This window comes from Ursus americanus, chromosome 21 (genome assembly GCF_024610735.1).
Source record: "Ursus americanus isolate L20-20 chromosome 21, mUrsAme1.1.p, whole genome shotgun sequence".
In the NCBI taxonomy this organism is placed as follows: domain Eukaryota; kingdom Metazoa; phylum Chordata; class Mammalia; order Carnivora; family Ursidae; genus Ursus; species Ursus americanus.
In genome coordinates this window covers 10,806,704-11,960,136 of record NC_142147.1, presented here as the reverse complement: position 1 = coordinate 11,960,136, position 1,153,433 = coordinate 10,806,704, and the positions used below count along the sequence as shown (strand labels likewise).

The 1,153,433-nt window shown below is 42.8% G+C and overlaps 7 protein-coding genes, 3 long non-coding RNA genes, 1 other non-coding gene and 2 pseudogenes across 37 annotated transcripts; 8 read left to right on the top strand and 5 right to left on the bottom strand.

Moving 5' to 3' along the window:
• The first annotated feature begins 81,464 nt into the window (after positions 1 to 81,464).
• On the top strand, positions 81,465 to 84,971 carry IRX3 (iroquois homeobox 3). Its single transcript, XM_045806807.2, has 4 exons — positions 81,465 to 82,498; positions 82,676 to 83,795; positions 83,979 to 84,045; positions 84,546 to 84,971. The coding sequence occupies exons 1-4, from the start codon at positions 82,232 to 82,234 to the stop codon at positions 84,598 to 84,600; spliced, it is 1,509 nt and encodes a 502-aa protein (XP_045662763.1). The 5' UTR covers positions 81,465 to 82,231; the 3' UTR covers positions 84,601 to 84,971.
• A 79,430-nt stretch (positions 84,972 to 164,401) lies between these two features.
• On the top strand, positions 164,402 to 164,502 carry LOC123798483 (small nucleolar RNA U13). Its single transcript, XR_006781315.1, has one exon. It is a non-coding gene; the product is annotated as a small nucleolar RNA U13 (small nucleolar RNA).
• A 51,126-nt stretch (positions 164,503 to 215,628) lies between these two features.
• On the bottom strand, positions 215,629 to 584,814 carry FTO (FTO alpha-ketoglutarate dependent dioxygenase). Of its 4 annotated transcripts, XM_045806805.2 has the most exons (10): positions 584,635 to 584,747; positions 482,150 to 482,227; positions 467,637 to 468,261; positions 453,391 to 453,534; positions 428,350 to 428,429; positions 421,161 to 421,304; positions 414,028 to 414,147; positions 372,547 to 372,671; positions 217,814 to 217,941; positions 215,629 to 217,001 (listed from the first exon to the last, which is right to left on the bottom strand). In XM_045806805.2, the coding sequence occupies exons 1-10, from the start codon at positions 584,677 to 584,679 to the stop codon at positions 216,967 to 216,969; spliced, it is 1,524 nt and encodes a 507-aa protein (XP_045662761.1). In that variant the 5' UTR covers positions 584,680 to 584,747; the 3' UTR covers positions 215,629 to 216,966. The 4 variants fall into 4 exon arrangements, with proteins under 4 accessions (XP_045662761.1, XP_045662762.2, XP_087726555.1 ...); XM_045806806.2 differs by having other exon boundaries at positions 215,629 to 217,941; positions 584,635 to 584,814; XM_087870429.1 differs by lacking the exon at positions 584,635 to 584,747 and adding an exon at positions 529,380 to 529,748 and having other exon boundaries at positions 215,629 to 217,941.
• Positions 253,845 to 255,685, top strand: LOC148108218 (uncharacterized). Of its 2 annotated transcripts, none has more exons than XR_015728021.1 (3): positions 253,845 to 253,979; positions 254,118 to 254,239; positions 255,543 to 255,685. It is a non-coding gene; the product is annotated as an uncharacterized LOC148108218 (long non-coding RNA). The 2 variants fall into 2 exon arrangements; XR_015728022.1 differs by lacking the exon at positions 255,543 to 255,685 and adding an exon at positions 254,913 to 255,448.
• LOC148108217 (uncharacterized) lies at positions 541,954 to 547,506 on the top strand. Its single transcript, XR_015728023.1, has 3 exons — positions 541,954 to 542,089; positions 546,682 to 546,743; positions 547,049 to 547,506. It is a non-coding gene; the product is annotated as an uncharacterized LOC148108217 (long non-coding RNA).
• A 162-nt stretch (positions 584,815 to 584,976) lies between the features above and the next one.
• On the top strand, positions 584,977 to 706,252 carry RPGRIP1L (RPGRIP1 like). 4 transcript variants are annotated; one of them, XR_006781298.2, is made up of 31 exons: positions 584,983 to 585,042; positions 586,861 to 586,971; positions 587,829 to 587,920; positions 589,751 to 589,895; positions 593,184 to 593,482; positions 597,423 to 597,525; positions 598,838 to 598,981; positions 607,693 to 607,798; positions 609,943 to 610,089; positions 611,398 to 611,471; positions 617,221 to 617,360; positions 622,332 to 622,438; positions 622,744 to 622,794; positions 623,476 to 623,655; positions 624,201 to 624,318; positions 628,404 to 628,856; positions 631,819 to 631,970; positions 634,520 to 634,898; positions 638,435 to 638,625; positions 638,758 to 638,841; positions 642,250 to 642,351; positions 642,795 to 642,945; positions 643,925 to 643,998; positions 659,123 to 659,306; positions 666,807 to 666,891; positions 672,312 to 672,445; positions 674,175 to 674,357; positions 678,522 to 678,566; positions 684,024 to 684,149; positions 703,160 to 703,226; positions 706,084 to 706,252. XR_006781298.2 is itself a non-coding variant. In XM_045806803.2 (27 exons), exons 2-26 carry the CDS (start codon positions 587,836 to 587,838, stop codon positions 674,318 to 674,320), a joined length of 3,834 nt encoding a protein of 1,277 aa, XP_045662759.1. In that variant the 5' UTR covers positions 584,977 to 585,042; positions 587,829 to 587,835; the 3' UTR covers positions 674,321 to 674,357; positions 678,522 to 679,429. The 4 variants fall into 4 exon arrangements, 2 of the variants coding, with proteins under 2 accessions (XP_045662759.1, XP_045662758.1); XR_006781297.2 differs by lacking the exon at positions 586,861 to 586,971 and having other exon boundaries at positions 584,977 to 585,042; XM_045806803.2 differs by lacking the exons at positions 586,861 to 586,971; positions 684,024 to 684,149; positions 703,160 to 703,226; positions 706,084 to 706,252 and having other exon boundaries at positions 584,977 to 585,042; positions 678,522 to 679,429.
• Positions 667,559 to 702,998, bottom strand: LOC148108216 (uncharacterized). Its single transcript, XR_015728020.1, has 2 exons — positions 701,534 to 702,998; positions 667,559 to 669,414 (listed from the first exon to the last, which is right to left on the bottom strand). It is a non-coding gene; the product is annotated as an uncharacterized LOC148108216 (long non-coding RNA).
• A 12,675-nt stretch (positions 706,253 to 718,927) lies between the features above and the next one.
• Positions 718,928 to 759,604, top strand: AKTIP (AKT interacting protein). 6 transcript variants are annotated; one of them, XM_087870425.1, is made up of 10 exons: positions 718,928 to 719,025; positions 753,045 to 753,158; positions 754,472 to 754,677; positions 756,578 to 756,642; positions 756,727 to 756,827; positions 757,307 to 757,395; positions 757,473 to 757,571; positions 757,663 to 757,770; positions 758,574 to 758,634; positions 758,797 to 759,604. In XM_087870425.1, exons 2-10 carry the CDS (start codon positions 753,117 to 753,119, stop codon positions 758,905 to 758,907), a joined length of 882 nt encoding a protein of 293 aa, XP_087726551.1. In that variant the 5' UTR covers positions 718,928 to 719,025; positions 753,045 to 753,116; the 3' UTR covers positions 758,908 to 759,604. The 6 variants fall into 6 exon arrangements, with proteins under 6 accessions (XP_087726551.1, XP_087726553.1, XP_045662754.1 ...); XM_087870427.1 differs by lacking the exon at positions 718,928 to 719,025 and adding an exon at positions 750,427 to 750,551 and having other exon boundaries at positions 758,800 to 759,604; XM_045806798.2 differs by lacking the exon at positions 718,928 to 719,025 and adding an exon at positions 750,427 to 750,551.
• Positions 759,605 to 759,648: 44 nt separating this feature from the next.
• On the bottom strand, positions 759,649 to 810,092 carry RBL2 (RB transcriptional corepressor like 2). Of its 3 annotated transcripts, none has more exons than XM_045806794.2 (23): positions 809,736 to 810,092; positions 807,076 to 807,206; positions 804,570 to 804,770; positions 800,300 to 800,364; positions 796,152 to 796,280; positions 792,160 to 792,320; positions 792,004 to 792,068; positions 791,203 to 791,389; positions 787,021 to 787,187; positions 783,390 to 783,496; positions 782,403 to 782,506; positions 780,435 to 780,572; positions 779,138 to 779,302; positions 778,510 to 778,621; positions 776,256 to 776,525; positions 775,802 to 776,082; positions 775,535 to 775,711; positions 771,592 to 771,663; positions 770,841 to 770,946; positions 770,031 to 770,236; positions 769,299 to 769,463; positions 760,941 to 761,112; positions 759,649 to 760,845 (listed from the first exon to the last, which is right to left on the bottom strand). In XM_045806794.2, the coding sequence occupies exons 1-22, from the start codon at positions 809,973 to 809,975 to the stop codon at positions 760,942 to 760,944; spliced, it is 3,420 nt and encodes a 1,139-aa protein (XP_045662750.2). In that variant the 5' UTR covers positions 809,976 to 810,092; the 3' UTR covers positions 759,649 to 760,845; position 760,941. The 3 variants fall into 3 exon arrangements, with proteins under 3 accessions (XP_045662750.2, XP_045662751.2, XP_045662752.2); XM_045806795.2 differs by having other exon boundaries at positions 759,649 to 760,794; XM_045806796.2 differs by lacking the exon at positions 809,736 to 810,092 and adding an exon at positions 808,780 to 808,897 and having other exon boundaries at positions 759,649 to 761,112.
• Positions 783,960 to 786,714, bottom strand: LOC123798474 (putative protein FAM10A4; annotated as a pseudogene).
• LOC148108215 (large ribosomal subunit protein uL18 pseudogene) lies at positions 793,537 to 795,284 on the top strand (annotated as a pseudogene).
• A 20,168-nt stretch (positions 810,093 to 830,260) lies between the features above and the next one.
• CHD9 (chromodomain helicase DNA binding protein 9) lies at positions 830,261 to 1,043,482 on the bottom strand. 13 transcript variants are annotated; one of them, XM_045806778.2, is made up of 40 exons: positions 1,043,376 to 1,043,473; positions 1,037,438 to 1,037,515; positions 967,294 to 968,914; positions 926,166 to 926,497; positions 915,017 to 915,128; positions 911,155 to 911,301; positions 910,188 to 910,256; positions 910,047 to 910,102; positions 909,277 to 909,394; positions 906,142 to 906,228; positions 905,802 to 905,939; positions 902,165 to 902,286; positions 898,614 to 898,857; positions 894,589 to 894,765; positions 893,089 to 893,232; positions 892,713 to 892,968; positions 891,380 to 891,590; positions 889,199 to 889,394; positions 886,597 to 886,764; positions 885,715 to 885,894; positions 879,480 to 879,590; positions 875,491 to 875,687; positions 874,808 to 875,007; positions 870,320 to 870,479; positions 869,791 to 869,880; positions 864,614 to 864,717; positions 863,992 to 864,109; positions 863,315 to 863,372; positions 861,541 to 861,583; positions 860,146 to 860,365; positions 857,113 to 857,315; positions 853,379 to 854,287; positions 851,962 to 852,125; positions 850,957 to 851,229; positions 850,053 to 850,221; positions 844,567 to 844,706; positions 844,049 to 844,270; positions 840,368 to 840,496; positions 837,569 to 837,673; positions 830,261 to 835,017 (listed from the first exon to the last, which is right to left on the bottom strand). In XM_045806778.2, the coding sequence occupies exons 3-40, from the start codon at positions 968,749 to 968,751 to the stop codon at positions 834,136 to 834,138; spliced, it is 8,712 nt and encodes a 2,903-aa protein (XP_045662734.1). In that variant the 5' UTR covers positions 968,752 to 968,914; positions 1,037,438 to 1,037,515; positions 1,043,376 to 1,043,473; the 3' UTR covers positions 830,261 to 834,135. The 13 variants fall into 13 exon arrangements, with proteins under 13 accessions (XP_045662734.1, XP_045662739.1, XP_045662736.1 ...); XM_045806783.2 differs by lacking the exon at positions 1,043,376 to 1,043,473 and adding an exon at positions 1,038,788 to 1,039,493; XM_045806780.2 differs by lacking the exon at positions 1,037,438 to 1,037,515 and having other exon boundaries at positions 1,043,376 to 1,043,482.
• A 7,761-nt stretch (positions 1,043,483 to 1,051,243) lies between these two features.
• CHD9NB (CHD9 neighbor) lies at positions 1,051,244 to 1,051,611 on the top strand. Its single transcript, XM_045806932.2, has one exon. The coding sequence runs from the start codon at positions 1,051,370 to 1,051,372 to the stop codon at positions 1,051,526 to 1,051,528; it is 159 nt and encodes a 52-aa protein (XP_045662888.1). The 5' UTR covers positions 1,051,244 to 1,051,369; the 3' UTR covers positions 1,051,529 to 1,051,611.
• Positions 1,051,612 to 1,153,433: the final 101,822 nt, after the last annotated feature.

The window sequence follows — 1,153,433 nt, the reverse complement described above, 5'->3', positions numbered from 1 at the left end:
CTTCCACGCCAGCAGGTGAATGACTTCAGTTCCTGAGCACCTAGCCCTCTGCCTGAATACTCTGACATTTCCCCCAGGATCCCCAGATGTCCTCATGACCCAGCAACTGAAGGGTTTATGTCTGCCATTCCAGGGGATATGTAGGTTGAAATGGATTTAATTTATGTCCCTCCCCAAATTCCTTTGTTGATGTCCTAATTTCTAATGTGACTACATTTGGGCTGCGGCCATGTAGGGAGGTAATCAAGGTTAGATGAGATCCTAAGGGTGGGGCGCTAATCCAAGAGGTCGAGTGTCCTTATAAGAAGAGGAAGAGGGGCGCCTGGGTGGCTCAGTCAGTTAAACATCTGCCTTTGGCTCAGGTCATGATCTCAGGGTCTTGGCATTGAGCCCCTCAGTGGCCTGCTTCTCCCTCTCCCTCTGCCTGTCTCCGCTGCTCGCTCGCTCTCTCTCTCTCAAATAAATAAATAAAATCTTAAAAAAAAAAAAAGAAGAAGAGGAAAAGATACTGGAGATTGCTGTCCATGAACACACACAGAGAAAGAACCATGTGAGGACACAGTGTGCAAGGAGAGTAGTCTCACCAGAAATCAGCCCTGCCAGCCCCTTGACCTTGGACTCCCAGACTCCAGAAGGGTGAGAAGATACATTTCTACTGAAGGCACCGCATCAGTGGTAGGTCATTGTGGCAGCCCAAGCTGGCTTATACACAGAGTGTCCTCATGGGTTGGTTCCCATGCCTCATATCCTTTGATACATAATTTTATTTTCATCCGCTAGCACCCTTTGTTCTTAAAAGAAGTCACCCACCTCCCTCTAGCTAACTTCCAAAGGCACCTGGTTCCGAATCAAAATTCGTTCATACCCATCTGCCAGTGTGGACTTGTGGTGCCGGGGGTCATCTTGAGCCCTCTCTTCCTTGAACATGTTGGCCAATCAGTCGGTCACCCTGGGCCCCTGGAGCCCACCTGCTCTTGATGTCTAGACACCTGTCCCTTCTCTCCACCTGCATAGATGCCCCCTTGGCTCAGAGAGCGACGTGTCTCCCCCTACAACATGGACAGACTTTCCCCCCCAGAGACCAACCTCCCTGCTCCAGGCTTTCTCTCTCCCACCTGATCGCCTCTCTTCAGTGGACGTAACTTTTCTAAGACTCTGAGCACTTCGCTGGCCTGCTTGAAACTCATCAGCAGATCTCTGTCCCTGTGGGAGGGAATCGGACCGTGCGGGCGGCCCCGCAGGGTGGACATTCAGCCCTCCAGGTCGTGCACATGCCTTTCCTTCTGCCTCAGATCACTCTTCCACAGTCTCCCAGGGAGGGCACTGCTTGCACAAGTCTGCTGGGCTGTCATTCTGATGGTCTTGAACACTTCCCAGGATGGGGACCTCGGCTCCTCCGGCTCCTCTATCGGCAAGTCTGTCTTATGACGGATCCCCAATCGCCCCCCTTCATAAGCTCTCCCCACTGGTTCTCCTTCCTCCTCCCACCTCTTCCTTGTCCCCCACAACCTTTCCAGCCTGTCAGATTTTCTTAGCTCCAGGGGAGTGGAAATGATGTTACTTACCCCTTATTCACTGCTGAATTTCCGGTGCCCCCCATGTCTGCCACATAGTACGTGCCAAGTAAATACATGATGAATATATGAAGGAATATTTGAAATGAGGGCTAGGGCTAGGGGAGGACTCGGGGAGCATGGAGTTAAACTTCCTCCTTTTGTAGGTGACCAAACCAGGGCTCAGCCAAGGGAAGGGAATGGCCCGAGGTCACAGGGCAAGAGAGTGGCCAAGCCAGGCTGGAAGCTTTAGGTCTGAAAGGACTAGGAACACACAGCCCACCTCAGTCCATTTGCAGATGATCTGACTAGAGAGGCGATGGGTCCTTTTCCCAAAGACGTCATTGGGATCACGCACACGTGAGCAAACTCCCGTACCTGGTCCCGCTACCGTGTATTCTCATGAAGAGGACTTGAGATTGATGAGATTTTAAACGGTGTCGTATTCTGGGCATTCACAACTTGGACTGGAGTGCAGGAAATCCTGCTTGTCTCACAGAGGGAGACAGATGTGCTCTGGAAAATTCCGGGAGGGAAGGAGGGCATCATGGGGAATCTCCATCACACGGGCAGGTCTGGCCTAAATCAGACAAGAGAAAGGGGGTGCAGGGTGATTCCTTCACATTCTAGAAGTTTCCTGGGACACGTCAGTGTGGGGGAATGGGCATTTCAGATGAAGTTCGGGAGAGGAAGCAGCAGCTAGAATGTTAGTAGGGACTTCAGGTCACCAGAGAATGGCTTCATCCCCAAATGTCTCTCCCCTCCCCTCCCTGAAGGTCCCACTCCCTCCAACAAGGGAGAGCAAAGGCTGCTTTCAGGAGCTCCAAGTAAACCTCCCACTCCCCAACCAAGAGCAAGGGAGGGAGGGAGATTCTCAGAGATTCTGAGGGGGAAAGCTATATTCCAAGAGAGGTAAATGGACAAAGAGAATCTAAATAACCCAAAACAAAGGGATAGACGGTGAGACAGCATCTCAGAGGCTTCAAACGTGCAAATAAAGAAGGTAAAACTCATTCCCCAGGAGAACCAGGAAAAGGGTAAGACGACATAAAAATACACGTTATTTCTCTCGGTCTCTGCCTCTCTCCCTCTCTCCCTCTTCCACTTTTCCTTTCTTCTCTTGTCTCTTTCTTCTTTCTGACTCAGCTGGCAGAGTTCATAGGGACCCCAGATGAGCGAGTGGTTCACTTCCTTGCAGGAATGGTTTTAGTCACACAGGAATGATAATACTAACGACGCCTGGTATTTATAGAGAGTTTATGACACACGCTCCCATTCCGGGTGCCTTGGGATGATGTCCTCCTTGAATCCTCCCCACCCTAGACCCTGGGTGCTGGGATGATTCCGCTCTTACAGGCAAGGACACAAAGGTGCAGAGAAGCAGTCATCTTTCCAGAGTCTCCAGCTAGTCCTGTGGGGCTGGCATTTACCAGGATGTCCCCCTGTGCCCAGAGCTCCTGGTTCTAGCCCTCACTGGATCTTGGAACTACAGCCTTGGGAATCCCCAGTCGTCTCAATGTGGGTTCACCCTCCCCTGGTTCACACTGGTCTTTCAGCTTCCAGGGCAGTCCTTCATCCTCAAACTCAGTTGCTTCCCCCATGAGGGCTTGAGAGCCCCATTTTGTAGCCTGTTACCAGCTGGGTTACCTCAAAAGAGCTTCAAGGTGTCCACATGCCATGTGAGCTAGTAGATCCCGCACTTGTCTTCTAAGCTCCCCTAGAGGCAGAGGAGAGGAAGCCGGTAACCCCAACTTGGGGGGAGAAGTGGAGAGAGTGGACAGAGTCCAAGGCAAGACGGCAAGGTCCAAACTTCTATAACAGCTCCTTTTTAATCTAAAAAGTTCACAGTGGGGAGGGGGGGGGTTTGCATTCTACTGCAGAATACGTCTGTTTCTGAGAACACAGAAAAAAATCATGTTTTTAATTACTTGCCTTGGAATGAAACAGATGATCTCAAAAGATGGCCCACAAGTATCTCCCTGCTTTATCCCCAGGTGGGGAAGGGCCGAGTTGGAGAAGCTCGGAGCTACTCCAGGTCTCACCTCACCCCAACCATGTTTCAGCTAAGGCCCAGAGAGGTGACATGCTTTGCCCAACGCTGCATAGCAGGGCGGAGTCCAGGCCCCGCATCTGCAGAGGCCTAACCCAGGATTCCTGCACCACATCTGACACAGCGGTTGAGCGCAGAGGCCAAGGATGCTAGCAAGGGCAGGGGAGAGTCCCCTTGGAGCTGTGGAGCCCCACATCAGTGGGGTGGCCATCCGGACGGAAGTGGTGACCCCATCCACTGCACCCTTCTTTGGGTTTCCCTTTCCGGATTGTTAATTCTTATAAAATGGGAATGATAATAGTACTGACTCCATGGTTTTGACACCAATGCCTGGTCCATAGTAGGGGCCTCAAAAAGTGTAACTCTTAAGGCTGCCATCATCTTAAGAAAAAGGGACTCTCTTTTTTTCCTGGTTCCTTTCTAAGACCTGCCATGCTGGGGAAGCTTCCCAAGGAAGCCTTTTCTAGCTATAATCATGTTAACCTGCCTCCAGGGGTTGGTGTGGGGCTTAACCAAGTTAACACCTGTACAGTGCCTAGTACAGGCCCTGGTATAAGGGAGTATTAAGTCCCAGCTGCCTCTTTCAGTGCGCCCGGGTGGCTCAGTTGGTTAAGCGTCTGCCTTTGGCTCAGGTCATGATCCCAGGGTCCTGGGATCGAGCCCCACATCAAATAAATAAATAAAATCTTAAAAAAAAAAAAACCCTGCCTCTTTCATTATAGACACCCTTTGCCTATGCGTCTATGTATATTGACTACTTTTTATGATCTAAGCTTCCGACGGACAGCTTTATAATTGGACGTGTGCATACATTACAGAGCCATCACCACCACGTGTAGAGCCACCACCCATGACCGTACAGGTGATCCCTTTACCCACTGACCCTTTAATTCAACAAATATTTAGACATTTATGAGTAACTTTTACGTCCTTATATAAAATCCCTCTGGGCTTCTTGCACGAAGCATTATTTGGGTCGCGACTCTAAGTGCGTGTCTTTTGAGAACGAAGGAACGAGCATTCTGGGAAGATGACGTCAGGAGATCAGTGTTTTCTGGTGTCACAGGGGCGAAACTTCTTAATCCACACCGCGCTGACTTTTCCCCTCCCAGATCAGCTCGAACCCCTTGTCCTTGGAGGCGCTGCCCTGGCAGCTCCCGGAGCCCTCTGGCTCCATTCAAAATCCCCTTTTCAGAGCTTTGGCAGTTTTATGGCCTTTAATGACCCCCTATTGTACCCTGATTGCCAATCAGGGCACACGTAATGACCAGGCAGCATCACTTAGCCCTTATTCCGATGACAATGGCCAGAGTGGCCAGCTCGCTGTTTTGACATGAGCGGGGTCACAGGGAAAGTTTTCGGGCGGGTGATTTAAGGAGGCCGGACCAGCCAGCACCCTCGACTCCTCCGTTGCTGGGACTTGGACAAAAGAATGAACTCTGAACTTTTCCTTTGACGGATGGAGGTCATTAAAACCGTGGTGGGGGCCCCTTCAAAGGCAGGTGTAGACCAGGCTGTCCCTCAAAGCGCCTAATAAAGAGAGAACAGGCAATTGTGTGGGACTCAGAGAAGGGGAACTTCTGAGAGATTCACTCAAGTGGTTCAAAGAAATCAATGAGCCACTCTGGCCGATTGACAGGGGCCAGAAGCGCCGCGACATTCCCTCTTCCACCCATTGAATGGGTGGCTGCCCCAATTGTTCCCAAACAGGGACCACCACAATAAATGCTCCGGGTCCTTTCATGGGTACCCTGGGCTCCCAGGTCTTACACTAGCAAGAGAATCCCCAGAAAGCGACACCACCAACGCCCATTTTAAATTCCATCCATTTTAATAACGTGCCTAGAGATCTCCAAGCAGCTTAAAATATTAAAGGTTTCTTTTAAACATCTGGAAGATAACATCTAATTACTCGATAGTGCTCCAGGTTATTAATATGTAATCGGAGCTAATCCCAACCAACCCAAACGAACAGCAAACAAAAGCACTTCCCCTCCAAGTATCATCTTCACACAGCGCAGAGAGCCCCCCTCCAACATCGCTTCCAGACAGCACCAGCCCCCCCACCCTACCCCAAGCCTCGTTCCCACCACAGCACAACCAGCTGGGACCACATGCTGCCCCTGGAGGGGCAGATTCAGAAATGTTGACCTCCTGGCAGTCGGAAGGACAAGTCAACTAAATAGATTGACTGCAAATGACTTGAGTCATCCAAGTTCAACCATGAAGGAAAATGAAAGCTCAGGAAATTTCACCTCACTCTTCTGGTTCCCCCCCCACCCCGAAAGATGTTTTTGCTTTTCGCGTCAGGGTCAAGAATTTTGATCCCAAAGGTCTGAGCGGGAACATGCATGGATCTGGACACACTGGAAGCGGGGGTCTTGGAGGGGTGGGGTGCTGATTGCATCATCAGGATCACTTGCCCGGCGCGTTACACACGCATGCTCTCAGGATGCCGAATTCAGCACCCCTCTCCTGCCAGGGCGATGCTTATTAAGGGTAATGCGATCGGATGAGAAGGCGACACACGGGCAACCACAAAGCCCAGAGGAAGCAAATGCGGCGACAAATAATGAAGGTCCCGCCTCCCTAAAATGCACCCACAAGACAGAGCCACATCCTTTTTGCGTGGTCCAAGGACAAATCATTGCGGGTTCTCGAGCAGTTGGTGGTGTCAGCAAGACTGAAGGGAAAAGCCACGACTCGCCGGTCCCTGGAAGGGGCCCCGGAAGCAGCTAGCTGATGGAGGGCCGCTCCTAACCCTCCATCCACCCCTCCCTCCCCCACAAGGAAATGGACACAAAGGAGCAGGGTTAGCCTCACTGAGTCCTAGAAAGAAAAAGACAAAAGAGGCCATGAGAAATCATAAGGACTTTCCCTCTCTCCAAATCCCCCAGAAACGGTCTGACTCATCCCAGCGGGTCACCGTGGTGCAATGCTCCGCTCTTTGGCACCTACGAGCAGCGTCCTGAGTGTTGGGGTTAAGGGTGAACAGCACAGACACAGACCCCGTCTTCATTGGAAGATGGAAATTAAGCAGGTAATTTCTCAAATAATGAATATTCTGACAGATGCTATGAAGGAAAAACACCGGGGCCCTGAGAGCCCAAGTGGTGGCTGGGATGTCTGGACGGATGAGGGTGTGAGTAGAAGGTGGTTCAGGTCGTAGGGGCCCATGGACGTACTTTACTGCAGAACCAAGTTAGCACAGAAGGAAGGTGGGCGGAAGGATGGGGAGGGGGAGGGAGAAAAGGGGGAGGAGGAGGAGCAGGAGGAAGGGGAGGAGAAGGACAAGAGAAGCAAACTGGGTTGTGTGGCAGATTCGCTCCTCGCAGAGGTTGGGGCGGAAATATCTGGAACGATCTGGAAGGTGGAGATCTATGTAATTCCTGAGACTTTCAAATCTGCTCTGAGGCAAAAGACCCACCAAGAGCTTCTGGCTTGAGTTCATCCCATCCCACCCTCTCTGGACCGTGGAGGAAAGGAGCATTCCAATCAGACATGGCCATCATCTTACTCAGCTTAGGGGTAACCTATAATTCTTGCTTCTAATCATCTGTTGCTAAACAATCTTATCTATTGAAACGTGAACATAAAGTGCACGAACTTGACTACCAACCTTCCTCATGTTCTCACCCTTTACAGCCACAGACTTCAGCCTCACTTCATGCTCGTGCATTGCGACCTGCGGCTTATTAGCACGCCTGTTTTACAGATGGGAAAACTGAGGCCCAAAGAAGTCACACAGCATATAAAAGCCGATCCGGAATGTATGCCCACGTACTCGGGCTCCAGAATCCACCCCCCTTACCCTCTCTCTCGGACATGCGTCTGGCTCAAGATGCAGAAACGCAGCTCACGGAGAGACACCGCAAACGTGGGGCAGATTCCAGGTCAGAGGAACGGAGGCGCACTCTGGGTCCCCAGCCTGCTCCGGGTGGCGCTGCCTTTTTTTTTTACAGGAAACATCTCAGTTAAATATGCAAGCGTGTTTAATTGCAGGGGCTCAGGCAACTTGTTTATCTTCCTTAAACACTGTCAGGGTGGCTCTCGTTTGTTATCTGGGGTGTGAAATAGAGGCCGACAACAATTAATACCCCCTCCCAGGCAGCTCGGCGGCTCTCTGACGGGAAGCTGCGTACTTCCGAGCAGGCCTGCGAGGAGGTGGCGGGCCCAGCCGTCACTCAGGATCCGAGGGGGGGAGAGTGACAGCGGCAGCTGACGGCCCCTCCCGCCGCCTCCTGAGAGGCCCCCATGATAAAGCGGCCTGCTTTGTGGTGTAATCAACTTGCTATACATGCATTACCTCCTAATGAGCGCCGTGTTTAAACAAGTGTATAGAACACATCTGTCCGGGCCTTGAGACTCGAGGCTGTGTGACCAATTTCAGCATCTGAAAGTTAAATTAATGGTAAAGGGTTTAATTGTGAGTAAACAATACCACATTAAGGAGCAGTAAACACAGCAGTGGGGACCCACCGGCCGGCTCTGGCATCACAGATGCGGCTGCCTCCGTGTGACTGTTAATAGTCCCCCCACCCGGGCTCTCTGACAGTGTCTGGAAGCCCATTTGTCATCTAAATGGTCTGTCCCCTCCTCGAACAGCATTTTGGCCCACGGTCCGTTCCCGGGGCCTGCGGGGTCTGTGTTCGCTGCAAGGTGCGCAGACGAACGCCGAGGCCGGTGGGGAGGGCCTCCAGAAGGTCCAGCTTCTCCGCCGAAGCACAGAGCAGGCCCAGAGGGGGACAGACACCCCCTGAAACCCAGGCAACCCGGCGTCCGTCTGGAGCAGCGAGTCCGCCTTCGACTCCAGGCTTCAATGACAATGCTTCCAAACCTGGTTTTAAAACACCCTAGGGTGTCTCCCGTGAACAAAGGATACCTCAAAAGCAAATTAAGTTCCCTTTAATTAAAGATCATAACATAGGCCACAGAACATTCCGTCACGGTAGGGGGAAGGAAGAGACTGTCACATGAAATAAATAGGGCTCCACAACTTTAGAACATTAAGAATTACACCGTGAGGACTCTGCACCTTGCCCATGTGTTCCCGGCGATCGGCAAGGCCACATTGGAAACTGAACTTGGCCATCAACGCAGGATGCGGAGGAGGAGCGGGCGGGTGTCTCCCCACCCATGTGTGGGAGTGAAGCCCTTGGCCTTGGGAAGGCGAAGAGCACAGGTCAGGTCCTCTCTGTCTTTCTCTCCCTCACCCCCCGTCAGGCTGGAGACGGCCCAGGGGCCAGGTCCTGGGAAGGTTCAGAGGCTCACAAGAGTGTAGGACGATGCCCTCCTCAGAGGGGTATGGTGTCACTCTCTCTCTGCGCATTTAACTGTCCCCACCTGGGAAGGCCCGAGAACTTTCCTCTCATTTGCCCTTCCTGCATCCTAAGCAAAGGGGTGGGTCCCGCAGGCCGGCCCCTGTTGGCAGAACGCTGAATTGGGGGTCTGCTGGGGGAGGGGACGAGCCTCAGCTCTGAACAGAGGAGCCCTGCCCCTACTTTCAGGGTGCGTGTTCCTTAAGGACCTCACAGAAAAGGGGGCTGGTGGAGGCCAAGGTCAAGCATCAAAAGCACCAGGTTTCTGTTTCTCTCCCTTCAAACGTACAAGTGTGTGCGTTCAAAGACAATAGAGTCTCACGGCGTCACACCCAGACTCCAAAGTCAGGGGCAAATCCAGGCTCTGCCACTTCCAACTCTTTGAGCCTCAAATTCCCTCATCTGTGAAATGGGGTGATAAGTGGGTCGTTGAGAGGATTGGATCCATTAGTCCTCGAATGCATTAGTAAGGGGCTTCGAACGACGTGTGGCACAGAGTAAGTGCTCCATAAATGCTGGATGCTATTATGACAGGTGTGTGACGGTGCCCCTTTGCACAAGGCCTAATTAGGCGGACACGTAAGGACGGCTCAGGGAAACGCAGGGCCGCCGTTGTGTCTGGTCACCAGGCTGCTGGGCCAGCCTCCCCGTGCACATGCACGCTGAGCCTTTCCTCTGCCTGCTTGGTCCACCCGTCTCCCCAGCCAAGCTCCCACGGCAGCCCCAGACCCTCTGGATGGCAGCTGTGCGACACGAAGGCCAAGGCGTCTCCATCCCCGCCCGCCCAGGCCGACCTTCCACACCATTCCAGAACGCCAGGGCGCAGTCCCCACAGACACTGTATGTAAGTCAATGCTTGCCTCATAAAACCAGCTCCACGTCAAAACTAGCCCTCGAGCTGCCTGTCAGGTTTGCTGAGCTGCATTTCTTAGAAAGTCTTCCCAGCATGTTGGCTCATTTCACGTGTTCTAAATACAGATAACCTCACATTTCTACTTCTGAAACCCTCTCACCAGTGACTTTTTTTTTTTTTTAATGCTAAATGGTTTTCTACATTTGTGTTGGGCAAATCTGTGTGCCCCTCAGAGACCCCAGGATTTCTGGCTATGCACTGGAAGGGGGCTCTAGGGAATCTGCCTGAAATGGCTTTGGGACCGACACCCGGCTGGGGGGTGGGGTATAGTCACTGGGCCTCTCCCTCCCTCCTCCACAGGCTACCCTTTGGGTGCCAACCTACGAAAGTCCGGTTCCTTCAAAAGACGCACAAGACATTATTACCTCACTTCGCCACAGAGATTGGGGAATGCCAAGGTCATGCCCACTAAGGCCGTGTTGCCCTGTCCCTGCTGTTGTCTCTTGGTTTAAAATTATTCCTGATCTCCCAAGTACCTCCTCCTTCTCCACGTCTGACAACCAAGGCCGTGACACACAGAGACGGAGAATGACCAGGTTGAGACATCCCATTGTGACAGAGGAGTCCTTCCGTGTTTCCAGGAATACCCAGAACCAGAGCCCGTCGCCCACCTCGGCCTGCCACCGACGCTACTCCTGCTGGTCCCACCCTGGTCTCCGGAAGAAGGTGGACTGAGTCCAAGCTGGATTTCCCGGAATAACTTGTAGGCACACAATAGATGCTTGTAGTCCCTCAGAAGTGGAAAGAAATTCAGTCACCCTCTCCTTCACTGATTTTTGCCAAACTTTGCCTCTGCTCTGAAATTCTAACTTCCAATGAAAGCTTTTGCAGAGCTGCTGTCAAGACAAAAGGACCAAAGCCAACCCCCTGACCTCAATGTCCACCCTGATGCCCCCTCACCCCCAACCCAGCGCACATCAGCTGTGGTCTCTCATCAGAGAACAGGCTGAAAATCATTGCACCTTATCTGACTCATTTTCTGGTTGATGAGACAGGGCCCAGAGAAGTACATCGACTCGTAGAAAGTAACACAGCAATTAACAGACACCTCAAAGCACACCTGCAGTAGCCCTGGGGTAAAATATAGACCCACCCCAAATACCATCACCCTCTACGTACTCTGTGACCCACCGTCAAATAATGGACCCCCACCCCCAAGGTCTTGTCCAATGGACATCTTGTGTATTTTAAAGATTTTTTTATTTGAGAGAAAGAGAATGTGGGTGCTGGGGAGGGGGAGGGCAGAGGGAGAGGGAGAGACAGAAGCTCAAGCAGACTCTGCACTGAGCACGGAACCGGAGGCGGGACTCGATCTCAGGATCGAGGGATTATGACCTGAACCGAAATCAGGAGTCACGTGCTTAACCGACTGAGCCACCCAGGCACCCCTGGACAGCCTGTATCTTTTAAAGGGGAAATAACTCATTTTCTGCCCCCATTCCCTTTAAAAAAACACAAAAACAAAAACCACAGGCCACAGATCCAACCATCTATGTAGGAAGGGAAAAGGTAACCCATTGAGGCAACAGATACTCTTTTTCCTCCCTCCTCTGTGACTTTAGTTTGCCTTTAAAGCCCATTTTCACCACATATTGATTTTAGTTTTCTGCTGGTCTATGAATGACAACTTGAATTAAGACAACACAGGCTGAGAAGTCACGAGGCAGTGGTCAATGACATCCTGTGCTTCCTGGAGGAATGCATCAGGGCCGTGCAGCCTCCCGGCCACCCCGCATCTCCGGCGCATCGGTGGGCAGACGGACCCCCCTGCCTGGCCATCCGGCACGGGGTCCAGTGGGGTGAGAACAGAGCTCTGAGGTGAGGGGAGAGCCGAGCATCACTTCCCAGCAGCCCGCCCCCAGCCTCTTTAGGGACAGAGGTGACCTGTTCACCGAAGGGCCTGCCCTGGGCAGCAGATCTAAGCCTGCCCGTCCTGCCGCTTCCAGACTCACACTTGCGGAGAGCAAAGCCACCGAGGCAGCTTTAAGTGCCTGAGTCTTCCTCCCCTCCGAGGCTCCTCACCTTGGACAACCTTTTGACGGAAACGCCAGTGAGCGACCCCTCAAAAGTCGCATTGCTCATGTAGGCTATCCCTTAATCTGTACTGTAAGCGAAAACAAAACAATGTAACACAAACCCTTTAACCCAGAAATTCCGGCTTTACAAACCCATCTGAAGAATCACACTGGGCAAGTACGTCCGTTTATGCAAGGACCTTCCCTGCAGCCCTGTTGGTAACAGACAGATGTGGAAACACACGAAATAGCTAACAGCAGCAAATTGGGTAATACCTTTAGATAAGTCTACTCGATTCAGTACTAGGCAGTCATTTAAAATGGGGACGATGACAGCATTTACATGGAAAGATGTTTACAATACATATTGCTAAGCAAATAAGAAAATTACCAAATTAGCGACTTAAATATACATAGTCCCATTGTTGGGGAAAAAACACACACACACGCACACAACGTCCCGAAAATCTTCCTATTGTTATTTGCAAAGCAAAAAAAGAAGACCCGAGACAAGCCAACATGTTAAGATTTGAGGAGGTTTTAATTCCCTTCTGAGTGATTTCTGGATGGATTCGTTTATAATCAGGAAAAAATGATAAAGCTATTTTCGTGGTGAGTAGATGGAGCTGCGTGGGCCCAAGAAACGGCCCGGAATAGTACTCCGAGCTAACGTCACCCGAAGACGGTTCCTGTCATGTCATATTTGGAGCTCTCACTTCTCAAACCACAGCAATACAACCATTGCAGGGCGCTACTTATTTTCTCGTATCCTCCAGCATCCAGTGGGAGGCCCTGCACAAGTTAGACTAATGTAGAAAGCCCATTCCCACAGTCACTTTGGACAGCACGAGGGTGATGAGAGTTCTTTCTTTTGACCAAATAGGCAGAGAAGACAGGTGCAGAGAGAGTCTGACCCAATACCACAGTATACCAAGAACGATGCTCTTCTCCATGGCTTCACCATATTCCTAAAGCCAGGGATCCGAACCTGAGTGACAGACTGAGAGAAGACCTCCCCATCTAGCCAACTCTCAGGAAGATATTTCTCACCCATGTTGGGGTCATGGCAAATGTGGTAATCTGATGGAAGCCATAACCTCTCCAAGAAAATACATGTAAACACAATTTTGCACATAGTTCGGGGGGCTTATGGGTCATCATGGACCTTCTGTGAGTGACCATGGGCCAGGAAGTCCTGGGGAGACTCTGCTCTGGGGGGACCGGTCTCCATTTTCGGCCAGCGCCGGTCTCCAGTTCTGATAATAAAGGCTTGCCTGCACACTTCCCACCCCTTCACGTCCACCACCAAGTTCCAGACTCCATCAAGACAGGACATTGGGCCACCCCGGAGCAGGATATGTACAGGCCAACAGGGAGGGGGGAGATGAGGGGGAGGCCGTGAGCAGCAGTGGAGGTGGCCAAGCCGCACCCCCCCCCGCCCCCACACCACACCTTCTGTTCTAATAAGGAGGCCGCCATCTTGTCACTCCACAGCTGCCTGGTGGGACTTCCTCAGGAGCAAGAGCATCTTGACGTGTTTTGCAAGGATGTTAAAGAGGGCAATTAAAAGGTACCACAAGTCAGACCTCACACACGACCCTTCCAGATCTGAGGCCCTGCCTTTCTGCTCCTCTCAGCTGGTACAGAACTGGGGCCAGCAACAAAAGGTGTTAAGAGCCTGATGAGGAGCCCATGCTGATAGATGACCCATTATGGTGATCGCTCTTGTGCGAATGGCAAATAGGTTTGATCAATTAGATTTTAATGTAAAGTGGGGCCTGGGGGAGAAAAACAGCAACCAGGAGAGGGAAGACCCTTTGTTACTAATGTGTCTGGAAAAAGCACTTAATTGAGGTCATAATAATATTAGCAGTTCTCATCATCAATAATTCAGCCTTATTTATTACTACCCGATAAAGTCCTGTCAGGTGGGGAATGTAGGGGGGCTTTTGTTAGAGACAGGATACATGGGGGTAGTGCCTCTCTCTCTCTCTCCCTCTCTCACCAGCTGCAGCTGCTGGCCCTCAGAACATCCAGGCTTCTCTCATTCTCAAAATACTTTCTAGCCACACTCTCCCTATATGTAGAAATGGGGGACAGAAGACAAGTTCACGGCGAGACACCATGTACCCATCTCCTGTCCTCCCCAAATTAAAACAAACAACAACAAAAATTTTTTTAAATTTTTCTTCGAAATGGCAACTAATTCTGCTTCAGAGACCTGTCAGGAGAAAAACAATTTCTAGTCCCGCATGATTTAGTACCCCCAAGAATAGCATAAATCCTGCCTTTCCACACACTTTCAGTCACCTGTGGTTTGTTATCTTTTAAAGCAAAAGAGAGAGAGTGCGCACGCCGAGTGTGCTAAATGAATGTATAATTGTACAATTAAAGATGCTAGCTCCAGTGTTAAAATTTAAAATGTATTAGTCTCATAAAACCGCCTCATTAGTCTCCGTGTCTTAAAGGACATACTTGTCCATAATGAGGCGAACGCAGGAAATGGCGCAGGGGTGAGGACAAGGGGAAGGAGGGGACATTTGAGCCGGCTGCCATTTCATTTTTTAGAAAGGGGGAGGAAAAACACTTAATAAAGATAATTGGGCTGGTAGTGCCTGTTCCCATCTGGAATCTCAACACAGACAGACCCCAGGGCAGACGATCGGTCATTAACCAGGAAAATAACCTATTTGGAAGGGATCCGTTTGTTTTATAAATGATGCTCTGCTTTAGAACAGCTTAACCGCACTAATAATAAAAGTTCCTCGAAACCCCAGCCAGGGGATGGAGCACGAATATCGATCCGGCTTCTGCTGGTAATGGCTGGATGTGGCTTCCGCTCAGCTCGCCGGAGAGAGCTTTTGAAGTTTGGCTTCTCTTTTCTCTCTCTTTCTCTTTTTTTTTTTTTAAGTCTAAATAGAATTTAAACTGCCCTTCGGTGATCAGTGGCTATTAGCGGTGTGAGTTAGGAAATAGCGAGTCGTGGGGTCAGGAGAGGCGGCCCAGGTGGAGGATGGAAGGGGGAAGGCGAGGCCCCCCCGCCCCCCTCAGCGCAGGGGAAGAGAGAGGTCAGCTCGGAGCTCAGCAGCCTTGCAGGGTAGGGGGGAAACGGATTGTTACAGCCGGGCAGAGACAAGGCCTTGGAAGAATTCATTCTGCACCCCCCCCACACCCAGCCTCAGCCTGATCACTGTGCCCCCCGACACCCAGACACACATGCACACACACACACACACACACACACACACAGAGGCAGGGCAGAAGCAGTCGGAAAAGTCATTCATCAAAGCTGAACCAGGATTGTACAGATCAAGGCAGCGAGGAGAAGCCCAGCGCCTGTTCCGACTGCCCTGATGGCGAAGACAACGGGGAGCGATTACTATAATTAGAAATAAGGTTTCAGTGGCAAATCTCCTCTGATCCACGTATTTCCAGGGAAGGTTGCTTAGCTGCTTAGGAGGGCGTGTGAAAGCGGGGTCTTCTGAGACAAAGGGAAACTGGGAGGTGGGGACCGAACCTGTGTGCAACCTGCCTTTTAAGGAAAAGGAGGAATCGGAGCTCTGAAGGCACCAAGTCTCCACCAGAGTTCTCCAGTGGGACGATTTGGCCCCCCAAGGGATGTTTGGCAATATCAGGGGACACGCTGGGCTGTCCTGACTGCAGGGCAAGGCAGTGCGGGCATCGAGCGGGTAGAAATCCAGTGCCCAGGGTGGACTCCACTCTCCACCCCCCACCCGCCCACGTGACCGAGAACTAGTCAGCCTCAAAGGTCAGCAGCGCCAAGATGGAGACCCCTGTCTGCTCAGACCACACTCACTGAGGAAACCCCAACCCTCCATTTCACTCTGCCCCCCAGAATGCTGACCTCTGGCCTCACACTCCCTCTCCTTCCTCCCCTTCAGTTTCACGGGTGTTCCAGAAAAACGTCTTCCTTCAAAATTTCTCAAAGAACCATTTCCAAACATCACTTCCTTAAGGCGTCATCTCGGCCTGGCAGCTGGAGGGAAAGAGGATGAAGGACACGGGTGTCCTCGATGGCTCCGTCGGGTCACATCTCCATGGCGCCTCCTGTAATGGGGTAGGGTAAGTGTGCTGCCTTCTAGGATCGTGAGGAGGAAATGGAGGAAACATGTAGTTCAGGACCAGGCATGGATTAGGTGCACAGAAAGGAATCTGAGGAGAGAGAGATAGAGAGGTGGGGAGACAGGAGATAGAGACAGAGGCAGAGATGGAGACAGATATGGGTGGGCGAGGGGGAGATGGATTCCAGCAGGTGCTGGACACCATGCTGGCAAAGATGGCTGCCACTCCCGACGCCCATGGGTATCCATCACCCATCCAGGGATGGCTGCCATTTTCTAAGCATAAAGAATAAAGCTCAGGCACAAAGCTCTTCAGAATTATCGTCCCCATCACCTACAAAGCTAAACTGTGTGTCTGAACAAAGCCCCTGTTCACCTTTCCCCTCCCTTCTCTACCTTGATTCTGGAGAGAAGGGGGAGGGTGGGGCAGGGCTTTACCAAATTTCTCCCTGCATGCTCCACTGTTTCCTCCTGACAGCGTTTGACGGTGCTTATTATTTCCAGCAAAGCCCTTATCATTTTCAATGTGAATTTCACATCACACTGATCCAGCCCTGCTTAGCTAAAGTCAGCTTTATCAACCACAAGAGATGTGGGATTTGAGAGAGATCTAAGTAAATTCACATTGTTTGGATAAACTCATTCAGGGAGCTCAACAAATCAAAGCCGAAATGGATATGTATTCCAAAGAGACTGAGACAGCCAGGGGGGGAAAAAAAGGGAAAAAAGTTACCATTAACATTTTTATTTCTTTAAAAAAAAAACACACACACAACATTGTGGCCCCTTTTTAATGAGTGTGTTCACCACCTCTTTTTGAACCATTACCAGGGCTCCTTAGGACACCAGGTGAAGCGACAGACGCCGCGTGGCTGATGACAGGGGAAGCAAGTTGCTGGAGAAAAATCACATTGCCCACCCCCCACTGCCACCTCCCACTTTGGTCAGCGAGACCACTATCAAATATGGTAATGGGTGAATTTATGCATTATCCCATAATTTAAGGAACTGTGTATCATGTATATTTAAAACTATTTCTCTATAGTTTTAATTATCTCAGTCTGCAGGGGCAGAAAGAAAAAAAGCAGGCAGCTCCCTTGCCTGAGACCGAAATGAAAGCATTTGCCCGCTGACAGCTAAGATGTCTGTCCTAGCTGGTTGAGATTTCCTATGAAATTTGCATTGGAAAGGCAGCTTTAAGTATACTTAAAATAAAAAGGGGGCATTTGCATCTAATTTGCTACACTTGCAGTATTAGAGTTTTATCTGAATAAAGACACGTCAACTGGATTTATATAGTTAAGCTGATAGCTGGGAAAGTCAACACCGAAAACATCAGCTAAATTCAACAAAAGTTGGAGAGCAGCTAATAGTATTTACAAGTTTGGGGTTTGTGTTGTTGTGTGTTTTTGTTTTTTTTTCCCCCACTCCACTGATGACTTTAAACCTGTAGCAAATTATCTTCTTTTTACACAAGTCGGGTAATTACAAGGTTTTAATGAAAGGCATCTTTACAGATGGACCCCCTCTCCCTCCCCCACCAATACCGCAATGCGTGCTTAGCAAATGGACTGGTTATAAAATGGGACGTCCTGGTGAATCTTGGTGGCTGGGGACTCAGGCAGTTTTGAATCCTGACTTGGCCACTTACTGGCCACGTGACCTTGGGCAAGTACCTGCTTAGTCTTAGCTTCTTCATCTGTAAAATGGGGATCCTGGGAGTTGTCATTCATCCAGGATCACCAGGGCTGTGCAGTCTGGGAGCCGCACTAAGGTGCCCAACAAGGGCCCCTATCTGCTGGAAATCCAGCCCCTATCTGCTTGGCAAGCCGGGGATGTCTGCATCCTTCCGGGAGGGAGCACCTTTTTCTAATTCACACACAGGTGCTACATGGCCAGCAGCCCCCCCTCCTCCCCCCGACTTCGCAGGGAGGTGCTGAGCTTTAATATGAAATGACATAGGGGCGCCTGGGTGGCCCCGTCGGTTGGGCCTCCAACTCCTGGTTTTGGCTCATTTCGTGATCTCAGGATCCTGGGATCGAGCCCCACGTCGGGCTTTGGGCTCAGAGTCTGCTTCTCTGCCTCTCTCCCTCTGCCCCTCCCTCCCCTTGCATGCACGTTCTCTCTTCCTCTAATAAATAAATAAATAAATCTTTTTTTAAAAAGTAAATGACATAGGCTAAGCCCTTGAGCAGCATCGAGCACACGGGAACTGTCCCAAGAACGCCAGCTTGGTGACAAGGGTGATGAGGAGGATCAATGATGAAATGGCACAAGGCTGACACATTTCTTCTATTGGAGGAAGAGTTTCAGCACTGTCTTCACTCACTTCGAAGGCTCCACTGCTAAGACCTGTCCCACGGGGGTCGGGCTCCAGTGTGATCCATCCCAGGTGATTCTCTCTGGCGCTGCAGACCAACCTCACATCCCTTACAGTGAGGAAGGCAGGGGTGGCCCCGATGCCTTCTTGATTTGGAATGCTTTCCCCCTCAACACCCTTTCCTCAGCTGGCTGGGGGGTGGAGCAAATCCCAGGCTCTGGGCACAGCCTCACGCAGCTGGGACCAGATTCCTGCGTGCTGGGAGGCCCCTTCGGTGGCCACCTTTCCCTCTTCTCTCCCAGCGTTGAAGGAAACACCCCCTCGGGAAGGAAGCACGATGCCCCCATGTTGGCCTCCTGCCTCACCATCCCTAAGGAGCCCACCCGGCCACTGCCCCCAAAGCTCCTCAGACCCCAGCTGCTTCTCCAAGGAACGGAATCCATATAGGTGCTTACGCCAACCTCAGGCGAGCTCCACCCCTGAGGCTCCCCACCCCCCTTCCCCGGCCTCAGAGCAATCCTGATTTCCAACCAGGGCTCTCTACTCACCACCTGGGTGCGCTGGGGCAAGTCTCGTTCCCGCTCTGTGCCTTGGTTTCTACAACTGTAACATGGGAGGAGAAAGGCTACCCACTTCTCATGTCTCTTGGGGTACAAAGTAGCTGGTGGCAAATCACAGAGAAGGGGCCGAGGCCATCACGTACCGCATCCCCGCTGGGCGGAACAGGCTCTCACTGCCCGGCCACAAACCAATGGCCAAAAATCCGGGCCGCAGCTCCCCGAGCTGGGAGCACCACTATCCATGTCAGGGACAGGTCACAGAGCCACTGGTCAATTCGGATGTCTGTGTGGATGGAAAGAAAGGGGCCTCCCACCCACGTATGCTTGCCAAAGCCTGCCATCTGGGTGCACCTGCACACTGGCTGCAGGTTTTAACGTTTTAGTGGGAGGAAAAATGTTGAAAGTATTTCCAATTTCAATGCGCAAGTTCCCCGGGGCCAAGAAGGCAGTGCCACCCAGCTGGCAGCTTCCTCACAGCACACAGGATGACGTCACCAGACCAAAGATGCTTCTATAAAAACGATAAGCTGTGTGCTTTCACTTCCACAGCCTTTACCCCAGCAGACGCCCAGGACTGTGTCATCCCCGAGCGACAAATGACATCTCCGAATGGACCTCAGAGCACGTCCGTGGTGGTGTGCAAGGGGAAGCCAACCTCCCAGAGCAAGGATGGGTGCACCTGTTTATCTGGAAGGGGAGCTCAGGAAGCACTGTGAGGGGCTGGGGAGGTGAGACAGGACGGGAGGAAAGTCTATCCAGAGTGGGTCTGGGAGCAGGATACCAGTGTGGGCAGCTGGGGCTCAAGCTTGCTGGGCAGCCTCCGAGAGGCTGTAGGAAGACACCACAAAATGGCTCCGAAGTTGGGGTACTTACCCCCGGACTCCCACGGCTCTCTGATTGAGGGCACTCCCTGGGCCTCGACCTCTCCGTACTGTCTCCCACATGGACCATGGGGACATGCAGGCGGAGACACTCAGCCATTGGCGAGCACGAGAAGTGACTGCGGGCGACCTCCCAGGCTATCCTGTCCATCCCCTGTTAGTTGGAGGCAGTGCGATGAAAAATGATGTAAAGTAAAAGTGAACACTAATGGCAGTCAGAAAGCAGAAAAAGTCAAATCAAAATAAAATAAAAATAATTCCTGCTCATTCTTGCCAAACGAGGGCTTGGCACACAGCGAAGGCTCAACAGGGGTTAGTGTCTATGTTTCTAACTGTCTGAACGTCTTTGCGGACAAATATACAAACAATCTCTCGTTGGAGAAAAAAAGGCAGGAACTCAGAGGACTCGGAGACGGGCACGCTTCTGCCCAGCAACCAGGACAGCCACAGAAGAGATGAAGGCTGCCCAGACATGGACACCATCCACCCAGGACTGGACCCCCAAGGGAGTCCAGATCTGAGGCCAGGAGAAGCTGGAGGGACCAGGCTAGAATGTGCAGTCCGGCAGGGAGAGACAAGAAAGGGGACAGAGGACACTTGGAAGAGGGGAGGCCCTCCATGGGAATGTTCCCTGGGCGACTCTGGAAGCCTAGTTATGAGTTACCCTCAAAGAGCCTCCCTTTGTAATAGCCTAATGGCCTGAAACGTTCCATCGGCCAAGTTTTCTTCCCCTGGCACGTTTCCTAAGTCTGAACTGGCCCACTTATAATATCTGAAGATGCCTGATTCAGCAAAAGGCACTTTTCTGGGTGGCCATCCCCACCTCCCAGAGAAGCCAACAAGCCCGCCTATTCTGTATCCAGCCTGGAGGCCGGAGCCAAAGCTTCACAGTGGCCTTGGCCCTGCAAACATCTCCCTCAGCAACTGAGCCTTTCCGCTCTGCAGTGCGATCGCTCTAGAAGCCCAGCGACCCAGCACGAACCCGAAGCCATCCAGGTGCTGACTGCGGCAAATCTACCCGTTATGGACATGGGCACGAGAGCCCCACGGACGCGGGTTTGAATCCTGCCTCTGCTGTGCACCGGCTGGGCGGGCCTGGACGTGTTGTCGACCCTCTCTGGTCTTCAGTCCTCATCTGTAAACTGAGGATATTGGGTTACTGATCTCAAGGGAGTGTTTCTAGGACTAAGTGAGATGCTGCGTAGTAAGAGCTCGTTTGCCTGGTTCAGTATAATGACAGAATAGATGTCTTAGGAAAAACCTTCCTGTTGCATAATATACATTCACCCCCAAAAAAACGTGGAATAAAATATTTTGTAAGAAGACACTTTTTCTTCTAATGCATGAGTGAACTGGCAAGAAAAGCAAATGAAATCCTTGGAGACCAGAAGCAATCGAATGCCCCAAAGCAGACGGAAAGTAGGCATGGACTAGTGTTTGCCTAAGGAGCAGCTGCTAACATCTGGGGGATGTAAGCCTTTGCTGTAATGGGACTCTGGGGTGCGGAGTAGTGAAGACAAGACTTGGGACCTGAGCAAGGTAGCTGTTTATTTGTTTATTTTTTTTTAAGATTTTATTTATTTATTTGACAGAGATAGAGACAGCCAGCGAAAGAGGGAACACAAGCAGGGGGAGTGGGAGAGGAAGAAGCAGGCTCATAGCATAGGAGCCTGATGTGGGGCTCGATCCCGGAACGCTGGGATCACGCCCTGAGCCGAAGGCAGGTGCTTAACCGCTGTGCCACCCAGGCGCCCCTATTTGTTTATTTTTTTAAGATTTTATTTATTTATTTGACAGAGAGAGACAGCCAGCGAGAGAGGGAACACAAGCAGGGGGAGTGGGAGAGGAAGAGGCAGGCTCCCAGCGGAGGAGCCTGATGTGGGGCTCGATCCCAGAACGCCAGGATCACGCCCTGAGCCAAAGGCAGACGCTTAATGACTGAGCCACCCAGGCGCCCCAAGGTAGCTGTTTAGATTGGTGACCCTGAAAGGTGACCCCCTCAGTAAGCAAATTAGGATAAAATTATTATTGCATATCTCAATAAAGCTGTTATGGAAAACAACTCGCCATCCCACAGAGGGATAGTGAGGGAAAGCTCCCCCAAGAGCTTTGCCATGAGCCTAACTTGGGTGTCATGTCAGAACCCATTCACCAAATCTATATTTATAGCACAACAAGCCCCCTGCCAACTATTTTTTTTTAAGTAGTCCCATGTTGGCAGCTAATCAGGAAGACTGGTAGCAGCAAATGCGAATTTTCTCAAGAGTACTGCCCCACGTACTGGGCCTCAAACCATTCCTCCGGATAAAGAGCCAAGACAACATGACTTCTGAGAGACACTCACAAAATCACAAGGAAACAAACCACCGTGAGAATAAGACCTGCAAATCTGTACATTCACGAACAAACAGAAGCAGATCATAAAACCCACCGTGTCTAGTACGTTTTTAGAACTCAACGAAATTTCTAGAAGTGGATTATACACACAACGACATTGATGAATCTTAAAAATAGATGACTGACGAAAAGAAGTCAGACCCAAAAGGGTTCATATTATGTTATTCCATTTAGGGAAAGTTGAAACCAGCCCAAACGGTCTATGGTGGTAGAGGTCAAAAGGTGGTTTCTGTGGAGAAGAAGATGGGTGAGACAGGAAGGGAATGAGGAGCTTCCTGGGTGCCCGGTAGGTTCTGATTACTCACCTGGGCAAGGTTGTGTACTATATTCACTCTGCGAAAATTCATCAGGCCGTTAACCTATGATTTCTACACTTCTCTCTATATAACTTGTACTTCTATTTAAACAAGGAAATGGGCCACTTAAATAAATTAGACACAGCCTGAGGGGAAATTAGGGAACAGGTCTGAAGGAATTACTCAGACGACAGCACAGTGAGAAACAGAGGTGGAAAAATCAGAAGAGGAGAGTTAAAAACCAGGGAGAGTAGAGGGGAAGGTCTGGCATACACCTAATCTGAGTTTTAGGAAGAGGGGATAAGAAATTAGAGGGGAAATAATATTCAAATAAGAACAGTTGAGAATTTTCCATAATTAATGGAAGTCTCCAAGCCTCACGTCTTAGTCTGTTTGGGCTGTTGTAACAAAACCTCCTAGACGGAGTGGTGTATAAACAAGCATGTATGGCTCACAGTTCTGGAGGCTGGAAATCCAAGAGCAAATTGCTGACAGGTTCTGTGTCTGGTAAGACTTCCCTTCCTGGTTCATAAACCATTGTCTTCTCGCTGTGGAAGTGATGAGAGATCTCTCTGGGGCCTCTTTTGTAGGAGTCGTAAGACTGTTTGTGAAGGCTCCATGCTCATGATCTGATCGCCTTCTAAAAACCCCCACCTCTTACTACCATCGCATTGGGCATTAGGTTTCAACATATAAATTTGGTGGAAATGACAACAGTTACCGGTCGAACACTTCACATTCAGGAATCCCAAGCCATATAAATAAATAAGCATCCATGTCTAGACATATCTTAGGGAAGAACACCAAAGACAAAGAGAAGCTCTTAAAAGCATCTTGAAATAAAAGGAATATTACCTATGAAGGACCAGCAACTAGAATGATAACTGATTTACCAGTAACAATATAGACACGGCACAGAGTGAACATTTGATAAACAGAAGCTATCATTATTAGCGCTCGTAACAGAGACAGTAGTGGAAATATTCAAATCTCAGCTCTGCCATGGTCTTAATTGTGTGACCTGGAGTAAATCATCTAACTTCTAAGAGCCTTGGTTTTCTTGTCTTAAAAATAGGGTTTGGGCGGAGCGCCTGGGTGGCTCAGTCGTTAAGCGTCTGCCTTCGGCTCAGGGCGTGATCCTGGAGTTCTGGGATTGAGACCCACGTCGGGCTCTTCCACTGGGAGCCTGCTTCTTCCTCTCCCACTCCCCCTGCTTGTGTTCCCTCTCTCGCTGGCTGTCTCTCTCTCTGTCAAATGAATGAATAAAATCTTCAAAAAAAAAAAAAACCAACCATATTAAAAAAAAATAGGGTTTGGGGATGCCTGGGTGGCTCAGTTGGTTGAGGGGCTGACTCTTGATCTCAGCTCAGGTCTTGATCTCAGGGTCATGAGTTCAAGTCCTGCATTGGGCCCCATGCTGGGTGTGGAGCCTACTTAAAAGGACAACAACAACAATAGAGTTTGGTAAAGCTGAAATGAGGTAATACAAGTCAAGTATTTGGCATTTAGTTACTGTAAAAGTAATACTGGCTACAAAATCAACCCCCTATTGGGCCAGAGTAGGAGTTATGGGAGTCAAGTTCATCTCAAATTATTCCGGGAGGCTACTACCCCAAGATTCTCATTTGAAAGCTCAATTTAGTTCTCCAACAATAGAAAGTGACGATCTGAAAAATGCCAGCTAAGGGCAGACATATACAGAACCTTCAAGAAAGAAACTGTAATGGAAACCCATTCCTCATACCAGTCCCAGGCCACTTCCATCCGGGGACAACACTCCCTACACATCCACACCCTCAATTTGTCCATCAGATGAAGAAACATGAACCTAATAATGGTCCTTGTGAGTGCATTCTGCTTGTCACTCCGAAGTGACAACCTGTAATCACAGTGAGATGTCACAGAGACTTCACAAAGTTAGCAGAGTGGGTCGAGAATCAGAGACTCAGAAGGATGAATGGGTTGCCCTGGCAAAAAGAGCACAGACATGGGGGCAGAGCATGAATCCAGCTTGAATCTGGCTCACGCTGCTGTCTCCCCTCTGGGGCCTGGCCATGGACTCCAAAGCTCTCCCCCAGATCTCGAAATACATGGCTCTCTGTCATCATTCAGGTCTCAGCTCACACGTCCCCTTCTCAAAGAGATCTTCCCAATTCATTCTCTACCGCGGCCCCTTTTTCACTTCCAAAATAGGACTCTCCATTATTCCTAGTTCCCTACAACTGGTTGTCCATTTGTTTACTGTCTTTATCCACCAGAGCCTAACTCGGTGCCTACCAGAGGGCATCACTCGTAGTAGCCATTCCATAAATGGAGAGAATAAATTTAAGTTGAGTGAGCTCATAAAATTGAGTGAGCTTGTTTATGCTGTTATCTCTAATTAGGTAAACAGCTATGCCATCACTGAACAGGGGTCAAAAACTATATATATGTATGTATTTCTCCTTGCAACCCCTTGGACCCACGCCGAGCAGCACTCACTGGACAGAAAGCCCTGGGTGAATAAAAAGGGAACAGTTCATGAACACGTGTCTCTCCTGCGTGCTGCCCTTTCTCACTCTAAGCCGTTCCTGGAACAGAAGAACCTAGACCACTAGGAATTAGAATAAATCCATGCCTAGAAATCATCTCTCACGTCCGAGATCTCATTCAACTAAATGAAGATAATGAACGGAAGCGCATTCCCACCTGGCGATCGCCCTTTAGAAAGCTTCCTCCTGCTTATCTACCTTGGTTTTCTGGCTCTAGGACTTTGCTGAGTCCCATCCCACCTCTGGGTGGTACAGAGGAGGGTAGAGAAGGGAGGCGAGAGAGGAAGGAGGTGGAAATGCACTGAAACAAAAAAAGAGAGAGGGAAAGAATGAAACAGTGTAAGGTTGGTCACACGTTTGTCGTTAAGTCAAAGCCGAATCCCAGTGTTTGTGTGAGGCAGAATTATCTCATTCTTTTAGCCTGTGCGTCTCTGTGATCCACCAGTCAAGTATGTGATTGGATTTCGGCTCGACAAAACCTTAAATTACACACCTATTGTGCTTGGGCTAAGCCTGGTTTCACAGTGGTGGAGAAGGCTTCTCCCAGCGTCCTTGGCACTGTTCGATCCAGCGCCTGTTCTCAGCGGCTGGTTGATGAATGAGTAATAGGATTAGAGTCTCATCTCGAGCCACATGGTAATTGTCATGTTGGGTGCAGGGACAATGGCTGGGGTGATGGATAGGGGCTGCAGAGAGGAGGTGGGCCTGTTTCCCCACGTGTGCCCACTGACATTAGACAGACAGGCCAAGGGCTTCAGGGAGGACAGGGCCATGTCCTGGGAAGAGGCCGGCTGGCATTTACCAAGGGTCTCCCAGGGTCAGTGACCATGCTGGGCACCTGCCCAGGACATATCTATCTTATTGAATACGCAAAACTGCTCCCTGAGGTGTGGGAGGGGCCATCTTTGTTTTTTTGTTTGTTTCGTTTTTTTCCGGCCTAACATCTATTCTCCACTTCTGGATAGAGGACCCTCCTTTTCATGGGAAACCAAGCCATCCCCACTTTCAGAGGAAGCTTCTGGTGGAACTAACTCCACCTCCAGCTCCTGGAGAGGTCATGTGACCAAGCTCGTTGGAGACCCTGACGTTCATTGTAGAATGGTTGCCAATACCCCCCGGGCAATGGGCATGTTTGTTCCATGGGGCCAGTAAAATGGCAGAGCCTGGATCAGTGAGGGGAGCAGGAAAAGCAACCACCAGGGGACATAAATGAGGCAGTGGAATTTGGAAAGATAGGGCCATGTTTTCTCTACTAACACCTCTACCTCTAAGACTAAGGTCAAGTCCACCCATTGAATTTCTCAGCAAATAAAAGCTAGTCAACACCCCTTTGGGCTCAAGATAACTTGACCTGGTTTTTCTGTCCCAGTGAATCTTTGTACACTTTACAAATGAGGAATCAAAGCTCACAGTAGTCGGCCCACCTACTCAAGGTCTCACAGCTCCTAAGTGGCAGAGCTAGGATTTGACCCCCAGCCTTTTTGTTCCGAGCCCTGCGTGTTCTTCCCACATACCGTCCATCTCCGCCAGAGAGCTGTGGAGGGCCCAAAGACTCGGATGCCATGAGGGAAGCAAAAAACTGGCCGCCTGGGAGACCAAGGGCACATTTCGGGGTGAAAAAGGCCAAGACCTGGCCTCCCTTTCTGCCAAAATCTCTGTCTGGCCATTGTTCATGTTCTTTCCCGCTCGGGGCTACAGTCCCTGGAGGCTCTGAGTGATGAAATTAACAAGAGCTCTGGAGACAGACAGACTTAAGTTCAAATTCTGACTCACCAGTTTCTTCCAGGTAAGTGACTTTGCACAAGTCTCTTATCTTCTCTACCATCAATTCATCAGGCCTTTCTGAAACTGTTGACCTCGAGGTTGTTTTAAGCCACGATTTGCAGCACGATTTGCAGCCGGCTGCTTCTGCAACACAAGCCCTGACCCCTCCCGCCCATTCCTCACCAGCCTCTTTGCCCTGTTTACAGGAAAGAGCACAGCTGATCAACCTGTCCCCGTCCATGAAATAGAAATAAGTATACCTCCCCCTTATGGTGACTATGAGGATTAATCAGATAAAATATAGGTGTCTATTATGCTTTCAGGCTGCAAGGCACAGAAAACCCCATTTCCTGTGGTTTAAATAAAGAGAGGTATGGCTTTCTTGCACCACGAGACATCAGCAGTAGACAGTTACCTGATTAGCTCAATGGCTCTCCAATCTACTTGGCTTTCTTTTGCCTATGGTCACAAGGTGGCTGCAGCTGCCCAAACGGCAGAACTCTCAGGACAAAAGGCTTCCATTCCCACATCTTTTTACAGAGAGCACCCAGCACACATCCCCTTACGCCTCATTGGTGAGAACTAGATCACATGACCACTCTTTGCTGCCGAGCACACTTCCCCTTACACCTCACTGGCCAGACTGGATCCTCTAGCTGCAGGGGATGCTGGGAAGCCAAACCTGCCGGGAAACGGGAATGAGGTGCTTCGTGAGTGGCTTTGCCAAACCTTTATCCTCTGGTCCTCTAGAAACAGGAATAAGGAGGAAAGTGACCTCCAAGGAGGCAGTCACTAGCAGTCACCAGATTATATAAAATGCCATGGGCAGAATCTGGCATATATAAAATATTCCATAACTGGAAGTATTGTTGTTATTATTATTACATTAAAGGTTCTGCCGCTCTCACAGAAAATGGCTTCCTCACCACCCTAACCCTCCGCAGTGCTAAGCTTCAAGAAGCACAGCGCCTGCAGGCTTCCAGCTCTGCCTCCCCTCCGGCAGCTGCACGGCCACGAGGAACAGAGGGCTAGCTCCTGCTGGAAGGAGGCTGGGCTGCGGAATGGCTAACCTGTTCCTCGCGGCAGAAAGCAGCAGTCATAGCAGCCTCTACGGAGAGACATCTGAAGCTGAACGGTCCCGTGGGGAGCAGGTTTGGGAAGTCAGCTTCCATAGGAGACTGGCTCAGTGGGTGCCACAGCCCTTCTGGAACTGCTGTCCTCAGGGTTGTTTGAGGCACGATTCATAGCCTGGTGCTTCTGCAGTGCAAGGCCTGGCCCCTCCGACCCATTCCTTACCAGCCCCTTTGTCTTGGTTACAAGACAGACCACAGCTGATCATCGCCCATCTATGAAAAGACTGAGGGTAGGACACTAAGGGGAGGCGTTCTTTCCTGGAACATACAGGATAGTGGCCCATCTCCCAGTCCCTCCACACTCACTGGGTCCCCAAGGACTGCCGCTTTCATTCATCAGTTCAGTAATTCATTCATCTCCTTCATTCAGTCAATCATATATTCAACAGATAGCTTGGAGTGCCTCCTATGTCTCAGTGCTGGGATCACAAGCCAGTAAGTAAACCTCACATGCTGCTTTCAATCAGCTCTCTTAACCTCTGCCGGGGACAAGAACCCAGACCTCCTAAGGATGTTACCAGGGACACTCCCAGCTTCCCCATTCTTCCTCCCGCAATGCAGGCTCAGGTAGCCCTAATCATGAGCATCGCCTTGTCCGTATCCGCAGACTTCCACTTCACCTCCACGAGGATGACTGTAATAAAAAAGACAGACAATAACAAGTGTTGACGAAGACAAGGGGGAACTTGGATCCCCACGCATTGCTGGTGGGAATGGAAGATGGTGCAGTCACTTCGGCAGCCATCTGGAAATTACTCAAAGGTTAAACATAGAGTCATCCTGTGACCCAGAAATCTCACTCCTAGGTATATACCCAGGAGAATTGAAAACGTATGTCTCGAAAACACGTATACACAAATGCTAATGGCAACCTTATTTGTAAGGGCCAGAAAGTGGGACCTCTCCAGCTGCCCATCAACTGGATAGCATCATTCAACCATAGAAAGGCGTAAAATACGGAGGCTTGCTAAAACATGGATGAACCTTGAAAACACGGTGCTGAGTAAAAGAAGCCAGACAGAAGAGGTCACATACTGTAGGATTCTATTTATGTGAAAAATTTCAAATCCACTGACACAGAAAGTAGATTAATGGTGGACATGGGCTGAAAGGGGTGGAACTAGAAAGGGACAGCTAATGGGCTGGGGGGGTGGTTCTTTCAGGGACGATGAAAATTCTTTGGGGGATTATGGAACTCACGGTGATATTTGAACAACCTTCCAAATACACTAAAACCCCTGAACAGTCTATTTCAAAAGAGTATATGTTATGACAATAGGTGAATTTTATCTAAACAAACAAACACACCGTCCCTCCCTTACCACCCTAAGGAAATGGAGATTGAGCCGGAGAAGCAGGGGTTGACCTGTTGGCTTCCTGTCTTCGCTGGCATGGGCCCAGACTACAGTCTCCAGAGCACGGGCCCTGCATACTAAAGCTCCCCCAGCCTCCTGCAGGCCCTGCAGCCAAGGGCTTGCTGCTGGCAACCAGCCTCTCGCTCCGTTCTACTCTGCCCCGAGTTCACCGCCTGACAAGGCCGCCGTGGTAGACACCAGGCATGTCCTTGGGAAGGACTTCGGAGCGGAGGCCTCAGCAGTGACCTGTCACCCGCCAGCCTTGCCTGACTGTGTGATTCCAGGAAGAAGAGGAGCACAAAGCAGCCACCAAGGCCACGGGAGGCGACTTTTGTCACAACCCTTGCCCCTATCAGAGCCAGCCCAGCTGCTTGGAAGAGCCTCTCAGGGGGGTTAGGATCAGTTCCTTTTCTTTTTGCAATTATTCTAGCAAACCGTGCTGTAGTTAAAAAAGAACCAGGTGGAATGTTCTTTCAAACACAAAAGCTGGGATAGAAACGCCAGGCAGTCCTCAGCCTGGTCAACTATTTAGGAAGCCAGTTAACAAGCCCATCCTCCTTGGAAGACCCTAATGTCTTTAAGTAACATTTCTCCCCCTTCCTGTGAGCGGCATTGTCTTTACCTTTTATTCCCCGACTGTCATGAGAGCTGGTGGGGGGGAGGGGGAAATCCCAATTCCCATATTCCCAAGGTTAAGGGTTCTGGCTCCCCAACAAACCTGCTCATCGTCCTCTCAAAGACTCCACGGCCCCTCACCGCTCAGCCTGCAGGCTTGGGTGAAGTTCTCCTATCCTCTGAAGGCTGTGAAGATCCGGGGTTGTAGAGAGGGTGGGGATGAAGAGGACAATTCTAATGACTTGGGTACAACAGAATTGCATAGTCTAACGAGGCTGAGGCTCAACACGGGCGCGTGCCACACTGGCATGAGTTGTTTCTGAAGCTAGAGAGCAAGAGTGTCAACATGGACCACAGGCATCCATGGACGCCCCAAGCCCAAGGCTGCTGTTCCCAGATTGGGGGGCGGGGTCAGCCAAATGGGAGAAAGGATGCACACAGGCAGAAAGGGCTCCAGCCCCCCAAAAGGAAGGGTGGTTGCCCTTGACCGGGCCGTTCTTTCCAAGCCACCTCTGAGCATCCAAAAGAGAAACGTTTACCCTGGCCAGCACCTGCTAATATCTCCGGCACCCAGGGACAGAGTCTGGCCAGAGGAGGGGTATCCCTGAGCCCCTCGCTGAGTCGGTTAGTTTCTGCAATATTTGAGCCTTGGAAATGAATCTCCAACCATCAGCAAGCCTCAATTATAAGGCAGGTACTTTTTACACCTGATTTACCCGCCTCCCAGGGCAGGTGTGAGGATCAAGAAAGATCACAAACGAGAAACAGGTTCATGTTCCAGAATGCCATGGAAATCTAAAGGAGACATGTCAAGTAAGAACAACACATTTGTCAAGAAGAGCTCTTCAAAGATGGAGGAAAACCCTTGGTGTTAACTCAGTCCCTTCTGGGAGTTTATGTGTCCCTTAAATTTACTCCCTTTTCTGGGTGTTCCAGAACAAGACAAAGTCTACAGAAATGCAGACATTCAGCTGAGGTTATTACAATTTGAAGACTTATTCTTCCCTTGAACATGTGTTAAGTGTCTACTGCTGACTGGGTTCTGAGCCAGATGCTGGGTTTGGACACAGAGCACACACAGTTCCTGACCGCTTCCAGCAGGACAGATGGACATCTAAAAAGAACAATTACACAGTGGCGGAGGCTCTGGAATGACGTTCAGGGTTTATCGAGGGCACAGCTCTGAGCTCGGAGACACGAGCGAGGAACACCTTCCGACAGAAGCACAAGCCTGTTGTCAAGAGACTAAATTTGAGGGCCACACAAACCCAGGTTTTGGTAGCAACTTATGTGATCGGGTGAGCTGGAGCAAATGACTTAAGCTCCCCCAGCCTGGCTTTCCCCATCTGTAATCTAGAAAAGACAACAGAGGCTACCTCGCAGGGCTCCTGGTAGAATTCATTAAGTAATGCTTGGAAAGTGTTTAAGATGGGGCCTGATCCACAGTCAGTGCTCTGTAAGTGGAGCCCAGAGCATGATGGCCGTGCTGACTTCTGACAAAAATGACTAAACATTCACCATGGAGCTGGCAAGGCCAGGGAAGGGGTGTGTAAGGGAAGGTGACATGCTCAAGAAAGAAGCCTAGTGCCCTTGGAGAACTGTGAATCGGTGAAGGGGCTGTCCCTTCTGCACCCCACCTCACCACCCCTGACCCAGCTTCTCCCTTTGTTCAGTCCTTACCCACAGAAGCTGACAAGATGTCGCCCGCCATGCTGACCTCCACCTAAGGAAGGCTCCCCCAGGCCATGGGTGTTGGTTGCCCGGCTTGATGGTAAGCCCCTGATGATTAGGGACTCTCCCTTTGACTCGATTGGCCTTGCTCGCACAGAAAACTGGGCCATACATCTCATCGAACAACTGGATTGAAGTCCAAACTGGTTCTGCCCCAGCTAATTTGCTGTGGGTACCAATTAAGTCCCCACCCCACAGCCTCTCTGGGCTGCTTGGCAAGCAGGTGGCCTGGAAACCATGTAAAATGTAGTCAAGCAAGTGATGTCCGAAGAATGTGACCAGATCGGTAAGGGGAGCCTTGAGGGACGGCAGGAGGCAGGGCGTCCGACACACAGAAAATTCTCCTTCCTCGCAACATTCACGGAATGAGAGACTGTTTTGTTGGTGAATAACTTCCCTGAAGAAATTCTTCTGAGGCATTTCACCATCACCAGCTGGTGTTTCTTGGCAGCTGAAACAAGATAATAACCATGTTGAAATGGCACCCACGGCCTTGTAGGAACAGGGCACGGCTTGCTACCACCACAGGCCCACACAGCCTCCGCCTCCACCGCCCCATGTCTTCCCCAGGCAGCCCCGGGGCAACTCACTCCGGGGGCAGCTCCCCCCCCCACCCGCCCCCTGGCTTTACATCAGAGACAGGGGTGGTGGAATGGGGGCGCTGAGCCAGCCCCCAGACAAGTGCCACAGGCCGCCCACCAGCTCCTCCAAACACCACCCCCACCTCCTCTTCCAGAAACCCCTCCCGTTTTCATTCCTACCCAGGTGTACTTGGACACATTTAAAACATCAGCTCAATGAATTACCACCTCTACATGACCTGACAATAGCCACAGATAATCCGGGGCTATTAGAAGGCTTGTTTACAACTCCTATAATTCGAGGTTGTGCAAAGCCCAGCAGGTTGGGAAAGGTGTCAACCTTCCCTCGGTTAATGGCACAACTTGTGTTCACAAATTATATGTAATTGATGCAAAGATGTTACAGACATTTGAAAAACAAAAGCCGTGCCTCCTCCCAACCTCCTTCTGGGAATTTACCCTCAAGGAAATGGCTGTGAATGTGGGCAAAAAAAAAAAATTTTTTTTTGCACAGACTGTTGTTTATAATAACAAAAACTTTAGAGAGAACTTACCGTGCACAACAATACAGGATTAGTTAAACAAACCTTGAAACATCACACAATGAGACTCTAAGTAGCCATTTAAAATAATATTGCAGAAGACAGCCTCATGACACGGGGAAATTGTTAATTATCTATTGTTAAGCAAGGGAGCGAAAGCAGGTTACAAAGCAAGAGTTGCGGCTAATTCCATTAAAATATCTCACATAAATATATTTCTTTGAAGAGCATTTGGGAGGTGGTTGTGCTCCCCAGGCTGCCAGACAGGGTTGGGGGTTTGAAGCTTCCAAGCTATGTGCCCTTGGGCAGATTTTGTTACCCCTCTCTCTCTGCTTCAGGTTCCTGATCTGTAAAATGCAGAAAATACCTCCTTCAGTGGGCTGTCGGGAAGAGCAATAAAACTATCCACGGAAAGTGTTTAACGCCATGTCTGATACAAGATAAATGTTCAATAAGGGGTGATTCTTGCTATGGTGATTGTAATGTGAAAATGGTTAGCAACGGGAGGTAGAATCATAGGCATTTTGGGTCGCGTGTGCTTGTCCATTTCCTAGAAGTGATGACCAGAAAGAATGTTAAACTAGTAACGGTGGGGTAGGAGTTGTTGCTTTTAAAGAGGGAAACTGGGACTAATGAGAGGTGAGGCTTGTGTGTGACCTCAGCAAGTGGGACTGAGGACCTCATTCGATAGATCCTGCCGCCAGACAGGAGAGCAAGGAGCATCACACTCCCACGGACCCACATCAGAGGCAGGAGGTCTGGAGGAAGCAAGGGACAGATGGTCCCAGACATTGGCAAACAAGGTACATGTGCCTAGAGCCCCCCCACCCCGTTTCCCCTCCCATCTCATCTTCCCTAGGAATTTAGATGACAGAGGGGCTGGGGGGGAGGGAGGCAGACACGGGGGAGGGGATGGAGAGGGTTATTAATAAAAGAGGTGGAGGGGTGCTGAATTGGGGAAGGGGATGGATTCCCGTGGTCACACTGGGGCAGGTCCCGATAAAAAGGGTATGTGGGTGGCTCAGAGCTAGTGTAGGTCAGTGTGTTTCAGAAAGCCCAGATTCGCCTGGTCTTGGGGACCCAGAAGGTCAAAAACAATCTCAAGCCTCCGGAGGTCTGGACAGCTTGCTGAAAAAGCACAAACCCTCTGCACAGGCCACCATCTCCCAACCCACCAAGCCCAGAGGCCAGGCAGGCAGCCGGGACATAGCCCCGGTCTACCAGGTCATGGAGAGTGTGGCAGCAGGGGCTCAGGATAGGGGAGGGCTGGGGGCCAAGGCTCCCTCCAGAGCATAGTGGAGCCCAGCGACAGGACCAGAGTTTGCTCTTTATGCAACAGAGAAGCAGCCCAAGGAACAAAAGCTGGGATCAGACCAAGACCCGTGTTGGTGGTGGTGGGGCTGGGCTTGGTTCTCAGGCAGAGAAACCCAGAACCCAGAAAAGCCCTGTGTAGGGTACAGAAGCCTCCCTGATGCTCTAGAGGGAGGCCTAGGCATAAGACCACGGGCTGAGGTGGGATGGGGGGCCCACTGGCCTCAGATATCCCAGCTCTGCTAGGATGAGGGAGGAGTGGGGGTGGGAAGAGGCACACTGCCTTCCAGAATCTCTGTGGGGAGAACTCATAGACCCTACCCAAGGACAGGCAGCACTGGCTGTGGCTGATCAGCACTGCAAAGCCCTTTTTCAGGAATGTGGACCACTCAGACCCCCAAACCATCTTCCTTTGTGCCATTCCGGAAAAAAGAATCATAAGATAGCACTTCATACCCACCAGCATGGCTATAATCCAGAAATGGGAAATAACACGGGTCGTGTGAGAAGTTAGAACCCTCATAGACAGCTGGTGGGAACATGAAATGGTACAACCCCAAAACAGTTTGGTGGCTCCTCGACAAATTCCACATGGAAGTACCGTACGACCCAGAAATTCCACTCTTAGGTAGATACCCAAAAGAATTGAAAACAGGACCTCAAAAAAAGTGCAGGTACACACATGTTCGCAGCAGCATTCTTCACAACAGCCAAATGGCAGAAACAACCCAAGTGTCCATCACCGGTGGACAAATAGATTTCCTGGAACGTGGTGTATTCCATAAAATGAAGAGTTATTCAGCCATGAAAAAGAATGACATACGGACACTGCCACAGCATTGATGAGTCTCAAAAAATCATGCTAAGTGAAGGACGCTGGATACAAGAGGTCACATATTGTCTGAGTCTACTTACACGAACTCTCCAGAATCAGTCAGTCCACAGAGACAGAAAGCAGGCCAGTAGTTTCCAGGGACTGGAGTAGGGTGGGAGTGAGGGGGTGACTGCTTCCTTGATATGGGGTGTCCTTTTGCGGTGATGCAAATGTTTGTTTTTGGAGCTACATAGCGATGAATGCACTAAGAGACGCTGAATTTTAAGTAAAAACCAGCTAATTTTGTTACGTAAATGTCACTTCCATAAAAATAAAGGAACTTTAGCCATGAAGCTTCTTCCTGCTGGGCCTTGTGTTCCACCCACATGATCTCATTTCATCCTCGGAACAGGCCCACGACTCAGAGATTTATTATCCCATTGGACTGATAAGAAAACCGAGGCTCAGAGAGGTGATATAATTTGCCCAAGGCCTCATAGCTCATGCTCTGCCCAGCTGTCTCAGGGGCTGTTTCAAAACGGCCCAGAAATTCCCCAGAGTTGAGCAAGATGGCTCAGCAGGGTGCCGGGAACAGGCATTCTGGCCTGGGTGGCGATGGGACAGACCAGGGGCCTCGATGGAGGTCCCGTGCAGCCTCGGGGTGCCAGGATTCTGAGAGCAATGGCAGGGAACTGTGGAAGGGAGGGATGCCTAAGGTTGAGCATGGTCTATGGGAGAATTATGGGGTGCTTGGGCTGGGGGTGGAAGCTGGGGAGGCCAAGGCCCTGCTCCCAAGAATCCAAACATCCGGGATGACCACCTGTCCTTGATCCTTCAAACCAACACTGACTACACTCTCCAATCCTGGTCACAGAAACCTAACTCAGAACGGAGGCCACACAAGGAAGGAAAAGGAGCACTGGCTTTCAGGTCAGAGCCATGGAATCTAGGAAATGTGTATCTTCTCCTTTCTCCTCCTCCTCCTCATCTTTCATTTCATAGCTAAGATTTATTGAGCACTTAACTATGTATCATGCCCCATACCAAACACTAGAACATGGATCTCTACAGTAACCCTTTGATGTAGGACAGGACTCATAGTGGTTGACTTGATATCATCATAACCCACCTCCCACCCCTCTGAGCTCCTGCTCCCCCAACCCTCAGTCTCCACTCCCCCCCCACCTCCCCGCTCCCCAACCCCAGTTGTGTGGAATCTCAACCAGGCTTGGCAGTCCCAACTCCCTCGCTCTTTATTGCACCATGATTAAGCATGGGACCTGATTTCAGCCAATGAGGCATGGAGGGAAGACTGCAGGGTCTTCCAGGACACGTGTCCTTGCTCCAGGAAGAGATGGTCCAGCTCCTTCCCCTGGACCTTGTCCCATCTGGGTGGGGTGCTGCAACCACGCCCCCTCTGGCCTCAGAATGAAATTACCACGAGCTGGGAGAGCAGAGATGGAAGGACATCCCCAAGACACTGACGATGCTGGGCTGCCACCTGCCATCATGTGAGACAGTGAACTTCCTGATTGTTGAAGCTGGCGTGTGCTCTTACTTGCAGCCAAAAGGATCCTAACTGACAGATACATAATGCCGATGAGAATCTTAGGCATAGAGGGGTTAAGTAACTGGTCTACAATCCCGCAGCTGGTGGGACTGGAATGTGACCCCAGCTTCTGGCCCCAGAGCTCCACCCTTGCCCATTGTAAGACGCTGCCTCCCCCCTTTGGACCGTTGCCACTGCAAAGAAAGTGCCTGGCACAGGTGAGGATAAAAATATCTACTGCCCAGGGAGGGATAAAAATACGGGGGTAAAAATACCCTGCAGGAGACACAAAGGGCCCAGTACAGGGCCTGGAGCAGAGGGCAAGCTCAGCGAACATGAAACCCACACTCTGAACGTTTTTCAGCCCTGACTTGGTGTCCGCTTCTCCCCAATGGCCCAGAGGCCAGACTGCCTCGCTTCTGCCAACTTCTGTCCCTCCAAGAAGAGGACAGGTTTCCAAAGTCTGGCCCCGGCCATCCTGTTCCAGGCAGCCTTCCAAGAAATACCCCAAGCAGCCCCAACTCGCCCCCCCCACCCCCCCACTAGCCAGCTCCTCTTCCCTCCCACACAAATGCTTCAGCAATTTTGAAATAATCTATTGCTGTTATCGACACAGCAGCCAGAGATATCTTAGAAAAATCAGAACAAGATCACATCAACCCCTTGCCTGAACCCCTCGCCTGTTCCCACTGCACTTGGGGTAAAACACTCATGATCGGGACCCAGCAGGCCACATAGCGCTGGATCCCTCCTTGTTTTCCAACTTCACCTTGTCCTCGGCTCCTCCTCTCCCACCCCAGGGGCGCCTCCCTGGACTGTTAGTTCCTCCAACCTGGAAAGCTCCTTCCTAGCCCAGGGCCTTTGTCCTTGCGGCTCCTTGAGTGGGAATAACACTCTTACCCCAAGGTATGCCAGAGTCAGCTCATCTCAACACTCCGGGCTCTGGAGAGCACACCCCAGCCCCCGGGCCCATCCTGTCTCTGTCTCTATGGTGTCACTCAATCTTAGTTCTCATGCACTTCTCTGACATAGTGTCTTATTTGTATGACTTTCACTATTTTCCATCATCCCCCTAGAACGTACACTCTGAGAAATGGAAGACAGATCAGTTTGATTCACTGCCAAATCCCAGCACCCAGAACAGTGCCTAGTACACAGCAGGTGCTCAGTCAACACCCACAGAAGGAATGGAACTCTGTCTCCACAGGAAGCGTTGCTGTCTTCACTGCTTCTATGAGAAGCGACACCCTTTGCGTGGAGTGGTTATTACACTTGTGCTTATCTTGACTTGCCAAGAACCTTTCGGTGGTTAGAATGTGCTTTTCTCAGATTCCCTGTGAAAAGCACAGACTTTCAGTTCTCACCTCAGCTCTGCCACGATGTTTGTCACGATGTGACCACCAGCAAGTCGCCTAACCTCTCTCCATGTGCCTCAGTTGCCCTAAGTGTCACACAGGGTCGTGCTCACTTTAATGATGTTCTTGTGAGGAAATGCACTGTCGTTCAGCACGGTGTCTGGTACGCAGAGAGCGCTCGGTATAAAGGGGCTGCCCTTGTTCGTGACTTATGTCAGAGTGTAAGAGAAAGAAAGGGGGAGGGAGAGAATGAAGGAAGGATGGGAGGAAGGGAGGGAGGGAGAAAGGGAAGGGAGAGAGGAGGGGGAGGGAAGGGAGGGAGGAGAGAAAGGGAGGGGGGAGGCAGGGAGGGAGGGAGGAAATGCTGCAAGTGCATCTTACCGACAGGTTCCGTGGCAGCATCCTGCCTATGGGTCCCTTGGAGTATCATCTCAAGACGGCCCCTGCCCTGGGGAAGGAGAATGCGGGAGGTCTGCGTAGACATTGGTGCGAGCCCCCTTTCTCAACTCCAGTGGGTTCCCTGATAGGACCGGGCAGTGCCGGTGCGCGGAACGCAGCACGTACCCCATACTTAATCTGGGGAGTGAGCTTTGGGGTACCAAGGGGCCAGGGAGGAAATTCCCCCGAGTCCTCAGAGCTCTTAGTGGCAGCTGCAGCTAGGGGAAAGCTTCATGCCAGGATGAGTTGGGTCTTAATAGCTGCTAATTGGTCATAAGGCAAATGGGGGAAGATATTAACGAGCAATCCATTTGGCTCCAAGTGAACGGACTATAACCCAGACGGATTTTATCGGTCTGGCTCTGCTTTTTAAGAATTTTCATTTCAGGAGTGGCTTGGTCCTAAAATGGTGCACGGTGACCAAGGCTGTGTGACAACGAGGGAGAGAGCGGAGGACGTGACAGGTTTCAGGCATCTGCCACACACGCCTCCCTCACCTTCCTGTCCTTCTACTGAGCTGGGGGCCACTCTAAGACCTAAGAGGACCCCGCCCACCCATAGCATCTCACTCCCTTCTTATCCACCTCACTGACCCTTCTTGGAGAAACCAGTCCCACTCTAATGGAGGAATCCACCTTCGTTTCTAGGCAGGGCCTTACCCAGAACGGTCAGAGAATGGAATATTCTCCGAGGACACCACACCTAGAGTGCATGGATTACTTCTTTCTTCTTCTTTTTTTAATGGTTCTTAGAACAATACGTGCTAATTAAAAATTCAACAGAAATATATAGAGTAGAAAATGAAATACACTCTCCTCCGTGTTCTTGCTTCTCAGAAATAACCACCAGTAACATTTTGATCCAGAGCCTTCTAGAGACGAATGGATAAATCTTACCTTTGATATTAAGTGTTTCACAGATTAATGTAATGAATATCCAAGAGTGCACCATCCATCTTAAGAAATAAAGCATTACAGACAGAATTGAAAGTCCCTGTATCTTCTCCTTGTCTCATTGCCTCTTTCTCCAAAGGTAACCTTTGTCCAGAAATTACCCTTCCTCTACCCCTGTTACACTTCCACTATGTGAACTTAGATCCATAAACAATATGTAACATCATTTTATTTCACGTTACTCTTACTAGAAATAGAATCGTGGTGTATGTAGCCTTCTGCAACTGGCTGTTTCCCCTCTAAATTGTTTTCAGATTCTCCATGTAGTTACATTGTAACATTATTTCATTCATTTTAACCTTGTATCATATTTCATTGTGTCATGAGGCCACAATTTATTTATTTTTTATTTTTTTTTTAAGATTTTATTTATATATTTGACAGAGAGAGAGGCAGTGAGAGAGGGAACACAAGCAGGGGGAGTGGGAGAGGGAGAAGCAGGCTCCCAGTGGAGCAGGGAGCCCGATGTGGGGCTCGATCCCAGAACACTGGGATCATGACCTGAGCCGAAGGCAGACGCTTAACGACTGAGCCACCCAGGCGCCCCACGAGGCCACAATTTATTTATCCATTCTCCTGTTCAGAAATATGGGGTTGTTCCCAATTTTTCACTTTACGAACGATGCTGCAGTCAACACTTTTATACCCATCTTCTTGGGTATATGTGAATAAGTTTCTCTGGCGTGTAGAGCTAAAGATGGGATATCGGTGGCACAGTATACAAATAGCTTCCACTTTGCCGAACGCCACCCAATGGCTTACCAAAATGGCTGTACTAATTTGTATTCCCACCATCGAATATAACTTAGTAGAACCACTTCAGAGAGCGATTGGCCATACCCACCAGTCTATGAACCACCTCTTATTGCTCCACAGCCTCACCAACAAGGCTCTGTTAACATTCAAATTTTTACCCACCTACGGGGTGTCAACCAACATTTGATCGTTGTTTTCAATCGCATTTCCATGATTACTAATGAGATTGATTATCTTTCATATGTTGGCCTTCCAGTTGCCTCTTCTGTGAAGTGACTATTCCTACTCTTTCCCCAGTTTCAGTAGATAGATATACACTGATGCTAGATCATAGAGGACGCATAGACAGATGATAGATAGAGACATGTAGATGGAGCGTATTAAAATAATTTTCCAAATTAACACATCATAAAACATTTCCTGATATATAAGAAACATACATAGTCCTTATTCTATATAATATTCTGCAACAGGCTTGATACACACTTTGCATAACTCGTACATCTTACCAGGCCAGTACTTTTTTGTGTATTCTGCCCTTGCATAATATGGGTATATTACGATTTATTAATCATTCCTCTACAGACAGACACCTAGAGTATTTTCTTTTCTCCATTTAAAACACGACTATTGCGGGAGCAACATATTTAGGCATATTCACAGCTGTTTCTACGGAAGGTGGTCAATTCTCAGTGAATTATAAGTAGTAATCGATGACAAAGAGGAAATTAGACTTCAATAAAAAGTACAATGTCATAAATTCAGCGTTAAATCTCTTCCAGACTTAATTCCTCCCCCTTAAAAAATTTTTTTAACCAAAAAGTAATCTGCGAATAACCACTCTGGAATTCTGTTTGGCAAAATCTGCCAGAGTTACACATGCACCTGCCTGTGACTCAGCAGTTCCACCCCTGGATACACGGCCAACAAAAGTAAGTGTCTATATCCATGAAAAAACATGTATGAGAATGTTCACAGTAGCTTCATTCATAAGTACCTTAAAACCGGGCACGAACCTGAGTGAATACCAGTGGATCCGTGCGGTAACATGGACGGATCTGAGAACATTGTGTTGAACCGAAGACGTCAGACACAAAAGAGGATATACTCCATCATTCCATTTATATGAAGCTCCAGATTACGCAAAACTTAACTATAGTCTTAGAAATCAAGGGGCGCCTGGGTGGCTCAGTTGTTAAGCGTCTGCCTTCAGCTCAGAGCGTGATCCCAGAGTCCTGGGATCGAGCCCCACATCGGGCTCCTCCGCCGGGAGCCTGCTTCTTCCTCTCCCACACCCCCTGCTTGTGTTCCCTCTCTCGCTGGCTGTCTCTCTCTCTCTCTCTGTTAAATAAATAAATAAAATCTAAAAAAAAAAAAAAGAAATCAAGATAACAGTTGCCTCTAAGGGGGGAAGGTATTGATGGGGAAGGGGTACAATGAAACCTTCAGAGATGTTGGAAATGTTCTCTGTCCTGATCTGGGTCGTGGATTTGTTTGTAAAAATTCATTGAGGTTTACCTTTAAGGGATGTATACTCTGCATTTATTATAAGTAACTTTTTTTTCTTTTTTAAATTTTTTTTAAAGATTTTTTAAATTTATTTACTTGACAGAGAGACAGCCAGCTAGAGAGGGAACACAAGCAGGGGGAGTGGGAGAGGAAGAAGCAGGCTCCAGCGGAGGACCCCAATGCGGGGCTCGATCCCAGAACTCTGGGATCACGCCCTGAGCGGAACGCAGATGCTTAAGGACTGTGCTACCCAGGCGCCCCTAACTTTTTTTTTTTCTTAAAGAAACACCCTTGCTATTTTAACTTCTTTGTATCCTGCCTAAATGAAAGGAAGGAAACCGATTTAATTAAGAACCTAAGTGCTAACCGGTGGGTTTATAATTTTTTAGTTCTGTTCTAATTTTTAATTATAATTTTCAATTATAAGTTTGGTAAGTGCCCCATGATACAGGCATGACTGTCCCTTTCTTTACAGATGAGGAAACGGAATGAAAAATTGGTGTCACGGGTCCAAAGTCACGCACGGAGCCCCTCGAGCTCTATTAATAACCATGTGAATTGCAACGGTAATAGTTGGCGTTTGGTGGGCACGCCATGTGCGCGACGTTATTCTAAGGGCTTCACATGTACTGTCTCACATGCGTTATCTCGTGTTATCCGCGATAGGGTCCTATGTGCCTGTTGTCATCATTAAGCCCCATTTTACAGGTGAGGACATGGTGGCATAGTAGGTCACATCCCCTGGGACACAGAGCCGATAAGCGGAGGCACCAGGATCGTCTCCTTCTGGTGTGACACCAGTCCCAGGTCTGAGTTTTCCAGCTCCAAGGCAGAGTGGAATTTGCCTCATCCTAGAGACCCCCGGGGATGCTCTCCCCGCCGTGATGCTGGCAGCTGCTTGCTTGGCTCCCGTGTCCGCTGGTGGAAGCCTGTGTTTATTTGTTGACTTGTTTTTCACACTCGCTCATCTGTTTAGAAAGTCGGAAAACAGACTCATTAAGCATGGAAGCCCAAACATTCCAAGATAAATTAGCAGGCATGTCTCCCCAAGGCCGAGGGGATCAGGGAGGGGAGGGAGGGAGAGAGGGAGGCGGAAGAATCACCACCCCGGACCCCAGGGACCCCAGCGCAGATAATAAACTAGCAGCAAAAGGCTTGTGGCTACATGTTTTTTTGTAGAATAGGATCTCACCTCGGGACCACGATTTAATGGGAAATACAGCCTGAAGGAGGTAAAAGTGGAGGGTTTATGAAGAAATGGCGATCTAACCCAACAGGACCTGTTGGCCACTCTGAGCCAAGGCTGAGTGGGAAAAGTCAGGAAGGTGTCGGAAAGGAGCGAGGGCCCCTGGCCCACCCCAAGTTTACCGTGCAGCAGAGGCCGAGATAGTGCCGACAAGCGATCCCGTGACACAGCCGCTTTCCTGGGTGTCCCCTCTAGCCACAGGCTTTCATCTCTGCCCACAGTTGTCCTGCCAGGGGACTGATAAATCATTTCCACGGAGGAAGGAAGAAACCCCCGTCGAAGTACATCTCCAGCCTTTAGCCCACCCATTATGGTGCTTCCCTTTCCCCATCTCAGTGGGGTAAATAGCTTCCCACAGGGCCTTTGCATAGAAGTCATCAGGCTGGGAGAAGGGCATAGGGCTCCGGGGCAGCCTCAGGGACTCCGTACTCATGGACAGTAACAGTAGTAATGAGTTCAGCCACCACTTACCGAGAGCCTACTGTGTACCAGACCTTTTACATAGATGGCCTCTCATCCCTTCCATGACTCCACAAGGGATATATATATATTAGCCCATTTTATGGAGGGGAAAACCGAGGCTTAAAGGAGAGTAAGCCGTGATTTGCCCCAAATGTTGGCCGGGCTCCATTCCCTCACCGCCTCTGCAAAGGGAGAAGGATGAAAGGAAAGAGCAGGTAAGGGAGGCAAGTACATTGGCTTAAGGCTTGGTATGCAGTAAGCGCTTATCGAGTTCTGGCTATTTCCACCAGATTTAACACGATGATCTAGGCCACTTAGAATTCACACTGCTCCTGATCCCTTCCCACGAAGCGGGGCCGCTCTGAGCTCATCGTTTCTGGGTCTCTCCTAGCTGCACCAGTGACGTTTCCAGAAGAAACAGTTGCTCTCCAAGGATACACGTTGCTCAGCGTTCCCTGAGAACGACACAGCGAGAGAGAAGTCAGAGCCACATAGAGGCCACTGCCAAAGTACTGTAGGGCTGGAGAGCCTGGGTTTGGGTCCAGGTTGAGGCTGAGAACGCTGGAACATGGAGGAAGTGAGGTCTGTAGGTGGGTCAGCTCTGCGTGAGAAGGGGAGACATTTCCCATGACTGGGGAGGGATTAAGGCCCCCCGGAAGGCTTCTGGGTGTCAGGGATGGGCCCCAGGGTCCCAGGTGCTGCTGATTTAAGAAAAAGCCAGGCTCACTGATGGCTCCCACTGATGGCTCCCTTCAGCGGTATGGGCCGGGGGGGGGGGGTTGCTATTTGGTGGTTGTTCTGGAAGAGTGGGCCACAACTTCACCCGGGTCATCCTGAATAAGGAGAGGTCTCGGATGGTGGCAGCAAGAGTCCTAGAAAAAGGCCTTGCTCCAGTCCCCAGAGGCCAGCACCTGGAGAAACAATACCAGATTGTTCCCTGGAGGTGAAAACAGTCTGTTCAATTCCTACAGTGTGAAGAAGGAAGGCCCTCGGGGAACATTATCAACCTGGAAAGTACTTTTAGAATGCAAAAAGAAAGCCAGGCTTCCCCGAACAGAGCTGTTAGGGGAACTGGATTGTGAATGCGGAATTGTTCACATTCACATTTTCAAGTGACTCCGGCCAACAAAGTCATTTACAGCCACGCCATCACACCTGCGCGGTCACCAGGGAAATTTTCAGCTCTGGGCAGCTGGAGTCTGGACCCTGATTTTACTAGCTATGCAAACGTGGGCAAGACCTCTGGTCTCCCAGCTCCCCGGCTTCCTCGTCTTCTCCCACGACCCACCTTTTCTGCTTCACCCGCTCAGTGACTTGGCTGCCTGAGCAAACATTCCGGGAGTTATGAAAATTTCACTCCCGCCGTTGACTGATGACCAAAATTGCACAGATTTCTCACTTTCCCTGTAACCATGCCCTTGGTCCATCAAGAGGTGGTGTCCATTTCCTCATCCCTTAAACGTGGGCTGCCCTGGGACGCACTTTGGCCAACAGGATGTAGCAAAGTGATGATGTTCCATTCTTTTCATGTTTCTACTTGATCCCGTGTCCCTCTGCGCTGGCATGGGCTAGCCTGGAGACTGACACATGTGGAACAGCGCTGCACCCCCCACCCCCGACACCTCGGACTTGCGGGTGAAGCCAGGTGAGCAAATCCTGGTTCACCACGCCAACGAAACAATACGTGTACCGTGCTTAGAAAAGCACCCGGTACAGAGTAAATGCTGTGTAAGTATTTGCTACTCTCCTCTATTGATGTCGCCCTCATCGAGGACATTTTCCGGATGCTTTTTCCGCCTCCATCTTCCACTATTCATCCACTCTCTATGATGAAGCCAAAGGAATCTTCCCAAAGTGCAGACCTGACGGTGTCACACTTTGATTAAAAGTTTGCAGTGTGCCCCGTTGTCCTCAGGACAATTGAAACTCCCCAAATGATACCGTGAACCCGCCTCTGTTTAATTCTCTGGCCTCCTCTCCCCCTGGTTCCCCACACTTGTCGTCAGTGATAGTGAGAGGATCAGCCATGTACGGAGCCCTTACTCGGTGCTGGGCCCAGTGCTAACCCTGTTGCTGACATTCTATCATGGAATCCTATGACAGGTACTGTGAGCACCTTGCATGAGAGACACCGTAACCCCTATTTTACAGATCAGGAAACTGAGGTTTCCATTGCCCCGCATGACCCAGTTAGCAGTGGAGGAAGGATGCCAACCCCACCCTGCTTGCCTGCCTCTATGAACCAAGCTGTTCGGGGGGGAGGGGGGAGGCATCTCCAGGAATGTGAGAAACTCTTGAGGCAAACCTTCGGCGTTGCCTTTGGCCCCAGGCCCAGGCCCTACTGGGGCCTCACTCCAGAAGGCATGTGAGGGTGAGTGAACATCCTGGTCATGGTCATGGATTTTCGTTCCATAAAGTGCAAGGACATTGGCGGATAGTAAGGAATCCCAGGGAGCAAATGCAGCCTCGCTGGGATGGCAATGTCCTGCCCACCCCAACACCCCCAGCCAAGTGCCAAGCTGGCCTGCGATGTATTTTTCCTGCGCACCTCGCTGCGTGCTTCATACTCGGTGTTCAGCACCCCGGGGAACGTAATTAACTGAAACGATGCTCGTAGACAGCTTACCGCGTGCCAAGCAACTTTCTTAAGCATATGACATGGAGGGACAATGTAATACTGACAATGAGCCTGGGACAAGAGTCCTGTCCTTGTCCCTATCCTACAGACAAGAAACGGACCGTCAGAAGTGGTGGAACACTAGCTCTGGCCAGGACGCCTGTTTCTAGAATCTGTGCTCTTAACCACAGCACCACGCTGCATCCAGAGAGAGCTCCAGACAAGTTCTTCAGAGAGGGCTCCTTTGAAAGCCCTCTGGAGGGGATTCCAAGCAGAACAAAAGGCCCTGGACTTGGAGAAGAGCCACACAGAAAGGACAGAAAGGCCAGGGGCCTCTGATAGAACAGCAGGCTACTGCTGCTGCCGGGATCCACCTGTCTTCTACTTCTGGACGCAGGGAGGGTGGTAATTCCTTGTCTCTGGGACTAGCAGTCAGGGCCAGTCAGACAGGAGCAGGCGCAACTCTTCCCCACGTCGTCCTCTGTGTGGGGGGACGCCAGTGGCGCAAGAGGGCCACCCTTCCTAAGCCTGAGTCCCCCAAGTGACAAACCCCACGGAGTAGGGTTTACACTCCTCCCTGCCCCAGGCTTCTGAAGCCCACCTTGCTGGACGGGGAAGGCTGAGTGCGACATAAAACCTCTGTCTGAAGTGACCTGGGGCTATTCGTTTCTGCGCGATAACCTTGCCTCCCCTGACTGGTGTAAGGGGGCCAGGCACGTCAGACAGGAGGTAATCTCAGGTCTCTCACACTCTGGCAATCTTTAGCGGTTGCCCGTGGTAGGGAGTGGGGAGAAGGGGGAGAGTTCTCAGAAGCGGCAGAGTCTCGTTACTTAGATTTCAGTGGGAATAGCATGTACTTTCTTCAGATGAGCAGACAGAGCTTTCCATCTGACCGGAACACAGTCCAAATGTTAAAATTAGAGACAAAAGTTAGCTGCAGAGGAAAACATCAAAACATGATCCTTCATTAGACCAGGTTGAAGTAGAAATGGCCCCATCGCTGCTGTGGGGGGGCCAGGGCGGAGGGGGGTGTTCTAGGCAGATACAGAGCTGGTTTGGCAGGACCAGGATAGACCCCTACCTCCCACTCTACTCCCCAGCCTACGGCAGGCAGAACCACTGTCTGACCACAATCTAGTCTCCTTTGCCCACCAAATCGGCCCCACGGATACACTTCAAGTGATGTCTTTCAACGCTTAACAAATGCCCAGGGATCTGCTAATATCAGACAGTATGGAGATAATTTTTTTAAAAAAAGATTATGCTTATTTATTTGAGAGAGAGAGAGAGCACGGGTGGGAGGAGGGGCAGAGGGAGAGGGAGAAGCAGGCTCCCCGCTGAGCAGGGGGCTCGACGCAGGGCTCGATCCCAGGACCCTGAGATCATGACCTGAGCCGAAGGCAGACGCTTCACGGACTGAGCCACCCAGGCAGCCCTGGAGATAACTTTTTTGATGCTTCTTTTAACCTTCTTAGTAGGCACGGCGGTCATAAGTCTTTTCTCCCCACCACCTATACACCCAAGGCTCCCCTGGGATCCTGCCATCAGCCCAGTTAGACCCCCAAGCATGCTTTTCCACCACAGTCAGGGGCCCTGACAACTCGTACCAAACAGAGGGGCCACATGGCAAAGCTGCCTGCGAGGGTGACATCATACCCAAAGCTTCATTTATTCGGTATTTATCGAGCCCTCACTATATGCCCAGTGTCGTGTTGAGTCCCCACCAGGGCTGGCTGGGCTGGCTGGTGTTCATCTGAGCACCACACCAGGGAGACACATGTATCATTAAACACCAAGGTGAGTGCCATGAATAAATAAAGAATGTACTGCGATTAAACATGAAAAATGAGACACGGCTTTAGGTTGGGAAGGCAAGGGCATCAAGGGATGTCCATGTCACTGGGGCAACAATGTCACTGGGAGGAAGTGACATTCAGGAGGGAGCTGGGCATAGTTGGGCTAACTGGTGTTTTTAGACCGAGAACCCAGCTTTCGTGACACTTCTGAGACTAGAAACACTTGAGGCTTTAAAGCCAGGGAGAGTAGGCCACTGTGGCCACACGGGCTGGTGAGTTGGGGGACAGCGGCTGCAGGTGAGCCCAGGGAAGTCTGAGGGACTCGAATAGGCGGTCCTAAGAAGGATAAGTCTAGATGATAGACACCATGGCCCAAAGCAGGGCAGGCCCTAGAACCCCTCACTGACTGCAAAGGAAGCCCATTCATCTGCTCAAATGAATATGTTTCTTAGGACTTAAGTGTCCTGGACTCCTGCTGTATGCCTCAAACCATCCATTACTCCTCACCAGACATATATGGAATGTTTTACTGCAATCAGGCTACGGGACTCAACAGTGACTAAGGCAGAGCCCCTGCCTTCAAAGAGCTCCTTACCTGGTGGCAGAAACTGTCCAAAAATCCAGTGATTACAACATAGTGTGACAAGTGTTACCACCGAGGTAACTCAGCCTGGAAGATCAGGGAGGCCTTCTTGGAGGAGGTGACACATCAGCTGAGTCTTAAAATGCATTTTGGAATTTGTCGAGAGGAAGAAAGAGCCATTCCAGACAGTGTACAAAGCATTTAGAAGCAATGGCACTTTTGTTCTAATCTGTGGTTCCCAACCTGTCACATATCAGAATTGCCTGGGCAGGTTTGAAACCCTGGGATATCCCAGCTTCACCTCTCCTAGGGATTCTGATTCAGGCCTGGAGCTGAGGCCCAGATGACTCTAAAATGCAGCCAGGTTTGAGAACTCTTGCTCCAGTGAGTCCCTAGTTACAATCAGAACCTTGGAGGACGTTGCCCATTTGTCACCCAAGAAGTCTGTCATTTTGCTCCCAGGATGCTTGGGATCTGCCCCCAGAGCCCAGAGCAGCCATGGGGTGGCATCAGGACAAAGCAACTATCCCAAAGATCTCGGGCTGGGCAAGACAGAAGTTTACTCCACCATCTCTCAGTCCCGACAGAGAATTTCCGACCGAGGCAGTGGAAAGGGAAGCCATCCAGGCAAAGAATCGGGGCGGGGGGTGGGGGGGTGGGGAACAGGAGGGAGGCAGGAGGGGGTGCAGAGGAGCCCCCGCTGTGCCACAGGCCTGGGGCCCAGGGCTGACCTCCAGGCTTCAGATGCCTGAGTCCAGTTCCAGCTTCATGCTCTTGCCCTACCCATGAACTTGATTTACCTACCATTTCTCCTGCCTTAGTAAGCAAGTACGTGTATTTCAAAAGGAAGCTTTGTATCAAGTGGATATTCGCAAATGGGACACTGGTATTCCTGGTCCTCAAGAAAAAACAACCTTAAGAGGCAAACTGACTTTTTAAAATAACACTATTGGAGTCTGTTTAGATGCAATTTGCCTACCAAGACCTCTGTGCCAGAATCGTGCTCCACTGCTGGTTTTGTTTTGGCTTTCAGCTTCTACTGTGCTAAAATATATAAAATATAACATTTACCACTTTGACCATTTTTTAGGGACACCGTTCAGTGACATTAAGTACACTCATTTTGTACAACTAGGACCATCAGGCATTTCTAGAACTTCTTTCGTCTTCCCAAACTGAAATAGTACCACTAAGCAACAACTTCCCATCCCCCCACCCTTCCCCCAGCCCCTGGTTATGCTCTGTCTCTGTGATCTGTCTTCGTTTTCAAAGGAGATTAACAAGAGTCAAAGGGGTGGTAAAGACATAGTAGCACCACGGAGATTCTCTTTTTGACTTCATTGCCCTTGAGAAAGGGTTGAAAAGGCAACACGTTTCATTCTATACAATGAGACACCGCAAGGTTAGTGGACGCCTCCCATGCATGGTCTCGACCCTTGGTATTCATCCCCCAGCCCCTGATTCCTCAGTTTCTCTTCTAGATCCGAGGTCTTCTGGCAAGCTCACAGTAAAATGTGAATCGGACACTCAAAAAGAGAGCAAAGGGGAGGAAACAGTCTGCATGATTTTCTTTAATAATCCAACAAGGCTAGGGGCGCCTGGGTGGCACAGCGGTTAAGCATCTGCCTTTGGCTCAGGGCGTGATCACGGCGTTGTGGGATCGAGCCCCACATCAGGCTCCTCCACTATGATCCTGCTTCTTCCTCTCCCACTCCCCCTGCTTGTGTTCCCTCTCTCGCTGGCTGTCTCTATCTCTGTCAAATAAATAAAAATAAAATCTTTAAAAAAAAAATAATCCAACAAGGCTGAGAAAAACTATCCCCATTTTCCCAAAGGGGAAACTAGAGCTCATCAGGATGATACCCTACCCAAAGTGACACAATTAGCCCACATCAGGGTCTTTTGATTCAACTATATGGCCCTGCCCTTCTCACCCCACCGTCCTGATCTCCGCGGGCAAGCTGCAGGAGTGGCCAAGCCAGAGAATGTGAAGAACCAGGACCAGCAGCACAGAGGCCGCTCTGAGGCTCTGTAAACACAGCCCACACTCAGTAAGCGGACTCCTAACAAGTTAATCAAAATCAATCAGAACAATGCAGGCCCAGGTGACACTCTTCCTGGTGCATAAGAAGTGCTGTCACTCTCTGGCCGTGGGGCCACCAAGCTGGCCCTTTAATGAATGCACATCTGCACATCCCGGGGGAGCCCACCCTGCTCCTTCTCGGGTCTTCGCTGGGCAAATGGCTGTGCATACTCACTCCACATTTGGGCATTCCTGCCCCTGCAGGATTCTGATGCAAATAGATTTGACACATACACGGAGCAGCTCCCTCCCAGCTGAGCTCCCCCCCTGTTTGCTGATGGTTTCCAGCATCCTCCCTGGACTCCTTACCTCCATCTTTTGTGTTTGTTTAAATAACAGCCAGGTAGAGACCTTGGTGAAATATCTTCCAAGATGCCAAGATTAGAAGCCTGTCCCTGCACTCCTCCCCACCCTCGACAGCAGTCTGTGTGTTTGCAGATCTCTGGCTGGTCTCCATTGATTTGTGAGGCTGGGATGGACGCATATGAATGAAGCTGGCACATTAGTAGGAGTCTCATGCATTTCCAAGCAGAAGGATGCAGCCCCGTACCTGCCTGACCCTTCCGCGGCCTGCATTCGCTTTATTACCGACGCCCTCCCCAGCCTGAGACGGATTATATACATTGGCCTCGGACGCATCACGAACACAAAGACCTCCAAGAGTTTGAGAACTTTCTTTAAAAAAAAAAAAAATCTACCATTATTTTGTATCCATCCTTTTTTGGGGGGGAAAGGGAAATTTTTCTTACTATAATGAAACTGAGTTTTTAAAAATGAGTGTAAGATCTATGTTTTCCCCAAAGGAGCCCACCACCAGGTGTCGTTGAGAGAGAAATCTTCTCTGTCGAGTGGTCAGGAGACGATGGGGTGGATGAATGTGGCCTTCAGGGGAAAGAATCAGAAGTCAGTCTGAAAGGCCTAAGGTGTCTGGGGCAGAGGGGAAGGGAGGCTATCTGCCGCCCACCCCCAAGCCCGCTAGGGATTGGGGAGAGCCTGCTTCACCCTCTGGGGGCCGTGGTGGCCACGGAACTATGGCCTGGAGTTGGAGAGCAGGGAGCCTGGAATCAGATCTGAGTCCCAGCCAGAGGCCCCTTGTGAGGCTCTCTGAGCCTCCGTCTCCAGCTACCATGCAGACGTGTGAGGATTCAGAGGCAATCCCTTAGCCCCATGCCTGACACACAGTGACTGTCGGGGACCATGGCAGACACTGTTTGTTTGATGCCTTCCCTCTACCATCCACCCTGCCCTTTCCTGCTTGCTGGGACATTTGCCATGTCACCCAGGGTGGCTGTGTGCCCAGTGCTCTACCAACCATGGCAGGCCAGTCACTGCAGAGTCGCCTCCCAGCCTACCCTTCAGCTAGACGGCTGTGTGACTTAGATCGGGCCAGTGACACGTAACAGGAGTGCGCCGCCCGCTTTCAGAAAAGCTCTTCTCCCTCAGCACCTGTCCTTCCTACCTTTCGTGTGATGGCCATTCCGTGACTATTGTGCACATGGAGAAGAGTCAAAGGCCAGCGGCCGTGGAAAGCAGAGGGAACACATTCTCCGCTGTGATCTGCTTGAACCCCTCCCCAGAACTGGAGCCGCCCTTCTCCAGACCTCCTGTGCTGGCCTATAATTAACTCGCTTGGGCCGGTGGATTGGGTCTTATATTTTATTCTGCTCTTTGTAGGGGAAACCTTTCCTATCCGTCGTTCCCAGACCTGTCCATACTTACCTGCCCGCCTGGGGATCCGGGAAGAACCATAACAAAATAGAATTCTGCAGGAAAACAACCCACAATTTTAAGATGATCATTTTCATGACTCAGTAGTTCTGGTCGTTCCCAAGATACCTGCAACAAACCCCAAGGTCGGGGACACCTGGCTGGCTCAGTCAGTTAAACATTTGCCTTCAGCTCAGGTCATGACCCCAGGGTCCTGGGATGGAGTCCATCGGGCTCCTTGCTCAGCAGGGAGCCTGCTTCTCCCTCTCCCTCTACCCTTCCCCCTGCTTGTGCTGTGTCTCTCTCTCTCTGACAAATAAATAAATAAAATCTTTTAAAAAATAAAATAAAATCTTAAAAAAAAAACAAAACCCCAAGGTCATCCCCAGCCTGAATGGTGACAAGAATCCTATGGGGGGGGGGGGGCAGTGAGTGGAGGTGAGCATGCATCCTTGTGGGAAGCTGGCCTCCTGCCCACCACCAGCTGCCCCAGCTGCCCCTGGCCCAGTGACCTCGGGCAAGCCACTTACCCCTCCGTCTGTATTTGCCCCTGTTTCTTTAGTCGTGAACACGGGAATCACAACTTTACAAAGTTGTTGGCAAGACCCTTCTTCAGAGAGGCCCCTCGGAAAACCCAAGTCAGCACTCTGCTGATCCCCCCACCCCCGGGTTCCCGAGGCCTTTCTCCATGGAGCGCCTGCCCACTTCCTGGGCCTCATCCCTGGACGCTCGCCCACGCCCCTCCCAAGTCCAGCCACGCGGAATTTCCTTCAGGGGCTGGGGCATGGCACGCGCTCTCCCCTCCGTGTCTTCAACTGTCTCCCCGAGCCTGGAACACTTGTGCCCCCCCAGCCCCCACCTGGCTGGCCGCTGCTCCTTTTCCTCCTCAGCTTCAAAGCCACTTCCTCTTGGCAGCTTTCCTTGACCCTGCTCGTGTACACACACACACACACACACACACACACACACACACACACACACAGCCTTTTTAGGTGCTCTGCTTCGTGGTCTCATTACCTGTTCAACAGCTGCCTTCCGCGTGGGCTGGCGAGCCAAGGGCAGAGATCAGATCCTTCGGGCTCACCTTCGTCCCTGGGGCTCCCAGCACAGGCTGGACGCATAGTAGGCACTTCATCAATGTGTATTGATTAAAGACCCACACGCTCACGCGAAGCAAGAAGCGTAGACTTTATTCAGCACAGCTGCAGGTACGGGAGAGGCACACCATAAATCCGCATCTGCGAGGAGACGGCCAGAGCCGCGCCCAGCGCCCCTGCGGAGGGGTCGTCCCGCCTGCACTTGCATCCCAGCTGTGCCACTTACGAACTGCGTGACCCTGGGCAAGTCCCTGAACCCCTCTGAGGCTCCGTTTCCCCGTGCGTAAATGAGAACCCTAAAAATAACCACCTCCCCGCGTTGTTGTGAGAGTTCACTCCGCCGATCAAAGGAAAGGACCGGTGGTGGTGAAGTGTTTGCTGTTATTATTATTACGTCATCAAAACCGTGATTATGCCAGAGCCATGCAGGTGGGGGCGGGAGGAGGCCAGCCCCACCCCACCCCTGCCCCCGGGGGGACCCTGTCACAGGTGTTCTCCGTTCCCGGGGCTTGGCCACCCCCCCTGCTGCCCACCCCGCCTCCCCGACAGTAATGCCACCTACCCGAGACTTGCCCTCTGCCCACCCCCTCCACCCCCAGCCTTCCCGCCCGTCCAGCAGTGGTCACAGACGCACACGCCTGATTGATAAAGTCCCTATCTGGTCATTTACGATCTGGCTGCTGAAGAGGCAGCTCCTGCCAGCTCGGAAAGCAATTAATCTGCAAACAAGCTGGGCAACAGCAGGCCTGGGCATTGCAGTCTCGGCCGTGGCCGCTCCGGAGAGCAGATAAGGCTGCAGTTGGCTATTTATTGTACATTTTAATTAAGTGCTTGTTAACGACAGTTATTTTAACAGTCATAAAATTACTGTTGTAATGCATTTTGTTGGAGGGAGAATGGAGGGGCCGCCGGACTCTATGAAAGCAACCACAGATTGCCTTCACTTTAAATCAAAGAATAAATTCTGAAGAGGAGGGACGGTCCTGTGGTCCAGGCCGAGACGTTAATGGTTATTTAATGCGCTCATCAGTGTTTGTAAGTCCCGAGCATACGGCGCGGACACAACAGCCTCCAAACCCTCTTTAACACTTATTTGAGATGACAGGAAAAATGAAACCGTTTGTGCTTTCAATGGAAAAGCAATCATTGGTACATTATATTCGCCTTGCCCTATCATGCTAATGCATGGTAAAAATGTCACCAAATGTATTTAAGGGCCTGATGGACTGTTAACGTTGGATCCCTGGTACTGGACTGATTAATAAAAATCTTCAATTTGTATGTAAATGCAGCGAGGCCTCATATCATCCGCATACCTGCACCCAGCGAAAATAATAAAGTGAAGTTTAATGCGGGAATTATCAGCATTTATAGAGCTCTTAAAGCAGGGGCGGCCGTTGGAAGCAGGCGTGGAGGCAGGCGCTGGGGACGGGCGAAGAGGCTCCTCGTGGGACGTGGGACGTGTGGCCTTCTCCCGAGGGCCTGCCGCAGCTATGCTGGTCTTGCCACACCCCGGTACCTTGCTTTTATCTTGGGGGTGAGCCAGGTGAAGTGACTCTGGTGGGGGAGTTGGGGGCTGCTGCCAAGGAGACGTTCCTGGAGGTCTCCTCTGGGGCTTACACCCCCAACTTGGGACACGCGCCTGTGTCTCTCCCGGCTCTAATCTAGAGGAACCCCACCGAGGGGTCAGACCACCTGCTGGGCCAGGCCAGGCATAGGGACAAGGAGATGCTCTGCATGCTCGTAGGGACGTGACACCTTGGTACAAGGGGCCACAGTGACGAGGACAGCCACAATACTGTATCGCTGTGTGCCAGGCTCAGAGCGACATACTTGGCCTGGTCTCTTAATCCCCGGAACTGGCTCCCTGTTCCCCAGACCCACTTCATTTCCTCCTGGACACACAGCTGAACTACATTTCCCAGACTCCCCTGCTGTGCTGGGTAGTCACGTGCTTTAGTTCAGGTTGGCTGAGAAGTGAACACCAAAGATGGGATTAGACACGGAAGGGTTTTATTGGGGGGGAAGGGGAGCAGAAAAAAGCTGGGAGGCCCTTCAGGCCATGTGAGGTTCAGACCTCTATGCGAATAAAGTGAAGGAGAAAGGAGGAGGGAGTAAGGAGGGAAAAAGTCTCAGACTGTGTCATGCTTCCCAGAATGTTTCTGCCAGGCCAACGGGACGTCTTCGAACTAGAGTTGCCTGTTGGAAGAGGCCCTGGTCTTGCCAGGGAAGGCCTGCTGAAGACCTCCGCCATGCCTCGTCATCAGCTGGGAGCAGCCCAGCAGAAGCATGGGCTCTCTCCATGTGAAGGTGATGGTAAACCCAGGACAGCAGTTGGGGGTCCCAGTCACTCATGCTCCTGAGAGGTGCCTTTGCATGGCTGCCACACCGTTTGGCTGAAGGGATGGAGACAGGACGGATGTGCACCTCTTCCAGGCCTGGCCTACCAACCCTCCCATGGGCCCTCCTCCATGCTCATTTCTTCTCATTCACTTGATATGCACAAGGATGGGAACCTAGGAGCTGTGTATCAAAGAACCAAAGACGGAAGAAGCTTGACTCAGCACTTGAAGAAGAGCCCCTCACCCATCACCCATTTAGGACATCCCTTGTGTGGGAAAGAAACTTGAATTGTGTTAAGGCATTAAGATGGAGGAACTTCCTATTACAGCAGTTAGGTTAAGAATTAACCAAGATCGGGGCGCCTGGGTGGCATAGCGGTTAAGCGTCTGCCTTCGGCTCAGGGCGTGATCCCGGCATTATGGGATCGAGCCCCACATCAGGCTTCTCCACTATGAGCCTGCTTCTTCCTCTCCCACTCCCCCTGCCTGTGTTCCCTCTCTCTCTGGCTGTCTCTATCTCTGTCAAATAAATAAATAAAAATATTAAAAAAAAAAAAAAAAAGAATTAACCAAGATCACAACTGAGGAAAGCAGGTATCCTGGCCCTTATTTTGCAGGTGAAAAGAAGCAGTCCAGAGAGGTGACTTTCTCAAAGTTATACACTCTGGATGTGGCAGACCCGGGATTCACATCTGACTCTGTCCCTCTTGATGGGCCAGAAACACACAGACCAGGGACACAAAAGTATTTATAGCACCTCTGTGCCTTGCAAACATTACAAGCCTCCATTTCTCACTCTCCGGGGTCCCCCTGGAAAAGAAAAAAGGGTGAGCTTCTAACAGAGCTTTGGGAGGGTTGGAGTCCATGAACATTATAATTAGGAAAGGGTGGCAAGTAGATATTTGTGGTCCCCCCAATTTGCATCTCTCTCTGGCTCCTGACAGCCCTAAACTCATGAGCATAAGTGGGTACAATGATCTTGGAGGCATAATTTGACAATATCTATTTGTATTTTAAATGTAGGCTCTCCTTTTGCTAGCAATTCTATTTCTTTTAAAGATTTTTATTTATTTGAAAGAGAGGGAGAAAGAGAGAGAGAGAAAACACAAACAGGGGGAGGGCTGGAGGGAGAAGCAGGCTCCCCACAGAGCAGGGACCCCCCACACAAGGGGCTCAATCCGAGGACCCCAGGATCATGACCTGAGCCAAAGGCTTAACCGACTGAGCCACCCAGACGCCCCCAGCAATTCCATTTCTAAGAACTTATCCCATAAGAATGCCAACACCAGGGTGCAAAGACTATTTGTAAACAGACTTACTGCACATTGTTTATGTAGCAAAATACTACTTACAACCCAGTAGTTCCAGTAAGGTCTTCCTTGTATAAAGTATCCTACGTTCTCCTGCTGATACATGGAGCCACTACTGAAAGGAATAGGGGGTCTAGAGGGAAGACTCTGGAAATATATATATTAAATGGGGCAAAGTTACAAGACATTATTATAATATGATTCCATTTTTTTATATAACAAAAATTGTTATCTTTGTTGACAAAAGGAACAGATACGCAGAAATGTTCACCAAACTGGTAAGAGTAATGACAAAGAGGCAGAAGTCTGATTTCTAAAAGAATCATCATTTCCTAGGCTATGCACTTTCATAGGTGGTGTCAGACTTGTTGACCATAAGCAAGAATGACTTCTCTCATCAGAATGAAATTCACGGACCATGCTTGAAGTATCCAGCGCAGATGCTATGACCCCAGGAAGCAGAGTGGAGTGAGAAGTAAGACAGCAAGGAAAGCTCAAGAAAGATGGACAATGGCTGGGTGGTTGCTGGGAACAGCTGAGGCTCTGTCGCCTCCAGAACCTTCGGAGGGAGTACGCACGGCACATCCCAGAGCTGTCCCAGCAAGGGGTGAGGAAGCTGGGCTGTTTCTCGCCCCCCTCCTTCCTCTCACTGGTTGCTGCTGCTACCGATGGTTTTAACAGCCTCAGCCTGCTCTGTGCCTCTGGGGTAGACCGTGGGGGACACAGGTGGATACCAACAACCTCTGCTCCCACAGCATGTTCTCTCCCATTCCACTGTGCCCCGCACGGCGCCAAGCCCCTGCGAGGGACCCAGGAAACACGCAGGGAGCCCAACTAAATATATATATTAAATATATAATAATAAGAATGTTATTAACTTGCAGACAGTCCAAGTAGCCTAGGAACTCCTCGCCTCCCAAATAAGAAAGGTTTTCTGGTTTTTTGTCTGTTTTTGTGTGTTTTTACTCTTTTCCTCAATTCTCAATACTATCCAAGACTCCAAAATAAGGACAATAATAATCTAAGTGAAAAAGCCAATGACTGTGCTTGTGTAGCAATGATTCCGTGCCACGCACCTTATAGTCACAGTCTAATCAAATCCTCGGAGCCCACCTGTGAGGAACAGGCCATCAGTAGCAGCTGCGGTCCTGGCTGGGGTCTGGCCCATCGGTCGGACCCAACAGGGAGGCTGAGCTTGTGCTGAGCAGGAGCACGGGCGGAGCAAGAGCACCCAAAAGTAGAGAACAGAACTAGGGCATTCAACAGCCAGCGCCGCAGAAGGCATAGGAGCAGGTCATTGAACTCAAGCCCTTGTTGAATTCTCTTACGCTCTGAGTACCAGTCGCACGTTGAATGACATTCTTGTGAGCTCCTCCATGCTTTGGGTGTCTATAGGTCCATATGGGGCCTTCCTTGGCCTCCCTCTTTCTCCAGCCACATCTGTGGCCATCGGTGCCATACAGGCTTGCAGTTCCAAGCCCCTTGCAAGGTCAAGACTCTGCCACATTCTTCTTGCTTCCTGTCCTAAGGCTCCTCTGACACTGTGGGGACCCACTCAGCATTCACCAGTCATGGGCACCCCAACAACACCAGAGGCCATCCTTGACCGACAGGGGTGGAAAATGATGGGGATAAGCTTCTCCTTTTGTTGCCCAGCTGGACAGCACCGATACTCCTTTCATAACACACCCCTGCCGTGTGTCTCCCACGCTCCTTGATTGACCTGTCCCCCAAACCCCTGGCACCCCCGCTCCCTCCTGGGCTCCTGCTTCCTGGGATTCTCCCAAATAAGCTACCTATGCTTCAGCCCTTGCCTTACGAGCCACTCCTGGGGGAGTCCAGGCTAAGACGAGGTTTTAATCAGAAATAATCAGAGTTCCCAAAGGGCCAGAGGTTGAAACGGGGTTTTTAAGTGGAAGATAGAAAATTGCTTGGCAGAGAGAAATGAGACAGGGAACACCGGAAAGACAGGGAGAAAAATTAAGCCAAAAGAGAAAGAGAGGGAGGGAAGAAAATAAAACCTCGATTTGCGGGTTAGCCCACAGCTTACCTCTCTTTCGAAGTTCCAAATTGCCTTCATTTTTTCAAAATTCCAATCAAGGCTACTCCAGAGGAAGCAATTTCTGCCAGTGCATGGTCCCCTCACCTCCTGACCCAGGAGAAGATCTCGAAACTTTAGTTAAAAGAATCCCAGCGGACATTAGCAAATCAGCTGCAAAAAGGAAAAAAAAGAAAAAAGCAAGAAAATCTATCCGCAAGTCACGGCAGTGTGTGTCCCAGCTGACATTAAGGGTCCACTCACCATCAGGACCCTAATGAGACTGTGGCCAGGACCCTGGCGGGAGCCTTGTGACAAAGGAGCGGATAGTCAGTTCTCTACGCAACACACAGTCACACAAACCAAAGGGGAAGCAGCACAAACGCACAAGATTTCTCCTTTTCCCCAAACGCACACAGACAATAATAAGACTTTCCCCCAGATTTTGAAATTAACCCATTCTAAAGACCTCCTGGCCGACTGGGCCTCTGGCTGGCTGCCTCACACTGCTGGCCCTTCTGGGGGGATGGCAATGGCACATGGTGGCTATGCATGTCCCCTCCCAGGAGGAGGTCCACGGCTCACCGCTGTCCATCACCAACAACGTGACCACAAGATCAGGGCATAAACGAGAAATGGAGTCACTGATGGGGTACCCATGGTCCCCAGGTGAGCAACGAAGAGACTCAAAGGAAACGGAGTCCTGTCACCAACATTTTTTTTCATTGTAGGAAAACACACACGTTGTAAAAATTACCATCATAACTATTTAACTATACAGCTCAGAGCATTCAGTAGATTCACACTGTTCTGCAACCATCACCACCATCCATCCCTAGAACTCTTTTCATCTTGGAAAAATGAAACTCTGTCCCCATTATTTCTTTTTCTTTTTCTTTTTCTTTTTCTTTTTCTTTTTCTTTTTCTTTTTCTTTTTCTTTTTTTTTCTTTTCTTTTTTTTTTTTTTTTTTTTTTTTTTTTTGAGACAGAGAGAGAGCAAGGGAGAGACAGCATGAGCAGGGGAGGGGGAGAGAGAATCTTTAGCAGGCTTGATGCTCGGCACAGAGCCCAATGCAGGGCTTGAACTCATGACCCTGAGAGCACAACCTGAGCCAAAATCAAGAGTCAGAAGCTTAACCAACTGAGCCACCCAGGGGCCCCCAAACTCCGTCACCATTAAACACTAAGTCCCTCCTCCACTTCCCCTCACACCAGCAACCTCTATTTTACTTTCTGTCCCCATGAATTTGACCTCATGTACGTGGAGTCATACACTAGATGTCTCTTTGCGATGGGCTCATTTCACTCAGCACAATGTCCTCAAGGTTCATCCATGTTGTAGCAGGTATCCTTCCTTTTCAAGGCTGAATAATATTCCATCATAGGCATATACCACATTTGGTTTGTTCATTCCTTTGTTCGTGGACACGGGCATTCCTCTCACCTTGAGCTATCGTGAATAATGCTGTTTTGAATACGAGTGCATGCATATCTCTTCGAGACTCTGCCTCCAATACTTTGGGCATCTAGGGAGGGAACATTCTTTTAACTAAAATTTCCCACACTGAGCCTGAAGGAAGGAGGCAGGACAGTTGTTAGGAACATATAGTTTGCTGTCAGAATGGGCTCTGAATCCTGATTCGACCTTTACCCTCTACATACGACAGAGTAACACTCGTTGGGCACCTACGATAGAAAACATTCCTCTGAGCTCTTCTGTATATGGCATTAGCTGTAATTCTCATAGCAATTCTATAAGGTAGGTTTCATTATTAACCCTTTTTCATAGAGCAAGAAGGTGCATAGATGTTAAAAGTTCCTCTGGATTCAAATAAGTGGTAGAGCCAAGATCTGAATCGGACAGTCTGGTTCCTGAGCCCGATGATGATAATGAGAATGAGAATGATATGATGATGAGAGGTAAGAGGAGGAAGAGGAAGAAGAAGAGGAATAAGAAGGAGGAGAGAAGGGGGGAAGGAGGAAGTTTTAGGGGAAACTGAGTCCTCTCTCCTGGGACAGAAGAGGGGCAACATTTTTTTTCACGTTGATGAAAAAAATCTCACGATGGAGATGGTGATGATTTAGCCAACGCTCATTTGCCCAAACTCCATGGTTGGGCACTGGTATAGCATCTGAATGAATGAACTCATTCAATGCTTAACACTCTGAGGTAAGTGTATTATTTCCCTGTTTTGCTCACAGAGAAACTCAATGTCTCAATGGTTTCATAACAAAGTCACATGGTGAGCAAGAAGACGATCCAGGATCCAAACCCAGACCCTTGTGTTAACCAAGTCTTCCCTTCTCTTCATTCGATCACTGATGTCTGCATGAATCCCCCTCTGAAGAATGAGGAAGAACTGGGAGCCAAGCGCTCACGTGTTCTCCCACCCTTCCGGCATGTTCTTTGGCCAGAGCAGAAATTCCAGGGACATCTGGCAAGAGGCAATAAAGTGTGACATGTGGAAAGGAGGAAGAGGAAATGCCATGTAGGCTGGAGATGAGGAACAGATCTGCGGCAGCATTTGGAGAAGGAACACCCTCAAGGCAGCTGCAGGATGCGTGAGGACGAGAGCAGAGAAAAGGGAATTTTAGGAAAGGTCACTCTAGAGGACGAAGTGAGTCCACATGGAAGTTTTTAAGAGTCACAAGTACAGATTAAGTTCCTTCTAAAATTATGTGTGTTTTTTTTTTTTTTTTTAATTTCGGACCCTGTTCCTCTAAATACGACATTGAAGTAAGACTGGGCCATGTAGGGCCCCAGCTTATACTTGGGTTAAGTCAGGTGAATAATATTTTTTGGACACTCGGTAGCTGCCAGGCACTGGGTTTAGGGCAAAACTGAAACAGAGGTGTCCCTCCACTGCGAGCTCTCTCTTCACAGACCAAGCCCATCAGAGGTGATGGCTCACATCAGGAGGTGGGGCCAGTTAGAGATACTTGGGGGCTCAAGATTAATACAGTTTCCATTTCTCCTTTAACGAAGAAGGGAATAGCCAGGTGAGTCCAAGCCCTCCTTTGGCGTCGGTGCCTGTCCTGGCCTCTCCTCTGCCTTCCTCCATTCCTTGTGGCTGTGCCCTTTCCCACTCCTTATGATCTCGCTCCCCATATTCCCACTCTCCTTACGCTGTCCTGCTCCGATCCTAATGGCTAATGTAGCATCACCCCCTTCTCCCTCATTCACGGTGCTCCCAAAAGGAACTTCTCACCCCAGCCCTGGCTTCCATGGCTCACTCGAGACCTTTGGGCTCCCGAGTTGCTTCCAAAGAAGATTGGTGTTTCTCACCAACCCTTGGACTCAGTACCCCCCAAATGACTGCTGGTTCCCTCTAAATTCCACTCTCTCTGTTCCCTTCGTTCCTCTACCTGGTATTCTCCAATTTTTCAGAAACAGCCTTTCATTTTCTAAACACTTATTGGCTTTCTCTTCATTTAAAAGATTTACGTATTCATTGTATGAAAAAAAATGGAAAACGAGAAAAGTCAAAGAAAATTAACATCACTCAATCCCTCTGCCCAGGGATTAATCCCATCATTAGCTACCATGTGGGTGGGAACACCCTGCAAGAGTTCCCCCATTTTACAGATGAGGAAACTGAGGCACAGAGAGGCTAAGTGACTTCTCATATGTCGCCCAGGTAGTAAGGGACAGAGCAAGGATCCAGGTCCGTGCGACCCCAAACCCCTTGCTCTGAATCCCTCCACTCCTCCATCCCCTTTCTCTTCCTCCAGGGCTCCGGTCACTGGGGGCCATGTTCCTTCTCTGGCCCAGGTGCAGCAGGTGCAACTAGTCTGGGGGGACTATTTATCAGGACAACAATTAGATGTGTGCCCTCTGCCCATGGGAACAAACACCCACTCGGAGTGGCCAGTCATCAGAGAGGTATGAGATGCCCTCCCTCATCTTCACCCCACAGAGCACCTCCTCTCCCTGGTCTTGTGCGAACATGAAAGAAACTCAATGCCTGATGGTCCAGCACATTCACCTCCTACCTGCCTGAGTCCCCTTGGGAGGCAGAAAGCAACCATCGGGAGAAAACACTGGAAGCATGGAGACAGGTTACTGTCGGAGCCCCACTGTGGTGGTATTCTTACCATTTCCCATCATGAGCAAATGACTTTGAAGGCACCAGGAGCACATCCTTCCTCAGAAGCAATCAGATGGCTGGAGGGCTGAGTCCAGGCTGCTCTGAATACTGCCAGATAGTCCCCCCGACATGCTTTTCATACTTCTCCCAGGAACACCCCCTCCATCCCCCCCAGGGTCATCCTAACCTTCCCCCAGCAATTTACATCTACAAACTCATTCACAAGAACCTTGAGGGGACAGGAGTTATGTGCATACATACACACACACACACACACACACACACACACACGACCCACATCTATACCCATAATATGCTATTACTGTGATGACTTGCTAAACACCTGTTTTCTCCACTCAACTGTGAGCTCCATGAGGGTCAAAATGGTATCTGAACTACCCAACGCATAGCCTCAGCCTCTATCACTGGTGACACAGAGTCATGTGGGAGCAAGCAATCAATCTGCCTTCTCTCTTTGTGTTTTCTTCCCTTCCTCCAACTCTCCTGCCCTTTGGTCCCTTTGGTCCTATGTTCAACCTTCCACTCAGCCACTGCTCAACACAGATCTCAAAACCTACTGACCACAGAACATCTAGCCTGATTCCTGCTTTTGGGAAATTTATGATCTGCTTGGAAAGGTAGAACCGAAAAAGACACCAAATATTATTAACCATCTAACATTTAGTAGATATATTTTGGGGGCTTCTTGGTTACAAGAAACAAAAACCCAACTCAGACTGACTTAAGCAAGTAAGGCAACTGCATGGACTTCAGGCATGGCTGGATCCAGGACTTCCAGCAGTGTATAATAAATGTCATCAGGCTTGTTCTGCCCCTTTTCTTCCCCAGTCCCTCCCGCATATCTCAGTTCTGCCTTTCTCTGTGTTCCTTTCGTTATCTAACTGACTCTTCCTTTTGTGGTGGTGAGACGACCTATATCGTACAAGCTCAGCTTCCCCTAAAAGAAACAGAATCTCTTTTTCTCAACAGTTGCAGGGTAAAAAACAACAGCAACAGAACTTAGTATCACGGACCTAATTTGAGTCTTGGGCTCCATCTTGAACCCTTCACTGTATCTCATGGCAATAAATATACTTCCTAGCAAGGCCAGGGTCACACCCTTACCCCTGAAGCCAGGGCAGGATCTGAGCCAGTCCCAAAAAAGGCCTGAGGTTGAGAGAGGTGTTATTTCTCAAGAAAGTGGGGATGCTATTAGCAGACGTGGGAAGACATCTCATGCAGTGCCGACTGTACGTATCCACCAGAGCAGGGATCAGCTCCCCCACCTTTGTACACATCCCTCGTCTTTAGTCCTCTAAGTAGTGTGGACTTTGGGGCTTACAACCATATTGAAAACGTGGGGGAGAAAAAAGTGGAGACGTGGGTGTTATTATCTCAATGTCGTTTCACTTCATGGGTGAAAATCTAGACCCCTGACAGGTAGCGATTGGCCCGAAGTCACAGGGCAAGTTGCTGTCAATCCTTTAAACCTTTATTTAGAATTGCAAATTGAGAATCTGGGGTATGGGTGGGGTGGGTCTGGGACTGGGGCCTCAGATCCAAGCTGCTTGAGGCGGTGTCTTAATTTGAGTTCCCCAAAGCAGATGCTGAGCAAAGGATTTGGGTACAGGGAACCTCAAGGTTCTTGTGAATGAGTTTGTAGATATAAATTGCTGGGGGAAGGTTAGGATGACCCTGGGGGGGATGGAGGGGGTGTTCCTGGGAGAAGTATGAAAAGCATGTCGGGGGGACTATCTGGCAGTATTCAGAGCAGCCTGGACTCAGCCCTCCAGCCATCTGATTGCTTCTATCTGGGGGGTGATCCCAGGAAGCTCACTGAGGCCGGGAAAGGAAGAATTAAGGAATTGAGTCAACGGACAGGTTCCCACTGGGACTCAATCCTGTGGGGCCCTCAGAGGGACCACGTCGAACCTGCCTCGGGATCAGCCCATGAGGGGTTGAAAAAGCTGGAGCGTTCGTTCACACACTCGTGCGCTCATCAATTAGCTAGTTATAATTCTAAATATAAATATGAATGGGAACACAAAAATCCTAGCAGATTTACATTTCATGAGATTCTGTGTTTGTTAAACGCGTTCATTTTTGATGGCAAATGTTGGAACAAATCAGTCTTTTGGAACCTTATTTTGACGTTTCTTAACTCTTTGAAATGGTTGAGGAGCTATGATAACAGAAGTGGGGTTCCTCTCAGATGCCGAGGGGCTCTGTCCACCGTTGCCCTGGGCCCTACCGGTGTGACTGGGACTGGATTTCCTGGGATGCCGGGAATACGCTGGTGAACTAGCCCAGGATTCAGATGTTGCCCGAGTCTCAAAGCCTTTAGCAATGGCTCTTTGGGCCTCAGCTGGGCTCAAAGCCGTGGCCGGATCATCAGAGCACAACACAGATGGCCCAGGCTCATAGCCCGACAACCTGAGCCAGGTCACCAGCCCATCCAGCTCCCCAGAGCGACCCCGCCAGGACCTCTGCCCAAGGGTTAAACTTCCCTCCCCGGGACCTTGAAGTCCAAGGGCCCAGCGCTTGGACACCCTCTCTTTCTAAAGGGCTCTTCCTTCCTTTCTACTTCCTTGCACAATGGAGAAAGCCCTGTTATCATTAATCACCCAGGGGCCTCCAGGGAACTGCAGGAGCTCCAAGCCATGAAAACCCCATATCAAAAGCAAATGCTCCATTTAGATCCTGATTGCTCTGACTGAAGCTTTGGGACCCGTTCTGGACTTCTCAGATGCGGAGCAGGGGGGTGAAAGGAAAGGAGTGAGCAGAAACAGAGGACATCCTCGAGGGTTTGTAGTCGGGGTGTTTTACATAACAATGACCTCAACAACCCCACAGGACCCACTACATGATTCGCAGGGCCCAGAGCAAACTGAAAATGTGGGTCACTTGTTAGAAAATTATTAAGACTTCAGGATAGCAAAGGAGGGAGGGGTCTCAATGCGACTGCACAGGGCGGCCCGCCCATGAGTCCCATCCCACTCCACAGATATTTTTCTTTTCTTTTTTAAGATTTTATTTATTTATTTAAGGGACGGAGAGAGAGAGAGAGCACAAGCAAGGATAGGAGCAGAGAGAGAGGGAGACAGAGACTCCCAGCTGAGCAGGGAGCCCGATGTGGGGCTCGATCCCACTGGGATCATGACCTGAGCCAAAGGTAGACGCTTAACATACTGAGCCCCCCACGTGCCCCTCCTCCCGTTTTATTCTTTTCATCTTTCTTTTTTTGAAATCAGGCTCTGAAATGACTTGTTTAAAGTTGTTCACGTGTGTCCGTGTTTCTATCTGGGGGAACGTAAGCTTGACAGGGCAGGGATCTGGCCAGCTTTGCATGCCACCGTGTCCCTGGAGCCCAGCACGCGGCGGGCCACACAGGGAGCACACAGTCAGCTCAGGTGAGACTGCCGGGTCCCGCGTGGTGGGTTCAAAAAGTGGCAGGGGCTCTGTGCCAGGTTCACGGCCTCCCTGGGAACAGCCTCTGTGTCCGCCCCACGGCGGTGAGCCGGCTTCTTTGCTTTTCAGCTCAACAGTGACATCGTGAAACCTGCATGATTTGCCCTTTCGGCCCACTTTACAGGAAGAGGATATCCTGCAGAAATTAAAGAAAGGTGGGGTGTTTAACAAAACCCCATAAATAAGCCCCTGGCATGCCTTGGTGCCTCCTCCTGCCACTAGGTCCAAATGTCATGTTTTATTTCCAGTCAATGGTCAAAAAGGGAAATCACTTACGAAACGCCCAACCCCCAACTGCCTTCCCCAACAGCACTGCGCAGTGTCCTGAAAATATTTTGGCAGACAAGCAATGTCTACTGAAGCGAAACCTAGGCACATCCTCTGTTCCAGTCATAGGGATGCACCCAGCAAAAGTGCGGCTGTATGTCCGTCAAAAGGCATGCACCAGAATGTTCCTAACGGCGCTATTCATGAAAACTACCCAAATTCCCAGCAACAGGAAAGTAGATCGATAAGTAAATGAAACACCATGCAGTAAAGAGAACACACCATCTTCAACCACAAGCAACAATGTAACATTGAGCCGAAAAGAAGATACCAGAAACGAGAGAATGCAAACTGCATGATTCTGTTTTCATCTAGTATAAAACTAGGCAAAACCAACCTCTGCTCTTGGGAGTCTGGCTAGGGGGCACCCTTGGAGGTGTTGGGGTGACTGGGAGACCCCGGGGCTCTGGAAGGATGTCGCCTTCTGTTTCTGGGTGTGGAAGCTGGTTACGCGGGTGTTTTCACTTTGTGAAAGTCAGTACACGCTACACTTAGGATACCTGCATTTCATGGATGTGTATTATTCTTTGATAAGAAATCGAAAATTTTATTGAAACGGGAAACCCTGGGGTGCTGGGTGGCTCAGTCGGTTGAGCACCCAACTCTCAGTTTCTGCTCAGGTCACGACCTCAGGGTCGTGAGATCGAGCCCCAGAGTTGGGCTCCAGGCTCAGCAGGGAGTCTGCTTGAGATCCTCTCCCTCTGCCCCTTCCCCACTCACGTGCACATGCTCTCCCTCTCCCTCAAATAAATAAATCTTTAAAAAAAGAAAAAGAAAAAGAGAAAGGGGAAATCCTAAATGGCCAAAAAAGCATGAGTTTTATATATTAGCAGATCACAGTGGCTGAGAGTCGGGGGTAACTCTGGGGCTGGAGGACTGAGCGTGATTCATGACTGTGCGTCTTACCACCTGTGATATTTCAGGCAAGTTATTTAACGTCCCTGTGCCTCACTTTTCTTCATCTGTAAAATGGGAGAAATAGCAGGCCCGAGCTCATAATGTTGTTTTGAGGTTTAAATGAGGTCAGATTTATAAAGGGCTTGAAACCTTGCCTGGCCATAGGTGAGTGTTCCACTTGTGTTACCTTCTACGGATGGGAATATGATGGCAGGGGTCATAGTACATCCGTACATAAGAATACAGGGGAAGGATGGCTTTAAAAATATGTTGCATACGTAGTTATATGCTTAAGTGCTTCCTTATGCTTTCTGAGCACTTTGCATGGATTAAGTCATTCATGCGTCCTCCCAGCATTTTACAGATGGGGAAACTGAGGCACAGAGAGGCCAAGTCACTTTCGCATGATTCCCCGAGGAGTAAGAGGCAGAGTTAGGGTGTGAGCACATACTTTGTCCCAGCAAGCCAGGTGACCTCGGAACCTGGATTATAATCCACACTCATGTCTTGATTGCACCTGGAAGACCCGTCAAAAGAGGAAACAATGGGGTGTCGCTGGTGCCCAAGGAGTCAATAAAACAATCCTCCCAGCCAATTTAATGAGGAAAAGACACAGAAGCTCCCAGATTCGTGTGTGGGTGAGAAGGAGGTGAGTCCATGGATCTGGGAAGAGGAAAGGAATAGTTACCTGATTAAGATTTTACTCTCAAGGGTAAGCCCCCAAATGCAGACAGCATGGGATGGCATGAACACCGCACGAGCCTGGGTTGATTTGTTTCCCCTTCCTTTTTCCTCAAGGCCGTAAGGAGCCGGAGAGAGGGAGGGAGGTGAGAGCCCACACATATCCCAGCATGCCAGCCTATGCCCTGCCGAGCAACCCGACTTGTCTCCTGCTTCTAAACAGCTGGAAAAATGTCAAACTGTCATCAGCGATTAAAGTGGGATTTTCCAAAGGTTTCAAAAATATTTCAGAATTCAAGACCTTATTCCTCTTGCAGAAGATAAATCCAAGCAGCATTCCCTTAACGGATGCATCAGGGGACCCATTTTCCCGGCTGGTTTTGCTCTCTGGGTTCCCGTGGCGGTGGAGGGCAGGCTTGGCCTCCGCTGTAGAGCCTCTGCAGTTTCAAGGAGGTCTTCTTGGCTGCTTCTAACCAACCACGGTGTGTGGGAATGCACGGGCTGCAAGCTCCCCAGAGGCCATGTGACTCGGACATGCAATTACGGCGGGCCCATCTGCCTACGTCACACACCTGCAAGGCCCCTGAGGTACGGACCTGTGCCTTGTCCACTTCTGTGTGCAAGACGGATTACACCTTCTTCAGGGCTCAGTGCCAAATGAGAAGGTGGGCCCCTGGTTCAAAAGTTATTCAAGAATTTCAAGATGGCAGGGGCACCCGGGTGGCTCAGCCGGTTAGGCGTCTGACTCTTGGTTTGGGCTCAGGTCGTGATCTCAGGGTGGTGAGATCCCAGCACCGCGTCAGGCTCCTTGCTCAGCGCAGAGTCTGGTTGTCCCTCTCCCCCTGCTCCAACCCCCACTTGCTCTTGCTCTCTCTCTCTCAAGTAAATAAATAAATAAATAAAATCTTTAAAAAAAAAAAAGAATTTCAAGATTGAAAACAGCAGAGCATGACTCCAAGTGTGGGGTACTTCTAGGTACGGGGCACCACACAGAGGTCACACGCCTGTGAAACCAGCCCTGTCCACACAGGAACCAACACTCGCTGGATGTCCATCTTGCCATTGCCATGAGGCCTTCTAAGCTCACTCGTTTGGCCCTGGGGGTTAATCATTTTTCTTAACATCTGCTGAGTGCTCACTAGGTACGAGGCATTATTCTCAGCACTTGCCATGTGTTTGCTTATCCTCACGAAAATGCCATGAGGTCGGAAATCTTCCCGTCATGGATGAGGAAGAGAGGCATAGAGAACTGAGTCACTTGCCCAAGGTCAGAAGTGGGGCCAGAAGTCCACCCAGAAGTTCTCGCTGCAGACCCTCCTGCCATGTTAGAATTTGATCGCCCTCTCGAGGAGAAGACCCACATCTTATTCCTCTTTACTTCCCCTCCCTGACCCACCCCGGAAAGGGGCAAACATTCAACCTATGCCTATATATTTCATTGTGTGGACAGCATTGCTGGGCATCTCATCCCGCCCAGGCCTGAGGTCTGGCCCTGGAGAGCAGCAGTAATTTCCCTTCTCTTCCATGCTCCAAGACCAAGGTGGTGGGGTGGCTGGAGGGAATAGGTCAGGGGTTAGTCCTGGACTGACATGGGAACAGACCAATCAGAGTGGCCCCCAGAAGCTGGGGAGGCCCTTGCTGTACCATGCCTTGAGCTCTTTGGTCACTGGGTCACAGGGCCAGGGAGAAGACGGGAGAGCTGGGGTGGCAGGAGAGCTCTAGGAGCCTGAGGGTAAGGCAATAGGAATGTTGCCATATTTTGATCACCAACAAACCGTGCAAGCACAGACCAGCTGGATGCCTGCCTACTCTCTGCTCACCTCCTCAGGATGACAGAGCCCTCCATGGTGGTCCAGAGAGTGCACTGCTAATTCCAATCTCTAAAAGCCAGTTTAAACCCACACACATTTGGCATACCTGCAGTGTGCCATAGACCGAGGAAGTGCCTGAGGGAACAGTAGATGAAGGACTGAATAGGGCATTCTGGAATATGATTGAGACTGGGCCTGGGACACAGTAGAGGCCCAGTTAATATCTCTTAAACTGAGCTTCAGTGAAATCAGAAGCCCTACCCCAAAACATCCAAGCCTTGTTAGACCTACTGTTCTAGATCTGCAAGGCTCTGTAGTAGTTAGCTATGGCTATGCAATAATTCTAAAACACAGCAGCTTCAAACAGAGATCAGCAAACTTTTCCTTCAAGGCCTGGATAGTAACAGTCTTAGACTTGTGGGCCATCAGGTCTCCATTGTAACTGCTCAACAGCTCCTGCTGATGGAGCGGGAAAGCAGCCAGAGACAGTATGTACACTAATGGTCATTTCTTTGTTCCAATAAAACTTTATTTACAAAAACAGGTGGCCAGCCCCCAGGCTATAGCCTGCCAACTCCCAGGCTTCAAACAACAAATATTTATTATTTCACAGTTGCTCTGAGTCAGGAATCCAGGTGCAGCTGGTGGATGCTGGTGGCCCCGTGGTTCTCATGAGGTTGCAAATAAGTGATTAGCTGGGACTCTAATCCCCTGAAGACTCAGCCAGAACCGGATAATCTGCATCCATGCTCACCCACATGGCTGCTCGCAGGCCTCAGGCCCTTGCCGTGCGGGCCTCACGTAACATGGGAGCTCTTCTTGTATGAGAGAGAGTGAGAAAGTGCCCGAGACAGAAGCCACAATCTTTCTATGACCTACTCTAATCTCAGAAGTGGCGTTTCATCGCTTGTGCCCTATTTTATTCAGTAAAAGTAAATCGGTAAGTCTAGTCCACACTCAAAGGGAGGGCTGTCCATGAGGACAGAGCTGGGGATCGCTGGGGGTCACCTTGGGGGCTGGATGCTACAGGCCTTCAAGTTGTCATTCATACGGTAAACATTCTTTGCACATCAACACCTGCTGTAGACCACGCTTAGGGGAAGCACCGGGAATACAGTGGAGACAATCCACACACTGCCCCCTCCCTCCTGGCACTGCCAGCATACATTTTTCTTAGAACTGACCCTGTTATAATACAAAAGAAAGAGAAACAAAGTAAAAAAAAAAAGAAAAGGCAATAATAATAATAATAATAATAATAGAGAAAGATGGCCGTATAATAAAAAAGATTTCCAAAAACTCATAGATGTCTATCTAGCTCAGCCAATGGGCCCTCTAATAGGGATAAAAAAAAACCCAAAAGCCTACTGGAGCCAGACAGGCAGCGTGAAAACGGGAAGACTCCCCCCACTTGGAGTGCCAGTGTGCTCAACAGAGAACCTGGGTCCCATCTCAAGGGAGCTACTACCCCCATTCAAGTCCAGCCTATTGGGATCTGCCAGTATTTGGGTCCGGTGCTGTCACAAGTGAATTTTCGAGAAAAATCTTAGATTAGGATTTTAAATATGGGCAATGGTGATTGACGGTGTTTCCCTTCTTCTATCCTCTGTCTCAGCTAAGTTTCTCCCAGTGTCAGGTCCTCAGGCAAAAGCTTCCACACAACTGGTTTCTATGGGAAATACTTCCCAGGGAACAAGAACAGGGAGTGAAGGGGGGAGAAGGAAAGCCACCCAAAGACGTGCTCCGGGATTGACCGTTGCTATAGGACCTAGATGCTACTAGGACCTTCTGGGCACCTACCGCGAGCATCTCGGAACTGCCTGCTTCAAAACGGAAGGCGAAACATTTATCCGCCCTCTCCCTCCCCTTTAGTCAAGGGAGGCCCCACAGGTGTTCATTCCCCTGCACTTCCAGGGGGCCGGCGTGTGGGTGACCGCTGGTCGCTGCTGGCATCCCAGGTCGATACATCAGAGGAGCAAGAGGTCCAACGTGGGGGTGGGCAGGTGAACCTGCTTGTGCCTGTCCAAGCAGCGGCCATGATAGGAGAAGGCTGACCCTATTTGAAGTGGGCGCAAGACCCGTCCCATAACTTGGTCCACCCTGCAGGACGCGGGGGCAGCCTCTTGCTGTTGACTTCAAGCTTGGCCACGTGATTGTTCCGGCCAATGAAATGTGAGCAGAAGTAACACGTGTCACTTCCAAGCACTGGCTTCGAGAGCCAGTATGTGCTTTGCTGTACTCTTGTGTCTCGGTCAGGCGAGCAGCAACGCTCCAGATGGAAGCTGCTCGCCCACCCTGGGCCCTGGAGGGAAGACGTCATGACCGGAGCCCTAGCCAAGAACACGGAGCCTGGGTGCTTATCAGCCATTAAGGTTTGAGGATTGCTTGCTACCGCAGCAGAGCCCGGCCTAACCTGACTGATGCAACAACCAAACTTAAAAGGAGTTTCAAAACTCTGCAAGATGATCAAAGCATGCAAGCATTATGCCCAGCACACCATGCTGTGACCTCTGTCTTAGGAGAACAAAATTCGAGCTTAGTAAGTGAACTAATGTGGTCCTTGAAGTTCACTTTGTAAGCTGTGGGCTGGGGGAACGCAGGTCTCTGCTGTATACCAGAATACCACGATTTTGATACATTAATACCATCCGCAGACAAGAAGGCTGATGGAGCTGGCCGTGCCCCAAGTTCTTCATGCTAACAAGCACACAGAGATGATGAGATGGACATACCAAGCAGAAATGATGGGCAGAGTTTGGGCCTAAGAGATTACATGGTGTTAGAAAGTAGAAAGGAAGCATCAAGCTGAAGGGCTGAATGTCATGTCCTCCCTCTCCACTGAGGAGAGAAAGGGACAGAGACTTACGTATTCACTTCCTGTAAGTTCAGTGGGGCTTCCCAGATCAGTGTCTCAGGTTCAGCAACATCATCAAATAAATATCAACATGCAGACTGAGTACAAAACAACTGAACACAGGGAGATCTTTCCTTGCCACAGGGCCTTTGCACACGCTGTTCCTTCTGTTTAGAACACCACGCAATGGAAATCTAATGTGAGCCACCAATGCAATCTTAAATTTTCTAGTAGCCACATTTACAAAAGGTAAAAAGAAACAGGTGAAATTAATTCTAATAGTCATCTTTGCTTAACTCAAGCATATATCGAAAATCTCATTTCAACATGCAATCTATGCAAAAACCGAATGAGACATTTTACATTCTTTCTTTTCATACTAAATCTTTGAAACCTGGTGGGTATTTTACACTTTCAGCATATCTCAGGTTGGACCAGGTGCATTTCAAATGTTCCATAGACACACGTGGCTAGTGGCTACCGTACCGGACAGAACAGCTTGAAAATACACTTCCCCCGATGTTTCTCGAATAGTTTTATCTCAGCTAAAACATCACCTCCTCACAGATTTGTGATTGTGCTGTCTATAGGAACAGCTCTCCTACCCCATCACATCACTTGTTATATCCATTTCCCAGCGTTGCTGTAAGAAGTGAGAAGGCTTTAAACAACAGAAATTTCTTCGCCCAGGGTTCTGAAGCCTAGATGTCTGAAATGTGACTGGGCCATGCATACTCTCTCTGAAGGCGCTTGGGGCGAACTCTTTCTTGCCTCTTTCTAGCATTGGGTGACTCTCGGCAATCTTTGGCATCCCCTGGCTTGTGGATTCATCACTCCAGTCTCTGACTCTGTCTTCACCTGGCTTCTCTCTCTGTGTCTATCTCTGTCTCTTTTCTCCTCTTCTTATAAGGACACTAGTCTTACCAGACTAAGAACCCACTCCACTCCTATAGGAGATAAAACTCCAGCATACATTTCATTTTAACGAATTATATTTGCAATGGTCTTACTTCCAAACAAGGTCACATTCTGGGGTTCTGGGAAAGACATGAATTTGGGGAAGACACTATCCAACCGGGTGCAGCTGGTATTATTGTGTTGCTTTATAGTACTTGATGCTATCTTAATTTTTCCTGCTTGTTTTCCTGTTGAGTATGTCATTGCCCCACTAAAACATAGGCTCCATGGAAACAGCTAGCTCATTGTTCTATCCCCTGCACTTAGCACCGTTTCTAGCCCACAGAAGGTACCCAATAAATATTCCCTGCAAAGAGAAATGGAGAGAGGGAGAAAAGAGAGAAGAAAGAGACTTTCTAGTTTGATTTTTTTTTAAGGGTGTAGGGGCAGAGGGAGAGGGAGAGACTCTTGAAGGAGACTCGGTGCCCAGCATGGAGTCTGATGCAGGGCTTGATCTCACGACCCTGAGAGCATGACCTGAGCTAAAATCAAGAGCTAGATGCTTAACTGACTGAGCCACCCAGGCACCCCTGGTTTGATATTTTTAAGATGGTGCATGGGAATCAAGAAAGGGCTGATGCTAAGGGGGTTTCCTACAAATGGTTGTTTTGGCGACAAGGCTTTCTGTTCTCTTCCCAGAAAATTTAGAATAGACCTAGCTCCAGCTCTTAGCCAACGTCTCAGAACTATTCATTCCCACGTCTCTTAGGAACCTGCCCCCAAACTTCCCTCCCCCACCCCGCGCCCCTCCATCCTCCACCATGGAAAATCAGCTGCCCCACTAACCAGGAGAGTGGCAGAGAGAAAAGGAAAAAAAGGACACTTGTAACTCCTGCCCAGGTCATGCCTCCTGCCACTTTCTTCTCGTTGGAGGAGCCGTGTCTGCCTGCAAATGGTCTGGTTCTCACAACTGAGAATGCAGAGCAGTGCCAACACCCCACGGCATACAGGTCATTGACAGAAGTGGGCTAGGTGGGGATGGGAGCACACTGGAGCATGTCCAGGTAAATGGACAGCAGCCATGAAATCTAGGCGACTGTGCTCACAAAGGAGAGGCTTGTGTTTCTGAGCCCTCCAGTTTTTCAAACAGAGATCTAGATGTTTTAATAAAATTAACTAATTAGCAAGTGTTGGCAAGCAATTCAAGTTTTGAAAAATTCAATGGAGGCCAACCTCACCACTCCTTCCCCCCCCCCAAAAGAATGCCTGTGGCCAGAGGTCACCCTTGATTCCCAACTTCTAGAGAATGCAGGCCCTTAGTGTGTCTTTAGTGGTCTGAAATTTCCAAACAGTGTGGACGGGAGCAGGATGGAGCTCTGGTCTACAGACTTATACAGGTAAGACTTGACCAAAAGAGGCAAGGAAGAGGTTCAAATACCTAGGCAAACAAGAACACCTTTTCCCCTTTCCCAAGCAAAGATAATGCATCCTTGACCCAGGTCCCCTCCAAATATTTGCATGAAGTATAAGGATTAAGGTGAAGGGAAAGCCCAGCAGCCTGGCTACCCTTTTCCTTCCTTCAGTCCAGGGACCACTCTTTGAATATCTCCCTTCCAAACTCCCAGCACCACCACCCCAAGTCCCCGAAAGACCCTGATCTTCCTCCCAGAAGGATCATAGTCAAGAATATCAGATGCGGGTCCAGTCAGGACTTTGCCAAGCGCTCTAAGCCTCAGTTTCCCCATCACTAAGATAAGGACTAGGTCATACCCCAGCTTTGTGTAAATTAGAGAAAGGCACTTTTCTTCCAGAATAGCACTAAGCGATGGCACCAGTTTGATGAACGCAGAAGGACTGGACTTCAGGACCCTCTTAGCACCTCAGCAGGGTGCCTTTGTTCAGTGAGCAGCCTGCACAACCATACATGGCCTGGTTACTCAGCACAACCATACCCTGGTTACTCTCTCCTTTGTAGACCTTATATGTGATACTGTTTAGCACACATTATTTGTGATAATGCTTAACACAATTATTTGGTAACTAATAATAACTCGACACTTTTTTTCATCCTAATTTTTTTTTTACATACTCTTCGACAGAGTATGGGTTTCCATTAGTAAACCCTAAGCCAGTGCAGCTTTTAGGGTCCTCAATATGATTTCAGGTATCTTGGAGACAGAGAACTAACATTGTTGAATAATAAGAAGCATTCCCTTTTCAATTCTCTCATTTCTTCTGAAAAAGATTGTTTAATACTTCCAACCCTTGCTAATGATTACACACACACCCACAGGTCCTCTAGAAGTCATTCCCAAGGAAGCAACATGGCTCAAATGTTTTAGATCGCTTGGTTTTAGTTGTTTTTTATCTGTTCCCATTTCCCTTTATGGCGAGTAAGAGCTACTTTTCAATTTACAGTAGCAGTATCAAGTTTTCTTTCCAAAAACATGTATGTAAGTATTTAAAATGAGTCAACTTAAGGAAAAATGTTAAACAAATAATAGAGGTGGTAGTGGAGAGTTTGAAGTTTGGGAAACCCGACACCACCCAATTCCAGACAAGGCCAGATCTTGATATTTTCTCAGCTTTCCCCGGTTTGAAGTTGGGAGGAGAATGGGGGATTAGTGCAAATGTCTAACACCCAGAGGTTCCCTGCTCTGCTGGGTCTGGAGCTGGGGATCTGGGCCCTTCTGGCTTTCCAGCAGTGGGCTCCCTCTGAGCTCAATTCTTCAAGAGTTTGCCCCCTGGACGCTCCGGACTTCATAAACCTTCTCCTCTCTGAGAGGCATGCGTGGGTCCGGTCTCTTGAGCTCTGGGGACCTTCTCCGGGAGGGACATGCCCCTGTAGAATGACTAGTCCTCCAGGTAGGCTCCAGGGAGGCTGAGACCAGGCCTGAGCCCAATCGGGACAACCCCGGGGCCTGCGCGCAACCTGCCCCTTCGCGAGCGACGGCCGCTGCGCCCTCCCAGATTAAGGAGTGAGCAGAGCCGGGCACACAATGCGGCTGTGTTTGATCCCGCGACGTGTCACTCAGAATCGCAAACAATTTATTGCCATTAGACGTCGTTGTCAGGCACTAATTTCCTGGTGGCGCTCCATCACAGGCCTCGAAACATCAGGGGAGGGGACTCAGAGGCCCGCGGGCTGGGGGCGCGAGGGAACCGTCGCGAGCCAGGCGGGGGTTCCCGTAACGAGGCTCTAATGAGAGGAGCGCGGCCGGCCTTTGTGGAGAAGCCCAAGGAGGCGGCGGCCGGGCCGAGCGCTCCGAGAGGTCACTTCTTCCCCGGGGCCCCCAGCACCGGCCATCCCGTTGAGGGCCAGCTGCGGCCACCAGGCTGGGTGCCCACTGAGGGCTCTCTGGGGCCCCGGGCCACCCTCGCCCGCTCGCAACTGCGGCCGGAAACGCGGTCTTTCCATGCAACAATGCAAACGCGCTCATTACCATCTCCTCAATATGCATGAAGAAAATGCGCGAAGCTGGCCGAGCCCCATCACCCGGCTCTGGCCTCGGCATCCAATAAGGCGACATATTCATCTCCCAAGATGTCTGAGGAGGGGGCGCCCGCGGGGAAGGCAGATCCACGGGGGGGGGGGGGGACACGTCCTGGAAGAGAAGCGAGAAAATACACGCAGAGGAGAACCTGAGAGACAGACCAAGAACCCGGAGAGACACATAGACTGGGATGAAAGGGAGAAGGAAAGACAGAGGAGAATTGGGAGTGAGGGAGAGGGACCGTCACAGAGGCAGACGGAGATAAAAAGAGACAAAATCAGGGCAGAGGGAAGGAGCCACACGGAGAAAAGTGAAGTGCAAAGTAGTCCAGAGGAACAAATAAAACAACGAATGGGGAAAGCGGAGGAAAGAGAAGGAAAATGGACTTAGAAATCAAATACCTAGAAAGTGGGAGAGGCAGACAGATGGGGAAAGAAAAACAAAGGACAGGGAGGCAGTGAAACTGCTCGAGTCAGGTGGAAAAAGGCTGATCGTGGAGAGGTAAAGAGAAATCAGAGCACTTGCGCTGAGGGCCAGGTTTTCGATCCCGGCCATCCTGGGCGCGGCGAGTCGCAGGCCGCTCGGAGCCCCGGGGGAAGTGGGCCAGGCGGGGCACGCGCGAGGGCGCGGCGGGGAGCCAGGGGAGGTCGGCCGCCCTCGCGTCCCTCCTGGGACGGCCCGACCAGCTCCCTGGTGCCCGGGCCTGACTCGGGGCCCACCTCGCGCGTCGCGGCCCGCAGCCGCCGCGGCCAGCCGGGCGGCCTCTCCCCCGCCGAGAGCAAAGTTGGCAAAGTTTCTCCCAAAGTTTCCCCGACGCTTCTCGGGACCCAGGCACTGGCCTCGAGGCCCTGGCGACCGGTGGGGAGCCGCAGCCCGTTCCGGGGCGGCTCTACAGGCCGCCGGCCCTCGCCTCCTGGGATCCCCGGGGTCCGGATTCCGGCCTGATGCAAATCCCTCCCGGTGCGGACGCCAGGCCACGCACTCAGGCGTCCACACGGCTGCTAATAGCGGAGAGAGAGAATGCGGAAGAGGGAGAGAGAGGGAGAGAGAGAGAAGAAAAAAATATTCTCAGCTCAATTTAAGTCTCATGGAAAGGGCTTACAACTGTAATTAAATCATTAAATTCTTGTCTACGCTTCACAGAGCGGAGAGAAATTAACTTCCCACCAACCTCATTTTCTATTTGAACATGAAATAATGATTTTCTGCCCGTCTAATTACAAAGCCAACATCTGATCAAGCCAGCATCCAGAGGGGATTATCGCATGCACGAGTATTAGACCTCATTACCAGCTTGAGTGCAAAATTATTACATCTTGTAATTGGATGGTGAGATTTATATACAGATCGGCCCGGTTTCTGTAAGATTGTAATTACAAGCTTCGTTGGTTAGCTACTTATCAGAACTTTGCAGGAAAACAAAACAAATGACTGAGGAAAACGAGCATTTCATTAACCTGTAACCCGAGCGCGGGGGGAGGGAGCGGTGGGAGCGTGCGCCGCGGCATCTCCAGGAAGCGGAGGGATCGCCGGCCGCACCGCAGCCCGGGGACTTCGGTTCTGGGAGGGAAGGACAGAAGAAGGGCCTCGGCTGGGAGACCCAGGGCTGATGTGGCGCCCCCGACGGGGACGCGCGCGCACCGTGAGGCTGGCTGGCCGAGGAGGGGGCAGAAAGGGGGCCTGGTGGCTGGCGGCTCGCGTGCAGTGCGTGGCGCTGCCCCTGAGCCTGGCGGGCCGCCGGCCTTGGGCAGACTTCGGGCCGCGCGGCCCCAAGTGCGAGTCCAGCGAGCGCGGCTGTGTGCACCAAACGTGTGCTGTGGACACCCTCTCCGTGCACTGCCACACTCGGGGCCGCGTAGAGAGAGCGTCTCCAGCAAGCCTCCGAAGCGCTGTGAGCCCTGGGAACGTTGGAAGAAGGCGAAAAGACGGAAAAGCTTTTGTGTGCGGCGCGTTTGTGCGCGCGTGCCTTTCCCAAATCAACTTTCCGTGCACCTGCTTCTCCTCCCTGTGCGAGTGTGTCACTTTGACCTCGTCCCTTGGATTAAAAATCTCTGGAAATGGTTCGGCTGTCCTCGAACTCTCGAGTTCAGTCCGGGGCCGGGCTCCACTGGGCCGGTCGAGTTGCAGAGCCAGTGCCATGTCGGGGCTCGGCCGCCTAGGACGCTGAGTCCCGACGTGAAGCGCGGACCCCCGGCCAGGGCAGGGCTGATCTCTGCTGGACACTAGGGTAGTGGAGAGGCCGCTTCTGCTTGGGACCTGGGACGCCTGGAGGGACCTAATTAATCGAGTTTCTTGGGTACGCGAATGGGTCTGGGGGTTCTTCTGGGCATGGGCGCCCTCGGACCTGCGTGATTGGTTCACAGAGAACCACCTCGCTCCTTCCCTGGCCTCTTTCCCACCTCCCGCAGCTCCACGCAGCCGGGTCGATAGCTGGTTAATGCGGAGGAAGCATCTCCGGGGCTCATGGTTTTCTCTTTTCCTTCTAGAAGAGCTGAGTTTAAGAGCGAGCGTTTCATCCGGGCATTTACAGCGCACCCCACAGTTTCCCCACCTCGGAATCTGGCTCCTGGCTCGCTCGGGTCTGGTGTCACCACTTTGTGCAAACTCTAGGGTTCAGGGCCGTGGAGGCTCGAGATCTGACATCTAGGAAGCACTCCGGGAAATAATGTTACCCTCAGTTTCGTAACCCTTAGAGGTTTTCCGTGAGAAGGCGAGCCCATGATTCCCAAAGCCACTTGGCTGAGAGGTTTAACTGGAAACGAAATCAGGCGCCAGGGAAACATTTCAAAGCCAGAGCTTCCCCTGATACCTCCTCCGCTGGGGAGACTCCAGCTAAGGCCAGCGCCAGGTATCCAGCAGAGAAGCAGGTGGGGAGGGGAATATGGGAAAGAGCTCTGCCGAATCTGTGAAGGCCACACATCAGTTTCCCCTACCGAACACCAAACTGGTCGCCCCCAAACTTTTTCTTGTCTCCCTCCCGCCCCCCCCCCCAATTTTCCTCTGGAGCCACCGCCCTGTGCGAAGACCAGTGGAAAGAGACGGGGAGTGAGAGGTGGGGTCAAAACTGGGAGTTCATACCTAAACTGGACTGCCCAGAGCTGCTTAGACCAGATAGAGAGCCGGGGCCGAGACTCTCCGATCCCTCCACTCTGGTGGAATTCGGATTCAATTCCTCTGTCAATCAGCGCGCGGCGGCCAGTTTCCGCCTCACAGCCAGGGCTGGCCACTCCATGACAGAGTCACCGCCCCCGTGTTGTCCCCGGAGCGCTACCGCTGCAGGCCTGGCTTGTGCGTCGGTCGCCGCCGAGGCCTAAAGCTTTGAGCCCGGAGTCGCTGCGATTCCGGGTATTTCAATCCCGCGGTCGGCTGCACGCCCTAATCCGTGAAGGTGGGCGTTTGGATACTGGGATTTCGGGTTTGACTGAGGCAAGATCCCACTGTAAAACCAAAAGTCTTGCCTCCCATCCCCACCCGAGACGGTGATAGGATCTTTACAGAAACAAAACAGTTTGGCACGGTGACCGGGGAGCAGAGGAAGGGGGTAGGGAAACGAAGGGTGTCTACGGACCGAAAATTCCAATACACAAACTTCTCCAAGCGTTCTCGGAAAGTTCCTGGAGCCTCCGCCACCTGGCTCTCTGCTCCTCCCCCCCACGCCCACCAGCTTAGGGCGCCGCTAGGCTCCACGTCCCCGTCTTGGCTCCCCGAGGTCCCCAGGGGGTCCACACTTCAGCCCCACCAAGGCAGAGCCCGCCATTTTTAATCAGAGGTTCGCACCCGGGCACAGGCGGCGTTAAAGTAGCTGATTTCGGGGTTTGGTCCTCTGGATAGGGGGCTGCTTCACTCCCCTGGGCAATGAGATGGCCTTTGAAGGCTCGACTAGAACGCACCCCTTCGCCCCTAGCACCACTCTTCTAGCTTCTTCCCTCGCCGCTGAGAGTGGCCTGGAGTCTAGAGGTGCGAGCCGAAAAGGGGGCCCGGACCGAGGAAAGCCCCGGCGCCTGCCCTGGACCGCGATCTGGTCCCGACCCAGGCCCCGCGCTAGCGCGGGGGGAGAGGTACCGAGGGGCGGGCAGCGGGGAGGGGCGAGCTGACCCTGTACTAACCCGCGTCCCCGCGCCTCCCGCTGCCCCTCCCCGCACAGGCCGAAGGGGGCGGGCAGGGACTCCGAGCGCCCGGGCTCGCGTCCCCGCCCCGCCCCGCCCCGCGTGCAGTATCCTCCGGGGTGGGCGGCCTCGCCTGGAAGGCGCCCCGGCGATTGGCGACTCGGGAAGGAGACGCGAGGAAAAGTCGAATAAGAGGGCGCGACGTCAGACCCGAGATTTGGGGAAGGGCAGGGGAGGAGGTGAGGGCGGGGACGGACACACAGACACAGCCTCAGACACAGATCCACGGACTCACACCCCCCGCACGGCACCTCAAGTGTCCCCAACTTTAGGCCGCCTGAGCCCAGGGCGCCGAGGCCAGGGCTGGGGGCGGGGGGAGAGTTATGGGAGTAGACAGAGTGAGATAAAAACAGTGGAGCAGAAAGAGTGAAGGGAACAGAAAGGGGAGAAGAGAAAAGGAATAGAGAGAAAGGAAAAGCAGGAGAGGGAAGGGAGTTTCCGAGCGTCAAGAAGAGTGAAAGAGCCCGAAGGAGCGGAAGCGATCCTAGGGGGAAGAGGAGCGCAGAGAGGGAGGGGAGAGGAAGGGCGAGGAGGGGGAGTGAAAGCTAGAGGAGGGCGAAGGAAGCGAGGCGCGACACTGCTCTGGGAGTGGAGGGCAGTGAGGAACGAGGCGCTGGCAGAGGCTGCCCCGGCGGCCGAGAGGAGGGAGCGCGGCGCAGAGAGGAGGGGCTTGCGGGCCCGTAGAAATGTCAATCAGAGCCCGGAGCCCCGGGAATCTTCGCCAATCTGTTCGGACCTGACCTGGCTCCTCGCCGCCGCCACCGCCGCCGCCGCCGCCGCCGCCGCGGAGCAGATCAATAGGCGAACGCGGAGCGCAGCGCAGCGCGGGAGGCAGCGCGGCCCCAGCCCGGCCCAGCCCCCGATGCGCGCCGGAGCCCGCGGGCGGCGCTGAGCAGGGCGGCCGCAGGGGCCGGGCCCCTCTCCGTCCGTGCCCCGCGGGCCACCATGTCCTTCCCCCAGCTCGGATACCAGTACATCCGCCCGCTCTACCCACCGGAGCGCCCGGGGGCCGCCGGTGGCGGCGGCAGCGCTGGGGCCCGGGGCGGCCCAGGAGCCGGAGCCTCGGAGCTGGCCGCCTCGGGGTCCCTGTCCAACGTGCTTTCCTCCGTGTACGGGGCGCCCTATGCCGCGGCGGCAGCGGCTGCCGCAGCCGCCCAAGGCTACGGTGCCTTTCTGCCCTACGCCGCCGAGCTGCCCATCTTCCCGCAGCTGGTAAGCGCCCAGGGAGCCGGGGTGGGGTGGGGGAGGGTTAGAGAGCTGGGGCGCGGGAAGAGGTGAGCGCGCGGGAGTAGATGAGCGCGGCCCAGGTGGGGAGGGTGGAGGTGGCTACGGCTAGGGTTCACCCGCGCTCCCTCCGCGCGTGTCCCTTCGCTCTCCATGTGCGTACAGGGCGCGCAGTACGAGCTGAAAGACAGCCCCGGGGTGCAGCATCCGGCCGCGGCCGCCGCGTTTCCGCACCCGCACCCCGCCTTCTACCCGTATGGCCAGTACCAGTTCGGGGACCCGTCCCGTCCCAAGAACGCCACCCGGGAGAGCACGAGCACGCTGAAGGCCTGGCTCAACGAGCACCGCAAGAACCCCTACCCCACCAAGGGCGAGAAGATCATGCTGGCCATCATCACCAAGATGACCCTCACCCAGGTGTCCACCTGGTTCGCCAACGCGCGCCGGCGCCTCAAGAAAGAGAACAAGATGACTTGGGCGCCCCGCAGCCGCACCGACGAGGAGGGCAACGCTTACGGGAGCGAGCGCGAGGAGGAAGACGAGGAGGAGGACGAAGAAGACAGCAAACGCGAGCTGGAGCTGGAGGAGGAGGAGCTCGTGGGGGAGGAGGAGGACACGGGGGGCGAGGGCCTGGCGGACGACGACGAGGACGAGGAGATCGACTTGGAGAACTTAGACGGCGCGGCCGCGGGGCCTGAGCTCGCCTTGGCTGGGGCGGCGCACAGGGACGGCGACCTCGGCCTGAGACCCATTTCAGACTCCAAGAATAGCGACTCGGACGACAGCTCGGAGGGCCTGGAGGAGCGTCCACTGCCGGTGTTGAGTCTGGCCCCAGCGCCGCCGCCAGTGGCCGCGGTGCCGCCGTCTCCGCCCTCGCCTGCTGCGGGCCTGGACCCCTGCGCTCCGGCGCCAGCGCCCGCCTCAGCCCTGCAGAAGCCCAAGATCTGGTCCCTGGCCGAGACGGCCACAAGCCCGGACAACCCGCGCCGCTCGCCTCCGGGCGCTGCGGGTTCTCCCCCTGGGGCCGCCGTCGCGCCCCCAGCCCTGCAGCTCTCTCCGGCCGCCGCGGCTGCCGCGGCTCACAGACTCGTCTCGGCGCCTCTGAGCAAGTTCCCCGCTTGGACCAACCGGCCGTTCCCAGGCCCGCCGCCGGGCCCACGCCCGCACCCGCTCTCCCTGCTCGGCTCGGCCCCTCCACACCTGCTGGGACTTCCCGGAGCCGCGGGCCACTCGGCCGCCGCCGCTGCTGCCTTCGCTCGGCCGGCGGAGCCCGAGGGCGGAACAGGTGACTACTGAGCGCTGGGTGCGGAGAGAGGGGGTGGGTCCTGGGGGTCGCGCGGGGGCAGGCGGAGATGGGCAGGACCCCGGGGGCGCAGGGCGCTTACCACCCCACGCCCGCCTCCCACGGCCCTGAGTGCTGGAATGGAGCGCTCTGAAGGCCCTCCTTTTTCTTCCCCGCTTCCCTTAGATCGCTGTAGTGCCTTGGAAGTGGAGAAAAAGTTACTCAAGACAGCTTTCCAGCCCGTGCCCAGGCGGTAAGAGACGCCCGCGGTAGGGGGAATGGTGGGGCAGGCCAGTCGGGGAGGAACAAACGTCGAGGCCCACTGGGCTTTTGCCCCCGGGGGGACGCCGCCGGGACGCGCTTTAAAAAGCGGACGAAAACACACAGCCCTCCGTAGTCCCTGCGGGGCCCACAGCCGACGTGGCCATCCCAGTCCTGGCACCCGGGCGCGGCCCAGGCTACCATGCGGTGGGCACAGGAGCCCGGCCGGGCCAGCAGGCCCCTGGAGCGGGCGGCGGCTCTGTGGAGCACCCCCCCCCCCAGGTTTTCCAGCCCCGGGACCTCGAGTCTGATGCCTTCCCGCCCTTCTGATAGTTAAACCGGAAGCCCAACATCTACAGCTGGGCAGCATCTGACCCTGAGACACATCCCAGCCCCCGGCCTCAGTCCCAGCTTGGGTCTCCCGGCCCCGGGCAGCCGCGGTGCTCCGAACTCTTACTTTCCTTTGCTACTACCATTGCTTCTCTCTTCCAGGCCCCAGAACCACCTGGATGCCGCTCTGGTCCTCTCAGCTCTCTCCTCGTCTTAGTACTTATTTTTAAAAATTTTAAATCGTTGTAATAATTGTAAAAAAAAAATCGCTCTGTATAGTTATGACTTGTAAGCATGTCCGTGTATGAATACCTAAAAAAGAAAACTAAACAAACAAAAAAAAAAAGAAATAAAGCAAGTCCCCCTCAGTCCTCCCCAAGTGGCTTCTGTACCCCACATTAGCTGAGTTTGTGAGGGTTATTATTATTATTATTTTTTGGTTCGGTTGATTTTGGGGGGTGGAGTTTCTGTGAGAATTAAGTGTGTCTGACGTTTTTTGTATATACAGAAAAATGTACATATGTGTGAACCAAATTGTACAAGAAAGTATCTATTTTTGGCTAAATAAATGAGCTGTTGCCACTTTGACTATAACCCGCCTGTCTGCCCCCCACCCGCCATGACGAATCTATTTGGTTTTTGTTTTATTTTGTTTTATGCACTCCCCTGACCCACCATGTATGAAGAATCGCCAGGGATCAGCAGAAAAGGAGAACAGGACCGTTTTATCAGAAGAGCGCAGAGGCCGAGGAGACAGAGAAGTGGAGGGCCTGGGGCGCCACTTGGAGAAGTCCATGGGGCACCCAAGGGGGAAAGGGCAGAGAAGACGGTGGGGGAGACCCGACAAGATGCCCTCCGAGGAGCCTGGGCAGTTGGGCCCACCCCGCTGGTCCACTGGCACAACCGTGGGGTCTTGGAGCCTGCTCTGATGACAAAACAGAAAGACTCAGAGAAGGGTCTGGATGCAGAAGAATTAGGGTTGGAGGTTCTCATCACTCCTGCAGCCCCATTCTTAGACAGGCACAATTGAAGTTTTCTCAGTCTTACGTAAGGGCGTGTGCCAGCTCAGTTCAAGCTCCTTCCAACCTCATTGCACCCCTAGACTCCTCCTTATAGATGCAAGGGTGTGGCGTGGCAGTGAGTAAGGGGTGAGTGTGGAGGAGCGGGGAGCCTAGGGATGCACATCTTACCTCCTGGTGACTGCACCCAACCGGAATGGAGAGTTGGGGGACCTGGCTCCTGGTATCATCTCTGCGTCTTGGCACCCCAGCGGGTTTCCCCCAAGTGCCCTTCAAGGACAGCTTTCTGGGGTCCTGGGGGGGAATAGGGGTGTCCTGGCTGCTGTACCTCTTCACGTTCCAGGCCATGCAGGGGTCGGCCATGGGGGGAGGGAGCCAGGAAATTTGGGGCTGGAGCTCCCTCTACAGGACAAAAGGGCCACTCAGCGCCTACCTCTGGCGGCGTCTCCAGCCAGGCCAGGCCAGGCCGGCTGCTGGCCCCTTCCAGGCCCCCTGCTCGCCCCCTTTTCTCCTTCAGTCGGCCAGCCTGGCCCAACTTTGACTTGAAGACATTGTAGGGAGTGCTGGAAGGGTGCCGCCTCTGGCCCCAAGTGGAGGGGACCTTTCTTATGTCTCCGTCCCCACGTTTAGTTAGCAAATGTATAGGGTGGCCAGATACCAGGTGTTTGCCCCCACCCCAGCCCCTGGTGTGGGGCCTGTGACAATCCCACCAGTCCCCTGGGAGGTCTGGAAAGAGCTTGCGCACCTGAAGCCGTAGAACAAAGCACAGCATTACACTTAGTGTATCCCTTCCAGGTTCCATGGGAGCAGAGTAGGTTCTGGAAAGACCCATCATGCCCCGGGCAGCTGCCAGCATGGCCCCCAGGGAACCCCACAGTAGCTGGGTGAACGGGGTGTGGTGGCTTCCCCAGGGCCAAGGGCGAAGGAGGGTCTGTTGTCGTCCAGTGTGTTAGTCGGGGGCCTTCCCAGAGGGCTGGAGAAGCCAGAGGCTGGTCTCTGAGCAATGACCTTCCAAGGGAGGCTGGGGCTCCCCCTCCCGGCCTCTTCCCCAGAGGTGGGAGAGGTCTCTCGGGCTCCCTCCCCTCCCAGCTCTTTATTAATGGTGTTTATGGGGTTCAGACTCCTTCCCAGGTCTCAGTTACGGGCTGTGGCTCAGCTCAGGCACTGAGCACGGTGCCCTGCCCCCTGGGACGGGCTTCAGCTCTGGGCCCTGAACGTCAGAGGCGAGGGCCTCAGGGCCAGGCAGAGGCCTCTGCTCTTGGCCTCAGGATCTTTAGGTGGGCGGCACCCCTGAGAGCCTGTCAGCTAGTGCCTCCAAGCTTCCCTGTGGCACAGACGTAGCTCCCCGCTCTCGGGCCTGTGGAACTTTGGGCCGGTCATGAGCTGCTCTGTGCTCTACTTCCTCGTCTGTGAAATGGGACTAATGGCGCAGGAAGTGCAGAGGAGAGAAAGCATGTCCAGTGCTGACATGCCAAGTGGAGGTAAATAACCTCAGCCTCACTAATATTTTATTCCAGAACCTCACACCCCTCGCTTCAACTCGGGGCACAATTCTGCCCACCCACTCCCATCAGCCGTAACACTGGGTGTCTGCCTTAAGGCACCTCAGGACCCAGCTCAACCCAGGGAGAAAGGAAACTTGCCAGGCCAGGTGACCAGAGAGAGGGGGCTCAGCAGAACGCTGGCCGCCTTTCCACAAGGAACGCCCACCAAGGGAGGAGGAAAGGCGTCTGTTCACTGCCCCTACAGAAAGGGCAGTGTGTGTGTGTGGGGGGGTGCCAGAGGAGAGCTGGGGGGACCTGGGAGTGGCTCCCACATATCTGTATCTTCTCCGTCCCACAGAACACATGGGCCCTTCACATGGCCCCAAACTGACCCCCGTAAGATAACGAAATCCAAACAAAAAAAGATCCCATGGGCTTTCTAGCCAAAATAGGGAAGGGGAAGCAACCCCCTCCCCATTTCACCAGGAACGGGTTCTTCATCCTCCTCCTGGAGCCATCCCCTCCTCTCCCTCCTCTCAGGGATCCCAGGAACCGCCTCTGTCCCTACTTCATTGTGCGGACCTAAAATTTTAAAAGGAGAAAGGAAGCTGGAGGGTAGGGTTCACAGAGAGAGAGAGAGAGAGAGAGAGAGAGAGAGAAAGGAAGCCAGAAAAGAGTAAGGAATAAGAGAGAGAGAGAATATCTGGGAATCTTATCCTGGGTCCTGATTAAGCTTCAATTAGAAATAAAATATGTCAATCACTCCGCCTGGAAGGGGTTCCTGCTGTCGGGGCTGGTTATGCAAAGCACGCCAAGGTGTGTGGGGATAATCAATTAGGTCAGAGGAAGGAGTGTATGTCACCGCGTCCCTCATTATCTGCAGGGAGCTGGAGGTGGGGGGGGGGCATCACCGGGCCAGAGAGCCAGAGGAGAATAAAATTATCTCCCTAAGTGATGGCCCACCTCTGGGACTGGCACATTCACGGCTTCCAATTGAATTTATTTTCCCTGGAATACAGGGAGGAGGAATCGGGGTCCAGTCAGAGGGCAAGGCAGAGAAGCTGGTGCAACAGAGGCTGCCCCAGGTGAGGAGCGAGGAGAGGGCAGGGCCTCACCTGCTGGGCCGGTGGTCTCAAGGACCCCTGGAGGGTCCACCGTCTGGGGCCTGAATTTTGGAAGGTAAGCAGCAGGGATTGAAGGCTTGGATAGGAATTGGATGTCAAACATCGTCCCTGATCTGTTGGGACTTTCCATCAGGAACTCGGGCTTGGGGCCTAATTAGTCATAACCTTCTAGAAACGTTCTCTGTACCTATAACTCCTGGCTGCATGTACCCTCTCCCTCTACCCAATGAAAAAGGGCAATCTCAGGTGTGGACAGACTGTGTCTGTGGCTAGAGCCACCTCCAACTTGAGTGGAGGCAAGAGTCATCCCGACTCGGGGCTCCCCCTCCCACCATCTGCAAGATAGAGGGGATGGGATTAGATGAATTTGTTCCAATCCGAGGTTGTCTAGTATTGGACATAAATGGAGAGGGCTCGTAACCTCTCAGGATACTGCCTCCGGATCCTGATCAGCCATTGTCATCGGGTCCAGCCGGCCAACATGACCACATGGAAAATGTCCATCTATTGCAACGGCCAACCTCGCTTATGCGGAGCTCCTGCTTCCCTCCAAACAAGGGATCCAGCCCCTCTGAGGACCACCCTGATTGTTTGCATGGAAAACCCCACAAGGCATCTCTTCCCAAGGGTGGAAGGGGTGCGTGCCCAGGGCAAGCTGTGGAAAAGGCCCTAAGATAGAGCAGAGGTTTTCCGCTGGGCGAGCCCCCCACGCCCAGGACAGATGACAATGTCTGGAGACACTTGCCGTTGTCCCGACTGGGTAGGGCAGTTGCTGGCCTCTCATGGGGGGAGAGCAGGGATGCGGCTGACACCGGGGATGCTGTCCCACGGACACAGGCCAGCCCCGACAGCAGAGAATTACAGGGTCCACAATGTCAATCAGGCCGCCCTTGCGAAACCAAGAAGGGGAGGGAAGGAGGAGGTGTCTGGGGCAATTAGAGCAGCATATTTTCTCCCAGAAGAAAAAAAAAAAGCACAGCTTTGAGGTGGGAAACCTTAAAGAAGGGGGCTAAACGGGGTGGCTTTTTGCTCTTTAAAACTTTTGGCCCCGGAAGGAGGCTATGGGGAAGAGAGCGCATACGCTGGAAACTTCACCGGCCTGGGAAATAGAAAAGTGGGTTTCAGCTCCCGCTGGAGGTGGGACCGTCTCAGGAGGGAGAGACAAAGTCGTCTCCAAAGAGGATGTGTGTCTGGAAAGTTGGGGCCTTTCTCCCTGGATATTTATATCAGGAGCAGGTTACGGGAATGTTCTCACAGATGAAAGCCTGACTCTTGTGGTTTGGCTCATAATAATTGCCACCTCTTAACCACTGCCAGCCCTTCCTGTGTTTAAATGTGTCCATTTATTTACTTGCTTATTTTACCCCAGAGTGTGTGTGGGGGTGAGTGTGTGTGTGCCCGCGTGTGCATGGGTGTGTGTGTGTGAGCGTGCATGGGTGCGTGGGTGCCTGTGAGTGCATGTAGGTGTGCGGGTGTGGACGAGGGGGGAAGCGTGGGGGTGCGCGTGGGTGCGTGTCCCGTGTCAGGGAGCAGGAAGGAGACAAAGGCAGGGTAAGGTCTTACTCGGGCCGGGCCGTCTAGGACGAGAAGGCTGTGATTTCATGGCTTTTGTGCCGGTGGCGAGCCCTGCATTCTCCCACTGCTCCAGGCCGCTAACAAGTGGGCCCCCAGCCCTCCGGGGCCTTTGGAGTGCACTCATCTGAGAGATTGTGCTTTTCTCAGCCGCTCAGATTTATTTTGCTAAAGTTACAGGGCAATTATGGAAATGCGCCCTTTGAAGCTGGGCTGATTTCTCTTTATTTTCTTCTCCCTGACAAAGCAGGGCTTCCCTGCCTCTTGGGGGCTCTTCCCCCCACCCCTCTCTCTCTCTCTCTCTTTCCTCTCTCTTTTTTTCCTGATAATTATTAGATAGCGGGAGTTTCCAGGGGTAATTTGAAAAAATCTTTTGAACAGTGATGAAAACGTGTGCAGATGAAAATGACATTACCATTATTTTAACGTTATGGGCTTTGGGTTTTGGTTTGTTTTTTTTTTTAATGGGATTTTGATGGCCAGGAGGGGAGAAATGAATTAGTGATAGCAAGAGACAGGCACCTCCTGCCCAGATTGTGGGCCCAGGACATTCTTGCCAGCCTGGGGCCCAGCGTGGGGAGGCCCACGGCAGCCTGGCAGGACACCGGGTTGGCCAGCAGACTGGCCCGGCCTCCTGGGACTCCCCTGGGCCCCCGGAATGCGTAGCTCCGCGAATTTAACAGGATGAATGCTCTGCTCCCCTTCCCTCACACCTCAGAACCAAGAGGCCCAGACTCAACAGAGCTGTGTTTTCTGGGCTTTGTACATTTTTTCTCACTGTTGCACGGAATCTGGAGGCCCTGTGTGAGCCACCCCAACTTATTTCTCTCTTCCCACCCTACTTTGCTTGACTTGACGCTGGGGTGTTGAGGCAAAGTGTCTGAAGCCAGATGGTGTTGACCGCAGTGCTGGCGAGGCCTTCGATGGAGAATGTGGCTTATTTGGGGGGGAGGGGAGCTCAGTTTCTATTTTTTAGAGTGGCTTTGGAGTTTTCTTTGTCCATATTTTTCTTTGCTCCTTCCTTCCTCCCTTCTTGTCTTTGGGGAGGGGGGAATGGCTCATTATCTGTATGCGCACACCAACAGGAAGTCATGTCGCCTTCAGAAGCTGGGTGTTGGCCTGAGGGGCCGGAGTGGAGGCCATGTCACCTCCTCTTTCCTTTATCTTATTTCAAAAAATAAAATAAAATAAATCAAATAAAATAAAACAAATAAGATGGAGTGAAGTGTGTATTATTTGATAGGCCTAACCATTAACCGTGCTAATCACTTTCCATGAATTCTGGTTCATGCTCACAGCCCCTTCTTGGGGGACCCAATGAAGAAATTAAGGCTTGAAGAGAAGGTCAGCTTAAGAGACTCCTCTGGTACCAGCAGAACATTCCATACGCTATGCTGCTGTCCGGATTAAAAGGGTAATCTACATGTGTTTGTACAAGGAGCTGGTGTAGCTGCCTCAGGGAAAGGACCCAGGCAGCTGGGGGTCAAGGACAGGAGGGATATTTTCAGTCTCTATCCATTTGCTCCTTTTGAACCTTGGGAATGTGTTACCTCTTCAGAAAGCTTTTTTTGTTTGTAAATAACTAAATGCATGAGAGAGAGTGAGAAGACAGACAGATGGACAGACAGAAAGCAACTTCTCTGGATCTCACAGCATTCATTCGTTCACTGACACCCACAGATATCCCTCCCGTACCTGTTTGTGTGGGGCCACGTACCTTGGGTGCTGCGGTCCAGAGGGTGGGCCCTGCAATTCAATTGCCTTCGTCCAAATCCCAGCTCCAGTGCTCCCTCACTGTGTGACCTTGAGCTACTGACTGCACCTCTCTGAGCTTTGCTCCCTCATAAGACAGAAAGAATCATTATCATTTTACCTCCCTCACAGACCGTTGAGAGGATGAAATGAGTTCATTTGCACTTACAATAGTGCGCCAGGCATAAGGATTTGCCTCGTGCATAATAATTACCTGATAAATTACAATTTTTTTTGTATCAATGATAACAACAACCCTAGGCGAGGGGTGTGATTGTCCCCATGTTATAGGTAGGTAAACTCGAACTCAGCCACCGGCTCAATGAGGCCGCTAGGCGTAGAGCCAGCATTCTGACCCCATCTGCCACTTGCTCATGCAACGGGATTTGGGGTAGAGGGCTCCTTGGCTGTGCTATCACTTGGTTCCTGCCCCACCTGCTTACCCGATCCACTCGGGCCTGACCCTGTCTCGGAGCGACCAAGATCCCATGCAGCCCCAGCACCCCACCTCCCACTGCGACCTGCCATTTCCACCACGAAGTCGGCAGAGTTCAAAGGCACACAACTGGCTGTGTCACAGGCACCACCTTGAACCTGTTGCCTTTAAATTAAATTTTTAAAGTAAGTACGGGACAGGATGAGGATCTCCCACTCGTTCAATTCCTTCTTACCTTCAGCCCTGGTGGAAAGGGGCTCTCAGTACAGTTACACACCGGTGTCTTGCTGTAAGCGGCCATCCGTGTTAGTGAAAGAAAGGCTAGTCCTCCTTCTAGATCTCTCTACTCAGCATGTGCTCCCTACAGCAGCAGCAAGCTGGGAGCTTGTTAGAAATGCAGATGCTCCGGCCCCTCCCAGCCCCACTGAATCAGAACCTGCATCTTCCTAGGAGCCTCCGGGGGATGTGTGTGCATATTAAAGTGTGAGAAGCACTGGTCCTTATGCTTTTCCATAAACCCTGTGGCCCTTCTAGAAGGGAGACCGGAACAGTCTCCGAGACGGACCTCCGTGGGATAAGCAGGATGGAGGACGCGGAGGGCAGGTGGAGCAAAGGGGAGGAAAGGAAGGAATGCAAGAGGTCAGGGGAGAAGGCGCCAGGCATCTACGTGAGGCTGAATTTACCAGGACTGAAGAAATATGCCCCTTCCTCTGCCTTTAAGCACGTTCAAGGGTGGCTGTAATACTGGGCTCTTCGTGGCCACAGCTTCTGCCCCCAAGCCCTTCCAGATAGTTCACGGAATGGGGATATATGTGATTAGGAAATGTGGGACTTTATTAACAGTAGCTGACTTCTAACAGCGTGCCTCGTAGCTGATGCCCACTAAACTGGGATACATCTCATGGAGAGAGGGGCGGGTCAACGTGACGGTTCTGGATTCGTTGTCTACTGTTACGTAACAAATCGTCCCCAAAGAGAGGCGTACGAGACAACAAGCAGTCATTCTCTCACATGTCCCGCGCATCAGGATTTCAAGAGCGGCTTAACTGGGTAGCTCTGGCTTGAGGTTTCAAGTCAGATAGTCAAGATGTCAGGGCTGGCTGGAGTCATCTGGAAGCTTGGCTGGGTCTGAGCATCCAGTTCCAAGACAGTTTACTCACACAGCTGCGGGCAGCAGTGCTCAGTTCCTTGCCACACGAATCTGTCCACAGAACTGCGTGAGTGTCCACAATATGACAGCCATCTGCCCCCATAGCAGGTGACCCCAGAGGGAGAGAGACAGAAGGCACAGTCCTTTTGGACCTAGCTTCAGAAGTCACACTGTATCATTTCTGCGATGTCTAACTGAAGATACACTAGCCAGCCCTCTTCAGTATGGGAGGGAGCTTCTAAAAGGCATGAATACCAAGATGCAGGGATCATTGGGGCCATCTTGGAGCCTGGCTACTACGGTCACTGACACATCTGTGCGACTGAATTTCGCGCCTGCTTTCCTTTCTAAGAAAAGATGTTCCTGAGATCCTGAGCATCTGAGTGCCTGGGTGCCAGAGACAGAAACCCAGTTCAACAGGCTTTTCTCAAGTCTTGAGCCTCATTTTTTGGTCTAATTTAGGAGCTTGTCTCTTACCCCGTGATATTCCCCTGTTTGGCTTATTATAAAAGCAGTTTTTCTTGAAAAGACACCCATGGGTCCTATGGCCTGGATAACTCCTGGGACGCTTCTGGGTACCGTGGAGGTCTGCTGATGCTACCCAAGAAACCTGGGGACCTGGGATCGACAAGAGTTGGATCCCAGATGTCTTGGGTAGGTAACAAAGGACAGAAGAATGAGGGGTTGGACTGGGGGAGCTCCTGGGGACCCGTGTTTTGCTTCAAGTCAGTAGAACTTCAAAGCTTGGCATCCCCTCTTCTTCTCATTGTCTCTCTACCTCTCTTCCCTCTTACACTTGAAGCTGAGCTGAAGGATGCGTCTTTGGCCCCGGGATTCTCTTGGTGCTCGGTGCATCCCAGGGCCTTGTATTACTGAGCATTCAGTAAATAGTCACTAAATGCCTTGCCACTTTGGAATTCGGGGATAAAATTAGGCTTTTCCCAGTTTCCTTTCGGATCGTGAAGCAAATCTTTTGCAAGTATTTTATAAAATAAGAATGATTAAATACCCAATTATAAATATCGTTTTGTAAAAATATTTTTGTAATTAGCAGATATAAGTTTAAATACAATTATATAGTGTGATCATTATATTGGAGTGTATGTGCTGCCGGAAGCGAGCACTTAAGTGTCATCATTATAAAAGTATTACCCTTTGTTCAGCTTTGCCCCATGACGGGGACTTTTCGTCAGGCTTTTCTATGCAAAGTCAGCCAGAGAATATGGTTTGAAGGCAACAGTCCTTTCCATTTGTAGTTGTTCGGTTTCCTCTCCCTCCCAGACCTGAACACCCCCAAATAAATATCAACCCCTCCCGAGCACCCAAATATTAAGGCGCTGTCGGGACTGTTTTTCAGGTCAGCCAGTAAGGTTGGGGCTGGGAGGGGGGTCCCTGTCACATGCTCTCACTGATTTTCCTAAGATGTTCCTTTATTGTCCACATAACAGTCAGGCCAGGAGGTCTCCACACCAGGGTCTGTCCTCCCGGCAAGGCTCCTGACCTTTTGTGTCCTGGAATACAGCAGAAAAACAGGATGGCATGGCCCGGCTGGAAATAGTACTTGGGAAAAGGCCATAGGCTCGACCGTTTGCTCCACAGCACGCAGAAGGGCTGTTGCCAAAAAATATAATTATCCAGAAATGTGGGACAAAGACACGGCAGGAGAGAGGGGCTGAGCAGAAGGGCGGTGGCAGGATGGGACAGGAAGGCGGGCAGAGGCAGAGCCAATCCGATGGGTGGGCAGCGTCCCTCTCCATCAGTGGCAAGCTGTGACCAGGGAGTAGGAGAGACCTGCTGCTGGGGTAGACTCATCTGTCATCTAGGAGCTTCTAAGGAAGCTGTCTCGATTCTTCAACCTTTCCAAGAAAGAGGCCTCCTCCATCCTGCAAAACCATGGGTGGTCAAACTCACTCTGCAAAGGGAGAATCAGACAGTCCCTCCCAGAGGAACCCCCCAGGGAATCTCCCTGGTCCTCAGATGGGGCATTGGTGATGGGAGCCAAAGATGGGCTACCAGCTCGCCTGTGGAGAAACCACAGTGGGATATGCTCATCTTGCTGCCTCTGAGATCTTTGGCTCATGGACTTTCAAGCAGCTGCTTGTTCTGGTCCCCACTGGTATTTCTCTTTGCTCCAGCATCACCCCTTGAGGAACCTACAGGAGTATTAAGGGCAGGTTATAGGACCTCTCTGAACTGATACTAGTATCTCCAGCCCCGAGAACGTGTCATAGGACCCACCAGCATGTAGGTGTGACATTCGAAATATTTAACAGCTGGGACCTCCTTGGCATCAGAGCTGGCCGGGTCCTGAGGCCTCTTGCTCCGTGCCAGGCGTGGACAGGTCAGTTTGTGAGTCATGGGAATGTCAGGATGGTCCCCGGGAAGAGCCAGAGTGAAAAAGAGGGGACACTTGGGGATCTCAGGGCAGTACTCTTTACCAACTGCCGTGGAAAATTGCTATATTTTCAAAACAGCAACAACTGGATATCAACTTACAAAAGAATAAAGTTGGATCCCTTTCTTAGTCCATATACAAAACTTAACTCAAAATGCACCAGAGACTTCATTATAAGACCTAAAACTATACAATTCTTAGAAGAAAATATAAACATAACTCTTCATGACTTGGGGTATGGTAAAACCTTCTTAGATATGACTCCAAAAACACGAGTAACGGAAGAAAAAAATTAAAAATGTTGACTCCAGCAAAAGGTAAGGCTGGGTGACTAGACGGTCACCATCAAGAAAGTAAATAGAGAGCCAACAGAATGGGGGGTAATATTTGCAAATTACATGTCTGATAAGGGAATTGTACCTAGAATATATTTTTAAAAAACTATTACAACACAATAATGAAAGAAAAATAACCCATTTTAAAATGGGCAAAGGATCCGCATAGACATTTCTCCAAAGATGACATACAAATGGCCAATAAGCATGTGAAAAGACGCTCAACATGACTGAGCATCAGAGCTGAAAAGCAAATCCACAATGAGCTACCGCTTCACACCCATGATGACAGCTGTCATCAAAGAGTCCAAGAATCACAAGTGTTGGGGTAACAGGATGTAGAGAAACAGTACCCTTCATATGCTGTTGGTGGGAATGGTGCAGCCCCTTTGAAAAATAGATGGACAGTTATTCAAAAAGTTAACCATCGTTTTTATACAGCCCAGAGTTCTATTCCTAGATAGCACACACCCAAAAAGTGGAAACAACCCAAACATCCATCCCCTGATGAGTGAATACACAACACAGGTCTCTCCAGACAATGGAATGCTGTTGAGCTACGAAAAGGCTTGAAGTACTGATATGTCCCGGGTGTGGATGAGCCTTGAAAATGTGCCGAGTGATCGAAGGTCGGCATAAAAGATGACATACTGTATGATCCCATTTACGTGAAATACTCAGAATACGCAAAGTGGTAGAAACAGAAATTGGTTTCCTAGGGGTGTTTCCAGCCGGGAAGAAATACAGAGCAACTGCTAATGGGGACAGGGCTCCTTTTTGGAGCAATGAAAGTGTTCTAAAATTGATTGTGGTGATGACTGCACAGCCCTGCATACACTGAACACTGTAAATTTCATTTTATTTTTTTAAGAGTATTTATTTATTTCTTTGACAGAGAGAGAGAGAGGGAGAGAGCACAAGCAGGGGGAGCAGCAGAGGGAGAGGGAGAAGCAGGCTCCCGGCTGAGCAGGGAGCCCGACTGGGGCTCCAGCCCAGGACCCTGGGATCATGACCTGAGCCTAAGGCAGACATTTAATCGTCTGAGCCCCCCAGGCGCCCCAACTCTTTGCATTTTAAATAGATGAATTACAATTCATGTGCATTGTAGCTAGAGAAAGTCACTGGATGTGCCGCATAAACATACCACTTAAAGACACTTCCCAAAATGTTCAGACACGCATGTACACGCGCACACACACACACGTGCGCACACACATTAAGCAAACACAAGAAGAAGGCGAAAATTGGTTCGACACAATAGCTGTGAATATTTTCCTCTAAGGCTGGTAACAGAGAGTGAATTTTTCTTGCAAAGTTTTGGCATAAGAGGTCCCGCTGAAAGTACATACAATGTTACCTCCTGAAAAGAATAAAAAGCTTTTGTCACCTCAAATAACTATGTTCTGGAACTTTCTTATATGGCAAGCCCCCTGAGTTGTCCCCATAGCCTCAGAACAGTAACAGGATTCCATAGGACGGTATTTGCTGGGAGACCTGTATGGGGCTTCTAAAAGCCTGGTGCTCCCCACCACCCTCCAGAGCAGGCGACTATCCCCCCACACCACCAAAGAGAGGTGGTGGGCAAACATGCTTTCCAGAACATTACAGTGCAGCATGGCAGCTCTGCGTGCAGGGAAGATAGATAGAGGCTTCAGTGACACACACTGGGGCCAGGGCAGGGAGCCCCCAGTTGTACGCCATGTGGGAGAATTGGGGAAGGCCGGATGCCAGGTGGATGAAACCCATGTCTTTAGCAGGAGGGCCCCTGAAGCTGTCAAATGCACACACAAGTTCACTGCCATTCCCGGCAAGACGGGTCCAGGTTGGGGAAAGCAATGTGATCTTCTCCACGGCTCATCCATTGCACTGCAGCCCGAAATCACAACCACACACTCTGCTGCAATGACAACTAGTATCTAACATTTGTGGAACATTCTGATAAGCATCTACATGCTTATCTCGTTCTATCCTCAAAGCCACTCACTAAGGTCAAAGCTATCATCGTGCCCCCTCGGCAGGCGGAGAACCGAGGTCTAAAGGGGGCAGGGTGAAGTTCTGAACCCGGTTCTCTGTGTCTAACACCGTCGCCAAAGTCCTAATCATTTGTGCTTCAAAGGCGGGCGCGCTGATGCATACTTACTAATAATTAGGGGAGGGAGGGCAGAGGAGGGAAGAAGCTCGTTCTCTTCTTTCCCCGGCCATTGCAAATTACTGTTGAATTCAGCCTTCGGTATTGAACTACTCTTGAAGACCTTGTGAAGCCACATTTTGGAGTGCAAGGAGGGTACAAGAGAAATAGCCCCACCCGAGATACAGGGAGAGAATAAATGGGACGGGCGATACAGTGCTCTGAAGATGTCTTCCTGCATGTGTCTAGGGAAGACAGGAGCAGCAGGGGGTGAAGGGAGGAAGATGGGAGAACATAGATGCCCTCAGAGGCTGGGCATCTCTGCCCTTGACTCCACCAGGACCCAGATAGATGCCATCCCCTCACAAAGGCACCCCCTCCTTCTCTTTTCCCTCTCCCTGCACCCACGTCAGAGACCCGTCTTGTAGGTGAATGAAAAAGGGTTTGGGAAACCCATTTGCCCAGCGTTGACCTTAACCCGAGTTCCTCCATAGATTCACACTAAATGGTAAGGAGGCTGCAGGCCAAGAAAGAACACCAACTGGGGCCGGACGGACTGGGTTCAAGCCTCACAATCAACTCTAACAAGCCGTCCACTTCACTTTCTTTCTTTTAATGTCTTTATTTTGACAGACTTCTAAATTTACAGAAAAATTGCAAGGACTGTACCAAGAATTCCCACAAACCCTTCACCCAGATGCCCCAAATGTAAACATTTTACCATATTTCTCTCTTTCTCATCAACAGATGGATAGATATAGACACGTGATATTTAAGTATTTATCTTACACTTATATAGCTATATGAGTATATCTACATTTATATTTATGCAAGTAATATCTATGTAAATATAAATATCTACACATAAAAATATTTATATATACAGTACATATATACAAGCATATAGCTACCATATACACGTGGATATGTAAATATGTTCTAGCATATATGTAATTTACATTGTGTATATATATAAATTGATACACCCAATTCCAGCCCGGCAGGGCAGAGCTCATCAGATCCTTCCACTCTCCAAACATGCAACTCCCTTCTCTGTCAGCAAGAAACCTGGCTCCCACTATGTATGCAAAATGTATTTCCTCAATCTCAGAATACAGAGTATTTTCAGAACGAACCTACACAACTGCAAAAAAGGAGCCAGCTCTCAAGAGCTGAAGACTCACACTGAGCTCTTGTCTTTCATCCAAACCCGCCTAGTTCCAAAATCACTGGGCTCTGCTCTCCCCGACCCTCCCTTTCAGTGTGGTTTGATTGTTTTCATTTGAGAGATCGTTCAGTTCATTTGTTTCCACTTGTATCTCATTTTAAGATTTTCCACCAACCTTGATGATTTTACTCCTTTTTTTTTAAATGCATGAAATTATTGTCATGGTTCCCAAAGTCAGAACTAAACCAAAAATATATATTAGAGAGACTTTACTTCCTCCCATCCTTTCTTTTTTCAACTCCATTCCCACCCACTTCCTGGAATTAACCAATCTCGTTCCTTTCTGTCTCATCCTTCTAGCAGTTGTTTTTTGGGCTTTGTACAAATATTTTCTTTCCCCCCTCTTTTCCTCCCCAAAAGGTAGCATCCTGCTTGAACAACAGGTCCTGGAAATCACCCCCAGGTAAGTCCTAGATCTCTTCCTCGTTCCTTTTTACAGCTGCCTAGAACCCCATTGGGTGGACATCGCCACAATTATTCAGCCAATCTCATGGTATTTAGATTGGTTCCGATATTTTGCAATTACAAATAATACAGCAATGAATAACCTTGTGCATACATATGTTCACATTATTGGAATGCCATCTACTTTTAAGTGTTACATATCAATAAGGATTAGATCCAACTGCGTGTAATAGAAAACCCCAAATAACAGAAATATATACTGGGCTATTCCTATATGCACGACAGAAATCTAGAGGTAAGCAGCCCAGGGTTGGCACAGTGGCTCCATGACGATCAGGAACCCAGGCTCCTCCCGCCATTGTGTCCTTCCATTCGGGGCATGTTGTTTCCATCCCCACAGTCACCTCATGACCTAAAGTGGATCCAATGCTCCTGCCATCACATCTGTGTCCCAGGAAGAAGGAAGTAAGGGCAAAAAAAAAAAAAAAGGGGGGGGGGGGCTCGTCCGGGATCGTTCTTTAATGAAGACATTCCAGAAGAATCTCTCAACAACTTCTACTTACATCTCACTGGCCAGCATTCAGTCACCTATAGAAGAGAAGTTGAGGAAAATAGTCTTATAGCTGGCCACAGTATTGCCTTCAGCAATTAGGGTTCTTTGGGTGAGGAAGCAGGAGAGAACGGGTATTGGCCAGGCAACAAGCAATCCCTAGCCCATGTTACCACATTTCACTTTCCAGCCCTTCCTTTCTACTCTACGACCTACAGGTCTTTTGTTAACAAGAGCAAACAGAAAAAGTCACCTCTCTCCCTAGAGTACTTTGAGACTTAGGAGCCCTTTCATAGCACTGAGCCAGTACAAGGCCCTTCCCCCTTGGGGACTAGAAGCACCCTGGAGAAAGCAGCCACTGGGGACCACCTGTTATCTAAGCCACTAGGAGGGTCAGATGTTTTCACGAGAAGAGGAAATACAATGATCCTTCAGCAAGCCTAGGAGATAAGTCCAGAAGCCAGATGCCACTGGCTTTCACCAGAGGGGAGAGGAACAATGTACTCAGTGTTACCCAGAGAACCAACTGTATCAAGAGACATTTAAAAAGTCACCCGGTTTATCCCAGGGGGATTGGGAAATGTCACAGGAAGCAGCATGAGGTGTAAACTGAGTAATGTCGGAGGTGCCGGAAGAGGCAGGGTTTCTGGGTGAGTTTGGGAGCAGGGCAGGGGAGGGAGGAGCCCTCCTTTGGTTAGGAGGAGCCGAGGACACTGAGCTGCCAGACTCAGACGCAGAGACAAGTAAAGAGGGACTCCCACGGTGGCACGGTGAAAGGCACCAGGGTTCTGGGGTTCCACGGAGCTGAGTTCGGACCCCACCTTGATGCACATAGGCCATGTCCCTGCTCTGGGCCCTCACTTGGGTTCACCCACAAACTGCTCTCTAGTTTGGAGCATGTGGGAAGAATTCAGTGTTGGATTAAAGACCCAGCAAGCAGGTCGTTGTTCTCAGGAGCTATTAGCCTACCATGTCACAAGCAGGCTGTCCGTCAGTCCTCCCCCAGGTGTCGATATCTGCTCACCAGGCCTTCGTCCCCTGGATGGAGCATTAGAGAGGGCAGGAGGGCAAGCGCCTTCCCGGGGGAGGCCAGAGTCCCTTGTCTCCCTGGGACACAGTGAAAGGACTCTCCACTTTTCCCACAGTGGAGCCTTGTCACCCCCTGCCATGTGAGGCCAGAGCAAGATGGCCTCAGGGGCCAACAGAGGCCAGTCCACCTCAAGACGTGGGACATTTTAGGTTTCCCGTTTCCTGCTTCGACATGCTGGTTCTAGAGGAATTTTGTTCCCAAGGCACTGTTCATTAAGAAATCACTTTCCTCATACTCAGGACTCCAGGGATGTCAACCCGTAATTTAGTATTGTCCCAGTGTCCACTGGGCATGCAGCCCTCGACATGTCTCAGCCTCTGGAAACGTCCCTCCCTACCCCCTCAGGGCATTTTAAGAAGCCAACAAAAGCTCTGCTCTCAACGGTTAAGTATCAGAAAGCTCTCATGCCCCTAAAACAAACACGTTTGAAAAAAAGCACATTCATTCTTACTCATCAGACCCTTGAATAAGCCAAAAAAAAAAAAAAATCCACCATGTATTGAGCACCTGTAGGTCCCAGACCTGGGAAATGGCAGAGCTGGGATTCAAACCTGGGGCCCCATCAGCCCAGACCTAGACTCTGAAAAAGTTAGGCCTTTCGGCGAAAGGCCTTTCAGAGGCTCAGAAGCGGGTCTTAGACGCCAGGGTGCAGGACAGGTGTCCTGGCGGAGGCGTGGGCATCCCCGGGAGCCTTCGTTCTCCCGGGCAATGGCAACCACCGCTTGAAACCCAGACTCCTCCCTTGGCTCCTCGGCCGCAGTCAAACCAAAGTTTATTTTCGTTCCCTCCGTCCCCACGTTCAAGGGAAACAGGCTTGGGCTCCACATTCCATTCTAAATAAGGGATCGGAGGACTGTTCAATCTAATTAAGATGATTTGGCCATTTTGAAAGCAGTATTTCACACACCCGCACCCCACCGCGCGTGCACACACACGTACACCCCTCTAGGCAGACCTCGCAGATCATCCCCAGCTACCCCGCTCTGACACCAACCTGGGGTCCCAGCGGCACCTGCCCATATGCTGCTCCTCCACGGGGTCTGGGGACAGTCCGCGTGTCGTTTCAGGGACCGCTCATTCAGATGTGGACAGTGAGTCACACGGCCCTTTTCCTTCCTATTGATTGCCCTTTTGGACTGCTGCTCTTCCCTGACCCCTTCCATGCTCCGGACAGGAAGGCAGGTGTAACCTGTGAGAAGCTAGGGTTCTGTCTATAGGGATGAGATCCGGTGGTGGGACAGGGTGGGTGGGGGAGACCACTAGTAATGGTGGTGATAAGCTGTTCTGAATGCTCACAGTGTTCTCCATGGCCGTTGGCCAATGGAAGAAGGTGGTCCTCTAAGACCTTCCTTCTCAACATGTGGTCTGCGGGCCAGCGTTGTTCGCATCACCTGGGAGCTTCTTAGACACGCAAACTCCACATTAACACATGCACAGTAAAGTTTGTGAAACTCTGCTCTAAGATGATAACCTGGAGGCCTCTGCCACCCACCGTCCCAGTCCAGATACCTTAGCTTTCCGGGCTGAGTACCTGGCCACATAAATAAATAGCTCTGCAGAAAGATAAGTTTAAGAAATATTATATTCCATGTTTTTCTCCAGAGTACACAAAACCTATCAGCACATTAGAGGCACCGATAAGTCGTGCATAAAGAAACATTAACTTTTTTGTTTGTTTAACTGAATGCCTCCTAAATTTATGTGACCACAAACTATTCTTTTCATAGAACACCCAAAGGTGGACTATATTTGGGGAAATATTACTCTTACTTGTAAGAGGCAAGCACAATTCCTTGTATTATCTTGAGGAAAAAGCAGCTGTGGTGTCCTTGAGACAGTACATCTTAACAACCAGTTCTAAGACTTCAGGATGTCCAAATCAGGAACCCATTTCAAAGGTGACAGGAATGCTTGTATCACTTACCTTTAACTAGGGCCACACCCAAATCTCTTCAAGATTCCAACCTGGATTCCCAGGGTCCCTCAAACTCAACATGCCCAACCCAACTGCATTCCAGAACACTTATCTATACCAACAGCAATCTTCTCCCAGGGCCCAGAACTGTGTCTTCCCTCCCGGGACTCCTAACTACCCCTTCCTCCTCCCACACCCCCATCGCCTTGGCCCTTGCACCTAGTCAGTTACCAAGTTCACTCTATTTTCTCTCTGTTTGTCGTCTCTTCCCACCGCGCTTCTTTCCCTTATGACCAAGCAGGCCTCTTGTCCCTTAAGCACCTCCCTGCCCTGATTCCGCCATAATTCATCCTGCGCACTGTGACCAGAGGGATTTCTCAAAGCACAGATGAGCTTCTGTCCTTCGCCAGCTCAAACAGTATCATCGCTGTCACCATCGCTGTGCATGACATTTGCAAAGCACTTGCTTTGCTCTGATGCTCTTCCCATTTTGAAGATGGGGACCTTGAAGCACAGAGAGGGTAAGCAACTTGCCTAAAGCTTCCCATGCAGTACATGGAAGCAAGAGGATTTGCGGTCTGGGTGCTGTGGCTGCAAAAGCTTGGTACCTCCCCCTTGCGTGGCGCCACCTCCCTTCACAGACCCCGCGACCAGGGCTATCTTGGCCTCCCCTAGTCCCGTTCGTAGCTTCTATCTCGTCCAGGCCAAGCCCGCCGCCATGGTGGAGTATGGAGCCATTACTCATTGCCACCCATCAGTCTCACCATGAAATCTTTGCTCATCACATTTCCTCCGCTCCTAGCCACAACCCCCCCATCTGCATTTTTTGGTAGAGTCCTCTCTCACCCCGAGAGATGGTCAACAGTTTGAGGCCCTCAGCCCCCAAAAGGCTTACCATGATGTGTCTGCCTTCGCTGGGCCTCGTCCCTCTGTACCCTACCATCCGTTCTCCACCCTGCTTCAGAAGACCTGGAGAGAGCTGGAAAACTTTTTATTATGGACATTTTTGAACACACACCAAAAGGAAATAAGATTGCATTTCAACAAGTAATTTGCTGAGCACCTCCAACCTCTGGACCCCGACGAGAAAAACTTATAGCCTGGAAAGACAGGGTGTGCTTTTGTTTAAACCGCATAATACCCTGTGAGGTAATTAAACCATGATCGTTCCCTCTTTATGGTGAGGCTGACTCAGAGAGGCACAGACACCTTGCCAAGGTCACACAGCAAGTAAACGATGGAGCACGAAGTCCATCCTGAGTCAGTTGCTTCACTGGATTTTTTAATGTGTTACCTTTTTTGAAGATTTTATTTATTTATTTGAGAGAGAGAGAGTGAGTGCGAGAGAGAGCGCGCAACTGGGGGGCTGGCAGAGGGGAGAGAGGAACAGACTCTCAGCTGAGCAGGGAGCCCGACTTGGGGCTCCATCCTAGGACCCTGGGATCATGACCCGAGCTGAAGGCAGATGCTTACACTGAGGCACCCAGGTGTCCTGAATGTGTTATTTTTAATTGCAAGAGGAGTAAAAATGTGTAAAAACTTCAAACAATACTGAAGAGCACAATGGCTAAATAGCTCCATTCCGATTCTGAAACCACTGATACTGTGTGTTTCTAGGTACCTTTATGCACCTATAAATGGACATATATACACATGTATATGTGCTTATATACTATATACACACGTACGTAGACCCCGGACTGGCACACACAACGCAGGTGCATGGATCCTGAAGTACTCCACGCATGTGCTTCCGAATGTTTGTTCCATGCACCCTGCGGTCTCTCCCAGGCACCTTCATGATGCCATGAGTGCCTCCAGAAATTTTGCACCCTAGAAAGTTCCTTGTTCCCACTCCCGTTCCTGGCCCTGCTTTGCATACATCTTATGTAATCCTCAGAGGGAGTCAGTGTCATAGGACAGTATAGTGGACCCTTGAACAACACGGAAGGTTAGGGGCGCTACCACCCCGCCCCCCGCACAGTTGAAAATTCAAGTATGAGTCTGACTCCCCAGGAACGTCACTACTAATAGCCTGCTGTTGACTGAAGCCTTACCTCTGGCAGTCGGTAACAGGAATTTCACCTGTGACATGTATTCTCTACTGTCTTCTTATAAAGGAAGCTAGAGAACAGAAAATGTCATCAAGAAAGTCATAAGGAGGGCATCTGGGTGGCTCAGTCGGTTAAGCGTCTGCCTTCGGCTCAGGTCATGATCCCAGGGTCTTGGGATCGAGTCCTGCGTCAGGCTCCCTGCTCCTTGGGGAGTCTGCTTCTCCCTCTGCCTCTTCCCCCTGCTCCTGTGCTCTCTCTCTCTTTCCCTCTCTCTTTCTCACAAAAACAAATAAAAAATCTTTAATTTAAAAAAAAAGAAAATCATAAGAGAAAATACATGTACAGTCTTGTACTGTCTGTATCAGGAAAAATCCACATGTAAGTGGACCCGCACAGTTCAAAGCCGTGTTCAAGGGTCAACTGCATGACGATGATGACGATCTCCATGTCACAAATGGGACCATGGAGGTGCAGAGAGGTAAAGGGGTCTGCCCAGCTTGAGGCCAGACTGAACCCCGGCTGTGCGTACTACTCTTAAGTCGTGCTCTAAACCACGGGGCTCTATTGGACTCTTCTAAGGTCAGGGAGTCACACCAATGAGGCCCACACCTGGCAGACGGCTCTGCCACAGGCCCCTGAGAAGAGCCCCAAGGCCAGGACTCACCCAGGGAGGAAGGACTCATGGAAGAGGTGGTATTTGAGATGAGACGCGAAGGACGGCTAGGATTACAACAGGTGGTGCTTTGGGGATTGGCAGGGGGGCAGGGGGTGCCCAGGGGAGGGAACAGGAAGTACAGGGGCCTGGAGGTGGGAAAGGACAGGAGCTGGTCCAGGACAGTGTGGTCAGGTTTGGTTAGATGCGGTCAAGGGCACAGAAGGGCGTGGCGGGGGGCACAATATGAAACACATGTCGACACAGGGGTCCACCTGGGTGGGCTGGGCGGGCTTCACCCTGTTGTGCTTGGGGGCAAGGCAACTTCTCCTGGGGCTGGAGTGGCCACCAAGCCACGGCTGTGCAGGCAGCTGTCCACATCTGTGGGCCTCGGACTGGAGCAGGCCTTTGCCTTTTCTCACTGGAGAAACCATGACAGAGTAGATGAGGCCCCTTGGGCTGCTTGCGTGTCTATTATATTTTGGCACAAAACCACTCAGCTCTAAAGCATGACCCAGAAAGTTCTCATGAGTCATGGGGCACGGGCTGAGTCCCAGGGGTGCACCTGGGGCTGGTTTCTGGGTTCTGAGGGAGGTCAGGGTGAGGAGACAGGTGTGAAGACAGGGCATGCCCCCTGCACACGGTGCTAGAAAATGGCCCCTCTTTTCCCTTACCCTCCACGGAAAAACACCCTCACTTCGGCCATCCTCAAGAGCCTGAGAACTGCTGAGGGAGCCTGGAATGCCCAGGTTTTAGGAAAGCAGGCTCTTTCTTAGTTATTTGTGTCCAGACTGCCCTTTCTGTGGATCATCTGTGGAAAATTGTTAATCCCTTAATGGGCTCCAGAGCCACCCAGCTCGTTTCGCCGCTAACCCCCATCGTGCATTGGGGGGGGCCTCCCAGAGCGTCTGTCTGGCCTCTCCTCTGAGCTCTATAGACTCAGCCCCGAGAAGCGTGTCAGGGCTAGGGTGGAAGTAGCTAGAGTCGCAGCTCAGCCTCACACAAATAGCTTCACCCCCAGGCCTCACCTCTGCCCCCTCAACTACCTCACGGCCCTCTTGGCGGAGGCCTCTTGGCGGAGGCCTGCCTTGCCCACTCCCCTGGCCTCACTGTCTGGCCTCTAGAAGGTGCTCAGTAAATTACTAGAAGAAATGAGGTTTTTAGTGGCGCCTTTGCCAGGTCCCGCGGCCCTGGATGCCTCGGTCACCTGAGGTCACAAAAACCTCAGGCCTCTCATAGGCATATATAGCCAACCGAGTTTTTCCAGTAACTCCCGACAACCGTTTCTTCTTTATTATAGAAAAATACATATAACATAAAACTTCCCATTTTACCCAGTCTAAAGAGCACAATTCAGTGATTCTGGAACATTCAGTGTTATATAGTCATTGCCACAATTAGGTTCCAGAATATTCCCCCCACCCCCCAAAAAAACCCTATAGTCATGAAGCCCTCTCCCCTGACCCTAGGTCCACTTTCTGTCTGTATGGATTTGACTGCTCTGGACGTTTCTATAAAAGGAATCCTACACGATATGGCTTTTTGCATCGGTCTTCCTTCACTGAGCACACTGTTTTCAAGGTCCATCTTTGTCCTAGTGCGTGTCGGCACTTCGTTCCTTTTTGTGGCCAATAATGTTCCGCGGCATGGATATACCACAAGTTGCTAATTCATCCATCCGCTGGGGGACATTCGAGGTGTTCCTACCTTGTAGCTATTGTGAATGCTGCTATGAGTGTTTCTGGACAAGTTTTCGTTTGAATATTTAGTTCCAGTTCTTTTGGGTAGATACCCAGGAGTGGAATTGCAGGGCCATATGAGAATTCTACGGTTAATTTAGGGGGGGAATGGCCAAACTCAATTGCCACTTTGTCCCAAAACGTATGCATGTTTATCATAAGGCATTCGCAATATGCCTGCACAGTAAAGCAAAAGTTAAAATCACCCAGAGTCCTGGCAGTTGTCAACTTTCTAGAACATTTCCCACCAGGATTCTTTAGAGTCCGTTAGATATGGGGCGCCTGGGTGGCTCCATTGGTTAAGCATCTACCTTCACTCAGGTCATGATCCCAGGATCCTGGGATCGAGCCCCGAGCTGGGCTCCCTGCTCAACGAGGAGTCTGCTTCTCCCTCTCCCTCTGCACTCTCTCTCTCCCTCTCTCAAATAAATCAATAAAATCTTTAAAAAAAACCTGAATTCCTAAATGCCTATTATTACACCATTCATTGAAAAGTTTTCACAAAGATAGAAATGTCACTTAATGCCACCTTCTTGGTGACAAGCCTATTCAAAAGTGCAACATCAGTACCCCCTTCTTCCCTTCCTCAATTTTGCTCCCTAGCCCTTACCCCCTTCTCTTCCTTATCTCAACAGTGCTTCCCGTAAACCCTGTGAACGCTGGGGTTGCCAACTGTTTTGCTCACTGCCCTGCATGCAGCAGGGATGCGGTCAGTATTTGTCAAATCAATTCATATTTGTGAACAAAGGAAAATTGCAGTGGCCAATTTAAGAGTGAAGTGATAGTCTAAATGTGTTGGCCCAAGTGTGGCAGAAAGGGTGGTGTATTATGCCCCGTTGGTGACGAGCCACCCTGGAAATCTCTCTGCAGCTGTCCTACTTCTCATGAAGAATAAGGATGGCACACCTTCCCCCAGGGAATGGATGTGGCCCCTGGGAATTCCGTCAGCTGGGACCACGTCCTTGCCCACCCTGGAACATTCTGAGTTCTCTTTGGCAAAGGAAGCCCTGCTCGTTTCCGTCCCAGGCTCCTGGAGAGGCCTGGAAAAGACAGTCCTGAAAAATCCCCTCACAGCCCAGAGCCCATTTGGTCCTAATTTCAGGGCGGGTTTCTTCCGAGCTCCAACCAAAGTCAAGGGTCCCCGAGGGAGACCATGTCTCTGCCTCCACCTTCCTGTGCAGGTCAGAGCCATTCTACCAGCCACCTTGTCACAAGCCCGCTGTGCCGCTGCTATTAGTTACAGATGATGGCAATTAGAGGCCGAATCTCCCTGGCTCCTGGTAGAATACTGAGACAGGGCTATAGCTATTTTAAGATTTTAAGCAGATTTATACTTAGTGCTTCAAAGACGGCCAGCCAGCAAGGAAAATATGGTAACTGTTGCTTTAAATTATAGCTATCATTACTTCAAAAGGAGATTCAATCAGAAAGCACTGAAGACTAAAACTATTTACGTCTCCTGACACTTAAAAGCAAGCGAGCAGTTTTAGCCTGTCAGCCTTGGACATGTTGGCTACAAAGAGAGGGGTACCTCACTGGCCTGTGAAGGAAAACATTTTCAAGGGAGCAGGAACTGAGAAGGGATCTCGGGGGTGCTCCCACTTGCCTGCCCCTCTCTCCCACGCTCTAGGAGGAACTCAGGGTCTGGGGCATGCCGCTCGGCCCAGGGCTGCAGGCAGCAGTCTCCAAACTCCTGGAAAACCTGCCTCTCCCCAAGGCAGAGGGACTGCCCTTTTCTGTCTGGCCTCTGACCTTAGGTCCCTGCCCTGGGGAAATCCTGTCTCATCCCATTAATACAGATCCCAGGACGGGATGGTCCCCTGCTTCTTCCGGGCTCAGCTGCGGGGACAGGACAGGAGGGCTGGGTTATGTATCTGTCGGAATCAGAACCATAGACAGTGCTCAGAAGCATGAGCATTGGAGACAGACTTCTCTGGGGTAGACTTCGGGCTATTTCCATGTACTCGCTGTGTGACCTCAGACAAGCCACTTAACCTCTCTGAGACTCAGCTTTCCTCATCTGGAAAACTGGAGTATTCCACAGGATTTCTGAGAAGCTTAAATGAGATGGTGTGCACCAGGCATTCTCTTAGTGAGGAGAGCGCTACATGTGGTCATAAGGAAGCCCTACAATTTCAGCATCGTGATACCCCGAGATTTATTTCGCACTCCTATGACAATTCAAGGCAGGTGTTTCTAGTCTATAGGCAGTTTTTCTCCCTGTGATGACCCGAGGATTCAGGATCCTTCCATCCTGTGGCTAGACCATCTCCTAGGGTTTCAGTCTTCTGCTTCTGGTCTCGAAGGGCAGGAGGCGGTGTGCCCGGGGCAGAGGACGTATCTTGGAAGACGGGTGAAGGCAGCAGTCGCCTTGTGCTGTGTGTCACTCCCTCTGAGAAGCTCCCCTTCCCCCCCCAATTAGATGTCCTCCCTACCTGCTTCCTTAGTACCTGTTTCCCCGTATCAGCCACATCCACTGGAGTCTAATTTCGCAGGCAGAGCCGGGGCCTCTCCTGCTCACAGCCAAATTCCGGAGGCACTTAGCATCTGGTACGCAAGAGGGGTTCAGTGGATGTTGGCTGGAAGAATTTAAGAGAAAAATCCAGAACCTTGCCGCATTCCTGCACACAGCAGATGCAGATTAGTGAACGGTACTTAGCAGGTGATTAGTAAAAGCTCCTAGCTGGTAAATTTAGAAAAAGACTATACGGGCCTTTATACTAGAGACTGACTCTGGCCCATGGGCCAAATTCAGCCCACCACCTGTTTTTTGCAAATAAAGTTTTATTGGAACATAGATACCCTCCCCCCAACTCCATACACCAGGAGGGCTGAAAATATAGTCCCTGGATGGGCTGTTGCCTCCCGGGGGGCTCAAGTGTTGGGTGGACAAGTGGCTGTCACCTGCCACGAACACTTAGTATACTGTTTTTCATTAACATTAATGGTATTTTACTTACTGGTGTTTTAATGCAACTTTCCAGTTGCACAAATGAGATCCAAGGAGCCGTGCGACTTACGCAAGGTTACAGCTGGAAAGCGGCAGAACGGGGATTAGAACAAAAGTCTCCTGGCCTCTGACCCACCCTGGGAGCTAGGAGAAAGAATAAGAAGTTGCTACTGCTGTCCCACCACCTACGTGCTCCAGCCCCTTTCTCCAGCAAGAAAGAGCCACGGCAGGTGGCATGGCTGGGCCGAGGCCGGTGCTCTCCAGGTGAGAGTTGGTGCCTTCCCATCCCTGGTGAGAAGATACTAGAAAAAGGCTCCTTCTCCCTGCCCTGACCCATGGCTCACTCTGCCTCCATCCTGTCCTGGCCTCAACCCAGGTTCTCCCTTGCTGGACAGGCCTCGGGTGGCCTAAGCAGGCACGCACAGGCTGCGTGACCTGAAGGCCAGTGAGGCTGGGGCCCATGGTGGCACAAGAGTGAGTCAGATGCTCTGTTACCTGGGCAACTTGCCTCCCTCTCCAGGCTGCGGCTTCCCTTCATCCATCATGGCGATGGTATCACCCATTCTAGTCACTTTGTGGGGGTAGGACAATGTCTTGTCTAGTGGATCTTGATTTTTCAACCTCCCAGAATACCTTCCATCTTCTTTTAATAATACAATGTGTTCTCCTTTGTGCCCATTACTCCTCCCCCACAGCGCAGTGCTGGTGGGTCTATCGGGAGGCCCCTCCCTCCCCTGCCAGCGGCTGTGCATATGGCCTCAGCTCACCCAGTAGGACTCTCCCCTGGGACCTTGAACCTTGACTGGAGTCCCCAGTGGGAGCAAAAGAGGGGACAGCTGGAGCACTGGGGGCAGCCTGACCCCTACACACACACACACACACACACACACTCATACACACATGCACATATTCTCCTACAGACACACTCACAAACACACACTCTCATACATACACACTCTCATACACACTTTCATACAGACACACACTCAAAAACACACTCACACACGTACTCTCATACACACTCTCATACACACACACACACACACTCATATACTCTCATACACACACTCTCTCATACACACATTCACACTCAAACACACTCTCTCTCTCTCTCTCTCTCACACACACACACACACACACACAGAGGCATCCGAATCCTACAGCACGTACAACTCCTCCTTGCCTATCTCTTCAACTAGACCTTTAGCTCCTTGAGAGCAAAAATACTATCCTAGGGGGCATCTGGGTGGCTCAGTCGTTAAGCGTCTGCCTTCGGCTCAGGGTGTGATCCCGGCGTTATGGGATCGAGCCCCACATCAGGCTCTTCCGCTATGAGCCTGCTTCTTCCTCTCCCACTCCCCCTGCTTGTGTTTCCTCTCTCGCTGGCTGTCTCTCTCTGTGTCAAATAAATGAATAAAATCTTTAAAAAAAAATACTCTCCTAGACTTCTGGATGTTTCTGTCCCACAGCAGGCCCTGCAAAGCAGGGAAGGAGGAGGAGGAAGCGCACCAGCTTCAGTGGCAGGAAGACGTGCTGCCTTGACCCAGCGCCTGCAGCTCTCCGGGCTTGTCTCCTCATCTCTAACTGGTCCGTGGAGCTGCTCTGAGGATCCAATGGGAAAACAGAAATAAATTATAATAATGCATTAAAAGGGGCTAATGCTATTATCAGAATTATTATTGACACTCAGGCCTGAAGGCAAACACACGTTTTTAGTTATAAAATGGATTCTGTTCTTTTGCAAGGGATGCTTGTATCAAGGAAGGTTTTAATAAGAACCCCAAACTCCGAGGACCGGCTGTTAGGCCCTGCTGCTCAGATTCCGCGACAACTTCTCAGTACTTCCAGCATGCCGGGCACCTCCCTGGGGACTTCTAAACAAGCTTTCTGGAAGCCAGAAGAGTCAAGCAACAACTGAGTCCCTTTCGGTTCCAGATTTTTTTCAAGAATGAGGAGTGTGGCGGAGAGACCCCATTTTCTAAGCGGGTGTGGTTGGTCACTGATTTTTCTGATGGGACTCCTTCATTCTCACGGGGACACCCCTTCAGGCTGTAAGGTGGGCCCTTAAACTCAAGGAAGCCTCACCTTCTGGCTGTTTTCTGGCAAAGGAGCATCACTGTAGTGTCCTCAGATGTTCCTGACGGGCAGCCATCAATCCCCAGAAGGAGCAAAGCCAAAGGTGAGACCCCAGGTTGACCACCGTACTGGTTCCTACGCACACAGCTCAGGGCCCTCGAGGACAAAGGCGGACATGGAGCCATGGCTGGCAGGGAAGATGGCACCTGTGTGCCCCATTCCCTCAAAGCTGCTCCCCACCCTCCTCTCCCTACTCTGTGGCCCAGAAGCCTGATCCAAATAGTCTGGATCAAAGAGGCCCCACGCCCTCCCCGCTCATCTCTCCCTCTAACCCCCAGCTTACAGGAGACTGGGGGCAGCAGGGAGCCCAGTTAGGGACTAGAGAAAGGGAGGCAGAGAGAAAAGGAAAGGAGGAAAATGAGTTGGGGCATTTATTCTCTAGCTCCCTCCCTGTGGGGCACCTGAGACGTGCTGCGGGCCTCAGCAGGTGACTCAAGAAGGCCCTTCCTATACGATTCTCTCATCTGGATTCTGATAACTGCTTCCTCCCCTTGTCCCTTTGGGCCGAGAGGTACCCCAGCTCCGCTGACATGCCTTGCGTTTCTCTGCATCCTGCCCACATATTTGCAGATGGTGCCTTTTGGAGGCCTCCTCGAATGATCCTGACCTTTGCCTGTGGCAGGCCTGACCTGGTAGCGAACACTGCCAGCCCTCACCAACCCCATTTTCCAACAGCCTCCGTGACTGGCACAACCCTCCCAACCTCATCAGAGAGATGGCTGTGAAATAGCCCCCCTTGGGAAAGACCCAGGGAGACCCACGGACCCTGACCCCTGCCAGGTGGCCAGGAACCCCGGCATTCAAGGAAAGCCCACTTGACAAGTAGCTGATAACCATGGATCTTTCCAGGCAAGATGCTGGGAGTGTCCCTGCCACAGTGAATCCTGGGATGGGGCAGGCTAAAAAGGGCTGAAGGAGACAGCGAGCCCTTACCTCATCTTCTTACTACCCGAGGGAATTCTGTTTCCAAACGATCATAAAATACCCTCCTAATTTAGGGGGAAAGGGTGACAAAAGATGTTGTGCCACCATGAGCACTTTGCACAAGACAGTCCTCGTGATAAGTCACGGAGGATTTAAAAGGTTGCTGACATTTTCCGTTATGTATCTTTTCATTAGAGGTAACTATCACTTTAAGCAAATTGTTTCAGGGCCTGGAATGTAGCAGTAAGAGATCTAATTAGCGTAGGTTGTAATTTAGGAAGGTTCATTATGTCACAGACACTATGACTCCTGGGTATTACTAAAGGACTCATTTGTAGCCCTTGAAATGATTTTCTCATGAACACATATAATGTCACCCATCGAACTAGCGTGGAGCCTTAAGATGACTGACTGGATGACGGATCTGAAACTCCAGCTTTTTGGGGAGATAGGTTTCAAGACAGTGGGAATAAACAACGGGACAGATAGTAAAAGGAAAACCCAGTTTCGACAAGAGCAGCATGGGCACCCTTCAACCCCACCACCCAATGACAAATACGTCACTTAGGACAAATGCGACATTCAGTGTGAACAAAGAAACCTCTGCCATCTAAATATTTTAGCTCTCTTGGAGCCAGAAAGTCTGAGAAATGGTTGGCTTTGAGTTTTTGTCGTTTTCTTTCGAATTCTCAGTCTCCCCCTCCAAAAAAAAAAGAAAGCACACCTGTGATATCCACATTCACAAAAATAAAACATGTCAGCTGAACCCCCAACTTGGAATTGTGTCTCTGGGGCAAGGCAGAGGCTAGCCGGCTGCTGTCTACCTACCTTTTTCCCCTTGCCTCCTGGGCACCCAGGTAGACTATATTTCCCAGCTTCCCTTGCAGGGAGGGTGGCCATGTGACTGAGTTCTGGCCAATGGGAAATGGGCAGAATTGATGTGCATTGCTGTTGGGCCAGTTGCATCAAACCTCAGCACTGTGCTCCATGTTTTCTCTTGCCTCTGTTTGCTGTCAGAATGCAAATAATGGGTGGGGGGAGGATTCAGCAGGTGCAAGGGATGAGAGGACCACCAGATGGAAAGAACCTGGACTCTGAATGACTCGGGGGAGACAGTCCCCTCCTACCCACTGTCGGTGGGACATGTCATAGATGAAAATGGTGGTTAGACTGGACTCACGCATGCCCATGGGGGTCCCCATTAAATCTGGCTTCCTCGCCCCCCCCCCCAGCCAAGATCTTGAGCAACTCTTTGTGTCATAAAAACAATGACATCCTTCTCCCGGTTTCTAAATATTTTTTAAAGAGTTACAGAAACTTACCAACTTCCAAAACTTTCGACTTATAAACGTCCCCAGACAGGAACAAAGCCGGGGACCAGAGTAAAACACAGTCAGACCTGCTCCCCAGGAACCATAGTTGTTTACGTGCCTCTGGTGAGTTGAGCTGCTTTGCTTCTGATTGGATGGAACCAAGGGCCGGAGGTAGAGAGACGCACGGCTCTGATGGTCCAGGCCTGGGTCCCATGACAGGTGAGAACTAGAGGGATCAATTACACACGCATCCAGACGAGAAAACTAAGGAGAAACTTGCAGGGGCTTCGCCACGATCAAACAGCTAGGAAGGGCAATAAAAGGAACCCTGCTCTCCTATTTCTGCTTTCTCCCATCACCCATGTGGTGGCACAAGACAGCGTGTCCACAGGGCCGCTGTTTTTGGTGGGATGACCCTCCAACGGTCAGCAACTGCTGATAATTATAACCACAGAGGAACCACGTTCCCTAATGCATGGACCATAAACCCATCAGTTGTCTGGAGGCCACCGAGGGATTTATAAAAGGCCATTCATCTAATTAATAATTGGTCCGCTGCCAACTTAAGTGGTTTGGTGCTGTTAACTCTAAGTATATGTTTAATGTAAGGAACTTACTCCCATTAGCTGTCTTCTCTTTTGAAAATATGGCCCAGTAAGAGGCTGAGATCCCACACACTGAATCACCTGGCATTCGCTGGCCTCTTAAGAGCTTACCTGTTCGGCCAAGTTTATTTCCAACACCGGGCTCCAAAGGACCAAGCCCATCTTTTACTGAATAGATGTTGAGGGGAAAATACCGTCAACGGCGGGCTTGTCCTTCGGCACTGTTTTTGGGTCCCAGGCCTGCCTGTGTCAGCGTTGCCTGGCTTGCAGCACACGGAGTCACTTGTGAAGCAGGGCCTTCTGCGCGACAGTGTGACCCACACAGACGATGAGTGTATTTTCTGCCTTCGTGCTTCTTCATGCTCAAGCATTTCTAACCGACATCACTGGGGGAGGCGTGTGTGTCTTGGTTTGTTCAATGTTGTGAGGGTCCCCGGAGGCCATGTGGCTCTATGGAATGAGGTGTGCCCCCCGCCCTCACCCCCGAACTCCTATGTTGAAGTCCTAACCCCCAGTGTGATAATATTTGGAGATGGGGCCTTGAGGACATCATCAGGTCATCCAGGGCGGGAATCCTCACCATGGGATTAGTGCCCTTATGAGAAGAGACACAGAGAGAAAGAGCTTCTCTCTCTAGCCTGCAAGAAGATCACATCTGCAAGCCAGGGATGGAATCATCTGGCCCCTCCACAGGGGACTTGCCAGCCAGCCTCCAGAACTGTGAGAAAGCAACTTCTCTTGCTTGAGCGACCCAGTCTACGGTGTTTTGTCAGAGAAGCCCGAGCTGACGAAGACACTTGGTTAGGCCCTTTTCCATCTGCCAGGTCCCTGCTGAGCACCCTGCAGTTTGGACCGAAACAAATCCTTCCTTCCTTAAGGAACAATGGCAGTAATTGGCTCTTGGTGATGCTTTCAAAATATCCTCAAGAACGTTCTTCGGAGCCAGTTGCAAATCAAAATTCCTCCAGCTGATTGTGATTTAACGATACGAGTGGTTGAAATGTCTCATTGCCCCAAAGCTAGCAACAGTCGCTTCATCTGATACATTTGAAACCAAAGAGAAAAAAAAAATTTTTTTTTTTAAATCCTCCTTGGACTTTTCCAGACTTTCTCTGCTTTTGCCAGGCTGTGATCTAATCCTAGAAACCTCTTCGGGACGGTTTGGGCCTAGTTAGATTATTTAAGGCAGGCCGGCTACACGCTTTGCAAGTGGCACTCAACACCCATCCCTAATCAGATGCCTGGGCCCTAGATGCTTCTGTTTAAACACGGCAGCACTTTATGACCTCTCGCTTGTTTAAATCCACCCTACAAACCTTGGGAAGTTTCAGGAAAGCCTTTGCGCAGAGAGAAGAGAGCTGGTTTGGGGGAGAATCGGCTCTAACAAATCCTTTCTCTAAATGTGAACCGGCTTTATGAAGACATTAAGCACCTCGGACATTTTCCCTCCGACATCCAGCTGTTTCTTCTAACTGCTTCCAGAAAACCCAGACAGAACCAGAAATGCTCCAAGGGGAAAAGAGCCCCGCATCCCTGAAAAACAAAAACCACCGCCTCCCCCAGCCCCCACGAGGCTTCTGCAGACTCCTTGGCACCCTGAACCGCCCTGTCACACCTGCACGAGTGCTGTCGGGGGGGGGGGCGGGGGGGCTGCATCTCCTCCTGCAGCTGACTTGCCCACCACCCCATTCCCCCTGCTATCGCTTGTCTGCCGGCAGCCCCAGATGTAACACAGATTACCATTTCTGTATCGTGTGAGAGAGGAAACAAAAACACGGTCTCCTCGGCATTTCCCACAGCGAAGCCAAGCCCGTTAAAGAGAAGCCACGGGAGAATGTCACCCGAAGCGCCGGTGCCCGGCAGCTTGCTTTAGACACTGACGGCTCTGCAGGGCTGGAAACATCTGGAGTGTGGAGAAGAGGCTCAACGCTCCTGGAGCTGGGAAAGCACGCACAGCCCAAGCAGGCTGCCAGGGACTGAGGGGAAGGCTCGAGACTTCCCAGCTCACTCGAGCCTCTCGAGCTTGCTACTCCAAAGGCAAGGACTTCATGTGAACATGAAGCATGTTCTGGCATCAGCCCTCACTTTGCTGAAGGAGCCACTCGATGCTTTTTAAGCAAATTTGAGCCTGCAAACAGATGATCATACCCTCAACGCAATGACCCTGCTCATTGGTACCACTGTATACTTGGACGAGGGGCTTCAAGCCCGTTCTCTTCCAGGATCCCCTCAATAAAGCTGCCCATGGAGACAGGACGGTGACTGGCATGCCCACTTTATGGATGAGAAAACTGATGTGTATGTTTAAGTGGCCATGGGAAAGACCTTCAGGAAAATCTCCTGCCTTGGGCCTGAGGTCCCAGTGACACCGTGATGCCCTTGGGCTCAAGCCAAGCCACCACAGTCCTTCTTGCTCTGCTGTAAACGTCACAGCTGTAAGATCTTAGCTACATGCCTTCCTGTCATGGAATTCCATGACAGAGATCATAATCATACTTGTCCCAGAAGGATGGGTGAAATATAGAATTATACAAAACTCTTGGATCGGTACCTGGCACACGGTAAGTACTTAATGAATGTTAGCAACAATGGTGACAGTGATAATGAGTTCGAAATAGATGCTTGCATAGGTTTCTAGAAAAAGAGAAGGATAAACTTGTCCATCGGAATTCCAGATAAAAGAAGATTATAATTGGATGATCCTAGGGGCTTTTAATTTCTCCCAATATCAAATATTTGAAAAGGTCAGAGCCTGACCTTCTCACTTCCATTTTGGTACAGGGTTCTGGTTATATTTGAAGGGTGCTTGGGGCACCTGGGTGGCTCAGGTGGTTGAGCACCTAACTCTTGATTTTGACTCAGGTCATGATCTCAGGATTCTGAGACCAAGCCCCACATCGGGCTCTGCACTCAGTGGGGAGTCTGCTTCAGATTCTCTCTCTCCCTCTGCCCCCACCCCCTGCTCACACTCACTTGCTCTCTCTCTCTCAAATAAATAAATAAATCAAAAGAAAGAAAGAAAGAAAGAAAGAAAGAAAGAAAGAAAGAAAGAAAGATAGGTGGGTTCTGGGTTGAGATGTCAGAAAAACTCGTCTGCTCTCCTTTCCTGAACACACCAGCCCTGATGCCTCAGGCTGTTCGGACAGTTGAAGAATCTCCCGCCTTTGGCAGCAGACGTAATAGCTAACTTTCTGCCAGGGCAGTAAAGGAAATCCGAAAGGCTTTGACCCACCTCTTTCTGTTGGTATCTAACATTTTACTGTTTGTCATCGAAAACCATCTGGAGACCCAGTGGCAGAGGCTGCTGGCACTCTCCATGCGTGTGTTCTCCTCGCCTTCCTGGGCACCCAGCCACCCGTGGCCATAGGACGGAGTTCTGGCGGCTAGATTATGAGCAGAAGTGAGGTGCACCGCTTCCAGGCCTCACAGAGCTAATGCTAATTTCTCCCTTTCCTCATGTACCAGCAGAATGGAAGGGGCTCCATGGACTATAGGAGGGTTGAGTTTCAAGATGGGAGGAACGTGGGTCCCTGAGTCACTACATGGAGGAAAGCCATCCATCGGTCAAGAACATCTATTTTGGATCATGAATAAGAAATAAACTCATGCTGGGGCTCCTGGGTGGCACGTTTGGTTGGGTGTCCGACTCTTGGTTTTGACTCTGGTTGTGATCTCAGGGTCTGGGATCAAGACCCACATTGGGCTCCATGCTCAGCGCAGAATCTGCTTAAGATTCTCTCTCTCCCCTTCTCCCTCCATCTCTTCCACTCATGTTCTCTCTCTCAAATAAATAAATAAATTGAAAGAAAGAAAGAAAGAAAAAAGAAGGAAGGAAGGAAAGAAGGAAGGAAGGAAGGAAGATCACATTAACCACTGAAATTTGGGAGAAATGGTTTAAAAAGTCAGCCTGCAGGGCGCCTGGGTGGCTCAGTCGTTAAGCATCTGCCTTCAGCTCAGGGGGTGATCCCAGAGTCCTGGGATCGAGCCCCACATCGGGCTCCTCCGCTGGGAGCCTGCTTCTTCCTCTCCCACTCCCCCTGCTTGTGTTCCCTCTCTCGCTGGCTGTCTCTCTCTGTGTCAAATAAATGAATAAAATCTTAAAAAATAAAAATAAAAAAAATAAAAAGTCAGCCTGCCCTTAACTAGCATAGCTCCCACTTGTGGCAAACTCTAAAGCAGTGACTTAGCCAAGGTCACGCAGCTAATTAGGGATTCAAGCTTCAACTTCTTGTCCAAGGTTGTCACCATTAAAAGCCCATTAGAAGATGCCATCCACTAGTGCCCGACTCATAACAGGATCTCCAAAGTTGATGGATGGATGGATGGACATGCAGGTTATGGATGGATGGATGGATGGATGGATGGATGGATCAGGGGTGGGGGATTGGTGAATGGATAGAAGGATAGGTGGATGGATGGATGGTTGGGTGGAGTGGGTTGGGGGGAGAATGGTGGATGGATGGATGGATGGTTGGGGGGAGTGGGTTGGTGGATGGGTGGATGGCTGGGTGGAATGGGTGGATGGATGGGTGGTTAGGTGAGTAGACAATAACCCTATAGTCATGTATCCATTAAATTATCTTCAGTTCATGGGGAAGGACCGGAATAAGTCTGCTTTTCTTTGGGGTGGGCTGGAGCTTCGTGAGCAGCCCAGAGCTCTCAGAGAGACGTGCAGTCCCAGGCAAGATTGTAAGGCCTGACCAGGGGCAGGCAGATGCACATCGGAATCAGGAGGGAAATGAACCATTCAGACTCCCAGGGCTCCTGATTCAGTCTTCCACACGGTAGACTACACTGCCCCGCAAGACAAGACTGAACAGACATGAGCCCCGCAGACCGGGGCTGGATTTCTGTCCTTCCGCAGCGAGCTGGAGGAGGGCTGGCCAAATGTGGATACGGTGTTTATCTAGAAATAGAGGGCATATCATCCAGCCGGGCCAGCCCCACCTCACTTGCCACCTGCTTATCTTCCCACCCCCCTTCCCCCCCCCCCCCAGTACCAGGGCACTGTGTTGAGATGCAGAATGCCCAGGCCTCCGCTCTGCCCAGAACCCTCTCTCTGCAGGATTGCTGGGGCTGAGCTCCCCGCACTCAGCTCTCTGCGGGGACGGCTGGGCTCCCCTCCTCCCGGGGACGCGCCAGCCTCTCTGCCTCTGGCGATCAGGCCCTTTCAGCCTGTCTTTACGTTCTTATCAGGGCTCCACGGCAGGCCCAGGTGCCAGGCCTCATTCACTCAATTACCGTCTTCACGGGACACAATGCTCGCTTCTGAAAGCCTACACTGGGCGCAGATAGAGACACTTTCATGGCAAGGATTCAGAGCTAAATCCTCTTTTGATACTGTCAGAAACTCCCTGCCAAGCTGACACTGTACGTTAGAGGGAAAAGAGCTCACCAGCGCAGAAAGCCGAAATTAAATTAAACAGGATATTAATACCTAGTAGTTAAGGAAATGATATTTCCTCTTTTTGATTCCTCTCTCTCTCCTAACGCTGAAGCCAAAAAATGCATCCCAGCTTGGCTGAGCCAGCCAGGCCTCAGGTTTTTGAAAACACGAGCAAAGCACCAACCATGAACGACTCCTCTCAAAGCCAGTCTTCCAGGGGTCCCTTGCCCGCCCCCAACCAGCCCCCCCCAAAACCCCGGCCCTCCTAGTTCCCCTCTGTTCGACTGAACGGCAGTCTGTTGAATCCCTCTGCAGTAGAAGTAGAATTAAAACTCAGTTAGAAAGGTATTTTTTTCTCCACTGTAGTCTACATTTAAAAAAAACTGTGGCCATATTATTTTTATAATAGAAACCGGGTCTATATTTTAAAAAGAGAACTCCCTCTGCCCTCTCTTCAAGTTTACAGTCCTGTGCTATTTCTCTGTCCCATGCTTGGCGACAGATCGTCACCGATAATAACAGCTCAATTGTCATTGAATCTGTATTGAACGGTGTCCATTTGGCACCTTCTGCGTGCCAGGCCCTGTGCTGAGCACCCGCGTGCATCGTTTCACTGAATGCTCAGGACACTGGTGTCACGTAAGTGACTGTTACCATCCCTCCTCTAAAGATAGTGTGCACACCCCTGTTCGTAGCTGCCTCATGTATAGTCGCCAAAAGGTGGAAACCACCCCAATGTCCATCGAGGGATGAATGGATCAACAAACAAATACATACAATGGGACAGGAGTCTCCCTTAAAAAGGAAGGAAATCCTGACACTTGCCACAGCATGGATGAAGCTTGAGGACATGATGTTGAGGGAAAGAAGACAGACACAAAAAGATAAATACTGTCTGTCTGTGAGGTGCCCAGAGTAGTCAAGTTCACAGAGATGGAAGACAGAACGGTGCTTGCCAGGGGCTGGGGGAGGGGGGTAGGAAGGTCATGTTTCATGGGTGCAGAGTTTTAGTTTGGGATGATGGAAAGTTCTAGAAGGGGATGGTGGTGATGGCGGCACAACTGGGATGTACTCAATGCCATTGAACTGTACACTTAAAACTAGCATTACGGTATATCTTGCCACAATAAAAAGCTTAAGAAGAAAAGAAAAGAAATAAGAAAATTAAGATGCAGAAAGTCGAAATGACTTGTCTATGAGCGACCCTGTAAGTGGCAGAAGCAGACTCCGTCAGGCCACAGCCATGGGCTCACCCTGCCAGGAATCAGCTCCCCTGTGATAAACCACAGGAGTTGTTGTCATAATGTGTCCCTCTTACGCTCCAGACCTCCCCATGGACTCCTGTCACGGCTTCCAATACAATCCAGGTTCAAATACTATTCAGCCATAAACAGGAATGAACTACAGACACGAGCTACAGCATGGACAGATCTCGAAAACGTCACACTCAGTGAGGGAAGCCAGACAGAAGGGACCACCTATTACATGGTCCCACCTATATGGAATCCTCTAGAAGGCAAAGCTATAAAGACAGAAGGCCTGGGGGAGGGGCAGAGGGGAACAAGGAGCAATGGGAAATGTGCATAACGGAATCACACTGGGTGATGAGAATGCTCGAAAACAGATTTAGTGATGATTGTACAACTTGATAAATGTACTTTAAAAAGCATTGAGTTGTATACTCAAAAAGTGTGAACTGTAGGATATTTAAAATATGTCTCAATAAAGTTTTTGTTTTTAAACACAGTCCAAGTTCTTGTGTTGCCTACAAGGCCCCTGCAGATGTTTCTCTGATCACTTTCTTCTATTTCTCTCCCACTTCTCATCACTCCACTCAAGTCCTGCTGGCCTCTCCCTGTTCCTTGAATATCAAATGTACTTGTGCCTCAGGGCCTTTGCACTTCCTGTTTGCTGTCCCTCGTCTAACACTCCCTCAGACGTGTACACGACTTTCTCACTCCATCCAGATCTCTGCTTACATGTCACCAAATCAGAGGGACTTTCCCTGATCCCCATCGAAAACAGCCCCCTCATCCTGCTGTCCCTTTAGCCTGTTTCATTTTTCTTCTTAGCAGGTATCACCTCCTCCTGATCCATTATGTCTTTGTTTACTCTCTCCTGACTTGGGAACGTAAGCTCAACAAGAGCAAGGACTTTGTATGTGTTCACTGCCGGATCCCCAGTGCCTGGAACCGTGCCTGGTCCATAATGGGCATTCATTAGAAATGTGGTGAATAAATGGATGAACCATTGATTAAGGAAGTAGAGAAAGAAAACCTAGTCTACCAGCGTCCACGGTGCAGGGTGGATGTCTCCAGGCTCCCCATCTTCATCAGAGTCTCAGGGAAATCATAGATATTAGCCTCCCAGAGAGGGTTTCCATTTACGACGAGGGAGGGCTGCCTTTTCTGATGGGCCTAACACAGCCCTTGCCATAACTTCCTGGATACTAACAGTTATTATCGTGATCCTGAACAAAGACCTCTGCATTGAGACCTCGAACGGAGAAGTCCACAGATTTCCCCAAGAGAAGCTGGCAGAGACCACCCTTGGATCACAGGGAAGGGCTGTTCCTGCCAGGGGCTCTCTCCGTCCTGGAAAAGTCCAGGCTGCCCCCTGACTTCCTGCCTGCACGGGAGACTGAGAAAGAGCCCAGCAAAGCAGTTACTCACCCCAGGGTCAGCCTCATGCATCACATCCAGGTGTAGACAGACCTTAGAGAAGACCTGAGTCCAGCACTTTCCAGAATGGCTTCCCCACGATGTCTTGCCAATGGTGGGCTCCGAGGGCAGACGGATCCCGGAAATGCTGAATACTCAAGGGGTCTGAGAAGTCCTGTGGCGTGCTGGGTTTGACTGCTTATAACCTTCCCTAAATGAATTTGATCCCAGAACCCTTCCTCCCTCTTCCTTTGCCCTGCTCAGCTATGAAACATGCAGCACTCTTAGGGTCCCAGGGCAAAACTCCAGAAACGCTGTTTCCAGGCAAGCCTTCATTTCACAGGTGAGAAATCCGTGTCCCAGAATGGGAGAGGGACCCGCCCAAGGCTGGGGACTACAAGCCAGGCTTCCCAGCTCCCAATAGCATCCTTTCCTTTGTAACCTTTGTTTTTTGAGCTTCACAGATACGAGACATTGGCTGGATGTAGAAGAAAACAAACATGCCTCGTTTCCCAGAGTTCACCCTGGAGAATGGTAGAAATAGCGAAAGAGAAGCATGTGAGTCTCCCTGTAATGCTGTGACCTTCCTCGGTCCACCAGCATTTACTAAGCACTTACTCTATGCGAGGCACCGTGCCCAGGGCCTCAGGGCTTCACACACATCAACTCTTCTAAACTAGTCTGGTGAGGAAGTCCCATGTTACAGATGAGGACACTGAGGTTTTCCAAAGTTAACTGACCTGTCCAGGACCACACAGCTAGAAAGTCTGAGAGCCTGGATTCGCACTCCAGAGGTCTGACCTCAGAGCCCACTTTCTCAGCCTCCAAAGTGTACGGCGGCCTCCTCGGCCCTGCTGCCTCTCCCAGGACCCCACTGGAGCCTCCTGGCCTCTGCCAAGGTTACCAGCTTTGCAAATCCCTGGAAGTGAACTCTCCCAGGGTCGACTAAGGAACAGAGCAGGGACAGGGCAGTCCCTCTACTTCACGTCCTTTTCACATCCTTTTTCAGACCCAGACTAGAGGGGGGTGTAGGGACACATCAGGTGACCTGGGCAAGAAGGAGTTCGGGCCTCTTCTGGGGCACTCACTTGTGACGGGCGTCGCTGTTAAATAGTAAAAGTACAGGAGGTGGGGGGAAGAGCACTGTTCTCGGGCCTCCACATCCGCGAGTGCCCTTTTCCCTGTTTGTTTTCTCTTTTCTAGGAAAATGAGCTTCTCTGACAACCTCCTGGCATGGAACCCTGTGGAACGGAGACCGGCAGAAAGATTGATCCCCCATAAATCAGTACGGTTCAGTCTAACAAGCAATTATGTGATTGCAACAAGCACTGTCGGTGGGGGCCGACCGCGGCCCAACACGCAGCCGCAGCGTCACGTGATCGGCCCTTGCTGGTGCTGGACACCCCCCCCCACCCCCCGCGAACCAAAAAGAAATTCTCCAAATTCAGGAAAAATAAAATAAAATAAAGCCCCAACTGGAAGTAACAGATGGAAAAAGGAGGGGCAGCAGGAACTAGAGGCTCATGACGAAATGAGGGGGGGCTGCCCCCTGTCCGGCCCCCCACCACAGAGCCTCTCCCCTGCCTCTTCCCCCCCCACCCCCGCACCCCTGTCTGACTCACCTCCTTCTTCACCAACCCCTGCTCTGTTGGGTGCCGTCTTTTCTAAAGCTTTGCTATTTTGTTCATGGTGGATTTTTTTTTTTTGCATTACTTTTGATTTTAAAAAGAATTGCATTAAAATATGATTTCTCTTGATCACTGGGTTTTTTTGGCTCCCACTACGTTGCCTCAGCTACGCTGCCTTTGACTCGGCCCTAGCCCAATGAATGCCTTGGGCCAGAGATGACCAGTGTGCAGGGCGACTGGGCCAGGTGCTCTGATTAAGTGCAGTGACGGGGACAGGAGGGGACAGGAGGAGAGGCAGATCTGGGTCAGCTGCGTCTTCTCTCCTCCCCAAACTCCATGAGTCTAGACAACCCCCAGGAAAAAAAGCCCCTCTGAGGACTAATTCTCCCTTGGGCAGCAGAACGACAGGGGAGAATAAATACCAGAACAACTAACACTTAGGAGGCCCCTGCCACGGGCTTTGCACGTTTCTAGGTTCTATACAGGTTCCTGTTGGTTAATTTCACCACCACTCCTGCATATGTACTATTAGGATGAACCATATGAAATTGCCACTAATCGAGTGTTTCTGACCCACACTGATGGCAATGTCATGTGGTGTGGACTCCCGGCCTTTCACCCGTGCCACTGATGAGTAAACTGAGGCACAGATGGGGAAGCTAACTTGCTTGAAGCCCCAAGGTGGTGGAGCCAGGATTCCAACCTGGGCGGTCTGGTATGGCGCCCTGCTCGGAATCACTCTCCTCTCCTGCTCTGCCTGCAGACCCTCTCACTGTCACAGTAGATCCTGTCCCTGATCAGGGCTGGTGGCTTTATTTTGTAAGGGAGGGGTGGATGGGGGGATGGGGGATGCTCTGATGGATCAAAGAAGAGCTGTTCAGGAGCCTGACCTAACTTAGGGCCAGCAGCCCAAGAAAAGGGGTGCCCTGGTGTCTCCTCCAGGCAGCCCAAAGGATTTGTGGCCTCAGCTGGCTTCTTGGCTGCAGGAATGTGTATGGAGAAGCTTCAGGCCCCTGGAGCCGGGAGGTGATGGAGATGGTAGACACACCATCATCTCATTGTTTGTGGGGGCTGGCTCAGGGCAGGGGGACCCCAGGGAGTACACCACGTTTGTTCCTGGAGGACAGGGGTCCTCTGTAAATACAGTCCCAGCATGTATGGATGAGGTAGGCCACAACGGCGTTCCTCACTTAAAACTTCCATCCAGCCCAAACCCACCAGCAACTTTCCTAACATCCCAGAGGTTTCTAGATGGTGGGCAACTCTAGGCCGAGCCAAGGCCAAGCACCCGAACCACAGCCTTGGAGTCCCTGGGGACCCACGGAGCACAGATCCAAAGAGGTACTGGGACGAGTTCACTGGTTACTTTCAAATGCCAGCCCAGAGCGGAACGGTGGACCCAGGGGCCCAGGAGCAGAGTTCAAGCCGTGGCTGCAAAAGCCTGAGGCCTGGACGCATTTTTGGTTATTATTACTGCCAACCCTACCAGCCTCGCAGTGACCGTCAGCAATCAGTCCCCCAAAGGCCTGAACTCAGCCCCTGAGAGGACGAGAGACCTCAGCAGCTGCTTTCCCATCTGGGTGCAAGCTGGTGAGCGCACACCGCTCAAACATTCCTTCCCTCCTCCCCAAGGGACATCTGGGCCCAAGAACTCTTAGCTGATGCCCTCATCGCTCCCCACGTACGCTCACCACCACTACCATTTCTGATTTCGTAGTTCACACCAGGCCTCTGCGCGCAGCCCCAGCGGCCGAGTCCAAATGCGGCAAAACAGCAGATCTGTAACTGCTTGTCTCTCTTCATTGTCTCCCCGATTTTGGCAGGCAGACGATAGGAGCAGGACTCAGGGAGTTAATGTTTGAAGCTCTTTCCCTGGTAGCACCAGCTCCCCGCGCCTCTGTCTTTTGTGCGAGTTTAATAAAATAAATTTTGAATATCAATAAAGTACGTCCTATTTTTCTTGGCATGTCCCGGCCCTGCTCCTTCCTTCAATTGCAGAAGTCATGCTACAGACAGATCACTTTTCCACAGATCATTGATGTGGTGCCGAGAGGGCTGCAGATGATTTGCTAAAATGCTCCAAAGGTATTCAAATTTCTTTAAAGAAGAAATTCAATTTATGTGCATTTATATTACAATGTCTGTCAGGAAGAAAGGTTATAATCACCAGCATATTTTAGCTTTACATTTTCTTCTGTACATGAGGTAATGGTATTAGAGGGAAACTTTGAAGCTTAGGGTTGAATTGGACGCATGGTCCTATTTTCATTGCTGCTAAAAGCAGGTTTTTGAAGTTCTTGAGGAAAGCATATGTTAGCATATGTTAGGGAAATATCAGGAACAGGAGGCTGGGTGGCTGAGAGTTTAAAACATTTGTCTTTCCTTCTGGCCTCTCCATGTGGGGCACAGATAGCCTATTCCTCTATGCCTCAACCCCTCCGGGAGCTATTTGGGGTGTCAGCGCCTGACACAGAGTCCAGGCTAAATGGGGATGTTCCAAGGCCACTGCCCTTCCACACCCTGGGAAGGCCCAGGGAGCCAACTCAACGCCCCAGCGAGGGCAGGAAGGGGTGAACCACTGACTCACCCAGGAAGTAATCCTTCGTCCTGGGTATTTTAAAATTACTTCCAGTGCTTTCTTTTGGGAAAACACATCAATCATAGGTGCTTAGGAAACTTCTGTCTTCAATTCTTTCACTGACTGATGGACCAGCGTAAGCAAGATGGCGGCTGAGCCTATGTCCCATAAACAAAAGGCTGGCGTCTGGGATTCTTGTCCAAGATCCAAAGCTGGTAAGAGGCACAACTAGGATTCCAATCCAAGAACTTGGTTCTGTGGGCCACCACGTTAACCCAGTTGTCTGGGGCCATCCAGATGGAGACCACATTTAGATCTCTTGAGCTATGCTCCCCAGACAAGGATCTGCAGGAAGCTGAGTGGACAGATGTCCCTTAGTGATCCGACCGCGTCCTCAACCTCTCCGTCTTCTGCTCCCTCGCAGAGTCTCAGATGCCTGGCTTCGCTGCTTCCAATTTGCATATTAAAAAAATTGGGCCAGGGAAGGACGTTGTTTTCTCAACTTCTCGTCCATGGTTAAAACTACGTATTTTGTTTGATGGGTATTTCTAACCGAATGTCACTGCCTCTTTTATTGTGTTTCCTCCTAATGCAAAAATAATAACTACTGAGTGTAAAACATTTCATTCTACACCCAATTATGGAATTATGGGAGGAAAAAGGAAATGAAAATCCATCTTAATTCTATCTCCCAGAGGCAACCATGGTTAACATTTTGGTATATATCTCCCTGTACGTTTTATACACACATAGGTGTTACGTGCAGCACATGTTTTATATAAATACATTTTTCATAAAAGTGAGAGCCTACTGAAGAGTTTTGTTGAGATATTGGTTCACAACAGATTATGAGCATCTTTTTATACTGCTGACTAGTCTTCTATCTTGTATTACTAGAATTCTACTATGCAGCATTTTAACAGCTACATAGGATTCCCCTCGATGGTTGTACCTTAAAGTATTTAACCAATCCCTTTTCATTGGACATGTAGGTTATTTCCAATTCTTCATTAATATAATCGATACCACGATGGAGTTCCAGACAGCTCAATCTCAGCTCACGGGGGCACGGGCTATGTATATTTTTAGTTGTTTTGGTCGAGATTGTGACGCTGTCTCCGGAAAGGTCATACCACCTCCCTTCTCCATCGGCAGTGTGTGAGAATCCATGTGTCCTTGACCTCAACTTCAACTTAATTGGCTAAGAAGGCCTCTGTTGAGTTATCGTTCAGCCTGGCGAAAGGTAAACAATGGATTTCCTGGGAGCTTGGCCTCCTCTGGGACAATAGGAAAAAATTACCTTTAGTTAATGACGAATTTGGGGAGGGTTCCCAGGGGAGAGAAACCACGGCTTATAGATAGGTGTTCGTGTGACCCCCACGAGCCTTTAGGGTGATGGGAGACCTAAGGTTCGTATTTTATTTTCTTACCCTCCAACAATCACTAAAGCTTAGTAGGAGGGAAATTCCTGGCTATGATGTCACAATGAAATGGAAGGCCTTGTTCTGTGTTTTAAAAGAAAAAAAAAATCAAGTAGGAGTTAGATGGAATAGCACAGTATGTGTCCTCCCCAAAGCCATGAACAGAGACATGGAGAAGAGAGCTTAGTAACCAAAAGGAAAGACGCATGGATTGGCTTAAAGGAACAATGTTCTTGCTCCTGGTTCCATGGGTTGGCCAAGCAGCTTTTCCTCGGGTTCTGCCTGGACTCAGTCATGCAACACCAGTCAGCTAGAGGGTCCACTGGGCTCGAGGTCCCAGCTGACCTCACTCCCTCTGGCTGCAAGCTGGACACCTCAGGCCCCTCCAAGGGGCCCCTCACCTTCTGGAAGGTTGGTCTGGCTTCCTTGCTTGGCAGTCTTGGGGCTGTGTTTCAAGAGAGCCAAGGCAGAAAATGCAAGGCCCCTTAAGGCCTAGGCTCCAAACTCACCCAGCCTCGCTTTTCCAAAAATTTATTTTTATTGTGATAAAATTCGTGCAACATAAAGGTCACCACTTCAATCATTTTTAAGTATATAATTCAGCGACATTAAATACATTCATGTTGCTGTGCCAACATCACCACCATCCACCTCCAGAACTTTTCCATCTTCCCGAACAGAAAGTCTACCCATGAAACATGAACTCCCCATTCCCCGTTCCCCCTAGCTCCCCGCAGCCACTACGTTACCTCCGCCTCCGAGAAATGGACTACTCTGGGTAGCTCATAGCAGTGGAATCATACACAGCATTTGTCCTTTGGTGACTGGCTTATTTCACGTAGTATAGGGCCTTTAAGATTCCTCCATGTTGTGGCAGGTGTGAGAATTTCTTTCCTTTTCAAGGCTGCATAATATCCCCTTGTATGGATATAACACATTTTGTTCACCCATTCGGCTATCCAAGGACACCTGGGTTGTTTCCACCTTTGGGTTAAGCAAGCCCAAGACCAGCTTAGAAATAAATAGACCCGGGGCGCCTGGGTGGCACAACGGTTAAGCGTCTGCCTTCAGCTCAGGGCGTGATCCTGGCGTTATGGGATAGAGCCCCACATCAGGCTCCTCCGCTATGAGCCTGCTTCTTCCTCTCCCACTCCCCCTGCTTGTGTTCCCTCTCTCGCTGGCTGTCTCTATCTCTGTCGAATAAATAAATAAAATCTTAAAAAAAAAAAAAGAAAGAAAGAAATAGACCCCACCCACCAGCTGCTGGGAGGGGCAGCAACATCACTGGAGGCCTGTGGGGGCAGGGAGACCTGGTGGGTTCATCGGGGCCATTCCCCACGGAAACCAATGATGGCATTGCCATCCGGAAGGATCTTGATAGAAGCACAATGAAATGTAACAGGTGTGAGTGCCAAGTCCAGAATGTCGGTGCAAAGAATAACTTGCACACGCACAAGAAGGGGAAAGCAGGCGTGTTCACGGCACAGAGCTCTTGAGCAAGAGAACTACCAGCACCTTGCATATCAGAGATGTCACGAGCTTCGTGCTCACTCAGAGCTTAATCAAAAGGAGCTCTGGGTCATGACCGCCATGGTCTGTGCAGAGGCGGAGATGGAATTAGCAGGGAAAGAGGCAGGGACGGGGGGCAGAGGCCGTGAGTCCTAGCCTCCTGGACGCCAAACCAAGACGCAGCCGTGCCACCTACCCGAAGTTAACTCCATACCTTCTCCGTGCTTACACATTCTCAAGAGTCGCATAAAATAACCATCTCTATCTTGTCGTGGAGAGATGACCTCATGCTGGTGAAAGTCATTTAAAAAAAAAAAAAAAGAAAAGAAAAACACGATTATGTCCTGCTCCTTCCTCCTTCCGCGGGGAAGTCTTTCAAGTGGCCATGTGCTCTTTGCTGGCGTCGGATTCTCTGCTCCCTCCCCTCTGGGGTCACTGACAATGGGCTTGTCGTGGCTTCATCCGCTTTCCCTCTGAAGTACAGCCAGGTGCCCCCCAAAGACTAAAGCGCTCAGTTTCCCAGGGTGCTTCCTGGGCCATTTCGATTTCAAAATGCTCTGCGGGGTCTTGATGCACGTTAACCAGAACAGCGTGCTCAGCCCAACCGCCCAGTGGCCCTGCTTCCTTGCCGCTCACCCTCTAGCTTCCTGTTCCCCTGCAAGGCCCACAGAGGACCGTTCGGAGCACAGTGAAGGCTGCTGCCTTGTTGCTGCCCCTCAGGGATAAGCCAGGCAGAGACATAGTCTCTCTGAGCCTCAGTTTCTTCATCTGCAAAATGGGGTGATGCAGAGCCAGGATTAGGGGGAGGCCCAATCACACAAGCACTGTCTTACTTAAAATCTGGATAGTTTGGTCACCACGGATTTTGGGTTTTTGCATACTTTTTAACACATTAAAATCGTTTCTTGATTATTGGGTTCCTCGGCACCCCCTTCAACCTCGTACCAGCAGCGAGGGTCTCCCTCTTCTCACCCTGGTCCCGGCTCGGATACTAGTGCTGATCTCAGGGGCACGTGGCAAGGGGTAGGTGAGGTGACGCACGGGAATTCGTGGCAGGCTCCCAGGCAGCCCCTGACACGGTGAGCTGCGGGTATCATCACTGTGTTTCTTTCCTCCGTCCCCACGCCTGGACAAGGAAACTATGGCTGAGAGTGGTCGCACAGCCTACCCAGGGTCACCCAGTGGTGACACACAGGTCTGCATGGCTGCAGGGAATCCTCATGTGCTCTCCTCCATGCAGACGGAGTCAGGGTGGAGGGGATGTGGACTGAGAGCGCAGGAAAGAGCGCATTCTTTTTCCAGCCTAGACAGTGTATTTCACTTCACGTTGCTGTCCAAAGAAATGAGTTCTGTCCAGAAAGAAGCTGGGGTGTCCCTCCCTTTGGCCCCCCAAACCCAGGTCAGGCATGACTGTCCACCGTCCCCTCCCACGGTGCCAGGTTCAGATCACAGCAGATGTCACCCTCTGTCTCCTGCATGGGGCCGCGATAGGCGGGACTCCTCCCAGGCAGGCACCTGATCCGTCTTGCTCTTGCTCTGTCCCTACAGCTCAGAGCAGAGCCTGGCGCACAGCAGATACCGTGAGAGCGCTGGCAGAAGGGAGACACGAGCACAGGCACAAGACAGCAAAGAGAGCCTGCATGCAAGTCCAGCAATCTGTCTCGATACCACGTTTCTCCTCTGCAAACCAGGGGCAGTCACGACACCCACATCATGGTCTCTGTAAGGACGAAACAAGGAAGACACCAAACCTAATGTCTGGCACATAGAAAATGCGCAATACATAGTAACTTGGATATTTTTTTTCCTCTTACATCCTAGAACCACAGAAGAACTGCCCAGGACTTCTCAAAAGCAGCGCTCTTGACATTTGGGGTTGGATCGTCCTTTGTCGTGGGGGTGCCTGGTGCATTATGGGATGTACGGTGTCCCTGGCCTCCCCCCACTCGATGCCAAGAGCATGTCCCCAAGGTGACTCCCAAAAACAAAAAACAAAAAAAACAAAACAAAAAACATCTCCAGACCTTATCAAATGCCCACTGAGGGATAGAACTGCCCCTGGGTTGAGATTACTGATGTGGCCCCTTGACATAGATATTTTTTTAAAGATTTTATTTATTTATTTTGAGAGAGAGAGAGAGAGAGGGAGAGAGCTCCCGCACAAGCAGGAGGAGGGAGAGAGGGAGAGAGAGAATCCCAAGTGGACTTCATGCTGAGCAAAGCCCAGCTTGGGGCTCGATCTCATGACCCTGAGATCATGCCCTGAGCCGAAATCAAGAGTCAGACGCTTAACCGACCAAGCCATCCAGGCGCCCTGACACAGGGTTTTCTAAAGAGAAAAATGGATGATTCTTATTTCTCAGTACTCTGCAACATAAACGAGTTTGAGTTTGGTGGGCAAATATTAAAAGAAAAAGAATAAAATAGTGGCAACATTGCGAGGGCAGATGGCAGGAACGGAGGGTCTCCTGGGGTTCTGGTGTGTGCGGGCTGTTCCCCGGGCATCACCTCTAATCCCAATGGTAGCCCTGCAGGGCAGCTGTTATCAGTACAGTTTCCAGAAAAGGAAACTGACGTTGCAAAAGCACCAGGTGACTTGCCCAGGGTCACACATCCCTGAGCGGCAGGTCTGGAAATGCCAAGCAGGTGTGTCCAGCTCCAAAAATTGGGTCTTTCCGCAACTCCGTTTTTTGTGTCTTTCCAGAATCTTTCCAGCTGCATTCCAATTTCTACTTGAATAATCTCCGTCAGATTGTGTATCTCTCCACCTCTCAGCAACCCCCCCCCCACACACACACCAAATGTCCAGGAATGAAAATATCTGAGAAAATAAGCCGAATTTCTAAAAACTTACATCCTTATGCCTGGAAGGCTCTTGCATGGGTGATCAAATTTAGGGAAAGTATGCTTAAACACAAAGTGCCCCTGCCAAATTGAATTCTTGTTCGCCGTGTTGTTTTTGGACGAAGAACAGGCCCCTCCGAGTATGGTGAGAGCCGAGATGATTCTGCCCCCAAACTGTCCAAGAGCGGCACACAGGCTCTCTGAGGTCCCAGGCCACAGGACCCTTCTTCTGCCTTTCCTTGCTCAATCTCCTTAGGAAAATATCTCCACTTGTGCCCCCCAGGGCCATCTGGCCCTTCCTCTGCAAGTTCCAGAACCTACCAGCCAAGGTGAAGGGGAGCCAAGGACACCAAGAGTCTTATCACTGTTACTTAGAATATGGTCCCTGGAACAGCAGCTGCAGCACCTGGAGACTTGTTAGAAATGCAGATTACCAGGCCCCACCCCAGACCTACTGAATCAGAAACTCTACAGTGGGGCCCAGAAATCTGTGTGGTCACCTGTCCTCCAAGGAGACTCTGATGCCGCCAGCCTTCATCCCTTTCCTTTGATGGGCTTCCCTGGAAGGAAAGAGCCCTCTCCAATTTTTGCCAAGATAAAGAATGTGGGATCTGAGAAGGGAAAGGGGTTCTCTGGATCTTGGATGCAAAAGCATTTAGGAAGAAAGGGATGGAATGGGAAGAACAAGGAGCAAAAGAGGAGGCCTGTGTCAGGATGAGATGCCCCACCAGGGCTGATGCCCTGGCAGCTGAGCAAAGGGTAGAGCGTCAGAATGCAAAGGGACCAACATCTACTTTGCTCTCGGCGTCTTCAGTCCCACCCCCAGAGCTGCCAAGGAGATCTAAGTCACGACTCAATGACGTCACTTCTTTCTGAGGCTCCCCGTTGACGTCAAGCTAAGGTCTGAAACTCCCTAGTGCATGCCCTCTGTAACCTGTCCTGCTACCTCCGAGAGCCCCAAAAATACCAGCCACGATCACTTCCCACACTCTGCCTGGCCACTCTTGGTCTCCAGACTCAGCGTGCCTTTCCTTCTGTCCGGGCTTACTCATCTCCAGGTGTGTCTCGTTGGTACATGCTCCCAAGAGGTCAACCCCAGAAGTCCATGGCCGTGTGGGCCCCCAACGCCCACCCAACTCAGGCACGAAAGATGTCCAATCTGCCTTCAACGCTTCCTGCCCTCAAGGTCAAAGATACATGTTTTGACAATGCCATGACCTTCAGGGACAGCCACCTGGAACAATTCAGAAAGACGTTGGCACTGTGCGGTACACTCTGCTGGTAACGAGTGAAGCTCGGGGATCTGATGCCTTGTAGTGGAAAGAAAATTATTATCCTGCATCTCACCATTCCAAACCCTTCTGGTCCATCACTAGGGCGTACCTCTTTTTACATTCCAGACTCCTTTGTTACTTTCAGGCTGACTCCCTAATGGTCACCTATGTTGAGCCCCAGAGTAGCATTCACCTGGATGATAAGAAGCCACAAAGCATTTTCTAGAAGAAAAAATCAGGGCTTTTCCTTCAGCCCTTACTCCTGAACAAAGATATTTGGTAATCGTCACCCCACTTGCTTTAATATTTAGCCAGCATCTTGGTCAGGGAGCACTCATTTCTCATGGACCATTCATTACCATTATTCTCCACAATCGAAAATGACTTTGAGATATCTTTTTCCAACTTTCCAAGACGCAATGGGCATGTGGTTTTCAGAGTCTATTCATTATAGCCCAGAGCGTCAAGCATTGGGATCCTGGGAAACACCCAAGGTTAGAAGTGCATACCAGCCAGAGAGGACACTCAGCAGTGGCAAGTTCCGTGAGGAATGCCTTATGGCGCGGGAGAAGGAGGGGTGGTCACAGGAAGGGCAATATCAAGAGAAGGCCAAGAGCAGAGCCCAAACAGTTAAGTGGCAAGGCGGGGGGGGGGGGGGGGCTGGGTCCGGTGCCAACTTATGGAAAAGTGACACATGTTTCTGCTTTAAGTGATCAGTTTTTACTTTTAACATCGAAGATTAAAATTAAGTGCATTACCATAGATCAGTTTACAGGGATTTGGTACATCTGTTTTGGAAATGTAAAACAAAACGGAGTAACATCATTATGTGTATTACCAGAATTGGAGAAAGGTATCAGTGACAGCCTGGGCCGCCTCCACCCTAGCTCCCCATTTTAGCATTTCTCACACTTGGTGGGGAAGAAGACATCGGGCCAGGGTTGGAAGAAGAGCCCACGTTCCAAAAATGCAATGAGGCACCGAGACTCCGTCCAGATCCCCTGGTGGCCGGGTAGCAGAGGCCAGCACCCTCCCGGTCAGAGCCCCCACCCTGCTCCTGGCCTGACCCCCTAGGGCAGCTTGCTGGCCCAGGGTTTGACGCTGGCCTCTGGGGGTCTGGCCAGAAGGAAGAAGGCTGGCGAGTTCGATTCTCGCTGCAGTGACGAGCGCATGGTTTCTGGTTTGCTATTTACACTGCTCTCTGGGAGAGAAAACAAGTCTTCCAACTGAAGTACTCCAATTTCTACTATTTATCCAAGATTACACATATAATCCCATAATAAAACACCATTCCTGCCCAGAAAGCAGAGTGATTGCCTGCAGATGTGCCCAAACCAAAACATCTGCACATCCAAAATGGCCGCCGGCGGGATCCTTTATCTCCTCCGGATGATTGACCAAAACGCCTCATGAACTTCTGGAGCTTTCCAAGCGGAAAGCCCACCTAGGGAAGGAAAGAGCGAGCCGGTGACAAGAGTCGAGAGTCGCTGCGTCTTGACTGGCGGCCCAAGGCCGCGGGCTGCGCTGTGCGGGGCTTCAAGTAACACCTTGTAGGCAGAGGAAGTTTGGCCCCAACAGCGTGCCGTCACCGACACCGGAAAATAAAACGCTTTCCTAATGGTGCCTGGCACAGCGTCAGGAAAATACCTCATCTGAATTTTTATTCAACTGACAAATGATGTGCGTCTCTGTCTTTATCTGGCTGCTTATATTAAATATCTGCGCGCAGCAAAGATTTCTTAATTTGCTCGTTTCTCTTGATACCATTGGGGGGGGAGGAGCTCACATGGAAACGTATCAGGAGGCAGGAGGGAGGTCTACCTGCTCCCAGAAACCCCTGGAAATGGCCAGGCCCCCTTGGATCATATCACCTAATCATCTCAGCTCTACCTTGATTTGTCTCTCAATATACTGTTTAAAAATGTAACCCAATCACCAAGCTCAACAAGCAGTCTGTTTATTATTACTTTTGATAGAAAGGTTCATAACATCCTGTAATGCGCGTGCATTTTTTATTCCGTTTGGCTACTAGACACTAAAACCATTTGGGACATTTATTAAAATGCACTCAGCCGCTCTTTAGGATGAGGTTAATGTGGGATTTATGCCTCTGTGGTGCACGGTGCGCAAAGCAGTAATAACGCTTGTTTAGTACTTGGTTCACGTACGAAATGATCGGCTATAAAAATTGAAGGAATACAAAGATAGCTAAAAAAAAAAAAAAGCACAGAATGAGGAGAGATTTCTTCAAGTGGGGGACTTAGATAAGACATCAGACAAGGAGGAGAAATTTATTTTAACGGAAAAATCTTATTTTCTGGCTGCATAAATGCAATCAGAGAATAAGCCGGGGAGCTGGGGCTCCCAGAAGCCTGGTCCAATAGACCCGGGCTGTCACTTGCCAAGGGACTTCTGTGCCACCTGGTGTGGATGGGAGACACTTCCTGCCTAGCCACACTTCCTCCTCATGTTTCCCTAATTCCTTTCAACCCCAAGGGCCTGTGGCTTTCAAATCGACCAGAGCCTGTGCGAGGGCCAGTCAGACGTCGGGGCTCAGGCCCCTCTGGTGTCCAAACCAGATGGACCCAGCAAGATGGGATACGAATTCTAAGCAACTTCCTAACAGTTGGCTGGGTGTCCAGGCTGCAGGCAGAGCATGCATGTCCTACACATGTTGGTGAGGTGCTTGCTTCCAAGAGTAGAAGTGATCCAGAAAACCCCTGGAAACAGCCCAGCACCAGCCTCAGGAAAACCTGCCCCTTCAGGGAGCTGCTTCCCAGACAGGGCAGCTGAGGGCCAGTGTCCTCCCTCCCTGCGGGAAACGGGGGTGGGGTAGGGGGGGAGTTTCAGGGACCTACGAATGGGAGGGGTCTTCTCTCCAGCTGCATCTCGGCTACCTCCCTGAGGCAGGGGGATGCACGGTGAGGAGAAGCAACCCCATTCTCCAGCCCCCGCAGCTGGGTTCTGGGGGGGATTAGACTGGGGGCCTTGCCCTCTGCTTCCATCCCGAGGGAGGGCATGCAGGCTAAAGGCGATGTCAACAGGGCCAGCTGAGCTGCGAGCACCCACCCTGCAAGATGGCATGAGCTCCCTCACTGCTCCCCCTCTTCGGCTCTCACCCCTGCATTCCACTGTCCCCCAGAGATCATCTGCAAATAGAAATTAGACCAAGTCACTCTGTCACCTGTTCTAGCCCTCCCAGGGCTTCTCGCCACACTCAGGAGAACATCCAAATCCTTCCCAGGACCCATGAGGCCCTCCGCAAAGTGGTTCCTGCCTTTTTCTACCATTTCTCTCCTTCCACTCCCTGCCTAGTCCATTCTGTGGCAGCCACCCCGGCCTCCTTTCTGTGCCTCTCTCCCTCCACACTCCAGGCTCCGGGCCTTTGCACATGCTGGCCCCCCTACCCAGAATGCTGTTGCCCCAGATATGTTCACGGTTGCCTCTTCATCATACAGATTTCAGCCTAACTCCCCCCCCATAAGGACCTTGTCTTGCTCCCCAGTGGAAAAGGGACCCCTATCTTGTTCACAGCACCCCATTTTATTTTATTTTTTTTAAGATTTTATTTATTTCAGAGAGAGAGTGCGTGCTCCAGCGTGAGCTGGGGGAGGGACAGAGGGAGAGTGACAAGCAGACTCCCCGCTGAGCAGGAAGCCTGATGCAGGGCTTGATCCCACGACCTTGAGATTATGACCTGAGCTGAAGTCAGATGCTTAACCGACTAAACCACCCAGGCGCCCCATACAGCACCCTATTTATCAGCATAGCATTTAATGCTACTTTTCCTCCCCTTGTTTACTTACTGTTGTTTATCTCGCCTCTCCATGCTAGGATATGAGTTATTTGAGATCGGGGCATCACCTATCTTATTCGTCCCCGTGTGCCTGCTCCTTGAGTGGGGCCGGCACAAAGCCAGGCTTAATAAATGCACGGCTGTTGGATAGGTGAAGGGCAGTGGGTACCATGCAGCAGGCAGTATGAGTACTTCCCAGACACGATCTCATGTTCAATCCTTGTGACAACCCTGTGCTCTGGCTACTGGACAATTATTATACCCATTTTACAGAGGAAAAGCCAAGCTCTGCTAGGTGAAGCAGAGCCTAGCAAGAGGTGGCCATGAGGACTCATGCCCAGGGTTGTTTCTGATCCCAGAGCTGGCATTCTCAACCACCAAGCTACACGGCCTCAATTTGTGGATGACCCACAAGGAGGATACCGTGTCTCCCCAGATAACCTGAGTAAAAGGCAAGTCGGGCTGTTTTATAAGTGCTTCTGAGCCACCGGGCCTGTAACCACTTCCCCGTTTCCCCACCCCGAGACTCGTCTGGATTCCCGGCCTTAGCAGTGCCATGTATAAATTTAGCTTTTGCGTGGTCCAACAAGGCTAATGCAAGAAAGCACATTCCCTTCCCTGCCCCTCCCCTCTGTGCATCCCAAACCCCCTTTCTAGACCTGCCCAGGGCCCCCTCTCTGTGCCTTCCACCCTCACGCACACACCCCAAGTCTCCTGCCCCAACTTCTTGTGGGTCCCACCGTCCCCTCCCCACCCCCACCCTGAAGTCAGTGACGCTTAAAAAAAAAAAAAATTCACACAGCACAAACCACAGCAGGTCATGAGAAAGCAACAGAAAGAGGAACAAACTTGACTTAATCAAAACTTTTTTAATGGGTCCTCTGGCTTCCGACAGCTTTCACTACGTGCCTGTGGCTCATTTGAGGAATTATTCTCGGGTACCATTTGCTCTCCTGGCACCGCATCTCCAGCACGTGTATTAGACACGTCCCAGGGCGGGGTGTTTTGCTTAGTTACACTGGATGACGAATGTTTCCACAGCTGCAAACAAGACACTTTTGCTAAGGAGTTGGGGCTGTCGGAGCGCATGAGGACCTTATTATTGGTGTTTGAATGAAGAAAGAGGAGGCAGGGATTCCTCTAGAAAGGAAGGCACCAGGGCAAATGGCAAATCTAAGGAAAGACGAATCGCGTCAGCCTCTGTGGTGTCTTAACAGGCAAGGTGTTTACCTGGAAACGTACCGAGTAATCAAATTAAAATTGGCAGAGACCCACTGTGCGCCCCAGTCTAAAAGGCAGCCTGAGAACCAGCACAAACCAAGGGCTTTGCTATGTGCCAGGCACGGGAGTACTTCCCCTGCTTTCACGACAATGCAGGTTACAGACGAGGACACCGCGGCGCAGAAAGACGAAGTCATCCGCCAGGGCTAGGAATGGAAAACAGCGTGCCAAATGACACCCGTCGGCTGCCCTGCTAAATCCCTCCACCCTCTACTCTTCACATTTAGGTTAAAAAAAGTGTATTTCAACTCAACTGCACAGAATCACCTGGGGCGTTCTTTTCAAAAATCACCAATGCCCAGGCTCCAGCTCAGACCCGTTAAAATCAGAACCACTGGCAGTGGGCCCCCCAGGCATTGGTACTTTCAAAAAGCTTTCAAAAAAAGCAGTTTTTAATGTGCAACCGGACTTGACATCCACTGCTTTCAACTAGTGCTGTGGTTCTCAAAGTGGGGTTCCCTGGACACGGAGCAGCAGTGAGTTCCCCGGGCGCTGGTTAGGAATGCAAACTCCAGAGACCTACCCGAGACCCATTGAATCAGAAACTCTGACAGGGGACAGAGCCCAGCAACTGATATTTTAATGATTCCTCCAGGTAATTCTGAAACATGCTAAAGCTCAGGACATGGTGTGCTAATATTTCTTTGAGATTCTGATTTCCTTTTTTTTTTTTGGATATCTTCCCAGAAGTGGGATTACTGGATCACATGGTAGTTCTGTTTTTGAGGGGGAACCGCCATCCTGTTTTCCACAGTGGCTGCACTATTTTGCATTCCCACCATCAGTGCTCACATGTTTCAATTTCTCTACATCCTCACTAGCACTGGTCTTTTGGGGTTTTTTTTGTTTTTTGCTTTTTGGCAAAGCCATCTTGACATGTGTGAGGTGACACCTCATTGTGGTTTTTGTGTATCCCATTTCCCTGATAATTCATGGCAACATTTTTTCCTATACCTGTTGGCCATTTGTATACTCCCATATTCACTGCAGCACTATTCACAACAGGTAAGATGTAGAAACAATTTAACTGCCTGTAGACAGATGAATGGATAAAGAAAATGTGGCATATACACACAATGGAATACTCTCCAGCCTTAGAAAAGAAGGATTTCCTGCAATGTACAAACGTGGATAGACACTGAGGACAGATATCATGCCAAACACAGAAAAACAAGTACTGCATGATTCCACTTAAATGAGGTATTTAAAATAGTCAAAATTAGGGGCACCTGGGTGGCTCAGTCGGTTAAGCATCTGACTCTTGATTTCAGCTCAGGTCACGATCTCAGGGTTGTGAGACTGAGCCCTGCATAGGGCTCCCTGCTCAGCAGGAGGTCTGCTAAAGATTCTCTCTCTCTCTCTCTCTCTCTCTCTCTCTCTCTCACTTCCCCTCTCCCCCTAAAAATATATAAATAAAATAAGATAGCCAAAATCATAAAATCAATGCCTAGAATGGTGGTTACCAGGGGCTGGAGGGAGGAAGAAATGAGGAATTATTAATCAACAGGCATGAAGTTTCAGTTAAGTAAGATAAACAAGCCCTAAAGAACTGTCCAGCATCACCCCGAGAGCCAGCAATGAGATGTTGCACATTTAAACATTGTTGAGAAGATAGAGCTCGTGTTATGTTCTTATCACAATAATATTTGTAAGAGATTTATTTATTTATTTGAGAGAGAGAGAGCACGTGCACATGAGTGTGGGGAGGGGCAGAAAGAGAGGGAGAGAGAGCGTCTCAAGCAGGCTCCAGGCTCAGCGTGGAGCCTGACGTGGGGCTCGATCTCACGACCCTGAGATCATGACCTGAGCCAAAATCAAGAGTCAGATGCTTAACTGGCTGAGACACTTGGCTGCCCCCCCCAGAATTATACTGTGTTTTTTAAACCCACTGCTCTTTCTAGAGTATAAACTCCAAAAAGACAAGTTTTCTTCACCCCTGTATTCCTAGCACTTAGCACCAAAATGCTTATAACATGAATGGTTGGATGGATGGATGGATGGATGGATGGACGGATGGATGGATGGATGGGTGACTGCTTGCAGTATGCTGTGGATGCCGTTTCCCTTACATTAAGAAAATCCGAACTGGTAAGGACTTAGATCGTACTTTGCAGAGCTAGTTAAGGATTCATTTATCTGGATTCATTTAACTATCTATATTGGCAAGATGAAAATCTTTGCAGTCCCAAAGTGTTTAGTTAGTCAGTTTTTTGTTTGTCTGTCCGTTCGTTTTCTTTTTCAAGACAGGCTACAGAGAGAATGAGATTAACACCAACCACAGTTGGTAATTGCCAGCCTGGCCCGGCTCTGATTAGTCCTGGTGAAGCAGGCAGGTAGCTGACCTGCAAGGCTGTTTTACTTTCTGCCCTCGCCCGCCCCGCCCCGAGGGTGGAGGGCTGCTCATTATCGACAAAAATGAGCGAATTTTCCTAACAGTTGAAAGAGTCAACCCTGCATCCTTCTGCGCAGCCCAACGCTCAGACAGAGCTGTAGCTTCGTCAGAGAGAATTAACCAGGCTTCCCGCTCTCCTCATTAAATGATGGAAATGCATTGTCTTTCCGCGGTAGCCTGCTTCCTCCAGAATTCCCTTTCCACTGCCCGACCGAGGTTTTACCGTGCGTGAAAAATGGCTGGGAATCACAACAGTCCTGCAAGGGAGCCACGATTAAATTTGTCCCCACAATTAATGTGTCTGTGATTGGCAGAGGGGAGGGGAGGGAGGGCTGGAGGAGGGGGTGTTATAGAGCAATCAACAATCAATGGTGGGAAGGTGACCTGACACCACAATCCTCTGCAACTGTAATCAATATCACTCCGGCTTCGGGAGCCTCTCTCCATCGACGCTGCTTCACCTCGATAGAGTTTATTCTTGTATAAATACCTTAAATAAATAGCACGAGGAGAACACCCAGGGATACTTGAAATTACATCCATATCGTGCAAAGGCAAAAGCGGGTTCCACTGGGGAGAATCTGTCTCTCAGAACCAAACAAGCTTCTCCTTTAAAAACCCTCGTAATTGGTTATTTACACACACCACAACTTCGCACTGAGGCTGCAGCTCGATTATCATAAGCATTTCCAATGCGACAGAACCCAACCGCAGTGACTAGGCGAGCCCTTCTAATTTCTGACACGACTAACGGGATGGAGCTGGTGAGAAGCGGTGATTTATCTGTTTGGGATTTGAACGGGATAGTGCCTGTCTCCCAGCCAGGGCTGTTTTCTGGGAACATGTGTTGCCTTGAAACCCTGGCTGACACTCTTTAGGAATCATAAGGATTCTAGGGGTCAAGATTTTTGTTTTCCTTACTGGTTGCCTCCCCCCCCCAACCCCCAACCATTCCTTCCTCTGGTAAAGGGAAGGGAGGAGATTTTGCTGAGATTTTGTGGTGGAAAACAATGCGGCCCCATGGATCCGGGTCCGCTCCCAGGTTGGCGAGAAGCAACACCAATAACATGCAGATCAATTTAATCACAAACACCAGAGCTGATGGAAAACAAAGGCGCTCCTGGAGCCTGTGCTGGGGGATGCTAGGGAGGCATTCACCCCTGGGACCCTCTTAGAAATGCTCCTTTGATGACAGCCTCCTAGTGGGGAAGGAGCCGGGAACTCCCAGCGGCTCTCACCGCTCAAGTGCATCCTGAATGTGCCCACTTCTCTCCTTGTTCAGCGCTGCCCCTCAAGCCTGCTCACCTCAAGCCCGGGCTGCTGAGAATCCTGAGAGCCCCCAGTCCATCCCTGCCTCCGCTATGCCACCCTGACCCACGCGCCACGGGACAACCAAAGTGGCCCTTGAAAAATGATAATGATACATCAAGTCTTGATACCCCTGTGTTTCACGCCCACCCGCGTCTTCCCCTTGCCTTTGCAATGACAAGGCTCTGGGGTAGTGGCCCCCGCGCGCCTCTCCAAATCCTCACAGACTACTCTCCCACTCAGTCACTCTGCTCCAGAGTCTATGGCCTTCTTTCTGTTCCTTGAACACGCAAAGTTTATTTCTACCCCAGAGCCTTTGCTAAGGCTGTGACCTCCACCCGGACTACAATTTTGTGCCTCCCCTGACCTCACACGGCAGGACTAATATACTATGTACTACATGATATAATATGTTATATGATGTAATATACATGGTGTATATTTATATATATAAGTATCTTACATCTGCCTCAGCTCAAACGTTACCTCCTCAGAGAAGCCTTCCCTGACTTCTCCCCTAATGCCACCTCCCAGGGCCTTTGTCCACCCCACAATAGCCATTCTCTAGCACCCACAGCATATTTTCTTCATAGATTGATCTCTTTTGTGTACCCCTCTTGTCCCTTTCCCACCGGGATGTTGGCTTCACGGGAGCAGAGGCGCATCTCCCCCGCTCGGCGCTCTATCCGCAGCATCTCGGGCAGTGCCCGGTACACAGTAGGTGCTCAGAAAATATTTGGGGGAAAGAACGAATGAGTGAGCTCTAAAAAGGAAGCTCAGTGGCTAGAGACCCCTGTGCCCTAAGTCCGGGTCGGGTTCCACGCGATTACCAGTTTCTCCAACTGCAGAATTACGAATCCCTCCCCCACGAAACACCTTAATCAGAGATGCCACGTAGAGGACCCTACTGCCAGCCCTTTCCTTCTGCTGCTTCTGGGCGCTGCCTCCTTCTAGCTCCTTCTGCTGGCTCAACCCCTATGCTCTTTGGAGGCCCCACTGAAGACCCAGGAGGCCTCCCCAGCACTTGCACCACCCAAGTGTCCTGTCCATTTAGGAAGGCCTGGCCCCCAAGCTTCCAAAGCCCTATCCAAAGTAGTCCACGGGCCCTTACACTGTCCTCACCCCATTCTGGCTCCTTCCGTCCCCTCTTATCCATTTGCACCGGCCTGGGAGCTCCCCTGGTATCCCTCAGGGTCCCTGGAGGGGACTATCCGACACAGTCAGCATCTTTGGACCTCAGTCAACACAACCACCAAAAACAGCCCCCAGGGAGAAGAGCCATTTCCCCAGCTTTATTTATTCCAGATTTGACGTCTAGATTGCACAACAGCTCCGAGCACGGACTCCGGGGCCAGAGACCAAGCAGACTTCCAGTCGTGGCCCTACCACTTACAAGCTGTGCGACCTCGGGCAAGCGCCAGAAACGTCCCCAAATTGGAGATGATAACACTTTAATGAGGTTAATGTCGATGATGTTTGTAAAACGCGGACCTATCATGCTGCCCGGTAAAAAGGAAAACACACGCGCGTGCGCGCACACACACACACATGTGCGCGCACACACACACACGCGCGCGCGTGCACACACACACACACACACACACACACTAGAAGTCTGATTCTCTTCTGTTAGCATTGGTTTGTCATGTCTGATGCCCCATATAAAAGATCTCGTTCCCCATTTCCCTACAGCTATACGTTCATAATTTCTTTTAGCATTATAGCTTTGTTCTTGGTAATCTGCTTTTTTTTTTAAAGACTTAAAAAAGAACTTTTTTAGAACAGTTTTGGGTTCACAGCAACTTGGAAAGAAAGGAGATTTCGCATATGCCCCCTCCACCCACGCACGCACAGCCTCCCCCCACTGTCGTCACTCCCCACCAGAGTGGGACGTTTGTTACCACTAATGAACTTACCCACAACGATTATCACCCAGAGTCCATAGTTGACATGAGGGCTCACTCATCGTGTGGGGTGTTCTATGGCTTTGGACAAGTGATTAAGACATGTCTCCATCCGCAACTAATGAATCATCGAACTTTACATCGGAAACCGGGGATGTACTGTATGGTGACTAACATAATATAATAAAAAAACATTTTAAAAAAAAAGACATGTATCCATCATTCTAGTATCACACAGACCATCTCCACGGTCCTAAAACTCCTCTGAGCTCTGCCGAATCATCCCTCTGCCCTAACCCCTAGCAACCACTGATCTTTTTACGGTCTCCATAGTTTTGTCTTTTCCAGAATGCCATGTAGTTGGAATCACAAGAGTATATAGTCTTTTCAAATTGGCCTCTTTCATTTAGCAACACGCATTTTAGATTCTCCTTGTCTTTTAATGGTTTGATCGCTCATATGTAGTATTCCATTGTGCGGCTGGACCACGGTTCACTTTGCCGTTCACCTACCGACGGACATCTTGGTTGCCCCCAAGTGTTGTTCTTGGCCGAGGTGAAGCTGTTCTGTGAACTTTCCTTGTCAAGCAACAACTCTGTGCTCAAACTGTACAGTACTTTGTGCGTTTGGGGTTTTGAAAGGTTTTTTATTCTACTTTATATCAAATCTCCCACTGCGTGAGTGGGAATTAAGACTTCATATAGTTTTTAGACATTGTGATAGTTCTTCAAATACATCTCCCCTATAAACCACAAAAATAAGTATTTGTAAAGGTGCTATAAACATTCATGTGCAGATTTTTGTGTGGATATAGTTTTTCAGCTCATCTGGGTAAATACCAAGGAGAGTGATGGTTGGATCAGATGCTAGCATAACCGCAATTTTTAAAAAGATTTTATTTACTTATTTTAGAAAGAGAGAGAGCACACGCAAGCAGGGGTGGAGGAGAGGGGGAGAGAGAATGTCAAGCTGAACGCAGAGCCTGACCTGGGGCTCAATCTCAGGACCCTGAGATCGTGACCTGAGCCAAAAGCAAGAGTCGGATGCTTAACCGACTGCACCATCCCGGAGCCCCAGCATAATAGCGTTTTAATCTTTGAATTATTCTTTGTGCTCTCAACCACTCATCCGTTTATTGAACGATTACCTCCTGAGGGCCTGTCTCTCTGGGGGCTCAGTGCTGGGTACGAGGGATACGGATGGGTATGTAACGGATTTGGTTTCTGCCCTTGGGGAGTGTACGGTCCAGTGGAAGAAACAGATGGAAGACAAGGAAACAGGGCAACATGTCATCACGTACTCGACGGGCATCAGGAAGGGATTGTGTGGGCTACAGAGAAAAAGCAAGGAGAGGATGAGCTCAGGAGGGGGACGTACTGAGTCAGAGCCCCCAGGGAGACCCCCGTGAGGGGGTGACATCCAAGTCAGGACAAGAAAGGAGTGAAGGAGTCTCAGCCATGAGAAGGGCCCAGGGAAAGCGATCCTGATGGAGGGAATCAGTGTGACAAGCCCTCAAGGGGAAAGAGCCGGGGCACCTGAGAAACCAAGAAGAGCCCCCACGGGGAGGGGCACTGGACTCAGGGTCATAAGAGTGCTTCTGGATAGTCGCCAGGACCCAGCTGACTGACAGGAGAAAGAAGCAAGGACATCTTCCGGAGCCCCGTCTGCCCAAGCACCACCTCTGAGCTCCAGGCGTGCACAGCCCTCGCGCCATGTGCTGCTGACCCTTCCCAGGCCCAGGAGACGACATGTGGCCAATGACACCGATCCCAGACGGACAGCAAGTAGCCTCAGCGAGCTCAGGAAAGAGGGGCCAAATCCACGGCCACCGTGTACTAAGGAGGAGGCCTCAAAAATAAGAACAAAGGACTCAAAGCTGGACCAGCGGCCCTTCGATAACCTCTCTTCAGAAGAAAGCAAAGCAGGAGACGCACCACAGCCTGTGTGCATTGCGTGATGCTCGGGCTCCGATGGGGCCATGCAACCTCAAAGGGCCCCCTGCGCCCGTGCTTGGAGCCTCTGGCTTGTCTACACCTGGAATGTCACCCAGGAGCTCCAGGCTCGGCCTTTCCCTTCCCCACCACCCATAGATTCAGGCCTCAGCGTGAACACCGCACTCTGGCTGGTTTCTTCTCTTCCCGGGGCAGTCGGCCTAGTTACCCATCCCCAATCTTTCCAGGGAGGCTCCCCGGGTCGAGTCTGAGGACACTGTCTGCCCCCGTACCTGGGAACTCTCCCTACTGAAGAAAAGGGAAGTACACGTGTAATCCCTAGCACGGCTCTCCCTCTAAAGATAGACAGATTATGTAATGAGGGCTTGCCTTGTGAGTTGCAGAGGACTTGATCTGTCTCAAGCCAGCATACCATCGCTGTTCTGCCCAAAATACCCCAATTCCACTTTCCCTATATTTCACCATTAGGGATGCATTCCTTTGTGTTGACCAGATGCAGTATTAAGACACAGGTTAGTGGGGAGATTGGGGGAGATCCATAAGTCATGCATTCACCCGTGTAAAGGGGAGGAGGCCACGGATCAGTAGTTCTCAACCCTGGTGTGTATTAGAATTATCTGAGCTACACTCCTGAATAATTGAAACAAAGTCTCTGGAGACACGGCCAAGGCATCCGTAGTTCGCAAAAGCTGCCCAGGTCCTTCTGATGCTATGTGAGTACCAGTCACTACTTCCGTGGGCAACTCTTCATGAAATGTACTGGGGGACACCCAGTTGATGGCCTGTGCTGTGCAGATTGCCCACAGGAGAAGCCAGCCGCTGGTCAGACTGGGGGCCATCCTGGTTTCTCCCGGCTGAGCCCTCTCTGCTGGCAGCGACCGTTGGCCAGGTGTGAGACAGATCCCCTAGCCTACTGGTGCCTTCTCAACATTCCAGGCCTGGGGGCTGGAGCAAAGGACTCTGGGTTATAGGGGGGAAAGAGAAGAATTAACTGATAAGTGAGCCAGAACCCTGAGCAGCAAGCCCCCTGGCTCGGGGGCAGTGGGGGGGGGGGGAACTGGGGAGCAGGACATTCTAACACAGAAGTCAGGAGCAAGGACCCCGGTACGTTTCCGTGTAACACACACTCCGGTCCCACTGCCTCAGCCGCGTCCCGCCTTGAGGGATCCAAGGGAAATGAAAATTAATGGGGTGGGGAAGGTAATCAGCAGTGGGTCCCACTTTTGTTAATAACCACCCTCCATCACGGGTAGAATGAGACAGAGCGTCCATTCGAGGCCAGGGTCACCTTGAGAAAGGAGAGTGGGAGCCTTGGAGGGGTCTCTCTCTCCGGCCTGGGGCCTCCCCAGGTCATGGAAGATGGTCTCAGAAATGGACTGTCCCTTCGGAGCTTCTGTGCCGTGAGTGTGCTTTGAAGATTGGCTCCGTGGATGGACTGAGCTTGAATTGTCCATCGGGATCCCCTCGGGCTGCCTCCTAGCCCCGCCTTTACTGAGCAGTCGGCTCTGCCCACCACCACTCTGCTTTTGTCCCTGATGTCACTAACCCTACCGCTTCTAGCCCTTGCTGCCTCATCGCCACTGACAGAGACACCCTAAAAAGGGTGACACTTTGGGGTTGAAGCTCCTGCAAGCAGGTGGGGCCAACAGCAGCCTCTGACCCCAAAACTGCCCAATGATGACTTCCCACTGCCAACTACCCCCGCCCTGCCACGTGCCTGAAAGTCACAAGGCCCTATAGACAAACACCTCTCCCAAGTTGGCTCTGTGTTTCCAAAGCCATTTCCATTTCCCATTTGCTTACTCAGCCTCCCCCCCGCACCGTGTTGCTTGGCAATGGGTGAAATGGGCAAACAGGAGACTCCAACAACCGGGCTTTGATGTGTGCTGCTGGGAGCTGGGGCCACCAAAGGGAGCCAAGCCTGCCACGGGAACCCTGCAATGTGGCTGAGCTCATTCACGGGGGGCCTGAGGCCCGACGGCCAACCCCGCCCGGGAGGTCGCAGGTCAGCAGGGAAAGGGAGGGAGTTCGGTCATTTCCCATATGCCAGGCACCAGAACAAGCCACGTTCTGCCCCTCGAGCCAGTCAAGTCGGTACAGTTTAGCGGGTAAAGCTGGGATTCTGGAACCAGGCTCTCTGGTTTCAAATCCCCGCTCTGCCACTTACTAGCTGTGTGACCTTGGGCAAGTGACTAATCTCTCTGGGCCTCAAATGCCTGCAGCTGATCTGTAAAGCACAAATAGCAGCACCTTACATCATATGGTTGTCTCAAAGTTCCAATGAGGTCATATATATAAAACAAAGGCAAGGGTGGCTGGAAGGGAGGGGGTGGAGGGAGGGGGTCACTGGGTGATGGGCATTAAGGAGGGCACGTGATGGAATGAGCACTGGGTGTTATTTGCAACTGATAAATCACTAAACTCTACCTCTGAAATTAATTAATTGAATTTAAATAAAAAATAAATTTAAAAAAATTAAAAAGAAAAAAAGAAATAGGTTCTAAGGCAAAATAAATAAATAAAAATTAAAAAAATAAAACAAAGTCAAGTATATTCATCTTTTTTGTCCCCCCCACCCCACCCCACCGAATTCTACATCTCCATCCTGGTTCCTTTCCAAGCCCTATATTAGCCGCTTGCAAGGTTTGGTCAGGTGGGAAAAGGAAAAGAACGCAGCCACAGCCACTGGGCCCTGTCCCCTGGGCTCTTCCTGTCCCTTCCAGAGCCGAATGAGGTTGACCTGAATGACGTTCTTGCTCTAACGGTATCTGAAAGAGCCAGGAGCCTCCTCTGCCCCATGGCTAGGCTTTGGTGGTGAACCATGTGGCCAACATCTGCCTGCTCAGCGCCCATCCCATTCTTCTAGAAAAATCATCTGGTATTGCTTTTGGGACCATGCATCACACATTCTGTCCATGGGGCTAACTCTAATCAGTCATGTGACCTTAGTCTGACCAATCTGAGCATCACATCTTTCTAGATACCATAGAGTTGAATATAGTTGAATCTCCCGAGGATGAGCACACGTCCCAATCTAGACAAACCAGAGGAAAGAGAGTCAATTCCAGGGTTATCATTAGCATAATCAGGGAAGAGACATTCTTTTCACGGAACTTATTTCTGAGGGTACAGAAGTCAGCCTGGGGGGCAGCTGGCCACCATCCCGCTGCCATGAGAATGAAGCCAAAGGAAGGAGAGCAGAGCTGAGAGAGGCTGAGAGATAGAGTCCTGATGACATGGTTTAAGCTCCTGGATATAGCTGTGCCTGAAGCTAGATTCCAAAACATAGTTACCTAAGCCAAAATATTTCCTTTCTTCCTAGTTTGACTTGGGTTTCATGACTTGTAGGAAAAAAAAAAAAGGCCTTTGAAATAGAGGGAAGGGAGATGTCTGGGTGGCTCAGTCAGTTAGTGTCCGACTCATGATCCCAAGGATGTGAGATCGAGCCCCACGTTGGGTTCCACACCGGACATGAAGCCTGCTGAAGATACTCTCTCTCCCTCTCCCTCTGCCCCTCGCCCTACTTTCTCTCTCTCTCAAAAATCAATCAATCAATCAATCAATCAGAGGGAAGAAACAGAAATTAGAAATTTTAAAAAGGTTAAAGCATTTAGGAGGCAGCTTGTCTCACATGCTGGAGACGACAGTCATACCTTCTCCTTCTTTGTCATGGGGAGCCTTAGCGTTAGCCAGAGCTGTATTCTAGAAACGGCAGAGTGCTCCCCAAAGAAATGGGGAGAAATACCACTGGCCGGGCTGGGCCAGAAAAGACAATGGGATTTTCAGCATTGCAGTGTGGAGGCGCTGGGCTCTTCACCGCCCAGAAATCAATGCGCTATCACAGGGAGCCTCTGTTTGAGAAGAACATGGCATTGATTGGGGGTGAGACAGGCCACAGATACATCAGGCAGGCCTGACGGATCTCCTGGCTGTGTGCCCACCAGAGCCGGCTGGTCAGGAATGTTTGATTCCAAGTGGCTAATGAATCAGGGGTCAGCAGGCAGTCAGAAGGGAGGTAAGCCCCTCTCAGCCCCTAAGTTTCATTCTGGGCCAGGGTCAGGACTAGAGCAGACGACCCAAGGCAGGCCTGGGTGCTGTGAGGATGGGGAGACTTGACCCACCCAAGGGAAGAGGAGTTTGACACTGAGGGGCTGAGCCCCTGTGGAGACTGGGAGGGAGGCGCGTCCCCTCCCACCACACACACTCTTGCCCCTGAGGGAGAAGAATCAGATAAGTCCCCTTGGCCATGATAGCCCCACCCCCTGCCCCAAATCAGGGGTAGCTCCTGCAAGGAGGACCCTGATGGCTAAATTCAGCACATCTTGAAAAATAGCTCCTGGAGCAGAAGATGGGATGTGGGCACAAGCAAAGGCAGGAAGATGGCTCAGATGGATTTGAGCACCAGAGTTTGAATAATGGATTGGGCCTCAGAGAATGAGGGGATTCATTAAGAGGGCAAAGCCAAGGACCCCTCTTAGAAGAGTGTCCCTGGGGTCAGGGAAGTCAGGCTGATGTTGCTCATACAGTGTTTCCTGACCCCTGTGCGTCCTGGATCAGCCCGGCTCCGCAGGATGGCGAAGACGGCGCCTGGGGGGCTGTCCTCCCTTCCTTCATCACGAATAACCGGAAGATACTCACTCTCGGTTCCACTTGGCTCCTTTAATACCCGAGAGAGACAACTTGCGCCCATCAGGGTTCTTGGGTGACAAGCAACAGAGACCAACCCTGGCTGGCATAAGCAGATAAGTGAACTGTCTGGAAAGGTATGGGGTAGCTCTCAGAATCAAAGGAAAAGACAAAGTACTAGGCTCAAAAGGGACCTGGCCGGGGCGGGGTGGCGGGGGTGGGGAGCGGTAGGCAGGAGCCTGTACAAAGTCTCCTCAGATCGGAACCCAGCTCCAGCCATTTTTCATCATGAGAGAGCGAGTATTAATGGCTGAGCTCCGGTCACGTGCCCACCGATTGGCCAGGAGGGAAGGGCGGTGTCAAACAATAGGAGAATCTCATTGGCTGAAATTGAGCCACTTCCCCACCCATTGGCCAAGCACCTTGATTGACAGTTTTGCCAAGAGCATGCCCAGTAGTGGGGGGAGAGGTCAGTCACTGGGAGTAAAACTAGAGGTCTTAAAGGAAGTGGAGGAAGGCTGGAGGAGGACTAGATGTGAGAGACAATAGAGAAAACACCAGACAGCCATTGCAAGGGGCAGCAATGCTCAGGCTCCAGAAGGGTTGTTTCCCCGAGGCTTCCAATTTACTCTGAATCTAGTTCTGCTGCAACACGTGGTTAGAAAGCGTCCCTCCAAGAGCCCAAATCAGGGAAAGCAGAATGGGTTTCCCATGTATTGCACACCTACCAAGGGCCAGGTGTTTTTCCTACATCATCCCTCAGTCTTGGGATAACATTGCGAGAAGGACGTGCTGTCTCCATTTTACAGATGAGAAGCTTGAGGCTGTGATTGGAGCCCGGGAGTAAAATCCGGGCTGGGAGGCACGTGGGTAGAAGAGCCCCGTTCCCTCCCTGCGCTGGCACGGAGACCAGTGGCGCTGGGTGGCCCTGCTTTGTCTGCGGGGCACAGGATCCGTGACGTCTGGAAACCTGCCCTCGCTAAGTTATGGCCTCACTTAACCAAAGTTTGTAAAAGGGCACCCTGAGAGAAGAAACAGACTTATCTCGCCAGAGCCCTGCTAAAATCCCAATAAGCCTGTTGCGAGCTCGAGATTGAAGTGCGATTTTGGCATCTCTCCTCTGGTGTGGAAAGAGCTTACACTGAGTCATATTTCAAAAAGGCACCACTGACACAGTATAATCTCTGGTCTTAACTCCCCCTGACCTTGAGAGAGCAGCAATAACGCGCAGGGGCTGCGGGGCTGGGAGAAAGGCCGGCTGCCAGGAGAATCTCATCAGGTCCTGCAGGGCCGCTATGCCACATCGCTGCAGGGGAGGGAGGGGGGATTCTCCTGCCATCCCCAGGAGGCGACAAAGCTCCCAGCCACCAGGGGCAGCCGCATCCTCCTGGGGCCCCAGCAGCCGCCCCTTCCCCCAGCACCTCCCCATCCAAGCCCCCCTCCCCCCCATCTCCCCAGGACTCACCTGCCATCTCCTCTCATCTTCCTCGGGCCGGCCCCCCTACCCCTTTCTCTTTTCCAGTGACAATAATGAAGCTGAAAATGTCGCCAGCAAAGGCATCGATCTGTTTATCTATCACTCTCTAATCAAAAGTTTCCTGCCTCCTGTTAAAATACCAATGATTTCCTTTGCGGAATCAAACAGGTCTGTTCTCCGAGGCGGAGCGCGGCAGTGGAGACAGTTTAATTACCGCCTGTGACGCCTCTTCCCTGAATACCAATCTTTCCTGAGTTACATGATGAACGCACATTAGGGGAAGAATTAAATCCGAAAGCAGGAACTGACTAATTGTGGGGCATCTCATGTGGAATGGGGCTTCCTGATTAGGCGCCCTATCCTTTCCGGGGGGGAAGGGGGCCTGTACCCACCCAAGCACCCAACCCTAGGAAATTCCAGCACGGTGCAGGGGAGCCTGGGGTTTACACCCTGAGTCCCCTGGACACATAATAAACGCAAGCCTTAAGACTGGGGGCTTGAGAGCCAAAGGCTGGGGCTGTATAGTCAACCCGGTTCTGGTCACTTCATTTCTAAGAGCCTCAGTTTTCCTGCATGGAAAATGGGAATAGTAAAGAGCCACGTGTCAAACGCTGCCGTGAAGATTAAATCAAACCCAAGAAGCCAAGCCTTGATCATAGGAGAGGTCAATTAATGAGAGTGGTTATTAGCAGTTAATGATACCATTAATTAGAACATTAAATGTAACAGTAACCAGATGTTTTTAATAGATTAATATCATATTTATATAAAATAGACGACTACAATTTTTCTATTAAGTAGGAACATGTTTCATGTTTTTGGTCAGCTCCATGTTTTTCAGTACCTCCTACTTTTCTGTTGTCATATGTTACTTTCACAACTAAAAAATTATTTAAAAATATATGACTACACGCTTACACGTTTTTATCATGTTAGAATGTTATTATAAAATATAATAAGGAGTCGGTCTCCTTTATCTCCTTTATCCTTTATGAGTTATTACAGGCCCAGGGAAGGGCTTACAGGAGCACATGTAAACCCTGCTCCTTCCCTGTCTGCTGATGACAAGACACACGATCACTCCCACGATGCTCAAACCTCGCTCACCCCTCTCTCTGTCACCTGGGCTGGCCTCACTGGGCCTTTCGCCCCCACACAGTCCTGCAGCAGGGTGAGCATGGCCCCGCCAGAGTGCTGGCAGGGTCCCCCCTCTCTCCTGCCCCTAAATTCCTTTTGACAGGAACAAATAACTACAGCGTGATACCATTTACGGAAAAGAATAGGCACAAAAATAGCTTTTAGATTTTATATTCTCAAAGAAAAAAATGATAACATTATTTATAAAAATAAACAAAAGTAACTCCCCTCTTCTGCCTTGAAAAATGCGAAGTCCCACATCTCCATTTCTGTCTCAAACACACAGGCGCGCGCGCACGCGCACACACACACACACACACACACACGCACACATGGCTCTCTTCCTGTGCTGATAATCTCCACCTTTTTGTGTGGATGGAAACTGGGTTTCCCCTGCCGTCCATCACATCCCCACGGATGCCATGCTGGACTCCCCCGTCAGGGGACCAGCTGCAAGTTATGTCCCCAAATCGCTGACTCTAACCTTTCCTTGTCAGTGACCTCGGGAAGCATCCAAGTGTTCAGAAATGAAGCCCGCCGAGCCCAGGAGGTAGGGGCAGGTCCAGCCCTTTTTGGGGGGCCATTCTGTGCTGGTTCCACCAAGAGGCTTATCCCTGGGGCAGCTTCCCGGCCTTCCATCCTGCCCAGTGTCATGAAGATTAAATCAAACCCAAGAAGCCAAGCCTTGATCATAGGCGAGGTCAATTAATGAGAGTGGTTATTAGCAGTTAATGATACCATTAATTAGAACATTAAATGTAACAGTAAGCAGATGTTTTTAATAGATTAAGATCATATTTATAAAATATATGTTTTTTATATATATTTATATAGGAGGAGCGATGCCAGGAGGAGAACAGGGCGGGGGTTCTTCTGGCTCTCCCAGCTCTCCCGGCCGCTTGCTGCCAGCACCCTGAGACACAGGGGACCTCTCCTGGGGATGCTCTTCCCATCAGAATGCACCTAGGGGGAAACTGAGGCTCAACGGGCTTATCCCCTCCCCCCACTGAGCCTCTGACAGAAACTGGATGTACCCTTCCAACAGGCCTTTGTCCCAAGAGATCCCAAAGCCCCCATGCACAAGAAGAAGGAAGAAGACCCTTTTCTGGGGACTCTACTAGAAGAGACTACACTGTGCTACACAACTCAACAAATTGGCCCCGGGTGGCTGGCCCGCATCCGTGATACAGACGTGACTCTGTGCACACAGGCAGCGGTGGCCCTGGCAGGTCTCCACCCCCCCAGGGAGCACACAGAGCCGCCCGGAGCAATGCAACAGGCAGTTATGGGAAGTCCCACGGCGGGGCAGGCGGGGTGTCTGGACAGAGAGGGCCTTTTGTTAGGAATCAGGTGAGGCTTGGGGGGAGAGGCGGGGCTTGCCAGGGGAAAGGGTGTGGGCGGGCGGAGGGGAGGCTGGGCCTATGGCCCAGGGCCTGGGGTGCCACATGGAAGAGCTACTCCCGAGGTCAGTGGCGGAGCCCTGCGGCAGCTTGGAACACCGCAGGGATGGGATCCTAGTTGCCCTTCGCTCTGGCCACATGGGGTATTTAAGAAGTGCCCCCAGGAGGATGATGGCTTGGTCCTGCGAGTGGGAGTGGCTCGCATTCCCTGCCCATGACCCGCACTGAAACCCCGGGGTTGCTGGCGGCCTTGCATTGGGCCTCCACCTCTGGCCTCCATCCCCGCCTGCCTCTCTGTGCCCCCTTCCCCTCCGTGTGTCCTCCCTCCCTCCCTCCACCCCTCTCCTCCCCCTCTCAACACTCTCTATTTCTCCTCCGTTCTCAGTCTCCCTGGACCCCCCCACCCACCTCTGAGCACCCGCCTCTCACCCCCGGCCGCCACCACCAACACAGAGAGTGGGATGTCATTTATTTTTGTGAGATTTTTTTTTCACTGTTGGCACACACAATTCCCACCCAGCTCATAATGTAAATATGACCTTTCTGATATTCATTATCAATTAAAGGAACAAATCCCCTTCTCTGAGCTGCACAGGAGACCTTTCCAGCCAAAGAGCACAAAAGGGCCTCTCAGGCGGGCTGCCAGCTCGTCCATCTCCCATGGCTGGGTGCTGCGGGGGTGGGGAGGCAGGGCAGGCAGGACAGACAAACAGAAGCCCCTTGGAAGTCAGTGCTGCAAATGTCTAGGGCCCCGCGACAGTCACAGAGACCCTAAGGCAAGGGGGCTCCCCCAGCTTTCTTCTCCTTCTTTCGTTGGTGGGTCCCTCCAGACGGACGCAGGCCAGGCTTCTCCTCATTCAGGACCCGCCCGCCCCCCTGAGCTGTGGCCACCAGGGCCCCAGCTTCTCAAGAGTCCCTTCCCTCCCCTGCTGTGGGCCCAAGGAGCCACTTTCAGCCAAAAATGGAGCTCAGCCCACGGGAGGAGCAGCTTTGGGGGCCCAAACCCTGGCAGCTTACAAAAACAAGACAGTTTTCTCATTACATATATATATATAACAGACAGTCATCTTGTGTAGAGGTAAGGCCCATTAGGCGCACATTGCTCGAGCTCCCGCCCTTCCTTTGTTATCTGTCCCTCCTCCTCATCTTCCTCCCCCTTCTTGTCACTCTGTGCTGGAAACACCCTCACAGCTCCCTCACAACACCATGTCCCACAAGAGCCCAACGAAAGCCTCAGAAGGAGCTCAAAGGCGGTGCAGAGGCCAGGGATGGGCCCTTCCCCCTCCCGTGCCCCACTGCGGACTCCTGCTCCCTGCTCTGGGGTCAGCGGCCCAAGAGCTGAACAAGGGGCAGGACAGCCTGTCTGGGATGGTTTCGGGAAGGTGGCCTCAGAGAAACAGCCATGCCCCAGCCCTTTCCCATGGCTGCACCCCCAGCGCCTCGTCCCAGCTTCCCCCAGAGCCCTAAGCCCACACACCGCCCAGGAAGAAAACCCCAGCCCACCGGAGACCCACCGGTCCCATGCTGCTGTCACAGCCCAGGCTTAATTGCTGGTTAGGGAGGGGCGGCAATCCCTGCCAGACATGCCCATGTGACTGGCGGGGCTAACCACACCCGTCTGGGGCGCCTGGGGACCATGCTGTGTGCATTAGAGGCTCCCAGTTGTGCAAACGGCATTGGGCACAGGGGTTGCCCAAGTCTGGTTCCCATTCCTAGAGCAACGTGCCCACCAGCGGCCCGAACCGGACGGGGAGGCGGAGAGCAGTCTGCTGGGGGGCGGGGGGCGGGGGGCGGGGGGGAGGGGGAGGCCCATTTGGAAAGCCGCAGGGACACAGATGGGCGGGGGGAGGGAGAGGGTGAGAAAAAATGCAACAGCCCCAAAAGGTTGGGCAGTTGGGCCTCAGTGTCGGAAACGTTGTGACCAGCAGGCCTCTTTGTGTCCCATATTCGCTCCTGACCAGTGTATTCTCCAAGTTCAGTCCAACGGAGAAGAGGTAACAGCTCACGACCTTGAGCCAGATTTTCTCCCTGTACCCTCCGAGGCCACAGCAGCCTGGGACACATGGTGCTCATCCCACGTCCCTTTCCAGGCGGTAGGAAAGGCAGGCCCACCCAGGCCTGCACTAGCTGCCCTCCAGAAAGACCCAAGGCTCCCTTCAGGGGCCCACCTCTACCCGGGGAAGGCCAGCTTGCCTGGCTCCAGGCCTCCGGCCTGTGCATCCTCTGCGGCCTTCCCGCGGGGGCGAGGTGCACTCTGGTGACACCACAAGGCAGTCCGGGGTACTGCAGAGAGAAAGTCCGGACGGGGCTAGGAGGAGGGCTCAAAACTGGCACACGGCACCTAAAGAACAGACACACGTATCCACATATGCAAAGAAATGCGTGCGCACACACACAGATGCACACATGTGCACCCACGTACACACTTGTGTGCATATGTGCACTCGCGCGCACACACGCACCCATCCAACAGCAATAGCGTGGGACCAACACGTTCTCGCCAAAGTCCGTGGATCCCTCTGGCCACATCCCCCCTCCCGACGGCCTTTGTTTACTTAAAATGTCACCCAATCTGGGGAGCTGGCAATAGGAAAGGGACTCCAGAAAGCTTCTCCCACATCCTCCTGCCTCAGGGCATGATTGCCCTTCTCTAACTAAGGTATCCACCTGCTCACCCTCCCTTTACAGCTCCTGGGTCTCCTGCCATAGGGGCATGTCCCAGACTTAGAAAATCAAGAACTGGAGCATCTAATGTATGTTCCCCACTATCAGGAAGCTAACCTATGGGTATGCCAGACATTTTCCAGATTATATTCCCTGCACCATGACTTATAGCAGCAAAATAACTGGAAACAACCTTATCGTCCATCACCAGGGCCTGGCTGAGTACAAGGTCATGTAGCCAAGACATGACAACCCAGCATGGGCTAGGACCAGAGGGACAAGGAGACCCGGCCCTTACCCTCTACGGAGCTCTTGGGCCAGTGCTGACACTTTCATGTGGCCCCTGGTGGTTCCTCTCGCCCAGAGGGCACAGCCACATCCACGGGGGGTAAGTGGCAGCCAAGTAGGAGCAACTGTGGGCAGGTGTCCTGGGAGAAAAAGAATACGGTAGCCACATCGGCATGTAAGAAATACTCCGCCAGCTTCCTCTCTGCCTTGCCGGAATGAAACATTCCTCAAGCTAAAAGTTCAGCCACCATTACATGCTTCCCTGCTGAAGGGAACATTATAGCCTAGACAGGGGCCAGAGAACGAGTCACTTGGGCAATTACATTTGCTATCTATTGTATATATATCATTAACCTCAGGCCAGTTTTTAGGCCCAAAACGTCATGGCTGAAATACACAAGAAACATGTATCATCTTGCACAGTTTTTCTAGGTCAGGGATTTGCGAGCAGGGACTGAAAGCGGACTGGTGCAGGGGTTCCTCGTCTGGTTGCAGTCAGGATGTCAGCCGTGAATGGTGGTCATCAGAAGGCTTGACTGGGCTTGAAACAAGATCCATTCCCGAGGTGGCACATGGATGCGGCTGTGGACAGGAGGCCCCAGTTCCTTCCCCATTGAGCTGCTTGAGCTTCCTCACAAGATGGCAGCCGCTGTCGCCAGAGCAGATGACCCCGGTTAAGGAAGGTGGAAGCCACAATGTCTTGTACGCCTGACCGTGGAAGTGGCACTCCATCATTTGTACAGTATCGTATCAGTGACACAAGTCATTTCTACTCAGTGTGCAAGGGAACTATTCAAGGGCATGAATACCAAGAGGCAGGGATCGTGGGGGGCCATCTGGGAGGTTGGCTAATATGGTAATTAATATTCATATTCAGCAACACTGAGCACCCCCACCCCTAACCTTCCCCCCCCACCACTGGCCTCCGGTCCCCTCATCTGCCCCACGAAGATTCCCACTTGCTACCGTCTCTCAAATTCCTTTTGGAAAAGAAGAGATTGTGAATTGATTTGTTCATTTATTGAAACAGTGCCCGTACTATCATTCTGTGTTGAAAGTCCTGATACACTCTCCTCTCTCGTGTCTACCACTTCCCTTTCACCACCCTACATTCCTGCTAACTTCTAGGACCTAAAGATCCCTAAAAGTGGATGGCCACACCCACTCCGTGCAGGCTGCATGTTTATTAAAAAGAGCTGTGTGGCCTTTGACAGGTTTCTTACCGTCTCTGGGCTTCTCTTTCCTCATCTATAAAATGGGCTTACTAAAAGTACCTGCCCCTCTGAGGATAAAATGAAATAACACATGTCAAGTACTTAGAACAGCACCCGGCATGGAGCAAGTGTTATTAATATTCTCATTATTGCTCCCCTGTTGACACTGTATCTTCCTCCAGGAATCCCCCTCCAACTCCTCTTATCAGCCTCCTACTGCTCCTTTCCATACCCCCCCCCCGCCCATCTCTTCACCATCCCAGCCAGAAGTGAGTCCCCACTATCCCACATCTCTGCAGCCCCTTCTTAACTTCCTCAGCCTGGTAACATTCAGCTTCGTGACACACTGGTGGTGCCTAGGTCTTCACCCCCCCCAATCCTGCCCCACTTCCCACCCCACCCACAGCTAAAATGTGAACTCCTTGACACTCTCCCAAGCCTCCAGCACACAGTGGGGGAGAGTGAGATTTACCCACACCGGATGACCGGTGGTGAGTGGGTGTTGAAGAAGTCACAGGAGAAGAGAATGAGCAGAGACAAGGGGGGCGCACCCGAATCCTTGCAAGGCGAAACTTTCAGGCTGCTTCCCTTTTTCCAGAACCCGCTCCTCAGCTACAAAAACTAAATAAATATTTTTTTTTAATTTATGGTAAAATAGACATAACCTAGCATTGACCATTTTAACCTTCTCTGAGTGCGCAATTCGATAGCATCAAGTATATTCACATCGTTGTGCAACCATCACCACCCTCCTTCTCCGTCAACCTTTCACCTTGCTAAACAGAAACTGTCCCCATCGGGCAGTAAGTCCCCACTCCCTTCCTGCCACCCCCTGGCAACCACCATTCTACTTCCTTTCTCCGTGAATTTGACTCTTCCGAGTGCCTTGTGTAAGTGGAATCGTATAATATTTGTCCTTGGTGTCACTCGGCATACTGTTTTCAAGGTTGTAGCCCATATCTGAACTTCCCGCCTTTTTAAGGCTGAATAATATTCTTGTCTGTGTATGTCACGTTGTGTGGATCCGCTCATTCGTTGACGGATATTTGGGCTGCTTCCACCTCTTGGCCCTTGTGAATAATGCTGCTATGAACATGGGGTGTATGAACATCTGTTCCAGTCCTTGCTTTCAATTCTTTGGGATGTACACCCAGAATGGAATTACTGGATCATATGGTAACTCTACGTTTAATTTTTTTGAGGCATGCCACACTGTTTTCCACAGTAGCTGCACCATTTTATATTCCCACCAGCAAGGCACAAGAGCTCCAATCTCTCCACATCCTCGCCAGCACTGGGTGTTTTCTGTTTTATCCCATTTTGTGTTTTCTAATAGCCATCTTCATGGACAAGAAGTGCTTAAGGCTTATCCTCGTGTTGCTCTTGCCATTATTGGCCAAGGAAATATTTATTGGTGCCTGGAACATAGTCGTGACTCTATGAATGCTGGTAACTTCCATCATGTAAAGCTCTGGCTCAAATGACTCCCTGGGAGGGAAGGACACTGAAGGTCAGTCACAGGCTCAAGAGGCAAAGACTCTACTTTGCACCCAGAGGCAGATTCCAAAGTGCCAACCAGCACCGGCTCCGTCATCAGTCCCTTCACCTCTTTGCTAGGTGATTCACATACCACACACCTGTCTCCATCTGTGGTTTCCGTCTCTTCTCTCCCCAGAAGACCCCCTGAGGAGAAGTAAGCGACCACACCCACCGTAGAGATGGGAGTGACCTAGAGATCAAGGGTTGCCCGACCAGAGCTCTCCAAGAGAAGCTGCCGCATCAGCTTGGGGATCAACTTTCCATGAGGAAGCAAAGGGTCTCTCCCAAGACCAGCTTATGAAGCCCAGTTTCCGAGGTAGGCGAGTCCAGGTCAGTCGCTCTGCTTTGCTCGGTGCCCTCACTGCGCCAGAGAGTTGCAAAAGTTCCCTCCTTTGGCATCCTTCCCTCCAGTGGAGCTGACCCTGCAGAGCCTGCTCACCGTCTCTAGAAGCTCCCAAACAAGGAGCCACGTGGTGTGGTGGTGAGATAAGCACGGGTTCCCGTCCAGCTCTGCCCCTGCCGGCTATGCCAACCGGATGAACTCCCTCACCTTTCCTGAATCTATGCGAAAGGGGAAGGGGGAGGACAGTCCATGCCCCACCCGCCCCTCCCACCCTCGGCCACAACGAGGGTAAAAATCTTGCCACATCTGCCGCCCTGAAACGCTATAGGAGCTATGGCTTCATTTGGAGGGAAAATTCCCATAGATGGATTGGGATTTTCTTCATAGACTCTCTCCCTGTCAAGAGCCCAAAACCCATTTACAGAAGGTGCTACATAAGGCAGAGTCCTTTTTTTTTTTAATTATTTATTTAAGAGAGAGTGAATGAGAGAGAGCATGAGCACAAGTGGGGAGGGGGGAGGGAGAGGGAGAAGCAGATTCCCCCCTGAGCAGGGAGCCTGACATGGGGCTCGATCCCAGAACCCTGGGATCGTGACCAAAGCTGAAGGCAGACACTTCCCCAGCTGAGCCACCCAGGTGCCCCAGAGTCCTCGTTTTTAAGGATAGCATGAAACCACTTTCTTCATCTGGTTCACCTGAAAGCATTGCCTTCCAGCCAAATTCAGCTCCAGCCGGGATTGACTGGGACTCAGATGTGTCTAGTTATTTGCAACAGTGGGATCAACATTTTCAGCTGAGGAGGGACCCCCAGGACATAAGACCCCGGTTGAGATTGGAATTTGAGAGGTTACCGTAGGAGAGGGTAATGATTAGGTGAGGGGAGCAATGTGTAGCTAGAAAGGGAACGTGGTTTTGTTTCTACTTCTTTTTTAAAGTAATCTCTACACCCAATGGGGCTTGAACTCACAACTCCGAGATCAAGAGTCGCACGCTCCAGCAACTGAGTCAGCCAGGCACCCCTGTTTCCACTTCTTCAGCAGGTCTTTTTTATGTACTGAAAATGATATTGCTTTTCCATTTGTGGAATTCATATAGTTTCTTCTGAAATAGTCTATTTAAATAAAAGAGTAATCCCTTGGATGGAAAGTACTAAGTAAATAATTATATAGTACTCTAAAGTGTCGAAATGGCCATCAAGACAGGGATATTTGCAGAGAGGGATCTAACAGACCAAGGAGGATTACAAACAGCATCTTTACTCCTACATATTTGTTTCCATCAAGTAATTAGTGCCAGTGACTGTGTGGAGTGGTTCGGGCTATGCTGGGGCTATGCTGTGGCTATGAGCTGCCAACTCAGCACCCCCGCAATCTCCTCCCCAGGATTCCCCTGCAGCTGGGACTCCATTTCCAAGAACCCCCTTCCCCATGCAGGGGTTAGAACCTGGGAGGAGCACGATGTGGAATCTGCAAGGTGGAAGAGAAGTCATCTTTCCCTGGAGGCAGTTTGCAGCCAAGAGCCTAAGATGATGTGAGGTTTACAGCAGTTTTCCAGAGAACTTCAAGAATGACTCACTTTGGGGCTGCAGCCCGAAGGGGTGAGGAGGAGCTTCCTAGATTTTCTTAAGAATTGCAGGACCTTCCCAGCAAACTCTTCAATAATCACTCACGTACGTGCTAAAATGACGTTATAGAAGCTCTGGAAATCAGTCAGAGATCTACGGCAACCAAACAAATGCCCAACCAAGAAAAAGTCATATTCCATTGGTGGGAAACATGGTCTTTTTACTGGCCCTCTCTTTGCCCCCTCCCTGGCATGGCACGGCACAGTTTGGGGGAGGAAGGAGCCCAATTCCCACTTCTCTTCCTGAAATCAGAGAGAGTAGGGTGGACTTAATTTGCAATGTTCAAACCTGTGTGGGGGCTGCCTGAGGGATTGGCTTCTGTGGCATCTGACCTGGAGCTCAGGCAGGGAGCAGTGGGTGTGACTCGGGAACATTCAAGGGTACTACACACCTGCAGACTCCTGAGGCAAGAGATTACTGATTGGGGAGCATAATAAAGCAGAGAAGGTCCAAGAAGAAACAGGGGTTATACTCAAGAAAATGAAGACATTTAAAAGAAGTCACAGATATGGAGCAATACACAGGCCCAGGGAAGACACATGTCCAGAAAAGACCTGAGAAGACCTCAAACTTTCATGCAAGGCTGATCTCAAGGCTCAGAACTTGCCCTGCTAATTGGTGAAGGTGTTGCCTGCCAGTCTGCAAAGACTGGGAGAGGTGGCTGATTTTTTTAATACCCAATTTTAAATAACAGATCGCTAAGAAAAAGGAAAACATGGCTCATGCAAAGGAACAAAATAAATCTCCAGACACAGTCCCTGAAAACACACAGGCATCAGACTTACTAGGCAAAATCTTGAAAAGAACTGTCTTAAACATCCTTTTGTGGTTCATAAGCATGGTGATTGGATGTATACGCCATTGCGTGATGTCTGTCTCCCTTGAACCTTGTGACCTTGGCACATTACCCATCTGATGTGAAAAAAAAAACTATCTTAAATAGGCTCTAACAGCTAAAAGAAAACACAAAGAACTAAAAGAAATTAGGAAAACAATATGTGAGCAAAATTAGCACATAAACAAAGAGATTGAAATTATTTTAATAGAACCGAGAGGAAACTCTGAGGTTGAAAAATACAATAGCCGACTTGGAAAATTCACAAGAGTGGTTCAGAGCAGATGTGAACAAGCAAAGGAAACAATAAGCAAACTTGAAGAGGAGTCATTTGAAATCATAAGTCTGAGGAGGAAAAAGAATCAAGAAAAGTAACAAGAGTTCAAGGGTACCATTCTGAGGTACCATTAAACAGCTTAACTAATGCATCAAGGCAGTCCCAGAAGAAGAGGGTAAGAAAGGAGCAGAGAGATTTGAAGAAATAATGGCCCAAAAGTCCCAAAGTTTAGAAAATACTTAGGCCTACCTATTTAAGAATCTCAATAAACTTCAAGTTTATTCAAAGAAACACATATGCCCATTTATCCAAAAATCTGACTTCTGAGGAATTTTTGCATAAGGAAATATGGTCATCTTGAACCTGGGTGGACAGGTAGCTGTCACGGCCATTTTGTAATTGTGAGTAGTCAGACCAACCTATAAGTTCCATGATAGACGTTTGGGTAAATAAAGTATATCTGTATGATGGGACATTGTGCAGCCATGACAAAATGCTGACAAGGTCCAGAATTGAACAGAAAGAGAAAAGAGGGGCTTAGAAGATGCCACGTGCAACCTTATTTTGGTAACGCAAGTATATATGTCTATTTGTGAAACAGAATTTGGAAAGATAGCCATGAAAGAATGAAGAGTAGGTTTTGTCTGAGTGCATGAGATTAAGGATGTGCTTTTTGTTTTCTTCTTTTTGCTTCTATTAAAGAAAAAAAAAAACTATGAGAATAGCTAGTATCAAAAAGACAAGAAATAAGCACTGGCAAGAAGGTGGAGGAAAGGGAACCCTTGTACACTACTGGTGGGGATGTAAATTGGTGCAGCCATGGTGTAAAACAGTATGGAGATTCCTCCAGAAATTAAAAATAGAATTACCCTATGATTCTGTAATTCCACTGCTGGGTATTTACCCAAAGGAAAACTCTAATTCAAAAAGATACGTGCATCCCTATGTTATTGTAGCATTACGTACAACAGCCAAGAGATGGAAGCAACCACAGTGTCCATCAGTAGACGAATGGGTAAAGAAGAGGTGGTGTATGTATATATACTACGGAATATGACTCAGCCATCAAAAAGAATGAGAGCTTGCCATTTGCGACAACATGGATGGACCTAGAGGATATTATGCTAAGTGAAATGAGTCAGACCAAGAAAGACAAATACCACATGATTTCCTTTGTATGTGGAATCTAAAAACCTAAACAAATGAACAAACAAACAGAAAAACCCAAAGAGACGCTTCAATACAGAGAACAAACTGGTGGTTTCCAGAGGGGAGGTGGGGGGAGGTAGGCGAAACAAAGGGATTCAGAAGTACCAACTTCCAGTTATAAAATAAATAAGTCAGGGGCGCCTGGGTGGCTCCGTCGGTTAAGCACCTGCCTTCGGCTCAGGTCATGATCCCGGGATCCTGGGATGAGTCCCACGTTGGGCTCCTCGCTCAGTGGGGAGCCTGCTTCTCCCTCTGCCTGCAGCTCCCCCTGCTTGTGCTCTCTCTCTCTCTCTCTGACAAATAAATAAATAAATAAATAAAGTTTTTAAAAAAATAAAATAAGTCATGGAGTTGAAAAGTACAACATAGGGAATCTAGCCAATAATACTGTAATAATGTCATACAGTGACAGACAGTGACTTCACTTATCACAGTGAGCATTTAAGAAAACACTATTGGATTTATATGAAGAGATAAAAAGACCTGCTTTAAAATGAGTCACCTACCTAGGAAGTATCAGCAGTGGGATTCGAACTTCTATGGCTTCCCAGTCCACCACGCTGCCTTCTGTCCCAGCACCAAATGCCCTGCTGTTGAGTTTCCCTTCACTGAGAATGGCCTCTTTCCCAGGGGATGCCCCCAGGTCCACGATGCCTCACTGAGGGCTCCCTTCTTCATTTCACTTACTCTTACAGGCCTCGGGAGGATTTGTTGGCTGAGAAAACCTGAAGCTTCATCATTCAGTGGGCTTCCTATTCTCAATTAGCTGCTAAGACAAAACTTTTGGATGTTAAATCTCAATGACCATTTCACCTGCAAACAAGAAAGCCACTCACTCTGCGAGCCACACCTGCTTCATGCCCTCTTCAGACCTTCTTCGCTAACCATGAGTGCAAGAGCCAAGAATTGGGATGACCAAACAGTTAAAGCTAGATGTTCTCGTCTCTGAGTTTGCCAAGGTGTCTTTGCAAATTTCCTCTTTAATTTGCATAATTTCCCCTAGCATCGCCTCCCCCCACCCCCAGGGGCTTTGGATATCAAACATAAACAGGAAATACGAGTCAATCCCCTCACCTTTGCCAATGCCTAAATGAAATCAAATAAAAAAAGTAATAAAATAAAATGAATGATGGTCATTACCTTGCCACGGCCATTTCAGAGTAACAAGGTCTGACAAGTATTAATTCACCATGCGGCCATATACATGCCCAGATTATATGATGTTATACTCACTTTCCACTACTGCGGACCGAGATGTTCTCATCCCAAAGAATCTTTAGAATTCAAGTATATGAACTTTGAACTGTGCAGTGTCTGCAAGAATAAAATTCCACCAGGAAAGAGATTCAGACAGAAGTCAACGGATGGATGGCTCCACTCGGAATCGGCAGCTTTTAAAAATAAAATCCATCTCATCACAAGCCCAGGAATACTTTGCCACTAAGAGTATCAAACAGAACCCTGGAAACTCATGCACTCATAAAAAGGTGCTAAAACCCCGAAATCATTAACTCAGGGAATAGCAAAGACATCTACTTTCTAGGTGGGGACAGATGTTTTTTTCTGGCACATGCTTCCAAGTTTCAAGAGAGCGCCAGTGTCTAGAGCAGTGATGCCCTTGCTCAGAAAACTCAGCTCGGGTTCAACAGGCCAACGAGGGCAATCTTCCCTGGTCCTGGGTTTCCTAGGAAAGAGCTCCTCTCATGCTAAGGCAGGAACCACGGAGTTGCACAGTCAAGCTCCCGAAAAGAAGGAAGAATCAAGAAATGAAGGAAGCCCCTGGAAGGTTTCCAGGCAGAGGCTGAAGGATGTAGTCAACTCTCTCTAGGACTAGTCAGGAGATACAAAATAGAAGCAACCAGAATTGAAGTCCTAAGAGTGTAATGTCCACCAACAAGAATGACTTTTTTATTCCTAGCAAACTAAGATCTCACACTAAAACTTCTAAAATGAAAAATGGAGAAGTCAAAGCCGTACCAAAGGAAAGCGAGGAAAAAAAAAAAGGAGAAAACAGGGGGGCAAAGCGTCATCAGACATCTGGGGTATCAGGTTCCCAGTTACCAGCCTTTCCTTTTCAGGGGTTATTAGAATGTTTGAGATATATATATTATATTATGCATATATAATATATATTCATATTCCAAAATATGACAAGAAAACCATAAAATTAAAATGAATCGGGGTTTAATTAAAATGTCTGCAAAGCTTAATATTCTATCAACTTTGTTAAGGGCGAAGTTTAGTATTCATAAAAATTCCATTACATTGGAAAACAGTTTGAAAGGTAGATATTTCTCCTTTTGCAGGAATTCCTAGGTGCACATGATTGCCAAGAAACCTTCACCATCATAAATGCAATGAGGTACTCAGAGCTAAATCATTCCAAAGGCAAAATGGTGTTTAAAAATCTTTCCCACAGTCACAGCGAACAACAGAGGTGGGGCTGCATTGTCATAGGTGTGGTGTGAGGCGGGGCGGCGTCTAGGAAGGTAGAGGTGCCTCCCTCCAAGGCAGCCCCTGCATCTGGGCCACTGCAGAGCCAAGGAGCCAGCAGCCAGGGGACCATTCCCCCAAGTCCCCCGTCCGGTGGCCCAAGCCCTGCCCGGTTCCCGGGCTCCCAGCGCCTCCCTGGCTAAGCTCCCACCTCTCTCTTAAGCTTCTTTCCTAACAACAGCCCCAGGGCCAGACCCCTAATTGTCAGCTTCTTCTAAGTGCCAGGGAAAAAAACAAAAAACCTTCTCCAGTCCTCCTCCTCCCTCCCCAACACAAGCCCAGGGGGTCAGGCAGGTTCAAAAGGTGAAATAAATGAATCTTTACACATTATAAGGACCCGAGCCACATTCTCTGTGGCTTTAGTGCCTGAAATGGCAGCGAGTAAAAGCAGGTGTGCCGGGCGCCCTGTCAGCTAATGACACTGATAAGCTTGCCATGCCTGGTTCTGCTTCATTTCAAACAGACTGCTGGAAAAAAAAAAAAAAAAAAAGGAGGGGAAAGCCAGAGCAGAAATAATTGCGGGAGCTTCCAGTGAGAGCTCAGAGAGCCTGCAGGCAGAGACCAACGTGCCTGATTTCATCCTCTTCCTTTTATTTCTAGAACCTTAAACGTTCTGCTATTATAAAAGTCATCATGTCAGCCTTCTCCCCAGCCTCTCCGCTGCCCATTTTCAAATTGTATCAATTGGTAAGGCTTTTGGGCTGAAGGATTTTCATCTTGATTTATGGTGTCTGTGCTTTAAAGATGAAGCGAGCCCCACTGACCTGATTCCGGCACGGAGGTGCGCCGTCCTGGGCTGTGTTCACCACCCGGATCCTCCCCGAAAGCCCGGAGAAACTGGGGAAGGCTTGGTGTGTCTCTTCTTTTCCTCCCGTCTGCTTTGCTTTTCTTTTCCTTCCTTCTTTCCTTTCTTCCTTCCTTCCTTCCTTCCTTCCTTCCTTCCTTCCTTCCTTCTCTCTCTCTTTCTTTCTTTCTTTCTTTTCTTCTTTCCACTATTATTACTAAAGCAAATGGCAGGTGAACAGCACTGTCATCAATCTCCAGCTCAAGTGGGTGAAGGCGAGTCTTTGATCCTGGGCAGGGATTTGGGGCTGGGGCAGCAGGCTTTCGGGTCCCGAGGAGACTGATGACCACTGGCTTCAGAACTGGGGACCTGAGAAGGAAGGCAGAGCACGGACCTCGCAGAGGGGCCCCTTTCAACTACTACTTTCTAAGCAAAGAAACGACAGAGTTGGAGAACAAGGGCTGTGCCTGGGCTTTTTAACCAGAGGATTGCATAAACAGTAAAAAAAAAAAAAAAAAAAAAAAAAAAGTAAATAAAGAAATACACGCCAAAATGCCCATTTCTGCAAGTCCCCGGGCATGCGGGGAGTGCTCCTACTTCGTTTTCTAAGTTGGCGAGGGGGGAGCCCGGAGAGTGGGTTATTAAAATGTTCTGCTGAATCGTGGGAGGGTTGCCAAACGAAAAGCAACTTCCGCAGTCCTCTTCACACACGCACGCACTGTCCACCGGGGACTCCGGAATAAATGCCCCGCTGGCTTTGTCATGCAAAAACACGCGTCCTGTCCCACCTGTCACCCACCACCCCCGTGGGGGAAGCCGGCAGGAAACAGAGAAGGGAGACAGGAGGCCGAGAAGGGGCCCCCGGGGCACAGAGGTAGAGAGGGAGCCCCCCTCGGGCTCTCCCCCGGGCTCTGCAGAGCCGCTTTGGAGCCGGGGTAGGCTCGAGGCAGCGCGGGGAAGGCCAGAGGAAGACCCTGGTAGGAATCCCGGGGTCAGGTTCAGGCGCCGGATGGCGCAGCCGCAGCCGAACGCACGGATAAATTAATCAGACACCTGCACTGAATTTATCACCGAGGCTCTCGGGATGAAGGTGGCAAAGACATATGAGGCCCCATCTCCGACTTTCCCCGGGAACGATGATGGAGGTTCCCCAAAGTCTTTTTCCCTAATTCTCTCCAATTAATCTAAGTGTGCTGTTTACAGGCCTGTTGACTTTCCAGCTTTGCTTTTCAGGGCCTCACAAAAAAAAAAAAAAAAGGAAAAATTCCCACCTTCCCGAGCCTGGAGCCCCTTGCAAGGGTGCCCACAAGAGAGGTAACCCTCCACGGCCCAGGTAAAATGGGCGAGAAATAAAGCTCAGTGTTGAGAGAGAAAAAGAGAGACAGAGAGAGAGAGAGAGGGAAAATGCTAATTGTACCGGGGACGCTGACAGACTTGACAGAAAGTGTCTTCATTGAGAAATTGCGATCTGAAGTTCTCCCTTGTTCCTTCAGAAACAGGAGGAGAGAGGCACGGGGGAACCTGACAGGAAGTGCGGATTCGAGACTTCAAATACAAACATTATGAAAAACAAGCAACATCTGCAAACAGTAAGTACTCATTTATATTTTATGGAGTGTGTGCTTGGGATTCTGACAGCTTTTTAAACAGAGACCATATTAGGCCCATTCAGAGTGGAGAATGTCCCTTTTAAAAATGCATTACCCCGCTGCTCGGGCAGGTCGGCCGGGCCAGGCTGGCCTCAGGTGAGCCCTGACCCCTCCCGACCTGGTCTAACCAAACCCGCATGCGGGCTGGCAATGGGACCGTTTAGGGCTCCCCTCTCAAGGTCAGCGCAGGCGGGGGCTGGAGGGTTAGTATTCAGCTGGTTTCTCCCTCAGCTGGCAGAGCGGCTTTGAACTTTTCCCTTTTGAACAAATAGGACGGGAAACGGCAAAGAAACAAGTGCTGGGAATCATAGAAGGGAGTGCGCCGCAAATAAATAAATAAGCCGCAAATAAATAAATAAATGGCCAGCCGTGTCCCGGGCAAGGGAAAGGCACCACTCCTGGATTTCCAGTGTCTCTGTGGGGGGGGGGGGGGGGGGGGAGATGAGAAACTTTAAAATAAAAACAATAGAATAAACCTTCGCTCTTTTTCCTCCCCCACTCCGAAGGATGAGCCCTTTATTTTTGACAACAAATAAGAAGCAGTTGGCAGGTACGGTGTGCTCTGCACCATGAAATATTTAGTAAGGCAGTAAGGACTCCCCGGACAGCTTAAGAAAACCACGATTATATTCAGAGAGAAAGCCATGAACAAACAGAGGGGGGGAAGACAAAGAAAGATAAAGGAAGGCCTTTCATCAGGACTTCCTGTCCAATAATGCAGCCAGGCTTGATCCGTATGTTTTGAGAAAAATCAAAGTGTCACAACTATCCAAAATGTCAATAGCTCCGGTAAGGAATATTGTCTAACATTTTCTATTACACTGTTCAAGAATTTGCCTCCCAGCACAATTTGGAAGAAAACACTCTTTTATTTCGAAAACACTCAAAAGCAAAGAAAGGAGATGGGGGAAGAAGGAAACGGAACAAGGCGCATTTCACTGCCGCGTGTAATACAATAAGGCTCTGGGCTCCCAAACCAGCCTGAAAGCCGATCCTCTGATGAAAGTGAGTCCTCCTTCACACCTCTCCTGTGTTCTGTCCTTTCTTTGCACACACTCTTGCAAAGGCACTTCCTGGACACTTGGATGTCACCGAGCCATCTCCACGCAGCGGGAAACCAGAGAAGGTGGGCTTTCAGCAGCCTTAATATTTGGATAATCCTGCATCATGATTTCAGGGTTGCGTCTGGAAAGCTCCACCGGCTCCTCTCCGCGCTAGGCACCTGGCCCCGCTGGGTGACCCTCATCAGGGAGGGAGAAAAGGAAAAAAAAAAAAAAAAACCAGACCCTGGTGTGTAAACAAACACTTTATTGCTGCCTCCTTGAAATGTAAACAAAATGCACGCACCTCGCTCTGGAGAGCTGTCCCCGGTGGTAGCTACTGTGACAAACTTGTGGCCGGGTGCCTCTCGGAGTTGCCTCCTCGAGATCCTGGACTTTCTAGAAGGAAAAAATCACGCACGAGTGGCCGCTGTTGGTGCCTCGTGGAATCTTCCCTGGAATGAAACAGGCCTCCGACAATCAGTATTACTGACAAATTCATCCCCATGTAGAAACTGTGGGTAGCTCCCAAGCTGTCCCGGTGCCCGGCACAACTGTCTCAATGAAGTTGAGGCCTTCGTGCCGGTTTGTTGGTAGCTTTCCCGGGTCGGCTACCTGTGGGTAGCGCTCTGGTTGGCCGGAGGGCTTTGGTCTCAGCAGAGCAATATCTGACCTCGCTCCTTTCATTCCGTCTCTGCTAGGCCTTTGTCTCTGCCTCCCAACAAACTCGTGCCAAGTGCTGAGAAGACGTCCTTCACCTATCTCGAGGGAGGGAGAAGGCAAGAGGCGGGCAGGCGGTGGTTGTCAACATTTCTGCCCAAACTCAGAATTTACCAGAATCAGTTTGTAAGCACAAGGCGAGCCAGGCACTCCACGTCAGGGTTCCAAATTCTCCTTTATTATTATTATTATTATGATTATTTTCCTTAAGGAATGGAGAGGGCACAGGTATTAAATATTGGGATATTTTGTGCCAGTTGCTAAACAGCCCTTCCCCCCAGTCCGTCTGGTGCTTCTTGCCCTGGCTTTTGTCCAGAACCTCTTCACTTCCTTTAATTCAGCACCTAAAGGGTTAACGTCTGGCAAAGCAGAAGGACCGCCAGGCAATCCCTGCCCGGTGCCCATTGGCGAGAGCCACTGCCCACCACTGTGCGCTATTTTGCTATAACCCGACCTCAGTTCCCCCACACTCATTCCCAAGCCTGAGGTCATGCAGCCTTGCCCTTGGTTGAGTTCTTACAGGGCTGTTCTCGGGAGAGCAAGGCTTCCCCAAGCTCTCCCCTCCTTGGGACCCAGTTTCCGACTGACCTGTCTCCCATCTGAGAACTGGAGGGACACTTTGGGACATTCAGGAACGGCGGAGCCAACAGGCAAAACTCAAACGCCTCTTGCCCGAGTCAGGAACAGTAAACAGCAGCAGAAATCAACAGTCACCAGGGTATAATTGTCATTAGTATGTAAATTTTAAAAGCTCAGTCAAAAACATCAATACCTCCCACTTAATTTATTACTATATAAAGATGGATGGTCGTGGAGCTTAGCATTGATTTTTAGAGCCCTTAAAAAAAAAAAAAAGGCGGGGAAGAAAATCGTCAAAGACAACTTAACACAAAATGGTGTGTCTCAAAATTAATCATCATGCCCTTTTAAACACATACGCACACGCACTTAGAAAAACACTGTACCAACAGCCCGTGTGGGCCCATCTTCCTTGATTGGCTTTTCTGAAAATGAAGAAATGGAAGAGGCCATTTCTGTAAAGAGCCCTCTCAGAGTGGATTAGATGGAAAGACGGGTTAGCATTTTGACTGTATCGACAGCCGACCATTAGGCGAGCGCACTCCAGCCCTGCCACTGAGAGGAAATCGAACAGAACAGTTCCCCGGCCGGGCTGGGCAGGACAACCCATCAGCTCCGGGGCCCCGGCCGCCAGGGACAGCGCTGTCACGGCTCCTGCTCTCTCCCCGCCTGCTGTAATTACGCCATCACCTCCCTATTTACTAAAGTGTTCCTAGGAATAGTCATGACCGCTAAATAAATAAGTAAATTCATCATCAGGTTTAAAATTGTGCCGGGGAGCCTGTAACCCTGGGAGCTGTGTTTGTGTCTGCAATGACATTGCAGGGATCAGAGCATGGTCGTCCCCTGTGCCGTGCAAGGATGGGTCACTTCTCGGCTTCTGACATTTTGAGATGCTTGCATGTGTACAGAGGGAGAAGAGGGGTGGAGAGAAAAGACGGGGAGGGAGGGAAGGAAAAAAAAAAAGGGAAAGAAAACAATAAAGATGTCGAGGCGGGATCATTTTGAAAGTGTATCGTACGCCTCTCATGTTGACTTGTTTTCAGGCACGGTGGCTCTGGACCTTGGAACATTCTCCTGATGACGGCATCTAAGCCTTTCTCGTAGCCCGGGTAGGGGTTGTGTCTAAATCTCCTGGTGAGCCAAGATGTCCAAAAGAATAGGCATGCCCACGTTGGAGAGTGATGAGGTTATTATTTGTCTCCTACTGCCTGAATTCCAGGACTCTGTCTCTCACGCTCCCCAACAAACCCCTCGAACTACAGATTATTATCTTGGGCTTTATTATGGCATCTGGGAAAACTTTTTTTTTTTTTTATAGAGTTGTTCCACTAATAACCGGGCTATGAGCCAGGAGTAGACCCTCACATTCCCCAGACTCAAAATGGGCACCTTTTTCGAGAAGCATTTTGTCAAGAGAACCCCACTCCTCCCGATACGGGCTGTTTATCAGGGTCCGTGCTTCCAGGCTGATATTTCTGATTTATCGGGATCCTTCAAAGGTATTCAGCAGGAATACGGTTCTCCTCCTCACTTTGCTTATGAAGTGGAACTGCGGTTTGAAAGCAACATCAAGTTGCTAGCTGTCTTCTTGCTGTAATTGGATTTAATTCATGATCTTTCATTTCAGTAAAATCACAGGAAAACACAGGGATGTAAATGTGTGGGCTAATTGCTTATGGAAATTCCAGTGCCGTCCTTGGTATAAATTTACCTCTTGCATGAGGAAGACACAGTTGTGTCATTATCGTGGAATTTTACAACAATATGTAATTACAGAGAGAAGCAGGTGTAATTAGTGAGTCTTTCCACAAAGCAGGTAGCATCCTTGGTTAAATATTTACAGCTGCGCCAACAGCCAGTAATAATGAGAGTTTTCTCAGCCACGCGTTCCAGAGCATCCAACCAATATTATGAAAAGTGGTCATTATCAGGCGGCAGGCGCTGCTTTGCCTTCTTGCTTGCCAGAAATGCTTCTGGACGGCTTGCTGGATGGGAATCCGGGCTAGGTCGGCTGTGCGCTTTCAACGGTGATGAAGACAAGTCACTGAGATCTCTTCCCTTGTTGCTGCAGAGAGGAGCAATTAAAGCTGCATATTTAGAGATGACATCAGCCAGGAGTCCTGCGCAGAGAGAGCATGCCTTGCTCTCCTTCTCGCCTTTCTTTCCTCGTTCCCTTTTCTGTCCAGAGCAAACCCACGGCAAGCTGCAAAGGTGCCAGGAGTCTGCAGACTCGCACGCTCCAAACCGCTGGCCAAGGGTCAGCCTGACCTGCAGATGGGGCACAAAATAAAATCAGCGCGACCCACCCTACGCGAACACCCTCTGTGGCTCTTTATTACCAAATGATATGAACTTTGACCCAGCCCAAACAAAATTTAATATTTTCTCCCAAATAGTTAAAAAAATTCATTCTGGGGCTCGAGAGGAGTCAGGGAGTCTGCGAGCCGTAATTTGACATCTGAATTATTCTGAGGCTAATACGGAAAGCTATTCACAAGCTTATTTGGAGATGTGTCAATCAAGATATCACTTGTGCGGGGAAGATGGACCCGGGCTTAGGACTGCAGATAGCTTTCAGGGAACCACAAAATAAAAGGAAGCCAAGCTCTGATGAATATGTTACGTCTTCATTCTTGACGATGACATGGTTTCTTTTTTTCTTTTTTTTTCCTTGGTAGAGAGTACAAATGGAGGAGAGCAGTGTCCCTGGGATGTGCCTTTTTCCACACCTGTAAAAACATTTTAACGTTTATTAAAATTGATAACCATAAACAACAAACATGGTGTCGAAACTCGCCTCTGTTAATTTCAACGCGCTGATTAAGATTTTAAGCAACGCTTCTAAATTAGACTGTCAGGCTGCTGTCTTCAACGCAGGGTTGAGGTTCTGATCTCACGCAGGCTTCTTTGAGCGAGCAGCCTTTCTGAGTTGACTGTGAGCCAGGCTAGCAACGTTCAGTGTTCTTTCATTCATTTTCCATGAGATGGGGGTGATTCAATTAGCCCTGATTGTCCATGAGATGTGGCCCAAAATAAAACGGCTGGGCTCTGATATCCTCCTCCCGAGGTATTTCCCAGCTGACAAGTAACAATGTTAATTACCCATTGTTATGATCTGAAAGACACCAGAATTTTAATTATGTAAATTTGAAGCCATTTTGTTCATATGAGCAAAAAATATAAGCAGACAGTGTTTTTCTTAGCAGGACCTGTAATCCCTGTTTAGAATCTCTGCAAACTTAACTGCCCTGTGCCTGATGTGTCAGAGAAGAGGCAACTCCATCCACGCCTAAGCAAACTGGGGAGGACATCTTTCTCAAGAGATAGACACTAGGACATTGTCTTTGACATGCTGTTTCTCCTGGCGTCATTCTTGGGAGGCTCTGACAGCCAGGTTGCATGGCCATGTCTGCTAACACAGAGGGTGTCTCTAATGGATGGTTTTGCAAAACGCAAAAAAACCCCACTTCCAATCTCAATATCTGTGAGGCTCAGACCATTGTCCAACAGAAATGACACCAAACACCTTCAGGAGGTCCCCCCAAGTCAGTTGGAAACATTTTTTTTTTTTGCTAACCACCAAAACTCCAGTCAGAAAAATTCTGCGGGCTTGAAAAATAGAACCATATTCTCTTTGGAGCCTCGGAGAATTCAGGAACTTCCCCATGTCTCAGGAGAACACTTTATTCCAGAATTATGCACTCCATGGCTGTTGTCTTCATCTGCTCATCACACCCTGTATCATTAGGAATCTATCAAATGTCCAGGAGGCAAATGGTACCCAAGGAGAGCATGTTGGGTGTTTATGGCGGTCGAGTTGGACTTGATCTCAAGCTGCGACGCTCCAATCCTCCTGGGATTATATGGTGGTATATCTTAGAGCCTTGGGAAAACTAATGGGGTAGAGAGAGATCATGTAACTCATCTAGAAAAGAATATAAAATTTTATTATTATATTAAAATGAACAGTGATAAATTATGGACTAGAATTTAAATTTATTGATTTTTAAAGATGAAACAGGAGACATTTGAACATTTGAAAGAAAACGTTTCCCTGGAGTAGATTTCCTTACTCATGCCCCCATCACACCTCGAACCCTGAGATGCTGAGCGTAGGTTGGTCCAAGTGGACCTTCCTTTGCTGGGTAATACCAGGGAGAGAGTTTGAAAGGTCTGGTATGCCTTGGCCCTCTAAGAGATTCTAATCTGGTGCTTTTTTTCCTGCTCCCTAGTCTGATTTAAAAAAAAAATGAGCCAAAGCATGTCCCAGAGGACCTGGTCCTACCAACGGGATAATCTTTAATATGCAGGACCAGAATGAGTTGGAAGAGAGAGTTCGAAGGAGCAAGGGTAGGGAGGGAAGGGGTAGGAGAAGACGTGCTTTGCACATCAAGAGCCTGGAATGCAACTAGCTGGACTTAATCTGCAAGGGAAGGAAGCAGCCAGAGACCTCCCCCCAAAACCTGTCCGGCGTTCAGCAGGATTTTGGCCGAGTAGACTGGATAAAAACCTACGAATAGCTTATCGGCAAGCTGGCCGCAAGATGATAAGTGAGAAGAAGTAAAGTAACTGCCACTAACTGAGCACTTACTATGTGCCAATTTATTATCTCCTCACTCGATCGCTGTCACACACCCATTTTCCAGAGGAAGAAACCGAGGCTGGGGGGCATGGAGCCTCTTGCCCAAGCGGACACACCCAACAAGTGGTGGAGCCCCTGATCTCCCTCACCCACACGGCCTGCCTGGAGTGCAATTCTGTATTCCGGGCGCTGGAAATGTGGGGCGCCCATAGGTCGGGCTTGGGGAAGAAGAATCAAAATGGAAAGGATCTCAACTAGAAGGATACAACGTCACCGTTCCCAGTGGCTGACCTCACAGCCTCCTACCTGGGCCCGCTGGTTCCTGCTTGCTGTCTCTTCCTTTCTCATCAGCTTCCCCTCCCTCCAACCCTCCTTCCTCATCTACTCATTCTGCGCAAAATGTCAGAGCTTCTCAGGATTCCACCCAAGACTCTCTCCTCTTCTCCCCCTGCTCTATCTCTTTCTCCACCTCGGCACTGCTGCCAACATCCTGGGCTGGGGAGATCTTTGTTGTGGGGGGCTGTTGTGCACATTGAGGGATGTTTAGCAACAACCCTGGCCTCTACCACTAGATGCAGGTAGCAGTGCCCCCGCCCCCACGATTGTGACAATCGAGAATGCAGATGTGGCCCAATGTCCCCCGCGGGGCAAAACCGCCCCTGCTTGAGAAGCACTGCTCTAGGAGATCTGATCCATTTCCGTGTGTTTCATTACCAACCACGCCTTCAGGGGCTGCCCATCTCCCAGAGCTGCTTGTCCAGCTCAGACCTCTCCCCCACGCCTGGACTTACTTATGGTCACTTAAAATCAGCCCTCGTCTAGCAGGCAGCGCCAGCTCCTCACGGTCCCAACAGAACCTGTCATCTCCCAAAGCAGCTCCTCTTTCAGGTTCCCGGTCTCAGAAAGAGCATCAGCAACCTGGGAGTCCTCTGTCCTCCTCACCTCCCACCCCGTGCGTGCAACAGGTGCACGTGCGCACGCCCACGCCCCCCACCCATGACTCAGTCCTCCTGGTCCTAACTTCTCTCTCCGGTGTCCTCCCAGTGCCTCCCGTTTCCAGTGCCATCACCCCCTTTCAAACCACCAGCATCTCGTGCTAGGACAGCTGCCTTAGGCAACGGACTGTCCTCAGCCCTGCCCGCCCAGCCCGCGTGTGCACATCATTCACCATAGTCACTATTTGCAAAGATCCGGTCATAGTCACTTCTCCACTTCTTTCTGACCCTCGGGTGATTTCCCACTGCTCTTAGAAGGAGGCCCAAATGCCCGGCACGGCTGCAGGCTGGCCTTGCCCACCCTGCCAGGCTCACCACAAGCCACTCTCCCGGGGCTTAGGGCAGTTCCACAAATGTGGCAGGCAGCCAGGAGCGCGTGGCTGAAGTCCACCCCCCACTTAACCTACCCCTGTTCATCCTTAAGGACTCTACCTCATTCACCCTGACTTAGGTCCTCTGCCGTGCTCCCTGGGTGTGAGGATCTTCCCCCCACCCCTGACCATCACTGTCACTGTCCTTGGACTACTTTGTTTGCTCATTTAATTGTGGATCTTCTCTTCCAGGCGCTACGCTCTGTGATTGCATCCCATGCACAGTCAACACCTGCGTGCACTGTTCAATAGTGTAACCATGGTGGCTGTTGAGCAGTTACAACCCAAGAGAAGAATAAACACTGGGTTTCGAAGGCGTAGAACAACAGCAAAACAATGTAAAAATACCTGAATAGTTCAGTTATATTGGGCTAACTGAATTATTAAGTAAGCACCTGTTTCTGTTTACTTTTTCAAACGTGGCTACTAGAAAATTTAAAACTACTCATGTGGCCCCCATCGTGTTTCTGCTGGACAGTATTCGTCGAGACTCTGCCCGGGTCTACCCTTCCGTGCCCTCTCTATCCAGCTCTCCCTGACTTCTCTTTAAGTCCCTCTCGGGAAAGTCGTCCTGAGTCCCATGGGATGTGTAGGGAGCCCCACTGTATTAGAAGTCATTTGTTCCTGCATCCGTTCATTCACTTAGTTCATTCACTTAACTGCGTTAGCTCCTGGGGAAATCAGAGATGCCGTCTGCCCTCAGGGAGCCTACAGTCCTGCTCTCTCATCAGAATCTGGCTTCCTGACAAGGACCACATCTCTCATCTCTGAAGCCCCATCCCCAGCATGGAGCCTGGCGTACAATACGTGCCCTCTAAGTGTTGTTATGGATAACAAAATATTGCATACCCCAATGCCACTGGTCTCACACTAAAGCATTCAGCAGCCAATGTGCTCCTATGCAAGCCCCAACCTGGGGTGTGGCCTCACCTTCTCCTTGCCTGACTATCCCCGGGGGGGATGGGCCGGCTCAGCCATGGAGTTATCAGTTAGGCCAGGCATTTGCTCAGGGATTACAGGGCCCCTTCCAGAAGAGGATTACCTTGTGTCCAAACCCACCGGGCGTGGGAACAGCCCTCCAAATATTTGCTGAGAGTTTCTGACCTTTACCTTCTGTCCCACAGCCCCCCAGGGCTGGGATGTGAGCGGTGCCACAGCAGGTGACTGGCAGCTCAGAGCTCCTCCCCTCTCCCCTCCCCCCTCCAGGTCCCAGGGGAGCCTTGGGCATTCAGCCCCAGCCTGGCTGGAAGGGCAACGCCTCTGCTTAGTCACTCTTAATATTACACAGGGAATGCACCGTGCTCCCCATGTTGACTCTGCTAAGACCATTAATGCCCTTGGTGGCATCACTTTAATTTGTGCTCTTGAAGGCAAACTGCTGTCCTTGGAGCCTGGGAGGATATTGCTTATGTTAAAGATGAAGACTGCGGGGAGGGGGTGGGGAACCAGCTCTGACTTACAGCAGCGGATGGGAGGATGTTGAGGGAGGAACTGTGCTTCTGGAAATTCAACTCCCGCCACCCCCACCCCCAGAGGAGCCACTTCACTAGCCCAAAAGCTATGGCGGGAGGTTCTCAGCCACGTTGGGGGTTCTCCCTGCAGGTGAAGCCCGGGGGATGGGGCAACAAGGTCCCTGCTGACCGAGAGGCAAGAACAGAAGAGGAGCTGACTGGGCAGTCTCAGGCAGATACGCCTCCACCCAGGCTGCGGAGGAAGGTGGAGCAGGAGGAGGAGAGAGTCTGCCCTGGTGGGGAGGGACTTCCAGGAGGAAGATACTAGAGCTCCTGAAAGCAGCCACAGGAGCCATGGTGTGCTGGGAACCGTCGCCCATAAGATAGAGGACGCCCCGTTCCATTTGGATTTCAGAGAAACACCTCGTTTCTTTAACAACTTCATGGCGACGCCTTCGATGTATAAAAATTGTATATATCTAAGACACACAGCTTGATGTTTCAATATATGTATATACTGTGAAAAGATCATTACAATCAAGCCTCTACAATGTTACCATTTGTGTGTGTGTGTGTGTGTGTGTGTGTGTGTGTTGAGATTTAAATCAAAATCTACCCTTTCAGTAAACTGCGAGTATACGATATATATTGTATTGTTGACTGTCGTTACCTTACTGTACATCGGACCCCTAGAACTCATTCGTCTTATACAACTGGAACTCTGTGCCCTTCGGCCAAAAGAAAATGTGGTCTATATCTATAGTGGAATATTACTCGGCCTTTAAAAATTAAGAAAAATCCTGCCCTTTGCACCAACACGGGTGAACCCGGAGGACATTCTGCTAGGGGAGATAAACCCGGGGCAGAAAGACAAATACTGCATGATCTCACTTATATGTGGAATTTAAAATAGCAAAATTCACCGAATGGTGGTTGCCAGGAATGGGGGGAGGGGATGAGAAGGGAAAATGAGGAGGTATTAATCAAAGGACACACAATTTTTTCTTATTATGATAAAATACAGGAAACATAAAATTTACCATTTTACCCATGTTTGAGTCTAAATGTATGATCCGGGGGCATTATTGTGCCCACCATCCCCACCTTTTAGTTTCAGAACTTTATCATCTTCCCAAACGGTTACCCATGAGACCCTCACTCCCGCCCTGATTCACCTCTTCTGGACTTTTGTATAAATGCAATCATACAACATGTGGTCTTTTGCGTCTGGCTTCTTATCAACTGGCATAATATTTTCAAGTCTCATCCAAGCTGTAGCATGAGCCAGTCCTTCATTCATTGTACGGAGAGACGACGTTTTCTTTATCCATCATTAACCGATGGACGTGTGAATTGTTTCCACCTTGTGGCTCCTGTGAATGGAGCTGCGAGGAGCGTTTGTGTAGAGTTTTTGATCGAACACCTGCTTCCGATAGTTCGGAGTATATGCCTCCGAATGGAATCGCTGGGTCTGACAGGAACGGCATGTGTGACGTGTGGAGGAACTGCCAGGAGTTCCTACAGGGGCGGTATTGCTCAACATTCCTACCAGCCACGTCTCAGGGCACCAACAACCCCGTGGGATACAGCCGGAGGGACACGGGGCTAAAGGGACAAAAGCAGGGTCTCCTGGGTGGCTCTGTCGGTTAAGCATCTGCCTTTGGCTCCGGTCATGATCTCAGGGTCCTGGAATCGAGCCCCACATTGGGCTCCCTGCTCAGCGGACGTCTGCTTCTCTCTCTCTCTGCCTCCCTCCCCCTGCTCGTGCTCTCTCGCTATCGCTCTGTCAAATAAATAAAAAATAAAATAAAGGGACAGACACAGAACCCTCAGGGTAGAAAGTGAAGTTGGTGTGACTTGTTGCTGGAGGACTGTGAGGAGTGGAGGAGAAAGGTGTCAAGGATGCTGCCTGGGGTTCTGGGGGAGAGCGGTACCCTTCACTGAGGCAGACATACCAAAGAGGATGGGGGGGTGTCAACCATGCGTTCAGTTTGGGACGTGTTCATATTTTCAGAGTGTTCTCCCTGTTCTAAGCACTGTTTCCCAAGGCTTGCCTTCGTGTTGTATTCAACCCTCAGCTAAGCTTCCAAGCAGAGCTCAGAGAGGGTTTGTAACTTGCCTGAGGTCACACAGCAGGAGAAGTGGAGTAGCCAGGATTTGAGGAAAGGTGGTCTTGGACACCAGGGCTGTGAGGCCACATTGCCCTTTCAGCAGCCCTGCCTTGGAGGAAACTCTAATTTGCCTCCACCCCAGGTGGGTGTTCTGGGTGCTTCTTATTGTCTACCCTAACTGAGACATCAATTTTTATTTTTCTTGTTTATACACTCCTGAATTATCTCAAGATTTACCGAAACACAAAAGTTTTATTTTTATCATTAAAAATAGGATAGGCCTTAAAAAAAAAGAAAGTCCAGCCAAACAGGTGAAGAGGCAGGGGAGGCCCAGAGGCCAAGGGGCTTCTGTCAGATGAAAGACCCCAAAGTACGTGTCATCAGTCTGGAAATAGAAAGTCTGAGGACAGACCGGATCAAAGGATGTAACATCCAAAACCGTGTGGCCGGGTGAATCCTAAGTACCCCGGCCGGGTGAATCCTAAGTACCAGGAGGGGCTCCCCCTGAGGCTGTGTGGGGTCAAATACATGCAGGCATTACCCGCATAAGACAGTGCTGGGCAGTTTTGCCACGTCCCCCCTAAAACTATGTGTCTCTGCTACATGGTAAAGGGGGAGACTGTGAACAGAGCTGTGGTTCTGAAGAGAACTCCAGAGGGGTACCTGGGAAGTACAAGATGGTGTGTCTTGCTTCCCTACTAGGCAGGCGGGTGGGGCCTCTGCTGACGGGTGGGGCCCAGACTCTGGCGGGGGGCCCCAGAGCGCCGTAGAATGCTGAGACCCCCGATCTCAGCAGCCCGCCATTCTTTGACGTGTGCAGCTGACATCTCCTCAGGCTGGAATAGAGTGCTGGCAGACTTGGCGTCACCCCCCCTTCACCTCGCTCCCACCCCCAAGCCGGCTTCCCTGAGGCCTCTTACAGACAGACAGCCACAGCCTCACCCAGAAAAGAGCTTACCGAGGGGAAGGCAACCGGCCTCGCACAGGAGAGCACACCAAACTCAGTGCTCTGAGGAGAGCCGTGGTGCATGAGGAAAGATTAGTCCGAAGGAGAAAAAACACCCTTCCCTTCATAAGATAACAAATAAACTTCCGGTGCTCCCTGAGTGATGTCGAAAAATACACACACACACACACACACACACACACGCGCACACACACGCGCACACATACAGGCACAAGGAGGACGTGGGCATAATTCCAAGCGTCAGAGGCATGAGGGCATCTAGTCAATCTGGGCTCTGCCCACCCTGGGAAGTCGGACTCAGAGGAACCACCCTGCCCTTGACAAACGCTCTGGGTTATTGGAGGTCATGTGGCGTTAAGCAGCATGGGGCCCGAGAGGATGGGACCCTCTACTTCAAATAAATGCAAGGAACAAGGATGTCATCGTACCCCAAGCCTAGCGTTGGGAACAGCAAACATTCGTTATCCGGGGCCGGGAATCCTGGCCTGGCCTAGCTGCGTCCTCTGCTCTGGCCTCACTCACGTGGAGGAGGACATGCTCAGGGGTCAGCCAGGGCTGTGGTCTCATCTCAGGGCTCAGGGGGACAAGCCACCTCCAGGATCTTGGGTCCTCGTGAGCTGTGGACTCCTGGCCATGTAGTTCTCTCCAGATGGCAGCTCACGACAACAAACCTGGTTTCCCTCAGAGGGAGGCAAGGTTTCTTAGACATCGTCATGGTGACGTCCAGTAGGCTACTGGATACATGCGTCTGGAGTCTGGGAGAAAGGTCTGGACAGAAGCTGAGTCCCCAGCAAGTAGATGGTATTGAAAGCCGCGGGAAAGAGTTGGGTCACCCTGGGAGGGAAGGGGGCTACAGACTTTTGTGCATTGCTGTGGCTGCTGGGCTGTGAGGCCCTGCCCTGGCCTGCCTTCCCTTCTCCCCCTGCCCTGCCTTGTCCTCCCCTGCCCTCTTTCCCCTGCCCTGCCCTTCCACAGACAGTAATCCCAGCTGCACTGCCTGTCTCAGGCCTACCGTCAGGGAACGCCGGCTCCTCGTGAGTGCTGGCCCCCACCTCCCACCACCTGTGACCTCCCTGTCCTCTCTCAGCTCAACTATTGCTTCTGAAGGGAAGTCCCATGGGACTGTCCCTCCCGGCCACCAGCAGGCAGGGTCCTGCCACGACTGGCTTCCTGGGACTCTGGTGTCCTCTCTGCTGGACAGATCTGTGTTTATGGTTACACATGGATTACTATGTTTATTTGGCTGTTGTCCAAGTCTTCTATTAGCCCACAGGCCCCACAGGGTCAGGAACAGTGTCTCTTGGTCACCCCACATGCTCAGTGTCCTCATGGTCCTGGCACCCAGGAGGTCATCAGGACACACGTGTTTAACGAACAAGGCCCCCGATAGTGACAAGGGTCAAGGGCTCCGATCCAGGTGACATTTCCAGCCTGAGGAAGGCCAACCTACCCTACTCCACTGAGGCCAAATTCCTTCTCCTGTGAAGACCTTCCTTGGAGGGTGGGATTTTGTTGTTCTCCCCAAAGAGCAGTGGGCCCTTTCACTGATCCACTTCCCCAACCCCCCACCAAGGAGGGACGGGATCGCCCTTTTCCTCAGGCCAGGAAGCATGTGTCTCTCCCCAGGAACGCCATCTGCCCCGTCCGGTCACCACGTCCCTACAAGGCCCTGCCCTGGCTTGGCCCCCGCGAGGTGCCTTGTTTGTCTTCCTTTGTACACGGGTTGCGGGGAGCGCTGGCAAGCTGGAGGCCCCACCAGGGCTGAGGGTTCAGCTCCTCTCATAATGGGAGGTCAAACGAAATGAAAACCCACCTCCCTTGCCCCATCATCTGAATCCCTACGTTGGCTATGACATGGCTAAGGGGAAAATATTGGATTTATTTTTATGAGTTAGTCATCACCCTAAGGCCCTTAAGAGGAACCGGGCGAAGTGAATCCATTCAGAAGGTCGGGAGGTCATAGCTAACTTGTAAAAATAAATCCAATATTTTTTACTCTGTCTTATTAGATTTATATGATGCAGACATCCAAGGGAGGTTTGTTTAAAAAAAAAAAAACGGTCATTTCCCAGCGCTATGTAGAGTATTTCTTCTTCGCCTCCACCCAACACCCCTTCCATCTCCAGGTGCTCTGCCAATCATCCGGCCGGGTGGCAGTTTCTTGATTTTTGAAATAAAGATGGTTTTGAAATGAATACCTGGGGGTCTCGGTCTCCCCTCCATCATTTCATCCCCACAGAACCACACCAGTATTTCTGAGCCTGAAGTAGCCAAACACTAAGGTTGGAAAGAACTGAATCCAGCTGTTGGGTCGTGCTACCGGCAATTCAAAAATTCACTTTCCCACCGAAAAAATGAGGCAGTAGGTAGCGTGGGATCAAATGGACCCATTGCCATCACTCAGGAAACAAGACTGTGTCACCCACACAGTTCTCTCTTGGTTCCCAGCCTGGTTCTCCCTCAGCAGGTGTCTCTCAAGGGACAATAGGGAGCATGGGCTGCTCAGAGGTCTGTGGGGACATGATGAAAGTCCAGGCCCACTCCTGGATATTCTGCTCAAGGGCCTTCCCCTTCTTCTGTGTCCTTCCTCGCTGTCCGGATGTTGACTTTTTCTGCAACAGATTGACAAGTCCACGATCAAGGTGTGGGCCAGCCTGGTTTCTTCGGAGGCCTCTCCGCTTGGCTCCCGGATGGCCGCCATCTTGCTGTGTCCTCACCCGATCTTTTCCCACGTGTGTGCCCCTGTCTGGGGTCTGAGTGCAGGCCCTCGTCAGAAGGACGCCAGTCAGATCAGATTCAGGTCCAATCTAAAGACCTCATTTTAATTTAATTTCCCTTTTAAAGATCGTACCTCCGAAGGCGGTGATGTTCTGAGGTACGACGAGGACTTAGATCTTCAACGTGTGAACTTGGGGAGACAAAAGTCAGCCCCTAATGCCCTCCCAGGCTGGACATCAAGCTCTCCACTGATGAGGAGGGTCTGTCTTCAAACAGTGTTCATGCTTGGGGCCGAAGGGGCTCTGCAGAGACCAGAAGCATCAAACCTCCACAGGAAGAAGGACAATGATGTGAGAATCATCGTGTCGTGATGAGACTGTCCGGTGACCCTCATCCTTGTTTTCTCGCGGCTGTATTTCCTATTTTATTTGTGTGCACGGGCCCACAGACACGACCTTCTCCAGACCACCCCTCTCTAACTACACTTCGCACAGAAGAAGAAGTCATGGAATTAACTGTTTAATCCGCCAATTCTGAGTGGTAGGGACACGGAGAGCCCCTTCGTGCGTCGTGTTTCAGCCTCTTTCTCGAAGCTGAAGTTTCAAATTCTCCTGTATTCGCCCGAGAAAAGCCATCGGTTTCTGCTCTGAATTTCTAAGGCCACTTTCCAGCCCGTGCTAAATACCCAAAGCGAGCCAGATTGATCCTGCTGGACTGTACATGTCCCTGCTCCCCCGGAGAAAATGTGAGCAACAATGTCATCGCACGGCTGTCTGGCCCGGCCACCCCAGCTCTGGCTGCCTCCCACCCCCCACCCTTGTGAAGGATTCAGTGGACCGACCTGGGTGCCCCGGTTAGGCCGGGAGGCCTGCAGGAAGGTGAGGCCTGGCATTCCACACTATCCATCAGCCAGTACTTGAAATTCTGACCATGGCAAGCTCCGTTCACTCTCGGGACAGGTCTCGATGCAAGCCAACTAAGTTGCCCTCTGAATGGTATGATTTTCAGGGCACTGCAAGCCCCTCCCGTGCCTCGAAACGCCACCATTAAAGACCCTCCTTTGCTTTAAGGAAATATTTTTCAAGGTGCTCTCCGTGAAACGCCGGGTTCATAGAAATCGCTATCTGGGGGAGGGTAAGGAAGAGTTCTTCAAGGAAAGGACGGGACACTACGCTTTCGCTCACATGTTGTCTTCCCAGATTCCTGGCCTGAGGTCCTGCCACATAGCAAATACAATAAATCTATGTAGGATGATTGAATGGTCAAATAAGTTTGGGAGAAGCACCAGGCAAAAGGCCAAATTAAAGGAGTCTTCTTCCTCTGGGCCTTCTCGGAGCTTTGGTGAACTGATGTAGCTTACGGAGATGCCGAGAGAGGGAACTTCCTGGCCAACATTTATTTGGGTTTAATAATTTCCAAGGGCAGGGGCGCCTGGGTGGCTCAGTTGGTTGAGCGCCCAACTCTTGATTTCGGCTCGGGTCATGGTCCCAGGGGCGTGAGATTGAGCCCTGCATCGGGCTCCACACTCAGCTCGGAATGTGCTTGAGATTCTCTCTCTCCCTCTCCCTCTGCCCCTCCCCTGTGTGTAAACAAACAAACAAAAACAAAAATGAAAATTTCTCTTAAAAAATGATAATAACATCCTAGTGCAGTCGACCGCCCGACCGAGCTACTCTTGCTCTACGGTGGGGTCGTTTTATAGATTAAGAGCTTCCTATGCTAAAGAAGAACACTGCAAGGGATGTGAAGGGGCGTAGACCTGATAAAAATGGCCTTTGGGGTGACTCGAGCAGCCCTCGTGTAGACAGGAAACCCGAAGTTCCTCCAGGCCCGTCTGAGGGAAAGGCTGATGGAAGGTGCTGTCTCTAGAACGGACCTGATTCGAGGTTAACATCAGGGCTGGGCGAGAACAGTGGAGTGTTTTGGAGGAAGCCAGTTTGCTTGGATTTGTCACTGGGTCCCCAGCCACAGAGCACATGTCTACAGCAGGTAGCCTGCACGGGGAGGGGGGAAGGACGAGGAAGGGGAAGAGCCAGGAGAGCCGAGAACTGGGGCCTGGCAGAGCCATCGAAGCAGGTGGGGGTGTGGAGTTGGGACCCCAAAGAACCCTGAGGATGACTGTTGCGTAGCTCAGTTGTGGCCCAGCCTGACCCTGCTCCCTGATACCACCAAACAAAACATCACCTCCTCGTCGAGTGGCTAAGGCCGCTCTTCTCATTCTAGAAAAGACACAGAGACACAGACACAGACACAGAACGGTTCCCATTTCTCGGGGCTTCAATTTAGCGCCCCCTCCCCCTTTGATGAGCTGCTGGCGTGATGTGCACAAAACGAGTGCAATTTAAAACCCAGGAAGCTCGGTTTTCAATAATTCCCTGCTAGGCTTCTGTCTGCGAAGAGTAAATAACACCGCTGATACAAACCCTGGGAGCAAGATCGCCAATAACAGCGCCATGCTTATAAACTTTCCCAATTTTCTGCAAATCTCCACCGCTTCTCTCCTGACTTGGGTCTGTATCAGATTTTTTTTTTTCTTTATTGAACATCTGCCTTGGGAGCCATTGTCACAAAAAGTAATAAACACATCAATCCAAAAGAAAAAGAGAGGATTGTGCAGGCCCAACTACTTAGCCAATCACATTGGCAGCTGGCGGCAGGCACGGGCGGGGCGGGAGCGAAGAGACCCTCTTCCTGGAGGACTTTCCCGGGGAGGCGACCCACCCGTGAGGCCAGAGACTCCCCCGACCTGTGCGCGCGCCTTCCCGATATGTTAATTGCGGTTTCTGCCGCTAATTGCAGATTCCCACATTTGCTGAGATTTCGAGCCCTGGGATTAATTTGTAAGTCTCCCGATCAGCCCAAATTTGACAGCTCTGGCTTTGCCTTTGCCTCTTCCCAAATATTAAGGGAACAAGGGAACGATGTGTCTTGGAATAAAGAATTCCTTAAGAAAATAACTCCAGACAATAAATGATTGCCTCTCAAATCATTACCCGTGGATTCTGCAAGCATGTACTGGAGACGTGATTGCAGTGTTCACGGTCCCCAAAGGCCCCCCCACCCCCCCACCCAAATAACAACAACAAAAAATTATGCCTGAAAGGGAAACAAAAGCAATTTATGTTTTCCAGTTATCGTCCCAGAAATAGCCAATGATTACTTGCATACCGAACAGGCGAAATCAAATCTTTCACTACTGCTTAAAAAAAAAAAAAATCCTATTACAAATTACATTTAACTCAGGTGTGTATAGTTTGCCAGTTCTTATCCAATTGTAAATTAGACCAGGGTTGCCTGTTGGGAGCGAAAAGTGGCTTTTGAAACATGTCTTATTGACTGGGTATAAATTACCTGCAGCGGATTTGTGAAGCAAATTTCAAGCCGCAGATGCCTGCAGGCAACACTGTATTGATTGCAGATTGATATTCAGCTGATTTTAAGGTGAAAAATAAATATTGTTTTAGCAGCAATTTAATTAACAAATCATTGCACAAATGGTAAGAATATTGTGTTGTCTAATACAGGGATTTGAGCTCTTTTTTTCAATTATCGGATAAATGCTTAGTTTCACATGTAGATAAATTGTCTTTAGTTCTCGCTCTCCGTCTCTGAGAATTCACATAAAGCAAAATCATGGTCGTGGACACCTTGCTCGTTTTTCTTTAGACTCTAGAAGTGGGGGTTTTCCCCTGCTCCTAAGTGAAATGAACACACTTCTCTTCAGCACTGGCAAAAACTGAGTGGCGCTGTTTTTAGCAGAGGCCTTATGGGACAGCCGGAACCTGGGGGGCGGGGCGGATCAGGAGCCCACAGCCCCCCCCCCCCCCCCCGAATCCTGCCAAGCCAGCTCTGTCCTCAAGCTGTCATGTGATCTTAGGCACATCACTCTGCTTCTCCCAGTCCCATTTCCTTGGTGGGTCAGATCTTCCCTAAAGTAATGGTGATAACCGACCAGCTCTTGGAGGCGGAAGGCCTGGCTTGTAGACTTTGCCCGTTCCCGTGGTGTAAATTCTCCGCCTCTGGCTGATTTGAAGCAACCAGTCAGCCATGACTGCATGCATGGTTGGGAAGAGATGTTGCCAGCAAACCGCGCCCCCCCCCCCCCAAATCAGCTCCAGGACTATAATGATGAACAGCAACGTGATTTCTCATCAAGAGCACGTCCGGATTATCCAGTGTGTCTCCTTTTGCTCTTTTAGGGGGAAAAAATGCAAGACAACGACAAAATCATCGAACGTGGAGATAGTGTCTATAAGCATTCCCGGAACTCCTCCAATGAACCGATTTTTTAAAAAAGTATCTTTTCTCCCTTGACACAAAAGTACTCCATATGCATGGAAAAGAATGCAGGCAAATTCAGGAACCTTGGATAATCTTAAGATTATCCAAAGGAATAGAAGTGTGTACGTCTCTGTAATTACGTCACCCAGGGATTAATATATTGGGGTATTGCTGGTTCACTTATTCCTCTCTCTCTCTCTCTTTCTCCCTTACACACACACACACACACACACACACTACTTTTACAAACTTGAGATCAAATAAGCTTATGTGAGTCTTTGCTTGTTAACCAATGAAAATGTTACCATATCATTAAATATCCCTGCATTATTTTAAGGCCCCCATCTCCAAGCTTTAATCAATGAGTCCTTTATTTCTGACTCCTAGGCTGTTCCCAGTTGTCTGTTAATGTGGGACAACTGTGTATTCATCATGGACCGAATCTTTGTCCACAGCCATAATTATGGCCAATGAATCAATTGCAAGATCAGAAGCTGCCGTATCTACTAACGTATTTTTTTTTCTTAAGATCAAACTTGTCACTGAGAGAAACCTGTTATTACCGTCTCTGGATACGATCAGAGACACCCGTGGTCTAGGGACAGGCCCAACATTGATTGAGTGACGTTATACGGTTTCTTTTGTTTGTATTTTTTATTTTGTTGATTTGGTTTTATTTTCGCAACAAAGAGCCAGTTAAGGGTTGGTTGGTATCATCTTGTCCGTCAAATACCTACTGTTCTTCATAAGGGTGTCCCCTGAATCCAGAAGAAAGGGGCCCAGGAGGCCAGTTCCCCATCCCTCTGCCCATTTCAGAGCAGCGGAGCTATGAAGGAAGGGGAGGGAGCCCTCGCTTGGAGGGGAGATGGCGGGAAGAGTGGGCAGGGCGGGCTTCACGCCAAGGAAGAAATAGACTGCTTTAGGACATTTCTGATTTGCCTTTTCAACAATATTCAAGAGGACATTGAAGCCAGAAATGAGAGCAAGCAGGATGGGAGAGAAACAATCTGAGATAAGGGGAGAGTGAATGGAGAGAAAACACAATTGATTAATTAAAAACCATCATCTGAACAGCAGGTTGGACGCTGCAGAAAATCAATTTAATGAGGTAAGAGACAAATTCGAGACATCTTCCATTATACACGGGGGGCGTTTGATAGATACCGATTTACGGCGACAGAGAAAAATGACCGAAGACGCATTTGAAAAACTTAAAGGTTGCCACTAACAGAACAAAAAGGGAGTACGTCCTTCTAGATTATTTGTTTAATAAGAGGAAGAAAGTAAATGTAATCTGTATTTAAAAAAAAAAAAAAACCAAAGAGGGGAAATTAAACAAGCTTAAAAAACAAGACAAAATAAGAGAAAACCAGACACGACTGTCATACTTTATAATCAGACTAGTTATTAAATATAAAGCCATATAAATGAGTTAACACTATTAAATTCAGAGATTTTCAGATAGGGTAAAAAAAAGTTGCTATTTGGTGAGATTATCCTTAAAAAGAAGGACTCAAAAGTATAAAGTAAGGATATAAAAAATTTGAATAATAAGGTTGATTTAAGATACACACATCAACTTTGTTCCCTACCAAGGAGACCAAATTCTTTTAAATTTTCCATAGAATCTTCGCACAAATTATCTTTAGCTTCCCAAGATGACCATAATGAATTCCAAAAGAATGATTTTGCTCCTGACAGTTGGTTTTAAGATTGAAAATCGAGCCCAACCATTCTCTCCCCTTCATTTCCCAAATCCCATAGAAATGTGTGAAGAAATCTAACAACACAAACCAAACTGTAGCTAGCCCAGAAAACGGACAGGAATGCGACTTAGGGACCCCAATTGTATAGTACTTCTAAAAGCCATACAAAGGGGAGTGAAAAATAGTCCAACAAGTGACAGACCCTGAATTTCATGGCAGGCCTGGGAGAACTCTGAGAAGCATCTGGACACTCCAGGAGGCCAGGAGAACCCCTCCTATCAGCAGGGTAGGGCTCAAGGGGGTGCCTGGGTGGATCGTTCCGTTAAGCGTCTGCCTTCGGCTCAGGTCATGATCCCAGGGTCGTGGGATCGAGTCCCATGTTGGGCTCCCTGCTCAGTGGAGAATCTGCTTCTCCCTCTCCCTCTGCCTGCTTGTGCTCTCTCTCTCTCTCTCTCAGATAAATAAATACAATCTTTAAAAAAGAAAAAAAGGGTAGGGCTCAGGATGAGGACAGCCCAGGGACAGCCAACGGGGCGTTTGAGCACAGTCCTTAGGCGTTCTGATGCTAATCCCGCCGTGACCAATGCTGGGAATGGTCACCTGGGTGAAGCTGACAGACATGCCCTTCCCAGTCTGTGCGTCTCCTTGCGGCCCTGGGCTCTGGCCCCTTGCCCTCCAGACATATGAAAGTATGGGGTGGTAAAGACCCACAGAAAAGTCGTCATCATGGAATATTCTTTTCCAAAGCACAAATGTGTCACAGTCTCCATATGAAAAATGCAGCATCTCCATTCTCTGACTCCAAAATGCTGAGCTGAGAGATAAAAAAAAAAAAAAAAGTTGGAGGTGGGGGATGGGAACGGAGCAGAGCCGTACCTCCACATTGAAGGCGAGGCCCATCCAGTTTTCTCATTCCCCTCCCCCTCATGTTTAGTTTTTCCAGGAAAAAAAATTATATCTAGGCATACTATTTGAGTTGTTTTCCAAATTCAAATTGAATAAAAATAATACATTCTGTTGTTTTTCCAAGTGCTTTGAGACATACATCATTTCTTCAGCTCCTCAGTTCGGTAGCCCGGTAGCATTGTGCCCATTTGACAGATGATGGATGAGAACACTGAGGCCCAGAGAAGGTAACTGGTTTGCCCAGAGTCACAGAGGGGTGGAGCTGACTCCTGAGTCAGGAACTTCTGACTCTAAGCCCCGTGGTCTTGTTCCTTTACCAACAGCCATAAAACCTCGACCCGACTGACAAATAAGAGCTTTGGCCACATTCGCGGGAGCCAAGACGGTTCTACGAGAGTGAACCCAAGTAACGAGAGCCGCTATTACATAGGAACTTTTCTGTCGAGAGCTCACCCCGCTCTTTGACTCATTCTTCTCTCTCATGAAATGGGAAAGTGGTCGGAGCTTCCCCAGGCCCTGACTTGTCCCTTCCCAGTGAGCCTGACTGTTTGTCCGCTGGTGGGAGACGAGGCGGGCGCAGCGGGGCAGCCGGTCCCTCGGGCAGGGGCAGCCAGGGTGGCTTCTCGGCAGAGGCGCCGGGAGCCGGGTGGGCAGGGGCCCCGGGTGCAGATGAGGTCCCAGCGCCTCTCCTGTGTGACTTGCCCGTGGCTGAGGACAAGGCTCCCCGAACTATGGAGTTGGTTGGCTCTTTAGTCGGAGGCTTGGCACAAAGATTTATGTGCCTGGCGTGACCACACTCACCATCCATCACGATTAGTTACAATAAAATCTCTCTTCGTGTTTTTAAAAGCCCTTCGAGTTACATTCCATTATGCAGTTAACATGTCGCAGATCTCTGAAAAGGAGGGCAGGGAACCAGCGCTTGACCTCCCCAGAGCCCACCCGCCCGAAACCCTGAGCCTGGGGTAGAGGAGAGAGAACAAAGAAGGGGGGCCCTGGCTCAGCCCCAAGAACTCAGGGGCCAGACTGAAGCGAGTGGCTGAACAAAGCAGAAGGGCTTGGGTTACCGCCTTTCTCTCGAGGGAAGTTGGCCTGGCTGCCCCCCGGGCCCTAGAACATGCCATCTGCCTCCCCTCTGTGGCCCTCTCCAGGCCGGCCTGTGTCCCAATAGTTCATGCCACCTTGGCTCAGAGCCCCTGCTGGAAACTCAGACGTTGAGAGGTGAAGGGGACGATGATAGCTGGGGTCCCCCAAAAACTTGCTGCTCCCCATCCTAGTCTCAATAAATGGTACTAGCTGCTAGCCCCAGCCCTGTGCTCCCAGATTGTCACCCCCTCTGCCTCGGGAGGACACCTGTCATGGGTCCCGTTGGGGCGGGGGGCTACAGGAATCCGGCCCTTGACATTAGGCTTGGCCACGTGGCTTGCCTCAGCCAGTGGCATGGGAGAGGATGCGAAGTGGCAGAACTTGAAGAACCATCGTGTGTTCCTTCCACTTCTCTTCCTCGTTCGCAGTCCATCCAGAAGAGAGGCCTCTCCTTCAGACTGGAAGCTCCCGTGAGCGGAACTGTGCCATCACTCGGTCTTGAATCAACCCTCTTTTCTCCATCCCAGCGGCCCCCACTCCATCCACCAGCTCCTGGTCCCCCCACTCTGTGCTCTGCTCCCCGTTTGCATGGCTGCTCTTCCCCACGCCACACAGTGGAAATCAGTGAGGCCACCCCCATGCTTAAACCACCTTCCAGGACTTCTCGTAGGTCTTTACAAGAGAAGTGGAACTCCTTGCCTGGCCCCCTGCTTGGTGCGACCAAGCTCTTCCCAGCTTTCCTTCTCTCTGCCACGTTTGCAGGCATCTGCCTCCTGGGCGTCCTCTCTCTTCCTCAGACATGCTTCCCCCCCCCCAGTCTCTGCCTGGACTGTTCTCCCCACATCCGGCCACTTCTCCAGGCATCAGTGCACACAGAGCCTCCCCAGAGAGGTCCTCCCTGACCCACGCCCCCCTCTTCCCAGCTCAGTTCCAGCGCATTTATAACTACCTTGTTTGTTGGCTTATTTGTTTTCCATCTGCCCCTATGCCTCACACCAGAATATACTCCCCACGAGAGAAGGGACCAGGTCTTTCCCTCTGAAGCATCCCCAACGCCCGGTACGTGGGTGCTTGAGAGAATGCGTGGAAGTCACAGCTAGCGTTCACCGAGTGCTTGCAGGTGTTAACTCATTTCGCAACCTCGCGTGAGTCAAATCTCATAAACCTGTGAGGTAGGGGCTACCATCATCTTCTTTGTACAGGTGGAGATTCTGACTCCGAGGCACAGAATGGTTGTATCCCTTGGCCAAGGTCACACAGCTAGCGAGTGGTGGGCCTGGGATTCAAGCCCAGGCAGCCCGCCTCTAGAGCCTGGGTGCTCAACCACTGTATTCTCCTGACCAGATCCATGGCTTCGTGGGTGTTTGCCAAGTCACACACAACCAGAAATAACACCATTGGTCGGCATATGTCCCGAGAAAATAGACATATTGTCCAGAGGCAACCACACGTCTTCCTTCCCGACTCAGGGTTCCCATGATATTATGAAAGGAACGTGAACTCTGAAGCCAGACAGGCCTGGGGGTGCCCCTCAGCGGTCATTCACCGAGGATCAACCACGTGCCAGTCCCAGGGCCCAGGACTTAGCGTGAGTTATGTCGTCTGACAGATAGGGACACCGAGGCTTAGGAAGGTTGAGTACGTTGTGTATGCTCACAAGCAGAGAGAATATTCCAGCTCAGACAGTGTGGCTGCGGGACTGTGGTCAAGACACTTAACCCGTCTGCGTCTAGGTGAGTCATCTCCACAGCGACACAAACGGATGGCACAAACGCACAGAACACCCGGAGCGCCGAGCGGCACCTAGCAGGCGCTCAGACGGCAGCGACAAATGGCGAGGAGACACCCCCACCGTTGGGCACCATTGCTCATTAGAAATAACTGCCTGGGCTCAACTATCAAGCAGTCGGGGATTTCAGAGACTCCCGAGAAAAGTATTGATCCACTAACGACCCGCCTAAATCACTAGAAAGCCATCTGCAAACAAAACGCCCTTGAGAAATCATCAGTCGTCACCAGCTCCTTAACCTTCACGGCCAGTGGGGTCAGACAGCGGACTTCATTCCCTAATGCTGTGCGGCCACCGCCCCTCCCCCCTTCCTGAGCCTCTGAGCTGCCTGGCTAACAGCTTCGGGACAAGACGCTAAGCTTTCCAGGCCCTCGGCCTCCCAGCTAAAAGGGAATCCGGCCCAGTGCCGACCCCCGAGGGCTCCAAATCAGATTCGTTTCCTCTAAATCCTAATAAATGAGAAGAAGGCGGGGTGTTTCATCTCCTGCTTATCAGCCGCACGATCCGTCACGGGGATGTGGCCGTGAGGCTGGGAGCCAGCAGGTCCCTCTCCTTTGGGGGCAGATTCATTACACCTTACATTCCCATCCTGAGCGCCTTCTCCGCCAACCCCGCCTCGGCCTCCCTGTCACTACGCTCCACTCAGCGGCGCATCGGCTGGCCCAGCCCCAAGGCGGCGGACCTAAAGGCTTCACTTGAAAAACACCAGGGGTCCCTCCTTGAAGGTCTTAGTTCATTTATTTCCATTACAGATCGGGGACTCTGGCTGTGCCCAGGCCGCTGGCCGGAAGCTGACGGAGGGAAAGGGGCACGTGGGAGAGAAAGAAGGCCAAGATGAAGGGAAGCAACAGTCAGACTTCAGTCTCTGCATCAGGCTCAGGGATCTTTGTCAAATGAGGAGAGCGAGCTGACCCCATCCCCCTGGAGCAAACCACAGGCGTCTCCCCAATTCCACAGTGCCATGACCTACCCAGGCTCTCACTGGTTTCTCCTGCTCTGGGACGGAGTAAGTCCCCCGAAGGACCATTTGAGGACTCCAGGTGGCTCTAGAGTGAATTCCATCAGAGCCCAAAGTCAGGGCTTTGTCAGAATCACAAGGCCTTCAGAGGGTAAAAACCGCGATTGGTCATTCAAAGAGGTGAGGACTGTTGGGGCTCAGACCATCTGCCCTGTGGAGAGCAGGACACGGGGATGCCCCTGAGCCACCCATAGTAGCAGAGTCGGGGCGCCGGACTGGCTCAGTCAGTGGAGCTCAGTCGGTGACTCTTGATCTTGGGGTTGCGAGTTCGAGCCCCATGTTGGGGGTAGTGTTCACTTTAAAAAACCCAAAACACCAAAAGAGTAGCAGGGTCCACCATCGAACTGGATTCAAGGCCAAAGCAGGAGGGCTCTGTGCCATGCAAAGTCTGCTTCACGGGGGAGAAAAGGGTCCCTTGGTCAAACCTTAAGTCAAGAGGCCAGCGAAGGATTCGAAATATTGCAGAAGAGAGCTTAATCTCTGTCTCTGTCTCTTAAGGAGTTTTAGAGCAAATGTGAACTACTTGCTCCTGTCAAATGAAGTACAAGAGATTTATAATTGGATATCACCCTGGCCCCCAATTTATTCCTCAAACATCTTCCCACCCTATCCCTTGGAAAGAGTTTCCTAGCTGTGCCCACATTGAGAGCCCTGGTCAGCTCAAACAGAAGAGGACCACTCTTTAACACAGAGAGGTGCAGTTACCATCTGAATGTTGCCCAGTGTTGTCTTGAACAAGAAATTAAAGAGGACTCTTAAAACACTTTGGACAGACAGGACACCAAAACCATAGGTAACCAAAGGAAAGGGAAAAAATAGATACTGGACTTCATCAAAATTAAACACTTCTGTGCTTTGAAACACACCACCAAGAAGGTGAAAAGACAACCCACAGAATGGGATACTGTTTAAGAGTCAATATCTAATAAAGGACTAGTATCCAGAATATATAAAGAGCTCAACTCAACAATAAAGAACAGAAATAATTCAAGTAAAAGATGAGCAAAGGACTTGAATAGACATTTTTCCAAAGACAGTCTACAAAAGGCGAATAAATACAGGAAAACATGCTCAACGCCGTCAATCATTAGGAGAAGCAAACCCAAACCACAACGAGATGTTGCTTCACACCCAGCAGGAGGGCTTTCACCAAAACAATGGATAGTGGTAAGTGTCGGTGAAGATGTGGACGAAGACACAGCTCGTCAACTGCTGATGGAGTGCAAGATGGGGCAGCCGCTTTGGAAAACAGTTTGGCAGGACCTCACAAAGTGAAACACAGTTACCGGAAGACACAGCGATTCCACCTCCAGGTGGAAAGAACCCAGGAGAACTTGAAGCACATCCACGTAAAAACTTGTACACAAATGTTTGTGGCATCATGACTCGTAAGGGCCAAAAAGTGGCAACAACCAAAATACCCATGAATTAATGAATAAATGAACAAAATGTGGTCTATCCCTACAATGGAATATTATTCAGCCCTAGCAGGAATGAAGCATGTTGCACACCATGACATGGATGGACCTTGAAAACAGTACGCTAAGTGAAAGATGCCAGGCACAGAGGTCATAGATTGTAGGGTTCCACTGCTGTGAAATGTCCCGAATAGGTGAATCCATAGGGACAGAAAACAGACTAGATGCAGCCAGGGCCTGGGGTGAGGGGAGACTGGGAGTGGCTTCTAATGGGTGTGGGGTTTCTTTCTGGAGTGATGAAAACGTCCTACAGGTAGATAGTGCTGGCGATTGTGTAACTGAGAATATTCTCAAAACCACTGAACTGTACCCTTTAAGAGGGTGAATTTTATGGTATGTAAATTATATCTCAATTTAAAAAAATGCACTCTTTGACACTGGTTACAGGGATCAAAGGAAGACTTAATCTTGAGAAGGGGGCACCCACTAACTTCAGCCAATCAGAGAAGGTGAAGGGAGTCACCGTCAGCCTGAGCAGGCATGGCGCTGACCCAGCGGGCGAGGAAGAGGCTGGTGGATTGAGCGGGAGAGCGGGAGGGCCATCAGGATGCTGCCGACTTCCTGGGCAACTTTCAGCCATAAGTGAGTCGGGCCTGTGTCTTTAAAGGTAAAGAAAGTTCCTCCGCTTCCAACTCACATGAGCCCCAGTGAGCTCAAGGAAAATGAACCGATGCTTCGGTGTCCTTAAAGGCTCAGGCACTGAGGGTCCCCTGAGAGCATCAGTCTGGTCCATGACACGCGCTAAGGTCTGGAAGTCAGGAACCCTGGGTGATGGCCCCAGTTTTGACTTGACTCTCGGTCATATAACTCAAGTCCTATAACTGTTTTGGATCTCAGCTTCCTTCCTCAAAAGTGAAGAAATTAGGACAATTGATTTCCAAGATCCTCTTAGCCCTGGAGTTTCCAGGATTCTGTAAGAAAATGCCCAGAGCAAGTGACACTTTTCCTGTTTCCTGACGTCTCCTTTTTCTGTAATCAGGCTTTGACCATGAACCATATTATGGTTACTTCCACCGTATTCCTCTTTCCTCCTCCAACCGGGCTGGAGGTTTGTCTAGCCAGAGTCTTGACTCCCCACGGGACCTAGAAGGAGGTGAAGGTCTTGGTAAGTGTTTAATGAATGTTTATGGGACGGCGGCTTGTAAAATGTTCTTTGGGATCCAAGGTAATGATCTGGTTTATGTGTCTGTGCAGTTATGGAAAGACTGGCCTCTTGGTAGGTTGAGAACTAGGAAGTGTTGTTGGTCTGAGACCGGATCCCAATATATATATATTTTTAAAGATTTTATTTATTTATTCATTCGACAGAGATAGAGACAGCCAGCGAGAGAGGGAACACAAGCAGGGGGAGTGGGAGAGGAAGAAGCAGGCTCATAGCGGAGGAGCCTGATGTGGGGCTCGATCCCAGAACGCCGGGATCACGCCCTGAGCCGAAGGGAGACGCTTAACCGCTGTGCCACCCAGGCGCCCCCGGATCCCAATATTTTCGAACCCCTCGTAGTCCCAGAGGTGGACGCCAGGATTGTCCTTTGGGGGAGTTTATCACACAGACACTAGGTAAGACCCTCCTTGCTGTGCTAGGGGGAATGGGGTCACCCGGCAGCACCTGCTTTAGACAAAGTGTTAAGATATCTGCATCTTCATGTCAAAGGCCAGTGTCCTGGAGCGCAGGGCTTATCTCTGCAGGAAGTTATGAGATTAACTGATTTGAAAAACCCACTTTCTCTTAAAAGGGATGAGCCAGCCATAAGGTCTTGGGACCAGAGGCGGGGGAAAAAGAACCTTAGGAAGGAGCTTCTTGCCCGCTAAGGAGCCCCAGTGGGGCTGGTGTCACTCTGGAGCAAAGCCAGAGCCTAAAGGATGTCACGTTTGAAGATGGAGTCCAAAGGCCTGGCTGCCCAGATACCCCCAGCCTGTGTCTCCATCACGGAGCCTTACTGTGCCCATGTCAGTCCTCAAAGATTCCGTACAGACCCATCACTTGGCAGAGCCCTAAGAACATTCCAGAATGTGAGGGCTCCATTTCAGTCCTATGAAAGGCTTAGTTCCAATCAAGATGCTGAGTTTTCTAGTTGCGCTTTCTGTGTTCTCAGGGAAGCTTCTGGATAAAGTCATGTAATCGTGCTGTCATCTAAAGAGCATGTCCAAGAGAACCTAATTCCAAACACGGTAAACAAACGAGCAGCATGGCGACGGGATGTGGCCACGGTTCAGGATGTGGCTTGTGGGCCTGGGGCGTCCTTTCCAGGAGGCACTCTTGTCTGTGTGATTTAATTTCAGGGGCGCCCCACCCCAAAACATTCTCCTCCCTGAATTTTGAACTTGTGCCATCGGCAACCTATTCCTCTGGGAGAAGCCCCCTCTGTGTTTAAACAGGAAATACTCCTGGGAGGTCTCACTCCCTCGGTAGCGGAAACGTGTGCGTCGTGGGCAAGAGGGGCTGTAAGTAGGGCCATCTGCAAAGGGGCCTAAGACACAGGAAGAATCGGTAGAAAAGACTGAATTCATCCCTGTCGTACTTCCGCTACGGGCTGCTTTCCTGCCTAGAGCCAAATGCAGTGGATTTCTCTGATCTGTAGTGACAAGGCCAACCATGGTTTCGTTCCCACTAGGCAAAGAGGGGGTCAAGAAGAAATCTGGACCACAGTGAGATACCACTTCAGGCCCATCCAGATGCGATGTATGTCTATCCCGGCTTGTGGAGAAATTGGAGCCCTCGTGCATTGCTGCTTTGGAAAACAGTATAGCAATTTCGCAAGAGTTAAAAATAGGAATACCCTATGATCCAGCCAGCTCTTCCACTTTGGGGGACACACCCAAGGGAATTGGAGGCAGGAACTCGAACACATATGTGTATACCCATGTTCCTCACAGCACGATTCACGTGGGCCAAAAGGTAAACATAACGCAAATGTCCACTGTCATAAATGGATAACCAAAGTATGGTATACACACACACCGGGGTGTGATGCCGCTCAGAAAGGAGGGAAATCCTGACGCCTGCTCCAACATGGACAAACCTTCAAAGACATGCTGCTAAGCGCGAGCCAGACACAAAGGGACAAATACTGGACGAGTCCACTCGCAGGAGGCAGAATAGTTGAACGCATAGAGACTGAAAGGCTAGGGGTTATCGGGGAGGCAGGGGTAGGAACTTTTTGCTTGATGCCTACAAAGTTTCAGTTTGAGAAGATAGAAAGTTCTGGATCTGGATGGCGGTGCTGGTTGCATAACAATGTGAATGTATTGAATGTCACTGAACTGTGCACTTAAAATGGTTAAAATGGTAACTTCTATGTTATGTATGTTTTACTACACACACACGCGCACACACACACACACGCACACACACACACACACACACGCACACACACACGCACACGTCGAGCCCCACGTCAGGCTCCCTGCTCATCAGGGAATCTGCTTCTCCCTCTCTCTCTGCCCTTCCCCCTGACTCATTCTCTCTCTCTAATAAATAAGTAAAATCTTTATAAAAAATTTAAAAATAAATATAAGTACGTAGATGAGTCTAGGGGAAATAATGCACCCCCCTTGCCCTTGAAATTGAAAATGTCCTTCTGATATGCAAGCGTTCACCCCACCACATCATTCATCCGGTCTTCTGTCTACTCCATAAACCTTTTCCGAGAATCTTTCTGAGAAGGCAGGACCTGCGTCTTGGGCCTGGTCATTTCTTGCCATCGCACATGGTTTCTGGTTCTACCAAGGAAAGGCTCAGTCTCTAAGTCATCGAGGCCTAATTTCTCATCGTCTTTGGTGGTCAATCCTCTCCCCCCAGTCGCCCGGGCAAGGGCTTCTTCAGGGCCCTAGTCACTTCTTGCCGCCTAAGATACTCTCCGGCTCTTTCCTGGGATGACTGAGGCAGCTAAGCTCTGAGGGTCCACTGGTTACCCAGGGAGGAGGGAAGCTGTCTGAGCCAGCACTGGGGCTCCTACCTCACTGGGCAGCGTATAAGAATCTCTTCTAGCAGCTTCTGTTTGGACTCCTGGGAAAACACTGAGCTGGGGCAACACATTTCTAGCTCCCCAGGACAGCAGTAGCACCTGGGCTCACGTCTTGCCTCTGCCTGGTACCCTGCGGCCAGCACGTCCCAGCATCCCGTTCATCCACACCTTTCCCAGTCTCTTCTCTCACCTCTTCATTTCCTTCTCTCAGTTCATTCTCCTGTGTCTTCTGGGGGCGTCTTTCCACTGCCAGTGAGCCCCCCAAACCTTCATTCATTTATCCCATAAGTGCTTGCTGACCATTTCCTTTGTGCTAGGCACTGTTCTCGGTGCCAGAGACAAAATAGTGAACACAAGAGACAGACGTCCTCACCTCTGTGGAACAATTGCTGTAACCCTACAAGGGAAGATGGTGGCTTGCCATGATGAGGAGTACCCCGATTATGGATGTATCGGACAAACTCCCCCATTCTTCTGGATGCTCCTCTACTTTCCCTGAATCAAAACTTTCTCCCTAATGAATCACTTCCTACCCATGTCCTACTTCATTGCTGTTCTTAGCAAATGGCTGCCTACTCTTCCCAGAGAAAATGGAGGCCTTCAGATGCAAACACTCCCAGCTGTTATGTCACCTTCATGCTATTCCTGTGGACACTCTGGTCTCCACTCAAGATAAACCCCTGCTGCTCAACCCAATTCTCTCCCTTTCAGAAACAAGACTTCTTCTAGCACCTGTGAGCTTTCCTGAATTCTTCAATCTCATTCCGTACACCGTATTCTCCCTTCGTCTCTTTAAACAGGCTCAAGGTCATTCTCCCTTAAACATTAGAATTTGGAATATTAAAAAGACGAGCTTTCAATCAGTTTGGGAAGAGCCATCAGTCCACTGACTGGTGATGAGGCAGGTGGACACGCTGTGGGGACAGGAGGAAGAGTCAGAAACTTCTCTGCCCATCTACGACAATAAATGAAAACAAGATGCCTGAAAGGGTCATTTGGGAAGATTGGTGACCAAAAAAATAAATACAGATTAACCATCTGATGCCCTATAAAATAAGTCTTGAAATATTTTATAGGATCCCGCTTCCCCACACGCGATCTCGATAAGCCGAGAGTCTTCTCTCTGTTCCCACCCTCCACCCTCCATGGGAAGTGGTTAGCCTGAGTCTTTCCTGCAGCCCAAATGCAGTTCATTGCGGATTTCATTTCAGATGGTAGAGGGGCTGCCCCCCACATCTCCTCTTCACGGCACTGACTCCTCCCCGCACCCCCTTGGCAGCGGGGAGCCCTCCTAAAAGAACAATAGATTTCTAATACGAGCAAAACAAAGGAGTCGGGAGTGAACAGCTCCTGGAAATAAGTAGGTCAACGCATGATCAATTTCCCAAATTTCACATTATGTCTGAAAAATGCACCTTTAATCCAGGAATCGGCTTCGGCCCTGTGGGGTAAGGCACGGAAAGTTTAAGTTCCTACGAGGCTGCTTTATCAGGTAGCCTGAAGTTTACCCTGGAGGTGAGGCAATAAAATGGAAACAAAAAATAATTTAACAGCTTTGCAGTTAGTTTAACCTCGCAACAGCTACTTCCCTGCTCTCACCTTCCTGGAGCTTACTGAGCTCATAAAGCTACAAGATGCATTTCAAAGCTATGAATTTGCTAAATAGAACTTCATTTCCTCTTCTTATTAGAGGTAATTAAATTTATTAGACGCCAGTAAAAGCCTTGTAAACAGAAAATATGAATGCTTATAAAAGTCTGCCCTCTCTTTTCAGCCTTGATAATTAAGATGTAACCAGAAAGCAGCTAATAACAGCTCATAATTTATGAGGTGCCGTTCAACCCCGAATCTGAGACGTATTGTGGAGGTATTAAACACCGAGATGAAAATAATACCCCACCGAAACACATTATGTATTAAATACACAACCACTCAGAGAAATAAACACATCACACACAGAACTTGATATTTCTGATGGAAACAGGATATATACACCATCTCCTACCTTGGATATATTGCCCATCAAGCCAAATTCTTAAATCAAAGTCACAACTTGTTTAAATGCAAACTGCCTGTGGCCACCCCGAATTTCCTCTAGACATTCACCTTGATGTCAGTTTTCAAAGACTGAGTTACTGGGAAGGTTTTGCATTATTGTTGTTTTCAACATTTGCGCGAGAAAAGAAATCCCCCCAGCAAGCATGAGAGAAAGAGAAACTGAGGGAGGACAAGGAAAAGATTCTAAAGAAAATAACAAGAATCATAAATAAATGAAAACATTTCCCTCCCTCCAGCACAGATGCACTTAGAACCAACTGCAGACGCGATGCCCCCGCCCCAATGTTAGCTGACCCCAAATGGAACCCTTTTATCACAGGTTAAGAAGGTACATTATTATCTTTATCAATAGTCCAGCTGAAACCCGTACTTGAGAATAAATGGAGGTGGGAATTTTAAACACCGTATTTCATCCATTCAAAGATGCCCTTGATGGGGGCGCCTGGGTGGCACAGCGGTTAAGCGTCTGCCTTCAGCTCAGGGCGTGGTCCCGGCGTTATGGGATGGAGCCCCACATCAGGCTCCTCCACTGTGAGCCTGCTTCTTCCTCTCCCACTCCCCCTGCTTGTGTTCCCTCTCTCGCTGGCTGTCTCTATCTCTGTCGAATAAATAAATAAAATCTTAAAAAAAAAAACAAAAACAAAGATGCCCTTGATGATATGGTGTAACATTATTTTATGGATCATTAAAAAAAAAGAAATAAAACCCTGCAAATTCAACTATGACATGTCACCACTGCATCCTGATGTCAGAGACATTAAATAGAAGGTGGTCAAGAAAGGCCTCACTTGAAGGTGACAGTTGAGGAAGAACCTAAGAAGGTGAGGAAGCTGCATGGATATCTGGGAGAAGAGAGTGCTGGCAGAGCAAAGAGCCAGTCAGTGCAAAGGCCCTGTGGTGGGTAAGTCCTTGGTGCAGGGAAGCCAGAGTGAACGGTGCAGAGAGAGATGGCAGGGGCTGAGAGTGGAGGTGGACAGGGTCCCAGGAGATGAGATCAGAGAGGTGAGAACAAATATAAAAGTTTCCTCCAGTTTTCTGTGAAGTTGAACACAAATTTTAAAATACTCTTTAAAAAATTTGGGGGGTGGTGTTATTCATCAATTTCACTCCCAAACCCTACCAGAGTAGCTTCTAGAATAGTTTGAGAATCGATGTGCCTTAGCATCCCTGTCGTCTCTACAGGTGATCATCCTCCAGATCCCCCTTCCCGTGTAGACTTGATCTTTGAAAGCTGTTCACTCGTCCAGTTCATTCAGAGGGGACGTGTTCATGGGATTGCCTCCAAGCTACGAGGGGCATGGACTGCTTTCAAACTGGGGGATGCATGAGATAGCACCTTTGTTTTTCATCAGAGATCAGAAATTGCTCTTTTATACAATAACGCTCATGAAGAAACTGCCCCCGTGCCCCAAATTACTACCCGGCACCAAAGGGCAAAGTTTCTCATTGTAAAAGCTAGTTTCTCTCGTTTGAGCGATTGTGGGGAGTCTTACACTGTGCTCAAAGCTTTGTGTCCTTTTTCTCTGTGTCTTTCTTAACCCTCAAACAATGTGATGTCATAGGTGCTCTTAGGAGCCCCAATTCGAAGAAGGGAAATGGGGGCCCAGAGAGGTTAAGCAACTTGTATGTGGTCACGTGTGTGTGTGTGTGTGTGTGTGTGTGCGCGTGCGCGTATGGAGGGGACGAGAGCTGGGACTGGAATCTGGGTCACACCTCCCCCCAAGCTCAGGTCCCCAACAACTCTGCTAGAGTGAGTGCACTGCTGTCTAACAGCAGGGCCTGGGAGGAACTCTGCCTCCGGTCTTGACTAGACCTGGTACCTTTCATGTCTGCTGGGACCAAGAACCTGGGCAGAACTGAAAACGGTGCTAAGGTTAAGCTGGGAGAGACAGAGGGTCAGTGCTCCCCGGAAGTGCTCCCCAGCTCTGGAGCTGGACTGCCTGGGTTTGACTCCTGTCTCTGCCAGCTCCTGGCTACGTCACCTGGGGCAAGTTATTTGGCCTGTCTCTGCCTAAACGTCACCGGAGCGTACCATGTTGGAAAATGGAGCGTACCACGTGGGCTTGCTGTGCCAACGTCGTGAGACACTGTAGCTGGACAGTATGCCCGACATGGATGGTTACTCGTTCCGGCCATAGGGTTCCCAGGACACTTACAAGCACAGCCTCGGCCCTGTGTATCCCACAGGCCATTTCAGATGACCAAAGGTCAAAGTCTCCTGCCGAGGCGTGGGGGAGGTGGGCCACCGTCTGGCAGGATTCATGAGGATATGGCAGCAATGCCCGGGGGAAGTTGGTTCCGCAGGGCGGGCGCTGTCCTGACGTACAAGTGATGAGTGAGCTTTGTGCTTCGGGTGGGGGTCCACCCATGAAATCACGTACAATGACTCCTAGGACACCCTGGGGGGCGCCATGTTGGAAACTGGCACACTGTCTTTTATTTTGTCTTTTTGTTTAATTTTTTAAAAATTAATATTTTAATTTTAATAATTAATATTGTAATTATTAAATTAATATTTTAAGTTTAATTTTTTTTAAGTAAGCTCTAGGCTCCTGTTGGGGTTCGAACTCACAATGCTGAGACCCAGAGTCTCATGCTCTACCAAGGGAGCCAGCCAGGTGCCCATTTAACTTTGTTTAACTTTTTATTTTGGAATAATTATAGACTCATGGGAAGTTGCAAAAAAAAAAAAAATGTACAGGGAGCCCCAGCCAGTTTTCCCAGATTGTAACATCTCGTATAACTGAGACACAACATCAAAACCAGGAAACCGGCAGAGCTGTAATCCAGAGTGGTGATTCCAACTTCACAGGGTGTGTGTGTGTGTGTGTGTGTGTGTGTGTGTGTGTGTGCGCGTAGACAGTTCTCTACAACTGCCTCATCTGTGTAGCTTCATGTGACCGCCACGATCAAGAAACAGAGCCGCTCCAGCACCACGAGGCCCCCCATGCTGCCCCTAGAGGCCGCTTCTTCTCATCCCTCACCTCTGGCGACCCCCGATCCGTTCTCCGGCTCCATACTTTTGTGAGCTCGGGAAGGTTATATAATACATGGGATCATTTATTTATACACATTTCCAGCATATTAACACATTGGATTTTTTTTTGCTCGGCATAAGTCCCCTGAGATCCATCTGAGTTGCTGTGTGTACGGGTAGTCGATTGCTTTTTTATTGCTTAGTAGTAGTCCGCGGCGTGGGGGTCCTGCTGTTTATTCACTCCTGACGGTTGTTTGCATTTGGGGGCTATTACGAATGGTCGTGACTGCGATCTGTGTGTCCAGGTTTTGTGCGACTATAGATTTCCCTTCTGGGGGACAAATGGTCAAGAGTGCAATTGCCAGGTCACGTGCTAATGGCATGCTTAGATTTATAAGAAACTGCCCAACTATTTTTCAGAGCGGCTGTAGCTTCTTACGTTCCCACCAGCAATGGGTAAGTAGTTTCTCCATATTCTCGCCAGCATGAGGCGTTACCACTACTTTTCAAATAGCAGCATGGGGGCGCCTGGGTGGCTCAGTTGGTTAAGCATCGGACTCTTGATTTCAGCTCAGGTCATGATCTAAGGGCCGTGAGATCCGGCACCACGTCGGGCTCTGCAGTCAGCGGGGAATCTGCCTGAGAGCTCTCTCTCCCTCTGCTCCTCCCCCCGCTCACGCTTGTGGCCTCTCTCTCTCAAATAGATAAATAAATAAATAAAATCTTAAAAATAAAATAAAAAATAAAATAAAATGGCAGCCATTGTCATAGGTGTGTAGGGGTACATCTTGTGGTCTTATTTGCATTTCTCTAACGGCTAATGCTATCGGCCACCTTGTCGTGGGCGTATTACCTGCACGTCCTCTTTGGAGAAAGGTCTGCATGGCTTTTCCTTCGGTGCTGGAACACGCTGTGGTTTTACAGTGGAGCACCAGGTGCAGCAGCTGGCTTGTAATTTAAGCCGCATGGTAACTTCTGGAATGAGGGAACAGAGATGCTGGTCCCGTCTCCTCTGCCCTCTGCCCGGGCTGTGTACCCACCGAGTGTAATCTGGGGATGGAATCATCAGGCCGTTTTGCCCTTATGTTTGTGTGTGTGTGCCGAGCACACAGACTTGGGTTAAAGGTCTACGATTTGAAAGCCGCGTCTTGCTAGCCTTATGACCCCAGGTCAGTGGGATCTGAAACTGTCAGCCCAAGCCCACGGCCTCCAAGTCCATGTCCGCTGAGGTCTTCCAGCCTTCTTTCAACCTCCACTGGCCAAGGCAGTTAGTTGTTTGTGATTTTGCTCTCTGGAGCCGTGCTGGGCCTGGGTCCCCACTGAGTGCCCCCTGCTTGGAGGAGGCCTTGCCTTGCTCCTTCCTTGGGCTGCTTCCTTGGCCCCCTGTAGACCCCGACTGCCAAGCCCCAACCACCAGCTCTGACACCTTGGCTATCCTCAGCGCCTCCTTGATCGAATGCCTCTTGGGACACGAACGCTGTTGGCCAAATCCTCCCTGGCCTCACCCAGGCTGAGCTTTGTCCTCCGTGGCCAACATACCTAAGACACAGCTCCAGAGGCATGGAAGGATTTGGGATGTTGTACAACATCAGGTGTGGCTGGAACCAAGGTGAGAAGCAAGTCTGGGGAGGTGAGGTTGGAGGGAGAGGTTGGGGGTAGGTTGCAAGCTGTGGCTAGAAAGTCCTGGTGGAGACGTTACCCGCAGGGTGATGATGAGACTCATTTCGCTCTAACAGCCGGCCACCGAGGGCTTGCGGGGTCCTTCCTGTGTGTCAGATAAAAGTTCGCTGGATTGATAGCCCATAAATATTAACTGATTCGGGGGTAGGGAGTGTTATTCTAAATTTCATTAAATGCACTAAAATGGAAGATTCGATGCTGTGAGCTCTGCCCTCCTGTATTTGATAGTCCACGATAGAAGCCAAATCTGACAAGTAAAATCATATTCCTAAACTCTCCGGTGATGGAACAAGCGAAAATGATCTGCGTGGAGTGACTTACAAGTGAGTCAAGGATCCAGGTGGCAAGAGAGGCCGCGGGGAAGGAAGGACCCAGGGCATTCTTGCAGAGTCTAGACAGCACAGGCTCTGCGTGGAGGCTTTCGGGAGGCAAAAAGACAGGAACAGAGCATCAAGGGACGGAGAATACATCCACGGACACTTGGCAACTTGGTTTCAACTTCCACGTCGGAACGTAAATGAGCAGTTTGGAATTCCCTCATGGAAACGCTAAGAGCCAAAGGCTCCTGGGTTTTGCCCTTACGGAGGGGTAAGCTGTTCTCGTTTTTGTGAGCCATCTGGAACGGTCTTCTTCTTCAACGTATCTGGGTTTATTTGGGAGGTGGGTCCTAGAACGTTCACATTTTCCCCAAATCTTAGTACACACCAGCAACTTGAAATCCAATTTCTAGAATTCACCTTAAAAAACATAATTTCTCCCATCTGGGCTTTAACCTCTCCATCTGTAAAATGGGTGCAATGTGTAAAAACTTCTCTTTGGGAGACAGGCCTTTGCAAATGTGATAAGTATGGCTTCTTTGGCCAAACTCCTTATTCTCAGGCTCTGTATGAAAATGAGCAAGGGGCTGAGATCGGAAATGCTGGTTAAGAACAGGACAGGGACCTTGTGTCCCTACCTGGCACAGAATCTGGTATTTAGGAAGGAATCAACGAATGTTCGAAGGATCCATTTCGGCTAAGGCGGAGAAGATGAGTCAACGCAAGTGTTGGCAATATGGCAGCCAAAGGCAGGCGCGGGGCCTCGGCTCTCGCTTCCCCACCTGCCTCTTCCACCTTGAGCTGGACAAGCTATGCCCCAGTGAGGAGGCCCCTGACACCGCCACACTTCTGTTGCTCTGCGTGGGTTGAGTTTTGCTGGCCCGAGGCTGTCAAATCCACTTCGAGGTTGGCCTCAGCTGGAGCTTCATGCTTTCAGAAAAATTTCCCCCACTGCCTTTCACTTCAGGTCCTTGGCAAGGATGCCTCTCCCATTCTGCACGCACAACTCACTTAATGGGCACAAAGAAATGGGAGAAAGCTCGGGGAAAAAAAAATAATAATAACAACCCACCCCAGTCTAAACCTTGGGAAATCTAACAGGATCTGCGTCTCTTTAAAACCTATACACAGACATTTCTGGTCGAAGTGAAACCATGCTTCTCACAGAGGACTGGAGACAGCAAATGAAGCCTTAGTCATACACAGTTAGTTTCAAACTTATGTTACCGCTCCCAGGGAGAAATCAATGTACAGTATATTAAAAACAATCACTATGGCCCTTCAATGATCCAATAGTTTAGCTTTGAATGCATTCAAGCTAATGGGGGCTCTAATGGCTTCTGACAGATCATTCCATTGATCAAGAGGCATGTATGAAATACGCTGCCTACTAAACTCTGTTTTGATTTTGAGAAAAGAAAACTAAACGCCCATGGTAAACAGCCCTTGATTGTTCACATGCTCACCGAGGGGCCGCTCCGCCTGACCCTGGTCGGGAGCCGTGGAGGCGAGGACAATGGGAATCCTATATACCTGGCTTGCTTTTTCCCTGGCTCTAATCAAGGCGTAATCAACTGGAAATCTGTCTGAAGCACTGGGGGGTGGGGGGGCAGGACGGGGACCAGAGGTCCAGTTTTCTGCGTTGGACGAGTTGCGAGGGGCAGCTTGAGCTGCTCTGAGAAATTCACTCAGCTCTTTTGGGGCTCTGGGGTGGCCAGGTTGACTGTGCGCGCTCCGAAGTGAAAAACGTGATTCCCTATTGGGAAGGATGAACGGGGTTTTCAGGGGGAATGACAGTTTTGCAAAGCAACTCACGAAAGCATGCTCCCTCCATCTAGGTGCCACAACCCTGAACATACCTGTCTGCAGGAATGGGCATTTTTGCAGGGTACGTGGGTCTGAAAACAGATTTTTTTTTTCAAGTAGACTCCATGCTAGGCGTGGAGCCCAACGTGGGGCTTGAACTCACCAGCCTGATCAAGGCCTGAGCTGGGGTCAAGGGTCAGGCGCTTAATGGCTTAACCGACTGAGCCACCCAGGCACCCTGGGGTCAGAAAAAATTTCAAAAGGGGCCATGACATTGTTCCTGGAGAAGGTGTTCACATTCCCCCATGTTCTAGCGGATCGTGGGGGTCTCCACTGAGAGCCCCCGCCGCTGCTGTGTTACGCTGGCCTTGCCGGAGGAGAGCTGATGAAAACATGCCAGTTCTTCCCCTGCCCACCTAAATCCAACCGATCTCAGAAAATAATCATCATCTTGCTTCCCTGCATTTGCACCGAGCTTCAGTGTTGACGGCCGTCTTCATCGGGGTGCGCTGCGCAGTGCCCAGGAGCTTCTCCCGTGGGGTTCGATTCCCCTTGCCGACCCTCTCCTCGTCCCAGAAGCTGGGAAGGGCAAGCAGGATGCCCCTGCAGACAGGCACCGCTAAAGGGCATGCTGAGCCCTGGTCTTTCTTTCATCTTTAACACCCAGCAAGGCTGCGGAGGGGCTGCGCGTGGACGGTCACTAACTAAGCGGGTCCCAATGGCTCTGAGCGCACGGGTCCGGAACCAGCGCGCTTCTCCTCCACTTCCCACAGCACGGCCTTGACCTTCCCGTCCTCGGCCAGCGCTTCCCATGTCTCCGCAGGAAGCTACCGCACTTACCAGATTAAAAGCAACAGGAAAACCCCCGGCGCTGGAAGCCGCTTCATTTGTATTGGTGCCATGTTTAGTCAGTGGCTTTTGTAAAATTGATGAATTTTGTCTAAAGGCAAGTGCAGACAGGCAAACAGATCTGTATCTGCTGTTATCCATTTAGCCTGACACACATGTGCGGAGGGACTATTTTACCTCGATTCTTTCAGGACTGATGAAAAGTAAACGCAAGCGGAGTCATGAACTGCATCGTTGGAAAAGAATCACCGAATCTAATGCTGGAAGTTAATTAATGCTTCCCTCCCCTTGAAATAGACTGACCCTGGCGCTCAGACATTCAGAGTCAATAAACAATTGTTGTACACAGATCATCCATTAGAAGGTGATGGCAAGAATTTTTCAAGCAAATCTCAAATTGCAGCGGGTGACCTAATCCCGCTGGAGTAACGGCAGGACTGAAGAATCATTTTTCATAGGACCTCATTTATAAAAAGTTCCATGCCATCTGCCTAGAAAAAAAAAACGGAAGCCGTGAGGGGCAAATGGGAAAATATAAGCGGTCACGTGTTATTCTGGCAGGAAGGACGAGACACGACGTGAATCACTTAACGATTGCGATCCTGGCGACAGAGCGATCCGGTGAGCTAGGCGTTACTATCATCCAGGTTATGCACACAAAGACTGGGGCGCAGAGAGGTCAAGGCATTTGCCCAAGTCCCAAAGCTACAATGGTTACCATAGGAAACCGGGATAATAAACATGACAGCTCATGCCTCACCGAAGACCTGCTACTCCAGCATTTTATATGCACAGTATTTTTTAAATATTTTATTCATGTATTTGAGATAGAGGGAGAGAGAGAGCAGGAGTGCAGGGGGAGCAGCAGAGGGAGAGGGAGAAGCAGACTCCCCGCTGAGCAGGGAGCCGGATATGGGGCTAGATCCCAGGACCCTGGGATCATGAACTGAGCGGAAGGCAGACGCTTTACCCACTGAGCCACCCAGGCGCCCCTATGCACAGTATCAAATCTGCACAACGACCTTAGGTGGTAGGTCTCTTACTATGATCCCCATTCTGTAGACAAGAAAACAAAGGCTTGAAAGGATGGGAGCCTTAGGGTCACACACAGGACCAGGATTCAAAGTGGGGAAGCCGGCAGGCAGAAGCCTCTACTGCCACCGAGGAATCAGAAGGAAAGCTAATCAATGCTAACAGGATAAATAGAATGGGGTGCGGAGGAGACATGTTTTCAACCTGTGCGAATGGGGTGGGGGCAGAGGATGAAGGGCTGTGGGCAGCCAGGCTGCAGCACGCCTGGGGGCTGGGCACAGGCTTTCTCTTTACTAGTAAGAGACGGCCAGAGAAGACCCTGCAGACACTTTCCCGGAGACTCCAGCCAGCCCGGGGATGTATTGGGGTCTCTCCGGTGAGCACAAGAGAGCCCACCGTATCCTTTTCATGACAGCCAGGGAAGCCTGCCTCTGGGTCCCAGCAGCCGCAGGTGGCCCTGTCCTGCAAGAAGTCATTACCTGCGCCTCTCCCGCCTCTCCCCTTCCCCACACCAGCCTCTACAGCGGCGGGCTTTCCTGCAGCCGCTCATGACAGCACTCCTGGGCCTTTCCTCCCCCTTTATGGTTGTCAAATTGATTTCACCACCGTGGTACCTATGGCTCTCAATGAGACTTAATTAAAAATACCATTTAATCACAAAGTAACAAAGGCAAACTGGATAAATGGTATTACCACATCAGCACATCCCGATCCGCGCTCTCCTCTCCTGCTCAATCTGTTTGGAGGAGAATTGCCTTTTCAAATAAGAATCCCCCCGTCTTCCACGCACTTGCCTCTGACAGATCTCCAGAATAAACAGGATTTAGCGTGGCACGGATCCAAATGTATGCAATTTGCCCGGTGGTAAAATCAGCCTTAACTAGAGCAGGGGAAGGAAAAAAAAAACAAAAACCAAAAAACCGCAAAAAACCCAAAAACAGTTGCATTTGAAAATACCCATCCCCTGAAACAGGCACTAACCCTTCTGCTGAAGCTGGGGTGTCCATTAAATAGGGGTCTCATTTCCAGCATCCCTCGATTCAGCTGGTGATGGATTTAGAAGCTTATCACTAAAATTGTGTCACAAGCAATGCCATGACCCTGCTCTTTTCTGTTTAGCGAGCTCCCCTGGGTGGAGGCTGGGGCCGCTGGAGCTGCTTGCGTGAGGCGGCAGGGCGGGGCGCCCCCCTCATGCACCTGGAGGGGCCCCCAGCACCTCCTCCCCATCTCAAGGTCTCGGCCAGGGTGTGGGAGTCCCAGTTAGAAGGCTGTGCCTTCAGACACGGAGATACCCCGGAGCCCAGAGTAGCCAGAACCACCATTTCACACAGAACCCCCTGGGTGTTTCTTGGGCGCTTGGAACCAGACCTGTGTGGCCCCCAAGCTGCATCTTTCCCACTCCTGGCTTCCCTGCTTTGGCCACGGCGGCCGGTTTTCTTCCTTTGGCACCTGACTACTGCACTTTCCTGTCTCAGGGCCTTCGTGCCTGCTGTTCCCTGTCCTGGAAAGCTCTTCCCCATCACCTGCTTTCCCTGACCCTCTTCTGAGCCACCCTTCATCAGTCCCCCGCAACGCTGGGTCCCCACCTCACCCAACAGGCTCCCTTCTGGCACTAAGACCATCTGAAACCATCCCGTTATTGATTTGCTGGTTTCCTGTCTGTGTCTCCACTATCTTGGTCACTGCGTATCCCCGGCACTCTGCACGGGGCCTGGCACAGAGGAGACCTTGGAAGGCAGGGAGGGGTTCTTGGATGCCCAGGGCTCACCAAGCCCCTGAGCGGTGGTAGGTGGTCAAGAAAGGTTTGTGTGAGGACAGGAGGGAGGGGAAGTCAGGAGCATCTTAGTGCAGAGAGATCTCTCCAGATAGCTGGGGGTGGGGAAGCCGGGCAGGAAGCGGGGAGTCCTGGGGCCAGGCTGCCCACTCCCTCAACCCCACACATGACCCGTGTTCCCAGGAAAGTCCTCCTCTAGCTCTCAGGAGAAAAGGCCTTCCTGGAACTGAGTTGACGGCCATTGCTCCCCGCAACCCCCTTCACATTGTCTCCCTCCTTCCACCCACCTGACACCTCCCCACAGAGCATACGTCATCCTCACACACGCCTGAGCTCACGCTTGCTGAAAGCCGTCATTTCTTCCACGAAAACAAGATCGCACCTTTCGGATTCACTCTCGGTAGTGGTTTCTCCCACCCCAGCGGTGCCTCACCTGGCCCCACCTGGAAGACTTCGAGAACCATCTCCAGCTAACCCCACCCAGGCCAAGGAAGCAGGCCCACCCACTAGCGTTGCAAGCAGAAAACAGCAGGACCTCTCGGTTTCTTATCTTCTTTTAATATTTTTATTGTTTATGAATGTTCCATGAGGTACAAGACATAGTACTACGAGTAGTCCACGAACAGAGCTCAAGAGTAATACACACACACCGAGGAGGGCACGAGACATGATCACCTATTTCTACGGTAGGGGTGCAAGCAAGCGGGTCGAGAGTGCTGACCGCTAGGGGTCAGGGTGATGATAAATGATAATGGGGAGCACCAGGGGCCATGGAGGGCTCACGTCCCGCCCAAGAGTGAGAAGACGCTACCTAACTCGTTGCCACGCCAGGACGGAGGCCGAGGGCTGCCAGATATTCCGAATTCTAAAGAGAACGCACACGTTTTTACTTTATATGAAATCTCCCAATTCTGAAATCCTGGCACGTGTGAAATGTGACACAGAACCAGCACGAGTGCTAAATACAACCACAGAGGCTACGTGGCCTGGGCGCCCGCGCTGCGATTCTATATGCCGCACGCTCCTGACCTCCCGGGGTTCAGGTCACCTCCACGACAGCCCCGTGAGGCTCAAGGACATCAGGGAATTCATTCGTGGTCTGAGAGAACCGACCCTCGGGACCACGAAACCCTGGCTGCTCTGTGCCACGCGGCCTTTGGGCAGTTAGCTCCGAGGAGGTGAACGCTACCTTGAACCCAGGAGATTCCAACGGCAGGGGGGAGAGTCTGGCTCTCCGTGCACCCCCCTCAATGGGCAAAAGAGCTCCTCAGCTTCCAAGCGACGGTAAACCAGATGGCCACGGGCTGGGGCGAGGGGCTAACTAGTCTGGTGATTTCTGGGGTCACCACAGGGCAGGAGCCAAGCCAGAAAGGGAGAGACGTGATAATGGCATCACGAGATGAAATCGGCACGAGGGCAGAGGAAGGAGGGGACAACGTCTACATCGGGTCGGCTTAAGGACACAGAAGAATACTAATATTTATCGGGTATCTAACTACCTGTCAGAAGTTGTCCTACACCTGTAGCCAGGTTATTCTGTTTACTCTTCACCTTGTCAGTTGGTGCTTCAGTATCCCCGTCACACGGATAAGGAAACTGAGGCACAGTGACATGCCGGAAGTCACGGAGCCAGTGCGCGTTCTGATCCAGACACTCTAAAGCCAGAGACCAGGTTTTCACCTCTGCTGCAACGGTTCTCTGGTGCACGGATGTCATCGGGATGGGGCACGGGGGCTCCTCGGGTCTCGATCCCACCTGTCACTACGTATGGATGGGAGAATTCTAGAAAAATGCACGTGCAGGCTAAATCCACGAAGCAATGCAAACAGGGCTGTGTCTCTTTCATCAGCTCAGGGAAACCTCCCAACGACAGATGTCAAGTGTATTTTAATTTCCAACGGCTCCTCATTCCTGCGGGGCAAAGTACAGAACTCGTAACTCGGCCCTTTACTTAGGCCTGGCTCACAGAAGGGACAGCGGCTACTTTTCAACGACGCGTTTCTCTTTTCATTCCTTTTGCCTACAGGGATGGTGGCTACGGACAAGTGGAGAAGAGAATTTCCGGCTCTCCAACTTTTTACAGAAGCGTTATCCAACAGGACTTCCCACAACGATGACAATGTTCTGCATCTGTGTGCCCAATACGCGAGTCACCAGACATGTGTGACTATGAAGCAGCTGAGGAACGGAATTTTTAATTACAATGGAAACTGGATTTAAGAAGCCACACCCAGCTAGGGGCTACCATACTGGACAGCACAGCCTGTGGAGGGCGTGGTGAGAAACTGGGGGGAACGGTGTCTAGGTTCTGTCTTCCTCCGGATGACTTTACAGTCTTCCACTTTAGAGTCTCTGCAAAGGCTTGGGAAGGTGGAAAGTGGGTTGTGCTCTGCCATAGACTAGGCCCACCCCTGTCACCTTGGCCCTTGGGAGCTGAATGGCTCCCATGAAAAATCCAAGCGGGGAATAGTATTTTGGGGGCAGGTTCTTGTTTCGTACCAAATCGGACTGTAACACTGCGCCATTTTTAAACAGTCTAACATTCATGGGCTCCATTCCCTACTCTTTCTAAGGGGACCCAGGTTCTATAATCTAAAGGCCAAGTCTACCCATACTGCCCTTGCCCAAGCCCACGACAAGGTTGGAGGAAGGAAGCCGAAAATATCTTTTCCTCCTCCACCTAAGCCTTGTGCTCTTCTAGGGTTTTCCTTCCAGAAGCAGACCTCTGAGTTCCGAAACGATGTCTGTGAGATCGAAGGGCAGAGGCATCGAAGGATCATCCTTTTCCCAATATGGCCGACATTCCGGCTTCTGATCCACGGGTAAGGTTCGGGCAATTCGGGACTGGCACCTGGAAGAGTAGGAAGAGGCAATTAATCCATGGGAAGAAATTCCTGGAAGACCCAAGTTCGTGGGCAGTTTGGGACGACACTGCCAAGTACTCCAAAGACAATGCTTCACGGTGGCGGTGATGACATGAAAGAATGAGTTCACCAGGCAGAATCAGGTGTTTAGACGACAGAAGAACTGTTCTTCGTGGTGCTGGAACTTCTTTTTTCTTTTTTCAATTCCCAGCTTTGTATTATCTCTAGTGGCTTCACAGAAGCCAATCACCAGGGAAATTCAGTTACTCTGCCTTTAAAATGGTGAATTATTTTTTCATTATCTCAACTGTTATTTAAAGTGTGTGATTAAGCCATTATCAGATTTAAATGTTTGTGGGATTTCGATGTATTACTAGATTACTGGGAAAGATTAAATTGAATTTACTGCATTAAAACGTCCAAGAATAGATTAAACAATATTATGGGCCGGGATTGACTTTGGAGATTCTAGAGATTTACAAGTGTCCCAGCTTGCTGTGCTCAGAAAAAGGCACTCCAAGGAGAGACGGATTTATAAGGATATATGCAAATAGAGGTTAATAATCATTTCCACTGATGAATAGGTGGGGAAAACTTCCACAAAATTAAATTAAAAGGCTAGCAAGAGTTACTCCCTAAGGAAAACACTTAAATCACGGTTTTTATTAAATGGATTATTCATCAATAGTAGAGAAATTAATTATCATATGCAACTAAATTATAGCCTTGTAGGAAAAAAGTTGGGGCAGTATCACCCCCACCGTGGCAGGCATCTACCTCTCCGAGAGACCAGCTTATTTAAAATTGGTCTGGGAAAGCTCACTGGCTTTAGCTTTATTCATCTGAAAAATGAGGATCAGAGAGAATGAAACACAAATTGCAATAAGAAATGAATAATTTCCCCACTCCCTTGGAGCACACGGCGGTGGAAGCCTGTGTACCCGAGAGAAATACTAGGAGAACACTCGAAAGAGCTGCATGGGTCCTTCCCTACTCTTACCTTCTCCACGCATTGTTCTCGAAACCAATTAAAAAGTGGCCATCCCCACGATCTGTCTTCCGTGGAGGGCTGACTACGAAGACATCGAAGGGTGGACTCCCCCAGCCCTGTTTCTGAGCCTGATGGTAGAGAAGGGTCCTAACTGAAAGACATCTTCTTCTCTGGGGAATTATTAATGGTGAGGGGATCCCCAGGGGAAAACATACTTCAACTTTATACCTATTTTCTCGTGTGGTTAATTGCTCTACCGGCATCCTGTGCACTCAATCCGTCGTACATTACACATAACATTCCAATATATCTTCGGCTCTCCGCATCAGACCCTGATAATAGCGTCTGTTAACATGCACTAAGTACTATTATGGAGCACATCACTTCATAAATAATAAGATTAGCTGACCTCAGGGCCCCAAGAAGAGTAATGTGTTTAAATGTTCTCATTATTTATTTAAAACAAGAATTAAAGCAACAGAAGCTGCTTTTGACAATCCTCTTAGCATAAATATTAAACTGTTTGCGCTGATAAGCCCCACACAGCGCCGAAGAACGGAGGGTGCGTTCTGCAGACGACTCAGTGATAGGTGTTTGAGACGGTGCCTCTCGCGGTCGTGGTTCTGAGCGTGCGTCTCTGTAGTTCTAGAGACAGTCTCTAAATCACATGAAGGGGACAGAGGGAAATTAATATGCAGGGGGAGCTGCGACTAATTACAAAGGAACTCGGCAAGGCTTTTCAAATCGTGCTCTCTCTCTGCTTCGGACTCACAGAGCGATGCTCCATTTACCGGGTAGGGAAAGTTATTCCAAACTGAGCATCTCAACCTCTCAGCGGATAAATGATCTGTGCACACATTATCCTGGCTGGCAGATTAAAGGCCTGGGAGCAGTGTCGATCCACCTAGAATATCATAAGGTTTGTAAAAAGTCAATAGACATGCTTTTTCACCTGTCAAATGGGTTTGCCCCCTCGCTTTGAGAAAGTATTAAAAATATTAAAGCCGCTGCAGCTGTCTGCTTATGACGTGTCGTATACGCTCCCCCCCCCCCCCCCCGCAGCCTTTCCTCTGCGTGAAGGTGCTCTGTGATTTCCTGCCCCTAAAGAAAGGCCTGGCTGGTGTGGGAACGACTTCCTGGCTCCCTCTGGGCTGGAGGCAGAACCCTTTGTGGGGTTTCTTCACGCTCTTAATCACAGCTTTCAAGGTCGCTTTCAAACTTCTTTTAATGCCCAGTGCTCCTTGATGCTTTCCAAAAGGTAGTGATGGGGCCCCAGCAGAGCACTCGTTGTTTGGGGGGATGTCTTACCTACGGGAGAGGATGGCTACCCCCCGCCTTAAGTCCTAGTGTCTGGTTCCACGTCATGCCAGACTGTGGAACTGAAAGAGAAGGGATTGAGAATGGCTTGAAGGCGTAGCCCCTTTCCAGTTTTTGGTTTTTTTAAAAAAAGATTTTATTTATTTATTTGAGACAGCCAGAGCGAGCACGAGCAGGGGGAGGCGCAGAGGGAGGAGCGAGAAGCAGACGCTCTGCTGAGCGGGGAGCCCGACATGGGCCTCAATCCCAGGATCATGACTTGAGCTGAAGGCAGATGCTTCCCCTACTGAGCCACCAGGCACCCCGCCCCTTTTCAGGTTTAATTCCTCTTGCTCAAATCACTCATTCTGCCTCCTTTTGGCTCATCTCCTAGGATGGGGCAGGAGGGAGGTCGAAGCGTGGTGGCGAACAGGGTGCTCTCTGCACACTTGGCACCTGCTGCTGCGTGGGGGCAGGACATCCCCGGCGGGTTTCTCCTCCTTGCTGAGCTGAGCCTCAACTTCCTGTCGGGTGGGAGTGAGGAGGAGGAGGAGGATGGTAATAACAGTACTTACTTATGGGGTTGTTGTGAAGGATAGATGACTTAATACATGCAGGGTGCTCAGACCACTGCCTGGCACATAGTAGGTACTCAGTAGATATTAAATATTATCACTTCCGTTACTTCCACCACGAGGACTAGTGATGGACAGATGATAATGCCAAGGATAGAGTGGCCTGTCGTCCCTGTGGCAACGCCCTCCCTTCCCACCAACTGAGTGGGCGGCCCCTGGACCGGCTTTTTTCTAGGAGAAGCTCTGGAGATACGGAAGCAGCTCTTTCTGACTCGAATCACATTGAGCCCGCGGCTGAATCCTATCACCATGTGATATGCCAAGACGCTGAGGCTTATGTATTCAAGCTGCTACAACCTCCCAGTGACAGGCTCAAATGCTCTGATTCAGAAAGACTCAACCGTTGTTCCCGAAGACCTAGAATTAATAAAAGGTGCTGTCGTCGGACTTTCTAAGCAGCAGCTCTTCCAGATGGATTTGGCATTTACGGGGAAGAAAGTCGGATTGTTTCTTACCGTGCATCCTCTACAGTTCCTTGCAAAATAAAGGGGCCCTAAGGTCACTTAGGAAATGTTTTAGGAATGCTGACCACGGTGAACATTTGCAGTCTGTGTCTATCCCTACCTTCCCCACCAAGAGGATTGTAATTTTCCCATAGGAAATCCATCCCCTCCCCATGCCTGGCCCGTGGTTTGGGTGGGATTGGTTCCACCTCTACAGCCAGACGAGAGCCTTGACCGGCTCACCCTAATGAGCACATCCCACTCTCTCAGCCACAGGAAGAGGTTGAGGGGGAGGCACATGACCCAAACTAGGGCAAGAGGGAGAGACAAAACCAGAGGACTGGTGCGGGAGCTGCAGGAAAAGCCCTTATCTCCTGTGAACTATCAGGGTGCACCATCTGGGAGAGCCACGGTCATTTTGCTAGGTGCAGCAAGGGGCTGTGTCCTGGGTGATATCGTTTGTAGCTGAATCAAGCCTCACCTGAAGCCAGGTGTGCTTAGACCTTTTTTTAGTTTCACGAGTCATGACTGAAGGTTTTCCTGTCACTTGCAATCAGAGAGTCCTGGCTGACACGCTGGCCATGCCCCCCACCTTATTCCCCCCTTTTTACTACAACATCCGTTGCCACGGGCCTGCCTGCCAAGGGGAGGTGGACGGTCCTGCCTCCGAATTGAGATGCTGCTGCTGACACAGTATAGTGTGTGCAGGGATCACCCGGGTATGAACGCAGGGAAACACTGGCTTTTGGTTTTGGTTTCAACGGTATTTCTATTTGGGACAAATTTCTATCCAGAAAACAAGGGTGTGCCGGTGTCATCCAAATAGGTCTCTGTATGCAAATAAGCCGGTTTCAATGACCACAGCTGGATGACATCTCTCAAGAGAGTTAAAAAAATTTTTCCCTAAACTCAATGTTCCCAAGGAGAGTAGATCATTCTGGACCCTGTCCTCTCTATGCCCATCCTAAAGCAAATCCTAGTTTTCGTGCTTCTTTGGCTAGCAAATAAACTTGCATCTATCCACAAACCCGTGCCCTTTCCATGAAGCATTACAAAGGGAGCAAAGGAAAATAATACACACGTCATCTCTCTTCCTCCCAAATTCACATTATTTCGAGATTCCAAGAACTCTACGAGCCACCCCCCAAAACTCTTGCTACATAGGAATGGTTCTCCCTGAACGACCTCGTGTCCTAACAGGAAGCAACTGAGAGGTGTCCCACTGGCTGGCCCGGTAGCAGGCTGCCCAGAGGTCCCCTTTCCCTCTCCACAGGTGTGACTCATATGGGGCCTCCGCGCCCCTGATTTCCCCCAGGGCCACACTTGCATCTGGGTGATCGGGATGGCGGCTACATTAGCGAACACTGGTCGCCATGCTAAAATTAACCACTTTAGCTAAAGTGTGTGTTAATTATGGGTATGCAAGCAGTCAATAAAAGGTTAATGCAAAAGTCAAAGGATAAATTTCTTCCCTTATTGCACCACTTCACAGACTAAATGACTAACATTATACTTTGTGTTTTTAATCAATAGGTTTTACAGTAATGTGCTGGCCATTGATTTTAAGAAAACATCTACGGTCTTCCTCCTTGTCCCTAAATTTTGCAACAAATAAAGGAGGACAGGTAACATTTCCGTAACTCTTGGTGATGTGATAAAGATTTTGGGAGAAAAGATTCTTGCTAAAAGAGTCATCAAGATAAGAAAGCTTAAAAAAAAATACAAAAAAACGAGAACTTGATGGGGGACATATTACCAGGCACACACTGTTGAGGCGACAAGAAAAATAAACTCCTGAGAGGGAATTCTTTAATGGGAAACAGGAGAGCAAAGAGCAACACCTGCTTAAAACAGTTACATTTTGTATGCTGTTTAAACGCAAGACTCCAAATACACAGCACTGTCTGAATCTGACTTTTTACAACCCGAGAGAGATGGGAGAGGTGAGTATTCGATCCCCATTTCGAGTGAGGGCTGCCTTACCCACGGCTAACCAGGGGGAAGTGGGGGAGCAGGGGCTGGGCCCGGCCTGGGCATCTGGCTGGCTGTCCCTTCCACCACGTTCCATCGTTCTCATGCGCTTCTGTCTCGGCTGTAACGGGACCCATCCCCGGACCGTTCAGCTGTTCTTGACACGTCTAGATATTCAGGAGATTCCAAACCATTCCAGGGCAAAAGGAGGAGCAAAACTTTTTTTTTTCCCTTCAAGTTCTAGAAGAACTATTATCACAGCAAACGACCGACAAAACTTCCTTTTCGCTCTGATGACTCGGTGGTTCTTCCGGCTTAAGCATCTACGGTCTATAGAAACGAAAGATACTGTTCACCTTCAGGAGCATAAACTGCCTCTAATTATATTCCTGGGGTGACCTTGAGAAAAATCGCTCAACCTCTTCGTTTCCTCCGCTGTTACACGAGGCTAATGCTTCTCTGCTTCACCGGGATATGGGAAGATAAAACCAAATATGTCCATAAAAGCCCTTTAAAATAGGTAAAATACCCCACAAATGTATAATTATGTCTCAATATCCCCTTCCTCTCTGTACAGATACAGGTCCTGTTCTAAAAACCCGGCTGATGATGCAATGTTGGCCAGAGGCGCTCATAACGCTTATAAATAAAAATGAAAGAACCTCACGCTTCTAAAGACTGGAGTGATTTAACTAACAACTTCACCGGAAAATACCAGTGAGCTAAAAAAGTGCACTTCTCTTCCAGTCGGAGTTTTTTCCAGAATTGTAATTTACAATGAGGAGCTGGCAGTCACTCCGGCTGGTGTTAAACAGGAGTGTGTCTTAGGCTATCAGCCCCGTCAGAGCGCATTCCCTCAAACGGCAACAGCCAGCACGGAGGCCTCAGAGGCCTCGCCCACGCAGCCAACACTGGTGTGGCCTCACATCGAATCTACGTTTAGCTTGCAAAACCCAACTGGCCGGCTCAGCATGGAAACAGCGGGAAGTAATGAGGTAATGGGGCAACCACGTCCTCTACGGCCTTTTTAATGCACGAAGCTTCTCTGCTCTTCCCATTCTCTCTGGGACCATGAGAGTCCCCGCATCTTGCCCCACAGGGCGATTCCGGTGTTCAAATGTAAGTGTTTTTCATATACCACCCAATCTAAATCCCTGGCGGTACTTTATGTACAATTTCAGGGATTTTCACACGTCATTTTGACTCTCGTGAGGTCGACCGTAAACACTACATTTCAGATCGGACCTTGAGTGAATGGCCACTCCTCACCGGACTGTTGCTCATGGTCTCACTACACTTTGGTCCAAACAATGTGTCTTCGTCAGTGGTAGGAAGAGTAGTCCAGTTTATAATAATCTCCACTTGACACTCCAAGTCCTTTCAAAAGAAGTGAGCTAACACATTTCTAATTTGTCTTCTCGGACTTTCTGTCACGGCCATGACGGCACTGTGGGCCCCTCTGAAAACAAGTAGCCGCCCTGGCCCATCTACCATAACGCTCTACCTTGACAAAGCTGGTTTTATAAAATTGGCTTCTTAAATTGGTAGAACTCAGTTTACCCACTGCAGAACCACTAAGCAAATACAATTGCTAAATGAGTTTCAACAAAGGACACGTTCACTTTTTCTTTGAAAGGCTTTTAACCTCTTGCCTCTGTACCACACGTTAATGTTTCCAGATCAGTAAAGTCAACACACATCAGAGTGAGGAAAAGCCAAACTTTGGCCCATGGGTCAGCTTTTTTTTTCTTTTTTCTTTTCTTTTCTTTTTTTTTTTTTCAGGTCACTATATCTTTTTAGTTGGTAGTATTTTTCAACCATGACCACCTGAGAGAGTAGGCTTGGCTTAACTTCTAGTTGTGTAAGAATCTACTCTGGAGTTCACCCTCCAGGGAAGACATGAAGAACCTAACAGAAGAGTCTGCTAAGGTGTGTTAAAAACCAAATATCCCCAAAATGCTTTCAAACGCTGTGCCATCAAGCCACATGGTCATCTAGCCATTTTTCCAGAAATCACTGTGTCATTCAGCACGGATAACCCTGCTGGCTAGACCTTAGTCAGTCAGTCAGCATATTCACGGAGTACTGAGCGTAGGTCCATACTGTCTACCCACTGGAAGAGAAGGGAACAACACAGGCCAAGGTCCAGCTGCTGTAAATGACTTGTGTTCTCCAATTTCGTTTGTAACTCAAAAGGCATTTTCCGTATAAACAGTGGTTTTTGTGGTTCCCAATTCTTCTACTACCTATGATTTCTCCGAAATAGCACATTAATATATAGCCCAATAACCATGACTATCAGGGTTTTTGGTTTTATTTTGTTAAATGAAAAAAAAAAAACCCCACCAAATATTTGGAGTTCCAACTTGGGACTCCAAGGAGAAATTTCCTTTGATAAGGGTTCCCATCTTCCTGGCTCATGGAAACAGAACTTCTTTCCACTCCAGTCACTGCTAAGAGATCCTCTGGCCCATGGCAAAGCCCCATAAAAGAGGAAAAGACTCTGGGGTCAGGATAAAGGTGGCCAGTTAGTACCTCCAGGAGGTCAGGAGATGAAGAGACATGGGTCACCAGAGCCTCTTGCCGGTATAAAAATCGGTGATACGTTTTGGTGATGGAATGGCTCAAGGCCACGGTCATGCTTTCTTTCAGGCCCAGGAGTGCCATGCCCTTTCCCCTTCTAGTGCTGGTATCTGCCACCTCCTCTGAGGTTTCTTCCCAACCCATGTGGTGACACTGTGTAAGCCTCACATCTCCTTACCCCTCTGAAACTGCTTGCTTAAGAATTTCAGATCATGTTCGTTGCTGTGGGAGAGAATGATAAAGAAATTCCAGTGACATCTCCTCTCAAATCAAAGGGATAGTAATAATGCTAATAAAAACATGACAAATAGCCAATAATAAATACAGAGCGCCGGGCACTTTATACATCTATTTAAATTAATGTTGGTCCTCAAAATGGAAACCGAGGCCCAGAAGATTAACTAACTTATCCTAGATTTCACAGCCAAACAAAGGACAGAGCCAGGATTTGGCAAAATTGCCTAACTCCAAGCCTCAAGCTCTTTGCACTATTCCAAAATATCAACGTCAAAGGATCACTTTGGATCCTTGTTAAAAATTACGGTTTTCCAAAGGCACCTAGGCCCAAGTCAGACCCTCCAGAGGAGGGTCTGGTCAGTCTGAATTTCTACAAGTGACTCTTTGGATCAGGCCAGTTTGCCAGAACCCTGCACCACATTAACCTGCCACAAAGGACCACAAAGATGCTACAGTGGAACGTGGAGGGGTGACACGTGGGTCCATAAAGAACTCACATTACGCTCATGTCCATTGCAGAGGACACAGGACCCAGAGTTGGCTCTTGCAGACATGTGACTTGGCCCCCTAAGCAAGCAACGGGTGACCTCCCAGGGTCCGGCACAGAAGACAGGTCTCTTGGAGTCCTTCCCTTACTTCAGGGACTCTGACAGGCCTGCGGAACCACTTAATACGTGAGACTGTTTGGCCCACTGCTGGGGTGTAAACCCAGGGGGTGGAGGGTCGAGAACAATTTTATCCCTAGGTTCATTTGTCGGCTTGTCAGTGACATAATGATAGTGATGAATGGGCTACCTTGACAGCTCAACATTTAGGAGTTGCTGACCTTTGCTCTCTGGTCACATGATAGGGTCACCTGAAACTCGCATGACTTCTACCTGGTCAAGGGTAACAATATAAGGGTCAACTAGGCTGGACGATTATATGTATCAAGTCTGAGGCAGCTTGGTCAGGAGCTTTAAGAGAGGCCGGGTTGGGTTCCCCGGCTCACAAAGCTATGGAACCACTGCAGAAATGCGCCCAACAAAAGATATACAATTTCAAAGCAGTCTAGAGTAACTTTCCTTGCGAGGGAATAGAATGAACTCATTATTTTTAAAGGGCAACAATGAAAACAAACACTTTGGAGGAAAATATATTCTGCCAGTGATTCTGCCATTGGGAGGGAAGCGTAGAGGCGCAGGACTTAATGAGTGGTATCAATGCTCTCCCTGCAGCCTGGCAGAAGGTCCAATTTGATGCAATTACTGGAATGAAATCCCCACCGGCTAGTATCAAGCCCTCCTTTCAGCCAGAGAATACAGCTTCTCTGCTGTCCTGTCAGCACGGTACCCCCCCAAGGGACCACGATGGACAAAAGATAACCCTTTCCCAATTTCAGGACGTCCCTGTCTCTTGAAACTTAAGTCAAGTTTGCATGGGACAGTCTCAAACTTCACATAGATTCCAGAGTGACTTACGAGCAGAAATTCAAGGCAGCTGTGATTTTTAGAGATGCACTGTCACATTAAAATATATATATATTTCTTATGGATCTGAAGATTTTGCTTTTTGACTATCTGGTTAAATTCCATTTACTCCCGATCAGATAATATTGGTCACGTAGGTAATGAATACAGTGCTTCAAATGAAAGCTGAAGGGCCAATGTCATTGATTACAGAATCTAGAAACTTCAAAACCCATGCAATAAGCAGGCATTACAGAGAAATCTGATTTACATCAGGAGCCTGGTTCCTACAAAGGATTCTTCCCCCACAAAGTCAAAGACCGACAGACAGACTGCCACTAGAGCATAATCCACTCATACTCCTGAGAGATGAGCAAAGCAAAGGACAATGGCTTACAGAATAAAAGGCCAGCTGTTCTGACTTTGGAATGCTCATTTGAGTTGTAAGCTGTGAAATAAATTTGAGTTGATGGTTCCCCCATCTGCTCACCTGTCAGTCTATCTCCACTGTACTGCTGTTTTTAGAAATACTTCCGTGTAACCCGCTTAATTGGTTTTGGGATGCCGAGAAACATCTCCCAAGTTTATTTTAACCTTATTCTGAACATGCGGCTACTGGGCCTTTGTTTCTCCTCTCCTCTTTAAACAGCGTTCACTAACGGGTCAAGAGCACACACAGTAGAAAACTCAGTATAGCCCAACACCGACAGTGCGGGGAGGTCCAATCCAGGACGAGAAAATGCGGGGCCGGAATGAACTGCCAGTCTGTCAAGGACGCACCAGCCTGCTGACGAGTTTATGCTCCGCGGGGGTTTAAGAGCTGAGGCAAAGTCAAAATTCTGACAATGGTGTGCAAGTCCCTACGCTATCTCTACCGCTTCCCCACCGGGTTCTCTGACCCTCCCTCCTTCCGCTTGTCTCCTCGTTCTCTGCGCCAGTCCGTACTGGCTCACCTGCTCTCCCCTGAACAGGCAAAGAACACGCTCAGGGCATTAGTATCTGCTGCTGCTTCTTCCCCCTAAGACCTCCATGTGGCTTGCTTCCCCACTGCCCAAACAGAATCCAATCAGTGAGGCCTCTCGACTGCCCTACCCAAGACAGCAACATCCCCCTTCCCTCCAACCCCTGGCCCAACACCCCCATCCTCTTTCCCCGCACTATTTTTCTACACAACCCCTGATACCATTTGGGGTGTGTGTGTGTGTGTGTGTAAACCAAGCTCCCCGAAGACAGGGGTTTCTGTCTGGTTTGCTCACTGCTGTCTCTTCCAAGCCCAGAGCAGAGTGTGGCACATTGCAGCCACATGAAATACAGTGAATGCACAGAAATGATTGAAAACAACTTGCATCTGAACCCTCCTTCTTTTAAATAGAACTGATTTCCCCGCTACACAACCAACTGCATAGTAATAATAGTAAAAGTACGAGGCACAGTCAAAGCAGAAATAATAAGACCACGACCAGCCACTGACAGGGAGGACGGTACGGCAGAAAGAACGTCGGTGGGGGAATTCAAGATCCAGCCCCACTACTACCTTACCCTGTGACCTGGGGCAAAGCCGTGGCTTTCTGGTCACCAAAACGCAGGTCTGTAAAATGAAGGGTTGAGTCAGACAATCTTAAGGTTTCTCCCATCTCTAGAAAATCGGGATTTTACATAGACACATAGTTAACCTCCATATACCTTCTCTTGTGTGACCTTCACTATGAGGGTAGGAAGGAGGGGTGTTATCCGGTTTGGGAGACAAGGAAGCAGAGGCCTCGCTCGAGGTCACGTGGCCAGGAAGTCACAAAGCTGGGACCAGAACTGAGGTCATTGCAGGCCAACATTTTTCTGTGTAGCTGCATTTCCTCTATTGGTAGACCTGAAAAGGACTCCCAGTTGCTATTACTCTGATTCATAAACTGCTTTTGCAGGCAAGTCCTAATCCCCTCAGAGGTAACACCCACGTGTACCACAGACTGCACGGGGAAGAATCCATGGGTTCTCCAAGCTGCCACCGCACTCCGAGGCTGGAGGTAATAAACTGCTCCATTTGCCCACGGATGTTCTATGACAGGAACAGAAGTCTACTTCGGTGACACTCTTCTCTGGAAGGGCAACACGTCCACGCAACTGCGGCATCAAGACTGCTGTACTAACAAGGTCCTTGGATTCCAAAGATGTCAGAAACATCCCGTCTTAAATCCTGAGGAAATTTCCATTTTATACCCCCTAGGAACCGCAGGACCCTGTTTCTGCAGCTACCATTAAGAAATTATAGGTAATTTCACCCACGTAAATATCTCTGTTCCCAGTTCAGGGATCAAGACAGATGCCAACTTGGTGCAGCTTACTAAGTGCCTGTTGGTGGATGAAGCCCAGATTTGGGCAGAAAGAGTACTGTTACTCCTCCTCGAGCTCATCTCATGGTCCTGGGGGCTCCAGCCACCACATTGAGTCCCAGGGAGCCCCAGGGAGCAGGAGAGAGGATAGAGGGGGTAAAATGTGCACTTACCCCCTCTTTTAGGGAGGCTAGGCAACCACCTTCCGCCTCTCTCCACTGATGAGAACTCAGTCCTGGGCTGCAGGAGAGGCTGGCAAGTGTAGGTTTTTAGGGAGATGCACTACCCTCTTCTTTTCTCTGTCAAAACCAGGATTCTACTCTAAGGAGGAAGGCAAGAATGGGGGCAGAGAATAGTTCTGTGCCACAGAATGGAAACAGATACTAAGCCCCTTTGAGATAGATGCTTTGGAGAGGTGGGGGAAGGGCGCTGGCCACAGGGCTTGTGGTAGCCCTGTCTCTGGGGGGAGAGTATTTTAGGGGACCCATCAGGCATGTCCTAAGGGACAGCGAGGAGGCCTCTGTGGCTGAAGGAGGGTGATGAAGGGAAGGAGGAGCTGGGACCCGAGGAGTCCAGGGTCTGGGAAGCCACTGTACAGACTGATCTTATTCCAAGCGAGACGGGAAAGTATGGGAGGCTTTCAGGCAGGGGGTGATAGCATCTTTGGCCTGGTACTCGGCAGAAAGCCACTAGAGCCCTTTAGGAACTGGGCCATCTCATGAGAGTCAGCCTCTCTGCTTGACCCATCCACTGTGTTGGGCTGAGGAAGAAAATACCCTCAAGACTCCTTCCCGGCTGACAGGCCGCTCCCCACGCTGGGGGCTGCGAGGGAGGAGGGCTCTGAATCTGATCGTCCTAATGGCTTTGATGCTTGTTCCCGCTTTGCGATGCAATAGAAAAGAAGAAATAACGCCGAAGCCCTCCTGCACTCCTAAGTTCCCCTGATGTGTATCTTCAGAGCTCAACTCACATCCAATTTATGCTGTTCTTTTTCTTCTTGGGGCTGCGGATTCAGGCGGAGGAAGCAGGGTAATCCTATATGCTGAGAGCCACGGAAGACTGAACAGGCCTCGGAGTCAGTGCTGGGATTGCCTCTAAAGCGACTTGGTTTGAAAGGAGCTTTTACAAATTGCACTTCCATAGGACACAGGCCACATTCCCAAGTCCCCAGCCAGACCTTCTGCTGTGCTGCGGGCAGAGCCCCTCGGAGCCTCGGGAAGGAAGGACGAGTTGCCAGAGAGACCGCCTCCGGGTTACAGAGTGGCCTCCAAACTTCAGGTTAACTGGGGGGGCTTATGAATTAAACATCACAACCACAACTCTCCCACCTGGGCATCTCCGAGGAGAAAGCAAGCAGAGGGATGGGTCGCTCTCCACTCATTACTGATGGTCTCACCCTCCCGCCACCTGAAGGGGCCGTGGCCCAGTGTCACACTTTAGGGCTTTGAAAGTTGGGGCTGCAGTTCCTTCCTTCAGTGTCTAGGGGGATCTCATCCTCTCAGCCCCAGTGTTTGCCTGTGGGGTGACCTTGGGAAGGGCGCTCAGGCAGCATTTGCTCATCTGTCAGGCTGAGACAGCCCCAGAGCCCCGGAGTCACGTCTGGTAAATACTCAAGCATGGACCAGTACGGGCCATCTCATCTCACGGCCCCCTGGCTCCGGGAAGAAGGCTTTCACCGGTGGGAAAACGAGCGAGGACATGTCCTTGCCACGTGCCAGCTCGGGATGGGGGTGGGGCGGAAGATGTGAGCTCGGCTCTGTGCAGGAAAAGACACCCTTAGGCCCTCACCGCGGATCGCGGGTGCTTTCTCATTTGCCAAAATGGAGAAGGTCATCAGGAATCAAAGGATGACATCTGCTTGTGTGGAATGTCATTATAGAGGAGTCTGGGAACAAGAGGCCTGTTACAAGTCACCTTTCCAGCTCCTGAAAACAGGCCGATTAATGGAGAAGTTCGGCTCCTCACTGAGCGTTACAGGAGTGGGGTCAGCTGGGACCCGGCCAGGGCTCGGCGGTGAGTGGGGACAGCACAGCAAGGACTTGATTAGCTGCTGTGACCTCCTGCCCCCGTGCCCAGCCTGCCAGGCAGCCCAGCTTCTCAGCAGACTGCTAAGTGAGAATTTTCACTTTTTGGAAGAACGGTTCTGCAGCTAACACCACCTGGGAGTGGGCCCAGAATACCTTACCCAGGGTCCATTATACTTTCCCTGCAGCGCCGGCTGGTCAGTTAGCTCAAGTGAGACCACGGGACCCGGGAAGCCTGCTGTTCCTGATTTAAATTGCACTTTCTAGCTGGAGAGATTGACTCAGGAAGGTTCTGGTGCTCAAAGGCGGCCCTTGGTAAGTTATGAGGCAGGGCTGTGTGTAGAGGTGCCACGGGCAGGTGGCTGGCCCAGGGGGTGTGAATGGAGTTCTAACTCTGGCCCCCAACTGATGCCAGAAAGCGCCCCGTTAATCCACTTGTCGCAAGTGTGCGGGGACAAGAGAGGGGGAAGACGTGTTGTGGCGCCAACTTATTTCTAAGGAGGAGAATATTTTCAGTCACCGCTCAGATCACGCGGTTTCCTGGTGTGACAGAGTAGGTGAGCTCTGCGTTCCCTGTGGGGGAGAGGGAGAGGTGGGGGTCTCCGAAGCCCAATTTTACCTTCTTTACAGTTTCGCCCAGGGTTGACCATGTGACCAGCCTTCTGGGAGAGATTCGTGCGGGAGGCCAGCAAATGCAGACTAGAAGCAATTTAATTGGTTCCAAGTTAATGTCCTTTTCCAGTTGGTCTCATGTAAGCACCTGGGAGTTATGGCCACTAACTTAAAATGATTTATAAAGTTCTTTCCCAGGAGAAAGGTCTCTGGACAGGCAGCGAGTGAGTCTGTGAATTATTTCTCCACAGTGGGTACAGTCAGAAGATGAGAGAACACGTTCAACCGTAAAGAACCCGAAGCTCTCTCCTAAGAGGGAGGGGGCTCTCCTTTGCCCAGCAGGGTAATTTTTGACCGCCTTGGCCAGCCCTTGTGGACGTCAAATTTGATAAACCTGTTTTTAGGAGCTCATCTTTGCCTCGTTCCTCCCGGGTTTCAAAGGCGGAGTGAACAGACTTGCTCAAGACCATTTGTAGCAGAGTCCGGAGACTAGAATCCAGGTCTCGGGAACCTTCATTCACCACAGGCTTGCTTGCTTTTTCTTTTTTAACATCATAACGGTTAATAGCAAATCTTTTTTAAGGATCTCCTCTGTGCCAGATGGGGTTCTCAGTGTCTTTCCACATAATCCAACAATCCTATGAGGTTGGTAGGATTATTCCCATCTTACAGATGGGAACACGGAGGCACCGGGTGGTTTTGTAAGTTGCCCAAGGTCACAGACTGTGAGTGATGTGGCCGAGATGTGAACCCAGGCACTCTGGCGCCAAGGCCATGTTCTAAAGCCACTACCCTATGATGTTAATGAGACAGTGTACATTCCCAGTCTGACATCTAATGATACCGGCGGGGGGTGTTTATAATGTAAAAGCAAGAGTCTCCTATCTAGGGGCACTAGGCTGGCTCAGAAGGAAGAGCATGCGACTCTTGATCTCGGGGTCAGAACTTCGAGCCCCATGCTGGGTGTAGAGATTACTTAAAGAAAAAAAAAAGAGCCTTCCACCCCTGGACTTGTTTCTAACGGTGGTTCCCTTCCACGCCTCTAAGATGCACACACTGCTATTTCTTGACTTCCAACTCCAGATGCCATCTGTTGGCTTCCTGCAATGGTACATGAAGCCCTGGCTCGCCCTTATTCCGTGCATGTGCCAGTGGCGTTTGCAGGACCTCATCTCCAGCCGTGGCCCCAGTGGACCAGGCCTCCAGCAGTCACTCTGACACTGGGTCAGCTGGCCTGTCACTGGCTTCAAGCAGACTGCAGCACTGGTGATGTTCCAACAGCTCCTTAGAAAAGCCCGACAGCTTCTGCATTTGAGCTTTTGGGAGTCATGAGCCTCGGTGCAAGAAGGCTGGATCCTGGCTGTAGAGACCCCATGGAAAGGTCACTTGGAGAGAGAGAGAGAGGCCCTGCAACCCATCCCTGGTGAGGCCAGCAGAAGAACCTTCCATTGCTGAGTCCCAGTCAACACACAGAAAGCCAGAGTCTTCTGTGAGAAATAATGACTATGGCTGTTTTAAGCCACTTAGTTCTGGGCTGACTTGTTATGCAACGCGTAATGGAAAATAGTGTTTTCTGTATTTTTAGGTCCTTAATTGGCTACTCTGTAACCGTAGATGATAGGCTTACATTCTATATCTGGTTCCATTAACTTTCTTTATTGTGCTGAAAATATATGTACCGTAAAATCTGCTATCTCAACTATTTTTAAGTTATACAATTCAGTGGTATTAATTGCATTGTGTAAACATCACCACTATTTCTGAACTTTTCCAGTGTCTCAGAGGCTCCGTACCCATTAAGCAATCACTTCACATTCCCCCCTTCTCCAGCAGCTAGTAACCTCTCGTCTACTTTCTGTCTCCATCAATTTGCCTCTTCTAGGTAGTTCTGTAAGTGGAATCATCATACAGTATGTGTCCTTTTGTGTCCGGTGTATTTTACCTGCTATAATGTTTTCAAGGTTCATCCATGTTGTAGCATGTATTAGAATTTAATTCCTTTTTATGGCTGAATAATTCACTGTATGCATACAGTACCTTTTATTCATTTATTTATCTGTTGATGGACCCTTGTGTTGTTTCCACCTTTTGGCTGTTGTGACTCTTGCTGCAAAGGACATTGGTGTGTAAGGATCTGTTTTGAGTTCCTGCTTGCTTTTGGCTGTCTATACCTAGGAGTGGAATTGCTGGGTCATATGGTAATTCTACATTTTATTTTTTGAGGAACTGCCAGATTGTTTTGCAAGGGTACTGCGTGATTTTACATTTCTATCAGCAGTGTAGGAGGGTCCCAATCTCTCCATATCCTTGTCGACGCTATTTTTTTTTTATTTAGTATAAGCCATCCGAGTAGGTGTGAAGTAGTCTGTGAAAGTGGTTTTGATTTACTTTCCCTAATAACGAATGATGCTAAGCATCTTCTCACGTAGTTATTGGCCATTTGTACATCTTCTTTGGAGAAATATCTAATCAAGTCCTTTGCCTGTATTTAAATTAGTTTGCCCATTTGTTGTTGAATTTTAGGAGCTCTTTATATATTCTGGACACTAAACCTTTATCAGATACATGATCTGCATTATTTTGTCCTTATTTGGTAGGTTGTCTTCACTTTCTTGAAAATGTTCTTTGATGCACAAATGTTTCTAATTTTGGAGAAGTCCAATTTATTTATTTTCTTAGGTTTTATTAATTTTTGGCAGAATTTCTCAACTTTCCCTTTTATAAAATAAGGATAGAGTACCTGACATAGGATGAAAGACTGAGCCACTGAACAGCATGAAACGAAGTTGAAGGAATGTGAGAGACCCAATGTTTCATGTACTCTGGAAGGATAATTTCCATCTATATGCCATTCTCAAGTCAGTTGCTGGTTTTCACCAAAGCCAATCTCTCCTTGACAACACTGTCAACCCAACTTTGAGTTATTCCCTAACGCCAACAGTGACTAATGGGAACTATTTAAAAACTGGTCCAGAATCCTTAATTTACACTTACTCGGGTTGGAAGTTTCCATTCTGCACTTCTACCAATGCATCTGACTGGGTATATGCCTTATTTCTTCTACCACCAACCTGGAGGGAACTGGTGGGCATCTCAGCAGCTACCAGTTTCAGTCCAGAGGAATGGCAGTATGTGAGATTCCTAGTAGAACTTTCCATGAGTTCTCAAACCTTCTGGCAAAATTGTCTGATCTGTTAAAAGAATTTCCTGATACCCTCTGTGGCACTTGTAAGAGACTAAGGAATGGTTATTAAGACCATGCACGTAGGGGCACCTGGGTGGCTCAGTGGGTTAAGTGTCTGCCTTCAGCTCAGGTCATGATCCCAGGGTCCTGGGATCGAGCCCTGTGTCGGGCTCCCTACTCAGTGGGGAGTCTGCTTTTCCCTCTCCCTCTACCCCCCACTCCTGCTCGTGCTCACTCTATCGAATAAATAAATAAAATCTTAAACAAAAAAAAAGCCATGCACGTATGCGTATCCTACTTGGCAAACCATCCTTTACATAATCAGCGATACCTCTTTACAACACGAGCATTAGCCAATAAGGGGAATGAAGAGCACAATACATGCAGGAGAATGCGATCATAATAAAGGCTTTCCTCCCATATGCAGGCAGTTTAGGGGACACAGTCTGACCTTCTGTACTTCTGAACCTGGGTAACAGAAAACTTACCATAATGATGCGCTCCCGGTACAACGAACTTTACTTGGGCCTTTCTGACAGCCGATTATCACTTTCCCCCTATCCAAAACATTTAATTCACTGCTGTTTAGAATGTCTGTTTATTTGTGGAGGACTTAGGACGCCCAATACCTCATAACTGTTTTTGTCCTTAACATCAGAAAGGAAATGTGGCTTGGCAGAGAAAATTAAAAAGTGTTTTGAGCTCTCAGGTCAATAAAAGCATTCTCAAATCTGTATTTGCAAAAGCTAGCATGCTGCTGAAATACTGTTTGAACTATCTCAGTTCCAAACAGATAATGATGTTTTGCAGAATTGCTTATAAATTAAAACTGGAAAGAACCTAAATGTCTATCATTGTGGGAATGATACTAAACTATGGTATATCCATACTATGGACTTCTCTGCAACAATTAAGTAGAAAAGAACAGATTTATATTATATGTTCTTACATGGGAAGATATCCAAACGTAAGATGTATTGAGTAACACAACCCAGCTGGGTATTGATTTGTACTAGCACAATAGCCATTTATGGAAATGAAAAAAGAAAACGCATATTTGTCCCCAGTACATCTATATATAAATGCACAGAAAATTACTTAGAAGGGCAAGAAGGTCAGAGACTGGGGCTAGGAGTCTAAGAGCACTTTATGAAGTGTTCATTTTTGAATCAAGTGACTGTATTTGTGTATTACGTGTGTGATTAAACATGGATAAAAATGCTAACTGATGGCGAAGAAAACAAAATACCTCAGAGCTGGGAGGGGGTGTGAATCAGCTGTTAGAGCATAGAAGTGCCTTCAGTTCTCATTTCCTCTCTACCAGTCAGAATGCTGGGGACTCAGCAAGAAGGAAATTCTTGGCTTGGTCAATATGGGACTTTGAAGTCAACCAGGTAAAACAGTTGCTTTGCATTTCTTGGTGGGGGGGGAGAAAGAGCAAGCAAGCATGCGTGTAGGGGGTGGTGGGGGGGCAGCAAGGGAGGGGTAGAGGGAGAGAGAGCATCTTAAGTAGGCTCCACGCCCAGCATGGAGCTGGACACAGGGCTCCATCTCACAACCCTGAGATTAAGACCTGGGCGGAAATCAAGAGTCAGACGCTCAACCAACTGAGCCACCCAGGTGCCCCAGTGCCTTTGCTTAAATCTTAAGGGAGAATTTGTCTACAACAGTCTGAGCTGCTTAATAAAGGTAGGGTCATCTGAGGACTGGCGTCGAAAAGGGGAGTTCTTTTGACCGTCGCTCTCGCTTTCCTCAAACTTCTGCCACCCCACTGAAACGGAAGCCTTGCGAGGGGGAGAGTAAAAATAAAGGGCCTGTGACTCTACTCACTTTAAACACCTAAGCTTTATGAAACTTCTTTCAACTACATGCCTCTTAAGGAAAAACTGTCAAAGCAACAAAGATGCAAAGTGGAAACAGATGTTGTTCTACCAAAAGGGCTCTCAGGAATGGCTTCAGATATTCCTGTTTGTTTTCGGAGTAATTGTACCAACTGACTTTCTTGTCCGCCATGACAGCCCCCAGCCTGTTTCTTGGGCCCCTGCGAGTACAATTGCTCAAATATAGTCCCGCCATGGCAGCTGGGGTTCCCAGCAAGCCCTGAAGACAGAGGAAGGCTGGGGGCTCTCAGTCACGGCTCAGCCTTAGAGCCCCTGGCCCCTGCCTGCATTCCCCCAACCCCCGAAACAAGCCTGAGAGCCACTCTTAGGAAGGAAAGAGAGGGCAAGGGTATTTTATTCTCTGGCTGCGTTCTTTTTTCCCTTCTGGGGAAGGGCAGCCCGCTCGAACTCCTCTGAGATGGGAAGGGTCTTGGGAACACAAGCTGCCCCCCTTCAGTTCACGACCCCCTCCCCTAAGGCTTTGCTTTTAGGCACCTTAGTTGCTAAAGGCATTTAACTTTAATTCCATTTGACTTCAATTGTGTCCAAATTACTGTAAAAAGGAAGAAGACAACAAGCTGTAAATATGAAGAGAGACAGAAAATCATTGAGAATCCTGCCTTTATGAATATTTGATGAAGAAAGGTTAGATCCATAGCTGGTAAATTATAAGAAATTATGTCCATCATGTGACTCTGTCAGCAAAGGTTAATACAAATGGGTTGGGACTTCGTTGGGATGACAACGCAGATTAAAAAAGATTTGTCCTGTCCTCACTGCAATTAGTTTTTCTCCTATTAGTAGTGTAACCGAGTTGATCATTAGGATTATGGCAACAGGACAAATGTTCAGTGAGATCATTTTGTGCTTCAGACTCGCATTGCATTTTTACGATAAATTTTTCATCTCTGCTAATCTTGCCCTTAATTGTGTGGTTGCTGTGGGCACGTTCCAATTATTAACTCTTCTGATCCTACGATGCCCTTGCCATCAAGCACGCTGATTACATGCAGACCGAATGGGGGATCCTACGTTTTTCTGCAGCTGGAGACGCGGATCTCGTGGTTCGTTTAGCACATGCAGAAAAATGGTTAGTTTTGCTCAAATAACAGCTCCAGTCAGGTGTGAAATTGTTTATAATTGTGTTATAGGATTTTGCCCAGGTTAAAGGGCTTCTTGGGGCTTCCATTATGAACCTCATTTCTCAGGTATTTATGATTCATTTTCCACTCTTAAAAATTCTGAATTAGGCTTAACGTTCTCTGCATAGAGGCCTTACTGTTGTTGCTGTTATTATTATTATTTTGCAAAGGGGATTAAGGGAGTCATCCCACATTCTTTGTGCCAAGGCGGGGAGTGTAACTGATGTCAAGCCTGGTAAGCCCGGATGTAGAACAAATGGCTAGAGGCACAATTTCTCCAGGTGGCAGTCCGGGATTTCCCAGGGTGCCTTCGTGCCCCTTCCACTGAGGAGCTTGAAGATGGAAGCCAGACGGAGGGTGGCGGGATGAATAACCAGACCACTAAAGAGAGACACACCAGACGGCATGTAAGTCTCTAGCCATCCCAGACCAGGCTCTAAATAACTAGAAACAAACTTGGACAACCTGGTGCCAGCTTAGATTCCCTACGCTCCTTCTAGAAAACTCCACCGCCCTCCCTGGAGGTCACCCTTTCTTTGGATGCTTTGAATTTCATACCTTTCACAGAGTTGCTGTGTGTTTTTCAAATGGGGGATAGGGCTGATGGAATGTGTGAAGATCCACAGAGGACAGAGAGAAAAGGCAAATAATGACTCGTGCCACGGAGGGCATGCGGTGGACGGGAAGATGCGGAAAATGGAGCGTGCCCACAACTGAAAAAGGAAATGAAGAAATCGAAATCTAAACACATCAAATGGGACACATGCTAATAAATCAAGAGACCCTTAGAGGCCCCACGCAGAAGACAAAGTGTTTTTTTTTTTTCCAAATCTAAAGTAAGGCTAGAAAATAAGGAGAACGAGGGGAAAAACTGTCCTGGGAAGGGTTAAATGTGACAGCCAGAAGGATAATTGGAATTGTCATGCCTGGAACAGTTTCACTGTGGAAGCAGTGTCTACGCAAGGTCCGCCGACAGTCCCCCCAACTGGAGCAGACGCACTGCCCACACTTACAGTCATCCCCACGTAGGAAATTTAACACATCAGGGAGCCTGCTGAATTATCAGATCAACTAATCAATAGCATTGACAATATTTCTGCCTAAAAGCATGGTGGGGGGACAGTTGAGTAAGGCACCAGAGCGGATGGGATCTTTGCCAATACATTACCTTGGACCTTTGACTTCTGCCACGGGCCCAAGAGGCACATGACTTTTCTTCCCAAGACCTGGGATTTTCTGCCTAAGTAACTCTGACCTGCTTGGGTTGAGTCAATTGCACCCTTCATTAGGAATTGGTACAGGTGACGTATGCAAATGGCACAGGCCCAGTCTCCCAGGCATCCGAAGCAGCATGTCGGGTCATGCCATTTCCCACTTCCGGCGGCCCTCCGCGCCAGACTCTGTAAATCTCCGCTGCGTGTGCAACGGCGCCGGACTCAGTGGGATACAAATAGCTTCTCCGTGTATCTGGATGGCTCTGGAGACTGGAGCTACCCGAAGAGTTCTGTCCCCTCTCTGTGACCTATACCTGGCGGCTCTGAAAAGACATTTGGGCCCCTCTCAACTCACGGAATTTAATGCTCCAGAAAGCAACTAGATGTCATCAGTGAGGATGAAGCTGACTCGGAGAGACAAAGAGAACACACTCCCCGAGCCCCCAAGTCTATAAAAGAGCACTTGGGGGCAATACAGAGCCCACCGATCGAGCCCTCGCCACACCGGCTCTGTGGCATCTGGCCATCCCCCCAGATGGCTCCTTCTGGTGTGGCGATCTGGAGGCCACCTCCAAATACCAGCATGAACCCCAAATCTCCAAACACATCTGTAGCTGGCAGAGACAAGAACAAGGCTGTCAGGGGCGCCTGGGTGGCACAGCGGTTGAGCGTCTGCCTTCGGCTCAGGGCATGATCCCGGCGTTACGGGATCGAGCCCCACATCAGGCTCCTCTGCTATAAGCCTGCTTCTTCCTCTCCCACTCCCCCTGCTTGTGTTCCCTCTCTCGCTGGCTGTCTCTATCTCTGTTGAATAAATAAATAAAATCTTTAAAAAAAAAAAAAAGAACAAGGCTGTCAAGGGAAGGAGACTCACACTTGCTAGGTACCTGGTATGAACCAGTTAATTTATTTAATTTTCTTACTCCACAGAATTATTCCAAGAAAACCGGAGGTTTAGAAAGAGAGGTTAAAATAACTTGTCCAAGGAGAGAGCCGTCCAAGGAAAGACTGGGATTCAAATCCAGGTCTGCCAGTCTCCAAACCAGTACCCCAAACTCTTTGTAGCATCCATCTTGCCTTGTTCCCAGCAGAGGAACAAAAGACAGCCTACCAAATGCGGTAAAGGCGAAGAGTCAAAACGTCAACGCCACCAAACCTCCGAAATCCCAGAGAAGACGACGGCTGGACAGTGGCGCGCGTTGGAAGGAACAGCGGTGTTGGTGTTTGATGTACTCTCAAATAGGATATAAATGGGGAGTACCAACAGGAGATTTAAAGAGATAAAGTGCAGCACTTCTGTGGACGCGGATGCCTCGTGGCCCACATCTGTACCAGGCACTGGGCTCTCTAACCACGACAAAGCCAAGGTTGTCTAGAACTGCGTATTATTGTAGTCCGCCTGGCTGTGCTGTAACTATTTCAAGGACTATTAAATTAAACCCTGGAGACAGTTTCCCTTAAGATAAAGGGCATGCTTTTTATTGTGCCATCAAAGGAGACCAGAAAACCTGAATCTTTCAGCTTTAAAGACAACATAATGAGATCAGAGATTTTGCTTGCAAAGAAATTAACTTTCGGTTAATTAATGAAAGTAACCTTAAACAGCGGGCGTGTTGCCAACAACCAGGACACTATAATAAAAAGAGGGGGGGGGTGGAGATAATGGGCTGCTTTCAAGGAGCCAGGCTCAGCAGCCCAGAAAAGAAACTTGATGAGGATGCTGCTTGTAAATTTGATCTCAAATTCTTAAGATGAACAAATAATAGTCTTATCTGTAATAAAGTCTGCTACAAATGCTTTCTTTTCGCCCATAATTTTCTGTTCAATTTAGATAGAAGATTTAATTAGATGTTGGTGAAACAGCAGTTATTTAATAAAACCCTTAATAAAAATCTAATCTATGGTACATAGAAACCGCTGTAATATAATCACAATTGAAAAAAAATACATTTCAGAGTATTTACTTCTTACAATTAAGAAAAAATATATATATGTGACATGTTCTGTTTTCCACTCAAGGGCTAAGAAGGCAAACCCAATAAAAAACAAACAAACAAATCCCAAACTGCAACCCTTTCTCCTTTCTTATAAAGTTTGTATTTACAGTTTTCTTTTGTCCGTTGCAACCAAAAGCACTCCTCGAACATGAATGAGGGCATGAAGAATGATCCCTCTCATCTCATAAAGTCTTTAAACTAAAATTTGCTTCTCATGAGAAACTAACTCTTAAGGATTTCTGAAATTGTACGAGAAATAGGATGGTCCCCTACCTTTGTTAAATCTATTCATAATTTTTCTGTTCCAGACTATCAGCAAACTCTGAAGAGATGATAAGGCTCTCTCCTAAGTCCAAGAGTACAATAAATTAGGAGAGCGTGAGGGACCCGTAGCCCATCTGAAGGTGATGTTAAGGACATTCTGAGTATATACTCTGAATCTCTAATACCTTGACCAAAGGCAGAATTCTAGATGGTACATTCTGAGCCTCAGGTTTCACTCAATATGGCCAAATCTTGGGGGTCATGCTTCCTACACACAAAACTTGGGGATTGGTGGGAATGTTGGTTTCCCAACACGTGGAGTTGTTCCTAAGTTCCCAGCCTCTGGTTCGAGAATTAAGAACTGAGATCTGGACAGAATAGAGATGTGAGAGAATGTGGAACTGAAAACCAAACTGCATGATGCATCAGGGGGGTCTGCTTTTTTACAGATTTACCGAAAGGAGGTGAACAGCGTGGAGGGAGGCTCACCACCCTTAACTCAGCGGTTCAGAACGTATTACCTATTGGCCATGTCCCTTTCCACAATATTCCACAGTTCTTATGCTCTTCCATGATTCTTTAGGTAGAAGAATCTGACTGAAGTAATTTCTCAGATAAACAAAGGGGTAGGGTGGGGTGGGGTTTAACGGAGGTAGAAGAGTTAACATCCCCAGTCTGAAGGGGTACATAGAAGCTGGTGGAAATCAGTCTGTTTTTCTGCTGTGTCTCTACCAACCTAGCACCAAAACTGAAATCCCTATTGAATGAACTCTGTGTCCTTGGCCAGGGCCATGTGGCATCTCTGCTCACGTCTGACTTGAGAAGGTCACTGTTTAATGCATCTGGGTGTTGTGATCATCCAGATTTAATCATCAGGATGGGGTTCCAGTGGCTTCCACTGTATATAAATTTAAATAATGGCTCCTCCTCTCAGAAGGAAGGAAATCCACAGAGTTTGCCCATCTGTTCCAAGAGGCTGTTCATTTTGCGTTTCTGATTAGATGCCTCCTACTATCCTATGCATGCCACAATCTCCAAACACTGCCATGGTATTTGGGGGACATTTAATGATTGATAGTGCTTGTTATTTTTGGTTCAAATCGAATTCCTCTTTGGCCACTGACACAAGGGCTTGGCGTGGACTGAACGTGGCCAGTGTTTGCTGAGATACACTGTCCAGGCAGCCCGTGGGAGTCTATCAGCCCCTCCGGGGCCACGCAGTGACTTGAGAATGTGTCCTGATTGGCTGTCAGACTGGGTTTCATTTCTGTGTCTGCCATGCCAATGCCTGCATGGCTGGTTTTGCCACTCACACAAGTCCAATCCCAGATTGGGCTGGAGGGTAAGAGAAATTGGGGACCTGCCACAGGGTTCCTGGAAGATGGAATGGGGACATAATAAGAAAACTATCTGAAATAATATCTAATTGCCCCCTTTGGGAAGTGGGGGTAGAGGGGGTGGGGTCACACACAAGCCTTTGCTGTGTCTCTTCCCAATGTGTACTAACTTGTCAGTCACCTCCTGCCCTTCCCTCTACAAGCTGGCTTCACCTGCTTGGTAGCCTTGCCATTCCTAGAGACAAGAGACACATTCTTCTGTTACACACACACACAAGTTGATGTGCTTCTAGGTCCAAAAAGCCAGAAGGGGAAAAAAAAAATTCCCAATCCCTTTTTTAGTAGAAAGCACAGAGGCCGTCTCTGAAGCTTCTTAAAATATGAACATTACAATGAGGAGACAGGAGGTTTTTGCTGCACTTGTGGGTTTCACACAACATCCTGCCTCAACAGGATCTTTTGGAGCCCAGGAAGCCTCCAAGCATGAGCTGTTCTTCCAGCGGGATGTTGACTTTTGTGGTCTGTTAAGCAAGCAATGCATAAGTCAAAGTATACTCTTCCAGGAGAACGCGGGCACAAAGTGCTTCTGGCCAAACTGTACATAAGTCAGTCCCTTTTCCCCTCGGTTTGCTCAAGAGAATGCTCCCTAACAGGACCAAGATAATGGCAAACTTTGGTGTTCAAACAACAGTTAGCCAGCAGGGCCCCCAAACCCCCTAAGGAGTCTGTTTGTGTTGCTGCGGAAGTCACCAAGGCTCTTGGGTGGTGGGCCCTGCAGACTGACAGGCAAGGCAACCCAGCTCTGGCTTCTTGGTGCGGCTAACAGCCCTCGCCATTGGCAGCTGAGCCTCAGTAGCTGAGATCCTGAGCTTCGAAATCTAATAGAGGCTTGGGTTGGCGTCTTGAGTGTGTGACCTTGGGAAAAGTACAAACTCACGCTAAGTTTCCTTATCTCTACGTGAGCCTACACATATCTATTTCAGAGACGCTGGGAGGACCCCGTGTGATCACGGATATACAGTGCATGGCAAAGCCTGGCACACGGCAACTAGCTCGATCAATGGCAGCCTTACTTATTAGGGTACTATCTTCCCTGGCACTTGGCAACGACACGCTGTGACCATTCTGTGACAGTCATTCCATCACTGTCTTCAACAGTGGATGCTTCTACTATTCTTATAAGCACGATGATGAGCTCTCTCTAGTATTTCAAAGCATAAACACCATCCTATGGTTGGTAGTGACAGCCACCTGAAACAGTGTAGGGTTCTGGCACAGAAGGGGCAGAAGAGTGGCGGAGATTTTGGTCAAAGATGCAGATTTCTGTCTTGGCTTGAGAAATGGGAAGATCTGCTTATCTGGGCCAATATTCCCCCACCAGGATAACTGGCTGGAGCTGAGTAATGGCTGCACCCTTTAGATGGGACGCACACGCCCCAGTTTGAAACAAATCCCACCTCCCTGTGCTTGGCCTGCATCACCATCTTTATTACCAGCTGCTGCTCCAGTCCACGGGCTGTAGAAGAGCCAGCTCGCTTCTGTCATCATCAGCCATCCACTGGTTGGAGATTTGGCTCCTTCCACAATTCTGCCATGTTGCTTTCTGAAGTTTTAGTTCAGACGGGCCTTGGAGTTGCTTTAGGACTGTCTCATGAGTTACCCCACTCCATAGTAGTTATGTGGGTGACATCTACATGCTCTCCCCAGGGTGACCATCAACAACTGGTCTGTCCACCATTTGTTTGCGCTGCTGACTCTCGGCACCCCTACTTACATATTTCCTTCTGTGTGGTCAGCCCTGGCTTCACTTTGAGGCCAGTTCAGACCCAGAGAATGTAGATAAAGCTCAGAACCAAGCTTCATCCTTGGTTTGTGCGTGTATCTCCTTACTATCATGGATTGTGTCAGCAGACACTGAATTCACTTGGGAACACTGCCCCGTCTCCAGGGACATACTGGGCATATCTGACAGCCGAAGAACATCCTTTATTACGCCCTTCTCCTCTATATAACGAAATTATTCCCGGTAACAATCATATAATACTCAGTAATAACTATGGTCTTGATTTATTCTTCAGTTTCAAATAAGTAATTAACAATGAAAGAATACATTTCAACTGAAAAGTATTATTCAAATTCAGTCAAAGAGTTTGTGCAGAGAATTAAATTTTCATTCACCAATTTAACATTATTACCCAGAGTAGTCTGTAAACTGGTTCACTGTTTTAAACAAAAATACAATTTTCAGGGGTCATACAGTCTGACAGAGTTGAAGAAGCCCCACTTGTGGTTTCTTTGTCTTAATCGTGGCCTATCATCGTTCATTTTCAATCTACTGCGTAGATGTAGGAATATGTGGTACCGTAGCGGCTGGAGACATAAACTACACATGAGGCGAGCTCAAACAATTCCAAATGGCAATGAACTTACTCTGAAATGGACAGTCGCTGAGTCTTTGTGTGTCAGCTGCTGACCCTATAACTGAGAATCCTCTGAATTAATGTCTATGTAGAATACTGTGCTTATTAAAGGATTTGTTACTAAAATGTGCTAATTTGGGGCACCTGGGTGGCTCAGTCAGTTGAGCATCCGACTCTTGGTTTTGGCTCAAATCATGATCTCATGGTCGTGCGATCGAGCCCCGCGTCGGGCTCCAGGCTCAGTGGGAAGTCTGCTTGAGATTCTCTCTCTCACTCTCCCCCTCCCTCCGCTCACACACTCTCTCTGAAATAAATAAACCTTTTTTAAAAATGTGCTAATTTGAAGCCTACATAAATAGAGTATAATATATATATTAGAAAACTTCACGAGTAATTCAGAAATTGTGTAGAAATGAGATCGACAAAAGAGTTTTGTAGAGAGGAGTCCTCTCTCACTGGTGTTGTTTAGAACGGACAGAAAATGGCCATAATGAAAAGCAGACTGGCTCTTGTCGGTTTTATTATGTTTTTAGATCTTCTACAGACAGTGCAGCCTTTGTTGCCAGCATGGGGGACGGGGAGGGGGAGAGCCGGGCGACCGTTCCCACTGCCCACCCTTGGTACATCACTGCCCATCTCTTCATTTGATTTCTGCTGTTTATTGTTAAGACATTTTGGTCTGGTTTCCTGACCCCTTTGGGCCCAGAACCTTGGTCTGAGTCTTTGATCTTCTCCTCCCAAATCCACTAATCTGGACTCTCGATCCACCCGCCTGCCATGCCAGCCCTCCAGACCTTGCTTCCCCTTCCTACGGACTCTGCTCCCCACACCAAACCCCTCACCTACTTGCGCCCTGGCCATCTGCTTTTTTCAGATACCATCCTCTGCCTTTGGTGATTTCTCTGAACGTGAACACTTGCCTGCCTGACTGAAGGGGACTCAGGAAGCTTTCTTTCCTGTCTAGCTGGCCTCTTGGCCCAAACTCCACATCGTCCTACTGTTGCCTACATTTCAAAGTGGCAGTCCTATGAGACACATCATCTTGATGTTAGCAGCTTGGTGGGCAAGGTGGCTAGGGATGCATACTTGGTCCTATGTGATGCTAGAGAAAAACTGCTCCAGAGAATGGACGATTTACCAATGGCAGCCAAGCTGACCAATATCACGGCTAAAACAGGGGACAGCTCTGTAGGTGGAGGGCGTAGTCTGGGCTTTGATGCTTTATTTGACTCCATGCTGTATCTGCTGGGCCACCAAAGGCAGCTTCGGCACTTGTGATGTCCACTTCTCAGGACAGTATGTTGCCTGATAGCAGAATTTATGGTCCTTAGTCCTGAGATGTCAATAAAATCGCCTGGCCACGTGAGGGCTTTCTCCAGTACAGTCTATTACAGAATGCTTATCTTATTCAGGCACAACATCAGCTTTTAATATCCTACGGAATCTGCAAATCAATCCCTGATTTTTAAGATTTCTTTGAGAGGAGCCTTAGGCAGCCTGGAGTCCCTTTACTCGTAAGGACGATGATGCTCAAAACTTTATCAGTTAATCACATGTGCCAATAATCACATAGGCTGGCTAACTGAAATTGCTGTCCTCTGCGTTCGCTTAAAATTTTGACCGATTGTTTTAAGAAACAAGGACTTTTCGAAAAGGGTAGTGGTTGTGCCTCATCATTCTGGAAAATCAAGACAGAGTTTCAATATTCAATTCTAAATCCTAAGCATCCGTTACTAATACTTTACTAACACTAATACCTTTACTTATTTGCAGCAAGGAATAATAACCATCACCTTCCATCCTGTTTCAAATGAAATAACACCAAGGAGGCATTTTAAGGTAGGGTTCTGATAGGCTAAATAATGATTGTATCCTATTTGTTTAGCCCTTAAAATCTGACAAAATATCAGCGTCCCATCATGCAGGCTGCTTAACTCCACATGATAGTTTACATGTATATAATATGTACCCGGCATACATGATCTCTCTCTATATCTCTATAGATACAGATATGCACACACACACGTGTGTAAACTGCAGAAACAAACAGATATGTGTATATGAAATACACAGACATGGACGGTTTCAAGGTCTGTGTCATAGGCTATCAACAGTTACACAAGTGTGTTTGAAAACGGTATTCAAATGACGTTCTGATATTCTTTTCCCTACCTGCTTGCTTTGTGCAGTTCAAATGTTGCTCATTTCTGTATAGCTATTATACGTTTCTAGGATGCTGCTTGGAAAATCTGGGCCACTTTCAAAGACTTTAGAAAGGGACTCCTTTATTCTCAGGAAGAGGGGAGAGGCGGGTTAATCAGCTATTGACTCCTCAGCCTCATTACTGGCATAAAGCTCTGGCTTTGCTAAATTTCCGCTTTTTAGTTACCTAACAAACATACGTCAGCAGGAGGTGCAGACAAAGATCGAAAGATTAAGCTTTGTCACTCAAATGATAATGAAAAAGAGTATTTTAAACACACTGTAAATACCCACAAGCCATCATAAAATCATCAAAACCCTGCCGGAGCTCACCACCTCCAGAGTATACAGATTACCAGGGAGAGGGATATTGATGTTAAGTCCTGCTTGTCTTGGAAGATTGTCATTAACTGTCCCAAGCCTGCACTCAGCCAGCCACCTGAGCTAGGGGAAGACGGGGGACCTGGCTTCACACATTCTCGTGGCAGATTAGTGGGATTTGGAATGAGCAGCTTAATATGCATTTAATTGTGATCCCTTTCTATTCAACCCCAAGATTCCTTAAAATATATTATTCCAAAAGCACTTAAATAAAAACAACAGAAATCGAGGTTCTGTGGGTCCTGCTTTAAAAAAAAATCATTTCATATCCAGGAAAGATTTAGTAAAGCAGATTAATTTCTCCTAAAAATTTCATTTATAACATGTCATAAAAAGACACACGAGCCCATGTATATTAGAAGCATGCAGTAACATCACCTTTCATAAAAAGAAAAGCTTGTCATCACAATCTTATTAGGATGTCATGCATTGTTAAACTGGTAAAATATTTCTGTATATTCCAATTAGTGCAACCATTTACTGGCACAGACATTATAGAGAAAACTATCTTCTCTAAAAAAGTCCTTTCCACTGGGAACTAATCCTTTGTTTGACAATTCAGAGAATGTTATTTAGAGATTTTAATTGCTCAGTTGATCTGTGGCTGGATCTCAATAATCAAAACAATAAAATTGTTGGTTTCTTTTCTTTTCTTTTTTTTTTTTTTTTTTGACAACTGTAATAAAATGCTGGTAGTGTCCTGGGATAGTTAACTCGAGCTGGATTGACACTGTCAGATTCTTTTTCATATATCTTTTTTATCAGAGCAAAACTCGCTATTTCTTAAAAAGTAAAAAGTACACATTAATGACATTGCCATTATCAACAGATATTCCAAATATTGCTTAACGTCTACTTGAAAAATTCAACCTGACTATAACAGCCTAATGTGATTATCTATAAAAAGGGCCTAGAATTCTTTTTTTTTAATTTTAAGATTTTATTTATTTATTTGACAGAGAGAGACAGCCAGCGAGAGAGGGAACACAAGCAGGGGGAGTGGGAGAGGAAGAAGCAGGCTCACAGCGGAGGAGTCTGATGCAGGGCTCGATCCCATAATACCGGGATCACGCCCTGAGCCGAAGGCAGACGCCCAACAACTGAGTCACCCAGGCGCCCCAGGGCCTATAATTCTTTTTTTTTTTTAAGATTTTATTTATTTATTTGACAGAGATAGAGACAGCCAGCGAGAGAGGGAACACAAGCAGGGGGAGTGGGAGAGGAAGAAGCAGGCTCATAGCGGAAGAGCCTGATGTGGGGCTCGATCCCATAACGCCGGGATCACGCCCTGAGCCGAAGGCAGGCACTTAACCGCTGTGCCACCCAGGCGCCCCTCTTAATCAAAAAGAAAAACATTCTTCAAATCAATTAGAAAAAGCCAAACGTTCCAATAAAAATGGGCAAAGCCACGGACAAATATTTCACAACAGAAGAAACAGAAATAGCCATTTAAATATGAGAAAAAGCCTCAACCTCATTAGTAATCGAAATGCTGTAAATGAGGTCCAGGAGACAGTGTTTTCCTAATCTACGAAACTGAAACAGCTCACACCTACACACGCCACAGTCACAGCTCCCAGTGCCGGGGAAGGCGCAGGAAAACAGGCAGCTCACAGGCTGCTGGGGGAGACTACATAATTGGTTCAACCTTTTGGAAGAACATTTTGGTAATATGTGTCAGAAGCCTTAAAAATGTGTCCATCCTTTGACCCAGCAATTCGATTTCTAGGAATTTATCCTAAGGTGATAAATATTCACACAAAATGTTCAAACAAGGATATTCATCCCAACATTTCATATGATAAGGGAAAAAGAGGAAAACAACCTAAATGTCCAACAGGAGGAGAAAAATTAAGTAAAGATGGCTTATTTATACAAGTTTCTATTAACAATCATGTTCCCAGGGAATGTTTCAAGAAATGAAAAACCGCCTGTGATACAGTAAGTGAAAAGAGGCAGGTTATAAAATACTATGGCCCGAATTTTGCTTTAAAAATATATATAAAAATATATATGTACATATGAATGCACTGAAAAAAGATTGGAAGACAGTACACTGAAACGCTCTTAGTGGTTATCTCAAGGCAGTGGGAGTATAGGAGGCTTTTCTTTTCTGTCTTATACTTCTCTGGATTTTCAAAAAACGATTTTAATTAGCACAGATAAAATATTTTAATTTAAAACATGCTCACCGAAAAAGCAAACTCAGAAGTACTGAGCCTTAAAAATGTTACTATTCTCTTCTAAAAAATTATGAAAAGTCCATATAGATCTAAGTAAGTTTCTTCTTTTTTTGGAGAAGAGTCTGGAGTATCCCCACAATGACAAATTTTATAGAAATGTGGAAATGAGGCATTTACAAAAGTTTACAAGGGTGGGACTGGCAGTTAGGATGGTCAGGTCCCTGGCCTGAGAAAACAGTTCATTCATTATACCACGTTAACCCGCTGGACAGAATGTAGGACACCCAGAACATGACATTTGGTGCCAAGGGAAACTGAGTGTTTGGTTCGGCACTAACAACTGGCTATTAATAACAGCCGATAGGAGAAACACAAATTGGCCATGAATTTGCACTCGATTTTGATTTTAAAATTCTATAATGGTGGAAATGCTTACTTTAAATACTCCTATTAAAAAAAAAAAGTTCTCTTGGCAACCACCAGCTTTCCCACTCCCACCTTCTCAACCCCCAAACACACACGGGGGTGCTTTCTGCTTCCTTTCTCAGGGACAAAGCCGCCACTGGCAGGAACTCAGGGACCACACGCATTACTGAAAAACCCAGGCCAAGCTTGACCATGAAGATGAAGACCATTATGACCGTGCTGAGGTGATGATGCAAAGTCTTAGGACCTCTCGCTCTGAGAGTAAAAATTAATTCATCCGCCTGCTATGGAGTCAGAGCAGAGAGCCATCTCACTCCCTAACTTCATCTGTCTCCTGTCCATCAGCCCTGCTTCTACATTGTTTCTTTTCTACTGGATTCCATTTGGGTAAAGAGGTGTCCTGACTCTTGAGAAAGCCATCTGCTCTGGCCTGTTTGCAGGATGAAGGCATGGGGATGCAACCAGACGTGTATGGGAGGGAGAAAAAGGAACTGCAGGCAAGTCAACGATTACTGATGTATTGAGCAAGCCCCTACTATGTGCTGAGTGCTTTCTGTTCTTTTTTGAGCGCAAGATCTCATGTGATTTTGCACATCTCACAATACCAAAGTCCTTCTGTCCTCAAACCCCAGCCAGAATCATTTTTTGTGACTGTCAATATTAAGGACTATTTCAAAACACAAAGTTTAAGAGCTAATTCAGTCACGGGTTTCTTAACGTTTAATACCAGGGCATGATTTAGATCCAAGGCCAACGGCAGAAGGTACAAAAGCGGCCAGCTGTTCCTTCTGAACCAGGCAGAGGGGAGCTCCTCTAAAACAGGAAGCCCATTGTGGCACCTGTAGCCAGTCTGGTGAGCAGGCTGATTAACATAAGGGCAGGGGCAAAGCTAGAGCCCGGGCAAAGGAAGATGGACAGGCTGTCCAGGAACCAAGCCTGGCATCTACATTTCTGAGTTTGCTTTTGTTTCAAAGCTCGAGATTTCCAAATTCAGATGCAGAGCAGACTCCTCCATCCCCATCCCCCACGCAAGCCTGCCAGGCTCCCGCCCCCGCAAGCAACCCCATCTCTGCATACTGCTCGCTAAGCGGCTGCAGTATAAATAACTGGGAGGAATGCTTTATGCTTGGCCACCCCTCCAGCAGGAGACAACCGGCTTTCTCGGTGGTGTTCAGCGAGCCCCACCGAGCCACCGCCGACGCCTCATTAGAACGCAAGACACTCCTGCCAGCCCTGGGCGCTGGATGCTAGCTGCCTGTGGTCTGCATCTGTAGTCATGACAGACGGCCGAGACTGTTGCCTTCCACTGAAGACCAAGTACATGATCCACTGCAGTTAATCAATAGGATAATGGAATGAATCAATAGGAAAGATTTTTAGAAGGTCTTAATTAAAGAAACACTTGCAGATACAAATGATGTCTTCAATGTATTGATAGTGCCAAGGTGAAGGGTTAAACACAAACAAAACCATCAACTTTATTTTGCCAGCATGCCTTCCACAAGAGAACAACCTAGCAGCCTCCTGGCCCCAGGGTCGGCCCATTAATCAGTCCCTTGTCAATTCCATGGCCACACTGTATGGGAAAATTAGGCTCTGATCAAAAATTTTAATTACTAAACAGCAGCTCAAACAACAATGAAAAATAGACATGCGCCCCCCTGTCTGGCCTTCCTTTGCCCCTAAAGTGGGAGCAGCGTTCCCCATAAAAACCAGTTCCTGCAGACAAACTCCCCGCCTGATGCGGTACACAGAAATTAGAATAATTAAAGAAAGCCTAAATTGATGGATCCCATTTAGGCAGGGGAATTCTCCAGTGAGCCTTCTGCTCAAACATGTTACATCAATATTTTTGATTCCCTCGATGGTCCTGCGCTAGGTACTGGTTTAAAGAGACATCAATCTGTGATGTCAGCATTTATCTAATGAACCTTCAAAAATCAATGTCCAGGATGGCCTGTTACATGCAGGCACCCAATTTGTCCACTCTCCTAGCCTTACTGGCTAACCCAGGAGCTATAACAACAGCCGACGTGGACTGGAGTGGTAGGTGGGATGGTTAGACCAGAAGAGGCTAAAATTACACAGTCCGTTTCAACCCGGGGCGGGCGGGGGAGCACTCGTACAACGCGCGAACAGAATGAGGAAGCCAAGATCCCCTTCTGAACTTTCCAGGGCCTCTGCGCTCGGGAGATGTGCCCATCCTAAAATGATCTGCGTCTTCCCATCATCCCCCCTCCCAATGTACCTTTCCCCTCCCATAGTTCCCATTCCCTTTAGTGTTGCTTGACAGGATTTTGGTCCCCTTCCTGACAGCTCGGGTAATTTCCTGCTTTTTGGGTTACTCGACCGGGATTCCCATTCCGCTCCACTCAACGGGAGGCCTGTGCCTATTTCTCTCCTTGTTCGTGTTTATGCTCAACTCACCCTCGCCCTTCGGGTGAGAGGACTCCTTGACACTGATATCTTGACACCCTACCAGGCAGAAGATAGGGCCCAAGTTTGTTTCACTCCTTTTTGCCTCTTTAAAATAAATTGGCCTGGACCGGCTGCCACGAAGCTGAGTTATTTCAAGTGCATAACTCACGGTGACAGGTATGCCATTCACCATGCCAGGCCTGGGTCTGCCTTCTCATCTTGGCTATTATGCACGGCCGTTCTCTCTCTCTTGACCGCGAGAGTCAGTCCTGAGCGCGGTGCGGAGCTTGGACAGTTGTAAGATGTGTTGTGTGGGCTGAATTAGCTGTTGTACAATTCCTGTCTATCTCATTGAATACAGCTTTCAGCGGCCCCTCGTGCCAAGTTTGAGTCCAATTAAACTACAATGAAAGGTACCATGATTTCATTTGCTTGGATTGTCACATTTCAGAAGTTCAGTAGCCTGCAAAATGTTCGCTGTCTCTCATTAAGCCAGTTCCAGCAACTGTGTAAAGGCTCTAATTTAGCTGCTTTTTATGCTCTGCTTTCAGCCCTGAAGATGGCTGCCTGCAGGGAAGGGTCCGACGCCACCCGAGGTATCGGGCTGTGCTTCCGACCACACAAATGGAAAATGCTCGAGAAAAGCACAACTGGCCCTGCCACAAAAAATAAGGTAATATTCTAAAGGCTCCTGTTACGTTTTCTAGCATTGCTCTGGAAGAATTCTTGCAGGAGAAGGGGGGTGGTATGCGCTCACTGTGCATGTGCCTGTGTTTGGGGGAGGGGTACGTTCTATGCCAAAGAATGATCTGGATGGTGATCCTATTTTTCAGAACCATAATTAAAGACCTGTAACTTCTTTTCCTGAGAGAAACATTTATTTCTCTAAAAAGCCTCACAAAAGTAGTCAGCCAAAATTTCGTTTCGACATGCACTTAAAAATGAATTGCCTCTAATCAAAGAGTGCTCTACGAAATCAGGTTTGTCCTGGAAATCTGACATGTATTAGACACTGGATAGATCTTAATTGAGTCCCAGTTGGGCTTAGAGAGGAAAAAAAAAAGTCACCATTCTGTGGACTGCGACTGTGCGAATTCCCATTATGGCTCCGGTTTGATGAGGAAATTGCTATACAGATGCCAGCAATGCAAATTACCATTTACTGACTGCTTACTAGACGCCAGGAAGTGCGTTATAAGCTTACACATCCTGTGGCATTTAAGCCTCTCAATAACCCATTCTCCAGACGAGCACACTGAGGTATAGAGAACGTTAAGTCACTTGCTCGAAGTCATGGCTGGTGAAAGAAAGAACCACGAATCAAACCCAGGCCTGTCTCATTCCAGAGCCCTCTTTCCTGACCCTTCCGTGCTTACGCTTCAGTGGCGAAGTCTAGCGCCGTCCCCAGTGGCCTCACCAAGTAAGAACTAGCAGGCGCACTGCGACAGGAGCCGTGTCTGTCCTGCTTCTCTTGGAGTCGAGATTAGCGCGCCAGTGAGTCCATCTCCGCCTCGGCTAACGCATCCCCTCTGGTGGTCGGGGATCTTCTGGAGAGTTCCAATCCTTCTACTAACCTCTCCATTTTCAAAAATAACACTTCTGAGTGGGGATTTTTTTCTAACCACAAAAGAAAATTTGGAAAATGTAGAAACGCCCGAAGAAGACAAAATAAATAACCCACAGTCCCATCACTCAGATATAATCACTCCTGGTGCAGATTCTCTATTGGCATTTTTTTTTTTTTTTTTTTTTGCCTATAAAACTTAGGATTCCAGTATTATTTGCTCTGTGCTTGGTGTTTTTCTTGATGAGTATGCAAATCCGCCCAGACTACGTGTCATGTCCTTCCTATGGATAAACGTGATTATAATCACTGGATTAGGCTGACTGCTCCCTGAATGTTAAACCTCGGGTTCTTTTAAATGTGCTGCCATCTCAACGGACGCAAAACATGGAACTTTTTTTTTTTTTTTTAGGCCCAGGTGGTGAGAACGGCCCCAGCTGGCTGAGAACCGAAGGTCAAAGAGGCCCTGGGTCTGGCCGAGTGTGCCAAACTCTGAATCCCAGCAGCTTAAAATGTAATCAGAGTTCCTCTTACCAGCTCAGGGAACCACGGATCTTCTAGTATTCCTTAAGAAAAAAAAAAAATTACAGAAAAAGCCCACATAAAACTGAAGAGATCAGTTTAATGATGTATGTGTAAAAAATAATCAAGATCAAAACATGCTTTCATTTTCCTGGGTAATTTTTTTTTTTTTGAAACATATATGGTTGATATTCTTGCTTGGAAGATGGAAATGATGCTTCAGCCTGCAGCAGTCAAGGGTTTACAGAACTGGGGCTGCTGCTCTTCGCCTGGCCCCGGGAAGGGTGTGATGAACACAATCTGAAATCAATATCAGGGAACAGTTACTGCATCTCAATATTATTTGCCGAGATGGGCCACTGGAAGAGGGGTGGGGGAAGAAAGATATATGTCAATAGCTTTCACGAAGCACTCCACAGCCATGCACAAAGGGAGGTCAAATAACTATCAGCCGACCAATCCCCATTGTAAGTAGTAAAAATGATAAAATCAATATTATTAAATAAAAAGTTAGCACTGCTATTGAACTCTCTCATGATCTTGGCAGCGCCGGGCTGAAAATGAAGGAGGCTATTTTCCAACCTCTTTAGGGGCAAATGTTTAGGATCATAAACATTTGCAAAATGTAGGGGCAGACAGATATTTCTCACATACAAACGGAGCCATGGGGACATGTGAACAATAGGGCCAGGTAACTGTCACCTCGCTAGAAAACAATGATCCTTCCCACTCAGGTGAACAGATATTCTGAGGGCTGCTAAGGCTACATCATTTAGAGCTGGACTTGGCTCCTCTGTCCTTCAGGGTGACAGAGGTCGGGCTGGCTCGGGGCTTTCCAGGAAAAGAGAAAGGTCCTATTTGCTGTCCTTTCAAACCTTGAGATTTGGAAATGCACCAGAAAAAAAAAAAATCGTGGGAGAGAAAAGAAAGAAAAAGAAATAGAAAAGGAAAAAAGGGGGGGGGGAGAAAACAAGGGCATTTCAATAGCAGAGAATTGACCTATTCTTGTCAGCCCAGAGGACTGTGGGGAAGCTTCTCAAAGCCAAGAATGTGTTCTTTGCTGCTGGCGTTGGGTGGTTAATTGTGCAAGCTGGAGGTAGCATATAGCAGGTCTGAAAAAGATAAATTTAGACTAAAGATAGTCCAGCCAAAAATTCCTATGAAAGCAGCAAGCTCCAGTTATATCTGGAGGAGGAAGGCGGAAAAAAAAAGAAAGAAAGAAGGAAAGCTGAGTGACAGCCCATGGGCAAGGCTGCGTTTGCTGCTCTGACCTGCATTTAAACACAGAGCTGCTTAGCCTTTTGAACACCTAAAGTTGGCTCCCTTGTTTGCATTTCATAGAAACTACTATAGAAAGTAAACAAGAACCTTTGGTGAATTATTTAGCATACAAATAAACCAGCAAAGGCGGCTAAGTAGGCCTATATGAACTAACTGGATTGAAATATTCATCTGTAAATAACCCTCCAATCTGGTGCTTTCACGTACAAATACTACATGGAACATTAGACACAACTAGCTTCTAGGGATATTTAGGCTCACTAGAGAGCAATTTTTATGTCTACTGGCATCTGTGGGTAGTGATATGGACTGACTGTTAATATAACCAACATAAAATTTATGTGAACACTCACTAAAATCGCAAACCCACTGTCAGACAGCTGGTGGCTGATGCGGAGCACATGCGGATTTTATATGCACTGCGTAAACTAACCTTTGCAATAAAGATTTAGCAGGTTTATTAGTTTAGGAAATCGCTATAATTAAGGATAATTCATAATGGCCGCTTATCCACTCTCCAGCAATAGCTAGCTTAATTTAGGCTCCATTTCTTGGAGCCATAAATAAGTGAGCTGCTGTCTTCTGCACAGATGTGGCATTCAACCTGTTCGTGTTGGCTGGTTTTTGCTTGTGTTTTAATCAAAAGCATTAGTAGATAAGACTATAAAAAGCACAGGGTTTGAAATAAATTAGCAAGAAATGCATAGGCAAAGTTGGTTTTCGTTTTTTTTTTTTAACTACTTAAAAAAAAAAAAAAGTAACCTCTCCCTCCAGAGGTAAAACAATTAAAAATAAATAATCCTTTTAAATGTATTAAACGAACTTTCATTTACAAACCCAAGGAGAGGGAAAGTGACAGAGCAATAACATTAATGAAGGCCGAAGAAATATGAGTGTGACCTCTCTACAGTATCTCCATTTAACTGTGCATGTAATTAAAGCCTGACCTTTGCAAATGCAGCCCAGTCTGATGGGTGGCAGCTTCCCCTGCCATCCAAGCACACGCTTCAGGATGGGAGGTTTCTATGGCGCAGGCTCCCGCCTTCAGCGGCTGCTCTCTGTCCCCACTGACAGGGACACCTTGCCTGTTGGTCCCTAGCAACGCCTGACACTTCTTCCATACATCGGCTCCATCTTTGGGTTACAGCCTGTGCACTTTGCAAACACTCCGGGCATGAGTCAGCAAAAGGTGAGCAGTGCCTGGATGTGGGTCTAGATCTTTAGCATCTCCGCGTTGCCAACTTGGTGGGTAAGCGTGCCCTAGGTGTGGGGCCCTCTGCTACGCCCTCCCTGGTCGGGTCCTGAAGAGCCGGCCAAGGGAGACCTTCCCTTCTGGAGCTTTCCCCTGGGGCACTACAGCTTGGCTGTCATAGGAATTTGGAATCCTATAAGGGTGAGGCTCTACGGAGACTTAAAGAGTAGCTTTGTTCTTGAGATTTTTCTGGACTGTTGGAGTTAATCCTGGTGTAATGGAAGGAATGTGGGTCTAAGAGGCGGAAGGTCCGGGGTACGTCTCCCGCCTGTGTCACTCATTATCTGCTGTGTCCCCAAGAAGGCCAGTCAGCCTCCTGAAGCTTCAGCTTCCCCACTTATGAAGTGGGACATCATCACCTGTCCCACCTAGCGCACACGGGCTGCTGTAAGGACTCAGGGAAACAACGCCCAGAGTATCCCAGGACCGCAAAAGTGCTATGGTGAGTGGTGGCCCAGCCACTTGGCAGTGGGGTCTCTCCACCTCCGAGGTGCCCCACTGTAAAATCGGGCCTCTGCTATCCGCCATGTTCACTTCACCACATTAAGAGGATCAAGAGAAAGTACGTGTACAAAAGTGGTTAGTCAGCTCTAAAGAGCACGGCTGGGTAAGTTCTTTGAGCCAGGTCTTCTCCTGATCGTTTCTAAAGCTGTTTGCTGCTAGCCCATGGGTTCCAAACACACCAAGGGTCCTCACGACCACTCAGACCAGAGGCGGGCGGTGGGGAAGACTTCGAAGAGGTGGAGGTAATGCCACGTGATGATGGGCAGGATGCGAAATGGGCTGGGCACATCGATCTTTTAAAATTGTATCTTATTACCAAAACAATTTTTCCATTCCTGGGAAAGTACGAAAGCTGGCTCAGTTTTCTCTGAAGAGTTTGACCTGGGGAACAAAGGGAGAGCCAATAACCAGGTAACCCTACAGGAGAAAGTTCTCTCCCAAAGCGCTCTCACAGAGGTGGGTTTGGAGCTAAAACCGAGGGAGGGAATTAGCATCATGGGACACTTTTTTATTGACAAATGCTGGTATCCAGGGTCCTGATCGGAGTTGGCATACACACCAAACAGCAGCAGAAGCAGCCAAGGACAACAGAAAGAGTAACTGTGACAAGTGTTAGCACAAAGCTCTTGCTGGCTGGGGTGCCCCCTTGTCTGCAGTGCACCCCCCGCCCTCCACCTCATGGCCATCCCATGAGGCAGGTGGGCAGGAGCCAGACAACTTTTAGGAGAGTCTGTGCAAATCAAGTGAGGAGATGTGCTGCTGGGGCAAGGTCCCTGGCTTGCATTTCATGGCAAAGGCCCTGGGAAGGAGTGTGACCTTAGCTCCCAAGTTAATAAAACAGCCACACAGTTCTGTCAGCCTACTGAGTGCTGGGTATCCGGCACGGTTATTGGCATTCCCGTGATAGCGAGTGGCTCACTCTCTTTCTTATTCACATGCAGGCCTACAGAATCAGGTGTGCACTCGGGAGATTTCTATCCCATTACGAAAGTGATCTTGGCAAAATAAAAATCTAATGCTGGGGGTTGTAAAATCTCGCAGGATCACAGAATGAGGTAGCAAGTGGGGTCAGACAATGGGTTGGCCCTTCCCCATTCCAGCATTCAGACTGAAAGTATTAGCCCAAAATGAGGAACATATTTATCAGGAAAATCTTTTATTCTTTCAAAATAGAGTTTCCTTTAGGAGTCAAAGTTCACAGGAACATTTACCATTCTGGTGCACAAATTGACATATTTAATAAGGCTTCTGGAAATTCAGAATTTAAATCATGGTTAGAATGATAGGGTCAAAACATGTCACACTGAGCACCTAGGGTCAAAACAAAAAATGTTTTCATTATAGCTGAATTACCCAAAAACAGTCTTAGCCTCCAAAAATCATAAGCTAAAACGAAGTATCTTAAAACCAACAACCAGGCCCCAGGATTTTCTAAGAAATACAAAGTGGCAAGGGCCTGCCTAGACAGGGGAGTAAATGCCGAAGTACCTGGCCCTCAAACAGTAGTAATAGTAACAGTAGTTGTAACAGTTGGAGCTCCGCACAACCATCGGGGAGGAAATAGTGCTTCAAACACACGAGTACCCTACTGTTAAGTTCCCAGGAGCAAAATTAGCAGGGTAAGTACAATTGAGCTAGATCAAGTACATTGCCACCTATGACAAAGGCAGGTGGCCAAAGGTGACAGCACAGAATACGGTAAGAGGACTCATGGGGGGGGGGAGCTGGGTGCCGTTAAGTCCTTTTTTTTAAAAAAATCATTACATTAAAAACAGAACAAGGACTTGATAGATGATTTTCCATACCCCGCATGGAGCCAGCTTATTAATACTAACAATCCTGGCCACTGTTTTAGAAAACAGATGCTTGGATATTGGTTTGCTTCCATTCCCACCCCCTGCTAAAATGCACGGAGGACACAGGACCCCTCCTGTCTGAAACCTTTGGGTCCTCAGTACATTTACATGTATCCCCGGGGCCAAAATATCCTTGGTAGGTTAAAGAATGAAAAGAGTTTCTAAATGGCAGTGCCGCATCTTGAGGCTTCTGTCCCAACGCCTGACAGTGACCTGAAGAGCTTTTACTCTCACCGCTTACGCATATTTTCACCTCAAATCTATTCCATAACTTCCCAGGAATCTCCTAGGGCACAGCCAGGCATTCGCGACCTCAAGAATAATGAAAACAAAGCGAATTCTGCATCCTATCAACAGTGGGATTCACGACTGCGGGATGCAGGGCTGTTTGGATCTTGAGCCCAAGCGGGAGATGTAAGATCCGGCACACGGCTTGTTTTTTCTAACGCTGTCCCTCAGAATTTCTTCCATTGAAGCAAAGCAGATTCCCAACCAGAAAAAACAAACCATTCCAACATAAAAGATAAATATGCGGCCCCCTGCTTCCGCCTGCCCTTTGCCGGGTGCCTCTGACACCAGCAGCTTAGCGGTAATATTTTGCTAACTATCAAAACTTGGATTCATTTCATTTGCAGATGGGGACCCCTATTGGTATGAAAAAAATTCCAGGGAAAATGGAAACGAGGCACAGCCTTCTTAACCAAATATGCCTGAACCTACCAATAAAAAGACACAACACCCACAATCCAGTTCACCAAGAAAAGCAGAGCTGAAATCCTTTTCCCCACCTGCACCAGCACTCCCCCCCACCCCGGAAAGCCTGACCGCCCCCCCCCCAAAAACCAGGCTCTGAAGTTCACCCTCTCGCACCCCCCTCAGGGGCGTGCACGTGCACATGCACACTTTCCTCCAGCTGCCTGTGTCACCGGGGCTGCGGTCCATCTCTTTGCTGACAGATCTCCGTGTTGGGCAGGATTTCCAATCCTTCATGACTATCTATTTGTCACTGCAGGTGAGTGGTGGCACTCAGCCTGATCCCCAGCCACTTTCACAGTTACTTATCTGTCTTTATGGATTCATCCTGTGTGTCAAGCCAGCGCATAACAGCATTACTGTCAGGGTGACAAAACTGTCCCCAGAGTGCCACAAATGATTCTCTCTCCTTCTGGCTGCTAGCAGGGGAAACAGTGACACGGCCTCGCCTCCCTCATCCTTCTCTGGCTCCAGCCTGTTCAGCACCTCCTCCTGCATGGAGGGCTGGCTCATGGGAGGTTCAGGAAAGAGCAGCCTGCAGAGGCTCTAAAAATGATAAAGGAAAAAGGGGGCAGGGCCAGCATGAAGGGCAGTGTTTCTGGCAAGGCACCCAAGCTCTTGTCGCCTCCTGCACCCAAGTGTTTAACACCTATCACCGAGGAAGCCAGGGAGTGTGTCCTCCCTCCTCCTCGACTCCCAAGGCCTGTCACTTTCCCTCCCTCCCAAGCACACATCCGGTACTCAGTGAAGAGACCCAAAGGCTGCTAAGTGCCAGGCCTGTAAATCCAAACTGCGACGGGGGAGCTTTTAACGCTGTCATTTTTCGAGCAGAAATATTAACTGCAACTAATAATCAATAATGATTGTGAGGGTACACTGGGTGTGCCAAATGATTTGTAATCATTTTCACGAGCTGACGGACGGCTTAAAAAACAACAGCTCGTTTGCTTCTCTTCTGTTTTTAAATGGAGCCCCCGGTTCCATTTTCCTCCACAGGCTTCCTTCCAAATGTAATTCCGACAGCACCGTGGTGCCTGTGGCCATGTTGCTGGGGAGGAAGGTTTCTGCATTTCCTTGATTGGAATCCCACAACAGCAGGCCCAAACTAACGCATTACAGAAACACTGCATTTTTATGGCCACCAGAAACTCGCTCGAGGATCCCACGTGAGGACATGCTAGCCCTCAACCAGGTCCACAATCATTTCGCTGGGCTGCCCGGAGTGACCTTCTAATGCCACTCCACGGTTTCACAGATCCCTCCAAAACCAAGGTCAGCGGCGCACAGCTCTGTTCACCAGGGCAGCCACACCGTCTTTGGGGGCTTCAGTAAGTGTTAGAAAAACAGGTCGTCAACAAGACACTCTACTCACCGGGTGGGGTCGGGGATGAAGTCTGGTTGGAAGGCTTTGCTTTCCCTTGGAAAGGTCAACCGAAATACAAGTGCACGCGCACACAGGTCCACGTGTGCACACACACACACACACACGCACGCACACACGCTCCAGTTCAGGCGTGCCTCAAACTCCGCTTTGTTCTTATCCTGATGAGCGCTCACTGTCTGAGTTTTTTTAAATAGGTTCAATCTGATTTCTGACACTGGAAAAACAAACCTAAAAGCAATTTAGAAAACACCTGCCCGTGAAGTCAGATGGCAAAATATCTAAAGCTTCTCTCGAAATCTGTGACCTCAGAGGCTGACATGGTTTGATGGGAAATTTAATGTAATAGGCTGCGAAAGCCAAGAGGCCTGTTGTCAGCAATGAAGTCTGAAAGTTAGCAGAATTAATAACACTGTACAATGGAAGAGCCCTCAAGGGACAAGGCTGCAGAACCAGGGCAGTGGGGAAAAATGACTTTTGAAGTCATTTCACTATGACATTCTGTCATCACTGCTAAACGGAAATAAAAAATCATCCGAATCACCACATGTTTCTTTGTGTGTCCTTCCCTTATCTAATATAAAGTAATAACACCCCACCCAGGCTGGGAATGGACCCTCGAGGGATTCCGAGAGCTCCATTTTGAATCACTAAATGCAATAAGAATAAATGCAAGTGGGAGTCTGTTTAGCAGAGAGTGATGCCTGGTCTGTTGCCCATCGAAAGCCAATAAATCTCAATGCTTCAACAAGAGATGAAAATGGTTATCTCATCATTGCAGTGCCAGGGCGAAATTTTCTCTGAGCCAGAGTATTTTTATGGATGATTTATGTCCGGGAAGGCTAGTTATTTAGCAAAATGGCAGATAATGATGAATAGAAAGTAAATATGAATAGCAGCAAGGGAGTGGTGCTTTGCTGCCGCAACAGACCAAACAAAATCCCTCCATTAAGTACATGCCACAGATAATTGCCATTACACTGAAGCCAGCGTCCCTCTATGACTGGGAGTGAAATACAAATGAACCCATCTGATTTAGTAAGTGATTGCTCTTTGTTGTTCTAGAATACATGCCCCAGGGGTCTGCTAATTTTTCTTGAAAGCGTACTCGGTGTCTACAGCATAGTAGTTCCGAGCACAGGCTTTGAGCTGCCTTGATGGGTTCAAATCCCAACACAACTGCCTAGTTGTTAGGCCCTGGGTAAGTTCCTTCCCCGTCCCAAGTCTCAGTTTCCCCATCTGTACCATGAAGATGGCAGTATAGACCTCTTAGGCTGGTGGTAAGGACTGAGCAAGGGACTCTGGTATAAAGAGCTTAGCACGATTCTCGGCACGGAATGAACGCTGTGTAAGTACTCGCTATTACTATTAGGGACCAGCCACCCAGGGAACCATTGATTCCTCTTTTAATTTTCTCTACTCTTCTTCATTCATGGACTCTTTTGCGTGAGCCCAGAGTTAAGATTTGAAAAGAGGAAGAGGTCTAAGTGGAGATTTTGCAGCCTGGTTGGGTGGAGGTCAGCATTCAATCCAGCACATTTTTTTTCATCATTCCACCATCACTATCCTTAATTCTCAAGGCACACGGAACGGTCACATTATCAAGCTGGAAGAGAAATAAGGAACAAAAGAAATTATTCATGGAGTTACAATGCAAAGAAGTCTATTTTAAAAATAAACAGAACTGAATTTTTGGAGCCTCTGAATAAAAGATAAGTTGACTGCACACAGAATGTCAAAATGGAGTGGAAGGAAGGTATTTTCCCCCCCCCGAACACTTTTTTCTGTACTGAAGCGTTACACAAAGAAAAAAAAAAAACTAATTATAGTTTTAAATGTCCAAAACGCCATGTCCACCAAAAGCCCGATGCTCATTAGTACTAGTAATTAACTTTACAACTGTCAACACAAACAGCACAGAGGCTGACAGACAGAGAGTAGCTCTGAGGGTGCTAATAAATCCGGAAATAACAACTCGACACACAGATGCACAAAAGGATGCAGGTGATAAAGAAATGTTGACATCAAATCTAATTATCTTCGAAACGGCCGACTACAGCACGAGCCACAGCCACGCGCGGTTATTGCTGGTGATGAGCCCCACCGGAACGGCGCTTAACCACCGCCTCCAACCCGCGTTTACAGCCCTTGTCAGGGCTGCCGAGGACAATAACAAACAGGAAATTATAAGTGCCATGACCCCTCCAAGTCAAAAATCCAGTGATGAATATGGGCTCAGCAAGCCATGGCAGATTACCCCCTCACGAGTTCTAAAGCTGGGATGATATATGACATTTTTATCAGGCACTTTCTCAGGAATGTCACCAAGAGGGAAAATAAAGGCCCTGCGTAGAGGCGCCTAGGTGAATTATGCAACTGTAATTGCCGATCATAACCTGATATGAGTTGAAATTGCTCTGTTTTCATATTGAGATAGCATAAAATTGTCGGGAAATGCAATGGCTCCTTAATGTGGGCTAGATGAGTCTAATATTCTGATCATTTTTCACTCGGCTGCAAGGTAAATCGAGCTTCCTTAACACAGCCACTGTGGCCCAGGGCAATCGAGGGGCCCAATTTTACACTTGAATTGAGCAAATATGTGTAAACTACGATTTTTCATATTTTCTGCATGCATAAGAAGATGAAACATCTTTATCATCTGTATTGTCTGGCTGAGCTTATACAAAATATTAGTTTATCTGTCCTACTTTGGTTCATTCCATAAGCGAGACACATAGATCTGAAGGACAGGCAATATCCCCCATATATAAAACAAGTCCATCTTTTATGCAGTCTCATTTCACAAGTTCTCCTATTTAAAACAACCACCAGCACCACCAAACTCAACACGGTGGCAGCGTACAAAGGAAGGATTTTTTTTTCGAGGGGAGGACGAGGCAAATGAAGACGCCAACCACGACCAACCGTTCCGTCATTCTCCCGCTGGCGCGGAGGCTGGGGAAGAGCCCAGGAATCTCTGGTGTCTCTGCTAGACTGTCTCCCTTTTCCCACTTAAATCAGTTACACCGGCAAGGGGATGGTCTCAGCATTTTATTGCTTTCCCGTGGCGGCCTGCGGCAAACGGTAAAAGAATGTGTCGGCTTTCTTCCTCCTTGGAGTCGGCCCGAAACCCGGGAGCATCTCGACAGTATGACTGGGGCTCTCTGGTGCCCGATCCTTCTTCTTGTTCCTGAGCCCCATCCCCTTTACAAAGGGAGAGGACCCGGGCCCGGCAGAGGTGCTTCTTTGTTACCAAGTGAATTTTCCCCCTCCGTGACTTCTGCCTCTCACCCCCAGGGCCCAGGCAGCCACACAAGGCCATCCGTGTACAGGGCAAGCTCTGTGTAGCCTAGAGGATGAGGTCCTGGGATTGGGTCTCTTCATGAATCGGTCATTATAAGGGCCATTATAGCAGGGGCCCTCTGAAGGTGCGTTCCTTCCACTGTGATCTGGGACTGCCCATCGGTGTATCAGAGCTTTATTGGCTGCTGTCTTTATCTTCTTGGCCTTCATGGAAGTATTCCATGGCGAGGCCTAAGACATGACTCATCCTCTTGCCATGTTCAGCCTCAAGCTACAGTGAAACGTGCATTTATATAGCCAGCAAATGTACGAAGCATTAAAATAATCTCGTGGGGTTTTTTGTTCTTTTAGAGATGATCAAACAATTCGTTTTTAATCAAAAGACCCCAAGTTCATAGGGTTGTGAGTGACAAGAGAGGCCAGGGAGAAATAAAGCACAGTGATAGACTAGGAAGAGCCACTCTGAGTCAAATGCAGCATGGGACTCCCAGAGCCCGAGCCAAGAACTCAGGATAATCTGCCCTCTTCTCTGATGGCCCACCAGCTCCACCACGAATCAATGCTACACGAAGCGGAGCAGAACAAAGTTTACTGGAACTGTCTAAACGTCAAGGTATGGTTAGGAAGAAGTATTTTCTGTGATGTATGTGTGCTGGGAGGCCAGGGGGCTACATACGAGACGACTCTGTCCGTTTTATGGCTCCCCCCATTCCGACTCCCTCCTCTGTATGCCCACTGCACTTGCATGGATGGTGGGTCATTACTGCAAGTTCCTCAAAGGCTTCATCTGTCCTGGTATCCCCAGCATCTAGCACAACCCCTGGCAGAGCTAGCATTCAACAAATACCTACTAAGTGGATGAAGTGATGCTTCTGGCAATCAGCCACTGCATTCGTTATTCACTGCTGTGTAATACATTACCCCCCCAATTCAGGACTTACAACAATGAGCATTATTATCTAGTAGTTTCGGGGGGTCAGGAACTTGGGTGTTGGGTGGCTCTGGTTCCGGGTCTCTCACGAGGATGCGATGCGGTCATCCAAGGCTTGATTTGGGCTGGAAGACACACTTCCAAGGTCATTGGCGTGGCAGTTGGTGCTGGAGGCCTCGGTGGCTCACAACACGGCAGGTGGCTTTCCCCCAGTGAGTGGTCCGGAAAGAAAGAGAAGCAAGTAGCCGCATTGCCTCTGATGAACTAACCGTCCCCCTCGTTCTCTCCGTCAGAAGCAAGTCACCGAGTCTAGCCCGTATTGAAAGGGAGGGATTACGTAAGGCTGTGCATATCAGGATGGGCGGTCATCTCGGAGGGTGGTTACCACTGCTACACTCTAATGTAACAAATTCAACCAACACGGACTGAGTTCCGAGTAGCCGAGTCTGCACTGGGCCAGGGATACAACGGTCAGTGGAAAGCAAGGTACAAGGCCCCCAGAATTCACAGACTTTACAATCCAGCAGGGAAGCTGGGTGCTCGACAACCGGAGCATGAGAGCTGGGGGTGGGGACACAGAAGCACAAAGCACTCGGAGCTTACGACACTGCAACGGGAGCCATTGGCTGCCAGACAGAACGCTATTATACATGCTAGTATCATGTGCTAGCCATCATTTTTGGCTTTTCCCCATATAATTATACATTGTCCTGAAAATACAGTGCTCTGTTGTGACGGTGAGCCCTTTATGGGTAGTAGGCACGAATCAGAGGTGGTTATCAGCCTCCTTTCTCCAATGAGGAACTTCGGGCCACGAGGGCAAAGACTTTCTTGATGGCCACCACCGTTCTTCAGAGAGAAAAAAAGTCACAGGTGGAGACAGAAAATCTGCTTTCTGAGCCCTGGAGATACCCTTCCAATCACTAGATCATGGGAGACTGAATTATGCCCAGAGGTGATCTGAACCAAACTAAACCAAAACAAAACCTTCCTGTGTAGCTTACTGGCTATTCCGTAGTCTCCGAATTTTTTGTTTTTAAAGTAATAGAACGTATAAGTTTTTCTGTTTCTGTTTTTCTCATTTTGTTCTGTTTTTTTTTAATCCTGAGAATCGACCCCTTTCTTCCTAGGGGATCTTTATTGAATTGCAACACACTCGATATTATTAAGAATTCTGATCAGAGGTAAACATGCAAAACACTCAGCCAAGGGGATTAGGCCTCTTTGTTAGTGTTTACGTTATCTGTTTTTAATTCCTATATATCCTTCCTTTATCTCAGTGTTTCAACACTAATTGCAAAACAGCCCTCACGAACAGTAATGAGTCCCTGGACCTTTGCAGACCTCCAGACAGAGCTCAGTGGTAGATAAGGCCTCCCCTTCACAAGGCTCAGTATCTGGCTCAAGGTCTTTTACTGCTTTTCCACTTTCTTTTGCTCATCTGGCCTTCCAGGGGCTAAACCAGCTCACTAAATCACGGAGTTCAGGGTGATATCTTAGTCAGCTGAGAGTCTAAACTCAGCTGAATCTATTGAAATGGATATGCTTGCTGTGCCTGGCTCCTTCAAGATACTTCCTTACTTCAAATGGAGCAAGACTGAGCATCAGTATGCAAGAGCACCGAATCCGGCTGGTTCCGCAAGCAGGGCTTCATCAAAACTGGGCCCTGTCCCCCGGTTAATCCTAGTTCGCTGGTACAAACCGATTAAAGCTAAATTAAGCTTGTTCCATATGATTTCAAGAATCAGGCACAGCTCCATTCTCCATCTTTTCCTTCCCTGAAGGATCATGCTGAATTTGGGGTAATGTTCTCTGAGTTCTTCCCTGCGTGGGAATCACAGTCAAAGTGTCAAAGAAAGAGAATGAGCTCTTCCATCAATGGGGCTGGTTCAACTGCCACTTCTTCTTATTTTATTTAGCAAGAGAGAAGCTACATTGTCTTCTCTTTCCTTTATCCCCCATTCCCCACTCAGCCTTTTCTATGATTACAGATATCTTTTACTCTTTTTGTGTTGCCGAGTCACCTACACATTGAAATGGTACCTAGTTCATCTTCCTGTCTTGTCTCTTCCTGTATCCCCCCTTCCAGAGACTTAATTCAGAGACTGTTGCTAAGCAACGATACATCAGAGCAGCCACTCACCAATCATTAATTGTCCTCAGCACTTTAGCCTTACAAATCTGGACAGCCTGCAACAACGGCAAGGAGTTTCGGTGGCCAAAAACACACCCAGAGGTTTCTTAGCTCGGTGAGGACAGAGGCACCGATGACCAGGTGTTACCATCACGGCAGTAACAAAGACTTCCGGCCCCATACCTACCGAATCGCACCGTTATAAGACCATCGGCTTGGCACACTGCTCTCTGGTCCTGCTCGGGAAATAAACCGGAGGGACGGCTGGAAATTTCTGAACACATGCACTGATGAAAATGTGCACACCGGCATTTCACACGCATTTACCTTCCTCCCCACTGGCCACCCCATTTCTTTAGTTTCTAGTTGAATTGAGGATCTATTAGTAATCAAATTTCGGCCTCGATTTTATGGTGAGTGTAATGGAGTTAATTTCTCTAATGCTAGCAGTTCATGGAAAAGGTCTCTTGTGGCAGCGCAGGCCTGGGATCCGCAGCAGCTGTCAGAGATGCCGCTAAGGAATTCCTTATTAGCTAAGATGCAACGAGGCAGAAAACTCATTACACAGTGCTAAATATACTTAATCACATCTATTAGAGAAAAATGAACTTGATAATTACAACAAATAACTAAACTGCAGAAAGTGTTCAAGGGGAAAAAAAAAAAACAACCCACACCAGGATCTAAGCACACAGGGAATGTGAGCCGCACAAGAGTCAAGGCGAACCAGGAACGCGTGTGGCTTTGTGCGGGAGGAGAGACCGGTCTCAAGGTAGGTGGAGCTGATTTAAGTTGCCTAGAAAATGACAGATTTACATTTCAAAAGTGCCCTTGTTTATTTAGTATATGTAAAATTTTAATTAGGAAGGAATCCTCGGAGGGTAAATGCTTTGTTTGTAGACTGGTTCTGGGGGGGGACAGGTGGGGGGGTGGCAGGGCGCTGTAAGGGAGCCCACAGTAAACACTCAGTTTGACAAAGAGAGATCTAGAATAGCTCCATTACACATACGGCTTCCCTGGAGCCTGACAAATGTTGAGAGTCAAATTTGTCTTTTTCTCTAACCCAGAATTGAAGTCCCTGAGTTGGGCTGGGGGGAGGACGCTTCCCATCCCCGTCGTCTGAGGAATGTACGTGAGAAGCCCCACAGTGAATGTTGCCTACCAAGTCTTCCAGTGCCTGACCTCACCCAGGAAAAGTCACCACTGACAGAGGGGGTTCGGGGCAGTTCCGCTTCCGGTAGCGAGGCTGCAGAACCAAGTTGACTCTGAGCTGAGACCCAGCAGGAGATGATCTTTGGAAACCAGGAGCGGGGGAAACCTGATCACATTCACGGTGATGAGAGCTATCCGACTTCTGGCAGACAGAAATGGAGGGTGGATAGAGGTAAGATGTGTCAGAGGAAAGGCTGAAAGACAGGAGATGCCATCCAATCTTAGAGTTGAGGGGAGCCCCAAGAAAGTATGACAGGCAAGGGCCAAAGCAGGCCAAACCTGGAGGAGTCCTGAGTCGCTGGCAACTTCCTCTCGGCAGAGAGGAAAGATGGGCACGGTTTTTAAGCATAGAAGCGTCAGGATGGTTTCATTTCCCTCAAGTCAGCTGAAGAAAAAATATGCTGCCATTACCTTTGACCCCTGATGATGGCAGCAAGAGCTCCCCACCACCACCCCCCAACTCTAAACACTGGATGAAACAAAAGTCAAGCCTGTACATCCATAGAAATGATTGAGAAGCCCTCTCCTCTTATCATTCATATTTTAAAGGGAATGAAAACAGAAGCACTAAATGTGACTCTCCCAAAACCACCCCAGTTTCCTGGTCTACTTTCCTTACTGTTTTGGTGCAACGGCCTTTGGCATGGCTGAGGGGCATTCTTGTTTTGTCCCCAACTCAGGCTGTAACCTTGTCCCAGTTTCCCACCAGGAAACCTTCCCAGACTAAGCCCAGAAGCTTCAAGTGCAGTCCACTCTAGCCCTGGCAGTACCCTACTGCCCAAACTACCGTCAAGGCAAAGGAGCCCCTGTGCTGGGAACACCAGGGCAGGGCCCTTGCTTCTCCCCATGGGAGGTGAACACAGAAGCATGGAGCCTCAAGAGTTGCTGGCAGACATCTTGTGCCCCAGAGAGGAGAGGCTGAGGGTGGGACCAACACGAAGGAGGTAGAAGCAGCATTCGGAGCAAAAGGACACAGGTTACAGTCACCTCATTTGAACCCAAGATCAAATTGTACTAAAGCCAGATATTCTTGTCCTTTTCAAACACATGAGCCAATAATAAGTCATCTTCCCCACTAGTATCCCCCACCTCCCAGCCAGGCTCTTTCCCCCACCTTCAACTGAAGGAATCCTAATAACGGAGCACCAAACGTCCCCTATCGACCACGATGCTCCACAGGGACTCAGCCTGCCCCCGAAGAGCCATGTGACTTAAGAGGACATGTTAAGCCAGGTGACTGCTGATGGTGCTTAGAGCCTGCGTCCTGCGGTCTGGATGCCCCAGGAATGGGCATTTCAGAACCCGGGCCACGGCAGGCGGCTCACCGGGCACTGGCTCTGAGAGCTGCTGGGCCCAGAGATCAGAGGACGAGGGCGTATCAGCCCAAACCAGCCATCCAGCTGCACTGTGTTTCATCACGTATCATTTTTTACTGAAAAGAAAACCATACAAATTTAATCAGCTCTTCATATGGAAATATTTAACTTTTTTCCCCTGGAGTTGTTTGATATTATTGTTTTAAGAGTCGGGATTAAAAAAAAAAAAAGTCAAGATGTGTGATAGTGGTGGACACAGAAAAGCATCCATTTCTGGCAAGAATGCAAGTCTCATTTCCAGTAGACTCAAGTCTTAAATGCACTGGCGTCTCCGTCAATTGCCTGGCTCAATGAAGAACATATTACATGCCCATAACCATGAAGTATAAGACAAGAATGATTCATCCTGCACGGCCCTCACCCGCCGTCAAGGCAGAGCGCTATTATTGGTGAGAATCATACGATCTCAGAAAAGCTCCTGTTGCCCACAGGGTTAGGGAGTGTTTTGCTTTGGCGTCCACATCTCTGAGGCTTCCATTTTGCTCCTCTGCCCTTCAAAGATGTTATCAAACAGCCCTGTTCCAGAGCTTTTAATCTCTGAAAACCTATAATATGGAACTCTCTTACACACACACCTATTAAAGAACTATGTTCTCTCTCAGTAGTCATAAAGTGTAAAACACCTCTTAAAAGAGACTTCCTTTGTTTCCCAGCCAAGGGCACATGAGACGAAAGAGGCTGCCTTTTAAATATAATTTTAAAACACTGTATTAAATAAAATGAAGTATTGATATACAAAGCGATTTAAAAATGAGGGCTGCTTTTGAGATCATGGGCGTTTTTAAGTGCAAAAGTGATGTAAGCTGTCGGCCAAAGCCAAGAATTTTCCGTCTCAGAAATGGGTCATCAGAAACTTGGGGGTGGGGGGCAGGTAGTGAGGAAAACATCGTGCCTTGTCACCAGCTGCACTGGGAAGACACGCACGCGTGAAGACCACACATCGCTGGCACCATTGGTGAGAAGGGCAGGTCCACTGCAAAGGCCGGCCCAACCCGTGCCAGGACAAGTGTCTGAACTGTCCTGAACTGCCCCAAACCACGGTCTCGAATCCTTACAGACTTCCAACCTGAGTTACTAATAAAGCAATAACGTGTGTTGGCTGTGCCGCCATTAGACACAATCTGCAACCAGATGAATGTTCTCGGCGCTACTTGGCTTTATGGTGGGAGAATGTGTCTATTTACTCAATGCCACGGTGTCTGCCAGGTGGCCACGGTTGGTCTGGCAGGCTCCCGAAGACCTCTTCTGGACTTCACCATGTTAGCAACACTTACCTGTCCCCTTGAAGGGGGAGAAATGGTGGAAACTGTTAGCAATTCAGAAGTTCCCGAGAGGAGGGCTTTCTGGAACCCAAAGCACAGACAACTTTATGTTGATGATATGGATAATGCTTTTTTTGAGAGGAAAAAGAAATCCCATTTCTATTATGCAATCAGGAAATTGAAGATGTCTATCTCCAGATAACCAAGTGTTTGCGGTACGATTTCAGTTGGAAACTTGCACAGAGAATGTTTTCCTACTGTCGGTTCTGGTGTTTCTGTCACTTCACATTGACTTTTTTTGCTCTCTGTAGCAAATAAATCAGAAAGTTAATAGTTCTGTTGATTTGTTGGAGCTTTTTTTCCCCCCTTCTAAAAAAATAAAGAAAAGAAAAGAATAGCTTTAAAGGGGGAAAAGCTGATCCCAGCGTGTTAACAACTCCATCGCGGTTTCAGGCTGTGGTCATGCCAACTGTCTAGTAAAAAGAGAAATTCCACTGTAGCAGAAGTAATAAAATCTTCTTTTAAAGCACAAATACCATGCGGGGAGGAAACGTAAACCCTTGCTTTGGGACAAGGAAGGTGGGGGGTGGTATGAAGTAAAATATGGACTGGAACACAGGGGATTTGCGGTGACCACACTGCTCTGGATAATCTTTCACCAAAAGCAGCTGTTTCCATGACCCAGAACCTTCTTTTTCTCTTAATCCGTCACCTAAAGAATTTTAGAAAGATGTAAGCTATTATCTGAGGCTATCTTCATTGTTATTCATAAGGCAAAATATTTATCACCCACTGTTCTTTCCAAGCAGCTCATCTCTGAGCTGGACCGTCAGATGACTCCCGTCAGCGGAGCAACATGCTCGTAGCAAGCCGAGTGTGGCTGCCTTGGGAGGGAGACAGGTAGACGGGGACAGCAAACTTCCGTTCGTGGTCATCCTCCCCAACACGCCGTTGTCCGTCCCCAACCAGAGAGCTGGGCATGTAACATCGGAGTCCTCTATCTGAATTTTTAGGTCTCATAATTGACAAATAATGGACTTTCCTTAAAATCAGGGTCAAAGCTCCCCAAATTACCACCCTTGGTGATGAACACACTGGGCCAACTGTTCCCCAGGCAGCCGGGAGGAATCCTGTCTGCCCCGCAGGCCCCACTCGTTGGCTCCAACAAAAGGCAGCAGTTGAATGTGGAGAAAAAGTCAAGTGAAAGGAGCGAGGATCCTGTGACAGGAGGCATTCACCAGGCAGATTGTTTTCACACAATCACTCAATATCTCTGATGATGGCCAGACTTGGAAGGGGGATCCGTTTGCCAGGTATCGCTTCGACGTGGAGAGCCCGCAAGCTGGATGCAGAAGGCAAAGCCAAATTCCTGTTTCCTAATTCAGGTTGTCCGTTAAAAAGCCCACATCCTTGCTGCACAGCAGAACCCTGGGAAAAAGAGCGGGCCGACTCACAGGGCGCAGGGCCCCAGGGCCAGGCTATCTCGCAGTTTCTATGGCCTGATTGGCCCTCCCTCTTCCCTTTTCCTCAAATTCGGCCTCAGGGGAAGGAGGGGTGGCTCCCGAGAAGGTAAAATGCAGTAGCCGTGGCCAGCCCCCGGGCCCCCACCTGAACACTTTAATGAATCAAATGCAAAGACACAAAGAATTGTATTTCATTTCGTCGGGCTTTACGTCGAGCCCGCCCACCGCACAGGCTGTGCGGAAACAGTACAATTTTCCCCCCGCAGCACACTTTGGATTTAATTGTATTCCTAATTGAAAATGAAAATTAATTTGCTTTTGATCAATTCCAGGTGGTAGATCCGGCTGAAATGGGAGCAGCGCCTTTTTTTTCTTTCTTTCTCTCGGAGTGACCACACGCACGTGCCCATAAACACCAGCGGGCGTCACTGGTGTAAACAGGCCGCTGTTCCTTCTTGCGCCAGGGCCCCCGGTGTCCTTCTTCCCCTTGCTGATTGGCACCGTTCGATTTTTAATAAAAGATTGACCAAAGTGACGATGCTGGTGGAAACAGGCCGCTGACAGCCTCGCCGGGTTCGGCGCGTAATGAAGGCTGTGCAGCTACAGATGTCGAACAATGGGGGCTTACATGGAGATGTACGCGGGGGTCACAAATATCCCCGCATCTGGTTTCTTTATCTAAGTACCTTTCTTACGGTTTGGCTCTTAATTTTTTACAGTTGACAGCAGTGTTATTTGAGCCAGTCAGTGGCATCTGGCTGCTGGAGGGGGAAAAAAAAAAAGAAAGAGAAAGAAAGAAAGAGGAAAAAAAAAAAATCTCCATGCACTTTAATTAATTGTGGAGAAATTACATGGTCCTCCAACCGTGTAGTTTGTCATCAGTGCACATTACAGATTTATATTAGATGTTTCTCCACAGTGTCAGGAATAATTAAAAGGGGGTAGGAAATGATGCCAACCAGCAATGCCTTACACCAGTGGTGAAAGTTTTATATTTATTACAGCCAAACAATTTTAGAAGAAGATGTCAACTCCGAGGTTGACTGTGCGCGGAATACATATGAGGCTGGGGGCAAAGCCAATGCCGCTGGAGTAATGAGAGGGGGCTAATGCTGAATCCCGCAGGCCGACGAGAATCGGTACGGCGTGCCACAGTTATTAATGACGCGGCATCCCCTTTTCTCAGAAAAACATTCGCCCAAAACAATAAGTAACATATGCCTTTTTCTTCTTCCTGAAACGATCTTCATCCAATTGCTCTTTCTGATCCTAATAAGAACAGAAGTGCCAACTGTAGGCAAGTCACTTGTTTTGCTCAATTAATTTGTGTCACACTACGGCTTGGGCAGCATGGGTGGAGTCCTGTACTAAAGAGGTTTCAAAATGACTTCTGCTTTCACTGAGCCCATGACTGCAGCATCCCTGCCAGGCCCCCTTCACGGAGGCCGCCAGGCCCAGCCAACAGCCAACAGGAGTGGGAACCGCCATCCTGTACCCGCATCAGCTGAGAAACTCCGATCTCGGTCATTCCTGGTACCACTGAGCAAACCTGGAACTTAGTCCTTTATCTTTTTCCGAGGTCAGAGCCAAGAACTACATTTAGAAACCAAAGGTCACCAAAAAAGCAGATAAACGTCAAAGGGAACAGTCATCTGGAGGACATCAATCTTCTGATTCCTTTCTTGCAAGAAACCAGATTTCCTTGTGTATCACCAGCACATCGGGCAGCACATTTCAGGGGGATTATTAGACGCCCTCCACCTTCATCATGCATCTTGCAGGAGAGCCAGTGCATGTGATAATCCCCTAATATGCCATGCCTGTCACTTCCTATTTATTAGCTTCTGGCCCTGGATATTTTCATAATTTCCATTTAGCTGGTGTGGCCCCAGAAGTGGAGACATCCTGGGAGTCACAGTCTCAGGACAGCCTTACCTTTGACCCTGTGGACTCACAGAAGACCAGGGCACCAAAAAGTGATTCTCTCCTGAGGGTCTGTGGTCTACGCAGTGGGAATCCTCCTCCCTTAGACCTTCACAAGACGTGGAAAAAAGCAATGGAAGCTTTTCATAGTGACACAGGTCTCAGGGAATTGGCGGGGTGGGGGGTGGGGGGCGTCTAACAGGGGGAGAATTCGCTTCAAATTTAGCAGGATTTTTCTACAATAAAGAAGTAATACCCTCAATTATATTAAACACTTTAATGATGACAATATCCTTAAATTGCAGTGCTTTAAAATGTTTAAAGCGCTTTTATAAATATTACTTCATTTTACTAATATTTGTGGAACTCAATGGAGAGGCATATAAAGAGAAGTAATCGCAGCACTTTTCTTCTTTAGAACGAAATAAAACAGCCACCTCAGGCACGTTTTCCCTCTGTGGACGGCTTAGAACAGTCAGTGTTCAGCTTTCTAAAGTATTCTTCGTAGTTCAAATACAATCTAAGCATCTTCCTGTGGCCCTGCCTTCCTTCTGACTATTCCTACCTCCTCCACTCCCCCTTGAACGCTGCTCCACGTACTTCCTGTTCCTCCAAGGGGTCAAGCCCTTTCCCACCTCTGGGACTTTGCACTTGCTGTCCCTGTGGTCAGGAAAGCTAATTCCGTGTCTTCACAGGGCTGTCTCCCTCTTGGATTTCAGATCTCAGCTTCAATGTCACCTCTCAGAGACACCTTCTCTCAAATCCCTAACCACTACTCACGCTTCTACCCATTTCCTCATTCGCTTTCTGAAATGATCTTCTTTACGTGTTTATTTAACAGGGGACCCCCGCCTTGGAATGTAAACTCCAAGAGAACCTGAAATACTACAGGTTCAGGGCAGACTTCTCTGGATGCCAAAACAGATCTACAATTAGTTTCAAATAATCAATGTGTCAACTGTTTCTTTAATTCAGTAGAAAGTCTTTAACTTGGTTCGTGTAACTGAGATTTTTACCACATAAATGAGTTTTCTTCATCCCATTCAGATTTCAAAGCCAAGGATGGAACCTCTCCTTTGGAGTGGGCCTAAGGAAATTAACCACATTTGAAGAGATGTTGTTGACTCACAGTTGTTATTATTGGGAAGAAAAGAATATTAATAAAAGGTCGAGCCACTGCATCTCGAGTCCCTAACAGGATTATTTTAAAGTCGATTATGTCACCGTTAGCATTAAAGTGGTTTGCTCGCTAGGTGTGAACTCTGCTCTGAACTGAGGTTTGCCCAGGTTCCTCCAAACCCCTGCTGCATGCAGCTGCAGAGCTGCACCTGTGTACAACTGAGGCCCAGGGAGGAATCGCTGGCTCCCATCACTCCGGCACCGACCAGCAGGTGCCCATGGCAATCCTGCACAATGGGGACTGGCCCAGGTCAGAAAAAAGAAAGTTCAAGTGAGAACAGAGTGGAATTCAATACAGAAAATAAAGTCCTCCAGGCAGTGAGAGGCCTACTAGGTGACTCAAGACATGATGGAAATCTCTGGAGAGGTAACGATTAGGATAAACCCTGGCTAATCCTGCAGAGAGAGGTAAAAACGCTACCTTACGCCGTCCCCATGTTTCTGGCCCCATCTCGGCCTAGTTTTCTTCCTTCTCTTCCACCCCTCTCTGTCAGCTGGGAAACAAAGAGTCTTGCGTTTGGTAAAGCCAAGGCGCCTCTGAGGTTGCTCCTGACAACGTGTCCTCCTCGCCAAGTTCACTAAGCGTTGCCTTCATTAAGCCCCAGGGGCACTGTGCTCGGCTCCATGGTGTACAGGAAGCTGGAGAGAGCAGGTTCCCAGGGTCGGGGAGCGCACGGTTTAAAGGCACCTGACAGGTGGGGCACGTGTAGTGTGTCAGCTCGGCTCGAATCCCTTCCCTCTGCTTCTCATCCTCCTTGAAAACCCAGCTTGCCCTTTTCAAGTAGAAGGAGCAGGGCAGCCAGAAGGCCCCCCTTTTCACGGTGGGCCCTCCTGCTCTCACAGCCCTGCTGGCTGCTCTTGTCCCTGACTGCTATGAGGGCAGATTAGAAATCCGATGGTGTCAAAGAGACAGGATTTTCTCCCCTGGTTCTGTGGTCCGAAGTAAACAGTGAAATTTGGAGAAGGGGGGGGCTCCTGGGTGGGACAGGCACATTCCAAGTTGAGAGCCATCTTGGTGCATCTGGTATGGCCACGGAAAGAACTTCGCTGGGTGTCATCTACCTTGTTTTAACCAAGTTGTGCCTCTACAGACCTGAAAGGTTCTAGGCTTCTGCCACCTCTTCTGAAGCCCACTGGTATCAAGTCACATGATGTGATGCTCTTCCCAACTCCTAGATCCTGCTTCTGTTTGCACTTGAGAACATGGTAACCTCTGTCTCTGTGGGTCATTTCTTCTGGGGCCAAGCCTCCGCTCAGACCCTACTTCAATGTGGCGGTAGCCATAGCTACGAGGGTTTCATTCTTAATGTGTTCACTCCTGGAATAAAAGTTCCAGGTATGCCCCAAATATATGTGCCTTACACTGCTAAGAGTTCACTTCCATGAGCAAGAACATCGGGCATACAGGTTCAAGGAGCTCTAGGATGAGGAGAAGCAGAGGAGGATGTATTCTTATTAAATGTGCTCCTTAAAACTAAGAATAATTTGATGGCAGTATTAAGGGAATTTAGTTATATATAATACCACCAGTCTAACACACCTACTTGACATCCACATGCCTACATAATTTTTATTTATTTTTAAATCTCGGGGCTACCTAACCATGACTTTGCCGTTTTCACGTGATGGTACATCAGAAGCACTTCCCCACGTATTTCTAGGCTGTCTTCAAAAACATTACCTGTGTTTTTCTAGAGTAGAGGTGTCTATACAATGTAAAACCATCTATTTATGTGAGGGACTATAAATACAAATTCCTTGTTATTCAAACACTTCTAGGCAATCACAAAAAATAACATCTGAAATATGCACGAGCTGTGATATGGCAGAAGAAAACCGAAAGAGAAGCACTGGAAGCTCTGACCTAAAAGCATGAGCACGGGACGCTGTTAACTCACTTAAGAACCTCTGGAAAATTAATCACTTTCCCTTTGCCTTAGTTTCCTTAATGGGACACAGAGGGTAGGGCTGGGTGAACTTTAAAATCCTTTCCTGCTCTAAAATTTTATGTTCGTTCCTTAAAGCAGCTTTATTCTGAGGAATACGAAGAACCACTAGTACTTTACTTACTCCTTAAAGGAGTGGTACTGTAGAAAAATACACGGTTGAGTCCCTCGTTCCCCCTTTCTGGGAACCAACCTCTCCAACATGCACGGCTTCAGTGGCAGGTTCCTGGCAGCCATGTTTGTTCTGTGGGGCCTCACCCCCTAGCCAGAGGCGATCGCCCCGGAAGTGGTAGCCATTTTTCAGCCGTGTGGACCAAAGATACAGAATTTGGTACACTGAAAGAGGAAAGCAAGCAGACATGCAGGGAGATGCAGAAATCAAAGAGGTACGACCTCCCAAACTATTCCTAAGATCAGGCTGGAGATATCCTGTATCCATAACAGAGTTCTACCAAAACAATCATGTCCCTTATTTTGCTGGTAGAGTATCTCACGTAACAAAGAGGACTCTCATAGCTAACAGCCTTCGTTAAGTGTCCTCTGCATTATTACACATCTACATCTCTTGGTAATTTTAAAAGAAAGAAACAAAGCAGTATTATCAGCTCTATGTATAGAAGAGGACCGGGGACAATGAGCTCGTAAAAATCCGAATCACAGAGAAATCCACATACTCTGGCGCAACTACTCTGTTAACTATTTCTTTTTTTTTTTTTTAAAGATTTTATTTATTTATTCGACAGAGATAGAGACAGCCAGCGAGAGAGGGAACACAAGCAGGGGGAGTGGGAGAGGAAGAAGCAGGCTCATAGCGGAAGAGCCTGATGTGGGGCTCGATCCCATAACGCCGGGATCACGCCCTGAGCTGAAGGCAGACGCTTAACCGCTGTGCCACCCAGGCGCCCCTCTGTTAACTATTTCTGATCCTATATCTTCACTTTGCTTTACAGTGTGGGAAACCACGAGAAGGAGCTAGAGTTCCCCAAACTTCAGTGTTTTCAGAAATGAACGCAATTCAGAATGAACCTGGAGTTCTGGGCAAAAAAAAAGAGGGGTGGGGGAGCTCAAGGTTTTGAATTTTGACCCTGGGATCCTCTCAATTCATTGCGCTCTCAATGCTATGGCCTTGCATTCCCAAGGCCCAAGAATGGGGACTGGTCTTTTGGTGTTTTTCCCCTCAATCCGGCCCTAATAAATGCCCTCTTATGCATGCAGAGATGTTAACAGAGATAGGGAACATGGAGGCGAGGAACTGAGTCCAGCCAAAATGTTTAAAACATTAAAGAACTACATATTAGATTAGGACTAATCTGGTAAACTCAGAATACTGAGGGGCAATAGGAACCTTAAAATAGGAGAGACAACTGAAAACATGAGCCTTTTCTTGTGCTTTGCCTTAATCCACCCACCTATCTGAAGGTCTAATCTATCAGGTTTTTAACCATATACCAAAGATATTTCCTTCACTCCTTGGGGGGAAAGAGACAAGAAGGAATTGGTTCCATATGAAACAATGTGATTTCGATTACATTTCTAAATTAAGGCTTTGCAGCCCCTGGATGTGATAATCGTGTTTGTTCATTACACCATCTTTACCACCGCCGCCAAGAAAAATCCCAACCTCAAAAACAAAAAATTAGAAAGGGAAAGAAATGGATTCAACATATATCCAGCACCCAGGAATCCATGTACAACTGAGGTTTGATTTACAGAGGAAGGAAGTGACGGGAAGATTTAAAAACTCCAGTTACTTAGCTTAAAAGCACAAACCTAAAGAATGTTCTCGGGTTTGCATGCCTCAAAACTTTCCCAAGGTTTCCCATAAGTGGTAGCAAGCTGCTTTTGTCAAAGAGCTCAAAAAGGCCTTGCAACACACTGGGATAATACTTTACAATTAAGTGTTCTCCAGTGGGCCTCAGCATGACAAACTATAATGGCTCCAAAGAAGCCCTTAAAACCTACCATGTCAATGAGCTCCCCCAAGCACGGGAATTTAGAGCTATGGATTAGACCTCTTAACCCTTCTCCTCCCCTCAAAATATCTTAAAGACCCTTTTCTCCCAGGGGAAGAGCCGTTCTAGCCAGTGTCTAGTTAAGAGGTCTTTGTGAAGTCCCATTTAGACATAGTTACAGGACGTCTAATGAAGACTCTGGATTCAGCTGAGACCTCCCCTCATGTTGCCATAAGCCCGACTGAAGGGCCAGAGCCACAGTGACCCCGCTGAAATGAAGACGCAGGCTTGGAGGAGTCTCATTTCGTTTCTAGACCTGAATGACCATGTGGCCTTGGCAACGACATGTGGGTTGTTGTTTTGGGGTTTTTTATGATGCCTTAATTTTTATACCGATAATTTTTATACTGGTGTGGCTCCTTACCTTCCGAGTGTGTTTAAGGAATCCCCTGAAATAAAAGTAGAGGATTTCACCAAAGAGTGTGCCTTGTTTTAGAGCGGAAATAACAAAACTGACAAAATCAGACCCTGTTCAGTTAATAAAGCACTTCCTGCTGAACAGCAGTCACTTTGAGAGAGGTGTGCGTTCTTTCAAACTGCAAGGAAAAACGTGGGGTCAACTCTGTATTTTCTAAACTCAGTGGTTGCAGTAATGCAGAAAATGATACCGAGGCAGCTGATCCCAAACGCTACACGTTTGCAATGGTGACGATATACTAATATTTTGGGAGGGATTTACTTTTCTGATTTTGTGTTGCTTGGTGCCTCGAGGTGCTTCATTCCCAAATCACACCCTGCCAACGGGGGCTGAGACCCTAATATACACAGTGCAGACGCCAGCTTATTATTACCGATTCGCACAAGCTCATTCATGTGCAAATGGGAAATATGACTGTATGATGATAAAGGAGAGCACCAGAAGAATTAAAGAAACATTAATGACCCTTTTCAAGATCCTACAGCTGCTGGAACAACTCCTTTGCCTGGTCTTATGTTCACACCACCCTGTTGGTTTCAAAAGCTCAGTGCGTCCCCCACCTGTGGCTAAACGGTTCCAGGGCACAAAGCTGTACACAGCCTTGGGGAAAGTTTCTGGATAAGGACTGTTAAGAGAACTAGAAAGGATTACTTCCTAATAAAAGCTTCCTCCTTCCACTGCACTCAGGCCAACAGGCTACACTGAGATGGCAAAGTAACGGACCTTTCTTTGGTAACAAATTTCCATCACTTCTTTTTTTTTTTTTTATAGTAAGGGAATTCTTTCATTTTAGAATCATAAAAAGCTCTTAAACTCGGGTTTTTAGATGGAAAAGCAACTAGATCTTTTATTAGGAAAGGGCTGTTGAGAGCAGCTTTATTTCCTTGTTAGACAAACATCTGCCTGCCCAGAGAGAGGGAAGACAGTGTTTATCATAAACCCTATTTAAAAAGGTGAATGCAGGATTTCACATATACTATTCAGTAATAGGGGAAACGATTAGCACCTTTAATTTTTTATTTTCAGATTCGTAACTGGTTTGGAAATTTGGCAAGCATGGCTACGCCCTCACAAAGTGGCCGCGGGCCCTGGCCACACTCCTTTTAGAATTTCTCTGCTCAGAAGTGATGTTGAGGCAGCCAGTATGTGGGCAAGGCGATACAGTATTGCACACATCACACGTCAGACACTCCAAGAGCTGTGAGGACATTAACGGAGATGCACCTAGGAGCGCTTGGGGGGCACAATCGGTTGAGCACAGACTCTGGGTTTCAGCTCAGGTCGTGGTCTCGGGCTCGTGAGATCAAGCCCCGCAATGGGCTCCATGCTCAGAGTGGAGTCTGCTTGGGTGTCTCTCTCCCTCTGCCCCTCGCCCCCCAAATAAAAAAATAAATCTTTAAAGGCAATTCACCTATTAAAAAAGCCACATTGCTCAGGGCTCACAGGACTCAGTCGTGTCCGACCCACCTGGGACTTCCCCAATTCTCTGCAATGCGATGAGTGCACGTTCTCTAAAGACAGTTTCATGGTAGGACAGCTGAATGCACTCAACTCAACCTCTGCCCATATCTAGATTTCGAGATCTGGGCAATGAGCTTGGCTTCAGTTTCCCTCAGGCTTCAAACTTGAGGGTGTTGCCCCGAGATTCCCCAGCTCCACAGCCTCACCTTCATTTCTCTGTTAGACATAAAGCAGCCAATTCTTCAAAGATTACCTAGGCTTAGCCACATCAGTGAAGAAAAGCACTAGTTCTCCAAAGACAATAGTATCTCTGTGAGCAGGTGAAAAAAAGTCAGTCCACCACTGACAGGCCACTGGCAGTTTGTCAGTTTCTGAAAACCAAGGTGATGTAAACATCTTTTAACCTAAACAGAACGAAGGGGGAATCTGGCTGTCAGTTGGTGAGGGCACGAACGAGCCCTTAACTACAAGCCCCGTAAGAAGAAAGTCAAGATGATTACTCACCCACAATACAAGAGCAGAATCCCTGAAATATCTGGAAATCTTTTTTCTTTCAATTACTGGTTTTGTACGTGAGGTACGATTGCATCTGAGGCCACTGGGTCGACACAAAGAGCAAAGACTCCCTCCCAGGGTAACTCTGTAACGTTCACAACCAGGAGGACGTCAAGGCTGTGCCGCTTTCCCTGCACTTCGGGTCTCGCCCATAGCTATTTACGGGGCTGGATCCTTAACACTTGGCCCTGTATTTCCACGATAGTGGTGGAGCAGAGGACCCCCTCCCCGCAAACGGCCATTTACTTCCAAGTTCGAAACCACCCTTGACTCCTTCCTCTTCTTCATCCCTATAACCAACTGGTTCTGAAGTTCTTACGTTAGAGGTCCTTTGAAATTCATACTTGTCTTCTGCTACCACTGCTCCGCCTCAACGCAGGCCCGCATCACCTCACTTCAGGAACCCGGCTTTTCTCTAAACACAGCCTTTAAACGAGAACAACCCAAATCCACGCCCACCCTGCCTCCAAACTAACCTCCCCTAAAATATCTCCGGCATCATGTCACTTCTCAGCTTTGGAAACCATTGAAGGCTTCCCAGAACTCAGGTATCTCTTAGTACCTCCCACATATTTGGTCTAATTTTCTTGAACATTCTGTTTCAGTCAGAGTCTAACACATGGAACCTGGTTTATACTGCCTTATTCTGATTCTCACAATGACTTCTACCTAACTGAAAGGACCTCTTCCCATACAACGTCTATACCTTGCCCTACCTGAATGCATCCTTTCCCTTAAATCTTACCTCTGTAACTTGAAATGAACCTACTATTTGAGTTTGGAACTGGCTAATGAAATGACCACCTACCCTGGGTCTGTGAGATGCACTGGCATTTTCTCAGAAGTCGATGCGATTTATGGGAATTTTTCAATTTTATGCCTTAATTTTAATAATAATCTAAAATAATTTCTTTAACAGTTACATAGACCAGATTTTTTCTTTTGCACTGCCATTTCAAAAGTGAAAAGCATTTTTACAGCATAATACTTCAGTTCAGAATTTACAACTGGTGTCTATGAGCCCCTACTATCAGAAGGGTCGGAGAACATTTTTCTTCTATAAAAAAATCTGTAAGTGCATCTAACAATCATGTGTAGTCACGTAACCTCCCTTCCCTGGTGTTGTCTCAAACTGTTAGTTAGATTCCTCATTGGCATTTTACTTTTCAGGTTTTTTATGTTTTGTCCTCACGAACAGATGGTACACTCTCTGGGGACAGGAATCATGCCTGAGACCACTCTGGATTTCTGTTGCACCAAACATAATCTTGCAAAGAGCAAGTGATTGGCCAAAACTGGTTGCTCTGGTTTTGACCACACGGGCTTGACCTGATCCACCCTGGACGGCGGGTGATGGCAGGTGACAGTGAAGACAGAGTTTCACTCGATATCCAACTTAAAATTATGCAAACATAGCACTGAAACTGTTCAAATGTCCCTTAGCCTCACTAGGGCGGCAGCACTTGAAGGCCTTGCCCATACGGTCACAGAGCTCCGAAACAACACTTTTCATACAACAAAGGTTTTTATTATTCTTTTCTTCCAATAAGGCAATAAAAACGGAGCCTGTTTATTAGTGCTGGTACTAAAATTAAAACATTTCTTTCTCATAGCCGGCAAAGAGGTACTACAATAAAAAGGGGTGTTGAATCCGATCTATTCTTAATGTTTCTGGCAATTCCTTGATCTATGTTCATTTCATGCTAGCCTACATAGAATTTTCGAAGTAGAATTCTAGAACAGTCATCTCCTGTATGAATGGAGTGGTCCTGTGTGTCGTCCTAGACCTCATTAGTAGCAGAATGGAGGCAGAGGGAGATGTCAGGGAGGCAGGATTAGAAGGAGCAGAGAACCTCAGAAGGGGATTTCCCCATTTGAGAACAGGGAGAGGACTGGAAAATCACTTGGCCACCATCCACACACAGTGCTTATTTGATGACCTCAAGCCTCTCCACATGCAAGCATGTAGAGTTGATTTATGTGGATTTGCAAAGTTTACTTTAGTGCATTAGTTCAGAACTTGGGCGGCAGTTGATGGCAGAAGCCAGCACAAAGGAAGCCGTGGATTAATTTACTAGAAGAAAATATCTTCTTTAACCAGTGCCTTTCCCCTTGTTGTTCCTTAAGAGACAGGAATGGATGGGAGCAACTGAGGACGACTACGACGCGAGACTGCTGACGGGATGGGAGCTAATCCCTTGGTTCAGTGAATGACATTCCTCTCTTCATCACAAAAAGAGATCTGTGGAGTTTCATGGAGAGCCAAGAAGAATCATGGCTGGAAATCCTACGGATTTTTCAAAACAGGGACAGATAAATACATTAACAAATACAGACGTATTTTGCCATGTAAAAGCTCATCCCAGAGAATGTGGGGAATTACAGAAATTACAGAGGAGAGTAGGAGGGGAGTTATAGGGACAGATGATGAACTGTTTGCAAAATAACTTGCCCTTATGCCTCATGTGACAACTAAAAAAAAAAAAAAAGAGGACAGGTAAGGAAGCTTCAGGAGGAGAAGACTAAAGCTAGGGCAAAGTAAAAAGCTATTCCTCAGCCACAAACCATTCTTTGTTCAGGTGCTCTCGAATGTTCGCATGGAACTGAACTAATGCACAGCCCATTGCTGCCTGGAATGCCTCACGTAATTACACCTAGAGTCTAATTAGGTAACTCTCTGCTGTCCCTTGTCTGAATCACCCAAGCTACAAATCTCTCAAAGTGTGGCTAGCATTCATTTAGTAAGGATGGCGGCATGCCTGTGAAATCGAAAAGTTGTCACTTCCAACATGTTCGACGCACTAACAGCCTAAGTGAATTTCCCCATACGCTTTCCTCGCAGCAACTGAAATCTTGAGAGAAGGAGCATGCTTCCTGGATTCCTCTGGATTTTCTTCTGGTGTGGTCCACGGTTGCCACACAGCCTGCCACATAGTTATATTTTGTGGATGACAGTGTCAGGCAATCGCCCACTGAGGTATTTGTGCTGTTCTCCATTCAGATTTAATAGGGTGAAATATGGTTAATATTGACTCACTCTGAGTTAATGGAATTATGGGAAATTTAGATTTTTTTTTCCCCTTAGATTTTTCTGGAATTTTCCAAACTTCCTAGAATAAGGAAATATCTTTATGCTAATATAACCTAGGGAGGAGAAGGAACAGACTGATTAAAGACTCCTCTGTAATAATCCCATCCTTAATTTTCTCACAGTAACGCATTAGTGGCTGCCATGGAATATACACAGTGTAACTTATTATTTCAGAATTATATCCCAGAACTTGAAACATTACATACAATAAAATATCAATCTACAACAAGAGCTTCCATTTATACAATCAAATTGAATAAATGCGTAAACTATGCTGTAAATCCCCCCCAAGAATGTGTAACTCTGTCAAGCGGAGCATAGATTTTAGAGGCGTGTGACACAGTAAGATTTGTAATCAATAACGTTTAATAATCTGTTATGTTTATTTTTTTCCTCTGACCACTACTTGCAAGGGACACCGTAAATCGCCCTTGAGATTCACCACTTGGCTTGGCACACCTTTGTTTACAGGTGAAAATGACAAAGGGAACACCGTGTCCCCAAATCTTGATCACTTGGGCAAGAGGTTCACAAGAGAACTCCGCCCACGTATTCTGAAAACTGGTGGGAGGGAGGACTGGGGGGTGGTGGTGCGGAGTGAGAAACGGAACTTTTAATTGGTTGCAAGGCCTGGGTCCACAGCTACCATCAGCGATGCTACCCAACCGGTGGGCCCAGCCAAAGGGATCAGAAACAGGTCTACTATTGCCAAGTTCACACTCTGCCTGCAGTGACTGTCAAATAATGAAAGATTAGACAAATCTGATTGCTCTATCAAAACATTCATCTCAAATCTTGATTAGTAAGCCTATTGAATTATGATTAATTCACAAGGGTGCTGCTGACAGATAAGATACTTTATCTGACAATGTGTACTAGCTGCCTTGCCTGAAGCCAAAAAAAAAAAGAAGAAAAAAAAAAAAACCAAAGCAAAACACAAACTCCCGAAGTTGCTAGTAAAAGAAACAGTATCAAGTACAACACGCTGACGAGGATAATGAGGCTGCATGCACCTTCTAATTTAATAAAGAGCTTGTTTGTGCGAACCCAGTCTTGATACAAAAGGCAAGTGGGGTCTAGGGAAATACACCGAGGACAATACGCCGCGAACAAGTGAACACCAGGGCACCCTCTCGCCTCTTCCCTGACGGGCGTGCAAGAGACGGTAGCTCAGGACCGCTTCGGGAGGCGTCACCCTGAGTTTTGGCGACATCCCAGCCTCCGGAGCCAGAGGCAGAGCAGAACCATCCAATTACTCTCCTTGTCTCTGGGATGAAAACATCTGCACATAGAAATAGCAGCAGACCCAAACTTGCAGAAGGTGGATTGTTTTGGTTATCGTTAGGGGTTGAAGTGAGGAGGAGGAAGAGGGAAGGGAGAGGTCCTCTTGTGTTTCGTGTTCTTACAAAACAGAATAAAAAGGAGAGTTTTAAAATATTTTTCTTACAAAAATAAAAAAGCAAAGAAAGGAAATATTTTTCTTTCTCTTTTAGCTTTGAAGCAAAGAAACGTTCAATCTGATATGCGTTCAAGTTTGAGTTTAGTACTTAATGACTACATGACTCAGGAAAAACTGAAACAATATCACTCATTCCCTATCAAGCCAGCTTATCAGCCCTGAACCTAAACGTATCAATCAGCCCCCGTGCATTCACAGTTTTGTCGATCCCCCAAATTCGGCTGCGGTTGTTGTTGGGGCATGGGGGTGTGCAGTAAGGGATGTTAAGTACCCAAAATCTCATGCAGTTTTAGATAGTATCATTATCTTTTGCCGACCTTATGATTTTAACGAAAGCCTAATGTCCTATAATCTTGTTTCTCTTTAGCTAGTATTAACCTTTCGGTGACTTCTCTCTTCCCTCTCTCTCTCTCTCTCTCTCTCATAACTATCCTCTGTTAATCAATTGTGCACTGCAGATGGGGTCAAGGAAACCTACTTCCTCCTTTGATAGCCTCCAATGTTTCTACTCTTGGGGATAAAAGTGCTTTAAATGGAGTTATATTCTAGGAAAATCAATATATGATTACTGCAAAGATTTGTATTGATTGTCCTGTTGCATTGCAAAAAGGCTAAAGAAAAATGGCATGGCACATTTCCCTTCAATTCCTGTTCCACAGAGTTTGTTGTGAATGTTTTGGGCAAGAAGAAAATGTTGGAACTTTATTTAATGACCTAAAGTTTTCATCATTCAATCCGCTCGTTTCTCTCCCTACCTGAGGAAATGCTTCATTATCAGTCTCCTGGCTGCTCGTCGGTCATGCCGGGACTGGCAGCAGAGTTCACGGAGCTGAAGACTGTTCGCTTCAGCAACGGGGCTGAGCCAGAAACTGCTGGTTGCTTTCCTGATACCCACTCTCCTCTTCTCCCTCCCTTACAGAATCCTGATTTTGCTGGGAGTAGCAATGTACGCAGTTGAAAAATATTCCTGGGTCCTCTACCAACAGGGGTGATGAAATGACTCCATTGTAGCTAATGGAATCTAGGCGGAGACTGCTGGGTAGGGCTTCTGGGGAAGTTCCTTAAGGCAGATGGAGGTGACCCAAGGACCAGGCACAGCTGCCTTTCCTCCCTTTCCTCCTCCTCCTTCCCGGTGATGTGCATGACCTGTTAGGAGCTGCTGTGGTTCTCTTGTGATCACGAAGGAAGTCTGAAGAGAGAAGCCTGCCAAAAGGAGGACAGAGCAGAAAGACTGAAGGAGCTGTGCACACTGGTGATGGGGTGGTTCCGCCATAATGACTCTACTCTTTGAGGATTTCTTTCCATGGAGGAAATAGAAATCCCTCTGAGGCTGAAGCCACCGTTGTTCAGGTCTGTGATATCTGCAGCCAAATGTGAGACATTTCTCTTACAAAATGCCTTCTTGTGTGGGCCATCCATATCATACTGAGTAATAAAAAATTAGTTACCGCCAAGGCTAATGTCCTAGGCAATGGCCCCTGAGTGGTCCAAATACTTCCTGGTGTCTGTAAGCCATTGAGGTGTTTTTCTGATCATTACTGCTGAGGAATTACTATAGTAATATGGTCTTTTAAGAAACTCAGTGTATACCTTTGGTATCTTTAGCAGCCCAGCATCCATTTCCCTTCTTCAATGATGAGGACTCCAATCTTTTTTGGACAACTTCTTCCCCCAGGAGTGTGTGGTCTTTGTGGGACTGTCATCAAGTTGCTATGGCCTCCCCTAGCCGAGAGGAGGGCATAAGATCCAGGCTGGGCCCTGTTAGACTTTGACTGAGTGGAGCAGAGCCTGTTCCTTCCCACTGCGGCACCCTGATGAGTGTCTGTGCTGTCCCCCTGCCTGGATCCTTGGAGCGGCACCTCTGCCTCTCCTGCTGAGTTACTCTTCTTTGTGGCTATTGTGAACAACCCCGTATCCTTCCCAAAAGAGAACCTCCCACTCTCTTGCCTTCCCCCCCTAAGCATTGCTTTCTGTTGCTTGCAACCAAAGAATTCTAATACAGAAATTATCATCAGAAGGGAACATAAGGCATCCATGTTCCTTTTGTTTAAAAGTAGGTCTTGAGAAAGTAATCTCTAGGCTCTCTCTTGGTCAGCTACTGCCCAGCTGGGGACGGCCTGACCAGGGGCTCCGTGGTCACCCGGCGCTCGCTGCTCTGACTCTCCACTTGGGAAGGTGCCGTTCTCAACTCAGTCAGATGCAGCAGATGCATCTCATCAAATTCATCTCATGGAATAATACAATTAGTTACAGCTTTTCTTTGAAAATTTATAAATTTGAAGTCAATTTTCCAGAATTAAGGTATCCAGGAAACCAGTTCTTTGTCTTACTTAAAAGCCAACAAATAACTACCATTATTTAATGCAGAGGCTGGGTCCTAAAAGTGGGGGACTTGGATTCTCACGGAATACGAGAAACACAAGATCAGCATGCCAGAACCCTAAGGCTTCAAGGCCCATTTAGATTGTTCTGGGATAAGAGCCATTTATCATCTTTTTAAAATATTTATTTATTTATTTATTTATTTGAGAGAGAGAGAAGGAGAACAGAGGGGGAGGGCAGAGGAGGGGGAAAGAATCTCAAGCAGACCCCACGCTCAGCGCGGAGCCCAACCCAGGGCTCAATCCCACGGCCGTGAGATCATGACCTGAGCCAAAACCAAGAAGAGTAGGACACTTAACAGACTGAGCCACCCAGGCACCCCTAACATATATAAATTAAGAGAAAAAGCTTCCGAAAGTCTGTTTTACAGCTAAAATGCTCACTACTGCAGAGTTCTTCCTAGTGGCTCATTGTGACTGAGCAACGTGAAGGTCTCACTCTATACAGGTACAAGTTGCTTATGGAGTCTACTGACTACTTAGCTTCAATGGACTACTACACTATTGCCTTTAAAGACTGCAGCTTCACTAGGTGATATTAAATTAGGAGAAAAATGAAATTCTAGTAAGAATAGTACGAGCTAATCTTTACTGAGTGCTTCCTATGTGGCAGACCCTACTCCCCAGGTTTTACATATACTCATAATGATCCATGAGTTAACCACCATTATCATCCCCTTTCTTCAGATGGGGAATAATGAGGTTCAGATGAGGCAGAGGGGTTAAGTAACTTGCCTAGTCTCATTCAGTCTACACATGAAAGAACCACGCTAAATCTCAATGTTACCATGATAAAATTATATATTCCTCCAACCCTGCTGGAGGCAATAGAAACTACTATAAACTAATCCAGGAATCTACTTTAGTAATGTAGGCCAAAAAGCCACACAAACGTTTACATCTCTTGCTTAATAATTACACTTCTAATAACATTTTCCCAAGAAACAATCTAAATGAAAAAAAATTAAGAAATTTTTATTGTAGCAATATTTGTAATAGTGAAACTAAGTGAAAGTAACACAACTTTTTAATAATGGGGAATGATTAGAAAAAACAGTATACAAACTTAATGAATTATTGTCATTAAAATGCATAATTATTAAATTATGAAGCAACATGGGAAACACTTTGGTATTAAATTAAAAAGCAGGATATAAAATTATATGTATGCATACTCAACAATTAAACCGAAATCCAACAACGTATTCATATAGCCCATGGCTGGAAATTGACTTTCAAAATGAAAATAATCTGCGTTAGGAGAGTGGGGACTCAAGAAAGGAAGAGAAATGGCCTGAAGTTTCCACTGTCCCTGGATGCTTCTGGATCTTGACTGGGAAAGCCTATCATCTTCCCTTCACTGTAGATTAACTAGAAAGCTACGAAGGAGGGGAAGCTTAGCAACGCAAGGCTCTTTATCCAGTCAAGGTAAATGAAGTTCGGCTGGTCAGGAGAGTAAATAAGATTAGTTATGGGCTCCAGGTCATCCACTCATGGAGGTCAGCGAGTGTGAGATTATTATCCTTGGTAGAAGAGCAGCAAAATAGCATTAAGGAATAAATTAATGAAAAAGGTAGAAGATTATTTGAACTAAAGCCCTAATCAGTTTAGAGATTTCACTCAACTGCTCTACTGGCCATCAGTCAAGCTCACAAAACAAATATGCTTGTTCTCTTAAGTAATTCCAGGAGAGCTCCCTTTCTTGCTTCAAAGACATCCAATCTAAGGAAAGTCATGAATAAAGTTACTCCAGTTTGCTGTTACACCTCATACGAAACCTACTGAAGCATTAAGGGGCATGCTACTAAAATAGTAAAGCAGACTATTTATACTAGACGCATAATTGCTAGTCCTGTTTGGCCTTTGATTCCAAATAGAACATCATTCCATATCCATTCAGAAACACTGAATTCACCAACATGCAAACTGCATATTTTATTAAATAAACACAAAGTAGGAGATAATGACATACATTTGTTTTCATTACAAGTAGTAATGCAATATTTCTCCAAGGCTTACTGCATTAGCATTTCTTGCCACGTTTCAAATGCCTTTGAACTTTCTGAAAAGCTACATCTGTTAGCTCCCGTGTATACAGCAGAAAGTTACCAAGTGAATTAAGTTTTAATATAAATTGCTTTGTTCACTATTAAGATTGATGTTGGACACACTGTACTGTAAGTTGCAAACTGCAATTACAATTCGTTGCAATTATCTTTGGTTGTTAATAGCACAAGATAGCATGTCACTTTCTACCAAGTGTATAATTTATCATTTGTGTTTTTTTTTTCCCGTGAACTCTTGTGGTATTCCAAACGTATAATCTTGTTGTATTTATTTCCCAGCGGCCCGACAAAATGCACAGCAAGTGCTGACTAGAACAAACTAAAAAGTACTGCTATTGACAAGCCGTCACTTGAGCAGTAATGAACATTCTGCCTCCACTTTCACCTCAACAAACCAGCAGCTTTAATTTATGATAAAGCAAAGGAGAGGCAACCTCCAGGTTTATTATACCCTCAGTGCTGTTTCAAATAAAGTAATTAGAAGGTCAAGAGACAGGTCTGGAAAGCTAAATATAAATGCAACCCTTCTGTACCGACATAAAAAAAAAAAAAAGACTAGCGTGTTCAAAGAGCATTTTATCCATCTTTCTTCTCCAAAGCGGGGCAAGTCAATTTTTTTTAATACTACCGTAACCAATCAGAAACAGTGGCAGCTCCCCTCCTTCTCTAATTTGCTCCATATGGACGATGAACGGCACACCTCAATGATGCTGTCCTTAGGAGAACATTACTAGTTAGTCCAAAAAAAAAAAAAAAACCTGCTTTGAATTGTAAACTCAGGACAGGTGATTAGGAATTTTATCATTATTTTTTAAAATCAAGAATGAGTGAACATGTGAAGGGATGGAAAGGTTTGGGAGAAGTCCTAGCAATGTTACGGGAGTCCACAAATAAATAAGTTTTAAAATTCTATTTTAAAACATTTTGCTTTAAAAAAAAAAAAGTCTTGAAAAAAGAAACCCGAGGGAAAGGGGTTGACTTGCAGAAAAATTACCCTTTCGATATACTTTGTTTTCAGTGATGAAAGAAACAATTATAATAAATAGCATGCTGTTTCTAAGGAACTGTCTGTAACATCATACTTCATTTTAAAGGTTCCTAATTTTGCTTACACTGTAGTCTGTGTTTACTTTCCTCTCTCTACTTTGTTTCTCTTCCACCACAACGACACCATTCTAAAACTGCTCCTAAAGGCCGTGAAACCCAATGGACCTTGACTTTATATGCAGTCCAACCTCTGAGGACTGAGTTAGACAATTTTAAGGATAACATTAACTCTTCTAAGCCAGCTGCTTTCAAACATTTGGATCCAAGGATTACTTGACTGGGAAATAACGTCTCAGGAATCCACTCCATTTGTCCCCATTAGCCTACTGTTTCAAGCCCTTCTCCAGGCCCCAAGATAAAAGGCAGGGGTAGGGAGGACGGAAGGGGGAGAAGGGAAGGAAGTAATGGGGGCGGGGGGAGGAGGGAGAGAAGGTGAGGGGAAGAAGGAGACAAACTCAGAACTCAACCAGCTTCTGCACAGGTAACGAAGGTATACATCACGGGCACTATGTTTGCAAAATAGTTCTAAAAAGATGAATCTTCCAAAATGATACGAGTCATTCTTGCTGCCATAACCAATATAAAAGTAAGCTACTGGAGGCCCTTGAGTTCATCTTTGTCCACCTCTTCTGGGACCTGTGGCATATATGCTCCAAAAGCCTTTCTGAAATGGCATTTTGATGTATAATTTTTGCTTCAAGTAATTTTTTTATCACTGTCTGTTCAAGCAGTTCGTATAATTACACTCGATTATATAAGTGGTAGAAATGTATGTAATCTCATAATTAGAACATGTAATTATCTCATAAAAATCCTCACAAACTGTAAAACAAAAAGTATATAAGTATCGTACGTGGGGTGTTTTGTTTTGTTTTTTGTCTTCACCCAGAATTACAAGTGAAGCGACGACTCCATCATGGCGTGGCAGGAAAGGGGCGTATTTTGGACTTTCATCTACTTGGCTAAAGGAACGGGCAGGTTTGATCCAAGATTACCTTGATTCTCCGGTGCCAAGAAATATTTGCAAGTCAGGCATTAATAAAAAGATAGTATCTGTACCCTATGATTCAACTGTGTACATGAAACGCAAAATAGTACTGAATTTCTGAGGCATGCAGTAGCTAGGCTGGTTTCTTCAACCCAGGGATGTGTTTTCTACATCACTGTGTTTTTTTTGTGTTTTTTTTTTTTTAACTAAAATGCAATGCTGATAATTTGTACAATTAGGGGGGAAATGAGTGGAGAAATAAAGTAGATTATTTTCAAAGCACTCTTTGAGGCAGTAATTTCAGCCCTTTCTCCAACGAGATAAAACAAGAAGTATTTGACTGATAGGAATTCCTCGATCCCCACCCTCCCCTTTCTTGGTCTTTCACTGGAGGTGCTAACGAGCAGTGAAACGTTCAAAACGCTGGGCTGTGCAGTGGAATAAGATGCACAGAGCCTGCGTAATTCAGTGGGAATTTTCTGTAAACCTTTGGTCTCGGCAGAAACCCTGACAGTGGCCTGCTAGATGTCCAAACTCCACCAAAAAGGAGTTCTCTAACAGAAAGCCAGTTTCACTTCTTTCCCATACGAGACCTATATACCAAAGGTTTATGAAAATAGAGGAGGTCCTGGTTTTTATCTTTGAGGCATAGCACCGAGGCAGGTTTTTAGGAAAATGTAAGGCGTGTAAGCATGGTCACAGTATGTGAGGGCCTTATGTGGAGGCCAAAGCCCAGGACTTGCATATATCTTGCAGACATCCATTAAATGCATAAACTGTTACTACAGAATTCTAAATGGTTCTAAGAGTGAGCCAGAGACTGAAGAAAAAGCTCAGGGTGTCTTGGGAGACACTACGGTTTACCTCCCCAACAACCACCCCCTTCTTCTTCGTTGCTAACAGAGCCCCTATTTTATTCATGTCTTCAACTCAGAGAAATGGATGCCACTGCCAGCTCAGGAGTAAATCTTGGGTAATAAAGCCAGTAATGGTGTTTCCATTTCCTTTGGTAGGTTTTGGTTTAGCACTGAACATCTGACCCAGATATAGGCAATGAGACTGGAAAGAAGGTCAACAGGGAATTTCTAGGGAGGATTTCCTCACTCTTGAGAAGGAGGCACTGGAAGAGTTGATCTCTTTCCATCTTTGTTGTTTCAACATCTGGATGTGATGCCTGGAGCAGCTGCAGCCATTTGAAACATGAAGGAAGCCAGCATGAGGGGAAAGGTTACCATGGTGAGCTTAAAAGAGAGGAATCCAGGTCTTCAGTGACATCACTGGGTCTATGATCATATCACACCTACAGCTGTCCTACTTCTGAACTTCCTGTAACATGAGATAATAATTGCCCTTGTTTAAGCCAAGTGTGAGTCACAGCACAATTTGATACTGTACCCATTTGTCCATTATGGAGGGCTAACATTTATATTTTTAGCTTAGATACAAGCATGCCAACACATCTGAATTTAAATCTCATTCACTAAAATTAAACTGGTATCTATATATTACTGGTAAGGTTTTTAAAATTGGTACAATTCTTTCGGGGCGCAGTTTGTCAATTTCTATCAAGAGTTATAAAGAAACATCAATTTTGATCCAGTATTTCACTTTTTATCTCAGGGAAATAATCCAAAACATGGAGAAAGATATACTCTATATTTGATGGAGTACTATTTATACACGAAAAATGATTATTGAAATTGATAGTAAAGTGAAAAAAATATTATGCCAAGTGGAAAAAAAGAATACCATAGAGTTGACTCTTTGGGGGAGGGGTTACCCCACAGCCTGATACCACAACCCTGAGATCCTGACCTGAGCCAAAATCAAGAGTCGGACACTCAACCGACTGGGCCAGCCAGGCGCCCCATTATACAGCTGACTCTTGAACAAGATGGGTTTGAACTGCGCAGGTCCACTTCCATGTGGTTTTTGGTAAACGCAACACCGTACTGTAAGTCTGTTCCTTATGATCTCTTAGTATTTTTTTCTAGAGCTTACTTTATTGTAAGAATACAGTATATAATAAATGTAACATACAAAATATGTGTTCATCAATGTTTATGTTACTGGTAATACTTCCAGTGAACAGGAGGTTATTAGGCTTTTGGGGAGTCAAAAATTCTACAGGGATTTTTGACTGTGCAGAGAATCAGCACCCCTGACCCCTGCATTGTTCAAGGAGCAAAAGTAATAACTCCAGCAAAACAACAACAACAATAACAACACTCCACATATTTGTATGTTTAAGAGTTCGGAATAAAACCTACCAAAAAACAGCTACAGAGGTTGGTGTCATGGTTGGGGGTTAGGAGTGAGTTCTTTCTTTCATAGTCTTGCTTTTCCAAACTTCCTAAATAGAAAAGATATATATATTCGCCATTTCCACACTACATTATTCATCTGCTTAGTACAATTTATGGGCAATGCCGATTGAAAATGTCTAGAGACGGAGATTGGGATAGCCTGGGGAAAAGACTTGAGGCAGACGTAGAAAGCTCATTAGCACCAGGATTTCTTCACAACTAGTTGGATTTCCTTTTAAATTCTGACTCTTTCTTTCTTTAGTTCTGTCTCTTTCTTTTCTCTTTCTCTCTCTCTTTCCCTTCCTTCTTTTTCTTTCTTTCCTTCTTTTCAAGGAGATGATTATTCCATGATTTGGGGAAGGTGAGCGAACATAGTTAACAAGTATGGGATGGTGAGCTAACGCCCCAGCCCTGAAAGCAGCCCACTGGGGAAAATTCCTATTTCTAAATAAGAAAAAAAAAATGCCAACCGCTTTGATTTGAGTGTTCTGCTTCAGAATAAATTTGCCTGGAAGTGCAGAAGGGTACAAGGTGGGGGCTGGGAGGTAATAGTGCATTCTTTTAAATAAAAGCTGGGACATGGATGCTTCTTCTAATCTCAGCCAACAATGGCGCTATTGACAGAGTCCAAAAGACACTCACGGTATTCCACCTAATTAAGAGGGATTGTTGGCATCAGAGGAACCAGAAATATTCTGTAGATTAACTGCTTACTTCATTGCTAATGACTGCCCAATTTCTTTAGACTAATTGGTGCAATCTACATTTTTGCAGCAAAGATGAAGTATCAACTTGATTTGGTGTCGATAAAAAATTGATGGATGCTTCTGACTGCTACTTCTCAACAATACACGGATTATTACTACTATAATTATCATAAATGACAAAACATGGGCAAGTGGTGATTACAAGTCTAATTCTATCCTGAGGTTTTAATGGCATAAACCACTCAGGCTTTACACTCACGATTTACTGCATCATCAAAATCCCTGGAAGGATTACCCTTGGGTGAGTGCCACTCATTATCTTACCAATAATACCCTGGTTTGGCCCAACATGGAACAAATCATCAAGACTGAGTTCTTAGAAAAGCCCCGTTCAATACATAAATCTCTGGTTTGTGAAGGATGCATGGACCTGCCAAACTCTTCCTCTGCATTTTCTGGGCGTTAGAGTTGTGTTTCACTCTGACACAGACAGAGCCTGGGGGTCTCTGGGTCCCGCGACGGCCCACCAAGTTATATGCCAGAGCCTGGAGATGCTGTTACCAGCTTGGTTATGGCCAACCAAACATCACCAGAGTGCTATCGGCCAGGCGGAGAGAGAAAAGGGTATAAATTTCACAGGCTGCAGAAGGGGACAGAGGAAGAGTCTATTGTTATTTTGAGGGGATGCTGTCAGCACTGAACAAGTAAACACGTACAACAAAACATTCAACAGGCCCCAGCAGAGGCAGCTCCGGTCCCATGAAAACCCCGAACCACAACTGCAAACTAAAAGGCCCCCAAAGTCCAAGTGAGTCATCAGAAGTAAAGCAGTGAAAGGGAGGGCTGGTAGCAGGAGACACCCCTCTAACATGAGCGCTACCCACGATTGCCAAGTGACGCTTGCCAGGTGGAAGGGAACCAGTACTGCCCAGTCTTCAGTCCGATTTGGTTTTCCAAGAGAAGTCGGACATCTTTGTGTGTCGTGTGAAATATTTCGATTTTAAAACGTTGGCAGACAAACGCACTTCTAAGCATGATGGTTGAGAGACTGGCTTCTGGGACCAGACTGCCTGGAGCTGGATGTCAGTCCTGCTAACATTTGGGACCCACTACTCCATTTGAACGTCAGTTTTCCTCATACGGAAAATGGGGATACTAACCACCACCGACTTCATGGAGTGGTTTTGAGGATGAAATGAAAGAATAAATGAAGAAGCAGAAAATAATCCTGACACGTAAGGCCTGCTCAGCAGTGACGACTGTTCCCTGAGGCTGGATTTGGCCTGCTGGCTCAGTCCGTGACCCCTGCTGGAGGAAGAAATGATGTATGAGGCAAGAAAAATGGCCAAGAGCAATCGCTCGAAGGCTGACCGCATGATTCGGAATTCTGTTCCCCCTACTTGCTGGAGGCTGAATGACCTTGTAAGACACTGTGGGAAGCCTCAGCTTTCTCGTCTAACAGATAGGGGTAATAAAACACGCACTTCGTAGAGAGTTGTGAGGGCCAAATTTAAAAACCGACGCGTAGCATGAGGCACAGCGTTTGGCATACGGTAAACACTCAACAAATACTAATAGTCATTATTCATGTTATTTTTTAAGCTGAATTTTTCCAAAGTCTTAGAATTTTAAATCTTTTTTTAAAAAAAAGCTAGTCCAGATTTCCTGCTCTTGTCCCATCCCTTTCCCTACAGGCATTTTTGCCGTGGGCATAGCTTTATTATTTTATTATGAGTTACGAACCATGAGAAATTCCCTTTTGAAAATCTATGTTGCTTTTTAAGGGGGTGCTTCAACTACTGCAATTGTCACCAAGGGCAAAGAACTCTCGCACAGACAACTCTGTGTGTAAACGGTATAGGTAACATATACTTTTAGGAGTGAAAGCTGCTTCCGTACTTTGCACGAAACGTAGCTGTTTTTGTAATATGTAAATATCTGCTAAGATCCGATTCAAGGGAATCTGCAATTGAAATGTCCAGTACATTTGAAAGTGTCTGAAAGGGGCGCCTGGGGGTGGCTTGGTCAGTTAAGTGTCTGCCTTCGGTCATGATCCCAGGGTCCTGGGATCGAGCCCCACATTGGGCTCCCTGCTCCTTGGGGAACATGCTGCTCCCTCTCTCTCTGCCTGCCGCTCTCCCTGCTTATGCGCTCGCTTCCTCTGTCAAATAAATAAATAAAACCTTAAAAAAAGAAAAGTACCTGCAAAGTCACATATGTTTCAATGCACACCCTTCAGGCAAGCTAGGTTTGTATGAAGGGCTGAGAATGGCATTTGCCCACTGAGCCCTGACGCTGACTGCCTGGTCGACCAGGCATTCGACCGAGTTTCTCACACACACTAGACTAAAGGAGGTTCAAGGTTTGCATCATGGTACAGCTCCCTTTGGAAGGCCCTTGTCAACTGCATCTCAAAAACAGGCAGGCACAGTTTCAACAGAAGCACTACTCAGTTTCTCGAAAACTTTAGTGTGTACGTATTACTAGCAAAGAAAAATGTGTTTCCCTTAAAATACTTGTAAGATAGGTCCAGATTGTACCGGGAGTGCCAACAGGCACACACACTCCTGAAGGTGGACGTGTTCAAGTCACCAGAGGTCCTCTGCCCCTTACTTGTGACTTTCAAATACCCTGTTAAGTGCACGGAGAATCTTGTACGTTACAGGTATTTGGGAAAATAAATTACGGATATGATCCGGTATCCTGAGAACCGCCAGACTGTCAGGTATAGAGGCTCCTGCTTCCAAGTGTCAAGTTTTACTCTGTGACTCACCAGGTAAATCTCGGGTCACTGTCAAGTGAGTCCATTAATACGGAAAAGCTGTGCTTTGCAAATCAAAGTCATCAGGAAGTTTCCAAAATGAAACTTCTTCTCTAGATGAGAATCTCCGTAGCTTCCTGTTGTATACTCTAGTCATGGTGGGCGTTACAACAACCGGATGGCAATTAACTTTGTTTTCCCTGAGATCATTTAAATATTAAAAAGAGTCATGCTCCTAATGCCATCCTCTATGACTTTGGTGTCATCTCCTTGCGAATGTGGAGACTATCTTATCCGCAGGAGTCCGAGCTGGGTGAGATTAAAGAACGGCTCCCTCTGGAAATATTCTAACGTAGCCACCCCCCTCTTCCTCTACCCCCCCCCAAAGACTCATGATTGAAAAATGCCCAAATCCAATAAGAGATATCGCTTACTGTCGGGGATGCACATACCAGAGGAAGTGCTGGGGATAAAGGAAATCTGTGAATCAGAGAAAGATGTTGGTATGCAAGATTGAAGATATACCAGCTGGCCCACTTCTTCAGCTGGTTTCCAGAGGCCAGGAAGAAATTAGTCTCACAGTTCAGTTGAAAGAACACCTGGCCATTCACCCAGAGGCACAAATTCACTGTTGAACAGGGTTATCTTTGTTTTCATTCCAAACACACCTAGGAGTTAAGTTATGTAAAATCCTGTGACTCTCACTGTCCTGCAGTACGCACCTTCATAAAAATCAGGAGGTGGGTATGAGGGCCCAAGGACGGGTGGTAAAAATATTAGTGTCAACAGGAGAGACTTTAAAGGCTAGGATGGTCTTCCTCCGACTATTGTAACTGGATTGAAGCGTGTCCTACTGATTTCCCACATACATTTTACCGAAGATTTACAAATGTGAAGAGCTGGGAGGAAAGGAATTGTATTAAAGTCAAAGCATTAGCGCTATGCCCACAACCAAAAAGACACGAGAGAGCTCCTGAGGCTTACAAGGATGGTTAATTAGCTCCGTGCTCCCTTGTCATTTGGGGCCTGCACAAGGCTCATAGCAACAGTCTAAAATCAACTCAAGTTTCTCGTTGGTATGCAGGTCTGTGAGTGTGGGAAACGTCATTCTACCACCGAACCCTCAAATCTGAGGCTAATTCCTCCTTCTCTGAAGAGGAGTCAGGTTGGGTCTTGCCATGAGGCACTGAGCAGCGTGGCGGGGTGTGGGGGGTCCATGATGGTGGAGGAAATTACCGCCCTGAAGTGGAAGCAGTGAGGCCAGATGTGCCACCCACACTGGGGGCAGGTGGAGAAGGGGGGTCGTAGAGGAGTCAACAATTGTGGGGGCTGAAAGCACTAGCAAATTCCATGGCCACAGGACTCGGTGGGAGACGTGGGCAGACCCAATCTGGAATGCAGCCTGGGAACGGGGCCCTTGGATGACACCATCTTAGCCCCAGTATCAGGCACTGATCTTTGTGAAAACCCAAACCTGCTGATTCTGTTGCACACTTGTTCTTCTTCATTCTCTTTTCTTGACCCGCTCATGGGCATCCTCCATTTTTCTTTCTTGCTCTTATCTCTTAGGCTTGGCAAGCCTTGCAACATTTTTTTTTTCCAAGGGAGGTATAATTTACACATTTTAGGAACACGGTTTGATAGATGAAAAACAAGTTGCTTAAATTTGGAAATCATTTTAAGCTTGCAGAGAAGTTAAGGAATAGTACCCCAAACCACCCATCTATTCTTTATCCGAATTCATCTACTGTTAACATCTCCTGGAATATTTTTGCTGAGGGCATTCACTGGTCAGTTAATGAGCATTTGTTCCACACCCACTGCAGAACGACCCTGTGCTTGGTGCCGCAGAGCACAAGATGACCGTCTCTTTCCTCAAAGATTTATAATTCAATTGTCAGGCACCAACAAGATGGCCACCTGCCACACTCAATTTGCTAGACTCCTTGAAAATAAAGTCTGAGCTCTTGGAGATATCTTGACCTGTGCATACTGGGGTAGAGAAGAAATTGAAAGAAACTATAGTTCCTAGTAGGAACTATAATTTGGCAATCCAGCATTTCCCCCAATGGGCCAAACAATTGTCAATAACGGCATATTAAGGTGCATTAAGTGGGGAAAAGAAGGGGATGCTAGGCCTTGGTCAAATACATTTGGGAAGCATTTACTCAGACAAGGTTTAGCATGTAGCTTTGTAAACTGCAGTTTTTCCTCAGAGCCTTTAATGGGCTCTGCTAACAGGCTTTGTGAATCTCCAAGAAAGGGGGGAGATGTATAATATTCCCTATTTCCCAAATGACGGCTCACAGGATTAGTGTTCCATTGAACACCCTTGGAAGTGTGAAGGAAGTTCACACTCTCAAAGATAAAATGAGAAAAATTTGTGAAGCAACATGCAAACAATGGAAAAATATCATAGTCCAAGTCCATGTCCATAAGTAATGAAGTGATATCAAGTGAAAGAGGATGATTATCAGAGGAAAAGCAGGAAACTAAGAGGAACAGAACTTCAGTACAATATTTCTGCAATATTATTGGTAGCTTTGTCAGTTTTAAACTGCATCACACTATTATTATTATTCAAAAACCTAAATTAGCTTTCAAGCACTTACTGGATCAGGTCTAGACTTAGCAGAGCTAATGGAAGGAGCTGGGAACCAACACGGAGTATCTATCAGGTGCCAGGTGTTGCTTTCTCTTCAAAAATCTTATTAAGTGTGTGAGTTCTTGGTCGCTCCTGTATCTTCGGCACCAGCACAGGGTCTGACATATAGTAGGAACTCCATGAATCTTTCCAAAACCAAAATGAATCTCTGCCTTACAGTGTGATAAGAAATTTATCAGATGGGCTTCTGTAAGCTCCATTTAAATGTTTCATTATTAGACCACAGATGTCATGAGCTGGTGGCCCATAGCCTGCAGACCGGGCTTGTAGAGGGCTTTAAAATAAATCAATGAGATTTAAGAGTTGAGAGATTTTCAGCAAAATCCAGATTTCCAGTGTCTTCTGAAATATCAGAAGATCCGGCAACACTGAACCAGCATTCCCCTAAGGCCACACCCAGTGCAGCGGGGAGCGGCGGCCGCAGCTGAGAAGCCGAGGAGCACTGTCCTGACCACTCTCCTCTCCACACCAATGGTCTCCGCTGCCAGTGATCAGTGGCTGATGCTCGCAGGCCCTGTAGGCATCTGAGCTTCTGACTTATGGCCTACAATAACAATCACCAACTTACACAATGCTCACTATGGGCCAGGTACCATTCCAAACACCTTCACGGCTATGAAATCACAACAATCCTATGAGGTGGGTGTTCTTTCTTTTTCCTCCTTTTTCCAGAAAGCCAGAACAATTTCCTTTCTCCATCCATACGGTCATCCTGAGCCCCTTTTTAGTAGATGGAACTATAAGAAATCACATTTTTCATAGTGTCAGAGATATTCGAATATTGGTTCAACTTAATGAAGACGTTTCTACCATGGGCTTCAAAACACAGAGCCGCGACCCTGTCATAGCCCTTCTGACCTACTTCTCTAGGTCACAGTTCTTACATATGTCTCAAATGACATCTGAGTGATCTTGAGGTGCGTGTTCTTACCTCTCCACTTTATGGAGAGCACAGAAGGGCTACATAATCTGCCCTGGCTCTCATACCTAGGAAGTGGCAGAATGGGTTTTGAACTCGGACCATCCGGCTCCAGAGTCGTGCTCTTCACCGCCATGCTCTGCTGCTTCTGCTACCACGACATGCTTCGTTATTCCCAACTGTTTTCTCATTCGCCATCTATGTTTACCTTGTATATTCCCCCAAACTACACCGCCCTCAACAGCACAAAATGCATCCTATTTTCTTTGTGGTTTACTCTAGCAGATTTTTTTTTTCTCTCAAATGCCTTTTGATTTCACTTGATCGGGATGATGCGTACAAGGAAAGAAAGTAAAGACGTTTCACGGCTCCCCTGACCTGCATCAGGAAGCGAGCCGAGGTCTGGCTCCCCCAGGAGCAAGCCCGATATTGACTAGAGCTGTCGCAAGCTGGCAGCGCCATGCAGTTGGGAACGGAGGGCCGCCTTCACACTTCTCACGATGACAAACACCACAAGCTGGCGTTACACACACTCGAGGCTGATGACTGGAAGACACACATATTAAGTTTCATCCGTCTCCCATTTGGTTCAATGCGGGTTTACCCAAACAGCTGGCCTGGAGCCTATCCTTTCACTTAAATTAGTTCTAGTGCTCCACAGTTTTGATTTACTGACAAAGCACTCTCTTTATCTACTAGCGGCATAAGAGTTTTGTCTGGGCAGAAACTGCGGTTGGTACAATTGGGCCAGTGAGGGCACTTAGCATTTCCATGTGGGGCACCGACTAGAGAAAGGTATTTTAATTTCCAATTAGTCCATATCAGCAAAGGAAATGTATTTTCCATTATTTCTTTACTCCGGATTCCGATTCATAAAATATCTTAAGGAAAACACATTTTACATTACTGAGTCTTTGATTTCCCAGGGAAACTAATAAATAATCAACAAAAATATGATTAAAGACTGCTTGAACTACCATCCAAAAAGGGACTCTAGCCAGCAAAGAATCTTTCTGATCCAAATCTTTTTATTCCTAGAAACAGAATTCTTACTTAGCCTTTCAAAAACCTGATGAAGGCTTCAGCTAAGTTTTGACATAAGATTTTCATATTCAAAATATCTGTTGAAATAAGGGGAGAAGGGATATGGATCTTGAAACTGCATTAGTCTGAAATAGAGCTTGGTAAGCTAGAAAGGGAAATTACTTCTCTATAATTGGAAATCTCTCCTAAAAAATCCCTTTGAAATCATGTTCAGCTACTTTCCCATCATGTGTCCCAGAGAAGCTAACTTTAACCCTTTCTGGAATTACCCACCATAAAAATTATTTGATATTTATAAATTGCTCTGGGAAGAGATTTCTGCACAATGGTCGGTGTCATCAAAGAACTTAATAATGAACGTGGAGCTCCCAAGAGTCATAGATACAGCTGAGAAAATGTTTTCTAGGATATCTCCTCCCACTCGTATTCTGATGCTTGCATTTATACATCACGTTTATTTTGGCCGCATAGTCCTAAGGCAGATGCCAGCAAACTCCCCAATTTGAGTTCCTTTACCTTTGAAATGACAACTAAGTTCTGCTCCAACAAAGTTCCTGAAGCTCTTTGAAGACAAGGACGGGGCTTGACCCTCCCTTGTATCTTTAATGCTAACAATATACAGTAGTTGCTTGACAAGTGCTTCATGAATCATGAGTGAATGAGTGACGGCCAGCTAGGTAAGCAGGGCACATGACTTCTCTCTTCTGGTTTTCTTATCTGTAAAATGGTCATTTAGCTTCCTCAAAGAACTCTCATGAGGATTAAATAATATAATATTACCCATATGACATCAGCACAGTGCTTGGGACACACCTATATTATGTAGCTAATAATATAACTAATACGATAATTATATGCACCGTTTACATATAAATAAGATACCAAGCCAAGTCCTATGAAGGCTATAGAAAGATGGGATGGAAGAAGGTTCTCCTCCTTTTTACATCTACCTTGATATGAAGACAAGAAACCTGGTACTGCCTGGAGAGATCCCACAATGCTACAGAATTCCACTGAATTTCCATGTCATCAGGCTACATACCTTCATCACATTAGAGTTGGTGCCTAGTAGCAAAACAAAAAGAGGGGTCATCTGGCCTACGGGAAAATTCTCATGTGTATGTGCAACATATATCCTGTTTTGTATCTGTCTTCTTTTCCTAAGGATGTAAACTCATTCAATAGTACACAGCGCCTAACACGAGTGTTTCATGACCTTGACAGCTATACCCTACTTCCCTGGGTACCTCAGCTCATAGTATTAACGTGCAAAAGCAACTTCAATTTGACTTGGAAGACAGTTGTATCCATAGAATGACCCAACAGGGGAAATTCTGCTGCTTTACTGGTGAAATTTTTAAGTGTTTTCCCTAAAGATGTAACATGCTAAGTAAAGCTAATTAAATATTTTTGAGCCGATTTCTTAATTATAATTTTTATTTTTTTATTTTCTCGATTATCATTTTTAAACATTACAACATAATAACAATTATCTATTACTTTGAAACAAAAAATAACATCAGTTTTGGTACAATGTGTTTTGTGTTTCAACAAAAACTTTGGAGGGAAGTCCCTAAGAAATGTAAAGTGTTATGCAAATATAAGGTGGTCTATAAGTCATGTAAGAGGGACCTTATTTTATCCTATCAAGAATTAAAGTACAGAGGCTACTGTTCTCTGTTTCAGAGTAATATAGCTTAATGTTCTCAGAAAAATTATATTCTTTCTTAGGGAGTAATAACATTAACCATGGCACCCACTAAAGAGATGTCAGAATATAAAATGACTTCAGATAATTTTTTTATAGCAAGGCTATCAAACATAGGATGGAGATGTGTGTGTGTGTGTGTGTGTGTGTGTGTGTGTGTGGAGAGAGAGTGAGAGAGAGAGAGAGAAAAGACACAGAAGTCCTCTTTTTAAAAATCTAAACTATTTCTATATTTCCCAGGACAGTATCTCCATAGAGAATTTTGCATGGAGCTGTAAGGCCAAGGAAGGAAATATAACACCAGGAAAATCAACATAAAGTTTATTTCTCTACTGTATGCTTAAGGGTTAATTGAATATAAGTGGCCCAAATAGATGGCAAGTGATGTCAATGAATTAACTTATTTTTAAGCATAGTAACAGATGTCGTCCCATACATCCGTATCTAGGACCTCGTGATCCTATTTGGAGCTCAAAGCAACAACTCTTGGAGGAGGCATCAGTAGTTGGCCAGAAACTCTTCAGGTTAGTCAGTCCCAAGCCACCCTCCAGATCTGATAAAAGGCAGGAAAAGGCACTGTTATCTCTTTAGTTCTTCCCAGCATTCCAGAAGGGGTCACCACTGGAAAGCCTGGGCCAACATATCTCATAGTATTTCTTCTTTCCCCCAGGACCCAGCACAAGGCTGCGTGTAAAATGGTAGGACAGCTGGCTTACCACATGAGAGCCACCCAAGGGAGAGCACACCAAAGTGAGCCCACCTGCTTCCTGTGGAAAGTCAACCCAAGCCTGTGTTTCTTTACATGGCTAACAAACCAGGTGCTATGCAGGTAACCTTCAAACACCCCAAACACCTTCAAGATTAACTTAAAGTGGAATTACTCTATGGAGTAAAATAAGCATGGAAAGAAGTGTCAGGTTCCCAGAATGAAACTGTCTAAAATCTAATTTGACATCCTGATGTCGGAGTTATCTGAGTTTACAAATGATGGCCAAGGTACATTGTGTGCCTAAGAGACACATGACATATGTGTACTGAGAACATGGGGTAAGGAATAATCACATTTCCTGCCTTTGAAGAGCTTCCAATATGATGTTATAGACAAAAAAAAAAAATTAAATCAACATAAATACAATGTAAAATTACAGAAGTGTTAAGAAGAGAAAGAGTATTTCAGAGACTGAATGGATGGAAGTGAGTAAATTGAATCATGAACAATATTTTGCAAACTCTCAATTAGATCCCAATTTCAAGGTCCATTAGTTTTTTCCCATGCCTCTGGGTCCCCTCTGGCATTTTAGCCTCCCCTCTATCAGGATATAACAGAGAAAGGCAGTAAAGGTGCCCAGGTAAATGGCTTTGATCAATTCATACTGCAGGGGGCCACCGTAATGAAACGGGGATATCCACTCTCAGCTGACAGCAGAGCACGCTCTAATGCTCACTCATTCATCCCTCACATATTTATTGAGTGCACATATGTCAGGCACTGAGCTAGGCCTTGGAGAAGTATTTGTCCCTGCCTCAGGAGAGAAGGTTTCATTTAGTGTGGGATACACAGGCTAAATCGTCAGCCAAACGAATAGGAATTTCAGATACAGTTGGGTGCTTTGAAGAGAACAGAACAGAATGATGCAACCGCCCATGCAGGGGATGGAGAGGTAATTTTACCAAAGGTAGTCAGGAGGACCTCTCTAAGGTGACATCTGAATGACAAAAATTCAGAGGTCAGAAGGGCAGAGCACATCAGGCCAAGGGAGGAACAAATGCAAAGGCCTGGGGACAAAAACACAGTTTATGAGCTGGTGGAACAGAATAGAGGCCAATGTGGCAAGATGAAGGAGGGGGGAGTGCACAGAGGCAGGCAGGAACCAGGTGCTGGTAAGGAGATTGGTTTTGTTCGAGATGGGACAGAGAAGCAGGGAAATGACATGATCTCACAGAAGGTATTGTTTTTTAATTGAAAAAAAATCTGGTAACAGCTTTATTGAAATATATATCAAACTTCATAGGATTTACCCATGTAAAGAGTACACTTACATAACTTTTAATATATTTATTCCCACCCACTCCAGCCTGATAACCACGAATGTACTCTCCGTCTTGATTGATCGCCTATTCTGAACATTCCACATAAAGGGAATCATAATATGTGGGACTTTGTGACTGGCTTCTTCACTTATCATGTTTTTGTAATTCACCCATACTGCTGCACGTATCAATACCTCATTTTTTTTATTGCCAAATTATATTTCACTGTATAGATGTACCACATTTTGATCATTCACTCAATCTAAGGGACATCTCAGTTGGTTCCATTTTTGGCTTCTAGGAATAACGCTGCTATGAACAACACATGTGAGTTTTGCGTAGATATATGCTCTCATTTCTCTTGGATAACTAGGAGTGGAACTGCTGGATCATAGAGTAATCCTACGTTTAACCTTCTAGGCTGTTTTCCAAAGAGCCTACACCGTTTTATATCCCCGTCTGCAATGTATGAAGGCTCTAATTTTTCCCCATCATCAGCAGCACTTGGTATTACTTGTCTCTATGAGGAATACGTTTTTTAAAGACCTGAAAAACATTTAAGGACCACCGCTTTTAAAAATAATTGTAAAAGTCACTGTTTATTAAGAGTTTTGAAGATCTGAGCTGCTTCTGGAATTCTAAAGGGTAACGTGATATTCAAGAAGAGCAGAGATCTCTTTCCACGAAACCGCCACCAAGTGGAAAATAAGGATGAAGAGGCTAAAAGTGGACTACAGATGTTTGCCTAGAATTTGTTCAAAATGCATCCAGCTTCATAACCGGATAAAGAGACTACCGCACTCCTGTCAGCGTACCTTCTCCTAGTTTTCTCCCACTGGTTTGTTTTTTAGGTGGCAAAAAGCAAGCATTCAAGTAGAAATTTGTTGTCTCTTCCCCGAAGTGTTTGGCACACAATGTTACCAATCATGTGGCCCAATGGAAGCCCTTTCTGGGGCCAAAGCCTACTAGGGTTGGAAGGCGGAGAGCGAAGCTGGTGGCTTCCATGTTGCCTGAGAGCACGGCCCCGTGATCACACACTGAAAGGCTAGTTCCCCAGGGGTGCTGGGAAGGAATGAGTCCTGGGCAACCAGTTCAGTGGCCTTCAAAGCCATAAAGTACAATGGGTGGATTGACATGCTCTCCTAACTCCACCCTCATCGTTGCACAGGCCCAGTACAAGCAGAGAATGGGCAGGAAATCCAATGGACTGCCTATTTGAGTCCTATCTTATGCTTGGGGAGCAGGGGTAGCAAATCCTGAAGTCATCAGAGTAAGCAAAACTTACGAAGAGTCAAAAATCACACTTGAAAATCCCTTGAGTTGAACAAAAATATTTACCTGCCACTTGTAGCACAATAGACCATTTTTCGGTAAGCCCAGCACAGTTAGGTTTTCCTGCATCACTGGAATAGACATATTTCTTCAGTGAAGCACCAAATGACCAGTTAAGCACCAAATAGCTGCCTTATGTTTAGGGGCCATATTGTGAAAACAAAACGCAAAAAACAAAAAAAACACCATACCTTCGAGGTATAGACTCATACTCAGAATAGGAAGAAATTCACCCTCAGGACAGGTGGGCACAAATTCCTGACTGTCTCACATTTACTCCAGGGCAAAGGCGCATGGAATGGAATAGCAAGGAAAGAACTATTTAAATTGCTGCTGCTATTTCTCTGTCTCTGTCTCTCATTAAATATTAGCTAGTTAAAAATATGTCTGATGCAATTCACTGAAATCAGTTTCAGAAATCCGAAGTTGAGACAAAAGTCCTCTTTGTCAGAGACCATAAAGGCAGAGACTCAACTGCCAGAGAGATGTAAGATCATAGGTTTCAGTAATGAAATTCCAGAGACTGGAAAACATCTTGCAGTGGCCAAGCCTAGAAGTGGAAGGCTATTCAGATCTTATCTAGCTTAAACCCCTCATTTCAGAGTTGAGGAAAATGGGCTGCAAAGCTATTTAGTGACTTATCCAAGGTCACGAGGCTGGTAAGTGGCAGAGCCCGGCCCAGGGTGCAGACTGCCTGACGTCTATTTCACAAATTCTGATCAATCAAAGATTGATCAAAGGTAAAAGTAGACCTACTGGTTCCAACCTCCCTATTCATCACACACTATACCAATTAAAATGCAATATATGGGTGATTATTGCTGTGCTTTAATCATATTGTGTCGTCTACAACACGCTGATGGACATGTGTTTTGGAAAATCAAATAAAACCACAGAGTTGGTTGTCACTGGCTCAGTTTGTTTTTTTTTTTTAATTTACATAGTCTCAGCTTGCCTTTGGGGAATTTATAGACCAAAGCAAACCTGTCCCCTGGAGACACTGTGGAAACAGTTTTTAAAGCAGCGTTATTCTCTTTGTTGTTGCAGTCACTTATAATCAGAGAAATCAGAATGTTAGCATGATTCCACAGAATTACATTGCAACTGCAGTCGGACCAAGAATCCCCCTTAGCAGTCCTAGGAATCACCAGTAGCTGAGAATAATACCCACAATTCAAGATCTGACTTGGGCCCAAAAAGCTAGGAGGATTTTTTCCCCCTTATAAATATATCTGTTCTCCATTCTGCTCCCAACCCCCCTCCTTTTCTTTGAAATCTGAGTAGGACTTCTCTGCCTGGTGACCTGTTGGAATATACTTGCTTGTTTGCTTTCTCCTGTGTTTTTCTTAATGCAATAACTTGAAATGTCAACATGAGGTGACAAGTAAATCCTCAGTCAAAATAAGTTTGCAACCAGACAGGAGGAAGAAAAGAAAAAGCATGTGGAGAGCCGGCCATAGAGGCTGTTGAATGGTGGCCAAATCCACGGCCAAAGCACTAACAGAGCCCAGCATTTATTATCATCACACAAGATCATTCCTGTTCTCTTATTCAGCAGGCTGCATTCTAGATCTTTTCCTCTGGGACTTGCCATTTGCCCTGGTTCTATATCCACTGCAACAAACAGGTACAGAAAGATCACGGCGTGCTGTCTGGATACAGACTCTGGCTACATTACTCAAAGCCAGAGGTACTTATACGAAGAATATGTGTCAATTCAGAGGGAGAAAAAAAAAATGTGTGTTGTTTTTTTTCCCGGTGAGGCAGAAACTTATCAAGTTAATGATACTGTCTGTGATGAGGACGGGAGAGAATCCAGACTTTCCCATTCTACCTTGTAACAGAGTTTGGGAGAATCAATTTTTGGCGTAGTCTATATGAAAGGAAAAATGAAGGTCACTGGACTTGTAAATCACAGAGAGGGGACAATACTGACCAGCCAGCAACTGGCTGCTTTCAGGGGGTCTCTGGCACTAGCTCAAGAAACACACCAAGCGTCCTCGAAGCAAAAATGTGCCACATTGTGAACGTGCCACCATTTTAAGCAGTTTCCATATTTCCACCATAAATTCTGCCCCTTTCTTCATCGCTCCGGTTGTGCTGGCGCTGGGGCAGCTATGGCAGCTTGCCTCCATAGGACCTAAGCTGAGAGGGATGAGTTACAAACCCAAATCCCAGTGTTTGTTAAGGGGATTTATGCATTAGGTTCTCTGAAACTTTACCCAGAAAGTCTTCCTCATTCCTCTGTTGGGTTTCCGGAAGAGAGAAATCCCCTCTGCATATCTCCCTTTGACTCAATGCTGGATACGGGCACATATAAATCCTGCTAATGACTTCTGCCTGTGGCTGACAGGTTCTGGTCTTTGGTGAAAGCTGGGTTCTCAAAAACCGCTTTTTGTTTATTTCCTAAGAGGATTTATTACAGGACTTCTTCAGTGAGCATCAGCATCCCCAACAATGGCTGTCAACACCCTTCATCTACTTGGGTGCTCCAAATGGAGGGATTCTAATTCATGCTGTTGGATCTGGGACCCTAACACTCAGAATTTAAAATCGTCTCGCGTAAAACCTAAGGGCCCTGTTTTGGGAGTTTCCTTTTTTGGAGACGGGAAGACGTTACCTTCTTAACACATTTCATTCTTGAGATACAGAACTCTTGGTTTTCCTTTGGAAATTTCCACCACTTGGAGGTGGGGGTAGGGGGGGTGAGGGTGCTTAGGGACTGACTGATTTAAGATAATCAGAATATGCCTTATCTCCCTGTGGTTATGGGGATTGCTTCAGGAATGGACACATAATTCATTCAGACTAAGAAAGCATGGTAAGAATCTGGGGCTTCTGAGAAAGAGAAGTATTTCTCCTTTGCTGGGATTAGTGATGTGATGGTAGCTGTGAAGTCTGGAGCTACAACCATCCCATATCTAGAAGACGCTAAAGCTACCAGCAGCCACGAAGAACCTAAGAATGGAACCAACTAAGAAGAACCTAAGAGCAGAGAGATGGGTCCTGGTGATATATGGTTATTCCTTGGACTCAGCTATGCCTGAAGCTAGTTACCATGTGTTTTTCAATTACATGAACCAATAAACTCTTTTGACTTCAGTCTACGTGAGTTGGGTCTTCTATCTCTTGCAACTGGAATAGTAGTAATTGATAGCTAAATTCAGTTAAGTAGACTCTGGTATGTACATATCAAGTCTCTGATCCAGAGTGCTACCTTCTCTCCTAGAACACGGAAACACAGTATTGTAACAACCTTGACATCTTGAACAGAGATGCTGGCAGAGTCCTTCAATAGGCCATCTTTCTTGTAATTTCAAGCACCTTGCTTGCCCTCCCAATCATGCACCCCTGCTCCTGTGTCTGTAACCTTCCTCACTACTGCTTTCTGCCCTTGGCATATACACAAGCTCTTAACTTTCCCATCTTGTGAAATGACCTCCTTTGTTCATCCCTCATTTTAGCTGTCACCTTATAACTATATTTTCTTTCTTGGTCAAGCTTTCTGAATTAGTCTATCCCAACCCTTCCCAAAGCCTCAGTTCTGCAGATGAGTGTACCATCAAGTTATATTTTGAGAAATGCTCCAGGTGGGAGCCTTCTTTTGGACAGTAACAATTAACATGAGAGTATTAGAGGCTCTGGGAGCTCTTACAGAGATGAAGACTATTCAATTTTATTTAACCCAGTGTTTCCCAAACCTATTTGACCATGGAAACCACCCACTCTTTAATTCTGCTTAAAATCACTTAACCTCTCAAGGATCTGGACTTCCGAGGAACATACATTGGGAAACGATAGTTCTGTGCAATGCCTTCATCTCTCAAGTCTCATTTATTCACTTAAAATGATTATAAAACTTTTTAAATACCAAAAGTATATAGCAAAATATAACACACTTGTAGCTATGACCAGCTTTGCCAAATCTTAATGAAAAAGAAAAACATCTAAATCAAATCTGGCGAAAGATTTACAGTTTGCAAATGTTCTATTTCTCTCTGAGAAATCTTTACCTTAACACACATTCCCTTTGTCTTGAATAGCCCATCTCCCCTTTCCCCACCATTCTTTGCCTAGTGATATCTTCCTCCTTTTAAGACTCAGCTCAGCTATTATCTCCTCCAGGAAACCTTTTCTGATCCCTCCTGTTCCCCAGCCCGTCAAGGTTCTGTGGTCCTCCCAGAGTTCCCTGAATGTACTCCTATCAAAAGATAGCAGTTATCATATTCTTAGCTAATTGTCTGCTTATTCAGTGGTCTCCCTTATTAGACAAAAAGTTCCTTAAGGACAAGAAACTCTCTTTTCTTTCTGCATCCGCAACATCCTGTGTTGATCGCTGGGACAATCAGAGATACTGATCCACTGTTTCGTGACTGATGAATGTTGCAGGGCTTTCAGTGGGTCTTCCCCACGCGGGATATCAGTGTACAAGTCAGCCACCAGATTTCTTGACTCCTGTGTTGTCCTGACTTCTGTACATTTGACCCGGTCACTATCTTCCTCTTCGGATGCTGTCTCCACTTTCATTTTTCCGTCTCAAAGCAAGAGAATCAGCTAGGATGTCGTCTGCTTTGAGTAGCAGGAAACCAACTCTCAAAAGCTGAAGCCATCAGGATACTCATCTAAGAAGTCCGGAGGTGAAAGGCTTTGAGGTTGGTCATCGTGGATCCATGCTTTCCTTCTATTTGTTCTACCAGCATTAATGTACTAGTTGTTTTTGTTTGTTTGTTTGTTTTTTGTTTTTTTGTCCTCATACGTGTCACCTTGTGGTTGCAAGCCGGCGGCCATGGCTCCAGAATCCTGTCCTCCCACTGTGTGCCAAGGCTGGGTGCCTTCATGAGGCTCTGTCTTTTTGCCAGGGAGAAAATCCCTCCTCAGAGCCACTAGCCGATTTCTCCATGAACTTGTGCCGTGGCCCCCCAGCTTGCCAGGGAGGCTGGGAAAGTGAGCATCTGGCCCAGGGGAACAGAAACACCACAACCGGCTTCACCTGACTGGGATTCACCACCTGTGGCTGGCAGACGGGCCAACCTCCCTGAAATCAAGGGGTCTCTATCCACCAGCTGAACAAAACTGGCCTTCTCTTAGCAGGGCCGAAGAAGGCCGGAGAGAGCTAAGGGACTAGCTGCCGGGTAGGTGACACAGCGTGACTGCCAGAGTAACACCGGTATGGCTGTCAGGGTACCGGGCTGTGAAGCCAGAAGATTCCAGTTTCGAGGCTGCCGCTTCTCCCTCACCAGCCACAGGCCCATGGCCGGCTCCTGGTGATCTCTGAGCTCGATGTTCATCTGCTCTAACGGGAGGTTTCCTCAGGGTATCATGTGAGCTGACTAATGACGTTTAAAACAGAAGAGAAGCTTCTATTCATCCAGCTTCTTAAGTTAGGGATCTCGTGACATTTCTTAAGGCAGGAAAACATGTGTTCAGGCATTCATCCGACAGTTCCTGCGCATCTCCCCTGGGGCACTTTGGGTCACAGAGATAGTTAGGACAACCTCTGCCCTCAAGAGGCTCACTGTCTGGTGAACAAGACAAACATTTACACGAAGAGCTAAGCTGAACATGACAAGGGCCATAATTAAGATCTGTAGACAGTGCCATGGACCAGAGAGGAGGTCAATCTGCCGGGCGGGGGAGGGGCACCGACAGGGCCGCTGCGGACTGCCATGCGGGCTGTGTAACACACAGCTTGCACAGGTGCACGGGGAAGCCCTGGATCCTGACGTCCAAAGCCCTCTTAAGAGAGGAAACGTTTGCACCAGAGGCAAAGGAAGACTGCAGGTAGGACAAGGTAAAGAAGGAGTCCGTGGAGAGGGGAAAAAAAAAGTACAGTCGTTGGAAAATTCGGGATACAGTCAATGCTCTGGAGCAGATCTACCATTGAGGGAAAGGGGTGGGGGGTCACAGAAAGGAGGCTGAGAGCCAGGTAAGGCTTTTTACAACCTGAACCTTATCCTTTAGTTGGCAGAGGAGAGTCAATGGAAGTTTTAAAACATTAAAAGTAACTCATTCCTTCAAAGGTTAGGGAGGCCAATCCCATTTGCAAATTAAGTAACTACTAAATTGCAGGAGTCTCAGAGTACTCCCAACTCTATTTAATAAACAAAGAAGTTATTATAATGTTCAAGAAAGAGCTGTCAACTGCGCTTCAAAGTTTTTCAGAGACTCTGATGAAATGAATACCTGTGTTTTGTCCTTCCATAAAACTGAACAGGTTAGGGATACATCCCATAAATCCTACAATTATTTCAAGCACAAAGCATAGCCTTACTACATTATCGCTTTTAAATAACACATCACCAGGTTCTGGTTCCCAAAACCACTTTGGGGAAAAATGCTTTCCTAAGTGACATCACCCCCTTTTCCATATAAAATGAAAAAATAAAGGATCATATTCAGAAATAGCAGGCTACGGGAGGAGGATTGGTATACCTTAAGAGCCCACTATGGAACCCCCTACTGCCCTGAGAGAAACAAAGAAATAAATTAAAAATATAAAAACCCCCAAATACACATAGTTGAGCTTAAAAGAGGTGGGCTGGTTTTCCCCAAATCCATTAATAAAATAAATCACCGTATTTCATATTCACAGTCATCTCTGAAAGTTCTCCTCTTAATTGCTCCATGGCATCATGTTTTATTTTAGTAAAGTTCAGATTTTATTGCCAGGGACTAATGGGCATGGAGTCCCTGAAGAACTTGTTTTAAAACATTGACCAGTCAACCATAAAAGGGATATTAAAACAGCTACAGAGGCTAAATAAGAATTAAAAAGTATAGCCACTTATTTTTAAATTAGAATCCTCTTTCGCATTTAGGAATATAATAAAATGTGTCATAAACTTTCTACTTTCATTCCAAAGTATTGTTGTAAGGATCGACCGTAATGCAGATACAAACCTTCTACGGTTAAGCAGCACTCATTAAAATCAAGTGCTGTTTTTAAGCATTATTGGAGGCGTTTTAAAATTATACATGATTACAATGTTGTAAAAACCTTCCATGGAGAGACACAGAAAAGGAGAAACGGGAAGGATCTAATGAAGAAGACTGTTAATAAACTTGTGCCATCGGTAGGTCCAAATTCACAAGGCAAGCAAGGTCAAGCCCTAGGACACATCTGGGGAGAACTCGCAGTCCGGCAGGAGGCTGCAGAATGTGTTCAGATGAGATCTGTGCGCATCACTCTTGCACCATTTGGTGTCCTCCCCTCCAGTCTAGGAAGATTTTCCAGAACTACGTAGCCTCTCTCGCTTTACCGATACACCATCTTCTTTACCAAGGTTCGCTATCAATGATTAGGGAAGTAGCCCCGTTTCGTTAAGTGGGAACCTGGCCAGGAGAGAATCAATCTCTCAGCCTTGCCTCCAGTTCAACCTGACTGGGGCACTCAGATCCCCAACACTCTGATAATGGGTTACAGTCCTTCCCTTCTTCTGGTGGCCCAGAAGAGGGCAAGGATCGTTACCCGGAGGGAACATCCACTCCGATAAACTGCACAGGGCCCAGTCGCACCTGGAACGTGGAAATGGCTTCTCAGGCTTCCTTCTGAAATAGGGCATGAGGCAGAGAGAGAAAGAAGACGGTTTTGCCCAACAGAAGCACTCTCTGGCCAAATAGGACAAACACAGGATGTCCAACCGAAAGGAACAATCTTTTAGTAAACATGATCTCTGAAAGGACTCGGAAACAGAGACTTCAGCAGAGATCCAGTTGGTGCCAAAAAGGGGGCAGGGGGCAGGGCAGGAGCAGGATGGCAAAGGGGCCCAGAAGCCACTTCATTTCTAATTCGGCGGCACCTTCCGTTCCTCTCAACAGTTTTAAATAAAGGCATCTTGAACTGGTTTAGATTAGCCCCCACCAGGCACATTTGTTAAGATAAAAAGAACATGGTTGTTTTCCTTCCTCCGAGAGGGGGCTGGGAAGGGAGAGCCGGGCCTTTATGGAGGAGAGAAAACAAGAGTCAAGTATGTTCTTATGCCCACGTTGCTTTGAAACTTCGAACTCTCAAACTTCTCGTCCTCCTTGTCCTCCTTGGTCGCAGAGACGGGGAGGAGAGAAGCCAGGCAGGGGTTGAGGGTGGGGTGGAGAGAAGCGTGTTTTTCTTCCTCGTCCTCAGTTCATGGCAGCAACTAGTTTGTGTAAACATTCGGTAGCCCATCTGAACCCTATTTTAGAATAAAACAATTTCAGTTTTAAAGTGTTTGAATTACTTTAGCTAAATCTGAGGATTTGCCTATTGAATCTGGAGCTGTTCCCTTTCAACTCTGAATGAAGGAAGAATTATGAGGCTGGAATTATTCAATGAGAGCTATCTGTCCTGGCACTCAATCAAAGGGATTAGGATTTGGAGAGAAAAGCCTACAGGTGATCCTCCAGGAAGCATACCAAGCAGTTATCAAAAACACACAAGTTCAAAGCAGCTCAATTTTCATATGTTAAATGTACTTGGATGCAGCCCCAGGCTCCTTTCTAGGTAAAAAATTGTGTTAAAGCTGTTTGTACTTGCATACTTAGCAGACAAGGGAATAAAAAAGCATGTGGTACAGTGGTGCCGGGTCCACCTCGCCCGCCTGTAACACGATAAATCAATCTTGTTCTCTCGGTGAAACACGATCTGATACTGTGTCCGGGCTTCCCGGACCCATCCCTGACTCCTAACATCATGGCAGATAGTCATTTACCTCTTCGATGCGAAAGAGCTGTCACAACACAAATGCTGGGAGGCCAGGCACCCGGCCCCGGCGGCTGAACAATTACAGTGCATGCTGTTCACGAGGCCTGCGTGCTGTTTTCCCAAACATCATGATCTGGGCTTAATGGTGTACTACCTGCTAAACAGCTGAACTTGGGCATGCTGAAAAGGAGAAAAAAATGACACTGAGATTTAGCTTACAGATGAGGGGACGTCCAGGGAGGCCTTCCTGTACTAGCGGGTCATCAAGACAGACACTTTATATTGCCATGAATATTCTGCAGGGCACACACAGAGAAGGATACAACTCCCTTTGGTGGGCCCAAAGGGGCTCTGAATGTGTAATGTATGAAATAAAGGGAGACTTCGAACACCTGTATTCAGTCGTTAGAATTGGATGCAAAACATGTCCTAGCCTACCAGACACATAATCCGTGCTCAGTAGATGGCCAAAAAGGTAGGAGCAGAAACAGTGCCTGCTTCTGCTACGTCCAACCTCTATGGAAGGAAGGTCAACGTCACACCGCGACAAGACTCAGCCTGTCGCTGACTGACAGGGAGGGCGGCGAAGGGCCTAGAATTTCACAGGACAGAGTGTAGCACTGAGAGGCAAGCATGGGGATCTCTGGCTACAGGACTTCAGAAAGTGAGCTGGCCTACCCAAATTGTAGTTGCCTCATCTATAAAATGGGTATAAAAGCCAACTCACGCAAAGAGGCTGCTGACGATATGTATTCAATGTATGCTAGCAGGCACTGTGCTAAACATTCTAGAGGCATTAACTTTCCTCCAATCACGTTAATGGAATAAATATTAACATTATTTCCATCTTAGAGATGATGAAACAGAATTAAACAAGCAGTGTGCTCAAAATCACTGTACCAGCAAGTGGCAGAGCACAGATTCAGACTCAGGACTTGGAACATAGGGTCCGTGTTCCTTACCTTCTACCCGATTCTGCCACCCTATCCATGGGTCTCTTGAATTTGAACCGCCTTCTATAATTAACGTTATTACCAGCCTACTGGGCTGGAGCCCCGAGGACCCTCCTCAAATCCTCCCTCTCCCTCCCTATTGCTAATCGACTGCCAAATCTCATGGCCCTACCTCCGCAATGTCCTTCTCCTTCCTGCGTGGTGCTCCTTCTGCCAGGGCCCACATGAGGTCCCACCACCTCTGGGCTTTACCAGTTGCCACAGGCCAGCCTGCCTGTTCTCTTCTCCAAGTCTTTGCTCATTCTCTTCCTGAAGCCTGAAATATGGCCTGCCTCCTTTGCTTGGCACAATCCTACATGTTCGTCCTTGCCCAGGCTACAAGAGGCTTCCCTCAGCCTTGATTACTCTCTTGCAGGTGCTCCCAGAGCACATCGGCTGAATCCAGAGTATGTACTTCATCCTCCTCCTCGGCATTTCATTGAGCCGGACTCCCCGGCCCAAACCCCCTCCATGAACTGCCCTAATAAGTACTGTGAGTTCTGTGTCATATTTATTTTTATTTCTGTGGCACCTAGGTCTTCCAAATAGGTTTTTCTGAACCGGAAAAACAGAAGGCAGAGAGGAAGAATATCTTAAGATTCACTCCAGGTCACAGACGCTTGATTCAGACGATACAAACAATAAAAACAAACACATAACAACAGCAACGAGAAAAACCCTGGTATTACGTGAGGGATAAGGAAGCACCGCGGATTAAAAAACCTAGGCATGGGTGCCAGACTGCCAAGGTTAAAATCCTCCTGCTACCGCATACTAACTACATAACCTTGGGCAAGATTCTTAACTTCTCAGGACTCCACTTTCTTTCCTTCAAAAATGAGGAATAACAGCACTACCTGCACCCCATGAGTTTGCTGTAAAGGATTAAATAATGCACGGAGCATTTAGAATAGCACTTGGCACATAGTAAGTGTTCAATAAATGGTAGCTAGAACACTACATGGAGAGAATATTTCCTCTCCTTGCCATCTAAAACACTAACCTCTTAAAACCGGTACAAAAGAGAAGCATTATAGTCCGCGCGCTCTCTTTCAGAATCGGAGATGAAAAAACTCTAAGAAGTTGGACGTTGCAAACTCTGCTAGACTTTTCTTTCCTTCATAGCTCAGCTTCAGGCCCCAACATAAAAGAGCAATGCCGTAAACCTGGCTCCTCCTGGCTTCTTATCGTCTTGGCACTGAACAATCAATTTGAAAGTACATTAAGTTATTTAACAGGTCACCAAGTAGCAGAAAGCTAAAAGTTTAACCATATTTACAAGGAAGAATTATATGAAAATATTTTTATTGATACTATAAAAACCACCATTAAAAATGACTGCATTGAAATGCTGAACGTGTATGAAACAAATGGGCAACTCTTAAAATATTACCTGGTTCCAGACAGTCCAAATTTTGTGTCTCGTTAGCAAATAAGATAAGTGACTTTGTCTGAAATGATGTTTTATAAATCCTATTAACGGGCTATAAGGGAGGCAGCGGTTCCCAAAACAGGAGAATTAATTTCTCAGCTCAATCCCCATTTTACACACAAAAATGTGGGGGGAACAGAGGGGAGGGGCTGCTTTCAGACAAACAGACTACTAAGGGTCTGTAACAATTCCATTTTATACTTTTCAAAATACCTATACACGCATATCTTCTCTGCTCCTCACGACAAGCCTGAGAGGCAGGCTGGGCAAATACCAACACTCCTGGGGTTTTTAACAATAACGAGAAACGTAAAGTGGCTTCGTCGGAGTCCGTTTAAGGCAGAGCTAAGTTAGGCTCCTGGCGGCTCCGTGGCCCTTTCCACAGTGCGTGGTGTGGTAAGAGCCAGTGCATGGCTTAGAGACGGGTGCAGCCCTCTCTGCGCAAACCCACAGGATACTGTCCTGCCAAACTCTGTATCCAGATAAATTATAAGGCACTTGGTTTGTGCTTCTACTTTTTGAAAAATAGAAGTGATATACTCTCATCACCACATAAATAATAGCACCGTGCTTTGTATACACTACTTTTTTTTTTTTTTTTAAAGAGCAGGACGTCCTCCAATGATTGGTGCAATTTTGTTTTTGCCTTTTCCTGCCAAAAAGAAAATATGGCTTTAATAGAAGTTTACATCTGCGTGGCATTACATGCATGTAAAACAGATGTAACCTAATTACATTTTCATTTAAATTGCTAAATAGCTACCTAAGTAAAAAGCTAAAATAACATACAAACAACAGTTACTATAATAACAAGTGTACTTAGAATTGAATGAAAAGGATCAAAGCTGCAGCATATAGAATTTGAGTTGGTCTTTCAAAAAGAGGGCGACGTCACAACGCCGCCTCCATGTACCTCAAGTCATTCAGAAGTCCCTCCCGCTCGGCCTGAAGATGCAGCTCGGCTCAGCCTAGACACACGGAAGGAAATCCGAAGCGTTTATATAAAGACTCTGGGTTTCATGAAGATTAGACACACTCTACTAGAGATTATGTAGCAAAACCCTAAACTGGAAATTAGAATTCCAGGGCAATACAATCAGCTTGATTATAGTTTTAAGCAGACCTGTCTGGGCTAAAATCAGGAATCAGCTCCCAACCCTGAGATCAGAGCACCCTTTTCTGGATTTGTCGCAGAAGACGTTACATGTCAGTCATTGCATATTCACGACCGGTCCCTTCCTGAATGCCACAGGAAGGCTCCTCAGAAGGATCCAGAGCATTTGGGATGATGTCGAGCTTTGCAGAAGGGCACGCATGGTTGGTCTTCACAGGAGCAGAGGCAACACCACGCTGCCCTGTGAGACGGCTGAAATCCTCGTGGTGTACTCTGGGAACGTGCAAACCGGCCTGACCTAGCTTTGCTGAGTAAGGTCCACTGCCAGCTTTTCCTTTTTGATTTCAATCACATTTTTCACTAAAGTGAATTTCAGGCGGTGGGTGACAGTGTCTGTTATTTTAAGTAGACTGAGAATAAAACTAGACGTGTAGCGTGTTCGAGCAGTATAAAATTATTTCAGAATTAGAACAGTCCACTGCTAAAAGCCAAGGATCTAGCGCTGGAATGCCTGCTGAGGACACTCTCCCATTCACTTTCTTCTCTAAACTAGACCAGCCAGTTTTTCTGAATTTTGCAAAGGAGTGCAGAAAAATAAAACACTTGAATCCAGCCAGCCCTGTCTGATCACAGGTCTGAAATGTTTTGGAGGAATTAAAAAACAACAACAACAACAACAAAGAAATGGAACATCTCTCCTAAAACGAAGGGTTTCAAGCCGAGAACGTCCTTATCAGAGACATGGACAAACTCTAAAAATTAGCTTTAAATTATACCCCAATACACCTACCCTGAGAGTTAGCTTCAGGCTCCCTTTTTCGTTTGATTGAGCAAACATCCTCTCTCTAGAGATGTGAAAGAATGGAAAGACAAAGGATTGGAGGTGAGGCACGGAAAGATGTGAAAACAGAAGAATCACCCAGGGGCCAGCAGCTGGTGTCAAGGTTGGCTCTTCCTCAATGCTGCCTCAACACGGTATTTTAATGGGCGAGCAAAGGGCTGCCAACATGCGCACTGCCTCTCACTACCCCGCAAACATCAAAGCCCAAAAAGGGCTCCCACGCACTGGGTGGGAAAGATTTTCTTTTTCATATCTAGACCATCCTACACCAAAACCATGATGATTCCCTGCCCGGATCTGGTAACCAGGAGGTTGGGGAAGAGAACGGGGAACCTGACTCTGAGAATCTTCTCGTCCACAGCCGTTCCCCAAGCTGAGCGCTTTGGCTTCTTCTCTTCAGACTGGCTGCTGTCTGCTTTCTGTAAAGGGTGTTCGTAAAGTTTCACAATGTGTTGAGAACACATTTGCGAAAGACAAGTGAAGGCTTGTCGTGATTTTGTAACCAATTATTTCATTTGTGTTTTATAAATCGGTCATAAATGTCATTGACTAATTGCTGCCCTCCCCCCTCCCCCACACACCCACTGGAGCAAATAGGCAACCCTGCACCACTCTTGCCAGGGGCCAAGAACTAATGGCAGGTTTTACACTAAACTTCACCTATTTGGAAGGACATCAATGGCAGCTGAGGACACACTGTGATTTCTCTACTCACCACCACACCTCTCTGCCCTGAAAAACAAACAGATTTCCATCATTCCACTCACTCCAATGCCAGGAGAAAAGAGAACAGATGGCCCAAAAGAAACAATAATAAAATAATCATATGACAGTATCACTGACTTAGTCAAGGTCTTGTCTTATCCATCTGATCATTACTAAACCGGTAGTTACTCAAAAACACACATTAAGTGATGATTTATCTGTTCGACTGTTGTACAAACATTGTCTTCTATTGATGCTTAGTAGCTCTGGGAAAGGAAATGTGAATAATGTCCTGCCTCAGAACGAACTTTAAAGAATAACCACATTCCAAAGGCTGATGCCAGAGGCAGGGGAGGAGGAGAGAAGTAATTACTTAGAGATGGGTTAAAAGTCAGCAAGAAAGGAAAGAGAAGGGCGGCTCTGTCCTATAAACTTTTCTGGAACTCTACTCCCTTAAGTCAGTCTTGACAAAGGATCTATGTCACTTTAAAAAAAAGAGAGAGAGAGAGAGACATAAATGGGACAAGCTGTCCTCTTCACAATGGTGTTTGACACCGCAAAACAGGACCTGTTCAGAAACACACCAAGCCGTACACACCGCCCCCTGCAGGATGAGAAGATGCTGCCACCAACACCCGGCTCCTCTTCTTAATTTGTGGAAGATAAGTCACAAACGTGGCTTGTAGGCCAAACCCAGCCCTCACTATATTTTCCAACTTTAAGAAAATTAGTTGTCCAAGTTTTTATATAAGTATGTTTCATGTTAAAAAAATATATCTTGATTTCTGGCTTCTGGGAAAAAAGAAATCTGGCAAGTCCAGCACAATGGGCCCGCATGGCCTTGTGGCAACCACCACCTGGAGCAGAGGACTGGCTGTCTTCTTTCGGCTGAAGGTGTGCTTTCTGGTTCTACGTTGTCCCCTCAAGTCCCCATCACGTCGTACCTAGCCGGCGTCACTCACTGACATTACCCAAGGGCCCCTGTACGGATTGGAGCTGATCATTTCTGCTGTTTGGTGTAACCACTAATTAACTGCCCAGCAAACAATTCTTTTCCCTACTTGAAGGCAGAGAAAAAAAGATTTCAGAAGCCCTGAGTCCTATCGAACAATTCCAACTGTGACCAAAATTCTGCCACACTGAGTGAGTCAGTGTTTGAATTTCAGAACAAAGTGCGCCACACATCCTTGGGCTTGCCTGAAGACATCCTGGCCCCGGACAACGCAGACTGGCTGACCACCAGGTCAGCCTCTCCTCCAGGTACACGATTCCCTAGGGGTCAGTCGCATGTTCTGTGGGCAAACTAGGAAAATGAACCATACCATTCTCTAATGGAAAAAATACATTCTATTTTTATTTACTCTTATTTATTACTCCCAAATTAAGTCTGTTCAAAGTTGACCTATCAGACATGCATTTTCAGCCTGACTTTTTTACAGTTACGATAGAGAAAAACCATCATTCTTCATGATATGTTTTTTATAATGAGGACCACACAAAAAAAAATGCAGAGAGAAATCTCAGGATCTTTGGAAATAGAAATGAATGTACATATTTTGCGCTAGCTAGCAGTAATTACTTTACCATGTGAGGCTCAGGGTAGGTAGTAATGTGCAATACCTTTAAACTTGGAGCCATCCCAAAAAACAAACAGCAAAAAACCTGACCTCTGACCCTGTTTTGAAGCATCACCACCCGCTTGGGTAGTGTTTGCATGTTAAAATATTTATTTCCTTCATAAAAAAATCTATCTGAATATCCAATCTCTCAGCAGAAGGGAGTCTTATTTCCATGTTAGCAGAAGCCCTTAAGTAATTTGGGGCTATGATCTGAACACTACAAGCTTTACCCACTTAAAACTTTGCCAGCTTCAAGCTGCATATTTTTCTCACCAGCTCCTCATTTGCAAAACATATTAGAGATTCAGGTGAAAGGTGACGAAGTTTCCACAGCTGGAAAGCCCAGTTAGAAAACTGTATGTTTCTTGGGCACAGTTTCCAACAGAGCTGTATTTCTGGGCATTCTGTCACTTGAAGACAGGGTTGGTACCAGTGGGGAGGAACAAGTTCTCACAAGCCAGTACTGTAATGGTAACTTCTGGATGCGGTGTGGGAGAGACTGAAGCCTCTCGGGCAAGCTCTTTCACCGAAACACCTCTGACTGTGGCCTTAGAGCACAGGGACATCATCCCGCGAAGTTTTTCTTCATCTGTTCACTGCTTATGGTATTTGAGTAAAAGGCCTACTAAAAGTCACTTAGACTTTAATCTCTGCCATGAAAAGGAGACTCGAAATCTCACATAAGGTGCTTGACTGAATCACATTTGCAAGGTTGGGCAGACGAGAGAGGAACGAGGTGCAGTTGAGGTGTTTGCGCCCCTTCACCCAGGCACAACCCTCAACCTTCACCAACAGTGAGGCTGAGAGGAACCCTAGCTCCTCCTCCATGATGCTTTCTAGTAAGACAGTGTGGTAGGGTGAGCCTTTGCTGAATTCTTCTCTGAGGCCCAGGATCAAGATACTAAAATTAAGCTCAGAACGGCTCTTAAAAGCAGAAGGGCTTTAGATTTTCCTTCATGTCCCCCAACGTTACTTAGTGGGGAAATGGCTGTGCTTCTCTGGTGCAATGATTTGGGGAACACAAAGGAATAAGGCCCTTTACTTCCAGATATCAGTAGAACTCTACCTGCAATTTAAAAAAAAATTTTTTTTTGAAGTAGAGCTGACACAACTTTACCTCCAAATTTAAAAACAGCTCGTTAGGCCTGAAATACTGTGCAGAACCCATATTATCTCTCTGTGAGGAAAACTGGCCACGCTCTTTAGACTTGTGTCTAGCATAAATCTGCGGGAATTTAGAATTCTGTAATTCTGGCGTGTATCAGAAAGTGGTTTTTGCATCTCATCCTGTACCAGTTACGCTTCCTTTAGGGGGAAAAACCCAACTATGTTGCAACAAGAAAGAAAACGTTGTACACTGAGCTATTTAACTACAACCATTTCTCCACTTAAGAACTTTCCATTTAGACTTACGATAAGAACAAACCGAAGTACAAGAGCAAAAGTGTGTCCCCCAACAGACTATACCTCCAGGAGCTGCTCGATGCTACTCTGGATTTACAAACGAAAGGGTTGACAGACGGCTTTGCGGATCCTAACCTGCTTGGAAGGAGAAGCACTTGGTAAGTCATACAAACTGCTGATCAAGGCGGCAAGTCCTTCCAGCACCTTTGGGCAAATGAGATAAAGGTGCCCACTGAGGGCAAGCAGTCTCCCAGTTTGGCGAGGGCAGTGTGCACTGGGCCTCGGGCCCTCTTCCTTCATGCCAGCCCCCTCAGCTGGGAGCCCGGATGGAGCGTGTGACCCGTGTGACAAGTATGGAACATGACAAACGCATAAGCGGGCCTCTCTGTTCAGCCCCTCTGGTTTCCAGGTAGCAAAAGTCTCGTTAAGTAGCCTCGCCAGCACACAGAGATCGGGGACTAATTTCACAATTGTTTGATGAAACAACCTCGATAGCATCAAGTTAGAAGGAGGAGGAATAAATCGAGGGATGCTCGCCAGAAATAATTAGGAGTCACAACAGAAAAGAGCAAAGTCGTGTGGTTTCGCTTCATGATTAACCAGTTCTTCTAGACTTAAGGGTGGGACTGGTTCGATCGTCTTCACAGCCTGACTCGAGAAGGGCACGCACAGAGCGGAGACCAGCAGATCCCTGGCCTGAAGAGCCATGAGCGGCCTTCTGCTGGTGAGCGTCGGAAGCCAGGAAGCCAGGTTTTCAAGTCCAGAGAGGAGACGCGCTGAGCCAGCATGCTCTGGCTTCGGACTCCCTGTGGAAGCAAATGGCTCCAAGGAGAGGGCAGACTGAAGGTCAGTGGGAAAGGGGCAAAGCATCCAAAAAGCTTCAGAAATTACCAAAAGCGTTAGCTAGGAGGTCAGCACTTCTTAATTTTAGGATGGAACCTAGGAAAGCAGTTAGTGACGGCAAAGTCATGGTAGATGCAAACACTTCTTAGTTCTCTTCTTACCTCCATGTTGGGATCGTGTCCCTAACATTAGTTATAATTGTAAATGAGGTTGCAACACCTTGAGGATGAGTTGGCAGCTTTGTAGCTATTAACAACAACTATGCCTCAAAAGAAGGGAGGGAAATGGCAGAAGACACAAGAAATTCACACATCCACGCACAGCCAGGAAACAAGAAAAGCATGGAAACATGAAAAATGTCCAACCACAGTAGTGACAAAGAAATGAAATGAGATGTAACTTGTCGCCCATAAATTTGGCAGATTTATTTTTATTTTTTAAAGATTTTATTTCTTTATTTGAGAGAGAGGCGAGGGGGAGAGAGAGAGAGCACAGAGACAGACAGCAAGCACAAGTCAGGGGCAGAGGGAAAGGGAGCCCAATGTGGGGCTCGATCCCAGGACCCCGGGATCACAACCTGAGCCAAAGGCAGCTGCTTAATGGATTGAGCAACCCAGGTGCCTCAAGATTTTTTTTTTTAAATGGTAATATTCCATGTTCCCAGACACGAAAAGGGAGAGGCATTCTCAAAACCTGTTGGTGAAAATGTAAACTGGGACCAATCTTTCTGAATATTAGATTGGTAATGTTTTACACAAACACTCATTGCACACACATTTATCAAGTACTATGATTTGTTACGAATTTAAAATGTACACTTTGCTTCACCTTGTAATTCCATATCTAGAAATGTATTCAATAAGGGCTCAAAGATTAGACATCTATTATGATATTTAAAAGTGAAAAAAGAGGGGCGCTTGGGTGGCTCAGTCACTTAAGCATCCGATTCTTGATTTTGGCTCAGGTCATGATCTCAGGGTCGTGAGATCAAGTCCCAAGTGGGGTTTGATGCCAGGGCCTGGAGCCTGCTTACGATTCTCCCTCTCCTGCTGCCCCTCCCCCCACTCTAAAAAAAAAAGTGAAAAAAGAGATATGGTTAAACACATTATTGTATATTTTGAGGTAAATTATTCTTGAATGAAATGTAATTAATGAGAAAATGATCAAAAAATAATATTCTGTGAAAAAGAGTACAAAAACTTTTAAAACGGAAATCTTCCTAATCATACACCAGATGTTAACAATTCAGGGTGGTAGAATTACAGGTAATCTTCATCTTTTTCTTATACTGTTATATAGTTTTCAAATTTTCTACCATGAGCATTCATTAATTTTAAAAGCAGGAGAAAGTGTTGAGCAACAAAAATAGAATTAGCTGAAGAGCAGAGGTATTTAGAATTTCAAAAGCATATAACTGAACAAGAAAACAGCAAACTGGTGGCATCGCAATTCCAAATGTGCCCTTAAGCAGAGATTTACAAATCCTGAAAATATATAAATTTGGGGTCCTGCAACAGTGTTGAAGGAGCATCTGTAAACTGAGTCAGAAAAGGTTCAAAACAGAAGATCCACAGAGATCACCCAGCTTAATCTCTTCACTGGACTGTGGTGGAAACGAGGACTAGGCATTGCAGTGACCCAGGACTCCTGGCTTTGGCGCTATGCCCTTCCCACGACACTAGGGACAGCAAGAGGTTTCATCTACATTCCAAGTGTCAATCGACTGGTGGTAGCTGTTCAGTGCACTGTGCTGAAAAGACACCATAGGAGTTGAGGAGGGAAAAATGCAGTAAGATTAGCGACATCTGCCATGGGCAGGAGAAGGGGGAGTGCTGGTGGGCATGCCACATACTTGACATTCTTGCAAAAATGACATAATATTGTCTTCTCCAGACCAGGTGTTTGTCACTGTAATACAGTGAGTGCCTATTTCTAGGGGAACATTTGGTATAAATTAGGACTAAAGAAACCTACAGCTTCAATGGGCAAAGAATGAAGAGGAAAATTTATACTTGCCAAATGAAAAGGGGGCAATTACAGGTTTCATAAAGGTGCAGCATTATACTTCACTGAAATATTCATACTCTCTCCCCAAAAAGAAGCTTGCGAGGCATGAGCACAAAAGTTGAAAGAGCAAACTCATGCTTTTTCTCTGGAAAGATTTAAATAGAAATAAAGTTCAAAAATGTGAGGGACATGGCACGCAAGTCTCAATGCTAAAATAGCCAAAAGCCAATCAAGCCTTGGAGAAACTTCAAAAGGGTCAACTTCACAGAAAAGGTAAGGATGGATGAAGTCTACTAAGACCTGTTAATTGTGGTCTCTACAGGGAAAAGACCTCTGTAGGGAATTCTCACCTATGAAAGTGGATATGAAAGCAGTAAATAAAATACCAGCAGATCAAGTCCATCTGTGTATGACATCACGATCAAGTTTCCAGGACTGCAAGGATGGTTCAACAGTATAAAATCTAATCATGTAATATATCACATTTACAAATTAGAGGGAAAAAAACCACATGGTCATCTCAGTAGACAACCTCCCCCCTAAAAAATCAGGATCTGATTGAGTGCAATATGCATTAATGAGAATAAAAATTCCTTCACTTGATAAAAAGTATTTACCAGAAATCTCAGCAAATCTCAAACTGACTTGTGAAATATCAGAACTGTCCTCAGTAACAACTGAAAAAATGTAAAGATGCCTACTAACCCTATTATTATACAACACTGTGCTGAAAATCTCAGCTAAGACAGGAAGGAAGATAAAAATAAAAAAGTATCTGTGTTGGAATGAAAAGGGCAACATCATCATTACCTTATGTTCTATCATTCCTTACCCAGAAATTCCAAGGAAATCAACTGAAAAAAACTACTAGAACTATGAAAAGAGTTTAATAAGGTAATGAAACAAATATAAAAACTCAGCAGCTGCCTACAAATTGTTTTAATTCCATTACAATCACAACAAACCCTCTAAAATACCTAGAAATACATGTAAAAGGATGTGAAGAACAATTTTAAAAACTCTACCTAAAGATGCAAAAGAGGACATAAGCAAATGAAGAGACACATCACTTCAACGCATGAGGAAACAGGTTTCTTAAAGTTCTCTAACATAGAAATCTATGAATTCAATGCACTTCTAATAAAAATGCCAACAGGATTTCTTAAATGGAATCTGACCACCTGATTCTAAAGTTCATTTGGAAGAAACAGGCGTGAGAAGAGCAACAAAATTACTTAAAAAGGACAACGGGAGGGGAGCAAGCCCTATATTTCAAAATATTTAATTTTGCTAATTAGGCAAAAATATAAATCAAAGAACAGAATTAATATACAGAACATATAAAAACTGCAAATCAAAAAGAGAAAGATAAATAACTTAATAGAAAATGTGTAAAGGATATGAACAGACGATATGAGAAGAAAAAGTAAAATGTTCAATAATAATGTGAAAAGATGCTCACCAGTAATCAGTAAAATGCAAATCAGAACCACGAGACAAAGTTTTTCACCTATCATAGTGGCAAAAATAAAATAATCAGAGTGATAAATTGATACCAATTCTTCATACACAGTTGATGGGAATGTAAACTGGTGCAGTTCTAAAGGAGAGCTATTTAACAGTTATTAAAATCCTAAATGTGCATACATTTAATCTACTCGTACCATTTCTTGGGATCTAGGCTACAGAAATAGTCTGATAAACACCAAGACGCATGAAAAAGTACATTCACTACAATATGGTTTGTGATAGGGAAAAAAAAAAACAACACAGTCCTCAAGACCAAGGTAGTTAAATGAAGTGGGATGATATGCCATCCACATTATGAAATATCGTGGGACAGTCAAAAGGAGCTAATTAGATTTCGACATACAAACATGAGTAGCTTTCTAGGTCAGTTTATAGTAAATAAACACAAGTTGAACTGTAGGGATTATACCATTTTACAAAAAAGAAAAAGAGGGAAAGAAGGAATGGATGAGAAAGGGATGAAAGGAGGATAAGACACTGCATAGGAAAGAAAAAAAGAAAGAAAAGAGCAAAATAATACCATATATTTTTATGGGTAATATATACATGCGTGCAAGTACGTAAGAGGCCGATCCAACAGGATACACGCCAAGCTGATTACATTACTTTTCACAGGGCAGAGCCACACGTTTGCTGGGGCAGTCAAAGGAGGTCTGCTTTTCTGGAGAGGCAATACAGAGTAATGGTTGTGTGCAGATGCTGGACGTAGGCTGCTGGTTCTAACCATTATTTAAATCAACCTGCACCTCAGCTTTTTCATCTGTAAGTTGGGGTAATAATAGTACCTACTCATAGGGTTACTATTATCAATGAATAAATTAATATCCATCCAGCACGTGTCTGGCATACAGTAAACTATCAGCGTGATAGAAGTATTAGCTGTTAGGAAGAGCCGTACAAAATTGCTGATATGTGACTATTCTGATCAACAAAAATAGTAATTTTATATGATTTAACTTAATGTTATGTATACTGTTTTGATTTTTTTAAATACACATCACATGCCTTTTTTTTTTTTTAAAGGGCTGTGGAGAAGAAACGATGGGGGTAAGATTAGTAGAGAGGGTCTGAAGGGAGTCACTGTGTACAGAAAAATTAAATAATCTCAATATCTGTGTCTAGAAAGAGATTGTCTTTCGCAAGGAAAGCCAGTATTTAGAATAACTTTGCCAAGTAAAATTTGAGACATGCTTTCAAAATCTATTTTGTGCATATTTCCATATGAACCCACTGGACCAAATCTTTATACAAATGACTATATTCTGTGTAACACTAATAATGTTATTAAACCCGGAATTTAAAAGAAATACTAAAGATGTAATAACGTATCACCTTAGCATGAAATAATAAAACTTCTTTTGCCAAAGTATTAGATACTGCTTTACCCTAAATAAACAGCAGTTTTAAAATGTGTTATGATTACAACACCCATATAATGTTTAGGACACAGCTGTAACACAAACACACACACACACGCACAATTAGAATATTTAAAACCAAATGAAGTGAATCTCTGTATTTAAAAAGGGTTAGACTGGCCTTCGTTTCAGTTTCTGACTGTTAACTGTCAATCTTTAAATGTACTTCCTAGAAAAAAAACTAGTAAAGCATCCTCAGCTGAAGTCAATTTAGAAACAGAAAAATCTGTATAAATATAAAAACAAATCTCTAGTATTAAAGACACAAACAACTCCAGGAGAGTCGCGATTCCTAGGAAACGGCGCTATAAATAGTTTGACATTATTACACAATCTTCTCTGCATATCTCGTAATAGAAACTGCTACGGGTGATTGAAGAAATAAGCAACTTTGACATTTCTGGATGTAACTTGAAGAGATTATTTCATCATAAAGGATTGGTGCAGAATATACTAACCAACAACTCAATATCAAAACTCTCCTTGCAACTCTAAAACAGTGCAGAATGACATTTAAGATAATCCATTTATCACCATCCAATACAGGCTGCTTGTTCACAAAATGTCAGCGACGAGGCTGGAACATTCCCATCCCCAGGGAGCGAGTGCGTGTGACAAGCGTCAGCTTCATTTCCTTATATGCTACTGCCATACCTTGGACTTCGGCTCCCAGAGTGTTTGCAATCTATATGAGCAGCTGTACAAATGAACCGCCTCTTCTTTTTGTCACACACCACAGAGAGACAGTCCCCTCCAAGGATAATGAAAAGTCTGCATGTTCATTTGCAGGCACGCAATTTACTCCTGGTGAATTGTTGATGTTTTTATCAGCCATCCTTGAAAAGCTCAGTGCTTCAATGCTCAACGGTGGTAATTCTAAAAATGTAAGCAGTTCTTTAAAATAATAATAATGAAGGTCATAGGGACTTGTGTTTACATGCCATTTATTTATATTTCAAAGCGGTTTTGTACGGGGTACCTCGTGCTCCTCACCAAATCCCGGTAAAGATTAGTTATGAATGATCAACATTTTACAGGGGAACAAAATGGAGAGGTAAGCAAGTTTTTGTTGCTGTTGTTCAAGGCCTCACTGCAAGCCGGAATCGTTCAATGCTGGAGCTGAAATGATCCTCAGGGGAGGTTTAAGAAGGCCCCAGTTTGGGGATCACAAACCGGTGCTCTGTTCGACCAAAGAGGGGTCACAAATCTACATATCTTGAGATTTTATAAAAACATCCAAATTTCTGGTTTTTCTTGAAACTGTAACCACATTGGGTCCACATTCTGCAGAGAAGTAATTGGCTAGACTCATCAATTAAAATCTCCACCGCCATCCTCAAAGTTCTCTTATGCTCCTTTCCGATTACTACCCCTCTCCCTTCTCTTTCCTTCTTATTCATCTTTGTTGCCTGCATTTAAATTTGAAATTCCTCTTCAGGTTATAAACAGGGAAGCTGAACCCTAGGGAGAGACAGAGCCGGAAGCACAAGCAAGGGTTCCAAACTTCTAGTCTATAACACCATCCTTAAAACTACGTCTTTTCGACCTGTTGCCCAAGGGCTGACCTAAAAGAAAATGCCAGGATAGCATCATCCTCATCATCACAGGCGTGAAAGAGACACCAGGATAGGTGAACAATTAAGGCCGTTCCTTCACTCTCAGTGAATCAGATTTGGAAGTAGTCATTAAGTAGCAAACGGGAAGAAGTTTAGACAGAGACTTTTCTGGGAGTGTAACTGTGACCTAGATTTGATCAAATTTACTCCCCGCAGAGGAGGTGGGACTGCTCCATCCCCACCAAAGGGAGAGCATCTGGGGTCAGTCTCCTGCTGTGCCGCCTTGCCACTATTAAACTCTGAAATGGCAGGAGCCCAGCGGCAAAAATAACCTCTGCTCTCTGTGCCAGGCCACCTGCTTCTCGTCTAGGGCTGATGATCTTTGTTTAGGAGGCTAAGTGCCATATGGGATCCTGGATCCTTATTTGAAAAAAAAAAAAAAAAAGATATGTATGAAATTAAGCCTGAATGCATTTCTGTGTGGAGCTGACTCCATGCCTCTCTTTCTCTATTAACCACCTTGGCTAATTAAGTTCCCACCTGAGGGTAAGGTAGGAGGAGAAAGTGAAATAAGGTCTACCCCCACATTTATATTTAAGAGGACACAATATCCTCGAAGCCAAACCAAGCAGTTCCATATGGCCTGAAAGTGGCCGGTGCATCTGGGTATCTCCACTCCCCCATGACGAGAATCTCCTTGCACTTTCTGTACATACCAAAGAGTAAAACTCCTACTTTTTAAGAGTTCGCACCTCCATCCCAGGAGAAAAAAAAGAAAAGGCTCATAGAGGCAGATGCCCTGGAAGGCAGAGCTGACTCCCTATGCAGGATGCACACCCGCCCTGGGGATCGCGGGCTTTTTTTCCACCAAGAGCGGAGTCTGTAGCCAATGAAGAAATGGGATCGCTGGAAGTAACCTGTGAAAAGAATCTGGTGCAGCACCTACATTTTATGAGCGAAGAAGCAGAGGTCCAGAGAGGCATGCACTAGATAATATCTACAATTTATGACATGTCCTGGATTTCCATACTCAGTGCAACTTAAGGTGCACATGACATCGTTTTAGTCCCAGGCCATCCCTGGGAGGTAAAGCAAAGTGGTTCTATTTTGCCGCGGGGGAGACTTAAAGGTTGAGGAACAAAAAACTGACTTTAGTTCAGAAGAATGAAGCATGCTGCATCTCGCTGAGCTGCGGTCTCCTCCCCTCTATGGGTGTAATAACACTTCCTATCTGAGAGGGGCGTGACGGAGATTCAATAATATATCTAGAATGCTAAGAAGTATTTCAGCACTCGTTAAGTTCTCGTTGCGCTATCGTTAAACGAAGGGCAGAGCCAATTACAGAACCCCTGTGTCCGTATTACTGACTCGTGCCCTTTCTGTTAGACCATGCTGCAAGAAACTCAGATTATAGATCATCTACACTGCAATGAGAACATGCACCAGGCAGAGTGCGGAAGGAGGGACGGGGCGGGGGAGGGGGGTTGGAGACAGTGGACAAAAACCACCTAAGACCTGGAGATTAGCTGTTATAAAGAAATGGCATCAGGTAATCATCCTCCAAATTTGTGACTGCATTTCACAGAACGGTGCGGATGGGATTTTATTAGATGGCTCTGCCAAAAACATATTGGCAGATACAGCCCTGAGCTTGTGGTTCACCAGACACACAAGAGCCCCTCTTCAGGAAGGGGATCCTGCTTGGGCCCTGGCCCGACTCCAAGTTAATGCACAGTTAAAAGTAGCAGCTGCAGCAGTGCGGAGATAGGGGGTCCCCTGGAGGAGGGCCTTGCCAAGGAGGCTCTTCCCGGATTACTTATCAATTGTTAACAGAGGGAACTTGGGAAAAAAAATACACACGTAAAAAGCAAACAAAACCTCGACAAAATTTGGCCTCAGTGAATACAGATGTTCTATGAATACATACAATTAGTCAACAGATTTATGGGAAAATCTCAAATACATGTAAATTCAAAAAAAGTGGAAGTCCCGTTTTCACCTACCAATTGGGGAGGGGGGTCTGTATTAAGATGATAATGCTGGCAAGGTTATGTTGAAAGCCTGTTTACTCCTATTTTGCCGATTGTAGCGTAAACTGGTACAACACTCCTGGAAAGCTCTCTGGCAATATATATGAAAGCCATAAAAACATGCTTATCTTTTGACTTAGCCGTCCTTCGGATTCCGAGGAAATAATCCAAAATAAGGAAAAAGTGGCACAAGCAAATAGGTGATTGCAACACTACTTACCCTGCTGTCAAGTCAAGAGCAACTTAAATGCCCAACAACAGGGGAATGATTCTGCATATGGGGATACACTTCCTTGGTGGACTGTTGCTGTGGCCATTATAAATTCTATAAGGAAACTGCCTATAACGGGAAGTGAAAAACGCAGGCTCCTAGAGTTGTAATTACTTTAAAAAACATGCATATAAAAGGCATATGCAGTAGACAAAGACTCAAAGGCAAATACCCCAAAATATTAATCGTTGTTTGAAGATGTTTCCTTCTATTTTTAAAAAAGGTTTCCACATCGTCTGCTTATTATTTGGAATATCCCCCACTTTGATGCTGTCCCTCTACTGGGTGTACCAGTGTGTGCACACGAGCCGCCCACAAAGCACATCTTTACTACAGATGAGCTTTCTCTGGCCTGTACTGCCTGAAAACAGCGAAGTACCTGCCGGCATTGAAAACGCCGAAAGTTTCACACCCACAGCTTCTACTGAAGAATCCCGGAATTTCTCCCATCCCCACAAAGCAGCGACTGGCTGTGGGCGAGAAGCGGCCGTCCTTGCAGACAGTGTAGGCGCTGGCCTGTGTGTCACGGCTGCTGCCACGCCCGCCGGCTTTCCATCTGAGCCCGCCTCACTCTCTCCTGCCACCTGCTCAGTTCCTCGTCTGTATGATTACCAGGGGGAAAAAAAATGGATGATGGAGAATTATATCTAATGTGATTCCTCTTTGGAAGGTGAAACACCGTATGTTAAACTTGACCTTCGGTTTGGACTATTCCATCATCAGAATATCATGGGCCAGTCCACTACTCTCCTCACTCCGGCACAGCCAATTCCAGGCCTTTCCCACTGAGAAAAAGGACAGTGGGTCCCTCTCGCCTCCTCTGCCCCAGAAGTGGCCCTCAGTCAACAGTCTCTGCTGGTGTGATCTTTCCTCGGAGCGAGGCCCTGACAAGGCCCTGGCCGCCCTCCTTCTCCATGCCTGACAGGACCAGGCTGTTACACAGTAATTCAGAGCCGCAGTACCCTCACTGCTTTTCCAGATTACAAATCTACACCATTTTCTGGGCTTCTTGAGACAGAGATCCAGGAGGTGAAGGGAGGTGCTTTCTCTCCCCTGTACGTCTTCTATGATCTGACAGAACTCTGGCTCGGTTTGCTGTGGGCAGATGTTTGCATTATTCTTTTCCCTGGGGCCGAGGGTAAAGAAACAGAGACTCTGTAGTAGCAAAGTGAAGAGGTGGCACGGGAGGACAGGAGGGCCGTCATATCTGCCCCAGACAGACGCAGTGGGTGAGACTGGGAACTTGCTATTTGTAACCTCCACAAAAGAGCCACAAGTTACCATTAACTGTACATTACATTCACTCGCATTCACCTCTACAAAAGGCAGCAAGCTCGGTAGATGAAATTAACAAGAAAACAAGCAAAAAACCAAAGTACTTCCCTATTCCACACGTCTGATCTCTAGTGAAGGCTGAATGAATGACGCTGGGCCGTGGACCTTCAGCGAACACCGGAACTCCAGGCAGAGTGTCCTAAAGCTTGCACAACTGTTCTTCAGGCAAGAGAGAAGATTTATTTCACATAAAGGACAAATGCTGTCCTTTAATTAACAACATCTATCTCTGGGACAAGCACATCAGGTATACAATACAGAAGATTCTTTTAATATAAAGGACAGATGGCAACTCCACTCCTGGGACTTTCAAGGCTGCCCCAGAAAAACACACAATTTTAAAAGGCTTTGAGAATCCTCTAAGGAGAGCCAGTCAAGAGACAAGAATGCTTCACTGCCCCATTTACAAAGTAAACCAGAAAGTGTCTCAGAACCATTCAGAAACACTTGAAGAAGAGCTGGGTAAAGCCGAGGGAGGGAAATAATAATGTGTGCCTGGCAGTCAGGTAGCCTCGCCGAAGTTTCCTTTCCTCTCAGCCTGAATGGCACTGGATGAAAAGGAGTTTTAATGTGAAGTCTTGACTAACACATGGGGCTCCTCGATCACATAACAACAGGGCAAAACAGAACTTTCAAACATCCTCTTTATGCTAATACCGGAAAAAAAATGTCCAACCAGGACATTTCCACGCAGCTGGGCACCAGGTTTGTTTGGTAAAGGAAGGATGGGATGAAGTCCCCAGCTTGAGCGGAATGTCTCTCCTTTTATGGTTCTCATTAATCTGACCCAACACACGCGTGTGTTGGTACAAGATTCCTACAGCATGTGTTATACCCGCCTAACTGGGTGCTAACATTATAAACCACACATCAACACTTCTTGCCCGAGTGTTAACGTCTATTAATGTCCTGCTGGGGAAAAGGCTCTTAGAGCCGGCCCAGAGCCACAATTCAAGACTGCCTGCCATAAGTTCTAGTCTCAGAGTGCTGATTTTAGGTGGCCTATTTAATTAAGAGAATTTCTAAAGGCGTGGGGGGAAGGTATCGTGGTGTCATATTTGGCCTCTTGATCTCAAATTGCGGAGGTGATCTTCACACAAGAAGCTCAAATAGCCACAGAAACCTGAAGAAATTTAGGGCTGAGGACTCAGCCATGTGGAATTTGGCTACTGATACCCCAGATACCAAATTAGGTGGCTTCCACTGCTGTGCTGTGATATTTTCTAACACAATGACAGAGGTATGAAAAGGGCTTGCCAGTGTCATAGTGAGTTTGCTTGTCTGCACATTTTCTAGATGGCCTATGAAGTGGGGAACATTTTCCTCCAGCTGTATTTATTTAGTTACCAAGAACACCTATAATGTGCTGGTATACGTGATATACAGGTCACCGACACGGCCAAATAAAGTACACACTGTGGCTTTCTTCTACACAAAACAGGAAGAATGCTTACTGCCATGTGAATGGACACGCATACACACGCATGCATTGGGAAACAAAATAACCAGATGACAATGTTATAAATTTTGTGGAGTTTCCTCCAGCTTTGCTCGGCATCACAGAGAGTGCGTCTCTAAGCCACACAACTCCATCTCCTCAAAGAAAAAAGAAAAAGAAAAAGAAGACGTACACACAAGCACAACCGTCAAAACTGGATTTGCCCTTCTCTAAATTAATCCAATTATTCAAATGTCAGTTATATCTGTCACAGCCTGGCTCCTCGGGCCGAACCAAACTGTTAAAAATTAAAACTGTTTTACTTCGTTTAGTCTTTCTGCCTTTTTAGTGTAAAATCCACAGTCTCGACAAAAAGTTGTGGGATTTGACACCCAACGCAACACAACCCTATTGCTGTCATCCATGCATAATTCACTTTGGAAATATGCACTTGCTTTAAAATATCACTAAAATATACATGTAACATATGCTAATTTCACTGCGTTGGCTTGTGAGCTCTAGCCACTAGGTTATATGTAAACTTCGCCAAGTGCATACACTGTACATAAAGGGATTATAAATGAAAGGAAATATCTCTGTCCCTAGCTCTCTGTCTCCAGCCTTGGCCAAACTGACAGCCCCAAATCCCAGCACCATCTAACATGCCCTTCCCGTGGAGAAGACAGCCTGTTCTCAGAGTCTTAATTACATCCCAGCTGACTGCCCAGCATTGCCAAAATCAGGCAACAAACGCTGGCCCTTCACTCACAATATGGTCTGCTAAACAGACTCCTGGTCACACAGAAAGAAACTTTCACAATGTGGAGAAATAAAGGGACAAGCAGGAGATCAAGGGAGAGCATAAATAGTAACCTAGGGGATGGAAGAGAGAAAAACCCCCCATGCAAGAGAAAAAAAAAGGGGGTGGTGGTGGGGGGAGAAAAACCTCCTCTTCCCAGAATCCTCAGGCACCACTGAGCAGCAGAATTTTAACAAAGCTATCCTGATTACAATGAAATCAAAGTCCTACTCATCCAGCCAAGTACTGCTGCTCCTCAAGATGGACCGCGGATACCAAGATTCAGTAGATTAATGACTGGTAAGCAAGACGCACCCACCCCACACAGATCAGGCCATTATAATTACAGAAGAACAGCGTGCAACATTCTACCATTGCAAATGGTATCATATGTTTTCCTGGCTGGCTTTTTGGGAAGGATTTAGCTCATTTGACATGGGCAGAAGGTACCAGAGCCTTACATTCATACCCACCTGTCCCTCATATCTGCATACATAAAATTAAGTTTCTTTCTGTTCGTGATCACATCACATGTAAATACCAGCAAAGACGGTCACCAAACTGAGAGACTAGTCTTGGCTTGCACCCATTCTAAATACAGGCTAATGACGTATATACATTTACTTTAGGGAGCTTCTGGAAGGCAATTGTTCTCCAGAGCAACAGAAACCAAGATCAACAAAAGATCTTGAAAGAGTGCTAATAGAGAAACATCTGCCTTATGTATGAAAACGTACACCGAGAAAACAAACAGTAGTGTCAAATATGAGCCCCAAATCAGAAGTTTCAAAGGCCAGTGCTGGGAATTTTATGCGTTGATTTCAGTACTGACATTGTGTTTCCAGGGGTAACATTTATTCAACACAATGGGAACAGTGCCCACTGGCATTCTGTCATATAGCAACCCCAGTTGATTTGCAATTAAGCTGCTTCTCACATGGGCAACTCCACGTGTTATGCTCCAAGATGAATAGGGCTATGGATTTGGTTATTTTAATGACGGCAGAGGAGCCTCCTGAACAAGGCCGGGCCAGGGCCAGAGAGCTAGTTAAACAGTAAAAATAACTCAGAAATGATCAGCATAATTTACAAAGCACTTACACATATATCCTCATTAAGTGTTAAAATTACTCTATAATGTAAGGTTGGTATCATTCTGATTTTACACGAGAGGGAACTGAAAGGTCAGAGCAGCTCAGTGGCTCCCTGAAGAGAACAGGGTTTTGGACTGCAAGAGTCCTCCTTTTTCCACTGCCCTATGCTGTTGCTCTAGAAAACACAGAGGTAAGATAGAAGGAAGCTAACTCACTGCGTCACACGGAGAGTGCTGGTTCGGCTAAACAGGCATACCTTACTTTACAGTAAGACGAGGGGTCAGTAGGCACACCTTCGAGAAGGCAGCCACGAAGCTCACATGTTAACAATGCCATTGCTGATGGCACCTCTCCTCCTCTCCAACGTGGCTGCCTGAGGGTGAGGACTGTGAGTCTTCAGGAGAAAAAGCACGGCACGGTTAATACTACTATTGTTTTCACTGGTACCACTACTGATTCCCTCTGTAGGAGAAGCTGAGGCCCTAATCCCAATGATACGGTGGCACATGACGGGATGATTGAGCAAAGGGGGTCATTATACAGAAACGGCATTAACAACAGGGAAACTACTACAGTTGCTGCGATCAATAATTCTGAGACTCATGAACTGTTCTTCGGTTTTTTGTTTGTTTGTAGTTTTAACCTGTTAGAAAATGCTTAGTGAAAAAAAGAAGTTTCATTATAATATAATCTGAGTTCGGCATGACTTAGCTAGAAATCATAATCGAATACCTCGTATGCAGCCCTACAATGAGATCTTCACTCTCCTTCACTCCTTGAACTGACACGGAGCTGTAAGACAAGACAGCAAAGGGTACAGTACACCTGAGCAGTGCTGAGTAACAGCTACTTCAATGATTCGTTATTTTCTGTGGCACTTAAATAATGAAGATTGGGAATCCTTTTTCCATTATAGAAACAGACTACATTCAAATTGCATCTTGAGAATTGATACCAAACATCCTTTGGGGATAAATTCACTGCAATTTGAAGTCTGGGAAGGCAACCAAGATATATAATGGAAAGAACATGGACACATTTAACATGTGCTAAAACAAGAGATGAAGAAAAAAAAAACAACTTTAAAATCCAAGCCAATGAAAAGGGTTTCAAATTATGCTGAGAAGACATCTTTCTCACCAGCAATCTACAGAAACAACTAATAAATGAAAAGAAAACATTTGTTGTGTTCTGGTTCCCTTAAACATAACTCTTACACAAGGTGTGGACGGGGGGGGAGGGGTTTGGCAAACTATGGCCCATGAGCCAAATCCTGCCACCTGCTTTAGTAAATAAAGTTTTATTGGAACACGGCTACACCTACTCATTTACATATCGTCTATGGCAGCTTTCGCCCTATAAGAGCAGAGCAGTTGTGACAGAGATTGTGTGGCCCACAGGGCCTAAAATATTTACTGTCTGCCCCTTTCCAGAAAAAGCTTGCCAGCCCTTGGTCTTGACGAAGACCTACCATGACCCATGTGCCGGGGAACTCAACCAATTCTAAGTAATTCATCCTTATGAAAACTGGTTTAAAGTTTAAATTTTAAGAAATATACTTTGTTTTATATCCTGGCAGGGTTTAGTTTTCACAGCAGTGATCAAAAGCCTAGCAATGAGTTGGCAGGATTATCAGGAACAACTGAGGAATTTTAGCAATCTGCTTGAAGTTCCTTGCTGAAAGCTCTACTTTCCAAGGTAAGAGCCACTGATCTCACAGAGACATAAATCCAAAACTGGTACCGTGGCTTTAGAAGCAACAGTCCCAGGTTCGAGTCCCACCTCCTATAACTACTTACAAAATATTCAGTGGCAACCATCACTTTAGCTTTGGGAAGGCCAGTTTCCTCCCTGGGAAGGTAAGGATATACTCTACCTCTGTGAATTACGGAGAAGGAGATGGAAGGTTACAGTAGATGCGAGACACTTAATGCAAGGTCTGACTCTAAACGGGAGCATATAAAAGGCATTATTTCTGGATTTGCAGGCTAAACTTTTAAGAGTCCTTCCTTTTTACGCATTACCCTCACCTCATCCAAATATCTGTCATCTTTTTTTTTTTAAGATTTCATTTATTTGAGAGAGAGAGTGTGTGAGCATGTGTGTATGTGAGAGAGAGAGAGAGAGAGAGAGAGAGAGAGAGAGAGATCACGAGCAGGGGGAGGGTAGAGGGAGGAGCAGACTCCTTGCTGAGCAGGGAGCCCTATGCAGGACTCAATCCCAGGACCCTGGGATCATGACCTGAGCCAAAGGCAGACACTTAACTGATCGAGCCACCCAGGAGCCCCAAATATCTGTCATTTTAAGAATCTTTTTACTATACTGTCCTGGCCATTGGTGTATGAATTCCGAGTACCACAGAGAAGGATCTTTGTTTTCCTCTGATTTTGCCTTTTGAAAGCCCAAATCTCTGGCATCCTCTCCGCTGCCCCCATCCCAGAGATCTTCCAAATTTGGACTCTTCTTTTATATATACCCCTAGAATAACTGACTACCAGACAGGCTCTCACATAGGCTCACTTGCTGAGGTCACCACCATATTCCCCATGCAATCCACATCAAACGAAGTCAAACAATCTAAGACCCAATAGTAACTCAAAATATATAAAACACTAAGTCCAGGCAAGATTTGGAGAAGAGCGCTTACTGCTCATGCTAGAAGATACAGAGGCAGAAATATGGAGAAAGAATTAGTTCTGGATCTGAAATGCGCACAAGCAGTGATTAGGTAACAAGGTTTACCTGTGTCACTGTGGTATCATTCAGATTTTCAAATACCCATAACAAGAATGAATGTGCATTTGAAGGGCCTCTGGGAGTAAGTCAGGGTAGGCTTGTGAATATATTGCTTAAAAATACCTAAAACTGTCATGCATTTCGTTATTTAAAAAAATGCAACACAGGGAAGCCTGGGTGGCTCAGTCGGTTAAGCATTTGACTTCAGCTCAGGTCATGATCTCAGGGTCCTGGGACTGAGTTCCAAGTCGGGCTCCCTGCTCAGCAGGGAGTCTGCTTCTCCCTCTCCCTCCCCCCTCACTCCGTCATGCTCTCTCTCTCTCTGTTGCTCCAATAAATAAATAAAATCTTTTTTTTTTAAAAATGCAACACAGGTTAGTCTTGGTTTAGTTTTGAAGAAAACGCCAGTTTTTCTTACTCGATTTGAGGGTACGAAAATAAATCTCCCAGGATTTAAAAACATATTCTATACTTGATACTCTATACATATCCTATGCATTTCATATATAAAGACTAATACTTCTTTCATTTTCTCAGTGGGCAGAGAAGAGACATTATTTCTCATTTTGAACTTTGCTGTAAATTAAAGTAATTCAATTTCGGTTTTCAAATTCAATTTTCAAAGCAGCTTAAACAAAGCTTATGAATACTGAAAATAATGTGGGCCACCATACGTGCAGTATGTTTGAGATCTCACAAACTCGATGGGCTTCAACTTGCAATGTGAATCGTCCACCACAGACAGTCCTATACTAGCTTTTGGCATTCAAAGGACAGATGTCCATGTTGGCAAAGAAAGCACCTGAGTAGGACTTTCAGATGATTCTTTATAGGCTTCCAGGTCCTCATATCAGGGGACTACAAACTGGTCTGTAGACTGTCTGGGTATGGGAGTTGGTTAAATGATGAAGTCACCATAGCACACAGCCCTACATCTATTTTCTTTTACTTGGAAGTTCGAGCTTCTCACATTTGCCTCTAATCAAAATACGGAGTAGAGCCTGTCTACTGCTTCCTAATGGGGACAGGGACAAAGCCTTTGGATTCTAATGGTATGAGTATGCCCCTGAAACTGAAAGAGCTCTGCTATGTCTGCCCCCTGTGGTCTTCAGATAGAAATGAAAGTGACAACATCAGGGGGCGACTTTCCCCCAGAGCATGGACTTGAACGCAAACATAGTGCTTCCACTGCTGGCCAGATCTGAATTCTCATTCTGGATCCTGCCGTAAGCCTTCACCATCAGCGCTGACGAGAGCTGAGCGGACAAGTGAATGCTTGTAAAAGACATGGTTTCCTATGCTGTATCTACTCCTAGAAAGAGGCCCCTGAGACTGCACCCAACTCTGAATATGGTTCATGTGCTATTATGGAAAGTCTACAGATGATCTCCCCAAACTCTGGGATGAGACCTGGTCAAAGTGGTTAACAGAAATGGGGAGACAGTGAACAGTAACCAGCAGTGAGAACCAGTAATAGGGCTGAGAGGCTCCAAACCTGTGACACCCTTCTTTAAGTGGGCTCTCACTGAAGCGGGAACTACGTGAGGCGTTCGAGAACTACGTCGAGTGGTGGATTCCAAAGGGCCCCTGTGCAAAGTCTTATTTCACAGGGCTCGTTTCCCTAAGCCTACACAATGCAAGAGACTTAATGATTCCACCAAGGATGTGTCATGGATCAACCAGACTGATCACTGTCAGCCTTGGTCATCGTCATGGAATTCCCCAGGGCCAGTCCCAACACATGCTGCCTGAATTAGTACCAAAAGTAGATTTCAAAGCAGATTTCAGGTAAAGCTGATAAATGCCTGACCAGACCCAAAACTGGAATGTCTCTGATAATAACGAAACACAAGCCTGTGCATCTGGCTAGCAAAATCTGTCTTCCTGGCCTTGAACAGAAGTTGGAATCTGCCTTGGAAGAATGCACAATAGAACTCCCGCGAATTAGCTCAAAGAATTTAATACCTGTTGCAATTTTCTCCAATTTAGTACATGAAATAATAACACAGACAGCAATTACCATAAAGAAAAACTTCAGGTGCAAGAGCATCAGTTCAACAGCTGGGATCAAGTATCAGCCCAGAATAACAAATTTCATTCATTTTATCTCCAGCTCTGGAGACATGCTGCTACTAGCTTTAATAGTCAGGAATGTCTGTTGGCTAAATGACTCTGCAGAGCTAGTCAAGTGAGGGCGGCCCGCGACAGTTTAATTGGGCTGCTTGCTAGAACTCTATCTGGGGGCTATAAGCAGTGGGCTATAAACAAGCAGAGAGCTGCACTCGATGCTGAGCAGAGCAGCCTGCAGGAGGAAAGAAAAAAAGGAGCGCTTTAGATGGCAGGATCTCTCACTGACACTGGCGTCAGGTTGGCTACAGGTGAACCGGAGCAGTGTGGCTCCAACTGCAGAAGAAAGGTGGGCGGGGGGGGGGGGAGCGGTTAAGAGAGCAATCATTGATCTTGTATTGATTTCTGGACCCTGTGTCCTAGATCCACTCCAAGATAGAATGACAGTTTTTGGTTTTGTGCTTGCAAGAGACAAAAATGACTAGCACCGGCCTTACCGGTTTCTGATCATATTTCCCTTAGAAACATGCCACCCGTAGACTGTTGGTTTGTTTTTTTTTTTTCTGGACAGGGAAATCCAAACAAGTTTATCACCACAGAAAGAGGGTTAGGGGCTGGTTAATCAGCCATTTGTCTTCGCTGCTCTGGATCTGGGAGTCAAGGGGTCAAAACGGAGCACAATTGGGCCCTTTGGTTTTATCTCAGGTAACCCCCCGTCTCTGGTAATTGAACCCATTCCTCGCGGTCAGAGTTCCTGTCACTCATATTCAATGTCTGTCATTACCGAGAAATGCTTCATGTCATATTACACTGACAGAACCACTACAGCAAGGCTAGCAAGACTCCCCCAGCACCAGAGGTAAGACAATGGGGGCCTCTTTCAGACCAGTGATGTTTAACATTTTATGTGCTGACACTGTGTCTGTAAGCACAATATAATGAAAGTCTGGTAAATGGGAGATAAAAATTCATACTTTCCCTCCTTCAGGGGCTGCCAGGCAATATCAGAAATAAAACAAGTTGGCAGCTCCGATGATACCATCGCACCAGTGCCACGGCAGGCGTTTTCTAAGTGTGGTACATGGATTTACCCACAGACACACGCACCCACGAGCACACATGTCCCCCATTTGTTTCGGATGTGGCTTGTGTACCAAACTCACTTCTCCCCTGGCAGGGCCTGAGTCACTGTCACAGGGTCGCTAACCTCAGAAATCAAACTCTCCTCTGAACGGCGGATTCGGCACTCTCAAACTATGAAATGCAGAGAAGAGAAGGCACCATTAACAAAGAATGACTCCATCGTTGCATCCGGAAGTCTCTCGGTGAGTTCTGAGCAAGAGTATGTCCCCCGACAGGTGCTCAAAAGCAGGAAGCCCACTCTTGAGCACCATCGACTCATTTTCAAGGCCTTCAACCTACTTTTCCAGCTGTACCATCCCTCATTTCTTCCCATGCATCTAACATGGAAGTCTCCATGCTCTTCACCCAACCACACTTTGCCCTTCTGTGCCCAGGGCCCTTGCACATTTCCCTTCCCTTAGGGAAGCTTTTCCCCCTGCTCCCTCCTCCTTCAGGGCCAGCCCATACACTGCCAGCTCTGTGGATGTGGCTCCGAATCCCCTTAGTGGTCTGCTGCTGTCCTTGTGGTTAAGAGCATGGGCTCTGGAATGACACTGGGGTAGAGTGAATCCTCATTCTGGCACTTCAGCAAGTTTATAAACTGTGCCTCTGTTTCCTCAGCCATCAGATGAGGTGAACAGTCGTGTTTACCTCACAGGGCTGTTGTAAAGATGAAATGAGATAACCCATAGTACCAGTTATGATGGTTACCTGGTTATAAAACAGTGCCCAGGACAGCGTAAGCATTCAACATGCTTATATACCACTATATGCTTCTAATACCGCAATAATGACAAGAATAAAATTATCATTATTATGGCCACTGATATTCTCATAGCACTCTGTTTATATTAATAATAGGACATCTCATTTTTCTTTGCTTTAGGGTGACTGGTTTCCACTGCTCGCTTCTGCTGGACGTAGTGCTGTGGGCATCAGTACCCCCGAGAACCTGTCAGAAATGCGAATGCAAACTGTCCGGCCCCGCCCAAGGAAGACCTACAGTCTGGGCTTCACATGCCCACAAGGCGATCCTAACACAGGTCTCAAGGACGGGGGACGGGACACAGAGGGCTTGGCCTTGGGGACCTGACTTCCTGCTCTGGAATCCCATTTCCTCTGCCTCCGGGCCCCTGTATCCTTGGGAAAGTTCCTTAACATCTTTTTGCCTTGGTTTTCTCCTGTTAAAACTAGGCGTGGTGATAATAATCATCATCATCATCATCATCATCATCATCATCATCCCACTGTGATAGTTGAGTTGATTCACATTTAAGCGCTGAAAAAGTACCTGGCACAGAGCAGCCCTCGCTAAGGACTAGCTGGTTCCATAATTATTCAGGATTAACTGAGTAAATAATATATGAAAAGCACCTGAGTGCTTATTAGAAGTTCAATTAAGGGTTCTTATTCGCAATGGTAGTCATGTGATTTTAAGTCTCCCGAGGGCAGAGACCCTGCCTTTCGGATCTCAGTAACCCGGAGAGCTGGCTGAGGCTGCGCGGTTAGCAGGCCTGCTGAAGAAAGGTTTGCCACCCGGGCCTCCGCGGTGACTCCAGAGGCCTACGAGTCAGGCTGGGTATTTATTTGGGGTTAGTGCTTTGTGGCCCAGAAGGCAGAGAAAGGCAACAATTCACATTGGCTGCAGCAGGTTTCCTGAGGCCACCAGCCTGTGGGCCAATGGTGTTTTGCGCTGATCCCTCCTCCCCAGCTCCAAGGCTGCTTGCACTAAAGGTCACAGCCCTGAAGCCTGGAAACTTTGGATTTAAAAATCATCCTGACTTGATATTTTAGAGGGAACATGGCAGGCTTAGGGAGTTTAATCTCTCTCTCTTTCAATACACCGAGGGAGGGACACCTTTTAACCTATCTGACAAAGCTTTAAAAAAGCCTCTGCTTCCACACAGACCGCGGCCTGAAGCAGAATGAGAATGTAAGAGCTTGGCCAGGAGCTTTCCACGCGGGAGGGGGGCAACCCCACAAAGACTCACAATCGCTCAGCACTCCTCTGGCATCAACCAAACGGTATTCACAAATTCCTCTCCTTCTACACCCCTCCCTGGAGAAAATCAAAATGGGTTGAGGGAGAGAAACCAGCGTCCTGCCGGTCGCTGGCCTTCTCTGACTGGTCTGCTTCACTGATCTCCTCCAACAGCCAGGTATACCCTCAACCAAGAGTATTCAGAAGCTGGTTTTGCGGCAAAGGAATGAACTAAGCTGCTTGGGAGAAGCTTCCATTTCAGACAAGTGCCAGGACGGTGATAAATAGTCCACGGTAGCCGTCACTGTATGCGGAGAAAGCGGGCTACCACAGTTACTATAAATAAGCTAGTCGTCTAGCTCGCCCGACAGTCACAACTATAAATGTGAAGTCCACATGAAGGTCTGCTATTTATCCAACAGGAGACAGGATTCCCTCAAACACAGAATCATAAGCTAGCCACCAATGGCAGTGAGCAGGAAGTAGTCTCTAAGTGTCGAAACAGGCATTCCTAATCATCCTGACAGCAAAGAGAACGCAGTGTGTTTTAATTACATTTAAATCTAATGAACAAACAAATTCCATGACCTTGGTGATTGTTTCTACTATGGTTCTTTGTAACAAGAGGTTACTGGTGACTTGAGATTTTTTCCCCCTACTTCTCACTGTAGGAATTTTGGGGGCCAAGAGAATGGAGTCAGCCATGTTTTGATCGATCCATGGGAGCAAGAGCAGGCAAACCCAGGTAACAGGGAGAGAAGCTGAAATTACAGTGGCATAAAAAGAATGCGTGTTTCTCTCCAGGGCATTCTCACTATCAAATCGGACATAATAACGTGTCAGATACAATCCCTGCACTCGGCCACAGACCCTATTCCCACTCCTGCTCTGGAGTAGACCGTGGAGAGTCTGAGACACCGACTAGATCCCCACACACTCCACCGGTAACCGTTTTCTGGAGCCCTACAATGAACCAGGAGTTGACACAGGACACTTTCAGATCTCAAAGCACCACACTCTCAAGAATAAAAATGAATTATCTTCACCAAACCAAGGGGGGAAAGCATGCTGCAAAGAAATTTCTAATGCTGAAATATTGCATTGCCAAATGTTCCTGTCAAGTTGTGGTTTAATTACCTTGGCCCCCATGCCTCTTATAATCACCTGTCATTAGCAACAATGCCTGCATCTGTTTACACGTCTGTCAGAAATGCCAGGCCGGCTGAAGCCAGGGGAGAAGCAAACTTTTAGTGGGAGATGGCCTCAGTTGAAAAAAGGTCACCTAAAAGTTGACCTGTCTCCCCCCAGGGCCATGCCTCAAAAGATACCCTAAGGAGAGGACCCCTGAGGCAAACTTCTGAAAGGTACAGAAGCAACTTTTCAGTAGGGTCGGTTAGAGATCCCAAGGCCAAAGAGGACAATGTTGGGTGTTTCGTGGCTCTGGTTTGCCTCCTTCCGTGGCATTTCTGCTTGCCTCCAGGAAGTAACACTAGTGATATGATGTGTTCTACCTACAACGTCTTCAGGGTCTCTCTGCCCCTGGTGTCCTCCTCAACCCTGCAAGGTCATACCTCGCCCCTACTTCCTCCGTTAATTCTCCTCTCCTTCTCCAGGGACTAGGTCTGTTTTTTTTTTGCCACTGCCTCCTCTAGCTGAGCCGATGTTCTCCCAAAGACCGGCTTCATAATAGGCCACAAGCTCCCTAAGTCCTCTTGCTGCTCCATGTCCCTAAAAACAAACACAGACCCTTTTGTTTTGACATTTCAGCACATCCACAGGGGGTGAAGCTATATCATAGGGCTATTCTAAAGCCTATAATATTTTTAGTTAGTGGGTCATGATTGCTAGGGTTTGTCTTCCAGCACGCTAAACTGGTTCGAGTTAAAATTTTGTCAATAACTATCTTTAGTTTTCTCTGCCTTCAGTTTCATCACCTACAAAACGGAGATAACAGCACCCCACCTGCGGAGGATTACCGTGAGGAATAAACGTGAAAAAATACATATGAAGCATCAACACACAGTAGGTGCTCCATCTCAACACCTGTTGAGCTCCATTTTGATTCCCTCTTTCCATCAAAACCTTCCCAACTCATAAGGAGCTCATGCTTTGCTTATGGCCGACACCATGTCCTTTCTCACACAAGAATGTCTTTTTTTCGGACATAATTATGATTGGAAGGCCGACCGCAGCCTTGGGCACACGTGCAAACCTTCAAAATACTTTGTAAACGGAATTTGGATTCCTTTTTATTCTGAGTCAACAAGCGCCGTTATGGAATGAAATCTGTACCCCCCCCCCCCAGGGTCTCACCCTTCCTGCTTCTCCATCCCCTCTCATCTTCTTCGCCCTCAGGCACGGTGCTCTGGTCTGGCTGGCTGGTTCTTTCTCCTCAGCTCTGTCCCGTGGGGCTCCCTTGGGGATCCCAAAGAAGCTCTGTGCCTCTCCCTAACCGCTCATCTGTTTCCTTTTCTCCACAGTCCTCCTCATCCGACATTGTCTTCTTTATTTGTTCGCATGTGTTTAGTCTGTCCTCCACTAGACCCTAAGCTCCCCCAGCACAGGAGGCAGGCCTGCCAGGTCCACAGTAAGTGCTCACTAAATTATCTTCTGCGTGAATGAATGGCACGTTGCTTTCTTCTTAACCACCTACCCATCTTCACGCCACAGGGGAGTTGGACACAGATTAAGGATCTTCAAGACTAATGCCAGACTCCAATCTCACTAATGCTCCAAGAGAAGTTTCGACGTGCCCAAGCACTGACAGAAACACAAGAAACGTTATTAACCCCACCAGAGAAGGTGATAACCAGGGGAAATCAGGTTTCTGCCCTAAAACGAGGCCCACCAAGGTCTTGGGAATGAATCAGATCTTTACAAAACATCTCTTCTACCCTTACTTGTGCTTCCTAGTCTCACTCCTGCCCGACCAGGTTCTCTGAGAACCTCCATCTTGTCCTTGGCCCACTAACCACTGTGAGCCTTGCTTTAACCAATGCCCCCTCTGTGTAGCTTCTGGCTCGGCAGCCTGTGGGCTCCACTGTGAAGGCTGAGGAGGGCCAAGCAGCACACGCCACCCCGGTTGGAAGGGTGGAGCCTCTTTCCTCCACCTTCTGAAATTTAGAGAACTGCAGCCCTTTTCTCGGGCCTGTCCCAAATGCAGCCCTCTTGCGAGTTCTGCGCTACGTTTTCAGAGCCTGGCCTACCTCCCTTTGACCTCCTCTTCTCTTGCTCTGATTGGTATACTCAATGATAGTTACCTCATGAAGCCACGTTTCGGGCCTGGTCAAGGTGCGTCATCTCACCTTAAACGACAAGGGAACATCATTTTGTTCCAGGAAAAGCTTCAAAACCCTACCCACACTCTGAAGTAGCTTTCTGGGGAAAAAAACCGGGCTTCTTTTCGAATGAAAGACCCATGCACAGGTTGCCATGTTTCTGATACATATTTTAGAAGAAGATTATTTCTTTCCCCCCCCAGAGAAATCAGAGAACACAGAATTTCTCCTGGTGGTGATTTCAACAACTCTAGTTACTAACTCCTCTTTCTTAAGATGTGGTCAAGTAGATCTGTTCTCCCCCTTTTCCCCGTCTCTTTTATACTTCAAAACGGGTGGGAGAGAAAACTGTGAACCTTCTCCATATATATCAAAAATGCGTGAACACCTCTTCCTTTGCAGGCATTGGAGCCAGCTTCTGGGCACCACACTTTGTGCAGGACCCCAGCCTTCACTCTTAAGTTTAAAGCTATGGACGAAGAAAACAAAAATGCACTTAATTTTACAGATGTGCGTTGGGGGCAGCTACTCAAGGGCATTTTACTAGTTCAAGATGGTAAAAGAAATCAGCCATAGCTGGCACCACCACACATTGTTCCAGAAAAATGTACTGTGGAGAATTGACACTGTACCTATAATTTTAAAAGATTTGCTCATTTAAACCAACCGGCAGTATTTTCTGCCACATAATGGAGAAATTCACAGGATGCTGGGCCCCCTCATGGCTTCTGTGGCTATAAAAGCCCCTTCATGCTGGATTTTTTATATTTGGTAAATTAATAGTTTACTGTTCCAAGATTCCTACGTGTTTATATTATTGCTTTTCTAACATAAAAGTTTGCAGTTGTTATGGAAACATATGGTAACATTTGCTGCTAAATTTTAAATGCATTTTCTACCCCTGTTACACACCTGAAATGAAGCCAAAAACTCTCTTTGCTTTACATTAGGGTGAAATTCAAACTGGTCTGGGTGACTATAAATGGTTACTGTTTGTCTTGGCTCCTACCTGTATCAGATTTAGACTGAGGAATCTTAGGGAAGAAATTACACGGGATAAAATGGATATTTCAAAATTACAAGGCCTGCAATTCCAGTGGCTCCAAATATCAGCTTTCTGTTTCATCTCAGCCTGCCAGAGAGAAAATGGTGGGGCTGCAAAATAAAAGATCGACAACATCTACTCTCCGGAGCCAAATGCTTCTTGTTTTGATTATACCGGCGGAGAAGCCTGCAGATCCTGATCAGTTAAGTCTTGTTAGCAAATTAAATGGTTGTAGATTACAATGGTGCAAGACACGAGTTTTAGCCCCTGGCTTCAAGTGGAAATGACAAAAGTATAAATTCCTTCAACCCATCTTGTTCTGCAATTTCCTTCTTGAGCACCTCACAATTCACAAGTAATTGTTTGTGTGGACTTTTGGCCCATGGGGAGGCTGGCTGGGAAACAAGCACTGGACAGGTGTCCTAAGTGGCCCAGTCACACATTTCTCCATACCTTAACGCCTTACTCAAGTCAATCAAGTCTCCTTGTGCAATATAACTAGTCATAAATACTACTGAAGAAAACGAAGCAATGTGGCTTAGAAAAACATGAGATGAGAAAGACAGATGCAAATTCTAGCCTGCTTGAGCATTTTTCTGGGACTTTCAGGCAAGATAAAGCAAGGGTCACGGAAGAGCTTCAAATGTGTGCCTCTGGTCTTGCTCTGGGACCTGGGAGCCCTAACTCCCACCTACATCTGGGTCCTGTGGGCTATGTTCTTTCTTCATTTCAGCACATTTGTTCAGAGTCGAGATTCATTTTCATAGGTTAGCTCTCTGGCTTTTCTTTCTGGGCATATAACCACGCTATTTGCTGAAGAGTTTCACTTTACATTTCAGACAAGATTAAATAATGTTTCTATATATTTGAAGTGAATAGGCAAAAGAATTAGGATGCTTTTCTAAGTACAGAAATAGAGAAGTTGCCAAAGATTTTTTGCTCCAAGGGCTTTGGACAGTAAGAAATAAATGTTAATTCTCCCCACGTAGTATGTATTCAGAGGGCTCTCTGGCAGTAACTGAAAGAGTAAGGTGATACTCTCCCTGCCTTCCTGACTTTTTTCATCAATTCAAGTAAAGAATTTCAAGTTCTAAGGCATCTGTTCTAGTATACATCCAGGATGCTGTCTAAGGAAGCCGAGAACTCAGAATATAGTCCCAGCAGGGCCACATCAGCAGCTCAGGTTAGAGCCCTCACAACACACGGAGGATTACTGCATTATTACATTATATGTGAGTATACATATTATATCCACAAGTAATATAAATACAAATACTGTATTGTGTATATACCATAAGTAAATAGATATACTATTATATGCGGTGTTGTATGTTTTCATGTTTCTCTACCTTTCTTCTTCTTTAGAGAACAGACAGAAGGTAATATTTCTCAGTCCATCAAGATGTAGGAAAATGCAATGATTAAAAAGAGGGTACCAGACCCCCACTGCCTGGGCTCGAGTCCTGATTTGGTCACTTACAACCTATGGTATTTTTGGTAAACTCCTTGGCCTTTCTGGGTCTTGGGTACCTTAACTGTAAAATGGAAATAAAAGTAGCACTTCCTGGGGCGCCTGGGTGGCACAGCGGTTAAGCGTCTGTCTTCGGCTCAGGGCGTGATCCCGGCGTTACGGGATCGAGCCCCACATCAGGCTCCTCCGCTAGGAGCCTGCTTCTTCCTCTCCCACTCCCCCTGCTTGTGTTCCCTCTCTCGCTGGCTGTCTCTCTCTCTGTCGAATAAATAAATAAATAAAATCTTTAAGAAAAAAAAAAAAAGTAGCACTTCCTTCACTGGGTTGGCCTGAGGAGTACATAAGGACGTATGGGTAAAACACTTAGAAGAGTACGTGGTATGGAATAAAGAGTCACTGAAGTTAGCTGCTATCACTAATGATAATGCCGGTCCTCATCATCTTCATAATCAACAGCACCATGACGATGGAGATACATGTTTCTTGACCCCTTTGGTGTGTAAGGCCAGTGTTTCCTAAACTCTGATGATGGGATCCACCGTCATGATTTTTAGTGATATTCATGAACCACCCTACACTGTATTTCTAGCATTTTTCTTTGAATTAACTTAAAAAAATTTTTTTAACCCCAAAACTTCAAGACTGACTTCACTCTTGTCCTCAGTAATATCATTTGAGGACCATGGACCCAAACGCTAGTCATGCTTTTCTAATCTAAAACAAAATACATTACTCTGAAAATTAAAAACTGTTCACGAGGGTATGACAAAAACACCGTGCGTGCCCCAGTGCGTGTATTTGACACTTTGGGGGCGTCTGAGTTGGGCCCGGGCACATCTCAGAAGGGCCTACCTACGCAGGAACCGGGAGGCATTTGGGATTTGACGGAAACCCACCACCCACAGCTAGCTGCGTGGACAATATGTAGCCTTGTCAAGGGACCGAACGTGGAGGACTGTCGCTAGGCTTACTTCACTTAGCACGTACTCAGGTCTGAATCCTGTGTGGGTGCTCAAGGACTGAAAATGATTCCCTTTCAGCAGCCTAAGTTCCTAGTAATGCGAGCGTTGTGTTGGTGGGTGCACTGCAGACAGGGTGAGGCCCTTGAGAGAGAAAAAAAATGCCACTATATCCAGAGGTCTCGCCCAATCTGGGCAGACCGGATTAAATGTATTTTGACCCCGGCGCTAACCCGTTTTCACGTGATCCATTTGGTACAAGAAAAGATTAATTACTTATGAAAAACAAGCTAACATCTCCACGGCAAATATATTACCGCCATGGAGAATGGGACACAGAGGTTTGTGCCTGCATCATTAGCTCGGCCCTAATAAATGAGACGCTCTCTGTGATGTATAATATGGTAAAGAAAACACAGCTGTTTGCTTCTGTAGGCGAGTGCATAGGTACAGTGCACCTGAGTCTGCGAACACTTAATAAGCCCTCAACAACAAAGCTGCATCACTCAGAACGGCGATGGCTGAAAACCATTATCCATGGATAATTAACTATGTCAGGACACCGAGGTCCTAACATGAGGTCCTCATAATTCCCCACTAAGGGAAAGACAGTAAGACATTATTATATTACTAATATTTAATAAGAAGACTGTTCTATTTGTGTGTTATTAATGCGAGCTGTAAGTTACAGCAGCATGTGAATTATGATTAGTTCTTCGGCGCACTCTATCAGTTGAAGGGCAAAGCAGCCCTTTGAGCTTAAGAACCGTTAAGAAATACTTCCATTTGGGATTAAATTTTTTTTTAAATGTTATTTGCAATTTGTCCTGTTTATTTTCCCTCTGATCGCAGGAACATATCCACGGCGCACATGCATCACTGGAAAAGCCATCGCTAGAACGACCAATATTAAGGAAGCTCAAAGCTGCACACTTGTAAAACATTACTAGTGAACTCATTTGATCTTTAGAAGAGCCCATCGTTTTGCTTTCTCCAAGTATCCTGGTCATTTTGAGACTCTCCCCTATAACACAAAGTATTTAAATTTCTCAGTAACAAGGCTTTTTGACGCTTGAAGACAAAAGCCCCTCTCCATTTATTAAGACGACTTCCAACTGTGTGGGGCTGTTCTTTACCTCATAATTAAAATAGCACCTGAACAGGACCATCTGTGAACGTGGATTAAGTTTTTACAAAATGTGAATATCCTTTCATTTCTTTTCTGCCAAATGCCTCTAAACCTCATACATATTTTGTGTGACATACCTGTGTCACAACCACACAAAAAAAGGGCATGCTTAACTAAACTTTTACTACAAAAAAAAAAAAGAAAGAAAGAAAGAAGGAAAATGAAAGGAGGGTGAACATTTTGCTCTTCACAGCAACCTTCCATGCCTCAATTAAATCCATAAATTAACGTACGGCTCTGTAATTTGCTCTAAGAATGAATGAACTGTCAGTCTTCACGTGCTGTTTCTAGGATTCTGTCAGTTGATGGCAACCCAGAGACACGGTGTGCCACTTAATTTCCCTCTTCCTTTTTCAAATATACATGTTTTGGAAAAGACATTATTTATACAAAAGGCTGCCAAGACACTGGGTTAGGATGGATTTGGATATACGGACCATTTCACGAGCTGGTCTTATTTAACCAAAATAAAGTCTCTTTGGGAGTTTTTTGCACAAACTGCAAATCCATAAATGCAGAGATTATAAACATTGATACAGACATTTCTTCCAGAGGGTTTTCTGACCCGATGTTAACTTTACATTAGAAATTCATGTTTCTTTAGAAATGTTGGCTTATTTTAGTGAAATGGTTCCTTTGGTACAGTTGGGGCTGTGATGTCAACCTGGCTGCATTCTAACAGCCCTTATGAAATATTTACAGTGAAATTCAGCCACGCATGCGTAACAGCTGACTTTAGTGGCAGCCAGGGTTTATGCTTACTTTTTGCTTTTTATTCAAGGAAAGAAATTGTTTTTATATTTTCCTCTTCTCCAGAAGATCAAACCCACATATATTTAACAACTTCCCAGACCACACCTCCATGTGGGCATCAGTCCGGATCAGTGAGACTAAAAGATTATTCTGACCACATGACATCTTTGAGCCATGAAAGAACAGCTGGGTTCCCCCATGGTGGAGCTGGGGATAAGGCATAAACTCGAGGGTGACACAGGAGAGATGGTGATCTCTAGCAGTGGAGTCCCTGCCCTTCCCCCCTGAGAATCAAACCCTTCATCAGATCCAAAATTGCCAACATTTTTGCAGGCACCCTTTTTATGGTGACAGAGAGCACCACATACACCTCATTCACTTCCAGAAACTCTCATATGCTTTCTCTGTAAAAGGAAAAATGAGAGACTGCCAGGTTAGAGGCAAAATAAATAAATAAACACACACAAATATTTCCTCCAAGCAAGAACCCACACAGAGTAGAACCATGTTACAAGATCAAGAAGGCAGTACCCAGATGGCATTCTGGTCTCCTGGCCAGGGTCATTGTCTCTGTTCTTGAGAAGTGTGAGAAAGCTACAAAGAGTTTTCATTCAAAGCAGGCAGGACTTCCATTCTGTATCAGAATCCTATCCACACCATCCAGTCTCCAAACAGGTATTGATTAATTCACTCGAATGTTAAGGTACAAACACTAGAATTTCTGCTAACATTGGGGCGCCTGGGTGGCTCGGTTGGTTGAGCGTCCGCCTCTTGGTTTTGGCTCAGGTCGTGATCTCAGGGTGGGGAGATGGAGCCCCACAGTGGGCTCCGTGCTCAGCATGGGGCTCAGCATGGAGTCTACTTGAGATTTCTCTCCCTCTCCCTCTCCATCTACCCCTCCCCCAGCTCACAAGTGCTTGCTCCCTCTCTTTCTCTCAAATAAATACATCTTTAAAAAATATATTAAAAAAAAGAATTTCCACTAACATTTAAATAGTTAGAAGACTACATAAGCACATACACACGATCTCCATTTTCCACTTCTCTTGAAAACGTAGGGGACCCAGTAACAGAGATCCAGCCTCCTTGCAAGGCTCTTGAAGAGCTGCTGTCTACTTCCGACGGGGTGTGCACCTCCCGCTCACTTCAGCACCCCCCACCCCGGCTTCGTTCATCTGGGGTACGTGTCAGGCCCTGCAGACATTTGAGTTTGCAACCTCTTGCCTGAATTCACTAGAAAACTCATCAAGTATCCAGGTATCGTGCTGCTCTCAGTAGGAGCTCTGAGAAGGACACTTCCTTGGGAAAGCCCAGGGCCTCTTTGGGTGCAATCTTGGCATTGCATGTGGCCTCCGAACCCCCCCAACATCACTCTCATTCTCTTAGTGACACAGCCCAGGGCGAATGGTCTTGCGTGCCTTTGGGGAGGCGTGAAAACGCTCTGAGATATCCAGGGGGAAACCAGAAGCTCGGGGACATGGCAGGGCTCTCGGGCACCGTTCGTGCACGCTCTGCTCCAACCGGAACGGAGACGTACGTGTGCAGCCGTCCTGACTTCACACACCCTCTCCGACTCCCCCGCCACGGCCGGCTCGCCATGCTGCTAGAAGATGCTGCGCTTACCACAGCTCCCGGTTCTCAGCGGCCCCTCAGAGCTCTCCAAGCGAGATCACATGCAGAATTTCAAATGAAGAAACAGCAGCCGAAAGATCATTTACAGTAACTCTACAAACAAGCTAAATGAAAGACTTGTGTTCAGTCATTAAAAATAATAATGCCAGGGCCCCGAGGGCTGAAATGTAAAGCTTCGACTTCGTGTGAGGAAACAGAAAGAGTGTGTGTTTATTATCCCAATAAGATAACCTGCTAATTTATTTAGTAGGCAATTTTAGAGTACATTCGTTCGCAGTGAAATCTCACTTTATCAGATTATCTGAACAATAACAACCACAAATAAAATGCTCGTCGAAGCCACGGGCCTTCCGGGGGCTGTGGCGAGGCTCTGCCGTCCCCGGCCCCAGCCCGGAGTCAGTTATAGAGTCATCTCCCTCACACTTTGCAGATGATGCCTAACATCACGCCAACAGAGAAGAGGAAAGGTCTCCGGACCTGCCTCCCTACAACAAGTTTCTGTAAAGTAATGAATACAGACAGCTCGGGGACCATTCACCCGCGCTACCTGCCTCTTCCCGCCTGCAAAGTGAAACCACCAGGGACTGGCAGAAGGTACTTGTCTGACAGGGCCGGGACAGCCTTTCTCCTCGGTGACAGCCCGGGCCTACCCTCTTCAACCTGACCCACCGTAATTCCTTCACAACGCGGCAGCGAGGCAGCTGACAGGAGCAGCTGCAGCTCCTAAGCGAGATGGATGGAATTTTCCTAACTAGTTCCCCAAGTTACATTTTACCTTCAAGATAATTTATGAGCTGCTCTGGAGCCTTGAAGAGACAATATGCTTGCCATAAAATTAACTGTAACAGTCTTGTAGGTTATAATTAACACTGGGAGGGTAGCACCAACTGGATGAAACACATGGCATAATTGATGGTGAAACTGGAAACGAAGCAAGCTAACAAAATCATTACTGCGCACGCTGCCTTAGCAAAACCTCTGCTTTCCGAGGGTTAATTACAATCGCCTTCCAGGGCCCATATTCCAGGAGGGAAGGGGCCAGAGCTGGGCCGGGGGTAAGGGGGGCTGGAGGTTTGGCTGGCAAGGCCACGAGGCACCTGGACGGATACGGAGGCTGTCTACAGTCTGGAAAGAGAGGCATGCCGAACCGAGAGCCACGCCGAGCATCTGGCGGCGAGCTTCTGGAGTTCAGACTGAGCCCTACACGGGCCTGCCTCATAGACATGACTTCGTTTTCTCGGTAAATAGCATCTTTTTCTTTTTCAGTGAAGAAAAAGATATGGATAAAAAGAAGAGACTCGCAACTTCCAAAATGCCCTTCAAAAGGCTTATGATATTTATTTAGAATACGACAGAACTCAAGCATTTCAACTTGACGTGGGCATGTCTTAGTGAAAAATGAAGATAAGTCCACTAAACCTAAAGGTTTATTGAACTAAAAAGTACCCTGTCCAGAGGAGAGGATGGAGAGAAAGCTAATCAGAAAAGTGTCAATCACTCCCATCCTGGAAAGAAACGCGAAACTATTCCGTTCGTGCACAGACACGAAAAGGCCTGATCGATACCCTGAAAGTAGTGACTATTCTAAACACCCTGGCATCACTCAAATAATTTCAATAAGTAATGTGAAGGTGATTGACCTATTTTTGTTTTTTTATTTGTTTTGTTTTCTGTCCTGAGACAAGAGGTGGAAACTCATTCTCGTGTGTGATACAACACTGTCCCCTACAGGCCGACAGAACCGTTCCTTACCCCTCCTCCCCCCATTACTTCCTCAGCTGAATGCAGAGTCAAACTTTTATCTGTAACCTGGAATATACGGTATGGGGTAAACTTGTTAAATGCGCTGGGGACATCCCAAGGTAGAGTAAGATCATGACTCCCGGGCGCGGTGCATGGTTTCCTAGACATAAACACGCTGCGTAGCGGGTGATGGGCCCATCACAGAGTAGCTAAATGCTCCCCATTCACCTGAAGGGAACCCACTCAAATCAGCCTTGACTAACCAACCCAGCCTCAAAATTACTCCACTTAGAGAATTTACAGCTTCTTAGAGGCTAAACTTTGATGTTCTCATCGGCACCCCTGCTCCCACTTTCTAAAATATTGTAACCAATATAAAAGAAGGACACAGCTATAAAGGTAATAACATTCCTTGAAGAGACTTATGGCAGGGAGATTCATAAAGCATGGGCTGGAAATTACTTCTTTATAAAGACAGGGGCAACCACAACTAAAAAGTGCCAGACTTGTTCGGGTGCCAGAGGAAATAAACCTTTACAGATACACACTGCCCTTCTCCACGTGAGACAGGATCCTGGAAGGGCTCTGAGCCCTGTATTGTGGGCCCCACAACAAAGTACTAAGTGAACCTATGAGTGGTCGTAAAGCCCTGTTGCTGCCCCTGCAGCGGCCTTCCAGCCTGGGTCTGAGCTGGGCCACACTGGCCTGAATGCCATTTCCACCATTAGCTGTGTTGTCTTGGGCAAGTTACCCTATGTCTCTCTGTTTCTGTTTTCTTACCTCCTAAACCATTTAAAACCCTGGCACTTAGTGAGTCCCCAGTAAATGGGAGCTGCTACTATTACTAATATGAGCACAACTGCAGATTTCAAGGACAGTGGGGGTAGAAGGGTGAAGCCATCAGGAGGAACACCTACCCTACCTCCAGCTGCTCCCTGGGATCTAACTCACAGAGCCGCCCCTCGGCCAGCGGGAAGGTGCCTTTCAGGTCACCTGGATTGAGCTGCTTCTCTTTTAGATGGAGTTGTTGAGACCCTGAGTGTCTGTGACAGGCCCCAAGTTAACAGCCAGCTGGAGACAGATTTAAACTGGAGTTCAGGCCTCTATCAATTCTATGTGATGGTGCTTAGTGCAGGGCACTAAGGCACAGGACAAGATCCGTCTAGTGTTCATCCCTACCCAAATTCAGCAAGGTGGGGCCCCTACCATGAGGCTGGGGTTTTACTTGGGGGCATGCTTAAAATGGATGAATGTGGCTGGGTTTATTCTCGACTTTTCTGTTTTGATCTAAAGGTGGTGGGTAATTTTTACTGAGCACCTAGTATGGTGCGGGTACTTGCTCTGGGGTGTTTTATGTGGGATTTCTTCATCAGCCCTCTGAAATAGTATTTATCCCCTGAGCAAGGTACAAAAGAGAAAACTGAACTTCGGAGGGGTTAAGTAACTCCCCTATAATTGCCGAGAGTTATAGATGTGTATTACGCAATACAGTAAAATAAAAGCTGTGAAAGAGCAAAAGTCAGGATTCTGTGCAAAGAAAGTGGGAAGAAAGGGAATAACCCAGACACCCTGCTCAGAATCCATGCTCCCAACGTCCATGCCACGTTAATGAAATTTGCTCTGAAAGAAAGCAACCTCCCATCCCCCTATTTATCATTGAGAACTAGATCCCTCTGGAAAGAAGTAGCCCAGATTTTATCCCCTGACCCATAATCACATATAGATTTCTCCCCTATTTCTCCCCCCTTCTGGAGAGAAATTGCTCCCTACCCACCTGCAGCCAACACAACTTCACAACCGAGCAGTCTCCCCCACAATGGCTGGGCATATAAAGACAGTCACACAAGAACCTGCCACACTGTCTTCCCTTTCTTCCCACTTTCTTTGCACAGAATCCTGACTTAAACTCTTTCACAGCGTTAATTATACTGTATTGCATAATACATTTCTCCCAGTCAAGTGTTACTCATCTCTGTAACCTCAAGGCCTATGAGAGTGTCTGCTACCAGCAAGGCACTCGATAAATATTTGCTGAGTCAATGCATGACTGACAGCTCACTCGAGGTAACCGTAACCACTGTTGAACTACGGGGGTGCATTAACACGCACGATCCCCCACCACCTCAGAGACAGGCACGGCTTCTCTCTTAAGAGACATTTGTGAGTGTAACCTGGCCTGAATTTGAGCCTTCGCAAAGTGAAGACCTTTAAGGTGACACCGTTTTTGAAAAGTCACTGGGACCCGGAGTGCAGACTGTCTAAGGAGAAATGAAGGCTGTGGGCCCCCCAGCACGGCACCCCTTAGAAACTGGTATTCTGTGAACAGTTCGCACAACTATGACGTACCAGAACTAGGACGGCAAGTTTCCTAACAAGTGATCGTTTTATGATGCAGATTGGGAAAGAAAATGTTACATCTTTCAAATGCAGGACCGTATTTTGGTTCTGCTGAGTGTTGTTGAACATGCAGGCCCTGGCAGTTTATGTACACTTGTCAAAAGACACTTGCAGAGTGGCACTTCGGATCATAGTTCTTGTCTGTCCTCCACTAGGACATAAGCCCCACGCGAGCAGCACCTTCCTCGGTGTGATTCCCTGCTGCATTTCCAGCACCCAGAACAGTGCTTGACAAATAGCAAACCCTCAGTAAGTACTGGTTGAATAAATAAATGGATTCATCAATGCTTTCTCAAAAAGTTTAAGAAACACTGCCTATGAGAAATAGTCAGCAACCAATCACAGTCAGAATCTGCCAGGAGTGGAGCTCACACTGAAGCCTACAGTGTTGATTTTACAAATAAGATGCGCAGAAGTCAATTGGCTTTTGTCTCCCATAAAACTGTTCAAATAATGACAGTAACAATGGTAATAACATTAACAACACTGGCCTCCTTAAGATAAGTTGCTGTATCTTGGAAAAAAAGGTAACCCTATCTCTAGACTCATTTAATCCTTGCTCTAAATTTATACAATGTTTCAATTCCTACACATTTATGAGGAGGTTTTATGGAGTTACCGGGTTTTATGGAGTAATCTGGTTCAGATACACAAAGGACATTCTTCTGCCAAGGGCAGCAGAAAGCGGAGACTGCAATTATTAAAGGAGATGGGACAGATGCATTAAAAAGGAGAGTCAGAGATGGCAACTGGCAGGCGAGTGCCTCCCTGTTTCTCCCTGGAAGCTCCTTCACTCATTCTTCCCCCAATCTTGCAAACGAATTCAGCCAGTTGCAGTGGACCGCTACTGGACCACAGACGCTACAACGTCTAGCTCCCAACTAACTCGGCCCGAAGTAGCAGCCCCTCTCTCTAAGGTGAGTGATAGCAGTTGACATGGTCAGACGACTCCATCACAGGTTGTCTCAGAAGATAGTAACATCAGCCTCATCACCCCATAGCCCATCCTTGGGGCCAGTGGTTCCCCTTCGTGTGACCACAGTTCCCCAGGGCGGCAAACAAATTCTGGCCCAAATGTCAAGTCGCCAAGGCTGATGCTCATCACTGCACTGAAACCATTAAAGGCACATCAGGATATTAGCAGGTGACCAGCAGAAAGCAACTGCCTGGAGCAGGTAAAATGCAAACTGGAAGTCACATAAAAAATATGTATATATATAGACACACACATGTATATACGTATATATATATATATATATTTATTTCAGAGAGACAGAGCAAGCGCGTGGGGGGCGGGGAGGAGCAGAGGGAAAGGGAGAAAGAAACTCAAGCAGACTCCATGCTGAGTGAAGAGCTCGATGCGGGGCTTGATCTCATAACCCACGAGATCATGACCTGAACTCAAACCAAGAGTAGGACGCTTAACTGACTGCACCACCCAGGTGCCCCTGAGGTCACATTTACACTCAGCATTGCGCCTCCTGGCCTAAAAGCCATCCTCTTGTGCAGAGAAATGGCTCTAGGGAGGCCTTTCCACCTCCTCCCAGTTCTATTTCATATCCAGGAATGGCAAGGGATCAGGAACAGCTGCCTCAGGAATGAGACCCTATCTTTTTGTCCTGGTCCCAGCTCAATTCCAGGGTGTTCGCTTCTGGGCTCTTCCTCAAGTACCAGAATCAGCCTGTGCACACGGCATCCCTCCTTGCTCGTGCTGGAAGCAGGGGTCAGGGAGCAGTCTTGGGACTTAGACACCAAAGAACTATATATCAGAGATCTCTCCTTACATCCAATCTCAAGGTCTCCACCTCGGGCAAGACAAGATGAATATATACCCAAAAAAGCAACAGGCTGGCATCTCAAGTGGTCATTCCTCTTCCAAATTAAGAAGGAACTCAAAGTACTTAGAAATACGGGAATGGGTTGAGAGGAAAGCTCTCCTGTTCAGCCAGCCACTGAATAAATCTGAGTGCCAGGCACTGTTCTAGAGGCAGGGATCGGTGGTAAACAGGCACTGGGGTCCCAGCTCGTCCAGGGCATGGTTCTAACAGAGGAGCGATCTGAACTGCAGGTTTTACAGTTGGTGAACTGGCAAATCCCCGGCCCTCACCCAGTTTACCGTTCTGGTAGGAGAGACAAAATGTCAACACGGAGTCAAGTACACACATAACACATGTCAGCTGATTCCTTTTTGTAAGCTCCTAGCCAACGGTAAGTTCCCTTGGAGCAGACTCCAGGGCTAAGTCATCTTCCAGGTTCCTGCAGAAAACGAATGAAAATCTGCAGGCTAGCCACTGTGTTCCTGTTATCCCGCCCGGCCCTCCCCCACCTTCAACAACACATTATTTCAAAACTGACGCTGCACCACGCTCATCTTAATATTTCTCACAGCATTTCGCATAGTTATTTGTATATAACGAGCACTCGATAAATAATAGTTCTGGACTGGATCAACTTGTCAGTTTCGTACATAATTCAGGCCTGCCAGGAGGCAAAAGGAGAGACCACATATCTACGGGAAATAACCTTAATGGGCTAGTCTCAGGACCAGAGTGGATCCACAGAAGTCACTTCCACAAACTGTTTAACTTGCTGCACCCAGATCACAGCTCAGAAGCTGATTCACTTTAGAAAAGGTTCTAACAGCTAGATTTGGGAGCTCTAACAAAGATGGATCCGTCCAAAGTGGATCCATCCCTGAGGTAAATGAGATGGTCACGGTTATGGTGACTGTGGTCAGTGATAAGATGGTCAGTAAAAGATGGTTCTCTTGTCCAGAAAAGGGCTCACTTGGCAGGTTTTTGAGCTGACAAAGCCCAATATGGGGAAGACGTGTCTATAAAGCCATCTAGATCCAGAGAGCTCATTTTAACTGGAAGCAAGTAGTTTCGAAAGCTTTTCTAAGAAACTGCCATAAACATTTTTTAAACTGTTCTCAGCACCATTTTATGGCTCCTCGGACCCAAACGAAGTTGTCTGCTATGGGGCTATCGAAAATCCTGCTGGAGCCTAGAAGTGGAGGAGCTGTAAGTAGACAGAGTTTCCATTTAATCAGTGACATTCCTATCCAGTGTGTAATGCTCAGAGACGCTGTAACGGAGGAGATGTATGAGAAGGGGAGAAGGAATGAGGAGGGGAGAAGGAATGAGGAGGGGGGTCTCCCAAAACAAATAACCGGGGGCCACCTGCAAATAAACAAAGGGCTGGGCCTACCCAGGGGAGTAGGGAAACGGGCCCAGCTGTATTCTCATGACAACTTCATTTGGAGCTCCCTTCCCTCCATACGCCACATACTCCTAACGGCCGTGAGCTCCTTCCCACTGAAAGGGCGTAAGTGCTTATGTCAGCCGTGTTTTTAAGTCCCCTGAATAAGAACCTAATGGTCTTACATAAGCACATGAAAAGATGTTCAAGACATGCTTCCTCATCAGGGAAATGCAAATCAAAACCACAGTAACAACCCTAGGATATCTATAATCAAAAAGAAAAACAAAGGAAAGTAAGTGTCGGTGAGGTTGTGCCGAATCTGCAAGCCTTGTGTACGACTGCTAGGAGAGCAAACGAGGGCAGTGGATGTGGAAGACGGTCCGGAAGTCCTCAAGTGACCGTATGACTCAGCAATTCCACTCCTGGGTTTCCACTCAGAGACCAGAAGACGTGCCACTCAAAAACTCGTACACAAATGTACCCAGCAGTGTGATTCAGAAGAGCCGAACAGTGAGAACAACCAAATGTCCAGTGACCGATGAATGGATAAACAAAACGTGGTCTAGTCATGCAGTGGAATATTACTTGGCAATAAAAAGGAATGGAGTACTTAGGCTACAACACAGATCAACCCTGAAAGCGCTGTGTTAAATGAAAGAAGCCTGATACAAAAAAATCCCATAGTGTAGGATTCCATTTACATGAAATGTTCGGAACAGGCAAATCCGCAGAGACAAAGTAGGTTAGTGCTTGCTAGGGACTGTGGGGAGAAGAGGGGATTGAAAGTGGCTGTTAACAAGTCTGGGGTTTCATTCTGGGGTAATGGAAATGTTCCGGAATTAGATAATGGTGAGAGGAACAATCTTGTGAATATACTTTAAAAAAAAAAAAGTCATTTAATTGTACACTTTAAAATTATCAATTTTATGTTACATGAAATTTTGTATTTTATGAATTATATCTCAACTGGGAAAAAAAAAAACGAACCTTAATGGCCTGGCTTTCGTCTTATTTTTTTGTATTTGCATCTTCCTTAGCAAAAATTTAAAGGCACTGTTTCCAAGTGAAAAAGTACCGTTAATTCTACAAGTGTTCCTCAACTCCTCCTGCTAGCCTCCACCTGGCTCTCGGCTCACTGTAACTCCCCACGGGCAGACACGGACAAGTCAAAACCTAAGATGAAACATACACTGACTTTGGATAATGTTTAGAAGCTTTTTGTTTCTATGTTAAATGTAACTACTGTCTGGGCGACACTTGTATATGCAGACACTGTAGTTCAACATAAGAGGACTTTCAATAGTATAGCAATTCTAGTCTGCAAAGACGTCTACAGGGAAATACTCTCCTGAGTGGGCTGGAGCAACCTGCCGCTCTCTTGTGGTTAACGATGGTTCCACCACCTTCCTTTCCACTGCCTTCCACAGCCCCTTTCTGGGAACTTGCTAGAATCTCATCCCCAGACACATTCTTCAACTGGCTGCCAAACGCGCGTGCTCATGCCCAGCCTCTCACGCGGCGCTCTGTGTATGGCACGTATACCAAACATACAAAAATGCTAATGGAATCAACTCATTCTTGTTTCAGAACACAGAGTCACGGGCTGTGCCCGCCGTCTCGGAAGGAGAGTACAGAGCTTTGTGAAGCCCGACGTCGCTGGTCGGCAGCCAGGACCCTCTATGTTCACAGGGAGCTGGGAGAGAGCTTTAAGTAGATTACTCTTACCAATTAACAGTAAGCGAACAAGCAGCTTATGACCTGCCTACTGCCGGCAATAATTAACATCGCTATGATGGTTCTTTGAAACAGGAATAAAGAGAGGAACAAACCCATCTACTCAATTAACATTATGTGCTTTTGTCTTCCTTTTACAGACAAGAAATTGCGAAGTTGTGGTAAGAACAAAACAGCGTCTGGGAGTGACACGTATATTCAGTATCCAAACATGCGTAATGTTCGGTGGCCAGAGGCTGAAGTGGATTGCAATTTTTTTGTAGAGCATTTTTCTCGAACACTTGATTTACCTACATTCGCTCAACTGAACTAGCGAGCTGAAAATTACAGATCTGCTTCTCATTCTGACATGTTCAAGGTAAAGGAAGCCCGTTCCTTCCCTTCAGCTGACTATGGATAATTATTCCACAATAGACATGCTCTCAAAATTCTCCACGATCGAGGAAAGGCACTAGGGATTTGCAGAAAATAAACCAAGGCGCCGATGTTTTGCTATATTTTATTTAGAAAAACAGCTCGGGCACAGACACGGAGCTGTACCTTTTCTTCAGCGTACTTTTCAAATGATAATTTCTTCCACTGTCACCATTAAATCTTAATCCATTCCAGCTCCTTGCATGGGTCATTGAGTCTATATGTACTGCTGTTATTTTAAAATGTTTCCCCTTGGTAGGGAGAGAGGGGGAGACAAGACGTTGAGAGCCAGATGGGCCTTCTTCACAGTTCATTTATCAGACCTAATACGCGGGGCTCCACCCTCTTCTCTTGCACTATTGCGGTTAAACCCCCATATAATTTGGTAATCATTTTCATTATCAGAGAGTGACCCTCACGCAGCCTAGCCCGGGACACCCAGTCCCTGCAGCTGCTCTTTTTCGGCCTTTTCCTACAGTAAACCCTAAGAACCTCAGGGTTTATTAGCTGCAGACTGACCTTTGGGCTGCGGAGGTCAAGAAGGGGTCAGATCAGAGGGCTTGCCCAGTTCTTTAAAAGCTATAACAAGCTGTCCATCAGGCAGAGTGGACTGTATAAACAAAGCCAAATCTTCAGAAATTCTGTACCACTTCTGTTAACACTTACCCTGCATTCACACAGCTTCTGATGTACTTTGGCTCATTCAGCTCGGGGGAAGTGAATAGACAGCCCTAATAAGCCTATTTGGAGAGGCTTGTTTATGGGATTACCGAGCTTGGGGAAGGAAACCCACAACATTCAGATGTGCCTCTGGAATCGCAGGGTTGTGTGACACTGTGACAAACTCGGTTACCCCGAGTCATGCAGAAGTGACACGTTCCTCAAAAAGCTAAATTACAGGGAACATATGCTTTGAGTTTAAGAGACTTCAGGGAGTCCCAAACAATGGCTCGGCTCCTGGCCTGAGAGAGAGACAAATACTTCAAAACCCCGTTACAAGTTCTGCTTTAAAATATTCTCCCTAATATCATTACTGTAGAGGAAACTGCCGGAGGGGGGGCGGGGGTGGGGGACCTTTATGACAATGGCCTCCTACGAAAGTCACTGCCAGCTGCAGTCTCCGCTGACCCACATTTCTTGAAGCAGTGCTCTTCGTAACGCATTCTCCAACGTGCAATAGAAGGTAATTAGAGTCATCTGTATTTAACTTGCAGAGGAGAAAATTTCTATTATCTAATCTAACTGATCCCCTGATAGCTTCGATGAAAGGAAAATACTGTAACCTATTGTTGGCCTTTGGCGAGCGCTAATTATTTTCTGTCAAAGCACATTTTGCCTCGTGTAATTCCAAAGTACACAATGGGCCAATCTCTAAAACACAGGCGGCTCGATGAGCACGGCGGTGGGTGTTTTATAACTTTCACCACCACCCGCCCGATGGCTACTCGGGCCAGCGCCCGGTTCCAGACGGCCAGAGGACGCTTTGATGAGGGAAAGAGAGGTGTACGGTAACAGTCTGTTTATACAGATCATATGGGTGAGTCTTTTAGATAGGTCACTGGGATGGGAAACATCAAATGGGGGTGGAGAAGGGGTGAGGGGGAAGGATTATGGTTATTTAATACTCTGAAGACACTTTTCCTTCTGAGCTCTCAAGACATGACCCTCTTGAAATTTGCTTTCAGGTGTTTAGTTTTAAGGGGGTCTGCAGAGTGTCAGCTGCTAAGCTCTTTCTTTTCTCCTCCCCTACCACAAAGGACTTGAGAATTTTTGTTTCAGATGCTAGACTCCATCACCTTCAACACTGGCTCCAGCTCCTGATTAAATTGTTAGCAGTAAGGGCCAGAAAGGCTGAAACCAGACTCCTTTTAAACAGGCCATTTTGGGCATGTTGTCTGATGATTTGGTGTACTAGGAAATTATTGTTAACAAACCAAATGCACTCAACAGAAGACAGCCATCCTCAACATTCGGTCTCGGAGCTGCGCTGTCCTTGGAGGGGTGGAGGGAGGGTGGGGGGCAGAAGAGAGATTACAGGGAAATTCATCCTTTCTTTCTCTCTTTCCTATTTCATAAGAAGCACCAGGGGGCAAAGATGTAAAAGGTTAAACACAGAGAGAAACACATCTTAGATGTCCCCACATGGATATTCCAGTATTTAATAAAATATACATACTTCAATGAATATATATGCCGAAGCTGGAATACAAGAAAAGTTAAATTGGAGATTATTTAATTACTGTGGCTGAAACTGTCATTTACTCTGGTCTGACTACACTACAAAAAAGAGGGGAAAGGGAGAGTATCAAGGTGAATTTTAAAATTATACTTTTAATACAAGTCTGAATTTAGAGATAATACACATACTTGAGAAGCAGCTTTGCAAATACCCAGTCGAAATGCACAGTTCGTACTCTTTACTGTCTCCTTTCTTGGAAAACGCTCATCTTCAGCCTTGTTCAGACAAACCAATTTTCATGCAAATCGTTACTAGTAAAGCCATCAATGATTACAAACTCTGTTGCATGAACTCATTTGGAGAAATATTATATTTATCAATGTTCTTGACTCCCAGGCACACAGGATTCTTAAGCATCAAATAAGACTCCGAGACAAAATTCAGCATAATCTTCCTGACTCCTCTCCCTCTTGCTGAGAGACAGGTGATAATTCAACCTTTTTTACCAACTGCAGATCTAAAGGGTAAACCTAACGTTTGGGGGAAGTGGTTCCCGCCTTCCACCCATCAATTGTTTTTCAAATAAGAGCAGGATAACAGAACCCAGAGTACGCAAGCCTCAATTCTGTAAAAACTGATGATCTGTAGAAACGTTCTACCAGTAACAGCTTTCTAACCACAGGTAAGTCCATGAGCAAAGAAACTTAAGGCTGAAGCCAACATAATTCCTACTTGGCCAATTCTAAAACTGGGGTTGATAAATAGACCACTTTCAAGCAATGTGCCTCTCAATGAGTGATGTAAGAGCACCGTGTGAATTTCCCAGACATCTGCCCTAACTAGACAGCAATGTTAGTCTCTTAGAGTGTTGATTAAAAGGGTCCTTAGGCATCAGGTAGTTCTATCCTCTTGTGCTCAGGATACAAACATTTATGTGAAACGTTACCACTCAGGGATCAATCGTATACACTACAAGATCACATCATGGCTCAAGACGATTAATGTAGGTACCACGTGCAGGAGAGCTACCTTTGGCTGAAAGCATCTGTAACTTACTGATTTTTCATGGCGCCTCCAATGAGAGGGATGAGGCCCATCGTGAGGAAGGGCTCAGCCGAATACAGCTCTCGTTTTTTTTTCAGGGACGACAAATCCCATTTCAGCAGAGAACTAACCTGGCGTGCCACTCCCTCCTCAGGTTCTGCCGGGTAGTGAGCGAGGCAAGGATGGCAGTCAAGATTTCATTCCTTTGTTCCACGGGGACCCCCTCTCTTCTAGCTTCATGGAGCACAGCATTTGTCTAGAAGAAATGGTCCAAAAAAGAGAGAATGGGAAAAATTAATAATAAAAAAAAAAGCCCATAAGCAAATAAGGACAGTAAATCAATGGCTTTTTTATTACAGTTCCCCTGCTAACAAATCAATACAGTAAATTATGGTCAAAAATGGCCAGCATATATTTTGTATTTAATCAATGTACAAGGCGCATAAGGTAAACTTTAAAGCTCCATTGCCTTAAGTAACACATCGAGATGCTGTATGTTCTCACTCTAATTTCCTCAGTGCACCAACGGTCTTTTTCCTGGGAACTGCCTCCCACGAGCTATTATTAGAAATGATTTTCACGTACACTTCACTGTGAGTTGTTTGTTTTGCCTTTTAAAAAAGAGCAGTCTCAGACTTTCGCTCGCTCTGTTTCCTGCCACCCAGCTGAGGATTTCTGCACTGCCTCTCCTATTTGAATCATTAATTTCTATTTCCAGCCATGCCAGCAATTTTTTTTTTTTTGGTTCACTCATTTTCCTTGCTTGTTGCAAATTCAAGAGCTGGCAAAGAAAGAAACAATAAGAGTACAAAAATCAAATTCAGTCTCAATGAATCCTTCCAGCTTTAAAAATCCACGACATAATTCAAATAATATGTACAGGGATTCTTGTGCACAGCAGACTTGGGATTTGAGGAAGGATCACTTATTCCACGGTCACGGCTACGGTCCTTAAGAGAAATTCGGCTCACAGGTGAGTACAAAACACTGCAGTTTCTACCTAGCATCGGAAAACGTCAGATGTTGCTTTTAGAAATAGTGGAAGCCCCCTACACATCATGCCCGGCTCACTCTAACAAGAAGCATTACATCAAAACTCAAATCTGAAAGTGTCATTTCAATTTTATCTACAACTCATTCCTGTATGCTCGTTTTGCACACGTGTGTTTGAAACGTGCAAATTCATGTAACATTTTAAGAAACAATTAAGAAAACAATATAGAGTATTCCATTGGCATTTGAAATGTGACTGAGGAAATGCCTTTCAAGTTTTAATCATGGAACTTTTCATCACACGTATTTATCTTCATACAACTGGAATCGAAATCTTGAGAATTTAGACATGTTTTTCATTTAAAGTTGGTGTGGCTTCTTTGGAGATGTTATACCCAAAGCAAATGCTAAAAGGAGCGAACCTGTTACTTTCTTCGTACTGGTCCTTATCGGACTGATGCCAATGCTTTCATTCACTTAAAGAGCACACTCACAATTTTGTCCTCATGTAACTTGAAATACTACTTCCTTACTTCTCTATGGTATTTTGCAATGTATTCTGAATGCCTTCCATGACAGCCTTGAGAAGAGGTGTAGTGAACACTTGTTGTCTGGCTGCCTTCCATCCAGACCCCATCCCCCTTTCCTGTAACAACATCAAACCTTCTCTTAGGGAAGTCTTTTATTGTATGCAGTCTTAGAGAGACTGCCAACTAAACAAAGTGTCCCGCTCTCTCCCACGAAGGATGTGGGCCAGGCCAACCTGATTCTCTTTTCCAGGACTTGAGACACTTAAGAAGAATGACAAAGAAAGGGAAAAAAGTTAGAGGCCATTTATCAATTTCCTGAGTCCCTACCACCCATGGTCCTCAAAGTATTCCTGGTTTCCTGAATTTTCTGAGTAGAGATCATTCTTCTTCTTTTGATACTGTTGAGTTATCCAATATCCTTTGACTCAAGTTCCATTTTGTTCAAATTCACCAGAATCTGTTTCTGTTGCTTACAATCAAAACCCCAACTGACACAGAAAGATAAGATAGGAAATAGTATCGCCATTGTTAAAGGATTCAAGATAACGTGACTAGCACTAGTCCAGAAAAGGATCTCTGATCCTTTGCCTCTGATCTCTGCCTCCTGGGTCCAGAATTACATCTACTAGACTAGGCGATATACCCAGTTGGACACTCCGAGTTTCGAGGGCAGTGACATTTTTAGTCCTTCAGCACAGGGAGGAATGCTCATTTTCTCTAGGTACTTCTCCCCCATGAAGCCCAGGTTCCAAGTGGCTAAAGCAGGAGTTGCAAATGCAAATACCCACCAGAGACAGACAGGTAACAGTGAATGAGTTAAGCAAGATGACCTGATGAGGGCACGGGCTCTGTGCAACTCTGCTATTCAGAAAAGCTGTCTCAGTGGTGCCAGATTTGGGAATTTTCAAAATAAACAAGAAATCTGTTTTGATTTTTTTACGTGAAAGATCCTGACTTTTACATGTTGGAAACTCATTTTTTTTTTTTTTAAACTTTCAAAATACCACGTGGCCAAACAAGAAACGCCAGCGACTGAACAGAACTCAGGCAGCGGCTCACTGGTGACCTCTAATGTAAAAGATGTCTAATTTCAGAGAGGTCCTGGCATCAGTGGGTATTCTGACAACAGCACTGCTCCTTGTCTGTGATAGTCTACCTCAAATACTTAAAAGGTGGAAGGAACCTCAAAAAGCCATGTAGTTTATCACTATGTCTGTAGGTACACATTTTACCAAAATAATAAGCAAAACGTTTCAAATAGAAGACAAAGTACACATCTAGATAATTCAAAGGACATGCATAAAATTAATTCTCCTTGTGACTGTATTAAAATAACTTTAAAAAAAAAGTCATTTATCTCTTCTTTACCTCTTGCATCATTTAAATTTTATCCAGAGGCCCTTGTTTTCCCTGATCAGCCTCTGCGAGGGGAAGGAGAAAGGATTTAAGAAAGTAAGTTTCACAATGTTAGGGATCCCATCTGCTTACTTTACTACTGCACCCCAGTGGTTGCCTAATGATTTTTAATAAATATTTGTCCAATCAGTAAATAAAGAAGGAACTTGAAAAACAAGTACGGCAAAAACTAAGAGCAAGAGAAGACTGTCTTTTAAGATTTTACTATTAGATAAACTTATAAACTCATAAAATAAACTAAGAGTTATGTGCTTTACCAAGGAGCTCTCTCCACTTGACGAAAGGACCCACTCTGAGTTCTATTTAAATAAATAGTCCCCCCAGTGCAGAGTCCCCCAAACTTCAGTCATTCTAGCAGTCTTAAAATTCTTGCCACGTTTCTGTGTTAGATATGCAAATATTTGATTTTTTATTTCAAATGACCACATTTTAAAGTGTAAAATAATTTTGCTTCCAAAGAAAACTCGAAAACCAGTGGTACCTGTCATAAATAAAAAGATAACTACAAAAATAATATATTAAAAACAAAGCTATACATTTATTTCATTCTAGACAGACGTTGCTTGCTGAAGGCTCTGGCACAGAAGCCTACTCTGTCATTGTAAATGAGGCCGTTAACAAGTTTTGGTGAATGTTAAAGACACGAAGACCTCCTTGACACGAAGATGTGGACTGAAGAGGAGCTGAAGAGGGAGTCCACTTTCTCACAGTGTTGTCCCCATTATCTGCAGAGTCCTGGAGCGCCACCTACTGTCCCCCTGCCTAGCACCCATGGTCCACATCCCAAGTGGAAAACCTTACTACGATAGTTTTCCAACACTTTACAGATAAACCTCTTTTTTCCCCAAATGTATTCTTACATGGAACTCAATATATAAAACAAAACAAAATTGGAGCAGCTCTCTTTGAAGCTGCTAGGGAGGACCTAATGGCTCCCTTTGTCATGGGGCATCTCTTCAAAACCCCAAGAAACTCTGAAACACAATTTGCCAACCTCAACCCAGGAGCATTTAAAATAGCATCCAAATTTTTGAAAGTTTACACATTGCTGGTGGGAATGCAAAACACTGCCTTTGTGGTGAGCAGTTTGGCAGTTTCTTACAAAGTTACATACACACTTAACATAGGACCCACCAATCCCATTTCTAGGGATTTAGCTAAAGAAACAGAAGCTTATGTGCACACAAAAACCAGCACAAAAATGTTCACAGTAGCTTTATTCATAACTGCCCCAAACTGGAAACAATCTCAATGCCCTACAAAGGGTAACGGGATAAACACACTGGGGTACAACCATACAAAGGAATACTGCTCAGCAGTAAAAAAGGACAAGCAATTGAGAAGATGCAGCCATTTGTCTGAATCTCAAAGTCATTATACTGAGTGAAAGAGGCCAGTCTCCAAGGATGAAACACTGAGTGATTCCATTTACTTAACATTCTGGAAACAGCAAATTACAGGGACAGAGGACAAATTAGGGGTTGCCAGGGATTAGGATGGGTGAGGGTTTGTTACAGAAAGGCAACATAAGGGAGTTTTGGGAATGATGGAACTATTCTGTATCCCCACTGTGGTGGTGGTTACGTGAGTTTATACATATGCTAAAACTCGTAGAACTGTATGTCCCAAAAAGTCGATTTTATCATATGAAAATCTTATAAAATTTAATTGTTAAAATTCATTTCATCACATTTTTAGGACAACAAAGAATGTAGAAAGCCAATGTACATACAAATACATCTGAATAAGTAGTTAGTAAAAATAGAGAGAACTATATCTAGATTATGAAACAAATTCTGTTATCAAAAAGAATCTTTTCAAGATATTAGAAAAGGATGGGTGAATTTAGATTGAGCATACAGACCCTAAAATACAGTATTTCATAAAATTTACAGTGAAGTCATTGCACAAAAGTTAATTTCAGAGTGTCAAAGAGCGTTCTTTTGACAAGAATTAATAGTGATATTTTTCTCCTCATACTAGTGTTGGCTCCTCAAGAGTTGACTTTATGCAGGAAATGATAATAGCCCATTTTCCCATCAGTAGTAACACAGAACTGTCTTCAAACAAGTACCAATTTTTAAACAGTGTCCTGTTACTGCAAACACATTCTCCCTCTCCTCCCCTCAAATAGAGGGCATAAACCAGGGGTTTAGAAATCATGCTCTGGGGGTTAGATTTCATTTCATTAGTAACTTTTTCAACAGAAATTGATGAAAATGCTGGACTATCAGGAAAAGACTAAGAATAGTCTTTTCTTTTTTTTTAAAGACTTATTTATTTATTTATTTATTTATTTATTATTTATTTATTTATTTATTTATTTAGAGAACGAGAGGGAGGGGAGGGGCGGAAGGAGAGGGAGAAGGAGAGAAGCAGATTCCTCGCTGAGCGCAGAGCCCCGCACGGGACTCAAACCCATGATCCAGAAATCATGACCTGAGCCTAAACCAAGAGTGTGACGTTCAACCGACTGAGCAACCCAGGTGCCCCAAGACTAAGAATATTCTTAAGACTGCTAGCTGTTTCAGATCCTGGCTGCCACCTCCTAGCTGTGGGCCTTTCTCCCAACTGCAAAATGGAGATGACCCCAGAACCTCTCCGTGGGTTCTTGTGAGGAGGAGGTGCCCAGACAAACGCCACTATGATTAGCAGTGTTTCAAACTCACGAATCAGTCTCATGCTAGGTTGTACTGTTTTAACAAAAACATTCCTGCAAGTGTCTATGACTTTCCATGAAACACAAGAAAAGGAAATCAGGCAACCACTGAACAATCACAATCAGAAGAAGCCTCTACCAAGAGCCAGAGGCATATTCTTTTATATCTCAGACCTAGTGGCAGAAAATCTTTACCCTCTGATGGTGGGTTTTCTTTTTAGAGCCAGTCCTGGTCTTACTTGACACCTTTCTCTCTTAGGCTACCACACAATACGTGTCCTGACCTTCCTCATCTCCTCTGTGGGTTCCTCAGCTGTTGTTGGCCCAGGGCAAGACCCTTGGTTCTCATGCGATATCTTCTGTTCGCTCTCTTGTGGGTGACCTCCCCTTCAGTGGCTTTAAGGTGCCCCTATAGACTGAGGACTTTGAGCAGATCATCTCTGCCAAGCTCTGGCCCCATATAGCCCATGACCGCCTATCTCTCCTTAAATATACCCTACAAACATGGAGTCTCAACCTCAGCTTGTCCACGTCTGAACCACTGTTGCTTCTTCGAAGCATCCCATCGCTTCCCTCTTCATCGACCTGCTCCTTCTCCTGTATTTCCCTAGAAGGGTGAATGATACCACTATCAACTCCATCGCTCAATCCAGATGGCTAGGGCTCATCCTATTGGCCTCTCTTTCCTTTCCCTGCACTCCCAGTACCTAAACTTTAAATCCTGTCATTCTTCTCTGTTCAATATGACTCAAACTTGTTTTTTCCCTGCTGCCACCGGCTGAGTTCAGGCCCGTTATCGTCTGGACCATGCACTTGCGTCCAAACTAGCCTCCGTGCATCCATCTCACCCCCCTCATGAATGTTCCTCCTCCAAGAGGGTTATCTCAGGGTCAAAGGCAACAAGGAGCTTCAGCCTCCAAAACCTCACCTAAACCAAAGCAACTCTTTTCATATGTTCATATATGCCTCACTTATTGTCATTTGTGAGGCCAAAAACAAAACAAAACAAAAAAACAAAACAAAACACCTTAATTTTTTTAGAAGCCGGAATTCTTAACCTGACCAAAATAACAACACCTCTTCTTAATACAGGTCCTGGTCACTTCTCAAATTTTATCTCCTACCATCGTCTGTTCCATTTAGAACCAATGTCAGTTCCCTGAAAATACACGGCTGTCCTACACGATGCATGTACTTGCTGTATAACTGGCCAGAAACTACTAATTCTTCAAGAAACACCTCAAATAACACCTCCTCTATGAAGTTCTCCATGAACCAAATCCTTCCACCAAATTGCATGGAGTTGGTCACCCCTCCTTACGTGGCGCTGCTGAACATCTCACAAACCATGCCACGTTCCGTTGCTCTTATTTACTCACTGGACGCTTCCTCCTCCAGAGCGGGAGCTTTATTAGAGCAGATAGGGCCCCACCCATTTCCTCCCGATACCCTCCAAGGTGCCTACTTTGGCACCGTGTCATGAAAACAGACTCCGGAGAGATGCCTGTTGAATAAATGAAAGCAAATGACATGCAGGAACATGTCTGGTAAATAAGATGAACACTCAAGCCGCAGAGTACCATTCGAGATCAAAGACAGTACGTGAGACAAGCTCTGGCTGGATGCAAACCGTACCTGATGAGAATTCTAAGAAAAACATTGTGGAAACCATTTTTAAACAACAGCATCATGAAAAATAAGGCTATGCAATCCCCAGGTGACCACGAAGAAGGGCAATACATATCTGGAAGGATGTTTCTATAAAAGTATATCTGAAAGTTTTACTACACTGGGATCCCATGTAATCTTTCCAGACCCTCCTAATAAGCCAAGAAGTCTCATTTTCTCCACTGCAAAAACACAGAAACACACAAACAACTACTTTGGACTCTGGCAACCCATAGCATCCTAAGGACCTCTAAGAATTCCTCAGTGTTTTCAGCTTCTTCTGGCTCAAAATCTTATGCATAAAACCAAAGTAAAAAATCCACAACCAGAGAGGACAAGGAAGGAGGGAGGAAGGGAGGAAAGGAGAGAGGTTGATTGGGAATGAAAAAAGAAAAACCAAAACTCTAAGGTTCTAAGAAGCCTCGAATTTGGGGTGCCTGGGTGGCGCAGTTGGTTGAGTGGCCGACTCTTGGTTTGGGCTGAAGTCGTGAACTCAGGGTCACGGATCCAGCCCCGCATCGGGCTCTGCACTCAGTGGGAAGTCTGCTTGAGATTCTCTCTCCCTCTGCCCCTCCCGTTCATTCTCTCTCTCTCAAGTAAATAAATAAATCTTTAAAAAAAATTTTTTTTTAAAGTCTCAAACTTTGGAAAAAGTCTCCCAATTCTGAATTTATTCAATTAAAACTGAGCAATTCACCTAATTCTTGGTGGATGTATTTGTACATTCAGTAACTGTCAGTATGTCCTAATTCTGGGATACCATGAGGAAAGCACATATGGACAGATGTGCAATACACAGAATTTGTAGCATACAAGGTTTTTGGACAGGAATCACGCTGAGCTTTAAAAGGAAAATTACAGCCTCTACTTCTTACTAATAATTCGACAGAAGTCTTTAATTCTTTTGGTTCCTTTCTGATATGGGGTAACAACTTCTGAAACTCTGATTTAATCCATCCTTCTTACAAATCAGAGAACTCTGCCTAAGGAAATGCATGGAAACAGGAGGCATTCCACAAACGTGGCTGGTAATCCCTCTACTTTAGTTCATTAAAAAAAAAAAAATCTGCTGCTGTTTTTCCAATCTCAAAGCCATATAAACACCAGGATGCCAGAACTGCATGCTTTTCCCACCTTCCCATCTCCCCATCCTCGCCAGCGCCAAAAAAGCAGTACCGTCATTATGGGGAAAATGCCCCGCCGAACACTTTTTATACACAGAGTGGCCTCACGTTAGGGCTGTATTTCCCCTCTGCACACACAAATTACAAAGATATGCTCGGACTGATAAAGAGGGCTAAAGGTTCAACTTGTGAAGAAACTTGGTTTAAGATGTTATCAGCTGGGAAAGCTATTTCCTCACATCAACACTGCCACGGGCTGTCAAAAACCCAACCAGGGCTCCCCTCTTCAAAAGTCCAGGAACACTTTTTTTTTCCTTTCTTTCTTTCCTTTTCCTTTTTTTTTTTTTTTTTTTTTTAAAGAAGAAAGGCACAGAACCCACTGAGATAGCCTTAGTCCCATCAAAGAAAGGTCGATCTCAGGTCTTCTTCATTTACTGATTGTCAGTTTAAGATGGTTCTTTTGTGAGGCCTCCGGAGCTCAGTGCTGAGTGATGCCTTCACATTTGCTAAACTGGACTGGGCACCCCCGAAGATCTCCAGCATGCTGGGATCCACAGGCCGGCAGAACAAATAAACACACCTCTCAGCCTTTTTGCCGACTTTATCTCCCTCTCCGGGAGCAGGAGGGTTTTGGGGGTGCTAATGTTTACACAATGTTAAAACTTTCTTTCCCCTGTTTCCTGAATTTGAGAAGACACATCCTGGATGACCTCGGCTGAGAGATAACACCAAGTCACCGCTGGCTGCCACGTTTACTGGACTACTTCAGGCTGCTGTCTCCATCCCGCCCCTCCCCACCTCTGCCCTTCATGGCGGGCTCAGCAAGGAGAGCAAGAGAGGAGCTAGACTGTCTCGAACAGAAAGCACAAAGGCAGAAGTCTCCCAGAGGCTGCCCCACAGCAGCCTTTTAGTTTAGTCCCACCTACAAATCCACTTGGTTCAGTTCATCTCAAAGACCCACTTGATTTGAAGGAATATTTCAGCAGTTTTTACCAAATGAGCCTCAAAAATGTACTAGTAAGCCATACTTCAGCCTTTTCCCGTCATGTGCTATTGAACTAAGGGAGCTCTCGGAGAGTAATCAAGGATGCTGGGAAAATGCTCCCTTGGTCAGTTTCCTCATCTGTCTAGCCCCATGTTGGGCTCCATACTCAGTGGGGAGTCTTCTTGGGATTTTCCCTCTGCCCCTGTCTCTATGCCCTTCACCCCTGTTCATGTGAATGGGTGTTCTCTCTCTCTCTCTCTCAAATAAATAAATCTTTAAAAAAAGAAAAAAGATTTCAGAAGGGGTGTCTGTAATAGCACCAACTACCCTTGTGTGATTATGTGAGATAATCCACTTTGAAAGCACTTTGCACAATGCTTGGCATGTACAAAATGCTCAGTGAATGTTGGAGATCTGTCATCAGCAGCATTACGTGTAAAAAAAAATTGGGGAAAAAAAAGATCCCAGAAGATATGGATTCCATTTAAAATATGTATATTATATATATATATATATATATATATATATATATATATATATATATATCCTAAAATACCACAGCCATGAATCTGAATAATTACTGAGTTTTTTCCCCCCAAAGCACTTTCATAGGACCTCCCATTTTTCTCCTCGTACCAACACAGAAATCACTACAGCTTGTGCGTCTCATGAAGTGCCGGAACCACAGCAGCCAGCCCAGTACTGCATGAACTCTCAGGTCAGTCGTGGTGGTGACCGCTGGAATGCCCGGGCTGCCGGAGGGAAGGATGGCGTGCTGGGACAGTGAATGGAAGCTGGACCTCAGAGCTCCAGTTGGCAACGCTGGTGTTTCAGATGATGGCGGAAAAACCGTCCATGTATTTGTCAAGGAAGGAAAAAAAGAGAAAGAAAGGGAGGGAGGGAGGGAAGGAGGAAGGGAGGGAAGAAAAAAAGAGGAAGAAAAAAGAAAGGAGAAGGAAAGAAGGAAGGAAAGAAAGAGAGAGAGAGAGAGAGAAAGGTGGAGAGGGGAAAAAAAAGTGTTGTTTATAGAAGCCAGCTGCTTGGGCCCTGGCGCCAGCAGCCCTCATCCTGCTATTTTGCGCTCACAACCCCACTGCCCCCACTGGCACAGGTACAACTAAATGTTGACTTCAATGCTTCAGAGAGCACTCGACTGATTTTGTACATGATTAATTGCCAAAGACATGGCTGGCCATATGGAACAGAGAAAGCATCAAGTAATTCATACTTCTGTATGTGATCGCTTGGCCCCTGTTGTTTTAATGTACAGGAAAGAGCTAGTATAGCACAGCCCTGGTGTCTTGCCCCTGACAGCCCATTAAGAAATCTCAAAGCACCTAGTCGAAGTTATGCTGTTGGCTTTTCAATAGCAGCCTAATAAAACAGAAGCAAAGCTTTCCAACTAGTCTTAAATCTTTCACATACAGTACATTAACTACTGTGGCTAAAACAACGGGCTTCTTATGATAGGAAATGGGATTTGATTTCTAGTCTCTGCATACTTACTGAAAGCCTTTTTTTGACCTTTATGGAGTTTACAAAATCATTGTTCTTTCCCCCCCTGTTTTCCAAGTAGCCTAATAGATTCATTTGCTTCCATAGAGTCTACTTGTGGTCACTACTGCACGCAGTCTCTATCATAAAGCTGATTCACACGGAGGTGGAAGAAATGGCGTAATTATTCTTACCAAGAGAGCCCAAAAGTCGTTCTGGCTTCTGAAGCACTAGCTTTCTTCAAAAACCAGAAGACAACGAAAGCTATACACTGGGGGAAAGTCTCATAAATACACTCTTATCACCCTCCCCGCCCCCCTCGCTTTCCCATCACTCTGTGAAATGAATCCATTCGATGTGGGAAAAAAATATCAAAGTATTTTCCAGATGCTCTACTGTTGGCTGTGACACTCCAAGCCGGGCAAGAGTTACGGTAAGGTGCCAACCTCAGGTGCAGTTCTGTCCCGACCTGCAGTCTATTAGCTCTGTCCATTACGAAAATCTTTGCAGACTGTTATTTTCAGGTGGAGAGGAAATGCATATACATTTCTGTGACGTTTTCCTTTCCAGGATTTTCAAATGACAGCACTAAAAACTGTAATACCATCATTGGTAGTCTCCTCTGTCCGGTTGGAGGTGTGCTGGCAAGGGGATGACTTCGTTGGCACTTTTCATGAGAAAATATTTATACAATGTTTTATGTCTGAGGATTTTTAGGTGGTGAAATTACCCTTCCACCAGAAGACACCACACACGGAAATCCCACTTGACCGCCTATTCATCAGCAGGAGTGTAAGTGCTTCTACTGCCCATTTAGAGCTCTAAGCCAACGAGAATTTCTCTGCCTCCCCGCCGCCTCTCCTTCCTCGGAACATGCTGGTACTTTCCAGCATGAGCAACTCGGCCAGTGAACAATATCATGAAACAGAGGGCATGAGCAAGAGGCTCCAAAAAAAAAAAAAAAGAAAAGAAAAGAAACAAAGGCATTGAAATTGACTCAGTAATGTAGCAAAGAAGACACAATGCAAGATTTCCACAAAGACAAGCAAGTGTCCTCACCCACCATTGTGTGATAGTATCTACTGTTTTACTTATGGGACGCTCCATGGGGCATGATGGTAATGTAAATCCCATCTTACAGATGGGAAAACTGAGTTCAGGGAGCTGAAATGCCCAAGAGTAATACACTTCGGGGGCAGAGGCGCAAGCATGCGAAATCTTCACATGTCTAGCTGCCTGCTCACTGCACTAGAAGCTCTAACAGATTATACGTAAAAGTATTCTATGTAATATATACCTAGAGATACCGAAAAGAAATACCCATGAAAGTATCTTCCTGAAATCTCATCCATGGAAACAAACCCCAACCTTCGCTGCCTCGCTTCGATAAAGAAATTAAAAGGTTCAAACTATAGACACGGCACACAGCGATACTCCCTGGATCCCGAATTAGGTATGGACATCTGCATACATCTCACATAATGAACACGAGAATGACAGCCGGCTTCTTCCCAATTACTTCCCAATTCAGCAGTGCCTTGTCTTATCTGTCTTTTCATCAGAAACTATTCACTCCACAAATAAAAAAGCAACAATTCTCCCAACCCCGCCACAACATACACATGGCCCCCGAGTCCCAGCCACTGCTTCTAAGAATCTCTCTGGGTTAATCTGGTCGTTGGCCTAACTGTTAATTGGAGGTGAAGAATAGCTAGCTACACCCAGCACTCCATAATTGATCCACTGGTGATGTTTGGCCTAAAAGTGGCTTAGCGGCTTCCCATCCTTGGGCAAGTGAAAAGTGACCCAAGATCTCCATCAGATCAGCTCTCCCCTTCCCCCAAACGGCAGTAGCACAAAGGCTGAAGGGGTCTGTCATGCACACTGATTATATGAAGTGTAAAACATTGGGGGAGAGAGGAAGGGGAGGGGAGGCCTTTGAAAGGGAACGGGGAAAAAGAAATCACACTTGCAAGAGGATCCAGCTGACAGCCCAGTCCCTAACAAGTGAGACAAGTGAATATGTTTGGAAACATTGTGAATGCAGGAAGAGTGCGGGCCTTTTGTCTGCGGCCCTACAGTGTGTCTTTCACCCAACTGCTGCCTGCATCACTGAACATATGTTTTCTACACAAGAACTGAAGCAGAAAAGGCTCTTTGTTATAATTCACTCTTTTGTATATATCTGTCCCCCCCCCTTCTGTCCACCCCCTCTTTCAGTAACATCCAAACCAAAGCCCTGGTGGAAACTTTAACTGCCCGCGAGAGTGAGGCCAGAATGCCCAGCCGGGACCCTTCTCCTGCCCCAGCCCCCAGGCCTAGAGAACTGCTCTCCTCACAGTGGCAGGAGCAGCAAAAAGGTACATTATTTAGTGCCTACTACACGCTCGGTGTCGCAACAAGCATTTAACCACATCATCTCATCTGATCCAAGTCACCATACATGAGGCACCTTTATTTTAAACGTGAAGAGACGGCGGCACCGAGAGAGTAAATAACCCCCAAAGCCACGAGGGAAGAGGTCAGTTCTAGACGTGTGGTGCTGGCAATGCTTTGGGGACATTTATCAAACAGGGGTACAGAGTTGGAGAGAAATGTAGATGTAGGGTTTGAGAATGTGGGGAAATTTACACACACACACACACACACACACACACACACACACACACACAACCATTCTGCCCACTAAACAAAACACTGCATCTGAGCTGGGAACCAGCAGTACAAAACTCAGAGTCAAGCAAAGCTGATGAGGCTTCCTAACCCCGCCTGTGATGAAGAGAAAATTGTAGGTCTCTCCTGTCTTTGCGGGTTTTACCACAGGGAGGACAAACACAGGCTCTGGAGTCCCAGTCCCTTAGTGGCTTAGAGTTGGCCGTGAGCAAGTTACTTACCCTCTCTCTACCTCAGTAATCTCATCTATAAAATGAGGGTATTTCTAGCATCTACTTTGGAGGGTACAGAGGATTCAATTTCTAACACCAGGTCCTTAGAACAGTGCCTGACACACGGTAAGGCCCCAGTAAGCGTTAGCAACGTTAGAGTTGACTCCCACTTAGGGCCACAGTCAAGGCACTAACGCTGATCCTTGTCTTCGTAGTAACCTAGGTCTTTGTTTCTCCCTTCCCCGCCGTTCACGTTAACCGTGTATCTATAGCAAAGACGTTAGTCTCTTTTAGCATGGATCCCTTGGCTGCTGTTGGTGGTGGGGACAGGCGATGGCAGCTAACATTACCCGGTGCTTACACATGCTAGGGGCTGCTCACACGCACAGTATCACTGAATCCTAACATGAAGTCTATGAGAGAAAGGCATCATCATTTCTATTTTGCAGATGAAAAGCCTAAGAGGCAGAAAGATTAAACGACTTGCCAAATCTTCCACCATTAGTCAGCAACAGAGCCAAATCTAACCCCAGCATCCGACTCCAGTGACCGAAGGGAACATACGTGTAAGCCGATTTATGTCGCATAAAGTCCCTTCGTGAATGTTATCTCATTGAATCCTCATAAAAACTACATGAGTTATGTAGAGCAAACGTTATTATCCACATTACTGCACGTGAGGAAGCTGAGGCTCAGCTAAACTAAACGACTCGTTCAAAATCACAGTTAGTGTAGGGGCGCCTGCGTGGCACAGCGGTTAAGCGTCTGCCTTCGGCTCAGGGCGTGATCCCGGCGTTATGGGATCGAGCCCCACATCAGGCTCTTCCGCTATGAGCCTGCTTCTTCCTCTCCCACTCCCCCTGCTTGTGTTCCCTCTCTCGCTGGCTGTCTCTATCTCTGTCGAATAAATAAATAAAATCTTTAAAAAAAAAAAATCACAGTTAGTGTAGTTGTTGAGCTGTGACTAGCAATCCGGGGTTCTAACTCCAGGGCCAGCGTGTCTAAGCTCAAGTCACAGGGCAGAATTACTAAAGACATAATTCCCATGGAGTAAGTCAACTATTTGAGTCTCTGCTATCTGGCGGACGTCCCCAAGGTCATGGTACCTGGCCACTAGGTGCTCACAATCCAAGTAGGGAAATAAAATATAGACACAGGGCGAGGGCAACCAAGGGGGTTGCAGAGAACAACTGCTGAATTCCACATAGCTCTCAGAATTGATTTTGATTTACACAAGTCATTTACAAAGCAGTTACTCTACTCGACTGTCCTGTTCACCTTCCCACTTAACACTCATCTGGCTAAGTACTCTTCTCTCATTTGAAGGAAACGAAAACTAAAATGAGGATCTGCAAGACCAAAGACAGAACTAATACATTTCACCACATACATCTGCCCACTTAAAAAACATCTTATTTTTCTTAAGATTCCTGAGGTCAGAGGTAAGCCTCACTATAACGAAGCCGCTCACGCTATTGACAATGTGACTATTAAAACTGTCAATGAAGTAACAATCTGGCAGGGAAAGATAATTCAGGGAAAATCACATGAGCGGTGTTGCTGCACTTGTCCTCTGATAACATCTACTTAAGACAAATGCAGTCCCTGCCTAGGACGCTCTCTGTAAACACAACTGTCTACAAAGTCTTCAACGCCAGCGTGACTTGCTCCCTAGCACGTATCTGCTCAGAGGAGACAAACAAACAGATGCACACACACAGACACACACAGGCACACGCACAACTTGGGGACAGAGTTCTCAAATAAGAATTCAGGACCTACCTACGTGCCTATTAAGTCAGCAATGTAAGTACGTATTACTAGTGTATTAATAAGAACTACAAAAAGGAAAATGCTTTACAGTGGCTGAAACAATATAACCAGAAACGTATTAATACCAATAACAATTGAGAAAAGAGTATCACCTACTGAACATCTGTCATGTGCCAAGCCCTGCTGTTCACTTTCCACGTATTCCTCACTAAATCTTCATAATAATTTACCGAAATAGGCTTTACTATTACCTCAGTGTATAGATAAGAAGATCAAGCCCCAAAGATATTACGTAACTTGCCTGAAATCACACAGCCGGTAAGTGGTAGGGCCGGGATTCAAATCGAGGCAGTCTGACCGAGGTCACTCCTTTACCCGCTCAACTACAGAATGACTAATCACACATAGAGCACTTTCTGGGAGCCGGGGACACAGCAGCTCACTGAATCCTCAGCAAACTTTCCCTGCAAGTGGTTAATAACTGACCCCGGAGCTCACTGCCCGTGGACAACAGAGGAGGCGGGGTCAGCAGAATTGGAGTAAATGATGCTAAGTTCTTGAGGATAATTTCAGTAACAGACCAGGGTTCAGAGATGGTCTCTACCTGTGGAGAAACAGTTGGCTCGCTCCCTCACTGTCTGGAGTCCCTCCCCTGGGGACGCACGGACAGAGGAGCCGAGGTCACAGGGAACGGCACCATTTTTGGAATACACAAGACAACCACCAAATGGCTGATGAGTCTCAGATCTACCAAACTGTCTTTCCACCTAGATCCGCTCCAGACACCTCAGCTCTTTCCGAGCTATAATGCCCCAGATCAAGGGGGAAAATGATAGTCTCCTTCGGGAGCTGTGTTTGGCCTTTCTCACATTTAGGACTATCACATACGCAAGGAATCTGAGCGGCAGACAGAAACACTACTTCTGAATGCTAGTGTCATCCCGGAGGTTACAGAAGTCCTCTAGGTTGGCAGATGCTATTCTGTGGATATGATTCGTGCCACTGACAAGCAATCGTCATTAGACAAAGAAGCGTGGCTTAAGCAGAAGGGTAGCTTCTTCCTAGTTGGGAATATATTCAACGTTCACGTGAGCAATTAGTGTAAGAACGCAATCGAAGGAGCATCTATACATTTATCAGAATCTGTGGCTGGAGTTCATGGAAACGAGATTTTCAGCTCCAGACTTCTCAGGAATTTATAAAACAGAATTATCACACCACTGCATTCATTTGCTAAAATTATTCCAACTGCGATTTGGACTAAAACAAACAAGTGGGATTGCTCAACAAGAACACAGAGGGACATGGCACGTGAATGGGCCACTTGGCGCCCGTCAGCAGGAGCAGTGGTGGAATCGGCCCGCGCTCTGTCTTTGTCCTTTATCGCCGCCCGCTTAGGGTGCTCCGAGTTCTAGAGTCCTAACGATATTTCATTCTTTTTTAAGGGAAAGAAAGCAAGGAGTCCAGCTCCCATTATGGATCCCTTTTAAAAGCCATACCCCCAGTGTAACACTGTGGGGGTACAGACTGTGCAGAGTTTAACCTCGGCTTTAAGCAGGTAGTGTGGTCACCACAAAGTTGCTCTGGGGGCCCCAGGGGCAAAAGAAGCCACGTTTCTGCTTTGAGTGATACCGTTAAAGACCCGCAACAATACTACGTCTGTTGGCACGAAATCCTGACGAACTCTAACTTGCTGCAGTCTGAACAGTTTTATGCTTTGATAAGCAGATATTACTGGCTCATCTTCTAGAGATAATTGTCTCTCCTGCCTCGTTCAGTGGTTATACATTCCAGACCCCGAGATTAAACCGTTGTAGAAAAACCGGTGATGGGCACGGGCCTTTCATGCTGGAACTGTCTCCATGAGACGGAGCAGGGGACACTTTAACTTTGGGGTTTAGACAATGGGTATCCTGAAAGGGTTAGAAAAATGGGCAACAACTGAGCCTCCTCCTCCCTCCTGTGTTCAAGTCAACCACCTGCTGTGGTATTTTTGTTTCAGTAACAAAGAAGCCTTCATGTTGGAGGCTCATATTTAATGTTTTGCCGCGCCGGCCCCCTTTAGTTTTAGTTAACTCTTAAGGAGCAGAGAAAGAAATATTTCTTGCCTGACACACAGATAAAGACACCCACATACTTTCGTGGCTGGCCCCCACAAATAAATGGACGTGGGCCCATGACCGCCTGCGCACTGCACTGCCTGCCCACCTCCGCACCCCGCCCCAGAGTCGGGAGATCCTCTATTTCTATTTAAGAAAGTATTATCGGCCGCTGGGAGCTGCAGAACATTTGTGATTTCATGGTTCACTACAGTAACAGGTGCTGGGGTAAAACAGGAATGTAAAGTGTTAAAAAGAAAGGGAGGGGGATCACTTCAGACACATTAAGCGGCTTTAAACACTGACAGCAGAAAGGGGAAAATTTTTAAGCAATTTGGTCGGGTCAGTAAAAAGTAACACAGGTCAAAGGAACAAAATGGTACCCAAAATTTCTGCCTGTTGATAAATGGGCATACTGTCTTGTGGCTGGGTGCAGCACAGGCAAAGAAAGGCCGAGCAACTGTTGCGTGGAAACAAAAATATGCTCTCTTTGTGGCACTTTGACAATAAGTTACTTCAGCTCGGTGAACGCGTGAGGCCCCCATTCTCCCCGTATAGGCGGCTGGGGTATACATTCATGGAAACAAAAGGGTCCGTTTTCATTGTAACCATGCGGAAGGGTTAAGCATTTGACCTTCAAGTATGGTGCGCTTGTGCTCGGTGGAAAGGTTCTTGACAATATAAACAAGAATGACTGCTGTTAGAGAAAGGGGACACAATTAAAAACAATCTCAGATGCTTGTTGTACAGCTGTTCAAGTTTCAGCTCTGCCTGACCTCTAAGGATGCTACATGTTTAACGGAGACAATTTAAGATATTTTCGTGAGTCCCTTAACCATTCACCATCTTAAACACAAAGCGCGTTTCCAGTAACGAGATTTTATGCGGTGGGGTTTACCCTGAAAGCCACTTGCCTCCCCAATCTGTCCTCCTCTTGCTCTCTGACCACCCTGAGCAGCAGCGAAAGGCCAGATCTTACAGGCAGTTGGTGGGAGGCAGGAATGTCTGACTTTGGAGAGCACCGTTAGCACAGTGCTTTTAAAACAATTGTTCTTTTTTTTTTTAATAAGCAAAATGTTATTGCACCTTACTTTCTAAAAAAGACGTTAGTAAGGAAGAGTTTTTACTCTGGTCAACGATGATCTAATTTACCTGAAAAGGAATTCTCTATATTTGAACAAAAATACGGTCACTTATTTTCAGTCCACAAAGGGGAAAGCCCAGAGACATCCCAAACACAGTTAGAAACAGGCTAAAAAACAACAACGACAACAACAACAAAACCCAAGCATGTATTCCAAGCCAGCCAGAGAACATAGTCTCAAAAGAAATAGAAATTCTAAAGTAAAAGACTAACTCCTTTTCTGAGCTGAGGAAAATCACTGCCTTCCTGTGACTGGATCTGCTTACGGCAAAAGGCTCTGAAATTCCTCCACAAGTAAGAGGGTCCCTGGGAAGTGACCCTGAGAAGGTGCTGCCCACTGCTGGGGCTGGAAGATGCTAGAAGGATGAGGGACTGCGGGCTTTACAGGAAGAAACCATGGCGGCCTGCTCCAGATTTGAGGAGCCGAGGCTTCCCACTTGTTGGGAAGAAAGGAAGTCATACCGAGGTGAGACAAAGGGAAGAGACAGGCCAAATCTCGTAAAGAGTGGGGCACAGGGAAAGTTTTGCTTGTCAAACACACTTTAATCTCTAAAGTCACTGGGCTTTGATGTTGCCCCAAACAGAAAACCTACATGGTTTGCAAGATTTACAGCATTTCTGTTGGGAACAGTTTTCATGCTCCAGGGTTTTCCCTTCGGAGATTAAGGTTTATTTTATCCCTGATGTTCGGTGTGCCTGACTGCTAGAGCCTCATCAGAGACAAGGACATTTTCCTGCCCTCTGACTCATCAAATACAGCAAACTTCTATTCATCAAATCAAGTTCGTTTTTCAAGGAACAAAGCTGCTGGAGTTGATCCAAACTGTGGGGTAATCACTGTCATTCTGACAAGACAGAAGTGTTTCGTTTGCGAAGAGTCAGCTCCGAAGAGAGATCACAAGAAAAGGGACTTAAAAAATGGCTACACTAATCTTTATATTATAAAAGGCCACACAACTCATTTCGCGAGTTGAAATGAGGAGAAGCAAAATAGATGGGAAAGAAAGAAATGAATCACCACCTCTGCCTGTACATCGAGGGCAAAACACCACAAACCCTAACATTCAACTAATTATGAGTCACAGAGAACAGAAGTGGTTTAGAAAAGGGCCACCTGAGGTACAGTTGGCTGGAGGGAGAATACTCCTTTTTGTAAGCTGGATCTGATTCTTCCAGACCCAAGTGTGATTTGACCCGTAAAGCTAGAACTTTATAACGTACTAGGCTGAGAAGCTAGTAGCAACATTTCAACTGGATCAGGGGTCATACTTAAGTAATTCCAGCTCGATTTAGGAAAATGGCAGGTAGGATCACAGAATAAATCATCGCTCGGATGCTGAGATACCTGCTTTTTTTTTTTTAATGATTTTTTATTATATTATGTTCGTCACCATACAGTACATCCCCGGTTTCCGATGTAAGGCTCGATGATTCATTAGTTGCATATAACACCCAGTGCACCATGCAATACGTGCCCTCCTTACTACCCATCACCAGCCTATCCCATTCCCCCACCCCCCTCCCCTCTGAAGCCCTCAGTTTGTTTCTCACAGTCCATAGTCTCTCATGTTTCATTCCCCCTTCTGATTACCCCCCTTTCTTTATCCCTTTCTTCCCCTACCGATCATCCTAGTTCTTATGTTCCATAGATGAGAGAAATCATATGATAGTTGTCTTTCTCTGCTTGACTTATTTCACTTGGCATTATCTCCTCCAGTGCCGTCCATGTTGCAGCAAATGTTGAAAACTCGTTCTTTCTGATGGCTGAGTAATATTCCATTGTATATATGGACCACAACTTCTTAATCCAGTCATCTGTTGAAGGGCATGAGATACCTGCTTTTCACCACGGCACCACTGCCAACTAAAACGAACCTGTCATCAAGTTGTTCCTGGTCCCGCACAGCCCCACCTACAGAAGGTTCTACCCTCAACATTCTGTGTGCCTACAGCAGCCTGTCGAGCATAATTCTCTGGCCATGGCAAGCGGGGATCATTCACTTTTGCCAAAACAAAAGGCAAAAGACAAGAAAGGGATCCTCCCCCCACACACTCTTCTATAGGCACAGGCGCAATAAAAAAAGAAGTATATTCTTACTTCTAGGAACAGAAAACGTCAACAAACCCCTTAGGTGTCTTATTCGTAATGATGCTGATGGAAGACACTCCTTTTTCACTGAAGTGTGCCAACACATCCCTGCAGTGCTAACACGCAAAACCACAGAACGCACAAGGGCAGGGGGAGACCTAACACCAGCGTGTGATCGGCGGAGGCTGAAGCATCACCCAGGTCCCCCAGCTTCCGACCACACCACCCTTCTGGAGGTTATGGCTTGAGGTTGCCTGAGGACACGCATAACTCTAAGTGAGGTTTTACTCAAAACTGTTAACGATTTGATCCTTCTCCTTGTACCCCCGCTGACACTATAAAAAACGCCCAACCATTTTCCGTGGCTTTTCTGCAACAGACGCACACTTGTGCAATAATGAAGATATGGTTGTCCCTTTGGGGGTTCGCTTCTGCCATGCAATTTGCAACAAAACACACCCTGGATTTTAAGAGAGCTATCCCGTACTTATGATATTGATTTTTCATTTTGCTCCACAAATACTACCACAACTTTAGAACTGATATACAGCATTACCAGTTTCCCTGGCCTTAGAGGCCAAATTAATCACAAAATCAACAATCTGTTTTTATGCCACAAGAATTCAATTTTAGTTTTCAACATAAATTGCAAAACCACAGCCAGCGCCCAGTGCAATTTTGGAGATGCACTGCTAAATTGCCTCCCATTTGTGATTTAATACAACAATGGTTTTGCAAATTAAAATGTTTACAGCTGCAGGTCAGCCTTTCTGGAGTCAGCTACCAGGCAACTGAATGTCTACAGGCCGGTTTCTGGAGAAGTCAGGAGAAAGCTGACAGCAACACCCCCATCTGGCTTAAATGTGCTTCTTCTCACGCACCTCCGGTTGCTCTATAAACACCCCTGACAGACAGAACTGCTCTGAAAACTTCCTCTCAGCTCAGACCACAGACATGTAGAGATGGATTCGCTTAGCTTCTCCCGCCCTGTCCTTCCGCCCTTACCATTCAGCCGAGATTCTTTCCAGGCTGAATGCACCAGGAGGGCTGTTCTTGACTCTGCCAACTTCTCTGCGGGGTTTGACACTGGTAATCTCCCTCAGTCCCACCAACTCCCGGTTTTCTTCCAACCTCTCTGACTGACATCTCGGGTTGTTTCCCTGGCTCTCCTGTACTTGTCCGAGGTCATCCCACCCTCGGCCCTGCGTGCTCCTTACTCTCGAACCTACGTTCTCTCTCACACACTCCGATTTCTTCGAATATTGTCACTCTGGAGATGACGGCCATGTGTTAGATGCTTGTGGCACAAATCCACACAGGGCACGACACGGCCCAGCACGTGGTCGGCCCAGAGGGAATGCCTCCTGAGGACCTGAATCCAACTCCCAAATCTACACTTTGGCTCTGACGGCTCTACCAAGCTCCGCACCACTATTTCCAGATCTTCTTAGATGCTCCACTCAATATGCCCTCCGACTTCCTCCTCTTAGCTTGGCAAATGGTAGCATCATCCGGCTAGTAACTATGACCAGATTGATCTGTGAAACTGACTGTGAGCTCTCCCTCACCTCTCAGCTGCACCCTCTGAAGGATGGTGAAGTTGGACATCCCTCTTTAAAAACAAAACTCTGGAGTTCAGCTCTCTCTTTTCTTCCCTTCATTACTGCCCTGGCTCAGCACCTCATTATTTCTCCTCAGAATATTTGTAACAGGTCTTTGTGGCCCCAGCCTCTCCTCTCTATGATCTATGTGCCACCAGGTACAATTCTGGAAATGGGTCTTGACTGCCCCTGCCTCGCTATGCAAAGTCTTTGACTCCAACTGCGACCACGATCTCCAGATTATAGGCCAAATTTCTAAGCCTATCATTCAAGGCCCTTCTTGAGTTGATTCCATTCTCCCCTTTCCACTTGTTCTCTGATTCCTAGGTGCCTATCCCCCATCTTCCATTTCACCCCAAACAGGGACCTGAAGCACAGCAGGTTACAAGGTATTATATCGTTTCTGCCAACGTGCCCTAGTATTCTCTGGAGCCGTGTCCTTGTGTCTCCTGTTGGCCCTGCCTGACATGGGCTCCATCCCTCTTCTTCACCTGTGAAAACTCTGCCTACTGAAAGTCAGTTCACTCTTCAAGGCACCTCAACGACAACAACAAGAGTAACAACAACAACAACAGGCACTTCCACCACCATGAAGGCTTCTCCAGGTTTCTCAGCCGGACTTACATTCTCTGGGGCACACTTGCAACATTTTGTTTCTACCTCTCGTTCCACATCCCTCATCAGGCCTTACATGTATGTGTGCCTATCTCCTCACAGGCATGTTAAGCTCTACCGCTATAGCAACTCTTGGTTTTCTCCAATTCTTGACACATGAAATCTTTTCAAAAAATAATAAAATAAAATTTCAATAACTGTTTGTCAAACTGGACTGAAGCCCCACCTGGACTCTGAGCCCGTCTACTAGATGCCAACGGAGTATGAAACGTACTTTGTCAAAAGACTTCATGAACTCTACTAGAAGAGAATGGAGCAATCACGAAACGGCAGTCTGGGCACCATCCAGGCCAGCTGGTCAGAGCAAGAGGGCTCTGGGATTCTTAGAGGAGGAAGCGAAGTTATCTTAACTTCGGCCAATACAGAAAACCAATGGATCCGCTCTCAAGGGCTTGAAGGTTATCACATTTCTCCCTCATGCCCGAGACATGTTTATGAACACAGAAGGCTATAATAAAACTCACATGCGAGACAAAACTCAACTTCAGCAAGTGTTTACATTCTAATCAGGACAACAAATCACTTCTCACCAGGAGATGCCAGCTCAGTCAGCATGAGGGTTCTTGTACATGTGCCAAGGGGACCCTGGGCCACAAAACTTCCTGGTCCCTCCAAGCTAGATAGAGATTCTGGGCATCAACACAAGAAGAGTGAGAAAGAATGGCATCTAAATGACTCTTCTGAGACCACTGTCCAGATTCCGTGGGGCTCCCACATGCCAAAATATACAAGCCCTTGAGAGTTCCTGATTTGTCACGTGACTCCCAGCCCAGACAAGCATGTGGCAGTAACAAGGACGATGGCTCCTGACCTTTCTGATGGGACGGTGGCCAAGGTTCCCAGGGTTGCCTCTATCTAGCAAGGGGAAAAAATATGACCACCCCAGGCATCCTAGCCTTTCTTGAAGTCTACAGTGAATGACATTTCGAAGACACTGCAATTAGGAGAGCAGTGTGAGAGAGGGTGTAACGGGGCTCCACCCAAGATGGCTTATCCTTACCGATTCACTCATTTGCTCACAATCCGTTAAGAGCTGGGCACTGGATGCATCGTAAGGCTTCCATGGGATGGTTGTACATTTTAGACTTGCCTCCCACAAGGAAAATCTGATGAGGGTTGTCTTACCACAGATAACAGTACTCAAATTAATACTGTGGAACTGGCTTGTCCAATGACTGGGAGGAATTCAGACAAAGAAACAGCATGGCTATTCACTTTCTACTTTACAACGTGATCAACCATTCCCCGTTCTTTGTCAAGGGATGGTTAATGAGATTCATAAATTAACTATCTAAAATCACTTCAGCTATTTTAACGTCTCTAGCAACACTGGATCTCCATGAGACAGATAAGTGCTCCCAAGTTTTATCTGCCATAAATACTTATCGCCTCCAGCCAGTGAGCCAAACATGGCTTTCACGAGGGTAATAATAGGGAAATATAGCATAAGGACCTGACCTAGTCAGACAAGGCAAGGGAGGCTTTTCTGAGGAAGTGGCAAGTTGAGGTGAGATCTGAAAAATCAGTAGAAATAATCTATATATCTATATATGCTTTGGTGGGAGAGGACATTTGAAGAAGAGGAAACGTGTGCAAAGTCCTTGAAGAAGGGAGCAACTGTGCTGGATTCAGCGAGAAAATGCCAGTATGGCAAGGAATGTGGACAGTGAAGAGACTGGAGGGGATGTAAGGCAGGAGAGGTGGACCGAAGATAAAATATTGCAGACTTTATCATAACAGCAACTGGAACCTATGAATGGGTTTACACAGGGAGGGGGCACGATTAGATCTGCATTTGAAAACATTGCCCTGGCTGCTGTGTGAAGAATACAGAAACCCAGACGGCAAGCTACTGCAACAGCCCAGGGGTGTGAGGGTGGTGTCTTGGGACTAGACTCATAGCAGCAGACATGAACAGAAGTGGACAGAAGCAGGAGATATTTTAGGGATAAAAGTTCTCAGACTGGATCATGTGAGGTGGGAACAGGGGCGTTTCAAGGACGATTCCTTGACTTCTGGCATGAAGAGATAAGTGGGTGGTGGTTCCACTTCCTGAGACAGAGAACTCTAGAAGGAGACTAGCTTTGAGGGACTGCCAGCCCCACTGTAGGGGCCTTGAATACAGCCTGCATGTCTCCACCTCTACACTACACACACTGTTCCCGCCACAGGAATCTCTTCCCATCCCAGTCTTCACCTGCCAGAATTCTGCCCATTCTATAAGACTCAACTCAAAAGTCCCTGCCAATCAGAAAGCCTTCTGAGATCCCATCCATTCAGATGTCTACCAGCATCTTCCAAACTTTCAGTTATGTTTATATCTTCTATCAACATCATCTTCCACCTTATATATGAACTATAAATGTGGCTATTTCCCTTTTGAGTCCACCACTGAATTCAGGAAACACAGCAGGTACATTGGTGCTGGTTAAAGTAAGACCACTTTCCCGCCGACTTACTAATACGTTCACGTGTTCATCTACACAATCAAGCTAATTTGGTACGAGGTCAGACACCTGTTGAACAGGGGCTCTCAATCCTGAACACACGTCAGACTCACCTGTGAGGCTTGTTAAACATACGGCAACTTGGCAATACCTTGAAATCAACCAGGAGCCACAGCTTAGACCAATTAAATCCGTATCCCTGGAGGTGGAGCCTACATGATATATTTACAAAATGAATCCTGGATGATTCAGACGCGTAGCCAAGATTGAAAGCTACAGCTACTGAAGCAAAATCCCGGCAGACAGTGCTCACGACTTTAAAAAGTTGCATAAGGATCGCTTACGTACATGCTAATGCTGAATGCCTCTAATGCAGCTGAAAAGATAAGGTTTCTGCAGTCGGTAATGGATAATTACCGACCAGCTTTAAACAAGGCAGTCTGCAAAACAGATTAAACCAAGAAGAAGGGATAGTGGGCCATCAACAAATACTGTGTACAGGGCAGCAGCGGCGTAAAACGAGGCACCTCAGAGGAAGCCTGTACCCATAAAGCACTTGTGTCTCCACCTGCCCAGCAAATCCGTGTTGGGTTCTGACCCTGAGCACGAGAATGCAGCAGTCAGACAAGACAAAGTCCCTGTCCGCAAGGTGCTGACACTCTAGTGCAGGAAACAGAGGAACATGATATAAGACATAAATTCGTATTGGGGCGCCTGGGTGGCACAGCGGTTAAGCGTCTGCCTTCGGCTCAGGGTGTGATCCCGGCGTTATGGGATCGAGCCCCACATCAGGCTCCTCCGCTGGGAGCCTGCTTCTTCCTCTCTCACTCCCCCTGCTTGTGTTCCCTCTCTCGCTGGCTGTCTCGATCTCTGTCGAATAAATAAATAAAATCTTAAAAAAAAAAAAAGACATAAATTCGTATTAGTAAGTGCTCTGAGGAAAAATAAAGCAGGGTAAAACGATACAGGAAGAGCCACTCTGAGATGACTTTTGAACAGAGGCCTGAATGGGAAGCCCAGGTTATGCGTAAGCGTAACGTAAGCTGAGATGGGGGTCTCAGAGAGCTACAGGAATGCATCAGGTGAGAGGTAGGAGACAGGGAACTGGCAGATGGCAGGAGGAATGAACAGAGGAGAGATTCAAATCAGTAATTCTAAAAATACGCCAGGCAATGCATAAAATGCTGCGTGTATCACTTCGGGCAAATCTCACAATGATCCCCTAAGGGAGGCACTTTCATTAATCCCATTTTACAGATGGGGATACCTGAGATTCCCAGAGTGACTGCCCAGTAGCACACACAGCGAAGTGATGGAGCCAGGGCTTGAACCCTAGTCTGACTCACTTGACAGCTCAAGCTCTTAACCCAAAAATACCTAAGCTTGTGGACGTCAAAGGTGATGGGGGCTCAAACTGAAATGACTTGGTGACACAGCCAGTGACAGAAGCTGACTTCACAACACAGCAAGAGGTGAGACCCAGTGGGGGCCCAGAGCAGTGGAGGGGCCCCCACCCAGCTCCTGAGACTCATGGATTACCAACAGGCTTTACTGAGGGGGTCGAAGGAAAGTTCTCCACCCCTCCTGAGACCACTCTTCATCCTCTCCTTTACCTGAAAATAGAATTCTCACCACTCCCCAAATAATCTCAGTCCTCTCCAAAGACTTCTGGAAATAAACTCTCATCTAGGAACTATAGGTGCAGGCTAAGGACTTCAACCCACCTTTCTGGAGCCAAGCAGAAAAAGGCCCTGAACAATCAATGAGCACTGTTGAAATGACCTGCTGAAGACAGGTGGAGGGAGAATGAAAGCGAGCCAGACAGGCCAAGGAGGCTCAGCATCTCACAACTCAACACCAGAAACTCAGTCCTGAATAGAATCCAACGAGACCCTAACTTTAAACAGTAAATCAGGCAATGTGCCATGTTTCCATGTAAGTAAGGAGTCCTTCTTTCACGTTCCATTGACACAAACAGCTATAGCACAGAGCCTGAAGTCTCGGCAGGGTAAAGGGGCACGTACTTCCTGTCTGGAATGCAGTTCCACCACGTGATAACGTCACTGGATGTCAGGGCAGCGGCTCTGATCACCTGGCCTGATTCAGCTGACTTGGCACACAACTCCCTGGTGAAAGAGCACAACTTCCCCACAATTACCTGCCAAGGAAATCTGAGCACTCCTTGCTAGTGAACCTCTACTTCTATCAGAAGTCTTTGGCTGCAAGTAACAGAATGGAGCTTTCGCTTAGATTCTGGTGATGAAGAGAGCACTCTGGAGCCGGACCGCCTCTGCTAACTGCAAACCCCAGCTCTGCTACTCACTGCTTCTCTGACCTGGGCAAAGTCACTTAATCTCTCTGAGCTTCAGTCTCCTCATCTGCAAAGCAGGAAGGAGGGAAACGCAAATGAAAACTACAAGACACCAGTCTTCACCAGTCACAGCTGCAAAAAGTCTGTCAATAGACTGCACCAGTGAGGATGTAGGGAAAACAAACCCTATGTCACATAAACTCTACATATATGTATACATACACACATATACACAAACACGCACATGCATGCACACACAAACTCGGCTCCAAACTATGGAAGGCAAATTGTCCCTCTTCAAACTAAAAATACACATATCCTTTGATCCAGCAATTCTGCTCTTAGATACTACTGTAGATGGTATACGTGAAAATCTTACGGATTACGATATTCATTTCAACATTATTTGGGAAAGCAGAAGACAGAAGACAGGAGGGACCTGGTTAAAGAAATTATGAAACCTCACAATGAAAAACCAGGCAGTCGTTTGAAAGAATGTACAAATATGGAAAGATCTGTGAGAACGTTATTCATTTGAGAAAACAACACGTAAAAGTTTGTAAGAATATAGAATGTCTCTGGAAAGGTACAGAAAACATCATGAAGGGTGCTGGGCTCCACGGAAGGGAAAAGGGTGGCTGGGGGAATGAGTGGGGAGAAAGACTTTGCACTATTCATATGCTTTTTGTACTTGTTGAATTCTGCACCATGTGCAGGCGTCAGCAAACAGTCTTGAAAGAGCTCACCACACGCTCATGAGGTAGCCAGACAAAGGCGATACACTTCTACCTGGAGCCACTGAAGAAAGTGGGTCCGTGGTGCAACATCCAGATGTGGTCAGAGAAGGAAAAACAGATGCTGGCCAGGCAAAAACAGTAGGTCCACCTCGATACAAAGGAGCCGAAGTTTGATCTGCCAGGCCCAACCACAAGGCAAAGAGAAGGGTCCAGAGCACATTCATGTCATTGTATTTTGCTACCTGCATCCAGCTGAAAGTTGGTAGACGCACTAGGGAAGAGAAGGCATGGCCACTTGGGAGGCTCAGGAATGGTGGCAAATGCTCAACTGGGAACTGGGAAATCTGGGCTCTAGGTCCACTAGCATTTGGCTCTGTTGCCCCCAGATGGGCCTCTGTACCTTCTGAGCCCTTCCTTTTCCAAAAGGAAGAGAATGGGATGCTCGTCTCTTGGCTCCCTTCTCATTCTGACACTGCAAGATTCCACGCCAGCTGGGCCTCAGCTTGTCCAGGCCTCGCAGGGTGAGCACCCCAGTAGAGTTGGTACATAAAGAGCATGGGGGAAAGGTTCCAGGCCTTGAAAGAAATGAAGTAATGACAAATCTGACTGCCTCACTGCTACCACTTTCTCTTGGCATTGTGAGGAATGAAGAGATACCAAGAGATATCAAGGAGATAGCATTTGAAAAAGCACGAAGCCCATTCGGTTCTCTAGGGAAGCGTCACTTGGGTGTGACTCTCAGAAGGCTCTTTAGTAAAATGAAACAGTAGCCCCATAATATCGTTTCTTCATCTCACCAATATGTAAGGAGAGATGGTGGCCTCTAAGTTCACTTCAGACCTCGGATTCCTGAGCAGAATCAAAGCTGAGACAATCCTGCAGAAGCCCCCGTCTGATGAACAAAGTCACAGAGTGATTAGTCACTTGAGAATTAACGCCTTGTGCCTTAAAAAGTAATAAAACCCGTCACTGGGAAATAGCAACATCACACAGAGGAAAAGAAGGCGAGTCTAGCAGAACTCTGTACATCGAGGTGGGAGAGCCTGGAGGGAAGCGCCACCATTTCCACTGCGAACACTGACCCCGTCTTTCAAGTGGTGTGACTGACAAGCCAAAACGCGACGGCAAACACAGGGCGGCATGGGGTGTCCAAGCACGAACGTGGCGCCATCAGCCAAAGACTGGGGAGGTATGCGTGGGAAAGAAACCACTCGATTTCAGCAGTGGAAATGATAGATTGCCACACCCACTATCCCGAACCAAGTCAAACAACTTGTGAATGACACTTCGGCTGTATTTCAAAATACTTTTATGCAAGTACTTAAGTCCTCAAAACTGTCACCTCTCCAGGAGGCAGTGGAGCTGTCCCTTCCTCTGGACCTCAATTCCCATATGCAAAAAATAAATGAATAAATAACATGAGAGACACCTAAACAAGGAAGAGAATCAGAAATGGTTCACACATGGAAAGACCTGCCTCGGACCGAAATCCAAAATTATTAGGCTGATATTCAATTTGTGAGGGGAAAATAAAAAAAGACCTTGGTAGGACAATAAATCAACTCATTTGTAATTCTCCTTCTGAAAATGGACAGTGTTGCTTATTTGCCGTATTTAGGATGCAGATAGGTCTTGAAACTTTAGGGCAAATGATAGAATTTTGACTTGTTTCCCCTATGCTGATAAAAGGTAGTAAGACAGATTTTATTTTCTTTATAGTTGCACACGGTTAGCACTTGGCTTTCCAAGACTATGAGAGGAGGGCAGTCATCAAGGGGTGAAAGCACTGTACCCTGCAGTGAAATGCATTAGAAAAGGGTCCTTGCTAATCTTCCTCATCTTATCTCTCACTACTGGACTCACGCAAACCACACTCCATCCAGTCTAATCAAGTCTGTGAGCAGATTCTGTTTTCCCACTAGGATGTCTCTGCTTCTAGAATCTCTGAATATCCTCCACCCATCTCCATCTATCAAAATCCCTCGTATTCCCAAAGGCCTACGTCAGAATCCACTCTCCCCTTTGATTTCTCTTCCTCTGAATTACTTACTGCCTCGCGCCTTATCAACCTGGGAGACAGAAGTCCTGGCTTTTTGTAGAACTTCATACTTATCTGCACCAAGTGGAGCAGATGAATGAGGAAATGACTAGAATAAAAAATGAATATTTCTATTCTGATGCCACTCTATTAAAATAGGTTGCAAATATCATTGTGGTCCCAATAATTTTAAAGTACTTTTCCATACAAAGATCTCAGTGTGGAATAACAAAAACAAAAATGCAAAAGGGGTGGATGTGAATGTTTTGAAGACAGAAACTAAGTGTCTTAGCACAATAGCCTTTTTTATGAGACTATTCTACTCAATTTCCAGGCTTTGCAGACCACTCCATAAGGAGGTCAGTTTCTTTCAGAGTTCTTATTGCTGCTCCCCGCCCCCCGCCCCAAAATAGAATCAAGGCTATTCTAACCTAGACAGAAAACAACACTGCCTAACTAACTAAACTAATTAAGCCAGATTATTTTTCCCATCAAAGGGGAAACACACACACACACACACACACACACACACAACATTTTAAAGACAGATCCCGAGAACGCCAGAAGGCCACCTTGTGTTCCTTATGCCTGGCTAGGAGGACACCATATATATTCACTCTGTCTCAGGACAAAAGAGAGATGGAACACTCCAGAACAGCCAGTCAGAAGACCTTGGGGTCAGCAGTGCACACTACTGATTTCTCTCCTTCTTCCTTAACAAATGTAGGGGAAAGGAGTGGGGAATCTTCAGCTTCCAGAGGCATGCACACCAAAACCCTTTGTAAGGCCTCGATCCCCTCACTTCACCCAAGGAGCCGGGGCTGCCTCGTGGACTCTGCAACAGCAGTTCTGCTGCTTGTAAAATTACAACCAAACTTTTCCCTTTGTTCTAGCAAAAGACTTCCTGTGAGAAAGCAGTAATCCTTTAAAGCTTTCCAGCCCAGAGGTCTCTCCTGGTTTGTATTCCCCCAGCCCCAGCCCCCAGAGGAAAGGCTCAATCACATCACAAGGCATTCCTTGGTTCCAAGCTGTACTGGGCTCAAGGACTCCTGGTGAGGAAAGAAACTGGTCATCTGAACATCCTTTCCTGGGATCTGTCTGAAGTGTAGACAAGCAGCCAAGATGAATATTAATATGCCTTCCATCATCAAAAGCTATTGCATACCCAAAGGATGATAAATATTTTAATCAGTTTTCAGCTTGTCTAGCGGAAGTCAGTTTACTCCTCAGAGATTTCCCTAGTTCTGTGCCCAAAACCTGTCCAGTATACACTGCTTTCCCTATATAACTTTTGGAAATTAGTAATAAAAAGTCCAAGCTTTGTTGGGGAACTCATTTAATTTTTTGACAATTTTACTCTATTAAGTTTTCCAAGAACAGGAAAATCTAAAATTAAATAAAAAACACGACGATTCTAAGTTTTAGCAGCACTGCTAATAAGCTACTTATGTTTCACATTTAAAAGAAATTTTTTTTCATATTTGCATAAGTTGTTTGCCAGTGACTGCTCAATCTTCTCAGTGTAAATGCCAAAGGCATGAAACAGGACCTTCTCAGGTATCCTCTGTGCTCTAGGTATTATTATTTTTTAAATGTTAAAGGTGTTTGGGGGTATTGTTGGGAGGGTTACGTTTGTTTAAAAATAAAACTAACCCCATAATATTCCTGTTAAGCAGGACCTGACATTTTAGAGAAATGTACAGAGTTAAAAAGAATTTACTAAAGGCCACGCTGTTTAATGTGAGTAGGAGGAAATGGCTGGGTGGGAACGCTGACCTCACATCAATTCGGTTCTTCAACAAGTGTCGGGGTACCTACAATGTACCAGACACTATTCCAGGAGCTGGGGAAATTACAGTGAATGAGACAAAGTCCAGCTCTCAGAGGGATTATTATACTAGGTAGAGGCAGACAATACACAAGTACCATGGCGGATGGTGGAGAGCAATAGGAAGTAGAACAGGGCAAGGCACTCTCTATCATAAGGAACTCTCTCCAAGGAGTGACATGAGCAGAGAGACCTGCATGAAGTGAGGGAGTGAGTCATGCAGAGTAACAGAAGGAAGAATATTCTAGATGGAGGCGACAGCAAATGCAAAGGCCGTGAAATGGAAGGAAGAAGCCGGCCATGTTCTAAAGACAGTAGGAGGGCAAGTGGGGGACTGCGAGGGAGGAGAAATCATGTTCTGGGGGGTCGGAGTGGGGGTGGACAGACCTTGTAGTGCTCTAGGCTCGTTGCAAGGAAGTGGGATGTCTGCACGTGATGGTAATTTTGGGTTGGGGAGTGAAATACCAGACTTATATTTTAAAGGAACACTCTCTAGGGACACCTGGGTGGCTCAGTCAGTTAAGCGTCTGCCTTTGGCTCAGGTCATGATCCCAGGGTCCTGGGATCAAGTCCCACATTAGGCTCCCTGCTCAGCGGGAGTCTGCTTCTCCTTCTGCCTGTGCTCGCTCTCTCTCTCTGACAAATAAATAAATAAAATCTTTTTAAAAAATAAAGGAACACTCTCACAGGGGTGGATGTCGGGTGGGAGAAGCAAGGAGGCTATTTTGACAAATGATGGTGGCTCTTTACCAAAGTGGTAGCACAGGGGGTGGTGAAGGGTGGCCAGATGATGAATATTTTGAAAACAGAGTTAATAGGATTCACTGATAAATCAAGAGATAAATCAAGAGAACTCCAAGGTTATAGGCTGAGTAACTGGACAATACAAATTACTGAATTGTGTGATCCTGTGAGAAAGACATGGAGATTATGGGAATCAAGAGTTTGGTTTGAGGTATGTTAAATTTGAGATATTACTAAATAGCTAAACACGGCCCACCGTGCCCAACCACTATTCAGGTCTCCAAGACATCAGACCCCAGTACCCAGATAATATTAACAGATAATATTAATTTATAATAGGCATGGAATATCCCACCATTTCCATCCGTTAAAAAATTCACTATTAACTGCATGAAAAGTTTTTGACATTAAATAAAATACAAGACCTCTTGATCCCCCAACATCTGTTAAAGAGCTGATGCATTATTCTGGGTATTACATAATTGCTCATTTAAATTAATAATACTTAAGTAAAGGGATATATATTATCAAGCTACCACCTGTTCCAAGTCTTTGTAACCAAAGCAGACATGACTGGAACAGTAGAAATTAATTTTGAGTATTGCCATAGTAATCCAGATTTTTATTTGAAGGCTAATTTTGTCAATCAATCAGAAACAAGTTGGAGGTTATCTGAGATTTTTATACACATCAAGGAAAAATTTACAAATGAGATCGTCACAGGTGGTTCCAGATGGGCTGAGGTCATGTAGAGGAAATACAAAAAAAGTCAATTATAATTTATGTGTTAGGGGAAAAGATGGTGTTAAAAACATCATCTATAAATGATCACAGAGATACTTTCAGGAATACTGAAAAAGCAACATATCAAGTTTCCCTTAGTTTAAAAAAAGGTCATTCTTTTGCAGATGTCAATGAAAAGAGAGCAGGATCATGGTTATGTTACCCTTAATGCACGGAAGAGCCGACTTAATGTGTTCCCAGAGCTCTCTGGTAAGTCAGATTTTGGCACTGGGAGCACATTTCTCCATAGAGACACTTTTGAAAAATATGGAAAGATTCTCAGCCCAGCTTCCCAAAGTATTCAGCCCACAGTGGGGTAGAAACATTACCAGAGTAGCACTGGGCTCCAATTCATTGAGTCCCTCTAGCTCCAGGAATGACCCCGGTTCTGGAGGAAGGGAAATGAGAAGAGGGGAGGGACGCTGTCACTAAGGGGCACCAGGTCAAATGGCCTCTAAGTAAGGGTCCTAAACTGAGGACTGTCTATACTTGCTTTTAAAATCACTAGTGGCGGGGCACCTGGGTGGCTCAGTCAGTTAAGCATCTGCCTTCAGCTCAGGTCATGTTCTTAGGATCCTGGGATCAAGCCCCACATCGGGCTCCGCGCTCAGCAGGGAGTCTGTTTCTCCCTCTGCCCCTCCCCCTGCTCCTGCTCTCTATCTCAAATAAATAAATAAGATCCTTTAAAAAAAAATAAAATCACTCGTGGTGATGCCTTGCATGTGTACAGTATATTATATCTCACGTAGTTTTTCATTTGATCATCGTAACAATTTTCTTCAGAAAGTAACAGTTTTAGGGACCATTCATTAACCAACTTGGGGAAAAAAAGATCCTCTAATCTTGATACCGTTCCCAACAACTGGCTCACATCCTTTGGAAATCCTGCTTTCCTTTCAAAACTGTAGGCCTGCTGATTTTTTTTTTAACATAACTTGAGTCTTCTGGACAGAGACTCTCCTAGAATATCTCAAAGGTCTTTCTAATAAGATAAATGACAGACTAGAGCTGAATTTAATGCCCCACTCCCCACCTCGGCCACCCTCCAAAAGAACTAGAGGAAATAAGGTATCCAATTGTTTTAGGTTAAAACTTTGCCAGGAAAAAATGGAAATTACTGACACCCCGATCTGGCACCCAGGGTTCTGATTCACATCTGAAATGCTATGATGGTCGGCTAGCCAAAGGAATCCAAAAGAAATGCCGCAGCCAAGGCTACCAGAGCACCCCCGGGGGAAAGAAGCAGGATCTCCACACCTCTGCATCAATCTGAAATCTGCTGTGCTTAAAATTATTTAAAACAACCACATTTGTCTATTGGACAAGAAAATAGAACATGTGTGAATCATGCACGTGTGCGTGTGTGTACGTGTGTGTGTACGTGTGTGTGTGTATTTAACAAAGGCTAGCGAAATGTAGCCCAAGCCTATGGAACCAAGGCTAAAAGAGAACGGTGGCTGTTTATTTCAGGTTTTCTCCGCGCGTGCTAACGAGAGTTGAGAGAGATGGCAAGGCTCGTCCTTGGAGTTTCCCAGCTCCCGTCCCTCTGCCTCACTGTTTTAGGCTTCGTTAGCCTTGTTCCTCTTGTGTGCAGAGTAGAGGCACCTGAACGATCCTCTTAACATTCCTGGGATGTAACAGGCACATCCTAGTACTTGGTACCAATAAAGCTCAAGTCTCATACAGCTCATGTAAGGGTTAAAAACAGAAAGTCCTACCCACTGGTTTGCTCTGATGTTCCTGGAGATATTGTCGCTGGATGTATCCTCAGTAGAATTCTATTCAACACCTCTGTCTTTAAGTACAAAGCTGTAGGCTGTAGCAGCTTTAAGAAACATAAGTATCCCTTTTTTCTGCTGCACAGTATCTGTGTGTGAAATTCTCTAAAGGGGTTTAAGTATTTACCCTGAACACTATCAGACGGTTTCTAAAATTTTTCTTATCCAGTTGCAAAAACACTTCAAAGAGAATCATAAACATAGTCCTTTGTGCTTTCGATGCACATTCTGTTTCTCAAGCTTAAGCCTGAATTCTCTTGGAATTGTAAATTTTTTCCCCCAAAAAGACAGGATACACAATGCTTTTTTTTTTTTTTAATTCATTACTAAGTCTGCAGCGACTAAGGGAAAAACTGGAAAACTCTGAGAGAAATCCAGAAGGCAATCAAAGAAGGAATCAAAACCTGTTAGAAATTCATTGCTAAATTACACGTACAATTTCCCCTCAGATATTTTACTCTTAATAGAACAATGCAGCTGGGCTGTGGGGAACAGCGGTGGGGGGCTGGGGAGGGAGGAGGGTGAAAAGCACCGACCTTCGGTGAACACGTTTAAGATAATAAAAACCGTGAGCCAAGGATTTTTAGCCACGTAGCTGAAAAGTGACTTTTTTTTCCTTCCCCCCCCCAATTTCCAAAGCTAAATATAGAGGTCCCCAAACTCAGTGTCTGTGTACATAATTTGAATTACTGGGTGCTTGTGACTGTTTACCTGCCTCCAATCTGTGCTTATCCTGAGCCACTCAGCACTGTACCAGTCAAAAAAGGGAGAAGGGAACTTAAATTTTAATTTAAAACCACCAGACATCTCACACCAAATCCTAAATTACTGTAAGATATTCTGCTCCTGTATCAGCGATGCTAATTCCGAAAAATGGAAGAGAGGATTATGTTTGCAAATGTAATTCAGTATACACAATAATACTAAAGGGGAGATATTTATACACACACATATGTTTACACACACGTATATAAGTTGGTGACTTCACTATTAACATGGGCAGAAAATTAATATTTCTATCCCTTTTTTCCTCATACCCCCCCCCAATCTTTAATCCTAGAAGAAAGTTTAAAATGAACTTGGCTAATTGAACTGTAACAGAATAGCCAATACTGGAATACTCAGTATATATTTCACGGGATGAAAAAGCAGCCTTGTTCCTCTATTCAGTTACAAAGAATTTAATCTAAAGCACTGTGATGATAGCTTCATTAATCTCTCCAAAACCAAACAAACTGCACCTCAGCTCAATCACTGCCTACGACTGCGTAACCCATACTAGGAAAGGCTCCACCAGACAGCAGTGGACAGGCTCCTGGCATGAGCGCTCCCAGATGATTTTCACAGGCCAAAATGACAAGGAAAAACGCATGACTCATCTCGAAATTAACCTATTATAACTAACTTGTAAAGGACAACCTTTACATTCGTAAGTACATTTCTCTCTTAAAACTTTTAACAACAAGAAACTGGTAACAGAATTAAATAAAACACCTACTCGTTTTCCACATCTCTCTGCTCTCCTCTGCCAAATTTTAACATAAATGGGTAGAAGTTAACGCAGCCTATAGCTTACCTAACATAATTATATGTTGTGTTTTACACTGTTTCAAAACGGATACATTAAAATGATCCAGTCTTGGCTCCTTCCCACTAAAGTCAATAAAGGTTATGAAGGCCAACTGCCATATGAACGCACTGCTATCCCAGCACGAAGAACTGTCAAGACGGGAAATGCAATTCAAAACATTCAAAGTGATCAGGATTCTACTCTTCTCTTCTAAGAGAAAGAAGCAATAAAAATTTTAAAAAATTAAAAAAAAAAAAAAAGCATGAAGAAATTTCTCTCCAGTATATCAATCATCAGTACTTCTGAAAACGTTTACTCTGGAAATTATTCTAGAATATTTCCACTGGATTATACTAAATTGACCTTTTGTTTTTTAAGGTCAAAGGGAAATGAATAAATGTCATCAATTTAGAGGACATCACACCTAGTATTCTTTTCCGTATCACTGTGAATTTGATGGTGTTAAAACATTTTTATAGGTAAAATAAATGTCAGTTTTGCAAAGTGCGATACCAGACCCTGAGAGACAAATGGCCTATCCATTGAATCTCTGGCTACAGCAAGACTTCCTCACCTCACAGGAGACTTCGGCTTTTCATATTTCTCTTTACCCAGAAAGCAAAGCTTGTACAGTTTCTTTCAAATGGTAACTCTCTCTTATCCTGAAGAGTCGCCTCATAATACACTAATCTTGGTTGTGAGGTGGTGGGTTGCTTCAAGAAAATAAAATAAAATACAAATATCTGAATAGCGTTCCAGGGTTATACTACCATCCTGAACAGGGAGCAAAGATGAGAGGAAAAGGCAAGGCTAAATTCTTGAGTTATACGAAAGGGTTGTGCTGCTTTGGGCTTAATGGCTCATAAATTCATGAGGTCATATTCAGGGAAAATGTGATATTTTATCAGAATGTCATTCAAATATAAGGTTTAACATTTACATCACAAGAGCAAGCACAGAGTAAAACCATCCTGGGGGGAGGGGGAGAAGTGGCGAGAATAAACAGTGTGATAAAAATAGTACTTGCTGGAACAGAGAATGGAAGTAGAGGCTGGGGGAGTTTCAACGGACTAAACTTTCTGAAATATGTGACAGGTTATGACATGTGAAGCAATTACCATTAAGGGAAGAAACGTGATTTCAAAGCTCATTTTCCATTCTTCTGTATCCAACCTAAGACGACACCTTCCAACCACGAAGTGGGGAAAAAAAAAAAAAAAAACCATGGAGAAGACAGAGAGAAATCACAACACCAGTGTCTTCCCTGGTACAAGGGCCGTAAGAGGTTGCTTTACTCATAAGCAAAAGGTGAAAAGTAATGTACATACTGCCTGAGGTTTTTTGTTTTGTTTTGTTTTCACCAAAAGAGAAAGAAGAGATCGATGCTATGCTGCACAACAGACAAAATACGTTAATTAGAGAAGTCTTTCCACAACACGCACATGATTTTACAATTTAAAAAAAAAAAAGCACAGAGATAAAGAAGAATCATTTGTCTAAAAGGATAGTAATTTTGAGTAATATATTCCCTGGAAGCAAAGCGAGTACATTCAGAAATGCTGTTCAGATTAGTCTAATTCTATAGAATCCAAATGTGCACCAAACACTGCACTTTTTATGTTAAATTGCTGTTGAATTTGTTAACCCACAACTGATTTCCTGTGTTATGGAATCTTGGAGATTACAGCTAACTTGAAGCAACAGGGATAATTCTTGACAGTTAATGGTACATTTGTATGCATTTTCCTGAAAGGCCAGCATCTTGAGGCCTCCAACTGGCGGCTCAACATTGCCCCCTACTGCTTGCAACTGCAAACATGTGAGGTGGGCTGGTACAAAGCAGGAACTGGAGGCGGCCAGTGCCAGCTCCACCCCCAGTAAGCACATACCAGATGGCACTGCGCTAACATTAGGAGCCACAGAACCATAGCCTTCCCCAGTGATTAGTATCTCCTGTCTCTTCCAATAGCAAAAATAAATTATTATGAATTTGTTAAAAAGTCATTTAAAAAGGCTTGAAGCCGTGCTTAAATTTAATTTAGAAGTATCATCCCTTTTATCTTGGCCCAAGCCTTCACTCTGCTGATAATGATCAGCCTGAGGCTGGCTGAGCAGAGACACCGGGGCCATTGACTTCACTCAGAACACCCAGTAATGTCACACCAACTGCAAGGAAACTCGCTCTGGAGCGTTCCCAAGGTTGCTCTTCTTGGTATTTTTTACACAAGAGTCATAAAGTAAACAGAAGATATTCCATCTAATCGATGGGCCATGGCCCAATTTAAAAAAAAATTATAGCTAAAGCTTTTAAATGAATTCATAAGGAATACAATCAGTAAACCCACAACACCGAAGACTACTCTTTAGAAGAAGGAAAAAAACAAAATCTTGAACAAAAAAAAATGCAAAGAATTTTTTTTTTTTTTTTACAAAATCAATGAGTTCCTTTCTTATTCATTTGCTGATTCAAATTTTCTAATCTGTGGAGTTGTCCAATTACAATCCCAAAGTCAACCTGATGTCTTAGAGTCCAAGTCTGGCAAAGAAAGAGGTTCTTCTAACTCATATGTAAATGGACAAAACCAGAATAACACAGTAAAAAATTCCCTGAAACTGAAACTGCCTTTATATACACATCCCATAAAACGGAGCACACTCCACACAGGCTAATTCTAGGAACAGAACCAACTAAGGAGATTAAGGCATGGACTTTTCATTACCTCCAACTCAGTTTTACAATGCTCAGTTTTATACTGAGACTCAGGTCTTTGGAGGAATCCATTTTTGTGATACTATTAGTACAATAAAAGGAGGATTATAACATTCCTTCCTCAGACATATATCCATGAAAAGGCATGATTTAAAGATCTGAGGAGATGTCTGGAAAGCAAGGACTTCCGGATTCTGACCTAGACTTCCAAACTAAGACCCCTTCAGGGTTGTGACTTGATAGTGTCATTATTATAAAACAGCGGTGAGCACCAGCTATGCATTTTTGCAGACCAGTTCGCCGTTTCCAGCACATTTCCCAGTCTGTGCAGTGGTACTGCCTCTAGAGTTTGGCAGGCTTTTATCACTTTTCCACTACGTTCTAAAGGCAATGGTTTCCAAGCAGAACAGCGACGTAGTGAAGGGCATGACCCTACGGCCAGCCTTCCTGAGTTCAAATCCCATTTCCCCACTTTAGGGCCTGTACGATCTTGAGGAAGTTATGTAAACCTTTTGTGGTTCAGTGTCCTGGTTTATGAAATAGAGAACCATCATACCTACTTTATGAGGTTGTCATAAAAGTTAAATAAGTTATATATAAAACATTCAGAATAGTGCCTGGTACTTCATAAGCATCACATAAGAGTGCTATTATTACTATTGTTTAAATTAAGACTTAATTCAAAACTTGCAAGTGGCCTCAACTCGCCTTCCAGCTACATTTCCGACTCTGTCCCCCGACTCCTTGCTCCGGCCGGGCTGTCCTTCCCCACTTGCAATCTTGTTAGTGCACTTCCTGGAGCCTGATGTTCCTCTCCAAGTGCCCTATCTGGCCCTACTCCTCCCCATCCTAAGTCCCTAAAAAGCCACATCTGCTGTTTCACGACAGTCCGGGTCCAGTGCTCTGAATTTAATACTCCCTCCTCTGGACTGTGATTTTTTTTTTTTTTAATCTCTATTACAGGCTTTCATTTTAGCTAATGTAACACCTGGCTACATTCATGTTTCTCTCCTTATTAAACTGAATGTAGCGCTTAAGAGCACAAGTCATAGAGCCAGACTGCCTGGGTCTCGATCGTGCTCAGCCACTTGCTCTGTGACCTTGGGCGAGGCACTTAATTTCTCAATGTCTCAGTTTTCACATCTATAAATTAAGACTCATAAGAGTTTCTACACTTCGTAGGGCTGTTGTATGAATTTTAGCAGTTAATAAGGGGAAAAGCCTTAGAAAGGTGCCTGGTGAGTCTGAAAATGCAAATGAATTTTACATCTTACTGCTGCACTGTTGTTCCCACCGCGTCACTTCCTAGCACGTGTCCAGCATGGTGCCTTGTACGTTGGAAATACTCGATAAAATACTCACGGAACTCCACTGAGCTCGTATGGACAAAATGCGGGCTGTTCCTTACCACGAGTTACCTGACTCACTAGTTCAGGATAATGATGACGGACTTGCCGATGCAAACTCGGCAGCACAGTAGTTACACAGCAGAGCCCCCCAGAAACTACAGCCCCGGACCTCATGTACTTACCATGCCTTCCATCTTCTTCCACAGGTCTTCCAGTTGGGTTATGGGTTGACACCACCAATCAGTGCATTTTCTGTATCGATTGCCTTGAAACCAATACTGTCTCAGCCACTCGAACTCGACCTGGGGACCATAAGGAGAAGGCAGTTGTTTTAATGCCCTTGGGGGACAATCAAAGACAATAATGTCGTCACTCGATTCCCCTCCAGTCATTTCGTTGCCACAGGGTGAGAAAAGGTGAGAAAAGCTCAGCCTAACCAGTTTCCAATATAACCTGGAGTCTCCAGAGCATTTGTGCAAAGCCAAGAAAAGAGCAGCCTTAAAACTGAGGTCCTCTTAGCGAGACAACCCAGCTTGGGCTGGGGAGGGGTTTTCCATCACCTTTATTAGTCAGACGTGAGGAAACTGTATGTCCATCAACAAATCCTGAAAAAAAATTAATTAGTAAAAATAAATTTTACCAAAAAAAGCAAAACAAAACACAAATACTGAGATCCTAAAGTATACAGCAGCCTGCACTATGTGTGATCGAGAAGATATAATCAGAAGCGGTTTTTATTAAACGTCCTTATTAAAGACCAGTATTTAGAGCAAAACATAGACACGTATTAAGAGATAGCAATTTCAAGTTTCTTAGATTTAAAAATCAATGACGAATTTACCATGGGCCAAGAGGAGCTGGTGAGAATCCTTGTCCTTATAACGAAATAATACAAAGTTAATTGTTGGGGGTGTGTATTAAAGCTACAGCCATTAAAATTGTTACCTTTCAACTCAGGGCACATGACAATAGGTAGAATAGCAAAGACATTAATAGTTGCTTCTCCTTCCTATGAACCTACTATGGTTATTACTATGGTTATTATTTGCCAACTTAGCATTCCTCCTTCTATTCTAGCAAAACCCCACTATGTGGCTGGTAACTGACCCCTTCCCCAGACCCAGTCCATGTGGTCTGGGGAGAGCTGCAGCCCCAATACTTGGGGTGGAGTGTGCCACCCAAGTGTTAGCCAATCAGCCCACCACATTTCTCTAGTCCCAGAATCGGGTATGGGGGCAATCACCATACATTCAATCACAGTAAGTCTGAGCACTGAGAAGACTGAGGAAGAGTATTCCACAACCATTTCCCCACCAAATGGGGAAAATGGAGAAAACAAAGTAGGAAGCAACTGCAAGATAAAAAAGATAAAAACCGGGTGTTGGTGATAGCATGTGGCTCTTGACCAAGCTGTTCCTGAAGCCTTTTCTACTTAAGCCAATTCAGGCTGGGTTTTCTGTCCCTTGCAACTGAAACAATCCCAATGTTACGTACATGAGAGGCTGAGTAAAGCTTTGGAAGGGTAAGAAACTGTTTTCTATCCACTTCCCACATCTTTGAAAACTCATCTTCAACTTGAAAAAAATCAAGTCGTACTGTCGAAGTCCAACTCTATTCATCCCCCAAACTCTTTTTACCTCTGCCCTCTAAAGAAATGTAGAGCTTTCACAGCTTAATGTTGGGTCATCTGACTTTGCTAAGGTAATCGTGTTCCTTATACAGACAAACTGTTATAATCTTCACCTGTTACCACAAAGAATTTTTGTGTTTATCCATATTGAACTTTCATGAGGCAAACAAAAGCAACTTGTGAAGATTTAACAATGGTGAAAATGGCTCGAGTAACTAACCTGAGAATACGCAGTCATATGAAAGGGTCTCAGTTTACATTAACTAAATGTTTGTTTGACATGTAGAACTGATTTCAGTTAAAGCTGTTTAAACAAAAAAAAAAAAAAAAAAAAAAGGAACGTAGACAATATTAAGACAATAGTTGCTGAACCTCACCTGTGGTATTAAGGGACAGTTGTTAACAGAAGTAAACTCGACTGCTTTGAAGGGAGAGCGAATACAAGTGTAGCTCAACTTCTCTGAAGATACAGGTTTAACAACGTTATTTATCACAAGACGAGTTATTTTTAAGAGACTTTGTGTGAAATGTGTTCACGCTATAGGAACAGCCTATCAGCATGGTATCATGCCCTATTGTCAGGGAGAGCTGAAAAGATTTTAAAAGGTTTTCCTATCTTGGGGCTGGTTATTTCCATCGATGAGGACAAAACATGTAAGCCCTGGCCACCGTGGTGTCCCAGGAAAGAAAATCGATTATCCTATGTAATTAGTTAATCCAACCTATCATCAGGGTATACCCGAGTCTAGATTTCAGTAAATTAAAACTCAGAAGACTGGTGAGGGACATACCTCCAGACTCTGCTATCAGACAAGAGAGCAAAGAAAGACCCTGTCCATTGTAATAAATGGTGACTTCCTCTTCCTCCTCAGATGCCCAGCTATCATTTGAAGCAGACGGTGCCATGAGGAAGAATAAGGGCTCCACCGCCAAATGGCTAGGTCACCTGTAAATAAAGATCATTACATAACAACCACATAGGTTTGTGGCGAGGATTAGTGGGTTAATAATGAACAGCCTACTATATGCCGGGCACTTGCTAGATGCTAAGAAAGCAAACCGAAGGAGGCCACAAGGCCTAGAACTTGTTGTCCCCAAGGACCTCACAATCTGATAAAGTCTTCTTAGCAGGAGAAGTTTTAACATCCATGTCATTTCATGCCCACCCCCCTCCCACCGAGGCCAGTCAGTAAAGTTCAACACTGAGGACTTACTCCCAGCAGAGGTTTATTCATGAGCTGAAGTACTGTCCAGGAGATGACAACCTTTCTGGGCATCAAATCCACTGGCATGCATTTTACTCAACTCCAGAACCTGACGTTTTCGTTTTCAGTGTCATGGGCAAAAAACAGGACAGGATTTTAAGCAAATGTCACCCTCACCACGTCCCCCACTGCCAAGAGAAGCCATTGGCTGCTTTCGTAAAATTAATTACGGAAGCAAAAAAGATTTTCAGCCCCTGATTCAGAGTTTGAGTTACAAAAAAAAAAAAAGAAAAAAGAAAAAAGAAAAAGAAAAGAAAAGAAAAAAAACCACAACCAAGCAAAAAAAGTTATTTTTATTTTTTTCTCCCTAAACTGTGGGGATCAGAAAGGAAAAGTCGCTGTGTGGATTCTGCATATAAGCTGACAGGTCAGAATTCAGAATAGAAGGGAAGCCTGAATTTCTTCAGGGCTAAAAAAAATAATAAGTAAATAACTAACTAAATAAATAAAAGGCCAACCATAGCAACTGACCAATACAGTGCTAAGCATGCCGGGAGTAGGGTCTCCATCCCTTCTCCAGGGCATGGTGCCCCCAGGAAGCTCATAACTATCAGAGCAGAAACAAGAGACAAGCCATCAGGAGGGCTGCGGCTGACCTGAGGCCAGGAACACGCCACAGGCGATGCAGATCCCCAAAGATGTGAGCCTCAGGGAGACAAAACACAGGAACTCTCTTGAGGTTCTCTGGGAGTTCATGATGCTTATGAACCAAACTCCCAGATTTTGGACAGGCCCTTAAAAGAAATTCACTGTGATTCAATCTTGCGGGCCAATGCCCCACAAAGGTAAGCAATGCCCCCACGTATTTAACCAAAGCCTACCGACAACCTAGAGGCCTTGCGGGTTCTTGAAAGGCCGTCTGAAACATCAGAGAAATATGAAAGCATGTCCACATTTCAGTTTCATCACTGTGCCTCAGAAAACCATCCCTCATAACCCTCATAACTAACCTGTACTGGAGCAGTCTGAACGATCGGTCGAGAAATATTTTTCTCCTAAAAGATATCTAGGAAAAGTCTGAAGGGGAAGAAACCTGCCTACCTGAAACATGGGGCATTCGGCGGTAAAGTTCAAAATCATATTTATGAGCTACTACATCACCATATACTGTAAATCACCTCCATCCTCTTACAGGTAAGCAACTGTCACCTACTTTTCTTCTGCCAAGTTAGTTTGGGCTCTTCCTTTGGCCCCAGCTCAGCTCAGGCAGTTCCCTCATGAGCTGCGTGAACAGGCCCAGTGGGGTTAACGTCTCACTGTAATAACTGGAATAAGTTATCTCATTGAGAAAGACGTGAGACCAGGAGAGATGTTAATGTCCAGTGTACAAAGAGCCACCCTTCAAAGGACCCTTCACAGTAACTTTAAGGAAGATACAGGTTGACCAAAACTATTTTTAAGAAGGAAAACAATATTTAAAAACATGCAGGAAGATTCTACTTCCAACTGGACAAAAGATCTTTGCTAAGCATCTTAAATTAGGAAAAAATATCTTAAGGTATTCAGTTCTACTCCCCAAAATTCCCAAATCGCTTGGTTAGAAACCATCTAAGGAAAACAAGCCACATCTACACCCACATAGCCTGAAAGCCTGCAGCATATAAAACCAAGGGCTTCATCCTATAATTGGAGCAGCGAAGGCACATGGCTTTTAAGAAACAGGAAAGCAAACAATAAAGAACCCGAGGGAACTATTATGGACATGTGTGCTATTGCTTAACAACAGGACACGGTAGAAAGCCAGCATGCCAGTGCTCCATCCCAGGCCAGCGTGTATGGCCAAAGAATAGTATCTGACGATATGCCTTGACATATGGAATTCATTCTTTAAGGGGATGGCCTTGAAGAATAAAAGATTGGGGGGATGGACAAGAAGAGCACACACGCTATTCAGATTCAAGCTCTCTCTCTCCCTTCAACCCTAGACCACAGTTTCAAGGGGCTGAGGTTTCTGATATATCTTTATCCCACTTTGCTTGCTAACATATACAATGTCAAAAGCAGCCAGTCCCTTTCTGAGGCTAATGGGTTCAGATGACAATATTCTACTGTTAGATAAACAGGGTGATCTTACAGACTGCCCCCACTGGTTGATGATAACAAAACATCTCAGTCAGTCACAGAAGAAGGCCAGAAGGACAGGGGCAAAAATAGCCCACGTGAGTGTTAAAGAGAGCACCCATTCTGCTAGCTCAAATCCTGACATTGCAAGGTATGTAGGGAAGGAAAAGACTTAGATTTCCAGATTACAATTTCTTTACTACAAATATGGAGAAATACATAACTTTGCTCCCAAATCTAATTCAGTGAGGTCACCAGGCCCATAAATGCTTATCTTTCTTGAGGTTCTAGCTATCAGCAATGTCTCTAGCGAGGACAGAGAGGAGAGAAAATGGGACACTTATCAGGCACAACGAAGGGAAGAAAGTCAGTCCTGAGAGCAGAAGTGGCTGTTATTTCCTGGAATGGAAGAATACCTTTGCCTTTGGTTCTGGAGATTTTGGCAATGTTTCACAAAGTGTGGAGTACTTCGTAAGATCCTAAATATCTCTTTAAAGACATAATATGATATTGTGGAAGGAGACACTGTTTCTCCTCTGCGCCAAACCCCTCGATGGCTCTCCATTTCCCTCTCAATAGACAGGAAAGTGGTTGTCCTTATAGGGACCGCCAAGGACTGATATGATCTGCTGCTTTCCAGTCCCCTAATACCACCTCTGTGACCTCCTGTCCTCTAACTCGCAGCCCCACTCCCGCCATTCCAACTAGACTGTCCCTTACCTAGTCTGGAAACATCAGACATTCTCCACATCACAGATTTTGTGGGGGCATCTCCCTCCGCCCAAAATGCTGTTCCCCAGATCTCTACATGGCTCAGTCCTTATGTCCTTCAAGCCCCTGCTCGCGGCACATCTTCTCAGGGGGAATGTTCTCTAGTTCTCTCGATCTAACATACTACCTGATGAACAGATGCATGAGGCATATTATCTGGCATCCCCCTGCACCAGGACGACGGTCTTACTTACCAGTATATACCCTAAAGCACACAGACGGTACCAGGCGCATGGTCAGTCATTACTTGTTGAAAGGACGAAAGAGAACATTTTTGTATTCCAAATTCTCCATCAATCCTTCCAATTCTAGCAAAGAGAAAGTCGCAGGTTGGCGATGACCTTCAACAGTTCTCTATCACTTGGGAATCTCTTTTTTCCTTTTAGTGTTTTTTGTTTTGAGGTATAATATGCCCATGACAAAACTCACCCATCTGAAGTATAACATTCAATGACTATTAGAGAAAATTCATGAAGCTGTATGTGAATCTCCTTTCTCCCATGGATAATGGAGACTTGAGGCTCAGAGCCTTCTCCCAGCAAAAGCACCTGCTGGGAGGTGGTAACACTGCTCTGTTTTCACTGGCAAGATTTTTCTGGTTCCTTTTTCTTTTGGCTAGTGATACTGGCTTCTACTTAAAGTGGTAATACAAAGCTTCCCTTTCGGAGACATGTATTTACATAAAAAATGAGCTGAGTTATGGGGCGCCTGGGTGGCTCAGTCAGTTAAACATCTGACTCTTGATTTCGGCTCAGGTCATGATCTCAGGGTCGTGGGATCGGGCCGCGTCATGCTCTGTGCTCAGCAGAGAGTCCACTGGGGATTCTCTCTCTCTCCCTCTCCCCCTCCCCACTCTTTCTCCCTCTCTAAAGTAATCAATCAATAAATCTTTTTTTAAAAAAAGAGCTGAGTTTTTAGAAGTATTAAACAGACAACAACATGTACAGTCCAAAGATAAAGCAAAAGCGGCAAGGGTGTTGCTGAGAGCAGCAAAGTTTGTGAAACCTTGTATGGTGGGACTGACGGCATGTACCTCGTTTTGTAAATAACACGCCAGGCTCTGCCACCTCCTCTTAGGCTCCACCCATGATTCCCACTGGTTTTGCGGGCAGATTACTCTTCGTGAGTCTTGTGCTTCTGCACGTGTTTGAGCAAGGCACTGACCTCCCTCTACCTCAGCCTCCTAGTGCAAGAATGTTTAGTGAACAACCTTGGAAGTTATAGTTTCTCCTCTGGAACAAAGGGCAGGGATGCTAACAGCCTAGGAGGATAAAGACTGTATCTTGTTTGGAGTAAAGGTCAGGCAGGGTTACTACCTATTATAAAAGATTTGGCTTCCCTTTGCTCAAGTTCCCCTCCTATACTACAAGCCCTGCATGCACCCACATTATAGGCCCACTTCGCATTGTCCTGCTGAAAAAGAGCTCGCAGAACTGGCATAAAAATGCAGATACTCTGGCTACTGCTCTCGTTGTGAGTAATTAAACTTTCTCTCTCACTGAGGACTTTCAGGGCTCACACCCACATGAAATTATGGCAGATCAACTTGTGAGCTTGCAAGTAGCTTCCCAGTTCTTGAAAGTCTCACCTCATTGTGGATTTCTTCTCCTTGTTTCAGAACTGCAGGCTCAAAGGATTTCAAAGAAACATCACCATTGTCTGCCTCATTACGGACATTCTGCAGAGCCAGTTGGCAGCGCTGTAAGATATAATCCAAGGTTCCAGTCGAGCACTGCAGAGACAGAAATCAAGATTAGAAGCAAAATCCAAGTTTACCATACAATGCTTCCTAGGGATGTTCACATTTGTCCCTTTTCTATTCTTTAATCTGTTGCCCCCACAGCTCAGCCCATATTTAACTTAAGAATTACTGTAGTGGGGGCGCCTGGGTGGCACAGGGGTTAAGCGTCTGCCTTCGGCTCAGGGCGTGATCCCAGCGTTAGGGGATCGAGCCCCACATCAGGCTCCTCCACTGTGAGCCTGCTTCTTCCTCTCCCACTCCCCCTGCTTGTGTTCCCTCTCTCGCTGGCTGTTTCTCTCTCTGTCAAATAAATAAATAAAAATCTTAAAAAAAAAAAAAAGAATTACTGTAGTGGGGGCGCCTGGGTGGCACAGCGGTTAGGCGTCTGCCTTCGGCCCAGGGCATGATCCCGGCGTTGTGGGATTGGGCCCCACATCATGCTCCTCCGCTATGAGCCTGCTTCTTCCTCTCCCACTCCCCTGCTTGTGTTCCCTCTCTCGCTGGCTGTCTCTATCTCTGTCAAATACATAAATAAAATCTTTAAAAAAAAAAAAAAAGAATTACTGTAGTGGCCTGCTCCCTGGACTCTGTGTTGCCAGCTTGGCCTCACTTGGGCCTCTCTCCTTGCTGATTTTCTTTTATGATGTGGGCCTTATATCACTAAACAGTAGGCTCCCTGAGGCTAAAGCCATGTATGTACGTATATGTACATATATACATGTATACACACACACCATTTTATTATATATTTTTTTTCTACAGATACTCCAGGATCTAGAACCAAGTCCTAAATGTAAAAGAAACTCAGTAAGGAGTTTTTGGGTGAATAATTAATTAACCAAGAAGTCAAAGACACTGACTTTGTTATAAGTGTCCTGAACCTAACAATGGGAAAGAAAGGTAACCAGACTGATTGGTTCAACAGCCCACAAAATGGAATAGTAACAGTGGGGGAAAAAAAAATTGAAGTTATAAACACAGGGCAAAGAACTCATTTTCCTTTTCTGCAAAAACCATACACCAAGCAGCTGCAGTCCTTGGCGGAATAGGTTCTTCAAATAATGGAGAATATGTGGCTCATGCCCTCAAGGCATGTTCAAAGGCAGAACTTAGTACTTTGGTATTGGCAAGGGCACAGATAACTAGTTCATCCCTCTCTGTCTGTGGGAGCAAAACAGAGGTCAAATGGACAGCTCTTCCTTTGAATGATATATGTCAGAAAAGAAAAGGATGCAGACGGAGAGTGCATCCATTGGTTCTGATGACAACATGATTTCCTAAGAATGATAAAAAGTAAGCTATAAATATCCTTTCAACCCAATGAGGAAAATGTATTCCTAAAGTATTTCTATTTCAACATGTATAATTTAAACAGATCCCTTAGAAATAACCTTGAAGGCTAATGCCCTGGCACAAAAATTCTTTCTACGGTTACTGCCATCTTACGTGATGTGTCATGGATAAGCCTGGGAAAAACAAAGTTATGGTGCCAAATACAGAAGCCTGACTAATATGTATTTTAATATGAAGATCTCAGAGTGCTGGAAGCACAACAGCAGGCAGCTCCCACTTGCTACAAAGAAAAAACAAAAAGTAGAGCTGAATCACCACTCACTTTTGTCCCGGAGCCACTCCCGCAACCTCTTTTAAAATGACGTTCTACCTATAAACACGCTCTACTCACACCTTTACTTTCCCAAGTATCGAGTGACCTACGTAAGAGGTTACTAATCACAATGCCATTTATTACAAAAGACTGGAAACAACCTAAATTTCCCACCAATAGGGGACTCATTAAATAAACTACAGTGGAGCCATACTTGCAGCCAAAGAAAAAAGGGGGGGGGCGGGTAGGAGGCGGTACTTTTTTTTCTGGGTGTTCAGAATTTTATCCATCATACAGAACCTACAATAAGGCCCATTTTGAGGGCAGGGACGGGAAACAACTTTACTGAGATATAATTCACACGTCATATAAGTCACAGAGTGAAAACATACAATTCATTGTTTATAGTATATTTACAGAGTTATGCAACCATCACCACAATTAATTTTAGAACATTCTGGTCACCTCCCCAAAACAAACTGTACCCCTTAGCAGTCACCTGCTCCCCCCTTTCTGCCAACCTTCCCAGCTCCAGACAACCACGCATCTATTTTCTGTGACCACAGGTCTGGCTATGCGGGACCTTTCCTATAAATAAAATCATACAATAGGTGATCTTTTGTGACCAGCTTCTTTCACTGAGCAGGAGAGTTCAAGGTTCATCCATGTTGTAGCATGTATCAGTAATTCCTTCCCTTTTATTGCCAAATAATATTTGATTGTATTAATCAAATCATATTAATCAAATAATCACTTTTGTTTTTCCATTCATTATATAATGAACCTTTTTTTTTTTAAGATTTTATTTATTTATTTGACAGAGAGAGAGACAGCCAGCGAGAGAGGGAACACAAGCAGGGGGAGTGGGAGAGGAAGAAGCAGGCTCATAGCGGAGAAGCCTGATGTGGGGCTCGATCCCACAACGCTGGGATCACGCCCTGAGCCGAAGGCAGACGCTTAACTGCTGTGCCACCCAGGCGCCCCCATATGATGAACCTTTAGGTTGTTTTCACTTTTTGCCTATTATGAGTCAAGCTGCTAAGAACGTTCATGTACAAGTTTTCATCTCTCTCAGGTATGCAATTGCTAGGTCATGAGGTAACTGTATTTAAAATTCTGAGGAAAGGTCAGACTGTTTTCCAAAGTGGCTTAACTATTTTATATTCCCTCCAGGAGCGTATGAGAGTTCCAATTTCTGCACATCTTCACCAATACTTGTTACTGTCATTCTGACTGTAGCTATTCTAGAGGGTGTGACGTGATAACTCACCGTGGTTTTGCTCCGTATTTCCTTGATGACTAATGATGTTCAACATCTTTTCATGTGTTTATTGGCCACTTGTGTATCCTATTTGCAGACATGTCTATTCAGATATTTTGTCATTTAAAAAATTGGATTATTTGTCTTTTTAATTGTTGGGTTGTGAGACTTATTTATATACCCTAGACACAAGGACCTTGTGACATAAGCAACAGGAAAATACTTCTTGCATTCTATAAGTTCTCTTTCCACTTTCCTGGTGGAACCTTTTGAAGCATAATAGGGATTTTTTTTAAGATGTATTTATTTATTTATTTAAAAGAGTTATTTATTTATTTATTTGAGAGAGAGAGAGGGCTAGAGAACAGTGGGGAGGGGTAGAGAGAGTCTTAAGCAGACTCAGTGCTGAGCATGGAGCCCAAGGCGGGGCTCGAGCTCACGACCCTGAGACTGCAACCTGAGCTGAAACCAAGAGTCAGATGCTTAACTGACTGTGCCACCCAGGTGCCCCTATTTATTTTAGAGAGAGAAGGAGAGAGAGAACGTGGGGGGAGAGGGAAAGAGAGAATCTCCAGCAGACTCCATGCTGAGCACAGAGCCCAACACAGGGCTCAATCTCACGACACTGATCAGAGCCTAAACCAAGAGTTGGACATCCAACCCACTGCACCACCCAGGCGCCCCTAAGGCGTAATAGTTTTTCACTTTGGTGAAGTCCAATTTACCTATTTTTTCTTTGGGTGTTTGTGCTTTTGGTGTCATATCTAAGAAACCACTGCCTACTCCAGGTATGAAATACATATTGATAAGTAGTTATCACCACGGCTTACTGAAACAAAAGTGCAGAATAGTAATTTAGAGTAGGCTACCATTTGTATCAAAACTGTTTTTAATTAAACACATATTTGTTTATATATGTATTAAGTATCACAGAAAGGATAACAAGAAGCTGACTCCACTGGTTGCCTCTGGGGAGGAAGAGCTGGTGGCTTTAGGAGAAAGAGATTTTGAACTATTCTTGGGTACTTTTTGAATTTTGAACCATTTGAGTAACACGTATTCAAAATATAATTATATATAAAACACATAAAATTTAAATTAAAAAAAAAAGATATTCAGGAGGACAGATTTCTTCTGTTCCAACCAGAAGAAAAAAAAAATTCCAATAACAGTCGAGCACCGTCAGACATAATCTAGTCACATGTAACCGAAAAACTAGATTTCTTCTCTGATTAACTAAAATGAAATTCAGAACATCACTTCCTTAAGACAATTTATTTCCAACATACTTTGAATGGACAAGAAACAGCAAACCATTTTGTGCGGCACAGATGAGACACAGCACGTTAATTCTGCATGAAGGAGAGGACATTTATAAAATAAGTGAGGGCTACCACACTGCCTGGGTTTTTTCCATCTCTTGTCTTGAGGGAAATACTAATGTAACTTTCATGTTAGAAAAAAAAAAATCTTTTCCCTCTTTTATTACTGACAACAATAATATGACATGAAAAAAAATTTTTAAGTAATATTAAATCATAATCCTATCATCTTACCTTTTTTAAATTATTTTTATTGCACCTGATTCTTTGTCCACACAGCTGTGACCAGAATGTACACAACAGTGTCTATTCTGTTTTTCTCTGCAGCTAAGTATTCAAAATAAGTGTTTCCAATGGTTGCTCACTGACGTGATACTAATTTAATTAACCAATCACGTCTACAGAGGCACTGAGGTTCTGTCCAGCTCTTCACTACTCTTAGTCACTCTAGATAAACATTTGTGTGTGTGTGTGTGTGCTTCCTTTGAATTGTTTCCTAGGTTTGATTCCCAAAAACAGTGTTATGAGATCAAAGATATTTTTATGGTACTTTATACACATCCCCATATAGCTTTCCAAAAAGTATACCACTTAGAAAAACTTCCCTAAGTATATGAATGTACCTGTTTCATTGTACCTTTACCAACACTGAACATTATCATTTTTGACTTTTCATAGAAATAAAAAGTTACCTTAAAATGGTGATGTTTCAAAAATCACGTTTTACTTTAAGGTGATCATTAAAGCCTGTATACATCAGATGACATCAAACAAAGCTAACTTTTTTTTTTTTTTTAAAGGCCAGATAGTAAGTTTTTTAAGCTTGCAGGCCACAAGGCTTGTTGCGACTACGCAGCTTTGCCTTTTAACTCCAAAGCAGCCATAAACCATACAGAATCAAGTGAGTGTGGCTGTGTTTCAATTAAAATTTTATTTATAAAAACAGCTGGCTAGCCCATGGGCCATAGTCTGTTGACCCTGATCTATAACAGAAAGACAGTCACATCATTCACAGTGGAGCTGTCTAGTTAGTAGCTTGAACGCAATACAGAGACCATAAAAGACATAGATTTGAGATAATGTTTTTCTCCCAACAGCATCACTACACAAACCTGCTTCTTTTTTTAAAAGTTAATTAACACTCACAATGTTGCCTAAACTTAGAAGACACAAAGGCAGCTGTGACTAAAGCAGAAAATGCTGAACCTCAGGATATTTTGAAACCACCGCTACCCTCATTAAATTGGTCCACCTGGAAAAAAGGAAATCAGGGCACGGGGTACTGTTCGAACTGTACTCTGGAGGGCTCCTCTTGGTGGCTTCTGTGTAGGCACGTTTCTATTGCAGGACGTGGAGGAGAAGAGCTTTAGTCCCTTCTTTGCATTTATCTGCCAGACCACTCCACGGGGCAGCTCCAACGCAGCCTGTTCAAAACCGAATGAACTACTGTCTTCCCTCACTGTCTTCAACTGCCATTTCTACTAATGGCAATGTCATCCCCAAATCACCCATGCTTGAGAGCCAGCCAAGAGCCTGGCACAGGGAAAGCATCCTGTAAAGAGTTCATTCGTTCCTTCATTTGTCCATATATGCATTCCTTCTTCTAGTCCTCGCTCTACTCAGTCAGTCCTTCCTTCCCCACTGCCTAACAGAACTTACTTTCAGGTCTCTCAGATAATTATCTGTGTGTTTATTTGTTTGGGATCCGTCTCCCCGACTAAAATGGAGGTTCAACAGAGGTAGTGGCCATAGATGTCCTGTTGATGATGTTGACAGCCCTCTCCCTCAAGCCCGTCGTGCCACTGACCACGTAACAGGCACTCAAATATTTAGATGAGCGCAGACGGAAGAGAGAGGGCTAGGGACATAAGGAGAAAGGGACGAAGGAATGTTTCATGGGCTTGATGGCATCTTGATTTAGTAGACACTCAGGCCCTCTCTGGCCCACAGCAGCATGACGGGTCCATGAGAAAAGCCACTTAATTACCGAATGACATGCCACTGCCTTCAGACTCAGTCTCGGGATTGAGAAGGGCTTGTGCTTGTGTTCCCTTGCCACTTTGTTGTACTCCTTCTGCCCAACTTCCCACCCTGGTCCCCCTGTGGCATGATGGAAAGGCAATCTACAAAGCAAAGCACAGGTAACAAGCTTGGATACAAGGTCAACTTGTAGTCCTTCTCATGATTATTCCCCCGCTCTATGGAACCCTCCTTAATCGATCACACAGTGCCCCAGGGTGACTACTAAGAGTCTTTCCCACCTCCTAGGTTTCCATTCTGAACTGGTCTAATCAGCTGGCCATCAGCCACTGCAAGTGGTGGCAGAATTTAGCAACAAAGTCTGGGTTATGAACACAACTGGGGAGCTCAGAAATTCTGGGCACCACTGTAACTCTCTCCTTAATTTACATTCACATGCTCAGAAGCCTGACCCAAAAGTTAAGGGAAATGTAAGTTTGCAACCATTGGAGCCTAGTCACAGCTAACACATGTACAAGCACACAAACCCACCCCATTTCCTTCTGGCCACCTCCTGTCCTTGACCTTGACAGATACAAACCCCTTAGAAAATCTCTAACTAGCAACACCTGCCAATAGCATTTTATCTTCTCCAAGAAACAGAACCCCAAAGAAGCAAAATATACTAATCCCATGCTGTGAATACACTTTTTAAAACTGTACCCAACACAGTTGAGGCTAAAAAAGCAAGTAAATAAAGGCTAATGTTAAGTTCGATGGAAGCAATTTTCCTATCAAATACTCTTCCAAAACTCTATGCAAAATTGCTCATTCAACCACTGCTGTCACATCCAATTAAGTTTGAATCACATTTTTATTTACACTTACCTCTGCCACTCGGTGGGTGGAACTAAACCGAGGTGGTAAACCAGCCAAAACACAGTGTTGGTGGGTGGCATTGAGATCATCTGTAGGAAAAATACCAAAGATTAAAAAAAATAACCCCCCCACACACACATTTATTAGTCACTATAAACTATTCAACAAAAATACAAAGTAAACAGTAAATCCATCATTCAAGGACAACAATAACCAGGGAATTAACACCTACTCTGTATTCTTTAAACCATTCTTTATGACTAGGATGACTTTGTATGTATATAAGTACATATATAGACATCAAAACCATGACACTTCCAAGAGTAAAAGGGGATGTTAATTATTCCAGGACAACAGGTGTAAACCAGGACTGTCTTTGGCAAACAGGATACATGGTTACCCTACTTATGTGTGGTCTTATGATGCCCACTCACCACTAAGTTTACTATTTATGAACTTCTCTCTTTCTCATGATACATCAAATTCTATCCATGCCTTTAGATAATAAGCCAAAAAATTTTTATACTATTTGGGTGGAACAGCTTTCATCTGAAAATCTGCCTCTTTCTCTCCCCAATCAAAGTATCAATTTTGCCCTAACAATTTTTCCAGGCAAAAAACCAACCAACTCAGCAGTTGCAAAGTTTTGGCTCTCAGGACAGAATTCAAGCCTATGGATTCACAGCCCAAGAATGGAGTAGGTGGTGAATTCATCAGCTGAAGAATAAGCCTAAAACCACATGCTGTGGAAGAAAAACCAATGGCCAAGTTGTTGCGTATTCTAAGAAATGATGCCACATGTCAGGCAAAATCTCTATCACCTCTGCTTAGGACATAGCTTTCTCTATTACAAAGAAGAGAAGGGAACAGTACTATTCTTCAGCACTGTGTGATTTCCTATATAGGCAACAGAGGCTTCTTACCAAGATACCAAAATTCAAAACAATTTAAATTAAAAGGCAAAACCACAACACCCCTTACAGAGCAGCAAAATTAACTTCTAAACAAAATAATGGAAATGTAAAATGTCAACTGAAGGTCTCCTCCTTCTGGACATTCTGGAGTACCAGTGACAAGCTTTGCCTTCCTACTTTAAACAACTATATAAATGGACCAAAAATAGAAAACAAACTTACTGACACTGGAAAAGAGATTAAGACACAATCCCAAAGACACAGAAACAAAATAGGTGAGGCCTAAAATTGCCCTAGCTTACTACCTGGAACAGTTTCAAAGCCAGAGTAGAGAGAGGGGAGTCAGAACCCAGAGTTTTCAGTTTTCCTTCTTGCTGAATGGTGAAGACAGAGATCGGAGTTTAGGAAAGCCAGACAAAATGGATTTGTAAGACAGAATACTGGAATAGGAGAACTTGTACAGAGAGAAAAGAAGCAGACATCTGCAGAAGGGTTCCTTTAAGTCTATCACTGAGCACTGACTGGTGCATGTGTGAATGAAAATTTTCCAAGGGCAGGAAAAGAAGCACCAGCAAATGACAGGCTGAACAAATCTCAGAGCCCACACAGGGCTGGGGATATTTTGTGTTCCCAGCAGCCAGAATGGCTCCTACTACATGAGATAATGGATGGAGCCCTTGGAAAAGCATTACCTTAGTAGCAGAGCTACATTCGTTCTACATCAAAGGCTGCCCTAGATTCACATAATAGCTTAACAGAAAGCCTCAAAAGTATCCAAGTTATTCCAAATAACTTAACTAGTCATTAGAGCAAAGGCCAACACTATTTAAAAGAATTTAACAAAATCAGACACCCAACAAATAAAATTCACAATATCCAGCATCCACTCAAGAAGTAACAGAGAAGAGGGGTGCCTGGCTGGTTCAGCTGGTAGAGCTTATGACTCTTGATCTCACGGCTATAAGTTCGAGCTCCACCCTGGGTATAGAGATTACTTAAAAATAAAATCGTATGGGGGCACCTGGGTGGTTCAGTCAGTTAAGCATCCGACTCTTACTTTTGGCTCATGATCGTGGGGTCATGCCCCACATCAGGCTCCACACTCAGTGGGGAGCCTGCTTCTCTCCCTCTCCTTCTGACCCTCCCCCTGCTCGTGCTCTTGCTCTCTCTCTCTCAAATAAATAAATAAATCTTTTTAAAAATAAAATTTTATTTAAAAAAAGTAACGGAGAAGAGAAATGAAAGATAAATATGGCATATATGATATATGACACATATGTATATATAAAATGTAAACATATCTTTCTTTTATTTCACATATATGTATCTTTCATATATACAAATAAAATGAAGCTTCTAAAGATGAAAAACGTAGTATCTGAAATAAAAAATCAACTGAATGAGATTAACAGCACTTTAGACACTGCAGGAAAAAAAAAAGCAGTAAACTAGAATAGACAGAAATAGAAACTACACAAAAATGAAGCACATAGAGAAAGAAAGACTACAGGTAAATGAAAGGGCATCAATGACCTATGAGACACTACTGATCAGCTTAACATAAATATAATTTGATTCTCAGAAGAGGGAGAATGAACACAGGGCACCTGGGTGGCTCAGTCAGTTAAGCATCTAACTCTTGGTTTCAGCTCAGGCCATGATCTCATGGGTCAAGCCCTGCACCCAGCTCTGCACTCAGCATGGAGTCTGCTTGGGATTCTCTCTTTCCTCTCCCTTTGCCTCTCCCCTGCTCCCTCATGTGCATGCTCTATCAAATAAATCAATCTTTAAAAAAAAAAAAAAGAAGAGGGATAATGACAGAAAAAGATTATCTGAAGAAATGATGGCCAGAGAGAAAAATCGAACAAAGAACAAGGGCAACAAAAACAAAATATTAACAAAGGGAGCTTGGGTGGCTCAGCTGGTTAAGCATCTACCTTCGGCTCAGGTCATGATCCCAGGGTCTGGGAATGAGCCCACCATCAGAGTCCTTACAGGAACCTGCTTCTTCCTCTTCCTCCTGCCACTCCCCCTGCTTGTGCACTCTCTCTCTCTCTCTCCGTCAAATAAATAGAATTTTTTAAAAAAGAAAACATTAACAAATAAGGTAGCTATTAAACCAATTATATCAATAATCATTTTCAATGTCAGAGGAGTAAATATATCAATTAAAAGAGACTGTCAGAGTGGATGAAAAAACAAAACCCAATTATATGTTGCCTACAAGAAATTCACCTAGTATAAAGTCACATGTAAATTAAAAATAGAGGGGTGGAGAAAGATATTCTATGCTAACACTAATCAAAACAAAGCTGGAGTACCTATATGAATTTCAGACAGAGCAGACTTCAAAAGAAGGAAATTATCAAGGATAAAAAGGGCACTACATAATGATAAAGGAGTCAATCCTCCATGAAGATATAACAATCCTTAATGTGTATGTGCCTCATAATAGAGTCGAATTACGTGAAGCAAAATCTAATAGAACAGCAAGGAGAAATAGACAAATCCACGATTATAGCTGGAGACTTCAATATCCCCTATCAGAAATGGCCAGATCCATTAGGCAGAGAATCAATAAGGACACAGCTGAACTCAAGAATACCATCAATCAACTGGATATAACTGACATCTACAGACTACTTCATCCAACAAGAGCTGAATACACATTCTTCTCAAGCTCATATGGAACATTCACCAAGACAGACCACATTCTGGAACCAAATAAATAAATAAATGAATAAGAAATTCCAAATTTAAAAGAATAGAAATCATACAGTCTCTGCTCTCAGACTATACAGGAAATAAACTAGAAACCAGTAAGAGAAAGACAGAAAATCTCAAAATACTTGAGACTAAACAACTTCTAAATAACACGGTGAAAGAAGAACTCTCAAGAGAAATTTTTGAAGTATTTTTAACTAAATGAAAATGAAAATACAACATCAAAATTTGTGAGATGCAGCAAAAGCACTTTGAAGAGTAAAATTTAACAAACTGGATGCATATATTACAAAGGAAAGATCTAAACTCTGTATTATAAGCTTCAGCAATAGGAAATTAGAAAAATGAAAGCAAATTAAATCTAAAGTAAAAAGACAAAAAATAATAATTAGAACAGAAATCAGTGAAATGAAAAACAGAAAATCAACAAAGAAAGTCAATGAAATAAAGCTGGTTCTTTGAAAAGATCAATAAAATCAATAAGCCTCTGTCCAAGCTAAGAAAAAAAAGGAAAAACACAAACTACTAATAGCAGAAATAAAAAAGGGAACAACACTACAGATCCTACGGATATTAAAAGGCAAATAAAGTAAAACTATGAATAGCTCTATGCCTACAAACTTGATAATGTAGATGAAATGGACCAATTCTTTGAAAGACTCAATCTGCCAAAACTCACATAAGAAACAGATAATCTGAATAGGCCTATGTGTACTGAAGAAATTGAATCAAAATTAATTACCCTCCCAAACAGAAAGCACCAGGCCCGGATGGGTTCACTGGTGCATTCTACCAACCATTTAAGGAGGAAGTTATACCTATTCTTTACAAACTCTTCCAGAAGAAAAAGTAGAAGGAAGGCTTCCTAATTCACTCTATGAGGCTAGCAAAACCCTAATAGCAAAACCAGACAAAGATATTACAAGAAAAGGAAACTACAAATTAATATCTCTCAAGAACATGAATGCCAAAATCCTCAACAAAATATTAGAAAATAGAAACCAACAATGTATACTTTATATACTTATATATACACCTTACAGACTTATATGCAGCAACCAAGTGAAATTTATCCAGGTATGTAAGTTTGGCTCAATATTTGAAAATCAATTAATATAATCCATCACATCAACAGGCTAAAGAAGAAAAATCACATGATCATATCAATAGATGAAGAAAAAAACATCTGACAAAATCCAACACAAATCCGTAATAAAAACTCTCAATAAACTAGGACTAAAGAGTAACTTTATTCAATGTTATAAGGACCATCTACAAAAAAACCTACAGCTAACATCACACTTCTCACTAAGATCGGTAACAGGGCAAGAATGTCTCTTCTCATCACTCCTTTCCAATAGCACACTGGAAGTGCCAGCTAATGCAATGAGACAAAAAAAGGAAAGAAAAGGTATACAAGCCTGAAAAGGAAGAAATAAAACGGTCCTTCTTCACAGATGATGTGACTGTCTCTGCAGAAAATCGAAAAGAATCAACAACGACAACAACAACAACAAAAAAACCCTCCTGGAATTAATAAACAATTTCAGCATAGCTGCAGGATATAAGGTTAATATACAAAAGGCAATCACTTTCCTAATGAAGGAGAATTTGAAAGTAAAAACATATTACCAATTACATTAACATCCCTTGAAATAAAATATTTAGATATAAAATCTAACAAAATATGTACAAGGATCTACATAAAAAATCAAAGGGGCACCTGGGTGGTTCATTTGGTTAAGCACCTCTTGATTTCAGCTCAGGTCATGATCTCAGGGTTGTGAGATAGAGCTCTGCATCAGGCTCCGTGCTGGAGCATGGATCCTACTTAAGATTCTCTCCCTTCCTCTCTCTCCACCTCTTCTTGTCCTCCCTCCCTCTCTCTATAAAAGAAAGAAAGAAAGAAAGAAAGAAAGAAAGAAAGAAAGAAAGAAAGAAAGAAAGAAAGAAAGAAAGGAAGGAAGGAAGGAAGGAAGGAAGGAAGGAAGGAAGGAAGGAAGGAAGGAAGAAAGAAAAAAAGAAAGAAAGAAAGAAAGAAAGAAAGAAAGAAAGAAAGAAAGAAAGAAAGAAAAAAAAGAAAAAAAAAGAAAACCAAAAAACCCTGGTGAACAAAATCAAAGAACTAAATGAATGGAGAGATATATCATGTTCGTGGACAGAAAGACTCAATATCGTCAAGATGTCTGTTCTTCCCAACTTGATCTATAGATTCAGTGCAATACCAATCGAAATCCCAACAAGTTATTTTGTGGATTCTGACAAACTGATTCTACAGTTTATATAGAGAGGCAAAAGACGCAAAATAGCCAAGACAATATTGAAGAAAAAGTTGGAAGATTGATTTACTCAACTTCAAGAATTACTGCAAAACTACAGCAATTAAGACAATGTTTTATTGGCAAAAGAACAGATAAATAGATCAATGGAACAGAAAAAAAGGGAATCCAGAAAAAGAACCACATAAACACGGTCAACGGATCTTTGACGAAGGAGCTAAGGCAATACAGTGGGAGCAAAGCTAGTCTCTTCAACAAACGGTGAAAAAAAATAATCTAGACACAAACTGTACACTTTTCATAAAAATTAACTCAAAATGAATCACAATATAAATACAAAATGTATAAAACTCCTAGAAAATAACGTAAGAGGAAATCTAGATGACTTTGGGCATGGTGATGACTCTGGTTATAACACCAAGTGCACAACCAAGGAAAGAAATAACCGGTAAACTGCACTCCAGAAAAATTAAAAACTGTTCTGTGAAAGACACTGTCATGAGAATAAGAAAACAAGCTGCAAACTGGGGCAAAATATTTGCAAAAGACACGTTAAATAAAGGACTATAATTCAAAATACAAAGAACTCTTAAAACTCAACAACAAGAAAACAACTTTACTGAAAAATTGGGCAGGAGACCTGCCAATATACACCTCACCAAAATACAGATTGCAAATAAGTATATGAAAAGATGCTCTTTATCATTTATCATGGAACTGCAAATTATAACAAAATACCATTACCCACCTATTAGAATGGCCAAAATCCACTGATAACTGATAACACCAAATGCTGACAAAAATAATGGAACACGCATTCCGTGGTGGTGGGAATGCAAAATGATACAGCTGTTTTGGAAAGCTGTTTGGTTTGGTGATTTCTTACAAAACTAAACATACTCTCACGGTAAGATTCAGCAATTGCCCTCCTTGATATTGACCCAAATGAGCTGAAAATCTATGTCCACACAAAAACCTGTGAACAGATGTTTATAGCAGCTTTATCAACAACTGCCAAAACTTGGAAGCAACCAAAATGTATGTCAGTAGGTGGATAGATAAACCATGGCCCGCTCACCAACAGAATCGTATCAGCACTAAATAGAAATGAGCTATCAAGTCATGAAAAGAAATGAGGAAACTTAAATACATATTAATAAGTAAAAGAAGCCAGTCGGAAAAGGCTATATACTGTAAGACTTCAATTATACAACATTCTGGAAGGGATAAAACTACAGAGAAAGTAAAAAGTTGCCAGGAGTTGGGTGTGGGGCATGAATAGGAGGATTATAGAGGATTTTTAGGGTGGTAAAACTATCCTGTATGATACTATAATGGCAGATATAGGTCATAATACATTTTTTAAATCCATAAAACATATCCACAAAATATACAACACCAAGAGTGAACTCGAATGTAAAATATGAATTTCGGTGATAATGATGTATCAACGTAGGTGAATCAACTGTAACAAACGTACCACACTGGTGGCGGATGTAAATGGCGGGAAAGGGTGTGTACGCGTGGGGACAGAGGTGCAGAGCAACTCTCTGTACTTTCTGCTCAACTTTGCTAGGAGCTAAACTGCTCTAAAAAATAAACTCTTATTTTTTTTTTTAAATTATCAACTGAAAAGTCTTTGGAAAATTCTTTAAGATTCCATAGCTCACAATCTTGAGACCAAAATACAGGTATACAACTACACAGTTATTCTCCCAGGGTGTTCTCAAGGCAAAGAAAACACTTATTTGCATCACTGAATTTAATATTTGGATGAGCAACTACTCTGTGTCAAGCACTATTCTGGACACAGTGAACAAAACAAAGTCCGTGCGCTCACAGAGGTTACATTATGATGGGGAAGATACAGAATAAGAAAATAAACAAGAAATTCAGAAATGACTTGCTATGGAGAAAACAAAGGATAATTTAAGAAGTGTAAGAGTTAGTGGGGGTGAGAGGGAATAACATACTATTGTATATGGAAACTTCACTGGGGAGAGTAAGTTGGGAGGATCCTGGCAATGCCAACGTCTGGGATGAGAGAATTCCAAGCGGAAGTTAAGAGCTGGGGCCAAGGCATGGAAGTGGGAATGAGCTTGTTGTACTTGAGACGGTAGCATGGTGCTCAAGGTGGGGAGGGCAAGTTGAACCCATGAAGCAGGCCTCTGTTGGCCACGGTCTAGAATTTGGGGTTTGAGTCTAGATACAATGGGAAACCGTTGGAAAATTTCAAGTAGGGGGGAAAAAATGTGATCCAAGTCTGAGTAGACCACTCTGGCAGCTTTCTGGGAGAGGGAGGACTGACAAGGGCAGGCCCTGAAGCAGGAAGCCCAGCGGGGAAGCTGCTACTGCAATCCACCCAGGAGCTGGTGGTGACTCGGACCACGGTCACGGAGGGGGAGACGGTGAGTAGTGGATCAGATTCAGAATGTTTTCGAGAAAAACAGTAAGACCTGCTAATGGACTGGATAAGTGAAGCAGGGGAGAGAGCAAAATGAAGAGCAATTTCAGGGGTTTTCACAGGAAAACCTGATTGAAGATGATTAAGTCACAAAACATTAGGGTATTGTACAAACAGTATTACAAAATGCAGTGAAAGCTGAGGGCGGCGACATCAGCGATCCCGGCCTGAGCTGAAGAAAGCCCCAGGGAGAAAACAGCTTAGTGACCACTCGTCAAGGGCTTTTGTTCCACTGAGAGGCAATGAACCTGATACAGGCCGGGTGAAAACGCAACATTTGAAGTACTACATTGAGGCCTGTACCTTTATTCAAATCCTTGGCACCCTCCTAATCAAACAACTTTTGCAATTGCTCCCACCTGTCTCCAATCCTTTATGGCTTCTAGAAAGAACCTTGTAATTTTCACCCACGAGCTTCTAATTTCTCTAAAACTCTAAGTCTGTAAAAGTGGCTGCGGCGTCATGGACCGTACATCTTAAAAGATACGCTAAAGACATTGCAGCTTTACAAAAGACAACTCCTCATCATTTTCAGGAAGAAAACAGGAAAGAATGTCTATTTGCCAGAGCTATTTCAGAATATAGCTAAAAACAGAGTGATTCTGCACTGGAGGAGATGATGCTAAGTGAAATAAGTCAAGCAGAGAAAGACAATTATCATATGGTTTCTCTCATCTATGGAACATAAGAACTAGGAAGATCGGTAGGAGAAGAAAGGGATAAAGAAAGGGGGGTAAACAGAAGGGGGAATGAAGCATGAGAGCCTATGGACTCTGAGAAACAAACTGCGGGCTTCAGAGGGGAGGGGGGTGGGGGAATGGGATAGGCCGGTGATGGGTAGTAAGGAGGGCACGTATTGCATGGTGCACTGGGTGTTATACGCAACTAATGAATCATCGAACTCTACATCAAAAACCAGGGATGTACTGTATGGTGACTAATATAATATAATAAAATATTAATAAATAAATATTTAATAAATATAAATTAATTAATAAATAAAAATAAAATAAAATAAAATAAAATATTTTTTAAAAAACGGAGTGATTCTATATTCAATTGGAATCGGAGTTTGCAGAATGTATTCAAGAAAACAAATAGAAGAGCAGCTCTCACTCTTTGCCAGCTAAGTGCTGCGTGCTCTATCGGTTGGTGAAGAGCCCTGGACACCCACTGTAGCATGAAATCTCATCTCATATATAAAAGACCATAGATGCAAAGGCATAATTTCCGCTAGGGTGACTGATTCATGCCCACGATTCTCCTGAAATCCCACCTGCTGAGATCCCCTCCCGCATAGACCAACCGGGACACTTGGTCATCCCAAATTTAACCCAGCCCCTTACTTCCTTGGTTTTGTTGTCCAGTGTGTTAGCAGGGCAATTTCATCCCAAATTTCTTAAAGTAACAATCAGGAGCTTCGCTGAAGGCACACTTCAGAGCTAAATAGGCCCAATACTGAAATCCAATCTTCCTGGCTTCACACAGTCACTGAAGCTTTTCATTCTTACTCACCTGTCCATTCTCATCACTCAATCTTAATATTTATGACCTTATTTTTCCTAGACATGGGGACATCCATGACTGAGAACATATTCAGAATTTAATAGCCAACGAAAGGGGGGAGGGGAAGCTTCCTGGCAAGACGTCAGTACAGACTCAGGCCTCCCGACCTGCCCCATTCCCAGATTCCCCAAGGACACACGGTCAGGGGACTAGTCAATTAGGTCAAAACTTTTGTCAGCACTAAATATTCGAGGAAGGTGCTTAATATGCCAGAAATTGCCAGGGGTTGTTCTGGATACGTTTAGGTGAGATGAGATGAAACAAGGGGCAAAGAAGGCTGCCTCCTGTCTCCTCTGAAAGAGCAGCTTCCTGGTAAATATAGCAAGCCCAGCCCGGGGGGAAGCACTCTCCCTTGACTCAGAAGAAGAGTGGGAGGGTATGACAGGCTACAGGGCACCCACAGGGCAGGCCTCTTGCCTCTGCAAAGTGACGTTAAATGTAGGCAACCTGTGGTACTCAGAGACCCCAGGGCGTGTCGCTGGTACAAGCTGCCACTTTCAGAAGACAGCCTGGCATTGCTGAGCTGAGAAACCGGAGCAAGCAGGTATGCCAAGGATGGTCAAAAGCAGGCTTGGTTTGCCCATATGGCAAGCATCTACACCACACAGAGATCAAACTGAGTTCTTCGGGACACTCCAGTTCATGAAATCTCTTAGGGGCCATGGAAGGATTCATGTCCATCCTTCCTCCTTTTGACTGAAGGATCTGGCCAGGAATGTATGCCAAGTTTTCAAAAGAAACAACCTCAACACCAACCTGCCTAGAAGCCAGTACTAGTCCTCCTTCTGTAAGGAGAAACACAGAGGGACAAATCACCAGACTCATGTGAAAACACTGCAGTTCAAAGGAAAGGAACCACTTTGAAATGATCTCTGCTCAAATGAGGTTTTACTCAAACTGACAGGACTAATTTTTTATGAAATTCTCAATATTTTAAGAAGACGCTTGATTCAAGATGGTACTACATCTGAAAACAGGGCAAGTAGACATGAAGATGGTACAGTCTGCGATCAGGAAAGACACGTGGAGTTGACTTTTCTTTTAATAGTGTCGCTTCACTATAAATGATGGAAGACATAGTGGACAACAGAACACAGACCACAAAAAACTCAAATTACTGAAATGAATGAGGGAACTCAAAACGTTCGCCTAGAACTTGGAGGGAAAATGAAAATCAGTGACAGAAGAGATAAGAAATGAGGGGCAGATTCTGGAAGCCAAAATATATATACAGGAAGAATCCTAGAAAGAAAACAGAAAAAGGACAGATCAAAGAACCCAAAGAACTAACAGAAGAATATTTCCCAAAGTTGTGAAAGGGCTCTGCACTACGAAATGGTGGTTGAAGTACATAAACATATTCTGTTCAAATATTAAAGGTAAAATATGACAAATGTTCAAAGAAAAAACATAATTTACTACAATAGAATCAAAATGAAGATGACCTCAGACATCTCTCTAACATCAAATATCAGAGCTCAAGGGGACAATATTTAGAGTTTCCAGGTAGGAAGTATGTTATGCAAGAATCCTATAGCTATTTAAGAAGGGAGCAGCATGTGAAGGTACAGAAAGTCACTCTCAGATAATATAAAAACTCAGAGAATAAAAGCTACCAACATTCCCTTACCATTAGCCTTCATGAAAAACTTGTGAGAGCCTATGCTTTATTTAAATAATTAAAACCACGGTATAAGAAGAAAACATAGCAGTAAGCTCCCTGACATAGGTCTTAGCGATGACTTTTTATATATGACACCATAAGCAAAAGCAGTGACAGCAAAAGTAAACAAATAGGACTACGTCCAACTAAAAACCTCTGCACAGGGGCGCCTGGGTGGCTCAGTCAGTTAAGTATCCGACTCTTGATTCTGGCGCAGGTCATGATCTCAGAGTTGGGAGGATAAGCCCCACGTCGGGCTCTACGCTCAGCATGGAGTCCGCTTGAGACTCTCTCTCTCTCTTCCTCTCTCTCTCCCTCTGCCCCTCCTCCCACTCTCTGTCTCTCAAATACATACGTACGTACATACATACATAGCTCTGCACAACAAAGGAAACCATCAACAAAATGAAAAGGCAACCTACAGAATGGGAGAAAATATTTGCAAATTATATATCTGATAAGAGGTTAATATCCAAAATACATTAAGAACTCATACAACTCCAAAGCAAAAAACAATCCAATTAAATGTAGGCAGAAGTTTCATTTGAATAGACATTTCTCGAAAGGTACATGAAAAGATGCTAATTACAACCACAATAAGATATCACTTCACACCTGTCAGAATGGTTATTATCAAAAAGACAAGAAATAACAATGTTGACAAGGTTGTGGAGAAAAAGCTTTTGCACTGTTCGTGGCAATGTAAATTAGTACAGCCGCTATAGAAAACAGTGTGGCGGTTCCTCAAAAAATTAAAAATAGATTTACTCTATGATCCAGCAATTCCACCTCTTGGGTATTCACCCAAAGAAAATGAGAACACTTATTCAAAAAGACATACACATCTCCATATTCCCTGCAGCATTATTTACAACAGCCAAGATATGGAAACAATCTAACTGTCCATTGATAGATGAATGGATAAAGAAATTATGGTATATAAATACAATGGAACACTATCTAGCCATAAAAAAGTATGAAATGTTGCCATTTACATCAACATTGATGGACCTCAAGGGCATTATGCTAAGTGAAATATGTCAGACACAGAGATACAAATACCCTATGATCTCAGTTATATGTGGAATCTAAAACAAAAACAAAAAGCATAAAACAAAACAAACAAACAAACAAGCTCAAAGATACAGAGAACAGACTGGTGATTGCCTGAAGCTGGGGTAAGAGGAGTGGGAGAAACGAGTAAAGGATGTCAACAGGTATAGTTTTCTGGTTATAAAATAAAGACGTCATGGGGATGTAATGTAATGAAAAATTGCTAAGAAAGTATATCTTAAAATTTCTTATCACTAAAAAAATACAAACATCTTATAATTACTATTGACCCTGAAAATAAAACAGCCAGTTACTTTATCAGCAAAATGGGTTTATTCAAGAATGGTAGGGAAAATGCAATTTGGGACACATGATCTATGACAAAACCACAGACAGTTGCAGAGAACAAAGAAGAGGAGCACTGCTTTACAGAGGAAGAGGAGAAGGTGGGAGGGGCTGCTTGAACAAAGGTCCATTGGAGGAAAGTGAGACTCCAGGGTGGTGACGATTTCTCATTGGCTGAGTTGTGGCAGTTTCTCATTGGCTGGGCTGTTGTGGGGCATGGGGAAAATCTTCCTCCCTGTTGCTGAGACAGTAAAGTAGCATCTTCCTGCTTGTGTCTGACTTGAGGATGAGCTGGTAGGGCATCAGAGCTCCCCTTTCTGTCCTCCCAACTCTATTATAAATCAGGTTTCCTTTATTCGGTTTCACACTATATAAGACGATGGATGTTAACTAAACCTAGTGTGCAGATCATTTCACAATAAACACAAATATTGAATCATTATGTTGTACACCTGAAACTAATATAATGTTGCATGTCAACTATACCTCAATTTAAAAAATAAATTTTTAAAAGAAAAAAAACCCATATTATAAAAATTACCAGTGAGCATAAAAGTAGTTAAATACTTTCAAATATGGTTATTTAATGCAAGTATAAAAAAATCATCATCATTGGGGCACCTGGGTGGCTCAGTTGGTTAAGCGTCTGCCTTTAGCTCAAGTCATGATCCCAGGGTCCTGAGATTGAGCCCTTCCCCATTTGTGCTCTCTCTCACTTACTTTCTCTCTCTCAAATAAATAAAATCTTTTAAAAAAATCATCATCATCAGGGGCGCCTGGGTAGTGCAGTCGTTAAGCTTCTGCCTTCGGCTCAGGGCGTGATCCCGGCATTCCGGGATCGAGCCCCACATCGGGCTCCTACGCTGGGAGCCTGCTTCTTCCTCTCCCACTCCCCTGCTGTGTTCCCTCTCTCGCTGGCTGTCTCTCTGTCAAATGAATAAATAGAACCTTTAAAAAAAAAAATCATCATCATCATCAAGTAATTATGCTTCAACTAAAAAAAATAACATTAAATATCTAAGTCAAAAGCCAAAAGAATATACTAAAAAATACTTGGGAAGTGGGCTGAAAGGTTGAATAAAGTAAATGTGAAGAAAAACAAACACACCCTAACAGAAAAATGGGCAGATGATGAATAGTAATAGAAAGAAGTATACGAATGGCAAACAAACATGGAAAAGTTCTACCTCATCAATAAATTAAAAAATGCAATTTAAGAGATGCCTGGGTGGATCAGTTGGTTAAGCATCTGCCTTTGGCTCAGGTCATGATCCCAGGGCCCTGGGATCACGTCCCACATTGGGCTCCTTGCTTAGCAGAAAGCCTGCTTCTCCCTCTCCCTGCCGCCAAGCACCCTGCTTGTGCGCTCTCTCCCCCTTTCTCTCTCTCTGTGACAAATAAATAAATAAAATCTTTAAATAAATAAATAAGCAATTTAAAACAGCAGCATGTTATTTTTGCTCACTGAAGTGGCAAAATACTTTAAAATTGTAATGCCAAGTATGATCCAGGGTGAGGAAAAGGAGGCTGGTGGCAGTAACGGACAGCCACATTTCACATACTGTGGTGGGAATGTACACTGAAAACAATCTTGTGACAGTCTGACCATATAATATGTACAGTTTTAAAATAGCTCTACCCTCCTCTCACCGAAGCTTTCCACTTCTAGTTATTTTTCCTAAAGAAATAAACAAGCTGCAAAGATATATGTACAAAGATGCTCACCAGGGCAGTATACATGACATCAAAACCCTGGAAATGCATTAAACTACCAAAAGGAGGGGAGTAACATCTAGGCCATTTTAAAAAATCACATTTCAGGGAATATCTAATAAGGAAAAATGCTCAAGATATGAAAGTATTGAAAAAAACGGGTATTAAACATTGTATCTAATACGGTATTTTCTAAAAAGAAAAAATCCCCATATATTTCCAAGTACAGAAAGAAACACTAGATGGAATTAAACCAAGTAGGTATGAAGAATATTATCTCTGCAAGGTGATAATATGATGTATTTGTATTTACACCTTCTTATTGTTTGTAAATTCTTTAAAGCGAACATGTACTATCAGTTCCAAGGTACACATTCTTTCTTTCTATTTAGTATCTCTGAAGTTGGGACTACATGTTCAGACTGATGGCAGCTTTGACTGGATGGCATATATTGCTGTTTCTGTATGTAGCAAGTAAAATAAAACGATAAGTATCATTATTTTGGAAAGATCCAAAGGATAATGTTCAATGAGGAGATCCTCAGAAAAGAAGCATTCATTCCCCAAATGAAAACGATGGCACAGAACCATCAGAGAAGGCTGTATGAGCTTTGGATGGTTCTGTAAACCTTCCCCCCGAAAACAGTCTTTCATGAGAGTAAAAACTCTCCTACAAAAACAAGTACAGAGGTGAGGATGGCCTCAGGATACATGACTTTCCCCCTCTTGTTTCTAAATTAACTTTTATGGAATGCCTAGGTTGTTGCTGGGTTGTAAAGAGAATAGATTCTTGAGGTTAATCATTCTTTTTCGTTTTCTAAGTGACCTTTAATCCCACCTCGGCAAGGGCTGCCTTCAATCATCCAGATTGTAACTCTTCCCAAGAAACAGGAGGGCAGAGAAGTTTGGGGAAACAGAGAGATGAGAATGAGTAAACCTGAATGAGTCGTTTTCTTCCCTCTCCCCCTTTGAAGATACAGGGCCATCATTTCTGCCCACTGCTTCTGTGCGGACCGGAACTGCCCTAATAAAGGGAATGAAGGAAACGGAAGCAGCCACTTAACCCTCCCAGTTCTGTTCCTCCATATACCTTTTGCCTTCCGTCTTGATTCACTCCTATCTCACATCTAATTTTCCATTGGTACTTGAGGATGATGGCTGTGGTTTCTGGCTAAGGCCTGGGGAGGAAAAAAGGATGTTCTTTCCAAATACGTGACAAGTTCCTGTTATGGACAAGGCATTCAGTGCTGTGTGTAGTGCGAGAATATACAGAACACAGCAGTGGCTCTCAAAAACCGTAACTCTAGTAGATAAGACCTCTGTACCCATCACTACAGTCCAGAGGGAAAAAAAGAATAATTGCATCCACACTGACTGGTTGGAGCCCATGCCATTGTGGCTATTTAATTTTTTAATATCGTCCTACATAAATATACCTAGATGGAGAGAAAAACCCAACAAGGTGGAGGGAACAGTGTAAACAAAAGAGAAGGAAAAATGGTTGTACCAGAGCCAATTTTAGGATAGAATTTTAGGACAAAGCCACTACAATGATTTGACTTAGGACTATAATTTAGGTCTTTTTAAAAAGTTTTCAGTGTTTATAGGGCCTAGAAGAATTATTCCACAGGAAGAATTTAAGGAATCTTCCATCATGGGGTATAATGTCTGGCCTGGAGATGTGCTGCAGGGACAGTGTCAGGAATGTGAAACTCATTCCTACTCTCATCCTGAACTGAAACCTGCAGCAAGAATCAATTAAAAGAACAAAAAAAAACCAAAAAAACAACTTCCTTTATGGCCATTCTTGCTATCTTTATAGACGTGGCAAAGAACACACACAGGATATGCAATCAAATTAAAAGTCTGAAAAACTTCCTTTCCACAGTTCATGCTTTCAGGAGTTATGTTATATATATTGACAGCCAAAGAAGGCATTTTAAGACTGCCAGCCAAAGGGAAAAATTCCACCCAACCAACCCGGATGCAGATTTATCCTAATACAGCATGACTCTGACTAGATAAATTATGAGGGAATAAAAGGATCTCAAAATTCATAGTAACTCACCCATCCTCAGCTTAAAAGAAATCAACACATTTTTGTTACCTTTAGTAGTTTTTTTAATAAATGATCTGGAAAAGAATGAATGTACAGATTGATCCAGACACTGTACCAACTGGGAAATTCTGTCATGTCACATGGTCATTTGGACTAGGTATTAGGAAGCAAAGCATGGGTCTCTGAAGGAATGGGCCATGGAAAATTCTAAAAGCTGTCTCTGGAGATCCCCAAGTATTAAATAAATGGCCTCCTGTTCTGGAGGAGGGACTTCATAAACTTTTCCAGCTAGGAGCTTTCAAGGACAGAATGTATTTCCTTTTGCCTATATGTTTATTGCCATGATATGGGGGGGTACTAATCTTTGGTTTATTCATCCATTCATTAATTCAAAAATTATTATTAAAGCACCTACCATGTTCAAAGTACTGTATTAGGTGCTATAGAGGTTACGCATTTTTAGAAACCGAAAATAGGGTGGGGATAGAAGACCTTTTTAGAAAATTTCAAGAAAAAGACATGAGATCCAGATAAAAAACAGAATAGTCAAGGACCACAATGAGAAGAAATCTCAGTACGATAACTGTAACTGCTGGGTTTGAAGAAGTGGTAAGATAAAACATCATGTGACACAGGAACAGCACTATGGCATTATTTTTTTTAATAAGAATAAAGAAAGGCAATTATGACTTCTAGGGGGAGAGGGAGAGCCACACAAGGAAGTCTTGGTTCAAATACAAAGCAAGCTAAAATGGAGCATGATTCTGGGCCTCTGATTTAGTATAAAATCTTGACCTGACATTTGTAACATACCCTTTCAATGGGACAAGGTTAGTGATTACTGTGGACTCCCATCTTCTATGTATGGATCTAGTCACTTCATTTAGTTCTGCAATAAAGGATGCATACGTAAGCACTGTTAGGTACTGGCTTTCAAATTTCAGATTCCATGTACAGGGAAAGCATGGCAGTGTTATCAAAATTATAGATGAGTGTGTAGACATTACAATCTACAATGATGGAAAAGTAATGATCTGGCTGAAAGGGAACTTTCATTCCCCAATTTATATCCTAAAAGTCAAGAGTCTATCTATATACCGGTTATAAGGTAATCAATTACAAAACAAAACAAAAACAAAAAACTAAAAGTAAATGTTAACTAGTAAAACTTAGCAAGAGTGAGGGGCACCTACATAAATATACCTGGGTAACTCAGTTGGTTAAGCATCTAACTTCAGCTCAGGTCAGGATGTCAGGGTCCTGGGATCAAGCCCTGCATCGGGCTCCCCACTCAGCTCGGAGTCTGTTCCTCCCCCGCACCTCCCCCCACTCCTGTTCGCTCTCACTCTTTCTCTCTAATAAATAAAGAAAAAAAATTCTTAGCAAGAGTGAGAGAGTGTAAGAGCCACATCCCCATTTTTCACTTTCCTTCACATTTTTCTTAATGGAGGAACAGACAGTGCTTCAAGCTGCTGGGTGGAAAGAAAGCAGTATTAAGCTGGTGTTTAAGAGTGAAGGAGGTAACCACTTAAAGAATAAAATGCAAACACACTGAAAAGTAGTTACTTCTGAGAAATGAAACTTGGGGACAGGTGGCAAGGAGTTTTTCGCTTTCTGTTTTAGATCCTTAATGTTTGAATTTTTATTTCCTAGTCCACATGTTGTTTTTATAATAACAATAACAATATGAATGAGATACTGACAGGGAAAGATCTCCAGAACATATATCATTAAGGGGGGGGGGGGACAAGTACTAGAGTAACATATATAATAAGGTCCCATTTGTGTGCTCGTTTTATAAAGTAGCAGCAATCTACATGTAAATCATATTGGCATAACCGTATTTATGTTAATGCTTACAAAAGGACCAGACAGGAAAGTGAAAGAGAACTTCCAAATTTTATTCTATATAATTCCATACTATTCAAATCCTTTACAATGAGAATATATGTGTATTGATGTATTACTTGTTCAGTTAATTTTTTCTGCATTTTGAAAGACGAAAGATCCTGTGAAGACGTAATTAGTAGAGTTGCACGATTCGACAGAAGAAACAGCTTTGGTCTCAGAAAAACCTGCATTCTAACGCAAGCTTCGCTAGGTCCGTCACCCTGAACAAGTTACTTTACCTCTCTAAGCCTCTTTTTCCTTTCCGTAAAACAGCTTTATTGAGATATAATTCACATACCAAACAATACCCTCATTGAAAGCATACAATTCAATGTATTTTAGCGTGTTCACAGGATTGTGTGACCGACACCACAAATGAATTTTAGAGCTTTTTCAGACCCCTCAAAGAACCCACACACCCATTAGCAAGCAATCCCCATCAATTTTCTTTTCTGGCAAAAAAACAATGATCCAAGACAGAGGACTACCTACCTGATGGACTTATTATAAGAAAGAAAGAAAATATATCAAAGCCTCCAGCTCAGTGCCTGGCCCTCCGTAGGTACTCATGCACCTCAAGGAAAGTTCAAGACATCGGTGACATGGAAATATGCACAAAGACTGGATATGCTAAGAAAGTGTAAGAGATGGGGAAACCCTTTCAAGTACTTGGAAATCCTCTCCTCAGAGCAAATTCCACAAGAGATGTCCTCTCCTCAATTCTACTGAATACAAAAGAATCAGGTATCAAGACAAAAAGCACAAGTTTGAAAATGTCAGCATTTGGGGGCATATTTTTAGAGTAAAAGTTTCAGGAGGACAGATACATCCTCAACCCTGCAAAAACATGACGAGCAAGAAGCAAATACTGTAGCTGCTGAGAAGGTAAGAACACCACAAGTTCGTATTGGATGAGCAGTTGAAACTATGCTGTCATGTTTCTACTTTTCAAAGTGAAAATAAACATGACAGGTGCTCATTTGGCTGTTCGAGCACTTTCCACTGAAATGGCAATTCCTCAAGCTTACCGACTGCAGCCTGAAGTTATAATTTATTACTGTTTCTCTATTATTCCCTTGCCTCGGCAGAAAGCAGAACATAGCACCTACGTTTCAAGACCCATGAGAGGTAATAAAGTATAATTATTTAGAATTTATGATTAAGCCATAAATTATAGGTACTTTTTACTTCAGCTGGTCAGTCAGGAGTTGGGGGAGGAAGGGAATGGGGTCAGAGGAAGAAATAACAAAAGCCTTTTCCTTTGAATAAAATGTCTAAATCAGGGCAGGATTGAGGGACACCTGGAGGATTTACAAAGATACCACAGTCTCCAAGTTAAGTCCCAGAGGAGGCCCCGTTAAGAGGCTTTAAACTCCTAGAAGCCTCTGTTCTTCCTGCTCACAGGGCAACAGTCTCCAACTGGAGTGCTCATGTTGACGCCAAAAATAGAAGCAGGGCATATTCTCAGGTTCTACCACATCAAGCGTTCACCGTGCTCTGGGTCTTGCTGCTTCAAGCCATAGGTATTCCAAAGAAGGTGAAACTAATCTGTAAAACACTAGTGACCAGGCTTCATAGGTAAACCCAGCCCTCAACCAAGGTCAGAGTGTGGGTACCACAGAGCTCTGATTCAACTCTTCTCCCCCTCAAGAAGCGGTTGGTGAGATGGCCCTTTCTTGCAGTTCCTTTATGTGGTCACGGAAATATATGTATGAAACAGTGACATGCCAAGATGGCAGAACCCGGGGCCTGAAGCAGGATAAGAACACAATATTTAGTGCTCTTCTGTCCTCCACTCGCCTCACTGGTTCTCCCGTAATGCCATGGCCCAGCTCCTCATCTTCACAGTTGGTCCCCACATGCAAATCGTAGCTTGCAAAGCACTTTCTTCTTTGGCCTCCCAGTAACCCTGGGAAGCGAGTATGAAGAAGTACTAGTTGTCCGGGGGAGGCAGAGACTCGGGAGAAAGATGAACAGCATACAGCCAATAGACAATGCCATGAGTCTGGAACTTGGTCACCTGACAGGAAATGGCCTTTCATCATTCTGCCCTAAACTGTTGATGAAGGAAAGCAAAACCAAAAACGCGACGGCGTGCATTTCAATTTACATTGCTTTTTTTTTTTTCTTTTGGCCATGGAAATTTTACTTGGCAACTGAAGCTTTGAGATAGCTATTTGAAAATGAGATTTAATTTGGATTGAAGGAAACAAAAATAAAGAGGCCAGGAGAACAGTGATGAACAGTGACAAGTAAAAAGTAATCAATGAAGGGGGGGTATGGATAAAAAGGAGGTTTGCCCCAAATGTTTGCCTAGCACTCACCTTTGTCCTCAAACAGCCCATCTCCATACCCGGCTCCTGGTTAATGAACATAATTTGGTTGATGTCCCTTGAACTGTATAATCTGTTCCACAAAAAACAAACCCACAGTTTGTCTCCAAGCCACTTTTTAAGTCCCTAACTCCCTGGTTACATTCAGTCTATGGAAAACATCTGTGGCAAAGTAAATCATCCTACTCTGAGAAAGACCAGGGTGTATTTTTTTCCCTCTAAGTGTTTTTTGAAGTCCTGGTTGGAAAATTAGTGAAAATTGTAAATCTGTTTGCAAATCTGGTCATGTCTAACTCTGAGATTAGGGCAAAGATTCCAATTTAAAAGTAAAACCGTGACAACCCCTGTTAAGCGTGTCCTCAGGCACTGCCAGCAGGGCCTTCACTCACTTCCACAGGCAGTGGATTTATTACAGGCACCCGACACGTTCCCCATCAGACACCCCTGGAGTATTTACTTGAGACAGCAGGGTTCAGCCTGCACTTCCTCTGCAGACCAATATATTATTATAAATTGAGCTAAACTGTTTCCTTTTCATAAGTGCTATGAAGTTCAGATTTCAGATATCAGCACAGGGCTGAGGTCCCACCACTGGGCTCCTTGAAGGATTTGGATTCTAGAAAGTACAGAGAAAAGGCAGCGATAGACGATGGTTGGTTTTATTTTTGTTTGATTTTAAGAGGAGATGGAGGAAAGTTCCTTTTAGAAACTGACTATGACATCTTAATAAAGAAAATAATACTTTTCTTTAATAATAATAATAGAGAAAATACATTCTAAATGAATATATTCTAAAAGCATGCTTTGGGCTTTGTGCTGTGCCCGGCCCAGATCAGTAAGGTACCAGCTATTTCCCCTGCATCTGAACGCAGGAGCTGGGACATGAGGAATGGATAGGAGGTCTTGCATATCAGCGCCTATAAAATAATAGCACTTGCTTCAGTTTATCACCTACAGTAGCTAAAGGGACAAATGTATATTTAAAAATGTATATTCATTATAACATAAAGGTAAAAAGAACAATGTCATTATTTAATATTTTCATTATTAATCTATTTCTGAGGCAAGAGAAACATAACTTTAAAAAGAAAGGGAAAAGAAAGAAGGACATAGAACACTCTTGTCATCTTCTCCTTCCTTCCTGAACAATTTAGTCCTAAAGCCTTTAGGTGAAGCAGAGACATCATGGTGGGAGAGGGGGGCCCAGGAGCTCAGAGCGGGGATCAGCACCTGAGTGGGGGGGGGGGGGCTTGAAGAGGTTGTCAGAGCCCAAATGGGATAAAAGAACAAGTTCCAATCCACACACCCTACTAACTGTGTAACCACGGCTATGTCACTACTTCAGTTACACCCGAGCTGATTCTTGCGCAATGTAACTATCATCTACTGTTTAGGGTTATGGAGACGATTAAACGAATGCCTGAACTGTTGTTAGTCCCCAGTCAATGTGGCTGTTATGCACATACTGCTATTATTCCAGATACATACACGTACAGAAAAAAAGACTGAAAAGGAATATACCAAAACAGGTATGAACCTGATTTTTATATTCTTCTTTCATTTCATACCTTTCAGTGTTTCTTTTCTCTACAATGAACATCTATTTTACTTTCATAATCAGAAAAGAGCACACAAGATGTTCTTAAGTAAACGGATGGCAGCTGAACTTCTAAAATGTATATTTACTACTTCTATATGCAGAAAATTAATATAGCCATTTAGAATAGCACCAAATTGGCACCTGGGTGGCTCAGTGGGTTAGGCGTCTACCTTCAGCTCAGGTCGTAATCCCAGGGTCCTGGGATCGAGTCCTGCATTGGGCTCTCTGCTCAGCGGGGAGCCTGCTTCTCCCCCTCCTCTGCCTCTCTCTCTGTCTCTCATGAATAAATAAAAATTAAAAAGAAAAAAAACCAGAATGGCACCAAATGACTCTCACTTCTTTTAAAGATACAAACTGCTAATAGAAACTCCTGGAAAACGTATCCAAAGGCAAGTGGTTAATATTGGCTGAAATTAAAACCCATTTGTACTCACAGTAAATATCCGTATCTGGGTGGTACATTAAAAACTTAGTAATAATCTGTAACCTACAAATGATGCTCGCCGACGGGGCAGGGACTTCATAATAGAAACTCAGATCCCGCAGCAAGCAGGGGAGGGTCTCACGAAGAGATGACCTTCGGCTTAAAAATGTTCCCACATAGAGATTTCAGTGTATTGGAATCAAGTCTAAACGGTCCCTTTTAGAGCAGGAAAAGCATTGTATATGAAACCTGCAAACCATCCTAATCCCCTGTACCAACCCAGTGACCTTAGGCAAATTACTTAAGCACAGAACAATCTCCATGCCATCTCCCTCACAAGCTTGTTTGCAGAGCGAATGAGACTGCTTATGTGCAACTGAATCGTGAACTGTAGAGCGACATGCAAATGGAAAATAAGAGAGGCAGGGCTTGCTTAGATCACTGTTCTGCAAAGGTGGCCATCAGTCCACGTGAAGAACTGAAGAGGTGAAGGGACACAACGTCAAGCACCACTGAATCACACACCATGGGAAAGTAATTCCTACATAATGATCTTCCCGTCTTGCTGCTGACAAGGAGAAAGTCCCTGATTGGTACCATCACACAGTTAACACCTAACAGAGACACGTCTCTTTTAACAAAGACAGAACAGGACTCAAGATCTTTGGCAAACAAAAGCAGCAGGTCTTAATTCTGTCTCACTTTCTTTCTCTGTTTATAAACCTCTTCTAATTATAAACCAAGTGATACTGGTCTTCTGCTTAAGACAGTGTTATAAAATCTCCTTCTAAAATACATCCACTTCAGTGAAAGAAAGAAGGTGAATTTATTTAGAGAAAAATATTACACAAGTTAACAGTACAGGCAGCACAGGGATATGGTGAGAACCTTGAACCTGACATGTAAATGACTAAAATTTGGAAAATGCTTAATGAGGTAATGACGTAAAGAGCTAATCCAAACTCTGAATTTCGAGAAGGCGAGGACCAAGTTTTATCCATTTCCAGTATCTCCTCCAGAACCTTACACAGCATGGAGAACATAGCGGGCCCTCTACATATACTCAATTAACTGAGAAATAATTCTTCTCATAAATATCCACTTTGAGCCTTCGGGCTCCCCAGTTCTAAAGCCAATACGTGAGTAGACATCCCCGAGCAGGTAAGAGTAAGATTAACCCTAGATAGTCAGGAGCTAAAGCCAGCAACAGAATAAACCCAGCGAGGCTTTGTGAGTTAAGAAAGCATACCGTCTATATGCTGTGCATTGGAAAACAAGTAGAAAGTCCAAAACCAAAACCAAACACTCAGAGCAAAGAGCCAAAAACAAAAGCTGCTAACCGAATCCTAAATACAGCTGAAATACTGCTGCCCAAAGAACTCAACACAAGTGGAGAGAAAGGCCCTGTTTTCAGGTCAGCTGCTCCTGAGAAGAAACTAAATTCGAAACTGAAAAAACTTCCACTAAGAACTTATACAGAAATCATCTTAATACGTCAGACTAATAAGCTCATTTGGATGACTGAGCAACTCTGATGAAAAGTCCTGAAAGCTATTTAGCACATTTGGGGAACACCATAAACTATTGGAATGGGAGACGGGGAAAAAAAAAAAAAAAGGCAACTTTTACAGATGAGTACTACCTAGAAAAATGAGGAAATAAAAACAAAAATACCAGTTCCATGTAGCAGATTCACTATCGCTATAAAATACCTAAAAAGCTTATTTCAAAAGACACATTCTAAGGGCACCTGGGTGGCTCAGTCAGTTAGGCGTCCGACTCTTGCTTTCGGCTCAGGTCATGATCTTATGAGTCTTGAGATCAAAGCCCCATGTTGGGCTCCCCACTTGGCAGGAAGTCAGCTTGGAGAGTCTCTCCCTCTGCCCCTCCCCCACACACTCTCTCTAAAATAAATAAATAAATCTTAAAAAAAAAAAAAAAAAGGGACACATTCCAAATATGTAGCCAGTAATCTAAAACTTAGACACCAGAGTATCCATATAGCTTTGACCCTCCTAATTACCAAGCATGAAGTAGCAGTCTCCTTGGTGAAGGGGTATTGCCAAGCCAGGAGTCTCTATGTCCCACGAGATCTTAAACCCGACATGCCAAGTATCAGGGTCTCTGCCTTCGAGCTGAGGGTCATCCTCGCTTTCTTCTTCTGGGCCTGTCAAAAAGAGAAGAGCTGGATCAGAAAGGAAATGTCTCGTCTCAGGTTCTGGGTTGTATAATCATTAGCTCAGCAATAATTAGTTTTAATAAAAAATGGATAGGAAGTGAACTATATCCTTTTACATCATATTTTCTTAAAAAACACATTCTTTCAAATATTTTTAACATGTCCTTTATGCTTTAATCAAAAAAATCTTTAAACGATGAGAAAAAAACCACAGATACCAAGAACAATAAAAGATGATTTATTCAATTCCACACAAATAAATTAGATAATCTGGATTAAATGGACAGTTTTTTAGGAAGATATTAACTACCAAAATCATCCCCAGAAGGGGAGAAAAGCTAATGAAACCATAAAAGGTAAAGAGAACATTGTCAAAGAACTATCTCTTAGGAAAACATAGGTGTCAGGAGTTTTAAAGAAGAATTCTACCAAACAATTAAGGAGTGGGTTATTTCCATATACTTTAAATTGTTTAAGAGCATAGAAAAAGAAAAGTTTCCAAATTCTTTTTATGAAGACAGAATAATATGTATCAAAATCCAAAAAGAAAATACACACACACACACACACACACACACACACACACACTCTCACATCTGAGAATCAATGCAAAATTCTTAAATATAGGGAAACAGAATCCAAATCTAACAGCATATTAAAAGAATAACATTCCATGACCAAGTAGAACTTATCACAGGAATACAAGGATAGTTCAATATGAAAAGGCTTACACGTAAAATTCATCATATTCTTAGAGGAAAACAGACACCAAAGATACACAAAATATTCAGTAAAACACATCCTTCCATAATCAAAACGTCAATAAAATAATAAGTGGCCAGTTTCCTTAACACAATAAAATACAGATCTCTCTCAACCACAAAGCCAGCATCATATTTTAATAGGGAAACATTAGAAATCTTCCCAAAGTTAAGAATTAGGATATAATTGCCTTTATCACCACAATGACTCGTCACTATTCTGGAAGGAATGACCAACACAAGTGTGCTCTCTGGAGTTGCATAATAAATGAGCCATAATTAGACAAAAGAAAAAGGTTTTTTTTTTTGTAAGAAAAATGCTTTTTTGCAAATTATTATTTATCTGCAAATCAACCAGGAAAAATATATCCCAAGCAATCGTCAAATTAAGAAAATGCTACCTACAAATGGTGCATATTAAAACATCCAGCAAAAATCTTAAACGTGTATTGTCTGTAAGAAAAAAAACTTTAAAATATTATTGAAGGACACAAAAGAAAATCTAAATGAATGTAAAGACATATTATGTTCTAGGGATGTAAAACGGAACACCATGGGAATGCCAGTTCTCCCTAAACCCGTCTATAAATTTGACACAAACCCCATAAAAATACCAACAGGACTGATTTTTAGTTAAGTGGGGTTGGTAACTCGACAAACTGATTCTATAAATCACATGGAAATATAAGCAAGAAAGCACAGCCAGGGAAGAACTTTTTAATATATAAAGAGCTACTACCGAACATCAATAAGACAAAGATCAATACTCAAACAGAAAAATGGGCAAAAGTTATGAAGACAGAACACATAAAAGGAAATAAGTAGGCAAACATTTAAAAGATGTTCAAACTTACTCATATAAGAGAAATTCGAATTAAAGCCACAACAGATATTTTTAACTTATCAGATCAGAAAAGATCAAACACTTTGATAAATATAGTGTTAGTAAGAGTGTAGCAAAATGGCATACTCACACTCTGTAAAGGACAATCTGACGACACTTATCAAAATTACAAATGCATAAACACTTTGAACTTAAAGGAATTCCACCATTCCACTTTTAGGAATGTATTGCAGAGACTGCAAAATGACTTTTGAGCAAGGATGTTTACTGTACCACTGTTTATAAGAGCAAAAGATCAGAAATAACCTAAATAGGGGTGACTGGGTGGCTCAGTCAGTTAAGCAGCTGACTCTTGATCTCGGCTCAGGTCATGTCCTCAAGGTCATGGGATAGAGACCCGCATCATCCAGGCTCTATGCTGAGCATGGAGCCTGCTTGGGATTCTCTCTCTCTCCCTCTGCCCCTCTACTCCGGCTCACGTGCATGCATGCATGCCCACGCACTCTCTCTCTAAAAGAGAAAGAGAGGGAGGGAGGGAGGAAGGAAAGAACCAATCTAAATATCCATCAATAAGTTTTTGGTTAAATAAATTATGAAATGTCCAGGCAATAAAACACTATGTAGCCACTGAAAGTAATATGACTATGCACTGATATAGATCTGATACATTTTTAAGAGAAAGAAACTGACAGGTTATAATCTGTGTAAAAAATACAAACACATACACACAGGTGTGTATATATGTACAGGTAATATTCTAGAAGGATAGTCTATTCTAGAAGGATATTCTATTCTAGAAGGATACTCAAGACTGACTTTTCTGGGACGAGAACAATGTATCCGGGGATACAGGAGGGGAGAGACATGTAAACGAAGCGAAGGCATACAACATGATCTGCCTACACGAACAGTCCTGCAGGGATTGCCCTACATAAAAACTTACAAAAGTTCATTTACAAAACACTTATTAAGCACTTACTATATATGAGGCACTGATCTGAGCACTTGGGCTCTATCAATGAATGAATCAAAGAGCTTCACCCCAGTGGAGCTTTCTTTCTAGTGAAGTTATTAACGTTTATCACTGAATACCAGAAAAAAGACAGTTTAAATTCCATTAGATGCTAGACTCTGGTCTTCAAGGGGAGGGTCCATTTTTCTGTTTCATCCACATTTAGAGTCCTACTAACTGGCACAGAGAAGGCATTCAGTTGTACTTAACCGCTTACTTAGAAAACAAAACGCTCTGTTCACACCCATTAACAGTCCTTCCTGGGTTGGATGGCAGGAAAAGAAAATGTTAATTTGAGGGTGGAGAAAACCTGCAAATTAAATCAAATAACATAATAAAGCATTACACAGCTCATTTAGTATAGGTCTTAACTGTAAAGAAGTTTAGAGAAGGGACGGGTTTAGTGAAGGTTAGAATGGGTAGAGCAGAATTCTTGGAGAAGATCAAACTTGAAAGACACATACGGTCTAGATTCGCAGAGGGTAGCGTACAAAGTGATGAAGGAAGATAAGAGGATGCAAAGTTTCCTGTGATCACAATGGGCAACGAAGCGTGTGTCACCTAGGCTGTGTCATGTTCACGTCACACACACAATCCAAAAGTACGTGCACCCTGGACGGCACAACCTCATACACGGAATTCCTAAATTCTGAACGTGTTACACTACAGTAACTGTGCCGAAGGGTCAAAGGCAGTAAAGGAAGGGGAAAAAAGAAGGAAACCCCCTTTATAACTATTAATTCATATTACTCTGCACAGGCATGATGAAAAAAAAACAAAACAAAACAGACTAGAAATCCAAGTTCAGGGAAGGAATGTTACTAAATGACCTTTAACGACACATCCAACTTTGGCTATTCTTTAATTCCTTAAGTTTGAATCTGAAATCTGATATTGCCACAGGGCGCCTAGGTGGCACAGTCAGATCAGCATCCAACTCTCGGTTTTGGCTCAGGTCATGATCTCAGGATCGTGGGATCAAGCCCCGCATTGGGCTCCACACTCAGCAGGGAGTCTGCCTGAGCTTCTCTCTCCCTCTCCCTCTGCCCCTACCACCCCCACCCCTGCTTTCTCTCTAAAATAATATATAAACCTTTAAAATCTGATATTGCCTTTTGAACAGAATTTTACCTTTTTTTTTTCTTATTTTTTACTTCTGATACATGTTTTCCCAAGCATTCTTTAGTTAGGAGCAACTTTCAGCAAGTTTTCTTTAAGAATAAAGTCCCACAGTAAAAAGTCTATAACCATTTTTCTAGGTTAATCCCAAAAACATTTAAAGGAGAACCCTCTAGAACAGGAATGACGAATACCCTACATATCAGAGGACACAACTACTTATTGGTCATGGCTTTTGTGAGCCCTGGAACAGAATTATTCCATACTGAATTTTTCTCCAAGCTCAGCAGGAAAGAGCGGTATAATCAATTACTGATTAGCTGTCATTGGCACTAGAAATGGGAGTTAGCAGCGGCAAAACTAGATATTTGCTATCCACGTCTGATGACATTCTCTAGGCATGTCTTACTTACAATATATAGTTACACCTGAAAATTCTTGAATTTGCAAAACTAGATCTTAATGACCAGAAAAGAGCCTGCCAAAGGTGTAAAACTTGACCTGCACTACATTTTCTTAACAAAACTAAGTTAGCTACCAACTGAGAAAAGTGCTTTGCATAAAAATATAAACATTCAGCTTGTAATATAAATTACAAGATCTGGTAATCCCTGAGCCAGTGCAGAGCTAAGAAGCAGCTGCCCCTTTTAGACAAGACACATGCTCTCTGCTAGTGGCTGTCCCCATCAGCCATTTCCCCCATTGGCAGAACCTGCCTCGCCCCTACAGGCATTTACATCTGTGAACTTTGTTGGAGCCCACAGGCAAACCAGGCCTATCACCTGCTTATACAAAGTAACTGGAAGACAGTCATGCCCATTCATTCATGCACCTTCGGAGGCTGAGGAGCTAAGACACAGACCGTAAGGCCCACAAAGCCAAAAATATTCATCATCTGGCCATCCCCTTATTCAGAAAACGTTCTCCGAGCCCTGCTCTAGAGTCCTGATATTGGTGATTTGATAGAGATGTCTACTGCACGTATTAGCAAGGAAGCCAGGCTGAATAAAATAATAATGACGTCAGGAGACTAATACTAGCATACAATAAAGTAATTAATGCTAAATTATTTGATAAGCAGATCAATTTAGCGAAAGAATACTGCTATGCAAAATCGTATGTTTATATTTGTGATACCCTAGGGCTTTCAGCGGCTTCCTTCTGGAGAGCCCTAATGATAACAGATGCAAGTAGCACAGGTAGAGAAAATAGAAATATTTAAAGAAGGTTTTTCATATGTCTTTCTCTGGTGAAATCAACTATGACTAAACTTCAAAAAGAAATGGTTTCTAAATTACAGTGACAACGAAGCTGTTGTGGTTTCCAGCCAAGTAATATGGCAATTCTGCTAAGAGGTGATTTTCACAGGCTAATGGGCTGGTTGACCATTTTCCCCTCTATCTCCCATCTCCCCCCTCGTCCCAATATGGCACCAGTAAAGTCTGGAACGACAAACAGAGACAGTAATTGCAATCAGTGTTTCCTGATGTCTCCCATAAATCCAGCACCTTTGAAATGTGCTCATTAAAATAAGGTTTTCTTGAGGGTTTGTTTCCCCCTTGGGCTGGGTACAGAGGAGGGAGGGAAGCCGTATGTCTGATAAATTTTTTATTGCATAAGTATAGTGTTGCTCACTTTCTCAATAAAATCAACTTGTAATTATCTATAGCAACTGCAGTTAATTACTCTTGCTTCGTGTTATTCTGGAAACAAGCAGAGGCAATAGGCTCCCACTTGCCTTTAAACCTCAGTAACACTGAAAGGACTGTGAATGTCTCAAGTGTGTTTGATGCATTCCCAGCTCCCACTAACCAAACTGTTCAAGAAGTAAAAGATGTGAAAAAATACAAAAGAATGCTAAATTTAAACATCAAGTTTAAAATACCGACTCTGCCCCAAATTTAACCAATTTGATTTTTTTATGCTAACTAGTTTTTGAAGAACAATTAAATTCCCATTTGGTAAAAAATAAATGCACTCAAACATTTTGTTTGTATTTTTCAAGCTGTATGCAACCGCTGTCATACAGGAAACAAAGACAAAAAGCTGAGCATAAAGAAAGAGATGACGGTTCCAATCAAATAAAATATATCGCTTGAAATTCTGTACATTTCATAACATATACCATTAATATTGTATGTCAATAATTTCCCTGATGTGTAAAATATATGTTCATCACCACACATTAATAGACCGATTTCCTATTCCCTATTCCCTTGGCCAAGTGCTAAGATTTCTAAGCCTCTGGCCTCAGCAATTATATTCTCTGTTTCCTTAACCCCATACCCAGAAGGGCATAAGTAGCAGGTCCGTTCCTGTCCATGTCCCAGATCTTGAGGCAGGAGAAACCCAGAAATCGCAGCTAGTCAGCTGGTATACAAAACCTCATGATGCTCTGTCCTGTGCTGGTCTGTGATATTCCAGTGTCTGGGATGGAGAATCCGTTTTGAAAAAAGGGAGAAGAGTCAGAAGGTGTGAGAAGAGGGGAAGGTGTGAGGTTGGGAAGATACCTTCTGGGGAGGGAAATGGCATGATGGGTGTACAAGAACATCATTAATTCTGAGTTGCAAGTGTATCATGCAAATGACACACATTTGCAAAAGAAGAGGCTGGAGTGGGGGAGGCAGAAGCCAGGACACTTAGCAAACCAAGGTAAGGAATTTAGACTGAGGGCAATGATAGACATGAAAGACTTTTTCAGAGGTCAGATCCGTTTTTCAGAGTAATCCCTCTGGAAAGTAGACACTTTTGTGTGTAGACCTTGTATAATTTTTCTAGACAGGTTTCCAAAGTAATGGCAAATGGTATAAGCCAGACGACGTTTGGGAAACACTCCTGAAAGGCATGTCACTAAGGCAAGAAGGGTTCGCCAAGGAGAAGCTGCCCTGGGAGATTGCTGCAATTTAGCAATGCTTTTCTTGATTGGTTGTGAAGAACAAGTAGTCAAGCCTGCTGCTGACTTAGAGCAAACTCCCTCCCAGCCACTGAGGAATGAATGGTCTGAAGAAATGAACTAAGAGACCTTTGAAGTTGGGGGGGTGGGGCTAATCAATCCCAGCTCGTAGTCTATAAGAAGCTGGAAACTGCTCTCAGATGCCTTGAAACAAGCAATTCAGGACAAACATAGTCCCTTGACACAGGTTATAAAATTAATCTTAAATTTTCTGGGATCTCGGGAGAAATGTTGCAAACTCTTCCCTGAAAAGTCTAAGGCCTTTCAACATAATGTCTGGCTCTGTCAGCTTTCAGATTAAGCATCTGAAAAAAAAAAAATTAAGATATAAACATTCACATACATAGGAGAACCTTATTACATCATGTTTCATGGACTTGGGGGGAAAAAGCAAAAGCGAGAAAAGGAGAGAAAAATTTTCTGGGGACTCCTGGCTAAAGCTTCAAAACCATTACATTATCTGAAGTAAAGTGTGAAATGAGAAAAGGAAGCAGAGATACTTCTCAAACAATACATTCTCCAAACCAGACCTTCTAACAATAGAGCTTGTAACTCCCTGGGCAGCCTCAGGAAAGGACAGAGTGGTAGAGATTCGCAAGAAACATTCACGTTGTAAATAACATAGACAATCAGAACCAAACTGGATTAATCAAAAGAGGATAATCATTTGTTCATCTAGCTTCAGGCAAAGCTTTACCCACAGTTCAAAGCACCTGTCCAACACCCAGTTTCTGTCCTTCTCAAAGCTCATAAAAAAGAAAGGAAGTGGCCACAACAGCTGGGGGCAGGCATTTGGGGGCCATGAGAAGTTTTCTTGCCCCAAGAGATGAAAGCAACAGCTTAAGAAGAGCCAAAGGAGGAAGGGAAAGAAACTGGAAATTGACCACACTATTTTTTTTTAAAGATTTTATTTATTTATTTGACAGAGATAGAGACAGCCAGTGAGAGAGGGAACACAAGCAGGGGGAGTGGGAGAGGAAGAAGCAGGCTCCTTGCAGATAAGCCTGATGTGGGGCTCTATCCCAGAACGCCGGGATCACGCCCTGAGCCGAAGGCAGACGCTTAACCGCTGTGCCACCCAGGCGCCCCTGGAAATTGACCACACTATTAATTGTCGAAATGAGGTCCATGTGAAGCCAGTGAGACCTCTGCGCTTCCTATTAAGTGAGACAATTCCTTATCTTTTTAAATTAAGCCTGTTTAGGCCAGGTATCTGCTATCTGCAATCAAAAGAATCCTAATTCTAAACAGATATTGTAGTTGCAGAAATCAGAGTGGCCAGAATGTAAATGAACAGCATAAACCACTCAAAACTAAAAATACTGACTTAAGGCAAAAATGTACCTACTCTTCTACCATTATATGCACATACAAAGAAGGACACAAACCATACCTTCAAGGAGCTTACAATTCTAATTCATAATTTAAATATGCACAAAACTAATGTATGGCCTCAGAAGGCAGGACAGTGGTTACTGTTAGGGGAAAAATACACTGGAAAGGAGCATTTCTGGGGTGCTGACATAAATACTGCCATTCAGTAATACAGAATTAAATTGCCCAATTAATGTCCTAGACAATAAAGCTTGTTCCACCTAATCTGTCCTCATTTCCTACTCATCACATGAATATATCATTAAAAATTCAGCCGTTCTTGGGGAAGATATTTGCAAATCACATATGTGTTGAGAGATTAATATCCACAATATATAAAGAACTCCTAACGCTCAACAACTAAAAAACAACCCAATTCAAAAATGGGCAAACAACTTGAAGAGACAAGGGCACATGGGTGGCACAATCAGTTAAGTGTGTCTGACTCTTGGTTTCGGCTCAGGTTGTGATCTCAGGGTCATGGGATCGAGCCCCATTGGGCTCCACGCTCAGCATAGAGTCTGCTTGGGACTCTCTCTCCCTCCACCCCTACCCTCCAACATAAATAAATAAATCTTTAAAAAAAACAAAAACAAAAAACTTGAAGAGACATTTCTCCAAAGAAGATACATGTATGGCCAATTAGCACATGAAACAAAGCTCAACATCATTAATCATTAAGGATCAACCAAGGGGCAGGATGAAACTTCTGGGATAATGGATATACGTTCATTATCTTGATTATGGTCATGGTTTCACAGGTGTGTTAAAACTCATGAAACTGTAAACTTTAAATGTGTGCAGCTTGTTGTATGTTAAGTTATACCGCAACAGAACTATTGGGAGGAATCAGCCGTTCTTGGTGGCTGACCTTCCCTTGACAATTGGGAGATGGTACTGCGGGGTTTTTTTTCTCACCAGCACTGAACACTGCCACTCTTCACGGGTGAAAAGATAGGTGACATCATACAAACATGCCTCATCACCTCTGCCTCTTCTAATCAGGCCCACCTTCTCTAACCTGGATTACTGCAACAGCCTCTTTCTCCTGCTTCCAGTGCTGCCTCCCCCCTTCTACTCGAAACCACAACAGCTCCCATTTCATGCCATGCCACAGACAAGCCCCGTACCTTATATTATGGTATTACTTCTGTAATAGCTTCTGCCCGCTGTGTACCGTCTTTCATCTCTGTCTTCATTGCTGTTACTCCCCCTCTTCTCTCACTCAATTCCATCCATGCTTGCTGCTTCTGAAATATCTCAACACCATGTTCCATCTCTGGGCCTTCCATATTCCCTCCACCCAGGCTGGTCTCCTCCTGCTCACTCTCTCCTTCCAGTCTTAGCTCAAACGTGACCTTCTAAAGGAAGCCTACTTTCTCATTTAGAACTGTACACCTAGGCCTCCCCTTTGTTTACCACCTTCTTGTTGGTTTATTTTCTGCCTCTCCTCGTTAAACATAAGCTCTGTGAGGGCAGAGATTTTTGTTCGTGGCTATATGCTCAGCCTCCAGAAGAGTGCTTGGCAAACAGTAGCTGCTTACTGTTCAATGCATAAATGATTCCATGGGGATTAAATAAAATGTGACTTAGACCACCAAACAAGTTTTACTGAACAGCGTAAGTGACTTCACAAATAACTAATAGGGGTGCCCAGGTAGCTCAGTCGGTTGGGTATCCAACTCTTGATTTCAGTTCAGGTCATGATCTCGGGGTTATGAGGTGGAGCCCTGCATCCGTCGGGTTGCACGCTCAGTGGGGAGTCTACTTGAGATTCTCTCTCTCCCTCTGCCCCTTCCCCACTTCTCCTTCTAAAATAAATAAATAAATCTTAAAAAAAAAAAAAGTAATAAGGGGGAATGAACCATGGGAGACTGTGGACTCTGGGAAACAAACTGAGCGCTTCAGAGGGGAGGGGAGTGGGGGACTGGGATAGGCCGGTGATGGGTATTAAGGAGGGCACGTATTGCATGGTGCACTGGGCGTTATACACAAGTAATGAATCATGGAACATTACATCAAAAACTAAGGATATACTGTATGGTGACTAACATAATAAACAATTATTATTAAAAAAATAAAAAATAAAAAAAGGAAGAAGAAAGAAGAAAGAAAAAGAAAAAAAAAAGTAACAGCACATGGCATGATACAATGAAACAAAGTCACATGAGCTTTGAGACCTCAGAGAGGGATGCTGGGAGAGGAAGGAAAACATCAAATCTCACAGCATTTTTAAAAATTATGAACGCTCCCAAACTCCTAGCTGCAGTTACAATCTAACCTTTCATGCTTTCAAAGACGAGCTAAGGAATATGAAGCTACTCATTTCAAAGTAAAGGTTTAAGAATTATGGTAACAAATTGATATCCTCAAGCAAATTCAACTTTTCCTGAGTCAGAGACACGAAATGGCAGTCCCAGAATGCCAAGGAAATTATTACAAAGTCCCTGCTTTCCAGCCTATCACATACTGAGCAGGAATCATGGATCAGCCTCTCCTCCTTTTCTTCCTTCGCCCTTCCTGGGAAATCTGGAAAATAATATCAAGAATTGGCAAAACTTGGCACTAGTTAAAATTCTTAAGAATTGTTTTTCCTATAAAGACAATATTGCAGAGGATGTTTCCTTCCAAAAGTACAAAAACAGTAACCAATAATTATTTACCTGATCCTTTTGAAGGTATTCCAGTCAGAGTACAAGGTTTAGGACTACATCAAACAATGAGTTGTTAATGCCTTCCTTGATAAAATTCATACATGTGTATGTATATATGTTTGGGGCTTTTTTGGGTTTTTTTGTTTTTAACATCGAAGAGTAACAAGCAATCGCCAGCAAAGCTAACGTAGGAAAATCAAATACTCTGCCTCTTTACACACGATTCCCTGAAGCCATTCCTGATTAAATATTGTACCATTTCAATCTTCTTACTGGGGATATCTATTAACCAGCACTGCTTGTGAAGCCAATGAATTTAGTATATAATTACACGTATCCTATACAAATTACTTCTCAATGACCTCTACTCACAGAAATAAACCAAACAGAGATGACGGGCTCATTTTAAATCTACAGAAAGATTTCACTGGGAAAAGGTATGAGAGCAAAGTCCTGAAGGATCTTAAGCTTCACCTGAATTTAATTTCAGCAGGAAGTAATCTCTTCTATTCTGAACTCCCAATACATTTTACATGAACTCCTGTGGCATGTAAGACTTCCTTGTCACTAGGGAACTATGTGACCTTGGACAAGTCACTGCCATTCTCCCCGCCTGAGTGTCTTCATCTGTAAAATGAGATGCTTGGACAAGGTGATTTCAAAAGTCTCTTCCAGATTTCACATTTCCTGATGGCATAATTATAATCACAGGCACACACTTCACCCGTCCTTTCAAGGCAAGAAGGGCATTTGATTTACCTCTGGAGCCTCCCTACTGTCTAGAACAGCCGACTGAACTTCACTTAGCGATTGCTTGGCAAAAACGTTCAGGGACTCAGAAAACAGTACAGTGTTCTGAAATTCCCATTCTCTTCGCCACCTTTAAGCCCTTCCTAAGCCCGACCGTGATTTGAACCCAAATGGCTCTCTCTGAGTCCACCCTTACCATACGTCTGGCAGCATTACACGGAGGCCAGAGAAGTCAACAGATCACTTGTCACCTGGAAGAAATGCATCCACCAAAAAGTTTCAGGGCACATGCTTTGTAAACCATCTGACTCAACATCACACACACAACTGGAGACCAGGAGAGAGGTTCCATTTCATAGAATAAGCTTATCTAATGTATTACAATCACCTGAGAGCATGTGTAGGAAGCTATGAGCAGATGTTGTGGGGGGAGAGAAGCGGGGTGGCGGGCAGAAGAGGAGAGACTATAGGACCTGCTAGGGAGAGCAAGGAGAACACTCCCTTCCTCTTTCCAGAGGTGGATATTTTAAAAACCCAAGTCCCAGAGGGCGCTATACTGCAAGAATAGGAAATATCTGCTCAAAAGGCAGTTAGCATTAGCCGTTAGGACTCTGAAGCCAGAATGTCTGGGTTCGAATCCCACCTCTGCTGATTAATAGCTGTATTTCCATGAAAAAGTTAATCATCCCTCTGTGCCTCAGTGTTCTCGTCTGTAAAATGAGAGTAGCAGTATGTCACTGACAGGGTTGTTATAAAAATAAAACGGGTTAATACATGTAAAATGCTTATACCAACACCGAGCACATAATAGGTGCTCAATAAACAAGAGCTCTCAGCATTGCTCTTATTATGATTAGATAGAGTTCTGGGATTCTCTGGGATTTGTTCTAAGAGAACAAAGGAATCACGCTGCTCTTACAGATTCTAATTCTACAGTTCCCTCCTCCAGGTGACAGTTGCAAGGATAAACCTTTACGTATTTATGCGACTTGTATACTTTATCAGTCTTAACCACTCCCAACCACAGAAACCATTCATTCAAAATTTAAATTCCTTTCTGAACGATATTCTAGGTTTCAAAAAAGACTTGATCACCCACGCTCTGGGAGTACAAAAGGACTATTAAACTGTAGGGCTGAGAGGAGGTGGAAGCACAAAGACATCTTTGTAGCGGCTTGAGCTATCACATACCACGGCCTCAACGGCCCCAGCTTCACAGAGTTGCCTCCTTCAGAAGGCATCCAACAAACCGGACCCATTGTTCCTTCCCATCAGAGTTCTTGGATGTGATCGTTCTTAAATCCCTGGCAACGCCTTAGTAAAGATCAGAGGATCTCAGTTCTTTCCATTAGGACAGCATCAAATCCCCTTCAAGCAATTTTCTTAGGTCGGCATCATTATTTGAGGTGCCAGGGAAACTGGTGAAATTTCCAACCGCTAAACTAGCTCCTTGTTCCGGGCTGAAGACGTGAGGTAAAGCTAGAAGATATTTTAGCTATCCTCAGGAAGTGTCTGAGATTGGGAAATGGGAAGAAATTTAAAGAGAATCCTGAGAACTTCTTTTTAAAATCCCTTTTATGAAACAGTCATTTTAGTAAACAAAAAGCATACGAAGCGATAGCAATATCCAATTAAAAAAACGGTTTTCAGAAGGCACCGACCCTTAAAAGTTCCAGTTCGTTCCCTGATGGGATGCCTAGAACTCTGGTTTTCCAAGCATCTTTCAATAAACGGGTAGAAGAGATAAACACACAACAGAGCTGATACTGCGTCTTGTATTCCTTTGTCAAATGATCAGGCAAAGAACAAAGTCGGCAATGGTCACACTGTCCTGGATATGCTCTACTGTCTCTTTATGACCCCGAGCTGAAAACAATGGAAACCCTAAACACACAAAAACTGAACAACAGAAGAAGGAAAGTTCAGGGAGGCCACAAAAAGGTAGCGTAGGATCTCTGTTCCAAAGCGGCCAGGTTTCAGAAACTTCAAGAACAAGTTCACCCACAGCACCCCTTTTAGGTCTAAAACTGCAGAGCTGATGAGGGGAAGGGGCTGGAGAGTTTCCTAAAAACAGAGGACTGCCTGCTTACAGAACCCACTTCAACTGTTTCTGGCAAGGAAGGACAGTAGTCAAATCTGTATGAAGCCAAGAACAAGTCCATATTTGACAAATCACTCCCATCAAGGCAGTGATGTCAACCACAATAGAGTATTTTGGCAAGACTGGAAATGTGCACCTGTGGGAACCTGGAAAGATTTGACAGATTTTTGTTTTCCCAGGCCTTTATCAGCAAGTTAATTATAGCAACTGTGCGGTCTATGCAGAGCTTTGCAAAAAGGCAGCTGGCTGTATGAAACCAAGATGCTGCTCTCCTGGGCCGGAGAAAGACAAGATGACAGTAGTGCTCACACACGGAACTATGCGATCTGGGTACAGTGTAACAATGAGCTACACAGCACCGCCAGACGAGAAAGAGGTATGCTTTGCGGATACCTGGGTGTGGCAAACCTACAAAGGACACACGACACCTGTGTACGTACAGACACACACACACACTCACGCACGCACGCACACGCCTCCAGAGCCTCCACGACTCTGGTCACGTGACGCCCAGGGCTGTACCTTCACAGCTATAATTGTACACGGCCACGGCCGACCGTTCCACCAGATTTTCGTCGTGATGCCAGCTCACGGCCATTTTCCCCATGCCAAAATAAGGCTCCTCTTTCAGGTACGGCATTTTCTGGGGATCCATGAAATTCAACAAAGTGACGTTGTAGGCGGCTCTGTTCTTCATGTCCAGCTCGTCTTGTCCGTCAAAGGACCCCATCCCGACCCGGGGGAAATCTGGACCTATACACACCGGCACGGCATCGATGTTGGATTTCTCCTTGCAAGCCAGCTCCTCCAGAGCCTGCAGGGTCTCCATCTGCAGGTGGTCATTGAGCCTCAGGAAGGTCTGGCAGGCGGCGGCTACGCCAGCCTCGTCGTACTTCGGGCTAGCGCCCTTCACCGGCCAGGGCACCGTGAAGAGCCTGGTGTTGAGGTACTTGTACGTGCAGCCCGGGTTGCCGATGAGGACGCGCGACACCGGCGTGAGCAGATCTTTGCCCTGGATCCTAACCAGGTCCCGGAAGAAGCAGCCGTGCTTGTGCAGCGTGAGGAAGGCTTCCTGCACTTCTTTATGGAGCGCCTCGGGCACGCTGCCGGCTTCGCGCAGAATCAGTTTCGGGTATTTCAGCTGCCACTACAACAAAACCAGAGCAGAAATACGTGTTCATGGAGCGCTACGGGTTTACCACTTCCAGAACTGCGATTCTTTGTCAGCGTTCGGAGGAGTAAAAAAAACCAACTGTCAGGTAGCATTTCGGAACAGGACCCGTATCTCCCCAGCCTCACACGGAAGGCTACGGGAAACAAATGTCATCGACTATGCAGCAAGACTTCCAAGTCCGAGCTCAAATAATTCATCTTTACTATAAATAAAATAATGATAATCTGTGCTTTGGTCTGCCAGGCTCCCTCTACAGCCACTTCTCCCTGCCCTCAATCTGTCTTTCAACCTTTGGTCCTCCAGACAACACAATTGTATTAATTAACTGCTAACCACCTATTTAGTAAGTGCTTACTAAGTGCCGTGTGTTATTCTAAATGATTTAGACACATGGACTCATTTGCAGCTCACAACTTTATGTGGCAGTGCTGTTACTGTCTCTGATTTCTACAGGAGAATCTGGAACCACAGAGACATTTTAAACACTTGCCCAAAGTCACATAGCTGATACACAGCAGACCTGGGATGGGAAGCCTCTGGGCTCCAGTCTAGTTCCAGGACAGGAGTCCTGAACCACGAGATTGCCCTGCCTCCCAATCAGTGACAGACTGGTTTCTGCTCTAATACTTTCATTTGAAGGAGAAATCACTTCTCATTGGGAATTAGACACCAAGTCCTACAAACACCAGAGCCAGGAGAATGTTGCTTATTACAATAACACTAGTGCCCAGAATGTATTCAGTAAATGTTGAATGAATGAGTGAATAAATGAGGTGTTCTACCGGGATTGAGAAAGTTGTGATCATTCTGTTGGTGTCCCTGGAGGAGAGTACTGTAAGATAATCCCTCCTCTAATATGCAAACACAGGGATTTACTGTCACAGTGGAGGACTTCGTTACCTGTTCAGCCACCACTTCTAGCTTCTAGGACTTACGAACAGGCGACAAGCCAGAGTTCCCTGATTCTGTGCAATGAAATGGACTTTCTTTTTTTTTTAACCAAAGCACAGGATTTTACATTTACCCCTGTGAAGTTTAACCTGATCGGTACTTTCTCAGTATTGTACAGCCCACCATTTTTGAGACACACTCCTTCTATATCTTCATTCAATGATTACTGTTTATATGATAATCAGGACGAGACCATTTATTCCTCCATACATTTTTTTCATTCAATACACGTCTACAGAGCACCCCCCAAACACTAGACAGAGATAAGGTTCCTGCCCTCACACAGCTTTCTACTAGATCTGGTAATGAATAAAAAGTGATCTCAAATTGCATTAAGTACTAGGACAGAAAAAAATCAGTAGGAAATCTGTCATGCGGTGAGGTTGAAGGGAAGGCAAAAGCTGGACCACATGGAGACTGGGAGGTCAAAGCAGGGAATCAGGATTTGGTTCGAGGTGCACTGGAAGACCCATGGGGAGAAGCGTAATTTGACTTACATTTTATAAAAATCACTCTTAGTTACAATATCAGGCACAGATTGGAAAGAGGCAAATGTGAAAGTGGAAATCCTATTAGGTGCTATTACAACTGTCGAGGAGAAAAGAGACAATAGTCTAAATTTGAGACAGAGATAAATGAATAGGTAAAATCCATATTTTATAGGCAGAGCGAAAGGCAGTGCTTATGGACTAGCTGTGAGGGGTAAAGAAAGGAAAGGAGTTATGGATGACTCTCAGATTTCTGGATTTAATAACTGAATTACCATTTTTTAAAAAGATCTATCTATCTATTTGAGAGAGAGAGAGAGAATGCGTGTGCGCACGAGCAGGAGGGGCAGAGGGAGAGGGGGAGAGTCTCAAGTGGACACCCTGCTAAATGCGGAGCCCGAGATCACGACCTGAGCCAAAACCAAGAGTTGGACGCTTAACTAACTGCGCCACCCAGGCGCCCCACCACTTTTTTTTAAGTAAGAAAGACTGGCACAAAACAGGAATGGTACGTGAAGAATCGGAAGGAATGACAAGCTCCATATTGGAGCTGTAGCCATTAAGACACCTACGAAATCTTCAGGTAGAAGTGGCGAGGGGGCAACTGCACACACACCTGGAAATCCAGGTGGCAGCTGTCAGCACCCCTGGGGTTTTTAAAGGCCTGGAAATGAATGAGCCCTCCCCAGGGAAACAGCGCGAACACAGAGGGGGCCCACGGCCATTTCCTGAGTCACAGAGGAAAGGAGCAGAAGAGCCCTTTGAGGGAGAAAACTAGGAGAGAGTATTAATGCAGAGGTCAAAAGACAGACGCACTTCAAGTGGGACGGAGTAGGTGACCGCCCTTGGGAGGCCAAGTGAGATGAGGACATGATCCCCGAGATGGGGCAGTGTGAAAATCACTGACGACCATGACAAGAGAGATTTCAACAGAGTGGTGGGGATGAGAGTCAAAGGACAGTCAGCTGGGTCAGCAGGGGAGGCGCCATGTTTCAATGTCCATCTCAGGGGTCACGCTCTGAAGGGAACAGAAAAATTCAGCTGTTGATGAAGGGCAAGACCTGGATCAGGGGACCATCTTCGGTGCTGGAAGACGGTGGGGGGACACACCAGAACTTGCCAGGATACTCCTGGGAAGAGGCTGATGCTGCAGGACACAAGGTGATTATCTACAGGAGCGAAATCCTTGAGTGCCCAGAGGGGGTGTCTCCCAAGGGAGGTATGTGAATGACCTGTGGGGTCTGTATGGCAATCCGCCAGTTGATGGGAGAAGATGGCAGAACTGTTTTGTTTTTAATCTAAAAAAAAAAGAAAGCTTTACTAAAATATGTGTACATATATGTGTGTGATATATACACATATACACATGTTTAATATTTCTACTATAAAATAGACACAAGTATACAAGTAATACTTACAACTATTTTATGGATAACTATTGGTAGTGTGCAGCAGTCACTTCATATCCCCTTGGGAAAGCCTACTGTGTACATCGCTTCCCAACTGCACATTCAGTGACATTATGTCGGTAGCCTGAAATTGGCCATGGAGAAGTATTTATACCACAGAAATCAGGTAACACTAAAAATCAAGGCTGGTTTATTTTTTCCCAGGCAACCCATTCTTTAACACTTAGTAGGACACCATTGTATATGCTTAAAATTTGTTACTAACAGGCATATATATGATCAAAAAACATTTGGATCAGAAGAAAGGTATTTCCTGTATCGGAATAAACTGGAAGGAGAAAGAGGACCCAAATTCAGAGAGGACTATAAACTCGATAATAGACAAATGACTAAGTTTCAGGGAGTTTTTAGAGGAAGAGAGAGGGGACACTTCAATTTTTCACACTTCAATTTTTCATTTATCTTTCACAGCGCTTCTCAGTCCATAACTACAAAACAAATCACTGCAAAACAAATCACTAGCTAAAATGTGTGCTGGTCACGTGGGCTGCTTGCCAGATAGTTCTGGACTCCACTGCCATCACCCAGCTTTTTGGAACCAGTGTGGAATTACGCTTCCTGGCCTCGTCATGTTGGATGAAACATGGGACTGTTTGTGTCCAGAAAAACGACGGCTGTCACATCTAGCCCGGAGCACTTCATCGCCAGTAACACACCCTCCAGAACGCTCTTTTTTGGCATAGACACCAGCTAGTGGCTACGTGGATCCCTGAGTTACTACTTTAATGGGTAGTGATTTTCTGCCAACCACAAATGACATGTAGAACGAGTAAGAAATGTTGCTGGGGGAAGCCACTGAGATCTGAGGGTTGTTGTTACTACAGCATTATCTAGCCCATTCTGCCTGATCCAGGATGCAGGAAACAGAAGGTATGTGGGAAGTCTGTGTACGCAGAAGAAAAATGAAGTCGTCAAGCCTGCATATGGAAAAATGACCTTACTGGGAAGCGTAGTAGGATTGCCCTGCTTCTCAGAGTGCCTATCTGAGGTGTGTGATCGTAAATTGAAAGTGACGGAGAGCAGAGTTCTGTGGCACACCACTATGAATTACCAGTGAGACTGTCAGGGATGCATTTAGGATTTATAGTTTCTATACTCGTTTATCCCATTTGAAAAATAAAAAGAGAAATACCATACTTTCTGTTTATGCAGCTCATGAAGAGAGCAATGTAATCTAGTCATCAACCATGGAATATTCTGGAGCCATGAGCAGTAGCTCTAATTCATCACTCAATTGGTTCTCTGAGCAAGTCCCTAAGGCCTCGGTATACTTGAACACATCTAACTAACAGCAGTGGTTAAGAAGGAAATTTCTCCATAATTTCTTAACGATTCTGGGTTCTTTAAATAATCCTCAGTATAAAATATTAACGAAAAGTAAGATAATTCCCAAGAACTTTATTTGGGAACACACTCCCTCTGGGACTGAGAGAGGAGGAAGACTGGAGATAATACACACACACACACACACACACACACACACACACACACACATCTACACACAGCTTGCGGCCATCATTCAATATACAGTGGGGCTGGAGACTGCAGAAGACGGATTTAACACAGGGGAATATTAACTCTAAGAACCTGGGAAATTCACATAACCATATGAGTATCACATGTAAATACCTTGACATTAAAAAGAGCATTCTAAAAATAAAACAGTAATAATGACATGGGAAAGTATCCCCCCCCCCCCGTTTTTTTTCAGTGATCTCTCATGTCCTTTCCCCTCCGACCACATCAGCCTCTTTTCCCACAGGCCTCAAGAGGCCAGCATTCAGCACCTCCCCTTTAGGGCAGGCTCTTCCTCCCAAATTTATACCTGCCAGTCCCTTCTCATCCTGCAGCCACTTTCTCAAAGAATCCTTCCCTGCACTGCCCCCCTGAAACACATATCCCCCATTACCATTCATCACACACTTCTCATTTATCTTTCACAGCGCTTCTCAATCCATAACTACATATTTCTTTGAACTATTATTTGTTTAATAATCTCTCCTGCAAGACTGAATCTCCCAGAAGAAGGACATGGTAGCAGTTTTATTCTCCACTATATCCCCAAGCCCTTGGCTGGCTCAAATATAAGTACTCAAGACTTGCCTCTAAGAGTAAGAGAATAAAAAATATCTAAGATTGATAGGAAACAGATTAGTGAGGGTCTGGGCCAGGAGTGGGAAAGAAGGCTGACAACTGCAAAGAGGCAGGCGGGATCTTTTGGGGGTCTGGAAATACACTAAAACTACTGCGGCGACGGTTGTACAACTCTACAAATTTACTCAAAATTACTAGAATTGTATAATCTTTTTTTTTTTAAAGATTTTATTTATTTATTCGACAGAGATAGAGACAGCCAGCGAGAGAGGGAACACAAGCAGGGGGAGTGGGAGAGGAAGAAGCAGGCTCATAGCGGAGGAGCCTGATGTGGGGCTCGATCCCAGAACGCCGGGATCACGCCCTGAGCTGAAGGCAGACGCTTAACCGCTGTGCCACCCAGGTGCCCCTGAATTGTATAATCTTAAAAGGTGAATTTTATATAAATTGTACATACACACAGCTCATCAATAAACTGTTTTTAAAAGACTGATACATTTGAACATATAAAATTTTAAACTTCTGCATAAAAAGAATTATAGAATAAAAAGGCAAACACTAACTGGACAAAACTATTTGCAATCTAGATGGCAAAAATGGGTTTAATATTCTTAATAAAGAACCTTTCCAAATTTAAATATATGTATATATACGTAAACATACATACATATATACATAAATATATATATATATACACACATATATAATATGTACCAGTAGAGAAATTCACACATAAATTAATGGAGAAGACTCTTAAATACAGAAAAAAAATGAACTGCACTGGTCAAGAAAAAATATAAATTAACATAATTTGTATTAAATTATATTTAACTTAGTCTGCCTATAAAATTTGCAAAAAATAAAATTTTATCATAGTAATACACACTGCTGGTGAGGCAAAATCAAATATTCTTATAGTCTACAATTAGCAATGCAAATTATTACAACCTTGCTTACAGCCAGTTGGACAAAATTCGCCACAACCTAAATATGCTCATATTTTTCCATCCAGTTATTCTACTTCTAAGAATTTATCATAGGGAAATAATTAGAGAAATGTACGAAGATTATAAGGATATTTGCCATACTGTTCTTTACAATAATTAAAAGCTGAAAACCACCAAAATGCCCAATAGGGGATTACAGGTAAAATGGTATATTCATGTGATGGAATGCTAAAGTAACATACTTTGGAAAAATTTCTGTACTGTTTTGTGAAAAACGTAAAAAAATTTTATTAAACAAGAAATTAGTAACCAGATATTGAGACAACAGGGTCTCAGCTTCAAAAGGAAACAAATGTATATATAAATACAGAAAAGAAAACTGGGGGGGAAATATGGTCACAAGTTTATGGTGGTTATCTATAGGTGGTGAACTTAGACATAATTTTAATTTTCTTTTTTAGACATCTGTGTGTTTTTCAAATTTGCCAAAGTAAATGTAAAATACTTTTTAAATTAGAAAATCAGGGAAAAGATGTTGCATTCAGAAATTCTTAATTTTCACATTTCTTATATTTGCCAGGATATTCTTTTTGATGACCCTGAACTTTCAAAACGTGTCAATATTAACTTCTGGTTCTAATTTAAATCTCATCTGGAATGCTGCTGAATGCTCTAGGAAATTATGATTTTAACACAAAAAATACAAATAATAAGAACTGGCTAATTTGGTCACTATCTCAAAAAAGAAAAAAAAATCCAAGAGAAAATCCCCCATCCTAAATGCCCACTCTAATTATTTATCAAGTAATTAGACTAGTGCCTGATACCTTAAAGCACCACGTGGTGTTTCTTTAAAGAGAACTACGAGTAACTCTGGAAAAGAGCTGAACATTAAATAATTGAATATTAATTCATTCTGGCAAGCGAGTAAGTTCCCTTTCCATTTTGGACAGGTACATGTAAAACAGCAGATATCACACAAGAATTTGGAACAGCTGTTGGCAGATTTTCAAATATGTCAGAATTTTTTTTGTTGTTAAATCCCATTAAAGTTTTGCCAAGGAGTATAGAGTCATGCAATTGCATTAATAGTTGTCTGGTCACCTAATATATCTCTTGAGATCTACAGAAGGTTTCATGATCTAAATGATGATTTTAATAAGCGGCTAGAAAGGTATTTTAGATAGAAACCACCAACATGCCAGGCCTTTATCAATGGCCGAAACATGCGTAATGCTAGGTTTTCTGGCGAATAAGCTTTATTTTCCACCTATTTTAAGCCATTTTATAAGAATTCTACTGCTTCTCCTCTCAAATCAAGGGATGGTTCTGAAAGAATTTCATCATACAGAGACAGACATGTTGCTAAATGAGTAAGATACCAGTTTTACAGGAGGCTCACCTAAATGAAACCAGTGGAACTCAACCCTCAGTAGAGTGAAATTAAATTTAAAATCTTCAAGTGACTTGGGAAATGTACTTCATTTAAAAAATATTGTGATGTCAAGGGACTCTACTTCTAATCTGGCTGTTAACAGATTTTGCTGGTAACACTTTGTATTCTGCACTCTATAGAAATGTATGCATTATCAGTTATAACATTTTCTATATAGTTTTCATTGTAACATGCTTAAGACTTGGTAGCCATCCCAAGACAAATGGGCTGGACACATCTGGCCCAATCGGCCAACCTCCTGCTGCGTGATGCTGAGCTGTCTCCCAAAGGAGGCTCTCTTCTGAGGTCACTGCATTGGCCCTGCTACAGCTATCACAACTGAGTCTTGGCATAACATGTGGTTTGCTACAAAGTGACCCAGAGATGTTTGTTCGTTCATTCACTCGCTCAATAGTTCTTTTTTTTTTTTTTTAAAGTAGGCTCCATACCCAGCATGGAGCCCAACATGGGGCTTGAACTCATGACCCTGAGATCTAGACCCAAGCTGAAATCAAGAGTCAGACACTTAACCGTCTGAGCCACCCAGGCGCCCCAAATCAGTGGTTCATTTTTTGTTTGTTTAAAATTTACTGAATATCTGCTTTCCACCAGATACTGAATAAAGTGCCATAAACACAATGATAAAAACAAGGCAGAGGGGGCGCCTGGGTGGCACAGCGGTTAAGCGTCTGCCTTCGGACTCAGGGCGTGATCCCGGCGTTATGGGATCGAGCCCCACATCAGGCTCCTGTGCTATGAGCCTGCTTCTTCCTTTCCCACTCCCCCTGCTTGTGTTCCCTCTCTCGCTGGCTGTCTCTATCTCTGTCAAATAAATAAATAAATAAATAAAATCTTTAAAAAAAAAAAACAAAAAAAAAAAAACAAGGCAGCTCCTGTTTTACGGCATCTCATAGTTTAACAGTATAGATAAAAATAAAAACCAGTAGCTAAAGAAAGACTTATCACAAGGGAAGTATGAAAATACTACTGTGGGGGCAGGGAATAAAGAAGCAGGAAGGGAATCTGGAAAATTCTCATTTAATATGTATTTATTGAGCACGTACTATTTGCAAAGCATGAGGTGTTAGGAATATGAAGAGAAGAAAACATTGATATGCTCTCCAGGAGCTCATATTTATATAGATGGTATATAAATACACAGGATATGTGGCTCATAATATACATAGTATTTTATGAATTCATTATTGAGTTATTTATTTAGTAAAACATACATTCTTTTAGATTGTGATAAGTGCTACGGGAAAAAAGAAATCCAAGTTAAGGAGGATGAGAATGCCGCGACGAATATTCCCCTTTCACACAGCCTGGTCAGAGAGGGCCTTTGATAAGGTGACATCTGGGCAGAGGAATGCAAGAAATGAGGAGACAAGCCCCACGGATACCTGGGGGGAAAGAGAGTCCCAGGCTGACGGGAACATTAAGCACAAAGGCCGTGGGGGCAGCAGTGTGCTTGGCTGATGCCCAGACGGCAAGAATGCCAGATGGCAAGAGGACAGGCGGCAGAAGCAGGGAGCGAGCTCTTACTATGCTTTGTGGGTCAATGTAAGGTCCCAGGCTTTTACTCTGAACACGATGGGAAGCTCTCAGAGGGCTCTGAGCAAGAAAGTGTAACAAGCTGACTGAGGTTTCAGAAAAGGCACTGCTACAGATGCTGTGGGAAAACAGACAGAAGGCTCTGCAACCATCTGGGAAAGAGACGATGGGAGCTCTGGCCACAGCGTATGCGCCGGAGGTGGTGGGAGGTGGCCGGATTTTTAATATTTTCTGAAAGTAAAACACATGGCATTTCCCGGTACCTTCACAGAAGAGGTCGTATTTCAGCAAGGTCTTCAAGAGTGAGTAGATGCTCACCAGACACAAGAGGAGATAAGGGTGCTCCACACCCAGGGGATAACAAGCACAAAGGCGTGGAAGGATGAAAGGTCACAGCAGGCCCAGGGTGTAGCAAGACACTCTGAGGGGCAAGAGTCTACGGTCGGACTCCACGTGAGGCAATGGGCAGAGATGAGACCAGAGAGGTAGTCTGGGATCATACGGTCAGTGGCCTTAGAGGACATGTTGAGGAGGGTGAACTCTACCTCACAGGCAAGAGAGACCGAGCAAAACTTATAAAGCAAGGAGTGACAAGTCAGACATATTGAGAGGAACACGATATTGATGGTATTGGAGAGGGCACAAGGAACACCAGGTAGACTAGGAAACTGTGCTGGTCTAAGATGATAAAAGAGGGCCTGACCAAAGACTGTGCTGGTGGAGCTGGCAAAGAAGAAACACCCTGAGGGTTTGTGAAGAGGCGGACCTGCCAGGGCCCAGTGCCCAAACGAGGGATTGAAGCAATGGGTAGAAGGGGAGGACAGCAAGGACTTCTGATTTGGTGAAGAGCACAAGGAGGATGGCCCCTAGAGAAGAGACTGAACAGCAGGATCCCTTACCAAACGGATCCTTACCAAAAGGTGACTCAGAGCTTGTCCCACTTGCGCTCCAAAGCCTCTCACGGCGTCTCGTGTTACTCAGAGTCACCGCCGACATGCCCAGCACAGACGGCAAGTTCCCATATCATCGGCCATGGCTCTCTGATCTCATCCCTTCTGTTCTCAGCTCTCTCACTTCGCTCCGCGTGTGTTGGCCTTGGGTGTTCCTCCTCAGATACACCTCAGGGGCTCTGCTCTTCCCTGAGTCCACAACATTCTTCCCACAAGTGTCCACATGGCTTGCTCCCACACCTCCATAAGGGGTTTGTTCAAAAGTCACTATGAGAAGGCCTCCCTGGACCCCCCAAAGTTGCAATCCCCCTCCCTATGGTGCCCTCTGACCTCCTTCCTCTCCATACCTGTTTGCCCTTCCGACGTTCATTTTCCGGCTTTCTTTTTATTTCTGCTCCCTGCCCCCCCCCATATCCCACCTCAAAAGAAAATAAACTCAAAGAAGGAGGACTCTTCTCTTGGTTTTCACCACTTCATCTCTGATGCCTAGAACATTACCTGCACAGGGCGGGGAAGCTAAATATCGGTGTTCAATGAAGTCAGTAATGAATGCATACGGATCATGTTGGGTTAGATGCCCCTGCAAGACTTCCAGGCAGAGCCCCCAACAGGCAGTTGGAATTGGAGCCCTGGAGGTCAGAGGGGAGGTCAGGGATCAAGAGAGGTGAGGGATAGTGGCGATGAAAGCAGAGCGATCCCAGAAGCACCAAGAGACACAGTAGGATAATACTCAGAGTCCGATCCAGGAGTCAGGCCGCCTGGGCTCAAACCCGGGTCTTGACGCTTCTTGCTTATTAAATAAAAGCCTTGAACAAAACTTTAAACCCCTCCGTGCTTCGGTTTTCTCATCTCTAAAACGGGGTTTTAAAAAACCCCGGCCTCAGAGGGCTGAGGTAAGGAAGTACACAGTAACTGAAAGCAGGTGGGCGCACCGAGGAGAGAGGCGTTTTCACCGGATACGAGAGGTAGCACTCATGGATCTGGAAGCCAGGGTTTGTTTCTGGACTAGGCAGTTCCTCATTTCCTTGTGCTCTCTGGTGAACCCACAGAACTTCTCTCTACTTTTCTACTTCAGGTTTGTTCTTGTTGTTTTATTTCTTTTCTCTCTGTGGTCTTATCAGATGAAACCAAAAAATGTCTCTGAGGGTGTTTGAATTTGAACAGGGTATTTGAGCACTGGGAGGTGCACAACAGAGCAGAAAGAGCAGGGGCCTTCGGAGTCAGATAAATGTGGGCGTGGACTCCACCTCTGCTGCTCACATATGGAGCTTACTCTGGATCTAGAGAGAAATTTCTAGAAGAGGAAGATAATACCTACCTCAAACACTGCAAGCCTGAAGAAGAGCAGTCACTGAATGCACGTTTGTGGCATAAATGCACGAGGGAGTTGTGAGGACTGAACGCACACAGTAAGGGTCAACACACACACACTCAACAGGGAAGCTGCAAAAAGTCTTGCTTTTGTGACTGGCAGCTGCATTGGCGTTCCTGGGGCCAGGGCCTCCTGAAGGGACCCCACGTCGGTCTGAGCTTTCTACTATCCATGTCATTAAAAAAGTGTTTTCACTTCGTCTTCTGAGAGAATAGACTTCCTTTACTAAGGGTCTGTTGAAGCACTAACCCTATTATAAGGTGCACTTAAAGTGATTAGATATTGGTATTCAGACTTGTCGTGGGTCTTAGAAAGATAAAAGAGCAGCCTTGATAGTTGTTGTTTGCCTTTGAGTTTCCTTTTCTGCCCCGGTGTAGGGCTGGCTCTGAGCACAGCGGCTGATAACCTCTGTGTTTAATTCTTCATGTACCACTACCACTTGCACTGTACCGAAGCCGGAAGGCTCAGAAGCTGCTTTACAGCAGTGTGTGTAGTCATGTACCGGACGGCTTCTGTCGATAAAAACAGTAATAAGGATTTAAGAGCTGATCGTGCTTTGTGGGTTTATTTGTCTTAAGGGTTTTTTGGATAATTATTTTATAATTATTTTTTTGGATAATTATTTTGTTCATTTAAGACAATTTGGAAAACTAGAAAAGCTCAAAAGAGAAAACCTTGCCACGCTGGCATATGACATTTCTGTACATACCCTGAAAACCTTTTCTGAATCTACCCCCCTGGGAGGAGTGTATGAGTATAAAAACAACATTATTTTATAACTTGTTTTTTAAATTAACTAATGCATGCATTAATTCACTCATCCATCCAAGCAAATTAATTAAACACCTACTAGGTGCCAGGTGTTATACAAAGCACAGAGGATGGGGGAGACAAGCATAAAAATAAAACCACGGAGCTAATAAAGGTACAAATAAAGTACTACAGGTGCACACAAGAGGAAGCAGAGGCAAGCCTCTGTGCTGCGGAGGTGTCAGGGAACACCCTCCAAGAGATGACACGTTGCTAACAGATAACAGAAGTTCACCAAGGAAGGGAGGAGGCAGGGCAGTGGAGGATGTAGCAAGAAGGCCCAAAACATGAGACTGCCCGGCTAGTCTGAGGTCCTGCCAAAGTCCAGTGTAGGTAAGAAGATGAAAGAGTTGGGGAGATAAGACTAGAAAGGCAAGAGCCAGGCAATGAGCAGCCACTGCCGGGTCTGAAGCAGGGGGTTGACAGGCTCAGATTTATGTCTTGGTTAGAAAATGTACTATAGTTCTAAGGATTAAGAAAGAGGGACAAAGAGGAGAAACTAGAGCAATCCATAAAAGGACTGATCCGGTGAAAGACAGTGAAGATCTACTGAGAATGGAGATGACAGATAATGTCCTGGAACTGAGAGTGGAAAGTCAAGGGACCTGGATGTTAGATGGTAACCATCTTCTTTCCTGTCTCCCTTCCGCAGCTATTGAGAATCAGCCATACACAAGTGCATGCTAGGTACTGGAGAAACGAAGATAAGGGGGCCCAATTCTTACCCCAAAAGCCGACATGCTGGCAGGAAAGAACAGATGAACATGGACTATTAGTACCTGCCCAACATGCCTTCCCCTCCTTCTTTGGGAAGAGGACTCCAATTTTCCTCTGGGGAAACCATCCATCTCCAACTCACAGGCCATGCAGTTTGAGTGGAAATGGTCATATTTGAACCCAGCTCCGCAAGTGGGTGCATGAACGAGGCTAGGCACACAGGAGCATCTCATGCCCCTGAACACTATAACTGGTTCAGGAATAGGCCCAGGACTCAAACCAGGCCAAAAAGATCACTCCCAGGGAAATCAGATGGAACCAGAAAAAAAGAACTGGCTACCTTCTTCTAAGATCCCATGGGCTTAAGACCATATACCCCTTGGGCTGTCAGACACCTCCTACATATGCTAGCAGGTCAGAGCCTAGCCAGCATGAAGTCACACAGAGGAGAGCCAAACCATGACACACAGAAAAGCAGGGATCAGATGACACCTTTTGAGAAGCTGGATTCAGTCATGTGCTCCTACACATCTAAGTTAAGAAAGTCAATAAATTCCCCTTTTGCTACAATGAGTCTGTTGGGGTGTTTATCACTTGTAATTGAAAGAGTACAGGGAAAGAGACACGGAATCCCATAACTACAATACAACGCGATAAGCAGGATAGAGGTATTTATAAGGTGCAAGTAGCACAGAACAGAGTGTGGTGGAGTCGACTTTTAGGTAAAGTAAGTCAAGGAAACTTTCACAAAGAAGGTGATGTGTTAAGTGAAGTCTTGAAGAAGTAGCCATCTGGCAACAAGGTAAGGGGCAAAAGGATATTCTATGCAGAAGAAACAGAAGGAGCAGAGGCAAGGAAGGAGAAGAAACATTGGAACGTTGGGGGATGAAGAAAGCAGTCCACTGTGTAAAGCCCTAGGTTCACAGCAGAAAGCAGACTGGGAAGGAGCCGGGATGTTCTGGGGGTCACTAGATGACCAAATCAGACCATTTCACTTTAACCTCTCCAGACCACAGCTGCTTCTTAGATCAGAACAAATCAATACCAACTGATAAAAATATGAAAAGATCTTACCTGCTGATAGAATTCATCATCCTTGGGGGTCAGATAAGGGAGCCAAGTATCTTCAAGCTCTTCAAGAAGCCTCAGTTTCTGTTTAGAAATAATAATGATTACAGGTGACTGAATATAAAGTGATCAGAATATATGACAACCCCTTATTTTTCCAGTAAGACAATACCAAGAAAAACTTAGCCAACCTGAATGTAGAAATTTTTAGAGATAGAAATCAGCCAAACGTCTATTATAAAATGTATTCATTTCATTACATACATTTAAATTACACATTGCATAAAGCATTAATTTAGAAATAATGATCTTATTCACTCTCATAGTCCATGAAACAATTTGATTCACCAATCCTGACATGTTTCTTTAACACCAGGGTCTTTTTCATCACTAGAATCACCTTTCGAGACACCCTATACAGTCTTCCAGAGCACATCTTCCTGTCTGTATAATCTGCTTGAGACACAGCAGCTTCTGAATCCTTCTATCACACGATCACTGGAAATAGCAAATCAAACCACAGTATCCATTTACAGAATGTCAGGATATTTGGAAGATTTATTCATACTATAAACGTTTATTTGATATAGTATCCACTTATGTATTACTTTTTTTAAGTGATCTTTCATTTCTAGAATACGTACTAAATCCGAATTAGGCATCTTCACTTCTTTTCTTTTCCAATGTTATGAAGAAACATTTTTAAGCATCCACAGCTAGCACTGTCTGAGGCCATTTCTCTGTCTTCCCAAACAGCACCATGCTGTCCAAACAAAGTAACTAAGAGAGGACCCCGTATTATAAAGTATTTCATAAAGAACTGAATGTATATAAGGTGATGTCCTCCTCTGAGGGATTTTTTTTCAAAGACTACCTAACGTATATGGGGTGTGTGTGTGTGAGAGAGAGACAGACAGAGAGAGACACAGACAGAAAGAGTCCACATGGCATATAAATGGCATTATGTGTGTGTGTGTGTGTGTGTGTGTGTGTATTTACACACACACATAGGAATTATCTATATACTACAGAAAATTTCTCAAAGGAAAAAAAAACAGGAATGGCAGAAACAACTGATTTTCAAATAAAACTACAATAAGATGCATATTCAGGCTGTTATCAGCACCTTTGTAAGAATTACAAAATGGTATGCCTTGCTCTGGGTCACTGCAGCCCTATTCCGTGGGGCATGGCTTGATGAACACAAACTGTGTGTTTATTTAGCCCCCACCTGCTGCAAAGGACACTGTCATATGCAGTCAACAACCTGCTCAACCAGACATAGGGACCCTATCACTTTCCCCTACCCCAAGAAAGCAGCTTTTTTTCATAGACCCATCCCACAGTAGTCCAGAGAAAACACCCTTTGGGCAGAACGTAAATCTTTCTGTATCTTTTTGCAAATTATCCAAGGTAAATAAAGAAAAAAGGAATAGAAACATAGCAATGGGTTGATCTAAGAGAGGCAAAACACTCAAGTTTACCCATACAAAATTCTGGTCTATTTATTTAGTGAAAGCTTTCTGCTTGGACTCTAGGTATTTTCTCATCTACAATGGTAAGACTGGCTTACCCGTTAAACTATGAACAGTTTTCCTTTATGAAGAACCTAGAATACTAACACAAACCATTAGTTTAGATAAATCATTGGTGAAGTGGCTTATCTGTTTTCAACATTAGCCATTATTTGGGGCATAGAAAAAACTAATGATATTTCCATGCATATGCTTACACATTTATGCACTTCATCACAAATTTAATCCAAATCTATATCTCAATTGTCACTTCGACTTCAGGAAAGCCCGCATTTTCCCATGAACCTTTTACCAGTCATTTTTATAGACAGAATACTTAAATGTCTCCCCCCAAAATTTAACCCGTTGTTAAAATCCTTGAATAATTCAAACGCACATGAAAACCAAAACTTGAAATGGCTCTGCCTTATAAATGCCACCTTAAAATGAATAAACAAATAAATACCACCTGAAGATCTCCTCGGGCAAGTCTATAAAGCTACCCTGTGTATAAGAAGGAGCACAAAGGTCAACTCCTCTAAGGAATTAAATACTCTACCTTAATGAGATTAAACAGCAGTAGACCTGTCCCATAGATCAACAGGCATCAATGGAGCCTGAAACTCTATTTATAATTAATACTTTAGCTACATCATTATAAAAACCACCACTTCCCAGATCAGTTGAAGTCCAGTGTATCAGACAGGTATAAAACATTAGAACTTGGAAGGCTGTATCAAAGGGATAAAATTCTACAGGAATGTTCCTACTACAGAGCAATACAAATGGTCTCTTTCCACTGGAAATTTTAATTTTGATACTGTGAGCATCAGTATATCTATATGGCAGGAAAGAATGCAGATCCAAAAACCGCTCCACTTAAGACCACACAGCTGTAATCCGTTCTGTGTATCAACATTCACAGCCTATAATTTTACCAATTAGCTAATAGATCAATTATAAACAATAATATTTATGAACTTAAAAAGAAGTTTGGGTCATCTCTACCTCGGTGAAATCAATCAGGAATTAATATTAAACTGGTAGTTCATGACCTTCACATATTTCTTAAAAATTAAAATTGTTTTTAAAAAAAGGCAAAGTCACTCTGAGCATGACTATGGAGAAAAAATCCTCTCATACTCAAGAGCGCAAATTAGTACAATACCAACGGACAGCAACTGACAATTCCTACAAAAATTTAAATGCATTTGCCCATTGACTCAGAAATCCTATTTCTGAAGATTTTTTTCTATGGATATACTTGCACCATGTTCAGAAGAATGTATTACACGTTTACCCACTGGATCACTATTTGTAGAAAAGCTTGGAAACATACTAAAACCACTTAATTGTACACTCTGAAAGAATGAGTATTTTGGCATGTAAATTTTATCTCAACTAAACAAAAAGATTAGAAACAATGCAAGTGTCCATCCATAGGGAATGGTTAGATAACCCACGGTACCTGCACAAAATGAGATACAATGCAACAGTAAACAAGAATGAGGAAGGTTCCCTGTTAGTGAAATAAAAAGCTCTCCAGAATCTCTCAGGAAGTCAAAGGCAAGGGGCAAAATATCTGCTTATATGTGCATACAAAAACCTAAAGGATATGTGACAAACAATTCACGCGGTTACCTATCAGGTAGAGGTGGGAAATGACTAGAAGGGGACATGGGTGAAACAAGGCTATTCCAAACATTCCAGGTGTACTGCTTTCATTTCTGAACTATGTAAACATACTGCCTATTCAACACATTACCTATTTAACTCAAACATATTACCTACTAATTCTTAATGTAAAATCCAGGATAACACTGCAGATGCCATGATTTCTTACTTTGTTTTAGAAAATGTATATTTTTATAATATGCAATAAAGTATATTGGGGGAAACTATCACAGACCAGCACACTAAAGAGTGAAGGGGGAAAAAACCCAGCTCTGACAATTTCTTTTGTGTCAAATGCCAACTAGTCGGTAAACACACACAACATTAAAATGCACTCCGGAGTGGAGGTAGAAAGTGCTCCTGTTTGATTGTCAGATCTGGCTAACTGCTGCTCCTTGGCCTGCTGTACAGATAAATGCACACAGCTGGGCCCTACCGCACACTGCTCAGCTCGCATACTTCTTTGCTGTCACACGGGTGTCAAATACATCAGGCAGCTCACAAATGCCGCACAGAAGCCAGAGAGTGTAAAACCCAAGCTTCCCCAGCTGGTAGGAGGAACACATGAAGACCCTTCCACGAGGACTACGCCCCTTTCCAGAGCTCTAGCAAGGAAAGAAAATATACACACAAGACCTTAAGAAAAACACACTGCAACTCAAAACCGTAAGGGTTTAAAGTTAGAGATTGAACTTTAACCCTAAGCCTCTGACTCGCCGTGAAAAGTTAAGCTCTATCTGAGCTTGCGAATCTTGTCAAAGAGAGACGTGGTTTGAGAATCATACAGTTATTATATTAAAAAGATTAACTGGATTATGACTCATAATAGGAGGGGTATCTCACCTACAAATAAAATACATTTTCTTCAGTCTCATCAGATTATGTGGCTAACTACTCTTACTCTTTATCCATTTTTCACATAATTTTTTAACCTATGAATCATATTTTGTCGGGTTCAATAAAAAATTAATTTTGTTCTCTGATTCTTTTTAAAATACAATCACAAATAAAGGTTTATGAATGTTTACTGTAAAAAAAATCACCAGATCTTCTGAGGGTTTCAAATAGTAAGTGGGAAAATTGACCTAGCCCTTAAGCAGGGCATTGAGTAAGTAAAACCTCCCTGAGGAAGACGCATCAAAACTAATGCCACAAAGATGAGTAAAAAAAAAAATAGCTAAGCCAGAAGTATAAATAAATATTTCATATACACGCATGCCATATTTGCTTTAAATGCAAGGGGGGAAAAGTACTTCAACCATTTCAAGAAACTCAGTATTCACTTTCCTATGCTCACCAAAAATGATGGCATGGTGAAAATAAACAGAATTTGGAGGAAAGAGTATAACTTGAGTCCAGACTCATCCCTTCCCACATGTGGTACACCCAAATCGACCTCTCCGGATTTCAGTTTACTCATCTGTAAAACACGGTTTCATAGAGTGCTATGAAGATGAAATAAAATCAGTTTACAGGGGCGCCTGGGTGGCACAGCGGTTAAGCGTCTGCCTTCGGCTCAGGGCGTGATCCCAGCGTTCTGGGATCGAGCCCCACATCAGGCTCCTCTGCTATGAGCCTGCTTCTTCCTCTCCCACTCCCCCTGCTTGTGTTCCCTCTCTCGCTGGCTGTCTCTATCTCTGTCAAATAAATAAATAAAAAAATCTTTAAAAAAAAAAAATCAGTTTACATATATTAGTGAATTTTACAAATGACAGCCTATGCAGATAACAGGGAAACGGCATTCAAATAGGGGGTGGGGCCTGCATAACAAAGCATGAGTTAAGAAGCTGAAAGTTAGTTCTAATACCAGTTCTACCCATCTAGATATACAATTTGGAACTAGTCTCTTAACTCCATGTGAGGTGTAAATGAACCCCTCAGTACACTTTGGCAACCACTTATTTACTCCCTTATTCTAGGAAATGAGTTTTATTTAGTAGCTATGAATTATCTATAAAAGAATCTATCCCATCAAATTATACTAATGCTACATGAGAAACTCAGATATTAATTTACCTGGGTGAACTGCAGCAGAAACATGTAAAAGCTCTTCATAAAATTTTATATATATAAAACACCTCAATTAGCTACACTGGTGATAAAAATAAAAATTACTGTAAAATTTTAGAACAGATGAAGAAATAAAAGCCCATCTAGAGATATAAAGTGAATGGCAAGAGATTACGTGGCTGGTCATGAGAAAAATCACAACCCATATTCTCATTTCCCAAGTACGAGGTCATTTCCACTATACTTCACCACACCAACTCAGAGGCAACAGAAAATTTTATCTTTTAACAACTGTTCAATTTTTAACTTAAAAAGAACACATAAATACAAAAATCTTAAATGATTTTAATTAAAAGCAATCTTATTTTTTAAATTTAAAACAAATGCTTACACCACTAATTTTGGACACCCAAGTCTTGGCTGCTTCGGTAGCTCTACAGCACTTTCAAGAAATTCCTTTAAGACATTAACTAGCATTCCTTATTGTTGCCAATAATGGGAGCCTATGCTGTTGTAGACCAAACATTCAGCCAGAGTAAATAATCTCATAATCCACAAAACATCAGAAAAAATTCTCGGGAGGATTTTGCCTCAGTAGTAACACAAAAGTGACCCTATAAAAAATCTTATATCAAGACTAAAAGAATCAGGGGCGCCTGGGTGGCTCAGTCAGTTAACATATGCCTTCAGCTCAGGTCATGATCCCAGGGTCCGGGATCAAGCTCCGCATCTGGTTCCCTGCTTAGCCTGCCCCTCCCCCTGCTCATGCTCGCTCACACACTCTCTCTCTCTCTCAAATAAATAAACAAAATCTTAAAAAAAAAAGACTAAAAGGATGAAATTATTTCTAATCAAAAACTACAACCATGGAAAGCAAGGTAAGACAGTAAGGCGAAGTAATGGAGAGAAAATCAATCAACTGAAACTGGCTCCAAAATGGTACAAATGACAAAATGAAAAGTACATTTTAAAAAGTGGGGGTACCTGGGTGTTTCAGCTGGTTAAGTGTCCAATTCTTGATTTTGTCTCAGGTCATGATATCTAGCCCTACATCAGGCTCCACACTCAGTGCTGAGTCTACCTGAAGATTCTTTCCCTCTTCCTCTGCCCCGATCCCCCCCAATAAATAAATAAATAAATAAATAAATAAAATCTTTAAAAAATAATAAAGCGATTAATAAAAATAAAAAAGTGATTTAACTGTGGTTCATAAGGTCAAAAAAATGAACATGGTAAGTAGAGAAACAGAAAAAATAAAATTAAATCATGCTTCTAGACAGGGAAACCTTGATGTCTGAGATGAAATACAAACAGAACAGGATTCAAAGCTGATTAGATATCATAGAAGAAAAGAACAGTAACACGAAAGCTTATCAGTGGAAATTATCCAAAAGGAAGCACAGGTTTAAAAACAAAATTAACAGAGTATTGGTGAGCTGTGAGAGGACTTTAAGCAGTATAATACATGCAGAGTCACCACAGAATAAGAGAATGGAAAAAAGGAAAAGAACTGACCAAAAATTTTCCAAATTTGATGAAAATTATAAATCCACAGATTCAAATAAATATTCACAGAACCCTAGGCACAAAAACCTTAAGGAAATAACACTATAGCACAATATAATCAGATTACTTAAAATCTGTGAAAAGAGAAAATCTTAAGAGCAGAGAAAAAGAAATAGCATGTTACACAGAAACAAATCATTACATGGAATATTTCACTGGAGCAATGTTAGCCAGAAGACAGTGAAAAAATATTTTCAAATAACTGAGAGAAAAATATTTGTCAACTAGGTTTCTATAGCAAGCCAAAATGTCTTTCAGAAACAAAGGTGAAATAAACATGTTTGCAGATACAGAAAAATAAAAATAATTTAATACCAACAAAGCTTCACTGTAAGAAATGATAAAGAAAGACCTATAAGCAGAAAAAAACGACACTAGACAGAAATCTGAGTTTACACAAAGGAATGAAGAAAACCAAAAATAGTAACTACACTGGAAATATAAAAGACCTTATCCTCACTATTTAAATCTTTATGAAAGATAAGCATTTCAAGCAAAAATAATAGTACATTGTGCGGTTTATAATATATGTAGAAGTGAAACGTATAACAACAATACCACAATGGTGAAAGAGAAATGGAAGTATACTGTGATAAGATTCTTACACTACATTTAAAGTGGAATAGTACTACTTATAGAAGTATTCTATTAAGATAAAAGAAGGATGCTAGAAACCCTAAAACAACCGCAAAATAACAACAAAGAGTTACAGGTAATAGCCAACAAGGGAGATAAAATGGAATCATGAAAAATCAATCCAAAAAGGGAGAAATACAGAAAAAAGGAGAACGGTAAATAGTAAAATGGTAGAATTACATTACATATAACAGTCTAAACAACTCAATTAAAGAGACTGCCAGACTACATTTTTAAAAATCAATATCCAAATATCTGCTGCTTATAACAAATCAACTTCAAATATAAAGAAACAAATAGGTTAAAAGTAAAAGGATGGATACAACAATATGACCGTAGTTAATGCTACAAAACTATACAATGGAAAATGGTTAAAACAGTAAATTTTATGTTACACGTATTTTATGACAATAAAAAAATATTTAAGAGAGTAAAAGAAAGGAAAAAATATTTACACCAGTAGTACTCATCAAAAGAAAGTTGAAGTAATTCTATTGATACCAGATAAAATGAGTTTCAGAGCAAAGAATATTATGAGAGTCATTTCATAATGATAAAGGAGTCAATTCATCAAGAGAAGATAGTAATCTTAAATATTGATACAACTAACAACAGACTACAAAATACATGCAGTGAAAACTGAAAGAACAACAAACAGAAATAGATGATTCCACAATTATAGTCAAAGATTTAAATATCCCTCTCTCAATAATTGGTGGAACAAGCAGACAGAACACTCAGTAAGAATACAGAAGCCTTGAACAACACTATAAACCAACCTAACCTAATTGACATCTATATAACATTTAACCAAACAATGGCAAAGTACACATTTGTCTCAAATACACACAGAACATTGGTAAGATAGACCACACCTAGATATCAATATATTTCTAAAAAATCAGATCATTAAAAAATATCTTCTCTGGGGGAGAATGATGTCAGGAACACAGCTGAATAAGACATCACTCAACTGTATGCCCCCCTCAACAACAAAAAAATTAGCATCCATCCACAGACATAAGTGCCTTTATGGGAGCTGCAGGATCCAGCACCATACACTAAGGGACTGTGGAGGCATCTCATCCACCTATGTAGCAAGTAATAGGTATACAGACCTGGGTCCACTACAGACCCAAAACTGGCCCATGAATAGACTTCATCCCCTCTAAGCCAAGGTCCAGGAAATGAAAGCTAACTTAGACAATTATCCATGGATAAGAGGGACTTTGTGGAGGTGTTGGAGTCCAGTGGAGAAGTTCCAGTACACCATGTGAGCAAGAAAAATCCATGACTAGACATGTTGCGAGGATAAGAGGAATGATTTGACTTTACTCATGTTACTTCCCCTACAAGGGGGCACAGGTCAGAGTGCAAAGAACCCAGTACCCATCTTAGCCCATGATCTCTCCCATGGTTAAAAGTGAAATTTTGTGAGTGAGCAGCCAGCTTTCCAATCTGTATGGGATGCTGGCAAAGAGCACCATTTCTCTCTCATCCCACTGAGAGTATCAAATCATAAGCTTTTCAACTGGAGGGGTAGTGACTGGTTGGGAGAAAAATAGCCAAAGCTTAAAACATACATGTTAAAGGAACAAATATCCCATTAACCATACTATGGACTCCATTAAAAGGCCAACCAACAAGATGCTGGGGTCACCCCACCCACTAATCTGATCCCCCTAACTGGCCCATGGGCACCCAGTGCTCCACAGTTCTCACCCATAAACCCCCATTCTGCAGCAGGCAGGCAAGTGGTGAGACCAAGCTTTTCCAGACAGCTAGTGAGCATGCACAGACATCCATTCTGAATCTAAGGAGAGATCACAAACCTGAGCATTTAACACCGCCCTTGGAGAAGCAAAAGGCAAGCTGTCAGTACTCAGTCTGGTGCTTTTTGCAGGATTGAGAGAAGACACATAAGCTTAAGAATTCTGCCACAAGAGGGAAGCAAGAAGTGTGGAACAGGGATATCCATAGAAGGTTTGAGAAATCCTCAGAATCCCTAGTAGGGCTAACAGAAGGTATTTCTCTCTGGAAGTCAGTCGGTAAAGACTGGAGAAGCCAGCAATGCAAGACTTCAAGGAATATGAAAAAATTAGGGAAATGTGACACTGTCAAAGAATTGCAGTAATTTTCTGGTAACCAACTCTAAAGACATGGAGGTCTGTGATTTGTCCAATAAAGAATTCAAAATAACTATCTGAAGGAAACTCAATAAGCTATGAGAATACACAGAAAGATAATTCGATGAAATTAGGAAAACAATGCATGAACAAAATCAAAAGTTAAACAAAGAGTCAGAAATGATATAGAACCAAACAAATTATGAAGCTGAAAAACACAATGAATGAAATAATAAATACAACAGACAATATGGACAGCAGAACGGATCAAGCAGAAGAAAGAACCTGTGAAGGAGAAAACAGGACCTCTGAAATTACCCAGATAAAGGAGAACAAGGGGAAAAAAATAAAGAGTGAGGAAAGCCTAACTATGAGATACCATCAAGAGAAATAGAATATGAACTACTGGAGTCTAAGGGGAGGGGGGTGGGGGGGGGAGTTGAAGTAGGTAGAAAGTACATTCCAAAAAATAATGTCTGGGGAAGGATTTGGCCATCCAAATTCACAATGCTTTTAGGGCCCCCAAACAGATTCAACTCAAAAAGATCTAACTCAAGACACATTATAATAAAACTGTCAAAAATCAAAGACAAAGAATCTTAAAAGCAGCAAGAGAAGCTTGTCATCTGTAAGGGAACTCTTACAAGGCTATGAGTGAATTTCTCAACAGAAACCTCATAGACCAAGAACAAGTGGGGTGATAAATTCAAGGTGCTGAAAAAAAAATGCCAACCGAAACTACTAAAAATACTTTGCCTAGCAAAACTGTCCTTCAAAAATGAAGGAAAAATAAAAACTTTCCCAGACAAAATCTGAGCAAGTTCATCCTTACTAGATATGCCTTGCAAGAAATGCTAAAGAATTCTCTAAGCTGAAATGAAAGGATGCTCTTTATTAAAAAAGATGAATATACAACATAGAAGTAAAGTACATAGTAAAATTCAGAACTCTATTAGAGTTATACTGTAATATTGTTATGTGCTAACTACTTATCTCTAGTAAAAAGGTTAAAGGACAAAAGCAGTAAAACAACCAAAGCTACACTAATTTGTTAATGTATACTCAATATAAAAAGAGATAAATTGTGACATCAGAAACATAAAAGAGGAAGAATAAAAGGGTAGAGTTTTTGGACCATCTGACTGGCTCAGTTGGTGGAGCATGCAACTCCTGATCTCAGGGTTGTGAGTTCAAGCCCCATAATCAGTGTAGAGATTACTCAAAAACAAAATCTTAAAAAAAAATTAAGGGTAGAGTTTTTGCACGCAGGTGGAGTTAAGTTGTTTCAGCATCAAACAGTCTGTTATATGTATAAAATCTCTTATGGAGGCCTCATGGAAACCATAAAGCCAAACCTTAGAGTAGATACACAAACATTAAGAGAAGGAAATCAATCATCAATACAAAATCAATCAATACAGAAAGGAAGACAAGAAGGAAAAAAGGAATAAGGGAACTGCAAGATAGCCAAAACACAATTGACAAATGGCATTAGTAAGTCCTTTACTATTAATAATTATTCTAAATGTTAATGGATTGAATGATCCAATCAAAAGACACTGAGTAGCTAAATAGATTTTTTTAAAAAGACCCAACTATACGCTGCCTACAAGAGACTCACTTAAGCTCTAAAGACACACATAGGCTCAAAGTAAAGGAATGGAAAAAGATAGTCCATGCAAAGTGGAAACCAAAAAAGAAAAGGGGTAGCTATACATATATGAAATACACTTTAATTCAACTTTAACAAGAGACAAAGAAGGGCATTATATAATGATAGAGGGGTCAGCTCATCAAGGGAATATAACAATAAGCATGTAAGCACCCAACACTGGAGCACCTAAATACCTTAAACAAATACTAACATATTTGAAGAGAGAAACAGACAACAATATAATAATAGTAGGGGAATTCACTATCCCATCTCAACAATGGATAAATCATCCTGATAGAAAATCAATATGAAAACATTAAACTTGAACTATACTTTAGACCCAATGGACCTAACAGACATATATATAAAACATTCCATCCAACAGCAGCAGAATACACATTCTTCTTAAGCACAAACAGAACATTCTCTGGGTCAGATCATATGTTAAGCAACAACACAAGTCTTAGTTAATTAAAAAGCAAAAAAAAAAAACAAGAAACAAAAAGAAAAACTGAAATGATACCAAGGATCTTTTTCAACCAGAATAGTATAAAACTAGAAATCAGTAACAAAAGGAAAGCTGAAAAATCCACAAATATGAGCAAATTAAATAACACACTCCTGAACAACCAACAGGTCAAAGAAGCTATCAAGAAAGCATTTCAAAAATATCTTGAAACAAACAAAAATGGAAACAAAATATCAAAACTTATGGGATGCAGCAAAAACAATTCTGAGAAGAAAATTTATAGTGATAAATGCTTAAGAAAACAGAAAGATCTCCCATAAGCAACCTAACTTCATACCTCAAGAAACTAGACAAGAAGAACAAACTAAGCACATGTTTGCAGAAAGAAGGAATGACCAAAAGCAGAATGGAAATAAATGAAATGGAGTCCAAAAAAACAATGGAAAAGAACAAAAGAGTTAAGAACTCAGGTTTTTTTGTTTTTGTTTTTGTTTTTAAGATAAGCAAAACTGACAAATCTTTAGCTCACCAACTAGGAAAAAAAGAGAGAAGACTCAACTAAATAAAATCAGAAACGAAAAAGAAGATATTACAACTGATGCCACAGAAATAGAAAGGATTCTAAGAGCCTACTATGAACAATTATATACCAATAAATTGAATAATCTAGAAGAAATAGATAAATTCCTAGAAACAGTCACCTACTAAGACTGAATCATGAAGAAATAGAAAATCTAAACACACCAGTAACAATCTTTTTAGATTCAACAAGTAATCAAAAACCTCCCAACAAAGTAAAGCTCAGGACCAGATGGTTTCACTGGTTAATCTACCAAACACTTAAAGAAGAATTAATGCAAATCCTGCTCAAACTTTTCCAAAAACTTAAAGAGGAAGGAACACTCCCAAATTCATTGCTCAAGGCCAGCATTGCCCTGATACCAGAGCCCAGTAATGACAGAACAAGAAAAAAACAAAACAACAACAACAACAATACTACAGGCCAATCTTCCTGATGAATACAGATGTAAAAAAAGTTCTCAAAAAAATATCAGGGAAGCAAATACAACAGCATATTAAAAGGATCATACACCATAATCAAGTGGTATTTATACCTGGTATGCAAGGATATTCAGTATACATAAACCAATAAGTGTAAGAGACATTAATAAAATGTAACATAAAAATCATATGATCATCTCAATAAACGCTAAAGAAAAAAAAAGCTTTTGACAAAATACAATATCCCTGGCATGGTTAAAAAAAAAAAAAAAACCCTCTTTTAAAAATTTTGGTATAGAAAAAAAATGTACCTCAACATAATAAAGGCTGTATAGGACAAGCCCACAGCTAACATCATACTTAATGAAGAAATGTTCAAAGCTTTTCTTCTAAAATCAAGACAAAGATGCCTATTCTCACAACTCCTATTCAACATGTTAGTAGAAGTCCTAGCTAGAGCAATTAGGCAAGAAAAAGAAATAAAAGACATCCAAATCAAAAAGGAAGAAGCAGGGGTGCCTGTTTGGCACAGTCAGTTAAGCATCCAACTCTTGGTTTCAGCTCATGTTGTGATCTCAGAGTTGTGAGAGCAAGCCCTGCATCAGGCTCTGTACTCAGTGCAGAGTCTGCTTGAGACTTTCTCTCCCTCTCCCTCTCCCTCTGCCCTTCTTGCCCCATCCCTGCTCTCTCTCTCGCTCATAAATAAAATAAATCTTAAAAAAAAAAAAAAAAAGCAAAGTTGTCTCTGGTTGTAGATGGTATTACCTTATTATCTACAGAAAGATCCTAAAGACTCCACCAAAAACTGTTAGAATAAACAAATAATGCAAAGTTATAGGATACAAAATCAACACAGAAACCTGCTGCATTTCTCTACACTAACAATGAAATATCCGGAAAAAAATAAACAGCTCTATTTATAATAACCTCATAAAAAAATAAAATAATTTAAATTCATTAAAGAGATGAAAGATTTATACACTTTATAAGACTTTGATAAAATAAAATGAAGACAGAAATGAATGGGAAGGTATCCCGTGTTCATGGATTAGAATTAATATTGCTAAATGGGATGCCTGGGTGGCTCAGTAGTTAAGCATCTGCCTTCAGCTCAGGTCATGATCCCAGGGTCCTGGGATCAAGTCCCGCATCGGGCTCCCTGCTCTGCTGGAAGCCTGCTTCTTCCTCTCCCATTCCCCCTGCTTGTGTTCCCTCTCTTGCTGGCTGTCTCTCTCTCTCTGTCAAATAAATTAAAAAAAAAAAAACATATATATATAGAGAGAATTAATATTGCTAAAATGTGCATACTACCCACCAAAGCCATCTATACATTCAAGGCGATCTCTATCAAAATTCCAGTGGCTTTTTTCACAACAATAAAAAAATACCCTAAACTTATAGGGAACCACAAAAGACCCCAAAACAGCCAAAGCAATCCTGAGAAACAACAAAGCTGGGGACTTCAGATTTTCTGATTTCAAACTATACTACAATGCTATAGTAATAAAAACACTATGTTATTGACATAAAAACAGACACAGAGAGCACTGGAACAGAATTAACAGCCCAAAAATAAATTCTCTATATGTTGTCAATTAATATTTGACAAAATAGCCAAGAATACTCAATGGGGAAAGAATAGTCACTTCAATTAATGATGCTGGGAAAACTGGATAATCATATGCAGAGACTGGACCTGGACCCCTACCCTACACAAGTCACAAAAATTAACTCAAAATGGATTAAACACTTAAACATAAGACCCAAACTTATAAAACTCCTATAAGAAAAATTAGGGAAAAAGCTCCTTGACATTGGTCTTCGCAACTATTTGGGAGTATGACAAGAAAAGGACAAGCAACAAAAGCAAAAATACATGAGTGGGACTATATCAAACTAAAAAGCTTTTGCACAGAAAAAAAAAAACGAACAAAATTAAAAGTCAACTTATGGAATGGGATAAAATGTTTGCAAACCATCTCTCTGAGAAGGAGTTATTATCTAAAATATATAAGGTACTCATACAACTCAATAGCAAAATTTTTTTAAAAATCTGATTTTAAAAAGGGCAGAGAACCTGAATAGACATTTTTTCCAAGGAAGACATGCAAAGGCCAAGAGGAACATAAAAAAGGTGCTCAACATCACTAATCATCAGGAAAATGCAAATCAAATCCACAATGAGGTATCACTTCACACCTGTTAGAATGGCTATTATCCAAAAGAGAAGAGATAACAAGTTTTGGTGAGAAAAGGGAATCCAAATCCTTATGCACTGTTGGCAGGAAAATACAGACACTATGGAATACAATATGGAGGTTCCTCAAAAAATTAAAACTAGAGCTATCATATGATATAGCAATCCCACTTCTAGGTACATGTCCAAAAATGAAAACAAAAACCAAAAAAATAAAATCAGGATCTCAAAGAGGTATCCACATTTCCATGTTCACTGAAGCATTATTCACAATAAACAAGATATGGAAACACCCTAAGTGTCCATTTATGAATGAATGGATAAAGAGGATATATCTACATAATGGAATATTATCCAGCCATGAGAAAGAAGGAAATCCTGCCACTCAGGATGATATGGATAAACTTTGAGAGCATTATGCTAAGTCAGAAAGATAAAAGACAAATACTGGATGATCTCACTTATGTGTGGAATCTACAAAAGCCAAACTATAAAACAGAAAGCAGAACAGTAGTTGCCAGGGGCTGGGGGAGGCGGAGTGAGGAAAATTGAGAGATGTTGGTCAAAGGGTACAAACTTCTAGTTATAAGACAAGTAAGTTCTAGGGATCTAATGTATAGCATGATGACTATAGTTAACAATACTGAAAGTTGCTAAGAGAGCAGATCTTAAATGATCTCACCCAAAAAAAAAAAAAAAAAAATAAGGTAATTATGTGAGATGACGGAGGTTTTAGTTAACCATACTGTGGTAATCATTTTGCAATATCTACATGTATCAAGTCATCACATTTTACAACTTAAACTTACACAATGTTATATGTCAATTATACCTCAATAAAGCTGGGGGGTGGGGTATGGTGCCATAACAAAATGAAATTAAGCATCAATAACAGAAATAGATCTAGAAAATCCCTAAATATTTGGAAATTAAATAACCCACTTACAGATAATCGTGGGTGAAAAAAGAAACCAAATAAGAAATTAGAAACTATTTTTTTTTTTAAAGATTTTATTTATTTATTCGACAGAGATAGAGACAGCCAGCGAGAGAGGGAACACAAGCAGGGGGAGTGGGAGAGGAAGAAGCAGGCTCATAGCAGAGGAGCCTGATGTGGGGCTCGATCCCAGAACGCCGGGATCACGCCCTGAGCCGAAGGCAGACGCTTAACCGCTGTGCCACCCAGGCGCCCCTAGAAACTATTTTAAATTGAATGAAAATGAAAAATAAATTTCAAAATTTCTGGGATATAGCTACAGCTACAAGCTTATATTAGAAAAGAAAAATGATTTCAAATCAATGATCTCAGCTTCTACCTGGAAAAAAATAGAAAAAGAGGAGCAAATGAAATCTGAAGTAAGCAGAGGGAAGAAAATTATAAAAAACCAGAGTAGAAATCAATGACACAGAAAACAGAAAAGTAAAGAAAATCAAAGAAACCAGAAGATTAGTTTTTTGAGAAAAGAAAATTTTAAATCTCTAGCTATATTGATAAGGAAAAAAAAAACAACACTGAAGTCTCAACATGCCAATTAAAAGGTAAATAAGGAGGTATTATGAACTTAAGCGAATAAATTCTAGAACTTGGACAAAATGGAAAAATTCCCTGAAAGACACAGATTACCAAGGTTCACTCAAGAAGAAGCTAACCTGAATAGCCCTGTATCTAATAATGAAATTGAATTTGTATTTTTAAAACTTTCCACAAAGAAAACTCTAACTTCAGAACCTTCACTGTTCAATTCTATTAAACATTTCATAAAGAAATACCAATTCTATACAAACTCATCCAAAAAAATTAATGAAATTCCCAAAACCAAGCAGAAGTATTACAATAAGATTATATATCAATAGCCCTCAGTAAGATGAATATTCAAATTATTAACAAAATAGCAAACTGAATCTGACAACACATAAAAAAATAATACATCACCAAGTATTATTCCACAAATGCCAGAGGTCTAACATTCTAAAATTGGCATAATTCATATTATGAATCATCATCAGCTTTACTGATGACTAAGAAAGAAAAACCATATGGTGATATGAAATGATACAATAAGAACATTAGATAATACCCAACATCAATCCTGCTTAATACACTCAGTAAACCAAGGAACTTACTCAACCTGAGAAAGGAATCTGTGAAAATCATAGAGCTAACATCATACCTAGCAATGAAAAGACTAAATGATTTCACGTGTAATTCGGGAAAAGGCAAGGACGTCTGTTGTCATCCCTCTATTCAAGATTGTACTGAAGGTTCCAGCCAGTGCAATACAGCTGGAAAAAGAAATGAAAGGCATCCAGACTAGGAAGAAATTAAGAAAGATAAAACTGTCTTTATTTGCATATAACATGAGCATCTATATAGAAAATCATACAAGTTCTACCAAAAATGCAACTACAACTAATAAGTTTGGCAAGGTTGCAAGATCAATAGGCAAAAATCAGTTCTACAATACCAGTAACCAATTACATGAAACTGAAACTTTTTAAAATATCACTTACGATAACATCAAAAATTAAAAACTACTTAGGGGAAAACCTGGCAAATGATTTTCCAAACTCACGCAAGAAACAAGAAGAAGACAATGCTAAAAGAAATTAAAGAATTTCTAAATAAATGTGGAGATATGCCATGTTCAGGATCAGGAGACTCAATAAACTGTCAAACTGTCCTCAAAATGATGCAATCCCAATCCAAAATCCCTGTAGGCTTTTTCTGTAAAAATTAACACAATTAAAATTTATATGGAAATGCAAAGACCTAAAGTGGGTCTTTAGGTCAAACTCTGCAAAAGAAGAATAAAGTTGAAGGACTTCACTCTACCTCCCAAGACATATAAAACTACAGAAGTCAAGGCAGTGTGGTACTGGCATAAAAGTAGACAAATAAATGGAACAAAACAGAAACCCAAAATAGACACACCTATTTGTGATCAATGGATTCTGAGAAAGATTCAAAGTTAATTCAATGGAAGAAGAAAAAAATCTGTTCAATAAATAATCCTTGAAGAATTAGATCTCCATATTAAAGCAAATAAACAAGAACTTCAATCCACATCTTGTATCATATATAGAAATTAACTCTAAATGAATATATCAATATAAAACACAACTATAAAAATTAATAAACTTAAACTATAACACCAGTAGAAGAAAACATAAATTCTTTAAGTCTTTAAGCTAGGCAAGGCAGTTTTCTTAAACATGAAACCAAAAGCACAATCCATAAAAGAAAAAAAAATTATAAACTTCATCAAGAACTTCTACTCTCAAAACTCTCCATGCTAGAACTCTAATACACTGCTCTCATGAAAATAAAATGGTCCAACCAGTCTGGAACACAATCTTCCAATTTCTGAAAAAGTCAGATATAGACCTAAAACATGATAGCATATGTCCATACAAAAACGTATACAATAAATGTTCAAAGCACCTTTATCTATAATTGCCAATAATTGGAAATAACCCAAATGTCTGTCAATAAGTGAACAAATAAGGAAACAAGAGTATACTTAAAAAAAAAGGAAAAGAAATGATGGTGTTTCAATACAAAAATCACTACTCAGCAATAAAAAGAATGAACTACTGACACAACAACATGGATAAATCTCAAAACCACTATGCTGAGTGAAAGAAGCCAGGCCAAAACAAAGAGTACTGTAGTGGATTAGTCCGTTCATGTAAAATTCTAGAAAATGCGAATTAATCAACAGTGACAGAGAGCAGATGAGTGGTTGACTGGGGCCAGGGCTGGAGGGAAGAGGAGGGAAGCATCGCTAAGAGGCATAAAGAAACTACAGGGGGTAATGAATAATATTCAACAAGTCTATACATGTGTCAAAACTTATCAAGTTGTGTAATTTATGTGCAATTTTTCTGTATGTCAGTTATACTTCAATAAACTGGTTTTTAAAAAAGAGAAAAGGGAAAGTGAGGATTACTGAAATACGACATATATGGCCTGCAAAACTGGACCTGTTGTCATTTGGAGCAGACTCTTGGTTACTATTCAGTTTCTTTCATCACTTTCGTCAAACTTCCTACTACTTCTAGAGGCAATTTAAGTAATGCACATTTTTCAAGATATGTATCCATTTCATCTAAGTTAGCTCTCAAATGTATTTTTTTTATCATTCTTAGAAATCAGGAATATCAGTTGTGTACCCCTCTTTTGAGTCCCTAATACCAGATCACACAGGATTTGGTTCTTTCTCACATTCTCATTTTTGCTCTCCAGAGTTTTAGTTTCGTATTTATTTTAAAACAGAAAAGTAGTATTTTAAACCAATAATTAAGTGAATTTTCCATCCATTTCTATGCTGACCCTTGTTTCCTGTATTAAAAACCTTCCCTCTGGATTCACTTTTGTTCTTACTAAATTGTAACAGTTCTAGTGAGAATCCATGGATGGTAACTCTCCTCTCATCTTTTTTTATGACTGAAAATAACGATACTTTTTCATCAGTTTTTAAAACTGAAATTAATTATAATCTTCCCTTAGCACTTTGAAGATTTTATTCTCCTATCTTCTAGCATCTAGCATCTTGCTAATAAGAATCTCTCTTTTGGGAGCACCTGGGTGGCTTGGATGGTTGAGTGTCTGCCTTCGGCTCGGGTCATACTCTCCAGGTCCTGGGATCAAGCCCCATGTTGGGCTCCCAACTCAACAGGGAGTCTGCTTCTGCCTTTCCCCCTGCTTGTGCTCTCTCTCAAATGAATAAATAAAATCTTAAAAAAAAAAATCTTTCTTTTGTAAATAATTTGCATTTGGGAAGAAGGGCAAATCTCAAGGATTTTTTTTTCTTTATATCCCTTGTATTTTAGTTTCAAAATGACGGTCCTGCTCAAAGTATCTGAAGACTCATGTCTTTCATTATATAAGGAAAATTCTCAACTCTTAGGTCTTCACATTTTGCTTCTCCATCATGACCTTCATTGTCTTTTTCTGAAACTCCTGACAGACATATGTATATGTTGGAACTTCTCAATATATTGTGCAAGTCTGCTACATGCGTGTTCTCGTTCTCTCGTTCTATCTCTTTCATTCTCTCTCTCTCCCTTCCTCCGTCCCTCTCTTAACCTTTTGTCTCTCCATGCTGCCTTCTGGGTGAATTCCTTAGTGCTCTTCTCCAATTCATTTTAATTCTATCTACAGTTCACCCCATCTATTGAGTTTATTATTTCTATGACATCAGTTTTCATTTTCAAATTTTAGAACTGGCTCTTTTTCATGTACAGCTGTTCCTGCTCCATTTGTGCATATTTGGGGGCTTTTTAAATTTTCATTTTTATTAATGTGATGCATCTATTTATCCCTTGAATTTCCTGAACATTTAAACATGCTTATTTTAGTTTGACTTTTTTTTTTTTTTAGTGAGCTGTATGCCCAGTGTGGGCCTTGAACTCATGACCCCAAGATCAAAAGTCACATGCTATACTGACTGAGCCATCCAGGCACCTCAGTCCTTGACTTCTCTATAAAATTAATCTCATCTGGAATAATTAATTTTCTCACTGTTGAGTTTGTTAGCTATTTTTTTTTCAAATTTTTATTTAAAATCTAGTTAGTTAATTTATGGCGTAATACTGTTTTCAGGAGTAGAATTCAGTGATTCATCACTTACATTACATTTAACACCCAGCGTTCAACACAGGTACATTTGTTTTCTTTAAGGTTTTTTGTTTGTTTGTTTTGTATTTTGTTTTGAAGGCTAATTCTGAGTGGACAGCTCTTCTGTCTTTCCTTTTTTTTTCCCTTCCTCTCTCTCTCCATCTGTGCTCACCTTTCCCTCCATAGTGATTCTGTAGTTGCCTCTACGAGGATCCCTATACCGCCAGTCCAAGACCAAGTCTCACATCATGGTGATTTGAAGTACCACATTCTCTCCCCCATTACTCCATGATCAAACAGACTGATTGAGTTTCTATCCTCCTGCTCCTCAAACCCATAGCTCCATATAAGCTATTCCCCTGACATGTTGGTCTTTCTTGAGTTCCCTTTCATGAGAAATACAACTTCACCTCCACCAGTGAACCCAGTTCTGGTTCCATCTCAAGGAGTAAACTTTTCGTCCCCATAACCCCATAGGACTTAAATTCACAACTGCTACTTTTTATTTCCACACCCAAAGCCTTTGCAGGACCAGCCCTCAACCCAGCTTATCCCTTTACGTTTAGTTCTCTTCCTGGTGCACAACAATATCTTGCCTGTAAGCCAACCAATGACTCTTTTTTATCTTTTATTCTTCTAATGTGTTAGCAATCATTGACATGTATTTGGAGCAGAAGGCATATGCAAGCTATAAGCTTACTGCACCATTTGACAAGCAGGCACAGATGATTTCTTTATGATAAAAATTCTTAGCAGGAGATTCACTAGGTCAAAAGGTATACTCTTTTAAGACTCTTGATTCATATTGTGAAATTGCCCTCCAGGAAAACGGTATCCATTTCACGCCCATTAACAGACAATACCCATTTCTTCATTTATTCACACATCAATTATTATCAAACTTTTCAATCTCTGGCAGGTTGATAAATGAAAAAACAAGTTCACTCTCATTTACATTTCTTTGATTATTAATCAGGTTGAGTAACTCTTCATATGTTAAGTGCCACTTGCAGTAGCTCTTTTGTGAAATGCCTGTTCATGACTTTTGTCCATTTTTTGCTGGCATATTTATCTTTGCCTGTTCCAGATCTAAGAATCGATACTTTGTGTCCATATAAAGACAACGAATCTGGGCATTACACAAGTTAATTAGTTAGAATTCTCATTTCTCTTTCCTTTTTTTATCATAAGCACCTTTCTAACAAATTACTCAGTTCCTAATAGAGTTCACCTCTTGCAGCAAGCTGTAACACTAGACTTTTCGGCACTTTTAAAATGTCTTCCCTAAGAGAGCACCTTTCACTGTAATTCATACTTTCCCAAGTATTCCACAAAGTTAGCAACAGCATTCCTTGTTCTTGTAAATTACTCTGACAAGAAATCTTTTTATAAGAAATTTTTTCATAAGTGAAACCACACATATAAAATATATACTTTAGCTCTTCAAACAATAATTTGAGTATCAAAACCTATTTGTCTCACCAACCTGATCTTAAGTTCCAACCACCTACAATCACCAATTTTAAGAATGCAGTCCAAGTTTCAAAAGGAAAAGTTTCATGAAGAAAAAAATTCCTATAATGAAAATCAGCTAAACAAGTTCTAAAAAGAAATGAAGGTTGGGGAGTGATTGTGGAAAGGACTGGAACTTTAGGAGAAGGGTACTTTACATATCTGAAGACTACATTATTACCATCAAAACAAAAAGTACCTCTAACAAAATAAAATGCTGGATTCTTTACTCAGGGATAATGGCTTAGAAAGAACAATTCTAACTTCTTTTGACTTCATCTGGACAAACTACCTTGTAAACTACAGTTTCCCTGAGCCACCTCCAAGTACCTCCAACAGAGAGAATCACTTACTCAAGATTCTTCACAATCAAAATACTGCCCATAATTTTGCAGACAAATACAAGAACAAAGACAATATAATTCCAAATCACAAAAGAGAGATAACAGATTAATTAAAACTCCCTCACTGCCATTGTACCTATATTCTAGCTTCAAGGACCTAATAATTCACCTCTTATATTTCCAAGAAGAGAACAACTCTCCTCTTGGCCACACCTGTTTAGATGAAAAAGTCACATTCCCTCAATCATATTTCAATCTTCAGGGAATTTCCACCTTGAGATTTCATACCTTACTCGTCTACTCAAAGGTCAGAGGACAGAGAGCCGTGAGATTTCACCTTGTGTCCTACCCAGCTAAGCATTAGTATGATCAATCTAAGCACTTTCTTGCTAGCAGTCCAATTGTAAATAACAACACTTGAGACCAGTAGGATTTCTGACTTCTTTGTAATTTTACAAAGCTTTAAGCATTAAACCATGATCAAACAACCTGCCATGGGAAAGCAGATGTACACGATGTTGCAGTAAAGACATCAGTAAGTGACCTCAGTGACTGTCCATTAAATAATCCTTAGCTCTCTACTGTCCCTTTCTGGCTCTCTGCTGTTTCCACAGCAAGTGCTGCATAATCAGACATTAAATACTTTCCCTTGTGTGGCCACAAGTGAATTATAGAAGACATGATATATTACTTTAACAACAACAAAAATCCCTTAGCTGCTGACAGAGCTATATCAACTATTAGTTTTGTCTAGCAGTTATAAAAAGTTAAAGAAAAATACCTGAAAGAGTAAGTTATTTAATAACTATTTTAGTTGTGTAACACAAAGTCGTTACTTCTTTTTGTTTTCATTTATCCATTTTCAGGATTCCAGAAAGCCAATACACACTCTTTATTACCAAAACTTCGTGATTAAGGCATTGCATAAAACTCTCTAATTCCATCAGCATGCATTTAATCTTATTTCAATACGTGCATTTACAAGTTTCCTCTTCCAATTATATCACTAATGAAAAATTAACATTGCTGGCTTTTCTGATAGAAAGTGAGTAATAGGGGTGCCTGGGCAGCTCAGTAGGTTGAGCCTCAGACTCTTGATTTGGGCTCAGGTTGTGATCTCAGGGTAGTGAGATCGTGCCCCACAGTGGGCTCTGGCTCAACAGGAATCTGCTTGTCCCTCTCCCTCCCCTGGCTTGTACATGTGCACGCACCTTTTCTCTCCCTAAAATGGAATCTTAAAAAAAAAAAAGTGAATAATAATTCTAAAGTTATTCTTCTCCTACAAATATGCTAAGGCTTGCAACCTAACCTAACCATCATGTATGTGTAATTTCATCATGCTGTGAAATACACAACTCCGATCCAAGATATAATAACCAGAGGACCAGGCTTTCCACTAAGTTATTAGGAGTTTATCTGAAGATGAACTAGGTATCTCTTTAAGTAGCCTCCAAACAACTTGAAAAAAGGCAGAAGAGCATAGCTTAAAATAATGGTTAAGAGCTCAGGCTCTAAAATTAGACTTTACCAGTTCAAATCCTGACTCTGCCAATTACTTGCTGTGTGAACTTGAGTAAGTTACTTAGCCACCTTGTGCCTCCATTTCCCCATCTACAGAAGAGATACAGAAATCAAATCTACCATACAGGGATGTTATGAAGATTAAATCAAATGGGTTATTATTTGTAAAGAAATAAATGTGTGTGCAATTACAAAACAAACACTACATAAGTGTTTAATACATTTTATTTAATTATACTTAATACAAGTTTAGAAATAGACTAAAAAGATAAATAATTTTGCCTGTCCTCATGGGCCCATTCCTTCCTGCCATCCTTGGGGTTATGTGCCAGTTACCACAGTTCTATCTGACATCACCAAGCAACCTCTTTTCTTCCTGGGTCTCTTCTCTTCATCCTTTGTGCTTATGTTAGCTCAGACTTAAAAAAAAAAAAAAAAAAAAAATCTTGCCACTTAAAAAAATTAATTAATTAGTTAATTAAACTCTTCTTGGCTTTTCCCACTTACCACTCCAGCTAAATCCCATTGCATCTTTCCATTCCCTACCAAACTTCCTGAAGAACCATGGAAGATGGATGCCCAGAAGTCCTACTGTCTCTTTTGCCCTGAGCCCTGCTATGATGTGGCTTCTACCACTGCCAATTCTATCAAAACAATTCTTCTCAAGGTCAATAACCAACTCCATCTACTAAAATGCGGCATCACCCTCTTGGTCATTTGAGAAGCACTGGACATAGTTACCTGCATCTCTTTCTCAAAATCCCCTTTACGCTCAGTTTCAATAACATCCTCCCTCCCCCCTCCGTATATTCCTCTAGCCTAAACTCCCTCCTCATCTGTTTCTGGGCTTTCTTCCTCTGCCCTTCATAGCAGACGTTCTCTACCCTTCTTCCTCTTCAAAGCAGTCTTTCTTTAAGCAATCTCATCTTCTTAGTACACGTTCCTTAAAGATAACGCTCAAATCCTCATCTCCAGCCCAAATCTATACTTAAAACTGTCTTCAGGATATTACAACATGCAAGTCCCCCCGGCACCTGAGATTCAATAAGCCCAAAGCAAAGTCAACATTCTCCTTTCCTACCTTCTTAAGTCTGTTTCTCCTGTTTTTAATCTTAAATTCATGCCATTGCCCACCAGACTGACAATGTTGGATTATGTTAATTGGCGGTAATCAGCATTTCAATCTATGCTAACTTTGTTCATGGTTAGGAAAATCTTAGGAGGATGAGGCGGCTATCATTATTCCCATTTCAAAGAAGTGAAAACCAAGATTTGGATAAATAAAATACCTGGTTCAAAATCCAGAAGCTAGTAAATCTCACACCTGGGATGATTTCACCCATTTTATCTACAAAGCCCAGGCTGCACGGTACACTGGGAATGCTTATTTAAACCTAAAGGTACACATTCCAAGCACCGCCTCTACTCAGAGGCCTGTCCCAAGAGGACAACAGTGATCATGACAGATGTTTCAAGACAGATATTCCTGCTCTCATGGGACTCAACGTATGAGAGAAGTGTCAATTAGACAAGCAAACTACAATCAAACACAGGAAGTTCTATGATATAGGAAGCAAAGGGTGGTACTGAGGCAAGTAACTTGAAAGGATAGGGAGCTTTTGGGGAAGGCTTTCCATAAGAAGTGACATCTGAGCTGAGAACTGAACCATCAGAGGGTATGAGCCAAGCAGAGAGAAACAGTGGTCGAACGGGTTCCAGAGAGACTATCTCACCACAGTTAAAAGGACTATTACCACCACCACCACCACCAACCACCGAAGTGTGGGCACGGATGTAGAGAAGTTAGAAGCCTTAGGCACTGCTGGTGGCAATGTACAATGGTGCCCTCACTGTGGAAAACAGTCTGGACATTCCTCAAAAAATGAAGCAATTCCATTTCTGCGTATACACCCCCCAAAACTGGAAGCTAGGTCTCAAAAAGATACTTGTACACCCATATGCATAACAGCATTCTTCACAACGGCCGAAAATGGAAGCAACCCAAGCGTCCATCAGCGGACAAACAGATCAAAAAAAAGCGGCATATTCATACAACAGAATATTATTCATCCTTAAAAAGGTAGGAAATTCTGACACATACTAGAACGTGAATAAACCTTGAGCAACACTATGCTAAGTGAAATAAGCCAGTCACAAAGGACACGTGCTGCACGATTCCTATTCCATGAGGTCTGGGAAGAGAGGTAAATGGGAAGTTAGTGTTTTATGAGGACAGAGTTTCCATACTGGAATGATGAGAAAGTTCTGGAGACCGACAGTGGCGAGGGCTGCATGACTATCAGAAATATACTTAATGCCACTAACCTGTATGCTTAAAAAAGGGTGAAATGGTAAATTTTGTGTTATATGTATTTTACCACAATTTTTTTAAAAAATTGTTCCAAACGTAGGCACAGTATTGTGGAAGTCAGAAAGCAAAACAAGAACATGGAGAACCTGAAGCAATCAAAAAGTTCAGAGAGGCTGCGGAGAAAAGACCAAAACACACAGGCAGTTGCCATGATTTCTAAACTAGACATGATCTGAAGAGCCTGAGACCATATACTGTTCTCCAAATAAAGTAACCATGCAGGATTTTTTTGGCATCATGGAGTTAGACCAGAAAAAAATGTTAACGGTTGTCTAATGAGAAACGAGAGCCTTCTCTAGCTTCAAAGTTAGGAAACTTCCATCGAATTCCAAGAGCACTGTAAAGTTTTTCTAGGCTGAGGGTGAAGAGGAGACTTACATGAAGTCTAAACCACAAAGAGTCTCAGGGCTCCATGACAGCTCTCTGAAGACAAGTAGTACTTGTTGCTTTTGGAATACAACGTAGCTAATAAGGGGGAAAATATGCCTGTGCCCGTGTTCTCTGAAGATATTGTAGATCTTGAGCTCATGTTGCAGATCATTAGAGCTCTGCCTGCTAGTGAGATTACACATGAGGTTACGCCAATGGTTCCATTTTCAGGGTAACTCTCTCATCCATAAAACTCAATTCAGGCTAAACTCTGGCATACAAAGTCCTTTCTCAGACAATATCTTTATATTTGCATGTATGTAAATGAGCATATACATACTCATGTATTTATATGTATATAAATGAGCATACCAAACAAAATACAGGTCATATTAATTTTAAGGTGCACAGCTATGACAGATCTTAAGCCACTTTCATCACTGAAATATATTACAGCTTTTACAAATGTACTACAGTCTTACACTAAAATACCTCATTTCCAAAATGAAATTTGGCATGTGATTAATTTATTCAAACACCTGGTTCTTATTACTTTCACAATAATGTTGGAAGGGGAAAATACAATGTACTTGCACACTTACTGATAGGGCGCAGTATTTGTACAAGTAAGAGGCACACACCCAAGGCCTCCCTACTCCCCAGGAGGTAACCACCCCCACGAGACCAAGGCAGCATCCAGTACCAGGTATTCTCCCAAAGAAAGAAAAATGGAAATAGAGGTTGAGCACAAACAAGGTCAATTCTGTATCAAAAGCAGAACAGCACATAGAGAGGTAACAGACAGGAGGTCAGGGGTAAAGAAAGAGCAAAGACGAAAGAGAAGGAATTTATAAACTTCAGTTAAGGCTTAAATCTGAAGGAGACCCCTCAGATGATAATTTCCTAAACTCAGGAATCTATACAGTTTACTCCCAATTCAGGGCACATATTCTATAAATGCTGAAAGAACGTCATTTCCTGGGAAAGAAACATAGCCCAGTTTGCTTCTTGTGCTCTTCCCAACGACCCCGCCACTCTGAACAAAAGCATGGCATTTCTGAGGACCCACAATTCATGGTTACGTGAAAGTAGGGGACTCACATGGGACAGGAAGCAAAGGGACCAGCCCTGGAATTACCCAGTCACATAGAATCAGGGAAACATCTCTCTGGATGTGCTCTGCCATAAACCAGCAAGAGTAAATCATTCCGTGTCCTTGACTGCTCTGATCCTTCTCCACAGCTCACTACAGAGTCTAGGCTCATTTGCCTTCCCTCTGATATTCATTTTTTGGCCTGATTTACCTATAATTTCACTCGACTCACCTAGTCTGCCAGGCACACACTATACAGTCTAAGACGAAAGCTGTTTATAGGATTAGTGAAATACACCAGACTTGCAGATGAGATAAAACAAGAGGGGCAGGGAACTCAAAAGCTTGGAAAAAAATTCCACCTGCCAACATAGCATTAATCTCATCCATTCTCACCTATGTCATTCCCCTTTCTGTTCAACATTAGGTCTCAAATTTAATCTGCTCCAACTATATGAGTCAGTCTAAAATGAACGAGCAGGTTTCTCCTACTAACAATTCCTCTGAAACCTAACACAAAAGAGAGGTAATTTTTTTTTTTTTTTCAAATTCTAGTTGCCTGATTTTCCTTGGGCCTAAAAGTACCCAGTGTTTCATGTCAGGCAAACCCTTAGTTTCCTTATCTGTAAAATGTGTGGTAGTAGATGGCCTCTAGCGAGGGTCGCTTCTGCGGTGAGGACCAAAATCAAAATAAGTTGGTAAATACCAGGTTGTATTTTTTAATTAAAAGGAACCCCTTGTCTTGCTTCACCTCTTCCAACATTAGAGCTGACGTTTCCCTTTGATCCGTAAGGTGGTGGTGGTGTAGACAACAAGGTCCTCAAAAAGACATACAGGTTACAAAGCAAATGCTGTGCCCTGGAAGTCAAAGGTGTATGCTTTGTACGAGGACAATGTTTCTGAAGAACGGGTGTTCGGTCCTATTCGGCCAGTCTGCCACCTTCTGTTCCAGCGTGGGGTCAGGAAGAACCGGCTTCAAGTTAAAGGTTTCCGAGTACCAGCTATTAGCATTTGTTGGCTTTTATGTGCTCTGCGCTTCTGACTGTTACCTATTAAAACTTCATAGTAACAGAGCCTATCCAAGTGGATCACTGCACTCACAGTAGTCAAAAAGAATCCAGAATAATAAATCAGACATTCTAAATGCATCACTGATGCCCGTGTTTATAAGAAAGCACATTATCTCATAAACTAGATTTGAGATAATCTCTTCTGAATCCTATTTCACTCAGGAGCCAGAGCTGAATTTTCTGATTTTACTTTCATTATGCTCTGATTTGCCAAAAGATACACAGTGTGTGTTGCCACTCGGCCTGGAATCCACACTGGCAAAAAATGCCTGGAACCACAGAGCCATAGCAGGGCCACGCCCTGAGCGCCTCACACGGCACTTTCTCCTCTGCGGGTACTCCCCATGCGTCCAAATCGGGAGGTTTCTCATTGATGGCCCATAATCTCATAATCTGACAAATACTTTGTAAAGAAGGTTCATCATGGCGGGGGTGGGGGGGATGTGTTTATGTGTGCATGTCGCCTTTCTCACGGCAACTTCTCTGGGACTGCTAAACAGCTTTTCCCTCTTCCAAATACATTCCCCATCCCTCCACTTCTCTCCATCCCCAGTGCTACCCCCCTGGGGCAACCCACGGTCATCTCTTGCCTACCAGGCTCTGAGAGCCTCCTCCTGGTCTTCCTGTCATTCCCTGCCTAGGGGAGATTCTCCACGCAATTAGACAACCTTCCTAACAAAAGGATATCCATTCGTGTTGTTCTGTATCTTAAAACCTTCTACCTTAATGGGCTCCCATGCACAGAGAATAAAACCCAAACTCTTCAGTTTGACCCAGCCCCTGTCTAGCTTCCACAGTCCCAGCAAGGCCCCCTCTGTTCACCCTTTTTCATTTACACAGGTCTTCTTTCTGTTCCTTAAATGATACTCCCCCGCACCCCAGCTTTGCAAGACTGTCTCTTACCGATCCATTTCCAAACCAGCTCAACCCTATCAAAACCAGTGCCCTCACCCCAGCCACTCCCATTCATATATTCTGTTTATTTATCTGTACTTACTGTTTGTCTCTCCACTAGCAGGTAAGCCCTGCAAAAGTGGACATCAAGTAGGTCTTCCCTCTTCTTTCATTCAGTAATAACTGTGTGTCTGCTTAGCGCAAGGCATAGTTCTAGTTACTAGGATTAAGTAGTGAAGCAAGGAGGCAAAAATCCCTTTTCTCTGCCCTGCTGTCCTGCCTGTTCATCCCTGAATCCCCCGTACGAAGCAGACACTCAACAAGTGCTTGCTGAATGAATGAAACGCTGCAGCCATGCGACCCTCAAGTTACACTGCTGTGTTCCAGCATGCCTTTTAAAAATATTTTCAAAACACCAATCAAGTGATTCATGAATGAAATCAATTGAGACTGGTCACATCCGCAGATGTAAAACAGAGTCAACAATAACGTCAAGAATCTCAGTTCTAACACAGATATTTAGAGCTGAGTGTTGTCCAAAGGCCATTTAAAATATAGCACTTCTATAAGAAAAAACTCTGCTTACCAATCTGAACCTCTTTTACAGTTTCTCATACATCACAACCCCGGCCCCCTTCTCCCTGTTCTGCACCCCCCAACTTTGACAAAGGCTGAACTGAATTAACTGGCACAGTTTCAACACAGTTTTGATATGTGTGAGCATATCTGCAATATCTGAATTCTAACTCCAAACACAATCTACCTTTCTCTTTCATTTGGTTCAGTTTTTTAACATAAGGAATATCATTGATCTCATCAACGGCTGGTAATGAAACCTACTTGGCAATTACCTGTTAGATTTGTCACACCCAATTTAGCACTTGGAGCAATTATAACAAGTAAAGCCCCAATGTGAAATCATTTAAGCTCCCTCTCCTTCTTGCTGGTAGGCTGCCCTGAGTCCCACCCAGAGGAGCCCATCACTGCCAACACCTTGACAGCTCACCTATTTTCAGGTCTGCTGAGATCTGCCTGGCTATCTTTCTGCCAAGTCTAGGAACAGGAGTTCCGGAAAAACACAAATCCATCTCATCTCCCTTGGTCCACAAAAAAAAACATTCACTCTTGAAAGTCACCAAGTAACCAACCCATACCCAATTTATATGCTGAATCTAGTCAAAGAGCTAACACACACACACACACACACACACACACACACACGTGCACACACAAAGATACAAGAAGAGCCAAATGCGGCTATAACTAGTTCAGATACTATTTGTTTCATGTTTCACACTCATTTACCCACATGATTCAGGGAGTTTTCAGAGTATATGTGTACGGAGAGCAAACACACTGCTGGAGTTTGCAGAGCCCCCTGGAAAAGAAGCAAGTAGGGAAAAGAACATAGAAGTTTTTTGAGGAAGAGGAAGATGCCAGTACGGAATACAGGGCCCGGGTTCTAAGACCAAGGAAGGACTCAAGCTCAATACTCACCCACAAAGCAGAGGAATCCTGCTAGATCGGACTGCTCATTACAACTGCTCAAGGAGTTCGTGATTTTCAGTACAGCTTCCAATGCCTCACCCCAGCCCTACTGATACAGAATCTCCCGGAGTAGGGTCTGGGCGCCTGTGTGTGCACATCATTTCTAAAGCCCCTGAGGTGAAGTGCTGGTCAACCACATGCAGAAAACACCTAAAACCTGCACTCAAAACACCATCGGAAGCTAAGCACTTAAGTGAGCAAAGAAGGTAGTAAACGATAAAGGAATTAACGAAGCATGCATTCAAATTAAATTTAAAAATATACTGTAAGCCAAATTTGATCTGCTCCTCTTGATTTGTCATTTTTTCATTTGAACTGTAACTTCTTGAAGTTAGGCACCATACCTTATTCATTCCTGCGTCTAGTACAGTGTCTAATAGACAGTAGGTTCCATCACTGTTCGCTAAAGCGCTGACAAAAATGAGGGGAAATCCCAACTCTTCAGACACTATTAAGGAAACTGCCAGGGAACACTCCTCACGCATTCATTCAAGCAGAATTTATTACACAACTACTATACGTAAGGCCCTAAGGATGCTACACTGAGTAAGAGAGACAAGATTTCTGTCCATGTGGGGTTTACATTTGGGGAAGACAGAGGAAGAGACTGCGCATTAACATTTACAAATAAATACGCCAATTTCAGACAGTAATGTTATTCAGCATTAAAATGGCTACATTTAATCTCAAAGCTTGTTAAACTACACAGAAATCGGGGCACCTGGGTGGCACAGTCGGTTAAGCATCTGACTCTTGGTTTTGGCTCAGGTCATGATCTCAGGGTGGTGAGATCGAGCCCTGCATCATGCTCCATGCTCAGCGTGGAGTCTGCTTGAGAGTCTCTCTCCTCTCCCTCTTCCCCTCCCACTCATGCTCTCTCTTTCTCGGTCTCTCAAATAAATATATCTTCAAAAAAAAACAAAACAGAACAAAAAACACCACACAGAAATCAGAGGAGCTGAAAAATACTCATTTGATGGGGGGCAGAGAAGGAGTATAGGTTGAGCGTTACATGCCCTGAGCTCTGCCACTATACTAGTTGAATGACCTTGGACAAATCACTTCATCGATCTGGAGGAATTAAATTAAATGATCTCTAAGACTATCTAGCCCTAAGATTTTTTATTCTATTAGTAAAGAAGCATCAGCAAAACTTCACATGTTGTGATGGTGTCCAAACACTTTGATGTCCCACCCCTCCACGGTTGGCTCTTGACATTTATACATTATTAGAAACTGAAAACATTTTCCAAGCATTTCACGAGTCCACCTCTACAGCTGACCTAAGGCAAAACCACGGGCTCAGATATTTATTGCCCCAGTGCAATGGCTACCGGCATGCCTAGACTAAGTTATGAAGCTGGCACGGACACAGGCCCTACAGCAAAGGAAACCAAATATCAAGCTCAAGGTGATTAAGGAATCCAGCAATTAGTTAAATTCCCTCATTCAACAAACATTAATAAGAGACTGCAGGCAGCCAAGCACTAGTCTAATTCCTAAGAAAAAAAGAAGAAAAAAAAACACATAGGTTTTTCCCCATAAAAAGAAAAGGTGTGGGGATTCTTTTATTTTTTTTCAGATTTATTTATTTATTTGAGAAAGAGAGCACATGCACAAGTGCGTGAGAGGGGGTGGGGGCAGAGGGAGAGAATCTCAAGCAGACACTGTCCCAGGAGACTGACCCAGGGCTCAATCCCACAACCCATGAGGTCATGACCTGAGCCGAAACCAAGAGCCCAACCAACTCAGTCACCCAGGCGCGCCATGGTGTGAGGACTCTTAACCTGAGTTTCAGATGCTCCATGAATCCCACAAAATGAAATGCCAAATTTTGGGTGTATGAGCACATTTCTGGGGAGAGAATCCACGGCTTTTACTAAATTCTCTAAAGGGTCAACGATCCAAACTGGAGACACTACACGAGACACTTTTGGCAAAGTCTCTCTTTTACTTCTCATACAAATCCCCATTGTATAAACAAGGAAACTGAGGTTTAGAAAATTTATGTGCCAAAGACACAGCCAAAAAGTGGCACAGCAGATATCTGAACCCCAAACTGCCAATCTCCTGTGTCATGTACTCTCACGCTGTTTCCATACCTCACCCACCCCCAAAAAAAGGCCGTTTAAAAGAATGAGTCAGTGAAGCCCCCAAAGACGAAGGACAGTTATCATGTGCTGTCCGTGACCAAGGCAAATTCAAGCCTCCTATTTCCCAGAAGATGCAGGAACCAAGACTTCAATTTCTCAACTTGTGCCTCTACCCTATTAGACTAAGATGACAGAAATACAAGAACCCATACTAGAGGTTTATGACTTCAGGGACCCTTTCCATTCAGAAGTCCAAGTACATGAATCTCCTCAAGCAGCCCAACCCCAGGGTCACTAACTTGCACATTCCCAGGCAGAAGTCGGGGGAACTTGTCTTCCACCTCCTTTATTTGGTGGGTTGGCGTACATCTCACTTTCTGAACTTCCCTCTGGATCTAACTCTTGGCCTTGACCCCTTGTATGCACACAAATGGCTGCTTCCATGTCATGAGTCACATCAGGATTTACATAAAAGAGGCAACCTGAAGATCATGTGCCAAACATGACAGAATTTGAAGTAAAAAAATATCCACTTATATATCCTAGTGTAATGGAAAGAACATGGTCTTTGGAATCAGGATTCAGTCTAAATCCCAAGACTGTTATTAGTAGCTGTGTAACCTTAGGTAAGCTACTTTATCATCCTGAACGCTGACTGCTCAACTTCTAAAATAGAGATAATGATATTTCAGATGTTAATAATCAACAAATTCTTAGTGAGTGCCTAAGCACTGTTCTAGGCTCTGGGGTACACTTGGGAATGTAACCAATAAAGCTCCTTTCTTCATAAAGCTTATATTTAGGTGGAAGACAAACAGCCAAACAAATAAGAAAATGTAAAATAATTTTAGTAACACTAATCACATTAAAATAATAACAGCTAATGGTTCTTGAACATATATGATGCATCTGAAACTATTATAAGAAATAAGGGGCGCCTGGGTGGCACAGTTGTTAAGCATCTGCCTTCGGCTCAGGGCGTGATCCCAGCATTCTGGAATCAAGCCCCACATCAGGCTTCTCCGCTAGGAGTCTGCTTCTTCCTCTCCCACTCCCCCTGCTTGTGTTCTCTCTCTCTCTGTCAAATAAATAAATAAAATCTTCAAAAAAAAAAAAAAGAAAGAAGTATTAGCTTATTTAATTCTCATTAGAAAGGGACATACTACTATTACATCCATTTTACAGAGGAAAAAAATGAAAGCCCCCTAAGGTTAAGTAACTCGCCCAAAGTCAGACAGCAAGTTAAATGGAAGGGCAAAGACTGAAACCCAGACAATCTGATGGCAGGACCTCACTCTCCACGGCACTGAGTGATCCAATGGAAATAAAACGAATGATGCACAGAGAGCGGTTGCTGCAGTTTGGCTGGTCAGTGAAGCTCCACTGAGCAGGTGTTGTTTTAGGTAAGACACAAATCACAAGAAGCAGCCAGGCCCAGAGGAAGGATCTAGGAAGAGCATTCCACGTCAGAAGAAGAGCGGGTACAAAGGCCCTGAGAAAGAACCAGCCTGGTGGCCTCCAGGGATAGAAAAAAGGCCAGAGAGGTCAGAGTCCAGAGGAAGAGCTTGGGGAGTGTGGCAGATGAGTTCTCAGATACAGGCCAAAGCCAGATCATGTAGGGTCTTTGTCGGCCAGAGCACAAGGATTTCATTTTGTGTGCGATGCAGCCTTATGGAGGGAGGTGACACAATCTGATTTGTATTTTTAAAATATGAGCCCAACTGACATGGAGAATGGGTTATGAGGAGGAAGGGGCTGTGGAAAGTTGAAGCAGGGAGACCAATGGGGGTGTGGAAGTGCAGTCAAGAGTAATGGTGACTTGGCCGATGGTAGCATGACAGACGGGGTGAAAAGCACGCATCAGAGTCACCTTGAGGATCAGATGCGGGTGGACAAAACCCCTAGCAGAGCATCTGACACACGGCGGGCACTTACAAATGTTAATGACCCTCCCTGTCTAACATTAATTAATAAGAGGCTTGGGATAAAACTATAAATCGTATCCAAAAGAACTAAGCCTCTCTGACACCCCCGCCCCAATTCCTCCAAAGAAGCCCACAGCTTCGAGACGGAACTGGGAATGCACCAAATTCAAAACACAATAGAGAATTGATCTATTAAAGGAGCTGGACTGTTAAATTAAAACCGTTTCTGCGTGCCAAGCTGAAACACAAAGGGATCAGTCTTCTTTAACAATAAAGACCAGTTAAGAGGAGGCTCTGGTTACACAATCTCCTCCTCTTCACCGTGAGGCACTTAGATGGAATTTTTTTTTTTTTATAGAAAAGACAAACTCTTGAGTAAATGTAATAATTGTTTCAATAATGTGCCCCAACCACCCAAGAAGTTACAAAAAGAAAAAAAGAAACTGGAAAATTGGGATTCTTCTATTACATGATCAGTTAATTGCTGCCTCGAGTCCAGGCTATATTCACACCAGCGAAGGAAGGGATGATGCTGTTCAGGAGATCCGACAGCCTGACAGCCATTCAAGAAGCAGAAAGATTTGCCTTCCAAATATCTTGAACAGCAAATAAATAAATAAGCAAACTAATAAACCGATCAAAAGTTTGTCAATGAGGCCAACTGACTGAAATAATTTTCACATGTGGCCCAAAAAGGGTTCTCTTGAGAGAAGCCCTGCCTCACTAAGGTCCCCGACAGGTGGTCCCATGGTGATCTCAGTCATTAACAACAGTACTCATCACTTTTTTCTAACAACAGCAACAACAACAAAACAAAAACACAACTGAATATCTGTTAAACATTAATGATCACCAAAAGCGGGCAGAGGGTTTCCCTGTGCTCCCTAACTAAAAAACCCCAAGCCCCAGGAATGAGACCTTGGGCTGAGAACAAGCCCGAAATCGGAGAGAAATTCCCTCCTCTGGATTGCCTCACTGAAGCAGAGCTCTGGCTTGAAGGGGAAACTGGCCGTGAAGATACAACCAATACAGCTCTTATTCCATTCTTTGAATTTTGAACCATTCGAACGCTCCTGATTGCTCTAGTGCCGTGGTTCAGCAAAGGGTCTGAAATAACAAGACTATTTTCACAATAATCCTATTATTTGCTTTTTTCATTGTGTTGACTTCTGCACTTGTGGTTTGAAAGAATGGTGGGTAAAACTGGAGGTGATCTGGCACAACTCGAGCCAGTAGCACCAAAGTGTACTAGTCACTGGGTTCTTCACCACCACGTGTTCCAGTAGAGAGAGAAAAAAGAAAAAAATGTTAGTTTCACTTAAGAATGTCCCTGAAGAAGCAGTGAATGTTATTAATCTTATTAAATCTCAAATGTTAAGTAGCTGTCTTTTTACCATTCTGTGTGACAAAATGGGACATATAAAGCGCTTCTGATAAATATCAAAGTACAATGGTTGTCTCAAAGGAGAGCACTTGTGCGGCTGGTTATTCAAGTTGTAGACTGAACTAGCCACTTTTTTCATGGAATACCATTTTTACAAAAACATATATATATATGATTAATCAGACTCTTGTATATGGCAGACATTTTCTCAAAAATTAATGAAGTGAGCCTGTCATTTCAACTCATCATAGCTGCTGCCAGTAAAAAAATTTGAGTTTTCGATCAAAAATTTAAAATTTGGAAAACCTGCATTTGACACCTTGCACTTGACAGTTACCCAATACTAAAGACTTTTCTGATAAGATCAGTGATGATATTAATGAATGTGATTTTTGACAATGTGTAATAAATGTCAACATTTGAAGATCTGCATAATTCAACGAACCCATAATTATCCAAATGACTAAAGCATGGTATTATAAAATCATGCATGAGTAGGAGATCCACTCAAAGTGCAAACTAGATCAACAGATAATAATATAACACAGTAGGGGGCGCCTGGGTGGCACAGCGGTTGAGCGTCTGCCTTCGGCTCAGGGCGTGATCCCGGTGTTACGGGATGGAGCCCCACATCAGGCTCCTCCGCTATGAGCCTGCTTCTTCCTCTCCCACTCCCCCTGCTTGTGTTCCCTCTCTCACTGGCTATCTCTATCTCTGTTGAATAAATAAATAAAATCTTTAAAAAAAAAAATAATAATATAACACAGTAGGAAATGATAAGTGACATGGTCTAAGATTCTACATTGCAACCAACCCTTAAGAAAGTATGACTTGTTGAATTCTGGTGCAATATCAGAGAAGAACATCCACATTTAATAGCTAAAGAAGCAATTAAAATACTCGCCTTTTTCCATTAGTGTCTGTGTTAGGCTGGATTTGGTTCATATACTTCAACCAAACCAACACAGTGCAACAATTCAGTGCAAAAGTAGGTAGGAGAAGCCTACTTCTATTCAGCTAGGCATTAAAGAGATTTGCAAAAAACTAAAAACAGTGCCACTCTTCTTGCTATTTTTTTTGTATTGGAGAGTTATTTTCCATTAAAAAACTATGTCAACATGTGGTGGATGTTTTTTGCTATTTTTAAATGAATTAATAAATATTTTTTTAATTCCTCATGTTAGTTCCTAATATAGTAAATAGCAATAGATACAGCCCATAAAAACAAAAGCTCTTTGGGGTCCTCAATGATTTTTAGCAATGTAAGTATAAAAGAATCCTGAAGCCAGAAAGTCGAGGATTTTGGCTTAAAGCAAATCTATAATAGCTGCCTTTCTCACACACACCCTGCATAAACCAAAAGCAAAAAGAAGACAAACTGAATTTCTTTGGACTCTATTGTGTAATTTACTTACGGCCCATGGGCCTTGCTAATTTGCATGTCTGATTTACTCAGAATCCTTTCTTCCTCCTCCTCTCTGGCAAGCAACCACAGACAAATTCCTTTGCTATTTCACAACCCGCTCTTAAGCAAACTGCAATGCGGTGGTATAGACATGGAGCTCATCCAGCCTGGCAAACAGGGATAAGAAGCTCAACTCCAAGGTTTTCCAGCCAAGGGCCCTTTTCAAACACTAAAATCCACAAAACACAGCATTAGCTTGCTCAAAGCAAATAGTTCATTTGTCCTTTCACTAGAAATCAAAAGGACAAAATCACACAGCTAGAGTGTTGCTTCAAACCCCACCCTGACCCTCCAACATCCCCTTTTTCCCAAGCAAGTAAATGTCTAAACCATGAAGAATCAACAAGTCAGTCAATCCATAACAAATATTTATACTGTCTACATGAAAAAAAAGAGGATATATAATCATAAAAGGAAAACTAACAATACAGGTAATTAAAAAAAAAAAATGCCGGAGTAAACAGTGCTACAGAAGTGTGAAGAATGCAGAGAATAAGTGCGCACCAAAGTGACCAAGGGCATGAAGAAACAGGAAGAAGAGAGTCGAAAACTGAATGCGGGTAGTAAGGGCAGCCAGACCTGAAAAAACTGGTAAAGGACAAGACACTCCCAGACATCTACGATTAGACCTTTTGGCTAAAAATCAGTCTCAACAGAGGGAAAATGAAAGATAATGCTAGGGTCCCAAAAGTCAAGCTAAGGAATCTGGATTCTATCCAGAATGTAACGAGGACCGACAAAAGGCTTTTGAGAAGGATGGGAACATAATGGAAGTGTGCTATTTAATTTGTTTTGTTTTTTAAACACTAATCTATTAATAATATGGCTGCATTAAAAGAAACCAAGAAAGAGAGTCCAGGGGACCACATAAAGAGACTACAGAAAGCCCAGGCAGACATGAGCTGGGCCTGAACGACATGGCAATCGAAATGAAAAAGGATCAAGAGCTACACCAGTAGATAGATCTGGAATTTAATACAGTACCAAACCTGTTAAAAAAAATTAAAATAAAAAAAAAAGTGGAACAATACAGGGAAGTAAAGAAGTCAAAGTCATTAATGACACATCTACTGAGGGCCTACTAAGCTTGTTGCTATGCCTTGGTAATAAATAAAATATGGATTTGGGGAGAGATATGTGATTTTAAACAGGCTGAGGGAAAGGGGTAGATATGATAGACTGGAACTCACATCTTTCCCATCTATTACTGTGCCTCCTTATGCTACAGAAGATGGAAAATTAAAAACTACATTTCCCAGACCCCTTTGCAATTAGGGTTCTGGATGAGAAATACCTTCCGCCAATTAAATGGCCACCTGTAAGCTTTAGAAGGCAGGAAGAAAATGGGAGACCATCTTCTTGCTATTTAAATGTCTTCTGTAGGCAACTCAGTCATGGAAATTTGAAGATTCTGCAATGACTTCCCAAGGATCTGGCCATAAGGTCTGAGCTTATCAAATGCAGGTTGTAATGGCGGGACCTTCCTGTTCCCCCGATTGCAGCTACCGGGCCACGTCCTTAAAAATCAACAGTTCCAGTAAAGGCTTCCTGCTTCCAGCCCTCTTGGGTGTGACAGATTACTGACCCACGTGGCAAGCCAGGCTGTAGCACTGCTTCAGAGGCCCACCCCTAAAGGCTCAGTCTTGAGCCCATTTCTCCCAATGACTGTAAGAATCTATTTCCCTATCTTACCAGTTTCTCTCTCCTGCAACTAAATCCAGACATGTAAAGTGGGTTTAAATAAAGGCAGACCAACCAAGTGAAACAACTTGTACGCAGGTAAAAGAATGGAACTGAAACTTGGAAACAAAGCCAGAACAGAGCACAGAAAAAATAACGTATTATCTTCACAGACGGACATGGCAGTTGGGGAGACCCCAGGACTATGGTAATCCATTCTCTAAAATTTCCACAACTCAGTTTGGAATCAACAAAGAAAAATTCTTTTGGCTTTCTTAAGTAATTATAACAACATCTGACATTTATCTGGAGCTTTGAATATGAACAAAGGTATTCTGAAGAGTTCTCACTTCATTTTACCTGGCACTGCATACCAAAAGGGTGCATATCATACGCTGGATTTTAAGAACCGAGAGAACCAAAGCACCAAGAAAGTAAACAATTTGCCTAAGGTCACAGAGGGTAAGTTAGTGGTCCAACTAAAGTATTTCCTGCTTTAAACCTATTTTCTCCTGTTTGGTCTTCTGTCAGTTAACTACAACCATGTTCTAAAGTAAATGTTAAAATTGTTGGTGTAGAAATATTAGGAGCTTAAGAGGGCTTGTAAAACCACAAAGAATTAAATGGGGCCGAACTTACAACCATGGAAAAAATTAAAATTCCATGTGTAATTTTCTTCTCCAATTTTAACCTAAAATGTGGTGCCTGTGGCAGGCCCACTGTTCCTATGACACGCTTCCAACACACACAGTCCGAGGAGCAAGTGTCCTCCAATTATTTGGACAGCTACTCATTTATTTTTGTATCATTCTAAGAGTTGGAAAATTAACAGTGTTGTGTTTACAAACCTTCACTGGGCCATTACATAAAAGCTCAAATATGTTTACACTACTCAGCTCCGGTTTGAAGAAGCTCAAAAGCAAAGTTAATATAAACCTATTCTGAACAAATGTGCAGAAAGCAGCCCTGTCGGACAGAGGTCGAGCATTGACCTTCCCAACTTTTTCCACAGAATGTACAATCCATCACGTACAAAAAGCACAGTGAAGATGTGAGGTGTTGGTAAGTACCCCTGTTAGTGAGAAATTCTGCTAATTATTACACCAAATAAGCATAGTTAACAGGCCATGGCCACAAGAGGGGCATGTTTCAGGGCATTAAAGAGCTGCCTAGGGTGGAGAGGAATATATTACACTATGCCCTTTCCCAATAAAACAATTTCCCTGACACCTAGAAATCCAGTCAGCTGGAGCAGGACGCCGGAAGCGTTCGCGGGCTCCACCGTGGGGCTTCAGTGCCACCTAGTGACTCACACATTCTAACTCACAGACTTTGGGCAATGGACAGGATCTTGAACCTAAGCTTGGTCGTAGGGAAAGGAGACAGGGAGAAGAAATGCAATTTTAAGGGCTCTCCCAACTAAATCCTTGCTCTTTAAAGTATATACATATTATTTTCTCACCAACTCTGCATCCCAAAAGAAGAAGAGGTATGTTTCCAAATAAGCTCCTCTAAAACCAAATCACAGGCCAAACTAATCCGTTGCTTTCCAGAATTGTATTTTTGTGGCCAGTTATCTTCCAGCGCAAAACCTATTCAGAATGAAACCTTAAGAGTGTCCAAGGTAGGAAAAGATAACGGAGGGGTGGTAAATTAAGACTAAATAGAACTAGGGGCACATGGCTGGCTCAGTCAGAAGGGCATGTGACTTTTGATCTCGGGGTCGTGAGTTCAAACCCCACATTGGGCAGAAAGACTGCTTGAATAAATTAAATGTTTAAAAAAAGACTAAATAAAACTAAAGGCTTTAAATCCACAAGGCATATATAAAAATTAGCATCCCTGACATGATATATTAGCATAATGCAAATGGTTAGAAAAATAGGAAAACTTACCAATCTGCAGCAAGAGCTACCTGACAGTAACTTGGAGAAGTTCCATTGCACCCTTTGAACCAAAATTACCTTTCCCATAGAGACTATTTCCAGGCTGTTGACTGCTAATGCCACATCAGACAGATACACTGAACATCCACACAAATATAGTGTATTCCCTAAACAGCACCACTGCCACAGAAATCCATGTCTTTCTCATGCTAATGGTTTGCTGAAAAGAGATCTGGCCTACATTGCTGCAGATACAGTAATGAATAAAAAGCAAAGTCACCTCCTGGAGCTTACATTCTAACAGAGGACAACAAACAAAAAAACAAACAAGAAAATCTAAAAGATATCAAATGATGGTAAGTGACAGAGAAAAATAAGAAAGGGCAAAGGGAACAGAGGACACCAACAGGCAATGAGATAGAGAGTGCTATTTTGGGGTAATCAGAGAAACCCTCCTGAGAATCCAGTGTTTCAATAGACCTAAAGGAGGTGAGGGAACCAGCCATGCATGTATCTGGGGGGCAGGGGAAGGTTCTAAGAGGGAGGACAGCAAGTACAAAGGCTCTCAGGCAGGAAGCACTTGCCTTGTTTGAGGAACAGAATGGAGGCCAGTTTGGGTGGGTAAGAAAGGAGAAACATGACAGGAGATGAAGTCAGAGAGGATGTCTGGGGACAGAGCAGATAGAAAGCCAGAAGGGTGTTTTTTGTTGTTGTTGCTTTTCTGGGTTTGTTTTTTAATAGCAGCTTCATTGAGATACAATTCACATAACATACAACTTGCCCTTTTTAAAGTACATGATACAGAATGTGTATTCAGAGTTATACAATCATGACCACAACTTAATTTCAGAACACTTTCATTACACCAAAAAGAAACCCTGTACCCATTAACAGGTACTCCACACCCCACTCTCCCCAGCTCCTGGCAACCACTTATCTCCTTTCTGTCTCTACGGATTTGCTTATTCTGGATGATCAATCATATAATGCATAGCCTTTTGTCACTAGCCTCTTTCACTTAGCACAGTGTTTTAGAAATTCATCCATGTTGTAGCATGTATCACCACTTTTTATTACTGAATAATAGTCCACTGAATGGATATACCACAATTCGATTATCCATTCATCATCCGATGAACATTTGGACTGTTTCAACTTTAGAGATATTATGAATAATGCTGTTATAAACATTTACATCTAAGGTTTCTGTGGACTTATGTTTTCATTTGTCTCGGGTAACTAGGAGTGGAAATGCTGGATTATAGGGTAACTATGTTTTGAGGAGCCATAAGAACTTTGAGCAGAGGGGTGACATAATATGCATTTTTTTTTCTTAAAGACTGACTTTGGTTGCTGCATATAGAAAAAGGCAGCAAAGAACAGGGAAGCTAGTTAGGTAGAAACTGAAATGATCCAGGACAGAGTTGCTGGCAGCTTGAAGAACAACGGTACAAGTTGGGGCTATAAGAAGTGGTTGGATTCTAAACATAGTTTGAAGATAGAGGGGACAGAATTTGCTAACAGATGAGATGTGGAATAGGAAAGGAAGAGTCAAGGATGTGTCTATGATTTTCGGCCTGAGCAACTGGGAGGATGCAGTTGCCACGTACTGAGGTGGAGAGGACCACTCTGGAGGTTCCCCGCTCTCCACTTTCAAGGACCCCTGCAATGCTGGATCAGAAGCCACTGCCCTATTTCTTATTTTGCCTCTCCTTTTCAAGAAAGCCTATCCCATAGCCCCAATCTATACATCAAAGTCCCTTCAGAGGTATCCTGGATATTTTGCTTTTGTAGGCAAACTCCAGTTGGCAGGACTAACCAAAACACAGAAGAGCCAACAGGTATTATAATTAAATAGCCCCCGACAAGATCCATCATTAAAAAAAGGTTTTTGAAACTACATTTCCCAAATGTCTGTTCAGAAGTGCTTCACTTTAGGAGAATAAGAGAATTCTGGAAGAGGAAACCATGGTCCAAGAGTCCAAAGGTAACTCAAAAGGAAGATCAATCAAACCCTAGCCTTCCAACATGACAGGCAAAAAGAGAGGGCATGTTTCCTCTCTGGCATCTCCAAGACCAAGAACCTGGCTTATTAAACGTAGGGTAATTTATGTGCTTAGATATCACGGCAGCAAATATGGTAAGAAACTAAGGGGGGGGCAGGGAAAGGACCCTAAGGGGAGGTCAGGTGAACATCTGAGCTCAAAATGCAAAATGTGTTTAGTCACTCCCACCACACACCTTTTCAAAGCAACCAAAATGTGTCTGCATATACTAAGACTCAATAATGGAACTATTTAAAGACTTTCGTAAGCCAGGATCATCGCTACTTCTGAAGGCCCCACTCAACATCAAAATAAACACTAAATTAAACCCACATTTTACATTAAAAAGTTTCTTTGCAATAGAAAAATCTGAGTGGATTTGTATAATTTTGCACTGGAATTTATTTGGCTTTGAGAAACTCATTTACGATGGACTGTAATTTCTCGGTAATCACCGGGCGTACTTGGAAATCCTTGAGAAGCTGGAAAACCTAACTTACAAATTAATCTCAAATGCAAGAACAATACTAAATATAACAACTTACGAAGCTCATATAAGACTACATTTCATAAACACTTAATTCAACATTTATTCACTTCAATTCTGCCATTTTTTTGTTTGGATTTGGAGTCAAGACATCTTTTTCAGGGCTCGTACATTTGTATAGACTCCTGAAAAACGGTGGCCGAGGCTGGTAGCTGCTGAGTTCTGGCCATTGGAATGTGAGCTGGAGTGATGAGTGCCACTTCCAGGTTTGGCCCTAGAGAACTCCTAAACACACTGCTGCTCTTTTCCCCTTCTGGCAGGCCGGAATGGAGATAACCTAAGGTGACCTTACAAGCAATGCAGATCCTCCTTCAATGTGCAACTCTACGTGCACGCCCAGAGGAAGCCATCCCACCAAAGTGCTTGCATACTTACCACTGTTACATGAGCAAGAAACAAATTTTTACCATGTTCAAGCCATTATACAGTATGTTGATATGATTTTTTTTTTTTTTTTTTTTTTTTTTGCAGTAACCTATCCTACCTAATATAAACCCACAGGGCTAGACACAATGCCTAGAGTATCTCCCAGATAAAAGGCCCTGATTGATGACTTACACTTTGACCTTTTGACTTGTGCCATGACTAATAGGTAATAAAAACAACAGCTAACACTGTATAGCAGTTACTAGTTGTTTAGTTACTAGTTACTAGGTGTTTACTACATCGGCTCTAAATGCTTTACATAAATTAATTCATCTGTCCTCCGAACTCTCAGTGGTAGTTACTGTAATTGTCTTCACTTGAGAGAAAATGAAACTGAGGTCCAGAGAAAGTAAGTAACCTGCCCCAGGTTGCACAGCTAGTATGTGGAAGAGCCAGGACTCAAGCCCAGGCAGTGGGGATGTGGCATCCATACTGCTTGGTCAGTATGCTACACATACAAGGAAAGAGGTATTAACCTGAATTCCAAACGAGCTTGACCCCCTCTCTCATTCACAAGGAGGCAAGACAAATGGACCAAATCGAACACTTGCCTATGTTTGTCACATACATGTTCATTATTAACCTTAAAGAGGACTCAGATAACTCAGGACAGTTATGATTTAATGCTCTCCCTAATCTTGACTACAAAGGCATCCGCTGCATATTTGGGTAGATGGGTCCAAAAGTCGGTGGAATTATATGCTCCCTTTCATGAAAATGCAAATGTCTCTGAAAGCAGCTAATAAGTAAATCTGTACTTTTCCAAAGAAGCAAGGATTAACTTCATTGTGGGTTAAATTAGCTGAACATCAGAAAAGGACATCCAAAATAAACAGTCATGTACCGGTGGTAGCCAGGGGTGATGTGACCAAATGCACACTTGAGGAGGAATTCCAAATGTGGTCATGACCATTTTCCTGGTTCAAAGTAAACAGAGAAACAAGGCAAGTTTTGACATGGACAAGACATTCGAGATCATAAAAAAGCAGCAGCCTCACCAGCAGGCCACAAGTCTAGATTAAATGAATATTTCGGATGACTCACAAACCACTCCCAAAATGACTCTGCTCATGAGCCAAACAGAGGCCATTTCTCCATTTAAAAAGCTGCCTACCCATTCCACCAAGGTTCTATGACACAGAATTGCCCCTTTGTGCAACAATCAGAGAATTTCAAAAAAAGCATTAAGATTCCCTTGGTATCATAGTAGCTTAGCAAACAGCTATTTCGCCTTCTACCTCAAAGGATGCCAGAACCCCACTTTCCAGCACCATCTCCCTAAAGGCAGAAATGCCCAGTAGTCATGATGCTGAGTCAAATGCCATTTACCTATTCTGAGCCTGGTACCATACTAGGAATGTTAACATTTATTATCTCTTCTAACTGCAAAGAACGTAAAACCTGAGCTCTATCTGGCAGCTAACAAAGCAGACAGATACGGAAATGGTCAAAATTCATGCAGCCCCTTCTGAGACGAACCGTGTGGGGGATCAAAAGATGTCATGTACTTAGACCATTTTAGAAAAGGCATAAAACTGACGGTGATACTGCCAGTGTGGAAGGAACTCCCAAATGTTGGGAATATCTGTCAGTCGCTGAGAACGTATCTAAATACACTATGTGCCTCGGCCTGTGCTGGGTATCGTGGCCAACAGAAAAGGAGCTAATAGCTCATAGCATCACCATAGCAGGTAAGACTAACGAAGCTCAGTCGAACATTTAGTTACTATACTAAGGGCCTTAACCTGTATTAACTCATTTAAACCTCAAATCAACCCAGTGAACAATCCAGCCCGAATTTTGACACAGGGGGAAAATCTATGAGTCTTATTACAGTAGAAAGTCAAAACTTTTTCTATGAAACTGTTATTTTTGGGTGATATCTGGGGATTCTTTATATACTTTAGGCCAATAAACAATTTATCCCTTGATTGTTATTAAATTGTTCAAAATATCCTCAGAACCTGATGTGTGAACGTTATAAAACCTAACCTGTAAACGGAGTATGTTGAATGCTTCATACCACAATAACCACAAGGAAATTACTTCCCTTAATGCAACATTAAAATTGAGGAGTCCCATGGGCTTAATAATGGCACCTTTAAAAGAGGTACCTTCCTGATTTAAAAAAAAAAAAAAAAAATCCATAAAGTGAGTCTTGCTCCAAAGTAGCACTGAAAAAAAAAAAGGAGGAAAGTCAGATTACAGCCTTTTAATTGAAGTTCCACAGCTAAAGATTCAACATGAAATCCACTGCTACCGATGAAGAAAATAATTCTAAACAGTGTCAAAATCAGTCTTCATATTTCCTAAGAATAAAAGAGTTCCCGTCTTTAAGGCCAGATTAAGGTAATAGGCTGGATTGAGCCATCTATCTGGCAAAATAAATGCTTCTGGACAGTGCCTAGACTAAACAGGGTCAAGAATTCCTAAGCAAAACACCACTTATAACAGAGTGGGTCAGCGCAGAGGCCTGACCCAGTGGGGGGATGCCCTGTAGCTGTAGGTCTAGAAGGCTACCCTGCAAATTCTCGTCAGACGCTTAATCAATATCATGCCTTAGGACCTGAACTGCTACTATAAAATCAATATTACCTTTATTTTAAGTAGCAGGAGGAACAATGAGATTATCTTGTTCCTTACAAGTCTGTCATGGAAAATCTGGCTCATGGTGTGTGTCATCTTCTGTTTTTGCCTGGAAGGAACACGTTTGTTGGGCTTAGAGACAGTCTGGCACTGCAACCCAGAAATAATAGGAAAGGTGAAGGAATAACACTTTGGCTCAGGAAAGCTGGGGCCTAAGTATACATTACAATCTACGGAACAATGATGAATCATCAAGAGAGGAGCTCCAAGGCTTAAACCCACCAGCTCCATGCTGATGACTCCCCAAAGTTAGATCTCCAGCCCTGAGCTCCAGATTCTCCCCACCCCACAGCCTCACTGGAAGCCCCTCGGATGCCAAACAGGCACCAGGTATGTGAATGTCCAAAGGAGAACACCTGATCTCACACCTGCACCTGCTCCCCCCTCAGCCTTCTGGTCTCGGTGCATGGTCACAATCCAGGAGGTTGTGCTAAGAACCTGGACGGTATCCTAGATTCCTCTGTTCTTGCAAAACTCTCTCAAACCCTGTCAGCTTCTCCTCTAAAATATAGCTGAAATCCCTCTCCTTCTCTCCACCTCCACCATCACCACCTGGGCCAAGCCCGAAGCTTCTCTCTCCTCCTGATGTTTCCCCCCCATTGTGCTCTGGCCTTCCAGTATTCCCCACACAGCAGCCAGAGTGAGCTTTGGAAAATGCAAATCGGACGCAGGCACTCCACACACACACTCTCCGTCTTAAAACCCTCCCATGGGTTCCCATCAGGCTTAGAATAAAACCCGAATCTTTACCACAGCCTGAAGGCCCTAACGTGACCTGGCCTCATTCTTTCTCCCTTTTGTCTCTTTCTCCTGGCCACTGACCTTCTCTGTTCCTCCTACTTGCAAAGCTTATCAGCACCTCAGAGCCATGTCCCTGTGGCCGGAATGAATAGCCTGGTTACCCTTCGGATCTCACATGGAAAGTCACCTCAGGGCACCTGACCTACAGCAGCCCCTCCCCTCACTCCTTAGCATACCGTACTGTTCAACACTGTTAGACATGGTCTTATGTATGTATCATCCTAAGTACTGTTTACTTATTTCCTACCTTTGACAGAATGTTAACCTCCACAAGAGGAGGGACCTCGGTCTGTTTGTCACCACTAAATCCCCAGTCTAGCACAGCACTGAGCATACAATAGGCCTCGGCTGATACCTGCTGAATGAATACCCGGGTAGCACCTGGAAATCTGTTACGGATCCTAGTCTGGCTAGAAGTATCAGCGATGTGCTCTCCCTCAGAGGATTATGGCCAGAGACAGAATTTAGGAACAGAGAATCCTCTGAACTGCCCTACATGGGATCAAACACCTGTAACATTTTCCACTCGAGAACAGCGTGCTGGTCAAGAAGACAAGAGGAAGAAGTAAATGCTCCCCTTTGCTTACGCTCTCTACTCCAACCCTGAGCAGCAGAGAACAGCAGAAGCTCAGATGATGTCTCCAATCACCAGCATCACATTTGCCTCCACTAATCAGTGGATTCATTCCTTCCTTTCCCTGTCCATCACAACACACACACACACACACACACACACACACACACACACGCACACACACCCCTCACCAATTTCACATAGTTGTCCACGGACCTCAAGTAGCCCTCTGGTTCACTGCCTCCCTCACTCCATCCATCAAGAACTTCTAAGTTTCACTTCCTAGATAAAGTGGTCTAAGTGAAGAGGAAGGGAAAGAGCTAATATTTATCAAGTATCTCCCATATGCTGAATATTGTGCTGAATGCTCAAAAGCTTTTTTTACTAAGTAAATTATATTTAGTCCCATTTTTAGAGATGAGAAAATGCAGCCTTAGGCCCGTGACTGGCCGGAAGTCAAGCAAGTAAGAGGCAGAGGCAAGATTTAAATACACATCATTCGAACAAAATCCCAATTATTTCCAAGTCTTCATTTCAGCAACAAAAACAAGAAACATACCAATATTATCTTTCTTCTATGGTTTCAATTTGGAAATTAATACATCCTTTCACAAATAGATCCATATCACATTTCACTGATACTGGGTCCTTAGACTATAAACTTCTTTGTACGTAATGGGCTCCTACATTACAAACTGTAAACTCCCTTAAAAGTTCCCTTATAATCTACAGACAAAATATTACAGATGCAAAGGAGTGTCTCACCAAAGTTTCCCTTCCAACAGGATTACCCTGACTTTACAAGCGACAGAAAATTGTCAGTATAGATCAGGGGAACAAATAACCCAGTTCAGGATAACATGGTATCTAACATCCAGGGAGTTCATGACAGATACCAAAGCCCACAAAGCCAGATGATCCCTTTGAAAGGCCAATGTCTATGGTCAATCTGAGCTTCCTTATTAATACATGATTCTGTTCTTTCTACCACCACTAAAAAGCAAAAGCAAAAACATGACATTAAAATACCTCCCAAACACTATCTGTGGGTTTTTTCTATAAATCACTGGTAAAATCAAATTTAATAAATCAAATTATTTCTTGTCAAACTTTATTCATCATAACAATAAATATTTTCAATAACACTACATAAAACCATGAAATTTAAAAAGGTTTATTTCTAAAAGAAAAATTTACATACAAAATTCCATGTAGAAGGGCAAAACAAATTGGTCTGACATGTTCGTTTTAGCCCTTTCTATCCTGGAAGATATTAGAAATTCTCTGAATGTATCCACTCACATAAATATCTTCCAGATCTTTCCTAAGTAATCCAGACACTTCTTCCATTACATTAATTTTCTCTGTGGATCAGTATTAAATAAATTCACCACAAGCCAATTTAAAATGGCACAGCATGAAAAAATAAATAAATGGCATATTGTGTTTGAAAGTAAGAACATATTAGGCTATTTGGTGCTTTTGCTATTTAAGCCTCTGTTTTTACAGATAATAAAATGAGGGCTTTTAAGGCATGTTAAATCATGAGATATCGATTAAATTAAAACTCTAAACTTGTAGTGGCAAGAAACCAGGACTTTTTAGTCTCTTTTAAGGACTGATTAAAAACTTGGCTCTTATTAAGGTTGCTATCTACAAAAGGAGCCTTACTTTTGTGAAAAGCTCCTGCAAACAACAAAACAGCACCAAATCAATACTCTGCTTCTTTATTTCCCTTCTCCTTTCTTCCTTTCCTCTCCCTTTCTCTCTCTCTTTTTCTTTCTGTTTTGCTTTTAAGATCACAGAATGGTGAGTTGTGTGGCACCGGGTTCAACCCAAAACGATAAAAACCCACACTCTCTGCTCCCCACCCTAGCACGCTCTACGGCTGTAAATATTTCATGGTATTACCATCATTCACTCGGTGCTTATATTGTCTGATCAAGCCTCTATTTCTGTCTGTTAGATACTCTTGAGGATAGCGTTTTTTCATGTCTGCTGCTCAGTCACATAAAGCCCTTGCCTCTCAAAGGTTCTTCAAAGTTCAATAATTTATTAAACACTGCTGGGGTCGGTAAGCACTCAGAGAAATGCATAACTACAGAATATGCGGAACTATTAAAGAGTTTCTTTAATAAAGAAGGTGACTTTAGAGAAAATGACAGCATTGTTGCTTATACTAGAGAGGCACACCCTGAATGATTGTGGCGATCCTGTGCTAAGAAGCAAGAATTTAAAATAAACCCAAGCACCCGGTTATGGGTAACAGTCATTAAGCAAACACACCGTGAGATAGGCCCTCTACAGAAGTCCAAAAGCAGAAACCAAGTCCCCAGATCACCCCTTCCTCAGTGTGACTAGTCAGGTCTCCATGTCTCCTCTTCCTAAAGACAGTTGAGAATTTACAAGTTCAGTAAAATACTTTTGAAGCTGTACACCAATGACATTTTTCACTTAACAATATTACTCCCTAAGTCTACTCATTATTACACTGATGCCTTCCTACTGATCTCTGAGCAAGAAGCTCAGAGGACACTGAAACAGAAATACATAGAACACATACAAAAGCAAAGTAATGAAAACTTGAGTAGTATACTTTAACCAACAAGTATTTATTGAATTCAGATTTATCAGGAGCCTAGGGAACATAAGCAGACTAACACTCTATGTTCAGAGACTACAAAATCTAGTTGGGTGACAAAGTACACACTGAAGGCTTACAGTTAAGACCCAAAACCGTACAGAAGTCATCGTTAAACTGAGTGAGAGTTTTTGAGGGCCACGGTATTTCAGAGAAGGTAGAAGAAGCCTATTTGAGTGACAGTAGTCAAGGAAGATGTTAAGGAAGAAATTATTTTCTACATATTAAATTTTGCTTTCTTATTTTGCTTTCCAAATAAATCTTAGAAAAAGAAACGCTAATACCAAATTAATGATTAACACAACAAATTCACTTCCATTTAAACACGGCAGATACAAAACACACACTGAGCTCCCTCCCAAAACCAAGAGAATGAGAGAAAAGGCCCCCACATTTTGGAAGAGAGAAAAGGAACTCTAACTAGTGTTAACAGAACAGGCAAAGTCAAAACCTACTGGCAGGGCAGATTGGGGGAGACAGGGGAAGACCATTAAGTCGTGAGCTGATTCATGCTACCATCTCCAGGAAGGATCAGGAATTACAGAACCCGGTACCTCTGACGGCAAGTGCATTTCAGAAGCGGAGGTGAAAACAGGAAGCCTGGTTGGAAGTCTATGAATAGAGGTTAAACCCCACATCCTTTCTCTCAATCCCAATAACCAGGCAACCAGCACAACTCTGATCAAGCAAGGGATGGTTTTCTGTCTGAAAGCAGTTGACCCAAAGAGGTCTGGACCCTAGAGTAACTGAGAACAGAAGTGAGGGCTGCATGTCGGCTATGAGGGCTGCCTTTTCCTCTCTAGGGTTCCATAAATTCATGATGAAGGACTTGGGGGTGCCATTTTTCATCCCATATGCTGGGCACTCAATGGATGCTTCTGATTTCAAAAGTCACTCATATCTTTTAGACCAAGGAAATTTCCTTATATTATTTCTTTGATCCTTTCTTCTCTTCTGAGATCTTGGATCTCATTCTACAACTCCTAGAGTTAGATAGTGGACCACTGGACTAATCCTCTATTTTTATATCTTGCTTTATCTTTTTGTTCTACTTTCCGAGTTCTACTTTGTTTTCTAATCCTACTGGAGTTTTGATTTTTACTATCAAAGTTTTAATTTCTGAGAGTCCTTTCTTATTTTCTAAATGTTCCTTTAAAAAAATTTTGCAATAGAAAATTTTAAGCACATTAAAGTAGAGAGAACTGTATAATAAGCCCTCATGTACTCACTAAACAATTTCAACAATAATCAACACTTTACTCATCTTAACTCATCTATTCTCCGTCCCTGCCTTTTTTTTCTGAATTACTTCAAAGCAAACCTCAGACATCATCATCTTTCAATCATAATTCTTTGGTATATTCCTCTAATATAGAAAGACAACTTCTCTTTAAAAATATCATGATACATTATCACAGCTAACAGAATTAACAATATGAAAGTTCCTTTTGATTAACATCTTGTTCCTGTTTCGTGTAAGTAATATCTTTCCTCATTTAAGAATATCAATTTTAACTTGCTTTGAAGTTTTGTCTCTGACTCTCCACATTGTCGTACTATTTCTCTGTACTCCCTTCCTTCTGGTTTTTTGCTTTGTATTGTCATATTTTTTTGGAGGCATTCCTCCATGCTTGATGTTAGTTCAAGTGAGGCCATACAAATGGAATTGGAAGCTGTGTGTACAGAAACTGAGGCTGTCAGTTCGTGGGCCTTGCTGTACGATCGTATGATGGAAACATGGCCTTTTCTTTAGATATCCCCAAGTGTCAACCTATATGTTCTTCTTTGGGTTGGTCAGCTTCCTTGAAGAGGAATCCTCAATCTCTCCTCTGATTACATCAGTCACGTAAGCACACTAAACAACAGAGATGGCAAAGGGCAGGCCTAGGCTGCTTCCAGCCTGAGGAAGTAAATGTGGCTTATTTGGGCTATATGAAGTTTTAAAATTCAAGGGGCGCCTGGGTGGCACAGTCGTTAAGCCTCTGCCTTCGGCTCAGGGCGTGATCCCAGCGTTCTGGGATCGAGCTCTTCTGAGGCCTGCTTCTTCCTCTCCCGCTCCCCCTGCTTGTGTTCCCTCTCTCGCTGGCTGTCTCTGTCAAATAAATAAATAAAATCTTTAAAAAAAAAAAAATTCAATTCACAGAGAGCTCTTTACAATAAAGAGTTTTCAAATAAAAATCTACATTTTGAGCTTCTTTCAAAAACAGAGTATCTGCAAACACTGGGCCCACGTTGACACAATGAAGCTCAGTTACACCGGGCCCCTCCGGGTAGTGCATGTACTTCTGGTTTCACCACCGGCCTCACCAGTCCCTGCTGTCTCTCCTAAACGGAGACAGAGTTGCCGCTTTCATTAATCATCCTCCCCTATGTGGCCCCTGTAGGCGGGCAAAGTTGAAGATTCCTGCAATAATGAGATGTGAATGAATATAAGGAAAAGACATTTGTAAAATATAGTTGGATTTATTTTATTTTGAAGTATCCTGGAAAAAGGATGAATAATCCAAAAAAAGAGTAAGATAAGGCAAAATATATCCCAGCACTAGGTGACCACAAGAGGAACCCTGTATATTTCACATCTCAAAAACAAACAGCCCTGCAATACCTGAGTACCCTCACCACAACCGAAATCAGCTCTTCTCAAACGGTCATATGCCAAAGACCCAGATTTTAGCTGGGGGGAGAGGGAGTTAGAAACATTGATTTATCCTCCATAATTCCTAGAGGGAAAGGAAATTCTCAAAAATGCTTTTCCTCCACAAAAGGGCAGGCAAATTATAATACTTTATAGGCACGAAGACCGATCAAGTTCTGAATTCATAGACTTTTAAAAGCCCTAAAGTCTCTTCTCTTAAATAATACACTTGGCATTATACAAAATAAATATGTATATAGAAAAAATATATATATGTATATCTGTATATATACAACACACATAGACACACACGACAAAGCCAAGCTTAGCAAATACATCAGGTAAATTCCTAGAAGTTTCTAAAGACAGTTTAGACATGTTCAAGAGACTTTTTAAAGCTCAAAATGATCAGCCATTAAAAATAACCAGTGACATTTCTTTTTACTGGTTGGAAACAATTTCACCAGTTTCAGACTTAAAAGTCATCCCCATGACTCTTGGCTATATACCTATTAGCTAAAAATAACAATGCTACAAAACTTGCTTTTGGATTAACAGCCCTGTCATTTATCCTTTAAATGTTTATCTCCTTTGGTCACAATTTTATTGTAGTTAAACAGCAACTAGTGTGTGACCAAAAGCATTCAAAGGCTCTGAGTACACAAAGAGCACACTGTTCAGTTTTCCAGCTGAATGGACTTTTCCGTGTGCGAACAAAAGACAAGGTCCTGCTATTCTCCAAATTAAAAGGCAAGAAACAGCAAGGAAAAACACTGCACAGAAAACCTCTCTCTTGGTTCACTTTACAAATGCTAATGAAACAGTGAACCAAAGGGCTGCTTTTCTCTTTCCAAAGTTTTCAAAGTCATGAAAAACAATTACACGTCTCGGCCTCGCTTTTAAAAGGGTTGTGTTAATAATCATTTGCAACCCACTGTATCTAATACAGTACATTTTATCTACTATGGATAATATGAGAGAAAGGACGGCCACATGCAAACATTGTGGCTTAAAACCAATGAGTCAGGCAAAATAGAAACAGTGCTATCGTACAAGGGAACTGAAAGCACTCAATAGACCTGACATTTGAAACCTGAAATTTTCAAAAGCTCCCCGGGTCCCTACGAAAGCAGATGAGGCTGAATCCCCAAAGCCCTCTGCTAAGCTGAGAAAAGAAGCTATTGCTGCCGCCAACACTGGCGAGTGATGAGGGCTCCCTGACCTAAGTCTTAGGAAAGGCCACTAAGACCAGTCCCAGTAATCATTTCCCTAAACGAGTTATCTCCCGATCCAGCCCTCGGGCTAATTTAGCTCTAGTGTATCTTTCCTATATCTCTCGCGTCCTTAGTTCTTAAATAAATGAATGCATTATCTTTTTTGGAGGTTGCTTTAATCTGTAGGACTGAAAGAAGAAAGACCGAGGAAATGGTTTCGATTTTGACATTGTTATTTAGAAGGAGAACAGGAGTCCAAGGGCTTGGGATTTATCTTCCTCTACTGCGAGGAGTACAAACCATGTGTTATCTAGGATTAGCTTTGGCTTGCAAGTGACAGAAAATCCAAGAGGACAGCGGCTCCACCAAACTTGGTGTGGCAATTCTCCTACTGTCCAGAGAGACTCGAGCCCCCTCCCAGCTGACCCACCCCACTCCCCCTTAGGACTGGCCCTCGCTCTCAAGATCCCAATGCTGCCCTGAACATTCTCGGCAGCAGCATAAAAGGCAGGGCCTAAGAAGAAAAGGGCATAGGGCGTACACCTTTCTCTTAAGGAAACAACCCAGAAACTACCACAAGCTACAGACTCTTGTTAGTCGCATGGCCACACGGAAGCTGTGGAGGAGGCTGGGGAAATGCAGCCTGTATCCTGGGTAGCTAACTGCAGGGGAAAATCCAGGACAGGAGGAGGCAACAGGGATTTGGGAGTTGAGTTTATTCGAAGTCTCTACCACATGGAGATTTCCAAGTTTTATGAAACTAGAAATAGTTGATGATTTCAGTCAAAAAAAAAAAAAATCCTCTTCAGAATAGGAAACGTGCAAATGCTGCAAAGAGAAAAGTCACTGAAATCTACAGACTTGACAACGGAGCCCTTGAACTGCTCCCTATAATCCCACAAGAATACCTCAATGATCTGAATCAGACAGCTGAATATTCTCATGTTCTTCCTCCCTCGGGAGTGAGTGCCCCGTTCCTGTGACTCCCACAGACCTGGAGGGACTCTCCTCTGGGTCGTGTCAACTGTCCAAGTTCCTCAGCCCTGCAGCCCCATCACCTCCCATCATTAAGAAAGAGGAGCCTCTCACCTCCAAGGGGCAAATCTCACATAAATGACATTTGGCTGATGCCCAAAGGTGACAGGGATGAGAGCAGGATAAATAAAGAATAATGTAGAAGCCAGTTGGGGCAGTCTTTCATTATAGCTCTTTCAAGAGCTATTAATCTTGGTCATAGTCAGTTGGCTAAAAATAATTACTTCTTCTAACACATGTTGTACACGCCAACTAGCCATGGTAACAGGTCAGTCCTTTTACCTAGGAAAGACGTGGCCTCTGGTTTGCCCACAGCCATCGGAATGGGTTTGCACAGTTGTTCTAGCACAAGCTCCTCGTCGGTCTACCCGACAATACTATCAAGAGGAAGACCACTACCAGCAATATTGCCATGCTATCAGTAAGCTGCAGAGAAGCACCTGGAAGACCATGTAAAGACAATCAGAAATATTTTACAAGACGTTACCTTCCTTTGATTATAATGAAGGGAAATAAAATTTTAAATACCTAAGCATTATTTTTTTTCCCCAAAGTAGTTCACTGTCGAGGTATTTAAATGGGAGTGCTTTGTGTCCTGACTCACCAGTAATTTCTCGACACCCCCTGAAGTTCAAGGTATCTTTTAGCCTGCAAGTCAGTTTAGTTTATGGAAAATGCTCCGGGCCTGAAATTCTAACGTGCAGATTCAGCATTAAATTAAACAACTGAGTAATCTTGAAGAAGCCAACAAGCTTCTCTGGGCCTCGCCAAGACTCAGCTATACTTTGGGAAAGTTTGACTCAAAAAAAGCGGTATGGTATGGTTCCTTACAGGTGAGACAGTACAAATGAGGGCGCCTGGGTGGCTCAGACGGTTCAGTGTCTGCCTTCAGCTCAGGTCATGATCCTGGGGATCCCGGGTCCGGGACAGAGCCATGCCCATGCGCCAGGCTCCTTCCTCAGTGAGGAGCCTGCTTCTCCCTCTCCCTCTGCCTCTCCCTCTATCCTGCCTCCCACCCCCACCGCACACACACACACACTCTCTCTAATAAATAAAATCTTTTTAAAAAAATAAACAGTACAAAAAGCCCATATTAAGTGATATATCACTTCTTCATCGCCACCATCATCATCATCAACATCTATCTCAACTTATAAAATTCCCACGTAGGACCCACCTGAGAAAGGGATTATGAGAGGATTCACAGCAGGGTTTCTTTAAGACATAGACATTTCCAAACCCACTTCACTAGCACAGAAGATACAAAAATTAAACAAAGACAAAATTGCACAAAGCAAGGTGCCCTGTCACACAAATGGTGAAAGGACAGCAGGAGCCGCCACTGGCTGGGGGTCAGTAGGTAGCAAGCCGCAGGAACAGGACCAAGAGGAAGAGGAGACTCTTTTAAATGACAACGCAGCAGCCAGATAGCCTGCAGCTGGGAAGAGGGCCTGGAAGTCCTAGCTTCTTGGGATAGCAGAAAGCTGCAGATAGACGGAGTAGGGAGCTGCTTCCACAATCCCATACTTGCCAGCTGAGAAAACGGGGAGACTTAGCCCAATGAGCTCTTTTTCCAAGAGACATATAATTCCTGTAGTTACAGGGCACTGTGTCCAATACTGTGGACAGGAGCTGCTCACCTCTCAAGGTGGCGGTCTTACCCAGTAACTGTGGGCGTGGGCTGGAGGATTTACAGTTAATTAGGAAAGACTCAAACCAAAGTGGCACCAAATAATAAGAAGCAGGAGTTACAGCCAAATTACAGGACCTTCTAGGACCATGAAAAATCCCAGCAGATATTTTGCAAATTACATGAAGTGAATGTTATAAAGCATGCACACAGATGCAAAACTTGAATTTTTTCAATTACACCAACAACAAAAACTGTAAGTTCCTAGAGGGGCAGCTATAAATCTCATAACATTTTCATACAACCATAAATCCTACAACATTTTCAATACTTCACATCCTTATAGGGCTTGATGAATAAATGCCCACATTGAAAACCTATCCCTGGATTTTTTTTTTCTTTTTAAACCCTCAATGAAGGATTCTTTAAAAAAAAAAAAAAAAAGGCAGCAGCACATCTGACTATGTGAATTTTACTTGCAAACTCTTTATACCTTGGGGGAAATGGGTTTACTTTTATTATAACTATAAACTTCATTTATCATTTCACAGGAGACATTAAAATAATTGTGGGCAATGTGATACTGTCCCTTGCAAGCCACATTCCTGCCCTGCAGATAGACGGCTGCCACACAGCTGGTTTAGAAGATGGTGTTAAAATTACTGTGGAACACATAATTGCTCCATCATTAGCGGTTGGGGGGGGGCGGAACGACTTGATGGGGGATGAGTCTTCAAACAAATTATTCCATGTGGATTAAAAAGGGGTATGCACAAACATATGCAAGATTGGTTGCTGAGCTATAATATAGGAATCCACTTCTTAAAAAAATTATAAGATTTATTTATTTGGGGGGGAGGGGCAGAGGGTGAGAATCTTCAAGCAGACTCCCTGCTGAGCTCGGAGCCCAACACAGGGCTAGATCTCAAACTCACCACCCTAAGATCATGACCTGAGCCAAAACCAAGAGCTGGATGCTCAACCGACTGGGCCACCCAGGCGTCCCTAAAAAAAAATTGAATAATACTCAAATACTACCTTCTTGAGTTAAAATTCCCAAAAACAAAACTGACATATTCAGATCCCCTTTGACCCAGCTATTCTACTTCCGTGCATATACGGAGATACCATACTCTGTTCACCCATTTACGGTTGATGGACATTTGCACTGATTCCACTTTTTGACTATTATGAATAATGCTGCTATGAAAAGAAAAGCGCATTAAAAAAAGTCTAACCCTGCAAAAGGCTGTCACTGTCCTATTCCTTGACCTAGCTAATCTTTCCCTCCTAAAACGGTAACTCCTATTGAATTTTTCCAGAGATACTCTATCTTCATGCAAGCATTTTACATAAATAGGAAATAGTATTCTGCATCTTGCTTTAAGCATCCTGAAGACTGTTTCATGTTGGTACGTATAGAACTGTCTCTTCTTAATGGGACTAGAGCAGTTCGCCAGCTACACCTTCCTTAATTTTTTTAACATGTCCCCTTGTGATGGATGTTTGTTTCTTATGTTTTGCCACTATAAATAATGCTACAGTGAATATTCTTGTGTGTATGTCTTTGTGTACATATGCCAGTATATAAGATGGAATAAATTTATGTAAAATAGCTGGGACAAAGGGGATTTGAAAATAATCAATTTTTGTTTCCAGAAAACTTTAATTCAATGAAGGACAACAGAAGAGATTCAAATCCTAACTGCTACTTGAATAAGAGGGTGTAGAATCAGTAGCATAACCAAGAAACGAGCAATCCACTGCATAATTATTTTTAATATCTTTATTGAGATATAATTCACATAACATAAAATTCATCCATTTAGAGTATACACTTCAACGGTTTTTAGTATATTCACAGAGTTTTGCAACCACCACCACAACCTAAATTTAGAACTCCGCCATTACCCTAAAAAAGAACCCCGCCCCCACCAACAGTCACACCCAATTCCCCTGCCTCGCCCCATTTCCAGCCCCAGGCAATGAGTAATCTGCTTTCCGCAGCCGCAGCCGTGGATTTGCCTATGATAGACCCTTTACAGAAGTGGAATCACACATATACAGGCTTTTGTATCTGGCTTTGACTTAGCAAAATGTTTTCAAGGTTTATCAGTGTCGCAACACATGTAAGTATTTCGTGCCTTTTTATTACAGAACAGTATTTCATCATAGCGATATATGACATTTTGTTTATCTATTCATCCTTTGATGGACATTTGGGGCTGTTTCTATTTTGGGCTATAATGAATAATCCTGCTACAAGCATTTGTGAAAAAGCTTTTGCATGGACATGTCTTCATCTCCCATGGGTATGGGCCTATAAGTGAGCAAATGAATGAGTGAGTGAACCTATAGAAACTTGCATGAAAGTTACCAAAAAAATAAATAAAAAGAGGAGGGAAGGGAGAGAGAGGGGAAGAGGGAGGGGAGGGAGGAAGGAAGGGAGCAAGGCAGGAGAAAGAAAAAAAAGAAAGGAAGGGAGGGAGGGAGGGAGGGAGGGAGGGAGAGAGGGAGGGAGGCAAAGAGGGAGAGAAAGAGAAAGAAAGAAAGAACAAGAGAGAGAAAGAGGAAGGTAGGTAGGAAGGGAGGGAAGACTGGGTGTTGCAGGGGGAAAAAGAAAACATCGACAATGAACAGATTTACAAGAAGACTCTAACAATACTGTGATACCAGAGTTTAAGTCAGTATCTTTAAAAGCTTTCAAGATATGACATTTATTTGAAAATGAGTATAAAATGAAATAAATGTCCATACACATTAGGTTTAAAAAAAAAAAATCCCAAGTTGTCACAGCCAAGAAAACAGAGGAAGAAAACTTCTATTTCTCCAAACCTATGGCTTTCCATAATTGCTTACCAGTTCTCACCCTCTAAAACATCTTATCTCCCGTGTTCTGTGTGAAATTTAATCAAATAACTTGTTCTGAGTTTGCGCAGTGTTGCCATGCACCATGCTAGGCAGAAAGACACAAAGACTGATAAAATCCTTGACTTCTGGTTCTTGAGGGACTCACATTTGAGTAAATGTGATACTTTTGGATAACAGTGTATGGAGATTTTAAACCAGGGGTCAGCGAATGTTTCCTGTAAAAGACCGTGCAGTAAATACGTTAGGCTTTGTAGGCCACCTGTGGCCCCTACTGAATATCTTCCTCCTTCTTGTCTCTACGATCTATTAAAAATGTAAAAACCTTCCTTAGCTCGAAGGCCAGCCTCTGGTATAAATTATAAACAAAGAGAAAACTTGCAGGTTTATAATCTTACTAATTAAACATGCTAGACACAATTTAAAATTCATTAATTTTGAATGACACGAATTACAACAGCCTCAACTCTGGTTTTTCTTACTAATTATTCTCTTATTTCCATGACTTTGTTTATACCAAAGTTATTTCTCCCACAGATTCCTTGGTCATTGATGAGGTAAACGTTGTCTGTCCCTAAATGACGTCTACCCTTCAATTCCTGATTGAAACTACATTCCACAAAGCTGGCTGAAATCCTGCACAATACCAGGCCCTGGATAACACACATATACACACACAAGTACACACATCTCTCCCTGCACTAATCCCTCTGGGTTAGTAAAAAAACCTGTCTAGGCTACACTGTGAATGAACTCCCAAATCTCAGGGGCTTGATGCAACAATGGTTCGTACTGCTCGAGTTCTGTGTTCATTCAATATGGGCCAGTGGGGGAGGGGCTGGGCTCTACTCCACACAGTCATTCATGGACCAAGCCTAATGCAGACCCCACAATCTAGAACGCAGAGCCCCCAAGGTCACTGTGGCAGAGAAAAATGAATATCTCCAAGTGTCACATCAGCTCTTAAATATCTTGACCAGAGAATGACACCTGCCACTTCCTCTTACCTTTCATTGGTCTGAAGGAATGGCAGGATCCCACCTAACTATAAGAAAGCTGGTAGTTATAAACTTCCAGTGTGCTCAGAAAGGAGAGAGAAAAATCAGGAGTTGAACAGAAAAAGCTAAAGCAGACACAGGATTCCAGGGACAATCTCACTATGGCTAGATGTGCCTCACTGATCTCACAGTTATGCATTATGCAGTCTGACTGCGAAGGTATGGTCTACAGACTACTCAGGCATAAATAAATCCACATTCACCATCGTTAGGCTCTCCAGGCTAGTAAAACCAGGTCATACCACATTCCTGACTCCAGTGCAGAAGAAATGAACAAGACTTACACAGCTGTCTTTGGGATCATGCTATAGGGCTTATCCTATAAGCAGTTCCAAGATTAATCAATTTTTAGGCTTATCCAAAGCAACGAAACCCCCCTACGACACCACCAACAGCAAATATGTATTGAAATGCACACCTGAGGACATAAGAAAATGGAAACTGATCATTTTGACAAAGAGACCCTGGGCATCTTCCTCCAGGACCCCATGCCTCTCCTACAATACCCCACATTCTCTTTAAGGACTGATCACATAAAAATCTCTCTTTACCTTGGTACATACACAATGCCGGCTCAGTAGCTTGCGCCTCTAAAGGTGCTCAATAAACACTTGTTTATTTGAATGAAACAATGAAGGACGTAAGTCAATGAAATTATACTGGAGCTGAATCCTGTTAGAGCATTGCCTCTCTCGTAGCGACATTTGAGGGCTAAAAGGCTGAGACAGACAGAGCAGCATGTTTCCCAGAAGAATCAGAGAGGGGATGTGGAGTGGATAGCCAAGTTGGACTTTGGCTCACAATGCCCCAAGGATACTGACAAATAGCCCAATAATAACCCATCTGAGTCTCAGAAGTCACTCCGTAGAGCTGCTCTATAAAAGCCAAAGGGAATTATTCATTAGCAAGTGTGAATAACACTGGATACCACCAGCAGATTGTGTTTGGCTTTACTGAATTATTCATTAGCATTTGTGAGAAATGCACAATCCAAAGGGTGTTAAACCAATCCAGATTGTTCAGCAATGTTTGTTTTCCTTTAAAAAGATTAAAAAGAAAAAAATCACCTCCAAGCTACAGTTCTTAAATTTAAGAGCAGTTATAAATCTGGCTACACAAGTAGGTGAAGAGTAGAAAGTCAAGTGAGAAAGGGAGCTCAGCGATCTTATTTAATATTCATCATTATAATGACAGGCAGTAGACTGAACCAATGTTTGTTTACCTGTCCACATCTTGCCTTTTTAGATGTTGCATGGTCAAAGACAGTAGGAGCTCTACAATGAGATTCATATGTGGAGGGGGAAGAAACCCCTTTGAGTCCTGTCACAGAGCAGATGCAAATTTAATTACTGTGCGTTAAGCCTTCCATCTTGTCTAGGTGTCCTTGGAAAGCAACTGTAAACAAGAAGCACTCGGCAATCAGGTGTCAGGGGCTCATTTGATCTGCTACGAAATATGTCACAAATCCCTGGCAGAAAGTGAGTCGGGAAGGGGAACAAAGAGAGAGAAGTGACAGTGTTGGAGGCAAATCTTGGGGGTGTGCCTGTTAGCTCTGGGGACCGCTCCCACTCCCGGCTCCCACTTCCCAGAGAAAATGCTACCTGCCTGACAACGTTCTCTCATCTCACATTTGTTATACATTTTCCTGTGGTCTGCAGAAATCACCACCACAACTGGGGAGTCAACCAGAAAGATACTAAGCACAATTAAATTATTCGAGACTAAAGAAAACCTAGCATGAGCTGATGTTTTTTTAAGACAACTGGAGAAATCCAGAAATTAATGCAGAATCGAAATTCAGGTAAAAGAGAAAACATCAGCCAGCAGTCTCAGAAAACCCTAGGCCGAGCTGCATTTCCATCTTTTTAGTGTGCCCCTAACTGAATAAGAAGAATGTTCCATTCTATGAAGCACCGGGTCAGACCCTGAGCTGTCAAGTGCCCTGCTGTTTCTATGATAATGGGTGCTGCATTTGTAGGCAAGTGAAAGGAAGTGATCCCTGAGCGTACACAATCTGTAATTCTGCAAAGAGCCTGTAGCCTTCCTGAAGGGAGCCCACATCCAGGGCACACTGCTCACTTCTACAAGGCAACTTGCAAAAAACGGGAGTCGTGCGCTCACAACCAAATCACGGTTCTAGAAGTGCATTTGGCTGAACTATTTCTTGGGAACTTTAAAATTTTATTGACTTAAATTGAACTCTCCCCACTACTATAATGAATGAACAACTTCCAAATGGAGGGGACAAAATCTTAAAGCAAACAAAGCTCTATTAAACTTGAGGCCAAATTAACCAATCTCTAAGCCTCCATTTCTTCATCTCTAAAATCAGGGGAAGAATGGCAAAGATGCGGGGCTCCTGCGAGAAATACAGGAGATAACACAGGTAGGTAACAGCCAGTATTACTCTATTAAAGAACAGGGGAAATTTATATTAACAATACAATCATTATTTGCCTACTAGGCACAAGTATTCCCATGAGAATAAATTGTTATTAAAATTGTCCCTAAAATACTCAGCAAACACATTACCATTATTTTACTACCTAGCGTATCTAGACCTAGAGCACAGAAGTTCTTTCTGCCCACTTTCCAATACTTTCATAAATGAACAGGCGGTATCAAAGACTCATCTTAGTTTCCAGAGAATTGATCTATGACTGCGATATCAGCCCATGAGCAAAGAGGAACAGAAGTAGGGAGTAAACGACAAAAAAGGCAGCTGGAATCATCAGAGTCCAGGTCCCACTCACTTTTTAATCCTGTTATCTAATCTTCCTTATATCCCTTTTTAGGTTCCTTCTAAGAGTGTGACCTGGAGAAAGAACAGAACCAAAAGGAGACACCTAGTGGCCAAGTAAGTTTCCATTAAGACAACTGTGAAATAGCAAATAATGTTAACTTAAATAACTTTATAATCTTAGACCTTAATCTCTTTTTAAACCCCTTTTAAGCATCTGATATAGATAGATAGATAGATAGATAGATAGATAGATAGATAGATAGATAGATAGATATATCTATATATATATATATAATGTATATTAAAAACAAGGGAGGAAGAAATAGAGAAATATAAGTATCAGAAAAGAGGCATGTAAGTATAAGAGAAATACAATACTTTCTGTATTCAATGAAGCTGCATTTTAACTCCCATTTCAGCCTAAGATTCACTACTTCTATAGATCGGGAAGGGCCCAGTCATGGAAAGAAGGAAAGCTTCTGGACCTATACAGACCTGGGTTCAAATTCCAGCTCCGCTACCTACTGGCTGAAAGAACAATACTTTCAAACCTGTTCCACATCATGAAGCATGTAAAAAACTATATTTGCAAGGCACCATGGAGTAACTAGAAGAGGCTGCTGGGGCTGCGGCTGATAGGGCCCAGAGGATCCAGCTGTCCCAGTCCTCATCTGCTCACTCCAGGAGCTAAGGGCTGAACTACAGATCATTAGAATCTATGACCCATTCAAAGCACACCAGTGGGATGTGCTCCTTCAACAATTCACTCAACATTATGGGGCCTTGGTTTCCTCATCTGTAAAACGGGGCAAATAAACCTACTTCACAGGTTTATTATGAGGATTAAATCAGCCTATTAATAAAATGCCTGGAACATACCAGGTACTTGATAAATGTCTACTTTCTTCTTTCTGTACTATTTCTTTCAGTATCAATGCAAGAGAACTTGTTAGATCAACAGACTAACTTCCAAAACTACTTTATATAACTTGTAAGTAATAACAATACGCATAGCTACTGTTTGAGTCCATATCATAAACCAGACAAGCATGGGGTTGTTACCACACTGAACCCTTACAACCACCTTAGATAGTGGTATAGTAGATACCTCTGTTGCCCACCCAGCGTCTATTCTGACAATTGTTCACATCAACAAAATCCTGATTATGACCCGGGCCACAATGGGCCCACCCAAAAACCTTGCTTTCCCAGACTTCCTTGCAGCTGGGGTAGTGTTGTGCATAATTCTAGCTGATGAAATAGAAACGTAAGTCTGTTGTTTTCCTTAAAAAAAAAAAAGCCTTTCTACCCACCCCTTCCTGCAATGACCTCAGACCAATGCCTGACGGTCTATCCACCACTTTTTTTTTTTTTTTTTAGATTTTATTTATTTGACAGAGAGAGAGCACGAGAGAGCATAAACAGAGGGAGGGGCAGAGGGAGAGGGAGAAGCATACACTTCACTGAGCAGGGAGCCCAATGCAGGGCTGGATCCCAGGATCCTGGGATCACAACCTGAGCCGAAGGCAGACGCTTAACTGACTGAGCCACCGAGGCACCCCTATCCACCATCTTTAAATGAAACCTGAAGCTGACTGATGTAAGCAGCCCCTAGGATAGCCCGCGATAATCCCTGCTTCAGACCCTTACGTAATTCTTCTTCTTGAGCATAGGCTGGGCCTAGTGGCTCACTTCTAACAATCAGAATACTACAGAAGTAATGAATTATTACTTCTAAGATTAGGTTACAAAAAGACTGTAACTTCTTGTCTGCTTCTCTCTCACTCATAAACAATATGGCAGAAGCTAACTGCCACGTTGGAAACTGCCCTATGAAGAGGCTCGTGTGGCAGGGAACTGATGTCTCCTCTGGCCAACAGCCTCCAGCCAACGGCCACAAGAGTGAGCTTGAAAACAGATCCCCTCCTACTCTACTTGAGTCTTAAAATAACTGCAGCCCCAGCCAACATCTTGAGTGCAGCCTTATGAGAGATCCTGATGGAGCCAGAGGCACCCTGCTAAACTATATCTGGACTGATGACCCACAGAAGATGTAAGCTAATAAATATTTGTTGTTTCAAGTCCTGAAATTCTGTGGTAATTTGTCACACAGCAATGACAGAGTCTGTCCACCAGCTTTCAGTAAAATTGTGTGCTGAGAATGGCAGACCAGGATGCTAACAAGATCCTGGTTCCTCATGACCTTCTTGGGCAGCTTCACCACTACCTATCTCATGAGTCAGGCAGGAAAAAAAAAATTAATTCATTAAACAATTAAACAATGTATTATTAATTATTTTATAACTAGAATACACAGGGCAATTTTGTTCAGGTTGAGGTGAGGAACAAACCAATTCTAAGTGATACAGTTATCACTATTATTACCACTGTTCCCAGGTAACATCTAATGGGTTTATTTAACACAAACATAAAAAGAAAAGTAGTGGTTCTCAGGTTTCAAGTCAGTGGAAAAAAACAAGCAAAAATAACTTTAAAAAAAAAGATTTTAATTTTTGAGAAAGAGAGAGTGAGAGAGTACGAATGCGGTCTGGGGGCAGAGGGAGAGGGAGAAGCAGACTCTCGGCTGAGCAGGGAGCCCAACGCGGGGCTCAATCTCAGGACCCTGGGATCACAACTAAGCTGAAGGCAGACACTTAACTGACTGAGCCACCAGGCGCCCCCGAACAAAAAGAACTTAATAGAAGTTACTGGCAAACATGATACTCCGTAAAAAGGGTGGATTACAAAAGTGCACAGGATGACTCCATTGTTTAAAAAATACACACACAGTATCTTCACATAAATGCACAGGGAAAAAATCTTGAAGGTTACAGACCAGGTATCAGCAATTTTTTTTTTCTGTAAAGGCCAGAGAGTAACTACCTCAGGCTTTGGAGGCCACTTGTTTGGCACAGCTCACCTCCCCCATCTCCGCACGAAAGTGGGCGTGTACAATATGGAGGTGAGTGAGTATGGCTGTGTTCCAATAAGACCTCCTTTATGGAAACTCAAGTTTACATTTCATATTATTTTCACATGTCACAAAATATTATTCTCCTTTAGATTTTGTTTCAACTATTCAAAAATGTAAATACCACTCTTAGCTCATGGGCCATATGAAAACGGGTGACTAAGCCCCTTCGCAGGCCAAAATCTTCACAGTGGTTCTGTTTGTCTGGGAAGTAAGATTAAGGATGACTTTTAATTTCTTCTGGAAACCTTTCAGCACTGTATGGATGAATGTATGTATTAATTATTTTATAACTAGAATATACAGGGCAATTTTGTTCAGGTTGAGGTGGGCAGGGGAAGGAGGAAAAGAGGCTTGGGAGACACGGGGACTCTAAAACGCACTGAAAAAGTAACAGACCTGGTCACCACCAGATCAGCAATAAAAACTGTCAGCTGAGCCACAGATAACATTTTCGGTGGCCCTCATGATTCTCCAAAGTGGACAGAAACCATAACTCTATTTCAAAACAAGAAACAGGAGACAGAAAATTGAAACAGAATGAGAAAAAAACCTAAAGTGAAATGTGCATGTTTCCTCACAAAAAAATAAAACCGCACCACAATGAGTAGAAATACGCACTCAAAAAAACCCTGAAAATATTATATAAAGCACTTCTTCCACCTGGGTGTACATGAGAAGTTTCATATTTTCAAAATATATTCCATTCACTTTGCAGAAACGTAACATGGAAATAGAACTTATTGTAAAATCCTTATTTGCAATTTTCGTCAAAGGATATGTAAAATTCTCCAGGATTACAAAACAGATGTAACTGATGACATCCAGTCAGTACGTCCAGCTCTTAAAAAAATACACTCTACACCTACCCAGGTAGCTACACATGTAACATTCGGTTTTGTAGGCACAATGTCATAAAGCCATTCTAGCTGTCACCATTCCTGTAGAAAAACAATAAGACAGGAAAAACACAAGTTCTGGTGTTTCTTGTTAACATTTACCGTGTGATCCTAGGGTTAGAGATGACACTGCTAAATATTCATGTCAGAATACAAGGCAGGCAGATCTTTCTAATTTTGAAAAGACCATAGCTAAAGGATGGAAGAAAGGCAACCCAATTATCTTAATTACTTCAAAACAAGTGACTTTTGGTTTGCCCTCTGGTCCTTATATTCTTGTTCATTCTGTATATCTACAATGGCTCTCTCGAGAGCAAATTTGTATTTCTCCCTTTTTCTATAAACAAAAAAAAGAAGAATTTTTAAACACATGCAAATATTTTTAAATATTTTAAAGATTAAGTATTTTTATATATAACTATTAGAAATACCCATGAACAAGAGCTGTCATCTCATAAAATGGTTAATTTCATGTTACATGAATTATACCTCAACTTTTTTTTTTTTAAATGCAGGCAAGACACCCATAATCACATTGATTTTAACAAAAAGGTGGGAATGGGAAATATAATCCCTGACACAGCTCTCAATATCTGATTGAAAAACTTTTTGATTATTTTTGCATGATCTGTTGTTTTGAACTATCCATGCCTCTTCTCCCCCTCTATTCACACACATACTAGGCATCTCATCCGTCTGTCGACTTTTCATCCATAAAATAAGAGAATATTTTTCTTTGGTTAGCTCACAGAACAATGAGAATTAAAGGAGAGCAGTAAAAGATGGACAAGAACAAGTGATGGCAAGGATGTGAAGACACTGGAACCCTTTCCAACATTACTAGAGGGGATAATAATATAGTACGGTTGCCCTGGAAAACAGGCTAGCAGTTCCTCAAGAAGTTTAACAGACAGGGGCGCCCATAGCTCAGTCAGTTGAGCACCCGACTCTTGGTTTTGACGAAGGTCATGGTCTCAAGGTCGTGAGATTAAGCGCCGCATCTGACTCCACTCTCAGTGGGGAATCTGCTTGGGATTCTCTCTCCCCCTCTCCCTCCACCACTCTCTCATAAACAGACAAATACCAGTTACCACACGACTCAGCAGTTCCACTCCTATGCATATGGCCAAGAGAAATGAAAACGTAACTCTCTAGACTTGTCCACAAACTTATAGCAGCATTATCCACAATCGCCACAAAGTGGAAACAACCCACATGTTCATCAAGTGATGAATGGATAAACAAACTGTGGTATATTCACACAATGGAATGTTATTCAGCCATAAGAAAAAGTATTTACACATTCTACAACATGGATGAACCCTAAAAACATACAGATCACACTAAGTAAAAGAAGTCAGTCATGAGAGGCCACTTATTAAATGATTCCATTTATATAAAATGTCTCTGATAGGCAAATCTATAAACAAAGAAAGTAGATTCGCAGTTGCTTAGGGCTGGGAGTGTTGGTTGATAGGAGTGAATGGGGAGTGACAGCTGGTGAGTATAAGGGGGTTTTTTAGAGATGAAAATGTTCTAAAATTAGATTTCAGTGGTGATGGCCCCACAACCCTGTGAATAAGCTTTAAAAAAATGAACTGTATACTTTTAAATGGGTTAGCTATGTATGTGAATTACATCTCAATAAAGCTGTTTTAAAAAAAGAGTGGCTGTCTGTAAGTGGAGAAACTGGGGAGGAATAAAGGTGAGAGTTGTTATTTCCCATTATAACCCCTCTGTATAATGTGATGATTTCTAGCATGTTATTAATGTGGTGAAAAAATTGTTGGAAAAAGTACATGCAAAGCTGTACAGACATCACTGAATACACATTCTTTCCTCATAACGTCAATCTGGCAGAATCAACGCATGTTTCCCTAGAGGGCACCACGCAGGCAAAACAAATGAAGGCTCAAACTGCTGCTGGGTAACAACGAGCACCCAACGTACACACACATATGCGTGAGTGAGTGGGTGTGTGTGTGTGCACACGCCCACATATGAATCTCCCGTACACAGAAATCAGTAAGATGTGCCCATCACGCAAAATTAAAAATACATATCACAACTGGCCTTCCAATACTGCACTGCGCTCTGCAGAAACAGATGCAGACAGGATTCCCGCACTCCAGGGACTCGCCACCGATGAGACAAACCAAGAATGCCAATGCGACGACAGTAAAGCATTAAGTGAACTGATGAATGGGCACAATGGAAGGAAGGATTTACAGAGGCGGAAACTTTAGAGCTAAATCTCAAGGAGGAGCTGGACTTGCCCCCAGATGAACCAGGGGGATGGAAGAGGCCAGAGGGGTGGAGGGATGAAGTGAAGTTGAAGTTGAAGGGGGAGTCCCTGACAAAATAAATAGTAAAGAGAGGAACCTGGAAGGGGGAAGATGGTGGGGGGCAGAGCTGGGAGGGGAAGGATAAGTTACAGAATGGCCTGGGAATAAAAGGACACCTACGCACCTCTGGCACTTGGACTTGAGCCTACGGGCAATGGGAATCCATTTAACTAAGACCTACAATGAATTAAGACCAGTCCAATGAGAAAAAAACATTTTGTCAGCTAAGCAGAAGATGGACTGGAGGCTGGGGGAGAAGGGAAGAGCGGCCAGAAAACCAGCGACAAGCCTGTTGCAATTCTGCTGGAAGGAGGTATTTTGAGATGATCTGCGGAGGCGGTAGGAATGAGGAGGGCTGACATGTTAGGGCTGCTCACGGACTGGGAGACGGGTGCCCAGCTACAGACATGGGGACAGAATGGATGATCCCAAGACTTCCAGAAAGGAATTCATAGTGACTTGGGTACGGGCAGAAATTTTTCACTGATGGCAGAATGTTTCAAGGACGCCAAGCTAGGAGTCGGACTGGGTTTGTCCCACTATCGCGGAGTAGAGAGGAGTCCAGCTGACTTGTTCTCCCATCCAGGGGACTTGGGACCCAGATGGCCCGCGTTCAAACCCAACTCCGCCAGCTACCAGCCACAGACCTCCGAGCGCATCATTTAACCTTTCTGTCCCCACTTTCTCCACCTGTCCAACGGAGCTAATATAAGATTAATTTCACAGGAGGAACATGTATGTCAAGCGAGAGAAAGTGCACGTGCCACATCAGCGCTGGCTACTTCCACTACGGCGTCTCCACGCGATGTATTATTTCCCTCTATTTCATAACATCGGAGACGGAGGCTCGGGAAAAGCCTGTTTCTTACACTGCCAGTCAGAGACAGAAACTTCTGTCTGGCTGGCTTCGAAGACCATGCTACTGACACCGTGCTGTAACTCCTCCTGAGCCGCTCATTCAATTACACCCCAAGAAGTACGTGGGACTCCCAAACTGCCAGCTTCCACAGGAACAGCAGAGTTGTTCTGCCTTGATTTTTCGAGACTACCTGCACAAAAAGAGGGTGGTCAATGCATGAACGGAGTCCTGCTTCAGGACATGGGAGAGGATGGGACCTCCTCCAGGAGGCCTTTCCTGACCCCCACATCCATGATAGCTGACATCCACTCACTGCACCACAACCTAAGCATTTATGCCACTGCTCTGCAAGCGTCTCTTTCCGAATCTCTCTGTCCAACTTGTCTACAAGCCCTGTGAGTTCAGGGACTGTCCATCTTATTCAGCATAACACCTTCAGCTTCGAGCAACAACCTGGAACACTGGAAGTGTTAATTAAATGTGTTGCATGAATGATTCCAAGTTCTAATCCTGGTTTTATATGTATTTGTGTCAAAAGGCTGTATTATATGGTTAACAAAGGCCACATTCCTCGGCTATTCTGGAACAAAAGATAAAAGCCCCCTTTCCAGTCATACATTAATTGAATGTGGCAGAAACCACTGGCTGCCTGCTCACCACCTCTTTCTTCTCCATCCCTATGAACAGGGCAGCAACAAGCACAATTCCAAGGAATGGATCATGAGCGCTCGAAGTGAGATAAGGCTTCTTAGTGCAGACTGTCATAAAAAAACAACACAGCCTGGATGGTGTAACAGAACTTATTTCTCAGAGTTGTGGAAGCTGGGAAGTCCATCAAGGTGCTGACAAGGTAAGTTTCATCTGAGGCAGCCCCATCTCACTGCATGTGCACAAGACCTCTGTGTCCATGGGGGGAGGGAGGGCGAGGAGGGAGAGAGGGAAGGAGAGAGAAAGAAAGACCTCATGAACGTTCTGAGGTCTCTTAAGGGCACTAACCCCATCTTGAGGGCCCCATCCTCATGACCCCGTCTAACCTGAATTACCTCTCCCCAAACCCCATCTCCAAATACCATCACACTGGGGATTAGGACTCAACACACAAATGTGAGGGGACACAAACATTCAGCCTATAACACAGAGAAATCTCATTCCCTTTTGCAAGATACTAGATTCCCAGGCTTCCATGCAACCAGGAATGGCCAGGTAATCCAGACCTGGCCAACAGGACATGATGAGAAGTCTGCTAGGAGGCCTGTGGGAAAGAGTCTCCTAATATAAAAACTCTCTCTTCTCTTCTCTTCTCCTCTTTTGGTTCTGGTACCAGTTCCAATGGCAGGAGGAAATCCTACACAGCACCAAGGAATTTTCCATACACCAGCACAGTGCCTGAGAATTCATCTCAATTCTGACACTATCTACCTAGAGAGCACTTCAAACCCCACAGGTTAAGGGTCCAGTTCTACAAGACTGTCCCCCCACTTCAGATGCCAATCGCAAGCCCAGATTATTACTGCTTGTGTTTCTGACCAACCAGCTACAGATTGGAAGCTCCCACACCCCCCGCCTTGGGCTTCAGGCACCAGTCACAAGTCCAGGCTGTTACCTGCAGTCCTGACCAACTGGCCATAAGTTGGAGGTCCCCATGACCTCCTCCTCAGGTTCAATTAATTTGCTAGAGTGGCCCAGAGAACCCAGAAACAGTTTACCTACTAGATTACAGGCTTATTATAAAAGGATATAACTCAGGAACAGCCAGATGGAAGAGACCCATAGGGTAAGGTATACAGAAGGGGGCTCAGAGCTTCTGCACTCCCTCCAGGTGCACCACTCACCCCAAATCTTCTTGTGTTCCCCAACCCGAAGCTCTCTGAATCGGGGGGGGGGGTTCATGGAGGCTTCGTTACATAGGCATTATCGATTAACAACTGGCCACTGCTAACTGAACTCCACCTCTAACCCCTCTGCCCTCCCTACAGCGGGGGGAACAATGGGACTGAAAGTTCCAACCTTCCAACCCCTATGCTCAGCCCCACAGACACCAGATCCATCTTAGGTGCTTTCCAAAGATCACCTCATTAACATTACAAAAAACACCTTGATCAGGCTTACCACTTAGGAAATCCCAAGAATTTGGGAGGCTATGAGCCGAGAATATGGGACGAAGACCAAATATATATGAGAAATGACCAAATATGTATTTCTCTTATCAATCCTAATATTGCATCTTCCCACCCTCTTCTTCCTGCCTTGAACACAGCTACATGCGGACACCATTCTGGCACTATCACAATGGCCAAAAAGTCCACCTGGTAAGGATGGCAGAGAAGCAAACTGGAAAGTGCCAGTGTCCGTGATTGTAACGATTAAGCATTGGGCTCCCTGCTCAGTGGAGAGCCTGCTTCTCCCTCTCCCTCTCCCTCTGCCTGCCTCTCCCCCTGCTTGTGTTTGCTCTCTCTCTCTCAAATAAATAAAATAAAATCTTTAAAAAGAGAGAGTTCTTTGAGTGGAAGTAAAAAGATGTTAATTAATATTACAAAAATATAAAAAAAATAAATAAATAAGCCACTGCTCCAGAACTTCCTTCTTCCAGGCAGCTTATGATGTGAGAAAAGTCATGGTTTACCCACTGTTAAATGGGAATTGTTGGGAGCTCCTGGGTGGCTCAGTGGGTTAAGCGTCTGCCTTCAGCTCAGGTCATGATCCTGGGGTCCTGGGATGGAGTCCCACGTCAGACTCCCTGCTCAGAGGGAAGCCTGCTTCTCTCAGTTAAGGAGAGAGAGGTCTGCCTGCCGCTCCCCTTGCTTGTGCTCGCGCTCTCACTCTCTCTCTGACAAATAAATACAATCTTTAAAAAAATAAATAAATAAATGGGAATTGTTACACACAGTAGGGTTTTTCAAACTCATACTGAGCAAATGCATGAAATACTTTAATGCACATCCACTCTAATGTGGTATCAGCCGCCCAACCTGAGCTGGATTTGCAATCGAGTGACACTAACCTCTTCTATTCTGGGAGAAGAGAACTGTCATTTTGGAAATATTACAAAGTCCCTCCATTACCACAGAATGTCTATTCCTCTCGTATTTTGTACCAAGCGTTCATAAAACTGCAGAACAGAATGGACAGTGCCAAGAATACAGATTACTTCCTTTGAAAAATAAGAGATTGAATCTCTTATTCATAAGAAGCCTAAATAATAGACCAGAAATCCAGAAACTGAAGTTTTGGTATTATCCGCCTTTTTTACCACTTGCAAATTATGTTAAGTGCAAAACTTCACATCTTCAGGAGAAGGAGAGAGAGGTCTGGCAAGGAACTTCACTGTTAAGATCTGACCTGATAATAACACGACAAAAAATGGGGTTTTTGGGGCGCCTGGGTGGCACAGCGGTTAAGCGTCTGCCTTCGGCTCAGGGCGTGATCCCGGCGTTATGGGATCGAGCCCCACGTCAGGCTCCTCCACTATGAGCCTGCTTCTTCCTCTCCCACTCCCCCTGCTTGTGTTCCCTCTCTCGCTGGCTGTCTCTATCTCTGTCAAATAAATAAATAAAATCTTTAAAAAAAAAAATGGGTTTTTTTTTCCATCCTGTACACTTTTTGAAAAATGGTTCTCATGAGTTGATACAAAGGATGGAGTTAAACAAATGTCCAAAAATACCTTCAATCTGTAGAATCTGTGTGCTTATATGATGTAATTTAAGTACTGCTTTTGTTTTATTACTGTTATTATTAGGGGTTTTCTACCTTTTTCCCCATCAGTCTTCCATGAACATAAAGTTCTTTAATTCTGGCTAAAGAAAGTTACGTTTTGCGATTTAAAATTGTAGAGGAGGGGCGCTTGGGTGGTTCAGTCAGTTAAGCGTCTGCCTTTGGCTCAGGTCATTATCTCAGGGTCCTGGGATCTAGCCCCCCCTGCCCGCCCCCCCCCCGCCCCCCCCCCCCCGGTCAGGCTCCCTCTCCCTGCCACTCCCCCTGCTTGTTCTCTCTTGGTCTGTAAAATAAATAAAATCTTTTTTAAAAAAAAATTTTTTTTAATTGTAGAGGAAATCCTCATATAATGTTCTTTATAACAACTCGAAGAGTGCTGCCATGACAGACATGAGACAAACTCAAACCTTTTTCTTAGGCACCTGAAGTGTCACATGTAACTTTCTTTTCATGTAATCTCTATATAATTTATATTTCAAGATGACAGGTGAAACTGCACAATTATTGTCTAAAAAGAGGCTTAAACAACACCAAACATCTCAAAATAGCTATGACTTTTTCCAAGAGTTCTCAGACTCTGTCCTCAAAAGCATGTAAGTAAATACATTTAACTGAGAAGAAAATCCTGCTTTGCTGGGGACTGGGTAATTATCTCTCTAATTTTCCACACTGGCATCTCCTCTGAGACTATAAACTCTACAGGTAGCCCTATATTTAGTTCACCTCTAGAGAAGTCAGCCAAGCCATGTTAGAGATCTTGGCTCTAAATAAATGTAGGTTAGAATAAAATACCGACTGAAAAAGGAGCTCCCTCTAGGGTTTCAGGTCTTAAGGCTCTGCCAACAGACTGTTCCACGGTCGTGATTTAAGTCCCTTCGTGTCTTCAAATCTCTCTTAAGAAACTAGACTCCTTTTTCTCCTTACTCATTCATTCCTTCCTCTGGATCCAGCACATTTCATCAGGCGCCAAAAATGTCAAACATTTCCAGGGATAAACAGAAATCTGCTGGCCTGTGTGTGTGTGCGCGTGTGTGTTTTAACCTGCTGTTATTATGAGAGGGGACAATGTAATCTGCCTCGGGCACCTCTCGCTCCATCCATGCCAGGCAGGTCATTTTCTTTTTATCAGAAAGGAGAGCAGGTCATCGCATTTCAGAGCATGTTGACACCAATACTAATAAAAGCAAGATAAGAAGTGGCTGCCCTTAAGGTGTCTGAACCTCTACCCAGCCTAAAGCACACACTGCAGCTCCTACAGGGGAGTCGGAACTGGAAAGTGATTTGACACCACGATGCCTTAACCACACAGACCCCGAGCAGGTAAAGCACAGCAGGGAGAGCAGAGATGCCTAACTCGAGAGGTCACTCCTCTCTCCTTGGGGCTAGCAAGATGGCTCCTTTAAGGAGGCAACAATGAGCCTGGGTGGCTCGGTGGGTGAGGCGGTGGACTCCTGGTTTTGACTCAGGTCATGATCTCAGGGTCATGGAGCCTTGCATCTGGTTCCACGCTCAGCAGGGAGTCTGCTTGTGCATTCTCTTTCTCCCTCTCCCTCTGCCTCTCCCCCTGCTGGTGCTCTCACTCTCCCTCTCAAATAAACAAACAAATCTTTTTTTTAAAAAGGCGACAAGGAATGAGAACACTGACTTCTCAAGAAAAGAGCAGAGGCAGAAACAAGGTCTATTCTGAATCACAAGTCTGAAAATAGTACTAGTGAACTGAGAGATCTGCTCATCAGTAGCTTTCAAACTTTCCAAGTTTCAAACCATTAATTCGAATGAAATCTTACCCAAAGGTATAAACCTATAAATGTAAAAAGGGGCCAAGCTCTTCTCAGCCCCCTCCCCCTTCTGCAGCAGAGTCCGAGGAGTGCCCCGGTCACACGTGCACACGCGAGCCTCTGTACCACCCTGTCATTTCCAGGGCAACACTTGAGATTTTATTCTTCATCGTCTTCTTTCTTCTCCTCTTGGTAGCCATTAGTTCCTCGAGATCACCTCGTATATTTAAAATCCCCAGTGTCGGGGTGCCTGGGTGACTCAGTCAGTCAAGCATCTGATTTCAGCTAAGGGTCATGAGATGGAACCCAGTATCAGGCTCCATGATGGGCATGGAGCCTGCTTAAGATTCCCTCTCTCCTCACCCTCTGCACCTCCCCGCCTCTTAAAAAAATACTAATAATAAATAAAATCATATCCCCAATGAGATCCCAAATTCACTTGCAGGTAATCTAAGAAACAAACAATAAAACCAGATACTTTTTACAGCCTATCTTACAGCCTACAGACAAAGATTTATACACCTTTTCCAAAAGGTAATCTGGCAATATGCATCAAAGGGCCTTTAAAAATAGCCCTATCTTTTGACCTTACTGTTCTCTTTCTAGGAACTTACTCAAAAATAAATAAATAAATAATGCACTCAGGATGGCTAAACAAATAGTTAAACACAGCATGATCTGTGTTAATAAAAATAAAGAGAATCAGCTAATGGTCAAAAGCAGGGAACTGTTAAATAAGTTATTATATTCATATGATGATGTCTACTGTGCTTTGGCACTGCAGTGCTTCTAATATAACAAAAAAATGTAAAAAATTATGATAACTCTATATAGTATTATCTAGAAAATATAAATCTGAATGGATTGATAGACAAACTATAAAATTTACTTACTGAACTAGAATACTAAATCCAGTACTATCTTCCTTGGCAGAAGACACATCAGTGTAAATTTATCTGACGCTAACTTGCTGGGAGATGCTACATCTTGGCATTATTGTAATCACTGGGAAGTCGATACAATATTTCCATTTCCCAATGCGCATGTTTCACCCTCCTTTTCCTTTTACAACTATGTTGGTTACTTAAGGTGGGCCTAAGGGAAGAAGTCCCACTAAGGGGCACCTGGGTGGCTCAGTGGATTAAGCCTCCGTCTCTTGATTTTGGCTCGGGTCACGATCTCAACGTTGTGAGATCGAGCCCTATGTCGGGCTCCATACACGGCACGGAGTCTGCTTGAGATTCTCCCTCTCCTCTGCCCCTCCCCCTGTTCACACTCTATCAAATAAATGAATAAAATCTTGAAAAATATTTTTTAAAATAAATAAATAAAAATAATGGAATACGTTGGGGCCCCTGGGTGGCTCAGTCGTTAAGCGTCTGCCTTCAGCTCAGGGCGTGATCCCGGCGTTCTGGGATCGAGCCCCACATCGGGCTCCTCTACTGGGAGCCTGCTTCTTCCTCTCCCACTCCCCCTGCTTGTGTTCCCTCTCTCGCTGGCTGTCTCTCTCTCTGTCAAATAAATAAATAAAATCCTTAAAAAAAATAATAATAATGGGATACACTGACTGATGAACTCTTCCAAAGGCCTATGCCCACTTTCATTGTAGTTAAACTCCATGATAAATGCGTCTGTAAAATACCTCTGCAGATTATTCCACAACAGGTGACAGTTTACTGAGTGTCCATTTTGTCCGTTTTACACTAGGGCAGGTACTAAAACTACAACAGATGAATGGAAACCCAGTCCTTGTCTTCAAGGTCTCACCAACTAGTCAAGCAAACAGATAAACAGGTGTAGTGAGATAAAAGCTAACAAGTGTATAAAACCGAGGACTGGGGAATCAGAGAAGTCTCAGAGAAGGTGGCATTGGAGGAAATGCTTGCATTTTCTCCTTTCCTAGGTGCTGGTGAGATGGGAAGAGGGGGGGTCTGGGGAGAGAAGGGTTTCTGTAAAGACACAAAGGCTTGTGTCTCCAGGGAAGCAGCACCTTCTCACAGCGGGAGGATCAGGTGTGAGGTGGCCGAGGTGAGAGGGTTGGGGCAGGGGTCGGCCACAGATCATAAATGAGACTGAAACAAGAGGAACCTCATCTGGCAAGCCCAGGGGTCTGAATTTTAACATGCAGCCAGGAGCAAATCTCTGAGAAATTCTAAACAGTGGAGTGACATGGCTACTTCATACCTTTCAAGATGGCAAGAAAGAACTTGATGGAAGGGAAACAGCAGGCTGAGTGAGGGCCTAAGGCCTGAACACAGGGTCGGCATCAAGGGGAAGAGATGAAAGAAGGAAAGACGTTAGGACAGAGGCCAGGACTTGCTGACCAACTGGATGAGGAGCAGGAGAGAGAAGGGCTGCCCTCCTTTTTCTAGAAGCCCCTCCCTACATCTTCCCAGAACTCTATCGCTCCTTCCCTTAGTTCTGTCTGCTGAAAAGAATCCTCCACTGAGAGCTCTTCCCTGACAACCCAAAGGACTCTTATCCTCATACTCCGCTTTTTCTTCATAACATTTAGAACCACCAGAAGTAGATATTTGTTTTCTTATTTACTTTCTACCTCTCCCTACAGCATTTGAGCTCCATGAAGACAGGTGCTGCTTGCCCAGTTCATGGCTATGTCCACAACCTAGGACAGGGCCTGGCACATAACAAGGGCTCAAAAAATATTTGTTAAGTGAGTGAATGAATGAGTGACCAGGAGAGAAGGAAGGAGGGAGAAGGCAGGCCACTCAGATTTGTGGATTGAGTGTGTGACTAAAATGGGATATTATTGAACTAAAATCAGGATAATGGGCAGGGCAGAGTAGAAATGCAAAGATCAACGGTTTTGAGTTTTAGAATATTTTATCTGGCCAAAGACTGCACTATGATAAATCTTTAATAAGTCTTTCCTGCTAAGAAAAAAACACAAAAGCGACCAAGAACTACCTGCGGAGGTCCTGCAGTACTTTTCAAGCAAGATCTCCTTTCTTCCTCAGCACAATGTTAGTACGCCTAATTCTAAGATCGTCTGAAGACACGGAGACTGAGGGGCTCACGGACTTACCCAAGGAGACACAGCTGGAAAATGGCAGAAGCGAAACTAAAATTCACGTCTCTGGACCCCTGCTCCATCTACTACACAGCACTCGAAGCAAACCAAATTTAGTCATCAGAACTTTTCATACACTTTAAGAACACTGTTGGGTTTTCCCTCCTCCTTCTCCACTCTGGGATGATTTTTAATTCAGAGTTTCAAATTTGTAAGAGATGGCTTTGGCTGCCATAATTTTCTATATCCAAGAAATATACTGCCTGAGACTGACTTCTGAAGTCTCTACAACTTAGTCCCAGTCAATTAAACTCCCTGTGTTTAAATTTCTTTACCATAAGAGGAAAAAAAGAAAGTCGTAAATGAGATAATTGTCACCCACCACCGATATCCCCCCTTCTGTATTTGAAATTTCAATCCATGACTCACGAATCACATAAACGGACCTCCCCATCCCTTTGCAACATCACACAAAGACCAGAGTAGACGTTTCATCCTGTCAGCTAACCCCAGGTACCACTGGGCTGGCGTCTCATCCCTTAAACCAATGGCCGAAAGCTGACAGAATACGCAAGACAGGGCTGAGTTTGGCTGGCAGAGCCGCTGAGATCTGCGTCGTAGTATCGGAAACTCAGACCACAGGAGAAAACAGTTCACTTCTTTCACCGTGGCAACAGATTCAACCTCTTGGCCCTGTGGAAGCCATCTGAATACATTTAACCAAAAGGAAAATGGAAAGAGAGAGAGAAAGAAAGCAAAGAAGAGGGAAAACTTCCTATCTCCTGAATGAAGAGATATTCAGCACTCGGATTTTTTATGCACATTTGATCATGCCGTTGACAGCCCTGGAAGTTAAGTAATATGGACTGCTGCACAGAGGCTTCAAACCTTGATGGAAACCAATGGCAGGCTCCTTCTGACAGTCCAATAATGACAAGCACGTTGCAGGCCAATGCCCGTCATTCACCAACATCTCCAACCTGCTCCAACTGCTGCACAGCGACTAAGTGGAGGGTCAGAGGTTAAGCTCCAAGAAGCCAGCAATGAAGGGCAACTGTCATGCACCAGTGCCTATCGTGAAGCGGCAAGGAGTGGCTGTCTCCTCCAGAACATGCAAAACGTTCTCATTCTGTCCAGGCAGAGACACATCTGAAGGTCCTAAATGAGACCATTGCCAATTCATGAAGCTCCAAACTGACAGCATGCCATTCAAGCTGTCTCGGATTTGACTTTTTTTCCTATTTCAAATCACAAATGCATGCAAAGTATACAGTTAAGCATAACTCTTCAGCCATGGTTTTAAGCATGCTATGCTTCCAGACACATACACATTCTCAGATCCTAAAAAAAGGAAAGAAAACGCAAAATTAATTTTTCTTCTTACGGAGTCTCTAATAAAGTATATAATTCAACATGGCACAGAAGAACCCTGGTGTCAGTTTTCTAGAAAAGTTCACAAATGTGTACAAAAGAAAATCATCTTAAAAAGGACTCATTTCATCTTAATATTATCATATTACTATGAGAGCGTAAGAATATAACTATGTATGTAGAAATTTACTGAACAAATACAATATAATCTTAGGTACTCAGTAATTTATCAATACACTTTAGAATTTTTTTTACAAGACTATCACTCACAAATTATTCAGGGTTTCACATATGACACAATACATCCTTCCACAATTCTAAGTTTGAAAGCTTGTTTTTTATGTAATGGAATTACATGACCCCACTCAGGTATGTGTATTAATATGTATTAACAGAGATTTCATCTTTATCAAGTAAAAAGAAATGTTTCGTCTTATTTAGAAGCCATGTGATTGTCACTTAAAAGTGACTGGCTAGGATTAAGAATTAAGTTGGACAGGTCTTCTTATATCCTTTTCACCAACAATAGGATTTCTATCCACAAATAGAGCCATAAGTGGCCCTCATCAGAGACAGCCTTTAGTGGAATGAACTTGAAAATGAACCTTATATAAAGGTGTTGGCCTATACCAACTACAGCACTAACATCACTCTTTAAGCCCTGATCACTATCACCCGCCCTGCCTTAAATCAGCCTGGGGAGAGGAGATAACCTACCAACTATAGGAAACAAAGCCAAAACACCCCATCATTAAAGCCTGTACAGACTGAGGTCAACCAATTGCCCCATGCTGTAGCAACAAGAACACAGCTGGTTTCTAACACAAGAGATTCAGAAAACCAAACACAAGTTATTTTAAGTAATGTATGAGCACATATCAACCTTCCATTCTCAAGCAAAACCAGAAATTATGGTGTCTAAACCCAGATTACTATACGTAGTTCTGATCAAGAGAAATATCGCAAGCCACAAGTACTTACTCACATACTATTGGGACAACTACTTGAATAACATTGTTCAAAATAAAGTAAGTGAGCATTCTGCAACATAAGAGACTTGATAAGCATGTGAATTGTGAATATGAAATGACTTCTCTTTCCTGAAGGATAATTTCAAGAGGAAAATTCCTTACTTCATATTCAGGCAGATTTGGTACACAAAATCACAAAGACTGAATTCAGAGATAGGAACTTCTTCCCCAAATCCTTTTCTTTTAGACCTGAGTTGCAAACCTCAAAGCTTAATGTGAACCAATACAGGAGAAATAAAAGAATGTACTTCTTTAAACACCCCTAGAGTCCACTAATGACATTCATATTCCTACAGGGTAATACAGAACAAAAAATTTAAATGCCTTCAAAAACAAGTTAGCTGATCAATTAGTCACAGATGCATAAGGAGTAACAAAAGTAAGCCAAAAATTTAGGAGAGGCAGATCCCAAGAAAAACTTCACGTGGTTAAGCCCAATGCTCAAATTATGAAAATACCAATAAGATCTACACTGAAGGAAAAAGAGGGTGTGGCGCCTCAATCTGTTCTGTCAACCTCAGATCCCAAGAGCTAGGCTAAATTCCCTCCTCGGGCCTTCCTGCTCTGTGACTTTGCATGAAGGGGTCCCCACTTCATCCTTTCACGCAGATGACACATAGATGGAGAAGTTGCTTGGACATCAACTTGTGGTCATAAAACCCATCCTTCATTTCCCCTCTTCAAAATATCTTGGAGCCCAGGGCTGCCTGGGGTTGGGGGAAGGGGAGGGGAAGAGAATGGCAGTTGGTAGGAATAAGACAAAGCATGTAGGCACATTCATTCTGAGTTAGATGAAGCTGAGCAGGACAGTTTCTCATGAATATTCAAAAGGAAGAGCAAGCCTTCATATCCAGTATCTCTTACCCGGGACATAGTAGATACTCAATAAATATCTGAGGAATGCACTGATGCATGAATTCCTCCATACTCCTTTTCAAACTTTCTTCTGGGTTGACGCACAATGGGAATGCACCAGAATGGCGTTCTCTTGGAGAGAAATACATCTGATTCGTATCCCAAGAGATCAGGAGGTCAACTGCTATGCTCCACTTTCCCCATTCACTCACTATCATCCCCTTCCATATATCCCAAATTTCGCTACCTAAAAGATTCGCCCATGTATATATTCAGCAAGGTTTTTTTTTTTAAGTTGCTAAATTCAGTCCAAATTTGATTTCAGTCAAATCAGTGACTCCTGCTATTTCAACTGTTCCACAGATCAGCGGAGATGAGCAGAATTTCCACAGTGGGAGTTGGGATCGAGAATGTGGCCTCAACAACTGTATCCTGTAGCTGTTCCAGATAGTCCCATTAGACCGAGACAAAGGTTCTTCTCCCGCCTCTTAACATTAGACTTTTTGTCAGGCCCTCAGTGATATGACGACACAGCATCTAATTTTATCTTTCTTTTGTAAATGAAACCAAAAGGCTCTATGCTTTCTGTTCAAATAATTTTAGAAACACTGCTACATGCTCACGGTGGTGGAGGGTGGAGAATAAAGCTCAATGGAGGGACTCCTCTTCTCTCTGTCTGATTCTATAAGGCGAGATGCTTCGATGAAGTGCCGAAGAGCTTTGAGATCATCAGCTTAGACATATGACGTAATCCAAGGAGGTGTCCTGCTTTCCCTCTCTCGGCTGAACAAAAGCCAGACACACTCATTTTACCATATTCATTGTACACTGAGCTGTTCAGTGCAAGGAGTACCAGTTGCCTCCAGGTCATGAAATAATACTAAAAACTTTATAATCATTCATTGATTTCGTTTTCAGCATACTATATCATTTGAATCCAATGGGAGCATAAAGAGCTATTTGTGAGGTCAACCACGGTACAGACAGATGCTGACATGCTATTGATGGCAAGGTGGAAAGAAATTGCTAAATACAGCAGATCAATACCTCGTTTCACTGTTACAGCCTTCTGCAGACATAAAATATATATCTTTACAGCTACAAAAATAATAATAATGAAAGTGGGAGATAAATGCTTCCCTCAAGGTAAACTATTTGATTAGCTAAGGGCAAAGGTGACAGCAGCAGTTACACTAAAGTAACTTTATAGTCTTAAATAAAAACAGGAGGAAGAGCAGTAGATGAAATGCCAAAATGAATCGGGACACATGGGTGATTCAGATACAACTCTTTTAAAAAACACAGTCATAGGCAAAGGGCCACCAAAATCTAAGATTTTCCTACAGTCCACAAATACAGTTTCCTGAGATCTATTTATCACATGGTTTTACACAAAACATTTCTAAACAAAGTATTTTCTGTTGCTGATGGAGAACAAACAGAGTACTGAGGGATAAATAAATGTTCTATAAAGCATGAAAAAAAAAAAAACTTCCAGTTTATATACACTTCCATTTCACAAGAAATGTTGAGAGCCAACCATACCTTTAGCACCTTGCTAGAAATATAAGATAAAAAAATTTATAACGTGGTTCTTGGCCAGAGGGAGCTTATCATCTCTCCAGGGAAAAGAGAATTACAGAAAACACTGACAGATATAAGCGATAGTAAGATGCCATATTTAAAATGACCAAATGTCAAGATGTAGGGTACCATACCCCAGTAAGTATGCCATATGCACACTTACTGTTGTTACCACACATTCTGACAGGAAATAAGGTCGGCAAGGAAAGAGATGAAAGAAATAATCCTCAAAAGTTTCATGAAAGAGGGAGAACTCGAGGCAATTCCTCAGGGATTGGTGGATCTAATGGAATATCATCAAATTAGTTTTCATTTCTCGGATTTGAAACTTGTTTTGTAAATCCCCGTAGTTTGGGCTTAAAAACAACCAAACAGAATTTACCATCAATTATCTGAAATACAAAGTCTCACAGGAATCTTTAAAAACAGCCTAAAGGGTATCTTTATTTTCAAAAAGTTATGCCCACTTTTTCTAGCTGCAATGAACTCCAAAACACGGGGGTGGAGGGCAGGGGAAGGGTACCGCACGCTCTATTAGAAACCACAACACTGAAATGTCAGGGGTAACATGAAGCCCTTCAACGAATATTATTCTAAAAGAAAATATTTCATAACTACACAAAAATCTACTCTCAATCACTCTGCATTTGTATGGCATTTAGCAATTTAAAATCAACCTGTTAATCTAAGACTGACTTATCAGATGGCATTCATTTCCCCAAAAAACATGGACAATCTTAAGTAAGAGACAATGATACAGTACCACCCCCCATAGCAATAAACAAAATAAGTTAAAAATTAAAAAAAAATCTCAGTGCAAGAGAAGCAATGAAATTGTAATGTAACTATAACTGAAAGGGAAGAGATAATCATATATTTATTTTTCCTCCAAATAAGAATTTAGAAGAAAAAAAAAACTGCTCTAAGACTTATAAAAATGGAAAAGAATTTCTATCAACTTTATAATTTGCTATCAATTTATATAAATTACACTAGCTTTCCAGCCTTTATTTGGAGAAAAAATGTGTTTTCAGCGTTCTACAGAGGAAATGTGATTGAACCAAAAGGCTGAAATCCTCAAGCAATGCATATCCATTTCACCATGTGATGATGTAGCTGTCTAGGGCACCCCAAGTAAACTAGAAGCTTTTTTTTATCCTAGTAAACTAGAAATCCTATAAGTGGGTGAAAGACTCCTAGGTCTTAGTATACTTAAGGCTTTCTTAGTAATGAGCATTTGAAAATTAAGTCTCAGAAAACATTCAATCAATCAATATTTATTATCTGTCAACAAAGTTCTGTGCTAGATATTTCAGAGCATATGTGTGTGTGCACGTGCACCTGTGTATTCTTAATAGTTTCTCCGTGTGTGTGTGTGTGTATTTTTAATAGTTTCTCTGCCAAAAAAACTTGATACTCTATTGGGAAGTAGAGTTAGTAGAGTAGTGGATAAGATAAGAATCCTAAAAGCTTTCTACTTTAAATGATATTTGTATCTACACAGCATTTTTAGGGTTGTGCTCAAGACTCTGCACACACCGGAGTAAAAAGATAAAATATAACCTGTCGAACTAAGGAAGGCGTAGAAATACTGAGTGATAAGTGCTACAAGAACATGCACAAATTGTTATAGGAACAAAGAAAAAAAATTATTTTTAAGATTTTGAAATGCTTCCCATATTTTAAAAAAAGGAAATAAATGAACTAAGTATTTATCTCAAGCATTTAATAAAATAATAAGTAGTTTAAACAAAGCAGAAGAAAAAATATTGAGGTAAAAATTAATGAATTAGCATAACAAATTCAAGAGATAGTTTTCAAAAATACACAACAAGCAAATATAATCAAGTTTTGAAGACAGTACACGAATACAGAAAGCTAAAATTTTAAAGGAGATATAAAAAATGAACATGGACGTTTTTAATTATAAAACTGCACAACTCTACCTTATAAGCCAGAGAATGCTATGTTCAGTGCCATGCCAGTAACTACGAAACTTCAATTTCTGAGAAAACATAATGACAAAAATTTACTCAAAAGGAAAAAAAAGCAATATATAAGACCAGTAACTAGAAAAGATCTTGGAACAGTTATCCAAAAATTACCTTCCCCAATATCACATGAAGAGTTTTACAAGTCATTTAGTTCAAACATCCAAGGGAAAAATAATTCTGATGCTTTTTAAAAGGCTCCAGACCACAGGAAGGGGAAAATGGTACAATTCATTTTGTGACACAGGCTTATCTATGATACCAAAACTTGACAAAAGAAAGCACAAAAAGGAAAGTTTCCCAATATTTTAACAGGTAAATATCTTAACCTCTACCATTAGCTTATCCTCATCACCCAAAAGAGCTTTATTAAATTTTACTAACTGCAGTCTGAATTATAACAATAACATGTATATTAAATATGCTTCACTTGAGATTCTGATATATCCTGTGGGGGTACTACCATCCAGCATCCTGAATAATCACTACTACAGACCCATCCTGCTTTCCTAATTGAAATACTAAAAGGCTGAATTTAGTAGTATGTTAAAAAGCCAATATAACATGACCAAGTAGAATTTATGCCAAGGAACCAATATTAGAAACTATATTAGTAGGTTATATTCTATCAGTAAAAGTAAAGACATTTACCATCTAAATAAATGTCAAAAATATATTCAACAAGAATTCAACCTCAGTCCCTAGTAAAAAAGTAAACTAAAAATCAAAAATTATTGCCAACCACCATCATTATACTTACTACTAATATCCTAAAACATAACTAGCAAAAGCATGACTATCTGCTATCGCCTTTGTTTGGAGGTTTTAGATGATGTGATAACACAAGAAAAAAAAAAGGAGAGCAGAGTATAATTACTGAAGGGTGAAAGACCAAATTATATTTGCAGATGATTAAATTACCTACCTAGTATATACCTAGAAAACCCAAGAAAATCAAACCAAAAAATATCATTCTATCTTCTGGCCAATTACAATAACAGCACACAAAATAAGCTTTCTCATATACCACTTAAAAAATATAATTTGAAAATAACCCATTTGAAAATAACCCAAAAATATAATTTGAAAATAACCCAAAAATAGCAATAAAAAATGTAAACTATCCAATAATAAACCCAAAAGGTAATAAAAAATACTTAATCTAATAAAATTGCATAACATTCTGGGAACATAAAAGAGAGCTTAAATAAATGAAAAGACAAATAATGCTGCTGAATCAGAAAATTTTTTACCATAATTATTTCAGTTCTTCCCAAATTAAGTTATAAATTTAATGCAATAACAACTAAAATAACAAAGGGCTGATGTACCCTTTGTATCTGGAAAAATTGTTGTCTTCTCCATACAAAAGAAGAGCCAAGGAACTTCTGAAACAAAGAATAGCCATGGAGGTCTTGTAGTGCCAGAAATTGGAAGGTATCATAAAACTCTGGTAATTAAAACGGTATATCAAGAACAACAGACAAAACAAAAGAAACAATAAAAAAAAATTAAAACAGACCAAAAAAGCAGATCTGAGTATTCTCACATTCAAATTAGTCAATTAATGCGGGGCTAAACTCATTAACCATATGGGAGGAAAAAGTTAGACATCTACTCCAATTCATATACCAACTAATTTCTCAATGTATTAGAAGAATGATATGAAAAATTTTAAAACACAAAATAACTAGGACATGCAAATGACTAATCTGATATTTAGGTGGGAAAAGTTTCCCTAAAAGATGAAAAACTTTTGAATAACAAAAATTCAAAAGCAAAAGGCAGGCAAGAAACAAACTGGGAGAAATATTTCCATCACTTGATTAACAATAATATCCCTGATCTATGAAGTGTTCTTACAAGTCAGTAAGAAAAGATAAACACACATTAGCAAAATGAACAAAGGCTATATAAAGAAATCACAACAGAAATATAATTTTAGCCAATAAACACAGTGAGAAGGAATTCAACCATATACTTAGTAATTAAGAAAACACAAATTAGTTCTACAATGAGCTCCTACTTCATCTCCAATGTCAAATATTTTTACTTTATGATAATTCCCAGTGCTGGAGAGGATGTAACAAGTATATATTCTTAGGTATTGCTTATGAGAGTAGAAACTGGCATTCCCTCTCTGGGTGGCAATTTGACAATGCAAACCAAAACTCTACAAATGTTAACCTGACAATTTGCCTTCTTTTAATTTATCCTGTGGAAAATACCAGAGGTTCACACAAAGATTTGTGTCACTGAAAGATAATTTATAATAGCAGGGAAAAAATCCATAAAATGAAATATTAGATAATAAAAATCCATATGATGAAATACAGTACAGCTTTCTTTTAAATACCTTATATAAATATGTATCACAAAAATATTTTAGATAAAACTGGGCTCATAGTATATTGTACATATAATAGGCACAATAATAATACAGTACTTTAACAAATGCACCAATATACAAATACAGTGGTTACCTCTAGAAAATTATAGGCTTTTTTCCCCCTTTTTGGTATTTTTCTGTATTTTCAAATTTTTCTAATATAACAAACTATCATATATCAGGAAAAAATAATAGTTTAAATAAGAAACGCTTAGCTGTCTTATATGCCACACATATTGGGGTCATACATTTACAAAGCTATCTTTCATTAGCCACATGTTAAAAATAATTTCATTACCTACAGTCACACCTCTGGTAATAACAAGAGCTAATGCTTATAAAACACTGATATATACCCAACACTATTCTAAATACATATATTAAATCATTTAATCCTCACAATTATTATTTTCCCCATTTTACAGATGAAGTTGAGGCTGAAGGAGATGAGGTGACTTGCCCAAGATCACTCTGCTAATAAGGAGGGAAGCTAGGGGGATAACAAGGCAGACTGGGTCCAAAATCCACACTCTAAACCACAACAGGCTACTGTCTCTCCTGATAAGCTATACTCTAAAGCAACAAGACTGATTTATAATATAAATGTCAGAACATAAACAATCGAATAAGCATATCCCCGTTAAAGTAGTCTCCAGGGGAAACCATACATATCCAAAAATGTGGTCACTGATCAAAACGTTTTTTGGAAATCCTTCCTTTGACTGTCTCCAGGGGGCAGTAAACAAGTCTCCCGCGAGAAAAGATGAGATTTCTTCCCAACAGCTAGGAATCACTGAGATGGAAGTCTTAAAGTGTGATTAAGCTGCACAGTTCCGCTTTTGGTAACACTTCAAGAAAAATCGATGAGGCTGATTTTACTAATACACCCATAACTGATATCCGCTCCCAGGAACTACATTCATAAGTGGATTTCACCATTTGCTATTCATAGCCCTATGGACCTACTTGAGCCGAAGTCCTCAAAGGCAAAATTGTATCTTATTCATCCTTGAATCTCCAGCCTCTAACACAATTCCTGTCACACAAAGAGTACCAATTAAGTATTTCTGAATGAACTCTACCGAGAATGCCATACAAATGCACTGAGCAATGAAATACAGGAGAATAAATAAAAATATTGCCAACAGGGCATCTGAGTCTGTATACAGATAAACATATAATGTAGGCAGAAACTCTAATGGAGAAAAATGGAAATTTTATGGAGGAATTCCTATAATTAAGGAAAACAGAACTCAGTTTTTAACAGGTCTTCTTATAATAATTCCTAGCTGTTGTCATTTCACAAAACACAAGGAGGGGGAGTAGATCTGCCTCATTGTCTAAAAAGCAATCTACTGAACCAAGGATGCAGAAATAACCATAAACTTTCTCAGACAACGATGCAAAAACACATCTGCTACACAGAAGACACCAGGATGCATCCTGCCTATGGGTTCAATCGACAAAGCACAACGTGGTGCCTGAAATATAAATCAAAGAACCTTACATCCCTGGTACTTATTGACATTTGCTACCTGCAAATTTCTAATATGTGCAAGATGGGCCTATTTTTATTTACGGCACAAACCACAGACTGAATGTAAAACAAGATGCTTAATAAATCCAGAGGAACATAAAACACCAGCATAACTCAGACAGCAAGACAGACAGTCACTCCTTAATTAAGTGGGTGATGTTCTGTTTAAAACAAAAAGACAACCCTGGGCTATAGCTAAGATTAAGCACTCAGTGTTGCGAGGGAAACGCCAACCATTTTCAGGGCAGAGGCTTTAAATCATGAAAAATAAACCATCTAATAGTCTGTATTCAATAGTAAGTAGACAGTCAGGACACAGACTGATTTGGATTAACACATTTTCAGTTATAACAAGTAATTTTACAGAGGATTAGTATCTTGATGGTCTGATCAATATGCGGCACCGCTGCTATTACAGATGAAGAGAAAATTGCCCCTCTGGTAATAAAGTGTGTGTGTCTTCGTTCTCCTTCATTTGCTGAGTCCATTACTGTAATGGTTCCAGCATTAACAGCTGGGGCAATTTAAGCAGCAGGGGTCTGATGAATTTAAAAGCTGGGCACACTGGCTACTCATCCTTTCCTCCCTTGCAGTCTGCATATGCAACGCCTCTGCCTGGCTGCTTCCACAGCGAGGACCATGTTTTATGAGAACAATGACTCCGATTTCCCAATTACTGTCTCATTAATAGTGTGACCAGTCAATAATGTGACTAAAACAAAAAGTGCTCGCAGCACATTGGCTGCTGATGAGGCAAAAAAAAAAAAAAAAAAAAAACCCTGCACACTATTTCCCTAAATAACAAGATTGACATGACAACAGGCTAGAGGCCTCGTAAACTGGAATGTTTGCATTCATTTGTCCGGTGCTATTCTCAAGCAAAAACAAAACAAAATAAAAACAGAACGTTCGTGCTGACAGGAAAAAAAAAATTTCGTCAGCAAAATGTTCCGTCTTCTGTTTTTAAAAAAAATGGCCAACTGGAAAACACTGAGATAATGGAGTGCTGTGCATAGAAACAGAAAATCCATATTAATACAGCCTTGAGACTTTAATCACGCCCAACTCAGCAGAGAGAGGTAAGGCGGCCACATCAGCCCATTTTATATGATTATTAGAGAAATGCTGGCCCTTGAGGCTCAGCCTTGAATGATCCAGTCACTAAATGAAGGAGCCAAAGGGCAGACCTAGAGCTAATGCAGTCAGAGCTCCGAATTTTCTGATCACGAACAGTTATGAAAACATTCAGGCCCTGGCAACACATCTCCTCCTCAGACCAGATGCAACATAATTTGGTCCTTCAGACTGAGTTTTCTACTTGGTTTCTACCAGCCGTAAAGGTCTCGACTGCCACTTAGCCATATGGCCATTCTTTCACAGCAAGGAAGGCATGGTCACTTTGCAAGCGCGTCATTTCCAAAGCTACAGAGCAAATCGATGACGCGCATGGCAGCAGGACAGATGCTCAGAGCACAAACAAAAATGCAAGCCTAGTCAAGGGTCAGCTTTCAAACATGCACTGGCCTTGCAGACAAACACAGTACCAAGCACGAAGGCTTGGAAACAAGTTGCTACCAATTCAAGTCTTCGTCACCTGAACATTTCCTGATCCAACCCAAGAGTCCCCAAGATTCCTCCCGGCTTACACTGGAAAATCCACTGGTGAGACAGGCTTGTAAAATAAGACAAAATCAGAAGGTCAAGTGAATGTGGTTAGCAGAACTCTAAACCCACCTCTGAACTCTTTCTTTCTTTAAGGTTCCAAAAGTACCATCTCAACTGTAAAGTTCTTGTCTTTTAGAGGTTAGAAAAACACACTTAAGTATAACTTTATCAAGAAATCTACCATAATAAACTAACAACTATAAACTACACTAACCCTCGAGGGTAAATGAGCATCTTAAATTTGAAAGAGAGCACTAGAAAACAATTGCTGGCAGTTGCTAAGCATGTGTTGAAAAGAAGAATCCTTTTTCTCAAAACTGATACCTATACCTACCCCAATGTCAAGTAATTTAAAATCCATGAAGTACTTAACCCTTTTCCATTATTTCTTTCAGATTCTGGTTTCAGCTCTCACTAATGGAAAGCCTAATGACCAACAACAGGTGATGCTTTGGGGAATTCATTCATTCATTTGATAAATATGTATGGAACACTTACTACGTGCCTGGCACTATGTTAACCGCCAGGGATAGAATGGGGAATAACAAAACTAACCAGACAGGGTCTCCACTTTCCTGAAGCATACAGTCTAAACAGCAATAACTGTATTGCCAAACTTAGCCACAATAAAATCCAATCGACAGCCGGGGAGCCGGTATGATAATTATTAAGGGTCACACATAACCTGTATCAGACACTGGAGGCTCTCAACCATTCAATCTTTAACACATACCTATAAATGTCTCTTACGTGCAAGACACTCTGCTAGGTACACTAAAGAGATGGAAAGATGAGTCGACCACCAATGCTATCTTCAAAGAAGCAAATGGTTGTTTAAAGTGTCTAGGACTTTTCTCAAATGGCAAAGTTAGTTTTCAGAACCAACACTAACATGGTTAAGAAACAGACCTGGAAATAATATAAAGTAACAAGAATTCACAGTGACTCAATGGTTTAGCTAGTTGACTTTCCAAGGAAGGTATATAAAGTGGTTTGGAAACCATGAACAAAAAAACTAACCCTTCTATCTAGAGAAGGCAATCAAAACTACCAAATGGTGATTAAAGGTTGACCCATATGCTAGAAGAGACATCAAGCAAAAAATAAAGACATCTGGGGAAAAAAAAAATCAGAGTAGAATCTGCCAGGAGAAGTTTTAATTTTTTAGGTCCCTTGGTCATTGGCCACCACCAAAAATGTTCTACATTTAGTTTCCTAAGTTAGCAACAGATACACTGGCAAAATAATTCAATGGCAAACTGGAAAAATAAAAATAAATAAATAAATCTGAAGTAAAAAGACCTAATGAGTACATACATAAACAACAAACTTCCTTTTATTCAGTTATTATATTTATAACTCACTAGACCATGTAAGTTAAGGTTTATCTTATTAAATGATATTAAGACAATTGCCACCAAAACAGACTTTTTTAATGATTTTTATTTGAAACAACAAGTTCATTCTGGATATATTCCTTCACTGATAAAAATGTACATTACTTAAAATTATTATGTTCCTATTAAATGTATATAACCCTCTCAGTAATAAATCTAAACGGTTCGATTTTCAGTATTTTTTAAAAAGATGATCTTACCCAAGACAACATAGGAACTTTTGAAACTAGCTTGGACTTCAACATCCATGCCTTTTCACTCCATGACTAAAGAACAGTTCTAATACCCTATCGAAATACCAACAGCATTTTTCAAAGAATTAGAGCAAAGATTCCTAAAATTTGTATGGAAACAAACAAACAGAAAAAAAAAAAAAAAAACTCCCAAATACTCAAAGCAATTTTTTTTAAGATTTTTTCATTTATTTGGGGGGAGGGGAGGGGCACAGGGAGAGAGAGAGAATCCCAAACAGCCTCTGCACTGAGCAGGGAGCCCAATGCAGGGCTCCATCTCAGAAGCCTGAGACCATAACTGGAGCCAAAACGAAGAATAGGACGCTGAACCAACTGCGCCCCTCAGGTGGCCCTCAAAGCAATCTTGAAAAAGAAAATCAAAGATGGAGGCATCACAATTCCAGATTTCAAGTTAAACTACAAAGCTGTAGTAATCAAAACACTATGGCACTGGCACAAAAACCAGATATATAGACAAATGGAACAGAATAGAAAGCCCAGAAATAAACCCACAATTATATGGTGAATTAATATTTGACAAAGGAAGCAAGAATATGCAATGGGAAAAAGACAAGTCTCTCCAACAAATGGTTTTGGGAAAACTGGACAGCAACACGCGAAAGAATGAAAATGGACCACCTTCTTACACCAAAAATAAATTCAAAATGGATTAAAGACTTAAATGTGAGACCTGAAGGGGATTAAGAGAACAATTACCATGATGAGCACTGAGTAATATATGGAATTGTTGAATCACTATAATGTACACCTGAAACTAACATAACACTGTGTTAACTATACTGGAATTAGAAAAAAGAACACGTCTAATATTTCTGAACAACTTCTAAAGGAGTCTCAGGCCTCTCATAATCATACATCCTTAGACCTTAGGAAGGAATTTCATGACCCCAAGACCAGGTTAAATCGATCTTCGGAATTCCATGACCTCCATAGCACATTATATCCTCCTTACTCCCATGTCCCACTTCCATGATAAAACTCACCGCTCTACTGTTGGTATGTAATTACTGCATTTCATGGAAAGGCAGACAGTTCTAAGGAACCAAAACTGCCATATTTACCCACGTGCCCCCAGTCCCAGGTATGCTATGTGGCACTTAACCAGATTCCTCATCTGAACCACAGAACACAGAAAATGTTTTAAAAGACTATTTTCTCAATTCTCCCAAGAGGGGTACATAATTTACACTATTTGGGATGCACAGGAGAGAAATCAGTGGAACTCCAGGTGAAAAAATCTGTCCAATTAGACAGCTGATATAAGTGTACTGGATGAATATCCCGAACATAGGCTAAAACATCCACGGGGATCAGATAGGTGGTAACTATAATGCCGATGACATGACGGCGTTAACAACTACTTTTATTTTTAATATGTGCCAGGAATGTTCTAGGTGCTTTACATATATCTCATTTAATCCTCACCATGACCATAAATATCACAATTTTACAGAGGGAGAACCCAAGGTTCGAAGCAATGAAGCTGCTTGCCCAAAACAGTGACGGAGCAGGACTCCATTCCAGAGCCTACCTCTCCAGCCCCATACTGTAAACTGCTAACGGGCAAAGCTGGAGGGTGGCAAAATGGAAAGTCCGTTTCCCCTCTAAAGGGGCAGCCACCATTCAGCTTCAGTTAGTGCAGCGCATGCTCAATGTTGCCAGAGTCTAGTTTTTCAAGAAAGCTAGACATCCAGATGTTTATCTCCACTTTGTATTAGAAAATAATTCAGAAACTTTCAGACCTAGTTTGGGCCAAGTAAAACACATCTACAGGCAGGATGAATATGTGAGTAGTAAATGTGTGATCTCTAATGCCCTTAATACTGCAAAAATATACATGCCAAAGATGCATAATGTGGTTCCCCTCATAAGGAAATAACAGACAAATAAGAATACTGGGATAGCATACAAAACAAACAGCCTGTACTCATCCCAAATGTCAACAATGCCTTACTCATTCCAAATGTCAATGTCATGAAAGAAAGCATGAGGAACCAAATTAAGGAGACCAGATTAAAAGGAGGTTAAAAGAAACCTGACACATGACAATTACAGGTGATGTGTGGTCCTGGAGTAGAACCTGGGCCGGGGGGGGGGGGGGTCCGGGGGAAAGAAAAAGCTATAAAAGATATTACTAAGACAATTAGCAAACTTTATATATGGACTTTGGAATAAGAGTATTTTATCAATGTTAACTTTTCTAAATGTGACAATTCACTATGTTTCTATACAACAAAGTATTCTTGTTATTAGGAAAGAAATGCTGAAGTATTCAGGGGTAAAGAGGATTGAGGTCTCCAACTTCCTCTGTAATGCTTCATTAAAAAAATAATAGGGGCACCTGGGTGGCTCAGTCAGTTTAAGTGTCTGCCTTCTGCTCAGGTCATGATCCCCGGGTCCTGGGATCCAGCCCTGCTTTTGGGCGCCTGCTGAACGGGGAGCCTGCTTCTCGCTCTCCCGCTTCCCTGTCTGGAGCTCCCTCACTCTCTAATAAATAAATAAAATCTTTAAAAATAATAATAATAACAGTGGCTCATGTGTACATATAGGAAGAGAAAGTAAAAAAGCAAATGTGGCGAGATGTTAACAAGTTGTGAATCTGCATGATAGGCCTGTGAGAGCTCTCTTTCTACCCTTGCAGCTCTTCTATGAATTTTAAATCATTTTAAAATAACAAACGATGTCACCTGTGAAAAACAAAAGTGTGGGGGCAACCCTGTATCAGTAGAGGGCCCTTTGGACAGCTGAACTCATTCCAAGCCACACCTACTGTGTCTTTGGCACAGGTGCCAAACTCATCACACCGGATCCTCACAGCAACCCACCCAAGAAGCCGTGCTTGCCTCCATCTTCTGGCTGGAGAAACTGAAGCACGGTTTCTGGGCTCCAACCCTCCAACCCAACAGCAAGGACATTTTAAAGGCGGTGGTTCGCACTGAGGCGACCAAATACCTCGGGACCATGCCACGATATGCCTTACAAGAAAAGTTCATTGTAAAAATGCATCAATATACCTTGGTGCGTTCTTAGGCTTTAACATAGATTAAATAAACATTATCGGGAAAAGCTAGATAACATTTAGTCCAGCCTCTGCATTCACCCTCCAGACCTGGACACTGTATAAAAGTCTATAGCATAAGCAATCACAAGAGGAAAACACAATCTACATTATTTCAAAGAGAAAAGAAAAACCAAAAGTAATATTACCCATTATGGGGATGATCGAGTTCAATTTAAAAAGCAAACAAGAAATCTTTGTGACCTTGGGATAGGTAATGATTTCATAGATGTAACACAAAAATCATTAATCATAAAAAGCAATATCAATAAATTAGACCTTCATCAAAATTAAGTACTTTCGCTTTTCAAAAAACCACTTAGTAAACTAAAAGCCCAGAAAACTATGTTCACAGTACATACCATTGACAAAGAAATTACATTTAGAAGACATAAACAACTCATAACATTAATATTAAGAAGACAACCCAACCCGGAAAATGGGCAGAAGATTTGGACAGACACTTCACAAAAACAAATATATACATGGTCAATAAACACATGAGAAACTCAGCATCATGACACGTTAGGGAAATGAAAATCAAAACCACAGTGAGGGGCACCTGGGTGGCTCAGTCGGCTAAACATCTGCCTTCGGCTCGGGTCATGATCCCGGGGTCCCGGGATGGAGACCAGTGTCTGGCTCTCTGCTCAGTAGGGAGCCTGCTTCTTCCTCGCCCTCTGTCCTCCGCCCCCTCCCCACTCATGCTCTCTCTCACGTGCTCTATCTCAAATAAGTAAATAAAATCTTTAAAACTAATTTAAAAAGCCACAATGAGATACACCTCACACCGACCAAGATGGCTATAATCAAACAGACAGTAACAGGAGGTGACCGGTATGTGAAGAAATTGGAACCCTCCAGCATAACTGGCGGAAACGTAAAATGCTGCATCCACATTGGAAAACCATGTCTCGGCCCGCTCAGGCTGCTGTAACAAAATGCCACAGACAGGTGGCTTATAAACAGCCGGAATTCAGTGCTCACAGTTCTGGAGGCTGGACGTCCAAGATTTAGGTACCAGGGTGGTCGGGTTCTGGTGAAGACTCTTCCAGGTTGCAGATTCCAAACTTCTGGCTGTGTCCTCACATGGCAGAAGGGATGAGGAGCTCTCTCAGGCCTCTTTCACAAAGGCACTAATCCCATTCCTGATCACCTCACCACCTCCAAAAGGCCCTGCCTCCTAATAGCATTACCTTGGGGATTAGGACTTCAACATAAAAATGCTGGGAGGACTCAAACATTCAGACCAAAACAAGCAGTTTCTTAAAATGTTAAATACAGATTTACCATGTGACCAGCAATTCCACTCCTAGGCCTCTACCCAAGAGAAAGGAAAATATGTGTCCGTATAAAAAGTAGAATATGAATGTTCATAGCAGCATTTGTCATAATAGCCAAAAAGCATAAACAACCCAAATATCCATCAGCTGGTGAATGGATTAAATAAAATGTGGTACAGTCATACACTGGAATACTGTACTATTTAGTAACAAACAGGAACAAAGCATTCATACATGCTACAACATGGATGAACCTCAGAACATGATGCTGGTTGAAAGAAACCAAACACAAAAGACCACATATTGTCTGACTCCATCTACATGAAATCTCCAGAAAAGGCAACTTTTGAGAACAAAGAATTGATTAGTGGATGCCTAGGGATAGGAGGTGGGAAGGAATACACATCTTCTTTGGGGGATGATGGAAATGTTCAAAAATGAAATTATGGTGATTATTACACAACTCTGTAGATATTCTACAAATCACTGAATTGTACACTTAAAAGAGCTGCGTTGTATAGTACGTAAGTTATACCTCAAAAGCTTTTTAAGAAAGATACTCAACCTCGTTAGTCACTGAAATGTAAATTAAAGCCACCATGAGATACCACTACACAGCCACTAGAATGGCTAAAATTTTAAAGACTGACAATACGAAGTATCAGTGAGGACAGGGAACAACTGGAATTCTCATACACAGCTGATGAAGATATAAAATGGTGTACTGTGTGTGAATAACATCCCCAATTTTATGTCCAATCTTAACCCATGGTTGTTGTAAATGTGATCTTATTTGGAAAAAGGGTCTTTGTAGATTTAATTAAACTGAGGCTCTTGAGATTAAGATCATCCTGGATTTAGGGTAGCCCTAAAGATAATGACCGGTGTCTTTCCTAGAGAAAGGAGAGGGAGATTTCACACACACACACACAAAACACTGAGAAGATGGCCATGGGAACACAGAAGCCAACTCAAGTTATGCTGCCCAAACCAAGAAATCTCAGGGGTCACCAGAAGTTAAAAGAGGCAAGCAAGGATTCTCCTCTAGAGCCTTCAGAGGGACCATGACCTGTGAAAACCTCCCATCCAGACTTACCTTTAGAACTAAGAGAGAATAAATTTCTGTTGTTTTAAGACACCAAGTTTGTGGCAACTTGCTCAGGCAGCCCTAGGAAACTAATGCAAATGGCCGAATCACTTTGGCAGTTTCTTATAAAGCTAAACAGCTGAGCAATTGGAATCCTGAGTGTTTATCCAAGAGAAACAAAGACTTATACGTGAATGGTCACAGCAGCTTTTTTACATAACAGCCCCAAACCAGAAACAATCCAAATGTTCTTGAGCAACAGGTGAATGAATTAACAAGATGTGGTAGATCCACACGGTAGGCTATCAGTCAGCAATAAAAAGGAATGAACTACTGATACACAGGACAACATGAATGAACCTCAAAAATCTCAGAAATGCTGAGTCAAAGTACAGACTCAACAGTACATACTGTTAGTTTCCATTTATATGAACTTGAAAATACAGACTCATCTATGGTGACAGAAAACATTATTGATAGTTGCTTGGGAGCCAAGGTGTGGAGACACTAACTGCAAATCAAGAGGAAATTTCTAGAAGGGATTGAAAGGTTCTCTGTCAACTATGATGGTGGTGTCGCAGGTGTACACACCTGTCAAAACTCATCAAATTGTACACTATAAATGGGTGCAAATTATTGTACATAAATTATACCTCAATACAATTGATTAGAAAATAAGAAAGGAAGTCATGAGTAACTGACCACTTTGTGTGTAAGATTTAAAACTTAATTGCCTATACTTTGTTCTAACCAATAATATGTTCATAAGCAAATTTTAATTACGTATCAAAGGACATCTTTAAAGTAAACAGGAAGACAACTTGCTCTATCAATTCAAATGTTTCACATGTTGAAAATGGAAAAAAGCTTTGAGTCAGAAGACCTGGTTCTGAGCCCTAGTTCCACAGCAACCAAGTGGCCTTGGGCAAGTAATGATTTCTTCAAGCCTCAATTTCCACATCCATCAAATGTGGATGACATGAGTCACTATCTCACAGGCAAAGGGTAAGGTTTCAGTAGAGTAAAAGCTCCTTTGTGCAGGGATTCTATCTTAATTCATAATCCCAGTGTCTAGCAAATAACAGATGCTCAATAAATCAACAGAATGAATAACATAAATGTAAAGCTAAAAGGTGAGAAAGACATCATACACAACGCCATCGGGTGACATTTATCTCTTTCTCTGCACTGTTATAGACTAACGCAGAAAGATCCTGCCCTCTCTGAATCCATCTTTACTATACTGTCCATATAACAGGCAGACTCTAGCATGAAAACTTCAGGTCCCTGGTGAAACTTTCTTATAACTCAGGTCATTATAGGACAGATTTTACATATTTTTAAAAGATTTTATTTATTTATTTATTTATTTATTTATTTATTTATGCGAGAGAAGAGTGAGAGAGAGAACGAGAGAGATTACAGAGGGAGAGGGAGACGCAAACTCGCCACTGAGCAGAGAGCCCAATGCGGGGATTGATCCCAAGACACCCAAGATCATGACCTGAGCCGAAGGCAGACGCTTAACCCACTGAGCCCACCCAGGAGCCCCCAGATTTTATATTTTAAATCCATAGAAGTATTGCCCTAAGACAAACTCACTCGGATTCTAAATTCTACAAGAGCAAGAATTGTGTCTGTTTTAGTTACCATTGGTCCTCACTTCTAATATTTGCCTAATACAGAGTAAGAAACATAAGAGCATGTGTGAAGGCTATGCAACCAGATAAAGCAGGAAAGAGGGCCTTTTAAGAAGGCCAAAGTGGCTGATGGGTAGAGAGCAGGGAGAGTGTCATGTCCCATGAGGCTGTAGAAACGAGCAGGGTCGAAACCATGCAAGACATCGTAGGCCACGTAAAGTTTTCTCTTTCTCCTAAGAGCAACAGAATGTCATGGAAGATGTTTAAACAGGTGGCTGGCATAGGAGGGAGAAAGGAAAGGGACATGATTAGATTTGAACTTTGAAAATATCACTCTCCATAGGGTGCAAAAGAGACTGGCTAGGTGGAAGAAAGGGGACAAAGGAGTTGTTAGGGTGTAGAGTAAGTGTAGACCAATATGGAGACTATTACAACATCCATTAAGGAGATAATGGAAGCTTGGTCCAAGGTGGTGGAGGCAGAAAAAATGGACAGGTTACTGACATATGCAAACAAACCAACAGGACTTGATCTGGGGAGTGAGAGAAAGGAAAACACTCAATTCTTCTGAACCTTAAGTCTTCATCTGTAAAACAGGACTGTTGATACTCCATCTACATAATATCTCGCAAGCTTCTATGGTAAGAACATGATACAATATAAATTTTACGAACTGCATGCGGAACCTGACATGTAATAAATGCTATTAAAAAAAAAAAAAAAGAAGTAGCTATAGATGTTATTAGTACCATCCATGGAATGGCAACTACCAGAAGCTAAACCCCAAAGGTAGAAAATAGGATTGTAGTTAGATTCATATTCGCTGTGCTGAAGACACAGGACACAAACTGAGACAACTGTTCCAAATAAACACATCTGACCGCACAGATACTCCATCTGAACCAATCTCAGTCCTCGAAAACCATTACTTAAGAGAAAGAACAACTGTTATAATTAGAGTCATCTGAGAGTCCGGTAAACTGAGGCACCAGGGTAGCTACAAATTTGACCAAGGAATGAGGTGCAGAAGCAGGAAAAGGAAATGGGTGTCGTGATTCTCATTGGTGAGCAGATCCAACGGGACTAGGCCTGCATCCTTACCAGCATGAATGTATATCCCCCAATGTCTCTGGTTCCCTTACTGACAAGGCCCTGTCATCCCTTGGCTTAAGGCCGTGCGTCCGCTTGCCATGCAACCAAGCCCTTCCGGTTCCCGGCCTCTAGCTACAAGTGCACGAAGGACCCCAGCCTCCGGAGAGGCCGACATACCTTAGCTTCGCGCTCTCGTTCCTCGGCGGTCGGGATCCGCTTCATGCTGCCGCTACAGTCGCCTTCGCCACTGCTAGCCGCGTAGATCCCTCTCCCTGGACCCCGCCTCCTGCTTGTAGTTCTCTCGGCGTCCTGCTCCCGCCCAGGGCCATTCTCCGTCAGAGCCATGAGAACTACCATTCCCAGGATGCAAGGCGGCGACGCTCGAGAGCGCCTCGGGGTTTGGGGCACGAGAATTTCCCAGGGCCGACAGCTACGCAGAGAACGGGCGGGCTAGGGCTGCAGGAAAACTACATTTCCCAGGAGGCAACGGAGCCTGCCATGTTTTTCCCGTGCTCCTCTCGGCCAGCCGCCCAACACGCCGTCGGCGCTATAGCAACGGTAACTAGCCGCGGGGAGAGAGTGGCGGTGAGTACTCTGGGGGAGTCGAGGGGGACGCAGGTGGCCCACCGTCTACCTGCAGCACGGGTCAGGGTCTTGGGGTCGGCTCTACGCCTAGAGAAAGCACTAGAGTTCTGCTCGCGTGAAAAGCAGCCCCGCATGAGACATTACATCCTCAGGCCTGATTCACAGCCCGCCCATTATCCCGACGTCCAGCACCGGTTTGAAATTTTATATCCCAGCCTTAAACCCTAGCTGATGAGAGTTGATGCTAATTGCCGTGCCTATCCAAGTCCTTCTTTAAGTAGAAGAGCACATAAACACAGTTCTTTCATTAGCCTTGGGTTAAGAGTTGGTTGGTAGACCCTTAAGCTTCCTGAATGGCCTATTGTTTGCTTAATTATTTATAATTACTTTTTTATTGTCTGATTATCCCCATAGCTTATTAACTACGTAAAGGCGGGAATTCTGTTTACCATTTTAGTCTCAATGTCAGGTATTCATTTAATCATTTAGTAAATATTAATCTTGGTGCCCATCTTGCCCCAGACACTGTTCCCTACCGCTGTGAATAGGACTGATACCCATCTCGAGATGCTTATACTGTATTAGTGGAAACAAACTAGTAATGAGGTAGTAAACAAATAAGATAATTTTAGGTAGAGATGATTGCTGCAACGGAAATAAACAGTGATGAATTTGGGAGGAAGCGTACTCTAACACAGGGTGATCAGGGAAGGCATCTCTGAGAAAGTGACCTTTGAACTGAGCCCCAAAGAATGAGGAGCCAGCAAATGCAAAGGCTTTGAGCAAGACAAGGGTACCATGGATTTGAGGAACCTAAAGGAGGAGTTGTGAGTGGAGTATGGTGTGCAAGGAGGGATAACATTAGATGGTATTGAAGAGGTGTAACAGCATTGTGCAGGGTTTGTCAGTCTCGGCGCTATTAACATTTGGGGCCAGATAATTCTTTGTTGTGGTTCCTGTGCACTGTAGGATGTTTAACATCATCTCTGGCCTCTAGATGCCAGTAACACTGCCATCCACCTTCCCAGTCATGACAGTCAAAAATATGACCAGACAACCGCTTCAAAGATGGGTGACCTCGGGCAAGTTACCTAAGCTGTGTCTTAGTTTTTTTGTTTGTAAAGTAGAAATCATTTCAGCAACAACCTCACAGGGATATTGTGAGACACTTGATTAATTCGTATTATCGGAGCACTTAGTGCCTGGCACATTTTAGTAAGCATTTAGTAAATGTTAATACCACCACCACCATCATCATTATTATAAAAGTTACCATAACTCTATCATGGCAGAGTGATCATTTTCACAAGTGTCCTATGTTTAAACTGCTTGATAATTTGGTTCCTAAAACTGACCTTTCCAGTAGCAGTGTTTCCAAAAGGAGGAGGTGATCTCTCAGGTCTATGTCTGTTCGTTTCGTTTATGCCACAGCTAAATGCAGTGGTTCTCAACCTTTGATGAGTTATAATAAAGGTTGTGAACCCTTTCCCTGAAGATAATTGCATATACACATATGCATACAAGATCTTATAAACCATCTCTTGGGTCTACAGAACCTGAAGCTCCATGGATTCCATTCATTCAGCAACTATTTAGCAAATGCCTGCTGTGTGCCAGGCTCTGTGTTTGGCTCTGAGAATACTGTACAGAGGTGCACAAGACAAATAAGCTGAGCATTCTCTTGGACTCTGCGTTCTAGGCCCAACATTCTAGAGATTGAGAACCTCTGCCTTAGGGCATCTTCACTGGTAGCTTGCATTTGGCTTTTGGGGTGGTTTGAAATGAAAATATAAAACCTTTTATTTCCCCACATACTAGACATTGCACGGACTGTTTATATCCGCGTACAAAACTGAGATACTGTGGTGCATCTCTGAAGAACAGAAACTGTAAAGATGCCAGAATTAACTGGACAGCTTGTATGTTGAGGTAGGAAGCCCTGGGACTAGGCCTCATGGCAACAAAGAAAGGACAGAACAAAAACAAAGTCAGCTGGTGAATTTATGAACCATTTTTCGTAAAACTTGGACCTACCCGTTCATTGGTACACCAGGCTAAAAATTAATATTCAAGTAATATTGGCATCCCAGGCAAATGTGCTAACTGCTTAATTTACCATCTCACCCTTAGAATAACTCTGAGATAGCTATTATTTTCTCCATTTTTAAAGTTAAGGAACTGTGGCAACTGGCTGGCTCAGTTTTCAGTAGAGCATGTGACTTTTGATCTCCGGGTCCTGAGTTAGTGTTGGGGGTGGAGTTTACTTAAAAAAAAAAAAAAGATATGTATATGTAAAACTAAGTAAAATGACTTTTTCAAAAAAAATAATAAAATGAAATTAAGGAATTGAAACTCAGTGAGATTAGGTGACTCAACCAGCTAGTAAATAATAGAACAACCATATGAATCAAGTTTTCCGACTAAGTTTTTTCCAAGATACCTGCTTGCTCTTGGGGGCAGAGAAGGGGGTGGGGGACTGAGAAGTAGTATTTCTTAAATTTGGGGGAATTGTTTTTGTTCAGATAAAGAAATAAGAAGCGAGAAGGAAGAATGATAATCTTACCTCATTTCCTAAGCAAACTATAGGAAATATACTGTTGAAAGGAACACTGATTGAATGTAGTATTACTTTTAAAATAGAAGCTTTCGCCTTCTTCAAGCAGCACATGTGGGCAGTAGATGTCCGTTAAAGCCCTAATGCTTTATTCATTTTATTTGGTTCATTCCATTGGATAGTTAGTGTTATACGTTGGAAAGATTTTATTTGAATTTTCTTTTCTCCACAGATAGGCCATGTCTGGTCCTACTGATGAGACGGCAGGAGACCTGCCTGTGAAAGATATAGGCCTAAACCTCTCTGGAGTGGGAGGGCTACAAGGTATGGCCAGCTGTTATTTATTATCGTTATGAACTTTGATCAGTAACTTCTTTTCTTTTAATTTAAAGTATTTCTGATATCCTTACAAACAAAGCCATTTAAGTAACTATATAGCTCTTGATTGGACTAAACAGGAACATGGAGAGTTTAGAACAACATATGGTATTTTACTGCATGCATCAATTATCAACAGCTCATAGAAAATGTAAAATCCCCCTCTGTTCTGATAAAGAATTGTTATAAATCATCTTTTTAAAATTCCACACATCAGTGGAAACTACACAGAGAGTATCAAGCCTCCAAATCGAATTGCCTGGTTTAAATCACATTCACCATTAAAATGTTTCTTTATGTTTAAATTTTATATGGGAGGAAATGCCATATTTAAAAATTTTGGCCTTTCAAGTAGAGTATCTCAAAATGGTTTGTTTATCCAACTGATACTGACTTTGTTTTATCAGATTAATATACATTAAAGGTTTCCTTTATCCTTTTATCACTTAGTGGTTGCCCTAAAGCTAAAAAATCACTTTCAAATTGAGAATGAAGAACACTACTTTGAGGAACAATTCAGAATATAGAGCTGTGTTTTTGTTTGTGGATATAACATGTCAGCTCTGCTGTCATACTAGTGCATTTGTCATTGAGACAGCCGTGATATAAAATATATTCCACAAGAGTGTCTGCATACCCCTGTTAATTAGAACAATTCAAGTGACCACCTTGAACTACCACAGAAAGGTGGTCAATGCATTGTTCATTGAAAAAGATAAATTGTGACGATACAGGTTTTATTTTTGAAAGTAAAAAGTATGTATAAGCTTTGCCTTAGGTCTTTGGTGGAGTACCAGGTATTCAAAAACAAATAAATGTTAATTGTGCAAAGCTGTTTATTGGAATTTGCTACCTTAAGTTCAATTCTTGCCCTCAGTAACCCACCATAGGGGCTTTAACCTTGGTCCATTTGTTCTTTGTTTCTTTTGGATGATTAATGCAAATTAGCCAGTGATATGGAAAATACCAAATTTAAGCATATGTAAGAAATCATATACACATGCTAAAAGGTATAAAAGTTCTTTAAAAATATATAAGACAGCTTATAAATGATTTACGAAGGTTTGTTTGTACTTTCAAATTTTACAGGTATTTTCTAGAACCCAAAACCCATACCTAGCTCTGAAAAATATCTTATGTTCACCAAATTATTGTTATAACACTTGCCTCTGTAAAAAAAAAAAAAAAAAAAATACTTTTAGGTACTCTGACTTTTGTTTTTTTCAACATTGAGCATATAAATTAAAAAGTCTTATTGAATCAGAGTTCCATCTTACATTCTTAAAGAATGGTTATTTAAATACCATTTTGGGGGCCCCTGGGTGGCACAGCGGTTAAGCGTCTGCCTCCGGCTCAGGGCGTGATCCTGGCGTTACGGGATCGAGCCCCACGTCAGGCTCCTCCGCTATGAGCCTGCTTCTTCCTCTCCCACTCCCCCTGCTTGTGTTCCCTCTCTGGCTGGCTGTCTCTATCTCTGTCAAATAAATAAATAAAATCTTTAAAAAAAAAATAATAAAAATAAAAATAAATACCATTTTGAATGGATACTGTTATTGCTCAAATCCTTAATATTGCATGTAAACTTTTAATAGCAAAGATTATTATTGTCCCCTCTGGTGATATAAACAACACTATAACATTTTCTAAAACAATCTTAATTGTGGGTCACAAAGGAAAAAAGATGAATGCATCGGAGATTATATTAATATCAGCAGTTATCATTTTTAGAGACTATTTTCAGTAATCCCGCTATTAATTACCTTGGCATTTTTACAGAAACGTCAACAACACGGACAATGAAGTCTCGCCAGGCAGTGTCACGTATCAGTCGTGAGGAACTGGAAGACAGATTTTTGCGTTTGCATGATGAGAACATTTTGCTTAAACAGCATGCCCGCAAGCAAGAGGATAAAATTAAAAGGTTATGATAAAAAGCTTTTAGCTTTTTCTCCTGACTCTGTAAAGTTTGGAGGATACGCTTTTTTATAAACTTAATTGAAAACCCCACCTGGAATCTTTTTTGGAACAAGACAGGTTGTAAATAAATACAATTTTTAAAAATAGAAAATCTTACAAACTAGAATAATAAACCAAAAAGATGATGAGTGTTTATTATGTCTGAAGTTGCTATATGAAAGAACTAATAGCTAAGAGTGCCACAAGTATATCATATCTATAAATAACTTCTGGTTTAATATTTATAGTTTAATAAGCAAATGGCCAAAGCATCTGTTTTTTAAATGCCTTGGTTTAAAATGAAAGTTTGAAAAAGTAATTAGCTATTCTAACTTGTTAGAGTGCATGTTCCCTTAAGATTTGGGGTTTACTAATGAAAACGTCACTTCAATATCTGGAACATGTTTAAACGTTGCTTGGATGAGTCTAGAATCTTTATTTCAAAGAGTCTCTACATTGTCTCTTGATTTGTGTGCAAAAAAATTTTGCTGGGATAGCTTCTTAAGAGTAGATATTCTTTCATTCCTTCTTGTTCAGAAACACCTTGGCTATCTTCAGAATGTGTGGCATTAAAAACAAAAAGAAGCACATTCCTATTTGTAAGCTTCAACAGGCCTGTATTCATATTCATGTTCTAGGTTAAATGAAAAGGTGAGACAGCTATGGAAGAAAGAAGATGGGGGGCAGGCCACAGTGGGGTGGGGGGGTGTTCTGCTTAGAATGCATCCTAAAGGGGTGATTCTAGTTCAGTTTCTACTCTGCGGACTTTGTTTTAATGACCCACTGACCTGCTGTGTATGGGGCTCTTACTTTGAGTTCGTTTTTGAGTCATGATAATGTCTTTTTTCAAGACATGTGACTCACTTGCCTGATTCCTCTTCTGACCAGTAACACACACGTGTCCTATCAGAATGAGGAATGTACTCTATGACCACTGAACAATTTTTTTTTCCTTTGTAAGCCTAATTGGTCAGTAAAAGAATTGAATTCACAGTCTTGACCTCATTAGTAATTTGTCCTAGCCAGAAAATATAAAACAAACTAATAATGAGCCATGTAGTTTAATGAAAAAAGGACTCGGCTAGGAGTCAAGCTGTATGCATGTGTTCTATTATTTCTCTGCCACTGGCCTGTGGTATTATGTTCAAGCCATTTAACCTCCTGGGATGTTATTTTACTTAGCCCTGAGAGTAGTGATCAATGACCGCCATGACCCAAAGCTCTAAAATCCTTCTGAATTTCACACCATGGACACTACTTAGAGGCACGTGTAGAACTACTCTTTTTTTTTTTTTTTTTAATTTTTAAGTAATCTCTACACCCAACGTGGGGCTTGAACTTACAACCCCAAGATCAAGAGTCACATGCTCTACCAACTGAGCCAGCCAGGTGCCCCTAAATTTATCTTTAAGATGTAATTAGTATCACATTAGCATAAATGTAGATTTGATAAACCACCTTTTTAAATAAGTACTCAAACTTTACCAAATTACATACAATGTGTTAATACCACAAAATAACCACATCAAACAAATGAAAATTATTGCTTTTACTGGACGAACATGGAATCTTGTTTTTGGACAAAAGTTTGCTTGAACATCCTTGAAGGAATTTAAAACCCCCTCTGATGTACTTTTCTTTCCTTAAAAATTTGGGTCATTAATTCTCCACATGTTGACTGCTTTTTTATATTAAACCTGTATCTTTTGAATGTGATCTCTATCTCTGTGAAAGTCTCTCTGTAACAAAAGATTCAGATATTTAGGTTGACATCTCATTTAAATGGCAACCATATTTCTATGACTAAGCCATTGGGCGGGGCTAAGGATCCTAAACTCATAAGGGCTAGATAGAGTGTGTGGCTCTGTTGGGCGTATGATACCTGCCCAGATTTCCCAATGATGTATCATTCTCTGGATTAGGTGGAAAAGGAACTAATCCATTGATTATTTTACTAGGGTGTTTGTGGTTCTCTTGGATCTTGGTTTTTATTATCCTATATCCCTTATAAAGCATGTTTAATGGATTTGCCTCAAGGGAAAGAGAAAACAATCTTAACTGATTATGTTATGCATAGCTCTCCCTGATGCCACATGCTGTAGGCCGAGTAGCCAGAAGTGTAGATAGACATGTATTACTACTGCTTTTACAGAGGACTCCGCTTAGGGCAAAAAAAGGTTGTTCTATGACATCCCAAAGCTATTAAGGATTTTTTTATTTCACTTTTGTTCTCTTAAGTAAAAGCTTCTGTCCATAACCATGCTAAAATAAAGCAAACCCCGTTTAAAGAAAAATGAAGTGAGTTTTTATTTTCAATCTCCGTCTGGCTCTTTATAAAAATAGATTCACTGTAAACTAGAATCAGCTATTGAAGATGTGCGACCAATTTTGTAAAGTCTTGAACTTGTGTCTCTCATCAAAGCCACCTTTTCTTTCTTGTCCTGCCAAGATTTTTCCATTCACTGTCAGGCATGTTTTCCGTACGTGTATATTACATCACCCCCATGTGCCCTTTCTGTCTTTTGTTCTGTCTAACCAGTTTTTATCAAGACTTAAAAGAATGAAAGGTATAAACTCTTAAGATGTCAAAAGCACAACTTATGTCTAAATTTAAAGGTAGCATTAAAATAATACTTTCCGCATCTAAGTATTTTCTACCATTAAACGTGAAGGTTTCTTAGGCACTATGCAACACTTAGTGGCACGTTTCGGTTTCTCTGAATTTTTCACTGGGCTTTTTATCTGTGTGTACCTATGCCTCCTAACATTTTTGTATTTGTAACATGTCTTAATCTTAGAGAACCTGGAAACAGTTCACCTAAAACATATCACCTAAATGCTGCGTAGTCTTAACACACTTTTCAAAAGTTGTAGCTTACCGTGGCTCGCATCTATAATCCACCACGTCCACAATCTGTAGCTACATTTAAGTGCATACAGCATTCCTACATAAGGTCATGCGTTAAAAATTGCATTTGAGGAACATATGGAGTAAATATGTGTCCTCTCTTTACTAACCTTAAATGATAAGCCTTAGGAAACTGTTATTTGTCAGTGCTATAAAGCAGATTGTTGCCCAGTGGTTTCAATTATCATCAAAGGATTCTTCACAGGCAGTAATAGTTACATCAAAACCTGAAATTTATTATTCAGGTTCTGCACTGAAGTCCTCACAGTGATTATGTTCCTTTCAACAGAATGCATTTTATGCTGACTTCTCACATTCCTTTTCATCTTTTTATTATTTCCCTAGAATGGCCACCAAGTTAATACGGCTAGTTAATGACAAGAAAAGATATGAGCGGGTTGGTGGCGGCCCCAAGCGGCTGGGACGAGATGTGGAAATGGAAGAAATGATGGAGCAGCTGCAAGAGAAAGTTCATGAGCTTGAAAGACAGAATGAAGTCCTCAAAAACAGACTCATTTCAGCCAAACAGCAACTTCAAATCCAGGGTTACAGGCAAACGCCATACAATTATGTGCAATCTCGTGTTAACACTGGGCGTAGAAAAGTGAATGAAAATGCAGGCTTACAAGAATGCCCCAGGAAAGGTAAAATCAGCTTATATTAAATCCTAAATATAAGTCTTTTAGTAGATTGTTTTGCACATGCACGCACACACACGGTATTTCTGTATTTCTCATGTTTTTAAGTACATTTAGAAATAGAAAAATAGTTGTTTTTTTTTTTAAAGATTTTATTTATTTCTTTGACAGAGAGAGACGGCCAGCGAGAGAGGAACACAAGCAGGGGGAGTGGGAGAGGAAGAAGCAGGCTCCTAGCGGAGGAGCCTGATGTGGGGCTCGATCCCACAACGCCGGGATCACGCCCAGAGCCAAAGGCAGGCGCTTAACACCTGCACCACCCAGGCGCCCCAGAAAAATAGTTTTTTGACTTGCGTTTTGATAAAATGTTAATATTGACCTGAAAATTATTTGTTGAGTAAAACACTGAATACAGTTATTTATCCTGATATGAGAGGCATGTGTGAAACTGTATAAAATACGAGTTTAGTTTGAGTTGGTTTTCCGTATTGCAGACGGAAATCACATTGACTCAGGCAAATGGGGAAACCAGCTAGTTTGCTTATTTATGATCACGCTTTCAGTCTCGAATGATCACGCTTAATTTCTTTGTCAAAAGACCTCTTACAAAATTTGCGGAATTGTTTAAATCTCTCATTGTATGGAGGCAGCATGACAGTGCAATGTGTACATAGCTAAGGGTTTAAAAAATTGGGTTCTTGCTCCCCTACTTACTATCTGGTGACCTTGGACAAGTCACGTAATCATTCTGAACTTGCTCCTTCCATGTAAAATAAAAGGATTTAAGCAAGTGACCATAAAGGTCTCCATCTCCAAAAATGATCATAGGTCAGTCACTTTCCTCATTTTGAGAATGAATCACTTAAAACCTACCCACACAAAGCAGTTCAGTTGCATAGATGAAACTTAATAGAAAGAACCTAAATACTGCTAATAAAAATTCCCAATTCTCCCCACCCATGGACAAACTTAATTTATAATGAGGTGAAAAGTCAATAAATATTTTAAGTAACATTTTTAAAATTTCAACTACTAGGGAGGGAAATAAAATTGTAGCTGCAATTGATATTCGTTTGGAACATGCTTCACATAAAGACCAAACATTTTGAGGGACACAAAAAGTCATGTAAAATTTTCATTTCAATTCATCGAGGAGGAGGAAAACATGACACATAAACAGAAAAAGGAGAAAATGTTCTTCTGTTTTTTCTCCAAGCCAAAATATTGACACACTCTCTTCCCTAGCAGAGTTCCCTTGAAGTCAGTAAGGCCCCCACATAGGCAGGAGGCAGCCGCAGGATGAAAGGGCTCAGCTATACCTAGCTTGTGAGATCGGCAGTAGACTTTGATATAACCAAAGCAATCATAGCACATTACAAATTAGAAAAAACACTCTGCTGCTAAAAATACTTGGAAGAGAGCGCTTGACCTCTCAGAGCCTCATTTTTCCCATCTGTAAAATGGAGTGATAACACCAGATGAGAAAAAAGTTCCAAAGATGGCAACTCCATGGTAGTATATTTTACCTTTCAAAAGTCACTTACCCTCCCTCAACCTTAGTTTGGTCATTGTGACTGAAGCAGGGCAAGATGATCACCAAGGTCTGTAAGGTCTTGTATACTTAAATAAGGAAGCAATGCCCAAATTGTAGATTAATGTGGCAAACTAATCTGCTATGAATTGCTGTTTAGATAGAAGAGTCTGGTGGAAGTTTCGTCCTATAGGGAAAAAAAAAGAAAAAAAGAGCCACAGAGCTGCACAGTCTTTAAAATGTGACTACAAAGTTTAAATTTCTCCTTGTGTTTATATGCGCTTAGTAATTCAGACCTTTTTCACTGCTTGGGACAGAGTCCAGGACATAGAAGCCGCACAAAGCGCTAGATGGTGATGAATGCTTTCTCAGCCAGTATCTTTCTGAGTAAACTTGAGGCACCATCATCAGGGCTGAAACCTTGTAATCTTAAGAGTCTCTTCAAGACCACCTTTGAGCCTGGGACTTAACACCATACTTTGTCAGAAGTACCACAGCGTAGGGTGGCCAGGTGAGAACACTCGACTCTCCCTGGCTACAGGCAGCCTTGCCCCCAAGCTGCTGTACGCATATTCCCATTTTCTATATGTGCCTGGGCGAGAGAAGGAATGGAAAGTACTGGTTTAAAGTGTGATCATTGTAATGTAGAAACAATCCTTATTGAGGAACCAGTAGAACAAAGATTCTTACAAGCTGTGTATGCTTTAAAATGTAACCATTGGCAGGGGCGCCTGGGTGGCGCAGTCGTTGAGCGTCTGCCTTCGGCTCAGAGCGTGATACCAGCGAGCTGGGATCGAGCCCCACGTCGGGCTTCTCCACTGGGAGCCTGCTCCTTCCTCTCCCACTCCCCCTGCTTGTGTTCCCTCTCTCGCTGGCTGTCTCTGTCTAATAAATAAATAAAATCTTAAAAAAAAAATGTAACCATTGGCAAACCACTGGTACACAGTAAGTTTTAAGATTACGTTAAGGATAAGTAGATTTTTTCTTAATTTTGCTAGTGATGTGTAGTTTTTCCATGATTTATGTAGGAAAAGCTTAAGAATTAGCATTACTGCCAAAATTGGCAGATTTTAACACAGTAAACTATTTTAATGGTTTTAGGCAGAGACTTTTCTTTAGTCTGGACTATAACAATAGATATTGAAAATTTTGGAAATAGCAAATAATAGTTCTATTCTAATTGAAAATAAACTTCTTAAAATAATGAATTTTATCTGTACCTTGTCTGAGACTATGCTTCATTAAAAATCTGAATTATTTGTCATATATTATCCACCTTAAGCTCTAGTAATTTATTTTATAAGTGTAATCATATAACTAAAATTATGTCTCATGTTTGACAATGGGACTAGACTTGTAAAACTGCAGCTATTTTTACAAGAAAAATATATTTTTTTTGTTTTGTTTTTAAAGATTTTATTTATTTATTTGACAGAGAGAGAGACAGCCAGCAAGAGAGGGAACACAAGCAGGGGAGTGGGAGAGGAAGAAGCAGGCTCCCAGCGGAGGAGCCTGATGTGAGGCTCGATCCCAGAACGCCGGGATCACGCCCTGAGCCAAAGGCAGCCGCTTAACGACTGAGCCACCCAGGCGCCCCTACAAGAAAAATATTTTAAGGGCACCAGCAGAATGTTTTATTTAAAGGAATCTCATTGGTGAACCCTTTTTGAATTACCTTTGTTTAAATATGGATTTTCTTATTGAGATGGAATAAACCAAAGTACAGGAAACATTTTGACTTACACTCACAGTATCTGTGAGTCACACAAATGAAGACAAGATTCAATATATAAGGTCAAGGAATCTGAATAACTAATTAAAAAAATTTTTAAATCTATATCAAAAATACTTTAAAAAAGTCAAGATTTTGAAATCTTTTTCCTTCATACTTTAGCTTCTATTATAAAACCCTACTTTGGTTCTTTCAGAAATGAATTTAGGTGTTCCAAATCTGAGTTGAATCAAATTATTTCTAGGTAGGGGCGCCTGGGTGGCACAGCGGTTAAGCGTCTGCCTTCGGCTCAGGGCATGATCCCGGCGTTGTGGGATCGAGCCCCACATCAGGCTCCTCCGCTATGAGCCTGCTTCTTCCTCTCCCACTCCCCCTGCTTGTGTTCCCTCTCTTGCTAGCTGTCTCTATCTCTGTCGAATAAATAAATAAAATCTTTTAAAAAAATTATTTCTAGGTAATTTGGTTTCCATAGTAGAATTTGTTTAATGGGCAATACCTGCTGCTATGTACATTTAATGCTAACGGTATTCCCTTCGGCAATGGATTTCTGATTCTCTGTACTATAGAGCACATATCTCTTAGTACTTAAGAAATTTTCTTATATTTCAAATTTCTTCATGATGGTAAATCAAGAGTCCTTCTTTCCCAACCTCACTTTTATAATCTTACTGATTGACTTCTAGGTATTAGATTCCAAGATGTCGATGTAACAGAAACTCTACAACCCATGCTTACAAAATATGGCAACAGTTTACTTGAAGAAGCCAGAGGAGAAATAAGAAATTTGTATGTATTCTTTTTGTGGTCATTTTAGAACTTTGTTTATTGATCATGTCTTTTTTGATCCCTCCCTTTCCTTTATTTTAAACACAATTGGTTTATGTACAAATAATTTGCCCCACTAAATACATCTAGATCTATGGGGTAAGAACAGATATTATATAACATGTTTCCAATAAAATGAGGAAAATGAACAACTTAACCAACTGCATCAGTGGAAGGGTTTATAGAATAGTCCTCTATATTATAATTTTCTCCCCAAAGGAATGGCATAAAGCCCAGTCATTTAGAATAGCATAAGTTCTAGGGACAACGTTTCCATTCTCAGAAAAACTACAGGTAATTTTTTTTTTTTTAGATCCTGAATTAATTAGCCTTTTTGTGGTTAAAAAAAAAAAAGAATTGGAGGGAGTGGCTTAAAAGTTTGGAGTTATCAAACACATATGGATTTCAGATTTTGTTTCACTGTGATTCTATAGTACTGCATTCTTCATCATACTATGGTTTCAAAAAAGTGACTTCTGCCACATTTCACTTACTTTCCCAGTTAATGAAAGCCTCATGGGTTCAATGTCCATGAGTCACACAAATGAAGATAAGGTTCCAACTTACCTACAGTCCTTCACCTGGATCATCAAAAAGTAACAATTCTGAATGAGGAGAGAAAACATGAAATAACATCACACTTTAGACAGTTGCTTAAGAATAATGTGGGCTTCAGATTACTTCTTTTGTATATTTTAAATACCAGTTACAACAATGACTAGCCTGCAAAGGAATAAAACCTAAAGACTAAACCTAATCTTGTTACCTGCTAATCAGCTGAAAAAACAGGGATCATAGAGGTTCCCTGAGGCTCATTACACTGGGATGCTGCCATACATGGTAGAGATAAATAAATACAGGCAAAAAACCACTGTTATGTTTTGCAAATTCTTGAGCTCTCTCTCTGAAGTGTTAATTTGAGTGGTCTGGGCAGATGTACCTAGGAAAGAACAAAAGCGTGTAAATTGTCTGAAGATGGGCAGATTGTGGAGTACATAGTAGGTAACCAATAAATACTGAATTGAATTCAATTGAACCGGAAGTCCAGGCTATCGTCTAGGATATTATTGTATAAAAAGCAGTATTTTGAATTATTCCATATGCACTTCTAAATTGTCCCATTTAATCTGCTATTCACTATATGCAGAGGCACTTAAGCTAAAATTTTTAACTTCTGCTTGCTCTTTATTATGAAGAACTTCCTTTGTACTGATCTTGAATACTGCAGATTTTTCCTCAAACTACAAATTCTTGTAAAGGTTCTTTATTTCAGAGAAAATGTTATTCAGTCACAGAGAGGCCAGATAGAAGAGTTAGAGCACTTGGCTGAGATCCTGAAAACTCAGTTGAGGAGAAAAGAAAATGAAATTGAGTTATCTCTTCTTCAGCTTCGAGAACAGCAGGCTACAGATCAAAGGTATGTTAAAACAGAAATATCACTTTGATAAGGTCAAAATTAGTTTAAAATACTTTATCATGTGCCATAGAAGGATAAGTCTAGTCTATCTTAAAAATCATGTCTTCACTTAACATTCTTCATATAAGCCTACTCTCGACCTACTAAGTGCTCCTAACAGCTCGAGTGGAAGGGCATACCCTCTCCTCTTATTTCCCCCACTCGTTTGTCCTTTTGTTGCACTTACCATAACTGTAGGAAGTTCTGATGCCATTTGGTGGCACCTTCCAAGGGAAATATGTGTGATAAGGACCCTGCTGTTGACACATCTTGTGAATAAGTCCAGCCTCATATAAATTTTTTTTCAAAGTTAAAAAAATTCCATACCATGGTACCAGTTTTTTTAGTCCCAAAAAGATGTTTGTTACCTCTCCTAATATGAATATGAATATAAATATATATAAACTGCTTCAAACTCTGTTGATTATTGTGGATGCCAGTGGGGCCCTTCAGCCTCTTCATTTTTGATGTTTTATAATGTACTGTATTTTCTTTCCCATCCTCTTCTGTCATTTTTGGTTCCTAATACTTTTCCCCTGTTTTGTACTTCCACAGTGGATTTCCAACAAGACTTTATCTTCTTAACCACATTCTTCGTCAAATCATTCTCCCCTTCCTTCCTTTTTTCTTTTTTTCTTTCCCTTTGGTTCCTTCTCTTGCCTTTCTGTTTGTTTTCTTGGACCAAGGATACCAAGAAGTAGAGGGAGTGGTGCATTAAATTGCCAGGTACCCAGCATTAGCTTAAACAATCATTAACATGTTCCCAATCTTGTTTCACCTGTCCCTTCACCTTTATTTTCTTCAATTAATTAGCCCCAGCCAGGTAAGATGTCATTTCTCCTACGAATACTCCAGTATATATCTCTGATGGGCAGTTTGTTTTTTTTTTTAACATAACACCATGCCATTATCGCACCTAACAAAATTAACAGCAATTCCTTGATACCCTCTAATACCCAGTCTATATTCAAACTTCCCTGAACGTGTCTTCTCCTGTTTGTTTGAAATGGAATTCAAGTGAGGTCTACACATTGCATTTGACATCTCTTGTGTCTCTTACTTCTCTCTTAATGCTTTTTAAACCAGACCTAGATCCTCCATTTGTCCCCCCTCCTCCAGTGTATATGGTATGATGCTTATGTGGCTAGGTTCTCATTTAGAAAAACCAGTATGATTTTTTAGTTTCTCATTTCAGATTCAGAGTTTAATCCTCCTTTAACAAACTAACCTGCCATGGTAATGTTTGAAAAAACTAGGAAAAGATGCATCATATGAGACTTGTTTTAAAAACAATAAAGTGGGCTGAAAATATATAAGCTTTATATTTTAAAGATTCAAAAGACTAGTATTATATCTGATCATATATAATTAAATTATATAATGAAATTCTGTATATTTAGTGATACTTACATACCCTTGTAAGGGCAGGACAAAAGAAACATGAATATTTTTGAGAATTATATTAGACGATACAATTTGAACCCTGGCTTTGAACCAGCTTGAATACCTAGGAGTTATCTCTGTTCCCCTAGGAAGAAGAACTGATTAGACTTGGTCTTCTTGGAAAACCAACACATGATTCCTTATGAGGAACAGTGCTAAAGGACCAGACCCCAACATTGAATATGATCTTAATAAATTGCTAACAGCCATATTTAAGATATTATCTAAATATAAAAATTTTATGCTTAGACCAAGCCCAAGCTTAGAGCCTACCCCTATCACCTTTACTCAACAGCTGAGTACAAGGTTATCAGAGACTACTTCCTCTGTTCTATTTCTTGATTCCCAAAGAGTAAGGTGGACACTGTGTTGGCCATTGCCTCTTCCAAAGGGATATGATCGTCTAGGAACGGGAGTGTTCAGTGTTCATTGAAAGATAGATCAAAAAGTCCTTCAGTCCAGGACTAGAACAGCAGAAGAAATGGAGCGATAGACAGGTATGCATGGTTTCTCCTATAAATATTGTCAGCAAGAGATACCAACATATACACCTAGATGAGTTTACCTTAAAAACTAAACTAAGGCCTTCCTTAGGCAGCTATATTATTCACTCGATAGCAGTCTCTTTTGTCACATCAGGAATTAGAAGCAAGACAAAATGAGTATAATAGGTAAAGGAACTTTTGTTGCAGAGGCCAGAGAAATAAACCAATTTGTATCCTACCTCACTGATTTTATAATATTGAAAATCACATGTTATTTGCTTAGAAAAGGAAAGGTACCTTTAGTAAATAGCATATTGTTCCTTGAAATACAGTTGTTGAAAACTGAAGAAATGACTTCCAATAAAGATCTTTAAGTCTTTTTTTCTCATATGTTTACACATAGCTCAAAATTTTATGTGTAACAGCAATTTTTTGAGACTAATGGAAAACTGTTGAAAAAAACGTTGGGGAGAATATAAAACTTGGTATAATTTACTGTAAAGAAAAATCACAAAATGGAAAACATATTTAAACTTCTCTTTCACGGATACATTATTTCAAATTTGAAATCCTAGAAGTCTGATCAGGATGTTGGGCTCCTTGTTCTCAAACATGAACCTAACATAGTCGTAATCTTCAGAGTACGGTGCTTGATATTTATGGCAAAGAGCCTTTTCATAGAATATTACAGAAACTCTTCATAGTATGTGTTTAATAGACCAGTTTGGTTTGGCATCAACTTGACATAAACTTTTGGTTATCCAAAGCCCTTAATTGCTTTGAAGTAAAAGCCCAGTGCTGTTCTTTTTTATTAAAATCATGTTTTTTCCTGTTATTGTGGTCTATTTTGGAAGACTGAGTTGTGATTTTTGCATATGTTCTACATAATGCCTCATTAGCAAAAAATCTTGTATCATTTACAAGTAGCCTGAATGTCTGTGTTGTTTTGAACAAAAATGCATATTAAAATTTAAACAATATAAAAATGCACATTTTCTGCTTATTAAAAAGGCCGTCTTAAATTAAATGCAAAGCAGTAACCAGTGAACACATGTACATGAACATTAAAATCAGAATGATTTTACCTTTTACTGGCTTTTTCAACTCCAAAAATATTTATACTCTTACCAAATGTGTAACTAGTTTGTACTAAGTGGTTTTTTTTAGTAAATGTTAGGGTGTTTACCTTCTTAATTAAAAATCATGTAAGTTCCATAATATCCCAGTGGAGGAAATTTAACCTATACTGTTCCAGACACTCTGACTTGCCCTCTTCCCTTTGGTCGACAGCAGACTGTCAAATCTTAAAAGAGAATCCTTTTGCAGCCATGCAGTGTAAGAAACAGCTTGCTCTAGGGGCTCCATCTTTCCCCTCTAGGCACACACAGGGTGACTTCCTGGCACTCTTAAGTTCTTCCCCAGCTTTTTATTTTGAAAAATTGCACACCTGCAGAAAAGTTGCACACCTACAGAAAAGTTGCGAGAATAGTCGCATGAACACTCACATACCTTTTCACCTCTTTGTGTATTTGTGAATTCTGCACACACATGCGTGAGCACTTTTCTCTCCTCTCCACCCTCTCTCTCTCTCCTTCCCTCCCTCCCTCGCCCCCATCTGAGAGTTAGACACATGTATCATTTTGCTCTCTGTACACTTCTAAATATCTTCTAGGAACAAAGACATCCTCCTGCATAACCACTGTATGGTTGTCATACTCAAAACACTTAACAATACAGTAGCATCATCTAACACAAGTCCATATTCAAATTTCCCAATTGTATCCCTTATAGCTGGAGGGTTTTTGTTTTTTTTTTTCCAATAGCTGGTTTTCGTTTGTTTTGCTTGGTTTTGATCTAGTATCCAATTAGGGGTCATGTATTGTATTTAATTGTCATGTCTTTTAGGTTTCCTTTATTCCAGAGTGGTTCCCCATTTCCAGCCCATTGATAGTTGTTTGCAGAACGCCCCTCAATTTGTATTTGTCTGATTGCCCGGCCCCCTAATTTAGAGGGCACATCTGGTCCTTGGATGGAAGGGTAACTGGGGCCAAGGATAACCATGCACACATTATTATTACACAAGCAGGTGATCTGTCATTTTTTAAAAAATATAACCACCAAGCTTTTGCTGTTGTTTTGAAAACCTTAGAATTTGCCTAGTGAAAAGTATCACACTGAAATATCATTTCTTTTCTCTTGCGTTGTTTATTATTATTATTATTATCGTCATCATCATCTAAGATTTTTCTGGGATAGCAGCTTGATGTATTTTCTCAGCACTTAATATGAACCACAGAAATTATCACAATTTATAGTAACTAGTGTATTAGTGCATACTTGAGAGTGGAGGGACAGCTAGAACTAGGAATATCTCTGAGGAGGGAGACAGCTTAGAAGAGTGGGAAGAAGTGATCTCTTAGGATTGGGTTTGATTGGCAGCTCCCTCAACTAAGGACTCTGGTCGAATTCTTTACTTCGCTAAGCCTTGGTTAGCTACCTTAGCTGTAAAATACAGAGACTGAAACGGGTGAGTGGTTCCCTGTCTTTTAAATAGCACACTTTCATCCCTAGGGATCTTGTGTTTCTGAAAGATTTTTATCTACTAAGTAAGCGGTATTTATTAATTTAATCAACTTACTGGGGTTTTTTCTTTTATTCATCAAAGACCTCTATTATGTCAGTCATTGCTTCTGATAACCTGCGTCATTGAGCTGACTTGGTATAATTTTATCAAAAAATAAAGAACAGTACAAAACTTTCTCTTTAACCACTTAATTGCTAGTAAACCTACATTTCCCATTGGGCTTTTTGATATATTGAATGTAATTCTCAGATTCCCACTACTAGTTGGAATCCATTAAACTTGATCTTCAAAATGATCCCTTTTAGAAAATAAGCCAGGCTTTCACTTCTTCCTGTCTCCAACCAGTCCTTGGGAGTGCCCCCTCCATTTTCGTAAGAGAGTGATTATATGCATGTAGAGTGCTTGACAGAACTGTTTCTCTCCATTCCTTGTGAGTATGAGAGTAAGAAAATATTGAGCTCTGATTTCTGTTTTGACCCACCATCACAAGAAAGGTATGATCCAGAGACAAATAAACATACACAGACAAATTTTTTCCTTTCTGCAATCTTAAATCAGGGATCATGATTTGCCCTTCAAATAAACTTTCCTCAGCTCTCTTAATGAAGCTGATTCCATTTAATTTACTAGCAACCTTCTGTAATCTTATTCAGTAGTGTCACCTTGCTAGTGACTGTTATCTGTGGATCCCTAGTAAAAGCTATGAATGACCTACATTTACTTTTAACAATACACTTACAGAATGTCTGCCACTGTTGAAAAAAAGAAAATTACTGTAGACATGTTTTAAACCTAGGGTTGTTTTCAACCTTTTCCCCAGATTTAGTCAAGCTAAAACTATGATTCAAAAAGAGCCTCTCCATTCTGTCATAAATATTTTACTCAACTACTTTCCAGACTTTCATAGCCTAGCTTCTGTATTCTACAGCCTTCTTTTCTAAATGATGTTAAATACTACATTATGATATTTTTGTCTCAAAAAATCAAGAGGCTTTCTTTAGCATTCATAATCTCTACTGGAACAAAGATTGAAATAGTGATGGGGGCTGAAGGGGGGGATATTGTGAGAGAGTTGTATGCCTGGGGAATGAAGTATAAGAAACTTTCACGGGAGGAAGGATTTTTGTTTCTCAAGATTTCGTATTAGACTATACATTACATAGCTCCATTGAAAGTTTTTCCTTCTCCAGTGTATCTGAGGTTTTAAGTTTCTGGATTTATTATGGCACCCAGTAGCAAAGCCGGAGTCAAGTGTTTTCAAGGCTTCCATTAGAAATTCCTTTTCCAGAGTTTATTGCTTGACTGTTTCCAATTATATGAGGGAAACTTGGCACATAGGTTGTTGAACTGGATTACTTTTTTCAACATAAAATCTAATTTATTTCAGTTTGTTTTTAATCTAGAGATGGGCCAACAACTCTTCCAATAGTTTTAGAAGATTTGATCATAATTCTAAATAATATGTCTATAAAAAAACAAGAAAAAGAAAAGAAACCGCATTTTCCAACTTAATTGTCCAAGGTTTTTTGCAAAATCCTTGTTGAAAAATTTGAGAAATTTATTTTTACAAAGCACATAATTAGACTGCTTGATATCTGTTTGCAGATCATTTCACCATGTGTAATGCAGCATGTATGAATTGTTGCATGACTGTCAGAGTTCATCTGAATGTTTTTACCATGGATCGTTCTTTCTGTTAGAACGTCATCATCCTGAAGATTTGATGTTCCCATCACTGTGCATGAAACAGAGCAAGAAAGCATGATGTGGTGGTCACTTAAAGCACTGCTTATAAAATTAGCCCCATCTCTATTCTTCAAAGAAAACCAACCTGAGGCCCTCCTCCTACTCCACAGAGGTCTAGGACCTAAGCACCGACTCTAGCCTCCATCACCCTCACATTCCTTGTCAGCTTTTTGTGACATTCCTTTCCCTCTTTTCCCTCTCAATCCACCCTTACTTTTTTTAATCATATTTCATCTATGAAGAATGTTGAGTCGATTGTCAGGTTTGAGACGATTTTCCATTGTACACCTTCCTAAAGGCCAGACCACATTTATCACAGTGTTGATTTTGATCTCTTATGTCTTAGCACTTCCAGCTGAACAGCCAGCCATCCTTTCCTTCCCACCATTACCCTCAAAAGTATCTAACCATAGGGGCACCTGGGTGGCACAATTTAGCATCCAGCTCTTGGTTTGGGCTCAGGTCATGATCTCAGGGTGTGAGATAGAGTCCTGCGTCGGGCTCCATGCTTAGCTCAGAGTCTGCTTCAGATTCTCTCTCCCTCTGCCCCTCCCACTCGTGTGCTCTTTCTCTCTCTCTCTCTCTCTCAAATCTTTTTTAAAAAATATCTAATCATAATAGTGACTCTTACAGATAAAGCCCCTAAAACTGACACTTGAAAATAATCATTAAAGACTTACAGCTGTTTCGTTATCCCAGATTAGGTGTACTCTCAAGCAAACTGACCTTATATTTAAAGGACCACATTATTTTTGTTGTTTTCTAATTACTACTGAAGTTATATTTGTACCCACCTGTTGGGCATTATTAGCATAAAATACTAAGTCACTTTTCTTGGAATTTTTGAAAAGTTTAATCTTCAGGGAGTTTAGGAAAATATTCAAGAAAACATTCACCAGGTAACGAAGATATATATATAATCTTAATATATATCTACTTGAAAATATTAAAATATTTTAAAATAAGATTAAAATGTCAGAGGTGACTGAAAAGATAAGAAAAGATTTGAAATTATTTGAATAGCATTCTATCCTCCCATATCAATAACTGTCACTATTGAGTGGTCAAACCAAGTAATTCTGGGGAAAGCAGATTAAGTTGTATTTTGACTTCGGTTTATGTTAAAGTGAATATCTTCTTTATTAGACTTATGTAAAAATCTTTTCCCTTCATCGTGTAATTTTTTTAGTGAGTAAAGAGCATGCTATGGGGCCGAATCGTGAGTGTACTGCTGACTGTGTGCTCAGAACTACTAGAGACCGTGTTTTAGACACATAATTATTTTAACATTGTGTTAAGACTGTATCCTGGGTAAGATCCAGGTTCTTGGACTTGTTTATCTTCAGTGTGAGGACAACTAACTGTCCGATGCCAAAATACAATGAACTTTCAAATATCAAAGAGGAAAATTAAGTATTTCAAGTCCTCAGCTGGTTTACAGATGTGTGAGCTTTGTAGTCCGTTTTCTGGTTCCAGTAGGGCATTGTGACAATTTTTCCAATATGTGTACACTAGATAAGTTTTGGAAGTAAAATTACTTACTTTCAATACTGAAATAAGTTTCTGAATTTAAGATTTTGATGTTTATTTTTTTAAAGAAATGAAGTCTAAAACTGAGCTTCACAATTTTTTAAATACTTTTGAATGTAAAACGTATTAAATTAAGGAGCCTTTCTCTGTTAGGTAAGTAAATGTCTTTTGAAAACGGGTATTCATTTAGATCTATGATTAACCTTTAACAAGATCTTCCTGTTAAATTCTACATTTGCTTTAATCTCAGTAGGGAAAATACAAACTACTATTGCAGCATATAGAGTTTCTACATACCCTGTGGACGTTAAATGATCTCTTACAGCTAAAGGCACATCTGCAACGTATTTAAATGCCAGCTTTGGGCATTATTAGTATAAAATGCTAAGTCACTTTTTTGGGAAATATTTTGAAAAGTTGAAACTCCAGGAGGAAACTCCAATAAATGGTAATCTTATGATACCATTTGTTTCAAGGGAGTGGTAGGAAGATGAGTGGCTGTCTTGCATATTTTTCTCTTAGGGAAAAAGTAGTATGATCGTCCTCCTTAAAGTAAGTATGAAGTTTGTTGCTGTGCTATAGACTGATGTCCTTTTGCACCATCTTTCAGGATGCTGTAAAAGGGTTTTAAGTGCATATTATCAGTTGTAGAGGTGACACAGGTCCTCAAATTTGAGTCTCCCTTCAAACTCTGAGAGTCTGCGAATTTATGAAATTTAAAGAACAACGATTGGTTGGTTTTAAATAATCTATCCTAAGTGTATAATAAACTGAAAACCTAGATAACATTCCAATGAAAAATTGTGATTCCACCAGATTTTTTTCTTTTGCCTTGCATTTTTTTTTTTACTCTGTCTCTCGTTTTCTTAAACACATTGTTGAAGGTCAAACATTCGGGACAATGTAGAAATGATTAAGCTTCATAAACAACTAGTGGAGAAAAGCAATGCTCTTTCAGTAATGGAAGGAAAATTTATTCAGCTTCAAGAGGTACTGTGATCATTTATTTTATTATGGTGATACATAGATACAAAGTTATCTTTGTGTATACATAGATACACTATCGAAGATAGTGTTTACGTTGTATTTTTTAAAATAGAATGGTCGTAACACTTAAAAGTTATTTTTAAAGATGCTCTTTTCCTTAAATGTGTATGACTTCACTTCATATATTATTTGTAATTTATAACTTAATGAGTAGAGAAATAACTGCTTGGAATTTTCATAAATATCTGTGTCATCTCAAAATAATAAACATATTTATCATAAATTATCTCATGCCAAGAAAATGTATTTTTAACTCCTTTTATCTGATTTCGTATGGGCACATAGCACCAAAGGGTTAGATGTATTTGCAGCTATCTTCAGTTATAAGCATTTCTGAGATATCCAAGATACATCAAGTTAAAAATACGAGTGATTAGGTTTTGCTCAATGTTTCTTTGATGTGTTTTGTTTTGTTTTGTTTTGTCACTATCTACCATTATCACAAAATATTTGAGCACCCATCATGTCAACTCTCAGTGTACTTATTTTAAATCTTGACTGTTCAGGTTGACAATACTTGGGACTCTTCATCCCCATGGCTGCCTTAGGATTGTGGCCCCAGAGGAATTTGCCATCAGAAGATGCCTGTTTCTTGGCACTGCATAATTAACATAGGTTCTGGAATTAATGAACTCCAAAACATTCCAGATGAGCAGAATTCATATTAAGCAGTACTTTCTTTGAAGTACTGAGACAAGGAAAGCAGTAAAGTGATGGAAAGCATAGGGTCATCTGAAGCCTAAATTTACTATTGAATTTGATAAATATTTTTAAAATGTGTTTTGGTTAGTGTTCCTGCAAGAACTCCTTAAATATGAAGTAATAACTGCCTTCCATATAAATATGAGGGTTATGATAGAAGAGGAATTGGAGAATGGAGACAATAGCACTGTCTGCCCATAGATAGAAGAGGGAGATTAAGAAAACATGGAGCTGAGGGCCATTTCGAACATGGAGAATTAGGAAAGGAAATAAAAAGTGAGCTTACATTTTTTTGTCACTTTGACCATTTTGACTTCCATATAACAGTGCTGCCATGTGTTTGTTCAGAGACCAACAAGGACAAGTGTCTGCCATGGCACAGGTTCCTCTTTGGGGGATTGATTTTGGGTAAAGGAAGATTTGAGAGGTTCAGGCCAACAGCTTCAATGAATGTAGGAAGCCCAGGAAAAGCTGGTAAAGATAGCGTGCTACGATAATACCAAGATTAACAAAAATTGAACTCAAGTTACTCAATAGCCATGTTTCTTATAAATGATTGGAGAACTTCAGTAGAACGTAAGTGATATTAATTAGCAGATGAGCCATTACATGTTATGGTTGTATGGTCTCTCTGAAAAGACTTTAGTATGGTCATCTTTTTATTTATTAAAAAAAAGCATGTGGCATTTTAGAACATAACTTTGAATTTAAAGCATATTCATAAAAGCCATTTTAAAAATTAAGAAATTGGGATGCCTGGCTGTTTTGGTCAGTAGAGGGTGTGACTCTTAATCTCAGATTGGTGAGTTCAGCCCCATGTTGGGCATAGAGATTTACTTAAAAATAAATAAATAAAAATAAAAATCTGTTTTAAAAAATTAAGACTTCAGTAACTATTTTACTGAATTGAAAATTTTAACCTAATTGTTTTAAAACAACCTTCTGTTAGGCTGTTTATGTGCTGTGGTGACGAATCCTTTCAAGTTTGATTAGCTATGGTCAGCATTTATTTTGACCCATGTGGCAGCATTTTTAGACAGCGTGTCCAACCACTGTAACCACAGCAGAAAGAAAAAAAAAATGCTAAAACTAATTTATTCACTGGTCACTAATCAACCAGTCAAAAACTAGGAGGAAATAAAATAAAGGACAAGAAGTTTGCATTATGTGACTCTGTGCTAAGATAATCCTATATTTTTTGTCTCTAATCATACGCTTAGGTCAAGAGCGTCTCCATGGACAAGTAGCACATGTACATTGTTTGTGAGGTGAAGAATAAACTGTATAATGTGAGCTTTAGGAGTAAATTCACTTAAAAATTGTAATCACTTATCTAACACAGAATCCAAAATTAATTTCGAAAAGATTTTCTTTTTGTTTTTTAGAAGCAAAGAAGTCTCCGAATCAGCCATGATGCCTTGATGGCAAACGGAGATGAGCTAAATAGGCAACTCAAAGAGCAGCGTTTAAAATGCTGCAGTCTTGAGAAACAATTACATTCCATGACATTTTCTGAAAGAAGAATAGAAGAGGTAAGCTCCCAAAAGTCGATTAGCCATTCCTTGCGTTAAAACTTCTGTCACTGTTTCAAAAAAGTAAAACAGAGACATTCCAAAGAGTACGTTTATTTAAACATCCTAAACTACATAAGTGGGGCTTTGAGCACAGCAAAATATAGTCAGTTTGTTAGATGCATGCCAGCTTGGTGCCTAAAACTACTTGCAAACGTGCTGGTAACCACGGTTTACCTGAAGAATGGACTCTTGAGGAAAAAGAACATATAACATTTTGCAACTTACCTGTGGAACTTAACTTTCTCAGCCTTAACATCTCATTAGCCATTTGAGATACCAAGACCACGTTAGATGAATACACATCTGTTTCTGAGGAGAAGGCTATTCTGTTCTGCAAAAGCAGCAGTTCTGTGAAATTATTCCATTTTTTTCTAGGAAGTTGTTTGAAAACTCATCTTTCTATTATTGTTGCTACTCCTGTCTCCCAGCTAGCACAGTTTCTTTCTGTCGTCTTTTAAACTTGTTCTTAAAGAGAATGGCAATGAAATGAGATGCCTACATTCTGTTCTGATCTTTAGAGAGTCCTTACTGTGTCTCAAACTAGCATCAAAAGGGAATTATGAACATGGAAATGAATTTTAAGAGTACTGACTCACGGGAAAAGGTTGTAACTACAAAATATACTGGTGAATAAAACTTAAACATGAATGCTAGGAATAAATACAGAAAGCTGCATTGTAGTCATAAAGCTATAATGGTTATCCTGAGTTTATTTCTAAAAATATTCATTAGGATAAAACAAGGTATACTATTTTATTCATTCATTTATTTAAAAGATGTGCTACTGGCTCTTTGTAAATTCCAGGTAATGTAAGAACTTGTGTCTTCAGAATGAATTGTGATTGACTCAATTTGTTTGAACCACAAACTAAAAGAAAAGTTAATCCTTTTATTTTTTATGGGCCAATTGGAAATTAATACAAAATGAATATAATGATGGAATTCATCAGGGAGGGAAGTAAAAAATATTATGTTTCCCAGACTTCATAGCAAACTTTTAACACATTCTTTATTGAGTTTTGGCACATGTCACCATAAAGCAATGCATACGTTTCTACTAAATTAAAACAGAAATATTAATTTCATGTTTACTTAACAACTTGGAAAAAAACAATGCTAAATAAAATACAGACAATAAAAGTTGACTAGTTAGCAGCTGCAATTTAGAAGTCAAGACTAAAACATCTTAGCCTCCTCTCGTGTTATTTTACCCCCGTGTGGTTTTATTTGATAAGTATCTAATGTGTCATATTCTTTTCATTTTAGCTGCAGGATAGAATTAATGATTTAGAAAAGGAACGGGAACTTTTAAAGGAAAACTACGATAAACTGTGTAACAGGTAAATCATGATTACATGTGTTCTCTCATTCTCTTGTTGGAGATCTTTTATATCAAAGCAGTGGGTGTCAGAATATCTAATATTGATTAAAAAGTTAGCACTGGATGATTGCAAGAAATATATATGTGTTATAAAAGAAAAATAGGGTTTTTTTAGGCACCGGTAAAAAGTTCTTTAGGCTGAGCAGTAGTCTATGACTAGAAAACCATATTACTTTGTTGCCAGTAACAACTGCTATTACCATTTATTGACTGTAGACTGGAAGCAAGCAGGCACTGTGCTAAATGCTTTTTCATACATTATTATAAATTTCTCACAACAACCTGGAAATGTAGGTTTTGTAAATGCCCATTTTGCAGACAATGAAAATAAAACAGAATTAGGTAACTTGCCTACACTCTTAAAGCCGTGAAGTGATAGAGCTTGTATTTGCACTTCTTTTGGTCTCTCCAAGCCCTGGTCTCTTCCACGGGACTACCTGGCCTATTAGCCGAGAGCGATTCCCTTGGTGGAAAACGAAGGTGTGTGCACTTACAGTTATCTCTGTTCCTTATAAAAAGAAAGACAAGTATCTCTATCTCAAGATAAATTTATTTGATCTCTATAAGTAATCTCTACACCCAACGTGGCGCTCAAACTCACGACCGGAGCTGAAGAGTCACACACACGTCCAACCAAGGCAGCCAGGCACCCTTCAAGATAAATTGTACAGAGCTACTTCAGTTTTGTCTTTTAATCTACTTCATAGTGATGGCATTTTAAAAATTAATCCCCTCTGATAACGTTAGAAACAAAATTCTACACCACCACTAAGCTTAGTTAAGCAGTACAGATATCTGTGTGTGTGTTTGTGTCTGTGTATACGTGTGTATTTTTAAGTGTTTTCCGTATACAATAACTGATAAAGGATAAACACAGTTTTACATGTAAGTAAATTTAATATGTATAGGAAGATATATGTTAGAGCTGATATTCAACAGTGCTTCTATTGATCATATTCTGAACCATCAGAAAGTAGCCATCTGATGACGTGCAGACACACCTGTTTTTAACTGTATGTTTTGGATGTTTTGTAAACTAAATTTACATGTTATAAATTAAACAAATCATACCTAAAGAGCGTAGGTTTAGGCTTTTATTTATTTTTGCTTTGAAAAGATACCTAGGTTATTGTTCGACATCAGTCCAGTGGCACGGATCATCTCTGTTGTTTACGTACTGCTGTTGATTATCTTTGCACAGTGGCTCATTTTATTAAGAGTTACCGATAGCAGATTCAGACATCAGTCAAAATAGTATCTGGGGCTCTGCAACAAGGATAGGCTGGCTGAAACTCTTTATGTGGGATCTGCCTTGGACCCCTTCCAGCCCATTTGGCCCTATTTGCTTTGTTCTGGCATCTTTCTCATCAGCTCCAATTAATTTTACTTAAAGCATTTATTATGCTTCCTGTTTTATATTTTCATTTCTGTAGAACAAAACAAGGTTTATATTGATATATAACTAAGTAGTAGTTATGGGTTTGAAAATTCCAAATTTCAGTATATAGATCACACAACCACTGCATTGTAGGGCAGAGAAAATGATGTTGTCCCCATATTTTAGAAATGAGGGAACTGAGGCTCAAGAAAAATTGAGACTTGTACAGTCACATGGCGTTGCTGAGACTTCAATATAGGACCCAAACCCAATTCTTTTGACTCTAAAGCTTGAATTTTTTCACTGTGCTTCCCTATCTCTCTGATTTTAATTTCACAGGAAAACTGATTCTGTAGAAGGGAAATGTTCATGGAATAATAGAACTACCATACATTCAGAAATTTTTATTGATTTATATTTATCTTCAACATCTTGTAATTTCAAATAATTTAACATGGTCTTAATACAACAAAATAGGTGCCATTTGGCCATTACTTATACATTTTCTACTTCCCAATTTGAGGATTTACTGAACATACCTTCTGGGAATAGAAAACATTAAACTTAGCTGGGAATAATGCATAAATGGAATTTTGAGAGAGACATGTTTTTCTCATATTTACTTTATCACCATGAAACTTTATCTCTTCATATTAGAAGATGATCTGAGAGTGTAAATCTGACTTTGAAGGGTTTTTTTTAATGTTTTATGCTTCAGCTACATTTTTTTCCTGTCACATTAAAAACAGACTTCATTATGCTGCCTATACTTGAATTTTGTGTGAGATATATGGAAGTAAATGTGTGTAATAAGTGTCAAAATATTTTGTGTCAAAAAAAACTTAATGTCACTTCAGCACAAAACCCAGCAAGCACACATGATAGCAAATAGAGCTATAAAATTCTCTAATACAAATTTTTAATATATATTATGTTTTCAGAAGCAGAGTTGGAGAAACTTCTACAAAAATCATCATGGTCCTTAAGATTCTTTACAGCTTTTGTGTTTCATGGCACTGTTACTCATCATTGCCAACAACAAGTGCTCATCAAAAACTAAATGAATTTTACTCCCTGTTTGGTTAGTCATAGTGATAGCATGTCTTTTTTAAAGGAGAGCATTTGTTTGTTATTCAAAATTGGCTAGTTTTCAGGAGAAAAATATGATTTGCAGATTACATTCTCATCTTCCTTTTCCAAATGAAATTTTGAATGTGTTTATTACTTGACATATGACATATTAGAGAATCATCTGGTAAGATAAAACCCTCATGTTAGTATTTGGTCTGAGCTTGTTTTAATATGCGGGAACATTTTTGATACAATGCCAAGAAATAAGTATAACTTTAAGAAATATTCCATTTAAAAATTCAGAATAAACTTTCTGCAGTTAAATCTGTGTGGTCAGAGAGAAATTTATATTACAGTATTGTAAAGCTGTGTCCCATTTTTGAAGTTAGTGGAGTTTTGGGGTGGTGTAACTGATGAATACAATAGTCCTTCCACTATAGTATATATGTATAACCCGGAAAACAGCAGAATGTAGGTTTCACCACCCCTTTGGAACCTCCCTCCCACCACCACCCAATTCAGGATGGTCAATTTGGGATAGGATCCAGAGAATCTGATAGAGGTGACTTTAAGGTATTAACTCCCTGAGAGACAGTAATCTAATACCTACTTTAAAGAAGAGTTGGTCTAGTTTTTGAAGATGGTATTAACCCTTTTAAGAATTGGTTTTTGCTATGTAATTAGTAGTCATCTATTATCCAGAATTTAATGGAGTACTGCTGACCACCATAGACTCTCTGGGGTCTATTTCTGGAGAGTGAGCACCTGTGCCCTGCAGTCCTCTAGGAATCGTGAAAGCTCATGTGATCAAATAGGAGCACTTTGTACTTCCCAGAAATCAAATTGAGTACATGGGGAGCATCATTTTCTTTCAGTAAGTGAAGTATCCCAAGTAAATACATATTTAATTTCCGTTAGGTCCTAACTAAAGCGCCTATGGATTTCTTTGTGGGTGACTTAGTGCTTAGTCTTCCCTCTCTCTCACATTAGGGTGCCCTTAGACACTGGAATACATGGAATTTTTTCTGTAAGAAAAAAGGCCTTGGGGTGGAGATGAATTCTTCAGCTCTTATTTCTGCCTGATCATGTTGTAGTTCAGCTGTGTGTATGCTGACCCACGCCTGCCAGTGGCCATGCCAGTGACCACAGGCACCAATGGGCATTCGACTGTAGATTGACATTTTCTCACTTCTGCAACAGACTGTAATAATGAAATGTGCACACAAACCAAGTATGATTCCCCCCCTCCAGTTGTCACTGTAGGCAATATACAAAAACATTTTCATGAATAAAAGGTTCTCAAAGACTGTTCTCATATGCAGATTTAATCATGTACACAGCCTTTACAAAGAAAATGGAGCCAGATGTGGTTCACCATTTATAGTTACACAGATGGCTCCAAGCATACAGGAATACAGTAAATTCAAAAGGAATTCCTCATGAAACTCCACTGGAATGTAATCCTAAATTTAGAGGGAAGATAGCAGTAGACTAAATTCAGATTGACTTATGCTGATTTACACTAGTATTTTGTGGGTTTGGAAAAACCAGGCTGCTAAATTGTTCTTAATTTAAACACATACAGTTTCTGATGTTTCTGCCAGATTAACTGTTGGTGATCTTTTTGCTGGTACTAATGCTATTGGAACACTACTGTTTCTAATTTTTGGCGTCTGATATAATGTATAATTGTGCCTATTTCATCATGCTAATTTTTTTTCCGGGTAATACATGTTTTTAATAATACAAGACACACACACACACACACACACACACGTGTGTGTGTGTGTGTGTTTGGTTTACATAATTTGACCAGACACAAAAATCGTATTTGTTCTTTATTTTAAAAACTGAAAATGTAAAAGAATATTCTTTAATATTTAAAGTACATACTTTGTTTGGATTTCATGTAAGTCTAGGTAATTGTACCTCTGATAAAATTAACTTAAAATATTGGTATATAGGTCCATGCATTTCTCAGGATTCCATATGTGAAATGAGAACATTGATAGAAGAAACAGATGTCATATTTAGAGAAACTTCTAGAATTCCATTTTTTTAAGTTCGTATTATTTTAAATGCAATAAAAACATTCAAAATGTAAAATAGACACACAATTCTTTTCCTCTGAAAGCTATGCCTCCCAGAAAAGTATCTCTTTTGGAATAAAACCTCGAGACTAACTAGGAGCAACATTAAGGGCAATTTTCAGTAACAAGTTTTTCTTCCATTTACTTCATCATCAGTAGAAAACCAGGTTTTATAAATTTTTGTTTCATTTACCAGGTTTAAAATAAGGAGAAGGGTCAAAGCTGCTGATAATTATTCAGTCATAGCAAGCTTCACAGATAATAGTTTTCTGCTGAAATACAGATCAAGATCAGTTTTTCCAAAACCTGGCTATCACCTGGGGAAGCTTTATAAAACTATGAATTCCTGGGCCCCAGGACCTTCATTCTTAAATCTCCCTGAGTGTTTTTAGTGCAGCTGGTCTAGCACCAGTGTTTAGTTGATCAGCGTTCGGAGCTACTGGCTTAAATGAATACTGGGATTTCATCATTAGTAGATTGTAACGGGAGTTTAAGCTGCTACACTTTCACTGAGGAATAACATTTCTGTCTTCATCCTTCTTACCAGGGTGTTCTCGCTGAGTTTTCATCCCAATCGTGTTACAAGTAAAACTGTTTTTAGCCGGTTATTGCTGTTTGTGTTTTAGGATAAAAAACTACATTATCAGTACTTCTTTGCAGCAGAATTACTTTTTTGTCGTTCAGTGTGCTATCATTTCCTGGCCAGAATTTTGTGACTGTTATTAGCACAGACTCAGTAGAAGTTTCAGATTCTGAGAGTGCAGATCAGGTGGTGAGCCCCTCTTCTCTGTATTAAGAGGGTTTGTATGTGGGAGAGAAGAGTTTTATCCGAAGCCGATGCCTGAGGTTTGCATTTGCAGATTCCTCTGGAGTATGTACAGTATCTGAATTCCTTTCCTAGTCCCACAAAAGCTGCACACTGCCAACTTTTCTGACTGTAGAGCTCTAAATTAAGGCCAGTTCCTTTGCTCATCCCACAAACCCTTTCATGTTTCCTAACCGCAGCCTGAGAAAGGCGCCTCGGTTTCAACAGCAGCAGACCAGCATATGTTTACTTAATTCCTAAGACATGATGACAGTGGTCTCTGTGCCACTAAAAGCTTTTCTCTTCGTATTTTCGGTCGAAGCCGATTTCCAGGCTCTCCTTGCATGTCACGTGTGTTTTGCAGTGCCTTCAGTGCTGCCCACGAAGAGCAATGGAAGTTAAAGGAACAGCAGCTGAAAGTACAGATCGCTCAACTCGAGACTGCCTTAAAATCTGACCTAACAGACAAAACTGAAATCCTTGACAGATTCAAAACCGAAAGAGGTACATATAGAGCAACTACTGACTTATTCATTTCCGACATCTGTGTTACTCATTGTTATTCACGGACTCAGCGCGCCTTGTGGCATCTACTGTTTTGCCAGGCACCTTGCTCCGTACAGGGGACATAGCTCGTATTAACAGCCCTCCACTTTCGTGAGTTTATTGGTCACTCAAAATTTCCATTTACTCAGCCGAGCAGATATGCCAAAGGAGTTATTCTTTCATCAGAGATACTTTTATTCACGTTGCCTTTCATTTTTTGTTTTGTTTGGTTTTGTTTTCCTAAATGTCGAGCCTTTCTGTATTCAGCAGTCAACAAGCATTTATTGAGGCACCAGTATGTGCTAGGCACTGTTCGAAGTCCTGCGGGATACAGCAGTGAGTAAAACAAAGGCCTTGCCCTCATGCAACATAAATTCAATAGGGAGAAACTGACAATAATTAAACAAATATGCAACGTGTCAGTTGGCAGCAAGTGCGGTGGGAATAAAAACAAAGCAGCGTGATATGACAAGAGTAGCAGAAGTAGTTGCCTGCTAGTTTTGATAGGTCGAACGGGGAAGATCTCTTGTGATAATGAGATGTCTAAATCTACTCTGTGACAGTGAACTTAAATACCAGGAAGACTTGTCAAGATGTCCCTGCTAAAATAATAATCATTAATAAGTTTCAAGTATGAGTCACAGACCTCACCCTTCTCATCTCATGGAAATAAAATAATTATAATTAAAGTAGATGTCTGATTTACTAGATTATACACACAAATGCACAACAGGGGAATTGAATTATTTGTTTCAAATGTTGTATCTGTGGCTCATCCACTTCATAAACCAAGTGATGTGATAATAAGGTTGCTTCTTTTGAACATTTGCAATTCTGTTGCAGGAGAGCATTTCAAAGTTTAATGCAGGCTCAGGTAAAAAATAAAAATTACATATCTAGTCAGTACTCTGTGTATCGATTTAGATCACAATGCCATATTTTATGAATTATAAGAGGGATTTTTTTTTCCCCCATTTTGATCTCTGAAATTGGGATGGATCTTATAAATGGTAACATTTTAGAATTATGGTCTGACCTTTTTTAATATTTTAAGAAGTCTGAAATCAGAACACTTCTTAAAATCAATGTAGTCTTAATTTCAGTGAAACACACACATGCAGTATTTATTTACCAAGCGATTGACTTTTGTGAAAAATTATTTATGAATTTTTCTTGAGAATATTGTGAGGAGAATAAGATGGTGACATGATTTGTGACTGGTTTTGATATCAAAGATACATAGTTCCTGATTTTCATGTGATACTTAACAGAGTGCTTTTGTTTAGTAGTTGCTCAGTAAATCCTTGTTGACTGAAGGAAGCAGAAGTGCTCTATATTCCCTCTCTCTTTTCCAAAGACAAATATAAACTGCTCATTCTCAAAGGAAGAGAAATGGGGGGGGGGGGACAACTGTCTTACTTCTATGCTTTCTGTATTTCCCTAAATATTAAAAATTCTAAAACTCTTTATCTGTAAACATCCGAATTGGTCTCTGGAAAGAAACTCTTAAGGGGATAGAATCTAGGTGATCTTTTTTTAAAACCTATCTGTTGTTGAATTAATTCCCAAGGTTCTTTTAAATGATTAAAACTACAGTTGCTAAGTTATTTTAATCTACCATGAATCCATTCCTCATCTTTTTTTTTTACCAGTTTTTATGACTTTGGATTTTTTGAATGATTAAAAATAATTCATATATAACCATTTTAAAAAGTCCAATAAACAAACAAAAAAAAAAATTCTAAAAGTCACTCGATCACAGAACCACAAGATAATCATTATTAATATTTTTATCTGTGTCCTTCCAGAGTTGTTTCTACATGCATGGACAGTTTTATAATGTGCTTTTTTACTTATTATGAAATCGTTCCTTGAGTATAAATGTAAATCCACATCATCATCATTTATAGTGGCTGTCATAGTTTTCCATGTGAGGGTGTACCAAAGATTGTTTAACAATCTTCTGTGGATGAGTTTTTAAATAGTTTCAGCTTTTTTAAGTATCATAAACATCTTTCTGCACAAATCTTTATACTTTTATTTGTTTGTTTTCTCAGGAAAAATTGCTAGAACTGAATCTTTTTAATACAATTGTTATTTTAGTTATTTTGCTTGACTATCTGAAATTTATAGATCTAATGATTTAGATTTGGGAGTTTTTTGTGAAAATGTTACAATAGATCATAAGAAAAATATTACAGCCTTGAACCATTTTTTTCCGGGGAAATACTAAACAAAAAAATTGAAATTATCTATATAAGGAAGTCTTTTAATATTTCAAAAGTTCCTTTTTGCATTACAGATTTTGAAATTGTTTCATTTTACTTTGAAGTCTCTTCACACATTTACCTTTTCATGTATCAAGTGTTCTTTGCCAGAAGATGTTTCCCTGGGTTCTTAGAGTCATTCATCTAACTGGCAAATTATTTTTAGAGAATACTCACCTCTTTATTCAAGGTACAAATTAGTTTCAGATTGTGTGAATATGTGGGGGAAGGATATGTAAATGCAGTTTGCATTTGGTTAATGCTTAAATTAACTGCATGTGTTTAAAGGCCCTGCTTTTGAAAGTTCCTTTCTATCTTTAGCTGAAATGCATAATTCAGCATAATGCATATGGTTATATTGATCACAGCTGAAGATATTAGCACAAAGGAGCTCTGAAAATTGTTTAGTTGAATTGTTCTCTGCACTCTGCTTATTAATGGTGTGCTTGAAGAACATAATTTTAAAAGAGTAAAATGTTATCTCATTTGAATAAAATGCTGTTTAGCTTAACCTGCTTTTTGTTAAATCATAAGGTAAGGAGGTTATTTTTCATCTTGTACAGAATGCTTTGATTTTTTCATATTATAATTCAGCAAGTCTATCTCTTCTTTGAACTATAACGTCTCCGTGCTTTTGAAAGAGCCAGGAGTTCTATCCCCAATAAACAGTTTGAGAAAGGAAAAATATTGTGGATAATTCTACATAAAATTTAGTAGAGAGAAAGGTACTGGTATTCAGGATGTCTTCTCCTACTAATAAGTTATTTTCCCACTAATAATGCCTTAGTTTTAAAAAGATAATGAAACGGGGACATTGTTGTAGAAACAGAAACCAACAAAGGAAGAAACATTTGAATAAGTTTGTTTATACCTACTAGCATATCATTCTTAGGACCCTGCTCTGAAATACTGAAAGAATAGAAAAACTAGAGCATAAAAGTAGAAATCAAAATACACTGTGTCTGGATGAAGGTCAAGTAGTCATGTCCTTTACCCTTTACCTCATTCTCACAACCCATATATTTCTTCCAGGCCAGAGAAGGAAATTATATCGTCCTCAAGACCTTTGGTTTTACATTTTTCTTACTGTATTTACCTTCTTTCTGTTACCTGACCATTCCTCTCTAGAGTTTTTAATCTAATCAACATAAAATACAGCGTTCCGCATTCTTATTCTACTGTGTAACCAAAGAAGTCGTTTATCTCCTCTACAAATTCATATTTATTATTAATCCTAATTTTTCATTTAAAGACAGGTATTTGACCTTACCTTCAAAATTTCCAAATACTGTTCACATTTGGAAACTCTCTCATTTAGGTCACCAAGTATTAGCAATTTATACTGTAGTATAACCTTTTAACCTTTCATCAATAAGATAAAAAATGTTTATATATTTGATATTAAAATGTCTCTGCATACCCTAGAGTCACATTTTTTTTCCTTTTTAATTTGCCAGGAAATGTGTGACATTAAAAATATCCAAATTTAGTCCCTTTCTTCTTAATTGTGTAATTTACGATTTTCATTTACATGTAGCATTTATAGCTTGGGAACACAAAGCATTATAAAAGTCAGAAACGTATTTTTGCATAAAATGCATTCAGTGTGCAAATGTATTCATGTAAGGAATTCTTGGCAAGTGTGTTGGCTTGCTTTTTTTTTAAGAAATGGAAACAAAAATCTATAACTTGAGGACTTTTGATAAACACAAATCTTTGAAAATAGGATGAGATTAGTGGAGACACTTTGGATGACATGGTTTAGAGTTAGGCTACAGGGAGCCAAAAAGGATACTTGACCCCCACAACGAACTCTGTTGAAGAGTATGCTTAACAACTTGAGACTAAAGAATAGATTTGTTAGCTAGCTCTTTTTTTTCTTTTAAGTTAAGCATATGTTTAATGCAGGGAGCAAAAAATTAGTCTCTTTATGGATTTACTGTCTTCTGTAGCTCTACTCTGTGCTCTTGCTTGTGGATTTGGGGGAAAGAGTGCCCAGGCGAACGTAACCTATCTCTACTCCTTAACAAGAGCTCTGAGTACATGTCCTACCAATTAACAGCACGAACTCAATGAATAAAGAGCACACGTGAATTATTACTTATGCTACCATGCACTGGCCGAGAATCCATTTCTTCTATCTTAACAGATTTGTTCAAAGTGTGGTTGATTAAAATTATGGGTTTAGTTATTACCAGAGAAATTATGTTGTTTTAATAAAAAGACTTTATGCTAAATTGGGAAAAGAAAACTTAAGGAAGTCAATTGAAACACTAAAAGACAAAAAAAAAATTTTTTTTTTTGCATGCCTTTCGGGACCCTTAATAAGTAAGTAAAAATCATAGATTTAGAAACATATTTTCTTAGGTATTTAGATAGAATGTTCCTTTGAAGTCCCAGAGGCCACAATTTCCTTATATTAATACTGTGAACTTAAGTCTTCAGTTTTTGATAAGCAACTGAATCATATGGTAGACACATGATGGTGTTCGTTTGTTCCTCGTTCTCTCACTGCCTTTGTCTAGGTGCTGGCACAAATTCCTCTCTGACCAGAGTAATACTAGTTCGAGCTTGGTGTGTATCAGGAATTAAATTAATTTTAAACGTGTTCTTATGCCTCATGCTCTCTTACCTTTCTCATTGTGTCAACTTTATTTTTAAGACCAAAATGAGAAACTCGTTCAAGAAAACAGAGAACTACAATTACAGTATCTGGAACAAAAGCAACAACTTGATGACCTTAAACACCGCCTCAAGTTTTACAACCAGGTGAACGATTTTCTTGTTTAGCAAATAGTCGCCAAATTTTTATCTCAATATTTTATGCTCAGAGGAAACTATACTACAAAGCAAAAGAGTACAAATGTATTACTTAGTTTCTTAATTCATGGCTATTAGGCAGCTTACATTTCAGGGGGAGATTCTGAATAGTTGGAATGTCTCTTACACTTCGTTTCTTAATTCATGGTATCAGGCAGCTTATGCTCCATGAGGATAATCTGCATAGTTGGAATGTCTCTTGTACTTAACATTAATATCTCATTGTGAGCTTTTACTTACTCTGTCTTTTGCAGGAGAGTGATATAAATGCTGATGAACTGAGTGAAGCTCTCCTGCTTATAAAGGTAACTTTCTGAACTTCACCATGAATTTCATGTCTACATATAACTGTTTCAGCATTATGATGACCCTTGTCTATAACCCTTATACTTGGAGAATGAATTATTCAGGAAAGTGGTCAGGTGACATTTAGTTACAGCATATACATATTTCATAATGACATCAAAATTACATTAAGATAGACCTCAAAATCTCTTATTTAAAGCACTTTCTCCAACTGTAACAAACGTTTCACTTTTACATGCCTCACTATAAAACTAATCAATAATTTTCTGTCCTAAGAGACGTTGGTACACCCTATTATCTTAAATAAAATATTGAATTATAAATGTTATCAGAATATTTTTCAGTTCTAGGATATTCTGTTATTTATAAGAAGACACAAGAAAATACATTTCTTTCCCTTTAGATCAACACAGTGTAGCTTTTAATCAGTTGAAGAAATGGAAATAAATGTACATGATTCTTCTCTATGTCATGAAGTCATAAACTGTTTTTTTAATTCTCTGTAATTGTTCCAAATGTCTATCCAAATATATTTTATGTATCAGCATTGTTTTATTCCTGATGGAAAATGGAAATATATCTGTTTTCAATTAATGATTGTTCCTTACTATATCTATATTAATTCACATGATTACATTTTAGAAACTCTTATTTCAGTAATAAAACATGTTTTGTTTTAGGCTCAAAAATCACAAAAAAATGGAGACCTTTCCTTTTTAGAGAAAGTAGACAATAAAATTAACAAAGATCTAGAACATTCCATGAGAGAGCTACAAGCAACTCATGCAGAAACAGTGCAAGAACTTGAAAAGACGCGAAACATGCTAATTATGCAACATAAAATTAATAAAGATTATCAGGTAATGTGCTCCACGAAGGCGAGAGAATAGGCTTCCTATGATCTTCTACTGATGATTTACTTTTCTAAGCAGTATTATGTATCATCATCTGTTATAATCTCTTATCATGTATTACCACATGTCTGGAATTTGGCCTTGTAACTAGGTGCTTAGAGTGTAAATAGTAAATAGTTTAAAAATAAATAATTTTTTTAAAGGCCCTGGTGTTCGAGCAGAAACTGTGGCCATGAATTCACCTGTGCTGGTATTAGCACATTCTGCAAATGCATTGTAGCTATCCTGCCACAACCACATGTTATCTTAGCCTTTAACAAACAGGAAAATCACCTCCATGAAAAGGAATCTGGGGTTTTGTTAATTTTGCTTCTGATTTATGAAGATTGCCAAGCATAATTTTCTAAACTGTAAGCTATTTGAGGTCTGAAAACCATGGTTTACAGCTTCTGATATCCCCAGGAGCTAGGAAAAGCTTGAGTCAGAGTTGCTTTAAAAAATGAAATGGAATGAATCCTAAGTATTAACACTTGTTATCTCTTATTTTTGAGATGGAAGTTGAAGCAGTGACCCAGAAGATGGAAAATTTGCAGCAAGATTATGAACTCAAAGTGGAACAATATGTTCATCTTCTTGATAGCAGAGCCGCTCGCATTCAGAAACTAGAAGGTACGGTTCTTTGTCTACACTACCTAAATGAATGGATTTTACAATAGTCGAAAATGTCATCCAAATCTACACTCACGATTTCTTTTTGCTCTGTTTTTTTCTAATTCATAGCGGTAATGAGAATTTACCAGAAAGGTTGTTTTTATCTGATTCTTTTCTACTCAAGAATTTTTAGTAATTTTCTATTGCTTTCCGGATTCAATGTTGCAGGCACAATTTCAAAGTACTTTACGGAGTACCGCAGAACTAACTTCACCACCCCATTCCTCATTTCTCTTCTAAGCAAGCTGTGTATCTCATCCAAACAAGTCTGCTGGCTCTTTATCAGATTAACCGTTCTCAGTCCTACCACTGTACCTTTGCTCCACCTGAACCTCCTTTCTACCCACATATACCCTGTCTCCACTGCTTTGAAATCTAACTAAATACAATGCATACCTCTGCCAGCAGGCTGGCTCTGACCACTCCTAGCCATTCCTCTACTTGAAGTGTCCTTGCAGTGGTTTCCAGACTTGAGCAAGTATGAAAATCACATGAGGAACTTGTTTCAAATGTAGCTTCCTAGGCCCTACCCCTAGAGACCCGGGGGTCCATGATTCTATACATTTAGAAATAACTCCAAGCCGTTCAGATGCAGGTGCAAGGCTATACTTTGAAAAACATTAGTCTCAGTACTCCCCATTTTTCCTTTTATGTACTCAAAAAATATGTGTGGGGATTATATTATGTAAGTGTTCTTCACTGTTAGAGTTTTGCATATTCCCTGTGACTGCAATATAAATCCTATGAGGCTAAGTACTTAGTCTCTCTTTCATGTCCCCTGCCATACAATGTTTAATTCAAATGATTGATGCCAGCAGTAATTTTACACTCTTAAAAATTACTGAGGATCCCAAAGGCCTCTTGCTTGTATGGGTTCTACTTATCATATTAAGAATTAAAAGAGAAATTTTAAAAATATTTATTTTATGTCATGCTAAAATAATAATAAACCCATTACATGTTAACATAAATTACAGAATTTATTTTTTAAAAGCTGTATTTTCCATACAAAAAAAAATACTGAGAAGAATGACATTGTTTTAAATTGTTTTACATTTTTTTAATTGTTTGACTTTTTTGCAAACTTTTTGGTGTATACCTTAATAGAAAACAGCTGGGTTTTTAGACCTGCTTCTGCATTCAATCTGTTATGATATCACACATTACGTAGTCTGGAGAACTCCATTAAACACTTGTGAGAGAATAAGAATGAAAAAGGCAAGTGACATGTCAAGATTATTTTTAAAAATAGTGTTGACCTCACAAACCTTCAGAGCAGTTTCAGGGGCCCTCGGGGTTCCCAAAGCACACTTTGAGAACGACTGCTCTAAGTAGAGGAGTTCAATAATATCTTTATCTGCCTGAACAGGGTTTTCTAAAAGTCAAAGAGCAGTATATACCTTTTATTTCAAGTAGTACTCAATAAAAATTTGCTTAATAGAATTTTCCTGAATAACAAGGAGGTCACAGTAGTTTAGGATTTTCATGCCTTTTAGTCTTACTAAATCTTCACCAGTATATTTCATCTGTCCCCTAAATTCATTGATTCATTCCTTAAACATGCTCACGCTCTTAATGCATCCTAAGCAAACGTGCTGGGCAGGGAGAATCAAATAGGAAAAAAAGAAAAAAGCTCAGGTACCACCCCCAAGGAACTCATAAGATGGACCACAGAGGATAGGGGCGCCTGGGTGGCTCAGTTGGTTAAGCATCTGACTTCGGCTTGGGTCATGATCTCATCAGGTCTTGGGATCTCCCTGCTCAGGATCTTGGGTCCTGGAATCACCCTGCGTTGTCATGTCTGTGCCCCCGCCCTCAGGCTCCACACTCAGCGGGGATTCTGATTCTCCCTCTCCCTCTGCTCCGCCCCCTGCTCATGCTCTCTCTCTCTCTCAAATAAGTAAATAAAATATTTTTTAAAAGAAAGATGGAGCACATAAATAGACAGTTATACTTGACCATGAAGAGTGTGAAGCTAGGAAAATGCAGAAGATACCAAGGAAACATTGAGGAGAGAATGCCTGTTTAAACCTGAAGATTCAGGGAAGACTCCACAAAGTAGGTTTGGAATCTTTAAAGATGACAGAATTCACCACTAAGTAAAAGCAATGAAAGGCATTCCAGACAATAGAGGATGCAGGTTAAAATGCCCTAAATGTGAAGCACTGCCTTTCATTTGCAAAACTGCACGCAGATCCATCTACTTGGAACTCATAATTAGTAAAAGGAGGAGAATCTCTCCGGGTAAGGCTGGGAAGAGCCAAAGCATGAAGGCCCTTTTTGCCACCCTGAAGAGTTTGAAACTAAATAACGTAGAAAACCACTAAGCAATTTTTAAGGTAGGCAGTAATACACCCAGAACTGCATTTTGGAGATTATGCTATAGTTATTAGAAATAATAAGATTTGAAGGAAGGAAGTGCTTTGGGTTCCATAAAAATCTGGGTAGTAAACACTGGGAATATAGGTAAGGTGGCATTAGTGGACAGAGAATGGACAGGGACAAACTTGGAAAGCCTTAGGAGACAGGGTTGAATAGTAGTGACCCTATGGGGGCGCCTGGGTGGCACAGTGGTTAAGCGTCTGCCTTCGGCTCACGGCGTGATCCCGGCGTTCCGGGATCGAGCCCCACATCAGGCTCCTCCACTATGAGCCTGCTTCTTCCTCTCCCATTCCCCCTGCTTGTGTTCCCTCTCTCGCTGGCTGTCTCTATCTCTGTCGAATAAATAAATAAAATCTTTAAAAAAAAAAAAAAAAGTAGTGACCCTATGGATGTGGGGACAATTAAGAAAAAGAGAAACTAGAACAATTCTGTGGCAACAGGCTTAGGCAACTGGATGAATGCTAACACCAGCGCTTGAGATTCAGAGTACAGAAATAACTGGAAGAGAATACTCTACATTGGCTCTATTCTGTTTTGGGTATATTGAGTTTGATGTGGCTACGGGATATCTAGACAGAGGGCCCAGCAAGCCATGAGATATATGGGTCTGGAGTTCAGGAAATAAATCTGATTTAAAATAAAAAGAGGAGAGTCTTTGCATATTGATAATAGCAGAAGTCATAAAAGATGGAGGTTACCCATAAGAAGATATAGACTAAGAAGAGGATAAAACCAGGACCCCCAGCAAACTATGAGAAAAAGAGAAACCCTTAAAAAAGCAATAAGAGAGGTAGAAGGAGAAGCAGGGTAGATGATGACATGGAAACCAAGGTAGGGCAGAGGTTCAATAAAAGGGAAAATGACCACCAATGTCAAGGAAGCAAAGGAAATCGAGTGCTACAAGGACAAAGTCTATTCCATCTAGCAATTAATTCATTACTGGTGACCTTTTCTGGAGCAGTTTCATGAGAAAAGGAAAACAGATACTCCTTGCAGGAGGTCGAAGAGTGTCTGTTAGATGAGCAGTTGTAGACACAAGTATACGTTACTTTTTCCAGAAATTTGGATGTAGCGTGGGGATAAAATGTGTATCTAGAAAGAGAGATATCTGCTTAAAAAGCAGCTTTATGGAAGTACAATTAACATACTTTAAACCTCACATATTTGAGGCATACAGCTTGGTGAGTTTAGGTCCATGGCTACCCTGTGAAGCTGTCACCACAATCAAGGCAATAAACATATCCATCACCCCAAAAGTAGAAAAGTGGATACTTTAATAAACTGAAGGGAAGGAGCCAGTGGAAAGAGAACCTGACTTTAAAGGAGAGAATATAATAAAGCTGAAACAGAGGAATAGAGAGAATCCAAATATTTACCTCCGCTGTTCATTCAAAAGCTTTTTTTTCTTTTTTCTTTTTCCTTTACCCTGGTACAGTCTGTATTATAACTTGAGTTGTAAGTTTGCTGTTAATAAGTGTTGTCAAAACAAAGGATGAATTTTTGTAGAATACAATATTACTCACGGAAAAACAGTGTAGTCATAGAATTTAAGATTGAGACTCTTCACCAAAACACTTAGACTTCATACCACTTCAAAAGCCAGTTTGTATCTTCATATGTCAATATTTAAAAATATCTAAACTGTGTGTCTTCTCTTGCAGCCCAATTAAAGGATATTGCCTATGGCACCAAGCAGTATAAATTTAAACCAGAAATCACGCCAGATGACTCTGTTGATGAATTTGATGAAACCATTCACTTAGAACGAGGCGAAAACCTATTTGAAATCCATATCAACAAAGTAACCTTTTCTTCTGAAGTTTTACAGGCTTCTGGAGATAAAGAGCCTGTCACTTTCTGTACCTATGCTTTCTATGATTTTGAGCTACAGACAACTCCCATAGTGCAAGGCCTTCACCCAGAATATAACTTCACTTCTCAATATCTCGTTCATGTTAATGACTTATTTTTACAATATATTCAGAAGAATACTATCACTCTTGAGGTCCACCAAGCTTACAGCACAGATTATGAAACAATTGCAGCAGGTCAGTTGAGATTCCATGAGATTCTAGAAAAAAGTGGTCGAATATTTTGCACAGCAAGTTTGGTTGGTAAGTACAATCTTATAAGCTTTGGATGTTTGAATCACTGATTTGGTTTATATGTTAATATGGTGTTCTACATTACTGTCTTCTCTTAGGGATTCAGGATGCCTTGAAGGTAGGACAGTGTTCTCTAATTGATCTGCCCACAGTTGATTGGACTATCCTAAATGTCATTGGTGGTATCAGTGCAATGGCTATTAATTTTTTAAAAGTTTATAAGTGCAAATATTTATTTACCATATTAATACCCTTTTTTGATTAAACATTAATTGTAGTACATTCATCAAGTATTTTTAAAGAGCTTATGTTATCACTGTTACTAGGCATTGAAAATACAGTGGTCCATGCTAAGTAAGACAGACAGCCCCCAGCCCCTGCCATCATGTAGCTTACCTTCTAGAGGGGACAACAGGCCATAAAACAAATATAGATCTCATCAGATGAAGAAAAATGAACAGGCTAATGGTGGTTGACATTGGTCAAGACCTGAGTAAAGATCCATGACAGGATCCGGGGGAAGAATGTTTCATGCAGAGGTAACAGCAAGTACCAAGGTGGAGGGACAAGCATGACATGTTGGAGGAACAGCAAGAAGGCCAGTAGCTAAAGCAGAAATGTGATTAAAGCAATGGAAGAATGACTATGCAAAGTCAGTCAGTCAGAGAAAGGCAAATACCATATGATTTCACTCACATGTGGAATTTAAGAAACAAAACAAACGAGCAAAGGGGAAAAATTGGGGGGGGTGGCTGGTAAACCAAAACAGACTCTTAACTCTAGAGAATAAATTGCTGGTTACCAGAAGGGAGGTGAGTGGAGTGGAGGATGGGGAAATAGGTGATGGGGATTAAGGAGGGCACTTGTGTTGAGCACCGGGTGATGTATGGAAGTGTTGAATCACTAAATTGTACACCTGAAACTAATATTACACCGTATGTTAACTAACTGGAATTAAAAAAAAAAAAAAAAAGAAAGTACACTTTAAAAAACATAAACAAAACAAAACAAAAACAGTGGAAGGACCAGATCATGCTCTAGAAACTTGTAGGTCATGGTGAGGCAAGTGGATCTTTTGATGAAAGACATTGGAGAGTTTTAAGGAAGGAAGTGACATGGCCCCACGTAGGTTTTAGAAAACCACCCTGGGTGCTGAGGGAAGAATAGTGTGTCAGGGCCAAGAGGGAAAATTAGGACCATTATCAGGCTATTGCATTAATCTGTGGAAAGATGACGGTGGCTTGGATTAAGATGGTAATGAGAAGAGTGACAAGAAGTGGTTATTTTCAGTTTATGTTTGATTAACTTTAAGACTTTAAGACTTGCTTATCAGTCCAATGGAGAGTAATGAAGGAAATGAAGGAGACAAGAATTTCTGGCATGCACAAGGAGAATCGTGAGCCCATTTATTGAGATAGGCCTGGGAGAGGAGCAAATCTGAGGAAGAAAATCAAGAATTTTGTGTGAACAACTTAAGACTGGCTGCCTGTTGGACAGCCGAGTGGAGATGGCACATGGGCAGTTGGATACATGAGCCCTAGCCAAAGGGTCAGGGATAAACATATAAAAGGGGGAGTCATTACCATATGGAATAATATTAAGCCTTTGGCCTAGGTAATATCACATAGAGAGTTAATGTACACGAAGCAGAGAAAGTAGCCACGTACTGAGCCTTAGAAAACCACACAATTTAGAGTTCAGGAAGAAGAGACACCAGCAAAAGAAACCAAAAAGTAGCCCATGATTTAGAAGGCAAACCAAGAGCAGACAATATCCTAGAGGCCAAGTAAAGAAACTGTTTCAAGAGGAAAAGAGGGTGACTTAGCTTCTGGGGAGGGATTTTATTTTATTGATTGATTGATCACAGGGGTAACCCATATTTACATGATTCACAATCCAAAAGGTGTAGAAATTTATACTATAAAATCTCTCCCACTCCTGTCCCTTAGCTGCCCTGGAACCCCTCACCAAAGGCTGCAAATTCTTCTGAAGAAATTTTAAGCATATACAAGCAAATATGTGTATCCATTAATATTCTAATTTTAGGACTTTTTTTTAAATGATAGCAGATTTGAATCATGTTTGTATGTTGATGACAATGATGCATTAGTGAGGAAGAAACTGATGAAGTAGAAGAGAATGGGAAAATAGTTTTAATAATATGGTAGGCTCAGGAAATCTTATGTATAGAATATCTTCTATTCAACACATATTGAGTACCCATTGTATACTAGTCGCTCTTGTAGAAATATATCAATGGAAACCACAGTCCTTGCCCTCAAGAAACTTGTAATGTGGGTGGAGAAATACACTGGTAAACAGACAGTTATGTGAAAGGGATCAGAGGACGAATGAGAGGACATATCCTTCCCCTCTTTGAAGGAAACAGAGAGCCCCTAAGTCCCCCAGGAACTGTAGGGGAATTCTTCACAGAGGAAAAGAAATGAAGAGCTGCCCGAATTAGAAAAAGGAGTGAGGGTGTACAGGGCGAACATCATGCAAGCATGTATTATATCCGGCATATATTTGGCATAGCTATGGCATTTGTCCCTGTACTTGTGGCCCAGTAGAGAAGTGGGAAGGTGCCAAAGACTTCTCGAAAGTTGAATCATAATGTGGAATTTCATATCTATAATTTTGAGATTTCATATTGTATCTGTCGGTCTCCGTTGAGTACAACTTGTTAAAAACAAGCTACTGTAGCATCAAAAAGAATCTGTGGAGTATTTAGTACAGTGTTTAGTTTTTTTCTTTATATTTTAGAAGGATTGAAATAGTATAAATTGGAATATTTCAAACATAATTTGACATAGCTCTTTAATAATACTTAACATACAATGAAACTCATACTTGCAGAAGTAACTTTATTTTCTTCAGCTCTGTTCTTTGCCAATCACACATCATTTGTGCAAGTCATATATTATTTTACTCAGTATAATATTTTAACAGTGAGTTATGCATTGGTTTGTAGGAACTAAAGGAGACATCCCAAATTTTGGCACAGTGGAATACTGGTTCAGATTACGGATTCCCATGGATCAAGCAATTCGGCTTTATCGAGAACGAGCAAAGGCTTTGGGATATATAACATCAAATTATAAGGGGCCAGAGCAAATGCAATGGGTGAGCTGGTTGGACTTTAAGACATTTTTATGATACAGAAATTTTATAATATGTCTTTTTATGCCATGCTTTAAACCAAAATCATTTTCTTTCACAGCCATCAAGTGACTCTTTTTAACTTTTTATTTTGAAATAATTATAGACTTACAGGAAGTACAAAAATAGTACAGAGAAGTTCTATGTACCCTTCACCCAGCTTCTCCCAATTGTAACATCTTACATAACTATAGTACCTTATCAAAACCAGGAAATTGACATTGGTACAATACCATTAACTAGAGTACAGACCTTATTCGGATTTTATCAGTTTTTACATGCGCTCGTGTGTGTGTGTGTGTGTGTGTGTGTGTGTGTGTGTAGTATTATTTCTGTGCAGTTTTAATCATGTGTATATATTCATGTAACTGCCACCACAAGCAAGATACAGAATTGTTCCATCACCACAAAGGAACTCCCTTGTGCTACCCAGGGTACTTTTGAAAAATAAAATTGCAGTACCCTGAATTGGAAGTTTAAAAGCAGGTCTTCACAGCAGCATTTCCCAAACTGTGTTTCATGGAGTCTTAATGGGCATACTTCCAAAAGAATTCCATGATTCAGTGAATGCAGAAAACACTAAAGTGAGCAAAGTGAAATAGGGTCCTTGACCTCTCACGTATAACAAGAATCCCAAGAGGAAAGCTTGAAGTATGCACTTGAGTTGAATAACAAAGGGATAAAATATAGTTGAAACATTTTGGAATGTCTGCTCAAGTCATAATTACCTTTTTTCATTTGGACCACTGTCACTCCCAATCTATGGGGCTGGGCCCCCAGATGCCAGATTTATGTCAGTGGTCCTGTTCTTTCCCACTCTCTACTCTATTATGACTAATGATTCAGGGTATCCACCTGACCCCAGTTAAGCCAATCAGATTCTGCTTTCAAGAGAAAGCAAGATTCTCCATGCTTGGAACATGTAAAATTGGGAGCTGTGGGGCAGCCATCTTCTACCATGTTAACCAGCAAAGGAAAGAAAATGGGTCTGGAGAGAAAGAATAATGAGCAAGCATACAGAGAAAAATGGACACTAGATCAAGTGTAAAATCTGGTGGTTTTCCAGTCCTCTTATCTTCCTAAGGCCCACCCACATTTCTGCTATACAGTTTCATGAAATAACCATATGGGCTTATATTAAACTCTCTTTTTGTTATATTTGCTAGGTGGAACTAGTGTCCATAATTTTCAGTTAAAGAGCCATGACTAATATAACATTGATTCCCGAACTTAAGAAAGAATGACACCTGTTTCCCAGAAATCATCTTTCTGGGCTAGTATTCTTCAGAACATACATTGGGAAATGCTGTAATGGAAAAGAGAATTAAAAATATATCAGGTTATTTATTTACTTTTGTAGTTTAATTGTTTTTAGACTCCCATTTTCTGGCTCGGGTGAGTAATTTGTTGGAATTCCAGCTTTTGTGGGTAAATTTGGAGTGAGAAGCAGAGGGGGTACTTTTTAAATCATTCCACTTAGCATTCTGTTGCTGAATACAAACCAGCCCTGGGACAGCAGTATTGGGATTCCCTTCTCAGGTTTCTCCTCTCCACACCACCAGATGTCTCTACCGAGGACATTATCAGTTTGGTTCAATTTTGCCTTCTCCAGTAAACACCTGGAGTCTTAGGTTCCAGATGCTCAATCCAGATTCAGAAATGCAGTGAAAGAGGAGCCCCTTTATGAAAAGTAGAGAATTCTCCAACACTAAACTAAACAAGACCCTGGAACGCTAACATTTCTTTGTCCCAGGTCATCAGCTACAGTGGGCTTAAGTTAATTAGTGCAGTTGGTTAAAATACTTATGTGCTGATTATGTGAATAATAGTTTCATAAGGGGCATTAGAGTACCTTCTAGCTCTGCTTTATGGTTCCTTTCACTCATCTTTCTTCTGAAATGTCCTTCCAATCCTAACTTTTTATGCCGTCCGAAGTTTATCTCTGACCCTGTTCTCCTTTTCTTATAGCAGTTGAACTTCAGTATACTGCCTAATCTTAGGCTCATGTATCTGTTTCCCCAAACACCATTGGTTAAGGATGAGGGCCAACCCAGATATAATGAAATAATCTTTCCGGGTGGGCTCCATCAAATTTACTGGAATCTTATGTAAGGGTGAGATGTGATCACAATAGCTGGAGTGGTTGAAAAATTAGCTCTTAATACAATTGTGAACTAGAGGACATTTGTCTTTGGGCCCCTCTGTTCACTTTACTCATTAGTTATTAAATCGAATTAAAGAATATCAATTCTTGGTTTTATTTTAACAACAGTCTTTACGTGTATGCTCTGTCATCTATATTTATTGCTAATAGCTTAAGATGACCTGTTCACACATGTTCTAAGGAATATTAGTTTTGACTAAGAATCAGGTCTTTTACTGAGAAATTCACTATGAAATATAAATATATAGCTTTTTGTCAATTTACAAAATAATTTTGTTTGGGATTTGACAGCTGCTATTTATCTTTTCATTGTATTATTACTATAATAAATATATGTATTTTTTTCCAGTCAAGTCAGCAAGCACCCAAAACTGCTCAACTCAGTTCTACTGATTCCACAGATGGCAACTTAAATGAACTTCATATTACAGTAAGATGTTGCAGCCACTTGAAGTCCCGAGCAAGCCACCTTCAGCCACACCCATATGTTGTGTACAAGTTTTTTGATTTTGCAGACCATGATACAGCCATCATTCCCAGTAGCAATGATCCACAGTTTGATGATCATATGTGTTTCCCAGTGCCAATGAATATGGATTTGGATCGATACCTTAAGTCAGAGTCTCTGAGTTTTTATGTGTTTGATGATAGTGATACCCAAGAGAATATATATATAGGAAAAGTCAATGTGCCTCTGATTTCATTGGCACATGACAGGTGTATCTCAGGTAAGCATATTTCTTGAATCTATGAAATTGTAAAAACAAACCTAAACTCCGCTTCAGTTATGGATATGACTAACCTTCCTAATGTTCTCAGATAATCTTAAATGTTGGGCTTACAGTTTTTTTCCTAGTTATTTTCTTAGTAGTTGTTCTATAGAGTACAATATGTATCTTACCAGGCTAAAATTAATGCTAACAACACCATCAAAATACCAAAAGTCTGGGGCGCCTGGGTGGCACAGCGGTTAAGCGTCTGCCTTCGGCTCAGGGCGTGATCCTGGCGTTATGGGATCAAGCCCCACATCAGGCTCCTCCGCTATGAGCCTGCTTCTTCCTCTCCCACTCCCCCTGCTTGTGTTCCCTCTCTCGCTGGCTGTCTCTATCTCTGTCAAATAAATAAATAAAATCTTTAAAAAAAAAAAAAAATACCAAAAGTCTGCCCCAATATAATTCCATTTCCTCCCCTCTCCTTTGTGCTATTATTGTCATATATTTCTATAAACAATGCCTATATATGTTATAAACAATGCCTATATATGTTATAAACCCAACAGTACAATGTTGTAATTATTGCATTATATTACTTTTTGTCTTTTAAAGAAGTCAAGAGAAGGGAAAATATAATTATAGGAGACTTTCACATTAACTTACGTGTTTACCATTTCTGGTATTCTTTTTTTTTTTCTTTTTTTTCTTTTTCATTTCTGGTATTCTTTATTTCTTCCTATGGATTTGAGTTACTGTCTGGTGTTATTTCCATACCCCAATATAACTCCATTGCCTCTCTCCTTTGTGCTATTATTATCATATACTTTTTATCTTTATATAAGTTCAACGATATAATTTTACTATTATTGTTTTATGCAATTGTCTTTTAAATCAGTTAAGAGAAGAAATGACAAAAAACATATTTACACTGTCTTTCATAATTACCTATGTGATTACTTTTATTGGTCTCTATTCCTTTGTGTTGATTTGAGTTACCATCTGGTATCACTTCCTTACAACCTAAAGAACTTCCTTTAATATGTCTTGTAACTCAGGTGTGCTGGTAATGAATACTCTCAGTTTGTTATCTAGGAACATCTTTATTTTGCTTTTATTTTTTGAAGGATAGTCTTGCCGGGTATAATATTCTTAGTCATCAGTTATTTTTTTCTTTTGCACTTTGGGTATATCAGATGACTAATTTCTGGCATGCATTGTTTCTAATGAGAAATCAGATGTTGATATTATTATGGTTCCCTTGTACTTGATACTATCTTCAGGATTTTCTTTTTAGTGTGTGTGTGTGTCTGTATATGGCTTTAAATGGACCATGATGTGTACGATGTAGATCCCACTGTGCTTATCCAACTTAGAATTTGTTGAGCCTCTTTATGTGTAGGGTACTGTTATGTACCAAATTTGGGGAGTTTTCTGCTGTTATTTCTTCAATTTTTTCTGCCCTTTCTTCCCTCTTGGACTCCCATTACATGTACATGCATTTGTGTTTAATAGTGTCCCACAGTTCTCTGAAGCTCTATTCCTTTTTCTTCATTTTTTCTCTGCATATTGAATAATCTCTATTGGTCAGTATTCAAGTTCACTGATTCTTTCTTCTGCCAGCTCTAATCTCCTATTGAGGCCCTCTATTGAATTTTTTCATTTTAGTAATTGTAATTTCAACTCCAGGATTTCTATTTAGTTCTTTCTTTTTTATAAAATTTCTCTGCTTATTATATTCTTTTTAATAAATCATTGTCATCACACTTTCCTTTAATTCTTTAAATATCCATTTATTTTAATTTTTTGAACATATTTATAATAGCCATTCTGATGTTTTTGTCTGCTAAGTATAACATTGAGACACTCGCAGAAGGTGTCTGTTGATGGCCTTTTTCCTATGTATGCAGCATACACTCCTGCTTCTCCACATGCGCCATGATTTTTTTGTTGTTGGTTAAAACTGGACATTTAGGATACTGTATAATAGCAGCTCTAGATTTCAACTGTGCCCTACTCCACAGGGTGGTTCCCTTGCTGTTTTTGTTTGGCAACTTGCCTTAACTAATTCTGTATCTTCCTCTCACTGTACCCAATGATGTCTCTGCTAAGTTTTTATTTGTTTAATTTTAAGCTTGAGTCAGCATAGTTTAGTCGTCATTGATTGGTCAAAGGTTGTACTTAAATACCTTGAGCTGGAGGTTTCCACCCGTTGTCTGTGGGTTAGTGTAAAGGTTGGGTAATGAGTTTTCAAAGTTTAGGCAGTCTACAAGTCTCATGTTCAGCCAGAGAAGTGGCTTATTAGAGTCTGTTCTGACTCTTACTGTTGCTACTGAGTTTCTGTAGATTCTCATCAATAAATGTTCTCAATTTGTTGTACACCTTTGTTCAATTTCCAGAGCATTTAAATGGTTGTTGTTTTTTTTATCATTTTGTCCAGTTTTATCATGTCATTCTTTTTGTAGAAAGGATTTACTGAGCTTTTCACTCAGCCATTCTGGAAGTCCCACCTGTGCCTGAAATAGAAGTTTATCACCTTCTTATATTCCATCTATATTCTTTTGCTCTTAAGTCTAGAGTTGTTTTGTTTTTCTTTCCCAGCCAACCATTAAAAGATGTATCAAACATTTGAGGACCAAGTAAAGGATACTACTCCTAAACAAAAGTTATACTTGAAGTATAGTTTTTTTCTAGTGTGGAATTTTTCATGCTGAAAAATCTAGTGCAGGGGTGGCTGGGTGGCTCAGTCGGTTAAGCATATGCCTTTGGCTCAGGTCATGATCCCGAAGTCCCAGGATCGAGCCCTGCATCAGTTTCCCTGTTCAGTGGAGAACCTGCTTCTCCCCCACCCCTCAGCCACTCGTGCTCACTCACTGTCTCGCTCTCTTTCAAATAAGTAAATAGAATCATAAAAAAAAAAGAAAATAAAAATTTAGTGCAATGACTAAAATTTGTGACTCTGTATTACAGTTATAGCTAGGCGATACTTTTTATTACTGTTTTGGTCAGTTTGTCTATTTTCTGGACATTTTTTGTTGTACTACTATTAATTTGGAGTAATTTAACAAATCCCAGTAAAATATATTTAAAATTATGATAAAATTAAGTGTCTTTTTTGAAGACTTTCTTAGGTATATCAATTATTTGAAATTGTGAAGTTTTAATATATTTTTCTATAGAGACAAGTCTTTTGCAAGAATATTTAAGGCAAAAGGAGGTTGATACTTGAGCTATAACCCAGATAATGTCTTAGAGCAAGGCTAAGAATTCTGAATAATCTCCGAATTTAATTTCAGTGAATTAAAATATTTATAAGTTAATTTTCTCATCTTGGAATCAGTATTATCACTGAGGCCTTAACTTCTGAAAGCAGTCTGCTTCAGAGATGAACCTATCATAGATTATTTTGTCTTTATTCTCTAAGCCATTTGAGGTGTGAGTAAAAGCCAAAATTATTTTTAAAGCTGTGGGTAGTTCTCTTTGTTCTTCTTTAATTCTTATGGTAATAAAACTTCACTCTGGCATTAATTAAAATTATTTTTGTAACTTGACAGGAGTGTTTGAGTTAACAGATCATAAAAAGCATCCGTCAGGAACCATCCATGTTATATTGAAATGGAAATTTGCTTACCTTCCACCAAGTGGCTCTATAACAACTAAAGACTTAGGAAATTTTATACACAAAGAAGAGTCAGAAGTTGTTCAAAGAGCACCTCCAACATCCTCTGTTAGCACATTAGTTGTCGTGAGTAACAGTGACTTTGAATTTCCTATAGAACTTAAGAAATTGTATTTAAAAAAAAAAAAGAAAAAATAGTTGAAGTCTTATCTAAGTGTATGTTCATCATTCTCAGTTTGACATATTGATTTATCTTAGGCACCAACACCTAAACCAAGACAGCGTTTAACACCTGTAGATAAGAAAGTTTCTTTTGTGGATATCACACCACAGCAGAGTTCTGTAAGTAGTAAACACTGAAAATACTGATTTTTTTCTCTCATATGAAATATTTTAAATAAATGATGTAAGTGTAGTATATTCTACCTGATCTCGAAGGAAACTGGTGAATAAAACACTTGTTTTTCCTTTAAATGTTAGCTCTTAATTTGGTACTGTATGTAAATATTAAGTCTTCTTACTCTTTGATCTCAACTCTCCTTTGACTCCATTTGTAACTCCAGCTACTACCCTAATCCTCTTCCCCATTTATGGGAGGGAAAAAAAGAAACCTCTTCAGAAAGTCTTAATTCTGTTTCCCTTTCTTTACACCATTTCTTGAACTCACTCTAGTCAAATTTCATCCTCATTAAAACCACTCTTGCTAAGGTCACAATGACTTTGACTTTGCCATACCCAGTAGTCAGTTCTCAGTCCCCATCTTTATCTCCCAGTAACATTCAACACAGTGGAATACTTGCTCCCTCTTCCCTTGGCCTCTGGGACACTATGCCTTTCTAGTTTCTCTCCAGCTTACCAGTGGTTCTTCTCACTGTCCTAGACCAAATCTCTCAATGTAGAGGTGCCTCAGCAGTTTCACTGCAGACCTAGACCTCTTCTCACTCTGTATCTACATCCAGAGGTCTTAACCAATCTCATAGTTTTAAACATCTAGATGCAATCACTCTCATATTTATTATCTTCAGTCTTGATCTTACTGCCAAATTCCAGATTTATTTTCTGGAAATGTGTAATAGAAATCTAAACTTAACATGTCAAAAACCAAATGTGACTTCACAGCCCTCTTCCAAAATGTTTCTTCCATTGTTTCCCATTCTCAGTAAATGACTAACCATTCACCCAGTTGCATAGTCATTAGATTTTGAAAGCATCCCTTTGTCATTCTCTTTTTTACATCCTGTGTCCAGTTCATCCACAAAACCTGTCAGCTATACTTTCAAAATATATCCTGTATTCACATCATCTCCACTGTCACCACTCAAGTCAGCATCATCTCTTTTGGACTTTTAAAAAAATATTTTCCTTGTAATTGCAATATAACTCTTAGATAGTTAAAGGGCACAAAACTTAAGCACCCAGCTCAGTGCATTTTTATCTATATATGCACCTGTGTAAACACCACCCAGATCAAAATATTTTTTTCTCGGGACGCCTGGGTGGCTCAGTCCGTTAAGTGTCTGCCTTCAGCTCAGGTCATAATCTCAGTCCTGGGATCAAGCCCCCTGTTGGGCTCCCAGCTCAGTGGGGAGTCTGCTTCCCCTCTCTGGGTGCCCCTCCCCACCCACTTGTGCTCTCTCTCTCAAATAAATAAAATCTTGAAAATATAAAAATAAAAAAATAAAAATATTTTTTCTCCTCAGAACTGAAGATGATACCTGGCATATACAGTGCATTTAATATATATATGCTAAATAAATGAATTCAGTAATTATTATTCAGGCGTGTTTAATAGCAAACACTTATTGAGTGCTCATTGTGTGTCAGACACTGAACTAAATGCTTTATGTCCACAAACTCATTTAATCCTATGAACAACCTTGTGATCATACTAGAATTATTCCCATTTAAAGATCAGGAAAGTAAGGGGTGTCTGGGTGGCTCACTCTGTTAAGTGTCCAACTCGTGATTTCGCCTCAGGTCATGATCTCATGGATTGTCAGATAGAGCCCCGTGTAAGGCTTGCGTTCAGGGTAGAGTCGGCTTGAGATTCTCTCCCTCTCCTACCCTTCCTCTGCTTGCTCTCTCTCTCTCTCAAAAAAAAACAAATCTTAAAAGAAAAAAAAGATAAGGAAAGTAGTACGTATAGAGCTTAAGTAACTTGCTCAAGGGCAAAATATTAGATCTGGGATTCGAACACAAGTAGCCAGATTCCTACATAAATGATCATATATATAAAAAAGACCTATCCACGGACATGTTTGTTGCAATGTTAGTCACAATAACTGAAAATAGTGAGTTAGTTAAATGTCCAATGCCAGTAAAATGGTTCATTAAGTTATGATACATCCATACATTTTAATATTATATTGTATTAAAAATGATGTTTGCCCAAAGTTTCATACCAGGAGAAAGTTTTATGTTGTAATATTAAGGTTTTTTTAAAAATGCAACAGGATACATTGTATTTATAATATAATTACCACTATGTAACCAAGAAAGGGACACCTGGGTGGTTCAATCAATTGAACGTCTTGACTTGTGATTTCAGCTCAGGTCATGATCTCATGGGATCACACTCAGCAGGGAGTCTGTTTGGGATTTTCTCTCTCCTCCTTCTGTCCTTCCCCTCACTCACTCACTCTCTCCCTCCCTCTTAAATAAATAAATATTTAAAATCAACTTGAAAGAAAGAATTTTTTAAAAAATTAATCATAAAGAAAAAGGTAAAAAGGGGCGCCTGGGTGGCACAGCGGTTAAGCGTCTGCCTTCGGCTCAGGGCGTGATCCCGGCGTTATGGGATCGAGCCCCACGTCAGGCTCCTCAGCTATGAGCCTGCTTCTTCCTCTCCCACTCCCCCAGCTTGTGTTCCCTCTCTCGCTGGCTGTCTCTATCTCTATCAAGTAAATAAATAAAATCTTTAAAAAAAAAAAAAAAAGAAAAAGGTAAAAAATGGTAAAGAAATCTATTAATGGATATTACCATTGGGTAATGAGACTATGGATTTGTATTAATTTCTTTTGTTTTCTGATTTATCTTTCCCATTTTCTGTATTGGACATGTTTACTTTTAAAGTAGCAAAAATGATAAGCTGTATTTTAAAAATAAACATCAGTTTATGAATCCTGGAAAATGGTTGACTATAAATTGATATTTGATACAGTTAAAAAATCATGTTGATCATAGAAAGTATATATCCTCACATATACAATTTTTAATATCACGAGTAATGTATAATCATCATAGAAATATTAGAAAATACAAATAAGCAAAAAAATTGAAAATAAAATTAAATTTCCCCAAATCTATATATCAGAGATAGAATTTTAGTGAATTTCATCCCATATTTACTCCCATGGGAACATACACATTGTTTGTTTGCATGCTTGTTTTTTAACAAAACAGTATACAGCTATATGCATTACTCTGTAACTAGCATTTTTTTACTCAACACCATATTGGGTACTCTCTTCAGTGTCAGTAAGTACAGATCTACATTATCATTTTTTTCATCATTGCACAGAACTGGACATTTGCATCGTTTTCATTTTTTTTACAATTATAAACGATGCTTCAATGAACGACACTTGCAATTCTTAAATTTCATGTATATACCATGATGACTATCAACCATTTTACTGAAATACGCTAACTAAATTTAGGGTCATATGGGTAACTACTGTATTTACTCCCATATATATGGGATTTAGTAATACAAAATAACATATATGCATGTTTTTATATCGATAAAAGGAGATACCTACTCCTCCTGAAGATGTGAAGGAAATTTCATCAGAAGTGGAGCATACGCCAGAAATAGAAACTAATATGCCAACTCTTTCACATATTCCTGAGGTATGTATTTGTATTAAAATTATTTTGAAAGGTTTAATTTGGTTCTTAAAAGATTTTGTATTAAAATGGATCAAGAACTCATAGCATTGATCCTACTTTTATCTATAACTTTCTGGGAACAGAAAGACCGAAAATATGACCAGTGTTAACAATTATGCTGATATTAGCAGGTAATAAATAGATGTGTGAATTAGAGTAATGATGTAAAATTCATTTTGATAATAATGTCTTTTTCATTCTTGGCTTATAATACTGTTTTCATTTATCTGCATATTATCATTTGTGCAATTTTAGTGATGGTTTTTCTAATGAATCACTTACATATAATGCCTATCTATATATTTAAGTCTCAAGCTTACATGCTTTCTGAGTCAGGTGCTTCGGCAAGTACACACACATGTGATCTAAGCAACAGTGTTACCAGTGTGCTTGCATTTCTTCAGGCTTCTCAAGAAAGCAGTGGAGCTAAGGGAAAAGAGAAAATACAACGAGGAAAAGATGATGATGTGTCTTTCCTGTCTGAGGGTCAGCTTACAGATCGAAGCTGGACTTCTGAAGATGAAACAGAAATAACTGAGGAGTTGGAACCAGAAGGTGATTTCTTTTCCCTTTCTTAAATTACCGTTATTTCCTTAATTCTGTGCTTTCTTTAATCTGTTAGAGCATGCCTCCTAGGACATCTTCACATAATAGCGGATCTACTTCATGATACCTGTTTCTTGACCAAAATGGTGGGACACGGTTCAGTGTAGTCCACTACGGGCCAGCGGAGTTGTTGCACACAGTGGAACCCAAGTCTTATTGCTGACCACGTTCCAATTTATGTTTTAAGTGGCTTTATGTTCTCTTTGGGTTTTATACTATCATCTGGATTATTCTAGAGAAATTAACTTTTTAAAAATTAAAACTAAGAACTCAGACAAGACAACTCTTACCAGGATTTAATTTACATAAATATCTAGAAGAGGCAACTATAGTGACAAAGCTTTTAGGCGGTGCCTAGGGAAGGGCAGATGGGAACAGAGAGATACAGAAAAGCAGTAGATTACAGGGGGCATGAGAAAATTTATGGGGTAATAGATGGGTTCATGATCTTAATTGTGATGATTTTACAGAATTATACATATGTCAAAATATCAGATTTTGCTCTTAAAATGTGTGCAGTTTATCATAGGGCAATTTTGCTACAATAAAACTGCAAAAAAAATTTTAAATGTTTCTAAATAATAAGAATAACTTGATTTTTGCAATATAATTGGTTAGGCTGTTAGAAAACACCTATTACCCTGTCCTTCTCGTTAGAAAAGATTATTTTTGAATTTCAGAGAAAGCTATATTTTTATTATCTTTGTTTCTACTAAAACTGAACTTGGAATTTTCAGTCATTTTTTTATCTTTCCTAAACTATAATGTAAAAGTAAATATCTTTGCTGCTAAGAAAGGTCTAGACATGATTATCATATTGTCCTTTTAAGATTATCCTTATAACATTTGCTCGTTTTGCTCTATTTCACAAGGTATAAATATAATTGGTTTAACAGACTTGAACCACTGAAATTTTATTTTTTAACAGATGAGGAAGACAGATCAGCATCTGACAGTGATGAGTGTATTATTCCAGGTCCTATCTCCAAGAATATCAAGCAGGTCAGTAGCTTGATGCCAGCTAGAAATGTTGCAAAATAAAGCTGCTTTTCGTTCATAGTGTATCTATCGGTCTTCGAATACAAAAATCTGAAGGCAAAAATATTTCTGGGGAAATTCTATGTATCCTCACAGTCTTACCCATGTAATCATGTAGTACACATACAAACACACACACACAAGTTCATATGTAGTGTCATTATGTAATGGGTCATAGCTTGTGTTATTTTTGCTTACATGTTAACAATACCTATCATCAGCTTTAATAGTTACTTGCTAACACCAGTTGACTTCCCTGACTCCTTTTCAGAACTATTGTACGAAGAGGTATTAAATCCAATCTGAGGGGTGCTTGGGTGGCTCAGTAGGTTTAGCATCTGACTTTGGCTCAGGTCATGGTTTTAGAGTCCTGGGAGCGAGCCCCTCGTCGGGCTCACCACTCAGCAGGGAGTCTGCTTGTCCCTCTCCCTCTGCTCCTCCCCCTGCTCATGCTCTCTCTCTCTCAAATAAATAAATAAAAAAGAATCCAATCTGAGCTTTAAGAATTCAAAATGGGATATTGCATTTAAAACTATAATACTTCCAAATGTGAATTCATTCATACACTAAATATGTCCACTGATAAAATATTTAAGTTATTTCATTTCCACCAAAAACTAAACCTTCATAGAAGGTAATTAATCTTGGTAGGGGTACTTGATTTGTAACACATTGCTGAAAAGCAGTATGTAAATGGAAATTTGAAAATAAAATTATACTTTAAAAGAGAAGTATACCACTTACCGGACCTTTTTTTTCTTTTTTCTTTTCGGGGGGGGTAGTTTTTATAAAGTAAATGTAAGTACAGTAAAAAGGCCCTAGCTTTTTCTATTCATCTACATTAATTTTCCTGAAATGATTAATTGTACTCCTTTTTTCAGAATGTCTACTTTATGGGTAAGAGTTGGAATACTTCTTTCAACTCTTAAAATTCTTTTTTTTTTTTTAAGATTTTATTTATTTATTCGACAGAGATAGAGACAGCCAGCGAGAGAGGGAACACAAGCAGGGGGAGTGGGAGAGGAATAAGCAGGCTCATAGCGGAGGAGCCTGACGTGGGGCTCGATCCCACAACGCCGGGATCACGCCCTGAGCCAAAGGCAGACGCTTAACCGCTGTGCCACCCAGGCGCCCCTCAACTCTTAAAATTCTTAGCTTAACGTCTCTGCAGAACAAACCCAAATACAAACAGGTGGTCGATAAGTACAAGTAGAACAGTTCATTTGTCCAAAGTTTTATTGTCATTAACTATAATATCACCTGACCCATGGCATCCTGATATATGGAATCTTTATTGTTCAAAATCAGTAAGTCAAGGAAGGAATCTTGAATATGGTTGCCTGAAGACCTTTAATTATAGCATTTAGTTCAGTTCAATTTAGCTTTTTTGCTTTATCAAACCTGAAATTGTTAAATTATTTATCAAACTAACGACCTGCTTTCTATTAGAAATTTTCAATAATGGGAATCAAAGGGAAAACGAGCCCCTTGTGTGGGATTTAGCTTCATAGCCATTTGTGTTAGGGATTTCCAGGGAAACAGAACCAATAAGATATATATGTATAAATGTGTGCATATAAGGAGATTTATTATAAGGAATTGAGCCACATGGTTATGGAGACTGAGAAGTCCCTGGAACTGTATTCAGCAAGCTGGAGAACCAGGAAGGTCATTGGTGTAGTTCCAGTCTGAGTCTGAAGACCTTAAAACTAGGAGCGCAGATGGCGTAAGTTCCAGCTATTTTGAAAGCAGGCAGGCTGGAGACCTAAGAAGAGTCAGTGTTTCAGTTCAAGTTCAAAGTTAGGAAAAGACCAGTGATGCCTCTGAAGGGCATCAGGCAAGAGGAGTTCTCTCCATTTTTCTTCTCTAGAGGTCTTCCAATTGATTGGAGGAGGCCCCATCCACCTTAGGGAGGGCAGTCTGCTTTACTCAGTCTACCAATTCAAATGTTAATCTTATCCAGAAACAGCCAGATGGACACACCTAGAATGTTTGACCAAAGGTCTGAAAATCTGGTGGTCCAGTCAAGTTGACAGATAAAATTAACTATCAGGGGTTCCTTGGGTGCCTCAGTCCGTTAAATGTCCGACTCTTGGTTTCGGCTCAGGTCATGATCTCAGGTTGTGAGATCAAGCCCCACGTTGGGCTCCATGCTCAGCAGGGAGTCTGCTTCCCCTTTCCTTCTCCCTCTCCCCCTGCTCACACTCAGTGCTCTCTCTCTCTCTCTCTCTCTCTGTGTCTCTCAAATCAATCAACCTTTAAAAAATTTAACTATCACATCATTTTATTAAGAACCCTCCATTCATGACTCAAGAGTAGTAAGCTTGCATGTTTGAATCAGACATTTCTTTTTCATGTATCAGTAGTTCTTCTGGAAGACTTTGCCTACTTCATCAGGATTTTTGGACACCCATATGATTTAGCCTTTTGAACATAAGAACATGAGAATCAGTCTTGGAGTTTAAGAAGGCAGGTACTGAGGAATATATTTATCTAGTCAAATTAAAACAACACTCATCCCTCTTGTCATAATGCAGTGATTCCTAGGGATTCAGTGTCTGCGGTTTGTCATCACTTCTCCTAAGGAAGTAAATGCAGTATTCTGGTCCTGCCTTCAGGGAACATCTACATTAATTGGAAGATGTGTTCATAAAAAGTCAAGTAGTTATTCAACTGTTAAATTACAATATAAAACAATGTCAGATGACAGTACCAGTAATTAATGTAATAGATATTTGAGGTAAAGAATACTTAGGTGTTTTCTGGCCCCCCTTCTCATTTTTCAGATGAATAAACGGAGCTCTTGAGAAATAAAGTGACTTGATGATAATCTTGCCACTAATTAAGGAAGTTCAGCAGAAGGAGAAATTTGAAGTGACTTTTTGGTAGACTTTATGGAAGATATGCCCAGAACTGGCCCACCTGCCCTCTTGTGGGCTTCGTGTCTTCTTTTTCTAATTTTAAGCTGACTTTCTCTGCTTTCCTTGTTTATTGCCCCAAGATAGCCATACAAAAATGCCCAGCCCCAAGGAAAAATCTAATTAGCCATGCCTAGCCTCTGGATTGGGTCCATCTTTATCAGTTGTGTACCTTTGATCCATTCAGCTATGGCCAATCACACAGTAAGAAGGGGTGTTGTGCTTTAAGTGTGACATCTCAAAGATGTGCATATATGGCAGCAGAGAGAAAATCGTGTGCACTTCTAGTGCACGGATGCATGTGTGTTTCAGAAGTCAAGAATACACTAACTAGAGCAGCCTTTTTATATAAGAGGATAGAAGACCTTAGATACAATGCAGACGCTAAACATTTTGGATTTTATCCAATAGATGCTAGGGAGACATTGTAATAGTTAATTTTATTTTCTAAATATTATATTCATCATTCAAAAGTAACTTGCAAAGTATAGGAAAATATTATCTAAATTATAGCATCTTAGACCAAACAATTTTCAACTGGGGGGGTGCTATTTGGTCCCCCAGGGGACATTTAGCAATGTCTGGAGGCATTCTGGATTGTCACACTGGGAGGGACTGCTACTGGCATCTAATAGGTAGGGGTTGGGGTTGCTGCTAAACGTGCTACAGTGCGCAGGACTCAGAGCAAAGAACTGTCTGGCCCAAAATGTCCCTAATGCTGAGGCTGAGAAATCCTTCATTCCTTGGAGCCATGTGTATTGGCAACATTGCAGCATCTCAGTGGAATTGTTCGATGCCCTTGACTAAGACAGAACAAGGAACTTCGATTTAACAAACGAGTTTAGGGAAAGAAAGAACTATTCCTCTAAAATACCTGACCAATTCTAATGTGCACATCTCTTTTTCCTTTAGAATAAACTGGGGTTTTTTCTTATTATTCCTGGGGAAGTGATTTGTGTTACTTTGCTACAGCCTGCTTCAGTCTTGACTACCGTTCCAGATGTGATTTATTATAATGGCTTAAGACGCTTTCTCAAATGTGTGAATATCATTTAAAGGAAGCAACTGCTGTAAGCAATGCTTTATGCCTCAGTAGCCCTTAATCACCTCCCACATGCTTTTAAGATTCTACTTTTAGAAGAAGGTAGTAACCAGTATTTTATGTTAATAGGTGATATTTAGTTGTGTTAAATTATTTACCTAATAGAGTAAAATAATTTAATCTGTAAACATAGGGACAGACCTCAAGAGATCATCATAATCATGGAATATAGTGTTTTCCAGTGATAATACCAGTTTTTCTGTATAATACTTTAACAGTCATTCAGTATGAGTCATGGAGCCTTTTTCTTTAAAGATCGCAAAAGTAGTACAAAGAACTCCTGAATATACTTCCCCCACATTCATCAACTGTTAACATTTCACTACATTTGTTCTATTTCTGTTGTCTCTCCTGTACATGTATATGTGCACCTATGTACGTATACACACACATTCTTGCATACATAGTTATAATGAAGCATTTCAGAGTTGCAGAAGTCATGTTCCTTTACCCTTAAATACTTCAGAATAATAATATAGTACTATTATTTAATCTACAGTCCTCATTAAAGTTTTGCCAATTGTCCCGGTAGTATAATTTATAGCATTTGATTAATTGGGTCCAGGATCCAATCCAGATCGCACACTGTGTTTGGCTTTCCTGTCCCATTAGCCTCTATAATCCGTATTGATGGTTTCAACTTTTCTTTATGTTGGGTCTTCCACATTAACATTTTTTAAGAATCCAGGTCATTTGTCTTGTAGAATATCTTTCAATTGGGATTTCTGTGATGTTTCCTCATATTAGATTCAGTTATATGTTTTGGTAGGAATACTACAAAAGCAGTGCTATGTCCTTTCCAATGCATCATGTCAGGAGGCACAGAATGTCATTCTGTCCGATTGTTGACGATGTTAACTTTCATCAAGGTGTTGTTACCGTAAACTGTTTTTTAAGCTTAAAAATCCTTGTGGCTCATTAATTTCTTTCTTTGCCTCTTCTTCAAGAACTGCTTCAGGGGACACCTGGGTGGCTCAGTCAGTTAAGCATCTGCCTTCAGCTCAGGTCATGATCCCAGGGTCCTGGGATTGAGTCCCTCATGGGGCTCCTTGCACAGCTGGGAACCTGCTTCTCCCTCTGCCTCTTCCTGCTGCTCCCCCTGCTTGTGCTCACTCTCTCTCTCACACACACACAAATAAATAAAATATTTAAAAAAAAAAAAAAAAGGAACTGCTTCCAGTAGAAATCTCAGGACAGTGATACATGGCTCTTATGTGCTAATAAGCACATCCTATATAATACGTCCTTTAATTATCACAGTGCTGCGTTCATTAGAATCTACCGTGTGTCATAAAAGAAGCAGTCCCTGGCCTCAAAGAAGTTACACTCTGCAAGGGAAACACCATCAACGCATAGTGGTTAGCACTAGGAGAATGGAATGCACAGGGTGCTATGGGAGCATTCCAGGCGGTTACCTAACAGTGTGAGGGACCCTCATCAAGAAAGACTTCCTAAAGTCAGTGAAGCCTGAGCCAAGTGTTGAAGATGATTAGGAATTAGTAAGGGTCATGGAGGGATCGTTATAGGTCAAAGGAATGATAGCCTAAGAATTAGAATGTAGAGCATGGCTCTTTCTGGGAATTCAGAATGGTGTTAGGGTGGGCTACGTTATGGTACACCTGTGGAGGCTCAGGAGAATATGCTGAAAAGATAGGCATGTCCTGAGCATTAAGGCCTCTGTGTATCATCTGAGAAGGTTGAAGTCTCTCCTGAAGTTCTGTGAGCAGCCAGTGAGGACTTTTAAGGGAGGGGGAAGATGACTCACTCATTAAACAGTAGTTAGCATTTGCTGCGTCCCAAGCTTTATTCTAGGCCCTGAGAATATAGCAGCGAAGAAGAGAAATAATCCTCTTGCTCTTAGGGAGTTTACACTCCTGAATCGCATTTTAAAAGAGCGTGCTATCAATAATGTAAAGAATAGATTAGAGGCACAGAGACTAATTAAAAAGTAATTAGAGAACCCTACTCTGTGGTTATCCCCACTTGATAGATTTTTTTAATTGCCTCTACCCTATAATGTCACAAAAGTGAGACTAGAAGTAGTGTCCTAGATAAGTATCATTTATGCCAATTACACTGTGCATCTGAATTACCTGCTACACCGTGTAAGTACTTTTAAGATCGCGCAGTTTCTTTTTTTCATGATTGAGAATCTCAGAGCTCCTAGTTATCTCTTAGAAACGTTGATCCTTAAAAGGAATCTAATAGATTTCCCAGGACTTAGACATATTACTTGGTTCTTCCTCTTTTCTTCATGTCTGTGATGTATAATTAATCATAGATTACTTCATTTTGTTTCATTTCATTTACAACATTTATGAGTTTCGCTTTGTCAGAATGAAATGCTTGTCCCCTCCTTTTCTTTCCAAAGTGGCATAATTAGTGTTAGCATCTTTTTTAACAGGCTACATAAAGTTTAGTGGCTGGATTAAATCAAGTCATTAACATAATGTGCTACCCAATTTGCCCCTATCTCTCTTCGTTTCCAGGACATCAAAGTGTCACAGAGCGCCAGTGTAATTGGGCCTTGCTGGCCTGTCAGATTCCGTCAGCCTGATGACTGCTGCTTTTACTAAAAAGCTTCTAGGCATGATAATTAAGGGGGGAGGGGGGAGTCTGAGAAATGTAAAACTTTGGACATTTCTCTATGAATATTTTATTAATTTGAATAATCAGAAGTTAACAGTATCAATTTGATGTATAATACATTGATTAAAAGCCTTGTTTTAGGTCCTTAAAATAGACATCAAAACCAAAAATTTGCATCTGCCATGGCATTAAAAAAAAGAATTAACAATCCTTCTTGCAAAGTATTTCTAGTTTTATCATTTAAGCAATGGAGCCTTCCATTTTCACAACGAAATGTATGGCCATCAATTTATAGATTTCTTAAAGTGCGCCCACAGGTAAGAATGGAAACTCACAGGCTGAAAGAGCAATGGATTCTTCTGTGCATTGCATATTTACATCTCTTTCTGTTTCTGCTAATAGCAGTTTTGTAAAAACTGCCATATTTAATTAGACTAAATTACAATTCCACCTAGAAACCAGGTCCTCTTGAACAATATGGGCTGGCATTCCCAGGTGATTGCAATATAGCTCTTCAGCAAAATATGTTTTGAAGATTTGAAGGGCAAAATAGCATAAAGCAACTCACTACTTTTAGAATTCATGTATTAAAAATTATTAAATCACTTCAGAATCAAATATGATATCCTATCAGTGGGTAAAATAAGTCCCTCCCAATATTTTACATACGGAAGCTGAAGCTAGATAGAGTAGGTTTCAAAATATATTTTAGGTAAAACCAGAAATGTTGAATTACCTCCTGATAGTAATTGGTCCAAAACTCTTTTTTATGTTTTGCAACCTAATTATCTCTTACTAATATACTACGGACATCTTTCCAATAGCAGGATACTCCCATTTCTTTTAACATGCATAATATTCCTATTGCACAGCTGTACCATATTGATTTAAGCCCCTTTTGATGGACCCTTAGGCTTCTACCAGTTTTTTCTAACACGAACATTTCTGGTTAAAATAACAATGGATAAAAATTCCTGCTTCCCCACATCACACCTTTGCCAAACTAATGGTTAAGAAATTATATGTCACTGATAATTCCATTACAAAGAAGCAAAAAAAGGAGAAATATTTGTATATACATACATATTTTTATATGAGCATACAGACACATTTAGGTTTATGTAAGCAAAGAAAATGTCTGAAAGTACATAATCCAAACACCATTAGCAGTATCTCTGAGACATGGGTCCGGGCAGGGGTCAGAAATCTATGACCCATGTGTCAAACCCAGCCCTCTACCTGTATTTGTAAATAAGGTTCTATTGGAACATACCCACACCCAACACATGTAAATATGTTTTGTCTGTGCTCTACACTCACTCTGTAAGAGCTGAGTATTTGCAACAGAAACCGTGTGGCCTGCAATGCAAAAAAATATTGGTAGTCTGGCCCTTTACAGCAAAAAATTGCCAACCCCTGAGTTGGGAGGAAACAAAGAACTTTTATACTTTACTTTTTAGGATTTATATTGTTGGATTATTTTTAATGATGAGTGTAGATTGCTTCTAGAAAGGAAATAATTTGAAAGCTAATTCTGTACTAAAATGTTAATAACTAAAGATCAGTTTAATATGAATATTATAGAAGCTTTTTTTTTAAAAGATTTATTTATTTGAGAAAGAGCATGAGCAGGGGGAGGGGCAGAGGGAGATGCAGACTCCCCCTGAGCAGGGAGCCAGTGGGCCTCCATCCCAGGACCCCAGGATCATGACCTGAGCCGAAGGCAGATGCTTAACCAACTGAGCCACCCAGGCGTCCCTGTAGAAGCTTTTTAATAAATATCTTGAAAGGGTCAACAAATGTAGGTTGAATCTTCTTTGGTTTAGAGCAGTGGTTCTCAAAATTTGGTCCCCAGACCAACAGCATCAGCATCACCTGAGAACCTCAACTGAGGATGCAAATTCTTGGACCGCACCCCAGACCTCATGAATCAGAAACTCAGAGACTGGGTCCCAGCAATCTATGTGTTATCAAGACTTGCAGGTCATTCTGGGGTATGCTAGAGTTTGAGAACAACTTGAGGGGAAAGCGGTACTTCCATGACTGCACACTCGGATCACCTAGAGAGCATTTTTAAATGCCAGGGCCCAGCTCCATCCGGATCAGCTAAATCCGAATTTTGTTTAAAGCTCCCCCAGTGATACTAATGGGCAGGCAAAATTGAGAACCACTGTACTATAACATCTGTTTTCAATGATGGTGAAAATGGAACGGCATATCAAAATCACCTGAAATTGAGGGTAATTTTTAAAATTCTCTCCTTCCTTCACATTATTGCCATAGTAAGCCACAGTTAATGATGGAAATGTGTCACATCCCTCAGGTGTATTAGGACAGAAAAAAATATTCCAACCATTCCTTTAAAACATGTGGTAACAAGCTTCTGTAATTTGCTGATCATTATAGATGCAGTAATTTACATGGTGTATAAGGGAGTCCATGACAATATTCTAAAAATAAGCAGTCTTAACCCTAGCACTATTTTTATCTTGAAGTTTTCAGTATTTATAATATTTGTTCAGTATAGGTCTTTCACAGAACCAATGAGAAAAGAGAAAAGACAAGTTACTGCCACAGATGAAAGCTGGGGGTTTTTGGGTTTTTGTTTGTTAAAAACATTGTTATCTCAACAGTTTGGGTTTCTCTTTACTCTTATTTCTTCCAAAGAGCTACTATTTTAAGAAACCAAAAACTTTTCAATCAAACACATGTGTGAAGAATGGATATGATTCCTAATAAGAGGAAGTTTTGGAGCCTAGTGTGAGTTGAGGGGACTTTTTTTTAAAGTTTTTGCTATAAGTCTGCCCACCCCCAGCCTGAAGAAGGGAAATTATAAGAATCACCATTAACCAGTATGCACTCCTACCCTACTTACATATGGCTCCGCCAGTACTGGTGAGTTTGACTTTTTGAACCAACTATTTTGAGCTTTTTTTAGAGCTCACCCCAATTAAAATTTTGCTCTTAAAGGGCATAGACATAGATCATCACCTTCTATTTCCATTTTGTATCTATCGTTTCACTATAAAGTACCAAGTTCTACAGCCTGTGGCTCCTAAGAGGTGGGCTTTGTTTGTATTTATTTACACACACCCCACATTTTTATGGTGATAAATATAAAACTCATGTAAATTCATGTAACCCTTTGAGGAGTAATTTGAATTTCTCAAATCTCTCGCTTAGCAATTCTTCTAAGAGAATCGTTCACATACACAGGAAAACATAAAGGGATAGACAATGCAACATTGTAACAGCAAAAAATCGTGAACGACTCAGTTTTTTATCAGTAGAGAAATAAGTGGACTATGGATTATACATGCAATATAAATGAAATTCTGTACAATTAGTATGAATGAATTAGATTTTAATTATAAACATGAATAAATCTCTAAATATAGCACTGAGTGAAAAAAAAAACAAGTTGCAGAATGGTTAATAGAGGATGATACCACTAATATAAAATGTAAAAACAGAAACCAATACTATATGTTGTTTATGGAAATACACATATATTGCCGAAAACATACCAGCACGTTTACCAGGTGATACACATCACCTTCAGGATACTGGTTCCCTCTGGGGGAATGAGGAAGGAGAGATAGGAACCAGGAGGTGGGGGCTTTACCTGCATCTGAAATGTTTTATTTCTTCAGTAATAATAAAAAAGTTTGAATCAGATACAGCAAAATGGTAACATCTGTTTAAGATGTTGAGTCCTTGAAAATGCCAAATTATTTTCTATACTTTACAATTTTACAGAAATGCTTATTCACTGTAGAGATTTAGAATGAAATAAAATTCACATGTAATCTCACCAGAGTTAGAGTTAAATCTAATTGACTGATACAAGTTGCAAAACCTTTATCACAGGCCATTCCCAGTTAAGGAATACTATGTTTAAGGGCCGTCAAGTTTAATTAATTTTTAGGAGCCTAACAATTCAACTCCAGTGTGGCTGCTCTGATGGCGGAAACCAAAGGAAGATTTCAACATGATCCTCTGAAGTAAAACAAAAAATGTAAGCATGCCAATAAAAGCTTAAGTAAATACTGTAGAAATATGGCCTAAAAAGTGAATTAACATCAGTCAGGAAGCAATAGTGGAATTGAGCCAAAATCATGAGAACTATAACTTTTTTTCTCTGCAAGTAATACTAGCTGTCATCACATTTCTAGATCATTCAATCACATAATATGTAGTGTCCATCTATACAGACAACTAAAAATAAGTTGCTTGCAGTTCATATTTGAGTGACTTCTATTACTTCTGTTCACCACGATCAGAATTTTTAAATGCACTTTTTATATGCTTACTTCAACATCTTGCTAACTAGGGAAGTTAATAGGGCAGTTGGTGAAAGAGACAAAAAAAGTAACATCATACTTCGTAACAAACGTTCACACATATAGAAAAGAAAACAGGAGGGGTGCCTGGGTGGCTCAATCGGTTAAGCGTCGGATTCTTGATTTCAGTTCAGGTCACGATCTCAGGGTGGTGGAATGGAGGGCTCCGCGCTCAGCGTGGAATTTGAGATTTTCTTTCTCCCTTTACCTCTGCCCCTCCCCCACCCACTGCCCCATACCCTGCGTGCAAGCTCTCTCTCAAAAAAAAAAAAAAAAAAAGAAAGAAAAGAAAAGAAAAGAAAAGAAAAGAAAAGAAAAGAAAAGAAAAGAAAGAAAAAAGGAACCAGGAAAAGCCTAAAGCCTATACTGTGTGGCAAACTTACTATATGTGAAGGCTACTAATGCCCTGCCGAAGTGCACCATCATGTTCTAGAGATTCTGATCAGACATTATTATGCATCTATCTGGAGAGGCTTTGAATAATGAATATAATATTTAGAAAATAGCAACTCTGTATCTTCAACTGATTATTGAGAGCCTACTATGTGCCCAATAGGATGTTAAATAGCAGAAGATTGGTAAGATACAGTTCTGGCCTCCAGGAGCTCACAGTCTCCATAGAAAAGCAGATAGGTAAAGAAATCCATGCAGTGTAATGTGACTGAAATGTGCAGTGAGGGTCCAGTGGAGCAACCAGCTTGCTCTTGAAGATTAGTGATGCTATCATAAAGGGACAGCATGTGTGGCCCAGGGCCTAAAATAAGTAGAATTTTGTCTGATAGAGAAGATTTTCGATGCAAAACCCGAGCTATATAAACAGCACACCACTGATCCAGGAAAATGTAGGTTAATCGTTTTCAAGCAGAAAGTTGATAGCCAATTTGTTTTTAGAGAGAGAATTCAGCCACAAGAAGAGTAGTTGTGGCTGCCGACAAGGACAAGAGTGCCTCACCTCTTCTACAGCCCTGAAAGTAGATCCACTTCGTTTTTGAGTGTGTACTACACGCCACACCAGTGATACCATATGCAAGATAATAGTTCCTGTATCCTGAGCTGATAGTCTCATACCACCCATCTGCTTACAGTTCTGAACCAGTTATCTTTTACAATTCCTTCTGATTTCTCCCTTGTTCTTCTATCAAACTGCATTCGAATACTAGGAAGCTGTTGAATTAGTTCTTCCCTCAGATCAGATGAGAACCTAAAGAAATTTCTCTAGAGATCAAAATGAGAAAAGAAACCACGTCCTGTTTTGTCTTTGTCTCCGCAGTAGCTGATACAATGTTGAAGTATCGTAAGCTTTCAATAATTTGATGAATCATTGAGATATTTAGGAAGTAAAATGTACAGGAATGGGTAATCTGTAGGATGTGGTGAGTATGAAAATGGGGATGGCAGAAGTGGCTCCAAGGTCTTCTGGTTGTAGGTGACCGGGTAGATGGCCATGTCACCTGAGACAGGAAGCTCCAGAGGATGAATGAGCTTGGGGGAGAGGAGGGAATTTGAGTTCATTTCTGACACTAAGTTGGAATTGTCAGTTATGCAGTTGAAGTGCTCCCTAATCTTCAAAATCTTTATCTATAATCTAGTTGAACTTTTGATTCACAGAGGCAAGAACACCACCAGAATTGTTCCAAGGTTGAAAAAGAAATTGGCTAGCCCCAGTAGCCAAAATGTATCATGTTTGGAAAATTCTTAATTCTGAGCGTGCTTCCCTAGATATATACGATTTGGAATTTATCCCCTTTTTGATGTATTTTACGTTGATTCGTGTAGCATAAAAAGAACAAAGAAATGATAACTAGTAACTTCTGTCCGCAATATTGGAGAATTTAGGACATAGGATAGAGGTAATGAGGTTGGGGTGAGGTTGGGGGGGTAGATAACAACAACAAACTGGACCAGAAGGGAGGTGATGTCATGTGAGGAATTTTAAAGCTCTTTTATTTATTTGAATAATACAGTGGCTTTTCTTTTGGTTTGTTTGGGATTGATGTTTTGGTTTGTTTCTTTGGCTGTAATGTACTCTCATTTAGAATTACATTTTTGTATATAGTCTTATTTAACAACCTAAATACATTCTTACAATAATGCAAGTTTTCATATGGGGACTGTATACTTAATATATTATTAATAAAATAACCAGTTAAATAAATTTTGTTCCCCTGCTATTTAAAAGTTCTTTCTCCTCTTCATTGGGTTCTATGATAAACAACTTTAAATTCTTCTTTTCACAATGTAGAAAGAACTATGTATACTCCTCTTTTGCCTTTTAATGGCTAATTTCCTTTAATTCTTATGTGCAGAAATGAACAGGAATGTTTTATAAGAACTTATTGTTATAACAATTCTGAGTTTTTCAAATTACAAGTCCTGTAAAAGGCTTAATTATGCATCGTGCTGCATTTGAAGCAGAATTATAAAATGGGCGTTTGTGTGTGGTATTTTGACAACCACCGTACATTTAAAGGAAAAAATAATATCACTTAAAATATTTTCTTTACCATGTTAGTCTTCGGCAAGCAGAGAAGGGCTTTTCTGAAGTGAGGTTAGACAATGGAGCCAACTTCATTTTTTATGCACGTGAACGGAGAGGGCTTGAGGTTATTAGTTGAAACCGAGTAACCTTTCCAGGCTTTCATCTCTTTCTTTTCAAATTTGAATATGAAAAGCATATTCAAGTCAAAGACCATCACTTTAATGACATTTGGCAGTCATTTGATTTATTAGGTTTTAGAAAAAATTTTCCTTTAAATATTTCATCATACTATGCTAATCCTAGTAATATTGCCAGCTGCAGCCTTGTACCTGTATTAGTGGAGACAGAATGGTGTGGAATTTTCTCTGTCATCCTAGTAAAATTTCCATGAATCTACTGAATAATAAAATAACCTTATTGAAATATTCAGATTTGGGTTTTTAGTTAAAGTGTCTTAGAATACATAATAAAAGAAAATGTCTTTTGAAAGAATGGGGTAAAATTACTTCATCAAATATTGAGGGGGTTTGACAGCAATAGAAATTGTTCTTTATGGGGATATTTTTACAATAGGATAGTTTTGCTTTTCAGTTTAATTATATTATATGCTTTGAAATATCTAAGTAATCACTGTGGTGAATTTGCACACTGATTTATTTTTGACAGTGAGTTCCTAAAAGTTGGTCGTATAGACAGGTCTTAGTTTCAGGATTTTCTAATTATTATTTGAAGTTATATAATTTACGGTAGCATGCTTCTGAATTTAGTAAAGAGGGATTCAGTAAAAGGGAATGAAGCACAAACTTAAAATTGTAAAGAAAAACAAAACAGTTAAGCAAGGAGTTATCTTGGTGTGATCTAATTTTTAAGTCATAGTCTGTTGTTTGTCTTAAATTCTTACTCAAGGAAACATATATGGCTCGTTTAATAATGTCTGTAACACCAAAATCTATTAAGTAAGGATGGAAATGAAAATTACACAGTAAAACAAATACATTTTTAGTTTCTGTAAAAATGAGATAAAAAATAAATTGCAAGGAAATACATGGTAAATTAGATAACAATTCTGTTTCTTTTGTTTGAAAACATTACTTATTGAGTGAAATATGCTATGGCAGAATATAGAAGAGGATGAGCTGTAGTTTCTGCAATGGTTAATATGGATTCGTATAGCTACATTTATTAGCATAATAGCTATAAAGTATTCAACAGGCTTTGATCTCTGAATAACTGAAACTTTCGCAGGTACTGTAGATTAAATAAAGGCAGCGATAAACATGTACTTCATTACATAGTTTGAGATAAGGCCAACTGATACTTGTCATTCTGAAAGCAATCGGAGATGAAGATCTCATAATCTTCACCCCTGATAGACTACTAGTGGGGTATTTATAGCCTCAAATGTAAATCAGGAGACGACTGCCATGACACTGTTAACTTCAAACCCTGGGGCATTAGAATCTCATTCTCTCTCTCTCTGTCGTGAATAATCTATCATGTGTAACTATACAGTAGTGTACAATGCGTTCCAAAAAAGAAACCCATGGGCCTTCATGTTTTATTTAAAATTGATAGTGAAAAAGAGTGAAGGGGTTTTTGCTCATTTGTTTTACGTTTCTTTGTTGTTGTTTTTTGTTTGTTTTTACTCTGTTTACAGCCATCAGAAAAAATTCGGATTGAGATCATAGCCCTAAGCCTTAATGATTCTCAAGTAACTGCAGATGACACTATCCAACGGCTGTTCGTTGAATGCAGATTCTACAGTCTTCCTGCTGAAGAGACACCTGTGTCACTCCCAAAACCCAAGAGTGGGCAGTGGGTCTACTATAATTATAGCAATGGTATGTATGGTTCCTTTATTATATAAACTTTCATTTTTGTCTTATCTGTAAAGGTAGCTGCAGGAATGAGGAAAAAGTATAATTCTCTAATGTTCACATAAAGTCACGGAAGTCTCATAAGAATGGATTGATAAAAGTCAAACCTGCAGCATAAGGATTAACAATTAAATTAATTAATTAAATAAATAAAATTAAATTTGAAGTAATACTAAAGAGAAAACAAAACAGCCGAGAAACAATGTCTGTAGACGTTCCTGCTACAGGATAGTATCAATAGAAAAATGTCACCTACATCTTCAATTGAATTGAATCAAAAAGTACAATATTTCACGGGGAAAAAAAGAACTAGCTTTTTAATCATATGAGTCAAACAATTCAGTGACCTAATTTTTTTCTACCTTTCTGATCAGTGTCACCACGTGGGTGTTTTTACAATATACGTATACGTCTCTCCCAGTGTCTGTATGTTCAGGATTTTAGTTGAGTGACATAAATTCTTAGAATACCTTTTCATGATTTAGCCCACACATGAGCTGATAGCTGCAGGCAGATTTTTCTCTTTGAGGGCTTTATCTATCAGCTAGTTGACATCTAAGTCAGACCCAACTGGTACCCTGTAAATTCTTCAATCAGCTAACTTTAAGATGTTTTAAAGAATAGCATGTATCAGTGTATAATTAAAGAGGAGTAAAAATATCATATCAAGCTGACATGACCCTGTGTTAAAACTGCTTACTAAGCGCTAAAGCCCTTTATTAAAACAAACCATAAAGATGGAGTGTTGCATTATCTTTAGCAAAAACAGGCCATCTTATGCTCGTTGAACACTAATATTTTTTCTCACCAATTTTATAAATTGTATTTTAATCAATATGTGTAATCAAGCTGTTGATTGTATGGATATCATGCTACTGATTGATCATGCAGTAAGATTACAAATGCGTGTGGTTACTACTTGTGTGTGTGTGTGTGTGTGTGTGTGCATGGGCACACACCTGCTGTTTTTGGAAATGTGGTCATTGCTTGAGACGATCATCATGAGTATCCAGAAATCTGTTCTAGTCTTCCCTGTATCCACACTTCTTATTAGTTCTGTGAACGTGGGCAAGATGTTTAAATTTCATGGTATCCTGTTTTCTTATCTATTGAATAAGGGCTCTCTTAGATCCCCTCCAGCTCAAATTCTATAATTCTATAATGACAGGTTGAGAAATCACAGGGGAAATAAATAGTGTGGTCAGGACAAGAATCTGATTCCTCCTTCCTTTCACTGACTTGATATAACAGAAACATTTCCAAAAATATTTTCTCAAGCTTCCCAGAGATCTTTTACCTGCAGAGTTTCAGAGAAGTAAACCATATCAAAACATCATTAGTAATGGAAGAACTGAATAGACACCTAATTATAATGAGGAAACCCCAGGAAAAGAGACAAACTCTTCTGGCTTTTGTATTCTTCTTTTTAAAGGTCAGCAGTAGAATGTTTGGTTGGACTGACAACAAAATTGCTTTTTAGAAATCGTACATTGAGAAACTTGGCCCGCTGCACAGCAGATTGTTTTTATTTGCTTAAGAAACCACGCAAATCATTCTGGGGAGATGCAACCTGTTAACACACGCTCAAGTGTCCTGAATTTTGTAACATTCTCGAGTGGTAACCAAAGGCTTTGGGGGGCTTTTTCTTAGTTGGTTGGTTGGCATTTGCTCAGGTGTGTTTTTTCCTCTTACTGCAAGATACCCCTACTATCTAATTGGTAATTTTAAGAGTCGCTTATGTTTCTAATGAATAATTAGTCATCTGAATGCAACAAGAAAACCAATAATTTATTAGAAATGAATTCTGTAGAAATGTTTACTGTATCTTTTCTCAGCTTCTCTTCCTCCTTACTGAGATTTGACTTTGAGAATTTTAAAGTCTAATTGAAAAGAATTGTAATGATATTTAAATCCCCTCCTGGTGGGAGAGGAGAGGAATGTCTTTTGTGCTTCCAAGCAAAATAATACTGTTTTTTATCTACTATATCTGAAAAAAATGTAGTCTTAAGTCATCAGCGAATTTGAGAAATAATATTAAAACCTTGTAGGAGGCTTTATTTTATTTTTCACTTAATGATGACATAGTGAAAATGTTTATTTTTAAATTATCGTATTTGCATCACCTTCAGTGTAGGAGAATCTCCTTGAACCTTTGGTTAATAAGTAACTATCTCATCTAATTATTGTAATAATTTGCCATTCACTTGTGACTTGATGTAAAAGGTCAATATAACGTAGACTTACATCTTCCAAATCTTATTAAATGTTAATGAAAGTAATTTTATTTCCAAACTGACTTTTTAATTCAGATGGAAAATCTAAAGGACAATTAGTACATGCTATCTCCTGTTTGAAGACCATACCAGTAGAGAGGGTGACCGAACCTCACAGTGATTTTTACCCTGCATTATGGCTTGAATCCTTTCAAAAGGGATTTGTATCCTGAGGCCTGAATTAGGTATATAAAAAGAGAGGTTTAGTCTAGTGATCCCCACAATTATTTATAGCCCGATTCAGTCTTTATTAAGAGCTGTTAATACCAGTTTCACTTACACAAAAAGTGTACCTTCTTAAGGCTCCTAATGCTGGAAAAAAAACAAACGAACTTAAATTCACTTGCTAGACATTTGTAGCATGAACGAAACATTTGTATTTTATTGGGCCTGAAAATTTTGCTCAAAGAATGCTGAGAAAGCAAGAAAATAGTTTGGAAAAAATAAGATTAATGATAGGTCTGAAGAATGTTGTCTGGGCTGAATAAAGCCTTCTAGGGAATTGACAGTGGGAAGAAAAAAGATTAATGAAATCGTCCAAAGTTTTTATGAGACTTATATGGATCTGGGTCCTTAGTCTCTGAGCACTGAACAGTCTATGTTTTGGAACAATTAAAGTTTAATTCAAAAGGTGAATACAGGGGCGCCTGGGTGGCTCAGTCGTTAAGTGTCTGCCTTCAGCTCAGGGCGTGATCCCGGCGTTCTGGGATCGAGCCCCACATCAGGCTCCTCCGCTGGGAGCCTGCTTCTTCCTCTCCCACTCCCCTGCCTGTGTTCCCTCTCTCACTGGCTGTCTCTCTCTCTCTGTCAAATAAATAAATAAAATCTTTAAAAAAAAAAAAGTGAAAACAATGCAGAATTTACGTTTTATCACTAATAGAAGGAGAAATGTGGCAAAGATAAGGATTAGGGGGATGATAACACTCCAGCACAAAAAGTGTACTGAGATTTAAGTTTATCAACCCTTCGTAATTAAGACACCTGCATTTCTTCTGCCAAATGACACTGATAAACAATGTAAGGATTTTTCCAACCTGCAGAAGTCAAAGATGGGTTTTTAATGGCAGACAATTCAAAGTCAGTTCAAGTTTCTGGACTACTGTTTTGTACCTTTTTTGAGACATATCCTTTCAATAAGTTTATGTCAAAATCTAGCAAGTCCTAAACAAATGTGATTTCTAATGAGAATAAAAGATAAATAGCTTAATTTTTAGAGAGTTCTGATACTTTTCAAATCACCAGAATTGCTTTTTAAAAGATGTATGTGAAGTTTTGAAACTGTAGATTTCTTTTTTAACCATCTAGTTCCAGAACACCAAATGGATGTCCTTAGGACCCTGATCTAGAGGTGGACTGTCCCAGTTCCCCACATGTTCAACGCAAGAGTGTTCACTCAAAAATTAGGGGAAGGGATGTTGAGCTACAAGTGGTTCTCAGTGTGTGGCATCCAGACCAGCAGCAGCAGTAGCTGCTGTGAAGATAAAAATGCACATTCTCAGGCCCTACCCCAGGCCTGCTGAATTAGAAACTCGGGGTGAGCTTATTCATGAGCACTCTAACCAGCCCTCCCGGGGATGCGGGCGTACGTTAAAGGCAGAGAATTGCTGGGCTAGCTTAAGACGCCCATATTCTAGGCGTTGTTTATGCAAGCAGGAGAGCTGGACTTCACATTTGGTATACCTTTGGAGAAGCTAGCTGATGGGTAAGGAGCTTGAGTTTTTTTCAGAAAGGAATTCTATAAAGTGTTCAGCCCGAGAGAGTTGTTTAAGGCGCTTGATCCGCTGAACCTAAGTAATAATCCCTTTGTGAAAGAGTGAAAGGAGGCTCCGGTGGCTTCCCTTCTGCAGGGGTAGAACTCTCTCTCACTCCCATCTGTGCTAACAACACGGTTGCAGCTTGAACAGCAGGAAAAGTTTTGGCTTCATGTGGAGGAAGAAGTTCTAGCATGGAGGTTAAGAAGGCAGGCTCTGGAGGCAGACTCTCCTGGATCCAAATTCTGGTTCTGCCACTTTCTAACTAGGTGAGCTTGGGCAAATTACTTACTTTCTCTGGGTCTATTTAATCATCTGTCAAATATGGGACAGCATGGTTCTTATCATATGCGATTGCCATAAGAAAAGTTTTGAGCGTAGTACTTAGTACATAAATATCACTCAGTAAATGGTGGCTGTCACTATTTGTCTCATCGTTAAGAGAATAGGAAATACGGTGTGCTGGCCAGCTGGAGGAAGCAGAAGCAGAAGGTATCCCAACTACACCATTTTTTTTTACCGATTTCAGTGATAAAGATTTTTTTTTTTTTTTTTTTTTAGATTTTATTTATTTATTCGACAGAGATAGAGACAGCCAGCGAGAGAGGGAACACAAGCAGGGGAGAGGAAGAAGCAGGCTCATAGCGGAGGAGCCTGATGTGGGGCTCGATCCCATGACGCCGGGATCACGCCCTGAGCCGAAGGCAGACACCTAACCGCTATGCCACCCAGGCGCCCCTAAAGATGTTTTTAAAAAAAAAAAAAAGTTAAACGTAGAATTGCCATATGGTACAGCAGTTCTACTTCTGGATACCTATCCAAAAGAATTGAAACCAAGGACTCTGACAGGTGCTTGAATACCCATGTTCATAGCAGCATTATTTACAATAGCCAAAAGGTGGAAACAACCCAAATGTTCATCAACAGACGAATGAATAAACCAAATCTGTACAGCAAAATGGAACATTATGCAGTCTTAAAAAGGAGTGAAATTCGGATACATGCCATGAGTGAACCTTGAAAAACATTATGCTAAGTAAAATAAGCCAGACATGAAAGGACAAATATTGTATGGTTCTGCTTAATAAGACGTACCTAGAAGAGGCCAGTTCATACAGACAAAGAGTCGAATAGAGGTTACCAGGGACTGGGAGAACCTGGAACAGAGTTTCAATTTGGGATGATGAAAAAGTTCTGGAGCTGGATGGTAGTCATGGTTGTACAACAGTATGAATGTACTTAATGGCGCCAAATGTATGCTTAAAAATGGTTAAAATGATAAATTTTATGTTATGTGTATTTAACCACATTAAAAAATATTTTTCAAGCCATTGAGGTTTGTCAGAACCAGCCTAACTTAACTGAAAAACTCTCTAGATGCTGGACTTTGAATTCAGGTTTTTTTGTTTTTCTGTATCATTGAGATAACCCTTGTCTTCAAATAATGTAGACCACTATAGTTAACAAGACTTTACTGTGTATTTGAAAGTTGCTAAGAGTAGATCTTTAAAAAGTTCTTATCAAAAGAAAAAAAACATGTGTGATTCGGTGAGGTGATAGATATTAACTAAACTTACGGTGGTAATCGTTTTGTAATATATACATATATCACATCATTATGTTATACACATAAAATTAATATAATATTATAAGCAGTTATATCTCAATAAAACTTCAGGGGAAATTATACAAAAAATTATCACAAAAAAAATAATAATGTAGACTATTATGGCTTTTAAGCTTTAGAACTCTGAAGTCAAAAAGATATGCTCAACCTCATCTTGAATTGGTGATAAACAGCAAAAACAAAAAAATTTCCATTTGGGGGAAAAAAGTTCCCATTTGGCTTGGTGTACTGGTGGCCAAAATGAGCCTCCCAGCACTAGTGGAACTCATCTCTCAGTAAAGCCTTTTTAGCACCAATAAGCCAAGCACTATGCTTACAAAATACTCTGAACCCTTTGTCTTTTCTGATTCCTATAAATCTCAGTAACCTGTATAACTAGTCACATTTACTGATATTGCACTGTGCTAACAGCAACAACCTGAGAGCCGCTGTTTGACCTTCCTTCTCACTCTCTTAAACAGTGAACCCACCCCTACACAGGCCCCGATGTGTCTCCCACCCTGTGTGCCTAACGAAGTGCCCAGCACGTCAGCTGAGCCAAATGATTAAATGAATTGATAGTATCATGATTTGAGATTGGACTAAAATTGTACAGGGAAACATTCTCAGGATGAAATATGTTGGTTCCCAGCGGAGTCTGGCTTTGGAATTGTCATGATATCTTTCACCCTTTGTGTACTTTTGATCAGGGATAGTCTCTAATTGAGATCTGGTCACAGGGGACATTTTACCTCCAAAATGGCATCTGAAAAAGAAATGTCTTCAGAAGCTAAGGCATGCTGAATTGTTACTGAGCTGAGAAAAAATAATCAGGTTGGAAATCGGTGTTCGCACTCCGAGATGCCATTTCCCCAAAGCGCAGGCGTTTAGTTACAGTTTCAAGTGTTCACCGCCTTCTTCCTGGTGGGACTTTAGATCAGCTCTCTCATCTCATATTTCAGCCAAGTATAGTCTGGCCACATTCCTGCATGCCAACATGCAACTTTTTTTTTTTTTTTAAGATTTATTTATTTAGAGAGAGTGTGCATGCAAGTGTGAGCAGGGGTGGGGCAGAGGGAGGGAGAGAGAAAATCCCCAAGCCTACTCCCCACCAAGTACAGAGCCTGACACAGGGCTCCATCCCACGACCCTGAGATCATGACCTGAGCCCAAACCAAGGGTCAGATGATTAACCAACTGAGCCACCCCAGCAACCTCCCCCCCACCCCCGCCCAACACGCACCATCAAAAACCAAAGACAAACTTCATACCCTAAAAAGCCTCTCTCTCCCTTCCCTACATTTCTCTCCTGCCCCCCCCCCACCCGAACACCAGCACACGTCAGCCTATGGATTTCCTCAACCCAATACACTAGATGCCTCTTTTATTGCATGTTGTGGCAGGAGAGAAGGATTAAATTACCGAGGCTGTCAGGAAGGACAAGCTCTCTGCCATACATTATCATTATCACTCGCTTCTTGGGTGAGAGAAAATGCAGTAAATCCCTCAAATACAAAGCAATAAAGACCACTGGCTTTTACTGTCATGACTGCCAGTGCCATTAACAGGCAGTGACAGCGATGTGGCACCCTTAGATGTTGCTTGTATCTTTTCTGACAGTGTGCGCATAAACCTGCCCGTGACATGACATTAGATCACATGACTGCTCAGATTTGATTCTGCTTTCCAGAGCTGCTTTCTTTTCCCAGGCACCCAAGTCAGGTGGCATGACTTGTGTCTCTAAAAACAGCTATTTATACAAATACAGAATGGTACTAATGTAGCATATTCCTGAGTGACTTCTTTCTGTGGATTTTTTTTTTTTTTGGTATAGTGATCTACGTGGATAAAGAAAACAACCAAGCAAAGAGAGACATCTTAAAGGCAATACTACTGAAACAAGAGCTGCCTTACACGAGGTATATTTAAGCATTCTAAATTATCGGATGGTTTATAGAAAGTAGATCTCTGTGGCATGGTGTGGCGAAAGAAGGCTCAAGATGCGGAATCAGAATTGTGATTCACCGTGTGCCCTTGAATGAGTACGTTTCCTCTTGGTCTCTATCCTCCTAGACACGAAGTAGCCCAGTGTACCATCCAGAGTTAACTGTCAAGATCCGACAGTGCTTTGCAGACCAAAACACCCTACGGTGTATACCCGGTATCCCATTACTGTTTGAGTATTACGAAAGTGCATGACATGATTGCAGGGAGGGCGTACTCGGGAGCCACGGGGCCGGAGTATAAATTCTTGTTTCATCACTTACTAACTGTCGGACCTTGGACACCTACCCTCTGCCTCGTGTTCTTCATCTGTACAATGGAGATAATACCAGATAGGGTGGTTGGGAGGATTCAACGAGATAATCAAGGCGGGATGGCTGGAGTAGCACCTGACACAGAGGGCGCAATAAGCGTTCATTGTCATCGGTGTAAGTAGTAGTGATGTCGGTATTACTACTCGTACTAGCTCATCAGCCTTCCAGACTAATTGTACCTTACTGTCATCGTTTCATTAGTCATCATTTCATGGTATTTTTCGTGCCTTTTTTTTTTTTTTTTTTTTTTTTTTTGGCAAATCTCAACAGATTTTGGATCCTGGTTCAGTAGAGAAATGATATCCTTTTAAGGAGGAAAACCCCTGATCTTAGTAACTTCCTGCTTTTGCGTGCGCTGCCATGTGTATAGTTTGAGGAGTTATGTAAGGCGCTGCCCACCAGCCCATTAGCTGGCTCTCCTCCCTTAGCCGGGATGGGCCCTTTATCTCTCTTCTCCTTGCTTTTGTGGCCCATAGATGTTAGTGCCTCGGAGTTGGAGCCTGCCCCTGCCCACCCGAGAAGGAGGCTCGAGTTCTCCCCTTTCCTAGAGGGCATGAAGGGAAAGTTAAAGACATTTTATTTTTCTTTGTTTTCAAGATTTTATTTTTCTTTTTTTTTCAAGATTTTATTTTTAAGTAATCTCTACGCCCAGCATGGGGCACGAACTCACAACCCTGAGACCAAGAGTCGCGTGCTCCATCGACTGAGCCAGCCAGGCACCCCAAGACATTCTGTGTTTCAAAAGAGCTTGCAAACTAGCATTTGATCTTCTCTTTCAAGAAAGGAGACTGGAATTCTTAGCTCTTAGGATCTGATAGTAGCTTTTTCATTAACTCCTTGAAGTACATTTATCAGGTCTTTGGATCTCAGTTCTGAAGAAGGGGTTAATTAGCCTGAAGTTCTGTTTTTCCCAGCGTGGTAGATAATCATTCAAGTTTTACTTATTTACTTTGTATACTTGAGCCTCTTTCAAGGCCCCTTCAATGCCTCAGTGTTCCATGGTTATCCCAGGTCACAAGTGATTACACAGCACTGACCTTGTCATCTGCCTCTCTGTGGTCAACAGACTGGGTCGTTACTATCCGTGACTGAGCTCTGTTCCCATGGACAAGCCATGGGCTGGACTTCCCAATCTTTTCAGTCTTACTTGTCTACCTCTGTGTTCACTTTGTCTCTGGAATGTTAGAACATATTATAAGTAGCACTCCTCATCGGGGAGAGCAATTTTGTTTCCTCACAAGTGGGTATTTTTAAAAAGACAGATTCTGCTTTAAATGTAGACTTGCCTTTCCTCAAAAGACCTGCTTCCTTGTAGCAAAATAGTTTAAAATTTTTGTTTAAAGTCCACAGTAAATGTAATGACTTCCACTGACCCATCATTGTTTCTCTTAAAATCTCTAAATGACCCCCAGAGACACAAATGTTCGTGTCATTTTGAGAAAAACCAAGAGAGGCACTGGAGGCACAGAGTGACTGGTGGCAGGGGATGGGGGCTGAGTGAATGCCCAGAGTGGCCACTGCCCACGCCACTGACCACACCACTGCCCACTGTGGCGGGAATGAGACCATAACAGGAGAGAATGGCTGCGCCTGCTTTTCTCCCTGACAGTATCATTTTCTTCAGGAGAAGGGGGGAGTTTATGTTTTCATGTTTCCACAGCCAAAGACAACTGTTGTTCCAGTGAATGGTCTCACATCTTGCAAATACTTACAGGTCCCATTACTTCACATTGTTTTAAGTACCTGTTAGTTTATAAGAATTCGCTTTCTCAGGCAGCACCCCTCTTGAATATTGGAGACAGCTTACAAAGCCACAGTCAGAGAAGTTTGGCCAGTCTTCCCTGACATACATAAATTTATGTACATTGCATAACGAATTACGTACAGGACCTTTGCACCCTGGCCCTGGCTATATTTGCAAGTATACAAGTGTCACTTTCAAAGGGAGGTAACACATTGAAGGAGGACTTAAAAATTACTTATTTGAGGTCATCGTGTTGACACTGACTTAAGGTTCTTTCTTGGTTTCATTTCTTCTCTTTACCATGTCCATTGAGCAGATCCACTAGCACCATCCGCATTCCAGTAGGTACAGCTCACAGGTAACCCTTAGGGTCTTCTCTCCTGTTTTATGTGGAAAGGAATTATTTCAGAATGAGCAAAGAATCAAAAACATCAAGCGATTTAAGGAGTTTTAGTGCTTTCTGATTTCCTAAACAACAGCAAGTGACATTTGAGGTCTAAACCTTGATGCCCAGCCCAGGGCCTGCCTCCTCCAGTAGACCTGCTTCAAATGAGCCAGCCTTCCGGGACATCATCCAATTTGCAGTTCATGTGGTCATTCAACAACATTTATGGTCCCCTACGGAAGTATCGGGAGCGAAATGCTTCACAAGGTGGAGTCCCTGCACTTACGGAGTTTCCGTCCCACTGAGGATGACAGACAACAACAAGTAAACAGATAAACCAATTACATTTTATAGTAAGTTAAACAAGTTGCTCACATAGAAAGTAACAGTGACAGCGAGCCTAAGGAGGTGACAGTAAGCTGGAAAGTGAGGGGACGAGAGGACCCGGTCAGGTCATGAACCACGCAAGGAAGATCATCAAAGGCAAAGGGAACCTCGGGCTTGCAGGAGGACACAGAGGTCTGTGTCTAGGACCTGGCAAGAGGGGAGGTCTGCAGGAGGGAGAGGGGAGAAGGGGAGGCAGGAGCAGCTCCAGCGGCCCTACCGGTTTCACCTCCCTGTGGGTGTCTGACATCTACCCCACATGTCTGCCCCGGTCCTCAGACTGGACTGGAAGCCTCTTCAGGACACAGAACAAGCAAGGTTTCCATCTCTTTGTTTGGCAGCCTTAAAGGAGAGACATAAAATGTGTCTAACATCTTGTGTGCAGTTTAGCCTAAGCCAAATTGTAGCTGTTAAATTATTTTAGTGTACCTTCTTCCCTTTTCAGCTGAACTTCGTAGTTTCTCAATTTCGTATTTGACATCTCATTTTGCTCTCTACAGAATTTAAAGCTAGAAATACTGAATTTTGGTTTCTGGCCCTTTCCCTGGCATTTAGAAGGGTTTTTTTTTTTCCTTTTTGTCTCAGAATTCTCATATATTCAGTGGAGGTAATGGTCTGCATTTGTAAAGTGATAGAGATATGATCCTTAAATATGAGACATTATAGGAGGATAACACTTAACAGTATTAGTACAATCTGCATAGCCTCTATCTTTTCTGTAAGTCTTGCGGATGTAGAATTTGCATCAGATATCACGTGTAATTCCTACTCTTCCAAGCATATTCATTTTAGGACAATTACTTTCATCGCCATTCTTCTTGTTTAACTGACTGATACAGTCATTGTATAATTTGGCAATCTCAGTTTTCAATTGAAACAAGTCTTCCCCGTGTCTTCTTTTTCTCTTCCGTTGGAAATGTAGAAGCTTAAGCAGCTCTACCTAGATTAAAAATAGTAGTAATAAAAGAGCAAACATTTCCTCAGTGCTTGCTATGTTCCAGGCACTGTTTACATGTATCATCTCCTTTGATCCTCATAAGAGCCCTATGAGATAGATATTCCCCTTCCCATTCTACAGATAAGAACAGAGAGGTTGAGTAATGTGTCTAACATCACACAGCTAATAGTTGGAAAGCAGAAATTTGAACTCACAATGGATGTCTTTTAACCTCTCCATCTCAATCCCTTTGTTTTATGCATCATATAAAATACTCGTCCACTTACAAATCAGGATCTGTATGCCTTCGGTTTCAATGGAAGGGATTTCTATTTGCCTTTTTTTTTTAAGATTTTATTCATTTATCAGAGAGAGAGAGAGAGCACAAGCAGGGGGAGCAATAGGCAGAAGGAGAAGCAGACTCCCCGCTGAGCAAGAAGCCCAATGCGGGACTCTGGGATCCCAGGACTCTGGGATCATGACCTGAGCGAAAGGCAGACGCTTAACCGACTGAGCCCCTCAGGCATCCCGGGATTTCTGTTTTCTAATCAAAATTTATTGTTGGGTAAAAACAGGGACTTGGTAAAGCAGTGAAATGTCGAATGCTTACTTTCAGCAAATTAGTTAAAAATACTATCCTGTTTACCTATAAGTGTTTGAAAAGGATTTTATTTGCACGTATTGTTCAAGGTATGATTTCTCAGAGACTTAGATTTTCATCTCAAAATGTCATCTAAGAAACAAGTTTCTTGTTTTGTTTCTGATTTGGAGGGCCTAGGTTTTGAAAATGGTTAAAATGGTAGTTTACAAGTATCCATGGTTTTAGCTACACTGCCAAGACATATCAAAAGAGTACTTAACTGTAAATTCCTGTCATTTGGTCAATCCAAGTGTGTTTGGCCTCAACACAAGCCACTAATTCAAATCAGTCCCATCAGAACCCTACAATTATGTGTCTAAAAGTAAAATAAAACTTGGATGCTAGGATTGAAAGTTGAAAGAGTGCTGAACTAGTACAAACATTCCGTGTAGCTGTCGCGCAGAGCTACAATATTTATCTAATGTGACTCAGAACGTTACCGGGGAGCATGGTCCCTGCATTTCATAGGATAGAGAGTTGGGTGAATTGCTTGGTGGCCACTCCAAAGTTGTACATTTCTATAGAAAATGTTGCATTTCTTTTGAAAATGGTGCCCTGATCTCCATGGTCTTTATTCACTGGATCCTTTTAGCCTTAAAGGTAGATGTGTCCCAATACGATTAGATAGTGTGTATTAGAGAGAACATCTGGTTCGTCTCTTTGCCTAGTAATTTCCCCAGATTCTAGAGTTAAATGTTAATCAGTGCTTAGAAAAGTGGATTTATGTTCACTTGAAGGCTGGGCGTGCTATAATAATTCTAGTAGTTCATACAATAACTTATCTAACCTCTTGTAATTTGCTTTTTACTGGAATAATTGGAAACTTCGAGATTTCATACTTAGTGATAAAACCCCACTTGGGAGTTGTGTTTTATGGTGACTTTTTCCTCCCTTTGTGGGGATTTTCCGTGTCTTCCTTTCCCTTTCTCAGTGTTCGCTTCACGGTGGTCAGCGACCCCCCAGAGGATGAACAGGATCTGGAGTGCGATGACATTGGCATTGCTAACGTTGACCTCGCGGACATGTTTCAGGAAGGGAGAGACATCATCGAGCAAACTATCGACGGTATGGGTGGAAGTATTGCTCAATTTGTACAACAAATGCTGAAATCCAAATTCTTTATTAAAACCTTCTTTTTTGCTGGCTGCAGGGATGTTGAGTCACACATTGGTTGAATCCTTTGCAACTGAAGGTTTTGGGTTTTTTTTTTGAAGCTGGAAGCTTTTCCCTCCCTTGCCGTCCCCTCCTGCCTTCCTTTCAATCAACAGAAATTTTAAAATAATTAATTTCACTTCACAAGGAATTATTCATTTTGTTAGTATTGAGGGTGAGTGTGTGACAAAAATGTGGCCATTGGATTTTGTTGATGTTGTTTATGGAAGCTTCATGCTGTCAAGCCTTATTTCAGCCAAGGCATGTTATTCTGAGTCATCATTATACTGTCTTTTGTAAGGCTTCTCTTTAATTCAGTGATACAATCCAGTGATACAGCCACTGCAAATGTCTCCGAGTCGTAACGGTCACTTCTTTCCTGGCAGGATTCTGAGAGGAGTAAAGGATTCCTGACAAAATGTACCCTCCTGGGTTTTCACCTCAAAGGCATGAGTCCCATCAGGGCTTAGTTCCCACCCTCTATATTCTCATATAACGTATTTAGGACATGCTGAAGGGATTGTGCTTTATGAATCCGACGTTTCACAGTCATAATGAGGATGGCCAGGGCTGTACGCAGTAAGTGGACAAATGAGGCTGAGTCTTAGCTGCATTTGTTAAGTTAGCAGAGCCGTCTCTGGAGGTCTGTACACACGGCTTGTTCACTCATTTATTCGTGCATCGGTGAACACTTACTTGAGCACCTCCTAAGTACCGGACACCGTTACCCTGTGGTTCAGCTGCGGTTCAGATGCCAAGCCGTCTGTCCTGTGTGTGCGTTACATGCTCCCAAGTCAACAGCAAGCCAGATAATTAACCAAAATCGAAACCTATCCTGGGAAATCTTTGTAAACTATACATATCTAACTACATGACAGTTTGTGACAACTTTGTTTGGCACAGAAAAAGATGAGAGGATTAAAATATTAACCTAAACCCTCTGAAAGACAACCAGAACCAAGAGAGTCTGAGAGAAGTGATGAAAATGATCTATATTCTTAATTTGTTTTATATTCTTAATCTTTTCTCCAGTCAGTTCTGGTTAACAGCCCATCTTCTCATTCTGAGAATCCACATATGGCCATACTAATCTGTCACAGACAGCTACTGCGGCCATGTTTTGAGAGAGAGTTGAAAAACTTCAACACTCAGGTGTCAGGTCAGGATTTTAATGCTGTGTTCTGTGCCAGACAGAGCAGTGAAGTGAGGAGTCCCGAAGAAGAGGTATAAAGAAACTCGGAAATGAGCTGGGGACCACTCGTGTCTCCACCTAAGTCTTTGTATACCAAGTTGTGTTTAAAGGTTTCCTTAAAAAAAATTTTTTTTTGAAATTGATCCCTTCTAGACTTTATTTCTTCTGTTAGAAATTCTGCTCCTGTGCGGGAATCATCATCCTACAGCCTTGCCACGAGGTCAGCTTCAGGAGAGATCATGAGTCTTAACTCCATGGGCAAGAAGTAGGCACACATGTGATACACCTGAAATGTGTATCTTCCTACACACGAGACAGGCTTTAATTTACAGATTTCTGAGGTGCCAGTGAACTTTGACCTTTTATAGAGCCGTCTTCACGTTTGCAATTCCTGTTTCAGGTAGCCTGTCTGAAGAAATATTAACACTCTTCTGCCATTTTTCCCCCTAGTCTTTGATGCACGGGCAGGTGGTGGATGTATCGGCAAGCTCAGGGTAACCATCGAAGCGCTCCATGCCCTACAGTCTGTCTACGAGCAATACAGAGATGACTTGGAGGCGGAAAGAAGCTGTTCCAGAGGCATCTCCTGCTCCTGAGTAAATCCTAACATGAAAGTTCGGAGATGAGATTTCTGTAATTACTCTGGTGTATATAATCTATAATTCATGGGACGCAGGGTGGGGGAGGCCTGGGTTGGTAGTGTTCAAGTTTTGTATACTTTTCCATTTGTTTATTTTTTCTATTCCCTCCTTCCCATGACTGCCACCCCTCAGGACTTCAGTTCTCCACCATGGGCAGTACCTTCTCAATAATTTATACCTACATGATAGCATGAGAAAATCTATTTGCATTTTCAACACTTTCTTATGAAGAACCGACATGCAATTCCCATTTTTACTTTTAATAAGCAAAAAGGATAAATCTTAGAAAACCTATGAAAAGGAATACTTTTATGTTATCCCTAATCGTCCCACTAAATGGAATGCCTATGATTAGCCTCATTAAGAGTTTTATACTGTGAAGATTTTATTAGAAGCAATATATGAAAATTACTTGGATTAATGTGTTAATCTTCCTCTTTAAAATGCTAATATCCATTTTATGCACATTAAAGCTCAGTGTGCATTTTCTTTGATGCATGCAGTTTCTATCAATTAAATATAAAGAATGAGACTTGGCACCAACTTATTAAATTACTGCAAGTTTTTGGTTTTCTTTCTTAAAAAATCACACTTCTTCGCATTTGTATGATTTTTATGGATTTGTAATGGTGAAATGGGATCCAAAGATGTGTGTATGTAAAGAAGAGATAGATAGGTACATGTATGTATATACATGAAATTCATGTTTTGAAAACTTAGCTTATGGCACAGAAAGAAATTATTAAAAGTATGGCTCAAATTCTGATATGCTTAGTTAGACCTGAAAGGAATATCTTTTTTATCATTTTTTAAATTTACATCAAGCTTGTACAATGGTGGGGTGTATCTGGATAACCAGATCCTCGAAAAGCAGCTCAGAAAGCTAATTTTCTAGCTTTTACCCAATCTCACTGAAGGATTTAATTGATATTTTTAATGGAGCTGTGAATCAATGCTGCAAAGGAATTGTCTCTGGAGGTCTAGGATATAATGCATTTCATTTTTTAATTTACTTTTTTATTTGTCATTTTCTTCAAAGGATTTTTATAGGCTGTGGGTTTTCACTGTTTGCAAACAGGCTATGTTCCTTCTTAAGCATATGTAAAGTATTCAGGGAGATAAGTAATTTATTAAAATCTACCTAATTTGCCGTGATATATTAAATCTCTGCTTCAGTGATCACAGACCATTTCATTTAGAGAATTAGGCATTCCCTCTTTGTGTGATTAAAGCTCTGGAAAATGAGTTCTTTGCTCCTATTTGTGAACATTCAAAGCCTGCTAATGGCAAGAAGATGGAATAGATTATGAGACAATTCATTACAGTTCAACAGGAAAAAAAAGCAGCTATAATGCAAAAATGCAAGTATGAATATCTGCATATAGTTTGAACCATCTGTGCTCTAATGGCTTCAATAATGACTCTCGTCTTTAGGAGGCTTTGAAATGACATCCGTACAATATTAATTTGTTGATGTACATTGTGGGACCAGTAGAGTACGATCTGACCACAGAAATCTATAAATTCTGTCTCTACCATTGGGCCTCCCTGTCTGGGGCCCGCCATCTCCAGGAAGAATCTTGCTCTCATCAAACTCTGCAAATCTTCATAATAACTCATTCCTCTGGAACCTTCTAGAGACCACAAACATCTGCAGACTAAACCTCTCCAATTCTAGTAAACAGCCACATGTTTGTTGTCACTTCAGCTGGCTCTGAGCTCATCTTTTTGGCCTCTCTTTCTAGCTTTCTTTGGCTTCATGCAGTTACGGTGTCATTAAGGCCCATAATATTCCCTGCAGTAATTTAAAACAGCCGGATTATACCCTGGGATTAACGGAGTGGTTTTTGAGACATTTATTGTGGTATTCTCCCAGGAGGTTTGTATTATTGTTTTAAAACGTTACATCCCAAACTAAATACCCTTTCTGCAGGGAAAAGAACTGGATTGCACTGACTTCTTATGATCTTTAAGTAGAGAGGGGGAGTTTTTATTAGGGAACTTCTGAGACCTCGTCAGCTGGGTGGAATGTATACCTCAGATACGATTAGAGAACAAGCCATGTTTCTGTCATATTTGTGTTTGCCGTAGAGATTATTAAAGATTCCTTTTCTAGTTTTAAAATAACACAACTTCCAACTACGTAAATTCTTATAAGGCTCATTTTCTTAAGTAATCGAATAGCTGCCGACGTATTCTGAAGTGGGTAAGCGGTATTGAATGCCATCATATGGATGCTTCGAGTGGGTTTCATAATCTGTTTGAGAATAATTTTTTTATCCTGTCTTGTGTTGACCAGAATTCATTGAAAAAAGTTCACCACCTTTTTGGATTACAGAGCAATGGTTTTCTCTTGGTGCGCCAAGCCTGACCCATTATGGTGAGGGGGAGAGGGGGTGCCAACAATGGCCTCGCCACACAAATACACCAGTTTAAGGCAAGGTTTTCATGAACTTACAGCTCTTGGTGTAAATGTACACAGTACACTCAGCACTTTTGGGGGCTGTAATGCTTTTAGTTTGGAAATATAAATAGAGATGTGATGTGGTATGTGGGAGAGTGTATTTTACATGGTTTTTTGCCTACTGTAGTAGAAATGTCAAATTCCCAGCCACTGTCATGAGAAGCAGTTGACAAAAATAAGTTTTATGGTTTACAGTGCGGTTTACATAGAGAACATTTCTCTTCACTCTCAATTTCAACATGTTTTCTAAATTATCATGGTTTATTGCCATTTAAGTTAAATTAGTTTTTTAAGAATAGAGAATATATTTAATCAAATAAAGAACAGCCACATTGAAATTCTGCTGTTCCTGCCGTTCATTCGTTACCACAAAACACAAATACTTTCTATGTGTTACAAAGAAGTATGGGCTCAGAAGTGGTCATGTGACTTGGGAGGTTCTGCGTGCACCCATGTTCCCACAACAAAACATAATTTATTTTAGTAATCTGACATCAAGAGCTGTGACAATGAAAACCACTTCTTACACATGTTCTGACAAGAATCTGATTAACATTTTTGTGGATATGGAAAATAACTTTTTTTAGTCAAACAGCCACCATTGCTGAACTTAGAATGATTTCCTTATTCACTAGATAGCAAAATGTGAATCATGTCTGTGAACAAATATGAGAATAAAATGCCATATTTGTGTAGTCCAAAACAACCAAGGGAGAGCTCCGGGGATATCAAATTATCGAGTGATTGACAATATCAGGATGATAATTCATCCCCAACTATGAGAGTACATTTCAATAAGTCACTCATGCCTGAAGGCCTCTGACTACCTTAACAAAGAAAAACTAAACCCATGATTTATTATAGATTGGACAACATGCCTAGTTAGATCCATGAATGGGAGCAAACAGCTTTACATCCCTTTTGTTCAGAACAAAAACAACCTCCAGGTCATCCAGAAAGCTAAAAAAATACCAGAGACAAGTGTTTTAAAAACTGAAAAACATCCCTCATCCTAATCTCTTATCTAGCAAGATAGATTTTTCAGTTCCATTTCAAAGAGCCAGCAGTGGATTGCACCTTACAATCTAACCTCCTGGAAAACTGGGCCCATGTTCCTGGTATTGTTACACCTTCTGTTCTTACCCTCTCGTTTTCCATATGACATTGACTTTATATCTTTAAACCGTGTTTCTCCTTCAGTTTTTCTGAAGTAAAAATCTGGTTCTCTCAGAGTTCGAATGTGGCCTCTTTTCGGTGGTGAACATCAGCAGGCTTGTCTTCTGCCTTTTGCCCCTTCTCACTCTCTGCCGAGATTGACCTTTCTTATCCCTGTAACAGCATCACCCCTCTCTTCACTGAACACCATTAGTTTTCTTTGTAAGTCAAATTTGCCAACTTGATCTTTCTATTTCTGTCATGCTCTATTTACACCTATATTCAACTGAACATTTCCTCCCACCAGTCTGTCCCCCTACTCATTTTTAGTCAGTCAAGGCACCTTTTTCCCCTTCTCTTCTCTTGGTGCTACAACCACTTCTTTAGATAGCAGCATTGGTGACAGCTCCAGTGGAATTCCCAAATCTGCCTTTGTGTGAAGACTTTTCTTAATTTAACATGACAGGGGCACTTTTAGTCAGCCATTATGAAACTGAGGCAACAGCAAGCTAATTTTTGTATCTTTGCTTTTTGTAGTGAAGCAACAGAGGCTGGAACTCAGAAAGCTCTCAGGAATCACTGGTAAGGAGCTGAAGGATAAGGAATTGTTTTTTAAGGAAATGTGTCATTAAAATCAAGCTTTATTTGGCATAAGTGTGTTTTGTCCTAGTTACATATGCTATCATTAACAGTAGAAGAAATTGGATAATTTTAAGAAGAAAACTGAAGAGACTACACACAATCCAAGATGAGGGAGCCCTTTCAAACCAAGAGAGCAAAGACAACCTATAAAACAAGATACATGTCTTATGTTAACATTGAACCAAGGTAACAGGCAAAATAGAATTTAAGGTGGGAAACAAGGGACAAAGAAACAATTTCTACTGTTAAAAAGAACAACAGGTCAAAGATCTAATGAACTTGAGCATATATGCACCTAACAATATAGCCTCAAAGTACACGATGCAACAACTTGACAGAACTATAGACAAAACATGGCCACATCGGTTTTACTAGATTTTAATTGTGATAGATCAAAAAAATTTAAGACTAGAAGATGTGCTTAATAGGTTTACTACACTCAAGCAAATATAGAATACACATGGAACATTTAAAAAAAAAAAAAAAAAACATGTACTCAGCCACAAAGGAAGTCTCAATTTCCAAAGAATTAAAATCTTGTAGAGCTGTTTCTCTAAGCAAAATGCAGTACAATTAGAAAATAACAAAGAGATAACTAAAAAATAACACTATCTAAAAGTTAAAAATATGTGTTACTGGGGCGCCTGGGTGGCACAGTGGTTAAGCGTCTGCCTTCGGCTCAGGGCGTGATCCCGGCGTTATGGGATCGAGCCCCACATCAGGCTCCTCTGATGTGAGCCTGCTTCTTCCTCTCCCACTCCCCCTGCTTGCATTCCCTCTCTCGCTGGCTGTCTCTATCTCATAAATAAATTTAAAAAATCTTTAAAAAAAAAAAATATGTGTTACTGTTCTGGGTTCTAATAGGACAAGAACTCACCCACTCCTATATAACTAGGAGAAAGAAAATTCTACAAACTTCACTTTACATGTAAGTGGGGGAAATAAACATCAGCTCAGAAGCCCACACCAGAGAGGGAGTAAGGCAAGGGTTAAACATAAGAGAGTGTGACAGGATTCTAGTGGCAGTAGAACACAGATAACATCAACTCAAGTTCCCTCAGTAGGACAAAGGCCATGCTGAGTGGAGAAATGCTGAGAACAGGTCTGAGGCCTGGGGGGGCAGAGTTACTGGCTACTGGAGAAGTGAAAGAAAGGGGCTTGGAAAGTGCATAGAACCAGAGGTGGTAGCCTTGGGAAGACACCTGAAAGAAAAGAGGACACTTTGAAAGGGGAGGTATCCTTGGAGACAACAGTAGTGAAAGAAAGAACCAGCTGAAACTATGGGCCCCAGTGGAAAAGATAGTATCATTCAATGGTATCATTCTCATTAAAAGGAGGCCATTTATTAACGAAACTTCACTACAGCAACAGAAGAAGATACTGTCGAGCTGAGAAACCCTGTAAGCTACCCAAACCTCTCCCCACCCTATATGATTATTCTTCCTGGCCTGTCTAGGAAAATAGAAAACAAATAAGTTTTACCGAAACTATCCTGTAGCCATATTCTGTAGCATAAGAAAATAAAATAAAACTTTTTCTCGGGATGGAGTTCTACACTAGTAATGAGTTTGATAGTTTGGACCAACATTCCTGTTGAGAACAACTAGAAAATCTGACTTTATACACACACACACATATTACATATGAAGCATTTGAAAACATCAAAATCAAAATGTTACCAGTGACCTAGGCTGTAAGGAATCACAGGAACAAGATCTAGGAACAGAGAGAAGCCGAGACGGTGAGCCAGACATTAAAGCTGATTTGCTTCTAGAGGCATCTGCCAATTTAAAAGCATGGGTGCGAAGCTGAACGGAACTCAGCATACTCATCAGACTTTGAAGAACAAAAATTAGAAATTTAGAGTCCACCAAAGACTAAAATTTAGAGCCCCCAAGTAAATCCTTCAGGCTCAATTTATCCCTGCATTTTTTATGTACAATGTTTGGTACACATTAAAAAATAACTAGGCACATAAGGAGACAAGACCATGTGATTGAAGACTAAGACAACAGAAAAGTGAAACTCCCACAAGTAATTCAGAAAACAGAGTCATCATCTATGAACCTCTAAAAAACAATGTTTAATATGTTAATAGAGTTAGGGGCTCTCTGCTCAGTGGCGAGTCTGCTTCTCCCTCTCCCTTCGCCCCACTCCTGACTTGTGCTTGCTCGCTCTCAAATAAATAAAAATCTTTTTAAAAATGTTAATAGACTTAAAGACAATCTTGAGAAATTTAACATAGAATTGGACATTATTGAAAGAAAATAACTGGAAATATTATAAATGAATGTAGACTATAATTACAGTAAATGAAATTAAGAATTCACCAGGTGGATCTAATAGCAAATCAGACACAACTGAAAAGTGACTTACTGAACTGTAGAAAAAGATTTTTTTTTAAAGATTTTATTTATTTATTTGACAGAGATAGAGACAGCCAGCGAGAGAGGGAACACAAGCAGGGGGAGTGGGAGAGGAAGAAGCAGGCTCCCAGCGGAGGGGCCTGATGTGGGGCTCAATCCCAGAACTCCAGGATCACGCCCTGAGCCGAAGACAGACACTTAACCGCTGTGCCACCCAGGCGCCCCCTGTAAAAAAAGATTTTAAAAAAATATCCATTCTGGGGCACCAGGGTGGCTGAGTCGGTTAAGTGTCTGACTCTTGATTTCGGCTCAGGTCATGATCTCAGGGTTGTCAGATCAAGCCCCACATTGGGCTCCCCACTCAGCATGGAGTCTGCTTGAGATCTTGATCTCCCTCTGCCTCTGCTCCTCCCCCCTGCATTCATTCTTGTGCACTCTCTCCTTCTTTCTCTCTCTAAAAGTAAATAAATCTTCTAAAAAATATATCCATTCTGAGGCATGAAAAGTAACAAAAGGGGGAGGTGTTAAAAGACGTGGGATTGTGTGGAAAGTTATACTATACAGTTAGACTTAATAACTGAAGACCGAGGAGAGGAAAAGGGGCATTAGAATCAATATTCCAAAAAATAATGATTAAGACTTTTTCAGGATACATATAAGAATACATACATATAAGATTAAGACTTTTTCAGAATACGCTTTTTCACAGTTACAAGAACAACCTCATTCCGTATGCCCAGGCTGGGTAAGCACAAAGGAAACCACTTAAGGCACATTCTAGAAAAACTGCTGCAAACCAAAGACAAAAAAGTCTTAAAAGCAGTCAGAGACATAAGACAACACTAAGACTGAGAGCTGACTTAGCTGAAACAGTGGAAGCCATTAAGACATAGTATGAAACCCTTCTTGGGCCCTACCTCACATCCTCCTCCTTCATCTTTTCTCACAAACGAGGAAGTCAACACCCCAGCGGACTTGACCAATGGGAGCCAGGAACTAATGCATAAATATTCCACCTGTCCATCCCTATGATGGACAGTCCTGAGGTGCATTCTGTTGGTTCCAGCAGGATCAAGCCCCATCACTCATAGAGGTGATCAACTTGATAATACAACTTTGTGTTGGCTTTTGCATTTTATTTCTCCCAGTCTGTCCTCCTCTCTGGGATCATTTCCTAAATAAAGTTCCTACATGCAAGTCCTTGTTTCAGGCACTGCTTTGGGGGAACCCAGGCTGAAAATCAGTACCAGGAGTGGCCCTAGAAAGCAAAACATTAGGATGGGACTCAAACTGTGGGTCACTCATTAATCAGATGGCAAAAAGGATGACATTGTTTATGTAAAGTGGTGCGGTACCCCTGGCATGTGATAGATTCTTAATGATGGTGGATTCAGGTAAGTGCAGGGGGAAAGTGAAATATCAAGTTATCAGCTGCCTACTTTTCTGAACGTATGTTATACTTCCATTTTTTTGAAGAAAAACTTCAGTAGATGAAAAACCCCAGAAGGAATCAAGAAAACCAGCCCTGATGCAAAAGAAAATATAATACCACATTCCAACATGAGCTAAGTATAATTAAACAAGCATTTGCAGATGGGGGGAGAAAACATAGATCAAGCATTTAAAAACTCAAAAGAGAAACTGACAAACTGGAACTAATGGGAACTGACATTAGGAAAGAAAAGAAAAATTAACCTTGAGATGGCTAAATTATAAGATACCTAAGAGAAAATAAATATGAGTGAAAGCCAACAATGGAAGATAATGGCTGGAAATAAAAGGAGCCAAGAATATGAAATGAAAGAAAGAAGCAAAAAGAATCTGTGAGAAAATGATAGATAAAATAGGTGAGCACAAGTGTAGTTAGAGATGCTGAAGAGAAAACAGTGAAATAGGATAAACTTATAATACTATAATTCAAGAAACCTCTCCTGAAGTACACCTGAAGGCCTGAATCTACACATTGAAATGGGCCACCATGTAGCAAAATTGCTTCAAAACAGTCAACTCTGAAACATATCTTAATAAAACAACTAGACATTCAAGTCAAAAATCAAGAAAAAAATAATCTTGTAGTCCTCTCGGCCAAAAGAACAAGTCTTTTATAAAGAAAATGAAGTTAGGTTGGCATTAGATTTCTCAAGAGCAACTTAGGAAGCTAAGCAGTGGTCAAATAGTCTTACCAAAAACTCAGATGAAGTCTGAACAAAGGATTTTTTTTTAAAATCCAACTCGGATAATCTTTCAAATATGAAGGCTATTGAAAAACACTTTTTACTATGGTGAAATTCATATAACACAAAATTATTTTAAAGGGAACAATTGAGTGGCATTTGGTACATTCACAATATTGTTCTACCTAGTTCTAAAACACCTCATCACTCCAAGATAAAACTCTGTATACATTCAGCATTTATACCCTATCACTCCTCTCCCCAGCCCTTGGCAACCACCAATCTGCTTTCTGTTCCTATGGATTTGCCTATTTGGGATATTTCATATAAATGGAATCATACAATATGTGACCTGTGTCAGCCTTCTTTCACTTAATATAGTGTTTTTGTAGGTTCATCCACATTGTAGCATGTATCAGTACTTCATTCCCATTTATGGCTGAATAATACTTCATTGAGTGGATAACCAAAATTTGTCCACTCATCCACTGATGGACATTTGAGTTGTTTCTACCTTTGGACTACTTCGAGTAGTGCTGCTATGAACATTTCGTTACAAGGATTTGTCTGAGTACTTGTTTCAACTCTTTTGGGTATTATCTAGAAGTGGGTCATGGGATAATTCTACATTTAACTTTTTGAGGATCTACCAAATTGTTTTCTACAAGAACTGAACGATTTTACATTCATGCTAGCGATGTATGAGGGCTCCAATTTCCTCATTTTCCTGCAACACGTGTTATTTTCCTTGTTCCATTTTAATAGCCATTCTTATGAGTGTGAAGCGGTATCTTATTATGGTTTTGATTTGTGTTTCCCTAATGATGTTGAGCATCTTTTCATGTGCTTGTTTATAGAGAAAGCGTTGCAGACGTGCAAGAATTTGGGGAATATGATACTAATGCGCATTTCGTGAAGAATCTACTAGAAGACCACCTTCATCCAACTAAGAAGTGAATGAAGAAACTGTTAGAAGGACCATGGTAAGCACTGACTACATTTAACTACAGATCTTAGACCAACCAGAGGTGGAGACAAGGTGGAAGAATAGTATGTAGGTGTTATGTGCTCTGATAACATAATTTGTTAATGAGAGGAAAAAGGTAAAAATGGAAAAGTAGGATAAATTCATTGATTTCACACAGATTATAGTTGAAGGCCAAAGACACCATTTAAAGCAGACAAACCAAATAGTAGAAGCCTAATAAGGAAAACATGGGCATTATATAAATATATTAGTGGAAAGATAACTACTAAAACAAAAACATAAATCATTTTAATCACCAACATTTCTTTTATTAAAAAGCAAAGAAAACAGACCAGAGAATGAAAAACACATGGTACAAATGCAGAGTAAATACAACATAAAATAATCACACAGGACTAAGATCACGTGTTTAAGTTGTAACAATAAATGTGAATGGCTTCAACAAACTTATGAAAAGAAAAATATTTTCAGACTGTCTTACAAGGCAAAATCCAACTCTACACTGTAAGAGATACTTCCAAAACAAAGTGCAATAAAACTAAAAGGATGGGCAAAACTATACCAGAAAAATGCACATCAAGAAAGCAGGGATTGTGACCTTGACATATGACAAGATGAAATTCGTGGAGGGAAAAGTGCTTAATGAGACAGAAGAAGGACACTTTTATAATACTGAAGGCCATACTTCACAGCAAAGATATAAATGGTATCCATAACTCTGCATCAAATAATGCAGCAGCAACCTTCATAAAGCATAAATACGGGAGATAAGAAGAGAAATACATGGAAGTACATTAATTAGAACAGGCTATAGATCCACTCTCAGTTCAACACAGGGCAAGTTGGGAGAGAAAAGAAATTATGTAACTACACACACACGCACACACATGTATATATAACCTAAACAACATAATCCCAAGATTGATGTTATGAATATATATTGAACCCTTCACCCTTATGAAAGAGTATTTCTTCTTTTCAAATACTCTGAAACATTCATGAAAATTGACCATATGTGAGGTCACTGAGAAAACGTCAATGAATTCTTCCAAATATAAATAATGTAAACCAACAACATTGTCTTATCGCAATGTAATAAAATGGAAAAATCAAAAGGCACAAGTTCTTTTTCATCTGGAAATAAAATGTTATTACACAATTCCTTAGTCAATAGAGAAATATAAATTGAAATTGAACAGTTTCTTAGAAAAATAATGATTATGAAAATCCTATATATCAGAATCTTGGAGATACAGTTAAAGCAAAGAAAATGCATAGATTAAATATAAGAATGAAAATAAAATATAATAAATGAATTAAATATCTATCTCAAAAGTTAAAAAAGAAATGAAAAGTAAATCTAATGAAAGTAGAGAGAAGGAAATGATAAAAATTAAAGCATAAGTAACTGAGTTAAAAACCAAATAGTAGAATTAATAAATAAAATACTTCTATGAAGGGGTGCCTGGGTGGCTCAGTCATTAACCGTATGCCTTCAGCCCAGGGCATGATCCCGGGGTCCTGGGATCGAGCCGTGCATTGGGCTCCCTGCTCTGCTGGGAGCCTGCCTCTTCCTCTCTCACTCCCCCTGCTTGTGTTCCCTCTCTCGCTGGCTGTGTCTCTCTCTGTCTAATAATAAATAAAAATCTTTAAAAAAAAATACTTCTATGAAATAGTCAACAAAATGGACCGAATCATTGTAAAAGAGAGAAAGCACAAGTATAAATGAAATAGGACAATAGGAGATCAACTATTGAATCAGGGGTTATTTTAAAATATCATGAGTCTAAATTGTATAATTCTTTGAAAATACATTGAAAACCTAGATGAAATGGATAATTTTCTGAAAAATACAGCTTATCAGAATTGACCCTGGTAAAGAAAGAAAGCATAAAAGATCAATTTCCACAGAAGAAATAAAATATTAAAAGTGCTAATTCCAGGGGCACCTGGGTGGCACAGCTGGTTAAGTGTCAGACTCCCGATTTCAGCTCAGGTCATGATCTCAGGATGGTGGGATCAAGCCCTGCTGTGGGATGGAGCCCTCCAAAAAGCACCAGGCTCAGAAGGTTTTACAAGGGAATTCTAATAACCTTCAAAGACTAAATAATTTTAATGCCTTCAAAGTGTTCCAGAGATATAAAAAGAAGGAAAACTTCCATAATATTTTAGAGAACTGGATATATCATTGATGTGTAGACCAAATAAACACTGCACACACACGCCACAAAAGCAAAAATCCTAAGTAAAATATTAGCAGATTTGAACACCAAGTCAAAAATATAACAAGTCATGATCAAGAGGTGTTTATTCCAGGAATGCAGTGCGACTCACAGGGTCTAGAAACATGGACAATACATAGAAGAGGTTGATATATCAAAGGTGGCATACCAAGTTAGCAGAGAGAAGACAATGGCATCAGAACCACTAAAAAGCCACCCCCCAAAACTTAATTGGATCCCTACCCATTCCTTAAAGCAAAATAAGTTCTATAAATATTTACATGTAAAAAAAATGAAATCATAAATGCACTAGAAATAAATAATTATTTTTACCATTTCACAAAATCCAGAAGCTATGAAAGAAAATAGTAATAAATTTCACTATACCCAAAAGTTAAATTTTCTTCATGGCAAAAGAAAATAAAACAAAACAAAACCCAACCATAAAATCAAAGGGCAAATGAAGAACTTGGGAAAATATTGGCTAAAAATGAGACAAACAGCTAATTTCCTTACTAGAGCCCCTAAAGAAAACAACAATAAGAAAAATACCAAAACCCACAGAAAAGCAAGTAAAGGATAGAAGCAATTTACAGAAAACTCAAATGACTTAATGAATGAATATAACATTAACTTTATTGAATGTGATGGTATTCAGTGTGGAAAAGATGCTTAATGTGCTCACAATAACAAAAATGCACATTACAACCACAACATGATATAATTTTTCAACTACCAGATTGACAAGATCAAAAATGTTGTAACACATAGTGCTATCACGGCTATGGGAAACAGACACACTCAGATATTTCTAGTGGGAGGGTAACTTCCCACAGACACTGTGGAGATCATTTTGGAAATTCCATCAAAATAAAAAGTACACTTATCCTTTTTTTTTTTTTTAAGATTTTATTTATTTATTTGAGAGAGACAGCCAACGAGAGAGGGAACACAAGCAGGGGGAGTGGGAGAGGAAGAAGCAGGCTCCCAGCAGAGGAGCCTGATGTGGGGCTCGATCCCAGAATGCCGGGATCATGCCCTGAGCCGAAGGCACACGCTTAACTGCTGTGCCACCCAGGCGCCCCTATCCTTTATTTTTTTTTTTAAGATTTTATTTATTTATTTGAGAGAGACAGCTAACGAGAGAGGGAACACAAGCAGGGGGAGTGGGAGAGGAAGAAGCAGGCTCCCAGCAGAGGAGCCTCATGTGGGGCTCGATCCCAGAACGCCAGGATCATGCCCTGAGCCGAAGGCAGACGCTTAACGACTGCGCCACCCAGGCGCCCCAGTACACTTATCCTTTAATCCAAGAATTCCACCTCTAAGATTTTATCCCGAATATGTACTCACAAATATAAGAAATGATGTCCGGACAAGATTATTTATTTCATCATTGTTTAGAAAGGCAAAAATTGGAAATACTCTAAATATCAAATAGGGAACTCATTAAAAAATTAAGTTACAGTCATGAAATTGAAGACTATGGCACCATTTAAAAGGAGGAGTCAGGGAGCCTGGGTGGCTCAGTCAGTTAAGGGTCTGACTCTTGATTTCTGCTCAGGGCATGATCTCAGGGTTGTGAGATGGAGCCCAATGTTGGGCTCTGCGCTCCGCAGGGAGTCTGCTTGAGGATTCTCTCTCTCCCTCTGCCTCTTCCCTCCCCACTCCTCATGCTCTCTCTCTCTCTCTAAATTAAATAAATAAATCTTTAAATAAATAAAGTGTACAGTTCAGTGATTTTTTTAGTATAGTCACCCAGTCCTGAAACGATCACCAAAATGAAAATTTAGAACATCTTTAGCACTCCAAAAAGAAACCACCTAGACATTAGCAACATTCTCCATTCCCAGCTTCCCTGCCCCTAGCCCAGGTAACCACGAATCTACTCTCTGTCTCTGTGGATTTGCCTATTCCATACATTTCACATAAATATGATCATATAATATCATAATTTTTGAAACTGGATTCTTTTCATTTAGCATTAATGTTTTCAAAGTTCATCTACATTGTAACATGCATCAGGATTCCTTTTTTTTTTTTTTTTTTTTGCTGAGTGATACTCCAATTGTATGACTATACCTATACATTTTGTTCACTGTGAAAGGCATTTAGGTTTTTTCCACTTTGGGGCTATTATAAATAATCCTGCTATGAACATTTACATGCAGGCTGTTTGTGTGGATATGTGCTTTCATTACTCTTGGGTATATACCTAGGAGTGAAATTTCTAACATATAGTAACTCTATGTTTAACTTTTTGAGGAATTGCTACTGTTTTAAAGTGACCACACCATTTTCTATTTATACGTTTTGAATTTTGAACCATGCAGCACTATTACCTATCCATGACAATTAATAAAACATTTTTAAAATAAAAAAATTAGAACTATACCCATTATCTTGGAGAAATTTCCATTATGTATTTTGAAGGATATAAAGCAAGATTCTGTAAACTCAGAGAAATATGTATAATATGATTCTACTTATGTAAATTGAAGACGAAAAAATGCATATGCAACTTGTTTCAGTTATAAATGCTTTTAGGTGCAAGATAACAATAAACCAGATTAATAGTGGTTTAAACAAAGGAGTTTGTTTTTCTTCCATGAGAGGTAGTCTGAATATAGACAGTTTCTAGCTTGTTTCAGCAGCTCTATAGGGCTCTGAAAGACCCAGACCCTTCTTATATCTCTACCCCCCCCCATCTTTATCACTGCATGGCCATAAGACGCCTATAGCACTTCCAGGCACCATATGTGCATTATAGGCAGGAAGAAGGGCAAGGGGCAAAGACTCTTCTAAATGAGTCATCAGTTTTCCTGGAAGCCTGACCCATAGCTAACATCTCCTTGGCCAGAGATGGGTCATGTGGCCACCTCTAGCTGCAGAGTTTAGGCTGAGAAATATGGAGAAAGGATTATCATTATTAGCTTGGACCAATCATGACCCATTGCCAGGATTAAGCACACTGCATTGCAAATAAAGTCAAGATTCCACTAGCAAGGAAGAACGGGACCACTGTTGGACACTATGTACATAAAAATGAAAGATGATTATATGAGCAGGGAGAAGAATGCGGAACACACTCTCATGTGTGCTAACAATGCTTTGGAAGGGGTGCAGGAGAAGACAAGCCTGAGGGGGTGGATGGGAATAAAATAGTGATGCATTAATCAAAACAACTGAGGACTCAGAAACTAAGCCCAGACACCAGGACACATTCTAGAATGCGTGCATCAGATGGAACAAGGCCAACGTGGAAAACACTGGTTTGGAGTTATTATCCATTTCTTAAAAATGAGGAACTGGAGACTTGGAGACTGATGTCAGAAACCCACTGAATGTCTTTGAGTTTATATTGGTATAATGATCTACAGTAAATGGAAGAGAGTTCTCAATTTTAAAAAATTCAGTAGGAATCACAAAGAGGACACTTTGGAGCTCCAAAACCATCTTGCAGGAATACAGAGGGGGAAACTCTTGGCACATGTATAGAAAGAAAAGCCTTAAAAGGAGGGAGCCACAAACTACAAAATAAATCTTGGAGTGAAGTGTTTTAACACAGGGAATGTACAACGGCATCATACGTTTTCTCAATGGCTAGAGACCCTCCAGCGTCTCTTGCTCAGCACTCCCAAGTCTGATCATTGTGTTTTCTCCCCAGACTGACAGAGACAGAGAGAGACTCTAAATCAATTTGGGATAATAGAGCTAAAGCAGATGGGATGCATTTCGGATGCCTGTGGGGCCCTGCCTCCCGTCCTCTTCACCACATCTCAAATTCCGGCTGTGGCTTCAGTGGCCAGTTCTATGACAGCTTCAACTCACTTCACTCTAATAGTGTCTTAGGCCAGGTGCATAATGTGTTTTTTGCTCTCTGATCTGCAACTTCTCCAGAAAGAAGGAAAAGTTTACTTAGCCTGTACCAGTAGGAGTTTACTTAGCCTGTATACATGCTATAGCAATTTATTGCATAAGAGAATGGTACATTTGGGGTCAGGCCCAAGAGTCCTGCCCAGACAGCAACCCAGAGAGCACCATTAAGACCCCAAAATAGGGGGCTCCTTGGTGGCTCAGTACATTAAGCGTCTGCCTTCAGCTTGGGTCATGATCCCCGGGGTCCTAGAATTGAGTCCTGTATTGGGCTCCAGTCCCACACTGGGCTCCCTGCTGAGCAGGGAGCCAGCTTCTCCCTCTCCTCCCCACTTGTGCTCTTGCTCACTATCTCTGTCTCTCTCTGTCCCTCTCTCTCAAATAAATAAAATCTTAAAAAAAAAAAAAAAAGACCCCAAAATAGATGGCTCAATCTCCCATGCCACCTGACTGGATTACAGCAGTGCCTCTTCCTAAACTCACACCTGTGGTCTCATGGGACAGGCAGGGTGTCCACTACAACCAAAGATCAGAGGAAGTAAAATAGTCTTTAGGTTGCTTTATGGATTAATAGGCCCAGTTTGTTGATGTGAGCTGAAAACAGATTTTGCTGCCGCACGACAATCTCACTTAAGGATGGCCCCCAAGGACAGGGATGGAGGTCACACGTGGGCCCAATATGATGGACTCCCTCCCATTAAGGGTGGTCCTAACTACTACACTGTTGAATTCTCAGCCTGCCAGCAGCACAGACTAATATTGAGCCCTCAATACAGTACCATTCCTCAAGGAGACCAGCGAGCCATTGATGGCAAATTGATACATTGGACTCCTACTTTGGAGGATTTGCTGTACTTACAGAAATTGATTCCTTCTCTGGATATGTATTTGCCCCCCCGTCCACAATGCCCCTACCAGTATTTCCATCAGAAGGATAACAGAATGTTGGGGCTACCAAATGTCATTCCACTCAACATTGCCTCAGATCAAGGGACCCCTTTTATGGAAGAGGAGACATGACTGCTTCAACCAAATATTACAGTGCCCAGAGGCAGCTATCCGAATAGAATAAGAGAATGTCCTAGTACAGGCTCAGCTGAAGTGCCTGCTCAGAGACAGCTGAGCAACTTGAAGTGCTATCTTCTAGGATGCAATTTATGTACCAAGCCTATGGGTGATAGGGCACTTTGTGCCCAATAGCAAAAACATATAGATCCAGAAACCAAAAGATAGAAGTAGGAGTTCCCCTTCACCACCACTCCCTAACCCATTTGCAGACTATGTGCTTGTCATCCCTACCATTTTAGGTTCGGTGAGGTCCTGGGTCCTAAGAGGGGAACCATTTCACCTAAGACAACATAGTAAGAGGTCCACAGAAGCCACAATTAGTGTGTCATCATTTTGGGCTCCTCATGCCCATGGACTAATAGGCAAGGAAAAAACAGAAATTATTATAGGTCGTGGATTAATGATGGCTCAAAACTGCCCCCATCAAGAGGTGGGATCGTTTTTTCCTCCCCCTTGGATCTGGGCTGTGCCTGTAACTACATTGACCAAGAGAATGCAGTGGAAGAGATTCTGTGTTAGTCCCTGATATCCCCTTTAAGAAGTCCTCATTCCCTTTGAGCTCTTCTTCAGTTATCTATCCATTTGAGCTCATTGGCTGATAAACACACAGACTGTGGTATCTCTCAGACCAGGAATGCCAATATCTTTTCCCAAAGATCTCCCTGATACATATTTCACTGGAGTCCATCTCCTTGCAGTGTGATTGTCTTGCTACTATCATTGTCATTTCTTGACATAGCATAGCAACTCTTTTGCCATGATTAACAAATTCTGATGTTTAACATGTCTGCAGAGTTACAGTCATTAGCAGCTGTGGTTTCTGCTACTGGGAACAGAGGAGGAAGGCCTTCTTCCATGGAGCACCATTACGAGCTTCCCAGGGAATGGAAGAACACCTCTGTTGATAATACTTGGCTTTGAGTTCAAGCAAGATGTCAGGAACAGCAGCTTGGGGAGTGGCTGCTGCCCGCTAATCTCAAATCAGGATTGACATATGCAGCCTGGTCTATTTCTACTGCAGACATTTCATTTGAAATAGCTACACTGATAAACAAAATAATTGTAAATATGTATTTTTTCATATTACATGTGGGAACGATTTGCATGGAAGAATCCTTTAATGGCAAATAAAACATGACCATCAAGCTCTAGTCAATACCATATTATTGCTTTTATGGCAATTAACATCCCAGCTTGGGTTAGTCTTGTTATTGTCACTGTTTTTGTGATTAAAATCAGTGACCCCAAATCAAAGGCATAATCCATGAAAGAAATAATTGAGAAGCTGGACTTCGTTAAAACTTAAACTTCTGCTCTGCAAAAGACACTGTCAAGAGAATGAGAAGACTGGGAGAAAATATTTGCAAAAGAGATGTCTGATAAAGGACTGTTGTCCAAAATATACAAAGAACTCAAAACTCAACAGTTAGGAAACAAACAACCCAATTTAAAAAATGCGCCAAAGATCTGGACACCTCATCAAAGAAGTATACAGATGGAAAATAAGTAAATGAAACATGTTTAGCATGTGTCATTAGAGAATTACATATTAAAACAACAACAACATGCTACTACACACCTACTAGAATGGCCAAAATCTGAAACATCGATAGCACCAAATGCCGGCAAGAATGTAGCACAACAGTCACTCTCGCACATTCCCGGTGGAAATGCAAAATGATATGGCCACTTTGTTTTTGTTTTGAGGTTTTTTTTTTTAATTTATTTATTTGCCAGAGAGAGAGAGCGTAAGCAGGGGGAGCCAGAGAAGGAGAGGCAGCTCCCCGCAGAGCAGGGAGATGATGTGGGGCTCAATTCCAGGAGACTGATGTTGGGCTCAATCCCAGGACCCTGGGATCATGACCTAAGCCAAAGGCCAATACTTAACCGACTGAGCCACCCAGGCGCCCCAATATGGCCACTTTGCAGGACAGTTTGGCAGTTCCTTGCAAAGCTAAACATATTCTTATGGAGCAATCTGGCAACTGTGCTCCTTGATATTAACCCTAATGAGTTGAAAACTTATGTCCACACAAAAACCTGCATACAGACATTTATAGCAGCTTTATTCATAAATGCCAAAACTTGCAACCACCAAGATATCCTTCAATATATGGATGGATAACCAAAGTGTGGTACATTCAAACACTGGAATATTATACAGCATGAAAGCCATGGAAAGACACAAAAGAACCTTCGATGCATATTACTAAGTGACAGAAGCCAATCCAAAAAGACTATATGCTGCATGATTCCAATTATATGACATGCTACAAAAAACAAAACTATGGAGATAGGAAAAAGATCAGTGGTTGCCAGGGTTAGGAGGAGGAAGGGAGGAATAGGTGTAATAGAGGATAGTTAAGGCAGTGAAAGTGTTCTATATGGTACTATAATGGTGGATACATGTTATTATACATTTGTCCAAACCTATAGAATGCCCAACACCAAGAGCAAACCCTAATGTCAACTATGGATTTTGAATGATAATAATATGTCAGTGTAAGTTTACCAGTTGTTAACAAATGTCCCACTCTGGTGCAGGATGTAGATTGTGGGGAATAGTGTGCATATGAGGGAGTGGGGGCTGGGGGAAGACAAGAGATTTGTGTACTCTCTATACTTTCAAACCAATTTTTTTATGAACCCCAAACTGCTCTAAAAAATAAAGTCTTTTTAAAAAACTACAGAAGAGACTTACATTTTCACATTCCTGCTTTTTTGAAGCCCTGGAGCTCTTTAGATATTAAGTTCTTTCATATAAGATTCTTGGGTGACAGTAGAAAAATATATCTTCAAACTATATGAAAAGAGTTAGAGACAGCTGAGTCCACTGAACAAGGTTGACTGGTTCTGCTAGTAACCAACTACATGTCCATAATTAAACCAACTTCCTTGGATCTTTCACCTTAACCTGATGTGAGCATATGGCACCAGACAGTTCTAAAATCACCTTCATCTTGAAATTGTGATCCTTTCATTTCCATTTTCTATTTTTTATTTCCACATACAGATGGTATGGTTTCAGGGTCATTGTCACACTGGACCCAGGTATTCTAGAGAGAATGTAACTTTGGAAGTCAGGCAGTTACTTGTATTGGATAAATAAGAGGAAAGATATTGTAGGATTAGAGACTTGCATTTTAAAAAATGTATAATGATCCAGGAGATATTATCCAGCAAACTTGGCAGTACTCTGTCCTTCACAGAGGAAAGAACCAGAGCTGATGGAACATCCATTGTGATCACACAGAGAGGTTCTCAAGGACAGATTTCTCCCCAATATGGGAAGCACTGAATGATTCAGTATGGACATTCTGAAGGGACAAGGCTGTAACAGAAGACACATGGAGAACATACTTATGAAATGGAATGAAAAAGAGTTGTGAACACTTACCAGATTTTATATTCTTAAAAGGTAAACAGAGGATTATACTTTGAAAAGATTTAGAAAATTGATAAATTTTTAGCCAGATTCATCAAGAATAAAAGAGAGATGACTCAAATAAATAATATTAGAAAGGAAGGAGGAGAAATAACAACCAAAACCACAGAAATACAAAGGATTATAAGAGAATACCATGAAAAATTACATGCCAAAAAATTGGACAACCTGAAAGAAATGGATGAATTCCTAGAAACATATAACCTTCCAAAACTGAATCAGGAAGAAATAGAAAATTTGAACAGACTGATTACTAGCATTGAAATTGAATCAGTAATCGAACACCTCCCAACAAATAAAAGTCCAGGACCAGATGGCTTCATAAGTGAATTCTACCAAACATTTAAAGAGGAGTTAATACCTATTCTTCTTGAACTATTCCAAAAAATAGAAGAGGAAGGAAAGCTTCCAGATTCATTCTACAATTTGTTCATTCTACATCTATTACAATGATATCAAAACCAGTTGAAGACACTACCAAAAAAAAGAAAGAAAGAAAGAAAGAAAGAAAGAAAGAAAGAAAGAAAGAAAGAAAAGAAAAGAAAAGAAAAAGAAAAGTAAAGGCCAACGTCTCTGATGAACATAGATACCAAAATCCTCAACAAAGTATTAGTAAACCGAATCCAACGATACATTTAAAAAAATCATTCACTAGCATCAGGTGGATTTATTTCAGGAATGCAAGGGTAGTTCAATGGTCACAAATCAATCAATGTGATATATCACATTAATAAGGGAAAGTATAAGAACCACATATGGTCATCCCACTAGATGCAGAAAAAGCACTTGACAAAGTACAATATCCATTCATGATAAAAAAAAAAAAGTCTCATCAAAATAGATTCAGAAGGAATATACATGAACATAATAAAGGTCATGCATGAAAAACCCACAGCTAACATCATACTCAGTGGTGAAAAACTGAGAGCTTTTCTTTTAAGATCAGGAACAAGACAAGGATGTCCACTCTCACCACATTTATTCAACATAGTACTGGAAGTCCTAGCCACAGAGACCGGACAACATAAAGAAATAAAAAACATCCAAATTGGTAAGGAAGAAATAAAACTTTCACTATTTGCAGATGACATGGTACTATATAGGGAAAACCCCAAATACTCTACCAGAAAACTGCTAGAACTGATAAATGAGTTTAGTAAAGTTGCAGGATACAAAATTAGTATACAGAAATCTGTTGCATTTCTATCCACTAATAATGAATTGACAGAAAAAGAAATTAAGAAAACAATCCCAATTACAACAGTACCAAAAGTAACAAAACACCCAGGAATAAAGTTAACCAAGGAGGTGAAAGACTTGTACTCTGAAAGCTATAAAACATTGATGAAAGAAATTGAAGATGACACAAACAAATGGGAAGATATTCCATGCTCACGGATTGGAAAAACGATTATTGTTAAAATGCCCATACTACTCAAAGCAATCTACAGATTTAACGCACTCCCTATCAAAATACCAGCAACATTTTTCACAGAGCTTGAATAAATAATCCTAAAATTTGTATGGAACCACAAAAGACCCCAAATAGCCAAAGCAATCTTCAAAAAGAAGAACAAAGACAGAGGTATCACAATCCCAGATTTCAAGACATACTACAAATCTGTCATAATCAAGACACTATGGTATTGGCACAAAAATAGATGCATAGATCAACAGAACAGAATAGAGAGTCCAGAAACAAACCCATGCTTATATGATCAATTAATGTACAACAAAGGAGGCAAGAATATACAATGGGGAAAAGACGATCTCTTCAACAAATGGTGCTGGGAAAACTGGATAGTTACATGCAAAACAATGAAATTGGACCACTTTCTTGCACCATACACAAAAATAAACTCAAAATGGATTAAAGGCCTAAATACAAGACCTGAAACCACAAAACTAGAAAAAATCATAGGCAGTACTTTCTTTGGCATTGGCCACAGAAACACTTTTCTGGATAGGTCTCCTCAGGCAAGGGAAACAAAAGCAAATTAAATTATTGGGAATACTCCAAAATAAAAAGATTTGCACAGCAATGGAAACCCTCAACAAAACTCAAAGACAAACTACTGAATGGGAGAAGATATTTGCAAACGATATATACAATAGGAAGTTAATATCCAAAATATATAAAGAACTCATACAACTCAACACCCAAAAAACCCAATTTAAAAAAATGGGCGGAAGACATGAATAGACATTTTTCTAAAGAAGACATACAGATAGCCAATGGGCACATGAAAAGATGCTCAACATCACTCATCATCAGAGAAACGTAAATCAAAACCACAATGGGATGTCACCTTACACCTGTCAGAATGGCTAGAATCAAAAAGACAAGAAATAACAAGTGTTGGGGTGGCTGGGTGGCTCAGTCATTAAGCGTCTGCCTTCAGCTCAGGGCATGATCCCAGAGTCCTGGGATCGAGCCCCGCATCAGGCTCCGCCACTGGGAGCCTGCTTCTTCCTCTCCCACTCCCACTGCTTGTGTTCCCTCTCTTGCTGGCTGTATCTCTCTCTGTCAAATAATAAATAAAAATCTGAAAGGAAAGGAAAGGAAAGGAAAGGAAAGGAAAGGAAAGGAAGAAAGAAAGAAAGAAAGAAAGAAAGAAAGAAAGAAAGAAAGAAAGAAAGAAAGAAAGAAAGAAAGAAAGAAAACGAAAGAAAGAAAAAGAAGTGTTGGTGAGGATGTGGAGAAAAAGGAACACTTGCGCACTGTTGGTGGGAATGCAAGTTAGTACAGCCACTGTGGAAAACAGTGTGGAGGTCCCTCAAAGAATTAAAAATAGAGTTACCGTATGATCCAGTAATTTCACTACTGGATAATTACCCAAGGAAAATGAAAACACTCATTTGAAAAAATATGTGCATCCCTATGTTTATTGCAGCATTATTTACAATAGCCAAGATATGAAGCAATCCAAGTTTCCATCCATAGATAAATGGATAAAGAAGATATGATTACACAATGGAATATCACTTAGCCATTCTGATTTTCAGCCATAAAAAAGAATGAGATCTTGACATTTGCAACGGTATGAATGGACTTACAGGGTATAATGCATAGTGAAAGAAGTCAATCAGAGAAAGACAAATACCATATGATTTCACTCATATGTGTAACTTAAGAAACAAAACAGACAAACAAAGGAAAAGAGACAAAAACAAAAATAGACTCTTAAAAACAGAGAACAAACTGCTGGTTGCCAGAGGAGGGGTGGGTGGAGGAGGGGTAAAACAGATAAAGGGGATCAAGAGTACACTTATCTTGATGAGCATTGAGTAACGTATAGAAATATTTAATCATTATATTGTACACCTGAAACTCATATAACACTGTATGTTAATTACACTTCAGTTTTTTAAAAAAGAAGATTGCACTTGTAGTAATGGCAGAATAATAACTAAAACCTATGGATAAAATTTTTAAAAAACAAATATCTGAATGCACTGGAGAAAGTCCCAAAGCAGGCATAAACTAAAAAAATGTTCTCTTTCTCTTATTCTCATTCCCTCTCTCTCTCTCTTTCCATGTCTCTCCATATCTCTCTGTCTCTGTCTCTTTCACACACACACACACAGATAGACACACACACACACACACACACACACACACACACACACACACTGAACTTTTTGCCTGAGGGCAGGCCTTAGTCAGCCACCATGCAAGTGGCTAAAGCTCAGAAACCTTCAGTGTAGGAAGCATGAATAATAAGAGGAGTTTAGGATGACCACAGCAGTTGAAAAACAGGGTGTGGGGAGGATCATGAAAAGAAGAGATCCGCAGAGGGAGAGCCCTAAACACAATGTATAAACTCTGCCTCTACCTCTAGCTGCCCCTGACCCACACATTCACGGAGCAGATTTCAATCAGTCCAACGAAGAATCGAATAACTCAACCGAGATTTCAGTTGCTGCTTACAACAGAAGAGAGAGTTTGGAGTTTGAATTAACTGCTAATGAAGAGGACAGAAGAATGTAATGATTCCAGGGTCTTTGCAACGTATCATTCATAAAATCCAGGATATTATCCGAAATTACTAGACATACAAAGGCACAGGAAAATGTAATCCACACTTAAGAGTGAAGGTAACCAATGAAGATATTAACCCCAAGAAGACCCAGATATTGGGACTGGCAAACAGAATTTTAAAGGAGCTATTATAACTATGTTCAATAATGTAAAGATATGCTTGTAATAAATTAACAGATAGGAAATCTGAGCAGTAAAATAGAAACAGTTGAAAATGACCAAGAGGAAATTCCAGAACCAAAAATTAAAATTGGAAGTAAAAAATGCTTAGCTGATCATACATAACAAAAGAGTTAGTGAGTTTAAAATGTATCAATAATAACTGAACAGAATAAAAAAATGTATCAATAAAAACTAAGGGGCACCAAGGGAAAAAGATTTTAAAAGTGAACAGAGGTCACTGGTCTGTGGGGAAATATGAAAAAGTCAAGAGGAGAGAGAGAAAATGAAAAAAATATTTGAATACACCAAAGAAGGATACATTGAAAATAAAGTGTATGTAGGCCTATCATACTCAAACTGATGAAAACTAAAAATGCAGAGAAAATCTTGAGCAGTCAAAGAGAAAGGATATATTACATATAAAGGGGCAAGGCCACAAATGACCTCTGGCTTATCACTAGAAAAAGATGGCAGCCAGGAGACAGTGTAACCACAACTTTAAAAGGCTGAGAGAATAAAAAATTATCAACTCATCATTCTATATCCAACAAAAGTATTCTTCAAGAATGAGGCAAAATGAAAACATTTTCTATAAACAAAAGGTAAGAAAATGTCACCGGCAGACCTGCACTACAAAGAATCCTACAGGAAATTCTTCAGGCTAAAGGAAAACAATACTGGCTAGAAACTCTCCATTAAACCTGCCATTAATAAGGTAAAAGAGGTATGACCAAATATCACCATGAACCCATTTCACTCCCAACGGAGGTAACAAAATATTAGGTAATCATTAGTGCTATTTATAAAATATTTCTGATTTTCCTCATTTTAGGCATACGATAGAATTGCCAATTCCACTTTTCGGGGTTGGGTGTAGCCATATGACTTGCATTAGTTGATGAAATGTGGCAGAAACTTATCAGAGTGTACATTTTGCCTCCTTTTCTTTTTCTGACTTTAATAATCACACAAACACAGAGATGGCAGAGACCCTAGGCAACCTTCAATAGACGTAGAGTATGAGTGAGATTTTTGGGGTTGTTTGTTACCACAGCATAACCTAGCCTATCCTGACTGATACAGAAATTAGTACCTAGGAAATGGTAGCACCATCACAAAGGAAAGTATATGGCACTGGCTTAGGGGGCAAGCATTTAACTGTATAACGACTGTTTCATTGGTGCCTGGAAGGTGTGTGATTCAGGCTTGCAATGGCAAAACATGGTAAAACTATCTCCTGTGATAACTTGGAGGGCAGAGAATTTGTCCAATAAGAACTCTTTTTCTTCCTGACGTGTATTCCAGCAGACAATGATCAAGACAGCGGATATGCTCTCAGCATATGTCCCAAAGCGAGGGTGTATGGAACAAAGTGGACATGAGAAATAAACCTTTTTTTTTAGACACTGAGATTTGAGGGTTGGTTTTTGTAGTGGAAGTCAATGCATTGTAACTGATGACAGAAAATGCTGACCCAGTCATGCTCATGGAGTATGGTGGTGGTTGGTAGGCAAAGCACTCTGTGTTTTCACCAACAGAGCACAGGCAGGTCGGGGATCCAGGACTATGGGAACATCTGTGGCTATTTACAAATTGAATATCCCCACTTCCAGCAAAAGGCTGAAAGCAATGCCTGGGATTATCCTAGACAGAGAATGAAGGGCAGAGGAATATCCACTTGATGGGTCCCCAACTCTGATATCTTGAAAATTCTCTCTGCATTTATTGAAAGGAATTCAAATAAGAGCCTAGCCCAGAGAGAAGACTCATTGCCAACGCTGGCACGTTCTCAAACAATGAAAGACCAGGGAGTACAACAGTATACACTGTGTGATCCCATCTTTGTTGTTAAAAAGATCGACTTCGGTGTGAAATGTCTATTCCATAACGTCAATGGTTGGCTACCTCTAGGATTACCAATGATCTCTATTTCTTTTTTTTTTTTTTAAGATTTTATTTATTTATTTGACAGAGATAGAGACAGCCAGCGAGAGAGGGAACACAAGCAGGGGGAGTGGGAGAGGAGGAAGCAGGCTCATAGCGGAGGAGTCTGATGTGGGGCTCGATCCCAGAACGCCAGGATCACGCCCTGAGCCGAAGGCAGACGCTCAACCGGTGTGCTACCCAGGCACCCCTATTTCTTTTTTTTTAATCTGTATTTTCTCATTCTAAAATAAATATAGTATTTGTTAAATAAAAGCTTTAGAAACAAAGTAGATAAGCAAATACAACAACAACAAAATGAACATTTGGAAGAGAACAGGTCCGAAAAGTCAGGAATCAAATTATTGCTATCTAGGAGGAAGGCACAGGGTCAGTCTTACACCGAGTCCCCTTGTGGGCACTGAAGTTCCTCCCTGAGAGAGTGAACGCAGAGAGAAATCTGTGAGTATGCGGGTAGGGACTTTTCCTTGTTTGGCACTGTGAATTCACCAAGAGAAGAGTATGTGTTAGTACAAGTTGGTTAGCAGGCAATTTTCAGGGTTTCACGAGGTTCATGACAAATGTTTTTGGAGCTTGTTCAGGCCCATGTCTACACATGGAAAGCTCTTCCTACTTTAACTCACCCTTTGGCAGCATGAAGCATGTTAACACCCCATCTGATCACCTTCAGCAAAAAATTAGGGTTCTTCTGAAGTTCCTTCCAGCCCTCTGTATGAAATCCAAGTGTTTGAAATACCACGCCACACCAAGCTGAGAGAGGCAATCTTGTGAGGGAGACAAAAACGTGAATGCTCCGAGGTATTTTACGAGTTGTAGTCAAAACCACCCATACCATACTCAATGTCAATTAACGAAGTTGCTCTTTCACGCAGCGCGTTAGTGGAAGAAAATGAGAGAAAGAAACCAAGTCTAGAATTCTAGGTCTTGAGTCCCCTTACAAAGCGTCGCTTACAAAATGATCTATTTCCGCCACCAGCCCGCTGCGGGATCCTTCTTCTCATAGACTCATTTCCCTCCCAGTCCAATGGGGAGGAGGGAGGGGTGGCCAAGGTGGAGATTGTAATGTTGCACCTCACCACCTCCCCAGTCCTGTCCGGCTCCAGCACTGGAGAGCCTGCGTCACAAATTCGGGAAATCCTGTCTATCTCATGGCTTGTTGGCTGAAGAAGGGTTTCAAAAAAGCTGTGATAAACGATGGACCCAAACACAAGCTTTAATAATTAAAAAGTGGGGCAAAGCTGGTGTTGACCCAGATGTAAAACAGAACCCATTTAGGAAAGAAATAGGCCCCATTCGAAGACATAAATCATCCTTCCTGCTAATACATTTCCTGCGGTCCTTTCCCTCCAAGCGTTGTTGTTCATTTTTCTCACCATCAGTACATAAGAATTGTTTGTTACATATGTAACAACTTAGTGTTTTTCTTCTAAACCACTGTGCTGTGTGTGTTAAGGGCACATATTCTTTCCACCTGTTCTGATTGTCATTGGTGTTATTAAAGAAAAGAAAAACCCTTTCCACTTGGGTTTATTCAGAGAGAGTTAACATCTGATTTTACATGGAACTATTTAAAAGAAAAAGAACAACACGGCCTGCAGCACTTCTAGCATAGGGCATGGGAGTGTTTGATGTCCTGGTGCTTGTTCATAAAAGAATGTTGTTTTGAAATGTGCAGTGAAGTCAGGGAAAGAGATCCAAAGAAAGCTCCCGTTGAGACAAAATCAAATCAACCCACCGCCCCCCAAACACCTCCCTCTTGGATCGGGGGACCCCTGGCTCGGTGCCCACCATCTGTGCCCAGGGCGGCCTCAGCATTGCTGCCTGCAGTGATGTGCGAACATGGGTTGGTCGCAGTCAGGGCACCGGTCAAGGTCATTCGTGTATCGGGACGCACAGAACAGAGGCCGCCCCAGTGGCCTGGCCCACGTCACAAACCTAACCCTAAGTCAGCCAGCACTTAGGGGAAACGCCTCACTGCCGAGGAAACGGAGCATACACCCATCACAGTCCTCCAACTCAGCTGTGGCTAGCTTACCTTACCCGAGAAAAGAGGAGCCTCCTAGCCCACCTAGCCCTGCTTCTGCCTTGTCTCCCTACCACCCCGTAAAGCTCCCGTTACCCCAGGCCCCTCGGGAAGTACGCTCCACTGCGTATGAGGCACCGTGCTCCCCCAAGGCACAGAAACGTCTGCTCTTGAATAAAGGACGTCCAAGTCATTGCTAAATTGTTTTATTTTTGTCATTTGTCAGCACTAACAGGCTGGAGGAGAGACGTCTGTCAGAGCTGACCCAGAGTCTCTGAAGGGATTCTGCCAAAGTGAGTATCACCCAGGTAGTGGCCCTTCCCCAGGAACCCACAGGTTCGTGGGTTACCCTTTAAATAAAGCCAAATAAAATGTCTGGAGCTGCCAGGCAACGCCAGGAGACACTCACCCGGGCCCAGCATTTCGGGGGGGGGGGGCAAAAACTCAGCCATCAAAGGAAATCATATTTTAATGAAGTATTTTAAAAATCAAAATTAATGCAGAAAAATCCATGATGAATAAATTACCAACATTATAAATAAAGAAGGATCCAGAACAATGCATTGCTCAGCTATACCAGAGCCTGAGGCAAAAGGAAAAATCAGTCGTACACTGATACCCTGTCTGTGTTTAAAATTTGGGTAATCTGTTCATCAAAGATTTGTATTTGGGTTTTTTAAACGTTGCATGAAAATAGGGTTTCTCTCAACGGCTGAGTTTTGGAGTGCACGCTCTCAAATGTGCTGAGGCAAGTGCCTCACCTATGTGACCAGACCCCAACCCTGATTCTCGTGCAGGGAAGTAACAGGATCCAGCCTCCTATCCTCCCTCCTACTCTTTCGAGGTTCACCTGCCAGGATGGTGGAGGAAAACAGTGTTTGTTAAGAAACTGTTCCTGGGTCAGCGGGCACGGCAGCCTGTCCCTCTGTGGTCATTCCCCTCCTAATGTCTTGCTGGCCCACCTCCAGCCTCTGCCACAGGTCACTGCCCGGAAGGGCACCATGGTGCCCGTGCACCACTGTAGGGGTCTCAGTTTTACTTTGGGTCTTGGGGAGAGAGGATCAAGGGAGCAGCAGGTGACTGCAGCCAGTAATTACTGTGCTGGCAGGAACCGACTTTAAATTGGAAGTTTCTAGGGGCGCCTGGGTGGCTCAGTCAGTTAAGCATCTGCCTTCAGCTCAGGTCATGATCTTGGGGTCCTGGGATCAAGCCCCATGTCAGGGTCCCTCCTCAGTGGGACGTCTGCTTCTCACTCTCCCTCTGCCCCTCCCCCTGCTCATTCTCTCTCTCTCTCTCTCTCTCACTCAAATAAATAAATTAAATCCTAAAATAAATAAATTGGAAGTTTCTAGTCCTCACGTTTCCTAGAGCTCATCAGCCTGCCTCAGCCCCTCATAGGGAACTGCCAACTTAAGACAGTGCTGGGGGGCCCCTCAATCCCTCCTCTTTTTCCAGAACCCCAAAGCCCTTCTCAGTTTCTCACAGCGCCAAAGTCCTCCTCTTTTCCATGACGCATGTTTGGACTTTTCTCTGTCCAAACCTCTTTCTCTAGGTCATGCCCACAGGGCAGATGCCTCTCTCAGTCAGCAAGGAAGAGTCTCTCCAAATACTAGAAGTGTTTTTTTCCCTCTTTTTTTTTTTTTTAAGATTTTATTTATGTATTTGACAGAGAGAGAGACAGCCAGCGAGAGAGGGAACACAAGCAGGGGGAGTGGGAGAGGAGGAAGCAGGCTCATAGCGGAGGAGCCCGATGTGGGGCTCGATCCCAGAACGCCGGGATCACGCCCTGAGCCGAAGGCAGATGCCCAACGACTGAGCCACCCAGGCGCCCCTGTTTTTCCCCTCTGTGTGCAGCTCTGCCAAGAGGCCGACAGGCTGCAACACCCCCACCTCTCCACCAGCCTTCTCCCCTCCCCGCATGAGCCATGGGATTCGGTCACCTGTGCGCAGGTCTGGGTCCCCTGTCCTGAGGGCCGTGTCCGTTCATCCCTCCCCTCGGCTCTGCGCCCTGGGCCTGGCGTGAAGCAAATGCGGGATGCAGGTGCCCCGAGCTGCCACATCCCTGTTGCTCAGGCAGGCAGGGGGCAGAGAGTGCTAACGACATGGGAACGCAGGGGCCCGCACACAGCGGTGATGCTGCTCGTTCCGAGTTTCCAGTCCCAGAGCCCCAGGGGCTTCTGGGGAAGCGTCTGGTTCCGGCCCCCCTCCCTGAGTACTGCCGGCCCCCACACCAAAACCCCTCCCCCAGAAGGTGCTTAGCTCCCGATTCCACAGCACAAACCCAAAGGCCCTGAGTGTGTAAGGGTGGGGAGAGAAGGGTTTGGATCCCAGTCCCCTCTGCTCCCTGGTGACACGACCCTGTGCATGTGTCATGGTCTCTTCAGGCCTATTTCCCCCTCTGCAGAGTGAGCATCATAAATAGTACTCCCTCCAGGAACTCCCAGGTGGCTCAGTGGGTTAAGCGTCTACCTTCGGCTCAGGTCATGATCTCAGGGTCCTGGGATGGAGTCCCGTGTCCAGCTCTGCGCTCAGCAGGAAGTCTGCTTCTCCCTCTCCCCCTGCTTGCTCTCTCTCAAATAAATAAAATCTATAAAAAATAATAAAAGAACTAACTAAATAAATAGTACTACGTCCAGTAGGCATTACTGTGGGGCTGAATGAGTCTTCCACGCTGAGCCCTAGAAGAGTGTCTAGGACCCGGTAAGCCACTCTTACTACCTCCTGGCCTGTGCCGAGTTTATTTTTTGGCGTAGAGAAGGCAGGTGGAGCTGCTGATCATCTCAGTGTGCCTAAGGCACAGGGCTGAGGGAGCTCTCAGACTCACTCCGGGTCGCACTGGACCCTTCCATTCCCAGGAGCACTTAGAGGGATTGGAAAGTCCCTGGGAAAAGATCCCTTTGCTCCAAAGAAGGAGCAACTTCAGGTTTTAAAGTGTAAATGACCTTAAAGGCCGGAACAGTGGGAGTCAAGTGTGCACACACATCCCTTGACTCAGATCCCCTGGCTTCAGAGGCAAACCCCCAAATGTCCCCGGACCCTGGCTGGGCCTGGAATGGAGTGTGTCTCCCAATAATAATGCAAACGGGCAGGAAGATGGCTTTCTTCAGTGTTTGCATAAAACTTGAGCTTTAGAGCATTTTTTCTTTCCAGAGAAGAAGTCTTTGTGGAAGTACTGGGTCAAGAATGCCTTTTCAAAGCCTGTCTCACACCCCATTGGAAGAGCGCCCTCAGGGAGGGCGAGGTTCCTACAGAGTGCTTCGCAGCAGGAGGGAAGCAGGAACACCCCTGTCTGTCCTCCAGGTCAGTAAGAATCCTTTCCTTCGAGGGAGGACCCCTTGCTTGGGGCCTGGAGACCAGCTCTGTTAGACGCACCCCAAGTTCCACTCCCAGCCCCATCTTCCTGTCCCCCATCCTTTCCTGGCTTGAAAGACCCTGTCGGAGTCCAGAGCCTCCACGTGGGCCCCCAAAGGACCCGCTGGGACTCCGCCAGCGGCACCATCACCTCCCAGGCAGCAAGCAAGACCCCAAGACACAGGCTGACATAAGCTTTACAAAATCCTCCCGAGCCAGCTGGCCTCCCCTTCTACAGAACCAAATGCCAGGAAACTCTGGCTGGCCCGCCAAGTCCCCCTGCCTGAGGGGTGCAGGACTTGCTGACATGTGCCTTTGTCCTTCAGGGCTCCAATCCCCCACCTCCCCGCCAGCACGGGGCACCCCGGCGCAGCAGGGCCAGTCCCTGCAGCTCCTAGCGCAAGGCTGGGAAAGCCAGCTCCAGCCGCTCGGGGGGAGGGGGTCCTGAAAGGCCTATTTTCCACATGCTGCTGGGGAGATACCTGACAGTCCTGGATCCCTGGGCCAGGAGGCCGACCAGAGGCAACCAGGCCACGAGCCGCTCCTTGTCAAAAAGGAAAGAGAGGTCTGGTCTTCCAACCACAGGCCATAGTCTATGTCTTGGGGGAAACTAGTCTCCCAGGGCTGCACTTCGCTTTTCTCCCCTCTTCCTGAAGGGTGTGCCATCCTGACCCCTCTAACACAAATCTATTTGCATCTGCTCAGGCCCCCCGCGTCCCTCAGCATCACAACGCTTCAGTGCCCCATGCCGCAACCAAAAGCAATCGAGAAGAAAGCATGCTGTCCATCAGGGGCCCTGGGAAAAGGCCCAGAGAGATTCCAGCCTATCCACAGCAAAATGTTCCCTCCCCCTTGTCTCCCAGTGTCCCCCCAGTCACCAGGGCAGACTTATGCCCCCTCTTTCTCCTCTCTGCACACTCTGTAGGCCTTTCGCCCTACCTTGCCAGACAGCTGGGTCTGCTTCCATGGAGCCAGTCTCTCCTTCCTCCCGGAGAACCTGTCCTTTAAAATCCCCCTACCGCAGGCTGCTTCCACCGCTAACTCTCATCCCCATCTCCAGAGGCTTTCGAGCCTTGTACACAGGCACCGAATTTTCCAGCTCCCTGCCCCCAGGCTCCCATCTTCAGGGTGAATGAGCTTGTCTGTCTTTACTTCTGTTACTCCTTAACTTGTCATGTGTAAGCCTGTGCTTTCAAATGATACAAAATAGACCCAAACACCTCAATTCTGGAAACTTACTGAAGGTCAAACAGAGACTCAGCCATTAACATCCCCTGTGTTAGAGTAATTTACATTTGTATCTGCGAGGAAAAGCTAAGGAGCCTGGTAGACAGCATTGTATGGCTTTTCTTCATTAACTCAAGTAGGCAGGAAGGAAGCACCAGGGCCAAGTAGAACTATTCCCTCCGGTCTTTCTCCCTCTCCCAAAGAAAACAAAGAACAGAGACACCTATGCTACCCCTCTCCCCAATCTCACTTCACAGAGTTTTGGGAGCCCCGGTATCAGTGAGGCAGGGGACACCCCCGGACTGAAAGTTTCCATGGCCCGGATCGTCAAAGTCCCGCATTTCTGTGAGTTTTGACCTGAGCTGAGGTCAGTGCAGGACAAGGGCGGGCAATGTGCTTACGTGCTGACTGCCTGGAAGGCCTTTTCCATTTTGGAGTGTCGACCGTGGGTCAGACAGTCTCAGGGAATAAGCTGTAAGTGGGGGTGAGTCTTTCCATATGTCTTGCATGAAAATTGAAAATGATCACCTAATGTAGTCCAGAATCCCTCCAAAGCGGTTTTATTGTTTTGAAAAAGAAAAGGAAAAATGTGCGCCAGGTTGAACGTCATGAGGTCTCTGATCCAAATGCACAAAGCAGAACAAATCACCCCTGAAATGGAGTCAAAGAGGGGTCCCAGCGGGCAACAGGTGGGGCTGTGAGTCCAAGTGGACATTTCATAAAGCACAATTTGATGAGGACGATGGCATGTGATAGTCACAGGAATTCCAAACTTCCCATTTTCTGATGAGAGGAAAGAGGCTGCTGAGCTCCTGAGAGACCCTTTAAAATAATTTTCTCAGTACTTACTGAGGGATTTGATGTATACGGTACAAAAAAAGGATGGGGAAGATAATGGACAGCAATTGCACTCCCCCCCCAGGACTGGCAATCCACAGTAGAGTAGCTGACAAGATTCTCTCATTCCCTGCCCCAACATACAGCCTCTCCGCAGATATGTGAAATTCACTGTTAGAGATTCTTTCCTTTGTATTAAACATTCTTAACAATCATGAAAGGAAAACGTTTCTTCCAAATCCCTCAAAGACCGAGTTACATTTCATTTCCAGCCTATTCTACTCTATATGGAGAGTATGGGGGTATTTAGTTTCAGAATGAGTCAAGTAATTTTTTTTATTCCTAATTAGAAATGTGAAATGCTTTACTGAACGAAATGATGTAATGTCTTGGATTTGCTTTAAAATAATACAGAAGGTGAGGGAGTAGGTAGGGATACAGAAACAAGACTGGCTAAGAGCTGATTATTGTGGAAGCTGAGAGATGGGTACATGGGAGTTCATATCTCATACTCTGACTGTTATATACGTTTGTGATTTTCCATAACAGGAGGTATTTATTTCAGAAAGGAAAACAGTAAGATCGTGCTAAAAAAATTATTATGTTTTGTTGCATAATATGCAAAAGTCTTCTCCAATCCTTTCCCCTCCACCCAAGACTACAGCTGTAAACAACTGCTGTCTACTCTTCCAAAAAAAAATTTTTTTTTTAATCCTAGGGTTCTAAAGCCAAGAAGAACCGCAGAGCTATCTAAGGAGGTCTGGTGTCTTCACTGGTGAGGGAGCTGAGGGCCGGGCTGGGCGAATGAGTGCAAGGCAGAGTCCAAACTGGAGTCCAGGCCCCACTGCCCCATGGTCAGTCTCCACTCAACCCCTCGGGGGGTGTGATTTTCCAAACGCACACTTGTTTACTTCCCTAGTTCATGGTATTTCGATAGTGACCAGTGAGAGACAGGAAAGTCAGGCCCAAAGTAGGAGGGCTTTTTACCCAAGACGAGAAGTAGATTCCACAGAGCTCGGTGATCAAGGCAGGAAACCACCTCCCACTTCCTCCATTCTGGGGGCTGGACGAGGCTACTTACCCTCTTCGGAGATCAACGTGGGACCTCGTGTCCGTACCACAACCCAGGACGTAACTGAGCAGCCCCAGGGGGCAGCGGTGGCTACCATTGGCTTACGAATCTGTCGAAGCAGAGAAGTTTGATCAAGAAGGAAAAGCAAAATTCCAGCCCTGGATTCCAAGAACCCTTTGCTTGGGTGAGGAGGAGCCAAAGAGCTCAAGGAAACCTGAAGCTAACCCCCAGTGCATCATCATCCCACCGGACTGAACGATGAACCGAACGGGGCATGATCCGTCAAGCCCATGGGACATTTCTCCGCCCACACAGCCAGACCTGCTGGCAGATTCCCGAGCGGTCCCTGCCAAAAGCCACGGGGAATCCAGTGAAGTCAGCAAAGAGTCCTCAAGCTCTATGTGGCAGGGGCCTCCCCAGAGGTGGCCTGTCCCACCTCGCCTCCGCATCATAGCAAAGCCGCCTAAAGCCACGCTGGGTATGAAGCCACGTCTGGCCACTTAGGGCTTGAAGGAGCTTACAGCTGTCTTCATCAACAGGCCATCCTGATAGGGAGTTCTCCACTTCTGACCCGTGTGCTTTGTAGGACGGACAGAGGCCCGAAGGGCACTTCTAGAGAGATGGCATTTCAGCATTTTAATCAAAGTTGCCATAGGGATAGCCCTCCCTGGCCATAAATGACGTGTTGGTCAGCTTCCTGTTGCTGCTGTAACAACTTACTTAACGCTTAGTGGCCTAGAACAATCCAAATTCATGCTCTTCCAGGTGGGTTTCACTGGTGTCTCCGCTCAGGGTCTCGCAAGGCCAAAATCAAGGTGTCACCTGGCCTGGGTTCTTAGCTGGAACCTCTGGGAAGAATCCGCTTCCAAGCTCCTTCCAGTTGTTGGCAGAATTCAATTCTGGGGCCTGAGGTCTCTGGCTCCATGCGCCTTTAGCTGGGGGCCACTCTCAGCAGCTGAAGGCCATCTGCATTTCTTGTGACATTGCCAGGGGACTGAATCGGCTCAACAAGCCTCCCTTGTAGGAGACACTGGTGCACGAGAGGCTACAGGCTGAGCAGGGCCCATTCCCCGCCCTCAAGCAGCGAGAACAGAGAGGGAGGCCGCTGAAGAGGACACCCAATGGGGGAGGCAGCCACAAACTCAGATGAAAACATGGTGCGATTTCCCTCCTTCAACACATCACCGTAATTTAAAGCACATCTCCCATTCCCTTTCTCCCTTGTTACCCTGAAGTGTTTTGAAGGAGGGTGGGGCTTAGGGGATAGGCTCTGGGAAGGGGGGCATATCTGGTCTCCGTGGCTGACTGTCCGTGAAGAAATCAGCAGAGAGCTCCACTCCCACGCAGGCATCAGTCTCTGTGGCTTCCTACGGCATCATTCTTCCCAAGAGCCTCTTTTGAGTTTACCCCAAAATCAGACCACAAGATCTTTATTTGGAGGTGATCCCCAAAACCAGCAGGGGAAGGGGGAGCAGTGAGACAGGGCAGGAGCGCGTTCCAGGGACCTGGCGGGCTACCAGAGCTCAGTCTCCCTGGAAACCACATACAGACTCCGCGTGAGGGGCAAGGGAGCTGGGGTATTGATCCCCCAGCTCCTTCAGTCCTGAGGGGAGGGCTGCCCCAGCATCAGTTCCCCAGCACCTGGCCTACCCCGTGTGAGGGCAGAGCTGTTACAGAAATCCCTCTGCCAGAGACAGGCAGGTGCTGGCCACTGGCTGGAAGGCAGGCAGCAGGGAAGGAGCAGGTGCGGCCCAAGGACCGTGGGGGTCGGGGGCACCCCTGCTTCTGCAGCAAGGCCTGGCTCTGTATGTCCCCGAGGAGGGTTGGGAGACTGGAAAGTCTGCAAGGATGACTAAAGCCTCTTCTGTCCAGACCCATCTGAGCTGGGTTGCCCCCAGGCTCGGGTCACATCTCCCAGTCCTCCCCAGGAAGCTCGGCCCAGGGGCCCTCTGTTCTCAGAGGGAAAAGCTGTCTGGGGGTCAGGGTGAGGTCCATGGGGCAGGGGCACCTCCCCTTCTCAAGGACCCACAGGCGTCTGTACCCCCGTCTTCTTCAACTCTCCCTCTGCCCTCCCCGCCCTGGGCCTGAGGACCAGGCGCCTCACCTCAGGGAAGTGAGGACATCCTCTCGGCCTAGCACCTGGCAACCTGAAGCTATTGTGTTTGCCAGGGACTTTCCCATCCCCGAAATGGATAGGAAGTCACTCTGGCAGCTCATTGTCCCTGATTTATACCCCCCCTCCTCTTGCTACAGTGAGCCTAGGAAGAGTGTCCCGAGTGAATGGGACAGGCCCCTGTGAACCAGGAAACACAGGAAATCCTTCAGATGATTCTTATCACACAGACGTGCACCCAAGGGGCCAGAGTCCAGGGTGAATATGGTATGTGCCCTAGTGAAGTCCTTCCCCAGGAGAGAGAGAGAAATTCCCATCGGAGGCAAGCATGGAGGCCTGCAAGAAAGAAGGGGAGTGTGTGAGCTGGGCCTGGAGGGACGAGTGGAGACTCGGCCGCTGGAGGAGCATCAGGGGGGCCTCACCGCCCTTGGGCTGCGCTTAGGGCTCTTGGGCCCCGGGAGGCAGAGGGCAGATGTATACCCCTGCCATGTCAGACAAGGCAGGAGAGACAAGAGAAATGAGGGACGCACCCTGTCGAGGAGGCTTTTGAAGCCAGACTATCTGGGGATCCTCAGTGGGCCAAGTGTAGGCCTCTCCACGGGAAGAGGAGGGGGCGCCCCCCCAGCTCACCGAGACCCCCCCACCCGAGCTTCACTGGGGCCAGGACGCCAGGTGAGTCCCGGGCTCCGGTGAGGGGAAGGGCTGATCTTCTACAGGAATTCACGAATCACGTGGGGCCCGGGATGCCCTCGAGGAGCGAGATTGTCAGAGGAGGAGCTGAGAGCCCAGGAAAATGGCCGGGACGACGAAAGCACAACCCACCCAGCCACTATCTTGGCTTCTTAGGAGCCCAGTCTGCTCTGGAGAAAAGAAGAAGGTCTGAGTTTTCTGGTTGTTCACACTCAGAAGCTAAAGCCCAGTAACTTCCAAACATCTGGCCTTGACCGCACAAAACCCCCACCACGCCCGCCGGGGCCCCATTTAGCGATGCTATGGCTCCATCTAGAGCCGGAGGAAGGATCTCGTCGTCGCTGGATTCCTCTGTGAGCAACAGCCCAGCCTTTGAGTTTCACAGGCTCATCGCAATTAACGCTAATAAGGCCCTTTCCCTCCCTCGCTGTGCCCTTTATTCAGCGCAGCTTTGGAACTAGGCTGGAAGTTAGTTATTTCAGGCTGTGTCTACAACAGCAGCTGTTCAGAATAGCCTCGAAACCCTTTTAGCCAAAATTGGTTTGGAGTTTCTATTTTAAACCACTGTTGGTAATGAATTGAATTAAATGGAGTTGTTTTTTTTTCCTCCCCCACTTTTTTTTTCTTTTTTAACAACAGAACCAATAAAAGCCCTTAAGATAGCAAGACTGCATTCTCTTTCATTCACTGAATAAACATTGAATTAGCACCTTCCCGGTGTGATCAACACAGTGCCCCGTCAGGCTCGAAAACATCCCATAATTGACTCACCAGAGAACTTCTGCTACTGCCTCTGGTTGCCCGGAACCCCCACAAGGGTCAGGAGACAGGCAAGGAGAAAGACCAGGGTCACCAGCGGATGTGGAGCTTGGAAGGCCTTCGAAACCTAGTGACGTAAAATCCTTTGACTCATGACAAAATGGAAGCTGGAAGTCAGTCCCATAAAGGCGAGGTTTTTGTCCTTTTCTATTTTTTTCCTCAGAAGTGTAATTAGTTTTTTCCTATTAAAAAAAGGAATACAAAAATAACTGTGCAGAAAACTGGGAAAATAAGACAAAAAAGAATAGACAATCGAAGACATTAGTAATCCCATCCGCCAAAGAGGGCCACTTTGGCAGCTGACCAGCCTACATGGCCCTGAACTAACTTTGTCTTTCTCACAGTGGTGCTATGGTCTCTCCACCCCACAGGACACGAACATTCTTCCAAGTCACTGCATATTCTTCCACGTGATTTTGAATGGCTGCCAAGTATGCTTTCATAGGAATGAACCGTAATTTATTTACCCCACGCCAGGATCCCCATTTTTCACAATTAAAAGCTCTGTACAGATGACATTCCTTCAGATGAACCTCTGGCCATGGAAGTTCTGGGTCATAGGGCACATCCCAGGGAGGCCTCCGAGACAAGGCTCATATTGTCGTCCAGGGTTGATCCCCTAGGACTTCACGTCACATCGGAACCAACATCTACCTGGAGGAGCCCTGTTGGCCACTTCAGAAGTTCAGCGTGGTGGCGACGGGTGTGTGAAGGGGACCTTTGCGGTTACACCCTTTACCTCGTAGGTGATTCAGACTGGAACGCCTCTGGAACACAGGCAGCCAGACATGTTTGGGACCCAGTAAGGATTTAGCCCACAGAGCATTACCACAAGCTGGGCAGATGAAGGGAGAGAGGCTAAAGCTAGTCCTCGTCACCCATACCTCACCACTGGCCAGGATTAAAGGTGCCCCTCATTTACTTTTCCTTCTTCCACATCCTATCCACCGTTTGTGTTCACAGATGCTTTGCCTCACCCTGCATGTTTTATAAGGTTGGACTCCTCTGGAGACAATTATATTCATTAGGACTTTGAGAAAAAAAAAAATCCCGGCACCTCTCAAATGTGAGGTGTGAGCTAAGGAATCAATATACTGGCTTAGGGGAGACTTGCAGATCATTTTCTTTGGAATTGAAACATTCTTCCGTCTGATCCCTCCAGTTGTTGGGTTCGTATGGGGTGGAAACGACTGGAAGGATGGTGAAAAACGGATCTTACCCGAGGACTGCACAGCCAAAGTCACTCGGGGGTTAATTTTGGAAAGAGAAGAGGCAGAAATAACCAGCTTCAGCTGAAAAGGAGAAACTAAATTGTGTGTCTTTGATCTTAAGGGGGTGCCTAATGGACTCTCTCTCATCAGTCACGAGAAAAAGGAAAGAATGTAGCAGAGAACCCCAGAAGGTAAGAGCCTGATGTCACCTCTGGGTGGAAGGTGATGTAGAGACAAGGGTCGCCCAACCAAGGTCACGGGCTTAGGGGTAGTGGATGGGGATGGGCTGGAGCCCTGCCTTTCAGGCGACTCATCCATGTGGCAGAAGAGGGGCTTAGTCCTTAGGGAGCAAGAAGAGCCCCCCCCCCCCAAAAAAAGGGGAGGTGGCAAGGGGAGCCAGGAGCAGGAGAAAGCAGACCTTACTCTTCTCTGTCTGATTCACACTGCTCTTAGGAGGAGATGAGTGGTTGACTTCCACCCCAGGTGCCTGCCCGGGCGGTGGCCGCGACGAGCACGGGCGCGTGGGCGGACCCCCCAGGGCCTCTGTGTTTTTATTGAATGTTCTCATCACCTTGACATCCTAGCAGTTTCCCTTTGCTGCACATGTGTCATGCTGAGAATGTGGGTGAGGCTCAGGCGCTGGTTCAGGCGGAAATGGTGCTCTCCTACCTGCCCCGGAATGTGGGCCAGCAGCTTCCGTGTCCCTGGGGGGCCCACCAGGGGAGCACCTGCCAGGCCGCGCTGCTCACCTGCCTGGCACCCCCCCTCCACCCCCACACTGAGGGCATGCCTCTGATGGGTGGGACTTCTCCCAGGTTTCAATTCATCTGTTTTTGCTCTCAGTGGCAACACCACCGGGAAGGCTTGCGAGGATCTCCTTATTACGGATAAACCGCAGGCAGAAGTGATCGCTACCCCACACTTTCCGAGTTCACAGTGGGACCCTTGAGCGTGCCAGACAAAAACAGCAAAGACCTAATTACACCAACAGAAATAACTTACACGGTCACATACCTTCTACCCATGCATCTCCGAGCCGGTTGGCCTTTCACTTCATGCAACAGTGAAATAAAATAGTTTGAGGCTGACATTTCAATAGGTCCAAGATCCTGAATACAGCTGAGCAACTCCCCATACTCTTTCTGGGCCACAACTTCCCCAGCTGGAAATGAAGGTTAATAATTTTGGCTTAACTCCCATACTCCATCCACCACTGCTTCTCAGACATGTAGTGACAAGAGATATTTACAGGGTTTTCCAAAGTTGGCTGATGCCAAGAATCACCTGGGAAACATGTCAAAATCCAAACTCCCAGGCCAAACCCTGAACTTACTAAGTCAGCAGTTCCGGCATGGGCCTGGGTATCTATAGTTTTAAAGAACTTGTGACTGTATGTTCAGGAAAGCTTGGGAAATGTTGAGGGAATCACCATTGAAATCCTTTAATGTTTCAGAAGGCGCCAAGCTCTGAACACTCCAAGGTGCGTTTATTATTGCTATTATTTCGGACTGGGATTGCCAGCTTTAGCAAATAAAAATACAGGATGTCCAGTTAAATTCAAATTTCGGATAAACAAGGAATAATTTTTTTTTTTTAGTATAAGTATATCCCATGCAATCTTTGGGTTATACTTATACTAAAAATTTCCTTTACTCTGGCGACTCTGTCAGATGCTGTGTGCCCCATATATTGTGTAATCTGGAAAAGCTTGAGAAAAATCTAACATTTAGGAGAAGAAAGCATGTCAGTGACAGAAGTGTCCATTTTACATTCTCATCTCTAAACCTCTCAGCTTTTAACTTGGTTTCCGCTCGCCTGCTTACCAGCAAGAGGGAGCCCCAGCCTCTGGCTCGTCTTCATTCTGACAAAACAAACAAAAGCTCTTGCTCCTGAAGAAGACCAAGGAAGCGCTTATAAAGATAAAATGTGAAGATTTTAACTGCATTAAAAAACTGAGCATTCTGCTCATTGGTATCTAATGAGACCGTGGAGAAGGTGCAGACCTTTCCAACTTACAGCGGAGTGACATGCTGATAAACTCATCCTAAGATGAAAATGCACGTAATACGCCCCACCTACGGAACGCCGTAGCTCAGCCTAGCCTACCCTGGACATGCTCAGAACACCTACACTAGCCTGCAGTTGGGCAAAATCATCTCACCCAGAGCCTATTTTATAATAAAGTGTTGAAAATCTCATGCGAGTTACCAAACGTCATCCTGCAAGTGAAAATCAGGTGGTCGTAGGTGTATCGGTTGGTGGTTTACCCTCACGGTGGTGGGGCTGCCAGCATCTCGAGAAGGGGTCCTACCACATACCGCTAGCCTGGGGAAAAGACCCAAACTCAAAATTCTAAGTACAGTTTCTACTGCATGCATGCTGCTTTTGCAAAATCTTAAGAGTCAAAAAAATCAGAAGTCTAACCGTCATAAGCCGGGGACCATCCGTCTAAGTGTTAACGCCATTCACTTGTCAATGTATTTGTTGATTTCAAAATAATTCAAGTAATTTTAAGCTATACACATTTTTTTTTTCCTCTAGCAAAACATCCTGGGCCACTCAGCCCCGTGGTGTGGATGTGCCTCTGTCAGATAACGCCTGGAACCAGGCTGAAGGTTCTTCCCAGACCCAGGTAGATATGTACCCGCCTCACGGTTGGAAAGGTTTACAAGAGTGCCAATTTGGAAATCCCACTGTCAATTATAAAACAGACCTCCCCCGCACTGAGAGGGAGGAAAATGCAGAGATGAATATGAAAATCCGAAGGGCGGTATGGTCTAAGAATGAAATGTTTTCTAAATCAAATTAAGCGACACAGTGGAAATTGAGAAGAAAGTCCTTAAGGTGACTTTTGAATGAAAATGAAATGTCTGTTAGTAAGTTACAGAGGTTCAATGATACCAAGTGGCAGCCTTGTATCTCATTAATTTCAAACATAGATTTTTATGTGAGGCTATTTGATTATAATTTGATTATCTGACCCTGTAATTAAAGTTTATTGCCAATTTGGAAGCTTACATGTAAAATGAACTGGTTTTCTTCAAAGCAATATACAATCCTTTGGACTCATTGACTTCTGGTTTTGCATTTAAATGGAAAAGTCAGTTATAACGTGACAAACAGGTTGGGGTTTTGATCATTAATCCTGCTAAAGCAATATTCATAAATTCAATTCTGAATCAGTTGGAATACTTTTCTTTTATTAGTTTCTGTGTTATTAAATGAGATTGTTTCTGACTAATATATTTCTGGACTCAAACTGTAGCTGGGAGCTGTTATTCAAATCAAATAACATGCCCCTTACTTGTGCCTCAGACTAATAAATGCCAACTTGTGATACATTTGCAAGAGACTGTCAGCAATATTAAAGAAGGCAATAATGCCATGGAGGTCTCGAAGTGAGCTGATTTTTCTAAGGGCTGATATCCGTCATTTTTCTTAAAAACAAAACAAAACAGAGATTCAAACCTTTTAGTCTTAAAGCCAAAAGCATACTTTGATTCCTAAACCGAATTCGCGAACACTTTAAGACATTGGAATTAGAAAACTCGTAACTTTGGGGTCCTGAGTCAGAGAAGTAGGAAGCTGATTTCAGAGCAAAATCGAAGTGGTATCAGGAGAAAGTGCTTTAGCTTGGAAAACGGGTGCGTCTCTCTTTCCAGTACATGGGTGGGAAGGAGAGGCTACACTGCTTTTGAAATTAGAAAAACTATTCACAAATCATTGCTGGATTCCCAGAGCAAAATCGGGTCCTTGAGACCCTCTTCTCTGACCCCATTTTACAGATGAGGAAACAGGCCCAGAGAAAAGTTAGCTGGCCGGGGTTACAGTGAGCTGAAGGTAAGTCCCAAATGGAAACACTCCCTGTAATTGTTTTCTGACAATTTTCCTACCATCCAGCCCGCAAAAGGCTCAGGAATTTGTGTGGAAAGTTCCCCGGGGCAAGCACCAGAGGCCCAGTGCTATCATTCTGGCTGTCTGACCTTCAACAAATCGCCTGAATACCATGAGCCCCCAACCCCCTCAGCTGGAGCTCCTTCCTGCCCTTTCTCCTTGTTTTCGGAAGGAACCCAGAGCCGGTAAGTCATCTGTAAGGGTCAGGTGCTCACCTTTTTAAGTTCAAATGCTTTATTGAGGTACTTAAAGTGTATTAGATGTTTTTCCTAAGTATTCGTGGGTGGGTATTGCTAGGGTTCCACCTTGCCACGTGATCGCCAGGGGCCAGAATGGTCTTCTCACGGCCCCAAAAGGAAATTGTTCCAGCCCCTTCCTAGCATGCTGGAGTCTCCAAGTTTCTTTCAAGAAATCTTAGAATCTGCCCTTTGCTACCAGCTCCTCTCTTGCCTCCCACACCCTCCCTTCAGCTGGGCCACGCTCTCGGGTCCCAGGCGTGGGCTGCTCGATCCTCAGGTGAGAACACCTTCCTGATGCCACGTGGAACAGTGGCCAGGTGTGGGGACTGACCAAGCGCCGACCCGGGAGAGCGCTGCCGAGGCAGGTGCCGTCCATGATTGTTACCATGGAAGCGGGCGCTGCTCTGAGCATTTGCTTAGTGCTTGCTGGCCCTCTCCTAGTGATTTGCATTAGCCCACCGCCTCCTCCCAACAGTTTAAAAGCCAGCGTTGTTAGCACCCTGGTCAGTAGGGAGGAGATCGAGGCTGGGTGAGGGTGTGCGTGGCCGTCTGTCTTCTATCCCTCGGGCCCTGCAGGTTTGTTCTGAAAGACCGGTGGAGAGAGCTTCCAGGAAGGAGGTAGTGTGAAAGTTGCCGGCGGTAAGTGAGACTCTGGAAGGGGGTGGGCGGAGTGTGGACTCTGGGATGTCTGACCCTGAGTCTGTTTCAGCCTGAGCCCCGTTCCCCAGGGGGATTTGCCTTCGTTGAACCTCTGGTAGGTGCAGACTTCCCCCTTCCCGCCCACTATGGTATGAAAGAGCCAGATCTGGCTGGTCCCAAGACTTCGGTGTGGGCTGCTCCGGGCAGGAGATGGCAGTCCCCGTCTGTGGCGTTGTCCTTCGAAGGACATCTGTCCTGCACGGTGTCTGCTAGGGAGCAGGTGTAACCACCCCGCTGATACTGAATGCTCAGGTCTCCTCACTGCCTCTTTGGGGGGGAGGCTCCCCACCCATGTGACCACACTCCCAGCCCAGCTGTGGCAGGTATTGGCAGTCCCCCACCCCCCACCACTGACCCCGGGTGGCTAAAGAGGTATGACCTCATCTGTGGTGGTCTTGGAGGTACCAGCCCCACTTCCAAGCAGGTTGTCACAGGTGTTCTGAGCTGATGGGGTCTCTCATTAACCTAAAAGAACAGAGGTGACTGAAGTCCCAGGAAGCCCAGACCTAGCTGGTCACTGGTATCACGGGGTGGGGGCTCTTACAAGATGGCGGCTCTCAGGCCTTTCTCTGCCTCGGTGGTCGTGACTTTGCCACTCAGCGAATGTGTGTGCCCTCCACACAATTGTGTATCTGCGTATGGACAGCCACAGGACTACACACCCTGCCCTTGTGAAAAAAATATAATTTCCATATGTTTTGCAGTGTGAATTTAGTGGTAGTTTATTCACAAGGTTGTGCAACCCCCACACTAATTCCAGGACATTTTCATGATCCCCACAATGCTCCGTACCTTGTGAATGGAGAGTGGAGTCAGAGTAGACACTCCGTGTGGGTCACGATGGTGTCAGCACTTACCGAGCGCTTACCGTTTACCAGCTACCGTGCGTGGTGCTTTATGTATTTCGGTCAGTCTGTGTCGCACCGGGGGACGCGTGGACCATGCTCTCCTCCTTTGGTTTATGAGGGAGCCGAAGTGCAGAGAGAGCGAGTGCCCCAATCGTGGGATCTTCCCCTCCACTGCTTCTAATGGGTCTGTTCCCTGTGAAGTATGGAAAGCTCTCTCCGTGCCTGCCATTGTGGCTTTTTTTCCCCTTCATTGTTTTAACTGTGGTAAAATATACACAACACCAAGTTGATCACTTCCACCATCCGTACGTGTCCAACTCAGCGGCGTGCGTGTATTGTCAGAGTTGTGCAACCATCCCACCATCCATCTGGAGAACGGTTGCATCCTCCCACACAGAAACTCTGTACTCCTTCAAATGACCCTCCATTCACTCCTTCCCCCGGCCCTTGGTAACCTAGTCCACGCTGTCTCAATGAAACTGCTGCTTCTAGGGATCTCCTACACGCGGAATTCCATAGTATTCTTCCTTCCGTGTCTGCCTTATTTCACTTGGCATAGCGTCCTCCAGCTCCGGGTTCATCCATGTTGCTGCGGGGTCAGGAGGCCCCTGACTTCTAAGGCTGAATAATACCCCATTGTGTGGCTATACTGCGTTCTTCTTTATCCATTCATCACTGCGAGACAACTGGGTTGTTTTCCTTTTTTGATGCTAGCCGGCCTGATGGGTGTGACCTGGGTGTGAAGTGGTATCTCCTTGTGGTTTTGACCTGTGTTTTCCTCGTGACTGCTGATGTCGATGGAGCGTGGGGCTTCTCCTGCAGCTGACCTATTTGTAAAGGTCACAAAGGGGAGAGGAGGAGTAGGTTTTGCGGGATAGAAAGTCATCCGGGCAAAAGGGGGCCAACCTGATGATGAGCGAAGGCCTACATCTGAGGCGAGTTTACCTCTTTATTTCTGAACTTTCTGAACCACTCTTCTCCGCCTCAGCGGCCTCTGAGAATCACCTGCAGTGATTCTTAAACCATGCAGGCCAGTCACACCCCTAGAGCTTCTGCCCCGAGCAGCCCAGGTGGGTCTGGCATCAGAGGTTTCTGGAGCCCCCCCCCCAGGTGATTCCCATGGGCAGCCACTGCTCCAAGCAAACTTCGTCAGCAGGCATCACCCATCGCCCTCCCAGCTGCCTTAGAAAACTACACGCCTCCAAGGGGGGGTGTGTGTGTGGCAGGTTTATTGCAGTATCCCTCACCTACCACATCAATTCTAGAACATTCTCATCACCCCAGAAGAAAACCCCATGCCCTTTAGACATCACCTCCCCCATCCTATCCTCCTCCAAGCCCCTGGCTACCACTAATCTGCCTTCTGTCTCCACGAACCTGCCTGTTCTGGATGTCCCATATGAATAGAATCCTAATATGTGGCCTTTTGTGTCTGGCTTTCCCTTAGCACAGTGTTTCCCGCTCTGCTGTAGCACACATCCTTGCTTCATTCCTGTGTATGGCTGGAGCCTACACTCCGTTTTGGACGGTTTGGATATGCCGCCTTTTTATTTAGCCAGTCATGAGTTGGTGGTCATTCGTGTTTCCACCTTTTGGCGACGATGAACATGGTTGTACGGGTTTGTGGACCTTCCAGCCTTCGAAGGCACCTCTTTATTCAGTTTGTCCCCTTACAGGGGAGGCACAGCTCTAATTTTTCATGGGGGAGGGGAAGAAATCAGAAACCCCAAATCCTAGGTCTTTAAACTTAAAAAAACTCCAAAATTTTCACAGCTTTTGCATGTTCTGTGTAACTACTGTTCTGCAGACTTCTGAAAGATTTTATTTTAGAGCTGGAACGCGTACACGAGTAGGGGGAGGGGCAGGGGGAGAGGGACAAGCAGACTCCCTGCTGAGCACAGAGCCTGATGCGGGGCTCTGTCTCAGGACGGTGAGATCATGACCTGAGCCAAAATCAGGAGTCGGATGCCTAACTGTCTGAGCCACCCAGGCTCCCTCTGTTTCGTAGACTTGAACCACTTGGAGGCTCAAAAATCTCTCCATCGTCTCCAGACCATACTTAGCCCAGCTCCTTCCTTCGGTGTGCTCCTTTCTCCTCCTCAGAACTTCAGACAAAGCTCATTGGCGTGGTAACAACAACCGTGATGACGGCTGCCCTCCCTTCTCCCCCTTGCTCACTCTTACACCTCCGTCGGGCGTGACGTGTGCCAGAGCCACCAAGCCCGCTGCAGGAGTAACCGAGAACGTCTGGCAGGGGCGCAGAGATGGAGAAACCAGAAACCATCTGGTCTCTGGGAGCCCCATCAGGGGAAGCAAGGGAACCACCTCTGAAATAACTATAATGCATGTCAAATTGAACGTTTCCCAAAGTGTTGACAGCATGTCGGTAACACACAGATACAGCATCAAATAGCACTGAATCAGCAAAGGACGAAGTTGTTCCCTTCTCCGTGATCTTTGAAGCCTTCAGATGAAGCAAGGAGAATGGCTTAGTTGGGTGCTAATAGGTCTGTAACGCCTCTCTTCAATCTTGCCTCTTAAAAAAACAAAACACAGATGTAGGTCCAAGTCTCCAACCCTAGTGGTGTTGAACCAGAAATTGCTTTCATTTTATTTTATACTTGGCTTCGAATGGACGAGTCTCCCTGATTTCCACCTTCCCACCCTTAGTGGAAAATTCTGGACCTTTATGTCCATCATCCTGACATAAAGTTTACTTTTCAAATAAACAGACTTAAGTTTAAGTTTATAAACAAGTTCATTTGAAGGAAAAGATTAAACAGTTGAGCAGGTGGCCGGCAGATGTGACAGAAATCAGGAAGGTGGTATCCGAATGGCCCTGGGACATAGGCACGGGTGTGCTCAAAGGGCTAAGGAAGCCCCCAGCTCTCCCTGGGAACAAGCAGGGGCATGTCCTTAAATCACAGGACGATGGCTAATAATAAGGGGCACGAGAGATTAGGTCCCAGCCCCAACTTGTGCAGGTGAGGGACACTGAGGCTTTGACACTTGGAGGGTCTGGGGTCACAGAGGTGTCGGCGGGGAGCCAGCACGGGGCTCTGGCTATGGATTTGCTGCTGTAGATCGTATCGGTCCTGCGCTGGCTTATGCATATCATGGCTATGTCACGTCGCAGGACATTCTCTTCCCAGCTGATCTGACAAAGTAGACCACTTTGCTTCCAGTAATGTGACCAATGAGTACTGGGAGTTGTATGGTTCTGTCTCCACCACTTGGCAAAGCTCCACCGATAAGGCTTATTTGTGGAGAGTGATAGAAAGTTCTCTTTCTAGAAGTAAGATGATGACGTAGTCCTAACTTCTGCAACTAGCTGTTCTGCTTCTTAAATATTTCCAGTGTTCCTTTCAGACACAGGGTAAGACTCCTTCCTGGCCCCTGCTAGGTTTGGGGATGATTTGTTACCCAGCGTAGATAACGGGTGCAAAGTCTGGCTCCTACCCTGGGATAATGCATCAACAACACACCCACGTGGTTGTCTGTCTTTAGTGCTGAGCATACATCATTAAAGGGTTGTGCCATGTTTATGTATCCATTAGCAGTGGAGCATTTGAATTTTTCCCTATTTGTTGGCAATTATGAATAAAGCTACCAGGAACCATGATCTTTGTATTCAAATGGCTCTTAACATAAAATGGGTAGATCTTCAAGTCCTTATGTGGTTTGGCTCCTGTTATTGGGCACTTCTCCCTTCTCAGGGCCCCTTCCCTAGCTCACGTGCTTCCCTCCTAAGCTGGCTTGGATCTGGCCCTTTGAACCGGCTGGCTCTCAGTGCCTCCTCAGGGGCCCTCCCTGACCTCTACGTAAATTCACCCTCCCACCCCAGCAGGTGTCCTGCATCACCTCACCTGGGTCTTCATAGCCCAGACAACAATCTCTACTCGTCTACATGTTTACTACTTCATCTCCTCCTCCTGGAACCTACGTTCCAGTATGGGGCCTTGAGAGGGGAGAGGCCTTGTCTGCCTTTCCAAGGTTTTAGCTCATATTCTGGTGTTTAATAAGTATGTTCTGATGGAATGACGGGATAAGTGAATACATAAAACTAGAAACGTAGTCTAGGTTTGGCTTCTCTGAGTCTTGAGTGCCCAGTTACAAAGTTTGCTCTGAGCATGGGCAATGGAAAAACTGTTCAAAATGGTACCTTGAGAAAATCATCTTCATTCAAAATAGTTTTGGTTACACTGGGCTATAAAGAAAGCAAGGATTAGTATACATATATCTTATAGACACAGAATAGCCTGCAATTGTGGTTTCCAATTCTGTTAACTGCCATTTCCCTGTGTTCTTACGTTCGCATTTAAGATATATCGGACTGATTTTTTTTTTATCCCTTGAAATTTCTTAGAATTTAAAGACCTATTATTCCAAAAAATATATAGCCTGTTTATGTTTTTCCTCCGACCAGTATTTAAAATTAAATAGGGAATGATATTATCGTTGTGTGTGTTCTGGAACAGAGGGGCATAAAATACATTGATGGGTGTGTATCTCACTTTTACTAGCGGTAAGGGTATGTGTGTAAAGACACAAACAGCATGCAACACTCTGGTGTATCACCCTGTAAACCATAAATTTTTTTAAATGATGGTCTCTTACAATGGACTCCCCTAGAATAACAGCAAACAAAAATGTTTTATTCCAAGATTAATAGGCAAAGCAGAAATCACTTAAGTCATCCCTGGTTTCTGCCTGTTAGCAAATCTGTAACAGAACACACAAAAGGTGTTTTTTTAACTTAATACAGTGATGTGAGGTGTTTGGAGTACCCCGTTTAACAGTGTTCCCTGGAACCCATTAAATAGATATATATTTATATAAATATACAGAGATATAGATAAACATATACATAGGGGGAAGAGAAGGGAGAGACAGGGAGGGAAAGGGTGAGAATCTTAAGCAGGCTCCATGCCCAGTGAGGAGCTCGACAACATGGGGCCCAATTCCGTGACCCTGAGATCATGACCTGAGTCGAAATCAAGAGTTGGATGCGTAACCGAAAAAGCCACCCAGGCTCTCCCCATTACAAAAATATTTTAAAGAAATATGGAAGGCCCTTCAGTGGGCCCATCTCCCACATAAGTCCACACTGACCCCACACAATGTTAGCAAGGGCCTACCCCATGTCCCAGAGAGACTGCCGGGACTGAGCGCATGCTGTCAGAGCGGACGTGCTCTCCAGCCTCCTAAAGCTTACAGTCTGGAGCCATCACAAGGACCGCGCCAACCTAGTCCCAGTGGAGGGGACTCCAAGTCGTCTGGCTTTTTCATAATCTCATGTAGGCTTGCTCATAGAAGCCAAGCGTGGCTCATGTGGGCATCTCAGGAGCACGTCAGGTCCTTTCTGAGTAATCTTGAGACCGCATGTGGCTCAGGACCTGTGGCTGCCCGTGGGTGGCTGCCTAGGTGAGGGGAATTTCCAGCGGGAGGGGCGAGGGGGGCCTTGGCAAAACAGCCTCTTTGACAACCCACGTGTAACAGGAGAAATATCTTTAGCAACACGAATCCCCTTTTCTCTTTGGCCTTTCTGAATGTGATGCCGTGGAGAAGCTGGATGGAGGCATCCGTCTTACCTGGGGCAAAAGGAAAGGTCACCATTGTTTACAGAAAAGGTACAAGAAAAAGAGACCTGACGTTCAAAATCGGTTTTGCATGGCAAGCCAGGCTTGTGCTGGGGACATTTTCTGGGTTGTCTCTTTGGTTAGCAGATCAAGAGCCAAGCTTGGAAGCAGCAGTGTCTGGGGGTCTCCCAGAGTGGAGGTCATACCCCTGTGGCCCTTGACCTGTGTGGTCTGTTGTTCTGGGACAAGAGAATAGGATGCAGAACTGCTACTTTCAACCGTGTTTTCCATAATGCAGAGGCAGAAATGCATTTTACAGTTTTAACTAGCAAACACACACACACACACACACACACACACACAACCCATTTCAGAGAACAGTTCTTAGCCTTGTTTTATGTGGTAGTTTTCTCACTTTTAAAATTCTTTGTCTTTTTGATTAATGTTAGTTGGGAAGCACTGACTTTATTTCATCCCCCACCAATGGGTCATGGCTCACAGTTTGAAAAACACTAAGCTGCAGGAATTGAATTGGCCTTGGCAGATTTTGGAGGAGGAAGGTGGGAGGCACAGAGAGAAGAAAGCATCTGTGTGTCTCTATCTCCCTGCTCCATACTCTGGCCTGGAGAGGGAAAGATGTGGCCAAAAGGAATGGGGGAGGTATTTCTGCGCCAGCTCCCCCGAGAACCCTGGAAACAGATCCCCGCCTCTGCACAGACCTGGGTTAGGCCACAGCACAGTGAAGTGGGTGGTACCTGGTCTGGCAGAGGAGCACAGCTTTCCAGAGCGGCCTTCCAATCCATTCTGTCATGGCGTGGGTGCAACCAGGAGCCTTCCCCCCCCCCCCCCATCCAGGAGGGACAAGGAGACTCCATGGCAGAAGCTGACCGGCCTGCCTCCACCAGAAGGTTGTAGGTGGGAGGGGCGTCTACCTGCCAGAGATGAGGCTGACCGGGCCAAGGGGCCCAGATCACTAATTCCAACACCAGAATGCCAGCAAGGTGAGCAGTAGCCAGGGGTCAAGGGCCACATTCACAGAGAGGCAGACCCTCAAGACACGTGCCATCACCCACCCCGTTCACTCAGGTGCTGCCTCAGAACAGAGCCAGCTGGAGAGGCGGTAGTCTGAGAAATCAGAGCCCAAGTTATTCTCCCAAAAAAGGTAGAGAATTGCCTAGAGAATTAGTTAGAATTATTGTATTAGGTTGGACTTAATTTGGCCTCCCCCCTTCCTCTTGCTTTGCACCGAATTCCGATTGTGAAGACTAGATATTTGCTAGATTAACTATGATCTGTGTCCATATAGGGTCATGCCAGTAAACAGGGCAACAACCCAGATGCTTGTAAAAAGTGCACTCTTCCCCTCCCCCCTCCCAGGACCTTGCCAGGAGTCCGTGACCTGCTGCTGAAATGTCTATAAACAGGCGGGTGGAGAAGGAGCCTTGATGTAAAGTGTTTGCCAATTTCCCCGGTGTAAATACCGCCTGCTTGGTCAATTTCACACAACCAGCCAGGTCACGGATTCGCTTAGGAAGCCGGCCAGCCTGAGCCACCTGCCTCTAGCCCATCAGGCTCCCTGTCCACCTTGAGTTTAGAGGCCAGACTTGTGGATCTGCCCATGACAGCGAGAAATAAAACCCTTCTCTGGACGCGGGTCCACTTGGATGGCCCCTCAGTTCGGCAGGTCTCCCAATTCCTGGCTTTCTCCTCCAGGCTTCTCTTGTGGGAGAACTTCAGAGCCCACCCACCCACCACCCAGCCAGGACTCTCGTTCCAGCCAGCCCGACTGACAGAAACAGAGCAAACCAGCCCCTGGAGGGAGCTCCAGAGGTCATCGCGGCCGGCCCCCTGCCTTCAGGCGGGTCTCCCCTTAAAACGCCCTAGACAGAGCCCGCCTGGCGCTGGCCCGTTTGCTCCGAGCGCCCCGAGCAGCCGCGTAGAGTTTTGTGCTGACTCCGTGGAGCCGTGTCGGGGCCGCGAGCCGCCCGTTCATAAGGGAGTCATTAGTGCAATGCCGCCGCGCGGAGGGCCCGAGGCCTGTGGCAATTAATCACCTCTCCTCCCCGGCAGCGCCAGCTGTCTCGGATGCAGCCACCCTCCAGGTAGCCCTGTCATTGTCCCCAGAGAAGGCAGGTGGGTGAGGGGCCACCTGAGCGAACGCCAGCCCGCAATCCTCCCAAATAAAAAAAAAGAAAAATATTATTTTTTTTTGAGTATTCAAATATTTGTCACTTACTTTCCAGAGTCTGTTATTGGTATAAAGGTTGAAGCTCAGGCAGCTTAACCGTTCTGCGGAGTGACCTTTAGTTTTAATATTAATATATTACCGTAAAGTCTGTGCGGATCACAGATGCAATTTTGGTATTCATATGAAATGCCATACGCTGAAGCCATTGCAACTTTTTTTTTGGGGGGGTGTCCTCCTCCCGCCCCTCCAGGAGGCTGCCAACGAGGAGAATTAATATGCGTCATCTTCCTCTCCCCTTTATTTACTCAGAGAGGGTGGCCGGGCAACTTTATCAAGAGTAACATTATCAAGAGCTTTTCTGCAAGCTGCTTTATCATATTCACATCCGCGTCTGCTCGACACTTGTCAGTGTCAATCAAATCGCAATAATACGCAGATGATTTGCTCATTTGGTTTAATAAAATCTTTCTGCTTATTTGTGCCGGCTCCATTACAGCACGTAATTGCTGTGCGGCCGAGGTGCCAGGCAGCTAGTTGCCTGGGGGATAAGAGGAGACCGGCGCTATATGAAGGATTTGTTTCTTTGCCTCTGTCTCTCCCCAGTCACTCATATTCCTAAAATTAATATTGTATTTGAATCCAGCCCTGCTATTCTTATGCAGGCTAACGTTGTTATTACTTATTATTTGGATGTGAAGTCATTTATTTTTAGTTTTATGTCCAAGCTGTCAAGCTAAATTTCATTGTGAACTGCCACATACAATTTTTAACTGCCATTTAAAACGAGATTCAAACTCTAAATTATGGAGTGAGCCCGTTCAAAGGGCCGGCCTGACAGGGAGTACAGCCGGGAGCCCCGCTTTCCCTGCAAATCAAAGGGGCTCCCGGTGATTATTTCTGTGGGAAGGATAAGCGCCCGGCCTTAATACCTGACCACCTTGCTGGTGGCCGGACACCCAGGTGGGTGCGCAGGGGGCCCCTGGAAGGTCTGTCTCCTCTTGGGGAGAAGCAGGTGGGGCCTGCGTGGCCAGCGAAGGCAGGCTTGCAGAGACTGACCTGCCGTCGGGCCTGGGGGGCTGCCGGGTAACCCCCCTCAGGAGACAGGCCTCTCCTGGAGTGTGGCTGGGGAGAACCCACAGTGCATTTGAAAGCGGTCCATGGTTTTGCTTTGGGATTCCCACAAAGGATGCTTTTTCTTGCGGAGCACAGACATTCGTTAGTTTTATCTCGCCAGCTTTGACGCTTTACCTTGCTGGCTCACCTCGAGCCTGGTCATGTGGGCTAGCGACAGACCCGGGGACCGCGTCCCCCACGACACACGCTCACATCCAGTGTAAGGGAAACAAATGTGCTTTACGTGAATCTGCTCATTAAACAGCCGTGAAGACACCATCTGGGGTCAGTCTCATGCCTGTCCTGCTGATGACAAATGAAGACGCTGAGCTGTAGGCCGTGACAGCGAAGGCTCTGGAAACTCCAGATCTAGCCCACAGGGGCAAACAGAAGGGGCTTTGCCAGGAGGAGGCCTGAGAGCGAGCCAGGGCTGGGAGGAGGCAGCTGCCACCAGCAGCCCTGGGACCGCCATTGCGTCCCCAAGTGCCACCAAGGAGCTGGGCTTTCTTTGCGAGGAACCGAGCTGCAGATGCAGCCCGGGGAGGGCTCCTGTCTCCGCCCTCCTCAGTACATCTTAGGTTCGCAGCCAGGGGCTCCAGTGAGCTTTCTGGGCCCTTTGTTACAAAGTGTCAGTGCTTGGAAACAAACAGGGAAGATCCCAACTCGTGTGCGGCTCCCGGCCTTGTTCCCTGCTCAGACCGACCATGGTCCCGGCAGCTGCTGCGCCCCCCCCCCCCCCGGGATTTCAAGCCGCCTCCTTAGGTTAATCCCATTAATCTCTAGTATGAAAAGGGCCTTAATTCTAAACATGCGCACTTTGTCTTGGGTGCTGGCTTGAGTTTATGAAATAAACTTGTTCTCGGAGAGCAGAGCCGCTGTGGTCGCTGTGGAGGGCCGAAGGGGTGTCCCCATCAGGAAAGGGTGCTGCCGACTTCTCTGTTCCTCTGTCCCTTTCTTACTTTGGTGACCACTGATGGTGGTCACTTTAAGGGAGTTTCCAGTCCCACGCCCGCCCAGTCCGGCCCCATCGTCCGTCTGCCCCTCCTGCCTGAGCATGTGTCTGGCTCTAGGTTTTTGGTGGGTGAGTCACGGTACCTGGTGGATCAGGACTCTTCCGCTGGTGTGGCACCAACTTTTTTATTTTTAAATAACTTTGGTAAAATGTAACTGACCATACAGTCCTCCCAAAGTGTACAATCCAAAGGTTCAGAGTTGTGCAACCGTCACCAGTTCTAGAACATCATCCTCATCACCCCAAAATGAACCTCGTCCCCTTGAGCTAGCAGCCCTGCAGTCACCCCACACCCACCGCCAGCTCGGTCCTAAGCAACCGCTAATTCGTTTCTATAGATTTGCCTGTCCTGGTTATTTTCGATAAATAGAATCCTGTAACGCGTGGTCTGTCCGTGGCTGGCTCCTTTCACCTGGCGTCACGTCTTCGAGGCTCATCCGTGTCGTCGCAGGTGTCAGTCGGTACTGTGTTCCTTTCTACCAGTGAATGATGAGCCATGTTTGTTTTATCCGTTCATTCGTTCATGGGCTTTGTGGGGTTTCCACCTTAGGACTTTGTGAAGACTGCTGCTATGAACACTTATGTACAAGTTTCTGCTGGAACATTTGTTTTCAATTCTTTTGTGTATATATGCACTTGTGCCTATGAGTGGAGCCCCTGGGTCTTTGCCCCCAACTTTGGATCAATATTTAAAACTAATTTTGGCCACAGAGAATCACATCCGTTCACTGCTTTCCTTCTCCTTCAAACTCCTCCCTGCAGAGATGAAGTCCACTGGCAGAAATGTACTGAGTAAAGATTTTGTATCCAGGCCAAGGAAGGGATCCACGAGGAACACCCCACAGTTCCTGATGAATGAAAATCCCCATTTGGCCTCCTCGTTCTCTGTCAGCCCTTCCAGCCTTTCCTCCCCCTTCCTCCCCACCTCTGCCTTCTCCCCTCATTTTGCTCCTTTCTGAAGCACTTGAGTGGAGTCTCCCCTCCTTAAGCTTGCATGCCACATAAACTTGTGAACCCCATCTATAAGCAGAGCAAAGGCCATACAATGAGAAGAAAGCCGAAGTCAGTACATCTTTCAGTTGATGGAATCCACCCTCCTTAGAGCACAATGGAGAGGAAACACAATTTTTCCCAACGCATTACAACCACAGAGCCTGTCCCAAGGATGTCCCCTCCTCCGTGTTCTGCAAGGTCCAGGGTCCATGCAGAGGTCTCCAACTAGTGACCCTTAGGATGGGTTTGATTAAACCCTCAGTGTTGGGGTATTTTCTAGGAGGCTTCCCATTTAAAAAAAGATTTCCGGTTTCCCCCAGAAAGACCGGAAGACCCAACCATGGTGAACCACATCCTTGCCTGGCACTGGCTGGCCAGAGCTGGCCAGAGGCTGCCCCTTTGGCTGGGTCTGTCCCCTTACCCCAGGCCTGGCCCATGTCCCTCACTTCCATGTCCCGTCAGGCATCTATGGGCATTTGGATTTCTGGCGCATGCTCTGTGGTAACCTCAGTGTAGCACCAAAGAAAGAGCTTTGGGGATGAGGGATATGCAGGCCTCTGCCTGATGAGTATGGTCAGGGGGTAGATGGTGTGTCTCTGGAAGGTGCCCTACAGCCAAGCAGCAGAGACGCCATCAGAGCCGTTGCTGAGAATTCTGTCCCTGTGCAATGAAACAGACTGGAGAAGGTTGCCAACCACTGGCTGGAGGGCCAACCACCTAGATGATTCATTTGTCCAACAAATAAATATTGAGCATCTACTGTGTGCTAGGCACCGTTGTAAGTTCCAGGGACACAGCCATTAAGAAACCAAATATCCCTGCTCCAGTGGAGCCGACATTCAAGAGGGGGAAACCGATAATATACGAGATAAGTAAAACACATGGTTTATTGGTGAGAAGGAAGGTGGGAAAGCAGGGGAGGGGCAGGGAAGAGGAGTGTTAGTGGAGGTAGAGGGAGGATGGTTGTAACTGCAGATAGAGTGACCAAGGACCTCACCTAGGAGGTGATGTTTGAGTAAAGGCCTAAAGAAAGTGAGGTGAGCCATTGTTGTCTGAAAGAAGGAATTTCCAGGCAGAGGGAACGCAAGTGCAAAGGCCCTGTGGTTGGCATATTTGAGGAAGAGCAGGGACGCTGGCATAGATGGAACAACACAAACAAGGGGGAGGGTGGTAGGAGATGAGGCCAGAGTGTAGGGCGAGGACAAAGGATTATAGAAGGTCTTAGGGGACATTGCAAGGACTTTGGATTTTACTCTGAGATGGGAAACCATTGGGAGTTTGGAGCAGAAGAGTGACATGATCTGAGTTGGGCTTTCACAGGGTCCAGCTGGCTGTGTTTTCAGGCTGTCAGGGAGAGACCAGGCCGGAGGCTTTGACAACAGTTCAGGTGAGCAGGGGGAATGGTGTAGGCCAGGACAGAAGCTGACCAGGAGCTTACACATGCATGTATTTGGGCTATGGTCAGAGTTGGGGTGATCCAGGTTTGCCGACAGGTTAAATGGGGGGGGGAGGGATGACCCTAAGGGTATGACCGTTTATGACTCAGGAGGCCTGTGGGGGGCTGCATGCCGGGGCCGATGCTGTGGTGTTGGAGGTGACCGTGTCCGAGCACAGACGTGATGTGGGCAGCTGACGTCTCAAGCCTGAAGCTCAGGAGGGAGATCCAGGCTGGAGACACAGACTGGGCGTCTTTGGTGCGTAGGCTGGATGAGGTCCCCGAGTGTGTGAATACAGGCAGAGCAGAGGCGGTCTGCGGCCCGAGGCCAGGACACGTGGAGAAGCCAAAGACGACAGCAGGTCAGTTACACCCCAGAGTTAGGAGCCCTTCCCCAACTAGTACATCTTTTCCAGCAAGGAAAGCTGGGTGGCATCGATAGGACTGAGATACAGAATTTCTCTCAACTTCTCTGGTGCCAAATCTATAGCTTACATTTGTTACGTTTTTGGCATGAGAGTTGGCATTTCTCAATTCCTTGACATTTACAACACGCAGTAAGATGTCTTCCTCTTACTCTTGTTTCTCGGCCATCTGCCTCCTTACCCAAAGTCAGCCAGGTCCCCGGTGTCTTGTACATCCTTCCACAGCCGTTCTTAACACAGGTGTGTTGTGCATACACCTGTCTCCCTTGGCTCATTTTTACACAAATCGTACCCTACCTGTGGTTCATTCAATAGATCTTGACGAACATTCCACAGTAGCATGTCAAGAACTTCCTCATGCTTTTTCCATAGCCTTTCCTGTTCTGGACATGCTGTAATTGGCTTAACTAGCCCCTCACCGAGGGGCTCCTACGTTGTTGCTGATCTTTTGCCCCAATGACTAAACTTGGGAACTTGAAATTTTGTACCTGCGTGAACACAGATCTGTTGGATAAATTTTAAATGTGGCATAGTTAGGTCAAAGGGCATGTGCATTTGGATTTTAACAGTGTCAAAGGTATCAGTTTAAGCTCCCACAAACCACAGAGGAGAATGCATGTGTGTTGATACGTTTTCCAACACGGTCTGTTACTGAATTGTCTAATCTTTTCCATCTGAGAGTTGTTTTTTGTTGTTGTTGTTTTTTTAATGGTGTTAGTCGGCAGGTAGGATTGTCCATAGCTCTCGACTCCGCTCCTGGGAATGTCATTCAGCAGGTTTAAATGAGCAAAGTCTGTACTTGGTGGCCTTTTCTTTGCTTGGCCTCTCCTGTGAGCCCAGGCTTGTCGTGCCTCCTTCACCCGGAGGAAAGAGAAACTTACTCCCTCGAGGGTTTTCACCATTGGAAGTGGGATTGGCTCTGAAGGTACTTACTTCCAGAACAGAAATAGAGAAGTAATTATGGCCAGAAACGGTGACTAGTCCCTGGTGGTATTTGAGGCTGTCTACGATTCACTCATTCAATAATTTGTTTTCATTCGTTCATTCACTCACTCATTCAATTCAGCGGCCTGGGTTGGTCCAGGCACTGGGCTGTGCTCCAAGGAAATGTGTGGGTTCAGGAGGCCAGACCAGGCAAACAATATGAGGGTTCCAGGGTGTAGTGAGTCCTGCTAAGAAAATAAAGTAGGTCATTGTGACGGTGACCGTAGAGGATGAGGTGACAGAAGCCCCCAGGGTGGGGGGAGGTGACATCTCAGCCGAGGCCTGAAAGAGGGAAAGACGGTCACCACAAGCAGCATTCCGGGCCGAAGGAACAGGCCATCCCAGGGGACATCCAAGGAGCAGGTGAACTGCTCGCGAGCTCGTGCAGAGCAGGTGGCGGGGAGAGCTGGGGGAGCTGCAGCCTGGAGAGGAGGAGCCCGCCATCTGTGAGCATTGCAGTCTGAAGCCACGGAAGGCTGTCAGCCATGGCGTGCTGGTTCAAGTTCAACCATCAGCTGGGGAGCTGGGCCAATACTGCAGATCGGCTCCCATTTCAATGGTGGAAACACTCCCATCAGGACCGATCTCGGGAAAGCGACTACAGTGACGTCGCTGAACTGGGAACTGGAAAGAGGCCCCCAAACAGATGACCCACTGTGTGCGAATGATCGCGCCTTGCTTCTCAGGACTTGTTTTATTGAAAGCATTCTGCTTTCTACCCATTAAAGGGCATTTTCTAAAACATTTGACAAGTTGCTAAGAGGTGGCTCCCATATCCCAGTGGCTCAAGCTGGGGGGGGGTTGTCTACGTTGATAACCATTACAAGATCCTTCTGGCTGCCATGAGGGCATGGGGGGGGTCTACCCTGCGTGCCCTCCAGACCACCTGCCTTCTCCGCGCTGGTGCACCCCACCGCCTCAGGTCTTAACTTCTATCTCAACCATGGACTTCTTCCTTTTGTGAGACTGACTCCTTCCAGCCCAAAAGCTGCTGCTTTAACTTGCCCTGCTCCCATGTGGACCAAGTCCAGAGCAGGAAGGCCAAGCTCCTCCGACTTTCCGTGGGACTTTGATTTTGCCTGCAGTAGATACTGGGTGTCTGGAGCTCCGTGTGGGGTTCTGCCTGGCCCTCCTTCCCCCTGCACCCCCAGCTGCCCGGGTCACCTGCGCCTCTGCTCAGGGTCAGCCGCCGGCCTCTGTGCTCAGAATATCCCACATGGGGACGGAGAGGCTGGTTTCTTTCTCATTTCCTTTCAGGTTCCATGCCTAATTTAAGGAGGGGGCGAAAAGTGTAAACAATTTTATAATGTCTCGCCATCCTTTAAATTCTGAAATTACTTTGGTCTTTGTTGGTCAGCAAATAAATTAATTTTCATTTGAAGAAACATCATTTTCAATGCCTTTCATTCTGGCCTGGCCTCATCCCACGGTCCAATTACTAAGGTAACTACCACCAGCGAGGCTACCACGGGAGCCGTAGATCAGAAATTGTTTACCAGACTTGCAGGCATCGATTCATTCAAGCTGACACAGTTGATCATATTTTATTTTCCCAAATCTTCTCTCTCAAATTGATTTTTTTCAGAAGGTTTTAAAATACAGGTTTATTCACCTGGCTAATCCATTTATCTTCAGTTCCACCTGTAAAGTCAAGAAAATCTCTGGGGTGATCAGAGAAAGGAAAGAGACATTCTCTCCGTGCCTCACTCGCCACCTCCCACCCTGTCTGACCCTTCCCCTGCGGGCACACGCATGCACGCACACCCCTCACGCCCGCGCGCACACTCAGACCCCCACATGGCTCCCACCCCACGCACGTGCAGCTGCTTAGCTAGAGGACCGGAAACCTCCCCTCCGCTCGCTCGGCTTCTGTTTCCTCTGCAACACTGGGGGACGGCACTGTTTCCTCCTTAAATTCCTTTCTGACTCGAGATCTTGAGCACCAAACAGTTGAGAGCTGGAAGGGACGAGGAAACCAAGACCAATCTCCCCATTTCATGGTTCAGGAAGCAGAGGCTTTTCCTACAAGGGATGGGATCCATGTCCAGGCTGGTGGTGGCAATCATGGCAGGATAGGGATTGCGACGGGTTTCTGGACCTCACCCCCTGGCCCCCCATCTCTCTCCCTGTGGCTGGGGGCTAATTCTTCTCTATCTTTCTCAGGAGCAGAAAGGCTTTTAGTTGTAGAGGCAAAGACCGTGGAGGACCAGGGGCGCTCGGGCGAGTGGCCGCTGTGGCAGGTGTCCTTCTGTTGTTGCGGGAGCAATTGGGGGTGGGGGGTGCAGAAGCATGTAGAAGCAGGTGTTCTTGAAAAATAACATGAATGGTGCGTGAAGGTGTAGATAGGCTGTGCGCTTTCCTGAAGGCCATTCGTTACACGCAAAGAATGGGAAGCGTAACCCCACCTGTCCCAGGCTCCTGGAAGCTCACAGGCACCAGGAGGTGGGTTCCCCACCATGAAAACAAATGTGGTGGAGCTTTCGTGCGAGATCAGCCTACGGATTTGCCTGTGTGTGCGGGTCCGAGGTGAGCCCCCCTAGGCAAGGAGCTCCCACCTTTGGTAGTCCACATGGGAAAACTAACAACTTGCTGACATGGCCCAGCAAAGGGGCCACCCGGTTGGAACTATGCAGAAAATGTTCCTGACCATTCCACCCGGGGCTTGTGGGAGCCAGAGCACGCTTGATCGATCCCAACCCTGTCTTGGGGGGGCTGCTCCTCAGACACACGTCTGACCCTGTCTCTTCTTCTCCTGTTGGGGGGTCTTGTTGGATGTGTAGCTTGCAGAACAGGGTAGGGCGTGTGGGGGTGGTGGCGAGCAGAAGTATTTGCTGTCACCAGAGAATCTTCACATTGTCCCCATGGCTGTCAAACCAAGCGTGAGGTCACGGAGGGGATTTTGTCACACACTGTTTGGGGCGGAGCTCCATCTCTTGGGTTCTCTGTGTCAGCAGAGGCAAGAGTGATGAGTTGCCCAGCTGAAAAACGGCTCAGTTGTCACCAAGGCGCTGCTGTTCTCCCATTAGCTTCTCGAAACTGCTGGCTCTGAGAATTGTTCACGGAGCTTCTCCCTCAAATCAGGGACAGGGGGCAGATCTGCAGAAGCTTGAGTGTAAATGCACAGAAGGCCTAGGCTCACGCACAGACCCTCCTCTTCCTGAGTGTGGCTTGTTCTCTCGTTTGTATGACTCGTGTGGCAAATTCGGGGCGGGGGGGGGGGTGGCCCTTGGCCCGTGAGTTTGCAGAGTGCTAGTGGGAACAAAATGTGATCCTTGTCCGGAATAAGAGAGGTCGTGGATGCCTCTAGGAGCCACACGGCCCAGCCAACAGGACTACAGGAGACCGTGTTCTTCATAATCTAAGGATGCCTCTCCTTTCTGTCCCGGCTCAGCCGTGTGAGAGTCCCAGGTCCAAGGAGTAACGTGGCCACTGTGGCCATCTGCGTCTGGTACCTCCCGTGCCTCTGCTGGAGCCCAGCGGGGGCCCATCCAAGGAAGGGACCAATGCGCTGACCCCTCCTCTTGCCGTTGTCAGATAAATCCAGAAGACAAGTGAAATAAGCCGGACGTCAAAGAACACCTACGTGATACCACATGCATTAGAAATCTGAAATAGTCAAACTCCTGGAAGCGAAGAGTAGAGTGGTGGTGAGCAGGGGCTGGGGGAGGGGGAAACACGGAGGTGTCGCCAAAGGCTACAAAGTGTCCATCATGCAAGATGATTAAATCCTGGAGAAATGCTGAATAGCAACCTGCCCGTAATTAATAATATACTCTCTTTGATGAGATTGCTTGCTTTTTGCAGTCAAATTCTGCATCTATGCTTTATTTATCCATCACATAAAAAAGGACCTATTTCCGGGACACCTGGGTGGCTCAGTTGGTTAAGTGTCTGCCTTTGGCTCAGATCATGATCCCAGGGTCCTGGGATAGAGCCCCCCGTAGGGCTCCTTGCTCAGCGGGGAGTCTGCTTCTCCCTCTGCCCACTCCCCCTGCTTGTGCTCTTTCTCTCTGACAAAATCTTAAAAAAATAAAAATTAAAAATTAAAAAAAATCCACATTTCCTAGGCTTTTGTTTCCTTGGTGCCCCCCACCCCAATACATAAAGATGGACGGCTCATCAATTGCCCAGAACTCCCCGGAGGAATGTATGTATGTAGCCCAAGCGGGCTGTTGAGCTGGTTTGCAGGGCTTGTAAACTGGCAGCCTGGGGCCATTTTTGGTCTCGTGTCTTTGGCCTGTATTGTTGCAGAAGCAAGAAGGCAGGCCTGTGGCCCACAGTCATGCTACCTGTTGGGCCATGGCTGAGAGGATTCTGCTAACACGTTGTGGGCAAAGACGGGTCAAAGAATCTACGGAGACAGGTGTTGGGGCCCATTTTTACCCATGGAGAGGTAGTGACCATCAAGAGCTTTGACCTCCATCTTAGCATTTCCTGTTTTCTTAGCATCCGTGATTGATGCTAAGTGGTGGTTTGCGCCCCACCTCCAGGAACGGGGGAGGGGTAGGGAACAGCCACCTTAATATGGGAAGGAGAAAAGCACCGAAGCCAGTCCCCAGCTGTGACAAAGGCAACCATTTCAGGCTCCTGAAAGGCATTCCTTCGGTCAGCAAATGTTGGCACACTGTATGAATTTGCTCGGGCTGCCGAAACAAAGCACCACAGAGCAGCTGGCATGCACAGCAGAGATGTATTTTCTCACGACCCTGGAGGCTGGAAGTCCAAGATGGAGATGCCGGTGGGGTTGGTTTCCTGGGAGTCCTCTCTCTTTGGCTTGCAGCCTCCCGTCTGGCATAAAACCACATAGGCCAGTGGAACAGAATCTAGAACCCAGAAGGGGACACATATACAGTTGGCTGGTCTTTGACAAGGGAGCCAAGAAAACCCAATGGGGAAGGGATAGTCTCGTCAATAACTGGCATTGGCAACACGGGATATCTACACACAAAATAAGGGAATTAGACTTTTATCTTCCACCATACACAAAAATCAAAAGAGATTAAAGACTTAAACCTAAGACCTGAAATCCTGAAGCTCCTAGAAGAAAATGGAGGGGACAAAAAGCGCCTTGACATTGATCTGAGCAAGGATGGCTTGGCGATCACACGAAAAGCATGGGCACCAAAAGTAAAAAACAAGGGGGCCTGCATCAAATTAAAAAGCTTCTGCACGGCAAAGGGAAGTGCCACCAACATGAAAAAGCAACTGACAGAACGGGAGGGAGTACGTGTGAAGCCACGTATATGGTCAAAGCCGATACCGGAAACCTAAGGAACTCCTGCAACTCAACAGCAAGAACACAACCCGATTGAAAAATGCACGAAGGGCCTGAACAGACCTTTCTCCAAAGAAGACCAACCACAAACAGCCAACAGCTGTGTGAGAAAGTACCCCGCATCACTCTCAGGAACGTGCAATTGAAACCCGTCATGAGCTATAACTTCACGCCTCTAAGGTGGCAATTATGAAAATACGTGTTGGTGAGGATGTGGAGGAAAGGGACCCCCGGTGCGCTGTTGGTGGGAAGGTAAATTGGTGCAGCCACTGTGGGAGACAGGATGGGGTTTCCTCAAAAGAAAGGAAATAGAACCATCCTTTGATCCAGCAATCCCACTTCGGAGTAGATATCCAAAGGGATTAAAATCCGGATTTTTGGAGGAGATTATGCTAAGTGAAATAAGTCTAGCAGAGAAAGACAATTATATGGTTTCACTCATTTATGGAACATAAGAAACAGGAACATCGGTAGGAGAAGGAAGGGAAGAAGGAAGGGGGGTAAACAGAAGGGGGAATGAACCATGAGAGACTGTGGACTCTGGGAAACAAACTGAGGGCTTCAGAGGGGAGGGGGTGGGGGAATGGGATAGGCTGGTGATGGGTAGTAAGGAGGGCACGTATTGCATGGTGCACTGGGTGTTATACGCAAGTAACGAATCATTGAACTTTACATCAAAAACCAGGGATGTACTGTATGGTGACTAACATAATAAAAAATTATTTAAAAAATCTGGTTCTTTTTTTTTTAAGACTTTATTTATTTTAGAGAGCATGAGCAGAGGGAGGAGCAGAGAGAGAGAGTAACAAACAGACTCCATGCTGAGCACAGAGCCCGAAGCGGGGCTCAATCCCCCCACCACCTTGAGATCATGACCTGAGCCAGAATCAAGAGCCGGATGCTTTGACTGAGCCACCCAGGCACCCCTAAACTCAGGATCTTGAAGAGCTGTCTGCACTCCCACGCTCATTGCAGTATTATTCACAATAGCCAACACCTAAAAAGAACCTAAAGGCCAACTGGTGGATAAATGGATGAAGAAAATGCGGTATTTATTATTTTTTGGCCATAAAAAAGGAAATCTTGCCATTTGAGACCACATGGATAAATCTAGAAGACAAATGATATAAGCCAGACATCGAAGAACACCTACTACGTGATACCACATGTATTAGAAATCTGAAATAGCCAAACTTCCAGAAGCCCAGAGTGCCATGGTGGTTAGCGGGGCTAGGGGAGGGGCAAACAGGGAGGTGTTGTCAAAGGCTACAAAGTGTCCACTACGCAAGATGATTAAATCCTGGAGAAATGCTGAATAGCAAGCTGCCCGTAATTAACAATACAATTTAGTTTAAAGTATAAAATTTGTGTACTTAAAAATTTGCTAAGAGGGTAGATGTCAAATTTTTTTGTTTAAAAAAAAAAAAGAGTGGGCAGAAACTTCTGGAGTTGAGGGATTGGTTTATAGGCTAGATTCTGGTGATGGTTTCATAGGTGAATACTTATCTCAAACTCATCAAGTTGTATACATGAACCACATACAGCTTTTTGTATGTCAATCACACCTCAGTAAAATCGGTTTTTGAAAAGGAAACTATATGACGTTAAAAAAAAAAATCAGAACTACCCTTGCATATGTGTTCATGGAAACTTCGCTATTGCTATGCAAGTTTCTAGTTCCCCAATATAAGGAAACCCTACACTGGAAAAAATTCAGTTACAATTATGTCTCGACTAAGCATTTTGTCCTTTTAAGCTGAAATACTGTATTACAAAAATAATTGTGTTTTGGCAATTGTTTTGGTAAGTGTAGTATTTGGTATCAACAGAGATTGGGCAGATTTCAGCACAGCTCTTGATACCATTTAAGAACAAAATAACTAGTCCTATCACCTTTCCCTGTATCAACATGAAAACCACAATGTAATAAACACCATGTTCTTGATTAGGGGAAAAAAAAACCTGGAGTAGTAAGAGTGAACTGCATGGATATCTGGGGGCAGAGCCATCTAAGTATCGAGACTAGCAAGTGCAAAGGCCCTGAGGCAGGCACGTGCCTGGCCTATTCCAGGAACAGTGGAGTCTATCGAGGCTGGAATGGAGTGAGAAGGGGAATTGTTTTTAGGGGAGGAAGTCAGGGAGCTGGGGACAGGTGAGTGGGTGGCAGTGGCTAGATTACCTGGGATCTCCTAGGCCGTTAGTCTGGGAAATGGGAAACCATTGGAGGGGTTGAGCAGAGAGTGACTTGGCCTGACCTGAGGCTTAATGTGCTCTACCTTCCATGTTGAGAACAGACTGTGAGGAAGTGGAGGAAGCCAGAGCCTAGTGAGGGGGGCTGATGCTGTCATCCGGGTGAGATGTCAGAGGTCATGGTGGATCGGACCAAGGTCCTAGCAGGAGAGGCATACAGATGAATTAGGAATTGTCTTTTGCGCGGAATAGTCCCTTGCTCTCCTTCCTCTCCTTTGTCTCCATGAGTGTGACCTTGAATTTTACTGCTGAGATTTCTGGCCAGGAAGCAATAGCGACACACCCTCTAATCAGCTACGTTTCTGCTTCTGGGGAGCTGCACGGGGCACAAGGAGCTGTGTTAAGCGCCTGTGGCTATTACAGGAGGGAAGAGAAAGAGCAGGACCCTCCAGCTGGTGGCAGACAGGGCCACTGCACCCCATGCTGTGCGATTTCAGGTAGAAAGATCCCGGTCAACAGGGATACTGGGATGCTGATTGCAAAGATACAGACGGGTGGTGGTCGGGGGCTCCAGGTCTTCTCCCAAAACTTCTCAGTGGTTAGAATTTCCCAGCTAACCCTAGAGGGCTTGTCATCTGGGGCTAATCTGCCTTCTGGAAGGAGCCTGCAGATCCCACCAGCCTGGTGCAACTCTGACTGGAGCAAGGATTAAAGTAAATATTTGTCCCATGAAGCTGGATCATATGACCCTCGGGTAATGGCCTAACTCTTGCGTAACTCGGGTCAGTAGGAGGGTGCACCTCCCTTGGGCCACGGGCCTGAACACTAACCCATACCCCAGTTTACCAACCTGTCTTTCATCACATGGGCATGTTCGGGGTTGGCCACTTCCTGGGCAGTGGCACTGGGTGAGTGTGGAGCCTTGGGGAGGGGACCGCAGTGACTGTCTTCCTGCTCCCAGCCCTCAACCCCTCCTGATCCCATCCCTGTCCCCTCACTCCCCAGACCATCCCTGGAGGACAGACTTCAGCCCTGTGCTCCCACCCATGCCAGAAATCACCGTTAGTGCTTCTCCTCTTTAAGGCTTTGAGCCCTAAGTCGGTGCAGAAGGGTTGAGTTGTGGCCAGACCCTTCTGCTTTAGGGAATGAGGATTCCACGTTCGGGTTCTGATGGAGGGAGGAACGGGGGTGCGGAGGGGTAAAGCCAATCTCCGTGAGCCTGCCAAAGGAGAGGCTCTGGGGGCAGGCGGCATGAATGTGCTTAGGTGGGGCAGCCCGAAGGAATGGTTTCTGAGATGACACAGGATATTTAAGGTGTCTTAGATGAAAGGTCAGTAATCCATTTTGAATCAGTCCCTCTTCTCTGTGTACTTGAGCCCCTGGTGGGGATGCTCCCCTGAGACTAGTAAGTACTTTGAGGGAAATAGAAAACTTTTAGGTATGATTTTTTTTCAGGAATGCAAATGTAGATGCAGGATTTTTTTTTTTTTTTTTTTAAAGAAATGGGTGTGTTTTGAATGTACTTCTAATTTCTCGGAGAAACTGGTAAATGAATTCGGCTTTGCTGCCTGCACTCTTGCTGCTGCCCACCAGAGGGCACTCGACCATCCACGAGGAGGCGTGAAGGCCCCTCCCCACGGGTTAGTGAAACTCACCCAGCGCCTTTCCCAGTCTTAGAGCCAAGTTAGAGCAGCGGGTGGTTTGCTTTTTAGCGGCCGTTGAAAGGGAAGGGCCATGTATACGGCGTCAGGAGGAACTGCTGCCTGTCACTGGGGAAAATAAAAATACCTTGCTACGAACCCATTGGGGCACACAGTCCCTGCCTCTGCGGTCTGATCCGCGTGGAGTCACACCCCTGGAGACAGCAGCGGTGTACCTGGCTTTCCTATTCTTCAGCCTCTGTTTTCACTTCTCCACACATTAAGGAGTATTTGGGACCTTGTCACATCACAGAACGAGAGAGAAAAGTTTACAGTGGACCAGTGAGCGGGGCCCTGGGGCCTGAGTCCGGCTCCAGGGAGGATGCAGCAAATGTTGACGTGGGAAATCCAGAAACGTCCCTCCTTAGGACCCCCCTGCTTGCCCTCCCTGACCTCTACTAGCACAGACCGCTCACTGCCGGGTGTCTTCTGAACCACGTTGTTTCTTCTTCACATGGATTCAACTTCGCCAGGTACCCAGCCAGTGGCGGTAAGAATGAGTCTGATTTCCAGACTCATCGGTATTTGTGAGAACGGAGTCACCGGCAGTAAGTCAGCCTTCAGAGCAGTAAGTAGGAATGGCCAAAATACCCAACAGAAAACTTCGGAATTGACTACTCTTGACAGTACCTGGTACTCAAGTAACTTGTGTTAGCACAGAGTGTATTTCGTGCATAATCGCTAGCATGCAATTCTCCTAAATCAGTAGTTGGTGGCATCATAGAAGCTTCTCGCTCAGGAACTACTCGGCCAGAAATGGTGAATCTAATCAAGTCTCCAGACTTAACGGTTTACAAGAAATACAGGGAAAGAGGACCAAGCCACACAACATCACAAGAAATCCAGAATGTGAAACCCCCTGGTCTGTTCAGATAGTCCGTGTTATGGCAGGCTTCTAGAATATATGACTGAAGAGACCCAGTGTAATGAGCGAATCTTGACTGGATCCTGGCTTAGCAAAATACAAACTAGAAAAGCTTTTCCCCCCTGACGTGGGGCAACTAGGGTGATTGGAGTAGGTGTGGCCTCCATGGAGACAAGGGATGTGGAGAATGTTCTCCAGAGTGACTGAGGCACTATAGTTCTGTAGGGAAATGTCCTGCTCTTAGGACAGACATGCTGAAGTAGTTAGGAGTGAAGGTCACGATGATTGCAACTTACTTATAAACGATTTGAGGGGGGAAAAAAGTTAGGGAAAAGAAATACAGCAAAAGCATTAACCATTGTTGACTCGAGGCGGTGAGTATAAGGATGGCCATAAGATCTACGTTTCTGTAGGACTAACAGTTTTCATAATAAGAAGTTGGAAGATGTGGTGATGGTGTCATTTCCCTTGGGTGGCAGACTCTCAAAATCACTGAGACCCCTAAGGTGTCCTTCATGACCCACTATTCACTGATAGTAAGAAACGAAGGGGTCTTGATCGGAACAGTGCCCTGCCCACAGCAGACCCTGAATTATTTCGCAGTGGATGAATATTGCTTTCTCTCTCTCCTCTTTTTTGTCTGAATCTGCCACTCCAGCTAAAGTTAAGCCTTTATCCTCTTTCCCAATGCTTTGCAACCAGAGTGACGTGGTTTTGCAAAGATAACGCCAAAGAGAAGATTGCTCTTGTGGCTGGTGGTAGACTTGGCAGCAAGCTAAGAGCGTGGGTGGTGATTTGCAGAGTTCTGTATGTTCACAACGCTGTTTGATTACAAAAGGAAATCTATTCTTTTCCAGCCCTCTGTGAGCTGCAATGTTGTAGATTGCTTGCTTTTCCTTAAAGCATAAATATTCGCAGGTCCACGAGCTACTCCAGTTTTGATTTTTAATATGTTGTAGTCTGTCTGTAAAATTCACCCCTTCATGCACTTACCCATCATCCACCCATCTGTCCATCCAGCCGCTCAGCAGCTTATGGGGAAGAGAGTTGTGGGGACTGGGGCACGGGAACAAGATACGATGCAAGCCCTAAGCCACAAGCATGTTTGAGATGTGACAGCAAGAATGGGATGGTCCGTGAACGTGCAGAAAGGACAAAAGCCACATCATCCCTCCATAGCAGTGGTTCTCAAGCTTCAATAATTGGCAAAAATTCATGACTTCTGCCATATCTAAGGATCATTAATTATAGGATTATTAGCCTCCCTTGAATCCATTCACTTAAAAAGAAGAAGCCTACTGTGGCCTCGTACTAAACGTTACTGTCCATAAAATCATAGTTTTGATGTGTTAATGATGTTTTTTCTGACCTATGAAAATAAATGTATAGCTATGGAATCCTCTCCCCTAGAATACGTGTAGTCAGTGATACACGTACCGCACGGAACAGGAACCCGCTTTTCAGAGAAGGATTCAGGGACAAATGGCTTGAACTAAAGACCTTGGCTCGTGTGTGCGTGTGTATGAAACAGATACACATTTCAGCTAAACTTCATCCTTTGACCCCCTCCTTCTGTTAAGGTCTTCCTTTAGTAGTAAATCAGTGACCTAAAAGCTTTGTTCAATTAATTTCCCAGGGGCCAAGGGAAGAATGGATTCACTGAATATTTTGCTGATTAGAACGTGAGTGGGAGCCCCGAGTGCTCGCAGAGCCCACATGTCTATTAGTCCAACAGCAAGGGGCGCCTGGGGGGCTCGGTCAGTTAAGCGTCTGCCTTCGGCTCAGGTCCTGATCCCAGGGTCCTGGGATCGAGCCCCACATTGGGCTCCCTGTTCAGCAGGGAGCCTGCTTCTCTCTCTCCTGTTCCCCCGGCTTATGCTCTCTGTCAAGTTAATAAATGAAATCTGTTTTTTAAAACAAGTCTGACAGACTTTTTTGACCTGTTTTGACACCAATGCCAGATATGCTCTGAAAATTTAGAATAATGGAGTGATTGAAAATGTTCTGTAGGTAAGGTTTAGAGTAGTTGGGTTTTTTCCTCAGTACTTTATAGATTTTACTTTTTTGTTTTTTCATGTTTCCTTGGTTTACACATAAATAAAAAGGTACTAGACCAAAGCTTTATAATGCAGATAAGAAAAAACATTATTCTAAAGTGCTAACAGATGTGGCTACTAAGACTTTTACTTTTTTTCATTATGATAAATGCAGTCTTTACTCCCTATCCCCTATTTCACCCAGAACCACCCCCCCCCAATATACCCCCGCTCTGGTAACCATCAGTTTGCTTCCTCTAGTTAAGAGACTGATTCTTGGTTTGTCTCTTTATTTTTTCTTTTGCTTTTTTTTTTTTTTTTTAAGATTTTATTTATTCGACAGAGATAGAGACAGCCAGCGAGAGAGGGAACACAAGCAGGGGGAGTGGGAGAGGAAGAAGCAGGCTCCCAGCGGAGGAGCCTGATGTGGGGCTCGATCCCACAACGCCGGGATCACGCCCTGAGCCGAAGGCAGACGCTTAACCGCTGTGCCACCCAGGCGCCCCTCTTTTGCTTCTTTGTTTCTTAAATTCCATATATGCATGAGATCCTATGGTATTTGTCCTTCTCTGACTGATTTCACTTAGCATTATACTCTCTAGCTCCATCCATGTTGTTGCAAATGGCAAGATTTCATTTTGATGGCTGAGCAATATTCCATTAAATAAATAATAAATAAAATACACAAACACCACCCCCATCTTCATCCATTCACCTACCGATGGACACTTGGGCTACTTCCGTAATTCGGCTATTGTAAATAACGCTGCTATAAACATAGGGGTGTGTGTATCCCTTTGAATTGGTGTTTTTGTATTTTGGGGGAAATACCCAGTAGTGCGATTACTGGGATTGTAGGGTAGTTCTATTTTAATTTTTTGAGGAACCTCCATACTGTTTTCCACCGTGGCTGCACCAGTTTGCATTCCCACCAACAGTGCAAGAGGGTCCCCCCCCCCCCACATCCTTGTCAACATTGGCGGTTTCTTGTGTTGTTGATTTTAGCCGTTCTGACAGCTGTGAGGTGGTATCTCGTTGTGGTTGATTTGCGTTTCCCTGATGACGAGTGATGTTGAGAATCTTTCCATGTGTCTGTTGGCCACCTGGATGTCGTCTTTGGAGAAATGTCTGTTCATGTCCTCTGCCCATTTTTAAATTGGATTGTTTGCTTTTGGGTGTTGAGTTTTAGAAGTTTGCTATTGGCTATGTCATTTGCAGATGTCTTCTCCCATTCTCTAAGTTGCCTTTCGGTTTTGTTGATTGTTTCCTTTGCTGTGCAGAGGCTTTTTATTTTGAGGTCATCCCAATAGTTGATTTTTGCTTTTGTTTCACTTGTCTGGGGAGACAGCTAGAAAAATGTTGCTACGGTGGTTGTCGGAGAAATGACCGCCTGTGCGCTCTTCTAGAATTTTTATGGTTTCGGGTCTCACATTTAGATCTTTAATCCATTTTGAGTTTATTTTTGTGTGTGGTGTGAGAAAGTGGTCCAGTTTCATTCTTTTGCACGTAGCCGTCCCGTGTTCCCAGCACCATGTTGAGGAGTACCTGGTTCGGTCTTAAAGAAATGGTGCCTGGAGGCTGCTGCATCCCCTTGGAGTCCATCATGCTTGTTTTCGTAATGAGTGACTTTCTTGCTGCCGAGCCAGGGGCGCACAGGTTTTAAATTTACTTTAGTTGCTTCTGTAATTTGTTTGTGAAATACTTCTTGCATACCCACTACATCCAGGCATTGGACTGGCTGTTGAGGAGACCACGAAGGGAGAAACACATGGTCCCGGCGTCGTGGAGCTTACCGTGTAGTGTGGGAGACACACTAATAAGTCCTCTCCCCACAAAATGGAAAATTGCCCTGAGGAATTGGTGTTTCAGCTGAGATCTGTGTAGGGAGAAAAAAGAAGCTTCCAGGCAAAGGGTACAACCAGTTCAAAGGCCCCACCTTGAGGTGGGGTAGGGTGGGAGAGCATCGCACCTCAGAGGAATTAAAAGAATGCAAGGGACTGCAGCCTGGGGCAGATGGGGCTGGACAGATACTGGTCTGCATTCTAAGAGCTATGGGAAACCACTCAAGGGTTGGACTCCTCAACGAACACTGAGGCCCGGTCAGCAATGAAGAAGAGGGACATGGATATCAGGTACACAAGCAACAGTAGTCCAAGAAACCCCCCTATCATTATCTATCGGAAACAGAACTCTCCCCTTTCCCACCCTCCCTTAAACAGCATGGCTTACCGTCGCCCATCTTGGTGAACGTTCTCACCTACCACTGAGTCGCTCAGGCCCAAAAATCTAGGCGTCATCCATGATATCCCCTTGGTCTTCGTGCCCCTACCCCCATGTCTTATCTATGGCCCAGTCCTGTCCACTCCACCTCTTAAATATCTCTGCAACGCATCCACTTCTTCTCCACCATTACCTTCGTGCAGCTGTCTCTTGCTCGGTGACTGCGATGGTTTCTCAAAGGCTCTCCTACTCTGTGGCCTTTTCAAAACACAAATCTGCGGGCACCCAGGTGGCTCAGTCATTAAGCGTCTGCCTTCGGCTCAGGACGTGATCCCAGAGTCCTGGGATGGAGCCCCACATCAGGCTCCTCCGCTGGGAGCCTGCTTCTTCCTCTCCCACTCCCCCTGCTTGTGTTCCCTTTCTCTCTGGCTGTCTTTCAAGTAAATAAATAAAATCTTTAAAAAAAAAATACAAATCTGATTATGTCACTGCCCTGCCTAAAGTCCAGGGATCCAGGGTAAATCTTGATTGGCCCTAGCCCATCTCGGCAGCCTCATTCCACTTGCCCTTCATTGGTTTAGTTGTGGACAGAGACCCAGTGACTCATCTTGGGTCACTGGAACTTGGGCATTCTTCCGGACAGCTTCTGGATAGGTATTCTTGCTCTTTGGAAAAGACCATTGGAAGAAAAGGATCCTTTCATTTTGCTAAGCATTGTGACATTTGGTGTGCCTGTGTCCAAAGCCTGGGGCAGATGCCTGCCCTACCTTGTGAGATAAATCCCCTTGCTATGTAAGCCAGTTTGAGCTGCGTTTTCTGGCAGGTGCCACCGCAAGGATTGTAACCTTGGGTTAGGATGTGTGTCTGAGGCATCCAGTGCAGTCGTGGGCAGTTGGACTTGAGCAGCTGAAGCTTAGAGGAGAAGTCTGGGTTGTAGTAACATACGTGAGTCCTGAGTGAAGCCTGGGAGAAGGAATGAGCTCGCATTACCCTCATGATGAGCCTGCAACCAAGGTATGGAGGGGCTGGGCCAGAGAGGTGCCAGGAGAGACCACCTGTAGCCAGAGGAAAGGATTTCCTGCTTGCCTTCCTCTTCATATTGACTGAAACTAGTATTAAGGGCATGACATCATTCTTAAGTGTATTCAGCCTGGACAAAAGGAAGTAGCTCAGGAGTGTTTTCAGCTAGGGGAGGAAGTTGGATTTCGGAACCAGCCCTGGGGATTAGCAAGAGGAGAGTCTGGCTGCCTGCCATTCAAGAAAGTCATTTTACCGGGATTTCAAAGGCAATCCAAAATGGAACAACCTGATCAGAGAATACTTCTCCTCTTCTGAGGAGTGTAAAATACCGAGTCAGGTGCAGATTGGAAGGGCATCCTGGGAGAAGGCACCATCGTAAGGAAAGGTGTGGCGGAGCGAAAGCCAAGGGCAGCCATCACAGAATGGGGCTGGAGACAGACGTGGGAAATGAGAGGGGACCATGGGAAGGAGGCCAGCATGGGGTGTGCCTTGGAAGGCGGGCTGAGTTCAGAATTTTTTTTGCAGCCCAAACTGGCTTCCCTGGGAAACTTTTGAGCAGTAAAGGGTTAGAAATGGTGATGGTGTTCTGGATCAAAGTGAGGGTTTGTGGGGTGAAAAGACAGAGTCAGGGGACCAGAACACCATGTTGCCATGGAAGAGGTCCCCAAGCTTCAGTGTGGACCAGAATCACCAGAGGAACTTGTGACAGATGTAAATCCCTGCTGCTCACCACCCCCTGGATTCGGATTCTGTAGGTTCAGTCTGATTGGTACATTGTTTAAAGCTCCTCTGGCAGCGCTACCGCCAAGCGTTGACAGGGTTGAGCTCCCACCATGCGCTCCTCCAATCTGTGAAGGGGAACACCGTGTTTCTCAACGTTACGTAAAACGTTCTAGTAGGTTCCTTCGACCTGACGGTCACCCCAGCCCCTCCCCTCCGGGCAGAGGGGGCCCGACAAAGGGGTCTCAGGGCTCCCGGCGGCCGCCCCCCGCCGCCCCCGAAGCTGGGGGTGCTCCCACCGCCGGCCGAGCCTGCCCGCCAGTCTCGCTCTCAGGGAAACCAGCCCCGCCCTGGCCCTGGCCCTGCCCCAGCCTGGGCTCGGAAAATCCGCAATCACAGCCTCCCTAAATGGCTGCAGTGGCCACGCACCAACCTGTGGGCGGGCCTCTATGATGACTGACGGATGTCGTAATCAATTACATACAGGTGCTAGTTTGTTTCCTCCCCGTCCCTCCCCCGGGGCGAGACTTCCGTGACTGACAGTTTACTTTGGGCGCTGTTACGTAAGGGGAGGGTCAAGTGCTGCCCCACCCTAGCGGAGCCGATTTGATTGGCAGTGTGGAGCGCGGTCGTCCCAACGCCCCCGGAAGAACGTACTTGACGGACAGGTATGGGAGCCACTTGGAGCCGGGAGGCTGGGCGGAAGCCTCCTGGCCCAGGGGCGTGGGGCAGAGGGCGGGGCCCGACACCAAGAGCAGGGCGGGGCGGGGAGCAAGCAGGGGCCGGGCTGGTGCTGCGGCCAGAGATGCTGTGGGGCCGCGACGGCGCTCAGCAGCCGGGAGCACTGCGTTGAAAACGCCGAGGTGAGGTGCGCTGCTGGGCGGTCTGGGAGGGACGGGAGGGCCGTGGAGTCTTTAAAGGCGGGCCGCTAACATTCTCGGCCAGCATTTGTCTGCCCTACCCGGCGCTCTCGACTCCGTAGCGACGGCGGCCGCACTGGGACACGGGGGCGGGGCCGGGCACCTGTCCGCGTTTGCAGGCACCTGCTGCGCCGGCGGTTGCGGGCCCTGGGCCGGCGCTGGGGGCTGTCCGGGTGCTGGGCCCGGCGGCCTGAGGGAGGGAGGCGGGCCCGACCGGCTTGCCCCGTCTGCGGCCCGCCCTCCCCGCCTCTGTCCTGTGCCTGGGTTGTGGCGGGGGGGACGTCCTCGAGCCCTGGAGGCCCTCAGCTCCCCACTGGAGGGTCTCGTGGGCCCGGGGCCGGCCTCGAGCTAGCTGCGAAGCTGGGACATGGCCCCTGCCTTGCATCAGCTCGAGACAGGTTTGTCCGGATTCCGTGCGTGTGTGGAGATGGATTTCCGCCCCGGGCGAGGGTGCCGGTCCCGGCTGTCCGCAGCGAGCCGGGCCAGGGCCGAGGCTGTTTTTCGTCCTTTCTCAGTGCCTACTCCGTCTCCTCTTAACGTGGAATTTAAGGCTGTTTGGGGTGATGTATTAAGTTGGTGCCTATTTAGGGACTGTGGCATGTAGGAAAGCAGCACCCTTTTTCTAAGTTTTGGCTCAAGCCATGTTCAGATCATTTGTACAGGTCCAAGGCACTCATTTCTCAGCTGCGTGACGTAAAGGAAGACCGTCCTGTTCGGTTTGTATGGCTGAACCAGCAGAAATTCTCAAATTGTGTCCTAGGGCTTCCTTCCACCTATGTCACTCCTTTTGGAAAATGCTGAACCCTGTCTGGGCAGACTAGACTTCTAATAAAGCGTGTAGTTATTCTCTAAAAGCGTGCTAGTTTCTTCAGGTGATTCTGTTGCTACTGGAAACACAGGCAGCAGTAGAAACTACCTCCTGCTTAAAGGTAACAGGAACTGGGGGCAAGTTTGGATTCTTAAAAGCAAAATCATAGAATCATTACATGTTAGACTTGAAAGGGACCATACAGGTGAATGAATAAATTTACATGGTGGTGAGCACTGTGTCCCAATGGGAGGGGATCCTCTGTTAAGTCAGATGTGTCCTAGATGACAGCGGGGTGCTGTACTTTACTCTGGATCTGAAAACCAGTGTTTTCATTTGGGCCATATGTGAACATGCCCGCACACATTTTTGATGTCCCAACCATTCTCCTCTGCGCCCTAGTCACCTTTAAAGGCAGATTTGTGGAGAGCTCTCAGCAATAAGTTGCTGTTTATTGGGTGTAAGTCAACAGGTTAGTGGAAGAACCAGGAGCCTCATTCCTTTGACTTAATTACTGGGTGGCATTATGCCGTGGAAAGGAAAGCATCAGTAATTGGCACCGGCGAGGTATGGGAGAGTTGGTACCCACCTGTCATAGGCTTGTCATAAAACACATTTTTGCTGTCAGGGACGTTTGGTACAGTTTGCTCTAATGATTTGCTTCTTAGGAATTTAGTAGAATTAGCAACAGTCTGAGTTTTGACCTTTTTTTAACCTTCAGCCTTTTGGATTGGTGCGGGTAAGAAATCAGAGAAGGAGCTCTGCTTTACACCTAACTGAGCCTGGGGAAAATCACCAGAGTGGAGAAGTTCTTCTTACAGCTTGGCTTGCTGCTTTTCCTCTCCCTCTTCCTCTGTATTTTTAGTAAATGACCCACTGACTTTGTGACCTTTGAGGCATACTTTCTTGTCCACTACTTGAAGCTTTGCTGGGAGATCTGTTTGTGAAATGTCTCTGCACTCCTCTGTTGCATTCGTATGTGCTGCTTGGCCATTCCTTCAGCGTCTAATCCTGTAGTTTCCACACATTAAGCAGAGAAAAAGACCATTTCTCAGGGATGATCCTGCCAGGACCCAGTTATCCCTCTCTATCTTACCTGCTCTGCCTTCTCTCTGTTAGGTCTTTGGCTGCTGGTTTTGCTAGGGAGAATAATTCTGCACTTAACTCGTTTAAGACACAAATCAGCCCCTTGGCTCTTTAATTCCCGGAACTCTGAACAGTGACCGACCTTTTGTGTATGTGGGTACAGTGCACCTGACTGCACCTGACTTTCCTACAATCAAGTGCCTACATGTTATGCTACTACCAACTGTTGTAGTCCGGCCACATCGTCTGCATTTCTGGCACCAAAGCTGAACTGTGTCACTGAATATTCTGAATCCTGGCCAAGGACTCATTACACAGATTCCTGTAGGCATTTAAAGGTGGGAAAGAAACTAGATTCAGAAGAGGGAGGAGGGTATTGAAGGAAATTTTCTGAAGACCTTCTCCCCCTAATTTTTGTAACTATCTATTACATAACGTTGTGTTGAATTTCTATTTAGAGTGTCTGATTTAGTTCTTAACTATTTTAGAGATCTTAACTGTTGGTGTTGGTATGTTTCTGTGTTTTCCCATCTCATTTTTAGGTAAAGTGACTTCTGAGGACAGAAGAGTTTGATGACACAGACCACTGAATTTCTTTGTTTGGAGTCCACGTTATGAACCCTTTCTGGAGCATGTCTGCAAGCTCCGTCCGCAAAGTAGGTATAGTTAATAAATGTAGCGAGGAAACCCATTTGAGTCAAAGTAGAGGTCAAAAATCATTCATACCGAGGTTGCCTATAATCTTAACAAAATTAGCTGGCTTTGCTTATTTAGATTTTTTTCTCTTAAATTTATTTATTTTTTTTAGTAATCTCTACACCCAACGTGGGGCTCAAACTCACAACCCTGAGATCAAAAGTCATATGCTCTTCTGATGGAGCCAGCCAGGCACCCCGAGGTTTTACTTTTGAGAAGTAATGATTTTGCTGATTAGTTTCTGAGACGGAAATGGCATCTCAAATAGAAATCATTCTGGTAATCACAATTGTGAGATTATTTTTAGGGTATATTTACACATGATGAAATTTGTGATACATTACTGTAGTAGTCTTTTTACTAATTTGCAAGATTCCGCAGTCAGAGAAGCTTTGAGAAAGACCAGTCCAGTGTGGTCAAATTCAGACTTGAGGGCACTGGTTTAATTTTTCCAAACAAAATGTCTATTTTTAAATTGCAAAAACAGTACATTTTAGGAAAGCTTAAAAAATGCAGACAAAAAGAGAATGAGTGTAACCCATAATTCCACCTCTAGAAGACCTCCCCCAGGAATCATCTTTTTTTCTAATGCACACGATATCCATTTTTTTAATGCAGGTAAATTAAACAGCCTTTGGCTGTCCTTGAGCCAAGGAAGTGCCTACGAGATGGTGATTTCATCCCTGACTCATGTAGACCTTTGTCTTTGACTCAGGCTGACAGTCTGTGCTGGGGAGAGTCCAAATGTGGATCATCTCCATCAGGGACAAGATCAGAATCCGAGCAGCACAAGGGAGAGCTCAGCTTCATTCCGTGTTTCTGAGCGAGGCGCGCACGCCAGGTGGTGACTAGTTTCAGTCACCTCTGCTGTTTGGTTTGAGCTGCCTCGCACCTGACCTTCTGTAGCACCTAAGAGCCAAGGGACTCTTGTTGTAGAGATGTCTTAATTGCTGAGTAACCCCTTGACCTCTTTTGGGGGTCACGAGACGAAACCATTTCTTTTTCTGTTTCGTGTACATCCTGTAAATACTGGCATTGTTTTTATAGGATGTAGCTTTAAAATTTTTTCCTGTTGCTTCAGTCTTCCTTCAGTTTTGTTCTCTTTCTAATGGACTGCCTGCTCAGAGGACTTTCAAGTCATCTTGACCGTAGTGCTGGAACGTTTGCAAAAGAGTCATTCCAGATTTTAGGCCAAGGATAAGAGTACATCCCATGTACTCTCGTGAGTTAAGAATCATGCTAACGAATGTTCTCACCACTTCGTCTTGAATAGCGATCTGATGGTGAAGAGAAGGCATTAACAGGGGACGTGATAACCAGCCCTCCACGTGCTGCTCCAAAGAAACAACTGCCTTGTATTCCCAAAAACGCTTTGCCCATAACTAAGCCTACATCCCCCGCCCCGGCAGCACAGTCAACAAATGGCACACATGCTTCTTACGGACCCTTCTACCTGGAATACTCTCTTCTTGCAGAATTGTAAGTGCTTCGACTATCCGGTTAAATTTTGACTGATCTTTGAAGGTGAAAAATGAAATTTATTCTGGCACACTCTGTAAAAGGCTGTGTCCTTCGGTCTTAAAGCTCAAACACATCCCCCTCCAGTATCAGGGAAATAAGACTGAAAGACAGGTGTGGGCTTGCATCTCCACGGCTGTTTAGAGAGCAAAAGAACGAGAGTAGGACTAAGCACCTAAGCATAAGCAGGTCAGGGACTGAGTAACTTCATTTTGGGGTTCCTTTATATGAGGTGAGGAGGTCACCTGAAGACGTGGGTGTGGAGAGACGGCCAGTGGGATGGCAGTCCCTGTTCTTTCTCAGGTCAGACCCAGCTGGAGGCTTGTGGTGACCACCTTGGAAGAGGCGTCCTGACAGGCTGAGAGGGTCCCAGTAGGCAGAGGTCAGGAAGCCAGACCTTAGGGGCCAACAACTGAAGGAACTGGAACCGCCGACTCAGGAGAGACCCCACAGGAAGCACTTATCACAGCCGCCTTCATGTATGCAGAGGCCTGTCGTTACAAAGGGGACCGGACCCCTGCCTCGTGACGCGCGAGGCGGAAGTAGGCAGTTCCAGGGAAGTCACAAAGATTCGGGCTCCGTGTTGAAAGTCGGACCGAAGTCGCACGTGTCCGTAGCGGGAGGCGAGCAGTGCCGCCCAGAGGGCTGGTCACGCCGACCGCGCCGGCCCCCGCGGGGGCTCAGGCGGCATCGGGTGTGCCGGCGCGTGGAGACGGAATTCTTAATTTCTGTCGGGGTTCAGTTCCTTAGTACAGCAGCCCCAGCGTCCCCTCTAACGGTCAGAGGGTCCGAGGTCCCGGTGCCGCTGGCCAAGTGGGATTTGGTGGCAGTGGTTCCTTCGGCTCTGTCATGGAGGCCTTCTCGGGGAGGCCCTGCGTCTGCTGTCTGTAGCGGGGCCCAGAGCGGCCTCACTGCGGTCGGTAACGTCTGCCAGCCACGCTGCTGTCCACCTGCTGAATTTTAGTGACTTAAAAACGGAGGAACGACTTTAATGATTAAAAAGTGTGATTGGTAAATAGGTAATAAAAACTGACCACTAAGGTTCGACGAGTTGTTTCTCAAGAAAATTCAGGTTTGGCAGGTTACCATGTTTTAAGGCCCGAGGTCAGCGCCGTTCTGGGTCTGGGCTCAGCCTTACTGCTTTAGGCTCACGGTGACAAGGTCCCAGAAGAGCCAGAAACACCTCTGTCAGTGCACCTGGCTTCCCTTGCTGCAGGGCCCACAGAGTTCAGGTGCCTGAGGTGGGGGGTCCCTTTAGAGGGAGAGCATGGGGGGGGGTGCCTCACCCCTGCCTGCCTTCACCGAGAACGCCGCAGATCTAAACACAGCCCTCTGCCACGGGGACCGGCGTTCACACTTAAAACGACACCTCAGCAATGGCAGTTCTGTGGAGTCTTTATTCTCATGACCTAAAATGTGCTTCAGGAGGCTTTTGAATGTGTGTGGGTGAAATCTGTCCACAGTCACAAAAGCAAAAATTGTACACTTTCTTTTCCCTAAAATTTAATGTCCGGAACTTAAATCAGGTTGCATTGTTCAGAATTACCTACTGGTTGGTTTCCAAGGTGATGTTTCGGGAAAGTTGATTTCTGGGAGGAAAACTTGATTCTTTGTGTATCCCTGCTTGGCTTGAATTTCTTCGTCCGGGGCCCTCCCTGGCTCCTGTTCTCTGTGAGCTTGATCTGTAAGCTGGGAAATGGGTAGGAGTCTGGACCAGGTGAGATGGTGAGGACTTGGCTTGTGTGTTAGCTGTCGGCTGCCCCCTGGGGGACTAGTCCTTCTCTCGAGAAGTGAATGTAGGGTGGTTTGATCTGCATGTGTCCTTCACATCCGCACTCTCATTATTCTGCTTCTGTTTTAGTACCTTGGTTGTGAAGCAGAAGCTACCAGGGGTCTATGTGCAGCCATCTTACCGCTCTGCATTAAGTAAGGATTCGCTCTTAATTTATAGCATATTTGGTTCCTCTGACACAAACTTGGGCCTTAACTGTTTTTTATTTTTTCCTACAGTGTGGTTTGGAGTAATATTCATACGGCATGGACTGTACCAAGATGGCGTGTTTAAGTTTACAGTTTACATCCCTGATAACTACCCAGACGGTGACTGCCCAGTAAGTGAGAAGTCCAGTCTGGCTCCATTTGTTGGACCCGAGGAGGGCTTAAAGGGCTTGAAAGATTGCTTGGTTCTTTTCCTGAGCTCATGATTTTACAATTTCAGTGTCCCAAAATGTTTTATCTCTGCAGTCCTCTGTGAAGGGGATTTTTGTGCTTGTTGCATCTTTTGCCACACCGGCCTCTGCCATCCTTGTTCCTCTGCTCAGGGTGTGCGAGGGAGGCTGGAAGTGGTCCTGCCGCACTGTGTGCATGGCAACCGCTGTGCTACAGAGGAGCGAAGAGTGACTTCTCCCCCGCTGATTGCAAAATTGAATTTTACAGGAAAATGGTAGAGGTCGTTACGTATCCCTCTTGAGGCAGTTCTTTGACTTAAAACACCGTGACTGCCTTGTCCTGAAGCTCCCTTTACAACTATCTGTATGGGTCTAATAAGCTCCTTGCTTCCATTAAAGGACACGTCTCTCTTTAAATACAGCGCTTGGTGTTTGATATTCCCGTCTTTCACCCGCTAGTCGAGCCCACCTCAGGTGAACTGGACGTGAAACGAGCATTTGCAAAGTGGAGGTCAGTAAATCAGCGTTTACTTCGGTGACCTAAGTCAGCGGGAGGATGCTTCAGTGATCCTCCGTGTTTCTCTTTAGGCGGAACCATAATCACATCTGGCAAGTTCTAATGTACGCGAGGAGAGTCTTCTACAAGATTGACACAGCAAGCCCCCTAAACCCAGAGGCTGCCGTGCTGTACGTTACTTTGCTTTGTCCTTTCAGATAAATTGAAAATGCAGCTAAATAGATCATGTTGGTAACTTTTTGAATTAAACTTTTAACACAGGTATGAAAAAGATGTTCAGCTTTTTAAAAGTAAAGTGGTCGACAGCGTTAAGATGTGCACTGCTCGTCTGTTTGACCAACCTAAAATAGAAGACCCATACGCCATCAGGTAGGTGGCGCATGAGCCCTAGGAGCCGCACCCCGCTGTCCGCGCTGCCGGGCTCCGGGTGGCCTTAGAATGGGGTTTAAAAGGGCAGTGTAAAGTGTATCATCTGTTAGCCTCCAGCCTTCATAACTTGTTGGCAGCTCGCTTTCTGGTACCTCTTGGGTACCCCTTAGAGAGCTTTACGTCGACTGGCATGTTGTGCCAATAGCAAGCTATTCAGTGACTTCGATTTCCTAAGGGTCCTCGTAATGTGCCTGTTCAAGGGTCCAGACACCACTTCTCAGCGGGCAGTTTTAGCTGGAGCCCCTCTTAAACTGCCATATCCCCCACTGACCTTCCGCGTTGGGGCAAGGAGGGAAACCGAGTAGTGGGAATAGTGCGTTCCTTTAGCACGATGATATTTAGTCTTGGAAGCATCTGAAGGAGTGCGGAGACCTGAGGAGTTGGTGATGTAGCTCTCTGGCAACGTGTATTGCTGGCAGGTTGCGTGGTACAGTGGCTAAGAGCTGGCCTCTGCGCTTACTGACTTGGGGGACCCAGGGCAGTGACTGACTTTGGCTGTCACACTTTCTTCATCTGTGAATACTAGTACTTGAAGGGACGGTCGTGAAGCAGAAATGAGCTGACATGTGTAAGTGCTCTATAAGGGATAGTTACCCTGTGAGGGAATCATCTAGAGTCCCATCTAAAACTTACATGTTGACAACTGATGATTGTTCCTTGTTAAGTTTTGTTAAGGGAATAAATGGATGTTCTGCAAATTTAGTAAGCCAAAGCAGTTTTTTAATATTTTTCTCTTCCTTAAGCTTTTCTCCATGGAATCCTTCTGTACATGATGAAGCCAGAGAGAAGATGCTGACTCAGAAGGTAAGTACATAACCATTTTTGAAATCGTTCACTGTTTCCTTTCTGAAGTGTCTTCATTGGAGACTACTCCTTATGTACAAGTAACTTTTTGGGAAATGATTCTGTACAGTGCCAACGTCTCCATCAGTCCTATTTTTAATGTCTGTTTTTGATTATGCCTAGAAGAAGCCTGAAGAACAGCACAATAAAAGTGTTCATGTTGCTGGCCTGTCATGGGTAAAGCCTGGTTCCGTACAGCCTTTCAGTAAAGAAGAGAAAACAGTAGCCACTTAAGCGCTGGTGAATCTGTGCACCGTGCACTTTCCTGCCGGACGCGGGCCTGGTCAGAGCCGACCGACGGCAAAGGACTGCCGGGAGAGTAAACCTGTGCGAACGAGGACTGGTATCCGTGTGTCCGTGTACGCTTAGGTTCTAACAGCAAGTTTTGGAAACCTCTCTTTAAGTAATGCATTACTTCTGTCAGAAGTGTCTTTAGGGTGGTTATCTAGTTCAGTACTCCAAATTATTGGGGACTTCGAGGCTTAAGTATTTTTCTGAATTTACTGCTAAAGGTAAGTCACATTCATTTAAACTAATAGAGTAGACAGAGTTGGGCACTCTCTAATGACTCTGACATCCGTGGTTGCAGTTGTATATATTTTAGGACGGGGAGAGAGGTAGAGCAGGTCCCATAGCTGACTAGCACTTGTAAGTGGAAGATCATCTGAGCCTCAGTCTTCGGCCTCCTGTCTTACTGATTTACAGACTCCTGTCAGTCACTGAGGTACACGTTAGGTGAGGAGAGGAAACCAGAACACCTGTTCATAGCTGGTTTTTGTTTTTTTTAAAGCAAATTACTTACTGTATTTTTATGGCAGGAGGGAGAAAGTGTTAAAACGGTTTCTAATGAAGTCAGATATTTAAATGATGAATGACTAATGTGTTTTGTAGAGACAAAATAAACCAATAAATGATTGTTCTTTGTCATTTATGCAGGAAACTAAATGCCCCTTTCTTAATATAACTAAGCAAAGATTAACTTATAAATGCTTTATTGAAAAATACTTATTTTCATATAAAATTACAGTAGCAGTAAGTATCTTGAGAGGTTTTATAAATATTTTTGCACCACTATTCTAACTGAACAGTGTAAGTTCCATATTTCTTTCAGAGCAATATGAAGTTACCCAGTAACTTGGTTTATACTGATTCAATTTACAATTGAATTTTCTCCCTAATAAGATTATTCGTTCAACTTTAAAACTGCTGGAACAATAGTGATTAATAAAGGTATATATAGATAATTCAGTAGCTGTTAAATAACATTTCTAATTTTTATAAATGGTACTATGTACTAATAAAAACCTAAATTCTCCAATCTATTTTTTAAACTGCCAGGAACACACCCAAAGATATCTTAAATTTATCACCTTAATAGACATGTGTCTTTCAGATAACTACCTCCTAAAGAAGAGGTCATAATTTTTCATATTCCCTTAATTCAACTTGATTTAAAATCTTTACTTAGCCAACTGATCCTATTAACAACAAAAAAACCTGGAGAATTTAAAACACATGCCCAAAGGCGGCTACTGGGGCTTGAACAGTTTAAAAAAAGTACAAAAGCATCAAAGATGATATTGCATGTTTAGCCTGGAAGTTTTGTACTTCATAAAGTTCACATTGTAGAAAGTGCCATCGCAAATATACAGCAAAATCTGGGTTACAAAATCATGCTTTTTACAGCCCTAAAGTGCCACTTCTTATACAAGTTCACTCACACATTGCACACCAAACAATCCAGCACTTACCACACTGTACCACACCTAACGGGGAGAGGGAAGAATTACACAAAGGGAACGGGAGACTTGGGATAATAATCTAGGAGCTCCGAATCTGGGCTCTCTCCCTTGTTCTGTTCAGGAATGCAAAAACCTCCTAACTCCTACCAAGCATTTTGGGACAAACACCTAAGTTTTTGTTTTGCCTTTCATGAGGGCCAGAAGCTGACCACAAAACAGGTAGGAATGAACTGAAATCCAGTCCCTCTGCTGGAGCACGTCAACAGACACCTCTTACCCATGTATTTGAGCACGCTCTGTTCCCTGTCACACTTGCAAAAGCATTGCCGAAGAGTCGTCAAATCCATGTTTGGATTCTACGCAGCCTTGATGGCAAGCACTGAGTGGTAGGAAAAAGGCAGCTGGGATGAGTAGAGATATCCTACAGATACTGGAAGATTAGGAAAAGAGCCCCATAATCTAGCATGCATTAAATGGTGCTGCTGAAAAGAGTGTGAAAAGACCGTTTCTGTAGAACAGACTAACCTCAGTGAGAACCTCGGTCATTAGCTACATCTTGGAGACGGCGCAGTAAGGCAGAATGATTTTCTGGGCAAATTCTTTTTGCGGGTGATTCGCTTCCATCTTCCAAAAGAATCCCTCTCTTTTTGGTTGGAGTTTCTCCTGTCCGTATCATACTGTTAATTTCCCTCAGTCTCTAGAGTGGGGGGAAAAATAGATATAAAACTTTAAAATGCTAATATGCAGAGTTCAGAGGTAAGTCAAAGAACCTCAAATGAGTTAAGAGTTTAACTTCAGGAGTTTGAACATCTTTATAAAGAAAAGACCTACTAAATTATACATCCTCTGATTTCACGTCTCAGCTGGCCAACGCTGAGGACTACCTGGTTTGGAGGGCAGAATATTTCTATTTTAACAAGCTCCAGGGGTGATTCTGATGTACACTTTTCCAAAAATAAAAGCTCGCAAATTTGTGATTTTTTTTTTTTTTTACAATAGTTACAGAGCATCCGCTTGCTATGCCGTACTTAGTCACTTCCCTATGTCTCCATTTAAAAAAAAAAAAAAAAACCAGTGTGATTTTTACACAGTATTATGCCCTTTGCAGTCTCGTGTCACTCATTTTTTAGCAGTTGTTCTCAACTGGAATTTCACAGGACAAGTAACCCTTAATTCGTAAAGTGTCCACTGTAGGTATTTTATTGGTATAATCTAGAGGGTACTAGTTAGTTTTCATCCTTGGGAGAATTAAGAAAAATCTGGCAAATTATTTTCTGTGTTCTGTGGTTAATATGAGGAACCCTGATTGAGAAAAACTGCCAGGATGCTAGAGAGACTGGATCTACGTATAGTGCCTTCAGCATGACGTTTCTCCAAAGCCCCAAAGTCAGTTGCCACATTATTTTCTGGTAGTTTATTGGTCACAAATTTTTTTTTTCACATGCTCCTTACTGTCCGTGTTTACTTATGGAAAATATACTCACCACATTCACCTGTGTTTCTTACAGGAAATCTCAGGAAAGTAGGGAGAAGAGAGTAATGAATCCTCCCTTAACGACCACCCCCCTGCACCAATTTTGGCCAGTCTTACTCGATTTATATGCTCGTTCATTTCCCATTCACCAGACTGTCTTAAAGCTAATCCTAGACCTATTTTATTTATATTTTATTCTTTATTTTAAAATAATTTTTGAGGTTTAAATAAAATCACCTGTGTTATTATTAGCATATGCACTTTCTCAAATCGTAACCACCTTAAGAAAGCTTTCCTTTGTCTTCTACGCTTTTGCATTCCTCATCTCTGGTCTATTTACTTGAATATTCCTTAAATTGTTCATTGTAGGTTATTTGTATATAATGTATAGATATATGTCATGTGAAATACAGTGTATAACTGTATAACTTAATAGACATAGCACATTAATATATACATTACTATATATTGTACATTAATGTGTTACAGTACATATAATTTATATACAATACACAATATCTTACACATCACAATTTACATAATATGTACATATTTAAAACACGAATACATTCTTATTCCAAAAAAAATTCAGAATATGCTGAGACTTCTTGTCCTCACCCAGTTCCTGGGATACCTACTATAATCTCTCATTCACTGAACAAATCAGGCTACTGCATAGCCTCTGCTCTCTATCTATGAATGCACTCACTAGAAATGTAATACTGTGTATTAAGTGGGGTTTAAAAAAAAAAAAATTGAAATGGCAGGGGTGCCTGGGTTAAGTGTCCGACTCTTGATCTCTGCTCAGGTCTTAATCTCAGGGTCCTGACTTCAAGTGCCACATTGGGCGCCATGCTGGGCTCCATGCTGGGTGTGGAGCCTACTTAAAAAATGGCATATTTTATGTGTTGTTTGGAATATTTGTTCAATCAACATTGCATCTTAGATCTTCCCATATCAGTATATATGCACATCTCTTTAGCTGCTATACAGTATTCTATGTCTCTCCTAGTTTAATCCCCTATTGATGTATTATTTCCTCCCTAATAACAACTGTAATTCAACAGGCTGTACCAAGCCACTGAAACTGCCCTGACGAAGTGTCACTAATGATCCCCAATCATGTTAATTACCTTGCATGGTATTTTATAATTCTTTTCTCATTGTAATGTAAAGGTTAGGCTATTACAGTTTGGTTCTAGACTCAAGGATCTCAATTATCTATTAAGTCATGATAAATGTTTCTTCAACAGTCTAATTTTGCTATCATTTATTGAAGAAACTCCCAATTCTGTGCTAGATTTTTAACCTTTCCAGGTGGTGATAAGATTGAAAGCCACTGATCCAGATGCTTAATATAACTTTTTTTTTGCACAAAATGTCATTTCTAAAGGTTTACCTACGGTAAAATTCACCCTTGTAATCATATACTGTTGCGTGTTTTGACAGTCACGTAACCATCACAGTAAAGAACAGTTTCTTCGTTCCAAAAAATTCCGACGTTGCTGGTTAAGATACCCCTCGCCAGCAAGCACTGATGCTCCCTGTCCCTGTAGTTTGTCTTTTCCAGAATTTCATCAAATGAAATCCTATAGTAAGTGGCCTACCAAATGTAGTGTGTTTCATGTAAGCACCAGCGCATCTGAGGTTCATCCGTGTTGCTGGGTGTATCAGTAGTTTGTTCCCCTTTACAGCGAAGTCGTTGCCCATGAGCCACGTGTACCACAGGTTTGCTTATCCATTAGCCCGCTGGAGGACATTTGGGTGGTTTTCCATTTTTGCCAATTAGGAATAATCTTAAACGTTCATGTAGATGTTTTTGTATGAACCTTAGGTGAATACCTAGAAATGAAATTACTGGTTATGTGGTAAGGGCATGTTTATAAGAAAATGCCAAGCTGTTTTCCAGGTGTTAGAGCTATGCTGTATCATTTTGCATTCTCACCAGGCACATATAAAAGTTCTAAGTGCTCCACGTCATCGCCAGAATTTGTTACCCTCATTTTTTGGTTTTAGCCATTCTACTAGGCATGTAATGGATGATGTGTGTTCAAATTTTTTGCCTAGTTTTAAATTTGGTTGGTTTTCCTTTTGCATTTTGATAATCCTTTATATGTTGCAGAAATAAATCCTTTGTCAGATAAGAGGTTTGTAAAATTTTCTCCCAGTTGGCGGCTTGCTTTTTCTATCTTTTAAAGAGGAGGAATTCTTAATTTCAATGAAGTCCAATTTCTGTCTTCTATGGATTGTGCTTTTGATTCTGTTATCTAAGAAGTCTTTGTGTAAACCGTGTTCACAAAGATTTTGTTCCCCTATGGTTTCTCCCAGAAGTTTTATAAGTTTTCCACTTAGGTCCACGGTCCATTTTGATTCATTTGTATATGTGATGCAGAGTGTGGGTGCAAGTTTACTATTTTTGTATCTGGTTATCTAGTTGTTCACTGTCTGTTGAACTCAATTACTTTTGCACCTTTGTTGACAATCAGTTGACCATGTATATGTGGTGTATTTCTGGATTTTATTCTCTCGATCTGTATGTCTGTCCTTTCACCGATACTATATTGTCTTGATTACCATAGCTTTATAGTTAAGTCTTGAAATCAGATAGTGTGGGTCTTCCAGCTTTTTCAAAATTGTTTTAATTATTCTGGTTCCTTTGCGTGTTCATATATATTTTGGAACCAGTTTGTTAACTTGCACAAATAACTGTGCTGGGATTTTGTCAGGAACTGGATTGAATTTATAGATCAAGTGGAAGAAAACAGACATCTTTGAAAATGTCATCCAATTCATGAACATGGAATTTCTCCGTTTTCAGTCTTCATCAGTGTTGTATAGGTCTCAGGATACGAATCTTGTACATCTTTTGTCAAGATTTATCCCTAAGTTGTGTTGTTTTTTGTTTGTTCAGTATGGGGCTTGAACTCACAACCCTGAGATCAAGACCTGAGCTGAGCTCAAGAGCTGGATGTTTACTGACTGAGCCAGCCAGGCACCCCCAGAAGTATTGAATGTTATGGTGCTTTAGAAAATTTTTACTTCTCCTTACTTGTTGCTGGTATAAATTTGATTTTTGTATATTAGTCATATAACCTTGCCAATCTTACTAGTTTACTAACACTTTTAGATTTTGATTTTTCTATAGAGAGAATCCTGTTGTGAATGGAGACAGTTCTGTTTCTTCCTTTTCAGTCTGTATGTCGTCTTTATCTTGCCTTATTATATATGCAAGGGCCTACAGTTATGTTGAATAGGAGTGGTGAGAGCAGATATCCTTGCCTTGTTCCTGATCTTAACAGTGGAAGACTTGAATGCCTTCTGTTTGGTATGCAGTCTTTATCCGATTGAGGAAGTTCCCTGAGAGGTTTTATCGTGAATGAATGTTGTATTTTGTCAAATGTTTTTTTCAACTACGGAGATGATTTATCACCTTCACTTTTTAGAAGAGTTTGTATAGAACCGGCATTACAGTTGACACTGAACAACAGTTTGAATGGGTCCACTTGGATTTTTTTTTCAATGATTTTAATATTTTCATTTACTTTAAGACTAGAGTATGTAATCTATATACAAAATATGTGTTAGTTAGCTGTTTGTTTTCAGTCAACAGTAGGCTATTAATAGGTAAGTTTTGGGGGAGTTAAAAGTTATACCCAGGGGCGCCTGGGTGGCGCAGTCGTTAAGTGTCTGCCTTCGGCTCAGGGCGTGATCCCGGTGTTCTGGAATCGAGCCCCGCATCAGGCTCCTCCGCTGGGAGCCTGCTTCTTCCTCTCCCACTCCCCCTGCTTGTGTTCCCTCTCTCTCTGGCTGTCTCTCTGTCAAATAAATAAAATCTTTAAAGAAAAAAAAGTTATACCCAGATGTTCAACTGCATGGGGCATGGTGTCCTAACCCCCGTGTTGTTCAAGGGTCAACTGTATCTTCCTTAAGTATTTGATAGAATTTACCATTGAAGCCATCTGGGCCTAGTTTTCTTTGAGAGGATGTTTTTAAATTACAAATTCAGTTCATTTAGTAGAGGGTCACCGAGACTACTTGTTGAGTATGTTTTAGAAGTGTATGTCTTTGAAGGAATTGATCCATTTCATCTGCATTATTACATTTATTGGCAAAAAGTTGAACTGTCATTATATATTCTTAATGTCTGTAGGACCTGTACCGCTAGCTCCCGTTTCTGATCTTAGTGATTCATCATTTTCTTAATCCTGATTAGTCTGTGCAGAGCTGTATCAATTTTTTAAAATCTTCTCAAAAACCCTGGTTTTTAATGGCCTTAAATTTCTGTATTTTGTCTTTCACTGATTCTTGTTTTTTTCTAGTTGTTTAGGGCAAAATCTTAGGTCACTAATTTGGTACCTTTCTTCTTTTCTCATAGAAGTATTTTAGTGCCATAAATTTCCCTCTCAGCACTGCTTTTGCTGCATCCCACAAATTTTGGTATGTCAAGTTTTCATTTTCATTTAGTTCAAAATACTTTCCAGTTTCTTTTCTTCTTTGACTCATTTCTATGCAATTCAGTTTTTGCAAAAATTTGGTGGTTTTCCAGGTATCTGTATCTCTGTTACTGATTTCTGATTTGATTGTGTTGTGGTAAAAGAAAATACATTATTTGAATCCTTTAAAATTTACTGAGACTTGTTTTATGGTCCTTAGTGTGGTCTGTCTTGGTAAATGTTCCGTGTGCACCTGATGCTGTTGGGAGTGTTCTATAAATGTCAATTAGCCAGTTTGGTTGGTCACATCTTGACTATCCTTACTGATTTTTTCTGTTTACTTGTTCTGTCAATTTATGTTGAAATCCTTGATTATAATTTTTTTTTTTCTATTTAGGATTTTATGCCCTGTGACTGGGAAATGACCTTTATCAGTGATAATATTATTAATGATATGAAAGCTGGAGTGGCTACATTAATTACTGTTAGCAGAGCGTATATAACTTTTCCCATCCTTTTATTTTTTTAAAAAACCACTTTATTGGGATATAGTTCACGTACCATATAATTCAACCATTTGAAGTGTACAAGTTCTATGTCTATTAGTATGTTCCTAGAGTTGTGCAATCATTACCATATTTAACCGTGCAATTCAGTTGTGCAATTCATTACCACATGTGCCCATTAACAGAAACCCTCCATTCCTCCCAGACCTAGGCAATCACTAATCCACTTTGTGCTTCCATAAATATGCCTATTCTGGACATCTCATATAAATGGCATCATATAATATTTATCCTTTGAGACTACTTTCAGTTAGCATAATGTTTTCAAGGTCCATCCATGTTGTAGCATGTGTCAGTACTTCCTTTTTATTGGAGTCATATTCCGCTGTATGGATATGCACCTATTCATCAGTGGGTTATCTGAGTTATCATCCTTTTACTTTAAACTGTAAACTTTTAACTGTGTGTGTCTTGATATTTAAAGTGGGTTACTTATAAGCAGTAAATAGTTGGGTCTTGCTTTTGTGTCCAGTCCTAGAATTTCTGCCTTTTAATTAGTGTATTTAGATCATTTACATTTAATTGCTACTTGTTTGCTATTTCCCGTGTTTTTTCCTCCTTTTTTGGCCTCCTTTTGAATTGAGTATTCCGACTTGTATTATTGTTTTTTTCCATTTAACTCTTTAATCCAAGTGGAATTTATCTGGTTATATATAACACAGGCATACTTTGCTCTATTGTACTTCACAGATAATGTGGGGTTTTTTTGTGACCCCTGCATCGGGCAAGTGTATTAGTGACATTTTCCAACAGGGTTTGCTACTTTGTGTCTTTGTATCAAATTTTGAATTCTCTCAAGATTGCAGAGTTCATTATATTTGTTATGGTGATCTTTGGTTATTATGATTCACTGAAAGCTCAGATAAATGGTTAGCATATTTTTTTAATTAAGGTATGAACACTTTTTTTTAGATATAATGCACACTTAACAGACAACAGTATAGTATAAATGTAACTTTTATATGCACTGGGAAATCAAAAAATTCAGTTAACTGGCTTTTACTGTAGTGGTCTGGACCTGCAGTATCTGAGCTGTGCCTGTACTAGAGGAACTGTCCGTCATCTCCTCCAGTTGCTTTTGGGGCTACTGTTGATTTAAGTTTCCAGCTTTCACAATCCCACTGGCAATATCATTGGAATCAGATCAGACCTATGCAGTGGTTGGAGGAAACTGTGTCTTTAAATATGTGGTCTTCCTATTCAGAAACATCAGTATGTCTGCGTTATTCAGGTTAACTGAGATTTCTGCAAGGGGTAAGTTTACTCAAAGTCACCTTCGTTAGTACTATAACAGAACAATGGAAAACCTGTGCCATTTTCTAAGAGTTTTGCTGTTTTCTTGTTTTCCCCAACTTTTTATCTTAAAAGAAGTTGGAGGAATAGTGCATTGAACACCCAATTATCAGTCAGTCAATAACGTTTTACCACATTTGTTCTCTATAATTTTCTTTTTAGTTGAACCATTTGACAGTTGACAGTTGCTCACACTGGGGACACTGAATACTTTAAACATACTCTCCTACATAATCCAGGACTATCATCAATACCAATGGAATTTAACACTGAAGTCCACATTAAATTTTCCCATCTGTCCCAAAAATGTCCTTGATAGCTATGCTTTTCTGTGCAGGATCCAATCAAAGATCATGTCTCTTTAGTCCCCTTCACTCTAGAACAGTACCCTCCCCTCATGATCCTGACGTTGGTTTTTTGTTTTTTTCTGAAGAATCTAGATCATTTTTTATGTGTGTTTCTCTCTAAGCAAGCTTTATGAATACAAGCATTACGGGAGGTGCTTTAGGATTGAGTTGTACTCCTAAACACGGCACATGATTCCCCGTGATCTAGCCTTACTGCCTCAAGGACATGGTCTTCTTTTCTGGTGCTTCCTGGATACCCCTTCCTTCCACACCTCAGCATCTTGCTAACTTTTCTTCCATTAAAGCCTGATGGAAGTTTCCCTCCCCATCACAGACGGGGGCAGACGCTGCCACACAAATGGGTACTAAGTCGGACTATCATCACACTGCACTGTACAAAATGTCCATTTCTCCCCATAGACAATCCAAAGGACAGAGACACTACCTGTCCCAGAAACAGAGACTCCATAATCAGAAATCCAAATTTCCTCACAAAAAGTTGAAGTAAAGACCATAAAACTCCAGATTTATAGCAGAGAGAACTATAAATGCACAAATAGGAAGAGGAATGAAAATAAATCTAAATCCTTTATTTCCAGCCTTAAAGTTCTCCCCCCAATACCCTGTTTTTTGCTCCACTGGGACTTACTGGTCACTTTTCCCTGGTAGTTCCCATCACTCATGTGAGTACTGAGCATTTCCCACGAACCCCAATTCCCGAATCCTAGGCATTCTAGGTTAATAAAGGCCAAGTTTTATGTTAGGCTCACCTTTGAAGGACTGTTGCTGAAGTAGTAGAAAATCTTTTCTCGAGGAGAAAGCATCGTTTCATTTTTATGTGGAGAAATGTAGACAGGGTGATTCTGAGACAGCTGTATTCGGCGAGGAGAGCCCGTCCTCACAAATGGATAGGGGGAGAGTGGAGGAGCATCCATCTGTTTGTTTAAAAAAAGAATCCGTACTCCTAAGAAAGGGAATGGAATTTCTAACCAGGTATTTATTTTATTGAAAGAGTGGAGAGGTAGAATAAACCAGCAGCTTTTTGAATAGTAAACAGCAATGTATTCGCACCCACAATGACACTTAAAGAAAACCCTACAAATAACCTTTAAGTGCTTATTTTGTGTCACTGTTTTAAGCATTTTTAGTACATTATGGCATTTAATTCCCATAGGAACCCTATAAGCTGGGGTCTACTCCTATTCCCATTTTATATTTGAAGAGGCAGAGGTTAAGTAACTTGGAAGGTTACTGTAAGTGGTACGTTCTGGACAATGTGAATGCATGCACTCTCTCGTATTACAGTAATGTGTAGGGAATTCAAATATCAATGCTTCACAGTAAAAAATTCTGTTGGTTAGGTGTATTATCTCAGATTTCCGCAGTTTTATTCAACAAAAGAATGATTTCTAAGACTAGTTGACGTAGAGGGCAGCTCAACCTAAGTTACTTCTCCTCCCTGACAAGTGAAGAAAGTACGAAATAATCCCTGTCAAACTTACCACGTTTGCCTGTGAGTACTTCATGGCAAATGTTTTAATTTGCTTTATGTAAATATTGTTGTAGAACTGAATGAGGTCGCCCCTCTCCTCCTCTTCCATGTCACTGTTGGCACCCGTGAGGCGAGTGGGTGTGGGTGGGGCGCTGCTGGGCTGGGGAACCGGCAAGGTGCTGCTCGACCTCATGACAGGACTGGAGTCTCTGCTGGCTGCGGCAGGCAGAACAGAGGGTGTTACACAGAAGGACCGCGAGCGCAGACTGTTTTTAAAAAATAATTCTGTAAGAAAAAGGCAAACCGCTACCTGCTGTACTTGTTTAATGGCAGCAAATGGGCACTCTGCTCTTCATCCCAGGGAGCAAAGCACAGATACTCCTAAGTATTAACTCTACCCCCTGCCATGAATGTTGCAAAGGCTTACTCAGTAGTTTTCACTAATAAATTACGCCGGATTTTCTAGGACCTGTGACCTGCATTAAGTGACGCAAGTCAATAATTAGCAGTGGTAGTTCCATAGCATGGCTTCAGTCGGCATGCCAGGCTTTTCTGGAACTCAGGCCAACAAATTCCTGCCTGAAACCTTCTCTAATTTCCCTAGAGAAAACTGCTATGCACAATGTGCCTCAAAGCTATGGGAGGAAGGACAAACAACTTTGCCACTAAATTTAGGATTCTGTTTATTGTTCCAACAAATTTTTTGCTAATATTTTAATATAGTTGTAATTTCATTTAGTAATCCTTAGTCTTTAGGAGCTTCTCACTTTTTAGGCCTAATTTTGTTTTGTAAGTGTTCATAAAGCCCCTTAACACTTACTTCTGTCTTTGTTGAGTTCTGTTGGAGAATTCTGATGGCTTCTGCTATCACTGCTGCCAGAATTTCTTCTTTTCCTTTTCCCTTTTATCAAAACACTTCTATATACCTTTAGAGAGACGATGAGAAGGGGACAGATTTATTGAGCACATCTAGGACTGTAGGACCTTGACATGCTATTAAATTCTCACAATGGCTCCAAGTAGTAAGAGTAGTTGTCCTCAGGGAGGTTAATATGTGCAGCCAAGATCATATATCTATCTATCTGTTAAATAACAGAGCCAGGATTTACACTGGGGCCTGTCTGGCTTCAAATTCCAAATATGGCCTATAATACAAAGGGCAGTACTAGCACCCAACCATAAAATCAAGTTATTCTAAGTACAAAGATCTTGCATACCTACCCCTTGAGATAAATGAATAGTATTAAAGATAAAATGTTTTAAATTTTCATATAATGTCTTGGTTAAATGTACTGTTTTCTAAACCAGCCTGAAAGGTGACAAACCAAACAACTTCCTAAATTGACATCTATCTTGTGATTATCCAAATTAAAAAGGAATCAAATATTTCATCTCATCACCTTTTGGAGAAAAAAGGACTTAAACTAATCAAGATGTGAAGCTGTCAGTGATTAAAGAATATTAAAAGTTCTTTTTTACCCTGGAGAAAAGTCCCCAGAATCAACTGTGGTTAGTTTTCTATATTTATCAAAGATTTTAAGATTTTCAGCCCTGAGAGAAAATGTAGTTACCTGGCTCCGGGCCTGTGGCTGAGTCCTATAACAACGCATAATATTCTGGAAGGACTTGTCTTCTTTTGTCACCTGGCAAAGAATAAGAGTATTCTGAGACAGAAATTGATTGCAAAAATTTTGAAGAGCTGTGTGAACCTACTCCCCAGTGAAACTGGTGAAAATCATATAAACAGCCATTTCAAGTCTCTGGAAATGGTCCTAAAGGCATACAAAATGTACTGTCTATTCAAGAAAACCTAATATTCAGTAACAAGAGGGAGTAAGTGGTATCCGAACACAGACCTGGAATAAAGAAGCACAGTTAACAAATGAAAAATTCACCAGAAGGACAAAACAGATTTGAACTGGCAAAGAAAAAAAGGATTAGCCAACTTGGGATAGACTGTGGAACAGTCTATCAGAAAAAGGAATGAAGAAAAATTACCAGAGCTTTAGAGAGCTGTGAACATCATTCAGCACACACAGAGAGAAGCAGAGAAAAATGATAAAGGCTGAAAGCTTCCCAAATTTATTTAAAAATAGTAACCCACACATCCAGGAAGTTCTAAGAATTCCAAGTATAGGATACATGCAAAGAGATCCATGCCCAGACATATAGTAAAAATGCTGAAAGCCAAAGGAAGGGAGAAAATCTTGAAAACATCAACAGAAGCCCAATAAAATAACAGGCAACTTCTCATCAGAAACTATAGACACTAAGAGGTGGCAGAACAACATATTCAAAGTGCTCAAAGTGAAAAAACTAAGAATTCAGTGTCCAACAAAGTTATCTTTCAAAAATGAAAAAATACAAAATAAAAACAAAAACCGAGTTTGCTGATAACAGACCAATCTTAGAAATACTAAAAGTTCTTCAAACTAAAAGCAAGTGACCTCAGTAATTCAAATATGCATAAAAAAATGAGCACTGGGTAAGATAATTATGTAACTGTAAAGACAGCATGAAATGCATATTTCTCCTTAACAGACTTAAAAAGCCATTGTATAAAACAATACATACATAATGTATTATTGGGCCTAAAACATAGAGAAATGTGATATATTTGTCAAAAACACAGGAGGAGGAGGAAAGCTGTTTTGGGCTAAGGAAATGACTGCAGATGACAAGTCAAAACCACAGGAACCAATAAAGAGAATCAAATGATAAGATTAATATGACAAAATCTATACATTACATACATTTCTTCTCAGCTTTAAAAGTCATAGAATTATAAACTAACAAGGCAATTGTTGGATTTATAACACTTACGGATGTAATATGTATCCCAGTACACCTCAAAAGATTAAAAGAAAAGATATTAAAAGGAAACAGCTACATAGCACACTTCTTTATCTCACTGGAATTAAGTCGTCAGTATAAATCTGAAGCTGATTTTGATACCGTTAAGATGCATATGTTGGGGTGGGGAGATGTTGGTCAGAGAATACAAACTTGCAGTTGAGTATGTTCTAGGGCTCTAATATCTAGCATGGTGACTACAGTTAACAATACCATATTATATACTTGGAAGTTGCTAAGAGTTGATCCTAAATGTTCTCACTACACAATAAAAACTGGATAGCCCCATGCGAAGGAATAAAGTTGGACTCCTACCATGTATAAAAATTACTCAAAATAGATCAAAGACCTAAAAATGTAAGAAAACTATAAAACTCTTAGAAGAAAATATTCATGACCTTGGATTTGGCAATGTATCATTAGATATGACAGCAAAAGTATAAGCAACAAAGAAAAAATTGTCTTAATCAAAACTAAAAACCATGGTTCAAATAACACTATCAAGTAAGTGCAAAAAAACACAGAATGAGTGGGGCGCCTGGGTGGCACAGCGGTTAAGCGTCTGCCTTCGGCTCAGGGCGTGATCCCGGCGTTATGGGATCGAGCCCCATGTCAGGCTCCTCCACTAGGAGCCTGCTTCTTCCTCTCCCACTCCCCCTGCTTGTGTTCCCTCTCTCGCTGCTGTCTCTATCTTTAAAAAAAAAAAATGAGAGGAAATACTTGCAATTATTTGGTAAGAATTATAGCTCAATCGCAAAAAAGCACAAACAATCCAAATCAAAAATGGGCAAAGGATTTAAACTGGTATTTCGCCAAAGAAGATCTACAAATAACCAATAAGCAAATGACTGGGATGCCCAGAATCAAGAACTCAAATAACAGCCAATAAGCACAAAAAACACGCAACATCATCAGTCATTAGGGGAATATGTGTCAAAATCACCATAATGTATCAATCAAACCCACAGGGATGACTATAATAGGAAATAGAAAAGCTGGCAAGGATGTAGAGAAATTAGAACTCTTACGTACTGCTGGTGGGAATGTAAAATGGCACAGATGCTGTGAAAAATATGGCAAGTTTCTCAAAAAATTAGACTTACCATATGACCCAGCAACTAAAAACTCAAAGAGATATTAATACACTCATGTTCATAGTAGTAGTCAAAATAGCTAAAAAGTGGAAGCTACCCACGTGGCCATCAGTGGATGAATGGATAAACAAAATGTGGTATGTCCATACAATGGAAGCTTATCAGCCTTAAAAAGGAAGAAAATTACAACTCATGCTGTAACACACAAATCTTGACATTATACTAACTGAAATAAACCAGTCACAAAAAGACAAATACTGTAGACTTTGTCTCCTAGAGTCCTAGACTCCTAGAGTCACCTGGAATAGTCAAATTCATAGAGACAAAGTAGAATGGTGGGTGCCAGGAGCTAGTGGGAGGAGGAATGCAGAGAACCTACTTAAGGAGTTTTACTCTGCAGGGATGAAAATGTTTTGGAACAAGATTGGGTGTACAATATTAGGAATGTATGAAATACCACTGAATTGTTCATTGAAAAATGGCTGATTTATGTTACGTGAATTTCACCTCAATAAGTTACTTTAGAAAACAATGTCTGGGGGCACCTGGGTGGCTCAGTCATTAAGCATCTGCCTTCAGCTCAGGGCATGATCCCAGCATTCTGGGATCGAGCCCCACATCAGGCTCCTCCACTGGAAGTCTGCTTCTTCCTCTCCCACTCCCCCTGCTTGTGTTCCCTCTCTCACTGGCTGTCCCTATCTCTGTCAAATAAATAAATAAAATCTTTAAAAAAAAAAGAAAAAAAAAGAAAACAATGTCTGATACTAAAAAGTGCTGATGGGGCCACCTGGGTGGCTCAGTCCGCTAAGCATCTGCCTTTGGCTCAGGCCATGATCAGGTCCCGGGATCGAGCCCTGCACCAGGCTCCTTGCTCAGTGGGGAGCCTGCCGCTGCCCCTGCTTATGCACTCTCTCTCTCTCTCTCTTTCTGACAAATAAATAAAAAATCTTTTAAAAGTGCCGATGAAAAGGTGGAAAAATGAGGACCTTCATATACTGCTGGTAGAAATACAAAATGGTGCAGAGACTTTGGAATAATAGTCTGGCAGTTCCTCAAATGGTTAACACAGCATATGACCTAGCTAGCAATCCACTCTTAGGTACATACCAAAGAGAAATGAAAACATGTCCATACAAAAACCTGTACACAAATGTTCACTACAGCATTATTCATAATAGCCAAAAAGTGAAAATACCCAGATGACCATCAACTGATGGATAAACAAAATATATATTCATACGATGGAATATTACGTTCTAAAATTTACTGTTGTGATGGTATCTGTAAATGTACTAAAATCCACGGGGTTGTACATTTTAAATGAGTGAATTAAGGGGTGCCTGCGTGGCTCACTTGGTTAAGTGTCCCAACTCTTGATCTCAGCTCAGGTCTTGATCTCAGGGTTGTGAGTTCAAGCCCTGAATTGGGCTCGACGCTGGGTGTGGGGCCTACTTAAAAATGAATGAATGAATGGAGTGAATTATATCTCAATAAAACTGTTAAAAGTGTTCTGAGAGTAGGAAGTAGCATCTTTACTTTTTCCTTTTGTATTCCACATGGTACTCACCTTTGCCATCACATAAATGGCACACATCAACAACTGGTCCAGATGTCTGTCCATCATAAGTTCAGGACACTGAATTATGGAGAATTCAAAACAGGTCCAGATTTTTTTCCTCAGTTCATCTGAAATATCCAGTTTAGCACAAAGATCCCGAAGGCGGACACCTGCCAAGTGGTAAACCTGGTAGATAAACAAAAACATTTCAAACTTTGTTTACCTAACACTTACATTCCCAAGCTTCTGCTCTCATAAGGGCACATGAAAAATTACCTTTCTAAAGAAAAGTGATAAAGAGCTGGTCTTCCTAGGTCTAATACTGCTGCTGGTTAAAGGTGGGCCTTGTTTCTGCTGGTGTCCACCTGGGGAAATCTGTTGAATGGCCACCTGACCAGGGACTTGCAAGGTTGTTCCTGTCACCTGTTGAGAGCTCAAACTTCCAGCCAGGGCCTGAGCACTCAGGGGCTGGATGGAGCCAGTCACAGCTTGTGCCTGCCCTCCAACATTGACCTGGACTGGGAAGAATGTTATCCCTCCATTTTCATTCGCAATACCTACAGTTTGTTAGGGAGAAAATAAGGCTGATGAAAGGTTCTCCAAGCATGGGTTTCCAATATCTCCCCTCCTTCCCCCTCCACTCTTATATTGTCATTGCAGCCAAATCTCAGGTGACTTTTCAATAAATGCCACCAAGAAAGAACTCAATATCCCACTCTGTCTTCCTTACCTTGCACAGGAATGGTCACTGTTTGTCCATTGTTGGCTGTGACAGTGGCTGTTGCCATGGTGACCAAAGTCTGTCCAGGAACTGGCGTGACAGAAACAGCATCCCCAGATACATTCTGCACAGGGACAGCATTGACTAGGGGTTGTGGGGGAAGGCGCCCGGGTGTCCCTCCATCAGAGGGGCTATCATTCTCAACAAATAGCCGTCTTCTGGTAGAGCTGGCTGTGGGGGAGCTGTATCTATCATATAATGTGGCCGGAGATGTTATGCCTAGGGTCAAAAAAAAACCCACAAAAAACAGTTCAACTCAAGGAAACTCAGATCTAACTTCCGTCCAAGCTCTGAAGTTCAAAACTAATCAGTGTCTGAAATACTTCATAATTACAGGGGTTATACCATAGCTACATTCAGCTAATGAAAATTCAACCAGACACTATTAAGAGCAAAATTTGAACACGGGAATTTTTCTCTATTTGTTTCACAATGCTCCCTACACTTCATTCCAGCTTCTGCTAAATCAAACCAAACTCTGCCCTCTACTGCTACAGAACCTTGATGACTTAGGGGCAATTTAAAGAATTATTCTACTTTCCTATGATACTTTTGACCATATTCAATTTCTGCCTAACACTCATGTATGATGTGATTTCACCGTAAAGCCACTACTCAACAAGGGGACTTGATATTACTATGACATCATCTGGATGCATTTCCCCCCAGTTTATCAGTTTTCATCTTTGTCTTTTTCCACATACAGAAAATTACTAAAAATAATGTTCTTCAGCAAGAATGAATATATGTGTTTTGGACTCAATTAAGCTTTTATTATATTTTTTAAACAACTTTATTGAGAGACAAATCACATACATTTTAATCACTTAAATTGTACAATTCAATGGTTTTTGGTATATTAATTAGTAGTTTCTTTAATATAAATACATAACATATAATTTGCCATTTTAAAAATTTTTCTGTGTACAATTCAGTGGCATTAATTCCATTCACAATACTGTGCAACCATCACCACTATTTCCAAAACTTCATCATCATCCTAAATAGAAACAAACTCCATAATCCTCATGGCACAGTCTGTTGTGAAATATTCACATCAGTGGCTGAATTTTTTTTTTTTAAGATTTTATTTATTTGTTTGACAGAGAGAAAGAGAGATTGACCACAGAAGCAGGGGGAGCGGCAGGCAGAGGGAAGAGAAGCAGGACCCTGGGATCATGACCTGAGCCAAAGGCAGATGCTTAACCCACTGAACCACCCAGGTGCTCAAGTGCTGAATTTTCAAGCAGCATTCCTTTCCTCCTATGTCCAACAGCACATCAGGTTTTTTTAAATTTAAAAATGTATGTAGGGAGGTCATAAGGGGACTGACAGGAGTAATCCTGACAGACTATAGCTTAATATGTCAATTTCTCAATGGTAAAAAGCCAATAAACTCACTAGATTTGTATTTGGAACAAAGCTGCAGTCGGAAAGAATGCATTATGGTAACTATCTTGTAGAGCATTAAGAGACCTCGAAATTGGAAAAGGGGTAAGTACAAAGAAAATGAAGTTTAAAGTCAAGTCCTAATCCACAGACTAGGGAGGAAAAATTACAGCAACAGGACTGAGGAAGACCAGCTGTCAGATCTGTGGGTCTGAAGTGGATAAAAGCAGAAAAATAGTTAAGCCATTATGATTCCTCTTCCCAAAAATAAATAAATTATCATATAGATCATCCATGTTTATTGAGTATGCACTGACATAAAGTGATTCCTGATTTTAAAACAGATCTTTTGTCTATAGCCAGTGCTCATCAATTACATTAAAAGGTTGATCTAGAAACAACAATATCCTTCTAATTGCATCCAAGGATCTAGAACTCTCTGAATTTACAGAATCTTAAAATCTTAAAAAATTCACAGAAAGCATCTGGAATTCTATCATCCAATCATAATTATTCTTAATAGTTTGGTTTTCCCATTTCAGCCCTTCTATATGCTTGTATGTAAACAGACTTCAAATATAAGAATCACATTAATATATAGCATTTCCTTTTTATAGTTATGTGTTATTACATGCATCCTCCTTTGTTCTTAAATATTCTTCAAAAGCATTACTTTTAAGTGATCTTTGTGGTATTATAATGCATGAAATAGTTCTTCTATATAAACTCTATTAACTTCACTTGTAGTTTTAGATAGAATTTCAATTCCCAGATACTAGGTTCCCAAATATTTCCCCTAGTATTTTAAACTTACTTCTTCCAAGTCCTCCAGTATCAGCACGAACTTCACTCACCCTTCTGGGAGTCAAAGGAGAGCCAGCAATACAAATATCATCTGCTCTTTCCAGATTCTGAGGTGGCATAACCTATAAAGAATGATATACACATAGTGTCATTATTCAAAAAGACATTTTCAGTAGAAATACAGTCACAATCTCAGGCAAAAGATAATTTGGCTCACCAGTTATTCACCCTAAATAAAATCGGCTGTCTTTTCCATTTTCATACTGAAGTTGAAAAAAAAAAAAGGCTTAAAAAATTCAAAGCTAACAGCTAAACACTAATATGAATCAGTCTTCATTACTGATTTAGAGAATACCAACCATTCTAATGTACAGAAACTTCACTAGAAAATTAAGCGAGAACACTGAATTCTTACTCTGGCACTGAAACCTTGAAGCAATCACACATTATTTCTGACTCATAGACTTAGGGGTTTTTCCTTAGATACAGGGGTGACTGTACCATATTAAACCCAATTGCCACCCTCCCATTTCCCATAATGAAGACACTAAGTTTAACTGCTCTCCGTGAAACAAGAATATAAACAGACTAAATACTGATGTACTTTTGTTACAGAAAGATAAGGTATCTTCACAAACCTCTTCACAAGTAGGAACTCTGTTTTCATTGTCTCGAATCCTGTCCCAGAGGGGAGACTCTGGTTTCCATGCCAAATGATCCAAGATCTGTTCTTCAATCTGGTTAAGGTGTTTTACCACCTCTCTACAAAGACCATCTTCCGCTCTAATGAATACTTCTATCACCTGAAATTTAAAAATGCCCTGGTTTAATAATTATTTTTGTCACCACAAACTTGTTTAAGTGTGAAAATGGGTAAATTTTGTTTTTTTACATATTTATAGATACAAGAGATAATTCATCAAAAGTTACAAATCTAAATAATAGTACCATTTTGAAACAGCTGGTCTTCCTTTCACTGTCTTTATAAACAATTATTCAAAATTCATGTAGGAATTATAGAAAATATTTTGTATAATGGCATATTTTAAACATTTTTCAAAGAAAAAAGATGCCTTTTCTATTAAGGCTGAAAAATATTACTCTTAAAATTTCACATTTAAAAACTCTAGGGGCACCTGGCTGGCTCAGTTAGTAGAGCATCTGACTCAGTCTTGGGATTGTGAGTTCAAGCCCCACATTGGGTGTAGAGATTACTTAAAATAATAATAAATACATAAATAAGTAAATAAATAAAACAAAAATTCTAAACATTCAATCCATGCCACTAAAAAAATTGATTTTGACTACTGTATTAGAATTAAGATAAACCTATACACTAAATCGTTATCAAGACAGAAACAATTACCAAATAAATGCCATCACTCTGCATTTCTACATAACATGTAACAGAGAATTTTTTTCTTCCAAAAGACACTTTTCAGTGTTATTTCCATAAAATAAAAAAAGGTTGGGGCACCTGAGTGGCTCAGTCAGGTAAGCATCTGTCTCTTGATTTAAGCTCAGGTCTTGATCTCAGGGCAGGCATTGGGCTCCGCATCGGGTGTAGAGCCCACTTAATTAATTGATTAAAATAAAAAATTTAAAAAGGTTGCTATATAAGATTAGCTACTGATTTGTTTGCTACTTTTTTTTAAAGGCTTCTTAGCCAATAAAATGAAAGTATTCTAAAAGCCTATAGCAGATAAAAGGAAGAATCAAATGAAGCTTTTACCCCAAATAGGTCTTTATACGATCTTAGAAGAATTTAAATAGTTCTTAAGACTCTATTTCCTCTCCCCAGAGAGAGTAAAAATTATTAAATTTATAATTAAAAAGAGAAGAGATGTACTTAGGTAGCAAAATGAATTAGCTGGCTAACACAGGAAGTTGGTCACATCTACAATTTCCTCAGCAGTATCAGATTTTTAAAAATACCTTATAAAAATGATAAAGTGGCACATCAAATATTTCAGTAATAAATGGAAAATTCCCAGGAGGCTTATAAGAAAAAGTGACGACCTCAAGGCAGCAGGCCAAAAGCGATCTATGGAATGCATCTTGTTCCAGAATGCCCTATAAAACAAAGTTATTAATATTTAGAAACATTAGCCTACTCTAAGAAAGACATTTGCTACCCTGTAAAGTTAAATAAAAATATCAAAGGAAGTCTTACTTTGTGAGTTAGTGAGAAGTATGTGCTTACTTTCTTACAGAACTTTTCTTAATAAATAAGCCCATGTTTTACCAAAAAAAAAAAAATACTAAAAGAATGTATAATAACTTGCAAAAATCTTACATATTGTGAAATATAGCTGATAAAAAATTATATCCCTAACAAAAATATACATACGCCCTACTACTTAGGGCAATAATAATGTTTGGAAAGAGGTTACAAAACAGTATTTACAGTTAAGAGGACACTGTCAGAAAAAGATGGCTGGAAGGCAGGGGACTGGCTAGATGGTCATGGGTCACAAGTGTACATACTTCTCTCAGGAGACATAATCACATTTCCCCTACGCTTTTTTTGGTTATTAATTTTCCATATCTGTACATAAACATTTACTATTTTTGAATTAAAAAGCTACTTAGACACCAAAAACATAGGCAACAGGAGAAAAAAATAAATCGGCTTTGTCAAAATTAAAAGCTTTTGTCTATCAAAGGACACTATCAGTGAAGTAAAGAGACAACCCAAAGAATGGAAGAAAATATTTGCAAATCATATATAAGGGATTAATATCCAGAATACATAAAGAACTCCTACAACTTGACAAAAAAATGGCAAACAATTATATATTGTTGATTATGAATAATATTCTGAATACTATTCAGCCTTGAAAAGGAAGGAGATTCTAACACATGCTAAAAATGGATGAACCTTGAATACATCATGCCAAGTGAAATATGAGAGACACAAAAGAACAAATATTGTATGATTATACCTAGAACAGGTTAATTGGTGGAGACAGAAATTAGAGTAGAGATTACCAGGAGCTCAAGAGAGGTGAGAATGGGGAGTCACTGCTTAATGGCTATAGACTTTCAGTTGGGGATGATGAAAAAGTTCTGAAGATGGCTGGTGATGAGGGTTGCACAACACTGAATTTACTTAATGCCACTGCATTGTACACTTAAAAATGCTTAAAATGGTAAATTTTCTGTTATGTATATCTTACTACAATAAAAAATTGTTTAGTAAGGTTCTTAGGTGGGTATACAGGTATCCACTTATTATTAGCCCCTAAACTGCAGCTGTGTTTTATACACCATTCCGTATATGTTTAAAAATTTAAAAATTTGTCTTAACAGCCTTTTAAATTCCTATAGCCATAATTTCATGTATAAAAAAGAAATGTAAATAGTTACAAGAAATTAGAACAATTATCGGTCAGTTTTATAATTTTCTCTAAAATATTTTAAAAAATAGTTTTTAAAAATCACTTTCATTGATGTCATTAAAAGTAAATACTACTTATTTTAAAATCAATTTATATTTCTTGACTAAGGAAATCTAGAAAAAACAATTTTCTTGGTCAAAGAGCAATGGCTGAATATTTATGTTAAAGTCCTATCTAGACAATACTCAACTTATTTTTGCCTAACAAGGCTTATTCGGGGAATGTGCCAGTTACTAAGTTCATGCATTCTAAAAACTCAACTTACGTTGAGTCTTTGCCCACAGAAGCCGTGAGTTCTAGTACACGGCCTGCCTCACTGAGAAACACCAAGTGGGGGACCAGAGGCGAAGACACTCAAGACACGGGTTTCCTCAGCTGCCAATCTTACTCCCTCAAAGCTACGGTTTTATCTTTTGTATAGTTTAGGCTGGGTTTTGTATGGGTAGCGCTGAAAGGAAACTACATTTTATTGTGCTGACCAATACATTGGTGATTTACTCACAGATAAATCCATGTCTCCCAGTCTTTTCTGTTCCTGTTCAATAACAGATTCTAATACTTTATAATAAAGCATCTCTGCAAAACGAAAATGTTTGCTGGCAATTTCTGCATAAATAAAAGACAAAAGTCACATGCAAAGAACATATTGTAGAAAGTGAGAGTCTACCCCATTCCCTGCCTACAAAATAAAAGCCAACCAATTACTTCATATATATGCACTTCCTACAGCTGCTGTTCCAATCATTCCTAAGATTTCTTAACTTTCTTCACAGTAACCATAGTAATAGTAATATTTTTCTAAAACTATGAAATGAAATTTTTTTTTTAAGATTTTATTTATTTGACAGAGAGGGAGAGAGCACAAGCAGGGGCAGCAGCAGGAAAAAGAAGAAGAAGACTCCCCATTGAGCAAGGAGCCTGATGTGGGACTCGATCCCAGGACCCTGGGATCATGACCTGGGCCGAAGGCACACGCCTAACCCACTGAGCCACCCAGGCGCCCCTGTGAAATGAAATTTGCACTTAAAAACTGTAACAGCATTCCATTAAGAGTCACACTTTTTTTTTTTTGGTAAGTTTGAACTGAGCAGCTCTATGCTAAGAGGTATATATAATTGGTTTACTATTCCACTCACACTTGGTGCTAATTCATAACATCAGACAACTTCTAGAACAGGTATGGGCATGAAACAGCTGTGTCTTCTGAACTTATTCTCAATATTTTGAAGAATCACTATACTTCTAAATTTAATAATGTCCCGTCTACAAATGAAACTAAAGATTTTGCAAAGCACCAAACATCAGTCTACATTTTCTAAGGAGAAGGGCCCAGAAACCACTTGGTTGACAGGAAAACTGGACATCCATATTCTAGCCCTCAACCTAAAGTCCTAAATCTATCTTCATATTTGTGATTCACTTACCAAGAAAGGACTCCATGTAGTTAAATCTCAAAGATGAGAACAAGATGGACAGTGGGAAGCCCTACCTTTAGAATTACTGACATCCTCATCTGACTGGCAATGCTGAGAATATATTTCATACATTTCCTTCAATCTGTTGGCAATGGCCTGTGTTGGATCTCGGGAACACGTCCTAAGGGGAAAAAAAAAAAAAAGAGTAAGAAATTATCCAACTGAAAGGTCTCCCAGTCACAAAGTAACAAACTATTTAAACTCTGTAATTTTACTAACCTGTAAATATAAGCTACCTTGAACAAAAACTACCCATTTCCCAAATTACTCTAGGAAATCCCATACCTCCTCATCAAAGGTGCTGGTATAACCCCCGTAAGTGAAGACCGTGTTTCTCGGGTGGAGCTACACCTTTACCGCGGTCACGTTCAGCAGCCTTGACCGGCCCCCACCTACCCTAACACCTGCAATCACCGGTAACAAACACAACTGCCTTCAACTGTTTCCTCAGAGGGCAGTACAAGCCCCATTAGGAACTCCTGGAAGAAAACAGAACGAGGAGGTATATGACTACACTACAGACTCATACAAGCCATTACTGGCACTCTACATCTCTTCCTCCAAAATGAGGTTTCTTTCATTGGTTTCTTTTTTTTTTTTTTTTTAATTAGAAAGGCAATATTCTTTCAATGCAGAAGCATTATACAAATTATCACGTGGGCCTCTGTAACATCGTCTTAGGTTTGTTTGTTTGTTTATTTTAGGGATTAACACACCCTTTTGGCTTGTTTTTAAATATTTTTAAGGTTTAAAATTCCTAGTAGGAGTTCCTGGTAGGAAAACATTATGTGAATGAATGAATACCCAATGGGAAATCACTACAGAATGGTTGGGTTGCACATGGGGCAGAGGGGTGGGGATTCTCTTCACAGCACCCCAGCTTTTTCTCCATGAGAAGGTCAGAGGTACACTGTATTACTGCAATATCTATTTGGTGATCTAAGTTGTTTTTTCCTTCAGCAAGGGTTTTATTCATCTGAAGGGCACTATGCTTGACCTCCAAATTCGACAATTTACTGATGAGATTCATAAGCTTTGGGTTGCTCTGATATTTGACACATTTGCTGGGTTCCGGGCCACATCCCAGAAGGCCACCGTAACTTCTGGATCCTGCGTGGTGGCAAGAACCTTTGGGTCACTAAGAATTTCATTGAGGCCAGGCTTCCCTGCCATTCCAGGCATCCCTACAGGAAAGCAGCCCAGAAAAGAGCCAGTCTGGGCTCCTGACCGTCATCTGGCTTCCTCCTCCTTCTGGGCTCCCTCATGTTCTTCCTGAACCTTTTTAACCCTTTCCACTCTTTCTTTGATCTTCTTCACTTTTTCACTCATACTTTCTCTGATGTTTGGCAGTCTTCTGGGCCCTTGGTTGAACTTCTTTCAGCACGCGCTAGCATCTTCATCATAATCCAGTTTACGAGCAAGGACAAAATCATGTGCTGCTTCTTCCCAGTGGCCCAGAAGTCTGTGTGCTTTCCCTTGCCGCTCGCAAAGCTGAGCTGAATCAGGATTTATTTCAACAGCTCTGTCACAGTCTTGGATGGCAGCATTTGGCTTCTGTAATTTGATGAAGACACCGGCTCTCCTGGCATACAGAATGGCCAAGCGAGGATTCAGCTTGATGGCATCTGTCAGCAAGTCAATGGCTTTCTGTAGTTCACCATCATTTAGGGCATCAATGGCAGCCACTTTTTATCATTTGCCTGATCCATCATTTCCCTAGTCATCTCTACATTGTCATCTCCTGTTTCTTGAGGGCCATCAGTATTTGGTTCAATCACACCTTCACTGTCAATTTCTAGACCACTTTCCTCACTTGATGGTTTGTCTGCCTTTATGTTTTCCTCTGCCTTCTATCTGTTTTTTCTTTCTTGATATTTTCTTGTGATTTAGTTTTAGGAGTAGCCGGTAGTATTTTACCCTCCATGCTCTCCACCCACTCCTTTAGGAAGCACATCTCCTCGGTGTGCAGAATGCTCGGATCCTGCTTACACATTTTCACAAAGGCCTGAAGCTCGCACACTTTGTGGGGGTCCCTGGCCCAGAGGTCGTGGGAAGTGGTGGGCACAGCAGAGGTTGTAGCCCTGTCCAATTCCAGGTGCCAATGCTAGCTCAGCATGACCGTGCTGAAGCAACTATGTTTTTATCCTGATCACAAATACACATACTCACTGTAAAAGCTTAGCAAGTTTAGAAAATTACAAAGAAAAATCAGTTATAATCCCGCTAGAGTTAGCTACTAAATATCAGATTCAAGCAGAATTTTATTTATGAACACACACAGGTACCTTTTAACAGAAAACAGGACTCTGGTTTTACCTAATATTTACTGGTAATATTTAACCCCACTAATGGTGTTTAAGATTAAAGAAGCTGCTACGCCTAGAGATTCTAAAGACATCTGTAGATTATCAGTCAGTCTTCTAAAATGTATTTATAAAATGCTTCTGTATTCTACGTAAACAAGGTGTGAGAAACATGACTTAGGAAGAGGCCATACAGCCATAGCCTACGGGGTATTAATCACAATCAAGTTTATAAATAAAGCAGACTTCATGGTATTTAATGAGTCCAGCTGTGAATAAAAAATTACGAAGTGTGTATACTGGGCCTTCTTACACTATACCACCAGAAACAAAATGGGCTCCTATAGGGTCTACGCCAACAAATCCTATACTTTTTAGAACTAGGAGGGGCCTTGGAGGTAATTTTTTCAAATAAATTGCAAAAACTATGCACAGGTCATAAGATTCAGTCTATTATGCTTTTCACTAAAGCTCAATGTTATTCCCACCAGTCTTAGGCAGATGAAAGGACTGAAGGCAGTTAACTTCGCTTTCAGGGTAAGGGTATTCTATAGAGCCTACAGAAGTTACTGCAGTTTGACATTAGTTATGAATGAAAGTGTTTATCTTTTCAAATCTGACCCACCCCTCAGAAATATGCTCGGGTCCAATCCTCTTCATGGAGTCCTTTGACAACTCCCATCTTTATTGATCCTTCTTTCCCTGAAATCTTAAGGTAAAACAGTTGGTAACAATTTGGTGCTTTCGTCTACAGTGTAGTGTTGTTAGTTACCGTCTCCTATACTACATACAAGAAATCTGAGTGCAGTGGGCTGAATATTTGTGCTCTCCCTCCAAATTCTTATGTTGAAACCTAATCCCCAATGTGATGGTATTTGGCAGTGGGGCCTTTGGGAGGCGATTAGGTCATGACGGTGGAGCCCTCATGAATGGGATTAGTGCCCTTATAAAAGAGGCCCTGGAGAGCTCCCTCGCCTCCTCACACCACATGAGGACAGCAAAAAGACCAGGAAGCAGTTCTCACCAGACACTGCATCTTGGCACCTTGATCTTGGACTTGCAGCCCAAAGAACTGTTAGAAATTAATTATTGTTGTTTACAAGTCACCCATTTCTATGGTCTTCTGTGATAACAGCTGGAACACACAAGATACTGAGGAAAAATGATCACCTTCTATTCATACATCCCACGTTACTATGTCCTCCACAGACTAACAACAGGGTCTGCGCATGCAACTGGTATACGATTAATAATGAGTGAATTAAGGCACTAAAAGTTAAAAAATTATAACAGAAAATGGTCAACAATCAAATCTTAGAAGGCAAAAAGGGCTCAAACTAACCTTAGAATCTGTTCCAGTTTCTCACTCGGTGCATTCCTAAGGCCTGTTAGCATGGTGTGAAGACGGCTCAAGCTGTGTGTTGCCGTAGACACGGGGGTCACACAAGGGCTATTATCCTTCATGTACTTCACCCCGGTAAGTGGTGTGGAGATTCTAAGTGCTTTAGACTAAATGGGGGGGGGGGTAAAGAGGGAGATAACATTATTTTAGGTCAGAATGACTTTCAATTACTACATAAATGAGAATTTAAACCAATCAGACTTTATCGATAAATTTCAGTGATTCAAATATCACCATTCTTGGAACTGAAACGTAACAACGCCACTGGGAGCCACCATCCTCCATGTGAAGATGTGTGAAAGGACAATTTGTATTTTAGCCAACTAGGAAGTTTGTCTCTTAACAGTTTAACCCTTAAGGAGAGCCTGGGTGGCTCAGTCGGTTAAATGCCTTCAGCTCAGGTCATGATCTCAGGCTCCTGGGATCGATCCCCACACGGGGCTCCCTGCTCAGCAGGGAGTCTGCTTCTCCCTCTCCCCCACTCATGCTCTCTCTCTCTCACTAATAAATAAATAAAATCTTAAAAAAAAAAAAAAAGTTAAACCTTTATGATAAGGCATAGTTCCCTAGTATCCCTACTTCAAACCTAAGCCGAAAGACACAAATTAGCAATAATCTTATATTAAGAACATCTCTGAAACACAGAATTCCACAGCTCCCATCTATTACTTTTTTCTGACTACTCACAGATTAACAAAAGAAAGCAGTGAATTAAACCTGGCCCAGATGAATTCCATGATTTAACAAAAGCCCACCTAAATCATCAAATCTGCTTCAGAGAGGTGGGACGAAACAACCCTCCTGGACGAAAACACACCCTGACACAGAACAAACAGCTTGCTTCAGCCTTCCTGCCCCTCCTTTACCTTTAGTTACAGGAATCTATCCATCTTTCCCCCCTAAAGGAGACAGACCTTCAGGGAAATACATTTAAGTCAACTTTCTTGAATATAAATACGAAAATTATATGACTTAATGTCTGAGAATTTAAGCATGAATACATATACTAGTGAAACATCTTTTCTACTTTTTTCTAATAAACTCTGAAGGGTTAAGACAGTTTAAGAGTGTTTGTCAATATTCAGGATAAACTATATTTCCCTACGTAGTAAGTTTATTTATTTATTTATTTATTTAAAGATTTTATTTATTTATTTGAGAGAGAGAGACAGCCAGCGACAGAGGGAATACAAGCAGGGGGAGTGGGAGAGGAAGAAGCAGGCTCCTAGCAGAGAAGCCTAATGTGGGGCTCGATCCCAGAACGCTGGGATCACGCCCTGGGCCGAAGGCAGACGCTTAACGACTGCGCCACCCAGGCGCCCGATGTAGTAAGTATACTTATTCTAGAGATAGTTGTAAAAACACATAGCAAAATTTTCACCCGGCACAACAAACTATTCAAGTTTAATGCAATATAGATAAGCACAGAAAATCACCATACAGACAGAAATCTATATGCTTCCTCTGTGACTTAAACAGGATAGAGCCAAGACTTCCTTCCACTTGGTTTCAAAGAAATTAATTTTATAAATTTTTTAGATCAGTAAGATGATCTGGGTAGGTTAACTACATTCAGAAGGCTACTCCCTGCTCTACCCAGCTTCCTCCCTAAGAACCAGTGCTTTTTCCTTGCCCATGTACAGGAAAGCAACAGCAGCCAGCAGCGTCTCACACCGGCCACAGGGAGCAGTGCGTCTGCGAAGGGAACAAGGTAGGACAACCACAAACAGCTTTCTGCCCACGGTCCCCAACGTCAGCCTGTGGCTTCTTGGGAGCACTGTTTAGTTCTGGGCTTAAGGCTTCCTGTGCACTCCGATCAAGGAGTCTTTCTTTGATTCAGGTATAAATATTGATATTTTTAAATGTTAGGATATTCCTTTTCCAAGTAAAGACTTCTAAATCTTGGAGACCCCGCTATCCTTAGACCTCTCTTATTCTCCATCAGCTTAGACTGCCAGGTAACCTCTCTTCATTCCATGGCTTTAAAAGCCACCTATATCCTGATGTCTCCAGACCCTACACACCCAGCCCTGACCTCTGCTGTGAACTCCAATCTTGTATATCTAAACTGCCTACTCGACTTCACTGTAGGACACCTAAAAAAAAAAAAAAAAAGGCATCTCAAACTAACATACCATCCTAATGTCCGTACTCTGGGTTTTTTCCCCTAGACTTGCTCTTCCCCCTGAATAAATGTCAACAGTAACTATTCAAGGAATGCCTACTATGCGCCAGGCACTGAAGACAGCGTGGATCACGGTCCTTATGAAGCTGATATTCTAATGCAGGGAGATGCCTAACAAGTGATTTTTTTTTCTATCTTTGTATCTATCTACTTACTGTAAGACAATTCTTTCTACACACCCACTTGCCTTAAGACAGTGACAAATACTAAGAGGAACACTAATTGCAGAGTAAGAGGGAAAGGAAGTGCTGAAGGCTGGGGAGGAAGCTGGTGGTTATTATTCTGTACAGTGGTCAGTCTATCAGCGACCTGAATGAAGTGAGGAAGTAAACCACATGAATATCTCGAAGAAACATGTTCTAGGCAGAGGAAGCAGCAAGAGCGCAGGCTTTGAGTTGGGGTATGCTTGGCATATGTGAGGAATGAGAACAGAGGTTTATGTGGCGTGAGTGCAGCGGGTGAGAAAGAGACTGGCAGGAGATGGATTCAGAGGGGCGGCAGGGCTGGATCACTGAAGACCGTGGAGGCCTTCGTAAGGACTTCAGCTTTCACACCATTTATGAATTGGAGTCATCACTGTCTTCCTTCTCTGGATCCAAGCCATCAGGCAATCCTGTGGGTGTCCTCTCCCTAACAGAGCCCCAGTACAACCACTGCTCTGGTCCAAACCACCGTGAGCTATCACCAGAACTGCAACAGCCTCTTAATTCCCTTCTTCCACCTTGCCCCCTGAAACACCTCCTCCTCATGAGACCTTTAAAAATGTCAATCAGACTGATTCAGTCACTGTTTCCCATAACACCTTCCTAATGGCTTTCCTCCCAATCAGGGGAAAGGCAAAAATCCTTACTACAGCTTCCAAAGCCCTATATGGTCCTCCTGTCCCTTGTGCCCACCCGACCCTCACTTTTTAATCACTCTTTCACTCATTCTATTCCTACCACATAGCATTCTCACGGTTCCTCCAAAAAGCCAACCATGTTCCCACTGCAAGGCTTGGCACTTGTTCTCTGGGCTTCCAAACCACATTTCCCAGCTCTTCACATGACTTGCTTCCTCACTCACTTCACATCTGTTGATGTCACCTCCTTTCCCCACCACCCCATCTCTAGCAGCCCAAGGCCCCCTCACTCTCCCTTCTCCCCAATACTCTGTACTACTACTCTACTTTACTTTTCTTCATATATCATCATCTGATGTCCTACATATTTACTTGCTTGGTTATCTATCTCCCCACATTGGAATATAAAACAGGATATTCATGGCTGTTTTGTTCACTGGTGTATCCCCAGTATCCAGGACACTATCTGGCATGTAGAATACCTTTAAAATATTTGTTGAATGAATAAGCAAACCAGTCTTAAGTCTGATCTTACAGGTGAGTTACCCCTTGGAATTATCCACACTGCCGCTGGAAGCACTTTTCAGAAGCTGTATATTTTCTGTGAACATCTCACAACAGAAGGGAAACTTAGTCTCACTCACCCTAAGTATATGCAAGAAATAACACCATGATCCTGAAACTCAGTTTAACAGAATTTTCCTAAAGACTACAGATTCTCAGTTTCTCTAGTGTCTAGATGAAGGCACCCCTCAGGTCAACTGACGTTTTCTATGTCTACTATGTTCAAGAAGTAACAACTGCATGTTACTGGCCCATTTTTTCAAAACCAAGAGCTATCAGCATGATACACTCATTTAAATTTATATTAAATGCTCTCTCAGATCTACCCCAAAACTTTGGAAGTTGATGTTAACAAAAATTAAATCAGTAAACACAGAGACAACTTTTTCAATTAAGTATGACCAGCGTTTTCTTTTTCATACTAGAGGAAGTACTACATACATACACACACACACACACACACACGCACCCATGTAAAACGTCCAGCACATCTGCTCCTGCATTTCCTCTCTCCTGGCCCTGGCCAGCTCACCTTGTCGAAGTGCTGCTGCAAGATGTTTTTCATCTGCACCCTTTCAGCCGTCTCTGTTCCTGAACCAGAATTCAGACACCTGGAGAGAGTCCCAATTTCCTCTTCAGCATCCTCTCCAAGAAATATCCTTTCATCTAAATTCCCAACAGATAACACATACTCCTCATAGGCCTTATTGATGGCTTTACTATAGGGGGGAAAAAAAACAGAACAAGAGACATGTACACTCACAGAAATGCCATTTCAGTTCATGTTTTAGGACACTTATTTCACTTTTTTTATTTACTAAGAAGTTCTAATAATTTTGTGAAAGCTAAACTGCAGATCACTGCTAATAATAAAAATTGGGGTGTACGAAAGGCAAGCTTGCTAGACCATGCCGCTCCTCCGTACAGGTGTACTTTGCGGACAGTGTTTCAGGGTGGGTGCCCTGTGCCCTGGCAGGTGTAGTTTCTAGTGACATGTTGAGTTATCCTTCCTAGCTGCTCTAGGCATCTGTGAAGACCTCACAACTTTCCCATCATCGTTTTTAACCTATATAGTTCCAAAAGAATTTATCTCAAAAATTATGGTCCAAAAGCTTAACTATTAAAGCTTTAAAGAACAGCCACACAATTTTCAATAAATTTAAAACCATGTGCTTAGACTAACAGTTGATGGAATTTTTTACTGCTTTCCTATGTTCTCCCACAAAACATATTCCAAATTTCCAGGGTACAAACAATAAAAACAGTAAACTCTGAGATTTTCTAAGTATAAAATTTAAAATATTAAAAAGAGTTTGATAACAGAAGTACTCACAAACTCTCTCCAAAATTCCCAGGTTCTAAAAACCCCGTAAGATTTTCTTCTTTTCCCTTAAGGAGCTATGATGAAAGAAAAGATCCTTAAGTCATCATATTAAAACAAATCTTTCCCTGGAAATATTTTCACATTACTTCTTTACTACTTACAAACCTTTTTTTCATAAAGTTTCCTAATATAGGGTTTCCAGAAATGTTCTTTTATTCCCTTTGCTTCCAAAACGAGGCCATCATGTAAGGAACAGAGTTTCTCAATGACACAAGGTGGGTCGGAGGAAGGTTTAAAATCCTTAGCATGAAAATCTTCAGACAGGCCTATAATGAATAAGATCACAGAACAGAGAGATCAGGTAGCATTCAATGAATCAAATTGTAATAAACGAAAACACAGAGTCTAATCAGCATGTGAGTTAGCGTGTAAGTATTTAGGAAACAGTATATAAGGGCCTAATTTGACTCTAAATATACCTCAAAAATAGCAAATAGACAAAAGAAAACATATGCAGTAATCTCTTCAACATCATCCTTGGCAACATAGTTATGGACATGTCTCCTCGGGCAAGGGAAACAAAAACAAAAATCAACTATTGAGACAACACCAAAATAAAAAGCTTCTGCAGAACAAAGGAAACCATCAACAAAACAAAAAGGCAACCTAGTGAATGGGAAAAGAAATCTGCAAATGATTTATCCAATAAGGGGTTAATATCCAAAATATATAAAGAATTCATACAACTCAACACCAAAAAACCAAACAATCTATTTAAAAAATGGGCAGAAGACCTCAAGAGACATTTTTCCAAAGAAGACATCCAGATGGCCAACAGACACACGAAAAGATGCTCAATATCATTCTTCATCAGGGAAAAGCAAATCAAAACCACAATGATACCACCTCACACCGGTCAGAATGGCTAGTATCAAAAAGACAAGAAATAACAAGCGTTGGTGAGGATGTGCTAAAAAGGGATTCCTCATATGCACTACTGGTGGGATTATAATTTGGTGCAGCCACTATGGAAAACAGTATGGAATCTCCTCCAAAAACTTAAAATAGAAATACCATATGATCCAGTAATTCTACTGGGTATTTACCTAAAGAAAATGAAAACACTAATTCAGAAACACACGCACCCCCATGTTTATTGCAGCATTATTTACAATAGCCATGATATGGAAGCTACCCAGTGTCCACTGAAAGATGAATCTCTCTCTCTCTCTCACACACACAGAGGAATATTACTCAGCTGTAAAAAAAAGAATGAGCTATTGCCATTTACAACAACATGGATGGACTTAGACGGTATTATACTAAGTGACAGACAAGATACCAGGAGATTCACTTACAAGTGGAATCTATAAAGCAAAACAAACAAGCAAACAAAAAACAGACTCTTAAGTACGGAAATCAAGCTGCTGGTTGCCAGAGCAGAGGTGGATGGGGGATTGGGCAAAACAGATAAAAGGGATTAGGAGGTACAAACTTCCAGGGGTAACATAGTAAGTCTTCCCCCCACAAAGTACTGCTGGCCTGCTGGTCTGTGGCGAGCTGCAGATGCCAGTCTCTGTTCCGTAGGATGGCATTTGTTGAAGTTGTCAAGAACAAGGCTTGCATCAAGAGATACCAAGCGAAATGTAGAAGACGACAAGAGGGTAAAACTGGTAACTGTGCTCAGAAACGCTTGGTAATTCTGGATAAAATAAGTACAACACACCCAAATACAGATGATGGTCCATGTAACCAACAGAGAAATCATTTGTCAGGCTGTTCATGTCCGTACAGAAAGAGAAATGATAGCTTGTGCAGTTCATACTCATGAACTCCCAAAGTATGGTGTGAAGGCTGACCTGAAAAATGATGCTGCGGCATATTGTACAGACCTGCTGCTGGCCTGCAGGCTTCTCAACAGGTCTGGTAGGGACACGACCTATGAAGGCCAAGCAGAGGTGACTGGAGAGGAATGCAATGTGGAAAACACTAACGGTGAACCCGGTGCCTTCACCTGCTGTTCGGATGCAGGGCTGGCCAGAACTACTACTGGAAATCAAATCCGGGGGCCCTCGAGGGAGCTGTGGATGGAGGCCTGTCTGCTGCTGGCAGTACCAAACAATTCCTTGGTTATGATATGGAAAGCAAGGAATTCAAGGGAGAAGTACATCAGAAGCATATCATGGATCAGAATATTGCAGATTAAATGTGTTACCTAACGGAAGAAGATGAAGAGGCTTACAAGGAACACTTCTGTCAATACATAAAGAACAAAGTATCTCTGGACATGGTGAAGGAGATGTATAAGAAAGCTCTCGCTGCTACATGAGAGAAGCCAGTCTATGAGAAGAAGCCTAAGACAGAAGTTAAAAAGAAGAGGTGGAACCATCCCAAAATGTCTCTTGCCCAGAAGAAAGACAGGGTAGCTCAGAAGAAGGCAAACTTCCGGGGCGCCTGGGTGGCACAGCGGTTAAGCGTCTGCCTTCGGCTCAGGGCGTGATCCCGGCATTCTGGGATCGAGCCCCACATCAGGCTCCTCCGCTATGAGCCTGCTTCTTCCTCTCCCACTCCTCCTGCTTGTGTTCCCTCTCTCCCTGGCTGTCTCTATCTCTGTCGAATGAATAAATAAATAAAACCGTTAAAAAAAAAAAAAAAAGAAGGCAAACTTCCTTAGAGCTCAGGAGCAGGCTGCTGAGAGCTAATAAACCAAAACACAATTTCTATGAAGATTTTTTAGATAAAGACGATAAAAAAATTTATTCGCCAAGTAGCTAAAATAAATAAATAAAAATAAAATAAGTCATGGAGATGAAAAGTACCACATAAAGAATATAGTCAGTAACAACGTAATAACATTGTGTGGTGAAAGACAGTGACTACACTTACCGTGGTGAGTGCTGGGTTACGTACAGAATTGTCAAATCACTACGTTGTACATTTGAAACCAATATGACATTGTATGTTGATTATACTTAAACGAAAATAAATAAATAGCAAACAGAAGTAAAGTGTATCACTACTCAAAAGATTGCAGTTATTCAATTATTTATCTGGAGACATTTAAGAAAAAAAACTTCAAGAAACAATTTTAGTATATTGCTGTAAGATCTAAAAAAAATAAAATACAACTTTGCAAATAAGTCTGACATTCAAATAAAAAATACGACTTTGAAAAGCATTACTATTCAAAGTATGTATAGTTTATATGCTTTCACTTCATTATATTGGAAGCATTTAGCATGTTGATTTACAGCTTATTCTTGCCCTAGATTCAGTATGAGAAAAACTAAATAAGAGGGGAAAAATGCAAAGCAGTCACCATATAGAAACATAAAAGGGAGTTAGAAGGAAACGAGAGAGAAAAACATCAAATGAAAAACATTAAATGTACCAAAGCAGGAGCAACTAGGTAACTAACTCCCTAACTTTAAAAATCTACCTTGAGAGTCAGACAATCTCTCTAATTGTAACCACCCCAAAACTGAAAATCACTCAGAATGCTACCATGGTATTATTCAAATAGCAACAGCATTACATACTAGCTCTATAGATACTGTTTAATATTTATAATATTAATTGCCTGTAAATTATGATTTGGTCTCTTACTGTAAATCACTCATAGAAATTACATACCTTAAAACCCGCTAAATGCATTGCCAAAATAATCACTTCTATTCATCTTTTAGTTTAAGAGCTAAAAACTCATTTTACTTATTTACAACCATTACCACTCCTCCTCTGAAGGAAAAAATTTGAAATGTAGAGAATTTCAATAAATCCATTTTTGAACTCCTACTGTGTGTCAGGCACAAAGCCTGGCAACGTAGAAAAACAACATCAGTTTTAAGGTCACTTTGCTACTCTGGGTTTTTAAATTCCTTCTTCTTGTTGAGTATATATTGCAGAAACTTCTCAAGTCGTCAAGTAAGACTTTACACTTTGTAATATTTGCAACTGCTTTTTCCATAAATATTTTTACAGAGAGCTGAACTCCTAGAGATAAGTAGTTAAAAGTACTCTGGAGAACCATGATGATGGAGCTTTTCAAAACACTTATGTTCTCTGATGCTAGAAATCTGTGGTATGTGTACAACTCCCAAGAGCAAGCACAATGTAGAAATGTGAGCTGTCCAATAATCTCCGATTTATAATCTTACCTTTAAAATTAGGGTTTACCAGTTCTTTACGATTGGAACACTGAAGGGCATTTCCATAAACCAAGTCCAAAGCACACAGCAGAAGATGATAAGAATTGACCAAATCATCACTAATCATGGGGAAATTACCTACAGGAATGTAAACAGTTACAGAGTATATTTGCATCAACTTTACAATATTTTAAAAGTAATTTCTTCCTTTAATTAAAAGGACATTATGTAACACTGTACCAAAGCTGACTCAAAAGCTACATGAAGTGTTCTGGCAAATTTACATTTTGAAATATTACTCTTAAAGTCTAAGAAATTTCTAAGGGTGTAATGAAAACTAAAACTTTACTAAAAACGACATTCACTCACTCAATATTCATTAAATAAGCATTAAATCTCTAGAAGATGACCAAAATTTTATCACTGTTTTTTTCCTTTGAAAATTTTAAAAACTTCATAAATTATCTCAAACTGTAGGAAATTCTTTTGTATGAAAACATTTTTGTCAAAAAAAATTACTAGATATTGTACACCTGAAACTAATTAACACTGTATGTTAACTATACTGGAATTAAAATTTAAAACTTAACTAATTAAAAACAAAAAAGTAAAAAAAAAAATACATGGAGACAAACAATGAGATGGTCTAACATCTTTGGGATGCACAAAAAGCAGTTCTAAGAGGGAAACAAAAAAACAAACAAACAAAAAAAAGGATTACTAGATACCCTTAGACGGGAACAGCTGAAAAAGAGTTTTTCATGTATATACCTTAAAAAGACCAAAACCTATAATCAGACTCCTAACAGTAACATTTTAGATACTTTCTACACAGTAATAAAAACTCATACAGATTAATACAACAGGATCACAATGAAAGACCTCTAAGTCTAGAGCTAATATCCTAGGAATAATGTAGATAGATTGTAACAAAGAAAAAAGATACCAAAACGCAAACCTATCGAAACATGCCATTTCTGCAATGCTAGTTTAAGTCTAACACTGAAATCAGTTTTCACAGGCAGGTAAACAGTTTAATTCTCAGAAATTAAGAAATATTTCTAGATTTCTTTTATAACTTCGAGCATATCCATTTTCTCGTTAAACACTGCATATGCATGCTTCCTAATGATTTTACACTCTTATAACATCACATGAATTCAAGTTTAATAGCCAACATACCTCTGAGGGATTATTTCTAAACCTCAGCATTTTCACACATAATGCATGCCTGAATACATACACACATACATACACACACACACACACACACACACACACACACACACACACACTGCTTTGTTTCAGGCTTTTTTTCCCCCTCTCCTTTCCTCCAAAGTTACCACTTACCTCCACATATCAGGATAACTCTTTGTATAGATGAAAACATTCAACAAATCAACTTAAATGAATTAAAGAGAAAAAATTTTTTTCTGTTGTCAGAAAGACAAATGATAATTCACAGCTTGAGTTTTGCATAGATACAACCAAACTAACTTGCCTGGTTCCACTGTAAAGATGTTTCATATTAAAGTATACTCAGGTTCTCAAATGTAAAACAGGAAGTAGCACCTACTGGTTTCAAGCTACAAAGCCCATCACACTGACAAGCCTAAACTTGTCACTGGTTTGTACTTGCCATAAAGCAAAAAAAGAACAGCAGCACTGTAACTTCTAACAAAAAATGGAAAGGCCCCCTAAAGATCAGAATCTTAAATTCCAAGACTGTCCCAACCTGAAATACTTTACATTTCAAATCCTGACTTTAGAAATAAACCTCACTTTGTAAGATAAGTTATCTTTCAAATAAAGATAACTTGTTTAAACTCCAAAGTTGGCTTATTTGTCAGGAACCAGGAGATCAGAGAGTGTAAAACAGGAAGTGGCACCGACTGGTCTTCAGGCCACAAAGGCCTTCGTGATGGCAAGCCCAAACTTGTCACTGGTGTATACGTGCCACAGGAAGTCAACAAAGATAACTGGCAGAAAGTCGGCTTCTGTATCAGGAATGAGATAATCTGGGATTGCCCACAGGCTGCAGGGAAGTCCTGCGAAAGCGGCTGGAGAAGAGTACAACTGCCCCCGAACAACTGAATCAAGAACTGAATAAAACGAATTAAACAACTCTATTAGCAAAGATCCTAGTGAATCATAAAAGATCATAGTGTCAGACAGTGAGGAGACAAAGACTCTTCAGATTAAATAATTACAGATGGAATAATAAAACTCGAACACTGAGTTAACTGCAGAGACAAAAAATATGCCACCCCAGGTGATCAAGTGAGACCAAAATGTACATAAGGACAGTAACAGTCTTTGTAAATAGTTTATATAGTACCAAACACATTCACTCCCAGGTACACGAACACCGTAAGAGACATAAACAAAACAGATAAAAACCCCAGAAGTCATATATACCTGCCCACAATCGAGTAACAAGATTAATACCGTATATGATCCCAGCCACGGCAAGCTAAAAGTGACAGCAAGGGTGACTGCCACTATGAGAATAGTTTACATGCTCCTACACCTTTATTTTGTACCACTTATCACATCACCTTTATCTCCAGTAAAGAAACATACCAGTGTGACGGAACAAAATATCAGCTTATTTTTGGCAGAAGAAAGATTTTCTTTTCTTTATTTAAATTCAATTAGCCAACATATAGTACATCATTAGTTTCAGATGTAGTGTTCAATAATTCATCAGTTGCATATAACCCCCAGCTCATCACATCACGTGCCCTCCCCAATGCCCATCATCCAGCTGCCCCATCCTCCCACCCACTTCCCCCTCCGCAACCCTCCGTTTGTTTCCCAGAGGCAAGAGTCTCTCGTGGTTTGTCTCCCTCTCTGACCTCCTCCCACTCAGTTTTCCATCCCTTCGCCTATGATCCTCTGCACTATCTCTTATATTCCACATACAGTGACACCATATGATAATTGTCTTTCTCTGATTGACTTATTTCACTTAGTATAACACCTTCATTCAACCATGTAGCTCAGGGAGGAAGACTGAGCTCTCAATGAACTAGCGACGGAGGACCAGCTATAATCAGACCCATCAAATGCCAAGACCAATGGAGTGACACATCCTTGCTAGAGGGCCTTTGCATCTGGCATGAAACCAAGAGCTAGATCTGGGTTCAAGTCCTAGCTCTGTTTTTAGCAGCTAGTTTTTGGGCCTCAGTTACCTAATCTTAAAAGTAAATAATTTGAGCTACTTGATCTAATAATGAGAATCTCTTACATTTATTTTATTTATTTATTTATTTAAGATTTTATTTATTTATTTGACAGAGAGAGACAGCCAGCGAGAGAGGGAACACAAGCTGGGGGAGTGGGAGAGGAAGAAGCAGGCTTCCCGTGGAGAAGCCTGACGCAGGGCTCGATCCCAGAACTCCGGGATCACGCCCTGAGCTGAAGGCAGACGCTTAACGACTGAGCCAGCCAGGCGCCCCAAGAATCTCTTACGTTTATAAAATTCCTTCCAGCTCTATGATTCTTTGATTATAACTTTGTATTTTATTGGGTTTTCTTCATAGCAAAGGCATTCTACATAGTCTATGTAATTAATGTAACTGTATTTTCTTTTCTTCTTGAGATTACTAAGAACCATTTCTACATAGAAATATAGAGAGGACCCCCCCAAAAAAAAAAATTTTTTTTTTCACTGAATACAGACCTTGGGTAAGTTAAGGGAGATGGGAAGGGGGAGAAAATAAATTGTATCCAAAGGCATTTGAGCAAGTATATTTATCTGAACAAAATGCAAAAAGTAATCTGAACTACACACACTGAGGGTGAACAGTCACACTCAATGAGGTAAGACGTGGCTCATGAAAAATACAGCTCAAGATACCAGCACAGACGACCGATGTGTTTTCAGTCCGTAACTCAGAAGAACAGCTTTGAGTGGAAAAGATGTTACAGAAGAACAAGATTAAAGGATTTTCCACTGAAGAAGTTTTGGACATTATAAAGAAATTCAAGACTTTTATGCACAGGCACTACTTAAAAACAAATCCGAGATTTAAAAAAACCCTTTAAGAAATTTTTCAGTGAGCATCTTTCCCTGATACACATTACAGGTTGACAAAAGTAATATGTGAACATTTAAATAAGCTAACATCTAGATAAATATTGCTCTGTCTTACCTTTTGCATATATAAAGAGCACCCAACAAAAATGGAAAACTTCGGACACAGTACAGGGCTGTCGCCTTTGGGGGAGAAAAAAAAGTCATGAGATAACAGAAGCATTCGAAAAAGACATCACAAATGACTATAAAGTAGGTGAGACACCAAACCCACAGTTAAAGGGAGTAAGAGCAGATTCACTTCATACGGAAAACGTGCAAGAAGTTCTGCTCCAACCAAACACTGGTAAGGACAAAGCCAAAGAAAGAGCTCATCCCAGAAAGAAGACAATTCTGAAGAACTATAAAAGGTTTCTGAGGTCAAGACAAGTAAGGTAGAAAATAAATAAAAACAGTTCTTTTGAGGACATCAGCAAGGCAAATGCTGCTTTTGGACCGTGTATACAATCAGATTATTTCCCCATTTTTTTTTCCTGTATCATAGCTGATGAACTGTAAACCCTCCCTCCCTAAAGACATTCCAGATTACATCAAGTCACAAAAGGACTATTTAATGTAAATTCTGGGCTTCCTAGAATTCTTTATTCCTTTTCGTTAAGACGATTCATTCTATTTTGCCAAGGTGCCTGCTAAAGGGAATTTCGGACCTGTTTTAAGCTCTTGGCTTTTCTACCAGAACCTCTGGCACTGTTTAGATAAGACATCTGTGGTCTCCACATCCCAACAAGGAGCTCTGAGGAGAAGCAGCAGGACATGGGGTTTAGTTTCCCCCACTGCCCCGCTAGGCACACTTGCTCTCTGTGTGCCTCTGTCTCGTCTGCTGAACGATTATTCTACTTGGGCACAGTTTTGTACTTAGTCACCAGTCCATGGCAAGGATTAAATGTCAGTGCCCTGCTTTTAAAAGTGGCCTCTCAGGGTGCCTGGGTGGCTCAGTCGGTTAAGCATCTGACTCTTGATTTTGGCTCAGGTCATGATCTCAGAGCTGTGGGATCGAGCCCCTCATTGGGCTCCACACTCAGCGCAGAGTCTGCTTGAGTGTCTCTCTCTCTCTCCAATTTTCGTGCATGCTCTAAGATAAATAAACAAATAAAATCTTTTTAAAAAATTAAAAAATACAAAATAAAAGTAGCTTCCCTACCATAGGCACATGAGAAACTATCCAGTTTTAAGGCCTACCAAGATAAAAGCCAGACTTTTTAGCTTAACACTCAAGCCACTCTAAAAACTGAATCTTTAACTTGAGAACCCAAGAACTTAACCTACTAGGCCAAACTGCGTCTTACTTTGCCATTTTGGCGTATTTCTTCTTTATCCTATGCAACGAAGGCTCTATCTACACCTCCAAATTCATTGCAATCCTACCCATTATTCCTTACTCTATGAAAACTTAGCTGACTGGGTCATGTACCGTGGTTTAATTCTGGTTCAGAAGCTGTATGTTTCTGTTATCTTTTGCATTCTACATGCCTCCTCTCCACAACTATTCTGTAAGCTCTCAAAAGACAGTGGCTGTGGGTTTTTGGTGTTGTTTTTTTTTTTTAAAGACTTGTGTCCAAGGGTGCCTGGGTGGCTTAGTCGGTTAAGGATCCAACTCTTTTCTTTTAAAGATTTTATTTATTTATTTGACAGAGAGAGAGACAGCCAGTGAGAGAGGGAACACAGGCAGGGGGAGTGGGAGAGGAAGAAGCAGGCTCCCAGCGGAGAAGCCTGATGTGGGGCTCGATCCCAGGACTCTGGGATCATGCCCTGAGCCGAAGGCAGACGCCCAATGACTAAGCCACTCAGGTGCCCCAAGGATCCAACTCTTGACTTTGGCTCAGGTCATGATCTCAGAGTTGTGGGACTGAGCCCCACGTCAGGCTCTGCGCTGAGCATGGAGCCTGCTTAAGATTCTCTCGCTCCCTCTCTTTCTTTCGCTCTCTCAAAAATGAATAAATACTTGTGTCCTGTATAATACCTAATAACATACTTCACACAGTAAGTTCTCAATAAATACCCAGTAACAAACTTTCAAAGTATGTGTGAGATGCAGTACAGAGTCATGGTGAAGCGCAGGGGCTCTGTGAGCAGACCACTAATTTCAATAATAGCTCCACACTTACTGTGTGACCCTGACCAAATTACTTCACTTCTCAAGGGCTTAGGTTCCCCCACCTGTAACAATAACATCAACCTTATATGGTTGTCCTAGGGATTCACTGAAGGACTACAGGTTTAAATCTTAGAACAGTCCCCATAATAAATGCTCAGTAAACGGTACATATCATTACTAGTAGCCAAAAGTACTAATAAATGTATACGGAGTGATCTAAATGTAAAAATTTTTTAAATAAAGTTATCTTACAATTTTCTTAACTACAATTAGGTTGTATACACACCCTACAAAGTATCAAAGCAAGTACAATCTAAAATCATTTTCTACAACACTCCAAAGAAAGTAGATATTCTCTATCTTTCTATAAATGATGACATCAGCCTCACTCAGACTTAGAACAAAGCATCTATCCAAAGTCTGGAAATAGTTCTCAAAAATTACAAGCAAACTAGAGCAGCTGCTTCCTTAACAGTGGGGTCAACTATCTAAGAAAGTGTAGAGCTTCTTCTATTTTTAAAAGCTGCTCACTTGGGGCGCCTGGGTGGTTCAGTCAGTTAAGCATCTGCCTTCAGCTCAGGTCATGATCCCAGAGTCCTGGGATCGAGCCCCATGTCGGGCTTCCTGCTCAGCAGGGAATCTGCTTCTCCTTCTGCCTCTGCTCCTGCTCCATTTCTCTCTCTCTTGCTCACTCTCTCTCTCAAATAAATAAAATTAAAAAAAAAAAAAGGTGCTCACTTAACTATAAACATCCTTCACAATTTGAGGAAAAATTTGGTATCAAAAAAGAGGCAAAAAAAAAAAAAGGAAGAGAAGCAAACATTATTCATTCAATTATAATAACTCCTTTTCCCTGACTTTCTTTGTCAACATTGTTCTAGTTCTAATTTAAGAACAATTTCCATTTCTACTTTATGAAAAAGGTTCATGATAAAGGTAGAGAATTTGCATCCCATGATTGCCTTTTATCTATCAGGAAAGATGAAAACACTGAGTCAGAATGAGTTTATAGATTTTGCAGACATGATCAGAAAGCACAAATTCATAATAGTTTCAGGTCCCCTATTCTCCCCCATCCAGTTTCTCTATTCTTGATTGCCTGTCAAACGTCAAAATACATACAGAAGCCAGTTCGAAGGGGATTAACTGTTACTAAGCTGGACATAAAAGTCAAATAATAGAAACAGTCAACACAGACAGTAACAGAAAATTAAGAAGTCTTGGGGCGCCTGGGTGGCACAGCGGTTAAGCGCCTGCCTTCGGCTCAGGGCGTGATCCCCGCGTTGTGGGATCGAGCCCCACATCAGGCTCCTCTGCTATGAGCCTGCTTCTTCCTCTCCCACTCCCCCTGCTTGTGTTCCCTCTCTCACTGGCTGTCTCTATCTCTGTCGAATAAATAAATAAAATCTTTAAAAAAAAAAATAAGAAGTCAATTTCTATACTTAAGGTGGCCAATTAGTGAAAATATCTAAGGTCTGACTTTTGTATTTTTGGGTGCTTAAATGAAAAGGGAAAGTTTATAGAAACAATAATTCCATGCATTTTGCAATATGAAGGAAGCCAAATTCTTCATGGCTAACATGCAATGAGAAGCAAGAAATTATTATTAAAAGAGAGCTATAGGAAAGAAAGATTATTTATGAAATCACATTTTTTTTTTAAGACTAGCAAAATATGGGGTGCCTGGACCCTGGGATCAGCCCTACCATCAGGCTCCCTGCTCTGCAGGGAGTCTGCTTCTCCCTCTCCCTCTCCCTGCCACTCCCTCTGCTTGTGCTCTCCTTCTCTCTGTCAAATAAATAAATAACATCTTAAAATAAATAAATAAATAATGTTAACAGGCAGCCTGATGGAAAAAGAACAAATTCAAACTTTGGAGTCAACAGGCTCCAAATTCCAAGCGTGCCAATTATTGAGGGAACAAAAAAAAAAAAGACTAGCAAAATAGGGGCATCTGGGTGGCTCCGTGGTTAAGCGACCAAATCTTAATTTCCATTCAGGTCATGATCTTGTGGGTTGTGAGACTGAGCCCCACGACAGCCTCTTAGCTGGGCGTGGAGCCTGCTTAAGAGTCTCTCTGTGCCCCTCCCCCCACCTCGTGTGCATGCACTCTCTCTCTAAAAAACAAAACAAAAAAAACTAACAAAATAAACTGAGGGACACAAACTGAGGGATCAGAACTGTAGTGCAGATTTTTAAAAAATGTATATTCCTAACAAATATAAAAACATACCGCTGTTTTCTTCCTCTCTGCTGACGAGGCTGCTCCTCTTGAGGATATTTAAAAATGTCCTGAAAAATGGGTTCATATTTCTTAAAAATTACCGCTGAAACAGTGAAGTTTCTTTCTAATCTCTCAGTACGTTCTCTGAAATGTGGGGGTAGATTTGCCATGTCTTCCCACTTCTTCATCTTGTTAAAAAATTCAATTAAGCTGATAGCAAAAATAAAAAAGGAGATATTTTCAAAATTAACACAAATGTAATTAAATCAAAATTTAACTCATTAAATTATATATTTTAGATAAAATCACAATTCATGCCTCTGACTAGGTTAATCTTTTACACAGTTGGGTTTATTTCTCTGATTTTCCTAATCTGTTTTTCTGAGATTACCTGAGGGTTTTATTTTTTTAATTAGGAAATATACAAAAATACAAAATAATTAATCAGAGTAATGGTACCAACACTTACATACCCAACTGCCAGATTTAACAAATGTTAACGTATTGAATAAAATTTGCCACATTTGTTTCAGGTTCTACAGAAACAGCCAAATTCCCATTTGTACTCCTCCCCAAACCCACATCCCCCTCTGCCTCCCCAAAGATAACCACCACTCTAAAGTCAGTCCGAATCCTTCCCATCCATGTTCTTATGCTTACTACTTAGTGTACCTACTATATGGATCTATATGTATCCAGAAACAGTAAGGAGTATCTTTTGTATGTGTGGCTTTAAGATTTTACATAAACAGTATCATACTCTAAGTAGCATTCTGCAACTTGCTTTTTCATTCAATGTTTCTTAGATTAACATTGATACATGCAGATCTCACTCACTTTAATTGTTAAAAATATTCCTTCATATGAACTACCGTGACTCTTTGCATTCATTCCCCAACCAATGGTAATTGAGGTTTCTAATTTTACATTATGACAAAAAAAAAATAAAATGCTGTAATCACCACATTCTTGTACACGCACGTAAGAGCTTCTTTAGGGACAACAGCAAGAAGGAGAATTGCTGAGTCAGAGACTGGGCATCTTCAACTTTACTAGATATTGTCAAATTTCCCATTCCAGTACCCATGCCGATTTATACTCTCACCAATGTACGCCAGCAATACAGATTTCCTGTTTCCCTACGTTAATGACTAAAGCTGGTTTTACCAGACTTCAAATTACCCCAATCTGATGAGAATAACAGCTACCTTGTTTTTAATTTGAACTTCCTTGGTTACTAGTGAAATTAAACATCTTTATATACACCTATTAGCTATGTGAGTTTTGACCTGGGGAAACCACATTCCTTACCCCTTGTTTTATAGCTGTTTGTCAGTCATGCGACCATTTGTTAGTAGCTCTTTATGTAATTCTGGATACTGACCTTTTGTCAGTTATACACATTGTAAATATCTTCTCCCGACATATGCTTTGTTTTTAACCCATTTTAGTCCATTATGGCAGAAAAGTACATAATCTGAACTCAAAGGTAAAAATTTAAAGGGAGAAACTGAGGTTTTCAAATGGAAATACAACTGAAGCCTAGGACTGTATTTTTGTATTAAAATGTTGGAAAGTTCAGTTTACTATGGTTCATGATGATGATACCATAACTTGACCTTTGCTTCTAAAGTTCCTTATCTGTCACTTAACTGGATTACTCTACCTCCCCTTTTCTTCTCCGTAATGATTGTATTTTTGCACCTTATTTAAGTCCACTTCTGCAGGCTCAGCCCAGGGGTTCAACTCTTTATGCACTGCCTCCTGTTCTCAGGCCTAAATATAACTCAGGATGGAGTTCAAGGTTAATAAGTAGACTACAGCTAAAATATTACATTTCTTGTTATTTTAATAGTAAGTGATTTTTAAGCCATTAAGTACATAAATTTTGACTGTGGCATTCTCCCCCACCAAGTGCCAAATATCCTTTTTCCACCAATCTTTAATAAGTCATAAAAGAAAATTGACCCAAAAGGCACAAATAATAAATGTAATCAATTCTAGTGAATTGAACGGATAGAAAAAGCAATTTCTGCCTCTTCTTTAAAACATTATTTGACCCTTTCAATAACTGATAGTAATAGTGTTGCTTATCCCCACAAACAGGAAACAGAGAAGTCTTTACACATTCCATATAATAAAATACAAATCCTGTGCAGGTAGCTCTAAGTTTAACACCATATTTTGTTTACCTTTACAATTTAGAGTATATCCTAAAGTTTCTCAATATCCTTATTTAGAATTCTCTCAATACTGTACAATGATAAGTCATAACCTTTAATAGTAAACTCTTCATACAAATGCCTAATACATTAAAATTTCCATACTTTTCACTAAAGAAGTAAAGTATAATAGACACTTAGATGTGGCAAAGGAAAACCATGACCTACTTTCTAAATTCAGCACTCTATAGGTACAAACGCCTGGGAAATGATGAGAGAATTCTTTACTATCACTATGATTTTTGAGCTTTCATATTTGTCACACTCTACCTTTCAAACACTGACATAGTTACCTCTGCTCTGAACATCGCAGGATTCTAGTTAAAGATACATAGTTTCCTTCAACTGTCCCTTTGCTTACAGTTGGCACAGATTTTCTGCAAGCCACATATAAGGCACATGCTAACCAATGAAGATCATTTCCCTGTAAAATAAAAGAAAATTGAGTTTTAGCTAATGACCAATATAAACATTTCAATATAATAAACTTTTTGGATTAAATGGAAGGCATTATTTTTGTTTGTGGGAAACTGTATTTTCAATGATGGCTCTATCCCATGTGCTCTTTATACTGTGACATTGACATTTTCACCCTGAGAGATAGGAATCTGTGTTCTTGTTCCCTCATTTTCAACTGTCTCCTCTAATAGCACATGTGAAAATGATGCTATGTAACTTGCAAGATCATAAAGGGCAATAAAGATTCTACCTGGCTCACTCTCTCAGCACACGTGCCCTGGGTGTCTCAGTGTGGGACAAATTAACAGTCAGAGACTCAATTTTCTTACCTGAGGGCTGTGAGAATGAAATGACTTACAAGCATAAAGCACAGAAAATTCAAGAAATCAAAAGATAAAATTCTATAACCAATACTCTGTATTAAATATCATATGAGGGGTGTCTGGGTGGCTCAGTCAGTTAGTGTCTGCCTCCTGCTCAGGTCAGGATCCCAGGGTGCTGGGATCAAGCCCTGCATGGAGCCCTGCATCGGACTCCCTGCTCAACAGGGAGTCTGCTTCTCTCTCTCCTCCCCGCTCCTTCTCTCTCCAGCTATCTCTGTTGCTATCTCTGTCTCTCTCTCCCTCTCAAATACGTAAATAAAATCTTTCTAAAAAATATCATGAATCTTATTTTCCATTGTACACATCCATGAGACTGACATCCTACGTTGTCTTATGGCATACCCGACCGCAAGCTCCGCAAGAGCAGAGATTTTTAAGTTTTGTTCGCTGCTCTGTCCCCACCATCTACAACAGTATCTGGCAAAGAAGAGGTAATAAGGAAATATTTGATAAATGAATATTCATTCATTCATTGGGTAAACTGAGCTAAGAGTCTGAAATCCAAGTCTTTAAAAAATTGAGTAATCAAACGTGTCTTCAAAAATAATTTACTAATCATCTATTGTTTGTCACCTGCTCATATAACACTGCACTTCATACAACTTAACCTCTATGAGCTGAAATACCTCAGCTGTATGGTGATAATACTTGTTCTATCCAATTTAAAAGATTATCGTGAGGATAAAATGAGAGCTTATTTGGAAACACCTATGGCCATCACCAAAGAACCACTGGAAACCAATGACCACAGAACCACTGAGGAGTAAATAGGAATATGGCCTAATTCAGCCACACCACCTACGTTTACGAAGGAGCTCTCTGTGAACTCTCAAGCACCGTCCATGACCACCTTATGTGCCAGAAACCACATGTTACCTTATTAAACCTTCAGAACAACTGTATGAGGTTGGTACAAATACCTCAAATTTACATATCACAAAATTGAGTTTTGGAGTGGTTAACTAAATTGTCCAAAGTCACCTAGGTCTGTCAAGTTCTAAAACCACTATATTACTAGCCTTTCCCCCACCCTGTAGATATAACTACAGGGAGAAGGAACTGAAATAAGATTCTATTAATGCAAGAATAAATAGAAAGTAACTTTAGTGAGTCACATACAAGCAAAAACACCCTATTATTATAATTAAGCAATACCTTGATTAGGCCTTCCCACTCTGAGTCTATCTGCCCCGCTCTTTCCACAAACTGTAAAACAACTTAAGAAAATCATATGGCCCCCTGTTTAATGCCACACACAAGCAAACAGCTGATAAACAATCCAGACTTCCGTGTCACTTCCCATTGGTTCATAAAGGGGAGGTGCCTACAGAGTTGAGCCTCACTGGCTAGAATGGCCATTTTTCTCATCTGCAAGCCCCGTCCGAAGAAAGGGACATAACATGCCTAAATCAGAGCAGATACAGAGTCCTGTGCAACGTCTGGGGTGACCAAAAGGTCCTCAAGGTCGTCGCAGTCCGGACTTCCTAGGGACAAATGGGGGGCGTGTATCTATATGCAGGTAGGCAGAAAGCCCGTTTCATTTGCCCTAAGGAAGAGTCGCCTTAGTTTACACACAAACACAGCCCGAAACTTAACGACGCGTTTACTCTACGGATGCAATGCCGAGACAAAGGCAATTTGGTACAGCCGGAAAAGAACTGAAGGAGCAGCCTAGCAACCGAGGCGCTAAAATCGAGCTAATCCCCGTGGGAGCACAGCCAAGTTCCCTCCCCTTCTCCTTACGGTCTCCACAACTGCACCTGTTCATTCTGCCAACAAGGTGGTTGTATTTTTGCAATCGTGACCCCAGCACGACCTCAGCCTCGCGCTGCCACTTTAGGGCAAGAGGTGTTCCCCACTCGGAACCCGAAAAGGAACAGCTGCGAGAGGGCTCACTTGCAGGGCCGCTAAGAGCTTTCCGAAAGCCAGGTCTCCAGGACTAAGGCGCGCAGGGTTGATTCCCACCGCTCTGCAGGCTGGGGAGCGGAGACCCGGGGCCTGCCCGCGGGTCCCTGCAGGGCGCCCAACCCGGGGAGGGGAGGGGCCCCATTCCCGCGGCGGGGCGCGACGACTAGGCCCTGAAAGCCCCTCCTCTCCTCCCCCGGGCGCACCTCCAGCGTGTAGCTCTCGCTCATGTTGCGGTAGCTGTCCCAGGCCTCCGCCCGCGCCGCCTCGTCCATGTTTAGGCGGCTGCACAGCTCGTCGAACCGCTGCTGGGTCTGAGGGGCCGGCGACCGGGCCGTCTGCGCGGCGTCCTCCGCCTCCCCGTCGTCTTCCTCCTCCTCGTCCGAGGCTGCCGCCGCCGGAGGAGGAGGCGGAGGCGGCGGCGACTGGTCGCCTCCCGACGGCATAGCGCACGCCTGGGCGGCCGGTCCTCAGGTGAACTGAGGGCCGGAGCCCGCAGCCATTCAAACCGCGAAGCGCCCGCCCGTCGGCCGTCCGCACAGCGACTGCGCCGCCACCAAGGAAGCTAGACCTTAAGTAGGCACCCGTAGTTCTCAGCGTGGCCTGCTGGGAAATGTAGTCCGAGCCGGAGGCCCACGGGGTCCAAAAATCATGTTAAAAAAAAAATCAACCCATGTAGTGTTCCTTGGGCTAAAATAAAAGCGGCTTTGCTATGTTTTAATTACGCCCCCGTGGTGGGACCATTCAGCAGGGCTGTACTGAAGAGAAAACACCCAAGAAACATTGGCTCGTGATGGTTTAGTATCGAAGGTGTCTCCAAAATTTAGACTCATTATCTAGGTGTCCTTATCTCTAAAATCAAAATAATAGCAAACAAGGCCTAGCTGCGTAAGTTCGAATTTCAGCATCGCTTCTAATTTCTCATTCTTTCCTGTTTTAATTTTATGTGAGCCTTTCAAATAATCATTGGATTTTTTTTAAAGCAATAATTCTTTTATTTCCCAAAGGGCAAATTTTACCTTCACTCTAAGTGATATGTTTGTACTATCCTCAGTTGGCTTAACTTTATTCCTTTATTTTTTTTAAAAGATTTTATTTATTTATTCGACAGAGATAGAGACAGCCAGCGAGAGAGGAACACAAGCAGGGGGAGTGGGAGAGGAAGAAGCAGGCTCACAGCAGAGGAGCCTGATGTGGGGCTCAATCCCATAACGCCAGGATCACGCCCTGAGCCGAAGGCAGATGCTTAACCGCTGTGCCACCCAGGCGCCCCTATTCCTCTATTTTTACTTTGCTTTCTCTTTCAGACTTGAATCACTTTAATAACAATCCTCTTTGATTTATAAGTGGGTATAGTAGAAGACATTTTTGTGTTTGAGGAACCAGTAATGCATTGCTAATTGCCATGGGGTCACTTCCTTCTCTCTTCAGGGACCCTTTGAACCCAGCCACCTACTGTGAGGAAACCCAGGTTACTTGGAGCAGCATATTATCAATGGTAGACAAAGTTGGGCATTAATTAAAGGGGTGAAAACAGATTTTGTTCAGACACTACTGGCAATAAGGGAAAGAGCTGAGCTCCATTCCAATCTACAGAGGTGATAGGATGACTTAAAGGGAGAATGAAGGATGAGGGATGGGAGAGAGGGGCACTCAACAGAAACATTACAAAGGGTTGGTGAGTCTCAATGTGATTAGGCCAGCTGCAGCTACTAACAGGCAATTTATTGAAGTTAGGATTCTAACTTCCTACAGAGACTAGGAGACAGAGGCCCTATATGGCTTTCAGATTACTGAGAAACACACTTCAAATTGCAGGAGATACCTACACATCTCAAAGGGACAGAGGAAGGAGTCACCATTAGAAGCACTCTTGGGTAAATGCTATAAGAAAGGGAGGTCTCTGGGGCACCTGGTTGGCTCAGTCGGTGAAGCGTCTGTCTTCAGCTCATGCCATGATCCCAGGGTCCTGGGATTGAGCCCTGCATCAGGCTCCCTGCTCAGCGGAAAGCCTGCTTCTTCCTCTCCCTTTGCCTGCCACTCCCCCTGCTTGTGCTGTCCCTATCAAATAAACAAATACAAAGAAAGAAAGAAAGAAAGAAAGAAAGAAAGAAAGAAAGAAAGAGAGAGAGAGAGAGAGAGAGAGAGAGAGAGAGAGAAAGAAAGAAAGAAAGAAAGAAAGAAAGAAAGAAAGAAAGAAGGAAGGAAGGAAAGAAAGAAAGAAAGAAAGAAAGAAAGAAAGAAAGAAAGAAAGGTAGGTCTGGGATCTATCATCAGGTGTTGGCTAGAACAAATGGTAAATTCTGGCAGCCTTGAGTTTTCTCAGACAGGCATTTTATTTTATTTTTAAAGATTTTATTTATTTATTTATTTGACAGAGAGAGACAGCCAGCAAGAGAGGAAACACAAGCAGGGGGAGTGAGAGAGGAAGAAGCAAGCTCCTAGTGGAGAAGCCTGATGTGGGGCTCGATCCCAGAACGCTGGGATTACACCCTGAGCTGAAGGCAGACACTTAACAACTGTGCCACCCAGGCGCCCCTCTCAGGCAGGCATTTTAATGCAAGGTGGCAGTCATCCTAGAGCACAGCCTTGTGCTGCTGAAACTGTGCTATGGTTTGGTCATCTCTTACTACAGAGGTTTGGAGGAGAGTTCACAGTTCTCACCGTGTGCATAGGACCGGAGGCCCCAACCCACAGCCCCAGCTGTATTGAATGAGCCAGTTTGGAAGCAGATACCCCAGCCTTCGGTCAAGCTGTCCCACCTAATGTTGTATGGAGCAGAGGTGAACCTTGCCGCTGATCCCGGCCCAACTGCAGATTTGTGAGCAAAAGAAATGATGACTATGCTTTCAAGTCACAAAGTTTTAGGGTGGCTTGTTAGGCAGCAATAATCAATCACTGGGGCACCTGGGTGGCTTGGTTGGTCACGCATCTGACCCTTGATTTCGGCTCAGATCTTGATCTCGGCTCAGATCTTCATCTCAGGGTCATGAGCTTCAGCCCCATGTTGGGCTCCACACTGTGAATCTACATAAAAAAAAAAAAAGAAAAAAGAAAAAAAAACCAAACACCTATGGAGTATAAGACATGTTTTCTATCAACTCTTTTTATAGGACCCTCAATTTTGCGTGTGTAAAACCCTTACCCTGTTGTGATATGATAGCCCATTAGAATGTCAAAGCCCATAAAAGGCTGTCTTCTAGAAATAAACTTTACTTTTACATTGTATATACAACCTTAAAATACATGCCTTAACTGCGAATCTTCACATAAACTTTCGTAAAACAAAACATGGTGGTCTTGAAACTTTTTGGTCATGTCCCCCTAAAAGAATTGTCTTCTAGCGTGTTTTAAAGCTGACATCTAAAATTTTTCATTCAAAGTTTGGTCAGGTGTAATATCCTACACACAACTACAAACCTTTTAAAACAAAACTGTTACTAACCTATTTCCAATGGACTCATAACAATTTGATACTATCATCCATTTTAAAAATCCACGAACAAAACTTTGCTTTAACAATTAGAAATTTTACATCCTTCCTTTCTCTCCTCCACCTCACAGTCCCATCCTACTCCAACAAAATTTTATCCTGATAAGTTTTGCGTTTGAAAGTTCTTTATGGATTCCTTTCCTACTTCTTTCAGCAAAAACGTACATGCAAATGAATTTTTTCAAGTATCCTTCTTATTCTTTTACGTCAGATTTGTTGAGGTGCAATATGCATGTGGTAAAATTTACTCTAGTAAGTGTGCAGTTCTATGAATTTTGACAAATACATATAGATATGGTCACCACAATCACACTATAGAACATTTCCATCACCTGAAAAGTTTCCTCGTGTCCCTTCTTCATAAACCCCTCATTACCTATCCTCTGGCAACCTCGGACCAATTTTTTGTCCTCATAGTTTTTCCTCTTTTCCAAAATGTCACATAAATGTCATCATAGGACATGTAGCCTTTGAGTCTGGCTTCTTTCAACTTAGCATAATGCCTTTCAGATTCGCCCACGTGCCTGTAGTTTGTTCCTTTTTAATGATAAGTAATCTTCTATGGTATGAACGTCCCAGCTTTCAGTTATCCATTCAACAGTTGAAGACTCTTGGTTTTTTCCAGTTTAGGGCGATTGTGAGAAAAGCCACCGTCACGTTTATGTAAATGTTTTCGCGTAACATAAGTTTTTCATTACTCTTGGGTCAACACCTAGGAGTGTGCTATGGCCTGAATGTTTGTGTGCTCCCCAAATGCATATGTTGAATTCCTAACCCCCAATGTGATTGTATTTGCAGATAGGGCTTTGAGTAGGTGCTTAAGGCTAAACGAGGTCATAAATGTGTGGCCTCATAAGAAAGTCACGTGTACAGACTGAGGAAAGGCCGCATGAGCCCATGGGGAGAAGTCACCCTTGCAGGCAAAGACAGAGTGGTATTACTGGGTTATATGATTAATGTTAAACTTTATAAGAAACTGTCAATTTTCTTCTAAAGTGGCTCTATCATTTTACATTCCCACCCACAGTGAAATTTACATTTGGGGACTAAGTGGTACAAGCTTCCGGTTATAAAATAAGTCATGGGATGTAATGTACCACATAGGGAATAGAGGCAATAATATTCTAATAACTTTGTACAGTGACAGAGGGTAACTAGACTTATCGTGAGGATCATCTCATAATGTATAAAAATATCGAATCACAGCAATATAGACCTGAAACTGATGGAATGTCATTATTCTTAAATTTAAAAAAACATAAGCTTAAATTTATCTCCTATGATCATGAAGCTGTAAGTGTTGTATTCCTTTCAGATTGAGTGATCAGATGGCTTTTATGGCTACTGTGGCTTCAACTTGTGTTCGCAATTTGTTTCTGTGTCTCCCACAATTATTCAAAGAAAAAGGTGTTGGTACCAGCAAAAACCAGTTGAGGGCGCTATCGACTCAGGTAAGGCTGAGACCAATGCCTATTTCACCTGGTATGTGAGGAGTCTCTTCTTGAGACCTGAGTTAACTAGCATTTTATCTGTGATTAACTCTAGTTAGGCGTCTGTGTCCCTTGAGGACTGATACTATAAGCCCCTCAAACCAGCTTTCCCTAATGAGAATGAGAATCTGCCTGCTAAAAATTCAATTCACCGTATGAATTACAAAAACTAACTAGATTGAGGGGCACCTGGGTGGCTCAGTCAGTTAAGCGGCTAACTCGATTTCAGTTTAGGTCATGATCTTGGGGTCCTGGGATTGAGCCCCACATCAGGTTCTGTGCTAAGTGGGGAGCCTGCTTGAGGATTTTCTCTCTCTCCCTCTCCCTTTGCCCTCCCCAAGCTCCTGCTCTCTCTCTTCTCTCTCTCAAATAAATAAATAAATAAATAAATCTTTAAAAAAAACCAAACAACTAGCTAGATTGAATACACACGGGGAAGCCTTGACAGTCTTGAATGAATACAACCTGTCCTGTTAGTCCTCTATAAACAATTATAAACAATTGCTATTATAAACCATCATTGCCTTATGATGCCTGTGAGGTCTGTTGGAGTGGGTATTAGGATATACCTTCAACTGCTTTGTACTATTGAGTTTTAAGACACTCTGTCTAATTTGTGAGTAACATTTTTTTCACTCATTTATGACATTCCAACAGTAATTTAGTTGCAAAATTTAAAAAAATAAGCGCTTTGTCTATTTTTATCTTCCTTCTTGAATTCGGGCTATCTGATGTTTCTTTCACTGAAGTACCAGATGACCTGTTGATAACTCATTTTCTCCTTTCTTTTATTGGGGGGAGGAGTGCTTGCAAACAAGGTAATGGAAGGGGCTGGGAGTATGCATCAAGTTAACGACCTATAGGGCCTGAGGGAGGGCCTTACTTTGAATGGAGAGCACAGACATTAATGACTGAACTTAAGAAATCAATCTTGACCACAAAAGACCCCCAAAAGCAAAAGCAACCTTCAGAAAGAAGAACAAAGTTGGAGGCATCACCCTTCCTGATTTCAAACTATACTACAAAGCTATAGTAATCAAAACAGTATGGTATTGGCATAAAAAACAGACATATGGCTCACTGGAACAAAATAAAAAGCCCAGGAATAAACCCACACATATATTGTTGGTTAATTTACAGTGAAGGAGTCAAGCATATACAATAAGAGAAGGATAGTCTCTTCAATAAGATGTTGGGAAATCTGAACAGCTACATGCAAAAGAAGGAAATTGGATCACTGTTTCACACCATATACAAAAATCAACTCAAAGTATATGAAGACTTGGGCATAGGACTTGAAAACTTGAAACTCCTAGAAGAAAACAAAGGCAGTAAGCTCCTCACCATCGGTCTTGGCAATGAGTTTCTGGATTTGTTGCTAAAAGCAAAGGCAACAAAAGCAAAACTAAGTAAGTGGGACTACCTCAAACCAAAAGGCTTCTGTACAGCAAAAAAAGCAAAAGAAAAACAAACAAACAAAAAAACCCACATTATCAACAAAATGAAAAGGAAAACTACAGAATGGGAGAAAATATTTGCAAATCATATATCTGATAAGGGATTCATATCCAAAATATATAAAGAGCTCATACAATTCAATAGAAACAAACAATTCCAATAATAAATGGAGGATCTGAATAGAATTTGTCCAAAGAGGACATACGAATGGCCAACAGGTATATGAAAAGGTGCCTGACATCATTAATCATCAGGGACCTGCAAATCAAAGTTGCAAGATACCACTTCATGCCTGTTAGAATGGCTATTCTTAAAAAGATAAGAAATAACAAGCGTGAGGATGTGGAGAAAAGGAAACCCTTGCGCACTCTGGTGGGAATGTAAAATGGTGCAGCTGCTTTGTAAACAGTACGGAAGTTCCTTTAAAAAAATTGAAAATAGAATTACCAAGGGCTCCTGGGTGGCTCAGTTGGTTAGGCAGCCGGCTCTTGATCTCAGCTCAGGTCTTGATTTCAGGGTTGTGAGTTCAAGCCCTGCATTGGGCTCCATGCTGGGTGTGGCATCTACATTAAAAAAAAAGAAGAAGAATTACCAAATGATTCAACAATCTCCCTTCTGCGTATTTATCCAAAGGAATTGAAATCAGGATCTAGAAGAGGCACCTGCACCTCCATGTTCATTGCAGCACTAATCACAACAGCCAAGACATGGAAACAACTGAAGTGTGTATTGATGGATGAATGAATCAAGATAATGTATAGGTACATGTAAGATGGAATATTATTCAGCTATAAAAAGGACACCCTGCCATTTGCAACAATATGGATGGACCTTAAGGGCATTATCCTAAGTAAAATAAGTTAGAGAAAAACAAATACTGTATGATCTCATTTATAAGTGAAATGTAAAAACAAACTCATGAATACAAAGAAAAATTGGTGGTTGCCAGAAGCAGGGGGTAGGGAGTGGGCAAAATGGGTGAAGGTGGTCAGAAGGTACAAAGTTCCAGTTATCAAATAAATGAGTCCTGGGGATATAATGTACAGTAGGGTGACTATCGTTAATGATACTGTGTTGCATGTTTGAAAGTTGTTAAGAGAGTAAATCTTAAAAGTTCACGTCACAAGAGAAAAAAGTGTAACTGTGTGTGGTTATGGATGTTAACAAACTTACAGTGTTAATCATTTCATAATACATACATACAGCAGATCATAGCTAGAGGAAGGGAAGGAGGGCTGGTTTCAGGTGGAGAAAAAAGCGTACACAGAGACCTTGAATCAAGAAAGGGCATGGGTGGTTCAGGCCGTCGCAGGAATGTGAATGTGGTTTCAGTGTAAAAATCAAGAAGAAAAGGCATGAGGTGTGGATAGAGATGCAGTCAAAGACCTGGGAAAGATTTGGGACTCGATTCTAAAGGTAAAGCCACTTAAGGTTTTAGGTTAGGGAGGGCAGGGACAGGGGCACCTGGGTGGCTCAGTTGTTAAGAGTCTGCCTTTGGCTCCGGGCGTGATCCCAGGGTCCTGGGATGGAGTCCAACATCAGGCTCCTCCGCTGGGAGCCTGCTTCTTCCTCTCCCACTTCCCCTGCTTGTGTTCCCTCTCTCGCTGGATGTCTCTCTCCCTGTCAAATACATAAAATAAAATCTTAAAAAAAAAAAAAAAAAAGAGAGCAGTGACACACCTCTATCCCTAAAACCTAGAACAGTGTTGAGCCCTTATTAGGTGTTCAATAAATATTAATGAACTGAACACTTGGCTTGACTTCCAGCCCAGTGTTCCCAAGATAAAATTGATCATGTCGATTAGACTGATTGCCTCCGTCATCATTAAGAATGGGGCACTTCGGTGGCTCAGTCGGTTAAGTGTCTACCTTCAGCTCAGGTCATGATCTTGGGGTCCTGGGATCGAGCCCCACATCGGTCTCCCTGCTCAGCAGGGAGTCTGCTTCTCCCTCTCCCTCTGCCTGCCACTCCCTCTGCTTGTGCTCTCTCTCTCTCTCAAATAAAGAAATAAAATATTAAAAAAAGAAAAGGAATGTAAACCCTTGGGCACCTGGGTGTCTCAGTCAGTTGAGTGACCAACTCTTGGTTTGTGCTCGGGTCATGATCTCAGGGTCATGAGATCGAGCCATGTATCAGGCTCTGCATTCAGCATCTGGTCTGCTTGTCCCTCTCCCTCTGCTCCTCCCCCCACTCAGGCACTCTCTCTCTAAAATAAATAAATAAATCCTAGAAAAAGAAAAAAGAAAAAAAAGAATGAAAACTCTTCTAGTTCTTTCTCTCTCTGAGTGACTTTGGCCAGGATGAAATCTCCCTCTCCTTTACACGATCACCCGTCCTTTCGCTGTGCTCTCTGGAACCCTCAGCTTTCCTTATATCCCACAGGCTTCAATGCCAGGAGGACGGGCTGTGTCCTGTCTACTGCCCAGTGTGCCCACCAGACCCATCACTCCTCATGTCATCAAAGCTCATGCCCCTAAGCCCATCATTTCCATTTTTCCTATCAGAGAATGATTTCGACGTTCTTCCTGTGGATCAGGCCAAAAAACTTTGGAGTCATCCTTGATTCCTCTTTCTCTCGCCACCTGCATTCAGTTCACCTGAAATTTCTGTCAGCCTAACCAGCCCTCATCTCTTCCATTGCCAGTCCTCCGGCCCAAGCTTCCATCATCTCTTACCAGCATTATTGCAATTTTCCTCCCAACTGGTCTCCCTGCCTCCATCTTTCCTCCTACAGTAGTTTCTTCTCAATATAGAAGCTGTGGTTCTAATTTTATGCATCAACCTGGTTGGGCCAGAGTGCCTAGATTTTTGATCAAACATTAGTCAAGGATTCTGTGGGGGTATTTATGGATGAGATTTACATTTAAATCAGTGTACTTTGAGTAAAGCAAATTGCCCTTCATAATGTGGGTGGGCCTCATCTAATCAGTTGAAGGCCTGCATAGAACAAAAAGACTGACCTCCCCCAAGCAAAAGAGAATTCTGCTAGAGACAGCCTTTGAACTTTAACCCATTGAAGAATCCATTGGCTCTTCCCTAGGTTCTCAGCCTGCTGGTGCACCTGCAAATTTTGGACTTTCCAATCTGCATAATCATGTGAACCAATTCCTTAAAATTGATCAATCTCCCCCCCCCCAATATCTCTGTCTCTCTTTCTCTTTTATTGGTTCTGTTTCTCTGGAGAACCCTAATAGAGCAGCTAAGATAGCTTTTTAGTTATTTACACATTTGTTTATTTATTTTAAAAGATTTTATCTATTTATTTGACACAGAGAGAGAGACAGTGAGAGAGGGAACACAAGCAGGGGGAGAGGGAGAGGGAGAAGGAGGCTTCCCGCTGGGCAGGGAGCCCAGTGCGGGGCTTGATCCCAGGACCCTGAGATCATGACCTGAGCCGAAGGCAGACGCCCAATGACTGAGCCACCCTGGCGGCCCTAGGATAATTTTTTTAAAAAGTGAGTCATATCCTGTCTCTCCTCTGTTCAGAATAATTCAGTGCTTCCCATCTGACTCAGAGTAAAAGCCAAAGTGGAGCAAACGGCCTTGTAAGGTCCTTCAGGATCTGCTTCATCTACCTGCCTCCTCAAGCTTACCTCCTGTACTCTTGCCCTCGCTACTTCGGCCACCGTAGCCTACGGAAGTAAAGATGCAACATGCATACATTTGTGATTGTGTCGGGCAGAGACGGTGTTTGTAAAGCCATGACATCGGGTGTGATCACCAGGAGAGTGAGTGGGGAAGAGAAGAGGATGAAGGACAGACTCGAGTGTTCAGGACAGACTCTAGCGTTCAGAGGTCTGACAGAAGAGCAGGAAGGAGGGAAAGGGAGGTACCGTGGTGTCCCTGAAACTAAGGGAAGAAAGAGCCTCAAGGGAAAGGGAGTGAGAACCTGTGTCTGGCGATACTGATGATACAAAAGACACAAATGGACGTTGGCTCGGTAGCAATGTGGTCTGCTCACCAAGAGCAGTTTTGGCGAATGGTGACCTATCACCAGACTGAGGCAGGTTTTTACAAGGGTTTGGGAGGAGAGAAATCAGAATGTAGAGAATTCTTGAGTTTTGCTGCAAAAGGGAGATGAAAAATAGTACAGGGGTGGGGGAGGGGTTGTGAGGTCAGAAGAACTTTGTTTTGTTCATTCATGTGCTGTTGCATCAAGATAAAGGAAACCAGGGGCGCCTGGGGTGGGGGGTAGGGCTCAGGTCAGTTAAGCTTTTGACTCTTGGTTTTCAGCTCAGGTCATGATCTCAGGGTCATGAGATTGAGCCTCGCATCGGGCTCTGCACTCAGCGGGGTGTCTGCTAGAGATTCTCTCTCTCTCTGCACCCCCTTGCATGCACACCTGTGCTCTCTCTCTCAAATTAATTAATTAAGTAAGTAATTAAATCTTAAAAAAACAAAAGAAACAAGAGCAGGTCTGGTGTTGGTAGAAATGATTCAAAAATAGGACTCCCTGGTCCTCCCTACTTCCTGTCCTTTTTGAGTTGAGTAAGTGACTCTTCTCTCCAGGAAGAATCCACTGCCTGTGTCCTGGACACCCTCCCCTCCCACCTCGTCAGGACCCCCCGCTGCTGTTGACCCCTCACTCAACACGCTCCCGTAATAAAACCCCACACCCGCGCGTGTTCCAGACTCCCCGTGGGAACCCACCCTGGCCAGCCTCGCAAGGGGGCTGGCCACCAAGGAAGTCAGATGCCAGACTTCAGTCTCCCATTCTGGCCTCCCCTCAATGCTGATAGGACTTCTCCCTGCCCCTGCAAGTTTCTCACCTCCACTCTGGGACTTCTGTTTCTAAGTCCCTCAAGTCTGTCCCCAGTAGCAGCTGACAACAGCCACTGTCTCCCCCAGAAAGCTCTTCCTCCCTTTCCCGATGGCCTCTGGGAAACTCGCCCTCCCCCCTTCCCTCTTACCTGTCTGCTTTCTCCTCTGCTGTCCCCAGACCTCTTCTCTTTCCACTCCGCCTTCTCTTCCCAGGCAAGCTCACCCATTCCCTTGGCTTTGCTCTCCGTCTGGCCACCACTGCCAAGTGCATCTCCGGGATACACCTGTCTTCTGAGTGCCAGAGTGCTGGCTCCGCACCTCTACCTGGCTCAAATACACAGAACCAGAATACACTCACGCTCTTCCTCCCCAGACCTGCTTCACCCCCAGCCTCATTCCATCTCCTTATGGAAGCTCCACCACTCACCCTTTTGCTCCAGCCAGAAACCTGAAGCCCTCCCTGAGTCCTTCATCCTTTGTCACCAAGCCCTGTTGATTTCACTGCCCAGATAAGCAAAACATATCTATTGGGTTCTGTTTTCTTAACAATGACAGGAGATGTGCTATTTTAGATAGGATGGTCGGAGAAGGCCAGCGGCGTTGGCACCGAGATCTGGCTGAAGTTAGCGAGCAAGCGATGCAGAGATCCTGAGGGAGAGCAGGGCAGGACAAGCACTAGTGACTACAAAGGGCTTGAGGGGGGAGGGCGGGTCAGGTGCTGGAGCAACGGCAGGGATGTCAGTGCGCTGGAGCAGGATGACAAGGGCAAGAGTGGTAGGAATGGATGTCAGAGGGGGATGTGGAGCTGGTCTCGTGCATGCCCACACGCCAACGTGAAGAGTCTGGCTGTCACTCTGATTACAGTGGGATGCTAGAGGAGGGTACTGAATGGAGCTGACATGGTCTGGCTTACAATCTTATTTTGTTATTTTATTTTATTTTATTTTAAAGATTGTATTTATTCATTTGGGAGAGACAGAGACAGAGAGAGCACAAGCAGGGGGAAAGGCAGAGGGAGAAGTAAGACTTCCCGCTGAGCTGGGAGCCTCATGTGGGGCTCAATCCCAGGGCCTTGGGATCATGACCTGACCCAAAGGCAGATGTCCAAACATCTGAACCACCCAGGTGCCCCTGGCTTACGATTTTTAAGACCTCACATTGGTTGCTATATGTAAAACAGGCTGAATTAGGTAGATCAGTTAGGAGGTTTTCCAATAGTTCTGATGAGAGATCACGGTGGCTGGAACCAGAATGGAGATAGTAGAGATAGTGAGGTGCTCAGATTTAGGACACACACACACACACACACACACACAACACACACACCTTTTACTATGAAATGATTTATACACATAGCTGTGTATAAAACAGAGTACATATACACCACGAAGTTGAAAGAATAATAAATAACAAAACCCACACTCATGTGCCCACCACCCACGTTGAGAGCTATAAATGCCTCAGAAGGGCCCAACAGGCCATCTACAATAGTATTCCCCATTCTGTAAGATGCCACCACTCACTTAATTGCTATGTAATGACTCCCTCAGTTTTCTTTATAGTTTCATTGCTTCTCTATGTATCTCTAAACAATATGGCACTGTGTTTTGAAAAAATTCTAGCAAGCCCAAGCATAGCAGTGTCAGGAAAGGGGAGTCCTGCCTCTCCTTCTTGGATGCGGGCTCCCAGGAGCAGGGAAACAGAACAGGGCCTCAGGGACTTGGTCTTGGCTTTACCTTCTGGAGGCTTGAAGGGCTCCTACTGGGAAGTCAGTGGGCAAGGTCATTGAGCGAGTCCCGAGAAATTCGCTCCAGCTGGAGGGTCTGGTAGGGCAGTATGAGTCAGGGGCCAGATGTCCAGGAGTAGTCAGAGGAAGTGTGCAGTTGTAAGCTTGTCCGAGGCTCTTCCAGCTCCCAGGGATAGGGCCAGGCCACACCCTTCTGAAGGGTGAAATGGGTGCCCTCCGCTGACTGAGGTCAGCAGGCCATAGACAGGGACTCACCATCCACAGGGAGAGCAGGAACTCATCAGCCCGCGGTGAAGACAAGCCGAGTGCAGAGTAGAATCTGGGTACCTTACCAGGGCATCCCGTCCCAGAATTAAGAGGGGAGTACCATGGCAGCAGGGGTCTTTGTGATGACACGGCAGTTTCTGGAGTCACACTGCTCCGGTCTGGACTGGTCGCTGTCTCCGTCCCACCTACACGCGATCCCCATATCTGGAGGTATTACTAATATGCTCAGGATTCTGAAATTATTTGAGGATATGTTCTGGTGTGGGTTTATTTTTATTCATTGTGCTGGACATTCAGAAGTAACTCATGCCCTCCAATCTTGGGAAATTTTCTTGAATTATTTAGTTCACAGATAGTCTTTCTTTTGTCCTCTCTATTGTCCCTTCCTGGAACCCCTATTAATTGAATATTGGACCTTCTAAATTGCTCTTCGAATTTTTTTCTTTACCTCCCATCTCTTAGCCTACTTTCTGAAACAGTTTCTCAACTTAACATTTCTATTTAACATTTCTGTTGAATTTTCATTTCCGCTATCATATTTTTACTGACTTTTTGTTCTCTGAATTTTTTCTATTGCTATATATATTATACATATAATATGCATTTTTCCCCTCTTTTTTTTCTCTCATGAATGTAATTTTCATCTCTTTGGGAACTTTTGGAAAGATTTCCTCTTGGCAGTTTCTGTTCCTTTCTCTTTGTTGTTTGTTCGGATTTTTATCTTCTGTGTTAAAAGTTTTCCTCCGATGTCTGGTAGATCTTGGCAATCTGCTCATAGTTAAAAAATTGGGGGATAAAAAGCTGATGGGTGTAAATGGACTTGAGGTTTCTTTTTAGGGTGATATAAATGCCCTAAAATTGGATTTTGGTGCTACGGCGCCTGGGCGGCTCAGTCAGTGAAGCATCTGACTCTTCATTTTGGCTCAGGTCATGATCTCAGGGTTGTGAGATCGAGCCCCACGTTGGGCTCCACGCTGGGTATGGAGTCTGCTTAAGATGCTCTCTCTCCCTCTGCCTCTCTCCAAACCCCCCCAAAATAATAATAAAATATAAAATAAAATAAAATTGGATTGTGGTGATGATTGTACAACTCTGTAAATAGAGTCTGTTGACTTGTACATGTTTAATGGGTGAATTTGTAGTATATAAATTATATCTCAATAAAGCTTTCTTCTTTCTTTCTTTCTCTTTCTTTCTTTCTAAAAGCTAATAGGAAGCTCTCAGTGCATAAATGAGGCTTGATGACTGTAAGACACAGTTTTTTCAATCTTGGGACTACTGACATTTTGCACCCAATAATTCCTTGTTGGGGGGTGGGAGGTAGGGCCTGTCCTGTGCATTGTTAAGATGTTTAGCACCAAATGTCAGTGGGACACACACCCACCATCAAATTGTGACACCGACAATGTCTCCAGACATTGCCACATGTCCCCTGGGGAGGAAAAATGGCCCCCCACTGAGAAACACCAGGTGGGGGAGTCGAAGTGTGCTCTTTGCAGGGCAACCATCATGAAAATAGCTTTTAAAGTATTTTCTCAGGAAAAAATTAGAGTCCCCACCAATTGTCTTTGAATCTCCTGCTGCAAAATAGAAGTCTGGATGTCAGAATTCAGGGAGCCAACTAGGGGGAAATGGTTCAGAATATTAAACTTCAGTATCAGTCACTTTATCCTTTTGTTTCCAGAGGGTGGCCACGTCCTGGCCTGTTCCCCGGGTCCTCCCCAGTGCAGAAACAGCTTTCCACGTACTAGACGTCCAGACCTCTGGGAAGACTCCAGAGAGACAGTCAGCAGCCATGAGGGGGGAAGGGGTTCTAAGACTTTCATTTTTTCCATTAATAGTTGCTCTTTTATCCTTAGTTGTAGATGAATTCGGTGTTGCTAATTCCTAAACCTTTCAGGATACAGAAATGTAACTTGGATGTGTTTTTAGCTTTTCTTTCTTTTGTCTTTTCCCTTTCCCTTTCCTTTCCCTTCTTTCTTTTTTCTTTTCTTTTCTTTTCTTTTCTTTTCTTTTCTTTTCTTTTCTTTTCTTTTCTTTTTTTCTTTTCTTCCTCCCTCCCTTTTTCTTTCCCTCCTTCCTTCCCTCTTCCTTCCTTCCTTCCTTCCTTCCTTCCTTCCTTCCTTCCTTCCTTCCTTCCTTCCTTCCCTCTTTCCTTCCCTCTTTCTTTTTCTTTCTCTTTCTTTTCTCTTTTTCTTTTTCTTTCCTGAAGATCTAATTGGCTTTACTAAGCAATGCACGAATCTGGCAGCATCCCATTTAGCAAATAGAAAGGAACTCCCAGTTTTCAACTTTTCCTACTGTCAATTTGGGATTTCGCTTTTTTGGAGACTTTTGTCAATTTTCAGTGGTCTGCTTCAGTTTCCGAAATTTTGCGACTGCTTCCCCCCCCCCCCCCATTTTCCCTGTACTATGGGTTTGTCATTTAATAGAATTCCCTTGGGGCTCCTGGGTGACTCAGTCAGTTAAGCATCTGTCTTCTGCTCAGGTCTTGATCTCAGAGTCCTGGGATCAAGCCCCGGCAGGCTCCCTGCACAGGGAGGAGCCTGCTTCTCCCTCCCTTTCTGCCCTTGCCCCTCTGCTCCCCCCTCTCCTGCTCATCCTCTAGCTCTTTCTCTCTCTTTCTCTTTCTCCCTCTCTTTCTCTCGTGTTCTCTCTCAAATAAATAAATAAAATCTTCAAAAAAAAAATAAAAAATAAGTGAAAGAATTCCCTTTACTGCAACTTAGATTTTGTGAGAATGCAAAATTATATGAATATGTTGAATTCATTCCCTTAACCTAGAAAATGGAATTACAGAACAGGATTTTTGATGGATTGGATACGAGGGGCGGGGGAGGGGTTGTCAGGAATGACACGTGTTAGGTCTGAGCCACTGAAAGTCTGGAGAGGAGTAGTCAAGAGTCTAGGTTTGGACATGTTAAATTTCAGATACCTTTTGGACATGCAAATGGACGTGTCATGCAGCAAATCCGATATTCTAGGCTGGAGTTGAGGTGGAGGTCAGGGGTGAGATGTAAATTTCCTGGTCTCATCTTGGAAGTAAGTGCACAGGGGAAGAAAAGAGGTTCCAGAACTCTGGCTTTTCCTCTTGGTCCCCAGGAGCTGCTAGCCAGTCTGAACCTCACGGATCAGCAAAAGGTGTAGGTGGAGGGAGCAGTGGTTTCCGTAATCTCAGGAGCTCCACGGAGGCCAAATCTGTATGAGATAAGATGGGGGGAAATGATTGAGTTTATTGAGGTTAACATTAAAAAGATTTTACACTGACTTTGTAAATTTCACCTTCTGTGTTTTTAAAACAATTTTATTGAGACACAATCCACATACCATCCAATTCACCCCTTTAAAGTACATAATTCAGTAGTTCTAGTATATTCATATTTAAGCAACAGCCCAAAATCTGTTTTTGGAACATTTCGATCATTTCATTAAAAAAAACAAAAAGCCCATACCCAGTAGCAGTCCAGTGCTCCGAGTCCTGGGCAACCACGAATCTACTTTCCATCTCTACAGAAAATTTGCCTATTCAGGACATTTCATATAAATAGAATCATTCCAATACGTGATCTTTTCTGACTGGCTTCTTTCAATTAGTATAATATTTTCAAGGCTTATCCATGTCGGAGTATATATTACACTTCATGCCTTTTATTATTTTTAGTTTTTTTTAAAGAGTTATCTATGTATTTTTGATGCTATCATAAATTTGTTTCCTTAATTTCATTTACCGATTATTTTCGCTTGTGTGTAGAAATCCAATTGATTTTTCTATATTGAATTCATATCCTGCAGCATTGCTGAAACTGTTATTATTTGTTCTAATAGATGCTTCTGTTTTTTAGTGAATTTCTTAGGATTTTCTATTTACAAGACCATGTCATCTGCAAATAGAGTTTTACTTCTTGCTTCCCAGTGTGGATGCCTTTTCTCGTTTTCTTGCCTTACTGCCCTGAATAGAACCCTCTACAACAATGATCTATAAAAGTGCCAGGAGCGGAGCCTGTTTGAGATTCTCTCTCTCCCTCCTCCTCATTCACTCTCTCTCTCTTAAAAAAAAAATTCCATCTTTATTAAGTATGATGTTAGTTATGGAAACTTATAGATGCCCTTTATCAGGTTGGAAAGTTCTCTTCTATCCCTACCCTGTTTGTTTGTTTCTAAATCCTGAAAGCATGTTGAATCTCATGAAATATATTTTTTTAATCAATAACTTGATTTTTTCCTAGGTTTTATTTAAATTCATGTTAGTTAACATATAGTGTATTATTAGTTCCAGGGGTAGAATTTGGTGATTCATCACTTGCATATAACAGCCAGTGCTCCTTACGAGTGCCCTCCTTAATGCCCTTCACCCATTTACCCCATTCCCCACCCACTTCTCTGTGAAATGTTTTTTTCTGCATCTATTGAAATAATTATGTGGTCCCCCCGCCCCCGCCTTTTTTCTGTTAATAGTACACCAGTTGTTTCTTGTCTGTTGAAGCAGTTTTGCAATCCTGGGATAAATCCAGCTTGGTCAGGGCGTATAATACTTTTCATATGTTGCTGGATTCTGTTTGCTAGCAAATTGTTGAAAGATGTTACGTTTTACAGTCATAAGGGCTGTGGACCGGCAGTTTCCTTGCGGTGTCTTTGGCTTTGGTAGCAGGGTAATACTGGCCTCATGAAACAAATTGGGGAGTATTTCCTCTTCCATTTTTGGAAGTGCGTGTGAGGAATAGATGCTCTTTTTTCTTCTCCCCTCAGTGAAGCCAGCTCATCCAGGGATTTTATCATGTTTTTCGTTGCTGTCAGTAATTGAATCTCATTACTTTACTATGTTCTTTAACTTCTTATACTATTTTTTTCTTGATTCAGAGTCACTGGTTTGTGCCTCAGAATTTGCCATTTCATCTAGTTTTATCTAATTTATTGGCATACGATTATTCATAAGGTTCCCTATGATCCTTTTTATTTCTGTAAAATGTCCCCTTTCGTTTCTGAATCTAGTAATTTGAAGCTTCTCTTGTTTTTACTGATCAGTCTAGCTGAAGGTTTGTCAATTTTGTTAGTTTTTTTAAAGACCTACCTTTTGGTTTTATAAATTTTCTCTACTTTCCATTTCATTAATCAGGCTCAAATCTTTATTTCCTAACTTCTTGCTTTGGGTTTAATCTGATCTTTTCCTAGTTTCTTAAAGAAGAAGTTATGTTGATTTGAGATTTTTTTTTTCTTAATGTAGATGTTAACCCTTTTAAATTTCCTTTTATGCTTCGCCTTGGCTACATCTCATGTTTTGGTATGCTGTGTATTTGCTTTCATTCATCTCCAAATAGTTTCTAACTTCCTTTGAGATGGAGATTTCTAGGACTCATTGGTTATTTATGAGTGTGTTGTTTAATTTCCACATATTTGTGAATATCCATGCTTTGCAACGGATTTCAAATTTCATTCCATTGTGGCTGGAGAACATACTTAGTATGATTAAACCTTTTAAACTTTGAGACTTGTTTCATGGTCTATCCTGGAGAATGGTCTTGTGTGCCTTAGAAGATTTTTTTTTTTTCTATTATTTGGTGCTGTGTTCAACAAATGCTTCTTAGGTCCAGTTGGTTGATAGTGTTGTTTGGGCTTCTGTTTTCTTGTTGACCATTTGCCTGCTTGTTCTATCCATTATTGAAAGTGAGATATTGAAGTCTCCAAGCGTTATCATTGAGTTGTATATTTTTCCTTCCCATTTTGTTAGTTTTGCTGCATGTATTTTGTGGCTCTGTTCTTAGGTGCCTATTTAAGTGTCATATTTTCCTGTTAGAATGACCCTTATAACATTGTAAAATGTTCTCATTAATTTCTAGCAACATTGGTTTGTTTTAAAGTTAATCTTTTATTAGTATAGTCACTCCAGTTTTATGTTTACTGTTTACATGATATATCATAGATATATCATGCATATTTATGATACGATCTAAATAATTAATATATCTAAATAATTCACATATATGTAATACATGAATTATTTAATTATGATCAATGATGGCATGTCAAATCAGTCGAGACATTATATACTAAATAAAGCTGGGATACTGCATAATTATTTAAAAAAATTCAAATTAGGATTCTTATACTATATGTATGTTACCAAAATAAATTTTAAGTCAACAAAGGCACTAAATATTAAAAAAAAAGTAAACATGTCTATAATTTGGGGGTGAAAAGATTTTTCGGTGGAAAAACATCAGAAACTTAAATGTGAAAAATGGAATATCAAAATGATCACATAAAAATGTAAAAATTGCACATTAAAAAAAAGGAAAAATCACAGGCAAATTGGGAAAAATATTTACCACTTATATAACAGATATTGCACAGAGAACATGAACAGTTAATACACAGAATACAAATGGCCTTATGAAGAGATACGAAAGACTTTATATTACTAATAATCAAAGAAATGTAAACTAAAACAATCTATTTTTTTGTCTATCAAATTGACAAAGATTAAAAATATTCTAACGCCCAAGGGTGCCAAAGAGACAGGGGGAAGGAAGTAGTTTTATGCTCTGCTGTTGGGGTAGAAAACAATACAATTAAACTGGTCTTAAATTCAAACAGAACTATTTTATGTCTAGGTGTTTATTTTAATGAAAGAATCCTAAGTGTATGAAGAGACTTAATTACAAACATATCTCTGTTTAAATAGCCCCAAACTGAAAAATATCTAAATGCTCAATAATCAGGCATTAAATAAATTATGTTGCATCTTATATAGTGGAATGAGAACGTCCTTAAAAATGCTGTGGGAGATTCTTTAATGACATGGGAAAATTATCATGATATAATAAATGAAAGAAAAGTTACAAAATGGTATGTACAGTATAACTCCATTCTTATTAAAATAATATATAATATGTATATGCATAGGAAAATGACCCAAAGGTTAACAGTTATCACTGAGCACTCAACATTATGGGGGTTTTGGTTTACTTTGTGCTTCCCCAACGCCTCCTCAACCCTCCACCCCCCAATTTTCTAGAATACGCATGTCTTATTTTTTTAGTAAGAAAAAGGAAGAATAATTTAAAAATTCATCAAGATGGTATTTTTGCCTATTAATTTGGCAAAGATACTTCAAAAGACAATACACAGTATTGGTAAGATTTTGGGGTGAACATGCACAAAATGGATGCTGCTGGGCTAGTATAAATTGCTACTCATGGCATCTCTGTAAACTTGGCAACACAAATCCAAATCCTTAAAAACAGAGGAAGTTGTCTCCCTTCTAGGGATTAAGGAAGTCCTAGGGAAGGATGCAAAAGATGCATATTTAAACTCAAATGTCCATTTTTAAGTACATGGTTAAATAAATTACATCTGTATGAGACAATATATGTATTAAACAACACAACACGGGCTACTTATTGACATGTCAGTGTATTAAGGGCAGAACAGTAAATATTATGTCCCACATAATACTGCTTTAATATGAAAATGTGTAAGTTTCCTAGGGCTACCATAACAAATTATCACAAACGGGGTGGCTTAAAACAATAGAAATTTATTCTCCCACAATTCAGGCCCCAAGTCCAAAATCAAGGTGTTGGCCAGGCTGCTTCCTTCTGGAGGCTCTGAAGGAGAATCCGTTCCGTGACGCTCTCCTAGCTCCCAGTGGTTGCTGACAATCCTCGGTGTTCGGGGCTGCATCCGTACCACTCCAATCTCTGCTTATTGGTTTATGACCTTCTTCCCTTTGTCTGTGTGTCCTCTCCTCTTCTTATCAGGAACCAGTCATTGGATTTAGGGCCCTCCCACCCCTAGTATAACTGCATCTTAACTAATGTCATCTGCCAGGACCCTATTTCCAAATAAGGTCACATTCTGAGGTTCTGGGTTGACATAAATTTTTGGATGACAATTCCACCCACTGCATGTATATAACATACATATAAAAACATTGGATCTCTGTATGAACAGTATTTATCTCAGGGTGGGTTTATGATGATTTAAATATTTTTTCTTTGTGCTTTTCTGCATTTTAAAATAAATAGCTTATGTACTGGAGTTGTATTTACCTAGAGACTAAGTTCTAAATTTACTGTAGAAGATGAACATTACTTGTAGTCAAAAATCGCTCTCCCTCCTATAGCTCACACAATACAGAATCCATCGCTTTGTACAGAGTGTATCTTCTTTCAGAAACATCTAACATAGCCAATTCTTCCTCCAGCACTGGTACAGACAGATTACTAGTCCTCTGGGTGAGCACTAGACAAAGGAGTTGGCTTGTGTTTACATGCTACATTGTACAAAAAAGAAAAAAAAAGGTTTTCTAAGCACCGAAGTATACGTAAATGGGTTCTAAGTTAAATGAGTGTATGATGAGACTCTATTGTTCTACTTTTCTAATTAGGGGACAACTACATTTCCTTCATGTTTACAAGAATGCTAAAAACGATAGTGCTGAATTAGGAAAGACTCTTAAGACCAAGGGGAAAAATAATTACTGATATCCAAAATGTACGCCTGTACAAAGTTAGGTACATCTCTGAGTCTTTCTGGACATTTTTAAAGGTCAGGGGAAGAAAACGTAAGGAAATAATAATATTGTGGATATAATTATAGCCAACTTCTGTCTTTTAAAAATTCTTCCAAGGTATACTTTCCTTTTAGAGATTTAGGACTAGGGTTTCTTTCGCAACTAGATTAAGATAAATTATAGATAAAAGTCAATTAAAAAAAGGAGTATTGTCATGTACAGAGGCTGACATCATGGGTAGTCAAAGAATATGTTTAATAAAAAATAATTAAACTTCCATTTGCTCTATAGAACATCATAGAAAGTAATTTAATAAATTACAAATGACTTTTTAAGACGTTTGCTCAACTACAGAAAGCAAATTCAGACTACACAAAACACAACTGGTAAATATTGCAAATGTCCAAAAGAAAAATTGGACTAAGACTTGAATCATGAAACCTGAAACAAGGGCTATAAATACAAGGCAATAACAGCTATAATTCTTTTAGTAACTACCAACACATACTTGGATATCCTTTCAACTGCAACTTTAGTATTATGTAATTCTACTGATTTTTTTTTTCCTTATAACCCTTAACTTTACACAACCATATTTGCATTTTTTTAAGCTGACAGCTGGACAACTTTTCCCCAGTCAATACTAAATAGAAGTGTCTTGAAACCCAAGAGAAAGTTGAACGTTAGTATTAGCTTTAATGCTTTGAAAACTGCAATTGCCTTATTACATAGAAAGAGAATCACTAAATGTTAACCAAATTCATTTGATCATAATTAGGAAAATACTTTATCTCATAAATTTGATATAAATTAGATTTTTAGTGACAAGATCTAGGGCTTTCCCCCCGCCCCCCCTTTTTCTTTTTAAATTGGGGAAAGAAAGGAATGAAGATTATGTGGGTAGAACTAGAGGGAGAGAGGGAAATACGGATGGTGTTGAAATACCCCACCGGCAAACTAAGTTAACTGTGTTTGAAAACTTTGGCTATCTCATAGGTGTATTCTAGTTAAACAAAAGTGCAATACTGCAAAGGGAAGATACTAAATATGTAATATATCATTTTCATGATGAAGAATTACTACCCACTTCTCCTGGATGGGCATTATAGTGACTATTGCTAAGACATTGCATAAAGAACTATCAATTCAAAGTACTATTTTGGGAAAAATACAAAAATCAATACAATCTCGATGGAACTTACATGATTTTGTAAATACATGTAACACTGTCTCTCTAATGAGGGATTAGTTATCTTACATACAGAAACATAATTTACTGGTAAAGATCTGGGAAAATCCAATATAATTGCTGGATTCATGACAAAAAAACAGAGTTCTATCAAAACGTATTGAAAGTTTTTTTTTTTTCCTGTGGGAGAGAAGGGGGGTACTTTCCCCCCTAGATTTAGCCCCTCACAAACTTTATCACTGACTTATTCAAGTACCAGGAAAATGCTAACATCTCTCTCTCCTTAGGATGTAAATGGGATTTTATGTCCAATTCAGTTCTAATTGCTTTTAAATGCACATGAAGGTGGTCCTGGACCTCTCCATCTTGTCGGAATTAATAGCAGCTTTAGCAGGAGCAACTGTATCACAAATCAAATATCAGACAAATTTTACATGATAAAGAGTACTAAGAAATTGGCCAGAAAAGCCCTGGGCTCCGTTTTTGTGGTTTACAGGTATGACTTGTACATATTTTTTGAGATCATTCAAAGTGCATATTCAAAATGGGCCAACTCAGTATATTTAATATAAACTGATAACCCAACACTGATTCTGGGCAACATTGAGTCTGCTTATACCTAGAAACTCAAAAAAAAAAAAATGAATTTAGACTATTCTGCATATTACTTTATCACCATGATCGGTTAATGTTGGAATACTTCCATGACATAAAACACAAATAGAAATCTACACGAATAAAGCAAACAAACGGTTTCTTTTACATGAAGTATGCTGTGTGGAAGGTTCTTCTCAGTGGTATTTCATGAGTTTGCCTTTTCTGAACCCTGGAAACAGACATTACTCATCGGAGACATAATGATTTCTTACAGGAGGCCAAGCTTTGAAAAAGTAAAACTAAGTATGTCTAGAGGGTGCCAAAGTCCCATGACACAGGATTCTTTTATGACTTAATTTTACTGATATCAGAGTTAAGCTCAGCAAAAAGCAAGTCGTATTTCTTGCCAGATTAACATGATATAGAGGATGTGTTTAAAAAACCCCTGAAAACAAGTATAGAATTAGAAACGAATGTAAACTTCCTAAACTAACTCAGCTGAGGTAACAGGTAGCCAGTTAAATTGGCTGATTGGGAAACTTATTTCTTCTTTAAAACACACGTGTACCTGAATTGGAAACGTCAGCAGTGCATCACGACACTAGAGCATTTTCATGTAATTAAAGCAATGGATGGTGATGTAGATTCTACAGCTTTCATGACATTCATTAGCTGCCCAAATTATTGCTGAGTTTTGATCTGTAAATTATAGGTGTCAAGGAGGCTGTAAAACTATATTCAAATTAAATCAGTAATATGCATAAAGTATTCTGTGTTCACTGCAAATATATTAAATATACAACTCTTATTGAGCATAATTTTCATAAAATTAACCCCCAACAAAATTATAATGCCTTTTTGTTGTAATTTTACACCTTTATGTATTTGATAGTACATACGAGTTCAGAAACTTATGGATCTTAAGAAATAGTACATGCAAAACGTCTCTGAAAGCAGTTTGCACTTCTAAACAAATAACTGAAATGTTCGGTCAGTAAGTTACTGATGCACTCAACACTGGGGTATTTACAATTCATAATTAAAGAAAAAAAAATCCAAAATCAGTTCATAATTTAAGTGCAGTCTGGGAGTCAGTCTTCGTTACTAGAATCTGAATCCTCGGACGACGATGACGTACTGTCAGATCCAGACGAAGCGTCGGCTTTTTCTGAACCCTCATCTGTGCTGTTCTCGTTGAGAGGACTTGCTTCAGTTCCCCCTTTGTCTTCCTGATCTCTAACTCTGGAATCTTCCTCCTTTACTTCCTGCGACTTAGACGAGCCCAAGTCACTGTTTTTGTTTTTCTGTACGTCAAAAGTATTGGACTGGGACAAAGTTGGCATGTGGAGATTAAGGCCTGGAGTGAGCAGCATCCCTGGGTAGAGTATATTCGACAGCAGTAGTGGGTTAAGAGCTAACGGGCTGGCAGCGGCCGCTGTACTTAATGCCGCAGTAGAGGACGTGGAAGGAGAACTCGACACGGAGTTTTCTCCCCCGTTCTCTGAATTTTGACTCTCTGTCCTTTCTTTTTTTCCTTCTAGCTCCTTCGAGTCATTTCCCTTTTTCTCTTCAGTTCCAGATTCGGTAGGCTTTGTCAGGAGTCCTCCCATGCCCAGCAGATTTGGTAAGCCAGTCATTCCTGACAGCAGCATGGGGAACATGGCGGCCACGTTTTTAGCTTCTCCTCCAGAAGAAAGGCCGGCAGGCATTCCCATTAGCCCTGCGGTGACTTGCAGAGACTGCAAGTTTTGTAGGTTTTGTTGTAAGGCCTGAAGGGTTGTGAGATCCACACCTGGAAGTAATCCATTGGCTAACAAAGGATTGCCGGACACGCTGGTGGCAGTTGCCGCCGCCGCCGCTGCCGCCGTGGCCTTGGCGATTCCACTTTTAGGCCGTCGCCCCCGCCTGCTGACCTCCTCTCTCACAACAGGACCAGTGAGAATACGCTCATACATACTTTCTGGAAGAAATCCCTGAAAAAAAAAAAAAATCAGCAGCAACAGCTGTATGAGAATAAAAATCAATAGCTATCACATTAAAATCGGTAAGTTTTCATAAACTTAGTTTGTACTGATAGAACGTAATCAATTATGAAAGAGATGGCCTCATTTCACATTGTAAGTAGTGGCATGAAAGAGTTCTTCCACTTCTTATTTTTTCATAGGGTAAGAGAGGAGGAAGAGGCCTCTAGCTTTCTTCCACGTTGGTATAAGAGTTCTAGAAAACACAAGGTCCAAAGACATTTTCTCATGAGGGTTACTTCCACACTCTTCCATGTTTCACATCACCGATTGCTCTAAAAGACTAAAGAAGTGCCCTCTTCCAAGCTAGACAAACGACAGGGAGAGGACAGAGGAAGTAAGTGGAAGGTTAAGATTACAAAGAGATGCTTCATGTGAATCTTTGTCACTCCGGGACTAAGGGAGGGAGATACAGCCATGCTGAGGAAGCTATTCAAGTGACTCTCCCCTGACTTTCTGGGCTCAGAGCTCCTAGGAGTGGCGGGAGTGTAGAGCCTCTAGACCAGCATTGTCCAAGAGAAACAGAATGTAAAGCACATACGTAATTTTACATTTTCCAAGCAGCTACATTAAAAAAGGTAAAATGGAAACAGGTGACATTAATTTTAGTAATATAGTCTAACATAATTTAACCAAAATATTTCCATTTCAATATGTAATCTATGAAAATAAAGATACTTTCTATTTTGCCAAACTTAGTCTTCAAAATCCTGAACCAGGGTGGGGGGATGGGCAAAATGGGTGAAGGGGAGTGGGAGACACAGGCTCCATTTATGTCCTAAGTTGTGAGAACAACTTTTAAAATTAATTAGTTAACTAATTAATTAAGGGGGGAGGGGGAGAGGGCAAATCCTAAGCAGGCTCCACACCCAGCACAGAGCCTGAAGTGGGGCTTGATCTCATGACCCTGGAATCATGACCTGAGCCAAAATCAAGAGTTGGAGGCTGACTGAGTCACCCAGGTGCCCCAGGTCACAGGAGTAAAAAGCACAGCATAGGGAACACAGTCAGTGATGTTGTAACAGTGTTGTATGGTGACAGGTGGTAGCTACACTTGTGGTGAGCACGGCATAATGTATAGACTTGTCAAATCACTGTCGTACACCCGAAACTTATGTAACATTGTGTGTCAACTATACTCAAACCCCAAAATCCCAAACCAGTGTTTTACACTTATTACACATCTTAGTTCAGGCAGCCACACCTCAAGTGCTCAACAGCCACACATGCCTAGTGGTTACCACCTGTGACAGCTCTAGACAGCTCTACACGGCAGTTTCAATACCTTTTTTTTTTTTTTTTTAAAGTAGGCTCCACGCCCAGTGTGGGGCTTGAACTCATGACCCTGAGGTTAAGAGTCGCATCGTCTCCTGACTGAGGCAGCCATGCGCCTCTAGACAGCAGTTTCAAAGACTCTCATGGTACTATTTTAAAATTTTGTTTTGAACTGATCAACTTATTTGCTTTCTCTACAAAAGCATTAGGGTTCCCTGCAGAAAACAAGACAATGAAAAAATACAACAGCAAAAAAGTCATCTATAATGTCACCATTCAGAGAGAACCACTGCTAACATTTTAGGATGGATATTTCATTTTCCCTTGTACATATGTACAGATTCTACAATTCTCCCCACTTCCATTTCTAAAATAAACAGAATCACAACGAACATAGTTTCATAGCCTGCCCTTTTCATTTGGACACTTGTAGAAATAACAGCTATTCTTTATTCGGCATTTACCACACGGTTAGGCTTTGCTTTTCCGAGAGCTTAATTACCACTCCGTTTAACACACTGTCACCTTTTCTTCCCTTGTCATTAGATGTTCTTCTTCTAAGGTATAATTTTTGCACAGTTGCACAGTTTTCCAATATATGGATGGACCACTAATACATTCCCAATTTTTTACTACTATACTGTGATGAATATCCTTATATATTTCTTTCCCCACATCTTTGGTTAATCTTTGTGGCCGTGCTCAAATAATCATCTTGGAGGTTAAAATAAAAACAGATCAGTGTATGTTGATTCCGCATTCTGTGAACTAAACACTGGCTCATGTTCACACAATATTAATGCTTAACTTAAAATTTCATCTCTGATATAATTAAATGGCAGTTAACTTTCCTTTTTGAGTATAGCTGACACCCAATGTTGTATTAGTTTCAGGTGTACAACTTAGTGATTTGACAGGTTTAGACATTATGCTGCGCTCACCGTGGTGCAGCTGCCATCTGCCCCGTGACTTACGCATTCTGTAACTGGAAGCCTGCACTTCCCTTTCCCCTTCATCCATTGTGCCCACCTCCCCACCCACCTCCCCTCTGGCAACCACCAGTTTATTCTCTGTATTTATAGATCTGAGTCTGCTTTTTGTTTGTTTTGTTTCTGGTTTTAGATTCCACTTATGAGTAGAATCGTATGGTAGTTGTCTTTCTCAGTCTGACTAAATGGCATCTAATTTTTAAGATGATGTGTGAGTTAGTATTTACGGAATTACTCACAGACTGCTTAACAACATCTCCCCATTCAGGAGCTACTCCATATTCTGAATTTTCTTTCAGGAATCTACACAGATCTTTCAAAGGGGGAGCAAATGCACCTCCAACCTGTAAATGAAAGAGATTGTTAGACACTTAAAAACATTATTAAATATGAAGACATTTGCTTTTATTCTGTGCTATATAGAGTTTATTTCTTTAAGATACATGTGTTTCTTGAATTACCTTTGACGACCTCTACCATATTAAAAAGGACTACCACAAGCCAAAACCACTGCTAATATACTATACAGACACGTGGATGTAAATTTTCAGTGCTTTAAGTAAAGTGACTAAAATAGTAAAACGAGTAATTACCATTTACTGCACCTGCTATGCTGGACAGACAACATAGCCTAGTTAAGAGCACATACCCTCTGGAGTCAGACTAACCAGCTGTTCCAACCGGGGCAAATCAGTAAATCTCTCTGAGCCTCCATTTTCTGACCTATAAAAAGGGAATTACAACAACACTTCCCTCATAGGGTTTTATGAGGATAAAATGAAACAATTCAAGTGCCTTAGGACAGTGTCAGGCACATAACAAATAAGTTCTTCTTCTTATACACCAAGTATCACGCTAAGGACTTTAAGTATGTAAATTTATTTTAGTTCTCACTATATCCTTTGAGACGGTATTATTTCCGTTTTTTAATGAAGGAATTAAGCCTCAGAGAAGTTATGTAAGTCGCCTAAAGCCAGCTAGTAAGCGTTAGGGCCAGCTTTCAAACTCAGGTCTCACAACTCATGCTCTTATCTATTATGTAAATTAAAACCCTGAAATATACAAATATACACATCTTTTGAATGTGAACAGTGATATAACCAACTAATCGCAATATGAAAAAATTTAAAAACTACATATAATAATTAGAAGGAAATTAAAAATATTTTGAATTTAAATGGTTTATATCTACCAACTTAATGTTCCTTTGGAGTCTAAAGATACTTTGTAATTCCTCTTTCCATACCTTTCTGCATATATACTATCTCTTGATAAAATACAGACAGGATTTTAATACGGTCGGTTATAATACCTGTAAGTATTCTTTTCTGCTATTTCCTATAGTCTTTACTTAGTCTCTGAGGTTTCTGTCGCCTTCTCCTGTTTGTTACCCCTTCGTTAAGCTCCAGTATAAACGGAGGCCCTCTGCGTGATTTATGGGGATTCAGCAGGTGGATTCTTTTCAATCCTTAAGCCTAAACGCTTGAGACTCAGAACAATAAGTAATACAAATTAAGGGAAATGAACAGGCCCCTTGTCAGGTTGTAACAGTTAAAGATAAAATTAGGAGTCTTTAATACCTAATAAGTAAAAATACAAGATTGTTCCATTTCCTTAAAACTGGCTAAGACTAATTTACTCATATCTAGAAATGCTAACTTTTGTTGTAAGATGAAGTGCAAAGATTTGTAACACAATCTATGAAAGCACAAAATTAAGTAAAATGCTACTAAAACATCATCTTGTTCTTTCCCTAATCTCCCTATGACATCATTTTAGAGTACTAACAAAAGCTGAATAAGCTCTCTCCATACAATTGGGGAAAAATCAGTATTAATTTTAATGAGCTGGGGCATATAACAATATTAAAACAATTGTTAAGGTAATTTGTGAGTAAAGGAACTCAATGAGAAACTTGCTGTTCTTATTCTTTTTTATTTGGTTGCATGCTTATCCATATAAAAAATAAAGAATAAAAATATCAGAGCTATAAGCCTACAAAAGGGTGCCACAAGTGTTCTACCATTTACTTTTGAGGTGAAGGAGACATATACCAACCCATAAACAAAAACAATTTGGAGAAACACAAATGTTGAACCACATTTGGTTTAGAAATAGAATTTGGAAAAACTGGACTCTTAACCATTCATCAGTCAAAAAAGCAGTAAGATAAACAAAGCAGTGCCCTTATTCTATAAGGCACTAAAATGTTTAAGATATTTTCATCTGTCAGAAAATTATGTAATATGCTGATTTTTTAAAAAAGATTTTACTTATTTAAGAGAGAGAAAGAGAGAGGGAGAGAGCACGAGTGGGGTGAGGGGCACAGGGAGAAGCAGGCTCTCTGCTCAGCGGGGCTCGATCCCGGGACCCTGCGATCATGACCTGAGCTGAAGGCAGACGCTCAACCGAGGGAGCCACCCAGGCACCCCTGTAATAGGCTGATTTAAAGGAACAAGATACTTTATGGCCATCTGATAGGAAATTAGAGTGATAAAAATGTAAATCTATGACGGCCTGATGAGAATGGTGGCTCTCTCATCAGTTTCTCACCCTCTGCACTGTGGGCATTCTGGATGGGCACTGGGAGGGACTGTCCTACGTACTGTAGAACGTTTAGCAGCATTTTGGCCTCTACCTGCTGGATGCCAACAGCATCCTTCCCCTGCCTGCCACCTCCCCAACACCTACCTCCCCACCTCCAAAGGTGGGGCTCCCAAAAATGTCTCCAGACAATGCCAAATGTCCCTGGAAGACAAAACTGCCCAGTGCTGAGAACCGCTGCTTTGGACGCAGGGCCCTTTGGCAGTGTCATACTGTTTAGGCGCCGATGTGTCACGGGACCTGCTTACTTTATTCCATGGCTTAGCCAAAGATGTGGGAATTGAAATTAAATTGTGTAAAATTAGAGTCCATGTCTTTTCCCACAAATCTGCTAGTTTTAACCCATTTCCAGGTCTGTTAGAAAATACCGCATAATGAAGAAGTGTTCTAAAGATCTCCTAAATATAAAGAATTAAGAATAAACATATACATACCTTTCTGGCATTTCTTCTGTTAATCAGCTGAACACGTTCTTCTCCAGTAAGACTATTAACATCGAGTTTATTAGGGTTTCTGCAACGATGCCTTTTTTGTTTGGGCCTCCCTTCATGAAGCTGCATTCTCTAAAACATATAATCAAAGAAATAGCTTTAAAATCTTCACTTGTGCAAATAGTACAAAAGAGCTAATCCAAGTAATTTAATTCTACAATATTGAAGGTACATATATATAATACATATTACGTATTGAAAATACATATATCTCATCTATTTTCCCTTCAGTATATTATATATATACTTTAGATACACTTTTAAAATAGTTAAACGTTAAATATTTTTACATTTACACGGTTAATCCTTGAACAACATAGGGATTGGGGTGCGGCCCCTGCATAGTCGAAAATCCACATGTAACTCTTGAGTCCCCCAAAACTTAACTGGTAGTAGCCTGCTGTTGACCAGAGGCCTTACTTATAATATAAACAGTTGATTAACACATATTTAGCATGTTATATTTATATTGTATCCTGTATTCTTACAACAAAGTAGGCTCAAGAAAAGAAAATGCTATTAAGAAAATCATAAAGAAGAGAAAATACATTCTCAGTCCCGTACTGTAAAAAAAGCATGTATAAGGGGACCCACACAATTCAAACCTGTTTTGTTCAAGGGTCAACTGTATAATAAAAGTATTAAATATGACTTTAAAAATATATAAATCTTCTCCTCAAATTACATATTTAATCAAATATTCAAGGTCATTATGCAATCACAACACTATCATTCTGTGTGCATTCGGACTCCTGAAATGAGGTTTTCCTTAAATGCTCTTACAGATCACTGTGTCGCCAGTGCTGTCTGAAGGAGTTACTGATAACGCTGGAGCAGCCTCCTCTAAATTGTACAGTTCTTTACTTTTTCTCCTGATAAACTGCATCCAAAACAGCAGATTTTTGTGTGTGGCTACAATCTATGTTTGTGCCAGTTGTGGCTTTCCTCTTCTCTCCACCTCACTAACAGTCTTTCCTCAAGTAATCTTCATGATATTAAAAGATATTATTCTTGCATTTTACGAATGGGAATCAACGCTTGGAGGGGTCGCCTTCCTCGAGGTCGTGCAACGAGCAGGCGGTAGTATCTGGCTATGAAACTCTTTCCATCAAACCGTGCCGCTCACCTCTACAATTTAACAAAGCAGGGTTTGATGTTTGTAGCTATTTCCGACCAATGAGAACACTGCAAGAGACGAATGCTCAAACTCTTCGGCGTGGCAGACCCATTCCATCACAGCCTGGACCTAAACTCACCTTTTCTATCCAGCTACTATTACCCCACTCATTCCCTCACATACCCTGCAATATCAGACCGGCCACTGTTTTATGAATAGGCCTTAGAGTCCTTTTTTTTTTTTTTTTTAAAGATTTTATTTATTTATTCGACAGAGATAGAGACAGCCAGCGAGAGAGGGAACACAAGCAGGGGGAGTGGGAGAGGAAGAAGCAGGCTCCTAGCGGAGGAGCCTGATGTGGGGCTCGATCCCATAACGCCGGGATCACGCCCTGAGCCGAAGGCAGACGCTCAACCGCTGTGCCACCCAGACGCCCCGAGTCCTATCCTTTTTTAAACACTTCATACTTGTTTTACAATGCCTAGAATATTCCCCTCTGGTGTTAACCTGGTCAAATGCCTACTTATTCTTTATCATCCACCAGTCATATACGTCAGCTCTATTTTCTTTCCATATTTCCCTGGATACTTTGCCTAGGCAGAGTCGATCATTATTCTTTTATCTGTTTCCATGGTACTCTATACATATCCGTTATTATATAACTACATTTATCATGTTATAACTATTTAGCTATAGAGATATCCCAATAGAGCGTGAAAGCTAAGAAATCATTAATGTGAGATATCCTTCGGAAACCAAAACTATTATCTTGTATTGTCACAACAAATGCTGTTTTAAAAAAAAGTATCCTTCAGAAATCAAACTAATTATTATCTTGTGTTCTTTATCACAATAAACGCTGTTTTAAAATCTTAATATTATATGTTACCTCAAACACTATGATAAAATTTGCAATTAAAATGATGAATGGCTGTAAGTTTAAAAAATTAATAAAGATTCCTCTGCAGTAATGAGAGAAAGATAGGAGAGCCCCTTACAGACTCCAGTGGAAGTGCCGCAAGGGCAAGAACTTTATACTGCTCATGGTTTTATCCTCCATCCCTTAAAAGAGGAACTAGCACACAGCAGTTACTCAGTAAGAATCTACTGACTGAACACATGTTATTTTCTAACATGTTGTTATAGGGTTAAACTAATGATTCTCATTATTGTTAGAATTGCAGTATTTGTTCTATGCTTACCCATCATATTTAGTGAAAACCCCTCCCCTCACAATTAGAAGAGCTTTATTTGGTTTTTTAAAAATAAAAAAGTAATTAAAGTTTATTTGAGAATTAGAGGCATCCTGAGAGAAAACTAGGGATCTGAAAGGCATCTGAAAGCCGAGTCCAAGGCACTCTATTTTAGACTACCAGGTGATTTCCTGGTGTTAATAATAGCGTTGTAAAATTCTAGATGAAGTACACAGTACAGATACAAAGACCACTGCAGGGACTGGAGTGTGGAGCTTTTGTGGTTCCGTGTTGTAAAAAAGTAACAAGGTGATTTTTTTCTGCTAATAAATAAAATAACAATTTTACCTTTATATAGTATTTAGTCTTCAAAAGACTTTCAGTTTTTAATCATTGGCTCAGTAAATATTTACAGGGAGCTAGATACTATACTATGGAGCAGGAGTTATATACTAGGTCCTGGGATACAAAGCTGAACAGGACATAGTCCTTCAGAAGCTCCCAGAGTACTAGACCGCTTCGCTGGGTTCTCCACTCCACCGAAGGCAGATACACTAGGCCTGCCGCGGGCACTGTATGGAGGATCTGATGCAAATTTCATACATCAGCACCTGACGGTCAAGTATTGCAAAATGAAATAATAGATTCCTGGGATTAAGAAAGCCATATGCCTATAAGATAGCGAGCACAAAGGATGGGGACAAAAACCGCAAATGAACTGTAACAGTTCTCCCTTTGATTGTGTAAACTCAATATGCGTCTGCAGAGACACAACAGCTGTACCGTGACAGCTTGAAGGAGAGCTTACGAGTAGTAGTTTGGACACTGGATTTAAGATTGTGTGGCCTGGACTATTTACTTCAAATTTCAGTGTTTTAATTTATCTAGAAAATTGTTACAATGATGCCATTCTGATAAAGGTGTTAGCAGTGTTAAATAAGATAATATATGTTAAGTGCCACCAGGCACACAGCTAAGTCTCAATAAATGTTTAATATGATCATTAGTATTTTAAAGTAAACTCCCCGAGGAAAAGGACTGGAAACTTTACAAGCTTCATTCTTTACAAGCTTCATTGGGTCTAATATACTCTGTATATTGGAGGTGATTTTTATTATTAAACGCAGAATGGAAAAATGGAAATGGTACTGTGTTGTATCATAGGAAAAATGGTCATTCTTTTTTTCTGTTCATTTTCCTTACTCTTGGGCAGAACACATATTTACACAAGTGGGTAAAAATGTACACTTCATCATTATGGATTTGATAAACCACAGAAATCAAATATATCAAGATTTGTAAGGCATCACCTACAGGAATAAAAGCTCCTAAATCTTCCACATAACCTGGGTGCTCCTTAAGCCATTTTTCCAAATCCTTTCTCTTTGGCGCATCATCGCCTGCAAGTCTTGTCCCATCTTTGAGGTTAATAACTGGAACTGGACTTTCCGTATCAGGAATTCCTTGAGGTTGAGTATAGGACAGTGCTGGATTTATCCCTGTAGAAACCTGTGAGGTGGTTAAGCCTAAAGTAACCTGCAGAAAAACAACCAAGGGAAAATTTCATTTCTATGCTTTATCATTCGAGTTTTGATCTAATAAGGCAAATCATTTTGAAGAGGAAAGAAGGAAGTTGTTTAAAATTCTGCTAAATTTTTCAAATTGAAAATTTTCATGAATCTTGGTCAGTGCTGGATTCCTCTGAGATATAATCCAGAAGTACAGTCTAATTTCCTAATTATATTTTTATGCTATAAGACATTCACAAAACAGCAATATGTATATTTACTAGGATTGAATTTTGGACTCAAGGATCAGTAGTTTTTACTTACATGGTTAGGTGGTTTATTTCTGTTAAAAAAGAGGATGTCAACACCTTCTACATTCTTCCTTCTTCCCCGCCTTTTTTTGACTATAGGCTGGTTGTCTAATCTAACTCCATTGGCACCAAGGGTTGACTGAATGGAAGTACCTAATGAAAAAAAAAATGCAAAATAGTGGTCAAAATCTAGATCTTATGCAAATTAAAAGTAGTCATTTTCTAAATATATGAAAGTGTTAGTTCTTATTTTACATATTCTAAATCAAGGAATTTTGGGGCTAAAAACACCCCTATTCCTCACCTAAAAACTTGGAGAACTCTAAGAGACTTTTCGATTTGTCTCTTCAAATTTTTGACCCTGACATTCACACATCTTATCCTTCCCTTTTAGAGGAAGAAGCAGGTCTTCCTCATATGCAAGACAAACCCTTCCTTTTCCTTTGAATCCATTAACTCCAACTATCTTTACTTTCTAGTGCCAAAATATCTTATTCTAATTAGAGTCTTCTTCTCAACTTAAAAACACGGCCTAACTCAAACAAAAAATGAACTTCTTTCAGCCTTTTCATAACTTTCAAACTTCTGAAAGGTTGGTCTTTGCTGTGCTCCTCTTCTTCACGACCAACACATTCCTCAATGTCCCATAGCCCGTTACTATGACAGCCTTCTTAAGGTATTTTAAGATCACCATTAACCTTTTAGTTGTCAAGTTAAACTGACCTTTATCATTCCTCAGTTCAGCAGACCCTCAATAAAAATGTGTGTTAAGAGGTATGAATGAAACAGTTCCATGCATTCAGCCATTTTCCCCCCAATAAATACATATTTATCAAATAACTTATATGTAGGTATGAGGTACTATGATGGTTCAAAGATGAGTTAAATGCAGTTCCTGTCCTCAAAAAGTACATAATCTACAACTCTCTTATTAAATGAAAATATTGGGGCACCTGGGTGGCATAGCCAGTTATGTTCTGATTCTTGGTTTTGGCTCAGGTCATGTTCTCAGGGTCGTGAGATTAGGCCCCGCATCAGACTCTGTGCTCAGCATGGAGTCTGCTTAAGACAATCTCTCCCTCTCCCTCTGCCTCTCTCCACTGCTCTCTGTCTCCCTCTCTCTCTCTCTAAAACAAATAAATCTTTTTTTTAATATATTTTTTAAAGATTTTATTTATTTATTCGACAGAGATAGAGACAGCCAGCGAGAGAGGGAACACAAGCAGGGGGAGTGGGAGAGGAAGAAGCAGGCTCATAGCGGAGGAGCCTGATGTGGGGCTCGATCCCATAACGCCAGGATCATGCCCTGAGCTGAAGGCAGATGCTTAACTGCTGTGCCACCCAGGCGCCCCTAAAATAAATAAATCTTAAGAAAAAAGAAAACATTATTAAGGATGAAATTTTTTTTAAGTAGTTCATAGCTTATAGTGCGAAATGTGTTTTCAATCATTCAGGAGAATTTTTAGAGCAAGTACAGTGTATCCTTGAATAAGGAGTTGCCCTTTGGCTGGTCATGTAACCTTATGCAGGCCACTTACATTCACCACATCTCAGTTTCAAAATGGTACCTTAATTCATATGGTAAGGAATAGCTAGTTACAATGATTAAAAACCATGCTTCCATATAAAAGGACAATAGGAATGTGACATAACTTTATTTAAAAAAAAACTTTCATTATCTACAAAGTGAATTTCATTATAACCAGATTAACAAAATATTGTAAATATGGTTTGAAAATACTTTCCCAATAGTACATTTTAGCTATAATAATAAACCAACTTTCTCAAAGTATCATCTTTAAAAGTACCATTCTGTTCTATAAGACGTTCTCATGGCTTCTTATTCTAATATGAATGAAATGCCTTACATCAGCGCCTTCTCCTGCATGACCCCCAACCCCTAATCCCTGTCCCAGCGCAGCTTTCATGTTGTTTATAATCTGGATTCACCTTTTCTAAGCAGGCTCTGCTTTCATACAAATCTCTCTCCAGTGGGAATTTACACACTAGCTGGGTCAGTCTTATCACAAAATCATACTATTAAGTCTCCGGTCCATGCTGTTCCCTGCCCCTTTTCTCCCTCGCCCACGAATGTCACTTTCCAGAAAGACCATTATCTGGTCTTCCTCTTATAGATCCTGTTCAATTCTACCTCTTCCAGAGGATTTTGCCTAAGTTTCTAGACAGTAGTGACTTCCCTCTTCTCCAGTATTTTTTAACTATAATGTGCTGTATAGCAAAACATATTATCTTGTGGTTTGTTTGTTTTTTTTGATGTTTGTCTAATATTTTAACATGTAGGTCTTAGTCTACCAAGCAACTGAAAGGCAGACAGTGTCTTACATTACTTTTTACTTACCCTCTACTGCTATTCCAGAGTTATATAAAAACGTACTTAATTATCTTTGGAAAAACAATTGTATACACACCAAAGTGCACATTTATAAACGTACCCTATTTGGCCATTCATAAACATATTCTATTTGGCCAATTATGTATTCTCGTGATGTCTTTTCTTTTCCTTCTTAAAAAAAAACACAAACCCAGCTACTGGGACACCTGGGTGTCTCAGTTGGTTAAGCGTCTGCCTTCGGCTCAGGTCATGATCCCAAGGTCCTGGGATCTAGCGGGGAGCCTGGTTCTCCCTCTCCTCACTTGCTCATGCTCTTTCTCGCTATCTCTTTCTCTCAAATAAATAAATTCTTAAAAACAACAACAACAACAACAACAAAACAGCTACCTACACTTACTTCTAAGAGCAACTTCTAGGAATATTACTGTTAAGCTAGAATCCAAAATGGAAAATTTAACCTAATCTACTCTATAAAGCTTGTATTGCACTTATCTTAGCTGTAATTATAACAACATTAAAAATAGCTTCTTTTTGCTGAATGCCTACTAAGTGCCATACACTGAGCTAGGTTTAACAAATGTTTTCTTAAATCATCAAAAACAAAACAACAAAAACACAGAGGTATTATTAAGCCTATTTTATAAATGAGATCAGAAACATTAAGTTACTGGCCCAATGTCACAGCCAGACAGACAGAATTCAACCCCAGGTTGTTCCGCGGCTCCATCATCATCCTCTGGTTACTATTCTAGGTAGTTTCTGGAATGGGCTCTTTAGTTTTGTTCTACTGTCATTTTTGATATTTTACTATTTCCTTCATAAATTATATTACAACTTTTATCTTTACTTGAAACCTTCAGATAAAATTCAGAGGGTACCTACATAAATGTAAAAAGGGCTTAGGCTTTGGGATATTAATAACTATAATAAAGCATTCATTTAGTATCTAATTCTAAAACCTGTTGTTAGGCTTAGATTTTAACATCGGTTAAATTTTAACATCGGTTTAGCATCTAATTAAGTGCCAGGCTCCATAATAGCCACTCTACATATATTATTTAACCCACCCAACAATGCTACCTCTCTCCAGCCCCAACCCTTCATTTCACAAACAAGAAAAGGCAAAAAATTGTTAACAGATTTCCTAAGAGTCGTGTTGGAAGGCAAATCTAGATTTCACATTTGCAATTATTAAGATGGATGAGCTATAATGCTTAGATAATAACTCTATCTAGTTTAAATGTATAAGGCTTTTAAATATTTTGTATTACTGCAGATTGCATTATAATTACTGCTTATACTATTAAAGAAAATATTATTTACCCAAGAGTTACATAAAGGTGAAGGCTGTACAACCTTCAGCTGCAATAGCAATAAAATATTCAGATGATAGAAATGTCAATCCCATTTTATAGTAGAGTTATCAGAGTACAAGCAGTGGTATTTCTTATTTTTTTTAAATTTTATTTACATTCAATTAATTAACATATAGTGTATTAGTTTCAGAGGCAGAGTCAGTGATTCATCAGTTGCATATAACACCCAGTGCTCATTCCATCTCGTGCCCTCCTTAATGCCCATCACCCATTTATCCCATCTTCCTACACTCTCCCCTTTTTTAAGATTTTATTTATTTGACAGAGAGAGAGTGAGAAAGCACGCTCAAGCATACGAGCAGGGAGAGAGGCAGAGGGAGAGGGAGAAGCAGACTCCACACTGAACAGGGAGCCCGACATGGGGCTCGATCCCAGGACCCTGAGATCATGACATGAGCTGAAGGCAGACACTTAACTGACTGAGTCACCCAGGCACCCCCCGCCCTGCCCCTGCCATTTTCTTATTAAAAAAAACAAACCAGAGCTCCCTAAATACAGTACTGTCAATGAAAAGCACAGTTTGGGGAAGTTATACTTCAATGACAGAAGCCTGGTTGATTCATATTTGAACTGCAAGCTACACATGTCTGAAAGTCCGGGAACTGGAGAATTACCATGAATGGTTAGTGAATCTGTAAGAGACCAAAGTAATGCTGATGATACTAATTTATAATTCAACTGTAATTTATAATTAAAAAGTCACGGTAGCAGCAATTGGGAATAGCAATCAATTTAACATGTATAATAAAGCATTATGTTTCCCAATCCTAGGAATTCCACACACCGTACACATGCACAACAGGAGTTTTGAAATGCTTCCAAGTACTGCATGGCAACCAGATTTAGTAGAATACTGAAACAGTCCTTAGCCTTATGTGAATGGAAGGTATAATGGGAATTCAAGTCGTTAATCTGCTTTAATCATTGCACTTTTTAAAGATTCAGCTGATCATGAGTAAAATTCTCAACTTTTGATACACTTTCTAAAAGGGACACACAACAACAAAACAAGGTTCTTATGGATTCCTCAATGCCTACAGAGCACACAATTTGTGGCTCCAATCTGACACATAATAAATACTGTTGATTCACAAGTGTCAAAAAGTTAGAAGAGATACAGTCCCAAGAGAAGGAGATACGCTTGTCGCTTTCAAAATGTTAAGATTATCATGTAGACACGGGAATGAGTTGATTCTGTGATGCCTTTAAAGACAATTTCAATCTAAGAAAAACCAATTGTGGGCAAAATTTGCTTCTAAATAAGAAGGAATTTTGCGATAATCAGGGCTGCCCAGTAATAAAAAGGGCTGTTTGAGGTCGGAACAATCTTTTCCTGCAAATATTCCATGAGAATGAAGGATTACCTTTCAGGGAATAGTTATAACAATTCCTCTATCCTGTAGATGACTGAACTACACTATCTCAAAAGTCTTTCTAGAACTTCTCATTTTAACCTCCTCTACTAATCACCACTAATTTGTGATTTAGGTGTTTGCCTTTACATTCACAACCTGCTTTCATGTTGAAATGCTGTTTGAACTTCTATCTGTATAGAACTACTTGACAGAATATTTCCACCCAAATATTTAGGACCCCTAAACAAAATTGCACCCTGCTTTAAAATGTCATATTTAAAAGCCCCAATGGGTATTAACTAAGATCTAAAGATCTAGAATTATATTATATATATAAATAGGAATAAATAAAAGAGAATTTGGAAATGACAGTAGGAGTACTGCATGCCAAGGCAGTCATCATCATCCTAGTCACCTGATACTGGCACGGATTTGGGGAAATTGGCGAGGCCGGTCTCTGACGCACTCTGCAGCTCCCGAAGCCGAGCGAGGTACTGCTGCTGCCCCGGGGCACCGTCTTCACTATCCAATGGTCTTTTCTGAGCAAGCCCTTGCTTCTGAAATGTCAACTTCAAACCACCTTCCTGTTAACAAACACCATTATCAAGAAAGAAAAAATTACAAAAACTCATTTCAGTTATTAAGAGAATTTTTTTTTACTTAGAAAAAGTGAAGTAAAAACTCTGAAACATTAATCAAATCCTTATTCAGAAATAAAGAAAAAAAAATCAACCCATTTCTATGATGAATATTGAGTTTTCTATCTTAAAAGAAAACAAAATCTAGGTACTATCTACACTTTTCTGAGCAAAACAAAGTTTTTCACGTGACTAATACAGCGTAACACTATCAGCTTCAGACATACATCTTTAAGTACATTATTCAAATGACATTTCAGAGGACGTTACCCATGTATTACACACGGAGTAATCCATTTAGCTTCAAAAATCATACTGAAAAATGAAATGTTACTGATAACATGGCATGCTAAATGTTTAAAAGAGGAAGTGCACTGACATACCATTTAAATATTATATAAAAGAACCAAAACAATTAGAATTTGTCAGACTGTTTAAGAAAAGCATTCTTGATTGGCAGAAGGACTATTTTCAGAAGTACAGGTAGAGAAACATATTAAATGATGATCCTTCTAGTAGAATATTCAAGTTTAATAACCTGGATATCAAAAAGAAAACAAACCAAATACCAGAAAACAAGTATGTGAAGGAAGTAAGAGTGAGAGCAGGCAGCCACTTGCAGAAAAAGCATGCTGCACACGTAATCGCAATCGGGTCCTAGGGCAATAAAAATAAACATACGTCTTTGATTTTCACTGTAAACTCCTTTTCTCGTACATGCTTCTTCACCTTTGACATCTGTGTTGACTGATCGTGCTCTTCTTTAACGCCGGCACCTGGGGGAGTGGGTACACTGGGTTCGCTATATTCTGTAGCTGCGCCAGGACTGTCCAGCAGTTTTGTGGTATAGAAAGAAGCCACTGTGTTGGCATCGTAACTTCTTCTAGCTGAAGGCCACTTCCCTTTCAGCACTGTTTGACAAATACTGTCCAGCCGGTTGATCATCACGCGGTCCTGGAAGAGCATGCCACAGCCAAGTGTGATTTTAACAATCAGGCCAGATCTTTGGAGATGAAATGGCTCAGGGCCTTGATGGATTTAACCCCCGTACAACATACGTGCATTTGGTATGTACACATATTCACACACCCAATCATAATTCTGTAAGAATTCAAGTACAAATTTCCACTGGAGTTCAAAAATAGTTACGATAGAGACAGTCTTCTGTTATTTTTATAATTACATAAGTAATACAAGTTCCTTGTAAAAATTCAAACAACTCAGAACTAGGTCAGAGTAGAGTTCTCCTAAAGCTAAGTACTCTTGACCTAGTCTAGCCACATACCAAAAGAATTGCATTAATCCAATCTAAACTTCTACCACTGAGAGTATATGCACCTAAGTGAACTTTTTTTCTAAGTCACTGATGACTACGGTAAATTTCTCCAAGGAGACTCAGCTCAAAGCACCTATTTCATAAATAAACACCTGAATATTGACTTGTATGTGAATGTAAGTGTTCATTATCTCTTATTCTAAACATTCTAAGGTTATGTTGAGAAATATACACATTCAAGTACACCTATTTACTTGATAATAGCAGTTGATACATTTGATGCTAACACCAAAATGCCACGCTCTGTTTTACAGTGACCTATTTTTCCATATGAGAAGAGTATCTACCATTAAAGCAATAAGAAAAACACTCAAAAAATGATCTGTTCCAGGAGGACATTATCCATTTACCTTTGGCCAATATGAAGCTGCTAGCATGTATCCCCCTTGTAAGATGTAAGCTGACTCTGGTGTCCCATTGTTCATCTGGAAACTATCCTGGGTCTCGTCCTGGGTAGTGCTCAGTGACGCAACACTTTCTTCATCATAGGCTTTCACGTGAGGGGTACCTTCTGCTAAGAACAATTATAACTGTTTCAAGAAGACGGCATAAAGCAAGTTTATATATACTTTTCAAATCTTATATAATTATTCAGGTATATTTAAAAAGGAAAAAGAAGTAAAAACAAATGGGAAAAAAAAAGGGAAAAAAATTCACCTAGAATATAATACTCATTGTTTAAAAAATTAGCACAGGGGCGCCTGGGTGGCTCAGTCGTTAAGTGTCTGCCTTCGGCTCAGGGCGTGATCCTGGCATTCTGGGATCGAGCCCCACATCAGGCTCCTCCACTTGGAGCCTGCTTCTTCCTCTCCCACTCCCCCTGCTTGTGTTCCCTCTCTCACTGCCTATCTCTATCTTCATCAAATAAGTAAATAAATAAAATCATTAAAAAAAAAATTTAAAAAATAAAAAAATAAAAAATAAAAAATTAGCACAAAAGCAAAATAAGTGGCATTAAGGAGTTTGAGGGGAAAGGGTTAACAAAACAACCCTTTCTGCATGAAAATGTGACCCTCAGTTAACTCTATAGGTCCGCTTCCCTGCAAACAGATAAACTCCTGACTGATCAACTGCGTTTAGCCTGGGAGGATCATAAATACCTAATGGGTATACTAACATTCTCTAAGGAGGGGACTCCTATAATGGGGCATATCCTTATGGCCACCCTGAAACTTATGTCCCAGTTGTTACAAGAGACTCTGGTTCCTGTGGACTATGAGGTTCCTTAGGCCAGACTGGCTCCTGCGCCCACTCAACGTCAACTCATTTCCGTGCACCTGAACGGTGGGCTGTGGCAAGCACATCTCAGGAGAGGGCCACCTGACATTACTCTGCCGGACAGCTGCCGTTCCTGTCCTGTACTGCTCTGAGTAGATAGCTGCCAAGTAAGGCCTATGCTACTCTTGTTGGTCTGACTGCTAAATCTAAAAATCCTGGTGGTGGTTATAGAATATCATCCTGATTTGTTCCCTGGTCAACTTGTTCAGAAAACAATGTAACATTAAATTGAAGGTGATCACAAAGAACTAAAATATTGTGTAAAATGCCTAATTTCTGTTTGATGAACCCATTTCGCAATGCCTGGAATACTGCATCGGGAGTGTGTACCAGTAAGTCTCGTTTCCTTCTCACTAGTGCTTCTCTAAGCAAATCTGTACAGGTAAAATTTCAGTCAACAATTTTAAACATGCTTAAGTTATCTGAACCAAATGCTTTTCATTTTCACTTGAAATGTCTTAAAATAGCAAAAGCACTTTATGCATATACCTCGCTTTTGGACTTCTTCTTCTTCACTGTCACTTTCTTCTGATGAAGATGAAGAGGAGGATGATGAGGAAGAGGATGAGGATGAGGATGAAGACGATGCTGAAGAACAAGAGGAGGATGAAGAAGAACTAGAGCCTGATCGAGAGTGGGAACAAGAGGAGGAGGAAGACGAGGAAGAAGATGATCTGGAAGAACAGGATGATCTCTCAGAATCAGAGTCAGACTCAGAACTAGATTCGGATCCTCTTTTGTGGACTCGCTGTTTCTTAGAAGCTGGGTTTGGAGTTAGGGGTTCTGTTCTGGCTGCAACCATGCGTCTGTCTGTTTCACCTTTTCCACCAGATTTCTGGTCTCCAGTGGCCTGCGGTAAAACCCCGTTCTTTGGACTTACAGGCTCAGACTTTATTAGTGTCCTGGTTTCCTCAGAAGACATAGATTCTTCTTCAGAAGACTGAGGCTCCTCTTTAAGATTTTCACTTTTAACTTTCATATCCTCTAGAATAATACCTTTAGCATCTAGGAGCCTAGGTAGAGAGGTAAGAGGAGAAGCAGAAAGTGCTACTTGATATTGCTGTAAAAGTGGGGTAGAAGTCCTTGAATGAGCCATCTTACTTTGACTGTAGTTCCTTTGAGCTGCCATAAAGGAGAGTTCAGGATCACGAAGAATGTGATAGTCTGTTCGGCTCACCCCATGTTTAGCAGCTCCAATGAGCAAGTCCCTATCATGAGGGCCACATTCCCACCAGACTGGTAAGTCTGGATTTGGATGGCAAAGCTTCAAGCGTTCAAACAATTGTGGATGCCGGAGGGCCTGTTCCCGTACTTTCCTTAGAAGTTCAATACGGTACAAAGTCCTAGAAGCACGTTCTTCTGTGATTGGCTGGATAAAAATATTTGGATCCACCAATTCTACGTTAAAACGAGAACAAAAACATTAACCTCAAAAACACTTTGTTACCGATTTAAAACAAATAACGCAACTTCTAAAATGTACCTCTACTCAGTATCATTGTGTAGTTTCCAGAATTTCTTTTTATTATTTTTAAATGAGAAAAAAATAGAAGTTTTAAAAAGAAGTACCAAAATCCATACATATAATAGATAACGCTGGATCTTCTGAAAGTAAGTAGAACATAACACTTTTTTTAGAAGTATATGAATATAAGAATTTAAGAAATTCCCTATGACCTGTCTTTACTAATTTGTGCCTTACTCAAATAGAAAAACACTTACTTGAACTCATTTATAAATACAAATTAAAACTGTTAAATCATACCCCATAAACAAACAGAAGTCCCATTTCCCTAGCTGCACCAAGGTAACTCTGCATTACAGTGAACTCACAGGAACACCAAAGGCTTTCTTAAAATTGGAGGGAAATGCGGGAACATTGTCAAATGCTATGTGAAGTAATGGCTGGAGCTGGTTCAGCTTCAACATTAGATCTTGTGATCTTCCTTTTGATGGGGCTGTATCTTTGTGGGCAGAGATACTGGCAGTTTAGAAGTATTCAAAAAAGATAAGGATTTGTTGAAATAATTCAGGGGTCACTTAAAGGAGCTCGTACAATTTGAGCATCAAAATAATGAGAGTATTGGGTTATAACCTATAGGATAAAACAAATATCTGAGTCCATTCTGATATGAATAAATAATTGATCAGCAGATGAAAGCGAAACACCAATCCTTGCTTGCAGCAGAATTCCACAGTAAAAACTGTTACACACAAGGACCTACTCGTGGATACTTAAGTCAATGCGTGAAAGTTTGAGGAGAGGATTTGTGTGGTCTCAAAGTATCTCAAGATTTCTTTTAACTGCAGGGGAAAAGATAGCTATTTTACACTGGGGAAACAGCATAAACCACTGTAACCAAGCAATCAAGGGCAACCCCATCAGTGTTGGACATACCGACATTCTGAACCCATGGTACTTTCCGAGAAGGACACACCATTTCTGTGGTACTCCTGACAAAAATGCACAACCTCAATGCAACGACATGAAAACATAAGACAAATCCAAATTGAAGGATTTGTGGCAAAATAACTGATCAATATTTTTTTAAGGTATGAGGGTCATGAAAGACGAGAAAAACTGAGGGTCTCTTACAGACTATAGGAAGCTAAGGGGAAAGACCAACCAAATAGAAGGTGGGATCCTGGAACAACAAAGGGCGTCAGTGGACAAACTGGTAAGATCTGACTAGATATTCAGTTTAGTTAATGGCACTGTACTAATGTTAATTTCCTAGACTGATAATGATACTACAATTAGTCACGTAAGATTTTACATTAAAGGAGGCAAAGTGAGAGATACATGGAAACTTCTATAGTTTTCTGCAACTTTTCTGAAAGTCTAAAGGTATTCAAGATAAAAAGTTAAAGAAAAAAGAAGAAATCAAGGACCATGCAAACATCAAGGTTTGAGAATAGTATGGTGCCTGACAGGTATACACATCCCATTAGTAAGTATGGCTATTTAAGAAAGAAAAGTATTGTGTATTGTTCTTTCAATTTACATTATGTTTTTAAACAATTACCAGACTGTTGGACATAAAAACTTATTAAGTTGTTTGGATCTAATTATTCATTAAACAGAACATTTGGCCTCAGGTGCTGTGAAAAATTAGAGACAGTAAGGGCTCTGTGACCTGAGGAAGTTTGGAAAACCGGTCTAAGTAAAACCTTACACCCATTTCCAACAAGAAAACACAACCTTTTCAATCATTATTTAATAATTAACTTTCCTTTTTGCTTGAAAACTGGAGTCCAAAGTGGTTAATTTATTCACCACATTTTACATTGCTGATGGGAATTAAGAAAATAAAAAAAGAAATGAGGGCCTCTTGGCAACCATAAATAATAGAAGACACAATACTTTGCTTTATCTGTCTTTTTAAATCCATTGCTAGTCTTACAAAAGACATTTAACTAGACTAAAATCTACCCTGAATCATCTGGTATTTGGGTAATCAAGTAATGGGCTGGCTACTCTATTCAGCAGACTGACAACAGATCTGTTAGGACATAAAACTAAAACAAGCAAACAAATTCACATGGAGTTTACATCCTTTTATTAGCCATTTATATTGTACTACAAAACAGGAATAGGAAGGCAGTGGGGTTTAGCAGTCAGAAATCATATTTAACAAAGAATGGAGACAGTGGCTCATAACAGCATTATCGAGAGGAGTTGCTGGCAGGATGAACTATTTCTCTGGGTTTCAAAGACAATGAAATTCACCCCAGAATAGGGCCTTGGCTGAGCATCAGCACCTCTGATTAGTTGTTTTTTTTTTTTTTTTTTTGGAAGGCTCTGGGTGATCTTTTTTTCCTACTAAAACTCTTTAAAATGTCCTTTGAGCAGAGGCCTCATTCCTTGCAAAATTATTCAGGTAAATAAGCCCTCTAACACAGCTCCCATCAGATGGACTAAGTACACAAGTTAGTTCTGTTCACAAGCTACCATGAACCTTCTACCTCCCTCGATCATCAGTCTAATACTGAATTAGCACTGGCCACTCCTCAAAACTCAGGGTGTAACTTTATTCTTTTTAGATCTCATTTTAATAGCAGGATTGACAAATAGGGAGATCTTTGGACATAGTTTATTTACAATTCTGAAAAATTACTGAGGTACTAAATTAGACTACTGAAATAAACAAGTTAGAAATTTCTGAATTTTAGTGCTTTTTGCTTCTTTGACCCAAACCAGGAAAGACAAATTTTATACCTACCTTCTTTGGAAGGAAGACGACAAACCCTCCGACACATAGACATGAACGCGTACAAATACTTCTCCAAGCTATCATCAGTTTTCTTATGCAGCCTAGCCATAGCTCTAAATTTTGTCCAATCAAACTGGCCTCTGTCAGGGTCAAATACCACTCCAAATGTAGACACAACTCTATAAAAGTCAGCTTCTTCTCTTCTCGTCCATCTGAGTCAGATTAAAGAAAAAGTCACATTGGTCACTAAAATAAATATTTATTAATGCTGAATATAATGACTATAATAAAATTTAAAACATTTCAAGTACCTAACACTTTAAAGGTTTAAATGCAGGACACTGCCTTGCAAATACATTTAAAAATGCTAGTTGAGGGGCACCTGGGTGGCTCAGTTGGTTAAGTGTATGGCTCTTGGATTAGGCTCAGGTCCTGATCTCATGGCTCGTGGGACTGAGCCCCGTGTTGGGCTCTGCGCCCAGCAGGAGTCTGCTTGGGTATTCTCTCCCTCTGCCCCTTTCCCACTCGTGCATGCATGTGCTCTCTCAAATAAATAAATAAGTCTTTTAAAAACATGTTAGCTGACTCATCTATCCAACCACGCTTCTTTTCCTAGACTATAATAGTTTTTTGCAAATCTACTCTCTAAGAAAACACGCAGGGGAGACAAGATTATGTAAGACACAATGACCCTACCTTTAGGGAAAAGATAAAACATTTCAAAGATATTTCTAGTATAAGGTAGTATGTTATAGTTGTATGCGTTATAGAAACTAAGAATTTTAGGAGAGCACAGAAGATGGAAGGACCACTTCAGACTTGAGTGATCAAGAAAGCATCACAGAAGTAAGCTGCATTTAAGATGAAACAAGGCAAAGATCAGCCAGGTAATTCTAGGAAGAGGGCATAGTATAAGCAAAGTAGGAAGTAATCTACATTTTGGGGGTATGATAAGCATTCCAGATTGACAAGGATATGGCTCATACCAGAGACAGAGACAGGGTTGGGGTCAGATTATGAAACATTCCATTTGCTTGGCTAAAACAGTCTCTGTTCAGTTGAAAGCTCCTAAGATACTTTAAGAGGGTAATATTATCCTCACACACCACAGATCTCCACAGTCTAATTTATGGACACTTTTTCCTGGTTAAGTTATGGAATTGTGTGAACAAGAAAGAATGTGTATGAGACCTTTGAAAAACATCAACAGGCCATTTTCAGCATAGCGCTACCTTAAGAAGATTAATATAATACTGATGTAAAAATAGCCTGGGAAACCAATCAAATCATATGAACCTTGCATCTGGGGGATGAAAGCAGGAATAGAATAGAAAGGATGGATTAAAAGATTGCACAGGACACACAGAAATGTGACATAGTGTCTACTCTCAAAGAATTTACAACTTAGAAGGACAAGACACAGAAAGGCAAAGATCAATGTCCTTACGACATCTTATATTAGTGTGACAATGCGAAGTTTATTTGGGTAAGTGCTATCTGAGTGCAGGAAACAATACTGTGAGCTGCACTGGTTGAGAAAAAAAATAGTAGAAGAGGTAGGATAGGTGTTGAGCTCTGAAGGAGGGGCTAGGTTTGGACTAAAGAGTGGGAAGAAGGGCGTCCCAGGTGATAGGAACAACATAAGCTAGGTATTGAGTCAAGAACACATAGGACACTATGGCTGCGGGAACAGTACTGGATAGAATTAGAAATGCATGCTGATGCTGAAACTGAAGAGACTCTTGAACCTAGGCTTAAGAACACACTTTATACCTGCAGTAAATAAGGAGGTATGGACTATCACGATAAAGCTAAACTTTAAGGACGATTAATCCAGATCTGACCGACCAAGGAAAAATGCACGTGGGAGGTTAAAGATGGCCCTGAATTCTCTGCCACTCTTCCCACGGAGAGGCACAATCTATTTCCCTCTCCTTTTAATCTTGGTTGGCCCTGTGACTGTTTTTTGACCCACAGAAGGTGGCAGAAGTGACACTTTGAAACCCTGAGGCTGGGCCTTAAGAAATTGAAGCTTCTTCTGCCTTTGCCACTGGGAATGCTCCCTCATAAACGCTGCCAGGGCCAACTGCCAGCCATGTGGGTGAAGCCACTTTCTCCCTTCCGGACATCTCACCACTCCCACCAACACCACGGGGAGCAGAAGAACCACCTGGTCAACCCATACAATCGTGAGAAATAAAAAACTGATGTTTAAGTCACCACATTTTGGGGTAGCGGTTATTATGCAATTATAGACAACTGAAACAGTACAGTTGCTGAGGTAGTATTTGAAGAAGATTATGTCTAGGACATCTAAAAATCTTAAGTTTCAGACTGACTAAATCTGGTTACAATGAATGTGCTACAAGTAATACAAAAGAACAATGCTGTATTTTCCAGAGAACATCCAAGGACCCAGGCTTAACACGGACGCCAGGTTATTGCAAAACACTGCTATTCTTTTCAACACAGTCTATCCTTTTCAAGAAGTTAAAACTTTTGGGAGGAGAGAAGCATGCCTGTCTTCTTAACAAGTTCTCTTACAAAAGGGTCTACCATTTTGTCCCTCTTTGATATCAGTTGTTCCAAGGGTTCATCCTTTATATAAAGCATAAACGGACTTGTCTTCCATACATTCTTACATTTCATAAATGTCATAATGTAAAAATAAGGTAGAATGAACTTTATTTCATGTAATTTAAATGTACCCTTTATTAATAATTTAATTCTTGAGTTTGCTTTGCAATTTCATTTTTTTAATAACTCACTGGTCATAAGCATGACAAAATAATGATTAAATATGAAGCATGGCTAGGAACTATAAAATGCAATTATTTTCGTTTGACCGTATTTGTTGTGTATATGTGTGTGAGTATATATTTATGCATGCGTATGCATGCATAAAACACTTTGCTTTGACCAACTTTTCTACCAATATATGTTTTTCACAAAGTGAGATCATCATACAGTAACAGCCTTCTGAACGAATAGCTACATTTATACAATTACACTAATATTAAAAATTTAGTGCTATTGTCTTACCTTTGCTGCCTTTCTATCTTGGCTGCCATTTTAGGATTGAGAGTGGCTTCTTCGTAAAGAGGCTGCATTACACTGGCGGGCACTGAGAAAGTAGGCTGTATCTGCTGGATTTGTCTGTTTTTATTAGTACGCTGATATGCAGTGATGAGACGCCTCAAACGTGTAGTTAAAGCTGATTGAGTTGGCCAATAAATTTTATCACCTTCCATCAGTTGACCATCTATATTTAAAGAAACTCATGTCAATAAAAAAACAAAACAAAACTGAAAAAAACCCCGCCCCCCAAAACTAAACAGATACTGAAATGAAACTCATAAAAACAGCAAAATTTCCTTACTTAAAATCTTTTTCTTTCAATCTGATTATGTGGAAAAAAACCCACACAAGCCAAACTTCTCATTATAAAAGAGTTTTCTTTTAACCACAGCTCTAAAAACATTACAATAAACTTAAAGAACAGCTCAAAGTAAGTAGGTCACAGTGGAATAAAGAACCGTAGTATCTACTGAACATCCGTTGCACAGAAAATACAACTCTTGCATTTCCAGGTCTAATAGATTTTTACCGGCTGGCAAATACTCAAATGCCTTAAACTTAAATGAATTAAAAGTCAAACTGAAATCCCTGAGAAGCTGAATACTGTAAACTCTTTTACTTAAAGCCTCCTATATTAAATCAATCTCAATTTATGTGAGAATCAAAACATTTTAAAGGTCATTAGTGAGGAACATATATTATAAAAAATTCCCTATGACAATGCTATCACTTTTAAGCTTTTATTCACCTAATAAAGTGCAGGATCTAGCTCTCTATTTCCAGGGTATAATCTTATAATTACATACACCATAATTAAGCGGTAATCATTCATGCTAAGCAAATATTACTCCTTCTTTCCTAGTCAAACTATGAAAGGATGAGGCCCTATTCCACTTGGGTGCCAGCTGGGAGTGAGTGTACTCTGGTGACAGCATGTTTCTATCTTGATAATCAGAAGGAAGTAGAAGCAAGACCCTGCAAAGAAAGGCTTTGCAAAAAAGGGGTGTGAGAAATGATGATTCCTAACACAGTTCCTAATACAGAACTAATAAGCTGTTGAATGGATTACTGAACCAACACTTTAATGATGAAATCTCATGCATAAGTTTAATAATCAAGCCACAGAATCATCAAAGCTTTGATTCCATAAAAGCTCAGTGAGTCACGGCATAAAGATTTGCAACTAAAAATATTGTTAAATTCCCAACTAGTATGTCCTATAATGATTACGATGGTCTTCAAAAAAATTTTCATACACATCTAAAATATCATAGAAGTGTAATAGTTTATTGATTTCATGGTATCATGAGAATGTGAATTTCCACGAAAACTAAGTAAAAAGAGAGAAATGCAATTTACCTCCATCTGCTATAACAAGATCTCCTGGTGAAGAAACATCATCCTTTTAAAATAAAACAGAAATTTGTCATAGGGTGATTGGTCAAGATACATTAAAGATGAAAAGGGAATCAAACTTTTTAAGAACTTTTTGCAATAGAATTTTTCATGATGAATTTAGCAAAAATAAAAATTTTAATATCTTGTTCTCAATTCCCACCCTTTTATACTTCTCTGTTGCCTTGTACACTTTAGGCCAGTTATTTTCCACTAAAATTTCCCCCTTCCATGATCACGCTTAGGACAAGTGCTTTTCTTCCACCCTTCCTCTAATTGCAAATATACCCTAGGTATTATCGGTAACAGGGTTTTTTTTGTTGTTGTTCTATATACCAACTCTCATAATTTATTCTTTCTCATATTTGATTATTAGACAACCTGCAAATCTTTTCTCTTCCAGCCTTGAACAGTTTGCTTGTGCTGCATATCTAGTTTTTATCTGTCAACAGAGCATCTCCAATCAGGTATTCCAACATTACAGTAAACATATTCATAACCTTGGTGGTTTTATTCCAATGACTATTTTCTGTTGTTGTTTTAGAAAAGCCTGAAGTTAGAATTATCATCATTCCTTTGTAAGTGGGTCTTTTTACTCTGGTTGCTTTTAACATCTGCTCTTTGTTTGGAGTATCTGCAATTTCACTAGGATGTTTTTTGGAGTGTATTTTGTTTATCCTGCCAAGATTCACTTTATTTCTTGAATCTCAAGATTCAGGTCTTTCATTAAGTCTGAAAACGTCTCAGCTGATAATCTCTTAGAACAGGTCTTCTCCCTTACACTCTCTAGTTGTTTCCTCTGGAATACCTATTAGACGTATGCCAGACATTATTATGCTATCCTCTTCATCTCTAAAGAGTTTTTCATATTGATTTATTGCCTCTCAGCCCTAAATTCATTGCCTCTCATACCTTTTACTGGCTCTAAGAAAATAGATCTGGGCTCTTTAAATGTTTTTTTGCCAGCCAGTATGATGTTAAGCTTTCTCAGTTGTGGCAGCCAGAGAGACACTGTAGGAGAAGGGTTTTACTTTTCCTCGCTATTGCCCTGTGTTGTTTGTCAGAGTACTGCTCTCCGAGGGTTCTCATTCTGTGCAGGATCTCCGTTCTCACTGCCACACCCAGGCCCGAACCCTCTCTAGTCCTCATACAGGCATCAATATCCAAGCCCCTTGGCCACCAAGACCAGCACACCTTACCTGACAGTCAATAGCGCCGTTTAGTCCTTTCCCATGCCCTTGTAAGTATTATAGAATCCCTCATCCCTTTTCACATCCTTTCCCCACTCCACAGAGTATTTTCACTCAACTCTGCTTCTTCCTTTTGACTTTCTATAAATAGGACACTTGGAACTATGTTTTAGCAGCTCAGAATTCCTCGAGGCTCTACCCTCATTTTCAACCCTTTATGTAGGTCTAGTTGCTGTGTACTTTCTGTGTTTACTTCTCACTCTGCTTGGGGTTTTATCCCCGCCACCGTGTTTCCTAGTTCCTAGCAGTGCAGCCTGTGGGCAAGCTCTATTTCATCCACCTGCCCACCCTGGCCTCCAGAGTGTCTAGAAGGGAGATCAGGCAGGTGCCTGTCAACCTAAGTGGATCACTAACTTAGCTAATCTTCTGAAGAACAGAATTACGTATAAGGAAAACATACAAGGGAAAAACACACAAAAGAAAATGCAAACAAAAGGAACCATGGACTAACCAGAAATGAGGATTTTAAAATAGGATCCAAAGCATACCTCTATATCATCTTTAAAGATAGCTGGGGCAGGTTTGTATTCTGGATCTTCCACGTCCCTGTTAAAATACCAACAGATGCTACAATTATTGTACTGGACTTAAAAATTTCTCCTGACAGGACAAATGGAATCTTGTTGGAAGGACTTTTTAGCATGTTTTCAGATTGAAATCTCTGTTTGTTAGCCTGTGGACCCCAAGTCACAGCACGAAGATGGTTATATGGCAAGTCAGAAGAAAGCTACTTCTGATTGACTCTTACTACCAAGTTTGCTTTTAAATGTGGTAATATTAACCTCAGCACAGTCTCTTTTGGTAAGAAAACAAAGATAGTAAAGACCTTATGACAGTTACCATGAAAAACATTCTATTTCTCTTCAATTGTAATATTCTTCGTCTTCTTCCCTCTATGCCCTTAGAATTGTACGGCTTTAATGGCCATGACTGTTAAGAATGGAAAAATGAAAGACTCACCACAAGGATGAGGATGGGGCAGGTGGAGTCTCTTCCTTGATCACACCAGTGGACAAATGCTAACTTATTAGAGTTTTGTTAACTCTTTTAGATTGTAAACTCCAATTCTCTTACTACTACATTATCTAACGATAAACATCACTGACAGAATATGCTGCTGTTGACAGAGATACATGGAGAAATCAAGGCTCTGAAGTGCACATACCCATCCATATAATCATTTGCCCTCTGTTCTGCAGCGACTGCTTTCTCATCAGGTTTTCCCACTCTTTCCAAGAAGCATAACGCTGGGTCTGCTCGGATAGTGTTATATTTTTCATAACCTGGAGGGATCACCGATTATGAAAGTAAAAAGGATAAAAAGAAAAAAGATGTATGAATATAAGCATGCTTCATATTTATTGTGGATGATGTTCCTGGACTAAAGGGACCATATATTAAAACAGTACAGGGTAAAATAGATTTTCTAGAAATTATCACAAATATTGCATGGTCTGGCATAGGTATATTTAAAAGTTTAGATTAAATTTATCACTTAAAATGAGAAAGAGGAAAACTGATCATACACAACACACTTTACACAAGAACTTTTCCTGAGGGGAAGTTAGTGAGATTTCTGTCTGGGAGGGGCAGGTCACGTATGCCACCCCTTTCATGAAGAAGTATAGTGACTGACAGACATAATGTGGTAGTTTGTGCTTTACATGATACGTATAATAACATCAGTGTTACTGGAATGAAGCTATAGGTGGAAATCGTTAAACCGAGAACTAGTTGAATTACATTACACACAGAAGACGATTCTACCTACCTTCCTCCTCACTTACCATGTTTAAAAACTCCAATAAGAAGTGACTTATCAGCATCGAAATCCCACCATTCAGCAGGAACTTCTGAGTGGTCTGGTTCTGGGACCCAAACATCAATGTCACTTAAAAAAAAAAAAATCGCAATATAGCTCTATGAATTATTAAAAACAAGTCAAAGAGGAGGCAAACTTTACCTAGCTTGTAAAAAGCATTATGGTTTTTAAGACAAAGACGTTATGATTTTATTTCATTGATTTTTTATTTTCCACAATTACCACCAGTTAAAATTATAAAATTGTACAAGATCAATGAAGTTACTAAAAAACGAACTAATGTCCTTATGCTCAACAGAAGACATTTTTCAACAGGTTTACTTTACTCTTAAGGAATCATATTCTTTCCACTGATTTCCTTTAGATATAAACAAAGCATTTTATGGGAGAGTAGAGCCTTACGTCAGCAAACAACTTGACAAAATCAGCTGGTTCAAACATTTCATTTTGTATATGAAGAGACTGGGGCCCCAGAAGGGCAAATTAATTGCTTTAGGCTGCAAAACAAGTCATATTTTTTCTAGACTGCTACTGGTTAGAAAATGCCACTGACAAATTAAGCATTGCTTACAAGCGAAGGAAAACGGCAAGTTTTTGATTCATAATTTGACTAAAACACTCAAAGTGCTATTTTTATGCTGTATATAAATACCATGCCTAAAAATGACAATATGATAAAGTACTTAAACTATAATAAATCCATGATTCTTTGGTAATTTGGCTGTTTTCATGAGTATGAAACAACTACTAAAGAGCATTTATAATTCTGCAAACATAACTTTGTTTGCTTATCATTTGAAATTATTATTTTCCCAGAAACCTTTTATAAGTAACACAACACCGCTAAAAATGAAAATATGCCATGCATAGAAGGACTGAAATGTTTACTTCTTTACATAGTGATTCAAGCACTGTCTCCCTTAGCCTAGCATATAGCTAACATCTGACAATCAGCAAATGAATATCATTAATTTTTACACTTACACACACACACACACACACACACACACACACACACACACACATTCTTATATTTTATTCAACAAAGAAGGTAGAAGGGTGCCTGGGTGGCTCAGTCAGTTAAGCATCTGACTCTTGATTTTGGCTCAGGTCATGATCTCAGGGTCACGGGATCAAGTCCCATGTGGGGCTCTGTGCTCAATAGGGAGTCTGCTTTTCTCCTTCTCCCTCTGCCCCTTCCCCTTCCCCCATCAAATAAATAAACACATCCTTTTTTTTTTTTTTTAAGTTTTATCTATTTATTTGAGAAAGAAAGAGCAAGCAGGTGGAGGGGCAGAGGGACAGAGACAAGCAGAATCTGTGCTGAGCAGGGAGCCTGATGAGGGGCTGGTTCCCAGGACCCTGAGATCACGACCTGAGCCAACAGCAGATACTTAACCGAGCCACATAGTCACCCCAATAAATAAATCTTAAAAAAAAAAAAGAGATTGGACAGGCTAAATTACCTTGGGAAATCAAATTTTCTAGTTGAGAATTTCCCTATTTGGTATTCGTGAATCACCAACTTTCAAAGAATGAGAGATATAATAAAACATAACAAAAATTAAGTAGAATTTCATCTCCTTGTCTTAGCACCAAAATTTCGTTAGTCAATAAACAAAGGCCTGTTGTTTCGAAAAAATGGGAAGTTTCCTACTTACAATTAAGTTGTGTAGCAAAAATTCATTTGTAAGTTCACTGTCTTTGGGAACTCAAAATAACTTTTCATATAGAAATAAACTGATAAATGGTCAATATGTTCCTGAGCTAGTCCACAAGAACCTGATTTTAGCTACTAATATAGTAGAAATAAAGGACAATGGCAATGAAAACAAAAGACTTACAAGTCTTGTAAGTAAATAAAACACGAAATACAGATAGGAAATTACTTTTTATTTTTCTTAAGTGTTTGCCAGCAGAAAAAGTTTTTAACCCAAGAAATATGGAGAAAAGCATGGAGACATTTCTCTAGATTCTTGAAGAAAATTTTCTGCACTTAAATGAACATCTTACTACCTTTAATTTTTCTTAAAAACAAAAGGGTTGCAATCACAGTATTTTCTAGCTTACTGTAGGAAAATAGAGAAAGAGTGATTTTCCTGTGATACAATGAAAGCTGAAAAAATGATGAGGAAAAATACAGTTAAAGAAGATATTTACTTTTGATTGATTTTTTTGACCAGGACTAAAGTAAGCATAAGAACCGAAAGATGAAGGCTAGAGAAAACAAAGTGGGTCAGGTAGTTCCCCTCACCAACCATCAGGTGGCACTCTAAGCTCAATACACTGTGATGATCACCAGCGGTGGAAAGATTTCCTCCTTGTGAAGAGCATATACCTTACCCAGTGTTCCAGTGAAGTACCAAATGCATGTTAAGCGTTTGTTAACTGCTAGGGAAAGGAATACAATAAGGCGCATGTGCTCCTGTTGTTGATTTCTGTTTTTAAAGATTCAGTTCATGTGCTGTCTTTTGCATAACGCTGCCTTTAACTTCCCCAGGCTAGATCATTCATTCAAAATACATTTAAACCGCACTCATTATGTGCCAATAACAGCAATAATAAGGCAGACACTCCCTGCCCTTGTGAAGAGGTACCTGTAATACTGCGTGGTGAACACTGTAACAGGGGACCTTGGATACGTCCCTGACCTGGACTTCAGAGGCCAGGAAAGGCTGAGTTGATGCCAGCTGCACAGTGTCAGGGGGGTGAACAGAGGCAAGGGGGAAAGCAAATGTTCCAGCAAGACTGCAAAGGCCTGGAGTATAGTATAGAAACAAAAACTGACACCGCAGAAAAGATGACAGTATCCAAGAAAAGGAGGTGACAAGAAGAGAGCACCTACGAGAAGACATTTAAGAGATAGACTGAAGAGGAGCCCGCAAAGCAGCGAGCAGAAAGCTAAAAAGAACCTCTGCAGGCGAATGCTGTTACAGAAGCATTTTAAGAAGAAGGAAGTGGTCAGTAAAGGTGAAGCAGGACAGGGGCACCTGGGTGCCTCAGTCAGCTGTGCATCTGAACGTTGGTTTCAGCTTGGGCTGTGGGATTGAGCCCCATGTTGGGCTCCATGCTCGGGGGGGGGGGGGGAGTCTGCTTGATGGTCTCTCCCTTTGTCCCTCCCCACCACGCTCAAATAAATAAATACATCTTTTAAAAAAAGGTAAAATAAGACAAACACTATGATATATCCATGGGTTTAGCAGGAAGCATATAGGTGAGGAACTTCTTGGAGTAGGTGATGGAGTGAGGGGCATTGGCTGAACTGCAGTGGGGAGCACATCATCAATGGGAGAGGAGAAAAAGGAGACACAGATACAGAAGTCTGGCTGTGAAATCAAGGAGAATAATCATATGATACTGTGAAGAGATGCTGGGTCCAAAAGTGGTGTGTGTGTGTGTGTGTGTGTGTGTGTGTGTGTGTGTATGTCTGTGTCTATGCTGAGGGAGATGTCAACGTGTGAAAATCCAAATGAGAAGCCAGAGAGGGGGAGATTAATGAAAAAGGAAAATATAGGGATAATTCACAGAACGTAGTTTCTGGGAAATCACAAGTGGATAGGCTCCCATCAGGCCAAGGGAAAAGAGGAGTCACTTAGCCAAAAAAATTTATTGGGTGTTACCACAACCCAGATTCAAGATGCTGTGAAAAGAAAGATCAATAAGACAACATATTTAACCTTCAAGCAGCTTAAACTGTAATGAGAAGAGAAAGACATAGAAATAAATATAACTTGAATAGGCATCATGAATGAGATAAAATAAGGTCAAGCAGTAGTGACTAGGGGAGGGAGGCTGGGGAAGGCCTTTGTGAGGAGGTAAAACTTGAATCCAGGCCTGAATTATCTAAAGAGACAGTTCTGTGGAAGACGAGGTGCAAGAGCGTACCAGGGGGCAGAGCACAGAACGAGCCCGACACGCTGGAGAGACAGAAACACCAGTGTGGCTGCAGCACCGTGGGTGAGGGACAGAATGGAGGAAGAGGACACAAGTTATGTAGGGCCATAGGGAGTACGGATTTTATTCTAAGAGAAATGAGAAAAACCCAGAAGATTTGAAGGAGAGGGGCACCATGGCCTGATTTTTGCTTCAGAAAGATCACTCTGGCTGCTGTGTGAAGGTCAGCCTATAGACAGGAGGCAGAGAGACCCAATTAGGAGGCCACGGCAAAAGTCTAAACATGGCGTAATGGTGGCTTGCACTAGAGATCTGGCAGAGGATGTGGTGACAAGTGCTCAGATTCGAGCGTACACAGTACTCTGTGGAGCTCACAGATGCTCCTGAGGGACGTAAGGGGAAGGCAGCAATCAAGAATGGTGCCCGAGCACCTGGGCGGTCCACTTAGCAGGATGGAGAAGGCATGTGTGTGGGAAGGTGGGAGGAAAAGGGTTGGAGGCAGAAGATTGGAGAGCCAGGGAAACATGAAGATGTCAGGTGGAAATATTAGGAGGCAGCTCTCTCAGGTCAGAGCTCTGGGATGAACATGTAAGTTTGAGAGTCATCTGTTTCTTATTGGATTTGGTCTGATGAGACTAAAGGACAGTACAGCCGAGAAAGAGAGCTGAGGGCAGAGCTCCTGGCCAATCCAATGTAAGACCTAGGAAAATGAAGAGGAAAGACCAGTGAGGAAAAAGGACAACAGGTGGGTAAGGCTGCATGAATACCTACAGAAGACAGCATTTCAAAAAAGAAAAAAAGGTAAAAGAAAAAGAAAAAAAAGAACATAGCATTTCACGAAGGGAGAAGTAGAATAAGGAGCTGAGAGATCAGGGCATCAGATGGATCATATGTGGACGTAAAAGTCAGTGTCCATAAAACCTCTTCCGCTGGAATAAAGAGAGAAGAAGAAAAGAATGAGGACAGAAAGGGTTAAGTTTTAGATTTGGTGGTGGACGCTTACTCCTACTGCTGCTGTTGTTGTTATTACTATTATTATCACTATTATTATAGCTTTTAGTGACACAGTCAAATATTGAGACGAATGGAGGAAAGGCAATGAAATGGCAAAGGTGAATTCTCTACATTTGATGGAATTTTCTTCTTGTGAACTTCACTGAATAAGGCGCCACTTACTGTACAATTTTCTGGTCCTATAACTCTTGCCTCATCATGTTACTGAAAATATCAACAGGTTATTTAACCTACCTTGCATCAACTCCATCAAATACTTTTTGACACTCGTTTCCAATGACTTCTTGCTTTAGATAATACAGCATTCTTACACGAAGCAAAACCCTAAAAATGAGGGAAAAGAAATCAAAAGACACAAAGGTGTTAATCATTAAAGAAAATTCATCCATGAGGTTAAAATTGGAAAATAATTTGCATATAGAATTTTTATAATTAAATAATAATTACTTCTGATTAAATAAATCTCATTACTACCATATATAGTAAAATAGGTTTCTCCAAAATCTTCACAATCATCATAATTTAATATCCAAGTAAGATATAATGAGATCACTTGGAGGCCAGTTTTATTTCTCTCTCTGTTGATGAAAACAGTGACACAAGAGGTACCATGATTTGCTGAAGGATACCCTGTAAGATTAAGATTAGGATTGGTCCTAGACCATACTGTCTCTGTACTCAAAATCAGCATGCTTTAAGATTTTTAATAAATTCAGAAATATAAACTTTTAATGAGTTGTGTTAAAAATTCCCTACTACCTACTTATTACAGTGGTGTTTTATATGTTTTTTGTATCCTTCATCTTGAAGTAGCTGCTCAGGATTGTATTTTCGAAGCCATTCTGCTTTCTGTATATCAAATGAGCTTGTTTGAGTCTTTACTTTCTTTCCTTTTCGACCCCTGGGTACAGGGGCTGATAGACCTGTTAAAATGAGAAGGACACATGAAATCAAGGATGATCTGTATAAAGTTTTGCAATTTGAAACATTTTTTCAATACAAGAAATTTCTGGAGACTTTCAGAGGTCTGTGCAGGCTATACAGAGATCTTTAAAATATTAATGGTAACAATACTGACCCAACTGCAAGGTAAGTCAATACGATGATTGTATATTCATATTAACAGTACCCGCCCCACAAGTACTCAACAATTCTGTATCTGAAATTAATCACCCTGACTTACTTTTTGTTTCAAAACACATTATTTTTTTCCAAATGTAAAAACCTAAAGCTCAGATCTGCCCCTTTGCTTTACGTTTAGCTTCCCTAGTTACAAAACAGTAAGTTTTGGCCTCTTGATTTGCAAAACTGGATTAGGTTTAGTCATTGTGGGTTCTTGGTTAAGAGAGCTAAATTCATTTTATTTTTGTGATATATTTCTTTGTGAAATGTTTTTTTTTCTGCAAGATTTTAAGTAATCTCTGCACCCAATACGGGGCTTGAATTTACAATCCCAAGATCAAGAGCTGCATGCTCCACTGACTAAGCCAGTCAGGTGCCCCTGAAATATATATATTTTTTCAAAGATTTATTTATTTGAGAGAGAGAGAGAGTACAAGCATAAGTGGGGGAGAGAACCCTCAAGCAGACTTCCCGCTGAGCATGGAGTCCAACATGGGGGTGGATTTCATGACCCATGAGATCATGACCTGAGCTCACACCAAGAGTCAGACGGTTAACCGACTCAGCCACCCAGGCACCCCTGAAAATTTTTCAAAAATACAAAGAAGTATTCCTACTTTTAATCTTAACATATTCCATATCTGGTCAGTTTTTCATTAAAGGAAATTAGTATGCATAGCTGAAGTCCAATTCAATCCTTCCTTCCCAGAGATAATCACTACCCTGATGTCATACCATGCCTGTTTGTACTCGTAGGCTGGAGAAATATTTAGTAATTAAGTTTTCAGATATTATATAACACAGGCAATTCTGCAACTTATTGATGTGTGTTTTTTTTTTGAGATTTATACTTGCTAACTCATGAGGCTCTAATATATCTATTTTCCTGCCATGTAAAAATCTACTATGACTATCATTGAATGTATACCACTGCTTACCTATGAATCTTCAGTGATGCTAGAGTTGTTTCACTTGCAATTTTTAACAATTACTAAAAATACAGTTTTGATTCCTTTAAATTCTTATCTCATGCGTCTTGTCTTTGCTGTACTCTACCAGCTAGGAGTTTCACGACAATGGTAAATAGAAGCTTGATGTGGACTTGTCCATTTCTTCTTAAAATTTTGGCAATTTTGCATTTCTATTTTGAGATTGTTTAGTTTAGTGTATAAAGTTTATACTTGTTATTTCTTTTTTGGGGGGTAGGGGCAGCCAGGCACCCCTTGTTATAGCTTTTTTTAAGGATCAGGCATTTTTATTATTATTGTGCAGGCTCTTTTGATACTAATTAATGCCTTCCACCTTAAATTGTACTTTGTTCTATGTTACTACTAATACTGTTCTATATTCCAGTCCTCTTCACTCTTTCTTTTTTTTTTTAAAGATTTTATTTATTTATTTAACAGAGATAGAGACAGCCAGTGAGAGAGGGAACACAAGCAGGGGGAGTGGGAGAGGAAGAAGCAGGCTCATAGTGGAGGAGCCTGATGTGGGGCTCGATCCCAGAACGCCGGGATCACGCCCTGAGCCGAAGGCAGACGCTTAACCGCTGTGCCACCCAGGCGCCCCCAGTCCTCTTCACTCTTAAGCAGGCCCCACACACAGCGCTGAGCCCAATGCAGGGCTTGATCTCATGACCCCAAGATCATGACCCGAGCCGAAACCAAGAGCGAGACGCTTAATGGGCTAAATCACCCAGGCACCCCTAGAGAATAAACTTTCTGTCATTCTTCATTCTGGCTACACAGAGTTCAGGAGGGTGTCTGGCAATCTGAACTCTCTTTAAACAACTCCTAGTCCTAATCTCTGTCCTTACGCCTACTTCCAGAGGTTTCTGATGTGTCACAAACTGAAGCCTTTGGTAATCTGTGAAGCACATTGGTTGGCTGTCGCCTTTTCCTACTGCTGACCTGAGATTTAGCTCTCTCTGATTGAGTTAGTAGCCACTCATCTATTTTCTTCCAAAATTGCTATTTCCTCTTCCACTCTCTCTCTTCTTTTGAGGGTTTATGCCTATTTATTTTTTAATCATGGAATTAAGTACATTCAAAAATAGATGGAATAATATGATGGGTCACTATGTTCCATCATCCAACTTTCATAATTACCAGCTCGTGGCAATTTTGTTTCATCCATACCCTGTTCACTCCCCAACCTTCCATATTATTTTGAAGTAAATCTAAGACATCACTCATTTCGTTAATAAATATCTGAGTATCTCTTAGTGATAGTACATGGCCTCCTTTTAAAAAATACCATTATCGGTCCTAGGAAATGCAATACTTCCTTAATATTTGATATTCAAATTTACTATTATCTAATAAAGATAATAAAAAAAATCCCCTGGGTTGTTTATTTTGGTCAGGATCCAAATCAGGCCCCCACACTGCAGCTGGGTGAGGACTCTCAAATCTTTTAGGTTATAGTAGGGTTTTCAATCTCAACACTACTGTTATTTTGAGCTGCATCATTCTTCATTGTGGGGAGCTGTCCATGCCCTCCTGGCCTCTACCTCCTAGATGCTAGTAACATGCTCAAAGCAGTGACAACCCTGAATGGTGGCAGGACTGGGTGCAAAATCATGCCTGGTTGAGAATCACTGGTTTACAGAGAGCCTCTCTATCCACCCCCCTTTTGTTTGTTGAAGAAACTAGGACTTCTGCCTGTAGAACTGATCAAGCGTAATGCCTTAATTATTTTTTCTTTACTGACATGTAAAGGAAGAGTGATATATTTGTGTCAATCTTCCATCTTTATCAGCAGTCCACTCTTCACATTACTAATTTCATTGCCCCCTAATGAGATGGCCTCCAGTGACCAGCCTAATCCAAAATAGGTGCTTTCTGGTCTTCTCCATCTCAGCACTTACTTATTTCACAATACTTATCACATTCTGTAATTATTTATCTACTTTCTTATTATGTCTGTCTACCTGGCTGGAATGGAAAGTTCCTGAGCTCAGGGATCTTGTTTCTTCTTCTCTTCTCAGTACCTTGCACAAGAAGCACACAGTAGGCCCTATAGCAGGTATTTGTTGATTAAACAGAATAAAACTGTAACACAAATTTGAGGGCGTAGCAATCTTTTTTTTATCTTTACAGAAAATTCAATTACTTTATGCTATGAAAGAATTACTTTATGCAGAAAAGAACATTCTATTAGAAAGGATGTAGAGAAAAAGGTACTTATATATATCTCTGACAGAACTGTAAATTGGTATACCCATATCTGGTGGCAAATTAAAGTACTGATGAAAACTTAAAATGTGCATCAATATTTCCCAACTTTAATATACATACTAATTGCGAAGGAACTTGTTAAAAAGTAGATTCTGATTCAGTAAGTCTGATGCCTAAGATTCTGTATTTCTTTTTTTTTTTTTTTTAAGATTTTATTTATGTATTTGACAGACATAGAGACAGCCAGCGAGAGAGGGAACACAAGCAGGGGGAGTGGGAGAGGAAGAAGCAGGCTCATAGCAGAGGAGCCTGATGCGGGGCTCGATCCCATAACACCAGGATCACGCCTTGAGCCGAAGGCAGATGCTTAACCGCTGTGCCACCCAGGCGCCCCAAGATTCTGTATTTCTAAGAAGCTCCCAGGAGATGCTGTTATTATTAACAGATTACATTTTAGGTACTAAGGATGGAGAGATGCTACATCTCAGCAATTCCATTTCTTGGTATCTATTTTAGCGAAAGATTTATTCACATGCAGAAGGAAAAATGTAGGAGGTTCTTCACTGAAATTTGTTTTTCAATTGTCTAAAAACTGGAAATGTCCTAAGCGCCCATCATTAAAGCAGATGCTAAATAAACTACGGAATATCCACACTATGAACTACTAAAAAGGAGTTTTAAAATGAGATAGATCTACTTGATTACAGATGAGAAGACTGCTGAGACAACAATCTGCAAACTGATACGTATCTGATTAACAACCCAACTGCACGTAAAGTGTAAAACCCAACCAAACCGAGCAGCTGGTATTTTCTAATTCGGAACTTGAGTTGAGGCTGAAGTTTAAGGGTTCTTTAATGTTACCTATAGTGCTTCCATTCTTTATAGAGTACTATGGTAGGTGCTACCTTTATAACTAAAAATAAATTTAAAAAGAAGAATCTTCTTACCTAGATGATTCTGTAGCTCTCGTGTCTGCCCATCTTCAGTTGGAGTAATGAGATCCCATATGAAGCCTTTAATTTTCTCATCTCCTCGGTAGTGAACAAGGCAATATGCTAAGAGGGCTCGGCAAATTATTTCTACATCATGCTCGTTCAGCTGTCTCTTAAAACGACCGTGAGACAGAATCTCTCTCCACCGGCCCCATCTGGTTAAAAAGGTATATTTATATTAATATTGAGTCAAGTCCAGAGAAAAACAGAATTCATAAACAAAATCCTTGAAAACTGCAAAAAACACATGTTGTCATTAACAGGATTTACCTAATAAAGTCCCCCTGCCAACCAACCCCCCCCCCCCGCCCCACCCGGTGAGTAAAAATGCAGAGCCATGGTAGAGTGACTTTGAGTGATCTTATTCAATAATGGATAAAAAGACTATACATTTTATATTACTAAATATGCAAATCTCAGGACAAGGAATTTGACTTCAGTGATACATTTATAATTTACAACTTAAGGATATTCCATTATTCTAATAAATATACATTAAACATAATAAATTTAGGGTACTTTAAGCAGATTTTATTGATTCTAACAAGATAAAAACCAATACAGTAGAATATAGTGTATGTTTTCTGTAACTTTATATAGCAGACTACTAACAAGAAACATTAAAAATCGTATTTTACCCATAAACGAGAAGATTTTTCTCTACTCTAAAGCATTCAGTTCTTCCATAGCCATTGGAACGGTCACAGGGTCTCCGGAGTTTGGGCTTTTCATCTCCTTCACTTTCGGCTTCAGATAATTCAGCCAATTCATCTTTTGTTGCGCTAAAGGGTCTTGTTTGCTTCCTAATTCTTGGAGTGTCAATAACCAAGCTGTTCTGTAAAATTTAACAGCTATTACTTGAAGGCCATTTTACTATTTTGCTTACAACAGTGTTTTTACATTTTCACCTTTCAAATGGTACAGAGAATAGAATAATTATAAAAAGCCAGAAAACAGAAATTACTAATAATTCATCAACCTATCAAATCAACATAAAATTTTTTATATTCCTTTAAAATCATTATTATCATACACATATAATATTGTGACATTACAGTCATAGGATGAAAAGAATTTGGTATCTGGCTTTATTATTAATATGAGTTATTGTATTATGCTTCTACAATAGCCATAAAATGTATTACTAAATTACATTTATGCATATTAATTTTCTTTAATTCATAGTTTAAACTGTTTTCAATTTTTAAAATAAATAATGCTCAAATAAATATTTGTAATCTAAGTTTATCCCAAAGATAAATCCCAAAAAGGGGAAATATCCAGTAATGATCTGGTCAAAGGATACAAATATTTCATAGATACAGAAACATGCTTTAGTCTTCTCCAAAAGAGTTTTATTAAAATACAAAAAGCAAGGTAGTAAGTGCATGAACCTCACCACGTTCATTCAGTTTAATTCATTCAAAACAACTTTTAAGTTGACATGCTTTTGACCTTTAATGAAAAATTTCTAAGTTAGGAAGATATACTTTGAGAATATGTAAAAAGTCTGTTTCTCCTGCAGTCTCATCCACTAATTTTAGAATTCATCAATGGATCTTGTCTGCTACAGTTATGGCTGTGGTAAGTCAATAGTAAGATTTTTCTATCTCTTATTCCTTCTGTTTTTGTTAATTGGCCTTCTTAAGTAAGAAAGAGTTGTCCCCTTGCCCTGCCCCAGCTTCTTTAAAACAAAAAAAACCCTAACTGTATTTTTTGAGTAAATTTTCAAACATCTTTTGCCCACAATCTTTTGAGATTTTGATGTTTCCTTTTTTTTTCTATTTTTAAAAGATTTATTTATTTGAGAGAGAGCAAGCAAGCAAGCAAGCAGGAAAGGGGCAGAGGGAGAGAGACAATCTCAAGCAGATTCCCTGCTGAGTGCAGAGCCCAATGCTGGACTTGATCCCAGGTCCCTGAGATCATGACCTGAGCCGAAGGCAGATGCTTAACTGACTGAGCTGAGTCACCCAGGTACCCTGCTTTCAAAAACTTTTTTAGAAATTCATCACAAACTGGAGTTTACTTGGTACAGAGTGTATCATTGTAATGTCCCCCCAATACTAACTCAAAGTCCTAATCATGATTATTAAATAATTCTTCTTCTAATACTATTTCTTTCTCTCTCTCTCTTTTTTTTTTTTTTTTTAAGATTTTATTTATTTAGGGGCTCCTGGGTGGCACAGCTGTTAAGCGGCTGCCTTCGGCTCAGGGCGTGATCCCGGAGTTCTGGGATCGAGCCCCATGTCAGGCTCCCAGTGGAGCAGGGAGCATGACGCAGGGCTTGACCCCAGGACCGCAGGATCACGTCCTGAGCCGAAGGCAGATGCTTAATGACTGAGCCACCCAGGGGGCCCTCTAATACTATTTCTTTATTAAACCTTATAATTTGATCTTTTTCTGTTCTTATTTTATTCTTTGCTCTTTACATCTTTTTCTCAGTATCATGTTGTTTTAATTATGGTTCCTTTATAATATTTTAACATGTTTTAACATGTGGTAAACAACACTAGTCTGTCTTCTCTGTACTTCATTTTCAGAAAAACTTTAAATTTTTTTGTGAGATATAAATAAGAAAATGTAATTGTGTAAGTATTAAATGAATATGTGCTTATGTAAGTTTATTTCTAAAGTGCTTAACTCATCAGGGTAATCTTCAAGGCCCGATGATATGACTCATACCTATGGTCTGTGACACTGCCCATCCCCTCCTCATTAACTGCCTACATTCTGCCATAACGTCACTTCTATTTCTGGAATACACGGAGCTTATTTCCACCAATGGCTCACTGCCATCCCCTGTACCTTGAAAGATTTTCCTCGTGTCTTTACATTGTTGGCTCTTTCTGGTCATTCAGTCTCAGCCCAACTGTCCCCTCAGTGACCTCCCCTACCCACCTGATTTCATGCTGTCTCCACACCTCCTAGCATTCTCTACCATCTGACTATTCTATTTTCTTCCCACTCTGAAATTATGTTATGTATGTGTTTACTTCTGTCTCACCCACCAGAATTCATAAGCTCTATAAAAGCAGTGGTTGATTTGTCTTGAGCACGTGAGCCCTATTGTGAGAAAGATGCCTGACTCACAGGGTGCTCTAGTTGGACTACTGCATAAATGCATAGGCGTGTCTGTGGATCCCCAATATATCCTTCTGAAAAATCATAAATATACTCTAAGCACTGTTCTGTATCTCCCTCTCTTTTTAAATTTGACTGTTTTGGAGGTCTTTCTAGGTCAGTAGTACATAGGGATATACATGATTATTTTTACTTACTGCATTAGACAGTAATGGATGTATCAATCCTCTATCATAAGAGATTTAATTAGTTTACAAGTTTCTTCTAAAACAAGAAATGTGGCAACAAGCATCACTGTACTATATTATCACTGTACATGTGTGACTATTGCTATAAGACAGGTTCCTAAAAGTGCATTTAATATTCTTGACAATTCATTTTTCCAGGGGAACTTTAGATATTATCTGGTTAAATGAAAGTATTGTTAACATTTTGATTTGGGTTGCATTTCTATGCTTATAAATTCTTAAAATGGTTAAAATATGAGGTTTTCAATTTCCAACTAAGAAATCTTCCAATAAAATTTGATAATTCACTTCACTGAAATCATACACATCTGTCAGTAGGTATACTCCTAAATGTTTTATATCTTTTTTTTCTACTGTGAATAGATGTTTTCTTCCATTATATTTTTCTACTTCTGTTAGGACTTAGTACTTAGTATTTAGGAAGGTTATATGGCATATTTACCTTTCATCCAGTTAATTCATTAAACTCATTTATTAATTTTAATATGGCTTCATGATTCCATTGCTTTTTTAGGCATATAAACATGCCATAAACAATGATGTTTTATAAATATCTTTTCAAATTTACTTATTTGTTTCATATAGAATTACTTATATTTCTGAAATGTATTAAATAGTAATGATTATATATGCAGTGGTGTTATTTCTCACTGTAAAGTTTTACATTCTAAAAGGCTATCCGTTAAAATAGATCCCATGCATCAATGCTTTATTAAAATTCTTTTTATCATTTAGCTGTTATCTTGATAATGGATACGTTTCACAAACATTGATTCCTATACAATTATTAGACAGGGATCTTATGAAGTAAACAGTTATGTTATTATCAGTCCTAAAAACTGTATTTTAGCTTTTTGGACCTTTCTTAACTCTAAGGGAAGCTATAAAAGAAACAATTTAAAAATGCCACTTTCTTGACTGCTTTTTTTTTTTTTTCTCCTTTTATATCTGGATTATCATTAACAGGAGCAGACTCCAAGAAAACAAAGTTAAAGAGCAAAACCAAAGTAACTGATGATTTGAAGACATTTTAAAAACTGAAAAACACTGTAATTTTAAGAATATAAATATCCAAACTTAAACTTTCCCTGTGTTACCACCGATCATGGCAGATATCAGAGGCATTAAATTGAAGCAGCGTTTGGCTCAACAGGGGCTCATTCTAATACCCCACATCAATTTACTTATGCAGATACATTTATTTCAGTAAGTACACAGTTGAATACCCTAAAATACTACAATAATATTACCAAAGTATCCCAACACGTAGTTTTTTTTAAAGGGAAAGAAATACTTACTCTGCCACTGATGGCATCTATATCTATTTCTGCCTTCTTAGCCCATTTCTGCCAGAAGTTGGGATCATCTAAGGAAATATCTGTCCGATTTCCAGATGCCACAAAACTAGCCTGAAATACATAATCACAGTTTCTTAAAATGTTATGAAGCTTAGAGGAAAATCTATCACAGTATATTTACAACATTATCTCTTCACATTTCCTGGGGATAGAATTTGAATTCAGCATACACACATTCAAAGGATGTTCCAAATGGGATGGTCTGAAACGTAGCACAGCGTCTGCTCAAGGCAAAAGGCTCACTGCCAACACAGGCTGGGGTTTTAGGAAAAGATTACGGAAGTTATTATTCTTGTTTAACTCAAGCTTTTGGTAAGTAAGGATCAAATCATTTTGGTCAAGAAACTACACAGGACAGAGTTATGTTTTCTCGAAACACTACATGAATATTAAGAAATTAGGTTAGAACAAGAATTTCAAACCTGCTTTCCCTATACAGTTCATTTTCTGGTATACTACTTTATTTCTACCACATTTTTAGATAGATAAGTCTCCTGAAGAAAATATAATACAGGATCTGAGAAAAAAAAAATCACTGTCTGTCTTTACATTAAAAACAATTTTACTTACAACAAAAATACTGCATAGTCATTGTAAAAATTTAAGAGATTACAGAGGAACAAAAGAAAATATAACTGATTTATTTTCTTAAATATTTTAGAAATTATACAGTCTTTTAGTTGGAACAAACTTTAGATATTATAGCTCAACATTGGAACTTACAAACTAATAACCATTATTCGCAACTTAAGTTCCTGAAAATAGATACGCCACTTCAAAGAAAGTCAGCAAAGTGCTTTATAAAAATGAAATAAGCAGTGAAGATACATGGTGCTTTAAAAAAGAAAAAGGGCCTGACAAAATGCATGGGAACACTTACAAGAATTAAAGGGAAGAATATAGTCACATAATTTTCAAAGGAGAATATAATTGGTAAATGGCTTTAAGATAATGCCTAATTATCTGGGATATAATCAAATGATAAAAATCTTCATTAAAAAACCCATCTTGATGGAATTTTAAAATGCAGAAAATTACACATTAAAGAGATAATAAAACGGCTATAAGCAAACAAGCCATTTATGACATTCAAGAGAAGTTTGGAAGTCTGAAAGTTTGAACAATGGAAAATTGATAATATGAAGGAATTATTGATCAAGATTATGACCTGAGCTGAAATCAAGAGTGGGATGCTCAACCGACTACATCACCCAGGTGCCCTGATGATTTTATTTTTATTATTTTATTTTAATTTAAAAGATTTTATTTATTTATTTGTCAGAGAAAGAGAAAGAGAGAGAGAGAGTGAGCGCAGCAGGCAGAGGGAGAAGCAGGGAGCCTGATGCAGGACTTGATCCCAGGACCCTGAGATCATGACCTGAGCTGTAGGCAGACGCTTAACCAACTGAGCCACACAGGCGCCCCTATGTTTAAATGTAATAATAAGTATTGTGGTTGTGTTAAAGAAATTTTCATATATATTATATATATGTCTGTATATATAATATCTGGGATTTCCTTTGAAATAATACGAGAGATGGAAAGGGTAATGATGAAGCAAGCTTGGCATGAGCTGATAATTACTGAAGCTGGGTGACAAGTGCACAAGTTTCATTATACCACCGTCTATATTTGTAGTTCGAATCTATATATTGTGTCTCACAAATGAGTAGAAACAAAATTAAAATCCTAAATGCCTCTTGCTGAACTTTAAGATTCTGTTCCTGACACTGCTTACCAAGTAATAAGTACATTCATTCCATCAAACATCCTTTTGAGGCGGGGTTATTAAGATGCTTGTGTATAGCAAGTGGTGAAACATTATAAATGTTAAGAATGTACACCTTCCAGGCATTTTTATGAAACGATGGAAATAAATGTTTTAATAAAATGCATTTAAATTTCTTTTTGTTGTTGTTGCTTGCTCTAAACTATAGCTTTAATATTGTGAAACTACTAAAAATAATATTTTTTTAAAAATAGTAATTTTTAATTTGTTGAAATGAGTGTAGTAGGGCAAGTAATAGCTCCCAAACATATTTAGGTCCTAATTCCTGGATCCTTGTGAATGTTTATAGCAAAAGGGACTTGGCAGATGTGATAAAGTTAATAATTTTTGAAATGGGGGGGGTTAGCCTGTATTATACAGGTGAACCTTAAATATAATTACAACTGTCCTTATAAGAGGAAAGAAGAGGAAAAGGCTATGTGACAACAGAAGCAGAGATTGGAATAATATGGTCACAAGCCATGAAATGCAGGCACTTGAAAAAGCTGGAAGAGATAACAGATTCTCCCTCAGAGCCTCTAGAAGAAACCAGCCCTACTGACACCTTGAGTTTTAACCCCGTAAGACTCATTTTGGACTTCCGACATCCAGAACTATAAGAAATAATTTGTGTTCTGGTAATTTGTTACAGTGGCAACAGGAAATAATACAATGATACACCTCTTAATGATAAACCACTGATTATAAAAACTCCTATCCAACCTAAAAGAGCATAAGCTAACTAGCTTAATAAAATGAAAAGTAGTAGCCATCATCATCCGCATTAAAGTATTTGATGACAATCAAAGTGTTATGATTGAGAATAAGGAACAGACATTTAACTTTGCTCAAGTAATTCCTAAACCATCAAGGGACTTCTATTTGTTAATTCAGAAATGAATTTCTCATAAGTGAGGACATATGACATCCACACCTTCAAATCTTCATTGATATAAATTCTTCAGTTTCCAGGAACACTGAAAATTTCACTGAACTTCACAGGGTTTTATTTTATATTATAGTTTCATTGATACATGCTTCTTGAGATTTAACAGATCTGGCAAATGAGCATCTGCTTTACACAGGCATTTAATATGAAAAGCCGTTAAAGGGAAACAGATTTTTGAAATCTAGGCTATGGTTGCTAACCTTAAAAAAATTCTATGTTGCGGAGTAGATAATCGCTTTTATTCTGCTACCAGGTAACTGCTGATAATTAAAATACTTTACCTGGAAGAAACCGTACTTCACAATTCAGCAGCTTTTGTTATATTCATTATAAGAAAAATGATAAATTTATTTTTCAAGTAAAATAAAAAATATTTCTAAATAATCATAGATGCTATTGTTAAAGGACACATATTTTCAAGATGACTTCCAAAATCCTCAAGGACCGTAACAGATTAATGCCTACAGAAATAAGATGCCTGCTGTAGAAGATGTCATCAGGTACAGGTATACTGATTTCTTCCAAATGTTAAATCTTAATATCCTAATTCCTCTAAAAATATTTTTCTTTAAATGTTTTCCCTCGATCATTAAATCTTCTTATTATTTACAAGGGAAGACTTTTTAAATGCAGAAATCCATCTTCCTACATCAAAAGGTAGCAGAAAGATAATGGGTGCCATGGAAGGGCCCTTACAAATAAGCAATCCACTGAAGTTTGATACACAGACTGCTTTGTTTTTGTGAATTAAGCAATTCAAAGTCTTGTTCTCTACCAGAAAGTAAAGAAACCAGGTGAGAAAATTTTCTATTTCTAGGATGCACCTGATTGCCCTTATGAAAATATCTCAAAACAAGGTTTAGGTGATAGAACCACTTATAAATGAAGCTGCCAATAATGAGTTTTATTTGATGGATACGTACTAAGACTAAATAAATAGTCTTATTATGTACTCTGCTCCATATATATAGCTTTTTATAAACAACTGTTTGATAATGCAAAGAAACAGACTGGAATTACTTCACTTATCCAAACCACTTAGAACAATTAAGCATAGAGGAAGTCTTTGGAAATTCCAGAGAAAGTATAAAACACTATTAACTTCGCACCTTCGGGGCCCCTGCACAGTGGTACCATACTCTAATATGCCCAATGTCCACTATGTAGCGGCATTAGCTCGCACTGTGGAAATGAACAAATTCCAAGACCACTCTTTGGACTTCCTCATCTACTGAAGTACCTCTTCAGTCAGCCCTCTTTTCAAACACAAGTTACTCCACGGTTTGAGGGTTTTTCAAATAGAAATTCAAATGCTTAAGTATTTCACATTCTTACAGCACAGCTGGTTATGATTAGAGTACACTTGAATAAAATAATACTCATATAGCACTTTAGTGTAAAGTAGAAAAGGCCAAGCAAGATTATGACGCTCTCCTCTTTAAAGACAAGACAGACTCTTAAAGGTTAATTGTCCAAGGTCACTCAGCTTATGAGTCAGAATTCAAATTCTGGTATTCTGGCTTTCCATAATGATTCTCATTAGCACTGTAAATGAGGAAGCCTTGGAATCACCTGTGGTCATTAAACACTTTACACATGTCTACACTAATTAAAAAGGAAAAAAACTTCAAGGAGAGTTTCTCTAGGCACAGCATAACCAACAAAGGTGATTTCTGTACTATCTGTAGACAGTGTGTTGAGGAATCCCAAGTAAACAAGATTTCTCATGAAAGAAGTTAGAGTCCAGTCATGACCAGTTGTAGTTCTCAGCCTTATACTTCTGCAGTATTCCTTTTGTTTCCACAATACTATGTTCTTCTGATTTATTCTCTGTGAACTCTCAAATCTCTGTCTGTATCCTAGGCAACTCTCCTGGGCACCTCTACTTGGATCCCCTGTAAGCACCACCAATATGACAGCCCTCAGTATTTTGTTTTCTCCACATAAACTTCCTTCTCTTGCATTCTCTATCTTACTTAATGATTCCAAGACCCTCCGAGCATTTGAGCCAGAAGTCTTAAAGTCCTTTTTGACTGCCCCTTCCATACATTTCTACCTGGTCATCAACTCCTGTTGATTCGAGTGGTGCTCCACTACCCCAGTTCACCCATCATCATATCCCATATAAGCCTCTTATCTGGTATCCCTGCCTCCAGTTTTTCTCCTTTCAAACTCATTCTCTACACTGCTGCTAAAGTTAAATTTCTAAACTGCATTCATTATGTCCATTTTCTGCTTGAAGGGATTAAAAAGCTTTTTAACTGCCTCAGGATCAAGTTCAAATTCCTCAAAATGGAATTTTTTCAAGCCCTTCACAATTTGGGTCTGACCCCCCCAATCCCTTCATTTTCATCTCCGTTTAATTCATCCTGTGTATCTAGACATGCCTGTGCCATATTCCTTGAAATCTTCCTTGTAGTTTAGCAACACACGACTCATTCCTGTGACTCTCCCTATAACACAACGAAAACCACGCTTCCTTCAAGACTCAGCTCAGACGTGATTTTCTCCGCAAAGGCTTTCCTGATTCTCTGGCTCTTCAATTTTATGCAAAATTAATCACTTTCTTCTTTACTTTTTTTCAGCAACCAGAAGCCTTTCATTCTAGTATTACTAGCATGTAGCAAAGCACATGACACATGATTTCATTAATTTGCTGAATGAATGCGAGACAAAAATTTTCATTGGAAGACTGATATTACTTTGGGTGCAGTGTCTACACTACCCGCTCTAACACAGAGTTCTCCATAAAGATAGACTTCCGGAGTGAAAGTGGAGAGGGGGATACAGAAAGGAGGTGAAGGGGAAAAGAGAAAACCTGTATGAAGTGCAGGTGACACAGAATACGGCAATAAGAAACTCTTCAGAAGCATATAGGTTTACCCCATACCTTGTTGTAAAAAAGGGGGGGGAGGAGGGGGAGAATAGAAAAGCAGTTAGTAAACTTTTGAAATGTTTTCCCAAAATAAGGTAGATAATTATTAATACTTCCTTTCAAGACACAAATTTCGTTCTACCCTCACCAAATTAGATTTAAGTATTTAAGATGAAATTAGAAATCCTCTTTCTTCTTTAAGTACTTTAAATTATAGTCAGTTAATGTAAGATAATTTAACCTCCTACACTATTACTCACATCTTGCTCTGGCTTCAGCATATATGTTCTTTAATTTCTAAATCTGATTTTAAATGTTCTACTCTGATTAATGCATAGAACTATTTCCGGTTATTACACTTACTCCATTCCACTAGGATCAGAAGAGTACATGTGAAATTTGATATGTCAGGAAAAAAAAAAAAGAAGGAAAAGAATATATTACCTACTTCTTTCAAGTGAATTCACTCTACTTAAGCATTAAGTAGATACTCTGCACATAATTAATAGACTAAGAGAGAGAGGGAAATTTTTTTAGTCGTAAACATTACTGGCATATTTATAAAATATCACTCACTGTATACCTTAGCAAATGTTGACCCACGTCCTTCTGACTCAATTGTAATAGTTTTTGTCCTACGTAGTAAAATCTGATCGATATCCTCCTCACAGAATTTAGAGCCCTCATCTTCTTCCTCCATAATGGCACCATAAGCACCTCTTCGAAGCAGATCTTCTATTTCCTTTTTGGAAAGCTGCTGAATCTAAAGAGAAAATAATTTCGGTAACAGTATTATTTTGAAGTTCCTAAAATGAGAAAGCATACCTAAAAAATTTCAAAGTTCAGAGTCAGGTTTAAACTGCATTTGTCGTTTACAATATATACAAGAGAGAATTCTCTGAAAGAATACACTGAAATTGTTGACTTCTTTCTTATTATCTTTAAGTAAGATTTGACATGTGCCTCTAATAGCTTCAGTTCCAACAAAGACTATGGGACAGGTAACCTCTCAAGGTTCTTTTTAGTACTAGGATTCTATAGTTGTTACAAGTATAAGACAACAATCTTGAGGGGAAAAAAAAATGCCAAAAAATATCACATAAAACAAAACAAAGCCAATCCCAGTAGTTTGACACATAAAAAAATTTGAAAAGCTGTTTATAGAAAAAAATGCAGAAAAATTCACAAATTCTGTTTTGCTATGCCATGATACAAATATCCTAAAAGCAGAGCAAAGAAGTTCGGCCTTGAAAATGTTCTTAGAATTCACAAGCACTGGAGCAATATAGACAGAACAGGATTCACAAGCATTAACTAAATATAGGTCTATTCTGAAATGCCTCCTTACGTGAAAGTATCTGTTTAGCGTTCAGTATGGATCAAAATTAGATGATACACTACCTGAAGTTAAAATTAAATGCAAGTAAGAACACAAACACTTCAAGTGAAAAGAAAATATACATACACCACCAACATTACTTTCTCTTCCGCTCATGCTCTGTAACACAGCCTTATCTAGACCCAGTTTCAGACTGGCTCGGTCAAACATCTCTCTCTCATATGAGTTACGAGTTACTAGTCGGTAGACTTTAACTGCTTTATTCTGACCGATTCTGTGGCAACGAGCTTGGGCCTATAAAAAATGAAGTTATAGATTCAATTTATTTTACAAAGTAGCACAAAAGGGATTACACAAAAGGCATTTAACAATAGACTATCTCAATGGAACATAAAAGTATGGGAGAAGTTTTAGAAACTCTTGCTACTGAATTAGCTATAACCTTTTCTAGAAATTAAGGTAGAGCTTACTAAAATGAGAAATGATTCCACAATCAGCAGTTAAGTTAAAATTTAAGCTTATATTTCAGAGAATATAAATCCATGAAGAATTATTGCTTTTTAAAGAGGGTATCATGAAGATAACTTTAGACAGGAATGTCAAATCTATGAACTGATTATTTTTAGCTGCTGGCAACTCAACCTTTAAACTTAAAACCTAACCCTGAATTTCCTAAGTTTTTTCTACAGCATTATCAACAATACATTTTAGTTAAGCTGGGTAATTTGGAGGGGGATAAAAACTTAAGGTGAATATCTCTGGAGACATAACTTTACTTAAACAAGGAAAGAACTAATTAGTTAATATGCATACATGTTGGAAGTAGAGATCTCAGAGATTACATAAGAACTTCATTTTTTTTTTCCCCCAAAGAGGGATGGCGGGAGGGGCAGAAGGAGAGGGACAGAGAAAATCTTAAGCAGGTTCTACGCCAGTGTGGAGCCTAAGGCTTGATCCCACAACCCTAGATCATGACCTGAGCTGAAATCAAGAGTTGGACACTTAACCAACTGAGCCACCAAGCATCCCAAGAACTTCATATTTTATCTTGGGGTTCTGCAAAACTTAAAATTTGTTTTAAATTTAGACTCTAAAGGTTCCACAGAATCAGTGGTCTTTCTCCCAAATTGTTAATCACCTTCCCATTATCTTCAGAAGACTAAATTATAAATTGTGGCTTTAAAATTTATAGGTGGCACTGATGCTATACTCTTTGTCATCTTTACTCTATCATACACCCTTTGTGTTCTTTACTACTCAGAATTGTGCATGAACAACCTTGCTCCAGGTCTAGGGAAAGTATGAGAGGCCAAATTTTTCACTAGTCTATAAAGACTAGATTCTACATTAGCAATACGTAAGAAAAAACAAGTGAGAGGGAGAAAGTGGGGAATCTGACACAGCTTTTCCAGTTCCTCCTCAGGTTCTATAATGTGATTTTATTTTAGATTAACTATTAGAACATCAAATGTGCTGCAGGCAGTGTAAGTATAAATATGCATCCAGAAGGCAAATAATTATAATTTGGATTTATCCTAGAGATTGGTAAGCTACACCCTGTGGACCAAATCTGGCCTGCTAACTAAGAATGGCTTTTACACTTTTAAGGGACCATAAAAACAAACAACAAAGCACGTGTGGCAGAGACCTTATGCAATCCACAAAAGTCTAAAATATTTACAAACTGGCCTTCTACAGAAAGAGTTTGTCCCTGGTTTAATCTATTAATTCTGGATCTTTGATATTTTGAATTAGATAAACTGAGTTATATAAATGAGAGGTTAAAACCTTATTTTTTATTAAGTCAGGTACATTCTTAGTAATAATTTACCATATTTGGCATTATAACTACTTAAACTAATAATATGAATTGCAATACAATAAAGACTACCGTGAACAATAAAAGAAGAATTTCTCTTAATCTTTATGTTCTCATATCTTTCCTAGATGCTTATCTTCTGCAAACTTTGATGCTATTTGATCACTCTACTAATATTCCTGTTTCTCTGAGGTCCAAGTACTGTCTTAACTTAGATGTATATCTTAATTTTTTACAGTATTTCATAAAAAGGCATAGTCTATTAGGTCTTAAATCTATGCATATGATATTATATGATGATTGAGAAGACAAAATTAGGATAAGTGCTTATTTTTCAGAAAGTAAGATTCTGAGATTTTTATTTATTATAAAGAAGTTATTCTTTTTTTAAAAACGATTTATTTGAGAGAGAGAGAGAAAGGGAGAGAGAGAAAGAGAGAGAGACAGTGACTGCATGCTCATGCATGTGGGGCAGGGGAAGGGCAGAGAGAGAGAGAAACTCAAGTGGATTCCATGCTGAGTGTGGAGCCCAAGGCAGGGCTTGATCTCACCACCCTGAGATCAGGACCTGAGCTGAAACCAAGTGTCATACACTTAACCAACTGTGCCACCCAGGCGCCCCACAAAGAAGTCATTCTTAAAGCTTAGGCCTCTCAATTCACATAACATACTTCTTCAAACAAATATTGTACTCAAGTAAATAAACCTACTTAGAAAATATATAATCTAAATAAGTATATTTTATTGTCATTAAATGAAAAGCAAGATTACATATTTTATTTTGCAGAGATATTTCTTTGGGAAACATACATGTTAGTTTGTTCAGATAAAAATAAAAGAGGTGGAGTATCAAAAACAGTTCTAGGAATGGAAAAAGAAATTTAATTTTCAGCCAAGCAATGTACTTACCTGCAGGTCATTCTGAGGATTCCAATCAGAATCAAAAATTATACATGTATCAGCAGCAGTTAGGTTGATGCCCAACCCACCAGCTCGGGTACACAGAAGGAAAACAAATCGATCTGAATCAGGTTTACTAAATCGATCTATAGCAGCTTGTCGAAGATTCCCTCTAACTCTTCCATCGATTCGCTCGTATAAATATCTATCAAATGAAATGTCATAAATTTAGTTAGAGGAATATAATGAAAACAGAGACACCCACTCTATCAAATGTAAAGTCAGTTTCCTTGCAACATTATGTTTACTATAAAATTAAGAAGTAATATTGTCCCAATTAGTTTCTATGGTTTTATAATTCTTGGTGTTGGTGATAGGGAGGAAATACAAAGTAATACAAAGATACAAAATCTTTGCATTCCTGATGTATAGGTAAAATACCATCACAATGAATATCATTTTCAGAAGCTGGGAAAAAAAAACATGCAAAAACTACCTTTCTGCTCTCATTATAATAGTATATAATGACTTCTCTTTATAAAAAGCAAAGACTTTCATAAAACTTCAAGAAGCCTACCAATGTATCCCTATTTCAATCATGTTAATCTCTCAAGATACACTTTTTTAAAAAAAAAGATTTTGTTGATTTATTTGAGAGAGCGACAGAAAGCAAGAGAAAGCACAAGCGGAGGGGAGGGGCAGAGGAAGAGGGAGAAGCAGACTCCCTACTGAGCAGGGAGCATGATGGGGGGAGGGTTCCAGGACCCCAGGATCATGACCTGAGCTGAAGGCAGACACTTAACTGAGCCACCCAGACGCCCCTCTCAGGGTATACTTGATTATAAACTGTATATCTATCAAGGGCAAACTAGAATACTAATTTTTTTTCAATTTTTAAAATAAGTCTGATTACTGAAAGGATCTGAAAATACTAATAAGGCTTTTTACCTCATTTAACAAATGTTCAACATATTAACAATATTTGAAACATTGAGCGTTTACTTAAAACATTCAAAGTTTCCTAGATCATTCCAAAACATGTAGAATGCCAATTCTTTAGAGTCATTACTGTTAAGCAATTAACTTTTAACTTCTTTTATCCTTCCTCATTTACATAAAATTCAGAAACTGATAGACATTAATAAAATGAAAATACATGAAAATTTAAGGAACTAGAAGAGGAATACACAGGATATATCTGCCACACCTTTTTTGGTTCAAGACAGTTTTTACACACACACACACACACACACACACACACACACAAAGAAAATGTAAGTATAGCTATTTTTAGGAATACTGCAATTTTATCTTCCTTCCTACTTATAGGATATGAAGTTGAGAATAATAATAATAATACACATTTTGGAATTAGACTGAAAGAGTAGAACACTGACACTAAAAACAGAACTAGAAACAAATAAAAAACAAAAAATGAACTGCACAATTTCTGATAAATCTAAATTAGTATAGACCTTTACTTATGTTTAAGGGTCTAAATCAACTGAACCAAAATCTACATCTTTAGATTCCCTTTTGGAGTAATATGTAGGTAACTGACTAGACCACTAATGTTCTGAGAAAATAACTTACAATAAATACCCTATTTATCTAGATACTAATTAGACAATATTGAAGACTATCTTATTGTCATGCACCAAAACAAAACAAAACCCCACATTAAACAAATGAGAAGACTGAAAGCATGAACTAGTATCAAATGGTATATGGTAAGAGGCCAAGTGCCACAAATTCAGGTTCTAATCACAACAATTAAAGATCTGAAAAGGAATTCAACCTTTTTTTTTTTTAATTTTTGAACATGGCTGTGTTTTTTTTTTGACATTTTTTTGACATTTTTTGACATTTAAAGTGTCATTACTGCAAGATTTACAAATCAAATAAAATGGATGCTAATAAACCCATGCCTAGGTTAACAAATACTTGCCAATTTACAAGGTTTTCTTAATCAGTCTCCTTAGCTCCGCCTACTATTTGCAACCTACTTAGGTTATAAGAACACCTCACACATAATCCTAAACTATCTTTACTCAGATTTAAATGGGTTCTTACCTAGATAAAAAGATGTGCGTAAAGACAGATCACAGTACAGCGATGCAAAATCCTTAATAGCATATATTTAGTAGTGTAATTCACAGTATAATTCACTAGATGAATCATAGGCCTCACCTTTTATGAATGAGATAGTCCTCCAGGATGTCAAGGCAGCGTACCATCTGAGAGAAGATGAGCACTTTATGACCTCCGGCTTTCATTTTGGGAAGTAATTTATCAATAAGGACCAATTTACCAGCAGACTGGATCATTGCTTGAAGATGAAAATCAGAAGCAGCTGGATTATATGTATCTCTAAATTCTCCAAGTATTTTCTCCTCAGCACCTGTCAAAGAAACATTAAGAAGATAGTACCAATGCACAGATGCAGGGAACCCCCAGTTGCTTTCTTTTTAAAAAAAAATCGCAATTAGTGCTCCTCTGTGCTTCTGTAACACATCAAAATTTTCTGATGACCGGTACACTGTTTTTATTAGAATTATTTATGTTTGTGGCTAAACATCCATCAACACCAGACTATAATTCCATGGAGGATGTGGACAATGTCTTAAAGCACCTTTTTCTCTCTCCAGACCTCTAGCATAATGCCTTAAATAAATTTATGTTTGCTAGATGTTTAATGAATGCTATTAGGGAAAGAATTAATGAAAATGTGGTCCTAACCTACGTGAGTAAACATGTATTTTTAAACAAACATCTATTATTTAAACACCAATACAACAGTGATCATCACTGAAGGGTGATCATAATTAATCTGGATGTGTCTATGGGTATCCTGCTAGCCATCAAAACAAGGAAACAAGGACAATTAAAAGGGAAGTCAAGTTATAGGTCTTTGTGGTGCATACTTCCTCCAGAGAGTCTAATCAGCATTAAAGCCTCTCTGCCTTCCCTCCACCCATCTGGTCATTAAAGAATAATAGGATTGCAAGAGAGTGAGTTACAGGGCTAAGAAACCACATGTCCTGGATAAAGATGGGAATATATTCTCAGGAATAAATGAAAAGATACACAGAACACTAGCAAAGAACCTAACAAGACCTTAAAAAATAATATTACTACAGCACGAAAGCTGAGACACTAACTGGAGACCTGGACTGGAAAGAGACCAGGGGAAAAAAAAAAAAAAGGAAAATCCAGAGGGCCAAAAGCAGACTTTGTTGTCTTTGCCTGGGAGGAGGATTCAACCGGAGGAGGAATTCCAGTTCACATTAGACTCAACGCAAGTCCTGCTCCTGTAACTCGGCATGCGATCGATCATGGGGCACTCTGATTCTGAAACACTCATACCCCCTCAGAGCACCAGAGCGGAGAGCTGGAGCATCACTGCCTTTCCCTGTAATAGTCACAGCAGCTGTAGTAGGTTGCTGCTGCTGTTGTTGTTGTTTTTAATTCATGAGTATTTGTTCAAAGAAAGAAGAATTTGTTTGCAATCCTTTTTAGCTACCTTTGATAAGATATGGATGATTGCAGCACTTCCTGAGCTCCATCATGGTATTGACCAAGTTAGGGACATTGGTCTGCCCTGCTCCTTTGGATAAAAATGAGAAGTTCTTCTCCAAAATAGCCCGGTAGTATTTCTTCTGAATGTTAGTAAGTTCCACTTCAATGATGGTTTCTTCCTTTGGTGCCAGCTTCTTTTCCACATCTTCTTTTAACCGTCTCAACATCATCGGCTTCAGGATAGCCTGAAGTTTCTGCACCTGCATAAGAAAATGATGAAAAGATCGGTAACACGCACGCACATGCAGTTACAAACTCACATACCAACCACAGTGATAAGAGGCTTGATGCACGTTATTTACAAAGATCAATGAGGTTACCTGTTCCTCTGTTTTCAGATCCCCAAATTCTTGCATAAACGTTGATTCAGAAGGAAACCTTAAAGGTTCCAAAAAGTGAAGAAGACTGAATAGTTCTTCAACTGTATTTTGGAGAGGTGTGCCAGTCAGAAGCACCTTGTGTTCCTACATAAAGCAAGAACAATCCATGTCAAACACCACAGGACTAAAGTTATATGAAAGCTGACGTAGGTTTTTAAATGTTCAGTGTTTCAAAAGCAAGTATTTTTCTAAGCATAATTTTCAAGAGTCAACTCAAAATACATCTCTACTCAAGAATCTTCATTAATTTCTCAATCACCTTTTAAAAACTCTATCATTCTTGTAATACTTCATTTTGCATGCTATTTTTACCTATTCAAGAATGCTTTTAAAAGAAAAGTTCTACATGAGAGACTATGGACTATGAGAAACAAACTGAGGGCTACAGAGGGGAGGGGGGTGGGGGAATGGGATAGGCCGGTGATGGGTAGTAAGGAGGGCACATATTGCATGGTGCACTGGGTGTTATACACAACTAATGAATCATCGAGCCTTACATCGAAAACCGGGGATGTACTGTATGGTGACTAACATAATATAATAAAAAATCATTATAAAAAAAAAAAAAAAAGAAAAGTTCTAAATAATTAAACATATTTTAGATTTTCTCGAAGAAACAGGCGTTTCAAGAACACAGAAGGTATTTGTTTCTTTTGTACTCAACAATTCTTTATATGGTAATTTGTACACAAAATGGTTCTCATTCTTTATAATTTGGCTAATCATCACTTGACTTTTCACACAAGAACAATTCTCAAACCACTGAGGCTATAATGTAACAATATGAAGAGCTGACTGGAATACGCTTCTACACTAGACTTGCATTACAAATTAAACATAACAGTAATAGGAAATAAATATTTTTAATGACAGTATAAATTATCATTTAAAATTTAACAATATCTCTAAATTCCTAAGCTAAATATTTCTATATGTATGTGTGTATCTGCATATGTATGTGTATACTGGTAAATGTTTAGTCTAGAAAGATACACACCAATCTGTAAATACTGGAGTGGGGAGTGGAACTGGGGGTGGGCATCGATACAAAGGGAGTAAAAAGGGGTGCTTAAATGATCTGTGGAATGTAGTTCTGCATATTGGAGTTATTTGTTTAAGTGTTCATGTACTAATTCTGTGATTGTAATTAAATGAAAATATTAAAAAATGTAAAAGACTGATCTGAAATAAGCAAACACACTAGTAAGAAGATGACTTTTAAAAATCCCATTTATTAATTATAACCAACATATGCTGAGCATGTGGAATTTTTTTCCTTAGTAATTAAAACAAAACACAACAAAACTCAATTACCACAGATAAAAACCGGATCTATACTCTAAAAGGGAGTGAGTTTAACATTAGCTCTCTGCCTCTATCTGACCTTTCACTCTGTAGCTAAGAAACTGCAGTAAGTCATAATAATGATACGTTACTTACCAGATTCATGAGTTTCAGACCTTCTAGCAGTTTACAATTTTTATTTTTTAACCTATGTGCTTCATCAATAATCACACATCGCCATTCAATTGCATTAAGCTCTCCACAGCCACCAAGAATCATTTCAAAAGTGGTGATGATGGCTTGGAATCTGTAAGCTCCTCGAATGATACGCCCCTAGAAATTTATTATCAAATACAATAATTTGCTAGAATGTCTTCATCACAATTTTTAATTTCTATCAAACAGCATAAAAATATATCTAATGACATCTGCTATAAAACATTTTCCACTGGAATTTTTATATATGCATACACTCCCTTTAAGTGAGGAATTTTAGCATTAAAACTGTATTAAATTGCAGTGTTTTCAAGAATAATGTAAAAAAATGTGCCAATACAATTATTTAATTTATATTCAAATAAGTATTCTTTGATAAAATGTTTTATAGTTTTTAAGAGTCATAGTAACAATTTTAGATCATGAAAGAAATGACCATTACAAAATCTGGACAATGAAATTTCAGTTTTAATGTTTATTACTTGTATCCGTGAGTTCACACATACAATGGCAAATAAATAGTTACTATCAAAATTAGCCACCTGAGTAGTTTATTCAGCAAATATTTATTGAGTGTCTATGTGCCAGACTCTGTTCTAGACACTGGAGATAGAGCAGTAAACAAAACAGACAAAAATAATTATCCAAGTGGAACCTTCAGTCCGATGTTTCAAATGCAGGATATAGCCATTAAGAAAAAAAGCAAATTAAAAAAAAAGTTAGAAAGTGGTAAGGGCTGTGGAATAAAATAAAACAGGGATAAAGAATAAGTATGGGGTCGGAGGTGACCACTGCAATTTTATGGATTGGCTGGGAGGCCATTACTGAGAAGTGACATTGGAGCAAAGTCCTGAAGATGATGGAGAAAGTCAAGTGATACCTAGAGATCTAGAGCAGAGAGCATTCTTGGAAGAAGTAGCAAGTGTGAAGGCCCTAAAGTGGGAGTATCTATGGCAGTCTTCACATAGTAAGAATGCCAGAGAGGCTGAAAGCCATTGAGTGTGGAGGGGATGAAGCTGTACCGGGACTTGAAAGCGTGGTAAGGATTGGCTCCTTCTCTGAGCAAGAAGCTACTGGAGGGTCGTGAGACAGGAAGTGCCATGATTTGACATGTATTTTAAGAGTCCCTTCGGCTACTGTAGTAAAAATAGTCTGAAAGAGGCCAAGGACAGATCATAAGACCAGTTAAGAGACTGTCATAGTAATCCAAGCAAGAGATCATTGGAAGTTGTGAGAAGTATTCAGCTCTGAATGTATTTTGAAGGTAGAGCCAACAGGATTTGCTAATGGACAGGTGTAGAGTGAGATAAAAAGAAGATTCAAGTTTAACTGTTACAATTTTTTAGCTTGAACAATTAGAAGGTGTGTTGCTACTTACTACGATGAGAAAATTCAGGATTCTGGACATGTTATGTTTGAGTGGGCTGGTAGATATCCAAGTGAAACAGCTGAATAGGCATTTGGAGAGAACTTTGGAATTCAGGAAAGAGGTTAGAGTTGGTGATAAGATTTGGAAGTTTCTAGCAGTATAGATGGTACTCAAGTTGTGCGACTGAATGAAACCTCTGATGGAAGGAGTATGGATATAAAAGAGTCTGAAGACTGAGCCCTGGGGTCATCCCCAAGTTTAGATAGGGAAGATAAGAAGGAACCAGTAAAGGGAGGTTCAGAAGGAATAGGTGGTGATATAGGACAGTACGAAGTCCTGGAATCCAAGCCAAGAGAATGTTTAAATGGGACTGAAAACTAAACTATCAGGGATTAGGAGAAATCAATGTTTAAGAAAGATCATGTATTCTGATTTAGAGTTTAATTCCTACTAACTTAGATTAATTCATATTGATTATACACAATGGCCATTAAGTTGAATAACAAATCCAGTAGAATACTATTAAAAAAGGCATAAAGTCTAAGTCTAGGGCATTTATACAGTTCTAACAACCAGGGACAGGATGCATTCAGTTAAAGTAATATCACAGTGTTTAAGAACGAGGGCTTTTGAGTCTAAGTGACCTGGGTATATTAATCCCAGTTTTGCTGGGATTTTGGAGGAAACTACGTAACTTCTTTATAGCTCAGTTTCCTCATTTGTCAATAGGGCTAATACTATTACCTATTTACAAGGCAGGCATTATAAAGATTAAGGGAAATACTATATCTAAAATATCTAGCATACTGCCTGGCACATGGTAAATACTCAATAAATGTTTGTGATTATTAGTGTTATTATCTGTTACTTTTTTCAGAGCGATTCAGAAAATCTTAGCATAATTTTACTACCGCTATGATGTCAGGCTATTTAATAACCTGAAAAAGCGGAAGTTAAATATTCAATTAATTTATATTAAAATATACCTGAAAGAACTAACTCAAAGTTAAATCTGTATCTAAAGCACGGATCTATTTAGAGGAGACATTTTTACCTTTTTAAATTTTAAACCTGTTAGTATTCTTCTAGACTATATAACATTTACCATTAAATTTAATAATTTAATATATACTACTCAGTTTATAACACATCAAGAATCTTTTAGCTTTTTGGCTATCATGTTTATACCAAACTCATACGAGACATATATTAAAACTGTAACCCTTTTAGACATCTCTTAAACTCCCAATATTTTAATTATACCCTCTGTAAAAAAAAAAAATGAGATTGAACTAAGTCAATCATAATCATTTTTATGATACCATATAGCTCTTAAATTCTATAAATGTATGACTGAGAAGACTAAAACACTGTGGAAGGAAATCAAACTATAATCTGAGCTGTCAGAGGCTTGAAAGGTACAAAGGTGATAGTTACAATAAAACTGAGGAATAACTAAAGGGTTATGTAGATGCTTAATTTCATAGGAATGTAATTGTTTCAACCATAAAAGTAAGAGGGACTAAATCAATTAATTCATCCATTTTCAGCTTTGAATAGATAGAAAATCAGTTACAATTGGGAAGAAAAGCAGAAGGCTAGGCACATTACCTTACTTCAACCTGCATCATATCACATGACCTGGCCATATGTTATAATGATCCTTATAAAACAAAAGAATTAGTGAAAGAAAAATAAAATGTTAAGGTGCTACTGAGGCAGAACGTCAGGCAATAAACCTATTCCAATTAAAGAGTATAACTTTGTGTGAACTGTGTTTTTATTAATCTTGTTCATTATTTATTAATGCTTAATCTAAAGCATTGAGTCCAATTAGCATTCAAAACTGCAATTGGCACTTAATGCTTTCTAGACTAACTTTCTGCTAGAAAATTCTTTATTATAATGTTATCTCTTAATTTTATGATGTATTTAGCTGAAAAATAAGAAATCTCCTACTAAATTTCCTACTGAAGAGGCCAATGGAAAATGGAAAATGTGCCTTCCAGATATGGGGGAGAAAAACCAAATCACCAGAGCACTGGAATAATCAATCCACAGGGGAGAACAATAGAGAGGTATGCTTGTATCTGCATACAAAACAAACACCAAACTTTAAAATGTGTCTAAAATCAAAATCCTTTGAACACAAAAGAGAATCTATGGTTTCATCATCTCTAGAAGCATTTAAACACATGGTGTTCCCTGTAGATTCGAACTTTTAAAATGGAGGGAAAAAACTGGAGGACGATCAAAGAGACAGGTATTATTCTAAAAATAAATTTAATGTATATTTAAAAGCAATTACTAAAACAATTATTCTAGTTGAAAAATTACGGATACCATCAAGTCAGTACATTTGTATAAATGTATACAAATACTTTATAGTGAACCAGAACGTGATCCTAATTTCTTGTCAGTGTTCTCATCAGCTACTAAAGTTTATTGTAAAATAAATTATGATGAATAAAGAGATTGAACTAAGATGTACGTAGGCAAATAAAATCCATCCAAAATTTGAAAATAATGAATGCATAATAATTGGCTTTTTCAAACCTGACCTTTCAAACAACGAACAAAATCACCAGTAACACACCTGTGAGTCCCTGAAGTACATCTCATATTGCTGTATCATCTGTCTGCTAATCAGGCTCCCATGATAAACCACAACATTAATATCAGTCCATGTACGAAATTCTCTCTCCCAGTTTGCAATAGTAGAAAGTGGAGCAATAATCAGGAAAGGTCCTCTTATACCAGTCAGAAGGATTTCGTAGAGGAATGTAATTGATTGAATGGTTTTGCCAAGACCCATTTCATCTGCTAAAATGCAGTTTCGTCTGAAATAAACAAATATATTATCCATGTATACATTGGGTTTTTCTGTACACTACAATGTTTTTAAAGATAAATATACAAAAATAATCAAAGATCAAGTTAAAATACTTGCATTTATAAAAACATAAAAGTTGCTGAAGTGCAGACTAGGCATATCATTTTGTATATATAAGAAACTATAATTTCATTATAATCCTGCAGAGTGAAAACTATAGATTTTTGTAGCTCCAAAATAAAGATAACACCTGTTAGAGGTATGATTTTGTTAAAGAATGAAATGGCAGGAGTAGGCAAACTAAATATATTTTTTATTCAGGAAGCATTTATTAAATACCTTCTATATCTCAGGGACAGTATGAGAAGATGGGATACAAAAGAAATGTTCTCTGCCTTCCAGGGGCTTGTATCTATTAGAGAAGCAGACATGCAAATAAAAAATCGCACAACTTGCTATCACGGAAGCACAAAGCACTGGTTTTCAACTTTGGCTGTGCATTATAAGAACCTAAAAGCCTGAAGGAAACACAGATACCCAGGGCTCTCCCCTACACATTATGTCAAAGTATATGGAGTAGGACAAAAGCAGCTATAATTTTTTTTTTAAAGTTCCACGGATGATTATAATATATGACCAGTTGAGAACCCTCAGGATTAAGTTTATTACAGGAGCTCAGAGGAGCAAGTGTCCAACTCTGGCAAAAAGAGATGGTAGAAGAGAAGATCTCTTTCAGAGAAGAGGTCAGTGATGGTAGGATTTTGCCAGAGAGCACAGCAAAGGAGCAGAGGGGTAAAGAACATGATCAACTGGGACACTACAAACGTGGTTTTGAGATTAGGGTAAAAGGAGGGGGTATCACTAAGATATGAAGAGGTCATAAATAAAGAACGTTGGACATCATTCTGTTATGCAATGGGAGTCGCTTAAAATTTTTAAAGAAACCTGATGTGATTACGTTTGTACTCTGAGGTTGTTCACTCTGGCTCTACTGTGGATATTAGAAAGTGAGCTTCTAGCTGGGACACTGACTGGGAAGGACTGCAATAATGCAGGAAACAATGGCAGGCACTTGGACCAAGGGAAGAGGGACTAAGAGGAGAGAATGGATTCCAAAGTTAATTATGACTTAGAATGATTTGGACTTAGTGACCAACCAGATATACGGGGTGTTGGATGACAGCCAGATTCCAGTCTTGTTGACTAAATGAATCGTGTTATTTATTTTTTTTAAAGTAGGCTCCATGCCCAACATGGGGCTTGAACTCATGACCCTAAGATCAAGAGTTGCATGCTCTGCTGACTGAGCCAGTCAGGCACTCCTTTATTGTGTTATTCTTAACCGAAATACAAAATGGAGGAAGAACAAGTTTGGTACAGAGGAAACAGGAAACGATATGGTTAATTTTGAATTTTGTGCTGAAAAAAGAATCAGTGAGATAGACTTTAAGGTAGCAAGAGGCAAACAGAAATATGGGCTTGGAGTTCAAGGCCTCAGTTAGAGATAAAGTTCGGAGACCATCAGAATGTTATTGATAAACGAAGGCATGGGGGTGTGGAGTACAGCTTAGGAAGAACAACCCTGTGCAATGAGGAGAGAGCAAAAGAGCACCGTTAGAAGGAAAAGCAATATTCAAAGGGCAGACAGAGGAAGGGAAACCAGCAGACCTGAAAGTCCCGGGGTCTGGAGAGAGTCCCACTGTGGAAGCTGCTGGGGGTGAGAATGCGGGAAAGTTTATAAAAAGAGCAACTACAACACAAAGCAGCAGAGACACAGCAAATTAGGGCTGAAAAATACCCCCTGGTTGGGAAATAACACGTTTCAAAGATACAGAATCAAATCCAAGCAACAGGTTTGAAGCGAGCTGGAGATTAGGAAATGGGAAGAGCTCCTGTAGGAGCTTCCTAGAAATTACAGAGGGCTCAAGGTCGCTGGAAAGAAAAATAGAGCCAAGAAGAGGTTTATCCTTTTCTCTCTTGTATTTTTATGAAAGGTTTTAAAGTAGGCTCCATGCCCAACATGGGGCTTGAACTCATGACTGAACTCAGACTGAAGGGACAGCACTAGTCCTGAGATGGCTTGAAGGTACAAGAGTGTGGGATGACAGCTGATGGAAGTGAGGGTCTGAGAAAACTGGACAGGCTGCATGTCAAGAACAGAGGTGGTACAGGAGTCTTGGTTGTGGGGAGGCACCTTTTAACTTCTGGTCCATGAGGATGGCTAAGAAAAGCTAAGAATGAAGAAACGTTTGTCAGCCTGGCTGTAAGGATGGACAAGAACTTGAACAAGCTCACCTACTGGCCCTAGGCTTCTCTGTGGAGCAGTCACGTGGGGGTGAAGAGGGTAGGGGGCTGTGACAGTCGGCCTGAGGAAAGTGCTGGAAGTTTAAAACAAGCAATGTAGGCAATGGGGAAGGGCAGCGATAAGGGGATTCAAGCAAAACAAAACTTTGTTAACTATTTTACCTAGAAGGGTCTCTTGGGAAAAACGATGGTTAACATTTAGAAAATACAAACCAGAGGAAAGAGCGCTGTATAGGGTTAACAGGTCCCCCTAACTCCACATGACTGAGTCTCAGGACTCACAATTAGAGTGCAACAACTCAGAAGAATCATGTGAGAAGTAAAACCATGGAAGAATGATTTTGAACAAAAAGTGTCATCAAATTTTTCTGTTATTACTAATAACAATGCCTTCATTTGCTCTTTTGTATATGCCACTATACTTTCTCAATCGTGGGCCCATTTTCCCCTTCTTTTGCGATTATCTTCTCACTGCGAAAAAGTGAGATAATGTTCCACCCAGCATTTTGAACAACTTGGAAAATAAATAATTAATAGAAAGCGTAAATTCATTACTAGGTTCTTAAATTTTGATTTCTATTCCTCAACTGCTGACAATCTGCTTCTCTGAAGACTTAAATAATAGACCTACTTAATTCTTACTGATATAATCGCTCACACTTCACTAACTAGATTCAATTACTGGCAGACAGCAGTATAAGTTGATAAGCCGAAAAAAATCCCGTAACATAACAGATGCTTTATGATGGTAAGAAAGGTATTTCAAATTATATTATTAATCATCTTATCAACTTCCTTCTATTCTGACTGGCATACATATAAATGAAGCAATTGAAGTCAAAATCCTAAATTATAATTTACACATCTTCCTGAGGTAACTTCACTTTCAATAATAAAGACTCCATAACAGTAATAATAAAGCAACATCAGTACCTCCTTTACTTAACATATTTTGACACATATAAAAAAACAACACACTAAACTTTCTTCTATTCAGATATACTACATACCTATTGTACCAATTGAATAAGAGCCAGTTGAGTCCTTCCAGTTGATATTCCCTGAGTTGATTGCCATTTTTATAGTCCCTGGATTGATCAATTTTTTTCCAAATATTAGCAGGAGGACGATCCTTTGTGAAAAAACAAAGAATCGTATATTTCAGATTTTTTAATCTTCCATACATCTCATATGTGGTAAAAGCATTGCTTTTAAAATAATTATAGAAGCATAATATTTTATGGTGTTACAATGAAATTTTACAAACATCTGAAGACCAAATTAGTTCTGCACAAACTTCCAGAAAATTGAAGCCTTCTTCTTCAGCATACATTCCAACTCATCCCATGAAGCCCAGGCACTAAAATCAAAGATATTACCAAAAAAAACCCCACTGTACACCAATATCCCTAACGAATACAAATGCAAAGATTCATAACAAAATTTTAGCAAATGGAATCCAATTTATGAAAAGGATAATCCATCATGACCAAGTAGATTTTTCCCAGGAATGGAAGGTGGTTTAAATTTGAAAATTAATCAATGTTGATCAATAGACTAAAAACCAAAAATATGATCATCTCAATAGATGCAGAAAAGGGATTTAAAAACTCCAACACCTATTCCTAATAAAAATTCTCATTAAATTTTGAATAGAAGGGAACCTCCTCAACCCGAAAAGGTACATCTATGAAAACAGCCAAAGCTAACATCATACTTAATGGTTAAACACTTTCTCCTTAAAATTGGGAAAAAGGCAAGCACATACATTGTCACCGCTTCTATTCAAAGTTACTGTACTGCAGATTCTAAGAAGTGCATAAAGAAAAAGAAATAAAAGGCATTAAGATTGGAAAGGAAAAAGTAAAACTATTTTAACTCATAGAAGACATTATTTGTGTATATAGAAAATCCTGTGGAATCTACAACAAAAATAAAGAAGTGATTTTAACAAAGTTGCATGATACAAGGTCAATATATAGAAAATTCTATGTTGTAGAAAAATTATATACAAATTTAAAAAGATAACCACCAAAATAGGAACTATTTAGGAATATAGCTCACAAAAGTTGTGTAAGACTGGTATAGTTAAAACTACACAGCACTGCTGAGAGAAATTAAAGAACACCTAAACAAATGGACTTTTGTGGACTCAAAGACTCAACATTGTTATTAATTCTTCCCAACGGAACAACAGATTCAACATAACTCAACCAAAATCCCAGCAATGTTTTTGCAGAAATTGACATACTGATTCTAAAACCATCTGGAAATGCAATAAACCAGAAATATCCAAAACAACTTGAAAAAGAATAAAGTTAGAGGATTTATACTGATTTCAAGACATAAAAGTTACAGAGTCAAGACTGGGTGGAATTGGTTTAAAGATAACAGATCAGCGGAACAGAATAGAGGGTTCGAAAATACACCCACATGCATTAACTCAATTGATTTTTGACAAAGTAGGAAAGGCAATTCAGTCCAGTAAAGACAGTTTTTTCTTTTTATCCAAAAAACGGTGCTAGAACAACTGGATACCCATAAGCAAAAAGTGAACTTTGATTCATACATGTACTATATATAAAAATTAACTCAAAATTCATCGTAGACCTAAATGTTACCTAAAACTAAAAAACTTCTGGCAAAGATTTCTTAGCTATAGCACCAAAAGTATGATTGATTTGTAAAGACAGATAAACTGGACTTCATCAAAATTAGGAACTTTTGTTCTTTTACACTGTTAAGATTGTGAGAAGACAAGCTGCAGACTTGGAGAAAACATTTACAAATCATATATCTGATAAAGGTCTTACATTTGGAACACATAAATAATTCTTAGAGCTCAATAATAAGAAAGGAAACAAGCCAATAAAAAATAGGAAAAATATATGAATAGGCACTTTATTAAAGAAGATACACTAATGTCAGATAAGAACATGAAAAGATTCCCAACATCATTAATCAGTAGGAAATGTAAATGAAAACCACAATGTCATACCATTATATACATATTAGAATCATTAAGATTAAAAACACTGTTCCAAGTGTTGGCAAGGATGTGAAGCAACTATAACTCTTATACAATGCTGTTGGGATGTAATATGGTATAACCAATCAGAAAAAGTTTGGCAGTTTCTTAAAAAATCAAAGATAAACGTAACATATGGCCCAGCCATTTTACTCACAGGTATTTACTGAAAAGAAATGAAAGCACGTGTCTAGACAAAGTCTTGTTTACTAATGTTCATAATAACTTTTTTTTTAAGATTTATTTATTTGAGAGAGAGAAAGAACACACAGAGGGAGATACCCTACAATTTGCTGATCCATTTACCTATTGATGAATACTTATACTGGCTATTAGAAATAAAGTTATTATGGGTGCGCCTGGGTGGCTCAGTTGGTTAAGTGTCTGCCTTTGCCTTAGGTCATGATCCCAGGGTCCTGGGATTGAGCCCAGCATCAGGCTCCCTGCTCAGTGGGGAATCTGCTTGTCCCTCTCCCTCTACCCACCCCATGCTCGTGTGCTCTCTCTCACTCAAATAAATAAAATCTTAAAAAAAAAACAAAACCCAAAACAAAATAAGATCTATTCCATGAACAATTTTAATTCATTCCTTCTCTTCTGTTGCATCTCCACTTTTTTTCATGGCAGCCCTTCCTCAGTCTGATGCTAATGGAAAAGTGATCTGCTCGCCTTTCATGTATAAATTCCCTCTTTAGTGAAGTAAAGTTCTGCGGCCAAGTTAAATTTGAAAGAGGAGAGGACAAAATATTTAATAAAATCATAATAGGTCTCCTCATGGTGAATTTCTTTTGCTTGGCTCCCCAAAACTGGATTCACATGACAATAATCCTACATTTTAGGACTAAAAGTAAACAATTTTAGGAATTTGAAAGTAAAAAATTATATAATTATCAGCAATATCACTACTTTCCATAGCCTTCTAGAATTCTATAGTTTGTGTACTAGAAAAGTCAATAACCTACTCAAGTTTTTTATTTTTTGACCAGGGAAGAGATATGCGTGTAGTCAATAAAAAAAAATTAACATACTGAAAAATATTCCATATAAAAGGTTCTTTTAAAATAAAGCTACTATGGAAGAAGATGAACTATTTAGTTATAGAGAATTCACTGGTTTATAGAAAAGAAGAAAAAGGTGGGTGTAATAAGGATTTTTCCTTATTACAGAGATAGAGAATTAATAACTCCACCTTGAGATGAAACTGGTATTCTTGATATTTTTATAAATGACCTGAGAGAAACAGTAGTAGGAAACTCTTAAATTCAGAGATGAGGCAGAAGTATCTGCAACTCGTCTGGAGGGAAATCTGAAGGAAACACTCATCAGAATTATAAACGCACATATGCTCTGACCAAGTGATCACACTTCTGATTTGTCTTACAGAGGCTTGAACATGGGCTCAACGTTCAATGTAGCATTGTTTATGACAGCAAAAAACTGCAATACCCACTAATGGAGGAATAGTTAAATTAACATACATAAGATACTACGTAGCAATTTTTAAAATATAGTATTCATTGTACACCAAAAGCAAAATTAAAAATGTAAAGATTACATTAAACCTGTTGAATAAAAGAAGTGCTAAAAGTTTATGAAGTTGTCTAAGACATGGTTCTTACCAAATGTCTTGTGTCGGGCCTTGAAGCTTGTAACTGTTCAAACTCTTCTATTTTTGCAAGATCTACGTCTTCTTTTAGTTCCCACGTACTATCTTCATATGGTAATGAGCACCACTTTACTAAGTAGTAAATAACGGGCTGAAAAAAAATTTTTTTCATGTTACCATTTTGAAAAAGGTAGTTAGAAATAGTTTAAATATGCTTAACCTACATCAATAAAAATGAACGAAACATTTTTTAGTGTTTTTAGGTCATTAATTTTTAAAAAGGAATAAGTTTTAATATTTGGAAAGTTTTAGGTTTTTCCTAATTAAAAAATTTTTTTTTCCTAAATATTTACCTCACCAGTATCTTTATCTTCACAAAAAGAGACTTCTAACACTCTGTCTACTTCAACGTAGTCTGGGTTAAATGGTTCCTCTTCCATCTAAAATTAAAAAGTAACTTAATTGATAATTGACAAAGAAGTAGAAAGAAAAAAGTGAAATAAATGCAAATTTACTAGCTATATTCTAGAACAAACAGAAGTTGATTTCAATTAAATTTTTAATAAATGGGACACTTCCCTTTTAATTTCCAAAAGATATCTAAGATACTTATCTATATTATGAATCACCACGTTATGTGTAATAAAACCAACCGAGTAACACTAAGAAATAAGAAACTTCAGACAAGTGACTTGCTCTAGAAGATACATTCTTTAGAATTTTCCTAGAAGATGCTCTGTACCTTTCTTGTGCTACTTTCCTCAGGTCTACCTGTTCAAGACCAATCACCCCACCTGCAGGCTCATCTCTCAGTTGCATCAAACATTCTTTGTCTACTGGTGATCCCTGTGCTCTGAACCCAGATACTTCAATGGATGTAAACTCTATCTGAGCTACCTCAAACTCACACTCACTTACTCTTCAACCTTTGCTACAGTTTCCTACAGGGTTAATGGTAATGTAGCACCCCTTCCACACTTTACTCCCAGTTACACAAGTCAGAAATGGAGAAGTCGGCTCAGATTCCGTCTCTTTTTTCTTTATCTTCCACATCTAGTAAGTCATTAATTCTTCCAGATTCTGCCTTCAGCTACAACCAGATTGGTTCCTCCTTCCTCCTCACTGCTTCATCACTTCTTACTTGGACCCTGACAGCCTCCTAACTAGTCCTCAACTACCTTCTTGCCTCTCTTTAGTCCATTTTCACATTGACCCCAGAGTGTTGTTTCTCAATTATAAATCTTACCTATTGCTCCCTTGCTTCAAATCCTTCACTGACCCTCCGTTGTTTGAGGATCAGGCCCACATTGGTTTTTGTGGAATAAACAGGATCCTACCTTGTCCTCCAGCCTCATCTCCTATTGCTTGGCACAGCTGTACCCCAGATTTCATGCTTCCAAAGTACAAAAACACAGGCTTTTCAAACTCCATGTTATGGCACACCTCCATGTTTTTAATACTCCTTCTTCTCTCTTCTGAATAGACTGCTGCTCCTTCTCTTGTCTGCCTGGCTGCTTCCTATTCATTCCTGAATGCCTCACTTTCAATAGCCCTTCTCGGCTATCTCTGCTGCCTCTCCTCCTCTGCTTAACCTCTAAATACTGTAGTGCTTCATGGTTCTGTCTTTAGTTCTCTTCACTGTCTCAAATCCTTCCTGAACGAGAATATCATCTCAGGATCTCTTGATAACAAAGAGCACTGCCCAGCATCAGAATGGTAATGAGGTACTTTAAGACAATCTGCAGAGCTCCAATTTATGTTGTACCTGAGTCAAGTGAGAAAAATTAGTCTTTATGAAAAATTAAGATTAATTAAGTACTTCTAAAATCTTCAGCTCATTACAAACTTCTGTATTAGAGTGAGGATGTGAAAAATTTTTGACCTCCCAGCATCCATAAACTGAGTAGGTCATCAGAATCATCATATTTTTTAAGGAGATTTTATAATTACAAAGGAAGTAACAGTAACTTCATGGTGAAAAAATCTGCCAGATACCACCATAATCTAGTGATTAAAGTTAATACTGCCAGTAATGGGGCAAATAGGTATCATGCTCCTCCTCCTTTAGTGAGAAGGATATGGCATTATTTCTCTGGCGGTCTTTTATTTTTAAATTTTTAAATTTTAATTCCCGTGTAGTTAACATTCAGTGTTATATCAGTTTTGGATGTACAATACAGTGATGTTCTTTTAAAAAATGCATGACTTGAATCCTGAGGCAACATGAGACAACCCCAAATTTAGGGACATTCTACAAAATAAACCATCTATATACTCTTTAAAAAATGTTCAAGTAATGAAAAACAAAGAAAGACTGATTAACAGAGACATGACAACTAAATTCAACATATGATGCTGGACTGGATTCTGGGCCACAATAGACACATAAACACCTTTTTTGCTATAAAAATAGTGGAACAATTAGTGAAATATGAATAAGGTCGGTCTGTAGATGAGCTAATATTACATCAACGTTAATTATACTATTATTATGTAACAGAATTTTTTAAAAAAATTAAATACTAAAGTATTTGCAATTTACATTCAAATGGTTTAGAAAAGAAATGTCTGTGCATGGGAGAGGCAGACAGCGAGAGAGGTGGATAGAGGCAGAGGGAGAATGAACATGAGTGACAAAGCCAACATGGTAAAATATTAATATTTAGGGAATCTTATTAAAATATATGTAGGAAAATAAAACATACAGCATAGGGGATATAGTCAGTGGTATTGTTAGTAGTGCTGTATGGTGACAGATGGGAGTTACACTTGTGGTGAGCACAGTATAACATACAGGCTAGTGGAATCACCACGTTATACACCTGAAACTAATGTAACACTGTGTGTCAACTATACTTCAATAATATATGGGAATTCATTGTACTATTTTTACAACTTAGATTTCTCCAAAATAAAAACTCTAAAAAAATCTTCAAATTAAAAAGTTAAAAAAATTCAGATGAATCTAAAACTGCTCTAAAACAAGCCTATTAAAAAAAAAAAAGAAAAAAATTTAGAGCAGAAAAGGATATCAACTAATTGGTGAGACCTTTAAAATGAATTATGCCTATGATGGTTTGTTCGTACATACACAAACCTGGCGTAGAAAATATGCAACGTATTTCATATACTGAAAGATCTTAAGTTTCCCTTTATTTGCTACATTACCATTTCCATTACTTGAATAACTTCACTGATACAATTCTCTGAGATATTAACCCACTCATATTCAACTCTAAGTATTGAAATACATGCTAATTTAAAAATACGAGAGTTATCTACCACTTAGAATTATCAGTGCTCCTGTTTCAGCTAGCTTCCAAGCTAAATTTCGGGAGAGAAAATTACTATATGTAGAATGGCATTTGTATTCAAATATCAAACTTGGAAGCCTAAGAATTAAAATGAATAATACTTAAATTTTTGATAAATACTGCATGTGTTCACAGTTCAACATATAATAGTTTCATTTATTTATTTTTTCTTACATCTGCAAAAAAATGTGCTCTTTGTGCTTGTCTCAATTTGAATCGTTTGATTTTCTGCTGGATCCTTTTATCTTTCAAAAGCTGCTGCTCTGTGGCCCACTCACAGTGAAGATAGGAGCTAAAATTTTTATAAAAGCAATATATTAGAATGACATAGAAAAACATGTTTTGGTTTTTTAAGATTTATTTTTAATTACAGCATCCAATGTAAAATATTCAACTTTACGAATAGGTAGCTCACCATTTCATTTAATGCCAACAGACTCCATACAATTTCTAAAGCCACCGTGATCACTATATCCTAAGAAGACTGTAGTATAAAGATGTGCAATTTGCCACATAGAAACAGAATGATAAACCAAGTCATAAAGGTAACAAGATATGATTTATCATTTATTTCCTCATTGTAACAGTTTTGTCATGATCAGAAAGCTAACTTGTTTTGAAACTAATGTAATTGTATTTAAAGCACTTTCTTTCACCTAAGTATGGGAAAAACTTGATTAAGATCTGAAAAGTTCAACAATATAAATATAACAAGTAATGTCTATAATTTGTAAAAGAATATTTTATAAAGATTCCTGCATTTTGATGTTAATAATTAACATTTCCTGAAAAAGAGAATCACTTAAATTTTACCACAAAAGGTTTTGAACTTACAAAACATTTTAAAATTATGGTAAAATAAAAAAAAATAATTTAACTTAATGTTTAAATATATTAATTTATACATAAATTGGCATTTTCTATTATCTGACTCAGATACTTACTAATTCTTGTATTTTACAAAAAATTCTTCTGTATCAATCATCACTCCAGGTGATACCTAAGAAAATAAAATCAGTACTTATGACTTCAATAATCAGGCCATGGAATATAAAGGGTAAAATGTAATGTATGCAATTACTTACTTCCTTTTTCACAATTCTGGAAGATAGTATTTTGTCTACAATCGCCGCATCTTCTTCACTTGGATTCTCCTAGGGGAGGAAGCAAAGAAGATATAATGTCACATTCTAAAAATTCCTTTAGTTGCCCCTTTGTATGTTTATGAACACACTAAAATCAGTTTATTTAGCATATGTGTCAGGTACTGTGTTAAATGTTAGGAATACAAAAATGGAAAAAGAAATCATTGCTGTTATTGCCTCATCACCATTTGCATCATCGTCATCATGGTAAACATGCTGTGCTTCTTAAAGGGCTCAGCATTATTATCAGCACATTACACACATTAACTAATTTAATCCTTGCAACTACAGTAAGTCATTGTCCACTGTACAGATTAGGAAACTCAGCACAGAGAACTAAGGACTTGCCCAAGGTGTCAGATCATTCAGTTGGCAGATGAGTGGTTGGTTCACAATTCAGATAAGGAAGATTAAAAGAGGAAAATCCATATGCAAAGACAGAGAGTGCACTTATGCTCATAGGGTCAGAAGATTCAGTGCTTATAAAGAAGTGGCCAGAGATAAAGCCAAAAAAATCCATACAAAGGGCTTTATATGATGTGCTAAGAAGGCATTATTATTTTTTGTAAGACTTGGGAAGCTAATAGAGGAGGTTTCAGTAGAAAGTACTATGATCAGGCCTATAATTTAGGAATATTCTGCAGAATGGATAGAATTTGGTGGAGTTTCTGAAATACACAATTAGGGGGTAAAAAACGTGGTGATAAATTGGATAAAGAAGCAAAGGAAGAAAAAAGGATGAATTTCTAGGTTTCTGACCTGAATAATTAATGGTTCTATTAACTACAATAGGGAATCCAGGAGGAAAAGTTGGAGGAGGTTTTAGGAGGGAAGATAATGAAAAGTATTTTAAAGAACATATGTTGGTTTCAAATGATTTGTAGTCATAATCTCAAATCTGTCTTACCACAAATAATTGTAAAGGCTGTTCACCAGGTAAAGGAGCTGAATTCTTTTTTATTTTCATAGAACCTTTAACCTCTTCTTCCGATTGTTTCCCTTCTGCATCTTCTGCATATTTTTTTCTTTTAATTTGACGATTTGATCTTCTTTTCTGCAATGAACCATAAGGATCATATTTATATGACAGATTTTAAAGGGAAGATTTTTAAAATAATTGCTTTCAGTGTGGAAATTTTGTACATTAAATTTCTGAAATTATACTCAACATTCACCTTTTCTTATTTTTCCTTTTAATTAAAGGAAGATTATATCTTGCCCTTTGCCACAGGCTTAGAATCTTGTTTTACTTCCTAAAGTTTCAAATAACAGAGATTAGTAATACTTTATCACTTTTCTTTAGAAATTGTTAGGAATAAAAAGATTTATTTTATTTAACTATTTCACACCTTGGGCAAAACCTATTTTATTAGTAATACGTTTATTGCTTTATTACTTGTCTTTAGAAACTATCGTTAAGAAGAGTAAAAACAAGTTTTATTCAGCTATTTCACACTTTGGGCAACACATATTTTAAACTGTTAATACTTTCACAGTTTCTGCCCCAAACCTAAAAAGTGTATCAGATGAATATTGGTTAAATAATTAATCGGGGCCATAAAACTAAAAGAATAAATTAAACAATATTTACCATAAAAATCCATGAACTTATGTTTAAAACAGAATAAAACAAAAGAATATAAAGTGTTTTAAAAGAGATACACAAAACAATCAAGTAAATCTACCAAATAATTTAATGTGTATGAAAGAGGAACCAGTGTTTAACTAACTTTACTAGCTTCCCTTAAAAATAAAGAACATCACTATCAAAACCAGAAGTAATCCTTCTGAAAAGTATTTCATGTAGTACCATAATTTTAAAATAATCTAAGTGATTTTAAACCAGGTATCAAATACACATGGCTTTACTTACCTCCCTAAAGATCTAATATTTGATGTTCCCCACTATAAAATCAAAATCTCATGTTGTTGGCCTGACAACTTCAAAGGACTTAGGTTTGCTTTTTTCCTCCTCCCTAAAATCTCATGGGTGGAGTTGTCTCTGTCAACTTTTCTATTGCTCAATATTTGGTAAATCTACCCCTCCTTCCCTTTTCTAGCCATTTTCTTTTATATATTTAGTAACTCCCATGACGTTCCCTCATAATGTAACTTGCAAAATAATCCATGTATTCTTTTGGTTTCTGCCAATATCCTCAATTTGGTAGGCCTTTCCTATTTCCACAGGCATGACAAAGATGACTCAATGAGTGCAGTAGGCTGGGGAGAAACTGTCATCTGCGTTGGAAAAGTTGCAGTGGCTTTTAAGGTGCCTTTGTCTCTATCTCTTGAGTTGTAGAATATTGAGAGAAAGAAAGGCACTTTCAGCTCAGCCAAATACAGTAGATAACTTCATGGCTCATTTAGGATGGGTCTCACCATCTTTTGGCCATGAAGACATTTACATTTTCAAAACTCAAAGTAGTAACACTTTTTGTTAATATGGGAGACAGGGAAGGTGGGGTATAGAAGTTATAATAAAAGGACTTGTAAAAACCCAAATTTTCCCATGTCCTATTTTGAAAAAAAAATGTAATATTTATTATTACTTGAGGGAAAAATTCTATGGATCTCTAGTCTAATACAAGGCTAAAAGAATAGAGTTCTACAACAGGCATCACATGGCCCTGCATATTTAAGAATAGTTTAAATAAACCAACAGTGACATTTATTATTCTAACATTAACATGTATTACCAATGTTATGTCTCACTGGGCACAAATCTTCTAAATAATGAAGTTTAAGAATAATTCAGTATACTTTTAGAAGATTCAGTTTGATGTTTTCAGCATTTAAGTTTCCTTTCTGGTCTCTTAGCATCTATTAGTTCTTTAAAATGCCTCACTTAGGTCTTCAGTAAAATGTAAATGAGTGGCCTGAAAGAATCCTTTGAACTCTCAAAAGTGCAAATTTAGTTGATTCTTCACAAGATAAAATGAGAGCAATAAATTTGTAAACTGCACCCTCATGAAGACTTTATCAGTCCAAAAGATTAATTAAAAAGTCTGAGTTATATGATTATAGCTGGAATACTATCAGATTATAAGATTATAGCTAGAATCATTACAGTGGAATAAATTATATTCTACTAGAGTACCCAGTTACACACTAGGCAGAGCTAAATGAGGTGCCACTCTCATCAAATTATCTTTCTCTGTCATGTAATATCACTACTACTTCAAAAATATAAAAACTAATCTAGTGTACACATTTTTGGCTAATGTGCTTTTTTCTGGCTTTCTTTCTCTTAATGTTTTCAAAGCACAATTTAAAATAGTGACCATTTCTTTCTTCAGATTTCTTTTTTCCAGCTTTTTTTCTTCTGTCTTAGAGGCTTCAATGGACCAGTCCACAACACTTTACATGATCAGTCAGAAATACACTCTTAAATGACTAATATTTTATTATGATAACACGTTACTTGTTTCCTATCATAATCCTAATATAATGTGCTGCAGCGTGTTTTTTTTTTTTTAATTAAGTCTGCAAATACAGACTACTGAAGTACTGTATATTAAGATTAAAGGTAAAAAATTAAGTATCACATTCAGATTTTTAGATTTCCACCTGACTCTAAGCCTGAAACTTAAATTACTTTTTCAGGCTTCAAATTTTGACAGTCCCTTGTGGTTGAAAGCTACCTCTCCATCATTCATATGATACATTTAAATACGTCAATAATATAGATTTATAATCATTTATTAGAAAATATTTCTTTTCTTCTCCACTTATATTTTTGTGTTAAAGCAACATGCCTATCGAAGCAACCTAATACTACAATGAAAGGTATGGAAGAAATGTGCATGTTAACCTAGTCTACCATTTCATTGTTTGGTAATTACATAATGGAAAAAATGGCCAGCCTTATGCTAGTAAAAATTAAACTGAATTTTCTCATGGTGAATAAGGTAACTGTAAGTCTGCCTGAGTGAAGGATAACATGTGAAGAAAAAGCCAGGCCATATAATATTAGGAGCTCAGTCACTGCCCTTACCTCAACTCTTGCAGCAGCCCAGGAGCCTTGAGCCACTACTCTCCCATTGGATAAGAAGCTGCATAAGGAAGAAGAAAGGCCATTCAGGGGCTTTCTGGCCCCATAATTCAACAACTGCCACCACCCATACGGCCTAGAGTTGTACTTTAATTATTAGAGAGCAGAGGGTGGCCTGAATTATTATGACCTTCCCTGTATATATATATATATATATATATTTTTTTTTTAACTTCACAAGGTTATTTTGAATATCCACCTATTAAAAAAAAAAAGGCAAAATGCACAGTATGCTTGTCTACATTAGGGGATTTTTAATGTAACTGGTTATTTTTTCTTTGACAGAAGCAGACCAAAGGAATTATCTCTAGGAATGATTCAATCCATTTGCTCTATCACTGTATGTGATTCTAAAACTTAGGATCTCCATCATTAAGTTCATTCAAAAGCACTCTATAAGTACAGGATAGTATTGCTAGATATTTCTCCATGCTAAAAGCCATCAGGGACTTGGGACTGTTACTTAACCTCTATGGGATTTGGTTTCACTATCTGAAAAATGAGGGGTTTTGAGAGGATAAGTAAGTTTCCTCCCAGATCCAACATTCCATAGTAATACTACTAGGAGCATATTGTCATAATGCTGTCTTCCAGTTCTACCATATAATAAAATGTAGTTTTACTACTAAACTACAGTGAAAATAACCATAAAGCAGTTTTAGGCTATCTAAATAATTCTATCAGTGCTTCATTTCTCAGAAAAAAATGTAATACTCACTTGAGAGTCCTCCTCTTTGCAAGTGTGCTGTGGTATCTGCTCTGTATCAGATATCTCATCTGAAGACTCATTCTTTCTTTTTTGTTTCTTACCCAATGTAATAATGAGTTTGCTGTTTCAAGAAGAAAAGAGTAAACAGTATGAACTCTCTGCCTTTTTCCATTTGTGGTCATATTAAGAGTGCCATGATAAACTTTTCTCCATTTCATATCACATGAATGTTCAACCAAAGAGGATAATTATCATGAAATCCATAATGACATTTTCAAGACAAGAACTGCATTCTAATGGAACAAACACAAACCATTATTACTGTTAACATGCTTTTAAGCACAGAAAGGCAGTCAGGTTCTATCATTTGTTTCTTGGGCTCAAAATTATTTTTCACGGAAAAAAAATATCAGGTGATATAACTGCATTTAGTAATTAAAATAATTCATTTATTATCTTGTAGATCTGGGATGAGGGTTTTTTCCCCTTCTACCTCTTGCTAAATTCAAACTGCACTTAATGTCCTTATATCCCACCTATTCCCTAGGAGCCTCTACTACTTTTTATCCTAATTTCTCCCTTGCTTAAAACACTTTAACAATGAATTGTTCTTTAATTATTTCATCTATGCTAAGGCTTATCTTAACTGTACTATATGTTCCTAAAGAGTTAAAAACTCTTTTTTTATATTTCCAGTTTGCTTGTCTCTCTCATATATATATATATGTGTATATATGCACATTAATATTTATACACACGTACATCAAATACAAACGTTTAAAATGAAAATGTGTTTTCAGTTTTTTTCCTGATCAGAGGTAGAAAGTACAGAGCTCCCACATTTCCTTATTCTGGTTCAACAGATGAGAGAGCATGATTTTGAAGCACCACACTAATCACAAACCATGCTAATTGCTAATCAGGGAAATTCTATTTTAGATATCTATATTCCCAAACAGAGAAAATTTCCCAAAATATTTTCAAGTATGATGTATCAGAAAGATAGAAGAATTTTCTTCAACAATTATTTATTAATGTGGGAGGACCCGGAGGTTAAGAGCACACACTTTGAAATCAGAGCATCAAAGATTTCAAACCTGATTCTACCATTTGCTTATCTGTAAGACACCTGGCAAATTATTTGATCTCTTTTAGCCTTAGTTTCCCTGCGGGGAAAATAGGGATCCTATAATGGCTACCTGTACCGTTGTTGAGAGTTAAATGGGATAATGCAAATAAGTTAAGTCCTGACACAGTAATTTCAGAACCAACCTCTAATTATTATATGTCAGAAACTCCTCAGTTCTAGGATTTGAAGATAAAGTGGACACAGTCCCTAACGTTAAAGTATCATTGTTAAAATATGAACATGGTTCAAACGCAGAAGTGGAAGTTAGTACCGAATGTAATGTGAACACAAAAGAAGTGCTTCTGTCTACTGTAACAGAGTACCTTTACAGAAAAGGTAAAGTTTGAGATAGGAAATGAATGATAAAAGGGAGTTCAACTGGTAGTGAAAGAAGACAGAGGGTGCATTCCAGGTAGGGGGGATATTAGAGAAGAATGAGAGAAATGTGCAGTGACTAGAGCATGTCAGAGATCCACAAAGCACTGCAGGAGGAGAAAGCAGAGAGACGGTCATCGAGATAGGGTGAAGATCACAGAAGATCTGTATGACATGTAAGGAGTTAACATTTTAGCTTAAGGCCAGCTTTTAAGCTCCACAGGGCAGGAATTGAAACAGAATCTGTCTTGTTCACCACTGACAACAAATGGCTGGGAGATACTCTGAACACGTGACAACAATTAATAAAGCGTTTGGAAGATACGAGAATTTTACACAAATTAAGTTCTATAGAGTTAATATACAGCATGGTGATTATAGTTAACAATACTACATTGTATATTTGAAAGTTGCTAAAAGAGAGTGAATCTTCAAAATTCTCATCATGAGAAAAAACATTTGTAACCAGTGAGGTGGTGGATATTAACTACACTTTTGTGGCCACAGTTTTCCAATAGTACATGTCAAATTATTATGTTGTACACCTTAAGTGAATACAATGTTAAACATCAATTATATCTCAATAAAATTGGTGGGGGAAGAATTTCAAACAAGAGAGCAATGCAACTAGAAGAAGAGGAACGCAAGGCAGGGAAACCAGCAGTTAGGCAAATGACAACTCAAGTGAGACATGAAGAGTGCAACACAGGGCCATGGCTGTGTGGATGAAGAGGTAAAGAAAAGCACAACTTTAGGATGGAGGCAGAATCAATAGACATCGTCACTGACTGGATGATTAGATGTGAGGCAAGAAACTTCTAGAAAGAGTTACTCCCAGATTATTCTTGTATGGCATGATTATCACCTTCAACAGAAGGAGAATTTTTACCAGTATCCCACCTGCAGACTTAGGACTATGTGAAGAAAGCAAATAAGAGTACAAACACAGCTTAAGTTGGAACCAGGAAATCAGAAAGTACAAAAAGATATTCTGAAACAACATTAAGGAACCAACCACATTTATACTTCATTCCCTCCCACCACTTTCACTGGTCATTTCTTCCCTCTTCTGGTCCCTTTTCCTCACTCTGGTTTCCCTGCTAAAATAAAACTCTCCCTTGAGGTCATATCTACTATTAGATACCACAGGATCGTGTTCTTCCTCCTCCTCATCTGCAGTTCCTAAAAAAGTCGTCTATATGGACTGTTTCATTTTCAGATCTCAACCCACTCTTATCTGAACTCTTGGAACTCCTTTACATTTTCAAAGCTTCCATTTACCCAGTGTCTATGGAGGCAGTGTCTACTGACTTTAACAAGCATTCTCTCATTCGATGTTCATACAATTCCGAGAAGCGAATACTAGCATTTTATAAGAAGAGGAAATGGAGGCTTAGGGAAGTTAAATGCCTTGGTCAAAGTCACAGATAGCAGGACTAGAGATAGAAATTAAGTATGCCTCACTCCAGAGCTTGAACTGAAGCTCTCAAATGTTCCCAAATGTTTCCCTAAACCTAACAGTCTTCTAATATGAAAGTATTATGTAAGTTCAGAAAAGTGTACACATCAAAAGAGAATAGCTTTGTGAATTTTCTCAAATGAACATAAATGTGTAACCAGCTTCTAGATCAAGAAACAAGACATTATTAGTTTCCCAGAAGTCTCCTCTTCCAGTAAAAACCTCCTCCTAAGGGTAAGCATGATGCTCCTTGTGATTATATAATATGGCCTAAGGCACTTGTCCGGCTGGTCTTCAGTGGCAAGATCAGGGATAACTCTAAGTAAAATCAGGTAGTAGAAATATATATTTGATGCACTCCGCCATTTGCTCAAACATATTTATAGATAAATATTACCTAAATCTCTAGAAAAGAAATACTGGTAAGTGCTGCCCTATCAATCTTAGATACCTACCCTTTTTAGTGGAGGAGGGTAAGTCCTAGCAAAAACATTGCCCGTAATACCTTAGGATAAGTCTTCATTATATTAATTATTTGCAAATGTTCTTCAAAACAAAAAAGGACCTTTTAAATTGTGTTTTCCATATATTCTGTATTTTCTTCCAAGGTTGTTCTACGAGCCTAGAAGAGCATCTTATCTCACAAACACATTAACTGTTCTTACTCTGTGCAAAAATCTTTTTAAAATCTTAAGTTTGTAGAGATATTTCAGATATAGTAGTTTCCTACTAAACCTTACAAATTTCAAAATATTTACACATGCCCTTTCTGTTAAAAAACAGTACATTTCCGTGGTAGGAAAAAGGTGATTCTAAAACATTAAGTCATGCTCGACTGACATATTTCTGAGTAAAATAAAGACATATTTTAAGATTTAAAAACTAGGGTTACTTACACAGAACACTGATTCTTGGAAACAATGAAGTCATACTAGTTTATTGTAAAGTTCTAAAATGGCACATAGGTGATACTACAAAGGTGAACAAAGATTAGGTTGGTATTGATGAGTAATTCCTAAATGTGTGAGAGGCAGGCTTCATTAGAAGGCTGTCTGTTAAAAATAAGGATTCCTAATCGGAAAATATTAGACAAATCCAAACTGAGAGACATTCTACAAAATCACTGGCCAGTATGCTTCAAAACTAAAAACATTACAGAAGACAGAGACTGAGGAATTATCCCAAATTGAAGGAGTGTAAGGAGAGATGACAGTACAATGAAATGTAGAATCTTGGCCAAAAAAATGGAACAACTAACAAAATTTGCATGAGGTTTCTAAGTTAATAGAATTGTACAAGTGTTTTTTTCTGTGTTTGATAATCATGCTTTGGTTATATAAGATGTTAACATTTGAAGAAGCCGGGTAAGAGCCTAAAGGAACTCTGACCTATTTTTGCAAGTCTGAGATTAGTTCAAAGTAAAAAGTTAAAAAACAAAAACAAAAACAGATCTGTAGGTCCCAACCCCAGGCCTCTGATTTGGTTAAGTGGGACTCCAATCAGACTTCTAAAAAATTCCCTAAAAAATTCTGATGTTCCACCGGTTTGGGAACCACTGGTTCAGACTTATCATAGAAAACTCTAAAAACAAATATTCAGGATAATAAAACGATTTTATATTTATAGACAACTTAAAACACACCAAAGTGCTTTTGCCTACAATATCTCAGTTGATTCAGAGAAAAGCTCTGAGACAGGTAAGGTGCTAGTCCCAATATACTAATAGGGAAGCTTTAGTTCCAAAAGGTGAAGTAAAATGTCTGAGTCACAGTTTAGTAAAAGACAATAAAGGTCTCTTTACTCCTAGTCTACTGTTTCCAACATCTTACTGATTTTAAAATAAAACGACACTATATTTCAACCAGTCAATAGCTACTTAATGTCAATAAATATACATAGCTTAATGGATACAGAGAAATACGAAACTATTATTATCTTTTAGTAAATTATTAAGGTTAAAGTTTATCTGATTTTCAAACAACCAGAAATCTCTACTGCCTGTATAATGACAAATGTTTGCCATAAATATTATGTGAGAGAAATCGGATGATCCAAAAGTAGAAAAAATAAAATGAAATCAGTTAAGTAAAATACCCAATTACCAAAAAGCATTCCATTCTTCCATCACAGATCACAAAGAGTCTACTATATGAATTCTAAAATAAAATATCATTATAAATGAAACCAAAAGTTCATTATAGATACATTCCTCAAATAAACTGACAGTTTGCTATTCTCAGAAATATCACCAAAGTAAAGTGCCAGATACAGAATATATGAATAATAAAGGCTTTTTGCAAGTTTTGTTTTTTTTAAACATTAAAGGGATCTGTTATCAATGTTAGCAAACTGCGGCAACAGATACTCAGGCAAGTAAAAGAATTAAATATCAAAACATAGCTTGTTTCAGACAGCAAAGGGCAATTTCAAACTAAGTATAAATTTGAAATGTTAATTCATTTGCACTAGAAAACCTCAGTGTTTATACTTGACATCTATATTTGATTTTCAGATGTAATTTATGCACTCATCTGAATCCTGCCCACATGTTTATTAGCAGAGGCTGGGTAACAAGCTGCATTCTACACAGTGTCAATCTGTAATTGCCCCCTGTTGATTCTCTCATTGCAATAATTGGACAAACAATGAATCTTCCCCAATTAGTCCATTTGTTGTAATTAATGCATCCAATTCATCATAAGTGAAGGAAACAAGCAAAAATACGATTTCACATTATAATGTTTTTCTTTGCAAGCCAAGTGAAAGACACTGTGGCTATTTTTAAAGTCATAAAACATAAACTTTTTTTTTTTTTTTAAGAAAACACTTTTAATCTGGTGAAATTTCTCCATTTTAAGGGTCAACTCAAGACTCCAGCTTAAACTCCTCTGAGAAAAGCAAGTTTTAAAAGGGTTCTTTATTTTAGTTAATCTCAGTTTGTGTAAGTAACATTGTCTTGTATGTTCTTGCTAACTTGGACTATAAATCACTTCCTGTTTAAGGATAGGATTTTTTTAAAAAGTTGAATTCACTGAGTTGTTTCATACAGTTACTAAGGATGCAAGTATTAGCTAAGTATTAATAATCATAGTCAAGACATTTATCAGCACAGTTTCTTATTCTTAAAAAATACTTTTTTTTTTTTTAAAGAAAAGGGTGCTTATGTTGGAAAACATTGACAGAGTAAGAGCATTAAATCAAAAACTTCACTTCAGTGGTTCTAAGATATTTTCCCTATATATTAACATCTATGAAATTGAGATTCATTTAATAATCAAACACATGCCATAGTTTTAACTGGCAATATTTTTTTTCCTTTCTTACTGACACATAAAATAATGGTGTGCCTTATAATCAACGACATCTTAGATTCAATGAAATACATACAACACATTGTTTGCCACTGACGGACCTTACTAAAACATTTTATGTAAAGGTATACTCCTTAAAAATGGAACTGCAAATCTTCATTAAATTCATAACAAATAATGTATGCTGTATCAGTTCTTTCTGCAGATGAATGTGTTTCAGATTTTCACTGAGTTTAAGTTTAGGTCTAAGGAGTGAAATCAATAAAACATGTTACCTGTCTGGCATTTAAAAATTATAGAAACTTTATAGACTACTGACATATGATTAATAATTAAAAAAATAATACATTTGTACCATACATGTTTTCAACGTTTTTTTTGGTCATATGCCAAGAAAAAATTAAATATATTTATATTTTTTCTGGATATTAAATTCTTACTATTTTGAATACATGCAATCAGGGTCTCATTTGTCACTTTATTAACAACACGGACTATGAAGTGATAATTCCCAATTTCTGATGATTCATTATATCTTCCCTCAGATTTTGTTAATTCATTTTTTTCCCTTATATATTTTATTATTTAGATATAAATCTATCTCTGTAGACATGCATATAGACAAACTCACACGTTAGTTTTATTTAAAAAACACACACACACATATATATGTATATGTATGATGCAAGGTAATTAACGTTGTTTTTCTTCTTCCTTTTTGGGGTTTCAAACAAACTATAGCAAAAAAGGGCACAATATAATTTCAAAATTTAATTATGTTTTATTGTTTTTCTTTATAATATGATGTCCTTAATTTCTACTTGACTTTGATAAATATTTCCTAATTTAGAATTTTCCGCTTTCACTCAAGAGAAAAGCTATTTCTAGCCACCTGATATCTAGCATACAGAAAGAATAATTATGAATAATACGAAAAAAACACATCAAGTTTAATCATGAAGGACTGATTAAATTTATAGGGCCACAAAACATTTGTAAGTATCAAAATCATTCTACCTATGCCAGTCCAATAAGCTGTAACACACAGAATTAAATTCTAACTGACAACGTGGAAACATAATTTAAATGTTAACGTTATAAACCATAAATTTAAAAATGCCCCAATTAAATCATGTGATATTCTACTATATAATCTCAAATCACACATAAAAACCATAAGAAAATTCTACTCGAAGTCACAGAATGAATTTATTTTAGAATCTAACTCTCTACTATTACCAAACCATTAGCTATGTCCCTGTGGTTTCGGTGAAGGATTGGCTTGCCATTTCTGTTTTTGATTTAACAAATCAAATTCAGCCATTTGGTAACATTTAATATTTAACCTCCTACTCATTCATTCATTTCATAAAATTCATTCCATTCCATTCATGGAGCATCTATTATGCACCTACTATTACTAAAGAAATATCTGCTACTCGGGGCGCCTGGGTGGCACAGCGGTTAAGCGTCTGCCTTCGGCTCAGGGCGTGATCCCGGCGTTCTGGGATCGAGCCCCACATCAGGCTCTTCTGCTATGAGCCTGCTTCTTCCTCTCCCACTCCCCCTGCTTGTGTTCCCTCTCTCGCTGGCTGTCTCTATCTCTGTCAAATAAATAAATAAAATCTTTAAAAAAAAAAAAAAAATATCTGCTACTCTAGTTGAAAGGCAACTTGTTTGAACCTGACTGCCAAGAACATGACCAACATTAAAGTAGAAAAGGCTCTTTCCCTACCTCACTCTTTTACACCTGCCATTTCCATTTCAACTCACCATCTTCCACATAACCCTGGGCAACCTTTCAAGCTCCAGGCAAATTTCAAACAAAATTTACCTCTCCTAAATGCAACCCTAGCTACCTGATAAACAGCATCATGCTTATATGAAAAGAGCCATTAATAAGTTAACCTATTACCCTCTTAACAATTAGCAGCTGTTTTTGTTTTTCTGTTGTTGGTTTTTTTTTTTTTTTAAGTAGACGTGCTCCTGAAGTGAGCACTGCCTGCCTAACTTTTTAACTGGTCTTATTTAGGAACAGAGCCTTAATGGAAAGAGAACCTAGGCATATGAGTGAAAGTTTAGGCTTGAAGAAAGGGGCGTGGCTCCCGGCCGCAGACTTCTCTCTAAATAGCTACATGCTATTTATGTTTTCAGAAATAACGACTAACATTTATTAAATTCTGGGTACTGCTCTATACGCTTTAAATGCTATTAAATCATTTCATCCCCAAAATAACACCATGAGGCAAGTACTATCATTATCCCCTTTTTACACGGAAGAAATTAAAGCTTGGGGAGGTTAAGTACTTGTACAGGGTCACACTGCTTATAGGTGATAAAACTGGCATTTGAACAAATGCTCCTGGCTCCAAAGCCAAAAAACTTAACCAAATTAGCATACTGTGTGCCAATGTAATTCACAGAGGTGCAAAGATGAGATTGTACACAAGTGCTCTGAAAAGGGCTCTTTTTTCCTTGTACTTTTTAAAAAATTAATCTACAAGAGTAGCAGAAGTGCTAAAAAAGGTCTCGAGCACACTAGCAAGCAGAAGCGGTACTAGTTTTCTTCTTTCTAGACCGTAACAAATCACATGTGGGGTGGATGAAATGAACACCAATTCTGACTATGCATCAACTATAGCTTAGTTTCCAAATTTAGCTACTCTCAAAATTTCTATTTCACACTGCTGGTGGTTAAGCTCCAGCATACATTCCCTTCAGCTTTATCTGGTATCTGTCATTTGATAGTAGCAATAGCCCAACTGTTCTCAAACTAACAGAAAAATAAAACTTTCACAAGAAAATGTTTAATATATCATAAAATGCTATTAATTAAAATTATGCAACTAAACTTAACTATCTAAATGACTTCACACAGAAATTAAAAACTTGTCAAATTTAAATATAGCAGCTGATTGGAAAGTACAGTAATATTTCAATTGACTAGTATAGGAACTTTGGGTTGTATATGAATTTCATTTCCAACTATGTTTTCCTCCAACATGACAACTTTTGTCTTCGATAAAGATGACCAAGAAGTCATTGTTTTACTCCAACAGTTTAATAACAATATATAAGGCGAGCTTCCATTTTACTTCCATTTTACTTTACTTGGCTGCAACTTATTAATTCCTCTATCAAAAGGATACTCTTATACTCTCAACAAGTTTTTCTCTAGCAACTGCTCAGTGTCTTGCCATGTATTTATCTTTCCAATACAATTTTCACTTATTCTCTCAAGAACGCTCTCTCTAAAAATAAAACTACTAAATTGATCAACACTGTGCAATATTAAAATCATTTGTTATTAATAATCTACCTATTTCTAACAAAAATATAAATATCACAGATAAGTCAGACATTCTACTGCAATATATTACTATTCCCTACCATATTCACATTTCAAAAATCCACGTTTCTCTCTATTATGATCATTTCTAATTTCCCCTTACGTATATTGTTTTTCTTGAAACAGATTCACTTCTGGTATCTTTTGCCTCTACCTATTCCCTCCCAAACTTAAACTTATTGTAACTTTTGAAGTTTCTCTACCAGTTTCTCTTGGTTTGTGCATTATTTTTTAAATGCCCTTCCAAATAGTACAAGTTAAAACTGGAAAACTTTAATTATACTAACTCTTAATACATTAAGGGATTAAATATGGGATTAAATATGGGATTTCCTAATTAAAACTAGACATAATATTAGAAAAATATTTTCATGCCAAAACCTTTAAATATAAAAGGAGCAGAAATTTAACTTTCAAATTTCATTTTTGCTGCCTGCAAATAAAATGCAAAAATCACAAACATTAGTCACTGCTCTATTATGGCAAAAGAGCCCCTGTTATTTAATGGTTTGGACTGAAAGGAATCAGGATGTGACAATATAATTCAGTTTGGTGACTGCATTTAAAATGCTGAGAATTAATTTGTTTTACAAATTTGTATTAGTTCTAAATATCTACATAATGTATAAATTATTTCTTAAGAAAATGAAGATTTTCATAATAAAGGAATTCTTTACTGTGTACTTTGTGCGAGAAAAAAGAAAACAGATTAAACCCTTTATCTAAAATTTCACGTAAAGCCTTCAAAAATGATCAAATATTCCTGCAAAAATAATTCTAAACTGTCGCAGCCTTAGGTTATTTTTACCCCTGCATGCAAAAATTTAAATATAATACAAATATTAACATTTATTATATTTTATATTTTTAATGTATCCGATGAGCAGTCAAATAAAAACACCGATAATTAATGTACCCTTCTAGAGCAATTCCTTGGCCTTATAATTCTCTTGGAGCATTAATCCTCACCTGGCCTCTTTATTACATAAAGTAAGTCAGAAAGACAGTGAGGGAGTAGACCAGTAAGAGCTGAGAGCTGCTCATCGTTGATTTAAATGGTCTTAGTTTTCTTGTCATTCCGTTTAGTCCAAAGTTGTGGGTTTATTAGAAAGGATTGTATCTCACATTTCCAAACCATAAGGTGCCCGAAGAAGTACAACTAAGAGGTAAGGCAATCTTACACAAGATTTCAATGCACTTTCTGTAAAGAAAGTGAATTTGGAGCTGGCACAGAAATGGGTTTGGTTTTGTTTTCTTTTTTTCTCTTTTATGTATGAAATATTTTCCTATTTTAAATTCCTTTTACGATTATTAATGTACAAAAAGCTATGTTCACAGAACTGTAAAACACAGTAAATCTTGGAATATTTCCCAATTCATTCAGAAAAGGAAATAAGGTATACACAGTATCCAACAACTTAAAACTTCAGAGTGGGAGTAAATACATAACACACAAATCAAAAGTAAAAGATGAGACACACTGCACTTTGACAAAAAAATTCAAAGGAATTAAATTTAATTCTTAACCAACTTACCCAATTTTTGCCTTCTCTTTTAACTTAGAACAAGTTTTTGTTCTTTTGCTCTCTTTGTCCTTTGGCTTGGATTTCATCCGTCTACCTTTCTTTTCCTCTTTTCCTTCAACTGAAGCACTAGGAAAGTTTTCAGGACTCATTACTCGTGGAATATTGCGTTCCCCACGTTCCTTTGCTTTTGCTATGGCCTCTGATATGATCCGATTCGCCTTTTCTTGCTTGCTTTCTGATTCCACTTTTTTCCTCTGCTTCTTCTCAGACATGATCCTCACCTGGGTATTCTGCAACTTAGTGTATGTCCCAGAACCATCACTCTTCTTGGAAGATGGAGGCTAGAGAAATCAGAATACTTTTTATACAACGTTTCAGAGTACACCTAAACAATTAACATGAATTACGAACGTTTAAAATTATGCTTAGAGTAAAATACATGAGCCAGTATGTGAGTGCTACAAACAAATTTAAAATTAAAACAGTTTGCTGATCTAGAAATTAGTGTAGGTATAAAATAAAAAGCTCAACTACGGCTTTTAAAAATGAAGGTTAAAGAAGGATAATGTAGATTCACTGATATTTTCACAGCGTTCTTGATTAGTTAGTTGATTCAAATTCTGTCCTGTAAATACTGTGTGCTTTTGAAATAAAAGTCTTTTCTTGCCTCCTCACTCCAGAACTCCAAAAATTATTAATAAATTTAAAATAGCAATTTTAATTTAGAATGACTACTCCTTAGTTGATTATAATTTTTAGAAATATAAAGCTTCTCTGCTTTACAAGAAATTAGAACTCGAACCTGAAAACATTTAGATCATTTTTTAATGGGCAATCTATGCAGCAACATAGCTAGTTAGTAAATAAACATTCCCATACTAAAAATTAGAGAAAGTTTTAGTTTTTCCGTGAAAGAGTTAAATGTGAATTTTTTCTCTTTCTATATCATCATTATTTTGCTCAAGCAATTCTGAAAAAAAACACCAAGTTTTACAGTTTTACGTTAAAATTATTAATATTTTAGCAATATCACAGGAAGCAAATCAACAGCATTTAAAAAAGAGTATCTTCTTCAAACACGCATTCATCCACATATACTTAGATCACAGTTTTGTTATGTTCTTACCCGTAAACATGCCTCTGACTATAGCAAAGGAAAAAACCACCAGGAATTTCCACACACATTTTCATGCTGATTCCAGTGTGTTTCACTGGATATCTTTTCTATACCTGCCTCATCAAAGGTTTCATAGCAGTGCTGCAGCACTGGGAAAGGAAGGAGGGCTTAGAACGCTCACTAAAATGCCACCTTAAGGCCTACAGGCTATAACAAATAACCAAGACTCGAGAAAACAGCAACAAGCTCAAGATGGCGATGCAGTACGACTCCCGCAGCAGCAGCCAGTAATAAGGAAGGTTATTCAATCCCATTAGCCTTTTAGCCCAAAGAACCCCTCCTCCTCCCACTCATTCAGGCTTTCACTTACCCTTCCTCTTGGCCTCTTCACTGAAGACATTTTTGGCGTCAGACAAAGGCTTGCCCTCTGCTTTTTCACCACCCCAGGCAGTGCTCAAGAAAAAAGCATTGAAAGAAGATTCCTAAATGGCCTATTTAGCAAGCTGCAACCTAGAGATGTACAACCCTCCACAAACACACATTGTGATTTATCAACACATTTCTGCCTTGGCAAGTTTATATCCACTGTTCATCCTATTTAGATATGAAAACGGCTGTAAACCCCTCCTAAAAAGCTGAGTTTCCTCAATAGCTGTAAGCAGATAGCCAGATTCCAACAAAGCACAGAAAGAAATGAATGCACAAAGCATCAAAATGCATCAGCATGAATATTAGAGATGTCGTTAAAAATACTGACTCCTTCTGCGGAAGTAGGCCAGCAGATGGTGCTACCAGTTATTATTCCATTAGACTCTGCAATTTAACCCCCGATGGACTGTTCTTCCCTCCATGTAACACATTAACTCTTGCTCTGCCACTTCCTGCAGTCAAGTTTTAAAAAATACACCTAAAACCTGATTTAAGAGCCCATCTGAAAACTAAAACTGTGGTGAAATGGCTTTATGTAGCTACCAATATTAACAGACAAAATCCGATGCAATTTTTACTGGAGAAACATACTTTTCTCCAGGATACCATGAAATACTGGAAGTAGGAAAATAGCCCACGAGCAGCAAAGGGTTAAAGAGCAGGTCATGCAAATGAACACAGAACAAGTGACTTCTCTTTAAGAAATTAGATAAGTTCTCTTCTGATTCTTCTAACAAACAGCTAACGATGTTGTTTTTAAGACAGACGAAGGAAACTATTTTCATTTAAATTCTAAAGAGAAGTTCAAGATTTCGATAACAACACAGGAAAGCTGCCTGTATGCCCACGGAGAATAAATAACGACACTTAACATTTTTTCCTTATATAAACCTGAAGAAAAACATTAATTTATTTTCCTAACACAAAAAACTCATAAAACCTTTACCCTTCATGTTCTATTTTAACTGAACTATGCAGTTTTTCAGATAAAATTTTAGTTTCAGTTGCTTGCTAAAAATAAATAACGAGTCCTCCTGAATTTCATCATCAATACAACTTTTCTTTCTATAAAAAATTGAGACTATTTTAATAAACAACGCCCTAACGTACCTAAAACAAAATTTACACTGCTTCAAAATTCAAGTTTACTTCTTTCATTAATACCATTTTTTTCAGTTGGTCCTGGCAAGTTATCTGATATTTCTATCAAAGAACATTTTTTGTTTCTTTCCTTTTAAGCACCAAAGGTCTCAAAATGGAGCAACATTACATGACCAATGTCCAGGAAAGACCAATGTGGACAGCAGGGGAAGAAATTAAAGTTTAGAGAACCTCTAATGACAAGGAAAGGATCTGACTGCCCTGAGAGGTTGTCTACATAAAAATCACAATAACCAATAGTAAGGGCTAACACTTTAAGTATTTTTCACATAATAACTCATTTAATCTGGAACAATAGGATAATGACAATAATGGAGAGAAGAGGATTAGCAAATGGTAGATACACTCTTATAGCAATATTACAAAATGCTAGAACAGCCTGAGCACAAGCAAAAAAAAGTCATAATGATAACAATAATAGTAAGAGCTAACACATATTTAATCCTTACTGTGTTCCAGGCACTATTCCTCATATTATATATCACATTAACTCAATCTTCAAAACAACGCTGTGAGGTATGTACTTACAGCTAAGGATACTGGGGCATGAAGAAGTAACTCCCCCCAGATCACATAGCTGCTGACTGATGAAGCAGGGATTAAAAGGCAAAGAACCTCATTATGAAAACCATGCTCCTAATCATATGTGGTTCAAATAGCATAATGTACACAGATTGATCTGAATACAAAAGAAGCCAAATGACTTTCTCAACATTGCAAAGACACTGGATAAATATAGGATGAAACGAATCTTTTCCTGTGCTCTTTCTAAGATGTAGAAATCAACTAGATATGGGCAGGTGAAGAGCAGGAAGAGTCAATGCTTGGTTTCTAGACCAAGCACTGGTATAGGAGAAGGTAAAAGAAATAGGATATCTAGTCGAGAAAGGATGGGTATTACGTGTGTGATAAGTTTAAAAGCTCTAGTAACTGAAAATTTGAGACAGCATCCTCAGAGAGGTCAGGGCTGGAATGGAAGATGTCAACTCTCTTGCTGTTTTCTTTCAATATCCTTAACTCACTGACACTACCCTCAGAACCTAGGATGATTTCCAAAATATCTCACTTCTCCCATTAAAGCTTTTCAATAGATTCTATTACGTGACTCAAAATCCCAATTGTTTAACAGTAAATCTTAACAATAGACAACAATAACAAAATCCATGGTCAAATATTTCTTCTGCTATCAGAACACAGTATTTTAAATTTATATTCCCACAGAACATCAATATTGAGGGGTTAAGTAACTAAACATTTTTAATGTAGGTCACTTACCAATTCACACGTATATCACAAACACACAAAAAGATGCTACAGTCCTTCTCTTTTCCTTATATAAGCAGTCATAAAATTGTCAAGTCTAGTTAATTGTATTTTGTTCTATTTTCCTTCCCATCCCACAGCTCCTGCTGTATCAACTTCCCACTTATTATGGTTACACTGTAGTTATACAGAAAAAATCTTCCTTATCTGTAGGAAATATATATTAGTCTTTGGTGGTGATGAAACATCAGGTCTGCAATCTACTCTCCAACCCTTCACAAAGTGAAAGAATTTCTTTGTACTTCACTTGCGATTTTTCTGTAAGTTTGTCATAGTTTCAAAATATTTTTTTTAAACACAAGTTGATTAAAAATCAAATATAAAGACAAAGGTCATACTCCCCAAAAACCTCTATGGTAAATGACAAAAACAATACTTTAAAAAGAAGGCATATATATTAATATCATATCTAAATTTTTATAAAACAAAGAAGTCACAGCAAAACATAAAGATGATTTCATACGTGATATATTAGTTATGTTGATAGCAACTGAAAGGAATATATGGAAGACCTGGTATATCATATTTCATTATTGGGGAAACTCAAGGATTTATGGTATGAGTGTTTTTCAAACCACAGGTCATGACCTAATAGCAACTCATGATATAAATTTAGTGGGTCCAGACCAGCACTAAAAAAAATGAAATAGAACAGAATGAAAAAGTATGGTTTCTAGCGTTTATGAATGTTACCTGTTACAAAATTAAAAAGTTTTCATACCCGCGTTACATCTTTTTCCCTCATGAGAGAAAAAAGCAAAGAGATTTGTCCAAGAAATTAGATGTGTTAAAATCTGAGGGGGAGGGGCGCCTGGGTGGCACAGCGGTTAAGCGTCTGCCTTTGGCTCAGGGCGGGATCCTGGCATTGTGGGATCCAGCCCCACATCAGGCTCCTCTGCTATGAGCCTGCTTCTTCCTCTCCACTCCCCCTGCTTGTGTTCCCTCTCTCGCTGGCTGTCTCTATCCTGTCGAATAAATAAATAAAATCTAAAAAAAAAAAAAAAAAAAAAAAATCTGAGGGGGAAGTCAGATCTCTCCTCTCTTGGTGGAATGATTTTCCCACATACTCACCCAACCCACACTGGGAATTTGTCCATTTCAAATATTTTAGTGGCATACAAATAATTTAGATTATTGAATTACCAGTGTGTGGACAGGAATGGAAATTACAAACTTCCAAAAAGAAGGGGAGAATAATCACACGGCTACTATACATGTACTATAGAATCCAGTCTCCTCTACTGGGGGAATGTTCTATTTCATATTTATTTATTTATTTATTTATTTATTTATTTATTTATTTATAGTGAGCGAGCACAAGTGGAGGGTGGGGGGGGGGCAGAGGTAGAGGGAGAAGCAGACTCGGCTTGGGGCTCGATCCCAGGACCCTGGGATCATGACCTGAGCTGAAGGCAGACGCTTAACTGACTGAGCCACCCAGGCGCCCCTATTTCATATATTTTTAAAGTAATATGAAAGAATGAAAGGTCTCAAATATTAAAACAGATAAAATTACTTAGAATAAAACACAAAATAAGGAATTTTCAACAACACAGATAAAACTGCATGATGGCTAAAAATCTTCCAACCTTTCTCTGGAGAGAGGACTGTTAGGCTTCAGGCCCAGGGGGTGGAGGTAGACGGAGGGTCCAATAGAAGACAAGATAAAACAGAAAGAGACAACAAGCCGTGAGCGAAAACGAGTGTTACTGCCTAGAGAGACAATGCAGAAATAACAGAAGAAAACCAACCGGGAAACCTCAGAACACTAAGTTCAAGGAACTAGCAGATGAAGAAGAGCTAATGAAGGAAAACAAAGAGAAACTACAAGAATGGTAAGTTGAGTATCAGCAAAAGAACAGTGTTGTGGAAGCCAAGAGGACAGAGTTAAAAATTCTGCAGTCAAAAAAAGTAAATATATTGGGGTGCCTGGGTGGCTCAGTCATTAAGCGTCTGCATTCGGCTCAGGGTGTGATCCCAGTGTTCTGGGATCGAGCCCCACATCGGGCTCCTCAGCTGGGAGCCTGCTTCTTCCTCTCCCACTCCCCCTGCTTGTGTTCCCTCTCTCGCTGGCTGTCTCTCTCTGTCAAATAAATAAATAAAATCTTAAAAAAAAAGTAAATATAGTAATTTGATATTATAAATAAAACTTATAAGGCATTTTAGTTCTCTTAAATTGTTTATGGTAAGTCAGTGTGCTAGTTTTTAAACTCTTTAAGAAGTGTTATATTAGCTACTTAAATATTCATATAAAACCAACCTTCTAAAAACAATAAATTTATAGTTAATCTTAGCAATATGTGTCAAACATTAATGTGCTGACTTCTTTTGTTTTTTAATTATTGCATAGAACATTTTTTCCACAAGCTACCAATAAAGATCTGCTTTTAAAGAGAAAAGAAGGGGAAAAATTGACCCAAGAGCAAATTATAATCTGTCAAAAGTCTTTTTCTGAGTTTTACCCTTAGATCTATTTTCAGAGTTTTTGATGGAAGCAAAGCAATTATTTTACTCTGCTTTTCTTCACATCCGTGAAGCGCCACGTTCACAAACTAAAAGGCCTACTCTCATCTTGTGACTTGTACTATACCCAGGTCTCCACTTTTAGCTAACCATGACATTCCTTTCTTTTTTTACATTGATACTGAACTATACATTGATAAGGTAATACTATTAAAAGTACTGCCTTAATTTTAGTCATCCACATAGCAATTCAGGCAAACAGTACATATTCACAAAAGCTATATTTTTCTAAATACAAATTTGTTTTATGACTTATAGGAAATACGGAGAGAGGGGAACATGTTAGAGGACCTCATGGGGGTGTAATCAGCAAAATCCAGAATGTGGGAAACTCTAAAGACAAATGACTTAATCTCCTCAACAAAGGATCAAAAAAAAAAAAAAAAAAAAAAGAGAGACTTAAGACTAAATGATAAAAGAGAGAGAAAAAAAGGGATTCTTAAAATACATATCAACCAAATGTAATGAGTAGCCCTTGTTTTGATAGGGACCTGAAAAAGTCATTGTAAAAATTGTAAAAATACATTTATTAAACTACTAAGGAATTTTAACTTTGGCTAGATATTTGATTATGAAGCAATGATAATTATTTCTTAGGTATAAAACTGATTTTGCAGTGGTGTTTTAAAGACAAAAATTTTTGTCTTTTAGATATATAAGTTGAAATATTTACAGATGAAGTAATATGATTGAGATGTGCTTCAAAATAATCCATGGAGGGGGTGCTCGGTGGCTCAGTAGTTTAAACATCTGACTCTTGATTTCAGCTCAGATCATGATCTCAGGGTCTTGGGATGGAGCGCCATGTGGAGCCCCATGCTCAGGAGGGAATCTGCTTGAGATTCTCTCTCTCCCTTTTCCTCTACCCCTCTCCCTACTCACTCTTTCTCTCTCAAATAAATAAAATCTTAAAAAAAAAAAAAATCCATGGAGGAGGTGGGAATGACAGAGGATCATATAGATGAAACAGTGCCTATAACTGATTGCTATTGTACCTGAGTGATGCCTACTCTACTCTGGTGTACACTGAAATGCTTTGTAATAAAGAAATTTAAAAAGTTATATTCTGGGAATAACAAGTAGCTTGGCATAACAAGAAAAGCAGGTGCATGTAGAAGAATGATAAGCAACAAGGACTGAAAGGCAATGGGTTAGATTATCAAAAGTGTTATAAGCTACGCTAAAATATCTGGACTTCATGCTGAAGGACTGAGGGAATCAATAAATGATTACATATAGAGAAGGGTATCCAATTTTTAGATTTAGGGTTGCTAAGTGGTTTCAATAAAAATACCTGAATACTCGATGAAGATCTTTATTTATTTATTTTTGAAAACTTTTATTTATAAAAAGGCCATACATGATAACAAGTAATATTTAACCTTTCATGTGAGTGTGTGTTGCTTTTTCAATGCTGTATTATTTAAAAGTTCACCTCTTGCTTCCAGATAGATCGAAAGTATATTTTTAAAACATCAAAGCACAAAACCTCACAAAGTTTACTACTTACTTGGCAACATTAAATATACTGCATTCATCAGTCCATAAATTAGGCATGACACTACAAGCTATGCTCAGCATAATGTTGTGATTTAGGGAATAGGCTCTGGAGTCAGCCAGCCCCGGGTTCTAGTCCCAGTTTCATCATTTACTTGGGCCTCGGCTTCCCCATCCGTAAAATGGAGATATAACAGTATCTACCTTGTAATACTAGGGCTGTAGTGAGGCCCAGCAGAAAATGTGCTTACTGTGGTGTCTGGCAAATAAACCCTCAGAGATGTTAGGTATTCTTGTTGTTGCTGTGATGTGACACTCTGCCCGTCTCAGTGATCATTCAGATCAGGGGTATACGATGTCAGTATACCTTATTACTTACTAGGGATATTGACTTTGATTGCTTGGTTAACGTGGTGTCCACCATGATTCTCTACTACAAATCTCTCCTTTTATAATTAATAAGTATCTTATGAGACTAAACAAATATCTTGTTTCTCATATACATTTGCCCAGTAATTTTAGCATGCATTGATGGTTCTTGCCTGTAAAAATTATTGTGATATTTGCCTAATGCAAATTTTCTATTCCTTTCATTCCTCCCACATTTTCTATTGGAATTCTATTGTAAATAAAGCTGTCTCTTCTCCCTATTTATTCATTCAATTATTTACATAAAGCATATACTATACTATATATAGTATAGACTCATGGATATTTATTTTATTCTATGGGTTATAATCTGGTACTATGATTATTTACTTGTTCAAATTGTCCCAGCTTTGGCCATTTAGAATATGTATGGCCATTGCCAGGTAACAATTCAAAATATCACACCAATAAAAAAATTAAAATATTATAGATAAGTATCACTTTGGTAAATAATATTAACTTCCCACAGCACTTTTTCTAAAATGCTTCTTAGGGGAAAAATTTTTAAAAAGAAGTGTTTTTGTTTTGTTTTTTAAAGTTAATTTATTTAAGTAATCTCTATAAACAACGTGGGGCTTGAACTCAGGACCCTGAGATCAAGAGCCACACGCTCTTCTGATTGAGCCAGACAGGCATCCTACAAAGAAATTTTTTTAAAGACTTCTTGAATATGTTAATTTACAAACCATTTTACAGCCCCAAAGCTTCCACAATTTCTGGTGTTTTTTCTTATTTCATTTCACAATATTCCCATGTGGTTAAAAATAAAATCAAATATGACTTCTAACTGGAGATGAAAGAGATCAGGCACAGATGGGACAAGTACATGTCTATCTCACTGGAACAACAGCAGAGTTCAACTCTTAAAAAAAAAATCATTTTGCTAAGTATTGCCTACCATTCCCACATAGGTGACAATTGATCCAAAGTTCATAAAGCATTGAATTTATGATATTCTGTTAGGAATCAGAAACCTTTCCAATTTCCAAAGCAGTTTATCAAGTGGCCATTGTTGGTTTTTCCCCAGCCTGAGAGACTGGAGTGTGGTGGTGGCATTCTGACAAGACCCAAAGGTGAAGTACACTCTTACAGCCTCCACAGGTCCTGATAAAGCAGAAGGGCAACAGTGTAAGCAAATTAACCACGCAGTTACATAATTGGCTTGATAACACTAACCACCACAATCTCAATGCTTTTGGCAGCGTTTCTGAATGTATCACTAAAATAAATACCAAGGAAAACACCTCTTTCATGTCTTTTAAAGGGGAAATTGAGAGTCAGTTATGTTGAAAGACACTTAGTTTTTGTATACACAGCATTATGAAAAACGAGTGTTAATTTTCAGAATTCTGAGATATTTCTAAAAAACTATTAGAATACTCAAGTGATTATTAACAAACATAAATGATGTGAGGGGAGGCTAACACAAATACATTTGTAGTAAGGACAATAAGGCATTTAAACTTGATCTACAGTTGTAGGCAAAAGAAATATAATTTTATTAGATGTCGAAGAGCAGCTAGATACAAAAAGTCAAAGCATTTTAAAAATCACAAAGTTTATGTAATTTTGCCATATTAAAATTTCACCTTGCAGAATGCAAAGTAAGTAATGAGAGAAACTGCATCTGTGGATGTAATTCTAACCACCAGAAAATTACTCATGGAAGCAGAAGTGATGAGAACTGTATGAGAACGCTAAACAGGCCCTTCTGGGGTCCACGACAGCCTAGGCATAGCAGTTGTGTGTCACTGACTTTATAAAGATAGAACTTTTAAAGTTAAAGAAAAAAAAGGTATCATCATATGACCTGAAACTACAAAATGATGGACAGATCAGTAAGGTAGGAAATGTAGTACCTCAAGTCAGGACTCGAAAACAAAATTCCAATACTATGAGCAGAAGTGATTCTAAGAGGGGAAAAAGTGTCTCTGAAAGTATTGGTTGCAGCCATTCAGATTTCAAGGAGCAAAAAACAGAATTAGTAACAACATGAGAGGCACTGACATGTAAGAACAGTGTTGTGAAGTCCACAACAACTTAAGGTTTGATAAATGACTAAGGGCAATTAAAAATGTTCCACTGGCTGTTTTGAACAAGAACAGCTGGGATCTTGCAGGCACCGTGTGTGAGGGTGGGATGGATGGGAAAGGGAGGGGAGGGGAGGAGGGGAAAGATGACAGAGAACATAATTCGGACAGGAAAGGGTGTCATCCTGATGTTGAGTCTGAACCTGGTGGAGTCATGCTACATTTCTTTTAAGAATAGGAAGAAGCAGACCTAGTCCTGTCAAGTGAGCCCTTCCAAAACTTCCAACTGATTCTACTTCCTCAGCTTGCGCTAACCCCTCCAAATGAGTATTTTCGGTTTAAATTTGTGAACTGGTGCCATCTGGTCAGTCTCCTGGGTTCCTACTGGCCTTTCATTTCAGCCTAATCTCTCTTCAGCCACCCTACCATTAGTTCTTAATTAGCCTCCCTCTTAGTGCGCACCCAAAAATGCTGATTAAAAAAAAAAAATCTTATGAGGCTGAATCTATAAATGGGCATGCTTGTACACATACACAAAACAACTACTTAAGTAAAAAATAAATGGTACATGCCTGAACAGCAGCTCATGTGAAAAATACCAGGGAATTTTAGCTCACTGTAAACGAAATGAGTGTACGGTGTAATGAGCTTGCCAAAAAAGCAAATTCAATCTTAGACTGCACAAACAGAAATGTGGTATAATGAACAAGATAATTACAGTATACTCTAGTTTCACCAAGAGAAATTTATTCTGCTTTAGGTTTAAGAGAAACATGAGCTAGATCACTCATACAAGACATATTATTTGAGTACATACTACCTGCCAGACATTGTTACATGTGCTGGGAATAAAAGAGTGAACAAGATGAAGTTGCTGCTCTGATGTAGCTAAGATTTTAGAGAGGGAGTGAAGAAAATAGGAGAAACATCGGGTAAAGGTAAAAGCTATGCAGAGAATGAAAACAGGATGATGTGATTAGAAGTGGAAGGGTGATCATTTTAGAGGGGGTTCAGGGAAGGTCTAACTGAGGAGGCCATTTATACTGAAATCTGAATGAAAAGAAAGACTAGCCAAGCAGAGACTGGAGGAAAGATGAATCAGAAATCATCTTAAGCAGGTATGAGAAATTAGCTACAAAGCAAAATGAACGACATACTGGTTTTATGTCTTCGTAAGTTGCCCTACTGAGTAACATTACTACTAGCCATAGTATACTTCCCAGGGTGTTCATCTAGAGACTGTCCTATGGAAATGCGTACCTTGCACCTCAATTCCTCCTCAGATATCAGGTCCTACGTTTCTAAGCTGATTCCTTCTAGTAATAGGCTATCATTATTCTCGATGGTCTCATTGTTTAAGACAGTGTTTTTGAACTGTGAGCTGAAATCTCATTTTCAGTCATTAATTCAGTGAATAGGCATTAACATTCTTTATAAGGGAAATAGACCAGTGTTTTGTAAAATGTTGCTTATATCTTAATAGACATACATCCCTACAAATACACAGTCCACAGACGTTTTATAAACAGACACTTCTAAACCCGGTCCCAGTCAAAGAAGTTTGAAAAACATTGTTATAAGAGGTTGACGAATGTTTCAATTTCATTTCATAGGAGAGTTCAACCCAGACTATTACTTTGGTCTATTGTAATTTGGAGGGGTTGACTAACAGAATCAAAGAAACAAAATCCTAAACCTAAACTAGGAAGTAAGCTCTGTAGAGCAGGGACTATGTCCATGTATACCTGGAGACCAACAAACTATGTATCACACAGAATAAAAAACATCTGATGAAGGAAGGAAAGAGTAAAGGCTGAATAAAGTTCGAAAAAACTTGTTTTTCTAAAAGTAAGTATAGTAAGAATTTGGCCTTGCCCAGGGAGAGGTTTGGCCTCTGCCCTTAGCTTCTGGGAGGTAATGTATGTCATACCTGATAGGAATGTCTTTAAGGTCAGGAGCTGGCCATCTAACATCATATGATGGGGCTGGTCACACCCGAAAGACCAATCACATGATTTAGGGTGAGGGGCTTTGAGTCATCTATTATTAGTCAACCTGGAGGCTGAGATCAACCATGTGGGCAATCAGTCACGTCTATCTGACGGACCTTCAATAAAAACTCTGGCACTGAAGTTCAGGTGAGCTTCTCTGGTGGACAATACTCTATGCCTAATATCACACATCAATGCTGGGACCTGACTCCATGGGGAAAGCTTTCCGTGGAAGCACAGAGCTTCCAAGACTGCTTTATATGTCTTTTTCTGTGGCTAATTTTAACCTGTAACCTACCCCATAATAAGCCATAACCACAAGTATAATAGCTTTCAGTGAGTTCTGTGAGTACTGCTAACGTATTATTAAAACTAAGGGTGGCTTTGGGAACCCCCAGAATTTGCAGTTGGTATCAGAAGTGTGGACAGCTTTGGAACTGTGTTAATTTTGCAGCGTGACTAACTCTTGAGTAATATTATTCACAGAAAAAAGAAAGTTTGATGAGAAAGTAAAGAGATCTTGATCTGAAAAATGTTAGCTCCAATTAAAAAGATTTTCAGAACTTTTGTAAGACTCATAAGAGAATGAAAACTAAGATTGGTAATGATTCCATGCTACCAGAGTCTCATCTATAAGGAAGTCTGAACTGGGAAAACTGCTTCCCTAAATATTCCTATGCAATAGTCCAAAAAAAAAAAAAAATCTGTAGACAGCAAAACATCCATGTAACAAGAAACTGTGTAAAGGATCCACTGGATCTCTCTGTATTATTTTTTTACAACTGCATGCAAATGTGCAATTATTTTAAACTTAAAAGTTTAATTTATAAAAAATAAGAGAGCTTAGGCCTTTCCTGAGCTCAGAGACACTCTCCTGCTGCCCTCGAAGCAACAAGCTGTCATGAGTTCTACTATGCAAGGAAATGACTTCTGCCACAACCCTGTGAGCCTAGAAGAGGAGAATGAGTCTTATGAGATCACAGCTCCAATGGACATGTTGGGTACAGTCTTGTGAGACCCTGAGCAGAGGACCCAGATAAGCTGTGCCCAGCTACCTGACCCAGGAAACTATGAGATAATAAATGGGTACCATTTTAAGCCACTTAATGTGTGCTAATTTGTTGCTAGACAGCATAACTAATGCATTCATATACCCTATGACGAGCAATTTCATTCCTGGATACATACTCAACATAAATATATACAAAGTTTAATAACCAACAAAATGAATCTATGAGTTCTAAGTCAGAATGATGATTAGCCTTAGGGTAAGGGCAAGTAGTGACTAGCGGGAGGCCTGGGGAGGCTTCTAGGATTGTGATAATGTTCTATTTCCTGATCTGGATATTGGCTATGTAGAGGAAGTTTACGCTCTGAAAATTTATCCAACTGTTCACTTATAATCTGTGTACTTTTCTGTATGTATGTCATATCCCAATAAAATTTACATTAAAACATTATAACTCAAAATTAAGACTGTAACTTAATCTTATCATTATCATTTATCTGAGCAAACAATTCATTACATGCAGATATTTAGGGAAAAAACTATTCTAATGCAGTGATATCTTGACACAAAAAAGTTATTTTTCTTTGTCATATTAGCATGATATTTCAGAAGGTTTTCATTCAGAAAGAAAACAGTAAAGAGAAATTTAATATTATGTATTTCTTCTAATAGTAGGAGAAATCCACAAAATGCTGAAAGAGGTTTGAGAGTTACTTTGACCAATGGTTTTAGTGATGAGAAGGGTGGAGCTGGAGCAAAGGAAGCTCTTTAAAACCCACAGACAAAACATGAAGGACAGAAAACAGAAAGAGAACGCTGAAGCCTGTACTCACTTTAGGTTATGCTTCTGAATAACATGATCATCATCTCTCTCTCTAGTTATATGTCCAATTTTCAAACATCTATTTTACTTTATATTTCAGCAATACTGAACTACTTTCAGTTTTTTAAAAAAACATCTTATAGTTGTCTAGAGTGCCCTTTCTCCAAAAGGTAGCCTAGCAAACGTCTATTCAAAACTCAGTTCAGATATCACTTTCTTTTTACAATATGAAATTTTGCTGCTGTATTTGCCAAAGTATATTGTAGTCACTTATAAATCAAGGTCATATTCAATTCGTATTTCTAAAACCTGGCCAGTATTTGATACAGTTCCATCATCTGTATGAGGATAATCATAGTATCTAACCTAACAGAACCACTGTGAATTTAAATGAGACAATTCAAATAAAGGATCTTAGAACAGTATTTGACATATAAAAAGCATTCAGTAAATGTTACTGTTACTTATTATGATCAAGATTAATGGTCCTTATATAAAGAAGTCTCAAAACTCCATAATATGAAAATAAATAGTTCTTTAAATAGTTAAAAGTTTTAAGCCCTTTGCCAAAGATGATAAACAGATGGCAAGTAAACACAAGACATTATTAGACATTAGGGAAATGCAAATTCAAATCACAACGAGATACCACTACACACCTATCTCCATGGGTAAAAAATTAAAAAAAAAAAACTAACAATACTAAGTGTGAAGAGAATAGGGAGTAACTGAAACTCTTACGGACTGCTGGTAGGAATGAATGCAAAATGGTACTGCCATTTTGGAAAACTGTTTGATTGCTTTTTATAAAGGTAAATGTAAGATCATTTAATATATGATCCCAGCAATCCCACTCTAGTATATTTGCTCAAGAGAAACGAAAACATTTAGTAACACAAAAACTTGTACACAAAAGTGTATAGAGTTTTTATTCGTAATTGCCCAAATCTGGAAACAACCCAAATGTCCTTAACTGGTGAATGCATTTGCAATCTTTGGCCTATCCATATGATGAATTTACTCAGTCACCTGAAAGAACACACTACTGATACATCCAACAAAGAATACATTATGCTAAATGGAAGAAGCCAGACTAGAGGTAACATGTCACATGATTCCATTTGTACAACACTCTCAAAAAAGCAAAACTACAAAGAAAGAAAATTAATTACTGGTTGCCAGGGTCTGGGCTTGGGGGAAAGACTGACTACAAAGAAGCATGAGAGGAGCGCCTGGGTGGCGCAGTCGTTAAGCGTCTGCCTTCGGCTCAGGGCGTGATCCCAGCGTTCCGGGATTGAGCCCCACATCAGGCTCCTCTGCTAGGAGCCTGCTTCTTCCTCTCACACTCCCCCTGCTGTGTTCCCTCTCTCACTGGCTGTCTCTCTGTCAAATAAATAAATAAAATCTTTAAAAAAAAAAAAAAAGAAGAAGCATGAGAGAATATTTGGTGGGGGGGGATTATGAAATTCTTGATCTTGATTGTGGTGTGATTACCTGATGTGCTCATTTGTCAAAACTCAGAGAACTGTACACTAATAAAGATGAATTTTACAGGATGTAAATTGTATCTCAATAAACCTGCATAAGAAATGATTTATGTTCTTTAGACCTCAATTGCCATATTAAGAGGCTAATACTGCTAGTATTTACCCAAAAGAAATAAAAACATGTACACAAAGAGACTGAAGTTGAATATTCACAGAAGCTTTATTCATTATAGCCAAAAAACTAGAAATAATCCACATGTTTATCAATAGGTAAATGGCCAAACTGCAGTACAGCCATAAAGTGGAATGCTAGTCAGCCATAAAAAGGACCAAACTACCGACTCACACAACAATGTAACTGAATTACAAATGCATTATACTGAGTAAAAGAAGCCAGACTCAAAGGCTCCATAAGTTCATTTATGTGACATTCTCAAAATAGCAAAAATATAAAGGCAAAAATCAGGGGTTGTCAGCAGCTGGTGATTGGAGGAGGGGTTGCTACAAAAAAGGATAAAGGAATCTGGGAGGGCTACGAAATTATTCAGTATCTTGATTAGTGGTGGTGGTTACTCACCTATATATATTTGCCAGAACTATGTGCTAAAAAGTATGACTTTTTTCTATATTTAAATTACATCTCAAGAAAAACTCACTGATACATGAAAGAACATGGATAAATCTCAAAAAATATTATGCAGAGTGAAAAAAGGAAGACACAAAAGGGTACACATCAATATGATTCCATTTATATATAATCTAAAACAGGCAAAACGAATCTATAGTCACAGAAAGTAGATCAGTGATTGCCTGGGGCAGGGGTGAGAGGATGACTGCATGCAAAGGGGAAAAAATAAACTTTTGGGGGGTTCTATATATTGAATAAAAAATAAACATTTGGGAATGTTCTATATATTGATTATGGTAATGATTACACAGGTTGAAACACATCAAATTACAACTCAAAATGAAAATGTTTTATTGTATGTAAATGATACCTTAATAAAATTAATTTTAAAATGTACTTACCAAGTGAACATAAATGAAACAGGATTAATTTTACCCCCATTTATCTATTTAATAATTCTTCTTCCTTTATTAGTTTTAATTACTTTGCTACAAACTAAAATTAGATTATACGATCCTAATTTCTATAATTTATACTAGCCTATTGGCTAGTGGTAGATAAACAATTTAGAAAACAGTTGGTACATACAGGCAATATGTTTAACAACAGACTCTCTGGGGAACAGAAAGAATTATAAAGAATTATGAACCACTGAATACTATCCACAAAAATGTTGATACTCTTATTGTATAAATTATGTATGGAGATCACACTTCATATATGAGAACAGGAAGCAAAACAATAATCAGATGCTTAGGGAAACAGCTAAATCAATACGAATCAAAGAGGGAAAGGACACTTGGGTCTGTGTTATCTAGGAATAATTTTTATAATGTAGAAATAATGAGAAGATGGTCAAGGGAGAGAGCTAAGCATGAGCAAAGGCATAACAAGTGAAATAAGGTTTGTTTAGAGCATTGTTTCACAAGCTGTGTTCCAAGAAATGTGAAATGTGAAACCATTCATATTCATATAAGATTCTGAGATTCTGCCCTGTATTTTCCCCTTCTTGGAGCATTATGATAAATTTTAATTTATTAAAAACTTATTATGAGAAGCCCAAAGAAAACTAATTGTAATTAACCTTGAATAAATTGAGTGGGCAAAATTATGAAAAACCTCTGATTCTCAGTGTAGACAACAATAACAACCCTGTTATATCTTTTAAAAGCTACCTTTTAGAAAAGATCTTATTTCTTCATTTGCCAAAGAGAGAGAGTACAAGCAGGGGGAGCAGCAGGCAGAGGGAGGAGCAGGCTCCCCATTGAGGAAGGAGCTCGATGTGGGACTTGGTCCCAGGACCCTGGGGTCATGAGCTGAGCCAAAGGCAGATGCTTTTTTTTTTTTTTTTAAGATTTTATTTATTTATTTGACAGAGAGACAGCCAGCGAGAAAGGGAACACAAGCAGGGGGAGTGGGAGAGGAAGAAGCAGGCTTCCAGTGGAGGAGCCTGATGTGGGGCTTGATCCCATAACGCCGGGATCACGCCCTGAGCCGAAGGCAGACGCTTAACGACTGCGCCACCCAGGCGCCCCCAAAGGCAGATGCTTAACCAACTGAGCCACCCCGGCATCCCTAAAAGCTATTTTTTTTAAGTACAAAATATTTTTAAAAGTTGAGGAAGAAATTAGGTTTGTCCCCACCCATCTCTACCCACCCCCCAGACAGAAAGCCATATTATAAACCACTACAACCTTCCATATTGGAAGGAAGCCTGAAGAAAGAGTTTGGGGACCAACGTGTACCAGAAGTTGGTTGGTTCTACTCTAATTATGTTTGTGCGCATGTATGGGGGGAGGAGGAAGTATAAGCCATAGTTCAATATGGTACTTTGAGAACAGGCAAGAGTATTTTACATAAGAGGGTGAGAGAATGAAAATTTAATATTAAAGTATATCCCTGTAATACAAATACAAAAATAACTAGGGGTACCTGGAGGTGGCTCAGTCAGTTAAGTGGCTGACTCTTGGTTTCAGCTCAGGTCGTGATCTCAGGGCCCTGGGATTGAGCCCCACGTCAGGCTCTGTGCTCAGTGCAGAGTCTGCTTGGAATTCTCTCTTTCCTTCTCCCTCTGCCCTTCCCCCAACTTGTACTCTCTCTCCTTCTCTAAACAAATAAAATACAATCTTTAAAAAAATAACTCAATATAGGTCACAACATATCCTCAACACTAATTTTTAATCTACTTTGTTGATCCTAAATATTCAAAGAAAAATGAATTTATCTTTATACCTCTCCTACTCATCATCCCATAAGACATGGAATAAACTGCAGCATCTACAATTGCATTACAGTCTGACGAAGGCTATAAAAGACATTTTGTTAATTGTTCAGTTTAATGCAATCTTCCAGGATGACCTATTAAAACCAAAAAACAAACAACCCCAAACACTGGTATAAAAAAGGAATTCAAACTACAGACCACTATCTCTTATCAATATAGAGACAAACATCCTCAACAAAATAACAGCAAATGTATACAAATATATATGAACAAATGGGAGTCACCCAGGAATACAGGGTATCTGAAAATCAAATAACACAACACAATATATCAATGGCATAAAGAAAAAAAACCACATGATGGGGCGCCTGGGTGGCTCAGTCATTAAGCGTTTGCCTTCGGCTCAGGGCGTGATCCTGGCGTTCTGGGATCGAGCCCCACATCAGGCTCCTCTGCTGGGAGCCTGCTTCTTCCTCTCCCACTCCCCCTGCTTGTGTTCCCTCTCTCACTGCCTGTGTCTCTCTCTGTCAAATAAATAAATAAAATCTTAAAAAAAAAAACAAAAACACATGATCATCTTAAGTCATGTAGAAAGAGTACTCGATGTTGAAGATGAACATCTCATGATAAAAACACTCAACAACTAGGAGTAGAAGGAAACATCCACACCTGGTAATAGACATCTACAAAAAATTCACAGCCAGTATCATACCTAATAGTAAAAGACTGAATACTTTCCCTAAGATCAGGAACAAAAGAAGGATGTCTGCTCTTGTCACTTGTATTCAACATTTTACTGAATATTCTAGCTGGGCAATTGGGAAAGAAAAAGAAATAAAAAGCATACAGATTGGAAAGCAAAAATCAACACTATGTGCAGAAGACGTTATCTTTAATATTTTAAAAAACCTAAATAAATATATGCTAATCATATCTGATGAGACTTATACCTACACTAATAAAAAGAATTCCTTCAACTCAATAATTAAATGACAGACAACTCAATTTAAAAATGTGCAAAAGATCTAAATAGGCATTTCTCCAAAAGAAGAAATATAAATAACCAATAAATAAGATAGTTCTCATTAGCCATCAGGGAAAGGCAAATCAAAGCCATTCTGAAGTACCACTTTCCAACCACTAGGGTGGCTATACCAAAAAGACAGCTAAGTGTTGGCAAGTATGGAGAAATTGGAACCCTCATACACTGCTGGTAGGATTGTAAAATGGTGTAGTAGCATTGGGAAATAGTATGAAAGTTACTCAGAAGGTTAAACAGAGAATTATGATACGATCCAGCAATTCTATTCCTAGATATATATCCAAGGGAAATGGAAACTTGTATGAAGTGGAAACAACCCAAACATCCATCGCTAAGGAATGTATAAACAAAATGTGATACAGCCATACAACTGAATATTTGGCAACAACAACAAAAGAAGTACCAATATATACTACAACACGGATGAACTTTGAAAACATTATGCTAAATAAAAGAAGCCTGTCAGAAAGGACCATATGTTGTAAGATCCCATTTATTTTAAATGTCCAGAATAGGCAAATCCATAGACATAAAGTGGGATTTGTGGTTGCCTAGCGCTAGGAGTGGTGAGAGAACTAGAGAATGAATGTTAACAGGTATGGGGTTTCTTCTGGGGGTAAGGGAAATGTTCTGAAATCAATCATGGTAATAGACCCACAATTCTGTGAATATACTAAAAATTATTGATTTCTGTACCTTACATGGGTAGATTGTACGATACATGAACTACAACTCAATAGGGCTATTTTTTAAAAAATAATGAATTCTATGGAAGTAAAATAACTTTATTCTCATTGCTTTGTTGAGGATTGCAAAGTTACACTGAATTTACATTGTTACTCCCCCATAAAGTATTGTTATGGTCATTAAAATAGCCATGTTTCTTTTTTTCTAATGTATTCTTTTAATCAGCTAAATACCAAGCAAGTCCACTGGTAATTAAAAGAAACTGTTTCACCTACAGGGCCTTCCTACATAACCTTTATCTCAAAAGTTGCAACTTACTCAAGTATATGGTAAAATGAAGTAAGACTTCACAAAGATTAATTTCTTCTGCATAAATATAGCATTATATATTTTCTCAGTTTCCCAAAACAGTAATCACAAGCTTGCAATACTAACTTTGTACGTTCTCTATCATATTCCTGGAAGTTTAGAATATATATATTAACATTTAAAATACTCATTTCTACTTTTCTCATCTTTTCAACCTTCAAGAATACTCTTTTTTCTTTTGCCTTTCATAACCGGATATCTCATGAGTGGTATACAGATGATATCCTGACTTTCTTACCACTTATAGATTCCTTTTGATTTGGTTCCTGTTCCTCCATTCTTTTTCTACAAAAAGTCCTTTCTTCAAGGTCATCAATTACTTCTCATAGCCACTCAATAATCTTTTATCTGTTTTTATCCTCTTCAGTATCTTAATTTTTAACATTGTTGCTCATCACTTTTTCTATGGCTTCAGAAATACTACAAGGTCTTATATCTCATTATTCTTTCTCTAGTTCTTTGTTTCTTCTTTTTTCTCCTGCCCCACAAGTGCACGTTCCCCAAGATTCTGGCCAAAACTCTGTCTTCTCATTCTACACTTTCTACTTCAGTTACCTTATGACGTCTCATACCTTCAAACTACTACTTTGTAGCAGATACTTGCAAAGTAAGTATCTTCTGAAATCTAGTGTTACATTTTTCAATGCAGTGTAGACTTCTTCACCTAAAGGAGTCCTACTGCCTCTGCTCTGTTCCACTTCAATACCAAATTAATCTGGTATAGGTTTTTCCGTACCCTTCACTTAGCCTGGTATTCAAGGCCTTACACATGGCACCCACCTAACTTCCCAAACTCTCATTGCTATAAGTATCACTCATTCATTAAAATAAAGATATCTCCCTTCCTTTAAAAGTAACAATCTAACCAGAAATCACCACACACACACACACACACACACACACACACACACACCCTTTTAGTTCTATACATGTTCTAGTGACTGATAAATATAAGATTAAATAGAATAATGTGTAAAGAGTTCAGAAAATAGGCTCACAAAAAATGTTAACTAAGTATCACACTAAGCACTGCATGGACTAGCTTATTTTAATACCGAAAACAACCTTACGTGGCTGGTACCAATATAATCCATGAGGATAATGAAGTCTGGAAAGATGAACAAACTTGCCCAAGGTTACATGGCAGGTAAGTAGCAGAAACAAATTTTAAACTCAAACCTAACTCCAAAGTCATTATTTTGTTTTATTATTAATGTTGAATTATATAATATTTCTAACAGAGAAAATAAACAAACATCTATGAAATTAAATATATATTAATATTTGCCTTAGTTTAAATCTGTCTTTTAAATAAAGTCATATAACTATTCCTCTTCTGCCTATTTCCTTCTTTCCCCAGATGTTTATGGATATATACCTCTGCAAAGAAGTTACAGAAACACATATTGAAAAGATACATGGTAAACTGAGAATAGTAGTTTGCTCTGGGAAGAGAGGAATGGGACTGGGGATTTCAACACTTATTCCTTGTGTTTTATTCTTAAAAAAACAAATAGGTTTCAAACAAATATTATATTTGTTAAACCTAGGTGATGGATTTATGGGTGTCTGTATAATACTTCTATACTTTTGTATTTTTGCACAGCTAAGTTTTCTAAAAAGTACCAAAATATAGGTTAATGCTGATTCAATGCTTAGTCTAGAAATAGATATTTTTAAATGGCACATCATTTTGATCCCAAGAGCTTAAAAAAAGTATTTTTTAAAAGATTTTATCTATTTATTTGACAGAGTGAGAGAGCACAAGCAGGGGGAACAGCAGAGGGAGAGGAAGAAGCAGGCTCCCCGCCGAGCAGGGAGCCAGATGTGGGGCTCGATCCCAGGACCCTGGGATCATGAAGCTGAGCTGAAGGCAGACACTTAACCATCTGAGCCACCCAGGTGCCTCCCCCAAAAAAGTATTAGTAGTAGGCAGATGGTTGTTGAATGTAACTATTGTTCATAAAACAAACAGAAAGTTAGCTGATAAACATGTTCTCACATATACACTATATTAATTTAAAATATTTAATCTTACTGGGGACTTACAATTCCATGTAATAAATTTTAATGAAAAATAGATCTTTTAATATATTTAATGCTTTATTAAGAGAATTAAGGACATGGATGTATGAAATCTCCTTTTAAATAATTATAAAAAATAAACTCATTTTTTCATCTAATTAGGCCAGATTTCTTCTTTGTGGCTCAAATTCCGATTAAGTATTGAAGACTGATTAATGAAGAACTTTTCTAAAAATCAGCAATGTAAAAAACATTTGGCTCACCTACAATATAAGGAACTTTAAAATATATTATGAAAATGATAACACATATTGCATTAAATCCAAATGTACGGTGCTTATCAATACTCTTCCAAAACAACATCAGTTTCCATGAAAATGTCTCCAAAATATTATCCTCTGAAGTTACAATAAATCAGACTAACCAACTAGAAATAAAATCAACAATTAAAAACAAAGTAAATCCATCAAATTTTTCACACCACCAAATACCCTGATATAATTAAAGTAACAAATTATAATGAGTGTACATGGTTAATTAATCATGCATAGTAAAATATTTGTTTTACTATTTTTAATTAGAGATAACATTTCTCAACAACTTTTCCAGGATTATTACTATCAACTAAAGGAATTAAATAGTGCTTTAGATGTTAACTCATCCAATATCACGCTGAGACATTAAGCTTGTTTTACATAAAGGAAAAATTTTTATTTTATTATCTTTTTAAATGATTTTTATTTATTTGAGAGAGGGAGAGAGAAAGCACGCGCATGTGCAAGCACGCTCATGAAGGGGTGGGAGGAACAGAGGGAGAGGGACAAGCAGACTCTGTGCTGAGAGCAGAGCCCAACGTGGGGCTCAATCTCATGACCATGAGATCACGACCTGAGCCAAAATCAAGAGTCTGATGCTTGGGGCGCCTGGGTGGCTCAGTCGTTAAGCGTCAGCCTTCGGCTCAGGGCGTGATCCCAGCGTTCTGGGATGGAGCCCTACATCAGGCTCTTCCGCTATGAGCCTGCTTCTTCCTCTCCCACTCCCCCTGCTTGTGTTCCCTCTCTCTCTGGCTGTCTCTATCTCTGTCAAATAAATAAAAAAAATCTTAAAAAAAAAAAAAGGGTCTGATGCTTAACCGACTGAGACATCCAGGTGCCCCAGGAAAAATTTTTAAAGAAGCATTTCATTTAATTATTCCTCCATTAAGCCAATTTAATACTTCGAAGTGTATCTGAACTAATGTAAAAAAAATTAGTTTATACAGCAACTGAGCAAAAGGTATATGTTCTTTTAGTTGTAATCTTTTCTAATGTTTATATTGCTCTGCTTTTTCTATAACTGTCATATAATAATCATTCCAATTTTTGCTTAAGTATTGAGTTATTACATGACAGTAATTACTGTTCCTAAAAAAATTTACATGACAAGTACAATTTATTTATCTCTACCTTCGGCCAAAAATTAAAATTCTAAAATAAGAAACTCCAGAAATTGGGGCTTTCATACTCATTAAAGATACCCATTTCAATAACTGTATAGTTATTAGTAAATATTAGGATGATACTGTTACGCGCTTCAGAAATCCACAGTGCGGAAAACCAAATGTATCCCTTGTGTAGATTTTGACAAGTCTAGATGCTCTCTCCCCACCAAAAGTACTGTTATCTTTATTTCCCCTTGATATATGACTAAAACAGTTTTCGGATATGTATCTCTCTCATTCTTCTCTCCCCTCAAGGTAAAATAAATCTACGAGATCCTTGGCAACTCACTTGTCTTCCTCAAATTATGCAAATCCCTTTAATTTATTCCAGTCTTAGCCAACATTTTCCCTGAAAGAAAAAGTAAATTTAGAAAGTACATTAAAACAAAGGTAAGGAGCAGATTTCAAGAATGTCAGAGAGGAACTCAGTCATTTACAGACTATTGCTACTCAGAGAGGGGCTTTCTCAGAAAGACATCTTGGCAATGAGCAAATACATAAAAATCTGAATGTCAGGCTTACTTAGTAATTTTTTTAAAATGACAAAATAGTAAGACTGGGCATATTTTTAATTCTCATGTCATGATCAAAACTAGAAGGTTAAAACATTTCATTGGGATATTTTAAATGAAAATGATAAAAAATTAAGGAGCTTGTCCTAACAAGTGGAAAACCTTGAATATGAATTAGATTTCAGAGGACATGTAAAATTATTAATTAACACAGGTGTGATACTGGCTGTGTAGAAGAATTTCCTCATTCTTAGGAGATGGATGATGAAGTATTTAGAAGTCTCATGACTACAATTTACTTTCAAATCATACAGCCAAAATCAACAAAATCTATAAATGAAAATAAAACAAACATGAGAAAATGTTAACAATTATTGAAGTGAAAGGCATTTATTTACTACACTTTATTTACTTTTCTGGATACTGAATATTTTTTTTCTTTTTGATACTGAATATTTTTCATTAAAAAAAAAAACAGCGAAAATAGCTCTCCTGATTTACCTAGATACTAACAACTCATTGACAAGAAATACACATTTTCACAAGATAATTTCACTTCAAAGTCTGGAATCCTAAGAACATAGACAGCCTTGTTTTAAGGAAAAATTTTAAAACTGTAAACTCTTACACTTATTTCATAAATAGACAGTATTTTTTAATTGATACAGAGCCCAATGTATAGATAATAATTTCCACAGAGAGAAAATAATTGTCCTAGTCATAGACAAGCTATCCACATCCCTAATTTACCAGCTCTCACCAACTAACTTAACAAATCTATGCCACTGCTCACAAAGAAAAACACTTCCCTTTAGATCAGGCAAGAGGGTCCCCTTCCTTGGGCTGCATGATTTAGAGGGTCTGGTTTGCTTTGCCACACCCCTCCTCAGGGCCAAAAAGATATATTATCCCTCCTCTCCTCCAAAACACGCTCCAGGGATGCAGGAATTCTCTACCTAAACCAGTCTCACACAGACTTGCAGAGCCCATCTGGGTCTATTCCCTAGGTTTGTTCTCTCAAGGAATTCCTTGTAGGGCAAGGAATATATGTTGCCAGTATATGTATGTTTAGGACAGAGAGATGTAGAGAGGGAGGTGGAGCTTGTAGATAGATGGAGGCTGAGAAGTCCAAATTTGTTCATTAGGCCCTTTGACATGCAGGATGAAACCAGGGCTGGAAAGAAAGTAGAATGGTCCACTTCTGCTATATTCTGGATGTGGAACTCCAGAGAGTCCAAGAATTCTAAATTCAAACCCGTGATTCTCTTTGTCAAGGAAGAAGGACAGAACATATTTAACAGTTTATTGGCTTTATTTACAACTTTTAAATATTCTGACATACAATAATGAGGGCTTCCATCTCTCTGGGACCCACAAATATAGGGACAAGGCAGCATACAAAATAAATGGTTATATAAGAAAAAAAAAACGATAAAAAGGAAATAGGATCAGGGAATCTTTTTTAGACTATGCCACCAGAAAGCTATGTAAACTTTGTATCTGGGCCTCAGTTTCTATAAATATAAACTTTAAAAAAATTGATTCTTGATTAAAACTACTTCTAGTTCTAAAGCTAAAAAATAATCCTGAAAGTAAGGAATCATTAAACAAGAAGCTGACTTAATAATTTATAAAAGCATTTTCAAATTCATTGTCACATTGATTAATCAGAAACTCAAAACTATGTATCCACATATTACAGATGAGAAAACTGCAGAAAAGGTAACTTGCCTAAGACCCCTATGATCATATGACAGTCAGGATTTGAACCCAGTCCTCCGACTCTAAATACACTGTCTTTTTCACTTTATCAAAGAAATTTACACCTGAAAACCCACCTCCAAAAGATTTGTGGTCCTACACCAGGACTGAGAAACAAGTGACTGATGCCAAGAACAAAGATAAAGACTATCTTATTCTTCTCCTTCAAAAATAGCTCATTTATCTAATGACAAAAATTCATGGCTTCAACTGTCTAGTATGCCTCAATTCAGTCAGATACAACCACATAAGTAACATTAAGAAAGTGAATTTAAAATAAAATAAATTTAATAAATTATTAAAACAAGTAAAAATAGATTAAGTATTACAAAATCATAACTGCTTTGTCTTTTCTCGATGCCTACTTTTCTTGAATCTGTGTTCAAGTCTTAGATCTGTGATTTGCAAACTATGGTAACCTGAGTCCAGTTTCCTCATTTATAAATTAAGATGCCAATATTAACATCAAAAGATCATTGTGAAGATAAAATGTGATGACATAAAAAAAGTACCCCCTGCAATGCTGGTATAGGACAGGGGCTTACTCAGTAATTACTGAACGAATAAATTTTTTTTTCAAAAATAGTTGAATTTATTCAAATCAGTTAAATATGCACTAGGAAATCTGAAACTTTAAGCTTTAGATAGCCAACTCTAAATCACTGTAGTCTAGATCACTAGATAATTCCTAGCATGAGAAGCAGAGAGGAAAGACTGAAGGATAAGATACTCAAAATGGCGCTTCATAACGTGAGGTCATAAAGTCATAAAACAGGCCCTTGTTGATTCATTCTTTAAAGGAATATCTTCTAATTGGTCTAATGGCTTGTGGAATGCAGAATAATGACCCTCAAAGATATCAACCTCCCAATCCCAAATCTGTGAATATGTTAAGTTATATTGCAAGAGGGAATTCAGATTGCAGACGAAATTAAGGTTGACCTTAAAATAGAGGGAGATTATCCTGGATTGTCCAAGACCCAGTGTAATTACAAGGTCCTTATAAGGGGAAGACAGAGGCAGAAGACAGTCACACAATGACAGAATGACTTGACCAGCCGTCGCTGGAAGGGTGCCATAAGCCACAGAATGTGGGCAGCCTCCATACACTGGCAAAGGCAAGAAAATGGATTCTCCTGTACAGTTTCTAGGAAACAATGTGGACCTGCCAACACCTTGATTTTAGCCCAATGAGATCCATTTTAGACCTCTGACTTCCAGGACTATAACAATAAATTTATGTTGTTTGAAGACACTAAATTTGTGATAATTTGTTATAGTAACAATAAGAAACTGCTACGTGACTACAGGTCACTTCCAGCTTCAATATTTCCAAACCCTAAGGCCAACAGAGGAGAGTGGGGACTCCAAAGTCCTACTGCCTCTATTTGAAACCTTGCTCTGCCATTTACTAACTGTATGACCCTGAGCAAAATATTTAACCATTCCATGTTTTAAATCCCTATCTGTAAAAAGAGCAAATGGTAAGATCTACCTCACAGAGTTGTTTCAGTTAAATGAGAAAACATGTAAAGCCATGAATGTCAGTATAACTGCTCAGTACTTACTGGCTATTTGTATGTTTATTATTATTCATAATTATACAAGTCTTCAAAGGAAAGTCTGTATATTCACCTTGATTTTCTAGGAATCTATCTAATCACGGGTATATACAACAATTTAGCTACAAAGATGTTATACTATCCAAGAATAATAAACTGGTTAAATAAGTTATGGCATTTCTACATTATAAATTATTATGAAGTCATTAAAATGGCAGTCTAAGTCTTCCAATTAAGGACAAGATGGAGTAATAAGAATTCGATTTACCTTCATACTTGACACAACCAAAAAACCAGGCAAAATATATAACACAACAGTTTTTAGACACTGGACATCAGGTGACCCAAGACAGTGATCCCTGAGAGAAGGAAAACAATTGAGCCAAGACTGCCTCCTGTCCCAGCTTACTTCAAGGAGAGGGTTTCCAAGCTGCAGAACTGAGAAAGTAGTAAGCCATGTGCAATCTTATAGACTCCTTGAGTTGAGGAGACAGAGCTGGAAGCCCAGGAAAGCCAAGGCAGCCTGTTTGCAGGGGAAAGTTCTGGAGATGAAAGAACTTCACAGGGAAACACCCCCAGAGATCTTCAGAAAGTCCCCTCTTACGGCTTTTAAGTCCTGATCAGTGCTACTAGTTTGTGGAGAACCTACCCAAAGCCCAGAACAAACTACTTGAAAGCAGCTGACATCGCACTAGGGTTAAGAATAACTAATTTTCCCATCAGCCCAAGTGGAAAATCTTGTATTTCACAAGGTATTGGACAGAGAACTCACAAGGCTATTGTGTTAGTAGTGGGGGAAAATTAACTCTAGACTAACAATTGCTCTAGTCCAGCCTAACGAAGCCTAAAAACAGATCTTATACAGATAAACCTATTTCCAAGTAACTGTATCCCAGAACAAAACTCAAGAATATTTATAGGAATGTAAAAGTTTCCATCACTTAACAAGGTCAGATTCAAAATGTCTGGCATCCATTCAGAAATTATCAGGCATGCAAAGCAGCAGAAAACAAACCACACTGAGGAGAAAAATCAATCATCAAAAGCAGACTCAGAAATGACACTGATGATAGATGTAGTACACAAGGGTAGTAGCACAACTATTATAATTATCCTCCAAATGTTCAGTAAGTTAGAGGAAAGATTGAACATGTTAAGTAGAGACGTGTAAGACATAAAATGAATGAAAACAAGATTTAAGAAACACACTGGATGGGGATTACACAACACAAGAAAAGAGTGGTGAACACATTTGAATAAAAACTATCCAAAAACAGAACAACAAAAAATCCAAAATGAAAGGCAGAGTTTTGGCTCAATAAGACACAGATTTTTTTAAATCATAAGTCGCACCTTTGTGCATACATACACATACAAAGGAGAATGTAAGTGAAATAAATCGGTGAAGATATTCCTAAAACTGCTTCCAAATTCAGAGTCCTAATTCTTCTTCACTTTTCCACTTAGAGTCATCAATATCCAAATTCTGCCACATAAAATTTTCCTCTGTGCCATGAGAAGTGCTAGTGATGAAGCATTTCCTAAAATAACCTGTAATATCACGAAAAGCCTCTGCTGAGAGTCTCCTGAACATGGTTCTGTAATTATGCAGAGCTAATTTTCTTTGATTCTGACTCTAGAAATATTGCCAGCACTTGGAACAACAATTGGTTTCTAGCAGTTAAAGGAGTGCTCTCTGCTCCTGTCTCCAGGATTTCCTTCCATGCTGCTGACACCCTGACACTTCGAATGCATCTATAGGTGACTCCAACCACTTCACAACCACCACTTTCCTAAGAGAGATTATAAAATACCATGGATTGAAAGATGCATCCCAGTTTCAGAGGTCTTAAAATATGAAAGACGTGAATCTTGCAGATGAAATAAAACAGTCTTAATCCTAAAAAAAAAAAAAGTGTATTCCCTCACAAAGATGGTACATAAATGTTCATAGTGCCTCTATTCATAATAATCCCAAACTAGAAACAACATCTTCCAAAAAGCAAATGGATAAATAAATCGTGGTATATTCATATAATGGAATACCATTTAACAATAAAAAGGAATGAACTACTATACGTGCAACGACTGGATGAATCTCAAAACAACTACGCTGAGTAAAAGAAACCAGATAAAAAAAGAGTACATGCTATATTATTCCATGTGTATAAAATTCTAGAAAATGCAGTGACAGAAATCAGATCAGTGGTTACCTTTGGTGGGGATGGGGTGGGAAATGGAAGAAAGGAGCAACAGGAAACATTTTAGGGTAATGAGTATGTTCATTATCTTTTTTTTTTTTTTTTTTTTAAGATTTTAGTTACTCATCTGTGAGAGAGAGTGCATGCGTGAGAGCATGAGCAGGGGGGAGGGGCAGAGGGAGAAGACGACTCCCCGCCGAGCAGGGAGCCTGATGTGGGGCTTGATCCCAGGATCTGGAGATCATGACATGAGCCGAAGGCAGACGCTTAACCCACTGAACCAACCAGGTGCCCCAAGTATGTTCATCATATTGATCGTGATGATGGTATGACTGGTATATACACTTCAAAATTTAGCAAACTGTACACTTTAAATATGTGCAGTTCATTATGTCAATTTTATCTAAATAAGGCTGAAAATTTGATACAGAAAACAAATAGGTAAACAGATACAGAGTATAAGACTAAAAACATACACTGTGCGTTAGTGTGCCAACTTTACCTCAATAATAATAAAAAAAGTCTGAAAGCATAGATTCCCCCAAATATAAAGAGGGATTATTTCTAGTTGGTGTGATGAAGGATGACTTTCCTTGCTTGTGCTTTCTAAATTTTCTCCAAATACATTCAATGAACATGTTTTACTTTTGTATTGTCAAATGTCTCTCTCTTCACATATGAGGCAGTCAGTAGATGCCAGAGATAAATCACTTTCATTAATAGATTTGAACTATTACAAATTCCCAAAGAAGCACATGAAAATATCTTACAAAGCTACATAAACTAATATTTTCGTATCTGCTACCAGTTTAGATTATTTATGTATTAGTCTAGGCATACACTGCTGATAATACATTATTTGGGAGGTTCATATCTATTTATTATAAGGGTTTTATCTCCCATGTGAGTTACAAAAAAAGCAGAATGCCTACCATACTGTCTTATATATGTCAGGTATTAAAAATATATTTGTTGAATTCAACAATAAATGAATATCATATAGACAAAAGTGCCTTAAAATTACAACTACCTCAGTGCTTGGCACAGCACGTCTTCAAAAATTTGTATTCATCTTTTTAAAAAACTTAAATCCCTCTGTTCAATATAAATTTAACCTAAATCAAATGCCAAGCAAGGACCACTTCTTATTTCACACACAGCACAGCACCACACAAAAATCATAAGGGTTCACAAAGTACTTATGAAACTGAATCAAAAATTTCCGGAATTTGTACATATGATCACAAGCTTCCAACACAAAACACAGCTAAGAAATTACACAATAATACTCTGAGATGTCATGGCATGACATAGGATAAACAAAGAAAACGAGTTCCTTAAAGGAATGGCTGATTCCAGGTCTGAGGGAAATTTAAAACATCTTCTTTCACCAGAAAATAGGAAATAATTAGAGACTGATGAGGACATGTTAAAAAAGGCTTGGAGTTGGTCTGAAAGGATTCCCACTGGTCAAATATTAAAAAAAGAACAAGCATTGCAGTGGCTTATAACATATTTAATGTTTTTCTAAATCCATGGGTCCAACCCTTGATAGAAAAATTTCACTTACTAAAATGGGACAAACTTCATGCTTCTTAATGTAATTCAATAGAAGTACACAAAATCATCTATGTACACTGTTATCAAAAAAAGAATGTTTAAGTTCTTTATGAAGAAACAATTAGACAAAACAAGCAACTGGCCTGTACTTTTAAAAAAATGTCAATGTCAGGAAAGAACAACAAAAAGGCCCAGAAAATCTGTATTAGGTTAAAGATTTAGGGGGACAGAACAACTAAATGCATTGCCTGGCTCTTGACTGGATCCTGGATTTAAAAACAAACATCTCTAAAGAATATTACAGGATAATTTAAGAAATTTGAATTTGGATTGTATGGATTTGTATAGGATTGTATTGGATTATACAGCATGATATTTACTCTTACTATCTGTTAATTTCTTGATTGTGATAAAAGGATTGTACTCTTGTGGGAGAATATACCTGTTCTGAGGACAGCCATGTTAAAGTATTTGGAGGTAAAGTGTCATGATATCCTGTTACTGGTGATGCTAAGTTTTATCACTTAGTAAAAGTACCTTTTATTGAAAATAAAAAAAACCAAGAAGGCAAATGTGGCAAAAATTAACAATTAGTGAGTCTATGTGAATGGGAATATGGATGTTCACTGCATTATTCTTTCACCTTTTCTGTAAGTTTAAATTACTTTTCCAAAATAAAAAGTTAGAAAAAATAAATGATAATTTCAAAATAAACGGCCTGAAGAAATTCATAACACTGACATTTCTAATATTGCTGAAGCTGATTTGGACCCATTTTTTTTTCTTGTAAAATAACAAAAGTACAGGCCTACTCTTAGAAGTCTCTATTTGTACTTTTAGTACTTAGCACAGCACCTGATACACAAATGGGTGCTCAAGGAACACGTGCTGTTTCTGTAAGCAGTTAGTAGTGGTCTGATTTTATTTTATTTTATTTTTTAAAGATTTTATTTATTTATCTGACAGAGAGAGACAGCCAGCGACAGAGGGAACACAAGCAGGGGGAGTGGGAGAGGAAGAAGCAGGCTCCCAGCGGAGGAGCCTGATGTGGGGCTCGATCCCGGAACGCCAGGATCACGCCCTGAGCTGAAGGCAGACGCTTAACAATGGAGCCACCCAGGCGCGCCCAGTAGTGGTCTGATTTTAGACAGGTTGTTTTCCCTCCCAACACTTTAAATACTTGGTCTGCAAATTCTGGGAAATATTAGTAACTTGCATACACCCCACATTATTACTAAAAGACTCAAATAACGTTAACAAAACCACTTTTCAAAATACTATGCAAATGTTATTAATATTTCTATCTCTAATCATACTCTTAATGTTTACCATGTTAATTTTTTAAAAATTACTTCTAAGTCTCACTTTCATTTGAAGAATTTAGGGGAAAAAAGCCCTAGGATATTTATCTAGCAATGTCATCTTGTAAGTATAATATATCTCTCAGTAACTAGTTATGTCTTTTTTTGAAAACAAAAACAAAAACAAAAAACAGTGCTCAAAGTTGAATACATAGTACCGTTTTGTAAGACTTTAGCAATAGTTTGTAACAAATTTAAGTAGATTAGAAGCTCAAAAGGGCCTGCTTTCTTGACTCTGCCATTTACAAAACCAACTGGACTTGAACAGTTGTATATTATACGCACATACATTATTATATGTATGTGAAGAATCAAATAATGACAGATTGCTAAGATGTCAGGGAACAAGGAGCTAACCTAGAAACTACGACACCTCCTTTAAACAGGATACATCAAGGAAATTAATTTTTTGTAAATCACTCATTCCAAGTCACCTAGCTGGAGGGCTAAGGGAAAGTGCTGGAAACCACTGTTCAACAAAACTGAATCAGAAATGAAAAGAGAACAGCTCTGAAATTATAATATAGATCAACGGGAAAGTATGATGTAATTTTCTATGTGAGTCCTTCAAAAGCAAAGGACCATATTGTTCATTTTCACAACCTCATGGCCAGCATAATCTCATATACCTGGGAGACATATAGTAAATTCCGAACAAATAAATGCATTAAAAACATAACATTTCCAAAACACAGATGTTATGTAAAATTCAGTATATATAATTTATACCTACATTTGACAAATAACAAGGGTGCATTTTTTAAGACTAAAGATAGAGTTAAAAACTTACAACACATTAAGAGCTACACACACCAAATAAACAAAGAAACAAAAAATCCCAAAACTTAATGTATTTCTCAACTGCAGACAACCAGTTATAACTGTATTTTATAATACAACACAGTAAATGTAAATGTCTGACCACAGTGTGGTATCACTCTCATTTCTGATCACTCTTAAAACACTGTAGCGTTTAAACTATGAAAGGAATCTGCTAACTAGTTAGCAAGCAAGTTATGACTTATCTAATACTGTTTTTGCTTTTTTTTTTTTTTTTTTGTATTTGAGAATAGAGTAAAATCTTGTCCAGCTCCAAAATCCTATGATTTCATGAAATGGTCAATGTAAACTTGTACTGCCTTCTGGTACACAAACCTGAAAAGAAAACCTGTAGGAAAAAAACTTGCTTTAAAGATTGCTCTCCTTTTGTAATTCTCAAGGTATTACTTGCATAATAAATGTGCAAGGTATTATTTGCATAGTTGAGCAGAGCGAATTACCAGATTTTATTTAACTGAAACTGCAGTCCAAGTTTCCCAACTATGCACTTACTCTTTTCATATGTTACCCACAATGCATTGTATTAAAATATTTCCTTAATCTAAAATAATCTCAGCCCAAATACCCAAATGAAGAAACCTGATCACCCATACTGAAGTACTCCAAAACAACTGTGTTTTCATGTTATCATAATAGGTAAAAAGTTTGATGGCTCAGGAGCTCTAACGCATTGTTCACAATTTCAGACACTAAGAATAAGTAAATGACTGAGTCGTCCTAAAATAGTTGGGAGTGCACCTCATCAATAAAATTAAATACAACAAAATTTTGTTAGACCTACTTTGAAGTTTGGCTTGGATCTCATGCTCTTCACATACTGCACTAATCCACAAATTTCTCACCAACTGCTGCGTCTTCCCCACCCCTGGAATTCACTTCCTGTTCACCTCTCACCCTTAAGTATGCATGCTAGAGGTCAATAGCCTTAAAGCTACTGTGAAAAACTGGAGTTTCTGTTACTCTGATTCTTGGCAGGCAGTGCAGAGCTCAAGTCTTCTACAATTTATAGTATATGGTTTAATAATTAAGATTGTATTTTACAACTAGCTAATATATACAAATTTCCCCACTCGAATAGAATATTTTAATCCTGAGGACATGACAGAAATGTCAAAACCAAAAACTAGTCCACTTTGAGAAAAAAAGAAGTAACTAAATGGGAAATTCCTGTACAGAATTTCTCTTTAGTGTTTTTGGCTTAGACAACTAAGAATTGTGAAACTTCTTATAAGCAATACCATGCCAAATGCATAGATTTAAGTAAACTCGGATAAATAGAGGCATGGTATTTTATAAGATTTTTAATTAGTTCAAGGAGACAATCTAAAAATTCCTTAGTTTTTTTTCTTCTTTGTGCCTAGAGCATAAGTGGAATAACAAGTTTTTTAATTGTTCATATATCTTACTTTTTTGACTTAGGAAAAGTTACCACTGGGAGAAAAAAAAAAAACCTAGCAAAGAGCTTGGGATCCTCTGAGTTCAATGAGTATGAGCAACATACAGTGAATCCCTTGCTTTAGTTTTACATAGATTTTCCTCTCTCTCTCTCTTTAAAGATTTCATTTATTTATTTATTTATTTTAGAGGAGAGCACGCATGCACGAGAATGGGGGGAGGGGCAGGGGAGAGGGAATCTCAAGCTGACTCAGTGCTGAGTGCAAGAGGGGTTTGATCCCACAACCCTGATATTATGACCTGAGCCAAAATCAAGAGTCTGACGCTTAACTGACTGAGCCACCTCGGCGCCCCTCCTCTCTTTAAAAACAACTTTACTTATACACAAAATTAGCTATGTTTCTGCTTAAGATAATTTTCACCTATCTAATGTGTTCCAATAGACTTTTAAGTAAGTGGGGATTCTTACCATTACACATTTGAACATACCAAGACCTCCCTAATAAAACTCTATTTCTCTTAATCTTTTCCTAATCACGCATTCTACCACCATCACCATTGCCCTCTGGGGGTCAGAGGGGGAGCCGTATAATTAAAGAATTTCATGCTTAATAGAATATATTTCAACTATCTGGAAAATTCACTCATCTATAATTAATCCCTGACATTGCTGGATAGCAGAGAACTTGTCATATTTCTTTTCCTTTCTTCGTTATTTGTAATCACCACTCAGGAGCTAAATAGGCAATACTGTCCTGCAATAAAACCCAAAATTACAACCACAGAATCTTAAGAGTTGAAAAGAACCTATCAATGTAGTCCATTTTACACTCACTATAGGACTTCTTTCTATGACCCATCTGAACCATTCTATTTACCTGCTTTCATTGAAAGAGATTTATTTCAAACTTCTTCCTTAATATCACACGATGGTCTGCTTTTCTGTGACTTTCACTTAGTAGGCCTATTTCTGACCTCGTTCTTCAAACACTTGAAGATAATGATCGGGTTTACCTTTAGGGCATTTGTTATCATCTTATACACAATTTTATAAAAAAAAGTCTCAACACTTTAGGAAGCAATAGCTGTTTCGGTTAACTACTTCTCTTTGCTTCGGGGTTGTTTCTCCGATATAGCCAGAAAACATGAGATGCATGTTCTTTTCCAGTTAAAGATTCTAAAGCAAGTTTTTGCCTCATCAGGATAGATTTTTGAAAGGAGGAGGGAGTGAGTAGGGAAAAATCATTTAGTATACTATTGCTACATATTACAATGTATTAACATACTTTGAAGGAAAGTGAAAGTGCTTAGGACCACATACAATGGCATCAAACTTGGTTTGAATCTAGTCTTGGCCACTGGCTATCTCCACTCTGGCTGTGTGATTTGGGGTATACTACTTAACTCCTCTGCACCTCAGTTTCCTCCCATGGAAATTCAAGGAAATAACTATAACCAAATAAAAGGACTGTTGTGAGGGATCAATGTGTTAATATGTTAAGTTCTTAGAATAGTGCTTGGCACAAAGTTAAGTGCTGTATGTGTTAGCCATTAAAATTTTTGCTATTGCTGTGCACCTACTTTAAATTGGATTATTATGGTAATATATGCAAGAAAAATATAAAGATATTTTAATTAAACTTGATTCAGATTTTTCCAGATCTCAATAACAACCTTATTTTTTACATGGTACTTTAGCAACCTTACAATGGTAAACTATTCAGCCATTCAAAATTATTTTCAGAAAAATAGGTAATGATGCAAAAAATGTCTGCAACATATTAATTGGAAGGTTTAAAAAGCCATTTGCCAAAAACATGAACTGTAATGATTCCAACTTAATTTCTTAAAAGGGCAAAAATATGTCGGTGGAGGACAGGGATGAGATCTCACTAGAAACTCATACAGAAAATGTCAACAGTGGTATCTTTGGTATGATACTACAACTTATATTTCATTTGTTTGTTTTCTATATGGTCCAATTTTTTAATAAGCACATATTAAATTTTTTATCAGAAAATAATCCATTGTTTTAAAATGTGTCTTACATAGGTTGTTCAAACCTGTCTTTCTCTACTTTCTTTAAAAGCCTATAAGTAATATAGGTTCCCTATCTTCAGGAAGAAAATGAAATAAAAATGAAAGATACTAAAGAAAGTAATGAATTCATCGGAGTACAAAGCCAACAAGGAATTATGTGTCATTATGTATATGCTAAAATTCTATTTTCTGTTTTGATTGCTATTTCAGCTATCCCACATATTTTTCTCTGCTATCGAAATTTTACATTAAGTTGAATTTATAAACATCGAGAGATCACATAATGCTCTGTTATTTCTACTTCACAAATAAGACAAAAAATGCAAGATTTTGTATTACAAAATAGCAGAAAGTGTTTGTCACAAGGGAGCAATGAAAAGTTTATAGTATTTTTTTTCTCAAAATTCCTTTGCTTTAAAAATTACACATGAAAACAAGGCTCATATTTTCTGTACTATGTTTAGTGAGCACTTAAATTTAGGAACACTTGCTATAGCTTCTTACCTTTTTTCTTTTCTCTTTTTTAGTGGTAAAATTCTAGAGTCCATTATAGAATAAATGTTCTCAGCAATATTCACTGTTTTTAATGACTGACACAGACTTAGAGTACTTACTTTAAGACATTTGAAATTATCTCCACAACCACCCCACCTCAGTTGGGAAATACGAAAAAGCAAGGCCTAGAAGTATTCTTTACATATCCAACATTCTCATTGAAGCTTTCTAGAATTCTGAATAGAGTGCCATCTTGAATATTCACAGTAGGTTAAAGAATATCTTGTTTTGGCTATAATAAAATGTATCTCATTTTTTGATTTTGATACACCAGAAATTATGCCACTTTATTTTTTTTTTAAGATTTTATTTATTTATTCGACAGAGTTAGAGACAGCCAGTGAGAGAGGGAACACAAGCAGGGGGAGTGGGAGAGGAAGAAGCAGGCTCATAGCAGAGGAGCCTGATGTGGGGCTCGATCCCATAATGCCGGGATCACGCCCTGAGCCAAAGGCAGACGCTTAACCGCTGTGCCACCCAGGCGCCCCTGCCACTTTATTTTTTAATCTCTTAACATCTATACATATTTAGCAATGCTAATTTAGTCTGAAATGAAATTACTGCAATTAAGACAGTTAAAAAAAAACAAACCTAAGAGAAAAAAACTTATTTCCATAGAATTTGGGGAAAGACCATAATAATGTAAGAAGAACTCCTTATTAATATAACATCTTTGCTATGTAATAACCATAGCCATCCAGAATACTCCAAAAATTACATAGGCAAAAAATCTGTAAAGCTCTGCCAAAATTTGTGATATATTATACATATTCAATCATTCGAATTTCACATATTTAGGATATGTGACCTATAATTCAGTACATATAAAACCTATACACAATCCATAAAACTCAATCATAATATAATCCTCTACCTTCTCTACCAAATCCATCCCTCCTCTTCACCCCCACAATCAACAATTTCCAATCATCATTCTTAACACTAAGAAATAATAGTAAACTTGATAATAGCTTTCCAACAAGTCAAAAAAGTATCCCAAGCCAACTGCCTTTTATCTGTTTTTGAACATCTAACATAAAGAACAAGAAGTTAGCAAAACAACACAAACACTGAAAAAAAAAAGGTAAGTACATTTAAATAAAGCCTAATTTATCAGTAGAATAAGATGATTTATGAAAGGTTGCTTAGGATGGGTCTAAAATAATGCCATCTACATGCTAGCATTGAGAACTACTTTAGTTATTTATAATTATCCTTTACTCATTCCAAATTTATAACTTATTTTAAAGCCAGTAGAACATGTTTAGGAAAATATGAATTAAAGAAAAACTAAAATGATGAAAAGGCCCTGGAAAAATAAAAGTATAAAGTAAATAAATTTCAGGCTTCACACCTTCAAGCATACGCTACACAAAATGACTAGTTCCAACCAGTCAGAAATCGAGGTATTAAGTGGGTAGATGACCCTAGGTTCAAGCAGTACAGGTTTTTTCCCAGGGTCCTTCTAAAGAAGATGCTTTATCCTCTTCCAGTAGAGGGAGCAAAATCATAATATTCTACTCAGGCCACAAAAGAGGAGGGAGGGTTTAAGAGTGCCTTTTAAATATCTTAAAATCAATCTAGACATTTCAAAAAATGTGCTGAAAATACCATTTGAAGCAGGAATAAAACCAAGCCAAAGGAAAAGATAAAGATTTTATCTTCTTCAAACATTTCAAGGCTTTGAGATGAATAAATGGTCCCTAAATGTTTAATTTCAAGTACTGTGATATATTACACTGTCCACCAGATTTCACAGGTAACCAAGGTACTGAAGCATTTTAGGAATTCTTAATTTAATAAGATTCAGACAAATGATAAAATATTACATTAAATCCATTTTTATTATAGAAACAACATAGTAACATGACAATAACTATAGAAAACAAAGGAAAGTATAATTGTACTACCCTAAAACTATCTCCTTTTAATATTTTTTTCTGTATACATATTTTCATACTGCTATGGAAAAAAAGTATAATTATAAAAACATTAATTAAGTGCTTACTATATGCTAGGCACAGTTCTCAGTACTTTCACATATTATAACCCCTTTAATCCTTATCAAAGCCCTATTAAGTAGATCCTGTTAGTATTTCACATTTACAAGATGAGGCAAATGAGACAGAATGAAATTCTCTAACTAGCTAAAAGTCATACAGCTAACAAGTAAGAGTAGTCAAGATTCTAACCCAGGTAGTCTGGTACCTGAGCCTGTACTCTTAACCACTTTACTGTTATCTTAATTTTGAATTATGCTTTTCCTCCATCACTAACATATTGTCAGTGTTAGTCTTTAAACTTTTTAATGCCTGTAACAGTCCATCTAACATGCTATGATAATAAACTATGATGCTTCCAGTTGTCCTGTATAGACAGTATAAGATAAATATCTTTGGGTATATTACTTTTGCTATGCTTGGGTTATTATAATAAAGTATTTTTATGTTCAAATTCACCATCAAACTGTTTTCCAAAATATTTGTATCAAGTAACAAAGCTATATAAGTTCCAATGTCACCATAAATTTGCCAGCATTAAGATTAACAAAAATTTTTTTTCTAATACATAAAAATAAAACCATGCTGCATATTGAATTATTAAAGTTGCATATTATTCTCAATGTTCCGTTTACTAACTCAACTTACCCTTTTGTGAATTCCAGCTCCTATGCTTTATTTAGTTACCAAGTAAAGTCCTAAAAATTTGCTTATCAATTTATACAAGCTCTTTATAGGAATATTTGTGATAAAATGTTCCCAGTCTACTGTTTGTTTATCTTTTAATTATGGTTAAGTTTCCATTTTTGGTAATAAATCATTCTGTTAAGGGCAATTATAATTGAAAGTTACAAAAAAGGTCTTAAACCTTGTAATTTTCTAAATATAGAAGTTAATGTATTGCTTTGGGTACATCAATAAGTCACTTTCAAATATAAGACTGTTAAGGCAATAGAAACTATGTCAAAATATGCCTAAGTTTGAGAAATCCTGGATATGTCTCACATAAAATTAACTCAAAAAAAAAAAAAAAAGCCCATCCTATCCCAAATTGCCAAAATAAAAGAGCCACATACCTGTCGCTGTAAATATAGGCGATTTCTGTCATGTAAATGCTGATGATTGGAAAGTGAAGAGTGCCAACTCCGAGCCTGACTATGCAGCTGTGTTTGAGCCATATCCGAAGGCCGAGTTACAAGATGTGAAGTAAACTGCCGTTCAAGGTCATGATCTAAAACATGACTTGAATGATCTTGTCCAAATGCTGCCTCATCAAATTGGGGAAGAAGACCCTCCTGGAGGAGATCTTCTGGGTCAAGTCCTGTGAATGGCTCAGTCTGAGACTCCACTTGATGAAGTAAATTCTCTTCTAAAGACGAAAAGCCATTAGTTTCCACGTGATCGTTGAAATGGCCCATTTGAGTTCCTGAGTCAACAGGATCTGGGAAGTTCATGTGCACAGGAGATAATTTTGAATTGCTATAATTACCCTGAGGATGTGATGAATGCAACATTTGGAAATTATTTGAATTCAACGATGTATTGGGATTTAGCATATGCTGAGTGGATTCTTGTTTGATTCCCCGATGAGGTGAAAAGGAGTTACTTCCGGTAAAATCAGATAAAGTCTGATTTGTATGATTAGGTGCAAGTACTGCAGAGGCCTGCAGAAGACTGTTTGGTGAGACGTGATTACTGGAAAAGGAATAATGTGAAGAAAACTGCTGTGAATTACTGACAGAACAAGAAGTCATATTTGGAGAGGGTCCATTGAAATTCCCTTCTTGATGACTGCTACACTTGAGGAAGTGAACTGAAGGATTTGACGTTTGGGAAAATTGCTGCATTGAAAGAGACTGTTGCGACGTAGATGCATTAGGGATTTGTGATGGGTGGTTAACACTGACTCTGTGTGGACCGGAAACATTAACATCCATAAAATTTTTAGACTGGCTGAGAGAATTCTGCCCTGGGTTAAGATTATTTCTGTTTTGTTGTGAGCGTAGTGAAGTGCACTGTGTTTGTTGCTCACCAGCCTGAAATAAGGCAAAGTCATGGTGTACCACAAAGCTTTTATTTTGATGCATAGAGTGAGAATGTCCTTGTTGGTGAAAAGGAGACCCATTTTGATTGGAAATGCTGGTAGCTGTCTGATGGCCCCACATTGGACTGCCATCTGCTACATCTGGAAACAAACCATTGGGCTGGTTTTGGGGGTGGATCGGAGAACAATTAAACTGAGAGTGTGGAGATAACACATGTTCAGCTGGGCTACCAAAAGGCTGATTGACTTGGTGAAATTTCATTGAATCAAACTGATTTAACTGCTCATAATCAGTTATCTTCTGATGTGTTGGAGTACCTTGTACATGGTTCAGTGAGTCTATGTGCAAAGGTTCAAATTCTGCACCCAAGTTCAATTCATCAACGAGTGAAACAGGTCCTGGCTGTACAAATGCATCATCTGACAAACCTTCTAAGGTCTCACCAAAAAGATTGGCATCATCAAAAAAGTCCATCATTGGATCTGTCATCTTGAAAACTCCAGTGACAATCTGGGCTATTCACCAAATGAAGTATATTCAGCTTCTGTGTGGTGGATATTATTGGATCATTTCCAAAGGTCATCAACTAATCCGAAACAGGTCAATGTCCATTATTGCTCTAGATAATGACATGTCATGAAGTGTCAGAATCCTAGGAAAATAAGAAAAACAAAGTTTAATGATGAGTATTCATTACAGTTCTACAAGGTTTACATATGATTTAAAAAACACAATCTCAGTATACAGTATTTTTTGGTAGAATGATTAAAAAATTGCAAAAAGCTCATTAATATTCCCCCAAGGAAAAAAACGCTGGTGCACAGGACATGACTGTATGCATTTGAAAGTAACAATGCATATTACTTCACTTTCAAGTTCATATATACATATGTACACACACACACATATACAAATATACACACATATATTTTCTTAAGTAGGCTCTATACTTAGTGTGGAGACCAACGTAGGGCTCGAACTCACAACTGTGAGATCAAGGCCTGAGCCGAGACCAAGAGTCAGATGCTCAACCGACTGAGCCACCCAGGTGCCACTGAAGTTCATATATTTTGATGACAGAATGTAAACTCTAGAATGGTATGTCAGACTCTCGCCTATACCACGAAATGACCATCGTTTCCCAGCAGCTCTGACATGTTTAAAATACATATGTATTACACTTCGAAGTAATGTCTTGTTAAAATAGATGACATCAGATCTTCTCAGATTAGTGTGTTGTGATATTTTGCTTTAGACCTCTTGAGCAGATAAATCTTATTGTTTCATATAGTATATGTGGAAATACATCAAGAAGAACAATTGTAGGGGGTGCCTGTGTGGCTCGGTCAGTTGGGCATCTGACTCGGTTTCAGCTCAGGTCACAATCTCGTGGTCATGGGATTGAGCCCAGTGTCGGGCTCTGCGCTCAGTGTGGAGTCTGCTTCAGATTCTCTCTCCCTCCCGCTCACTCTCTCTCTCTCTCTCTCTCAAATAAATAAAATCTTTTAAAGAAAGAACAACAACAATTGTATGAGATCATGTTAAACTGGGCCAAATGAGACGAGTTAGCCATCTCGTCAGCTGACAGACAGTGCAGACAGGTGATACGTTGGGGATGTTCCCACATATTGTTACCACGGTTCTGTTGCTCACCTACATGGAAGATCAGCCTTCCTGACAGCCAACTGATTTAGATATTCATGTAGCAAAAGCAAGGACCTTCCTGTTAATGGTCGTATTCATTACTTTGTCCCTAAATCTCCCCCTTGCCCCATTAAATCATTTGGAATATAAATATTGCTTATTTACTAAACTGTGTAAATAAATGTGTGGTGACAATCAAGCTGAGGCAAAAATAAACAGCAGTTTGAGCTAAGCAATGAATTAGTCTTATGATAGTCTGAAGAGAAAAAATGATTACATTTACATGAATATATGTATGTACACACACACACACACACACACACACACACAATTTATGTGTGGAAAGGATCTAATAGGTTACTTGTTAATATGAAATGGCTAGCTAATTTTGTTCCAGGCCTGTATCATTCCAACCATTTTTAACAAAGGTGATTTATGGCTCTGCCCTCCTGTCTTCCCTAGAGAACCACGAATGAAGGTTCCTGTTGCTCTACATATTAGTTTAATTAAACATTAGCAAAGGTCTAAGAAACTTTTCCAGGACATCTATTTTGGGAGGTCCATATTAGGAAATAGAAATTTCCCAAACAAAATGCTCACTATTTTAATGCAGAAATACTTTTGAAAAATTCCAAGAAAAACTACCAAAGTCAATGTTAATTTTAACTGGAAGCTCACTTATTATCAATCGCAATGGTATGTATCTAAGTCCTTTAACAAATATATGATTTTAGAAGAAGTAAAATACAAAAAAAGTTATTTTTCCAGATTTTATAATTAAGAGAGCAGATGAAAGGCTATCTGGTCTGAACTGAACAAGGCCATTAGCAAAATATAAGATAGGTTAAATCACTTCTCTGGAACGTATCTTAGTTTCCACTTCAGACTCCAGACTAGGGAACATGTATGTACGTGTAAGTTATTAATCAGGAAAGCAATGTCTTATGCTTTTACATGGTTGTATGATTATTTATCAAGAGGAACACACAAAAAAAGAAATACAATGAAAGTTACCAAATCCAGTATGTCATCAAATATGAGGTACATCATTAGTTGATATAATGTAAAAAAAAAAAAAAATGCTGCCAGTTAAACTATGGCACTCTACCATTTCTAAGGTTTTTAGACTTAGTCTTATTCCAAAGGATTTGAATTTGAGGTACTCTGCTTGGTCCATAAAATACTTAATCGTTGTTCTGTAAGTAAATGTGAATTGCTGCCGTTACTTCAACAACAAATACTTCACTAATATTAAATTTATGCTCTGCTACTCTGTTTCTGTGCCTCCCTGCATAATCAATAACTTTTTGGCTAAATACTGAAAAATAGTGTATTTTTTTAAAAGACATTTTAGGGGCACCTGGGTGGCTCAGTCGTTAAGTGTCTGCCTTTGGCTCAGGGCGTGATCCCAGGGTCCCGGGATTGAGCCCCACATCGGGCTCCCTGCTCCACCGGGAGCCTGCTTCTTCCTCTCCCACCCCCCTGCTTGTGTTCCCTCTCTCACTGGCTGTCTCTCTCTGTCAAATAAATAAATAAAATCTTAATAAATAAATAAATAAATAAAAGACATTTTAGGGGCACCTGGGTTCAGTGCCCAACTCTTGATCTCAGCTCAGGTTGATCTCATGGTTGTGAGTTCGAGCCCTGTGTTGGGCTCTGTGCTGGGTGTGGAGCCTACTTAAAAAAAAAAAAAAAGACATTTTAAATAACAAACGTGTAGTAGTAATGTACATAGCCCAACTGCTGATGGCAATATAAATAACTATGACTAAGTATGCGTACACACAGACAAGTACTCCACGACCGCCACATGGCAGACAGATACTGACTGAGACACATCCCAATTTCAGAGATTTTTTTTTAAGATTTACTAATTTATTTGAGAGGGAGAGGGAGCGAGTGGAGGGAGAGGCAGAGAGAGAGGGAGAGAATCTCAAGCAGACTCCACACTGAGTGCAGAGCCCAACGCAGGGCTCAATCTCACAACCCTGAGATCACAACCTGAGCTGAAACCAAGAGTCAGACGCTTAACTGAGTGAGCCACCCAGGCGCTGCCCAATTTCAGAGATATTAAAAGTGGAAAAAATATGCTTCCTAGAATGATTAAAGTGACTTCTTGAATAATTAGAATGTATTACTTCAAGAATTCAGAACCTACAACTATAAAAATCTACTGCTCAACTGAATGTTGAAAGTAAATTATTGGAAGGATATGACATTAATTCACATATTTCTATTTATTGTGATTAACAGTGAACTTAAACATAAACATAAAACATTCTGAATTTATACAGATTTACTACATGCTTATACATTTATTCTTAAAAAACAGTTAAAGAATTTTTAGGAGTCTGCTCTGGAAATAAACATATGATGTATCAGAGCAGTAATATTCCATATAGGAAAGAACTGGTATAGGCCTTGAATTTTTATACATGATGGTAGACTGTGCTAAGGCAGTGTTTCCTACGTGTATGTAACCTGAGGCTTACCTAAAATAAGGGAGAAGTAAAAATTTTAATTAAGAAAACAATTTTGCTGTTTTCTCATCCAATAAACATTTATTGATAAAGAACTTCCAGGCACTTAGATGATGAGTAATAACCGATCTTGGAAGAGGAATTTGGAAATGTAAACAGCACATTATCAATACATGTTACTTGTGCTGACTTTTAAGTCAGTACGTAAGAGGAACATCTTATGATTAAGAAAATGAATATAGATACCAACACTAAGAAGATACACATTCTGTATGTGACAAGATATTTGTAAGTAGTCGACTTCAGTTATAGAAATAGACTAAAGGCGAACTATGAAAAAATGCCCATAAAATCTCATAAAGCCATATTTTTTAATAGTTTATTCTACAATTACACAATGCTCATGTAAGTTCCACTTAAAGATCTATTGTTGTAATTCATTCTGTAAAGGAACCATTTTCTAGCTTTATGAAAATATCACGTCAATCTAATTTTAACTTGGTATTTAATCAAGCAAATACTTATGGACTGTCCATTACTGCCAAAGCAACTTTGCAGAAACTACAAAAGTTTCTGCCCTCAGGAAGTTCAGAATCTAAATGGATGAGGCAGGGGGTAATGCACAAGAAAAGCACATTATATATTGAATAAAATATGGTAATTGTGGCTTAAGAGAGGTACAAGCTCATCTATAAGATAATTTATAAAGAGAAGAGAACATACTTGGCAAGTTATTCAGGAAAAGCTTCTTGGAACAGTTCGCATTTGAGGGAGTCTTCTAAAAGGACTGGAAGGGAAGGCCAAAGACTTCAGGAATAAAGAAGTGGCAGCAAGGGAGGAAGTACGGATTTAGGGAAGGGGATGACTACTGCAGCGGGCATGCAAACGGAGAAAAGTAAAGAGTAAAGGCAGAAATGGAAGCTGGAGCACTGCTGTAGGGGCCTTATCGATCCAGCACAGTAAAATAAAAATATTTGGGGGACAGAATTCTTTTAAAGTTGAGATGAGTATTTAGAATCAAAATAAGATTACTTCTCGATCTTCATTTCTACATTTATCGATTCCAATGACATGAGGATTGTACATCAATAGAACAGAATCCCTGCCTTCCCAAAGTTCATAATCCAAAGGGGAAGAAAACACGTAAACAAGTAGAGATGTATGCCTTAGCAGAGATGCATACACAGCACGATGTGATATTAGATCACAATTAATTATTTCTGGAAAAGATGGGTAAAGGCATAGAGATGAGGCGACATTTGAACTGGGCCTTCAGAGTAAAAATAAAATCACTGAACATGTTCCCAAGCAGGATTTATATATATATAAACTTACTTTAGTGGTAAATTGACTTCCTGAATGTCTAATAGTTGCTTTTTCTCCAAGACATCTCTGTATTTTCCAAATAAATCCCTCAGTATTTTTCTACTAAATGATTTAGGCTTTCCAGTAAGCTCTACACATTAAAAGTTTCATCCCATTTAATAAAAGCAGCATCGAGCCCTACCAAATTATTCACTTTTCTATTAGTCATCTCCTCAGGATTTCTGTACAGTATTAAGTTTGTGCTACATTAATTTTTACTTTGTTTATGAGCTACCCATAGCTATTTCAAATTTACACTTGGGGAAAATTCAGCTTCAGATTCACCTCCTACAGAAGGCCTCTTCTGACTCAACTCTCTGTCTTGTAACCTGCATACTACAAATAACACTCCATTATAATAATGTATTATATTTTTCTTTTCTCTCCACTAGGCTACATACCCTTGGAGAAAAGGAACACCATGGTCACCTTTGTATCCTAAGTATGTTGCCTAACAGTAGGCACACAATAAATTTCTGCTAAGTCAGTGAGTGACTGCATAGGAATTACAAAGAACATGATAGTTAAATAAAAACAAAACAAAACAAAACATAGACCTGATGGGGTGCCTGGGTGGCACAGTGGTTAAGTGTCTGTCTTCGGCTCAGGGCGTGATCCCAGCGTTATGGGATCAAGCCCCACATCAGGCTCCTCCGCTATGAGCCTGCTTCTTCCTCTCCCACTCCCCCTGCTTGTGTTCCCTCTCTCGCTGGCTGTCTCTATCTCTGTCAAATAAATAAATAAAATCTTTAAAAAAAAAAAACAAAAAACATAGACCTGAGTCTTGGCTCTTCTACCTCCTAGCTGTAGGACTTTGAGAAGATCATATACTATTTGTTTTCATCTGGAAAACAAATAAAAAAAAAAATAGCAACATAAACTATTAACTACAGTCCTGTCTACCTCAAAGGGGAATTATAAAGTACTAAAAAAAGGAAGCAGTAATCCCTATTAGGATAGGAAACAGGTCTTTTACAATCCCCTCACTCTCTTGCATTATTCCTAAAACTGTTAAGAGCACAGTGAGAACTCAAGAAATGCCCAGTGGTGAGGGAGGACATAGCATTTCAGGAACTACTCAAAAGTGTAGTGTAGCCAGAGCATAGTAGTAGCCAGAGATCTCGAGGCAGGCAGCAGTCACATTATCCAAGGCTTTAAATCAGCCATGTTAAGAAATCTGGACTTTATCCTAGAGGCAACAGGGAGCTATTTCACTGTTTAAAATTTCTTCTCTGGTGTTAACACTTGACTAACATTTTTACTGTGGTAAAATTATTATCACTGGTGGCTATTAACATTTGAAGTTATTTTAAGATAGCAAATAGCAACCGTCTCAATGACAGTGACCAAAACACTTAAGCTGTACCCAGAAACATTTTTTAGACTAAAATAATAATGATAGGAGATATCTGTCATTTTAAAGAATATCCTTACTTGGGCGCCTGGGTGGCTCAATCAGTTGAGTGTCTGCCTTTAGTTCGGGTCATGATCCCAAGGTCCTGGGATTGAGTCCCACATCCGGCTCCCTGCTCAGCGGGGAGTCTGCTTCTCCCTCTCCCTCTGCCCCTCCCTCTGCTTGCACTCTCATGCTCTGTCAAATAAATAAATAAAATCTTAAGAAGAAGGAGGAGGAGGAGGAGGAGGAGGAGGAGGAGGGGGAGGAGGAGGAGGAGGAGGGGGAGGAGGGGGAGGAGGAGGAGGAGGAGGAAGAAGAAGAAGAAGAAGAAGAAGAAGAAGAAGATCCTTACTTGGCAAAATAAAAATCTGGCAAATCTGAATTCACCATTTCTTTGTTAAAAAAAAAAAAAAGGTCTATGAACTTCTAGAACTCCTGTTAAGGTATTCAAACTATACTTAAATACCTGTTAAAAAGTTTTTTAAAAGTTCAATTTTCCTCCTGCCTTCCTAGGCATTTACTTCGAGATTGTTTAAAATAACCTAATTATGACAACCTTCAAATTCTTGAAGACTAAGGTCTCCCCTACAGCTTCTCTTTTCAAAGCTACAAGCAAAATATTTCCATCTTATTGAAATGTGAAAAATCCTATCTAAAAAATAAAGCGATACTACAAAATTCCCTCAGATGAATAAAATTGAAAACACAACATAGCAAAACTTTTGAGATAAACCAAAAACAATGCTCTAAGAGAAACTCATAAACAACTACATTAAAAAAATTAATTGATAATCTAACTGTACACCTTAAGGAAATAAGCAAACTAAGTCCAAAGGAAGGAGAAAGAAAGAACGAATGAAGATTAGAGTGGAGATAAATGAAATAAAGAAGAGAAAGACAACAGAGGAAAATCAATGAAATTTAACACTAGTTCTCTGAAAAGATCAACAAAACTGACAAATCTTTAACTAGACTGGCTAAGAAAAGACAGAAGATCCAAATTAGTAAAAACAGAATCAAAAGGGGATATTAATATAGACTTTTACTTTACAATACAGACTTTACAAGTCTACATAAGGACTATATAAGCCCTTTTAATTTAAGAATAGTAAGTCCTTTTTATAGAAGAATATTATTATAAGAATAGTATGAGCAATTGCACACCAACAAATCGGATAAACTTAGATGAAATGGACAAGCTGTATGTCACAGAAGCTACCAAAGTTGATTAGAAAAGAAGCAGAAATCTAAATAAACCTAAAACAAATAAGATTGAATCTGTAATCAAAAACCTCCCAACAAAGAAAAGCCCTGGACCAGACGGTTTTAATGATGAATTCTACCAAATATTTAAAGAATTGACACCAATTCTTCTCAAATTCTTCCACAAAAGTGAGAAGTCAGAAGTACTCTCTAACTTATTTTGTGAACCTAACATTACCCTGATAATGAAGGCAAAGACATCACAAGGGTAAAAACCCAAAACCAAAAAAACAGAACAAGACACTAAAGACTAATATCTCTTATGAATACAGATGCAGAAATTGTCAACAAAATACTAGCAGACCAAATCCAACAGCGTATTATACATATACACATACATACATATACAGTATATTATATGAACAAGTCGGAATTATCCTAGGCATGTAAAGGTAATTAACATACAAAAACCAATGTAATATACTGCATTAACAGAATAAAGGTAAAAGCAGAAAAAGTGTTTGACACAATCTAACACCCTTCCAACACCCTTTCATGATTAAAACACTGAATAAAATAGGAATAGAAAGAAATTTCCTCAACATGATAAAGGCCATGTATGAACAACTTAGAGCTAACATCAAACTCAATGGTAAGAGAACGAAAGCTTTTCCCCAAGATCAGGAACAAGACAAGGATGCTCACTTTCAACTCTACAATCCAATACAGTACTGAAAGATCCAGCCAGACAAAATAGGGAAGAAAAGAAAATAAAAGGCATCTAAATTAGAAAGGAAGAAGTACAATTATGTCTGTTCACAGATAACATGATCTTATACGTAGAAAACTGTAAATAACATCCACACACGCATGTGTGTGCGCAAACTGCTAGAGCTAATAAACAAATTCAGCAAAATTCTAGGATACAAATCTATGCAGAAAAATCAGTTGTATTTCTTTAAGACAGCAATCAACATTCCGAAAAGGAAATTTTAAAAAAATTCCATTTACGATAACATTAAAAAAATAAAAATTTAGGAATAAATTTAACGAAGGACTTTTAAGATGTGTACACTGAAGACTGTATATCATTTTGAAGACAAAACAGTGCTAAAAGGAATTAAAGTAGATCTAAATAAATGGAAAGATATCCTGTGTACATGGATTGAAAGACTTAATGTTGTTAAGACAACAATACATCCCAAAGCAATCTACACATTCAATGCAATTCCTATCAAAATCCCAATGATTTTTTTGCATATATAGAAAAACTCATCCTAAAATTCATATGCAATTCCAAAGTACCCAGAATAGCCAAAGCAATCTTGAAAGAGAACAAAGTTGGAAGACCCACACTTCCCACTTTCAAAACTTACTATAAAATTACAATAATCAAAACAAGGTTATTGACATAAGGATAGACATATAGACCAATGGAACAGAAAGCCCAGAAATAAACCCTCACATGGTCAATTGATTTTTGACAAGGGTGCCAAAAACATTCAATGGGGAGAAAACAGTCTCTTCTACAACTGACGTTGGGAAAACTAGATAGCCACCTGCAAAAGAATATTATACCATAAAAAAAAATCAACAGAAATAAATCAAAGATCTAAATTTAAGAGGTAAAACTGTAACACTATTAGAAGGAAACGTAGGGGCAAATCTTCATGATTTTGGACTAGCAATGGTTTCTTAAATTTAAACAAAAACGCAGGTAACGAAAGAAAAAAAAACATAAATTGGACTTCATAAAAATTAAAAAGTTGTGCACCAAAGAATACTATCAAGAGAGTAAAAAGATAACCCACAGAATGGGACAAAATATATGCAAATCATATATCTGATAAAAGTTTAATATCCAGAATTTATAAAGAACTCCTACAAACTCACTACTATAAAGATAAACAACCTAACTTACACACAAATGGTCAAAGGACTTCAATATACATTTATCCAAAGGAGATACAGGAATGGCCAATAAACAACATCAGTCATTAGGACAATGCAAATCAAAATCACAATGAGGTATCACTTCACAACTACTAAGAATATTATTTTTATTTTTATTTATTTATTTTTTTTAAAGATTTTATTTATTTATTTGACAGAGATAGAGACAGCCAGCGAGAGAGGGAACACAAGCAGGGGGAGTGGGAGAGGATGAAACAGGCTCACAGCGGAGGAGCCTGATGTGGGGCTTGATCCCGTAACGCCGGGATCACGCCCTGAGCCGAAGGCAGACGCTTTAACCACTGTGCCACCCAGGCGCCCCAAGAATATTATTTTTAAAATGAAAAATAACAAGTATTTGAAAGGATGTGGAAAAACTGGCCATCTCATACATTGCTGCTGGTAATGTAAAATGGCACAGCCACTATGGAGAAGTGCAGCGGTTCCACAAAAAGTTAAACACAGAATTACCATATAACCCAGCAATTCTACTCCTATATGCTCTACACCCGAAAGAATTAAAAACAGGGACTCAAGTATTTATATGCAAACGTTCATAGCAGCATTATCCACAATAGCCAAAAGTTCAAAAACAACCCAAGTGTCCATCAAGAGATGAACGAACAAAATCTGGCAGACACCTAAAATGAAATGTTACCCTACTGTGAAAAGGGGATAAAGTTCTGATACATGCTACAGCGCAGGTGAACCTTGAAAACATTATGCTAAGTGTAAGTAGACACAAAAGGGAAAATACTGTATGATTCCACTTATATGAAATACCTAGAACAGGTAAATTTATAGAGATAAAAAAATTAAATACTACCAGAAACTGGGGAGAGGGAAAAATAAGGAATTATTTTTTTTTTAAAGATTTTATTTATTTATTTGACAGAAAGAGACAGCCAGCGAGGAGGGAACACAGCAGGGGAGTGGGAGAGGAAGAAGCAGGCTCATAGCGGAGGAGCCCGATGTGGGGCTTGATCCCATAACGCCAGGATCACGCCCCGAGCCGAAGGCAGACGCTTAACCACTGTGCCACCCAGGCGCCCCAGGAATTATTTTTTAATGGGTAGTTTCGGTTTGGGGGAGTGGGAAAAAATGAAGATAGTAGTATGGTTGCACAATATTGTGAGTGGAATTAATGCCACTAAGCTGTATACATAACACATTTTTAAAAAATTAAATTTAACAATATTTTTAATTTAAAAAAAAGCCAGATATATTCCTTTTTCAAGGCCTTTGTACTTGCTACGTACATTCTTCCTTCATTTCATTCAGTTCTTTTCTCGAAAGTAACTTTCTCAATGAGGCCATTCCTGACCACCCTCTCTAAAATGTCATCAGTTCCTGTTCACCATTGAATATTCCCCTTCCCTGCTTTATTTTTCTACCTTAGTACTAGCTAACATTCTATATATTTTACATATTTATCATGTTCAAAGCCTATGCTTCCCATAAAATAAAAGTTCTGGGTCAAAAATTTTTATTTGATGTAACCCTGGTACTTATTAAACAGTATCTAAAACATAATGAATAGCAATAAATATTCATAGAATGGACAAACTTTTCTTTTTGGGTTGGGAACAGGGAATGCTATATAAGGCAGACACTGTTTTTGTCCTTTTAAAAAATCTTATGTGAATCTTTTTAAAAAATGGCAACACTGGTTATCTGGACATTGAGTTTATGGCCTATGTAAAAAATATTTTTTATTTTTAATTGTGTTAAACATAAATAACAAAAAATTTACCACCTTAACTGTTTTTAAGTGTACAATTCTGTACTTTTAAGTGTATTCACACTGTGCAACCACTCTATTTTCCATCTTGCAAATTTGAAACCACACATCCATTAAACAATTCCTCATTTCTCCCCACCCCTGCCACCCCCAGCAACCACCATTCTACCTTCTCTTTCTATGAATTTGACTATTCTAGATACCTGATTTAAGTAGAATCATACAGTATTTGTTTGTGATCGGGTTATTTCACTGAGTATAATTTCCTCAAAATTATGTGGACAAAAATGTGTCAGAATTGTACTTAATTTAAAAGGCTGAATAATATTCCGTTGTATGTATATTATGGCCTGTTTTTTCTTGTTTTTTTTTTTCCCTCCAGCATTTCTCAAGTTCTTTTTGAACAAGAAGCACGATATGGTATAGAATCTACCCTTTGATAGTATATTTAGCCTTTTTTTTTTTTTTAACAGGAAATAGAGTAAAAGATGTCTGGATAGCAAATCACAAACTGTGACCCAATTTTCAGCCCTTGACTGCTTGGAAAACTTCTAACCAGAGTACCCTGAAAGTAATTCTTTAATATGGACATCAAATATGTCTCTGCTTAATTTACTTAACAGTTACTTATAAGCCTAAGCAGACATTTTCAAAGTAGGCTAAAAGGATCCAAAAGAGAAAATTCATTACCCCAAACTATAGACTAAAACCTACTGGCATTATTTGTTTTCCCTTTATCAGGAGCCCAAAATTGTAATCTCTGATACTAACTGAATGTGTGACAACATATTTAGCCCTCTGGCCTTCAGTTTCCTCATCAACAACAGGTTTGGATGAGATGCTCAAAAAACTACCTTATAACTCTACATTGTATACTGTAGTTTATTTTCCATTCACATATTCATAAATATTTAAAAACTGTACAGACTTCCAAGAAAGGAATTAAAAAATACATATCTACCCCATCCAAACTAGAGATACAAGCTCCATCAGGAAAAAAAAGCTTAAAATTCTCATTAAGGGATAAATGCAAGGAAAACATAAAGTAGTGGGTCCCACACTATAAAATAAAAACTTATCTGATATTAAATTTTTAAGATACTTTTTAATTTAAAAAAGACCATGATTTTTCTCCTCTTGAAGACATCAACCATAATATTCTATATCTAAAATTCTTTTTAAAAAGTATGTGAAAGATAGTCACTGTATTTATAGTAGGAATATCCTCATTTTTAAATGTTTCAGGCTAATATGACCTTAACATTCAACATGAGTACTAGCAAAAATTAGAACCCAACAGAAATATAAACCAATTTGCAATAGTTATCCAGACAGACATCCTTCTAAATTATTCCCAACAGCTAACTAACAATTAAATCCTTAGGTCGGTCTATTAATGTACAATACACAAAATCATTACAGAAGCCCACATGATGAAAGACTTTAATGTCACATATTCCAATCTCTATATTATTTTATTAAATCCCATCCTTAACTCTGCTCTATGTATCATCGGTATGTTTTGGATTAATCTCACTGCAATATACACAACTTCAACTGTTTAACAATAAAACAGATTCACTAGTCAATTAGAAAAATATCTGGCAAATGTAAATTAGTAACTGCGTAGCTGAAGGACCACAGGTTTCTACCATCTCTCTAAACCTTGTAACCTTGAGCAGTTCTTGGAAACTCTCAGTCTGCTTTCCTCAGATAATGGTCTGTTGGCAAGGTTATTGAAGAGTTTGGAAGAATCACAATCAAAGTCCCAAAGCACAGTAAATGCTCAATAAATATGTATTTTCCTCTCACTGACCCACAGAACTAGGAATATAGATCAAGATTCTATGTTAACTTGCTCAAAAATTACTAAGACCCAAGCCTGTTTGATCTAATTGTACTTAGTTTCCAACTCATTTTTAAAATGTTTATACAAATCAATGGTGTCATCATATGCCTAAATCTGTCTTTGTCCTCCCAACATATATTCTTGCTCATTTTATTCCCTTCCTAAAGATATCAATGCCCCTCCACCCTTTTTTGCTTCTAGTCTCCCGTAGGTAATCCATGCTCAACCATGCTGAAATAGTGCCTGAATTCACACACTCTCACATCTCCATTAATATGTACAATAAGTTCTCTATGCCTACAACACTGCCCCCCACCTCCCAGCTTCCTCTGTGTGATAAAGTAATGTCTTTGAGATTAAACTCAAATAATACTATCTCTAGGTAGCCTGCATGGACATGTACGTGTACACATACACACTCCTCAAACTGGTAGGCACTCATTTTTTTGTGTCTCACACCTTATACACCATATTATCATTCTTGGTCTAGTAGTACACCTACATTGTCTACTTTAGTAGATCAAATTTACTAAATCTATCTTCCCTATTAAAGATGAGTACGGACATTGGTTCTTATTCATCTCTGTATCCCTAGTATCTACTAGTACAATTCTTGGCACATAGTAAATACTCAAATGCTCTCAAGAACTCAATAATGTCTGGGGCACCTGGGTGGCTCAGTCAGTTAAGTGTCTGCCTTCCACTAAGGTCATGATCCCAGGGTCCTGGGATCGAGCCCCACGTCGAGCTCCCTGCTCAGCGGGGAGTCTCTTCTGCTCTCTGTCTCACTATCAAATAAATAAATAAAATATTTTTAAAAATACAATAATGTCATAACATAAAACAAATCAAAATTCCTTGATCCTTAATAGTTACTCCAAAAGCTGAGATTCAAAAGCATTCTTTTAAGCAATAATCTACCATTTTGATGACTTTAAGAAAAGCTCCCACTGAACTGTCCACTTAAAAATAGTTAAAATAGGGGCGCCTGGGTGGCTGCCGGTTAATCTACTCAGGTCATGATCCCAGGGTCCTGGGATTGAGCCCCGAATCTGGCTCCCTGCTCAGTGAGAAGTCAGCTTCTCCCTCTGCCCCCTCCTTCCCCGCTTGTGCTCTCTCTCTCTCTCACTCACTCTCTCAAATAAATAAAATCTTAAAAAAAACTAAAATAATGTATGTTATGTATATTTTACCACAAAAAAATGCTTCCGTGATCCAATTTGAAGTTTAATTCCCAGTTATCTCCCCCCAAATCCTACTTTCATTGAGAAGTGATTCTACAAAGGGCCCTGTATAGCGTAGTACTTAAAAGTATGGGCTCTGAAAATAAGACCAGTAAAAGACTGGAATCCTGGCTTTAACACTTACTAGCTATGTAATCTTAGGCAAATCACTTAATCATTTGAAGCTCAGTTTCTTCACCTGTAAAATGGGGACTGTAACAGTACTGATCTCATAGTACTACTGTAAAATAATCCACATAAAGCACTGTGTAAAGTTTTCAATCCGTGCTCCCTGGAGCACTGGATAATCGTCAGCCACTGAAAGAGGGCTTTAGACTGCACCTTTGCCCATTTTCTCACCAATAAAAGATTTCACCCTGAATATTCAGCTTTTATATATTTTACAGATTGAACATTTGAGTAGAATTTTCAAAAAACAAAGGATTCAGGGGGTGCCTAGCTAGTTCAGTTGGTAGAGCATGCAAGTCTTGATCTCAGGGTTATAAGTCTGAGCCCCACATTGGGTGTAGAGATTACTTAAACATAGAAACTTAAAAAAGGGGGGAAAAAAAGGATTCCTTTATTTAAAAGACCTGAAAACCAGTAATGTAAACAGCACTCATTTAATGTTTATATTAACATCTCCCTCTGCAGATAGCGATTTACTAAATTCAATTACTTACTTTGTTGGCATTCACACTTAATTTAGTCTTGCTTTGCACCTCACAGAAAGGGAAATCTTTAAAACATAATCTCATCTCTACTTTTGGTAAAACATGATTGAGGATAACTAATTTTGAGCTGATACTGAAAATAGACGGTAAGTTTCCTAGCTGCTAATGAGTCAGGTCAAGCTGTCTACTTGAAGTAGTCCTGAACATCAATCATACCCCTAACCAAATTAAGTATAAATATATATATGATAAAGCCAAATAAGTTTCAATTAATATTAAAAACAGGAAATTGATTTAAATGAACAATTTTCCAAAGTTTGAAATACACTAAAAATTGAAACCCAGGTTGATTATTACCACCTAATTCTCATGGTTGTTGAACAGTTTAGAAATACACTCAGTATAGAAATACATTCAAAGCTCCTAAAATATAGGAAGCACTTAATAAATGCAGATTTTCCTCTTATACCTGTCATCTTCTTTCTGATTTCCCAAGAGTCATTCCTACTCTCCCATGACTATTAAGCTTCTCCAGACCTCTGATTCTTTTGCTAATAATAATCTCTAATGCTTCAATATCCTTGTGACCATTTTCAATTCACTCAACCCACCATACTCTATTAACAACACCAAAGTAATGTGACCTCCAGACCTCAGTCCAATTCAATTAACATTTCTGCATATTTATAATATTTGTTATATGCCTGGCACAGTATTCATACAAGGTTAATACCAACCTGTACCTTTAATGTGATCCTTGTTTTTGCTTAGAAAGTGTTTAAATTCATTTTCCTATGCTTCTAGGCTATCTCCTCAAGCCTTCAATCCTAACTTCCCTAATCTCACCCAAGGACAACTCTGCCTCTTACTTAATCTCCCAGTTGAAACTCACCAGTCATCTTTTCAGAAGCATGTATCTCTTTTTGCTTCTATCCTTTTTCTTCTAGCTGTTCTCAGAAGGGGAAGCATAACTTTATTCCAAAGATAAACCTTTCACCTCTTAATACCATTCCACCTAGCTTTTAAGTAACTTACACCCACATACATTCCAACTCTGTCTAGGATCTTTAATCATCCCCTTGCAATTACCTGCTTCCCTTCTAACTTTAGGTGGTAGGTTTCTCCTACCTTAACAAAAATGTACACACAAAATTTTGTCTATCCTTCCATTCAGTGACAAATATTGAGAATAAGTGATCAACTGCCTCCATTTTCCAAATACCCACCTGCCTGTTAACCTCTTGTATTTTACTTTCTGCCCCCATAAAATTACTGCAACTACACTTTCAAGGGTGACTAATAAAGCCCTAAGCAAATCCAAATGTTTTCTCAATCCCTATCTTTCACCACTAAGAAACACTTGCCACCACTAACAAAAGTGACAGAGGCTAAACTCAAAAATGCCATCTTCTATATGAAGCCTCCAATCATCCATGCATCTCCATCTATCATATACTATTTAGGCACTGAATGCTTAAAGAACACGGCCCATGACTTATTGATCTGTGGTACCAGTTACCAGCCTGCTTGGCCTATAACAAAAGCTGTTTAAATGTTTCCTGAACTCAGTTCAAGTAACCCCTCTGGCTTCTGGAAATTCTCTCAGCTTCTATGACACTACATTATCTTGGATTTTCTTTCTTATAGCTTTCCTTGCCTTTCTGATTCATTTAAAGTAGTTTAATAGACATGAGATTCTATGCAGTGACTTCATTTCTATCAAATCCATTTACTTAGCATTTCAGATTCAGTCAAATGTTGACACATCTTCCTCAACATATCTTCTAAGATGTGATTTCACATTCAAATCCTAGAGAAACTCAATTCCATTTTTCTTAGAATACTATAAATTATTAAAAACATTTTTTCTTACTACTAGAATAAAATAAAGATATAAAACTCAATTTCCCCCTACTTTAATGAAACCATATAGCATTTCATTGCCTTCCTTGAAGTCTCTGACCAAAAGCACACCAAGAAAGCAATAGCTTGGGTCCCCATATACATAATGATGCATATCCCTATTAGTAGTGGTGGGAGCTTTGGTCATCTTTGACATAACACTATTCATCTCAGGAATAATATACATCTTTATAACGCTTTCCCTCCTCTTCCCCAGGGCCTTATTTCAAAGTACCATGTACATTTCACCTAATAGTTACCAAATTCACTTTGGCTGAAAGTTTTCTCCTATCTCCTTCAAGATTTCTTTAATTAAGTTATAGATATATGCTATTTTTTCATTCTTTCCAAACCATATCCCCTACAATGCTGTACTAGTCCCTGTATGTTAAAACCAAATATTTTTAAGGATCGAGGAAAGATGGTAACTTATTTGATTATAACTTTGAAAACAAAAAACTATGCTTTGTTTGAATATGCTATAATCCAACAGGCACAACACAGGTACTCATTTATGTCTGTCTCATTTAGGTAGAAATAGCTACCCATCACCAAATATTCATCTTTAGAGATTTTTAAAAGAGAATACAAGATTTTTCAAATACTGTATAGTGGTATTTTAATCAAACCACATAACTGAATATAAAGCAACTGGTAATTTCACACACTGCTAAAAGAAGTATAAACTGGAAGAACAAATCTGGAAAATGATACAGCATTATTGGTGAAGAATATACGCATACCCATGACCCAACTTTTCTACTTCTAGAAATACATATGCCACAGAAATGCGTGCACACCAAAAGTCACATACAGAAATGTTCATCAGTATTATTCGTAACAATTCCAAACTGAAAATATGTTCATCCTACGTTAGAATCGACAGCAATGAGAATGACCAAACTACTTCTACGTGGAAAAACAAAGATTGGGCATCCGGGTGGCTCCGTGGGTTAAGTGTCTGCCTTCGTCATGATCCCAGGGTCCTGGGATCGAGTTCCGCATGGGGCTCCCTGCTCCGCAGGGAGTCTGCTTCTCCCTCTGCCCCTCTCCCACTCATTCTCTCAATCTCTCTCTCTCTCAAATAAAATATTTTAAAAGAAAAAGAAAAACACAGATTAGTCTCAGACATAATGTTATGCAAAAGAACACATACTATATGATTTCACTTACGTAAAGTTCAAAAACAGCCAAAACTACTCTATGGTTTTAGAAGTCAGCATGGTGGTTACCTCCGGGAGGCTGAAAGGGAATGATGATTGGAAGGGAGTATAAGAGGAGCTTGGGGGTTGCCAATAACATTCTATTCCTTGACCTAGGTAGTGGTTACAGAGATATTTACTTTGTAATAAATTATAGAGCTATAAACTTACATACTTTTCTGAATGTCACTTATAACTTATCAAAAAAATTAAAAGCCTTATTGAAACAAGATGAATCATAAGTAAATATTTATAAGTCACCATTTAGAGTACATGTCATTCAAAACAACATTGGTAAGAAATATAGGACGGTCTCTGAAAAGACTTAAGTAAACTTTATATTCTACTGATCTGAACACATGTTCTCCAAATCAGAACTAAGTGTATTCTTATGTTTGGATATGCAGTGAATTCACTAAATTTTGCAACCTCTGAAAAAAAAAATTCCCTAATATTAGAAAGCTCAGACAACTCAGTTTCTCTGTAGCTCAGTTTCTTCATCTATCAAACAGACTAAACAAGTGTACCGAATGTAGAATCTTGTATTCCTAGATTTGTTTTAGGGAAAGCTGTCCAGTTCCTTGATTGAAGAAAAAATTTTAATGAATAATTATTTAATTGCCATTTTAAAGATAAGCACTGCAAAAGAGAACATAACTGAAAAAAATGCACTGAATTCCAGCTAATTCCATGAAAAAAAGTTAACTTTAAATTTACTTGGTAATGTGTAATAAAGCACAAAATTTTAAGCTAAAACAAACTTTATGTAAAATATATGAAACCTAATCATTATCCTAACCATTTTTTCTTCCTCTTATAAAAGAATAAGATATATTACTGGTTATCTTTCAGAAGCCCAGCCATTGATTTCCAATAGAATAAAATTTAATATACTTTATACTCTGGCTGCTTAGTCAGGTAAACTAAACTGAAATGACCACTGAACAAGAAAAATATTCTTTTTTTTTTTTTCCTTCAGATTTCAAACTGTATCCCTTCATAGAAATAACAATACTTAATACTACTGGTTAAAGTTTAAAAAGTACAGTAAAAAAAAAACCAAACTTACTATTTGCTTAGTTAATAATGACAAATTATAATGAAACATCAGGACCTGTAGTTATTTGATAAAAAATAGCTCCTAATGGCCTGCACTTCTAATTTTTACCCATAAACACCAGAAGCCTCATTTAAAATGATAAATATATCAGGCTGCCTATAATCTAATAACTTTAAAGAGCACCACTTTCTTGAGAACATCAAGATTGCAAGACTTGAATTCTGCACCATCACCCAAATAATATCAAAACCCATGTAATACTACATTCCGATTTTTTCTCAAAACTTATCTAATATAATCTGTATTAAGAAAATTTTCACAGGGGCGCCTGGGTGGCTCAGTCGTTAAGCGTCTGCCTTCGGCTCAGGGCGTGATCCCGGCGTTCCGGGATCGAGCCCCACATCAGGCTCCTCCAGTGGAAGCCTGACTTCTTCCTCTCCCGCTCCCCCTGCTTGTGTTCCCTCTCTCGCTGGCTGTCTCCCTCTGTCAAATAAATAAATAAAATCTTTAAAAAAAAAAAAAAAGTTTTCACAAATAAACTTTCAAAAACTGAACTGTATTGTTAAAAAAGATCATTTCAGTTACTCATTCTAATACAGTATGAAGCTTGCTCTTCTCAAAACACACATTATGAGTGTGTCATAATATGATGTCATATATATAGCTAAATCTATTCCCACGGAGGCACTTATCAGTCAGATAAAGGTAGCCCCCCCCTTCCACCTTCTGAAGCTTTTGTCTGGGAATGGTGTCCAAAACTTAGTTTCTTGCCAAACCTTTCCTTCCCCTCATGTTCATCTCAGTAAATCTCACCATCATCTTTCTAGGTCGTCAAGACAGGAACCTGGAGGTCACTTTGACACCCTTCCTTTAACATACAATCTGTCATGAAGTTGTCAATGCCCCTGCCACTCTCATCTCTTCTGTCTCTCTCTATATCAAATCAGATGATATTGCTACCCTAGTGCCACCCACCATCATCTTACCTCAACAACTGTAGTAGTAGTCTTTGTTTTCATCCTTGCCTTTCTCTAATACATTCTTAACCAATGTGTCATTCTTAAAATCTAAAACCATAGTACTCCTCTACTTCAAAATCTTCAATGATTGAGTGCAACATCCTTAGTAAAACCCAGGTCTTCAACATGCCCTGCAAGGCCCTGTCTGATCTGCTCTCTGCCTATCTCTCATCTTGCATGGTTTTCCTCTATTATTATACTCCTGCCACCCTGAACTTCTTTCATTTCTTCCAACATATTAAGCTCTTTCTTGCCTTCATACATATTCTTCTCTCTTCCAAGAAATTCTTTCCCTATCTAGCTTCTTATTCTTTGTCTTGACTTAAATATCACCACCTGAGAGAGGCCTTTCTGACCACACAATCCTCCCCATTTTTTTCACAGCAGTCTGTTCTCTTCTTTTATTGAATTCATTACAAGTTGTAATTTTACATTTGTTATTTACTTGCCCATTACCTGTTTCCACTATTAGACTATAAATTCTACAAAGGTAGGAATCACTTAATAAATCGTTATATAATAAATTAATACATAAAGGAATCCCTTAAAAAATTAATCTGTTTAATGAATGAATGGATGTCAATGACCTGGAGTTCAGAGATGAATTATAGCTCAAAGTCGCTTCCCCTTCTCTGACTTTCCCCTTATCACTTGATTGGCTTTCCAACTGTTTCTAAAAGGGAGGAGCAAAAGGTGTTCCTACAAAATTAAAATACAGTAGAGGGCAGGTCAGGAAGTTGTACATGATATGTCAAATAAGTGAGACAAATAATAATGTCATGGTTTCGTGGGAAGGAGAAATCCCTAAGAGCTACAATGACAAGAGATGATCTTATTTGCAAGGTGGAATTTGACCTGAGTATTCAGACTCGTAAAATTTGGGGGTAGAATGGATGGAAGTTAAGCCCAAACAAGTAAACAGAAACACAGTTAGAAGATAGTTATAAAACTGGAATGTGGCAACTTATATTCCCAAATAAGTAAGTGTAAAAAAGTTACATCTTCTATCATGTAAGAAATCTGTATGGTTAAGACAGGTTAATCATCTTAAGTCCACAACAGCTACAAAACATTTAAAAGGTTACAACAAAAACATTCTACCTCCTCAGTGTCCATAAATCTCTTCCGATTTCAATTTTTGGCCTTCAAAGTTTTTCAAACATGTATGACAACATTAGTTTCATAATTCATTTTCACTCTAACCAAATGCCTTAACTTTCCAAATTCTTACCAATGTTCTGTATTCACTATACTGATAGATGATGGAATTTCCCCAGTAGATCTATTATTTCAGTCATATTTATTTTTCCTTTATACTTTAACCCTCTAGGATTTCATTTTTGTCTTCTCTGTCAAAGTATTTAGTTGACTTTTTCTTCTTCTACATTTACGTAAGTGATTAATACATATAACCCTTCAGAATATCTAAAATGTTCACATGTACCAAATTTTTTATTTTACTATTGAAACTTCAACATATTTTTCTTCTAAGTCTGTAATGTTTCCTCAGTTCCTACCTCCTAAACGTATACATTAAGCCCTTCCTTCAGTTCTATCTGGTTTCCATAGGTAAACTGCCAAGGTCTAATTTAATGCCTTATAGAAGGCATTCAGTTACATTAGAAAAGGAATTTGGAGTTAAAAGTCTCTAAAGATACTTCCACGTTGAAAATTCTAGGATTTTATCAATCTTACCTTGTCATGAGTTTGTTGTTGTTTTTTTTTTAAACAACACTGCTTTCTTTATCCATACCTGCCCACTTGAACTTACTCTTTTAAAAATATTCTTTTAAGGTAAGACTAACTATACCACTATTTGTTTCAAAACCTCTGCCTTTTCTTATACTTAAACCCAGGCATAATTTTTATATTTCAGAGGACAAATCTAATGGGATACTCAAGTGTCAGAGAATTGTAAAATTCAAGCAAATTTGGGTTCACAGAGGTCAAGAAACCTGACTACTATACAGCTTGTATAGTGACAAAGTCCTGATTCTCTCCAATCAGAACTCCTTCCAAGTCAAGAAGGCTTTACTAGTTACACTAGCACAATTTTTTCTTCCTAATGCTATTTCTTATGTCCTTAGGACAAAACCTTCCCTTAGTTAATCAATCACAAGGTTTTAGTTTTTTAACTTTACAACACCCACTCTCCTGAAACTGTCCAGAATGACAGACACTCAGTCAAATCTGGGAGGAAAGTACTTCTTTCCCCCCAGAGCATTTCATGTCTATATTATATGACCTGTAGTTTATAGGAAACTCACCAAGCTGCTAATACATTGTAGTACACGACAACTACTTAATGTGAAGTGTCTAAGCAATAGAAGCAGAGACAAAGTCATAGATGATACAGAATACATGTTTAACTTGCTTAGAGCAAATATTTATCCAATATCTATGGTATGGAAGGCTCTGTGCTATCAGCAAAAAGTCCCACTTAAGTTCTATAAATGTAACAGAAATGAAGAAACACTATGCTCATCCTTTTGCACTGAAACCCCCTCCCCCCACAAACCAAAACACACACACACACACACACACACACTCTCTCTCTCTCTCTCTCCTTCCCTCCCTTCCTCCGCAATGTGGAATCCCCACCCCCGACTGGGTAAGTACCTTCTGTACATTTAAGTGTTTGCAGACCTTGCCATTCTTTTAAAAAGTACCTGTACAATTATGCACAGTTCAGGTAACGTAACATTATACAAGGTAAGCCTTTTTTTCTGTTCAAGATCCTAGTCGGTTAAGTAGAACTGGGGTTTGAAATCAGAGAAAAGGAAAAGGTGAAAAGCAGCATGCAAAACTGAGAAACTAAAAATTGTGATAGTGATTTTATTAATGAAAACAAACTTTATTTAATACGGGGCAATCCTGAGGTAGTTATGAGTATTTCACATAACGGAGAAAACTCACAGTAGTGTCAAATCCCAGACTCCCAGGAAAGTAACTGTGTAACACTGTTAATATCACAATTTGAGAAATTGTCTACTTTGTTCCGAAAAGTTTTATTTTTCCTTAAAAAAAAAAAAAGACAAAACAGAACCAAAAAAGGAACAAACAGAAACCACTGTGAGCTGGCGACTGCGACGACAGGCCAATAAGACACCCAGGCTTTCCGGGTCGTGCTTGGCTTTGGGATGAATGTCCGCGAAGACAGCCCTGGAACCACCCATCACGTCCCACACCCAGAGCCCAAGAAAGCGGCAGGAGCCGCGGGGTCCGGGCCCCTCTGCAGACGTGGAGAGGCCCTCGGGGCTGCCCCTCCGGGCGAAGGATCACAGGAAAGGCAGTGCGGTCGTAACCTGGCAGGCAAGGCCCGGGAAAGCGCCGGGGGCGTCCCGGGCTCGGGGACACCCAGCACTCGCGCGGGACGCCCTGTCATGAGTCACGGAGGCGAGAAAGCAGGCGGGCGGGGGAAGAGGCTGCAGGATGGAGGGAAGCCCGACCCTCGGGAGGGAAGCGGGCAGACCGGGAGGCCCCGACCTCGAGCGGGGCGGGGAAGCGGGGCCCTGTCCACCCTGCCCTCACCTCCGCCTAGCGCAACAGGCGCGGCGGCCGGGTCCCGACCCCAGGGTCTGCGGGCCGGGGGGGCGGGGGCAGCAGCCCGCAGCCATGACAGGCGCGGGGCGGGCCGCGGGCGGGCTGGGCCGCACGTGCGGGCAGCGCCCCCTCCCCGGCCTCCCCGCGCGCCCCGCCGTCCCCGGGCGCGGGCCCCTCACCTCCGGCGGCGGCGCCGCGGCCCGACCTGCCCCGAACCACCCCCTCCCCCGGCCGAGCGGCGGCGGCAGCACGTACTCACCGCCGCTCGCTGGCTCTCGGGCTTCGCCATGACTGAGGCGCCCCCGCCGCCCCCCGCCTCGACCGAGACTGACACGCGCGGCTGGCCGGGCGGGGGCGGCCTCAGGCGACCACCCGGCTGACAGAACCCGCCCCCGCCTCTCCCCACCAGTTGAGCAGCGGCCGCTGCCCCGCGGTGCCCCCGGGCTTTCTCCCCACGCCTGGGGCGGCGGGTGGCAACGGCGGGCGGCGGCGGCGGCGGCACTTACCGGCGGCGCGGCCAGGCCCCCCTGTCAGCGCGGGGCCGGGAGGGAGAGGAGGGAGGAGTGAAGGGGCACCGCCTCCCCCGCGCCGCCACGCACCCGCCTGATTGGCCCAGTTCACTCCCCCAGCGCGACCCCACCAGCCCCTGCGAGCGGCACTCCGGCAGCACCGGCGCGCCATTTGCATATTTGTGCCCGCGCCGCTGATTGGCCGGGGCTCGGAGGGGCGGCTGTGACCGCGGCCGCTCCCGCCGCCGCTCCTGCCGCGTCGGGCGACCCGGGAGGGAGGATCCCTCTCCCCGCTCCGCTTCCCTCGAGGCCCGGCCCGACCCGGGGCGGAGGGCGGCGGGAGGCGGGGTCGTCGGCCCGCTCCAACATGGCCCCGCCGCGCCGCCGACCCAATCGCCGGTGCGGTTACTCCTGGAGCCCCGGGCGGCCTCGGGGCGGGGAAGTGTTGGGGCCGGGCGCCCTCTGGCCGGAGCGCGGGGCAGTGCAGTAGCCCGGGCTCCCCTCGCCGCCCCGCCGCGGCCGCCACGTCAGGCCGCGCCCTCGCGACGGCCTCTCCCCTCCGCGCGGCCCCGCCGCCACGTCAGGCCCGGCAGGCACGCCCCGGCAGCGAGCTGACCAGTGGCGGGGTCGGCGCCGAGGTCACTCACGCGCTGGGCATCTCTTCTCCAGCCCGGGGCCAACCGGGAACCGAGAGGGTGTCCTGACCCTCCCTTTACAAACGGCGTGATTCGGACCCGCGTCCTCCTTACGCTCTGACACCGCCGTGACACACGCCTGTGCTGTAAAATCGGGAGCAAGGAGAGTGGCGCCGCGATGATGCAGCGATTCAGCCCAGGTGCTAAGCACCTGCCATGGAGAAGGCGCCAGGCTAAGGAGAGACTCAGCCCCAAGTCCTGATGGAGAGAGAGAGAGAGAGCGCGCACCTCAAGTGGCGGAGAGCTGGGGCTAACACCTAGTCTTCCCGATGTTCAGGCCCACGTTCTGATTTGCACAGCTATGAAGGGAAAGAAAGACAAACGGGGGGGGGGGAGGAAGGAGGGGGGACACTGGTCTAGGAGCAGGTGGCCTACTAGAAAACCACCGGCCAACGAAGGTGTGGGGACACCTGGGTTCCCTCTCGCTCTGTCACTAATTAACTGTGACCTACATTAAATCATAACATGTCCCAGGGCCTCGGTTTTTCCTTCTGTAAAACGAAGAGGCTGGACAAATTTTCTAAAAGCCTTCCAGCTCTAAAATTCTATGGGTATCTTTCAGGCTCTGGGCTGGCTTAATGCCTAATTAAAGTTTTAAAATCCATATGAGAATGAGAGATAGACAAAATAATGGGATGCTAGGACTTCAGTCTGTCTACTTTATGTTTGTTCAAAACTGTTTACCGTTCCAAATGGGTGGTATTTAGCAGTCACCTTACAGTGGGCAGAAATTTCAGACTCCACAAAGAAGCATAGAGCAATGTCACTGTGCTTGTTTATGCCTGACCAGAAGGTAATGGCTGCGGTACACAGAGTGCTAGTTTACCAGGTAATTTCATTCTTTATATTCCCGGTGCAGGCCCTCCAGCGTGGATCAACACAAGTCTATTTAGCTCAGATATTGAAGGGGCTGGGAGGGAACCCTGCTGAGAGAGAAGTTACAATTACAGCTTTGATTCCCCTCAAGGATACTTAATAACAACCACATACTAGGATAAGAATGCACAGAAACAGTTCACCCCTGAGCTCCCTACACTACTTCGTATTTGAATACTGCTTTCGTTTGCAAATTCAACCTGTTGAATCAAATTTAAGGCCAGTAACATCTCATTTAGAGATGTTAGGGAATAAGACATACCATATCTTGTCTAAAACTTTAGCTACTTTTTACAGAATGTTTCTCCCCAAGAAAACTCAGGTTTTCTTGAATCTTTGAACATTACTTACACTTGGTGACTAAAGAGCATCATTATCATTATCAGCATTATTGTACTCTATTATGATCAACGAATGCCCTCAGAAGTACGTTGATCTATTTGTCCTTATGAAAAATGGCCTCTAGAAATTTTATTATTTTAAACTTACATCCATCTTTTTCATGTCTTGTTCCTCACTACTGGACTGACATTTCTCTATTTTTCTACCTAACAACCTTCTTTCTTTTTCTTTTTCTTTCTTTCTTCCTTCCTTTCTTTCTTTTCTTCTTCTTCTTTTTTTTTTTGATGCTTCTATTATGAATAGACGCTGATAAACTTTTATTAGTTTAGACCCTCAGGTTTTGAGTAAAGATTTTCTGTAGGATTCTCTTGTGTGTTAAGTGTGTGAGTTTTTGTGACATCTATTTTGACTGTTCAACTTCTTAAATCTTAGTGGTATTCTTGGTAACTGAGATTTCTGAATATATGGGCTCTGAAAAAGTTATTGCAAAGAATGGCTCTAAATCTATGTCAGAGGCTGGCTCAGCAAATACTACCCTCTGCAATTTATTTTAATTAATGATTTTTTAAAGTTTTATTTAAGTAATCTCTATGCCCCATGTGGGGCTCGAACTCATGGCCCTGAGATCAAGACTTGCATGCTCTTCTGACTGAGCCAGCCAGGTGCCCCTACCCTCTGCAATTTAAAATAACAAAAATCAACAACAGCAAAATCTAGCAACACCGGCCTACCATTTTCATCAGGCAACAGAATGTCCAGAGGCAGGTGATGGCAATGCTCTCCATGTCCCTCTATCCCACTCTAGAGTAAAAATGGCTCCAGTCCTATCCAGTGCCTTTTAAACCAAAAAGGTCCTCTATTTGCAGACACAATGATTCAAGTCACCAGAAAGCCTGTGCTATGACAAACAGTGGTTCTTCACACTCCGAAGGAAACATTCCATAAGTCCAATAGGTACCATTTACTTTAATTAGTCCTAGGAGGTGTTGAGGGTTTACACTTATTATTTCATTTTACCTTCACAACCACTCTATATAGAAGGGATGAGTTTTTCCACTGTACAGATGAATAGGGTCCAAAATCTTGCCCTGGTTACACAATCATTGAGTGGCAGAGGTAGGATTCAAACTTAGAGCTGGCTGGTCCTAAAGCATGAAACTCTTTTTTTTTTTTTTTAAGATTTATTTATTTTATTTGAGAGACACAGAGAGAGAGAGCACACAGAGGAAGAGGGAGGAGCACACTCCCTGCTAAGCAGGGAGCCCAACATGGGGCTCAATCCCAGAACCCCGGGATCATGACCCGAGGTAAAGCAGACACTTAACTGACTGAGCCGCTCAGGCACCCCAAGCCTGGAACTCTTAACCATTACAGTATATCCCTCCCTTCAGCTGTAGTTTCCAATTCCATGTTTAACCAGCAACCTCTTGGTTATGAATTTGGCATCTTAGAAGGGGAGAATTGCCCTACAGGTATTTTGGTTCAGGACACCAAAAAAAGAAATATCCCAAAATGCATACATCAAATGACATTTTCTGGCAAGTTTGAGGAATAGGAACCAATGCTCTGACACCTTTTTACTTTTGGGGGAAACCGATCTACTCAAGATCCTAAAACTCACCTCAGACCTGTTAGAATGGCTATTATAAACAGACAAGAAATAAGTGTTGAGAGTAACAGAGAAAAGGGAACCCTTGTGCACTGTCGATGGAAATGTAAATTGGTGCAGCCACTATAGAAAACAGTATGGAGGTTCCTCAAAAATTAAAAATAGAAATACCAAATGAGCCAGCAATTCCTCTTCTGGGTTTTTATCTGAAGAAAACAAAACCCCTAGCTTGAAAAGATATCTGCACCCCTCTCCAGCCCCCCACCCCCATCCACTGCAGCATTATTTACAATAGCCAAGACATGGAAACAACCCAAGTGTCTATTTTTTTAAGTTTATTTATTTATTCAAATAATCTCTACACCCAATGTGGGGCTTGAAACCATGACCCTGAGAGCAAGAGTTGAATGCTCACTCTTCCGACTGAGCCAGCCAGGTGCCCCTACCTAAGTGTCTATTAATGGAAAAACAGATAAAGGCAACATGGTATGTATACACAATGGGATAGTATTCAACCATAAAAAGGAATGAAATCTTGCCATTGCAACAATATGCATGGACCTTGAGGGTTTTAGGCTGAGTGAAGTCAGACAGAGAAAGATGAATACCACACGATCTCACTTACATGTGAAATCTAAAAAAACAAAAAGCCCCACCAAGCTCATAGATACAGAAAACAGACTAGTGGGTGACAGAGGAAGGGGAGGTGAGTGGGGAAAATGGGTGAAGGGGGGGTCAAAAGACACAAACTTCTGGGGTGCCTGGGTAGCGCAGTAGGTTGAGTGGCCAACTCATGGTTTTGGCTCAGGTCATGATCTCAGGGTTGTGAGATCAAGCCCTGCATTGGGCTCTGCACTCAGCATGGAGTCTGCTTGGGGTTCTCTCTCCCTCTCCCCCTCCCACTCATGCTCTCTCTCTCTCAAATAAATATTAAAAAAAAAAAAAAAGATACAAACTTCCAATTATAGAAGAAGCCACGGGGATGTAATGTACAGCATGGTGACTACAGTTAATAATACTGTAGTGCATATTTGAAAATCGCTAAGAGATAAATCTTAGAAGTTCTCATCCCGAGAGGAAAAGAGTTTGTGATTATGTATGGTGATGGATGTTAACTGAACTTTCTGTGGTGATCATTTCCCAATATTTACAAATATTGAATCATTATGTCATATACCTGAAACCAATATATGTCAATTATACCTCAGTTATTTTTTCAAAGTCCCAGAACCACAAAACTAAGCATTAAACCCTATCTCAGTAAGACTGCTAAAGTGGTGCCCACAGAATAGTCAAAACATCCTGGGGAAAAAAAGGCTGAGATGAATATAACGCTGTATGTTAACTACACTGGATTAAAAAAAAAAAAAAATCTGTTGGAGCACCTGGCTGGCTCAGTCCACAGAGCATGTGACTCTTGATTTCAGGGTTGTGAGTTCAAGCCCTACACTGGGGACAGAGGTTACTTAAAAAACAAAAACAACAAAAACAATAAAAAAATTTTTTTAATCCTTCAAAAACAAAAACAAAAAAAGAAAGTTGAAGGACTCATACTTCCTAATTTCAAAACTTACTACAATGCTACAGTAATCCAGACACTGTGGAACTGGCATAAGGATAGACATATAGATCAATGGAATAGAACTGAGAGTCCAGAAATAAACTTTTACATTTATGGTCAATTTATTTCCAACAAGAGTGCTAAGACATGTGAATCGAGGAAGACTACTGGATATATAAATGCTAGAGAATGAAGCTGGATCCCTACCTTATACCATACAGAAAAGATAAATCAAAAGAGAACATGGACCTAAATATTAAGACGTAAAACTATAAAACTGTAAGAAGAAAACATAGGAATCAATCTTCAGGACCTTTGGTTAGGCAATGGTTTTGTATACAGTACACGATACCACAGCATAAGCAACAAAAGGAAATATAAATTGGGCCTCATTCAAATTAAAGCAACCAAAGAAAAAAAAATGATATATCGAACATCAACATAGAAAAACTTCTGTGATTCAAAGGACACCATTAAGAAAGTGCAAAGACACCCATGGAATGAGAAAATATTTGCAAATCATACATCTGATAAGGGTCCAGTACCCAGAACGTATGAAGGCTGCTTACAAGCCCACAATAAAAAGATAAATAACCCAATGTAAATTAGGCAAAGTACTTTTGAATACTTTGAATAGACATTTCTCCAGTGAAGATATACAAATAGCCAATATGCTCAAGATGCACAACATCATCAGTTACTAGAGAAATGCAACCCAAAACCACAATGAGACACTCCTTCGCAGCCATTAGGATAGCTCTAATAAGAAAGGCAGGCAATAACCAGCGTTGACGAGCACGCGGTGAAGCTGGAACCCTCGTATATTGCTAGTAGAAATGTGAAATGGTGCAGCCATTTTGGGAAACAGTTCTTTGAAGAGTTACGCAGCCACTAGATGACCCAGCAACCCCCCAGAATGAAAACAGGTTCTCACAAAAACTTGCACACAAATGTTCATGGCAGCGGTATTCATCGTAGCCCCCACATGGAAACAAACCAAATGCCCATCAACTGATGGACAGATATACAAAAACGGTTTATCCATACACTGGAATATTATTCAGCCATAAAGAAAGATCAGGTCCTGATACACGCTACAACACAGCTAAACCTTGAAAACATGCAGAGTGATCAAACCCAAATACAAAAGACTACATGTCGTAGGAATCCAGTCCAGAATAAGCAAGTCTACAAAGTAGATTCGTGGTTGCCGAAGGCGGGGCTGAGGGGAAAAGGGATGAAGAATGGAGAGTGATTGCTAGTAGTACTTTTGGGGGGTGATGAAAATGTTCTAAAATTGGTTCGTGGTGACAGCTGCACGTCAACACTGAAGTGTGAATTTATGGTGTGAATACTATCTCAATAAAGCTGTTTAAAAATGTGATTCCCTTGGGGCGCCTGGGTGGCACAGTGGTTAAGCGTCTGCCTTGGGCTCAGGGCATGATCCCGGCGTTCTGGGATCGAGCCCCACATCAGGCTCCTCCGCTATGAGCCTGCTTCTTCCTCTCCCACTCCCCCTGCTTGTGTTCCCTCTCTCGCTGGCTGTCTCTATCTCTGTCAAATAAATAAATAAATAAATAAATAAATAAATAAATAAATAAATAAATAAAATAAAAAAGTGATTCCCAGCCAACAACTTCCAACTCTGTTATAGTATTATATACATTAAATCCATATATATGGGCTGTGTGTGTGCATTCATTTACACACACATATGAACACACGTTAAGACAAAAGGAACAGATATATATATAGATAGATATTTTTTTTAAGATTTTATTTATTTGACAGAGAGAGCGAGCGAGCACACGCAGAGGGAGCGGGAGAAGGAGAAGCAGACTCTCCGCTGAGCGGGGAGCCTGATATGGGACTTGATCCCGGGACTCCAGGATCATGACCCGAGCCGGAGGCAGACGCTTAACCGACTGAGCCACCCAGGTGCCCCAGGAACAGATAGATTTTAATTACTTTTATCAAATTAGTTAAGCAGCAAATAATTTTTTTAAGTCTGAAGACCGCTGAGAGTGGCACTGTTATTTCTCCTATTACGCTTGCCAGTTTTGTGACTTTGGTATAATTTACTTAATTTACATGCATTTAAATACCTATACCATATATGTGTACAAGGCTGGGTGCAGTGTCAGTTATGGAAGGGATTACTATCCCCATATAAATAATAAATTATTATTAATAAATACGTCATATAATAAACATGAAAAAATGTGTGTATGAAATAGCTTTTCACTCATCTTTATTGACATTAACTTACAGGTTGAGGCCCTACAGAAAATGTTCTTTCACAGACCAATGATAAGTACCTCTAAACGTTATGGTATGCTTTTTTAACCTTTCACACATTTTATGTCGATTTAAATTTAAATTTTTATTTAAATGTTTTATGCCCCATTATATTATAGAATATAACATGATTTCCATCTTTCTGCAATAATGAAGAGTCGTTTGAAGAGCTCGACCCTTTCCCAGTCCGGGAAAAGAATGTGAAAGGAACTTCAGCTGGTTCAGCAGTGAGCAGAAACTACCTTCACATTATCCTCTGGGAGTTGTGAAATCTCCTTAAGTCAGTGAAGAACGGAGGTTCTTTTTAGGACAGGAGTGAAGGACATCACTAGAAAACTCTTTAACCTTCTTTTTCAGGCTCTTGTTCAAGCAAATAGAAAAGAAGGCTAGGCAAGCTTTCAGCTGCAGCTTTAAGCACCTCAAAGATCATTTGAAAGCGTGTTGAGCACTGTCTTCAAATCTGGAGTTTGCTGCTAATAACAATATCCAAAGGATATGTTCAGCCAGGCCGCCGTTTTTCACACCCCTACTCTTAGGCCCATTTAATCGGGGACAGATCTTAGAGCCTCTAAGTTTGATCTAGTTTATCTCCTGCTTTTAGCCAGGAATATACTTCAAAGCACGATCCTGCCTGACAGTTCAAATCTTCCCCTGTTCTTTTACAAACAGTTGCTTGTCCTAATCTTAAAAGTTCTTCAGGAAAAAAGAGGTTTTGCTGTTTTCCTTGATAAGACATCCTTGCTCATCCTTGAGCATCTCTTTCCCTCTCTTTGTGGGTCTGCTTCTCTTTGGGTAAGGCAAGCGCTCCTGGAGAAGGTACTTCTAAATCAAGTTTGGAGGGATCAAATGCGTGCAGTGCAGCTGCTACTTGAAAAATGAGTCTGTTCAACAACTATTCGAAGAGTATCCGTGAAGCGTCAGGTCCGGTGCTGGGTGTTGGGAAGACAATGAACAAGACAGACACGGTCTGTCTTGGCCTCTTGGCCAACCATTTTGGGATGTACATACCCACTAATTATTTTTATTAACCTTCATTTACAGGTACTGTAATTGTTGTGCTTAAAAAACCATGTGTGATCTCTACCACATCACCGAAGAATTGATGGAAGCCGGAGACATGAAGATGTCTAAGCAACCGGCTTGTTTTATGGGCATTAGGGGCAACTTATGTCAAGAAGAAACCCATCCTGATGCAATTTAAATCTATCTTGTCTTGTTTAAGCTTCAAAAAAGAGAAAGCTGTACTAGGTTTCCTCTGAATATTTCTTGACTTGTTTTTCTCCATTTGTACTAGCCATGACTATGATCCAGTCACCATCTTTCCATGAGCCCATTGGCCCAGTTTCACGCTCCTACTTATGGCATGGGAAGAGCTTATAAAACTCATATTGTTAGAAATAAAAGAAATCCTTTAACAATTGCATTGTCTTTTTAAAAAAAAAATAGTTGGGTAAGATTTGGGGTGCCTGCGTAGCTCCAATGGTTAAGTGTCTGCCTTCGGCTCAGGTCATAATCTCCGGGTCCTGGGACTGAGCCCCACATCGGGCTCCCAGCTGGCTCAGCGGGGAGTCTGCTTCTCCCTCTCCCTCTCCCCCTGCTGTGTGCTCTCTCTGTCTCTCTCTCTCAAATGAATAAATGAAATCTTAAAAAAATAATAATTGGGTAAGTTTTTCCTTGCTTCATAAGAATTTAAGAAGGGCTATCTTTCCCATTAAGAACATCTTTTAAAGCACTCCTATTTTATCAAGGCATCATTACGATATCTTATGCAAAAGCATTTGGAAATTATTGGAATTCTTGGACGTTTTGGTTGAGGATATATATTAATTATAGTTGTTTTCTTTGCATTGAACCCCATGGTTTGTTTTATAGAAGATGAGTAACAACATGTCAACCAGGAAAATTAATTCCAGGTTATATGATTGAAAAGACAGTTTAAATTTAATAGCAGAAAGACCTCAGAAAGTTTTGCTAAAAATAAGTGTTGGGGTGCCTGGCTGGCTCCGTCGGTGAAACATGTGACTCTTGATCTCGGGGTCGTGGGTTTGAGCCCCGCAATGGGTGTAGAGATTACTGAAAAAATAAATAAGCTTTAAAAATAAATCGGTGTAGGGACGCCTGGGTGGCACAGCGGTTAAGCGTCTGCCTTCGGCTCAGGGCGTGATCCCGGCGCTGTGGGATCGAGCCCCACATCAGGCTCTTCTGCTATGAGCCTGCTTCTTCCTCTCCCACTCCCCCTGCTTGTGCTCCCTCTCTCACTGGCTGTCTCTATCTCTGTCGAATAAATAAATAAAATCTTAAAAAAAAAAAAATAAAATAAATCAGTGTAGCTCTTTTCTCTGGTTGCCATTAGGTGTTAAGGAGTCAGTGAGCTTGCACAATTTAAGTATCCGTCTTGTGTGAAAACGAGGAAGGGAGCTGAGCTGGGTCTGTCTTTCTTTTTCTTTTTCTTTGTTTTTTTTTTTTTTTTTAAAGATTTTATTTATTTATTTGACAGAGAGAGATAGCCAGCGAGAGAGGGAACACAAGCAGGGGGAGTGGGAGAGGAAGAAGCAGGCTCATAGAGGAGAAGCCTGATGCAGGGCTCGATCCCAGAATGCCGGGATCACGCTCTGAGCCGAAGGCAGACGCTTAACGACTGAGCCACCCAGGCGCCCCTGGGTCTGTCTTTCTTAAAAAAGAAAAGCCATAGAAATATTTAGGTCTCCTACTGGCACATAGTTGATTTCTCCAGCCTTACACATACCTGACAAACATTCTGCCTTCCAGAAAGTTTGGTTGGGTAGAGATCCCAAAAATACCGTGTCAGAGAACCGAATGTGTTCTGAAATGAGGCGAGTTCCACCACACGGATAGGCTACATTCAGGTGATGGTTAGCAACAAGATAAAAGACTAAAGAATTAGGCCAAATCCTCTGGATATCAAATGTATAATTGATATTTTTCCTTTTCACAGCTTATCTCAGTGTCACGTAGGACTGCCGAATTTTTTTCTCATACTCAGCAGTTTTTGGCTAATACCGTGGAGCCCTCTTTGTCCAGCACGCAGCACCCTGGCTCCTGCAGGATACTTCTCTTTGTGTTTCCTTGGCAGAGTGTGTCCTATTTGGCAAGAACAGACTGAGTGATCTGTGTGAACTATATGAAATGTCAGGCTGGCTCACTGTCTGCCACTCCTCTTTCTAGATAAATGAAAGTGACTGCAGTCTTTTCTGTTCCTCAAACACACCACCCTCCTTGTCTCGGGAACTTTTCACCTTCTAGTCCCTCTGCCTTCTCACTGGCTCCCCTTAGGTCTTGCAAAAATGGCTTCTCAGAGAGGCCTTCCTTGACCCCTAGTCACAGTCTGCTTCCTTCTTAATACTTATCACGGTCCTGTTTGACTGTTTATTATTTGTCTCCACCCACTAGAAAGCCACTCTGTTGGCAGAGACAGGCTGTCTTGTTCCTGGAATACAGGTGCTCAGTAAATGTGTATTTTATACTGAATGAACTGTTGACCCAACATACCTGTAACATTCTGGCAGAATAAACTGCCGTCACTGGGGATTATCCCACCTGGTTTTGAACAAGACACTGGAAGCCTCTATCAAGATTCTCAAACCTTACTGCATATTAGAATCCCCTGGGAGAAGCACCTGGGTCGCTCAGTTGGTTAAGCGGCTGCCTTCGGCTCAGGTCGCGATCTCAGAGTCCTGGGATGAAGCCCTCAGGGAGTGTGCTTCTTCCCCTTCCTATGCTCCTCCCCCTGCATGTGCTCTCTCTCAGATAAATACATACAATCTTTAAAAAAAAAAAAAATCACCTGGGAAACTTAAAAATGACCTTTGCTTAGATTTTGCCCTGACCATGGGGTGATGAGTCTCGGGTATTAGTATGTTTGAAAAGCTCTTTGTATAATTGCTTGTGTAGCCAAGGTAGCAAAGTACTGCTCTAAGTGATATGGAACTGAGTGATTACCTGACTCCCAAGTTCTGATCCTCTAGGTGAGTCCTTCTCGTGTCACCTCTGTCTAGGCAACCCAAAGTATTCTTCAGACTACTCTTGTGGCTTCAAACCTGCCTGTTATCACAGGGGGGCAGAATTAGGCACAAACCATTTGAAAAATGAACCTGGAAGGAAAGAGAAAAGACATCCAAGTAACCCAGGTGCATCTGTTAGTATCTGCTCTGAAAACCTGAGAGCAAAGGGAGCAAGTTCCAGCACTCTTCTTTCCTCCTTCATAAAAGAAAGCCATACACAAACCCCTTCACTTAGCTTAGAAGTCACAGGCAATCAATCAATCCAGTATTTGGGCTGCAAAGCAAACAAAAAACAATGCTCCCAGAAGAGGGAAGTAGCCAAATTCCATTCTCTTCTCTGGAGGAGACAGAGGTCAGGCAGCAGTGGGCTCAGAAACACTTGCCCATACTTTTTGTAATGGCAAACTCTAAACTTTAAGACCTTACCTATAATTGGAACTGCTACTTTTTTTTTAATGGAAAAACAATGGTTATTGATGTTTTTTTCAAGTCATGCAATTAATAAACTGGCTTTTTTTCTTTCTTTTTCAAAATCACCATCAGAGATGTTAATAAAAACTAGGTTGATGCTGAAAGTCAATCGGCTTCCCCTCCAGTTAGGAAAGCCAAGTGACTATAATAAAACAGAGAGGACACGCGATCGGAAGTGGAAATATCTGAGTTACGGTCCAGGCTCCTCCACTGGCCAAGTGAATGAACGATCAGCAATTTTTCTTGCCTATGAAATGAGAATCGAGAATCTTAACACCTCTGCTGTCTGTTTCCATTGCTGTTTTTTCATAAACATTCCCTGAAAATGTTACGGTGTACAAAAAAAATTACTGGTCTTCTGTCTTTTAGGTGAGCTTTTTAAGAAAAAAAAAAATTCCAGTGGTTACAGTAATTAGAAACACTGATCTAGGGTATACTGTGTGCCTAGCAAAGTGCTTAACAACAACAAAATCTCCACAGTCAATGCTTGCCTTGTGCCACGCTCTTGGCAGATGCCGGCAACTAGGGAAACTGAATCCATTAGACCAGAACGGTAGGTAGATCAACAAACAGGGAAAGCAATTTCCTTTGCAGCAGGGGAAACTCAGCTCCGCCAAGTGCAGAAATAACACTGAAAAATCCACTTATTCATCCCCAACAGTCTTTTTCCACCCCCAGATCTAAAGTTCTTTCATTTCCCCATGATGATGTCCAGACCATGGAAGAGACTATTGAAATTCAGAGACCCTCCTATCAGTCAAGATTAGGGCAACAAACTTGAATAGCTCTGAGTTCGACAAGCTTCCACTCAAGGTTTTCAGTAGATGAGAGGCTCTGGGAAGTTGAAAATTGACAACAGTTTTGCAGTTGATCCTAGGACATTTTAAAACACCCAGAACCCCTGCCTCTTAACTTCACAAAGGCTAGAAACAACCTGAGAGAGATTATCTGGTTGAGAATTTGCTGGGACAGGTACGGGTTGAAAATCTGTGTTATCCGGGTTAAGTCTTTAACCTCACCTAGCCTTACTGTCCTTATTTGTCAGTAAAACAGATGCAAAAATATCTCCTTTGCGGGGTTAATGATCTGAAGCTTAGTGGTGATATCCATAAAGTCAGCACCTATTCTGTTATCAATAAATTATAGCTAATTTTTAAAAGTCAGTTGAGCGATTTTCAAACTTGTGAAATGTTGATACATTTTTCAAATTATGTGAACCAGGAAAAGTGTTTCAGTAGCAAAGGGGGCTATATTGTGTATGATCAAGATAGTATCACAGAAAGAACACATCTGTTCAAAACAAAGAAAGAAAATCCCCCCAAATGAGCTACTGAGCTGGGTAATGTGTCAGAATCTCCCCGCTAATATTGGTTGGCTACTTGTTGATTTGATTTATGCCTGAGTAACTGTAACCAGACAAGCACTGGTAGGCAAATGGAGGAAAGACTATCGTTCAGATGAGCTGCAGGCCTCCTAGTTTGCAAACCTCTACTAATAATGCTTGATACTAGAGCTGATGAACTAATTCGGTGATTTTGAAACTTTTTTGAAAGTGGGAAAACTCTTTCTTCAAGAAGTTTATTTTTTATTTTTTTGGCAGAATCTCAAGATGTAAAATACAGGAAAAGCAGAAGCCCCAAAGAGAAAACAGAACAAAGGCTGAGCTGTCTTTCTGCAAGCCCTGGGATCCTTTCACCCTTCCCCACCCCTCAAAGGCATCTCTGAAGTCTTCCTAGGCTTGGAGGGACCCATTTTGAAAACCCTTAAATCCAGCCCCTCATTCGGCAGATGAGGAAATTAAACCCTGAGAGGCTGAGACCTACCCAAGTTTGCACAGTGAGCTTGTGAGAGAACCAACAGCGGGACGGACGCCTGTGGCTTCTCAGCTCACCATTTTCTCTCACCACCAGGACTATTCAGATGTGATTAGTTTTTCCAAAATAACCCATTGGTTAAATAGATGAGGGAGAACCTTGATAAAGGGCTCAAATTGGCAAAGGTCAACTCCCTAAAAAATTTACCTTCTCAATCAAACTGTCAGGTTGATCAGATGTCCCTCCTTTGCTCACCTGTCCTATCATGTTCCATGATGCACCGAAATTATCTGTTTATAGTAGAGATCAATAAATTGGCCTGCACAGTGTATCCCACAACCTTGAATTAGTTGCCAACATTTAAAAATCAGAAGGTCTTGTCTAAAAATTTGGATTTCCACCTTCTATTGAGAATGAGAAATTCTAGCAATATCAAGCTCTCAAACTCAGTAACAACCCCAGGAGCTGAGTACAGGCAAGCGCTCTCCCTTGTGTCCTAGCCCCCACTGGTCCCCACCTGCTTGTGGCCACTGCCGTCTGTTCCCTATAGGTACTGGAGTTAAGCTTATGTCCATAGAAGCATTTTTGAGAACTGAACTTATAAGAACAATGGTAAACCTAGGACACAGCTATAGGGGACAATCTAATTTCAAAAGATGAGGTGGATGGCATCCTCAATAATGCTGCTTTCCCGCACTGATTAAAGAGGAAACTCTCACAGTTTCCTGACTCATTTATTTTCTGAAGGCTGTTAAATTAACCATAGACTAATAGAGTCACAAGTCCCAGAATCGCTCTCCCGTGTGTCCCTAGTTACGTCACTATCTACAGCACAACGCCAAACGCTCCAAGCCCTCGGGAGCTGCATTATTAAACCACACATCAGTCTGTTCTGCATCCCAGGACACCTCACCAGGTACTATGGTGAGAAGGAGCTGGCTGAGGGTGCCAGGACCATTCCCGGGATGGGGGGGCGGGTTACATGTGGTCCCGGTGGGAGACAGAAGAGGGGTTCAACAGTCCTGCTCTCCCACAGTGGCAATCCAGGCTCGCCCAGCGGGTTCTTCCTTTCTCCCCGCACGTCCCCAAATCTGTTACCTCCACACATAGCTCCTCTGGTCCAATCACCTTGCTCTCCTCCCTCCTTAGTATTTACAAAAGCATCAGATAAACAGATTCACACAAAGCTTTCCAAAGTTAATAACTGTATATTTTTACTTTGCCTTTTAACCTAAAAGTGTGTATGACCAATAATAGAATTCTAGGGATCGTGATTAGCAGGTGAAAAGAACATTTGGAGATTTAAAAGGCCTTCCCCCCAAATTACTGCCAGAGGGTTTATTTACTTGACCCAAAGGGCCACCTTTGTATCATTCCCCTCCTCCAGGACTTTGTTCAAATAGTACTTTCTCAGTGAGGCTTTCCCTAACCACCTTAAATTAAAATTGTGACCCTCGTCCCTCCACCCCACACTCCCTAGTGCCTTCCCTGCTTCATTCTTCGCCATATCACTTAGCATTAAGATGATACACTTAGTATGTTTTACTTACTTTTTTCGTCTACCTTCACTAGAACATAAGCTCCATGGGGTAAGGATTTCTGTCTGTCCTGTACATGTCCAGTGCCCTGGCAGTGCCTGGTCCATAACAGATGCTCACTAAAAGTTTGTTAAATAAATGAACTTGTCAGGGCCAAGCCCCAGGGTGACAATTACTTCAACAGGTGACAGACACAAAGTAGGGACACCTGGGTGGCTCAGTCAGTTAAGCATCTGCCTTTGGCTCAGGTCATGATCCCAGGGTCCTGGGATCAAGTCCCACACTGGGCTCCTTGCTCAGTGGGGACCCTGCTTCTCCCTCTGCCTGCCGCTCCCCCTACTTATGCACGCGCTCTCTGATGAATAATATCTTTAATAAACACACACACAAAGTAGCACTTCTTGATGACAAGAGTGGCTGAATATTTAAAAGCTGGAGGGGACCTCAAAAATTCTGATGCTCTCTTTCCTTCACGTATGCATATTTTGGAATGAACATATACATATCCTTTCTCAAATAATTTCAGAAATGCAATTCTTCTTTAAAAAAAAATCTAAAATAGATGTAGGGTAGCCCATCTGGGAAGCAGGACACTGAATGAGATGAATTTCCTTTTCCCCCAAAAGCTACAGTATAACCACACCATAGGTAAGGTGTGGGGTGTGGTGATGGGGTGTGTGTGTGTTATATACCAGTTGTATCTTCAACTAGATTATGAACCTGTCTTCTCCTGCTCTGAGCTAACCGTGATGGAGGTCAGTTCTTTATCTGAAATGTGTCCTAGTAAATACATGTCATAAGACCTCATTGGAAAACGAAACAGAGGATGCCCCTGGCTTCTTAACTCTGCAGCAGTACCTTCCAGCTGTCCTTCGGGAAAGAGCTGTTTATTATGGAGTTTTTTTGTTGGTATTTGTACCTTTTTACTATGCTTCTTTGAATTCCTCAAACAGCACACTTGGGAAACTCCGATTTCCCAAATACAAATATTATGAAACCTGAACTTCTGGTTCAAGTGTTCTAACCTGGCACCAAGGTCAGCAGGCACATTGACTGATGGATCCCAGATCGTTTAGAGTCAGGGTGGCAAAGGGTATGAGCTCTGGGTACTGAACTAACAGGCCGATGTGCTGAGTGGAAGTGGGCTCAGACCAGTGAGAAACAGACCATTTCAGCGGTCAAAACTTAGACTTTGGAAAGATTCTCTTGGCAGAGCCCTGGAAGGAGGGGCAGCCCCTTGAAGACTCATATCTAACAAGGAAGGTATTTCCTCTGTGTGGGCTTGGCAAGAGAGAATGTACAATGAAGCGGTATGTAATGGAGGGAAGCTTTAGTGAGAAGGGAGGAACATGAAGTAAGTTACGAGTCAACAGATTTGGGGGCACCTGGGTGGCTCAGTCTATTGAGCGCTGCCTTTGGCTCAGGTCATGATCCCAGGGTCCTGGGATGGAGCCCCACGTTGGGCTCCCTGCCCAACGAGGAGCCTACTTCTCCCTCTCCTGCTGCTCCCTGTGCTTGTGCTCTCTCGCTCTGTGAAGTAAATAAATAAAATCTTAAAAAAAAAAAGTCAACAGATCTGTGTTTCTTTCTTGACTCTACCTCAATACTTAACATATGACCTTAAATTTTTAAAAATATTTTATTAGAGAGACACAGAGACAGAGAGTGCACAGAGGAGAGTGAGAGGGAGCCCCAACATGGGGCTTGATCCCAGGACCCCGAGATCATGGCCAGAGCCGAAGGCAGATGCTAAACTGACTGAGCCACCCAGGCGCCCCATCATATGACTTTAATTTTTGAAGTCTGAGTAGCTTCCTTTATAAAATGGAATCATGATCACTGCCTCACCTACTTTTCCGGGCAGCAGTTGAGGACCAAAAGACAAAAGTGGATACAAAGTATTTTTAAAACTATAAGGCACTAGAGAGCAGTGTTAGGTTAATAAATACGAGACAAAATATCTTTTGCTGGCTGCTGATGAAGTTGTCAGAGGAGCAAATGTGATCCTGAGGGTCAGACATATCAGAATGTTCTAGTCCTAACCCTTCATCTGCTGTGTGACCTAGGGCAAGCACCGGGGCTTCTCTGAGCCTTGGTTTTTTCATTGCAAGATAGCGTGAATGCTGTCTACTTAATGAGGCGGCTCAGAATTAAGTGGAGCAACCTGTCTGAAATCCTGAGCACGCAGAGACCTCACAAGCGCGAGCTCCCTTCCCACGTACCCTGGGTAATGAATCATGGTCTCAATCAAGGGACTCTCCACTCGCTGTTTCCTTCATTCATCCAACTCTCTGTGTGATCTGCTCAATTTTTTCTATAAGTCTAAAACTGCTCTAAAAAGTAGAGTCTGTTGATTTTGTTATTTCTTGAGCACAGAGGGCATAGTGATTGGGAAAGGGGGCCTCTGGGGCCAGACTGCTTGATTCTGAATCACAGCTCTGCCCCTTACTAGCTGGAGGACCCGGGGAAAGGTCTGTAACAGCTCTGTACTTCAGTTTCCCCATCTAGAAGCACTATGTAAATGTGTGCTATTAATATAAAACCATAATTATTAGACATTGTACTCATGGGAATACAGCGGTGGGCAAGGCGGTGTTTCCATGGGGTGCTCTGTAATCACCTACCATTATCCTCAGTGGTAGAGGCCCAAAGAGGTTAAGTAACTCCACGGCCACTACAGCTGGCTAGTGAAGAGGACTCAGGGAAGACTAGTCACGACTAGTGAGAGAATTCCAGACTGCGAGCCATTTCTCCACCGCCCCATGCTGTGCACCCCCATTCAAGCCTGGAAACGGAAGCGCCCTGGGTGTACCAGTGGGGATTCTGGAAGCTGGAACCGGTCCCGTAATTCTGCACATTCCTGACCTCCACCCTCTTTCTACATCCCATTCCTTATGGTGCTGTGCTTGCCCGGCGACGTGTGTATCTCCCTGCCAATTGCAGGTTTGGAGTGAACGGTGGAGATGACCCGAAGATTCCACGTCCCCTACACCACTCGCACCTCTTTTGTGCTTATGAATCGTAAACATGAATAGGGCTTGGGTCTCTCGGAGACCTACTGCAAAGGGGCAGATCCAGGTTTGGGGGTTGGGGGTGGGCTGAAGGGTGTACAATACCGGGGGCTCTCTTTAGGAAAGGACTACATGAATTCCAAATGAGGGACCAGGTCTTGGAAGGGACACACGTAAGTGCAGCGTCCTGAAGTTCAAGCACAATTAGCTTCCTGGTAAACCCAGTTCTGCTCCTATAGTCACTGAACGTCCTTCCTCCCTCCGCTCCTTCCCTCCTTCAGCCCCTCACCCCAATCACCCAGCTCACTAGCCCCTCCTCTGATGTCTATCCCCCACTGTGCACCAGAGAGCAACTTCATGCCTTTACATTCTGATTTAAAAATGGGACTTTGCTCCACTCTGCGGGTTTTTATCCAAGTCATGACACATGCATAGCTTTTCTTTTCTTTTCTTTTTTTTAAAGATTTTATTTGACAGAGAGAGAGAGAGCCAGCTAGAGAGGGAACACAAGCAGGGGGAGTGGGAGAGAAAGAAGCAGGCTCCCAGCAGAGGAGCCTGATGTGGGGCTCGATCCCAGGACTCCGGAATCAGGCCCTGAGCCGAAGGCAGACGCTTAATGACTGAGCCACCCAGGCGCCCAGCTTTTCTTGATCTAAAAGAAGAAACCGATGTACAACTAATCTGTGGGTGACGGGGAAAAGGCACTACAAGGGGCTACGGGTTTTCTATTTACATTTGTAAACATACACACAGAGGCGGGCTCTCCTATGTTGGGGACGGCCAACAAATAAATTCATCCTCTCAGATGGGGACTGGGGAGGGGCTTAACAATCTGGACACAAGAATATCACCTAGCTATGCATAATTCTATATAATTGATATAATATTTTTACACACATCACCTGATCTAATGCTCATACTATCTGATCTAATGCGATTTTATTTATACGCCCATTAAGACAGATTGCGGACTGAGGCCTAGAGTGACTTGCTGAGGTCACAGAGCTGCCCACTGGGAACGTCGAGCTTTGAAGAATGACTCCAAGTTCAGCGCCCTTTCTAATTCGACAGGAACTGCATCTTCAGTTAATACCGCTTTGTACAGGCTTGATGCCCAAGGATGAGGCTTACTGTTTGATTCTGAACACTTCCCTTTGAATGCCTTTCCTACAGCTCCCCCCCCTTACCCCCACATCGAGAGGACACAAAGACTGCCCAGGCAACCACGGCACAAAGAACCCATAGACAGAATGAGTAGAGGCCATTTTGTGGATAATTTGGGGACAAGAATGTGTTCCCTGTTGGGGGGGCGGGGAATGTTTTCTCGGACGATCTGGATGAGTCATCAAGGTTTATGCTACCACTTGCATGGTTTCTCACCTCTCCCCTTCCCCGTGGGCAGCAACAGTCACCCAGCCCTGGAGGGGGACTACATCTGTCCCTCACCGTTGGTCCCCAGCAGTCTGCTCAGTCAGGGCCTGGCCCAGAGCCACAGAGCCTGGAGAAGGAGGGGAGAAAGCATGTCTCCCAGTGGCTGTCAGCTTTCCCAGCTAACTCTCACCACCCCGTCCACCCCCGCCCTGCACGCACAGCCTCCAGCCTCCCGCCTCCCAACTTTCCATTTTCAGGCCTGTCTGGTGTTGTTCTTGTTCTTGGAGTGGGACACCCCCCGCCCCCTGATCGGGCGGCCTCGTCTGCAGCCTGGGGCTGCCCCCTGCGACACTTGGGCACCATGCCCGCTGGCCTGGCAGGCCCTGTCTCGGGACAATTAGAATCCTCTGTAATGGAGAGTTTGCAATATAGGTCAAGGTGCTCTCAGAAGGGCCCAGGGGAGGATCACCTGACCGGGAGGTGGGTGACTCAGCGGGAAGGGGAGGGCTGGGGAGCCGGAATCTCCTGGCCCGCAGGGCCTGCGGGAGGAGGTCAAGTTGTCTCCATCTGGCTGCCTGTCAGGTCTGGCTGCCTGTCAGGGGAGGAGGAAGAAGCTGCTGGAGACAGAAGGAGGGGTAAATGACCTCCGGTGACCTAAGGTGGCATCGAAATCCCTGCCAGAGTGGCCTGTTACCCTCCGTGCAGCTGAGCCTGAACTAACAGGCAATCTGCCTCTGTGACTTGTAAAGAACTAATTCACTGCCTCTCCTGCCAAAGAGGAAAATCAAACGAGCAGAAGGCTCATCACTCCAGACTCCATTGCCCCAGCCTTTCCCCCTACCCCACATCCCCAGGCCTACCCCCCCAGAAAGAAACCAGAGCCACCAGCATATCCTACAAAGGCAGCCATCCTTCAGAGAGGCAATTCGGGGTTTCCCCCCAATTAATTTTGAAGATGAGAATCACTAGCCCATTTTATTTTACATCCCTGCATGGCCAGGGCCTCCTTTCAAGGGCGCAGCCGTGGCCGTGCAGTTGCTGGAACAGCAGCTGCTCTGAGCCTCACTTCCTCTGGCTCCAGCTGCAGGTTCCTCCAGGCCAAGCGGGGAGTTTCCTCCTTCTCGGGGCTTTCAGCCTGGCTCGCCGGCCACCCTCACCTCCCACCCCCCAGCTGCTCACCACCCTCTGCGGGTAGCGAGGCTGGGACTCCCTGGTTCCATGAGTCAGAGCCAGGCTGGAGACAGACAGCAGGCTTCCTTTACTAAATCAGCCTCCTGCCCTGCACGCCACAGAGGGAAGCTATAATTACCCGTTTGGCCCGGCTCTGGGAACTGAGCCACAGACGCTTGACGAGGAGGGATGGTTCCTGATTCCTGCATTTATCTGGTGCACCCCAGTCTGGAAAGAGGAATAACAGCCAGGGGTTCGGGCCTGTTACACATCTGTCAGATGCCCCGCGCACACGTAATGAGGTGCGCTGGACCTGGACGCCAGAGTATGCTGCTAGAAAAATCGCTATATTCAAGCTGCCAGGAATTTTTTGTTTTTGTTTTTAAGAGCCTCCTGCCTCATTGCCTAACAGTCTGATTTGAGGCCGGCTGCTCCTGGTGGATGTTGGTTTTTAAGAGATAAAGGAAAAGGCAAAATGCAACCTTGTGTTGCATCTTCGGGACTGTGTTATCCTTCAGGCATCCGGCAGGAAATCTCAGGCCTCCCTGGCCGATGGAAGTGAAACCTGAAACCTGAAAAAATAATTGGCTCCAAAATGAAAAATAAAACCACAAAATAGCATTGGTTTGTTCGTTCGTTCGTTCATTCATTCATTCATTCCCGGAAGCATACATTTATTCCATTCATTCAACAAATATTTGTTGAGCGCCTTCTTTGTCCAGGCACAGTGTCAGGCACTAGGGATACCTAAGAACTAAACCCATGAAAGATACAGACAGAACTAACTGGACAAATATTCCTGCCATGAGCATCGATAGTATGACACAATAATAAGTAAATGATACAGTGTGTTAGAGATAATAAGCATGATTGCTTGCTAAGAGAAAAAAACAGAACAACGATTTTAGGGGAATCATCAGTCAAGGAGGAATTCATACCATCTCATGACATTTGAGAACAATTTGTACATTAGGTCTCCCACCGTCAGAGTTCTCTGCCTGTGGAACGATTGCTGTGAAGCTTTAACCAATCATAAAATTAAATGAATTACATTTGACTGGAGTAAAATTATAAAAATCTTTAAGCTTTGTTTATAAGCAAAACGTGGGTACATTTTAAATATATTTGATAGGAGATAAAAAGCGCTACACCATCCGACCCTGCCTCTGGTTATGGGCAGGTAAAGGCACCATTCAAGTATTTATCGGATAGAACAGGTAAGGGCTTGGGTGTCAAATGCCAAGGTTCGGAGCCCGGCTCCATCATTTACTACTTGTGTGATGCTGGGAAAGATACTCAATATCAGTCCCTCATCTTTCATAGGGGAGTAATACAGAATCTACCTTCTAGGGTTTCTAGAACAGTGAAATGAGATAATAAACGTACAGAAAGGTGTTTGTGAGCATAGCACCTGGCACTTAGCAAGCACTCAGTAAATGTTATCTATTATTTTTGTTGTTGTCTTGATGGTCATAACGATTATAATCTTGAGGTACCAGGCCCTGTGTTGACTACTGGGGGCCCGGAGTTGAATAAGACAATGACATTATCTCAACTGGGGAGGCTTTGCAAGCAAACCGTGCCTCATTAAATCCTCAAGGCTCCCTTGTGGGCTGATCCCCACCTCACCATGGATCATTCTAAACCATACTTGGATGGCCAATAAAAATGAACAGACCACAAGGAGACACCATTTAATAACCTTTCAGTTGGAAACAATTACAAAGTCTGATAATGCCAAGTGCTGGAGAGGATATGGATCAATAGGGTCTTTATATATGTGTTGGAGGTGGGATTGTAAATTGCTACATTCACATGGTTTACCAGGAGACATGTGCAAGAATGTCCAAAGTAGTGGAAAGCTGGGAACAACCCTCACGTCCAGTGACAGGAGAATAAATACATATGGAACGTAATAGAAATGATTATAATAGTGAAGACAAATGGACCAGAGCTCTATGATACGGTATGGATGAATTTTAGCAATATAATATTATGAGAAAAAAATATTGTAGTCTTCTGGAAGACTGCATACAGCAGGATATTCTCTTAAGTAAGGTAAAAACGTGAAAATCTAAACAATATGTCTTTTAGAAAAATATATAAAGAAGATGATTTATTAGAAAAGCAAAGGAATGGTAAACTCAAGATTCAGGATGAAGGTGGGGGCACCTGGGTGGCTCAGGTGGTTAAGCATCCGACTCTTGGTTTTGGCTCAGGGCGTGATCTCAGGGTCCTGGGATGGAGCCCCAGGTCAAGCTCCACGCTCAGCACAGGGTCTGCTTGGGATTCTCTCTCTCTCCTTCTTCCTCTGCCCCTCCTCCAGATCGCTCTCTCTCTCAAATCAATAAATAAATCTTAAAAAAAAGATTCAGGATGGGGTGAGGGAGGCAAAGTGATGAAAAGGTCAGGAACACACGGGAAGAACTGGGTGGTGGGCTCACAGGTGTTCACCGTATTATAATCAAATAAGTAAACATAGATAAATAATAAACAACCTTGTGCAAGGTCTAACTGAAGATGAAACAATGTCATTTATCAAAGATCATGAATAATCCTGTGTGCTTAGCTTCAATAAGAAAGAAAACAGAGATCTACTCTTGGGATAGAGACAAAGATACCTGAGGAGGGTGTAGGCAGGTCAAGAGAGCACAGGTAAAGGACTCCAAAGAAGTGTTTCCACGAGGATTAGGCAGAGGTGGCCTTGGAGGTGGGGACCCCTTCATCAGTCACGTGTGTGGGCTCAGTACTATCACCTGCGGTCAGAGGGAGGCATGAGCTGTCGCTGGGATGGGGTCAGGGAAATGCCCTTGCGGAGCCCTATTCAGGCCATGGGTCTCTCCATGCCATGGCTGGCCCTCAGTGCCCTCTCCCTGGGATCTTTGCCAGATCTACCCCTGCCACTTTCCCCAAGACAGACTTCTGTGTGGTAATCTCAGACAGCCTGATGGCAGCAGGGGTGGGGGGAATGCTGGGTTTGTGTAGAGACCTGTTACGACGAGGAGTTCCAGGTGCCACCCCAAGAAGATGCCGTTTGGTCACTGAGCCCACAGTCCCAGCCATCTTCTCTCCCGCTGGGTGAGGACCCCATGGGGATGTACTCTCAGACCACTGAGCTGCTGGCTGACGTGGACAGGCCCCACAGGCTACAGGCAGGAGCATGTGCTTTTCCTTTCCTTTTCTTTAAAGATTTTATCTATTTATTCATTCATTCATTTAGAGAGAGAGAGCAGGGGGGGGCACAGGGGGAGGGAGAGAGAGAGAGAGAATCTTAAGCAGACTTCCCACAGAGCCCAATGCGGGGCTCGATCCCACAACCCTGAGATCATGACCCGAGCTGAAACCAAGAGTCGGATGCTTAAACGACTGAACCATCCAGGAGCCCCAGCAAGTGCACTTTCATTGAAAAAAATCTCCTCCAGGCCTCCGAAATGGGCACCGGGCAGAGGAATATTTGGTTAGGTCCAGCTGATTCACTTCATGGACAGAACTAACCAGGATTCTCAAAGGCACACAGAGGGTAGTCCCACCTCTTTTCTGTGCTCCTGCTGGTAGGGTCAGGCTTTCAGAGCTCTCGGAACTGCTTACAGGACCCCTTCCTCCTGTACCCCAGAATAATGATCAATGCCCACTGCGAGACAGCATGGAAACTGGGGTCAGAAAGACCCCAGATCAGGTCGTAGCTGGCCAGTTTCTAGCTGTCCTGTCCATTAGCTTAATACTCTGAACCTTAGCTTTCTATTTGTACAACAGGGACACTCATCTTGCCTTTGCCTGACTTAAAGACATTAGTGAGGACCATGGGACATAATAGGGGACAAAGTGCTTATCAGACACAAAGGTACAATACATTTGTGCTAGCGTCTGAGCCCACAGAGGGCAGGAAGCACGTCCGACTCATTCACCGCTATCCTCCCAGGATCAAGAACAGTGCCTGGCACATAGTAAGCACTCCACAAAAAGACTTCTTGAATGAATGAGTGGAGTATTACAGATCAGAATAAAAATCAGGATGATCATGACAATTACTAACACTAATTGCATCTCTGACCAGGTGCCAGGCCAAAGGCTGAGGGCTTTATGTAGATAATTCCATTTACACTTCACAACCCAATGAGGGAGGCACTTAGGGTGATTCCCATTCTGCAGGTGGGTTAATGTGATTCAGGGAAGTTTGTGGTTTTCCCGAGGCCACAGTGGGAAAGGTCGTTACCCAGGTAAAATGAATGAGTGGGTTCAGAGAGGCTCACCACCCAAAAAGTAGAACTCGGGAGGCCTTCGTGCCTGAGAGGCCACCATGAGGATTACCGGATTTTTGACACCTTTTTCACTCTTCGGGGCTCCAACATTAAAGTGCAGTTGCCTCTGGGAAGGAGTTAAACCTGAATTTCTAATCAGGGCATCATCTGGTTTGCTTCCTTAGTGCAGAGAGTAGGGCTCTTCTGCAGCGATGGGATTCGGTGGGGTGCATGATGGTTGCGTGGCAGACGAGGGACCTGCCAGGAAGGGGGCCGAGACGGCATGCTGACTGCTTTGTAGAGAACTGGCTTGGGACCTCGGGAGGGCAAAAGGGTGTCTGCCCCCCCCCCAGATCGCCTTCATGGGGCGCTTGTGATGGGGCAGCCCAAACCCTGGAAGGTGAAGAGCTGTATGACCAGAAGGTTGTCTTGGAGACGGGTAGCGGTATTGGGGAGTTGTTAAAGGGGCTTGCTTTTATGGTTGAATGTTTTATGATAAAAATATACTCACATGTTACTTGGGCTGTTAAAAAATACATTTAAATAAAAGAAAGACTCAAGCAGCGGGAACGGGGGAAGGTTGAGCAAAGGTCATGGGTTGGACTCTCCAAAGCTCCCCGGCTTCCAAGACTGCCAGGCTGCAGCTCTCCAGGACTTGGCTGATTTACTGGAGATGAACGGCAGCCCCCAGCCTTCCCAGGGCACGACGGGCCAATGAGCCTGATCCACAGCTGGGGGCTGGGGAGGGGAGGGGGTAGCGTTTGCCTTGCAGTTGGCAGCAGCTCCCTGCCTCTCGCCTCCCAGCCCTCCTCATGAGAGACTCATTATGCAGTTTGGTCACATGCCCTCTGCATTTTAATGAATGAGTCAGGGGACAGACTCAATTTGAAAGAGGAATCGCAGCTCTCGGCTGGGTGAAGGGCTCTCAAGGGACGCTCTCACAGCTTGGATATTACAAGAAAAGGAAAGAAGGAAGCTATTTCCTTCTGAGAAAAAAAAAAAAGAAAGGAAGGTCTGAAGAGGAAGGTCAGAAGGAGGGAGGGGAGGAGGGGAAGGAAGGGAGGATGAAGGGGCAGAAAGAACAGCCTAGAGTTCAGAAAACAGTCCTGGAACAGATGCTGCCTGCCAGACACTCCCTTGCCCTGTTCCTTGCACTTACTTCCTGCAAACATTTAGTGCTTTTTAAGTGCCAGGCACCACACCAGGCATGGGAGCTACCGGACAAATGAGTCATTTTGCATAAGAGCAGATCAGTTTGGTCCCATCCGAGTAACTGTGGTAGGGGTCTAGTGTGGGAGGTGGGGCGCGCCCAAGGAGACGGCACTCTCTCCCCCTCCATGAGTACCCCCCACAGAAGCTGGGGATGTCCCGCTGATGGTCAAGGGCTACCACCTCTCAAGCCCTTCCCACGTGCCAGACATGGAGTGAGGGCTCCACGGTCAGCATCTCGCTGAATCCTGGCCATAATCCCATGAGACAGATCCCGTTACTATCACATTTTTTATCCATGAAGAAACTGAAGCGGAGAGCAGCTTGCCCAAGGTCACCCAGGGATTTGAACTCGGGTCTGTCTGACTCCACAGCTCTTGGCAGCTCCGGTCTGCGCTGTCAGCCAGCCACAGCATGGGGAATGCTGGGGAAGGCCTTTCCCTTCCCAGGCTTCCTTCCAAGAACACTCTGAACCCCCAGGAGGAAGAGGTTGGTGTGAGTCCAGATGCAGTCAGCGCCAACCGGCCTGGGAGCGGATCTGAAACCTCACTGCCCGGGAGTGTGTGTGTGTGTGTGTGTGTGTGTGTGTGTGTGTGTGTGAGAGAGAGAGAGAGAGAGAGAGAGAGAGAGACTGAGCCCAAGGGCAGTGGGGGGAGGAAGGAAGCCCGGCCTCCACACGGTCAGCTGGGGCGGTGTGCCTGTTCCCAGCCTCCACACCACAAAACACAGGGCCGCAGATGCTTAGCAGATGGGTGTGTGGGAGCGAGACTTACCCTTGGATGGCGGGTGGGCAGGCGGTGTCGCTGAATTACTCAACAAAGCCACCTTGGCTTTGAACTTGGAGCCAGGATCTGCTGGAACAGGGCATGGGGAGGTGGCAAGTGCTTGCCACGGTGAAGAGGATGTCTCTGCCATCTCCCTGCCCATCTCCCTGCCCCCCAAGTGGGAGAACACAGCCTGGGAAGAGGCCAAGAACCAAAAAGCTATTGCACACCGACACTCGCATGAATTTTTACAGCCGGAGAGAGAGACACAAGCACAGCAGGACACGGGGGCCCTGGGCTTCGTGCTGGAGAAAAAAGCCACAAGGCCACCCGCCGTGAACCTGGACTGCACAGAGGAACAGCCAGCGTTCGCTGAGTGATTACTACATGCCGCGGCCGTCATACGCGTTACCCCTTCACACCCCCACTGCCTCCTTGCAAGGGACATGCTATTCTTATACCCATTTTACCCAAGAAGAGAAGAACGCCCCGAGAGATGAATAACTTGCCAAGGTCACATGCCTTCCCCACTTCTGGTTTCCACGAGGAGGGATTTTCCCTAAAACTCACTTTTTGTCTTTACTCTCACTACCCACGGCGAAGGAATGACCTGATTGGAACGCTTGGGAAGGCTATGGACAATGATCTGCTTTGCTCCATCCTTCTTCCAGGCTCCTTGAGGAAGTTGATTTTGTTCTCACACTAAGCGACATCCTTCGTGCTAGCTTTAATGACAATGAAGGTAGCCCTCTGGCTCTCCGCCACCCCTTTGTCTTTTTATTCAATGTGTTCAGAACCTGGATGCGGAAGAGGGGTGCTGTTTTTTGGAGGGCTCTCTGGGGATCCCAGCCCCACTTAGGAGGATCCTAGAGCTCTGGCCAAACCACTCCCACCTGACCAAGGGACCGGGGAATTCTGCTCTCCCTCTCCATCTTGGCAAAGGACACTCTTGGCGCTAGGACCATTCTCCCTTAGGAGGAGTCGACCCAACCCCACACTTTTTTTTTGGACTGGCGTATCGGGTGTGCATGTATGTGTGTGTTTTCTGGGACAAGGAAAACCAAGTCTTGTACACAGTCTCCTGGCATAAAGGGAACCAGTCATGAGAAGGTTTCCCTGGGGTGGCAGTGTCTCGGCCTATGTAACACCTCTGTCCCTTGCCACCTGTGAGGGCATCATCAATGGGTACTTGATCCCCCAGGCTGCTACCCGGCTATCTGGCTAACTCAGGAACAAATCCAGGCAGCTGATATCAATAAACCCCATGACAGGCCCTAATTCTGAGCATTTTATGTCTCTGTGGGACCCTAGGGCAGGTCCATAGTACCTTGCTTTGTGACTGTGGGCAAAGTCTTTTTTTTAATTTTTTTATTCTTTTATTTTATTTGAAAGAAAGAAAGCAGAGCACGTGCACGCAGGTGTTGGGGGGAGGGGCAGAGGGGGAGGGAGAAGCAGGCTCCCACTGAGCAGAGATCTGGGCACAGGGAGAGGTTAATGAAGGCTTTCTTTCTTTCTTTTTTTTTTTTTAAAGATTGTATTTATTTATTTGAGAGAGAAGCAGACTCCCCGCTGAGCAGGGAGCCCCACTCAGGCCTCGATCTCTGGACCTCTGGATCATGACCTGAGCCAAAGGCAGACACTTATCCGACTGAGCCACCCAGGCACCCCATGGGCAAAGTCTTTACCTGCTCTGTGCTTTGATTTTCTCATCTGTAATATGGGAAGATGCTACTTGCACTCCTGTCTCACGGGACTGTTATGAGATCAAACAGGTAGAACTTATTTGAAAAGGAATAAAAAAGTGTCCATGAGATAGACAGGAATTATCATTTTATGAGCTTCCCTAATGTACTCAGAGACTTGCTAAGCATTAAAAGTGTGCATTTTCAGTTTTGTCGCCAGTACCGATCCACCCCCATTTCGGTAACCTTGCCCAACCCCCTCTGCAAGTTCCCTCCAAGGGACCAAGCCTCCTCCCACCCTCTCAGTCCAGGTAGATCCCATAACACCGCCAGAGCAAGTAAGCGCCTCTCACTCTCCGTGACCAGTGACTGCTTTCAGGGATGGTCATGTGACCCAATTAGGGTCCGTGAGACTTTTCCTACGACTTTTGGAAGAGAGATTCTCTACGGAGATGCTAAAAGGATACAGGGGCTAAAACTGATGCTGCTGCCTTGCTACACATTAACCCAGAACTAAAGTTGAAACAAATCTGGAGCCGAGAGGTAGAGTGAAACCAAGTACTGATTTTAACAGTTGAACCCCGAATACCAGAGATGTCCACTTGTGATATTGTGATTTATAATAAGAAGTATATATTTGGTATTTGACCACCTTAGTGGCTGGTTTACAGCTCCTAAAAACCTTTGGAATTTCCTGAGATGGGGGGGAGAGGGGGAAGTGTCTCTGTTATGTTAATGAACGATTTTTGGAAAGCACCTAAGAAAGGGTGCGAGTCGCCAGCGGAACTAATTTTGTGATTAGAGGGTTAGAACTTTCAGTCCCAACCCCCTGAACTCCAGGGCAGTTGGGGGTGGGGTGGGGTGTCTGGAGGCTGAAGGTTGATTCAATCACCAATGGACAATGATTTAATCAATTGTGCCTATGTAACAAAGCCTTCATAAAAACCCAGAAGGCCTGGGTTTGGAAAGCTTCCAGACTGGTGAACACGTGGAAATCTGGTGGGCTGGGAGACAGCATGAAAGCTCTGTGCCCTTTCCCCCATATCCTGCTCTATGGGTCACTTCTATCTGGCTGTTCCTGAGTTATATCCTTTTATAATAAACCTGTAAGCTAGTAAGCAAACTGTTTCTCTGAGTTTTGAGAGCTGCTCTAACCAATAGGTCAAACCCAGGGCGGGGTTCGTAGAGACCTCCAATATAGAGCTGATCTCAGACGCACAGGTAACCACGAGGACTGGCCTCTGGAGTGGGGGGGGGGTGCTAGGGAAGGGGGGGAAAGTCTTGTAAGACTGAGCCCTTAACCTGCGGAATCGGACACTACCACTGTGTAGACAGTGTCAGAACTGAGTTGAACTGCATGACGCCTAGCTGGTGTGCCGGAGAATTCCTTGGTGGTGTGGGGAAACCAGCTCCCTCCCCCAACACATACCGCACACGTGTTGGAAGCTGGGTGCAGATCCCTAGCACCACCCCTGGACTTCTCAATTTAAGGTGGGCCCCCAATCCTCCCCCCCCCCCGCCAAAGACATCTTGGGTTGGATTTTCTGTCCCTTGTGACCAAGAGAATCCTAGTAGATACAGCATTATCTCATTTTGTCTTGAATCTGGCCTCTGAAGCCTGCCTTCTACCCCTCCACCAGGATTTGAGAAGGAATGAGTCTCTGGGCTGCATCACATCAGCAGTAGGGCTTCTGCTGGGAGAGGAGAGCCCCCATTCTCCTGCAGCCAGTGGCTGAGGGGAGGCCATAGCTCACTGGTGTTCTCCGCCCCAGGTGCCCCTTCCCTGGAAGAAAGGCACCAATAATAAGAGGTGTTAAGTCAGTTCCCATAGGGCTTAAGCTTGATGTCAAGGGCTGGGAGGGCTCAAAATGGCCCAATATCTTCCCCTCCTTCTAGAGTTCCGCTCTTTCTTCCGGAGAAAATCCTGCAGTCTGATAAAATGCAAATACATGCAGGCCTCCCAGGGGCTCACAACCTGAGCTGCTATCAGTCACGACTCTTGTTGGAAGAATGTCCATGGAAATTTAGTGACCGGTGGGGACGGCAGAGGTGGCCCTCTGGAAGGCTTGAAAAGGTGCAGAAAGGAGTGGGTAAGTTTCAACTGGTTGAGGGAGCAACTTGGTCATCACACGCTTGATAATGAGATAGAATAATAAAATACCTCCCAGATACCTCCCGTGTTTGCTTCAGCATGACACGGGGCTGGGGAAAGTGGATGATAGAGATGAACTAAGATTGGCCATGAGCTGATCACGATGGAAGCTAGGTCATCGGTGTATGAGGCATACGCCCATTCTGTCTATTTGCATAGGTGTTTGAAATTTTCCATCCTGATTTTTAAAAGTATAAGGAATAACTGAAAAAACATGTTTTGGGCTTTATTCTCCCCAGAGCCCTCTTTACATGTATCTTGTTATGCACCTCACCAAGGATGGTCATCCCCCCCCCCATTTTAAAGACGGTAAAACTGAGGCTGGAGAGGCTAAGTCATTTATGCAGGTGGAAATTGCCTTGGTCAGTCTGGGACACGGGTCAACAGAGGCAGGATGGGCAGCCCCTGCTTGATGGGGGCGGACAGGCAGGGATCAGTGCGAGGTGACCCGGTGCTGTCCACTTCCAAGTCTAGAGGGAGCCTATTCTGTGTCTGACTGGTGGGGCACACACCCCGCAGGGCCTCGGGGGGAGTCATGGAGTGCACAGAGGAAAGCTCCCGGCCACTGAATTCATGTGCTCCTTGGCAGTTAAGAAAACACTGAGTCTAGCACAGCAGGCTCTGGACCCTTTCATGGGCATCCTGAGGACCATTGCCTGCACATCTGGGGCTGATAAAGGGAGACCCACGTGGGCTGCCCTGCCCCCTTTCCCATAACTATTTCCGCACTTCCCCTTGAAGCTCTGTGCGTGTGGCTGTTCTTTTCTTCTCTTTCCTCCCAACATATGGATTCCCAGCTCCTATTTCAAACTCAAATGCTTCTCTCCTATAAACTCCCCAAAGCTCTCAATTTCCTTTTTCCATTGCTCATTCTTTCCTAAAGTGTATGAAAAAGCCTCTCTTAGCTCTGTTCCAGTTTCCTTGTTTATAAAAGAAGGGCAAGGAGAACAGTGATTTCGGTGATCAAGGTTAAGCATGGCCTGATTCTTCCTTAGGCGAACACACCTCCCCAGCCTGAGAGATCAAAGCTTACCAGCTACAAGAACTCATCACAGGAAAGCCCCGATTCCCCCCCAAAAGTCAGCCTGCAGGAGGCCTGATACAGTGCCATCTGCTCCCTTTAGCTGGCTGCAATGTCCTTTTTGAAAGTCACTAATAGAATAGAAAAAAGGAAAAGTCACGAGCGGGCACGATTCCCAGAAGATTGCTGCCGAAGTGGGAGTGTGTTATCTGGGAAGGGAGGAACGGGTCCTGGCCTGCTCCTTAGCCCGTGGCCTTGCATTTCCTCACAATAATGGCACCTTAGCCCTTCCAGGCAGAAAAAGCCCAGGCCTCAGCACTGAAACTACACAACAGCACCAACCAGGCCGGGGAGGACAGCCTGTTCCGTGCATCAGCAAGAGTCCAGGGGACAGACGGTCCTCACTCAGGCGGAGGTCACAGACCCTCCAGTGCCTTGGGCTGCCCAGCAGGTGACATAGATGGCCTGTGGGGTGAGGCGATAAAAGGCGGCTGACCCTGCTCAGCCAGGAGGAGCAACGGCTGGTGGCAGTGGGGACTGGAGCCAGCAAGTCCTGTCTGGAAGGGGCTGCAGCTCCTCACCTCTGCCTGGTTATGGTTGTTCAAGAACGTCGGCTCTGTGTTGCTGGATCTTCCATTTTTCCAAGGAAGTGGAGATCGGGACTTGATAGGAAGTCTCCCAACTTCAGAGTGGATTTAAATGACAAATATTGCAAAGGCTGACGGTATGGGCCAAATGAAACCTGCCTAGTGGTCTGAGTTCACCTGAACACCCCGCTTGCCACCCTGACCTAGGGAGCGGGTCCTTTACACCTGCTGCAGGGCAGGCAACGCTCGGAAGAGGCCGGAGGGGATCAGATGAAGCCACATGGCCGAGGGCCTTGGCGGGCACGCTGAGGAGGAAGGGCAGCGTGCTGTTCCTGGGGCTCACGAAACACTTTCAGACGCCTGTCATTTCATCATGCTGCATCTGCGGCCAGCTGGGTCCTTACCAGCAACCCTCCCACCCCCTTCAGAAGTTCCTCTCCTCTCCACGGCCAGTTCATAACGTTCTCTTTGGGTAAGGCAAGCCATGGCTTCTACCTCTGACCAAATTTGAGTCAACTTTCGGAACAACTTAAAATTCACCTGCCCATAGAAGAATCAAATGACACCTGCCTTTCGCTCGTATGTGACCAAATCATGACTGGTGACTCGGTACTTAAGGAACTCTTTTTTTCCCCCCAAGAAACATATTGTGCTTGAAGGATGGCTTCTGTTCCTCATCTCCACGGAAGAGAGAAGAGGGAAACCAAGGCACAGAGTTGAAAACTATTTGCCTAAAGATCCATTTATCTGGCAGGATTCCAAAGAGCTGGGGGAACCATGAACTAAGCTTTTTATTCTAAAAAAGAAAAAAAAAGTTTACGTATCTTCTTGAATTGTACATAAGAGAGGTAAGTAGAATTGCCTTCCACTGGGATGTAATCTATGTTGCAGAGAGAGAGAGAGAGAGAGAGAAGGAGGAGGAGGAGGAGAAGGAGGAGGAGGAGGAGGAAAGATTATAGGCCAAGGTATGATAATCAAATCTCTTTTCTCTGGCTACCTTTACTCCACCGCTTAGGCTCTTTTATTCCTGAAATTCCCTACACGGGGGGGGGGGGGGGGGGGGGGGAGAGGAAGATGGGTGGGAGGGGACGGCAAAGAGACATTTCGGAGCACGGGCGAGTCTCTGTGCAAGTGACTGCCTGTGACAGGGTGTGTGCACGCATCTCTGGGTGTGTTCGGAGTCACATGCTTAGCTTGCAGGCAAGCCATTTTGGTAGCAGAAGTGTTTCTAGGCTTCAGGGAATACCCTCCTAGGAGAACCGGCATGACTCTGGTCTCTGTCTCCCCTCTCCCCCAACACACTGCGGCTGTTCCTTTCATCAGCAGGCATCCACAGGGCATCATCTCGGGGTCTGGCGCTGAGAGTACCACAACGAACAGGAAAGACCCAGTCCTAGTCCGCAGGGGGCCCACCGCTCAAGAGGGAGGCAGACAGGTGAACGGGAGACAGTGCTTCAGGGCTCGAGCACTTGGACAGAGGAAATAAACCTGGAGAGGGCAGGGTGGAGGAGGCTCAGCCTGAAAGGCGAGGGGAGGAGTCAGGGAATGGATCCTGGAAGAAATGAGGTCTAAGCTGAGATCTGAAGGTCGAGTTGGTACTGGACCAGTGAAAGGGAAGGTGGGTGTTGCAGGCAGAGGAACCAGCACGGGCAAAGATCTGGGGAGAGATTTCCCCCTGCCCTCCAGCGCTTAATGAAAATCTGCTGTTTGAGCTCAAGCCGTTCCTAGGGAGGGTTTCACGGGAGTTCTGGGACCAAGTATGGGACTGATGTGGCAGTGGCCAGAAGTCAAGGCTGAGAACCTTAAAAGTCATTGGTGTCAGATTTAAACTGCTTTGTTAAAAGCACCCCAAATGCCCTCCTGTCCTTAAGGTATGCAGAGGTAGGATGGAGAAGTAAGCATTTAGGGGACACTCTGGAGTACAGCCCTTCCCCCGATAAAGGACACAAACACTAAAGGTGAAGCGTAGACCGTGAGACCAAACTTGACTTCGAAATTCCAATTTACAGAGGATAAAGAAGGTTCATACTTTTGCTCTCTCTCTCTCTCTCAGACACACACACACACACACACACACACACTCTCTCTCTCTCTCTCTCTCTCTCACCTGGTGAGCTAGGCAGAGTAAGTGTCTGATTTTTTATATTATTTTTTAGAGAGAAGGAAACTGAGGCTCGCAATGGAAAAATATCCAAGGTTATTGGCTCATTCGTTCACTCACTGACTCCACAAACATTAACAGAGCACCTGCTGCTGGCAGGTTTGTCCTAGGCGCTGTGGATACAGTGGTGAATAACAGATACTCCCTAATCATAGAAGTCAGAGTTCGAACCCATTGCTCTGATTCCAATCCCAGTGCCCTTTCCAATACACTGAACTGCAGGCTGGTTGTGTGGTCTCCGGGGCAGTGCTCTAGTGGGTGGGTGTTTATAGCCCCATAGTCTTTGTCAGCATTTCCCCCTGCCTCCCAGCACCCCACCTGCAAACACACCATCAAAGAAAACACAGCATAGTTGCTATGCAAATGTATCTTCCAGCCTAGGCACAGCCCAGATTGTCTCTGGAAGTCCCTCCCATATAGAGGCCATACCCACCAATGGTTGTCCTGGCTCTGGTTGTCTTTGAGTCACTGAAAATTTCCCCATTCCACCTCCACCCTCTGCACTAGCCTAAAGAGAGGGCTTTTAAACCCTCACCTTTCGCAAGCATTCTCTCTAAACACGGTCTCACGGAAGTCGGGATGGGATAAAGCTTCTTTCAAAGGAAAAGGGGGGGGTTGGGAGGGGGAGGATAAAGCCCAGCGAGAGGAGACTGCAGACCCACCGCCTCTTGGACAGTCCTGCTGTGAGCCGCATCTGGCCAAGGTCAGCAATGACTGGCACCACCCAACCACACAGACATCTCTCAAAGATGCTTGGGAGAGGCTGCTGTATCTCCCCAGAGCCTGGGCAATGTTATTTCCTGGGGCAAAGCAAGTCACAAAGGATGAAAGCGATGACTGAATGTCTGGGGCAGGGTGGGAGGCCTTGCCAGGAGTGGGGGTGGAGCAGTGGAAAGGGAGGAGGGGCAGAGAGTTGGCTGGGGTTACACAGACAAATCTCTTCATTTTTCCAGACTGGAAAAAGCTGTTTGGGTTGTGCACATTTGCAGAGAGTCGCAGTATTTACTACGCTTCCTGGCTCCAGTGATTTCTTTTTGTCATTCAGTCAAACGCAGCTTGTATTTTTCATAGCCGGAGCTGAACAGTCCATGGGGTCTCTTCCCCCACGCTGGGCTCGAAAACACATCACCAATAACTCCAAAAGCCCGGCTCGCATGGGCAGCATGCTTTAGAGATAAAGACCCATATTTAGACAAACAGTGTCTCCCCCTTGGAGGTGTTTAGTGACACTCCTTATTTTCCCGGCACACATTGTTTTCCGAGCAGCCGTAAGAACAAACTGCTATTCTAGAAACGGATTCCTGTCCTTCGCATGTGACTCTCAGTTATCCCTATTGATGGTGGTGGAGGGTAGGGTGCAGGAAAAGTGGTTACTAAAATAAAATTTCCTTTTTGCCGAAATGTGCTTATCCAGAGCTCAGTTCCCGAAGTGCTTCGGGCCAGATGTCAGAGTAGAAAGTTGTCTGTTGAACCGCTGTATGCTAAAACATTAAATCAATCCTATGAACATTAATTGAGCACTTACTATGGGCAAGGTACAGTGCTAGGCGTGGGAGTATCAAGCTGACCACAACTTAACATGCACTTGACATTTTTAATAGGAAACAGAGTGTGAGCCCAACGCCATGCACAGCCAACGGTGGAATTTTAGAAATGGGCAATGGACCAGGTCAATAAGGGAAGTCTTTCTGGGGGACAGGAGAGGGGAGAGACCCCTTCACATCATACTTCTAGGCTCCTGTGTGTGTCATGCCAGCCAAACCACCACACTGGGAGTGCAGGCATCCAATCTTGCTCGAATAACCTGGAGACATGCTGCCCAAGAGTTGGAGGGTAGGAACCTCATCTTTAGAGATGACATGTCATATTCAGGCACTTGCTGACCCCCTGGGGGGGGAGGCAAATAAACAGGCACCCTGCTGATGCTGGTTAGCATCACCTGATGCAACGGAATACAGCCTCTAACCTCCTCTCCTTGGGTTGCCAACACACAAAGTCATCTTGCATTAATTTAAGGAGAGAAAGGACCCACACAGACTTCTCCTTGGACTTGCTAGTGAGTCAGGAGCCCTGGGGAGTCAGAGGGGTGGAGGCTGATGGAGGGAAGTAAGGGAGGGTCTTTAGGGGACCAGGGAGTTGGGGGGAGCTAGGAATTCTGTATAGGCCAAGTTGACTATGCCAGATGTAGCTCATTTTTTTTTCTTTTAAAAGACTATTATGGGTTTCCTTTCCAAAGTGGAACTGCAGGGATGGAAAAATGAGTTTTAGTTGCTATGGAAATAGGAGTTGGCTGGAGCCTGCAGGAGCAGCAGCTGGAGTAGAACAAGTGGCCAGGAACCTGGCCCTGTGACAGAGGGGCTTCCGGCTGGGGATAAGACAACAACAGGCTTTAGCAGGAGGAGAAGGGGGAGGAGAGGAGAGAGAGAGGAGACAGAGACTGTGTCTCCAGACCCTGCAGCCTAGGAGTTCTGCAGACATGTGGAGTGACAGAGAATGGTGTGTGTGTGGGGGGGGGGTTGCATGTGCATCCCCACAGGCCAAAAACAACCAAGAAGCAAAATAAATCACTGCCTGAGAAAGAACAGAGTTTCACCAGGGAGACTCTGAGATCAAGACAGCCCTAAGACAATTGAATGACAGACAGCCCGAGAAGAGGCCTGCTATTTCAAAGACTTCCAGGGGGTGAGGAAATGCCTGAGTAGGGACTGGCCCTCGCACTCTGTGCTCCCTCACCTTTTGTCCTCACACAACTTCTCAAATTGAAACTGAAGTGGGCCAGAAACACAGCCAACAAAATCCCCGCAGGGTTAGTTAAGACTGTGGGGGTGGGCAAGCTGGTTGTTCTGTTTCATCTGCATTTCTGGGGGACTATTTCTGTTCCAGGTAGAAAGTCCGCATGACTGAGGGGCTTGTAAGTCTTCTAGCCTGAGGCTTCGAAGGGGTCTGAATGTTCTCAGCATCACGTGCTGGGCAGATGCTTTGATTATGCTTACGGTGACTTCAGGCCTTTGCTGGATCCCTCAGCAGGGCCCACCTGGAGGAATATTATGTTATCCCCATTCCTACACCAGTAAGAGGAACTGCCAGCCCCTTTCCTCCCATCATGGTGGGGTTGAGTGGACAGGGGGAACTCACATTGACAAGGGGGCTCAAAGTTAGCCCTTTGACACTATATAATTCTATCACTGTCTATATACGTTTCCCCTGAGAAACACTGAGAGGACCATACAGTTTAAGCTGACCACCATTCTGGTATCTCCCCACTGAGCTGGGAGCCCAACATGGGCCTCGATCCTAGGACCTGGAGATTGTGACTTGAGCCAAAGGCCGATGCTTAACGAATCTCAGCCACCCAGGCGCCCCTCGTTTTTCAATATATCAAGACCCTCAAAAAGTGTAAGCAAGCATCAAAGAAGAATACTTGGGAATAAACTGAACCAAGGAGGTGAAAGACCTGCACACAGAAAACTGCAAAATGTTGCTGAAAGAAATGAAAGAAGATACAAATAAATGGAAAGACATCCCATGTTCATAGATAGGGAAGCTTAACATTAAGATGTCAATAGTACTCAAAATGATCTATAGATTCAATGCAATTCCTATTGAAATGCCAATGATGTTTTTTTCAAAAATAGAAAAATTCATACTAAAATTCATATGGAATCTCAAGAAACCCCAAATAGCCAAAACAACCTTGAAAAACAAGAACAAAGCAGGAGGACTCAAACTTTCTGATTTCAAAGCTTACAACAAAGGTATAATAATCAAAACAGTGTGCTACTAGTACACAAGCAGACATTTAGACCAACAGAATAAAGGGCCCAGAAATCAACCCTCACATGTATGGTGGAATTATTGTCAACAGGGGGCCAAAAATATTCAATGAGGAAAGGATAGTCTTTTCAACAAATGGTGTTGGGAGAATTGGATATCCACATGCAAAAGAATGAAACTGGGTACTTACTTTATACCATACATAAACATTACCTAAAATGGATCAAAGACCTAAACATAAAATCTAAAACTATAGACTCCTATGAGAAAATGTAGAGTAAAAGTCTCATGACATTGGATTTGACAACCATTTCTTGCAGATGGCACCAAAAGCACAGACAATAAAAGAAAAAATAGACAAAATGAACTTCATCAAAATTAAAAACTTCTGTGTATCAAAGGACACTATCAACAGAGTGAAAAGACGAGATGGGAGAAAATACTTGCAAATCATATATCTGATAAGAGATGAATATCCATAGTGTATAAAGAACTTCTACAACCCAACAGCAAAAAAACAAAAACAAAAACACAGAACTCCACCTGATTAAAAAAAAAATGAGCAAAGGACTTAACAGACATTTCTCCAAAGAAGATATACAAATAGGGGCACCTGAGTGGCTCAGTGGTTAAGCATCTGCCTTCAGCTCAGGTCATGATCTCAGAGTCCTGGGATTAAGCCCCATGTTGGCCTCCCTGCTCAGCAGGGAGCTTGCTTCTCCCCCTCCCTCTTCCTGCTGCTCGGCCTACTTGTGCACTCGCTCATGCTCTCTGACAAATAAATAAATAAAATCTTAAAAAAAAAAGAGAAGAAGAAGATACACAAATGGCCAATAAGCACATGAAAAGATGCTCAACATCATTAGTCATCAGGAAAACGGAAATGAAAACCACAATGAGATCCTATTAGAATGGCTATTATCAAAAAAAACAGAAAATAACAAATATTGACAAGGATGTGGAGAAATAGAAACCTTTGTGCATTGCTGGTGGGAATGTAAAATGATATAGACACCGTGGAAATGGTATGGTAATTCCCCCAAAAATAAAATAATAGAATTACCTTATGATCCAGCAATTTTGCTCTGGATATACACCCAAAAGAATTGAAAGCAGGGATATTTGTACATTCACGCTTATCGCAGTATTATTCACGATGCAAAATGTGGGAGCAACCCAAGCGTCCACGGACAGATGAATGGATAAACCAGATGCCATATATACAAACAGAATACTATTCCATCTTAAGGACATCCTGACACCTGCTACAACATGGCTGAACCTTAGAGACCTCATACCAAGTGAAGCAAGCCTGTCACAAAAGAACAAATATTGCACGATACCACAGGTACAGGGTACCTAGAGTAGTCAAAATCATAGAGATGCAAAGTAGAAAGATGGGTGTCAGAAGCTCGAGGAAGAAGGGAATGGGGAAGAAATTAAAATTAAGCCTACAATTAAACTCATTGTTTCACGAGTTTCGGAAGATGAAAAAGTTCTAGAGATGGATGGTGGCGATGGTCGGCTATACAACCATGTAAATGTACTTAATGTCACTGAACTGTACATTTTAAAATGGTTCAAATGGCCAATGTTACGTCATGTATATTGTCCCTTAATATATATGTGAACCCCCCTTCCCTGCCATGGTATGACAAGTATGTGTACACACACACACACACACACACACACACACGTATGACCCAGGATTAGCCTCTCAACCTCTGAGAAGTTCTGCCCTCACACGCTGTCTGATTAAGCCCAGTCAGCAGTCAGGATATGACCTTTCCCCTACTCCCTTTGTCTTGTCATAACTTACAGAGGTGTAAACAAGACCACAGGCTGGCGTGGGGAGCCCCCCGTGTGCAGGTGGGATAGAGAGATGAACAGAGATGAGGACCGTTCGGGGAGGACAGTCCCCTTGCTCTGATGCAGGGTCTAAAGTGATAAGGGCTGTGAGGCAAGAGTGGGCACAGTGGGCACGCTGGCAGTTGACAAGAAGAGAGGGGACTTCTGGCCTGGCTGTCAGGTGGTGTCACAGAGGAAGTGGTGTTTCGGAGGGCTTTGAAGGAATGAGGATGTGTGTCTGTGTGAACCGGCACAGGGTACGTTAGATGGGTGGTCTGGCTGGCTGGAGCGCAGGGTGACTGAGAGAGAGGGCGGGAGACAACGCTGGTTCACCAGGAAGAGGAGGTGACCGGGGAGGAGGTGACAAGGTCCGGGAATATGGGCCACACGAGCCTTGGTGTGTAACGCTCTGGAGCCGACCCAGAAGGAATGGGAACATCAAACGATAACAAAGTCGTCTAGGTACAGAGGACTCATGATGGGCATCTTACTCAGCAACCCCACGTGCGAGGTAAGAGCATTAGCTCTAGTCTCGGCTGAGAAAACGGAGGCCCCAGTAGTTCAGCGCTTTGCCAAGAACACAGCCAGGGCCAGTGAGTGGTGGAGCTGGGGCCATGAACCCCGACCATGTGGGTCTCAAACTCTAACACCTACAAGAAATGCTGCAGGAGCTGGTTTACGAACACAAATCCCATTCCCGGGGCCAGAGATGGAATAATTGGAGCAAGAAGACTAGGCAGTATTGGATTCTAAGCCAGAGTATAAAATAAAACCCGTGAGTCCACACTAGGAGGGGGGAGAAAAAAGAGAGAGAGAGAGAAATGAATACGTGGGAGAGAAGAGCCAAATCCTCCGTGCAGAAGAATTCCCGAGAGAGGATGTAGATACGCTGCCCCGAAGAAGAGAGAACAGGACTTCCCAGTCCTTCAGGCATGTGCTGCATGTATGGAACAGCATGGAACGGAGGAAACAGGGTAACGGGACAGTGGGGACCCCTGACAAACGCTACCACAGTCAAGTGATCGAGCTCAAGGTCAACAGCCGGAGGTCGTGCTGACATCAGGGGTGCTTGCCATGATGTGATGAAAATGGCACTTTACCTCTGTGGCCTTTCTCCCCAAAACCCATAACCCCAGACCCATCCTGAGGAAAATACCAGGCAGATTCCACTAGAGGGGTATCCTACAACATACCTGACCAGTACTCCTCAAAACTGGGGAGGTCATCAAAAACAAGGAAAATCTGCTACACCGTCTCAGCCAGCAGGAACCTGAGATGATGTGACACCAGATACTGGCGGAGGTCTTGGAATCGAGAAAGGACAGGAGGTAAATACTAAGAAAATCGGAATAAACTATGGACTTTGGTTACTAAGAATGTATTAATATTGGTTTGTTGATCTTAACAAATGTACCCCAGCACATTTGTTCATCTTAATAATAGAGGAAACTGGGTGTGGGGTATCCAGGAACTCTCTGTACTACCGTCTCCATTTTTCTGTAAATCTAAACTGGTCTAAAAAAAGTCTATTAAAAAATTGGGGCGCCTGGGTGGCTCAGTGGGTTAGGCGTCTGCCTTCAGCTCAGGTTGTGATCCCAGGGTCCTGGGACTGAATCCCTGCATCAGGCTCCCCGCTCAGTGGGGAGTGTGCTTCTCCCTCCTCCCCGCTCCTCCTGTGCTCTCTTGCTATCTCTGTCTCTGTCTCAAATAAATAAATATCTTAAAAAAAAAAAAATCTCCAGGCTGACCCTCAAAAGCTGTGGCCTCTGCTGTGCCTTTGCACAAGTGTATCGGAGATGTGAATGAAGCGGGGGGAGGGGGGGCTCCCTGCCTGTTGACAGACTTAAAAGAAGACACAGACAGTGGTATCTTCAGGGGTGGGGAAATAGTTCACACCAAGGATACCTTATGCCTCTTCTCCATCAGACCCCCTGAGGCTAGGGATGGTGCCTCTCTCATCAGACTGGCAGCCTTCCTAGTATGAGAACTGGATCTCCCCCCTCAGACTGGGCAGCCCAGCAGCCTGAGGACAGGCCCACTTCTCCTCTGGAAGATCTCGAGAAGGCCTCCTGCAGTGGCCCCAGGTGCCACGGATTCTCTGTACGCATTTTCGTCTCCCTTTTAGGGAAGTCAAGGTTCTTCAGATGGGTGGGACGAGACGCCCTGGACAAAATACTCATTTCTAAAAGCTGGCAAAATGTCAGCTTGCGGGCACCTGGGTGGCTCAGTCGGTTAAGCATCTGCCTTCAGCTCATGGGATCCAGTCCGGCATCGGGCTCCCTGCTCAGTGGGGAGTCTGCTTTTCCCCCTGCCCCTCCCTCCCCACCCCCGACTTGTGCTCACACACTCTTTCTTTCTCTCTCTCTTCTGCAAAAATACATAAAATCTTAAAAAAAAAAAAAAGTTGGCTTGCTCTAAAATAATAGGTATCCCAACACTCAGAGAAGCCTAATCAATGCTCATAATAGCGAACTCAATGATCTTGTGGGTTTGGTGCCCCCAGCTGCCGCTCCGGGACCTGTGTGGCCCCGGGCACGGATAAGTGATAACAGTACTAACAGCGTAACACTGTGATCTGCCAATTCTAGAACAGAGCTCAGCATCCCAGAACACCGCTTCTCAGTCACAAGAGGTTATTTCTGGAAGGTACACGGCAAGTCACCCCCGAATGTGGGGAGAGTGTATCAGTGGAATCCACGCACAGTATCTGTAATTACTGATCTGCAGAAGTTCTTAAGACAGGACAGGATGCGCTTCTGGACAAAGCAGGAAGAGCAAGGCCTGGAAATCAAATCAAGACTTGACAATGAGAAGAAAAAAAAAAAAAGAAAAGCCAATTGTATTAACATGAGCCGAAGGACTATTAGGTCGAGAGAGACGGTGAAGTGCGAGGGGCTCAGCAAAAATGATACCAAAGAGAAGTCTTTGAGAGTCTATCTTATCTCCCATTGTCCAGAGCGGTGGGATTTCTGGAAACTCTGAGCATTACAGGCAGCTCAGAGGGCTGGCCAGAGCCTCCTGGAATACCCTTTTGATAAGGATCTTTTTAAAAATATTTTATTTATGTATTTGAGAGACAGAGAGGGAGAGGGAAAGAGATCACAAGGAGAGGGGAAGAGCAGAGGGAGACACAGACTCCCCGCTGAGCACGGAGCCCGGTGCAGGACTCAATCCCAGAACCCTGGGATCTGACCCGAGCCAAAGGCAGACGCTTCACCGACTGAACCACCTGGTCCTCCTGATAAGGATCTTAAGGTTGGTCCAGGGAGCAGCAGGAAGACAAAGATTTGGTCACTGATTTTAGTCACGTCCACCATGAGCACAGGGATGGGAGCTTAGGTCAGCAGAGCTGCAGCCGTGGACCCTTGTATCCCTCAGAGGATCTGAGTATCTTAGGCCATCCTGGCTATTAAAATCATTCGTCTTGCTCACCTTGCCTGGGTTCCGTGAATACCAACTTTCTAACTAGAATTTGGCTTCCCAGGCGGGCTTCCCTACCGAGGAAAGAATGTGCTGACAGGCTGACATAAAGTTTTCAGGCCGCCTTGCAGTGCTTGTCCCATTGTGATTTAATATATTTGTGGTCTGGCTTCCCTACCAGGCTCCTGCGAATTTGGTTAGTCTGTCCCTTTCAGCCTGATTAGCTCCATGGGCACCAAGGAAGCTTCATCTCGGGCCAGCAAAGAATGAAAGGGACCAGCGTCCAGCCCCCCCCGCCCACCCCCGTGATGCTGGCCCTGGGGTGCTTTCTCTGAGCGACAGTCTCCCTCTGGACATCATGATCTAGCTGCTCTTCGCCTCGTCAATCACCCCAACCACAGCCATCCACCCTGAGCCCAGAGTGAGCTGTAGGGGCTCTTAAAAAGAAAAAAAAAAGGTACAGCAACAAAACCAACTTCATAAGTTCCGTGGGATACACAAGAATGAGGAAGAAAGGGGCCCTTTGCTTGGGGGAGGATGCTGAGAACACACGCTAGAATATAAGCAGAAGGAACTGGCAGCGTTTAATCTAGAACACGGAAGATCCGGGAGGGCCAGCAGCTTCCCTGCCATCAAATACCCGCGGGACCGTAGGGATGAAAAGGGGACAGATTGTTCCCTGAGGCTCCAGAAGAAAGTATGACACCCAAGGGATGCCCGATTCAGGGAGACAGATTTCGGCTGGATGACAAAGAGGAAACTCTTACGGCTTCCTTACCGTCAGTAAGTCAAAGGGCATCTTCACTTTTCTTTCTTCTTTTTTTCTCTTGTCAAATTTGCGAGAAGCAGTGTCATCCTGCCATTAAGAACACAGACTGTGGGGCGCCTGGGTGGCTCAGTTGGTTAGGCATCTGCTTTATGGCTCTGGTCATGATCCCGGGGTCCTGGGATCGAGCCCCACATCCTTGGGGCTCCCTGCTCAGCGGGGAGCCTGCTTCTCCCCTTCTCTCAGCCCCTCCCCCAGCTCGTGCTCACATGTGCGTGCACGCTCTCTCTCTCTCACAAATAAATAAAATTAAAAAAAAAAAAAGAACACAAACTGTGGAGTAGGACAATCCGGGTTTACTTTCCAGTTCTGTCACTTACCGGCTCCATAACTTCGGGCAAGTTACTTAACTTATGCCTGTTTTCTCAGTTAATAATAGTACCTACGTCCAGTAGGACTTAACCCATGCGACTGTGGTGAGGAGTAATTACATGATGCAGGTCAGGGGGTTCGAACAACGTCAGGCACGGAGTAAGTGCTCAGTAAGTGGCAACTACCGTTTTTATCATATTCTCATACTACTATGTTATTTTTCATATTTTTCTTTAAGTAGACATATTATGGAAATGTATTTTATTATTTTTTAAAGGTTTTATTTATTTGAGAGACAGACAGCATGAGCGGGGGGAGGGGGAGAAGCAGGCTCCCCGCTGAGCAGGGAGCCCCAAGGATGTGGGGCTCGATCCCAGGACCCCAGGATCACAACCAGAGCCGAAGGCAGATGCTTAACGAACTAAGCTGCCCGGGTGCCCCTGTAAATGTATTTTAAAGAAAACCCTTGATATTATTACCGTGAATGTGGAGCTACAAACACTTGCCATGTATAGGTGGAAACTGTAAAAATAAACAGAACAGTGTTCTTAAATTTTAGCTGACCACTCTTGCCTGTTCCATGCCCTGAACTTCAGGACTGCTGTCTTTTCCATAAAAAAGGGAGACAAGCCAGTCTAGTACTTCACTGAGACCTCTTTTGTTGACTGTAGTCAGAAGAGAGTCTGGCAAGTTCCAGGAAGTACAAGGCCAGTGTGGCTGGAGCTCCTGGACCAGGGACAGACAGCAGCAGGGCAGGATCAAAGAGACAGTTTACAAAGGGAATTGCTAGCCTAGTCTGAGACTTCGTGTCCTTTAGCTCCGGTGACTCCTTCCACACCAAATCATCTCACAAGGTCCCCGGGGGTATGCAGCACACACTGAAAAAACCCAAATCAGAAACACTTTGTAGGGCACCCATGCTCGTCAGCGCCCCCACCAGAGGCCACCTGCAAACAGTTTCCAGTTGCACCTGCGGCCTCTTCTTCCTACCTGAAGGCATTTTCTGGCTGGGTGAGGTGGACCACAGAGAGAGTGCAGAAGTGAGGAGGCCCAGGGTGCTCGGGTGGCTCAGAGGGTTAAGCGTCTGCCTTTGGCTCAGGTCATGATCTCCAGGTCCTGGGATCGAGGCTCATGTCCTGCTCCCGGCTCAGCGGGGATTCTGCTTCGCCCTCCCCCTCTGCCTCTCCTCCTGCTTGTGCTCTGTCTTTCCCTCTCTCTTTAAAAAAAAAAAAAAAGAAGAAGAAGAAAAAGAAGTGGGGAGGCCTTGACGAAGGGAGGGAGGGAAATACCCCAGTTTCCTTGCCCCTTCACAGGACACACAATCTCTCCAAGGGTTCCCCAGCGAGACCGAGCCACTGCCTGGGTGCTAACTCACTTACCAACACATCCTTCACTGGTTTTCCTCCCTTCCCCAGGTCCACTTCACTCTCACTGCGCTCTTTGGGATCACTCCCCCAGTGAAGTCCTGACACCCAAAGCCTTGTCTCATGATCTGGTTTTGGGGAAACCCCAACTATCGCATAGTTCAAACAGCTAGCAATGGAATGAGGTGCCCAGTGAGTTCCATTTTATTGGGGGAACTCAAGAAATAGCTGAGAACAGTTGATGGAGATTCATGGGTCAGGTAAAGATTTTGCTAGATGGACATTTAGTATTCTTATGACCCTTAGGTCTCATGATAGCCCACAGGCCACAGCCCACCCACCCACTGCCTGTTTTTGTGCAACTGTGAGCTAAGAATAGTTTTCACATTTTTAAATTTTTTTAAAAAGATTTTCTTTATTTGAGAGAGAGAGAGAGCACAAACAGGGGGAGTGGCAGAGGGAGAGGGAGAAGCAGACTCCCACTGAGCAAGGAACCCTATGCGGGGCTTGATCCCAGGACCCTGGGATCTTGACCTGAGCTGCAAAGCAGACGCCTAACGAGGCGCCCCACATTTTGAAATGTTTTAAAAATCAAAAGAAGAATAGCACTTTGTCACCCATTAAAATCATACGAAATCCAAATTTCAGTGTCCATAAATAAAGTTTTAAATAAAGTTTTATTGGAACACACTCATTTCCATACCTTCTAAGGCTGCTTTTCCTCTACAACCACAGAGGTAAGTAGATGCCAACGGAAAGCATATGGTCCACAAAGCTCAAAATATTTTCTATCAGGCCCTTTACAGAAAAATATTTCCTGGCGCCTGCTTAAGATCATTGTCCTGCAAGGACAAGAGACAGATTGAGACCTGGCTGCCCTGTGAATGGGGAGACCCAATGCCAGACCTAGTATTTCAGGGGTAGTTTGGATCAGACCTTCGCATTTCCTTTTTCTACATCTTTGTGCCCACCCTCACTACTCCTTCTGCCCCTGCAGGCAACTGGGACTCTGTCACTAAGGCATTGACGGTTTCATACCAGGAATATTTTATAAGGGCAACAGGACTTTTCCTTCCTTCTTTTCTTTTCTTTTCTCTTCTTTCTTTCTTTCTTTCTTTCTTTTCTTTCTTTCTTTCTTTCCTTCTTTCTTTCAGATTTTATTTATTTATTTGACAGAGAGAGACAGTGAGAGAGGGAACACAAGCAAGGAGAGTGTGAGAGGAAGAAGCAGGCTTCCCTCCGAGCAGGGAGCCCGATTGGGGCTCAATCACAGGTCCCTGGGATCATGACCTAAGCTGAAGGCAGACGCTTCACGGCTGAGCCACCCAGGTGCCCCTTTGAGGACTTTTCTTCTCCATACTCTGTGCACCGTCCCAAGTAGTTTCAGACGTGCTCGATGGCTTCTGCAGCCACTTAGTCACTGATGCCTCCCCAAACCAAACCAAATCTCTAGCCCAGGACTGTGTCCTAAGATCACTGATCAATACTCAAATGTCTGTTTGGCATTAGATTAAGAGGGAGTTACTGGAGGTCGGTTTTGGTGCTTTCCAGCTGTGTAACTTTGGATAAGGTATTTATTTAACCACATAGGGCATCAATTTCATCAGCTGCAAGAGGGGGAAACTTCCCCGCCCAGGCTGCCAGGATTATTGCGCTAATCGGATGAAATGAGAGCTGCCCACAAAACACAGTACCACCTGGCCCCAGCCTCTGTCTTCAGCATATTATTATTATTATTATTATTATTATTATTATTACCACCATTAGTGCACTTCTGCTCTCTTTGCCCACCACACTCCCTGCACACTGGCTCTCCTTGAGTTTCCTGACCTTGCCAAGCTCTTGGTGACCTCCGGGACTTTGCACATGCTACTTTCTCTGCCTGAAACACTTTTTCCTCATCCCACCCACTCTGTGCCTGGCCGCTTCGAACTTTCTGACACCCAAACTAAGGCAGGCCCCTTCCGTATGCCTCTGCACCTCGATTCTTTCATTGCATGTGTGGTGAAGTCTAACGGCAGTCGATTCTCACTATTCGCAGGAGCTATGTTCTAGAAAGCTGCCATGAATATGGAATTAGCAAATACTGAACCATTGCTCTTAGGGGAAAAGCCTAAAGTTAGGTTTCTGGGAGCCTAAAGTTAGGTTTCATATTTTCGTCAACAGATCAATACCTAACCTTGTATTATGTGTGTTTCCGTTTCAAGACACCCAATTTAATATACATTGTTGATTCATTCATATTGAACTCACAGCCAACACCATTACAACTCATGCCTGAACACAGCTTATCTAATATATATTTTCTCTCTAAGGTACATCACAACCTTCTTATGCTTAGGAGCACTAGTCAGCACTTGAACACAATGCTTGGGGTGATTTTAAACAGAGAAATCACCACCAACAACAAAAAAAAGCACAAAAAATGCAGAAAGCATGGCACGAAATAGACCGCACAAAGGACACCTGTTTACAGCATGACAGCGAACACCAGAAGGCAGAGTGTCGCCTTGTGTTGACCTCAGCTGGGAACGTGTGTGCTGGGCAGCTCCAATTTTCGGCGACTCTGCCCATGTCCTCACATGACCACAAAAGCGCTGTGGATGTCGATTGTAGGGCTGCACATACATTGTAGCAAGTAAGAGAACTTGCCACTACAAAATCTGCAAAAAATGAGGATCCACTGTCCTTGTTCTCATGTGTCTCATTCACTGGAGTGTGAATTCATTGAGAGCCAGTTTACCTCTGTCTTACTCACCGTTTTATGGCTAGCATCTGGGAGACTGCCTGGCACATAGTAGGCTCTTAGTAATGAATATATCGTGAATGAACGAATGAGTCAATTCAGTGAAAGTGCTTTGCTGGCAGCAATGACAGCTGTTGTTAATGGAAAATGCACCATGAGCTGCCCTGTGCTAAGTGTTTTCTCTACATTCTCTCAATGAGGCAAACAGCAGATTACTTCTACACATGGGCCCGAGAGTCAGATTGCCTGGAATCTGCCTCTTGTTAATTATGTAACCCTGAGCATGGTCCTTGACCTTCCTGAGGCCCAGCTTCTTCTACCCATATGGGGTAATTATAGGACTATCTTGTGGGCCGCGACAGGAGTCAAAATTGACAACGCACAGAAAGCATTTAGCACAGCACCTGGCACGGGTCTACCCTCAGCAAACAGGGCCTTTAATTGTTAATAATTCCCACAACAACTCCAAGGGGGGGGGGGTATACCATCATACCCATTTTGCAGATGGGGAAACCGAGGCCAGACGTGGTTCCATGAATTCTTGATCTGGCCCCGGGGACTCCAAGCCCATGCTGGTAACCACTTTGCTTGTTACCTAAATACACGGGACCATTTTTACGACTTACAGGGGTGCCTGCCATGCCTCCGCAGCTACCTTTACCAAAATGATGAGGGCAGCTCAGGGGTCTCCCCTCACATTCCCTCTCAGTGTCTTTCTGTTCCCTGCCCACTTCTGAGTTTAACCCTTTCAGAATCAGCCCTATTGGAGGGGAGGTGTTGGTGTTTTATCTTGGGTTTGACAGCTCAAAGGCAGAGACATTTCCTGCTTCAAAAGCAGGAAGGAGGAGGAGGAGAGGCGGGGGTGGGGGAGTGAGAGAAGAACAATCAGCATTCGGCGCTGTAACAAACGTCCTCGGGTTTTCTCCAACCTCACATCAAGGGTCCTCAAACTTAGCTGCTAGTTGCAATGCCCTGGGAAGCTTTTAAATATCCAAATGCCCAGGCCCCAACCCAGACCACTTACATTTGAGTCTGGGGGGGGGGGGGAGTGTGGAACTGGGGGCACCAGCAATTTTTTAACGTTCCCCAAGCGATCCCAACGTGCAGCCAAGTTTGAGAATGGTGCTCTCTGGATCTTATCCGCACTCGGCTGCAAAGCTGTAGGCGCTCTAGGTGCCAGTAACTCTTTTCTCTCCTTTTCGGACCCGCGGTTCGGGGAATTCGGGCAAGCTTTCCGGAGGCACAGGCTAGCGGAGCACGTCTGCGTGCCTGCGACCTGCTGTTCTGCTCTGCCCCTAGGCCCAGCTTGGAGACTGCGGGGCTCCGGGTCCCCTTAGGCAACGACACGTGTGGCCGCTCCGACTTCTCGGGTTCTGTGCGCGGAGCGCGCGCGGGGCTCGGCGACCGCCGCGCTGCCCACCCCAACCGCTGAGGCTCGAAGGAAACGCCCGAGGCTCAGGAATCCTACCTTGGCTGCCGGCGCTGCCCTCCAGTCCCCGGAATCCTGGGGCTCAGGTTCGCTGCGCCGCCCGGCTCCGCCGTGGCTTTCGCCTGCGCCGGAGAGGCGCGCCCTAGAGCGCAGGCGCCACCTAGCGGGCGCGCGGAGGCGGCGCGGGGGCCGCGGCCGGGAGGTGGGAGCGAGCGCGGCCCGGGCGGAAATGCAGCCGGCCTTCCCACGTGGGCGGCGGGTCCGCGTGCCCGCGAGCCCCGGGCGCCGGTCCCCGCCTCCCCGGGCCACCCTCCCTCCGCAGATGGGCGCTGGGGACCCGAACTCGCCGCGCTTCCTCGTGGGGGCGCGGAGGGCCAGCCAGGCCCTGGCTCCAGGCCTGGGAGCCAGCCTGGGATTTTCCTGGCTGCACTCAGGGATCTTTCTTTCCAGCCGAAAGCTTTCCGTACATCCCAGTTTGGCACGGCCTCTTTCTGAAATAATCTGGGAGCCTCCGAAGACGCAAGGGACTGGGCTTCTCTCGAGCCCAAGGGAGGCCTTTCCCCTCCCACCAACCCTTTCTTCTTCTTGCCCCCACCCTCCTTCCTACCTTGTACCCTCCAGTCTCTTTGGCTGAGGTCCATTAGACCTTCAGTCTGTGTCAGGCCCTGCGTGGAGTTGGGAGACACAGTCGGGTCCCTTAGGAGTTGGCAAACCGGGTCATCTTTCTCGGCCGGCTGCCGATGGCTTTTTTTTTTTTTTTTGGTTGGGTCTTTCCTGGTACTGCAGGACATCTAACCTCCCCTGACTCCCTGACTCTAATTGCCAGTAGCCACCCCTTAGTCCTTGGGCGGGGGGTGGCTGGGAAGGGGTGGGGGGAGGAGTGGAACTGCCCTAGGCTGAGAACCTGTTAGCTGATAATGAAGTGATGTCCCAGGGAGTCCCACTATCAGGCTCTTTGAGAGCCGTGGGGACCCTAAGCCACCTTCCTTTCCCGAGGCTTCCGGTGTTTATTATTTTTTTATGAAGACATGCCAAAACAGGATTACAAAGATTGTGGACTATTGAAAGCATTTACATTTCATTTATTTCTTCCCTCAGCAAATGTTAACTGAACACCTACTTTGGGCCAGGCACTTTTCTACGAATGAGGGATACGACAAAGAGCAGACACCCCAAAATCTCTGTCCTCATTGAATTCACATTTAATGTAACAAATGAGCACTTTAAGCCCGCACAAAAATGCAGGGCGATGGACTGGAGCTCCTACAGGATAAGTATAGGATTTACCATATAAAAAAATTGATGTATTGGGCACCCAAGGCAGAGGGGCCCGGTGACGTATACAAGTGTTGCAACGGTGTATGGGAAATGCCTTCTTCTCCTGGCCATTTCTCTGTGCCATGACATTTGAGGATAACATCACCAGTGGAAAGATTAGAGACCCTTTGTGAAAGGGAAGTCTGTGCCAACCCTCCCTCCCCCGACCTGTGTGAGTTCATCTTTGGCCTCTCCGTACTGGTAGAATGTGGTCCAAGTGACCTTCAAGGGCAGAGGAAAAGAAGGAGGAGGCATCACCTGTTGGTACTGCCTGGAAGGGCAAGGGGCGGGGTGTGTGTGCGTGTGTGTGTGTGCGTGTGCGTGTGTGTGTGTGTGTGTGTGTGTGTGTGTGTGACTGATAGGGCCTGTCCCCAGCTTCCACATGCCACACCGGTGCTCTGGTGGAGGTGAATGGGTCAGAGAAATGCTGACAGGGACATTTCCCATTCTTTCATTTTAAAGTGTCTCTGAGTCATTTCCAGATCGTTCTTGCCCCCGTCCTTGCAAGAGCTCCCTCCCCCTCACCCCACTGTGCCCCAGAGCATGCCTGGGCAAAGTCCTAGATCACCATGTCTGGGATTCTGACGTCAGGCCTCACCTGACGAGGTTAAAGGTTTTCCTAAGGACTTTCCCTCTGAGTTCTCCTGCTGTTTTTCTCATTCCACTAATCATAGTGTTTCAGAAACTACAGTTATCAACAGGTCTGTTTTCTTGGGGGCTTTCCATTGGGGGTCTCTGTGAGGGACAGCACAGTGTTTGACAGGTAGAAGTAATGTCCATAATAATCAGAAGTATTATTATTGGTGGTGGCTTAAGCGCTAAAAATTTCAGATTGACTATTGATTTGAACCCTCACAATAATCTGGTCAAGTAGGCACTATTAGGTTTCCCATTTTATAGATGAAGAAACTGAGACTCATGATGTAATTTGTCCTCGCGGTGGAAGAGAGCCAATGGTGTGGCTGGGATTTCGGTTTGGATTGCCCAACTGCAGAGTATTTGCCTCTGAGCACTTCACTACTTTCTATTAAGCTCCTACTATGTGTCGGACCCTGTGTTTTCGATATGGGACAGGATGGACAAAGGATTCTCATTTTTATCCCTCTTGTCCTCTTGTTCTGTCCATGCTTTCCTTCAAAGAGAGAATTTTATTTTGTTTTTTAAAATAATTTCCTAGTTATGTTATGAGATGCAACCTATTTTTAGTAGAAAAGGGCGTATGTAACTTCCAGAGTGATGTTTTCATTGAAGAGGGTGAGAATCCAAATGGAAGGACCCACACATGGGGTAGCGGGGACAGTGGGCAGGGTGGCGTCGAGACCCTGGCAAAGGAGGGTAGAGAAGGAAGGAGGCAGGAATGCTAAGGAGACCAAGGACTCTTGGTCTTGGCAGGCTGGCCCCGTGGACTGAATGGCAATTTGGCTTTGGTGGTCACTATGTGTCTATGATTGGCAGGAGTAAGTCTGGTCACTTTCCGGTCATGAATTGTACCTGCAAACCCTGCCAGATGTTATGAGGTACAATGGCAAAAATATATGTACTATCTCATTGATGGTACACTAAGAGTCAGAGATGTTAAGCAACTAGCTGAAGGCCACACAGCATGTGCACTGTAGGGTTAGTATTCAATCCCAGGTTCCTTTCATGCTGAAACCGGTGCTTCTAACCACGACCATTAGCTAGCTGCCTTTCCATAAGTGACTGTGAATTAAACTGAACTTCCCGGGAGGGATTTGCATTTCTTCATTTTGGCCATGATGTCCTTTCCCTCCTCTGCCGGCTAATATTCTGCTCATCCTTCTAGGTCTAGCTCAAGGAAGCCGTCCCCTATTCCCTCTTTCCAGTATAACCTTTTCTCTGTATTAAAGCGCTTACCTCATAGTTTAATTCCTGGCAAAGATATTGCCTCCCCTAACAGATTCAATGCCCCAGAGAGCAGGATCCGTGTGGATTGTGCTAGATTGTATGTTTGCCTTTCCATATCCACTCTCTGTTGTTCTCCACCTGCTCTTAGTTCTGGGAGGCTGACCTAGATGGGCAGGACCAACAGCTTCTATGCCCACTGGCTTCAAGTCGAGTCTGGCCAGTGAGAGCCCTGGGAGAGACCAGATGGGGGAGGAGAATGACTTGGGGGGCCTTATGCCCCACCCTTTCTGCAGGGTGCCTTGGGCTGGCCACTCTCCTGACCTATAGTCATAGCCGGAAGGGGACACTCTGCATTCAGCCCTCTCTGCCTCCATGTCCTTAAGTGCCATTCACTAAGGTTCTAGAAACTGCAGAATGCCCAAAATGGAACTTTGTAGCATGTAGCTTGGTAAACAGCTGTTGAGCTAAATTAGGGGCAGGTGTGTTTGTTTGTTTGTTTGCTTGAGTGAGTGAGTGAGAAGCAGCAGAAAAAGGATTTAAATGATCTTGAGAACTAGGGCCAGATGGCAAATAAGCCCCTAGGTTCCTGGCAAACAGTTTTTATTTATTTTTTTGTTTGGATGATCTTTAAAGCAATTTTTTCTTAAATCTTCCTCACTTAGCATGCACTAAATTTGACTTCTTAAAATGTTGGTGTATGAATCTATGAAGTTTAGCACATGGACAGATTCGGGTAACGCCCACCACAATTAGAATACACAACAGTTCCAGGGCGCCTGGGTGGCTCAGTCAGTTGGGCATCCGACTCTTGACTTCAGCTCAGGTCTTCATCTCAGGGTTGTGGGTTCGAGCCGCACGTTGGGCTCCATCCACGCAGGGCATGGAGCTTTTTTACTTAAAAAAATAATAATAAAAATTTTTTTTAAAAAGAGAATAGAGAACAGTTCTACCACCCTCAAAACTCCCTCAAACTATCACTTTGTAGTGATACCATTGCTGTTTTCCATCCCTACATTTTTGTCTTTTTGAGAATATCACATAAAGGAAATCAAAACAGCAGGTAACGTTTTGAGACTGGCTTCTTTCTCTCCACATCATGTCTTCGAAATTGAATTAAACTATTACATGCAGCAATAGTGTATTTCTGTTTATGACTGAGTAGTATTCCATTGTATGAATGTACCAATTTCTTTATCCATTCACATTTGGGTTGTTTCCAGTTTTCGATTATTAATAGAACTGCTCTCAATATCCACGTGCAGGTTTTCGTGTGAACACAGGTCTTCATTTCCCTCGGGCACTGTTAGGGACTGAATGTGTGTCCTCCACCCCTCAATTCATATCTTGACACCCCAATCCCCGATGTGACTGCTTTGGAGATAGTGCTTTTATGGAAATAATAAAGGTTAAATGAGGTCATAAGGATGGGGCCCAACTTTTAATGAACTGGTGTCCTTATGAGAAGAGAAAGGGACAGCAGGGCATTCTCTGCTTGTGAGAACTGAGAAGAGGCTGCACGCTTGAGGATGCAGCAAGAGTGGGGTCCTCTGAAAGCCAGGAAGAGATCTCTCACCAAAAGCCAAATCTGCCAGCACCTTGATAGTGACCTTAGAGCCTCCAGAATGGTGAGAAGATGTCTATTGCTTAAGACACCCCGTTTGTGGTCTTTCATTCTGGCAGCTTGAGCAGATTAATACAACTAAATATTCTATGATAAGTGTGTGTTTAGTTTTGTAAGAAACGGCCAAACTGATTTCTTGAGTGGCTGGACCATTTTGCATTCCCCCAGCCTCCTATGAGAGTTCAAGTTGCCCTGCAACCATGTCAACATAAGGTACTGTCGGGAGTTTTCATTTGTGTTGATATTTTTTTTATGTGCTATGTTTTGTAAGTAGTAATAGCCGAGGAAGCAGTTTGAAGCTGAAAGTACTTTGGAAGTATCCTTCTGAGGTCCCATCCATCTCTGGGGTCATCCACACCCCATTTCTCTTTTCTTGTCTTTCTTCTGGCCTCATTCTACTCCTAGGGTAATGGCCCCGAGGCAGAGCCAGCTAGTGACCTGGCACATTCCCGTTCTCTTTAGAGGTGAGTCCATGTTTGAGAATGTTCAGGAAGGGGGTAGGTATGTGCAGGGCTGGCCTCAGGAGCCCTGGGCTTCATTTAATGTTCTGTCACTATCTTGAAATTCTTTTTAGATTTTATTTTTATTTATTTGTCAGAGAAAGAGAAAGCACAAGCAGGGGGAGCAGCAGAGGGAGAGGGAGAAGCAGGCTCCCTGCTGAGCAAGGAGCCGGATGCAGGACTCGATCCCAGGACCCTGGGATCATGACCTGAGCCAAGGGCAGACGCTTCACCAGCTGAGCCACCCAGGTGCCCCACCATCCTGAAATTCTTCATGATTTTTGAACAAAGGATCCACATTCTAATTTTGCACTGGGCCTCCACAAATTATGTAACCTGTCCTGGGCGTAGGAGGTCACAGGCAGGGCAAGGCTTCTCATCCAGTTATTTAGCACAAGGCCCTCCTCTGTTCCTACGGACCACACCTCTACACCAAGGCAAGCACAATCTGAGGGTCACACCTGGCTCCCGGGCGCTCCTGTGGCCTGTCTCCTGTGCTGAGCTGGGTTAAGCATGATTAATTTGGAGGCTTCACAAGAGGATTGTTGCCCTAGGATCCCAGTATCCAAATGAGGATTTGCCTTAATTAGGGCCTTTTAATTGGAAGGCAAATGGAAGCTCCCTCTTCCGCCTTGACACCCCCCAAAGTACTTTTGTACTTTGGCTTTTATATGGAGAGATAAGTCAACAACATCCTCATGTCTTCTGATCGTCTCTGCCAGCCCAGCTGGCAAGAAGCTCATTCAAAGGAAGGTGATTTATGGGGAGTTTTACTACATTTAAGCAGATCCCTGAATACCCAGGTCCAGGAGGATGAATGGTATTAACCAGAGGCACTGGGGGGGGGGGCAAAGGGGGGGAGGAAGCAGGGAGTGGGGAGGTCACAGGCTTCGGAGGCACCGTCCAGAGCTGGCCGCTAAGCAGTCGCATGACCTCAGGCAACTGACCTGACCACTGTGGACTCGGGGATTTCAACTCTGGAGTGGAATTAATAATACTTCCCCATAGGACAGTTTGATCGTCAGGAGTCAGCAAGAAGACTCTGCAACCTGTCTGAGGCTGGCCGGCACCTGCCCTCTGTAAGCACACCGGGATTCCTGTCACTTCTGACTGCTCTGCGCATGCCTGGGAAGGAATAGATTTTATACTTCTCTGATGCTTCTCTGAAGGGCCGCTTCACAGACTGGCTGGATCCTCTTCCCAGCTTCCCAGGAGCTGGGTCAGGATTATCAGGCTCCTTTTATTTTATTTTATTTTATTTTATTTTATTTTATTTTATTTTATTTTATTTTATTTTATATATTTATTTATTTGAGAGAGAGAGACAGAGAGTGTGAGTGGGGAGGGGGCAGATGGAGAGGGAAACAGAGAATCCCAAGCAGACTCCCCACTCAGCATGGAGCCCGAGGCAGGGGCTCGATCTCTCGACCCTGAGATCATGACCGGAGCTGAAATCAAGAGTTGGACACTTAACTGACTGAGCCACTCAGGCGTCCCGAATCAGGCTCCTTTTAGATTTCGGGAAAGGAAAGCAGATGATCAGAAAATAAACGAGGAGTCATGTAGAGCCCTGGGGGGCTAACTTCAGTTCGGTACCATGTGGGCTTCATTCAAGAAGCATTTACATCTAAAATCATTCCCTCACAGCCTCAAAAACCTTTACCTGTGTGGCCCAGATTAAAAGAGCAATGACAGGGGCACCCGGGTAGCTAAGTTGGTTAAGCGTCTGCCTTCGGCTCAGGTCATGATCCTGGAGTCTCCAGATCAAGCCCCGCATCGGGCTCCCTGCTCAGCAGGTAATCTGCTTCTTCCTCTGATCCTCCCCCTCTCATGCTCTCTCTAAAATAAATAAATAAAATCTTAAAAAAAAAAAAAAAGAGCAATGACAGGTTTATCAAACGAATGACCTCTAGGATGGTGTATGAAGATGGCCGGATGAGGTCTTTCAAACAGATATGATTAGCACAGTGATGGAGGGACTGGAATCCAGACGATGTGGGTTCGAATCCCAGCTCTGGCTGTTAGTAACTGCCTTAAATAAATTACTTGCTATCTCTGTGTCTCAGTGGCTCCGTCCGTTAAATGATGTTTAAATAATATAACCTGCCTCATAGGGCTGTTGTGGGGACTAAAGAAGATAATAAATGTAAACTTTGCTTGGCACAGGGTAGCACGCTATACTTGCTAATTCTTTTCATTCTATGTTTGGGTAACCCCTGGAGTCCACGATCTTAGGACTCCCTATTCTTCAACTTTGGGTGGAGTTGGCATTCTAAGGTAGGGGATGGTCTCCAAGCAGGGGGTCTGTGAGTCCTGGAACTGAATGTGACCCTGGGACAGGGAAAGAGGCCACAGCTCTGTCGCATAGTGACAGGGCTTTCTTTGTGTGTGGAGACACGGGCTACTGTTTACAGGTAACTAGGTGGGGTGTTAAAATCTGTAAAGAAGTTAAAGGTTAAATGAAGGGACTTCTTCCGGGGAGATGAATGGGGACCTGGTGGGTTGTCAGGAGGGACAGCCTTCTGGGCCCTGCCCGCTTCACAGATGGGGGCCCGGGGTTAAGTATGCGGATTAGACTTGGCCTCGCCCCGTGACCATAGAAACCCAACCAGTTCTCTTGGAACAGTGCTCTGAGGAAGGCTTATTTAAGTCTGGCTCTGCAGGCTTGGCTACAGCACAGACCCTCCTCAGAACAGCCCAGAGCCCTGGGCCCTCTGCTCCCAAGTGAGATGGGGTGCCATGCAAGCAAGAGCACCAAGGTGGTGGGAGAGTCCCAGGAACCCGGAGAACAGCCCGAGGGAGAAGAGCCAAATCTGGAGGCTGGTGCTGAGGCGGCAGATGGCAAAGACGTCTCATCGAAGCATGGGGGCCCTGAGCCCAAGAGCTGAGGTGCTTTCCTCTACAGTCGGTCCGGACCCTCACTTCATTCCGGGAACTGCCTTTGGCCAATGAAACCTGAGACCAGCCCAGTCCTGAGAACCTCCAAATAGAATATGGAGAGAGAAATTTCTGCCTTCAGCCAGAACCCTCCTCAGGCTTTGCTCTTTGGAGCTGTGAGGAATCCTATTTCCCTGGCTCTCCATGGAGAGGATGAGAAAAGTCTTCACGTGTCGTGGTGGGACTTGCCCACAGCTTCTGGAGATGGACGAGCCCCTTGGCAGACTATTCTGGCTCTGGAGAATAGCCATGTGCTGCTGAGCTGTGACTGTCTGGGGACCCCCACCTGCCTCACCCTCTGACCTCTCCTAACGTCCACTGGGCTGTGCGGGTGTCAGTTTGCTCTCTCTCTCTCTCTCTCTCTCTCTCTCTTTCTCTCCTTTTCTTCAAGAGCTGGCTGAAGAGCCAACATCCCTAGCAGGGATGTTTTCATTTGGCTCGCTCCACACTGTTGGTATGAATAATTTAATATGTAACTGGGAGAATTGTTAATGAATTATGGGAACAATCAGGATCAGGCTGTGAGAGAAGCAAATGGAAGGCAGTGGGCCTGGTCATCCCGGAAGGGGAGCCTTGAGCGCTGGTGGGAAGGAAGGAGGAGGGTGCATGTTCCTGGTTTTCTAATCCCCAGAAAAATGGCCCTCTGCTGATATCCCTGTGTCTCCTCATATCAAAAGTCTGTCAATTTGGACCCTGTAGCATCTGAGCTATCTGAATCCAGCCCTCAAAAATATTTCGCTGTTTACTAACATGCCTGTCAGCCTTTCTTCCTCACCCCCCCCCCACACCAACCCCGCGTGTGTTTTGTTTTTAATTCGAAAGCATTTTAATTTGAAATCAAATGGACATGTTTGCAAATACAGGATGACAGACACATCTGAAAGACAGGCCTGGGGATGTGAGAAGAGAGGGCCAGCCAGAAGGGGTGGGTGTAACTCTGTGGAACAGAAGTGAGAAGAGAGGCTACAGAGTCTTCTCTGTGTGCCAGGCACCACGCTGACGAGTTTACAGGGGTGCTTTATGGTAACCGGCACGACTGCTCCCATTTTATAGATGAGGCCATTGAGGTACCAAGAGGTTAAGTCACTTGCCTGAGCTTGGCCGTCCAGGACCGGGCAGAACCCAGAGTTGAAGCCTGGCCGTGTGGCTCCGGAATCCATGCTGTTCATCACTGCCGAGTCCTGTTTAAAGCGGAGGGGTCTTTCCTGTGAATGCATGGAAATCCAAGCCTGTGCGTAGTGGGGACCATTTCTCTTTCGTCATTTGGTGTACCCACCTATGAAGAAGTAGGCAACTGGCCCGCTGGGCGTCAACTGCACATTCCGTGTGCCTGGAGGGACTTTGCTCCTCACTCTGGTGGTGGGGGAGGGTTTGGGTGGGGAGGAGGAGGGGGATGGAAGGGTGAGGGGGGACGAGGGGGAAAGAAAGCAAGAGCATGAGTGCAAGCTGTTGGAAATGACCCTCCTCTTTGGCCATAGAAATCTCAAAATGGAACGGGATTCTTTTGAGATGACAAGGCAGCCAGGCTGGAGAGAAGGAAAAGAAAGAAGGACAAAAAGTAAAGCAATTCAGCCCGAAAATGGACTTCAGCCTGAAAAAGGTTCCTTTGGCTTCAGCAGAGCCCGACATCTTTCAAAGACAGTGCCGGAGAGACGGGGCCTCGTCAGCTGGCCCAGGGCCCCGCTCTGTCCCTGGGGGTGGTAAACTTCGAGTAGGCCAGGAAACAGGCCTGGGCTTGCAGCTGGGGATCAGGAAGTTTGGGGCCTCTTTCTACAGCTTACTGGGGATAGGCCAAACTCGGGGAACTGCTTTCAAATTTTTTTTTTAGACAATTCTGTTTTTCTCCCTCCTCCCTCTGAATGGAAATTCACCCTGCAAAACAGGGCTTTGTGTGGGAAGAAGCTGCTCAGAGTGCACCCCGATGACTCCCAGGGAAAGTTCTTGGCTGCCAGTGAGGCTCTGAGGCTGGGTGGTGCTCTCTCACTGGCTACTGAGAGGCGGGCCCCAAACTCTGCTTCTTACCAAATCAAACGGAGGGAGGCTCCAGGTCCTTAGAAATTCAGAGGGTGGTTTGTTTTCCTTCCTCCTGGGAGGGTGCAAAATGTGCTTTTCATTAAACTCAAGATCTCTGAGGGCTTTTAAAAATAAGATGCTTTATCCACCTTCGGCTGTGACAGGCATGCTGCATTTGGCCAGGAAGCTCATCTGTAAAGGGAAAAAGGATCCAGTTTCGTTTTAAAGACATTCCACTGATTCCACAGGGACCCAGTACCCCTCAAGCTGTCCCCCCCCGAGCCTCAAGTGCCTGGTGAAAGTGGTCGGAATTATATCCACTCAAACATTACTTGAACCTTTTACAAAACAGGCCTACACAGACTCCACCCATCACTTGAAAGCCATTGGTCCGGCCCACTTTCCAAACTACTGGAAGGGTAGGGGTTCGTTTACTGGTCAACTTACCCATGTACTATCCTTCCACGTATCCTTTCTTCCTTCCAGCTTTTCAGCCATCTATCCACTCCTCTCCTTATCTATCTTTCTATCTATCATCTATCTTTCTATCTATCCATCCATCCATCCATTCAGCTCTCCCTTGGATTTTTCATCTATATGAGGCAATAAATTTCCCATTTCAAACCAAATGCACTTATTAAACAAATACTTAATTGAGTTTCTACTCTTCTCTATCCCTCATCCATTCCTTTCTTTCTTTATTCATTTATTCACTCAGCAGTTACTGGGTGGCTGCTCTCTGCCAAACTCCTCAGTGATCATAAAAGATCGAAGTGTGTCTTTCTGGGAGCATAGCCTGGAACAGAGTGGTCCAGAGAAATCCTTCCAGCCCAGGTGAGGCCAGAGTTGAGGCTTCAAGACTAAATAGGAATTAGCTAGAGAAAGAGGATGGGTGTTCCAGGAGAAGGGGAATGTATGACCCAAGATTGGTAGCTGCATGGGGTGTGCTGTGCCGTGTTGTGGGAGCCCGAAAAGCATGTCACATAGCTTGACAAGTAAAAAGGATCAGGTCACAGAGGCCCTTGTATTTTATACCAAGAGGCTGAGAGTTCATCCTAATGCTGATGAGGAGTCCACCGAAGGACTTCAGGCAGAGGAACGAAACTAGGACATCGATTGCTTATGATTGCTTGGTATCCTGCCTTCTGATAACAAAGCCCATCTTTTCCCCTGGCAGAACCCTTTTCTTTCCACTCTCAGTTTACAAGATCCCATTCTCAGGCTCCAGGCTGAGCACTGCTTGTACCTGGTCAAAGCAATTAGTTCAAGGGAGGCCATCTGGCCCAAACCAGTCCAGACTTCTTGTTGAAGCAATTAGCAAAGACGTAACTGCTTTGTTTTGGGGTTAATAAAATTGTAGGATTTAAGTCCAGAATCTCTTAGTGGTATTCCCCACTGGGGAAGGTCTTGAGAATGAAACCATAGAAGAGATTGGGGCTGAGAGAAGTGGAGACCTATTCCTGATGAACTTGTTGGGGCAACTGGATCAAGCCATGCTAGAAGCTAATAGTATCCCTGGATGATTAACACGAGCCAATATAGTTCTATTTGGGTTTTTTGTTGTTGTTGTTTTGTTTTGTTTCGTTTTGTTTTGTTTTGCTGAGAGTGGTTTGAATTGGGTTTCTGTCATTTTCAAAGAGTTCTGAGTACATCAGATCAATTCAGATTTGTATTTTCGGTGGAGTAACTTGGTAGCTGTTTGAAAGATGGAGGTGAGAGGGATAAAGCTAGAAGCAAGAATACCAATTAGAAGACAAATGCCCGAATTAAGAAAGATAGATTACATAGCTGTTAGTATTTATTGCAATGTTGCAACCAGCCACAAAATCTCAGTTGCACACAAGCATAGACTTTCTCTTCTCTTCTTTTTTTTTTTTTAAAGATTTTATTTTTTTATTTGAGAGAGAAAGAGAGAGCGAGCGATAGAATGAGCAGGGAGGAGGAGAAGAGGGAGAGGGAGAAACAGTCTCCCCACTGAGCAGGGAGGTCAACGTGGGACTTGATCCCAGGACCCTGGGATCATGTCCTGAGCCGAAGGCAGATACTTAACCAACTGAACCACCTAGGTGCCCTGACTTTCTCTTGTTGATCACATGTCTGTGGGTCTCTGTGGCTCAGGGGATCAGGCTGCCTGAGGAGTGTTCACATGACAAGTAGCAGGAGTACAAGAGACTGAAGTATTCTTTTGCATGGAGGGTGGGGGAGTGAATGTTTAGTCAACAATAATCTACTATGACACAAAAGGGATAGAGTGAAGAGGACAGATTCAAGAAATATTGAGGGGGTAAAATGAACCAGTTTTGGTGATTGGTTTTTCATCGGGGTTGAGGGAGAGAGAGGAATCAAGGATTCTGCTGGGGTGATGAGCTGTTGATGGCACCACAATATGAGAAAGGGACTCCAGGAAGATGGATAGGTCTAGAGGGAGGGTGAGGATTTGAGTGTCAAAAGGGTTGAGCTTGAGATGCTCGTATGACAAAAATAATAACTCAGTGACTGATTAAAACTAGATTTATCGTTATGATCATTTCATGATATATACACATATTGAATCTTTATGTTGTACACCTGAAACTTAAAGAATGTTATATGTCAATTATACCTCAATTAAAAGACTAGCAACCATGTATATCACTCTTACTCTGTCTGGGCATTGTTCCAAATGCTTTACATGGAGGTCTCATCCAATCCTCACAACCACCCTATCCTCACTTTACAGATTAAAGCACAGAGAATTAAATAATTTACCCCAGGTCTTTTAGCTCTTAAGGACAAGGCTAAAAACTGGCAGGTTGGCTAGAGGTTGAAGGGGCACCTGGCTGGCTCAGTTGGCTAGAGGTTGAGACTTAGAGAATTTATTTGGGAGTTGTGGGAACCCTCTTGGATCCCCAGAGGTGGTATAAAGATTGTTTTAAAGTGGAAAGGTTTGAGGGCCACCTGGGTGGCTCAGTTGGCTAAGTTTCCGACTCTTGGTTTTGGCTCAGGTTGTGATCTCTTGGGGTGGTGAGATCAGGTCCAAGGTAGGGGTTGCTGCTCAGCGGGCAGTCTGCTTGGGATTCTCTCCTCTGCCCCTCCCCTGCATTAAATAAACAAATAAATCTTAAAACAACTTTGAAAAGTGAGAATGTTTGAATACAGAGATGAAGACAGAAATCTTTTTTATTTTTTATGTAATCTCTACATTCAATGTGGGGCTTGAACCCACGACCCCAAGATCAAGAGTCACATGCTTCACTGAATAAGCTCCACGATGAAGTTCTTATCTGAACTTCCCTTATCACCTAAAGCAGAACCTCCTGAAAATACAGCTGCTATTAACTCCCCTCCTAGGGAGTTTCCTGAAAATTCATTTGCCAGGAAGGTAGATTGCCCATTTCCATTGGCATCACAGAGCCCAACAGAAACTTCCATTCTCTCCCACTGAAGCCCTAAAAAAAAGTCATTGTCTTTAATTGGTATACATACACCTTGCCTTTGGGCAACTCCATGAGTTTTTCATTACTCGGAGCTCTCCTGCACGCACATGTGAAAATAAGTCTTGTCTTTTCTTCTGTTAATCTGTATTTTTTCATTAAAATTTGCAGGCCCCAAACCACTGGACCCAAGGTGGGAGAGGTAAAGTTTTCCTCCCAACAGAGTCATCAGAACACTTTCAGTTAAAGGCCGGGAGTAGATTAGTTCCCTGCACCCTCTACCCTACCACATATACCCTGGGGGAGGGCCACCCACAGCAGAAGATCACATGTCAAGGGAAGATCTCTGGAAAAAACAATATTTAAAGGGTGGTGGGTTGGAAAAGCCACAAAGAAACCAGAGAGGGACTAAAGGTCAGACTGATGGAGGGTAACAATCAATGGCCGTCATATGTAGAGCCCTTACCAAGTGCCAGGCATCGTGTTCAAAGGCTTTACAAAAATTATCTAATTTGCTCCTCATCATAGCTCCATAAGTCAGGTAAAATTCACATATTATGGGTGAGATAACACATTTATGAAGGTTGTATGAATTGCCCAAATTCACACAGCTAATTAGTGTCAGGGCAATGATTTGAACTCTAGAGGCAATGGTTTTAACCGTGGCAGTGGATTAAACAGTGTTCTCCCAAAATTCATGTCCACCTGGAACCTCAGAATGGAGTCTTATCTGGAAATAGGAATTGAAGATACAATCACGTTAAGATGAGGTCATACTGAATTAGAGTGGACCCTACATCCGATGACTGGTGTTTTTAAAAGAGAAAGGAGGGAAAGATTTGGATACAGAGACATGGGGGAAGAAGACCATATGAAGACAGAGGCAGAGGTTGGAGCCAACAAACCACGAGCCAAGGAACACTTGGGGGTACCAGAAACTGGAAGAAGCATGGAAGGAGTCTTTCCTAGAAACTTCAGGGGGAAGATAGCCCTGCTATCACCTTCACTGGGACTTGTAGCCTCCAGAACTGAGAATGAATTTCTGTAGTTTCAAGCCACCCCGTTTATGGTACTTTGTGATGACAGCCCTAAGAAACTAATACAACCACTATGCTGTCACTGGCTTTCTTAGAGCAGAAGACTCTAAAGACAGTGATGCCAGTGAATTCTAGGAGGAGGGATGGATTGTTGGGGTTGGGGAAGGGTAGAGCCAGCCCCTTTAGAGGTGTTTCTGAATCACACTTGAGGCTTCTTTAAGGTATGCACACTCACTCTCTTGATTTGAAGAGGCCCATTCCTATTCCTCTTGTTAAAGAAAAAATTACTCATGATGTTGTTAAAGGTGGTAAGGCAGACTTACTCAGGGGGACTACTACAATGGGGTTTTGTAGTAGGAGAGAAAGAGCAGGTTCAACTCTGACTACACCAAGGATAAGTGGAGATTTATTGCCAAATAACAAGGTAAGGGCTAGTGGATGGAAATAAGAGGAAACATCAAGGCTGGGGGATTCTTGCTTGACTGAATCAATAAGATTCTTGCTGAAGACAAACGAGGGTGAAAGGATGGGGGGTCATTTAATCAGATATCAAGAGTGGGGGATTTTTGCTAAACTGACCCAGCCAGATTCTTGCTAAAACTGGACTAAGTGGCCAAGGACAGAACCCATGGGCAGGGGTTGAGCACTTGGAGGAGTCTGACTAAGTAGGGTCAAGGAGAGAGAGTTTTTGTCACTCTCCACACCGTGGCTGTCACTAGCCACTGACTGTGAAGAGAACATTTCATACTCATGCATTCAACTCACCTCAAGAGCATGATCCGTGACGGAGAGACTTAAGTCAGGCTTTTTCTGGTGTGTGGGGGTTGTGGTTGGGCTAGTCGGGAGGCTAGAGGATAATCAGAAAAGGCTCTTCCCATAAAAGGGTAATTCCACTGGGTCCTTTTGGAATCTATGGCCAGTTGCTTCATCCCAGAGAAGCTGCCTGTGTTGTCCCATCCCTGTCACCTTTTGAAGAGTATAGGGGAAATACGACTGTTTTGATGATGAACCGGGGACTGGTTCATATCTTGCATCAAGCAGTAGCAAATAAATTGAGCACCAAAACTGAGACTTTGAAAAAAAGATTAGTTAAAAATCTCAAACAACTTCCTGACACTTCTTTTCTTCCTCTAAATCTTTTTGGAAAGTCTCCCTGTCCCCTCTTCTTCCTAACCCCTGATGTAGCACCCCCCCCAAACATGAGAAGCACCCTTATTATGCCAATGAAAATACTGAGATTCTCTATTATTACATGAACTTAATTTTTTCTCATGGAAAGCAATATAAACTTCCAGTTTCTAGATCCACATTAAGGAGCTTCGAAGTTGTCACTCCATCTTAACAACAAGTAAAAAACTAAATAGACGGAAAAATCAACAACTCTTTGGATCCATGAGGGGAGGACACAGGGCAAGCTGCAGCTGCCAAGATTGGAGAGACAGACAGGTTTATGCAGGGAGTCACAGCTTACCTGGAAGAAAGACTTGTGGATAGAAGCTGCCTCGGAAACAAGTGCAGGGGAAAGAAAACCTAAACTTGTAATTGATGAATTGCTGGAGGCTCAATGTGGACAGGCCTGAGAGTTAAAACTCTAGAGGAAGGCAGTTATTGGCGGGGGGGTCCTCCCACTTTCATGAGATTTACCTCTAAGAACTCAACTAGGTTCTCACAGTAAATATCAGAGAGAAATCCCCTCATGCTTCCTGTAGGGGGCAGGGGAAAGGAGTCATTGTGAAATATGCCAGAACACTCTGTAAACAAGGTCTATCCTTATAGGAAACTGGTTAACCAGAGCTTAACCTGCTGGGGTATTATAAGAACCTAACTGACCCAGGGAAGTGAAATACGCAATGCCAGTCAGTTCTAGCCCTCCACTTGGGAGAAGGGATAATTCTACTCCACCCCACTCTAGCCATCCTGTCCCACTCAAGGAGGAAAGAAAAAGACTGGGAAGCACTTGTGAAGTTCACAGTTCAATGGCACAAGATCACTAAAAGACAGACCTAGTGCTTGCTTCGGCAGCACATATACTAAGACCGAGACATAATCATAGGACTATAAAACATTTCCCCTCCCCCCACACCTTACCACCACCTTACTAAACACCTATTTACAACAATTCCTTTCACCCAGTACATCATGTCCAGTTATCAAGAAAAACTATAAAACATACTAAAAGGAAACAAAAAACCCCACACAATTTGGAGAGACAGAGCAAGCATCAGAACTAGACATGAAAGGGACATCGGAATTATCAGACTGGGAATTTAAAACAACTATGATCAAAATGTCAAGAGCTCTGGTGGGTAAAATAGACAGCATGTAAGAACAGATGGACAATGTAAGCAGAGGGATGGAAATCTTAAGAAAGAACCAAAAAGAAATGCTGGAGATAAAAAACATTGAGACATAAATGAAAAATGCCTTTGATGGGCTAATTACTACATGGACTATGGCTAGAAGAAATCATCTCTGAGCTTGAGGATATAGCAATAGATCTTGAAAACTAAAATGAAAAGAGGAAAAAGACAAAAACAAAACAAAACAAAAACAACCAACCAACCAACCAAACCCAGAGCAAATATCCAAAGACCGTGGGACAACCACAAAAGGTGTAGCATACACATAATGGGAATACCAGGAGAAAAAAGAGGAAGGAACAGAAGAAATGTCTGAAATAATAATGCCTGAGAATTTCCCCCAAATAAACATCAGACACCGAACCACATATCCAGGAATCTCAAGGAACACCAAGTAGCATAAATGCCAAAAGAATCTGTACTGGGCATATCATTTTCAAACTACAGAAAATGAAAGATAAAGAAAAAATCCTGAAAGAAGACAGAGGAAAAAAAACTGTACCTATAGAGGAACAAAGATAAGAGTGACATCTGTGTTCTCCCCAGAAACCATGCAAACAAGAAGAGAGTGGAGCAAATATTTAATGTATTGAGAGAAAGAAGAGATCAACCAAAGATTCTGTACCCTATGAAATTATTCTTTGAAAGTGAAGGAAAAATAAAGACTTTTTTCAGACAAACTAAAATTGAGTAATTTATTGCTAATAGAAGTAGGCTGCAAGAAATACTGATATAAGTTCTTTTAGAGAGAAAGAAAGTGATAGAGATCAGATACTTGGATCTACACAAAGAAAGGAAGAGCATTGCAAGATTAAGTAACGGTAAAATAAAAACTTTTATTTCTGTTATTCTTAGTTGATCTAACATATAGTTTGTTCAAAATAATAATAGTAATAATGTATTCAATTATGCATGCTTATGTATGTATCATGTGAATATAACACACACACATACATATATATATGCTTGTACATGTGCTTGTTTTGTATAAGTGGAATGTCAGCAGTGGTACAGAGGATGGGAGACAAGAATTAGGATTACTTTGTTATTATAAGATACACTACTTGTGAAGTGATACAGTGTGTGTGTGTGTGTGTGTGTGTGTGTATGTTTTAAAGACTAGTCAAGTACAGTAGTGAGAAAAGGGAAAGAGTAGAACAAGGACTTCAATCTGTAACTGACTGCAAACAATCAACTGAGAAAACTGACTACCTTCAGACCAGCCTGGTATTTGAAAATGGACTTCAATTAGTTGTAAATGTATATTGCAAACTCTAGGCAACGAAGAAAGAATAATAAGAAGTATAACAGATGCACTAGGAAAGGAGAGAAAATAGAATCATATAAAAGGCTCAATTAAAACCACAGAACGCAGAAAAAGAGCAGAAGACAAAAATAAGTATAGAGTGCAAGAGAAAATAGAAGCAAATATAGTAGATATTCATTCAACTATTTTAGTATCACCTTGAATGTCAATAGTCTAAATGCACCAATTAAAAGACAGAGATTGGCACTGTGGATTATAAACAAGACCTAACTGTTGTCTATGAGAAACCCATTTTAAATATAAAGATACATATAGATTAAAAGTAAATGGATGAAGAAAAATATGCTAACACTAACCAAAGGAATGCAAGAGTAGCTATAACGATTTCAGACAGAGAAGACCTCAAAGCAGGGAAAGTTATCAGGGGTAAAGAAAGGCATTACATAAGAATAAAGGCATCTGTTCTCCAAAAAGATATAATAATTCTTAAGGTGTATGTGCCTAACAATAGAACATCACACTACATGAGGCAAAAACTGATAGAACTGTGAGGAGAAATAGATGAAATCTACTATCCTAGTTGGAGACCTCAACATCCTTCTATCAGAAATGGACAGACCCAGCAGGCAGAAAATCACTAAGGACATAGTTGAACTCAACAGCATCATTAATCAACTAGATGTAATGGACATCTATAGACTACCTCATCCAAGAACAGCAGAATACATATTCTTCTCCATTGCACATGGGACATTCACTGAGAGAGATCACATTCTGAGCCATAAGACACACCTTAATATATTTAAAAGAATAGAAATTATAAAATATCTATGGTCAGACCATAATGGAATTATATTAGAAATCAATAACAGAAGAGTAATTGGAACATCCCCAAATACATGGAGATCAAACAGCACAATTCTAAATAAAACATGGGTCAAAGAAGAATGCTGAGAAGAAATTTGAAAATATTTTGAGCAAAATGAAAATGAAAACACAACTTACACAATTTGTGGGTTGTAGCAAAAGCAGCACTTAAAGGAAAATTTATAACAATGAAAGCATATATTAGAAAAGAAGAAATATCTAAAATTAGTAACCTAATTTTCTACCTTATAAAAGTAGAAAAAAAGAATAGCAAATTAAATCCATGGTAAACAGAAGAAAAGAAATAATAAAAATTAGAGCTGAAATCAATGAAATTGAAAACAGGAAATCAATAGAGAAAAATACATAAAACCGAAAGCTAGTCTTTGAAAAGATCGATAAAATCAATAAACCTCTAGCCACGCTAACCAACAACAAAAAAGAGAAAGGACACAGATGACTAATAATCAGAAACGAAAGAGGGGACAACACTACAGATCTCATGGACATTCAAAGGATAACAAAAGAATGCTATGAAAAGTTCTATTCCCACAAATTTGATAGGGTAGGTGAAATGGACCAATTCCTTGAAAGATACAATCCGCCAAAACTCACACAGGAAGATACAGATGTTAAGAATAGATCATCTATTCGTTTACCTATTTCATTATCAGAAAAGGATGACTACATAAACAGATGATCTATTAAAAATTGAATCAATAATTAATAATTTCCCAAATATTATTATTTTTTTAAAGATTTTATTTATTTATTTGACAGAGATAGAGACAGCCAGCGAGAGAGGGAACACAAGCAGGGGGAATGGGAGAGGAAGAAGCAGGCTCATAGCAGAGGAGCCTGATGTGGGGCTCGATCCCATAACGCCGGGATCATGCCCTGAGCCGAAGGCAGACGCTTAACCGCTGTGCCACCCAGGTGCCCCCCAAATATTATTATTATTATTTTTTCTCCACACATATTTATTTATGCAGGAAGGAAAATGTCTTTGCTGCCATCTCTAGATGGAAGGGCGCCATGTACCAGGGAGACCTCCTGTCTCATAATGGGCACTCAAGAAATGCCTATTGGATGAGGAGCACCAGACCCAACGGGTTCACTGGTTGATTCTATCAAACTTTTAAGGAAGAAATTATATCAATTCTCTACAATCTCTTTCAGAGGATAGAAACAGAGAGAATACTTCCTAAGTTATTTTATGAGGCCAGCATTACCCTAATACCAAAACAAGACAAAAACATTACAAGAAAACTAGAGACCACTATATCTCATGAACATGGACAAAAATCCTCAAAAAATGCTAGCAACTCAAATTATACACCATGACCAAGTGGTATTCATCCCAGGTATGCAAGGATGGTTCAATATTCAAAAACCAATTAATGTAATCCATTGTATCAACAAGCTAAAAAAGGAAAATCACATGATCATATTATCAGATGCAGGAAAAGGATTTGATAAAATCCAGTATCCAGTCACCATAAAAAAAACTCTCAGTGAACTAGGAATACAGGGGACTGTCCTCGTTTCGATGTAGAATATGTACGAACCCCACAGTCAGCATTACGCTTAATTGTGAGAACCTTGACGTTTTCCCACTAAGGTCAAGTATAAGGCAAGGATAGCCCCTCTTACCACTCCTTTTCAACATTGTAGTGGAAGTCCTTGCTAACGAAATACAATAAAAAATAAAATAAGAGGAGGAAATAAAGATATACAGACTGAAAAGGGAAAAATAAAACTGTCTTTGTTCACAGAGATGATTATGCAGAAAAATCTGAAAGAACCCACCAGGAACGCCTGGGTAGCTCAGTCGGTTAAGCCTCTGACTTTTGATTTCAGCTCAGGTTATGATCTCAGGGTCGTGAGATCAGACCCCAAGTTTGGGCTCCACGCTGGGCATGGAACCTACTTAAGATTCTCTCTCTCCCTTTCCCTCTGCCCCTCCCTCCACTCTCTCTCTCAAAAAAAAAAAAAATCACCCCCCCCCAAAAAAACCAAAAAAACCAAACCTCCTAAAACGAATAAACAATTATAGTAAGACTGCAAGATACAAGATTAATATACAAACGCCCATCATTTTCCTATATACCAGAAATAAGCAAGTGGAATCTGCAATCGAAAATGTAATACCATTTACATTAGGCATACTAAGCACCAAAATGAAATACTTAGATATAAATGCAACATAATACATACAATGTCTCTATGAAGAAAACTACCAAGCGCTGATGAGTGAAATCAAAGAACTAAATAGGCAGATAGCTCGTGTTCATGAATGGGAAGACTCAGTATCAATTCTTCCCAACTTGGTCTATAGATTCAATGCAATCCCAATCAAAATCCTAGCAAGTTATTTTGTGGATATCAACAAATGCTAAAATTTATATGGGGAGGCAAAAGACCCAGAGGGGTCAACACGAAATTGAAGAAGAAAGACAAAGTTAGAGGACCAACACTACCCAATTCAAGACTTATTATGAAGCTACAGTGATTAGGACAGAGTGGTATTGGCAAAAGAATAGACAAATAGATCAGTAGGCGAGAACAGAGAGCCCAGAAACAGACCCGCATAAATATAGTCAACTGATCTCCGACAAATTTGCAAACGATACAATGGAGCAGAATGGAGAGTCTTTTCAAATAATGATGATGGAACAACCCTCCATACGCAACAAAATGAATTTAAACACAGATCTTACACCAACTAGAAAAATTAACTCAAAATGGATCATAGACCTAAAACACAAAACTATGAATCTCCTAAAACATAAGAGAAAACTTAGATGACTTTGGAAATGGTGATGCCCCAGGAAGCCCTGTTTGTTCAGATTCTTCTAGGTGTTTCTTTATCTAGGAGATAAGGATGCTCCTTTCCTCAAAATATTTGGAGGGCACCGCTCACATGATGGTTTATGATCTCCTTCAGGAGAAAAGGGGGAGGGAAGATCAGAGAGATCTTCCTGCTTCTGCTGTTTTCTCAAACTCCTTCAGTTTACAATATTGAATATGCCAAGGTGCCATATTTTAGGGTAGTATGCCCTGCACCCCCTCACAAGACAGGATTTTGAGGTGCCTGCCTGACTCAGTTGCTGGAGCATGCGACTCTCGATCTCCGGGTTGTGGGTTTGAGCCCCACCTTGGGTGTAGAGATTACTTTAAAAAAATTAAAATCTTTAAAAAACCCAGGTTTTAATTCACTTGGGTATGGGAGAGTTCACAGAAGAATATGACTCAAGGAGGCTGTTAGAATTTGAGGCTAATATAATAGGGGCCAGAGAAGGTCTTTTGGGAGAACAGATGACTTCTTAGGGGGCTGGAAAAAGAAAGGGCACTGATGAGAACACAGATGACTTTTAAGACATGAGTGAGCTTTTAGGAGAATAAATGAAAGCTGGGATGGTTCTCTGACAACGTGGGTTTGGATGTGGCGGGGAAAAGGGATTAGATTTGCCTCTGGGGAGGGGATTTATGACATTTAGGTTTTGGGGGAGGTTTGGCTTCTAGGCTGTTAAATTAATTCTATAAGGAGGCCGTTAGACTGAGGGGGCTCCAATGCCCAGGCGGCTGATAGAAGCACACCAAAATCTAAGCCTGCAAACCCCTCCAGGTTTAGATCGAACCACTAAGGACCACCAATCACAAACAGCCGAAGCTTTAAGCTATAGCCAATCAGATCATGTCCTTTCTTTCCCGATCCCTGAGATCAAGACCTGAGCGGAAATCCAGAGTGGATGCTTAAAGGACTGAGCCACCAGGTGCCCCCTCCCCAGCTTCTCTGTCTCTCTCTCTCCCTTGGCTTCTGTCAGAGGAGTTCTCCTAGCCATTTCCGGTTTGGTGCTGCCCCATTTGAATTGATTTTTGCTCAAATAAACTTAAGCATTTTAATATGCCTCAGCTTATCTTTTAACAAGGCCGATAAGGGATTCTAGGAGCTTAAATGCCTTCAGCTCGAAATAATTCTTATGCCCAGCTGGCATAGTTTGGGGTGGTATATCCTGGTCCCCTTTGAATGCAGTTTTGGTTTTTTTCGATGCCCTGGACTAATATCCACCTGCAGTACATTGAGGACTCCGAAAGTAATCCTTCTAAATCCCACAGCTTTCAGAGGCCCAGTTTTAGCTGAGTGAACATTCAAAAAATGACAGTGTTTGGGGTGCCTGGGTGGCTCAGTGGGCTAAGCGCTGGGCTGCTCATCTCAGGGTCCTGAGTTCAAGCCCCAGGTTGGGCTCCGCGCTGGGCATGGATCCTATTAAACACACACACACACATCAAACTCAAAATGACAATCTTTGAACTAAAATTAATTATAAAGGAACTTCAATGGCTACTGTTGCGAACATTTAAAAAGATCCATTTCAAAACTCACACCAATACTTATCCAAATTCCTTCCCTTCGCCTACTCAATTCTCCCACATCCAGAGTTAACCTTGAGCTTCTTACCAAATCCCCTTGCACTCTTCCTCATCCTCCCAGCCTGTGGCTTGTCTGCTGCTTGTCCCTCCCCATCTTCTTCCTTGTACATCAATTTTGCCTCATTATTTTTTTTTTTAAGTTTCCTCTCTGCTTGTGTATTTCCGGATTCCCCATAGCAAAGAAGAGTCCGGTAAATTTATCAGGTAAGACTCTCCGTTTCTTCCTCCCTCTTCTTTTGCAGAGTTGTCTTCATGACAATATTACAAAAATCTCTGGAACCAGTAGGCTGAGAAAGAATTTTCCAGCGAGGGGATGTGGAGAGTGCTCCCACTTTGATAAACTTGTTTCCCTTACACGATTTTATAATTCCTTTTTTTTGTCCGGAGATTGCTTTCCTTAATTTTTGAAATTGCTACGTATCAAATGCATTTATGTACAATTACTCCAAAGTGCAACTGAACACACATAACACTTACACACTCTCTCAACCTCTTTCTCTTTCTTCCTCTTTCTCTGGTTCCCCAGTGATATATTTTTTTCCTCTTTGTGCTACTGTGGAAATTAGGGAAATTTCCAAGAGAACGTGAAAGAGACTATACACACGCACACACACACACACACATATATTTTATTTTATATATATTTATTTTATATACGTGTTTATATTTATATATATATTTATTTTTATATATTTATATTTATATATTTATTTATTTATTTTAAAATTTGTATTTACTTGTTGAGAGAGAGAGTTCGTGCACACACGTGAAGGTAGGGGAGGGGCAGAGGGAGAGGCAGACTTCCCTCCTGAGACCCTGGCCTGAGCTGACGGCAGAGGCTTAAGGGACTGAGCCACCCAGGTGCCCTAAGACAACGTATTTAGAAGACCTATTTGGAGTCCCAGTTTACACACTGACTATAGCTCTCTCCTGAAAATGTAATTATAGCTTGGCTTTCTTTCTTTCTTTCTTTCTTTCTTTCTTTCTTTCTTTCTTTCTTTCTTTCTTTCTTTCTTTCTTTCTTTCTTCTTCTTCTTCTTCTTCTTCTTCTTCTTCTTCTTCTTTTTCTTTCTTTCCTTCTTTTTCTTTCTTTCTTTCTTTCTTTCTTTTTCTTTTTCTTCTTCTTCTTCTTCTTCTTCTTCTTCTTCTTCTTCTTCTTCTTCTCCTTCTTTTCTTTCTTTCTTTCTTTCTTTCTTTCTTTCTTTCTTTCTTTCTTTCTTTCTTTCTTTCTTTCTTTCTCTTTCTTTCTTTCAGCGAGAGTGAGAGTACAAGCAGGTGGGGAGGGGCAAAGGGAGAATCTTACGCATGGTCCACACTCAGTGCAAAGCCTGATGCGGGGCCTGATCTCACGACCCTGAGTTCATGACCTGATCTGAAATCAAGAGGTGGGCGCTTAACTGACTGAGTCCTCCAGGTGCCCCACAGTTTGGTTATCTTTCTGATGGCAAAGTAGTTGTCTCCAAATATTTTAACTGTGCCCTTATGGAAATACAGTAGGCATAAATGATATCATCCTTGAGGTGAAAACCAGAGATAATAACTGGAAGTTACATAAAGGCCGATTTCAACTCAATACAAAGAACTTTCTAAATATTTAAAGATACTTAGTAATGAAATGTGTAAGTTTTCAGAAACGAGGAGTTTCCTGCTCTTGGGGATGTTTAAAGAGAGCTTGGACAATTCTTTGCTGGGGTTGTATGGGACTGTTCAAGCATGGGACAGGATTTGGATTAGAATGGAAGGAGTACAGAGCACTGGTTAAGAGCCTGCTTTCAAAGTATGGCTTGACCACTTCATAGCTATGTGGTGTTGGAGAAATTACTTATCCATTCTGATCCTCAGTTTTCTCATCTGTTATATGTGACATAATAATGCAATATGCATGTGTTATATGTGTGTATGTTATACATATGCAGACATACTATATACATGTAATATAGTATGAAGTTGTTTTGAAGATTAAATGAGTAAGGATAGAGCATAGAGTAAATAATAAATAATAGTGACAATTATTATACCCACTCTATCAGTGTGTATATTTACCAGAATATATTCCCAGTACGTTGGTAGGTGTTATGAGAATAAAAGTTGGGTGTTTGAATACATTTGGGGATACATATTTCTTAAAATTTAAACAGGTTTCTTTTGCTGTAGGACTTTTCAGATCCTTTAAGGTCCTCATGTACGTCCTGAAGTTCTAAAAGGTCAACAAAACAAGAACTATTTTTTTGAACTTTTTTAGATCATGGTATCATTTTGGTTTTGGGTGTCCTCAGAAGATAGTGTTCCATGGGATTCACCTTGGGAAACACTAGTTGGATGGATTCTAAGCTCTCTTCCTCCTCAAGACTCTGTTTCTCTGATTCTTCTGCCTAAGGACTCTGAGGGTTTTTTTCATTATCCCCTCAAACTCCTTGAATCTTAAGGTCTGAAGATTTCCAGGGAGAAATGCTTTCCAAGGTCTGACCATCTATTGAGTGGATGAGAAAACAAGAGAACGTACCTCCTCAGCTTTCAATGGGAATGTTTTCACTGGGATGCCCGGGTGAATGCAGGTCACAAGGTCCCCACCCAGCAGTCTCCAGTTTGGTTTTTGAGTAGTGTCATAGAGGGCATGAGGAGAGAGCTGCTTTGGCAAGATAAACTATGAAGACAAGAAATGGAATCGTCCAGCCAAGGAGAGCACTGAATTCAGTGACTCATGTGTCATCGGGTTCTAGAATAAGTTTATTGAATACCGAATGGTTTTTCATCTGGCTGGCATAAGGGAGGGAAAAAACCCCCACATTTTCCTCTACCTGTCCTAGGTCCATTGGCCAGTGCCCTACAAATTAGACTAACAAAACACAGATTAATGAGAGAAAAACAAGGAATTGCTTATTAACGTACACCCATCGTACATATACCTGGGAGTATTCAGGGATGAGTAACTCAAAGGGGTAGTTAGAATTTGGGCTCATATAGCATTTCAACAGAAGAGAAATAATTTTGCAGAGAAGCGACAAGACAAAGGAAAAGACTGAATTTCTATGGGTGGTAAATTGTGGGAAAGGCAAATATGGAGACATGAGTGGTTGATCAGGATTACGAAGTAAGGTTTGTGTAGACTGAGAAATCAGTGCCATCTTGTCTGTGGTGGTAAGATTGTTATACCCCGCTTGCTACTGGAAAGGGCAAGGGGGACACCTTCACGGGGGAATTTATGTTCTGCTTCTCATTAGACAAGGGCAGGGCAGAGAGCTTGTCCTATATCTGCTTTTTGTCAGTTGCATTCAGCTCCACATAATTATTAGGCCAGAGTGGCATATTTTGAGGTGAACCCTTTCATACTTGAGGTGTGGGGCAGGTGGGCAGGGTTCTACACTGAAGCAAGGGGGTGAGCTACAATGTAAACTCTCTAAGGGAAAAACCTATAGTAGTGCCTAACACATGTTAGCACTCACTGAGTATGGGTTTTGTTTTTTGATTATTTGGTGAATGAATGAATGGGCTGACATATCCACCTGAATGTCCTAAAGACTCATTCATCTTAATTTGCCCCAAACCAAATTCATGCTGCGCTCATCTCTCAACCCTGCCCCCCAAATCTGTTTCTCTGCCCAGTGCTCCCTATCACAGGAAACAGCACCCCATCCATCTTGTCACTCAAACTAGGATCTGAATTCATCCTTGATGCACCTCCTCCTCCATCATCCTCCAGCTGAGAGTTCACCGCCAAACCCAGTTACTTTCTAGATATTTCTTGACTCCATCTACTCTACTTCTGCCTAAATCACCTAGACCAAATTACCATTCTTTCTCACCTGGATTGTATTAATAGCCTTTGAACTAGTTCCCGATGAAGCTGAACCCAGCTGCAGCCCATCCCACAGCCAGTGGGATCTTTTCAAAACACGCATCTGATCACCCACGCGCGGTCTGATGCCAACAACACAATACAGACAAAACACATAAGCTCTCTTTGATGGTTCTAATAAAGGTAAAAATTCTTCCTGAAGGCTGTATAAAGACTGTCCCTCAGTTACCCCTCCAGCCGTGCTCCCACCGTGCTCACAGCCTTACCTTTTACATCCCAGCTACACAGAACTGCGTTTGCTTCTTTACCTGCCTCCCACCTCCTCCTGAGGTCTTGCATGTGCTCCTCCTCCAGCCTCTGGACATTGTAACTCCGGGGAAATGGTCATTTCCCTGACAACCCTGCTGAGTCGACTCTCCACGAACCTGTCCTTTGCAACCCTGTCACACCAGTCACTTCCCATTTACGTGTGAGATCTATCGTCAGCGTCCCCACCTAGGTCTCCATCAGGGCCAGAATGGGCTCATATCCACTTGGATGGCCTACATGTGTTTTCTATCATCAGAAAGGGGGCCTCTCCTATGGTAGCACTCGATACATGATAGATGGACATGCGGATAGACTTTTAAAATACTTTGCATAGAAGGCTATTATGCATATGGAAAAGCGAACGTATATGTGCTCAGCGGACTTTCACAAAGTGGTAGACAGACCTGTAAGAAGTTTCTTTCCTAGTTTGGATTCCTATACTTAGCAGCTGAGAATTGTTGTCCAAAGATAGCTGCAGGAAGTGAGCACTAGAGGGCAGTACAGGCAAAGGAACGGAGAGCCGAGCTGCCAGGCAGCGGTCTAGGAGAACAGCGGATGCCGGGCAGCTTCTCCGAGGTGCAAAGGATTCTGGGAAGCTCCAGGCCATCCAGACATCGCTCTGGAGGCCAGGGACTGGAGCAGCTTCCTGTGAGGTGCTCGGGGAGCATGCCTTACTATTGCCGTTCCCTAACTGTGCTGGTCAGTACTTTCAGGCACAAGGAGGACAGCATGTGTGAGTCATCTTAAAAATACCCAGAAATGCGTGAAGGAGACAGAAATCTGTCCGAGCAGTCACACTAGCAGGGTCTCAGAGAACTGGAATGGTTTCAGGATGCAACGACAGCAATAATGACCTGGCCATCTTGTTACCCCTTAAAAGTGGGCTCCTGCTAGTCCTTTATCTTGTGATGCAGTTGGACTTGGGGCTTTTCTGTCTCTGCTTCTTTCTCAAGCGCTCCCCCTCAATTTTTGACTTCCAGAAACTGCCTCTTCCCTTTGGCTGCCTTTTCCCAGCCCTTCGCCCTTAAATGCCTTACGCCAAAGTCTGTTCTGAGCTGCTGATCGCTAGTGAGCAGGTAATGAGCAAGGACTCATCACCATCCATGTGTTGTAAGTGGCTTTATGTCCAGCCTGCTACCATCCACGGTGTGGACAGGGCAGTGAGGCCATCTAATACTAACCATAACTTTATGGAAGGAACACCCTGTGGCCTTTGTCCTCAGAAGAATGACAAGAACTGGATTATTCTCCAAAATACTTGCAAAAGAGTTAAAAGCTCTACCAACCTATTACTAACACAGCTAAGCAGTCTCAGGCTACATTGTCTTTAATCGTCAACATGTCCTTTCTAAATGGGCTGGCTCGGGAAAGCCCGAGTTTTGCCCATGAAAACACGGATTGAACAAGAATCAATTCCAATTTCAATGCATTTCAACCTTTTCATATTATAGTTGTAGAGCTAATTGCTCTGTATTGTCATATGCTATAGGGCAGAAAGGCATCATTAAAGTACTAAAAATTCTTTCCATGAAATGGATTTGTGTCACAGAGAGAAGGCCACTGATGAGTTCTTTTTAAGTGAGTTGTTTAGGAGGTGGATTTTTTTTTTTTAATTTTTATTTTATTTTATTTAGGTATCTTTGGGGAAAAACTCTCAAATTTGCAAGAGGACATAGTCTCATGGAGCCTGTGTAAGTTCTTAACAAACAGTGATCACAGTGGTCAGTGTTTGGAGATTTCATTGTTCTGTCCCTTCATTCATTCTTCCTTCATTAATTCCTTTCTTTATTTGATGGATATTCTGTGCTCCCCATATATCAGACTTTATAAAGGCCCTGGGATCCAATGGTGAGCAAAAGGAGATATAATTTCATTCTTCATGAGGCTTATAGCCTTGTCAGGACACTAGTCAAATAGTCAAATAAATAAATGTGATATTCCAACTGTGACAAATGTGTTGGAATCAATAATGGGGGAGTTGGGCTGCAGGGCATCAGAGAAGCTCATTCTGAGAAAAGCTTTGTGGGTGTTGAGATCTCAATATCTCAAGGGTCAGTAGGTGTTAACTATGCTGAGGGGTCAGCATGTGCAGAGGCCCTGTGATGGAAGGACTTTTGACTACTGGTGAAGAAGGTCTGTGTTCCTGGAGCTCAGAAAGAGACAGGCATGGTATGGAATGACACTGGAGGAAGAGAGGCCACACTACACTGGACATTTTAGGCCACAGTTACACTGTTGATCTTTATCTTGAGAATAATAAGGGCCCCTTAATAGGGCTTTAATTAGTGCAGGGTGTGATGGAGAGGGGGCTGTGAGTCCTCTGGCCACAATGAAGTAAGACCGGTTAGGAAGTTGTTACTGTCCACAGGCAGGAGGTGGCAACTCTAAGGGATACTGGACCAGACAGAGACCGATTTCCTTCCCAGAGCAGGCCAGGCACGTTAGCAGTTCCTCCAGTGGCTGGGGATGTGCACCCTGAACGACGTCACCTTCTTCTTCTTTTTTGTTTTTTTTTAAGATTTTATTTTTATTTATGTGACAGAGAGACAGCCAGCGAGAGAGGGAACACAGCAGGGGAGTGGGAGAGGAAGAAGCAGGCTCCCAGTGGAGGAGCCCGATGTGGGACTTGATCCCGGAACGCCGGGATCACGACCTGAGCCGAAGGCAGAGGCTTAACGACTGCGCTACCCAGGCGCCCCCCACGACGTCACCTTCTTATCTCGGCTTTCTTCCTAGCCTCTTAGTAATGGCATAGCAGGTCTCCACCAGCTCCTCGCTTCCCAAAGAGGAATGAGAAGAGTATGTGCTTTTAACAATTTCATTTGTTTTTGTGGTTTGGGAATATATTTAAAGTTCCCAAAGACATTGTGGTAGATGTGTGCCAAAGCATTTCAGTAACAGTCCAGGGTTCATGAGATGGGCCAGAATAGGGCAGAGTTGTTCTCTTTTTTCTTTTTCCAGGTATATGTGCTGTTTACTTATTAAGAATCATGTACTAAGAGATATTAGATGAAAAACGAGGAAAAGGATGTGACTGGCTGTACTTTACATTAGTCTCTTTGCTTACATCATTAAAAAGAACTTTCCTGAGCTGTAATTCACATCCTGTAAAGTTCACTCTTTTCAAGTGTTGCATCCAGTGCTTTTTAGTACATTCATAGAGTTGTGCATCAATCTGTTTTTTAAAAGTGTCATTTTCCTTTCTTTTTAAAATTTAATTTAATTTTGCAAACTTTCCATTATAGAAATTTTCAAACATACACAAACTGAAAGACTAGTAAATGAAGCTCTTGTACCAAGAACTTCAGCAATTATGAACACAGGCCAATTTTGTTTATCTATATTCTCCCTCCCCATTGGCGGACTCAGAAGCTGATATCAGATATCATGTCATTTCAACTGCAAATACTACTGAAATATGACTCTTTTGTTTAAGAAAATAAGCAGGATATTACTATCAACCAGAACATATTCACAATAATGCCTTCATATCATCGGATATCCATACCATCAAATACCCATCGAGTCCTCTTTCTTTTTTTTACCTTCCTTCCTTTCCACACCCAGAGTGGAGCCTGATATGGGGCTCCATCTTACAACCCTGAGATCATGACCTGAGCTGAGATCAAGAGTCAGACGCTTAACCAACTGAGCCACCCAGGCGCCCCCCCCTTTTTTCTTCTCTTTAAATAAGTGGTTTGAGTCAGAATCTAAGAAAAGCCCACATCGCATTTGGTTGATAGATCTCCTTAGTCTCTTTTTAATTTACAGGTTCCTCCTCCCTCCTTTTTTCTCTTTTAAAGATTTTATTTATTTATTTATTTATTTATTTATTTATTTATTTATGAGAGGGGGAGTGGGGACAGGAGCAGAAGGAGAGGGAGAAGCAGACTCCCTGCTGAGTGTGGAGCCTGACACAGGGCTCCATCCCGGGATCCTGAGATCATGACCTGAGCTGAAATCAAGAGTCCATCACTTAAATGACTGAGCCACCCAGGCACCCCTCCTCCTCCCTCCTTGTAACCTTGGAATTCATTTGTGGAAGAAATCTGCGTCATTTGCCCTATTAGAACTTCCCTGAAGTGTTTATTTTTAATAGCAGCCTGAAGTAGGTGGAAGAGTGGAGTTTGGAGCATGGACATTGGGGAGTCATGTGCTTCTGGTTTCAAATCCTGACGTTGTCCCTGACTTGCTGTGTGGCCCTGGGCTAACAGCTCATCTCCCTTGATGGACACAGGAGTGTCACTATGCTGAGGACTGAGTCAGATAATGCACAGAAAGTGCATGGCATACAGAAGGTGCTCAATAAAACTTCCTCCTCTTCTTTTTATGTCTTCTTATAATTAATAATTTCTTTTTATTTATAATTTATTCTATACTGCATAATTATATTATTTTATGTAGTCGTGTAACATATATAATTATGTTTATATAAAACATGATTCATATATAATTATAATATATTTTATAATTATAATTATACTTTATTTTATGTTTTATTTTTTCATATTTTTAAGACATTTCCATTGGAAACAGAAGTCATCAGTCCTCAGCCCTGGTTGGTCTTGACTGACAAGGATCTGAGAAATTGATGGACAATTCTTTGAAAGATAAAGGATGGCTGGAGACCAGGAAAGTATCTGGGAGTGTATGCTCTGTTCCTTACACTCTGTTGAGAAAGCAGAGTCATCTCATTTCGCCATCAACCAGAAGCATCTGAATGCAGAGACAGAGAAGTATCTGGAAGCATATGTATATATGCTTATATGCTTATATACTTATATATACTGTATTATATATATGCTTATATACTTATATATACACTCCTCCCCCCAAATATATTTATATAGTGTGTATATATAATAGCGTATATAGTGTGTGTGTGTGTGTGTGTGTGTGTGTGTGTGTATAGTGTACTTGGGCATATAACTAGAAACAGGGTCCCCTGCAGAGCTGAGAGGATTTCTTCAGCACCACCCACCCCTGCACCACTTTTCCTCACCTTTTGCCATGTTCCTGGCCTTGCTGTCATGCCCATTATCACGAGGTAGTCCAATTTCCTACATGGGAAAGCAGGTGATGACCTAATCCATGCTGCAGTATTAGCCATCCAAGTCTTGTTCTCTCAAAGAACATTTTTCTTTAAGTTTTATTTATTTAAGTAATCTTTACCCCCAACATGGGGCTCGAACTCATGAGCCCAAGATTAAGAGTCACATGTTCTTAGGACTGAGCCAGCCAGGTGCCCCAAGGAACGCTTTTAAAAAGAACTTAGAAGAGGGGCGCCTGGGTGGCACAGCGGTTAAGCGTCTGCCTTCGGCTCAGGGCGTGATCCCGGCATTACGGGATCGAGCCCCACGTCAGGCTCCTCCACTATGAGCCTGCTTCTTCCTCTCCCACTCCCCCTGCTTGTGTTCCCTCTCTCGCTGGCTGTCTCTATCTTTGTCAAATAAATAAATAAATAAATCTTAAAAAAAAAAAAGAACTTAGAAGAGAGTAATATTGAAACTAAACACAAATATCTGGGACTAATGGGGAATCTTCAGGCATTGTGAGACTTGGAAAGAGGGAAATATTTTAGTGTAGGGGGCACTCAAATCATATCACAAAGGTGATCTGTACATGGGAGCTGCAAAGATAATCTTCTTTCCATAAACCATCCATCCATCCATCCATCCATCCATCCATCCATCCATCCATCCATTAATTCATTCATCAGCCAACACTTATCTCCTATGTGGATAAACACACAAGACCTCTGGTGTCTGCTTTAAATTAGATCTAATACCGCTATGGTCTCTCGACTTCACTCCACACCTGTTAGCAAAGCATCTCCAGCCTGAATATGAATTCAGGTGGCTCTGGCTGACGGAGAAATGAGATGACTCTGCTTTCTCAACAAAGTCCAGCCCTGGACTCTTGCAACTTTCCATCACATGTTCAGAATATAGCTTCCTTTCATGGCTGCTTAATTATTATGGCTCAGAAGACCATAATACTAAATTAAAGTGAAATATAATTGCTCCGCCAGTTTTCACATCTGCCAGAATTCAGCCGATAACAACAGGATTCCATGAGCACCTCCAAGTCAGAATTTGCTGTCGGTGACAGGGGGAAGAAATTAAAAAACAAAAACAAAAAACAAAAAATCTCTTCTTTCCACATTTGCCCTGAAGCCAAGCTGACATAACAGAAATGGAAAACAGTTGGCACAGGCATAAAATTCTATGACAAAAGCAAACTTGTGAAATAGAAAAATGAATTTCTTGGGGGGAAAAACATAACTTCCACTGACAGCACTGTATTTAGGAAAAGAATTCTGTAGTCCGAGGATATTAAGGTCATTAAAAATAGCAGGGTTATTTTGGGGGGAGGGGATGGAAGTTCTTAATAACCTACCCCCCAACATTCTCCTTCAAGTCTATATTAAAGTTAATCATCAATTGAAAGCCAGGAATGATATTGGAAAATCATTCTTTTACAAACGGAAACTATTATAATTTAAAAGGGTGCAAATGAAACCATACATTTTCAGAAGGAGATCAATGAAAAGCACTTTATTAGAAAATATAAATCACTTTTTAATTTCAGATGCAACAAGAAAAGAACTCATTTTTTCAGTTTCATTGAAATTGATTGGTACACCTGCAGAGAAAAGCAGCTTTATCATCTTGTTATCAGCCAATTAATATGCAGGTCTAAATGTGAATACTATTCCAGTTAACTAGAAATGGATGATTTTATTGAAGTCTTAATAGACTAGGAAAAGCTGCCTTCCACCCTGCTAAATGAGGTCAGTTGAGAAAAAAAAAATCAGAAGTATGTAACTTGGGATGGGTGGAATCTAAAACAATTTCTCTAACACTCTGGACCACAGAGAAATGGAAGCAAAGTGACTTGTCTGAAAGCAGATGGACCTGTTATGTGAAAGAAAAATCAGAATATTGAGTTTTGTTTTAATTGAAAAAGAGGACCATTTGGGTTTGATTCTGAAGTCTTACATTCTCACTCTTCAAACCCTGACAGTCCTTAGTTCTTAGCCTCATCTTCATTTTAATCTCAGGGCAGGCAAGACTGCAAAATAGATGGAATCTATTTGTTACGCTCCCATTTTTCTCCTTTCTGTGCTCATTTTCTGCCTTCAGACATGCTCTCCAATACACCTAGCATCCTCAACTTCTCTCTCCCTTTCCCCTACCCAAAACAGCAAAGCACCCTTGGGATAAACTAATTCACACTAAAGTATAACTGACTGATAAAGTGTTACTATACCAATGATATTTTAAAAGAGAATAAATTAGGGGCGCCTGGGTGGCTTAGTCATTAAGCGTCTGCCTTGGGCCTAGGGCGTGATCCCGGAGTCCTGGGATCGAGTCCCACATCAGGCTCCTCTGCTGGGAGCCTGCTTCTTCCTCTCCCACTCCCCTGCTTGTGTTCCCTCTCTCTCTCTGGCTGTCTCTCTCTCTGTCAAATAAATAAATAAAATCTTAAAAAAAAATAAAAGAGAATAATCTAAAGCAGGGTTTAGCAAACTTTTTCTGTAAAGGGCCAGGTAGTAAATGTTTCCCATTTTGCAGGTGGCAGGGTCTCCGTTGCAAGTATTCAACTCTGCCATTGTAATGTGAATCCAGACATAGACCATAAAGAAATGGTGTGGCTGTGTCCCAATAAAACTTTATTTACAATGCAGGATGTGGGCTTTGGTTTGCAGGCTGTAGTTTGCCAATCCCTTATCTAAAGCAATGGGGCTATAAAAGTGCAATGTCCAGTGTTAAGAAGAATTGCAGGGAGAGATTAGTTTTAGACGATCAGGAGAGTTCCAATGGTCAGAAGACCTCTCTGGCATTCTTCAACCACCTATGATTTTCTCAAAATTCACTTCTTCCTTCCTTCCTCCCTCCCTCCCTTCCATCCTTCCTTCTTCTGTCCTTTCAGCCTTTGGGAAAAAAATGCTCATCACTTCTGTTAGGATCTTCAAGCAAGATCAACTCTGCCCATTGCATGATGTCAGCGGCAACAGTTGCTGTCCATGGTGATGCTTACTCTGAGTCCCCGCTGACACTCCTGTAGCTGGCTTCGGTTGGGCACCTTCTGACAGAGGCACTTTCTATGGAAAGACTGGTCCCAAGTACAGGAAATAGGTTTTGTTGCTGGACTATGACAGATATGTCTAAGATCATGAGACCCACTGTCTGCACTTGAATCTGTACTTACAGGTCAATACGAACTTTGTCCTCCAATAATTAGTTGGTAGGACATGCCTAAGATACTGCTAGGATTCTGAAAGTCAAAAAAAGTTGCAGAATGTATGGAATGTTATTTATTTTGGGATGTTTCTTGAAGGTTTTTTGAATTTATAAATGTAGATATTACATTATAGAATGTTCAGAAAATGAAGAAATGAAAATAACATCGTATATAATCCTAATTCCCTAACAAAATGTGGCAAGTGCCTGGCACAGTACATGGCACACATTAGGTGCTCAGAAAGTATCTTTTGAATGAATGAATAAATGCATATTTGTTTTGAAAATCCAACTAGCAGAAAATCTTTATCCTTCAAAGGTAGATTTCATTTTTGGAAGTAGCCAAACAGCCCTTTCAAGTCAAGTGTGTTGGTGTGGTAGGTTACCAATATGCACAACACTGTTCCTGAACATAATGAGGTTTGACTATAAAACATTGGGAACAACGAGGCTGAAAATTAGAAGGTTTGGATTCTAGCCTCAGCTCTGACATTAATGTGCTTTGTAATCTTGGGAATCCATCCATGCATCCATCATGGCAAACAAGAGAGACATGGTCCCTGTTCTTCTGGAGTTTATAGTCTGGAAAGAGAGCAGACGTTGGTCTTTCAATGGGGGTGATGTGGTGCAGGATTAGGGGTTAAGAAGTGAAGGGTCTCAATTTCTTCATCTGTAAAGCTAGAGATGAGCTGGATGGTTTTCAAGATCCTGTCCAGTTCTGCCACGATGTGAATATGGTTTTATTGTGATTTTGATTAGAAAGCAAGTTTTGAAACAGATCAGTTTCACCTTGCATGGAGACCTGTTGTAAATTCGACTTGCAGCTTTTTAGGAGAAGATAGTATGTTAGTTATCATGCCCCCTGTCTTTGGATGTCTCTCCCTGGGTGCTCAAGGGGGAAGCTTCAGGATGGTTTCTGAAGGGCAATGATTATATGGAGCTAGCCTTGCTGTCTGTTGACTACAAAAAATTCCTTACATCATTAGGGACTGCTGAACAATCTAATGGCATGGACGCTCGAAGTGGCGTTCAGATGTTAGCCATAGTCAGACGGCCTGTCTTCATCATGTTAGGGCTACATGCCACGATCCTGGCCAGTGGTCTGAGTGTTTAAAGTCTCGAATCACAGTTTGGACCTTGTTAAAATGGGGCATGCAGATTCGTAGATGTTTAGGCATCATCTCTAGCTGGAAGGGATGCCCCTCTGGTCCCTTTTCTGTGCCTCACAAATCCATTTTTTGGCACATTGCTTGGATGACAGAAATATTTTGGCTTTGGGTGGTTGTAACCTTGGTTTCACAAGAGACTTGTCAGTTACTATAGCTGTGTGAGTTTGGGCAAGTCATTTACCTTCCTGGGACTCAATTTTCCAATGTTTCTGAAAGGGTTCAATGAAATCATCACATAACTACTTTGTACCACTGAAGTTCTTCAATTCTAGAGGTGACCCCAAACAGCTGGATCCCATTTTCCCATTTTGAAAGTAACTTAGCATATAGACCAGAAGTACAGAATGTCCCTGTTTTTCAGGATGGGATTAATTTTTATTATTTTTAAATTATTTTTAGAATCATATGCATGTGGATTATAGCTCAATAAAGTTGTCACTGGAAAAAAATTGTTGGGGTACCTGGGGGGCTCAGTCTGTTAAGCATCTGCATTCGGCTCAGGTCATGATCTCAGTGTCCTGAGATCGAGCCCCATGTTGGGCTCCCTGGTCAGCAGGGAGTCTGCTTCTCCCTTTGTCCCTCCCCCAACTTGTGCTCTCTCTCTCTCTCTCAAGTAAATAAATAAATAATTTTTAAAAAAGTATAATTTGTTTAAGCAAGCTCTAGGCCCAATTTGGGGCTTGAACTCATGATCCCAAGATCAAGAGTCATAATCTCTACTGAAAGAGCCAGCCGGGTGCCCCTGGGTTTAATTTTTTAAAAGAAGATTTTAGAGAGTGTGAGAGAGAGAGCATGAGCAGGGGGAGGGCAGAGAGTGAGGGAGACACAGATTTGACACGGGGCTTGATCTCACCACCCTGAGATCATGACCTGAGCCGAAATCAAGAGTTGGACACCCAACCTACTGAGCCATCCAGGCCCCCTTGTAAAATATGATTTTTGTAAAAGATTGCAGGGTATTCCATTGGATGTCTATGGAAAATGACAATACTTCCAGATCTGACTTTCCCGTTTTATAGGACAAAACAGCTAGTGCCCCCACGGTCCTGTGAAATTGCACACCATCCCAACTCCTTTTCTTTCTCCTATTCCTCCTTCCTTTTTTCCTCTTCCCTTCTTTCTCTTTCTTCCACTCTTTCTCCTCCTTCAACTCCGTCTTCTTTCCCCTTCACTATATCTTGATCTTCTTTGTCTTCTTTTGATGTTATAATTGGGCCAGTCATTTGCAGAGATGTTAGGCCAGTAGAGAGAGAAAGAGAGAGAGTATGTTTTTGTGTATGTTTTGGTGGCTACACTTCTGGCCTTGAGTCTGTGGAGATACTAATGGTACATCTTAGAGACAATCTCTGAAAGTCAATCAGTCCTTAGGAAGTCATGACCTCATTGGAGATATTCAAAGTGGTTGAAACGAGAGAGGATTTGTTTTTTCTTCTTCAGATTAGAGATGTACAGAATTGGACTGAGTCATTTTGAGTAATGAGTTCCCCATTACTGGTTGCATTCAAGCAGAAGCTGATTGACTTATTATAGGCACTGTAGTGTTCCCAGACAAAAAAATCAGGTCTAAGCTAAAAATTCTCATCCTGTACCAGATTTGCCCTGAAGCTTCCCCCAAACATTTCAGTCTGGCTCTCCCTCTAGGTTAGATTTAATGATTTCTAACTCCTTCCAAGTATGAGATTCTCTGAGTCTATGACTCTGTAACATAGGTTTTTATTGAAGTGCTAGTATTTAACTTCCTGAAATTGATGCTAGTAAAAAACTCAGATGGGAAAGAATGTTTAATTGCAAATAACGAGATTTCAGCTTACTTGGGAATTTCAATTGTTTAGGGCTTCCCTACTCCTCATTTCTATGGATACGCGATGGAATGTCTTAATGACAAAAACATTGAATGACACATGCGAGGCATGTAAGGAAACTAATACGCACACATTCTAGATGGACAGATGTTAGTTTCTACCTGCATGCTTGAACAAGCTACTAGGTCCTGTATAGAATGTCACGCTAAAGACCCTTTAAATGCCTTGACTGAGCAATTTGGCCGTACCCCATTTTCTCATTTCAAAATGTTTCAGGTTCCTTTTGCTCCGTGAAATGCATGAAAGCTGCTTCTGACCACAGAGACTAATGTGCTGTCCCTTTTATCTCCAAAACGGGCTCCCAATTGGTTCCAGGGAAAGTGATTTCCCCAAACCTGGCTGCCAGCTGTAATTGGCTTATATGTGACCCATCCATTTCCACATGCTTGTTAGAGCTGGGTGCCAGGGTCTCCTCAGTCCCTCCCAGGCAGCTGGACAGGAGCAGTAAATACCAGCAGGCATGCTGATAGAACCCCTGGAGTTGAGTGGCCCATCTCATGCACTCCATGACCCCCGTTGGATGGAGTGGGTCCAATATGGAGACTGCCTTTGAAAGAAGATATACACTAAAAACATTGGAGGAAAGAAGGCCCTCACTTTCCTGTCTTCTTACCTTCCTTTCCCCCTCCTTTTCTCCCTCTAGAGGCAACAGTAAGAAAGTATACAAACTAGAGCCAGGGGCACCTGGGTGGCACAGTTGGTTGAGTGTCCGACTTCTGGTTTAGGCTCCAGTCATGATCTTGGGGTTGTGAGATTGAGCCCTGTGTTGGGCTCTGTGCTCAGTGGAGAGTCTGCTTGGGACCCTCTCTCTCCCTCTGCTCCCCTACCCCCCACAATCTGCCCACCTCCGTGCTCTCTCTGGAATAAATAAATGAATCTTAAAAAAAAAAAAAAAACTACAGCCAAACTGCTTGCATTTGAACCTGGCTTTGCACCTACTAGCTCTGCAACCTTGGGCAAGCTCCTCAGAATCTCAATGCCTCAGTTTCCTCCCCTGTAAAATGGGGACAATAATAGTACCTTCTTTCTAGTGTTGTTGTGAGGACTGAACCTATTAATGTCAATATAGCCCTGAGGACCAGGCCTGGCAAGTCACGAGGGCTGTTTATGTATTTGCTAATATTTGATTCAAGGAACCTAATGCCTGCTGTGAACTGAGCACAGGCTGGATGCTGGGCTCCAGTGATCGTACCCTCGAGAGCCCTGGGGAGGCATGATAGGCTTTTGCCTTTCCTCACCATCCTCGCTTCCCATAGTTCTTCCCCTCGTTTCCTCCTTTATGTACTGGTTTCCTGTTGCTGCTACAACAAATGATCACGAACATACTGGCTGAAAACAACACAAATGTATTACATCACAGTTCTGTAGGTCAGAAGTCTCAGTGGACGAGGCGCACCTGGGAGGTGCAGTAGGCTAAGGTTTGGACACTTGATTTCAGCCCAGGTCCTGATCTCAGGGTCCTGAGATGGAGCCCCACATCGGGCTCCCAGCTCAGCAGAGAGTCTGTTTAAGATTCTCTCTCCCTCTCCTTCTGCCCCTCCCCCCACTTCTGGGTGCTCTCTCTCTCTCAAATAAATAAATTTTTTTTTAAAGTCTCAGTTTATAAAAAATCAGCGTGTTGATAGGGTTGTGTTCTTCCCTGAGGCTGTAGGCGAGAATTTTCCTTGCCTTTTCTAGCTTTAGAGGCTCACCCCCATTCCTTGGCTCACACTGCCCTTCACATCACCCTGACTTCTGCTTCCTTTGTCACATCTTCCCCGACTCTCCTGTCTCCCTCTTTTCCATATAAGGACCCTTGCGATTGCCTCAGGCCACTTGCATAATCCAGGATTATGTCCTAAGTCCATCTCAAGATCCTTGACCTCATCATACCTGCAAAGTTCTTTTTGTCATATAAGATAGCATATTCACAGGTTCTAGGATGAGGGCATGGACATGAGGGGGTCTGTTATTATGCCAACCATGCTTTTTTTCCTCCCTTCCTTCCTTTTTAAAACACTTGTCCTGGGAGTGCCTGGGTGGCTCAGTTGGTTGAGTGTCCGACACTTAATTTAGGCTCAGGTCATGATCTCAGGGTGGGATCAAGTCCGTCTTGGGCTCCATGCTCAGCGGGGAGTCTGCTTGGGTTTCTCTCTCTCCCCTTGCCCCTCCCCCCACTCATGTGCACATGCACGCTCTCTCTCTCTCAAATAAATAAATAAATCTTTAAAAACAAATGCTTATCCTGTTCGTAAATGTTCTTGATCTGATGTGGAGCATCAGGAGCTGGGTCCCAGGCCTGATACTACATCAACTTGCCCTACGTGTGACCTTGGGAAAGAATCCACTCATGTCTGTCGCCCAAGGGGTCAGACTTGTGTATATTAGTCAGGGTTTTCCAGAGAAACAGAACCGATAGGAAAGATACATAAAACAAACTACATACATTTGTTATGAGGAATTGACTGATGAGATTATGGAGGTTGAGAACAGAGGAGCCAATATTCTGTATAAATTCAGTCCAAGGGGAGGAGAAGACTGATGTCCCAGCTCAAACAAGTAGGCAGGAAGGGAATGGGATCTTCCCTTCCTCTGCTTTTTGTTCTATTCAGGCCCTCAATGGATTGGGTGATAACCACCCAGGGGAGGGCAATCTACTTGACTGAGATGACTGACTCCAAGGTTAATCTCATCCAGAAACAAGCACAGAAATAATGTTTAATCTGGGCACCCCATGGCCCCGTCAATTTGGCACATAAAATTAATCATCATAACTTGTTATGCAGTGCCCAACTTTAGATGAACAAAAAACAACACTTCCTTGATTATCTTTTAATGGATCTGATTAAATCAGCCTGATTCTGATGCTGCGGAGGCCCCACCTTGCTGCTTGGTGGGAAATTTACTCCGCTTGTTGGAGCTTTCCTTGTTCCTTGTGTTCATACCCCGTGGCATCTCACAATGCAGCCCCATCAGGCAGGCTGCTCCAGTGTCCACACCATTGGTTCTCAATGCCATCCATCTCTGGGATGCCCATTTCCCTAGTCTGTATGGTTCCTTTTAGGTTCCATCCTTGCAGTCAGAAAACTTTCCTGGCCCAGTCCCCAGTCATCCTGGGTGCAACTTCAGGCTTAACCACCTCAGGAAACAGGCTCTGAGATTCAACTCACTGACTTCCATCCTGTCCCCTATCTGGGGATTCTCTCCTGCTGCCCTTGGTATAACCTTGTCAACACTTTTTACAAGATCGAGGAAGAGAAGTATCTTGTGGGCAACTTGAGCTTTGGGCTTTCCAACATCATCTCCTGAAGCAAAAGGGTCTATTGTCATAGACTGAATGGGTCCCTCCCCATCAGCCCACAAACTCGTATGTTGAAACCTAATCCTCAATGGGATGGTGTTAGGAAGCGGGGCCTTTGGGAGGTGATTAGGTCATGAGGGTGGAACTCTCAGGAATGGGATTAGTGCCCTTATAAAAGAGACTTAATAGAGCTCTCTTGCCCCTTCAGCTATGTGAGGACACAGCAAAGAGACAGCCATCAATAAATTAGGAAGTGGGTCCTTACCAGATGTGGACTCTGGAGGCACCTTGGTCTTGGACTTCCCGGCCTCTAGAACTGTGAGAAATAAATTTCTGTTGCTTCTAAGCCCCCCAGTAGGGTTTTCTGTGATAGTAACCAATCAGACCAAGAAAAAAATATAAACTGCTTGGAAAAAAAATATAAACTGAACAAGTGCAAGTTAACGGATCACGGGATTATCCTGTCCCAAATGGCCTTCAAAAGGTTTTCCACAGAGGCCCATACATCCTCGGAGCAGAGGTCAAATGAGTGGAGTTCTCCAACCGCCACCCTCACTTCAACCAGAGTAGCTGCTCTGATGTCAGTTTTATGTATTGCAGATTTCTCCCAGGATTTTATTTAAAAGAAGGATTCTATGGTTTGAAAATTTTTGAAACCACTGGAGTAGATGATCTCTAGGGCCTCCGTCAGTTCTAAGGTGTGTAATGTTTGTACTTTCCAGCACATTCAGCAGTCTTCTGAAGGAATCACTTATTCTCTATCATCTGCCTTTGTATTTAACCAGAATCCCCTGTTAATAAAAGTGTCTGTACAGTATATCCCCAGCACAATAACCTGTACTTCATCACAATGCAGTATGTGACCTTGGGAAGCATAAAGCTTTGTATCTCTTTTTTCTAGGATGTGTTCTTAGGCCTAGAATTATTTCATCAGAGGGGATGAGAATTGAAGTACAATAGAACACACACACACACACACACACGTATGTATGGTGCACGGTATGGTCATGGCAGAAAATTTAGAAAACACAGAGCATTCTAAGAAGAAAACGGAGATGAGATCACCATTAATCCAGCTTGATCACCAACGTGTTGAGGTATTTTCTTCTGATACTTAGAAATGATGTGCACAATGTGTTCACAGATATTAAAACAAAACAGGGATCATGTAATGTTCGGAGTTTTAGGTTGACTTTTTCATATGATCCTATCTCATGAGGATTTTGTTGTTTTAAGGTTTTTTTTTAAAGATTTTATTTATTTATTTGACAGAGAGAGAGAGAGAGCCAGTGAGAGAGGGAACACAAGCAGGGGGAGTGGGAGAGGAAGAAGCAGGCTCCCAGCGGAGGAGCCTGATGTGGGGCTTGATCCCAGAACGCCAGGATCACGCCCTGAGCCGAAGGCAGACGCTTAACGACTGCACCACCCAGGCGCCCCTGTTTTAAGTTTTTTAAGAGCCGGGATAGATGTGTCATAATTTCTTTACTGGTTTCCCTATTCCTGGACATTTGAGACGATTCTAATTTGCCATGATTATTAATATGATTTTAAGGAGCATGTCTATAAACAAATCTTTACTTATCTTTCTGAACATTTCTGAAGATAACTTCAAAGGTGTGAATTCAGTGAATCAATCAAACGGGAATAAACCTTTTTTTTTTTTCCTGTAAGGATTTTGATAAGTATTTCCAAAGTATCTTCCACTGTTTTAAACTCCCTTCAGCCCTGTTGGAATCTTGGTCTCACTAAATCTTTATTAAAATTTGCTAACTGTTGGGTGAAATGTTAATCAGAGTTTTAGTGCCATATGAATTTATTAGACTCTCCTACTTTAAAATGTGACAACCTCCATAGTTTTCAAATTAATGGAATATTCCAACATCTCCTCTAGAGACCTTTTTTTCTGAAAAATAAAAGATGCAGAAATAAGAACAGGGCTAAAATAAGCTGGAGTGTTGATATATAAAAATGGAGAAAGGGAAAAAATAGTCTTCTAGTCCTGATGTGACCCATCTCCCAGCTGCCACCTTCTCTAACACATAGTGGTTGTGGGGGCCCATGGACTTCTCCCAGGTTAGTAAAAACACCTGGGGAGCTGATGGGTAGGGTCTGTCCTGATGGCACCAATGTTTAGAATTCAGCCCAGTGAAATTTCCATTTGTTAACTCAGGGATTTAGATGATAAGTCAATTGGGAAAGGGCCTGGGAAGCTCATCCACGAGACTTAGCTCACGTCGCCAAATCCTGAGGCAGGACAGTGAAAGATGTCATGTCCGCCCAGGAAAGAGGTCTCTGTGTTTCTCTCTCCTCCCTCCCTTCCTCCCTCCCTCCCTTCCTCCCTTCCTAATTTAAAGATTTTATTTATTTATTTAAGAGTGAGAGAGAGAGATAGCTAGAGAGAGCAGGAGCTGGGAGGAGAGGAGAAGCAGGCTCCCCACTGAGCAGGGAGCCTGACACAGGGCTCGATCCCAGGACCCTGGAATCCTGACCTGAGCCGAAGGCAGACATTTAACCGACTGAGCCACCCAGGCGCCCCCTCTGTGTCTCTTTCTGAACTTTCATTAGTTCTTGGATCCCTCAGGAGGCTGCGGGGACATTTTTTTCCCTCAGCCTTTTGAACTCAGTGACCTCGGATTCCAGGGATGGCGTTGATCCCGAGGCTGCTGCTCTCCACCTGGTTTGTGCAAAGTCAATAAAAGCAGGCATTCTTTCTTCAGCATGTTACAATGTCTGCCAAAGTTCTTTTCAAAGAAAAATTTTTTTTAGCACAGGGGCACCTGAATGGCTCAATTGGTTAAGCAACGACCGGCTCTTGGTTTCAGCTGAGGTCGTGAGCTCCTGGGTTGTGAGATCGAGCCCCCCCATTGCACGCTAAGCTCAGTGTGGCGTCTACTTGAGATTCTCTCCCTCTGCCCCTCCTCCCTCTTTCTCTTTCAAATAAATAAATAAATAAATAAATCTTAAACAATATAAAATACTTTAGCATAATTAATGAGGGAGTAGGCACGTGCCAGTTAACTTACCTGGTGGTCAGGTCACCCACTCTCCGCATGCCCAGTCTGAGGGGGGGGGGGCAGTTACCATTCTGTCCCATGGAGTCAGACTCCAGAGGTGGTCACTCCATGTCCTTCTTATATTCTTTCGAGATCACCAGCAACAGATTTGCTAATTAGCACACTGGTATCAAAAAACGGACTTTTATTGGCAAATCTAGTGAGTGTTAATTAGTTTGATGAATGTTTGAAATGAGCTCCAGACATGCAGCTTGGGCTTAGTTTAGAGATATTCACCTTCCTTACACGAACCTAGCAAGGCTGGGAGGTCTACCTGTGGGGGTGGTACCTGAACCGGATCCTTACTCAGCCCCGTGTCTCGCCATCGGTTTAGGAGGATTTCTGCTGACAGGATTCTAAGCAGGGATTGTAGAAATCTGCCCCTAATCTGCTTTGAGTAAACTTATCATCAGGAGCACCTGAACGGTCAGAACGCTGGGGCTTCATCACACCCCAGCACTGGTCACAGGAATTGCTTGGCGCTTGCTTTGCAAACGGATGTTTACTTAATTAATGTTGGCAGGTGTGACTGTTGGCAACCCAGGTCAATGGGACGGAGATTCAGCCTTTCTTCTGCTCAATCAGAGATTACAGAGAAGTCAGTGCAGGGTGAGCTCGTGTTAGGCAATGTCTGTCAGCTGTCCCTTTTCTCTCGCACATCATGGCCAGCCAGCTGCCCAAGATCTGCATCTGATTTGATTTAGGGAAACTCATCTGAGCTCTGGGAGCAAGTCTGGTTTTTTAAACTTAAAGAAAAAGAACAGAAAAGAAAAAGAGTAGGAGGGAGGGGGAGAAAAGGGAGGAAGAGGGAGAGAGAGAAAAGAGGTTTAGTCTGCTTTTTAGGCTTCTGTGTGTAATTTAAATTTTGATGGATCCCTTCAATGTTAGACATCCATAATGGATGTAATATGGTAAGACAAACAAAGAGACCCTGTTCTGGAACACAGAGGCGCTCGGTCCCCAGTGTGGCTATGTCGAGTTACTGAAAGGCCATGCTGGCTGTGACACTGAGCTCCTCATTTGCATTTCTAACTGTGACCCGAGGGCTAGTCTGATGTATGAACAGGGAAGGTAGCTTTCCGAATGGTTTACCCACGACCTTTCCCCGTCACCTCCTTCTGAGAAGATGTTAGGAAAAATGTTCTGACTTGGCTGGTATGAAAGGCCAGATTAGAGTAATAAGCTTGAAAAATTTCACAATATTTCTCCTGTTATGCAATTAAATTCAGTGTCTGTCAGAGAGTGAGTACCAATAAATGTTTGTTAAATGAATGGATAAAATTTGTTTTTGAGCTTAATGGAGCAAATCTGTCTTTTTATCTGAATTTAGAATATTTGTTTTCCTAAAGTCTGGAAAACGTATTTGACAGTGTATTTCTATACAACTACTATTACTAATGAATAACATTGGCAATAGATAACAAATATTGAGTGTTTACTGTGTGCTAAGCACTTGACTTTCTACACATTATATAATTTAACCCTCACAACAACTCAATTCTCTTACTAACCCCAATTTTAGATGAGGAACCCATGATTTCAAAAGTGTAAGTGTTTTGACTAAAGTTCCATAGCTAGGAAGTAAAAAAAAAAAAAAAGTTGTTTTACTTGAACTCACTCTGCCTCCAGACCCCCCTCTTAATCCCCAGCTATACTGCCTATCTCTTTCTTAGGAATTATATACCCCTTCATTATATAATGTCTTCTTAAAAGAACAATTTTTTTGAGAATCTCTTCTTTTGCATCACTACCACTCAGATTCCCTTGTTATTTATAGAGTTCATCATTAGCGTTGAGATTGAAAAAATTCGTCCGTGTCTTAACCTTAGCATCCCTGAAGACTAAATCTGTGGATATCTGATTGGTTTTTGTTTTTTTTTTTAAGATCGAGAGAGAGAGTTGGTGTGAGTTGAGGGGAGGGGCAGAGGGAGAGAGAGAATCTTAAGCAAGCTCCATGTCCAGCGCAGAGCTCGATGGGGGCTTGATCTTACCATCCTGAGATCATGACCTGAGCTGAAATCAAGAGTCAGACACTTAAATGACTGAGCCACCCAGGCACCCCAGGTGGGTGTCTGACTGTGATAATAAGAATGAGAACCATGTTTTGAGTGAATACTGTATGGCAGACACTTCATACACATTATTGCCAATCCTCATTATCAACTCTGAGTAACTATTACTTACTTCATCATCCCCATTTACCGATGAAGAAAGTGAGGCTCACAGAGGTCACACAAATTGTTTTGGGTCACGTAGCCTGCCTCTAGCAAAACCAAGACTTCAAGACAGGTCTGTGAGATGCCCAGGTTTCTCTTGTTCTAGATGGTGCCCGGCCCCACTCTTGGTGATACTACAGCATTGACATGGTGCTACCATGTTGGTTCCCTCTGGGAGACATCTCTTTTGCAAGACTTTCTGAGGAACACCCCGTTGAATCTTGACAGTGTCCTGTCTGGTTGGAAGCAGATCAGCCATTTGCCATAGACCAGCCTGGGCAATTTCTTTCCACCCTCATTGGCTGTATTTGTACTGACACAGAGAATCTCGCTGTTAAGGAAAGGATGACCTAGCTTAGCCTCCAGGTAGGGCTGGCCAGACCCCAGTTATGTTCATCCTCACTTGGATCAGTACTCTTACCAGTAATAAAAAATTAATTTTAGCACTTGAGCTAATTGGGTTAAAAAAATGTGAAACCCAAGCCAGAAATAAGCCTAATGAAGCCCATTAAATAATTTAATGATTACATAATTATGTTCATTTAAAATGCAGGAATTGATTACTCTCAAATTAATTTTACCATCTCTGTACTTTTTAGAGCACATTTATTTTGAACAAAATGAAGGATTAGTTTCATTTCTGATGGGCACTCTGCCATTAATAATCATGTCTCATTATAATGAGAAAATGTTGTGTTTTGAATAAGTTCATGTGACCATATATTTCCAGATAACAGACAAGCTTGTTCTGTGGAGAGATTTAAGCTATTGAAAGGGTCTTACTAATTTGAATCATAAAGTGAGTAAGTGGAGGACTGATGTGCTCAGGGAGCAGAGATGTGGATGGGAAAATCTGGTGCACTCCATCTAATTAGAGGCTGGATCAGGGTGTTCTGGAAGCTCTGAACCAGATGCCAAATCAGGCATTATGGGATCAGAAAGGCTAAAAACGCTTCACAGTAGACATTTTTTGAATGCTTTTCTGGCATCTTTTCCTTCCTCTTTTCCAGTAGCTTCTAATTTGTATCTGGGGATCGAACTCATTTTGGGGTAAACGATTCCTTCTCAGGCTCCTGGAGTACAGCAAAGGATCTACCGAGCCAATTGCAGCATGTCATCCTTCAGGATGTTTCAGCGGTGGAGAGCGTGTCATCGAAGGCTGACCAATCGGAATGAATCTCGGGGCCATTTCAGGGGATCCCGTGACAAGACTCTCTTCCTTTTCTTTTGGCTATGAAGCAGGCCAGCAGCCATCGGGGGCCTGCAAAGGAAGCCAGTTTTAAGATGTAGTTGAACTGAAGAAGACAGAACTGAAAGAGAGGAGGAAACCAGGTCTTGGTGACATTGTTGAGCCCTAGGATAAATGGCTGTAGAAAGTTCCAGGCCTGTGAGAGACTAAAACGGTCACCAATTCCAGTAGGGGTACCACATCGCAATCTGAGAATTTGATTTGTGGTCTCATACTGGTGTCTTGCATTTGTAGAACGTCTTCTATTTATTTTCCCGCGTGTTTTCAGAATGCTTTGGCTACTCAAGACTGAAGTTCTCTACGAGGCAGGCAGGGCAGGGTCATCGGTCAGTGAGGTGAGGTTCTCTTTGCAGGCCCAAAGATCTGACATCAAATCCCGGCTCTTCGACTACGTAATCTGAGCGGTTGCCTGCACCTGTAAAGTGGGCATGATAGCAACTTTGTAAGTTCTTTTATTTTTAATGTGTGTGTAAAAATGGAAACGGAGATTGTTTATTGTAGAGCCTGGTGTGAAGCGCACACACAGAGTATAATCCTGCTCCATTTTATTTCCCTCTTCTTTTGAAACCAGGAAGGCCTATTCTTACATCAAACATGAAAAATACACATCGTTTTATGAAGGCTAACTGACTTTGTCATAGGCACTGGCAATTTTTTTTTTCCTTTATGCTTGTTGATTTTTTTTCAAGCCAGAAAGTAAATATATTTGCTCACAGACTGAAAACTCCATGGACTTAAAGACGCCAGACATGGCTGGATTCGGGTGCTTAACACTCAGGCACTCTCTCTCTCTCCACCCCTGGTGTCCTTGGTGTTGGCTTTATTTTCAAACAGGATGTTTTCAACTGGTGGCAAGGATGACTACCAGCAGTCCCCAAGGTTACCAGCTTAGCTAGCTGATTTTACATATATAATCTTCCATTTCAGTGCAAGTTTGCCAGGGACATATTATTATCCTCATTCTACAGATGAAGAAACCAAGGCTTGGGGAAGTTGAGTGAAAGTCACCCAACAAGGAAGGACAGAGCCTGTTGTGGGTTGAATTGTGTCTCCCCACCCCCAAATTCATATGGAGAAGTACCTAACCATAGGTACCTCAAGAGTGTGACCTCTTTGGAGATAGTCTTTTTAAAATTTTTAAAAAAGATTTTATTTATTTAGTTGAGATAGTGAGAGAGACAGAGAGAACATGAGCAGGGGGAGGCGCAGAGGGAGAAGCTGACTCTCTGCTGAGCAGGGAGCCCAACTCAGGGCTCCATCCCAGGACCCTGGGATCACGACCTGAACGGAAGGCAGATGCCTAACTGACTGAGTCACCCAGGCGCCCCATGGAGATACGGCCTTTACAGAGGTAATCAAATGAGAATGAAATCAGTAGGATGGTCTCTGATCCACCTTATAAAAGGGGACATCTGGGGATAGACATGTACACAGAAGAAAGACGATGTGAAGAGGTAAGGTGAAGTTGGTTATCTTTATGCCCAGGACGGAGACCTGGAACAGATCCTTCCCTCTCAGCCCTCCGAAGGAACCAACTCTGCTGACACCTTGATTTTGGACTTCAAGCCTCCAGAACTATGAGGTGGTAAATTTCTGTTAAGCTACCCAATTTATAGTACTTTGCTCCAGAGTCCTAGGAAACGAATACAGGGCTCACGTTTGAATTCGCCTCTGTCTGACCCCAAAGCCAGTGTTCTTCCTCCTTTATTTGCTCCACATCAGATGTAGGTCTGAGAGGTTTATGAGATGGATGCATTTCCTGAACTAAAAACATACAATATTTTTCTGGATAGGATTTTGCAAGTGCTTTCTGCTTCCACAAACCTCTAGAGGAAGGGGAGCATTTTCCACAGGCAGCTGTGCTTGAAAACCTCCACACAATTCAGTCCAAGAAGCAAACACATCCTCTTCGTGCTGGGTTATTGCTGATGATAACTGAGAGAACATTTTAATTTGTGAAATTAAAGTTACACGTGTGTACCCACGATGACAGCCGTCAGTGGCCCTGACAAGGAGGGGAGGTTTTTCTGCTTTCATACTTTCAACCTAAAGAGGCCATTTGAACAGGCTAACTCTTCTCCTCCATGTTCTTGTCATATATTGTGAGATTGTCACAGGATGCTCATTCACTCATTCCCTGAACAAACACGTATGAAGCCTCTCCAATGTAGGAATCCAAAACTTGATGCCACACAGCGGCAGCACTATCCGATGGAAATAATAGTATGAGATACAAATGCAAGCCACATGGGCAACTTTAAGTTTTCTACTAGGTGCATTAAAAAAAAAAAAAGAAAGAAAGAAAAAGAAATAGGCGGAATTCATGTAAATAATATATCTTATTCACTATAATCTATCAAAAATATTTTTATTTCAACATGTAATCAGTATAAAAGTTCTTAATGTGGTATTTTACAGTCTCTTCTTCTAAGACTTTGAAGTCTGGTGTGGATTTCACCCTGACAGCTCATCCCCTTTGGGTCAGCCACATTTCAGATACTTACTAGCCACATGTGTCCAGTGGTTACTGTATTGGACAGTGAGGATCTAGAGGATAATGCTAGAATCATGATGATAGTAGTATTGAGAACCATAATCACTTCCATTATTTTTGTACCATGTGCCATGAATGTTCTCACCACATACACTGTTTTTTCAGAGCTTATGTTGAATACATTCATACAATTTAAGATAAAAACATATAAAATTATATGCAAAATTTTTTGACCTTTGTCAAAATGTCACCATGTCCTCAGTTTCCAGTTCTTAAAAAAAAAATCCTCCCCGAAACAAGAACCCATTTTAACACCTGATTGCGTGTCCTTACATTTTCTTTAAACAAATACGAATATATATATTCCTATTTTCTCTTCTTTCTTTTGACCCAAAGATAGGGAGAAGCAGGCCCCGCTAAGCAAGGAGCCCAATGTGGGGCTCAATCCCAGAACTCTGGATCATGACCTGAGCCAAAGGCAGTCGCTTAACTGAGCCACCCAGGTGCCCCAAAGATTCATCAGTTTTATGTAACACCCAGTGCTCATTACATCACATGCTCTCCTTAATGCCTATCACCCAGTTACCCCATCCCCCACCCCTCTCCCCTCCAGCAACTTCAGTTTGTTTTCTAGAGTTCAGCATCTCTTACGGTTTGTCTCCCTCTCTGTTTCAGTCTTATTTTTTTCCTTCCCTTCCCCAATGTTTATCTGTTTTGTTTCTTAAACTCCACATATGAGTGAAATCATATGATGTTTTTCTTTCTCTGACTGACTTACTTCACTTAGCATAATACCCTCTAGTTCCATCCATGTCATTGCAAATGGCAAGATTTCATTCTTTTTGATGGCTGAGTAACATTCCATTGTGTGTGTGTGTGTGTGTGTGTGTGTGTGTGTATGTGTATACCACATCTTCTTTATCTATTTATCTGTCAATGGACATCTGGGCTCTTTCCATAGTTTGGCTATTGTGGACATTGCTTCTATAAGCATTGGGGTGCAGGTACCCCTTTGAATCACTGTGTCTATATCCTTTGGATAAACACCTAGTAGTGCAATTGCTGGGTTGTAGGGTAGTTCTCTTTTTAACTTCTTGAGGAACCTCCATACTGTTTTCCAAGTGGCTGCACCAGTTTGCATTCCCACCAACAGTGTAAGAGGGCTCCCCTTTCTCTGCATCCTCACCAACATCTGTTTTTCCCGAGTTGTTAATTTTAGCCAATCTGACTGGTACGAGGTGGTATCTCATTGTCTCACTGGACAATTTATATTGAATGTCCTTTCACAAATAACTTCTTAGTTCTTTCTCAAGTTGCATTGTATGAAGATACCGACCTTTAATTAATCTGTTGATGAACCTTGGGTTGTCTCCAGGGTTCATAATTAAAAGCAATATCACAATAACTATTGTATACATGTGTCATTCCACATGTATGCAAGGATTGTTGTAGGATAAATTCCCAGAAGTAAAATTGTTAGGCCATAAGGTAAGGGCATGTAAAATCTGAGAAGATATTGCAAACCTGTCCTCTACCGGGGCTGTGCCAATTCATGTTTTTATTACTGATGTGTAAGCTGCACATATTGAAGTACATATTATTATACCCATTTTTCAGGTAGAGAAACTGAAGGCTCAGTGAGGCTATGTGACATATGTAGCAATGTGCCTGTGCTATGGGCAAAACCCCAGATGTAACTCCAGTTCTCTCACACCCCTCCCCACACACATCATAAACTTATAAAAAATTAGGAAATATGATTCAAAGAACTTCTTTTTTTAAACATTTGCAAGTAAGCTGTCAACCTGACCTCACTCTCACATAGGTGGTGCCTGGACAGCCTGGGAATGAATTTCACTGATGGAAGGTGAAACAGCAATAAGAAAAATAAACACAGTACAGTGAGTTTTTCAAAAGACTAAAGTTATTTATTTTTAGGGAGATTTTATTTACGTGTTTGTTTATTTAGAGAACAAGTAGGGGGAGGGGCAAAGGAGAGGCAGAGAGAGAAAATCTCGAGCAGACTCCACACCGAGCACAGAGCCCAAGGTGGGGCTCTAACCCATGACCCTGAGATCACGACCTGAGCTGAAATCAAGAGTCCAAAGCCTAACCGATGGAGTCACCCCGGTGCCCCCATTGATTAAGTTTATTAAATATATGGGATGGTACTTTATGGCATCCCAACTTCTGGAGTGCTCATATGTCCTTTCTTTTATGGAAGTGTGAGTCAGTTAGAGCTGGTTAGTTTTTACACCTTTTTAATGAAAATTACCAGCACTTACAAATTTAGCCTAGTGTGATAAACTCCCATGTACCCAGCACCCAACTTCAGCAAATACCAACTAATGTCCAATCTTGGTTTATCCAACCCCAATCACTCCCCCATACCCTGTTGTGTAAGTTTAAAACAAAGTGCACAAGTTACATAATTTTATCCATGAAGACTTAAGTATGTTTCTGTATAAGAAGTATTTTTTTTTAAAGCATAACCACAATAGATATGGTTGTTTTAAATGCTTCTTTATATGGCTTTTTATTTTGAAAGCTGGGAATCAAATACTCATCCCCTAAAATGTTTTAGAAATATTATTGGTCCAAAAACCCTCAAATCTGGGAATCATTACTGAACTTTCTGGAATGACCTTTGTAAACCTTAGCTGAGATTCTGCTGCACCATGACTCAGAAGCCTTCCACATACAACCAACCTGGGTTTTCTTTTTTTTCTTTCTTTCTTTTTTTTTTCTTTCTTTCTTTTTTTTTTAAGATTTTATTTATTTATTTGACAGAGAGAGACAGTCAGCGAGAGAGGGAACACAAGCAGGGGGAGCGGGAAACGAAGAAGCAAGCTCCCAGCGGGGGAGCCTGATGTGGGGCTCAATCCCAGAATGCTGGGATCACGCCCTGAGCCAAAGGCAGACGCTTAACAACTGCGCCACCCAGGCGCCCCAACAGAAAACCTGGGTTTTCTGATGCAATTTTGGGACTCTCTTTAAGAATAAGATTAAAAAATAGCATTTGAAAGTGAATATATTTTTAGGATGAGAAAAGAACTTACCACAAATTACAAGTCAAAAAGCTGACACAGGGGCGCCTTGGTGGCGGAGCTGGTTGAGCGTCTGACTCTTGATTTTGGCTCAGGTCATGATTTCAGGGTTGAGTCCTGTGTCAGTCTTCATGCTCAGCAGGGAGTCTGCTTGAGATTCTCTCTCTCCCTCTGCCCCCTCCATGCTCTGTCTCTCTCAATAAAATCTAAAAAAAAAAAAAAAACAACCTGACACATACCCCAAACATCACAAAATCTAGCAAAATTACAGAATATTTGTATTAATGAATGGATTGAACCACCTCTGTCATATTTTTTCCCCTAAATTCTTTGTCTGCATATGCTTTGATTGCCTCTCCACTCAACAAAGATACATAATATCATGTTTGACAGAAAGAATAGAAACATAATTCAGTTTTTCCTTTAGGATGATTGTTTGAAATTTGCTTTTTGTAATTGATGGTGGGTGACTTTGCACGGAGATAGACTTGCTGTTTATTGCACTGCTTTGGATTTGTGCCCTTGTCTGATAAACTCTGTTTCTCAAGATTCCGTCAACAAAGGTGCATTAATCATTGTAGTTTCTGCACTCTTGAATATATTCCTTAAAGGAGAACACTTCCCTTGTGATTAGGTTGTCAGTGAGGACTGAAACTTCTGCTTCTGAGTTTACACATTGTGAGAATTTTCCAAAGACTAGCTTCCTGTTCTGTATATTTAATACCTTGTTGCTTCTCACTACTCAGAGTTCCAGACCTGGGCTTCAAATGATGTATCCATATGCCCACTGGACCTCTGGCTCTGCATGTTTGGGTGAGGAGTATTCCTGCAAGCCACTTTTGCTCAGGGATAGCTAGTCATGGAAGTTACTGTGATCCACAAAATTGTATCTCACTAACCCCAGATTAGATGTATCTGTAAGATAATTTCCTCTTAGCCAGTTCCCTCAAATACCTGCAGCCTCTCTAAAGACCCAGGCTGGAGGGAAAGGTGCTGAAGTCAGAGTGGAAAGAGACAGCATTCCTGATTGTGCCTAAAATATCTTACTTTTCCAGATTATACCAAAATCTATGACTTTCTCAGCACACCGCCAGAGCTTTATTAACTTCATAGTAAATCTGGCTCTGCTCCTGACTACCTCACAGTTCTCACTTTCCACAGCTTTCTCATCATTCATTCTGTTTCAGGCACACTGACCTGCTTCTTATTCTTCAAGTATGCCAGGCATTCTCTGCCCCAGGGCCCTTGCACTTGCTGTTCTTTCTGCTTCTAATACTTTTTCCAGATATCCACACAGAGCTCACTCCCTAGTTTCCTTCAGCTTCCTGCTCAAATGCCAGCAACTCACTATCCTATATAAAACGCACCTTGAAACCCTAGCATTCCTACCCTGTGTACTTTATTTTTCTTGGTAACAACACCTCTGACATAGACTATATTTACTCACTTGTTTATTATATTGTTATCCCTTCAATTAAAATGTAAGGTCATTAGAGAGTAGGGACCTTGTTTTGCTCACAGCCTAGAATAGTGCTGGCCCAGAGTACTTGCCTGATAAATATTTGTTGAATAAATGAAGTGTAACTGGAAACCACTGAAGAATTTTAAGCAGGAGAGACATGAGGCTTTCCTGGGCCTGCCAAAAGAAATTAATCTCTCATTTACCTTTCTACCGAAGCATCTTTCTACAATATTCTTTGAATTATAATCACCTATCAGTCTAATATTCTCTACTGGATTGTAGAGGACAGGGAGTATGTCTAATTCATCAACAGACCCCTACTACTTGTATTTCAGAATTAATGCTGGCAGAATTAAATGGAATTTACTGCTTCTTTGCACAAGAATTCTTGAGCTGGCTGTGTTTGGTTTTCTCAACTAACTAGATTATAAGCTGTTTCTGAGTAGGGGAAATTTCCTTGGTCATTTATGTCCTCTCAGCATCTCTTAGCAACCAATATGTTGTGCTTCTTAAATAGGGTTCAACCTCTATGTGTTTCTGTCTGTATAATTTCTGTACTTAGTGTCTCCCGGTTCTCCATTATAATAGGTTCCCAAGCAAAACTCCTGTATGTGTTAGAATACATTCAGTCTCTACTTATTAAAATCAGCTTAAACAACTAGGAGCTTATCATCTCAAGCGGCAAAAGAGGGAGGGTGGCTTTAGGAGTGAGATTCTGCGCCCAAGTGACAGCTTTCAACTTTGCCATTGTAGTTTGTTTCCCCATGGTCACAAGATGGCTGCAGTGGTTCCGGTTATCACATTCTTACACATTGACAACCAGAAGCAGGAGAAGGAACTACTTGTTCACAGACATCTCTTCCAAGAGCCTTTTCCCAGGAGCTTTGCAGTGTATTTCCTTCACTCCTCATTGGCTAGAATGACAACACATGCCCTTGCCTAAACCAGTTTGACCAGGAAAATGGAATTGTTCTGACTGGCTTAGATCAATAGAGATTCATCTCCTGGCATGGTGGAGGGGTCCTGTCCTCAATGCAGAACCACATGGGAGGTTGGCACCCTAATAGCCAGGAGGAAGGGGAGCAGGAATGAATTTGGGTTAACACCAATAGTGCCTGCTGCATTTTTTTACATGCTAGCCCTCCAACATGGCCTGGTTGAAAGGCTTGAAACATTGGAGGTCCACAGGTGCTTCTTTTCATCCAAAAACTAGGCCATACTATTTTTTGGAAATCGATCTCCTAAAAAGAAAAAACCTAAATACTAAGCATACGACTTACCTCATTTTAAAAGGAAAACCATGTCAAGTAATTCGAATTGAAATTGAACATTGAGCAAGCTGCTCCTTATTCCTGTGCCTCAGTTTCCTAATCTGTGCTGTGAAGATGATAATGGTACCTAACTTACGGGGTTGATGTAGAGACTAAGTAAACTATGACACAGTGGATTCTTGCCTATTCAGTACCACATTTTTAACATGCTTGTTCTTTTCGCTGGTAATTTCATTGTTTAGCGTGGCCCTCGAGCATAGTGCGGAAGTGCTGTCTCGTGTTCCTAAGCATAAAAGGGCTGCAATGGGCGTTATGGAGAAAATACACGTGTTAGATAAGCTCCATTCAGGTGCACATTATAGTGTCATGGGCTATGAGTTCAATGTGAATGAGCCAACCATATCTATTAAATAAGGTGTCTTTAAGCACAAACACACAGAAAACTGGGTCCTATACTGATCCGTTGACAAAAATATGGTCAGAGGCTCGTAGGAACCTAACCCCATATTTCTCCTAAGAGCAGCAGCTCTGTATGCACTGACTCAGTGTTCGTGATGACATTACAGAACATGACTACCGTGAATCATGAGAATCAGAAATATTTAACATGTTTAGGATAGCTTCCATCATGGAATAAGAACTCTACAACTGTTAAAGTCTACTAATGTGGAGCACCTGGGCGGCTCAGTCAATGAAGCATTTGCCTTCAGCTCAGGTCATGAGCTCAGGGTCCTGGGATCGAGTTTGCATCAGGCTCCCAGCTGAGCAGGGAGCCTACTTTTTCCTCTCCCTCTGCAGCTCTACCCACCTGCTTGTGCTCTCTCTCTCTCAAATAAATAAATAAATAAAAATTTTAAAAAAATTTTAAAAAAGTCAACTAATGTAATAATAATAGTCTCTAAAGTAGAATATTAGAACTTGAGGTAAAAATGAATTGAGTCTATATTTAATTAGATTTAGCTTATGTCCTTGGTCAGAGTAAATGAGTAAACAGAAAACAACCACACACAAAGCTGTTCTCATAGCAAGAAAGCTGGGAGCCAAGGACTTGAGTCTACACAAAGCCCACGAAGGTGGTCACTGCAAAGCCACAAGGTACAAGAAACAAGAGGCACTAAAGGTCAGAAGCTGCCAAATACCAATTCCATAACATGACCACCTGACCCTTGGCTCAGGTCTGGTTTCCTTCCTTCCTTCTTTCCTTCCTTCCTTCCTTCCTTCCTTCCTTCCTTCCTTCCTTCCTTTTTTTAAGATTTTATTTATTTGAGAGAGAGAGAGACAGAGAGCAAGCAGGGGGAGGGAGAAGGACAAGCAAACTCTGCACCAAGCAAAGAGCCTGATTGTAGGGCTTGATTCCCAAGACTCCAAGATCATGACCTGAGCTGAAATCATGAGTTGGACACTTGACTGACTGAGCCATCCAGGTGCCCCTCAGGTCTGGTTCTGTATCTCAGGTCAGCATGTCCCAGCTTCAGCTGAGAGCAGAGGAACACTTAGGCTCTGCATTTATCAAAGGAAAGTGGCTGGGCTGGTTCCAGCCTCATCTGAGAGCAGTATTTCTAGGCACTCACCAGCATTCTCTCAATCTCTTGCCTTTTACCTGCAAGACTGGGTAGGGGGGATTACAGCTGAAGCTCTGTTTGAACTTGACCTTTATGGGAAATGAAAAGAGAGAAGAAATTCCAAGCTGGGCTTTGGGGGAAAGGAGTGGATGATTCCATTGTCTATGCTCTTAGCTTATAATATCCCTATGACACAACAGTTTCAAATCTATGTATAGAGCAGCCTGTTCAAAGCCATTTAGAATATAGGATAACAATGCCAAAATAATTTCAGTGTAAGTCTTTGATCTCCTCATTATAATGCCATTACCATACCATTATTAGCTAAGATTACAATGACAAATCAATTTTAATTGAAGTCTTTGGAGATGCCATTTATAATGCTATTATCATGTGAATTTGCAATAGAAAAGTTACATGAGCAAGCTTGTTGAAACAGAGCTATAATGCCACTATAATGGAAAATTTTGATGGTGAAATTATTCCAAGTCCCTAGGGACTAGTGATTATCATATAAAACCACTAACCATGAAAATATCCCCCCTCCCCCCAATAATAAATCATGCTATGGATAGTATCTACTGATCAAAGAATATCTTTCTCATAGAATGAGTTCCCCCAAATCATACAATCTTAAAGCAGATAAAAGGCTTTCATTTTACAAATGAGAAACCAGACATAGAGGCAGGAGGCATGAGGTGCCCAAGGCCAAGCACTGTGTGCCAGAGCCTGGACTCCACTGCAGGCCTTTGCCTTCTAGTCTTCAAGATTTTGACTCCTAGACAAGATTGCCCAGTTGTTGGCCACAGAGATTTTATTCTGATTCTATGGCTTCCTATGACAGAATGCTTCTTTCCTGGAAGAGAAATTTGTTTTTCTCCCCCGGAAAAGAAATTTAAACTCTTCTGGCTTTGAGAAGAAAAAGACAGAAAAGAAAGTGATCATACTGCACCAAGGAGTTGCATAATTCAGCCAACTAAGGACTTGGTAAGCAGAAAAAATCAGTTACACTAGTTGTTTGAGTGAAGGGAGTGTTTAATTTAATCACACTGGGAAGACACTGCGTCAAACTAGTTCCTTGTTAGAGTATCTTTCTTCCTGAGAGCATGTCTTGTGTTGGCTCCCTTCTTTATCTTAATTTGTCCAAAGCACAGCCAGCCTCCTCTCACTTGAACAAGCTTCCCCTGTTCTCTGGTCATGGCATCCCTCCGCTCTCATTTTTCTCCTTCTGTCTTGCTCACTCTTCAGTGGAAGGAGCTGGACTGTGTACTGGGAACACATTCTCTTCCCCACATGCCTTGGTCTACTCTACGGTGGGCCAGAACCTTAGCCGCTTTGGTCTGAACTCGTTCCTTCCTTAGAATGAGCAGCTAATGTTTTTGGAGGGCTCTCTGTGCCAGGCACAGTGCTAATGACTTCATTTAGCAAAATCTAGCAGTAATTATTACAACATGTCAACTTGGAGCCTAGTGGAGTAATCTACCCAAGATTGTGCAGGTAGCCGGAGTATAAACCTTGGTCTATTGGATTCCAGAGCCTTAAACTCTTAGCAACTTTGTGTCGCAGAGACAGTTTAGCATAGTAGGGGAGCAATCATCTCTGAACCCAAGCAACCATACTCACATCTTGGCTCTGCTACTTCCTAGCTGTGTTACATGGGGCAAACTACTTAACCTCAGCATGTCTCTGTTTCCTCATTGTAGACATAAGGCTAATAATAATAACTTAGTTTGGTGTGTTGTTGTAAAGCTATTATGTGCAAAACACCTCGAATAGCACCTGATGCAAGGACACTGTATGTGACAGATTTTTGCTGCTTTTCTTTTCAACTACATGACTAGGTTTGCCGGATTCTGTCAATTTTGGGTCAAGGATGAGAGGGGAAATGCAATAAACTGGTGATTTTACGTGAATGCCTTCTTCCAAGGCAAGTGTAGATGTAGACATTTGACTCGGGTGCATAATTTAAGGAGGAAAGCTTGATCTTAGGGCAGGTGACTAGCTGCTTTTGGTGGGCAGATGCCAGTTTTCAAGGAGGCAGGATTCGAAAGGGTGAAATCAGTGACCATTCTGATAGATGAGAAACTGATGAAAGTCAGTTTCATAAAGTCAAGGCCAAAATGTTAGTGTGCATTACCAGCTGTGGGAAAAGCGGTGTAGCTAATTATCCCTGGAGGAGTGGCAGTCAGTTAAGCTTTAGGTAATCTCAGTAAAATTCCTTAGGCCCATGTCCAGCAGGTCACAGGCTAAACAATGGCTTAGGAATGTCAGAATTCTGGGTTCTCATCCTCGCTCCGCTACTGATCTGCTCTGCCATCACTGCCCCTTAATCCCCCCCCATGCCTCTACTTCCCTCCTGCCAAATGCCAGCGGTCTCCCTGGGAGATTTTGAGGGATAACCAATGAAAAGGATTAGGGACAAGAATCACCATCCAAATTGTTAATAAAAGTGGCATTTTGTACTCAATTATTTGCATCAAAACCCTTTATATTCTTTCTCTGGCATCCCCCACCCTCCATCTTTCTTATTCTTGTGGACTTTTCTCCCCCCCTCCCCAATAGAGAAGCAAAAACATGATATATATGCTACAGTATCTTGCAGTAAAATGGCAATCTGGATGAAGGAGAGAATTAGCCACGCTGTGACATTTCCAGCAGTTGCAGTCCAAGGGAGAAATTCACCTAAGGGATGCCCCCAGCCCAGCAAAAAAAGAAGTAATACAAAAAATGTTATAGGAGCTCTGGGTCTCACGATGGGACTTGGATGTTGCTGTCTGTGTTAGGTTGGCTGGTGCCTGAGCAAAGGTAACATGAAGATTCTGAATGCTGAGAAAAATAATAAAATTGCCAGTGTGTTGGAAATTAAAGTAACTCCGTGAGCATAAATAATGAACACAACATTCATTGGAATAAATGATGTACTTTGCTTTAGAAATGTTATTTGAATAACTGATATTGTACTTTGTTGGGCTATGGTTTCAAATGCATTCGATTATACATTTTAATGTTTCCCCCCAAACAGTCTTTCAAATCAGTATAAATTGCTGTATGTAGCGGGCATGACTTGATCTTTAGCTGCCATGACAACGGGATACAGAGAAATGCATTTTCATAACAATTGCTAGCAATGTTTAGTATCACTGTTACTTTGTGTCAAGGAAAGGCTGGCTTTGGGAAGAAAGCGGTATTGTTTTCTTTAACTTGAAAGCTTTTGTTGTAATAATTGAAAAAATAGGTAGAAAAATTGCTGTTTAGGGGAGAAGTAGGTAGATGGAAATAAAGCTTGGGGTGGGAGGTGGGGAGTAGGGGAGAGAGAGAGATCCCTGCCTGGAAAGATGGCTACATCTGTGGTTGCATAGTGCAAAGCTACCTAGCAAGTAATTGGGTAATCAGATCAGCAAATGGAGTCAAATGATGTGATTTTCCATGATTTCACCAACTTGGAGAAATACATATGCATTTCCTTCCCCTGCCCCTGTGTTTTAACCCAAATCTTCTCAAATACCTCAGAGAGAGCAAATCTGAGGAATTGTAGAAAATAACACATTTGTTTGGACAATAGACATTTAAAAAAATTCCTGGCACACATGTGTTCCACCAAAAAGGCCGTGGAAGTGCCTCCTTCTAGTCGTCTGAAATCCACGATGTCTCCTGCCCAGTGGCGCCTTCTCACCTCTAGGGGAAGGGAGGCTACATAGCCTGGTGGGAAAGGGAAAGCACTGTTATTACTGTCATTTTGCAGATGAAGAAACAGGTCCATAGTGGTTAAGTAGGCAGGGAATAACCCTTCTTTGCAATGTCTGTGTCTACAGAGATCAAACATACCCGAGATGGAGGATAGAATAGAAACTCAAGGGAGGTGAGGTGGTTACATTTTTGGAAGCTGCTTTTTGCTGGGGGCAGGGATTCCTAGTCTTCCTTGTGAGTATTTTTTTTAAAAATATTTATTTATTTATTTATTATTCGGGGGGGGGGCGAAGGGGCAGAGGGGCAGAGGAAGAGAGAGAATCCCAAGCAGACTCTCTGCTGAGCATGGAGCCCAACATGGGGCTTGATTGCAGGACTCTGAGATCATGATATGAGCCAAAACCAAGAGTAGGATGCTTAACTGACTGAGCCACCCAGGCACCACCTACCCCAGCCCCCACCACCCGCCCCACCAAATTTTATAAGTGCTGTGTGAATGCTAGAGTTTGGGAAATATTTGCTTCAGGGAAAAAGACTGAGTGGATAAACTGTATCATAAGCTCGGGGACCCTCCAGCCTGGTGAACACTGCTCAGGGATAATATGCAAGTTTCTTTTTCACCATTTTGTCTTGTCATTTTTACTTACTTCCTAGATGGTTTAAAGGAAGTAGGAATGAATAAATTCCTTTTGTCTTGAATACTGAGGGACATATCAGATCAATTCACAAACATCTCAAAAACTTTTGTCAAAAGGCTGTTGTAGGCTGGATAATTACCCTCAAAGCTATCGAGTACCTGGAACCTGTAAACGTTACCCTATATGGCAAAGACTTCGAAGGTATGATTAAATTGGGGACTGCAATGGGTAGATGATCCTGAATTATCTGTGTGGGCCCTAAATACAGGCACAGTGTCTTCCTTCCTTCCTTCCTTCCTTCCTTCCTTCCTTCCTTCCTTCCTTCCTTCCTTCCTCCTCTCTTTCTTTCAAGATTTATTTATTTTAGAGATAGAGAGAACACATGAGCAGGAGGGGCGGAGGGACAGGGAGAGAGAATCTCAAGCAGCCTCCATGTTGAGTGCAGAACCTGACATGGGGCTCGATCTCATGACTCTGAGATCACGACCTGAGGTGAAACCAAGAGTCAGACACTTAACTGACTGCCCCACCCAGGCGCCCCCAGGCACAGTGTTCTTATGAGAGAGAAGCAGAGGGAGATTTGCTACACACAGGGGAGAAGGTGAAGTGACAATGTGGCAGAGAGAGATTTGAAGATGCTGGCCTTGAAGACTAGAGTGAGAGTGGCCACAAGCCAAGGAGTGCTGGTCATCACCAGGGCGGGAAGAAGCAAGACAAATTCTCCCCTACAGCCCCTGGAGTGGGCACAGCTCTGTGGACACCTTGATTTTGACGCAGTGATACTCATTTCAGTGCTTCTGGTCTCCAGAGCTGTAAAGGAAAAAACTTCTGCTGTTTTAAGCCACACAGTTTGTGTAATCTGTTATCCTAGGAAACTACATCTCTTGCCCTAGGAAACTAATACAAATCTTGCTGCAGGAGCAGAATGATCAAGATACCTTGGGCATGGTGGTAAATGACCTCACTCCCACCTTTCCATTCTTCCTGATGCTCTCAAGACTCTAGTCCCAGGTGTGAGTGATGGGCGGAGCTGAGCTTAGGTCATAGTCCTGCCCTTCTCCCTCAGTCCCACCGTCCTGGGATGAGGAAGGAAGGAACTGGAACTTTTTGTTTAAACTATCATCCAGAATTACACTCTCATGAAGACTGTACCCAACAGTGGAGAGGTCTATTCCCCAAGGAAATTACAGAAAAAAGAGGGAAAGGACATTGAGCCACCTCCAAATGACAAGTATCTATTACAGGGATTATTACTATTATTATATAATGATTCTTCTGTAAACTGTAAATTCTGTAGAGAAACAGAGGATGGTGGGGAATGGGAGGGACAATGTCAGGATTAGAACAGGTAAGAAAAGCTTCACAAAGAAGATGCTACTTGAGGTCCAGCTCCTGAACTATGAGCTGGGTTCATAGCGTAGAGACAGGAGATGAAATTACCTCAGTCAAGAAAAGGTGATCAAAAACTTGGAAGACAGGCGCTTGTGTGTCTTAAGAATTTCAGCCAGAATATACAACCCATGGGTCCCTATATTTGCCTTCTGAATACTCTCTTCCCCAGACGTGGTAAAAATAACACTGAATGTTTAAAGTATATTTTTTTCCTTTTCTTCTTTTGCATATCTCCCTCATGGCATTCAGAAGTGGACAGAAAAATGAAAAGATATAAGGATTAAGGGAGAGACTTCTTTGCTGTCAGAGTTTTCAAAAATCAAGATGATAAAAGAGAAAATTTGATAGACTGATATGTCAGTCCTGATATTTTGGTTTCTATTTCCTCTACAAAAGTGATGATCTAAGATTGCATGATGTCCAGTGTTAAGTGACAAACAGAATTAGGAGTCAAACAGACACACACCTGCTACCCTGAAGGGCTTTTACAAAAGAAATAGAGCACTGCTGCATTTGGGGACCATCTGCACCACTAAGGGGAAAATTCTAGAAAGGTAGTGTTATATTAGGCCTAGAGTTTGCCTAACTTTAGTTATTTAAGGACCACTATCAAGAGTTTTGCAATATCCCCATACCACTAATGCAATTCTTTTCTTAAAAATATTAAAAAATAATCAACTTCTTTGGCATTGAAATCCATCATGGTTTTGATATTACTGCATATTTTTTTTTTAAGATTTTATTTATTTATGTGACAGAGAGACAGCCAGCGAGAGAGGGAACACAGCAGGGGGAGTGGGAGAGGAAGAAGCAGGCTCATAGCGGAGGAGCCCGATGTGGGACTCGATCCCGGTAAGCCGGGATCACGCCCTGAGCCGAAGGCAGACGCTTTAACGACTGCGCTACCCAGGCGCCCCTACTGCATATTTTCTATGCCTTGAAAGAAATCTTTAACATTTATTTCTTGATAAATACATTTTATTGAAATATAACATGGATATTTAAAAATGTACAAATCATCTATGTAGAGCTCGATGAATTTTTACCATGTAAATGCACCCATGTAACCAGCACCAGACAGGTGAGAGAACAGGACCAGCATCCCAGAAGCCTTCACCCCACCCCTCTCTGGTCGATATGCTCCTCTAAAAGAAAATACTTTCTAATTCTATCCTATCAATCCGTTTTGACTGTATTCTGAACTTTGTATAAAGGGGATCCTACAGTATGCACTCACTGGGATCTAGCTTCTTTCATTCGTTATTTCGTTGAACTGTGTTATGCTCTTTCTTTGCTGTATAATGTTTGTGATGGTTATGGAGGTACACCAGTCAGAGCTCTCTTGAAGGAAGAACTCTCTGCTAGGAATGCAGTCTATGAACAGCTTTCTGTCCTTGGATTCTTCAGGATTTGCCTCAGCTGCAGAAAACCTCTTCATCCATTGGAATGCCATTTCTGAGGTGGCGAACATTCGATGACTGATCATGGCAGGATAATAAGGTCTGACCACCTTGGCCCACCATGGGACAATTCTGACACGTGCGCTATATATTGGCCAGGCTTCAGTTAGCCTGTGTTGTGGTTCAACCTCTTCCTCTACTTCCTCCCCCTCCCTTCCACGTGGTTCCTTCCTAATGAACACTGCATGTCAAACTCCATTTCTGTGTCTGCTTCCAGAGAACCAAACCTGTGCCAGTTGGTCCTGGGAGTAGTCTGAGAAAGCAGGCAATATGATGGGGTCTAGGAGTTGGGTCACTTGCCATCTGGCAGTGAGGACTTTGTTACTGTGGTCACTGGAGCCTAGGTAGCCTGTGGCACAAGGTGGTAGGTCCTACTGTCAAAACTCTTACCAGTGATGAATTAGGAAGGATGGCAAAGGAATGTAATACCTCGTGCCATGCATCAGGTGTTTGGAAAGTATGGGGGAAATCAAAACTATAAAAACAATGCAGTTAGATGACTATTTCCCAGTGCCAAGTGGATACAATTGTCATAGTGAGTAGCAGGTTGGGAGTGCTGGCAGAGAATGGAGTATGGGAGTTAGGGAGATGGTTAATAAAACATGGCATTCCTACAGACAGAATACACATGCACATGAACACAAGTACACTCAGCTTGTACCTACCACCAGAAGAAATCATAGATGGATGACCAGAAGGATGAGGGTAGACTTCAATTTAAAAAATAATGATTTCTTGCTTTGTTTCTGGATCTGAGCCAGTTTTTTGACTTAGAATTCACTGATTGAAGAATATATCAGGTCTCCAAGAAGAAGGACTCTGCAACACTATGGCAAATATATATAGTAATAATTCTCCCAGTCTTCCTCCAAATGGATCTACAGCCACTAACTGGGGTGACTGCACATTGGGGGAAAAGGAACACTCAAACATTCTGATTAATGTTGGACATAGGATCTAAGTTGACTTTGTTATCCAGAGACCTAAAGCAACATCTTGGTCCTCCTTTTAGAATGGGGGCATATGAGGACCTGGTAAATGAAATCCACTTCATCTGCAGACCCACCAGTGGTTATTTTTCTGGTCCCTGGATGTATAACCGAGACTGACATACTTGGTAGTTGGGTCCTTAATCTGTGGAGTATGTGGGGGAGGCCAAGTGGAAACTGCTCCCCTTTCCATCCCCAGCCAAGATGGCAAATAAACAACAATATGACATCTCAGGATGGGGGGATGGTGGAAATTAGTGTCGTCCTTCAGGATTTAAAGATTGGTGATTCTATTACATTTCCATTCAATTCATCAGTCTGGCCCCTGGAGAAACAAGATGCATCCCAGGGGATAACAGCAGACTTCCAAGAAAATAACCAAGTACGAGTCCCAGCTGCAGTCACCACATCAGAAGTTTATCTTTGCTAAAGCCAAATACTATGGTTTCAGATATACAGTTTGCAGCCATTCATTTGCTGAATGTGTTCTGTTTCTGATTAGAAATATTTTCCATTCATAAACAACAGGCAACAATACACATCTAGGGTTTTGCCCCAGGGCGATTTAAACTCTCCTGCCCTCTGTCATAATATAGTCTGAAAAGATTTTGACCATTCGGACATCCTACAGAATAGCACATAGAGCCACTCTATTGATGACATTATGCTAATCAGGCTGGATCAGCAAGAATCGCCTAGAAGGCTGGAGGATGTGTTCCAGAGCATAAGAGATAAAACCTATGAAGATTCAGGGGCTGGCCATATCAGCAAAGTTTCTAGGGATTCACAAATAAGGGGAATGCCAGGAAGTCCCACCAAAGTAAAATGACAAATTTTTTGCATCCTATCATGAAGGAGGAAGCCCAGTGCCTGGTAAACCCCTTTAAATCTGGAGGAGGGTTATTCCACCTCTGGGAATCCTGTTGTGGTCCAAATTAACAGGTGTCACAAAAGGCTGCCAACTCTGAATGGTGTAGCCAAGTCCAGGCTGTGGTGCGATCAGCCATGTGACCATGCAACATGGCAGGTCCTATCGGCGATGGTAGAAAAAAATGACACAGCGAGAGTCCCATCAAACTGTAAGCTATAGCTGCTGCCCGGGCCCTTTAAGGCTCCTCGTGTTCTAGTGAATATTGAGGCAAGGAAAGGAGTCACCATTTGGGGAGGAGCAATTGACCTCAGTATCAGGAGGAGGTGGGGCTGCTTTTTTCCACACTAGGCAGGAAGGAATGCATGTGGCATCCAGGGGGATCACCTGGATGCCTCTTGCTACTCCCTTGCTCAGCTGTGATGGTAAACGGTCAAGTACAACAGTCCCCGCCCGAGAAGGGCACGGTGACCAAGAGCTCAGACCCCTCAGCATTGAAGGGCTGTGTTCTGCCACCAGGTGCGTCACAGAGACGAGCACAGGTGTTAGTTGAGGGTGAGGGCAATCTAGAATGGAGAGTGGAGGTAGGAGAGGATGAGCATCAGTGTGTCTCCGAGACCAGCTGCCGGGGAGGCTGGTGGTGGGGGGTCTCTATTCCATCCCACTAATCTTCATATCTGAGTTCCCCTCAGGGAGGCCCCTTGGCATCCTGGAGGAGCGGCTCCTTGAACAAAACCGAAGGAGTGGAAAGGAACAGCGCCACGTGTGATATGTGGTGAATACTGATATTTACTGCTTGGGGACCCCCTTTCAGAGGACTTGTTTCCCCAGCTCCTCAGAGTGCTGGTAGCAGACAGCATCTAACTGTCAGCCCCTTTAGCTACAGAGAGCCACCCTCCCTTTCCCAGGGCAGTCCACACCCAATGACAGGCCACGAATAAAGCATTTCAGCCCACTGTGGGACATTGAAGGACCATATACTCTCCAGGGCTCCCCACGCCCTTGGCCCAGACTTTGATGGGCCTGTCCTGCTGTGTGACTCCCCTCTCCCTCCTCAATCCTCAAGGATGTTGATCCCTGAGGCTCTTTGCAAGATACAGAAAGTTTCCAGGGGAGCCATTCCGATGAGACATTTCTCCTTGGTGACTAAATCCCACTTCAGACAAAATTTGGGGGACCAGGTCAGCTGATCAGGATTGGCATCCCAACTGGGATTTGTTCTCAGCAAGATGATGATACGGGAGACATTTATTTTTAGTGCTCAGCAGCCAATTTGACCGCATTTAGTGTTCTGTGAACACACAGCCGGTGCAGAGGAAAGACAATGGAGCCGGATGCAGGTTCAAATCCTGACTCCTGGGCCGTTGACTTGAATTTTCTACTTCATTTCCTCATGTGTAAAATGGGCAAATGAAACCTTCTTCTGACAGCTGTAGGAATTAGAGAGTGCACAGAGCCCCTAGTGTATCTGGTAAGGAATTAGCTGTCCAAAAAAAAAAAAAAAAAAGATCATTAAAAAATTTTATCTATTTTTAGCCCCTTCCTTCCAGTTTTATGTGTCCAGCCTATCATTTCAGGCAAGAAAGCAGTTGTTTTTTGGTGTGTGTGTGTGTTTAAATTTTTTATTTAAATTCCATTTAGTTAACATATAGTGTGGTATTAGTTTAGGGGTAGAATTGGCTGATTCATCAGTTGCAGATAACAGCCAATGCTCCTTACATCACGTGCCCTCCTTAATGCCCGTCACCCAGTTACCCCATCCCCCCACCAGCATGCCTCAGTTTGATTAATGCTTGTTCATTAAGATTTTAGGGATCTAATGTGTCCCGTCTTCCCTGGGAAATTGTACTTTTAAAAAGGAGCTGTGATGTCTATATAAAGGAATGACACACGATGGTCGGCATTTGGGGGGACAGGGGCCCTATATTCAGTCCTGTAAAGGAGAACACTCTTCATGTCTGTGCAAGTAGGACTCTCCCCGCTTGCAATGAAGAGGAAAGAGAAAACTTTCCACTTTGGGAGGACCACCCCCTCCCCTGCCACGATCCATGTGGAGAAGGGTTTGCCTACATCTTGCTTTTTCGAGTGGGACAACTAAAATATCTTCTAGCTATTTGTTCCAGTAGTTCAATATATATTCTTGGTTATATCAAATATTTGATATTTTAGGAAATCAGCCTTGTTAAATTAAAGTGGATAAGATGGCATTTTAAGGTCACCTTGCTATGATCAAACATGATGCTGACATTTACAATCCATTTCCATTCCTCCTCGCATGTTTCCTTGTCAGTTAAATCCAGACTCTTCAAACTTAAAGGAGTTTCAAATCTAATAATGCAATTATAAATACTGTACCCGAATTGCTAACTGCCCACCGATTTCCAGGCAAGTTAGAAAATGTTCATATGTCCTTTCTCTTTATTTGAAAAATTTTCAAACTGAAAGTGGTTTTATGTTATCTGCCCATGTATAAACAAGTATAAATATGAAATGTTTATAGACTCCTTCAGTGAATGACTTTTGTTCATACAAAAATCAAAATAAATTTGCGTGTTAATTAGAAAGAAAACTACAAACTAAAAGACATGTCATTAACCACATGAATTTAAAGTGGTAGAGAACACAGTTTTACAGAAAACACACCGTCACACATAGAATGAATTTGGGCCACACTGCTGTGGGCAGGTTTTTTTTTTTTTTCCCCCCACCATTTGCCCTCATGCTGACAGTATCTTTTAAGAATGAAGTCTCCCTCTACCCTTTCTTTGATAGATCACTATGATCATAGTGCCCAAATGTCAACTTAGGCACATAGTGTGGGAATAGGTGGGTCAAATGTGGTTATCCTGGTGATCGAGACATAACATGCTTACAAAACGTAACTTAAAATACCATAGAGATACTTAGAGGCTGAGAATATACCCACAGTCCTCTTCAGGAATCCACACACCCTGTTTAAGAAATACTCATGTATAATACAGAGGAAACAAAATATAATAATGTAACTTTCAATGGGATATGCAGTGAGAAAAATATGGGAATCGCCACTGTGATTAGGAAAGTAATCTGTGTGAACTGCTGGAAATGTTTTCAGAATTTAATCACTAAATATTCTTTTTTTTTTTTTAAAGATTTTATTTATTCATTCGACAGACAGAGAGACAGCCAGCGAGAGAGGGAACACAAGCAGGGGGAGTGGGAGAGGAAGAAGCAGGCTCATAGCGGAGGAGCCTGATGTGGGGCTCGATCCCACAACGCCGGGATCACGCCCTGAGCTGAAGGCAGACGCTTAACTGCTGTGCCACCCAGGCGCCCCACTAAATATTCTTTTTACTGTGATAAAATATATGACATAAAATTTTAATTTTAACATTTTAAGTGTACACTTCAGTGGCACTAAGTATGTTTACATGGTTGTGCAAACATTATACCATTATCACCATCCATCTCCAGAACTGTTTCATTTTCCCCAAAAGGAACTCTGTCCCCGTGAAACACTAACTCCTCCTTCCCCCTTCCTCTCAGCCCTAGCAGCTACCATGCCACTTCCTGTCTCCATGAAGTTGACGGTACTCTAAGCAAATCACAGAGGAGGAATGAAAATATTTGTCCTTTTGTGACCAACTTATTTTATAATGTCTTCAAGGTTTACCCATGTTTATCTTAGATCAGAATTTCCTTCCTTTTTAAGGCTGGATTATATTCCATGGGATGTATATACCACATTTTGTTGGTCCATTCATTCACTGATGGACATTTGGATGGCTTCCATCTTTTGGCTCTTGCAAATGATGCTGCTATGAACATGGGTGTCCAGAGATCTGCTCCAATCCCTGCTTTTACTTCTCTTGGATGTATATCCAGAAGTGGAATTACTGGATCCTATGGTAATTCTGTTTGGTTTTTTTGAGGAATCACCATACTGTTTTCCACAGCAGTTGTATCATTTTATATTCCCATCCACAATGTGCAAGGTTTCCAATTTCCTACATCCTTGCTAACACTTGCTATTTTTTTATTTTGTATTTTCTTACTTTTTAATAGCAGCCTCCTAATGGGTGTGAGGTGGTATCCCATCATTTTGATTTGCATTTCCCTAATGACTAGTGATATTGAACATCTTTTCATATGCTACTGGCCATTCACATATGTTCCTGGAGAAACATCTATTTAGTCCAGATTCATTTTTGAATTGAGTTTTTATTGTTGAGTTGTGGGAATTCTTGTATGTTCTGGATATCAAACCTTATCAGATATATGATTTGCAAATTTTTTCTCCCATCCCGTGGGTTTTTCTCCTTTGTTGATAGTGTATACAAAAGTGTTTATTTGAAGGAAGTCCAACTTACCTGTTCTTTCTTCTGTAGCTTGTACTTTTGGTGTCAGATACAAGAAATCTGTGCCAAAGGCAATGTTATGAAGCTTTTCTCCTGTTTTCTTCTAAGAGTTTTATCATTTTAGTTCCTATGTTTGGGCATTCATACGTTTTGAATTACTTTTTTGTGTCCTGTAAGGTAAAGGTCCAGCTTTAACTTCTGCGTGTGGATGTCCAGCGTTCCCAACATAATTTGTTGAAAAGACTGTCCTTTCCCCATTGAATGGTCTTGGCACTCTCGTCAAAAGTTCTTTGTATATGTGAGAGGTTATTTTTGGGCTTTCTATTCTCTCTCATTAATCTGTAAGTCTGTCTTAATGTCAGTACCATACTGTTCCAATTACCATGGTTTTGTAGTAAGTTTTAAAATCAAGAAGTACGACAAGATCGTTTGGGCTATTCAAGGTCCCTTTAGATTCCATACGAATTTTAGGATGAAATTTTCTACTTCTGCCACAAAAAAATTTGTTGTTGGGATTTTGATAGTGTATTGAATCTGTAGATTGTATTAGCTAGTATTGACATCTTAATGATATTAAGTCTTCCGACCTACGAACATGGGGTGTCTTGATGTCTTTCAATTTCTGTGTCTTCTTTAATTGCTTTTAGCAAAATTTTGTTTTCTGCGTAAAACCCGTTTGCCTCTTTGGTTAAGTTCATTCCTAAATATTTTCTTTTTGTTGCTCTTATAAATGAAATTTTAAAAATTAATTTTCCTTTTTAAAAAAAGATTTTATTATTTATTTATTTATTTATTTATTTATTTATTTATTTATCTATTTCAGAGAGAGTGAGAGCATGAGCAGGGGGGAGGGGCAGAGGGAGAGGGAGCAGCAGACTCCCTGCTGAGCAGGAGCCTGACAGAGGGCTCGATCCCAGGACCCTGGGATCATGACCTGAGCCGAAGGCAGACACTTAACCCACTGAGGCACCCAGGTGCCCCAATTTTATTTTCTGATTGCTCATTTTTAGTGTATAGGAATGCACCTGATTTTTGTGTGTTGATTTTATAGCCTGGAACTCTGCTGGATTTGTTTTTTAGTTCTAACATATTTTTGTCGTTTTTGCTATTGGTGTGGAATCTTTAGAATTTTCCACATATAAGATCATGTTGTCTGTGAACAATTGTTCTTCTGTTCCAATTTGGATGCCTTTTATTTATTTTTCTTGCCTAGTTGCTCTGGCTAGGACTTTGAGTACTATGTTAAAATAGAAGTGGTGAAGGGGGCTATAATTGTCCTATTACTATCGTAGAAGTAAAATTTCAGTCTTTCATTATTTAAAATGATGTTGGCTGTGGGTTTTTATATTTGGTCTTTATTATGTGAGGTAATTTCCTTATAATTCTACTCTGTTAAATGTTTTATCATGAAAATGTGTTGAATTTTGTCAGATGCTTTTGCTGCATCAACTGAGCTGATCATTTCTTTCTCTTTCATTCTGTTAAGGTGAGGTATTATATTGATTGATTTTTAAATACTGAAACATCCTTGCCTTCCAGGAATACATTCACTTGATCATGGTGTATAATCCTTTTCAAATGCTGCTGAATTTTGTTTGCTAGTGTTCAGTGAGGATTTTTGCATTATTATTCATAAGGGATATTGTTTTGCAGTTTTCTTTTCTTGTAGTGTCTTTGGCTTTAGTATTGGGGTGATTCTGGCCTCACAGAATGAGTTAGGAAGTGTTCTCTCCTCTTAAACGTTGGAAGAGTTTGAGCAGGCTTACTGTTAATTTTTCTCTATATGTTTGGTAGAATTTACCAGTGAAGCCTGAGATTTTATTTGTTGGAAGGTTTTTGATTACTGATTCAATTTCTCTACTAGTTAGGGATCTATTCCGATTTTCTATTACCTCATGGTTCAGTCTTGATAGACAGCATGTTTCTAGATTTTGTATATTTCATATAAATTATCCAGACTGTTTGAAATACAATTATTCATAATACTCTCTTATAATACTTTTTATGTCTCAAAAACAGGTGGTATATTTTCTCTTTCATTTCTGACTTTGAGTCTTCTTTTTCTTAATCTAGCTAAAGGTTCGTCAATTTTGCTGATCTTTTCAAAAAAACAATTCTTGATTTCACTGATTTTATGTACTGTTATTTTATTTTCTATTTTATCTCTGCTCTAATCTTTATTATTTCTTTTCTTCTGCTAGCTTTGTGGTTGATTTTTTTCTTCCTTTCCTAGTTCCTTAAGGTATAACATTAAGTTGTTGATCTGAGACCTTTCTTATGTGTTTACAGCTGCAAACGATCCCCTTAGTACTGTTTCTGCTGTATCTTGAAGTTTTGCTATGTTCTGTTTTCATTTTCACTCATCTGAAAGTACTTCTTAATTCCGTTATTTATTCTTTGACCCACTGGTTGTTTAAGAATGTGTTGTTTAATTGCACATATTTGTGACTTTTCCAGTTTTTCTTCTGCTATTAATCTCTAGTTTCTTTCCATTGTGACCAAAGAATATACTTTGTATATTTTCAATTAAAAAAAAATCTATTAAGGGGCACCCGGATGGCTCAGTCAGTTAAGCGTCGCACTCTTCATGGTGAGATAGAGACTCGCATTGGGCTCTGTGCTCAGTGGGAAGTCTGCTTGAGATTCTCTCTCTCTCCCCTGCCCTTTCCTCCACTCACGGACTCTCTCTTTCTAAGATAAAAAAAATAAATCTGAAAAAAATGTATTAAGACTTACTTTGTGGTCTAATATATGATGTATCCTGGAGAGCATTCCATGTAAACTTGAGAAAATGTATGTTCTGCTGTTGTGAGCTGGAGTGACTGGTGTATCTGTTAAGTCTACGTGGTCAGCAGTATTGTTCAAGTCCTATATTTCTTATTGATCTTCTGTCTAGTTGTTCTCTTATTACTGGAAGTGGGGTTTTGAAGTCTCCTACTTTTATATGAAAGCCTTGTATTTTTCCCTTCAATTCTGTCAATGTTTTCTTCATATATTTCAGAGCCATATTGTTTGTTGTATATGTTTATAATTGCTGTATCTTCTTGGTGAATTGGCTCTCTTATTATTATATAATGCCCTTCTTTGCTCTTGTAACAGTTTTTGACTTAGTCTATTTTGTGTCATACCAGTCTACCACCCCTGCTCTCTTTTGATTGCTCTTTGCCTACAATATCTTTTCCCATCCTTTCTCTTTCAACCTATATCTATTCTTAGTTCTAAAATGTATCTTTTATAGATAGCGAATAGATAAATCTTGCTTTTTTATTTCCATTCTATCAATCTATGTCTTTTGATTGGCGAGTTTAGTCCATACGATTAAAAATAATTACTAAGAGGAAGCACTACATTTTGCCATTTTGTTACTTGTTTTCTGTATGTCTTATAGTTTTTTTGTCCCCCATTTCCTCCATTACTGGCTTCCTTTCCGTTCAGCTTTATTTTTTTTTTTTTTTGTAGTGACATATTTTGATTCTCTTCTCATTTCCTTTTGTGTATATTCTATAGGTATTTTCTTTGTGATTACCATGGGGATTACATATAACATTCTAACATTATGATAATCTATCTTAAATTGATACCAATTTAACTTCAATCACATACAAAAACCATTCTTTACTGTTCTGCTCTACCCTTTTTGTTATTGATGTCACAAATTATATGTTTATATACTGCCCATCTGTTAATATAGATTCCCAGGTATTTTTTTACATTTGCCTTTTAAATCCCGTAGGAGAGAAAAAGTGGAGTTACAAACAAAAATTACAGTAATATTTTATGTCTCCCCATGTATTAACCTCTACTAGATAACTTTATATTTTTGCATGATTTTGAGTTATTGTCTAGTATCTTTTCATTTCAAAGTAAAGGACACCCTTTAGTGCTTCTTGTAGAGAGGATCTAGTGGTAATGAACTTTCTGAGCTCTTGCTTCCTTGAGAATGTCTTAAATTATCCTTTAATTTTGAAGGACAGTTTTGCTGAAAATAGACTTCTCGGTTGACTTTTTTTCTAATCTGTATGAGCGTTATGATTTAACTTGTTTTTGAAAATTATCTTTTAACATGTTGGTTTATTGTAGGAAAAAATAAAGCAAACATAATTTCTCTCAATATTCACCATATAGAGGTAACTACAGTAGAAATTTTGATGAATAATAAATATACGGATCAAAAAATATTAAAAATGAGATCATAGTACACATGTAGTTGTACTGTGCTTTCTTTTTCACTTATGGAATCATAAAGGTCTTTCTATTTTAAGAAACAAACATCTGCATCATCATTTTAATGTAAAAACCTTGACATACCTTTACAGAACGAGAAGATGGGCTTTTCCCAAGTAGGCACAACTTCCTAAAAACACAGTTGTGGTTTTCCCAAGTAGGATTTCAATTCTTTTGTAAATAAAAGTCAGTGGCTATCCAAATCACCCTGAGGGTTACAGATTTTCCAAATCCAGTAGAATTAAAAGCATCAAAATGGATCTTTGTGGGTAATAACCTTTCATTGTTTTAATATCCCCAACTGATGATTTGTGAAATCCTTCAGGGGAATTTTTTACACCACAGGTTGAATATTGTTCAGTCGTCTTTTCTTGTTAAATATGTACCAGTTCTTTGAAAAGTGTTAAATTTATGTTTGGTAACATGTAGCTATGCAGACTTTGCACTGAGCCAGATCCCAAGGCTGCCTATGGCTCAGGGAAAAAACATAACATTTCATAAGTCTTGGCGTTTGCTGAGGTCTTCCTAAGTCCTGTTCCTAATCATTGTGCTGTACTGCACCTGCTTCTAAGGCCCTACAATCCTGGGAAATGGTTCTTAACCCTGGTGGGCATTAAAATCACCTGAGTGGCTTCTGAAAATACAAATATTCTAGCCTCAGGGCATCCCAGTTTGACCAACTGGATCAAAATCTCTGTAGTGTGTCTGAGTATCAGTGTTACTTTTTGGAAAAAACCTCTCAAGGTATATTCTAATGTACAGTCAGTGGTTGAAACCCACAGACAGGGATAGCAGCCTCTCTTAATATACAAATGAGTACCACCTCACTCAGTTAACACCTGTTAACATCAAGACATTGAATGGTTGCTTGCATTACATAATTTCAAAGAATAAGCCTAAAGAAAAGGGAGAAGGCATAAAGTATTTGGACATCACTTATAGGCAGATTTAATCCTTCTATAGATATAAAGAAAATTTCTGATAATTGGAGTGATTGAAATGCAAGACATTCTCATTTAGAAGGCAAGGATTGCCTGGGTGACCATCTCACATTGCTGGTGTACAGATGATGGATGGATGTGGTGGCGATTATGAGCAATACTGCGAAGGATATCCTTGCACGAAACTGGCACCTGGACAAGCTTCTTGAGGATAAATTCTAGAAGTCGAATTTCTGGCCTTAACTTTACCATGTATTACTTTCCAAAGTCTATCAATTTTCCTCCTCCCCTTCTGATCCCCATGAGTTTTTTCTGGTTTTCTATATCTTTTCCAACATTTGATATTAGATCTCAAGGGTATAAAAACGGTATCTCATTTTACTTTTAATTTTTATTTGCCTGATTACTAATGAGATTTGGCCATTTGGGTTTTTTTCTCACTAAGCTGCCTATTCATATACTTTGACTGTTTTCTATTAGGTTGTCTTCTTACTGATTTATAGTCATCAATATATATATATATACTTGACACGAATCGCCTACTGGTTGTATGAATTTTTTGTGTCTTACATTAGGAGTGTTATTTATTATTGGATATTGTATCCTTGTTGGACTTTCTTACTAGTTTTAATAATTTATGTATTTTCTTGGTTTTTCTACAGATAATCATACTGTCTGTGAAGAATAAGTTTTCTGTCTCTTTATATATATTTGTTAATCATATATTTTTGTTATATATACACATACTTAAATAGACTAAATATACTACTTTTATTTAAATAAAAATTTATATAAATGGGGTTTATTTTTTTAGAGCAGTTTATTTTTTAGAGCAAAACTGAGCAGAAAGTACAGAGTTCCCATATACCTCCTGCTCCCCGCCACACAACTCTTTCCACTATCAACATCTGTACATTTGTTATAGTCAATGAACATACATCCACATCATCCAAAGTCCATAGTTTATGTTAGGATTCTTGGCATTGCACCTTTTATGGGTTTCGACAAAAGTATAATGGTAAGTATTAATCATTATGGTATCATACAGAATAATTTCCTTGCCCTAAAAATTCTCTATACTCAGCCTACACATCCCTCCCTCCCCTTAACCCCTGACAATTGCTGATCTTCTTACTGTTTTCATAGTTTGGCCTTTTCTAGAATGTCTTATATTTGGAATCGTACAGTGCGTGGCATTGTCAGATTGGCTTCTCACTTAATAACATGTATTTAAGATTCTTGCATATCTTTTAATGACTGAATAGCTCATTTCTTTTTAGCCACTTTCTGGATGTACCACAGTTATCCACTCATCTATCGAAAGACATCTTGGTTGCTTCCAAGTTTTGGCAATTGTGAATAAAGCTGCTATAAATATTCATTTAGAGGTTTTTGTGTGGACATGTTTTCAATTTCTTTGGGTAATTACCAAGGAATGGAATTGCTAGATAAGTAAGAGTATGTTTAGTTCTTAAGAAGCTGCCAAATTGTCTTCCAAAGTGGCTCTTAACATTTTGCATCCCCACCAGCGATGAAGGAGAGTTCCTGTTGCTCTACATCTTCCTGAGCATTTGGTATTGTCAGTGTTCCAGATTTCAACCATTCTAATAGGTATGCAGTGATATCACATAGTTTTAATTTGCAATTCCTTAATAACATGATGTAAAACACATTTTCATATGCTTATTTACCATCTCTATATTTTCTTTGGTGAGGTACTGTTCCTATCTTTTGCCCATTTTTTTCTAATTAATTAATCTATAAAGTTCTAGTATAATTAATGTATAGGTCATATTAGCTTCAGGTGTACAATATAGTGATTCAACAATTCCATACATTATTCAGTGCTCATAGCAATAAGTGTACTCTTGATCCCCTCTTTGGCCCAATTTTTAATCAGGTTGTTTGTTTCCTAATGTTGAGTTTTAAGACTTCTTTGTAAATTTTGGATCAAATCTTTTATCAGGTGTCTTTCCAAATATTTTCTCCCAGTCTGTGGCTTGTCATTTCGTTCTCTTTCTATATATACTTATAGATCATATATTTATGTTTTTATTTCTTGAAAGAGATGCCCTAAGCACGAAAAAAATAAAAGCTGGCATGTGACCTTAGCCTGTGTTTCCTCATCTGTAAAGTTCAGACATAGATACAGATAATCTCCATATGGTATTTAGGTTTCCCCTTCCTACATTTCTATCCCCATACTGGAATTTTACGTGCATAGTAAGACCTAACTTTTTTCAACGGCTATTACAGTGCTAGATTTAAGTAAAAAAGATTCTTTGTCCCCAAGAATAATCTGAATATGTATGGAAAGGGACATGTTAATTCATTTCACTGAGATAAAATGGGCCCAAAGGAGAAACCAGGCTAAGATCTGGGAGAAGTGAATTGGTGTTGATCTCTTAAAAATAAAAAGAGCAAAATATCTACTCTTCTGACACTTTGCTAACATACTGATGACTCAAGTACATTTGTGAGGTGCTTTGAGCTCTTTGGAGGTTAACAGGCCCCAAGTAATAGATCTGGAGTAAGGCCTCCTAAAGACAAGCACTTGGAACAGTTGTGGTTTCTGCTGGTTGTAACATCAGTTGTCCTTTTGCTTTTCGGTAATTCTTTCCCTGTAGCAGTGCCTTTTGTATCTCAAACATCTGATGTACTGTTTATTGCACTTTCTGTATATATATAACATAGTTGACCCTCAAACAACATCGGTTTGAACTCTGAGGTCTGCTTATACATGAATTTTTTACAATACAGGACTATAAATGTACTCTCTTCCTTGTGATGTTCTTAATAACATTTTCTTTTCTCTAGCTTACTTCATTCTGAGAATATAGTACATAGTACCTATAATATTCAAAATATGTGTTAATCAACTGTTTATGTTATCAGTAAGACTTCTAGTCAACAGTAGGCTATTGATAGTTCAGTTTTTGGGAAGTCAAAAGTTGAATGTGAATTTTTGACTGGGTAGGGGGCAGTGTCCCTAACCCATATGTTGTTCAAGGTCTGCCTGCCTCTCTCTCTCTCTCTATATATATATAGAATTCAACCATTCTAATAGGTATGATTTCTTTCTTTCATTTTAATGAATTTCTTTCCTTTCATATTACACAGATGTCATATTACACATATGACCCTCAATATAATGTTAAGTATAAGGAAGTAACAGGCATCTTTGTTTTTTCCTTTAAAGAGACCACATGTATATAATGCTTTAGCTTTAGATATGATGTTTACTATAGGTTTTTGAGAGATACCTTTTACAATTTAAGGAAGTTCTCTTTCAATTCCAAGTTTGCTAAAAAGTTTTTTTCCCTGCATATATTGAGATTATCATGTCTTTTTATCTGTAAATATGATTTATGTTAGTAGACTTTCTAATATTAAACCAACCTTGCATTCCTGGAATAAGCCCTACTTGGTTATCATATTAAGTATTTTATACATTTTTGGATTTGTTGATCTCATTTAAGATTTTTGTATCTTTATAAATGAATTCGATGTATGATTTTTTTTTTCTTACACTGCTCTTGTCTGGTTTTCATATCAAAGTTGTATTAATCTCAAGAAATGTGAGTCTCATGAAAGGAGAATGCTTACTTCTTTCTTTCCTTTTCCATTCTAGTGGCTTATGATGACAATGAGACTTAATCCCTTTTTGCTTCAGTTTCATAATTTGGGAAATGGAAATACTGAGATCATAGGGATATTTTGAGGGTTAAAATAGTTAAAATAAAGCACTTAGAACAGTGTTCATAACATAGCAAGATACTTTTTATTTTTTTTCTTAACCTTTTTTTTTTTTAAAGATTTTATTTATTTGTTTGACAGAGAGAGAGACAGCCAGTGAGAGAGGGAACACAAGCAGGGGGAGTGGGAGAGGAAGAAGCAGGAAGATCCCAGGACTCTGGGATCATGTCTTGAGCCTATGGCAGACGCTTAATGACTGAGCCACCCAGGCGCCCCGCAAGATACCTTATAGTTTTAGCTATTATTGCTATTGTTCTACTCCCTAAAAGTTTATATGAGAGGACTGATGTGCTCCTAAAGGCTGGGTAACACTCATCTGTAAATCATCTAACATTTTTCTTTTTTGTGGGTATATTTTAACTTATTCATTTGCAGCTTTATTTTTTTTTCTTCTTGAATTTTTTGGGCAAGCTATATTTTTCTAGCAGTTTGTCCATTTCATTTAAATTTTCAAGTGCATTGGCTTAATGTCTACAGCATACTGTTATTAATGTTTAGTTATTGCTATATCTATATTTCTGGCTCCCTTTCTGTAATTTCACTTTTTGGGGGGTGCTGAATGCTTAGCTCATTAAGTTTTAGATTTCTTTTCCAATATATATATATTTGCTTTTTATTACACTCCACAGGTCCCGGTTGGTAATGCTTTTCATTGTTACTAAGTTTTAAATGCTTTCCAATTTCCACTGTAATTTCTTACTTTGACCCATGAATTCATTATATTTATAAACATTTCCAAAACAAGGTTTCTATGGTTTCCTTTCCATTACTGAATTTTACTTGTATTGTGTTGTCATCAGAGACTGTGCTGTGTATAATATAACTCTGTTTCAATATCCATAATACACTTATTTATTCCTTATAATCCCCCTCCGGAATGTGATCCTCCTGTGAAGAAAGGAACTTACTCTGTTTAGTTAGCTATCATGTCCCTAGTGTCTAGGATGGTATTTGGCACATAGCTGTAACTCAGAATTTGTTGAATGAAAGAATGATTGATGCTGATAGTAAATGCTTGCTGATCTATTTCCTCTAGGTGGTCTTTCTTGGCCATTTAGAAGAAGATGCAAATTTCCATTGGTTCCAGTCTACACTCATAGACTTGGCTCCATGACTCATATCCATGTGTGTCTGAAAAACATCAAAATTTCCTGCGTGACAAAATTCTGGAGACCTAATGCAAAGCATGGTGATTATAGTTAATGATACTGTATTATATACTTGGAATTTGAGATCTTAAGTGTTCTGACCACACACACACACACAAAATGAGGACTGCTAGATATGTTAATTAGCTTGATTGTGGTAATCATTTCACAATGTATACATGTATCAAAATCACATTGTATAACTTAAATATATACAACTTTTGTTTACAAAAAGTAGAACATAGAGGACTGTGCGTACTTCCAAATTAGTGTAATTCTGATCTGCCCATTCTCAGCACCCAGGCATAGATGTGACCTCTGCTGCCCACAGATGGGAAAGGCTGACTGTAGCAGAACTGGGAATCCTCATAAAAAAATTTGTATTTCCTGTATTTAATGTTCTCCACAAAACAATATTCATACATTCTGTTATGCAGTTATAGAGTGGAGACAGCTGGTCATTACTCAGCTTGGTGTATCAAATAGATATTTTTGAAAATATACAAGCTCTGAAAATTTTTATTCTTTAGACAAGTTTGGCTTTGAAAACTCTGTATATCTTAAAAGCAGTTTCATAATGTCAGTAGTTTTCTGTGATTGATAGTCACAGCACACTGAGCTCATGGAGACATTAAAAATGTGGCATAGGAAAAGGGAAACAAGTACTTTCCAATATTGGATTCTGTAGCAGTAAGTAATCTCTCTTGGCTTTCCTTCCCTTCACTGAAAGTTTTTTTATCCCCTCCTCTTCTGAAAGGTCTATGTTTTATTACATTCTAGTTTTGGACATCCTAATAAAAATATATATTTTTCGATGCTTGCCAGAATCCTATTTCTCAACGTAGAGGGAATTATTGCCTAAGTGCTGTAATTCTGTTTCTCTTTGGAATGCTGAGACCCCAAATTAAAAAAGAAAACCAAAAAATTGCCAATAACAGGGACGCCAGGTAGAATAGTGACATTGGCAGGTCTCTCCTGGGGGTGATGGAGATGCTTGTGTGCTACATTCTCACAAAGTGGGAGGTGCTTCCATCACTGAGTGTGGTGGCTGAATGCAAGGGTTAAGTGATACGGAGAAGCAGTGAGACAATGTGTGGATAATTCTGAGAAGTGCAGGGAGGTTATTCTTTCTGAATGTGGAAGGATGTTATTATTTTCCCTAACTAGAGTGTTCTATGAATAAATGATAGTGGGATAGCTGCTGTAACAAGTAAGTCTGGAAATGTAATGGCTCATCACAGAAGCTTATTTCTTGTTCAGTAATTAGTTGTCTGGAATTGGTGTTCATGTTGGCAGGGTGGCTTCCTTTGACCAACTCACTTAGGAACACAGACTCCTTCCATCTTGTGGTCTGCCATTCCTTAAAACGGGTTAGCATTTTTTTTTTTTTTTTTTTGCCAAGAACCAGATAGTAAATATTTTAGGCTCTGCATACTATACAGTCTCTGTCACAATTATTCAATGCTGCCATTGTACCATGAAAGCAGCCATAGTCAATAAATAAGTTAATGGGGTGGCTGGTTCCAATAAAACATTACTTAGAAAAAAAGGTGGTAAATTGGATTTGGCTCTGGGGCATAGTTTGCTGACCCCTGCACCAGAGTCTGGTCATTCTCTTCCGTATCTAGTAGGGAAAGGGTAGGAACATGGAGAAGCAAATGTGGGAGGTTTCCACAGGGCAGGCCTGGAAGTAAAACACATTATTTCCCCTGTTCTTTGGCTAGAAAGTAGGCTTTTGATAACACTCAATTACTGGCTAGGTTGGAAAATAACATCTGGTTGTGTGCCCAGAAAGAAGAAACACATCAGTGAACAGGTGGCAATCTTTCCTACATCTAGCATAATAAAAAATCTGAGGATGGAATTCAAGGTCCACAAAGTATTCTACCGTGTTCTCAAACATGGGGATCACAGAGCATGGTTTTGCAATCAGACAGACATGGGCTTGAATCCTAGCTAGGCTGCTTCCTTGCTGTGTACACTTGGGTAATTTGTTTAACCAATCTGTGTCTCAGTCCTCACCTAGAAAACAGCAGTAATGATGACTCCAAGGGTCATTGTGAATGCTAAATAAAAATGATGACTATAACCTCATATATGTTCAATAAATAGTAGCTATTATCATTATTATTTGAATAACGACCCTTCTTCCTGGTAAAGCACAATTGAATGGCTTGCTGCTGGGTTTGAATCCCTGCTCCACAGCTTACTAGCTGTGTAATCTTGGACAAATTATTTAACCTCTCTGCGCCTCAATTTCTTCATTTATGAAATTATGATAATAATAGAGCCCATCTCCTAGGATTGGTGTGATGCTTAAGTGATTGAACACATATGAAATCACAGATGCCCAGATTTAATAATGCTCAACACATGCTATCTATAATTATTACCTTGATACACTGATCCCTGGCATTCAAAGGGATACTAACGATAAAAATCATCACCATCACATCCACATAATAATTTATTCAGCAAATATTGAACACCTGAGGGCCAAATTTTGTGCTAGTCCCTGAGGATCTAGTTGGTGACTAAGCCTGACAAGGTTCTGGTCTTCATGGAGCTTACAATGAGTTCGCTAATAGATATTTTCTTTTTTTCAGCAGTCCCTGCAGTGATCCCTTTTAGCATGTTATTTAATTTTATCCTTTGCCATGAATCTGTGAAATTACATATATATATTGTCTTTATTTTACAGACAAGGTAGTAGGTTTAGGGAACTTAAATAATTTGGGCAAGGTCACAGAGCTGGTAAATGGAGAAGATGGTATGTGAAACTATGTCCCTCAAATTCAAATGCCAGTGGTCCTAACAATCACGCTGGGCAGTCAGATCTGGCCACATAAAAAGATTTGCCTGGCAAAATATATACTGTTTAATGGGAATGTGGGTTGGAGGTGGGGGAGTGGGGGGGCTGTAATGGTGAGGGTGGCCTCTTGGCCTGTCTGGGAATTCAGTTCCATCTCCAGACCATTTATGACAGCAAATGCTCTCTCTCCTTGGATGACTTCAAACGTCCCCCAGGATTAGAAACATGTAATCTTATCAACCAGGTTTGGTTCCCATCTGCAGGAGAGCTGGGCTTTTCAATTTAACCACTGGCTTAAAAAATGGGAAAAAAAATAACACAAAGAAATCTACTGTCTCTACCCTTCTTTAAAATGATGAATGCTTTTTTAAGGCAAATCCATCATTGGTCACTTGAGGGAGGAAATGTCAAGAAAAGTTATGGTTTGTTAGCTTTTACTTCTTGACATTATACAAGAAAGTAATTGAAGTACCACAAATGCCATGTTGTTTTACCTCATCTATTTATATAGCAACCTGACAAGATGAATATATATGTTACTGTGGATTTGGAAAAAAAGTGACACAGGCTCTATGATACGTTCTATTGTCTTATCAGTGCTGATCAAATGTGCTTTTCCTCAAGAAACCACATGGCAGAGGATTTGGTATTCTTTCATGTAGATTCCTGGATATTAAACTACTGAACTCATTTTACACTCTCAGCCCCATTAGGCTCTTATCTCAAGTTCTGAGAGCTTTAACATGGATGTATAATAAAACGTGCACAAATTCAATTCAATACAACAAATATTTATTTAGCACTCACTGTGCATGAGATACTATGCCAAACAGAGATGCCATTAATTCACAATCTGTGATAATTCCAGTGCAGCCTGGGCTAAATGTTACCATTATACCATTTATGAGGGAAAAAAAAGGAGTCTGCTAAGCAAATCAACAAGGTAGATCTCGCCATATATTACGTGATGCTCCTGAAAACTCGTATGTAAATCAGATTTTGAATGCACAAGGAGAGCTTGCTGTTCAAAGAATTTTATAATAATGTTTCTGGAGAATATATAATCACTGACAAATAAGGATTTTTAAGTTAGATATTTAAAAGGTGAGTGACCACTTTATTGAGGGATATTATATGACTAGTATTATGAAAAATCCCAAGGCTTGTTTCTATGACAGCCACGATCTCTTTGTGGTTGGGTAGTCTGGTTGTCAAGGAACTTAAATAGAAGAGACATGTTAAATTATTTTTTTTTCTTCTGAAAGGTGTCAGCCACAAAACAAAGGTACAGAGCTGCTTATTCTGGGGTAAAGATCTCTTTAGTTTTCCACATAGATTGCCGGGGGAGGAAAAGAGATACTACAACTATACCTAATAGGAAGAGGCAGGGTGCGCTTTCAGTGTGTCTTAACCTTTTTATTTTGCTGAAATTGCCTTAGAAAACCAGCTGGGATCTCAAGTGAGTTACTCGGGGATATAACATTAAGAATCATGAGACAATATCTCCTCTGGAAAGAATATAGTAAGATGATGTTACTTGCATTTTGGTTACTCTGTTTTTTTATAGCCCCTTTATCAAAACTGGTCCCTTCGCATTTGTTCCTGTCCATATATAAATGGGTTGATAGGTTGGACTCCAGAGAGTTGGAATCATTTATATGTCAGTACTGTGTAGTAGAGAAAGTGGCTTTGCCCAAAGAGGTATTTGGCTTTGCCCTCAGCTCCTGGAAGATAATCTTTGTCATACATGATTGGAGTGTCTTTGTTCAGGGCGGGGGGCTGGCCACATTGGGTCTTAAGGCATGGGACTAGCCCCACCTGACAGTCTTAGGGTGGGGGCTAGCCATGCCAGATTCTTTTTGGGAATCTGTCAATCTTGTAATTGGTGTCAGAAGTGAAAGGAGTCTTTGGGATGATATTCTCTTACCATCGCAGTTTGGATAACTACAGTTATTTATTTTTTTTAAGTTTTTTTTTAATAATAATTTTTTATTATGTTATGTTAGTCACCATACAATACATCCCAAGTTTTTGATGTAAACTTCCATGATTCATTACTTGCATATAACACCCAGTGCATCATGCAATACGTGCCCTCCTTAATACCCATCACCGGCCTATCCCGATCCCCCACCACCTCCCCTCTAAAGCCCTCAGTTTGTTTCCCAGAGTCCATAGTCTCTCATGGTTCATTTCCCCTTCTTTTTACCCCCCTTCCTTCTTCCCCTTCTTCTCCTAACGATCTTCCTACTTCTAATGTTAGGTACCAACTGAAAGGGGTCTATGGACATGCAAATGTGTCCCATTATACACAGCAACGATATCTGGGCTCACAAGTCCCTCAAAAGAAGAAAATCCACTTGGAGGTACTTGTAAAATAGTCTAGGTTTGATATGTTTAGGAAAATCGGCATTAGGCAGACCTCTTTTTATGCATCCATTTGAAATTAGAACGATCTTAATGGGTTTCAATGATTTTTCAGGGGTTGCCCCAACCCCCCCCCCAAAAAAAAAAACACCTTATGGGCCCAGGCAGATAACCTAAGTGAAACACTAGGTAAGATCTGTGGTGAACTGAAGAACATATGCCTACTCTAATGGCATTCAGGGTTAACAAAAAATGTAAAACACTATAAGGACTATAAAAAAACGTCTGTAACAGGAGCTGACCCAGCCAGAGACCAACAGCTTGCCTTTTCTATATAATCTGGGCTGAAGGCTCCAGTTGCCCATTGATCATTTTTTATAAATGAATGTTTTAAGATCCTCCAACTTTTCTATTTCCCTCGCTTAATATATATATATACATATATATATATATATATATATATGTATTTTAGAATTTGTTCAACTAAATTTATTTCTAAGTTATTGGCATAAAGTTGTCATACCTTATGACTTTTTTAATGTTTATAGAATCTGTCGTAATGCCTCAATTTAAATTTCTGACTTTGATTATTTGTGCCTTCTATCTACTTTTCTGGGCGTTTTAACATGGGTTTATTAATTTCAGCAGTTTCTCCAAAAATAAACTTTGTTGGTTTTCTTTATTGATGTTTGTTTACTATTTTGTTAATTTCTCTTCCTGTATTTCTTTTTTTTTTTTTAAAGCCCAATGGGAAAACTAGACTTCTTTTTTTTTTTTAAGCTTTTATTTATTTGACAGCGAGAGAGACAGAGAACGTGCAAAAGCAGGGGGAGTGGCAGGCAGAGGGAGAAGCAAGATCCTCTCTGAGCAGGGAGCCTGATGTGGGGCTCCATCCCAGGACTCTGAGATCATGACCTGAGCTGAAGGCAGATGCTTAACAGACTGAGCCACTCAGAAACCCCATCTTCCTGTATTTCTTTACATGTCCTTTGTTTTTCTTTTTCTATCTTATTGACATATATGTTTAGCTCTTTGATTGTCCATCTTTTTCTTTTTCTAAAAAAGCTATGAATTTTTTTTAAAAGTATGGGTTTATCAGCTGCTCATAAGTATTTACGTCTACACATAGTTTATCATCTATTAGTTTTATTACCATTTGGTTAAAATATATGTGAATTGCCATAGTTTTTTTGATCTATGGATTAGTTAGATGTGTATTTTAAATGTTCAAACTTATGAATTTTTTTTAGCTTTTGTTTTGTAATTGATTTCTTGCTTCATTGTATTAGGGCCAGAAAACATACTCTGATGGTTTAAATCATTAGAAATTTTTTGAGGCTTGTTTTATGGACCAGAAGTATTTGTAAATGTTACATACGTTCTTGGAAAGAATATGCGTTCTCTGTAGCCACTAGTTATGGTGTTCTATAGCTGTCCATTAAGACAACATTGTAATTGTATAATTCAAATATTCTAGATATTTACTGATTTTTGTTTGTTCTGTAAGCTATTACTGAAATCTCCTATGATTGTGTTTTTGTCTCTTTTGTATCTTGGCATTTTTTGCTGTATGTATTTTGAGGCTATGTTATTAGGTACACACATCTCTTGTTACTCTATCTCCAGGATGAACTGAAAATTTCATTATTAGGATAAGGTTTTTGCTTTGTCTGATAGTAATACAGTTATACCAGCTTTTAAAAATTTAATGCCTATGTAGCATATTTCTCTGCTCTGTTATTTGAAAATTTTTGTATCCTTATGTTTTAGATATCGTCTTGTAAACAACTTGTAATTTAAAAATATCTGGTTGAGATTATTTGTCTTTTAATTGGAATCATTGGTCCATCTATATTACTGATATATTTGAGTTTAAATCTACAATCTTACTATGTGACTTCAATTTGTTCTACATGTTTTATGTTTATTTCTGTCTCCTTTCTTATATTTTTTGGATTGATCGTTTATTATTTTCTCTCCTCTTTCTATTAGTTTGGAAGTTACACATTATTATGTATATGTTATAGAGATAATATTTGCAATGTCAATACCTAGAATATACAAGGAGGTCTTTCTAATGATCAAGAAAATGATGGGGAACACAAAAGAATAGGCAAAGATTATGAACAGGCAATTTCCAGATGGGAAGTATGTGCACTAATACTCGACTTCATTTGAAATCAGAGAAATGCAGATTAAGACAACAAGGAGATATCACTTCACACTCATAAAATTTGTAAACATTAAAGCATGTATTTGGATAATACCAAATGTTGGCAAGGCTGTGGAGAATTGGCAAATTATATGTTCTACTTGTGAATATTTAAACATAGTCAGCTGTTCTTAAGCACAAACTAGCAGTATTTAGTAAAATTAAGCATTGTACAATCCAGCAATCCCACTATTGGGTAAAAGCCTTAGAGATACAGGTATATGAGTGTACCAGGAGACAGGCATCAGGATGCTCATCATAGCGTTGTTGAGAGGTGGGAAGGGAGTGGAAGCCAGTATTGATGTCCATCAACACGGGACCAGATTAAAAAAAACCGTAGTAGTTGCATACTGTAGAATATCGCGCAGCAGTTATAGGAAATGAAAGTAAATAAATCCTAAGAACGGCACTGAGTGAAAAAAGTAAAAAAAAGAATTGAATCTAGCAAAACAAATTTGCTATACAAAACCATGCTATTCGTTTTTCAGAGGCACAAACCAATCTGAGCATATTTAACAAAAACATCATAAAGTGGTTGTCCCCATGGGATGAAAGGGAACAAGAGAGGGGTTCACATTAAAGGCAAGATATCCAGAGGGTGCCTGGGTGCCTCAGTCAGTTGAGCATCCACCGACTCTTGGTGTTGGCTCAGGTCACGATCTCAGGGTCATGAGATTGAGCTCGTGCTGGCCCTGCTTCCGGCCCCAAGCTCAGCACAGAGTATGCTGAGGATTCTTCTTCTCTCTGTCCCTCCCTTCCCCTCTGCGCTTCCTCCTGCCTGCTTGCACGTTCTCTCTCTCATTCTCAAATAAATAAATGAAATCTTAAAAAAAAAAAAAGAAAAGAGGTAAGATATCCAGAAGTAAAATTTAACAAGATGAGGATCTATGACGACAGAGTGATACCAAAGAGCATGGTTAACTCAAAGGGAGAGCTGCATTACATAAGTGATTCCAAAGCCCAAATTACGTATATTAGAACCTCTGCCCTATTTGGAGAACATCTAGACAGGGTACTTAATAACTTTTTTAAATAGCCTCATTTAAAATGCAAAAATTTTATTTAAAAAGGAAGCTTTATATCATGACCATAAATCGAAAACTAGTATATTTTCCTGGTAAATACAAGGGAAGTATAAAAGTAATAACATGGAAACACACCAATGCTCTGAAGTTCCAGCTGGATACTGTGGCCAGCTGAAGGCTGAGTCTGAGGTTGGGTCTCTGTGGAAAAGTCTAGAAAGTCACTAAAGAAAAAAAGGAAAACAAAAGAAAGCCACTAAAGATAGAGTAACACCAGCCCACAACATTCCTTTTCTTTAAAATCAGAAGAGGGAAAGAAAATTAAGAAGGAAATATAACTTTATACGATGTGCTTCAGAAATACTTAATGCGACTAACCGGCATTTAGCACAACCCCTGAAATTAATTTGAGACCCATCAGTGTTATATGTCCCACACTTTGGGAAAACCCAGGAGTGAATGGCTGGCTGCTAATGTCTTTTCCAGCTTTAAGTTTCTGAAATTGCACGAGATTAAGAAAGGCAAAATCTTGCTGTGAATGAGGAAAGACTCCTGGGTAGAAAAAACACCAAATAACAGGATAAATTTCCAGTTGAGGAATTAAGGCTAAAATGCTGCTTGGAGGGTTGAATCCAATCTTCACAATTGTTCCCATTTCAGAGCACTCTGTCAATGTTACTGAAGCTCTGGGGAGGAGCCAGGTGAAGCTCATTGGAACCGGGGGTTGGCTGATGAGTTGTTTTCTGAAGTTTTAGAGAGCGTGAGTGGCAGAGGGGCAGAGGGGGACAGAGAATCTCAAGCAGACTCTCTGCTGAGAGGGGATGAGCCAGACCAGCGGGGACGAGCGGGGATGAGTGGGAACCGCCCCCCGCCAATCCCACAACCCTGAGATCCCGACCTGAGCCGAAATCAAGAGCCGGAGGCTTAACCCACTGAGCCACGCAGGTGTCCCGATTTACGAGTTCTAATGGTTTCTAACGACCCAGCGTCTGAGCCATCAGCAGGCTCTGGAGCTGTGCTGGGGATGGTGTAACGAAGGTAAATACAAAGAAAAGAGTCCCCAGAACTTGCAGTTCCCTTGGTCTATGACTTCTTTACCAGTTTCCAGGATTACAAATAATTTAATCGACAAAGGGAATAGATATCACTTACCAGGATTTCTTCCAGACGTTGTGAAGACTAGGTTGCAAGTGACGCCAACCTCATCAGCGAAGAGGCGATAGAGTCACCAGGACGGGTTTGCTTTCTTCCTTCGGATTGGCCGTCGCCATATCGCCAACCCCAGTGGCTTCAGGCTTCCCTCCTTCCAGCTTCCACTCCTGAGGGAGGGAGAGCAAGAGAGTTTCTTTCTCCCGACGGATTCCAACAGTCCGTGGAGCCTGTTACTGGCCAGAAAGGAGTCCGGCACCCGTTCGTGAACCATTTCCACAGGTGAGGAGGATCACCTCAAGCTCGGATGCCGGGGGCACGCTGGGGGTGGGGCCAGCGCCTACCGGAAGGCGCTTCGGAGAGCGCGGGAGGGCAATGCATGCTGGGAAGGCAAATTCAACAACACTCATTGCGTCTTGGAAGTGAGACCCACGGTCCGCAAGCTTTTTCTTTAAAGGACGAGAAGGTAAATATTTTATCCTGTTTGGGCCACTTAGGGTCTGTATTACATCTCTCTCTCTCTCCTTCGGTTACAACCCTTAGTTTTTATTTATTTACTGGAGAGGTTGGGGGAGGGGGAGAAGGAGAGAGAGAAACTTAAGCAGGCTTTACGCCCAAGGGCAGCCCCATGTGGGGCTGGATCTCACCACTCTGAGATCTGGACTTGAGCCGAAATCAAGAATCAGAGGCTCAACCCACAGACCCCAACCCAGGTGCCCGTGTGTTACAGCTATTTAAAAAGGTAGAAGAAACCTTCTTAGCTAGCGGGTTATACAAAACTGGCTGCAAACTGAATTTGGGCCATAGGCCATAGTTTGTTGATTCTTGAATTAGATTGACCCTTCTTTTCTGTGTTTCAGAATGACTTTTTGTAAGGTTTGTTTTCTGAAGTGCTTCTATAGACAGACAAAGCCCTAATCCGGAAGCTTCATTAGGCCAGGGGCCGTATCTTTTCTTCTCCTTATTCTTTTCTTCTTCTTACCCTCTTCCTCACCCTCCTCCTTCTCTCTTCTGTTATCACTATTTGCCATGTTCTTTTTTTTTTTTTTTTCTTTTTACCACCTTCTGTCCAGTGTCCAGCACAACGTTTGGTCATTGAAAGTCACCTATTGCGTGTATGTAAGTATATACAACTAGATAAGTATAGGCGAGTAGATAAGAGGCCTTTCCCAAAGCCCCACCAACAGAGACTGGCCTTCCAGAGGCTTGGAAGAAAAGAAAAGTGTTCTCCTTGGTGTTTAACTGAGCTGCGATGCTGGGCGATTTCAGGAAAGTGGATCATAAACCGTGTGAGAAAGCAGGAAACCGAGGTTTTAGTTCGTACTTTGTCACCGCTTTGTGACTTTGGACAAGTCGTTGATCTTCCTTGGCTCTTTTTGCTTCTTCACTTGTAAAATTAGGGAGTGGCTAAAGTTTTCTATAGCTCAAGATTTCCTGGCACAAAGGGAAACATTATGCAGCAGTGACAGGGGCCGACAGAGAAGGGGAAACTGCCCTTATTGTGGGATTATTTTGGAAATTGATTTTCAGGAGTTTTGGCTTTCTGAAGAAATGTTAATAACCAAAAGTGACCTATAAATGCAGCTATAATTGAAGGGGAGTTTGTCAGGGGCACCTGGGTGGCTCAGTCGGTTAAGCGTTCAACTCTTTGATTTTAGCTCAGGTCATTATCTCAAGGTCATGGGATTGAGCCCTCCATTGGGCTCCATGCTCAGCGGGGAATCTGCTTGTCCCTCTCCTTCTGCCCCTGCCCCCTCACATGTGTGCTAAATAAAATCTTAAAAAAAAAAGGAATTTAAAAGGTTTTCAATTGAAGGCAGAAATATTTCTAATTTTTTTTCAAAAGATGAAGTTTCACAGTATGTTCAGAAGCTTACCTTTCACTACACACATGGCAGACATTTGTAGCTGGAGAAATTATCCTCTATGTAAATATTGTCCAGTAAATTAATCAAACTTCTACTGAGAACTGATTAAATATCAGGTGCTTAGTTAGATGCCTCAAAGATGGAAAACAGATGGTTCCTTCCCTAAGGGAGTTTTAATCTGGAGATGTTGAATGGAGAATCATTTAGGTCTAACCAGGAAAACAGAAACACCTCTAAATATTTCGAATGAGGGAATTTAATGCAGAAAGTAGTTACACAGATGATGGAATTGTTGAGAATCCAACAGGGGATGAGGCGGTGACCCAGGAGATGATGCGGACCTGCTGCTAGGATGTTTTTAGAGGCATGGAAAAAGAAATGGCCCGTGATAAATGAGGTGGAAATGCCAGAATTTCCACAGAAGGTGATGGAAATGGATTGAAAGGCTCAGAGTAAGGCCAGAAAACCCACCAAGGGGCTTGTGTGCCATGGAAAGGCTTGGAGGAGATATGTTTGTAAGGAAATAAGGAATGTGTGGGTGGGACAGCAGCATCCCTTGGAAGCCTGATGGGGCTCCTTGGCAGGCCAAGGCTAACTCTAGGATACACAGTGACAGAACTGGGCTTACCGATAGCAATGGGAAAGCTCGCACTCTGGGGAAATAGAGGCCAGATGGTGACATTGAATGTCAGGTGGACAGAATTATTGTAATGAATTGAAAGGTCAGAGCAGCAACCAGGAAGGCCCTTCCTACAGAGCATTATGAAGATGCTTAAAGGAAAATGACATCTCTAGGGGCAAAGGATGAGCAGCCAATGAGTAGTACTAAATGTGTACAATCAAGAGATCAAGGGTGCATGATCGGGAGGCTGAGAACGATCACTTCCAATAAAAAGGCACAATATGTTGCTTATTTTTTTTCAGACTTGGGCCAGTTTTGGAACTTGAAACCCAGTGAGAGGCCAGTTCTCCACAAGGAAGAGCCTTGCCACGTAAGTAGACCTGTTAATGATTCTTCCAGGCTTTCCCCAAAGGGATATGTAGCCATTTACCTGAATAACTGTACACTGGGAAAAGGCTAATGCCCAAACATTTCCAGGACTGTTGGACACAGGATCCTAACTGGTATTGACACCTAGAGGCCAAAGCATGGTCATGACCCCTCTATTAGAGCAGGGGCATAGGAGACAGATTTGAGAGCCACAGGGTACAAGGTCTGTGGACTCAGTCAGTTGTCCTATCCCAGGTTCTGAAAGGTACTACTGGGATAGACATAATTAATAGTTGGTTTAATCCACACTGTCCTTGGTCTACAGAGTAGGAGTTATCATAGTGAGGAAGGGCAAGTAGAAAGCTCTGCCTCCCACTTCCCAACCCCGGCAAAGACAGTCCATTAATGACAATATCTCATCCAAGGGGGATGACAGAGATTAATGCTGGTATAAAGACCTAAAGAGTTCAGAGGCAGTGGTCCTCATCCTATTTCCATTTGATTTATTAGCCTGGCTCCTGGAAAAATCAGGTGGCTTCTGGAATATGACCATGGACTACTGTATCCTTGACCAAGTAGTCTCCCCCACCCTGCCCCAGTGCAGCTACTATGTCATAGGCAGTCTCTTTTCTAGAGCAGATTAACAAAGCCACAATATTCTAAAATACAGTGTAGCAGTAGAAAATTTGAGGTTCATTAAGGTCAACAGATCAGGAGATGGTTACCATTGGAAAGATACTTTTTTAGTTCACAGTTCCCAAAAGAAGCAGGCTTGCCAAACCCCAGAGTGGTGGGAGCACCAGTGTCAGGAGACAGAAGGAGTGGGGGGCAACTGCCTTCACTTTGGTTTCTTCAGGAAGGAATGGGTGAGGCAGGGCAAGTAGTTCAGCATTGGCCAGTTTTGATGATTTCAGTGGGCTCTGGGGCACAGGGGCTCTCCTTAGTTGTCTGATACCTGGCCTGGGGTGATTAGTTTGGGATGGTAGAGGCCCAGAGTGTGAGGGCCCCAAAAAAAGAGGTGGTTGAGGGTATGGCCAACTGGCTTGGTTGGTTTGCATTTGAAAAGTGTGATAATGTGCCGGTTGTTTACTGCCTCTAGGAATTGGCTAGCCTTGGGAGGGACAGTCTCTCCAGGGTCAGCAAGGGCTCTGATGTCACAGCGTCGGAATACAGAAAAGATATGGCGAATACACAGGGATGCATAGTATATGATCACTGATCTGACAAATGTGCCCTTTTCGTTCCCTATCAGAAGATGAGAAACAGTCTGCTATTCACATGGAATGGTCAACAATATGCATTTACAATTTTGTTCCAGGACCATATTAACTCACTCCCTTCTATCTTCATATGCTCGGAATAGATCTGGGCTGTCTGGACATTCCACAGCATATCACGCTGTTCCGCTATATTGATAAAATAGTGATAATCCGACTAGATTTGCAAGAAGTGGCTGGCACTTTAGAGGCCTTACTCTGACAATTGTGCTCTAGACGGTGAGAGAAAAATATGTGAAGAACTAAGGCCCTGTCCTGTCAACAGCATTTCTCATGGGTCAACTTGTCTGGGGGTGTGACTATTCAAAGATGGAGGGAAAAAGTCTTTCTTGCCCTAAGGAGGGAGAGTTTTGTAGGGTATGCCCGTCTTTAGGACTCCCTACAGAGTTGCTGAAATTTCTTTTGAGATCTCATCACAGCTTGACCTCTCCCCAGACCAAACTTGTTTCCTTTCTTTCTTATCTCTGGTATTGACCCCAAGGATACTTCCTAATCAGCCTCCTATGCCCTAACCTCCATCTCAGAATCCACTTCTTGGGAAATCCAACCTGTGACAAAAAGTCTTTTCCATTACCATTCAAGCATCAAACACAGAAGAGGTCTATGAGGACAGATAGGAAGGAAACCTTGCAAAAACAAATGGGAACAAGTGAGTGCTGTTCTAGAAATGTCAATCACTGCTCTCTGCCCGTACCCTTACCTCTAGCCCCAGATAGATGCTGGCAGTGCTATATTCATACCACGTGACCCAGTTCCTCCTAAGTCAGTTTTACTAACGGTGGGTATTCCATTCAAGGGTAGTTTATCCACTGGCTGGTCAGTGCTAAATGATTTGGGTGGTGTAGTGTAGAAACATGACAAGTTTGGGTCAATGCAATTGTCCATTCAGGAATTTGAAATGAGACAAACTGAACAAGTTAGCTATTGTGCACGGGGTGGGAAGGAAGTGGGGTAGGAATAGTTTGGGAGTGGATATCACAAGCTCAGTGCAGGAAAACAAAGCACAGCTTGGTGGGAGAGTAGGGTATAGAATAGAGGGTGAAGTAAGGAGAGGGAGAGGAGCCTCGATTCTTCCTGGGTTCCCGTTTTCAGTTCCTAGGGGGCCCAGCTGTGCTTTGGTTCTTACCATCGGGTTCCATGAGATACTGCTGAGAATATTCCTCAACTGAGTGAATCTGCCTAGAATTGAAGCTTGAGGGGCATTGCTTCCTTTATGATTTATCATGTCACTTTCTTATATTATTAGTTATCCTCTGTGTATTGTTTTTCTCTCTCCATTTAAACTGTGAGCCTTTTGAGGTCAGTGTTCTATATATTTTAGGGAAGGCTAATCATGATATTAATATTAGCTCACATTAACTCAGTTTTTACTATGTGTCAGATGCTGAGCTAGGTGCTTTCCATGCACTACCTTTTGTAGTAAATGCTCAACTGTGAGTTCTCCTTATCATTATTAATAATTACCTTCATCTACTTACTGTGAGGGTAAATCCAGAGGAAATGAACTTGCAATACAGCTGGAGGGAGGAAAGGAGGAATTTATTCTTGGGTCTTATTTTTCTTAAGATTTCTTTCTCAACAAAAGTGAGACATGTCCATGAGAGAAATTTTGGAAAATACAGAAGACCACAAGGAAGAAAAGTTTTAAAAATCACCCCATTCTCACCATGAGAGATAACCATTGCTAATATTTTGGTGCATATCCCTCTGTTCATACACATGCAAATAGGCGCACCTGCTATTTTGTCAGTTTCGCCCATACGATCTGCATGAACACTTCCCATGCCATTCCATATGCTGCCAGGACGTGATTTTTTTTTTTTTTTAAGATTTTATTTATTTATTCGACAGAGATAGAGACAGCCAGCGAGAGAGGGAACACAAGCAGGGGGAGTGGGAGAAGAAGAAGCAGGCTCATAGCAGAGGAGCCTGATGTGGGGCTCGATCCCAGAACGCCGGGATCATGCCCTGAGCCGAAGGCAGACGCTTAACCGCTGTGCCACCCAGGCGCCCCAGGACGTGATTTTTAAAGATCTGTGCAATAATCCTCTGTGTGAGAAGTGTCAGGGAACAAATGGAACAAAGGACTCTGGGAGATATACTCTGGGCGTGGGCTGTGAATTCTCCCACCCTGTCCTGCCTGTTCCAGGTACATTTTTGCCTGGAGCAGGGGGAAGGGTCGTATGACCTCTGGAGGGCACTATGTTTCCAAAATTCTTCTGAAAGCAGTAAACTCTTGCATCTCTCTCATATCCTTCTTCCTTTTGCTTCCTTCATCTTACGTTGCTTTTGAAAATTTTTTGCTCTTCGATGCCTTGAGGCTCCCGCGAATTGGTGCCTCAGGGTTGGTTTGCACAGCGTCTGGGTTCTGGGGCTAGCCGCAGATGGCCTGCATCTTCTGGATCGGCTTAGATTCTCGGTGGCGTCCTCGCTGCCAGTTCATTTCCCCGCACTACACCAGCAGCTGCCAGCAGATGGCGCTGTGAGCAAGTGTGTCTGCCTAGGTGTGATTTACACAAGCCCTTGAAGGCTTTAAATATTTATCCACAAAATTCAATAAAGCTGTTCATCAAATCTAATGCTTGGAATTTGGGCAGCCCATGAAAATATTATAATATTTTGCCCGAGGTTCCAGAATCCTCCTCTGTAGGGTGTGTTTGTATATTCAGACTCCTGATATTTGTTTATCACCAGCAGGAAGGAATTCATGTTTTCATATTGGAGATTTTGCATGAGATCAGGCCTGGGAAACCTTCCTAATTTTTTTCCTCTAGGTATTGCAGGGAGCACGAGCTCCTTACCTGGCTGAGAAGTCATCCAGGTGAGGTGCAAATTTGAGCCATCTATGTATTTTCCATACCCAGCAAGTGTGTCAGAGAGGGAGTACCCCATAAACAACTTAATTCAGGGAGGGGGAAGCTGGCTAAGGTTTTTATTTAAAATTTTTTTTTTTTATTTTTGAGGGTGTGTGCATGTGTGTATGTACTCACGCGTGTAGAGGGGATGGGATTAACAGTTAACGATAATCATCAATTAACCTGATGTGTGCCAGGTGCTGCCCCCCTGAGGTGAATTTGGAAATGCATCTGGTCAGCACGAGGATTGGATGGGTGGGTGTGGGTGAGAGGGGGTCCCCACTGGCATTTCGTGGGCAGGAGCCAAGGATGCTGAACATGCAAGAAACAGTTCAGCCCAAAGAATTGTCCAAAATGCCACTTGCTCCTCCTTTAAGAAGCCCTATATGGCTTCTTTCTAGCCGGTGGTGTGATGCAAACCATGTAACTCCTCTGAGCATCAATTTTCCTCATCCTATAGAATGGAGATACAAACATTCATCTGGATTACCTCATAGAAATGTGGGTTTCAATAAGTAATGTATGTTAATGCATTTTCCACAAATTATAAGCACTATAGGACGTAGCAGCCTTCCTGGGTCCACAGGAAAATTTCACCCGTAAGCCTGGCCTCGTTGACCATGGAATGTGACCAGCTGAGGCCCGAGTCACACAGGTGGGATTCAAATCTGTTTCCACCTGAATTCCCAAGATGTCAGTTGGGACATCTCTCGGTTGCTCAGGCCCCAAATCAGAACCCTCTTTGATCCCTTGTTGTCTTTCACCCCCAAAGTCCAATCTCTTTGCATCTGTATCCATTCCACATAAAAGCTTTGCTCAGACCTGTGTCTTCTCTTCATCTTTCCTGCCTTCACCCCAGACCAGCTGTGGCCTTTGACCTCCTATGGGAGCCGCTGAGGCTCATGGGTCTCAGGGTTGCCAGTCTCGCTCCTCCCACGAGGCTCTTTTACCCAGCAGCCAGAGTGATCTTCTAAAGCTACACATCATACTGCCGCTCCCCAGCTTCAGACCCTCCGTTGGCTTCCCACTTCCCTTGGAATCACATCCACTCCTTCCACTGGCTTCCAAGGCCCTACAATCTCTGGTGTCTTCCAGCACCTTTTTGAACCCTGTCTCCACGCTCCCCACAGCACCCCGACATTCTGATTCCCAAGCTCCCAAACCCTTTCCTCCCTCAGCCATTTTGCCCTTGCCTTTTCCTCTATCCAGAACATTTTTTTAAAAGATTTTATTTATTTGAATGAGAGAGAGAGAGAGCACAGAGGGAGAGGGGGAAGCAGACTCTCACCTGTGCAGGGAGCCCCATGTGGGACTTGATCCCAGGACTCTGGGATCATGACCTGAGCCAAAGGCAGACACTTAACCGAACCGACCAAACCATCCCGGTGCCCTATCCAGAACATTCTTTTCTGAGTCTTTTACTCTTCAGATCTCAGTTCCAATGTCATCCCTCAGGAGAGACTTCTGCTGGCCTTCCGAGGTGGAGCAGTTCTCCTAGGCGTTTTCTACCCCATTACCCTGTTTCATTTCTTTTGCAGTGCTTATCACCCTCTGCAATGACCCCGGTTGTTTTTCTCCATTCATTAGTTTACGCTGTTAGGCTGTTAGAATTCCATTGTCATGAAAGCAGGCGCTCTCTTGGACTCATCCCTGCTGCATTCCTTGAACCCAGAACACTGCCTGGCATGGAGCTGGCGCTTAGTCAGTGTTGGCTGGTGAACGAAAGGGGATGGCTCTAGCTCAGGGTTTCCCATAGGGTAGCAGCTGAGCTGTTGGCCAGGCTGTCATCTGAAAGCTTGTTGGAAGTTGGAGGATCCGCCTGGGGAGATCCTCCTGGGGAGAGGTGGCTCGCTCATGGGTCTGTTGGTAGGAGGCTTCAGTGCCTGGCCATGGGGGGGGCCTCTCTGTAAAGTTGCCCATGACATTGAAACTACACCCGGAACAAGTGATCTAAGACGAGGGGAAAGCTTGAGGTCTTCTATGATCTCATCACCCACTGTCACTTTGGCCATATTGTATATGTTGGAAGTGTCATTGAGCCCAGCCCATGCTCTGTAGGGAGGTGTGCTGAAGAACTGGTGGACAACTTTTAAAACCACCACACCCAAGTCATCAGGCACAGAGCCTGGTGCTCATTCACTGGGCCGTCTATCTCCCCACCAGCTTCATCTATCACCGTAAAGCACGTCATTGGTGGCAAGGTGGCAAGAGGTGGAAGTGTGGGCAGTTAAACACAGCTAGCCCCAGCTTCTGAACCAAGAGAGACTCTGCCTCGTGCCGTGCGACTAGCAGCATACTCTGTGTGTGCAAAGGAGGGCCTGGGACATGCTTGCACAGGCAACGTTATGCTTCCTTCCTCTTCCCACTGCACTTCTTCAACGTTGGTGTTTGGTGGTAGGTGGCATAAATACGAGCTTGGCCCTTAAGCTACAAAAAATGAGGCCCCAGTGATAACAGAGAAAATCCAAAGCTAAGGGAAAGTAGTCTCTGAGAATCCTTGTTAATTGAAGTAATTAAATCAGCAGGAAGCCATCTGAACAATTATCACACTACAAGGAAAAACTCATTTTAAGGCCTTAGAATAAACATTCTAATAAATAGCTATTAGTTTATATTTGTAAATACCATAGGCCTATCAGGAAATTTGCTAATAGATTTTTAATTAAGGGAAACATTTATAAGAGAGCTGTACTGCCTTGTGTTCAACATCCTTTCCCTGGTTTGGACATGGAGCCCAGGACTCACTTTGAGAAATTGGCTTGATCTGTCTTGGCCAAAGTTGCTGACTTTTTTTTTTTTTTTTTGGGTCTTAGATGATTCCATCAGTAGCTAATTCAGTGAAGGCTCTATGTCCCCACAGTTGGAGGAACCCGAAGACTTGTTCCCATGAGAGAGAGAAATCTGAAGGTCCTTATAGAAATATAGTTGAAGCTGTGGTCAGAGGACCAAGCAGTGAATACAGGAGTCCTGATCATGGTGATGCGTGCAGGTGTCTATGTGAATTTCTTCCCATTGAAAGCAGATGATAATTTTAAAGGAAGTATGAATAGCTTACTTTCTTTTTCCCTTCTTTCTTTTCTTTTTTTTTTAAAGGGATTCTCCTTTTTGAAGTTCCTTCCAGTACGTAATCTCATTAATCCTTACCCAAACCTCATGGAGTATATAACACAGATATGATTATCCCATTATCTGGATGAAGTAACTGAGGCAGATATGATTTAATGTTATGTAGCAAGTCAAGGACAGAGTTGGAATGGACCCTGTGTTTTCCTGCTATTCCTTGTCTCCACCTTGATGTTTCCCAGTCTTCCTTTAATGTAACAGTGCCTCCCTATTTGAGGCTCACCTTTAAGAATCTGCAGACCTTTTCCAAGAAAAAAAAAAATCCCCCATCTGCACACACAATGTTAGGTACAATTTAGGAGATCTAATCACTCCCTGAAAATCAGTGGTGGACCGCCTACGGGTTGACGAGCAGCCTGGCCATTTAGCCAGCAGCAAGGTGTTGGCCACGTAGAGTGGTGGTTTAGACCTCACATGAGAAAAAAAGATCCGACCCTTCTGGTTCAGAGATTCCCTTGCCCATCGCTCCCCTTTAAGTCTTGTGCTTGTCAATAATTAGGGGAAAGAGGCACCAGGTTGAAGGTGCCCAATTCATGAGGGTTTTATCCTGTTATATTCATTATTATTATTCTTTAATATCTATGAGGATTAAAGGTTCTGGAATCAGATATCCTAACACTCTCTCTCATCCCTTTCTCCAGTTCAAGGTCCAGCTGGAGGGTTTTGCTTGGATTTGGCATGAACTGGCTCTGTTTTATGGGCAAGCCCGCCTTCCCTCCGTCTTTGAAATATCAGTGGCAGAGTAATATGATAAAGTTCTTACTTGACACACTGAGTAGTCTGTAATATGCTAACATTTCTGTATCATGTTAGTATTGCATTAAGCTAATATGACACTAATTCAAGATGACAGGAAAAATGACTAATACAATAAAACCTTCGTCTGCTTCTCTAGGGCTGCCGTATGTGTCTGATTTAATTCACCCGAAACCTCCCATGGCTAGGCAGGGTTAAGGTGCAGGAGGGCCATGGAAGTGAAAGATCCTGAAAACCAAAAACAACCGGACAGTTCCTGGCTGCCTTTCCTGCCTCCCTCTCCACCTCCACATCTCAATTCCCAGGAGGCAGAAGAGAGCGGCATGTCAAACAGGTGGAGTGGGTATAGTTAAATGCATTAAGGTTGGGATTAAGACAGACTTGGATTCAGGTCTGAGCTCTGCAAAATATTGATCTTGGGCAAGTTACTTAACTCGTTTGAATTTCAGTTTCCTGTAAAATAACCTCCATACAATTTTGAGGATTAAATAAGGCAATGTATACTTAGTAAGTACTCAGAAATGATGATGGTAATAATGACAAAATGATATCTCACTGGACCTAGAAACAGAATTACTTGGAAAACCCTTGCGTCTAGAGATTATTTTTTATTTTTTAAAGATTTTATTGTTAAGTAATTTCTGTACCCAGTGTGGGGCTTGAACCCACAACCCTAACATCAAGAGCCACATGCTCTCTGACTAAGCCAGCCAGGTGCCTCAAGATCAACTTTTTTTTTTTTTTGTAAGATTTATTTATTAGTGAGAGAGCACATGAGAGCGCGAGTGGGGGGGAGGGGCACAGGGAGAGGGAGAGAGAGAATCTCAAGCAGACTCCCCACTGAGTGGGGTGCCTGACTTGGGGCTCAGTCTCACAAACCTGAGATCATGACCTGAGCTGAAACCAAGAGTCAGATGCTCAACGACTGAGCCATCCAGGCGCCCCCCCCCCAGATCTTCTTTTTGAAACATTTTTAACTGTGGTACAAAGTGCATACGTAAAATTCACCATCTTAACCACTTCTGAGTGTACATTCAGTAGTGTTAAGTATATTCACATTTCACCTTGTCCATCTATAGTTCTGCCTATAGAACAACTCCAATTTCCTCCTCCCCCCAGCTCCTGGCAATCGCCATTCTACTTTCTGTCCCTATGAATTTGGAACTAACTGTCTCATAGAAGTGTTTGTCCTTTTGTGACTGTTTTTTTTTTTTTTACTTTGCATCATGTCCTCAAGGCTTATCCATGTTATAACATGTGTCAGAATTTCCTTCTTTTTAAAGATTGATTTATAGCAGCATTATCCATAATAGCCAAATTATGGAAACAGCCCAAGTGTCCATTGGCTGACAAGTGGATAAAGAAGATGTGGTATATATACACAGTGGAATATTACTCAGCCATTAAAAAGAATGAAATCTTGCCATTGGCAATGACATGGATGGAACTAGAGAGTATAATGCTAAGTGAAATAAATCAGAGAAAGACATACCATATGATTTCACTCATGTAGAATTTAAGAATCAAAACAACCAAGCAAAGGGGAGAAAAAAGAGAGAGAGACTGTTAAGCCAAGAAATAGGCTTGGAGATAACTATGGAGAACAAACTGATGGTTACCAAAGGGGAGGTGGGTGGGGTGGGGGAATTGGATTAAAAAAAACCCCCAAAACACGAAGATTGAATAGTATTCCATTGAATATGCATAGACCATATTTTGTTTCTCCATTCATCTGTTGATGGACATTTGGTTTGCTTTCACCTCTTGGTGATTGTGAATGGTGCTGCTATGAACAGGGGTGTGCAGATATATCTCTGAGACTCTGCTTTCAATTCTTTTGGATATATACCTGAAAGTGGAATTGCTGGGTCATATGATAGTTCTATTTTTAATTTTTTGAGAAACCATTGCACTGTTTTCCAATGATTAGTGATGTTGAGCATCTTTCCAGATGCTTGCTGGCCATTTGTATGTCATCTTGGCAGAAATGTCCATTCAAGTCCTTTGTCCATTTTTTAAATTGAGTTATTTGCTTTTTTGTTGTTGAGTTGTAAAAGTTCACTATATGTTCTAAATAATAGCTCTTTATCAGATATATGACTTGCAAATATCTTCTCACATGCTGTCGGTTGCCTTTTCACTCTGTTGATTATGTCCTTAGTTGAACAGAAATCTTAATTTTGTTCTAGTCTAATTTATCTATTTTTCCTTTTATTTCCTGTGCTTTTCATGTCCTATCCAGGAAATCCTTGCCAAATCCAACGTCATGAAGCTTTCCGCCTATGTTTTCTTCTAAGAGTTTTACAGTTTTAGTTCTTACATTTAGGTCTTTGATCCATTTTTAGGTAATTTTTGTATATGGTTTGAGGTAAGGTCCCACTTCAGTACTTCGCATGTGGACATCCAGCTTTCTTAACACAGTCTGGTGAAAGACTCTTTTCCCATTTGATGGTCTTGGCACCCTTATCAAAAGTTCATTTGACTGTATATGTGAGAATTTGTTTCTGGGTTTTCAGTTCTTTCTCATTGGTCCATAAATCTGTCTTTATGTCAGTACCACACTCTTTGATTACTGTAGCTTTGTAGTAAGTTTTGAAACCAGGAACTGTAAGGCCTCCAACTTTGTTCTTCTTTTTCAAGATTGTTTTTAGCTATGCAGGGTCTCTTTAAATTCTGTGTGAATTTTAGGATGGAAGTTTCTATTTCTGCAGAAAACATCATTGGGATTTTGATAGCGATTGTATTGAATCTGTAGACTGTATTGGATAGTACTGACATCTTCAGTTTTCAAATCCAGAAACACAGAGGTCTTTCAGTTTACTTGTGTATCCTTTAATTTCGTTCAGTAATGTTTTATTGTTTTCAGTGTACAAATCTTTTGCCTCTTTGGTTAAATTTATTTCTAACGTTGTTTTGTCCTGTTTGGTGCTGTTGTAAATGGCATTATTTTCCTGATTTCTGTTTTGGATTGTTCAAGGAGACTTACTTTTTGTTATTTATTTTCTTGAAGTGTTTACTTTTTCCAAGTCATATGGGCACACAGTAAAAAATTCACACAGCATAAGAACAAGTGCGATGAAAAACAAGTCTCCCTCCATACCTGACCTCTAGGTCCAAGCTCCCCTTCCCAGAATGCATCATCCTTGCTAGTTGCTTGTGATGCCTTCCGGAGATATGCTGTGTTGATAGAGCTACTTTACGAACAGATGGGATGTACGATATACACTGTTCCAGACCTCGCTTTTTTTCTGTATATGTTGGCAATAGTTTTATATTAGCACACCAGGAAATACCTTATTCTTTGTAAAAGCTACCTACGCTTTTTAAAAAATTTTATCTTTTTTTTTTTCTCACCCTTTCCATAGTGAGAGACATTTAGATTGTTTGCAGTTTTTGCTATTAGAAAGAATGCTTCAGTGGACGTCTTTGTGCACATATGTGCACAAATGTGAATCTTTGAGCACATACGTGAATACACCGCTAGAATAAATTCTCGAATATGTTTCTAGAATGACAACTGCCCAGCCAAGATTATGTACACGGAAAATTTTTGGAGATTGTGTGGAATTTGTACTAATTAATGCACGTTGCTGTAGTTCTTAAGGATGGAGGTTTTCGCCATATCTGTAGGGGAATTTTGGTTTTGGCCAATCTGGTAAGGTAAAATAATGGCATATTTTTTAACTGTAAGTCATATTTCCATCATTATGAGTTATGTTCAATGTATTTTTTAAAAGGCATTTTTCTAACCCTGTGAACCACATTGCATATTTCGTGCCCATTTATTTATTGGGCTGTTGAACTTGTCTCATTAACTTGTAAAAAACTTCTCAGACAAAACTGGCCCTTTGCCAGATGTGTCCCAAATACTTATTTCCAATTTTTGTTTGTTTCCTTTGTGTATGGTGACTGTTTTATTGTATAGACGTCTTTTTTACGGAATCAAATTATAAATTAAGAAAAAATGGAAAATTTTTCTCTGTGGCTTTGGTTTTTATGTCATGATTCAAGTGGCCTTTTCTATTCCAAAAGTCCAAAAAAAATTATCTTGTGTTTCTCTTACTGTTTTTACTTTATTTTTCATGTTTAAATGTTTGATCTATCTAACATTTATTTTGGGGTAAGACGTGAATTAGGGAATCTGGCTTTCCCCCCCCCAGATGGCTAGCTAGTTGGCATTATACCTTTTATTGAAAAGTTTCTATTTTTTTCTCCACTGATTGAAATGCCACCTTTGGCACATAATATCTAGACTCACCGTTCTTTTCTTTTGGTTTTATACCAAATTATTTTAATTACTGTAGCTTTCTAGTTCCCTAGAATGAGCTTTATTCATTCAAGAAATACTCTCTTTGATACAGTATTGAGATTATATAAAATTTATGGGTTGATTTAGGGTGAAGGGACATCTTTACAGACAATACCCAGCCTTATTCCCAAGAACAGGGCTGTCTTTCCATTCATTTGAGTTTTGTTTCTTGTTACTCAGGAACGCCTTCAAGTTTTCTTTTTACGAGGAATCTGCACATTTTACTTCCTGAATATTTTATCTTTTAAAATTTCTATTTATAAATGAGACCTTTCCTTCCTTGATGAGTTCTCATTGGGATATCTGTATAGAGAAAGCTATTGTTATCTGTATATAAAATTTAAATACTCACTTGCCTGAGTTCTTTTTTTTTTTTTTCTTCCTAATAGCTGTTTAGTTGATCCTCTTGAGTTTCCTAGGTACTGTATAAAATCCTATAGCGTACAAATAATCCTTATTTTGCCTTCCCCTACCCAGTTTTAACTACCACATTTTCATGGCTTGCTAAGGATCTGGAGCAATGCTAAATAGTTTTGGTGTGGTATCTTATTTCATTTCAGACTTGAGTGGGAATGATTTGGTAATTCACTACTATACATGATGATAACTTTTTCTTTATACATATGTTTAAAAAATCATATTAAAGATGTATCTATTTCCTTATATTTTCATAAGGGGTTTATTTTTTTCAACCAAGACCGAATGTTACTTTTTATCCAGTACCTTTGCCAGTATCTTTGAAGATGATTATATCATTTTTCTTCGTTGATATGTGACTGTAGTGAGTCCCTAATGTTTGACTATCTTTGCATTTTAAATCTTGGTATATTATTCTTTTAGTGTGCTGCCAGATCCTAAGTGCTGATATTTTATTCAGGATTTTTGCATTACTATTCATAAGGGCGATTTACTCTGTATTTTTTTTTATTATGCTATCTTTGTCCTATTTTGGTATCAAAGTTTCGCTGGTGTTGTAAAAAAGAGGTTGGAAATGATCTTTGAAGACTCTGAACAGTGTTGAGGTGCCATTAGCTGTTGTCCGTTCTGTGAGGTTTTGGTAATTTTCCCTTGTGAAACCATCTGGGTCTTCTACAGTTTGGGTGGCTAGTTCTTCGATTCCTTTTGAAATTATTTCTAAAATTAGGTATCTAAAGAAAGCCGTCTGTGTTTACATTTGTGATGTAAAAGTGCTACAATAAATTAATAAGTTTATACAAAATGAGTGTATTTGGGCTCTTACCTCTTCCTGGGTCAGCTGTGATGATGTTTTCCTAGGAAATTATCTATTTACCACAGTCTTCAACTTCACGTGAAATTAAAGACTTCTTTGTGATTCTTTGAACGAGCTCTTTTATTCTTTCCTACTCATCCTTTGATATTTTGTACCTACTCTGCTTTCTTTTTCCTTTTTTTTTTTTTTTAAAGATTTTATTTATTTGAGAGAGAGAGTGAGCACGAGCAGGGGGGAGCGGCAGACAGGGAGAGGGAGAAGCAGACTTCCTGCTGAGCAGAGAGCCCAATGTGGGGTTCCATCCAAGGACCCCGGGATCGTGACCTCAGCCACCCAGGTGTCCGTGTTTCTTTATTAGATTCGTTAATGATATTGTATACATTTTGTTATTTTTTTCCCCTGAAGAGCCAGCTCTTGGATTTATTCGCTAGTCACAACTTTTTGTGTTTTTAAATCACTAATTTCTGCTTTTATATTGACTTGCTTTTTATCTTTGTTTTCCTTAGGCTTCTTTTATTATTTTTGGTAAAACTTTTGGAAGTTTTTGTAACTTATTTTTATTTGTTCTTGTTTAGTAGTATACGTATTTTCAGTTTGATTTTCTCCCCCGAACGTTGATTTTGTTTTATTCTATAGGTTCTGATGTCTTCTGGTCACTGCAGATGGTCTAAAATTTTAGTTTGAATTTCTTCTTTGATCCCCAAATTATTTAAGATGAGGTTTAATACTTTTTCAGGTGCAGTGTATTTATTATTTAGTGCATTCTTCTTAATTTCTAGCTTTATTCTTTGTAATTAGAGTAGGCTTTCAGAGGTGTTTCTTCCCCCTGTGGTGAAATATACATAACATTGACCATTTTAACATAGTTCAGTGTACATGTCTGTGGCATTGCACACATTCACACTGTTGTGCAAACAGCACCACCGTCCATCTTCAGAACGTTTTCATCTTCCCCAGCGGAAACTGCATCCCCATGAAACACTAACTCTATTTTCCCCCTTCCTCTCTGAGGTGTTTCCACTGTCGAGACTTTGTTGAAGTTTTATTTGTGGCCTAGCCCACATTTGGTCAGGTTTTGTTTGTTTGTTTTTACCTGCAATGTCTTATTCATCTTTTGCTTCCAATCCTTTTGAGGAAATTTGGTTTAGATGTGTCTTCTGCATCACAGATAGTTGGACTTTACATGGCGATCCAATCTGGGAGTCTTTAAAAAAAAAATAGCTGTCTTGAAGTGGGGATTCTTTGGGAAGTGATTCTAGAAGATAACCAGAAGGGGAATGTGGAAGTGAGACAGAAGAGGGAAGACAGGCAGTACAGGGGCAGAAATTAGCAGGTTACTGCTCAGTTCCACTGGGGACCTCTGGAAGATGGTGTGGCACCCACCTCTGCATTATCTACCCAGGGAAGGACCTGGGGTATTGACCCCTCCACTCCCATTCTCCACTGACACAGCTGCTCCCTGTCCTGCCCCTTTCTCCTGCAGCCAGAGAAAGCCAGTCACAGGTGCTTGCAGTGGAAACCACTGGCAGGTATGGGAATGATGAGCGCTGAGGGGTTACGTACGAGCAGGGTACTGACAGCATCTGCTAGGAGAAGTGAAGTTAACTTTGCAGGCTGATGGGGTTTGTGGGATGCTGGACCGGGAATGTTGTTCATAGACACCTAGGCCGGCACCACCTTGATTTTTAAATATTTTTTTACTGGATTAGAGTTTGGCTCAAGGGTTGGGAAGTCTGGGATGTCTGTAAATATTTTCTATCAAGCACATTGATAGTTTATGCAGATTCTTCCTCGAGGTCCCATCTGGAGTAGCAGAAATTGAGCTTCTTGGTTCTGGCTGGGCTCAGCCTCATGAGCAGCATCACTGGAAGCTGCATCCCCATTGGGGTCCCTGGGGGCCAAGGGAATCCAGTCTCAGTCACTATGGCCATTCACCATTCTGTTAATTTTCTGTGTTTTTGGCTCAACCAATCGAGTTCATCTTACAATGAGTCAATGCATCTTTCAACTTTAAGTTTACCTGAAATACGGCCATCC

Excerpts from the sequence above, each read along its gene's own strand:
- IRX3 (XM_045806807.2), top strand. The coding sequence starts at position 82,232 with ATGTCCTTCCCCCAGCTCGGATACCAGTACATCCGCCCGCTCTACCCA. Across the intron at positions 82,499-82,675 it reads TGCCCATCTTCCCGCAGCTG|GGCGCGCAGTACGAGCTGAA; the intron begins GTAAGCGCCCAG and ends ATGTGCGTACAG. Across the intron at positions 84,046-84,545 it reads TTCCAGCCCGTGCCCAGGCG|GCCCCAGAACCACCTGGATG; the intron begins GTAAGAGACGCC and ends TCTCTCTTCCAG.
- FTO (XM_087870429.1), bottom strand. The coding sequence starts at position 529,661 with ATGGAGCTGGTGGGTTTAAGCCTTGGAGCTCCTCTCTTGATGATTCAT. Across the intron at positions 428,430-453,390 it reads AGACTGCTACTTCATGCTTG|ATGATCTCAATGCCACCCAC; the intron begins GTAATTAGGAGG and ends TTTTTCCTACAG. Across the intron at positions 372,672-414,027 it reads GGAAGAAGATGGAAGGCATG|ACAAATGCTGTGCTCCATGA; the intron begins GTAAGTACATGA and ends CATTTCTTCTAG.
- RPGRIP1L (XM_045806803.2), top strand. The coding sequence starts at position 587,836 with ATGTCTGGTCCTACTGATGAGACGGCAGGAGACCTGCCTGTGAAAGAT. Across the intron at positions 607,799-609,942 it reads AATTTATTCAGCTTCAAGAG|AAGCAAAGAAGTCTCCGAAT; the intron begins GTACTGTGATCA and ends TTTGTTTTTTAG. Across the intron at positions 638,842-642,249 it reads TCACACCACAGCAGAGTTCT|GAGATACCTACTCCTCCTGA; the intron begins GTAAGTAGTAAA and ends TATCGATAAAAG.
- AKTIP (XM_087870425.1), top strand. The coding sequence starts at position 753,117 with ATGAACCCTTTCTGGAGCATGTCTGCAAGCTCCGTCCGCAAA. Across the intron at positions 756,828-757,306 it reads ACCCAGACGGTGACTGCCCA|CGCTTGGTGTTTGATATTCC; the intron begins GTAAGTGAGAAG and ends CTTTAAATACAG. Across the intron at positions 757,771-758,573 it reads GAAGACCCATACGCCATCAG|CTTTTCTCCATGGAATCCTT; the intron begins GTAGGTGGCGCA and ends CTCTTCCTTAAG.
- RBL2 (XM_045806794.2), bottom strand. The coding sequence starts at position 809,975 with ATGCCGTCGGGAGGCGACCAGTCGCCGCCGCCTCCGCCTCCTCCTCCG. Across the intron at positions 792,069-792,159 it reads GGAAACTTTATGAAAAAAAG|CTCCTTAAGGGAAAAGAAGA; the intron begins GTTTGTAAGTAG and ends CTTTCATCATAG. Across the intron at positions 791,390-792,003 it reads GGGAATTTTGGAGAGAGTTT|TAAAGCCATCAATAAGGCCT; the intron begins GTGAGTACTTCT and ends TCCCCCCTATAG.
- CHD9 (XM_045806780.2), bottom strand. The coding sequence starts at position 968,751 with ATGACAGATCCAATGATGGACTTTTTTGATGATGCCAATCTTTTTGGT. Across the intron at positions 910,103-910,187 it reads CCAGAATTGTGAAAAAGGAA|GTATCACCTGGAGTGATGAT; the intron begins GTAAGTAATTGC and ends TTATTTTCTTAG. Across the intron at positions 860,366-861,540 it reads TCTTGTTATAGCAGATGGAG|ATGGTCAACTGATGGAAGGT; the intron begins GTAAATTGCATT and ends CTTTAAATATAG.
- CHD9NB (XM_045806932.2), top strand. The coding sequence starts at position 1,051,370 with ATGGGGTGCCATGCAAGCAAGAGCACCAAGGTGGTGGGAGAGTCCCAG.